The 1,153,433-nt window shown below is 41.2% G+C and overlaps 2 protein-coding genes and 1 long non-coding RNA gene across 6 annotated transcripts; all 3 read right to left on the bottom strand.

Moving 5' to 3' along the window:
- Positions 1-48,649: 48,649 nt before the first annotated feature.
- Positions 48,650-709,169, bottom strand: NRG3 (neuregulin 3). 2 transcript variants are annotated; one of them, XM_072130473.1, is made up of 9 exons: positions 707,687-709,169; positions 463,359-463,488; positions 235,222-235,295; positions 175,105-175,128; positions 105,447-105,549; positions 91,748-91,874; positions 88,851-88,978; positions 80,433-80,603; positions 48,650-52,935 (listed from the first exon to the last, which is right to left on the bottom strand). In XM_072130473.1, the coding sequence occupies exons 1-9, from the start codon at positions 708,390-708,392 to the stop codon at positions 52,425-52,427; spliced, it is 1,974 nt and encodes a 657-aa protein (XP_071986574.1). In that variant the 5' UTR covers positions 708,393-709,169; the 3' UTR covers positions 48,650-52,424. The 2 variants fall into 2 exon arrangements, with proteins under 2 accessions (XP_071986574.1, XP_071986573.1); XM_072130472.1 differs by having other exon boundaries at positions 175,105-175,131.
- A 162,762-nt stretch (positions 709,170-871,931) lies between these two features.
- LOC140106193 (uncharacterized) lies at positions 871,932-1,128,015 on the bottom strand. Of its 2 annotated transcripts, XR_011850719.1 has the most exons (5): positions 1,127,878-1,128,015; positions 1,037,102-1,037,251; positions 947,515-947,621; positions 937,519-937,599; positions 937,153-937,205 (listed from the first exon to the last, which is right to left on the bottom strand). It is a non-coding gene; the product is annotated as an uncharacterized lncRNA (long non-coding RNA). The 2 variants fall into 2 exon arrangements; XR_011850718.1 differs by lacking the exons at positions 937,153-937,205; positions 937,519-937,599 and adding an exon at positions 871,932-874,173.
- Positions 1,044,083-1,047,320, bottom strand: LOC140105512 (uncharacterized). 2 transcript variants are annotated; one of them, XM_072129457.1, is made up of 3 exons: positions 1,045,207-1,047,320; positions 1,044,825-1,044,920; positions 1,044,544-1,044,746 (listed from the first exon to the last, which is right to left on the bottom strand). In XM_072129457.1, exons 1-3 carry the CDS (start codon positions 1,047,318-1,047,320, stop codon positions 1,044,695-1,044,697), a joined length of 2,262 nt encoding a protein of 753 aa, XP_071985558.1. In that variant the 3' UTR covers positions 1,044,544-1,044,694. The 2 variants fall into 2 exon arrangements, with proteins under 2 accessions (XP_071985557.1, XP_071985558.1); XM_072129456.1 differs by having other exon boundaries at positions 1,044,083-1,044,746; positions 1,044,825-1,047,320.
- Positions 1,128,016-1,153,433: the final 25,418 nt, after the last annotated feature.

Consider the following 1,153,433-nt stretch of genomic DNA (forward strand, 5'->3'; position numbering starts at 1 on the left):
TAATGTAATTAGGCAAATTACCTCACATCAGCTGTTGTATATGCATTTCAAAGGCAATGAAAACGCAACCAAAACGCAACGTGTGAACGCGCCCTCAGACAGCTTGATAAGTCTGCCCCATTGTGTTTTGGTTGTTTTTTCATTGCGTTTTTAAAAGCAATACAACAGCTGAGGAGAGGTGCGTTTTTTATAGCATAGTTTAAAAACGTGTGCGTTTTTTTCAAAACGCATCGATTGTGGCTCATTGTAATTAATGACCTGCAGTATTGCAGTATATGGTAGGAATGATCTGACCATCCAGGGTTAATGCACCCTAGATGGTCTAAGAAACAGTGAAAAAAAAAGTTTAAAAAATGTAAAAAATTTATAAAATATTAAAAGTTCAAATCACCCCCTTTCCCTAGAACTGATATAAAATCACAGACACATTAGGTATCGCCGCGTCCCAAAATGCCCGACCTATCAAAATATAAAAACGGTTATAACCGGCGGTGACCTCTGAGACGGGAAATGGCGCCCAAATGTCCGAAATGCGACTTTTACACCTTTTTACTTGACATAAAAAATTAAAAGTGGTCAAAATATGGCACAGTCCTCAAAATGGTAACAATGAAAATGTTGATTCATTTTGCAAAAAATGGCACATCATACAGCTCTGTGCACCAAAGTATGAAAAAGTTATTAGTGTCAGAAGATGGCAACATTTCTTTTTCCTTTTTCCGTACACATTTGTTTAAATTTTGAAAATGTATTAAAACGCAATATGAATTTGGTATCACCGCAATCGTACCGAAACAAAGAATAAAGTAGAGGTGTTATTGGGAGCGCAGAGTGAAAATCGTAAAAACTGAGCCCACAAGAACATGCATTTTTTAATATTTTTTTTCCAGATTTGGAATTTTTTTGTTGCTTCCCAATACGGTATGAAATAATAAATAACATCACGAGAAAGTAAAATTTGTTAGGAACAAAATAAGCCCTCGCACAGCAGACGAACACATAGTAAACAGATTTTTTTAAAACATCAGTTTTTTACCATTTACCATGCTTTTGGCACCTATGGATTGAAAACACATGCTTTAAGATGTGCCAAAAACGTGACCTGTAGCATCACCCTAAAATGTAACATGTAACCTTATGTTAACAATGTGTTAACAGATGCCTTTTGTTTGCATGTTTGTTAACACAATGTTAACAAACGTAAACACTAATGTAATTATGCAAATCACCTCAGCTGAGAAGAGCCAATTTGACTAATTACATTGCTGTCAACATTGCATTAACAAACACACGCATTAACACAATGTTAACACATGCATTTTGTAAACGCAATGCTGACAACAATGTAAATCTCTTTTTCAACTGCCAAAAGTTGTGGATGATAAAATAAATCTGCCTGGAAATGCAATGATTAAAAATTTCGAAAATTTTCTCAAGTTTTTAAAAAAATTCATTATTTTTCCTTTTTTTTTTTGGAAAGAAACACCAAACTTATCAGCCAAAATACCACTAAAATGAAGTGCAACATGTGAGGGAAAAACAAATCTCATAATCGCTTTGATAAGTAACAGTTTTAAAAAGTTATAACCATATAAAGCTACGCATGTCAGAATCTAAAAAATAGTGATGGCCTAGGGCGATGCCGTTTTTGGTCCGTTTTTAAGCAATCCATTAAAATTTTGTTTGTTTACTATGCCTTTGGCTGGTTTTAACTTGTTTATCTTCATTTCTAGAAGTGTAGGCAGCCTTAATATGGATTAAAAACAGCCAAACGCATGGTAAACATACAAAAACGCATGCCTTTTCAGTCCAAGCCTTCCATTAACCCCTTCCCGACGCGCGGGCCGAGCCCTCTCCATAGCCGGTAAGTCTTTGCTGCATATTGCAGCAAAGGCTTACCGGTAACACCCGCGATCAGTGCTAGCACCGTTCGCGGGTGTTTTCACCTCGATCGCCGCCAGCAATGCTGCCGGCGGCTTCAAAGAGATAGCGCCGCAAGGGCGCCGCCATCTTGTCGTGGATCGCTGCTCCCCGATGACGTCACGGGGAGCGGCGATCCGTCGCCATGGTAACCTCGGGTGTTCCGAATACCCGAGGCTACTTCGTTTTAACCCATGCATTACAATGTGCTAATTGCACATTGTAATGCATGGGGAGTAAAATCCACATATACTGCCATACTGTAGTATGGCAGTATAAGATAGGATCGATCAGACTACTTAGGGTTAGAGTACCCTAGGGAGTCTGAAAAATAGTAAAAGTAAAAATAAAAAAAAGTTAAAAAAAAAAAATTATAATAAAAAAACCTAAAAATTCAAATCACCCCACTTTCCCTAGAACTGATATAAAAATAGATAAACAGTTAAAATCATAAACACATTAGGTATTGCCGCGTCCGAAAATGCCCGACCTATCAAAATATGATAATGTTTTTTCACTACGTTTAACCCCCTAACGGAAAATAGCATCCAAATTCGAAAATGGCATTTTTTTGCCATTTTGAAAAATATAAAAAAATGTATAAAAAGTGATCAAAAGGTCGCACAGTCCCAAAAATTATAGTAATGAAAACGCCATCAAAATTCGCAAAAAATGACACTATCTACAGCTCCGTATACCAAAGTATGAAAAAGTTATTGGCCCCAGAAGATGGCAAAATAAAAAAAAAACATTATAAAACCTATACAAATTTGGTATCCACATGATCGTACCGACCCAAAGAATAAAGTAGACATGTCATTTGGGACGCAGATTGAAAGCTGTAAAATCCAAGCCCACAAGAAAACGTCACAAATGTGGTTTTTCACCATTTTCACTGCATTTGGAATTTTTTTCCTGCTTCCCAGTACACGCCATAGAATATTAAATACCGTCACTATGAAGTGCAATTTGTTACGCAGAAAATAAGCCATAACACAGCTCTTTATGTGGAAAAATAAAAAAGTTATAGATTTTTGAAGTTGGTGAGTGAAAAATGGAAGTGAAAAAACTAAAAAAGGCCAAGTCGTTAAGGGGTTAAAGGAAATCAACCACATAAATAACTTGAAATACTCACCGCCGATCCTCTTTATCCAGGCACTGTCCATCGCTAGTCTTGAAGGCACGTTCACAAGTTCCACTAGCGTTTCATTCGTAACACGACGCTAGCGCACAGGGGGCGGGGCTCAGGCCGATTGCTTATGTGTTTCCAAGGAAACGCAGGCGATTGATAACCCGGTCGCATGTATTTCTCTGGAAACATATATATGCGATCAGCCGGAGCCCCACCCCCATGCACTAGTTTCCGACGCTAGCGGAACGTGTGAACGCACCGTGACACGCCATAATCACCTAGAAAACAAACTTATAATTAGCAGCCTGGAGTGCGGGGGCAGGATGTCTGGTGCTACGTGCTGCCAAATAGTTAAGTCCCCTGCACCTCTTTCTCTCGTGCTGGTGAATTCTCGCCTCTTGTGTAACGTCGCTCTCCCATCAACCCTGTGCGGGGGTGTGCGTGACCAGCCCGGAGAACCAGACATCTTGTCCCTGTGCTCTGTGCTGCTATTTATAAGTTTGTTTTCTAGATGATCAGAGTGTCAAGACTAGCGACAGACAGTGCTGGGATGAAGATGAGCAGAGGTGAGTCAGTTTGTCACTTTTCTGTCGTACTTTTCATAGCATTGTGGTATTCTAGTTGTAATTCCATATATTGCATTTGTTTTACTTCCAAAAGTCCATTGAACAAAATACATTTACACAACAGGAATTTTAACTCTGCCATAATGAAGTAAAGGTTTTTGCCAACTTACTTCACACATGAAATTGCAATCACTTTTTGGGGGGAAATAATCATATTCTCAAAAGAAATCATAAATAAATCAAAGTCTATTCTCTGATTTTATCAAATTGATGGCTGTATGATTGTGGCAAATGTTACAAGAAATCACTCTGAGAGGCCTAAATAAAAGTAAAACTCCATAAATTACCCCATTATAGAAACTACACCCCTCACTGTATGTAAAACAACTTTTATAAAGTTTGTTAACCCTTTAATTGTTTTACAAGGGGTTTAAACAAAATTGGATACAATTTTGAAAGTACATTTTTTTTGGCTAAATTAATGTTTTTCAAAAAATGTACATATTCTCAGTTGATAAAATACCAAAACGCTCCACAAAATTTGATACCCTATCCCTCTAGCATATAACAATACCCCATATGTCAGTGGTGGCGAACCTATGGCACGGGTGCCAGAGGTGGCACTCAGAGCCCTTTCTATGGGCACTCAGGCCATCGCCCCAGTACAGAGTTCACCAAACACTGAATCCTGCAGTCCCAGGCAAATTAAGAGATGCTGCTCTCACCGGTATTCGACACTTTGTTGGCTGTTTGGAACTGTGGGAAAAGTGAGAAGGTGTTGACAGAACTGCAATATCTTTGGAGGTCCTCCTGCTGGACCCACCATTCTTCCTTTACAGAGAGACCCTGGAGAGAAGCTACAATGATAATCTGAATTTGTCCTCCTTCTTTGAACTGGTGGCCTCAGGGGGCCGATACAATTGAAAGATATGAATGAACAGGTAGCAATAAGTTACTGTTTAAAATTTCATGTTGGCACTTCACGGTAAATAAGTGGATTTCGGTTGTAGTTTGGGCACTCGGTCTCTAAAAGGTTTGCCATCACTGCCATATGTGGTGGTAACCTGCTGTATGGGCACATGCCAGGACATCGAAGGGAAGCTGCGCCATTTAGAGCAGATTATTCATTGCAACTAAATACTAAGGGCCACATTTATCACTTTTGTGCGCCTAAGTGTAGTAGTTGCGCCTAAATTCTGGCGCACTGTTTTGCCAGAATTATCACAAGCTACAACCATCTGTGATAAGTATATTTTCTGCCTCTTATTAATCACTTTACTTTAAAACAGTTTAGGCGCAATTTTGGCGCAGTTTAGGCGCAATGTTAGATTCGGGCACCTACATGTGATCCTGCTACAAGCTCCTCTCTGCTTCTCCCACAGCCCAGAATGAAGAAAACACTCACAGCAGCACCCAGGTGTGTGACACCCTGCACCCAGTGATCTCCTCAGCAGGGGCTTCTCCTGGAGGGGATCCCCCAGTGCTGGTCTCCTGCTGCACCCCTGTAATTCTGCACAGTATCCCCCTCAGAAACACTGGTGATACTGTGCAGAATTACATGGGGGACACTTGTCTGTCGTATCTGCAACATTCTGCAAACTTGTGCAAACTTTTGAGCTCTTTTGCTGTGAGCTCAGGGTTTTGCAGAATGTTTTGTAAATAGAAGGTGATGAACTGTAAATAGAGTCTGCAGCTCCTGTCTGCAGAGTATCTAATGTATCTATTATATGTTCCAGTGTCTGGCTGATCTCGGCTGCTAGAAATGAGCTGTTCTGCAAAGGGGCTCAGTTCTTTCTTCTCAGATAACGCCACCTTCGGGCTGGAGTGTTTTTGCGCCCGTTTTTGCGCCTAAATGAAGACGTTGCAATTGATGAATATCATTAGGCGCAGCAAAACATCTGGATTGGTAAGATAGATGAGGGAAAGCTGGTTATTTTAGCTGTGCGGCTAATTTAACGTTTAATCGCAAAAATGGCGCAAAAACGGTGTGCCTGAATGAAAAGGCGCAAAAACAACAGAAAAAACGAGTGATACATGTGGCCCTAAATTCATTAATACTAAACTACCCCTTTAAATATTTGTCACGGCGAAGGACGCCGCCGCCTCGTCACGTGACGTGGGGTGCAACTGTACGGGTTAATTTAGCCTACTCAAACTTGCGCTCACCTTTCACTCAGGACACAAATTGAGCATAAATCACACCTCATACAGCTCCAGCACCAGAACCAGACCCGCTGCCACCACTTATTGCATTTATACCGGGACCAATAAGTATCCCACTCTACATCAACTTACAACCTTGTCACACTCAGCACTTTAGCAGTAACACAGCTAACCACACTTCACAAGGCTATGAGTTCGCAGAGCATACAGGGACCAAAATTAAAGTGAAAAGCTTTAATCACGAAAAGTTGGTCAGTGCATAAAAAAGATATTAAAAACAAAAGAATTACAGAATAAAATGACACACAACACGGCAAAACAGTTATAAAATAAAAAGGGAGAAAAATAACAGAAACTTACAAACTTAAAGTAAATCCTGATCCCTGGAGGTGGGAGAAATAAGGGACACATTCAGCTTGTCAAGCAGCCCCCAAAATGTGAACACCAATTCCTGGATTCCATATTGTTTTATATCTTTACAGTTTGGTTCAGATTTCAGAACCTCCCATTCATTAGTTAGTCCAGAGGGTCATTCACAATTGGGCAAAGTGTTAATGAGGGGGGAGAGTCCAGGAATATTCAAACAGTTCTTTGTTTCCAAATTCCTAGATGCAGGGTTGGGGGTAGGTGCAGGGGAGAGGTGACCAAATGGCTTTTGAGGTCACCAGAGAACATTCTGCAGGTCAGAGTTTATCAGGTTGTAAGGATCTCCAGGATGTTGTAAATGAGGCCTGGACGCCTCAATGGATGCCATATATTTCTACAAAGTTTGTAATTACCCTGTGGTTAAACCAATCTTATACATTCACAATTAATATCTCCATGACACCTCCCCCTTTCAAGATTGGGCACATTTGAAATGACCCACGCCATTTTAAATTTTCCCAAGCCAATTACCAATAATACATAGCAGAAGTTCAGTACCATAAAAATCATTGCCATAAGATGTGATTACCTGGGCACATCAACCATCTGGTCCTTTGTCCTGTGTATAAGGCCAAGTACTATCTCCCCTGGTCACTTGTACACTGCTGTGCTGGGACCCCCTGCTGACTTTATGGCTTTGTGCTGCAGAAACACTAAGTTCTGTGTCCCCTCTACCAAGTGTGAAATGGTTAACCCTCTCCCTGCTGGATGAAATGCCAATGGAGTTAAGTGTAGGACTACTGTACCCAGTTACATTGTGTTTTGGTTTTCCCACTGTACAGCTATTAGAGTCCCTCTCTTTATCATTTATACTACAGGGCTTAGGTTGATCCACTGACTGAACGCTCTCCTGAGAGTCCCTATGCCCCTGCTCCCCTTTCTGATCGTTCCCCAAAACTGCACTGGCAACACTCATCACTGGGAACCCGACCTCACTGTGGACCCCAGTCTCCTCTCTCAGCACTGGTTCCAGTGTACACGCTGTCTGTGGCTCATAGACACACTGCATCTCCCCAGTCTCCTCTCTCAGCACTGGTTCCAGTGTACACGCTGTCTGTGGCTCATAGACACACTGCATCTCCCCAGTCTCCTCTCTCAGCACTGGTTCCAGTGTACACGCTGTCTTTGGCTCATAGACACACTGCATCTCCCCAGTCTGAGTAGAGGCATCTTTGTGGCTCATGCTCTGAGCCTTACTCATCTTGACACCTCTTGTCTGCTCTAGGACCTCTCCTTGAGTAATGTCCTCCACCAGATCCACACTCAGGACCTTAGAGCTTTGAGGTGCAGATTCAGAGACTCCATCTTGGCAGTCTCTCACACCCTGCACCATATCTGCTGACTGCAGGGTTATCTCTGGGGGTTGGTTTGCAGAAAAAGGGGAATTCCCCACCGGCTTACCTCCATTCCAGCTGTTTGCAACAGCCTTTCGGGGTTCTGACATCCTGTTGGCGGCATAGGAGTCTGCAATCTGCGCAGCTTCATCCGCAGTTTTAGGCTCCCTGTCACAAACAAACTGTCGTACATCCACAGGACAAATGTGCAGAAACTGAACTTTTATCATGAGATCCTCCAGGTCCTCACGGCTGTTGACAGAAAGTCCTCGGGTCCACTGTAGAAAGGTAGTCCTTAAGTTGCCTACTGTATCAGCGTAGCTCTCAGTTGTTTCTCGCTTTACACTCCGGAACATCTTGCGATACACCTCTGGAGTTAAGTTGTACTTTTTAATCAAAGCAGCTTTTATAGCGTCATAGTCCTCATCAAGCTCAAGAGGAAGGTCAGCAAATACTTCCAGGGCTTTGCCTCTTAGCCCTGGGCTTAAATACTGTGCCCACTTCTCACGGGGCAGATGGTATTGTCTGCAGGTCTTCTCAAAAGACCGCAAAAAAATGTCCAAGTCCCCATCCTTGTCCAGTACTGGAAAACGTTCTTGACGAGGTCTTTTGGGGTCTACATCCTGGGATTGGGGTTGCACAGAATTGATACCCCTTTCAATACGCGCCATTTCCAGCCTGAATTCTCTATCAGCCTGGCGCTCTGCGGCTGCTCTCTCCTCTCGCTCTGCGGCCGCTCTCTCCTTCTCTCGCTCTGCGGCCGCTCTCTCCTTCTCTCGCTCTGCGGCCGCCTGATTAAATTGAAGGATAAGCTGCAGTCGCAGGCTAGGATCACATTCACCTAGCTGCTGTAGGGCCATTTGTAGAGACACATCCATGCCTTCCTGAGGGCTCCTGCTGTGGGTAGCCTCAGGGGAAACTCTTCCAGGATTAATGTCCATATCTTGGCTCCCTTGAGCCGTGCCAGATCCTTGCTCTGCATCTTGCTCCATCAGAGCACAAACCAGCAGCTCTTTGGACTTGTCAGCCGGGTCGATACCTCTCTGCTCACAGAGGTGGACTAGAGCCTCCTTGCTCTGTCTCTTGTAGATGGTTGCCATCACTGAGTGCAACCTTTGCCAAATAAAAGATAGAAAAGAAAAACGGGGAAGGGAAACTGTTTGCACGTGTGTCTTAGAACAGCACTGATTTGGTCCGTGTAAAACTAGGGTGCTCCTCGCAAGGATTCCACTAGTCCTTAAGTGCAGGGGTTAGTTACTTAATCCCAACACTTAATGCTCTGACAAAAATGAATTTATCCCACCGCTGCCAACCAATTTGTCACGGCGAAGACGCCGCCGCCTCGTCACGTGACGTGGGGTGCAACTGTACGGGTTAATTTAGCCTACTCAAACTTGCGCTCACCTTTCACTCAGGACACAAATTGAGCATAAATCACACCTCATACAGCTCCAGCACCAGAACCAGACCCGCTGCCACCACTTATTGCATTTATACTGGGACCAATAAGTATCCCACTCTACAACAACTCTTGCTTCTCAGGCAGTCACCTTGTCACACCACTACACATGCACACTCAGCACTCTAGTAGTCACACAGCTAACCACACTTCACAAGGCTATGAGTTCGCAGAGCATACAGGGACCAAAATTAAAGTGAAAAGCTTTAATCACGAAAAGTTGGTCAGTGCATAAAAAAGATATTAAAAACAAAAGAATTACAGAATAAAATGACACACAACACGGCAAAACAGTTATAAAATAAAAAGGGAGAAAAATAACAGAAACTTACAAACTTAAAGTAAATCCTGATCCCTGGAGGTGGGAGAAATAAGGGACACATTCAGCTTGTCAAGCAGCCCCCAAAATGTGAACACCAATTCCTGGATTCCATATTGTTTTATATCTTTACAGTTTGGTTCAGATTTCAGAACCTCCCATTCATTAGTTAGTCCAGAGGGTCATTCACAATTGGGCAAAGTGTTAATGAGGGGGGAGAGTCCAGGAATATTCAAACAGTTCTTTGTTTCCAAATTCCTAGATGCAGGGTTGGGGGTAGGTGCAGGGGAGAGGTGACCAAATGGCTTTTGAGGTCACCAGAGAACATTCTGCAGGTCAGAGTTTATCAGGTTGTAAGGATCTCCAGGATGTTGTAAATGAGGCCTGGACGCCTCAATGGATGCCATATATTTCTACAAAGTTTGTAATTACCCTGTGGTTAAACCAATCTTATACATTCACAATTAATATCTCCATGACAATATTCTTCCCAAATCTGTTAATGTCTCACTTCACCTATATAATAACATTATTTTAGAGAGATTCGGTGTCTTATCTGTGTTATCCTTCAATACCTCAGCCTGCTTTTTTTGCTTATCATATATAACTTCTCTGTAAGGTCATATTCAAAATTCTAATATCACAGACGTACTGTAGGCTTTCTGTGTTCTCTGGGCAGAATATGCAGATATTATGGACATGTATTCTTTGTGATTTTTCTTCCTTTCCGGTAAAAAAAAAGACCTTTTACTAAAAGTCAGTAGTCTACACAATGGACCGAACCAGATATTTTTCCTGTGGCTATGGTCTGTGAAAAATTTCAGGACATGTGAATAGACCACTTAACCTTGTAAATTGGGATAGGGGTAGCAATCCCTTAGCAGGAATTTCTTTTTAAAGAGGTTTTCCCATGAACAAAAGTTAGGCCCTATCCACGAGATAGGGCCTAAATTGTTGATAAGTGGGGGGTCTCAGTGCATACATCTACGACGGACCCCTCGTTGCCCTGTCAGACTAATGGAGCAGATGGCCTCGCATGACTGTTCTGCTCCATTAATCTCTACGCAGCTGACGGAGATCCTGGAGCACGGCGCTCGGCGTCCTCCATCAACTTCATAGAGATTAACGGAGCAGAAGGTCATGCCTTCGTTTTTGTGATCTGTGGGGGTTTCATCACGGATCCCTTTGATCATCACAGATTTTCCCAGAGCTGAGCTAGCAGAGGTGTGAATTCTTATACTTGCTGCAAACCAGATCTGGGGTCATAAAGGAACCTCTTGGGGTGTCAGGTTTGAGCTAGCACATAAAATTGACAACACACAATAAAGAAAAAATGAACAGTTGGTGCTTTACTATCACACCATCCTTCAGAAAATAGCTAGAAATCACCTGTGTACGTGTATGGTAAATCCCCACTGAATAGGGAGAAACCTAAACAGCCGGGGGGTGTCCAAGGCGCCTCTATCAATGAAAATGACAGAGGTTCCAATAGGGCACTTCCCCAAGCCGCTCACGTGCCTAATGCAGAAAATTCAAAGCGCCTCTCGAATCAATATTATACAAGGTCTATAAACAGCATAGTTCCCAGTCTTTTGTGTCTCTGTAAAAAGACTATTCAGTGAGGATTTACCATACACCAGCTCCGTGTTATGCCCTTGGTGGTGGTGAGCTTTTCCTGAGCCCCGTTGCCTCTCGCAATGGTGATATATCAATAATCTTATGTTGGTTTCATCGGCTGCAATATACGGCGATACCTCGCCTGCTGCTGTACTTTATACTTACGTTTTCGAACAGCTTCAGTGAAGAGTCTCTGTTATTGTATATAAGTGATGTCATAGGTTGCCAGGACAACCGGTGGTGATAGGGCCACCGGGACGCATGCGCACATGTTATCATGACGCATGCGTTCCAGCTATGCGTGTCATTTAAGTTGATACACGCGTAGCATTCTATTTTTGTTTTTTTAGCGGCCAACACATAGCGTACGGAGCGGTGAGTTGCCTATGTACCTTTTTCAAATTTGTTTTTATGCTAATCTTGTGCACGAGCGATTCACCCATTGTTGACACAGGACACTTTCATGCACTAGCACTTTATTTATGGATGCACTTTGTAATACATTTATAACTATGCACTACAGTATCATGAAATGTTTGTATAATTATGTATTTACCTACGGATTGTTATTTATGATGAAATGTACTAAAAAGTGAAATAGGGTTGCGGTCATGTGACCTGATTAACCATGATCATGTGATTCAGATATATCTGTATATATATGTGCACCATTTTGCACTTGTAACTTGGCTGGAAAAAGGCTCACACCGAGCCGAAACGTTGCTGTATTGGGGTATGAAATAAAGAGGACTTTCAAGTTTTACTGAAATCTTGGCGTGCTGTCTTTTCTCTACACATATGTATCTATATATCTATCTATCTATCGGTCTATGTAAAACTTCAGCACAGCACATGAGGGCACAGCTTGCAGACTTGGAGAGTCTCTCCTGCCACTTCCTTGTGCGAGGTGATGGGGGGCTGCAGTTTCTGTCTGTTTGGATTATTTGTTTATACACAAGTGTAGGGAAAGCTGAGGGAGACATAAGTGTCGGAGTTTGGTTATTACATTATTTAGGGCTTCTCCCTGCACATGACTGCTGGATCACTGAGACATGAGGTAATCAGCTGACTGCAGGGAGAGAGATAGGGGCGTGTCTCCTCCTCCGTAGTCTCAGCTCCTTTCTGAAGATGAGATGTCCAAAGTAAGAGCCATACGACTGACATCTAGGGGTAGTCTGCAGCAAAAAAAAGAAAGGAGCAAGATTCGGGTAACTAATCCAATTACAAAAGGGCTTAAAATTAACTACAATATATAAAAAGTTTTTTGAAATGACGGTTACACTTTAAGTGAAAATTCAACATTCAACCCATGTGGTTCATAGCATTCAATTTCTTAATCCATTGCAATTCCATCATTAATAATGCTTTCTATCTCCTCCTCTACCTGGAAGTGGTACATGATCAACCAGTGTGAACTTTAGATCTTTCTTCTTGTGTTTTGTATCAAAAAATGTTTTCCTTCTTTTCTTTCCTAATAGTGTATCTATGTTGATTTAGCCTCACTTTAGATTCCAAAACAATTTGCACAGACATTGCAAAACATAGATTTCAAACTCTGAATAACATGTTAGTCGGCGCTTAATGTCAAAATTTTCCCCTGTCTTGGGATGTATGAAATGGGTGCCCTTCTTCATATAGCTACAATTAATGCAGTTTAGGTACGGAAAACTGCTACATCGTTCTGTTGTTAAATAGCTCTGTTTTAATGTCTTTCTAGTGCCAACATCTGCATAGACCAATCTGTCTTTTAAGCTCTTAGATCTCCGATAGGAGAATGTAGGGGGGTTCCTTAAACTCCAACAACTCTTTATGGTTACTATTTAGTATCAACCAATGTTTCCTAATAATATTGGCAACCCCACCACTATTCTCATTGTATGCACTCACTAATGGAATCCTCTTTCTTTTAGTTTCTCTCCTCCTCATACTTTTTTCTTCCAATAGTTCTTCCATGGGTATTTTGTCCACTACCTTCTTTTGTATTTTTAGAAGGCCTCTGTAAATTTGTTACACATATTTACTAAAGTCACCTCCCTTTTAACATCATTGCTCACTATTCTTCAGACCCGCATTAGTTGACTTTTAGGAAAACTTTTAGGAAAACTCTGTATCCTACGTGAATGTGCACTATTAATGTCCAATAGGTTGTTTTTGTTGGTTGGTTTCTGAAAAAGGCGTTTTTCAAATCCCTCATTCTTTATAGTCACCAATGTATCAAGGAACTGCATTTCACTCCTAGAGCTCACCAGTGGGAATTTAACTGTGGGGTCAATTTGATTTAATTCTTCAAAGAACTCATGCAGTGTGTATCCTCCCCCTTTCCATATCAGAAACACATGGCTGAAATGGGGAGATACATAGATCATATGCTCTTCAAGAAATAGATGTTTGCATATGTTGGGGCCACGTGTGACCCCACTGCCGTTCCTTGTACTTGCAAAAAGTATTTGTCACGGAACATAATAGCTATGTTTAATAGGATCGGTTCTAGTAATTCCATCACAATGTGCATTTAGAGATGAGCGAGCACTAAAATGCTCGAGTGCTCGTTACTCGAGTCGAACTTTTACCGATGCTCGAGTGCTCGTTTCAAATAACGAACCCCATTGAAGTCAATGAGAGACTCAAGCATTTTTCAAGGGGACCAAGGCTCTGCACAGGGAAGCTTGGCCAAACACCTGGAAACCTCAGAAAATGATGGAAACACCACGGAAATGGACAGGAGACAGCAGGGGCAGTATGCATGGATGCCTCTGAGGCTGCCTAATCGCACCATTATAGGGTAACAGCATGGTGATGACAGAGTGAGGCGAGATAGCATCTAAAACACCCAATAATTGACCCTGACACTATAGGGGACGGCATTCGTAGTCAGCGGCAGGCTAGAGAGTGGCATGGCGAAATGCCCTAAATGAACTCAGGCTTCAAACCAATTTAAAAAATTCCTTTTGGCGAGGATAGCGTGTAGCACTGTACGTATCAGTATTTGGCCTGGTTATGGAGGTGAGCAAGAAGCGCTAAAATGGTCCCTGACAAGGCCCATTTGCAAAGGATACAACATGTGGAGGCAGGTATAGAGATGGCATCTGGAGGCTGCTATGGAGACGACGTGTGGAGGCAATGGGGACGGTTATGGCACCCGAGGTGGACGAAAGGAAGTGAGAAAAGAGGAGTGAAAAGATAGATTTTAGAGGTAAAAGGTTATAGGTTGTGGGTTGAAGGTTGCTGCAGTTACAAGCCCCTGCCTCTCGGCTCATCCCCACCCAAAATGGGCCTGGGGGCCAGAAGCGTTTACTTTGAAAAAATTATAATTTTAAAAGCAGGCGGGGGCTACAAACAGCACTTCTAAGAACCTTATGTATAAGATCAAGTGTAGTACTGTTCTTATAAGTAATTGGCTTGGTTATTGCGGGTGAGGGGAATGTAAACAGATGTGCAAGTAGCACTGAAATAATATCGGTAAATGATAAAAGTTTGGCAGTATATTTTGTGGATAACACAGCAGGGTGGCGACAAAGTTAACAAGTTTGATGTGGAAGCCATGAAAACAACCCAAAATTCTGCCTGACACAGCTCATTTGCAAAAGGGGACGATGTATGAAGGCAGCTGTATGGACGACTTTTGGAGGCAGGTTTTGAGATGATGTGTGGAGGTAGCAATGGAGACAATGAGTGGAGGCAGCTATAAAGACAATGTGTGGAGGCTGCTATGGAGACAATTACATTTGGATAGTGCCTGTATGTGGCAGTCCAAAAAAGTTTTCAAACCAGAGTAGCAGGTAGGTGGTCCTTCAGAAAAATTAAATAGATTGAGTGCCTGTATGTGGCAGTCCAAAAAAGTTATCAAACCTGAGAACCAGGTAGGTGACCCTCCAGAAAAATTAAATACATAGAGTACTATAGCTAGAGCCAGTTGGCCCTGGCAAAAAATAGCCAGTTTCCTCTGCTTTAGTGTACAAAGAGGAGGAGAAGGAGGAAAATGAGGAGGAGTGCATACATTATTCAGGTTGAGCTTCTTTCACCTGGTGGAGAATGGAAATCCTGAGAAATCCAGGCTTTATTATATGATAAGCGTCAGCCTGTCAGCACTGTCAGTCGACAGGCGCGTACGCTTATCGGTGATGATGCCACCAGCTGCACTGAAAACCCGCTCAGACAACACGCTAGTGGCAGGGCAGGCAAGAACCTCCAAGGCGTACAGCGCCAGTTCGTGCCACATGTCCAGCTTTGAAACCCAGTAGTTCTAGGGAGCTGTGTGATCATTTAGGACGATAGTATTGTCAGCTACGTACTCCCTCACCATCTTTCTGTAAAGATCAGCCCTACTCTGCCGAGACTGGGGACAGGTGACAGTGTCTTGCTGGGTTGACATAAAACTGGCAAAGGCCTTGTAAAGCGTACCCATGCCAGTGCTGGATAAGCTGCCTGCTCGCCTACTCTCCCTCGCTACTTGTCCCGCAAAAGTACGCCCTCTGCCGTTAGCGCTGTCAGAAGGGAAATACTGTTTCAGCTTGTGCACCAGGGCCTGCTGGTATTCATGTATTCTCACACTCCTTTCCTCTCCAGGGATGAGAGTGGAAAGATTTTGCTTGTACTGTGGGTCCAGGAGAGTGAATACCCAGTGAATGCACTGTATTTCCTCTTGCGCTCCAGCGTCTGGGGTATAGACAGCTGAACGCTGCGATGGAGACATTGGTGAATGCTGTGGAGGATTGTGGAGGCGAAGGTGTGGTTTTCGCATGGGAGGTGTTTGGGCTGGGTTCCTGGGCAGGGGCTGACTAGCAGAGGCAGCAGATGACACAGGGGAAGGAACAGTGGTGTGCCCGGCCGGAGATGAACGGCCTTGGTACCATTGAGTGGGGTGTTTAGCATTCATATGCCTGCGCATACTGGTGGTGGTTAGGATGGTAGTGGTGGAACCCTGGTGTGGCACAGGTTGCACACCACAGTCTGGTCATCCGGTGTTTCATTAAAGAACCTCCAGACTTCCGAAAATCTAGCCCTCGCCATGGGAGCTTCACTACGTGAAACATTTGGCGCTGATGCACCAGCTCTGGCCCTGCCTCTCCGTCTGGCCCCACCACTGCCTCGTCCAACCTGTTCGAGGACTCGCCTCCGTCTCAGAAGCACTGTGTTCACCCAGCCTATCAACCCAGCTTGGGTCTGTCACCTCATCATCCTCCGATCCCTCAGTCTGCTCCCCCCTCGGACTTCCTGCCCTGACAACAACTTCACCACTGTCTGACAACCGTGTCTCCTCATCGTCCTACACCTCTTTACACACTTCTTCCACTACGTCAACAATGTCATCATCACCCACAGACTGCGACCGGTGGAAAACCTGGGCATCGGGAAAGAGCTCAGCAGCAAAAGTGGTTTGTGACTCTGGGAAGGGTCCAGAAAACCAAATTTTCCTGGGAGGGGGCAGCCTGGGGGGAAGGAGGCTGAGGTGGAGGAGCTGGAGGAGTGCTGATTTCGGTGACATGGGTGGACTGCGTGGAAGACTGACTGGTGAACAAATGGCTAGAAGCATTGTCCTCAATCCACGGACCTGTTCGCACTGTTCTGGCCTCAACAGTGCTCTACCACGAGTCCCAGTAACTTGAGACATGAACCTAGGGAGTGTAGCTCTGCGGTGTTCCCCTGCTCCCTCATCAGCAGGTGGTGTCTCACCCCGCTCAGGACCACGGCCTCTGACCCCTGCAGTAGTTGGACGCCCACGCCCTCGTCTTCTACCCCTAGCCCTCAGGTTCAACATTTTCAAAATTAAAGTGTAAACTGTACATTTTTTGTGGTTTTTTTTGTGTTTTTTTTATTTTTGGTGTTTTTTTGTGTTATTTTTTGTTTTTTGTGTTTTTTTTTAACAAAACGATCAGAAGAAATCACACAGCAACCACAGAAGATGATGATGATTGCTATGGCTAGTTTCTAACCTACATTGACAGAACACAACAGGATTTTGTGCTGTGCCTGTGATGACTTTTAGTTTAAAAAAAAAAAAAAAAATTGGCAGACTGTGCATAATTCATTCAAACCCCTAATAAATTGTCCCACTTAGGTGTTTGAGATGGATATGTGTGTCACTAAATAGAAAGAGCTAAATAGAATGTTCGCAAGTCTCCCTGCAAATTTGTCACAATATGGTACTAGCTGCACTACTAGTGCCAGCAAGCCCAGCCACAAGCAAATTAAAAAAAAATATATATAACGCTATTTTAGCCCTAACAAGGGCTGTTGGGTTCTTCTAGACTCACTCCTGCCTAACAATAAGCTAATATGACACCCTAACGATATCCCAGCAGCAGCTCTCTCCCTAACGGCATCCATACAGAGAATGATGCGAGCAGCGCGGGCAGGGGCTAGTCTATTCCAGGGTCACCTGATCAGGCCAGCCAACCACTGCTATCGACGTGTAAGTGTACCACGTGATGCTGGGTGGAGTGCAGAGTCTCCTGGCTTGGGATTGGCTCTGTTTCTGGCAGCCAAAAATCAAAACGCCGAGAGATGCCATTTTCTCGAGCTGGCGAAATATTCGTCCGAGCAACGAGCAGTTTCGAGTGTGTTCGCTCATCTCCATGTGCAGTATACGCAGAATCATCCAACATTACTCTCACCGCTTCTAACCCCCTGTCATGTTCTATGGATGTGTACAAGCTGGTCGCATCAAATAGACCGGCCAGATTTCTTCATCCCTCGGTATCTGAACCCTTTTCAATTTATTAAGAAAATCTGATATATCTCTAACGTATGAGGAGGCACCTATGGCATACCTTCTCAACATTTTATCCAAGAATATAGCTATCTTACCAAATGTGGAGTCTACCCCAGATATTATTGGGCATCCAGGGGGATCATTTAAAGATTTGCGAATCTTAGTAATCACATATATGATAGGTGTTCTAGGAAATTGTACACCTAATATTTCTGTAAATCCTCATCAATAATTCTGGTGATCTCAAATTCAGGATCGCTATCCAATTTTCTGTACACTTTTACATCTGCCATCTGTCTCTGCTCTATATTTGTTTGTGTCCATAATCACAACCACCCCACCTTGGTGTCCTCCCATGAAGAGTATGAAAACCGGTGTAACCAGCTTAATCAAGATTATTTAACCTGTCTCCTTATATCCTATGGTTTGGTTTAAATTCCCCCTATAGCGATTGCCACTAAAATATCTAGAGAGGACAAGAATCCCCTATATAAAGCTCTAAAGTTGGGGCAGTTTTGCCCATACGCAATATGGCAGACGGAGTTTGCAAATAGTCCTCTTAATATAGGAGATTACGGCAGAAGATAGTCATAGTAGGGGTATGATGCTGTTAGGGAGATCTGATTGGCTTGTTGCACTAGGAGTTGTTTCTGGATTAGCAGATGCACAGTGGGATTACTAGGATGCCGGGGAGTAGGATCTAATAACCGTGTATTGTGTCAGGTACAATCCTTCACTTTCACAATGTAATAGATGCCATGTGAACTTGGTGATATCACTAATGATGAGTAAAATTGCATCTTTGAATGTACACATTATGATCACATGAACTTTGTATTTTAGTGTTAATATACGGATTTGATCACGATATAGTCACATGATTGTATAAATTTTGTGTATAAGAATGAACTTGTATCCTTGGCACTTGGCTTGAGAAAGGATTCTGAAGAGGATCCCATACGTAGCACTTGGGTGACTAAAGTACCCACTCTTCTTTTATATGTTGGTGTGCAGCCTATTTTTTAACATTTTTTGTACTAAGAAGTGTAGAGTCTAACACTCACGAGGGTGAGCATCCGAACTAAGTTTACTAAAGTGGTGCAGCTGTGAACTTGTTCTAATACACGGATAAATAAACTAGGCACTTAAAATCTGGACAGTTCAAATAATGCCTCTTATATAATTTAATACATTTTAATACACTTACCAACTTGACCTCCACGTTTCCAAAGGTAGTGGTGCGGGGGTTGTGCTGCTCTTTTCGGACTTGTTCTGAATTTCTGCTGTCCCAGTTCTGTGGGAAATGTTTGGATTATTTTGGCACCCTTAGTTGAGGTTTGAAGTCTTTGTAATACTTTACTACTTTGCCCCATCTGTAGAGGAGGAAATACCAAGGACCATGCAGTGTAAACAAACTGGTCTCATATCTTAACAGGATATCCACCATTGATGTGTCTCAGAATTTGTACACAGGGAGCTGACGAGGATGATGATCAATGTAGTTTCATTTATTGCTATTATTTTGCAATTATTTGATTATTTATTATTGTCAGGATCGGAGGTAGTGGATCCTCTGAACCACCGCGGATGATGAGATAAGCCAACACCTGAGTTTAAGTGGCACCCGGTCTTCACCAGAGCCTGCACACAAAGCAGGATGGTATTGCTGCGACGTGGTACCACCAGGTCGTTCCACAAGCGTGACTTGTCTGCGGTGGCAGCCAAGGACGAGGAACAGTGTTCTTGTGTTCTTGGACTTTGCAAAGGCATTTGACACTGTCCATTTATGTTAAGTATGGATAACTCAACATGCCACACATCCCTGGCAGTTATACATATTCAAAAAAGACAGATGGGATGTGCAAAGAAACCGGCTATATTCAGTAGTATGTAGCAAAAAAGATAAATTTTATTTGAATAATACACTAAACACTAACATTTAAAAACATCTAAAAATGAGCACTTTAAGAGGTAAAGTGCTATCTACAGTGCATGACAATAACATGTGCTGTTCTCCCCCTACCTAAGATAATGTAACATCTTAACTTGGTGTTTATAAACAAAATGATACAATCAATAATGGACTGTGCATTGACTACCTATGCGATCATAGTATAAGCAGTGTCCTAAAGTCAATATTTGAATGATACTCCAATCGGAACAAGCAATGCAACTTAGTCTAGTGAAAAGTATGCATAAAAAATAATATCACCAAGTGGTTGGGTGGAGGAAATATTGCGCCCCACGCGTTCCGCCTACGATGTGGCTTCCTCAGGGGTCTAGAGCCTAGTGCCTTGGGGTCTTGTATATATGCGTTAATAGAGGTGGGAGAGTAAACTCACCTGTGAAGGGAGATAATGGCTGGCTGGCCGCATGTGTGTATGTTGCGGGCCGTGCCGCGGCGGCTCCGCGCATGCGCGATCCCGGGTCTCGCGAGACCGACACAATCCTCCACCTCCAGCTTGTGTCAGCCACGCGAGACCAGGAGGGCACACCCCCGGAGCCCCGCTGGCAACGCCCTCTGTGTATAATCGTAAGCTTCTAAAATGAAGAGTTATGATCGAGGTTATTGGGGGCGGGGCGAACCAACAATTAACAAGGAGAAAAATAGGTATAAACAATGATATTACAGACAATGGTAGAGTATATACTACACGAAGCATCTATATCCATGCATAATGTATGCAGAGTGTTAAAATATATGATGGTAAAGGGAGACTGGTGATGTATACAAAGGAATCTATATGGTGATGGCTATGTTTTTGACAAGTACATAGCCCTGTTATAGGATCTAGACATATAACAATGCTGTAAAAGATATAAAAGATTTATAATAGTAGACATATTGATTTGTGGCTATTATGGATACATCATTCTAGTAGTAATATAGTGCTCTAAGTAACCTTGGTGCCTTGGTACCAATGTGATCTAGTGACGACGGCTAGTGTCCTTGTGATTTAGTTCTTTTTCTTTTACTTTGTCAGAAGAGAAGGCCGAATGTAGTTCTTTCCAAGTTGTGAAGATGAGTGAATTTGTCTTTTTTTCTTCTGGTGTCTTTTTGGGGACCACTCCCCTTGTGTTGAGTCAATTGTGACAGAGGCATGGCCTTAAATTTAGTTTCTTGTGCTATGTTGAAATGCTGGTTGAAGTGTTCTATCTGAAAACAAAAAAGAGTGAAAAGAGAACAGAGAAAAGAAAAATTATAGAAAAAATGAGAAAAAGAAAAAATTAGTTAGTGGATTCATTTCAAGTGCATATAACATACATAGATTGTGTGATATCACCCCAACTAAAAATATGTAACCATATTCCTGGTGTCACCTTAAAGATCATCCCTAGTTCCTATGAAGACGATTTACTTAAATTGTTTAAATTAATATAGATCCCTTATATAAATACTCATTGCCTCCCATATTAATTTAAAAAGACTATAAGTTTTTTTAAAAATTATTTATAAAATGTAAAAAATGTATTGACTAGATGGATGTAGTGTAAGAAGTTATACCTTTTTATAAAATCCTGTAAATTGTAGTTCTTCATTTAGCCCTTTTGGTGTCATGGAGTTTAGATTGTATATCCATCTGGATTCTTTTTGAAGTAGGATTGAAGTGACATCGCCTCCTCTGATATTGGTCATGATCTTCTCTAGGCCATAGATTTTCACCCCTGTGCATTGGCTATTGTGATGATGCATGAAGTGACTTGCCACTGAGGTAAGGTTTTTATCCTGTTTAACCCCTTAAGGACGCAGGGTTTTTCGGCCGATTTCTCGCTCTCCAACTTCAAAAATCCATAACTTTTTCATTTTTCCGTGTAGAGACCTGTGTGAGGGCTTATTTTGTGCGTAACAAATTTTACTTTCCCGTGATGTTATTTATTTTAACATGCCGTGTACTGCGTAGCTGAAAAAAAATTCCAAATGTGGAAAAATTGAAAAAAAACGTCACGTGCGTCACGTTCTTGTGGGCTCAGTTTTTACGACTTTCACTCTTCGCTCCAAATAACACGCCTACTTTATTCTCTGGTTTGGTGCGATCGCGGTGATACCAAATTTATATAGGTTTTATTGTATTTTAATACATTTTCAAAAATTAAACGAATGTGTACAAAAAAGAAAAACATTTTTTGCCATCTTCTGACGCTAATAACTTTTTCATACTTTGGCGCACAGAGATGTGTGAGGTGTCATTTTTTGCGAAATGAGGCGACGTTTTCATTGCTTCCATTTTGAGGTCTGTGCGATATTTTGATCATTTTTTATTTCATTTTTTATGTTATGTAAAAAGGTGTAAAAGTCGCATTTCGGACATTTGGGCGCCATTTCCCGTCTCGGAGGTCACCGCCGGCCGTAACCGTTTTTATAGTTTGATAGATCGGGCATTTTGGGACGCGGCGATACCTAATATGTTTGTGATTTTTACTGTTTATTATGTTCTATATCCGTTCTAGGGAAAGGGGGGTGATTTGAACTTTTAATATTTTATTAATTTTTTTTCTTTTTTAAACTTTTTTTTTTCTTTTTTTTTTCACTATCTTTTAGACCATCTAGGGTACATTAACCCTAGATGGTCAGATCGCTGCTACCATATACTGCAATACTTCTGTATTGCAATATATGGCATTTTTGCAGCACATTCATTACAATGAGCCACTGGCTCATTGTAACGAATCTGCAGCTGCCAGATAGCCTCGTGTCAAAAGAAGACACGAGGCTACCATGGCAACCGATCGCCGCCCCCCGATGACGTTCGGGGGCGTGGCGATCGAAAAAAAGATGGCGGCGCCCGCGCGCCGCCGTCTTTTAAATGCCGCCGGCGACTTTGCCGGCGGCAACGGGGGGGTTAATAGCCGCGATCGGTGCTAGCACCGACCGCGGTTATTAGCGGTGGGGGTTTTATGCATTTTGCAAAAACCCCCACCTTTGTATGAAGAGGACTCAGCCCGTGAGCCCTCTTCATACATCCCTTATACCTCTGCGCCGTAGAGCTACGGCGCAGAGCGTTAAGGAGTTAAAGTGCTTTTTAGCCATATTGATAGAGGAAAAATGTTGCTGGATTCTCTTTTTTAACGGTTGTGTTGTTTGACCAACATAAATCCTGGAGCAAGTACATTCAAGTAGGTAAATGACATTTCTTGTTTTACAGTTGATGTAATTTTTTAGTTTGTATCGCTTCTTGTCGATTGGGTTCGTAAATGTGTCTGTATTTGCCATGTATTGGCAGATATTACATTCTCCACAGGCATATGTTCCTTTAATTTGATGCCCACCCGTGGTATTGAGAGTGGGTTGTACAAAGTGACTTTTTGTAAGACGGTCTTTAAGATTTCTGGCTCTTCTGGCCGTAAGGGTTGGTCTTGTGTTGATGTGATCTCGTAGTCTGGGTTCGCTTGTTAGTATATTCCAATTTTTTCCAAGAATTTGGTATAGGTCTCGCCATTGATTGTTATATGTCGTAATGAGTCTCACCTCTTTGTCGGTTCCTGATCTTTTTGGTTTTGGTGTTAGAAGTGTTTCTCTATTGATTTTACTGACTCGCATATATGCTTGAGAGATGACCTTCTTTGGATAACCTCTTATTTTTAGCCTCTCTGTCAATTCTTTTGCATGTAGTTTAAATTCCTGTGGGTCACTGCAGTTTCTCTTCAGTCTTAGCATTTGGCCATACGGTATGCCTTTCTTGAGATGCTGTGGGTGGAAACTTTCAAAATGAAGTATATTATTAGTTGCAGTTTTCTTTCGGAATAGTGAAGTGGTTATTTTTTCCTGATGCCTTGATATTTTTAGATCCAGAAATTCCACAGATGTGCTGGACATATATGGTACCAATTTTACGTTGATTGTGTTGGTATTCAGTTCTCCTATGAATTCCAAACATTCTTGTGCAGAACCCTGCCAAAGAAAGATGATGTCGTCTATGAAACAATACCACTTCAGTACTTTGGATTGATAGCTTGGCAATGGGTGCACGCGTGTCTCCTCCCACCACCCCAAAAAGAGGTTTGCGTAGGAGGGGGCACAACACGCACCCATTGCCGTGCCGGATATCTGTCTGTAGTATGTTTTATCAAAAACAAAGTAGTTGTGATTCAATATGAAATGTAGTAAATCCAAAATGAATGAGTCATGCTTACGATCAAGGTTCTCTTTTTTGTTGTTCAGATGGTAGGCCACCGCTTCGATTCCTAGATCATGTGCAATGTTTGTATACAGCGATTCCACGTCCATCGTCACCAACAGGATCTCCGAGTGCACTTCAACTTGTTGTAGCTGTTCTATCAGATGCATTGAGTCCCGTATGTACGAATCCAATTGGAGAACAAGTGGCTGTAAGAAGAAATCAAGGTAGGTGCAGGCTCGTTCACATAACCCTCCTATACCTGCCACTATTGGCCTACCTGGTGGTTTGGTTAAAGATTTGTGAATTTTTGGAACCAGATAGAAGGTTGGAGTAACTGGTGCTTCAACCCTTAAGAATTTAGCTTCTTTTTTGTCGATTATATTTTGATGTAATGCCTCAGTGATCAGGTGGTCGAATTTCTTTTTAAATATGTCCGTGGGATTGGAGGGGAGCCTGAAATAGAAATTTTTGTTATTCAGTTGATTTTTTGCTTCCACCACATAGTCCTCCACTGCCCATAGTACCACGTTACCTCCTTTATCTGCCTCTCTGATTATAAAGGATTTATTAAGGCTCAATGTTTTCAATGCTTCTTGTTCTTGTTTAGATATATTGTTGCCCCTGTTTTGATCAATTTGTAGTTCCTTGATGTCTTGTAGGACTGTGTGAAAAAATATGTTTATAGCCGGGCACAGTCCCAATGAAGGGGTGGATTGGGAGGGCAAACGGGATGGGAAGTTATTACCTTCTTGTTGTGTTGGTGTTTCTTCATTTTCTTTAAGTAGGTCCAGCAGGTCCATGAAGACTTGTCTCTCCGTCTCCGTAAGGCCATCTGCCAAAGTTGGCTGCTGATAGAGGATTTTAAAGGTAAGTTGTCTGCAAAACATATGTAGATCTTTAACAAAGATAAATTTATCTAATTTCTGCATGGGGGAGAATGTTAAACCCCTTTGTAGAACAGTCGTTTCTGTCTCCGTGAGTTGATATGAGGATAAATTGATGACCTGTAACGAATCTTCTGTATGTTTGTTCTTTACCTGTGTTGCTATCGGCGATATTATCGTTTTGTTTGCTTGTGGCCGGGTGACGTATCTCTGTGTTTTGGACCTCTCTTGCGAGTGTTGACTCTGTCTGGGCCTGTATCCACATCGCTGACATCCGTGGATAAAAAATCACTTGATGCTGATTCCATAGGTATTGATGTATCATTCTGTTTATTGACCTGAGGAGACTGCCTGCGAGTGGCATATTGCCTGATCCTGCGTCTATTGCCTTTTTGAACCCATTTGTACTCCCTTTTGGATTGATAATCCTCTCTATCTCTGTTGAACTTCCTTCTCTTTCCTTCCTTAATATCCCTTTCATATTTTTCCAAAATCTCCTTTAATTTATTTTGGAATGGCGTGACCTGATTTGGTGTGTTGAATTGTGTCAATTTAGTTTCCAACATGAGGATTTTATTTTTTACCTGTTCTAGAAGCGTTTTATCATGTGTAAGCAACATTTGAATTAATATGGTGGAGCATTGCTTCAGTCCTTGTTCCCATGTGGATTTAAATGACTCCTCTACTTCCCATGAGGGGAAAATTTGTATGCGTAATCCTCTAGGCATTATTCCTTGTTTTATGTATTCTTCTAGACTTTTTATGTTCCACCATATACGCACATGTGATTTTTGTAATTCTGTTAATTCCTCCGTAATGTGTTTAAAGTCAAGATCTGAGTTGTCCTCTATGGCATTGGAAAAGACTGATGCCACTTGACTATTCCAAATGGTTTCTCTTGCATTAATATCAAAGGCCAATCTCCTTGTTAATTGTTGGTTCGCCCAGCCCCCAATAACCTCGATCATAACTCTTCATTTTAGAAGCTTACGATTATACACAGAGGGCGTTGCCAGCGGGGCTCCGGGGGTGTGCCCTCCTGGTCTCGCGCGGCTGACACAAGCTGGAGGTGGAGGATTGTGTCGGTCTCGCGAGACCCGGGATCGCGCATGCGCGGCACGGCCCGCAACATACACACATGCGGCCAGCCAGCCATTATCTCCCTTCACAGGTGAGTTTACTCTCCCACCTCTATTAACGCATATATACAAGACCCCAAGGCACTAGACTCTAGACCCCTGAGGAAGCCACATCGTAGGCGGAACGCGTGGGGCGCGATATCTCCTCCACCCAACCACTTGGTGATATTATTTTTTATGCATACTTTTCACTAGACTAAGTTGCATTGCTTGTTCCGATTGGAGTATCATTCAAATATTGACTTTAGGACACTGCTTATACTATGATCGCATAGGTAGTCAATGCACAGTCCATTATTGATTGTATCATTTTGTTTATAAACACCAAGTTAAGATGTTACATTATCTTAGGTAGGGGGAGAACAGCACATGTTATTGTCATGCACTGTAGATAGCACTTTACCTCTTAAAGTGCTCATTTTTAGATGTTTTTAAATGTTAGTGTTTAGTGTATTATTCAAATAAAATTTATCTTTTTTGCTACATACTACTGAATATAGCCGGTTTCTTTGCACATCCCATCTGTCTTTTTTGAATATATTTGACACTGTCCCTCATAGACGCCTGATGGGTAAAATTAGGGCTATTGGTTTGGCAGAAATCATTTGCAATTGGATTGAAAACTGGCTGAAGGATCGTATCCAGAGAGTTGTGGTCAATGATTCCTACTCGGAATGGTCACCAGTTATGAGTGGTGTACCTCAGGGTTCTGTGCTTGGCCCACTACTATTTAATATATTTATTAATGATATAGAGGTAGGAATTAATAGCACTGTGTCTATTTTTGCAGATGACACCAAACTGTAATACAGTCTATGGAGGATGTTCGTAGGCTGCAGGGTGACTTGGACAAACTGAATGTTTGGTCATCCACTTGGCAAATGAGGTTTAATGTGGATAAATGTAATGTTATGCACCTGGGGGCCAATAATCCAAAGGCAAAATATGTCCTTGGGGGAATAAATCTGGGAGAGTCCCTTGTTGAGAAGGACCTGGGGGTACTAATAGATCATAAATTGAATAACAGCATGCAATGTCAATCAGCTGCCTCTAAAGCTAGTAGGATCATGTCATGTATCAAAAGTGGAATGGACTCTCGTGATAGGGATGTAATATTACCACTATACAAGGCACTGGTTCGGCCACACCTGGAATATGCTGTCCAGTTCTGGGCACCGGTCCATAAAAAGGATGCCCTGGAGCCTGAGAGGGTTTTAACGTAGAGCCACAAAACTGATAAGGGGTATGGAGGGTCTTAGTTATGAGGAAAGATTAAAACAACTAGATTTATTTAGTCTGGAAAAGAGACGACTACGAGGGGACATGATTAATTTATATAAATATATGAATGGTCCATACAAAAAATATGGTGGTAAGTTGTTCCAGATTAAATCAAATCAAAAGACGAGGGGGCACTGTCTCCGTTTGGAGAAACCAAGGTTTAATCACCGGAGGCGACAGAGCTTTTTTACTATGAGAACTGTCAATCTGTGGAATAGCCTGCCTCAGGCGCTGGTCACAGCAGGGACAGCGGAGAGCTTCAAGAAGGGTCTAGATGCCTTTTTACACCTAAATAACATTGATTGTTATGCTATATAGGATTGTTTCCCCTAAATCCCTTCCTCATCCAATCCCTACCCTTCCTCGGTTGAACTTGATGGACAAGTGTCTTTTTTCAACCGTATAAACTATGAAACTATGAAACAGGAACAACAGGAAATCTCATAGTCGGGGACAGGCAAGAGGTCAGGACAGGCAGCACAGGATCAGAGTCGGGGACCTAGCAATAGATCAAGGAAGGCAGCAAAGGAGCGTAGTAAGGAACAGACCCAGGGTCACAACTGGAAATCACAATAACAGCGCAGGGCACAAAGCTTTCTCTAAGGCACAAGGCACGAAGATCCAGCAGGGTGTGCAGGGGGAGGCAGGTTTAAATAGATTTCTGGGAAATGGCCAGTGCCAATTAATGGTGCACTCGCCCTTTAAATTACCTGAAGCTAATGGGCGCGCACCCTAGGGGTCAGGGGCATGCATGGCCCACGGACGGGAATCAGGAGCGTGGAGAGGTAAGCAGCGCGAGCCCCGCACCTTCGAACATGGAGGGGCCATAACGCGGGAGCACCCGTGACCCCTGTGACAGTACCCTTCCCACTTTGGCCTCCCCCTCTTCTTAGGCTGGAGAAATCTCTGCAGTAGACCATGGTCCAGGATATTGAACATGATGAAAATCATTTTGAAGTGTTTTTCCCTATCTATAGTATCCACCACTTCTTTTCTATGGGGATTTATGACAACTTCACACTACTATCTTAATGAACAAGATGAAGTTCTTAGAACACTAATGAAATGCTTTGTTCTTCAGAAAATTGTTTTTTTTTTTTAAATGAAATAATAATTTTTCCAATTGAATGCCAATTTTATTATTGCTAATATTTGGATACTAGTGGTGCTATCAGCACCTCTATAGTCTCCTTGTTTGTCCCATTTCTGAAGACAGGGATGTATCTTTGGTATATGCTACTATATCCCATACTGGATTGGGCACAGTGGATCAGAGGTGTGCACATTTGATCCTATAGTGTAGTTCCTGAATGTTCAATCCCAGCACTCACATGCACCAGGAAGAAGCAGGTGAGCTCCGGTGGACCTCAGCGAAACAGCAGCAACACATGCAGTAACTCGTACGCACAATGTTAGTGAATCGTGCCGGACCCAAATCCTCGTCGGACAACGCACCGCGGGATTGCGACAGGACCTGGTAAGTAAATCTGCCCCATTGTTTTCCAACTTCGCACACCATTGGTTACGGCAGGTAATTTACCCAACGCAGTGAATTTTAAAATTAAAATTCAATTCAATTAAAAATTAATCATAAGTAGAGATGAGCGAACATGCTCGTCCGAGCTTGATGCTCGGTCGAGCATTAGGGTACTCGAAACTGCTCGTTGCTCGGACGAATACTTTGCCCGCTCGAGAAAATGGCAGCTCCCGCCGTTTTGCTTTTTGGCGGCCAGAAACAGAGCCAATCACAAGCCAGGAGACTCTGCACTCCACCCAGCATGACGTGGTACCCTTACACGTCGATAGCAGTGGTTGGCTGGCCAGATCAGGTGACCCTGGGATAGACTAGCCGCTGGCCGCGCTGCTCGGATCATTCTGTCTCTGGATGCCGCTAGGGAGAGAGCTGCTGCTGGTCAGGGAAAGCGTTAGGGTGTTCTATTAGCTTACTGTTAGGCAGGAGTGATTCTCAAAGAACCCAACAGCCCTTCTTAGGGCTACAATAACGTTCTACTTTTTTTATTTTAATTTGCATCTTTTACCATTTTGTGAGGAATTAGCAGGGGGACTTGCTACCGTTGTGTTTAGCTCTTAGTGGCACACATATCCATAGCAAAGACCGAAGTGGGAAAATTCAGTAGGGGTTGGATTTCTATTAGGCAATAACTCAGTGTCATCTCATCTGGCATAGTAGTGTGCTTCCTTTGATACTTGGCTAGAAAATAGCCATAGGAGAATACAAATAGCTTCTTGAAGCCTACAGTAGCGTTCTATATATTTGATTTCTGGTTGATCTGCTGGTGGCTGTAGTTTCTGCAGTGCATGTACTTGCCAATTCTGAGCAATTTGTAGTGAGACTTGCGACCGCTGTGTTCTGCGCTTAGTGGCGCACATATCCATAGCAAAGGCTGAAGTGGGAAAATTCAGTAGGGGTTGGATTTCTATTAGGCAATAACTCAGTGTCATCTCATCTGGCATAGTAGTGTGCTTCCTTTGATACTTGGCTAGAAAATAGCCATAGGAGAATACAAATAGCTTCTTGAAGCCTACAGTAGCGTTCTATATATTTGATTTCTGGTTGATCTGCTGGTGGCTGTAGTTTCTGCAGTGCATGTACTTGCCAATTCTGAGCAATTTGTAGTGAGACTTGCGACCGCTGTGTTCTGCGCTTAGTGGCGCACATATCCATAGCAAAGGCTGAAGTGGGAAAATTCAGTAGGGGTTGGATTTCTATTAGGCAATAACTCAGTGTCATCTCATCTGGCATAGTAGTGTGCTTCCTTTGATACTTGGCTAGAAAATAGCCATAGGAGAATACAAATAGCTTCTTGAAGCCTACAGTAGCGTTCTATATATTTGATTTCTGGTTGATCTGCTGGTGGCTGTAGTTTCTGCAGTGCATGTACTTGCCAATTCTGAGCAATTTGTAGTGAGACTTGCGACCGCTGTGTTCTGCGCTTAGTGGCGCACATATCCATAGCAAAGGCTGAAGTGGGAAAATTCAGTAGGGGTTGGATTTCTATTAGGCAATAACTCAGTGTCATCTCATCTGGCATAGTAGTGTGCTTCCTTTGATACTTGGCTAGAAAATAGCCATAGGAGAATACAAATAGCTTCTTGAAGCCTACAGTAGCGTTCTATATATTTGATTTCTGGTTGATCTGCTGGTGGCTGTAGTTTCTGCAGTGCATGTACTTGCCAATTCTGAGCAATTTGTAGTGAGACTTGCGACCGCTGTGTTCTGCGCTTAGTGGCGCACATATCCATAGCAAAGGCTGAAGTGGGAAAATTCAGTAGGGGTTGGATTTCTATTAGGCAATAACTCAGTGTCATCTCATCTGGCATAGTAGTGTGCTTCCTTTGATACTTGGCTAGAAAATAGCCATAGGAGAATACAAATAGCTTCTTGAAGCCTACAGTAGCGTTCTATATATTTGATTTCTGGTTGATCTGCTGGTGGCTGTAGTTTCTGCAGTGCATGTACTTGCCAATTCTGAGCAATTTGTAGTGAGACTTGCGACCGCTGTGTTCTGCGCTTAGTGGCGCACATATCCATAGCAAAGGCTGAAGTGGGAAAATTCAGTAGGGGTTGGATTTCTATTAGGCAATAACTCAGTGTCATCTCATCTGGCATAGTAGTGTGCTTCCTTTGATACTTGGCTAGAAAATAGCCATAGGAGAATACAAATAGCTTCTTGAAGCCTACAGTAGCGTTCTATATATTTGATTTCTGGTTGATCTGCTGGTGGCTGTAGTTTCTGCAGTGCATGTACTTGCCAATTCTGAGCAATTTGTAGTGAGACTTGCGACCGCTGTGTTCTGCGCTTAGTGGCGCACATATCCATAGCAAAGGCTGAAGTGGCAAAATTCAGTAGGGGTTGGATTTCTATTAGGCAATAACTCAGTGTCATCTCATCTGGCATAGTAGTGTGCTTCCTTTGATACTTGGCTAGAAAATAGCCATAGCAATAGGATAGGATTGTTTGGTTCTAAAAACTCAAAAAAAAACAAAAAACACAAAAAAAAACAAAAAACACAAAAAAAACACACAAAAAAAAAAAAAAAAGTAAAAAAAAAAAAAAAGTTATAACTCTCATTTTAAAAATGTTTAACCCCAGGGCTAGGGGTAGAGGACGAGGGCGGGGACGTGGGCGTCCAACTACTGCAGGGGTCAGAGGCCGTGGTCCTGGGCGGGGTGAGACACCACCTGCTGATGAGGGAGCAGGGGAACGCCGCAGAGCTACACTCCCTAGGTTCATGTCTGAAGTTACTGGGACTCGTGGTAGAGCACTGTTGAGGCCAGAACAGTGCGAACAGGTGATGTCGTGGATTGCTGACAATGCTTCGAGCAATTTGTCCACCACCAGTCAGTCTTCCACGCAGTCCACCCATGTCACCGAAATCCCCACTCCTCCAGCTCCTGCACCTCAGCCTCCTCCCCCCCAGTCTGCCCCCTCCCAGGAAAATTTGCCATTTGAACCGGCATACTCTGAGGAACTGTTTTCTGGACCCTTCCCACAGTCACAAACCACTTGTCCGGTTGCTGCTGAGCAATTTTCCGATGCCCAGGTTTTCCACCAGTCACAGTCTGTGGGTGATGATGACCTTCTTGACGTAGTGGAAGTGTGTAAAGAGGTGTCCGACGATGAGGAGACACGGTTGTCAGACAGTGGGGAAGTTGTTGTCAGGGCAGGAAGTCCGAGGGGGGAGCAGACTGAGGGATCGGAGGATGATGAGGTGACAGACCCAAGCTGGGTTGAGAGGCCGGGTGAACACAGTGCTTCTGAGACGGAGGAGAGTCCTCGACCTGAACAGGTTGGAAGAGGCAGTGGTGGGGCCAGACGGAGAGGCAGGGCCAGAGCTGGTGCATCAGCGCCACTGTCAACTAGTGAAGCTCCCGTGGTGAGGGCTCTTGCGGCGAGGGCTAGATCTTCAGAAGTGTGGAGGTTCTTTAAGGAAACACCGGATGACCGACGGACTGTGGTGTGCAACATTTGCCAAAGCAGGCTCAGCAGGGGTTCCACCACTACTAGCTTAACTACCACCAGTATGCGCAGGCATATGAATGCTAAGCACCCCACTCAGTGGCAACAAGCCCGTTCACCTCCGGCCGTGCACACCACTGCTCCTTCCCCTGTGTCAGCTGCTAGTCAGCCCCCTGCCCAGGACCCTGGCCCAAAAACCCCATCGTCGCCTCCACGATCCTCCACAGCATCCACCAGCGTTCAGCTCTCCATACCCCAGACGCTGGAGCGGAAACGCAAATATAGTGCAACCCACCCGCACGCCCAAGCCCTTAATGTGCACATCTCCAGATTGCTTAGCCTGGAGATGCTGCCCTATAGGCTAGTAGAGACCGAGGCCTTTCGCAACCTCATGGCGGCGGCCGCCCCTCGGTATTCGGTCCCCAGCCGCCACTACTTTTCCCGATGTGCCGTCCCAGCCCTGCACCAGCACGTGTCAGACAACATCATCCGTGCCCTGACCAACGCCGTTTCTGACAAGGTCCACCTGACCACGGACACGTGGACGAGTGCTGCCGGGCAGGGCCACTATATATCGCTGACGGCACATTGGGTTAACTTGGTGGAGGCTGGGACCGAGACTGACCCTGGGGCTGCTCATATACTGCCGACGCCGAGGATTGCGGGGCCTACCTCGGTCCAGGTGTTTCAGGCCTACTATGCCTCCTCCTCCTCCCACCCCTCCTCCACCTCCTCCTCCGAACTACCATCCGTGGGCACGGCGCCATCAGTCGGTAGCTCTAGGCACAGCAGCAGTGCCGTCGCTAAGCGACAGCAGGCGGTGCTCAAACTGCTGAGCCTAGGCGACAAAAGGCACACCGCCCAAGAGCTATTACAGGGCATCACGGCGCAGACTGATCTGTGGCTGGCACCGCTGAACCTCAAGCCGGGAATGGTTGTGTGTGACAACGGCCGTAACCTGGTGGCGGCTCTGCAACTCGGCAGACTGACACATGTGCCATGCCTGGCCCATGTGTTAAATCTGATAGTGCAGCGTTTCCTCAAGACATACCCCAATCTGTCTGATTTGCTCACGAAGGTGCGCCGCATCTGTGCGCATTTCAGGAAGTCCAGCCCAGATGCTGCCACTCTCAGGGCAGCGCAGCGCCGCCTCCAACTGCCCGCTCACCGACTGTTGTGCGACGTGCCCACGAGGTGGAATTCAACACTGACCATGTTATCCAGAGTTTACCAGCAGCGCAGAGCGATTGTAGACTGCCAGATGTCAACTTCCACCAGAACTGGTAGTCAGGTCAGTCAGCTTCCTCAAGTCTACAATGAGGAGTGGACGTGGATGTCTGATATCTGTCAGGTGCTGAGTAACTTTGAGGAGTCAACACAGATGGTCAGTGGCGATGCCGCCATCATCAGCCTCACCATCCCGCTGCTTGGCCTGTTGAAAAACTCTCTGGTCAGCATGAAGTCGGAAGCTTTGCGCTCGTCACAAGAGACGGGGGAAGAATATTCCCTTGTTGATAGCCAAAGCACCCTGAGGTCTGTTTCTCAGCGCATATCGGAGGAGGTGGAGGTGGAGGAGGATGAGGAGGAAGAGGAGGAGAATGTTGGCGAGACACAAGAGGGGACCATTGTTGAGTCCTTCACTGTTCAGCGTGTATGGGCAGAAGAAGAGGAGTTGGAGGAGTTGGAGGAGGAGGAAATGGACAGTCAGGCCAGTGAGGGGAGTGAATTCTTACGCGTTGGTACTCTGGCGCATATGGCAGATTTCATGCTAGGCTGCCTATCCCGTGACCCTCGCGTTCAAAGAATTTATTCCAGCACCGATTACTGGGTGTTCACTCTCCTGGACCCACGGTACAAGCAAAATCTTGCCACTCTCATCCCTGCAGAGGAAAGGAGTGTGAGAATGCATGAATACCAGCAGGCCCTGGTGCACAAGCTGAAACAGTATTTCCCTTCTGACAGCGCTAGCGGCAGAGTGCGTAGTTCTGCGGGACAAGTAGCGAGGGAGAGTAGGCGAGCAGGCAGCTTGTCCAGCACTGGCAAGGGTACGCTTTACAAGGCTTTTGCCAGCTTTATGTCACCCCAGCAAGACACTGTCACCTGTCCCCAGTCTCGGCAGAGTAGGGCTGATCTTTACAGAAAGATGGTGAGGGAGTACGTAGCTGACCATACCATCGTCCTAAATGATCACACAGCTCCCTACAACTACTGGGTTTCAAAGCTGGACATGTGGCACGAACTGGCGCTGTACGCCTTGGAGGTTCTTGCCTGCCCTGCCGCTAGCGTCTTGTCCGAGCGGGTTTTCAGTGCAGCTGGTGGCATCATCACCGATAAGCGTACACGCCTGTCGACTGACAGCGCTGACAGGCTGACGCTTATTAAAATGAATAAAGGCTGGATTTCTCAGAATTTCCAATCTCCACCAGGTGAAGGAAGCTCAACCTGAATAATTGATCCACTCCTCCTCCTCCTCCTCATTTTCCTCCTTCTCCTCCTCTTTGTACAGTAAAGCAGAGGAAAATGGCTATTTTTTGACAGGGCCCACTGGCTCTTGCTATACTTCATGCATTTAATTTTTCTGGAGGGCCACCTACCCGGTCCTCTGTTTGAAACAATTTTTGTGAGTGCCACATACAGGCACTCAATCTATTCCATTTTTCTGGAGGGCCACCTACCCGGTCCTCTGGTTTGAACAATTTTTGGGACTGCCACATACAGGCACTCAATCTATTCCATTTTACTGGAGGGCCACCTACCTGCTCCTCTGGTTTGAAACATTTTTGGGACTGCCACATACAGGCACTCAATCTATCCCATTTTACTGGAGGGCCACCTACCTGCTCCTCTGGTTTGAAGAATTTTTGGGACTGCCACATACAGGCACTCAATCTATTCCATTTTACTGGAGGGCCACCTACCTGCTCCTCTGGTTTGAAACATTTTTGGGACTGCCACATACAGGCACTCAATCTATCCCATTTTACTGGAGGGCCACCTACCTGCTCCTCTGGTTTGAAACATTTTTGGGACTGCCACATACAGGCACTCAATCTATCCCATTTTACTGGAGGGCCACCTACCTGCTCCTCTGGTTTGAAACATTTTTGGGACTGCCACATACAGGCACTCAATCTATTCCATTTTACTGCAGGGCCACCTACCTGCTCCTCTGGTTTGAACAATTTTTGGGACTGCCACATACAGGCACTCAATCTATTCCATTTTACTGGAGGGCCACCTACCTGCTCCTCTGGTTTGAACAATTTTTGGGACTGCCACATACAGGCACTCAATCTATCCCATTTTACTGGAGGGCCACCTACCTGCTCCTCTGGTTTGAAAAATGTTTGGGACTGCCACATACAGGCACTATCCAAATTAAATTGTCTCCATAGCAGCCTCCACACGTTGTCTCCATTCCTACCTCCAAAAGTCGTCCATATAGCTGCCTCCATACATCGTCCCTTTATCAAACGAGGTGTGTCAGGCAGAAATTTGGGTTGTTTTCATGGATTCCACATCAAAGTTGTTAACTTTGTCGCCACCCTGCTGTGTAATCCACAAAATATACTTGCAAACTTTTACCATTTAGGGATATTATTTCAGCGCTTCTTGCGCATCTGTTTACATTCCCCTCACCCGCCATATCCTAAACTTATAAGAACGCTACTACACTTGATCTTATACAAAAGTGCTGTTTGGGGAGTAGCCTAGAGACAGGGGCTTGGATTTGCGAAAGCTCGCCTGGCAGCGGAGCGCCAGCTCCATGCGCATCATGCGCTTCTTGCGCATCTGTTTACATTCCCCTCACCCGGCATATCCTAAACTTATAAGAACGCTACTACACTTGATCTTATACAAAAGGTTCTTAGAAGTGCTGTTTGGGGAGTAGCCTAGAGACAGGGGCTTGGATTGGCGAAAGCTCGCCTGGCAGCGGAGCGCCAGTTCCATGCCAAGATCCAACTAACATAGTTTTAACTGCAGCACCTTTAATCTACTACTAGTTCACTGCCTCCATACATGGTCCCCTTATCAAACGAGCTGTGTCAGGCAGAATTTTGGGTTGTTTTCATGGCTTCCATGTTAACTTTGTCGCCACCCTGCTGTGTAATCCACAAAATATACTGGCAAACTTTTATCATGTACCGATATTATTTGAGCACTTCTTGCTCACCTCCTTTGGTTCCTCTCTGCCACCCATTGGTTTGAAGCCTGAGTCCATTTAGGGTATGTCGCCATGACACTCTCTAGCCTGCTGCCGCTGCCTCTGCATGCCGTCCCCTATAGTGTCAGGGTCAATTATTGCATGTTTTAGATGCTATCTAGCTTCATTCTGTCACTCTGTCATGGCCATGCTGTTGCCCATAATTTTGGCATAATGGTGCGTTTAAGCAGCCTCAGAGGCATCCATGCATGCTGCCCCTGCTGTTTCCTGTCCATTTCCGTGGTGTTTCCATCCTTTTCTGAGGTTCCCAGGTGTTTGGCCAAGCTTCCCTGTGCAGAGCCTTGGTCCCCTTGAAAAATGCTCGAGTCTCCCATTGACTTCAATGGGGTTCGTTATTCGAGACGAGCACTCGAGCATCGGGAAAAGTTCGTCTCGAATAACGAGTACCCGAGCATTTTAGTGTTCGCTCATCTCTAATCATAAGCGAATTGGTGATCCTGACCACTGTTATTAAATACAATGTTCCACTTTATGCTATGTTGTATGCAACTCCATTCCTTTGTTATATACATGTATGCAAGCATTGAGATCTTCTCCCTAATTATATTTAGCATCTACAGAGTCAAGTTTATACCATACACAAATGAATATGGTATCAAAACCGAACTCTGGGCCTAAATACAACTTAAGAATAAAGTTTTGAATGTGAACCAGAACCAACCTAACATAATTACAACACTAGCACCATTCTCCATACATAAATACAGCACTCATACCCAGTGTCCCCCCAATTTTTTTTACAGTGGCATCTATTAATTATACTGTACATATATAATGTGCTCCTTAACCCCTTAACGCTGAAGCCACTTTTCAACTTCCTAACAGGACCCATTTTTTAAAATCTGACATGTGCCTATTTAAGTGGTTATAACTTTGGAACGCTTTAACATATCCAGTTGATTTTGAGATTGTTTTTTCGTGACACATTGGGGCACATTTACTTACCCGGTCCATTCGCGATCCAGCGGCGCGTTCTGTGTGGAGGATTTGGGTTTTCCGGCGATTCACTAAGGTAGTTCCTCCGACGTCCACAAGGTGTTGCTGTTGCGCTGAAGTTCATCGGAATGCACTGGAATTCACCAAGCCGGGCATTTTTTTAAATGCGGCGGTTTCCCCGAATCCATTGGGTTTTCATACGGCCACACCCCCAGATTTCCGTCGCGTGCATGCCGACGCCGATGCTCCACAATCTGATCACGTGCACCAAAAACCCAGAGCAATTCAGGGAAATTTGTCGCAAAACTAAAAAATCCGGGTAAATCACCATAAAAACGCGATTCGGGCCCTTAGTAAATGATCCCCATTGTACTTCATGTTGGTTGAGAAATATAAGCAATATGTTTAGTATTTATTTATGAAATAAATAGAAATTTGGCGAAAATTTGGAAAAAAACATTGTTTTCCAAATTCAAAATTTTCTACTTTTTGGAAAGTTGGTATATCACTAAAATAACTTGATAAATAACATTTTCCATATGTCTGCTTTAACTTGTCATCATTTTCAAACATCTTTTCCTATTTAGGGTGTTAGGAGGCTTATAACTTTAGGTGCAATATTTCAGATTTTCACGAAAATCATCAAAACCTACTTTTGGAGGGTCAATTTAGTTAGAAGTGACTTTATAAGGCCCACATGACAGAAACCCCCACAAATGACACCATTTTAGAAACTACACCCTCAAAATATTTAAAATACCCTTTGGGTATTTTATTGAAGGAAAACTAGAATATAGTATTTTTTGGTTGATGGAGCTTTCTGCTAATTTTTTGCGTGACAAGTTGTTGTTTTCAGAGGTATCATTTTGGTGCTTGTAACTTTTTAGGATCACTTCTTAGAACATTTTTTGCAAAGCAATTTGATTTAAAAAATGTACATTTTTGGCAAGTTTTTTTTTTTTTTTTTTTCACGTTCACCGAGCTGGTCCAATTAAGATTATGATTTATTCTACAGATTGTTACGGACGCAGCAATTTGGGTTTTTTTTGTGATTTTGTGTTTTTTGTACTGTGGTGTTTGGGGGGACTTTCACTTTATTTTATAATTTATTTTTATTTAAAAAAAAACTTTATTTATTGTTTTAACTTTTTTTACTTTTACTGACATCTTAGCTTGAATAAGTGATCTTCTGATCACTTGTTTAAGCTCTTTTACAGGTTACACAATGCAATACCGATGCGCATGCTCAGTGTCTTACAGCTGGGTCCTGGCAGAAGGCAGGTACCCCGGCTCCCGGAAGAAGATCGTGCAGCGCCGGAACACTGGCAGTCCCGGGCTGCGATTAGAGCCGCCAACCCCCCCGGTAAGCGCCGCGGGGGAAGGGGGGTTCCGAATCGCGTTCAGTGCCCCTATATATATTTATATATATACACACACAGTACCACTTTTGAAAAGTTATAAAACCACTTACCATTCCATGCTCCATCTCAATCATTCTGTTGCTGCCTCCTGCTGGGGATGCAAGCAATGCAATGCAAGTAATTCCATTTACAGACTCCAGGATCAATGTCAGGAACAAAGAAGGAGGTCAGGACAGGTAACACGCCATCAAGGTAAGGAACGGAACCGGGGTCACACAGGGAAATCAGTAGACAGGCACTAGCCAACAACACAAGCTTTATCAGAGGCATATAGCACAAGGATCCGGCAGGGTGTGCAGGGAGAGGTTGCTTTATATAGCATTCTGGGAAAATCCCCAATTAACAGCTGGCCCTTTAAATCTTCCGAAGCCAGAGCGGGTGCACCCTAATAGCCGGGAATGCCTACAAAGGGCCGATGGAGCAGAGTCAGGAGCAGGACAGGTAAGAGGCCCGTGCGCCATGCTAGCAGGGAGAAAGGGGCACAGGAGAACCTGCAACCCGAGATATGGGTCACGGGAGCAAAGTGACAATACTCCCCCTTAGGCCTCCCCCTCTTCTTGTGCTGTATAAGTCTCTGAAGGAGATCATGGTCCAGGATATTGGCCTCAGGCTCCCAAGATCTCTACTCCGGCCCAAACCCCTTCCAGTCAACCAAGAAGAACTGCTTACATCTCACCATCCTCATGTCCAGGATCTCCTTTACCTAAAAGACGTTTGTGGAGTCAGCCTCATGAGCAAGAAGTGGCACTTGATGGGCGAAGCAGTTAAGGATGACTGGCTTGAGTAGCAATACATGGAAGGAGTTCAGGATTTGTATGGTGGGAGGAAGGCACAGCTAGTAGACTACTGGATTGATGCGCCTCAGCACCTCGAAGGGACCCAGGAAATGAGGACCAAACTTATAGCCAGGGATCTTTAGCTGGAGATACCTGGAGGACAACCAGACTTTGTCACCTGGAGAGAAGATAGCAGGAGGCCTGTGTCTTTTGTCAGTTTGGAGCTTGGTTTGGGCATAAGCCTGTAACAAGTTAAGACGAATACAATCCCAAAAGGACTTCAGGTCCCGTACCAACTCCTGAACAGCAAGGACATCTAAGAACACTGCCAGAGGAAGGGGAGTGTATAGATTCAGTCTATAATTGATAAAAAATGGAGCAGAGCCTGCAGATGCTGAATCCAGGGAGTTATATGAAAACTCCAGGGCATCAGATTGGACTAGTAGTCCTGATGGGCAGAATCAAATGGCAGAGATAGCTTTCCACCTGCCCATTAAACTGTGGGTGATAGGCAGAAGAAAAGTCCAATTTTACTTGAAGTTGGTTACAGAGGGATCGCCAGAATTTAGAGACAAACTGAACACCCTGGTCAGAGACGATGTGTTGGGGAAGTCCATGGAGTCGGAAGATGTGATGAAAGAACTGGCTGGCAAGGGGTTGAGCAGATGGCAGACCTGGCAGAGGAACAAAGGAGGACATTTTGGAAAACTGGTCAGTTACAACCCAGATGATGATGGCGGAAGGTCCATGATAAAGTCCATAGCCACGTGAGTCCACGGGCAGCTGAGTATTGGCAATGACTAAAGTAGACTGGCAGGTTTCAGACGAGAAAGCTTATTTCAGGCACAGGAAGCGCAGGAGCCTACAAAGTCCCATACATCCTTGACCAACAATAGAAAAGGATAATGAGGGCAACAGGGCATTGCACTCCAGGGTGCCCAGCCACATGTGAGCAATGTCCCCAAGTCAGAATCCTCTTCCAAAGAGCAGGTCCCACATAGGTCTTGCAAGGAAGTAGCTGCCAGAGGTCCACAGATGCAACCACAACCAGCGCTCAGGAGTGATGACATGCAGAGGAGAAGGTTTGTCCCCAATGACATCCGAAGCATGGGAGAGCTCTTGATGCCCTTCTCTGCTGGATGGTAGTGGATAAGGAAGTTGAACCGGGAAAAGAAGAGTGACCAGCAGGCTTGTTGTGGATTGACTGCAGTCTGGAAAAAGAGGAGGTTCTTGTGATCTGTGAATATGCAGACCGGAAAATGAGCTCCCTCCAGATGATAGCGCCACTCTTCTAAGGCAAGTTTTATCACCAATACTTCTCGGCCTCCTATGGAGTAATTCTTCTCTGCAGAGGAGGTGATCTCAAAAAAAAAAGTGAGAGTTTGGCCTTTGGGCACGTTCTGGGTAAGCACCGTTCCCGTTCCCAATGAAGACGCATCAACTTCTAGGTGGAAAAGCTTTTCGGTATCTGGCTGTGTAAGAACTGGAGCCGAGACAAAGGCAGACTTATTCAGCAGACAGACACTAGGCAAAGACACAAGCTTTCTCAGAGGCATATAGTACAAAGATCCGGCAGGGTGTGCAGGGAAAGGCTGCTTTATATAGCAATCTGGGGAAATGGTCAGCGCCAAAGGAGCCAGGAATGCGCATGCACGGCAGAGGGAGTGGAGACAGGAGCGGGACAGGTAAAGGGCGCAAGATATGGGTCACTGAAACACCTTTAGCACTCATGCATGCATCACAGCAACAGCACTATGCACAATCTATTAGTAGGAGCGTGGCTGCAGTGTTTTCATATTTAATGGTATTTAGGTCTTATAGACACAGATACTATTAATTCTAGTATAATACTCCAATCCCGTTACGTTTGTTAAAATCAACCTTGCCAACGGTCGTTGTCATAATTTTAGGTTGAAAAAAAAAGAGCATTTTCAATAGCTGAAAAACAATTAAACATAAGGATGTAATAGAACTCAATTAGGAAAACATGTTAGCAGTCATTGCACCAAATAAAGGGCATGTAAATGTAGCAGTTGGTTTTATTTGAGATATGACATATTACGCCTGTTTTTGAATCTAGTGGATTTGTTGCAGTATTTTGGTTTGTGTTTTGCATTTGTACTGTGTGTGAGAAATTACTCCTCCTTCATTGCCATCTTATCACTAGAAGAAATACACGTATGGATAGTTTAGTATATTCTTTGTAGTTTAAAATTTTATTTCAATTTAATTTCAACGCCCCGAAAGAAGCGATGTGGGCGAAACCCAGGGTCGGGTGGACATGTGTGACTGGCGTCCTGCTGTTGTGTAGATATGCACATTTTTACAAATATTTTGTGAGTATATTTTTAAATAAAATTTTAAACTACAAAGAATATACTACAGTATCAGTACGCGTATTTCTTCTAGTGAAATTGTCTTAAAGAGAGATGGCAATGAAAGAGGATTAGGAAACGCGATGGAGTTGGTCTGAATGGTGACCTATTTTTGAATTTATGAAGGATTGTCGGAGCTCCAGTAAGAGTTATTTCTCTCTTTCTTTTGTTTTAATTGTGGGACTGTTTGTGGACCGGTCCTGAGCCGTTGTTAGCTCCTAGGAGCCAAGTATGCAACACATTAAGATTGTTATATTGTACTGTGTGTGTAATGCAAAACGAGTAGTGGGTCTAAAACAAAAAAGAGATACATACTTTTTCATTAAACATTTTTACTTCTGGATTTGCTTGGATGGAGAATACTGAACACTGTATTATCAAAATATCCTAATTCTGAAATGCTATGCAGATATGCAGTTATCTGATTTTCTGTAACCCAACAGATGGTCTTCATTAGACCCTTATTGTGGAAGATGATTATTAAAGAGACAGCTCTTCTGATTTTCTTTTATTATGGTGGATTTATTATTTTTTCTAGTGTTTGCAGTCCTCTACTCTATTAGAAAGCAATGTGTTGTTTATTTAAAATGTAGCACAGATGGTCTGTCCTGGCTGCAGCATGAACTTCAGAATTCCTGCGAATGTTGTCATCAGATTTGCAAATCATCTAAAAAATAACTGGCATTCAAAAATTTGGACAACTTGGAAGAAAGTATTCATCTCACTTTTTAAAATAATGTTAACAAAAAAATAGAGATTAAATTGGTAAAAAAGATATACTGTGTCAACAGAAAGTATTCAGAACCTTTTACATTTTTCACTCTTTGTTTCATTGCAGCCAACTAATAAGATAAAAAAAAATCTGCTCATTAATGTACACTCTTCCCCCATCTTGAAAAAGCTGAGTAGAAGCGGCTTTGGAGCTAGCACAGTCATGGGTTTTCTTGCAAATGATGCAACAAGTTTTTTTCACACCAGGATTTGGGGATCCTCTGCCATTCTTCTTTGCAGATTATTTCCAGTTCCCTCAGTTTGCATGGTAAACATTAGTGGTAGTCATTTTCAAGTCTCTCCCTGGAGTTGCTAAATTGGTTTTAGGTCAGGTATGGTTAGGTCAGGAATGGTCACAGAGTTGTTATGAAGCCACTGCTTTGTTATTTTAGCTGTGTGCTTAGGGCCATTGCCTTGTTGGAAGGTGAACCTTCAACCCAGTCTGAGGTCCTGAGCACTCTCGAAGAGGTTTTCATCCACATTATCTCTGTACTTGGCCACATTTATCTTTTTCTTTAATTGCAACAAGTCTTACTGTCCCTGCAGCTGAAAAACAACCCCATAGCATGATGCTGCCACCACCATGTTTCACTGTTGGGATCGTATTTGGCAGGTGATGAGCAGTGCCTGGTTTTCTCCACACAGACCATTAGAATTAACATAAAAAAGTTCAATCTTTGTCTCATCAGACCTGAGAATCCTATTTAACATAGTCTGGAGGTCCTTCATGTGTTTTTGAGGAGAGGCTTTAGTTGGCACAATGTGCCACCTCTCCCTACTGCATCTCTTGAGCTAAGTCACAGTGATGTTGAGGTTCTTTTTTACCTCTCTCACCAAGGCTCTTCTCCGATTGCTTAGTTTGGCTGGACAGCCAGGTTGAGGAAGAGCTGTGGTCGTCCCAAACCTCTTCCAGTTAATTAGAAACAATATCTATATTGTTTTGGTTATAAATATGCATACTGCTTTTTTCTGTCAAGATGGCTGCAAAGTATACATTAATGAGCAAAAATCAATTTTTTGATCTTACCAATTGGCAGGAATGATACAAAGAGTGAAAACTTTAAAGGGGTCTGTATACTTTCCGTTCCCACTGTACTCAACCAGCTCCAATCCAATGTTCCATCGGCATGGTCATATACTTAAGGGTAAGAATCCAGGATCTCATGACTGTTGCTGACAGTTAGTGCGCTCTATTCTTGGATATACAGATTGATGCATCTCCTCTAATGACTTCATCATAAACATAACTTTTTTTGGTTCCTGTGACCACTGAGATAACTGATTAGCTGCAGAGTTAATACCTGACACTTCTGATTATGGAAGGAGGATGCAGGATGTCAGACAGGACAACACAGAAACCAGTGTCAGGTGTCGAGTCACAACGAGATAGCGGGTACAGTACAGAATCAAAGTCTGAGAGGGATAGTACTTAAAACAAAGCCGGGATCTGAAAACCAGAGTAATCAATAGAATACAATAGAAGACACAAGCTTAGTAGGAGCTGAGATATGATAATTTAACCAGTGATGTCTGATGGGACTGAGCAGGCATATATAGCAGATCCTGTACACACAGCAGACTGGAGCCGCTGTCCATCAGGCTAGTAACCCTTGCTGGACAGGGCCGAACTGCAAAGAGCAGGGTGTCGCTCAGTATATTAAAAGACAACAAAAGCTAAGTCGCAGTTCACACAAACAGGAACACCACCTATTCTGCTAACTGCAGATAGAGGGAGGTTTTGCCACAGAGATTACAGCTGGAAGACAGCATGGATTAAACTCTAAGTGTTTAAGATATTCCAACTACAACCCATAATCCTCCCCACACATGAACCTTATTTCATAATTCAGGTAGTAAAACCTCAAGGAGTGTTGTATCTAAAATAAAGATTTTCAAATATAGGTAAAATATTTCTGGCTATGGGATGTGTATGGCTTTTCTTATCCTATGATTATTGATAGCAAATGTAAAAAATAATAATTTTTATAAATGTATTGTATGCAGTATTTGTAAGGACTAGGAGGGTAATTGAGTTTTATATTTTCATCTTTTTTTTTGTAGGAAATTACATTTCAGACATTTTGCTCATTGGCTGTGTATCCTTGAAAAGTTCAGATTTTGATATACAATATGAATTAGATTCTGAATTTCAGCTAAATGGGGTTTTCCAGCAATTAGCCTTCTGTCAAGAACTTAATTAAAAGGGCATTTGGTTCATCCCCTTCACTTGTGCACAGCTCGGCAAAGCAGAAAAGAAATCTGTGTTGTAAATGGCTGCAACATTTATCCACACAGGAATAAAATACCTGGTAATACAATCAATGCTGAGCTTTTTATCAAGTTAACAGTTGTACTGCCAATGCCTTTTCACTTGATGGTTTGAGAAAACAAGATATCGTATAGTCAACAGGAAAGATAATGAAGGAAACAAATGTTGATATAGGCATTAAAGAACTCATATCAACTGATTGCTTACCTTGGCTATCCCAGGCACTCTCATATTGAATGTGAGTACTGGGGATAGCTGAATACTGGTGATAAGGAAAGGGAGCATTGCTGGACCTGGACGCTTCTTTTCCTTCGCGAGAATGGGGCACTTGTTCTTGTGATCTCCGAGGTTCCATTGTTGTGATTGGCGGGTGTCCCTGTAGTTGGATCGCCATTGATTTGATAACCCATATTCTGTGGTTACAATCAAACTTTGGAAAACCGCTTTACAAATCAAAGAGCTTGATTGGTAAACAGATAAATCTACAGGAAAGTAATTTCTCAGGTAAACTTTAAAAGACTGATTTGGCAAGCTCTGTGTAGCGCTGTGTAATTTGTGAGCGTTATTAAAAAAAAGGAATTATTATTATTATTTTAAGGGAATCTGTCAGTAGTTTTGACCATGCAAAGTTGCATAAAGAGATAGGATGCAGCCCTGGACATTGGTGTGTTATTAGCAGCTGCCTTGGGAAAAATGCATTAATATTAGTCTGTACCTGGACTCGGTGCTCTCCTGTGTGATATTTCCAATGCTGCACATTCCCCCTCAAGTAACTACTGTAGTGTTCAAACAGAAACCTGCTACAGCATATGGAGAAGGCTTAGCGAAAATATACACAGCACATAAGAGTGCCCCGAATCCAGCTAGTATCCTGAAATACAGGATTGCTAGTCCTGCTGCTACTAACAATACTCAAAAAGGTATGGTTACACAGCTTTCCAAGACTGCTACCTAAAATACCTAAATCTTTGTCAAAACTTGGTCAAAACTGCTGACAGTTTCCCTTTAAGGGATGGTTTAGTACTAAAGCATGTTATTTTTAGGTTTAGGAATACAGAGTACATGGATGGTTAAAAGGTTAATCCATTTTTCCTCTACATGCATAATTGTTTTGATGATGCTCTGACCACTTTATTTTTAGTATGCATTACAGTTTTATAATAGAAGTCCAAGAAACATTCACTGTCAGTTAAATAGTTTGATGCACACATTTTACTTTCTCACTGTGTACTGTATTTAGCACTGCAACGGCACCGAGGTGATTTCCTCCAACACTCAGGTTTTCATTTATTTTTGCTGAGTGGGAAGCTGGCTATATACAGATTTATAAACTAACAGACATGCTTTTTAATTGTCACAATTTCATTCAACAAAGGAAAGAAAATTCAAATTGGATTAACGCCTCCAGACTTCTGTGGTACAATTGTCAATCATAACTTTGGAGAATCTCTAAGGCAACATTTTCTCCAGTAAGACAGAATTCAAAGGGGAAGATTCACCAACATGTTGTCTGATTTCAAAGACAAAAAACTTTCAAAAAGTAGCACAAGAAACCAGACAACGTGATCATAAATCTGCCCCAAAAAGTCCAATGATGATAAATATCTTCAAATATGCAAATAGTTTACATAAAATAATTTTAAATGTTTCAAAAAAATATAATTTTAGTTGGAAAGATTAGCATATAATGTTAAAGGGAACCTGTCACCAGGGACCTCATTTTCACTAAAGACTGGTTGCAAAAGCCCATTACAGCTACATTGCAAATATGTCTTTCTGCCTTTTCTGTGCATTTGCATTACAGTATAATTGTGTGTTATAACTTACATTGTACCCTGACAGAATCCTCAGTTTAGTCACAGGGGTTGGCTTTGGATGCATTTCACAAAGCAACACAGGACTTGTCTGCGCTGCTCCCTCCTAAGCTCTCAGACCCCAACTTTGTGCTCCTCCCTCCCCCACTGATGTCAGCTCACCACACTGTGAGTTCTGTGAACATGAGGGAGATGCTGCACAAGGGCACAAAGGTGGTGGCCAAGAGCTGAGGCATGAGCAGCACACACAAGTCGTATGTTATTTTTTGAAATGCATCCTTTATTTTCCTCAACTATTTTTCCATAATTAAGCAGTTTCAGTAAAGAAGACCTGTCACCAGAATTTTACCCCTTGCACCAGTAATACTTTATTGTAAAGGTTTAAAAGTCCTCCCCATAATAATATTTAATAAATATTCTACTTCTCCTAAGGTCATTCTGCCTACGTTGTGGAAGTTGCTTCTGCTGAAACAAAGAAAGTTTGCTTCTACAGGTATTTTAAATTAATTTCTTTGTGGTCTAAACAAGCAATGCTTAGATAGTTCAGCTTCTAAGAATGCACAATTATCAATGCGCTTCTAGGATATAGTATAAACAAGTCATGTATTGAGTAAGATTGAGTACTTAATTTACAAGCTACCATTCTTAGCTATATTACAAATATAATATCACATCTGTTAGTGACCTCATTCCATGGTCACAGTGAAAGTATACAATAATCCAATAGAATAGATAGAAAAGTCATTGAGTCGTATTAATGTGAAAAGTAACATATTCTGCGGTATACTACGATCTGTTTTTCAAAACTAGAGCAGAATACACAATTTCATGTACAGGAAGTCCCCTGGTTACATACATGATAGGTTATGTAGGTTTAAGTCAGGACTGGTATATTTTTAAATGTAACTACCGAATATTTTTTTTTTTGACCCTGTGACAAATGGAATTTCTAAATTTTGGGATGTCCTGGGAACAAGGATTAACAATAAAAGCTTCATTGCAAATACCTTTGATAACTTATGCATTTTATCACTGCAACCTGGGACTGAATTAAAGTAAATTAACGGCACCCAGATGTCTGTTTGTACCTAGGAATAGTCTGTTAATTGTGTATTTTTAAAGGGGTTTTCCCACGAACAAAAGTCCTCAGGGGCCTAACTTGCTGAGACCCCCACAGATCACGAAAATGAGGGGTCCTATGAGGTCCCACATGTTGCTTGGTCAGACTAATGGAGCAGACAGCAGCTCATGACCGTTCTGCTCCATTAATCTCTAAGGAGCTGATGGAAATTGCAGAGCGCTGCGTTTTCGTGATCTTTGGGGGTCACAGCACTGAGACACCCACTGATCAGCAAGCTAGGCCCTAACTTTTGTTCGTGAGAAAACCCATTTAAGTTGGGGACTGCTTGTATGCCTAAAGTAACTCCATTTTGGCTTAGTTTTTTTTTTGTATTTATTGAACAAGTGCCTACTTGTTGGTAGAAGTTTTTAAAACTTTACTATTCAGAAAGCTGTGATTTGCTAATATTTACTCCTGGATCCTTGGGCAAAATGTTTTGCTAATGGACTAGTGACAGTGACTTAGGAGTCTGTAGTTTTATACAATGGTTCATACAAACATGTGTGTACTGGCTCTTCTTTAGAACTGACTCCTCTTGGGTTTAATGCTGGGGTTCAGGTGCATCAAGCTATTCCACTGTTTGTAGAGAAATATTATTTCCATTAAATCAAGCAGATCATATATTATTAGATCAAGCTGTACTGTAGGTTCACAACATAGGAAAGCTGAAAAATAATATAAAATCTCATAGGAAATTTAAGCCTTTGCTGGAATCCACAGCAGCTTCACATATCTACTGCCGGTTTTCTTCTATGGTTTATACAGAATGACAGATTCATGTTTATGACAGATAAGGATGTAAATCTGACATTCTTCTTATCATTTTGTGTTTTATGTTGATACTGAAAAATAGTTTAAATTTAAAGAATACTCCTCGACAACTTGCTAGTATGATCGTCCATTTACAATTTAATCAAGCCATGAATTGAATAAGATCCTAAAGTGATTAACAATTTACAAGCTGCCATTCTTAGCTATTAAAAATATATCACATCTCTTGGTCACCTCATTCCATGGACAACGTAAAAGTATGCAATAATCCAATAGAATAGATAGAAAAGTCATTGAGTCAAATTCATGTGAACAGAAACATATTACAGTTGCTTTCAAAAGGTGTAAAGGTGTTACCCTGTAGGGTTGGGTTAAAACTAAAAGGAAAAGAGGCTGGAAAAGGATATGTAAAATTAAGTTGATCTTCATTTTCTTTAAATAACTCCTGTTTTTTTTTAAATTTAAAGGAAATCTACCACCAGGATTAAGGATTGTAAACCAAACACAATTACACCAAAGGGGGGTAAGCCCCTCTGGCAGGATTTGCACTTCTTTTAGCTTCTTTTACCCTGGTTTTTAATAAAGAAATGCTTTTAAAATTATTCAAATAAGCAAGGACTTCAAGGCTCCATGCATGCTATTGAAACCTGGAGCCCATCAGGCTAATTTTCATAATGTTTAATGCATTTTTTTCTTAAAAACAAGGGCATAAGAAGCTAAAATAAGAGCAGATCCTGCTAGAGGGGACACACAGCAGCATGTAAGTGTGCTTGGTTTACAATCCTTTATCTTGGTGGTTGATATCCTTTAAAAAACACTTCAGTCAAAACCAACTTTTCCCATTTTCTCCATCATGGTATTTCATATATAAGCCCCAATCTGTTATTTTCCTTGCTGTATATACATCAATAAATCCCTTTGGGTTAGTTGATCAGCAGGCGTGCGTCTTCTCTTTCTAATCTTAAATCTGTAGGTAATCTATACGCCATCCATGAAAGACTCCAGTAGTTCCTGATTTTGAAAACTGCATGAACTGTATGATACAGGCAGTCCATGGGAGAAATAAAATTCTTTAAGAGTTGCTAGTAATGATCAGACAGGTTATTGTCACACTGTTATGTATAGAGTTCAAGTTTGAAGCTCACAGCTTAGCCTTCCTGACTCTATACTGTCTCAATTTATTAAGACGAATAAATATGAAATGATAATCACCATGCACCAACAGTTAGCAGAGATGGTCTGGTAACTAGATGTTTACATGGTGTGGTGCTGAGGCATTATGGGTTGTATAGTAAACCAGAGGAGTGTTTCTATAACGGACTGATCACATGGTGCAGTGCTTATAGGCATTATAATTGATAATAAATGATTAAAAACACAAGATCAGCAAAATATAAATGATGTGTATATAAAAGATGTTGCAGAGATGTAAAGTTTTGTTTAGATTGGAGGTATTCATTAAATGGATTGTCTGAGAATCAAAACTTTCACAAACTTTGCAGCATGGGGGCCTAGATCACCCCATATGAATGGAGAATTGATTTGGATTGAAAAAGATATTCACTTCCTATATAACAATCTCCATCAGATTTATATTATTTAGTAGGTAATGACTTTGGATACTTTGGGAACTATTGGTCTATGTTGTAACTCATTCATAAACTTAGTCTCTGATGCTTATCAATTGCTTATTACTAATTTTGTATGCACAGAACAGAAAAGGCTTTTGGTAACTGAATGTAACCACCCAATGGACTCCAAAATGCAGAGGCGTAACTAGGAGAGGGACTCAGACTTCTGAATGAGTCCCCTTTCACCTTAAAAATATACATTGACACATGTTTACAGAATCACACACATTTATGCACTCATACACAAATTTATATACTTATATGCATATCAATACAGAGACATAATATATTCATCATAATAGTACACTTACAGTCTATATGAACCATATATACACATGTATACACTGTTTTGATACACCATATAGCACATATAGTGGGCACGGAAAGTATTCATATCCCTTAATTTTTTTTTACTCTTTGTTTCATTGCAGCCAATGTACACTCTGCACCCCATCTTGACATATATATTTGCTGCAGGCACAGGAAAACTGGTTGCAACTGAAGAACAGATGATTGCGACTAAGCACAGATATATCTTGCATGAAAACCTGTTCCAGAGAGCTCTGTACCTCAGACTCAGACCAGATCAGCCAAAGCCCTGACCTAAACCAATCGAGCAGCTCTGGAAAAACTTGAAAATGGCTTCCACCAACATTCACCATCCAACCTGAGGGAACTGGAGAGGATCTGCAAGAAAAAGGCAGAAGATCCCCCATTCCGGGTATGAAAAAACTTGTTGCATCATTCCCAAGAAGACTCATGGCTGTGCTAGCTTAAAAAAGCTACTTTTTTGATCTTACCAATTGGCTACAATGAAACAAAGAGTGAAAAATGTAAAGAGGTCTGAATACTTTCTGTACCCACTATAAACACATACATGCAGTGCTAAACACATGCAATATACACACACCTTATACAATGCACACCATACATAGCATATACCCACACATACAGCTTATACACACATACATACAGTACCATATACAGACATACATGTTTTATCTGAACTGTTATATACATATCATTCTGTACAATCTGCAGCATAATATGTATATAACAGTACACCTCCTCTGTTCTTCAGTGTGTCATGTTGGGTGGCCGGGCTCCCAGACCTATAGGAACTCCTATAGCTGTAGTTACGCCCGTGTCTAAATGGTTAGGACCTATTGAAAAAATATTATATTTTAGTCTTTTTAACTTATTTAGCCAAATAACATTCTGTCCCCAGAATTGACTAAATTTTTAATGTGGCAGGGTTCTGTACTGTGGCAAGAGAAAGTGAATGTTCTCCTACTCATAGGATTTAACAGCTCGTAAGTGTCTTTTTATTCCTTCCCTTTTGATAATTAGCACATTTGATATTTAAACACAATGAAAATGTTTCCATCATTATCAGAAGCCCTTTATATCACCCCACACACAGTCCAATTCATATTATTAAATCTCCACACCGACGCATCTGTTATTTAAGACCTTATAATTGCTTTAAATGTTTAACAAAAAATTTAAGCAAATAACAAAAGTAACTTCCACTGGTCAAAATAAAAAAGCTTAAGCCTGTATTGCTGATGTGCTATGTTCATAAGTGATACGTAATATACTTTTATTCGATTGACAGATCCAGGACGATTGTGTTGCACAACAGTTTCGTCAACTCTTTCCCAAATTCTAGTCATGGTCAGGCATCTCTTGTGTAAATAGGCAAGCATGTATTTTGGCACATGTGAATGTTAAGTGTCCAGAAATCAAAAGCATTAAAAATAACACAACAGGAAAAATGAACACACATTATATCTGTAATTCTTTTTTTCATTGGGATCGTTGTGGCATTTTACTGTCATTGTCAATAAAATTGTGTAACAAAATACAATTGTGGCTTCCGAATGGTGATGCTTTTGGCCCTTTTGGTGGTAAGATCATAATGACCCCCAATGTTAGTTTAAAACACTTTGTACCTGGAATAGTTTTAAAGCGCTTTGAATAAAATACCCACCAGCATTCAAAGGGGTTAAAAATCAACACAGAATATAGTTTGACACGTCAATGTACCCATTGTATGCTTTGCCTCCTTGCAAACTTTTTCTTTTCCTCTAAAAAAATATTTTGTTTAGAAAACACTATGATATGAGGGCGATAGACTATTTGGTTTCTTCTATGTAGATGCTCTTAAATTAATGCATATAAATAATTTATTTCCTTTCATCTTATTTTCGCACATATTCTGTTACGCTAAGCATCTGACAGAGTGGTCCACAGCCAAAATCACACATGGAGCATTGAGTCCCTATGTATTTCATTTCTTAAGACAAATTGTGCCTCTTGGTCAATTTTTGCTTTTGGGCTCAAGGGCAGGAAAGCTGTATTTTCACTTGCACTTTCCTCCATCTCTAGATTGGTGATTTCCGTGTCCTCTGACCTTCTTCTTGCATCGGTCAGAATTTGTATCTGCTCTTGTACAGTGTCAAGCAAAATTTTGACTTCTTTTTGCTCTGCTATAAGACAGTTGCTTGGTGTAATGTTCACCTTCACAAGTTCACTGGAATAGGAGTTTTTGCACAGTTTGATGCCTGGCACTTCAGAAACATTCTGCATTTGCAGACAGGCATCGTCTAGCCCCACTGAGGGTATAATAGGAATAGAGCTGGCCCTAGATGTTGAAAAGCTGACACGGTCCTTTTGATCCATGTTATTAAAATAGGATTGTGTTTCTTTTGAACGCGGTTGCATATTTATTGAACTATTCTGTGGTTGCGTCATATCAGTGGAGGAGCACCTGCCGAGAGAAAAAGAAAAGGAAAAAGGTTTGGTTTAAACATTGCAAACTCAAATTTTTGTCAAATAAATCTACCTGTTGTCCTGTCCAAGGTTTAAGCATAGGATCAAAGCAGTTGATTTAAAGAAAATACCAAGAACTGACAATGTAAAGGAAAAACAGTGATGCAGACAATATGGCAATATATAAATAAAGATTATTATTATTATTATAATAATAGGGAAAGCATGTTGCTTGCAGGACACTCTCGGCAGACTAAATCAGTCAATTCATATTAAAAAAGTGACTTGTCTTTTTATTTTGGATCAAAATCAAGCATGATAAACCAGGGACACTTACTTATAGATTCAGACACCAAGACTTCTCTTCTGAAACCAACTTTTAAAGTTATGCTAATTAGTCAGATGGGCTTTAGAGGCCAGAGCATTTTCTTGCTGTAGCTTCACAGGCTGTAACACTGTGCCAGAGCACTTTTATTTTCTACTATTTTGTGAAACTTCCTCTCCTGTAGTAAAAAATAAGCCAAAATCTTGCTGCTCAAGGTTCACAACATGCTTGTGCTGTGTTATATGCTTTTATGCTCTTCTGCTAGACCTAAGGCAGAGGGAGAGGGATGTGCTTAGTTAGCAAGGGGGACAGTGTAACAGCCTGTGAAGCTGTGTTACTTAGGAGCTCTGGAAAACCCCACAGAGCTCTTCTGACTCATTAGCATAATTTTATAAGTTAATTTTTAGAAGAAAGGAGGTCATGACAAATATAAGAAGATCACCACAGATCACAGTGTCTGGATCTACGAGTATATGGCTCTGGTTTATCAGGATGGATTTTGTTAGCAGATTTCCTTTAATAATAAAGAAACCTATAAAAGAAGTAAAACAAATGTTCAGGCCTTATTTTATGATAAATCCTCATGGAAGCAGCACTATGAGGAATTATCAATGCCACTGACTTGTATTTGCAAGCCCTACATTGAGTTATGTAAGCATTGATATCAGCAGAGGCAGTAGTGGATTATAGTAAAAATGGTTTGGCAGGGCCCAAGCCTTCCAGGAGGCCCATGGCCACCCAAACCACCGAAACAATACACAAGAGCCATTTTAGGACCTTTCACGGCCCTCCCAGAATCCTAAAACTGCAGATTGAAAGCAGGAAGAAAGGACACATTCCCCCCAAAAATTGGTTCTAGTACCATATATACGAAATGAATTCCAGACTTTTAGTGGTATCATATTCATACAGCCCAGGGCCCATTAATCCACCCCTGAGCAGAGATTATCAAAGATGGTAAGTATGGCTGCCAAGATCCAGTTGTCTTCCCATTAATGGTATATCCCAGCTATATGGAAGTTTATCATCCCCCAAATACTCTGTGATGTTAGGGATAGTGGGCATGGTGAAATGCCATCCTACATTCTGAATAAAAGCTACAAAGTGGTGGGCAAATAGAAAACTGCAGCAATCCTGCAGATGTGGTTGTTCAGTGCTCTCCTCCAAAATTATAACCACACTTATAATACTTTTATAGCAGTTTATTTAGGAGCAGACAGCCTTGTGTCCTCACCATGACAACCTTGAACAGCCTATGATGATTTTGGTCTTCAAGATTAAGAATATGCACATATGTTACAGTATAGGAATGATGCACTCAGTGATATCACAATACATACATACTGCACTTGGTGATGTCTTATTGCATCAAAAATGTACTAAATAATATGTTACAAAGAAGCTACAGAGTGGTAAACAGAAAAATATAGCATAACTGCAGATGTGGTCCCAATATCCCGCTATATCCACTGAAAACAAATGTAATTAAACTGCTTTTAATGTACATCGGTCCTGAAACCTCACAAGAATTTGTATAAAATTCTGTGGGTGGTTTGGGTGGTCATGGGCCCCCTAGAAGGATTGGGCCCTGGGCTACCATCCAAACTGCCTATAGTATAATCCACTACTGACTCTAGTAACTGCCCCAGGTGACACCACAAAGTTGTAACATCCTATTTGGTGTGAAAACTGGAACATTTACATAAGGAATATAATGTTTTTATGTATAATCAGATACAAAGCAGACCTGCAAACTAATTGAAGTCTGATGTGACTTTATTTTCTACTGCTTCAAACCCTCTAATTTAGGTGTAAAGCTAAAATAAAAGAGGCTGAAAATTGAAAAAATGTATACAAGTGGAAAATTGTTGTTTTGTAGCGCTGCCATATTAAATGTCCTTTTGAAACATTACATGCTCTTGACAATGTCATCTTCTATACCATATATAGAATCAACCAGTTCAATATATTGCAACTACAACAGCTGCTATCCAAATAACACTCAATCAAAATACCTCCCCCTCAATCAAATGTAAACTCTGACATCCCCGTAATGCAGTCACTTTCTAATCCCGCAACGTGACTGGCATAGAAACGCAGCATTTGTTTAAAGCTCTCATTAGGCACTGGACTTTCCACTGCTTAATTAGCAGTGTGCGAAGTGTTAAACTGTTATTAAATCTACTCTTTAACCTCAAAGCTGTCAGATCCCATAACAAATAATGAAGCTTGGCAGTTCTGCAATAAAAGCCTGGCTTGTCAGGTGTGATAAGAACACAGACAGATGGAACAAAATTGTAGAAGTTGAAATATCTAAGCAATTAAAAATGCCAATCTAGACATGTGGCTCTTTGTTGAGAATACTGCAGATTTTTTTTTTTTAGGAATTTAAACAGATTTCAATCAGATGCCTACACGACAAGCTAAACAGTATGAAGGAATAGACATACATATGGTTCGATAGAGGGCAACTTTAGAAAGAAGCAGACGGTAAAATGTAGCTTCTACATGAAATACCTTTCTGGTATAAGTATCCATATTAAAACTTAAAATTCTGAATAATTTCAAATAAAACATTAAACCCTTAACGACTTGTGAAGCAATAGTACATCACAAGTCTGTTAAGGGAGTATGGAGAGGGCTCAAGAGCTGAGCCCTTTCCATAGACGCCGGATGTTTGCTGCATGTTGAAAACAGCCACCATTAGCACCTTTGATCGGTTCCATCACTCATCACTTTGACTGACGCTGTTGGTGTGTAAGAGCTGGCACATTGGCTTTGATTGTTGCTTCCCATTGCATAATTGGGAGCGACAATCAGTTGTCATGTCACCCTGTAGTCTGTATAAAACTCCAGAACCTGTCATTGCTGCAGATCTGTGACAGTTTGCCAGTGCCACACTTTCACAGATCTATAGCAAATTCTCCAAATACTGCAATACAGTAGTGTCATAGCAATCAGACGCACTAAGATTAAAGTACCCTTGGAGGTCTAAAAAAATTGTAAAAAAAATTATAAAAATGCTGAAAAGATTTAAAAACCATTGAAATCAGATAAACAATTAAAATCATAAACATGTCCCAAAAGTCCCAATCTATTAAAATATAACAGTTAAATATAAACAGTTATTCCCAGCGTTGAATTCCGTAACAGAAAATAGCACCCAAATATCCAAGAAGCCATTTTTTTTATACCTTGCGCCACACACCAAAGTATGAAAAATTTGAAAAATGGCATAACCAATAAGTTTTTTTTTCATACAACAGGCTTTAATTTTTTAAAATGTATTAAAACACAATAAAACCTGTATTCATCTAGTATTGCCGTTATAGAAGTGACCCAAAGAATAAAGGAGTCATGTTATTTGGAGTGAAAGCCGAGCCCACAAGTATATGGCGCAAATGTGTTACAATTTGTTAAGCAGAAAGTAATCTATAACGAAAAATAAAAAAAACAAAAATGGAAATACAAAAACCAGAAAACAGCAAGTCGTTAAGTGCTTAAACGGGATTCCAGGCTACAAATATTGATCTTTACAATAGATCATCAACATTGACTGCTGACACCTGGTACCTCCACTAATCAACTCTTCTCAGCAGTCAATGTACAGAGAAAAATAGACAATTACATTCTCTATGTAGTGGTCGGACCAGGATACTAAAGATTACCTACCATAAACGTTTAAAGGAACTAACCTGCAATTATTGTATTAGCCACTAAACTCAAAATGGAGCTGTCTGTTTCCTTTCCCAATATCTGCGGTGTCATGATATTGACAACAGGCAAAATAACTATTTCTTTATACTGTTATTGCTCTGGATAGTTATCAGTCTTCTATAAAAGGAAACCGATCAAAACACTTGTTGTATTTATATTGGTTTTAACCTGATGAAGTCCAATGCCGAAATGCGTTGCTTTTATCCACCTTTTATATACCTTTTGTAATAAAAAGATAAAGAACGTTTTGACTTCGGGAAGATGCGCTTCTAGAGTGGACTGTCGTCGCTTGCTTCACATTGGATTCTACTATTAAATGGGTCTCACCTTTGGGCGTGGTTACCCCGTGACTACACAGCCACCGCAAGCTGCTCTTCCTCGTGAAGAAGACACCATCTATTATATGCTTATATAATCTACATCAGAAGGTGAGCATGTTACTTTCTCATTTCCACTAATTATTTATCACCTGCACTTGAGTCTCCTGCGCTTTGTGTTCCCTTTTAGTCTATTTTTCTACTACAGTCTTCTATTGGACACTTCTAAATTGGCTTTTGAGGTTAAGAAAACATGAGGTCTTTCCTCGAATTATAAAACCACACTTGTGTCTCAACCACAACAACCTTGAACAACCGCTTATAATTATTTTTGTCTTTTGGATAAAAATAAAAAATATATGAACAGTCATAGTATACAAATGATGCACACAGTGATATCAAAGTGCAAACATACTGCACTCTGTGATGTCACATGAGTACTTAGTGATGTCAAAGTGTCCAGATGTCAAAGGGTACACAATGATGTCATAACATTGCCGTAAGGCACACAGTGAAATGTCATGAGGTACAATGGATGCAATGATGTCCTAGTAATGTGGTTATCTATCTAATAATTTTAGAGACTGATGTTACAGTACAGGAATACTGCAATATAACTGCATAGAAGTAATGCAGTAAAAATAAAACATGATCATGTCACAATAGGTTACATCTTACACAATCAAATAAACAAAGACACTTTACCATGTAAATTTGATAATTTACATGACAAAGTTTCTTGGTGTTTTTCTATTATTCATTTATGCAACATTGATTAAAAGTAGTTATGCTCTGCGTATATGCACAATAGGGAATTTACAGGTTGTTTATTTAGCTATTGCAGAATAAAAGACTTTTCACATTATATTCCATCTGTTTTATTGTTTTTATTTTTTTTTAGATTCTTTATGATTCTCTCAGTTTCTAGGATGGGCTGTAGCTATGGGCTCTCATGGGGCTGCTTTTATTTCCATCCAGAGGATCCCCTGTCCTCAGTACCATCTGACAATCAGTCATAAAAAAGGACTTTTCCCTCCCTTGCTCTGTGCAGGGACACGCTTCACTGAATTTTGTCTGAAAGTGTTGTATGTGATCTAGAAAGGATGTGAATGATAACAACAGCGTAAGTAATAAATAAATGAAATGTAAGATGTAACAAAAATAGCAAAATAATAATATTCAATTAATAAAAACAGTTTCCCTGAATATTGTATAACTATATAGTTGAAATTTTTACTAGTAAAAACAGATTGAAGGCTCATTATAAGGCACAGATGTGTACAAGCTGTGGAAAAGGATCTGTTTGTTGGTCCGATCCCATGGACTGAACACATTTCACATGATGAATGATGAGTCCTTGCAAAATGCTGATGTTCAAACTGTTACAATGCCAGCACTGTAGCACAGCCAGAAGACAGGGAGTCCTTGTTTTATTTCCTGGAGTTAAGAGACTATAGTCTGAAATTCTTGCTGGAGTGGACCAAGTAGGACTGATCCCTGAACTGGGCTCTGTAACTCAGAGATCCACCATTCAAGAGAGCGTAACCCAGCTTTTCAAGCTCATTCTACACTTGAATTCCCTCTTAATTGGCTGCATTGTGTAGCATATTGTAACCACAGCACCACCTGGTTCTAGAAGTAGGGCTGCTGTTTCCAATATTTACCTATGTGTTCTGTTCTGCTCTTATATGGATACTTATGGCAGATTTATCAAGTGTCTTAAAGTAAGATTATTTCCAGTTTCCCATGGCAACCAATGACAGCTCCCCTTTAAAATATTCATGAGCACTGGTAAAATGAAAGCTGAGCTGTGAACTGGAAATATTCTGACTTTCAGACACTTGATAAATCTGCCCCTTTGTTTTCTTTACCTTTAAATCTGTATCACATGTGCTGGGCCACCATCAGGGAGGGTTTAGTGTGACTGTGTTCAGGGGCCCTGAGGAGCAGAAGGGGCCCCAAGTCACAGAAAACCCTCCTCCTTTCCCATGTGCAGGGAACTCACTGTGCACACAGGGTCAGAATATCGTTCTGTGGGAAGTGGGGTATTTACAAAATTTGCCCGTTGGGGGGCCTCAAACTTCCTAGTGGCTGCACTGCTCCTGTGTTGCTACAGGCTGTTCATTGGCTGGCTCCCTAGGACGCTATCTGTCTTAAGATTTCTGTGTAGAGACAATACCAAATTGTGTTGCATATTCAGCAGCACTGACACCGCTCCCAGGAAATTGATCAAGCCTAGTGGACCACTGGTCCATGGCTGAGGTACTACTTCCTAATCCTGCAAATCTGAGTGGAACGTTGTACCGACTTACTGCCACAGACCTGTCTGCAGAAACTCTAATACAGGTATTGGCCCACATATTTCAAAACTAGTGCAGTTTGTACTATTTGCAGTTTGACAGTGTGCAGATTCATCAAACTGGTGTTGCTTCAAGAATCTAGCACTCCCTGCAATGCTCCAGCAGAATGTGCCAAATTTTTTGGTGCACTTTGTTCATGGTGCAGAATTGTGTATAATGCAAGGACTCCAATCATGGTATTGGACCAAAATACAGTACAGGTTCGTTTCCATGTGTTATACATGTTTGTGTGTGACCAGACCAAATCTCAATGGTATAGGAAGTAAATTAGTGTATTCAATATAGCTGCATGAAGGGTAGGTTATCAGTAAAATAATTTATATCTGCAAACAATGGTAAACACAGGGATTCTAACAAGCCCACAGCTAAAATTTAAAATCAGTCCCCAACAAATGTAGATGTGCGCTGTTTTCATGGGGATTTAGTTCAAATAGTTCCAAAAAGTAGGAAATGGAAGACTTTGTTAAAAGGTAGCAAAAACGTCATGATCTGTCATTTTATTCTAGTTTCCCAATTCCCCTAATAATCTTGGTTGCTCTCCTCTGCAACCATTCTACTATGTCCTTTTTATACACTGTTGCCCAAAACTGTACACAATCTTAAATGTGTGGTCTGACCAGGGATTTGTATAAGGGCAAAACTATGTCTTTATCATGAGAATCTATTCCTCTCTTGATACATCCTATAATTTTATTTGCTTTAGCAGCAGCCACCTGGCTCTGGTCAATAGTTTTAGAACTCTTTAGAACATAATTATACTTTTTGTTTCCATGGCCCAAGTGCATAACTTTACATTTATCTACATTAAACCTCATCAACCATTTCTCTGCCCACTTCTCAAGCTTCCACAAATCCCTCTGTAATGCTAAACTATCGACCTCAGTATTTGTTACTTTACACAGCTTAGTATCATCTCAAATATTGAAACTTGACTTTGTAAACCCACTACAAAGTAATTAATAAAAATATTAAAAAGAAGTGGCCTCAATACTAACCCCATGTTGCACTACACTGGTAACGTCAACCCAGTTTGAGAATGCGCCATTAATGACGACCTTCTGTTTTCTATCACTAAGCCAATTACTTATACAAATACACAGATTTTCCCCCAGTCCCAACAGTCTCATTTTAGTCCCATGCTGATACTGGGTTATAAGGTTCTGTAAAGTGAGATACTCCAGGAAACCATCTCTAACAAACCCCTCAAATATTTTCTCCACAACAGAAGTTAGACTCACAGGTCTATAGTTTCCAGGATTACTTTTTCCTTCTTTTTTTGTATATTGTTACCACATTTGCTATGCCCCAGTGGAACATCACCAATTCTCAAGGAATCTTCAAATATTAAAAATAACGGTCTGTCTATCAGGGTACATAGTTCATGTAGAACCCGGGGGTGTATGTCATCTGGGCTTGGTGATTTGTCTATCTTAGAGGTTGTGAGGTGGTGCCGTACCACTTCCTGGGTTAAACTGTTGACATTCCGAAACTTGCTGAAAGAAAAGCAAATTAAACCACATATTTCGCATTCACATAAAAACTTCATAAGTAGATATGAGTGAATAAATACACCTCCAACTTCAGTGATTTTTGTGATATTCTGCTTTTCGGTTGCAAAAAGCACAGGAGGACAACTGTTTAACCCATTGGGGTTCATTTACTAAGGGTCATGCGCTGCACTTTTGTCAAACTTTACACCTTTTTCACGGCTAAAACAGCGTACACAGGTATTTAAAAAGTGTGTGTGTGCTGCGATTGTGTTGCACGTGACCCTTTTATGGCGCTGCTGCGCTGGCCTCCATGCAACACAAGTTATGGGGTGCACCGTCGGACGGTCTGACGGATTCAGACTGAGCGTCGTATTTTACTTTAAATTGTGTTGCAGGGCCTATGTTTGAGATGCACCACAAAAAAGATGGTGAACTCTGTCGGACCTGAGCAGGGAGGCGACACTCATGATTTCAGGCGCACAATCTCACTAAATCGCTGCATGCAGCATTATAGACGGACAATGCACTTTCAGTGAACACCAGTGACTGGGTAAGTAAATGTGCCACATTATGTTCACATAACATGTTTGGCAATGTGTTGTAAGTCCGTGTAGACTGCTTTTTGTACGTTTATAATGCATTCCCTCTATATTGTATACTCTATGTAAAGTACAAGGTCAGATGATGTGTTACATAACTACATTCTGAAAAGATGAACTGAAAAAATATTACTCACAAATATGATGTCCCTCCCATATAAACATAAACAAAGGGGGGATATTTATCAGAAGTGTCTAAGAGCAACTGGCTCATGGCAATCAGTCAGAGCTCAGCTTTCATTTCCCCACAATAATTTATCAAATGAAAGCTGAGCTCTGATTGGCAATTAGAACTGGAATAATTTTGTTCCCAGATGGATAAATCTCTCCAATGATTTCTAAAAAATTCTAAAGTTATTCAGTATGTATGACTTGTGCCCATTTTAGTTCATCCATATCAAAGAGTTTGCAAATTTAACCTGACATATTGAAAAAATAACTGTAGGCTATATGCCATAGAAAAGGAGGGGCTGCGCAGATTACAAATAGAGTCCTATCTGCACCAGCCGAGCAGGAGCAACTGAGCAGATCGTACATAGTGTCATAGTGTCCTATCTGCAGGCAGCATGTTATAGGGAAGGAGGAGCTGAGCTGATTACAAATACTGTCCTATTTGCAAGTGGAATGTTATAAAGCTGGAGGAGCTAAGCAGTTGTACAAAGTGTTCTATCTGCAGGCAGCGTGATATAGGGCAGGAGGAGCTATGCAGACTGTATATAGTGTCCAATCTGCAGGCAGTGAGTTATAGAACATGTGGATCAGAGCAGATTACAAATAGTGTCCTATCTGCAGGCAGTGAGTTATAGAACAGTAGGAACAGAGCAGATTGCAAATAGTGTCCTATCTGCAGGCAGTGAGTTGTAGAACAGTAGGAACAGAGCAAATTACAAATAGTGTCCTATCTGCAGGCAGTGAGTTATAGAACAGCAGGAGCTGAGCAGATTGTACAGAGTGTTCTATCTGCAGACATCATGTTATAGGGCAGGATGAGCAGATTGTACATAGTGTCCTATCTGCAAGCTGTATGTTATAGAGCAGGAGCTGCTGAGGAAATTGTATAGAAATAAATTACTGTTACTATAAATAGTCGTTCTATTTATTGTCTGTCTCAATTGACTTCCATGTATGGATTCTCCAGCATAATACCATTGCGAATTACAGAAAAACTACCTTGTCAACCTGTTTTTCTATAATAAACAATGTAAACATAGGTCAAGGTAGCCATCCATTCATGAAAGTTATTGAAGACTGACACTAAATGGTAAAAGTTTCCAACAGAACAGAAACTGAAACTGAATGAATATTCCATTGCAGGAGAACCCATTTAATTTTACCATAAGTTACCGGAATTATTTCTGAAGTTTATTGGGTAGACATTTATGGAGGTTCTATTGAGAAGAAAGAGAAAACCAACACAACCACAAATTTCCCCAAATCTTTCAGAAATCACATCACAATACATGATTGTACTGTTATAACAAAATTTCTATGACTGTGAAATTCTTTCATGACACAAATTTGACATAAGCCCAGGCTAAGAGCGGAAATGTGTTTCACAAAGCACCGCAAATCTATTTGTCTCATCCAAGTAAGAGGGAACATTTTGTACTTTTGCCGGATAAAAAATACTTGGCATCAATATAATAATGAAGGTCACACTTTTGTTCTGCTCCAATTCTGTTTGAAGTAGAGATTTTTACATTGTGTTTAAATGTCATCATAGCAGCTACAATTCAGTTTAACTAACAGCGTGCGCATGTCTGCCGTGTATCTATATCACTGCACAGGATCTCAAGGAACATTTCAAATCAATTTCCCAAGCAAAATGTTAACTTTTAACATTGTGACTGCTTCAAGATCACATACACTTCAGCAATATTCAGCCAGCAAATAGTTATTCATGTTCATAATTAACATATTACATATCCATGAAAATGGATATAACATTGACTTTTAAATTTAAAATCTGAATTGATAAATGTGTTTTTAGCAATCCTGGAGCAATTCAGAAATATCATATTTTTGAATTATATAAAATAACAAACAGAGTGACGCTTATAAAAGCCTCTCCCTGGTAAAGTCATTAACACATATACAAACCCCACCAATTCATTTTAAAATTAAACAGTGCCCCCTAATTGGTTATATTATATACTGTGCTTTCTATTGAATGCCTCAATGCAGCTATGTCAATGCATCATCAACCCCTTATAGGGAACCTGTCATCAGCTCTGAATGCCCCTTCTCCTCTGTGATTGACATTTGCATAGGACTCATGTCTCTGGATGCAGGACCATCAATTACAGTGAAGGGGGCATTCTAAGGAAGAGAGGGCATGATTTCAGTGTTAAAATCTTCGCCTCCTTGACTTTATACAACCAGTGTACATCTCACTACAAAGTTCATTTTCTGGATGATGCCCCCACACAGGGTCATGAAAGATACATGACCTGGAAAGTATTCAGCTGCTTGGCAAACTACTGGTAATGGTTTATTAGGTCAATTTCTGCTGATAGGTTCCCCTTAAGTTAGTATAAACTGAGCTTGAAATAATTTTAGTATGTACAGTAACAAACACTTTCTGTAAGTAACAAACAATGCCCCCCCAAATTATGACATCAGTGCTGTATTGCCTTTTCCAAAGTGGAATTACTGATGGAGCCCTGGCAGATGGCTATATGCTATTGAGAGCCACTGTATTGAGTCTCATCACGATGCAAATCTGTTACAATACTCTGCTCACTTTCGGATATCAAACATCATAACGATCCATGACTTATCAGTACTTATGCTGTTAAGTATGTGTGAAGCAGGCTCATGGGCTGAGCCGTCTTCATCCAGACTGGGTGTTAATTGCATAATGTGGCGGTACACCCAGTGGTAAACCATAGAAACACCACTGGGAAAGCGCTCCCTGTGAAATAATCAGGTAGCATTGGTCCATCGCCATGACAGCACAAGACTCCAGGTGTTGTCATTTCTGAAGATCTATTACATTGTGCCGACGGCAGCGCAGAACATCGTAAAATGTAGACCCGCTTATTCTAGGGGTTCTGCAAATACTGTTAAAAATAATTTTAAAAATAGTGAAAAATGCCGATACGAAAATAAATTAGATTTTCTCTGTATCACCGTAATCGTAGTGATAAATAGAACAAAGATAATATGTTATTTTTATGGTATAATGTATGACCCCCAAAAAATACAAGAAGAAAGGAAAACAAAATTTACAATTTTCTTTTCCTACAAACATTTAAGAGTTAATACAATCTCATCAATAATCTAATGACCCACTATAATGAAGTATTTGTAAAGTGCATCTAATGTCGCAGAAAATAAGCCCTTATTTGTCTGTATTGACAAAAAAAATAAGATTGTGTAGTCAATAAAAAGTGACAATGCAAATCTGCTCCGCAGCTTCCCTTCGATGCCCTGGCGTATGCTCATACATCAGTTTAACACCACATATGGCGTATTGTTATACTCAATAGGGATTTGGTATCAAAATTAGTGGAGCGTTTTTGTATTTAATTCACTGAGAATTTGTAAATTTTTTGAAAAACCATTCATTTAGCCAAAAGAATTAAAATTTCAAAATTGCATCCGATTTTGTTTTTAAAGGGTTATCAAACTTCATGGAAGTTGTTTTACATACATTAATGGGTGTAGTTTCTATATTGGGGTAATTTTAGGATGTTTTACTTTTATTCAGGCCTCTTAAAGTGTCTTAAAATCTGGGCAGGTCCCCCAAAAGTGTGATTTTGTGTTTTTTATGAAAATGTGAGAAATAAAGTTCCCATAACATCTTACAAAAATGTGAGAATTCATAAAAATTCATGTCCACATAAAGTAGACATTCGATTAATGTTATTTATCAAGTATTTTTGCTGTTATAGCTATGTATGGAAAAAGTAGAACAAAATTTTCACCAAATATCCTTTTTTTTTTTATAAATAAACGTAACACATACCAACAAAATTTTTCAACTAACACTTTGATACGTTAAAGCGCTCTGAAGTTATAAGCACTTATAGTGACACAGGTCAGATTTGAAAAAATGAGCTGTTTCAGGAAGGGGAAAAGAGGCTTCTGTGTTAACAGAAACACAACTAAACACACAGAAATGGGCATAAAGGTGCTTGATGGAAGACTAGAGCTTGAGGGTAGGAGAGGAGTGGAGCTGTTAGAAGTGAATCCCGGGTTCTCTCTCTGTTTCTTCCATCACTTGCTTCTTTTTCTCTCCTGCCTTGTCTTCCTCATGGGATAGTGACAATTTTATTTCTCCTAAGCAAAGTACCGGATCAGGGGCATAACTAGGAAGACTTCTGATTGGGGCTTCCTACCCCCTATTTGTGCATAATTGTACAGATGTGTGAGTAGACACACATTCATGCACTGCTATATACATGTGTATACTTTCACACATCTGTCCCAGTAGCTGTATTCTGTGGAAGATGTGCACTGTTATATACACATTATATGCAGCATAATATATAAATAACGGTGCTCATCCTCCATTCTTTAGATTGTCAGGTCGGATGCCGGCCCCCTAACACTATTGCTGCTACCATTGTAGTTTCGCCCCTGTACCTGACCTGTGAACTACCTTCCTCCAATAAATGGAGCAGAAGGACAGCACTGCAATGCATATGCATGAAGCCTTATATTACCTCTGTCCTAGAAGGCAGAATTTGGTTGTCCAAGAGGTGAAATACTATCCTGCTCTTAATAGCCGATTACTGTGGAACTTGCCCAGTGCGCAAAGCGCTTCTGTCTGCAGTAGTCTGTTTATTCCAAGTGACAGAAGCTTCTATGTGCCAGGCAGTTTACCTTCTTCCTGGTGCATGTAAGTCTCTGATTGTGCAACACAATTTAAAATGTTAAATCCTGCGCTCAGTCCAAATCAGTCGGGTTGTCCAACGGCCCGCCCCCTGATTTCTTTCACATGAAAGCGGCATGAAAATCCGATCGCATGCAACACAATACCCTTCTTTATTTTCTGTGTGTTTTTCCTCTTTTTATGTGGTTTTAGATTTGTTATCTAATAAACCTATGTTTTTACTGACTATGTATTTGTGTGCTGTCTTGCATTTCTTGGTTGGGTACATGGGGGGGGGGGGGTGTTTCTTAGTAGCTGTGTGAATTGAAATGTATACTAAACTATATACTACTATACTATAGTATAATACTATACTATATACCAGTGATGAACATTCTAGAAACTACAACCAAAATCCACTGAATTCTCCCAAAGTGCCAACATAACAAATTAAATTTATTAATTTATTGTTCTCTGCTCTGTTATAACATTCAATCGTATCAGTTTCCTGAGGACACCAGTAGAAAGAAGGCAAAGAATGTTAATTTGTCATTGTAGTTTCTCTCCAAGATCCCCTGAACAGGAATTGTAGTGCCTGAGGCAGGAGCTCCAAGTATGTCCATATCTTCTTACCCCTCCTGTAGTCTAAGGAAGCCCAGCATGTCCTGGGTCGCCTGGGACTGCAGGGTGATGCCTTGAATTGTGTCTGGCAAGGCCCAATCAGATTTACCCATCTAAAACAGCCACCATGACTGCATACTTATGGTATAGGAAATGAAGATGGAGAGTATAATCACAGTTCACTCCCAATATAGCATTGATAATGCTGTCATGCGATAATGTTTACAGATATTGTAAAAGAAAAATAAACCAAGACAGTGTCTTTTTTAAGCACTGCAAAAAAGTTCTGTATAAGAGAAGAACATGATACATAGGTGGAACTTACAGGAATCAACAGCTATGTTTCGTTTGTGGAGCTTCTTTAAAATAACTGGTAAATGCAAGAATAATATTTATTTTCAAGGAGGTGAGGAAGGATGGTTTGAGGGGGGAGTAGGATAGGGGAAAAGCTGCAGCTCTGACCATTTGTTAAGGATGTATTACAGAACATATAAATGAATATAGAAGAGCAGCTTTCAGCCCTGTACTTTTCACGAGAATACATATTCCATCCCTGTGAGGTCTCTTTCTCTACCTTTAATTTTCTGCTCTTCCCTGGCTATTAGTTCTAATTATTTATGATGTTTCTCTTTTCCAGGACCCATTTCATCTCAGTACTCAACTTGCAGCAAGCAGCAGCTTTAATTTTGCATTCATGCCTTCCCGGGCCTGTTTCCATAGAGATGACTGTGATTCTAGCTGATACTTGCTAGTCCTTTGCTGTATGATATGTTTAAGGATTTACTTTATTTGAAAGAATACATTCTTTAAAGGGAACCTGTTATCAAGGATGTAATTTTTCCAGAAGACAGATTCCAATAGCATTCATTAAAATCTTCATTTTAAAAATGCCTTTGTCAGCAATTAAATCCAGTGCTTTTTCATCAAATATTTTCCATTACCTGGCCATTACCATGGTGAATTGGTGAGAGGTGGGGGAGCTTGGAGGTCATCTTCAACTCAATCCCTCCTTCCCTCCTTCTCACTCATGGCATTCCCTTCCCCTCCCTCAGCCTCCCAGAGTAAGGAAGATAAATCAGTTAAACTGCCCTACCCCATGCAATTCAACAAATTCTGCTGCCTATAATTTCTGAGAGACAGCATTCATTGTGATTATACACAACAATTTTACAATGCGGAATTCATTTGTGTGATCCTCATGTCAGAACCTACAGGAAGTTGGCCTGAGCTGACAGTAAGCCCTCTCCCTGTCTAAGCCCTCTCCCAGAATGCTGCCTCTCTCACCTCACGATGTATTTAGCAGGGCACTGTGTGGAAACAGAAAATCTTCTCACCATTTCAAACACACCATGATGGGTGGAGTCAAGCTGTGGTGAGCAAAGCCAACATAGACAAAGGCATAAAAAGTTTGGGGAATGATTTTGCGCTGCACAACTGACCAAGAACCGTTGCTTATGGCCCGGCTGACATATGCAGGTTGAATGCAGGTTGAACCCCACCCATTTCAATTGAAAAAGAACAGTTAATGCAGCTAGCTTCTAACCTCTACACATGGTTTTGCGCATAAGGCCTATGGAAAATAAATACCAGATAATTATCCAGCTTGAGTTAATTGCTTATATACCACAGATATATGTGTACTCTAGGCTGTAGTGGTTTATGGTGGAGCTGTCAGATCTTAGACCTGGGATTAACAAGGTATGCCCTTTTGTTGTGCAATATACTTATGACTATAGTTGTTATATTTTTTCTTGTTATATGTTATATTTGTTGTTATATTTTTAGACCAACTTTTAATAAAATAAAATCATGGTGATTTGCACTCCTATTTCTTTTTTTGGGAAAACATAATAATGAGGCAAGTGTTGCTTATATGATATTCCGTGTATTAAAGAAATCCTGTCACCACAAACCTACTCCAATTCTTCTCAGATCCAGTCAAGAAGGCAGGAGCATTCTTGGATCCAGTCAAGTTCTTTGCATTATAAATCCGCCCTTCCAGATGCCTATTGTCACAGCTCGCAGATATACATTACTATAACTTAATCAAAAAATTCTGCACATGAGCAGGGTGCATAACATTTCAACACTGGGCAGCTTGTCCCCCACTGGCTCCAGCAGCACCCCCTCCTGCGTATTCAGTGGACCACTGAAGCAGAGTGGGGATGGGCGTCTAGGGCCGAAATGTCCTATGCACTGCACATGCATAGAAGTTTCAAATCAAGTTGTAGTGACAAGGAGCTGGGGGCTGTGACATAGGGCGTGCAGAAGGTGCAAATTTACAATGTTGAACAGCTGTTGTGAGGGGAAGAGGAGCTTGGCTGGATGCAGGAGCTCTCCCTTCTCCTTGACAGGATCCAGAAGCTATCCACCTCCTTGAATGGATCCAGGAGCTCTCCCTTCTCCTTGACAAGATCCAGAAGCTATCCACCTACTTGAATGGATCCAGGAGCTCTCCCTTCTCCTTGACTGGACCCAGAAGCTATCTCGCCTTCTTAAATGGATCCAGGAGCTCTCCCTTTCTTTCTTCCTTAGTTGAATACAAAAAGTAAATGATGCAGAATAAAAGTCTTTTTTTGAGCTGAATAAGTAAGGCAGAGGAGCCCGACTGGCGCCATTACACCACAATTACAGTTATCTGCAAGATACAGTTAAGGGTTTATTATGGTATTGTGATGACAGGTTCCCTTTAAATGCTTTAGAATGTTGTAGTTACTGGCATATACTGCATATTATTTTTAAGATCTGACTAAAAGGTTTCATCAACACACAATCAAATACTGTTATATAGATTAAGACATGAAAATGCATTTACAGGGATGATAGTATTATAACTGTTAGGTTACCCTGTCCTATAAATGTTGACCTTTCATCAACCTTATTATACTAAATAATTTATGTATAATTTTCAGTAACTTTGCTTTAATTTTCATGCACTGATAAAAGGACTCTGTCATACTGATCATGTCTTATGCAAAAATGAATTCAGAATTCTGCTAGCTTGCTGACATCTATGACCTCAAATCTGCCTATGGTATTTGATGGCTTGCGTTACGGTAAATTTAGTTCACATCTGGTATCATACAGTATCCTGAAGTTAAGAAGGATTTAGATAAGGAAAAAAACAGGCTGGGACCGCGCTGCTCGATGTTCAATTTTTATTTCGGGATTATAGTGGACAACGCGTTTCGGAGGCGGAATGCCTCCTTCATCAGGTCCGAACACAAAAATATCTATAACAAAGACACAATAAATATACTAGAAAATCTATGACCAAAATAAATAGGTACGATATTCTACTAGATGTTGTACACAGATACAATTGCAGAAGATCATAATTACATAACTATTATGTTATAAAAAACCAAAAGCATATAAAATTAATAAAATATTTATAAAATATGAGAGCTTCTAGGAATATGCATCTCAATTAGCATATGTAGAGGTACATGTGTTGAGTTGTAAATATGTAAAACCGTTTCATAAATGAATAAAATCAAAAAGATTGATAAAACCATTTCATAGGTATCTCAGTAATAAATAATAATTGATAATAAAAGGGAGGAAACAAGAAGGACAATAGTAGAGAATGTCGGTTCTTACAGTAGATCAGTATATAAATAAATAAATAGATGAAAGAATATTTATTTCATAAAATGACTGATAGTTGAATATATAATATAAATGAATGAATCCCTACCCTATTGGCCTCCCTTGAGTGATTGGTCCCAGGTATAACGAGAAAGGTTACCCAATGAGGTATCTATGGGTTAGATGAGAGGAATGATGGCGGTGATAATAACATCTTACTACAAGAGAGGAGTGTAGTGAGTAAGTGTGAGTATCTTACCACAGTAGGGGCCGGGCCAAATGGCAAATAGTGGAGGATCTGTGGAAGAGTAAATTGTTATGAGGTGGGATGGGGATACTGGTTTAGTGGTGGGTATAAAGGACATAAATATTTACTTACAGAAGATGCAATGCGGGCCGGCGTGGGTGCTGTGTTGTGCGCCCCTGCCGGCTCCGCTGTTGGTTTAAATGGACCTGGAAAGTGGGTCGTGCGCATGCGCGAGTGGAGCTGCGCATGCGCAGTGGTGCGTACTTTATGTAATCTCTGCTTGGTAAATGGCGCATGCGCGTACAGATATACGCGCGTGCGCTGTAGGACCGGAATGTCAGAGAGAGAATGGGAGCTTCGGGGACAGCGCTGGATAGTAGGAAAGGTTAGTAGAATGAGCGGGATAGTGGTTATTAGGTTGTGGAGGTCTAGAGTGAGCGGAGTAGTGGTTATTCGCCTTCCAAAAAGAGCTTTTCCAACAGAAACGAGGTACGGCAATGGGCACACGTTTCGCCCCGAGTTACGCTAACATCTACATGGGCGAGTTCGAGAATACTCTGATTAGAAAAAACGCCACCTTCTCAGACAAAATTGTACTCTTCAAGAGGTACATTGATGATATTCTAATCATATGGGATGGTTGTGAACAGGAAATCCGAGAATTTGTCAATGTGATCAATTCAAACACATGGGGTATCAAACTCACCCTAAACTTTTCTACTACTCAGATCGAATTCCTCGACCTCCTCATATCAGTCAATAAAGAACAAAATGGTCTATCTACATCCACATATTTCAAACAAGTGGATGTCAATAGTTTCTTAGAATTTGACAGCGCGCACTACAAGAGCTGGCTTACGAATGTCCCGTATAGCCAATTCAAGCGGATCAGAAGAAACTGTACAGAAGACTCTATGTTCCACAAACAATCCCAGATCTTACGAAAAAGATTCAAAGAAAAAGGCTACCCGCAGAATATCATAAGAGATGCCTACTCTAAAACTAAAAAACTCTCACAAAAAGAATGTCTGCTACCCAAGAATAACAGCGGAAAAAACAACACAGATCAAATCGGTGACAGAGGACCAAATTTCATCACCACATTCACTTCTGATCATAAGACCATCAAAACGGTACTGTCAAAATACTGGCCCATCCTCCTCAAGGATCCGTATCTGAAGGAATTCATTCCACCCAATCCACAACTCACATATAGAAGAGCTCCCACGCTGAAAACCATCTTAGCCCCCACAAAGATACGACCACCCAAGAAAGTAGACCACCTCGGGAAAAGGAAACCATCTCTATTCCCAGATTTAAAAGGGAGCTTCAAATGCAACAGTACCAGGTGCCTTACGTGCGATATTATTGCACATCGCACACACTCTTTTTGCTCTACGGTCACAGGAGAGACTTTCGAAATTGAAAAATTCCTTAATTGTGGATCTGAATATGTCATATATCTGTTTCAATGTCCCTGCCACCTCCAGTATGTCGGCAGAACCACACAGTCGCTAAGAGAAAGAATCAATACTCACAGAAGCAAAATCAAAAGTGGCTTCCAACTCCACAGTGTCTCACGACACTGCCACCAACACCACAATAATGACATTAACCAACTTTCTCTTTTGCCCATTGAACAAATCCCCAAAGATCACCCAGACCGTCTGACACAGCTCATTAAACGAGAGAACTATTGGATTTTTAAGCTTAACACCATGTGCCCTTATGGTTTAAATGAAACTCTGGAACGCATTTAATTCATCCTTTTATCATCCACTATCCAACTCCGATTCAGAATACAATAATCCACCATCCAATTCATACATCATTCCCCCCTTAAATGTTTAACATTCTCTAAGTTCCCATAGGCTCTATACTTCATACCACTGAATCTCCATAACCACAGTTTACTATATACTTGCCCAATATTCCCCAGACTGGACGTTATAGGTCTCACCATTTCACTTATTCTACCTGCCTCCCAGACTTCCACAGCCTAATAACCACTACTCCGCTCACTCTAGACCTCCACAACCTAATAACCACTATCCCGCTCATTCTACTAACCTTTCCTACTATCCAGCGCTGTCCCCGAAGCTCCCATTCTCTCTCTGACATTCCGGTCCTACAGCGCACGCGCGTATATCTGTACGCGCATGCGCCATTTACCAAGCAGAGATTACATAAAGTACGCACCACTGCGCATGCGCAGCTCCACTCGCGCATGCGCACGACCCACTTTCCAGGTCCATTTAAACCAACAGCGGAGCCGGCAGGGGCGCACAACACAGCACCCACGCCGGCCCGCATTGCATCTTCTGTAAGTAAATATTTATGTCCTTTATACCCACCACTAAACCAGTATCCCCATCCCACCTCATAACAATTTACTCTTCCACAGATCCTCCACTATTTGCCATTTGGCCCGGCCCCTACTGTGGTAAGATACTCACACTTACTCACTACACTCCTCTCTTGTAGTAAGATGTTATTATCACCGCCATCATTCCTCTCATCTAACCCATAGATACCTCATTGGGTAACCTTTCTCGTTATACCTGGGACCAATCACTCAAGGGAGGCCAATAGGGTAGGGATTCATTCATTTATATTATATATTCAACTATCAGTCATTTTATGAAATAAATATTCTTTCATCTATTTATTTATTTATATACTGATCTACTGTAAGAACCGACATTCTCTACTATTGTCCTTCTTGTTTCCTCCCTTTTATTATCAATTATTATTTATTACTGAGATACCTATGAAATGGTTTTATCAATCTTTTTGATTTTATTCATTTATGAAACGGTTTTACATATTTACAACTCAACACATGTACCTCTACATATGCTAATTGAGATGCATATTCCTAGAAGCTCTCATATTTTATAAATATTTTATTAATTTTATATGCTTTTGGTTTTTTATAACATAATAGTTATGTAATTATGATCTTCTGCAATTGTATCTGTGTACAACATCTAGTAGAATATCGTACCTATTTATTTTGGTCATAGATTTTCTAGTATATTTATTGTGTCTTTGTTATAGATATTTTTGTGTTCGGACCTGATGAAGGAGGCATTCCGCCTCCGAAACGCGTTGTCCACTATAATCCCGAAATAAAAATTGAACATCGAGCAGCGCGGTCCCAGCCTGTTTTTTTCCTTATCTAAATCCTTCGACTACATCCACTATCACCAGCAATATTGGATTGTCAGGTCACCGCAGCAGCTCCTTCCCTCAGATGCAAGCCACCTATATATATTTATACTAAACAGTTTTGCCAATTTTCAACGTGTAATTGAATGCTATACACCTTGCGCTGTGTTTCAACCCTTTTTTCCGTCATATCCATCACTGAAGTTAAGAAAGCATATCTCCCAGAATGTAATGGAACAGTCCGTTGCATTATAAGCTCTTAAATAAGCTTTTAGGATGGCGCATGTCAATAAAACTATTAGGGGCTCTAAGAAGGTATAATCATTTGATGTGTGGGATTCATACAGTGATGTTTTTCTAGGTAATGATACAGTAAGTAAAGCAAACTGCTGATGTTCACAGTGTAACATACAGGAACACATCATTACAGTCATGAAAAAAAATTGTAATCTGTGGCCATAAAAAAAACTTTCAACTAGTAATGTCAATGAAGGACTCAACAAACAACCTTTAAATAAATTTAGACAAAAAAAAAGTTCTGCACTTATGTGCCATTTTTTTCTGCTCCCTCCATCCCAACTATTTTCCTTTTCAACTGTTTTCAGTTTTCTACTGTGAGGTAACATCTCCACAGATTTCCTAATAGAGGCGGAAGGTACAGTAACATTGCAAACCTCCAGCTAGTTGTCTAACATAGATTTTGCCATGTTTATCCATTATAGCAGCCTAAGCTATATAATGCACTTCTATTGACTTGGATAGAGTGTCTGTGGTCTGAGGTGTGAATACCTAATTTAATCCCTACCCTTTTCACAGTTGAAGAAAGTAAAATTTATTATATAAATCGTAATTATAGATCATAGAAAATAGATTTAGAAATGCTTGGCCATTATAACTTTATCCTCAGCCTAAACATGGGTATATGCCTATATATTGGCTCTAAATGTGGAAGTTTTTGCAATGCTTCTGCTACTATAGACTTCTATTGCTGCAACCCCTATTGGTGTTCTTGTCTCTATTATAATAATTGTAGAATATACCTGTTTCTTTGTTGCTTGACTATGCCCATATGTAAATAATCATTTAGATCAGAAAGCTCTAGCATGTTGTACACATACAACAAAAAAATCATCTACTTCCCAAACTTTTGTAAATTTTTACTTCCTACTTCTTTTCTGAGGTGGAGTCATTCCACCTCCTTCATACATTTGGTTAGGCTGTTGAATCTGACATGGGTCCAATAGCCTGCTTTCTGTGCTTCCTTCCTTCCTTTGTTGATTGCTATAGAAAGCATTAGTGAAGAGAAGAAGGGTATACATGAGATCAGATTGTGATAAAAGCATCCAATTCTTCCTAGGTTGAATTAAAATGTACTATCAGAGTTCTGGGTGTTTCACCAAATAGCTAATAGAGCTGTGTCCAGTCAAAGCTTATAGTCTTCCTTGATAAATACACAGGTGCTTGTTAGAAAAGTCTTCTGGCCATTAGTAATCTGTATAATTCTATTTTGCTTTTGCTGGGATTCTGAATGTTTACTTTTACCTTTAGACTGCTCTGATTTTGTACCTTGCAGTCATTATGGTTTTGACTTAGATAGCCTGACCTTGCTATCTGTATTTTTTTCTTGTTTGTCTATTTTACTGTTCTGTGCACAAAGCCAGAGTAGGGACTGCCACCCAGTTGTCACTTGTAGTTAAGTGCAGGGCTAGTAAGTTGGCAGGGAGGAAGGATTTGGGAAGTGCAGGGCTCGCACTTCTTCCCTGTATTAACAACTAGACATAAGTCTCTGTAGTCCTGCATATCAGAAAAGTTATAAACTATATGTCAGCAAACTTAGGGTTATTATTATTAAACATTTTATAAAAGATATGCCATAAATCTCTAATAGACGTGCAACAGATAAAAGGTCCTTCAATTTCACCTCATAATGAATGTCAATATGCTTTTAATCATTATTCAGCTTTTAGAATTAACATTTTTCATAATGAAAGAAAGAGCAATAGCAAGATGAGCGAGAGAGAGAGTGGTTCCCCTCCCTTCTCTCTTTTACAAGAAAATGTAAGCTGTATGGTTCACTTGATTAATTTTTTTCTTGTAGGCTTTGGAACTTCCATTCTGTTTCTGTCACTGGGAGGACCAGAGGATCAGATAAATAATTTTATGCACTGTTGGAACAATCCCTTTGAGCTTACAGTTTAACATTTGCATTAGAAAAAACCATTAAGATACTGAGAATTGCAGGGTCTGTAATATAGAAGTTAAGATATTATTTAGTTTAAGGTTCTAATTTCAAGTAACTTATGAGTTACAGAGATACTTTCTTCCACATCTTTTATTACAAAATTGGGAAGGGATCCTAGAACAAAACAAAAGGGGCTCTACATTGACTCCCACTCCCCACTACCTGACAACCCTTGGTTTCCATTATCATTATGTGCAGCTGTACTTCAATTATGTTTGAGTGCTGTAGGATAAGGCTACCAGTAGCTAGAGTTGAGGCAGGTATGCATACTTCTATTGAGACATGCAGCTGTCCACTCCTTGTGCATACCTACCTCTACTCCAGCTACTATACACAGCCTGTGTTTGACAAAGACCTATGCTGGGCCAAAACACCACAGTTTTTCATGGAATATTGCTGCTTTCCTATAATAAAAAATATTCTTGGCAACTGTATAGGAGTGGTTGAATTAATATATTTTTAACCCACTCGATCATGTTGTGAAGACTTCTTGGGAAAGAGTCCATGCCATCTGTATGACCATCTAGATTTTACAGTCAACAATTACCAAACAAACAAAACATCTTTATATTGGCAAATTTCAAAATTAAATAAAAATTTTGCTACTTTCCTCTCCAGATGACTGGACTACTTCCATGCCAAATGAACAGGTTGTACCTCAGAGTGGGCCGCTGCATTAGCAGGGCGGATGGAACATCAAATGCAACCTACAAATATCAGTTTTAAAGCTAAATTCCTTTTCTAAAAAGTTCAACCATTATGATAATGTAAAAAATAAAGATGACTGGCTTAGCAAATCTAGCGAAAACTTATTCTGATTGACGATGAGGGAATAAAACAAGTGCCAATTTTGATACACAGCAGTTGTTCATACATTACAAATGTCTTTAATTAAATGTTTCCTCAAATGTGTCAAAAGTGTAGGTATATATGTTATTCAGTGGGATTCAAAAAGATAAATAAAAATAAGTCTTCAATTGAAATTTAAAAAAAAAAAATCAATTCATGTGGTGTTCCCTGTCTCTCGAGAAGCAATTGCTTGAAAGTCACTGGAAGATCTCTGCTTATAGATAACATGTAATTAGATTGGCTAACTGTATGATTGTATTCATTAAAAAGAAGAATTGTTATAAGTTTTTGGCTTAATCTTTCAAAACTCTATTTGCTTTGAAGTAGTGTTCCTTTTTATGAGTGGTCGCATCGGAAGCTTTATAGCAACTGATAAGTCATAGATTACAGCTGCAATAGTGAGAAATGTGTTCAGTCCAATCACTAATGTAAAGCGAATTTAGGTTTTCTATTTTTCAAGTGCAGACATCATTATATGTAGAACAATGACCTGCTTTGGCTCCCTGTAGAAAAAGATTGGAAGATCAAGTCAAGAAAACTGCAGTACTTTCTTGTACCTGTCACAGAAATCACTAGCCAAAAGGGTGTTAATAAGGTGACTTGTTTTATGTAGCATGTACTATATACTAAAGACATATTTTGACAAAATTACATCCAATATAATAATACTACTACTACTAATAATAATAATAATAATGAAATATGGCAGGGGTCAGTATACCATTTCCTACTTTACATGGATGTAACTGACACAAATTTGGCAATATATCACATTGCAGGAGATAATCCTCAGAGAGTGACTACTTAAAGGAGTAATTCCTACAAAGACAAGTTTCTCAAATGTACTCAGGATAACAAAATAATGCATTCTCTAATTCAATGTTATTAACAAAAATACAGCATTTCCCAGATAAAACTCCAAACTCTCTCTATCAGCCTTAGTGTACACAAGTTTGGTTGCCCCTAGACTGACGCTTCACTGAGCTTCTCTCTATCACACATGGAGCTATCACACACTGACACAGACACTGATTTCCTGCCGACATGTACAAAGCCTGAGGAGAGTAAATCTACAACATGGGTGTCAAACACAAGGCACGGGCCAAATTTGGACCGCAGATGTTCTTCTTTTTACTATTTTCTTTTTTCATGTACACATGTATTTTTAAACATATGGATTAAAGTTCTTGGATTTTAAGCCTACTTTTTTCCTGGAGTCCTGCACTGGAATCAATTGCTATCAGCTACCTGTCTCACCTGGAATGGCCCAAATGTTATTCCGTGCTTGCAAGGACTATATCTACAGCGAAATCTGCCATCACCCAGCGAGCTGGAAACAAAAAGTATTTCTTCTATGTTTGTTATATCTCTCATCTCTGATCTGGAATCCAACAACAGGGAAGCAGCACTCCAAATTGAATAGTGGTATTTATTTCACCAGTGGAAAAGATACAATGTTTCAGCTAACTTTATGTAGCCATTTTCAAGTATACATTTCGTTTGCTCCAGCAAAGCTTCCTTTAAATCCCGGCTGCATGTCCCGAGTGAAGAAATCAGGGGCAGTGATCGGTTACTATGACTGCCTCGAGTCTTACAAAGACCCGAGGCTGTCTCGTTTTAACTCATTCATTACAATGTGTGATTTGCACATTGTAATAAATGATGTGGTAAACTGCCATATACTGTAGTATGTCAGTATATAGAAGGATCAATCAGAAAATCTAGGGTTAAAGTACACATGGAAAACTTAAAAAGTTTTAGATTTTTGAAGGTGTGGACCGAAAAAAAGAAATGCAAAAACAAAAAAAGGGTCAGGTCGTTAAGGGGTTAAATGAAATATACATCTGTATTTCAACTATTTATCATTATTTATTTCTTAAGATAGTCATACCTATTTGATATTTAAATCAAATTTGGTCATGGTTGACCACCATCTGATGTCCAATGAGATTTTGGAGAGGGAACGGTTGGGAGAGTGCATTTTCATATTCACAATAGTCCTCTTTTCCAAAGAAATAAGCCTCAGTTGAGGAATCAGTTGAGTCACATACTATATTTTTCTTGTGCATGATTGACTTAGCTAAAGTTTTTGTAAGGAATAAGCGGTGGGAACAATAGCTGTTGGCTTAACTGGTCAAATCAGATGATTATGGAAATTACTCTATTTCTCTTTCTCAGCAAGAATGAAGAAAAATGAAGACAAACTACTTTATGTGTTATATGTTGAGAATCATAATAGCAAAATTTTTGAGAAACAGTAAAGTTGTACAGTCACAATAATGTAGAAACAGTAAAGAACTTCCTTTAAGCAAGCTTGAAACCCCTGTAATTGGATATGTAAAACAAATATACTATAGAATGAAAGAAATGTTATAAAGATGTTTAAGAGCATTCACAATAGGATGTAACCACCGCTTAAACACAAGACTCTTCAATTTTAAATTTTAATTTAATTTAGGATATTTCAATCATCATAAGCAGTTTCATCCCCCTAGGGGAAGCAATTTTCATTTTACAATGGAAGTAAAAAGTGCAAAGGGAAATTGCTTACCCCAGGGAATAGGGAAACACAAATTGAATTTCAAACATGTTGTAAAAATGCAACGCAAACATTTTATCATCCTTCCAATTTCCATAGTTACTTTAAGAAAAAAAAAGTATTTCCCTGGAAACAAATAATACGCATTTGTAATGCACTGTCTGATGAAGTTCACACATTCATATGATATCATTTATTAGGAAAATTGTGCAGCTTACTGAAGATTGTTTATAGGAAAAAGATGCATATGTTGCCTGGATATGACTACTGTATCTAAAGTTTTGATTTCCCTTTGGAAAATATGTTCTACCTTATGATGCACAAACTATCAACATTTAAGAATTATGCTCCCAAACAGACATGACTGAAAAATGAAGAACAAATTAAGAACTCTGATATTATTTCATGGTGGATTCAATACAATATTAAGGGAGTTATCTCCTCCAGCCATCTATGTTTAAAATATTTCTTTGATTGTAATGTTTCATGCTCTCAGAACATGAGAAATTAGCGGCTCGCCAGATTAAAGCAGATAGGCTTCATCTTTTTTTTTTTTAATCTTGAGATTGATATTGTATTTTCATGCTGTAGTGGTTTTCATCACCTACCCTTGGCAAGGTATTGTGTCCTGATCTATAAGTCCGGGCTCCTCCAGCTGCTGATATGCTGGTCCTGTAATCCCATTGAGGCGACCCCTGGGCATTGGTGGAGTTCTCCGAAAGGCATTTCTCTGCAGCATCCTACTCCTTTGGTTAGGGCTGCAGCATGTAGAAAGGCTCCTGAAACAATTCAAATACAAAGCGTTACTTTATCTCTAATTATTGTAACCCGTATAGATTGTGAGCCCTCAAGGTCAGGGTCCTCCTCCCACTTGTTCCAGATCTCTGTAATTTTTGTATTTGCATTTGTACTTGTCTTAATGTAACATATGTGAATTAGATTGATTCTACAGCACCATGGAATTAATGGTCCTCTATAAATGAAATAATAACAATAATAATAATAATAATAATAACAACATCACTTTATAAATAGATTTTAAATAGACTATTCTATGATTTACCACACAGAAAGAATATAAGTTTTTTAAAAAAAAACCCTTAGGATTGTGTATGTTACTTTTCATCAAATGCTGTAGAACAATTTATAGAGGAGTATAGAAATTTATCTACATAATAAAAATCTCTACAGACAGGACACGATTCTGGTTTTTCCGCTGTTTTAAAATGGGGTTTTCAGGAATTCTTGAAAACCCCTAAAGTTTGTGCATGATTTACGCATTGAGCAGGTACTTCCAAACTTAGGTTTATGTGGCTGGAAGTGTCAGGGCGGTTTTTCACTAAACCTATAAATTAGTAAATGAAGTAAATAAACTTCACAATTTTCTTTGCAGTGTTTTCTATGATTTGATAAAAGCAATTTTTCAGAAATTCTCTAATAAAGTAAAAAATCTGTAATAATTTGCAAGAGCGTATTGGTGACAGTTTTTTGTTTGCATTTCTTATCTCATTAAGTCTCAAATCAAAATAACTGGAGCCGTACTGTCTCTGCAATGAATCTATGATTACTTGTAGTTAAATATTAGTTCTTAATTTTCAGCACCTGTCAGAACTCGCAAATTGCATTGATGGGATCAGGTTTCAGGCTTCTTGCTGGAAAACCACACCCAGAGCTGCATGTGATTGACAGGTCTATTTCTGATCCTGGGAAAGCTGGGTGTGTCTCTGTAATCATTTTGTCTGCAGCTGCGGTTTTGAGTGATGGACAGCTGAGCCAGTCAGTGCTGGAGGTAGTGTCCATTACTGCCTTATATTCTGCCCAGCCCTTCATTTGGTGCTGGTAATTGCAGTCTATCTGTGTATCTAGTGCTCTTGACATTGCATTTCTTGCTATTCTGTGTATTGACTTCTGCTTTGCCTACTGACCATTCTACTTGCTATACGAATCTGTACCTCTCTTGGTTTTGACCCGGTTTGTTTGACTACGTTTGTCTGTCTGTATCTGTTGTTTGTCCCTCAGTATCATTTATTTCCTAGTGTGACCCCACCTTCCTGTCTGTCTTGTGTCGGTTTCTGTTACCAGTGTGAACACTGACCTATATCTGAATTCCGGTTACTTGTCCACTCCACCATCTAGCAGCTGCCAGACGAAGTAGGTTTGTCCTGTCATCTTGTAGGGTCACTTAGGGACCTTCAGATAGGTTCCTGATAGTGGGTTCACCCTTGTCTGGGCGGTTTATCTGCTTTAGGTACGGCCTTAGCGCGCAGGGACATGTATCGTTTGAAATGTGTAAGACGAAGTACCAATATGTGGTGTCACCATGTTTTTTTAACTTAACTTAATATATTAGGATGTTTTTTTTCCACTTGGATGTTGGATCACCATTTTTGTTTCAAGTTATCTGTAGTTTTGGCCCCTAATGACAGATGCGTGTATCAGCACTTCATACTGGAGTGAACAGGAAGTGAGCTGAACGAAAAAAAACAATATACTCTAATGTCTATCATGCTTCTTTCCCGATATTATCACAATTATATTTTTTTGGAATTTATTTTAAACAGTTTACAAAACAATGTATAACTTTTTAACAATTAAAATAGGAAAGATGTAAAAAGGATGTAGAAAATAGCATGAAAATTGGAAGAATAGCTTTAGAAGAGTTCAGAAAAATACCAGAAACTTAAACGGCTAAATGACAGAGCCATAGAGTCAGATATACCATAAGACGGTGTCTTTGCACAGCATCCTATGTCAGAGGTATATTGGAATAAAATACCCTCTTTGTATCAATACAGAGAAAAATTCTGAACATAGTGAAGCAATCTAGTAAAACATCATCTGAAAGGTCCCCATTATGATCCTCTGACAACAATTATTCCATCTAAGAGTTATATTGAGGATCTTTACTGTGTGATGAAAAGAGAGGTTACAAGATGAAAGTCTTAAGCATGACGTGCCTCACTGAAAATATGCCTCTCTGTACAATAACTATAATTTGTTTCTTTGTAAACTGTGTTGTATGACATCAAAGAACATACAATACAGTATATAGGAAAATATAACTCAACTTAATGCATGCCCTTCCTTTTGTATTGCTCTCAACATTTGACTCTAATAACATATTTTCTTCCCTACTAGATATTTTGAATAGCAAGCACTTTGTAGGTTCATTGTTTAAATATTTTTTTCATTATGAATTGGAAATACTATCTGTTATTATTTACTGAATTGTGAGTCTTCATTTACTGATGACAACTTTCCAAAAATATTGATGTAAATTAAGAGTGGAAGCAATACCCAATACAATCGCCATAGGCTATATCAGCTCTTATTTGGAACTATAAAGCTTATAACTAGAGATGAGCGAACATACTCGTCCGAGCTTGATGCTCGTTCGAGCATTAGCGTACTCGAAACTGCTCGTTGCTCAGACAAATATTTCACCAGCTCAAAAAAAATGGCATCTCCAACCGTTTTGATTTTTGGCTGCCAGAAACAGAGCCAATCAGAAGCCAGGAGACTCTGCAGTACACCCAGCATCACGTGGTACACTTACATGTCGATAGCAGGGGTTGGCTGGTCTGATCAGGTGAACCTGGAATAGACGAGTCCCTGCCCGCGCTGCTCGGATCATTCTCTGTCTGGATGCCGCTAGGGATAGAGCTGCTGCTGGTCAGGGATAGTGTTAGGGTGTTCTATTAGATTAGTGTTAGGCAGGAGTGATTCTACAAGAACCCAACAGCCCTTGTTAGGGCTACAAAAGCGCTATTTTTAAAAAAAATTTGCTTCTGGCTGGGCTTGCTGGCACTAGTAGTGCAGCTACTACCATATTGATGGTATGATTGAATTAGGCACAGTCTGACGATTTTTTTTTTTCAAAAGTGAAAGTGAAAGTCACAGCACAAAATCCTTTTGTGTGCTGTCAGTGGAGCAAATGCAATTTCATCTAGCTTAGTCTGCCTGCTACTGTTTAGCAAGCTAGTTTCCAGAAATCCCAATCCACATTCTCTCTGCCAGTGAAGCGTACTGTACGTCATGTGTGGCGTAATCTAATACAGTTTTTTGTTCACATTAGTACCGGGACATTCAGCAATCCGCATTTCAGTTTGCTTTCTGATTTCCTCTGCGTGTTTCGTTCATAAAGAAATAAAATAGAACAAAAATAACCTGCCGCTGCCTCTGCATGCCGTCACCTATAGCGTCAGGGTCAATTATTGGCTGTTGCCCATAGTTTTGGCATAATGGTGCGATTAGGCAGCCTCAGATTCGCCTCAGGTTCGTTATTCGAAACGAGCACTCGAGCATCGGAAAAAGTACGACTCGAATAACGAGCACTTGAGCATTTTAATGCTCGCTCATCTCTACTTATAACCAATTGTTTTGTCAAACCATCAACAGTTTATAGCCATGTATTTTATATATATTTAAAATGTAAGTTAATTCATTATTTATTGGAAAAATTACATGATCATAATTAAACAGTGTTCAAAGATTTAAATGTGGACCACCTATCTATAGGACTCCCAAGATCAGCAGAATGAAAATGACAGTGGCATGCTGTCCTTTAGTCACATGACTTGTTTGCAGCTCAGTCTCATTCATGTTAATGGGGCTAAGCTGCAAAACAAAGTACAGCAGGTCTATCAATTAGGAATTATACAGAGGCACTTTTTCTCCCTGTGTTAGATGTATTTAAATATTTTAACCCTAGGCTTTCTGATTGACCCTACCGTATACAGCCATACTACAGTATGGCAGTATATTGGGATTTACCACATTATTTATTACAATGTGCAAATTATGGTACAATTAATGGTACAATTAATCCGCCAATAGATGAGCATGCATGTGCAAGAGTTCCCGAAACCTAGGTGATGTCACCAGCTCTCGGGAACTGTGGTATGAAAGGGAGTGAGAAGCTTATGCAGCATGCAGTAGGCGTGCATAATTAGTAGCAGCTGGAGCGCCGTTTTTAACATGCGCTAATTTGCAAAATTTGATTAATTGATATTCAAGAAGAAATCGTGCATCAGCATGTAGTCAGCTAGAACGAGGTATGATTCGTTTGAATAGTCATTTTCTAAGTGGTAAATTTCCTTTAACATGTGTTAAAGAGTCTTTTTATCACCTCCTTTCTCCAAATTTTTGCATCATTTTTTAGGTGTCACTTCACTGATTGAAGCACAGTTTTATCTGTTGTATCTGCTGTATGGTACAGCCTAAATCTCTTAGCAAAATATATACTTACCATGTGTAGTCATCAAAAGGCTAAAAAGGGGTTCCCTCATCACAGACAAATATAAATATTTTACCAAAATGTGATCAATAGGTTGGAGAAATTTGACTCTTTCCCTCAAAAGAAGGACGTTCTACCACAACTAGAAAAGTAAAGTAGCAGTTGCCTTTGGTTAGGTAATTTGTCTGATACAGTATAGTAATCTAAACATATTCAGAGACCAGAAGCTAACAAGAGTCTAAATTATATAGCAAGAACTACTTTACTCATTTTGACAATTTTCATGGTTCCTAATCCCCTAAGAATAGGCATACAATAGTCTCATAATATAATAATAATAATAATAATAATAATAATATTTCTAATGTCATCCTTTTTGCCATATAATGGTCAATTGTCATGCAATGTGGCTAAACTTCATACTTGCCTAGGTGGTAGGGTTAAATTCCTTTCATAGAGGGAGTACAATATGTCCTTCTAAGAAGGCCCCTTACCCTTGTTTAAATTAGCATTTTTGCAAGTAACCAATAAATTGCATAGAGCTATATATTTATTGCACACCAAATTGAGAACTAAGAATTTACAGGTATGATGAATCTAAATCCCAGAGAAGCTATAAATAACTAAGATAGATCAAAAGGCACTTCTGAGATATAGCGACCTGCTTGGCAATGTCACGAAGTCTGCTGACTCAGATGAAACAAATCCAATCTTCACTATAAAAAAATGCATGTAGACTTAAAAGCATGCTTCTATAGAGAAACAGAGAATGAACTATGTCTTCTCAGAAATGAAGGAATGAAAAATAAGTACATGCGATTGAGAGGAACCTGAAAATAAGGGGTGTTCATATACATCAGTTACAAATTTTATCTTTAAAGGAAATCTACCATTTAGAAAAGAACACAGTAAACCAAGCATCCTCACAATTAGCAGTGTGCACGCTGATTCAGGGACTTATTTTCTTTATCCTTAACATTTATTCAAATTAGCACGGGACGCTCCTGTGCACTTTGCACAGGGCACCTGGTGCTCTTATTCTAATAATTTATTCATGCATTCTGCTAATTTTATAACCCACACTCTCAGATTCAGCAGTTACCGGCTCTCTTCACCCGGATCTCGGTAACACTTGGCTCCCTCAATGCCCTCCCTCCCACAACAGCCATTTACGTTAGCAGCCATGCTGAGGAGCAGGCAGTTGTGCATTGAGGGAGCCGTCAGCACATATGCGAGCATTTCTGAGAGCCAGGTGATGTCACTCAGTCACGCAGTCAGCTACCTTAATGCCTTTCCTTCCACTAGCACTGTGAGAGGGCAATGAGGGAGCCAACTGTGGATGTGCGAGCGAACTCGAGAGCCAGGCTCTTGGAAACTGATGAATCCAGGATAGGGGGCACGCTATAAAATTAGAAAGAGGCATGAATAAATTATTATAAGAAGAGCGCTGGGTTGCCTTGCATGATGTGCACAGGAGTGCCCGGTGCTAATTTGCATAAATTAAAAAGACAATTTTTTTCTGAATTTACATAGTTTTATGGATGAGGAAGATAAGTCTCAGAATTAACATGCACAAAGCTAAATGTGAGTGTGCTTACTATGTGCTTTTCTAAATTGTAGATTTCCTCTAAATCTACATTTTTGAATCTGTTTCCCCCAATTGTTAAGGATTAAAAAGAAAAATATTTTAAGAAAAGGTTTTTCAGTTAAGACTATGGAACTTTAGACCAACACCACATTTTACTGTTGAAACCTGAAGTTTACATACACTATATAAAAAGACACATATGATGTTTTCATTATCTGTCATGGAATAAGAATAAACCTTTCCCATTTTAAGTCGGTCAGTATTACCAAAAATATGTGCATTGGTTTAAAGCCATCTTTATGACTTTCTGCAAACTCAAAAGTTTACATACATTTTGTTAGTAGTGGGTAACATTGCCCTTAACCTGTATGGCTTGGGTCAAACGTTTTGGATAACCTTCCACAAGCCTCTCAAGTTTCATCACAGAACTGCCATGGAAGTGGTCGGCACCTCCCTGCCCAGCACAGAGGCTGCCGATTGGCCAGGTAAGTACCCAGTACAGACCTATAGATGCCACAGTCACCAGAGTTAAATGGCTGCGATCATGAATATCGCAATCCCAGCTGTTAGAGTAGGGACCTAGCTTTTACATATTGTTGGGTTCTTGCAGAAATCACATAAGCTTTGCCCATTTCATACCCTTCCATGCTCCCTTGCTATTAAGATGGTGTTAACCCCTTACTGACATGTGATATACAATTACGTCACATGCCCGCTGTTAATGTATGGAAAGGGCTCAGGGGCTTTTACCAGAGGCATTTAAATCCTGGTGGCGCGTGAGCCCTAGGGGGTATGAAAAAAATAGTAAAAAAAGTTAAAAAAAAGTTATTTTTTTTTTAAAGCAAAAAGTTCAAATCACTCCCTTTCCCTAGAACTGATATAAATGTACATAAACAGTAAAAATCATAAACATGTTGGGTATTGCCGCTTCCCAAAATGCCCTATATATCAAAATATAATAATGGTTCTTCCCAGTGTTTAACCTCTTAATAGAAAATAGAGACCAAAAGTCAAAAATACCACTTTTTGCCATTTTGAAAAATATAAAAAATGATCGAAAGGATGTACACTCTTAAAAATGGTAGCATTGAAAACATCATCAAAACTTGAAAAAAAAATGATACCACCCACAGCCCATATATCGAAGTATGATAAAGTTATTAGCGCCCAAAATGGCAAAATAAAGACATTTTTTTTGGAACAGGAGGTTTAAATAAATGTACATTTATGATAACATATTAAAATCTGTACTAATTTGGTATCCCCATGATTGCATGGACCCAAAAATGAAGTAGACATGTCATTAGGGACACAAAATGAAAGCCATGAAATCCAAGCCCACAAGAATAGGGCGCAAATGTGATTTTTTTTTCTTTTTCACTGCATTTGGAATTTTTTTCCTGCTTCCCAGTACATGGCAAGGAATATTAAATACTGTCACTATGAAGTGTAATTTGTAATACAAAAAACAAGCCCTCATACAGTTCTTTTCAAGGAAAAATAAAGTTATAGATTTTTGAATGGTGGGGAGTAAAAAATCGAAAAAAAAGAAAAAGGGCCTTCAAGGGAAGGGGTCAAAGGGGTAATAATCGCAAGTGCTAGTTTTCTGGCATAGATGCCCTGATAAATGTCCCCCATAATATGTATTTATATACACATATTACATAAACTGATTCCCATTACATGAACATATACTTATAATACCAGTGTGTGGTGAGTCCCGGGGAGGATGGGGTAGTTCAAATAAGAATTGCTTGTGGCAGTGAGCTGACATAAGCAGGGGGAAGGGGCAGGGCAGAGGGTGAGGGAGGGAAGGACAAAGAGAAAGGAGAGGAGAGGAAAAGGCAACCTGTGGTATCAATCAATATGGCATATCAATATGCCAAGGGCTATTGGAACCTGTCATCAAGATAAACCAGGAACACTCACTCATAGATGCAGGCACCGTGCTGTGGGAGGAGAGCAGGTGGTAGGGTGAAACTTTTTTTTAATATTTTGAATCTGCAGCACTGGTAACACCCAAAGTAGTCCTTCAGGCTTTGGTATTTAGAAGGAGAAAGGGTTTACATGTTTTATACGAAAAGCACTTGGTACCAAAAGCACAGGGAAATATTATTGATATTGATATTAGTCAATCATTATCATGAGTCAGATATAACATATCTAAGTAGCAAAGTAAGTATTGATGAATATGGTCCTTACCTATGATGCTTCATTGACTGACTCCCTCTGTCTGATACTGTGCTTTCTGAAAAGGGCTGCGTTTCTGAAAAACTGGATTCCATGACATTCTCTCGTATAGGTTCTGGATTCCGCTCAGACTTTGTATACTGTAAGTGAATATATGCTACAAATATGATTGATGTTAACCATTTCAAATCATAAAGCTTTAAATATGAAGACAGCACAACAAAATGTTAGATGAAACACAATGTTAATTAATTTATTAACTTATTAGTTCAGAATATTGTCACTCACAGGATTGCAGTTGTGTCAAATATTTTTCAGTCTTGTGAACTTATTACTTACACATTGGTATGGCAAAGCAATCCACAGTAAAGTTGTCTTTAAACGTAATATGGGAAAAGGCATATAAAGAATGTTGAGTAACTATTGCAGTGTCAACTCATTAGTTGCACAGTGAATCTTTTTAATACACACCTTTTTAAAGAATTGCCTATACCCCATTTAATTCACAGTAATCTCTTAGAAAATACTTCAAATCACAGAAGAAATGGTGCCCCTATACTCTTTAGACATGTCTATACAACCATATGTCCCTTTTGACATAAATCACAATGAGACCACTATAACCATGGAGACAAAAATAAAACCTCACTTCTGGTATTCCAGGTCAAGCCTAATAATAGGATTTTTGTGGTCAGAACAGAAAAGATCCTATGTATTTTGCCAAACAATTATCGACTGCTCAAGGGTCCTATTGGACAGATTGCACAGATAAAGTTTCAGTAGGTCTCAACACATATACAGATACATACAAACATAGGTATATCTCAGGGTTGCAACTATTTCAATGTCAACATACAAAAAAAAATCCATCTTGGACCCATATGTTTTTTTAGTGAACATACCATGTTATTGTCCACCCAGATAAGTTCGTTTTGGTGGAAAATTACATATGGTATATCCATAAAAGCAATTTTAATAAAAAGTCAAGGGTGAAACACTGCACGTTTCGGCTCCGGGCTGGAGCCTTTGTCAGGTCTCCTCGTGGATCTTCGCCCCATTATGTCTTAAAAATAGTAGAAAATATTTTTTTTTTTTAAAGTAAAAATAGTAATAAAAAATAATAAAATTGCAAATAATCAATAATTTTCAAAAATTCAAAGCACCCACCTTTTTCTAGAGCTGATCTAAAACTAAATAAACAGTAAAAATCACAAACATGTCAGGCTTTGTCATGTCCAAAAATGCCCAATCTATCAATATATAAAAACAATTATTCCCAGCGGTGAACCCCTTAAAGGGGTTAACCGGGTTTAAAAAAATTTTTATGTCCGGGCTGGGGAGGGCTATTTAAACATAATAAACATAGACTTACCTCCTCCGGTGCTGCCGATGTCCCGCGCCGCGGCCGGTCTTCTCCATGCGCTGGTTTCATTACTCCGGCGCACAGGGAGCTTCCGGCCGTCCGGAAGCTCCCATGCGCACCATCTCCCAGCGCTTACAACGCTGAGAGATAGGGACGCATGGGAGGAGCCGTCCACATCGCGGACCGGAAGCTCCCTGTGCGCGGCTTCCGTGCCCCTGTTTGTTTACAGGGGCACGGATCGAAGTGACCGCGGTGCGGGACATCGGCGGCGCCGGAGGGGGTAAGTCCATGTTTATTATGTTTAACTAGCCCTCCCCAGCCCGGACATAAAAAAAATTTAAACCCGGATAACCCCTTTAACGAAAAATAGTGCCGAAATGTCTGAAATGCTACTTTTACACCATTTTACATCACATAAAAAATGTAATGAATAGTAATTAAAAAGTGCACACAGTCCTCAAAATAGAAGCAATAAAAATGTCAACTCATCTCACAAAAAATTACATCTTACACTAAAGTATAAGAATGTTATTAGCATCAGAAGATGGCAAAACACATTTTTTTCGTACACATTGTTTACATTTTTGGAAATCTATTATAACACAATAAAACCTTTATAAATTTGGTATCACTGTGATCATACAGAACCAAAGAATAAAGTAGGTATCATTTGGAGCTCACAATGAAAGTCGTAAAAACCGAGCCCAATGAGATTTGGAATTTTTTCCATTTTCCTCATACACTGAATGGAATAATAAATAAAGTCACTGAGAAGTAAATTTGTAATGCAGAAAATAAGCCCTCACATAGCTCTGTACACGGAAAAATGAAAAAGTAATAGATTTTTGAAGATGAAAAAAATGCTGCAACAAAATGGGGCAGATTTACTTACCCGGTCCATTCGCAAACCAGCGGCGCGTTCTCTGCGCTGGATTCGGGTCCGGCCGGGATTTAATAAGGTAGTTCCTCCGCCGTCCACCAGGTGGCGCTGCTGCGCTGAAAAGCATCTGAATGCACTCCCAAGCGACACATTTTCCGTTCTTAAATGCAGCGGTTTTTCAGAATACGTCGGGTTTTCGTTCGGCCACGCCCCCCGATTTCCGTCACGCGCATGCCGGCGCCGATGCGCCACAGTCCGATCGCGTGCGTCAAAATCCCGGGGCAATTCAGGTACAATCGGCGCAAATCGGAAATATTCGGGTAACACGTCGGGAAAACGCGAATCGGGCCCTTAGTAAATGACCCCCTATGGGGTTAAAAGGTATTCTCTTTTAAGACAAAACATGTCAATTTATGAGGTTTGTTTTCCAAACTAAAATATCAGTATAACTGCATTGGCACTTTGCGATAAATAAGTTGGGTTTGGGCTACAGTTTGGGCACTCTGTCCCTAAAAGGTTCACCCTCATTGCTATGTATTTACAAATGGATCATGATTCTAAGGAAACAACATTAAAATGTTTAGCATGTGGATGTACTTATTCATTTTTATTTTTTGGTTCAGATGTATAATACATGACTATTACATTAAAAAAAAAAACACTTACGTTGTATAGTTGAACTCTGCTTTCTCCAAAGTTCTTTGCTTTAGATAACAAACTTGATGCATGGAGGGTATAGTTTTTGCCATTTTGTATGTCTTTCAATTGCTCCTGAATTATTTTCGTTTGTCTTCTAAAAGTAAAAAATAAGATTTTAATATTTTTTTTCATTAACTTATAATAATTTGGAGATGTATAGAAAGTTTAAAGGGCTGTCCAGGACCAACAAATTTTATATAATGTTTCCAAGAGGGTATAAATGTAATATACACACTATACACACTCTTCTTCCGCACTCTGGTTCTAAACCGTAACACCAGTCACCACCAAATTTTTGTAGATTTTAAATACAGGACCGAGGGGGTATAGAAATAACAAATGCGCTACACTTACCCCTCTCTGAAGTTCTGTTTCAGCAATGCTCCTTCCTACATACAGAGGCACGGCAATAACAAAGTGCTGAGAGCCAAGCAACCACTACAGCAGCAATGCAGGCTGTGGCAGGTATGTGCCGGTGTAAGGGGCATCAGTGCTGAGCTTCTGTACAAACAAAATCCAGAGGTGGGGATGGCACAATGCTTAACCAGACTGAAGGAGGAGGGGGGTAGCACATCACATTTGTTTCTAACCTCCTAGGACTTGTCTTTAAAAATCCCTGATCCCAGACTACCCCTGCTACAGTGGGACATCAAACAAAAAAATCCATTAAAAATCTTAAAAAGAAAAGTTGAAAAAGTCACAAGTCAAATTACACTTTGCTGAATACAATTGGGTATAGTATATTTATATAGTAAAGTCATCACAATAAGATTAGAACAATTTGTCCAGACATATTTCAAATGCTTTGATCTAATAATATATGTGAGAAAAAAACAAATTGGATTTCGGAAGCCAAGAAGAAATCAGAAAACTGAAAGCTTGGCAAATCGATCCCTCCAGGAAAATAGTTAACAACTTTATTAATTTTCATACTTCTTATAATCAATCTAGAAATAAGGGGAAATGGGTAAAGTTTCACAGATATAAGAAATTCTGCTTAGTTTCTCTATAAATTGTGCTACAGTTCATAAAGGGTTAATATTAAATATTTGCCTTTTTTAATGCCTCTCTTAATTGTTTGCACTATTGCTTAGTAATGGGTTTCTTTACTAAAATCTGAAGACTAATTGGTGCTGCTTTAAAGAGTTGCTTTAATTTATTTTTAAATGAATAGTGAAAATGATAATAAACTTTGTGATATACTTTATTAACCCCTTCAAGACGCAGCCATTTTGTTGCATAAGACTCAGTCCCATTTTTTTGTATTCTATTTTCCTCACATGTTGTACTTTATTGGTAAATTTTGGCTGATAAGTTTTGGGTTTATTTATAAAAAAAAGATAAAAAGTGATGAATTTTTTGAAAAATTTGCCAAATTCAAAATTCGATATCATTGGGTTTTAAGGCAGATAGTTTTACCATCTAAATAAGTTGATGAATAACATTTTTATTATGTCTGCTTTACAGTTGCATACGTTTTGAAATGTCTAGATCATTAATTTTTATGTCACACGGCTTACAAATTGAATAATTTCTGATTTTGATGAAATTTTAAATATTTCACATTAACACCCCCCCCCGCCTATAAATAAACCAATTTTAAAATCTGCACCCCTCAAACTATCAGAAACAGTTTTAGGAAGATTGTTTATCCCTTGAGATCTTTGTAGTAATTAAATTAAATCGGAGGTGAAATTTTTATACGTTCAATTTTAGCCCTAAAATTTACACATTTGCAAAAGATAAATAGGAAACCCGTCTTAAAATTTGTACAGAGTACATGTGTTCGTTACTTATGTTATATTGAGACATATGTAGTACCAGACAAAAGCCCTTTACAAAGGGTTAAAGAAAAGCTACATACCGTATGTACTCGTGTATAAGCCGAGTTTTTCAGCACAAAAAATGTGCTGAAAAACATCCCCTCGGCTTATACACGAGTCAATACTTGTAAAAAAAATAATTAAAAATGGACTAAAAAAAATAAACTTATTTACTTACCCTCCGGTGGCCCTGATGCGCAGCGCTGCTCCCCCGATGTCATCGCGGCTCCTCTTCTGGCTTCCCGGCTCCTCTTCTTGCTTCCGCGCCGTCTTCTTTCTTCTATAACATCGTGCTGGGTGCCGCCATTGTTCTTCTCCCGTGTGGCGCCTAGTATGACGTCAGCAGCAGCGTGTCATACTAGGCGCCGCACGGGAGAGAACAGTGGTGGCGCCCAACACGATGTTAAAGAAGACAGAAGATGGAGCGGAAGCAAGAAGAGGAGCCGGGAAGTCAGAAGAGGAGCCGTGATGACATCGGGGGAGCAGCGCTGTGCATCGGGGCCATCGGAGGGTGAGTAAATAAGTTGTTTTTTTTAAATTCTGTGCTGACTGTATACTACTGGGGGCACGCTGTATACTACTGGGGGCACGCTGTAGACTACTGGGAGCACGCTGTAGACTACTGGGAGCACGCTGTAGACTACTGGGGGCACGCTGTATACTACTAGGGGCATGTTGTATACTACTGGGGGCATGCTGTATACTACTGGGGGCAGGCTGGGGTGGCTGTATACTACTGGGGGCAGGCTGGGGTGGCTGTATACTACTGGGTGCAGGATGGGGTGGCTGTATACTACTGGGGGCAGTCTGGGCTGGTTGTATACTACTGGGGGCAGTCTGGGCTGGCTGTATACTACTGGGGGCAGGCTGTATACTACTGGAGGCACACTGTATACTACTGGGGGCAAGCTGTATATTATAGGGGACTGGCTGGTTATATACTTGGCTGGGTCTGTGACCAATGCATTTCCCACCCTCAGCTTATACTCAAGTCAATAGGTTTTCCCAGTTTTTGGTGGTAAAATTAGGGGTCTCGGCTTATACTCGAGTATATACGGTACTCATCTATTGCACATTGTAATGAATGAGGAGGAAAATCCCCATACTGGCAGTATATGATAGGATCCTTCAGACAACCAAGGGATGAAGCACCCTAGGGAGTCTGAAAAATAGTAAAAGTAAAAATAAAAAAAAGTTTAAAAAGAGAATAATAATAATAAAATACTGAAAATTCAAATCACCCCCTTTCCCTCAAACTGATATAAATATATATAAACAGTAAAAATCCTAAACACATCAGGTACCACCACGTCCGAAAATGCCTGATCTATTAAAATATAATAATGGTTTTTCACTGTTACACTGCAACCCTGTAACGGAAAATAGAGCCTGAATGGCACTTTTTTGCCATTTTGAAAAATATAAAAAATTCAGTAAAAAGTGATCTGTAGGTCGTACAGCCCTAAAAATGATAGCATTGAAAACTTTGTCAGAAGTCGAAAAAAATGACACCACCCACAGCTCCTACACCAAAGTATAAAAAAGTTATTAGCGCCAAAAGACAGCAAAATCTCCCCAAAAATTTTTGTACAGGAGGTTTTAATTTTTGTAAATGTATGAAAACATTATAAAATCTATACACATTTGGTTTTCCCGCTTTCCCATATTTCTTTCCCGCTTCCCAGTACATGGCATGGAATATTAAATACCACCATTTTGTAATTTGTAATGCAGAAAATAAACCATAACACAGCTCTGTACACGGAAAAATAAAAAAGATATAGATTTTTGAAGGTGGGGAGTGAAAAATTAAAATGCAAAAACGAAAAAGGGCTGCGGCATTATAGGTTAAAGGGTTAATGACCTGAAGAAACTAAATGTCTTTCTATAAAAATAAGCTTTAAATTATGCTAACACTTGTACATAATATTTGTATGTCTTCAGTTGAACTAGCTATTAAAATAATGATAACCTGCATTGCTGCAATGTTTTTAACGATGTGGTGGAGGGTTTGTTTATGGATTCTATAGTTACCTGGCTGGAACACTTAACTGAGTTCCAGCCCACTGTATGATGTCACAGACTTGAGAAAGCTCTTCTTGTTCAAAAATTATTCACAAAAAGTTGCACTTAAGCAACAAATAGGAGGTCCCCTTGACCTATAAAAACTAACTTTTATCACTTCTTATTATAAAAAAACGATCCACAGTAGGATCTACCAAGATAGTGTAAAAATACATATATAGAAAACCCTTTAAAAAATTGTGATGGGAGTAGAAAATAGTTATTTATTATTTGTAGGGGATAGGGTTAATTAGGGCGGTGTGGGGAATTGCTCTGGTAGTTGACTGGTAGCAGTGCAGGAAGCAGTGACACACGCAGGTTTAAAAGTCCAACTTAAGTGTTTTATTCACACTTGCAAAACAGAACACAAATTCAGCCTTGGCTTAGGCACATGCAAAAACATTATAAAAGTAATTCCTGCCCGGCTAGGCGCTGTCTAATACATTTGGAGGACCCTAGCTATCCGGGTACCAGGCTGCCTGGCACACGCTCTTGGCCAGCAGCAAGACAGGAGACCCTCAGTTACCTTTGCTGTCAGAATGCAATCTCGCTTTCAGCTCTCCAGGTAGGGCCTCCCCCACTGCTTCTGGCCTGCAGACTAAATCAGACCCTAACGAGGCCTGTGACCTGCACCTGTGGGCTATACAAAAGCCCAGGACCGAAGCCCGGGTGGAGTAAGAGTCCCACTACCAGCCTACCCCTACTCCATAATAAGCAGGCCCAGTACGGACATTACAAATGTGTCTGTGTTAGCTAGGCCAACACAGACAACACAGACTATTCCTGCTTATCATGTCTGCATTAACCCTTGGGTTACTGCAGACAAACCCAGGGCTTTTACCACCAGCATTTCATCTGCCTGTAAGACAGATAGCGGTTTTCCCACACGACACCTCTCACTTTCTCACAGCGGACACACATAGAAAGAGCAACCTGCAGAAGTGTGATAGGTGTGGTAATTCAAGCAGGGCACAAACACGCACCAGAATATTACTTTGCAAGGGTGTTACATGTATGTGAACCCGTGCATGACCCCTACTCTAAGGGAAAAAGACATTGGCTTTATTCTGGGCTGACTGTATACTACTGGGGGCACGCTGTAGACTACTGGGAGCATGCTGTATACTACTGTATACTTAGCACAGTATCGATATGTACTGATACCTTTTAAGTATAAAGAAAATATAAAATCACACTAATATATTGACCTGCCTGACTAATTATCCCTATCCCCTAAAAATAATAAATTACTTATTTACTGCTGCCATCACAATTTTTTTAATGGGTTTTCTATATATGTACTTACACTAGCTTGATAGATCCTACTGTGGATTGTTTTTTATAATAAGAAGTAATAAAAGTTAGTTTTTATAGGTCAAAGGGACCTCCTATTTGTTGCTTAAGTGTAACTTTTTGTGAATAAATCATTGAGAGCATAGGTCCGCTAAGTGGTTCTAGGACTATCTACCCTTTACAGCCTGTTCATGCGCAAAATGGTTCGTTGTTATGGTATGTCCGGCACCTCTCTGTTATTTCCTACTGTCCTGAATAAAGAACTCCTCTTTGGGGCATGAGACATGGCAGCATGAAGAAGCACTTTCCTGAGCTTCTTCGTACCACCAGCACATATTAGCATTTCTGGGCCTGATGACTTTGGGGAAAGGGCCAAGAAAGACGCCACTGAAACCCCAAACACCAGTGGTCCCTGCCAGGTAATCCATCAGCCCCTTATGCGGAAAACCGCTTCAACGAAGTCCCTTATGCCGAACGTTACCATGCGGTTCCAAGATGGCTGCGTCCGCTACAGCCCGTCAACACCTATCAGCGGGGTGTTCCCATTCTCTGACACCTCTCAGCTCTGCTCATCACCCACTAAAGCCCCTGTGGGCAATCCACAGCCACCTAGATATAACAGCAGCGACACCGCTTCACAGACCTCCCTACATCCACCAACAGGGAGCAGCATGCAGGAGAAGCATAATTCACCATGCTGCATAAATCCTGCTACCCTCTCCTGCCACACAGAAACTCACACAATCCAGGGAACCCCCCTAATCACAGCTCTGGTCCATGTCCCGCTTGCAGGAATCCCTCTACCAGCCCCCCCAGGGGGACAGACTTCCCATGGTGCAGTACATTTAATCTCTACTCTCTTTACTACCCAGCAAAGAAGACATGTCACAATTTGCTTCTCAAAGCCTAACTGAATGCCGGAAAGAATTTGCTAGTTTGCGTTCTGACGTTACTTCACTGGCTGCTCGAGTAAATAACCTGACTTAGGCACAATCCTCTACTAACCGGGGTCTAGAGGCCATGCAAGATACCCTTCAACAACACCAAATGCAGCTACAGGCGCTGCAGCAACACATGGACAACATTGAGAATAGGAGTAGGCGCAACAACCTGCCAGGCCTGCCAGAATCCGTTCAACTTGCATCACTATTCTCCTCTGTTATAGAAATCCTCAATGGAATCCTCGGACGACCTGCCACTACAAATATTGAAATAGACAGAGCCCAATAGGCCCTCAGGCCTCCTGACCCCAACACACAGAACCCAGATGTATTGTGCTGAATCCACTTATACTCTCTTAAGGAACAAGTCTTAGCAACACTAAGGGATCAAAGGCAAATCCAATACCAGGGAGCCCCAATCAAGATACTGCCAGACCTATCTTGTTTTACCCTGGCACAAAAGAGCTGCTGTCTAACCGCTGCTGCCAAAAGTACAACCTCCCATACAGATAGGGTTTCCCATTTTCACTCCATGTATGCTCCGGGTGGAAAGGACGTTACCCTCCGAGGCCCAGGTGATCTGAAACTATTTCTACAGGCTCTGTGTCTAACTCCGGTGTCCCTAGGCCACTGACCCTCATATCTCCCCCATCAGCTACCCTCCCAATGGCCTCCTCTGCTAATCTCACCCCACTAGGCTTCCCCAAAAGGGGTCTCCAGAAGTGCCAGATGTCAACTGGTAAAGGAGGCACGAGAATCTTCCCTACCCACAGCCTTCTGCAACACCCTGAACAGCTTTCACCATATTGCCTTGATCTGGCTCACCACGACCCACTGCTCCCTGGCATAACAGAACCTGGTTTACAATGCTCCTGTTTAAATCTTGTGCCCTCTTGTATTTACAGTCTCTGTGCAACCCTTTACCTCTTTAGCAGGCAGCATCTGCAACCCTTTACACACCCCCGATTAGTATACGGGAACCTAGACAACATCAGTTGTCAGTCTGACACCCATTTAGCTCCGGCTATTAGTTTCCACTGCGGTGAATTCTTCTCTAAGGACCGTGGATGTATTTTAATTTACTAATCTTTTCCCCAGTTCCTGTGTATCCTCCTCCTCTCCCTACCAGTAACTTCCCCTTCCTGCCTACTCCCGCATCTCCCAATGTTACATCAGCCTCTTCCAGATGGCAGAACTAAAGATCGCCTCTCTCAATGCTCAGGGACTGAACTCCCCATCAGAATGCTCACATGTACTCCACCACTTCCACAGACACAAGGCCCAGATTGTGTACTTACAGGAGACCCACTTCAAGACCAACCATGCCCCCACAATCAAACACTACACCTCATGGTTTTATGCCAACACCCCCCGGGTCACACTCTACTGTCGTTCAATGTATATTTCCCCCTGATCAAAACCAGGTCCCCTTCTTCATTCAACTCATAGACAACAATACCACCCTTATGAAAGGTATACTTGTGCTAGGGTGCGACCATAAACTGAATCTAGAACTCCCTTCTAGACAATTCCACAGGCAGATAGAGTATACCTTACTCTGCTTTGAGGAAGATTAAACACTCTCTACTCCACCTCCAACTGTGTGACGCTTGGAGACTGCAAAATCTGATGGATAGGGACTACAGCTTTTTCTCTGCTCCTCACAGGGTCTACAGTAGGTTGGATTATATCCTTGTCCAGCATAAAGTGCTCCATTGGCTAATGTCCTCCTTCATTGGGAATACTGTCCTCTCCGATCATGCCCAGGTCTACTGTGCAGTCTTGCATGTGTCGCTTTCATGTCCCTCTGGAGTTCACCATTTTCCTCCCGGTGTATGTAAGTGCATTGGATGCAACACAAATTTAAATGTTAAATCCCATGCATAGTTCGAATCCACTGGATCGTCCATTGGCCTGCCCAGTGCCACACAATCCTTGGCGCAATCCCTGAAAAGTCGGGAAACCTGATGAAAATGCAACCGCGGAACCCTGAGTAAATAAGCCCCAGTATGTACCACAGATGTCACCTGTACCATTGTCCAACTCACTTTAGATAGATTCTACGTGACCTCCAGGTAGCTAGGCTAGAGGTTAAGCGCCTATTAGAAAAAGCCTTTGGGGCAATTTGCAGGTGTGTCATAGCAAATTTTACGAGTACGGCAACAAATGCGGCCATATGCTTGCAAAGGCCTCCAGAGTCTCATAGCACAGTCCTTCATTCCGAGCATTAAATCTACCCAAAATAAAGTGGTCATACTACCACAGAGATAGTGGACACTCTCCTTTTACACAGCGCTCTACAACCTACCCACCGAGTCCCAAGACCTGACCCCTTGTCATTCTTTCCCACCTCCACCTCCTCCACCTCAATACAGTCTCCTCTGACTGCCCCTTCAAAGCGCATTCCACATCTGCTCATTTTGTCGTCATCCCCAAGCCCGGTAAAGACCCAAAATTGTGTTCCAACTACCGTCTTATCTCTCTACTTAATGTAGACCTTAAGATTTTTGCAAAACTCCTAGATAACAGACTCAACCTACTCTTCCCAATCCTCATCAACAGGGACCAGGTGGGATTCATGCCAGGCAGATAGGGCCGAGATAACACCCTAAAAATCCTGAACATAATTGCATTATGCCCAGTCACACAAAAATCCTGCAATGATTCTTTCCCTAGATGCCGAAAAAGGCTCTCGATAGAATATCTTGGCCCTCCTTTAAACAGACCCTCCCCAACATAGGTTTAGTCCTGTAATTCAAAGCCAAAATCCTCTACCACATTCCCTCGGCCAGACCTAAAATTAATGGCAGCCTCTCTAATTTATTCCGCATCCACAATGGCACCCACCAAGGTTGCTCCCTATTCCCATATATGGCGGCGATTCAGAACAACCAAGACATTAAAGGAGTTCAGATTGCCGTGAAGGAGTATAAATGTTCAGCCTTTGCTGATGACCTAAAGGTCTATCTAACAGAACCCTTCCCTTCTTGCTCTAATGACTGAGCTGGACAAGTTTGGCCAGTGGTCGAATTTCAAGGTCAACATGACCAAATCTGAAGCTCTTAATGTCTGGCTTCCTTCCGCCAACCTGCCTCCTTTGATTTCGGGATTTCCTTTCATTTTACCGCCGGGAGGCATTAAATACCTGGGGATCAAAATCTGAAAAGACTTATCCAAGCTAGGTGCCGACAACTTTGCTCCTCTACTGACCAGATTTGAAACAGACCTAGCCTCCTGGAAAAAGGAAGAATTTTCCTGGTTTGGGCGACTTAATATCCTCAAGATGACCCTGTTACCATGACTGCTCTATCTTGTACAGACAATACCGACCTTCATACCCCTCTCCTTTTGGAAGAAGGACTGGAAATGCTTTGGATCCTTCATCTGGTCCACTGGCCACCCTAGAGATACCCTGACTTGCCCCAAAGACATCGGTGGAATTGGGCTACCCAACTGTCACCTTTACTATTTGTCAGCAGCCTATTCATGGAGCCTTGACTTTTTCCATGGTAAGACCTCTAAGACGTGGGTTGGACTGGCACATGAGATCTCGCCGAGAGACCTTACAACTCTCCCTTGGACCAACCCCTCAGCCTCTCGTCATCCTATCTCCCTCTCTTTCACCAAGACTTACACTCTCTGAGCCTTAAGAGGAGAGGAAAAAAAATCTCTCTCTAATAGAGCCAAAAGGACTTCTGCTCCCAATCATTGACAGCCTGCATTCCCACCAGGAATATCCGAAGGACCATTTTTAGCCCGCCCCACAATAACCCACTCAATAATTCCCTCAAGTGCTTGCAGGATCTACACTCCAACCGATACAATTCATTCTACCCCACGAGACACCCACTCCTACACACAACCTCCAATACAACCAATTTAAACATTTCTAGGACACCATTAAGAATCACAACAGCCTGTCATGAATCCTCTCGGACTTTGAGCGGGCATGCCTGGACTCAAACCCCACACCATATCCTTCATTTACAAACTGCTAATACCCACACACTCCTCCTTGTCCCCCCCCTACTGCACTTCCTTAAAGGCCGAACTAAGCAAAGATTTCTCCCAATCACTATGGTCAGAATGTTTCTGTCTCTCTTGGAGATCTGCAATTGCCACCAGACACCAGGAGAGCAGCTACAAAATCCTCTCCAGGTGGTACAGAGTGCCCTCACAACTGCCTCTGTGGTATCCAGAGGTCCCTGATGTTGACATTTCAGCACCAGTGGAGGCACTATGACTGACATCTGATGGTCCTGCTCACATCTTAACAACTACTTTTCCACAGTTATCACCTGCATCAAAAACATCATGGGCACCTAACTCCCGATGCCCCTGAAGCAACTCTCCTGTTCATGTTTGACATGCTGACTCAACACATATAAGAAGCAACCTCCACACACAGGATGGAAGAACTTATAGTTCAATCCCCCACAGACTGTACCCGATTCTCCAATACGTGGCTGCACTGGCAATCATTTCTATCCTCCCCTGAGTACCAAGTGCCCCAAGTCTCATGAGTAGATAGAAAGGCTGCATTCTCTCTTGCCCCCCTTCCAGATGCCACCCCATCTCCAACCAATCCCTTCTCATTCTCCCCTCCTATCCATCTGTCACTCACCTTCTTTTTCTCTTCTCTTTCTTCCCCCTGTTCCACCTTTTTTTCAGTTACCTTGAGTTGTAGATATGACTGAACATGTTAATGACATACTTTGCAGTGTAACTGTACCATTCTGATATCACACTCCTTGTTTGGTTTTGGATTTACAGTGCCCTAAAAGGTGCTATATTGCTACCACACGCATGTCATGCCAATGTTGATGTACCAAGGTCTTTAATAAAGTTTTTTCTTGAATGGAAAAAAGAACTGCATTTTTTTGGTGAGTGACCCCCTTCTTTTTATCTTTTTCTTGCTGGAGTTAAGCTTTATCTAGGAGCACATCTTTAGCCTTCTTTCCTTATCTCTATGCTGAGTCTGAGGGGCTTCAGATACACTGCTCATTGCAAGAGAGAAAAAGGAGCAAAAAGAGACACAGAGAAGCTTTATTAAATGAAGTACTGTATATAATTGTTTATAAGCCAAAGGTTTCAGCACAAAAAATGTGCTGAAAAAACCACTTGGCTTATACAAGAGTGTATAAAAAAAACTTGGCTCCCCATGGCTCCTCTTTCCCCTAGTCTTCATGTAACAGTGCAGGTGGAGATGAATCTATGTGCTCTGCTTGCACACATACTCTGACATCATCATCAGCAACACCGCCACTGCATAGTGTGTTCAAGCAGAGTGCATAGACGCTTCTTTGCCCGCACTGTTAAAAATCAGTGGGAAGAGGAGCACTGGAAGGTAAGAATATATGTTTATTTTTTTATATACCATGAGGGGCTGCTTTAGTTTATTTGCTGTAGGGCTGTAGGGCACCTCATTATTTATGGGAGCCCATGAAGCATTTCATGGGGGTATTTCATTACTGGAGGAGACTATGTGGAGCATTTAAATACTGGGGGAGGCTGCATGGGGCATTTAACTACTGGATGAAGCTGTATGACCCATTTCATTACTGGTGGAGGCTGCAGGGCATAATATTACTGGTGGAGGCTGCTGAGGGGAGGCTGTGACCAATGCATTTCCCACCATAGTCTTTTACTCAAGTCATTTGCCCACATAAACTAATAGTAAGGCAAATTGCACTACATGCAGTTTGCCTTCCTATCATGTACCCCTCGATGTGCAGGAACTGTCTGCACCAGATTTTTTGGAGGAAATCAACGGACTGATTAAAGGGCCAGTAGCATTTTAATTCTTCATTACAGTGTATGTCAACAGCATTTTTCTGCTAAGGAAAGCAAAATTTTAAATAACAAGCAATTACATATCAGCTTATAGTTTAAGGACTGTGAGAAAGTAAGAGGTGTTGTGTGGGAAAACCGCTATCTGTCGTACAGGCAGATGAAGGGTATGTGGTAAAAGCCCTGGATTTGTCTTCAGTAACCCAAGGGTTAATGCAGACATATAGTAAGCAGGAACAGTCTGTTTGGTCCATGTTGGCCTAGCTAACATGGACACATTGGTAATGTCCATATTGGGCCTGCTTATTATGGAGTAGGGGTAGGCTTGTAGTGGGACTCCTACTACACAGGTGCGGGTCACAGACCTCGTTAGAGCCTGCTTTAATCTGCAGGCCAGAAGCAGTAGGAGTGGCACTACCTGGAGAGCTGAAGGCTAAGACTGAGTTCACACAGCAAAGGTAACTGAGGGCCTCCTGTACTACTGCTGGCCAAGAGCGGGTGCCAGGCAGCCTGGTACCCATATAGCTAGGATCTGATATTGTATTAGGCAGTGCTTAACGGACAGGGTTTATTTTGTTGCTTTATATGTGCCAAAACGAAGGCTGAAGTGTGAATAAAACACTTTATTTAGACTTTAACTCTGCACGTGTCCCTGCTTCCTGCACTACTACCAGGCATCTACCTGAGCAATTCCCCACAGGACCCATTTGTATATGAATTATGCTGATTCCTGGAATACCGCTTTAAACAATACACACTAGAATATTTTTTGTATTTGATATTGTGAAGTCGGTGACAGAATAAACTATATCTGTTACGATGAAAGGAACATGAAGTGGAAAGTGTTTTGCTGTTAGAGGACATGCTGATAGAGGTTTATTAAAGGGGGTTTCCCATGAAAGAAAATTCACACATTTCAATCCCCTAGTGATGTAAACACAATAAAGATCATTTTAACCCTTCACTTTACAATTTTACTTAGTTTTATTGCTGTTTTAGCTCCTATCACCCTTTAGGCTGCTCAGTGCAAGATCCTGGGGTGTGGGGAGGAACACTCTAAGCAGACACATTACTGTATTATCCATCTAATTCTGTGAGATGAAGGAGAGATGAGACAGATGCATGAGATTGCACATAGGCCCGAAAGACTTACACCGTTGGCTCTGCCACATCGCACAGATATGTTCCTGCCACCCCCTTCCCCCGCATCACTTATCTCCTTGTTGCTTGTAGTTTGCAGCCTTTCTCTTTTTGCTCACAATCTCCTGGCAGGAAGTGAATCAGTGTCGCTGAGCTCCGTGTAGGGGGCGTGGCTACAGGCTCAGCAGATAGAGACAGAAATCTCATCTCCAAGATCTCATCCAAGATGGCGACCACCCGACCTTAAGTCAGAAGCTACTGGGTCATGTCTAGGGGCAACTGAAATTGTGTACACGAGGACTAATAGAGACAAGTTGGACTTATATCTGTGAAATGATGCATTTTTGTTAATAACAGTGAATTAGAGAATGCGTTATTTTGTTATCATAAGTACATATAAGAAACTTGTCTTCGTGTAAATACCCTTTTAAGTCAATTTCTGTTGACAGTTTTGCTATAAAGCCAGCATTGTATAATTGGATATTATTGTTCAAGTACCTCCCTATTTATTTAAGGTATAGCCGTAAGTTACAGCTACAGTTCATTGGACAGAGGCATATAATGGATCAGTAGCTCTCAATGCTCTGTAGATAACAGAAAAATAATATATCTTACTTAGTCCGGCAGTAGAATGCAGCACAAATCAAACCCACAGATACAATGCCGAAGATGATGCAAGAGATTGACAGGATCTGCTGTTGGTATACCTCTTCACTCTCTGCAAGAAAAAGCACATTCATTTTAAAAAAAGGTGAATTGTTTTACAATAGGCACATCAAAGCATTTCTACATCCTGGAATACAATGAACGTGTTACAATCTGAAGAAAAAAATGCAATAATAGTGACTCATTTCCATATCTATGACTTACGAAAGCTGCAGTCCTGACTTTTTAAAAGCCTTTGTTTGCCTTTTGAATATATGCGCATTTGCATTCTTTGTATTCAAGTCATTTTGATATTGCACGATATTACCACAAGAATGAACAATAACTGTGAGTCATTCTGTAATGGGCAAGTATAAATGCAGATTTGCTCTACTGTATATACAAATGTTACACATTACAAAGATATACAACAGACAAAAGCAATACAACAGAGTATCAATCATTGTGGAATCTAACATAGATGTAAAATGACAGCTTGGGCTTGATGGGCTGGTGTCTCTTTTCAATTTCACTACTAACTATGTAACATCTGATATGATTTTGTATGATCAATGTACACAATCTTATTATGAACCAAAAATTATGAGTTTAGTAAATGATTCATCTAATTAATAGTGAAAGTGCAATGACGTACAGTAAAACACTGTACAGTAATGCAGAGACTGTGCTGGAAAAATATCTTTATCCACAGGCGGGGGAAGTCGTGCCTGTTAAGGTGCAAATACCATGATACCATGTTAGGCAGTGAGCAGATAATTTTTGAAACTTGAAATTAACAAGTAAAACAATCTCAGATTACATTCAGTATATGGATTGCTTGAAATGTATCCCCAACTTATTTCAGTGGTAGGCAGGGTCATTAAAATAATCTCCTTGAGCGATGGAACCACCACTGAAACTAAGGACCACACTTGGGCTTGGTTCACATCACATTTTATGTACAGCTCCCGATTGATACGGTGAGAGTATACATTGACATATAGTGGCAGGTGGAGGCATAGTTTTTGCCTCCGTCTGATCACTGTACGTGGGATCCACCAAAAAAGGTAGGATGGAAATGGCTATGGGAACGGATTCAGCATATTGCAACCCATCCCACAGCCTTGCCAAGTGGATATGCTACTCAGCAGGAAAGGGGGACCCAGTGATATTGTCCATTTTGGACAGTGACATCACTGGAGAAACACCTTGTACATTGGCATCAGCCAATCGCCAGCTGCTGCCAATGTACACTCCACACATTCAGGGGGTAGCAGAGGTCCCCGGGTGACGTATTGCACTGCATAAGAATACATTGGGATAACTCTGTTCCATATATTGCAAGGACATGTCAGAATCCCTCCCCCCCAAATTTCAAATTTCAATCCACTAGTGATGTTTACACAATAAAGATCATTTGTAACCCCTTACTTTACAAATTTTCAATTTTTACTTAGTTTTATTGCTGCTTTAGCTCCTATAACTCCCTTATAGTCAAAGTAAAATTCTAGAATGTGGACGGGACTCTCTAAGCAGACACATTATGATCCATATAGTTCTGTTGTTGGGGTATACAGTTATATACACTTTCATTTACCTTCTGAAAAGGTGTACTAGTATCTGACAGATAAAAAGAGAGATGAGACAAATCAGAGATGAAATGATGAGATCCATGAGATGAATATTACACACAATGGAACAGACAGCTCTGCTACATCTCTGGTCTGCCACAACACACTATTAGATCTGATGTGCCTCCCTACTTCTCCCCGGACAAAGACCTTATGTGCCTGTAGCTTATAGCTCTCCTCATAATGTAGCTCTCCGCATGGCAGGAAGTCAGTGAGTGAGCTTGTCCTGGAAAGCAGAGAGGGCTAGAAGCAGAGAGCAGAGAACAACTCAACTCCACAGCTTCCGACAGAAAACAAGATGGCTGCTCACCTTTAAGTTAGAAGATCCAGGGTCAAAAACCAGGGGCAACTTAAATTGTGTACACCAGGACTGATAGAGACAGGTTGGAATTATATCTGGGAAATGCTGTATTTTTCTTAATAACAGTGAATTAAAGAATGTGTTGTCTTGTTATCCCGAGTATATTTGTCTTTGTGGGAATATACAAGTTTGTGGTTCTGTGGCAAAAACCACCCAATCAACCTTGGCTTTCTGCAGCAGAAAGAAAAATGTGTTTTTTATTGGCTCTTTAAAGCACATTACCATTTTAAAGTCCCACCCAATATCTTCAATGTGAACCATGGCTAACTCTGACAAGTGCTGATGGCTACACGACTCCTTTAAAGATCCTTTCAATAAGAAAATTACTTTACCTAGGGCTCAGTTTACATAAACATTAGTACATTAAAAAATTACAAATTGATAAAAAAAAACAGACATGCCCTTTAATGTATGATGGGAGGGTTTTTGGTTTTGGTATAAAGATATCCCTCTTGATTGAAACATTGCCACAGCTTTGTGTTGAACTGGCTTGGAAGAGAGAACAGTTTTGATCAGAGTAGGTTCATGTATGGAATATCTTAATTTTGTGGTTAATACAGAAGAGAGGCGTAAGACAGAAGGAATATTTCCATTTCCAATTTTTGTTTATACTTTTGGCAATTCAAGGACTGTTTCTGCTTCTTCCGTTAATCTAGAAATATCTGTTGACCTGTTGAGTTATTGGTTATTGATTTTTCATAGTAAACACTGCATTGTTTGTATGAGAGGGTGCCTTCTGTACATATAACCCTATAAGGAAAGGGAAGCAAATGGTCAAGTTTTTGCCCACCTTTGGCATGTAATTGAAGTAAAGCTTAACAAAAAAAAATGTGTAGTGGAATGAACTTAAATGAGCCTAAATGTGATCTTTAATTATCATTAAAAACCAACTTTATATTTTGGGCAAAAATTAGGAGAGAAAAAAAATTATGATCAATCATTTTGTGTGCTTTTATTTCCACTACAATGTACATACAGTACATTGTGCTACAACATTCATTTATTAGTGCAGTGCTGAAATTATTCACACTGGTTATTTGCGAGGACCAACACACGCTGTTTTCAGCAGGCTAGATGCGTAACTTAGCTTTTTTATATACAAAAAGCCGAAACACTTAGGTCTATCCTTTATAATCTTTATGGAAAAATGACTTAAGACATTTAGAGGCTAAATAGCATAACGTACTGTTAGCTAAACAAGAACATTGCTGGAAAAAATCCAAGCCCATGTATGTTATTCTGTAGAGTGGAGCAGTATGTTTTACCTAATCCACTTTAATACATTAATAATTAGCTTGTTAAGTCATAAAAATAATGAAAGCACCGCAGCTATGACCAGGTTACAGTGGAAAATAGAGAACACATTTCTGCTCATGTAGGATGTGTAATAGTATTTAACTATGTTAAATATTACCAACATAATTGTTTTTCAATTTTTAGTCATTTGGCAAATGTTCTGCTCAATTACTCCTACAGTAATTGTCCTACAGATCCATTTATAAAACTCTGAAGAAGTTCAAAGAGGGAGTTTCAATTATGGACACTGTTCATTCCGAACCTCTCCATTGGCCAGATAGATCCAGAATTGTACAGTTTACAATTAAAGATCGCCTCTCTCACCAGAGAGAGAAAGATATAGAGAGAAGGGGCTCTGGTCTTAGGATATATTTGGCAGCCAGGCTAGGCAGAACCTGGTGTAGACTTGTGCTATAACCTGCTACAGGAATTTGTGCTGGCTATAGCCTTTGTGTATTCTGCAGCAAGGGATGGACTGCTCCACGCTTGATGAACAACCAAGAATGGCGACTATTTCAAGGCTTGTACACAAGAAATTGAAAATGGGTGTTTAAGCTTTGATAAGTCACTTTGATGTTTTAAATGTTTCTCATAGTGATTTGCTACACATGTTATTTGCAGCAATACTCCTGATATTTGACTGGTTGAAGAGAAAGTTGGCTTGTATTCAATGTTACTCGCACAGGAAGAGGGTGTGGGTGGGGACCTGGCTAACCAAAGTCAGTCAAGCTGATGTTAATATGCTATTGGCAAACTCAGTGCCATTGACAAAAGCCTTTGAAATTGACATTTTGGGCAATACTGTGTTACAGTAAATAGTGTATTCTTCCATGTTGGCATGGGTGTTACCTATTTAACTGCCACTGGAAGCCAAAAGATATAAAGCGTTAACACATGGGTGTTAAACTGGGGGAAAGTTGAAGTTGAATGTCTAATGAAATCCAGGATCAGGTCTGGGGGACCCTGACCCATAAAGTTCAGTATGAAGCCAAACTTTGTATTTCTCAACACTAATAACAACTAGTAGGTATTTTTTTGGTTTAGTTTTTTTCTTGCTTGTTTTGTGCACACTATTCATATATAAGTTTAGTATGGTAGGTACAGCTGGATGGGTATGCCTAAATTGATATTGTTTGTATGATGAAAAAGTTATACAATTTTCCAATATACTTTCTGCATCAATTCTTTCATGCTTTCATGCAACAGGAAGCTTCGTTGTTTACTTCGTGTAGATAAACACTGGTCCATTATCATGTGATCTCACACAGGTTTGTAATATTGGTCTAAAATGCTTCTTTAGTAGCAATTGGGGAGACATCACATGTTTTCCCCTTTTTATGACTTGTTTGGCACATTGTAGGTTTTTTTAGTCTAAGACACTCTCCCTGCAGTTTGATATCCCCGCTTTTCCTGTGTTGCATTGCATTGATTTATCACTGGGATAAAAATGTCAACATTTTTAAATTGTTTCCCCCTTCTGAAAAAAAGTAGATTTTTTTTTAGCAAAAACTTTGCACTTCCCTTATGGTGCAGTAGACTAGGATTCAATGGATTGTGCAAAAAAAAAAAAAATTCAAAAAGTTGCAAAAAAATCAAACTCAAATGGCAGATTTAACGCCATCTTAGATAAATTAAACAAGAGAAAAAAGCCCACCACTGAAAAAGGGACATATTTCCATAATAAAGATTAATGTCCCCAGTTTGTTTGAGTTATTAATAGTTTGCATGCAATCCATGTCCCACAAAAGTAAGTACTAATGAAAGTGAGGGAGACACCAAACAATGAAATATCTTTGCCAAATAGACAAAAACACATTTAAAACACAACCATATAGGTGTGTGACATCCTATTATAAGACCTACTACCAGTAATTAATAATACAATAAGTACATTAAGGGGGATGACAAAGCAACAATACACAATAAAAGAACTTAACCCCTGGTCTTTTTTTGTTTTTTCATTTCTATTTTTCACTCCCCACATTCAAATCTCTATATATTTTTTATTTTTACCCGTAAAGAGCTTATTGTGTGATGGCTTATTTTCTGCATAATGAATTGCACTTCAAGTGACCTATTTAATTTTCCATGCTGTGTACTGAAAAACGGGAAAAAAACTCCAAATGCAGTAAAAATGGTGAAAAATCACATGTGCACCGTTTTCTTGTGGGCTTTGATTTCACAGCTTTCACTGTGCACCCCAAATTACATGTCTAGTTTATTCTTTGGGTTGATATGATTATGGTCATGCAAAATTTGTATAGGTTTTAGAATACTTTCATACATTTACAATAATGAAAACCTCCTGTACAAAATATTTTTTTTTATTTCGCCATCTTCTGGCGCCAATAAATTTTTCATACTTTGGTTTACGGACCTGTGGGTTATGTCATTTTTTGCAACTTTTGATCAAGTTTTCATTGCTATTATATTTAGGACTGTATGACCTTTTGATAACTTTTTATTGTTTTTTTTATAATTTCAAAATGGCAAAAAAGTTCCATTATCGAATTTGGGCGCCTTTTTCCATTATGGGGTTAAACACAGTGAAAAACTGTTATTCTATTTTGATAGAACCTGCATTTTCAGACGTGGCAATACCTAATGTGTTTATGATTTTTACTGTTTATTAATAGTTATATCAGTTCTAGGGAAAGGAGGGTGATTTGATTTTTTTAACTTTTTTTTATTTTTACAGATTTTTCAGAATCCCTAAGGTACTTTAACCTTAGGTTGTCTGATTGATCCTACCATATACTGCCATACTACAGTATGGCAGTATATGGGGATATTCCTCCTCACTCATTACAATGTGCCGATAGCACTTTATAATGAAAGGATTAACAAGAGTCAGTCTTCGGAAGACCCGAGGGTGTCATGGTGACAGATCGCCGTTCCCTGATGACGTTATGGGGAGCGACTATACTCGGCAAGATGCCGCCATGTTTATGAAGATGCCGCCAGCATTGCAGGCATCGATCGGTGGGAAAACACCGGCGATCAGTGCTAGCAAACACTTACCAACTATGGAAAGGGCTCAGCCCGTGAGCCCTCTCCATGCACCGGGACCTGACGCACGGCGTAATAGTATTGGGTAAGGGGTTAATTGTTCAAGCAAGGTAAAAATTTAGTAGGTTCATATGGTGCCTTTATTAATGTAATTTGGTATTACAATTTAATAACATACAATGCCATCACCATCTAAAAAATAGTCTGGAACACAAAAAAGGAACGGTAAAACGCAAAGAAGTAAGTTTGTCTTGGACAAACTAGAAAGAATCACAAAGAAAAATGTATACCGTATATACCGGCGTATAAGACGACTTTTGAAGACAGAAAAATATTCTGTCTTCTCTGGGGTCGTCTTATACGCCGGTAATCGTCTTATACGGCGGCATGGAGAGGGCTCACGGGCTGAGCCCTCTCCATAGCCGGTAAGTCTTTGCTGCATATTGCAGCAAAGGCTTACCGGTAACACCCGCGATCGGTGCTAGCACCGATCGCGGGTATTTGCACAGCGATGGCTGCCGGCAGCCTCAAAAAGACATCGGGGGGAAAATACTCACCCTCCGTTGGCCCCGATGTCCGCGCTGTGCTGTCTTCAGTCTTCCGCGCTGTCTTCTTTCTTCTGCTGGGCGCCGCCATGTCTTTCCCCGGGTCGGCGCCTAGTATGACGTCAGCAGCGGCGGGTCATACTAGGCGCCTGCCGGGGAAGATCAATGGCGGCGCCCGGCAGAAGAAAGAAGACGGCGCGGACATCGGGGGAGCATCGGGGTGAGTATATGTTTATTATTTTTTAATGCTGGGCTGTATACTACTGGGGGCAGGCTGTATACTACTGGGGGCAGTGCTGTATACTACTGGGGGCAGTGCTGTATACTACTGGGGGCAGTGCTGTATACTACTGGGGGCAGTGCTGTATACTACTGGGGGCAGTGCTGTATACTACTGGGGGCAGTGCTGTATACTACTGGGGGCTGTGCTGTATACTACTGGGGGCAGTGCTGTATACTACTGGGGGCAGTGCTGTATACTACTGGGGGCTTTGCTGTATACTACTGGGGGCTTTGCTGTATACTACTGGGGGCTGTGTTGTATACTACTGGGGGCAGTGCTGTATACTACTGGGGGCAGTGCTGTATACTACTGGGGGCTGTGCTGTATACTACTGGGGGCTGTGCTGTATACTACTGGGGGCTGTGCTGTATACTACTGGGGGCAGTGCTGTATACTACTGGGGGCTGTGCTGTATACTACTGGGGGCAGTGCTGTATACTACTGGGGGCTTTGCTGTATACTACTGGGGGCTGTGCTGTATACTACTGGGGGCTGTGCTGTATACTACTGGGGGCTGTGCTGTATACTACTGGGGCTGTGCTGTATACTACTGGGGGCAGTGCTGTATACTACTGGGGGCTGTGCTGTATACTACTGGGGGCAGTGCTGTATACTACTGGGGGCTTTGCTGTATACTACTGGGGGCTGTGTTGTATACTACTGGGGCAGTGCTGTATACTACTGGGGGCAGTGCTGTATACTACGGGGGGCTGTGCTGTATACTACTGGGGCTGTGCTGTATACTACTGGGGGCTGTGCTGTATACTACTGGGGGCAGTGCTGTATACTACTGGGGGCTTTGCTGTATACTACTGGGGGCTGTGCTGTATACTACTGGGGGCAGTGCTGTATACTACTGGGGGCTGTGCTGTATACTACTGGGGGCTGTGCTGTATACTACTGGGGGCAGTGCTGTATACTACTGGGGGCAGTGCTGTATACTACTGGGGGCAGTGCTGTATACTACTGGGGGCAGGCTGTATACTACTGGGGGCAGTGCTGTATACTACTGGGGGCAGTGCTGTATACTACTGGGGGCAGTGCTGTATACTACTGGGGGCAGTGCTGTATACTACTGGGGGCTGTTCTGTATACTACTGTGGGCTGTGCTGTATACTACTGGGGCCGGTGCTGTAATGGTAATGTTGTTGTTGTATGCCTTATGTTTATGAGCGACAGTTTTCCTGCTATATACCTGCATGTCATAAGAATTTACATTTAATAAAGGACCATGTTAAATTCAAATCTGTTTTTTTTTTTTTAATTTTTACCGGTGTTTTGTATGCGTTGGAAAAGGGGTAGTCTTATACGGCGAATATATCTTAATCTCTATATTTTAAACAGGAAAGTGGGGGGGTCGTCTTATACACCAGGTCGTCTTATACGCCGGAATATACGGTATATGTTTCTATTAGAGATGTTAATGACTGCTACTGCAGGCACAGCCTTTAAAGGGTTTTTAATATTTGGAAAATCTTTACATATAAAAACAACTTTGTTTTTTTATGACATGTGAGCCTTTAACTTGATCGGATAGTTTAATTAATTGCATATTTTATCCTTTTTAAAATTAGCGGATAAATCACTAGACATGTGAAATAATAAGCTTTTTTGTCATTTTTCCTATTAAAGTTTTTTAATAAGTTGTAAAACTAAATAAACTTACCAAAATCCTGTATGCTGTAAATATGTACAGCATCATTTCATCACCCTTTCCCCAAGTTTAGCTACAAATGCAAAGGGTGCATGTACTTCTGCAATCTAATTCTTTCCCGTAGCTACTCCTCCATTTTGCATTCAGCTGACTGGTTGGAGGGAGACATAATTAAAAAGCCTATATCTCCTGAACCCAGGCACCTAGAAAAACAATTCTGGTATCATAATAAACTGAAGATTCTCCCCTTTTTGATATCTGGATTATGCATGGATGCTTCGCATTACTGGGACATCTCGAGAATTGAAAGCTTTATATAAAAATCTAGATTTTTTAGTTACAATAACTTCAAGAGTGGATATCTCCTGGTTCTGTGAAGCATCCATATAAAATATTTAAGTGGAAATTCTCCTGAAATTTAGATTGTACTTCTAGGTGCAATGGTTTAGAAGATTTGACATTTGAATTTGGCCACGGTCATGATGTCTATAAACATGCTTTCTGCATGGGGTATGTGCAAATAGGACATATAGTGGAATGGCAGTCGTGAAGGGGTTAATACAAAAATGGGGTTTAAAAGGTTATTTGATGTTGAGATATTAAATTCACATTTATTTTGAAAGAAAATTAACTGTACTTTAAAGTTAGAGGTCGTGTTGGGGAGGGAACTTTTCAGATATTTTCACTGTACTCACCAATAGGTTTAAAAGACCCTGGCTCTGATATAAACAGATATATTGCTGTGTAAAAACCAAAAACCTCATCAAAACTGAATGCTGATCTTTTTAACACAATTTAAACCACAATGTGTGAACATGCCCATAAGTTGCAGGTCCAAAAAACCCAGCCATTTTGTGTCATTGTTAGAGAGGCAAATGAGTCGTCTGGCTAAAGCTTATGCTATACTGCTGAGCTCAGTTGCATTTGCTGGAAAATTTGAGCCATAATAGAAAAGAAGAACAGTTCATTGACTGAGATGGGGATAGCAACAGAAGCCAGCTCAATGGAGTTACTGCCAACCTATATATTGGGGAAAATGTTGCACCACTGCAAGGAGAATGAAACTCCATAGCACCATCCATGATATTAAAAAACAAGTATAATGTGGCGGAAGCACATGTACTAGTCAATACCAATTGATTCATACATCCTATAGAGAATGTGTGGCCCAAAAAGGGACCTACAGTCAAGGGTGCTCCATACCTGAGGCGAGTTGGGCCTCTCACCTTAGGCAGCACCAATTGAAGGAACATGAGGGCAGCATCAGGGGAATAGTCACATGCTACAAAACAAGACCTGACAATTAAAAATAGGGTTTCTTCACACTTGATATCAGCATTGGTGTAAACTTTCATTGAGAACACACATACTAAAAATATAACATGATATATTACTATTGGATTGGAAGGAGGGGGGCACCGTTTTAAAGTTCACCTCAGGCAGCAGAGGTTAGGTTCCCCCCTGCCTACAGTATGCCAATAATGATACTTTGCCGTATAGGTATTCTACCATATACATACAGGAGGAAAAAGATGTACACAGGAGAAGGCAGGAGAAAAAAAAATTCATGTCATTCACTATTTAAATCTATTTAAATTAATATCATATACTTTGGTCACAACATATTTTGTCTAGAACAACTGGGTATTTTAACTCCTTAATGACACAGCCTGTTTTTAAGTTAATGCTCAGACCTTTTTCTTAAAATTTGACCAGTTTCTCTTCCTGTGGTAATAACTTTTCAACACTTTACTTGTGATTTTGAGACTCTTTTCTTGTGAGATATTGTAGTTTATTTTAGTATTATCATTTCAGTGATCAGTTTCTTTTTTGGGGGGTAAAAATTCAATAATTTCGGAAAAAATTGAAAAAAAATGACAATTTTCATATTTCAAATGTTATACTTTTTAGACAAAAAGTCATACCACAAATTTTCTTTTGTAGAAACCTTTTGCCATTGGTCTTATTTTTATTTCCATAATTTGTTTTACATTTCCATTTTTTTTACGGATCTGAGAAGGTTTCAAGTTTTAGTAGCAACTTCTCAGATTTTCAAGAGATTTGAAAAATGCTAAATTTTTAGTGACCAATTCAGTTTGGAAGTGCTCTATAAAGGCTTATGTACTATATACCCCCACAAGTAACACCATTTTATGAACCTAACATCTCAAACTATTTAAACCAACCTTTTTATAAGTCTGTTAACCCTTTAAATCTTTCTTTGGAAGCAAACAAAAATGGATTTAAAATTTTGAAATTTCAATTTTTGAATAAGATTATTTTCATTTAGCCCTAAAATGGACAATGGTCAGAAGGAATTTGAGGTAAATATACATCCCCAAATTTTTGCCCTGCTTCTTCCGAGTACAGCAATACCAGAAATGTGGATGTCAACTGCTCTTTAGTCGTACAGTGATGTCCAGAACAGAGTTTGTACCATTGGGTTTTTGGAAGGCCAATTTGACTGCAAATGTTTTGTGGTGGCACAGTGTACTTGAAGAGCCTCTGAAGTAACAGTATAATAGAAAACTCCCAAAGGTGTCACCATTTAGGAAACTAGACCCCTCAAAGAATTTATCTGGGGTTGGAGCGAGCATTTTAACCCCCAAAATGCTGGCCAAAATCTAATGCAGAGTAAAAGATGCATTTTTATCTCAGAAATGTAATTTTACTGCTTAATATATTGTATCCCACTCATGCCACTTTAGACAAAGACCCCAAAAATCATTCTGCGGGTCATCCCGAGTACGGCAATACCACACATGTTCCAAAAAATTGACAGGCTGGGTACACAGCAGAGATGAGAAGGGAAGGAGCAACATTTTGCTTTTGGAACTCCATTTTCACCTGTCTCGATTTGGAGTGCCATGTCATGTTCGCAGGGCCCATGAGGTACCAGTGCAATAGAAACCTCTGAGAAATTATACCATTTTGGAAACTAGATCCCTCAAAGAATTTATCTGGGGTTGTGTCAAGCATTTTAACCCCCAACATGATGGTCAAAATTTTATGCAAAGTAAATGGTACATATTAAAAATTGAGTTTTTATCTCAAAATTGTCATTTTAGCACCTAATATACTGTGCCCAACCCACGTCACTTCAGACACCACAAAAATAATTCTTTGGGTTGTTCCGAGTACGGCAATACCACACATGTGCCAAAACTTGACAGGCTGGGCACACGGCAGGGCAGAGAAGGGAAGGAGCGAAATTTTGCTTTTGGAACACCCTTGTCACTAGACTGGTGTTGGGGTGTACCAGTACAATAGAAACCCCCAAGTAGTGACCCCATTTTAGGAAAGGGCACCCTTCAAAGAATTTATCTAGGGTTGTATGAACATTTCAACTCCTGAGATGCTGGGTCAAATGTAAAACAAAATGATGGGGGCAGTGTAAAAATTGCATTGTTTTCTCAACTGTACCAAAGTAGGAAGAACTGTATTCAGCCCAACTCATCCCACTGTGGATAAACACCCCAAAAATCATTCAGTGGGTTACTTCGGGTATGGCAATGCCCCATGTGTAGCAATAGTCTACAGGCTGGGGACACAGCAGGCCGGAGAAGGGACAAGCAAAATCTAGCTTTTGGAGCACCCGTTTCACTAGACTGGTGTTGGGGTGCCCCTGAGGTACCAGTACAATAGAAACCGCCATGTAGTGACCCCATTTTAGGAAAGAGCAACCCTAAAAGAATTTATTTAGGGTTGTATGAGCATTTTAACCCATAAGATCCTGGCTCAAATGTAACACAAATTGTTACGGTGTCAAGTAAAATTTGGTTTGCTCCCAGGTACATGCCAATAATCTAAAAGATGGAGACAGGGCAGGGCTCGGAAGAGAATGGCATTTGTAGTTTTTTTTGGCACCATAAAACATTTGTAGATGCCCTCGGGGATCAGTACAGTAGGAACCCCTGAGAACTGACACTATTTGAAAACTACATCCCTCCATGAAATAATCTAGGAGTGTAGTGAGTATTTTAGCCCCACAGGTGGACCCCAAGGATGATGCATAATGGATGGTGCATAATACAAAATATCTATTATGTCATCTTGTGCCCAGCTCCTGCCACGGGAGACAAACACCCCAAGAATCATGATGCAACCTCTCTTTTGTCCTTGTACCTAGACACTGCAGCACTACTACGAAAGCGCCTTCTCGGGGGTTGCTCAGAGTCGCCTTATGAGGAAGAGGTACACAAACAAAACGTCCCCACACTTGTCCCCACTAGCAGACTCCATATCAGAGGCCATATAATTATATACCTCCAAGTCAGTGACTTCTGGGACGTGGTGGGGGTTGTACACAACCTATGCAGAACAACGCAGAACAACACAGAACAACGCGTGCCCCTCCACACAATGCCCTCACGCTATTACTACTCCTCCACAGAACACCTACTCCTCCACGTTACGCCTGCTCCACCACAGAACGCCTACTACTCCTCCACGCTACGCCTGCTCCACCAAAGAACGCCTACTCCTCCATAGAACGCCTACTCCTCCACAGAACGCCTACTCCTTCACACTACGCCTGTTCCACCACAGAACGCCTACTCCTCCACACTACGCCTGTTCCACCACAGAATGCCTACTCCTCCACGCTATGCCTGCTCCCCCACAGAACGCCTACTCCTCCACGCTACGCCTGCTCCACCACAGAACGCCTACTCCTCCACAGAACTCCAACTTCTCCTCAGAACGCTTATTCCTCCACAGAATGCCTGCTCCTCCACAGAACACCTGCTCCTCCACAGAACGCCTACTCCTCCACAGAACACCTACTCCTCCACGCTACGCCTGTTCCACCACAGAATGCCTACTCGTCCACGCTCCGCCTGCTCCGCCACAGAACGCCTACTCCTCCATAGAATGCCTACTCCTCCACAGAACGCCTGCTCCTCCACGCTATTACTACTCCTCCACAGAACGCCTACACCTCTACAGAACACCTACTCCTCCACGCTAAGCCTGTTCCACCACAGAATGCCTACTCCTCCACGCTATGCCTGCTCTGCCACAGAACGCCTACTCCTCCATTCAACGCCTGCTCCTCCACAGAACGCCTGCTCCTCCACGCTACGCCTGCTCCACCACGCTATTTTAATCCTCCACAGAACACCTACTCCCCCACACAACGCCTGCTTCTCCACGCTATGCCTGCTCCTCCATGCTACGCCTGCTCCACCACGCTATTACTATTCCTCCACAGAACACTTATTCCCCCACACAACGCCTAATCCTCCATGCTTCGCCTGCTACACCACAGAACGCCTGCTCCTCCACAGAACGCTTACTCCTCCACGCTACGCCTGCTCCTCCACGCTATGCCTGCTCCTCCATGTTACGGCTGCTCCACCATGCTACCTGCTGATATTGCCATGCAAGTAGCGCTCGCATCCGATATACTGGATGCTGAGCGTTATGTCACTGCGCTCAGCGTGCGATTTATCGGATGCAGAGCATGAAGGGGTTAATTATTTTTGTGTGTGAGTGCGTTTTTACTTTATGTCCCCCATGAGGTCATAAAAGACCTCACTTTTTTTTTTTTACATTTTACTTTTTTTTTTCCCTATTACAAGTTTTCCCCTGTAACTGAGGCATCTATAAGAGCCTCAGTTACAGGGTAAATGCCCACCTGTAACTGGACCCAGCAGCTCTGATTAACCCCTTTAGACCCACGCCGCTCAGCTCCTCTATGCATCGCGCTCTTTCAGCACGATGCAGGGAGGATCTGAGAAGGGAGCAGCGGTAACGAGACACATCTCCCTTCTCCCTAGGGTCTCCGGGGGCCTCTGACACCCGGAGACCGGGTCCTGCTCCCGCGATTAGCTGCAGACTCCGGATCTGCACCCGCTGATGTCTAAAGTCATCGGGTGAGCAGAAAGGAGTTAGTTATTGTAAATGACAAACATATGGGGAGAATTTATCATGGCTTGCATGGCTATGAATCCTAACTTTTTCTCCCTTGCTTCTTGGCAAGGAGGAGTGTGGAGTGGGCTGTTCCAGGAAAGTCTCCACCCTAGTGCATTTGTTAAAGGGTTTGTCCACGTTCAGCTAATATTTGATAGGGTGTAAGGAAAACTTTCCAAACTACAATTTTCCAATATACTTTCTGTACCAATTACTCACGGTTTTCTAGATCTCTGCTTGCTGTCCTTCTATAAAAAAGCTTCTATTTTTACTTCCAGTAGATAGAAATCTGGCCATGTGATGTGATGGAGGTGCAGCGGCAGAAGCCGTTATTATCACACATCTCCTATTACTCTCTGTGATAATAATGGCTCTGCACTGCATGTCCACCACATTACATGGCCAGATTTCTATCCACTGGAAGTAAGCAAAGATGCTTTCTATAGCAGGGCAGCAAGCATAGATCCAGAAACCCTGAGGAATTGATACAGAAAGTATATTGGAAAATTGTATAACTTTTTCTTACACAAACCATATAAAATATTTGCTGAAAGTGGACAACCCCTTTAAAGCTAAAGCCAGAATCAGGCGTATGCTATGGCAGAATTCTATGCCAGGCAGGATCTGGCATAGAATTCATTTAGGCACCAGAGCCTCTTAATATATTGGATGAATTGTGGGCTCATGATTCACCCAATCATGATAAATTCCCCTCCATTATCTTATCATCTTATCTTATCTATAAAGGGCATATCCTGCATTGGGGAGCAGTTTGATGAATGATAAAGGAGTGATTGCTGGAGTTCCACTATATATGTTTTTTCAATAGAATTCTCTGTCTTCCTTTGAAATAATAATTGCTGCAAACTGCTTCAACCACAACACAGCAATACAGATTAGAAGGATTACGAAGCGTATGCTGTGGCAGACATGACATTGATAGAACTCTTGTTTACCCGGTTCACTAATCTGCTCTAGAGTCTGTTTACTTATTTAATGTACTTTAAATTATATTTGTATTGTAGAATTTACCTAATGTACTGGACTACAGGAGAGCTCTCTAAGTACCCTGTGATACAGGGAGCAGCTGTCTATGTTAGATCTAAAGTCAATACACCATATGTTTTTTTAATGCACAATCAAATTTTCGTAGTTTTTGACTGTGTAGTTTGTCACCTTGACTAGTGATCAGGTGCAAATATCTAATTACTCCCCATAAAATAAATTAAAAAGAGAACATCCCAGGCAGCAAGCCTCCACCTATACTTCATGTTCTGGTTACCCTTCTAAACTTGCACAAAATAAGTTTTAAATCATGTTTAACACATTCAAGGGCATCAAAACCACAAATCTGCTATGCGGTCGTTTAAAGAAAGGTCCCTTAACCTTTGAGTTGTTATTCTACCACTGCTTTCTGCCATGAATCTTCTATCTCTTGCCCACAAGGACATTGACTATGTATTTCTAGTGATTCTAGTCTCTATGCTACCCTGAAACACCAAGCAAAACCCTTTTACATAATTTTGTTTTTATTTTGGAGATGATAGACTCCCTCTTAGGAAAACCTTTAAAGAGACTGTCATCTCCATTTCTTTGCACTTTAATGAATGGCATTCAATCCATTAAAGGGGTGTTCCCATTTCAGCAAATAGGTTTTATTGTGTGAATTAAGGATCAGTTATACAATTTTACAATATACTCTCTGTGAAAATTCTGCATGGTTTTCTAGATCTCTGCTTGCTGCCATTCTATAAAAAGCTTCTATAAAAAAGTAAATGGTTACTTCCAGTGGACAGAAATCTGACCATAGTCACACAGGTGCACGGCTCATTATAACGCACAGGTCTGATTACTCTCCGTGACTGTAATGAGCTGTGTGCACCTGTGTGACCATGGGAATGGGAATATCCCTTTAATTCCGTCACTGGAGAGGACAACCTGGTACCCCCCCCCATCTGACAGTAAAGCCTAAACAACACATTCCATGCCAAAACTAAAGGCATTGATTTCTCAAGGAAAATGGAGGTAAGAAAAAGTGTTTCACCTGAACAAGCAGCAGTGGAGTAAAAAATATGAACCCATTCCCAATGTAATAGAACTGCTTGGGTGGCAGTAACTTGCCGACATGTGCAATAATATTACCTCTTGCTTCTGGCAACGGCTCACAAGCAGAGCCAGTACCAGAAGCGGTGGGTGTATATTACAGCATAAAAATGCACTTAATTTTGTCCAATGTTTTGTTCATTTTTTTTGAAAAATATAAATGACACGCTGTTGTAACACTAACAATCAGAGATAACTCATATCGCAGGTGTTATCCTGGTTCGTAATACATTAATATTACAGTGCAGTGATCTGGACTTCATCAAGCAATCAGAGCATCACTTGTTCAAGGCAAAGTTTTAAAAGATATTGATAAGTAAAATAACTGTGAAAACCACATGAAATCCCACATCCATGGTATTGTCCTGTCTGCAACAGTCTGTATAATAAATACAATCCATAATTGGACCCCAAGTAGTAAAAAAAAAATTAAAAATGGAAAAAATGTTGATTTTTCATAAAATCCATTCACAAAAAAAAGTTCTAAAAAGTGGTAAAAAAAAGTTATTCTTCTCGTAACCAACACTGTCAACTGTAAAATACAGAATCTATACCTAAAAAAAAAATGGAAATGTTAAAACAAATGAGATTTTCTCACTTTTATTTTTTAGTAAACTTGGGCAAATAATTTTTTTAAATTTAGTTATCAGGGCTTTTGTGCCACACCAGTGACATAGAAGCCCTGAAATAACCACAAATGTGATTATTTTCCCCCTTTCTGCCATCTCCATGTTCCCCAGGGCAAAGGGGGACGCAGCCGATGGGGAGGGGTCTGGTGTGGGGCATTTCTGTCCCTATGCCTGCGCACTCGCTGCAGTCATCGGGAATTTTCATATATGAAAATTTGCCAGCAACATTTATTTGTAAACACTGCGCAGGCACTTGCCGGATACATCAAGAGGCTTGAGCCCCTTGAAGTAACCAGCTGCGCCGGAGGAGTGACGGAGCTATCAAACGAGTGCTGACATATGATAAATAGCCACCACTGTCTCTATATATTATGGATAGATGGTGTCACCATGAGTTCAAAAAGAGCACAGGTGTTGCACAGACGATAAGCATTTATGGGTAGGAGTCACTCTTTTACTAGTTCTAAGAAATATGGAGGTAATGACCACTCTTTATTGTGCTTTTAATAAAAAAAAGGTAAATCACTAATATTATATCTGATAAACAGTAACACAACTGCACAGTGTACTGATATTTTTGTGACAATTTAAAAATCTAATAAGGAAGAAAACACATTATTGAAATGAAGACGTTAAACGTCAGAAAGACAGGAAACATCTACAAGTAATTATAGCAGAAAACTATTTTTAAACTTCTTCAGTAGTGATTAATAACTCTCTGTGATCCCCAGACTACTTTAGATTTTTTGCCATCTTTAATCAGAGCTTTCAATCTAATTATCATTATAATCCTTAATTAGATGGTATCAGTATATTAAATTCGAAAAGCCTCGATTGAAAACAGCGTAGTGTCGAAGCAACGGGATCAGCAGGGTGAATAGCATTTTTTTGTAGGCCTCATTTATTGACAATTCATCAGTATGATAATGTGATTTAATTATCAGCGTTCTAGCTCCATGTGATAATGTCATTCACATATCAGATTATCTCCATCCCATTATACTTTTTATTCACAAAAGGATTTAATCCCCTTATTTATCTTCCCGATGTCTCGCTTGGCTTGTAGAAACCTGATCAATTACATAGTCAAGAAAAATGGACATAGAAACAAGCGGTTTGTATAATTAAACTACAGGTATTAATTAAATTTCCCAAATACTTTGATCAAGGATTTACTGTTTTTATATTCTGAAATCACTGCAGGCTATTCCATTGTCGGTGACCATATCTTATTTACCAAAACACTGTTAAAAAATATCCTAAGTACACCCTTAGGGCTCATATTAAAACCAGGTGAAGGCTCATATTAGCTTTTACATAGTGAGAATTTCAAGGTAATGGTTACCTAGTTACCGGTTTGTTTTTTAGGTGGTAACTAAATATAGTTTTTTACAATCCTGCTTTAAACATAAAAATATAATCACTATATAATTATCGTGTTAAGTAATAATAAAGCAGAGAGGCACTTATTGTATAAAAATGTGTAGTTTTACATCAACATGAGATCCCCCTTGGATACCTGATTACCGTAATTCAGCAATTTGAGTTTTTCTGGTGGACTACAACAACCAGGTGTATGCTATAGAGAGGGCTAATTGATAATAGTCAGTAGCCTTATGGCTACATTGGCGTAGCTCGGTGCCTAAACAGTTTGGAGATGCAATAGACCAACATCCTCACCTTGACTGACAGCATGACTGACTTGCCAAATTAGTTTGATATAGTTTGGCATAGTACTTGTAGGTTCCTTTAGTAGTGTTACTTAACAAATGATGTGATATAACAAAATTTGCTTCATAAAATATTAATATACCGTATATACTCCAGTATAAGCCAACCCGAGTATAAGCCGAGACCCCTAATTTTACCACAGAAAACTGGGAAAACCTATTGACTCGAGTTTAAGCCAAGGGTGTAGTATCCAGCCAGCCCCCATGTAGTATACAGCCAGCCAGCACCCATGTGGCATACAGCCTGCCCCCATGTAGCATACAGCCTGCCCCCATGTAGCATACAGCCTGCCCCCATGTAGCATACAGCCTGCCCCCATGTAGTATACAGCCTGCCCCCATGTAGTTCTACAGCCTGCCCCCATTTAGCATACAGCCTGCCCCCATGATGTATACAGCCTGCCCCCATGTAGCATACAGCCTGCCCCCTTGCAGTATACAGCCTGCCCCTGTGTAGCATGCAGATTAAAAAAATAAACTTAATACTCACCTTTCCGTGTCCCTGATGTTCGCCGCGGCTCCCGGCGGCTTTTGATCCCCATCGCGGCTCCCGGCAGCTTCTTCACTCTTCTATCTTCTCTGGCCGGGAGATCGCGCCGGCCGTCGCACACTGTGATGCGACGCGGTTGCCGCTGATGATGTCATCAGCGGCGACAGTGCTGCATCACAGTGTGCGACGGCCGGCAGATCGCATGGATGCGACTCTGCCGGCAGATCGCATGGACACGACTCTGCCGGCTAGAGAAGATAGAAGACAGAAGAGGAGACACGTGGAGCCACCGGGAGCCGCGACAGGGACCGGGAGCCGTGACGAACATCGGGGACGCCGGAGGGTGGGTATTATTTTTTTAATCATTGACTCGTGTATAAGCCGAGGTTATTCAGCACATTTTTTGTGCTTAATAACATAGATTATACACGAGTATATACGGTAATGGTTTTCTTTTAAGATCAAATGACTAACACATTTTAACCCTAGAATGTATACCTGGGGCCTCGCAGGCCCGCTCTGTTAGTTGTTTTCTTTTTACTGCAAGATTACTTTAGTTAGAATTCTGAAACTCTAGGTATTCCTCAGTTATATAGTTGTTAGTCATTTCCAGTTGTTCATATATTTTTATGTTACCGGCATTTCGGTATAATAACTCTTTTTTCTGAATACCCCATATTTACATACCTGGGGCCTTTTAGGCCCGTACTAGGTTTACATGTGATCCTAAGTCTTTTTGTCTTTTCTGTTGCTGGGGAAAACTTTGACTTAGGCTGCAATCACACTGCCATTGCCCGCCATACCGTACCGTAGCGGGCAACGGCAGTGAATGGGGAGAGGAGGAGGAGTTGAGCGCAACTCACCCCCGCCCCTCTCATAGGAATACATGGCGCACGGTGCCGTATTACGGGAAAATATAGGACATGTCCCATCTTTTTCCCGTACGGAGCGGTATGGTGCCACACATTGCCATCTATGGGGGACGTATATCGGCCGTATACGTCCCCCATACGGTCGTGTGAATGTACCCTTAGTCTTTATGACTCTGCTGTTACTGCGCAGAGTGTGGATTGTGCCTGACTACATGGTCATGTGATCTTGGGAAGGAGGCTACCTCATGATGTCATGCGTCTCTGGCATCATCATAGTTCCTGAACAGGAAGGAGGGAGGAGTCAGCTTTCTTGTTTCTTGAAAAAGAAACTCTGAGCTCCAAAAATCCAAAGATTTCCACTTCACCTAAAAGAAAGTGGTGGCCTGCTGAAGGTGAGAGGAGGGGGCTGTACAGACACTAACAAAGAGTCTACAACCCTTATTGTAATCATTTACAATGGTTACAATGTCACAATCTACATCCAGGGAGTTGACTGACCAAGAAATCAAAGCAATAATTTTTGATAATGATGAAGATAGTGAACTTTCTTTGTCTGATGAAGAGTACATGCCACCAGCTAATGTCCCTACTTCATCATTGAGTGATTCTTCAGATGATGAAGAAGAAATGGATCCAGCAGAACGTACAACCAGAACATCCAAAAACAAATGTTTTTTGGGACAGTACTCCTAGGGTTCTTGGATGCACCCCACCACATAATATTGTAAGAGTTACTCAAGGAACTGTAGGAATTCCACATTTCTTGTCCAAAAGAGAGATTTTCTGTAAGCTATGATCAGATGTGGTATACGTTTTCAAGAACATCCAGAGCCAAGCATTTGTCCAGCAAGGAAGGACAGGAAATCGGAGCATGTCTGTACCACTTGTGGACAAAATGCCTGCAAGGATCATTCTTCTAAACAGATAACATGTGAAAGATTTTGCAGTCATTAGTAAATTCGAAAAGGAAACTTTGAAAAGGGAAATTCCTGCAGCATGTTTACTGCAACTTTTATATAAAAAAAAAACTTTTAGACAAAAAACCATTATTATAAAGAGTTATATCGAATGAGTATATTGGGCGTTTTAAGCCCGTTCAGTTACTTTGGGTTTTTTTTTGCACAAAATGTTTTGAATTATTCACATCTTAGGATGTGCTGGTGTCTGCCAGGATCCATAATGGATATGATCTCTTGGTAACTCCAGTAAAGGCTGCCGGAATGCCCGGATTCTACCAGCCTTAGCTGGGGACACCAGGAGGTCAGATCCATTACAGGTCCCCTCCTGGCAGACACCAGCGCTAGTAGGAATGCATCCTTACTTTGCATTTTTCAAATAAACTTTGAAAAGTATTTTTATTTGAGTTATTCCATGTTATTTGTACACGGGCCTAAAAGGCCCCAGGTATGTAAAAGTGTAGATTTCTATGGTCATGCATTCTAGGGTTAAAGGGGTTGTCCGAGTTTAAAAAAAAAATATACATGTGGCCGGCAGCAGGCTGCCTAAAACAATAAAGCTGTACTTACCTTCCGGTGCCCTCCGGGATCCAGCGCTGCTGTCGCTCCGGTCCGGGCGCCATGTAAACCAACATGGCCGCCGGAGCAGCGCTGCATTCAGCTTCTGGCCGGCTATCCGGGTACGCCTATCCGTCCCTATACACAGCATTGTGTATGGGGGCCGGAAGGTTGTCGGGTCCGGCCGTTAGCTGAATGCAGCGCTGCTCCGGCGGCCATGTTTGTTTACATGGCGCCCGGAGCGACAGCAGCGCTGGATACCGGAGGGCACCGGAAGGTAAGTACAGCTTTATTGTTTTAGGCAGCCTGCTCCCGGCCACATATATATTTTTTTTCAAAACTCGGACAACCCCTTTAATTCTAATTCAAAACTGTCAAGTTTTCCTTTATTTCCGTAACAGGGTACGTATATGATTTGTTTATTAATCACATTTGCATAATACCACATACAATATATTCAGACACGGACCCAGTTTATTTACATTTACATAGCGTAAGTAAAGCACAACTACTTCACTCTTCAATGATATTTTATGTGCGTTTCTAAATCCATTTTGCCAGTATAGCTATTTGTAATAGAATACACTACGCTGCACAAGTTCAGCATCAGAAAATGATTTGCAGTTGACCACTTTCCCCATATTTATGATATACTCTCCCTTTTTTCTTATCTCTTTGAATTTTTTATGTATTGGATGCTACTATAATTTCTCCTGTGGGTAGATAGTGCCATAGATATTTTTAAATAAGATATTCAATCTGAGTTTAATAATGTAAACCTGGGGCTCAGGTTAAACCAATTGATGTTTTACATCATAAAATCAAAGTTACAGCTTTTTGATCACTAAAATTAACACTCATCCGACAACATTAAAATTTCCTTCTCATAATAACAGATTGTCATCAATTCCAAACAGTACCAAATTAATATAAATCCTTTGTCTCCTTTCCATAGAAGAGTATTTTTCCTAGTATTATTTTTAAAAAAATAAAAAAATACTTAGTGCAGGACGCATTTACAATGAATTAAAATAAAATAATATTAATAAATCCCTAATTTATGTCAAGAAAAGCTTTATACATGCATATGCAGATTCTGCTAAGAAGTGAAGGCAAAGTAGTCCTGTATGGAGGTCATATAATAAGATAAACATTTACACAACCCGTTTCATTATTAAGAAATATCGTTCTAATTTAGACTTCAGAGCTTTGTTATTACAATGCCGAGGGCCCAATCCCTCTAGTAGGCCCATGGCAAGCCACAACCGGCCACCAAATTTTTCGATTTCACCCAAAAAATCCTCATACATCAGTTCCTGCTCTCAATACACATGTACATAAGAGCCATTACAGGACCTTTAAAGGTTCTCCAAAGGTCCTGAAACTGCAGATTGAAAGCAGGCAGAAGGTACGCATTGATTCACCTTTCTGACAACGACGCCACATCAGTGACAGGTCTGTGTATAGCTGACATCATAGTCTGTGTGCCGCCAGCAGGCAAGAATCAAGAAAATGACCTGAGGGGGGCATCAGAAAGGTGAGTACAGAGTTGATTTTGTTATATACCTGAGTACAAGCCGAGTGGTGCTTTTCCAGCAAAAATATTGTGCTGAAAAACTTGGCTTACACACAAATATATATGGTAACTGCAATTCCTCATGAACAGCATTACAGTGAATAGTGGGGGATTGGGCGAATGTGGGGCCCGAGCCTGTGTAGCAGTTCTGAATGGCCCAGCTTCAGAGTGCTGAGTTTATTATTTTTATGTGCTGGCATACCATGGGCAGGATGCTAACTAGCTATATCCTGCGGCCATTACAAATCTCCCCCCAATAATTACAAAACAATAAAAACCTATTAGTGTAAACAGAAATTAAACCCAATGGCTTATGAAACCACACCAGGATCCACCGGCTATTGATGTCATTCTGATGCTGTGATTACATTATCATGCATTTCTCTTAATAAATTGCGTTCAGAAATCTAGACAAAACCCGATTACAACATTACTTGATTGATTAAGGACTTTTAAAGAGATAATAAGACGTAGGAACCCAGAGGCACAAGTTATTGATCAAGATTATTATCTGGCCATTTTAAGATTTTTCTACCATGCAGATGGGAAGGTTATTCACTAACCTTGCTCTTGGGTGCAAAATTTTATTACATCACTCCACAGCAACAAAATTCTAATAGCCAAGTTATCAACTGAAGACAAGAAGGAGTGAAAAACAAAACATACTTGACAATTTTCTATCACATATAGATTGTTTTTTAATTAATTAGATAAAACCTTGAAAAAAACAGCTAATAAGATTGTGAAGCTCCTTATTCAACTGGGCAAACCTACCTAAAACTAATTTTCTAATCAGTAATTTTTCTACAAAGCAACACATTAACTATGGTGGATGATTTGGGCATGCAGGCCCCAGTGGGTCCCATTGCCCACAAGAAGTAGGGAACTGCATTGTGGTTGACTTGGAAAAAAACATTGAAATAATCACATTTTTATCTTAATAAATCAAACAAGTCCAGACCCAGAAAACAGAAAAAAAGATGCATACAACTGTCCAGAACAAAGATAGATGACTAGAGATGGGCGATTTCGTAAAAATTCCGTTCATTCCGATTCGCTGAATTTTTTGAAAATAATTTGATGCGAATTCAATCATGACGAATCCTGGCTGCAGAAAGCCTGTAGGGTGTTGTAGAATGTGTTGGAACTCTGGAAAATTTGTTAATTTTTGGCAATCCGTCTTCCTATTTCTGAAAAAAATTATGCTGTTCCCTCCCCCATGGAGTCCCATTGGTAGCTCTCCTTTTCATGGATTTGGAGGACCTCAACAAAGAGGACAGAATTCTTATGTTTCACATCTTGACTGTTACCAAAGTACACATAGCCAAAAAGTGTAAATCCAGCTGTTACTCCTCCTGTCACTTGTCGAGATTGTGTACAGTTTAACACAGTTACATTTTTTTTTTACAATGCACCATGCCCACATAATAATAACTACACTGCTCTATGTTACAGTACAGGGCTATACTACTTGTAGCCAATCTTGATTCAAAATACATAGGCCAGTCTTAATCCCCCCCTCGCCTGAATGCAAACTGGATTTACTAAGATGCTCCAACCCAAAGCCCACACCTTGGTCCACCCCTCTCTTCTCCATAATGCCCACTCTCAGAAAAAGTGGCGTGATGGTGGGAAAACTGGCAAAAGTTCACAGAATTGAATAGAGACTTTTTCATATAAGACATAATATATGTCCACTGTAAATTAAAATCATGGTCAATTTTCCATGTACCTAGAGAATAAATGTACACATGATAGCATTTTGGGTTATTTTATAAAAAGAAAAATGGTCCAAAATTTAGTAGAGTCATATAATTTTTTATGTAAATTGGCACCAATTTCAACAACCCACAAGATTTCTATAAAAATGACTAAAACCCTTGAAAAATGTGTCACAGGGCATTTTTGACAGTTTTCAACAGATTGATAAACATTGCCTTAACGATTTTCAATTATAATGATAAATTGTGTAATTATGGATGACACCAATGTAATGGTATAAATAGTAATAATAAATGTCCGCTCTCTTAGTGGGAATGGGCCTCATTCTTAATTTAGATATGGCAGCCCATGGCTTTTTGCTCTGATAGAATCCATAACATCTTGCCCTTTAAGGATGTGATCAGGATACATTGTTTCCTACTATTTTACTTCCAAGGTTCCCATGTGTATTGCCTTTTATTATCTTTTCATCTCCACATTGATGAACTCTTTCTTCATGAGATAAGATCCCACTTAAGCTGGAGAAGGTCATTTCTCACAGCAGGTAAATCATACTGTGTTGGTGTTAGTGTATTCAATAACCGTGATGAATAGATATTTCTCATCTAGTAGAAATAATATTACTATTATCTTTACACGGGTTGCATATTGTTAGGTGACAAACTTTAACAGCAATTGATTTGTTAGTTCATATTTTTCACTTGCAATGAAGTGTGGTCTGACAATTTATCTTCTGTGCTAAAGAATGTAATAAGCACTGCATCCCTTCAACACTAATATTTATTGATTTCACGTCTACAATCACTGTCTCTTCCACCTTAACAATTTTGGATTGTCAAGTACTTGTCTAATTTTAAATCCCCTTTATTGTGACTTAACTTTCAGACCTTCCTACAACCTCAGTCATAAGCAGCCAGTATTACAATGCCTGAACCATTTTGTATTTTCAAAGGCAATTTTATATTTGTATGGTATACATTTTTACATTTTAATTTGTGCATTTTGAAGTCATCAAAGCAACATTCCGACAAAGTTAAATTTAAGGTCAACCCTTTATCTCTCCTATTATTTCAAATTAAATGACAAAATAAAAGTTGAAAAGAATTGTCACAAACAAATATTTTCCTGACGATGTGCGGATGAGCAGGGACTAGAGATGAGCGAATCAGAGAAAAGGAAATATCCAGCTATAGCTCACCACCTCCCGGGAGAACCAAACAAGCTAAGGATATCCCGTGTCATAAATCAGGGCACAGGATCACTACAAGACAGATGAGAATTGCAACTCATCCAACGCTTCAGCAAATCTTTAAAAAAAATTAAGTTTGGGTCCAAATGAAATATGTCTGAGCCGATATTGCTTTAAATATGTTGGTATATGTACAGTGGTGTAACTAGGAGAGGCAGGGTCACATAGCATAGGACTTCTGTACAGGACCCCTAACCCCTGAGAAAATATACATATTTGTATAGCCACATATTTATACACTCTTAGACCTATAAAGACATTTATACACTTATGTGAACATATATTATGCACTGATATGAAACACTTATACAGATCTGCCCCTGTAGCAGATGGGGGAAGACATGGCAATTAGACATGAGAGATCCCTAGTCCTGTCATTTTGCTCTCTCTCCCCCAACATTTCATGCTGTGTACTGTGAAAAATATGCACTGTTATATTTGTTTATAATAATTATATATATTGGTGCAGATCTCCCAGGTCTGATGCCGGGGCCCCCTAACACTGTTGGCCCCATAGCATCTGCTATGGCTCTTACCGCTTTAGCTACGCCCCTGTAAACGTAATTGGTATACAACTCCTCTAGTCCTCTAAAACATGATTTTACGTACAATGCTCCTATTTTATTTAAAACATTTTTCATGAATTTTAAGCTGTAGTGGGTTCGCCACAGCAGAATCCCCTGCACTGATTAACAGTTAACTGAATCCATGCAAATCTCATCCATTCTGTTATGAAAAAAATCAATAGATAAAGCTAAAGGAGGCACTAAAAACGCCCAACAAAATTATCAAATCTTTATTATACATCGAAATGAAGATTAAACATTTAAAACATTAAAAACACTTAAAATTGTCCATAATGCACACTACAATGATATCAATGGAATGGGCACAATTTAGCCTATAAAGCACCTCCTACCAACAAAACAAATGATATGCAGAAATAACCACTCTCCGACAATGAAAAGAATGAAGCTCAGACAGATGTATACAAGATAATCTATTCAATAGGCAATAACCAAAGTGAGATGCACCCGATATATAATAGCAGATATTAAAGTGGATGAAAATGCAGGCAAGGTGTATGTGCCCCACATGTATTGTCATTGCTATGTAGAACAACCTTTGTGTGCACTATAGTGAAATACCGTACCGCTAAGGCCCCTTTCACAAAAAAATATGATATCTCCAATCCTGTATTTCTGTGCTGTATGAAGCTGCGTATACGTGACGTTTTCATCTGTATGTGGGCATTTTTGCATTTATATGGCACGTGATGGTTGGCTGATGGATTGTTGACTATTAACTGGATGACAGGATGCACCTCCCACTGGTTCTGGTCTCTCTGGATACTACACGTATATACAACAGAATACAGTGCAGCACGTATGCAGCACATATTTTAAATGTTCCCATAGACTTCTATAAAGAATACAGAATGGAAATCCTGGAGAAAATAGGACATGCTCTGTATTTTATTACATCTCACTCATTGTATGGTGGACAATATGCCCATGTAAATAAATGCTGTATTGACCATTAAAATGAATTTGGCCGCATGCTACTTGTATGAAAATGGTACAGGATGGGTAGCATACGGCCGTTTTCCTATGTTGGTGTTAAAGAAGGATAAATAACCTACAGATCCCTTCTTAACTACACACTATAGTTGCTACATACCCCTGATGAAGTCACAGTTATGATGGTAAGAGGTCTAATTCATCATTTGAATATCTAATAAAGACTTGCTCATTATTTTCGGCCATTTTAGCACATTCCCTTAATTTGATTTGTGGTTTATGGTTAGGATTTGGCTGTATCTACACCTTTTTGTCTGTATAGAAAAAAAAACTTTTGCAAAGTGCAAACCTGTTGTTCCGCATTGGAATTTACAGGGTATTCATTCCACAGGGAGTGGAATTGCGGGAGAAAAACTCCTTTAAAAGAAATCCACCATCAACCCATTCGGTTCGTGGGAAAATTTCCCTCTTATATTCTATTTTTAATGGCCCACCCGCAGACATCAAGTCACGATTCATGGATCAGTGGAAATCAGATTTAGGTTGTGAACTCTCTCTGGCGAGATGGGGAAGTTGTTGCTCTACTCTGGCAAAGGGTAGCCAGCAGGTGTCATTGACAGAAACCTCCCTAAGGTTATTACATAGAGTTTATTACGTCCGTACCCATCTGGCTAATATGTTCCCCCACCTACCCAACAGTTGCTTCAGAGGCTGTCCAACAGCTGCTTCAGAGGCTGTAATACCCTGGGCGATATGGCCAACATATGGTGGCACTCCCACCTGGTCGCCTCTCTCTAGAACAGCGTTAAGACCCTTATGCCCTCTTTATTAGGTAATGTGATCCCGTTAGCCCCAGCTGTACTCCTTCTAGGGGATAAACCAGGTAAAAAATAAAGCTAATTGCTTGATTCAGTTTATAGCGTTGGGAACTATAATCCTTATAGGGCCAAAATAAAAAACACCAGATTTATCAATTGCCGCAGTAAAGAACAGAGTAAACCTACTGATGATGTTTGAGAGGATAGAATAAGCCAGGACAGACACTCTACCCATATTTGAGGGTATTTGGAATCCATGGATTACTGCAAAGGCCTCACCTATCCTTGAGAGGGCTCTGGCTCTGTCCCCCTAGTGACATTGGTAGGTCACACATGCCTCATCGATACACATGGCTGTTACCTCTCTCACCTGTAGCGATCACCTATACTGATCTTCTACTAACTCCATATTCAGGATACCTACCCCACCCCTGTGTACCCCATTCTTCCGCCTATATTAGTTCTGTTTGTTTGATACAGTAGCTGGCTAATTTCCATGAGTTCCCCCTGCAAGGGGTATATGACCTATTGTAATGCACTAGTCTGTTTTTCTATTTAATAAAACTTTGTTGCAACTAAAATAAATCTACCATCAAAATCCATTATAATAAACCAGGGACACTTACCCATAGATCCAAGTACTGTGACTGTGTTAATCTTGTTATATTATCTTTTTATAAATGGGCTCCTTTTTTCCAAAATCACATTACCAAAGCTTCCTTCATGCTCTCGTTTCACATGCTGTAACACTGGCTCCCCATCCCCCTGATCTCTTAGCTCTTCCTCCTCCCTCTTCCTGATGTAACCTCACTACAGCACAGGACCGTGGTTGTTCCCATGAAAAGGGGCCATGCGCTGGCTGGATGCCATTGGCTGACCACAGTGCAGGTGACAGGACTCTGGGAATCATAGTGATATATTATGCAAGGAGTCCCTTCTTCCCTGCAAAAAAGAGGGGAAGAAGGGACTATTATAATAAATACACAAAAACATGATCATCTAAGTATACAATACTGTATATAAGGTTATATTGAACATAGGGATGTTGAAATTGATCCTAGGTGTTTCAACAGACTGTGAAAAATGTTGTGGAATAAGTACCGTATATACTCGAGTATGAGCTGACCCGAGTATAAGCCGAGACCCCTAATTTTACCACCAAAACTAGGAAAAACTACTGACTCGTGTATTGGTAGCTCATATATAAAGCAATGGTGTTTGGTGGGTTGATGACCCGGTAACCAGGTGACCTAGCAGTATTAACAATAGATTGCCGAATAATCAATGAGGGACTCCTCTAAAACAATCTAAAAACCACTAAAATTAACATTTTTTCTGAATGTCATGGACATAAAATGCTGAACTATAGATGAAAGAACCTTTATAGTGTATTGCTGTACTTAAATTGTATTGATAGAGTGGATACCTTGCTACATGATTACTCACTATCCGCTATGCGGTCTGGATCCTTAAAAAAACTACTAAAATGGCTTCCCTCTGATGTGAGAACTACAAGTGTGGAAGCTCATAGGGACCAAAATTTCTCCGGTTTTCACTTCAGAGTTTACTGGATAAGGTAAGTGGACTACTTGATATTGAATACGCTGCAAAGAGCCTATATACTTGTGTATGTCAGTTCTTATGTTATAAACTCCAGGATAAAGCAGTTTAATAGAATGGGACAAAAAGTGTGTGTTCGGATTTCAAACTAAAAACTACAGATTAAAAACCTTAAAACCCGATGGACTAAAGGAGGTCACAGAAACGATTTTAGTTTGAAATGTCCACTTACCTTATCCAGTAAACTCTGAAGTGAAAACCACGGAACTAGTTTGGTCTCCCAAAGCCTCTGTAGGAGAAATTTTGGTCCCTATGAGCTTCCGTACTTGTAGTTCTCACATCAGAGGGAAGCCATTTTAGTAGTTTTTTTAAGGATCCAGACCGTATAGTGGAGTAGTAATCATGTAGCAAGGTATTCACTCTATCAATACAATTTAAGTACAGCAATACACTTTAAAGGTTCTTTCACCTATAGTTCAGCATTTTATGTCCATGACATTCAGAAAAAATGTTAATTTTAGTGGTTTTTAGATTGTTTTAGAGGAGTCCCTCATTGATTGTTCGGCAATCTATTGTTAATACAGCTAGGTCACCTGGTTACCGGGTCATCAACCCACCAAACACCATTGCTTTATATATGAGCTACCAATACACACCATGTTATTCAACTGACGAAGATCCCAGTACGGGTTCGAAACGCGTTTTGCTTTTCATTTTTATGTTTTTATTATATTCTGGTTTTTATATATAATAAAAAATACTAACGGAACGGACCGCGCCAAACTTTCTTTGATCGAATTGGGGATATCCAATAGAAACCCATATCGGAGAAACTCACTTCTCTATTTATATAGTATATTAAATTGTATGACCACTAATTAATATAAACTATGCAAATTCACTGAGCAAATCATATATTGTAGAAAAATGGGATGTGTGAGTGTGATTCTAATGGCATATCGCTCCTTCTGGCCTTATCTTGGCATGTCCTATGATTTAACCACTGCGATCTATAATTACTAATATTTCTAGTCTGTGTTTAACTGCATAATATGAATTGTTTTCAACTAAAATAAATGAGATGTGAATGTGATTTTAAACTAGCTCACTCATTGCCCATTAAGACTAATTACTTCTCATTAGCTGAATAAAATAGCAATCAATGTGTTAAAATGAAGAGACATCCCCCGTGTGTAGTTCATCTCTTAGCAATATAGCAAGACTGCAGAATTTAGACACATCCCAAATCTCTGCTTTTGTTATCCTAGGTCAGTACTGTGTAGAAAACTGAATTTAGAACAAGGCAATGATAGCAGATCAGTACTACCACTGGAGGAAGCGACATGAATTACAAATTGTAATGTACTTTCTGAAGTTGCAGTGGCTGTATGGAAAATGTGTCCTAAGTTCAGTTGTTTTACCCTATCCAAAAGGAAGAGAATAAAATCTGATCAGTGGGATCTGACCAATGGAACTCCCATTGATCGGAGAACGAGGGCCTCCTAACTCCAACATATCTCCTGCACCCCTATATCCATTGAATGGATAGGCGGCATCGTGGCTGACTGAGTAGCCTTGCAGCGCTGAGGTCCTGGGTTTGAATCCCACCCAGGTCAACATCTGCAAAGAGTTTGTATGTTCTCTCCGTGTTTGCGTGGGTTTCCTCCGGGTACTCCGGCTTCCTCCCACACTCCAAAACATACCGTTAAGGTTGATTAGATTGTGAGCCCCATGGGGACAGGGACCAATTTGACATGCTTTGTGCAACGCTGCGTAATCTGTGTGCGCTATATAAATAAAAGAATTATTATTAATTATAGGCAAGATATATGCTCAACCACTGTTCCATCAATTAGGAGGAGCTCGTCCCCCATCCTAGACACCATCAATATGTCTGTTATTCCCTTAACCGCATAATTTTGCAAATTATATAGATTTTTTACCCATGAGTTTAGGGTGAAAATAAAAAAATCTGGGGTTTTGTATGTATTGATATTGGTATTGATTGTTTGCAGTCTGCACAGACTGCATCCACTGTCTGCACTTTTTGGATAATTTATTGTTGTTATAATATTGGGCCAGCACATAACTTTTCAACAAATGTAAACTGTTACATTTGCCATTAGTTCCCCCAGAATGAAACTTAAATATTTGCATCAGTCTTGATCAAAAGAGAATGCTGAAGTGTAAGTCCTGTCATGTCCTAACGGGGTGGACTATTCCAATGCCACGTTGGTTGGGCATGGCAATAGTATCGAAGGCTTAGGACTACAGTGTGTTTTTAGTGTACAGTAGTTTAGATCTAAACATTACATCTTTAGTTATTTGATTTGTTGCAAAAAAGTGTGTATATTATGTGTTTTTTTATTGTTGAACAAAATGTCACAACCTCTGTTGCTGCTGCAATCAGTGCCACTATGACTTATTTTCAGGGGAGGCCTTATATTTCTAAGCTTGAACAAAAATGTACCAGGTCTTATTTTTGGGGAACTCCTATTTTAGGGGAAACAGGGTACTAGTAAAGAGGCATGGCCCCCTTTCCTAAGGTAATACCACTGTCTAACAACTGTCAGAAACTCTTGAAAATGTGTCGTACATACAGCATAAAAGTTCATATTTACTTTGGGTAGTTTGTCTATATATGGCTTTTTAGTGTACTGTAGTAATTGTAGGCTGATGTGTGTGAATGAGGCTGGTTCAGTCAGTGTCGGATTGGGTTTCCTTAGGCCCACCAGAGAAAATCAATCTGGAGACCCACTCTTTATTATCCTCCAAAAAAATAAACTCTAGCAGCCTTCAAATTATGTTGTTTTCTGATGCACCTCTGGGGTTCAGTATTGCATGAGCCAGGGCCCACCGGAGGGTCCTCTGGTACTCTGGTGGGCCAGTCCGACACTGGGTTCAGTTGATGTCTCTGTGGACTAATTTTGTAGATTTTTGTATATAATGCAAGGAGTTAAATTTTGTTATCATTCTTCTTTTAACCACTATTGTGTTATCACATATCTGTTTATTCCACCTCCAGCAATGTATCAGCTCTTACCCAGCCTCTTTAACGTGAAACTTTGCTGGAGGTGGAATAAAATATCACCACACTTTTTTTCACTACCTTTTCTCATGACCTTGAATATATCTTTGGGCTCTTTGTAAGTGAGAGGATCAGGGTAGCACTCTTGCTTCTTTTACTGTAAGGACGGGGCTTCTGTTTGTATTTTGTGCACATTTTTTATATTTCTCATTCTTTACCTCCTCTAATTCTCTCTCTCATATATCTAGCACCTAATATCTATCTCAATTTAAGTGTATCCATCTCTTTCTATCCATCTAACATAGAAAAGTTCCAGCAGCACAACCAGAGAAGAGACAATGCTGCAGTAGTAAAATGGAAAATGAATGAATAGGGAATCTTATTCATCAAAGTCTGACATTTTGGTCCAATACGGAATCACAGAAGGAGATTTATCAGAAGTGTCAGTGCAGAACTGCTCTAGTTGCCAATGGAAACCAATCAGATCTTGGCTCTTATTTTCCCACAGCTGTTTATACAAATTTAACGGATCTCTGATTGGTTTCCAGGGACAACTAGAACAGTTTTATCTCAGACACTTCTGGAAATTTTCTGCATGCGGTCTATGTGGGAGATTGATCATACATTTAGGCCCCTGGGCGGCCACTCAGGTGGATACTTACTTGTAAGAACTTGCTGCAGCACAGCCGGATACTTACTTGTGAAAGTCCTCTGGCTGCAGAGAGTGCCCATATTAATTTAATATCTATCTAAAGAAAAAATAGGCAGCACTTAAAACTTTAAAATGAGATCCATCTATTTATGTATCTATCTATACATTAATCAAGTTCACAGCAGCACCACTTTAGGAAGCTTAGTTTGGGTGCTCGCCCTTCTCAGTGGTTTGACTCTCCACCTCCTCATGCATAAAAGTAAAAAATAGGCTGCACACCACAATATAAAAAAGAGTGAGTACTTTATTCACCCAAGTGCTATGTTTCGGATCCTCTTCAGAATCCTTTCTCAAGCCAAGTGCCAAGGATACAAGTTCATTCTTACATACAAATCTCTTACAATCATGTGACATTATCATGTGATCAAATCACACTGCAATACATCTTCCATGTGATCATAATGTGTACAATCAAAAATACATTTTTGCTTTCCAGCAGTGACATTTATCACATTCATAAAACATCATTTATATAGTGCAAGTGAAGGATTGTACCTGACAAACTACACGGCTCTTAGATCCTACTCCCCGGCGTCCTAATAATCCCACTACGCATGTGTAGCACTCTTTTTTATATTGTGGTATGCAGCCTATTTTTTACTTTTATGTATCTATCTATCTAGAAAGAGAATGGAAGGGCATTAGTCTGCGATTGTGATCTCTTCGAAATTAGCTGCAAAGAATTTTAGTTTATAGATGTGCTCCATCTAGTGGATGAATTTGAGAACGGACGCCTCCAATGAATGTTATTGCAGATTCCTGATTCCTTATCCAGATGTGTTTTCTGAATAGTGCTGTTACTTTATTTCACGTTAGCTTTGTATAGAAATTTTTTCATGTACACTTATACTGCATACTTCAACATTCACAAGAACTGTACTACAAAATTGGGATAACTTGTAAATTGTGATGCACAACGTAAAGTAATACAATAAATAATATACCATATACAAGAAGGCAGTGATAAAACATCCCTCTGTTTTCATGTTTGAAAGAAAAGATATGCAACCAAATAGTGGAATTGATGTGAATGTAATTTAAAAAATGGGAGCTAAATAGCTCAGATGTAAAGAAACTGCGCACGTTACTTACCGCAATAAAAGCAAATAGTCCCCAAGTTACGTACAAGAAGGTTCTGTGGGGATGATGTATCATTGGATTTTTTTGTCTTCTGTTTTGAGTAGTTATAGTGAAAATGCTGTTTTGTGATTTTCCATTGCTCCAAATGAATATAGAATATAGACCCTGCCTGTGCTAAATTTATTATTTGCATAGAATAGTTTTCACAATACTAATGAATTCATGTATTGGGACCTTCTATTTAGCTACAAGTTTTGGCCCAAATTGACGCCAGTCCCACCCTGGTCTATGTGCTGTGACTTTTGCTTTTGTTTTTTGCAAACATCCCCCATAATATTAAACACTGCCAGCAGATTTATAAAGAGCCAAAGTCATCTTAATGAATCTGACTGTAGCAGAGCCCCAAAGACAGATATTGCACTAATGTATGGGGCCGGTTTAATGATAAATTGCCCCCCTTAAGTTTGTTCTTAAGTTGAATTTGTCAGAACATGTATATTTTGTATGTAAAACTCCAGTCAAAAAGAGTTGTCCCTGTGACAATTTGATTTCTGATGGCTGGTTCAAGCAGCAAATTTTTTTTTAATTAAATTATTTTATATTGCTCCTTTATAAAGAATGGCTGGACCATTTTACAGCCTCTTGTGTCACCACACTCATCCTCAGTCTGTAAGCTCTTGTGAGCAGGGCCCTCACTCCTATTGTTCCATATGACTGTTTGTTCTTTGTAATGTAATATAGTTGTATATGTTCCCTATGATTTGTAAAGCGCTACGGAATTTGATGGCAATATATAAATAAAGATTATTATTAATATTATTGCCTGTACATGTAAATAACATCTAGACCCCATGCCAGGCTTTTTGTGCAAACAGTTTTTCACTTAATTGCCACTCACTTATGGGCCTTTAAAAACCTAACATGGTTATTTATAAGTGTAGCAAATATACCAAACATTGGGCCAGATTTATCACTCATTTTTTCTGTTGTTTTTGCGCCGACCCAAGTATAACCCGAGGCCCCTAATTTTACCACAAAAACCTGGGAAAGCCTTTTGACTCGAGTATAATTCGTGGGTGGGAAATGCATTGGTCACAACCTCCCCATTATATAGCCTGCCAGACCCTGCCCCATGGTATATAGCAAGCACCTTTCCCCCAGTAAATAGCCTGCCAGCCCATAGTATATAGCCAGCCCCCTACCCCAGTATATAGCCAGCCCCTGCCCCAGTACATAGCCAGCAGAGGGGAAGCCGAAAAGGTGAGTTTTGATATATTTTTTTTACTGGAGTGTAAGCCGAGTTTGGGTTTTCAGCACATTTTTTGTGCTGAAAAACTAGGCTTATACTCGAGTATATTTGTATGTTTCCCTAATTTATCCTTGCAATCCAGATGTTGCTGCACCTTATGATATTCATCACTTACATCTTTTTATTGAGGTGCAAAAACTGGCACAAAAACACTCTAGTCCGAAGGTGGCGTTAACTGAGAAGTAAGCACTGAGCCTCTGTGCAGAGCAGGTCAACCCCAGCAGCAAAGCTCAGCCAGACAATAGTACAGATTATACAGACACTACACACACTACAGACACGACCTGCAGACTCTATTTACAGTTCATATGCTTCTATTTACAAAACATTCTGCAAAATCCTCAGCTCAGAGCAGGACAGGAGAGAAGTTTCCAGAATTTTGCAGATAGTACAGACAAGTGTCCCCTGTGTAGCAGGATGACCACACTGGTGTCTGAGGAGGATACTGGGCAGGATTTCAGGGGTGCAGCAGGAGATCAGCACTGCTGAGAAAAAAGCCAGAAAAGTCAGAAAATCCCTGGGTGCAGGATTTCACACACCTGGGTGCTGCTGTGAGTGTTATCTTCATTCTGGGATGTGGGAGAAGCGGAGCGAAGCTTTTACGACAATCACATGTAACTGCCCGAATCTAACATTGCACCTAAAGTGCGCCAAAATGCGCCTAAGCTATGTTAAAGTAAAGTGATTTACAAGAGGCAGGAATTCCACTTATAACAGATGGTTGTAGCTTGTGATAATTCTGGCGCAACAGTGCACCAGAATTTAGGCGCATCTATGACACTTATCATAGTATCATAGTTTATACAGTCAAAAGAAAAGACACTTGTCCTTCAAGTTCAACCAAGGAAGGGGAGTGATAGAAAAGTGATACATCTGGCCCATTGTGTAGTATTTGATAAATTTGGGGTAAATTACAATTCTGACCTACAAGACTGGCTTAAAAAACTCCTTTCATAATAAATTTGCCCCAAGGCTCTTACACTGCCATCTGACAACAGTATACACATGGGGCTACTTTCCTAGAAAGTGGTCATTGCAGATAATAATGAGCAGACCAGTTGGGTTTGCCTGAGTTCAGCCAAACTTCGAATAAATGTTTGGTTAGGGTACCCAAACTCAACCTGAACACCCGCCGGTAATGTCCACAATAGGTGCTGGCATTTAAAAATTTGGGTCCGCTCATCACTATGTATCACATACGGCATTCAATGGGTGTTAAGCCTTCAAATGCCAGCAGCAAAGCTGCCACATCATGTCCTAGGGGATGGGCAATCCGAAGGAAAATACAGGCACGCACACACGCCGCTGGCAGCATTGAGAGGGTATTACAGGTGTGTTACAGGCAGGGGTGAACCTGAACACCAAATTGGAACCAAAACTTCTGGCTTAAGTTCAGGGACTTGAACCTGCAATATTCAGCATGGACCAAAACATTGTGGTTCTGCTCAGCCCCAATTGTGGACTAATGTGTGTTTTCTTACAAAGAAGCAGCTGATCGTCTGGTCAGCTTCTTTTTATAAGAGGTATGAGACAACCCCTTTAAATGTAGGCTTATTACAATTCAGAATCCATTTAAAGTGACTCTCTGATTTGATATTAAAATGATAGAAATTATGGGGAACAGCATTGAATTAAAAGTCATGGACAACCCCTTTCAGGATGTTATTTTTTGATCCTGTTATAGAGCAGTAATGAGTGCAACCTAGTAAACTCAATATTCAGTGGATCTGGCTAAACTGTGAATGAAAGCCATGACGCTAGTGTGAGCAGGACACAATTCTTTATATGGCCAGTCAGGTTATTGAGTCCTTGGTGCAACATGATATTACATTAACTTTGCACAGTGGCAGTATATTTGGAAATTGGATATCTTTTTTATGTTTCTGTATTTAAGCTCTAAACCAAAACTGTAGGCAGTGTGTGCTATTACAATAGCTGAATAGTTGTACATTCATTCAGAGACCACACAAACGATTGCATCGCTAGGAAATGATGCTTGTGTTCTGTACATTACAACATCCTCCATAGGGTGTACAATGTATGTGATTTTATGGTGCAATTTCCATGATTTATCTTCTGTAACTTACACAGAATATAGGACATTGGTTCATAGAAAATTACATTAAATCTACAAATTTGTTATATTTCACTTTTGATGTCAGGTAAAGTCTGAACTACTTTAGAATGGGCCGATTTCAGATGCTGAAGAATGTATGTGGGCTGCCATCTTGCCTAGATTCTCCATTACACAAAATATCAGACAAGAACATGATAAGTAGCAAACTTTGACAAAAGAAAAGTTAACCCCTTAAGGACAAGGCCCTATATGTGAAAGCTTGTTTTCTATACTTCATAGTATTACATGCCATGTACTGAGAAGGGGGAAAAAATTGCAGTGAAATTGGTAAAAAAAAAAACGCTATTTTCTTGTGGGCTTGGATTTTAGGACTTTCACTGTGCACCACAAATGACATGTCTACTTTATTCTAGGATGCGGCAATACCTATCATGTATATGATTTTTACTGTCTGTCTATTTTTAGATCAGTTTTAGGGAAAGGGGGGGGGTGATTACAAATTTTTTAAATTTATTTATTTCTATCTTTTTTTTTATTATTATTATTTTTTTACTATTTTTCAAACTACCTAGGGTACTTTAACCCTAGGTTGTCTTACTGATCCTACCCTATACTTCCATACTATAGTATGGCAGGTTATGGGGATTTTCCTCATCATTCATTACAATGTGCAAAACGCACATTTTAATGAAATAGTTAAATCCAGACAGCCTTGGGTCTTTGTATGACCTGAGGCTCTCAGGATTGCCGCTCCCCGATGACATCACGAGGAGTGGCGATCTTCGCCAAGATGGTGGCGCCAATGCGTCCATCTTTTTTACACCGCTGGTAGCTTTGTGAGCAATGTAAACACCCACGGTCGATCCCGTGAGCCCTCTCCAAACGTTTCCGGACCATGTGTGACATACTTACACGTCACATGTCATTAAAGGGTGCCAACACTAGACAAAATAAGTTGAGTGAATACAACATGTAGATTTGCCTTTCCTTACATTGTCTCTAGAAGTGTCTGTTACAACAATGTTGTGGATCCACTGTGTTATCCAACTGGTTTGGGACACTGATAAGGGCATTTACACACAGTTTGCACACTTTGACCCCTATACAGGGCTCTTGACTTCACTGCAGAATGTTTTCTAGACCCTTATCTCTTGTGGTGGTCTTGGTGTGGATAGCAGCAGGCCATGGTAATATGAAGCTGATATGAAGCATCAGGGTTCAGGCTAGATATAACTAAAGATGTTTTCATGGCAGGTGGAAATCCAGCAGAATCCAAACACCAAAACCATAGGTCTTAAACAGACAACAGAGTCAAAATAGGCTGGGTTGTCAATGTAGTGGGATATAGAAAAAAAGAGCAGAATTGGAGTCAGAAACATTCAAAAGGGTCAGACCATTAAAAACAGGAGTTCAGGCAAAAACAGTAGAATGCATGTTATGCCATGTATAGGAAGAGGCACTGGCATCTCAGTATATTCAGTCCATTGATTAATTCTATGCTAGGCCTGGCCTGCCATAGAACATCCCTATAACCTAAACCAGAAACCTACTAGGGGCTATAGTTAATGTGCCAGGGTTCCCCGCCCCATGTGTCCACCAGGCATGATGGGGTAATGGGAAAAAAGGTCACTATTCCAGTCACAAGTTTGGGTTCATGATCAGCTCAATCTTGTTGGTGCTGGAACCAATCACAGGAGTTACATCTTTAAATATAAAAATTTGCTGACAATGCATGCACACTGCCATTTTGAGGAGGATCATCACTCCCTGATGACTTCACGTAATATAAGAAAAAAAATACAGGAAGACAAACTAGAGGACTGCGCCTCATGTAATACTGCCATAGAAATGGAAATGTTGTGGGAGCACATTTCCTGTAGTGCAGATGCAAGATGACCTAGGTTTATATAATCAATGTCTAATATATGCAAACAAGTGACTTTTCCAAGTGTACATGTAGAAAGGCTTAACAGCCTACTATTTGTTTACTTGTTGGATAATAAAGTTTCCTACTTCATCAATGAAGTGATATACAGCAGCGCCGTACCGGCCATCTTTTTTTTTTTCCACTTATGAATTCACAGGAAGCAATGATCCTCCCCAAAATGGCGGCACCCATGCCGCCGTCAGCATTTGAAAGATACCTGTCATCAGGTCTCTGTAACTTATCTTGTCACCACTACCTGTTGGAGCAGCTCACAAGGATTCCATCCCAGGCTTTATCTAGTCAATTCATACATTAATCATTCTAAAATCACATTTTCTTTATTATGTAAATAAAGCTGGGCACATGGAGAGAGAAAGTGATGTCACCAATTCCCCCTCCCGTCTCCCTGCTCATGTTTGTGAGTAATGTATACTAAAGCATTGCTTGTGTCTGTGCTTTATCTACTGAAATGTTCTCTTCTCCTATACACATGTGAGAGACACAGACATCAGCTACGCAAGTGCCTGACATGTTCTGATATACACATGGCTGCATCCTAGAGCAGTTGTAGCTCTCCTACACACACCCACACAGACTGCAGGGGCATGTCTGCCAGCACCAGGAAGCGCATAGAGGAGCCAGCAACAGGAGTGTCTCATCATTATACAGGCTGTCAGTCAAGCACTGGGGGGTGGGGCAGTGCCTTCCTCTCATGAATAAGCTGGACTGCTAATATCATAATGACTCATTGGACCTATCTGAGGTCATTTGCCTACAACTTTAGTACCCAATAGCTTCAAAGGGGCAATGTTTTCTAATGGCAGTTTATGAAAATATATTTAGTTTTGGGGGTTAAATTTCCTGACAGGTTCTCTTTAACAGGGTGGGGGTATGGATCTGGGTATGAACATGGACCCAAACAGAATTTTCAACACAAACTTTCTTGGGTCTGCTCACCAATAGCTATGAACTCTCATACAGATGTGATCACAAACTGATCTCTAAGTAACTTCAGGAATGCAATTTCTCTTGAAATCAATTGAATACAATATCATGATATCCTAACAAAAGCCGCCTGATCATTCTCTCTCTGCTATCAAAGTTTTTAAGTGCAACCATCCACGATCTTACGTGCATGGCTAGCTATATCACTACATTTCAGTGTCGTATTGTGATGTGGAATTGCTGGACATACATCCATCCTAAAAGAAAAGAAGTTGAGTGGCTCAGACAAAAAAAAAAAAAACTATGGTAGAAGCGTATAGTCATCACCACACTGCGTCCCATTTTTTCATTATCTCTTTTCATAACATCACAAAGTTCTCCATTGACTACTGAATGATTTGTTCTCAAACATAAAGTTGTACCGTGCCTGAGCCGCGGTAATTTTCTGCCAAATGTTTATTCCGCACCTTCAAAGAGAAAGCACATCAGGAGTTACAGTCTTGTGTGCCTTCCTCCAGAAGCGGCTTATTACTGTTTATAAAGAAACGGCAAGGTGCTTATTTCAATCCCTCCAGAGTGTGCATACCAATACATTTGTTAGAATAGGCTGTGACTATTCTGATGGCTGCTCACAGCTTGATGCGTCACAGAATGGCTTTGGAAAGCAATGTTATACATTTGTTGTCTGATGATGGCAGAAGTCTCCAAGCGTGCATGAGATGCTGTCACTTCCAAACAAGCGACCAAAGACAAGGAATGTTTATTGGATTTTTTTTTCCTTCGGACCACCTTATCTGTACGAATGTCCCTTCCACCTGAATGTCATGAACATTTAGATTTGCTGCTGAAGCTGCTTAGGAGACATATTGGATGGAGGCGTGTTGCTAGGCAATACACAGCGTTATGTTAAACCTATAACCAAGTCAGATGCGCTGCTAAATTTAGCCGTGTTTTTCTAAACTATGATAAACAATGATATTTAAACCTTATCTGCATGAAATTCACGACTGTATTGTTCTGCCTGGATTATGCTAGAAAGATATTGTTACATTTCCCATGCAGACACAGATTTCTGGAAGAAAACTTAAGGTGCAAGAAAAACTTCTCTTTTTGTTGTTTTTAAGAATGTGATAATTAAAATAGCTGTTTCTTGGCAAATCTTGTGTTTCAGTTAAGAAGTGATATAAATATGTAGGTGGAATAAATATTAACCCCTAAACCAAATAACAAATGCTAATAGCAAGAGATTTAGCTTCCTTGGCTGTTTTGTCAGTTTGCAGCATTTTCATGATTCTGACACCAGAGAACAAGGGTTGTCCAAGCTCAGAAAGTCATAGCTGCTTTATTGAAGAAACAGTTCCACACCTGTCCAGGACCACATTAACACCGTGGCCAGTAAAATAATTTTTTATTTGAAAAATAATAATTTGCACTGGATGCGACAAACCAGTGGTCTGTGTAAAATTAGATGTGACACATATGCCTCTGTTGGGTCAAAGGCCCATGGCTGGAACTGGCTCACTGCAAGCAGACGTCTGACCTCAGAAGACGGCACCAAGAGGAACAAGGTAATTATGTTTTGTTTTTTTTTTACTCTTGACTAATGGAGACAGCACTGAGACTAATTAGGGGAGCACTGTGGTTATTTGGAAACAAGAATTGGCTATTGGGGGCAGCACTGTGGCTACCGGGAACAGCACTGTGGCTACTGGAATAGCACTATAACTACTGGAGGCAGCAATTAGGGGCACTGTGACTACTGACTTCTGGTGGCAGCATTGTGACTCGTGGGGGCAGCACTGGCTACTTGAGGCAGCCCTGTGACTACTGGGGAGAACTGTATGGCTACTGGGGGAAGGTACTGTGACTATTGGCTACTGTAAGGCCTAACTGTGACTAATGGCACTGTAGGGGCGTAACTGTAATCACTCCCAAATCAAGCCATAGCAAACCAGTCTGCTAAAAACATTTGCCTTTTTTGAATTTTTTATTTATCTTGGGTTAAACAATGTAATCTATATTAGCTTTATATTTGCATAGAAGAATTGTAAACATATATGGTTGTTTGTAATTTTCACATCATGGCATCTGCAGTCCACCCCCACCCACCAATCTGGTTTTCGAAGGTAATGCCGTGTATTGCCTTGTTCCTTTCCTCAACTGGTTTCACCGATGGAATTGTACTTTCATACATTTGTCCTGTATTTTTAATGTCAATTTATGTTGTCTGTATGGCATTAGATGTAATTGCTGTGGGCTTAACAAAGTTATTTTTAAAATTAAAAAAAAAAAACAATTGTCATAATAATCTGGAGCAGATGATGATAAAATGATGAATCTAACTTTTTTCTAAATCTTTAGAGCCCAGTTTTGGCTGGAAGAAGCTGTTAGAAGATCCTGTTAAAAGAAGATGAATGAGAATTCCTTAGACCAACCTCAATACACAACACTGAACTTGGTTTTGGTGCTGTTTGATTTAAATGGTTGTCTTGTCTGGAATATTGTTTTTTTACCAGTGGAGTGGTAAGGCTCTAAAAGAAAGAAGTTGTACTTTGTACTAACCCTCCTCTGCTGCTCTGGTCCAGTGTTGTGTTCCCATCAATCCTGTTCTGTATATGTGTACAGAGAGGCAGCAGTGACATCTTGACCACAGCCAGGACTTGCAGCCACCCCCTGCTCTGGTTGTGATGATGGGAGGCACATTGCAGGACTGGAGCACCAGATGGGGGCAAGTACAACCACTTTCTTTTTTTATGTGCCCGACCCCCTGCATGGACAGCCTCTAATTGTGGCGGGGACAGTATAAGTTACTGGTCAGTAGCTTATTGTTCATGTGGCTAGGTTTAGTTAGGGTAGGGTCTATTTGCACATCTAATTTCCCAGTGGTTGTGCATGAATTACATTTAGGAACACAATTCATGCAGTCGGATCAGTGTCTCCCGATCTCGGAACATGTGTTGAACTTTCCTGATTACAAGCGTTTCAGTGTAAACGTAGATGTGATTGAGAGACACTCTTCCCCACTGTGTTTCATTTGCGTTCAAGTGTAGAGTGTGAACACAGCAGGAGGACGCATTCTGGCGATACATTTGCAATTTAAATACATTGGGCAAAATGCATCAACAAACACATGAGTTTTATAAGTAGCAACAAGAGTTTTCCCTTTTGCTATTAATAGTGGTGATTAAAAATTTCACAGACCACATGCATGCTGCCATTATGAAAAAATATTTACATATAATGAAGGATTTTGCCTAATACATTTAAAAACACAATGAAAATGCATCAGCCTGAAGCAGTTTTTGAATCTAATTCTAGCAGTGTATAATTGGAGAGACTCCTCCTGCATCCAGAGCTGCTTTTTAGTAGCATGCTGGGGGAAATGGGCAGGGATGTTGGCTTGATGACTCCGCTGTTGCATCTGTGTTGCATCTGGTATAGCAGTTCATCTCCAATAAATGGGGTTTTAAGGTGGAACATGCTGATTACATATCCATTGAACTGGTTCTCAATATCAGGCAAGTAGGGGTTCAATTCCTAGCACCCCCAGTGAGGGTGAATTTGTTTCTTAATTTAATATGTTGTGATTTTCTGAGAATATTGTCACGGGTGCTACCGCGATCCGAGACCAGGATCGTGGAAGCACCCGTGACAATATTATTCTCAGAATAACCGCATCAGGGTCTGGTCCCCGGCTCCTCTCACCTTCCCTGGCTCTAGCGGTGGCCGTCGCAGCTTCCGCGACTTCCTCATCTCCTTGGGCGCGCGCGTCCTCGTCTCCTTGGGCGCGCGCGTCCCCTTCTCCTTGGGCGAGCGTGCCAGCTCGCTAAGATTTAAAGGGCCAGCGCGCCAATAATAGTTCTTGCCGGATCTTCAAACTTCCCTGAAGAGAAAGCTCCTGTGATTCCTGCGTTCCTGTGATTCCTGTGATTCCTGCGTTCCTGTGTTCCTGTGTGCCAGTCCGTTCCTGTGGTCCTGCGTTCCTGTGTGCCAGTCCGTTCCTGTGGTCCTGCGTTCTTGTGTGCCAGTCCGTTCCAGTGGTCCAGTGTTCCTGTGTGCCAGTCCGTTTCTGTGTCCTGCGTTCCTGAGTGCCAGTACGTTCCTGTGGTCCTTCATACCTCCGTGCCAGCTCCTGCGATTCCTGACGTGAGTCCTGTGTGCCTTCCTGTGCTATTCTCCTGCCGTCACTCCGGGTACAGACTGTCTCCTGTGTTACTACCTTGGTAGCCACCACGGGCTAGTTGCACCTGTGGAACGACCTGGTGGTTACTCGCCGCAGCAAGTCCATCCTGCTTTGCGACAGGCTCTGGTGAACACCGGGTTCCACTTAGGCTCCAGTCCCAGGTCGGCTAGTACCACTTCCCGCGGTGGTCCAGAGGGTCCACAGACTCCCAGTCGTGACAGTAAGATCCGGCCATGGACCGCGCCAAGGAGCCACGTCAGATACTGGCAGGAACAATCCAGTTATGGCCACCCTTACCAACTTCCTGGCAGAGGTCCGGTCCATGTTTGAGGAGCCAGCATGAGCCTCATCTGTAGAAACAGCATTACTGAACCTACGCCAAGGAGACTCCACCGTGGGTGAATACGCTGTCCAGTTCTGCACCTTGACGTCTGAACTCAGTTGGAATGATGCGGCTTTATGTGCAACCTTTAGGAAAGGTTTATCCTCATGGGTTAAGGATGCTTTGGCTGCTCGGGATCTTCCGACTACTCTGAGTGGTCTTATCACATTGGCCACCGGGATTGATGTGCGGTTCCTGGAAAAAGCTGAAGAATTGCGGCACGAGCGACCTCTAGTCCGGCTCCAGCGACCTCTAGTCCGGCTCCCATGTCTGCCACGTTTGGCTTGGATAGAGCTAGACTTACACCTGGGGAACAATCCAAACGTTCCCAAGAACGCCTATGTCTATACTGTGCCAGTCCCAAGCACCTCATCAGGACTTGTCCAAAGCGTCCCCAACGTCCGGGAAATGGCAGCACTTTTGGGAGAGGCATCCCTAAATGTGAATTCAGCTTCTCCACGTCTGATTATTCCTGTTCTTATCAGTATTGGCACCGGTGCTACCCTGCAGGTTGCAGCATTCCTGGATTCCGGATCAGCAGGGAACTTTGTGGATGCTGCTCTCATTTCCCGGCATCACATTCCAGTGGTTCCTCTTAAGTCTCCTCTCGTAATTTCTTCTGTAAGTGGACATCTTCTTTCCGGTTCGGTACCGCACGGAACCTATCCGACTTCAGGTTGGAGCCTTACATCAAGAAGATTTGGTCTTCTATGTCTTGCCTCGCTCCACATCAGCTCTTCTTCTGTGTCTTCCCTGGCTTCAGCTACATGCCTCGATTCTCAATTGGAAGACTGGTGAGATCCTGCGTTGGAGTCCTGAATGCCATTGCCGATATATGGTGGCTCCAATCCCGGTCTTATCCTCTTCTGTGTCTTCCAACTCTCTGGAGGGTCTGCCAGCTTGTTACTGGGACTTTTCTGATGTTTTTTTAATCATCGTCCCTATGATTGCCCAGTGAATCTCCTGCCTGGCACTACCCCTCCCAGGGGTCGAGTCTATCCAATTTCGGTTCCGGAGACCGCAGCCATGTCTGAATACATCAAGGAGACTATTGAGGGCTGAACAAGATCACAGTTAAAAATCGCTACCCTCTACCTTTGATTACAGAACTTTTTGAATGCCTACACGGTTCCAGGGTGTTCTCCAAGCTGGATCTTCGGGGTGCATACAATCTCATCCGGATCCGCAAAGGTGATGAGTGGAAGACAGCGTTTAATACCCGTGACGGGCATTTTGAATACTTAGTAATGCCCTTTGGACTGTGTAACGCCCATGCCGTTTTTCAAGAATTTGTGAACAACATGTTCCGAGATCTTCTCTATACGTGTGTCGTGGTCTACCTGGATGACATTTTGGTATACTCTCCAGACCTTGAATCCCATCAGAGACAAGTTCTTGGTCGACTTCGTGCCAACCTTCTGACCATTCCAGTGGTCCTGTGTTCCTGTGTACCAGTCCGTTCCTGTGTCCTGCGTTCCTGACTGCCAGTACATTCCTGTGGTCCTCCATACCTCCGTGCCAGCTCCTGCGATTCCTGACGTGAGTCCTGTGTGCCTTCCTGTGCAATTCTCCTGCCGTCACTCCGGGTACAGACTGTCTCCTGTGTTACTACCTTGGCAGCCACCGCGGGCTAGTCGCACCTGTGGAATTGACCTGGTGGTTACTCGCCGCAGCAAGTCCATCCTGCTGTGCCGCGGGCTCTGGTGAACACCGGGTTCCACTTAGGCTCTAGTCCCAGGTCAGCTAGTACCACCTCCCGCGGTGGTCCAGAGGGTCCACAGACTCCCAGTTGTGACATTTTTTTTAAATAAATAAATACATCTTCTACCATTACAAAACCCCCTACAGGATTTGGTGCAAGATATTATCCCTTTTTGACAGATCTATGTATATATTTGTAGATCAACATCTTTTATGAATTAGCTGAATTATTGGGTTGTAAGAATAAAAAGTCACAAATGAGTTATGGAAGGCATATGTGGTGAAAGCCAATTTACAACCGTAAAACCAGTTGTACATTCATAAATGGAAAATGATAAGCTCAAGATTATAATTATTATTGTTAGGCTACGTTTTTGAGACTGTTTACTTTGTGAAACATTGTGCCAAATTTTAGGGGTTTTTTTTTGTAAATCAACCCAAACTTGTATATTACCATGTATTAACAAGTACATGTTGGTATTAAAAGTTGAGTTGATTTATATAAAACTGAATGTTGGCGAAAAAAATGCTTGCATTTTGTCACAATTTGTTGGTTTTTGTTTGTCCACCCGTCTCTTGATGATTGACCACTCACACATGCCATTCCTGAGAAAGCTCTGCACTGCTGGTAGCCTGATCGCGAAGCTGAAACACTTTTAAAAGACAGTCCTGGTGCTTGCTGGTCCTTTTTGGGCACCCTGGAGCCTTTTTGGCAACAATGGAACCTCTCTCCTTGAATTCCTTGATGATATGATAGATTGTTGACTGAGGTGCAATCTTTCTACCTGGGATACTCTACCTTATTAGGCCTGCTTTGTGCAGTGTAATGATGACTGCACATGTTTCTTTAGAGATAACCATGGTTAACAGAAGAGAAACAATGATGCCAAGCACCAGCCTCATTTTAAAGTGTCCAGTGGTGTGATTCTTACCTAATCATGACAAATTGATCTCCAGCCCTGTCCTCATCAACACCCACACTTGTGTTACTGGAGCAATCACTGAAACAAAGTTAGCTGCTCCTTTTAAGGCAGGCCTGCAATTAAGTTGAATTGTGCTTTGGGGAAAAAGTTAATTTTCTAGGCAAATATTGACTTTGCAATTAATTGCTGTTAAGCTGATCACTCTTTATAACATTCTCGAGTTTATGCAAGTAGCCATTATAAAACCTCATGCAGTAGACTTTGTAAAAATTAACATTTGTATCATTCTCAAAACTTTTGCCCATGACTGTACAGTCCAACAAAATAATAAATGGAAATAATAAAAACATAAGATCACCTTGAACAACTTTTATACCCAACACAGGTCTGTGCACCAAATTATGAAAATGCTTTGGGGGTGTGAGAATATGGCAAAACAAAGATTTTTTTTTTTTGTTTTAAAACTTATTTTATTAAATATATTAAAACATTAAATTTCTGCTGCTGCTAGATTATACAAGCACAGGGACGAGGGATAGTCATGTTCTGCTTTTTGCAACAACCTGTGAAAAGACATAACTGAGCTGCTCTGGAAACACCCATCAGAGCCCCTCAGACTCATTTGCATAATTTGAAAAAAACTTTTGAAGGAAAGAGGCCATGAATATCAAATCTATGGATCTATGAGTAAGGGGCCCCTGGATTATGCTTGATTTTGATGGTAGTTTTACTTTAAGTAGAGTTATCATTTAGAGTCTGCAATGAAAACTGGACCCACTAGTATATGATGCAAATGTGTTTATTCATCAATTTCCCTGCATTTGTACTTTTTTTTTCTAGCTTCCCTGTACATGGTATGGAATATTAAATACAGGCAGTCCCCGGGTTACGTACAAGATTGGTTCCATAGATTTGTTCTTAAGTTGAATTTATATGTAAGTCGAAACTGTATATTTTATAATAGTAGATCTTGACAAAAAATTTTTTTACCCCAGTGACAATTGCAGTTTCAAAATTTTTTTGCTGTAATTGGACCAAGGATTATCAATAAAGCTTCATTACAGCTGGTCATTGCAGTTTGGGACTATAGTAAAGCATCCATAGAGCTTCATCAGAGGTCACAGTGAGCAGAGGGATCCATCTTTAACGAGTGGTCGTCTGTAAGGCGGGGGGACACCTTTACTCACATTAGGAATCGCAATTTACAATGTAAAAAACAAGCCCTCATATAACTGTTGCAAACCTGTTGCAAAACTTTAGTCATAGACAACAGCTCACCTGAAAAACAGATAAGCATCCAGATGAGAGAATTTAATCTGGTTTATAAAGAACTTAGATATTTAACTTGTGTCCCAATTATATTACCTAGATGATTCAAGCACTCAGATGAGATGTGTTTTGCAGATAAGTCTTCCCAAATAAACCACCAAGATAATTAGAAATATATTGACAGGGAAGATGTCCAAGTTATCTTGTACACCGTAACCATGACAACTTTACAGTCTACCTATTCCTTCCCAACATGTGTAGGATGTCAAGATGTGATAACAGTCATAATAGAATAGACAATTATCAGGTCACGTCTACACAATTAAAATAGAGCTGGAAGATATAAAGATTTCTTAACATTTATATACATACTAAAATGACTTTATATGGAAGGGACATTTTGGAGAGATACATAATAAATTATAAATAGTAAACATATAATTCAATCATCTCCATCTCTCTCTCAAGTGTATCCTGTGTATTGTATTCAAATATGGTACATCTCACTAATGAGATTTAAAAAATTGTCTCTGGGAGACAACACCATGGCAAATGGTAGAATTTACAAAATGTAGTAGTACAATTAGGCTGGTTATGCAATTTTGAATAAAACTCAAACTATATTTGTAGCAGGCAACATTTGTGGGCCCACTGTGCTATCCTACTGGTTTGACGTTGGGCCAGACACTAAAGGCATTATCCCAGGACGTACCCAGTATTCACCATTTCACCCCTTAACAGGAATCTGGACTTTGATGCATAGAGATTGCAAGGATGCTCCTGTGGTCCCAGTGAGGATAAAAGCTGGCCCAGTGACTACGGTGTGTAGCACTGAGGGATCAGACAACCAAATTATTAAGGTCAGTCCGAAGTTAAAGGTAATCCACCACCAGAATGAAGGACTGTATGAAAATGAGCCTGAGGGACTCCAGTCTCCATTAATACATATGGAGCCTGGAAACTCTCTGGCTCATTTCCATACAATCCTTCATCCTGGTAGTAGATGCCCTTTAAGAAAAGCAGCTGTGTCAGGTAACATACAGAAGGTCATAACAGACAGCACAGGATCAGAAACAAGATGGCGTTGTATATGGAAAAACACAAATTATGAACCTAATCACAGAACAAGCCAAGTATAAACACATATATCAATAGAAGTGGATACACAAGACAGAAACACTAGACAAGCTAGGAACATTTGCTAAAGGGCTGGTGAGCAGGGCATGTTGTTTCCTTACAGTGTTGAGAGAGGAGGAGAAGCCAGGATGCCTGACAGAGGAGGGACTACAAAGCAGCAGTTTTCTGGGATGAGCATGGCTGCTATAAGTAACTTTTTGATGGGTGGTGGCGGATTAAGACTGCCATGGGCCTTATGAATATTATAGCCCCTACAAGTCCAGCATTCACTTCCAACATATAGTACTAGAATCAAGCTTCTTGGGGAATGTACAGTAAGTTGCATTTCTTCTGCCTGATATTACAGGCATGTAATATGTACATGTGTATTGAGAGCAGGAACGGATGTAAGAGGATTTCATGAGTGAAGGTCCTTCTCAGTATAAAATTCTATGGATGGCTTTGTTAGCCATGGGCACCCATGGCTACTCCTGGTGACAGGAAATGCGTCCACATCACTTCAGAGTCTTCCTGTTGCCTGTTTTCTGCTTTTCTGTTCTGTTTATCATCTGTACTTAATGCAGTTCATATATAAGTAAGTCATCAAAAACTTTGAAATTAGAATTTTCATTTCGTCACACATGTAATATAAACACTTTTCAGAGTGCAGAAATTATGCTTCATTAGTTATGGGGAATACTGCTCCTACCCAAGAATCTAGAATTAAATCAGGAGTGATGTTTTTACCTACAGTAAGAGACATAAAATAATTTATTTGAATGTCTGTTTGGCCAGGAAGAAATTAGGTTATTCAAAATCCTCCTGGACATTACCTAGCAGTTATAACTTTCCTATCAATAATAAACTTGCATTTTTCTTAATACGTTTATAAAAATAAAGAATTGTCTGCTTCTACATATTAAAAAGCTCATGGAATATTATATAGATGAGAGCATCTCATTGTTCACTACACCCACATAATTTCAGGAAGCCCTTGATTTGTCACAAATCCGAAGTTTACGGTGATTCATGGGAAAAAGTTGTTTTTTCCTCCTTTATTACCAAAATGGGTGCAAGTACAATGTGTTAAATGGGGCTGAGAACTCTGGGAAGAAGAAAGGAACACCCTCGATCACATGTGCAGACATGTCACACAGCCCGATAAAAACAGGCAGCCATTTTTAAATCTTGGCACTTCACACTGCATGTGCTGCCTGTAGCGTCCAGCTGCTTCTACTGTACTGTGCTGTACTGATTTTTGCTCCAAGGGTGTCCGTTTTGGGGATCTGTATAAACCAAATAGCAGTTCTTTTTTGTTACTGAAGTGAAGAGAAAGAAATCAGTGTGAAATCCACATACTTTCTTAAGTGATTTATAATAATAATAATAATAATAATAATAATAATAGAATAATAATAATGATCTTTATTTATATATTCTGTACAAATCATAGGGGACATATACAACTATATTACATTAACAAGAACAAACAGTCATATGGAACAATAGGAGTGAGGGCCCTGCTCACAAGAGCTTACAGACTATGCGGTTGAGGGTATTGACACAAGAGGTTGTATAATGCTCCAGCCATTCTTTGTAAGGGAGCAATCTAAAATAATTTAATAAATAACTTAATAAATAAAAATTTTGCTGCTTGAACCAGCCATCAGCCGCCATCTTATTTACAGGATCCTAGGTGAAGAAGACTGCAGAGAAGCCTGGAGCTTGGTAAATATCTGCTGTTTGCCAAATAACAGATGGGAGATAGGACATTGGATGGATTAGTAAAGGGAGAGTTGACATTTCATGCAGTTAGCGAGTGTGATAGGCTTGCCTAAAGAGATGGTTTTTAAGAGTACGTTTGAAGCTTTGGGGGATGGGTATCAGTCAGAGTCCAGGGAAGGGCATTCCAGAGAATTGGAGCAACTCTGTAGAAGTCCTGGAGACGTGCATGAGAGGTTCGAATTAAGGTAGAGATTAATCTAATGTCACTGGCAGATCGAAGAGCACGGGAAGAATGATAGACTGAGATGAGAGAAGAGAGATAGGTGCAGCATTATTCAGAGCTTTGTCGATTAGGGTTATTATTTAAAGTGAATACAGAAGGAGACAGACAGCCAGTGCAGTGATTGGCACAAACTGGGGGCATCCGTGTAGCGTTTGGTCTGAAAGACGAGGCTGGCTGCTGCATTAAGAATAGATTGAAGAGGAGCATTTTAGACGTTTCAAACGTCAGAAACCGTCGGATTCTGGAGATATTTCTGAGATGCTTTCAGCAAGAGCGAGCAAGAGATTGAATATATGGTGAAAAGGAGAGGTCAGAGTAAAGCACAACCCGAAGACAGTGGGCCTGCTGCCTCGGTGCTATACTGACCCCACAGACCGAGATGGAGAGGTCAGGTTTGGATTGGTTAGAAGATGGTGGAAAGACAAGAAGTTCAGTCTTAGAAAGATTACATTTCAAGAAGAGAGAGGACATGATGTTAGAGACAGCAGAGAGACATTCACTAGTGTTCTGGATTAAGGCAGGGGTGATGTGGAGAGTGGCACGGGAAGTTATTTGCATACTAATACCATTTAGGAGGATAGCAGTGAAAGGGAAACACAAATCGATGATGATGTAGCCGATTGCAATTAGGAGCCGGGTGAAGCCAGGGATTCATCATTATCGTCAGGAGAAGAGAATGTCAGCCCTACTGTGGCAGCGAGTGAGCAGGGTGGCAGAATTTTGGAGTGGCTTTTGGAGGACAGCTGTGGGTTTCCCCGGGGTTGGGATTTCTATCCCATACTCGTAAAAAAGGGGGGTTGTTTGTGCTCTGTGTAGCACACTTTTTAATTGCTTTTATTGGTTTGTGTCTCTTTGCATGTACATATTTTGTCATTTTTCAATAAAGATTGCCATTTTTTGCCATATAGTTGCATCCCTTTTTCTCTGTTTTTCATTTATTGACGGGAGCGAAATGGCCATGGGGTACAAACCGCACTTCGGAGGTCCAAGTTAGCAGTGGTACAGGGACTCAGCGAGGCAGCTGCGCTAGTAGTCACTCAGTGCAGAGTGTTGGCAGTAAAATTATCACCTCGGGGGTGTGGCAGTTTTTTGTTAAGACACCAGAGGAGCCGAGCGTGTGTAAATGTAGAATCTGCGGGCAGAAAGTGAAGCGTGGCCAGGGAGCTAACGTTGGCACCACGGCCCTGCATCAACACATCCAGGGACACCATACAATGGCCTGGGAGAAACGTGGAACAGATTTGGAGGTCCATCCTGCCGCCGCAGCAACAGCAGCAGCACTTAGTGGCACATATGCCATTTGAGACAGTCAAGGCTCCAGCACCTCTGCCGAAGGGACCTTTTTTTCTTTGACATCATCTCCAAATGCTCCTGCTCTTCGCTACACATGGTTTAAAGAGGCGATTACAAAGAGACAACTCTAGGCGTCCAGCCATCCTAAGGTGCAGATACTGACCGTTCTCTTATCCAAGTTGTTGGTACTGCAGTCCCTCCCTTTCCAAGTTGTGGAATCTGCACCCTTCAGAGAACTAATAACTTGTGCTGAACCGAGGTGGAGAGTTCCAAGCTGCATTTTTTTTCCAAAAAAGCACTGCCAGCCCTTCACAAATATGTAGAACAGAAGGTGGGCCAGTCCCTGAGCTTATCGGTTTCTTCCAAGGTGCAGGGCAGCGCGGACGTGTGGAGCTGTAACTACGGTCAGGGCCAGTACATGTACTGCGGCTTTCTCCGTGACAACAGAAAATCGCAACCATGTTGACATACAATGGGAGGAATATGGCATCAGCGCTACACCGAGGAGGGATGGACAATGTGCCCTGCGTGGCGCACATGTTCAATCTGGTTGTCATCAGGTTCCTCAAGTCTTCCACCCATCTGCAAGACATTCTAAAAATGTTCAGAAAACTGTGCATGTACTTCAGCCATTCTTACAAGGACAAGCACACCCTCCTCGAGTTGCAGCATCAGAACAGCCTCCCCCAACATAGTCTGATATGCAATGTTTCCACCCATTGGTTTTCCAGCTTCCATATTTTAGACCGCCTGTATGAACAGAGAAAAGCCATTAATGATTTTTTGATGACTCAAGCAGAGCGGAGTACTCCCCTGTATATCTTTGATGTCAGCCACTGGCAGCTCATGCATGACACCTGCCGTTTGCTCAGGCCCTTTGAAGAGTCCACGTTATTTTTCAGTCGCCAGGACTGCGGGATGAATAAAGTCATTCCAATGCTTCATGTCCTGGAACTCCAGCTGCAAAATCTATCTGGTCAGGGCACTGGAGAAGTGGAGACTAAAACTCTTGGCCACATGAGTCCGGTGGGGGCTGAACTGGAGGAGGAGGAGGACATCGGAGTACAAGTAGAGTCTGGAGAAATCAGTGGTTTTTCCTTCAAGAGAGAAGGAGCAGGAGCATCCAGGGGAGGTAGAAATTGAGGCAATTAACCCAGAAACACCGTAGCACGAGTGTCCCTCAGAGTCAGTTGCGCAGATGACCCGTAGCATGCTGCTTTGCCTAACTAGTAACAGCCAAATTGTCAACATCCAGCATAGGGATGAGTTTTGGCTCTCAACCCTCTTGGACCCATGCTACTGGTCAAAAATGGGTAACTTTTTTCCAGCTGCTTAGAGGGAGGAACAACTGGCATACTATTGAGAAATACTGTGCACACAGTTGGCCACTGCCTGTGTGTGCCATTGTTTATGCTCTGTCAGGTCTGAATGGGGGATTCCTGACAGTCATCCCTCACATACTTTTGCCACGGCTTCTGTGTGGAGATGGGGTGGTAGGAGCAGTAGCAGTTCCATCCGCAGCAGCTAAAGTCTGGAGTCCTTAATGAGCATCTTCCTTCACCCGCCTAGTGTGGAGGGTAGCCGCCACCAGCAGCATCAGCAGGACATGGAGCAGACCCTGCACCAGGTGGTGGCCTACTTGGACAGCACATTACCACCCCAGGTAGAGGACCCCTGTACTACTGGGCAGCCAAACTTGATATGTGGCCTCAACTTGCAGAGCGGATGTTCAGTGTGGAGGGGTCCATCATTACTCCAAGGAGGACCCACTTGTCCACCTGTAATGTGCAGAAACTGACCTTTGTCAAGATGAATCAGGCTTGGATTGGCCCGGATTTCAACTCAACAATGCCTTATGCATCAGATTAGATCAGCAATGATGCCTCCCCCAAACGTTGAGAAATGAGTATGGATTCTAACTACCTGCCTCAGCCACTATTCTATGCTGCTACCCGCCTGATGCCACACATCCGCTGCCAGTTGCTCCATCTGCCTCCTACCTTCTTTACCAGCGACTGGAATTGTCCGCCACCTCCACACTATATCATTGTGCCACTATGTGGGCTCCTGCTGTTGCGGCTGACGCCCCCTCCACACTCTATCATTGAGCCACTCTGTGGCCTATCAAGTTGCTGCCACCTACAGAATTTGTAATTGTGCCACTCTGTGACCTCATACTGCTGCTGCTGCTGCTGTCACCTTTGATGTTATTTTTTGGCAAAGACAAAGTTTTCAGGAAAACTGTAATGTATGATGCATGTGGCATCTCTAATCTTCAAATTTAAATTGAAAATTTCAAATTCATTTCAAACTTTGTCATTGTGCCACAACGTGGCTTACCATGTTGCTGCCAGCTCCAGAATTTGTCATTGTGCCACTCTCTGACTTCATGCTGCTGGTGCCACCTCCACACTTGGTCATTGCGCCATTCTGTGGCCTACCAGGTTGCTGCCGCCTCCACACTATGTCATTGTGCCACTCTGTGGCCTACCAGGTTTCTGCCACCTCCACACTGTCATTGTGCCACTCTGTGGCCTACCATGTTTCCGTCACCTCCATAATTTGTCATTGTGCCACTCTGCGGCCTACTCATGCCGCTGCCAACTGACAGCTATCTCCCAGGAACACCCTGTAATTTCCATAATGCTGTTTTCACCCTCCACCGCTCTATGACTTTGCCACTATGTTTAGTTTTTTCCTTAATTTCATCTGTCAGAAGTAATGAAAAGCCTCAGGATTGATAGCCAAAAGCAGGAGTGGACACAGAACACAGAGGACATGCAAGTATCCCATTTACTGGTCATCTCTGTTTTGGATCCTCTCCTGTTTGTTTTTGGCAATACTGATGATGGATTATTGACCGATTGAAAGCGGACACTGACAAATGAAAAGAAGGGTAAAATGATCAGTAACGTCAATGCAGAATTCCTGCCGACATCCTCTCCACTCTTTTGGGGGGTTTCTACATGTATCCACGTTTAACAGAACAGGTTCTGTAATAATCTATGGAATCATCTGATTTTAGTGTAAAAAGAGTGCACTCTTTTATGTTTTAGTGGGATCTTGGCCCTCAAGGTTTAGTTGGCCTCTGTAAGTGCTCATGGAATTGAAGAGTGAAGTGTTTTTAAGAGCGACGCCTGTCATGTGTGTGTCATAATAAAACACAGCATTGTTTGAAGACTAAACCACGTTCCCCATGCATATTGAAGCATGGCACAATGTTCTACAACATCCTACAGGCACTCTGCAGTCAAAAATACCTGTTTTTTATCGTGATACGTCATGATTCGATTCGGGTTGAATCAAAAATTTTTCGAAAAATTCAGTGAATTGGGTTGAACCGAATTTCAACAAATCGGCCAATCTCTACTTATAAGCACTGAAACAGCAGACAAATAATCACGTTTATCACTGTCTATATGGAATATTTTCCTAATAAGTATATCAATGTAGTCAGTTCATCTTGCTTTATAACATGCTGCCAGAAACAAGGATACTGCTTAATTCATCCTGCTCTATATCAAGCTGAAGGACGCTATGTACAATCAACTTAGCTCCTCCTGCTCAATAACATGTTTCCTGCAGATAGGAAAGGGCTCTTTATACAATGTGCTCAGCATTCCCTCCTCTTTAACATGTTTCCTTAAGAGCAATTTCAAAAACATTAAAATAAATAGATTTTAAATATAAAGAAAAATAAATCCTGAATAACTGAAGGTCACCTTTATAGTTGTGGTTCTTATCACCGCAACAAAGTTTCAGTACAACATGGTTGTTTGATCAGAAATTGCTTTAATTTTAAGTCAGTTCTGTGGTCTTTCAAGATATCATTCAATCATTTAAGCTTCAATCCAACAGAGAAGAGGACAATTTCAGGGGTAGGATTATGGAAACAACTCCTTCATAGATAAGATAAAGATGAAAGTTTAATTTAAATATTGCTGTTCTGTGAGTTGCTGAACTTACATTTCAGTTCCGAACTGAAAAACACAAAGAGAAAAATATCTGTAAAGAATTCCTTCATTTCATGTCCAAGGGAGGTCCTCCTATTTAAGGCTTCCATATGTTGTTTTTTAAATTGTTTATCACTAAAAGGAAATCTACCATCAAAATAACACATTATAAACCAGGGACACTTACTCATATTTCCAGGGACTGTTACTGTTGTAATCTATTTGTATCTATGGACTAATTTTCTCTAAAATCAGATTTTAAAGTTATGCTAATAAGCCTGAGGGGCTACCCTTACCCCTCTGTGATCTGGATTAAAATGTCTCAACCCCCTGCTCTAGAAGTGCTCACTGCTCAAGTGCTGACGAAGAAGGGGGTGGACAGTGTAATAGTCTGTAAATCAGATCAATGAGGGGCTACGGTAGCCCCTCAGACTCAATAACATAATTTTAAAAGTTGATTTTAGAAGAAAGGAGGAAATGGATAACAAATATAAAAAGATTACCACAGTAATCTATGAGTAAGTAAATTAGCATAATAGATTTTGATGGTAGATTTCATTTAAAGGGAACCTGTCAACAGAGAGTGGTTTTACGCTGGTGACAGGTTCCAATAGAGACTCAACAGTACATAACAAATATGCTTTTATCTTTTCTGTACAGTAAGTTTTAGAATTATGCACTTATAAACTAAGCTTGCTTGCGCTCACAAGTCCCAGGGATTACACTTTTAAAATGGTAACTGGTGCCTGCTTGTTTGAATCCAGTAGATGCTCTTCCCCCTGCTCATTATTCTTCAGCCCAAACCCCCTTTCCCTCCCACTTCTTCTATTGCCCTTCCAACTAAAAACATAGGATTTGTAATCCTGACATGTGCAGTGAGCTACAAGGCGGCTCACTGCACCTTGCTGCTCACTGCGCATGCATCCCTGTGTTATGCGGTCTTACTCAGCACTGAGGAGGTATGCAAATTACATATTGAGTTAGTGTACCTCCGCACTGCCTAGTGTAGTGAAGGGACAGTTGCGCATTGAGCAGCGAGGCCTAATCATTATTATAAGGTTACATACATCATCCACTTCTAACCGAATATCACATTGAATAAAGCAAATCCATGAAAGGCATTTTTAGCAAGTCCATCATTTTTGATTACTGGTGACCACAGATGAGCGGACTCATTGGTCAGGCTACCTGACATGGACATATTGCCGGCCAAACAGCTAGTCTGGCAATTTGATCCCCCTAGCAACTAGCCATGGCCATGATTGGCCAGAGGAAGTGTCCCTGGCCAGTCATAGCCATGGCTAATTTCTAAGGGCATCAGTTTGCTGGATTAACTGTTCTGCTGCCAATTTGGCAATATGTCTGGGTCAGGTGTACAAACCTGACCATCAGGTCTGCTCATCTCTGATCACCAGTAATCAAAAAGGATAAAACTAAAAATGACTTTAATGGATTTGCTTTATTCAGTGTTATATTGTATTAGAAGTGGATGATTTATTTAATATTATAATAAAGATTGTATTTTAGTCTACTGATATCACAATAACCTATTCCTTAAAAAATAATGTAAATCTCAACTAACATTTTGTATTAAACAATCAAATGTTTTATCAATGAAATCATTGCCATAGAACCAATAAACACTTATTCATTACAATCACCTCCATAAAAGCTATACTTTATAATACCAATGTTATAATATAAAAGCATAATCTTGCATTGTAGTTAGTCTGATACAATAAGAAAATACAGGTTTGTGTTACGATTCTGCCAAGCTAAAGCTGAATGCTGTGCATCTTACATATAAACCAATCAATCCATTCTCATTGTCGACTAATGAAAAGACTACACCAAATGGAATTTGGTATGAAGATACCAGCAGTGTCTAAATTAGCAATCTCAACAATATATTATTTTTTTGACAAATTCAAGGAGATATTAGTAAAAATAAATAAATAAAAAACATTTTGGAGCACAACAAAGTGCAAGTTTTTTATGTGCCATAGAAAGACTGCCCCACTGCCTTTATCTCCTCAACACTAAAGCCCTTATTCCGTTTTTGTGTGTCCATTTTTCCAGGGGCTTAAGTAGGAGAGGATGGGCCCAATAGCACACTTAAAAAAATATACATACCGTATATACTCGAGTATGACCGAGTATAAGCTAAAGCTCCTAATTTTAATACAAAAAACTGGAAAAACCAATTGATTTGAGTATAAGTCGAGGGTGGGAAATGCATTGGTCACAGCCTCCCCCCAGTATATAGCCAGCAGACCCCCAGTACAAAACCAGTAGCCCCCTTGTATATAGCCAGCAGACCCCTGCCCCTTGTATATAGCCAGCCAGTGCCCTCCAGTATATAGCCAGCCTCTGCAGGTCCAGGGTCTGTGTCGCTGCCGAGTAGGCCATGATCCTCCTGTATGAATGGGCTGCACGCATGCACCAGCTCTATAGGATTTAAAGTGCCAGAGTCCTCCTAATTGGCGCTGGCTAATCCGGCGCGCCCTTATAATGCAGCACCTCCCTTGACTCTCTGCTGGATCTTCAAGTCATTTCCCTGAAGTGAAAGCCCTCCTGTGTTTCCTAGTGTTCCAGCGTTCCCAGGTTCCTCCATGTGTCTGTACTCCCGTATTCCTGTGGCATTCCCGTGGTCCTGTGTTCCTGTGGCGGTCCTGCCATCCCAAAGTCCTGCCTTCCCGAGGTCCTGCTTTCCTACCTTGGCTGCCACCGTGGGCTTAGTCACACCCGTGGAACGACCTGGTGATACCCCGTCGCAGCAAGACCAATCCACTTTATGGCGGGCGAAGCCCGGGGCCACTTAGACTCTGGTCATGGGTTGTGGCTAGTACCATCATCCCCCGTGGTGGTCCAGGGTGTCCCCAGACTCTAGTCCTAAGAGACTCTCCCACATCCCCGTGTGTGACACAAACGGACCTCTGGATGTTGATAATTTACGGTACTTTAGCCCATGGCTACAATCAACAGCTGAAACAGTTATCAAAGGTGTCTGCAATTAATCTTTAGTGTTAATCCTGGTTAATCCCAACATTTTTTAAATCCAATTGTCACAGAGACCAAAAAAATTCTAGCTGGGGTTACAATTGTAAAATATGCAGTTACGACTTACGACATACAAATTCAACTTAATAACTGCCTGTACAGTAAACACACACAAACAGCATATACAAATGATACTGTAAACACAATATACACACATACAGATATACAAGATATACAAAATGTACACCATATACGCACACATACAGCATATACACACATTTAGAGCATATACTGTATATAGATCACATATCCATACACATATATGTTTATATTCATGGTCAGGCAGTCTTCTTATCTCAAGGGGGTGTCAGAGGCCATAGATCTGACTTCATTCAACTGTGACCACATGGGGTGAGTAGACGACAGGAAGAGATGAGAAATTCCTAGTAATGCTGCTGTATCCGTTTGCCCAAAATTTGTTAACTGTTACATACACATCATGCTTTAAAATGTGCAGAAGTATATGATGGTGCACATCCTACATCCTTTATTGCAGCAGGTAAGGTGGCTGCAATAAAGTTACACCTCCTTTTCATATCCATTAAAACCTTTTGTACAAAACAAATTTCTTTTCTTCACTATAACTTTTTCATACTATTTTGTATGGACCAGTAGATCATGTAAATTTTGGGGAATGTTCAAATTTTTAATCACTTTTTTTGTAATGTTTTATGTGTTTCAAAAAGGCAAAAACATTTGCTCTCTCAGAGATTTGGACACTATTATCTCTGTTACAGAGTTCACCACTAGGAACAAATTATTTTAATATTTTGCTAGATCGGGACTTTAAGGATGCAGGGATACCCAACATGTTTCTGATTCGGTTTGTATATTTGTTTTATGTTTGACATCCTCGGTTGGCTCCTAGCTCCACGTTCAGGAGCAGGAGGTATGATCACAGTGGGAGGACATTTCGTAGCAAACATGCCCTTTCATTACGAACTAAAAACTGTTCCAATTAGTGCATGTGGAAACATGCTGTAATGCTGAACATCTAACATCAATCCTTCAAAGTGTAAAATAAAAATGTGGGTCAAATAGATCATGCCCCTGTGGATAGCCAAAAGTCATTTGACTACTGCTAGAACCTTGTGCTCATTTTCTGTACATTTTGTGAAGATAAAAATTGGCACAAATCCTTCAGATAAATACCTGTATATACTCGAGTATAAGCTGACCCAATTATAAGCCGAGGCCCCTAATTTTACCACAAAACCTGGGAAAAACCTGTTGACTGGAGTATAAGCAGAGGTTGGGAAATGCATTGGTCACAGCCTCCCCAGTATATAGCCTGCTGGACCCTACCCCATAGTATATAGCCAGCACCTGCCCCCCAGTATATAGCCTGCCACCCCATATCCCCCAGTATTTAGCCAGCCCCCTGCCCCAGTATATAGCCTGCCCCCTGCCCCAGTATATAGCCTGCAGCGGGGGAGCCGGAAAGGTAAGTTTTGATATTTTACTTGGATTCTTTTACTCGAGTATAAGCAGAGTTTGGGTTTTCAGTACATTTTTTTGTGCTGAAAAACTAGGCATATACTTGAGTATATATGGTTATTACAAAAATTGATAACTAGTACATAAATATTATTCAAATAGCCCCATATAGTTCTTTGGCAAATGAGCATGTTGGAAATTATAGTTCCATAAATTAAGTTGCCGACACACTGCTAGAAGAAAAGATAATATGCACAAGAACAAACAAAAGGAGTGCACAAGGTGAGAAATGGAATTGAACTATGTTACCATACAGATTATCTGGAAGAATATGTCCGTTTTTGTACTTTATGCCTCCTCCAATATTTTTTGCTGTAAACTAATCTTTTGTGGTATTTCTGATATACCCAACAGAGTTGTTTCCGTGTTCTTGTGACTATTATTTCCTGTGAAATGGTTATAGAAACCTTGTTTCAAATTTCAATAACAGTATTAAGATGCACATATCCATGTGCAGTTCAGAAAGCAATAAAAAAGAGGTGAATTACTCTTCAAAGAAATTGTATTTTTAACACAAAACTATGTCTCCACAGAACAGGAATTAATATAGCAATAAAGGTAACAGACGCCTTCTGCCATAGAAAGGATAAAAATAATGTATTTCCATACCTTGTTATCTCTTCAGAAGGCAGAACACAACACATTTACCAGGGTTTACACATTGTTCCACAGGGCTCTGATTACACAACCTAATTAAGAAAAAAGATGTGGAAATCCAAGCTAGAGGCATTAGAGGGAGGATGTGCACACCTCTAACACTCAATCCATGTCTGGTGTGGATTTTATGTTCTCTTGGTTTCATAGTGATAGAAATTCTGGTCTGTGTTAAAACACGAACCTAAGTTTATACTGTACCCTAAACTGTATGAAATGAAAGAACTCTAAAACCTATGTAACACATTTAAAACACTAATTTAAAAGGTTAGAGAAAAACTGTGCCACGCACTTTGGAGGTGAATTAATCAAAAATTGTAACCTCTAGCATCGCTATTTGATTTGGCAAAATGTATTGTAATAAAAGACAGTCGTAAGTGATATTGCAGATTGATGATATATTATGATTATCACACTGTTTGAAAATAAGGGAATGGCCTGGATGGACTAGAGGGCAGGTCATTTTTTTCTGATAATACTTTAAAGGGGTGGGCGACTTTACCTCATATTTTTTGTAAGGTATGCTATAATTAGTTAAGTATGGAAAAAGCTTTTGTTTCCTTTTCAAGCTATTTTCGGATTTGCCCCTCCCCTCCAAAAAAAAGGTTGTACGTTAACACAAATAGTTTTTTCTAACAAGTACAATGCAAGTATATAAAATTTCTTATAAATGGGCTTCTCTTACTAAATGAGAATAATTTACTGCAAACCATATAGGTAATAAAAAACTGTTTTACAATGATACTCCCACTCTTACTTTTCTCAGGTAAAATAAGAAGAAAAGAACTCACATGGATACATATACTACTAAAATGTTGGTATGTAGATAAATACGTGTATTGATAACTAGCATTGTTTTGTCAGAAGAAAATACAGTCCATTATAAACATTTTGAACATTTTTACACCTTTTCTTACCCATTTGTTTTTGAAAAATCTTATAATGCATGTGTCATGCAAATACTGTACATACCTCATGGCATCCATTTTTAACTAGTTGACTCCATGTGTAATAGGTGATATTCTTAATATCATTTTAGGCCAAAACATCACTCTACTAAAAACAGTCAACACAACGAAAGTCTATGCTGGAATTTATCAAGTACTGTCATATTGTGTATCTTTGAACATGCTGGAAACCTAGGGCCGAATATAGTTAGAGGAGAAAGCACGTCCAGGGTTACTTCCCACCCCTTCATGCCCCCTTGGCTCTTCTTTAAGCATAAACATATTTCAGGGTGGTTAAGAAGGAACACTCTATGTAGCCTTTAACACGTTACACCTGTCTTAAAAACCCCCCATCAATGCTTCACCACCAATATTTACTAAAGGGCTTGGGCCTCTTAGTAGAATCTGGCAGAGTATATAGGAAATGCAGCAGGCTGCGCCATTCACATCCCTGACCAACCACTGCTGGCCCCACTCCCCGAAACGTTCAAAGTGGTGTGAGGGTCATATCATTAACCATAACCTCATGCGTTTACCAATGTGAGGTGTATGGCCAACATTAAATAGTAGACGTCCAACAATTTGATTTTCAACTGTAAGATTCATGTTTATTTGGAGGACCCCAACCACAGTGTTGCCATGAAACCCAGCCATTTTTAGTTATGTATATAGATAATTTTCAACATATGTGCTGAGAACTTCTTTCTCCAACAATACATTTAACAGCCAGAAAAGGCCATGTGAAAATTACAAAAAAATACATTTTTGACTGACTTATCCTTTAAGGAGGGAGGCATGGACATACCCTTTGCAGGGGCACTCACTATGTCTTACATTAGAAAAATTCATATATATTCCTTCTTATACATGTTTAATTATTTTTGTTACATGAATGTATATATGATGAATTCATTGTATTGTTTTCCCTTTTTCTGGGGGGAGATTTTTGACCCAGCAGTTTTTGGTGGATGCATTTGTATTTTATTATATGGCATGTGAGGATGGATGGTCATGGGCCCATGAAAGTATGTGTGAGTGGATGCATGGTACACATTTGTATATTTATTTAGTGTACACCTAATTTTATGCTTTCACATTTCTTGTTTTATGTATTCATTTATTAGTGAGTTCCACCATGTATTTAATTTTACTGATTGACTATATATATGGTATCATGAGGTCCACTTTTTAGTCACTTGCATGACATGTTGCATGGCTGGCAACTCAAGGGGTTAACTATTATCATTAGTCACCCGTAACCAGCAAATGTTGGGTACACTTCATATGCACGCGGCACTTTATTTATCACACAAATACCACATATATTTGGTCACAAGATTCCTTCTTTCACACACCTCCTTTTCGGTTATTTTTCCGCTTTTTTTTTTTTTCGTATTTTCATTTTTGCCCATTGGCTGTCCGTTCCATTACTTACATGCCGGCGCGCTCAATATTATGGGCAATAGCACGACTCAATCGTGCGGTGTGGCGCAGGCGCACATACCTACCTCCACTTGGACATGATATTTGCGATAAAGGTTTTTTTTTTTTTTTTTTTCTCGCTGCGCGCGTCACTTCCGCCAGAAGTCACGTGATCTGGGTCCAGCTGACATCATAGAATCACTCCCCCTTAAAATGGAGACTGCACAGCTAGTTCAGCACCCCTGAGGAAGCTAGGCGACTAGCGATACGCGTGGGGTCTTCTCCCCAGCTCTTCTCCTTCCCCCCACCGCATTCTACGACAGGACTTTGCCATCTTTACAGGTAAAACCGAGCGTGGACCCTGGGCTAGCGCCCATCACACTTTTTTTCAGTATCTTGGGTTTTTTTCCCCCCAGACTTTGTACATTTGTACACTTAGTCAAACCGGACCTTGGTTTTGGGACATAGCAAGGTTTTTTCCAACTGATTCATCATCGTACATTGCCTTACACTTGTGCAGAGGAAGGGGTTCTCTGCAGGTAGGGGGAGCTGGTGGTGTGCAGAGCAACCAGCACTATCATATGCTGGGTTGCTCTGCCTGTTGAATTTGTGTGCTTTGCACACTTTTTAATGGTTTTTATTGTTGTTTGTTCTTGCTGTGCTCTTTTTGCATTATTAATAAAATTGTATATCTTTGGTCATATAGCGTACATCTGTGTTCATTTATAATTACATTAGAAAAATTAACTTGATAATCTGTGGCAGTGTTTTAGCCTTATATTTTCCAGATTTCTGTTTTTAAGCTGCTAACATCTTTTTAAGGCTATATTTTCTCAACATATATAAAACGCTAGGTGCAGACAGACAATGGAGATCAATATTAATTATAGTGGAAATCTAATGTATTGCCAAACTGGTTGTAATATTTTAAGATTTGACTTGTTTCCAATATCTCACTATTAAACAAGGCTACTTTAAAAGTAAAATAAAAAATACAACCTCAGACTTACATGATAGCAAACACATTCTATTAAATCAAGGTCGCTAGTAAGAATTTACCGGTGGTTGCCATTTCCCTTCTGCTCTGTTGTATGGCATTTAATTATATGTTTTACAGCCTGGAGTCAACTCTAAAATCTTAAGCATGATTTTGGAAGGAGCAAAAGAAATAATCTGTGACATCAATTATTGTCAGTAGTGATATAATGATGGGTACTGTTATCTATATAGAGGTCATTGTACAGGGAGGCGGAGGGGATAAGCAGTGACATCAATTTTTGTCAGTAGTGAAATAATGATGGGTAAGTGTTATCTATAAAAAGGTCATTGTACAGGGAGGAGGAGGTAAGCTGTGGCATCATCCATTGTCAGAAGTGATGTAATGATGGGCCAGTGTTATCATTTTAGAGATCATTCTACAGGGAGGAGGGGATGATCTGTGACATCATCTATTGTCAGTAGTGATGTAATGATGGGACAGTGTTATCTATATAGAGGTCATTGTGCAGGGAGGGGAGGAGATAAGCTGTGACATCATCTATTGTCAGTAATGATGTAATGATGGGTCAGTGTTATCTATATAGAGGTCATTGTACAGAGAGGATGGGGAGCTAAGCTGTGACATCATCTATTGTCAGTAGTGATGTAATGATGGGTCAGTGTTATCTATATAGAGATGATTGTATAGGGAGGGGGAAGAGATAAGCTGTAACATCATCTATTGTTAATAGTGATGTAATGATGGGTCAATGATTGCTGCAAAGAAAATCCCTATAGAATTAGCCAGTGTATATCTATTGCCAGGATAAGTTGCAAAGACATTAGTTTAGAAAAATATTTTAAAAATCCAGAAAAGCATTGTAATACACTGTTGCAGGATATAAAAACTTCATTTGCTACCCAGAGTTTGAGTGGTTTTATGCAGCCTCCGAGGTCTTATTTGATCTAGTCCTTTTATTGTTACTAAGTTTAGGGTAGGCCTTTCTGTGCCTCACCATTGTCTCATGCCTGTGATATAGTTAATGACAGGAACAGGTTAATAGTTTAGGAAATACACGAATAGTAAAAAGATGAAGCATATCTAAATATTCTGTAACATCATTTCTGTTATCACAGTTCACAGGAGAAGCATATAAATGACACATTTAGAGCCTTGGAAAGATATGGATCTAACTGGACCTGAGCTTGCAGGATGAATAGACAATTAGGAGCTGTCCAAGGTGCTAGCGCTGAAATCCATTCTCGACATCTCCTGACCACTATAAAGCCACAGAGCTCATAGCTGTAAACCTCCCAGGTTATTAGAAGACTCATAACACATGTTTCATCTACCATAAGATAATAAAAGCAGAGAAATATGTCTACATTTTATTTGAATACAATGCATTAATCTTTCTTTTACAAATTCACCTACTGAACAAACATCTGTTAAATATGCAGGTTTGTATAAAAGCACTCAAAACAAGTAATATTACACATAAATCTCTGTTCTGAATACCCACAATATGGGTTTAGTATTAGATTTAGCTTTAGTACATTAGCCACACACCACATTGCTCTGTATAGTCTCCACAAATGTCATGTAAAGTTCCTCTTACCCTGTTGGAAAACATTTTCCCACAATTTGTTTGATTTAAATCATAAAATCTCAAGGACATTCTTTTCATCTTATTGTGCATTAAAATGGTTTACCTTTATATAACTACAGAAAAGCCAGATCTCTGCTTGAAAATATGGGCTTTTACTTATTCATGTCTCAAAATAAAATAGACGTATTTACAAATAAAATTTGCAAGGTAAAGCAGGATTTCTTAACACGTAAGCATTTTTAATACATAACACACTAACACACACATATCTACAGATACATACACTATAAATCCCATATGATTGCTTCTTTAATTCTATAAATAACTGTAATTAGCTGTAATTCAATGTACCATATATACTCGAGTATAAGCCGATGCCCCTAATTTTACCACCAGAAACTGGTAAAACCTAATTTTTTTTTACTCAAGTATAAGCCGAGTTTGGGTTTTCAGCATATTTTTTCTTTTGCTGAAAAACTAGGCTTATGCTCGAGTATATATATAAAATATTATGTATGAGAATTTTGAACAGGCAAAAACATCTTAAAGGGGTTATCTGGCATGTTTTGTGGATTTCAAGCATAAAAATGCACCTTTTCAATTGGCTGTCATATAAATTTGTATAAGTTCTTCTACTATAACAATCTATATTTAAAAACACACTTCTGGTCACATGATACATTGCTTAATTTTACTGTATACATTTGAATGAGAACACTGCACATAAAATTGTCCTTTACCCTATTGTCATTTTTTATGCAGTAATAGTTCTGAGAGATCCAGAAACCACAATGTGTTAAAAAATATCTAATAAAAGGTGAGAACATCTTAGGGTTCATTTGCTGAATAAACATGAACCATCCAAAGGTTGCCCTTTTAACAATACTGATTAGTGCCTACCTTTGATAGCATCATCAGTTTACTGATTGTACTCTGTATCATCATGTTCTTCATTAAGTGTTCTTATGTAACTTTGGATGTGCACACTTTGGATCAGTAGAGATTTTACTGATGGTTTGTTAATACTTTTTTTCCCCACACATTAAAAAAAAATTAAGAAAAAGGAAAACATAACTTACCCATAAATTCTATTCCTAAATGGTCTGCTGTACCAGGAAGAGCATGCAAAAACAGAGATAAGACATTGTCAGTATCACAGGTTTGTAAATCCAAAACATAAAAAGAATAATTTACCAACACTGACTATTCAGAATACGGATTTAATAAATAATTTATTTTCCATATAACAGTAGAAAAAGTATCCCCAAAAATGAGACATTGCTATTTATATACGGTCCATCATCTGACATGAGTACCCTCCAGTACTCTGTACCCTGTTGGCTGCTGGTTATATATTAAAGGATGGGCTGTTTAAATGCAGGGATAAAGGGACAGAGCAGATAAAGGAAACTGCAAGTCCTGCCACCATCATGAAATATAAATATTGTTTTCACAATCCTGCTTCTACTAACAATACACAGACATATGTTTACACAGATCTCCAGGGCTGTGTCAATGGCTATTTTATACGAATGCTGAAATTAGACATACTTGACATTCAATTTCCCCATCACATAAGCTGAACAAACATTGTCTATGCATTGCGTACAGATTAATAGACCTCATGCACGCGACAGTATGGTCTTTTCTGTTCTGTATATAAGGCTGTATTTTGGCTATGAACACGGGACATACTGCAACTTTATGGCAATATATTGCACCGTATCTGTATGAAATACGGTGGGCTGGCAGATTATGGATGGCTGACTATTGGCCAGCTGACAGACTGACAGCACCACCCACTGGTTATGGTACTGCATGTATATATGCCAGTATACAGTGCACAGCCGTATGCAGCACATATTTAGGCTGCATTAACATTGTCGTTGCCCACCGTACCATAGCATGGCGGGCACACGGTGGCACGCGGGGAGCACTGCTCACCCCTGCCCGTCTCCATAGGGATATATGGCGCACGTCGCCGTATGCTGAGAAAAGATAGGACATGTCCTATCTTTTCATGGGGTACGGAGCAGTACGGTGCCGCACATGTACGTGCGCCCACTGCCATCTATGGGGGACGTATATCGGCCATACATACGTTGGCCATATATATGTCCCCCATATGGCAATGTGAATGTAGCTTTAGCCCGTATTTTATACATTACCATTGACTTCTATAGGCTGCATGGAATGGAAATACAGTGGAAAATAGGACATGCTCTATATTTTTATACAACTCACTTACAGTACGATATGGTACGGTGGACATTAAGGCCATGTACATGGATGGCTGTATTGCCCATTGGAATGCATGGGGCCGTATTCCAGCCATATATGCAGCTGTATATACAGCCGTTTTTATACGGTCGTGTGAATGGGGCCTTAGGTTGACTACTTGCCCAATATTGTTGAGTTCAGATAAACATGTAAAACTAACATCTACATTCACATCTATAATTTCCATAAATCTCTTCTGTTACAAAACAGAATAACAGAACCAATGGTAAATGGAAGCCAGGGGGTTCACATATATGTAGTTAAGCCTAGTTCCCTTTAGTCTCTATAGTGCAAGTTCCTGAAAAAAATGTTTTAAAATATATTAAATATGACATCAGTATTTGATTTAGTCATTTTGTTCCCTAAGAGAGGACACCTGGAAAACAGTTGTGAGTCTAACTCTAACATGTATGGTTATCTTTAAACTTTATTGAGTCTCTTCAAATGATAGATGGAACCCTCCTTGTCCTTTTACTGAAATTAAAATCAAAAAAGGTATTTTATGGAATGCCTAAATTTGTCCTAAAAAGTCAACATTTCTTCTAGGCAGATCTGGCCTGGCGTAAGGTGGTCAGTTTTCCTCGATATTACTTATGTGTGTGATGAAAATAGCAATACTAAAGCGAGATATGATTGGTTAGGAGATGAAGGTTGTTGTTTTACATTTTACGAACCTACATTCTGGAATGACCAAAGATGCTTATCATTGACAATATTTTCCTCAATGATGCACTAGCCATATTCAGGAATAGAATGTGCATCTGTTCACACATCTACCTATCATATCTTACAGTAAAGTAGATGCGCTGCTCATGCTAGTTATGCAAGAGCTGCTTTCCAAGTGCCTTCAGACGTGTCATTGTGCAACTAAAGATTTATCTATACACAGATCATAAATAACGCAATGTGACATGTGACTTGGCAGATGTCACTTTATGACACCTAAGTTTAAATGGATGCTTTTGGTAGTTGCAATGTGTTGCATCCATTAAACGTAATAGACAGAGACAACTGTGATTCAATTTGAGGATGAAATCATGACACTTCATAGCAGTGAATGATCTCTTTCTAATAATTTACTAATGATGCTTGTTCTACTGTCATTGATTTAATGGCAACTCATTTCTAAGTTTTTATGTTTTCGTTAATGGGACTTAGTCAGTTGTTATGACACACAACAATAACTTCTAATGTAAAGGTAATGGATCATGATTAGAAAGAAAACCTAATGAGGATAGTGTTCTAGTATTAATAAGAATTTTTAGGGATTGAAGATTCTGTGATCACATTTCTAATAGAACAGTAATTTTGATTCACATTTCATGTCAATCCGTGAGTGGAAAGTCAGTCATACAAATGCTTGTCTTCTCTAAGGGTAACCACAAAAAAAAATATCTAATATATAAAGCCGAGTTTATGTGTGTGATTGGTTCCTATTTTGCCACAGGTCATTAATATGAGCTCTAAGCTTTAATTGGTTACTATATGCATTGAGTAGAAGACAACTTACGTGTAAGGTAATATATAGTATATGGATATAGATACATCATGGGGGAGATTTACCAGAAATACTGATAAAGGAAAGGAAAACTGATCTGAGGAAAAACTGTTCCTGTTGCCCATGAGAAATCAGCTGTAATTTTATAATCAGCTGTGGGAAAATTAAACTTGAGCTCTGATTGGTTGCCATGGGAAACTAGAACAGTTCTGCTCTCAGACACTTATGATAAATTTCCCCGTAGACAAAGTTGCAGTTAGAGACAAAGACAGTCAGAGATGGTCATACATAGTCAGAGATGGACAGAGATTTGGAGACAGACAGAAAAATTGAGTCAGAGAAAGAGACTGTCATAGACAGTCATAGACAGAGACAGTAGCAGAGACAGTCAGACAGAGAGAGTCAGACAGAGAGAGTCCGATAAAACAGGGACAGTCAGAGACAGAGAAAGTCAAAGTCAGACACAGTTGGATAGATGAACACTTTGATAGACAGTCAGAGACAGAGAAACACAGAGACAGTCAGTGAGAGAGATATACATATAAAAGAATTTTGTTGTCCCATTCTATTTTATTATAGCTAAGAGCAGTTATTTACTATTATAGGCAATGCCTGGATCTACAGCCTGTATCTAACATACTTTCCCTGTTATACAATTTACAGCTTTCATTATTGGACTTTCCATTTTTTCACACTTTGGACATTGCCATCTTGGGTTCTGGTTTCACAGAAATAATTATGGTGAGTTTTTTATAGTGTGAAAGTCATAATAATCACAATAGGAAACCCTACAAACCCCATCATATTTGTGAACTTTGTTTAAATCGAGCCAGATCGATTAAGCATTAAAATTCATGGAACAAAGGAAAAAGAAGAGCATTGGATTTAAATGCGCAGTGTATACAATCTCATTTGGTGGTGGCTCACCTTGTAGAAAGCTTGGGTTTTAGCATATAATAAATTGAAGAGCAGTAGGCTGTTGGATCAGGAGCCAGTCCAGCATCCAATGTACCGATTCACTTGAGGAACATCAAAGTATATGCAAGTGGTTGTGGCAAGAATTGTGGCAAAAACTTTACTGACTCCATTATAAATGGAAGCCATACTTTTCATATTGCCAAAAATATTTCATGCATTTGACTTTTTGGGATTTCCCAGACTGAACTGAGAATCACGGAATCAAATGGACAAGCTGAGTTGAGTACAGTGATTCTAGGTTTGGTATGGTAAATTTTTGGAACAATTTCGCTTGTGGGCAGCTAACTTTACATTATTTATGTTTAAAAAGTACATATTATATAGAAAATGCAATCCACAGTTCAGCCAGCATCTTTGAGTGCAAAAGGAGATAAATACAGACAGTCCCTGATTATAGAACACAAAACTTACAGAAAGACTGTGGGACTGCTTGTAGATTGATTATAGTTTTAGGTAAAGCTTCAGCAGAACTTATGATTTAACCTGTTTTAATACATTGTTTAGTGGGCTGGCTTAATCCCTGACAATGTTATATCTCAATCCCCTGAACTATCTGCTTTATGAAGTGATGTTTTCAAATTGGGTTGCATAAAGTATTTAACAGCTTCCTAAAATAAAACCATGTTGCATTAGTAGTATAAATCTATCTGACGATGTTATATATCTCTTTTTCTTTACTCATGTAACCCATCTTTTACATGCCGAACATTCTACTTAGGCAATAAGATATGGAAAGGACCCATTAAATGAGGACAGACTTTAATGGATGCTAAAAGGCTACAACATTCAAAATCAATCACATAATGAACGTTCAAATATTTATAATACAACAGGTGTTCGTTCACATTCCTTAGATGTTTTAATGTATAAATATTAATAACATTTTTATATTCCGCTATCACCATAGCATCCCATTTAAAATGCAAATGATTGAATCTGGGGAGCATATGAATGGAGAATTTTGAAAGTAAATTTATTTGGAATAACGGATGGACCGGAAATCTCTTTTCTTCATCATCTATTATAATACAGACAAAACTGCTTTATTGAGTTAATGAGTCTATAAACATTCATGATGAGCTGTATTTCAGCTTATTGAACATTTTCTTTTGTGTATATACTGCTTTTTACTTTTAGCTCCATATTGCTGTTTGACTGTCATGCTCAACCGTAATTACAGGCTGCAACAATATTATTCTGTGCTCTGCAGCTGTAATAGCAAATTTCCTACTATTGTGTTACTTGTTGGAGTTGTTTAGGTGGTATTATATTGTAAAGTTTTGCGTTTTTTGAGTTTTAAAACAGCTATTTGTGTTACTGAAAAAAAACATAAATAACAGAGCACTAATGGAAACACTAAAGCATCATAGAATTTCCCTCTTCTATGGGCAATCAGTTCAGTACTTTGTGATGCTAGACTAGCTTCTGTTATAGGCATGGTGCTAGGCTATCTATACAATGTATCCTTAAGAACTTAATCTGCACTGCAGAACAAGAGCAATTGTCCTTAAATGGAAAAGTATGGAGCATACATGTTTACAAACTGTTTGATTGACCATCTGTGCCACCTAACCATCTTGACTACAACATCTCCCTTTGAAGTAGCTCAAAGTGTGCCACTGGTTTTACCCAATAACCATAATAAAGGGATCTAGACATCTACAATACATTGTGATTACAAGTTCTTTTTTATTCAAAGTAGTCCTGTTATCACAAGCAGCTGATCCAGTTGTGAGGGTCTATAGAGGAAAGCAAAGTAGGTGCAGGTGACTTAAGAGACTACAGGAATGAAAATTTTAGAGAGAGACAAAGTATGACCTTTATGCTTTGGCAGCTTTCTAGAAATAGCAAGGAGCTGTCAGTGGTTAGCCCAGAGCATTTTAGTTATGGGTGCACTGGCCCTTTAAATTTCAGAGATGTTGAGCTAAACAACTAAGACCCAACAGATATTATCAAAATACAAGAATCCATCATTGGCAAAGACAGCATGAAGCAGAAGAACTCACGTATGTTGTTTAAGGTAACAATCTGAACGGATTGGTGTCCAGAGACTGATATCAAAAATGACCAATACATGTTTTATGTTATAACAATGGAAAATACTATGGGGCTCATTTACTAAGAGTCGCATTGCTCACGTTAGTCGGTCTGTACATCTGTTTCAGGGATTACACAGGATTTTACTTTTTGAACTTATGTCACAATCCCAAGCCCTAACATGCACCACTAAAAAGATGGTGATATTACAGCACATTCTAGCCATATGCTAGTAGGGGTATCACATGGTCATTTGCATTTATGACCATTTCTATCCTCTACTCTTAAACAAAAAGAGATGAATATATAGGTGGGGCATATTTACTAAGGTCCTTTAGCCAGTATTTTGTTGGGATTTGCACATATTTTTATGTGGAAACTGCTTACACATGTATTTAAGAATTTTCCACACCACATGTGTCACATGCGAACCTTTTGTGTCGCTGCTGCACTATACTTCACATGACACAAATTTCATCATTATAATGGGCATTCTGGTCGGCTGTAACACATGTTCGAACTGTAAGCCCACTAATAAAATTAATTAACATATGAAAAAATATGTCAGCATAAGGCAGATATATGGTTAATGTTAGTATGCAACTAATTTAGGTGGTTAGACTAACTGTAAAATAAAAAAATTGGAAAACTTAAAATTTTCACCAATTTTAAATTTTTTACAAATAAGTGCAATATATTTCAACTAAAATAAAGCATTAATGGAAAGTACAACATGTCATGAAAAACCATTCGGAAAATAAACTGTGTCAGATAAAGCGTTTCAAAGTTATAACTGCATATCTTGAAACAGGCAGATTTGAAATATCGGTCTGTGTCCTAAGGCTGCTTGCTGTTTTGTTGTCATGGATGCTTTGATGCACAACTTTAGAGACCTAGCTTAGAAGTAGCATTAATTCCATTAACACATCAAGCTGTCATATATGCAGTTAAAGCAGTGAGGGGAGGATACCTGGTCTGATCTTGACCTCATGGAAGCTTGTATGAAGAATGTATTTGAGTGAGTAAAGGAACAATAATATAGTGTGGAAGAATAGGACAGTAAAGACATGTTGACCTGTATGTGGGGGCTTGTGAATGACTGGCAGCAATTCTATTTTTATATATTTTATTCTAATACATGTGAGGGTTGTTTCTATGTCATTTTTCCCTCTGTGATGCTTTTGTGTACTGCAGAGACTGATAGATGTCACTAACAGGCAGCCTGTAATGAAGACATGACATACAAAATCTTTAAGATTTAAAAGATTTACACAGCAGGCAAAGCATATACCACAGTGAGCCCATATACTGCAGAGCAAGTAGAACAGGTAATCATTATGTAGAAGTAGTTAATAATACTCTATAATATGCTTTGTAAAGGAGGCCCTCTAAAAAAGGTTAAGTGGCGTCAAGGCCACCGGATATACTTGTTTGGGGAATGAACACAATGTGGCACATTTACTAAGGTTCGCCCTGTGCACTCTTGTCCAATCGTGCACGTCCTTGTAGGCCAGTGATGGCGAATCTTTCAGAGACCGAGTGCCCAAACGACAACGAGTAACCACTTATTTATTGCAAAGTGTAAACTTTGCAATTTACACAGTAACTTATAGCCTCCTGCTCGGTCAGAGCTTTCAGTCATATCAGTGTCTTGATGACACCGATACAGTAGAAAGAATTTGGCACATCATTGTAGCCTTCCTCCAGGGTCCCCTGAACAATAACAGACACAGGGCCTGGATCTGTAGCTCTAATGGTCACCCAGCTGTGTCCACACCTTCTCTCACCTCCAGTTGTCTCAGCTCCAGGATATGTTGGAAAATAGAACGGAGCACAGAATGTCCTGGGTTCCGTTCGACTGCAGGAGGAGGCCTTGAGCCCTGTCAAGCAAACTCTGTTCCAGGGTGACAGCCTGGGTGCCCACATAGATTACTCTAAGTGCCACCACTGTTCTAGACTAAAACAGCTTTCAGGTATTTAAGAAGTTTCTGCGCTGCTATTGTGTAGCTCACGACTCTTATGGTACAGCTGTGCTGGCTTCCATGTGACACAAATTAGGGGGCATGCATTCAGTCGGTCCAAATGCCGTATTTTAAAGGTGTACCACAAAAATGTTGGTGAACTCTGTCGGACCACGCAGTGTTACACAAGATATAGCACTTTTACTTTCTAAGTAACTGTGCCCCAATATTCTGAAAGAAATGAGAATGCAAAATGCTAAAAGACCTTTGAACTAAGTCAGTAAAATCAAATAGACAGGCACAGATATTAGACGAAGGCTCAGATAGAGCTGAAACGCGCGTCGGGGCAGTGGTCTTCCCGGACAGGGGAGCAACATTACGCTTATTAGGTAAGAACGGGCAGCCTTTACAGAGAGGTCTTGGCATACTTTAAGCACAATTTTGTGACCTTCTCTATGCTGAGCATACAATGCATACATAAGACAACATCTATAGAGTTCATGCTTTTGATTGTCTGTTCTATCATATATTGCATATACATATATACTATCTCCACTTTGTCCGGTTTTAGACCGCCCTTTCTGTCTCTATGTGGTACCATCTATCACTGCACTGTATCTTGTGGACATTCTGAACATTGAGGCCACTATTTGTTTTCATGGATTGCTAATTTTATCATGCATCTTGGAATTAATAAAGATTATGGTATTCTATGATTAATATAGATTTACTGTCCAACAGTTTTATAATACTGCACCATTATATATTTATATTCTGATAACTGTGTTCTTACACCATTGATATTGTAACTGTGGACCCTTTTTTAAGAGACCATTGTCACTTTAATGGGAGTCTACCCCCACCGCCAAGCATTATAATGTTCTGGTCACATTGTAGAAAAATGCACTATGATTTCAATAACAATTATTATTTTTGGAAATTATGCCGTTTTTAAAGCTTTCTGATTCTATTCTGTAAAATAATGAGGCACTTGGTGCACCAGTATCTTTCCCATAGTACCTAGGGCCTTTCTTTTCTTTCCTCAGCAACAACCCTCTTTTTTTAGATATGCAGGAGATTTATCTTGTAAGAAATATGGAGTGGCAGTGGAAAGAGAGGGACGTGATTCAGGGGGAAATAGCAGTACTCTGGATACCGAGCACACTGCATGTATAAATATATATACTCATGAAGTTTAAAAAAAAATCAAAGGAAGAAATGCATGTACCCAGACTAGGGGAGAGAGTCAATGAATGCAGATTGTGGCTGTCGGAAAACTAGACAATTTCAGATAATTAGGAATACAATGAGCACAAGCTCATATAATTAAGAAGGCAATTATTCCAATTAAGGATACAAAGTATATAGCAAAGTCTTCTAGAGGGTTTTCTTTGTTCCCTACCACCAAATAAATATCAATTTTTCTGGCAGCATACAACTATATCATGGTTATAAAAAAAAACTAAATAGAATATATTCCCAAATACAGTAAATAAATGCAATAAAAATAAAAGGTGGAGTAAATATATACTTCTTAGTCCATCTATTTTGTATTTATTTATTATGAAAATACTCTATGTATTATCCCTTCTTCATATTTGTCTTAGGACAATCCAGCAATGTAGTAAGTCAAGGTATATTTTATTATAATTTGTTTAAAAAAAAATGTATCCTGAAAGTCAAATAACATAGCAATTCAGGTCGATATGGATATGGTGATACCAATTAAAGAGGTATTTTAGTCACAGAAATCTTCCAGTATCTCAGAAGTAAAGGACAACCTCCACTTTTGTAGAAAAAATTGATTGAAAAAGTGTAGATAAAAGTGTAGATTTATTTTTAGTCTGAATATTAATCTCTAAGTGAAAAACAAAATCTATGCACTTATGTGTCATAGGTGAAGGATTCCCTTTAAGCCATGGTGCATCTACATTCTGGATTTAATGCATTTTATAATTTCAAGGCAATTGCTTAAAAAATACATTATCAAGAAGCCACATTTCCATCACTTACTTATAAGGCAAGTATTCTTTGTACAAGTTTGTTTTTATATTCAGACTTTTACCTGTATGGATGACTTTGGTTAAAACAATATATACAAAGGCTGATGAATGGTGCAATCTACAGTGAAAATGGTCAAGTACAAAACATTAATCTTCATTAGACAACAGAAAAGAAAAGGTATGGAAACAAAATTTCGATCACTTATATCCATGCATGGGTCTGCTGTCCAATGCCTTATTTTTTATTTCCCATAACAATACATCTATCTTGCAGGCTGTTCTATAGGGAAATAGCTCTACTCTTGTATGTAATGTATATCAGACCCTAAAATTCACAACAGACAACATTGGTATTTATTAGAGATGAGCGAACATGCTCGTCCGAGCTTGATGCTCGGTCGAGCATTAGGGTACTCGAAACTGCTCGTTACTCGGACGAATACTTCGCCCGCTCGAGAAAATGGCAGCTCCCGCCGTTTTGCTTTTTGGCGGCCAGAAACAGAGCCAATCACAAGCCAGGAGACTCTGCACTCCACCCAGCATGACGTGGTACCCTTACACGTCGATAGCAGTGGTTGGCTGGCCAGATCAGGTGACCCTGGGATAGACTAGCCGCTGGCCGCGCTGCTCGGATCATTCTGTCTCTGGATGCCGCTAGGGAGAGAGCTGCTGCTGCTCAGGGAAAGCGTTAGGGTGTTCTATTAGCTTACTGTTAGGCAGGAGTGATTCTCAAAGAACCCAACAGCCCTTCTTAGGGCTACAATAACGTTCTACTTTTTTTATTTTAATTTGCATATTTTACCATTTTGTGAGGAATTAGCAGGGGGACTTGCTACCGTTGTGTTTAGCTCTTAGTGGCACACATATCCATAGCAAAGACCGAAGTGGGAAAATTCAGTAGGGGTTGGATTTCTATTAGGCAATAACTCAGTGTCATCTCATCTGGCATAGTACTGTGCTTCCTTTGATACTTGGCTAGAAAATAGCCATAGGAGAATACAAACAGCTTCTTGAAGCCTACAGTAGCGTTCTATATATTTGATTTCTGGTTGATCTGCTGGTGGCTGTAGTTTCTGCAGTGCATGTACTTGCCAATTCTGAGCAATTTGTAGTGAGACTTGCGACCGCTGTGTTCTGCGCTTAGTGGCGCACATATCCATAGCAAAGGCTGAAGTGGCAAAATTCAGTAGGGGTTGGATTTCTATTAGGCAATAACTCAGTGTCATCTCATCTGGCATAGTACTGTGCTTCCTTTGATACTTGGCTAGAAAATAGCCATAGGAGAATACAAACAGCTTCTTGAAGCCTACAGTAGCGTTCTATATATTTGATTTCTGGTTGATCTGCTGGTGGCTGTAGTTTCTGCAGTGCATGTACTTGCCAATTCTGAGCAATTTGTAGTGAGACTTGCGACCGCTGTGTTCTGCGCTTAGTGGCGCACATATCCATAGCAAAGGCTGAAGTGGCAAAATTCAGTAGGGGTTGGATTTCTATTAGGCAATAACTCAGTGTCATCTCATCTGGCATAGTACTGTGCTTCCTTTGATACTTGGCTAGAAAATAGCCATAGGAGAATACAAACAGCTTCTTGAAGCCTACAGTAGCGTTCTATATATTTGATTTCTGGTTGATCTGCTGGTGGCTGTAGTTTCTGCAGTGCATGTACTTGCCAATTCTGAGCAATTTGTAGTGAGACTTGCGACCGCTGTGTTCTGCGCTTAGTGGCGCACATATCCATAGCAAAGGCTGAAGTGGCAAAATTAAGTAGGGGTTGGATTTCTATTAGGCAATAACTCAGTGTCATCTCATCTGGCATAGTACTGTGCTTCCTTTGATACTTGGCTAGAAAATAGCCATAGGAGAATACAAACAGCTTCTTGAAGCCTACAGTAGCGTTCTATATATTTGATTTCTGGTTGATCTGCTGGTGGCTGTAGTTTCTGCAGTGCATGTACTTGCCAATTCTGAGCAATTTGTAGTGAGACTTGCGACCGCTGTGTTCTGCGCTTAGTGGCGCACATATCCATAGCAAAGGCCGAAGTGGCAAAATTCAGTAGGGGTTGGATTTCTATTAGGCAATAACTCAGTGTCATCTCATCTGGCATAGTACTGTGCTTCCTTTGATACTTGGCTAGAAAATAGCCATAGGAGAATACAAACAGCTTCTTGAAGCCTACAGTAGCGTTCTATATATTTGATTTCTGGTTGATCTGCTGGTGGCTGTAGTTTCTGCAGTGCATGTACTTGCCAATTCTGAGCAATTTGTAGTGGGACTTGCGACCGCTGTGTTCTGCGCTTAGTGGCGCACATATCCATAGCAAAGGCTGAAGTGGCAAAATTCAGTAGGGGTTGGATTTCTATTAGGCAATAACTCAGTGTCATCTCATCTGGCATAGTACTGTGCTTCCTTTGATACTTGGCTAGAAAATAGCCATAGGAGAATACAAACAGCTTCTTGAAGCCTACAGTAGCGTTCTATATATTTGATTTCTGGTTGATCTGCTGGTGGCTGTAGTTTCTGCAGTGCATGTACTTGCCAATTCTGAGCAATTTGTAGTGAGACTTGCGACCGCTGTGTTCTGCGCTTAGTGGCGCACATATCCATAGCAAAGGCTGAAGTGGCAAAATTCAGTAGGGGTTGGATTTCTATTAGGCAATAACTCAGTGTCATCTCATCTGGCATAGTACTGTGCTTCCTTTGATACTTGGCTAGAAAATAGCCATAGGAGAATACAAACAGCTTCTTGAAGCCTACAGTAGCGTTCTATATATTTGATTTCTGGTTGATCTGCTGGTGGCTGTAGTTTCTGCAGTGCATGTACTTGCCAATTCTGAGCAATTTGTAGTGAGACTTGCGACCGCTGTGTTCTGCGCTTAGTGGCGCACATATCCATAGCAAAGGCTGAAGTGGCAAAATTCAGTAGGGGTTGGATTTCTATTAGGCAATAACTCAGTGTCATCTCATCTGGCATAGTACTGTGCTTCCTTTGATACTTGGCTAGAAAATAGCCATAGGAGAATACAAACAGCTTCTTGAAGCCTACAGTAGCGTTCTATATATTTGATTTCTGGTTGATCTGCTGGTGGCTGTAGTTTCTGCAGTGCATGTACTTGCCAATTCTGAGCAATTTGTAGTGAGACTTGCGACCGCTGTGTTCTGCGCTTAGTGGCGCACATATCCATAGCAAAGGCCGAAGTGGCAAAATTCAGTAGGGGTTGGATTTCTATTAGGCAATAACTCAGTGTCATCTCATCTGGCATAGTACTGTGCTTCCTTTGATACTTGGCTAGAAAATAGCCATAGGAGAATACAAACAGCTTCTTGAAGCCTACAGTAGCGTTCTATATATTTGATTTCTGGTTGATCTGCTGGTGGCTGTAGTTTCTGCAGTGCATGTACTTGCCAATTCTGAGCAATTTGTAGTGGGACTTGCGACCGCTGTGTTCTGCGCTTAGTGGCGCACATATCCATAGCAAAGGCCGAAGTGGCAAAATTCAGTAGGGGTTGGATTTCTATTAGGCAATAACTCAGTGTCATCTCATCCGGCATAGTACTGTGCTTCCTTTGATACTTGGCTAGAAAATAGCCATAGGAGAATACAAACAGCTTCTTGATCTTGAAGCCTACAGTAGCGTTCTATATATTTGATTTCTGGTTGATCTGCTGGTGGCTGTAGTTTCTGCAGTGCATGTACTTGCCAATTCTGAGCAATTTGTAGTGGGACTTGCGACCGCTGTGTTCTGCGCTTAGTGGCGCACATATCCATAGCAAAGGCCGAAGTGGCAAAATTCAGTAGGGGTTGGATTTCTATTAGGCAATAACTCAGTGTCATCTCATCTGGCATAGTACTGTGCTTCCTTTGATACTTGGCTAGAAAATAGCCATAGCAATAGGATAGCATTGTTTGGTTTTAAAAACTCAAAAAAAAAAAAAAACACAAAAAAAAACAAAAAAAAGTAAAAAAAAAAATAAAGTTATAACTCTCATTTTAAAAATGTTTAACCCGAGGGCTAGGGGTAGAGGACGAGGGCGGGGACGTGGGCGTCCAACTACTGCAGGGGTCAGAGGCCGTGGTCCTGGGCGGGGTGAGACACCACCTGCTGATGAGGGAGCAGGGGAACGCCGCAGAGCTACACTCCCTAGGTTCATGTCTGAAGTTACTGGGACTCGTGGTAGAGCACTGTTGAGGCCAGAACAGTGCGAACAGGTGATGTCGTGGATTGCTGACAATGCTTCGAGCAATTTGTCCACCACCAGTCAGTCTTCCACGCAGTCCACCCATGTCACCGAAATCGCCACTCCTCCAGCTCCTGCACCTCAGCCTCCTCCCCCCCAGTCTGCCCCCTCGCAGGAAAATTTGGCATTTGAACCGGCATACTCTGAGGAACTGTTTTCTGGACCCTTCCCACAGTCACAAACCACTTGTCCGGTTGCTGCTGAGCAATTTTCCGATGCCCAGGTTTTCCACCAGTCACAGTCTGTGGGTGATGATGACCTTCTTGACGTAGTGGAAGTGTGTAAAGAGGTGTCCGACGATGAGGAGACACGGTTGTCAGACAGTGGGGAAGTTGTTGTCAGGGCAGGAAGTCCGAGGGGGGAGCAGACTGAGGGATCGGAGGATGATGAGGTGACAGACCCAAGCTGGGTTGAGAGGCCGGGTGAACACAGTGCTTCTGAGACGGAGGAGAGTCCTCGACCTGAACAGGTTGGAAGAGGCAGTGGTGGGGCCAGACGGAGAGGCAGGGCCAGAGCTGGTGCATCAGCGCCACTGTCAACTAGTGAAGCTCCCGTGGTGAGGGCTCTTGCGGCGAGGGCTAGATCTTCAGAAGTGTGGAGGTTCTTTAAGGAAACACCGGATGACCGACGGACTGTGGTGTGCAACATTTGCCAAACCAGGCTCAGCAGGGGTTCCACCACTACTAGCTTAACTACCACCAGTATGCGCAGGCATATGAATGCTAAGCACCCCACTCAGTGGCAACAAGCCCGTTCACCTCCGGCCGTGCACACCACTGCTCCTTCCCCTGTGTCAGCTGCTAGTCAGCCCCCTGCCCAGGACCCTGCCACAAAAACCCCATCGTCGCCTCCACGATCCTCCACAGCATCCACCAGCGTTCAGCTCTCCATACCCCAGACGCTGGAGCGGAAACGCAAATATAGTGCAACCCACCCGCACGCCCAAGCCCTTAATGTGCACATCTCCAGATTGCTTAGCCTGGAGATGCTGCCCTATAGGCTAGTAGAGACCGAGGCCTTTCGCAACCTCATGGCGGCGGCCGCCCCTCGGTATTCGGTCCCCAGCCGCCACTACTTTTCCCGATGTGCCGTCCCAGCCCTGCACCAGCACGTGTCAGACAACATCATCCGTGCCCTGACCAACGCCATTTCTGACAAGGTCCACCTGACCACGGACACGTGGACGAGTGCTGCCGGGCAGGGCCACTATATATCGCTGACGGCACATTGGGTTAACTTGGTGGAGGCTGGGACCGAGTCTGACCCTGGGGCTGCTCATATACTGCCGACGCCGAGGATTGCGGGGCCTACCTCGGTCCAGGTGTTTCAGGCCTACTATGCCTCCTCCTCCTCCCACCCCTCCTCCACCTCCTCCTCCGAACTACCATCCGTGGGCACGGCGCCATCAGTCGGTAGCTCTAGGCACAGCAGCAGTGCCGTCGCTAAGCGACAGCAGGCGGTGCTCAAACTGCTGAGCCTAGGCGACAAAAGGCACACCGCCCAAGAGCTATTACAGGGCATCACGGCGCAGACTGATCTGTGGCTGGCACCGCTGAACCTCAAGCCGGGAATGGTTGTGTGTGACAACGGCCGTAACCTGGTGGCGGCTCTGCAACTCGGCAGACTGACACATGTGCCATGCCTGGCCCATGTGTTAAATCTGATAGTGCAGCGTTTCCTCAAGACATACCCCAATCTGTCTGATTTGCTCACGAAGGTGCGCCGCATCTGTGCGCATTTCAGGAAGTCCAGCCCAGATGCTGCCACTCTCAGGGCAGCGCAGCGCCGCCTCCAACTGCCCGCTCACCGACTGTTGTGCGACGTGCCCACGAGGTGGAATTCAACACTGACCATGTTATCCAGAGTTTACCAGCAGCGCAGAGCGATTGTAGACTGCCAGATGTCAACTTCCACCAGAACTGGTAGTCAGGTCAGTCAGCTTCCTCAAGTCTACAATGAGGAGTGGACGTGGATGTCTGATATCTGTCAGGTGCTGAGTAACTTTGAGGAGTCAACACAGATGGTCAGTGGCGATGCCGCCATCATCAGCCTCACCATCCCGCTGCTTGGCCTGTTGAAAAACTCTCTGGTCAGCATGAAGTCGGAAGCTTTGCGCTCGTCACAAGAGACGGGGGAAGAATATTCCCTTGTTGATAGCCAAAGCACCCTGAGGTCTGTTTCTCAGCGCATATCGGAGGAGGTGGAGGTGGAGGAGGATGAGGAGGAAGAGGAGGAGAATGTTGGCGAGACACAAGAGGGGACCATTGTTGAGTCCTTCACTGTTCAGCGTGTATGGGCAGAAGAAGAGGAGTTGGAGGAGTTGGAGGAGGAGGAAATGGACAGTCAGGCCAGTGAGGGGAGTGAATTCTTACGCGTTGGTACTCTGGCGCATATGGCAGATTTCATGCTAGGCTGCCTATCCCGTGACCCTCGCGTTCAAAGAATTTATTCCAGCACCGATTACTGGGTGTTCACTCTCCTGGACCCACGGTACAAGCAAAATCTTCCCACTCTCATCCCTGGAGAGGAAAGGAGTGTGAGAATGCATGAATACCAGCAGGCCCTGGTGCACAAGCTGAAACAGTATTTCCCTTCTGACAGCGCTAGCGGCAGAGTGCGTAGTTCTGCGGGACAAGTAGCGAGGGAGAGTAGGCGAGCAGGCAGCTTGTCCAGCACTGGCAAGGGTACGCTTTACAAGGCTTTTGCCAGCTTTATGTCACCCCAGCAAGACACTGTCACCTGTCCCCAGTCTCGGCAGAGTAGGGCTGATCTTTACAGAAAGATGGTGAGGGAGTACGTAGCTGACCATACCATCGTCCTAAATGATCACACAGCTCCCTACGACTACTGGGTTTCAAAGCTGGACATGTGGCACGAACTGGCGCTCTACGCCTTGGAGGTTCTTGCCTGCCCTGCCGCTAGCGTCTTGTCCGAGCGGGTTTTCAGTGCAGCTGGTGGCATCATCACCGATAAGCGTACACGCCTGTCGACTGACAGCGCTGACAGGCTGACGCTTATCAAGATGAATAAAGCATGGATTTCTCCTAATTTCCAATCTCCAGCAGGTGAAGGAAGCTCAACCTGAATAATTTATCCACTCCTCCTCCTCCTCCTCATTTTCCTCCTTCTCCTGCTCTTTGTACAGTAAAGCAGAGGAAACTGGCTATTTTTTGACAGGGCCCACTGGCTCTACCTATAGTACTTTATGCATTTAATTTTTCTGGAGGGCCACCTACCCGGTCCTCTGTTTGAAACAATTTTTGTGAGTGCCACATACAGGCACTCAATCTATTCCATTTTTCTGGAGGGCCACCTACCCGGTCCTCTGTTTTAAAAAATTTTTGGGACTGCCACATACAGGCACTCAATCTATTCCATTTTACTGCAGGGCCACCTACCTGCTCCTCTGGTTTGAACAATTTTTGGGACTGCCACATACAGGCACTCAATCTATTCCATTTTACTGCAGGGCCACCTACCTGCTCCTCTGGTTTGAACAATTTTTGGGACTGCCACATACAGGCACTCAATCTATTCCATTTTACTGGAGGGCCACCTACCTGCTCCTCTGGTTTGAAACATTTTTGGGACTGCCACATACAGGCACTCAATCTATTCCATTTTACTGCAGGGCCACCTACCTGCTCCTCTGGTTTGAACAATTTTTGGGACTGCCACATACAGGCACTCAATCTATTCCATTTTACTGGAGGGCCACCTACCTGCTCCTCTGGTTTGAAACATTTTTGGGACTGCCACATACAGGCACTCAATCTATTCCATTTTACTGCAGGGCCACCTACCTGCTCCTCTGGTTTGAACAATTTTTGGGACTGCCACATACAGGCACTCAATCTATTCCATTTTACTGCAGGGCCACCTACCTGCTCCTCTGGTTTGAACAATTTTTGGGACTGCCACATACAGGCACTCAATCTATTCCATTTTACTGCAGGGCCACCTACCTGCTCCTCTGGTTTGAACAATTTTTGGGACTGCCACATACAGGCACTCAATCTATTCCATTTTACTGCAGGGCCACCTACCTGCTCCTCTGGTTTGAACAATTTTTGGGACTGCCACATACAGGCACTCAATCTATTCCATTTTACTGGAGGGCCACCTACCTGCTCCTCTGGTTTGAAACATTTTTGGGACTGCCACATACAGGCACTCAATCTATCCCATTTTACTGGAGGGCCACCTACCTGCTCCTCTGGTTTGAAAAATGTTTGGGACTGCCACATACAGGCACTATCCAAATTAAATTGTCTCCATAGCAGCCTCCACACGTTGTCTCCATTGCTACCTCCAAAAGTCGTCCATATAGCTGCCTCCATACATCGTCCCTTTATCAAACGAGGTGTGTCAGGCAGAAATTTGGGTTGTTTTCATGGATTCCACATCAAAGTTGTTAACTTTGTCGCCACCCTGCTGTGTAATCCCCAAAATATACTGGCAAACTTTTACCATTTAGGGATATTATTTCAGCGCTTCTTGCGCATCTGTTTACATTCCCCTCACCCGGCATATCCTAAACTTATAAGAACGCTACTACACTTGATCTTATACAAAAGGTTCTTAGAAGTGCTGTTTGGGGAGTAGCCTAGAGACAGGGGCTTGGATTGGCGAAAGCTCGCCTGGCAGCGGAACGCCAGCTCCATGCGCATCATGCGCTTCTTGCGCATCTGTTTACATTCCCCTCACCCGCCATATCCCAAACTTATAAGAACGCTACTACACTTAACTTGGTGCAGGCTGGGACCGAGTCTGACCCTGGGGCTGGTCATATACTGCCGACGCAGAGAATTGCGAGGCCTACCTCGGTCCAGGTCTCAAAGGCCTACTATACCTCCTCCCACCCCTCCTCCACCTCCTCCTCCTCCGAATTACCATCCGTGGGCATGGCGCCATCAGTCGGTAGCTCTAGGCACAGCAGCAGTGCCGTCGCTAAGCGACAGCAGGCGGTGCTGAAACTGCTGAGCCTAGGCGATAAAAGGCACACCGCCCAAGAGCTATTACAGGGCATTCCACATCAAAGTTGTTAACTTTGTCGCCACCCTGCTGTGTAATCCCCAAAATATACTTGCAAACTTTTACCATTTAGGGATATTATTTCAGCGCTTCTTGCGCATCTGTTTACATTCCCCTCACCCGGCATATCCTAAACTTATAAGAACGCTACTACACTTGATCTTATACAAAAGGTTCTTAGAAGTGCTGTTTGGGGAGTAGCCTAGAGACAGGGGCTTGGATTGGCGAAAGCTCGCCTGGCAGCGGAGCGCCAGCTCCATGCCAAGATCCAACTAACATAGTTTTAACTGCAGCACCTTTAATCTACTACTAGTTCACTGCCTCCATACATGGTCCCCTTATCAAACGAGCTGTGTCAGGCAGAATTTTGGGTTGTTTTCATGGCTTCCATGTTAACTTTGTCGCCACCCTGCTGTGTAATCCACAAAATATACTGGCAAACTTTTATCATGTACCGATATTATTTGAGCGCTTCTTGCTCACCTCCTTTGGTTCCTCTCTGCCACCCATTGGTTTGAAGCCTGAGTCCATTTAGGGTATGTCGCCATGACACTCTCTAGCCTGCTGCCGCTGCCTCTGCATGCCGTCCCCTATAGTGTCAGGGTCAATTATTGGATGTTTTAGATGCTATCTAGCTTCATTCTGTCACTCTGTCATGGCCATGCTGTTGCCCATAATTTTGGCATAATGGTGCGATTATGCAGCCTCAGAGGCATCCATGCATGCTGCCCCTGCTGTTTCCTGTCCATTTCCGTGGTGTTTCCATCCTTTTCTGAGGTTCCCAGGTGTTTGGCCAAGCTTCCCTGTGCAGAGCCTTGGTCCCCTTGAAAAATGCTCGAGTCTCCCATTGACTTCAATGGGGTTCGTTATTCGAGACGAGCACTCGAGCATCGGGAAAAGTTCGTCTCGAATAACGAGTACCCGAGCATTTTAGTGTTCGCTCATCTCTAGTATTTATATAATTAAGATAATAAAAATTACACAATCTAATGTAATTTTTTTTATATATTACCCTCTATTACAGCATTAATGCAGCATTACTTCCATTACTACAGTTAATACTAATGCCATTTATGCTCTTACTATATGATAAACAATTCACGACATATGCGTTATGTCATGGTGTCAGGATAGTTGTATAGAAAGGGATTAGGAACTGTGACATTTACATAAACATTGTGTACAATATCTGCTGTATTATGGTTATGGTTAAACTTGAGATACGAGTTGTTACAGCCTTAATCGGTGCTTAAACCAGTAATGGATAGTATTTCCATCAGCAGAATGTAAAAAGAATGCACTATTTACTGTAATATATAAAAGAATATTGCAGTATTAAGTGAACAGACCCCAAATAAAGTGGTTAAATACTAAACAATCTACACTTTTCTTCCACATATACAGATGGTTATTTACAGTCTACTGATAAGGGGAAATATGTGGCATGGAAACCTCCATATGATGTATTTTTGCCCAGTAGCTTGATACCAATTAGTGAGCAGATGTAGATTTGCCTTTCACAGCCTATTATGTTCTTTCTTTTCTGTGTTCTATTAACTCCTTAAGAACAAGGTTTATTTTGGCCTTCAGGACAGAACACTTTTTTCATGCCTGAATTTCATAACATAACTTTTGAATTGTTGACATGGTGACATGATAAAATAGCATAATGCTAGAAGGTTTTTTTTTTTACTACCATTTATACTTAAGGGGGCAGGCTGGGCTGGCTGTATACTTAAAGGGCAGGTTGGGCTGGCTGTATACTACTGGGGGAAGGCTGGGCTGGCTGTATATTACTATTTGGGACAGGCAGGGCTGGCTGTATACTACAAGGGGCAAGCTGGGCTGGCTGTATACTGCTAGGGGCAGGCTAGGCTGGCTATATACTGCTGGGGGCAGGCTGGGCTGGCTGTATACTACTGGGGGCAGGCTGGGCTGGCTGTATATTACTATTTGGGTCAGGCAGGGCTGGCTGTATACTACTGGGGGCAGGCTGGGCTGGCTGTATATTACTATTTGGGGAAGGCAGGGCTGGCTGTATACTACAGGGGGCAGGCTGGGCTGGCTGTATACTACAGGGGGCAGGCTGGGCTGGCTGTATACTACAGGGGGCAGGCTGCACTGGCTGTATACTGCTGGGGGCAGGCTGCACTGGCTGTATACTGCTGGGGGCAGGCTGCACTGGCTGTATACTGCTGGGGGAAGGCTGGGCTGGCTGTATACAGCTGGGGGCAGGCTGGGCTGGCTGTATACTACTGGGGGCAGGCTGGATATATACTACTGGGGACTTGCTGGCAATATACTGGGGGGGGCTGTGATCAATGCATTTCCCACTCTCGGCTTATACTCAAGTCAATAGGTTTTCCCCATTTTTGGTGGTAAAATTGGGGGCTTGGCTTATACTCGGGTAGGCTTATACTCGAGTGTATACGGTACTTTAGCAAAAAATAAACTTTTGAGGAAAACTCATTTACTCATGTGTAGCCATGCTGTGTCACCATTCCCTAATCAAATAAATTAGGACCTATTGAGTTATAAGATAATAGATTCATTGCTAGTATTTTGGGGTACATCTCACTTGTTAATTGCTTTTTCTAACTTTTTTAGGTGTTAGGAAGCACCAAAAATTAATGATGAGCAAACGCGGGAGACTTTAGGTTTAACTGTATTTGGTTGAGCCCCCTAAAAAGTTGGGTTCTATATATTTATTTATCTTTTCTTTATTTATAACATTTAGCTAAAGTAAAACCACAAAACCCCCCATTCAGAATGATTTGAGGAGATGTTGGAGGGAGATAACTAAGACCCCACATCAACCCTTAATAACTTCTGATTCACACATGAGGGCAAAAGGTCACTACTATGTTAATGCTTGAGAATGAAGCTAGTAACTGTTGCCATGGAAGTCATGAGCAATGGTGTCTATCTTGAGAATTGCAAATAAAGAAGGACAGTGCTCCTAGTGACTTCCATAACATTTTTGTTGATGTGGCATGTTCTAACGATCATTTATTTAGACAGCTAGGCAACTTTTGTGAATTCATATTTCACAATGCTAAAAGAAATCATATACTGCTACATAAAAGTTGATTGTTGCTAACAAAAATTACATAGTTGTATTTTCCTCACTTTCTTTTTGCATTTACAAAGAGTTAGATCATAAAATTTACAAAACTGAACTCTGAAATACTGGAAGCAATACCATGCTATGGTATAATCAGCAGGTATAAATGATATTTTTTCAGTAAATATACTTTTAGACATAGTACATGATTATTCACTTTGTACTTGTTCAGCAAAACCTCAGATAAAAATGCAAATTACTTTCTTAAATTCCTACCTCCAGGGGGGATGTGTAAAAAAAGTAAATACAAAGAAAAGAAAAGTACTTTATGTTTGCTGTCCAGTGAGAACATGCTCCTGTTGGTTCTGAATTTAATAGTTAAAAATGTAATAGTTTGTTTATACTAATTGCCCTGAGAAGAAGACTCGGGCAAGTCAAAACATAAGATATGCAGATGCCAGAGCAAGAATATATAACAAAAGTGAAGGACAGACTGGCTTCTCATTAAATGTCAAAGGGAAGTAGCTGGCAGGCGAGCAAACAGGTCACATAAAAATGAAGCTTGAATCATGACATTAGCTGGACAGTGCTTGACCCCCGGCTAATATTTAAAATGGAAGCTTGATCCAAAATGGCCACTGTTTGGTTCTCTTGGTCCAAGATGGCCGCTGTAGAGGAATATAACATTAACACACTCAAAATAAATACTTTAGAAAAACTATGATTATTTAAAGCATATAGCCTGTTCCTAAATGTTTCCTCACCATGGCTGCAGTGTTAAATAAATAGAAATCAACCTTGCTTTTTATCCGCACTCTCAGGAGTTCTCTTAGCAGTACCATTGAAGAGGAAGGGTAGCTTGACTGTATAATGCAGCTCCCCACCTCCATGACTGGAACAGAGGATAACAATAAAAGTCTTTTTTAGAAGAATGCTGGCTCCAATCCCATAGATAGAGGCATCAGTGGAACATGTATAAAGACAAATAAAAGGTATTTTTTGAGGTTTGTAAGGGTTGGGGGGTCGCCGGCCACAGGTTCTCTTAAACACTTGCCTATGACATCTAAACTCCAACACAGCTGTTCATAATAATAAGTTTTTCTTTGTTGGATGGCTGGAAACACAGGGATAACTAATATAATAAATAAAAAATGGTCCACTCTAGCAAAACATCTCCAAGATTACAATATTACCCAAAGTTCTCATATTACTACATTAATGAAACAATTTTTTTACAGAAATAAAATGTGGTTTACCAGAAAGTTTGGTAATTTAATATTTTTTGGTCTTTATCCATATTGATCTTTATTGATATTTATCTTTATTGAACTCTTTTGGGTAAAAAAGTAATTAGAAAAATTCACTATAGAGTGTGTTTAGGCCCTAGTTTTCGAAAGACAAAAGACAAATTTATTCTTTACAGCCTGCCAGATAGTTCCTCCCTTGATACACATAAAAGTGTTATACAAACTTATTCTACTTTAGGGCATGCACATTATTGGCTTGGATAGCCATGGCATTTGCATCCCTGGCTTGCATAGTGCAGCCGCCGGCTCACAGGGCAGCTACGCGTACTAAGTCTTGTGCTATCACGAGACCTCGGTGGTAGTTCGTGCAGCCACTGTGCAAGCTGGCTGTCAGACTTCAGCGGTCTCTTTGAGACTTTGGTGATAGTGATGGTGCATGCCCTAGTGCTCCTGAGGGCTCGGTGACATCACCGGCTCTCAGGAGCAAGGAAGGGAGGGTGGGGGAAGTGGATACAGCATGCTACGTGCCTGTTATAATCAATTTTATAATGAAACAGCTGGATTATGTGCTTAGCCAAGATATGTTCCTGCATCATCTCAGCTACACCTATGTTTAGGTATGTGTGGGTCAGAACAATAATTTCCAAATGGTAGGTGTCCTTTAATATCTTGCCCCAACACATTAAAAAAGCATGAAGTAACTTGGCCAGCCCCTTTAAACATTACGTTGTTTTTGTATGCAGACTGTCATTAATTGGCAGAAATGGCACGTTCCACTTGGCACTTTTAAAGGTAATTGCAGCATTTATATTGTAATGAGATAATCAGAGGATGCCTCAAAGAAAATAGTCAAAATGAAAGTAAAACTATTGAAAATGTCAGTTAAATGTGAAAATCAAGATGATGAGAAGGAACAGCAATAATTGTAGCATGATGCCAATACAAAACAGCACTGGCTACGATTCCCAGTTCAAATATAAGATATGTTGCAGGGTGATTAAGATACAATCACCTATCACAGGTTATCAATTTTCTGTCTGAAAAAGGATGGGAAATTGTAAGCAATGAGGCTGGCAACATGTGACTACATTTTCAGAGATATGTACAGAGGTTCTACTCTGCAAGATAAGTGATAATAGAATGTAAATATTGCATTTCCGGATGGAGGAGGATTTTCCTCACTGGAGGAGGATATCCTGACAGTGAGTGTGGCTTAAGGGCACTGGTAGTCTGGGTCACCAAAATGGCAAAATTTAATGTTTCTTCTTTTTCCTTTTTGGGTCCCCAGTACCCTTAGATTTTTTCTATATCGTACTTCCATGAGCTAAATAGAATGGATATTGACAAAAACATTGTTGATCCACTTGAAAATTGCATTTTCCACCCTTCAGTTATTACACAGTAAGAGGTTATTGAGGTGTCATTCACAAACCTCATGGACAGCACACGTTAAATCTGGTAGAAAAATGCATTACAGCCACAGTTCTAATATAGCAGCATATAATATAATTGCATTTTCTAAGTTCTTACTTGGTTACTTTCTAGAAGAAGAAGCTTAAAAAAACAATATGTATTCAATCCTTCTGGATATGTCAGCAAATTTGTTAGACACCAGTGTTTGCAATATCCCTATAATATTGTATTCTTGGGCAAGTTAGTAAAGTTGTTTAAATTGGTTGCGATAAATAAGAAATGTTATAATTTCCTTTCTGCAATTGGTTTCCTTATAATTGCTTAAGGGGAGATTCACAGATATTGCATTATGCTATGGCTCCTTATTTTGTGATATATTATGGTATGATAGCATGCAGGCTTCTATCTACTGAAAAATGGTTAAAGACAAGGATGTCAATGTACAGTGTATTCAACTGAGCTTAGAGAAGTTTATTATCTACACACAATATAAGTAAAAACTTTGGTGAACATCTGTTGGTTGGCAGTTGGAACCAATAATAGAAATGAGAGCTTGTTTTACCTAAATCTAAATAGAACAGCAGTCACATAAAATAGGTTTACTATGGTTCTATTCATTCTATGGGACTTCTATGTTTCATCCAAACTTCATCTACAATCTATTCGCTATACTGTGGTTATGGATTAAGCTGTATTCAGGGGAAAGGGTTTTCCTGGCAGAATTTGCATCATAGTCCACAGGATATCAGTAAAGGGTCATGAGAACCTGGGTCCACGAGTTCCATTTAAAGTTCCCTTTCAATAGAGATAAGCAGCTTAAGTGGCAAAAGCCTTATTCTAGATAGTATAATAATAAAATTAAAGTTTCAGCGTAATGTCAGAATTATTTTTTAGGACTTAAGTGTTCAGATCTTGGTTTCCTCTGTATGTAAATAGTGAATATAATTGCGTAGATTAATTCTATGATATAGCTACTGGGGGAGATTTATCGAGGTTTGCATGCTCGTTTTCTGGCTTGCAAGCCTAGAAATAAACTCAACTTCCTGCAAAGGGTCAGGAATTGCACCAATTAACCCTTTTACACCACCTCCATGCCAAGCTGGCATTGAGGGTTGGTATGGGGATCATGCCTGGACCTAGAGTGGGTGCATTCCTGCCCTGCACCTGTTGGCTGGCTATAACCTACACCCATCGGATACAACACAGCAGAGAGTTGGAGTTTACATCATACACAGACACACAATGCACCAGCATATAATAAATGCCCCCACGGATCTAATCTAAACGCCACTCTTTTCTATAAGCAGATACTACTATTAGAATATTACATCTTAGCCACTCAACACCTTTTCTAGTGTTCAATTTTACAGTTTATAACAATTTTCCTGTGATAAAAATGTAATTTCTCTGGAACATCCCTTACCGCTCAGGTCCTATAGATTTTATGTGGCATGCCTTTTTGCTTGAGAAACTGTTATTAAAAAGTTCCTTTTTGTTTTAATTTTACAGTATTAAATTACATGTTTAATTAAGAAAAACTGATTTTGCAATGTATATACTTATATTAAAAATCGACAAATATATATATTCATAGGAAATGAGTCAATTTTATACATAAGGTTAAATATTACCAGAAAACAGATATGAGTGGATGCTTGGAAACATACCACCTTACACCTGTTCTTCACTAACTAATAGTGAAATGAGGCATCTGGGCACAAATCTGCAGCATATGTGAAGCAGATGTCTGCACACACAGTAGAATTAATTTTTAAGAAAATTAATTCATGCTGAAAATACACACATGATGTATTGATATTATTCATTTATGGCATACAACCAGTGGAGAGTATAAGTTACAGAAATTGCATGCGTATGAAACAAGAAAATGAACATATGGACAGAAAATGTAATTGTTATAGTAGATGTAAAAGGATAAAAAAGTTATTTTGATTTGTCAATAAAAAGTTACAAGACAGGCTGCTTTGCATCTTCTTTGGAATATTTAGTGGTTATTACTCTACTATATTGTATGTATGAGTGACTTAAAGGGGTTCTCCAGTGATATAAAAGTTAGTTCCTATCCTGTGGATAGAGGGTAACTTGTTGATCTTTAGGGATCACAGTGATGGGACACCCATGTATCACGAGAACAGGGTTTAAATTGTTACTAAAACTTGAAGTCCTGCACCTTATCAGAATATAATTGAGAAAAGTAGTTTGTGTAATTTATTTGGCTTGACAGGGCATAGAATTTCCCATGATTTGGTTTTCAAATAAATTTTTTTTAATTTAAGAATTCTTATCACCCTCTACTTTATTTCTTTCACCAAAAAATAGCCTTTTAGTAAGGCTATATATCAATTACGTATCCATTGGGTCACCCCGTTTGCCATTCTTCCTTGGGATCAAACGAATAGAACACCTTAATTTGATTTTAATTCTTAAACTATATTTTGAGATCTAAATGTCAAATGCCATATTAGAGATTTTGCATCAGTTGGATGCTCGGAGATAAGACCACTATTTCATTTATATTTCTTAAGAAGTGTATTTCCTCTGTAAAAGTTATGCAATGAACATGAATTTTAAGCTCCTAATGCTTGATAGATACTGAGAATCAGTGACCAGCCTTTTAAAATATATATAGATGCTCTTTGATGACAAGATGAAGTTCCACTGTCCATATCAGTTCTTATCAAATGTGCTGGGTATGCTGAGACACACTAGATTCAGTCTTATGTAGGCTAAATTAACAAGCTGATTAGAATTTATGCAGACTCACCTGAGAGCGAGGCACCCAAGTGTCAAGCGGTGAAAAGAGTTTTGGTTTCATTGTTCAGATTGTAATAAGTATTATTTCCTTGTTGTCTGGTTTGCATGTGCTACTAGCAATTAGATTTCAGGGGTATGAAATTAATTATTTAGACTATACCTTGGTTCCTTATAATGGGTTAGAAAAGGAAACAATGACCTCTATATAGATAACACTGACCCATCATTTCATCACTACTGACAATATATGATGTCACAGCTTATTTCCTCCCCCTCCCTGTACAATGACCTCTATATAGATAACACTGACCCATCATTACATCACTGCTGACAATAGATGATGTCACAGCTTATCTCCTCCCCCTCCCTGTACAATGACCTCTATATAGATAACACCGACCCAGCATTACATCACTACTGACAATAGATGATGTCACAGCTCATCTCCTCTCCCTCCCTATACAATGACGTTTATATAGATAACACTGACCCATATTTACATCGCTACTAAGAACATATGATTATCCCCTCCCTGTAAGTTACCTCTATATAGATAAAACTGACCTATAATTAAATATGTTTTAGATGCAAATTGAAGTACAACTGCCCCATACTTACATCCATACATGCGCCTAAAAAGTTACAGAGAGAAATAAAAAAAATAAAGACATGCATTACAGTGGCAAATAAAAAAAATAAAAAAATTAACTATGCTTAAAGCAAAAGTGCTGCAAAATTATTATGAGCAGAAAAGAGAGTAAACAAAATTATATATCCCTTTATAATAAGGGGTACCTTCTCTTGTTTTAAGACATCTAAATTTAAGACAAAAGCATCCTCTAATATAAACATGAAGCTATAGTTGCCAGGCCATTGGAGGTTTTAAACAGCACTTACTAACAACTAACTTGACCCCGTTGCTGCTAAGTTTACTTGGTAACAAGTAAAACAAAATAATGGTAGGTTTAATTTATTTATGATCACTGAACCATATCTGGATTTTTTATTAGCAGGATTGAACATTAAGGTGACTTACACAGTGTTTCAACTTCTAGTGCATGAGATCAATAAAGCTTGTGAAATCCCCTTCATATTTAATTTATATGCACAGCTGGAGGCTGGTGTCAGTTTTAAAAGGACTTCTATAAAACTCCTTGAGATATAAAACTTAGAACAGAATATTTATCAGTCACACTCCAGTACTGCATTTTTACAAAAATAAATAGAAGAAAAATAAAATGTATACCTATTTATTTTTTTTAGGAAGGGTTTCAATTAAAAATAATATGCAAATCAGCAATCATATTGGATCATGTTTTGATTCTCGCTCTTCATGCCATGGATCCCTTGATAAAACATTATTAGCAAACACAAAGAATTTCTAAGAAACAAGTTAATTTATTTGCATGATATTATTTGGAATCTATGTTTCGTAGAGCTGTATATACTTGTGGGTTTTGGCTTGAAATACATTTATTTTGGTAGCTTCTGTGTGATAAGAATACGACCATCACTATTGATAAACAGTGTATATATAAATAATATTACTTCCGAGACAGAGCATCAAAGTCTTATGCAACAAATTGAGGGCAGCAGTAAAAATAAAAGTGCATTACATACATACAAAAGCAAATAAATTGAATCCGGAGGGGTTTTATTGCTGGTTATAGCTAATAAGAATTCTACATGTCTATAGTACAAGTTTGTTAATTGCATATACGGTACGTTGGGGAACGCTCAGCGTATACATTAACATATAATGGCAGATGGAGGCATCGTTTTTGCTTCCTTCTGACCACTATACGTTGTATCCAGCAAAAAAGGCAGGATGAAAAGGAGTAGCATCCTGGGGTCTTTTAAATCCTGCTTCCTCCTGCTAAATGACGTTTGCTCTCAATGGAGGCAATAGAAGTTTATGATGAGCAGTTGCAGTGTATTGCATTCTTCCTCAAGGCATGCTGGGTGTAAATGTAGCTTTCAGGGGGTGAGAAGAGGTATTCCAGCGTATAACCATACTTTGTAATGAATGACACATTGGAATCCCCTTGACGGGTTATTACAATGTATTGCAAATAACATGATGTGAACCCAGCCTAACAGAGATGATACACAGAAAATGCTAATTTTTACATCAAACATTGCTTTATACTCTACATGACATCTCAGCCACTTTGAGCTTGTCAGAGGAGAGAATGGGGGGTGGGTGATAGGTGGGCATGGGCGTGCACAACATTAAAAAAAACTGCGGTGGTCTCTGTCAGATCAGGCAGGGTTAAAACACGTCCGACCTGGCTGAGACTGCACCCAGATTTGCTAAGAGGCCGGAGTCAATTCATAATGACAGAAACAGCTCATTTCTCTCTTTGTAGTTACCAGACCAGGTGATCCAGTTCATTTTAATAAAGTTACAGTGAACTGCAGTTGGTTAGCCATTGAACTCTGAAAGGAGTTTTCTTTCTGTTCCATCAATGGCATATGGAAGACCTATCCCTAAGTTTATCAAGAAATTATCCTAGAAAACCCTATTAAAATGATACAAAAGATAAAAGAGGTGGGGTTGTGCTAAATTGAATAATTTCCATGACGTTATCTTCAGGTTTATCCCAATGGTGGAACTTGTGCTTTTATATTTACTAACTTTTATCCATTTGATAATAAAGGAAAGTCTTTGGACTTTCCTTTATTATCAGATGGATAGCATAGCACAGCATAGCAAAAAAAATATTTATGGTGGTTGCTCAGCCACAAAGTCTCTGGTCATAAACCTCTCACATGTAGAGCCACAGAAAAGCCAGCATTCCACTATGAAGGGTGAAGTTTCAGTATCATTTGAGTAAGGTAGAGATATTGTAACAATCCACTTTTACGTGGTATACAGTACATACTTGAGCGCTGCCTTTTCCAGGGATCGAATGATCTATTTTTTCTTTTCATTTATTTTTCAACCCATGATATGCTGGGTTGCAGAGAATATTGAAGTATGTATGACTTATTAATTTGACAGAAAACAAAACATTCATTATATTAAATCAAATTGTTATTATGATAATAATAATAAAAATATCATATTAGAACATTTACCATTCCCCTTATAAATGGAATATATTTCTGAACAGTTGAACACCGTCAGCAGTGGCTGTAAATTTTTTTACAAGTTATTAAATTTTTTGGCACATTGTAAAGAAGAAAAGTGAAGGGATGAGGAAATGTAAGGCTCTTTCTTCTGCAATTATTATTATAATAGTCATGATAATAAAGGTGATACATACTTTAAGAAGCAAATGACTTGCATAATTGCATAAATGATGAACATGTTTTGCTCTCCATCGAGCATGAACTCATATCTGCACTAGTTTGGAGCCATCTGCTTTCACAATGTCACAATGATGGCATAATGCTGTGAAAGGTCAACAATGTGCACATTTTTTTTTAATCAATTTATTCCTGCACCATCATGTTCTCAGAAGTTAAAAGGATAAATGATATATCACCTATTAACTGGAGATTTTAAAGTTACAACATTCAACCACCAAAGCACATCATCACAAAGTATATTTAAATGTAAGGCTTAACCCCTTAACGACCAGGCCCTTTTTGATTTTTTCATTTCCATTTTTCACTCCCCACCTTCAAAAATCTATAACTTTTTATTTTTACACATAAAGATATAGGGGCACATTTACTCACCTGTCCTGTCGCTATCCCCGACGTGCGTTGTCCGACGAGGATTCGGTTCTGCCGCAATTCACTAAGATTGTGCGTCCAATTTCCTGCATGTGGTCAGCAGGAGATCACCTTCTTTTTCCCAGAGCATTAGAGTGCTGATCTTGCGACACAATTTCGTTTTTAAATTCTGCGGTGTGTCTGAATCAGACAGGTTGTTCGACGTCCACATCCCCCGATTTGTGTCGGATGCAAGTCGTCCCCCACCCTTAGTAAATGTGCCCCATAATGTTTTCATACATTCACAAAAATTTTTCATTTCTGATGAAGTTTTCAATGCTACCATTTTTAGGACTGTTCTATCTTTTAATCACTTTTTATAGAATTTTTTATATTTTTCTAAATGTTAAAAAAGTGCCATTTTTGACTTTGGGTGCTATTTTCCATTACAAGGTTAAACGCAGTGAATTTTCATAGATCAGCCATTTTCTGATGTGGCAATATCTAATATGTTATTCTAGGGAAAGAGGGGTGATTTGAATTTTAGGTTTTTTATTATGATTTTTTTAAACTTTTTTTATTTTTACTGTTTTTCAAACCCCCTAGGGTACTTTAACCCTAGGTTGTCTGATTGATCTTACCATATACTGCCATATACAGTATGGCAGTATATGGGGATTTTCCTCCTCAATCTTTACAATGTGCAAATCGCTAAAATAAGACCCGAAGCTTTCATAGCAACCAATTGCCAATCGCTGATGATGTCACTGGGACGACAATCTTTACCAAGATGGCTAGAACTGTGTTACCGGTACATGTTTGCTGCAATATGTACCTGCACCCAACACGCGCCGTACTATTACAGTGCACATCGGGAAGGGATCAAAGTGCTTTTTTGTGGTTTCAATTTCATATCTAAAGTTAAGAACTGTAAAAATTAACAAAATTATAAAGTTGTAATTACTTTACCACAATGTGACAGTTCATTAAAATATACAAGAAGAGAACATATTACAGTTTACGGACTTTACTGAGCAGATATATGGAAATAATTATTTATCTGCAACTTACTGAATTGTTATTTACATGTCCAACTTTTGGTTAAAGCAACACCAATTCAGTATTCTTTTATGTACAGTGTTGATGCTCGAATATAGAGATCTAAAACACATATTCTACAAAATTGTAGATTCCCTGCCACATGGCTAACATCATTGGCCAGTGATTTTGGTTGCCAAAGATCATAGACTCATAACATTTAGTAGGTAAATAAGAAGATGAAATGAAAGAGCATGCATAGAGTTTTGTACTTCTAAGAACCCCCAATAAAAAGAGCGCATGGAACAGTGATTGAGGTAGATGTTGATGCATGTACTCATGAGCCATAGTATCTAGAATTCAAGAGGACAGAGTAAGTTAAAAACCCTGAAACAAAAAATAATAAAACTTAGAGCATAATAAAAGAAATATGTTTTACTAAGAGGTATATGAAATTTTCCAATTGGTGGATATTTTATAATCAAGTCCATCCTCTCAGCTGAAACAAGTAGACAGAGCTATTTTCCATTAACAAGTTACACCAAATTTATTTAAGGCTGAATTGATAGCCTTAATGCATATACTCCATTAAATACTCCTCACTGTTGCATATACAGTAAAAAGTACAAACAATAGGTGAAATGTCAGTAAATGTTAACAAACTGAACTTAAGGGACCGCCAAGCAGCTAAATAAAATTGTGGGATGCATCAAGCGAGAGTCATGTTTAAGGCATAGTTTCGTCCTTGTCAAGATCCCACATGTAATAATGTTTACAAATGTGTACTAAACATAAAAGTTTCATGATGTTATGAAATATGATTGGTTGTTGAATTAAACACTATGTGCATTGATCAAAAAGCAATGAGTGGTCACTTCTACCACTCTTGCTAATTGAGATCATGTTTTTTTCCACCTGAAACCTGGCACCAAAAAAATGTTAAGGTACTTGCTCTAAATGGCAGCACAATAAGCATCTTATAGATTGCATAGACATTGTATTATTTGGTACAGGGATAAAAAAAAGTCATAGGTTTTAGATCAAAATGATGTATTGACTTGTGTTGTTGTTGTAAGGAAATTATTTATATAATGCTCAAGCTTAGAGCATTCGATGAGTTAACATATAAGTATTCACTATGTTAATCTGTTATCATCATGTGGAGTGAATCTCAAAAAGTATCTAACGGTTATTTAATCTACTTTTCATCAAAGCAGTGTTGCATGGGGTCTCATCTTTTAAGTGTTCCTACTGCCTACAGCTGCACAGAAGTTCAAGTCAGGGCCCAAGAGACTGCATGCCAATTACTACACTTCAAATCGTGTTTTCAATGAAAATCAAAGGCTATAAAATTATTAAAAGAGTCAAATTTTAGCAACGTTTCTTCCCTATAGGAAGTTGGCAGAGCCACCATTGTCCATATGAAAGTTTTTATTGCTTTCATCTTTTCCTCAAGAAATGGATTTAAGAGATTTCCAATGCCTTTGGTAGCACACATCTCTGCATGAAGCTTATAGGTAGTCAACATTCCTTGGCTAATGACTGATTTAATGAAATATCTTCAAGATAGCGTGAATGTATTTACAGCAGCAAATCCCTATGATTGCACCAGCTTATTATGAATTACAGTACCTACTGTACATTAAAAAAGTAAAATTGTATTTTCCGCAACCATTAACATTTAACTATTATATATGCCCATGCATTATGATGATCCCTAAAACTCCCAGTTGTACTCTTAGCACTTTTCTCCAAAATAATGTCAAAGGATATTACACCACAGAGTCTATGAATTTACCATTAATATTACCATTTACTGTTTCCTCAAGATATTCTTTCTCCCAGTGGCAAACAACTTCTTACAGTATTTTGGTGATGACTATGGGGCACGTTTATCATATGATGGTGCCTCCATGTCCCAACTCTAGCCTCCTGATCAATCTGCACTGGCAGGAAAGTTCTATGCCAGAATAGTCGAATTGCGCCATATCTTGTGTTTAAAGGAGAACAGCCTACAGGAAGTGCACAGGTGCAGGGTTTCCCACTAATCTGGCATGGAGGTGGCGTAAGGACAAAATAGGTGCAATTTCTTGCCATGCACTAGGAATAGCACCTATTTCAGGACTTGTACGCCAGGTTTCAGGAGTACAAGCCCTGATAAATGTGTCCTATTGTGTGTAATGTAAATGCAAAGGGTCAAATATTGATGGTTACCAGTAGTGCTCCATTTTAAGTCTTATATTTGTCAACACTAGAAAGTAAAAATAGTAGTTTTGTGGTCCTGAGAGCTGCTTTAGGTTTTCAATAAATAAATAATAAAATAGAAGGTATTTTTAAGGAGATGATTGCTGATTATCTACTTGTATAATCCACAAAAACAATAATCTTAAACCTGGACTATCCCAAGTTGTTATGTAAAATAACAAAACATACAAAAGCATGTAGACTAGTTGGATTTTAGCATGCTTGATCCTTTATTTTTTGGGATAAGAGTCACCACCAGAGGATTCTTATAGAAACCTATTCTACATTTTGCATTATTAGCAAACATCCTGGCAATTATTACATACCATATTTTTTGGACTATAAGACACACTTTTTTGCAAGAAAAAAATCTTGCGTTTTATAGACCAGAGGACAGGAGGATCCAGCACTGCCAGACCCTCCTGAGCGCTGTAATAGAGATTGGATGATGCCTTGACATAGCGCTTCATCTGATCTCACAGAGAGGAGAGCCTCCGCACTGCTCTCTCCCTTTGCCTACAGAACCTGCAGTGATGTCAGAATCATGTGACTGATCACATGCTTCTTACATCACCATATACTGCAGAGAATGAGGACATGCTGCGCTGGGACGGACAGGGTAAGAAGAAGAGGGGAAGAGGGAAAGAGGGGAAGGGGGGGTTCTTTGTGTGTAGAAAAGTTCCCAATGTGTTCCTTATATATTTATAGCTGATCTAGGTGTGTAAATGTATGATTGTAGCAAAGTTGTGTGTGTAACTGTATGGATGTAGCAGAGCTGTTTGTGTAAATGTATGGATGAAGCAGATCTGTGTGTGTAAATGTATGGATGAAGCAGTGCTGTGTGTGTAACTGAATGGAAGTGTGCTGTGCTGACCAACAGGGATATTTTAATTGGTGTCAAATATATTTTTCCTTTTTTGGAAGCCTAAATCTGGGGTGTGTACTATAGTAAGAAGTGTCTTGTAGTCCGAAAAAAAACAGTAACTTCTAGAAGTCATTGATACCTTAACCACACAACTGCATGTCGTTTTAACTTTCACCAACTGATCAAATAATCATTGAATCTAAAGATGAGCAATTTTTAGATCAATTATGAATCTGCTCATTCTCCAGCAGAGAGTCTGTATATTCTGTAAATTGGTATATGACCCTATCTAGTCATCTAAAACACAATTTTTGTATATATTATTTAATTTTATTCACTTTTTACAAGTCTTTTCGTTAGAGATGAGGCTAACACTTACACTATCGCTAAGGGTACATTTACACGCCTGGACATAAGGAATTTTTAAATTTATAATTTATATACAAAACAATCTGCAAAACATACTATGACATATTTCCGATTACATTATTTATTATTTGGATGCTAATCCAAAACCCAGGTTTACATTTCTAGATTAGAATTTCAACCTAAATGATAATGAAATATTTTCTTGATTCAAAAATGACCAAGGTGATTCAAAAAGGAATCACAAAGAGTGAGCAAATTCACTCAACAAAGGAATATTCTTGTCAATGCTAAGAAACATTTTAACCAGGTCATTTAGTTTGTGAATGCTTCCATGCCAGGAAATCCTGCAAATGGTTCTCTACACTCAATTACCAGTCTATATATCTAAAGTGAGAGGGTTGGGATGGCAGCTTTTAATGGGCTGCAAAGCACTGTTCTGCTCGATGCACAGATGAATATATCACAAACGATGAGCTTTCCATCATTGAGAAAGCCATGCTGTTCTCTCTATTGTGGCAGCACATAAAGTCATAAAAGCCTGGAAAATATGAAGTTTAATACAGCTTTTTCAAGCATCAAGGATGATCTATTTGCCTCCGCTGATAAATAATAACATGGAAGAAACAGTCAGATTATGCAGTATTCTGTAGTATTCTGTACAAGTACATTAACTTATCATTATGGTAAACATCCTATAAAGTTTCATACTTGGCTCTAACAGTAGTTTTATGGAAATTGCAAAGCAGCATTGGCAATCGAAAAGGCAAGTTAATGTAGTGTAGGAGCAATGGGCACCTCAAGCTTAAGGGTCTTACAATCCATCACGTAAAAGGACTGAATCCATCCAAGGAATGTGTATTTTATCTTGTCGCAACAGAAAAGAACATTGTACTTCCATCTTTCCAGAGTCCAGCACAGACATAGTAATGGCTGTCTGTCACATAACTGTAGGACTGTATGACTAACCTTGTGTACAAGATGACTGGAGATCTTTCACTGATCAAAGGATTTGCTGTTATTATTTTACTAGGAAGGAATATTTTTTTAACTGGCTGAGGGAATTTTAACTCTTTAAAGTAGTTTTGCCTTCTTCTAGAACAACATTTAAAGATATTGGGGGGGGGGGACATTTGCTCCAACCTCTTAGTAGATGTAGGCAAAATCTCTGCTTGCTCAGATCTGTTTAGACTAAGTCTGACCTGGTAGCAATTAAAGTTTTTGACTACAGTAAGTACGGAACTAGTGCATTGATGCCCCTGCTTGTTCCCCAACCCAATGTCATATGTAGGGTGGGAAATGCTGTTTGATGGGGACATTAAGTGTGGGGAACACTAAATAAATCTCCCACATTAATCTTAAAAATTAAAAGGAAAAAAAAGAAAAAAAATGTTTAAATATATTATAGTAAAGATGTGTTAATCATTTAAATATAAAGTCAGCCAGCCCCTGTAGTATACAGCCTGCCCAGCCACTGTAGTATACAGCTTGCCTAGCCCCTGTAGTACACAGCCTGCCAGCCCCTGTAGTAGGGAAAAAAAATAACACTGTACTCACCTTTCTGACATCCCCCGTAGGTGCTCTTTTGTCTCCAATGCTCCGGTGCTGCCTTGGGTCCTTTGGTCCTCTTCATATTCTTCCACTCCTCTTCGGAACGTTCCGCTTCTCTTCGGGTCTTCGTGCTCGGCCGGCACACAGAATGACGTCAGCCACTTGCGAAATTATTGTTTATGAGCCGCTGAAATCATGAGTGGACCTGAAGAGGAGCAGAAGAACCCGAAGAGGATCCGAAGGATCCGAGGTGGCACCGGAGCATCGGAGACAGAAAAGGACCTACAGGTGATGTTTTAGTTGACTCGAGTATAAGCCAAGTTAGGGTTTTTTGAGCACAAATTTAGTACTGAAAAACTTGCCTTATATTCAAGTATATAGGGTATGTGTTAATATTTACAATCTTTTAGTTTTTAACCTTGTAAACAAAAAAGAAATTAAAGAATAACTGGATGTATCCATCATGAATCATTAGAACTGCAATACATCACTTTGCGAGTAGATAAGCAGCATAAAGAGCTCAAGAACCTACTTTTTTCCAACTATCTTTTTATTTTATATAAAAGTGCAAATATAATAGAAAAATTATTTGACACATTTTTGTAATGTTGTTATGTTAATACATATTTAAATATTTCAAATATAAATGAGTAAGCTAAATTTCTTGTTTGCTGTGAAGAGGATATTGTATTTTCTCCTCTGAGCACTGTTCTACAATTTATACACTGATACATTTGAGGGATTTATCAAAGCATGTATGGCAGTTTATGAAGTACAAGCCTTGAAATAATTGCTATCCCTGGTGCAGGCCAGGAATTGTGATTATTTAACCCCTTATGCCACCTCCACGATATGTTGGAGAGTAGAGGTATGAAGGGGGCCTTACTGGGGTTAGATGCACCTGCAAGCTAGTTATAGCCTACACCAGGAACTAGCACAGGCTACAGCACGAGGAGGACCTGGTATATAATTTCTCACTGTACCCTTCCGTGCATCTATTGACATTTATGGGGGCTGTATGTATGGGAACGTGCTTTTAACTGTAAATACGTCCCGCTCACGTTTGTGTCAGTTCTGCCTAACTAATTGTTGTACAGTGATTTCATCAGTCCAGCCAACTATCTACATTGAGTGGGGTTGTTAAAATATAGTGTGTAAAGAAACTATTCTGATCCCTAAAACTGAAATATTACATGGTCATAAGTATTCAGACCCTTTGCTAAGTAATGAGTAGAAACACCTTTTGAGCTAGTAAAGCTATGAGACTTCTTGGGAACAATGCAATAAGTTTTTCACACCTGGATTTGGGGATCCTCTGTCATTCTTCCTTGAAGATCCTCCCCAGCTCCCCCAGGTTGGATGGCAAACATTCATGTAACCCATTTTCAAGTCTCTGGAGAGATGCTGAATTGGGTTTAGGTCTGGGCTATGGCTGGGCCGTCAAGAATGGTCAAAGAGTTGTTATCAAGCCACTACTTTGTCATTTTAGCTGTGTGCTTAGATTCAATGTCTTGTTGGAAGGTGAACCTTTGGCTCAGTCTGAGGTCCAGAGCACGCTGAAAGAGGTTTTCATCCAGGATATCTCTGTCCTAGCAGCTAAAAAACACTCCATAGCATGTTGCTGCAACCACCATGTTTCATTGTTCTGTCTGCACATTCTCCATATAGAGATCACTGTGATCTTAGGAAAACTAAGCACTGCAGAAATTCCTTTGTAAGCTTAGTAAGAGCGTTGCCTTGCCGCAATTCTGTCTCCGAGCTCCTTGGGCAGTTACTTAGAACTTATGATTCTCATGTGCTGTGAGGTCTTATATAGACAGGTGTGTGCCTTTCCTGATTATGTCCAATTATGTGTTTAATTAAACACAGCTGGACTTCATTGAAGGAGTAGAACCATCAGAAGGAAAGGAGGATCAGAAGGAAATGGACAGCATGTGCGTTAAATATGAATACTAAAAAAAACTACTGAACTGCTAAAATTTACATGCACAATTTTATTTTATCAACTCTTCTTTATGTTTAAAATCCAATACACTATTCCATCCCTTGACATTACAATTAGAAACGTATCTGCATTTCAGTGTTATTTGTATACATTGAAAAATAGAATTCAAGCGAATGCATTCAAGGTCAAATTTATAATCAAATATCTAGATTTTCATTTTTTTATATGGGACACTCACAAGGTGGCAGAATTCCTAGTATTTATTTTAAGGTTTCCACTGTTTGCTGTTTGTAATTCAAAATGAGGTTCTTAACTTCCCCGCAGAGGCCATCAAATACCTTGGCTGCAGGTCAATAACTCCCAGGAATTTTTTTTGTTATATCCAGGTCACTAAATGAATTATAAAACTCATAAACAAACAGTGACTAGAAAAATAAAACAATGTAAAAGGACACCAGTTCAGTACCCATAAGTACAACAATTCTTCAGTGAATCTGAAACCTTTTGGCTTGGAGCTTGATAGATAATTCAAATCTATTACTAAATAAATAAGCTTGCACAAGCTTTATGATGTTAAAATAAGAAAATGACTTTCATCCAATTCATTTTACTTTGTGTAGTTCTCTATAAGTAGGAAGGGAAAGGCAAGTGACCAAATTCCTGATGGAGCTAAACAATTTTTTTAAACACTTTTTAAATGTACGTTACAACGAAAGTGTTAAAGCAAACCAAAAAGGTAGTGATGTTTATCGAAAAATCAAAGCGTTCCTGACTTTGCATGGCGTCAATGCCATGTCAAGCATCTGTTAATGCTAATAGAAGCACAATTATGGATCATTATTTACACTTCAATCTCACATTGGCTTCTAATAATGACCAATACACAAGAGATTAGATTGTAGTGAGAAGGCAGAGCAGGGAAGGTAAAGTGACAGTGTTTTGTATGTACCACCATTTACTTTGTTGAATTATTATATTTTACACCACATACTGCTCTGTTTTACAAAAAAGACAAAAATACATCAGGTTTCTATTGATATGTTATCAACATGAAGGCTTCTAAATAGTCACTACCTGTTAATGGAGTTAATGGCTATCTTTTTCTTTGGTTGATTGACTAAGCTAATGCTTTAGAGGGGGAATTAAAAAGAAAAGATGTTTATAAAATTCAATAAAATCTCCCTGCTGGTATTTGCTTACTGCCTTGCAGTAATGAAGTGTACATGTATGTGAATACTGCAGCCATTCACCGGTGATAACTTTAGCATACAGGGAATGTGATCAGTTACAATAGTAATTGGCTGCAGTGGTCATGAGGTTTTTATATAAAAAAAGCTAAAAGGTTGGGAGACTGAACTATCAAGTTGAGCTCCTTGCTCTTTGATTTTGTTCATTTTGCTATTTTTTTGTTAATTGAGGAAAACCCCATTCATTAACCTAACTTCATAAAGAAGCCATGCCAATAATAGACCTTGTACCGATAAACATAAAAAAGGAGTGCTCCATGCGTAAAAACTTCATGAACAAATGAAAACTTTGCAATGATAAAGGCCATTATATGTTGTGCTGACCTGCACAACTCCTAACAGGATTTTATGATAGTTTGCACTGATTGCTGCTTCCTGGGGATCTCTGACACCAAAGTTGGGTGGGTACAAAGATGAGTATATGATTTTTACAAAAAAAATATTATACTTATATATACTTGAGTATAATCCAAGTTTTTCAGCACCAAAAATGTGCTGAAATACCCTAACTCGGCTTATACTCACCTTCCGACGCCCCCCTCTCCCTTCCCCGGGAGGTCCTCTTCTGTCCAACAATGCTCTGGATCTGGCTCCCTCTCTCCTTAGTTCTGTCGCTCAGGCTGTGACGTCAGTGGCTAGCTGACATTACATTGTGTGCCGAAGGCGGCGCACATACTAGAAAATCTGTGAGTCGCTGACATCACAGCTTGAGCAACGGTATTGCATGGAGAGAGGGAGTCGGAACATTGTTGGACAGAAGAGGACCTCCCCAAGGGGGCTACGGAAGGTGAGTACACTTTTTTTCTTATAGGCTGGGCAGGTGCTGTATACTGGGGGCTGCAGGCTGTATACTAGGGACAGGGGCTGCAGGCTGTATACTAGGGACAGAGGGCTGCAGGCTGTATACTAGGGTCAGGGGGCTGGTGGCTGTATAGTGGGGGAAGGGACTGCAGGTTGTATACACTGGGGAAGGGGCTGCAGATTATATATTTGGGGGGCAGGGGCTGCAGGCTTTATACTGGGGGACATTCAATGGCTGGCTGTATACTGGGGGAAGGCTGGGACCAATGCATTTCCTACCCTCGGCTTACACTCGAGTCAATAGTTTTCAGTTTTTTTGTGTTAAAATTAGGTACCTAAGCTTATACTTGAGTATATACGTATTTAATTATACTTGCAGTTAAACTGATAAACAGGATGAGTTATAAAAACATTTTTTAATTTAATGCATTTTTATCAATAAAGATACTTGAGAAATACAAATAGATGGGTTTATTAATTACTCAGGATTAAGATAAATTTCCTGCACAGTTCCAGAAATTTAGATTATTGCCCCCTTTACACTATCTCTGTGTCAAGGGGCCATGGAGCGGTGTGGAGGGGGCATGGCCAGTGGCGTAGTAGGCTGGTGTGGGGTGTTCTTGACACATACTTGTGCGCTTGCTATACCTTGACCAGTTCAAGCTGAATGGAGAGTTGCTCCTCATCCTTCGAACAGACAATGCTTAGTATAGAATTGCCGATGGGCACAGGTGCACAAGCAGCTGTCTGCCAGATGCATCCTCATGATATATACAATAGTGCGCTCCCATCTCTTTCATCTTGATCAACATCATCAAAGGAATTTTTTGGTAAAATTGTACACTTAAAATAACCTTGTTATACTAATAGACTATATGTGAGGGATAAAAGCAAACAAATGCCACAAAGCCATCTGCTGTTAAAGGGCCAGGCCCCTCGGGGACCAGTAGCCCTTTTTGGTCATGAAAATACCAACAAACAATAAATGATAAACAGTCAATTTTGTCATAAAACAGCAAACACTGATAGGCAGAAGATATTGCTATGAAGTGTCTTAACTAGAGATGAGCGAACATGCTCGTCCGAGCTTGATGCTCGGTCGAGCATTAGGGTACTCGAAACTGCTCGTTGCTCGGACGAATACTTCGCCCGCTCGAGAAAATGGCAGCTCCCGCCGTTTTGCTTTTTGGCGGCCAGAAACAGAGCCAATCACAAGCCAGGAGACTCTGCACTCCACCCAGCATGACGTGGTACCCTTACACGTCGATAGCAGTGGTTGGCTGGCCAGATCAGGTGACCCTGGGATAGACTAGCCGCTGCCCGCGCTGCTCGGATCATTCTGTGTCTGGATGCCGCTAGGGAGAGAGCTGCTGCTGGTCAGGGAAAGCGTTAGGGTGTTCTATTAGCTTACTGTTAGGCAGGAGTGATTCTCAAAGAACCCAACAGCCCTTCTTAGGGCTACAATAACGTTCTACTTTTTTTATTTTAATTTGCATCTAGTACCATTTTGTGAGGAATTAGCAGGGGGACTTGCTACCGTTGTGTTTAGCTCTTAGTGGCACACATATCCATAGCAAAGACCGAAGTGGGAAAATTTAGTAGGGGTTGGATTTCAATTAGGCACTAACTCAGTGTCATCTCATCTGGCATAGTAGTGTGCTTTGATACTTGGCTAGAAAATAGCCATAGGAGAATACAAAGAGCTTACTTACGCATACAGTAGCGTTCTATATATTTGATTTCTGGTTGATCTGCTGGTGGCTGTACTTTCTGCAGTGCATGTACTAGCCAATTCTGAGCAATTTGTAGTGAGACTTGCGACCGCTGTGTTCTGCGCTTAGTGACGCACATATCCATAGCAAAGACCGAAGTGGGAAAATTTAGTAGGGGTTGGATTTCAATTAGGCACTAACTCAGTGTCATCTCATCTGGCATAGTAGTGTGCTTTGATACTTGGCTAGAAAATAGCCATAGGAGAATACAAAGAGCTTACTTACGCATACAGTAGCGTTCTATATATTTGATTTCTGGTTGATCTGCTGGTGGCTGTACTTTCTGCAGTGCATGTACTAGCCAATTCTGAGCAATTTGTAGTGAGACTTGCGACCGCTGTGTTCTGCGCTTAGTGACGCACATATCCATAGCAAAGACCGAAGTGGGAAAATTTAGTAGGGGTTGGATTTCAATTAGGCACTAACTCAGTGTCATCTCATCTGGCATAGTAGTGTGCTTTGATACTTGGCTAGAAAATAGCCATAGGAGAATACAAAGAGCTTACTTACGCATACAGTAGCGTTCTATATATTTGATTTCTGGTTGATCTGCTGGTGGCTGTACTTTCTGCAGTGCATGTACTAGCCAATTCTGAGCAATTTCTAGTGAGACTTGCGACCGCTGTGTTCTGCGCTTAGTGACGCACATATCCATAGCAAAGACCGAAGTGGGAAAATTTAGTAGGGGTTGGATTTCAATTAGGCACTAACTCAGTGTCATCTCATCTGGCATAGTAGTGTGCTTTGATACTTGGCTAGAAAATAGCCATAGGAGAATACAAAGAGCTTACTTACGCATACAGTAGCGTTCTATATATTTGATTTCTGGTTGATCTGCTGGTGGCTGTACTTTCTGCAGTGCATGTACTAGCCAATTCTGAGCAATTTGTAGTGAGACTTGCGACCGCTGTGTTCTGCGCTTAGTGACGCACATATCCATAGCAAAGACCGAAGTGGGAAAATTTAGTAGGGGTTGGATTTCAATTAGGCACTAACTCAGTGTCATCTCATCTGGCATAGTAGTGTGCTTTGATACTTGGCTAGAAAATAGCCATAGGAGAATACAAAGAGCTTACTTACGCATACAGTAGCGTTCTATATATTTGATTTCTGGTTGATCTGCTGGTGGCTGTACTTTCTGCAGTGCATGTACTAGCCAATTCTGAGCAATTTGTAGTGAGACTTGCGACCGCTGTGTTCTGCGCTTAGTGACGCACATATCCATAGCAAAGACCGAAGTGGGAAAATTTAGTAGGGGTTGGATTTCAATTAGGCACTAACTCAGTGTCATCTCATCTGGCATAGTAGTGTGCTTTGATACTTGGCTAGAAAATAGCCATAGGAGAATACAAAGAGCTTACTTACGCATACAGTAGCGTTCTATATATTTGATTTCTGGTTGATCTGCTGGTGGCTGTACTTTCTGCAGTGCATGTACTAGCCAATTCTGAGCAATTTGTAGTGAGACTTGCGACCGCTGTGTTCTGCGCTTAGTGACGCACATATCCATAGCAAAGACCGAAGTGGGAAAATTTAGTAGGGGTTGGATTTCAATTAGGCACTAACTCAGTGTCATCTCATCTGGCATAGTAGTGTGCTTTGATACTTGGCTAGAAAATAGCCATAGGAGAATACAAAGAGCTTACTTACGCATACAGTAGCGTTCTATATATTTGATTTCTGGTTGATCTGCTGGTGGCTGTACTTTCTGCAGTGCATGTACTAGCCAATTCTGAGCAATTTGTAGTGAGACTTGCGACCGCTGTGTTCTGCGCTTAGTGACGCACATATCCATAGCAAAGACCGAAGTGGGAAAATTTAGTAGGGGTTGGATTTCAATTAGGCACTAACTCAGTGTCATCTCATCTGGCATAGTAGTGTGCTTTGATACTTGGCTAGAAAATAGCCATAGCAATAGGATAGCATTGTTTGGTTTTAAAAACTCAAAAAAAAACAAAAAACACAAAAAAAAAAAAAAAAACACAAAAAAAAACACAAAAAAGTAAAAAAAAAAATAAAGTTATAACTCTCATTTTAAAAATGTTTAACCCGAGGGCTAGGGGTAGAGGACGAGGGCGGGGACGTGGGCGTCCAACTACTGCAGGGGTCAGAGGCCGTGGTCCTGGGCGGGGTGAGACACCACCTGCTGATGAGGGAGCAGGGGAACGCCGCAGAGCTACACTCCCTAGGTTCATGTCTGAAGTTACTGGGACTCGTGGTAGAGCACTGTTGAGGCCAGAACAGTGCGAACAGGTGATGTCGTGGATTGCTGACAATGCTTCGAGCAATTTGTCCACCACCAGTCAGTCTTCCACGCAGTCCACCCATGTCACCGAAATCGTCACTCCTCCAGCTCCTGCACCTCAGCCTCCTCCCCCCCAGTCTGCCCCCTCCCAGGAAAATTTGGCATTTGAACCGGCATACTCTGAGGAACTGTTTTCTGGACCCTTCCCACAGTCACAAACCACTTGTCCGGTTGCTGCTGAGCAATTTTCCGATGCCCAGGTTTTCCAACAGTCACAGTCTGTGGGTGATGATGACCTTCTTGACGTAGTGGAAGTGTGTAAAGAGGTGTCCGACGATGAGGAGACACGGTTGTCAGACAGTGGGGAAGTTGTTGTCAGGGCAGGAAGTCCGAGGGGGGAGCAGACTGAGGGATCGGAGGATGATGAGGTGACAGACCCAAGCTGGGTTGAGAGGCCGGGTGAACACAGTGCTTCTGAGACGGAGGAGAGTCCTCGACCAGAACAGGTTGGAAGAGGCAGTGGTGGGGCCAGACGGAGAGGCAGGGCCAGAGCTGGTGCATCAGCGCCAAATGTGTCAACTAGTGAAGCTCCCGTGGCGAGGGCTCCTGCGGCGAGGGCTAGATCTTCAGAAGTCTGGAGGTTCTTTAAGGAAACACCGGATGACCGACGGACTGTGGTGTGCAACATTTGCCAAACCAGGCTCAGCAGGGGTTCCACCACTACTAGCTTAACTACCACCAGTATGCGCAGGCATATGAATGCTAAACACCCCACTCAGTGGCAACAAGCCCGTTCACCTCCGGCCGTGCACACCACTGCTCCTTCCCCTGTGTCAGCTGCTAGTCAGCCCCCTGCCCAGGACCCTGCCACAAAAACCCCATCGTCGCCTCCACGATCCTCCACAGCATCCACCAGCGTTCAGCTCTCCATACCCCAGACGCTGGAGCGGAAACGCAAATATAGTGCAACCCACCCGCACGCCCAAGCCCTTAATGTGCACATCTCCAGATTGCTTAGCCTGGAGATGCTGCCCTATAGGCTAGTAGAGACCGAGGCCTTTCGCAACCTCATGGCGGCGGCCGCCCCTCGGTATTCGGTCCCCAGCCGCCACTACTTTTCCCGATGTGCCGTCCCAGCCCTGCACCAGCACGTGTCAGACAACATCATCCGTGCCCTGACCAACGCCGTTTCTGACAAGGTCCACCTGACCACGGACACGTGGACGAGTGCTGCCGGGCAGGGCCACTATATATCGCTGACGGCACATTGGGTTAACTTGGTGGAGGCTGGGACCGAGTCTGACACTGGGGCTGCTCATATACTGCCGACGCCGAGGATTGCGGGGCCTACCTCGGTCCAGGTGTTTCAGGCCTACTATGCCTCCTCCTCCTCCCACCCCTCCTCCACCTCCTCCTCCGAACTACCATCCGTGGGCACGGCGCCATCAGTCGGTAGCTCTAGGCACAGCAGCAGTGCCGTCGCTAAGCGACAGCAGGCGGTGCTCAAACTGCTGAGCCTAGGCGACAAAAGGCACACCGCCCAAGAGCTATTACAGGGCATCACGGCGCAGACTGATCTGTGGCTGGCACCGCTGAACCTCAAGCCGGGAATGGTTGTGTGTGACAACGGCCGTAACCTGGTGGCGGCTCTGCAACTCGGCAGACTGACACATGTGCCATGCCTGGCCCATGTGTTAAATCTGATAGTTCAGCGTTTCCTCAAGACATACCCCAATCTGTCTGATTTGCTCACGAAGGTGCGCCGCATCTGTGCGCATTTCAGGAAGTCCAGCCCAGATGCTGCCACTCTCAGGGCAGCGCAGCGCCGCCTCCAACTGCCCGCTCACCGACTGTTGTGCGACGTGCCCACGAGGTGGAATTCAACACTGACCATGTTATCCAGAGTTTACCAGCAGCGCAGAGCGATTGTAGACTGCCAGATGTCAACTTCCACCAGAACTGGTAGTCAGGTCAGTCAGCTTCCTCAAGTCTACAATGAGGAGTGGACGTGGATGTCTGATATCTGTCAGGTGCTGAGTAACTTTGAGGAGTCAACACAGATGGTCAGTGGCGATGCCGCCATCATCAGCCTCACCATCCCGCTGCTTGGCCTGTTGAAAAACTCTCTGGTCAGCATGAAGTCGGAAGCTTTGCGCTCGTCACAAGAGACAGGGGAAGAATATTCCCTTGTTGATAGCCAAAGCACCCTCAGGTCTGTTTCTCAGCGCATATCGGAGGAGGTGGAGGTGGAGGAGGATGAGGAGGAAGAGGAGGAGAATGTTGGTGAGACACAAGAGGGGACCATTGTTGAGTCCTTTACTGTTCAGCGTGTATGGGCAGAAGAAGAGGAGTTGGAGGAGGAGGAAATGGACAGTCAGGCCAGTGAGGGGAGTGAATTCTTACGCGTTGGTACTCTGGCGCATATGGCAGATTTCATGCTAGGCTGCCTATCCCGTGACCCTCGCGTTCAAAGAATTTATTCCAGCACCGATTACTGGGTGTTCACTCTCCTGGACCCACGGTACAAGCAAAATCTTTCCACTCTCATCCCTGCAGAGGAAAGGAGTGTGAGAATGCATGAATACCAGCAGGCCCTGGTGCACAAGCTGAAACAGTATTTCCCTTCTGACAGCGCTAGCGGCAGAGTGCGTAGTTCTGCGGGACAAGTAGCGAGGGAGAGTAGGCGAGCAGGCAGCTTGTCCAGCACTGGCAAGGGTACGCTTTACAAGGCTTTTGCCAGCTTTATGTCACCCCAGCAAGACACTGTCACCTGTCCCCAGTCTCGGCAGAGTAGGGCTGATCTTTACAGAAAGATGGTGAGGGAGTACGTAGCTGACCATACCATCGTCCTAAATGATCACACAGCTCCCTACAACTACTGGGTTTCAAAGCTGGACATGTGGCACGAACTGGCGCTGTACGCCTTGGAGGTTCTTGCCTGCCCTGCCGCTAGCGTCTTGTCCGAGCGGGTTTTCAGTGCAGCTGGTGGCATCATCACCGATAAGCGTACACGCCTGTCGACTGACAGCGCTGACAGGCTGACGCTTATTAAAATGAATAAAGGCTGGATTTCTCAGAATTTCCAATCTCCACCAGGTGAAGGAAGCTCAACCTGAATAATTGATCCACTCCTCCTCCTCCTCATTTTCCTCCTTCTCCTCCTCTTTGTACAGTAAAGCAGAGGAAAATGGCTATTTTTTGACAGGGCCCACTGGCTCTTGCTATAGTACTTCATGCATTTAATTTTTCTGGAGGGCCACCTACCCGGTCCTCTGTTTGAAACAATTTTTGTGAGTGCCACATACAGGCACTCAATCTATTCCATTTTACTGGAGGGCCACCTACCTGCTCCTCTGGTTTGAAACATTTTTGGGACTGCCACATACAGGCACTCAATCTATTCCATTTTACTGGAGGGCCACCTACCTGCTCCTCTGGTTTGAAAAATTTTTGGGACTGCCACATACAGGCACTCAATCTATTCCATTTTACTGCAGGGCCACCTACCTGCTCCTCTGGTTTGAAACATTTTTGGGACTGCCACATACAGGCACTCAATCTATTCCATTTTACTGGAGGGCCACCTACCTGCTCCTCTGGTTTGAAAAATGTTTGGGACTGCCACATACAGGCACTATCCAAATTAAATTGTCTCCATAGCAGCCTCCACACGTTGTCTCCATTGCTACCTCCAAAAGTCGTCCATATAGCTGCCTCCATACATCGTCCCTTTATCAAACGAGGTGTGTCAGGCAGAAATTTGGGTTGTTTTCATGGATTCCACATCAAAGTTGTTAACTTTGTCGCCACCCTGCTGTGTTATCCACAAAATATACTGGCAAACTTTTACCATTTAGGGATATTATTTCAGCGCTTCTTGCGCATCTGTTTACATTCCCCTCACCCGGCATATCCTAAACTTATAAGAACGCTACTACACTTGATCTTATACAAAAGGTTCTTAGAAGTGCTGTTTGGGGAGTAGCCTAGAGACAGGGGCTTGAATTGGCGAAAGCTCGCCTGGCAGCGGAGCGCCAGCTCCATGCGCATCATGCGCTTCTTGCGCATCTGTTTACATTCCCCTCACCCGGCATATCCTAAACTTATAAGAACGCTACTACACTTGATCTTATACAAAAGGTTCTTAGAAGTGCTGTTTGGGGAGTAGCCTAGAGACAGGGGCTTGAATTGGCGAAAGCTCGCCTGGCAGCGGAGCGCCAGCTCCATGCGCATCATGCGCTTCTTGCGCATCTGTTTACATTCCCCTCACCCGCCATATCCCAAACTTATAAGAACGCTACTACACTTAACTTGGTGCAGGCTGGGACCGAGTCTGACCCTGGGGCTGGTCATATACTGCCGACGCAGAGAATTGCGGGGCCTACCTCGGTCCAGGTCTCAAAGGCCTACTATACCTCCTCCCACCCCTCCTCCACCTCCTCCGAATTACCATCCGTGGGCATGGCGCCATCAGTCGGTAGCTCTAGGCACAGCAGCAGTGCCGTCGCTAAGCGACAGCAGGCGGTGCTGAAACTGCTGAGCCTAGGCGATAAAAGGCACACCGCCCAAGAGCTATTACAGGGCATTCCACATCAAAGTTGTTAACTTTGTCGCCACCCTGCTGTGTAATCCACAAAATATACTTGCAAACTTTTACCATTTAGGGATATTATTTCAGCGCTTCTTGCGCATCTGTTTACATTCCCCTCACCCGCCATATCCTAAACTTATAAGAACGCTACTACACTTGATCTTATACAAAAGGTTCTTAGAAGTGCTGTTTGGGGAGTAGCCTAGAGACAGGGGCTTGGATTGGCAAAAGCTCGCCTGGCTGCAGAGCGCCAGCTCCATCCCAAGATCCAACTAACATAGTTGCAGCACCTTTAATCTACTACTAGTTCACTGCCTCCATAATAATAATAATAATAATCTTTATTTATATAGCGTCATCATATTCTGTAGCGCTTTACAAATCATAGGAAACAAATACAAATGTAATGTAACAGAGCACAACATTTGTATGGAACAACAGGAGTGAGGTCCCTGCTCGCCAGAGCTTACGGTTTATGAAGATGATGGGGTAACACGAGGTAAAAGAATATTTAATGGTCAAGCCATTCTTCTTAGGGAATAGAAAAAAATATAATAAATGGAATTGCTGTCGCTTGAACCACTCAGCCGTCATCTTATATACCAGGTCCAGGGTGAATGGGACTGCAGAGAAGTCTGGTGCCTCTTGGTTGCTGGATAACAGATGGGAGGACGACACAGGACGGGTTAGTAGAAGAGTTAAAACTTCATGCAGTTAATGAGTGTTATAGGCTTGCCTAAAGAAATGGGTTTTAAGAGCACGTTTGAAACTTTGGAGGTTAGGTATTAGTCTGATAGTCCAGGGCAGAGCATTCCATAGAATTGGTGCAGCTCTAGAGAAGTCTTGGAGACGCGAGTGGGAGGTCCGCACTAGGGTAGAGGTTAATCTAAGATCACTGGCGGATCTAAGAGCACGGGTTGGGCGATAGACTGAGATAAGAGAGGAGAGGTAGGGGGGTGCAGCATTATACAGAGCTTTATGGATGAGGGTTATTATTATTTTAAACTGTATTCGAAAGGAGACTGGCAGCCAGTGCAGCGACTGGCATGAACTGTAAGCATACATGGTCCCCTTATCAAACGAGCTGTGTCAGGCAGAATTTTGGGTTGTTTTCATGGCTTCCATGTTAACTTTGTCGCCACCCTGCTGTGTAATCCACAAAATATACTGGCAAACTTTTATCATGTACCGATATTATTTGAGCGCTTCTTGCTCACCTCCTTTGGTTCCTCTCTGACACCCATTGGTTTGAAGCCTGAGTCCAATTAGGGTATGTCGCCATGCCACTCTCTAGCCTGCTGCCGCTGCCTCTGCCTCTGCATGCCGTCCCCTATAGTGTCAGGGTCAATTATTGGATGTTTTACATGCTATCTAGCTTCATTCTGTCACTCTGTCATGGCCATGCTGTTGCCCATAATTTCGGCATAATGGTGCGATTAAGCAGCCTCAGAGGCATCCATGCATGCTGCCCCTGCTGTTTCCTGTCCATTTCCGTGGTGTTTCCATCCTTTTCTGAGGTTCCCAGGTGTTTGGCCAAGCTTCCCTGTGCAGAGCCTTGGTCCCCTTGAAAAATGCTCGAGTCTCCCATTGACTTCAATGGGGTTCGTTATTCGAGACGAGCACTCGAGCATCGGGAAAAGTTCGTCTCGAATAACGAGTACCCGAGCATTTTAGTGTTCGCTCATCTCTAGTCTTAACAACTATGCTGGAATGCAACATATTTTCTCTTCACTCTCCATGAAATATGAAGTTCTTGTGGATATTTTCAGAGCCAATAGAGACACATAAATCTGTTCAAATACAATTGCTTCACTACAAGATATGAACAGTCATTGGGGGTTAAAGAATCAGCAGTATGTAAATGTCTCAAATAAAAAGGAAGACTTGTTGAATTGCTCTTTATAGACTTCGGTATAGTCTATATACATATCTTAATCGTTTCTATCAACCAGTATGACATTAAAAGTTCCTATACACACCCAACAAATTTAGTTGAAGCAGCCGGCTACTATGTGTGAATAGGAGTCTTAACACTCTTCAAACAGTTGGTGCCTAGGGGAGGAAGCTCCCGGTAGAGTAAAATTTAAGATGACCTGCACATAAGAATTTTGTGCCCTGTTCACCAATTTTGCTCTAACTGGGGAATACCTTGGAAATCCTTGGCCTGATGGATTTATTTTGTAGATATAGAAGGACAGTGGGGGATATTTATCAGGACCTCTACGCACCGCCAGTGGCGCAGAGGCCCTGAAATAATCGCAAATGCTAGCTTATTGGTAGCTTTTGTGATTATTTTCCCCAATCCACCACCTTCACGCCAGTGGAGGTCTGCACAGAGTGACTACTAACGCCGCTGTCTCGCTAAGCCCCTGTGCCACTGCTTACTTGGACCTGTGAAGCCACAGTAGCAACTTTCTGCCTGCTTCGCTGCCTGACACGTAAGCAGACACCCTCCTCTCCTGACGATGATGATGTATCCCTGGCTTCACTCAGCTCCCAAGTGGGATCAGCTACATCATAATTAATTTGTGTTCCCTTGTCATCGCTATTATCCTCTCAGTTTGCACAGCTCTACTACTTTCAAGTGCAACATAACCTCCCATGCCACTCTACACATCACAACTTTCCTGCATACTGCACAAAGCAGCGAATGTCTGCCCCACCTCTTCACTGCCAAGCAGCTGCTTACTGTCCTCAAAGATTTCAATATTCACTGTATAGTGGTACTGAGCCATGCCAACTAAAGGTTGAATCTGACGAACCCACGGTCTACTGGCTATGGTTGTCAGATGTCATTTGGGATGAAGTGGATGACTTAATCAACCAATTGACAACCTTTGCGGCAGAGCCACCCCTGCCGCAAACTCCCCTTACTGTGCTGCAACCTATGCCTGCTCCCACTGCCACCTCTCTGTCTGACATATTGTTTAATCAACTATGTTTATATGGCTTGGACCTACCAAAAAAAACTTGAAATTTTGGGAATACAAAAGAACAAGAACTGACACGCTGGAATAGGACCAAAAATCAGTGCTGCAACTATGTGGATTTTACTCTGATGTCTTGCTATTATCTAAAGCAACAAAAAAGACCAGCAATTTGGGTTGTATAGATCCCCAATAAGGACACCCTGGACTAGGATCAAAAATCACTTCAGAAACTATGTGGATTTTACCCAGATTTCTTCCTATTCACTTCATTAACAAAAAAAATGCAATTTGGGGTATACAGAGAGAAAGGAGAAAAAAAAAACCTTTGTTCCCACGAATCACCGTAAACTTCGGATTTGTGACGAATCGAGTTTTCACGATTTGCCCATCTCTATATATTTAGCATTCTAAACAGCATATACACAATTCGCAACATGTTGGGGTACCATATCATAAAAAACCCTGTAAAAAACTATGAAGTTAAATTGAGTGGCCTAAGCCTGCCAACTGAATATGGGTCTATGGGCGGGGGGGGGGGGGGATATCAGTTATTTTAATAATGTCAGAATATTTTACATTTAAAGGCCGGTGGTGTTTTTTTATGATTTGCCTGCTGATTTTAGTGGCCAAGATACAGAAGCAGCATTAGGGGGCAGGGGACTCGAGTTGAGTTTTCATACCAGCGCGCATCAGTCTTTATGTGAAGTCCTACCGCCTATAAGACAGGAACTTAGAAAAGATTAAATACTTGTATTTGAAATTTTAATTTTTTTTGTTTAGTCATAAGGTATAAAAACAAAATAAAGGCCTGAAAGTGAACATTGGTAATTTAATATTTAAATCCCAAAAAATATCTCCAATGTGTGTACTGCCTGTGCTCAAGAAAATAAGTAGGTTGTGAATAGCTTGCCTCCTTAGCTTAAATGACAACATTCAATAGAAAGTTATGGGCCACAATTTGTTTTTGTGATTATAGATAGAGCAAAGTAAAGGTCATCTATTCATAATCTACCTGAAAGACAGCAGGAAACACCATGTCTTGGCTTTTAACAAGTGATTTTAAGCAGATGTCCTATTTCAAGCATCAGAAGTTATGCAGTTAATCTCTACCCAGCATAATTAATTAGGTAAAATCATCTTTGATTGCTAGCACTTTTGTGACACTTAAGGTCCTCGACACAGCATGAAATGTTAGTTGTTATGAGAGAAATTTTACTATAAGCCACTGGTCTGGCCACAGAGCATTGCAAGATCTTTAATTGTAATTTGAAATATTAAAAAAGCTATTTCCAAACTTTTATACAAATATTAGGTTTAGGCTGTGTGCAGCCTGTGAAAACCCGCCCTTACTGTAGGACCGACAATGTAGTGACAGTCAGGCTAGCAGATTGGAAGTCGTTGCATCATATTTTGGGGTAATGCAAGGGCTCCCCTTCTGTACAAGTTGTGCAGTCCATGGGTCAGACCAACATAGTTGCCTATTTTCACTTGCTGATTGCGTGCATTCAGACTTAGAGTACATTCATACGAAAGGAGCTCATCATATGCCCGCTCAGCCATTCATGAAACATCCTGAATAGGAAGAGGGGTGACCCTTCTCCATAGGAGATAATTCCGCTAAGTCAAAGATAGAGCATACTCTATGGGTGAGGAATGGTGACTTGTGATCATCTTACTGAGCCCGGGTGCCATGGCGGTCTATGGGACATGTACACTCACTTTATTAGGTACACCATGCTAGTAACGGGTTGGACCCCCTTTTGCCTTCAGAACTGCCTCAATTCTTCGTGGCATAGATTCAACAAGGTCCTGGAAGCATTCCTCAGAGATTTTGGTCCATATTGACATGATGGCATCACACAGTTGCCGCAGATTTGTCGGCTGCACATCCATGATGCGAATCTCCCGTTCCACCACATCCCAAAGATGCTCTATTGGATTGAGATCTGGTGACTGTGGAGGCCATTTGAGTACAGTGAACTCATTGTCATGTTCAAGAAACCAGTCTGAGATGATTCCAGCTTTATGACATGGCGCATTATCCTGCTGAAAGTAGCCATCAGATGTTGGGTACATTGTGGTCATAAAGGGATGGACATGGTCAGCAACAATACTCAGGCTGTGGCGTTGCAACGATGCTCAATTGGTACCAAGGGGCCCAAAGAGTGGCAAGAAAATATTCCCCACACCATGACACCACCACCACCAGCCAAAACCGTTGATACAAGGCAGGATGGATCCATGCTTTCATGTTGTTGACGGCAAATTCTGACCCTACCATCCGCATGTCGCAGCAGAAATCGAGACTCATCAGACCAGGCAACGTTTTTCCAATCTTCTACTGTCCAATTTCGATGAGCTTGTGCAAATTGTAGCCTCAGTTTCCTGTTCTTAGCTGAAAGTAGTGGCACCCGGTGTGGTCTTCTGCTGCTGTAGCCCATCTGCCTCAAAGTTCGACGTACTGTGCGTTCAGAGATGCTCTTCTGCCTACCTTGGTTGTAATGGGTGGCGATTTGAGTCACTGTTGCCTTTCTATCAGCTCGAACCAGTCTGCCCATTCACCTCTGACCTCTGGCATCAACAAGGCATTTCCGCCCACAGAACTGCCGCTCACTGGATGTTTTTTCTTTTTCGGACCATTCTCTGTAAACCTTAAAGATGGTTGTGCCTGAAAATCCCAGTAGATCAACAGTTTCTGAAATACTCAGACCAGCCCTTCTGACACCAACAACCATGCCACGTTCAAAGGCACTCAAATCACCTTTCTTCCCCATACTGATTCTCGGTTTGAAATGCAGGAGATTGTCTTGACCATGTCTACATGCCTAAATGCACTAAATTGCCGCCATGTGATTGGCTGATTAGAAATTAAATGTTAACGAGCAGTTGGACAGGTGTACCTAATAAAGTGGCCGGTAAGTGTATATCCGAACACAAATTTCCGTCCATATATACTTGTCCCTGGCGGTCGTGTGAATGCAGCCTTACTGTGAATGGTGTGCCATTCTTTCTATGAATATTATGTCTAAGATTTCAGAAATGTATGATAAATATACACTTTACTGTATGTTATCTATAGTATCATCTTAAACTTTCTTGTTACTGATTACATACAGTGGTCATGGCAATGGTGCTCTCATTCATTGGACCCAGGTGCCACCAGTTTATAATGGACAGAATCATCTGATTTCAAATCCATCTATTGGAGGAGATTCGGTCATTAGGCCAGTACAGAGTAGAACTGAACAGCTCTCTCTGCTGCAAAAATTAATCACGTGGGGGGGGGTTCAATTGGGGATCTGGGGCGGTGTCGGTGGGACTGATATATCAATTTACTAAAAGCAGCTTCAATTTGAACATGAGTACTGGCCCTCTACCGGTTCCAATTGGTAAAACGTGGCCATCTCTGGTGAGTCACGTTTTGAGCTCCAAGGAACAGTCAAAAGTTGGTGTGTTAGGTATGAAACCTCACAGTTTCAAGGCCAGCAACAGTAGATGTAGATAAGCTGGTGGTGGAACAAAATGATTGTGGAGAATGTTTTCTCAGAATCGCCCTATTTGACATTTGGGAGGCACTTTAAACAATTTGGGTATTTATCTTTGCAGATCATGTGTACCCATTTATACTGAGTTTTCTGGGACAATGGTATCTTGCAACATAGCAATTTGACATATCATACAACCTTTATTGTTCACAAATAACCCATCACCCCTCAGCAGTGGATTGATCCAGATACATCTTCCATCTATCTGCTCAATAACCATGTGGATCATACACCAAGTTCAACCAGATTCTGCATTAAAAGCTGTCACATGAATTGGCAATAAAAATGTACTATGTCTACAACATAAATCATATAGTCTTTGGCCAGCACAACATGTCCATTGCTTGTTTCTTATACTTCTCCTATTACAGTATATCCCTTGTGAATTCTACTATTGAAAGCTGATAGGCAGCATACCTTGATATTTGCTTTGCATGACAGATGCAGCAGGTTATTCTTGGTTTTATTTATTTATCCCAAAGGATCAGAGAAGTGTTATCATCAGGTGTTTGGTTTCTAATGACAGTCTCATCCTTTGCTCTTTTGCCAATATCGCTGTTTATCTGCTGTGACCCTGGATACCCCTCTCTTAATCCCTCCTGTGAATGCATTTATCACCTTGGAATTGGAAGCAGACTCTATTTCCTATCAAATTCTTAACAGCTCAGATTTTAACTTTCAAGTTATAATATGAGTTTTAGCATTAGGAGTAGCAGTATTGATGTTAGTGGTATTGTAATCATAGTTATCCAGTCTATTTTGCTCTTTGTTTCATATACTGGCCATGTAAAAGCACTACTGGAGCTATGATTGGCCATTCTAAACCTTTCACAGAGGCAGGGAAATTATCACAAATAGCTCCATGCTGTAGCTTCAAACAATTTTATTTCATGTTTAAATTATCAATAGCAGCCTTATTTTGAAAAATGGCAGTTTAAAGGGATGTTCCATTTTCGGAAAATGAATGTCATTGTCTGTATCATGAGATGTTACAATTTTCCAATATACTTTCTGTAGCTCAAGGATTTCTAAATCTCTGCTTACTGTTATTCTTTAGAAATCTTTTATGTTTAGTTCCAGCGTACAGAAATCTGTCCACGGTCATGTGATGTCACACAGGTGCACAACTCATATCACAGAGAGTAATCAGAGCAGTGCACCTGTGGGTCATCACATTTATCCTCTGAATATAAACGTAGAAGTTTTCTATAGAATTACAGCAAGCAGAGATCTAAAAACCTGTAAGGCATTCATAAAGTATACACTGTATATTTGAAAATTGTATGACTTTTCTATTAAAAACAATACTATTTATTGGCTGAAATGGGAACATCCTTTTAAAAATGTATCACTCCCTGTTGTTCAGGATTCTGAGCCAACTTCTTAATGACATAACAAATTAAATCTGGTGTAGTAACTGAAGCTTTCTAAGCTGAACCTGAACTTCTTGGGGAGTAAAACATAACGTAAATTGGGTTGTCTTAGTTTATACCACTGCCTCCCAAGTGAGGAGGTTTACCTAATTTCCTGCAAAGGGACGATGTGACACCACCATCACAAAGCCTGTCTAAACTATGCCTGGAAAGGGTTTAACATTCTATTCCCCAAACAATGGAGAGAAAGCGGAAGTGTTTGGACGGTAGCTGTCCCACAATACATCATGCCCAGCTGCCACTACTTTTCTGTGCAGGCCTTCCACGCCCAGCACCAACAGGTTGTGGAGGAAATAAGAAGTGCCTTATGCAATGCCATTAGTCGCAATTTGCACATCACAACTGATATGTGGACAAGTAAGCATGGGCAGGGACATTTCATTTCTTTATCTGCCCACTGGGTTAATGTAGTGGCAGCTGGGCCCAAGTCATAAATCTCTGGAGTGCACATTACTTCCAACATTGAGGATTTCAGGACATCACTCTTGCCGCCTCCTCCTCTTCACTCAGCTTCCTCTACTCCTGCCGCCTCCTCCTCCTACTCAGCTTCCTCTACTCCTGCCTCACCAGTTTCAGCACAGCCATGGCTAAACGCAACAGTTTTGGCATCAACCATGTGGAAACGCTTCTGTCTAGGCAAATGCTTACAAAGCACCTCAAGTATTGAAAAATTCCCTCCCAACCTCCAAAATAACTTCATGGATCAACTGAAACTTTTTTAAAATTTTTTTAAAGAAATCTACAAATTTTTGGGAAAACACCAAGCTTTTTTTCACAAAACCGAAACAATTTACAAAAACATTAACAAAACCCATTTCTTTCAGATCAATTTCCCTGTTTGAGCAAGCCTAAAATGGGTCTGAATACCCACTGCGACTTTTATGACAGAGAGAGGAAGGACCTAGTTTTTTCCATTGTATTTTTTATGGCAGTGAGAGAAAGGAGAACTAGTGGCAATTATTGGGTAGCCATCATGCTGGATCCATGCTATAAATATAAAATAATCTCCTTAATTCCATTACTGCAGCTCATGATAAATATTAAATCATGTTCTAGTGTTGGTGTTCTCATTTGACATGGCTCAGATGCAGTTACAGAGCACAAGCATCATTTATTACAGCCTCCCTGAAAATGTTGATTTATTAAGTCTTCACCAGCTATCTTTTATTATATTTCGTGTAGATTTGATAAAATCTCAATGGAGACAGACCACTATTCAAGGGCCAAATCTGTTTTACTAATGATGGAGAAACATGCAAGTTGTGCCATTGATGTACTGAATAGCTGTAGCTCTAAACTCTTTTTAGCTCAGAGGTTATCGGCCACTGATGAATTTTTATTTCCCACCCAGAAAATGGCATGCAAACATTTGATCTAGTTATCACTGCATGACAGACGCACCTTTACAATCAAGGTATTACTGGACGCCATTGACTAAAAACATTAATCATGCAAATATTAGCGTGCACTATTCATGAACAACAAAACATTTTTGATCCCCATATTAAAGCACAATAAACACTTTGATGAACACTTCTATAATCCATTGATGATTTATGATAGTTTTGTAGTTTACTACTAAAGAGAGACAGGACCTTCAAGATCTTACTGGATGATGCAGTAAATGTTAATATACCTGTCTGGTCTTTGCAAGTGTTGCTGCATAATCCTTTATAATCAGTAACAATATCCATGCACTGTAGCAGCCTAATTCAGTTAATCAATGTGCATTAATAAGGGCAATTATTTCAGATTTCTACCTGTCCCTAAAAACAAGAGCCTCTTCTATACACCAAAGTGCCCTGAAAAGAAAAAGTGCTGGTTTTTCAGAACTTTCTTCCTAGCTGACTGACCCTATGATGAGCAGCAAGATCTTCCTAGCTGTATCTACTATGTGTAATGGCATCTGTACATGTGAAAAGTCACATGTCCTGCCCTTCCAATAAGAGCCATGCCTACAAAGGACATGCCTGTGGTTGCTAAGGGTCTGTAAGCTGCTTGATTATCTACTTTGATTTCCTACTTCAACAGCTGGGCGCTTTTACCTGAACACAAACCCGGATCCTGAACAACAGCGGTCTTTGGGTTTGTGGGCACCAAACCTGCCAAATTTAATACAGACCAGAATAGTGTGCTTTGGGTTCATTCATCAGTACTGAAAATTCATTAAAAAAATATTATTTGGGGACTATCATGTTCAAGTACACCTCTCTGTAAGGGGCACAGTACAGTAAGTTATATGGTAGATATATCTTGATCTTGAATTCCCCTGCATAGAGGGCATAATTGTAATCATGCCACAGTCTTGGATAACAGATTTTTATATACCAAAATAAATGCTGTCAACTAAATCTGCCCTCCTGAAAACAAAATACTGATACAATATTAATAGTTTAGTTGTGTGGAAAAACTAAATAGAAAATGTGAACTTACTTGGATCAGAAAGCACAGAATCAGTTTTCGGCAAGAACTGGTCACACCGTACACCATGGTAGCCCTCTTTGCATCTGAACGAAAATGACAAAAACACTGTTTTATAATAAACCACATAATCTGTGACATTTTTATCATTATCATTCTCATACTGATTCGCATGGTACTTGAGTGCATTAAGTAAACCCCCACCCACTGCATGCACCAGATATACCTAGACTCTGCCCACTCATACTCACTTGGCATGGATATAGTGTAAGTGGATATAAGTAAGTGGATATAGTCACAATTCCTAGTTTTTGCCAGGATTTATGACCATTTCAAGCTTGAAAACTGGCATACAAGCTAAGATAAGTCTCCCCTATTGTTGTAATTTGACATATTTTGAACATATTTATGTGTAAAAAAAACCTTTGATTGTATTGTTTTATAGCAATAGTGCCAATGTGAATAGTAAGCTTAATTTAGTAAAGCAACTTTTCTGTGTTGTATGTGTTTTTCTACTTCTTCTTTCGCTTGTAGTAAGTAGTGTTTCTAAAGTTCCATACACATCATAGAATTAAGGAAAGATTGACTTTATCAGGCTCACTGAGGTGTCCACGAAGTCGGAGACATAAAACTGATTTACACACACTGCTTAAATAAGGAATAAGGCAGGGAATAATAATGCCATAGAAATGCATTTCTTAAATAAATTATAGTACACTACTCCAATATTGATGTGCGATTTAAGGACAATGTTGAAGAAAAAAACCTTAAGTGATTTTACATATTTTACTTTCATTTCATTCTGTCATCTAAGGTGCAAAATTGTGTGTTGATTCATTACTTTATATATTTTGCAATGAACAGTTTTTATGATACATATCAACTACACACATAAAATATAACATCAAGACTGCATGCAATTGCCACTTAGAAAAGCCTAGGACAGTGGTGGCGAACCTATGGCACGGGTGCCAGAGGTGGCACTCGGAGCCCTTTCTGTGGGCACTCAGGCCATTGTCCCAATTTCACCAAACAGGACCAAATCTTCCTGCAGTCCCAAGCAACTTAAGGGATGCTGCTCTCAGCGCTATTTTAAAGCAACACTCTACTGGCTGTTTGAAACTGCAGGAGAAGTAAGGTGTTGTCTTTGGAGGTCCTCCTGCTGGACCCACCATTCTTCCTGGAGAGAAGCTACAATGATGGTCTGAATTTGCCCACCTTCTTTCAACTATATTGGTGGCCTTAGGAGAGCCAATACAATTGAATGATGTTGAAGAACTGATATCAATAAGTTACTGCTTGAAATGCCATGTTGGCACTTCCTGGTAAATAAGTGGATTTTGGTTGTAGTTTGGGCACTCGGTCTCTAAAAGGTTCGCCATCACTGGCCTAGGAAATTAGGCTGATTTATTACTAGACATACTTTGGGTGTAATTTTTTCATTTGTGCAACATTATGGTCTCAGCATGGCCTCTGAACTAAATTAATTAAAGTGAAGCATAACCCTTGAGAAATGGTCACAGAAGTCACAGATGTGCAAATATGTAAAAACTTGGCCAAGAAACACATCATTCCGGTGCACAGCTACTTCAACACAGAGTGACACTACCAGATGAATTTGTAGCAATACAGATTAACGGTTGGCAATTTAGTATCAAAAAGTTGTATCAGAATTTTAAATTTTTTGTGAAACATAAGAATTCATTGAAATAGATGCGTCATGAGAGGTGTCACCTCGTCTTCTCAAAGGTGGAATGTTACTTTTCGATTACTGAATTTAAGGTGCAAAAACAAAAAAACACACAGCATGTTTTATCAAACATAACATCTAATTACTCAAAAATAAAAAAGCAGAGAAAAAAACTGTGCTTCCTAGTGCGGGATTACCCTTAATTAAGTTTTGTATTTTTTTTAGGGGGTGCACCTTTCCAAACATCCCCTTTTTTCTGGGGTCTATCATGGACATCACAGTTGCATGGATCACCCTCTATGCTGACTATGCATAACATCTAAGCAGTTGAGTCTGTGAGTGCTTTTCACCACAGAAATCAGTCCATCTGTTATAAAATGTAACTCAACAACTTGTGAGTGAATGAACTAAAAAAAGCAATGCCTGTAGTTCACAATAAATTAACATCCTGCTTGACCGTTTGAAATGTTCCTGCCAGATATTGTCAAGCATGTGTACGTACATGCTACAGAGTTGCATAAATTTCCCAATAATCAGATCCGCACTGAACCGGTCCCAACACCTGCCACTAATTGTACATTGTAAATGTACTCCATGTGGCTGGAACTGGCTGCTTGAGTACTATTTCTGAAGCAGATACACATGATAGCAATTGCTAGGAGAGTGTAATGTTTTTTTATTTTTTTAAGTAGCAATAGTACATTACTCATATGTGTATTAGTAAAATAGGGTCCTTTGACTATGGGCTACTGAAGGGCCCTTGGACTGTTGGATACTGTAAGGCATTGTGAGTATTGGCTACTGAAGGCACCTATGAGTATGGGCACTATGATTATTTGCTTTATTTACTTGGGGCACTAGGACTACTGGCTACTGTGGGGGCACTGTTACTATATTGACCACTGTTGAGCACTGATACTAAATTGGCTACCGCGGGGGCACTGTTACTACGTTTGCTACTCTGTGGTTGCTCTTACTATATTGGATAAAGCGGGGACATAAAATGACCTCTACATAAGCAAGAGAACAGTATTAAGTTTGTGATAAGAAGGTGTAAGAGATTATGATGGAGTGAGGAAATTACATTTATTTTTTTCCTAAAAGAAACCCAAAGTGGTAGACAATTATATTTTTTATTTTTACGATTTCTCAGATGCACTTTTGAACTTTAGACACATGCCCTAACATGTCTTTAGGCAATGCAGGATAGAATAGAATTATATGAAACATATAGAGTAAGCTGATTAAAAAACCCCAGTGCACAGAAATATTTATTATATTGAGACCCTACTGTATGGCACCCACTGTATCAATTGTGTGATGTACTCAATATTTATTGGGGGGGATTTATTATTTCCAATGCAATATACCAAGTTTGTGCACCAGGATGAAATTCAGCCTGGGGTAAAATTGAGTTCTATACTGCTGCAAATTAAAGAAAATTTGTAATTCCATGGATACCCTAGGGCATGCCTTAGCTACACCTTCATATCCACTTTTCAAAAAATTGGTGTGCAGGTGATGAAAGAGGTAAAAATAATTTACTGGATGTGAGAGAAATTCATTTAAAAAAAAATGCAAAATGAAAAAGTGTATCAAAAGGAAGAAAACAGAAAATACAGGTGCTATTTATAAAATACAAGTACAAGGTCATACCATGCATGACCAAAATATTAACAGCATTTCAAAGTTTCAAATTCAAAAAGTTGAACAGAGAGACCTAATTATGTTAACATTGCACCAGTTTTATTTCATTTCCCCAAGGAGCGAAGGAGACAAAACACAAACTCCATAATTGGGAGGTTTATTGGATTTTGCGGTTAGACACCAGACATATCATAGGTCTCAATAAGTGCACTGACACTATGTATGAGTATTAGGGCTTTTTTAGTATATACAAAGAAATTATTTTACTATTACAATACACGCATCCGTGAGTCATATTGTGGTCAGATACATGATGTCCAAAACACGTAGGTTTTTTCCTGCCTTTAAATCAATTACAAGCTTGTATCTTGTGCTTTGTATGTTTTTTGCCTTGGATGGATTTTTAGAACCATGAAATAAAGGACTTTACGTTTTGTGACGAGTGCTGGATCTATCACCTCCGTTGCACCAGTTTTATACCTTCACCACACTTACCTCTTACGTAATTGATTGTAAATAGAGATGAGCGAGCACTAAAATGCTTGAGTGCTTGTTACTCAAGTCAACTTTTTCTGATGCTTGAGTGCTCGTTTTGAATAACAAACCCCATTGAAGTCAATGGGAGATTCGAGCATTTTTCAAGGGGACAAAAGGGACCAATAAAATGTGTCATTTGCAATGTGTTCCTCACACATATTGTTCTTCACATACTATTGTGAAGAACACCTTTCTGTACTCATGTCTTCTGATAAGTTAGCAGAAAAATACCACCTAAATAAAAAGAAAACCCCCTGATCCAAACCAGATTACCTACACCATGAGAGATTTTCAGTCAAACTATAGATTATTCAGCTTTAAGAGAATACCACCCATCTAGAAGACTACTTTAGAATGCAATTATTAAATGGATTCAAGTGTACAAAAATGTATGGCCAAGATATAAAACTTCAAAATGAAGTACACTACCGATTCTCTGCTTCTTCTGTTCCAGAATTGTACAGAAATGAGAAAAAAAGGAGAGACCCAGACGGGTGCTTTTGTAACCAAAAATAAATTCCTCATAGATAAGAAATTCACAGTATTTATTGGTGACTGTTAAAATCCAATGGTGACGCGTTTCGGGGAGACTCCTTCATCAGACCAAATTCTTAATCAGAAGCTGACCGCCCGAGCAGCTCAGCGCTTCCATTTTTGGTCTGATGAAGGAACCCTACCCCTATTGGATATTTAATACCGCTTATCCACAAGTGGTTACCCGGGGAGCACCCCCTTTACTCACCACATTCGGTACCGACTTTTCCTTAAGTCATCACGCGAGGCGCTGTCCTCTTCTGTTGTTGTTTTTGCTTTCTTCTCTTCTCTTCCGATGCCTGGTTCTGCAGCTAGTCTCCTAGGCACATATTACCTCAGGTAACTGCCTGGTTCCACTGCTGGTCTCCTAGGAACACAGTATCTGATTGTCTGACCAGTTATTTCCTGTGTGTCATCTATGACCAGTAGGCAAAGACTTAGATAGAACCCAGATGGCACTGGAACAGCTGAAGTTTGGGTGTGGAATGGCGAGTTTTTTTTTTTTTTATTACTTTCTCATAGCATTCTGGGTCAATTATAAAAGGCTAAACAACTCATTTATAGCTTTTCACATTTTAAGACAGATCTCCAGAAACAACTGGTAATTGCAGTCGTGATCTGGTGTTTTCCAAGCATCCAAAGGTCCCTTGTCATAAAAAGATACCAACATCAGAAATGTTAAAAATCAGAAAATGTACATCCAACATTTTGTATTGAAGCCCATGATCTTTTTGTTATGCCTTAATTATCTGTACTGTATATAGCATAAAAGTGGATTAATCAAATTAGGGATACTAGGTGTATATTTTTGTTATCTCATTGCAATTCTAAGAGTGTAAGACACCTATGTGAGATGCAGAACATGGATATAAATGGTGATGAAACAGCAAGGCGCTCATATTTCCCCTTGAGATCACGACTGACCTGAAATTTACAACTCTGTGATTGTACTTTGTGTTGTGCAGTCAGGCCTAGTGGCCTTTGACTTCTTCCCAACAGCCTTTTACAATGCTTTAATAGTCTGACAAGCCTATGACAGCTTATAGAGCCATCATCACTTCAATACACTCTATAATCCAGCATATAAAGCACAGTGTTATGGATTTAAAAGAATTAAAAAGAAAAAAAGCCCACCTTAAGGCAGCACGCTGATCTAAATGAAAATGCTTAAACCTCCCTCTGACTTGGTAATGATGCTTTTCACAATGACAAAATAACATTTTTTATCGGTTGCCCCAGCTGTTCTCCAGAAGCACACACGTGCCCATGCTTTGTCTTTATGGTTTGCTGACTTCATCCATATTCATTATCAAATAGAAAAATAAAACATTTCAAAGTCTCTCTCAATTAACTGCCCGTTCCTTCCTCCCCATAAACTAATCACAGAAATTAAAATCCTTCCTTTACTTCTTCATCTTTCCAACATTGTGATGTTGGAGTAGAATAAACCTCAACATTAATGGAGAAGTTGGAGATAATTTGATAGCTTATCCTTCTTCCCTAGAGAACTTGTGCACATCTACACTTTTTATTAATATACAATACAACCAAATCACTAACAAGAGGGAAGTTTGAAATTCTAATCCTATAGACACTATATGGACATAGGTAGGTAATTGGTTCTAGCACTTGGCTCCAACTAGGGTTTTCTTCTTCTGATGGACCATTAGTAAGTTAGAGTATTGGGTTAACTGAAAGATTTTTGCCAGTCTGGCACTGGATCTATATATGCTTACAGTATTTTGAATGAAGAAACAGTCAGAGTTCCATTTAATCACTTTACACTTACCTTCTTGTTTTTGAACCACTTACCATTCAAGCAGTTACGAGATTAAAGCTTTTGTTCATGAAAATTATATTCTAGCTAAGATAATGAAAATGTATCTATTAAACTTAAATCAATTATTATTTGGATTGGACTGTGATATAGGGGTTTATTTTAACAGCGATGTTTAGAATTTTGGCTAATTGACATCACCCTTTTGGGGTATTTGCCTTTGTCTAGATCACCACTATAGGATCATTGGTTATAGGTGAGCTCAAATCTGTGTTTTTTTTTCACATTAGTGATTTTTCACTGAACCCATTTTTGCTAATGGACACATGCTGATTGATTCTCGCTTCCTGGCTTCAGTGATTTGTTACTGATGCCTTATTGAACCATTCTTTGTCAGTTTTCACACTGAACTAATGTTGTCAGTGAACACAAAAAGAAAAAGGTTCTAGACTGACCTCTAATTAGTGAAAAAAGTATGAAAAAGCCCTTGGAAAAGAATGGTTCAGTAATGCAGTGAAAAATAAATCCAGAAAAAGAAAATCCTATCTGGAGGTGTTCATAGGCCAAAATGGGCTCAGTGAAAAATCACTGCTGTGATAAAAAAAAGCCAATCTGAGTCTACCCTAAGAGCAAGAAAAGGAGAAGTACATGGCACATTGTACGGAATATAGTCAGGAGGGTTGGATTAACGCTGCTCACCTTGTCCAATGGGATAAGCACAATAACCATGTAGGGCTTGATCACGAATCAGACAGCCTTGCTTGGGCCCCAATATAGAACTAGGCTGGGTGCAGTAACAGTTAAATGTTTAAAAAAGCCAGGTTAAGAAGGTTTATTGACAGTGGACAACATATTTCCCACAAAAATACATTGCCCACTATTTTATCAATTAATCCCCTTATGTAAAAAAAAAAAACCCTTTGCTTCAGTTCATGGACAGCGCGATGATATAGACTTCATAGACCACTATACTGATTCAAACTAATCTATCAATGCTCATGAACATGCTGTGCTGGCTGGGCCTGAGAGCAAAAAGGATTGCGAGTCACACTTGTTACTGATCCATCTTTTCCTTTTCTTACATTATCTGTCAAAACCAGAGGGGGAGCAGGGATTCCCAAACACATGGGGCATGATCTGGTGCTGCCAAAAATTGGATTGTGACTATGTGCTAATGTATCCAATGATTGTTATTTCCAAAAGCTATTGTAGTTTTTGCAGTAAGTCCAAGTATTCCTAAGAAATTACAATGCAGTTATTTCTAATTACTTATTAGTACTTTCTATCAAGTAGCTGTTTGTTTTTGATGAATAATTAGACCAATCCTAGGTTAAGTGCAATTTTTCTGTAAACCTCATGAGGTAAACTCTGTTCTGTAGTAAGTACATCTCCCGATCCCCCAATACCATTTCCATAGTAGCCTGCAGATGCAATTTTTGACGTACTGCAAAGAAAGGTCTCATTTTAAGCCTTGAGTTCATTAAGGCTTCCCAAGTAGGATGTTAAAGATCAAATAAAATCTAATACATTTTTAAAGCCAATTTGAAGTCTGAAGAGGCAACACCAAACTTCTTAAAATGGTTAGCATGTTACTAAGTATGGTTCTTACGTGGAGGGCATAAAATTAGTATCCTAATAAAGAAGAAATATTTTTAAGAAAGAAGAAACCCCAACCTTTCATCGTAATTACATTGTTTTTATTTATTTCCAGTGATTATTCTGATTATGGTAATTTTATTCACAGCTCTTGTATGGCTATGAAGCTCTGTTAAACAGAAATCTAACCTTGTCAAGTAGACTTTATTGAAAGATATCACTACGAAGGACGTTATTATAATATGGCACCTCATTCAAAAATCAAATATTCATGCTACTGTAATTGCTTGGGAAAGATCAGAAAAGCAGTTCCTCACCTAATTGATCTCACAATACTTGCTTTAGATAGGGAATTTAAATTGGATTTTGCATTTTCCAATTACCATGTTCTTTATTTCAGATGAACACCTCAAAACCATAACAGTTTTATCAAGACTGTTATACAAGATACAGTTATGAGTTTGCCCAAAGCCAAATTTTATCACAAATTTTATTGCATTGCTTGTTACTTTTCATGTTAAAACTATTTTTTATTTGAGTTAGGTCAGCACTTATTTTATAATTTATTCCTGAAAGGAAACCTGCCATCAGGAACACAGTCCTGATCATGTTTCTTTAATGGCATTGAGTGGCATCATCCACAAAAATCTACTTTGAAGTGAAATGTAAATTGGTTATATAAAGTCAAGGAAGTGGAGATCTTACAACTGATGTCAAGCTTTCCCTGCCTCAGAAAACCCCCATGACTGTAATTGACGGTCTAGAGACAACACTAACCAGATCTCCTGAAGTCAGATGCACAATGTCAATCACAGAGGAGGCATTCCGAGCTCCCCACCTCAACATTAGTGTTAACTCTCCACCTCCTTTACTTTATACAACCAATTTACATCTCATTTCAAAGCTGATTTTCTGGATGATCCCACCACACTGGAACATGAAAAAAACAAAAACTAGAAGGTGTTACATAGCTTATTGTGGTTTATTCAGCCTCTATGCATTTCATAGGCAAAAATATCACTGGAACATCTTTTTATCAAAGGTTTTAGAGCACAAGTGATAGCAATTTCCTGAATTGTGTTTTTTTAACAGTAAATCGTGATGTAATTGGAAAGTTTTGTTACAGATACTTGCAAAATCCACAACAAATCTGAAGGTAAATTTTTGCTATATGTGTTGCACATTTTGTAGCATCTTTGAAGTAGATTTCACTCAATGCATTAAAAATGTGAAATTGGAATGCCAGTTATAACTAATTATCTAAAACATATACTATAGAGTCCCTAAATTTCCAAATAAAACTATTATATATTGAGGGCACTCTGCAAATGCAAAGAGATTCAAAAATTACCAAATAATGAGTCAAATTCCATGCACAGAGAGATCAGGGTTGTTCTCAGTATGTTCTCATGTATAAACTCAAATACTAAACCATCTGGTTGTGATCTACCTTTCTTAGGTCTTCAGTATTTTTCCCCCTTTCTACATAAATAGTATTAAATATTAGGAGAGCACAGAGAAAGCGAGAAGCAATTGGGGGTGAATTATTAAGCCTTCTCCACCAACTTTGTGGCAGTGAAGATATATAAATTTGTCCATCATTGCCATTCCAGAAAATTTTGGTTGGCTCAGTGGCCCTGGCGCAGACTATGGTTGACATCTCTGCCAGGTCAAACATGGTCTAAACAGGTCCCCGCCAACCAAAGGCCAGGGGAATTTTAAAATAAATTGTTTTATAGATAGTTTTTTATTGTAGCTGCACTTTACAAATAGATGTGAATGCTTGTCAGGCTCCAGGGGTAGTGGACCAAAGTGGACAATTATGTAAGCCAACACCTGGGACTGGAATTTAAGTGCTATCCGGTTTTCACCAGAAACCTGCAAAGCGGGTTGGACCTGCAGCGGCGTGGTACCAGCAGGTCGTTCCAAAGGTGCGACTTTGACCACGGTGGGAGTCAAGGCAAGGTACAAAGCAACAGGATCAAAGTAAAATACCCAATCGGGTCACAGCAGGAAATCACACAAAGAACGTAAGGCATCAGGGAACAAGCTTTTTCAATGGCAGTAGGCACAAAGATCTGGCAGTGTGTGCAAGGAGAAGCTGGGTTAAATAGGATTCTGGGTAAGGCTCTTCTGAAGCCAGTGTGCGCGCGCAAAGGAGACAAGGCGCACGTGCATGCCCATGGTCCCAGAAGTAGGAATGAGGACTGGTGAGTAGCTGTAGTGGGGAGCGGAGAGGCATGGGTGAGCCCGTGTCCAGAGACATGGGTCGTGGGAGCACCCATGACAATGGCTAAGTGTTCATGTAAATAGAAAGTTCTGAGATTATGATATTTTATCAAACTTAAGTATTATAAATTCCATCTGCTTGCAAGTGGCTATTCTTGATTAGCATATTTTTATTGAGATGTTTTCAGGCTTCTTAACCCCTTGTGACTTTTTTCATTTTGCATTTCCACTTTTCACTGCTCATCTTCAAAAATCCTTAACTTTAAAATTTTTTCTTCTAGACAGATATATGATGCTTGTTTTCTGTTCACATTGCATGTATTGGAACTGGAAAAAAGATCCAAATGTGGTGAAATTGACGGAAAACTGCGTTTGCACCACATATTTTAGGGCTTTGTTTATATGGTATTACCTCTTTCATCACCACTGGTAAAGCTGTGGGCAACTCATCACTCACCCGAAGCAGCGTCCATCATCGTTTTTACTGCTGTGAACGAATGTTGTAAACACTGGCTTGAAAATAGCGCCCAAGTATCTGAGACACCACTTTTTTGCCATTTTGCAACATATAACACATTTTATAAAAAGTGATCAAAAGGCCATATAGTCCTTAAAATGGTACTAATAAAAATGCCATCTCATCACAAATAAATGACACCTTACAAAGCTCTGTACCCCGAAGTATGAAAAAGTTATGGGGAAATTACCTTTATTTTCTACAGAAAGTTTAAATTAATTAAAATTACCATATTGAAGTCAGATCATATATTTTTTTTTTTTTAACCATATGTGCATTGGAAATGGGGTAGTCTTATATGGAGAGTATATCCCAAACTGTAAATTTTAACTGGAAAAGTTAGGGGTCGTCTTACATCCTGGAAAATATGGTACTGGTGTTTATATCTTGGATTAATAAACAGGAGATGTAACGAGGGGCGCACAGTGAAAGGCTTAAAAACAAAGTGCTCAAGAAAATGGTGCAATTGTGGTTTTACATTGGTTTTATTACCTTTGGAGTTCTGTCTTTCCAGTTTTCCAAAGCATAGCATTGTCAGTTCATAGAGCCTTTGCGTAGATATGTTATTGGGCCTAAAACTTTGTGCTGTCTCTGCTTGCCTCAAACCCATTGGCCCATGTTTATTATAGTGTTTGCGTAAGTGTTCTGTCTGACTTTGCAATAGAAAAAATGTGCAAACTGCTTGCACATGTATTTATAAAGTATCTGTGCTGCACTATTCCTGATGAAACACAAATTTCTACACATAAAGGGGCTTTCTACACATAAAAGACTGTGCTCCCCATTTACTACCGCACCAAAATTTTGTTGCACGCTCTAAGATAAAGGTGCAGCAAAAAACGTTGATCCTGAATCAAATTTATGAAGAGCGGGCACCACAATTCATGAATCTATGGCCCTCTGCACACGGCAAAGGCAAACTGCACCTAGAATAGTTTGCGCTGTGTTTGATAATTGTGGCCAGTATGTGTAACCTACTTTGTATTTCTTTCTTTGATATCTTGAAATACAAATAGTATATTTGAGGTTTGCTTTGATTTAAGTTTTAATAAAACTGTTCTACAAAATATCAATTTTAATAACCAGAGATTTCTCTAAATCACATTTGATATGGTAATATTTCTTTGCATTTCTTGACATTTTTCTGAGTTTTGATTATGACTATTAAATCACAGGGTCTAAACAGGAATTAACCTTGTCTTCTTCTGATTCTCTTGTACAAATTAGAGTTTTATTAGTTTTGACATACATGATAAAAGGACAGAATACAAAATAACAGCTATGCTTTCTGTCAATGATGAAGTAAAATATGGCTTGCATATTAAAAACATTAACCACTTCTCTGAATTATATGACTCCCTATGAAACAGTTGCTGGTTATTATGGTTCAATTTATTATTTATGCTTTAAATTAGCTATAACTTTTTACAATATGTAAATATTTATTTAGCAAATGTTACTTTTGTGCCAAATGTGCCATATGTAGAGAACAGTTACTTTACATGCCATGGAGTTAATAACAGATAATCATTATTAAATAAACTAATAAATAAACTAATAATACATTTATAAAATAAACCAAATAATAAGGCGTGCCATTGCTAATATTGTCCTCTGACATTCCCAATAGGATGGTCCTGGAGCAGAAGCCATTTAAATAGTAACATAAAGTACTCAAATTGTATTTATATTCTGGATCCGCCTAGGAGGTTGGACAGTTATTGTTAATAAGGAGTATGCAATAAGTACATCACAGTCAGGTTCATGCACTGGTTATTGGAAATATATAATTTATTGCACAGAGAAATATGCAATGATTTAATTGATTGAAAGTGGAACTCTGTATAGTACTGTATATTTATATTGTTAAAATGATGTCATCACATTGCACCTATATAAACCCTGTATTTCAGTATGTTATGTATTTCAGTATGTTATATCCTTGGAGTGTTGACTGAATGCATGCTGTTCTCTGGCCTCCAACAGGACCAGCTTGCAGTTCTACAGCCTCCATGTGAAACTATAAGATATGCATTCATGTGATTTGGTGTATGTGTCAGTCTGACATTGGTGAAAAACAACAGATAGCGTACAGACAAAAACAAAAAGGGGAGAGAAGGCCACAGCATCCAATATGATGAATAAAGGTTAAACCTTTTTTCATCATATTGGATGCTGTGGCCTTATCTTCCCTTTTTGTCTTGGACTATGGATCCTGCACACTAGGACCCTGGGCTGCGTGCATCAAACAAACAGCTTTTGCTAAATAGATTGGTTGCTTTCTTTTTTTCTTTTTTTGTATAGACAAAAGCAACATTTATCATAGTATATAAGGCTAGAAAAAGAAGCAAGTCCGTCAAGTCCAACCTTTAAGAATTAAATAAATGTTTTATCCCCAAAACCTGTGATATTTTTTTCTCTCCAGAAAGTCATCCAGGCCTCTCTTGAACCTGTACATAGAGTCCGCCATAATAACCTCCTGCGGCAGAGAGTTCCATAGTCTCACTGCTCTTACAGTAAAGAACCTTTGTCTATGGCAATGGTAAAATCGCCTCTCCTCTATAGGTGTAAAAAGATCTTTGGAGAGATCCTTGTACTGTCCGTTCAGATATTTGTACATTGTAATAAGGTCTCCCCTCAGTAGTCTTTTTTCTAAAGTGAATGATCCCAAATTTTTAAATCTGTCATTGTACAGTATTCTAGTCCATGTGTGGCCTGACCAGTGATTTGTATAAGGGCAAATCTATGTCTTTATCATGAGAATCTATTCCTCTCTTGATACATACCATAATTTTATTGGCTCTGATCACTAAAATTAAGTTTGCCATCCACCAATACCCTCAAGTCTTTTTCAGCTCCAGTTTTACCAAGTAATTGACTGTTTAGAACATAAGTACTGGTAGTTTTGATTTGTACCGTGTTATCCAAGGAGAGCAGAAGAAGAGTAAAGAACTCAGGCGTACTGAGGCTAACTGAGTATATTTGATGGTGAGCTTTCGAACCCTCACCATCAAATATACTCATTTGACCTCAAAAAGGTATTGCTTGATTTCTTCTAGAACGTAATTATACTTTTTGTTTCCATGGCGAAAGTGCATAACTTTAAATTTATCTACGTTAAACCTCATCAACCATTTCTCTGCCCACTCCCATGCTTATACAAATCCCTCGGTAATGCTAAACTATCGACCTCAGTATTAATTACTTTACAAGCTTAGTATCATCTGCAAATATTGAGACTTGACTGTGTAAACCCACTACAAGGTCATTGATAAAAATATTAAAAAGAAGTGGCCCCAATACTGACTGCTGTGGCACTCCACTGGTAACGTCAACCCAATCTGAGAATGTGCCATTAATGATGACCCTCTGTTTACTATTACTAAGCCAATTACTTACCCAAATACACAGATTTTCCCCTAGTCCCACCAGTCTCATTTTATGCACCAAATTTTTAAGCGGCATGGTGTCAAATGCCTTTGAAAAATCTAGATATACAACATCCACAGCTTCCCCCAGATCCAAAATTTAAACAAACAGAAAAAGAGGATACGACATGCCAAATATGATAGTAAAAAGTGACTTTTATTAAATGCAAAATTCATTAAAATATCGTGTAAAATAGCATCTCAGAAGAGACGTAAAATATGAGGCACAACCAAGTATACTGTCCATACACAATAATATATTAACAGAACGTGTAAACAACCAGTGTAAACAATGATAAACTGCAATGCAACATGTATACCCTTGACAACATATTGCCTATATAGGCCTGTAATTAAACTCCATAATGCAGCATCGTACCTTGGTAAATGGTTACAAAGTTAAACATTGCATGACATTGGACATACTACCTGGCGTGCCTCTAGCCCCCCAGATCCAGTCTGGAACTTACTTCCTCAAAAAAGCCAATCAGATTAGTCTGACAGGACTGACAGGACCGTTCTCTCATAAACCCATGCTGAAGCTGGGTTATAAGGTTATGTACAGTGTGATACAAATCACCAGCCCCAATGATTTGTCTATCTTAGTGGTTGTGATGTGGTGCCGTACCTCTTCCTGGGTTTAACTGTTGATATTCCAAAGAGAACTTACATCATTCCTCATCGTGTCATCCACCAGGGTATTTTCCTGGGTAAAGACAGTAGAGAAGGAGACTTTCAGTAGATTGGCCCTTTCCTCATCTTCTTCCACCCTGTCCCCCATGTTATTCCTCAGAGGGCCCACACTCTCCGTTTTTAGTTTCTTATCATTTATATACTTGAAAAATAATTTGGGATTATTTTTCCTCTTCCTGCCAATATTTCTCTCAGTCTCTATTTTTGCGGTCTTTATCTGCTTTTTAGAAGATTTATTTTTCTCTCTAGAATCCTGTAATGCCTCATCACTACCTTCTCGTTTTAGCACCTCAAAGGCCTTCTCTTTCTCGTTCTTTGCTCTCCTTACAAGACTAGATTGCCATATTGACTTTTTTCTAGTTCCTCTTATGCTCTTTCCCAAATGGTATGTGTTTCTCTCAGGCTTTTTTTAGAATATTTGTGAAAAAGTCCCAATTTGGGTCTTTGAGTACATTGTCCCAGTTTATGCCCATAAGGTCTTCCCTTAGTTGCTGAAATTTTGCCCTCCTGAAGTCTAGTTTTTTAGTGTTTGTGGCCCCTCTACTAACACTCTTATTAAAGCCTAATACAAAATTAAAGATATTATGATCACTATTACCCCTCAATTTGTAATTTTGATATCATAACCAACAGACCTGACAGGGTAAGGTCCAGCAGTGCCCCCCCCCCCCATCTTCAGGACTAATTGCAACAGGTAATTCTCTTTTGTTGTCGACAAAACCTGCTACCTTTGTGGGATCTGCAGGTTTCTTCCCTCTAATCAATTTCTGGGTAATTGAAGTCCCCAATGACAAGTACTTCACCATGCTTTGATGCCGCATCCATTTGACTTATCAGCATTTCCTTTGCACCCTCCACTTATCTCCACCCATAGGGACTCCACATTTTCATTTGCTTGAGGCAAGATTTCACATATAAACAAACCTCTCCCCCTATTTATACAATCATTTCTAAAAAGACTATAACCATGTATAGTAACAGCCTGGTCATAGCTATTGTCCAGCCATGTCTAGCAAATATCATATTTGCGCTCCAGCATTAAGAGTTCCAGTTCCTTCAGTTTGTTTGTGAGGCTTCTGGCATCTATGTACATGCACTTTATGTGGTTTTCCCTATCCCTATTTCTTTTGTTCTTATTCCCCAACCTTATTCTTGCTCTCCTTTTCGCCCCATGGACTATGACTCTTCCCAGTTTACATTGTCTTTTTCGCCTGCACAGACGTAGTTGCCCTCCCCCCAAGTCTCTAGTTTAAACACTCCTTCAACCTTCTAACCATTTATATGCAAGTAGACGTCTGTATACCTTTGCACAGTCTATGTTGAAAACAGTATTTGTAAATCTGTGACAATATTTCTTGATACAAAGTTGTAATACTAAGAAATTTCATATAAAGCTATATTAAATGAAATCTACCTTTAAAATCAATCATTATGAACCAGGGGCACTTACTCATAGAATATTTGTTATCCATGGTTTCCATCTAAAATCAATTTTAAAATTACTGAAGCTTCACAGGGTGTTATAGTGTGTAAGGAGCACATCTCCCCCTCCCTTTGTCTGATGTAATTTTATAGCAGCAGGAAGTGGTCCTGCACAGTGTCCATTTCCTTTAATTATCATATTAAACCATGTGATTAATGTGTCAAAATATATGTCATTTTGACCTTAAGCATATAATTTATAGTATTGTTCTTCTTATTCTGAAATGGAGACTATTTAAGGCAGCTGGGCCCAAGTGTGAACGCTTGAAGTTATACCTCTGGCCACCTACAAAAAGAATGTTATAATGTTATGTCCTACAAATATGCTATAACATCATACAATGATAATATTCCTTTAAGTATATGACAATAAAATAAATTCAGCTTTTCAGTTACTTTTTCAGTATATCTTGCTGTCCTATAGTCCGCTACTAGTTCTTTTCCTAACATGAAAAATAGAAGCATCAGCAACATAATCATAAAGTGCTTCCACAACAGCTAGAAATTGTCAGCATTGACATGCAAATGAGCATTCTGCACATAATCCCTTCCTACCCAATAATCTACATAAATCAAGCATTTTATAATTTCATAGTATTGGCTTGCATCCCTCTTCGTTGACAGATTTCAAGTTTCCACAGCTGACTTTTGCTGTTATTGGCTTAATGAATGTTTTAATCAGCTTGAAATCTGTATACAATGGTGCACCTTGGGGCATTTGCATCTCTCTGCCCCTTTATGGTCATTTAATACCCATTCTCCTGTATTAAAAAGATCATTATGTCTAAATATAGCTTTATTATTAGCCTGTAGAAAAATAACTGACTTGTATTGCACTTTGAAGCCTTAAAATTTCTACTTGCTTTATTGCTCTAACAATATTTTTGGACAGTATTATTTTAGGTCTCTCCATATTATACAGTATCTATATTGAAGCTAAATCTACAGTGAGTGGTCTGACTAGAGTCTAAAGAGTCTTTGCAGAACATGTGGCCATTCACACCTCTCAGACCAAATGTCCTGTGCAAAGGATCGAAAGGGAAGGGCTTGGTTTAGCTTCAGTTATGTTCACACAGGTACAATTTTTTAATACCAACGAATTGAAGAAATGTATCTATATGACAATTTGATTTAATTGTACTGTCAATGCACAGATGAGAAACCCCCTTTAATACTTTTAACATGCTTCAAATAAACTTCAAATACTTTATAAATAGCACCACCAATCTTCTCAGTCAGGGGAGTAACAATAACTGCTTCTTAGCATTAGGATAACACAAAACGTAATTGATCTAGACCAGCACCATTCCAAAGTGTTCCACTTCATGAGCCACAAACCATATGTAGTAGCTAAATAATTGAAAATTGAAGACCATCTCAGTACGGTATAGAATAAAAATATATTATAAAAATAAATTAAAATGGAAAGTTTTACAACAAATATATTGACCAAGTGGGTATTATTGGTTTGGAATCAAAAACTTTGCACAAGGTCATGAAATGTATGCCCAGTCCCCTTTGCATTGCTATTTACAGATTTTTTTAACATCAGGTAATAACTGTACTTATTCACCTTGGGAAGAAAATAAACCATGTAATTTCCCAGATTGTTCTTCCAGTATTCGCATTTACTTTCTTTGATTGCGGAGGTTATAGCATGTCTAATCATTAAGAAAAGAGTGCATGTTGCAATAAAAAAGGGATGGAAAAAAAAATCAATAAATATGCAAATCCTTCCTTCTTCATAGATTAGACACGTTTCACAAATGGCAAATTTATCAGTCTTATGCATATGCATTGATATACACATATTTCTTAACTAGATCACAATGTTCTGCTGTACCCATAGTTGTATAAGAAAACAAAGAATTTACACTAACTCCTGCTGAGCAAAAGATTTTCCATAATTTTAACTTTATGTACTAGATCCAAGGAGGTTTTCCATGATACTTGGAAAACTCCTTTAACAATGTTTGCAGGCGTTAACTCTTTAACTGCTGCTGGCAAATTCTTCTGTTACATTTTAAGCGCAGTGGCTGCAAGAGCCATCACTAACCTGCTGGTGGTGACGACCCTTCCCTAAATGGTTGTAAGCAGCACCAGGGAATGCATGGCTGCAATAATTTGAATGCCACTGGGGACTTTAGCAGCAGCATTTAAACAGTTAACACCTGCAATCAGTACCAACACTGGTCATAGGTGTTGCTGGTTAGGGTCTGTGTTCAGGAACGTTTTTGTAAAATTCTATTTATTAAAATCTATTACACATTTTAATGGGTCTGCTCATCATTAGTTACCAGCTACGGATGAGAATGCTTGTCCTAATTAGTGGCGACTTGCTGCATTGGTTCAAGCATTAGTTTTCTCATAATCTAGTAAAAAGTTGCAGTTAAGGAGCCAGACAGAGGGATGACCCCCACAGGGGTTGCCATGGCTACCAGATGCCTGATCATGTACGAATCGGCCAATAGGCCCAACACAAGACTGAACTCTAACAATAGATGTCTTATGCTTCCCTAATTAGGACAATCCCAATCACCTGGGTTTCCCCAGGAGTGTCCACAAGGTGTGTACTAGAGGGGTTGTGAATGCTGATTTTCATCTCACACATTTAAGCAATGTACATCCCTTCCAGTATCTGATCAGCCATCAGCTTGTATATATTGCATATAAAATGAAGTATAAAAAAACACAAAATGAGTATTGCGCGATCCAGACAAACCTTGTCTTAAAGATTATTACGATATTATAACCATACCCACAATATGTATAATTTATAAGTATTCTGTACACAGTTATTCTGTTGTCCTCATTGGGGTCACAATTCAAAATACAGATTAACCTTCCAGAATATTCTGGAATGTGGAAGTAAATGGCAGTTCCAAAAGGAATAAAAATGGAGTAAACTCCATAATAATAATAATTCTAAGTAGAAGAATCTCTTGGTTGGATTCAAATCCATCACAAGCAGTCACAAGGATATGAAATCAACTCCTGTTAATTCTATGTCCATGTTTATTCAACAGTGACAAACAGGTGGTGGGGGCAGGTGTAAGTTCCCAGCTGGAAAACTATTGATGATGGAGAACTTAAATAAAGCCAACCCCATTTTTGGTATGTATAAATATTTGGTCTATGAAATATAATTTTTATTTTAAAAAATGTTGTAGAATATTAAAGAATAATTGTCATAGACTGTAAGGTTAAACATTGTATAGGAGAGACCATATGGCCAATGATTGTATTTACTGTTTTTTTTTCCCCATTCACAGATTCTTTGGTGGGGATCTGACCATTAGTCTTATAGTCTCAAATGACTTCTGATACATGGTCATTTACTAGATATATAGTTATCTAATGACTAGGATAACTATATATATAAGATGTTATTTGCATAGATGACTATGTACTGTAGTTAATAACACTAAGACATTCACTGTATACATGGCTGCAGATACTTATAAAAGGTTTCCCGTGTGTTATAGAAGTGACAAATGGCATAGATGCTGAGCTTAGTTGTGTACACCTGGGAAACAAGAGTAGATTCTAATCCAAGCAAGAAAAATCTTTTTTTTTTAATTCTTCAAGTGTGATTTGGAAGAAGCCCAGCACCATATGTTGCAAACCTACAACTGTCACTTTCTTTACGAATATGCCTCCATAGGGCTGTGTTTGTCAGTGGCAATGTTTTCTGCTTACAGTAGCCCTGCTTCTACTCAACAACTGGGAATCAAACTGCTCTAAAGAAAAATGAACAAGAACTAGAAATAGCTTTTTACTAATCCCGAGTTGGTAGAAACCTCTATAAAATAGCAGTAAAAAAACAACTATATCAGTTCTAATGGACATCTTTTAATATATTTAGTATTTTTTTCTAACAATGTAAAAATGTACCCCCGTTGGTTATGTCCTATGCACAAACAGTGGTAACAGAGGAGAAAAACCCATGTATCCTTTTGTGTATGGAAGACTTCTAACAGAAATTATCCAAATAGAATCAGGAATCCTGTGTTTTATTCCCCGATGTTTATGTTTTATGGTGTATACATATTTTTTTTACACAGAATTTAACCAGTTTTTAGACAATGGTAAATTTGGCAGCTTAGATAATGGGTTCATAGGTCCCATGAAATTTCGGATTTTGAAGAGTTCGGGCACCCAAATTTGAAAAATCTGTTTTAGTACCTTAACCGTCAACAGTAACACATGTGATCAAGGCTGGAACTGACCATGGAGATTAAGTATTTAAATTCCAATCTTAGACTACATTCAAAAACCATATTTCTTGTTGCGTCTCAATGAGTAAATTTCAAAACCTTACCCTAGTCTTTAACAAGTTCAGGATTTATGATCAATATCAAAATGGTGGGGGGTAGCACATTTAGAAGTTGTATATGACTGGTTTGTAGTTCTGTTTCATTCAAGTAAATGAGGAGGAGCTGCAATACAAACCACAGACACTAAATAATTTACAGTGCCTGTAGATTGAAAATCTTTATCATATTCTATTTTGATAAGTCAAGCTCTACTGCTTTTGCACATGACACTGATGAGTGTTCCTTAGAATTTTCCATTATGTTGCCAAAAATAATAATACCTGATTGATTCTTATGTTTACTATGAAAGTACATACTATGAAGACAAATTTAAGTCACAGAACATCAGAAATGTAATACTCCTTTTGTTAATATCATTTTGTTTACAAACAACAACAGTTGACATTGTGTAATAAAACAAAGGTAAAAATGCAAAGAGAATGTTTAAGTATTTAAGATGTGTCATTGAGAAATGCCAACATCTGTTACCAAGCATAATGAAGTTGTCTTTCTATGACACTGACATTTTGAGTGATATATCTGGGAGGCTGCATGATTGGTTGGTAAAATAAGGTAACTCTAGGCTCCAAAGCTGACAATCGAGCCCAGAGCCCTTTAGGCTCATTTGCATAATTTGCTATGGTTTTTTTTTTGGGGGGGGGGGAGGGCATAAGAAGCTAAAAGAAAAGTGCATCCTGCTAGAGGGACCATACACCTTTATCCTGGTGGTAGATGTCCTCTAAAGTGGTTGTTCAGAACCAAATTCCAAAGAGTCAAAATGGTACAGTTGCACCCATCCGTAACTTTGATTTGGATTATATGTGATACCATATAATTAACAGGATTGTTTGATCTTTTTCACATATCTACATCCACTACATTGAGCTCAAAGTTTTAGTACATTATAACAAACAATAGTTTTTGTACTCCATTTCCACCCTCCTCTCTTCAGATGGTAGAAGGAAAACTTTGTGCTATGCCAGACACTGTTTCACTGGGCATGTAACCCCTTAGATGTCATGTCAAAGCAACTGCAAAATCTAATCTGTTTTGGAGGGAAGGTTGTTTTTCACAAACACTATTGAAAGATACCAGTATTTTCCCATGAAAGTTGCCTGCACTGTGAAGTTAGAAATACTAATATTAAACAAATGAAAAAAACACAACACCAAACAAAACATTTTTCAAATGAAAGATAAAAAAAAATGTGTATGACTGTATTGCAATAACCTAAGTTACCTAAGAGACATCATCAAATGTATTCCATTGGTTACCTGCTGGTAAACACCTTAAAAAATAGCATAAAAAGATATATTAAAAAGTGTCAAAAAATTACTAAATTTCCCTGAAATGGCACTATTCAAAAAAGTAGATCTTCCAGCAAATGAAAAGAATGGTAATCATTACTAACAAACAAAATATATCAGTCCAGGTAATCAGTGAAGCACACAAATAAAAAGAAAAGGTTTTTAACATTGGTAAACAAGCGCAAATGAAGCGGCTTGATACAAGTATTGGATTAGGGGATAAATCTTTCAGGTTGTTGTTGATCACACAAAATTTTTGAATTGGTGTTTTTTTTCTATATCCTACAAAAGGACATAGTGATAATAAGATATCCATACGGGTCTGTTTTACTTTGCATGTGATGTAACACATTTTTTTATATGAATCGATTGCAATAAAAAAAGGGGAAAAATATTGAGACTGCACGACCACTGCTAAAATACCTAACCAACTTTATACTAAAAAGAGTTGTTACAACATGGTATGCAAATCTGCATAAACGTCATGAACGAACATGAATACATCATTGTCAGTAGTGATGTAATGATGGGTCAGTGTTATCTAGATAGAGGTCATTGTACAGGGAGGGGGAGGAGATAAGCTGTGACATCATCTATTGTCAGTAGTGATGTAATGATGGGTCAGTGTTATCGAAATAGAGGTCATTGTACAGCGAGGGGTAGGAGATAAGCTGAGAAATTTATTGTCTGTAGTGATGTAATGATGGGTCAGTGTTATCAATACATAGGCCATTGTATAGGGAAGGGGAGAAGATAAGTTGTTACATCATCTATTGTCTATTGTCAGTAGTGATGTAATGATGGGTCTTTATATTTTTTTAGAAGTAAATTCACTGGTGATCACTGGTGTTTTATCTTCTATCCATAACCAAGATTTGGTTTCAACAAATCAATTTTCGACCCAAATATCAGAATCCAATTCATCCATGATAACTAAGAAAGCATTTATTGCCATAAACATTTCCCATTTTTTTGCATTTTATTTTCCATTTCTCTGCATTAAACTTACCTATTCCAGTTTTCACAACAATCAATAGTGGGTAAACACTTCTAGTTGTCTAGAGATCACTTTAAAGCCACTGTATGTTCATTGGAAACAATTTTAATTACTCAAAAGTAGTGACTGCATTAAAAAAAACTAACTTGTACACTGGAGAGAAAAAAAATAGTCTGTTTTTTTGCTTCTATTCATAATGGCAATCAAGTGACTGACTGTGTGACCTCTGATATACTGTTAGTGAGAGGCTGATTCTGGATCTGTCACAATAGAACACATGATCTCAACTATAACCAAGGATGCACAGTAACTCCAATTAATGTAGAAAAGTTCATTGACAAAAAACTGAATATATCTTTAAAAATGAAATAAACAATATACCATAAAAATGTATCTGCCCCCTCTAATCACTAACATCACCCAATCCGATACCCAGTTATCCCAGACATTTTTGACAAAACTTGCCTAATATACTGCCAAATACTATAGAGGTTAAACAAATTCTATTGAGTTACACCAATAACAATAGGCAATGGTGATATAACAGTATCTATATCTTTCACTACCACTCTTAGGTACTACATATAAAACAAAGAAGGCTCAAAATTGTCTCTTAAATAAGTCGGTGAGATTTCTTGTTTTTTATTTTGTTATTAATGTAATCAGATTTTGGTTCTTATACAGACTTTGCTAACTCTGCTTTCTTTTCCTTAAGTAAACTAATTAACAACTTATATATAGTTTTTAACTAAATATTGCAGAAAAGAGCATCATATTGCGCAATGTAATTAGTAACTTAAATTATATCAAGATCTGTAATATGTAAGTAAAATAAACCAGCTTGTTATATTATAACAAGGTTAAGATACTGTATTTCTGGATAAAATCCAACTGCTGCGCTCATTGGTGCTGGAATGCCTTTGGTATAATAATTACAATTAATATTTTGCTATATCATGAATTTGTCTTCCTAATCACTTGTTAGAGCTTTCTTGACAAGGATTATATTGGTTATTAAGATCTCTTGAGGTCCACTGATTCCAGCAAAACCATAAGAGGCAATTATAGCCTTCTTACCTCCAGGATTCTGTACATTACTTATGTGCTGAGGCTAATGCACGATTGTGACTTTGTTCTTAATAGCATCTTACAGAGAAGAACAAAACCTTCCAGATTGCATTGTAATCTGTAAACCTCACATCGTTTATTTTCCCTGCTTCAGGCCTACAGGGCTTTTTAATATATTGAAAATCCATCTGGCAAGACAAAAACTTTCTAATGTAAATACTGTGGACTATGATTAAAGTAATGGTTCTTCTGGCATGCCGCTTTTTTCACATGTATGTTGTATGTGCTATCCAAACACAATCTCTTGGGCATTCGGTGCCATAGTAAGACACTTGAGTAATTAATCATGGCAATTTAATTATATGCAGCAACATTTATGTTTTCTATAAATAAAAACTCACCTAAAGACGTCAGCAAATATTAATTTGCTGCAGTGTAAATGGTCATTTTATGCTATCAGAACTTCACGAAATATCCATTCCTAGTTCTATTTCATAACACCATAACGACTTCCGTCCTATGACCTATACCTTAACAACCAATGCTCAAAAGAAGATTGCAAGAGATCTGGTTGATACCGGAACTGGGCTTTGTATCCAAGGTGTTAAACCCCAAACATGGACCGCAGTATCGATGTTGGTGCAGAGGCCTGCTTGATAGGCTGCCTGATGCTGATGTGCAATGCTGTTTTTAATCCTAAATGAGCTGCCTGAAGTCAGGAGGTGAGGGAACTTCTTGATAGTCAAGCTCTCCATGACATTGCTGGTCTTCTCCTCTGCTTTGCTTTTCACTTTGTTTGATACATCAGAACAACAGATTTTTCTAAAATTTCCATTGACATATTTTAACCCAGTGTAAACAAGTATCTCTAGAGGATGTGGATGTCTCAATTTTTAGGTAAATTTTGAGTAAAATGTGTGTATGTTTGGGGAAACTAAATAAAGCATGTTTCAGTGTAATTTATCAATATATCTCTGCCCTATTAGTATTTCTTTTTATGTTTCATTTATGTTTCACCTCGTACTTACTAGGAATTATTTTTCCTACAATATGTCATGAAACTATGTTCTTTCACTGTATGATCTACAGTATATGTTAAATATTTTTCCATTTTTCTCACACATGAATTTCTTTCTTGAGAGCGAGCACCAACAATCAATATCTGAGATGAGACTGTGTTCTACTAAAAGAAAGGTGAGAAGTCTCTCATGATGTGTAACTTCTCTGCGGGAGCTCTGGAGAATGAGAAATCTGGATCTTATATTGAGATTGCAGATAAAGTCTGATCTTTAGCATCCTTGAAAAGACGCACAATAGAAAAAAAACACTGGATGAATAGTATTGTCTGGCTTTTGTTATTGATATAAATGAACACATTGTAAAATATGAGTGAAAATTTTGCTTTTGCATATTAAACAGTAAATGCAGGTAGGTACATTTGAAAAAGCAAACAAGAAAAGGTCAAAGATAAATGTCCTAACAACTAAAGGCTTCTTCTGTAGGGGAACAGAAGACAAGGCTATTAGTGAGAGGCTGATCTGGATCTGTCAGAATAGAACACATGATCTCAACTATAACCAAGGATGCACAGTAACTCCAATTAATGTAGAAAAGTTCAATGAAAAAAAATGAATATATTTTTTCAAAATGAAATTAAACAATATACCATAAAAATGTATCTGCACCCTCTAATCACTAACATCACCCAATCCAATACCCAGTTATCCCAGACAGTTTGTGTCTGACAGTGTGTGACCAGATGTTCCAGAATCTCTTATATCTCATTCTCCACTATGGAAAAATAGAACTGGCTATGAAGTTTATAAACAGCAAATAATTCATTTATATTTTTATGTTTATTGCTACTTTAGCATTGTCTTTATCTTCGCTAAGCAGGTTTCCAATGAGAACAGAAGTCCACTAAGTTAAAAATGTTACTAAGGCATCACTTTGATTAGCAGAGTCTAAAATAACTGCTAGGTTTCACCTGTATTTATCATAGGGCAGGATGCACTTGGCTGCTCTGGACAGAGGTTTCCACTGCAGATTAAGATAAAAACAGTAGAATTCATATATTGTCAAATAAACTGCAAATACCAGAATACAAAGTCCAGGTTGACATCAGCAGAGTTGAAATGTTTTAAAATAAGAAAGCAAGAAGTTCAGCAAAGGACAAGCGTCAATCAAAATATCAGGAAAAGCTCATTTGTACTAAAAAGGGAATATGTGTCTAGACAAGGAAAAGGTACAAATCTTGCACTTTCCCACAACCTCTGTCCCTGCCTACTTACCCACAGTGCGCTAACACAACTGGAAGACAAGGTATGTGTACAGAACATATAGCACACAAAGAGACAATAAACATGATGGCAACATGGTACAGGATCGTTAGGCAAATAGAATAGTTAAAAAGGTCATAGAAAGGATGAGGAAACACAGGAAAAAGCACAGTAAAGAATGTGGGGCAACAAATGCAAAGATCAGACCTTCATCTGCTATGACACAGGGTGAGGCAGCAAATAATGAGCCCTGAATGGGGCAGCAAAACAGTGGTGGGTGATTTGGGCAGATGCCCAAATCACCCCCGGCAGTGTGGTCCTGCTGTTGACAAGACCGCACTGTCTGACTTATTTCCCTTGCCTTCAGGTCTGTTAGACACAGAGGCAATTGGTAGAGTGGCAAAGAGCAGCACAGATCTATTTATCTGCGCTGCTCTGTTGCTCTGGAGGACACAATCAGTGTATGATGATGTCCCGCTGCCTTCGTCCACCTAAATTGTGTGGCACTAACAGAATACTGTCAGTAATGTTGTCAGAATACTTTAAATAGGTTTTAGATGTTTTTTTTTAATGTCTCTCTTTTTAAGGATGTCAGCTGGCGAAATATAGGAGTAAATCAGGTCTAGGATATACTGTATATATTTTTTTTTGGTGTGGGGCATTTCAGTTCCTGATCTAGGCAGCAAAAGACTAGAACAGGCCCTGGCAAGGATACTAGAATAATCAGCACTAAATTTAATGAGGAGTGAGTAAAAATGGAGTTCCTGGATAACATCCAAGTACAAGGTTCCTTTTAGGTTCTTGGAGACAAGAAGCAATGGTTTCATATTTGCTCTGGTGAATATGTTGAAAATAATAAATGCTAGAAAATTTAAACTTTTAGAAACCTATGATTTCCATATGTGCCAAATATGGTAAAAATTGGTCTAATAATTTGGCCATACATAAAGAACAAAGAAGGAACAGTAGTCATATTTATGTATTGTTCCATAATAGATCCCAAGTTGTTTACAGTGACATTATCACTCTAGTGTTTGTTTTGTGAGAAATATATTGTTATTATTATTATTCTTTCAATGAGTGCTTAGCAATGCTGTTTTATAATTGTGTGTGGTTGTGCTAATTAGGTAAGTAATAATTATCTTACGAAATGCTGTTCCACAAGCTGGGCATATACTGTAACTTTACATTATGCTGATTACAGTATATTAAAATTGATGTCGATTGATCTATTCTCAGTAATGGGTCAAATATGCAATCACATCATTACTTCCTCATTGTTTAGGAGTTTTGCTCACTTCTCAGTAGGGGGGGGGGGTCCTTTTACTTACATCACTGCCTGCATTGAAATGCATGTTCTTGCTTGCTTGATTGCATTTCAATTACATTTGCTCCAACATGCTTGACATGGATGGCATGAGAGAATCATGAAAGATTCTCTGCTGGACACAATGGCAGCAGTGACAGCTCTTTTGTAATATAAAGTGTAAATTATAGGCAATTATAGTTGATCCTAATGATTTAAGGATTTGTTCACATTTGCATTTTACCAGCCTCAATGTAAGCCAATAATATGAGCTCAGCAAAATTAGTTAAAGCTGTACTTTTTCTATAACTTTTGGAGTGAAAATGGAAGCTATGTCTTCCCTACTCTATCATCCATACATAGTTTATCCTATACAGTAGTTATACATAATTTTGGTACATGCCCTTTTTACTGTGAAGCCACGTACACTTTTCTGAGGCCATGCGCCTTTTGTTATTCTAGCCAGAAGAGTATCTAAAAACTGTTCTGATACATGTGGCACATGGCATTTAACATTGCACAAATTATGACAGAATTCTCTAACAAATTGATTGACAAAAGCTGTCCCATAGTTGTCCCTTGTCCTTCTTTTGACATGATCTTAAGGTTTGACCCTTGTCTAGGTCCTATTCTCTTTATATCCTTACTTTTTTACTATGGCATTGCTAAAGCACACTCACTGCTTATCAATTACTTTTCCAGAGACATTTATGGAAAAGGTACAGTACCGGAAAAATTCTTAGAATCAAACCCATGTCTAGCTAGTGCTAAGCTCATTGTGGATCAGAGGATTTGCTTTTACATTGAGAAACATAGAATGTAACCAAGGAAATACACACACAGCACAAAATTCAGTTATTCTTGTCTTTCACTCTACTAAAGAATATTTTTTTATAATTTTAATGAGAACGACCAGAAGCTATCACTCTTACTGACCTTAGCAGAATACGATGTGATGTGATTAAATTATATCTCACATCGGCAAGAAGTTATTACAGAAGATTTTCAAATGTGGGAAGGGATTTTTCTTATTGCAAAATGTACTAAATTACAATCTCTTCAGATATTAGGTTCCTGCAGTGCTCTTACGGATCATTTCATCAATTCCCAGGATAAAGCAGGCAAGAATGTGTCTTCTGTTACACAGTGTTAGCTTGTTAAAATGCAGATGGGCTTTAATCTTGGGCGTGTATCATCGAAGCAGTGACAAACCACATCTCAACTCCCTCTGATTGCCAAGAAAACTAAATAATAATAATGATAATAATACATTTCCTTTTCTTTGAACACAACTAAAATTGCTCATCAGTTGATGGTTCATCAGTGTAATTCTAGTCCTTTGATGAAACACTCATAGCTTTAGGATACTTTAACCTATATAGGCCACAAATCAATACAACTGCATTGATTTCCCAAGCCAAATGATCAGTGTGCTGGCGCTGGTAGGCTCAGTATAAATTGCTTAAGAGAAACTGCAGAATAATCACAGGTTTTAGTGAATTTAGAGGAGAAATTACATCAGGGTCGTCATCAGATTTTGTATTCCTTTCTATAAAAATCACTGAAGAACATACAGCAGTATCAAAGAGGAAAAGGGGGTCTTTTCAGGAGTAAGCATCATATTACAATGCAGAAATCTACATTTTTACAGTTCAATTAAAGCTCAATCAATCTCACTGACATGGGTAATTTATGTACGTGCATATATGCTTAATGATGTAGTGCATATATTTACCCTCTGAGACCCTCTTAATATTAGAGATAATTTATTTGGACATTAATTCACTAAAGTTTTGCATTACAGAAGTTTTAGAATTTGTTTTAGTCAAATTACTAAAAATGGCCATCACATGACCACAGGTGGACCCTCATAATACCTTAAAAACAGTGAACTGCAGTGAAAGAGAAGGTTCTGCCAAAATATTGACCAAGGCAATATATCCCATTTATGGGAATGCAAAGGAAGTAGAGCTCATGGCACTGCACCACACTAACAATCAGTCATTAAACTTCACTACAGCTCCATAGTGGGATATAGTTTACTTTATATTTTTAAACAAAGTATCTATAAAGTAGACACCAGACACTGCTTCTTATGTACAGTAGAAGGAAACAGTGACTTGTAAAAGTGATTTGTGCCAAGCTTTGCTTATAGGTAAATAACAATTAATTCTTAATCACATGTCAGTAATTTGGTCAGTAATAAAAAGCCTAAGGGTACATTCACACAGCGGTATGCCCGCCGTGGGGGCATACCGCCGTGTGCTGGAGAGGAGGAGGCGGCCCCTCCTCCCTCCATAGAGAATAGCGGCGCACGGCCGCACACACGCCAAAAGATAGAGCATGCTATTGCCGTCTAAGGGGATGTACATGCGGCCGCATGTATGTCCCCGCAGACAGCCATGTGAATGTGCCCTAAAGCAGTTGTGGAGACCACATATAGATAAGGCATAATGGAATAATTGGAAAAATGTCCTGTGCACTGGCAGGATTTCCAGGACCGAATTTTGTATCACTAGAATGAACTCATCTTGTCAATTCAGTTAAATGGTTTGAGGTTCAGTCAGTGAAAATATGCCTGCCACCTTACTGAGGCACTTCATCCTATTAGTGGAAATATCTTAGTTTAGTTTTATCTCTAGACAACTAAACATAGGTAGTAATAAATCACACAAAAAGTTGCAAAACCCTTTTTTTGGTTGCAATTAAGACTAAGCAATTCAAACAACTTAAGATAACATAGACACAAGATAGGGGAATTGTTTAAGGTTGGATGAATAATCTAAGAGATGTCATAGTTTACCAAACAAATCTAGTTACTCAATGTTTATCACTTATTAAATCCTGCCACAAAGAGATAACTTATGTTATTATACACCACTGTAAAGCTATTGATATCTCCTTACAAGACAAAGTGAGGCCTTTAAGCTGTCAATTCTATTGCTAACCAGTTAAACATTATAGACAGTCATTTCATTAGTCAAGAATTTGGTAAATACTTGGTACTAAAGCTTTTAAGTTGGCCACCTTTTGATCATTCCATCCACATCTTAGGGCTCATCGGGGAGGAGGATAAGTCACTGCCACCTCGATTTATGTTTTATTTCCTTTGAGGAAAAGCTATGTTCAACTCTTCATTCCAATTAAACTTGCCTAAAAGGGACAGTGATTGGCTACTCCTTCAATCCATTAAGATTTTCTGACTATCTTTTTGTGTATGGCCACCTATATCTATATTCTAAGTTGACACAAGCAAGTATTAAAATCATATTTCTACTGGCTACTGTATACTTTACTAGTTAAATACACCCACCTATAAAAATCCACTTTATAATAGCTTAAAGCATAAATCATAATACTGCCACATTTTAACACATGGCACTCTTTGATGCATAAATTGTCTCTCTAACTTCCAGTTAGTTCAATAAGTTTACAAGCATGGCCTCTAGTGTGCAGCATGCCGCTGTACATCATCAGATGCTGAACCTACTGAAGGCTTTATTGCTCATCTGAACCAGGCCATAGTCATCCCCAGATAGAAACAAAACATAATTTCTCATTCTGCTTTGGTTCGATCGGAAAACAAAGATTGCACATTTTGGGTTTGTTTTTTTTTACAACCAGAAAACTAAATGTAAAAAGGTAGGACAGCGATTTATTTTCTCCAAAATAATATAAATTCCTAGTTTTCAAACAACAAAAGCACAGGGAATTAAAACAGCGACCATCAGAGACATTTTTATTATTTCAAATGAAATTTATATCACAAAAATATATCTATGTTGCTTCCACATCACATAAAACAAATACAAAACACATATAGTGCAACTAAAACATTTTGAGGGACTAAAATTCAGTTTAAACCAAAAGGATATCCTATTATTCAATGTTTATGAATTTTTTTTATTAAAGCTGCTTTATTTTTTATACATGAATGTTTTCTTATTTCAAAATAAAAATGAAGCATTTTGGAAGTGTGCTAGCTGTTTAAGCTTGACCCTAACTTTCTATGGACAAGTCCTATTCCTGCCCATGTATATGGCTTAGGCACTCTTTTGGAGCTTAAGTGGAGCTTACTCGCCGATTATACCTAGGCTGCAAACAACGGTCAATAATTAAGGTGTAAGTATATATCCCCTTCACAAGTGCCTTTTAGTATAAACATGGATTACCTGTTTCTGGTAGATTGCCCAGCCAAAATTATGTTTCCTTTATTATGAATAGACATTTTAAATTGGTCTGTTTTAACATATTTTTGTCTGGTATGCAAATAGTTATATCAAATCATCAAAAATCATTTTATCCAACACTGTTTCCCTGTACTTTTCAGAAACAAAACAAATAGAGAGAGATTATCCAAATGGGAACATTATATAGAATCTATTCCATACAAATTATGAACACATGCCTGAAAGGAATCGATAATTAGTTTTTTAGGCAATGGCACTTGAAAAAAAAATATTTATATAAATAAATATTTGTAGATGTGCTCATTCGAGTTGGTATACTGGAAGCTCAAAGGCAGCAAATGGTTTCTCCAAGAACTAAGCATTTTACATGGTTAAACGCATAGGTCTGCCTACCTTGTCCGTGTCTTTCTATACAATATTTTAATGGAAGATGAAGAATTTTTTAATACAATTTCCTCAGTGCTAAAGAAACACATTTTGCCTTTGAACTATAATGGAAAGACTTGCAGCTGTTTCTGTGTTTGAAGACTCCTGGTTTTGACTAATAGTAACTAAAGGAAATAACTGAAGACCTAAATGGGTATTCTGAGAATAGTACAAAGAGGATCTTAAAACCATTAAGAAATGATATTCCTTGTCTACTATAAGCTTGACATGATGGGATAATTAAAAAAAAAAACGTATAAAAAGCAGCCCGAAGCTCTGGAAAGCGATGGCTGGCACTAGGAGGGGGAGGTATCCTTCAAGCAAGACGCATGAATTCAAAAAACCTTATATTGACGCTTCTCGTGTGATGCCAAGTGATAGGAATCAATATAAGGCTTTATATAATTTTTTTTTTTTTTACAGCAAACCCAACATGTCAAGTTTGAAGAAGACCAGGTTTATGGGGAAGATGCGATAGCTGAGTATCTGCAGATACATTTTGATTTAGTTTAGTGGATACATTTCCTATTATAAAATTAGGGATTTATAGGGAATGTGTAATATATAAATATATTATTTAAGTGTTCATAATTTGGCCAAAATAGGTTTCCACCATCTTAAAGGGAAATTTTAAGCAATGACTGAGGCTTCTTGATTTTAAATTATTTAATTCCCTTGTCAGCTAGTGTCTAATCAGAGATTTTTTGCAAGAAAGGGTTAAACCACTCTACAGACGCATCTTCCAAGAGTATAAAGGATTTTTATTCTTGTTCATAATACAGGTCTGCAAACAACACGTTTCGGCATTGAGCCAATGCCTTCATCAGGTAAAACCAATGTATGTACCCTGTTTCCCCGAAAATAAGACAGTGTCTTATATTAATTTTTGCTCCTAAAGAGGCACTAGGTCTTATTTTCAGGGGACGTCTTATTTTTCCATGAACAAGAATTTTAATTTATCATTTAACAAAAAATCTACTTCTCTAACATCCTTATGACTCTCCAAACTCTGAATTTCATGCTGTATTTTTTGTGACTCCATTTTATTAGATTCTTTGGCCCCAATCTTTAATGTTTAGTAAAAGCACTTTCCATTAATGACCCCTTCTTATCCTGGGAGCTGCTGGTATCACATTTGCAGCACAACAGTCAGTGATTTAATTCCATGAATTTCTCCCCATGTCACAACCTTCTGCAGCATCTAAAAGATTTCCTAATACTAATGTATGGCGTGGGGGGAGCTGCTAGAATGTCTGCTGCTAGGTCTTATTTTCAGCAGAGGCCTTATATTTCTAAGCTTGAACAAAATTGTACTAGGTCTTATTTTCGGGGGATGTCTTATTTTAGGGGAAACAGGGTATAACACATAGTGGAAACAGGGGCACATTTATAGTGACAGACTGGCCTCATTATGATAATGGAAAGTACATTAGAGCCTCCCTTTCATGAGGTCAGGCTCTCATAGGGTGAATTATCTGTCCATCTCCCTGTTTGAAAAGATCCCCAGTATCATGAGATCAGGCTGTCATAGGGTGAATTATCTGTCCATCTCCCTGTTTGAAAAGATCCCCAGTGAGTGGATCCACATGTCATTCATCAGATACATAAAAAACAATGCTATATAATCTATAATTATTATAGATTATATAGCATTGTTTTATGTATTTTATGTTATATCTGATGAATGACATGTGGATTCACTCCCTGGGGATCTTTTCAAATAATTATTATAGATTATATAGCATTGTTTTTATGTATTTTATGGTATGTCTGATGAATGACATGTGGATCCACTCACTGATGTGACATGTAAATTGGTTTTATGAAGTTAAAGATGTGCAGAGTTTAACACTTAAGTCACGCTTTCCCTGCCTAAGAATGCCCCTTTTACTGTAATTGACAGTCCAGTATCCAGGGTCATCATTGATCAGATCTAGTGAAGTCTGATGAATCATGTAAATCACATGTTTGGAGGTGTACAGAGGCAGAGAGACTTTGACTTCAGTGTAAAACTCTCCTCCTCCCTGACTTTATACATCTAACTTGCATCTCACTTCAAAGTTGATTTTCTGGATGATGTCACCAGACTGGGCCATGAAAATAACAAGATCCAAAAGCTGTTACACTGCTTGACAACAAATTGGTAGTGGTTTATTAGGTCAATTTATGACTACAGGTTCCCTTTAAGTACATTTTTAGGCACCAAATTGAATTTGAATTTTTTTCTAATTTGCTGCAGATGAATCTTTCAAAAATTTGCAGCCAACAGATATGGTTATTCATCCCAGAAATTAGGGTAGGTGATAGGCAGGGAAGCTGCCAGCACCCGGCATACCTGGACAAGTGCTGAGCCCAGAGAAGCTGCCCAATCTCAGTCCATGACAACCTATGTGGGGGTTAACATAAAAGAAAAAATAAGGGAGTCTTTGGGATGATAAACTATTAAATATTTTAGGGAAAAGGGGATGATTTTAGTTTCAGAATTTTTAATTCTGCCACCCGAGTACATTGCAAAGTGGCCCACTAAGGCGCTGTCGTCCAAGGGCCTATTGAAACTCAGAGTCTGCCCTGGAGAGAGGTGAGAGAAAATGTAAAAAATTCACAAAAATTTAAGACAGAAACCAATTTCCAGGAGAAGTGGTGCAACATCGATTAAGATGCAAACTTAATTCTTCGGTCACATTGTTATCTATGCTATATCGTATAAAAGACTTTCCCTTGCCAATCTCTATTGCAAATGGAAAGGACACTTTAGATTGTAACATGCAAAAAGGATTTGATCATAATATAGTATTATATAGGGTCCCTTTATACTGTAGATACACTTAAATACTGTTAGCAAATATAGTCTAGCAATTTGGTAACACTAGATTTTCTATAATAACTTCTTAACATTCGTGAAATAAAGCAATTGCAGGGTTTCACTTTGATTCAAAATCATGTCCTGGTTGTTATGGAGACACACTCTTTGTATCCTCATCTTGCTTACCTGTTCTTCAGAAGAATGAGATATACATTGGCTTGTCCAAGAATACTATTTTTAAGGAAACAAATACAAGAACAAACAATATTCTACCAAAATGAAGTTTCAAAAACAGACACCAAATGTTTTTTGTCTGAAGATCTTCATGACACAAATAGATGAATTCTAAAAGTTGTGCCCTGGTGCAATTTACACAACATAATCGATTCCTATTTAGTCAAGTACAATTTGCTTAATGTGTTTAAAGCTTATATGTTAGATAACCCTAAGCTTTCTCTATGGCATCTTTGTCTATGAGATGGATGAAAGACAAAAAATAGATGAAAAAAACATATGGCAAAATATTGGGCAGTGGCTATCAAGATACTACCTAAAGGTAGTAAAACAACAATGGGATTAATAAAGCCAATATAAAATCTAGTCTGAAATGTTTTGGGTTTTTCTCCAAATACAGGACTGGCATAATATATAAACATATAATATAATTTTGAGAAAGGGTTATGTAAACTGAAACCTGTCAATTGGACTAGATTTTATATTGACTTAATTGATCTTTTACTACTTTAAAATAAATTGTTATAACTTTGAGTATAGTCAGTCATTTTGTGCCAGTGATGCATTTATTTTGGTAGCCAGCTCTCCCATCGTTTGCCATATGTTTTATTTTGGATATTTTACCAATCCCCATATTGTGGGAATTTGGACCCTTCTTTTTACTTGGCTAAGGAGCAGCAGGCCACACACATTCACAGGAGGATTCCGGACATGCATGTTGGAGGCATACATGGCTGAGGAACTGTGAAGCCTGTTACCCCAGTTTGTTGTTGAATGCACAAGAGTCAAGTAGGATTCAGGTAAACACCCCAATATGGGCCTGATTCTTTTTCATTTGACTCAATATTACAAGGTGCCACCATCTGTTGTTTTTTTTTTTTTGCTACATAATGCTTCAGGGAGTACTAAAATAGATAAATATATGGGAAACACAGAGGCCCAGGCTGCAGTAAGATTATTGAATACTGGCGCACGATGTTCAATCATCTAGCATACCCTGCACTGCTCGGGATGTGTTCACTTTTTCTTTGGTGAACCTTTAATATACATCATGCTATACAAATTAAGTTGCTGTAATATATGTGTCACAAACTCCAACTAAGCACTAACATGCCCCTTTAAGTGCATATTTTTTTCTTTCTTGTCGAACACAGTGCAGCCACGACACAAAAATGGCGCAAACATGTTATAAATACATTCTTTCAACATTCAACATTCTTTTTTGACACAATTATACATAGCCCTTCACAGAAAGCAATAACCATGGCTCATAGGGGAATGCTATGTAATGCTACTATGAAGGGTATGTTATGATTTCCAGTAGCCTATCTGCAAATAAACATGTCTTTCTTAAGCCACAAACAACAGATCTTCATTTCATTGTTTGTAGCCTGTGTATCTTTGGCATGAGACGTCCTCTCACACACCCATAACAGCAAAAAAAAGACTTTCTGAGCCTCAAAAATGGGAAGAGATAAGATGACAGTGACACCAATAAGTGTTGTTCACACGCTAGCAACATTTGTATCGTGCTGAGTATATTAATATGGATAACAAAATAAATACCCTAAAATTGATCTAACATGGAAAGTAATTAATAACTAAGAAAAGGTGCTGCTATGGTGTTCAAAATGAGCTGCATAGCAAGGCAGTTTAATTTTATTTCTTAAAGTAACAAAAACTACACAAACAATTTAACCTCACACAAATTCTATTAGTTTAATATTTAGTTATTTTAGTATCAAATACTTAATGTTGAGCACCTGGGGAAAGTAGTTTTCAGTAGAGAGAAGCAGACCTGAACTTTAAGTTCGGCTCTGGGGTTTGAATGCCTCCCCCATGACCCAAACATATTGCCTGATTGACAACCTGGCAAATTGATGCCCCTGGCTACTAGCTATAGATGTGATTGGTCAGGGGAATACCCCTGGCCAATTGCAACCAAACCCCAGATCCCAACTTAAAGTTTGGGTCTACTTTTCTCTTTTCTTCAGACTACTCAATTTGGAATGGGCTTGCAACCAGGCTTTTTTCCCGCAATTCACATTTTTTCCCACAATCTACACACTATCTAGCAACAAATAAAATAAAAAAAACATGTACCAACTTATATCATAAGACATATCTGCTGGTCTAATGTATAGGAGAGCCAAGATTGAATTCAAAGAAAGCTGTGTCCCCACTATCTAATATTTCAGTTTAAATATCTGGACACAACATTTTGTTATCTTAGGACATAACCACCACATTTGAATCATGTCAGCAGGCAGTTATTTAAAAAAATATATTTTTTTATTACAAAATTTTCACCTTAATAAAGTAAAGAGGAGGATCCTGGGGACCCTATTTCATTGTTGCTATGTGGTTCCATAACGTCTTTACATCTCTATGAAAATAGTTAAATAAATAAATAAATTTACTGTTAAATAAAATCACTAAGACATGTTTATTGCAACAGTCTCAGGATGTCCTGTTGTCCTAAGCAACCAGTCACAGACCATTTATTTTACCTGTACAACTTCATTCCATCTCAACAAGGTCAACATGAGTCATATTGAGTCCTTATTTTTTTCCAAATCATGAAAGGTCATCATAGTCCAGTTATATGTCTGTTGGGAGGCAATTATTCCCTCGTGAATGAGTCCTTCTGGCACTTATCCGCAAGGTGTGCAGTCTACAGTCATGCTCTGTTTTGTGATCATAATAATCATAGGTACATTCCATCCATTTTGTAAATTTAATAAAGGGTCGATTTCACACACGAATAATCTGAATTTGCAAATAAGACAATCTTTTAAGTGTTTCATCTACTTAACTTTAAAGAGAAGGTCACATTAGAAAAGTATATGTTTTAACCAGTTTTAATGTTGTACAATTGTTTTAGAATATATTGATGATTTTCTATAATTATTTAATATCACTATTTATGATAAAGTGCTGTAGCCTATCATCACCACACTGCCCATTAAAGCTAATAACATACTGACACATTTTAATTCACTAGGGCTCTTCTCTGCATAAGTCAAACAGATGGAATATCACAGCTCTTCTACTCCCCCTCCCTGGACAATGACTACTAAATGCATAACATCCCGGCCCCTTCATTACATCACTACTAACAATAGATTATGTCATAGCTTATCTTATACCCTTCCTGTACAATGACCTGTATATAAACTGACCCATCATTACATCACTACCGACAATAGATTATGTCACAGCTTATCTCCTTCTCTTCTCCATTACCACTAATTGGATAACATCCCTGACACATCATTACAGAGTTTATATGGTTGAAAAAATACACATGTCCATCAAGTTCAACCAAGGAAGGAAAGGGATTAGATGAGGAAGGGATTTAGGGGAATCACTGCTAACAATAGATGATGTCACAGTTTATCCCCTCCCCCTCCCTGTGCAATTACATCTATATAAATGGTACCATTGATCCATCATTATATCACTACCGGCTATAGATGATGTCACAGCTTATCTCTTCCCCCTTTCTGTACAATAACCTCTATAAAGATAACACTGACCCATCATTACATCACTACTGACAATAAATGATGTCACAGCTTATCTCCTCCCCCTCCCTGTACAATGAAATCTATATAGATAACACTGACCCATCATTACATCACTACTGACAATAAATGATGTCACAGCTTATCTCCTCACCCTCCCTGTACAATGACCTCTATATAGATAACACTGACCCATCATTACATCACTACTGACAATAAATGATGTCACAGCTTATCTCCTCCCCTCCCTGTACAATGACCTCTATATAGATAACACTGACTCTTCATTACATCACTACTGATAATAGATGATGTCGCAACTCATCTCCTCCCCATCCCTGAAAAATGACCTCTATGTAGAGAACACTGACCCATCAAAAGAAACTTTACACTTTATTTATTTTAAATGATTGTCTCACAAAACAAGTCCTTGAATGAGTTATGTTAGTTTGATAACTTATCATGAGTATTTCTTAGCGGATGTAACAGCACTATTTATATGGAAAATATGTGCAGAAACAATGGTAAACCAGAAGTAAAACAATTCCACATTCCATTGCCATACTGAAAATCAGATTCTTGCCATTAAATGTAATAAGGGATGGAGGCAACAGAGACTGGTGTGATCTGCTTCTATAGCATGAACAACATTAAGGTCAGCGCAGAGATGAATGTTTCAGTGGAAAATGACTTACTGTTTTTGTCAAATAATTTCTTAAAAATGTAAGTTTGTATCTTTGGGTCACTATATTTCATTAACAAAATCCCTTACTCAAGAGGACTAATTTATCTTTGTTTTTTCCCCACAAATTTGCTATTTTTTTGGGGGGGGGCATTGGCATTTTTGCACAAAAAGGTTTCCGCAACTGAATTTTTTAGTGTTCCACCAATACAATGGTGGGAAAAAAAAATCACAAATGTTTGTTAAAAAAAAGAAAAAAAAAAGAATTCACCTCCCTTGCTCGTGGAAGGGGTGGTAGGAAAACAATTAGAAAGGGTTGGTCAAAAATTCTATTTAAAAACAAAAAGCTGCAGACTCAGATACCAGGTGTATTATCTACGATAAATCAAACAAGCCCAATACTTAAAAAGGAGAACAGGCACAAACTTTCGGAATAAAGATAATTGACCCCTTGGAGTTTTGTTTTTGTTTCTTTTCCCAATGTCAAAAATCTCACAACCAACATAAAAACTAAAAGACTCAACAGCAGTGTGTGGCTTTAATTAACACTAAAAGTAGATTGTTGATATGTGCAGATTTCACTGTTTTGGATGCATCAAGATCTATTGTTTATTCTGGTATATTCATATAAACCTTATTGAGAAGGTGTATGAAGTTCTCTCCTGAAATTCATGTCTTGTTAAATTTTACTCCTCTAACAGTATTTTGCAGGAATATTAACAGCTGGAATGAGTTTCAAGGCTTATTGCTAAGACAAAAGGGTCATTTTAATTCTGTCATTATTCATTCATTCCAGGCTGATTTTTCAAGTGGATGAATTCATTAATCAGAACCTTCAAATAAATGTGCAGGAGGTTTTCTTCTATACTTATCACAAATCTAGGTCAGTATTCTCTTCTGAAGAACATTCTCCCCTTTCATTTCTAAGTATAGAGAGAATGGGAAGATAATATAGAATAATATTTTCAGTTCACTGAGGATTTAACTTGGTTGCTGGGTCAGAAGTTGCAGCCAGACAAGAAAAACCCTTTGGCAAAAGAAGTCTGTTAAAAATAATTTTGTGACCAACTGAAATATCTGACATTTCTTTTAACACTGAGCATAAGAGTAACTTTGTCTTTAAATAACATTTTCATTATAATTTGCTTTCTACATATGACAACTCAAAATTAAAAGGTATTTCCAAATATTGATAAAGAATGTATTTAACAGCTCAGTATAAGATTCCTGGGGGTTTAACACCCAATAACTTGATAAATTAGCTATAGTTGTTCAAGCAAGTTGCTGTTGAATATGTTCCAATGATTTGAAATGGAACTAAGCTGCAATGACTTGGTTCGGACACTATCAACAACATTTACAAAATGTGCTTTAAAGTAACAAAAAATATGCAAAGTGATATCTAACCTTAATTTGAAATTGGTTTTCAACTTCTACCTTGTCATACCCAATCGATACAATATTGCCACGAAAACCTTAAAGGCTGTAGTTTACAACAAAATCACCAGGTGGCAAAATAATAAAAAGATGTTGAGCAATATTTTTTTTTTTTAACTTAAAGCTTAAAGATTTCATTTCCAATATTAAAATACATGTGGGAGTAGATGTCATTTCACTGCTTAGCTTACCACACAGAACTGACTGAAACATGTTTATATTTAAATTATACCCATTTTAGTTTTAAATAACATACAATACACGTTCTATAACCTACATGTATTTTTAACATTTAGGTATGTCATGAAGTTATTAACATGGTTAATTATGTGGTGCTGGATATGCATCAGTTTTTAAGGAAGGTTCTATCCAACACAATATGAAATGTTCCCTCCCCTTTCCTTTTTTATTATTGTGTATTTAAAAATGTTATGATTTTAAAATTAAAAATCAAACAAAGAAATGCAGTACTTGTATAGTACAGTGTATAGTTCAAAGTACATGGAAGTTGTAACTCCGTTAACAAAATATATTGCAAAAATGGAAAGTTGAATACTATTAAATCAGATGGAACAAAGAAACCATTCTAAGTTTCATTTTAAAAATGGTGAAAACAGTACAAAAACACAAGAAAAAACTACAAAAGTAAAAGAAAAGTGATCTGCAGCATCTTTACTTGTCTGATCTGTAAGCTGGGTGGGACAGTGGAGCTAATGAGTGGTAATGTTCGACAGGTAGAACGAGGGAATTAAGCAAACTGCATACCTACCACCAGTTGCGCTGAACCCTAGGAGATGATCAGAATAAATGTTTTAGGGTTCTACCCATGGAGCCACAAAACCAGCATGAATCCAATTTGTTTGAGAACAGTCATGAAGTTGGGACGGGGTGTGGTATCAATGGAACAATAATATAACAGTTTTTTTTCAGCAATCACACTGCTCTGCATATGGCTGTCAGTATTGCAGGTAATTTTTATATTGTGTCTCAGAGTTTTTCATTTTTAAAAAGAAGCTTTCTGTCAACAAAGAAAAGGTTGTGAAACTCAGGTAATATATATAATTTTCTGTTGAATGGGGAAAGTGTTTTTCTCTGTGCTATCATTTGCAAATACATTTTTTTAAACAACAACCTCTTAAAGGGACAATGTCACCAATGCTTTGCTAAATTACTTTAATAGGAGAGATAGAAAATGCAGAGGACGGTGCTAAGCTATCTTTGGCACTCCAATAGAAACTGAATGGAGTGACAGGGTGCATGCTTAAACTGCCTTACTATTTTTTGTGAGAATATACACTGTGGGGATCCATTTTAATAATCAATTGCAGATGTTTGACCTCCATTGATCAGAGTGTTATCTTCTGTCCATAACATAACAAAACTTATTCAGATAAGTGAAACTTGACTCAACTCCTTTAACTGTAGAGGTTCCAGCTATTGGACTAATACCTATTCTGCCATTTATGTCTCAAATATAGAAATAAAAATAATTTTAGCTGTTCTTTTTTCTGAGCTCTTAATACTTCTAAAGAAAATATAGTTATGGTACAAGTGGATACTCAATGTAAGAAAAATAGGGTGTAGCATTTTTAGGGTGTAGCACGATCTGTCAAAATGCGTCGGTCTAAGACGCTTAGCTGTGTGTTCCTCATGTTTGTAATTTAATATGGAGAATAAAAACAAGAATTTTACTGCTTATTGGTGTTGTGTTGGACTTATGGATATATTCCTTGCAAGTGTTCAATTTGGGTCGAGCTCCGGACCAGTCCGTGTGCACCACTAGAGGCTGTGGAGGATCTTCTTTGGGTGAGAGCCAGGCGTGGAAACACATGTTGCCTTTATGAACGTTTTCTTTTACTAAATGTCAAAATAATGTCCATATTTTGTTGATATTTGTATTCATCCAGATTTCCACAACTTACTGTTACTTTTGTAATCATATTTTATTCTCATTACTTGTCTTTTTTGAAAAACATGATAATCAATGAAAAAAACTAAATTTGCTACATAATGTAAAGCAAAATTCAAATATCTCCAGATGCCTTTAATTTAAGAAATATTCATAAACATCAATGTAAAAAGATATGCACAAATTTATTAGCTTTGATAAGCCAATTATAGGAAAATGTGAATAAAGTGCTCAGTTACCAGGCAACATTCAGGCATTAGATTCAGAAAACAATTTAAAGCAGGAGACTAGAAATAGTAATTGTCAAATAATAGATTGGTTTTCAATGCATCTACAAATCTGAAAAAAATTGAAATAAAATGTTACATTTTTGAATGTAAAAAAAAATACCTTTGTCTTGAAAAAGAGGAATTAATTTTTTCTCAAAAAATAGTGCTTTAGAAGTTTTCATATTAATGCTTTGCTTTCTAATTCTAACTGAATATCACCATGGGGAATTTCATACCATAAATGGCATACATGTACTTGTTTTTTCCAGGTTGGGTTGTGGGTTTGTGGAACTGACAGAAAAGGCACCTCGGATAATATTATTGTTTCAAACCCTACAGAGAACCATCCCCCAGGAAGGGCGTTCACTAGAGATGGGCGAATCCATTCTAATAATTCTAAATTCGGTTAGTATTTCAGGAAAAATTCGATTCGTTATGAATCAGTTTCCGATTTTATTTAAAACGTTTTTTTTCCTCCTTTATTACCAAAATGGGTTTGAGTACAAAGTGTTACATGGGGCAGAGAACTCTGGGAAGGAGAAAGGAACACCCTCGATCACATGTGCAGACCTGTAAGCCTATCAGCGACCGGCAGACATATGTGATGTCACACAGAGTATAAAAAGAGGCAGCCATTTTCAAATCTCTGCACTTCACACTGCATGTGCTGCCTGTAGCGTCCAGCTGCTTCTACTGTACTGTGCTGTAGTGATTTTTACTCCAAGGGTGTCCGCTTTGGAGGATCTGTATACCCCAAATAGCTTTGTTTCTGAAGTGAAGAGGAAGAAATCAGTGTAAAATCCACATACTTTCTGTAGTGATTTCTGCTCCAATCCCAAGGTGTTCGTTTTGAGGGATCCGTATACTGAGGTGGGATAGCCCATGCGCACCTGCATGGCGCACATGTTTATTTTGATTGTTAACAGATTCCTCAAGTCTTCCACCCATCTGCACGACATTCTAAAAATGGCCATGAAACTGTGCATGCACTTCAGCCATTCTAACAAAGCCAAGTAAACCCTCCCCGAGTTGCAGCTTCAGAACAGCCTACCCCAACACTGTTTGATAAGGGGAGGGAAAAAGAATAATAAAATATTACTAGGGGTTTGTTATAAGGCTCCAAATATAATGGAGGCAGCAGAGGAAATGCTGATAAGTGAAATGGATGCGGCTTCAAAGCATGGTGAAGTACTTATCATGGGGACTTCAATTACCCAGATATTGACTGGGGGGCAGAAACCTGCAGGTCCTTCAAAGGTAGCAGGTTCTTGTCAACAACAAAAGACAATTACCTGTCGCAACTAGTCCTGGAGCCAACAAGAGGGGGGGGGGGGGCACTGCTGGACCTTATCCTTACCAACAGACTTGATAGGGTATCAAAACTACAGGTCGGGGGGAACCTGGGGAATAGTGATCATAATATCAATGATTTTGTATTACGCTTTGCTAAGAGCGTTAGTGAAGGAGCAACCAACACTCTAAACTTCAGGAGGGCAAATTTTCAGCAACTAACGGAAGACCTTAAAGGCATAGACTGGGATAATGTTCTCAAAGACAACCCCCCCCCCCAAATGGGACTTTTTCTCATATATTCTGAAAAAGTCCTGTGAGAAACACATACCTTATGGGAAAAAGCATAAAAGAAACAAGAAAAAGCCTATGTGGCTAACTAGTCTTGTAAGGAAAGCAATACGCGAGAAAGATAAGGCGTTTAAGGTGCTAAAACGTGAGGCATTACAGGATTATAGAGATAAAAATAAATCCTGTAAAAAGCAGACAAAGGCTGCAAAAATAAAAACTGAGAGAAATATTGCCAGGCAGAGCAAAAATAATCCCAAATTATTTTTCAAGTATATAAATGATAAGAAACTAAAAACAGAGAGTGTGGGTCCCCTTAGAAATAACATGGGGGTCATGGTGGAAGGAGATGAGGAAAGGGCCAATCTACTGAATGTCGCCTTCTCAACTGTCTTTACCCAGGAAAATCCCCTGGTGGAAGACACAATGAGGAATAATGTAAATTCTTTTTGAAATTTCAACAGTTTAACCCAGGAAGAGGTACGGCGCCGCCTCGCAACCACTAAGATAGATAAATCACCGGGGCCAGATGGCATACATTCTGCATGAATTATGTACGGTGATAGACAGACCGTTATTTTTAATATTTGAAGATTCACTGAGGACTGGTTATGTTCCACAGGACTGGCGCATAGCAAATGTGGTACCAATATACAAAAAAGGATCAACTAGCGATCCTGGAAACTACAGACCAGTGAGTCTAACTGCTGTGGTGGGGAAAATATTTGAGGGGTTTGTTAGAGATGCTATCCTGGAGTATCTCACTGTGCACAACCTTATAACCCAGCGTCAGCATGGGTTTATGAGAGATCGGTCCTGTCAGACTAATCTGATTGGTTTCTACGAGGAGGTAAGTTCAAGACTGGATCTGGGGGACGCTGTGGATGTTGAATATCTGGACTTTTCAAAGGCATTTGACACCGTGCCACATAAAAGGTTGGTATATAAAATGAGACTGCTGGGAATAGGAGAAAATCTGTGTATTTGGGTAAGTAATTGGCTTAGTGATAGAAAACAGAGGGTGGTCATTAATGGCACATTCTCAGATTGGGTTGATGTTACCAGTGGAGTGCCACAGTATTTATAGGACTGTACGACGTTTTGGTCACTTTTTATAGATTTTTTTAGATTTTTCAAAATGGCAAAAAAGTGCCATTTTCGACTTTGGGCGCTATTTTCCGTTACGGGGTTAAACGCATTGAAAAACCGTTATCATATTTTGATATATCGGGCATTTTCGGACGCGTCGATACCTGATGTGTTTATGATTTTTACTGTTTATTTATATTTATGTCAGTTCTAGGGAAAGAGGGGTGATTTGAAATTTTAGGTTTTTTTATTATAATTTTTTTTTTTTTTTAACTTTTTTTTATTTTTATTTATACTATTTTTCAGACTCCCTAGGGTACTTTAACCCTAGGTTGTCTGATCGATCCTATAATATACTGCCATACTACAGTATGGCAGTATATGGGGATTTTCTTCCTCATTCATTACAATGTGCTATCAGCACATTGTAATGAAGGGGTTAAAACGAAATAGCCTCGGGTCTTCGGAAGACACGAGGCTACCATGGAGACGGATCGCCACCCCCCGATGACGTCACGGGGAGCGGCGATCACAGGTAAGATGGCGGCGCCCATGCGTCATACTAAAACACAGCATTGTTTGAAGACCAAACCATGCTCCCTATTCATATTTAAGCATGGAATAACGTTCTATAACACCCTACAGGCTCTCTTCAGCCAGGAAATACCTGTTTTTTAACGTGATTCATCATGATTCGATTCGGGGCGAACCAAATTTTTACAAATTTGCCCATCTCTAGTGTTCACCTGTAGGCCACTTGATTGTTGCTTATAGACCAATATAGGTCATCTTGGAATAATGCTGAATCAACAACTCCTTAAGAGAAATAAAATTTATTAAAAAAAAAATAAAACAGACATGAATTGTTTCCGGCTTAGAAACCCTTCGACAAATAAAATACACAATGTTCTTTATTTTTTCAAATTTTTATTAAGAAGTTGGCAAGTTATTTTGGCTCTAAGTGACCACACTTGTAAGTGACCACCCTTTTCTTCTTTGTTTTCACTTCTTTTATTTCACTCTTTCATTCTTGTAATTGTGTATTTTCGAATGTACAAGTTTTTTCTTTAAAACAGGAAGGTCATTTTTACATAATAACAAATTCCAATGATGTTTGCTATGATGATTTTAAAAATGATTTTGTCTGCATTCTGAATACAGACACAGTTTTATAAAACTTTATAAAGCAGAGTCCACCGAGTCAGGGGAGAAAGGGGTTCTGGCAGCTGCAACGGCTCTTGTCTCAGTCTGCTCAATGTATTGTTCCTCTCGTCTTTACTCATACTTACCATACTTGCACCCCATACATCTCCTTATGTCCTTCCTTATATATCTTATGTCCCCCCTCCTGTTTGTGAGGTGGGCTCCCTCTACCTGTCATGCTCTTGTAGCAGACAGTGATATCCTACATGTTCATCAAATTTATCATACCATGACATGGAATATCAAAAAATGTCATGAAAAAAAGTAACCAAATCTTTAAACAATGTTAATTTTGTATTTTATTTTTCATATCATGGTATGTGTCATGGCATGTAATAATGTAATTTATTCATTTGAAAGATTTCCCTTATAAAAGAATTATGATGCACAAATAATACATATCTAAATTGCTTATATCACTACAAATTCTTTACTTTTTCTAAAGCTAATATGTTAAATATTTATCTTTCTAAATGTGTTTTCCACTATAAATATATGCTTGTGTAAGCATAATTGCAGCCATGGCTGTGTATTAAATGTTTAAATAATTGGATCAGAAAATAAAAAGTCCTCAGATGCACGCGCACAGAAATGTTGGACATCTGTTGAGAATGAATGCACATAAGGTCAGAACACATGTTGATATGCTCTAAATGAATAAAATCATGGAGAGGAAAATAATCAGGTGATTCCAGTCTGAAATAAGTTACTAGTCAATCAATTAAATTGCTCAATGTAACAAGGAATTCCTTCTAAAATTCTGTTAAGGGGGATTTGTCAATCAGAATAATCCAGATGAACAGTTTCTCACGGAAAAATGTATTTCACAGTTTGGCAGCTTGTCTTTTTCTTCTCCTTGCTGCACTGTGTTTCAACTAGTGGCTGTATACATATACATTATATGTCAGCTCATTTTTGTAATTGTTTTGACAATGTAAATAGAGTAGGACATCATCATGCATTCTTTGACAGAATTTTTATTTCTTGTACAGCATTTTCCAGATGTTGAATTCATTACCAACATGCAGCTTTTCTATTGCTTTATGTGGCTCTTGTCCTCAACAACCTTATCTACACCTTGACATTTCACTTAGGACTCAGTAGTATTTTAGTTCTACTTTTTATATATGCCACAATGCACATTTATATTCCTGATCATTCATTTTTTAATTTTTTTTTGCAGTGTTTATAGGTTCTGTGCGGTACATACCACGTGTGTACAAAGCGGGTTTGCCACAACAAACTTGCTTACCGGCAACAGCCTTAAGTAGAGTTCACCAGCTACCTTTTCAATTTCCCAAGGGGTAATGACAAATGGTGTTTGTTGATTGGTAGGGCTATGCTTTTCAAAGCCAGAATTGCATCTTCATTAGGCCAAAATATTTACCGCAGTTGGGTATCTGAGACTTAAGAGTGTATCTCAAGGGGTCTATTCCTCCACTTTTCGAATTTTCCCCCCTTTACTGTTACAAAAATCAGTCAACGACCCCAAAAAATTTACAGTTATGTAAATTAGCTTTGTGGTTCACATTAGGCATAACTTTGCCTGCTGGCAGAAAAATAGTGGAATAGCAGGCAGGGTTGTGCACAAAGGCAGAGCCTAAAATGGCAGATCACTTGGTAAAAGGAAAGGTCCGTTTAAAAATCTCATAAAGTGCCCACAAAATGCTGATTTTAGGGAGATTTGGACCTATGCACTGTTTTGAGTGGTGAACAAGGTAAGCAAGGAAGGTCAGACAGCTATCCCTCCAGAAGGCCAATACACCTGCAAGCTCAACCCAGACAAGTTTCTATGTTTTCTAAATTATGAACAGTCCTAACAAAACTTATGGTGGTGTCTTCTCTTAGAAAAAAATGAGTAAATTCAACAATAAGCTGATCCAACCAAGATTAGCTTTCTCGACATTTAAATATGTTGCCAATCAGGGGCATGGCCTGAGCATACACCACGACGGACGTATAGGGGAAAGCTCTGTCTAAAGACCTGCCAGCAACAGTTATTAGCGACAGCAACCTGGCAAAGTTTTGCTCTTAAGTTAACTCACAGGTAGCTAGTGCCATGATGACCTGAAAGAGGACGGTAAAAGGAGGCCCATTTCTCATCATCAACAGAAAGTACCCACAGACTGGGACACAGTGTGATAAAAGTCATATTCAACAACTTCCCCAACAAATGCAGGTTGAATGGCCATCAAGTAAACTGATACCTCCCCGTATGTGTCTGCTTGTTGTTTTTAATCCCTGCAATTTTCTTTCTTTTCTGCTTTAAAAGGTTGCCTATCTTAACATCTTTCTCTGTTAGTTGATGGCAGCATTCATGTATCTATCGCCAAGTTCATTTATATTATTGTTTTTCCAGGCATGATATGTGTAACCTAACCTCATCTCACTGTAGACCAACAAACAGAACACCCATTGAGAGCAGAGAAAGAAAGTTTATACTAACAAGAGATCCTCACCATTATGTTGATTAAAATATTAAGGTATAGATGGTAAGATGGCTCAATATTCCCTACAAAATATCTACAGTATGGAGGGATACACTAGCAGCTAAAGCAGACATACTCTGCATCCAAGAACCAAACTTTGCTAAGGGTAAATGCCTGAGATTCTCCCATAAAAAATTCATCGTAATATAAGCAAATTCAGATTCCAATGTAGCAGGAGTATTCATAGCAATAAAGGACTCTCATGATTTTAAATTGATGGAATCTATTGAGGATGAGAAAGATTCTGTAATATTCACAATACATAATATCTACTTTCCAAAGACATCCAGAATACTTTTCCTCAACAAAGTCATAAGGAAAGTTTAGAAAATTCAATGGGGGAATCTAATTTTGGACTCCAAGATGAACTCCATGACCCAGGGAAGACTGGCCATCCTACATTATCCCAATGGCTGACTAATGAGGGGTTATTCAATTGTTTTATGAAACAGAAAAAATCCTCCTGTGACTTTTCATATAAGAGGCTTATAATGATTTAATGTATGCCTGCCAGTCATTAAGAGCTGCTTTGATAGACCAATATGAAAAGCCTCAAGGAAAGATACCTTTTACACCTTTAAAAAAGCCAAGCAAATTGATGGCCGCTAGGGTGAAGGAAAGGCACAGAAAAACTAAAATCCCCTTCCTTTATGACCCACAAAGAGACTAATCCACTTAAAATTGCAAATATGTAAACCTTATATGAGGATCTTTAAAACCTTCATGGGGACCAAAGCATTACACAGCCCACACAAATAGACAAAAAATTTTTGGTGGGAGATGAACCTTCCCTCCTTATCTACAGAACAAGTAGAGGAAGAGGGTAGACCCTTCTCCCTCCCTGAATAAGTACACCACTCCAAAAAAGGGAAGGCACCACTCTTTGACGGCCTCATTTGAGTTTTATCAACAATTTTACCACATCTTAGGGCCTTTTATGTTAGAAGCCTTTAACCAAGCTAAAACTACTGGATCATTGTCAGAAGTGACCGTAGTGATCCTCCTTAAACTGGGGAAAGACCCGACGGTCCCACAAAATTGTAAACCTGTCTCCTTTCTTAACTGCGTTACAAAACTGTATGCGAAAGCTCTATCCAACCGCTTGTTAAAGATCCTTCCTTGTTTGTTCCATAGCGACCAAGTGAGGTTTACAAAGGGTAATCAGGCCCCTGATGGTACCAGAAGAATTATCAATATAGTGTCAGCAATGGAGTCCTTTTGGATGCCTCCTCTGCTCCTTACATGGGACGCGGAGAGGGCATTCGATAGGATACACTGGGGTTATGCCTTTTTTTACACTAGCCAGAGTAGTATTATTTTTTCAGGGTAGTATTATGACTGCTATTAAAGCACTATATTCCTCCCCAACCCTCACGTATTCTAGCCAATTGACACCTTTCAGACACATTTCATATCACTAATGTTATTTGCCACTTATTACTTGGGGTGTCTCACCTTTAAAGGTGTCCCACCTTTAATATTTCTCTAGTGAAGAAGTGAAAGGAATTCAGACCGGGCATTGCCAGCATAAGATTGGCCTCCTTGCAGATGATTTGGTTCTAACCCTGTCAAGTACCATCATTACATTAAGAAGCACATCTACATTATTGAAAGAATTTGGTTCAATCTCATACTATAAAATCATAGAAAATAAGTCTCTACGTTTAGGGGTTAACATAGGCCCATGCATGAAAAGGGACATCTCACAGGAGTTTCCCTATTAATTGGAAGGAAAGGCAATCACATATCTAGGGATAAAAATATGTAGCCCCCTTGCTAGATTGGTAAAGGTCAATTTTCCTCCCCTCATAAGTAAATTACAAGAGGAAATAATATTGGAAAGGGAGGAATTTCATGGATGGGAAGAATTATACAATATAAAATGCAAATTCTCCCTAAGATCTGAGATCTCCGTAAAAGTGATACCGATCCCTAATATTTTTTTCCCAACTACAGAAACAGATGCTCCAATTTATTTGACATGGAAGGAAAGCCAGAGTGGATGCAAAAATACTTCATGCTCCCAAAGGATGGGGGGTAAGGGGGTCCCTAATATCAAATTGTGTCAAAGAGCAATAATAATACAACAACTAAGACATTGGCATCACCCTAATCTCCAAGCTGGTTGGCGATCGATCCAGCCCCAATTTGTTGAAGGTAATTAGCTACAACACTTACTCATGGCTCTCACATTTGCAATAGACATGCAAGGTCTACAATTGGACACCCAACACTCAAAGACTCGAAAGTGCTTGGAAAGCTCTGACAGTCTCTTTAGTTGACTCACTAATTTGGGCATCTATTCCTTTATCATTACACACTTTGGGTCATTTGAATCCCAAGATAAACATTTAACACTTTTATGACAAAGGTATTAGAGCCCTCAAGGACGTATATGAGGGCTCATGCCTAAGCCGGTTCCAAACAATGGTTTCTAAATTTAATATAGATGAACAGGATTTTCTTACTTACTCACAAGATAGATTAATACTTTCTCAGTTAACACTATTTGGTTAGCTTCCTAACCACAAAGCCAACTAAACATCTCATATGAGCAATATATGGGCTTCTAAATCGTCACATAGTGGTAACTCAATTGAAGTCCATTACAAATTAATCACAAGTTGGTAGCTGACTCCAAATACAATTGCTAAAATATTCCCGGGTTTCTCAGGGAAATGCTGGAGAAGGTGCAGTAGATATGGGTCCCTGCTACACATCTTTTGGGGGTGTCCAAAATGGACTACTTTTTGTAAGGAAGTATTTGATATGTGTTCTAAAGCTGCACGCAGAAATATTAGGCCCAAACCATTGTTGGCGCTCTTAGGATTAGGAATAGTAGAAGCACCCAAACGTCACCAAAAAATTATTAGCCACATATTTCTCTCAGCTAAGTTGCTTATAGCAAAGCACTGGAAGAAGGATAACCCACATATTATCGGGCAATTAAAAAAAAATGCTGGCTGAACATTGCTTCCTTGAAAGAATAAAAGCATTCAGAATCAATTAACCAGAAAGTTAACAAAAAAAATGTAGGGTCCATGGTTAACTCAATTTCCCAATCCCACCCCAGAGAGACGGAATCACATCATTGGGGATGGGGCATATGAAAAAACAACACTCTCTGACTCCTAGACCAAGATAATCTGTAGGCAGATGACAATATCAAAGTAAACAACAAAAAGTTCCTGGTTTATAGGTTGGTTATTATATGTTATAGGTCATTGTTGTCTGATACTCTGATTTGCACTATTGCACTATGCTGTATTGCATTACAATAAAGCATGGGTTTCTCTTCAATTCCTCGCTGGTTTGACTAGTGGAATAGAAAGTCTCTTCTAGTTACCAAATGTTTACAAGCTATGATTGATAAAGTGTTTTGACACTCTTGATTACAAATGTATATAGACATTGGATTGTACACCTTGTACCTGGTTGTGTGTGTTTTATATAAAAATTAAAAAGATTTTTTTTTTTTTAAATGTTGCCCATCAAACCAAAAAGAAAAACTGCAACATGCATCAATAGTTAAACTGTATATATACAGCAGTATGGACTGTTATGATTACCTGACGTACCCGCTGATTTTGTCTGCATGGATTTTATCTAATAAAGAAGTTTTTTGTCCATTTCCCAGTGTGGATTAGAGTGCCAGATTCTTCACCATTTCTTTCTGCTGTGGACTGTTATGGTACTTCCAAGTTAAACTTAAGCCACAATTCAAAAAACAGGGGAAATACACTAATACGCAAAAGAAGTGGATAAAATGTCAATGCCTTTATTAATTCATATTGAAGAATAAAAATAGTACCACAATTCATTAAGGGAAAAAAAACCCCACATGGGTCACAGCCATTAGTATAAGCATAGCTGGTTAGGAACCCCCACAGTACTTTATGAAACCTCATATGTACTACAACATCAAAATGGATGATTGTTGAGCTAGAATGGATAAATGCACGGTAATAAGTTGAAACAAAGAAAACATGTAGTTAACACTCACATCATACACCGATAAAAATAATGGGGAGCGAACAGAGCTCCTAAGATCAGCCTGCCACCACCAGGAAACTCCTTCAACAGAGAAATCAGGGAATTGTTAATGAATTGTGAATATTTTTACCTTTCAATTTAAATATGTTGCCCAGTTTTATAGTTATCATCCTATTAATTAAGTTTAATCAGTTGTCATATGCAAGTTTCTTAAAATACTCCAGGAAGAGTCCAAAGAAGTGATAGTTTTTTTAAAAAAAAAAAAGCCTTGGAACATAACTGTACTCCCTCAATATTTATTTTTCAATCCAGCGAGCAATAAACCTTAGCTCGAGAATTCTTAATGTAAGCTCCACAGGGAGAATAACAAATATCCCTACAGTAACCATAAGCAGTCCTAATACCTTTATATCAGATGCAAACCACTACCCATTAGGATACATGGGAACATCCGTCACTACAAAATCTTGATTGTCATAAACGAATGAGGTTCATTTGAATGGAAATGGCTCATAACTCAGTCTGGGGCCCTGGCTTTGTTACAGACAATTCACATGATATATTAACATGAGTAAAACTAATGATCCACATTGAATATACATGAATATTCACAATATAATAGTCACAGCTGAAGGACAAAACAGAAATATTATGCTACTTGTATTTTGTTTGTTATTTTATCCGAATAACAGATGGAATGTATCATTTGAAACTGATACATTTATTATTATAAATTCATTTTGCTTTATGTTACATATCCAGTTGTTTTAAATTATAAGCATAAATTAAGATATTACAAGTGATATTGAAATGCATTATGAAAACAAAAATAATCAGATTTTTCACTTAGGTATATGGCTTTTCTTATATGGCTAACAGCTCCCTCATGGTTATTTTATATAGAGCCCCCCTCATGGTTACTTTATATGAAGCCCCCCCTCAATCCCTATGGATTCATTAGATACAGCTCCCCTCACTCGCATGGATTTCTTGTGTACAGCCTTATGTGGGCCCTGTATGCACAGTGCTGGCATCTGCCCTGTTCAAAACACATGTTGATTCTTTCCAAATGCATACGTTTTGGTTAAAACACATGTGGAGATAAACTAGGCCAGTGATGGCTAACCTATGGCACTGGTGCCAGAGGTGGCACTCGGAGCCCTTTCTGTGGGCACCCGGGCCATCACCAGAGATGACTCCAGGTATCTTCCTGCAGTCCCAGACATCCCAGGACTTGCTGTGCACAGAGCTATTTTAAAGTGACAGCTGTACCTGGGACTATTTTCTGCTTTATTGGCGTCCTATGGGTGCTGTTATCAGTGAAAACTGTGACTGAAAAGGGAGTATAAATCACAAATTAAATATGTGTGGGCACTTTGCGATAAATAAGCGGGTCTTTGTTGTAGTTTGGGCACTCGGTTTCTAAAAGGTTCGCCATCACTGAACTAGGCCAATGTTTTGGCAAATAGTTGCCATACTGAAGATCAGCATTAGGGTTTACATTATTACATGTTACATGAAAAGAAGGCCAGACACATAGAATGTTTTCAAAGGTAATAATATTAAAATATCAATATCAGATCAGACCCCCCTTGATCTACTGAGAAGGACAGATCCCTTGGGGGAAAGTTATAATCCAACATAATTTATATTTCAGTAAATGTACTGGTCACAAATGAAAATAGTCAAATATACATTATCTTGTAGTAAATCTTTATTTCATCTCGAGGACCCCAGAAAGATTTTTAGTCACAAGTGCCATTTGTCAGTTGCGCATCTTAAAAATTGTAGTTTCAGATGGCATTATTGTTTGATAAATCTTAAACAAAATCAAAATGACAATATGACAACTATACCCTGGAGAGTCATGAGTGCTTCCAAACAGTTTTCTTATTGTCTGCCATTACCATGTGTCATGTCAAGGTTTCAGTTCAATAGTAGAACCTTTAACCTAAGAGCTAACACTTTATAAAATCCAAAAATCAAGTCACCTGCTCTCTTGCTAGTTTTGAGCTCACTAGAGATGAGCGAACATGCTCGTCCGAGCTTGATGCTCGGTCGAGCATTAGGGTACTCGAAACTGCTCGTTGCTCGGACGAATACTTCGCCCGCTCGAGAAAATGGCAGCTCCCGCCGTTTTGCTTTTTGGCGGCCAGAAACAGAGCCAATCACAAGCCAGGAGACTCTGCACTCCACCCAGCATGACGTGGTACCCTTACACGTCGATAGCAGTGGTTGGCTGGCCAGATCAGGTGACCCTGGGATAGACTAGCCGCTGCCCGCGCTGCTCGGATCATTCTGTGTCTGGATGCCGCTAGGGAGAGAGCTGCTGCTGGTCAGGGAAAGCGTTAGGGTGTTCTATTAGCTTACTGTTAGGCAGGAGTGATTCTCAAAGAACCCAACAGCCCTTCTTAGGGCTACAATAACGTTCTACTTTTTTTATTTTAATTTGCATCTAGTACCATTTTGTGAGGAATTAGCAGGGGGACTTGCTACCGTTGTGTTTAGCTCTTAGTGGCACACATATCCATAGCAAAGACCGAAGTGGGAAAATTTAGTAGGGGTTGGATTTCAATTAGGCACTAACTCAGTGTCATCTCATCTGGCATAGTAGTGTGCTTTGATACTTGGCTAGAAAATAGCCATAGGAGAATACAAAGAGCTTACTTACGCATACAGTAGCGTTCTATATATTTGATTTCTGGTTGATCTGCTGGTGGCTGTACTTTCTGCAGTGCATGTACTAGCCAATTCTGAGCAATTTGTAGTGAGACTTGCGACCGCTGTGTTCTGCGCTTAGTGACGCACATATCCATAGCAAAGACCGAAGTGGGAAAATTTAGTAGGGGTTGGATTTCAATTAGGCACTAACTCAGTGTCATCTCATCTGGCATAGTAGTGTGCTTTGATACTTGGCTAGAAAATAGCCATAGGAGAATACAAAGAGCTTACTTACGCATACAGTAGCGTTCTATATATTTGATTTCTGGTTGATCTGCTGGTGGCTGTACTTTCTGCAGTGCATGTACTAGCCAATTCTGAGCAATTTGTAGTGAGACTTGCGACCGCTGTGTTCTGCGCTTAGTGACGCACATATCCATAGCAAAGACCGAAGTGGGAAAATTTAGTAGGGGTTGGATTTCAATTAGGCACTAACTCAGTGTCATCTCATCTGGCATAGTAGTGTGCTTTGATACTTGGCTAGAAAATAGCCATAGGAGAATACAAAGAGCTTACTTACGCATACAGTAGCGTTCTATATATTTGATTTCTGGTTGATCTGCTGGTGGCTGTACTTTCTGCAGTGCATGTACTAGCCAATTCTGAGCAATTTGTAGTGAGACTTGCGACCGCTGTGTTCTGCGCTTAGTGACGCACATATCCATAGCAAAGACCGAAGTGGGAAAATTTAGTAGGGGTTGGATTTCAATTAGGCACTAACTCAGTGTCATCTCATCTGGCATAGTAGTGTGCTTTGATACTTGGCTAGAAAATAGCCATAGGAGAATACAAAGAGCTTACTTACGCATACAGTAGCGTTCTATATATTTGATTTCTGGTTGATCTGCTGGTGGCTGTACTTTCTGCAGTGCATGTACTAGCCAATTCTGAGCAATTTGTAGTGAGACTTGCGACCGCTGTGTTCTGCGCTTAGTGACGCACATATCCATAGCAAAGACCGAAGTGGGAAAATTTAGTAGGGGTTGGATTTCAATTAGGCACTAACTCAGTGTCATCTCATCTGGCATAGTAGTGTGCTTTGATACTTGGCTAGAAAATAGCCATAGCAATAGGATAGCATTGTTTGGTTTTAAAAACTCAAAAAAAAACAAAAAACACAAAAAAAAAACACAAAAAAAAAACAAAAAAAAGTAAAAAAAAAAATAAAGTTATAACTCTCATTTTAAAAATGTTTAACCCGAGGGCTAGGGGTAGAGGACGAGGGCGGGGACGTGGGCGTCCAACTACTGCAGGGGTCAGAGGCCGTGGTCCTGGGCGGGGTGAGACACCACCTGCTGATGAGGGAGCAGGGGAACGCCGCAGAGCTACACTCCCTAGGTTCATGTCTGAAGTTACTGGGACTCGTGGTAGAGCACTGTTGAGGCCAGAACAGTGCGAACAGGTGATGTCGTGGATTGCTGACAATGCTTCGAGCAATTTGTCCACCACCAGTCAGTCTTCCACGCAGTCCACCCATGTCACCGAAATCGCCACTCCTCCAGCTCCTGCACCTCAGCCTCCTCCCCCCCAGTCTGCCCCCTCCCAGGAAAATTTGGCATTTGAACCGGCATACTCTGAGGAACTGTTTTCTGGACCCTTCCCACAGTCACAAACCACTTGTCCGGTTGCTGCTGAGCAATTTTCCGATGCCCAGGTTTTCCAACAGTCACAGTCTGTGGGTGATGATGACCTTCTTGACGTAGTGGAAGTGTGTAAAGAGGTGTCCGACGATGAGGAGACACGGTTGTCAGACAGTGGGGAAGTTGTTGTCAGGGCAGGAAGTCCGAGGGGGGAGCAGACTGAGGGATCGGAGGATGATGAGGTGACAGACCCAAGCTGGGTTGAGAGGCCGGGTGAACACAGTGCTTCTGAGACGGAGGAGAGTCCTCGACCAGAACAGGTTGGAAGAGGCAGTGGTGGGGCCAGACGGAGAGGCAGGGCCAGAGCTGGTGCATCAGCGCCAAATGTGTCAACTAGTGAAGCTCCCGTGGCGAGGGCTCCTGCGGCGAGGGCTAGATCTTCAGAAGTCTGGAGGTTCTTTAAGGAAACACCGGATGACCGACGGACTGTGGTGTGCAACATTTGCCAAACCAGGCTCAGCAGGGGTTCCACCACTACTAGCTTAACTACCACCAGTATGCGCAGGCATATGAATGCTAAACACCCCACTCAGTGGCAACAAGCCCGTTCACCTCCGGCCGTGCACACCACTGCTCCTTCCCCTGTGTCAGCTGCTAGTCAGCCCCCTGCCCAGAACCCTGCCACAAAAACCCCATCGTCGCCTCCACGATCCTCCACAGCATCCACCAGCGTTCAGCTCTCCATACCCCAGACGCTGGAGCGGAAATGCAAATATAGTGCAACCCACCCGCACGCCCAAGCCCTTAATGTGCACATCTCCAGATTGCTTAGCCTGGAGATGCTGCCCTATAGGCTAGTAGAGACCGAGGCCTTTCGCAACCTCATGGCGGCGGCCGCCCCTCGGTATTCGGTCCCCAGCCGCCACTACTTTTCCCGATGTGCCGTCCCAGCCCTGCACCAGCACGTGTCAGACAACATCATCCGTGCCCTGACCAACGCCGTTTCTGACAAGGTCCACCTGACCACGGACACGTGGACGAGTGCTGCCGGGCAGGGCCACTATATATCGCTGACGGCACATTGGGTTAACTTGGTGGAGGCTGGGACCGAGTCTGACACTGGGGCTGCTCATATACTGCCGACGCCGAGGATTGCGGGGCCTACCTCGGTCCAGGTGTTTCAGGCCTACTATGCCTCCTCCTCCTCCCACCCCTCCTCCACCTCCTCCTCCGAACTACCATCCGTGGGCACGGCGCCATCAGTCGGTAGCTCTAGGCACAGCAGCAGTGCCGTCGCTAAGCGACAGCAGGCGGTGCTCAAACTGCTGAGCCTAGGCGACAAAAGGCACACCGCCCAAGAGCTATTACAGGGCATCACGGCGCAGACTGATCTGTGGCTGGCACCGCTGAACCTCAAGCCGGGAATGGTTGTGTGTGACAACGGCCGTAACCTGGTGGCGGCTCTGCAACTCGGCAGACTGACACATGTGCCATGCCTGGCCCATGTGTTAAATCTGATAGTTCAGCGTTTCCTCAAGACATACCCCAATCTGTCTGATTTGCTCACGAAGGTGCGTCGCATCTGTGCGCATTTCAGGAAGTCCAGCCCAGATGCTGCCACTCTCAGGGCAGCGCAGCGCCGCCTCCAACTGCCCGCTCACCGACTGTTGTGCGACGTGCCCACGAGGTGGAATTCAACACTGACCATGTTATCCAGAGTTTACCAGCAGCGCAGAGCGATTGTAGACTGCCAGATGTCAACTTCCACCAGAACTGGTAGTCAGGTCAGTCAGCTTCCTCAAGTCTACAATGAGGAGTGGACGTGGATGTCTGATATCTGTCAGGTGCTGAGTAACTTTGAGGAGTCAACACAGATGGTCAGTGGCGATGCCGCCATCATCAGCCTCACCATCCCGCTGCTTGGCCTGTTGAAAAACTCTCTGGTCAGCATGAAGTCGGAAGCTTTGCGCTCGTCACAAGAGACAGGGGAAGAATATTCCCTTGTTGATAGCCAAAGCACCCTCAGGTCTGTTTCTCAGCGCATATCGGAGGAGGTGGAGGTGGAGGAGGATGAGGAGGAAGAGGAGGAGAATGTTGGTGAGACACAAGAGGGGACCATTGTTGAGTCCTTTACTGTTCAGCGTGTATGGGCAGAAGAAGAGGAGTTGGAGGAGTTGGAGGAGGAGGAAATGGACAGTCAGGCCAGTGAGGGGAGTGAATTCTTACGCGTTGGTACTCTGGCGCATATGGCAGATTTCATGCTAGGCTGCCTATCCCGTGACCCTCGCGTTCAAAGAATTTATTCCAGCACCGATTACTGGGTGTTCACTCTCCTGGACCCACGGTACAAGCAAAATCTTTCCACTCTCATCCCTGCAGAGGAAAGGAGTGTGAGAATGCATGAATACCAGCAGGCCCTGGTGCACAAGCTGAAACAGTATTTCCCTTCTGACAGCGCTAGCGGCAGAGTGCGTAGTTCTGCGGGACAAGTAGCGAGGGAGAGTAGGCGAGCAGGCAGCTTGTCCAGCACTGGCAAGGGTACGCTTTACAAGGCTTTTGCCAGCTTTATGTCACCCCAGCAAGACACTGTCACCTGTCCCCAGTCTCGGCAGAGTAGGGCTGATCTTTACAGAAAGATGGTGAGGGAGTACGTAGCTGACCATACCATCGTCCTAAATGATCACACAGCTCCCTACAACTACTGGGTTTCAAAGCTGGACATGTGGCACGAACTGGCGCTGTACGCCTTGGAGGTTCTTGCCTGCCCTGCCGCTAGCGTCTTGTCCGAGCGGGTTTTCAGTGCAGCTGGTGGCATCATCACCGATAAGCGTACACGCCTGTCGACTGACAGCGCTGACAGGCTGACGCTTATTAAAATGAATAAAGGCTGGATTTCTCAGAATTTCCAATCTCCACCAGGTGAAGGAAGCTCAACCTGAATAATTGATCCACTCCTCCTCCTCCTCATTTTCCTCCTTCTCCTCCTCTTTGTACAGTAAAGCAGAGGAAAATGGCTATTTTTTGACAGGGCCCACTGGCTCTTGCTATAGTACTTCATGCATTTAATTTTTCTGGAGGGCCACCTACCCGGTCCTCTGTTTGAAACAATTTTTGTGAGTGCCACATACAGGCACTCAATCTATTCCATTTTACTGGAGGGCCACCTACCTGCTCCTCTGGTTTGAAAAATTTTTGGGACTGCCACATACAGGCACTCAATCTATTCCATTTTACTGCAGGGCCACCTACCTGCTCCTCTGGTTTGAAACATTTTTGGGACTGCCACATACAGGCACTCAATCTATTCCATTTTACTGGAGGGCCACCTACCTGCTCCTCTGGTTTGAAAAATTTTTGGGACTGCCACATACAGGCACTCAATCTATTCCATTTTACTGCAGGGCCACCTACCTGCTCCTCTGGTTTGAAACATTTTTGGGACTGCCACATACAGGCACTCAATCTATTCCATTTTACTGGAGGGCCACCTACCTGCTCCTCTGGTTTGAAAAATTTTTGGGACTGCCACATACAGGCACTCAATCTATTCCATTTTACTGCAGGGCCACCTACCTGCTCCTCTGGTTTGAAACATTTTTGGGACTGCCACATACAGGCACTCAATCTATTCCATTTTACTGGAGGGCCACCTACCTGCTCCTCTGGTTTGAAAAATGTTTGGGACTGCCACATACAGGCACTATCCAAATTAAATTGTCTCCATAGCAGCCTCCACACGTTGTCTCCATTGCTACCTCCAAAAGTCGTCCATATAGCTGCCTCCATACATCGTCCCTTTATCAAACGAGGTGTGTCAGGCAGAAATTTGGGTTGTTTTCATGGATTCCACATCAAAGTTGTTAACTTTGTCGCCACCCTGCTGTGTTATCCACAAAATATACTGGCAAACTTTTACCATTTAGGGATATTATTTCAGCGCTTCTTGCGCATCTGTTTACATTCCCCTCACCCGGCATATCCTAAACTTATAAGAACGCTACTACACTTGATCTTATACAAAAGGTTCTTAGAAGTGCTGTTTGGGGAGTAGCCTAGAGACAGGGGCTTGAATTGGCGAAAGCTCGCCTGGCAGCGGAGCGCCAGCTCCATGCGCATCATGCGCTTCTTGCGCATCTGTTTACATTCCCCTCACCCGCCATATCCCAAACTTATAAGAACGCTACTACACTTAACTTGGTGCAGGCTGGGACCGAGTCTGACCCTGGGGCTGGTCATATACTGCCGACGCAGAGAATTGCGGGGCCTACCTCGGTCCAGGTCTCAAAGGCCTACTATACCTCCTCCCACCCCTCCTCCACCTCCTCCTCCTCCGAATTACCATCCGTGGGCATGGCGCCATCAGTCGGTAGCTCTAGGCACAGCAGCAGTGCCGTCGCTAAGCGACAGCAGGCGGTGCTGAGACTGCTGAGCCTAGGCGATAAAAGGCACACCGCCCAAGAGCTATTACAGGGCATTCCACATCAAAGTTGTTAACTTTGTCGCCACCCTGCTGTGTAATCCACAAAATATACTTGCAAACTTTTACCATTTAGGGATATTATTTCAGCGCTTCTTGCGCATCTGTTTACATTCCCCTCACCCGCCATATCCTAAACTTATAAGAACGCTACTACACTTGATCTTATACAAAAGGTTCTTAGAAGTGCTGTTTGGGGAGTAGCCTAGAGACAGGGGCTTGGATTGGCAAAAGCTCGCCTGGCTGCAGAGCGCCAGCTCCATCCCAAGATCCAACTAACATAGTTGCAGCACCTTTAATCTACTACTAGTTCACTGCCTCCATAATAATAATAATAATAATCTTTATTTATATAGCGCCATCATATTCCGTAGCGCTTTACAAATCATAGGAAACAAATACAAATGTATTGTAACAGAGCACAACATTTGTATGGAACAACAGGAGTGAGGTCCCTGCTCGCCAGAGCTTACGGTTTATGAAGATGATGGGGTAACACGAGGTAAAAGAATATTTAACGGTCAAGCCATTCTTCTTAGGGAATAGAACAAAATATAATAAATGGAATTGCTGTCGCTTGAACCACTCAGCCGTCATCTTATATACCAGGTCCAGGGTGAATGGGACTGCAGAGAAGTCTGGTGCCTCTTGGTTGCTGGATAACAGATGGGAGGACGACACAGGACGGGTTAGTAGAAGAGTTAAAACTTCATGCAGTTAATGAGTGTTATAGGCTTGCCTAAAGAAATGGGTTTTAAGAGCACGTTTGAAACTTTGGAGGTTAGGTATTAGTCTGATAGTCCAGGGCAGAGCATTCCATAGAATTGGTGCAGCTCTAGAGAAGTCTTGGAGACGCGAGTGGGAGGTCCGCACTAGGGTAGAGGTTAATCTAAGATCACTGGCGGATCTAAGAGCACGGGTTGGGCGATAGACTGAGATAAGAGAGGAGAGGTAGGGGGGTGCAGCATTATACAGAGCTTTATGGATGAGGGTTATTATTATTTTAAACTGTATTCGAAAGGAGACTGGCAGCCAGTGCAGCGACTGGCATGAACTGTAAGCATACATGGTCCCCTTATCAAACGAGCTGTGTCAGGCAGAATTTTGGGTTGTTTTCATGGCTTCCATGTTAACTTTGTCGCCACCCTGCTGTGTAATCCACAAAATATACTGGCAAACTTTTATCATGTACCGATATTATTTGAGCGCTTCTTGCTCACCTCCTTTGGTTCCTCTCTGACACCCATTGGTTTGAAGCCTGAGTCCAATTAGGGTATGTCGCCATGCCACTCTCTAGCCTGCTGCCGCTGCCTCTGCCTCTGCATGCCGTCCCCTATAGTGTCAGGGTCAATTATTGGATGTTTTAGATGCTATCTAGCTTCATTCTGTCACTCTGTCATGGCCATGCTGTTGCCCATAATTTCGGCATAATGGTGCGATTAAGCAGCCTCAGAGGCATCCATGCATGCTGCCCCTGCTGTTTCCTGTCCATTTCCGTGGTGTTTCCATCCTTTTCTGAGGTTCCCAGGTGTTTGGCCAAGCTTCCCTGTGCAGAGCCTTGGTCCCCTTGAAAAATGCTCGAGTCTCCCATTGACTTCAATGGGGTTCGTTATTCGAGACGAGCACTCGAGCATCGGGAAAAGTTCGTCTCGAATAACGAGTACCCGAGCATTTTAGTGTTCGCTCATCTCTAGAGCTCACCTTCTAGATCCAAGCATGAATGGACCATTTTATCATATGAATAAGTTAAAACACAAAAAGACATTGGGTGAGATTTGAAGTTGTAGTATCCAGCTTCTTGGAGTGTAATTTTTGCAAATTTCTGCAAAAACACCCAACTCTAAAGTCACAAAATTTCTGTAAAAATACACCATCTCTGCATTTAACAACTTACAAGGGTGTGCAAGACAACACAATGTGGGATACATCAACACAGAATTTTCAAAATAACACAAATTAAATAGCAAAACTACACCACTATTGTATGTGTGTCCATCTCTTCTACATCTGGTGCATGGTGGTGATGCATGTTGATATTAGGCCATTAAATATTGTTTTTGACGTCAGACTGGCACATTAATGTCTGGAATTGAACTACCGGATTGATTGGGCTGCTAAGTGGTTGGTGGTTGTTGCTAAAAGACATCTACCATAGACACATTGGGGCACATTTACTTACCCGGTCCCTGCACGATCCCCGATCCGGGCTGTCCGAAGAGGATGAACTCTGCTGCGATTCATGAAGATCGTGCAACTGATATCCTGCATGTGTCACTTCCCCGATCAGGTCTGCCGAAGTTCACCTTCTTCTTTGTTGAGTATGTAAGTGCATGGTTTGCGACACAATTTTTAAGTTCATCCGAATTCGCCGGATCATCCGACGGCCCATCCCGTGATTGCACCAAAATCCGATCGTGTCCGCCAAAAACCCCTTTTAAATCCCTGTCCCAGCAGCGCAAAATGGAAATCGTCGGGATGTCTGACGAAAGTGCGGTCCGCGGGGTCCTTAGTCGTTGCTGTTATTTGTACTGTGGTTTTGTGGAATAATTGTGGGAGACATGTCTGTAGCTTGTACTGTTTGGGCTGACAGTGTTGGTGCAGGTTGGGTTCAAGGCATCACAGCTGCAGATTTTAGGGCTGTTGAAGGCATGCAGAGGGATTGTAGGGTTTGTGGTTGCACAGCTGTACCCTGAATATTTGGGACTGACTGTCTCTCCTGCATAATTTCATGTATTAATGCTGCCAAAGCACTCTGACAGCTGCCTGCATGTTGCTCGTTTCCAAATGCAATCTGGTCTGTGTGGGATTTATACCTCAGGGTTTTAAATTTTTTTTCAATTGCCTTTTAACAATTTTTAGCAATTTTAACATTTTTGTGCTATTTCAGACGTTTTTTTGGGTAAAAATATTGCTCAAATTGTGCAGATGTTAATCATACACGACTGGTTGCTATTTGCACAGAGCACACACAGCTGATATCCACGTCAGAAGACACTCCACATACACTGAAATATAAATCAGACTGTTGGAAACCTGCCAGTCTAACACATAGACATCTGCACAAACCGCTGCCTAAAGATAAATCTCCTGCATTGTCTTCCAAAAGCCACCAATTTATGTGAGATTGGTATTACTGTATATAGGTCTATGGAGTCTTTCCAACTCTCCGTGACCAATAAAAGGGTTTCTAAATGACAATTGACAATTAGAGAGATAAATATACAAATATCAGACTAAATGATGTATGAAATTATAATATTATAGTAGGCACTAGAAGTATATTGGCCATGCGCAGAGAGATCAAAGTGCAATAATAGTCTCACTAGTGGCCTGTAGATCACAATTGTTGTCCGTATAGATCATATCATTGATCGATCAGCTTCATGATGTGCTACGCCATAAAATCCATGTAAACCTCATTCATGTTAGTGACTAATGATCAACTATGTTCAATAGAGTTTTAAGCAATCCTGAATGAATACATTGTCTCGATAGATGTGGCACTTACATTGACTACTAAATTAACTTTAGAATGATGTAATCCTCATCTAGCAACACTGTTGTCTACAGATTGTATTATAAACATTTTAATAATTCTCAATTAGTATAATGGGAGGGCACGAACAAGGAAGGTTCTAATAGTGAAACCCAAGTGTCACACCAAGTGTGAACACGTTACAAGACATGACAAATAAATAACATAAAGGGGAGCTCAACAATCTCATTCACAACAAATTCACTACAGAATAGATGGTAGAATAGTCAAGGACGTAGCAAATGTAAAGAAACCAGGATGGGCAAGAATAACATAATACATATAGCAGACTATAACAGAGCTGGGTGGCCTAACTGTTTGACCAGAAGGAAAAATGGCCCACACATAGCTCAAATCAGAGTTAACTCGGAAAAAAGAGGCAGAACTCTGAAGGTGTGCAAGTCCTAACCCTTACTGTTCCAGAGCAGAGGTAGCAGCTGAAGACCACAACACAGATGTAACAATTAGATTGAATTCAATGGGTCAGAGGATATTTTGCAATCTATACTATGTGCTTAGAAATCCCACTGTAGTGGTGGTGTGTGTATTTGTGTGGTGTATAAAAGATAAATGTGCATCTCTATGCATTTAATAGTTTTTAAACGGGTCTACAAAAACATATCTTTTATCATGTCAAATAATAGACAGGATAATGATAATCCAGCAATAAAGCTTTTATTTTTCAGATTGACATCAATGTTCAAACCAGTAATACTAATTACATTTTATTGCAAATCCATTTATTTTTTCCTAAGTCTCAACAATGCTTTAGAATAGACTTTTAATTAAACTGTCCAATTAAACCAAGAATTTATTAAACCATTGCACCGCGTACTGCTAGCAGCTATAACCCATATATTAAAAAATTTTCATAAAACATTTTACATCAACCTATGCGTAATTAATAGTTCTTTTTAATTCTTTAGCAAGTTACAATTGATTTAGTTCATTTTCTAGCCCTGTAAGTTAAGAAAAAGGTAAAAGAGAAGGAATAACTGTAGAATGGGTCATTGACAGGGTTGGTCTCCCCCCTCCGGGGGAGGGGGGGCGGTGAATCCCACGGTGGGCCTGACTACTGGCACTATGGCATGGGCCTTCGATCGTAACAATGGGAGGCCCCTGCCAGTGACTGCAATAATACTCAATTCAGCCGTAAACCACCACTTGAGTACTGTATTAGCTGTAGCCGACATAGTGAGTGCAATGCCGGGTGCTTTCTGGTGCACTGCGTACTCAGACCCTAGATGTGCGGCCGCATCGTTACGTCATCGCGCGCCCGTGCATCTCTCCCAACGGCACCAGCTACAGGAGCCTGACACAGGGGCTGGGGCCTTAATAAAATATGTAGGGGAGGGGGGCCTTAAAATATGCAGGGGTGGGGATGGGAGGGGGAGTCCCTTAATAAAATACGGAGGAGGGCCTTAATAAAATATGGGTGGGAAGGGGGATGGCAATGAGTATTAGACGAGGGCTTTAATAAAATATGGAGGTGGGGGGTGGCAATGTGTATGGGATGAAGACCTTTATAAAATATGGAGGGGGGGAGGGCAGTGTGCATGGGGGGCCTTAATAAAATATTGGGGGGTGGCAGCGTGCATGGGGGCCTTAATAAAATATGGAGGGGGGGAGGGCAGTGTGCATGGGGGGCCTTAATAAAATATTGGGGGGGTGGCAGCGTGCATGGGGGGCCTTAATAAAATATTAGGGGGGGGTGGCAGTGTGCATGGGTGGCATTAATAAAATATTAGGGGGTGGGGTGGCAGTGTGCATGAGGGACCTTAATGAAATATTAGGGGGGTGGCAGTGTGCATGGGGGGCCTTAATAAAATATTATGGGGGGGATGGCAGTGTACATGGCGGGCCTTAATAAAATATTAGGGGGTTGGCAGTGTGCATGGGGGGCCCTTAATAAAATATGAAGGGGGATGGCAGTGTGCATTGGGGGCTCAATAAAATATGGAGGAGGTGGAATTGTGCATGGGGGACCTTATTAAAATCAGAATCTGATATTGTTTTATCCAGTTACTTAAACTGTAAGTAACTATGGTATTTTTGAGGGTACAATGAGGGGGATCTGCTTCCCAGAGCTGAACACATCTGCCAGAAAATTCTGGACATGTCACCTGTGAGGTACTAGATGCTACTTCTTCCTGTGTCAGATCAGCATTGTAGTCACTGACTTACCTTTTAGTGTAAGAGACAGCTCTCAGCTTATGTACTGTTATATCTATAGGGTCAGAGAGACAAGGATGACTTGTCTGTGTGGCGCGGGGATGCCATAGTAGGGTTACTGTCATCGGTTCTTATAAAGGTTTTCAGCATTTTCTTTTTGGAAGATTGTTGTGCGTTGCAACCAATTACATCCCTAACCACAGCCCAGCCACCAGCAGAAAGCCCGGGAAACGATGGGTAAGGGTTATACTATCCCTAACATTAATGCCCTGATATAAAGTCACCACTGCAGCCCCTGTAGACAAACCAAGAGCCGAGCACTAGCAGAGATGGAGGGAGAAAGGGATTAGCTTATCCTTGGTTTCACTGCCCCCGCTAGTGCTTAGAAATTCCCTCATCCCAGAATATTTCTCTGTAGTAGTATGTGGGCCCCCAAAATCAATTTCACTGGTGGGCCCCAGGAACCCCAGTCTGACCCTGGTCATTGATACATGATCAGTGAAGTTCTAAGCCTAGGGTCCTCCACCAACACATTCTCTAAAAAAAATATTGGCAGGATCAAACTGTGAATATGAAAAAGCCTATTTTTTCTCAAAGAACTAGTTTATACCATGAATGGAAATAGAGCTTAAGGACTCAAACATCACTTTTTAGATTAGGTAAAAAGTTATAATTATCTTTCTTCCTCTAGGAATATTGAATTTTTCATGACTTATAGGCTAATGATAAATGCCCCTCCCATCTTTTCAAAGATGTAATATGATAAAAAGTACACTATCCCTTTGGTGCATTGGCATTAACATAAAAAAGCAGTTTCTAGGCTTTGGTTAATGGTGCTACACCCTAGCCCTTTTTCAGGAAATCTACCATCAAAATCAAGCATGATAAAACAAGGAAACTTACTCATATATACAGGAACTGTGACTGTGGTCATGTTCTTATATTTATTTTAGAATAAGGAGGCCATGGATAATAAACTTTAAAATATATGCTAATGAACCAGAAGGTCTCTGAGGGTATTACCAGAAGCCCTTCGATCCCCCTGTGCTACTTTAGTACTTCCTTCATCCTTCTGTTTGCTGTAATCTCATGGAAGCAAAAGGAAGGTATACACTATGGGAGGGGAACAGCCTGTAAAAACAGAGCAAGAAGGGGCTCTAATAATGCCCCCCATAGCACTTCTGGCTCATATTGAATCATTTTAAAATTTGATTTTAGAAGGAGGCCAAGGATAACAAATATCAGAAGACTACCACTGTCACGGTGCCTGGATCTATGAGTAAGTGCCCCTGGTTCATCATGCTGGATTTTGATGGTAGATTTCCTTGAAGGAAGAGGACAAATTCCAATCCATGGAAAAAAAAAATAATTTCATACTGCCACTTTATAGATATAATAGAATATTCAGCACAATAGCAACCATTTATGTTTTAGAAAAATAGTTTTCTTTATCTTTATGGCCAGAATTAATGATGATATGATTAGAAGAAGATTTGTTGAATTTCTTAAAGAGTTGTTAAATTTGTACAAGATTTGTAGAAATTTTCAAAAGATTTATTTTGGATATAAAACAAACTGGTCCAAAGCAATGTTTTTCCAAATTATCCTCTAAATTGGTACTTTACCCCCTATAGCATTTGAAAGCACAGATTTTCATGAAAAGCTGTCAAATCTGCTATTTTTGTTAATCTTATAAATGCTTTGAATCTCCTTCGGCCATCCCTTCTCCCTAAGATCTGGAATGAATAATAACGACAATAACGAGCCGCTAATGTGAAGTGAATCAGAGAAGATTCTGATTCATATTCGGCTTTGTCTAGTTCTACAGCTCAGCCAGTGATCCAATATAAGGAAGAGCACATAAACAAAAAAAAGGTAAGATTGACAGATAAAAATTGACAGATAAATCCCAAGTACTCTTATTTCTTTCAAAGCTAGCCATACTCAAACAATTACTCTCAACTATGCTATGGTTGACAGTTTACCAAACTCTTCGGTCTTAATCCTCTAATTGATGTCTATCTCTTAAACTGGTGGTCATTGAAACCATTCATTTTGCTTATAAGCAATCCCCCTCCAGTTGAAAAACAAATGGTGTACCCTAAGATAATACATACAGACAAGTCCTCAGGTTTCATACAAAATAGGTTCTATAGGTTTGTACTTAGGGGATTAGCCAATTCACTTCATGTTTTTGTAATGTGTGAGAAAGTATGGGTGGAAGGATATTAGTTAAGTGGACAACCCCTTTAAGGTGAATTTAAACGTAAGGTAGAACTGGTATATTTGTTTTGTAATTTTAAATCTCGGTGACAATAGAAATTTCTAAATTTTGTCCTGTCATGGGAAGAAGAATTATGAATAATGCTTCATTACAGACACCTTACAGCTGATCATTGCAACCTGGGACTAAAGTAAAGCATCCAGAAAGCATCAACAGAAGTCACAGAAGATATGACTGTAACTAGGGGTGGTTTGTGAGTCGGGTGTTCATAATTTGAGGGCCACCTATATTTGATTAAAAAAAAATGGGGTCCATTATTATTGAATTTATTGGCAGGATCAATGAAAAATTAGAAAAACATGCAATGCTGCTCTTCAGCTTTACACTATCACACAATAATATTAGAGCGATATTCTATTATTTTGAAAGTAATGCTCTTTGTGCACCTCTTGTACAGTACTTTTGATAAAAGAAAGGTAAAGTGCTATAATTGACTGTGAAAAATATGACGGAAGTTTTATTTTCTTATATTGTGCCTAAAAGGCCATAACCTGCAAAGTAGGCTATTAAATCATTTATTGTGTCAAACATGTTTTGATTAATATACAATCCCTTGGGCATTAAGAAAAAAGGAAAATAGATTAGTTATGATTGCTGATCATAGATTAAAGACAATTGTTCCTGCATGCTCTTATAAAAAATACCACCTGCTGGTAAATTTTACATTAATTTGCATTAAAAGCATTTGTCACAGTGAAATTATCGGCATGAATGATGAAGGCTGTCAGGGCTTTTTTTTTCAATAAGTTGTATTATTACTCTGGATCTCTGGATAAACTTTCCATGATAAATACAAAAGCAACAAGAGATCGCTTTAACGTTGTGCCAATACCATTGGAGGCAAAGAAGACATACAGTAGTCATCTCTCTAATGATAAGGCCAACATAAAAGAACACCAGTGATCAAATGTCTTTGTTGGAGAATCTTAAGGTGCTTATGGATTGGAAGAATGACTTTAAAAACTTCTAAAATAAAACCATATGTATTCTAAAGAGAAATAAATGTTTTCAGTTTCATATCCAATTTTCCTCATGGTGTTCACTCAAATCGGGCTTACATGTTTAGGGCCTCCGTATCTTTATCTTATCAGAGCAAATCAATAATTGCTACGCCTACGCCAGATACTGGTTCTGATGTCTTCATGTCTTCATAGGAGACTGAAGGATATTCATTCCTGCCTGCTCTCTGCTATGGACCTGAGAAAATGACTTTTTAAGTTTTTAAAATGCAATATCCTAATAAAACATTTGTTTTTGACATGATATTTATCTTTTTGATTGGTCTTAAAGATTGGTCTTATTCTCGCCTTGACAGGATTCAGAGTTTACCTTTATTATATAGGCTTCGCATGGCAGAAGCTAATCATTCCCCATTTTGTTGCTATATTATTCATTCCAACATAATATTTACATTGTAAAAAATATTACCATTTTCCAACAGTGAAGCCAGAATGTGAGTTGTTATTTATAACTCAAGTATATGGAAAAAAGCCCATTACTTTGCCCATTTGATCTCTTCCATTTGTTACAAAGTTGGGTGCGTGTTTTTATGGGGAATACTCTAGTTTTTACCTTTTAGCAAATATGGGTGTTTACAACTCTGATTTTATGACGATGTGAGGGAAATTATTTTTAGCTTAAAGAAGAGTGTCAGTTAGTAAATAGTATAAACCAAAAAATGCCCAAAGGGCTATACTACCCCTTTACTCATTAAAAATGCACTTTTACTTTACATACGGTAATTAAAATTTAGATACTCTTGTACCAACAAACATTTAAAAACTATTGGTTGAATGATCAAAGTAAAATGTTGATTGTTAGTGCAGTGGTATGAGGTGATACAGTCAAGTGTGTGAGGTTCTTTTTGTATTTGAATTAGTGCATTTACAAAGATAGGTAAGTATGTTATCCTAATGTCAACTCTCCAATTCCCTAAGAACTAAATTTAGCTCAATACAAGCGCTTCCTTTCTCTAATAATGCCTTTAGTTCAGGGAGGGGGATTCATAGGAAAAAACCCTTTTGGGGTGTACACACACACTTCTTATCCTTCCCTATATCCTACTACTCTTTCTCTGTATAAATGACACCTTTCAACTACCTAAAAATTACACAACCTCCCAGACATGTTTGGCTGCTAAACTCGGCATCCTCAGGGGTAACGGGGTTATAACTTTCATTCAGGTAAGGGGGATACTTATGAGAAAGCCCTTGCGGGGTAAACAGACACACGCTTCTTATCCTTGCCTATATCCTACTACTCTTTCTCTGTATAAACGACACCTTACAACTACCTAAATATATATACTTGTATTTTCCTGAAAATCTATACAATGACTTATATTTCATTGTTTATTTAACATAAATATTATGAATGATATATTTTATTCCATCATTATCTTTAAATTAATCGTTCCAGCCAGGAGCTCATAGAAAGCAGCTCCATTCCCAGTTCTCCATTTTTGCTTTATCTATTTTTCAGCTTTCTGAACGTGGTTCTGCCATATTCATGAGGATTTATATGAAGTCATTTGAAGTGCAAAAAGTATCTATTATTAGATCTCCATAAAATCTTCCATGAAATATACCTTTTAGCGACACATTCAGCAAATAGACATTAGTAATTGAACCGTTGGAAACAGACTTTGCAACTTCTGCATCACAACTCACAAAAAACAATGATTTGGGTCCGTATGATAATCAACACCCTGTTATTGTACTCTATTTTAGGCATTGTACCATTTTGTTATAATTTTTTAACATATTATGTCAGCTCCCCTGGTACTATGTCTAAGGCCAGAAAATCAACTGAAAAAGTCATTTTCTCACTTTTTCACAGTGAGTAAGTAGCAGTCTTCCAAGTGACTGAAGTACAATGTTTGTTTGAAAGCCATATACAAGAAAAGCATTAACATGGACCATTAATTTCATGAGACGATCAGGAAAACAAGCCCATATGACAATGGATTTGTGCCATCAACCTCCATCTGCCTTGTAGCTTCCTTCTTGCAAGAGTCTTTCTTTACAACTGTCAATGTGTCAAGAGAAAACCAACACATCTTTACTGGCTAACTGATGTTTTCTACAGCACTAAAAAGACCTCTAGAGCATGTGTATAAAAGTGGCGCTGAAAGCTCCCACTTAACACATAAATAACGGGTACACTTCATAGATGTTTCTTATTCTATTTATGATAGCACACGTACATTGTTTCTAGCTGCTTAAGAGGCTGAATCTAGCTATGTTATGTCAACACTATTTCCTTTAAGGGATTTTTCAGCTACTAATATTTAGGAAAGGTCATCAACCTCAGATTTGTGGGTAACACACACCATGAACCCTCATAGATCAGCTGTTCTCAGCAGATGATGACAAAGTATGAATGCTTAGAATATTTTTTAATAATCTGTAGATACTGATTTATTTATAGATATGTTATAAATATTTTTCCCAATTAAACCCTTTTATCATTTAGCAAAAACTGTATACCATACATTTCCTAGAAAAAGACCACATCCATTTTGTTAACATACCAGTCTCATTTTTGTAAATAGTTTCAATAGTTTAAGTGCCAATTGGCATCAATCTTGCAGGGTTTATTTTCCCTTCCTCTGTATCAACACTGTATAATGTAGGTTTAATAAGTTGGACTTGAAGGTCTTTCACTTAGTAAAAAATTATTTTAACTGAGAAAACTAAAAAATCTGTTGTAATCCTCTTCCAACCTAAAGATCTACATCCTAAATCTACAGTTCTATGTACTACATAGGTATGTGGTATCCAACGAGTTAAGATGGAAAATTATTGGCCCAAGTTTCCTTTGTGTCTCTTTCTCTCCAACCGTCTATGTGTGTGACTCTCTCCAACCGTTTATGTGTGTGTCTCTCTCCAACTGTCTGTGTGTGTCTCTCTATTTCACCTGTCTGTGTGTGTCTCTCTCTTTCTTTGCACTGTCTGTGTGTCTCTCTCTCTCTCCGACAGTCTCCGTGTCGCTCTCTCCGACAGTCTCTGTGTTGCTCTCTCCGACAGTCTCTGTGTTGCTCTCTCCGACAGTCTCCGTGTCGCTCTCTCTCTCCGACAGTCTCCGTGTCGCTCTCTCTCTCCGACAGTCTCTGTGTTGCTCTCTCCGACAGTCTCTGTGTTGCTCTCTCCGACAGTCTCTGTGTCGCTCTCTCTCTCCGACAGTCTCTGTGTCTCTCTCTCTCTCCGACAGTCTCTGTGTCTCTCTCTCTCCGACAGTCTCCGTGTCTCTCTCTCTCCGACAGTCTCCGTGTTTCTCTCTCTCCGACAGTCTCCGTGTCTCTCTCTCTCTCCGACAGTCTCCGTGTCTCTCTCTCTCCGACAGTCTCCGTGTCTCTCTCTCTCCGACAGTCTCCGTGTCTCTCTCCGACAGTCTCCGTGTCTCTCTCCGACAGTCTCCGTGTCTCTCTCCGACAGTCTCCGTGTCTCTCTCCGACAGTCTCCGTGTCTCTCTCCGACAGTCTCCGTGTCTCTCTCCGACAGTCTCCGTGTCTCTCTCCGGCAACCTTACAAAGTGGCCTTAACATTCATGCCAGATAGGAGCAGATAGCAGATAGGAGCCAAAGCTCTCTTGTCTCACCTCACAGATTTTTAGTGTGTTTATTGCTGTCCTATCATAATTAAGAGGTCCCTGTATTTGTGTCAGTATGCTTGGTTTACAATACTTTATCCTGGTAGTAGATGTCCTTAAATAGCAACATGCCATTGTATCTTCTTCTTGTCTCAGACATATAAATAATTTATGACAATATCTCACAGTGTTCAGCCCAGAAAATACACACTATGTGGCAGGCACATATCCCAAATTGGATATTGCAGGCAGGTGGGTGATATAAGTCATTGACACTCTGCTGGACAATAGCACGAAGTGGAAAACAGATCAAAGAGGTGCTTCCATCATGATAGGGGACTCTGATTTAAGTGGCTATTCAGTATTGTGGTCGAAATATGGCCAGTAGTAGTTTCATTTCTTGGCCGTCTTTACATGGCTATATATAAACGGACATGATATTGGGCAACATTGTACAACTTTATAAAAACCAGATGAGCGTACTCAACTTTTTTTATCATTTCAGTTTTTTTCACCATTATTATTTGACCTTCAGACACACAACCATAACTGCAGTCTTAATCCATTAATATTTTTTTTTGAAGGAAAAAAAACAATAGTTCTATTGCTTCTCTCGAGGACATGTTATACTATTTTATGCTATTAATAAATATCCCTCTATTAAACTCCAGTAATAATTTCAACAACATAGATAAAAGGTTCAAGTCAAAGGCACTATATAAGGTGGTTAGGCTTCTAAAACGGACTACGCCTTGGAGCTTTAAATGCAGCTTTAGCTCCTAACGTCCCTTTTCAGCAAATCAGATCTTTTCTTTTGTATCAAAAATGACCATAGAAAAAATGACACAATTTTAGAAAATGCATCATATTTGTCAATCTCTTTTTATGAGGACAGTGATGTGATCAATCCATCTACAGTCACATTTGCATGCATTTCAAAGACTTTATGAGCTTTTCTTACAGAAATGTGTGTTGAAAGCATCTAAACACAATTTTGTAGATTCAAGCTGTTTTCTACTTCCAGAGTAGATAATACTGACATACCACAGTTTTTAATATATTTTTCTATACAAAAAAAGATTGTACCCATTGGAGATTTGCAAACCCTTAAGACCATTATAATCCTGCTTCCTAATGGAATATATTAGCTATTCTAACACTGGGCCTCATACAGATTTTTATTTACTTAGTTTAAGCTTCTTTGGTTTCAATAACAGTAGACATTTCAGATTTAACCTTCTATAAGAAAGCGTATTGTCATTTTGTGATCCTAAAATGCGTTAAATCGCTGTGTATTTCATACTAGTTGATTATATACAAATTCTATCATGCATCTCAAATGTGCACAATACATTTCTCTCTAAATTTAAAAAATAATGTCTTTAAATACAAAATAAGATTTGAGTCAATTATCAGTTTGTAGGAAATGGTTGACATTCTCACAAATTACTTTTTTTTTTGCAGTATATAGTATACACATAGCGGTTAATAGGGGAAGGTTAATAGGCTGGCACAGGCCACTTCCAGATACATCCGCTTGTGCCGGAGCTATCATACGCTGACGCACAAGTGTCATCATTTGATAAATAACCCCTAAGGTATGTGCATTCTTAATTCTGAATTCTAAAAGTCTGTTTGTAATCATTTAAGGTGTTGCCATGAATCAGCAATAATCAAAGACTGTGGAACCAAGATAATCACTTAATTTTAGCACTTCCTGTCAAACACAGCACCATACAGTGTAAAGTGGTTGTGCTTGGAATTGCAGTTTATCTTAGTTCATTTGAAAAGAGAGGAACTGCACAACCTGCCATTTCAGGGTAATTGGTGGGGTTGCTGGGTGTCAGTGCCGCACAATCTGATAGGTGATCGATTCATATAGTTGAGAAATCCCTTTTTTAGTAAACAGTTTTTGAAACATTTCAACAAATCCCTTTGAACCTTTTATAAATGAATGAATTAAAAGACCTTCTGGCTATAGTAAAGAGGATAATAGAACAATTTGGGAGAGAACACAAGTTTTCCGGCAGAGAAGGTATGTTAAAAGCACTATCATCGCCTGCTTTTTAGCAGTTTAAATACTGCTGGTGGAGATTTCAGCTATAGTCTCTGATGACTTCCCAGACCCCCAGACTGCTCTATTAGACCCAAAGTGGTGTGCAGGGCGGGCAGGTGCTGGAAAACCAGCAGAGGTTATTGCTAAAATCTCCACCGGGTCAAACCTTGTTTAAATTAATCTGATTTGGCAGAGATGACATTAGGATCTTGGATCTTTGGAGGTTCTTATTATATCCAGAATAACATGCGCTGGTGGGAAGGTGAGAGGGGGTGAGGAGTGGAATATTAAGACTGACAGTCTTAATAGATTCCCAGTTACGTACGGCTGTTGTATTTGTTGAAGTCATTGTCAGAGTTACATTTTGTTTGCTGCCTTGTCCTGCATGTTAATTCTTTAGTTAAGGCATAGAGCTAGCAACCCCTGGCACACATGCTCTGTGCCATGTGCTCAACTAAACTACCATTGGTTTAATAACAAAGGTCAAGCATATATGTATGAATTAGCCTCTTAATGATTAACTGTAAAAGTTTTTTTCCCCACAAATCAATAGCTCTTGGGATGTAAAACAACTTTGCCTATTATATTTGTTACCTAAATCCAGCAGAATCTTTGCTATACCCCTCAGATTACCACATTGCTGCAGTAGCTGCTTCCTCTTCCTGTGCTGATAAGCCCTGTGAGTCCATAGTGTGTTTATTAGACAGTTTCATGGGAGGGGAGGGGCTGCTGTTCCCTGCTCACAGGGAAGGAGGTCATGTAAAAGAGCTCTCTCTCTGTGTATGTAGCAGAGCTGAATGTGTTCAGAACAGTGGATCAGCTCTGTACAGTATCAGCTCTGTGCAAAAATACTATTAACCCTTATTGCGCATACAGCAAAGGCTAAAGACGTCATGTAATGGGTTTACTTGAATTTCTTCCACTTATTACATGTCCCCTGCTCCTCCATGGGATGGAAGCTGCCATGCTAGTCACCATATACATTCTGCATGTGCAGTGTGCAAGGTTCAGTGGATTTACTTGTAGAAAACTAAATGGACTTAATGTTAACTACTTTGAAAGAAAACACAAGGCATCATGGGATATGTGGGCAAGCTAACTGGCCTTAGTTCGAGGGCATACACAGACACTAGTCTCCACCCACTTCACCTCTGGTGAGAAATATTTTTGTTAAACACTTTCAGAAAAGAAAATGACATAACTTTAGGAAAGGAAAGGAGCAGCATAAATAAGGCATCATTCTGTTTGATTTTAAAGGGAGAATTATTGGCATCCTGTTTTCACCAATATAATGGAAATATGAGGGAGAACTTTGGAGAATTCCCTCCAGGGTCCCCTGAAAAGGAAGAATCCAGGTTCCCAGAGCAGAAGCTCCAAAAATAAACTCTCTATCCACACCTTCCTGTTCCTCCTGTAACCCTGACAGCCAAGGATGTCGCTTTAAACTGGTGCTGAGCATGGAGGCATGGAGTGTCCTGGGCTATATTGGACCGCAGGAGGAAGCCTTGAGTTCTGTCTGGCAAACTCTGTGAAGGCCTGGGTGCCCACAGAAAGGGCTCTGAGTGCCACCTCTGGCACCCGTGCCATAGGTACATCACTACTGTTATATAAATATACAGAATGAACAGATTTGAAAGATATGGAATTTTTGATACTCTCTAAGGCTGCATGCACACAAACGTATGCCTGCCGGGCCGTAACCAGGCGGGCATACGTTCAGCGCCATGGAGAGGAGGATTGGTGACACTCACCTTTCCATAGCAATGCATGGTATACAGGCTGTAAAATGGGGAAAGATAGGACATGTCCAATCTCTTTCCTGTGTATGGAGCAGTGCGGTATCGCATGTGTGCAGCACTGTTTCACCCTCAGCTGTTTTCTATGCAGGGGGGAGGGATCACTTCCTCTCCAGCGCATGGCACGCCTTGTGAATGTACCCTAAATATGTGTAATGTGTGACCAACCAGTATTATGATTTGCAGATTGCTTGTATGTTACTATTGGGTTATGATGATGTATTATAGTTATTTGTGGACAAACTTAAATCATTCACAGAATTTATGGGAATGAAGTGGTAGACACATGGATAATTTTAAATAATCAAAAATAATTAACCAGCAAAAATTCTGTACAGTCCCATAATTATACATAAGAGGAGTGTACTGTGAGACCAATATTACAGATAATATTACGGTTAAGTGTTTCGGGGTAGTTTACAGCAGCCGTGTTTGATGTACACAGTTCTCTTGTATTTTATTTAGTTAAACAGCTGTAAGAGATGTGACCTTTTGGCAGGAGATAAAAGCAGAAAATCCCTCCCTGTGTGTTTCCCTATTCTACATTCCTCTGAGCGATTAATTAAAATTACAGTAATTAATTCTTGGTATTTTAAAATGCCATTGCAGCACAATTCTCTAACTGCTCATAGTCATAAAAATGTCACAGGGAAGGGAATGACATGAATAACTTAGGTAATAGCAAGAAAGTAGAGAAGGTGCACATCCAAGAAAAAAAAACCTTATACTTAATGACTCTGTTTAGGTTGTCATGTGTTGGAAAGCTCTGAATCAAATAGAAATGCAACATGTTATTTTTTAAACCAAGCGTTCAAGCATGTTTTTCTTTCTGGAGATAAATAGCTATTCACATATCAATCAAGGTATGATTAGCATGATGAAATCATTATCAGGGATTCTGCATATTAATGTACTAATTAAACTTAACTTTATTGCATCTTAATGAAGTTCATGAAACAAAATCAAATTCAAAGAATATTAGAAAATAATATTTGTTCAATTAATAGTTAATTTACTATAGCTTTGCCCATTATATGCATTTTATACTGCATTAATATTACTTCATTGTCCTGTGGTTTTTAATGCTAACTAATATTGCCTTAAGAATTTATAACAGTTCTTCTCTACATATATATCTGTAGCACAAAGTGTGGATCTAGCATCAAGCAACAAATGAAAATGGGATGTATGGGTTAAGTCCTAGTGAAAAATGTATATATGATGTCATTCAAGGTGTGAAGGGGGCAGAGTGCTGGGTATGTGGATATTGACGTACCTTAAGGCAGTACTTGATATTTCATGAGAAATTGCAGTCCAGAAATAAAATGTTCATTTTTGTTTATAATAAAAAAATAAGAAAAGCTAACATTTTTAATGTATCCAATGCAATGAATTTAGTTTTGCTTAGTATCTTCTCATTTTGTTCATTTAGCAACTATGTAGACTAAATTGTATTTGGGCTATAAATGTGAATCCATGTCATTGTATTTTAGCCATGACTAAGGACAGGGTGTCTGTCCGAAACGCGTAGGCATTATATCCGTCTTAACTATGGAACTATGTATTAGACCTGTATTCATAGTTGGAAAGGTTGAAAAAAACACATGCCCATTAAGTAAACCTGTTTATCTACAGTGTTTATCCAGGAAAAAAAACATAGGAGGGTTGATAGGACAGAGATTAGCTGCTCTATAGTAGGGGGAATAGAGCAGCTAATCTCTGTCCTATCAACCAGAGGCTACCAGAAGGCTAACACCCATCATTTGTAGAAATAACTCTTGACTGGTTACCATCAACTTTCATTGTTGGATTAAAGATGTAACTACATCTAACTTGACACTTTACCAGTTAAGTATCCATCCTAAATTTGACCAAGGTTTAACTAGAGATTTAAACAGTTATCTATCCATCCATAATTTGACTTTTTCCATTATATTTTGTGTGATATCATGGGACAGAAACCCAGTTCAACCTTAGGATGGATAAAACTGTAAGGGCATAAAACTCTGAGCCATAAAGCCTTTTATCATTAAAAAAAAAAATTGAAATGCTGTTTCTGAAATTGACTTTTTGGATTGAGTTGAACAACAATAGCTGCATGCTTGCCATTGTTTCCACATATAGCAGACACTTCTATTTACTTTTTTAAAATATTTTCTACCATTAGCAATATTCCTTAATTTTCTATTTCAGAGGCATTCATTACTGGCTTAAGGATCCAGGAAGTTGAAACATAGGAAAATCTATTGTTGTCACTCATAATGGTATTTTAGTCTGATGAAGTCAATGGTAACCATCTTTGCACAGAGCATCAGATGTGTCTATTTTATAAATTATATTTACAAATGATATAGTAAGAAAATTTCCAAAACTGAAAAAAGTAAAAAAAAGGTACAGACTTTATGAAATGAAAAGTACCGTGCTCACCGGTTCACTTTAACAAGCATGCATTAGGGGAATTTTCACATTTGGCATTAGAAGTGTATTATATGAGATTTAGCTCTGAAAACTTTACTCTCAAGAGAGTGGAAGTTGGTATAGATTAAGAAACAGATCAGAGCAAATCATTGTTAGAAAATGCCTTCTGGCAATGATCTAAAGCACAAAAAGGAACAGTAGAACAGGACTGCTCAAATGGATTAGAATTTGAATCAAAGCAGATTTTACCAGGATGACAAACCTACCCTGGGTGATTTCTATGATGTCATTTCTGTTCTAAGTACTGGAAGTAAATGAGCCATTGCATACAAACAAATATGTAGACATAGACTGTCTGCAAACAGAGGCCAAAGCCAAAATCTGAGATGTAAATACGTATACCGGAGACCTTTAACCCCATTTTTTATATTCTGACTTGCTTCTATTTGTATGGTTATAACTTTTGAACTCTGTTACTTATCGAAACGATTCTGAGATAGTTTTTTCCCGATATGTTGTACTTCATTTTAGTGGTATAATTTGGCTAATAATTTTTTGCGTTTAATTTACAAAAAAAGAAAATATTATGAATTTTTTGAAAAATTTGACATTTTCCAAATTCAAAATCATTGCATTTTCAGACAGATATATTTACCACCTAACTAAGTTGCTGAATAACATTTCCCATTTGTCTACTTTACATTTTCATAATTTTTGAAATGTCTGGATAATTTATTTTGATGTCACATGGCTTACAAATAGATTTTCGATTTTCCTTATTTTCAGAATTTACTATTTTGGGGATAAATACTGTTTTAAATGAAATTTTACATATTTAGCATTAAAACTCCCTATATAATCAACCCATTTTCAAATCTGCCACCCTCAAACTATCAGAAACAGCTTTTAGGAAGATTGTTAACCCCTTGAGATCTTCATAATAAGTGAATCAAAATGGAGGTGAAGTTTTGAATGGTCAAATTTTGTCGGTTATATGTTCATATAGCCCTAAAATGTACACATATCCAAAAGATAAAAAGATAAAACCCACCATACGATTTGTTATGAAATTTCTCCCAATTACAGAGACCTCCCCCCCCCCCCCAACGTAGCCGTGACTGGTTTTAAGGGCGCACGGCGAGGCGCAGAAGGAAGGAGGGACCTTCAAGGGGCATAAAATTTTTACTTTTTTGGCTACAGCTGGTTGAAGGCTTGTTTTTTGTGGGATATGTTGTACTTTGCAACAATATCATTCAGGAGTACATATGTTTTGTTGATCACTTTTTATTGCCTTTTTTGTGGAATTCAATAGGTAAAATTCATAATTTTTGGTGGGTTTTTAAAGTTTTATTTTATGGCGTTCATCGTACGGGTTCAATAATTTTATTCTGCGTATTGTTTCAGATGCGGTGATACTATACATGTAGGGTTTGTGTTATGATTTAGACTTTTTTGAGCGTTATATCTCTTTATATGTTTTGGAGCTTATGGGCATTTTTATTGATTTATATTTTTTATTGAAAAACATTTTTTTTTACTTTTTTACTTGTTCCACCATGGGACATGAACAAATAACCATCTGATTGCTTGTTCATGATAATACTCTGCAATACCAGACATGCCATAGCAATGATTGGTGCCCCTGAAAACAGCGCGGGGCGAACATAGGGGTTCGGCCGATCACGGCCGGATGGGTTAAACACCAGCGATCAAAGAGCTGAACCTGCATCGTCTCTGCGCCGTAGCTGTAAGGCACTGAGCGGTATTTGCGCGACTCAGCGCAGTACAGCTACGACGCGGAGCGCTTGGGGGTTAACAGCAAAGTCTCCGTGATGAGTACTCTTACTTCCATGACCTAGTCTTGGGCTTCTCACCTAGATAAATCTATCCTATCAGTCCATACATGAGTCTCCTACTTGTGGAATAGATTTTCTCGTTAGGTTATTGTCCCATATGATGTCATTAGGCTTTGGCCAAACCTCAGAATTATTTTTGGGTCAGCAATTACTCTATAAATGCTGCCAACAATGGAATTGCACCTATTTCAAGGCTTGTAGACCAGAAAACTGTCACACAAGCCCTGATAAATCACTCCGCTCATATATACAGGCATTTCCCGACTTAAAACACCCTATTTACAGACAAACCGTAGTTACAGATGGACCTCTCTGCCCACTGTGACCTCTGGTGAAGCTCTCAGGATGCTTTACTTTAGCACCAGGCTGAAATGATCAGCTATAAGGTGTTTGTAATGAAGTTTTATTGATAATCCAATTATCACAGGGACCATTTTTTTTAAGTGGCGTTACATTGATACAATATGCCAGTTACGACTTACATACAAATTCAACTTCAGTACAAACCTAAACAACCTATCTTGTACAGAACCTAGGAACTTCCCGTGCTAAGTTTACACTTTGGAATATCAAATAGCTCTGTTTTTATTTATTTGATCTTTAATTACAATAAAAACTTAAATACAACATAAAAAATAGAGTCAGGAAATGAAAAATGCAAGGGTCTGATTTAACAATGTTTTATAGTTCATTCTGTTTTATTATTCCCCGATAAGGGCATCAACCTGAAGTCTATGACCTTTGCTCAAATCCATAGCCCTTAATTTGAATACATTAACAGCACAGCGACGGTAGCATCAATGTCCTGGGAACAAACATGCAGTTGCTTCATCAGCAAGAAAAAACACAGTCAGAGAGTGGATGGAAATGAGGAACTGTGATAGAGACAACGATATGCTACACAGCAAAAGCTGTTAGAAACTCATTAGGACAGATGGTGTCTATAAAAAGAAGAAAATGCCATGGAGACTTAAAGAAAAGTAATTGGATGAAATTATCAAAAACCTCATGCTAGTAGAATCTGGCAGATAGAAGGTGTCTGATGAATTTAGGATGAAGACAGAGGCACATTACAAATGAATTAGAAAATATTTTTAGTCGTATTCAATGGTGGAAGTGAAAATAACATTTAGATTGTTTGTAAAGTTTAAGATGCATTATGCATGTAATATGCAGGTGTGTGAGCATATTTATTACTATTTTATGAACTGCAGCAGATGGTACCACTTCATATTCAGGGGCCAAGCATTTCTCTAGTTTTCCCAATCTTAGCTGTAGGTCATAGCTACTGCTTGCTACTGGTTATCAGATCTAGGGTGATGTACCTTTACACAAGTCATGGGAACCAGAAGGGGTTTTTAATATGGGTAGTTTGGGCAGCATCCTGAGGCCCAAGACTTCTTGGTTGGTACTTATACCACCCACAACTACATACAGGAGCATTTCTACAATCTGCTTGTTTTATATTTTTTCACATGTAAAAAGTTGCTTAATAATTTCACACTTACGGACAATTAACTTTTTAGGAGCAAAAACAAGCACAATGAACCCTATGGAGTTGTGATAAATCCCCCTTTACATGTCAAAACATTTGAAAGAAATAAGTCTTGTGGGGGACCAAAGATTTTCACACATTTCAGTGCCTGTGGCAGGCTTTAATAGTATAAATTGACTAAAAGTCAATTGCTGCTAATTGGCTTGGAAGGGGAAAAGGGCTGAAACAAACATGTATCCCCATTTCCCAAAATGAGTGATCTATCAAAATATAAAAACAATTATTCTTGGAAGTGAACCTTTTAACAGAAAATAACATCCAAAAATCCAAATAGCCACTTTTTTGGCCATTTCGCAACACTGATCAAAAGGTCTTAAAACTCCCATAATGGTATCAATGAAAACATCCGCTTGTCCCACAAAAGACATTAATTTTGTATTAGAAACAAAACATAATAAAACTTATATAAATTTGGTAACTTTGGTAACCCATTAGAGAAAGAGGAGCTAATAATTGGACCGCACAGGGAAATATAAAGTGGTGCCACATTAAAGTATGATTTGTGGAAAGAGGGGATTACAAAATGAAAACGCAAAAATGGAAAAGGGCCAGTAGAGAAAGAATATTACCAAAATCTGTCCAAGACTTTTGGTATTCCATAACTGTTTGTGTGGGTTTCCTCCGGGTCCACCGGTTTCTTCCCACACTCCAAAACATACTGGCAGAGTCCAATTCGACAAGCTCTGTGCAGAGCTGCTTAATCTATGTTAACTATATGAATAAAGGAATTATTAGGTTTAGAGTGTTAGATCTTTATGGAGAATTCCCTACACAATCGGAGACAGTTGGCGTTGATTGGTCACTGTTTACGGACAGTTATTTACCCAGTCTATAAATATTGATAACTTATCCCATTAATTCAACACTTACCACCTGCAAAGTCCAGCTATTTTAAAATAGTGGATGGAATTGGAAAAAACTCCAGTCCAGTAGTCTGAATCAAGTCCCTGCTACTTGGGTCCAATTCAAATGAATAAAAGTGGACCTGTAGTAACCTGGCTTGACCACTACAGAACACTGAGATCAGAGCTGACTGCTTCCCTTTTCATTCTCTGTTTATCAGCTGCTAGTTACACTGGTGACGGGTTCCGCCCTTGTCCTTCGTTGCAGACTTACATTCAGCCACCATGTCCTGACTCTGTTTTGATCTGCTATCCCTAGCATATGACCCTGGCTTGCTTCTTGAACCTGTGCTGCCTGCCACGACCTTCCTCCTGTCCCTGGATTCTGATTGAACGCTGCTTGCCTTGACTATGGACTGATACTGACTACCAGCCTTGCCTGACCTCTTGATAACACGTACCAGTGTCTCTGTGCCCGCCGGGCTAGCTGCTATCTATACTGGGACCACCACAAGAGGTAGTGGCCTTGTGATCTCTCCACAGTGAAGTCTAGATCCCTGTATAAGGGTAAATGGTTGAATACCAGGGAGGTCCAGGGATAACGCCCTTAGTGTGTGGCCCAAAGTCAAACCAGTTAGATAGCACACTGAATTCACAACCCACTGTTTGTCACACTGCTGAGAAAAGCTGAATTGAGATATTGAACTTACCACCAGTCTGGTATTTATGAGCTATTCTATGGATATCTACCTGTATCATGATCAGTGTACATTTTCCATAATGCTATTATTGTGATTTCTATATATTTTCTGTAATTATTTCATAGAAGGATTTTATTCCCTTTGTATAAACCTCAACCAACCAACCAATGTGCAATCTGTGTTTTACTTGTTTGTGTGATCATGATAATGGTGATATCCATAATTAAATAATTTGATACATTTATTCAATATTCAATAATAGATTGTATACACATCATATAAAAAATAAACACATCCATCCATTACATCTATAACAATGCAGTACCCAAGGAGCTATACAGTAGCTGAGTATGTTTTTTTCCAACATCTCTGTAATGAAGAACTCATTTCCAAACAACTGTGTGAAAAAATATCCTTAGTTAATACAAAGCGTTAGAATTCTGAGTGACTTTTAATGAAGGACTGCAGATGCTGACCTTTCTCTCGCTCCTTCAAGGACTGGCTGATTTACTGTAGCAGACTAAAGAGAAAACCTTGTCTTTTGTGTGCATCAATATCCACATCTTAATCCCCTTTCAACAGCTAGTGCTTAGGAATACGTGCAATCACCATGTTCTACTGTATACGCCATTTAGCTTGGCTTTTAACTCTTTATGGTAAAAATGTAACACAAATCTATCACTTGCCGATTTAATGAAGAAAATAGCAGCTTTTCGCCTGTTTTGGGATTTTGGTCTATAAATTGCTTTTCTGATTGTTTTCTTTTGATTCCTTTTCACCTCTGTATGGCTCATCGGGGGTGCTTTTCTCCTTGTGGAGATGCCAGCTGGCATAGGTAATTTAAAAGGCAAAGCAACCTGGAAAAATGTATGTAAATTATTTATCCTCAGAATAATAGTCTATGTTTTGTACACAAATATAAATACATGGCTGCTTTCTTCCAAAATAAGCATCACACCAGTCCATGGGTTGTGTCTGGTACTGTAGTTTATCTCCATACATCATTATGGATACACGCTGTAATACCAGTCAACAACCCATAGGGAGGTGTGGTGCTAAGCTTGAGTTTAGCTACAGAGACCTGTTTCAAAAAAGCATTCAAGTTTCAGTCTACGTCTTACCAATACAGGTTGCTTTTCTGTATGAGCCTTTCTGAGTAGATGGCCATCTTATACATTTTTTATGTCTGCCTTGTTTAAAGCTGGCTATGAAAGATGAGAATATAATATTTTTTATTTATTATATGTTATGTCACTAGTATGGAAGTATTTTTCTCTTAACTTGGAACAGAGTAGGACATGCTGTGTTTTTCTCGCATCATATTGCAGAAACAGTCAGAAAAAAATCAAATGTCTAAAAATCAGAATAGAATATGGGAGGATTTACCATACACTGGCGCATGGAGTGCCAAAATATGATTAAACCCCACCCCTCTGGTTGCATCCAATCTATTAGCAGGCTTTGCTAGCAAACAATTTGATGCCACAACTTGCCTGCTATATAATTACTAGAGATGAGCGAACATGCTCGTCCGAGCTTGATGCTCGGTCGAGCATTAGGGTACTCGAAACTGCTCGTTACTCGGACGAATACTTCGCCCGCTCGAGAAAATGGCAGCTCCCGCCGTTTTGCTTTTTGGCGGCCAGAAACAGAGCCAATCACAAGCCAGGAGACTCTGCACTCCACCCAGCATGACGTGGTACCCTTACACGTCGATAGCAGTGGTTGGCTGGCCAGATCAGGTGACCCTGGGATAGACTAGCCGCTGGCCGCGCTGCTCGGATCATTCTGTCTCTGGATGCCGCTAGGGAGAGAGCTGCTGCTGGTCAGGGAAAGCGTTAGGGTGTTCTATTAGCTTACTGTTAGGCAGGAGTGATTCTCAAAGAACCCAACAGCCCTTCTTAGGGCTACAATAACGTTCTACTTTTTTTATTTTAATTTGCATCTTTTACCATTTTGTGAGGAATTAGCAGGGGGACTTGCTACCGTTGTGTTTAGCTCTTAGTGGCACACATATCCATAGCAAAGACCGAAGTGGGAAAATTCAGTAGGGGTTGGATTTCTATTAGGCAATAACTCAGTGTCATCTCATCTGGCATAGTAGTGTGCTTCCTTTGATACTTGGCTAGAAAATAGCCATAGGAGAATACAAACAGCTTCTTGAAGCCTACAGTAGCGTTCTATATATTTGATTTCTGGTTGATCTGCTGGTGGCTGTAGTTTCTGCAGTGCATGTACTTGCCAATTCTGAGCAATTTGTAGTGAGACTTGCGACCGCTGTGTTCTGCGCTTAGTGGCGCACATATCCATAGCAAAGGCCGAAGTGGCAAAATTCAGTAGGGGTTGGATTTCTATTAGGCAATAACTCAGTGTCATCTCATCTGGCATAGTAGTGTGCTTCCTTTGATACTTGGCTAGAAAATAGCCATAGGAGAATACAAACAGCTTCTTGAAGCCTACAGTAGCGTTCTATATATTTGATTTCTGGTTGATCTGCTGGTGGCTGTAGTTTCTGCAGTGCATGTACTTGCCAATTCTGAGCAATTTGTAGTGAGACTTGCGACCGCTGTGTTCTGCGCTTAGTGGCGCACATATCCATAGCAAAGGCCGAAGTGGCAAAATTCAGTAGGGGTTGGATTTCTATTAGGCAATAACTCAGTGTCATCTCATCTGGCATAGTAGTGTGCTTCCTTTGATACTTGGCTAGAAAATAGCCAGAGGAGAATACAAACAGCTTCTTGAAGCCTACAGTAGCGTTCTATATATTTGATTTCTGGTTGATCTGCTGGTGGCTGTAGTTTCTGCAGTGCATGTACTTGCCAATTCTGAGCAATTTGTAGTGAGACTTGCGACCGCTGTGTTCTGCGCTTAGTGGCGCACATATCCATAGCAAAGGCCGAAGTGGCAAAATTCAGTAGGGGTTGGATTTCTATTAGGCAATAACTCAGTGTCATCTCATCTGGCATAGTAGTGTGCTTCCTTTGATACTTGGCTAGAAAATAGCCATAGCAATAGGATAGGATTGTTTGGTTTTAAAAACTCAAAAAAAAACAAAAAACACAAAAAAAAAAAAAAACACAAAAAAACACCAAAAAAAACAAAAAGAAGTAAAAAAAAAAAAAAGTTATAACTCTCATTTTAAAAATGTTTAACCCGAGGGCTAGGGGTAGAGGACGAGGGCGGGGACGTGGGCGTCCAACTACTGCAGGGGTCAGAGGCCGTGGTCCTGGGCGGGGTGAGACACCACCTGCTGATGAGGGAGCAGGGGAACGCCGCAGAGCTACACTCCCTAGGTTCATGTCTGAAGTTACTGGGACTCGTGGTAGAGCACTGTTGAGGCCAGAACAGTGCGAACAGGTGATGTCGTGGATTGCTGACAATGCTTCGAGCAATTTGTCCACCACCAGTCAGTCTTCCACGCAGTCCACCCATGTCACCGAAATCCCCACTCCTCCAGCTCCTGCACCTCAGCCTCCTCCCCCCCAGTCTGCCCCCTCCCAGGAAAATTTGGCATTTGAACCGGCATACTCTGAGGAACTGTTTTCTGGACCCTTCCCACAGTCACAAACCACTTGTCCGGTTGCTGCTGAGCAATTTTCCGATGCCCAGGTTTTCCACCAGTCACAGTCTGTGGGTGATGATGACCTTCTTGACGTAGTGGAAGTGTGTAAAGAGGTGTCCGACGATGAGGAGACACGGTTGTCAGACAGTGGGGAAGTTGTTGTCAGGGCAGGAAGTCCGAGGGGGGAGCAGACTGAGGGATCGGAGGATGATGAGGTGACAGACCCAAGCTGGGTTGAGAGGCCGGGTGAACACAGTGCTTCTGAGACGGAGGAGAGTCCTCGACCTGAACAGGTTGGAAGAGGCAGTGGTGGGGCCAGACGGAGAGGCAGGGCCAGAGCTGGTGCATCAGCGCCACTGTCAACTAGTGAAGCTCCCGTGGTGAGGGCTCTTGCGGCGAGGGCTAGATCTTCAGAAGTGTGGAGGTTCTTTAAGGAAACACCGGATGACCGACGGACTGTGGTGTGCAACATTTGCCAAACCAGGCTCAGCAGGGGTTCCACCACTACTAGCTTAACTACCACCAGTATGCGCAGGCATATGAATGCTAAGCACCCCACTCAGTGGCAACAAGCCCGTTCACCTCCGGCCGTGCACACCACTGCTCCTTCCCCTGTGTCAGCTGCTAGTCAGCCCCCTGCCCAGGACCCTGGCACAAAAACCCCATCGTCGCCTCCACGATCCTCCACAGCATCCACCAGCGTTCAGCTCTCCATACCCCAGACGCTGGAGCGGAAACGCAAATATAGTGCAACCCACCCGCACGCCCAAGCCCTTAATGTGCACATCTCCAGATTGCTTAGCCTGGAGATGCTGCCCTATAGGCTAGTAGAGACCGAGGCCTTTCGCAACCTCATGGCGGCGGCCGCCCCTCGGTATTCGGTCCCCAGCCGCCACTACTTTTCCCGATGTGCCGTCCCAGCCCTGCACCAGCACGTGTCAGACAACATCATCCGTGCCCTGACCAACGCCGTTTCTGACAAGGTCCACCTGACCACGGACACGTGGACGAGTGCTGCCGGGCAGGGCCACTATATATCGCTGACGGCACATTGGGTTAACTTGGTGGAGGCTGGGACCGAGTCTGACCCTGGGGCTGCTCATATACTGCCGACGCCGAGGATTGCGGGGCCTACCTCGGTCCAGGTGTTTCAGGCCTACTATGCCTCCTCCTCCTCCCACCCCTCCTCCACCTCCTCCTCCGAACTACCATCCGTGGGCACGGCGCCATCAGTCGGTAGCTCTAGGCACAGCAGCAGTGCCGTCGCTAAGCGACAGCAGGCGGTGCTCAAACTGCTGAGCCTAGGCGACAAAAGGCACACCGCCCAAGAGCTATTACAGGGCATCACGGCGCAGACTGATCTGTGGCTGGCACCGCTGAACCTCAAGCCGGGAATGGTTGTGTGTGACAACGGCCGTAACCTGGTGGCGGCTCTGCAACTCGGCAGACTGACACATGTGCCATGCCTGGCCCATGTGTTAAATCTGATAGTGCAACGTTTCCTCAAGACATACCCCAATCTGTCTGATTTGCTCACGAAGGTGCGCCGCATCTGTGCGCATTTCAGGAAGTCCAGCCCAGATGCTGCCACTCTCAGGGCAGCGCAGCGCCGCCTCCAACTGCCCGCTCACCGACTGTTGTGCGACGTGCCCACGAGGTGGAATTCAACACTGACCATGTTATCCAGAGTTTACCAGCAGCGCAGAGCGATTGTAGACTGCCAGATGTCAACTTCCACCAGAACTGGTAGTCAGGTCAGTCAGCTTCCTCAAGTCTACAATGAGGAGTGGACGTGGATGTCTGATATCTGTCAGGTGCTGAGTAACTTTGAGGAGTCAACACAGATGGTCAGTGGCGATGCCGCCATCATCAGCCTCACCATCCCGCTGCTTGGCCTGTTGAAAAACTCTCTGGTCAGCATGAAGTCGGAAGCTTTGCGCTCGTCACAAGAGACGGGGGAAGAATATTCCCTTGTTGATAGCCAAAGCACCCTGAGGTCTGTTTCTCAGCGCATATCGGAGGAGGTGGAGGTGGAGGAGGATGAGGAGGAAGAGGAGGAGAATGTTGGCGAGACACAAGAGGGGACCATTGTTGAGTCCTTCACTGTTCAGCGTGTATGGGCAGAAGAAGAGGAGTTGGAGGAGTTGGAGGAGTTGGAGGAGGAGGAAATGGACAGTCAGGCCAGTGAGGGGAGTGAATTCTTACGCGTTGGTACTCTGGCGCATATGGCAGATTTCATGCTAGGCTGCCTATCCCGTGACCCTCGCGTTCAAAGAATTTATTCCAGCACCGATTACTGGGTGTTCACTCTCCTGGACCCACGGTACAAGCAAAATCTTCCCACTCTCATCCCTGGAGAGGAAAGGAGTGTGAGAATGCATGAATACCAGCAGGCCCTGGTGCACAAGCTGAAACAGTATTTCCCTTCTGACAGCGCTAGCGGCAGAGTGCGTAGTTCTGCGGGACAAGTAGCGAGGGAGAGTAGGCGAGCAGGCAGCTTGTCCAGCACTGGCAAGGGTACGCTTTACAAGGCTTTTGCCAGCTTTATGTCACCCCAGCAAGACACTGTCACCTGTCCCCAGTCTCGGCAGAGTAGGGCTGATCTTTACAGAAAGATGGTGAGGGAGTACGTAGCTGACCATACCATCGTCCTAAATGATCACACAGCTCCCTACAACTACTGGGTTTCAAAGCTGGACATGTGGCACGAACTGGCGCTGTACGCCTTGGAGGTTCTTGCCTGCCCTGCCGCTAGCGTCTTGTCCGAGCGGGTTTTCAGTGCAGCTGGTGGCATCATCACCGATAAGCGTACACGCCTGTCGACTGACAGCGCTGACAGGCTGACGCTTATTAAAATGAATAAAGGCTGGATTTCTCAGAATTTCCAATCTCCACCAGGTGAAGGAAGCTCAACCTGAATAATTGATCCACTCCTCCTCCTCCTCCTCATTTTCCTCCTTCTCCTCCTCTTTGTACAGTAAAGCAGAGGAAAATGGCTATTTTTTGACAGGGCCCACTGGCTCTTGCTATAGTACTTCATGCATTTAATTTTTCTGGAGGGCCACCTACCCGGTCCTCTGTTTGAAACAATTTTTGTGAGTGCCACATACAGGCACTCAATCTATTCCATTTTTCTGGAGGGCCACCTACCCGGTCCTCTGTTTTAAAAAATTTTTGGGACTGCCACATACAGGCACTCAATCTATTCCATTTTACTGCAGGGCCACCTACCTGCTCCTCTGGTTTGAACAATTTTTGGGACTGCCACATACAGGCACTCAATCTATTCCATTTTACTGGAGGGCCACCTACCTGCTCCTCTGGTTTGAAACATTTTTGGAACTGCCACATACAGGCACTCAATCTATCCCATTTTACTGGAGGGCCACCTACCTGCTCCTCTGGTTTGAAAAATGTTTGGGACTGCCACATACAGGCACTATCCAAATTAAATTGTCTCCATAGCAGCCTCCACACGTTGTCTCCATTGCTACCTCCAAAAGTCGTCCATATAGCTGCCTCCATACATCGTCCCTTTATCAAACGAGGTGTGTCAGGCAGAAATTTGGGTTGTTTTCATGGATTCCACATCAAAGTTGTTAACTTTGTCGCCACCCTGCTGTGTTATCCACAAAATATACTGGCAAACTTTTACCATTTAGGGATATTATTTCAGCGCTTCTTGCGCATCTGTTTACATTCCCCTCACCCGGCATATCCTAAACTTATAAGAACGCTACTACACTTGATCTTATACAAAAGGTTCTTAGAAGTGCTGTTTGGGGAGTAGCCTAGAGACAGGGGCTTGGATTGGCGAAAGCTCGCCTGGCAGCGGAACGCCAGCTCCATGCGCATCATGCGCTTCTTGCGCATCTGTTTACATTCCCCTCACCCGCCATATCCCAAACTTATAAGAACGCTACTACACTTAACTTGGTGCAGGCTGGGACCGAGTCTGACCCTGGGGCTGGTCATATACTGCCGACGCAGAGAATTGCGGGGCCTACCTCGGTCCAGGTCTCAAAGGCCTACTATACCTCCTCCCACCCCTCCTCCACCTCCTCCTCCTCCGAATTACCATCCGTGGGCATGGCGCCATCAGTCGGTAGCTCTAGGCACAGCAGCAGTGCCATCGCTAAGCGACAGCAGGCGGTGCTGAAACTGCTGAGCCTAGGCGATAAAAGGCACACCGCCCAAGAGCTATTACAGGGCATTCCACATCAAAGTTGTTAACTTTGTCGCCACCCTGCTGTGTAATCCCCAAAATATACTTGCAAACTTTTACCATTTAGGGATATTATTTCAGCGCTTCTTGCGCATCTGTTTACATTCCCCTCACCCGCCATATCCTAAACTTATAAGAACGCTACTACACTTGATCTTATACAAAAGGTTCTTAGAAGTGCTGTTTGGGGAGTAGCCTATAGACAGGGGCTTGGATTGGCGAAAGCTCGCCTGGCAGCGGAGCGCCAGCTCCATGCCAAGATCCAACTAACATAGTTTTAACTGCAGCACCTTTAATCTACTACTAGTTCACTGCCTCCATACATGGTCCCCTTATCAAACGAGCTGTGTCAGGCAGAATTTTGGGTTGTTTTCATGGCTTCCATGTTAACTTTGTCGCCACCCTGCTGTGTAATCCACAAAATATACTGGCAAACTTTTATCATGTACCGATATTATTTGAGCGCTTCTTGCTCACCTCCTTTGGTTCCTCTCTGCCACCCATTGGTTTGAAGCCTGAGTCCATTTAGGGTATGTCGCCATGACACTCTCTAGCCTGCTGCCGCTGCCTCTGCATGCCGTCCCCTATAGTGTCAGGGTCAATTATTGGATGTTTTAGATGCTATCTAGCTTCATTCTGTCACTCTGTCATGGCCATGCTGTTGCCCATAATTTTGGCATAATGGTGCGATTATGCAGCCTCAGAGGCATCCATGCATGCTGCCCCTGCTGTTTCCTGTCCATTTCCGTGGTGTTTCCATCCTTTTCTGAGGTTCCCAGGTGTTTGGCCAAGCTTCCCTGTGCAGAGCCTTGGTCCCCTTGAAAAATGCTCGAGTCTCCCATTGACTTCAATGGGGTTCGTTATTCGAGACGAGCACTCGAGCATCGGGAAAAGTTCGTCTCGAATAACGAGTACCCGAGCATTTTAGTGTTCGCTCATCTCTAATAATTACGCTATGACCTGGGCCAGTTCTTGGTTTGCACAGCCCTTTCACGCCAACTTGATGTGGAGGTTTGATAAATGCAATTCTTGGCTATCTGATGACAATTTGGACTCTACTTGCACACATAAAAAAAAACTTCCCATCAAGGAACCAAAGGCAACAAGCAATTGAGAAGGGTTGTCCTGTTTTATGAAATTGCCCTTACACTGCAGTCTGTTTAGCAGTGTGCTCACCTCAGTGTTGAGGTCATTTCATTCACTAATCCAAGGCAACCTCATTAAATTTCAAAAATATTATTTTTGTTAAGTTTACAACATATTTCATTACAGTTATAGGCAAGACACTGCCATTTATAAAGCAATATACAATCTTATACATCTTTCCAAACCTCAAAATGTTTGTTGGTTTTTCTATTATATATCATCTCCAAGAATAATTTTTGATTGACAACACCAAGAATTGAGTTCATTTGTTACAGGTGGATGGCTTGTTTGCTAAATAGACACAAATGTAAAATGCTAAGCATTGAGCTAAAAGTAATAACTGGCCGTCACAGGTAAATATTGCTGTTGCTTTTAACCTACAGATTAGTTGGTAGGTCAAGTTTCCGCAAGAGAGATTTGCCCATAGGATGTTTGTACTATTGTCTTAGATTTATTTGAAGCAGCAAGTCTATGGCCAGTTAGACTATTAATGTACTGTGCAAGCAATTTTATTTTCATATTGTATATATTTTGAGGGTAGAGCCTTGTTACAGAATAAAACTTAAGATTTCATGGTCTGCATCATCCACAGACCACCTTGATGTAAAAAAACAGTTTCACACCCTGTAAGATCCAAGTGCATATTTTAGATTATCCATGCTTTCTTTGAACTACAGACAGTATCTCGTTCTTCCAATCTACTCTTTCAAGAGGAATACCTTTGTGGATGTATATATACTTTACCATTTTTGTTGTTCCCCTGCATAAGAATGTTATGGCTTCATGTACCTGGTTGAGAGTGTTGAGGGTGTTTTATGTATGTGCATTCCCTCTTTTTCTGACAGATGTTGGGAAAACATAGTGGTAAACTGAATGAAAGAATGCGGTCACAACAGAGAAAGGGGTGTAGACCCTAATTTCACCAACAACTTATGTACCTACCTAATTGTCCTCACTGTGCTAGAAAAAAAAAAGAGGACAAATAGAAGAAAATTCCTACACTGAGTAAGTCCTCAGAAAAGAAAACAAACACACACAGAGGGCAGAAAACAGACAACAAAGGAATTATCAGGATAGCCAGGTCAAACCAATATGTCAGCAAAATACAAATATATTAGGCAAAGAGAGGACAACAAATAAGGCAAAAGTCAGATACACATAGAAAAGCAGAAAGGACAACATGTGGTAGGAGACCAGTAAAACCAGCATCATCTAAGAAAACTTGTCAGATATATAAGGGAGTTCCTGGAAACCACCCCCAGCAACTGATTTTTTTCCCCATCTATCACTCTAGACACAGCTTGGACACAACCTTAGCTTTAAATAAAACACCCAACTTTCTCTAATGAGAAAGCTCCAAAATAGCAGCCCTAGGAGTGATTCACAAGTCCAGAAGCCTGTAACGTGATCCTATGTGTTGTGTTCTGACAGAAGCCTGCTGACATTTTCCCCTCTGATTATACATGCACATTGCTGGATTAAGATCACCTATGCATAAAATATGTTCTCAATTTCAAATTTTATGGAGTTATACTTTACACCCTAACACATCATCAAATCTGCAATAACCTTATCTGACCAATACATAAAGAATGGAGCTGTCTGTTTCCTGTTACATTCGCTATATGAGCTTTTATGAAATGCTGATGTGTGGGGATTCTGGGTGTTGTTAACTCTACCAATTTGATATTATGAACCTATTATGAAACGACTATTAATATTTTAATGTCTAAAATATTGCACAAAGTGTGAAAAATAGACTTATAGATGCAAAATATACAATAGGGAATGCCAGTTAAGAACGTTTCTATAATCTTAAATGAGACAGTATCTCAAGCACGCCACTGTATTAGTAAGAAAATGTAAAAGAAAATAATATGTGAAGTGATTTTGGCTTATGTTTATTTTATTATCTATAGGCTGCAGCTGTTGGGTGATAAGCAGGTAAATTATCAATTCATCCAGTCATTTTAGCTAATTCCTTGTATGCATATATACATTTCTAAAGTGACTGGTAAATGCAATTATGTAAAATTTCTAGTTCTATTTCTGTATGTACACAACAGTTTATTTTCCAGCAGCTGCCTCCTTTGCTAATTTACTTTTCAAACAGATTTGTGTCCTGAACAGTAGGGTTATTATCTAGTTATTTCACATAAAAATACTAACCTTACCTACCCACAATGAGCTCATACTTCTCCATCAGTTTGGTCTCTATGTAGATTTACTTTCATTTGTGTCTCTGCAGTCTTGTAGAAATATAATGATAGGAGCCTCATATCATTAACACAGCATTTGTATTCGATTCAACTGATACATTTCTGGATATAACACATAATTCAAAGGGACAAAGGTACTTTCCTGCAGATAGAAAATCAATTCCTAAAGTAGACCATCGGTTTTTCCTCTGGGCTGCCTAAGGTCAACAATGTATATTTAGAGATATGGTAGGTAGCTGAACAAAAACAATTGAAACCAGATTTATTTTAGTTACTGGTACATTCAAATCCCTGGTTAGGTATAAGATAGGCTCTTAAGCTTTGTACTTAAGTTGAATTTGTATGCAAGACAGAGCTGGTATATTTTAGAATTGGATTTAAAACATTTTTTGTTGTATTGGATTATCAAGGATTATCAATAAAGCTTTATTACAAACACCTTACAGCTGATCATTGCAGTCTGGGAACAAAGTAAAGCATCCAGAGAGTTTCACCGGAGATCTCAGTGGGCAGAGGAGGTTGTCTAGAAGTCAGATGTGCTTAAATTGGGAGCCGCCTGTGTTATAATTAATTTGTATTGTAGAGGATTATATTATAAACATATTTTGTGCAATAAAATTGCATTGGTCACATCTGATTTTAATAGGCAGCAAGAATATACTACTTCTATGCAATACTACTGCTATGTATTGCTTGGGCAGTAGAGATGGGTGAATCGATTCTAACGAAGTGGAGCTAGTTTAAAATTTTAGGAGAACTTTGGTTCGGCACGAGACCAAAGTTTACAGTGATTCGTGGGAACAAAGTCCAGGGTGTCCGTTTTGGGGGATCTGTATTTCCCAAATTTCAATTCTTTTTTTGTTGTGTTAGTAGATATCAAGAAATCAGTGTCAAATCCACATAGTTGATGGAGTGATTTTTCCTCAAAGTCCAGGGTGTCAGTTTTTGGGGTTCTGTATTCCCCAAATTGTCACTGTGCCACTGTCTGGCCTCATGCTGCTGCTACTACTGCCGCCCACCTACACACACCGTGATTGTGCCACTCTCTGAACTCCTGCTGCTGCCACCTCCACACTTTAGAAAGAGAAACAAAAACGACAACGAAGGAGGACGGCGCCTCGCGTAATAACGTAGAGACAAATGTACCGACTGTGGTGAGAAAATTGGTTGCTCACCTGATAACTACTTGGGTACAAGCGGTAATAAATAAATATCCAGTATGGGGAAGGATCCTTGATGTTACGGAGGTTTTGATCTTGGGTTACTGCAGCAACTTTTGGGCACTCCGAAAGACCGGTAGCCAAAGATACCGTGAAGTAAATAATACAAAAAAAGAAAAAATGGAGGGGGCCTGGAAAGTGCGCTTGTAACCGGACAAAAGATCTCTCCAAGTAAATGGTTGACACAAATTTTATTGGTAGCAGTAATATCAGTAATATTACTGGATATTACTGCTACCAATAAAATTTGTGTCAACCATTTACTTGGAGAGATCTTTTGTCCGGTTACAAGCGCACTTTCCAGGCCCCCTCCATTTTTTCTTTTTTTGTATTATTTACCTCCACACTTTGTCACTGTGCCACACTGTGGCCTACGATGTTGCTGCCACCTCCATAATTTGTCATGGTGCCACTCAGCGGCCTACTCATGCTGCTACCTACTGATTGCTGTCTCTCTGGAAAACCCTGTAATTTCCATAATGCTGTTTTCATCCTCCAACTTTCTATGACATTGCCACTATGTTTTGATTTCCCCTTCATTTCATCTTTTAGAAGTAATGAAAAGCATCAGGATTTATAGCCAAAAGCAGGAGTAGATACAGAACACAGAGGACATGCAAATATCCCATTTACTAGTCATCTCTGTTTTGGATAAACTCCTGTTTGCTTTTCGCTTTAGCAATACTGAAGGATTATTGACCGATTGAAAGCGGACACTGACGGATGAAATGAAGGGCAAAATGATCAGTGACGTCAATGCAAAATTACTGCTGACACCCTCTACACTCTTTTGGGGGGTTTTCTACATGTATCAGCGTTTAACAGAACAGGTTCTGTCGTAATCTATGGAATCACCTGATGTTAGTGTAAAAAGAGGGCATCTTGGTCCTTGTTATAATGGGATCTTGGTCCTCAGCTCAGTCCTTTCAAGCTGGCAAAGGCGTTACCTTGTCAGGCTGCGTTCCGGCTTTACTTATTTGGTGAAGTTGGCCTCTGTAAGTGCCCATGGAATTGAAGAGTGAAGTGATTCTAAGAGCAGCGGCTGTCATGTGCGTGTCATACTAAAACACAGCATATTTTGAAGACCAAACCACGCTCCCTATGAATATTTGAACATGGAACAATGTTCCACAACACCCTACAGGCTCTCTGCAGCCAGGAAATACCTGTTTTTTAATGTAATTCATCATGATTGATTCCGGTTGAATCAAATTTTTTTGAAAAATTATTCGAACTTGGCGAATCGAATTTTTACAAATTTGCCCATCTCTACTGGACAGGATCAATCTAATTTTTTTAGCATGTACAGGAGCATTTCGGTCCTTAAAGGGGTTTTCCCATGAACAAAAGTTAGGCCCTATCCATGGGATAAGGTCTAACTTGCTTATCAATGGTGGTCTTAGTGCTTAAACCTCCTCAGATCATGGAAACAAAATGATATGCTGTGATTTCATGAGATATGTGCTTGGTGTTCAGTTTGGTATAGGACCTGCAATATCACCGTGGTCACCTGACATTACTGCTGCATGCAGAGAAAGCATGTGGAGGAGCCGCTGGATTTAGCCAGAGGAGGCCGCACCCATTTCGACTTGCTATAGACATACTCAGATACCAGGTAAAATTATAAAGTTAAATAAATTGGAATCCATTGGACATCTCATCGCTGCCTCGGACTTATGGAGCAGTGGCCACGCATCTCTAATAGACACTAATAGAGTAGAACGGTACACAAAATCACAGCATATTAATTTACATGAAATACCAGCAGCCTGCATGGAGATGAATAGAAGTCCATGCGGGCATGCTGTGATTTATTATGAGGTAAAATATGTGCATGGGGTACAGTTTGCTAATGTTTAGAGGCTAAAGGACCTGTGATGATGTCACCCTGGTTACATGACATTCGGCCTCGCCCCTCGGCGTGCTCTATAGATCCTTAGAAACCAGATAAGTTTATAACGCTGATTTTATGGGGATCTGAGGGAAACAATTTTATGCTAAATCAAGGTTATCAGATAGTTACAAGGGCTCCAAAGGAACTTGCCAGTAGCTGTATTTGTGGAAAATGTTCTTTTGCAGCTTTAAACCTTTAGCCATCGTTTTAAAACTACAATAACTTATTTTTTATTTCCTTTAAGATGAATTGTTAGTTTGAAATTTAGTTTTGTTTAACTGTGATTTAGCCATTACTTGATATGTTATTTGTTTAGACAGCCTATTCTATTCTAATTCATGTCAAATAAAAAAGACTCCTTAAATAATAGAGACTTAGATATGTTAGTCAGAAAGGTTTATGCCACCTTGCGGCAATTGCTGTAATATTTAGGTCTACAATAAAAATCTAAAACAGTAACTGCTTAATGGCTTTTGGATATGAAGATAGGTATTTAAAGTATGACATGTACATTGTTGATTGCCTGATAAAGGCTCCAACAAGGAGCTGAAACGTTGCAGTATACCTAGAGAGAAGATGAATAAACTTAACATTATTGAAGATATTCTTCTGCAGATATTAAAGAAAAAGTAAAAAATTATTCTTGCTTTGTTTGATTGCGGCATATAAAGGTTAACAACTGTGGGGTGCTAGAGGGGGTGAGCATTTAGGTTCTGTACCCACAGCCAAATAGAACCTACAGGTTCTGGTTTACCCGAATCTTGACGTATCCACTTATCCCTAGTGGAAACTCATGAAATTAAATATATCAGGAATTATTGAGCAATTCTACCATTTAGTGAAAACAATATCATCTGGTTCAACTGCTGGCCTACAAAAAAGTAGTCTCATTACCTAGGTGTCACATTGTTCAAATCAATTAGGTGTCTCAAGACTTTTGCAACCTTATTGTTGAAAAAAACATTGGCGTTGTTTAAGAGCCAATGGCCACCTGCAGAAAGCTACAGAAAGACCTGAGATCAGCAGGTATAATTGTTTCAAAGAAAACAATAAGTAATTCACCCAACCTCCATAGGCCGAATTCATGCTCATCACAAAAAACTCCATTGTTCAAACATGTTTAAAGTTTGCTCCTATGTACTTCTACATAGCCAGTAGAAATAAAATGAATAATGGAAATGGAAATCAGTTAACCTGAATTCAATAGAAAATCTATAGAAAGAGCTCTTTCAGAGCCCATGGACGTATTTCCCAGTCAGAGTCATTTTTTATGTCATTGTCCAATGCCAGACGGATACAAATCGGCCCTATTTTGGCTTTGTTCAGGTAAAGCTCAAAGTTTTCCTTAGAACCTTTAAGATTTGAAAAGTGTTTGTGTGAAAGAATGGGCCAAAATCACATCTGAGTAAAGTATTCAACTAGTCTCTCCATAGAGGAGGAGCCATCACAAAGCAAGGTTTTTGTACAAAGTATTTGTAAATTTCATGACAATAACATCTATGGAAATATATTTGCTTCGAACATTGTTGGAGCATTAAATACTTTTTTCCTTTATTGTATATTTAGTGTAAAAGTATCCTTTTTTAATTCCTATGACATTTTTTGTTGATTTGAAGAACATATTGTAAAAATGGAGTTTAGTGATAATTATACATTTAGAGGACTTGTCGATGTAGGACTAGTGAGAATAGTGAAAATAATAAATAAGACAAAAAAAATGTTTCACATAATGGCTGGGTTTTACCATGATATGGATATTATGATAAACAAATTGCTCATTATTATTTATCATTATCTAGTCATGAAAGAATCTAAACACTGATCATCATAAAGTGTAGAACTAAAACCTCTCAAAATGTAAAATCTTATTTCTAATAGAGGATTACATATCCCAACAACCGTTTTTCAATGTTCTGATGAAGACAAGTATCATGTTACACAGTAGACCAAGTTAAATAGAGTAGCAGGTCCATTCAGTCCAACTTAAAGGCCTAATATTATTGATTGAGACAAAGGCAAAAAAAAAAGGCATAGGACTGCTGGCAATCGGCCCATACTGGGGAAAAAGTTCTTTCCCAACTCCAATATGGCTGTATTTAAAAAAAGGAGGATAAAGCACCAATATCACTAAAGGGCCATCACTCTATTTGCACCTTTGCATTCCTCCCTAATCCTATAGGGATTGCACCAATATGTTGAAATAAATATGGAATAAAAAATATCAGTGGTTAGTGGGTGCCATTCTTCTCTCGCTCTTGTATGTTCAATATGGCTGCATTAATTATCATTCCAAGAGCCTGGTGCCCATAAAAAGTATTTTTTTTGTTTTGAAGAAAGTCCTCCAGATCCCTTAAAAATGTGTTCAATGAAGTTTAACGTTCACAGAGAAAGTATCAAGCTGGAGGCCCCCTTTATTAGCAAACAAAAAATGCATCTTTTCTCTCAAAAGTTACAAAATTGACACACGGACCTGTCACTGACTTGGAGCCAGCGCCAACACACATGAATAAAAAAGAGGAGCTACCCATTCCATTAGAATGATGAGTATGCAGTTAATTTTTTTATGTGCTGGCCATACTGGGGGCTGGTAGGCTATATTCTCCAGGGGACTGGCTGGCTATATACTACTGGGGGCTCGCTGGCTACATAATACTGGCGGCTGGCTGGTTTTATACCATTGGTTTTGTACCTTAATACTTAGGGGGCTTGCTGGCTGTATACTGGGAGGACTGTGAAATGTAATACATTTCCCTCCCTAGGCTTATATCTGAGTCAATAGGTTTTCCCAGTTTTTGTTGGTAAAATTAGGTGCCTCAGCTTATACTTGGGTTGGCTTATACTCAAGTATATACAGTATTCTATGTGTAGCATAGCCCACAAAGTTTTCCTAGATGATGATATCACCGTAAGGAAGTATAGACTTAATAGAACATAGTTTTAAAAATTTGCCCAGCAAAACCAAGTCTGCAGGTGTATGAGGGGACATAAAAAGGAGAAGCTGTCGGCAAGTTGGCATTTGGCTTACAGCTTGTCACAATATATGAGCTTACATGTACTAGTTAACACATAGATAATGTATGTACGTACGTATGTATGTATGTATGTATGTATGTAGATAATTCAGGAAATTATTTATGCTTGATAAATAATGAGTTAAACCACTTTCATGTAGGGCTCTGCAATAAATAATCTTTGAGCCCCCACAAACTTTAGATTTTAAAATGTTATTACAACCTTTGCATGCACTATAGTTTTGATCTGGAATACTAAACTTCGCCTACCAAAGTGGTGCATGAAAATTAAGACGTGAGCATTCACTTTCCCTAGAAAAATTGGCTATGGCACAAAAACCATATTGAGGTTGTTGCCTATAACAAAATGTTTCCTTTAATTAGAGAATTAGTAACCATATGGTTACATAAAAGGACAAAGGAAAATTATAACATCATTACGAGATATGAAAGAAATAGTAAAAAATTATCCATTAAAATATGATCCACACCAACAAATAGAAATAGGAAAGTATTGTTTCGTTCAGAATGTGAAGCTATTAAATGTGTCATTTCTCTTGTACTGTTACATATGCAAATTATGTTTGTGGATGTTTTGCTTGATCTGCATTCTAAGTCATGTTTATTTGGTTCATTTGAAGAAAAAAATTACAACTTGTCCTCGGAGATCTTAAGGGAAGTATAACAATCCACATTTAAATGACAAATAATACAAATTACACACATTTTTTTTTATCCACCAGATAGGAACCATTATCTTGCTAAGTTTAAGCATGAATTACCAACAATAAAAGTGAAAAAGTTGTGCAATTGAAACTAAAACTCTGTGTCTGAGAAATCTACTCATGTCTTTAAGTATTACAAATTGATAATAAATGGAAAATGTATAATAAGAAGGGGCACACATTCATGCATTACCAGCAATGAATGAAAAGACACACATGTATAAAGCTGGTTACTTGTACTATGCCTAATTAACTTAATAGCAATGTCTCCGTAGGGGCTGTTTTTTTCACATGGAAAAAATGGCAATCACAAATATTAATAGCCAAGGTAAGCTTCCATCAATAAAAATATTTTTTTGCATAAATTAGAGAAAAGAAGACATAGTTGACGGATTTTTTTACCTTTATAGGTTTACAGTTAGGATAGGATATAAATATCAAATCGGTAGGGTTCACACTTAACACGCTGCTGATTCAAGCTGTTGCAGCAATTGATTCAGTACTGAAATCATTTTATTGTGTACACTAGGTGTTCTAATTTTATGTCATCTGCTCTAAAGTTGGAAAACAATCTGGGTATCCTTCTCCTTACCAATATAGGACAGAGAGGCAGACAAGAGAGACCGAAAGCACTAGTGTGTTGTGATAAAGGAAATACAGGTGATTAATTAGAAGCAATTGGAATGAGGATCACCAGATTTGGTTGTGCTAAATTAGGTACAATCTTATTTATAGCTTGTTTGGTGAGGGTATCCTCAGGTGCAGTGGTCATCAAGACAGTGGTCATCAAGACTGCAACAAGGAATATAGGAGTATATTCTGCCAGCTTCCAATATACTCCTTACCAATATAGGAAACCAATTTAGGCTAAATTAAACGGGCATCACCTGAAGGATAAAACTCCTAAAGAAGATTTATCTCTGATGTCAAAATGTGGTATCTCTCAACAAAAGGAACGATAATCCAGCAGCCAGGCTTGAGTATAAAGTGCTATAAAACTTCTATTTATTTCATTATTTTAAAAAAAGGCATAAAAAAGGTACCATCATACAGACATCTGACGCGTTTCGAACTACAGACAGTTCTTAGTCATAGATTAAATTCTGACAATAGGTAGCACAAAACGCAGCCTTAAAACAAGAATCACAGAACACATATCATCAGCCCGTGTCAATCCATCTCTTTCTAATGATCATACACGCCACATATCTACTGTTTCAAGACATTGCAGAGATATACACAATGGAGAAACATCACAATTGACAGTTGTACCTATCGAAAGGGTTACACGCCCAAAAAGAGGTGGAGATTGGGCTAAAGCCCTACGTAACAGAGAAGCATACTGGATACTCACTATGAAAACCAAATCTCCTGATGGCTTAAATTTAAGAAATGACTTAATGTATATATATTAACTTATCAGTATTATGTTTTTTACATCTGTTTATTCACGTGTCAATGTACCGATTGTTTTTTTCCCCACCTCCTTCTCCCCCTCTCTTTGGTTTGATGACGTGACTAATTACCTGCTCGCTACTCACTTCCGTTAAACATGTCTTTATAATGAATGCCTACACTTGTCAGAATTTGTTCTATGACTAAGAACTCTCTGTACAAACATCAGATGTCTGTATAATGGTACATTTTTTCTGCCTTTTTTAAAATAATGAAATAAAGAGAAGTTGGATTATCTGGATTATCGTTCCTTTTGTTCCGAGATGCACTGACCCGGCTCAGTATGTCCGCACACCGGTACCGGATGCATGACCACAGAAGGGTGAGCTGAACTTCTACTTCTCTCTCAACAAAACCTGAGACAATCAAGTCCTAAGTAATTATTTACGATGAGGTAGTATTACTTTGAACACCAAGGTTTTCAAGATTTTCTACAATTGATCCATCCAACTCAAAATGGGACTATAGAACTTGGAGCAATAGCATATTCGGAATATCTGTATACATCACAAATTCACAAGCATCTATGGGAGTGACACAACTCTATATGATTTTTTTTGACCCTTTTAAAAAAGCCTTCAAATTCTATATCTTTTTTTTCTGAGTAGTTACTCCAGTGGACGGCTTTGCATCTAATTGCAATTCCCCTGAATCATTATTATGTACACAGCATGCAGATAGTGGGACCAGTACATTCAAAAAGCTGATAAGTGTGGGTGATTGGAGTAAGATACCCATTGATTTGGTGTTGATGGCCTTTCCTAATAATAGACCACCAATTCCCTGCTCTTGGAAGACTCTGACCCTAATTAGTTGGCTTTAAATGAAGTCTTTTGAGCAAGAAATCCAAGTAATTCTGATGAATAACAAGGGGGTGAAACTTAGTGAAAGAGTAGGAAAAAATGTTTCGTTTTTGCCTTGTGAAAAATCTAGTAATACAAGCTTGCCTATTCACATTAAATGGGCTGCGTTGCCCAAGAGTGGCAATGTTCTGGGAAAAGAATAATGATATTCAAAATAATTGCCTGAGAGAAGAGTAAAAAAAAAAAAGACTACAATTTGCATTGACTTGTTTACTAATATGGGATATTAAAGCTTAGATTTTAGAAGTTCTAGGGTTAATTTGACACACTTTTTATAACACTGCATGGTTTTACAATGATGTGTCAGCACCACAGTTTTCACAGAAAGTGACCTAAAATTATTTTTAAGATTGATAGCTGGAAAAAATTAAGCACTCAAAAACCAGCGCTGACATGATTGACAGCTTAGTCCTTGAACTGAACATGAGAAAATGTCAAGGTGTTTCCACAATGTACATTTAGAGAGAATATTCACATTTTATTTGGATATAGAAACTCTAAGACAGGCTTGCTATGTAAAGATAAGAATGCATACATTATTGGACACTGGGTGTCAAAAATCTGAAATAATTTAATATTTTTATAATTGTTTAAAGGTATTTAAACCTTCCATATGATTATCTAGTGCTAATTTTTAGAATGATTTGCCAAGTTACTTCATCAAACTGATTTGTAATAATCTATTAAATTAATACTCAAGGTCCACAGCATTAAATTACAATTTCAATCACATGATAATATGGTTAAGTATATTGAACTTAGTTAGCATAAGATATTATCATAAGTTAGATTTTTATTAAATACAAAGATAGCTAACTTTCATTATAATGCTGCATGAAAACTATTTATCAATTTAACTAATGAATAGAGATGAGCGAGTATACTCGTCCGAGTATACTGCTCGGTCGAGTATTAGCATACTCGGACCGGCTCGTTACTCGGACGAATATCTTGCCGGCTCGAGATCGAGCATTAAATTAAGTGAAGAACAGTATTTTTATTACATAATAAAATAACCCAGATATTTACTGATGTTTTGCTTGTAAGAACACATTGAAATAACACTATTCTTCACTTTCCAGGTGTTCGCGCGTGTCTCCCGCTAAGTTAGGAGATGTTCGGAACATCTGGAATGTGAAGAATAGTGTTCTTTCAATGTGTCCTGCACTTAAATGTTTGTGTTTTCACTGTTTTTAATGTTTTAATTCTATTCTTCACTTTACAGCTGTGCGCACACCTGCAATGTGAAGAATAGAATTAAAACATTAAAAACAGTGAAAACACGAACATTTAAGTGCAGAACACATTTAAATAACACTATTCTTCACATTGCTGATGTGCGTGCACATCTCCGACATTATCGGAAGACACGCGCTAACATCTGCAAAGTGAAGAATAGAATTAAAACATTAAAAACTGTGAATACAGGACCATTTAAGTGCAGAACACATTGAAAGAACACTATTCTTCACATTCCAGATGTTCTGAACATCTCCTAACTTAGCGGGAGACACGCGCCAACACCTGGAAAGTGAAGAATAGTGTTATTTCAATTTTTTCTTACAAGTAAAACATCAGTAAACATCTGGGATATTTTATTATGCACTGTTCTTTTAATGTTCTCTTTTACTAAAAAAATGCTAGGGTCTCCCATTGACTTTAATGGGGTTCGTTATTCGATACGAGCACCCGAGCATCGGGAAAAGCATTTTAGTGCTCACTCATCTCTACTAATGAACTATAATCCAGTAAACCCTGCCAATATCTTTAACCTATCTACTGTATATGCCCCCCTTGGCTGCCAAACCAGCTCAAGAAATGGGCAACCCAAGACTTCTGGCACTAGTAGATCTGATTGAGATTTGATAAATACAGCCCTTTTTTTTCATGCCCAAACTACTTTTCCTAAAATATTTGTCATTTTTTTTACAGCGGGTTTAACCATGGACTGAAGAGTGTTCTTGGTTTGTAAAAAGCTCACCCGTGCCCCTCACTCCCCGCATGGGCAGTGCCAGCCCCTCTCACCTGTCCCCGCTTTCGAGTCCTGGCCTCGCTCTGTGCACGCGCGTCCCGGTGTCCTAGGTCGTGCGTGCGCTGGCCTCGGGAAATTTAAAAGGCCAGTGCACCATTAATTGCCGCAGGCCATTTTCCCATAAGGATATTTAAACCTGCCTCTCCCATCATACCCTGCTGGATCTTCGTGCCTCGAGCCTTAGAGAAAGCTGAGTTTGATGCCTTGCGCTATTTCTGTAATTTCCAGTTGTGACCCCAGTTTCGTTTCTGACTTTGCTCCTTTGCTGCCTGCCCTGACCTGGTGCTATATCTCCAACTTTGAACCTGTGCTGACAGTCCTGACCTACTGCCTGTCCCAGACTACAAGATTGCCTGCCGTTTCTGTACCTCGACCTTGGCTGCCACTGCGGACAAGTCACGCCTGTGGAATGACCTGGTGGTACCACACCGCAGCAAGTCCAACCTGCTTTGGGGTGGGCTCTGGTGAAAACTGGTTGCCAATTTGAATCCGGTCACAGGTCGTGGCTTGTGTCATCTTCCGCAGTGGTTCAGGGGATCCACAACCTCTGAGCCTGACACATCCATATTAATGCCATGTCCCAAGGTTTTACCATTACTCTGAGCATCTCATGGCTACTGCCAGCTATACTTTTATTTGGGTGCTTCCACTCAACGTAAATGAAAAGTTGCATGCTAAAAGGGAACCTGTCACCAGATTTCCACTATTACACCCAAGGGCAGGTTCCATAGCACTACTCCACATTGTTTTTATCATTAAAATGCATAGTTCCTATACCCAGAAAATGAACTTTCTAAGCTTGGCACCCTGTCAGAAGGAGCAGCAAGAGTTTTTGTCTACTGGCATGTCTATCAGGCTCTCTCCTTTGGGATGGAGCAGAGGATGACTAATAAGGGATGGGGATGAGGGTCATGCCTAGAGACAACTATTGAAGTTGGATTAGCACTTAAATATATTTTGCATTTTATAAATAAACAATGTTATCTTTTTCAGGTGTAATTTTAACAATAGATGATACATCCTCACATGCCAATACTGCAATCAGTAGCATGATTAATAACATAATCGTGAAAATCATTATAATAATGTAGAAAAATGTTAGTCTGAAACAGTAACATTGTAACAAATAGTCGAAACACAATAATTCTTTTGTCGTAATTATATTGCCGCACTGTAATTATAAACCATTCATGCACAAAATCATATATTTAAATGAAGTATATTGTTTCCAAAACAGTAATCGCATTTTACAACCCACTATAAAGATAATCCACATTTGTTCTCAGGTGAAACATTAAAGTTTTAATCCTTCACAGGAGAAATTGCATCATTTCAAGCATAGAGATTTACAATGGTCCAATAAGACCATACCACATATCCCAACACTAGGATCTATTCTGTAATAACTCTCATAAAGTACATATTATCTTCACAGAGATTCAGCCAACAGTGTGTCTACAGGTCAGTACAAAGAAATTTTGAATGCATTTCACTTATGGAATACAATATTGAGACAAAAAAAAATATCCAATGAATGTGCAATACAGGAAACACTTTCTGTATTTGTTCCAAATGTTCATTTAAGCATTTAAAGATAACTAAAATATAGTCAGTCACATGACAGATCTAGGTTTTCATATTCTCTAGCAATAACTTGAGGTCACCATGGAAATATTATTATACATACATCACCCTCACTTGACTGTATATGACGCTCTTAACTTATTTTATACCTAAAACATTTCATTTTTGCTAAGTAGCTCATCCTCTGATTTAAAAAAAAAAAAAGACCCAATCTGTATTTTTTTATTCCCCTACATTTTCTTCTCCTTTGGTTTGCTATTAATCCTAGGATGCCTCAGCACATTATCGCATCCAACAGGCTGCTGCTGTGCTGACAACTTCTCGGAGCCAGAATGGACCATTCCAGCTCTACGTCCAAACTTATCCCTCCATCTACACTTTGAACATACAATATTTTTGCCAGCCAGTATTTCCCTCCAGCTATGCTCCCATAAATTCCATTAATACAATGCCTCTTACACCCACTTTGCTTTATTTCTGCTACACCAATGCATATACCCTGGTGTTATGTACCACTGCCGCTTATTACTATTATTTATTCATATAAATCTACATAGATGTGTCTTGATGTTTTCTTGGAAGTAGTACCAGTAGAGACCAGTACTGTACACTGCACTAGAATCACTACAACCACTACAATCCATCATAGTGAGCATATATGGGTTTAATTCACCAAGAACCAAACCTTAAATATTATTGCTCAACAGTGTGCTGCAAGTACAGAAACTTGGTACCAGAGCCGCGAACTGTGATGGCTGCTTGATACCTCAGCTCCTCACAGCTACCGAAAGCAAGCCCGAACCATGGATAAATATGAAGGTAGCAGTCCCAGGCAGCACCAGGCACAGACTGGGACAGTTTAAAAACAGTCGTACCTCGAACAATATCTGCTTAAGAAGCTCCATACCCTGCCGGGGAACCAAAGCTAAGATGGCGGCGAGCCGCATGGAGCTAGGAAGAGCGGAGAAGGACTCAGAAACTGGAGCACTACAGGAGGAGATAAGGTGAGCGCAGAAGAGGAGATTGCTCCGGTCTCAATTTTTTAAAGCAGACACTATATCAGGCACTTACCCCAGTAGAGAAAGAACTGTCGGATAATAAAAATGATATACGCCATATTGGTGGGCGAATTGAGCAAATAGACCAGGCAAAGGGAGAACTTCTTGAATTCAGCAGAGGAGTCAAAAATGCGCTTAGACGGCATACCGACCAGATTAACACTAAGCATCTGTGGTTAGAAGACCAAGAAAACAGAAGCCGCCATAAGAATATACGGCTTAGAGGAGTCCCTGAGTCAGTAGCACATGGGGCACTACCTAAGATGGCAGACAAGACATCTCACACTCCACCCCAGCTAAGAGGAATATTTTAAAGCCCTTCACAGATGAGCTCCAGTCCAAGAACAAATGCTTTCACTGGCTTTACCCGTTCAGCATTCTGATCACTGGGGAAGAAGGCTCAATAACAGTAAAAACCCCAGAAGATATGGGAGCAGCATGTGACATGCTACAGATCCCAAGAATGAAAATACCGACCTGGCATCCATTACCATCATCCCCTAATCTTCCAATGCTTTTAACAGTCGAACCAAGTGGCAAAGCGGGATCCACTAAAGATGCAAAGCAGAAATAGAAGCGATGAGGAAGTAGGGAATCTGATGGGGCCACATGATAGACCCGGAGTTCACAGTTTAATCCCACTGTGTGGCCTATAGGACGAGTGAGTAGCTCCTGCAATTGGGAGCTGGAAATGTTGTTCAGTATTTGTGACACACAAACCATGGACATTATATATAATGGTTTTGTACCATTGTTTTCACAAGATAGGGTCGCTAAAGATAGTATGGTTTACATGTTTATTACTATTACCCTTATCTATGCTTCCCACTTTTATTATGAGATTAAAAATGAAAGCTATACCCCCCCCCCATTACTAATGAAGCAAGTGGGAGAGGAGAATAATCAGTTCATATCATCTGCTTCTTTCTAACGCAGATATACACTATCCTCCCCTCCCTTCGCCCCTCAAGCATACACATACACACAAGATTCTCTCATACACTTTTATACCTTTTCTTTTTTTCAGAATATACTACAAACTATAAACTGCTGTTTTGTATCAGGGCAGGAGGTCAGATGTTAAAATGGCCTTCCATATATTTACCAGGTTACTTTCCCTATCTCCCCCCCCCCCCTCCGCCCCCCGCAGAATTTCATTTGGTATTACCCCAAGGCAGGGGAATTAGCGGTTGTCAGTAATAATGTTCATTTTGAATTTGAGGATTTATCCTCCATTTCACAGTTAACGTTGTTTACAAAGATTACTAAAATCTCCTGGGCAGGAGGCTAAGGGCACTTACCTACCCCTTATCTCCCCCCCTTCCCTTCTTGTTCTGTTCCAACCTCACCTCAAGGTCCACGAGGAACCAAATCTGATATTACTATTATTAGGGGCTTCCATGAATTGTGTAAGAGGAGACAAATTCTGAGATACCTCAAAGGATAAATTAGGCAAATTGCATACTCCTACAGGAGACACATTTAAAGGAGGGTAAAGTACTGCTCCTCCCCCGTTCTGCCTACAATAGATGGTATCACTACACCTATATGGTCAGTATAGCTGTTTGCAAGAACACACCATTTAACATCATTGCTGAAATGCGTGACCCCTTTGGGAGTTTCCTTTTCCTTAATGATATCTATAGCCAATCTCTTTGCCCCAAATGTGGAACAGACCCAATGGCTAGTTGAGGCCCTTGACCTGTTTAGAGAAGGGATTTTGTGGTCGGTGGAGACCTAAATGTGAGCATAAACCCCATTATTGACACAACGGGTACACATCATATAGCTCACAAGAGGTTAAAAGTGTTGAAAGATGTGCTATTTAGAATGCAACTGATAGATGTGTGGAGATTACTCCATCTAGAGCAAAGGGAATATACATATTTTTCCAGTACCCACCAAACCTACAGCTGACTAGACTATATATTTATATTGAAATGACACATCTCGCTGGTCCAGAAGTCGTTGGTGGGCAGCATATTATTATCGGACCATACCCCAATGCTATGCACTATAGATTTACTAGGGTTAAACAGGGGAGAGTGGAGATGGTCCTTTAATCATATTATATTTGAAGACTCACAGTACTTTAAACAAATTAAAAGTATGCTAGAAGCATACTTTCATAGACATAAAACAGAAAACATGGCCCCAACTTTGGGAGGCCCACAAGACCGGGCTAAGTGAAGAGCTTATTTCAATAGGGGCTTACGTTAAGAGTAGAGATGAGCGAACATACTCATCAGTTGCTCGGACGAATATTTTGCCAGCTCGAGAAAATGGCATCTTCTGCCGTTCAGATTTTTGGCGGCCAGAAACAGAGCCAATCACAAGCCAGGAGACTCTGCAGTACACCCAGCATCACGTGGTACACTTACACGTCGATAGCAGTGGTTGGCTGGCCAGATCAGGTGACCCTGAAATATACTAGCCCCTGCCCGCAGTGGTCGGATAATTCTCTGCCTTGATGCCATTAGGCATAGAGCTGCTGCTTGTCAGGGATAGCGTTAGGGTGTTCTATTAGATTAGTGTTAGGCAGGAGTGATTCTACAAGAACCCAACAGCCTTTGTTCGGGCTACAATAGCATCATTTTATTTTTTTTTGTTTGCTTGATGCTGGGCTTGCTGGCACTAGTAGTGCAGCTACTACCATATTGTGATGAATTTGCAGGGGGACTTGCAAACATTATTTTTGGCTCTTAGTGACACACATATCCATTTCAAACAGCTAAGTGGGACAATTTATTGGGGGTTTGATTGAATTAGGTACAGTCTGACGATTGTTTTTTTCAAAAGTGAAAGTGATAGCACAAAATCCTTTTGTGTGCTGTCAGTGGTGCAAATGCAATTTCATCTAGCTTAGTCTCCCTGGTACTGTTTAGCAAGCTAGTCTCCAGAAATGCCAATCCACATTCTCTCTGCCACGTGTGGCGTAATCCACTAAGTTTTTTTGTTCACATTAATACAGGGACATTTTTAAAAAATTGTGTTATCGACTAAATATACCGTCAACCTTTTGTTCTTGCTCACCTCCTTTGGTTCCTCTCTGCCGCAATAACCAGGCCAAATACTGATACGTACAGTGCTAAATGCTATACTCTCCAAAAGGAATTTTTTTAATTGGTTCGAAGCCTGAGTCCATTTAGGGTATGTCGTCCTGTAACTCTCTAGCCTGCCGCTGCCTCTGCATGCCGTCCCCTATAGTGTCAGGGTCAATTATTGGGTGTTTTAGATGCTATCTCGCCTCATTCTGTCAATCTGTCATCGCCATGCTGTTACCCATAATTTTGGCATAATGATGTGATTAGGCAGCCTCAGAGGCATCCATGCATGCTGCCCCTACTGTTTCCTGTCCATTTCCATGGTGTTTCCATCATTTTCTAAGGTTTCCAGGTTTTTGGCCAAGCTTCCCTGTGCAGAGCCTTGGTCACCTTGAAAAATGCTTGAGTCTCCCATTGACTTCAATTGGGTTTGTTTTAGGAAACGAACATCGGAAAAAGTTTGACTCGAATAATGAGCACTCGAGCATTTTAGTGCTTGCTCTTCTCTAGTTAAGAGGAAAAGAGTTGATATATTAAATGACATGCTCACCAAAATTTTACATCTAGAAAGGGTGCACAAAAAGACAAAAGCCCAAGAGATATTATTAGAACTAACAGAGCTGCGACAAGAGGTAAAAACATAATTAACTTTAAAACAACTTAACTTATGCTGGCGGCAAAAAGTTGATTTAATGCCTATGGGGATAAGAAGGGCATGTTAATGTCCAAGTGGGTCAAGAAGCAGAAAGAAAAGATGTATGTAACAGAGATTAAGACTACCTCTGGAGGTAAGACACAAGACACCAGACAGAGAGCCAGTGCCTTTAGAGATATCTTTGAGGGCCTTTATAACCTCTCCTCATCCTTAGAAACGCCAGATATAGGAGACATTGAAACGTTTCTGGAGAAGTTTAATATTCCGACCTTAACGACTGAAGACCAAAAACTTTTACAAGTGCCATTTACTACGGAGGAACTGGGGAAAGTGCTGTGATCTATCCCAGTAGGTAAAGCTCCAGGACTCGATGGGATCCCCATTCTATACTACAAAAGACTTCAGACCATGCTACCCCCCCACACTTTGCGTCCATCTGAAATAGGTTGATGCAGGGAGAGGTTCTACCAAGACAATCCTTGGAAGGGCACATCTCAGTAATACACAAAGATGGGAAAGACCCTACAAAGTGCAGTAGTTACAGGCCCATCTCGCTGCTCAACACGGACATAAAGTGGTGGGCTATGGCAGCCAGATTGAGTAGACTGCTCCCCAAGCTGACATCACTAGAACAGATGGGCTTTGTACAAGGTAGACAGGGGCACGAGAACACATGTAGAGCCATATGCCTGGTGGAATACGCAAATCACCACAATATACCATTAGTGCTGATAGGGACCGGCGCTGAGAAAGCGTTCAACAGGGTCAGCTGGGTATTCATGAGGAAAGTATTGGAGGCATTTCACTTCCCATCAGAATTCATCCAAGGAGTTTTCTTCTTATACACTGGCCCCAGCGCTTCTGAGTTAATGGCACACTGTCCAGGACTTTTGAGATAATGAAGAGGACACGCCAGGGCTGTCCCCTGTCCCCGGATCTGTTCATACTTGTGATGGAGACCTTACTCAGAAGTATACAACTCAAACAGGAGATAGAGGGAGTTGAAGTAGGTGGCTACCACCACAAGACTGCCACATTTGTGGGTGATTTATTGATTTTCACCACCAATCCAGAAGTCTCTTTACCAGTGCTAACAGATATGTTTGAGGAGTTTGGAAGGCTCTCGTTTTTAAAGATAAACCTGGAAAAATCTGAAATTCTTAATATAACTGTTCCCCTCCGATCAAACTTAAGGCAGCCTATTTCACTACACTACAAAGGCTTTTCACTAGATTCCTTTGTGATAAAGGTAAACCATGCATAAATTATAATGTCCTCTCGCAGAAGAAATCTGAGGGAGGGATCAATCTTTCCCATGTTTGTAAGAATCTGTATCTTGACCTAGAAAGGTCACAACTTACGGTTAATAACCAGTTGCTCCTTTGGGGTATAGACAACCTGAAAGTTATAGAAGGCAAGCAAGGCATATTGGTTCAGGGCCCCATTGAGGTAATGTAAAAAATGTTACATGTAAGACCAGTATTTAATAACCTTTCTACTTTCACCCCAGAGAATCTTATCACATTTCTAATAGACAAAAAATGTTGTCCAACAATCTCATATTGGGACAAATTGTTACGTGTATAAGTAAAGAATGTAGAATCTCAGACTTCATCCAGAAGCATTTTATAAAGTAGGTAGTGACAGCTCTTAGTGATATCTACCAGCCCCTCCAACCGTTGACACGAATGGAGGCCTAAGCTTTGGAGAGTAGTTTTGATATACCACACAATGACCTCTCTGGCCCACATGAAGAAACCACCATACCTTATGTACAGTGGGAGAGGGAGCTGGGGGAGGAGTTCACGGAGGCAGAAACTTATATAGGGTTTTACAGGTGCATCAGAATTCAAAAGAATTTGTTCAAATTATTATCTGATGGTAAAGATGCCAAACCTCTTATATAAGCTTAACCCCGAAATCCCACCGACTTGTTGGAGGTGCAGAGGAGAAGAGGGCTCTTATTTACACATTTGGTAGGAGTGCCAAGTCATAGAGCCGTTTTTGGATAAAATATTGCAGGAAATAGAAGACATCTGTATCATTTGCATTCCTAGAGATGCAGGTCTAATCCTTCTCTGGCATCCGGAGTTGTAAGATAATTTCTCTTTGGTTGAAACACCATAGCTCTTAATGGCGGCTAGATTATTAATCCCCTTGTATTGGAGACAAGAAAAAGCTCCCTCGCTAAAGGCTTGGAAGAATAAGGTGACAGAAATGTTCCACTTAGAGGAACTTGTATCCTGGGCAAAGGGAGATAGAGAAGGGTTTTTGAAGATTTTGGATAAATGGAGAAAATACCAGAAGATGTCAAAAAGAGGATGAGAGGGTAATGTTGAAAATGAGGTGAAGGACTGTTATCCCCTCCTCCCTTTCCAAAACCACTCCCCCCACTTTTCTGTCTCTTTAAACCCTATTACTTAGGGTACCATCTGCCAGAAAATAGTTTATCAAATTTTTAACATCGTGCTTTGTGTTACATTCCTATTATATGGCCATTGTGATGTCATCTAAGATCTTTTACCCTTTACATCTGCAAAATGTACCTCATGTATCTGATTAAATATAATTACTGCATGCCTCCATGGAAAATAGGAAGGAGTAGAAGTCCATGGAGCCATGCTGTGATCATCTATATGCAAATATAGATGGTAAAAGACCTTAGATGACATCACCTTGGTCACATGACAAAGTGCTGAATAGTGAGGAGACATAAAGTATGGAGAGGAGTCGATCAAGCTGGATACATCCCCTCTGATGCCAGGCCATATAACATAAAGTTGATTTTATGGGGATGTGAAGGATAAACTTTTTAGCTAAAATAAGTCTATCATTTAGTTAATCAGACTTTATGGGAACCTGTCACTAGCTGTATTTGTGAACATTTGGTGACAGGTTCCCTTTAAGATCTGCTCCAAAGTTTTTTTCACAAAATGTTTAATTAAAAAAGATCAAAGAGACAAAATTGTCAAATATGTGTTAAACTTCATTAACCAGCATATGGTTGTGACCTAGCATCTATATTTAAGAAAGTAGTGGCCAATCTGCCACCCTTATGTAAAATGGAGACAATGACAGTAATAATCTCATTTGACTAAAACTAATCATTGGAAATGAATATATCCACAATTATTTAACATAACCAGATTTAACTTAATCCTAACTAGTAAAATAAACTTTTGTCAATACAAATTTGTTTCATACATTTTTTTTCTGCTCATGTCTTACATTTCTATGAACTGAAAACAATGCTTGTTAATAAAAGAGATATGAAACTAATAGCCTGTAGGCACACAGTCACAGCTAATCAATTCCTACCACTCTAGCATGAGCTAATGTTGGCTGAAACTAAATCAAAGGACCATCAGACTTGCAGGGTTCAGGGGATGAATGTGCTCTTCTCTTAATGGACTAGTCAGTTACCTTTGGGACATGTTCAATTTCATCCCAAGCCAATATCTAGAAGCCGGATTTCTTATATATCAGGAAAAGCGAGCTTGAAAAGACACACAAAATGCTTACCAGACAAGAAATGACTCTTCTAAGAAAAGCCAGGAATAGCAAATTGTCTTTGGTTACAATGAAAGAAAATAAGCATTTTGTCATTGGTTAATGTCATTTCAGCATATATTACAAATCTAACATGTAGACCTAGGTTCAAATCTACATAACATTTAATCAAAATAAATATTGGGTTCCCACAAATTTGCATCCATGAAAAAATGGGTTTGGTGATTCCTATTTCATGCAGCACATCATTATCATTTTTATTCCTAATATGTCCCCAAAGTAATGCTATATTTTTCCTACACCAGAAATATCCAATTACGTATATACTAGAGTATATGCTGAGGCACCTAATTTTAACACAAAAAACAGGGAAAACCTATTGACTTCAATATAAGCTGAAGGTGGGAAATGCATTGGTCACAGCATCTACCCAGTATAAGCCATCCAGCACAAGTCGCCAAGCAGCCACCTAGTATATAGCCAGCACCTGCCCCCTAGTATACAGCAAGTAGCTTTCTGCCTTCAGTATAAAGCAGCAGCCCCTGCCCCCTAGTATGTAGCCAACCCCCTGCCCCCTAGTATATTGACAGTGCTTGCCTACTAGTATATAGCAAGTGCCTGCTCCTTGTTTATGGCCAGTTCCTGCCCCCTTGTAGATAAATGGTGCCTGCCACTCATTATAGAGCCAGTGCCTGCCCTCTTGTTTATAGCCAGCAGCGCCTTTGTATATAGCCAGTGCCTGTCCCAGTGTATATAGCCAGCAGTCCATGTCACCAGTATATAGCCAATATCCCCCTAGTACAGCCAGCCAGCCCCCTGACCCCTTGTATATAGCCAGCAGTCCCCTAGTATATAGCTAGCAGCCCATTTTATATAGCCAGTGCCTGCCACCTTGTATATATAGAGCAGCCCCCTGCCATCCAGAATATAGCCGTTGCCTGCCCCACTTCTGTCTTCTGGAACTCCAGGTCAGTCTCCGGGTGCCGGTGCACTGCTGATTGTGGCGCACACACTGTGATGTTGGCAAGCGACTGACGTCATGCTGTGTGTGATGCACCGCGTATGGACCCGTAGACAGAGCTTCAGAAGACAGAAGAGGACCTGCGTGGGCATTTGAAAGGCGAGTAAAGAGGGGTTTTTTTCATAGAGTCCATCACTGCAGTCATTTTCTTGCTTCTTCTTGCTACAAATATCATTGCCACCCTGGATTCTTTCTCACTGGAGCCCTCACTAATCGACCTTTGCCTTTTCCCAAAAACTCTATGGCTTTTCCACTGGGGTTCTGTCTTATAGCCCTAAGCAAGCTGTCATCTACACCAAGAGCACTTCAACATTTAGATTCATTGTGTTTTTAGTCAAATGGAAGAGTAAGAAGGTCTAAATCTGTATGGTACACTATGTTTTTATAAGTAAGTACAAGTAAAACACCAAAAGTGACCACTTACAACAGATTAAGGCAAAAAGCTATTCCTCCACTCTCCCTAGATACACATACTATTTTGTTTTACTTTTGAGTAAATAAAACTCCAACAAGCATTTAAACCTGTAGATGAAGTGCCCTGAATCATTTCATATCATAAATTGCTAAAAAGATTTTGACATACTCATTCAGTAACATTAGTTCTAATTGTCTTAATCTCTTACTCAGAATTTAGATGTTTGTGGGACATGTTACCAAGAAGGATATTTTATTTCATAGTTAATTTTTAAGCTGCTGGTTGACATATAGATCAATGTATTGATGAGAGCTTGCAAAGGGGTTGCAGATGTCACAGAGGTTAGAACAAATGAAACATTGAGAGGCTGTTTATCACATCCTCAGGGATAGGGGGGGTCATATGTTAAATTATGGCAATGCCCTCTACAGACTTTGAATTTGATGTTCCTATGGGTTATCTAAAATCATTTAATCAATTTTATTTATAACCTTAATCTTTAATCCAAACAATAAGTGTTCATATGTTTGTGACAGATACAATGATATTTACATGCACTGCATTGCTACAGCAATACTGTTATATTTTTATTTGCTCGGCAAGTTTATACTTTTTATGTGTAGTGAAGCCAATGTGGATGACAATAACTGAAATGTTCCATACAGAAAAGACCATAGCCTTGGCTCATTCCATGCTCTATGTTCTGTACAAAATCTGGCCTCCCTGAAGCCATAAGGCTCCAATCACACACGGTGCAATAAGTATCTGAATTTCTTATTTTTCACCAGATAACACGTCCATGACTTTTTATATTCTAACTCAATGGTGGACATTTATCATATGCTGATTCAAACTGCCACAGGCAATAGCCAGTGTGCAAATGCTAGGCAAGCACATCTTGCACTAACCCACTCTGGCTGGCTTGTCTTTGAGGCGGTGTGAAGGGATTGTGCTTAATCTCCTCCCAACATGTATTGATGTAGTAGATGTAACCAACTTGTTCCTGTTAAATCTGTTGTCTCTAAAAGATATTTTTAAGCTGTTTATTTGATGAGCATAGCAAAATTACAGTGTAAATGATATTCTTTGTTATCATATGTTTTAATTGTAATGCAAAAAAACATAACACCCTTCCTTCCAGTAAATGAGTTTCACTCTATAATCTCTGTTGAGATCCAACTTGCTAAGCAGACAGAAGCTCACCGAGGTTACATAGGAGCTCCATGCAGAGGAAAAGTGAAGGCAGTGAGGCAAGTAAGATGAGCTTACCACTAACATGCATTTGTCAGTAAAATGGCTTTTATTTTAAAAAAGGGTCCGGCCAGGTTTTGCACCCCTGCCATATAGACAGAAGGAAATACAGTTGGTCACTCAAAATCACAATTGTGAAGTGATTGTCAAACACGCCGTACAGTGGTCATAGTGGTCATCCTTCTATGTATGATGTATTTGTAGGCGTAGCTATGTGAACCAAGCATCTCTTGGTTATAGTCAACAAGCTGTTTTAACTAATGTAGCTTTATTCAAATATTTGATGAAACATGCCCAACCCCTTTAATTACGGAATCCTTCTATGTATGATGTTTTTAATTTATATATAGTTCGCAGATATTTATGGTATCCTATGTATTATAATTGTTGGGGGTGGAGCTTTTTGCTCTGCTAGCTTTAAATGTTTTACTGGTTCAATACTCACTAGGGGTCCGATGGAACCAGAAAATGTGTCAGAAAGTCAGCTTATTATGAAATTTTCCCTCTATGTTGCCATGTTTTTACAATTGATGAAATATAGGAATGATTTTATGGGAACTTTCTGAACTTTCCTGCTTTTAAAATCTTTTTTGTTGTATTTTTGTCCTGCGTGGCTTCATAGTTGTCTATGAATGTATATAGTAAAATAAGAACTTTTTATTTAGTATAAAAAGTGCTATAGCAGCAGCTTTTATATTAAGTCTAGCCTGAATGGTCTAAGCATACATTGTATAGCATAGTTAAATGAAAAAACATTAAGCGATAAGACTGAAGATCGATAATGTCCATATCAGCATATTCTCTTGAACTCCGCTAAGGCTTCAATGAAAGTTTTATCTGAGATTTGCTGACCATTGCTTATTCGATCTGTGAGATCAATTGTTATTTTTAGCAAATTTATAGCATAACTGATCATGAAAACTGCATGCATTTGCAGAATGCTCATGTTGCTTTATGTAAGATCATGTTTCTTAACTCATATAGATCTTAAACAGACCCTTAATGCAATGCAAAGAGCATAAACTATATATGGAAGTAATAAAGAATGGGTTAATCTACACGTAACATGAAAAAGTGATACATTTGACATCAAATGTCAAGACCACAGTCTATTCATCAAGCAGTAAATATGCGCATTTTACCTTCAAACAACCCTTGCTATGAATACTAATGGAAACTAATGTGGATTTCTACCACATAGATTTTAAGGAATAGCAAAAAAGGATATAGACAGCACCACTCATACAGAGAAATACCTATGTCTGGGTGCAAGCAGCCTGATGATCCTGGTTCAACTTATCCAATTGTACAAATCCAAGAGAAGAAGGCAACAGCATGGCCAAAACTTGATGCAAAAAAACGGGGTTGTTTTATTCACCCAGCAATTACAGCAACATTTAGACTCCTCTGAGTCTTTTTCAAGCTTGGCTGTCACCTTCTTCTCTTGGATTTGTAGAATTAATGGTAGGTAGAATTATAAGCCAACCTAGTTTCTCCTGCATAAAAAAATGTAAAAAATTACAGAAGTGTCCACAACGTTAAAGGGTGTATATTGTAATGTTCTTCAAGATCTATATGAAATAAAAACTAAGCAGCATTGAGTAGCATCTAAAGGATTTGTCCAGTTTTCATCTTCAGCACTTAATGCTGTGCTCATGCTATATATATTGATGTATATGTACCCCAATATTAGCAGTGGCACCTGCAGTACAATTCTTGTTCATTGCACTGAGATCTGAAGGTGGAGTTAGGTCTCCCAGTCACTACACAGAGCATGAAACTAACCGTTTTTGGCTCAATGTTGTGTTATTTTATTGGGCTGAATAGCTGACCAGTGCAAGACTTCTCCGATATTAAGGATAAGCTTTAATGGTAGCTCATGACTGACCTGTTCAAGTCTAATTCTAGAGATTGATTTAACTTTAGAAATCATTCAAATGAGAATTAAAATAATTAGGAAAACTAAATTTTATTGTAATTTCTTACATAGCCTAATAATAATAATAATAATAATACATTTGTTTTTCTATAGTGGCAAAATATTCCACAGTGCTTTACAGAAAATGGGGTATGTATACAGACAAAATAAGACATTATACAGCAATCACATGGTCAGATGGAACTATAGGAATGAGGGTACAATACAAGTCCTTTTTAAACCATTTTCTTTTCTGCTCTTTGCTTATTCCTTCCATATTAGTTGTATTAGTTGTTCTAGTATGCAGGGGAAGAGACTAGGACTATCCTCTCAGTTTCCTTGAGCGATTGTTTCAGCGTTTAGCTGGACACATTCTCTGTTTGACTTACTCTTTCTTTTCTTATTGTTAAAATTAATTTTCTTAATTCCATGAGCTGGTGTTTAAAGCTAAGTATTTTAGGGGAAACTGCACAGTTCTCATTATCATTCTGTGTTTGGGTCATGATTCCAAGCCATGTTGTAGTTGTTGTGCCTGGGTCTGAATATATTGCATTGGCATGTGTGGATGGATCAAAAATTCACTACGTACCAGTGAGAAACTTTATTTTGCATGTCTTTAAACCCTTCACGCTCTGTGACAGATATATCCGCCACAGAGCTCGTAAGGGTGTATGAAGAGGGCTTATGGGCTGAGCCCTCTTCATACAGAGATGGGCTTTGCTGCATATCACAGCAAAGACCCATCGCTAACACCAGTGGTCAGTGCTTGCACCGATCGCGGGTGTTAACCTCTTCTTTGCTGCTGGCATGTCATCGGGGGGTGGCGGTCGTTTCCCATAACAGCCTCAGGTCTTTGTCTGACCCAAGGCTGAATGGCCTCTGCAGATTCATTACAATGAGCCAGTGGCTCATTGTAACGTATACTGTGCAGAAATGCCATATACTGCGATACAGTTGTATTTCAGTATATGGTAGAAACTATCTGACCATCTAGGGTTAATGTACCCTAGATAGTCTAAGAAATAATGAAAAAAAGTTTAAAAAATGTAAAAAAATTAATAAAATATTAAAAGTTCAAATCACCCCCCTTTCCCTAGAACTGATATAAAATATAATAAACAGTAAAAATCCCAAACACATTAGTTATCACCGCATCCCAAAATGCCCTGATCTATCAAAACATAAAAACGATTATTGACGTCGGTGACCTCAGAGACGGGAAATGGTGCCCAAATGTCCAAATGGAAATTTTACACCTTTTTACATGACATAAAAAATGTAATGAAAAGTGATCAAAATGTTGCACAGTCCTTAAAATGTTAGCAATGAAAATGTCGGCTAATTTCGCAAAAAAATGACACCTCACACAGCTCCGTGCACCAAAGTCCTTTTCATCTTTTCTTCACTGCGATATATCTATGACCATTACAAAATGCACAACATGTGGCAATATAGAATGGCACAAACCTCCATTGCACTGCTTCAGTTAGAGCCGTCTACTACTGTTGATAATGGTAAGTCTGGTATTTCATTTACAGTCTATATCTGCCTCAGATAATTAAAATATTTGGACTTGAAGGTGGACAAAGAAATCTTTTAACAGAATCTTCTAACTTCTATTCCATTAGGCTAAGAATTCATTAAATTAATATCCCCCTCTACATTTTAAGGCAAAGTTGGTTTAGCATCATTATCCAACTAAATGTAAGGACCTACCAACCTTTTAGAAACTGATGTTGTTCAGTAAAAAATGATCAGGCAGGTTTCATTTCAATGTCTAACACCTTTTGTAATTCTGGCAATACCTTCCTCTTACTTCCCTTCATAAAATAGGAAAAATATACACTGAATATGGATTGAGGGCAAAGGATGAGTAGCTGTAATGCAAATTCTTTTGCTGTCAACTATTAAACATGTATAAGTTTCTAGTTTGGCTCCAAATGAGAATTTTAATATCATAGTATATAAGGTTGTGAAAAGAAGCAGGTCCATCAAGTCAAACCTTTAAAAATTAAACAAATGTTTTTTCCCCAATGTCTCACTGCTCGTACAGTAAAGAACCTTTGTCTATGTTGATGGTAGAAACGCCTCTCCTCTAGGCGTAGAGGATGCCCCCTTGTCCTGGTCACAGACCTAAGTAGGAAAAGATCTTTGGAGAGACCGTTGTACTGCTCTTCATGTATTTTTACATTGTCATGAAGTCTGGGCTGTCTTTTTTCCAGAATTTGTTGGAGATACACAAAGGTTTATCGGCGGGGGTGGCAATTTTTTACCCCAGCTCTTGTGTCCTATTTTTGCATCCTCCTCTCCAAATTATGGAGATAATACATTTTATACTTAATTTTGAGTTGGTATTTTTAAGGATTGTAAACAATATTTTTGTGTTAGTTTATAGTTTGTTCTATGGATGCTTTGCCGATTTGGGACTTCATTCCCAAAGGGATTCTAAGGTTGAATAAACGTTATTAATATTCTTCATCATTTTATTTAATACGTTTCTCTTTTTTATCTGCCCTGTTTTTAAAAGTTACAATTAGTTTTTATCTTAATAGAAGTTAGTTTATCTTTCTATTCTTAGTATACCTAATGGATATCAGGGATTCATGATCTTCCAAAATGATTTGCTGAATTTTATTTAAAGCCTGTATTAGATGAGAAGTTTTAAGATACATTATATGTCTATGTTGAAATTAACAATGCATCAAATTAAACAAAAAGTTTTCAGAAGGCCTAGGTAATTATAATCAATATCTATTTTTTACCTGTTATTTTTCTAAACCAAATTTAAATTGAAACAAAATTATTCTATGTGCTAGACTGTTCTGAAGTGTTTATAGACACAAAGAACTAGCCAAATTAAATAGCCAAATGGCATGCTACAGAGCTTACAAAGTGCAGCTACTCTTTTGGATTCTAATTTGGAATTGACATTTTAGAATATTAACCGTATCAATCTATAAAATGTTATAAATACTTTTATACCACTGTGACTGTCGGAATATTTGTATATTTGGTATTAATTGGAGTTAAATATGTTAAAGGTAACCTGTCACCAGGGACCTCATTTTCACTAAAAACAGGTTGAAGAAGCTTATTACACCTGCAGTGCAAATCTGCTTTTCTGCCTTTTCTAAGCATTTAAATTACGATATAATTGTGTGCTAAAACTTACTCTTGCTCCCTGACAAAATCCTGGGGTAGTCCCAGGGGCTGGACTTTGGTTTGGATTAATTTCAAAAAACAACATGTGCCTTGTCTGTGTTACTCACTCCTCAGAGCTTGGCCCACAACTTTGAGCTCCTGTACAGCTTCACCTCCTGCTCCTTCTCAGAGGTCACAGCCAGATCAGTCTGACATCAGTGGGGGAGGGACAAGCTGTAAAGGAGCACAAAGATGGAGACAGCCTGCAGCACAGACAAGTCACATGTTGTTTTTGAAATGCATCCAAACCAAAGCCAAGCCTCTGTGACTACCTAAGGATTTTGGCAGGATGCAGGAGTAAGTTATAACACAATTATATTGTAATGCAAATGCTTAGAAAAGGCAGAGAGGCATTTTTGCACTGCAGGTGTCATGGGCTTTTACAGTCTGTCTTAAGTGAAAATGGTGACAGGTTCCCTTTAACAAGACTGAGGGACTTCTGGTGGTGTTACCAGAGCCTCTCCATGCTTGAGATTCACAGGCCGTTACAGTGTGCAAAAAGCACTTCTGTTCTCCCCCTGTGTACTCAAACTTCCTGCGATGCAGGGAGATTACATCAGGCAGGGAGAGGAAAAAAGGCTGAGGGAGCAGTGGGGGGGGGCATGTCTCTGCACAGTGTAACAGCCTGTAAAGCTGCAGTTCAGAGGGGCTCTGGTAATACACCAGGAGCCCTTCAGGTTCATTAACATAATTTTATATGTTGATTTTAGAAGAAAGGAGGCTACAGATTTGTAAATAACAAATATAAGAAGATTACCACAGTCAGAGTGCCTGGATATAGATATACAGTATATATATATATATATATATATATATATATATATATATATATATATATGTGTGTGTCACTAGTTTTTTTATTATGGATTTTGATGGTAAATCTCCTTTAACCCCTTCGCGCTCCGCGGCGGATATATCCGCCACGGAGCGCAGTGACTTAGCGCTCAGTGGCGGATATATCCGCCACGGCTCCTATGCCGGCTCGGCTCTGGATCAGAGCCGAACCGGCATCGGGAAACACGGGGTGCCGGCTGTAACTAATAGCCGGCACCCCAGTGTAACACCCGCGATCGGAGTTGTCTCCGATCGCGGGTGCTTAACCCGTTAGATGCCGCGGTCAGCGCGACCGCGGCATCTAACAAGTATCTGGGGGGTCTTTCCCCCACGATCGGCCCCCCCGAACCGTTTTCGGGGGGCGCCGATCGTTGCTATAGTAACTCTGGGGTCCGATCTGGACCCCAGAGTTACTAGCAAGAATTGCCAGTAAGATGGCGTCTGTGACGTCATCTTACTGGCAAAGTGCCAGCCTATGCAAGTGCATAGGCTGACACTGATAATACTCTGCAATACATGAGTATTGCAGAATATTATCATGAAGAAGCAATCAGAAGATTGCTTCTTCATGTCCCATGGTATAAAAGTGAAAAAGTAAAAAAAAAACTTATTCAATAAAAAAATAAAGTCATAAATCACTAAAAATGCCCCAAACCCCCAAAACATATAAAGAGACATATAACTCAAAAAAAAAGTCTAAATCATAACACAAACCCCACATATATAGTATCACCGCGTCCGTAACAACCCGTAGAATAAAAGTAAATCATTATTGAACCCCCACGATAAACGCCGTAAAAAAAAACTGTTATAAACCCTCCAAAAATTATGATTTTTACCTTTTCAATCCCACAAAAAATGATATAAAATGCGACCAAAAAACCATATGTACTCAGACATGATACTGGTGCAAAGTACAACATGTCCCGCAAAAAATAAGCCATCAACCAGCTCCGTAGCCAAAAACGTAACAAAGTTATGCCACTTGGAAGATGGCAATACAAAAATTATAGATTTTTCCCCACATTAGGGTTTTGTTTGACAAATTTAGTAAAACGTAAGAAAATATATTCATGTCTGGTATCCCCGTAATCGTATCAACCCATAGAATAAAGATAACAGGATTATTAGTCTATACAGTGAACACCAAAAAAAAAAGAAGTAAAAAATCCAGTACAGAATTGATGCTTTTCTACTCCTGCCCTCAAAAAAAGTTCCTAAATTTTCAACAATAGGTGATACCAACCCCAAAATGGTAACAATGGAAAAAGCATCTCATCCCGCAAAAAAAATGCCGTCACATGGCCCCAATAACGAAAAAGCGAAAATTTTATAGCCTTCAAAAGGGGCCAATGAGGAAACTAAATTCCTGGCAGCTGCAGCGCCCTCCTTCCCTTCTGCGCCTCGCTGTGCCCCCATAAAACAAGTAACGGCCACATGTGGGGGGTCTTTGTACTCAGGAGAAATTGCAGAACAAATTGTATGGTGGGTTTTCTCTTTTTATATTTTGGAAATGTGTAAATTTTGGTGCTAAATGAACGTATAAGGGAACAATATGACCATTCTAAATTTCACCTCCATTTTGATTCAATTACTATGAAGATCTCAAGGGGTTAACAATCTTCGTAAAAGCTGTTTCTGATAGCTTGAGGGGTGCAGATTTGAAAATGGGTTGGTTATATAGGGGGTTTTGATGCTAAATATGTAAAATTTCATTCAAAACTGTATTTATCCCCAAAATAGTCAATTCTGAAAATCCGGAAAAGCGATATTCTATTTGCAAGCCGCGTGACGTCAAAATAAATTATCCAGATATTTCAGAAATTATGAAAATGTAAAGTAGACAAATGGGAAATGTTATTCAGCAACTTATTTAGGTGGTAAATCTATCTGCCTGAAAACGTGATGATTTAGAATTTCGAAAATGGCAAATTTTTCAAAAAATTCATCACATTTTCTTTTTTTTGTAAATAAACGCAAAACTTATCTGCCAAAATTTACCACTAAAATGAAGTACAACATGTGGGGAAAAAACAATCTCAGAATCGTTTTGATAAGTAACAGTGTTCAAAAGTTATAACCATATAAAGCGAAGCAAGTCAGAATCCAAAAAATCGGGCTGAGCCTTAAGCTGTAAAATGGCTGCGTCCTTAAGGGGTTAAAGGTCTTATGATGCTTAAAGTTGTTACTTACCTCCACTGTCCCTCCCTGTGTCCCACACCACCATCTCTCCAGTAGGTGCCTATTTTTGTTTATAGGGGCATGAAGCTGGCCACACCTATCCGTCACTATTCCCAGCGTTGCATCAGGCTTCTGCGCCCCTGTGAAAAAAACAAGGGCACGAACTGGGGAGACAGTGGCATGGGACACTGGAAGGGGCCACGGAGGTAAGTACAACTTTATTTTTTTAATCAGCCCCCTACACCCCCATCAGCCATCAGTCTCAGAAAAAAACTTTAAACTTTATAAAAAACATATAAATGAGGTAAGAAGTAAGCAATAATAATGGCACATATTAGAAAACATTTAATTGGTAAATAAAGTAGAGAAATATTTTTCAGGAAATTAAAAATGGACAATGAGAATAGGGCAAAAAATTGAAATTTAAAAATCTACCTATCCTTAGCCTGAATGATCTGTATCAGATGGGTGTACGGAGATTTAAGACTAAGTAAGAGGACTGTTACAAAGCATAGCATAAAAATTTTAAGAGAGATATGGAATTTCTCAGTCCAGAGACTGATACTTCAGGTAACTGTAGGTTGTGTGGTATGTTTGTTAGACCAATAAATTACCCATGGTTCCCATTGGATACAGGTAGGTATAAATCTACCAGTTCGCTTAGCATAGATTTTAAACTTGTCGGCCCCTCTGGCGACATGTTTCTATTCCTCCAAGATAGTGTATCTCAAAAGAGTGGTGTTGTCATATGTGCAGGTTAGGTATATGTTCTAATTCATTGCACTGAAATATGTATCTGGCTTTGGATTTCCATATACAAGAAGGAGATTTGGTCACGTTAAACTTTACAGCATACAGTGGCAGATGTGATGTAAGCAGTGGCTTTATGTCACCTAACCAGTTTGACTTCGGCTAGAAGATCGGCTAGAACTTCTAAAAGGCTTTGTAACTTTGCAGATGTTGAACATTACACCCTATTCAGTAAAACATTACTCTTTTTATTAAACAAAGTATTTCAGCTAGCATTGGATGTTTGAGTCATTTTTCACTTTGGGATATTAATATCAGTGTACAGAGGAGAACTACATTTTCGCTGATTGAGTACATGAGAATCTAAGTTAATATGTGACAGTTACATGTATAGAAGTAAAAATGAGTGCCCCAAGCACCAGGATACTGACAGCTAGATAGAACACAGTTAAAAATAGATATACCTCTGCATTTAAAATGTAAGTAGATCAATTCCAAAACAGCAGATAAATGTAATGAAGACCTACTGTGAATGGGGGTGGATGTGCCAGTTCTAAAACTCAATTTCACAGCATAGCAAGTTTTAAACTGCATAACCTTGTCTTTCATACCACAAACAGATGTAAAAGAACAAAACTTAATCAGTGAACTATTTTTTCAGTTTTTGTGGATTGAAATGCGGTCTAAAGGAAATCCACAGGTTGGCAAATAAAAACTGGCCCCTGGTATCTACATATTTGTCCAGCAGCTCACTAGAGCAAAATGTGTAACTAAACCAGCTGGATGTCTGAACAAAGATACATTCAAAGCACAGTATGTCTGCAGGCAGGGTAATTCCAGAAGGTGTACTCCTTTGGTTCAGCATAAGGCTATCCTCACATGTCCATACATAGGTCTTGGGCGGCAAACAACAATCCTGTGGTCTGGACAGGAATAGGACTTGCTCTGAGATTTTAGGCATGGGCAGTTGGCTCTTACATGGGACCATGGAAACAATGGTCCTGTGCATGTGCTAGCCACAGAAACAATGAATAGTACATGGAAAGAGTTTTTATATCATGCACCACTTACTTTTTCTCCCCCAACATTTATATACTCAAACTTCTGGCTATTTTATAACATGAAATTGTACATTATATCACATAATATCACAATAAAATAAGACCATATTTCTATATAGCAAATTGTTGTAACCACCGCACGCTTGTTGGTGCATAGGTCTGGATTCCTCTGGGTCCTAGAATTGGAGTCTTGGTGTGCTGACCTATGCTCTAGGCCCCAGAGGAATCCAGACCTATGCTGCAACAAGCGCGGTGTACTTTGACGCGAGAGAACAAGCGGGATCACAAATGGATAGCGTCCCAGGTCCACATTGGAGACAGAGTCACTACAGTATAGCAAAGGTATTGGGGTACTCAGGAATCGATACAGGTAACACTTTATCTATAAGGATATTATCGATCTGGTACCATTGCGAGTGACCCAAGAAACAAATTGTATACCAGAATGCTCAATAACAGGTTCAATGAGATAATCTATTTTTGGATAAACAAACATATTATTGTTCAACATTGTTGCTACAGCTTTCAACGGACTGATGTGCAGTAAGTGTAAGTCGCATATCCTGGTCTGGAATTATGTGATGCAGTGACTAATCATATTTGACATCTTTTTATATATTTTTACTTTTTTTTTTGCATATACTTTTTGCATGCATAATTTTAAAAGGTTTTTTTAAGACGTCACATAGTGTTCACATGTTACGTTACGTTATTTGAGGGGGAACTTTGAGTTTACACGCTGCAGTAGCCAAGACTAGCATCAGTATAGGTTGCAACCTAACACAATAATATAGAAGTGTAAACAATACTGTAAACAATGTGGCCAACGATGGTGTTACAACAATTTGGTATATATAAATATGGTCTTATCTCATTATGATATTATGTCATATAATGTACAATTTGATGTAATAAAATAATTGTTGAGCTAAAATAACCAATAGTTTATTGAGTATATACATGTTGGGGAAAAACAAGTAAGTGGTGCATGGTATAAAAACTTTATCCATTTATTTCTTCTTATATACAGAAGGGCACACGGTATTACCAGAGCACACTTTCAAAGGAGTTATCCAACAGGCCAAGTGCGGTCTAGAGATTCTCATTACAAATGACTAGTACATGTCCATAAAAAATGGTCATGTGAGGTTAGCCTAACTTATCACTCATTAATCTTTGGCTGTGAATACACATATATTTTTTAAATAATACTTTTTGCACATTTTTCTATTTCAACAGTGCATATTACTGTCTTAACAGTGTACCCTGTGTCTTGACGTTCACTGCCAAGTGTTGGCATACCATAAAAGTTAGGACTTTTTAGGCCGTTATTTTTTTATGGACTTTGTAACTATGCAATTAAAAAGTAGATCCTCTCCTAGTAAGAACTGAAGTGTTTTGTATATGCTTAGCATATATGCTAGGAAAGCTCCCAGCATACATCATATGATGAAGGTTTTTATATAGATGTATACTGACAGATGGAGGCATCCTTTTTTCCTCTGTTTGCATACTATTGGAAACTCAGGATGGAGTAATGTAGCAAGCTGTACCTTTCTATCCTACACCTTCCTGCTGAGCAAGGTATATGCTCAGCAAAAGCCAAGGGGCAATGGGGGATGGACGTAATATATTGCATCCCTGCTGGGCCTCCACTGAGCAAAAACTCAGTCAGGTTGTCAGTGATGTAACTGTCAATAAAAGAACAGCATCATCACTGGGGAAACACCCTGAACGGCTGCAGCAAATAACTGGAAGCAGGAGGAGAGATGAGCAACAGAGTGCCCTAGCTCTATGTTATAAGGATACCTTTGCAGTAGCAATTTTTCTATTTATTCAACAATTTTCAACAATGTCAGAGCTATTCCCTCTTTATGAATAGAAACCTCCAAGCCCTTTTTTTGGAAAACAGCACATTAGAGAAATATCACAAGTTAAGCTTTCCATCAGAGATACACATTTTAAAGTTCCAATTTATAATATACATAAATTTTGATTTTTTAATGAAGGGGTCTATCATTTTAAACTTTTGGTAATAAGGCCTTGGAAAAGTAAATTTTACTAATCACACAATTTTAACACACTTTTTTCAAGTAGTTGTATTAGTGTTGATTTGTGTCCACAAGCTATTTAATTCAATTCCGTAATCAAACCCTACTCCCTACTTAAAAAAAAAACATTCCCCAGATATTTATTGGAACCAAAAAATGATACATTCATAAGAAAGTGGCCCATGAGCTTCTACAACATAATGTAGACAATCCCTTATTATTTATACACGTAAGCATAACCATCATAACCATTAAGTGTTCAGACTTTTTCATGCTTTAAAAGGAGTTATCTCACACTTGAAATAAATTCTCTTTCATAGCCTGCATCTGAAATGAATCTTCATTGTTCAGTCTAATTTTCCACATGTAAATGTTTCAGCATGATGTCATTGTCTAATGTGTGTAACCCTCTCCCCTCATTCCACAATGGAAATATGTAAGGTTTTAAGATGAACAAAATGAAATCATTTACAACCTTAAACCTTTTTAACAAAACACATCTTTATTCTTATATCAACTGCACAGTTAGAGATTATCATAATCCCCTTAACTTTAGAAATGGAAAATTAATTAGAAACAACAAAAGAAAAATCCAAAGTTTCAACAAAACAAAGATTTTCCGAGGCCAAATATCTAGCATAAACCTTTCCAATTGATCCAATAAAGTGTTTCTAGTCTGAATTCCCATCCTAATTATTGAAATGTAGACATTTAGCAGAAAAGATATTAAAAACCCATGACTTTAGTTTGGTTTATCAATGAATTTCAGATTTCTTCTGAAGGTAAACCAAGATTCTTCTTCGCTAAAGATAGATAGTCATGAAATCAGTTTTGTAAAATAAGCACAAGGGTTTGGCATGATTTTGACAATATTGTAACATTTATGCCCATTAAGACTTAGTCTGATTTGGCTTCTTTCTCTCTTTACTAGTCTGAACACTGAACACTCCTTTCAGAATGGTGTTAATTGATTTCCCCCACACCCATCTGTCTCATGTATAGTTTGCACATAGATAATCCTCTGTGATGGACAGAAACTCCATCCACCCATATGTGTGCCTTGTCTGGATGTCAGGCAACTGATCCAATCATTTTATGGAATGAGAATCTGACACCTCATATAAGGTTTTGCTGGCTAATTGCGGTTGTAATAATATGATGGATGATTAAGTTGAATTGTAGCCAGTGGACTTTTTACCCCTCAACCAGGTAATAATCCAGGACAGAAACCTTGGTTCTTTTTGCGGAGATAAAGCATCCTTTATTAGATTTCAGGCCCAGAGACTGCAAGACAATGACAATGGTGATATCAGTAATGGTGATAGCTCAGGCTTGCAGCTATAGATGAATGTACTATAAAGCACTGATATTATACCTTAATTCACCTATTTATTGTCTATTCTGCCCCACATAGCAAGTAGCCCTCCATGGCTTCAGTCATGCATCCCTTTCATTTATCTAAATCTTACTACCTAACTACATCATCCAAAACAGGTGGCAACTAAAACCTTTTTCCAGGATTTGCGATGAGCGAGCTTTATACTAATTTTTCAAAAGATCCAGTTTGGGTCTAAATGTATTCAATATGAGCTTATAAGGCTCTAAATGTCCTGGATATTTGTACATAATTGGCAGGAAGCCACCATTTGAAAAAATGCATCCAAAGTGAATCAGTAAAGAATCAGATTCTGAAAAGAGGCATATTTCTATCAAATCTGCAAAACAAATAGACTTGATCAGGACTGCCCTTTATAAACTACAGAGCAGCTAAAAAGAAGCAGGTTTTGGCATTGGATGACTCAAATAATCCATGTTTTCTATCCATACATCCCCATTCATCTAGAGGCCTGCCTAATATCCTGTAAAAATGTGCACGGAAGTCAGGCAGTTTGAATCCAACCAAGGACAATACCTTCTTGGAACATATATATTTACTAAGGCTTTGTATGGGTGGTTTCTGCAATCTACAGTAAAATTTCTGGTTTTAGGTGTAAAATCTTGAAAAAGAAGCAGAATGTTGTTCACCTTCCAGCTGCATGTTTCTTTAAACACTCACGCTAAAATATGTTAACCTACTACTGACAAGGAGGGTTACATCTCTGGCACCCTTTCTAAAATGGATCTCTGCACTGTTATGTATTTACAATGGATACGCTGCCAGATATAAAAAGAAATTAAAATTTTGTGAATAGTGATTGTTGTCCCTTTCTCCTGGCTTATAGGTCCAGTGGAAACTGTGACTGCAGTTATCACTATAGCTCCATCACTGATGAGGCAGAAAATTATAAAAATATAATCGTATCATCTTGTAAAACTGTCCAAACCTGTGCAGATTTTGGAAATGTATAATTTCAAAAGTTATTATTTTTCTTGATTAATTAATGCCTCATATATGAGTGAGTTAGAAGTAACATTTAAAAGGCTTTTGGTTGTTCAGCAGTAGAATTCTCAACTGCCATGTTTGCCAGGTTTGATTCTCAGACACTTTTCTTTTGTTAAGTCACCAAAACCTGATAACATTTCAAAAGAACCTGATCTACCCTAATAAACATAATGACAAGTTTCCATAGCACAAAATGCTTACTTCTTATTCCCAGAAAATGAACTTTGTAGCAGGTTCCCTTTAAGCTCATATAATTTAATATAAGATTGCATGGATGTAGTAATTTCTGTTTGTGAAAAGACAAAATCGTATTATCTCTTCTGTGAAGATATTGTCGTAACTACAAATTCATAATATATATAGTCAAATCTGGCTTATCTTTAGAGTTTCTATAATGTGTTTACAGAATTCAATTTACAGGCCATTCTACATTAGAGATAGCAGATCTCTTTAATATAAAATCTAATGACATCCAGAAATCCTGTCTAATCAGATTTTTTCACGTTTTATAGGTTTGAGTAATATTGCAGCATGCATCAAATGAAAGACATATAGAGGGATGCTATCATTTATGATTTGCACATGGACTACAATCATTGTACTGACATTATTGTAAATATACGGCAGCATTTGCTTCCATCACCTTCTACCATATTGTCTTCTTCAATCCTAGTACATGCTTCAAGGTATAAATATCACGGTCAATCTGTAATATTAGTTTCTGATACAAAATATTTTTAGGGACCTCTTCTCCAGCCAAATTTAGCAAAATTGCTATATGTATTGTAAGTAAAGAGTAGTAAGGTAGAAATTCAAATCCTGCACAATCAAAGGAAGACTGCGGACAAAAATACCTCTTTTTTGTAAGAGGTAACAAATGTGAACTTGTAAATTACGTCACGAGGGGAAATTATGTCACTTTACATTTCTGTATATATATGTTGGCAGGTGCCATGTTTTTATGCTTCATAAAGATTCAGTCTGAATCAAAACGTCACTTTTTAATACCTGGATGATATGTGAATAAAGACTTTTGGAATATAAAACTGTGGCTTCCTCCATCGATTGTGTATGTTTTGTAAAGCATATAGGTTATTCCCTTCCCGACTCACGCTGTAATAGTACGGCATGCGCTGGCTGCATGGAGAGGGCTCACGGACTGAGCCCTCTCCATAGTAGGTAAGTCCTTGCTGCCGGGGGCTTCAAAAAGATGTCGGTGTGTGGGTGCCTGTCACATCATCGGGGAGCGGTGATCAGTCCCCATGACAGCCTCCGGTCTTCTGAAGACCCAAGGGTGTCTCGTTTTGACCCATTCATTACAATGTGCGATTTGCACACCACCATGAGGTGGAAAATCCCTGTAGTATGGCAGTATATTGTGGGATAGATCAGATAATCTAGGGTTAGAGTACCCTAGGGGGTCTAAAAAATAGTAATAAGAAAAATTGAAAAAGTAAAAAAAAAATTATAATAAAAAACCCTAAAAATTCAAATCACTGCCTTTCCCGAGAACTGATATAAATAAACAGTAAAAATCATAAACACATTAGGTATCACCACGTCCACGTCTGTCAAAATATAATAACAGTTTTTCACTGCATTTAACCCCGTAATAGAAAATACACCCAAAGTCGAAAATGGTTCTTTTTTGCCATTCTGAAGAATATCTAAAAAATTCAATAAAAAGTGATCAAAGGGTCGTACAGTCCTAAAAACGAGGAAAAAAAAATGTAGGAGGTAGAATTAGCAGTAATAACTGAGACCTATTTCTTAGGGTTGATCTGTGTATTGAATACAGGTGTGTTATGTGTCTTCAAAGAATGCCAGTCTAGATATTAGAAAGTTTGTAATTTACTATAATCTAGGATAGTTTATCATTAAAAGATTCAAAGCCTATGTAGAATAGTATATAGAATACTACTATGCATGAGATTTACACCTATGATGATGCTGTACCATTGTTTTTCTTTTATGACTAGGTTATTCTCCATTTTTCTAGAACTACAAATTATTGGTACAAGAATAATGACATCAAGGTGGAGGTTTTTTCAGCAGCTTACTAATTGCATCCCAGGAGTCGGCTGTTGTCTATTTCAAATGTGCTATAAAAGCAATAAGATACATGTTTTGGACAGATGTAACCTTAGGAGAAATCTTTCAGTTAAAAACAGAATTGCTGGCTTATCAGTACAAAATAACTGAATTTGTACATATTTCCCACATGTGAGAAAGGTTAGGAATAGAGATGAGCGAACATGCTCGTCCGAGCTTGATGCTCGGTCGAGCATTAGGGTACTCGAAACTGCTCGTTACTCGGACGAATACTTCGCCCGCTCGAGAAAATGGCAGCTCCCGCCGTTTTGCTTTTTGGCGGCCAGAAACAGAGCCAATCACAAGCCAGGAGACTCTGCACTCCACCCAGCATGACGTGGTACCCTTACACGTCGATAGCAGTGGTTGGCTGGCCAGATCAGGTGACCCTGGGATAGACTAGCCGCTGGCCGCGCTGCTCGGATCATTCTGTCTCTGGATGCCGCTAGGGAGAGAGCTGCTGCTGCTCAGGGAAAGCGTTAGGGTGTTCTATTAGCTTACTGTTAGGCAGGAGTGATTCTCAAAGAACCCAACAGCCCTTCTTAGGGCTACAATAACGTTCTACTTTTTTTATTTTAATTTGCATATTTTACCATTTTGTGAGGAATTAGCAGGGGGACTTGCTACCGTTGTGTTTAGCTCTTAGTGGCACACATATCCATAGCAAAGACCGAAGTGGGAAAATTCAGTAGGGGTTGGATTTCTATTAGGCAATAACTCAGTGTCATCTCATCTGGCATAGTACTGTGCTTCCTTTGATACTTGGCTAGAAAATAGCCATAGGAGAATACAAACAGCTTCTTGAAGCCTACAGTAGCGTTCTATATATTTGATTTCTGGTTGATCTGCTGGTGGCTGTAGTTTCTGCAGTGCATGTACTTGCCAATTCTGAGCAATTTGTAGTGAGACTTGCGACCGCTGTGTTCTGCGCTTAGTGGCGCACATATCCATAGCAAAGGCTGAAGTGGCAAAATTCAGTAGGGGTTGGATTTCTATTAGGCAATAACTCAGTGTCATCTCATCTGGCATAGTACTGTGCTTCCTTTGATACTTGGCTAGAAAATAGCCATAGGAGAATACAAACAGCTTCTTGAAGCCTACAGTAGCGTTCTATATATTTGATTTCTGGTTGATCTGCTGGTGGCTGTAGTTTCTGCAGTGCATGTACTTGCCAATTCTGAGCAATTTGTAGTGAGACTTGCGACCGCTGTGTTCTGCGCTTAGTGGCGCACATATCCATAGCAAAGGCTGAAGTGGCAAAATTCAGTAGGGGTTGGATTTCTATTAGGCAATAACTCAGTGTCATCTCATCTGGCATAGTACTGTGCTTCCTTTGATACTTGGCTAGAAAATAGCCATAGGAGAATACAAACAGCTTCTTGAAGCCTACAGTAGCGTTCTATATATTTGATTTCTGGTTGATCTGCTGGTGGCTGTAGTTTCTGCAGTGCATGTACTTGCCAATTCTGAGCAATTTGTAGTGAGACTTGCGACCGCTGTGTTCTGCGCTTAGTGGCGCACATATCCATAGCAAAGGCTGAAGTGGCAAAATTCAGTAGGGGTTGGATTTCTATTAGGCAATAACTCAGTGTCATCTCATCTGGCATAGTACTGTGCTTCCTTTGATACTTGGCTAGAAAATAGCCATAGGAGAATACAAACAGCTTCTTGAAGCCTACAGTAGCGTTCTATATATTTGATTTCTGGTTGATCTGCTGGTGGCTGTAGTTTCTGCAGTGCATGTACTTGCCAATTCTGAGCAATTTGTAGTGAGACTTGCGACCGCTGTGTTCTGCGCTTAGTGGCGCACATATCCATAGCAAAGGCTGAAGTGGCAAAATTCAGTAGGGGTTGGATTTCTATTAGGCAATAACTCAGTGTCATCTCATCTGGCATAGTACTGTGCTTCCTTTGATACTTGGCTAGAAAATAGCCATAGGAGAATACAAACAGCTTCTTGAAGCCTACAGTAGCGTTCTATATATTTGATTTCTGGTTGATCTGCTGGTGGCTGTAGTTTCTGCAGTGCATGTACTTGCCAATTCTGAGCAATTTGTAGTGAGACTTGCGACCGCTGTGTTCTGCGCTTAGTGGCGCACATATCCATAGCAAAGGCTGAAGTGGCAAAATTCAGTAGGGGTTGGATTTCTATTAGGCAATAACTCAGTGTCATCTCATCCGGCATAGTACTGTGCTTCCTTTGATACTTGGCTAGAAAATAGCCATAGGAGAATACAAACAGCTTCTTGATCTTGAAGCCTACAGTAGCGTTCTATATATTTGATTTCTGGTTGATCTGCTGGTGGCTGTAGTTTCTGCAGTGCATGTACTTGCCAATTCTGAGCAATTTGTAGTGGGACTTGCGACCGCTGTGTTCTGCGCTTAGTGGCGCACATATCCATAGCAAAGGCCGAAGTGGCAAAATTCAGTAGGGGTTGGATTTCTATTAGGCAATAACTCAGTGTCATCTCATCCGGCATAGTACTGTGCTTCCTTTGATACTTGGCTAGAAAATAGCCATAGGAGAATACAAACAGCTTCTTGAAGCCTACAGTGCGTTCTATATATTTGATTTCTGGTTGATCTGCTGGTGGCTGTAGTTTCTGCAGTGCATGTACTTGCCAATTCTGAGCAATTTGTAGTGGGACTTGCGACCGCTGTGTTCTGCGCTTAGTGGCGCACATATCCATAGCAAAGGCCGAAGTGGCAAAATTCAGTAGGGGTTGGATTTCTATTAGGCAATAACTCAGTGTCATCTCATCCGGCATAGTACTGTGCTTCCTTTGATACTTGGCTAGAAAATAGCCATAGGAGAATACAAACAGCTTCTTGATCTTGAAGCCTACAGTAGCGTTCTATATATTTGATTTCTGGTTGATCTGCTGGTGGCTGTAGTTTCTGCAGTGCATGTACTTGCCAATTCTGAGCAATTTGTAGTGGGACTTGCGACCGCTGTGTTCTGCGCTTAGTGGCGCACATATCCATAGCAAAGGCCGAAGTGGCAAAATTCTGTAGGGGTTGGATTTCTATTAGGCAATAACTCAGTGTCATCTCATCTGGCATAGTACTGTGCTTCCTTTGATACTTGGCTAGAAAATAGCCATAGCAATAGGATAGCATTGTTTGGTTTTAAAAACTCAAAAAAAAACAAAAAACACAAAAAAAAAAAAAAAAACACAAAAAAAAACAAAAAAAAGTAAAAAAAAAAATAAAGTTATAACTCTCATTTTAAAAATGTTTAACCCGAGGGCTAGGGGTAGAGGACGAGGGCGGGGACGTGGGCGTCCAACTACTGCAGGGGTCAGAGGCCGTGGTCCTGGGCGGGGTGAGACACCACCTGCTGATGAGGGAGCAGGGGAACGCCGCAGAGCTACACTCCCTAGGTTCATGTCTGAAGTTACTGGGACTCGTGGTAGAGCACTGTTGAGGCCAGAACAGTGCGAACAGGTGATGTCGTGGATTGCTGACAATGCTTCGAGCAATTTGTCCACCACCAGTCAGTCTTCCACGCAGTCCACCCATGTCACCGAAATCGCCACTCCTCCAGCTCCTGCACCTCAGCCTCCTCCCCCCCAGTCTGCCCCCTCCCAGGAAAATTTGGCATTTGAACCGGCATACTCTGAGGAACTGTTTTCTGGACCCTTCCCACAGTCACAAACCACTTGTCCGGTTGCTGCTGAGCAATTTTCCGATGCCCAGGTTTTCCAACAGTCACAGTCTGTGGGTGATGATGACCTTCTTGACGTAGTGGAAGTGTGTAAAGAGGTGTCCGACGATGAGGAGACACGGTTGTCAGACAGTGGGGAAGTTGTTGTCAGGGCAGGAAGTCCGAGGGGGGAGCAGACTGAGGGATCGGAGGATGATGAGGTGACAGACCCAAGCTGGGTTGAGAGGCCGGGTGAACACAGTGCTTCTGAGACGGAGGAGAGTCCTCGACCTGAACAGGTTGGAAGAGGCAGTGGTGGGGCCAGACGGAGAGGCAGGGCCAGAGCTGGTGCATCAGCGCCACTGTCAACTAGTGAAGCTCCCGTGGTGAGGGCTCTTGCGGCGAGGGCTAGATCTTCAGAAGTGTGGAGGTTCTTTAAGGAAACACCGGATGACCGACGGACTGTGGTGTGCAACATTTGCCAAAGCAGGCTCAGCAGGGGTTCCACCACTACTAGCTTAACTACCACCAGTATGCGCAGGCATATGAATGCTAAGCACCCCACTCAGTGGCAACAAGCCCGTTCACCTCCGGCCGTGCACACCACTGCTCCTTCCCCTGTGTCAGCTGCTAGTCAGCCCCCTGCCCAGGACCCTGGCACAAAAACCCCATCGTCGCCTCCACGATCCTCCACAGCATCCACCAGCGTTCAGCTCTCCATACCCCAGACGCTGGAGCGGAAACGCAAATATAGTGCAACCCACCCGCACGCCCAAGCCCTTAATGTGCACATCTCCAGATTGCTTAGCCTGGAGATGCTGCCCTATAGGCTAGTAGAGACCGAGGCCTTTCGCAACCTCATGGCGGCGGCCGCCCCTCGGTATTCGGTCCCCAGCCGCCACTACTTTTCCCGATGTGCCGTCCCAGCCCTGCACCAGCACGTGTCAGACAACATCATCCGTGCCCTGACCAACGCCGTTTCTGACAAGGTCCACCTGACCACGGACACGTGGACGAGTGCTGCCGGGCAGGGCCACTATATATCGCTGACGGCACATTGGGTTAACTTGGTGGAGGCTGGGACCGAGTCTGACCCTGGGGCTGCTCATATACTGCCGACGCCGAGGATTGCGGGGCCTACCTCGGTCCAGGTGTTTCAGGCCTACTATGCCTCCTCCTCCTCCCACCCCTCCTCCACCTCCTCCTCCGAACTACCATCCGTGGGCACGGCGCCATCAGTCGGTAGCTCTAGGCACAGCAGCAGTGCCGTCGCTAAGCGACAGCAGGCGGTGCTCAAACTGCTGAGCCTAGGCGACAAAAGGCACACCGCCCAAGAGCTATTACAGGGCATCACGGCGCAGACTGATCTGTGGCTGGCACCGCTGAACCTCAAGCCGGGAATGGTTGTGTGTGACAACGGCCGTAACCTGGTGGCGGCTCTGCAACTCGGCAGACTGACACATGTGCCATGCCTGGCCCATGTGTTAAATCTGATAGTGCAGCGTTTCCTCAAGACATACCCCAATCTGTCTGATTTGCTCACGAAGGTGCGCCGCATCTGTGCGCATTTCAGGAAGTCCAGCCCAGATGCTGCCACTCTCAGGGCAGCGCAGCGCCGCCTCCAACTGCCCGCTCACCGACTGTTGTGCGACGTGCCCACGAGGTGGAATTCAACACTGACCATGTTATCCAGAGTTTACCAGCAGCGCAGAGCGATTGTAGACTGCCAGATGTCAACTTCCACCAGAACTGGTAGTCAGGTCAGTCAGCTTCCTCAAGTCTACAATGAGGAGTGGACGTGGATGTCTGATATCTGTCAGGTGCTGAGTAACTTTGAGGAGTCAACACAGATGGTCAGTGGCGATGCCGCCATCATCAGCCTCACCATCCCGCTGCTTGGCCTGTTGAAAAACTCTCTGGTCAGCATGAAGTCGGAAGCTTTGCGCTCGTCACAAGAGACGGGGGAAGAATATTCCCTTGTTGATAGCCAAAGCACCCTGAGGTCTGTTTCTCAGCGCATATCGGAGGAGGTGGAGGTGGAGGAGGATGAGGAGGAAGAGGAGGAGAATGTTGGCGAGACACAAGAGGGGACCATTGTTGAGTCCTTCACTGTTCAGCGTGTATGGGCAGAAGAAGAGGAGTTGGAGGAGGAGGAAATGGACAGTCAGGCCAGTGAGGGGAGTGAATTCTTACGCGTTGGTACTCTGGCGCATATGGCAGATTTCATGCTAGGCTGCCTATCCCGTGACCCTCGCGTTCAAAGAATTTATTCCAGCACCGATTACTGGGTGTTCACTCTCCTGGACCCACGGTACAAGCAAAATCTTCCCACTCTCATCCCTGGAGAGGAAAGGAGTGTGAGAATGCATGAATACCAGCAGGCCCTGGTGCACAAGCTGAAACAGTATTTCCCTTCTGACAGCGCTAGCGGCAGAGTGCGTAGTTCTGCGGGACAAGTAGCGAGGGAGAGTAGGCGAGCAGGCAGCTTGTCCAGCACTGGCAAGGGTACGCTTTACAAGGCTTTTGCCAGCTTTATGTCACCCCAGCAAGACACTGTCACCTGTCCCCAGTCTCGGCAGAGTAGGGCTGATCTTTACAGAAAGATGGTGAGGGAGTACGTAGCTGACCATACCATCGTCCTAAATGATCACACAGCTCCCTACAACTACTGGGTTTCAAAGCTGGACATGTGGCACGAACTGGCGCTGTACGCCTTGGAGGTTCTTGCCTGCCCTGCCGCTAGCGTCTTGTCCGAGCGGGTTTTCAGTGCAGCTGGTGGCATCATCACCGATAAGCGTACACGCCTGTCGACTGACAGCGCTGACAGGCTGACGCTTATTAAAATGAATAAAGGCTGGATTTCTCAGAATTTCCAATCTCCACCAGGTGAAGGAAGCTCAACCTGAATAATTGATCCACTCCTCCTCCTCCTCCTCATTTTCCTCCTTCTCCTCCTCTTTGTACAGTAAAGCAGAGGAAAATGGCTATTTTTTGACAGGGCCCACTGGCTCTTGCTATAGTACTTCATGCATTTAATTTTTCTGGAGGGCCACCTACCCGGTCCTCTGTTTGAAACAATTTTTGTGAGTGCCACATACAGGCACTCAATCTATTCCATTTTTCTGGAGGGCCACCTACCCGGTCCTCTGTTTTAAACAATTTTTGGGACTGCCACATACAGGCACTCAATCTATTCCATTTTACTGCAGGGCCACCTACCTGCTCCTCTGGTTTGAACAATTTTTGGGACTGCCACATACAGGCACTCAATCTATTCCATTTTACTGGAGGGCCACCTACCTGCTCCTCTGGTTTGAAACATTTTTGGGACTGCCACATACAGGCACTCAATCTATTCCATTTTACTGCAGGGCCACCTACCTGCTCCTCTGGTTTGAACAATTTTTGGGACTGCCACATACAGGCACTCAATCTATTCCATTTTACTGGAGGGCCACCTACCTGCTCCTCTGGTTTGAAACATTTTTGGGACTGCCACATACAGGCACTCAATCTATCCCATTTTACTGGAGGGCCACCTACCTGCTCCTCTGGTTTGAAAAATGTTTGGGACTGCCACATACAGGCACTATCCAAATTAAATTGTCTCCATAGCAGCCTCCACACGTTGTCTCCATTGCTACCTCCAAAAGTCGTCCATATAGCTGCCTCCATACATCGTCCCTTTATCAAACGAGGTGTGTCAGGCAGAAATTTGGGTTGTTTTCATGGATTCCACATCAAAGTTGTTAACTTTGTCGCCACCCTGCTGTGTAATCCCCAAAATATACTGGCAAACTTTTACCATTTAGGGATATTATTTCAGCGCTTCTTGCGCATCTGTTTACATTCCCCTCACCCGGCATATCCTAAACTTATAAGAACGCTACTACACTTGATCTTATACAAAAGGTTCTTAGAAGTGCTGTTTGGGGAGTAGCCTAGAGACAGGGGCTTGGATTGGCGAAAGCTCGCCTGGCAGCGGAACGCCAGCTCCATGCGCATCATGCGCTTCTTGCGCATCTGTTTACATTCCCCTCACCCGCCATATCCCAAACTTATAAGAACGCTACTACACTTAACTTGGTGCAGGCTGGGACCGAGTCTGACCCTGGGGCTGGTCATATACTGCCGACGCAGAGAATTGCGGGGCCTACCTCGGTCCAGGTCTCAAAGGCCTACTATACCTCCTCCCACCCCTCCTCCACCTCCTCCTCCTCCGAATTACCATCCGTGGGCATGGCGCCATCAGTCGGTAGCTCTAGGCACAGCAGCAGTGCCGTCGCTAAGCGACAGCAGGCGGTGCTGAAACTGCTGAGCCTAGGCGATAAAAGGCACACCGCCCAAGAGCTATTACAGGGCATTCCACATCAAAGTTGTTAACTTTGTCGCCACCCTGCTGTGTAATCCCCAAAATATACTTGCAAACTTTTACCATTTAGGGATATTATTTCAGCGCTTCTTGCGCATCTGTTTACATTCCCCTCACCCGGCATATCCTAAACTTATAAGAACGCTACTACACTTGATCTTATACAAAAGGTTCTTAGAAGTGCTGTTTGGGGAGTAGCCTAGAGACAGGGGCTTGGATTGGCGAAAGCTCGCCTGGCAGCGGAGCGCCAGCTCCATGCCAAGATCCAACTAACATAGTTTTAACTGCAGCACCTTTAATCTACTACTAGTTCACTGCCTCCATACATGGTCCCCTTATCAAACGAGCTGTGTCAGGCAGAATTTTGGGTTGTTTTCATGGCTTCCATGTTAACTTTGTCGCCACCCTGCTGTGTAATCCACAAAATATACTGGCAAACTTTTATCATGTACCGATATTATTTGAGCGCTTCTTGCTCACCTCCTTTGGTTCCTCTCTGCCACCCATTGGTTTGAAGCCTGAGTCCATTTAGGGTATGTCGCCATGCCACTCTCTAGCCTGCTGCCGCTGCCTCTGCATGCCGTCCCCTATAGTGTCAGGGTCAATTATTGGATGTTTTAGATGCTATCTAGCTTCATTCTGTCACTCTGTCATGGCCATGCTGTTGCCCATAATTTTGGCATAATGGTGCGATTATGCAGCCTCAGAGGCATCCATGCATGCTGCCCCTGCTGTTTCCTGTCCATTTCCGTGGTGTTTCCATCCTTTTCTGAGGTTCCCAGGTGTTTGGCCAAGCTTCCCTGTGCAGAGCCTTGGTCCCCTTGAAAAATGCTCGAGTCTCCCATTGACTTCAATGGGGTTCGTTATTCGAGACGAGCACTCGAGCATCGGGAAAAGTTCGTCTCGAATAACGAGTACCCGAGCATTTTAGTGTTCGCTCATCTCTAATTAAAACCTTTTATTTTTCTTTTTTGGCCTGGCAAAACATAACCATAACATGAGATTATTTTATTCTTCTGAAAACACAAATAAAAGGTATATCAACATGGTGCACACTCTTTAGGTTTGCAGAAACTGCAAAATGTGTTTATTTATAACCCCATAAATTGGAACTGGAAGATGTTGCTTTGGTGTTTTGTGTGTATAAGAGTGAGGTATCCTGTTCGTGCTTTAGATCACCAAAATGTTTTCCCACCCTTCTTTTTAGTTCCTGGATCATTTTGGCAACAAGGGATTTATTAGGGACAGTTTAAGTTCCCAATCAGGAGACCATCATCCCCTCTTCTTTAATGGTGAATAGATTTACAATTACAATTTACAAATTTGGTGAATAGATGCAGCAAACACTGAGTTATAGAATATTATAAGGATACTGGTTGAGGTGACATGACCTAATACAGATTTCTGGTTTAAGAGGAGTGGATTGAGAGTTTGAATATTTTCTTCCTTACATTTGTTGACATAATCAGAGTGAAATATATATTTTTTATTGGCATTATTATTATTATTATTATTATTATTATTATTATTAAAAGTTAAGTTTTCAAGGAGCTTTTATCATTTGTATTGCATATTTTTGGTGTTTCAGAAGAAAGAGCAACTTCCTTTTGAGTTATTGACCTTAGTAAATGTCATTCATAAATGAATGTTTACAAACATTTAAGGAATCAATTTAGATGATGTCTTTCATATGACAACTGAGATTAGTCTCTAATAGTTGTTTGTCAACCCCTTCATGGTTCCCATTAGATTATTATAGTTTAAGTTCTCCTTCAAGTTTAAGAGTTAATTTTGGTTACAGACAACTGTAGTCTGCAAAATGAATAAATGTTGCTAATAAAACAATTGTTGTATTTCTATTGACCATGCATTTTTATTGACTGGATGTGGTCCATTAAAAGAAGCTGAATTTCCACTGGGTTAGGGCTGCACAGACTGCTTATTTTTATAGTTTAAGCAATGAGGATGCACTGTAGCTGTTTAGTCAAACATACGTAACATTTATTGGCTGTCTGATGAGAAAGTGCTTACTGAAACAACAATGAATTATAAATGAATTCAAGTACAGAATATGCAACATAAATGGGTTTTTCAGAGCTGATTGTAATACAACATCTGATGAATATAATTATGTATTAATTATAGATAAATTTATAGCTTTGCTATGTACACAAAATAAACAGGTTAAAGGGGTTTCCGCATGAACACAAGAACTTTCTGATCGGTTGGGGTCCTTGTGATGAGACCCCCACAGATCACGAAAAAGAGGGGTCCGATGGTGTCCCACGTACCTCCTTCAGACCCCTTGTCACTCCTTCAGAGAAATGGATCAGGCAGCTGTGCATGACTCTTCTGCTCCATTAATCTCTATGGAGCTGATGGAGATTGCCGAGCGTGGTCAGCAAGCTACGCCCTATCCTTGTGTTAATTGGAAAACCCCTTTAATGGCCTCCTTTATGACTATAACAATTTATTGCCATTGAAAACCATAAGTTCTTATCAGTATCTTTAGATCTCATTAAGTTAGAATGTAGCCCTGTTTACCCAGTGGTATTTTACCGCAAGTTCCAGTTTAAAACCAAGTAAATGTAATCATCTTTGAGGAACTCCCCAATCTTGAGTGACAAAAAGGGGTGCACCTACACTGGAGAGCCTCAAATTTAGCACATCAAGCCTAGCCACCTATGCAAGATGTTGCTTTTACTCTAGACTTTACGCTCTTTCCCTCACTCCCTTTCCTCACTGCCACCACCTACATATCTATCAATAACTAATATCAATAAGGCAAAAAAATGACACAAACCTCTATACAATTACTAAAAATGAATCCTAGTAGCACTATCTCTTCAGAAACTTAATATATAAATATAATATATAAAAGTACAGTGCATACATAAACATACAATTGTTAGGTAAAAAGGTTATAAAACTATATACATATGATGCATAATCAAACATTTGCAAGATTGAAAAGGAATGAAATGAAAAGCCTTACTAATAAAATAGTAGCAAAATCTGCTGCTGTGAAACCGAGCTAAGAATTCCTGTTCCTGTTATACCTTCTATTCAAGTCCCATTTTTGCCTGAAGGTGATTCCTTGCATCATATTGATCTATACTACTCTTCTGCTTTCCCCTTTAAACAACAGTTTCAGTACTGTGATTGATCACCGTGCTTCTATTCAGAAGGGGAAGCAGGGATTCCTTGTATCATAGATTGATTGAAATTCAGAGATTCCCATTCCTGCATGGTGGTCAGCCAGTAACACAGGATTCTGCATGGTCTTTGCTTACAGACTGATCATGCTCTGTTTTAAACAACCCTAATTCATACCTTTTAATTGACATTCCACAACCCCTTTCTGCTATACCACACTCCTCGCTGGATGAGGTTCAAAAAGTTTTGAAAACAATTTAGAACAATTCATGTGAATGCAAGGAAGTTTTTGGTGCCCAATGTGTAATTTTTCATTTTCTCCATAAATCATCTTCTTTCTGTAGCTGATTAAGAGAATAATTATCCAGGATGTTTACAGCCTTCGGCATTAATTGTATGATGTACGCAATCATCTTCATGCAGGTGGCCAGGTTCTTCTCTTTCTAAAATGTAATATCTAGGGATGCCATATTTAATGTTCATAATGTAACTACCATTCTGCAGGCACTCTTGATCTGCAGGTGCTGGTAATAGTTGCCTAGATGAAGTATTTCATGTGACAGCATGTACTGTAGCTAATGGGCATGTTCCCAGAAAGCTTGCAGAAACTGTTACATAGATAAAGAGATCTATTCATCATAAGCTCCTGCACTAGAATACAATTTTTTTTGTTCCTCAAAGAGCCTAAAATTGCTCACTGTCTCAGGACTATGCTTTAGCAAATTGTATAGGATGATGATTTATTTGGGCCAAGAAAAATTTTAGCATTCAAAAAGTCTTTTTCCAAACTATTGTCTCAAAGAGTTCATCTCCCTATATTGAATATATTTTTGCAAACAAAAACAAAATATATTGTATAATTTCACAGAGCCCTGTGTGAAATCCAGGCTGCATTGGATGCTGCATTGAAATGGATCATTCATTGGGAATGGATGCTGCATTGGAAATGGAAGATTCACTGTCTGTTAGCATAAAGGAAAAGGTTATCTAATACAGTAAAAAAGTCTACATTTGTCTACAATAAAATGTGCAGATGCACAAGTACAATAGTTGAGACCTATGGCATTTGTGACAAATTTGGATAATGGATAACATTCTTTTTTTGCTTACTTATTTTTGTCAGTCACAAATGAGCCCAAGCTCCAACACGTAAAAGGGGGGCACCACCAAGCAAATAGATGGCTGTGATGTGAATACTTCCATCCATCAAGTTGAAAATGCTGAATGAAGATTACCTATGTTTCCAGAATTCATATAGAATTGAAGAGGAGTTAGGGATGCCTGAGAGAAGTGAAGATTTGTTTTTTCCCTGTCTTTATTCTGAAAGATAAGATGTGAAGAAACTTCAAGGGAAATTATTTTAAACAGTCCTAAAGACTTTGAATGGAGCTGCATCATACATGCATAACCATTAAAACATTGATATTTGGCACATGAGATTCCTCTTCTTGAAATTAGTTGGGGGTCTCACAAGTATGAGCTGGGCAATCAATTAGTTTGGAAACTAAAAACAAAGTTAAATTCTTGCTCATGGTTTGTACAAATATTGTAGAACAGCTTAATTATCTGCACAAGTTTAGCCACAATACCATGGCACTGTTCCTGAAAGGAAACCCTTTAGCTTTAGTGGTCCCTGGTCCCACTAGAAGGAACATGATTTTAAAGCGTTCCTTTCCTCATTTTTCTTATCCTCGGACTTCACTCTGCTTGGACATACTGGCCCAGATATATATTAAAAACTTGTGCAATCTGCTTAAGTGCAGTTTGCCTCGCTAATGGGCACTGTGTACCAGATAATCCAATAGTGCTGTACGCTCTTCTAAAATGTGGTCTGCTTTTAGGATATGATACAGTTGCACCTTTTTATTTTTTTGGTTTACTTTGCTTCATGCTGTTGCAACACAATTGTGGCTCAGCGGTAATTAATGTGGGGCAAACTCCGACTAAGCACTACCACACCCCTTTAGGTGCAATTTTTTTAAAGTGTCGGACAAAGTGCAATGCGTGACACAAAAGTGACAAATAAATGGTGCAGATACAATAATATATTTGGGCCACCGTGTGAAGATAACTAGACATAAAATGCGTTATTTACCTTTTATCAATAAACCAACTATCTGTGATAAGTCCTTTGTGGTAGTGCACCAACTCAACCTGTTTTATTTCTGCAAAATATCTATATTACCGACTTGAGGGAATAATTGTTTAGGACTGCCCTCCTCTGCTCAAGTTGTTAAAAAGTAAAGTACTGTATATACTCAAGTATACTACTCAGAGTATAACCCGAGGCCCCTAATTTTGCCACAAATAACTGGGAAACGTATTGAATCGAGTATAAGCCTACGGTGGGAAACGCATTGGTCACAGTAGTGTAGTGGAATTCCCAGCAGCTTCTCCGGTAATGAAATGCAGCAGAGCCCCCAGTAATAAAATGCCCTGCAGCAGAGCCCCTAGTAATTAAATGCCCTGCCACCAGCCCCCACCTATAAAATGCCCTGCAGCCAGCCAGTCGCTTACGAAATGTACTGCAGTGAGGCAGGAAACATTGGGAAGCGTCGAAAGAGTATGACATTTTATTTTTTTATACACTCATGTGTAAGCTGAGGTTGTGTTTCTCAGAACATTTTTTGCGCTGAAAAACTCAGCTTATACACGAGTATATATAGTATTTCAATATTAATTATTTTATGGACGCTTAAGACTCAGTATTGTGACAAAACATAGGGCAACTAAAGAATTTTCAAGCTGGAATTATTTTTATGTCTATTTTTTCTATGTTTTACATTTTCTTGGTATTTTCTGTGATACTTCAATTAAGCTATTGACATTACTTCACAAAATGAAGACTACACATTGCTTAAACAAATACCATTCATGCCATCAAAGGACATGGCATATTTTGTCCTTGTCCTGAAAAAGTAAATTTTTATAGGCCAATATTTTACATTTATATTATCTGACCCTTCAGTCTGTATTTTGAGGAAAACTAGTCCATTAAGTTCTTTCAGCTTTTTTCTGCAAACCTTTTTAAAGGTGAGACTTTTTTTATGTTTAACTGAAAATGTCACGGCAAATTTTGTTGCCAACATGAAAACATACAATAGTTTTGAAGATAATGTGAACGGGCAAACATTTAACTCTTACAGATAAACATTTATAGAGGAAAACTGAACTGTAAAATATGCAAAAAAAATGGTAAAATATTAAACTCCATAGGTGTTAATAGAGCCTTGAGCCCCTCGGGTTATTTTGTATACAGTCTTTCATCCTGGTGGTAGATGTCCTTCAGAATGTTTTAAACAAATATTTTTATTTTTAATTATCTATCAAAACCAACCCATATCACTTTGATTGTACAAACTCTTAGCATAAATGTTGTGTGTAATTTGAACCACACAGTAAACGTTGTAAAAAGAGTGCCCACACGAAACTGGCGCAACACTTTTTTTCATGAATTTCACTGCATTTTAATTTTTTTCCAGCTTTGCAGTACACAACATGGGATATTAAATATTGTCTCTAGTAAGTATATGTTACACAGAATACAAGCATAAGGTTCTGTGCATAGAAAATTAAAAATATATCTATTTTTGAAGTTGGGGAGCAAAAAAAATTGAAACAAAAAATGGAAAAAGGGTGTCAGTGGCAAGGAATTAACATCTCTGCTCTTTTTAAACTGTGAAGTAAGGGGAGAGGTAGTCATATCACTTTATGAACACTTCTACATAGAGAGCTGTCACTATGTAGAAATATCCCTGTGTCTTTAAACCACAGAGGTTTCAGTGTGGGAAAGTTGTACAAAATAGAGACACTCAAAACACTATTAATGCTCAGCTCCTCCTGCTCTATAACATTCTGCCCTGACCAACGTTTCACCAACATAGATTATACCGAGTGATGCATAGTGATGTATTACCTTGAAAGGAAAATGACAACTTTCATTGAAATAAAAAAAAATTCTGCACGACAATCAACATGACAATAGATTAGAAGGGGCTATATCTGACTAAATATGTACTGCCACCGGTAGCTATCCATTTTTCATTCATCATCTACTAAATAAAATTAACCAAAACGGATGACAATTAAAAATGACAAAATTTCCAACAAAACAATGTAGTTAAATTTGTAATATTTTACACTTTTTAATCATCTTACGATGCCCTTTAATCCACTGAGAAAATATTTTCATTGTAATTTGATTTTGCAATGCGCATTTAGATTTTTTTCCATTACAGACTGGTTACCTGTGGTCTGGCTCTAGGGGAATTTCTGTTCTGGTAAAAATAAAAAATCTGAAACAGATGGCAGGTGATTATACTTTAACCTTGTCAATGGCATACTGGCTATCTAAAGTTGATATCTCAGATGAAATAAGATGCTTTTCAAATACAGCAGAACACAAATGATAGTGTCCTTCAGCGGTGAAGGGGAGAATTGAGTAATAGACCTTTGTTCAGAGTTAAAATAATTATGTTGTATTCCTCAAGTTTTTATTTTTCTAACATGAAAGAAGGGTAAAGTGAAATTATTTCCGTTTGTCATTGAAGTATGTCAAAATGTTCATAGCAGCAGATGCATAATAAAAGAACAGTCCTTTTATATTGCATGGAAAAATTTCATTACATTAGAAATAATCAGGAAGTAAGAAGATGCAGACTAAAGCATTAAAGCAGAACTTTCATTTTACTTTCATTCATGAAGTTCTGGATGAAATAAGTAATTCTATATTATACTGTATTTTATCACAGAAAATTTCCCCTTCCCATTTGATTTCTCTACACATAATTTCATGTCTATGGAGAGGGGAGTGGGAGGAGGATGAAAAAGGAAGATGAGAGATTATGAACCTAAAGAGAAAACTAAGAGAACCCAAACTCAAGAGATGAGACTGATTTATGATGTGCTTCTATTTAAAATGTAGCATATTCAGGCCACTCTTGGCATAGAAAATAGTTTGAAATGGTTTCACAACAATTGTAGACTTTTGTGTGGCTACAAGTAAACTACAAATCTTAACATCACATTATGCCATTTCACTTTTCATATTTTTCTTATGAGGGTAGCACAAGCAGGACGCAAGGACGATATTTGATTTCCATTGGTATTACACTTTTAACCATGACCAAGGGTACATGTAGTGTCTGCAATGTGTTGGTTTTTGCAATTGCATGCTGTCAAAGATGTGATCTGTGTTATAACTTAGGGGAATCCAATAAAAATCGATTTATGTTTTCTGCTGAGCTCTAGTGCTGGATTTGTTTTCCTTTTGAAGTTTAACACAACATATGGCAGATTTTCTCAAGCCAGTAAACCTCCTATGATAAATCGGAAGTGCAGAAGTAATCCAAAGATATGCATAAAAATGGCATATATTTCCAGCCCAAAATTAATTGTCCCCCATTGTTTCTTAATCCATTATATAACAATGTTTCCTATTATAACATGAACTACCAATTCCTGAAAATTGGTTCTTATTGACCAAAAAAGAAATAAATACTTAAAAGGAGCTAAATAGAGATGAGCGAACACTAAAATGCTCGGGTACTCGTTATTCGAGACGAACTTTTCCCGATGCTCGAGTGCTCGTCTCGAATAACGAACCCCATTGAAGTCAATGGGAGACTCGAGCATTTTTCAAGGGGACCAAGGCTCTGCACAGGGAAGCTTGGCCAAACACCTGGGAACCTCAGAAAAGGATGGAAACACCACGGAAATGGACAGGAAACAGCAGGGGCAGCATGCATGGATGCCTCTGAGGCTGCTTAATCGCACCATTATGCCGAAATTATGGGCAACAGCATGGCCATGACAGAGTGACAGAATGAAGCTAGATAGCATGTAAAACATCCAATAATTGACCCTGACACTATAGGGGACGGCATGCAGAGGCAGAGGCAGCGGCAGCAGGCTAGAGAGTGGCATGGCGACATACCCTAATTGGACTCAGGCTTCAAACCAATGGGTGTCAGAGAGGAACCAAAGGAGGTGAGCAAGAAGCGCTCAAATAATATCGGTACATGATAAAAGTTTGCCAGTATATTTTGTGGATTACACAGCAGGGTGGCGACAAAGTTAACATGGAAGCCATGAAAACAACCCAAAATTCTGCCTGACACAGCTCGTTTGATAAGGGGACCATGTATGCTTACAGTTCATGCCAGTCGCTGCACTGGCTGCCAGTCTCCTTTCGAATACAGTTTAAAATAATAATAACCCTCATCCATAAAGCTCTGTATAATGCTGCACCCCCCTACCTCTCCTCTCTTATCTCAGTCTATCGCCCAACCCGTGCTCTTAGATCCGCCAGTGATCTTAGATTAACCTCTACCCTAGTGCGGACCTCCCACTCGCGTCTCCAAGACTTCTCTAGAGCTGCACCAATTCTATGGAATGCTCTGCCCTGGACTATCAGACTAATACCTAACCTCCAAAGTTTCAAACGTGCTCTTAAAACCCATTTCTTTAGGCAAGCCTATAACACTCATTAACTGCATGAAGTTTTAACTCTTCTACTAACCCGTCCTGTGTCGTCCTCCCATCTGTTATCCAGCAACCAACAGGCACCAGACTTCTCTGCAGTCCCATTCACCCTGGACCTGGTATATAAGATGACGGCTGAGTGGTTCAAGCGACAGCAATTCCATTTATTATATTTTGTTCTATTCCCTAAGAAGAATGGCTTGACCGTTAAATATTCTTTTACCTCGTGTTACCCCATCATCTTCATAAACCGTAAGCTCTGGCGAGCAGGGACCTCACTCCTGTTGTTCCATACAAATGTTGTGCTCTGTTACAATACATTTGTATTTGTTTCCTATGATTTGTAAAGCGCTACGGAATATGATGGCGCTATATAAATAAAGATTATTATTATTATTATTATGGAGGCAGTGAACTAGTAGTAGATTAAAGGTGCTGCAACTATGTTAGTTGGATCTTGGGATGGAGCTGGCGCTCTGCAGCCAGGCGAGCTTTTGCCAATCCAAGCCCCTGTCTCTAGGCTACTCCCCAAACAGCACTTCTAAGAACCTTTTGTATAAGATCAAGTGTAGTAGCGTTCTTATAAGTTTAGGATATGGCGGGTGAGGGGAATGTAAACAGATGCGCAAGAAGCGCTGAAATAATATCCCTAAATGGTAAAAGTTTGCAAGTATATTTTGTGGATTACACAGCAGGGTGGCGACAAAGTTAACAACTTTGATGTGGAATGCCCTGTAATAGCTCTTGGGCGGTGTGCCTTTTATCGCCTAGGCTCAGCAGTTTCAGCACCGCCTGCTGTCGCTTAGCGACGGCACTGCTGCTGTGCCTAGAGCTACCGACTGATGGCGCCATGCCCACGGATGGTAATTCGGAGGAGGAGGAGGTGGAGGAGGGGTGGGAGGAGGTATAGTAGGCCTTTGAGACCTGGACCGAGGTAGGCCCCGCAATTCTCTGCGTCGGCAGTATATGACCAGCCCCAGGGTCAGACTCGGTCCCAGCCTGCACCAAGTTAAGTGTAGTAGCGTTCTTATAAGTTTGGGATATGGCGGGTGAGGGGAATGTAAACAGATGCGCAAGAAGCGCATGATGCGCATGGAGCTGGCGCTCCGCTGCCAGGCGAGCTTTCGCCAATTCAAGCCCCTGTCTCTAGGCTACTCCCCAAACAGCACTTCTAAGAACCTTTTGTATAAGATCAAGTGTAGTAGCGTTCTTATAAGTTTAGGATATGGCGGGTGAGGGGAATGTAAACAGATGCGCAAGAAGCGCTGAAATAATATCCCTAAATGGTAAAAGTTTGCCAGTATATTTTGTGGATAACACAGCAGGGTGGCGACAAAGTTAACAACTTTGATGTGTAATCCATGAAAACAACCCAAATTTCTGCCTGACACACCTCGTTTGATAAAGGGACGATGTATGGAGGCAGCTATATGGACGACTTTTGGAGGTAGCAATGGAGACAACGTGTGGAGGCTGCTATGGAGACAATTTAATTTGGATAGTGCCTGTATGTGGCAGTCCCAAACATTTTTCAAACCAGAGGAGCAGGTAGGTGGCCCTCCAGTAAAATGGAATAGATTGAGTGCCTGTATGTGGCAGTCCCAAAAATGTTTCAAACCAGAGGAGCAGGTAGGTGGCCCTGCATTAAAATGGAATAGATTGAGTGCCTGTATGTGGCAGTCCTAAAAATTTTTCAAACCAGAGGAGCAGGTAGGTGGCCTTCCAGTAAAATGGAATAGATTGAGTGCCTGTATGTGGCAGTCCCAAAAATGTTTCAAACCAGAGGAGCAGGTAGGTGGCCCTGCAGTAAAATGGAATAGATTGAGTGCCTGTATGTGGCAGTCCCAAAAATGTTTCAAACCAGAGGAGCAGGTAGGTGGCCCTGCAGTAAAATGGAATAGATTGAGTGCCTGTATGTGGCAGTCCCAAAAATGTTTCAAACCAGAGGAGCAGGTAGGTGGCCCTGCAGTAAAATGGAATAGATTGAGTGCCTGTATGTGGCAGTCCCAAAAATTTTTCAAACCAGAGGAGCAGGTAGGTGGCCCTCCAGTAAAATGGAATAGATTGAGTGCCTGTATGTGGCAGTCCCAAAAATGTTTCAAACCAGAGGAGCAGGTAGGTGGCCCTGCAGTAAAATGGAATAGATTGAGTGCCTGTATGTGGCAGTCCCAAAAATTTTTCAAACCAGAGGAGCAGGTAGGTGGCCCTCCAGTAAAATGGAATAGATTGAGTGCCTGTATGTGGCAGTCCCAAAAATGTTTCAAACCAGAGGAGCAGGTAGGTGGCCCTGCAGTAAAATGGAATAGATTGAGTGCCTGTATGTGGCAGTCCCAAAAATTTTTCAAACCAGAGGAGCAGGTAGGTGGCCCTGCAGTAAAATGGAATAGATTGAGTGCCTGTATGTGGCACTCACAAAAATTGTTTCAAACAGAGGACCGGGTAGGTGGCCCTCCAGAAAAATTAAATGCATGAAGTACTATAGCAAGAGCCAGTGGGCCCTGTCAAAAAATAGCCATTTTCCTCTGCTTTACTGTACAAAGAGGAGGAGAAGGAGGAAAATGAGGAGGAGGAGGAGTGGATCAATTATTCAGGTTGAGCTTCCTTCACCTGGTGGAGATTGGAAATTCTGAGAAATCCAGCCTTTATTCATTTTAATAAGCGTCAGCCTGTCAGCGCTGTCAGTCGACAGGCGTGTACGCTTATCGGTGATGATGCCACCAGCTGCACTGAAAACCCGCTCGGACAAGACGCTAGCGGCAGGGCAGGCAAGAACCTCCAAGGCGTACAGCGCCAGTTCGTGCCACATGTCCAGCTTTGAAACCCAGTAGTTGTAGGGAGCTGTGTGATCATTTAGGACGATGGTATGGTCAGCTACGTACTCCCTCACCATCTTTCTGTAAAGATCAGCCCTACTCTGCCGAGACTGGGGACAGGTGACAGTGTCTTGCTGGGGTGACATAAAGCTGGCAAAAGCCTTGTAAAGCGTACCCTTGCCAGTGCTGGACAAGCTGCCTGCTCGCCTACTCTCCCTCGCTACTTGTCCCGCAGAACTACGCACTCTGCCGCTAGCGCTGTCAGAAGGGAAATACTGTTTCAGCTTGTGCACCAGGGCCTGCTGGTATTCATGCATTCTCACACTCCTTTCCTCTGCAGGGATGAGAGTGGAAAGATTTTGCTTGTACCGTGGGTCCAGGAGAGTGAACACCCAGTAATCGGTGCTGGAATAAATTCTTTGAACGCGAGGGTCACGGGATAGGCAGCCTAGCATGAAATCTGCCATATGCGCTAGAGTACCAACGCGTAAGAATTCACTCCCCTCACTGGCCTGACTGTCCATTTCCTCCTCCTCCAACTCCTCCAACTCCTCTTCTTCTGCCCATACACGCTGAACAGTAAAGGACTCAACAATGGTCCCCTCTTGTGTCTCACCAACATTCTCCTCCTCTTCCTCCTCATCCTCCTCCACCTCCACCTCCTCCGATATGCGCTGAGAAACAGACCTCAGGGTGCTTTGGCTATCAACAAGGGAATATTCTTCCCCTGTCTCTTGTGACGAGCGCAAAGCTTCCGACTTCATGCTGACCAGAGAGTTTTTCAACAGGCCAAGCAGCGGGATGGTGAGGCTGATGATGGCGGCATCGCCACTGACCATCTGTGTTGACTCCTCAAAGTTACTCAGCACCTGACAGATATCAGACATCCACGTCCACTCCTCATTGTAGACTTGAGGAAGCTGACTGACCTGACTACCAGTTCTGGTGGAAGTTGACATCTGGCAGTCTACAATCGCTCTGCGCTGCTGGTAAACTCTGGATAACATGGTCAGTGTTGAATTCCACCTCGTGGGCACGTCGCACAACAGTCGGTGAGCGGGCAGTTGGAGGCGGCGCTGCGCTGCCCTGAGAGTGGCAGCATCTGGGCTGGACTTCCTGAAATGCGCACAGATGCGGCGCACCTTCGTGAGCAAATCAGACAGATTGGGGTATGTCTTGAGGAAACGCTGAACTATCAGATTTAACACATGGGCCAGGCATGGCACATGTGTCAGTCTGCCGAGTTGCAGAGCCGCCACCAGGTTACGGCCGTTGTCACACACAACCATTCCCGGCTTGAGGTTCAGCGGTGCCAGCCACAGATCAGTCTGCGCCGTGATGCCCTGTAATAGCTCTTGGGCGGTGTGCCTTTTGTCGCCTAGGCTCAGCAGTTTGAGCACCGCCTGCTGTCGCTTAGCGACGGCACTGCTGCTGTGCCTAGAGCTACCGACTGATGGCGCCGTGCCCACGGATGGTAGTTCGGAGGAGGAGGTGGAGGAGGGGTGGGAGGAGGAGGAGGCATAGTAGGCCTGAAACACCTGGACCGAGGTAGGCCCCGCAATCCTCGGCGTCGGCAGTATATGAGCAGCCCCAGTGTCAGGCTCGGTCCCAGCCTCCACCAAGTTAACCCAATGTGCCGTCAGCGATATATAGTGGCCCTGCCCGGCAGCACTCGTCCACGTGTCCGTGGTCAGGTGGACCTTGTCAGAAACGGCGTTGGTCAGGGCACGGATGATGTTGTCTGACACGTGCTGGTGCAGGGCTGGGACGGCACATCGGGAAAAGTAGTGGCGGCTGGGGACCGAATACCGAGGGGCGGCCGCCGCCATGAGGTTGCGAAAGGCCTCGGTCTCTACTAGCCTATAGGGCAGCATCTCCAGGCTAAGCAATCTGGAGATGTGCACATTAAGGGCTTGGGCGTGCGGGTGGGTTGCACTATATTTGCGTTTCCGCTCCAGCGTCTGGGGTATGGAGAGCTGAACGCTGGTGGATGCTGTGGAGGATCGTGGAGGCGACGATGGGGTTTTTGTGGCAGGGTCCTGGGCAGGGGGCTGACTAGCAGCTGACACAGGGGAAGGAGCAGTGGTGTGCACGGCCGGAGGTGAACGGGCTTGTTGCCACTGAGTGGGGTGTTTAGCATTCATATGCCTGCGCATACTGGTGGTAGTTAAGCTAGTAGTGGTGGAACCCCTGCTGAGCCTGGTTTGGCAAATGTTGCACACCACAGTCCGTCGGTCATCCGGTGTTTCCTTAAAGAACCTCCAGACTTCTGAAGATCTAGCCCTCGCCGCAGGAGCCCTCGCCACGGGAGCTTCACTAGTTGACACATTTGGCGCTGATGCACCAGCTCTGGCCCTGCCTCTCCGTCTGGCCCCACCACTGCCTCTTCCAACCTGTTCTGGTCGAGGACTCTCCTCCGTCTCAGAAGCACTGTGTTCACCCGGCCTCTCAACCCAGCTTGGGTCTGTCACCTCATCATCCTCCGATCCCTCAGTCTGCTCCCCCCTCGGACTTCCTGCCCTGACAACAACTTCCCCACTGTCTGACAACCGTGTCTCCTCATCGTCGGACACCTCTTTACACACTTCCACTACGTCAAGAAGGTCATCATCACCCACAGACTGTGACTGGTGGAAAACCTGGGCATCGGAAAATTGCTCAGCAGCAACCGGACAAGTGGTTTGTGACTGTGGGAAGGGTCCAGAAAACAGTTCCTCAGAGTATGCCGGTTCAAATGCCAAATTTTCCTGGGAGGGGGCAGACTGGGGGGGAGGAGGCTGAGGTGCAGGAGCTGGAGGAGTGGCGATTTCGGTGACATGGGTGGACTGCGTGGAAGACTGACTGGTGGTGGACAAATTGCTCGAAGCATTGTCAGCAATCCACGACATCACCTGTTCGCACTGTTCTGGCCTCAACAGTGCTCTACCACGAGTCCCAGTAACTTCAGACATGAACCTAGGGAGTGTAGCTCTGCGGCGTTCCCCTGCTCCCTCATCAGCAGGTGGTGTCTCACCCCGCCCAGGACCACGGCCTCTGACCCCTGCAGTAGTTGGACGCCCACGTCCCCGCCCTCGTCCTCTACCCCTAGCCCTCGGGTTAAACATTTTTAAAATGAGAGTTATAACTTTATTTTTTTTTTTACTTTTTTTGTTTTTTTTTGTGTGTTTTTTTTTTTTTGGTGTTTTTTGTTTTTTTTTGAGTTTTTAAAACCAAACAATGCTATCCTATTGCTATGGCTATTTTCTAGCCAAGTATCAAAGCACACTACTATGCCAGATGAGATGACACTGAGTTAGTGCCTAATTGAAATCCAACCCCTACTAAATTTTCCCACTTCGGTCTTTGCTATGGATATGTGCGTCACTAAGCGCAGAACACAGCGGTCGCAAGTCTCACTACAAATTGCTCAGAATTGGCTAGTACATGCACTGCAGAAAGTACAGCCACCAGCAGATCAACCAGAAATCAAATATATAGAACGCTACTGTATGCGTAAGTAAGCTCTTTGTATTCTCCTATGGCTATTTTCTAGCCAAGTATCAAAGCACACTACTGTCAGATGAGATGACACTGAGTTAGTGCCTAATTGAAATCCAACCCCTACTAAATTTTCCCACTTCGGTCTTTGCTATGGATATGTGCGTCACTAAGCGCAGAACACAGCGGTCGCAAGTCTCACTACAAATTGCTCAGAATTGGCTAGTACATGCACTGCAGAAAGTACAGCCACCAGCAGATCAACCAGAAATCAAATATATAGAACGCTACTGTATGCGTAAGTAAGCTCTTTGTATTCTCCTATGGCTATTTTCTAGCCAAGTATCAAAGCACACTACTGTCAGATGAGATGACACTGAGTTAGTGCCTAATTGAAATCCAACCCCTACTAAATTTTCCCACTTCGGTCTTTGCTATGGATATGTGCGTCACTAAGCGCAGAACACAGCGGTCGCAAGTCTCACTACAAATTGCTCAGAATTGGCTAGTACATGCACTGCAGAAAGTACAGCCACCAGCAGATCAACCAGAAATCAAATATATAGAACGCTACTGTATGCGTAAGTAAGCTCTTTGTATTCTCCTATGGCTATTTTCTAGCCAAGTATCAAAGCACACTACTGTCAGATGAGATGACACTGAGTTAGTGCCTAATTGAAATCCAACCCCTACTAAATTTTCCCACTTCGGTCTTTGCTATGGATATGTGCGTCACTAAGCGCAGAACACAGCGGTCGCAAGTCTCACTACAAATTGCTCAGAATTGGCTAGTACATGCACTGCAGAAAGTACAGCCACCAGCAGATCAACCAGAAATCAAATATATAGAACGCTACTGTATGCGTAAGTAAGCTCTTTGTATTCTCCTATGGCTATTTTCTAGCCAAGTATCAAAGCACACTACTGTCAGATGAGATGACACTGAGTTAGTGCCTAATTGAAATCCAACCCCTACTAAATTTTCCCACTTCGGTCTTTGCTATGGATATGTGCGTCACTAAGCGCAGAACACAGCGGTCGCAAGTCTCACTACAAATTGCTCAGAATTGGCTAGTACATGCACTGCAGAAAGTACAGCCACCAGCAGATCAACCAGAAATCAAATATATAGAACGCTACTGTATGCGTAAGTAAGCTGTTTGTATTCTCCTATGGCTATTTTCTAGCCAAGTATCAAAGCACACTACTGTCAGATGAGATGACACTGAGTTAGTGCCTAATTGAAATCCAACCCCTACTAAATTTTCCCACTTCGGTCTTTGCTATGGATATGTGCGTCACTAAGCGCAGAACACAGCGGTCGCAAGTCTCACTACAAATTGCTCAGAATTGGCTAGTACATGCACTGCAGAAAGTACAGCCACCAGCAGATCAACCAGAAATCAAATATATAGAACGCTACTGTATGCGTAAGTAAGCTCTTTGTATTCTCCTATGGCTATTTTCTAGCCAAGTATCAAAGCACACTACTGTCAGATGAGATGACACTGAGTTAGTGCCTAATTGAAATCCAACCCCTACTAAATTTTCCCACTTCGGTCTTTGCTATGGATATGTGTGCCACTAAGAGCTAAACACAACGGTAGCAAGTCCCCCTGCTAATTCCTCACAAAATGGTACTAGATGCAAATTAAAATAAAAAAAGTAGAACGTTATTGTAGCCCTAAGAAGGGCTGTTGGTAGAGATGAGCGAACACTAAAATGCTCGGGTACTCGTTATTCGAGACGAACTTTTCCCGATGCTCGAGTGCTCGTCTCGAATAACGAACCCCATTGAAGTCAATGGGAGACTCGAGCATTTTTCAAGGGGACCAAGGCTCTGCACAGGGAAGCTTGGCCAAACACCTGGGAACCTCAGAAAAGGATGGAAACACCACGGAAATGGACAGGAAACAGCAGGGGCAGCATGCATGGATGCCTCTGAGGCTGCTTAAACGCACCATTATGCCAAAATTATGGGCAACAGCATGGCCATGACAGAGTGACAGAATGAAGCTAGATAGCATCTAAAACATGCAATAATTGACCCTGACACTATAGGGGACGGCATGCAGAGGCAGCGGCAGCAGGCTAGAGAGTGTCATGGCGACATACCCTAAATGGACTCAGGCTTCAAACCAATGGGTGGCAGAGAGGAACCAAAGGAGGTGAGCAAGAAGTGCTCAAATAATATCGGTACATGATAAAAGTTTGCCAGTATATTTTGTGGATTACACAGCAGGGTGGCGACAAAGTTAACATGGAAGCCATGAAAACAACCCAAAATTCTGCCTGACACAGCTCGTTTGATAAGGGGACCATGTATGGAGGCAGTGAACTAGTAGTAGATTAAAGGTGCTGCAGTTAAAACTATGTTAGTTGGATCTTGGCATGGAGCTGGCGCTCCGCTGCCAGGCGAGCTTTCGCCAATCCAAGCCCCTGTCTCTAGGCTACTCCCCAAACAGCACTTCTAAGAACCTTTTGTATAAGATCAAGTGTAGTAGCGTTCTTATAAGTTTAGGATATGCCGGGTGAGGGGAATGTAAACAGATGCGCAAGAAGCGCATGATGCGCATGGAGCTGGCGCTCCGCTGCCAGGCGAGCTTTCGCAAATCCAAGCCCCTGTCTCTAGGCTACTCCCCAAACAGCACTTTTGTATAAGATCAAGTGTAGTAGCGTTCTTATAAGTTTAGGATATGGCGGGTGAGGGGAATGTAAACAGATGCGCAAGAAGCGCTGAAATAATATCCCTAAATGGTAAAAGTTTGCAAGTATATTTTGTGGATTACACAGCAGGGTGGCGACAAAGTTAACAACTTTGATGTGGAATCCATGAAAACAACCCAAATTTCTGCCTGACACACCTCGTTTGATAAAGGGACGATGTATGGAGGCAGCTATATGGACGACTTTTGGAGGTAGGAATGGAGACAACGTGTGGAGGCTGCTATGGAGACAATTTAATTTGGATAGTGCCTGTATGTGGCAGTCCCAAACATTTTTCAAACCAGAGGAGCAGGTAGGTGGCCCTCCAGTAAAATGGGATAGATTGAGTGCCTGTATGTGGCAGTCCCAAAAATTGTTCAAACCAGAGGAGCAGGTAGGTGGCCCTCCAGTAAAATGGAATAGATTGAGTGCCTGTATGTGGCAGTCCCAAAAATTGTTCAAACCAGAGGAGCAGGTAGGTGGCCCTGCAGTAAAATGGAATAGATTGAGTGCCTGTATGTGGCAGTCCCAAAAATGTTTCAAACCAGAGGAGCAGGTAGGTGGCCCTCCAGTAAAATGGGATAGATTGAGTGCCTGTATGTGGCAGTCCCAAAAATGTTTCAAACCAGAGGAGCAGGTAGGTGGCCCTCCAGTAAAATGGGATAGATTGAGTGCCTGTATGTGGCAGTCCCAAAAATGTTTCAAACCAGAGGAGCAGGTAGGTGGCCCTCCAGTAAAATGGAATAGATTGAGTGCCTGTATGTGGCAGTCCCAAAAATTCTTCAAACCAGAGGAGCAGGTAGGTGGCCCTCCAGTAAAATGGGATAGATTGAGTGCCTGTATGTGGCAGTCCCAAAAATGTTTCAAACCAGAGGAGCAGGTAGGTGGCCCTCCAGTAAAATGGAATAGATTGAGTGCCTGTATGTGGCAGTCCCAAAAATTCTTCAAACCAGAGGAGCAGGTAGGTGGCCCTCCAGTAAAATGGAATAGATTGAGTGCCTGTATGTGGCAGTCCCAAAAATTGTTCAAACCAGAGGACCGGGTAGGTGGCCCTCCAGAAAAATGGAATAGATTGAGTGCCTGTATGTGGCACTCACAAAAATTGTTTCAAACAGAGGACCGGGTAGGTGGCCCTCCAGAAAAATTAAATGCATGAAGTATAGCAAGAGCCAGTGGGCCCTGTCAAAAAATAGCCATTTTCCTCTGCTTTACTGTACAAAGAGGAGGAGAAGGAGGAAAATGAGGAGGAGGAGGAGGAGTGGATCAATTATTCAGGTTGAGCTTCCTTCACCTGGTGGAGATTGGAAATTCTGAGAAATCCAGCCTTTATTCATTTTAATAAGCGTCAGCCTGTCAGCGCTGTCAGTCGACAGGCGTGTACGCTTATCGGTGATGATGCCACCAGCTGCACTGAAAACCCGCTCGGACAAGACGCTAGCGGCAGGGCAGGCAAGAACCTCCAAGGCGTACAGCGCCAGTTCGTGCCACATGTCCAGCTTTGAAACCCAGTAGTTGTAGGGAGCTGTGTGATCATTTAGGACGATGGTATGGTCAGCTACGTACTCCCTCACCATCTTTCTGTAAAGATCAGCCCTACTCTGCCGAGACTGGGGACAGGTGACAGTGTCTTGCTGGGGTGACATAAAGCTGGCAAAAGCCTTGTAAAGCGTACCCTTGCCAGTGCTGGACAAGCTGCCTGCTCGCCTACTCTCCCTCGCTACTTGTCCCGCAGAACTACGCACTCTGCCGCTAGCGCTGTCAGAAGGGAAATACTGTTTCAGCTTGTGCACCAGGGCCTGCTGGTATTCATGCATTCTCACACTCCTTTCCTCTGCAGGGATGAGAGTGGCAAGATTTTGCTTGTACCGTGGGTCCAGGAGAGTGAACACCCAGTAATCGGTGCTGGAATAAATTCTTTGAACGCGAGGGTCACGGGATAGGCAGCCTAGCATGAAATCTGCCATATGCGCCAGAGTACCAACGCGTAAGAATTCACTCCCCTCACTGGCCTGACTGTCCATTTCCTCCTCCTCCAACTCCTCCAACTCCTCTTCTTCTGCCCATACACGCTGAACAGTGAAGGACTCAACAATGGTCCCCTCTTGTGTCTCGCCAACATTCTCCTCCTCTTCCTCCTCATCCTCCTCCACCTCCACCTCCTCCGATATGCGCTGAGAAACAGACCTCAGGGTGCTTTGGCTATCAACAAGGGAATATTCTTCCCCCGTCTCTTGTGACGAGCGCAAAGCTTCCGACTTCATGCTGACCAGAGAGTTTTTCAACAGGCCAAGCAGCGGGATGGTGAGGCTGATGATGGCGGCATCGCCACTGACCATCTGTGTTGACTCCTCAAAGTTACTCAGCACCTGACAGATATCAGACATCCACGTCCACTCCTCATTGTAGACTTGAGGAAGCTGACTGACCTGACTACCAGTTCTGGTGGAAGTTGACATCTGGCAGTCTACAATCGCTCTGCGCTGCTGGTAAACTCTGGATAACATGGTCAGTGTTGAATTCCACCTCGTGGGCACGTCGCACAACAGTCGGTGAGCGGGCAGTTGGAGGCGGCGCTGCGCTGCCCTGAGAGTGGCAGCATCTGGGCTGGACTTCCTGAAATGCGCACAGATGCGGCGCACCTTCGTGAGCAAATCAGACAGATTGGGGTATGTCTTGAGGAAACGCTGCACTATCAGATTTAACACATGGGCCAGGCATGGCACATGTGTCAGTCTGCCGAGTTGCAGAGCCGCCACCAGGTTACGGCCGTTGTCACACACAACCATTCCCGGCTTGAGGTTCAGCGGTGCCAGCCACAGATCAGTCTGCGCCGTGATGCCCTGTAATAGCTCTTGGGCGGTGTGCCTTTTGTCGCCTAGGCTCAGCAGTTTGAGCACCGCCTGCTGTCGCTTAGCGACGGCACTGCTGCTGTGCCTAGAGCTACCGACTGATGGCGCCGTGCCCACGGATGGTAGTTCGGAGGAGGAGGTGGAGGAGGGGTGGGAGGAGGAGGAGGCATAGTAGGCCTGAAACACCTGGACCGAGGTAGGCCCCGCAATCCTCGGCGTCGGCAGTATATGAGCAGCCCCAGGGTCAGTCTCGGTCCCAGCCTCCACCAAGTTAACCCAATGTGCCGTCAGCGATATATAGTGGCCCTGCCCGGCAGCACTCGTCCACGTGTCCGTGGTCAGGTGGACCTTGTCAGAAACGGCGTTGGTCAGGGCACGGATGATGTTGTCTGACACGTGCTGGTGCAGGGCTGGGACGGCACATCGGGAAAAGTAGTGGCGGCTGGGGACCGAATACCGAGGGGCGGCCGCCGCCATGAGGTTGCGAAAGGCCTCGGTCTCTACTAGCCTATAGGGCAGCATCTCCAGGCTAAGCAATCTGGAGATGTGCACATTAAGGGCTTGGGCGTGCGGGTGGGTTGCACTATATTTGCGTTTCCGCTCCAGCGTCTGGGGTATGGAGAGCTGAACGCTGGTGGATGCTGTGGAGGATCGTGGAGGCGACGATGGGGTTTTTGTGCCAGGGTCCTGGGCAGGGGGCTGACTAGCAGCTGACACAGGGGAAGGAGCAGTGGTGTGCACGGCCGGAGGTGAACGGGCTTGTTGCCACTGAGTGGGGTGCTTAGCATTCATATGCCTGCGCATACTGGTGGTAGTTAAGCTAGTAGTGGTGGAACCCCTGCTGAGCCTGGTTTGGCAAATGTTGCACACCACAGTCCGTCGGTCATCCGGTGTTTCCTTAAAGAACCTCCACACTTCTGAAGATCTAGCCCTCGCCGCAAGAGCCCTCACCACGGGAGCTTCACTAGTTGACAGTGGCGCTGATGCACCAGCTCTGGCCCTGCCTCTCCGTCTGGCCCCACCACTGCCTCTTCCAACCTGTTCAGGTCGAGGACTCTCCTCCGTCTCAGAAGCACTGTGTTCACCCGGCCTCTCAACCCAGCTTGGGTCTGTCACCTCATCATCCTCCGATCCCTCAGTCTGCTCCCCCCTCGGACTTCCTGCCCTGACAACAACTTCCCCACTGTCTGACAACCGTGTCTCCTCATCGTCGGACACCTCTTTACACACTTCCACTACGTCAAGAAGGTCATCATCACCCACAGACTGTGACTGGTGGAAAACCTGGGCATCGGAAAATTGCTCAGCAGCAACCGGACAAGTGGTTTGTGACTGTGGGAAGGGTCCAGAAAACAGTTCCTCAGAGTATGCCGGTTCAAATGCCAAATTTTCCTGGGAGGGGGCAGACTGGGGGGGAGGAGGCTGAGGTGCAGGAGCTGGAGGAGTGGGGATTTCGGTGACATGGGTGGACTGCGTGGAAGACTGACTGGTGGTGGACAAATTGCTCGAAGCATTGTCAGCAATCCACGACATCACCTGTTCGCACTGTTCTGGCCTCAACAGTGCTCTACCACGAGTCCCAGTAACTTCAGACATGAACCTAGGGAGTGTAGCTCTGCGGCGTTCCCCTGCTCCCTCATCAGCAGGTGGTGTCTCACCCCGCCCAGGACCACGGCCTCTGACCCCTGCAGTAGTTGGACGCCCACGTCCCCGCCCTCGTCCTCTACCCCTAGCCCTGGGGTTAAACATTTTTAAAATGAGAGTTATAACTTTTTTTTTTTTTTTACTTTTTTTTTTTTTTTTTGTGTGTTTTTTTTGTGTTTTTTGTTTTTTTTTGTGTTTTTTGTTTTTTTTTGAGTTTTTAGAACCAAACAATCCTATCCTATTGCTATGGCTATTTTCTAGCCAAGTATCAAAGGAAGCACACTACTATGCCAGATGAGATGACACTGAGTTATTGCCTAATAGAAATCCAACCCCTACTGAATTTTGCCACTTCAGCCTTTGCTATGGATATGTGCGCCACTAAGCGCAGAACACAGCGGTCGCAAGTCTCACTACAAATTGCTCAGAATTGGCAAGTACATGCACTGCAGAAACTACAGCCACCAGCAGATCAACCAGAAATCAAATATATAGAACGCTACTGTAGGCTTCAAGAAGCTATTTGTATTCTCCTATGGCTATTTTCTAGCCAAGTATCAAAGGAAGCACACTACTATGCCAGATGAGATGACACTGAGTTATTGCCTAATAGAAATCCAACCCCTACTGAATTTTGCCACTTCAGCCTTTGCTATGGATATGTGCGCCACTAAGCGCAGAACACAGCGGTCGCAAGTCTCACTACAAATTGCTCAGAATTGGCAAGTACATGCACTGCAGAAACTACAGCCACCAGCAGATCAACCAGAAATCAAATATATAGAACGCTACTGTAGGCTTCAAGAAGCTATTTGTATTCTCCTATGGCTATTTTCTAGCCAAGTATCAAAGGAAGCACACTACTATGCCAGATGAGATGACACTGAGTTATTGCCTAATAGAAATCCAACCCCTACTGAATTTTGCCACTTCAGCCTTTGCTATGGATATGTGCGCCACTAAGCGCAGAACACAGCGGTCGCAAGTCTCACTACAAATTGCTCAGAATTGGCAAGTACATGCACTGCAGAAACTACAGCCACCAGCAGATCAACCAGAAATCAAATATATAGAACGCTACTGTAGGCTTCAAGAAGCTATTTGTATTCTCCTATGGCTATTTTCTAGCCAAGTATCAAAGGAAGCACACTACTATGCCAGATGAGATGACACTGAGTTATTGCCTAATAGAAATCCAACCCCTACTGAATTTTCCCACTTCAGCCTTTGCTATGGATATGTGCGCCACTAAGCGCAGAACACAGCGGTCGCAAGTCTCACTACAAATTGCTCAGAATTGGCAAGTACATGCACTGCAGAAACTACAGCCACCAGCAGATCAACCAGAAATCAAATATATAGAACGCTACTGTAGGCTTCAAGAAGCTATTTGTATTCTCCTATGGCTATTTTCTAGCCAAGTATCAAAGGAAGCACACTACTATGCCAGATGAGATGACACTGAGTTATTGCCTAATAGAAATCCAACCCCTACTGAATTTTCCCACTTCAGCCTTTGCTATGGATATGTGCGCCACTAAGCGCAGAACACAGCGGTCGCAAGTCTCACTACAAATTGCTCAGAATTGGCAAGTACATGCACTGCAGAAACTACAGCCACCAGCAGATCAACCAGAAATCAAATATATAGAACGCTACTGTAGGCTTCAAGAAGCTATTTGTATTCTCCTATGGCTATTTTCTAGCCAAGTATCAAAGGAAGCACACTACTATGCCAGATGAGATGACACTGAGTTATTGCCTAATAGAAATCCAACCCCTACTGAATTTTCCCACTTCAGCCTTTGCTATGGATATGTGCGCCACTAAGCGCAGAACACAGCGGTCGCAAGTCTCACTACAAATTGCTCAGAATTGGCAAGTACATGCACTGCAGAAACTACAGCCACCAGCAGATCAACCAGAAATCAAATATATAGAACGCTACTGTAGGCTTCAAGAAGCTATTTGTATTCTCCTATGGCTATTTTCTAGCCAAGTATCAAAGGAAGCACACTACTATGCCAGATGAGATGACACTGAGTTATTGCCTAATAGAAATCCAACCCCTACTGAATTTTGCCACTTCAGCCTTTGCTATGGATATGTGCGCCACTAAGCGCAGAACACAGCGGTCGCAAGTCTCACTACAAATTGCTCAGAATTGGCAAGTACATGCACTGCAGAAACTACAGCCACCAGCAGATCAACCAGAAATCAAATATATAGAACGCTACTGTAGGCTTCAAGAAGCTATTTGTATTCTCCTATGGCTATTTTCTAGCCAAGTATCAAAGGAAGCACACTACTATGCCAGATGAGATGACACTGAGTTATTGCCTAATAGAAATCCAACCCCTACTGAATTTTCCCACTTCAGCCTTTGCTATGGATATGTGCGCCACTAAGCGCAGAACACAGCGGTCGCAAGTCTCACTACAAATTGCTCAGAATTGGCAAGTACATGCACTGCAGAAACTACAGCCACCAGCAGATCAACCAGAAATCAAATATATAGAACGCTACTGTAGGCTTCAAGAAGCTATTTGTATTCTCCTATGGCTATTTTCTAGCCAAGTATCAAAGGAAGCACACTACTATGCCAGATGAGATGACACTGAGTTATTGCCTAATAGAAATCCAACCCCTACTGAATTTTCCCACTTCGGTCTTTGCTATGGATATGTGTGCCACTAAGAGCTAAACACAACGGTAGCAAGTCCCCCTGCTAATTCCTCACAAAATGGTAAAAGATGCAAATTAAAATAAAAAAAGTAGAACGTTATTGTAGCCCTAAGAAGGGCTGTTGGGTTCTTTGAGAATCACTCCTGCCTAACAGTAAGCTAATAGAACACCCTAACGCTTTCCCTGACCAGCAGCAGCTCTCTCCCTAGCGGCATCCAGAGACAGAATGATCCGAGCAGCGCGGCCAGCGGCTAGTCTATCCCAGGGTCACCTGATCTGGCCAGCCAACCACTGCTATCGACGTGTAAGGGTACCACGTCATGCTGGGTGGAGTGCAGAGTCTCCTGGCTTGTGATTGGCTCTGTTTCTGGCCGCCAAAAAGCAAAACGGCGGGAGCTGCCATTTTCTCGAGCGGGCAAAGTATTCGTCCGAGCAACGAGCAGTTTCGAGTACCCTAATGCTCGACCGAGCATCAAGCTCGGACGAGCATGTTCGCTCATCTCTAGCTGTTGGGTTCTTTGAGAATCACTCCTGCCTAACAGTAAGCTAATAGAACACCCTAACGCTTTCCCTGACCAGCAGCAGCTCTCTCCCTAGCGGCATCCAGACACAGAATGATCCGAGCAGCGCGGGCAGCGGCTAGTCTATCCCAGGGTCACCTGATCTGGCCAGCCAACCACTGCTATCGACGTGTAAGGGTACCACGTCATGCTGGGTGGAGTGCAGAGTCTCCTGGCTTGTGATTGGCTCTGTTTCTGGCCGCCAAAAAGCAAAACGGCGGGAGCTGCCATTTTCTCGAGCGGGCGAAGTATTCGTCCGAGCAACGAGCAGTTTCGAGTACCCTAATGCTCGACCGAGCATCAAGCTCGGACGAGCATGTTCGCTCATCTCTAGAGCTAAACATTAGAAAAAGAAAACCTCAATTAATCCTCTAGTACTCTAGTTTAAGACATGGGAGCAAACACAGGTGTGCGATAAGTGTAGGTAATTCTTCTATTTTTGAATCTCATATTTAACTCTTTTAGGTATTATTAAAGTTTTTGAAAATCCATTTTATAAGGAAAACAATAAATAATGACTGCTACTAAAAGAAAAAAAGGTGGGGACAAGCGCTCATAGGGCAACCTCTAAATCTACTGTATGTATATGTCAGTGGTTGATGAGGAGTTACTTTCATCTTCCTCTGTTATGCTGAGCTAATAACAGCTCGTAGTGCCTCAAAGTGATATTCCCTAGGACTGCTGTTTGTTCTGATCCTCCAGTGGGACACCATTATATTTAGCAAAAAGATGCAGAAAAATGAACTTTGGTGTCAAGCTTCTAAGTGGGGAAAAAGAAATCCAGCTAGGTTGTAAGTAACCCGTGGAAGGTGTAAGTCCTACTCCAAAATGTACTGTTTCTCATTGTTTTAATAATAAATGTTGACTTTTAACTAATGCAAATGACCTGAATTTATGTTCCCCCTTTTGGAAACGCAGCAGCACCAAAGTCCATTTTTCTTCATCTCCTTCAATAAATTAAAGCAAGAACCTCAACTTCCAAGCTTCAAAACTGAAAAAAACTGAAGTTCTTAAATATTATCAATGCACACACGATATATATATATATATATATATATATATATATATATATATATATATATATATATATATATATATATATGTGTGTGCATATTATATATTATTATATATAGAGGTGAGCGATGAGCTTTGTTGAAGCTTCACCAGACCAATGGGAAAAAAAGCAATGTACATGTAAAAAATAAAATAGTTATTGATGTTTGAAAGTAGGGAGTGATAAACAGAAAGTTAAATGGAAAAAGCCAATCAGTGGCAAGGGGTTAAAATGCCCCCTATACCACATGATAAATAGTTTACAAATTCTCTTAGCTAAATGGTGAATTCCAACTAAAACTTCCATTTTGAAGTTTTGTAGAATGGTGATAAGGTTACAAAGTTGACAGTTTTAACGTAGCCAGGAAATTCACAATCCAAAAGTCCAATTGAGCATTTGTGGAATGCTCCCCTAAATAAAAAAAATTTAATGTACTTGCCATTATACAACTAATAGGACTTGATTCCCTAGTTATTTTGGTGCAAGAACCCATAGAATATTTAAGGTCCTTTTATTGGCAATTCAGAGTGTGTTGTAAGCAAACATTGTGTTTTTATTTTATTGTTATACAGTTCATGTAATGTTCACATAGAAAGATATTTCATAACATGACATGGCTGTTGGTAAGTGGTTTTGTAAAAACATGTGCTAGGTAAAAATTCTAATGGATATTCTTTTAAAATACTCATACAGAAGGTAAGCGTATCCAGTGACTCCTATTTTCAGGATAAAAAAAAATCTGCATTTACTTTTAAAAAGCTTTAAAATTCTGTTCTCCGAGACAGAAGACACACACATAATGGAATGTTTACGGGTCCATGCTGTAGCATCCATTACTTTAAGTGACTGAGGGCAGGGAGTCTCTGGGAGATGGCTGGTCACCAGCACTGTAACAGCTGCACTGAATACATGTTATATTTAGGACAGTTATTCAAACCTATAATGTTTCCTGTGCGGGAAGCAGAGAAATGGGAAAGATATGGCACTAAGAATCAGGCTGAGTGGATATTAAATTAAAGTTGCAATGAAGCAGGAGACAGACATTCAACACAATATCCAGCTCATCCATTAGAAAATTAATTTAAAAGCATGTGAAAAACCAAATTGTGTTTTTTATATTAGTAAGAGAAAATATGCTTTAGTCAACATTTGGGCAATAACACTGATGTTTGTGCACAAGTCTTTAAATTCAGCCCAGACCAACACACATCGTGCCATCTCGAACTGGTCAGAGCTGTTTAGATCAGGCTTGACCTGGCAGAGATTTTAGTTATAGTCTCTGCTGTCTTCGCATTGGGGACTATAGTAAAAATTACCTCCTGCCCCCCCCCACTTCCACCCCCCCTCTCTGTTCCATCATGCCCAAACAGGCGTGTTGGGTGGAAAAAAACTAAAAACTGGTGGAGGTGGGGCTTATTACATGCCTTCTCTGCTAGTAAATTGGCCAAGAATGCATATTAAATGTTCACTACTGTGTTTTATTGACAGTAAGGCTTTAAATATTTTATCTGTATCATCCTCTAAAGGGCATTATATGGATGATAACTTGGTTGCATTATTAAGGTCACAGCTCTGCCCCTTAATGTATGGTTATGCATATATTATTCTCTTATACATTGTTGTGAGACAACAATGGTATCGATTTTTAACTACCCACACAATAAAGAAAAGAATTAGTTTCTTAACAATTCTCCTCTTAACTTGAAGACAATTAAATTTAAATCAAATTAAATGAGCACTGTCATGATAGAATAATATTTTACGAGGCAGAAGCACAAGATGTTTATAATTGACGAACATCCCGATCACTGACAACTGGATTGTCTTCAAAATACATAATGGCGATATACACCATGTACTAGATATTACTTCTAGGGTTGTTTTTAAATGTAGCTCTTGTGATGCAACTGTTAAAAGTCAAAGCAAGGCGCTATAAAATTATGGAATATTTGCTATGAACATATGAACTTAATATTAAAGGAATGGCTGCTGTGTTTCTACATATGCTACATATTTGTGCAGGGTGCCTATTTATACTCAGTATCACAGCAGTAGCACTATGCAAATAGCCTGCAAACATTTGCCATGTTCTGCTATTTATGCTGAAAATTATACTTCTAATCTGACAGCATACAGCGTATGTTTTGTGCTGATTTTCCAGTAGGATTCTAGTGTGAAAAAATCTGCAGCGTTACACAACATAAGCATAGTGGATGGGATTTACCATTCCACAGCTATAATGCTGCTCGTGCAGTTACCCTAATACTCCCACTTTCCACGATCTCTGTAATCTATTTCCTTAATAGATATAAAAGCACATATTAGAACAACAGCAATGATAATATCCATCTTAAAGTGTAATTAAACTTGAACACTTGAAAAATTTAGAAATCAATAATGTGGATAATAATTGCAAACTTTAATCTATTTTACTATAGAAATCTGTTTTATGTGCTTCTTTTTCCTATGCCTTGCTTCTTTATTCACATAGTTTCTTTTAATCAGCTCCCTCTTCCTACTGTAACTGATCATGTTCTTAATGACTTAAAGGGGTGTTTTCATCTGGGCACTTGCATTCAGTTTCATTAATCTGACATATATAAACATTTCTTCAATTGGATGTTATTAAAAAAAATGTTCCTGTGTGAAGATAATTTCTCATAAATGTAACCATGTTGCCCCTTAGAAACGAGATAGCTTCCTCGGATACGGCCACCTCTGATAGATTGAGTGCAGAAAGAAACAAAAGGTTTTTTGTATATGAAATGTCCGGGAGTTACTGCATGTCCCACAGCCGTCCTGTGGTAATGATTGCTGAATCCTGGTGGTTTGGCAGGACTCTATAGCGCATGACTGGCCACCACTGCCAGAGTGTGATGTGGTCGTATCCGAGGAAGCTATCTCGTTTCTAAGGGACAGAATAACTACATTTATGAGAAATTATCTTCACACAGGAACATATTTTTTAATAACATCCAATTGAAGAAATGTTTACATATGGCAAATGAATTAAATTAAATGTAAATGCCCAGATGGGAATACCCCTTTAACTATTTACAGAGAGTTTCTGTATAGTCGAATCTCCTTAAAAAGCTGAATCATCAAGGCAATATTCTATAGGTACATGGTAGAATAATGATACCATATGGATTTCAGATACACTACTCACTACAGGAGACAGAGCAGAAACAAGGAAACTTATTTACTTTAATCATTTAGTCTATAACTTTTTATGAAATAAAAAAATTTGCTTCAAACATTTCTCATTAAATATGCAATCTTTAAATATGCAAGCAAATATATGGTATCTGTATCTTTATATTGGTTTGTAGATTTCCTTTAAGGGGAACAATCAAAATCAAACAAGATAAACCAGGGACTTATTGTTCTCCTTCCTTCAAATATCAACTTTTAAAGTTATACTGATGAGCCTGATGGGGTGCCTTAGAACCTCTTTCATCTGTCTATGTAGGCTTTTAAACTTTCTCACCCACCCTGCTCCCTCAGGACATGTACAGTGAGCAGGAAGGCTGGGGGGGGGGGTGATGGTGAGACGGTATAGAAACCTGTGAAACCAGATTACAGAGGGGCTAGAAATACCCCAATGGCTCATTAGCATAAGTAGTTAAAAGCTGGATTTTAGAATGAAGGAGGCCATGGATCACAAATATAAATAGATTACCAGAGATACAGTACCTAAAATTGTCTAAAAAATGTCCATGGCCTCATGCATACAATGTATATGTGTGCTGTGTGCTAGTTACACAAACTGCAGCTAACTCTTGGCCCAATAGACTTCTTTCTGGCATATTTATGGTGTGCTGCATGCAATATGAACTTGCCGACCAGCTGGGCTGCAAATTGCAAAGCAAGTCCTAGTCCTGCCCGTGTATGTCAGGTGGCAAACAACAGAAATTGCACCGTTCATATGCATGAGGCATAAAGACAGCACTAGAACCAAGCTCACATAGATAAATCCTGTTGACAAAAAGAATCAAAATGCCTGGTTGACAATTAATCATGGGCTACAGGAAGACATTTTGGAGCACTACTGATGTAATCTATTGAGAGAGTAGCAAGCCAAAAGATTGCATAAAACTCAATATATACCCAATTGAGGTATATTTAAATTAATCACAAATTAATTTTAATTAATTTTAATTAAAATTTGTAGTCCTTCATGAGAAAAAAACTGAATGGTAAAACATGTACTTACAGTTGGCCAATATAGCAACAATATCCTAACAGTAGCAAATATTGTAGCCAACATAGTAGCCAACAACTGCAAGATGGCCAGTAACATATTCATGTAAAGATAAAAAAAATTAAAACAATCTACAATTAGAAAATAAAAACTCATAAAAAATTGTGTTAATCGGTACCTTATTTTATGAATAAGTAAGAAACTCTCAAAACCTGTAAATTCTTGTGTGTGTTCTATTAAGTCATCTTTTTAAATTGGTTTAATGCTAGGTATTAATAATTTCACAGTGTAATTATTTAGTACTAAACTATAATACACTTTAATTGTATTTGCCTACAGGAGGAGCAATCCAGTGTGGGAAAATGAAATGTACTGTATATTGTATTTACTCCATGGGAAAATTGCATACACATATAATCTTCTCTGTAAGACCGCCCGCGGCTGCACTGCTGATTCCAAATGACCTAATGACAAAATGTCATACATGAGCTAAATTATTTTATGTGCTTTCTTGATAACAATTTCTTTTCTTAGTGCAGTCATGTGATTTGCTTAGAGTATGAGAGTAGCTTTAAATCTTTAACCTTTTTTTTTTTTTAATATATCTTTACTTAGCCTGTTGTTCACATATCTTGGTCAGTCATGCGTGTCTCACACATATTACCAACAGCTTTGCAGTCCTGTCTAAGGTGATTAAATCATAGAGAGCAGAGATTTGAAAAAATAGAGATTCTAAAAATGATATTACAATGTAAACTTGTCATATTTAATTTCACTTGCAGAAAACGTTAAAAAGTTATTTTTAGTTTGTTTACCACTAGGGTACCAGAGTCTTTGTTATATTTGTGCAAGGATAATGGAGAAAGAAAAGACATAATTTAAAGGACAAAAAAATATACAGTAGACTAGTTTTCTAGTTGTGTATATATAATCTAATGTTCTTATTGCTGTTCGTTTTGGCCTGGTGTCCATAATGAACACCATATGCAGTCAGACAAATATAAATGGTGGCTTTTAGAAGGTTCTGTAGCTGCATTTTTTTTATTTAGGACTATTGTAATGAAGGAATTAGATTCAGGAAAGACCAACAGGACAGTAAGCCCTAAACTCAAGCCCCCAAAAGGCCCTACATGCTTACTCATTCCACCCTAAATGGTGTCCAGTAACTGGCTAACATCCCTCTTTACACCAAAGTGCAAACATTTAACAAGGGAAACAACACAAACAGAATAGAAAGTCGGCAAGCTGGGTCACAACAGAGGTAACAAAGAAGTACCAAAACACTAATGTAGAAGAGTTTTCTGAACAGCGACAAAATCAATAAAGCATAAACTCAATTAGCTGAGTCTTGGTATGATATTGTGCTAGCCAAGAATATAACCAGCACTGAAATAAATGTGAGCAGGATATGTATGTAAAGCCAAAAAGCCTCTGCCCCAAATGATTGGAGCAGAGCTCTGTCAGTAACAGCAGGTTAACTATTGCCAATCTGGCAAACTGGCACCCCTAACTACTAGCAATAGCTGTTATTGGTCAAGGGGACACCTGATGTAATAAAAATATGGTTGAAAACAAAGAGGACCACTCAAAGCAGGAAGTGCAATGATTAAAAACCAAAATAAAGCAATACAGAATAGGCTAGCAAGATCTGTAGGACTATGAAAGGAAGAGCACATGATCAGAATAGTTTAGATTTTAGATGTGGAAAAAGTTCTGCAGGAGAAGATAGAACAACAGATTGAACTTGAAGTGAAAGGTACGTGAAAACATTTTATATTTATAATTAGTACTTAATTTTATTTTTCCTTTATAGCATTGGAAAAAGTTCTGCAGGAGAAGATATATTTTAGATGTAAGAAGGACATGATTCAGAAATAGTCACAGTGCCTGGCTCTATGATGAAATATTTCCTTTAAGGGCAACATTAGCAACGTGCACATCCAACATTCCAATTGGAAAGTGGAAAGTATTTGGACCCTTTAATACCTTTCCCAGGAACACAACCAACCAATATTACAATGGGAAACCCCTTTTAATAAGGATCTCTGAAAACAATGAGTGCAGCAAAATATCCATGTGCTCTGCTACCAAATAGGATGAAGGATTCCTAACTAGAGATGAGCGAACACTAAAATGCTCGGGTACTCGTTATTCGAGACGAACTTTTCCCGATGCTCGAGTGCTCGTCTCGAATAACGAACCCCATTGAAGTCAATGGGAGACTCGAGCATTTTTCAAGGGGACCAAGGCTCTGCACAGGGAAGCTTGGCCAAACACCTGGGAACCTCAGAAAAGGATGGAAACACCACGGAAATGGACAGGAAACAGCAGGGGCAGCATGCATGGATGCCTCTGAGGCTGCATAATCGCACCATTATGCCAAAATTATGGGCAACAGCATGGCCATGACAGAGTGACAGAATGAAGCTAGATAGCATCTAAAACATCCAATAATTGACCCTGACACTATAGGGGACGGCATGCAGAGGCAGCGGCAGCAGGCTAGAGAGTGTCATGGCGACATACCCTAAATGGACTCAGGCTTCAAACCAATGGGTGGCAGAGAGGAACCAAAGGAGGTGAGCAAGAAGCGCTCAAATAATATCGGTACATGATAAAAGTTTGCCAGTATATTTTGTGGATTACACAGCAGGGTGGCGACAAAGTTAACATGGAAGCCATGAAAACAACCCAAAATTCTGCCTGACACAGCTCGTTTGATAAGGGGACGATGTATGGAGGCAGTGAACTAGTAGTAGATTAAAGGTGCTGCAGTTAAAACTATGTTAGTTGGATCTTGGCATGGAGCTGGCGCTCCGCTGCCAGGCGAGCTTTCGCCAATCCAAGCCCCTGTCTATAGGCTACTCCCCAAACAGCACTTCTAAGAACCTTTTGTATAAGATCAAGTGTAGTAGCGTTCTTATAAGTTTAGGATATGGCGGGTGAGGGGAATGTAAACAGATGCGCAAGAAGCGCTGAAATAATATCCCTAAATGGTAAAAGTTTGCAAGTATATTTTGGGGATTACACAGCAGGGTGGCGACAAAGTTAACAACTTTGATGTGGAATGCCCTGTAATAGCTCTTGGGCGGTGTGCCTTTTATCGCCTAGGCTCAGCAGTTTCAGCACCGCCTGCTGTCGCTTAGCGACGGCACTGCTGCTGTGCCTAGAGCTACCGACTGATGGCGCCATGCCCACGGATGGTAATTCGGAGGAGGAGGAGGTGGAGGAGGGGTGGGAGGAGGTATAGTAGGCCTTTGAGACCTGGACCGAGGTAGGCCCCGCAATTCTCTGCGTCGGCAGTATATGACCAGCCCCAGGGTCAGACTCGGTCCCAGCCTGCACCAAGTTAAGTGTAGTAGCGTTCTCATAAGTTTGGGATATGGCGGGTGAGGGGAATGTAAACAGATGCGCAAGAAGCGCATGATGCGCATGGAGCTGGCGTTCCGCTGCCAGGCGAGCTTTCGCCAATCCAAGCCCCTGTCTCTAGGCTACTCCCCAAACAGCACTTCTAAGAACCTTTTGTATAAGATCAAGTGTAGTAGCGTTCTTATAAGTTTAGGATATGCCGGGTGAGGGGAATGTAAACAGATGCGCAAGAAGCGCTGAAATAATATCCCTAAATGGTAAAAGTTTGCCAGTATATTTTGTGGATAACACAGCAGGGTGGCGACAAAGTTAACAACTTTGATGTGGAATCCATGAAAACAACCCAAATTTCTGCCTGACACACCTCGTTTGATAAAGGGACGATGTATGGAGGCAGCTATATGGACGACTTTTGGAGGTAGCAATGGAGACAACGTGTGGAGGCTGCTATGGAGACAATTTAATTTGGATAGTGCCTGTATGTGGCAGTCCCAAACATTTTTCAAACCAGAGGAGCAGGTAGGTGGCCCTCCAGTAAAATGGGATAGATTGAGTGCCTGTATGTGGCAGTCCCAAAAATGTTTCAAACCAGAGGAGCAGGTAGGTGGCCCTCAAGTAAAATGGAATAGATTGAGTGCCTGTATGTGGCAGTACCAAAAATTGTTCAAACCAGAGGAGCAGGTAGGTGGCCCTGCAGTAAAATGGAATAGATTGAGTGCCTGTATGTGGCAGTCCCAAAAATTGTTCAAACCAGAGGAGCAGGTAGGTGGCCCTGCAGTAAAATGGAATAGATTGAGTGCCTGTATGTGGCAGTCCCAAAAATGTTTCAAACCAGAGGAGCAGGTAGGTGGCCCTCCAGTAAAATGGGATAGATTGAGTGCCTGTATGTGGCAGTCCCAAAAATGTTTCAAACCAGAGGAGCAGGTAGGTGGCCCTCCAGTAAAATGGAATAGATTGAGTGCCTGTATGTGGCAGTCCCAAAAATTGTTCAAACCAGAGGAGCAGGTAGGTGGCCCTGCAGTAAAATGGAATAGATTGAGTGCCTGTATGTGGCAGTCCCAAAAATTGTTCAAACCAGAGGAGCAGGTAGGTGGCCCTGCAGTAAAATGGAATAGATTGAGTGCCTGTATGTGGCAGTCCCAAAAATGTTTCAAACCAGAGGAGCAGGTAGGTGGCCCTGCAGTAAAATGGAATAGATTGAGTGCCTGTATGTGGCAGTCCCAAAAATTGTTCAAACCAGAGGAGCAGGTAGGTGGCCCTGCAGTAAAATGGAATAGATTGAGTGCCTGTATGTGGCAGTCCCAAAAATGTTTCAAACCAGAGGAGCAGGTAGGTGGCCCTCCAGTAAAATGGAATAGATTGAGTGCCTGTATGTGGCAGTCCCAAAAATTGTTCAAACCAGAGGAGCAGGTAGGTGGCCCTGCAGTAAAATGGAATAGATTGAGTGCCTGTATGTGGCAGTCCCAAAAATTGTTCAAACCAGAGGAGCTGTAGGTGGCCCTGCAGTAAAATGGAATAGATTGAGTGCCTGTATGTGGCAGTCCCAAAAATTGTTCAAACCAGAGGAGCAGGTAGGTGGCCCTGCAGTAAAATGGAATAGATTGAGTGCCTGTATGTGGCAGTCCCAAAAATTGTTCAAACCAGAGGAGCAGGTAGGTGGCCCTGCAGTAAAATGGAATAGATTGAGTGCCTGTATGTGGCAGTCCCAAAAATTGTTCAAACCAGAGGAGCAGGTAGGTGGCCCTGCAGTAAAATGGAATAGATTGAGTGCCTGTATGTGGCAGTCCCAAAAATGTTTCAAACCAGAGGAGCAGGTAGGTGGCCCTGCAGTAAAATGGAATAGATTGAGTGCCTGTATGTGGCACTCACAAAAATTGTTTCAAACAGAGGACCGGGTAGGTGGCCCTCCAGAAAAATTAAATGCATGAAGTACTATAGCAAGAGCCAGTGGGCCCTGTCAAAAAATAGCCAGTTTCCTCTGCTTTACTGTACAAAGAGGAGGAGAAGGAGGAAAATGAGGAGGAGGAGGAGGAGTGGATCAATTATTCAGGTTGAGCTTCCTTCACCTGGTGGAGATTGGAAATTCTGAGAAATCCAGCCTTTATTCATTTTAATAAGCGTCAGCCTGTCAGCGCTGTCAGTCGACAGGCGTGTACGCTTATCGGTGATGATGCCACCAGCTGCACTGAAAACCCGCTCGGACAAGACGCTAGCGGCAGGGCAGGCAAGAACCTCCAAGGCGTAGAGCGCCAGTTCGTGCCACATGTCCAGCTTTGAAACCCAGTAGTTGTAGGGAGCTGTGTGATCATTTAGGACGATGGTATGGTCAGCTACGTACTCCCTCACCATCTTTCTGTAAAGATCAGCCCTACTCTGCCGAGACTGGGGACAGGTGACAGTGTCTTGCTGGGGTGACATAAAGCTGGCAAAAGCCTTGTAAAGCGTACCCTTGCCAGTGCTGGACAAGCTGCCTGCTCGCCTACTCTCCCTCGCTACTTGTCCCGCAGAACTACGCACTCTGCCGCTAGCGCTGTCAGAAGGGAAATACTGTTTCAGCTTGTGCACCAGGGCCTGCTGGTATTCATGCATTCTCACACTCCTTTCCTCTCCAGGGATGAGAGTGGGAAGATTTTGCTTGTACCGTGGGTCCAGGAGAGTGAACACCCAGTAATCGGTGCTGGAATAAATTCTTTGAACGCGAGGGTCACGGGATAGGCAGCCTAGCATGAAATCTGCCATATGCGCCAGAGTACCAACGCGTAAGAATTCACTCCCCTCACTGGCCTGACTGTCCATTTCCTCCTCCTCCAACTCCTCCAACCCCTCTTCTTCTGCCCATACACGCTGAACAGTGAAGGACTCAACAATGGTCCCCTCTTGTGTCTCGCCAACATTCTCCTCCTCTTCCTCCTCATCCTCCTCCACCTCCACCTCCTCCGATATGCGCTGAGAAACAGACCTCAGGGTGCTTTGGCTATCAACAAGGGAATATTCTTCCCCCGTCTCTTGTGACGAGCGCAAAGCTTCCGACTTCATGCTGACCAGAGAGTTTTTCAACAGGCCAAGCAGCGGGATGGTGAGGCTGATGATGGCGGCATCGCCACTGACAATCTGTGTTGACTCCTCAAAGTTACTCAGCACCTGACAGATATCAGACATCCACGTCCACTCCTCATTGTAGACTTGAGGAAGCTGACTGACCTGACTACCAGTTCTGGTGGAAGTTGACATCTGGCAGTCTACAATCGCTCTGCGCTGCTGGTAAACTCTGGATAACATGGTCAGTGTTGAATTCCACCTCGTGGGCACGTCGCACAACAGTCGGTGAGCGGGCAGTTGGAGGCGGCGCTGCGCTGCCCTGAGAGTGGCAGCATCTGGGCTGGACTTCCTGAAATGCGCACAGATGCGGCGCACCTTCGTGAGCAAATCAGACAGATTGGGGTATGTCTTGAGGAAACGCTGCACTATCAGATTTAACACATGGGCCAGGCATGGCACATGTGTCAGTCTGCCGAGTTGCAGAGCCGCCACCAGGTTACGGCCGTTGTCACACACAACCATTCCCGGCTTGAGGTTCAGCGGTGCCAGCCACAGATCAGTCTGCGCCGTGATGCCCTGTAATAGCTCTTGGGCGGTATGCCTTTTGTCGCCTAGGCTCAGCAGTTTGAGCACCGCCTGCTGTCGCTTAGCGACGGCACTGCTGCTGTGCCTAGAGCTACCGACTGATGGCGCCGTGCCCACGGATGGTAGTTCGGAGGAGGAGGTGGAGGAGGGGTGGGAGGAGGAGGAGGCATAGTAGGCCTGAAACACCTGGACCGAGGTAGGCCCCGCAATCCTCGGCGTCGGCAGTATATGAGCAGCCCCAGGGTCAGACTCGGTCCCAGCCTCCACCAAGTTAACCCAATGTGCCGTCAGCGATATATAGTGGCCCTGCCCGGCAGCACTCGTCCACGTGTCCGTGGTCAGGTGGACCTTGTCAGAAACGGCGTTGGTCAGGGCACGGATGATGTTGTCTGACACGTGCTGGTGCAGGGCTGGGACGGCACATCGGGAAAAGTAGTGGCGGCTGGGGACCGAATACCGAGGGGCGGCCGCCGCCATGAGGTTGCGAAAGGCCTCGGTCTCTACTAGCCTATAGGGCAGCATCTCCAGGCTAAGCAATCTGGAGATGTGCACATTAAGGGCTTGGGCGTGCGGGTGGGTTGCACTATATTTGCGTTTCCGCTCCAGCGTCTGGGGTATGGAGAGCTGAACGCTGGTGGATGCTGTGGAGGATCGTGGAGGCGACGATGGGGTTTTTGTGCCAGGGTCCTGGGCAGGGGGCTGACTAGCAGCTGACACAGGGGAAGGAGCAGTGGTGTGCACGGCCGGAGGTGAACGGGCTTGTTGCCACTGAGTGGGGTGCTTAGCATTCATATGCCTGCGCATACTGGTGGTAGTTAAGCTAGTAGTGGTGGAACCCCTGCTGAGCCTGGTTTGGCAAATGTTGCACACCACAGTCCGTCGGTCATCCGGTGTTTCCTTAAAGAACCTCCACACTTCTGAAGATCTAGCCCTCGCCGCAAGAGCCCTCACCACGGGAGCTTCACTAGTTGACAGTGGCGCTGATGCACCAGCTCTGGCCCTGCCTCTCCGTCTGGCCCCACCACTGCCTCTTCCAACCTGTTCAGGTCGAGGACTCTCCTCCGTCTCAGAAGCACTGTGTTCACCCGGCCTCTCAACCCAGCTTGGGTCTGTCACCTCATCATCCTCCGATCCCTCAGTCTGCTCCCCCCTCGGACTTCCTGCCCTGACAACAACTTCCCCACTGTCTGACAACCGTGTCTCCTCATCGTCGGACACCTCTTTACACACTTCCACTACGTCAAGAAGGTCATCATCACCCACAGACTGTGACTGGTGGAAAACCTGGGCATCGGAAAATTGCTCAGCAGCAACCGGACAAGTGGTTTGTGACTGTGGGAAGGGTCCAGAAAACAGTTCCTCAGAGTATGCCGGTTCAAATGCCAAATTTTCCTGGGAGGGGGCAGACTGGGGGGGAGGAGGCTGAGGTGCAGGAGCTGGAGGAGTGGCGATTTCGGTGACATGGGTGGACTGCGTGGAAGACTGACTGGTGGTGGACAAATTGCTCGAAGCATTGTCAGCAATCCACGACATCACCTGTTCGCACTGTTCTGGCCTCAACAGTGCTCTACCACGAGTCCCAGTAACTTCAGACATGAACCTAGGGAGTGTAGCTCTGCGGCGTTCCCCTGCTCCCTCATCAGCAGGTGGTGTCTCACCCCGCCCAGGACCACGGCCTCTGACCCCTGCAGTAGTTGGACGCCCACGTCCCCGCCCTCGTCCTCTACCCCTAGCCCTCGGGTTAAACATTTTTAAAATGAGAGTTATAACTTTATTTTTTTTTTTACTTTTTTTTGTTTTTTTTTGTGTTTTTTTTTTTTTTGTGTTTTTTGTTTTTTTTTGAGTCTTTAAAACCAAACAATGCTATCCTATTGCTATGGCTATTTTCTAGCCAAGTATCAAAGCACACTACTATGCCAGATGAGATGACACTGAGTTATTGGCTAATAGAAATCCAACCCCTACTGAATTTTGCCACTTCGGCCTTTGCTATGGATATGTGCGCCACTAAGCGCAGAACACAGCGGTCGCAAGTATCACTACAAATTGCTCAGAATTGGCAAGTACATGCACTGCAGAAACTACAGCCACCAGCAGATCAACCAGAAATCAAATATATAGAACGCTACTGTAGGCTTCAAGAAGCTGTTTGTATTCTCCTATGGCTATTTTCTAGCCAAGTATCAAAGGAAGCACAGTACTATGCCAGATGAGATGACACTGAGTTATTGCCTAATAGAAATCCAACCCCTACTGAATTTTGCCACTTTGGCCTTTGCTATGGATATGTGCGCCACTAAGCGCAGAACACAGCGGTCGCAAGTCTCACTACAAATTGCTCAGAATTGGCAAGTACATGCACTGCAGAAACTACAGCCACCAGCAGATCAACCAGAAATCAAATATATAGAACGCTACTGTAGGCTTCAAGAAGCTGTTTGTATTCTCCTATGGCTATTTTCTAGCCAAGTATCAAAGGAAGCACAGTACTATGCCAGATGAGATGACACTGAGTTATTGCCTAATAGAAATCCAACCCCTACTGAATTTTGCCACTTCGGCCTTTGCTATGGATATGTGCGCCACTAAGCGCAGAACACAGCGGTCGCAAGTCTCACTACAAATTGCTCAGAATTGGCAAGTACATGCACTGCAGAAACTACAGCCACCAGCAGATCAACCAGAAATCAAATATATAGAACGCTACTGTAGGCTTCAAGAAGCTGTTTGTATTCTCCTATGGCTATTTTCTAGCCAAGTATCAAAGGAAGCACAGTACTATGCCAGATGAGATGACACTGAGTTATTGCCTAATAGAAATCCAACCCCTACTGAATTTTGCCACTTCGGCCTTTGCTATGGATATGTGCGCCACTAAGCGCAGAACACAGCGGTCGCAAGTCTCACTACAAATTGCTCAGAATTGGCAAGTACATGCACTGCAGAAACTACAGCCACCAGCAGATCAACCAGAAATCAAATATATAGAACGCTACTGTAGGCTTCAAGAAGCTGTTTGTATTCTCCTATGGCTATTTTCTAGCCAAGTATCAAAGGAAGCACACTACTATGCCAGATGAGATGACACTGAGTTATTGCCTAATAGAAATCCAACCCCTACTGAATTTTCCCACTTCGGTCTTTGCTATGGATATGTGTGCCACTAAGAGCTAAACACAACGGTAGCAAGTCCCCCTGCTAATTCCTCACAAAATGGTAAAAGATGCAAATTAAAATAAAAAAAGTAGAACGTTATTGTAGCCCTAAGAAGGGCTGTTGGGTTCTTTGAGAATCACTCCTGCCTAACAGTAAGCTAATAGAACACCCTAACGCTTTCCCTGACCAGCAGCAGCTCTCTCCCTAGCGGCATCCAGAGACAGAATGATCCGAGCAGCGCGGCCAGCGGCTAGTCTATCCCAGGGTCACCTGATCTGGCCAGCCAACCACTGCTATCGACGTGTAAGGGTACCACGTCATGCTGGGTGGAGTGCAGAGTCTCCTGGCTTGTGATTGGCTCTGTTTCTGGCCGCCAAAAAGCAAAACGGCGGGAGCTGCCATTTTCTCGAGCGGGCGAAGTATTCGTCCGAGTAACGAGCAGTTTCGAGTACCCTAATGCTCGACCGAGCATCAAGCTCGGACGAGCATGTTCGCTCATCTCTAGTTTTAATGTCTACAGTAACAACTTTAGTGCTAAAAAAGCACACTTGGTTAATTTAACATCCATTTAAATTAACCATATGTGTTTTTAGCACTAACATTGTTACTGTAGACATTAAAACCTCTTATTTTTCTTTCTTTTCATTCTCTTGTGTTGTTTCATCATGCTCCATTTGGCCAGACCATATGACGGGAAACATTGCTTTCAACCAGGTAAGGTACGCGGTTGATTGGGAGCAATGGCACAGTGTTTGCATCTTCCAATCAAAAGTTATGGGATTTTAATAAAACCCCAGACCCAGTAAGTACCTCTCTGATGGGAGGGTGATAGAAGAACTCCCCCTCACAGTGACATCACAGCCAGGGGTGGTGGTCAAAAATCCCCTGGGTTTAAAATAGTGAAGCAGCCACATGGCTTTGGTTCAGTTCTGAGGACTCTATTAATTAGAAGACTGGATCGCTCTCTATGCTCTGTCCTCGGGCCAAGGAACTTCTACCTATTTCCATACTTTTTTTTCCATTTTTACTAACTGTTTGTAAGTATTATATGTGTTTTGCTTACAATTTGATATCTAGAATGAAGGGGTAAACCAACGGAGGAGCTACTACACGTAGCACGCTCCCGAATATAGCCAAACAAAATATACAAAAAAGAAGAAGTGTTAGTGCTCAACTCTTTCAAGTCACTTTGAAAGGCCTAAATAATAGAATTATACAAACTAAACACCTCAAAATATGTAAAGCAACTTTTATGAAGTTTGTTAACCCTTTAATTGTTTTACAGGGGTTAAAACTAAATTCTGTGCAAAAAAATATACATTTTTTTGGCTAAATGAATGTGTTTTTCAAAAAATGTGCCCGTTCTCAGTGGATAAAATACCAAAATGCTCCACAAAGTTTGATACCCCATTTCTCCCGAGCATAACCCCACATGTGGTGGCAAACTGCTGTATGGGCACACAACATGGAATCGAAGGGAAGCTGCACCATTCAGAGCAGATTTGCATTGTCAACCTTTTAATGAAATAAGGGCCTCTTTTCTGTGACAGGAGATGCACTTTACATTTTAGTGGGTCATTAGTTTATACATGAGATTTGCTTAACTCTTGAAAGTTTGGAGGAAAAGAAAATTAACAATTGTGGTTTCTTTTCTTTATGTATTTTTTTGTTACCATAAAAATAACATTTTATCTTTACTCTATAGATCACTATGATTACAGTGATACCTAATTTATATAGTTTATATATTTTTAAAATTTACTGAAATAAAACTAAGATCCAGAAAATCTCATTTATTTTTGTTTTGCCATCTTTTCAGAGATATAACTTTTATAGTTTTTGGTTGACCAACCTAGTTTTGGGCTTATTTTTTATTTGTTGAGTTGTGCACAATTTTGCTGCACATAACTTTTTGTCAAGTTTTTTGGGTTTTGTTTTTATGGCTTTTACCGAGCGGGTCCAATAATGTTACTGATTTATTGAATAGATTGTTAATACCTCAGCAATACCAAATATGTGTGCTGCTTTCATGATTTTGTGTTTTTGTACTTTATTAGTTATGTAAAGGGAATGTTGGTGTTTACAGGACTTTCACTTGATTTCATTAATTCTTTTTATTTAAAAGTGTTTTACATTTTTTTGTAACTTTTACAGGTTGTCTTGACAAACAAGACTCCAATCTCAAGCTCTTAGTCCTATAACACAGTCTAATAGAGTCAGGATCCAGCTCCCGGAGAGGATCGTGCAGCAACGGGGCACTGGCAGACCGAGGGTTGCCATCGGAGCAGCAGACCCCCATTTTAGTGCTATGGGTGGTTCAAATAAGTACACATGGCCCTTACATGCCACGGCTATGAGTGACTGAGACATGTAAGAGGTTAACACCTGCAATCGGACTTAGCAGTGGGCTATTACATACAGCCACCCGCAGCTTCTGGCGGCTGCACAGTTCGGCAGCCGGTGCCAGATGCGGGATGTAGTACTGCGCCACGATACAGCAAGTCCCCACTGCCCATGGCGTAGCACTACATCCCATGTCGGAAATGGTTTAAGGAAGTAGAAACTGACTTCAATAAATACACAGCAAATCACTACGCATAGTCAGATATGAACAGTAGGGTCCAACTGCTCAGAATCCACAAATGGACTAAATTTGTCACAAAAGGAGAGCAAACCACAAGTCAATGAAAGCTGTGGAGTCAGCTGACTTCCTCAACTCTCCATAGTTTGATTACTCAAATGGCAAAGACTTTAGATAAAAGATTTGCTCATCCCCCTGGAAAACACTCAATGCACATGAGTAATCCATCTAAGCCATTTTCTTGGTGCAAAACAGGAATCCATTAATTTTTAGTAGGAAAATATTTTTTTTAAAGTTATCTAACAATAGCATGACTTGTTAAATACCTGCTTTAAGAATACACACATTTTTGCACAGCCAAATTGCTATGTAATCTGCTCATGTAAGTACAATTTAAAATGCAATAAGCGCCTTTGGTGTCTCATTACATTTCAACTTAAAATCACTCATTTTTATTGAGTATTTTGAGGGAATTGCAGCTGCTCCTGCTTCTTATTTTACTCTATGGTATTGTACTGTTTCAGGGAAGGGCAATAGTGCTAGCAACTGACCATTTTTGGAAAATGACAGCAAAATCTGAAACATGACCAATGATTGCAAACTGTGAATAAACCGTTATGGTATGACATGAGATCAAGACCCACTTGTGAAATCAAAAGCTTCCTCTTCTGACAATTGAACCCTAAAGTTAAGTGTTCCTTATTCACTGCAGGTCATAAGAGCACTATTGTGGTGACTAAGAAACAGTTATATTTAAGATTATTGATCCATAATGACACACAGCCCTTTGACACAACATTTGACATTTTAATGTCTTTCAATTGACAATGTCTTGACCTTTCTGTTGACCTATAAAACCATGTCATAAAATAAAACAATCCCAAACAAAAACAGTAAAAAGAAAATGAAAATAATATAAACATGTGGTTAAAGGGGTTGCACATAGTTTGATTATACCCTGTCCACAGGACTTCACTTAGTGCAGTGATGGCCAACCTATGACACGCGTGTCAGTGCTGACACGCATAGCCATTTTCAGTGACACGCGGCCGCCGGAGAGTTAAGTTTCATCCTCAGCTCCTACACGGCCAGGTGCAGTAGCCGGGAGGCTGAGAGATTGTCCAGCACATTGCTATAAATAGATGTAGTATGACAGTACATGGTAGGATCAATCACACAACCTAGGATTAAAGTACCCTAGAAGGGAAATAATTATACATACCGGTACTTGTTATTTAAACTATAAATATCACAAAATTATGTTTTTTTTTGTCAAGGTGACACACCACCCGAGTTATGCTCGGTTTTTTGGCGAATTTTGACACACCAAGCTCATAAGGTTGCCCATCAGTGACTTAGTGAAACTGACCTCAAGTATTGTGGTCAGAGTTCCATTCTCAATGTCAGTAGTGGTCCTTGCACTGATTAGATTGTGGATAGGGGATAACAATCAGAGCTGGTACAATACCTAACCTAAGATATTAATTTATTACCTAAGTGAAATTCAAAATTCTTCTTATGTGAACATCCATAAATAACCTCAACAAGTTATTAAACACGTTTTCTTCGGCAGTGCTCCCGGAGTGCCAAACGTCTGTGGAGAAAATTGCGCACATCTGCAGACTTTCTGCTCTTCAGATTCATGCTTAGAACTTATAACACCACCCTCCATTTTGCCAAACAGGTCTATTTCACTAATCTAATATCCTCTCTCTCTAACAATCCTAAAAGGCTCTTCGATACTCTTCATTCATTACTAATGCAGGTACAGACTCCTGTTACAAAGCTTGGGGCTGAAGATTTAGCCACCTACTTTAAATATAAAACTGACTGCATTCGACAATCCATCAACTCCACTAATCCTTTTCCCTCTGCTACTTCATCCTGTTTTCTCTCTTCTTTTGAACCAGTCACAGAGGAATAAGTGTCCAGGCTCCTCACCTTGGTTTGCCCCACTACCTTCACTAGTGACCGCACGAATTCCACTGAAACTGCTCTTTCTAAATTCTCCAATGATCTCCTCACCACTAAAACCAAAGGGCACTATAATCTGCTCATTCTTCTGGATCTCTCAGCAGCATTTGACTGTGGACCACCAGCTCCTCTTCAGGATTGTTCACTCCATTGGCCTTAAGAATACTAAACTCCCTTGGTTTTCCTCCTATCTCTCTGACCGCACCTTCAGAGTCTCCTTCTCTGGATCTCTCTCTACTACTCTTCCTCTCATTGTTGGGGTTCCTAAAATCATGTCCTCTCTCTTCTTGAAACTTAATCCTTCCAAAATGGAACTCCTTGTCTTTTCCCTGTCTACTAAATGACCTAACCCTGATCTTTCCATTTCTGTCTGTGATGTCATCATAACCCTGAGGCAGCAGGTCCACTGTCTTGGAATTGTGCTGGACTCCAACCTTTCCTTTGCACCGTATATTCAATCTCTTGCCTGCTCTTGCCAGATGCACCTTAAAAACATCTCCAGAATTCGCCCATTTCTCATAACTGAAAACTCTAAAACACTAATTGTTGCTCTGATTCTTGTATAGACGACTGTAACTCCCTACTAATCGGTATTCCATTCACTAAACTCTTTCCTCTACAATCCATTCTCAATGCAGCAGCCAGGCTTGTCTTTCAGGCCAAACATTACACAGATGCCTCCAGTTTGTGTCAGTCACTGCACTGGCTGCCTGTCTCCTTCCGAATGCAGATTAAATTAATAACCCTCAGGACTTCTGAGCCGTTCTATTTCTCAGGAATGTCCTACCCCGCTCTATCAGACTAATACCCAACCCCTAAAGCTTCAAACTTGCTTTAAAAACCCATTAATTAAGACAGGCCTATAAAACCCGCTAACTGCATGCAACTTTAACTAATTTATTATCCAATTCCGGGTACTCCCCCTGTCTGTTATCTGGAAAATGTTTCTCTGCAGTCCCATACATTTTGTATATAAGATGACAGCTGATGGCTGGTTCAAGCAGCAGCATTTGTTTATTTTTATGTAATTATATTTATTCCATTCCCTTATTTAAAAAAATTGGCTGGACCATTATACAAGCTCTTATACCTCTTGTGTCACTCCCCTCATCCTCAGACTGTAAGCTCTTGCAAGCAGGGCCATAAATCCTATTGGTTCATATGACTTGTTACTCTGTAATGTCTTATTTTACTTGTATATGTTCCCCCCAATTTGTAGAGCACTACAGAACCTGATGGTGCTATATAAATAAATATTATTATTAGCGTCATAAGATGGCGAAATGAAAAAAAAATTGTATACAAGGTTTTCATTTTTTGGAATGTATTTAAACACAATGGGGCTTAAATACGAAGGGTCCGTGGCCACACTTTCATTGGATATTCCAACATTTTCGGGTTTTGCACGCCTGTGACAGGTATTTAGCAGAGGATTGTGTCGCAGGCAATTGGATTTTGGTGCAGCTGGGCAGGCTTTCATGCCACAGAAATCATAACAATCACAGTGGTTATGGACAGAAATCAGCTGTATAATGCTGCTGACATGCACCTCGGGGGACATTTACTTAAAGTGTCGGTGTCTGCATTGGCTTTGTTACCGACCTGCTCTGGGAAAGAAGATACACATTTAATATTGTGGAGCTGTGCAGAGACATTTCTGGCGCCGAGACCATTTTCTGTCCCGGTACCAAAATCTGTCCCGAGCACCAGAAATGTGTCCAACAGTCCCTGCTAGACCAGTTTTCTTTTGGTCTACTTTCCGCCAGTTTACAGCGCCCAAAAAGGGCTGCGACACATATTAATTGTGTCTGAGTTTCCACTCCGCCAAAGCCACGGCCCTTTTCGGAGAAGAGTCGGAGCAGACGGAAAAAGTCTTTTTTTCTGGCGCCGCCAGCTAATAAATAGGTCTGAGAGCAGAACATGTGGTGAGAGCGCCACAAAACTGGCGGAAACGCCATAGTAAATGTCCCCCCATGTATGAGAAGGGCTCAGCTGTGAGCTCTCTCCATACAGCCAGTACTTCTGTATTACATACTGTATAAAATAGTAAAGAACTGGTTAAAGAGATCAACTGTGGTTAAAATCTTTTACAATTGTCTTCCCACATAGTCCTGTTTAAATGTGTGAACAAATGTAAAGAGAATGTTTGTGAGCATCTTAGTCTTAAATCTAACCAACTCTGTAACAATCATTTACATTCGGAACATGATTTTTATGTCATCGTGGAGAATCTAGTGTGGTCATCCATGGCTGATCTTAGCATAGAAGGTTCCGTGATCATCATTGACACCGATTGCATAAAACCATAGCATTGATAAAAGATATGCTTTCTTTTTTTCCTAAATAAATATCATTATCCCAGATGTAGCAATATCCAACTTTTATAGGATTTGGTTAATAGTAATTTTATGGTTTACTTGCCCTTACAGCTTCATAAAAGGAACAGACAAAGCCAAATAAACAACCAATGATGGTAGAAGGATTAATGAAAATTAGAATGAACACAACAGAGTTTTGGGAGTCTCTGCCAAACAAAGAGGTGGCATTAAGAGACCAACTGGCATAGTTCTACCATGGTGATAGATTACGGTTGCAATGCTGAAAAAAATTACTAGCAGAGAATCATCTTTAAAACATAAAACAGCTTCCCAAAGGGACCTAGACACAGCTGCAGATCTCAACTGCACTCACAGTAATTCTCCATTCAGTCTATCAGCTGTTACTGCTCAATTACAAACACATTGCTGCAGAGACTTGGTTCAATTCCACTATTTTACTGATACCAGATGGTTGTGAATTACCATTACCATTGAAAAAAACAGTAATTAAAAAAAAAATGTTACTGGGAATGGTGAAAGGAGGCAGATGATATCATGGCTTTATTGATTGATCCATTCCTTAGTATACAAATTGAATTCAAAGGAGCTCTCAGGTCACATTGAAACTAAACATATTGAACAGTAGGGGAACTGCCCTGCGTAGAAGTTTACTTAAAAAAAAAAATTGGCCTTAACTAAAAAAAAGGGCATTACGTATTGGTAATTTTCTTTCCAGGAACCACAACAGCACCACCAAGAGAGGGGTCCGTCCCCAGGGACAGGAAACCCACTCACCACCTCCTCCATAGCCTCACTGTGTTCCAGATGAGACTTAGATACTTTGTTAAACACCCACTCCCAAAGAAACACCCGGTCATTACAAACTTCACAACGTGAGAAAAAAAAACAAATATAATATCCCTCCACCTAAAAGAACGGGAGGGAACTAAGCAGTGCTGTTGTGGTTCCGGGAAAGAACATTACCGGTATGTAATTACCTCCTCACTATGACAGCACCATTGAGAGAATAAAATAGGAACCACTGAGGATAATACTCTATGACCAAAAGAAAGATCCCATGCTCCCGCAACATCCAAACAATAGTGTCGGAAAAGGGTATGGGGAGAAGACCAAGTAGCACCTTTACAGATCAGGTCTATTAACACTTCTCCAAATTCCACCCAGGAGGTAGAAACTGCTCTAGTAGAGTGGGCCTTAATATTTGAGGCACTGGCATATTAGCTGTAGAATAAGATAGGGACATGGCCAATTTAATCCACTTAGCAATAGTCCCTGATGAGGCTTTTTTGCCTTTATTCTTTCCCCACTGGCGGCACGGCTCACACTATCCACCCCATGCTTCCAGGCTGCGCCACTATATCCTGGCAGTGGTCCATGCCGGACCCACTGTCAGAGGGATTCCCAGACCTCCGACCAAGGTACACACACTGCCAATCTGAAAAACACAGGCGACTCCCGATACCCCCTTGCTCCGATGAGCACTACTGGGAGTTTTACTCCGGGAACCTCACTGAGCTTCTTGCTGAGTCTCCTGCAGGGACAGGAAACCACTGAGGCTATGGAGGACCTGGGGAGTGTTAAAGTCTGGGATTCCTGTCCCTGGGGCAGTCCCCACTCTTGGTGGTGCTGTCGTGGTGAGGGGGTAAAACTCTAAATTTTATATTTATATGAAAAGGAGCATTTCTGGGTTCTGGGCACCCTTTTTATCATCCGTAATTGAAAATGTCCTGCTCTCTTTATAAAACTGGGCAAAAGTGGGTACACTGAACCTCATGGCCACACCCACAGTGCACTAAAATTCTTATTTCAATGAACATTTCTTTGCATTTCGGCAAGAAATATATACTTATAATGTAGAGAACTTTACCTTTAAGGTTATGTCTTTGATGGGACCTGGTTTATTCTGTTGAAATTTATTTTCAATGTACGGTAGTAAGACTCCCTTTGGGGCTTATGGAAATGTTGATATTGTGAGGAAAGGACATAGGTAATTCTAATAACGATCCATAAGGAAGAGCCCGTTCTACTCAACTGCAACATGGTGCTGTAATAAGGCCCTTAGAAATTGATATTTTTGTTGGCAAATATTTGCATGGCACTATAATCAGAAGAGAAGTTTGACCATTTCTCCTTTACATGCTCCTGCACATGTAGGATGTATGTGCGGCAGAGTGTAGACTTGTGTTTTATAATAGACATCTTCATTAATAGTTGTACGATGTTACATGCCACACATGAAATAGGAATAAAACTCAATATGTTCCTATATTCTTCTAGTGGTGGTATATCACAGATTCATAGACAGATCTAGAATTCTCTTATGCGTAGAACAGTAATTCATAATCAGATGTATAAGGCTTCTCTGATCATGAGTTATTTTCGGTCAAGGCTTTTTGAAAACAATATCATGGTGCAAACCAGCAGCAAGCAATATTTTGTTAGAATGCCTGGTAATCACAGAACCTTATATTGTCGAATGGATCATTGTTTATTATTATTATTGATCAATATTTACAGTAGGTCCCCACTATTAACTCATCGTGAAAAGTGGAAGATCTGGATTCTAGTAAACCTCTTCTTCAGGGGAGTGTGCTTACTGTTTTATAGATACCTAAATTTCCAGAATTCACCATTGTGTTATTTACAAGCAAGCAAAGCTGGCTATTTATAGAAGCAGAAAACAGAATGTATAGATCTAGGACAAGCTAAGCATATTCCAAGAGGAAGTAAAAGAAAATATACTATAGGTTGCACAGTTTGCATCAAATGAGGCCACCTTGTCCCATGTCTACCTCATAGTGTATTATCCAAATCAAGAGGCAAGCATAAATTTTATTAAACCACACTACTTTATAGTTTATGATAGTACAGTAAAACTGTGAAAGCAAGGAAAACATAGTTTGCATAATTAAACAACAGACCAACAGGAACTCTGCTACCAGGAAAATTATGTATAATGGGCTACCATCTTCTGCAAGAACAAGAGACCAAAATTAAACCAAAATGTGCACTAAAAAGGGGAAAAAAACTGCTTCAAAATATCTGAAGGGTTTTATAGATTTACAGTATACAACACTAGAGGTTTTCTAATTCCACAGAATGCACGCCCTGCACAGGTTGGAAGTTCTTTGCTCTAAACAAAAATATCATGTATTCACTATTACAGTTCACTGCTAGTCTATTAAGCTGTGAATTTTCTGCAGGGAAATGCTGCAATTGTAATGCACAGTTAATATGCTATGTGTGTCACTTCTTATAAACTGTAATTCTAATTGGGGTTGAGCAGATTTAGTGAAGTCCAGAGAACCTCAGAATTATTTTGGGGTATTGAACCAGAAACCCTCCATTTAACACTTGCGATTGGTGGTTGCATATTTGCCCATTCAGGACTGAAAGCCATCCTATGTCCATAATATACAGCTGAGGATGCGTTGAAGAGTGTGATTTTGTTCCTAGGTTTCATTCTGCCCGTACCAATCTGAAAAATGCTTTATTCTATTGAATTCCACCACACCCTTCAGTTGCCTCTTGATTTTGCTGAAGATTAGGGAAGTTGGACGAGTCTTCCTACACTAACACTTCTCTCTTGCTGGTCTGCTTTTTTCTGTATATCAGGGAAATGAGCACCAACACATATATAGGAACAAATCGCTATATAGGGAGATGTATAGAACATAAACTAATAGTAGCTGCCAAAAAAGCCAAAAACCTCTAAATGTGACATAGAACCGAAAGGAGAGGCAGAGAGGATAAGGAACAGGAATATGAAAGTAATCTTTATTAAACATATGAGTATGAAAACATATCATAAAATTAAGTGCATCTCAAGAGGAGAAAATACATGCACGCCAGTTAATAGGTCCAAAAATGAATATACAGTACTGTGATATAATAATAAAGTACTGTTGGCCAAAAACACACAAAGAATAACAAAGAAGTACAAGAATAAACAATTACATGAAGTGTGAATGAAAAAAGGAATAATACAGCCCACAAAACACTAGAATGCAAAATGAGTAAAAATATAAGAATCAGCACAGAGACAGTGAAAAATATATACATAAATGAAACGAATGGGGCTGGGAGGACAAACCCAACGCGCGTTCCAGCAACAGCAGGTCTTTGTCAAGGGATGAAGCCAGATAATGGAAGACCGATATATAAGCAAAGCTAGAGCCAATGGCTGGCGTGACTCAGCTGATGAGAGCTGCAAACACCGGTGTGTTCGGCGCATGTCCAAATGCTTTTATCCCACGGAGGAGTGGGGAGAGGGAACTGTGATGTCACGGGGGCGGAGTAACCTCTGCCCCATGATGGCAGGGACACAACCACCCGATCCAGAGAACCAACGGCACCATGGGCATGTGCGCTGAAGATGTGCAGACTTAGGAAGTGCTGTATGGTAAGTATTGGACTTGAATTATATGTGACGTCTAATCAAAAACCTTGAATGCGGACATATAGAACAAAAAATCCTATTTCTTTATATGTATGCTCATATATGGTACAGGATAAAAAACAGTAAAAAGAAACACTCGTATCTAAAATAACTTGTGTTTAAAATAATATGTGTTTTGTTAATCATCTGGTGATCATCTCATGCTCTCACCTGAGATAATTATTCTGCATGAATATCTACAAAGTAGACTTATAACAGAGGTCCTTCTTTGTCATCCTGCCTCCCCCCCTTTTTTGGGTCACTTTATCCTGGGCCTGTAGTATACATCCAAACATAAAGAGAAAACAATTTTCTGGTCTGGATCACCATTCTAGTGCATAGGCAATGGGCTTTTGAGTTGATAAAAGATAGATAAGATGAACAGCCTGATGAAGCATTGAGTGCAATTGTGAAATGTATTGTTCTTATCTAAACAAACAGACATTTTATCAACTCTGAAGACCACCGCCTTTGCACTATTGAGACTATTCAAAACCCACATATTGTTTTCTTTCTGGATTTGTACATATATCTTATGAATCATAACTGGATTTGTTCAGCCAAGGTGTTATTCAAGTAAGGACACATCTATATGTTTACATATGTTTGCACAAATCCTCTGTTGATAATGGATAGTGATTAGTGATGAACAGACCCAATCTTTCCATTCAAGTTCGGAGTTCGGATGTGCCCCAGGCATATTGATGGAATAATATGGCAAATTGACACCCCTGGCCAATTAGCCATGGCTATGATTGTTCAGCCAACAATCCTGCAGTAAAGGTATATCTGAGTTGCATGGGATGCACCCAAATGGAAATTTCGGGTCTACTCATCTCTAATAGTGATACGTGGATCCATTACAATTCGAATATAAAAATGGAGTTCAACCGAAACCCGAACACTAACAAGTAACACCCACAATCTTCCTCAAAACGGCGGCACATTTAGACAGTGAATGCCTGCATTGGGTGCTTGAAGTTCAGGGTCAAGTTCAGGGGGACTGGAAGATGGGAAATTTGGTATTAACTCAAACTTTGTGTTCGGGTTCACTCAACACTAATTAATGAGCCATTGCAGTTGTAAAATTCATTGACTGAATGAGTTATAGATTAATCTATTCTTAGCTTTCAGATATTTATAAAACACTGAATTGTTATAAAAGGTTAGGAAAATCACATTTTTGAAAGCAGGAATAATACCATAGAATAACCATGAATAAAGGTAAGACTAGTGAAACCCTTAAAGGAACCCCGTAACAGAAGTAATATGAGTGTTTTAAATTATAGCTATTCTTTCTCTTTTATGAAAGAATATCAAGATCATCACTGGACATTAACCAATATTATTCAGACAGTTCATAGAAAATAGGAAACAATTGGCAGAAGCATAATATAATAGTCATCATCCTCACCGAATATTCATAGTTCCTTATTATCCATAGTTTATTCAAATTTTACTTATTTTACTTACTTAAACAAGGATGTTATTTAGTAGATATCTTTATCTACATATTTCCAGTGGAACCTTGGATTATACAAGTAAATTGGTCTGCAAGAATTTTGCAAGACATGTTTGCATTTTACAAAAATTCTTACTTGGTTTAGAAGCAAAATTACATAATATAAAAATTTTACCCTCTACTGTACTGTATCTCCCGCTTTCAAATTAGAGAAGTAGAAGTAATAAAGGGGCTCGATGTTGTACTACACATGACTAAATATTTTTAGCGTGTGAAACTAATCATCTACATTTCAATGATTTCCTATTGTAAAACTTGCTTTGATATACAAGTGATTCAGTCGTTGTGGAACCAGTCGTCTGGATTTCAACAATTTCCTATGGGAAACTTGCTTTGATATAGAAGGGATATGGATTACAAACATGTTCCCATAACAAATTATGCTTGTAATTCAGGGTTGTACTGTACATTTTTTTTTTGAAACAATGGCTGTTCCTACTACTATTTGGTTTGATGCATATGACTACTTCGGAGGTCCATTGAACCACCAAAATCTATAAAAAATCTTTATAATGTGTCCATGCTCCTCCAAATATTGGCAAACTTTTATAGATGCTATATTGATGAGTTACCAAAGCACAATTTTTAGTGGGGCCTATTTCAGTGATCCAAACGGTTCCTCCAATATCTGTTTTATCCTTTATCAATAGCAAGATTCCAAATTCTGCTATAGTAGAGTATATTACTCACTTGTATATTTCTTGCTGAAACTCAGAATTCATACCTTCGATCCATCACATTTGTTATAAAAAAAGAGCAACATAAAGCACTTTTATACATTTATGACAACAGAAGCAACCTAAAAGTAATTTACATCTCAACTGCAGTATTCTAAATTTTTCTGAATTTATAATAAATATCACCAAAGAAAGAGAAAAGAAAATCAGAAAGGAAAAAAAACTAACAAGAAGATAATAATCAACAAATGAAGAAACAAGAATAAACAAAGGTTATCAGTGGTCCGGCTTTGCAAATGAAAAGTCGTCTTCCAGCCAGAAAAAGAAGCAGAAACTGTCAGAGAAGTCATGTATAGACTATAAAAAAAGACAGACTGCTGTTTTTGCCGTGGCTGTGTACTACTTGAACAAATACTGCACCATAGAGATAACACTCTTTCTAGTTTTGAGTGCATTCAGCAGGCCTTCTCTTTATCCCGGTAAGATCAATATCTCATTGATGCATGTTCTTCTATTAGACCGATGCCACATTCTTCCACTATTCAGTAATAAAGCCTGATTTAGTGTTTCATGCTTTCAAGCATTTCCTACAAATACTATTATTTCCAAAATGTACAGTTCACACAAATGTCCTTGGAAAACAAGTAAGGTCTTTAATTAAAATTAGAGGTAAGACAAAAGTTTTGTCACTGAAATGGGCATTCCGGTGCACAGTCTGTCGGAGCAGTGCAAAGGGCACAAGATTCATGAAAAATGTGTGCCACAATTCATGAATCTGGCTCCTTCTGGAAGTAAGAGTTCTCCTTACGGAGACTGCAAATTAAGGCTACCGTGTAGGCGCGTGGAGTCTTGTAGCCATGAATGCTCCACTGGTGGGATTCTGGGAAAATATGCTAAGTTTTCCTGTATGCAAAAAGGAAAACCATGCCTCTTTTAGCTACCTTGTAAGGCATCTCCCTTGACATCAAGCGTGACCTACAATAGGCCTTATGACATGATGCATGGTTTAAACCAAACCAGTATATCTATTCCAGAAGGAACAGACTCCCAACTGTAGACAGAACTGTTTCCACCTGATTGGGTCTCCTCAGTACAGCATTGGCAACTGGTTTGGCTGAGTGAGAGGCTTGTGACTAGAGTTGGGGAGTAAGAGTTCTCTTTACATTTATCATGCAGAGTCCGACAGAAATGTTGCATGCCTTATATTACAGGTGCAACAAAATAAATGGTGAATCTCTCACAAATCATGAATCTCTGCATACCACACAGGCAAAGTGCGCATAGTTCTATGACCTAATTCACTGACATATCCATATCACACCACGTGAAAGGGCTACAACAAACTGTCACATGGTTTATTCCTATCTAACCTGACCTTTTATCCATGGTCCTAATTAAATCAGATTTGCAAGACATCTAATAGGTGTAATAATAAACTCTTGTATTTTGAGTGAATACACACAAAAATAACCCTGACTTTTTGATTTATTTTGACAAGTATTGTTTTCCTTGTATAATAAAGTTTGGCTTACTTTACATGCAGTTCTTTTTAGTAATATATATATATATATATATATATATATATATATATATATATATATATATAATTGTTAATAATAATATATTGTTTACCCTTACTTACCAGGCTCATTTTTGTTTTTACATTTTTCACTCCCGGTATTTAATATTCCATGCCATGTGCTGGGAAGTGGGAAAAAATTCCAAATGCAGTGACATTTTCTTATCGGCTTGGTTATCACAGCTCTCACTCATGGCTCATGAATAAGGGTAGCGGTTTTACCCGAAACGCGTAGGCAATTCTTCTCGACCTGCTGTGTTGACTCCGAATGTGTATGCTTTTATGCTGAGATGACAATAAACTTCTGGAAATTTTAAAGAGAACAACAGTGGAATTTTTGTCTTGAAGCCGGATCACGTTTGTTGCTGACTAAGAATGCTGGGGTTCGTAAGGAATTCACACTTTTCACCCATGTCCAACATGTGATAAAAATATTGCAGCAACTACATTTTATATGGGATTAGTGAAAAAAAAATCCTGATGTTGGTAAAACATTATCACTTGGCAAATTTACTCTTTAGGAGCCCAAATAAGCTGGGTAAAACATCACTACAAGCTGTTTGGGGTTGGTATTCAACTTCCCTATGCAGAAAAAAATAATCCTATTTTTAATCTTTTTTCCTTAACAGCCTGAGGATATACAAGAACCCAAGGATTTAATAGCATTTTTTTAGTTTAGAGTTTTTAATTAAAATTCCTGTTACTGGTGCCATGCCCTATGGCATAAAACACATCATTAAATGCTACTTCAGTAACAAAATTCATTAGCTGTGGCTGTCCATCACCAACTGACAAACAACTACATGTCCAAAGAGAAGGATTCACTGACATTGGTAGCCTGGAGTAATGTTTTTTAATTCATTTTTATTTTTTGTTGTTTTATTGTACTATAAAATTTATACCCGTTGTCTCAGTACTGTATCCAACATAATTTTTCCTAAGAAAGGATGTTCTGGTCTAACCACAGAGATCTCAGACAACTAAAGCCACAACACAACCAGAGACTTTGAACTTCTTATCCAGGGTCAAAAACCAGGTCATATTCATGTTACTCGGACAACTCAATGTTTACCAATATCAGTCTGAACCTTGGACACTTGGCAATTATTAACCAGTGGTGCAGGGCATTTGATGACACCTAGAGTTAACAGTTTGATTGGACTATTAAGATATTTAATCATCTTTTTATTTTTCCATGGTCTATTCTAAACAGTGTAAATAATAAAATAGGATGTTCCAATATTATAACAAAAATACAATTTACCGTACTCAAGTTCCCTTGAATATGCCTTTTCATTTTCTCTTGGAATCAAGTTTTGTTGACAGCCAATACTGCCATTTTCTCCTTCAGAGAAGTTGAATTGAAAGTATCTATTATTATTACTACTATTTTGGCAACATTTTCAAAAGGTGGAGAAAATAATAGAATGTGCAGAAATACTGTATTTAAAGGGACATGAAGAAGCTGAATGTTTAATGTTACTTTTGACGGCATCAAAACAAATGAGAAAATTTTTCTACAGTAAGCTACCATTTTTCAGAGTATAACACATTGGGACACATTTACTAAGGGCTTTGCACCAGTTTCAACCTCCAAGGTTTCAAACATTCTCCTAAAACCCATTTCTTCAGGCAAGCATATCACACTCACTAGCTGCATGAAACTCCAACTCTCTCTTTACTAACCCATCCTGTGTTCTCCTCCCATCTGTTATATAGCAAACACCAGAAAGATACCATGCTACAGACTTCTCTGCAGTCACATCAGCTTTTTTATTTAGTAAATATTTTATTCAGTTTTCTTATATAGAATGGCTCTTATATCTCTTGTGTCCCCCCACCTTCATCCTCATAGCAGTGTCATAATTTAATATTGCGTTATTCTAATGTTCCATTTACTGTGAAGCTGGAAAAAAAATTCTCAATACAACACAGTTGCCCCATATTATGATGGGCTTTTCCAGCTTTCAATGTGTGCTCCTTTATTCTTTTGGTCAGTGACAGTGTAGTTGTAGAGATAACAAATTTATATAGTTCAGTTATGTCTTGTGTCACCATATTCTGATATCTGTAACTTTGGACATTTTGTAATGTGGCAATTCCTAAAATGTTAAAATTGTACTTTTTTATTTTTATAAGTATCCCATGTATTCTGTAATTTTCATTTTTTTGTGAATTTTATTTGATTTTTTCTATTATTAATGCCCCCTAGAGTACTACGGATTATATTGACTTATACAATAAACTGCAACAGAACTGTATTGCAGTATACTCTGAATATGCTTTTCCTCCAGGCTATGATGGCAACCAACCATCACCCCAGGATGACATCATGGGGGTGCCGAATGGTCAACCAAGATGGTAGTACCCATGTGGAGCACTATTGGTCAAGTTCCTGCTGGCCCCAATAGTGGCAGTTGGCAGCTGTAATTCAACTGACACCCACCACGTATGACCATGGTTTGGTTCATGAGCACTCTACATACACTACTTCTTGACCAACCAACATATTTTTACATTTGCCAGTCATGATAGGGTTAATAACCGTTCTACATTCCACTACCAGAATCTCCATCATTATTACTGCATCACAGAAGCCTCTCATCGTCAGTAGCAATGATAAGTTGTGTGGTCCCCTCTAAACAGTGTCTTTGTGTTCAGTGTGAGAGAGACATCTGGTCAGATCTGCAAATCTGTGTAATATTTGCCAGATCAGATGGAGAATACTTTATCCAAGTGACCCTAGAAGGAATTTTCGGACAGGAAGCAATAAATAAAAAGTGGAAAACTCAATGATTTTTACATACAAAGGGACTTGGGATATAATGAAAGGGAGAGATGGGGTACTTGTTTGCACCACAAAGCAGCAGTCCATTGTATTCAATATGAATTGCAGTCATACTTAGGGTATAAAAGGCCCATAAGAGTCTACTGGTGATGTTATGTATAAAATGTATAGGTAGTAAATAAATAATCCCTTATATCTATTTTTATCTCTTCAGGTGTTCTTTTTATTTTTTGAGAAAAAAGAAAAAAAAAAAATCAAAAACTATTTGTGTGAACAAAGCCTAAGGCTGAATCTAACACAAGGAAAACCCTATGGTGATCTAAGTTTGGTTAAGTGGAACCCCTGTGTATTATATACAATAAAATGAGACATCATTAAGAGCACTGGGAAACAGTTATCTAAATCGAGTGATGTGTTAGAAACAGGAACTAAACTGTCTTGGGGACATAACAAAGAACAATGTTATCAGTTGTTTTAGATATCAGTTGAAGCTTTGTTTTTTTTCTTCTTTACAGTGTACTTTATTGCAATATAAGTGGAGAGAAATAAACAAGGATCATGAAACCAAATACATCTGTGAGTAAATATGCAAAGTACATATCAATATGTTTGTGAACTATGCGTACTGGATGTACTACAAGACTTGTTTTAAAGACAAGATTTTTTTTAATCTACCACCTTCCACTTATTCTCAAGAGTCAGTCAACAATCCCTATTAGATGTTGCACTCATAAAATGAATTTTTGCACATGGATTGAGAACATGGATTTTTCTTTCTTTTTTTTTTTTCCTTTTTGACGTTACATATTTGTCATAAATTTAGGTATGCAGCTGCTATTATTTTCCTTTTTAGTGTCATCCAAGCAGAAAAACAACTAAAATAAGCAAATCAAGATAACTAGCTTAAAAGGTATTCCTTTGTCAGGCTTTGAGAGTCATGTAGAGGCCATACCAAATTGCAATGGTAAATAGACTTCTTGAGGGTGTACATCTCAAAGAACATGGCTAGTTTATATGGTAAAACTAAAAATCTGCTGCAAGATATATGGTCTGGCTTGAGAAAGGCTCCAGATATGGGAGCTGAAACATAGCACTTTTGGAATAAAATAATTCCTTTTTCACAAGAACTTGGAGTGCCACCATTTTTTGATTTTTATATGGTCTGGATTAAAGATTGGAAGATTGCTAACCCCTTTGAGATCTGCATAGCAATGAAATAAAAATGGAGGTGAAATTTAGAATGGTCAAATTGTGACGGTTATACGTTCATTAAGCCCTAAAATTTACACATTTCCAAAAGATAAAATCCACCATACAATTTGTTCAGCAATTTCTCTGAGTGCACAGACCCCCCAACATGTGGCCGTTATTTGTTTTATGGGAGCACAGCGAGACACAGGAGGGAAAGAGCGCCCTGCAGCTGCCAGGATTTTAGTTTCCTCATTGGCTCCTTTTGTAGGCTATAAAATTTTTGCTTTTTCGAAATTGGGGCCATGTGACAGCATTTTTTTGTGGGATGAGATGCTTTTTCCAGTGTTACCATTTGGGGTTGGTATCCCCTACTGTTTAAAATTTAGAACTTTTTTTTGAGGGCAGGAGTAAAATATTATGTACTGGATTTTTTCCTTTATTTTTTTGTGTTCACTGTTTAGCCTATTAATCATGTTATCTTTATTCTATGGGTCAATACGATTATGGCGATACCATATATGAATATTTTTTCTTACGCTTTACTAGATTTGCCAAATAAAACCCTAATGTGGGAAAAAGCTATCATTTTTGCATTGCCGTCTTCCAAGAGGCTTAACATTTTTATTTTTTTGGCTACGGAGCCAGTTGATGGCTTATTTTTTGCGGGACATGTTGTATCATTCTGGAGTACATATGTTTTTGAACACTTTTTATAGCATTTTTGGGGGGTTCAATAGGTAAAAATCACAATTTTTGTGGGTTTTTAACGGTTTTTTAACGGCGTTCATCGTGCAGGTTCAATAATTTAGTTTTATTCTACGGATTGTTAAAGATGCGGAGATACTGTATATGTGGGGTTTGTGTTATGTTTTAGACTTTTTTAGCGTTATATGTCTCTTTATATGTTATGGGGCTTATGGACATTTTTAGTGATTTATTACTTTATTTTTTTATTGAAAAACATTTTTTTTTTTTACTTCTTGACTATTTCCACCATGGGACATGAACAAGCAATCATCTGATTGCTTGTTCATGATAATATCCTGCGATACTCATGTATTGCAGGATATTAGCAGTGTCAGCCTATGCACATGCATAGGCTGGCACTGTGCCTGAAAGATGACGTCACTGGGGTGCCGGCTGTAACATATGTTACAGCCGGCACCCCGTGTTTCCCGATACCAGTTCGGCTCAGATCTTGAGCTGAACCGGCATCAGCTCTTGTTGACGCTGAGCGTTAACAGGGTTAATAGTAATTGGATTGTAAATATGAGGGTGGTTCAATAGGTACCCATTGTTTTTCAATTTTTTTTTTCAACATAGTCCCCTTTTAGAAAGATACTCTTCTTCCAATGTTCCAGTCATTTTTTTAACCCCTCCAAAAATAGGATTTGTCGAAATCTCCAAAATATGCCTCTGTCTCGCTGATGACTTCCTCTTTTGAGCTAAATTTTTTCCCACCAACCATTTCTTCATGTTAGGGAACAAGAAAAAGTTGCAGGGAGCCAGATCAGATGAATACAGGGGGTACAGCAGCAATTCATAATGTAATTCATGTAGTTTGGCGGCGACAACTCCGGATGAATGTGCTGGTGCGTTATCGTGTTGAAACAGTGCTCAATCTTCCTTTTTCTAAAGAATCCATGAGGATGATGCCGTTCGCATCCCAAAAAATTGTCACAATGACCTTTCCAGCCAATGGGACCATCTTCGCCTTCTTTGTAGTAGATGCACTGGAAGAAATCCATTGTTTTGATTGTTGCTTAGTTTCTGGTGTGTTATGATGAATCCAGGTTTCATCAATGGTGAGAACTGGACGCAAAATCTCCTTCAGATCTCTTTTAAATTGCTCCAAACACACACTTTTTTCTTAAGAATATAATCCCACATGTGTTAATTCATTTTTTTGACGCCTTCAGTGTGAATCTACAATTTATTTAGTCATGAAAATACCGTATTTTTCTGAAAATCCTTTGATTTTCTCAGAAATCTAAAGTGCGCCTTATAGACCAGTGCGCCTTATACAGGCGGTCCCCTACTTAAGAACACTCGACTTACATACGACCCCTAGTTACAAACGGACCACTGGATATTGGTAATTTATTGTACTTTAGTCCTAGGCTACAATAAACAGCTGTAACAGTTATCACAGGTGTCTGTAATGAAGCTTTAGTGTTAATCTTGATTATTATGACAACCCAACATTTTTAAAATCCAATTGTCACAGAGACCAAAAAAGTTCTGGCTGGGATTACAAAGATAAAATATACAGTTCCGAATTACATACAAATTCAATTTAAGAACAAACCTACAGACCCTATCTTGCATGTAACCCGGGGACTGCCTGTATATGAACCGTACTGACAGACAACAGCTGCCTTGAACTGTGCACATGTCTGCCACTTGCTGGTCATTCATCCTTATAATCTGGTGAGCCTTAAAGCCATTTATTGATGGTGCGCCTTAAAGTCTGAAAAATACTCGACAGAAAACTCTTTGAATGAGAAGTGTGTCCAAACTTTCGGTCTGTACTGTACACTCCATGAATAAATCAAACAATCTCCAAAACTTTAGTTAGCCGTTAGAACACTGCATATACACTTCGAATTAGACTTACATTATTACTCATTATTGTGAACTTTTCAATGCCATATGGGGCGACAGCATTAAGATAAGATTTTTCATCTTGGAAGAAAAAGTGAATTAACATAATGTATTTACTTTGTGGAAAATAAACTGCTGAGAGCTGAATTGACAGAAGTTTAGGAAATAGTTACAGAGGAATGACAAGAAGGTTTAAGAGGAAATTAGAGTCTGATTTTCACACTTTGTATCTCAATACAAGGAAGCTCTCAGCTTTCTTAGATATCTCAAATTGAATTTACAGTTCAAGTGGACTTCTGTTCAGTGATGGTTTGCAAGAGGTCATTCTGATTTTTATTCATGGGCTCCTTAACACAGAAATTTGTTCTAGAATTTCTTTTAACCTAGGTTATAGAGCTATAGTTGTTGCTAATGTTATGTTGACCTTAATAGATTAACAAATGGATACCCTTTTTACTTAAAAACCATCAAAAGAGTTGCCAGCTATGCCTACAGATTTTAGTTTAGTTTTCACCAGCCACAGTTTTTCAGGTGTTTCACAAAGCTGACTTAGAAAAAGTTTAGTCATTTTTAGTTTTGTCCAAAAGTATATAACTTAGGATTCTAATTATGTAAACTTTGATTTGTAACCAATTCCATATTTGACTGTATCATGGTTAAGCACCCTGGTCTAACCATGGGTCAACTTAAACCGAGAGTGTTATAAGAATTTTTGGGGTCAGTCTGAGAGAGGCTGAGGCCCTTAGTTGCAATATGGCCACAAATTAACCCATAATATGCTCAAGTTAAACTACTATGGGTTAGATGTAAATATCAAAAACTATAAAAAAAATAATCCAACTATAGGCTCCTTGTTATGTACACAATTGGTTCTTTAGGTTTGTACTTAAGTTAAACTTGTATGTACGTCAAAATTGGTATAATTTATCATTATAACTCCAGACAAAATATCTTTTTTTGGCCCAGTGACACTTGGATTTTCAAAATTTCATGCTGTCATGGGAACAAGGATTGTCAATAAAACTTCATTACATACACTTTATAGATGACCATTACAGCCTGGGACTAAAGTAACATCCAGAGAGCTTCACTAGAGGTCAATGAGGGCAGAGAGGTCTGTCTGTCTGGTTTTCATTACACTGGCAACTTTACAAAGCAGTAAATGTTGCAGAGATGAAAAACACACAACTAAATTCTAGCTTAAAGGGGTATTTCCTTGAAGACAAGTTTCTTACATGTACTCAGGATGACAAAATAACACATTCTCTAATTCACTGTTATTAACAAAAATACTGCAATTCACAGATATAATTCCAACCTGTCTCAGTTCTGATTTTGGTTGCATCTGGACCCTACCCTGGATCTTCTCAGCTTATGGTCAGCACACATATTGTTCTTCTGTCCGTCTAAGCTGTTCTCTGCACTCTCCCTCTGGCCAACACCATTGCATTCCATGATGTACTCACACTCTCACACATTGATTTCCTGCCAGCCAACAACAGTGTGAGCAATGTAAAGCTACAAGCTACAGGCAGATAAGATCTTTATCTGGGGGAGGGGAAACCACAACAGATCTGACAGTATGTTTTATAGGTGGTATATAGCAGTGCTGTGTATGTTTACCTGTAATAGAGCTGATAATGTTATGTGTTATATGCATCTCATGGAAGTCATCATCTCTCATTTCTGAACTTTATCATCTCTCTTTCTATGTAACAGATACTAGTGAATGTCCAGAAGCTAAATGAAAGTGTATATAACATTTTAAAATTATGGGTTAAAAGTTATCTTTATTGTATAAATAGCACTAGGGGGTTGGAATTTGAGAATTTTTAATCATGGACAAACCCTTTTAACTCATAAAATCTACATACTGTTTAGAGTACAACCAGGTAAGGATAAAAAAAGGTCAAAATAAATTTAAAAACTTTCAAAAATTATTATTATTAATAAGATTCACAGTTTCCCAACATTTAAGAAAAACGAATCATTGGCATATATTGTTGGTCTAGTGCGAACAAGAAGGAGGTTTCCAGACAGTCGACTTTCCACATTACAAGCATCCAAGTCAAGTGATAAATGAAACATCTGTATATTTCAATTAAAATACATGCTCAGTTTTCTGTTTCTGGATCCTCCCAGGTATTAAAGTTAATATGCACTCTGATTAGTTTCCTATGTAATAGAGCAACCTTGTCTTCTACTTTCCACATTCTGTGGAGAAAATGTCTTTAACGATTTCCCTCTGGATAACTTTGTTTACCAAACACTTTAATTTTCTGAATCCCTTCCTGTTTCATCAGCAGTGAAGCCTGCAGAGTCCCTGTCCTGAATGAACAATGAGAACTTCAGTCACATCCAGCGGGGCATCTAACATTACACAAGAAAATAAATTGAGTCACATAGTCAGGATTATATATTGAGGAACCAAAACTTATAATATATGTTTATTGTTCAGTGTTGCATTAACCCACTTACTGCTAAAGAATATTATAGCTCATCCTTTACTGAGCAAAAATTTAGAAAATCAACAACTATTATATCATAGATTATAAGCTCTTGTGAGCAGGGCAATCACCCCTACTGTTTCATAAGACCATGTTATTACTCTGTAATATCTTATTTTGTTTGTATACAGGGGCTTAACTACAGTGGTAGCAGCGATAGCAGCTGCTATGGGGCCCACAGTGTCTGATTTACTTGTTCCTTTATCATGGCATGAAAGTGAAGTATTTTAAAAGTGTTAAAGTAATAATGCAAATGTTGTTTTTCTGAAACCATAAAAGGGGTTTTCCTACAAAGAAAAAAATTCTTAAATATACTCAGGATAGCAAAATGATAGCTCTGTCAGTTTAGGTTTCTCTCACATAAACAAGTATCTCCTGTACTGCAGGAGCAGGTAAGGGGAAATAGCAAAGCTGAGTTAGTCATTGTGTCTTACAATCATCTCATGGCTCTGATCTGTCTCTTCTCTCTTGTCTATGTGTCAGATATAAGTAGAATATTCAGAAGGTAAATGAAAGTGAAGATAAACCCTGTACCCTAAGCACACAACATTCTATGCGCATAGTACAGAGAAATCAGGACATGTCTGCTCAGCTAGTGCCCACCAATCTTATAATGAACAGCTAATGCAGTTATAGGAGCAATGGCAGCAATAAGACTGAGTAAAATTGCAAGGGGTTAAAAGTTATCTTTACCATCTTAACAACACTGGTATCATAGTACATAGGGTTAGAAAAATACATCAGTCCATCAAGTCCAACTTATTAAATTATACCGTGTTGATCTCAAAGAAGGTAATAACCCTGCAGGGCTGATGCCAGTAGGCTCAAAGCAGGAAAAAATGTTTTCCGGACCTCCAATATGGTGGGCAGAATAACTCCCTGGATCAACAGAAACTACCTACAAAAAGTTGTATTCCCATTTATTTCCTACTAGGGAATAAAAATTTGAGAACTTTATTTCATATCCAAACCCTTTCAATACTCTTCCAGTTTACTGTAGTGCACAGGCCTGCACTGAAGTGGACTACACAAAGCAGTGGAATTAGGACTACTTTAAAAGTCACTTAATTTATTTTGTTATCACTGAAACAAAAGTAAAAATAAATGCACCTTGCAAAGTGAAATTATTCCAATAAAAGCATACTTTTTTGTGGTTGCCTTTAAAGAATCTAAATTTCTCCTTTAGAAAATGCGGATTTTAGATTGCTGTAAAGCATTCAAGAGGATTGACAACACAAAGCACAGCTGTGTGGTTTATATGGGTGGCAAGCTGTGATATAATACAGGATACTTCTATGTCAAGGGCAATCAGTGTGCCTCCTGGAAGGAAAATCATTGGTTTATAAGCAAATTACCAAAATTACCTAAGATAAGAGGCAAATATTATCAGCTTGATGTGGTTTTTTTTATTTATTTACCATGAAGAAGATTAGCATAGAATTGATTATATTTCAGCTGAGACTTCTACATAGTCTCACATATAAAATTGTTTCACTGTTGTAGCAATTCTAAAACTCAAATTTCTAGATATTGATATATATCAAAAGATAAATTAATGATGGATGTCCTGGGGTCCATCCTATATAACACACAGAGGGAAATTCATCAACCTGTCTACGCCAGAATACTCGGTGATTTCCACATGAAATGCATTGCACCACATTCATTGAGGGCGTGTAAAGGGCTATTTTCTGACTTAACCAAAAGAGGGGGTGTGGCCACAGGAAAAGTAGGCGTGGCTTAATTCAGGTGGCAAAAAAAAAACTCAGAGTGTCAGAGAATTCTGACGTAAAGTAGAAAAACTAATACCTGATCTAAAGTACAATTTCACAGTTCTATACTACCAAAAATACATCATCGAGCATGATTTACCTGCCACATAATAAGACTCTGGAATCAGACACTGTCGTGGTCTATTTGCTGATAGTTTTTATATATCTCCATCACATTCATTTCATCCTGCATTTATAGTCCTTATTTATGGGGCTGTAGCTATCTGTTATATTGTAGTCAATATAGTATCCATTACATATTGCCAGTTAATGGTAATAATAATAATAATAATAATAATAACAACAATTCCTTTATTTATATAGCACACACAGATTTCTCAGCGCTGCACAAAGCTTGCCAAATTGGTCCCTGTCAGAACAAGCAGAACAACCTAAACAATCTACCAGTATGTTTTGGAGTGTGGGAGGAAACCAGAGGACCCCCACGCAAACACAGAGAGAACATACAAACTCTTTGCAGATGTTGAGCTGGATGTATTTGAACCCAGGACTCCAGCGCGGCAAAGCAGAAGTGCTACCCACTCAGCCACCGTGCTGCCCTATGGCAAAGTTTTTGGTAGGAAGTGAAAAGACCAAAGCCCATATGTCCAATCCCAGACAATCCTTTTAATGCTCAGTTTGAGTGTTTAGAACCTAAAAAATGTTTGGAGACCTCTTCCCCTGTAACCATGTTTACTGTATTATATAAAATGGATAGGCAAATATCTTATGCTATACATATTTAGGTGGATGTATGACATGTTACTTCTTTCAGTTTAGTTGACAAAGACTTCCACACTTCCAAAACAGTGTGCTGTATGTATATTTCAGTAACACTATGGCGCACTGCACCAGTCAAGCTTTTGCTTGCTTCATCAAGGTTTCCATTCCAACCAGTGTTATACAGTATGTTTACATTTCTATAGGTAGGTACTTTCATTTTAGAATGACCATTGATATTAAATAAATCCACCAATTTTTGTCAGGAGTGGCCAATAATCTTATGTGTATGAGTGCTCTTGAGGCTCTTTGGCATGTGTTGTGGGGTAATAAAATAAGTTGTTACACACACTTAAACATTTGTAGAGATGGGTGGACTAGAACTTTAGCTTGGGCTTCCTATGTTCAGTAGCACCGTCTAACCTGGACATGTTGCTTGATTGGTTGCGGAGCAGCCAACCAGGCAATTGTATTCCACTACCAACTAGACAATTGGATACACTTAGACAATCACAGCCATGCCTAGTCACAAGGGGCATAAAGCTGCCTGATAGCAACAAGTCAGGGTTAGGTGAAGCTGCCAAACAGAGGATGGTGAGCCCAAAGTTGGTATCCGCTCATTTCTAATAATTTGTTCTCTTACAGCAACCCCCACCGCCTTGCCCAATAGAACACATATACACTTGACCTAGGCAAGCCTGCATAACCTTTCAGGTGGGAGAGTTCTCAGTTGCCCACAATCGCTATTTAAAGTGCAGCACCTGTTAAGAACTTTCATTTGAGACTAACTTTTCATTTTAAATAGTTCCGGAGGACTATAATTTTAAGGATTTTAAGAGTAATTGTTTTTTTTGTTTTCCTACACTTCTTAGATAGGTGGACTTTTTGTCAAATCCTCAATCCAGATGTAGCAATACCTACAGATTGAATGAACAATAGACACCTGTTACAGTCACTTGGGAATATGTTAGAAAATAAAGTTAAGTATTAAGGCTGATCTAGGCTTTGAAACTGTCACGGGTGCCCCTGCGACCCGTATCCCGGGTCGCAGGCGCACACGTGTAACTCTGTGTGCCCCCGGAGCCTCTCCGCCAGTGAACTCACCTCTCCTGACTCCAGCGAAGGTCTCTGCAGCTCCCACGGTAATTGGTGCTGGCCTGCCGCCTTCCCATTTAAATTCCCAGCCCCATTCTGTGTCCCCTGATGGATCTTTGTGCCTCACAGCCTTAGAAAAAGCTCCCCAACGATATTCCTGTGTTGCTAGAGCCCTCCGTATTCCTGTGTTACCAGAGTTCCTCCGTGTTGCTGTGTTCTTGTGTCCAGTGTGCCTGTGTTCCAGTTCCCATCTGCCTGGACCTCCCGTTGCTGACCCTGGACTGGACTTGACCCTGCATCTCTGCCGCCTGCCCTGACCCTGTGCCTGGACCCGACCACAAATCTGTCTTCCTTTGAGGTACCTCGACCTCGGCTGCCACCGATGGCTAGTTGCTCCTGTTAAACAATCTGGTGGTATCTTGCCACAGCAAGACCATCCCACTTTGCGGTGGGCTCTGGTGAAGACCAGGTGCCACTTAGACTCCGGTCCCAGGTGTCGGCTAGTACCACCTCCCACAGTGGTCCAGTGGATCCACACATCCCGAATCCTGACAGAAACCCATTACTGAACACGTGTTGTTCATGCCTCCCCTAGTAGCTGGAGCAGTTAATGAATTAATATGGAGCTTTAGTCACCAGTTGTCAATGTAAGACAAAATAAACAAGCTAAATAGCATTACTGGTCTGCCAAAAGGGACATATTGTAAATCATTTTTTCATAAAGCCATATAAAATGCAATTCAGTTTTGCTGTTGGATCTTCTGCTTAATAGCATTGTATCAGTCTATTGCACAGTAATTCAGACAATACTGTTCAACACTGAAACGTGAGACTGGATGCAATGAACCATTGCCTCTGATAAACTTGCACGGCCGGCCGAAAGAGCACAACTTAAGTTACCATTGATGGTCTCATATTACTCATCACTGCAACTTTAAAGTACTCAGTCAGGAGATGCTTCACAGAATACAAAATGAGGTGCCCTGTCTTTCTGAGATTACTGTCTGATCATAGACATTGCTATGGGGAAGGTCATCAATGCAGACAGAGAAGAGTAAAGACAGTAGCAGTGCAGCCATAATAAGCAGCTTGGAAGGAAAGTATAAAGAGATTCCTCAAGCTGCTACGAACCTTCCCAGGTTACCTTTATGTGGACAACACAATATAAAAAATATATATTTTAACTGATTTTAACTGTATGAATTCCACATGGATAACCACAGCTACAAAAAGTAATTGTAAAGGACAAAAATATGATAAAAATAGATATCTTATCAGTATATCATTGTCGGTATCATCCTCAGTTAAAGGAAATCTACCACATGGTTTAACCTCTACAAAGAAATACCAGTGCTTTGTGGAGATTAAAAAGCTTAACACCATCATATCTTTATTGCTGTGGGGGACATGATGCAGGATCCTGGAGGGGCTCCTGTGATGCCACTTCAGCTTAATTTTTTCAAAAGGAACCAGATGACAATTATTGATGATGAAGGTTTACACCTCTACAAAGCACTGCTGCTTCACTAGGGCATATTGGGAAATATGCAAATAAGTTTTTCAAGATGGGAGAAGGAAAACAGTGGGGAATCTGTTCTTTCTGGAATAGAAATACTGGTGTGGCTTAAATCCCACATCAAGGCATTGGGCTTCCTAAAAGTCATACTGGATGGTAAAGGGAACTGCCTTACAAGACAGCAAAAGAGGCCTGGTTTTCTTTGTCCCATCCTGTAAAACTAATTGGCATGTTTCCCAGATTCCCCTAGGGCAGCATCAACGGCTATAAGTAGAGATGGGCAAATTTTTCAAAAATTCGATTCCCCGAGTTCAACGAATTTTACGATAGATTTGTGCCGAACCGAAGTTTTCCTGAAATTCTAAATGATTTCCACTTCGCTAGAATCGATTCGCCCATCTCTAGCTATAAGGCTACATTCACACTGACGTATGGAGGACATATATATACGTCCGACGTATATACGGCCAATATACGTCCTCCATAGACGTCAATGGGCGCACGGCGCGTGCGGCACCGTACTGCTCCGTATCCGGAAAAAGATAGGACATGTCCTATCTTTCTCTGTAGTACGGCGCTGTGCGCCACTAATTCCTATGGAGAGGGGCGGGGGTGAGCTGCGCTCACCTCCTCCTCCTCTCCCCGTACACTGCCGTTGCCCGCTACGGTACGGTACGGGTGGGCAACGGCAGTGTGAATATAGCCTAAGTCTGCTTTAATTTGAAAGGTCTCAGTAAGGAGAACTCTCCTACCCTAACAGTTCTCTTTCCTGCAGACTCTTTGTGCTATTGTATTATACAGCAGACACCTGCCATTAACAGCCACATTAAATGGTGTACTCAAACCCGACCACGTCAAAGACAACTTTTTTCTGCCAAGTTTAACTTTTAAAGGACTTTTTTTTCCCATTTCCGTTTTTTACTTCTCACATTCAAAAAGCCATTACTATTTTATTTTGCCATTATCTGCTGTTATCTGCTGGACATATTGTACTGTTTAGTGGCATGCAATGTTAAATAACCACATAGTTTATATGGTTGAAAAAGTCATATTTCCATCAAATTTAACCAATGTGCTGAAAAGGTGGATAAAAACGCCATTTACAGCATATTCTTGCGGGTTGTGCTTTTACGGCTTTCACTTTATTCTATGATCAGTACAATCACAGAAATAGAAAATTCATATGGTTTTGTTATGTTAATACCTTTAAAAATATAAAACTTAGCAAAATAAAATTCCCAGTATTATCATTTTCTGACTCCCATAACTTTTTCATATTGCGATGTATGGACCTGTGTAAAGTTTAATTTTTTTGAATGACAAGCTGATATTCTCAGTTTAACATTTTCAACAGTCTTTTGATCAGATATTTATAAATAAATTACATGGTTATGGCATGAGATGATGATTTTTATATTTTGAAAGATCGTACATTAATGGAAATGGTGATTACTAATACTACAGTACTGAGACTGAACAGTGCCAATATGGCAGCACTAATGGCTTCAAAGATTAACAGGTTAACTGCCGCAATCAGTGTCACCACTGATCAGGAGAGTTAATGGCAGAACACAGCTGATACCTTCCCTGGGCCAGTGAGCTCTCTCCATACAACCCCTAACACACCACAATTTACTAGAATGTTACTACATACTATACCATAATGTTACAGGTTAATACATAGCAATACTGACCCCCAAAAATGAAACTAACATGTAATTTGGACCACAAAGTAAACAATGTAAACAAATGTGTTTGTTCCACTAATTTTAATTTTTTTCAGTCTTTCCGGTACATTGCACAGAAGTGGTGCTAGTATCTAATACAATACATGCCACAGAAAACAAGCCCTTGTGCATCTCTGTAAATTAATTTATTACTTTTGTAATAAGGGGATTAAAAAAAAATAAATAAAAGGGCCTGGTTCTAAAGGAATTAAATAAAAGTATGTGCCATTTTTTTCCTACATGATAAACCAGGGACACGTACTGATAGATCCAGGCACTGTGATTGTGGTAATTTTCTTATATTTATTATTCATGGTCTCCTTCCACCTAAAATCAACTTTTAAAATAATGCTAATGATCCTGACGGGCTACCCTAGCTCCTCTGTGATCTGGGTTTACAGACTCTTATATTGTCTCACCCTCCCCTTGCTCCCTAAGCACTCTACAAGTGCTCATTGCACAAGTGCTAAGGAAGATATACTGATGTACAAGTCATGATAAAGTCTCCCTAACACCACCTCTACACCAAATAGGAAAGAAAGCAAAGTGGGCCACAATGGTGACACTCCGCACTGCTACATTTGCCAGACTACTGAGCCCCTTTGTGCTGCAGATTCACGGGCTGTTACAATGCGCAAGGAGCACTATCCCCCTCTCTGACTATGTTCTGAAACTTCATGTTCGGCAGTGACATTACATCAGGCAGAGGAGGGGAGTGGCAAGCAGGAGAAGAGGGGAAATTTGAATATTTTAGAAGAAAGGAAAGAAAACATGGATAACAAATATAAGAAGATTATCACAGTTACAGTGCCTGGATCTATGAGTTAGTTCCCCAGGTTTATCAAGCTGGATTTTGATGGTAGATTTCCTTTCATATATCTGCTGCAATGTGTCAGCACTTGATAAGTCCTCCACATAGTTTAAAGCAGTGATACATAATAAGTAGAGATGAGCGAACATGCTCGTCCGAGCTTGATGCTCGGTCGAGCATTAGGGTACTCGAAACTGCTCGTTGCTCGGACGAATACTTTGCCCGCTCGAGAAAATGGCAGCTCCCGCCGTTTTGCTTTTTGGCGGCCAGAAACAGAGCCAATCACAAGCCAGGAGACTCTGCACTCCACCCAGCATGACGTGGTACCCTTACACGTCGATAGCAGTGGTTGGCTGGCCAGATCAGGTGACCCTGGGATAGACTAGCCGCTGGCCGCGCTGCTCGGATCATTCTGTCTCTGGATGCCGCTAGGGAGAGAGCTGCTGCTGGTCAGGGAAAGCGTTAGGGTGTTCTATTAGCTTACTGTTAGGCAGGAGTGATTCTCAAAGAACCCAACAGCCCTTCTTAGGGCTACAATAACGTTCTACTTTTTTTATTTTAATTTGCATCTTTTACCATTTTGTGAGGAATTAGCAGGGGGACTTGCTACCGTTGTGTTTAGCTCTTAGTGGCACACATATCCATAGCAAAGACCGAAGTGGGAAAATTCAGTAGGGGTTGGATTTCTATTAGGCAATAACTCAGTGTCATCTCATCTGGCATAGTAGTGTGCTTCCTTTGATACTTGGCTAGAAAATAGCCATAGGAGAATACAAATAGCTTCTTGAAGCCTACAGTAGCGTTCTATATATTTGATTTCTGGTTGATCTGCTGGTGGCTGTAGTTTCTGCAGTGCATGTACTTGCCAATTCTGAGCAATTTGTAGTGAGACTTGCGACCGCTGTGTTCTGCGCTTAGTGGCGCACATATCCATAGCAAAGGCTGAAGTGGGAAAATTCAGTAGGGGTTGGATTTCTATTAGGCAATAACTCAGTGTCATCTCATCTGGCATAGTAGTGTGCTTCCTTTGATACTTGGCTAGAAAATAGCCATAGGAGAATACAAATAGCTTCTTGAAGCCTACAGTAGCGTTCTATATATTTGATTTCTGGTTGATCTGCTGGTGGCTGTAGTTTCTGCAGTGCATGTACTTGCCAATTCTGAGCAATTTGTAGTGAGACTTGCGACCGCTGTGTTCTGCGCTTAGTGGCGCACATATCCATAGCAAAGGCTGAAGTGGGAAAATTCAGTAGGGGTTGGATTTCTATTAGGCAATAACTCAGTGTCATCTCATCTGGCATAGTAGTGTGCTTCCTTTGATACTTGGCTAGAAAATAGCCATAGGAGAATACAAATAGCTTCTTGAAGCCTACAGTAGCGTTCTATATATTTGATTTCTGGTTGATCTGCTGGTGGCTGTAGTTTCTGCAGTGCATGTACTTGCCAATTCTGAGCAATTTGTAGTGAGACTTGCGACCGCTGTGTTCTGCGCTTAGTGGCGCACATATCCATAGCAAAGGCTGAAGTGGGAAAATTCAGTAGGGGTTGGATTTCTATTAGGCAATAACTCAGTGTCATCTCATCTGGCATAGTAGTGTGCTTCCTTTGATACTTGGCTAGAAAATAGCCATAGGAGAATACAAATAGCTTCTTGAAGCCTACAGTAGCGTTCTATATATTTGATTTCTGGTTGATCTGCTGGTGGCTGTAGTTTCTGCAGTGCATGTACTTGCCAATTCTGAGCAATTTGTAGTGAGACTTGCGACCGCTGTGTTCTGCGCTTAGTGGCGCACATATCCATAGCAAAGGCTGAAGTGGCAAAATTCAGTAGGGGTTGGATTTCTATTAGGCAATAACTCAGTGTCATCTCATCTGGCATAGTAGTGTGCTTCCTTTGATACTTGGCTAGAAAATAGCCATAGGAGAATACAAATAGCTTCTTGAAGCCTACAGTAGCGTTCTATATATTTGATTTCTGGTTGATCTGCTGGTGGCTGTAGTTTCTGCAGTGCATGTACTTGCCAATTCTGAGCAATTTGTAGTGAGACTTGCGACCGCTGTGTTCTGCGCTTAGTGGCGCACATATCCATAGCAAAGGCTGAAGTGGCAAAATTCAGTAGGGGTTGGATTTCTATTAGGCAATAACTCAGTGTCATCTCATCTGGCATAGTAGTGTGCTTCCTTTGATACTTGGCTAGAAAATAGCCATAGCAATAGGATAGGATTGTTTGGTTCTAAAAACTCAAAAAAAAACAAAAAACACAAAAAAAAACAAAAAACACAAAAAAAACACACAAAAAAAAAAAAAAAAGTAAAAAAAAAAAAAAAGTTATAACTCTCATTTTAAAAATGTTTAACCCCAGGGCTAGGGGTAGAGGACGAGGGCGGGGACGTGGGCGTCCAACTACTGCAGGGGTCAGAGGCCGTGGTCCTGGGCGGGGTGAGACACCACCTGCTGATGAGGGAGCAGGGGAACGCCGCAGAGCTACACTCCCTAGGTTCATGTCTGAAGTTACTGGGACTCGTGGTAGAGCACTGTTGAGGCCAGAACAGTGCGAACAGGTGATGTCGTGGATTGCTGACAATGCTTCGAGCAATTTGTCCACCACCAGTCAGTCTTCCACGCAGTCCACCCATGTCACCGAAATCCCCACTCCTCCAGCTCCTGCACCTCAGCCTCCTCCCCCCCAGTCTGCCCCCTCCCAGGAAAATTTGCCATTTGAACCGGCATACTCTGAGGAACTGTTTTCTGGACCCTTCCCACAGTCACAAACCACTTGTCCGGTTGCTGCTGAGCAATTTTCCGATGCCCAGGTTTTCCACCAGTCACAGTCTGTGGGTGATGATGACCTTCTTGACGTAGTGGAAGTGTGTAAAGAGGTGTCCGACGATGAGGAGACACGGTTGTCAGACAGTGGGGAAGTTGTTGTCAGGGCAGGAAGTCCGAGGGGGGAGCAGACTGAGGGATCGGAGGATGATGAGGTGACAGACCCAAGCTGGGTTGAGAGGCCGGGTGAACACAGTGCTTCTGAGACGGAGGAGAGTCCTCGACCTGAACAGGTTGGAAGAGGCAGTGGTGGGGCCAGACGGAGAGGCAGGGCCAGAGCTGGTGCATCAGCGCCACTGTCAACTAGTGAAGCTCCCGTGGTGAGGGCTCTTGCGGCGAGGGCTAGATCTTCAGAAGTGTGGAGGTTCTTTAAGGAAACACCGGATGACCGACGGACTGTGGTGTGCAACATTTGCCAAACCAGGCTCAGCAGGGGTTCCACCACTACTAGCTTAACTACCACCAGTATGCGCAGGCATATGAATGCTAAGCACCCCACTCAGTGGCAACAAGCCCGTTCACCTCCGGCCGTGCACACCACTGCTCCTTCCCCTGTGTCAGCTGCTAGTCAGCCCCCTGCCCAGGACCCTGGCACAAAAACCCCATCGTCGCCTCCACGATCCTCCACAGCATCCACCAGCGTTCAGCTCTCCATACCCCAGACGCTGGAGCGGAAACGCAAATATAGTGCAACCCACCCGCACGCCCAAGCCCTTAATGTGCACATCTCCAGATTGCTTAGCCTGGAGATGCTGCCCTATAGGCTAGTAGAGACCGAGGCCTTTCGCAACCTCATGGCGGCGGCCGCCCCTCGGTATTCGGTCCCCAGCCGCCACTACTTTTCCCGATGTGCCGTCCCAGCCCTGCACCAGCACGTGTCAGACAACATCATCCGTGCCCTGACCAACGCCGTTTCTGACAAGGTCCACCTGACCACGGACACGTGGACGAGTGCTGCCGGGCAGGGCCACTATATATCGCTGACGGCACATTGGGTTAACTTGGTGGAGGCTGGGACCGAGACTGACCCTGGGGCTGCTCATATACTGCCGACGCCGAGGATTGCGGGGCCTACCTCGGTCCAGGTGTTTCAGGCCTACTATGCCTCCTCCTCCTCCCACCCCTCCTCCACCTCCTCCTCCGAACTACCATCCGTGGGCACGGCGCCATCAGTCGGTAGCTCTAGGCACAGCAGCAGTGCCGTCGCTAAGCGACAGCAGGCGGTGCTCAAACTGCTGAGCCTAGGCGACAAAAGGCACACCGCCCAAGAGCTATTACAGGGCATCACGGCGCAGACTGATCTGTGGCTGGCACCGCTGAACCTCAAGCCGGGAATGGTTGTGTGTGACAACGGCCGTAACCTGGTGGCGGCTCTGCAACTCGGCAGACTGACACATGTGCCATGCCTGGCCCATGTGTTAAATCTGATAGTGCAGCGTTTCCTCAAGACATACCCCAATCTGTCTGATTTGCTCACGAAGGTGCGCCGCATCTGTGCGCATTTCAGGAAGTCCAGCCCAGATGCTGCCACTCTCAGGGCAGCGCAGCGCCGCCTCCAACTGCCCGCTCACCGACTGTTGTGCGACGTGCCCACGAGGTGGAATTCAACACTGACCATGTTATCCAGAGTTTACCAGCAGCGCAGAGCGATTGTAGACTGCCAGATGTCAACTTCCACCAGAACTGGTAGTCAGGTCAGTTAGCTTCCTCAAGTCTACAATGAGGAGTGGACGTGGATGTATGATATCTGTCAGGTGCTTAGTAACTTTGAGGAGTCAACACAGATGGTCAGTGGCGATGCCGCCATCATCAGCCTCACCATCCCGCTGCTTGGCCTGTTGAAAAACTCTCTGGTCAGCATGAAGTCGGAAGCTTTGCGCTCGTCACAAGAGACGGGGGAAGAATATTCCCTTGTTGATAGCCAAAGCACCCTGAGGTCTGTTTCTCAGCGCATATCGGAGGAGGTGGAGGTGGAGGAGGATGAGGAGGAAGAGGAGGAGAATGTTGGCGAGACACAAGAGGGGACCATTGTTGAGTCCTTCACTGTTCAGCGTGTATGGGCAGAAGAAGAGGAGTTGGAGGAGTTGGAGGAGGAGGAAATGGACAGTCAGGCCAGTGAGGGGAGTGAATTCTAACGCGTTGGTACTCTGGCGCATATGGCAGATTTCATGCTAGGCTGCCTATCCCGTGACCCTCGCGTTCAAAGAATTTATTCCAGCACCGATTACTGGGTGTTCACTCTCCTGGACCCACGGTACAAGCAAAATCTTGCCACTCTCATCCCTGCAGAGGAAAGGAGTGTGAGAATGCATGAATACCAGCAGGCCCTGGTGCACAAGCTGAAACAGTATTTCCCTTCTGACAGCGCTAGCGGCAGAGTGCGTAGTTCTGCGGGACAAGTAGCGAGGGAGAGTAGGCGAGCAGGCAGCTTGTCCAGCACTGGCAAGGGTACGCTTTACAAGGCTTTTGCCAGCTTTATGTCACCCCAGCAAGACACTGTCACCTGTCCCCAGTCTCGGCAGAGTAGGGCTGATCTTTACAGAAAGATGGTGAGGGAGTACGTAGCTGACCATACCATCGTCCTAAATGATCACACAGCTCCCTACAACTACTGGGTTTCAAAGCTGGACATGTGGCACGAACTGGCGCTGTACGCCTTGGAGGTTCTTGCCTGCCCTGCCGCTAGCGTCTTGTCCGAGCGGGTTTTCAGTGCAGCTGGTGGCATCATCACCGATAAGCGTACACGCCTGTCGACTGACAGCGCTGACAGGCTGACGCTTATTAAAATGAATAAAGGCTGGATTTCTCAGAATTTCCAATCTCCACCAGGTGAAGGAAGCTCAACCTGAATAATTGATCCACTCCTCCTCCTCCTCCTCATTTTCCTCCTTCTCCTCCTCTTTGTACAGTAAAGCAGAGGAAAATGGCTATTTTTTGACAGGGCCCACTGGCTCTTGCTATACTTCATGCATTTAATTTTTCTGGAGGGCCACCTACCCGGTCCTCTGTTTGAAACAATTTTTGTGAGTGCCACATACAGGCACTCAATCTATTCCATTTTTCTGGAGGGCCACCTACCCGGTCCTCTGGTTTGAACAATTTTTGGGACTGCCACATACAGGCACTCAATCTATTCCATTTTACTGGAGGGCCACCTACCTGCTCCTCTGGTTTGAAGAATTTTTGGGACTGCCACATACAGGCACTCAATCTATTCCATTTTACTGGAGGGCCACCTACCTGCTCCTCTGGTTTGAAACATTTTTGGGACTGCCACATACAGGCACTCAATCTATCCCATTTTACTGGAGGGCCACCTACCTGCTCCTCTGGTTTGAAGAATTTTTGGGACTGCCACATACAGGCACTCAATCTATTCCATTTTACTGGAGGGCCACCTACCTGCTCCTCTGGTTTGAAACATTTTTGGGACTGCCACATACAGGCACTCAATCTATCCCATTTTACTGGAGGGCCACCTACCTGCTCCTCTGGTTTGAAACATTTTTGGGACTGCCACATACAGGCACTCAATCTATCCCATTTTACTGGAGGGCCACCTACCTGCTCCTCTGGTTTGAAACATTTTTGGGACTGCCACATACAGGCACTCAATCTATTCCATTTTACTGCAGGGCCACCTACCTGCTCCTCTGGTTTGAACAATTTTTGGGACTGCCACATACAGGCACTCAATCTATTCCATTTTACTGGAGGGCCACCTACCTGCTCCTCTGGTTTGAACAATTTTTGGGACTGCCACATACAGGCACTCAATCTATCCCATTTTACTGGAGGGCCACCTACCTGCTCCTCTGGTTTGAAAAATGTTTGGGACTGCCACATACAGGCACTATCCAAATTAAATTGTCTCCATAGCAGCCTCCACACGTTGTCTCCATTCCTACCTCCAAAAGTCGTCCATATAGCTGCCTCCATACATCGTCCCTTTATCAAACGAGGTGTGTCAGGCAGAAATTTGGGTTGTTTTCATGGATTCCACATCAAAGTTGTTAACTTTGTCGCCACCCTGCTGTGTAATCCACAAAATATACTTGCAAACTTTTACCATTTAGGGATATTATTTCAGCGCTTCTTGCGCATCTGTTTACATTCCCCTCACCCGCCATATCCTAAACTTATAAGAACGCTACTACACTTGATCTTATACAAAAGTGCTGTTTGGGGAGTAGCCTAGAGACAGGGGCTTGGATTTGCGAAAGCTCGCCTGGCAGCGGAGCGCCAGCTCCATGCGCATCATGCGCTTCTTGCGCATCTGTTTACATTCCCCTCACCCGGCATATCCTAAACTTATAAGAACGCTACTACACTTGATCTTATACAAAAGGTTCTTAGAAGTGCTGTTTGGGGAGTAGCCTAGAGACAGGGGCTTGGATTGGCGAAAGCTCGCCTGGCAGCGGAGCGCCAGCTCCATGCCAAGATCCAACTAACATAGTTTTAACTGCAGCACCTTTAATCTACTACTAGTTCACTGCCTCCATACATGGTCCCCTTATCAAACGAGCTGTGTCAGGCAGAATTTTGGGTTGTTTTCATGGCTTCCATGTTAACTTTGTCGCCACCCTGCTGTGTAATCCACAAAATATACTGGCAAACTTTTATCATGTACCGATATTATTTGAGCACTTCTTGCTCACCTCCTTTGGTTCCTCTCTGCCACCCATTGGTTTGAAGCCTGAGTCCATTTAGGGTATGTCGCCATGACACTCTCTAGCCTGCTGCCGCTGCCTCTGCATGCCGTCCCCTATAGTGTCAGGGTCAATTATTGCATGTTTTAGATGCTATCTAGCTTCATTCTGTCACTCTGTCATGGCCATGCTGTTGCCCATAATTTTGGCATAATGGTGCGTTTAAGCAGCCTCAGAGGCATCCATGCATGCTGCCCCTGCTGTTTCCTGTCCATTTCCGTGGTGTTTCCATCCTTTTCTGAGGTTCCCAGGTGTTTGGCCAAGCTTCCCTGTGCAGAGCCTTGGTCCCCTTGAAAAATGCTCGAGTCTCCCATTGACTTCAATGGGGTTCGTTATTCGAGACGAGCACTCGAGCATCGGGAAAAGTTCGTCTCGAATAACGAGTACCCGAGCATTTTAGTGTTCGCTCATCTCTAATAATAAGTTGTTTCTATACTAATTGAAATTATTAGTAATGTGGATCATAGAATTTTTCTGCCCATTGCTATGAAGTTATTGATAACTAGGATAAGAAAACTTGTTGCTGGACTAAAATTTTCATAACATTGCACAAGATTATTTTTTCTGCAGATGCAGAAGAACATGGGTCATCCAGATTAAGTGATGCTTTTTGTAACTTTTTGCTTTAGCTAAGGGTTGAGCACTCCTGTTTAATAACTCCGAGTCCCTTATAGAGTATATGAAAGCTGTTTTTTTTTCTAAAGTGGACAACCCCTTTCATTTGTCATATTCTATATTGCTGGTAGCTGTCCTCTATTCTAAGGATGCATTGACATTGATATTTCTGAATCACAATTCCATTTCCTTTATTGAAATGTAGTTTCTATTGTTGGAAGGTTTCAGGTTGTTAAACACATCAGAAACAACTAAGCATATATCACAAAGGGACAACCTTTCCAACATAGACAAATACATTCTGACTGGATAAAAAGCCTTGAGTGCCCCAGGCTCAGAATAATGATGAGCTTTGAAAGTTTCAGGACTGCAAGGAAATGATGAGAAAGTGACCACCAGGGAAGGAGTGAGTGCTAAGAAATTATATATATATTTTTCACTTGTTACCTTTTAACTACACATTCATATCAGTCAAAGCTAGTTCTGTATCCAACATAAGATTGACTTTTACAGCTGAAGGTGTATAGCCAAAAGCATCTTGATCTGTAGCCTGAAGGACAATTTAAACCCCTGCCAACCAAGCCCTAAGTGAAAAGTGTGAACATGAGGAAGACATTGTATACTGCATATTGATTTATACCATAGCTAATAGATCATACAAGCAGCACATGGCTTACAACATCTTGGGTTTAAGCAAATATTCAGCTTTTTGTTGTTATTTTCTTTAATGTTATCCATGGGATAATGGTGTTGCGTGCTCTGGCAATTCATTGGCAGATCATTACTGGTAACAAAGCAATATAGTCTGTTACATCATCACTGGGAACAGATCATAAGGGGGAGGGGGGTTACTATAACTAAAGGATCATGAGACTTGTAGTTTTCAGTGGCGGCCATTTTGATGATAACTACTTTAGAAAGTCCATAACAATTTATGAATCATAAAATCGAACCATTTAAGCTCCATTTTGTGACTAATGATATTGAGTTTTGTTATATTCATTTATTTATAGAATTATGGGTTTTTGTATCAGACGTTCATATTCCCATACCCTTTTAACTCCAACATTTGAAAAGGAAACTCTTTTGGATGGACATTATACTGGTCTTCTTTAATCATCTGTATTACCAATGAATTTTCCAATAAAAAGTATAAAATAATTGGGTTAATGACCCGGACTTACCGACAATGTTTATGAGATGCTGTCAATGTCTCTATAACAAAGCATTCCCCATCATTCAAGCAGTAAGCTAGATCTTTATCTTTGCAGGGTTTAAAATGCTCGGACCTCTCTGTGAAGTAGGTGGTAGTATCTGCAAAAAAAAGAAAAACGGCAAATTTAGGTACTAGAAATTTATAACATATTTACTGTATGTACAACCAAAACTAGATGCATTCATATGCAAGGAAACAAAGAAATCAAAAATAATTACTAGCAAGATAAATAGAGAATAATATGCAAAATAACAGTCGGTAAATGAACATTATAGCTGAGGTAAAATAAGGATACTAGATTATGTTAAAAGCATTTTCCCATAATTGGGAGTTATCCCTAATCCACATGATAGAGCCGACCTGGCCATTGTAAGTCCTACAGGCCACATCCAACCCTCTTTCTCTGACCGGCCCTCCTGAGCTCATTGAAAAATTTGAGCTCCCCTCCCCATAATTGATATACAGTATATAGGTATAGAACTACTGTTAAGTATGTAGGGCAGCGATGGCGAACCTATTAGCGATGGAGTGCCCAAACTGCAACCCCAAACCCTCATTTATCGCGAGGTGCCAACCAAAAATTAAAGCAGTAACTTATTGCTGCATGTTCTTCAACAATGTTCAATCATACTGGCCTCCTGAGGACATCATCACAGTACAGTGTCCCTCTGTACAAAGAGAATCATGGGGCCAGCTGGAGGTCCTCCAAAGATAATTAGGCCCTGTCTACACATTCTCTCTCTTCCTACATTCCCAAGTAGCCAAGTAAGTCACTTTAAAATATCAACGAAAGCCGCATCTTTGCCTCCAAGTTGCTTGGAACTGCAGGAAAATTCTGTTCTGTCTGGTGTCCTGGGGCATTGGCCCGGGTGCCCACAGAAAGGGCTCGGTGTGCTGCCTCTGGCCATGTAGGGGATAACTTTTTAATCAGTGAGGATTTGTTCATAAGCTATTAAGTGATTACATTTTTTCAGTATTTCGTTTAACGGTCAAAATTTCTCTTCAGCAGCAGAGAAATGGCAGGGTTTTTGCCTATTTTTGCCTTAAACCTGACTCACTTTATACACTTCACATGATGGGCTCAGCTGCCAATCCAAGAAGGATTCAAAAAGTTAAAAGAAAATCTTCACTAATTAGGAGACTGTGAATATCAGCAGTGAAATAGTTATAGTTGTGTATAGCAAATGACGTGTACAGTCTTTGCTGAGTAGGTTAATAGCTTCACTGTTGTCTAATGAGCAGGGTCTGGGGCATGGGAGCTACAGAAAGTATAAGTGTATGTGGTGCAGCCTGAGAAGCAGAGAGAGAGAGAGACTGAAGTTTAGGATCATAGACTGGGATGGAAGGACTGCTAAGAAGCAGGGGAACCCTTCTGGCTCCAATGCTCTTTCACAAGATTCCTTTGTACCCAAAGAACTGTAGAGATATAAGGTTATCCATCTAGTTACAAAGCTCTATCACAGCTTCAGATAAAGCAGCATCACGTGGTCTTCCCCTCTCTCAGGAAATAGTTGAGAGCAGCAGACTCTCCCTTTTCATAAACATGGTATGACATATCAATAAGCATAGGATGAGGAGATAAGACATTGCAGATCACTGCTCTGACCAGCTACACTGAGCAGAATTGCAAATAAAGGGCTAAAGTCACTGCAATTGGTAAAGACAACGATAAGTAACGTTTCTTTATTAGTGTAAGAAAACATTTCTATTGGACAGTTTAAAGAGCATGTAATGTTATACAAAGATCTATGGGGTTTAAGGAGGCCAGACCTTAACCAATCATAAAGTAATGACATAACATAGACATTTAATATCTACTTTGCTTTTGGTCAATACATGAATTAGCCTCAAAAGCAAAGCAAAATGATTCATTTCCATTTAAAATAAAACTAATGTAATTGCAATTCCTCAATAACATGTCAGAAAATTAATATGAGGATTCTTTCAGTTCTTGGCAAATAGTTTCAGAAAATGGCATTGAAAGTGAGAAACAGCTCAGTTAATTAGGAGCATCCTCTGCTCCCACCACCTTCCAAAAAGATGCAGCCATAAATCACAGATAAAAAGGTAAACACAGCATTTTTCAATTTTAGCATCCACTGCAGAACAATTATTGCAATGCGCTTCTTCCAATTAACACTCTGACGATTCTGTAATGCCAGTTCCAGGACGCAGACCTATAATAATAATAGTAGTCACAGTAGCTCCTTTCTGGAACTCAATTTCAGTTGCTGATCTTGGTAGATTTTTTGAAAAAGGTCATGAAACTGAAAAAAAAATTCTATAACTCATGGATGACAAAGTGGAGGCGATAACATGGTGTATACCATGGCTTTAAATTAATCACAAAATCATATGTATTAAAGGGATACATCAGCTCCTTGGTTACATATAAATCAAACCTAGCAACCCACTGCAAATATGGCTAAATATGACCTGCTCTGAGTATTTTTCTCAGTAGTACTAGGCTGAGACACAGTAATGATGAGACAGTCACAAAAAACCTCCACAGTATCACCTGAAGAAACATCAATCATGTGAATGAGCCCCCCTCATTCACCTCCAAAGGTATGCAAAAATGAGCAGAAAATAATTTTTTACCGGAGATGAATCAAGTTTAGAGGCTGAAATGGGATTGTCACTTCAGACACTATATATTGTCACTCTAGGTACTGTTTTATGGTACCTATGAACATGCTTGTAGTGTTATTTTACATATAAGCATCTTAACTTTTAGATCACATCAGACTTCTGGTTCTGTAAACTATAGAACTAGAGACACAGACAGTTGAATACATTGGGGGTCATTTATCAGACCTTCTATGTCAAAAAACTAATGATCTGGCAGCAATTGTGATTATTTCTCCCTTCACACCATGTCCATGCGAAGAGGGCTTCGAGGGGCGTGAAGGTGGGCACGGCACCTACAAATGAAAGTCTGCATATTTCATTATTTTTAGGTCAAGTAGGACCTGTTGTAAAAATACAAGCAGCGAGGCCTAGCAAGCATATATCAAGAGCAGAGAGGGGCAAATTTATCAAAATTCGACTTGACCCGGTTCGCCAAATTTTCAGAGAAAATTTGTTTCGAATCACGGCATGTGACGCATTGGTATATCACATGACGGGCGCGGGTGCAGGGTGCATGGGAGGGCTCACGGGCTGAGCCCTCTCCATAGCTGGTATGTCTTTGCTGCATATTGCAGCAAAGGCTTACCGGTAACACCCGTGATCGGTGCTAGCACCTATTGCGGGTGTCTTTCCTCCAGCAGCCACCGGCTTCTTGCTGAGGATCGGCGCAGCAGCAGAAACATGACCAGTTTCATCGTTGACTTGAAATTAATTTTTTTCTGCACCCCTCATCCTATAAAGTAATAGTATATATAATTTAAAAATCCAGGCCAGATTGTGTCATAATATGTATGTTAGAGATGAAACACGCAAAAATTGATGTCAAAATATAGCATGACAGCAAATCATTTTGTGAATTGCTCTAAATTATCCGGGGGTGTTATTATACATGTCAATCATTGCTTCATACTTCGAAGAATGTTTCTATCTGACTACATAAGAAAAAAAATCAACCTCTAGCTACAATATAATTTTAAGTCAAGAAAGAAATATTAATATATGATAAAAGATCCAAGAATATGAAGGATCTTGACACAAAGTTCCAATCCTTATTCTTAGTTCTCTCCAATATTTTTAATTGGAAGAATATCTCTATATATCTGTAATATCTGTATATGACTAATAACTGCTGAGTATAAAATGATGGATGGAGGCATCAATATTATCATGAAGTGTATAAATTTAATAAAATATGTCAAAAACGCCAAATGTTGAATATTTACTATTAAAGTGGTTTTCTGAGCTATAAATTTTGAAGCTAAGGATACATTATCAATATCAGCTTAAGTGAGCACCCCAAAAGATGACCTGATAAATAGTAAATAGGAAGCACTCTAACTGAGTAGACATAGAGTAGAGCCGGCAATATAATATAGCCAGCAAAGAGTATAGTATATGCAGGGTATTTATCAGAGATGGGTGTCCGCTCCAGGTGACAGGGAAAGAGCTCAGACAATGTAAAATTGTGCAAACCAGGGCAGAACTGCCAGAGTACCAGTTGTGGTAGATTCAAATCTGCAATTTCCCATCTGAGCATTTACATTTAATTTAATTCATTTAAAGTATGTAGACATTTCTTCAATTGTATGTTATTAATAAAAATGTTCCTGTGTGAAGATAATTTCTCATAAATGTCACCATGTTGTCCCTTAGAAACAAGATAGCTTCCTCGGATACGACCACCTCACATTTAGGCAGCAGTGGCCAGACATGCACTATTGAGTCCTGTCTGACCTCCTGGCTTCAGCGATCATTACCACAGAACAGCTGTGGAACATGCAGTAACTCCTGGACATTTCAGATACAAAAACCTTTTGTTTCTTTGTGCAATCACACCAGCAGAGGTGGCAGTATCCAAGGAAGCTATCTCGTTTCTAAGGGAAAACATGGCAACATTTATGAGAAATTATCTTCACACAGGAACATTTTTTTTAATAACATCCAATTGAAGAAATGTTTACATATGGAAAATGAATTCAATTAAATGTAAATGCCAAGATGGGAATACCCTTTTAACAATTGGCCCATGATTAATCAGAATTATTAAGAGACTCCCAACTCTTGATAACCCTGGTACTTGCACACTGGATTTGAAATCTTGGCTCACAATAACTGATAAAACAAAATAATAACAAATGTATGGACCTCAAATATCAAACAATGATAACTACAGTTTTTGTGTGCAGGAGAAAGGCTTAACTATAGGCCACAAATAATAAAATGAAACAAACATGTTGCTACAAGTTACGTGATGCTTGTAGTTACCTAAAAAGGTAATTAAAGGGGAAGGTTTTCATTGGAGGTATGTTTCAATATAGTGGTTAGTGTCACAAACAGTGGTTAATACAGGCTTCCATTAGTGACATCCCTCTTAATTAGCTTTTTGCTGGTGGATCTAACCAATCACTTTCGAAATAAATAATAAATAGCTTAAATTAATGTAAATTACTTTTTTTTTTACAGCAAGTACATTTGTCTGATATATTGCAGCATTTGTTCCCCTTTATTATGTTGTTTTCTGCAGAGAAAATTAAGTCACAGGATAAATGCCTTGAGGCTACTATCAGACAGGGGCGAGTTGGTGCTGCATTTTTAATGTGGCATTTAATTACTCTTTTAATGACACACAGTAATGAATACAGTTTCAGAAATAGCATTTTCACAATTGGAATCTGTCTGTTCTCAAATACACTTCATTATATTGTATCCAAGCAGAACTGCAGAAATAGCAAATCCAAAATACTATATTTACTTGAAAGGAAGAAACCTCAAAACTTTCACTGGCTAAAAAAAAAATTAAGTAGCAAAAAAGTGTATAGAAACTGTATAAAACATGTGTATTGTTAAGGTTTAAAGCCCAAAGTCTTATATTGACAATACAAGTAAAATGATGTTGAAGACCTGCAGAAGCAAAACAACACAAGTAAAAAAAAATGGGCCCTCAACTTCCAGTCTCATTGGGGCAGATTTATCAAGCTGTCCAAGAGTCGAAATTTCTTTGTTGCCTGTGTCAACCAATCACAGCTCCCCTTTAAAATATTCATAAACACTGGTAAAATGACAGCTGAGCTATAATGGGTTGCCATGAGCAACTAAGAATATTCTGACTTTTAGACAGCTTGATAAATCTGCCCCAGTATCTTAAAGGAATACTCCAGTCACAGCTGATTCATTGGGGGTAATTTATCATTAGGCCTTTGGTAATCTAGTGGCAGTGTATTAAGTTATGGGGATGTTTGTGTCAGTCGTAGACATAGAACAAGGTGGGACTGGAGTCGATTTGCGTCAAAACTTTGCAAAATCAGGAATTCAGTCCTATTGTGAAAACTAGTCTATGCAAATAATGAACTTGGTGTAATCCTATGTTAATTTGGCGCAATTTAAAGTTCTAAAACACCATTGTACCACAACTGCGCCAAAACAATGCCAAACAAGGAATGTCCAATAGTCCCTGAGAAAAGTAATTCTAAGGGCTCACAAACATGGGCATTGTTTACACTGCCAGTGTGTGAGAAAACTGCCACAGCAGGTCCTATTTCTGCCTGAGTTTGCACCTGGGACAGGTCTTTTCTACTGTCATCGGTATGTGAGGTGCCCTCAGACACTAACAACATATAAGGCACAAACAACAGACCACAGGTGCATTGTGGGCAGCCCATGAATTGCACACATTCTTGTGCAGAAGACCTAGGACAAAGGCATGTTACATTTATTCAGTAGAATTTATATGAAGAAGGTCTTAAAGTATGAAAAAGTTTAATTGACAAATTACAAAGAAAGTCTCGTGTAAATTTAAAACATTTTGTGGTTGTGTCTATATCAACAATTCTTGGCTGACATGTCTGGTACATTTTCAGATAAATCGATTCTTATTTCACCTTCTGAATCACACATAGTTGTGTCACTAAATAACTAATATTTGTAGATAATATTGTATTGTGATGTTCCCAAACACGTGTAAATTTTTTTTATATTTGTTATCCATGGCCTCCTCTATCTAGAATCACGCTTTAAAATTATGCAAGTGAGCCTTAGGGCTACCTTATCCTCGCTGTGATCTGGTACTGAGGGAATAGGGGTGAGGGTTAGACAGTGGGACAGTCAGTTCAAAGAGGGACTAACATAGCCCTTCAGGCTAATTAGCATACTTGTGTTATAACTTGATTTTAGAAGGAAAGTGGCTATGGATAACAAATATAACAAGATTGCCAGTGTCACAGCATGCTGATCAGTGAGGGGCCTTGCTGTCAGACCCCTACCGATTTCCAATTAAAGACATATAACCGATTTGCAGTCCAAATTTATTAAACTTGCTGTGCCAGCTTTCTGTTGTACTTTGCACCAAAAAGAACGTGTAAACTGCTTGCACATGTATTTATGAAGTGTCTGTGCCAGTTTTGTGTCCGGGGAGCCAAAAGATTTTGCACATAAAGGGGTGTTCTGGTGCAGAGGTGGACTGTGCACCACATTTATGACATCGAGTCAATAGAAGTAGCACATGCTCCTTAAACTGAGTGCACCAATAATAAAACTGGTGCATTCAGTTTAAAGAAGACCTGTCACCAGACTTTTATCACCCTGACTAAAAAGGCCTGCTGTTAAAGGGTTACAAGTCCTCTCCCAGGTTGCCAGGGAACCACTTCCTATTATTTTGACTAACAGTCCTGGGTCTCTTCAAATGGCTGCCACTGGTACTTAGGTACTGTCTGCTTATATTAAACTACAGACATGAATAAGGGTAGCATGTTTACCTGAAACGCGTAGGCAATTCTTCTCAACTTACTGTGTTGACTCAGTTTGTATCTTCTTTTATGCCATGACGACAATAATTTTTTTTAAAGAGAACAACAGTGGAGTTTATGTCCTGGAGCCGGATCACCTTGTTAATGGTTAATTGACTCCATCCTAGCTGCGGGAACCATGCACGACCAACCCACTTGGGATTGATATCACTCCAGGTGAGCGGTCTTATAATTCCTATTGACAGACAAATTATGCTCGATTTACTTATAGGAAATATTGTGTCATTTTTTTCACAGTGTCTTTTGTTACAGTCATGTGACCAGAGTGACACCATCTAAGGGCTCCTAACATTAGCAAACTCTATCCCATTTGTCTATTTCATCACATGAAATCAGTCTCCTCCAAGGAGGATGGGGAGGAGAAGAAGTCTATGGGACGTGCTGTGTGTGGCTGTGTGGCTTTTGTGTTATTTTTGGAATTTGCATAATATGGATTGAATAAAGAAAATGCAATTTTAAAATTATTTTTCACGAGTGCTGGATCCATCTACCACTTCATTATACGATACACCTGAGGCAGCACAGATTCCTCCTACAAAATAGGACCCGAGCACCGTTCACACTGGAGCTGTGGATATCGCATGAAAAGAGGTGACCCATATGCATAAAATAGGTGAGCTGGATATTTATATACAAACTACTATTATCTATTTAGGTATAATGGCTCAATAATCTCATGTATTCTGCACATTAGTGAAGGAAACTGCATGCAGTGTAGTGCCTTACTGGATCATTTTTTTTTTTATAAATATGGCCCCTCATCTTTATTTTAGTAAAAAAAAAAAATTATACAACAATGCTGAATTACTAGGTTAAAATGCAAGTGTTGCCATGGGGACCGCAACATCACATCCATCTGCATTTGTTTCTTCTTAGCATTTTCAGTCTTGTAATCTGAAACCCTTACAAGTCCAATTTAACCAGATGCTAATCATGTCAGACTCCATTTTGAACTCTATATTCTTTGCTCAGCAATGTTCTCAACACATTGCAAAAAAAAAGCACAAGTGTAGCATTTTTGGAGCATAGACAATATCTGGGCCAGTCATTTCATATCCTTCAATAATGCTTCAGGAGAAATGAAGCTTTAAACAAATAACTTATTAATGACCCTGAGTTTATGCTTTTTATTGTCGAGACTCCAAAAACTGTCCAACTGGAAAAGTAATCAGGAGTCGCTGTTTACTTCAATGAAAGCTGCATGTCTGAATATAATGACCTCTGATAGACAGCACACACTCATTTTATCCAGTCAATGGCTTTTACTCTCTGTAATGACGAATGCTATGGAAATTCACACTGAGATTAGACACAGCATGCTAGAAATTGCTCTCCCAAAGTTCCCCACTAAGATTTTTTAATTTAGATTTTGTTTTGCCAGGAAATATACCAGAAAGTTTAGATTCCTAAAATATGACAGAAAAGTGCACTTACAAATGTCATCATTATAGATACTAGGATTTATAGGAAAATGCAGAAGAAAAACAAGGAGTGGAATAGAAGAGCATTACATGGCACATGAAGTAGCATCATTCATATGGTGTATATCATTAGGACTCATGCACATACTGCAGTATTGTTCTTTCAAACCTGATTTGTATATTGCCTTAAGATTGTACCAATAGTCTTCTAAGTTTATAAGTTTCTGGGTCCCAACTTAAAAGCTGTAAAAAAGTTCCCCAACCTACAGCATTACAAGCTATTTATCCTAATAAACATTTCAATCCCTTTAGGAACCACTGTCTTGGTACACCAGTCACCATTACACACAAATGCATGTCACTTCAACAGTTTAAATTTAGGCCTACATTTATTGCAGTATAAACTCCATTCATTGTTAGAAAATGGTAGCAGAACCCTTGAAAGTTGCAAAATGTATAACTAGAGCAATATAGCACCCACATATGAAAATATAGAAAGTACAGATTCCATGAGGATATTGCAAATTTTTAAAGGGAACCTGTCTTCAGCAATTAGCCTAATAAACCACTACTAGTATATTGTCAAGCAATGTGACACCTTCTATTGTTGTTTCTTTCATGACCCAGTGTGTTGACATTATCCAAAAATAATAAACTTTGAAGTGAGGTGTAAATTGGTTCTATAAAGTCAGGGAGATAGAATTTAACATTGAAGTCCAGGTGAAAAGCTCTGATCGCCTCCTCCTCTGTGATTGACATTGTGCATCGGACTTCAGGAGATCTGGTTAGCGATGTCTCTGGGTGCAGGGCCATCAATTACAATTAGGGGGCTTTCGGAAGCAGGGAAAGCTTGACTTTAGTGTTAAAATCTGCACCTCCTTGACTTTATACAACCAATTTACATCTCACTTCAAAATTGATTTTCTGGATGATGCCACCACACTGGATCATGAAAGAAACATGATCTGAAAGGTATTCAGCTGCTTGACAACATACTCTTAGTGGTTTATTAGGTCAATTTCTGATGACAGGTTCCCTTTAAGGGTTTTAAGGATTCAAAATATAGGTAACTTTGATATTGAATAGGTCTTTTCTATCAGAATAAGTGGGGTGTGCATCACCTAGAACCTTCAGCTGATAAACAGAGAATGAACTGATATCAAACAGCTGTGTTCTCTGTGTGGTGTTCAAATGTGCTTAAATCAGACCTGCTCCAAATTGGCTTCCATTTATTTAAATCTTACCACTCCAAATCTGTCAGAGAACAGCTGATCTGTGGAGGTGCTGGGTGTTGGACCCAAATTAATAACCAATCCTTAACATCAGGTCATCAATATTTTTAGCCTAGAAAAATTTGAACCCAGGATTCCAACACTGTAAAGAAATAGAGATTGTAACTAGTGATGAGCAGATCGATATTAGTTCAGGTTTGGAACTTGAAATTCTGTTTGGTTCTGGCTTCAGGTAACAATGCTGGACCCAAACCACAATCCGACTAATACCCGCAAACTGTGCTGGCATCAACTACTGGTGTTAATTGTTTAAATGTTCCTGGCAAAATCACTGGTGGCATTTAAATGTGCCTGCATTTGGGGGAGAACCAGCGCTCCCCATAAAATCATTGTGAAATGCCAATCTTCCCCAAAATGGTGGCATGCAAAGTCTCTGGTATATAAGTGCCGACGTGCACATACCAGATCATTAGTGCTGGCGGCAATAGAATAGTTAATGCACATAATTGGTGTTAGCACTGTTCATTGGCATTAGCTGCGGTTGGAATTAATGGAATTCGGGGTCAGGTCCAAGGGACCTGGACCCCAGAATTCAGCATCGGCTCAACACTAGTTGTCAATAATCCAACTTTATACATTTGCTGTTTATCATAGAACTGAGCTTTTTTACCTCTTTCTATTTCACTATTGAATAATAGAGAGAATAACGGCACTACAGTGAGAACCACATGGTGTTACATAGAGTCTAAGATTCTGCAGCATGAAGCTCTGGGTTGTCTCACTACAGCCTCCTGCATACGGCTCAGCCACTTCTATATAATATTACAAATACTTAGAATTCGAAGTACTTTCTTTTTACTCATTATAGTAAATATGGATATTATAAACAGCCAGGATTTATGAGCACAGGAAAATAAATCCTGACAAACGCGTATTGCAGTAATTCCTGAGTTTTCTAAGCAAGCAGATGCCATGAACATCACCAGTTTAATTATCACCTCTGTATTATCCTTTGGAGTCCTGTCGAGTTGTGTTGGGTTATTAAATAACTTTAGTGTATGTACAGTTTGTTTGCTGTATACTGTTAACTAACATAACCTGAATTATAACATTTATTGAATTAATGTAACCACACTTAAAATATTCTGCCTGCAAAATATCCCCTGCTGAGCTATGTGACTGACTTTACAATGACTGTATGGTAATGAGGAGGATTATTGTAAGCCTCATGGGTTACCAATCAATTAACACGATAACAAGCTGCAGCAAGCAGTCGTTTCAACCTATTTTTAGAACTCTCTGCAAGAGCTATTACTCTGTCACATTCTGGTTGTGATCCATCTGCAATATCTGCAGAGATTTGTTATACACACTGCCATGGAATGCAAAATTAAATACTGAGGAGTCAAGGACACATCCCGCCAGAATATAGTTGGTTACATCTAACTTATTACATTGCTGAATTTACAAACTTCAAGTGTAACCATCATTCTATGCAAAAAAAAAAATCTGCCCCATGTGTCCGTGGGAATCCTTCGTCAAAGTATTTTGCCTCATTTCCCATTTAGTATTTTTTTCCTATAGAAACCATGTTTTCCAACTTTGAAAAGAACTACAAAAAGCAACACAGAAGGGCGGGATAGAAGTTCTGCTGACCAATAAGACCATCATTTGTGCATCTTAGATACACCCACATAGGAAAGTGTGGAGCTTGTAGCTAAGAGGCTGAATCATGTACAAAAAAAAAAAATAAGTGAATAGATGAAGGTTTGTTCAATGACAAGCAAAGGTTAGGTATTATAACTTTTGCATCTGGAGCAAAGTGTAATAACGAGAACCATCCCACCCCTCCATCCATCACACTACCTATCTTCCCAGCTTCAGCATCTGTCTGTCAATCTATTTTCCCGTTTTCAGCATCTATCTTCGGTATCTATCTATCCTATCCATCTATTCTGTCAATTTATTTTATCCATCTATTCTATCCATCCATATTATTCATCAATTGTATCCCTCATGTTTTCTACCTTTTTTTTCTATGTAACTATCTATCCTAAACTGCAAAACAGCACATGGGGAAAATTGGACACATGGAGATACACAGAGCACATTATCACTGCTCTCTCTTCTCCCCTGTCTGCTATTTCCTGCGGCCAAGTGTGAGGCGAATGGAGTGGGGGGGGGGGGACTCCAACGATCGCGAGCTGCAGCTTCTGGTGGATTATTTTTTTAAATAAATGTGTAGGTAAAGCGGAAGGAGACAAAAGAGTGTAAGTATTTTGTTATTACATTAGTTACGGCTCCTGGCAAATGAGCAGACCAATGCGGGGAGAGAGGGGGCGTGTCTAACATGTACCTTCTTACTCCGTATTCAGCACAGTGAGTTTTCTGGATGAGAGAAAACATGAATACCGTTGGCACTTGCTTGTAGATCAAAGGTGCATAATAGCATTGAATTGTAATGGCAGCAGTCTGAGAACCTAAAAAACATCTACCACTAGGATGAAGGACTGTATGCAGATGAGCCTGAATGGACTCAGGGCTCTATAGGTGTTTATGGATCTTGTAGCCCCTCTGGCTCTTTTTCATACAGTCTTTCATGCTGATGGTAGATGTCCTTAAAAGGTTTTTCTGGTTCCCATCTCATTTTCATTCATTTGAAGGGAGAGTGGCTTTTTTCACTCTAAAGGTTCTATTACATACAGTATGATGTAACAGTTAATAGGTGTGGGGTCTGGTCACCCCCCACCCATCACAATTCTGTCTGCATGCTATCCACATGCTAGACTGAATTTCAATGGACTGGTGCTTATATATATATATATATATATATATATATATATATATATATATATATATATGTATTTCACTGATCCATTGGAGGCATGTCCATTTTTTGGTTTGTGCCTTCCAATAAAAGTATGAAATACTGATGTCACACAGGAGTTATTTGGTCAGTATTTGTTGATCATTTGCTATTGAAAACTATCATGTTGGGACATTTTTCTGCCTGCAGGTTTTTCTGCTGAAGGTCAAAAATGGATGATGTACTGACTGTTTTTCCTAAATGAATATACACTTAAGATGTACTATCCACAAAAACTAACCATGGGTCAGTTGTTTGTAGTCCAAGAACCGTTAATGGGCAGAAAGCATTAAGCAGATATTTAATGGAGAAACTTGACATCAAACACAATAATTGAATAATAAAACCTACAAAGTCAAACCCTAATAAGAAGCTTGAGATAAAGGCTTAAATTGCTTATAAAGATAATTGTCATTTTAGCTCGTTTTCTAATCCAAAAAGAAACTACCTCCTTATTTAGCTTGATGGTATTCAATTTACTAAATGTCAGTGGAGATAAGGGACTGCCATATAAATTCTCTATATGACTTGTATATATGTATGTAGCTTCTATCCTTGCATATCAAATATGTCTCATTATTAGTGAATTCAGACCAATGAGGTAACTTTTTATGTCCTTTCTAGCCATAAAAAGTAAATCAGCTGAATTCGGTACAATTCTTTGTTTGTTCCATTGTTTCGATACTTATTTGTTGTAATGGATGAGAATGTTTCACAAACGTCAAGTAAAAAAAATAGAATAAAATTGCATTACATTGCTGTAGTACTATTACCTTTATTTGTTTTGGCCACATAAACACAAGGCACCCGGTACATATTGGCTAGAATATATTCTGCAATACAACTGCATGGCTCCGAGCCCAAAACCTTTAAATCGGACCCATATAATCTTTGTTTTCAAAAGTGCAGCATGAGAATTCAGAAACTGAAGTGTAATGTGAGTTGACGCATGACAACTTGGATGCTGGACAAAAAAGAAAGAAAGTAAAAATAGAACACTATAGCCACTGTTCTTATGGCAGATTCAAACAAACGCAAGTCTAAGGATATCACAAATCAATAGCTAATGTATAGTCAAATAAATAGAAAACTATCTCTGTATATCGTCAAGAATATGGCTGCATTATACATTTTGATTATAATGTGAAAAATCCACATATTTTTCCATTTCGTTTTGGTACTAGAATAAAAATAGCACATAAAATTTCAGATATTACAGCTTTGTCGGGGTAGTCAGTTGCCAAGGATTTCAGTGAGTGGTGACATCTCTATTTTATAGCCTAATACAGATCTCATGAGATGGACCAACATACAGTATGTGATATCATGAAGCACCTTTCCACTTTCATCAGCATTGCCCCTAGGAGACTCAAAGTATGACTAGATAGTCTTATACTACCCATCAAAGTGATAATTACATTTTAAGACTGTCAAGTAGACCTCTGCCCTTAATTTGCAACACTTGTGATAATTCTACCCCTGTATGTTGTGTGGTGCAAGGGATTAGTCATCTCCCGGAGTAGTCGGGCACAATTCTCCTGCACACACGTAACTTCACTGTGCTATCTTTTAATTTAGCAGGAATAAAAATACACAAACAAGCATAAATAAATCCTAGCCCTCTCCAGCACATACTAGACTGAAGTTTCTTACCACACCAGCTGCAGACCTAGTGCCAGCAAAATATCAAATGCTCTGCAGTCCAAGACCTGTCTCTTCTCCAGGGTGGAGTCAATATGGGAAGTTCCAGCTAGCAACTAAGGAAACCAAATTAAACAAACCAAACTTTCCCAGGTCAGCTCTCTATCCAGCTTTTCTTCAGGCAACATTTAGTGGCAGCTACACTGCTACATTGGTTACAGCAGTTTATCAACTCATCAAAATTTTAGGTTTACAGATGTAATAAAGTATGCTCACGAAGATGAACTTGGAAAAAATGACATAAAATGGTATGAATGGTAGAGTTTCGTCCACTATTGGTTCTTTACATATTTAATTTCTCCTTACTACAACACACAAAGGGACACATTTACTTGGAAAGTCGGAAAATACACTAAAAGTGCAATTTTTGTGTATAATACTGCGTGCGGCTGTTGCCCAAGATCGTGCGCCATAATTGTGTCGCTTCCCTGCACAACAGAGTTTACCATCTTTTTTGTGGTGCAACTTTAACATAGGGCGCGCAACACAATTTGCAAGTTAAATACGGCACTCGGTCCGAATCATTCGGACCGACCAACAGGATGCCCTCTAATTTGTGTCACATGGAAGCCAGCGGAGCTACACCACAAGAAGCCCAGAAGAACATGCACAGTCCGACAAAAGTGCGGTGCAAAGCCCTTATTAAATAAACCCCATAATGTATTTTAGTTAGCCTTAGCTATAAACATGATTAGGGAGATTTATCAAGCTGTCAGAGTAAGCTTAGCTTCCATTTTACCAGTGCTCATCAATATTTTAAAGGGGAGCTGTAATTGGTTGCCATTGGCCACTAAGCACATTCTTCTCTTAGGTAGCTTGATAACTCTCCCCCTATGTACTGAAAGATCACATATGTGCAGCCAAAAACACCTAGTACAATTAGGCTGTAAGAATTTTGCAAGTCAGGGTAAATACCACTAGGTTCGGACATAAATAAAATACAATATGAATATAGAGGAATTTACTGTAGGTGAGCTAATAAAGCTAAGGTATTTTCAATACAAATACCAATATGGAATAAAAAGATCCTTCATTCTACTTAACCTAAATGGAGGTGCAAAATGTAATCTCAAACCTTGGCTCTGACAATCTGAGTAAAAATCCATATGCCACAATAGGCGATCCTAGTATTAAAAATGGCATTATATTATATGTGAGGGGCACTCATGCTTAATGACCCTAGATGAAAGAGAGACTGTAATGGTGTGTAGACTACAATACCAATATAGGGGGGTATTTATCATGGGTTCTATGCAAAACAGTTGGCCGAGATGGGGATGTTAACCATAGCCTGCATCTGTTATTTATAGCACCAGCCCAGTATATCCAATGTGATAAGGGGAGGCACAATGTACCGGCTTATGTTAATTCTCCCAATAGTATCTATCCTTGAGACCGCACCTGGGGAATCCTGGGAAATTAGGAATTTCTGTGAAATGACTTAGTGCAAGATAGCATATAACAGATCTGAAGAGTCTTGGGAAGTACAAGCCTTCACGGCTCACAGATAGTGGTTAGATGGAGGTGGCTACACAATGGGGCAGATTTACTTACCCGGTCCATTCGCAATCCAGCGGTGCGTTCTCTGCGCTGGATTCGGGTCAGGCCGGAATTTATTAAGGTAGTTCCTCCGCCGTACACAAGGTGGTGCTGCTGCGCTGAAAAGCATCGGAACGCACTGGAGTTCACCGAGCCGGGCTGAGTGAAGGTAAGTGCAAGCTCCGCAACAGATTTTTTTTTTTTTTTTTTTTTTTTTTAACTGCGGCGGTTTTTCCGAATCCGTAGGGTTTTCGTTCGGCCATGCCCCCCGATTTCCGTCGCGTGCATGCCAGCACTGATGCGCCACAATTCGATCGCGTGCGCCAAAATCCCGGGGCAATTCAGGGGAAATCGGCGCAAATCGGAAATATTCGGGTAACATGTCGGTAAAACGCGAATCGGGCCCTTAGTAAATGACCCCCAATGCCTTTAATTAAAAACCTTTCAAAGTAAAAGAGAATGTCAGCTTTATAATAGCTGCAACAGGTATTTGAACTACAAAAATAATAGTATTTGAAGGGAAGCTGCAGAAATAGTGCACATTATCATGTATTAATATTGAAGCGAAATTTCCATCTTTAGAACATTGCACTTTAATGGACATTGAGAGAGAGGAGGTGAAGACACATTTTCAAGGCTCCTAGTACTGGTACAACATAGGTGTGAACGTCATTAACATGTTTAGAAGTCTGTATCTTGTCAGAAAGAATGCTGGATACCATGGGAACATCCACTGAAAGCCTGAGTCAATTCTAGAGCACAAAACATAAACTAGAAGAGATGAAAAGCTATAGTCAAGCATGATGATGTAAAGTATAGGAGAAAAAGCTGTGCTTTCCATTCATCATCTAATACGATTTCATAAGAGCTTGTTCCATACAAGACATGACTGCAGCACAATACTGTATAATAATAATAAAGAGCCGCAACAGTGGGCAAATGGCAGTAATAAATGACAATAAACAACAAAAACACTAAATAATGGGCATGAGTATTTTTAAAAAAAACACGGATATCAACAAAACGTTTCCATGTATTAATGCAATCAAATGAAAGGAAAGCTCGTTTTTTTTGGAAATGCAAAACACTAAAAACCGGGCTATGATTTTACTGATGGAGCATGTGCTTTATGTTGTATACAATATTGAATACACATACTGCACAATCCAGTCCTGTGTGTGTACAAATGGTTATTATATGAGTGCAAAACTTCATTTTCTTGCAGCTCATATATCTCCAGTCTGTAACTCTAGTTTGCGATCTTCTTTCAGCTGGTGAGTTAAAAGGGTTGGCCACTTTTGAATAAATCTGTTATATTAGTTAATCTGCTTCAGACTTTCCCTGTTCTTACTTGCTGCCCTCTGCATATAAACACAACTTCCTTCTTTCTGTCCTTTTAGTCAATCCTCACTGACAGAGAGGGGAAGAGAGTAGGATGACTCATAATCTTCTGCTTCAGCTCCTCCTATTCAACAGAGCTCAGACATGTATATAACGAATCACAGAGATTTTGCAGAAAGCAATAAAGTAGCAGGACTGCTCAATCACTTGATGAACATTCAGGGATTATTATTAAGGCAGTAAAGGCAAATGGTAAATTTACTTAAAAGGAGTGACCAGCCCCTTTAAGACATATTTGCTTTGACTCACTGCTTCATTTACAGTCAGCATTGTTTTATTGTCATTCCATGTAATCTGACACCTTAGGGAGCTTCTGTCTATCTTGCTATCAAGGAAGAAATATGATAAGAACCAGTAACTGAAAAAGCAAATTTATAATGAAAATAGAAGAGACACATTAAAATATATCAAAAATATATATTTTTTATGGTTCATATTTTGCAGTGTCTTTGCAGCTTTTGGTTTTAGAAACACTGTATCTAGATGTTGTATATTAGTAGATTTGTGGAAATCCCTTCAACCACCCAATTTTATGTAGAAAATAAAATATGAAGGTGTCACAGTACTTAATATTTATCCTTGTATGGTATATTTATCCAGGCTGGCATACAAGTCATGATACAGTCACAATTCCTAGCTGTACACCAGGAAATGTGACTATATCATGGATTATACGTCAGCTTTGGTAAGTGTCTCAGTCAAACCAACCGAATGCCAAGTGGGCATGGAAGGGCATAGAGTGAGAAGGCACAGGTTGGGGGGCACTTCATGGCAGCACATTAACTATAATTGTTCCAGGCATAGGTTATAACGCAATTCTATGCCAGGCAAGACCTGAATACTAAAAGGGTCTCTTGTTGTACATGCAGTGACCACAGGGACAGGCAGATCATCAAGCATAGGCTCACAATGTGAATCCCATGCATGGATCGCCACAAGTCCCACCTGAGTAGCCAGTTTAAAAAACAGGTCCCAAATATAGAACATATACAAAAACTAAAGCAAGAATTATGTAGAAACAGAAAAAAAGAAATTACTGCAAAACTTAAACTATTTAAAGAAAATTTTTCAACATTTTAAAAAACACTGACAGTGTCATTTTCTACCACCAAGCAGCCAAAGCACAAGGCATTTATGAGGGAAAACATGACAGTGGTGTGACCCTCAACTGATGTACGAGTCTGAGCTTTTGAAACTTTGAAACCATCCCATCTATAATCTGTTCTCATCATCTTCTTCTGCTGACAAATGGTATATATCATTTCTGACAGAACAGCCACTACATACATATTGCCGCTTGAGAGCATGAAGTCTAGGAGGAACAGTTTGTTTCATGATTTATACACAGGTTCTTCTAATTCATATCTCTGTGTGGTATAAAAATGTTAACAATTCAAAACTAAAATAATAGTTCCTAGCTACATTTTCTTCTTTTTTTTAAGTTAGTTAGGTAATTTGTTAATTTACCAATATCTATTTCCATATATACTAGAGTATAATCCGACTCAATTATAAGCTGAGGTACATAATTTTATCACAAAAAAAGAGGAAAAACTTATTACTTGAGTATAAGCCTATGGTTGGAAATGCATTGGTCCCAGACCATGCCCCCATTTATATAGCTAGCCAGCCTCATGGCCCCAAGTGTGTAAGGCAGCTCCCAGTATATAGCTAGCCAAGCTCCTGCCTCCCATTATATAGCTGGTCAGCCCATGCCCACTAGTATACAGCCAATCAGTGCTCCCTAGCATATAGTCAGCCAGTGTCCCCTAGTATATAGTCAGCCTGTGCCCCCCCTGTCCCCTGCCCCCTGTCCCCAGTACATAGCAAACAGCCCCTGCTCCCCAGGTATGTAGGCAGACAATTCCCTGTCCCAGCCTCCCAGAACCTGCCCCCATACATAGCCAGCAACTGTCCCAAATATAGCCAGCACCTTCCCCCGTATATAGCCCGCTCCTGCCCCTGTATATAGCCGGCACCTGCCCCCATCAGCAGTGGCTGACATCATAGTCTGTGCGAGCCGGCACAGACGGAGGAAGAGAAGACCTGTGGGGGGCACCATAAAGGAGAGTTTTAACTTTATTTTTTTTTCTTGACTCATGTATAAGCCGAGTTTGAGTTTTTCACCACCAGTTTTTTTTTGTGCTGAAAAACTTGATTTATACTCTAGTATACACTCACAGGCCACTTTATTAGGTACACCATGCTAGTAACGGGTTGGACCCCCTTTTGCCTTCAGAACTGCCTCAATTCTTCGTGGCATAGATTCGACAAGGTACTGGAAGCATTCCTCAGATTTTGGTCCATATTGACATGATGGCATCACACAGTTGCTGCAGATTTGCCGGCTGCACATCCATGATGCGAATCTCCCGTTCCACCACATCCCAAAGATGCTTTATTGGATTGAGATCTGGTGACCATGGAGGCCATTTGAGTGCAGTGAACTCATTGTCATGTTCAAGAAACCAGTCTGAGATGATTCCAGCTTTATGACATGGCGCATTATCCTGCTGAAAGTAGCCATCAGATGTTGGGTACATTGTGGTCATAAAGGGATGGGCATGGTCAGCAACAATACTCAGGTAGGCTGTGGCGTTGCAATGATGCTCAATTGGTACCAAGAGGCCCAAAGAGTGCCAAGAAAATATTCCCCACACAATGACACCACCACCACCAGCCTGAACCGTTGATACAAGGCAGGATGGATCCATGCTTTCATGTTGTTGACGCCAAATTCTAACCCTACCATCCAAATGTCGCAGCAGAAATCGAGACTCAGCAGACCAGGCAACGTTTTTCCAATCTTCTACTGTCCAATTTCGATGAGCTTGTGCAAATTGTAGCCTCAGTTTTCCTGTTCTTAGCTGAAAGGAGTGGCACCCGGTGTGGTCTTCTGCTGCTGTAGCCCATCTGCCTCAAAGTTCGACGTACTGTGCATTCAGAGATGCTCTTCTGCCTACCTTGGTTGTAACAGGTGGCGATTTGAGTCACTGTTGCCTTTCTATCAGCTCGAACCAGTCTGCCCATTCTCCTCTGACCTCTGGCATCAACAAGGCATTTCCGCCCACAGAACTGCCGCTCACTGGATGTTTTTTCTTTTTCGGACCATTCTCTGTAAACCCCGAGAGATGGTTGTGCGTGAAAATCCCTGTAGATCAGCAGTTTCTGAAATACTCAGACCAGCACCAACAACCATGCTACGTTCAAAGGCACTCAAATCACCTTTCTTCCCCATGCTGATGCTCGGTTTGAACTGCAGGAGATTGTCTTGACCATGTCTACATGCCTAACTGCACTGAGTTGCCACCATGTGATTGGCTGATTAGAAATTAAGTGTTAACGAGCAGTTGGACAGGTGTACCTAAAGTGGCCGGTGAGTGTATATGGTAATAGTAAGGGAGACCAGACTGTGTGGTTTTCGGATGTTTTAACACTGTGACAGGGTGTCATAATGATCTCAATAAAGTTTGACAGACAGAGGGGCCTGAAAGAGACCAAGTCTGACATGAACCATTAAAATATACAGTAAATAAATCCATTTCTCCTCCATAAACATTTTTAAAAAGATAAACACTGTTCAGTATCTTCATCTATCATATAATATAAAGTTAAATCTAATAGATAAATGTTAAAGTGGGAATTTTTATTAAACAAGCCTTTTTTTTTACTATTCTGAATAAAGATATAAGACTTACATGCTGTTTTTTACTAGCGAACTGAATGCCAAAAATATGCACATAGAAAACCTGTAGGCATCTGTAAAACCACCATGCAGGTCTAGGAACATCTTCTTTTGCCCCATCCTCAAATACTACATAAAATATATAGTGATGATGGTTGAATTGCAATATTTTATTAATTATCGTTATTCAATGTGTTAAATGTACTGCAAAATTCTGCCGTTTCACATTAACATCTTACATTCAAAAAAATCCCAAACCCTTATATAAGTCATATTAACTGTGGGTATGGACTTTGTAATTAAAATCAAAAACAGACCGGTCATCAAGTGGTTAAAAATTATATTAAATGATAAACAACATCTTATATGTGAATGTTGATTTTTCCATGTGAACTGTAAACATTCTCAACCATTGGAAAGACACTAAGGGTACTTATCTCCAACCGTCAGTCAACATATTATTATGCTTAATACCTGATCATACATTTAGAATGTAAGTTGACTCTTCCTGCAGTGATTCACAGCACACATTTTAGACTTGAGAAAGTGGATCATCATCCAAGAAGATGAAAGACTTATAAATAACAGCCCACACTAATCACTTAACATTATGACACCCCTACTGCATCCTGCGGGGAGGGGGACGTGGATCTGAGCACTATGCATAGATTAATAAATACAACATACAGTAACTAAATGGTTCTCCTATTATAAAAGCCTGGTATGAATGCAAACTTTATCTGTGGGCATTCAACCAAACAAGGATCAATTACGAGTAAAGCCATTTTCCACTTGTCTTCACTGCCATTAAATGCGAGTTTCTCCAATGGCAGCCTATCAATATAGTGATTACACTGGAAGATAGCACAGATTTGTGAAGCTATTAAATTCTTAACAAACACTGGATACTGTATGGTAAATCAACTTTACCCAGCTGAAGTAAGAGACATAAAAAGGAAATGCAGGAATGCAATGTTAAGCCAGATAAGCAAAGAAATATTTATAGTTTAATACTCCTTAGTATAATGCAAGTCCTGTATGCAATGGTGGGTCGGAGGTTACTAATGGTGTAATCAATGTACAACAGGGGCTAATTTTTAACCATGCCCAGCCGGTCATGCTGGTTATACTGAGAGGTTCCAATCAGGAATTGGTGCAGGCTATAGCTAATGCGCATGGTGTTGGTGTCTGACATGACCCATTCCATGCCAATAAGATGTAGCGGTAGAGTAATGGGGGAAAGACCTTTATCAAAGCTGGTACATAAGAACTCCAAGTCTTTTATTTATGACAGAAGAAGCAGCTGATCAGTACGGAGTTCAGTTTTAATGGTATACCATTCATATGGTGCCATATTTTAATTGGGTCGGACTAACTAGTGTATGAAGGGGCCTCATGGGCTGAGCCATTGTTATATACACCGGGCGTTTGCTGCATAATCTGCCAGGGGCATTTGAACACTGGTGGCTTGTGGGCTCCAGCCAGATTGTCATCCCTGTGACTTCATGGGGAGTAGGGTGAAAAATAACAAACAGAGTGCGGTGCCTCCAGTTATAAAATAAAGAAAAACGAGAGTGGAGCCCACCAGGGTGCTCACCTTTCGGACACGTTTTTGTTATGCATGTAGCCCATGTATCTGTTAGTCCATCGTTTAGTCCACGGTGCATGGTCTTCAATCTTGGATTGCATTTTTTGGATTGGTAAAATAAAGCTGCAAGTCGCTACCAGTATCTTTGAGGATCTGATTCCCAGATTTTGGTTTGGAAAAAACTATTATAAATTATTTTGGCTAATGAAAAATGTATGAAGCGCTGGCCACCAGAGGGAGCTCAACGACAGTATAGAACACTGACTCAGTTCCAAGATTCTTTACTAAGATTTTATTTAAAGAATTACAAAAAATATAAAATTCTATAAAACCAATTCCAAACTAATTCCAAGCCCTCACATAGTTATACATATGTATGGGAGTAGAAGGCTGGACGGTTCAACTTTTGATATCTAAGAAGAAATCTGAGGGGCTTGTAATAGCCTGTAAAAAGGGGCATTTGTGGAGCATTTATGGTTAATTTACATAATTTTATTTTTTGATACTTTATTTTTTGAAAAAGGAGGCCATAAGGATGGATTTTAATCACAGTACCTGCACCAGGGTACTCAGATGATAATTCCACTCCTTATTTAGCAGCTGGAGTTGGTGGAAATTCCAATCCTGCCCAATTGTATAAGGCACTGCATGGACAAATTGTGAGAGCAGGAAATGCAGCCATATTGGTTGTAGCTTTTGAATTATTCTAAGTTAAGTTAACTCACAGTTAATTTACACTGTCAAGTTTCAATATTTGCAGATGATACTAAGCTGTGATAAGTAATAAATATGGAGGTCGATAGTTTAGCATTACAGAGGGATTTGTGAAAGCTTGAGGAATGGGAAGAGAAATGGTTGATGAGGTTTAATGTAGATAAAGTTATGCACTTAGCCCATGGAAACAAAAAGTAGAATTATGTTTTAAACTGGTAAAACTGGAGCTGGAGGACTTGGTATTGGTGGATGGTAAACTTAATTTTAGTGACCAGGGCCGGGTGGCTGCTGCTAAAGCAAATAAAATAATGGGATGTATCAAGAGAGGAATACATTCTCATGATAAAGACATAGTTTTGCCATTATATAAATCCCTGGTCAGACCACACATGGAATATTGTGTACAGTTTTGGGCACCAGTGTATAAAAAGGACATAGTAGAACTGGAATGGGTGCAGAGGAGAGCAACCAAGATTATTAGGGGAATGTAGGGATTAGAATACACTGACAGATTACAAAATTTGGGATTATTCAGTTTAGAAAAAAGACAACCTCATTACAATTTACAAATACCTGAACGGACAGTACAAGGATCTCTCCAACAATCTTTTTATACCTAAGCCTGAGACCAAGGGGGTATCATCTACACCTAGAGGAGAGGCCAGTGAGACTGGGGAACTCTCTGCCGCAGGAGGTTGTTATGGCGGACTCTATGTACATGTTCAAGAAAGACCAGGATGACTTTCTGGAGAGAAAAAATATCACAGGTTATGGGGATAAAACATTTATTTAATTCTTAAAGGTTGGATTTGATGGACTTGCATCTTTTTCTGGCCTTATATACTATGATACTATATACACCTATCAACACACTCATTTCAGATTTACATTTTATGTTTCAGATGGAAAGTCTCTGTTCATTTGTCATTTGCTGGTGGAACAAGGCTTTATCTAAACCGAATGGTTATTGTGCATTGAAATTGCTGCTTGATTTTACATTTTTCTTCAGTAATATGTACCCGGAGCCTGTACTTGAAAAACTCATGAAATTAAAATGCTTTCTGTCATTGTCTTTAATATTAAATCAAGCATGGCTATTTGTGATATATGCTCACATTATGAACAAGCACAGTCATTGAGCTTATTCAGTCTTGAGGACTTTCATTTGAGCAGAAAAAGATCAGATGTCCTTTCATATAGAATTTTTCCAGTTGATATTATAATTGTGTGTGAGGTGAAATTTACATAAATTTTGTGCATTAATTAAATGCAAATTACAACCAATACAAAAGCCTTTGGGAGATGTATCCATGTAAAAAAGGAATAGTTTGAAATAACACTTTTGTAAAGCTGAAGACCGAGCTGGAAACTCTATTTTCACACCCCTGTATGGCACAGAAATACAGTCATTCCAACAGCTACTGAATATGAAACCTGCAAATTGACCTTAATTCATTTTCTTTTTACGAATTTTATACTTTTCATTGGAGCAGCTTGAGAGGATATTTTAGACCTAGAATTAGAAATTGCAGTCAGCTTAGAGATTTCAATTTTCGCACTGCCAACAAAATACTGTAAATGTGTTGTTAATAGGGGCTGTTGTTGATGCCTTGTTGAAATGCATGCCAGCCAGCCAATTAGAAAATATTCCACATGTTTAGTTAGATTTTATCACAGAAAAGACACAAATAATTCTCCTTAGTATCAGAGATTAATAGTCAAATCTGCCAATGAGTGAGTACTGTTGAGTATGACAACTAGCAATCATTTTAGACATGTCTTAAAGGGGTAGCTTCATAAAGACATTGGGGTAGATTTAACAAGTGTCTGAAAGTCAGAATATTTCTAGTTGTCCACGGCAACCAATCACAGCTCAGCTTTAATTTTATAAGTGCTCATGAATATTTTAAAGTCGAGCTGTGATTGGTTGCCATGGGCAACTAGAAATATTCTGACTTTCAGACACTTGATAAATCTACCCCATTGTCTGTTCAGATGGTTATATCACATGGATGACATGACTGTTCAAAACCCTTCATTGTGGTTAAAGAGAATCTGTCATGCTGTATCAGCTGTATCAGCTATGTTGGCCTCTTTGTGCGATGCTGTAGGAAGCCAGGATAAGACCCTAGCTTTATTGAGCATGCACCAAACTACTTGCCCAAATAGAAAACTTATATGTAGTGATTTGGGATGCAAAACCATCGGTCCATAAGAATCTGTAGGTGGTTTAGTGCCCTGAAAGGTTCACTTTAAATAGAAAGACAGCTTAGCAGCCTCCAATTTGTCTATGAATTACATGGACAGTCAATCCTGTGAAGGAATGAAATCACATTTTACATTTCCTTTTAAGTAGTTAATAAAGGGGAATAAATGGGCAGATATGGCTTCCCATGAGAAGAACATTGTCAAATAAGGGATTTCCTTGTTCAGAGAACCTTTGAAAGTAGAATGTGTCATTGACATCACTGTTATACTAACTACAACATATTTTCAATGGAAAATCCTTAAAACATGACTTTTTCTGTACTTAAAATCAAATTAAAATGTAATAGAACAAGTTAACTTTCTGTTTTTCACAATCATCAATGTGGCAAGCTAGCTTTATGTTAAGACTAGTCACTTAAAACAGTATGGTTGCTTGGTAAAGATGGTCTTTGGGCAGAAACCAATGGCAATCTCTTTCTGAATACACACATGTATCATTATAGTGAAAATAAAGTACAAACAGGTGCTCATACAGTAGTATAAAAATAAAAAGCCATTAGAACCAAATTAGTATTGATCTATGTGCTTTATTTAGGCAGAAGAATTTTGGCTAGAATTTACTTTTCCATTAGGAATAACCTATGTTCGACTGGCCTATTATATTTCCTCTATGTTCTCAAATATTAATCGACTCAGAACGAGAAACTTCTACTCACGGGTGGATATTGGCCGGTGAGCGTTCCTGGAAATGAATGGCCATGTTGCAAATCATGGCAGTACTATGACCAGCTCTTTCATTTGTGGCGCGGCACTGAGCTTGCTCATAGTGTGGTGAGAAATGGTGCATACAAAAGACCTAAATGGGTGATATTAATGGGAATTAGCTGTTGTTTCTACATGAGACCGAAGGCTGTTGAATATTTTCTTATTTTACATAGATATGGTATCAGAAGCAGGCTTACTACATTGACAAAGTACTAAAAGCAAAATAACTATATAGATACATCACCAGTACAAAGCTTACTACATAGATACAGTACCGGAAACAAGAATACTATTTTGATAAAATATCAAACTTAATAGACAGTTTGGACAACCCTGGAAGAATCAACTATTAAATGGATGGGAGACTTCCATATAAATGTATAAGTTTAGCTATAGTTAGAATTTCAAATTAACAAACTATTTTATTATTCATGCAATATGGGATTCAACTCAAATTTAGAATTTGTTTCTTATTTTAGTTTATAATTTGTGTATTTAGTTTAGCTGAGATTTCTGAATGTCCACTGTGTATTTTGTCCAATAGAATGTCAGTGCATAGGCTCCGAGGCCGATATCCTCTCGTAAAATGGAAATTGAGGAGATGACAGAACTACAGATTCTGACATTCTAAACCTGACAAATCTGACTGCATCAACATTAAGTGTTTACTGCATGGCAATGTTAAAGCTTTTGACCTGGAGGCTTTTTTCCTAGACAACAAGCATATGTTAACTGGACTGGAGAAATACATATTTTCCCTTCTTTAATCCTTAAACAGAAAAAATGAAGAAAAAAGGTGTTTTAGTGCTTCACTGAATTTCGAATACACTTATTTATGTAAAACTAGGTAACATAAAACATAAACAGGGATCTTTTTGAATATTGCTTTATTAAAATGTTGTGAAAAACAGTTAATTTCATCTGAAAATCAAGATTGGTTTAGACAAAGAAAGTTCACATGAGCCATATGATATTTAACCCTGTCATTGAAGATCTTGCATTTCCATTTTTCTCTGGCAATCTGAAATAGGAAATAACCAATTACTTTTATAGGTGTCTCTCTGAGGCTCGATGATGACACAGGGTGGTGATTGGTTGCAATATAGCAACACTGCAGTTTAGGTCCTGTGTAGGCTATGGTAGACTTTAGGACCTATGTAGGCTATGGTAGGCTTCAACTGCACCTGACAAGTTAACTGCTACTATTTTACAGCTAGAGCTGTGAGCAAATGTTCCAGAGGATACCATAGAATGCCTGTTGGCCTCCATGCTGAACTGTATCTCATCTTGTATTCCGGCTATATATAGCCTAACAGGATGCTAGATCCCCTTTTTAATTGTACAGGTAGCCACAATTAATGCATACTTTCACACTGTATATCATCATCATGCTTATAAAGATTCACTCCAACAACTCCTTCTGGGTATATTATCTTTTAAATTACTGATTAATTTTCATATTTTCATTTTGTGGGTAGGTGAATACACCATCAATTTAAATTGTTACCGATATATGCAAATGTCTGGTGTAGGATTTCACCATCACAAGTCATTTTACTCTCTATAGAAAAGCATCTCAAAAGATATAATCATTGCCATAGTATCACCTCTGCTCGTGGGGCAAATGGGTTATTTGTGGGCCTTTAATTCTATATGATATAATATATGTTGAATGTGCTCAATGATCCTTCACAAAACCTTTTTCTTTTTTTACACCAGATAAACTATTTTACTTTCCTATGCTCCACTTGCGGACAAGGCTACAAAGACATAATGGCCCAGAACTATCAATCGTCTTGCACCAGTATACTGGTGTAGTTTGCACATAAATACATGTTGAAACTGCTTGCACATGTATTTATGTAGCGTTTCTGGCAGACAACTGCACTATGTGCACCCCCACACAATATTGTGAACCTAATGGGATGTTCCTCTGCACATTTATGACAGCAAGTCTGTTAAACGGAGTGCACCAGAAAATAAGCTGTTTATGTGCGTTCAGCACTTGCAGGGTGACAAGATTATTGAAGACTTTGCACTGGTCTTCACAGAGAGAGAGAGAGATGATAGAAGATAAATAGATTGATATGAAAGATAGAGTAGGAGAGATTGAAGATTGATAGTGGATAGATAGATATGTAGATAGATATACGAAAAGTTAGATAGATTAGTAGTTTGTTAGACAGTTATATAGATAGGAAAAATACAATTTATAGGATATAGATGACTAGACAGATAGATGATAGATATATAGACATGATGACAAGCATCCTCACCCAGGCACTTTACCAAAGGGTATTAATGGTGCAATACATCTTCATCCCACAAAAGTCCACAAACAGGGGGGCCCTAAGCAAAGTTTATCGCCCACTAATGCCAGCAACCCCCTAATGCCGGCAACCAGCGCACTCTTCACATTAATGATACAAACAGAACATAGTGCAGTTTGTCTCACTAATAGTAAATCTGGGCCAACAACTGCAACCTTTTGTCTACAAATTTCTCACCAGAGTGTATCGCTATAAAAGAAAGATGCATGCTGTGCCTGACAATATCATGTTGTGCAATATAGGCGTCTCATAAAAATAGAAACTTCAGTATCAAAATCAGGTCAGTGTCACTGCATGCAGCCTCTGATTGTCATTCCATGCATCCAGCAATAAACAAGCTATTTCAGACAAAGCCATCCATCACTTCAAAATGTTTTATAAAAGCACACCTCCCGAATTCTGTGATATGCTTTCAGCAACCTCCTAATCTCCATAAATTGTTGGTAAGAGCTGCATTAGACCAGAGTGTCATCGATCCTGCCTTCACTGTTTCAATTCACAGAAGATGCACCATCACTATTCCTTGCTGACATCCTAGCTCTTGGAGGCTAAGAGTATTGAATATAGGTGGTCATGTGATGCCTGCCCTCATCTCTCTATTTAATAGCCTCATGATATGATACAGCCTGAAAATAAGTGTTATTACTGCACACAAGAAAAAGCCAGTCATGATGAGGTTACATGAGACATCTACCTAGAAACTGCATTGCGTAAAAAATGCTTTGATTTTATTCTCAAGTTACGTGCGACCATCATACATCTGCTCTAGACTAGTGAAGGCAAAATACATTGCCAAAAGAGGATGTTGTCAATACGCTTCATCGACGGATACAAAGATTTTCAAAAACAAAAGGGTAAATGTTCAATAACAAAAAGCCACAATGAAAAAACAGTATGATATATTTTCACAAAATAATGCAAGCAAAAAGATTTAGCCTTTCTCAAAATAGGTTGGAAGACCTGGAACTACAAAGCAGTCTTTGCCAACCAATAACATTTATTATCAATAGTAAACTATGCTGGACAATCCCACAGACAGAACACATTGCACAAATTGAGAGAACTTGTATAAAGCAGACTCCTTGTCTGCCAACTGAACTGCAGCGGTACCAGCACTGAAGTTCACCTGGCAGACCTGATGCGAAGACTCCAGTCCTGTGCAATGTGGTCAGCCCATGGACTGTTTCTACAGGATGTTTATATCAGTGTGAAACCAGCCTTTATTTATGTTTCTATTGTATTGTTATTAATGCTTAAAAAGATTGTCCTAAGTTTTAGAAGTTATCAACAGGCGTTAACAAGCTGAGCGGTCTTGGTGTGACTGCAGGGACCCCAATCTCTTACAAGATCGGGACCACATAATCTGAAGAATTTGAATCATCTTCTCACTAACTGATAGTGAGTTTTGAGAATGACACAAATATTATATTTTCACATGATCTGTTGCCCTCTGGTTTTTATGTGTGTTTTTATCATATACAGAAATTCAAGTGCAATCATATTATGAGTAACAAAAGCTTTTATTGACAGTTAGAATGAGTTAATGCAGCAAGTCAATATTTGCAGTGTTGACCCTTCTTCTTCAGGACCACTGCAATTCTCCCTGGCAGCTCTCAATCAACTTCTGGACCAAATCCTGACTGATAGCAGTCCTTTCTTGCACAATCAATGCTTGAATTTTGTCACAATTTGTTGGTTTTTGTTTGTCCACTCTTCTCTTGATGATTAATGGGTTTAAGATCTGGGGAGTTTCCAGCCCATGAACCCAAAATCTTTATTTTTCACCTTTGCTTTATGGCAAAATGCTCCATCTTGCTGGAAAAGGCATTGTTCAATACCAAACTGCTCTTGGACGGTTGGGAGAAGTTGCTCTTGGAGGACATTCTGGTACCATTCTTTATTCATGGATGCGTTTTTAGGCAAAACTGTGAGAGAGCTGATTCCCTTGGCTGAGAAGCAACCCCACAAATGAATGGTTGCAGGATGCTTTACAGTTGGCATCATACAAGACTGGTGGTATTGCTCACCTTGTCTTCTCCGAACAAGCTGTTTTCCAGATGTTCCAAACAATCGGAGAGGGGATTTATCAGAGAAAATTACTTTACCCCAGTCCTCAGCAGTCCAGTCCATGTACCTTTTGCAGAATATCAGTCTGTCCCTGATGTCTTTTCTGGAGAGAAGTGGCTTCTTTGTTGCCCTTCTTGACACCAGGCCTTGCCTCAAGAGTCTCCGCCTCATAGTGCGTGATGATGCGATAGATTGTTGACTAAGGTGCAATTTTTCTAGCTGCGATACTCTTCTCTGTTAGGCCAGTTTTGTGCAGTGCAATGATGACTGCACATGTTTCTTTAGAGATAACCATGGTTAACAGAAGAGAAACCATGATGCCAAGCACCAGCCTCCCTTTAAACTGTCATCATGATCTCCAGCCCTGTCCTCATCAACCTGTGTTAATGGAGCAATCACTGAAACAATGTTAGCTGCTCTTTTTAAGGCAGGTCTGCAATGAAGTTGAAATGTGTTTTGGGGGAAAAAAATTATTTTCTAGGCAAATATTGATTTTGCAATTAATTGCTGTTAATCTGATCACTCTTTATAACATTCTGGAGTATATGCAAATTGCCATTATAAAACATGATGCAGTAGACTTTGTAAAAATTAAAATTTGTATCATTCTCAAAACTTTTGGCCATGACTTTATGCGAGTGCCACGTGTCTATGTGAGTGGATGAGGCCCCAGCAGTTGGACTCTTACCTTGTCATCCCCAAAGATTCCTTAAAATAGATGAATATTGTTTATGTGTCACAGTGTAATCTATGACTCCATTGCCTAATTATGTTTGATTTGCCAGAAAAACTAGCTTTTTATGATTAAGATAGAATATTATATTTTGTTGAAGGAGATGGCAAAAAAACTAGGATAACTAGCTTGTCTATAGTCATGTTCTTATGCCGAGACAACATATGGAAGATATTGGTATATAACATTGATTTGTGCAGTATGGTGGATCATTCATCAGGAAAAAAAGCTAAATAATAGTAATGATTTATGAATGATATGTCGTCTGTTGCAAAGTTATTACTTAAACTGACAAACTGCATGTTCTGAAAATCCTACAGCAACTTTCCCTTCCTACTATAACTCTTCTGAGTGTTCAGTAAGTTTTAAATTATACTTTTCTTTCTGCAGGCTGCAATCTTTTAGCCAAGCACCTTATCCAACTGTGAGCCAGTAAATAGAGAAACATCTGTGTGAATACAAGGCAAACATGATTTATTCAGATCAATACCATCAATCAAGCAGGTATCTTATCTGAAATGTAAGCACATTTGGAGAAAATTAGATGTGGAGCAAAACATGATTATTTTTAGCAGCTGCATAAGAAATCATGTTTGTGTTATAATCAGTCATATGTTAAAACCTTACGATTCTTCGTCTTCGGGCAGCCTCTAGACTTATCTCAAACAACTTGGGAACATAATAGTTGAAAGAGGTGAAAGAGGTTTGTTATTTATTGAAAGAGGTTTGTTATTTATTTGCTTCTTTATAGTAAAATTAAAAACAATATATTTCAGTACAGAATAACTGGTGTCAATTGGTGACGAGTTCACAATATGCCTACTATGACGATAACCCTGCCTGCTGATAACTTGCAGCCAAAAACTGTTATAGCGTTTATAAGCAACTGGATATCCTAAGTTATAAGTTTTCTTATTTATCCATATTTAGGTTGGTCTCTTACCCACAACACATCTGGGAAAAACAGGGTGGTTGCAATTGAGGTTGCAGTGCATAGTAAAGTTATATAAAAAAAAATATAACTAATGGAACAGATTTCTAGAACAGTGGCCAACCCCTTTAATTCGAGTTAACTTGAAATCATCTAAACTGTGAAAAGAATAAACTTCAGCACTCCAATATTAAAAACAATGCAAATGAATATTTTTTCTTTTCTATATCATGATTATTCTGTTATCCCATCATGCCCTGTGTAATAGAGATTTAGCTACTGTGGCTTTATTTGTGCTACCTTTCGCCGTTCTGCACCTGCGCAAATAACTTATGGCACCAACATGCCTTCACCAGTCTCCTGCAAACAGCTCCTGTAAGTTTTTCATGTAATTTAATATTATGTGATATACTTATGTTTATTTCACTTCTATGGCCTGCACCTAAAGGGGTTAACATACTGCCTTCTTGTGGTTGGTCCTGTGTGCAACCTGTCTCTCATTGGTTTTATTGTCTTATATAGTCCACCCCCTTTTTGTATATATATGAATTCTTTATGCATGTTTTCTCCACTTCTGTCCTACACGTTGAAAAAGGTCTCTGCCTGAAACGCGTCAGTAAGGACTTTTATTCTATTTACCTTTGTATTAACATTAATGATTAAACTATAATTATTACATTGGAGATCCACGTTCACTTCTCATTCGACGGTTGGTATCCTTGTTAAATAGTGACACAATTTTTGCCAATATATTTTTCAATACCTTTATACCTTTATGTACAAGTCTGAAAATGTTGGCCTATTCCCTTATTAAAATGTGCTGTGAATTTTTCTATTTGTGCCTTAGGAAATGGTGACCTTTCACTTGTGCCACCTGCTAAAACAGAGGGTATTCATCTATAGACTTCATGTATACATGCTCAGCAATGGACTACTAAATATTTGCTGTGAAAAGTGAGGGTTTTAGCATTGTAACCCCACCAATAAGATACTTTTTAGCTATCCTGTCAATAGCTGATACTCGTGACCCAGAAGGTAAAATTGTCAGGGTTGAATAAGGACAAATAGATTGAATAATTATATTAAATGATAAATCAGAAATATTTTTTTTCTGCTGGTAAAGTGTAAAGGCTATATAAATGTTTTACACATTTACACCTTTAACTGTATCAAGATAAGACATTAAATGACAAACACGTAAAGATAGAGACAAATTTTGAATCAATGCAAAGCTGACATCCCCCTATACACAAGCCAATGGCCAAAGCAAAGTAGTAAAATCCTGTAAAGCAAATCAAGATAAAGCATATAGGAGGATATTTGTTATACACCAGCGCTCCATGCGCTGGCATATGATGAAGTCCCACCCATCCACTGGATTCTCTGGCCTCCTGATGTATCTGGCTGATGGCAACCAGGTCTCGGGGTAGTATTGTGCTATGACTTGCAAACTTTCAGGCCTCCATGTTCTCATGCTATAGTTAGTGTGCATGTGTGGGGCAAGAATTCCCTGCCTGTCGTGAACCCTTCACACCCACTGAAAAAAAGCATAGAGGGAGGGATTTATCAAAAGTCAGCACTCTGTGTGATTATTTTGGGTGTGTACAAGTCCTTCTAAATGTCCTCCAAAGTGTGTATACTTGTTTTACTTTCCCATATTGTTTTATACCCCATACTCTATCAATATATTGCTTGCACACTACAATCTCAAGAGTATATAAAAGATTTTCTCAGCCTTATGTCAGTTAAAAAAATGATAAGGTCAACAAAAATTATTTATATTTACCTTGTGGACATGCCAACATACCAGTCATGTCTACACTTGTGTAACATACAAAATAACCTTTGTATTTCTCCAATTTAGCTGTGATGTATGAAAGCTACATTTACTTCAAATGTCAAAAAAGATCCATATCATCATATAAGGCAAAATTAAATGAAAGTCACAATTAAAATGTCACCACTGCTATGTTATCAGTTGGCTATGCACCATGGGAGTTCTCTTATGGATCCTGTAAAATATCTGATTGGTTAAGATCCGTCAGTTGTAAGGGAACAAATTGATGATGCCATCAGATTATATCTAGTCTAATGCATAACTTAATCTAAAAACACTTCTGCGCTGAGAGAGGCACATTCTAAAATGCCATTACTTATCCAAGCCTTGACGTTTGTCAGCCGAGAAAAGATTACCACTTATCTATCCACAAACTTTCATTACATTCAGATTCAGACCCTTAGGTAACTCAATGCCTTCTCAGCATCTGAATACTTAGAAATGTGTTTAGTGCCATTTTATGAGCATGCATGGGCTTTAATTAATTTAAGTCCCTTTGGCTTATTCAGTTATAAATTATTTTTTCATAACTCCAGCCTACAAATGTTCTACATATGACTTTATCTTCTTCTATATTGTACTTGTAACTTGGCAGCTCTAAATTGTTTACAGTCAGAGGAAAATTAATAGTGCAATATAAGCTTTCAGCGGCCTCCACGAGAAATTGTTCTTTTGCATGATGAAGATATGCAACAAAATTTGCAAATGGCTGCCTGTGCCGATAGATCATTGTAGGTTCCCATCTGCCAGCTTTTCTAGACTTAATAACTTTTGTATTTAGGAACAACAAGATAAATAGAACTGGGAAACACAACTTCTTATAATTCTCTTTCTCTCTGCATCCTATGTGGTCATGTAGTGTACTACACATTATACTATACACACACTGAGAGGTTTGTTATGTAGAACAATACAGTACATTGGCCCATTGTGTTATAACCATATGAATGACAGCAGTGAGTCAGCCATGAATTAATTACCATGAAAAAAATGTTCTGGTCCCAATTAACCAGGAACTCAGATATGTGTAGGCAAATTAGTGTACCACCTTACATGTGTTTTATCCACCAGAACTATTTGCTATGTTATGTAGGACTATAACCACATATGCCACACACAACTTTGTTTTTTTTGTCCAGCAGCTCCTTACATGTCTAGTTCCAAAGCTCACTGGACCCAGGAGTGACATACCAAAAGTAAGAAGGATGAGAAAAGGCATCGGGTGGAGGATGTGTAGCTGGAGCTTTATTATTTCTGTGGAGCTGGAGCCCTGAGGAGCTCTGCTAATGCCTTCCAAAGAACTTTGGTATAAATTGCATATTTTAAAAAATAACCTTTGTCATGGATGGAGCAACTTGATAACGACCGCATTGCATTGGTAGCATGTGTGGATATAGTCCTAGTTAACATAGCAGTTATTTCTGGTAGTTAAATCATGGTGATGGATTCCTTTTAAGACCCATTTCACACAGTGAAGCTCACCATGTCAATTTTGGTCTATTTGTCTGGTGCATTTACTGAACCAAAACTCGTCTCAGTTAAACTGAACTAACATGTTGCATACAGTGCAGCTGCCATACCCAATACCTTTGAGCTAGCATTAGTCGAAAATTTATTTTAATTTAATTAGATCAGATGAGGGTTTCAGGAAATTTAGAAGTCAGATTTTTTTTTTTTTTTTATATCAAAAGTACTTCAAAGGCAGATGAGAATGATGCATATATATACTTCAAAACATTGCCAAATGCATGCTGGTAATAACATAAAATCTTAAAACTTCAAGTTTGGTTAACTTTTGGCATTTAGACACTTAAACTACCAATTGTGATTAATATTAACACTTCTGTAAATGCTTGTTTTCACAGTCACTTCAGGCTACTTTTTTTTTGTGCAGAGAAACCGCCAGAGAAGCAGTCTGAAGGCTCAACGTTGACAGCTTTATTTAAAAATACTCATTTAAGCTAATTCATAATTAGTTTATTGACAATTCAACTTAAATTATCCTTTGTAGCCACCTAAGACAAGACAAATAAAAGAAGTCCAATTTGAGGCAATGGGCTGCTTCTCTGATAGGTTTCTCTGCAAGAAGAATAAAACAGTCTCCAATAGCATTTACAGAAGAGAAAAATACTGTAGGATCTTTCCTATTACACAGTTTCTTTACTTAACCCACATTATAAGACTGTGAAGAGTTACTTTTCATAACTGAGCCTATTTAAGGAAAACATAATTAGTAGTGATTTCAGTAAATAATTCATAAAGCTTATAAATGTATTAGCTCTGTATGAAAGCAGCTTCTATCTCATATCAGATATGGAGCAGGGTAAAATAGAAGATTATCAAGAAGGAATGCAGTAAGCCCAATAACTTGTCTAATGAATGCAAACTTTGTTCTCAAGTACAAATGAAACCCATATTTATTATAATTCAAATCATGTCAAGAATTCATTTGGCCTAATTTAATTTAGCTTGGTACAAAAGATAAACTTGGAGTGCTAGATAAACTTATTTATAATAAAATTGTGTTGACTAATTAAAAATATTGCAAAGCATTGGCAAGGATAAATTAGATACGAGAAAAGACAAAAGTGAGATCCAAGGTGATACTACAACACTTTTCAAAAGTTAATAGGGTTGCAACCAATTTTACTTCTCTTTTTGTTGTATTGACAAATTATACTTTACTTTCGATCTTCCAAATTAACTTTCCTTTTCTTTTTTTGAACTTTGGCCTATTAGATTGTAAAATATATATTTGTTTATATGTGTTTGCGGGGGTCGTTAACAGTGGTTACATTATGTCAACAACTAATTTTTTTTTTAAACCTTAAGACAACATTTAAATACAAATGGTAAGCTTTTTCCACCAGTTTTTAAGTTGATTTTAAGCCATTTACACCCACAGTCCACTTGCCTTGACAGAGAATGTAGCCAAATGGGTGTGGAAGGGCAGGGGCAAAATCACCAAAATTTCTTAAGTCTCCAGCAGAATACGGCCATCAATAGATCAAAATAATAGTGCAGTGTTGTAATTATTAGTTTGAGTCTGTGCCACAAATAATAATAAGGCACAATTCAAAAATATCTACATAATTTGGGGGGGGGGGTAATTTCACACTTAAGAATTCGCTTTTCCTGTGTGTTTTTAAAAAAACAACAAAACATTGGATTTATAAAGTAGTGATAGGGCTTTGTTAGAGCGCCGATCAAAAAGGTTCTCAAAAACTTGTTTAATGGTGTGTTCCATTATGTAACTTAACTTTTGTGTTGTTTATTGGCAGCATGGTGTGCTTCCACCCCCATGTTAATACTGGTGTACCCTACTATGTGGCTCTAAGATTCTGCAGGTGCTGATACCCATAATAGATCTAAACTTACAGCACAAAAGTAGTATTTTGCCTGTCATGGCTCAACCATAAAAGTTGAGCACAAAATCTAACACCTTTAATTTCCTATTGAATCATGGCACCCTTTGGGGTGCAAAATTTGTTTTTCCTTAGTTCCTCAAAATGGGTACTTATTTACAGAAGCTTTTTCCCAAATCTCTTTTAGTTCCTTATGTGACTACCAAAATGAAATCCTCACTTGTTTTATCTTAAATTTTATTTGCAGCTCTGGGCAAATTATATTTCTGCTCTCAACTTCTATAGAACCGTGGCCATAAAACCAAGCGATCATATGGCATTTCTAAGTGCAATTGTACAAGTCAAGCCGGAATTACAGCGTGTTTGGCATGTGCTCTCCAGGGCTCAAAACACATCATTACAGAACATTTAAATTCAAAGGATGCATTAGTAGATTCAAGGCAGCTGCATTTTACAGATTATTTTTGAGGTATAAACAGCACTGATGAAGCCACCACTGCAATTTGCTAGAGAACAAAAAATGACACAAATACTAACAAAAAAAATACACAAAAATGCATCTTCCTGAATGTGCTGTTCTCAATCTCACATTAAAAGATCTAATTATTTTTTTTACTTCCTGCCAAAACATTTTTGGCAACGCAAGTAAAGCAATTGAAGTCAAATTATATGCCTAGAAAAGGCCTATTCATAAATCATGAGTATTCAGCTATCATGATGCTATCTTTTTTAACAATCTGAAATTGAAACAAAAGAGAAAATGTGGGCAGAATACTGGCACAAATGTTTCCTGTAAATAAGCAATGGGTTAACCAAAACATGCTTGACATTATTAACAGATTTACAAATCAAAAGAACTTAGATCCATTTGCTATTTTATGCTTGGACAGGAAATTTTCAAACCAGACAATGTCAAAAGGTTTGTATTAATTTTTCAACAGTAAATGAATCTACAAAAAACTCACCTATTTAAAGGGAACCTGCCATTGAAATTAATCCACCTTAAATAAATACTTAATTTAAAGCTTGATTAAAACGCATTGCCTTTCTCCCTAAATTATTCCTTCCCATAGCTGCAATGTTGAAAAATAAGTTTGCAAATTTATATGCAACTCGCCTGAGCTAAGTCCAATGATACTAATGGGATGCAGTATATGCAATGTTCACTTCACTGCACTTCATTTCCTCCTTGTTCCTGTTTGACTGGTCTCACCTCTAGGACATGCTGCTGTGTGGAACATTGAGAGAGAGCTCTGTTAAATCAATGGTCACTTCATGTCATGTTACAAGGGTGATGTCATCTAAGGTCCTGTTACAATTCAAACTTCTACCCCATATATGAATGGGGAGGAGAGGATGGAGAGCAGAAGTCTATAGAGGTATGCTGTGCTTTCATGTGATCAGATACATACATGGGGTAAATGTTGCAAACGTAACTTGGTAAAAGTAAATGACCTTAGATGACATCATGGTTACACGGCAAGCTGAGAAGAGGCATGGGACATGGAGAGGAGCTTCCAGATCAGGACATACCCTATCTGTTACCAGGTTATACAAGATAAAGTTGATTTTATGGGGATGTATTTTAGCTATATGAAGCATGTTAGTTAGTTAATAGGGCTTAATGGGAACCTTTTACTAGCTATATCTGTGAAGATGTGGTTATAGGTTCCTTTTAATATCCATCTACAACACTGTCACATTAGTGGTAATCACAGCTCTGTGCTTACTTTGCTGCAGAAAGGAAATGCTATACATTCACATGACAACTGAAACAGATCACTGCAGCAAATTTCAATAGCAGTCACATGGATATATAATTTAAATCATTGCAGCAGCAAAGTATGCAATGGATGCTACCGAATAACTATTAGGTTGACTGCTCAAATGCCTAAAGCTTTTTCTTTCCCATACACATGTGTGGAAAGAAAATATTTTAGTGCAGGAAAAGAACTTAAAATGTTTCCACCATTAACCCCTTAAGGACGGAGGGTTTTCCGGCTCATTTCTCGCTCTCCAACTTCAAAAATCCATAACTTTTCCATTTTTCCGTGTACAGACCTGTGTGAGGGCTTATTTTGTGCGTAACAAATTTTACTTTCCCGTAATGTTATTTATTTTAACATGCCGTGTACTGCGAAGCTGAAAAAAAATTCCAAATGTGGAAAAATTGAAAAAAAAACGCACGTGTGTCACGTTCTTGTGGGCTCAGGTTTTACTACTTTCACTCTTCGCTCCAAATAATATGCCTACTTTATTCTTTGGTTCGGTGCGATCGCGGTGATACCAAATTTATATAGGTTTTATTGTGTTTTAATACATTTTCAAAAATTAAACGAATGTGTACAAAAAAGAAAAAATTTTTTTTGCCATCTTCCGACGCTAATAACTTTTTCATACTTTGGCGCACAGAGATGTGTGAGGGGTCATTTTTTGCGAAATGAGGCGACGTTTTCATTGCTACCATTTTGAGGTCTGTGCGACATTTTGATCATTTTTTATTTCATTTTTTATGTTATGTAAAAAGGTGTAAAAGTCGCATTTCGGACATTTGGGCGCCATTTCCCGCCTCGGAGGTCACCGCCGTCTGTAACCGTTTTTATATTTTGATAGATCGGGCATTTTGGGACGCGGTGATACCTAATATGTTTGTGATTTTTACTGTTTATTATGTTTTATATCCGTTCTAGGGAAAGGGGGGTGATTTGAACTTTTAATATTTTATTAATTTTTTTTATTTTTTAAACTTTTTTTTTTATTTTTTTTTTCACTATCTTTTAGACCATCTAGGGTACATTAACCCTAGATGGTCAGATCGCTGCTACCATATACTGCAATACTTCTGTATTGCAATATATGGCATTTTTGCAGCACATTCATTACAATGAGCCACTGGCTCATTGTAACGAATCTGCAGCTGCCAGATAGCCTCGTGTCAAAAGAAGACACGAGGCTACCATGGCAACCGATCGCCGCCCCCCGATGACGTTCGGGGGCGTGGCGATCGGAAAAAAGATGGCGGCGCCCACGCGCCGCCGTCTTTTAAACGCCGCCGGCGACTTTGCCGGCGGCGTTGAAGGGGTTAATAGCCGCGATCGGTGCAAGCACCGACCGCGGTTATTAGCGGTGGGGGTTTTGTGCAATATGCAAAAACCCCCACCTCTGTATGAAGAGGACTCAGCCCGTGAGCCCTCTTCATACATCCCTTATACCTCTGCGCCGTAGAGCTACGGCGCAGAGCGTTAAGGGGTTAAGTTATGTTTTGTCTTTCATAACATAGATCTCCAACATTATGGGAAAGGGGGCTCTATCCGGGTTTTGCAACATTTTCCACTTTTTGAATCGTCAAAAGCCATAAATCATTCAAAGATCTGGATTATAGGAAGACTGTGAGGTAGATGAATAGTAAAGTGGCAAGGATAGACCATGACCAACAGTGATTTAACCGTCATATCCCATATAGTGACAGTAACAAGAAACGCAATTGCTTCTAAATGGAAGAGCAAATCCCTTCCTACCATAACAGAAATAAAAGAGAAAGTCAGATTCAATTGTGCTATGGAAAAACTCAATTTCCTACAACCTAAAGGAAAATAAAAGATGGGAAATAAATTGGTCTAAATGTGAAAAATGTTTCCCGCTAATTAGAAAATAGCTTAAAATAAAAACCTAAGACGTTCAAATCATTGCAGGGAAAAACTATTTCAACAGCAATGACATTAATTTACTTGTGTAACTAAATGTATGGTGTAGGCTCCGTTAGGTTGCACAGGTTATGTACATAGTTATTTGTTCTCCATTTCTCTTCTTTTGTCATTTTATTAATTTAAGTCAATATGACCCCTATCCTACGACAAAAATGTATATAGGTCTGGTACACAAGCAAAACAAATGTATCTACTTCAAATGAGCATGTCTAAATGCCCTGCGTGACAAGATGTCATTGTACTGAACCTTTCATATGAATCATATTACTGTAAAATTTGTAATTGATATGCTAATTATGTTAGATTCCACCTTCCTGCCTATGCCCTAATCTGTAATTTAATAATCTGGAAACCTAGCCTAATAAGTTAAAAACTTTATTTTAGTATTATGTAAATTAACTGAAGAGGCTACTGGGACGTGTATATTAGCCTTAGCTCCCAGTGCTCGGCCAGGCTAGTACACGCTCAGGTAGCCTCTTCAGTTAATTTATATATTACTAAAATAAAAAGTTTTTAACAATTTAGGTTAGGTTCCAGAAATATTAAATTACAGATTAGGGCAGAGACAGGCAGGAGGAATCTACCAGTAGATTCCCCATGGTAGGTTTCCTTTAATAAAAAATCAAAGTTATGAAAAAGAAAAGTGGCAAAGATTTGGAATAGTTGCAATAAAATTGCTCAAATTTGGAACAATTTAGAGAAGGGAAAACATCTAAAAAGAGAAGAAAATATTAAATCCCCCATATATGCAATTTCTGCAGCTGGAGACTGGATGCAAGCTAGTAAACAAATACCAGGGTAGACAATAGGAGCAATAGGTCAGCATTGTATAACATGTATAGAGCATCTACTTTATTACATTTCCTGTAGTCAACCATTTCCAAACCATGAATAATCCTACAAGTTCTACACTAAACAAAATAGACCTGTAAAGCTAATACACTCACCGGCCTCTTTATTAGGTACACCTGTCCATCTGCTCGTTAACACTTAATTTCTACTCAGCCAATCACATGGCGGCAACTCAGTGCATTTAGGCGGCATGTAGACATGGTCAAGACAATCTCCTTCAGTTCAAACCGAGCATCAGTATGGGAAAGAAAGGTGATTTGAGTGCCTTTGAACGTAGCATGGTTGTTGGTGCCAGAAGGGCTGGTCTGAGTATTTCAGAAAACTGCTGATCTACTGGGATTTTCATGCACAACCATCTCTAGGGTTTACAGAGAATGGTCCGAAAAAGAAAAAACATCCAGTGAGCGGCAGTTCTGTGGGCGGGAATGCCTTGTTGATGCCAGAGGTCAGAGGAGAAAGGGCAGACTGGATCGAGCTGATAGAAAGGCAACAGTGACTCAAATCGCCACCCGTTACAACCAAGGTAGGCAGAAGAGCATCTCTGAATGCACAGTACATCGAACTTTGAGGCAGATGGGCTACAGCAGCAGAAGACCACACCGGGTGCCACTCCTTTCAGCTAAGAACAGGAAACTGAGGCTACAATTTGCACAAGCTCATCGAAATTGGACAGTAGAAGATTGGAAAAACGTTGCCTGGTCTGATGAGTCTCGATTTCTGCTGCGACATTCGGATGGTAGGGTCAGAATTTGGCGTCAACAACATGAAAGCATGGATCAATCCTGCCTTGTATCAACGGTTCAGGCTGGTGGTGGTGGTGTCATGGTGTGGGGAATATTTTCTTGGCACTCTTTGGGCCCCTTGGTACCAATTGAGTATCGTTGCAACACCACAGCCTACCTGAGTATTGTTGCTGACCATGTCCATCCCTTCATGACCACAATGTACCCAACATCTGATGGCTACTTTCAGCAGGATAATGCGCCATGTCATAAAGCTGGAATCATCTCAGGCTGGTTTCTTGAACATGACAATGAGTTCACTGTACTCAAATGGCCTCCATAGTCACCAGATCTCAATCCAATAGAGCATCTTTGGGATGTGGTGGAACGGGAGATTCGCATCATGGATGTGCAGCCGACAAATCTGCGGCAACTGTGTGATGCCATCATGTCAATATGGACCATAATCTCTGAGGAATGCTTCCAGCACCTTGTTGAATCTATGCCACGAAGAATTGAGGCAGTTCTGAAGGCAAAAGGGGGTCCAACCCGTTACTTGCATACCTAATAAAGTGGCCGGTGAGTGTATATTAATGAAAAACAAAATAGAAAACTGCTATAGCTCACCCTTCATGTTGTTTTGTTCACATCTGATAAACAAATGGCAGTGGAAAGAAATCTACTTGGATTGCAGCACAGTGGTTAAATTTTGAATATTTTGATGCTACATACAATATTCTAACACAGCACATAGGGGGGGATGTATTAACGCACTTGCGCCACAATTCTGGGGGTTTTGTGCCCAAAAAACAGTGTAAAAAGCCTTACACCACAGTTAGCAAGGGTTTTGAGATCTGTTTTTAGCCATTTTCCGACTTGTCCGATTGAGGGAGCGTGACCTTCGGATAGGGGGCGTGGCTTGGGCTAAAAGGAGAGTGGTCTGTTTTAATGTTCCGTGCACCAAAAATTGTGTCCCAGAGTTTAGACCACTTTAAAGTATGTCTAAACTGTACCAGATTCATTAACACAGTAATAAATCTGGCACAGAAAATGACTAGGGTTTTCCTCCATGAAACTTGGGACACATTGTTAAATTCCCCGTAGTCTAACACACACACATATATATATATTACACACTTGTCTGTAAAAAAAAATTTTGCCCATAGAAACCAATGATAGCAAGGCTTTTTAATTTTGTATTCTGATTTTCCCAAAAAAGTGTTTGGATTTGTTGCTGTGGGCAACAAGGGAAGTTTTTGTGTCTTCTTTTTAAGGCTTAGTCTCTTAACGAATCAATACTTGAGTTTATATTCAAGTGATTATCTGGTAATATTTCCTCATGATTTATTTTATGACTATTCAGTATAAGCCAAATTTATTTAAGTCCAGTCTATGTGGGTTAAGTAATAAAAATCCTTCATTTATTTCTTCCTCCTGAGATTCCAGAATATGCTGGATTTTCAAAGAAAAGCGAAAGAAACAGGTCACGGTAATTTTAGACCACAAATCATTTTACATATAAGACTGTGTGGCACTTACTTCACTTCCGATGGTTCAGGTTTTACCACTTGTGAGCAATAAAGTTAGATTATTTCATCTTTATCACAGTTTATGAGAGAGTAAAAGACAGGATTGCCTTTGGGGGACCTGGGATGAGTTTGTTTAGGGTCACAAGTCAAAAATCTAAACTTTTTTTTTTAATAATAATAGTTTCTTTTTTAAAAGTTACAAATTTTACTCATGGATGGATCACTATTAGGATGAATTCATCTATGTTGTTTGTAACATTTATGAGGTCTTATTCTGGATTTACCGATTGACTGAGCTAATCTTTGATAAAATATGGACCTTTACCTGATAATCTACAGATATGCCATGTAAGGGAGTTTATAATGTAGTTTTCTTTTATTCTGTTCTACTAAACTTTAACAAACCCTCACCATCTGTATGCTCTGTATGTTTGTTAACAGTCAATGAAAAACTTTAGAAATTTACACCTTTACACCTACTTTGAAGTGGGAATGTTCGTGTTTGCTGTACATGCAAAGTGCTAATTTTATCCAGTCAACCAGCTTTTAATATAAAGCAAGGCAGATTTATCTAAACATCTAAAATAAATCTTTGTTTCACATAGCAACCAGTCACAACATAGCTTTATTTATTAACCTGACACTATAAGAAAAAAAGGCTGGGACATGATCTTTTGGTAAGATTAATGCAAAAACCTTTTACTTTGACTTGTATGAGACCAGATTAAAGTACAAATTATTTAATATTGTAAAATTATATATTTTTTTTCTAAATGTGCAATGACTAAATGGTAACGGTTGTTTGGACTTTTGTTCAGTGCATGTAAAGTACATTAGACCTTAGTATTCAACAATAAGGGGCAATGGGGGATGAAACAGTAAGATTCTTGGGCTTAACCATCAAGCCTCTTAAAGGTGTTTCCAACGAGAAAATATTTCTCAGGATAACAAAATAACACATTCTCTAATTCACTGCTATTAACAAAAATACAGCATTTCACAGATACAATTACAACCGTTCAGACCTGATGTATACCATTTCAGGTGCCCCTAGACACAACCCTGTAACTTCTGACTTTAGGGTCGGGCCGTCATCTTGGATCTCTGTGTGACAGCTGCAAGCTTGTATCTCTGTATCTTTCTGCTCTGAACCTGTAGCCACACCTCTTTCAGTACAGGACGGAGCTCACACAGATTCACTTCTTGCCAGGACATTGTGAGCATAGAGAAGCTGCGAACTACAAACTACAAGGAGATAAATCATCCAGGAGGAAGGGGAGGCAGGCACATATCTGTAAAATGTGACAGTGTAAAAGTCTGTCAGCCTCTGTCTGTCAGCCTCTGTGTAATCTCATGGATCTCTGATCTGTCTCATCTATCTCCTTCTATGTAGTAGGCGTTTGGACTAGAGGGTATAAGGAGGAAAAGACCAGAGCGAAGAGACTCAAGTGCAGAAGTAGGTACAACCAATTTAGTAAAGGAGTAGTAGAATGCTCACCTTTATGATTGAGATAATAGGCATATAGGTAGTATCTTTTTTGCGGTAGGAACTGCAGCTCACAGTGGATTTGGAGTTACGGGAAAGGAGTAGTCCACAGCTTTAGCCCGTTTGGAGATCAGAGATTTTTTGCAAGAAAGGGTTAAACCACTCTACAGGCGCATCTTCCAAGAGTATAAAGGATTTTGATTCTTGTTCATAATACAGGTCTGCAAACAACGCATTTCGGCATTGAGCCAATGCCTTCATCAGGTTAAACCAATGTATATATAACACATAGTGGAAATAGGGGCACATTTATAGTCACAGACTGGCCTCATTATGATAATGGGAGGTACGTCAGAGCCTCCCTTTCATGAGGTCAGGCTCTCATAGGGTGAATTATCTGTCCATTTTATCTCCCTGTTTGAAAAGATCCCCAGTGAGTGGATCCACATGTCATTCATCAGATATAACATAAAATACATAAAAAACAATGCTATATAATCTATAATACAAATAAAACTCTATTGACAGGATAAAACATGAAATGAAAATAAAATTGAGAAGTAGTATTTTGGCCGTCTCATGGTGTTAGTATAAATTACCGTATTTAATGTGTTTCTTTCCGTTTTTGTGAAAGAAACAATGAACTTACGTCTGTCATTCCGGCTCCGTTGGCTGGTGTCCAAAAAAAGTACGGAAGCCAGAGAGGGACAAACTTCAGCCCACTATGTGTCTGCGGACTGGCATCGCATAGTCAGCGCGCACGGACAAAGTATAATGAAAGTTATCATGGAGTGCAGGAGGTCTCGTGTGGAGGCGCAGGGTAGGTATGTAGCTCAAGGTTTTTTGTTTTTTTTTAAATTATATTAGAAAAGAGATCTTAGTCTTCTGCCATCTCTATAGCTTCATTGAGACCTTCAGGGGTCAATGTGTGGAGTTTGTAGGTCCAATAGGATTCCTTTCTATTAAGTATCCCTACTCGGTCTTTTACTTCTGCTTGGATCTGCTCAATAGGAGTGATTGAAATGCTGTTAAAATCTCTATAATGCGCTAAAAGTAAATGTTTTGATACTCTTTGGTTTAAAAAGCCAATTTTTGCCTTATGCCTGTGACCATTGAGTCTTGATCCTAAAGATTGTGTGCAATTGATTAAGTAGATAACAAAAGAGGAATGGCAAGTCATACATTGTTTTATATGAAAAGTTTCCTTTGTAATGTTTGATTAAAACTGAGTGCATTGATTGGTAATGGTGTCACAGCATAGGCATTTGCTGTGCTTGCATCCTTTTGGGGGTTGCTTTTCTTTATTATGTTCTCCTTGTATTTTTAATTTGCTTGGTGCTATAACATTTTTTAAAGTCCGTGATTTTCTATAGGTGATGCTTGGATTCGCCGGTAGGATTTCAGAAAGAGAAGGGTCATTGCTTAGAATTTTCCAATTCTTTTTAGAGCTCTTCCGATGGCATGATTACCTCTATCATAGGTGGTAATGAAATTTTGAGTGCATTTTTTCGAATTGTCCTTTATAGAAGGTTTTGTTGGTGCTAGGCATTCGTCCTGTGTTGCCCTTTGGTTTTTTTCGAGTGCCGATTTTACTAGACTTTTTGGGTAGTTCTTCGCAATGAATCTTTCCTGGATGATTTTGGCTTGTTTTTCGTAGTCTATTAAGGATGTACAGTTTCTTTTGATATGACGGAATTGGCCGTTGGGAATATTTTTGACCCATTTTTTGTAGTGGGCACTCTTATAGCTCAAATAACTATTCCCATCAACTTTCTTGAAGTGTGTCCTTGTGTTTATATGGTCATTTTCCCCTCTGAAAATTTCCAGGTCCAAGAAGATAATTTAGTTGGAGTCAAAATGGGACGTGGAGTCCCCAGGTGTTTTGGTTGAGGTGCTGTACAAAGCTATTGGCGTCATCCTCATCTCCTCGCCAGATGATAAAAAGATCATCAATGAATCTGCGGTAGAATATGTTGGACGAAAAAGCTGAATCATAGATGTACAGGGACTCGAACCACCCCATGAACAGGTTGGCGTAGGTGGGTGCGGCTCGAGTCCCCATAGCAGTACCGCATAATTGATGGTACAGTTGTCCCTGAAAGTCAGATGTTATGCTCCAAAATGAATTGCATACTTTCTACAATAAATTTGATTTGCTCACTTCCCATAATTGTTTGACTTTCAAGATACCATTTTATGGCATTTACTCCTAAAGATTGTGTAATATTGGAATACAATGCGGATACATCAAGGGTCAAAAAGTGGTATTCCAGATCCCCCGAGAAATTTTGCAGGTCCCGGATCAGTGCACTCGAGTCTCGAAGATAGGATGGGAGTTTTTTAGGAGTCTTGTAGATATAGGTCTACAAAGTGGGATAGCGTGCTGGTAAGGGACCCAATGCCCAAAATTATTGGGCGACCTGGGGGATTTGTTGCATCTTTATGCACCTTGGGTAGGTGACAAAAAGTGGCTGTAGTCGGGTGTCTAGTAGATAGGAAGTTTTTTCCTGTTTATTTAGAATGCCTTTGTCCGTGCGCGCTGACTATGCGATGCCAGTCCGCAGACACATAGTGGGCTGAAGTTTGTCCCTCTCCGGCTTCCGTACTTTTTGGACACCAGCCAACGGAGCCGGAATGACAGATGTAAGTTCATTGTTTCTTTCACAAAAACGGCAAGAAACACATTAAATACGGTAATTTACACTAACACCATGAGACCGCCAAAATACTACCTCACCTTAAGATTATATCATTTACACTTCTGCCGATACATTCCCACACAGATAAAATCTTCTCAATTTTGTTTTCATTTCATGTTTTATCCTGTCAATAGAGTTTTATGCGTATTATAGATTATATAGCATTGGTTTTTATGTATTTTATGTTATATCTGATGAATGACATGTTGATCCACTCACTGGGGATCTTTTCAAACAGGGAGATAAAATGGACAGATAATTTACCCTATGAGAGCCTGATCTCATGATAGTGGGGAACTTGTCAAACAGGGAGATGGACAGATAATTCACCCTATGAGAGCCTGACCTCATGAAAGGGAGGCTCTGACGTACCTCCCATTATCATAATGAGGCCAGTCTGTGACTATAAATGTGCCCCTATTTCCACTATGTGTTATATATACATTGGTTTTACCTGATGAAGGCATTGGCTCAATGCCGAAACGCGTTGTTTGCAGACCTGTATTATGAACAAGAATAAAAATCCTTTATACTCTTGGAAGATGTGCCTGTAGAGTGGTTTAACCTCTTAATCTCTTCTATGTGTCAGTGTGTTACTACAATGTCAGAAGCTAGATTAAAGTGTATATACACCTGTACCCTGGTAATCTAACCACATTGTCACCCACAGAACTAGATGAATCATAATGTGTCTGCTCAGAGAGTCCCCGCCCACACCCTGGGATTTTTGAGTAGCCTAAAGAGTTATAGGAGCTAAAACAGCAGTAACACTGAGTAAGGCTATATTCACACTGCCGTTGCCCGCCCGTACCGTACCGTAGCGGGCAACGGCAGTGTACGGGGAGAGGAGGAGGAGGTGAGTGCAGCTCACCCCCGCCCCTCTCCATAGCAAACTATGGCGCACGGCGCCGTATCACGGGAAAAGATAGGACAGGTCCTATCTTTTTCCCGGGTACGGAACTGTACGGTGCCGCACGTGTGCGGCACCGTACCGCTCCCGTAGGGTGCCGTGCGCCCATTGCTGCCTATGGGGGACATATATCGGCCGTATATACGTCGACCGTATATACATCCCCCATACGTTAGTGTGAATGTAGCCTAAAATTGTAAAGTAGATTAAAATGATCTTTAATGTGTAAACATCACTAGGGGATTGAGAATTTTTTTTTATGGGAAAACCCCTTTACTTATTCTGGCACATTGTTTTATTCTATAATTTTATTCCGCAATTAGGATTTTATCAATAACTTTTGCTAGTTTTCTGTGGCAGGCAAAAGTAAATTTGCCCTAAATATGGACAGTTACATCACCCAGGAGAAAATGGGGACACCTGCAAAACACTGCCAATGTTTACTCCTCCCACTTTTAGGAGGAGCATATTCAGGAATTTTTATTAATTTAGGAATAACACCGTTCTAAGTTTACATCAAGAATCTTCCTGATATATCCTTACAACAGGGTAAAAAAATGATCTAAATGCAGCCCTGTGTCGTCTTATCCTCTCCTCCTAATTTGTTTTTTACTCTAAAATTTATGATGAATTCAAGAGAGCAAGAAACTTTGTTGTCAGATTACATAAAAACCTTATGAAGAAAGTAGGGGGAATGAAGAGTCACAGGTGAATGCTCTCGCCCCACCAGTTTATAAAGGATTGCAAATTACAGACATAGGCTACTTTCACTGGACATAGCAAACATTTGGCTGGAGAGGAACGGTGCCTGCACGTAAACACGGGAAAAGATAGAGCATATAATAAGGATTTCAAATCAAATTGTTATTCATTGTATATAATTCCTGTACTATTTACTACTGTATACTGTATATTTATTTAAATGCTGAATGCGCACAAAACAAACTTGGAAGGAAGGATACTCAAGGACTGAACAATTTATTTATTAAAGGAAATCTTTTAATGTCCTGTATGTAATTGATTGTATCTATGAATGCAGCACAGGGCATCACATGTATGTTACCATTCTCTTTTGTGGCTATATACCATGGCTGACATGAGAAATAGTCATTATGCAAACATTGCATAGAAAAAAAGCACATCTTCTATACAAACACAAAAACAGAATCTAAGCTCCCTCTTGTCTAGAAGATGATTAAAAGCAAAACAATTGTCAAAATGTCCTTGTCATCCCTGCTTTCGGGATTCAGAAACACTGAGTTGCAGACCTTTCCAGCTTTGAAGTAAATTGATTGTTCCACTAATGAGAAGCATTTTTAGAACAAGTTTACCCGGTACACTAATTATCGGTGTCAGTAATAGAATTAAGACAGATAATTGTAATAAAAGCTTCATTAAACAATGCAATGAAATGTATTCGATTTGCATTTTATTAACATAATGCCATCCCTTGCTTTATGATGCAGAATAGGCAATGTTGCTTATGCATTTGGTGTCCATTAAAATATATGGACATTCTGTGTACCATGTATACTACCATGCTGAAGGCATTTTATGGTAGTTAAATCCACATTATCCATATTATTTTCTCAAACTCAAAGAAATGAGTGTTATAACATTAAATATTAGATACTAGACCACTGATGTGGAATGCCCGGCTTTAATTCATTAATGCCCAGCAAAGCATATACTGTATTCAGAACTCTGGTGGAACTGTTTACTCTATGAAAGCTCCACTACAGTACATAGTAAAGGCATGGGTAAGGTTGCTTCTGGGCACCATCACATTTATGACCAGCCATAATAAGACAAGCAGGTGCCACCAAGATTCATTTTCATATGTAATGCACATTATATTTCTATTTTTATTTTCTTGATCACTAATATTTTAACATCTGATGAGATTATCTTGCTGCAACATTTTAAAGCACCCCCAAAATGAGCATTAAACCAACTACAGTTGAACTCCTTCTGTACAGAAGCTGAACATTCAACCCGGAACAACCATATATTTATGCATAGACCATTTACATTTTATATAAACTTATCATGTCCTCTCTTCTCTTTTCAAGACTAAATAAATGTAATCTTTCCTCATAACTGAGACCCTCCATGCCTCTTATCATTTTTGTGGCTCTTCATTGTACCCTCTTCAGCTTTAGGACATCTTTTTTATGGACTGGTTCCCAGAACTGGACAGCATATTCCAGGTGAAGCTGAACCAATGCCTTGTATAGTGGTAATATTACATCCCTATACCAAAGGCCATTCCACTTTTGATGCATGACAAGATCCTGCTGGCTTTAAAGGCATACAGTATGTTGCATGTAGATTATTAGTTCCCAGGTGCATAATATGACATCTATCCACATTGAACTTCATTTTTCAGGTGCATGTTGAGTTATATGGACTAAAACATCTACCACCTTATTTATTTAGTTTTTTGCCTGGTACCAGCACAGGTGACTTCCCTTTTATCATAAGAAGGGAACTCATAGCCCATAGTTTATGACAGTCCCTGCTGGTGTAGTGTTGCAGCCACAATGGATGCCATGTGATGGAGCACACAATAGCATAAGGACCCACTACAGCAAAGTCACCGTGAAGTGGTTAGTGGCTCATGCAATTTGATCAAAATGTAACTAAGAACCTCAAGCTTGTTTTGTAAATGTAGCCTAGTGCCAAAAGATCATTGTATAATGTGTGGATGTGCCTCTCTCAATGTTGTCTTTCTGCTCCCAATGTTGACATGGACCAAAATATAGTTTCATTAACACCTTAAGGATGTGGCCCTTTTTGTTTTTTGCATTTTCATTTTTCACTCCCCACCTTCAAAAATCTGTAACTTTTTTATTTTTCCATGTATAGAGCTCTGTTTGGGCTTGTTTTTGGCGTAACAAATTGAACTTCATTGTGATGATATTTATCATTCCATGCCGTGTACTGGGAAGTGGGAAAAAATTCAGAATGCAGTGAAAATGATGAAAAAACACATTTGTGCCGTTTTCTTGTGGGCTTGGATTTTTGCAGCTTTCACTGAGCGTCCCAAATCACATGTCTATTTTATTCTTTGGTTCGGTACGATCACGAGGATACCAAATTTGTGCAGGTTTTATAATGCTTTCATACATTTAAAAAAAATTAAAACCTTCTGTAAAGAAAAAAAAAATCTTCATTTTGCCATTTTCTAGCACTAATAACTTTTTCATACATCAGTGCACGGAGCTGTGGGTGGCGTAATTTTTTGCGACTTTTGATGACGTTTTTAATGCTATCATTTTGAGGACTGTATGAGCTTTTGATCACTTTTTATAGAATTTTTTATATTTTTCAAAATGGCAAAAAAGTGGCATTTTCGACTTTGGCCGCCAATTTCCGTTACAGGGTTAAACACCGGGAAAATTTGCTAATATATTTTCGGACATTTTGCGACGTGATGATTTCTAAAGTGTTTATGATTTTTACTGTTTATTTATATTTATATCACTTCTAAGGAAAGAGGGGTGATTTCAACTTATAATTTTTTTACTATTTTTTCATTTTTTTTAAAAAAATGTAATTTTTTTTTAACATTATTTTAGACCCTCCAGGGTAATTTAACCCTGCAGGGTCTGATTGCTAATACTATATACTGCAATACTTCTGTATTGCAATTTAGCTATTTTACTATAATTTCTAATAGCCTGCCCTCTGCTGGCTATTAGAAATCATTACACATAGCAAGCCTACGAGTCTCAATGAGACTCTAGGGCAGTGGTGGCGAACCTATGGCACGGGTGCCAGAGGCGGCACTCGAAGCCCTTTCTGTGGGCACCCGGGCCATCACCCCAGCGCACCAGACAGGACTCAAAGAATCTTCCTGCAGTTCCAAGCAACTTAAAAGATGCTGCTTTTAGTGATATTTTGATACTTGCTTCGCTACTTGGGACTTTAGGAAGAGGGAGAATGAATAGACATGACCAAATTATCTTTGGAGGACCTCCTGCTGGCCCCTACAGGTCTACAGAGGGACACTGGAAAGAAGCTAAAATGATGCAAATTTTCCATCTTTCTACTGAGTTGCTGTCCTCAGGAGACAATCTGATTGAAAGTTGTTGAAGAACAGTGAGCAACAAGTTAATGCTTTAACTTTTGGATGGCACCTCGCGATAAATAAGGGGGGTTTGGGGTTACAGTTTGGGCACTCGGACGCTAAAAGGTTCGCCATCACTGCTCTAGGGTGCCATAGCAACCAATCGCGGCAGTGACAGGCAGTTGTTGGCTGTTTTATACAGCCATTACCCAGTGTGTATAGAGAGCTCAGCTCGTGAGCTCTATCCATACACCCCTTTGCCGCACGAGGACGACATAGTTCATCCTCGGTCGGCAAAGTGTTAAATAAGGATGAAAAAAGGATCTTCCTTATATGGTAGATCTTAGTAACTTTTGAATCACTATAGTAGCCTGCTTTGTCATAGAAACAATTGTAGGATTTAAATTGGAAGTACAGTGGGTACGGAAAGTATTCAGACCCCTTTAATATTTTCTGTTTAATTGTAGCCATTTGGTAAGATTTTTTTGCTCATTAATGTACACTCTGCAGCCCAACTTGACAGAAAGAAAAATCAGAAATGTAGATATTTTGCTAATTTATTAAACAAGAAATGTCCCTAAGCTAAAATAATAAGGCAGTGGCTTCAGGACCACTCTGTGACAATTCTTGACTTGATCAGCCAGAGCCCTAACCTAAACACAATTGAGCCTCTCTGGAGAAACTTGAAAATGGCTTCCACGAACATTCACCATCCAACCTCAGGGAACTGGAGAGGATATGCATGAAAGAGGCAGAGGGTCCCCAAATCCAGGTGAAAAAAACTTGTTGCATCCTCCCTAAGAAGATTCATGGCTGTACTAGCTCAAAAGCTGCTTCTACTCAATACTGAGCAAAGGGGCTGAATATTTATGACCATGTGATATTTCAGTTTTCCTTGTTTAATAAATGAGCCAAAATATCTACATTTTATGTTTTTTTTGGCTACTGTACTACTAATATCTATTTGTAGCCAAGAGGACACCTACCTTGGGTATGCAACTATCACCAAGTCTTTCTTTATCGGATAATCCACAATCAAAAATTGGCTTAGAACACAGGTTTATTTTAAAAACGTGGACACAGAAAATGTATTTGCTGTAACCATACCCACCAAGTAAAAATATTTGGTCTGCACATACACAACAAGTTTATAATATTTCTAGCTTCATTAATTGTAACACATTGGGGCAAATTTATCAAGCTGTCTGAAAGCCAGAATATTTGTGATTGTTTGCCATGGGCAACTAGAAATATTCTGACTTTCCAACAGATAATAAATCTGCCCCATTTTATGTAATATATAAGCTTATCTGTCAGGTCTGCAATCTACAGCATATAGGCTGCACTACCTGTCCTTTAAAAGTTAGAATTCGCCATACATAAGCAACACATATTAGATGCTGGCAAAAAAGAGGTGGTTAATACGTTTATGGTATCGCATCATTTTCTTAATGTCCATGACAGTGACTCTTTCAATCTGTCAGTTGTGGCAGTAGAAAAGGTAAAACTTCCCACCGGGGATGGAGATCATAGGAGGAAACTCTAAAACTGAGAAACTTTCTGGTTCTTCACGTTAAAGACCAGAGTTACAGGGGGTCTTAATTAAAGACAGTGATAGTAGTGTTTACATAGGAAATAACATCATAATTTGGTTGAGATAGTAGTGTTTACATAGGAAATAACATCATAATTTGGTTGATCACATGATCTGTAGTGGGTCAGGTTAAATGCCTCCCACGGACACTCATGAAAAAGGAAAGTGATTTCCAAAACGCGTAGGTCTCCTCACTAACCTATGTATACCTCCATACTTATATATGTTGTATTAAAGTTTCGAATAAATGCTATAATTTTTAACTTCACATGGTTTCCGGGGATCTTTTGCTCATTTGTCCAAGTGTACTCGGAGCCGAGGTTTTCCATTGCTCATTGTATTCACAGAAGGAATATATGTTTTCAACGTCGAGGTGAGCAGACTATTTTTTTCTTTGTTTTTGGATTTTCAGGGTTTTTTTCAAGATGGGATGCAGAGGGTACAATAATTAAAGGTTTATGGGTCCATGCAAACATGTCTCCGGCAGTAATATTTACCAGGTTTTATCTGTGTTTGCTCAATATAATGACTTTAGCAGAGAGCAGAAAAAACAGGACCAGGCAGTAATGTGATACTCTGAGCATCACACTAAGCATTAGGTTACCTGCACAACATCATGTACAGTCTTCTGGTGCAGACATGGAAAGAAATAGGACCTGCTCTGTAATTTGCTGCCCGGGCACACTTATGGGGCCATGGTAGCCGTGGTTATGTGAAGCCATAGAAAATTATTTGTCTGTGTGCCATTTGTGTGCATGTAGCCTTGTTGTACAATTAGTAAGGAAATCTATTACTCATTTTAGAAGGAAGGAGGCAACAGAAAACAAATATAAGAAGAGTACCGGTCATGGTGACTGGATCTGTGAGTAAGTCTCTCTGCTTTATCCTGATGGATTTTTATAGTAGATTTACTTTAAGATTTATTGTGTATCAAATTGTGTATATATACACATACAAAATCTCTTTTTCAAATTTCAAAAATAAAGCAATTTGCAGGAAAGTACATGCGCTTACGTTGCTCAATTCTCAACTGTGAAGCAAAAAAAAAGTTAGGACACGTAAAAGCCTATATACTTTTTCTGTAGTTCAAACCTAGAATTTCTTGAATGAAACCATGTACATATTTCAGTAATGTATACCGAATCCATCACATATAAGAGGTTAGTTGATGAATAATCAGAAACTGAGTTGGTTGGTAATTGTCAATTGATTACCCACTGGGAAAATCAAAAAGCATAACCAGTTGCGAGTGCTGGTCGGTCTAGGATATACTTGAGAAATTCTCGAGAAGAAGCGGCAAATTACATTAGGTAACCAAATAATGTTTCTGGGAGAAATGAAAGTGGTTGTGAACAAAAATGCGACTGTCACTCAAGTGATGGGGAATTAATTTTCATTTTGATCGGCTCATTTTTTTTTTTGCAAGAATAAAATTGAGGTTCACTAATTTAGTGGCAATTATCAGAAGCAACATTAAAAAGGAAAATATCTATCTCTTAGCACTAATTAAGAGAAGATTTGCTTCATCAGGTAATAACAATCTTGTAGAATCAGATCTCTCATCCTGCATTCATCAGCATTACAATGAGAAGATAAATAATTCATTTTATTCCAAGAAATCTTGTAGGCTATTTTGCTGCCGTGAATCAGATCACTAAAAGCAAATCTATTAATGCAGAGGTTTTCAGCCCACAAACGCAATATACTGCATTCAATGTAGACAGGTAGTGTGGAGGATAAATGGACAGAATTGAAAGAGCCCCTTTAATTATGATGATTATTTTTCACCACATTTGGCATTCATCCTTAAAGGGGTATTCCCATTTCAGCAAATTAATGTTATTGTTTGCATGATGAAAAAAACAAATAATTTTCCATATACTTTCTGTATCAATTCCTCGTGGTTTTCAGGATTTCTGCTTGCTGTCCTTCTTTAGAAAGCCTTGTTGTTTATTTCCAAAGGACTTGAACCTGACATGGTCACACAGGTGTGCGGCTCATTTTAAGCCACAGCTCTGATTACTCTCTATGATACTAACGAGCCATGTACCTGTGTGGCCATGGTCAGAAATCTTCCACTGGAATTAAAAAATGAAGCTTTCTATAGAATGACAGCATGCAGAGATCTAAAAAAACATGAGGAATTGATAGAGAAAGTTTATAGGAAAATTGTATGATTTTTCATCATTCATACATTAACTTTAATTTGCTAAAATGGGAATACCCCTTTAAATCATTTAGTGGTAGTGTCTGCTCTGAATTGTTTTTTTTATTTTTTTTTAAGAAGGGTCAAACTAAATAAGTTTTCATTTCAGTTGAAACCACTGCAGATCAGGTGCAAGCCAACAGTTATCCCGTCAGTGAAGGTTTCATTTTCCTGCAGTGCCACTAAAGGGGAAATAGGGAATTACGAAGTGCAAATCTAAATAAATATGATTTCTTGTTAATAACAAATAAAAACAAAGAGCCTCCATTGCTCTCTCTAACCACTCATGATTATACAAAATAGACAATTATCTAAAGGAGTATAAAAAAATGGATTCCTAAACTTAAAAACAGCATTTCTTGAAGGGGTTGTTAGAGTAATGCTCAATAGGTTAAGTAAATGATGTACTGATAAAGACACAGACATTACTTGCTGTATCTAAGAAGATCTTTAAAAAAAATCCTCCTCCACTCTTGGCCTACTATGTGCTTCATAAAAACAGATGACCTTAAGCATGCATCCTAACTAAGGCCAAGATGTTGTGTGTTCTTGAGAAACAGTGGAATAGATCATAACACTTTTCTTTAGAAGAACAACCCCTTAATGACCAGGCCCTTTTTGGATTTTGCATTTTCATTTTTCACTTCTAACCTTCAAAACTCTCTCTATAACTTTTTTTATTTTTCCATTTAAGGAGCTGTATGAGGACTTTTTTTCTGTGTAACAAATTGTACTTGATAGTGACAATATTAATTATTGAATGTCGTGTTTAAGGAAGCAGTAAAAAAAATGTAAAATGTAATGAAATTGCATTTGTGCCGTATTCTTATGGGCTTGAATTTTTACGGCTTTCACTGTGCACCCCAAATGACATGTCTACTTTATTCTTTGAATGGGCATGATCATGTGAATATCAAATTTATATATGTTTTACTATATTTTTTTACATTTACAAAAATTAAAACCAAAAATCAATGCATGTCTATGTGGGCAGTGAATTAGCTGTCATTTTTGCGGTTAGCTCATGGTCACCATTTGCAAACATGTGAATGGAGTCTTAATGATAAGTATTGATAAATGCCCTGTGAAAATTGTCTGAATCAGTTTATAAAAAAGTTGCTGCATTAAATAGCACACACTAAATGTAAGTTGCCAGAAAACTTACTGCAACCAGTCCATGCACACTGCACAGATAAAATGAAGGCCTAAACATTGAAAAAAAAAGAACACCACCACAGAAAATATTTTCTGCTTTTCTTGATTTATTTAAGGTGCATAGGGTGCAAAACTGCAAATGGTGTAGCTGAACCTGGGTCTGTAAGGAGCTACCACAAAAAGCTAAAAAATGCTATTCCTAGGGCAATTTTTTTTTCATTGTCTAGCTACTGTAGCATGTGTAGTAGCACCAGCACCAGACTCAGAAAGCCAGGGAATAGTTTGAGATCTCAACAGAAGACCAAAATAGACAATAGCTGGAACTATTGCCTTAAATAGAGTGATTGGACACAGACCACAGGGTTTAGGGTTACTCCAAGGGTCAGCACACCCTTGGAGTACTGAAGGGGACAGGGTTGAGATGGGTGTCTGCAGCCTAGTTGTGCGAAAGCAGAGTGGTGGGCAGACAGAGGACATCTGCAACCAAGTGCTGCAACATTATGCATTTAAATTCTTATAAATATAAACTAATTGGCTTCCAGTCAAGCATTCACAAATAATGTATCCCACAATCCCAGAGGATAATTTCCCATTTCTCCTCTCAAATTCTCTACACAATCCACTAGAAAATGTACATCTTCTGATACCTTGAAATTATGAGTTTAATAAAATCTTAATATTTATTCATATTAATTTATAGTATTATTTATTGTTTCTATTATACAAAGCTTTACATCCCCTATTTGGTAAAAGTTTAACAATAAAATTCTGTCTGCTGAAAATTGCAACCCCGTCGTTCAGTAATTAATGATATACCCCACTGATGATGTCATCATCAGAAAACCCTTTTAAATATGCATTTGTAAAATGACTTTATAGCTTGTTTTCTTATCTTAAAAGCATAGCTAAAACATATATACAATCATATCAGTAAATTATTAAGTACTAGATTTATAACCTAAAATCAACAATTTTAAAAATTGAACATTCACTCAAAGATTCTAACTACACAGTACAATCAGCTGCACAATGGTGCATAACCCTCTCTAAATCCATTCATATTGAAAGAATGCATTGACTTACAATGTTAATGACCTCAATATGAGCTCCAGTGTTTGAACAGGGATCTAGATACACGCATAGAAGAGCTATGAACAAAAAAAAAGCATAAAATAAAGTTCTACAGCTGAATGGAGACTTGGCCATTTCTCTAATGGAGCCTAATGCTGTTCTGTTCACTAATGCAAATTCCAATGCTGATTGTACAGAAATTGCCTTCTAATGTTTTAAAGCGTCCTTACATGACTTATGCAGCTAAAAGCAGAACTCACATCTCCACTAAAGTGCAAATATGGAAAGTCTAAGGTCATCACAAAGTTAACGTTTTATGAAGAAACATTACTGCAAAACTTAGCCCCCAATCTGCTCCCTGACTTGCATATATCATTGTTCAAATTGGTTTAGAGCTTGTTTACTTATAGTCAATTGATGTAGAAATAAAGAACACAGCAGTTTTTCTTTCTCCTTTCTCCTCATGAAATAGTAAATCAAATAGGTTAAAATATTTAACGTAATAATAATAATCTTTATTTATATATTGCCATCAAATTCCTTAGGGCTTTACAAATCATAGGGGAGTACAAACAGTACAAACAGTCATATGCCACAATAGGAGTGAGGGCCTTCCCACAAGAGCTTACAAACTGAGGATGAAGGGGGTGACACAAGAGGAATAAGTTAACAAATTTCAATAAAACATCCCAGTATGTACATCCTAAAATGCAGTTTACGTAATTACTATTATGTTGTGCAAGTTTTACTTTGTGTACAGTGAACCAAAACATTGCTGAGTGCATGCATCATCCAAGTCAAAAAAGCCAACCCACCCTTTTATTATGCTTTCTCGTCCACTGTCCCTACTGACCTATGTTTTTCATAAAATAAAAATAGGAAACACCACAAATCAATGTGGATCCAAGTACTCTATACATTCCTCTCCTTTAACCAGTTCCTTGCTGGCACCAATCGCAGGTGTTAACAAGGGGGAGGGAGTGAACCATAAACTTGTTACTGAAGTCCAAAGACAAAAACATTGCAAGTTCATTTACGCTCATAGGTAAGTGTAGTTTAACCCCTTAACGCCGAAGCCAATTTTCACCTTCCTGACACAGCCCATATTTAAAAATCTGACACGTGTCCATTTAAGTGGTTGTAACTTTGGAACGCTTTAACATATCCAGTCGATTTTGAGATTGTTATTTAGTGACATATTGTAATTCATATTGGTTGAGAAATTTAAGCAATATGTTTAGTATTTATTTATGAAATAAATGGAAGTTTGGCGAAAAGTTCAAAAGTTTCTAAATGTTGGTCAGATCACTAAAATAACTTGATAACTAACATTTTCCATATGCCTGCTTTAACTTGGCATCATTTTTCAAACATATTTTCCTTTATTTAGGATGTTAGGAGGCTTATAACCTTAGGTGCCATTTTTCAGATTTTCACGAAAATCATCAAAACCTACTTTTGGAGGGTCAATTTAGTTAGAAGTGACTTTATAAGGCCCACATGACAGAAACCCACACAACATTGTAGAAACTACACCCCTCAAAATATTTAAAGTAAAATTACAGAAATGTAATTTTATCTTACAATAGATTCATTGAACACCTTCACAATGGGTTAAAAAGGAAAATGCATTTTACAATGTTTAATGCAATTCCTTCTGAGTATGCCAATACCCATTTTGTCACTGTACCCTGCTGTACGGGCACAGGGGGCAATTGGAAAGGAAAGAGCATTGTTTCGTTTTTGGAGGGCAAATATGGCTGAAAAAGTTTTCATGCCATTTGGAGAGCCCTAATAGTACCAAAACAGAGGAAAGTTCCAACAAGAGACACCATTTTGGAAAGTACACCCCTTGTAGAGTTTAGCAAGGTGTAATTTGTGTATTTGCCCCTACAGGTGTTTGATTCAATTAGGTCCATAAAAGGAAAGGCTAATTTTTGTATCCCATAAGGCATTAAAGATGAAACAACCCCCGAAAATGTGTACTAGCATTTATCAAAAGTATAAAATTGAACCACACATGCAAATAAAATGTGAAGTGAAGCGCAGAAGGGAAAGAGGGACGTTAGAAGCCAAATTTGACAGGCATCCTTTACATGTGTCAGGATGCATTTATAGAGCTGTAGAGGTACCAAAACAGAGAAGAACCCCACCAAGTGTCACCATTTTGGAAAGCACACCCCTTAGAGAATTTAGAAAGATGTAATATGTGTATATGTACACAACGATGTTGGATTTAATAAGGACTTAAAAAGGAAAAAGGTTAACATTTTCCTATAAATGTCAGTTTTTTAATTGTTGTAAGCCACAAGGGATAATATATGAAATAACCCCAAAAAGGTGTAAAACTATTTCTCCCGAGTGTATAAGTATCCCACATGTGCATTTAAAATGCTTTATGGGCGCACAGTAAAGGAAATGAGAGATGTTTGTCTATTAGAAGCCAAATTTGACAAATCCTTCACATGTGTCAGGATACATTTGGAGAGCCCTAGTGGTACCAAAACAGAGGAAAACCCAAAATGTGACCCTAATTGTTGAATGTACACCCCTTGGGGAATATAGCAAGGTGTAATATGTGGTGTGGTGTAATACACATGGTGAAATTAGCATTTTGAACATATAGGTGGTTTCCAAATATGATGTGCAATGGAGTCCAAGATGGAAATTGCAATTATTTCTGGAAAGTTCAGTGCCCATTATGTGGCACCTGTTTTGTGGTGCCCATTATGTGATGACCAGTTTCTGCCAGAGACTTAGAGTGGAAATAGAAAACCTAAATAAAACACATAAAACCCACAAGTGCTCCTAGTTTGCAAACTACATCCTTCAATGAAATAATAGAGGGGTATAGGGAGCAACGTGACCTAACAGTTGTTACAATTATTAATTTTACCGAAATAAATTTACAACAGGTTGGGCATGAATTGTGAATGTGTTGAGTATAAGGAGGTGGGATATAACATAGGACCAACTAAAGTTTTGTCACTCTGGAGTTGTCACAGGTCTCTTTGTACTATATAGTGTCCATCCTAACTCCTCTTTTGGAACAGACAGAGGTACTAGGGCTATGTCCGTCTTGTCCAAATATTAGTTTCCTAATATCTTCCTCTTGAAAATGGAGAAATGATACGGCAGGACCTGCACATTGGAAAAGCACGTAAGGGTTGTACAGCATCATCTGTACAATGTACACGGCCAGAGCTTTTGTATCATATCTTCGTTTTCCGTAGGGAAATTATTGCCAAGTGTTGTTCTTATTCACCCTAGTGATGCCCATTGTGACGTTAAGGGGTTAAACTTTTTTTTTTTTTACTGTTACTGACATGTAAGCTTGAACAAGTGATCTTCTGATTACTTGTTCAAGCTCTTATACAGCGTACACAGTGCAATACAGCTGTGCATGCTCAGTGTCTTACAACCAGGTCCTGATATAAGGCAGTACCCAGCTCCGGAAGAAGATCGCGCAGCCCCGTGGCATTGGCAGTCCAGCGGATCTGCAATATGAAGTGCCACGTGGGGGGGGATTCTTGTTAAATGTCCCTTGCATGCCGTGGTCGCGCTGTTAGGGCTTAAAACCCACAATCTTAAAAATCTCCGATCGCGGGTGTTAGAGGCGGGTGTCGACTATAATATATATATATCGACAACACCCGCAGCTTCTGGCGCCGGCTTGACGTAATAGTACTGCAAATTGCGGGAACACACCTTCCGCGATTCAGGACTATTACATCAAATGTCGGGAAGGGGTTAAAGCTCCTTCCAGTGAGCCACTGTCTATTCTATGGAAGTCCCATTCTATGTGTGGCAGATACTATGGTGGGGATTTATCAATATGTCTACGCCAGAAATCTGGTGTAATTTGCGCCTGAAATGGCTTACATTTATTAAGGGTTTTACACCATTTTTGAGCATTCTTCTGACTTGTCTGAAAAGGGGCAGGGTCTTGGAAAAAGGGGGAATGACTTAGTAGGTGAACCATATTATGCAGTCCATGCGCCAGAAAATGAAGTCGGAAACCAGACCAAATAATAGTTGGTCAAAAGTAGACTCCACAGTTTTAAACTACTCCAGACCCAGCATGATTTATCTGATGCAGACTTGTCTTACTCTGCACTGGTGTATTCACCAACACTTTCACAAATCTAACCCTTCATGTCTAATAAATGAACAGATGTCAATTTATGTTCACAGTTTTTGTTGTGCCATGTATATGTTTTATCATTGTTGCTATCACATTTCACAGGACAGTGATAAACATTATATATATATTTGCACGTTCAAGTACAACAAAAAGTGATCCAAGAGCATCCAAACACACAGCGTGATAGGACACCACAGCAACACCAACATTCAAGAGATGGCTTTGAATACATTTTAATTGCAAAATATCTACTTAGGCAGCTTGATGCATAGATCAGACCAGCATCTCCGCTTGTTCTATATGCATAAACACGCATCCTAAATGTGAAGGGCTCTAATTACAAATATGGAAATTAGCAGGTCTGCTTTTTTTTGGGTCCCTTGGTTTCTGTATTTTTACATTATTTAGAATTTCACATACTCCACAAACATGGAAATGACAACTCCAGTCTAATCTTGCAATTAACTATTATTGAGAAAGTGGTATAAAACTAGATGAACAATACCCAATCTGAGGACTCCTGCAACCTCTACATTTATCTTGTACCTACTGTGAAAGTGACAGATTTATTTATTTTTTAAATTTTCTTTCAGGGAACTGAACTGCAGAGATCAAGTTATTATTTGGTTTCACAGAACACTAATTAAGAAATTAACCGACCTGGTTAATAAGACGTGGGGATATCTCTATGATGTGTAGATTTTTCTTGAATACATTTTTCCATTGCATCAAATCATATTACACCAAAATGTAAGTAAGCTTGTTGAAATGTTAACAAATTACTTATTATACGATACCCTGACTCATTGTAAAATTAATTTGAAATTTGTGCATATTTACTAAACATCCAGCAAATAATAAAATACTGTAATATATCACACTAAACATTATAGAGCTGAATGTGCCTAACTTTTTGGTCACAGAAATATTACAGTACAGGCAGTTTCTGGGTTACGTACAAGATAGGTTCTGTAGGTTTGTTTTTAAGTTGAATTTGTATGTAAGTCAGAACTGTACATTGTATTATTGTAACCCCAACCAAATTTTTTTGTGTCTCTGTGACAATTGGATTTTAAAAATGTTGAATACCAACGAAGATACCCTCTACAATCAAATATAATCCCTATACCTATCAAGAGATGAATACCAAAAAACAGTATATAGGATCAGTTTGGTGTATCACTAACAATGGACAAATACCATATTATTATAAATTCAGGTTTTATTAAACGACAAATAGACACTCCAAAAATATATTAAAAGCATGATAAAACCACAACAACAACAACACAAAAGGTGGTGGTCAAAAGTCAATGACAATATATTCCACAGTGGGATATCATACATAGGCACATGAGGATAATAAGCACATGAGGATAATCACATAATAAATGGTAACAGGTATTAACAATGCCCAAAACGGGGCATAATATGACCGGGGTGCGTCGGGGTGCTGTGGTGGTGGCCTGGTGATTTATAATCTTATTGGTAGGCACTTGTTGGTCTTATTATGCCCCGTTTTGGGCATTGTTAATACCTGTTACCATTTATTATGTGATTATCCTCATGTGCCTATGTGTGATATCCCACTGTGGAATATATTGTCGTTGACTTTTGACCACCACCTTTTGTGTTGTTGTTGTTGTGGTTTTATCATGCTTTTAATATATTTTTGGAGTGTCTATTTGTCGTTTAATAAAACCTGAATTTATAATAATATGGTATTTGTCCATTGTTAGTGATACACCAAACTGATCCTATATACTGTTTTTTGGTATTCATCTTTTAAAAATGTTGGGTTGTGATAAGAACCAGTATTAACAATAAAGCTTAATTGCAGACACATCTGATAACTGTTATAGCTGTGTATTGTAGCCTGGAGCTAAAGTACAGTAAATTACCAATTACTAGAGGTCCGTTTGTAACTAGGTGTTGTCTGTAAGTCGGGTGTTCTTAAGGGACCGCCTGTACTTATTTATTGATATGTATATGAATATGTGATCAATTTTAGATTACCATTGACAAAATAACATGGACATATAACAATCAGCTGTAGGAAGTGGTGATAGCCCTCCAGCTTCTGCTGAACTGTTATGTCGGTCACCAGGCCTCCTTGATGCTCATGTGAATATGGCTGAGCTGCAATGCCAAGTATATCCACTAAACACTGCTGTACTTGTTAAGAGGTTATCAAATGCTCATCCAAACTCTTTAGACTTCTCAAAAAGCGTATAACGAGGTAACTCCCTTCTGCCCCCTCCAATCTTATATTGCTGATCCCTTCAGAGTTAAATTATAAAAGATAAAATAAATGAATCCCTCTTAAATTAATAAAAAAATTATTTGAATGTCTAGCAAAAAGGAGTGCGGTTTGGTGAAAATAAAGCCCCAACTTTTTCCCACTAACATAAACATAAATGTGAGAAAAGTAAGAAAAAGAATTGGTTGAATTTGGTAAAGTTTTAGGCTATTTTATAAATTTTTGTAAAACATTTCTTAAAGGGAACCTGTCATCAGAAACTGTACTAATAAACCACTACCAGTGTGTTGTCAGGCAGTTGAACAGCTTCTAGATAATGTTTCTTTCTTGGACCAGTGTGGTGGGATCATCCAGAAAATCAATTTTAAAGTTAGAAGTAAGTTAGATGTATAAAGTCAGGGAGGAGGGGTGTTTGACATTAAAGTCAAGCTCTCACTGCTACTGAATGCCCCTCCCTTTTGATTGACATCATGCACCGGATTTCAGGAAATCTGGTTAATGATGTCCCTGGACGCAGGGCTATCAATTACAGTGAAGGAGGCATTTTAAGATTGGGAAAGCTTGACTTTAGTGTTAAACTCTCCGTTCCCTTGACTTCCTAAAACCAATTTTCATCTCACGTCAAGGTTGATTTTCTGGATGATGCCACCACACTAGGCCATGAAAGAAACATCATCTGGAAGCTGCTCATCTGCTTGCCAATATTACTGGTAGTGTGTTGACAGGTTCTATTTAAATTAAGGCACAACAATCAACCTGTCTATGCCATTATCTTGTATCTACTGACACTGGGAGAGGGAGCTAACCACTACATGTTACCAAAAGTTTATTACTATGGGAGGAGTGCAGCAGGAATAACCTGCAGTTTACTGAGCTGTCTGCTGTGAGATTGGAGGGGAGGGGCATGGGTGAGGGAGGCATATCATGGTAGTGGGCTTCATTACATTGAGCTATTTACTGATCGATGGGAGCAGGGATGAGCTTCCTGGCTTTTGGTGCTAAAACAATGGCGAGAAAGTGTGTTTACTGCCCTAAACTTAGATTTTAGTGGGGACACAACTATATATAGCAGTGGTGGCAAACCGGTGGCACTCGGAGTCCTCTCTGTGGGCACCCGGGCCATCACCTAGCACAAATGTCACCATTCAGGACTCAAGACCACCTTCTGCAGTCAAGAGCAGCCCAGGACGTGCCACGTTCAACGTTATTAAAAAGTGACTTTAAATGCAGGAGGAGCAAGGAGGTTTGGACAGATCTGGTTATCATTGAAGTCCATTTTCCAGACCTGTTATTCATCCTGTTAAGGGAACCCTAGAGGGAAACTACAATTATAATCCAAATTACTCCTTCTTTCTACTGTATTTGTGTCCTCAGGATGCTAATACATTTGAAACCTGTAAGTTACTTTAATTTGGCACTTTGTGAAAAATATGTGACTTCTGCTTGTAGTTTCGGCACTCGGTCCCTAAAAGGTTCGCCATCGCTGATATATAGCAATCCATGCAAACTACCTGGCACTACCTTACAAGAGTAAGAATTTATTTTTAGGCTATTTATAAATACTTAAGCAGTATGGAAAAACACAGTTGGCGAAGGCCATTTAGCTTACTGTATTGTGTCCAATGTGGGATATGTGGTGTAAACTATTCAGATATCCATAGCAGCACAGAGTTAAACTCTGTTAATTGCAATTTTGCATCCAGTGTAAAACAGAACTTGTGCAATAATATGTATTTACAAAATGTATTTACATCATTATCTGTGAAACACTACTTGACCTTAATGGAGACCTTTAACGTTTCAGTTTAATCACTTGCAGCAGGGCCCCCATGCTGACAATGTTTTGGCACTTAAATTATGAAGAGACACAATATTGAAAAATTATGTATAAATCATTTAACTTCAGTACATAACTTTTTGTTAAATAAAGTGTATATGCTTGCATCATTAGAAGTTCAGGGCAAAGATACAGTAAGATCCTTTCCTACGAATGCAGCTATAGCACAGTTATACAATGCTGCATGGCCAGGGTCAATCTATTTGCAAAATGTTCACCACAAACATGATTAAATTATCAGATTATATCTATAGTAGCTTTTACTCGCTCTTTATGCTTTTGCCCTCTAATTTGATGGTATCAACTACTGTGTGAAGGGAAGACCTTCTATACAGGAATTCCCCTTCTTAAAAACACCCGACTTACACTTAAAACCCAATTGTCACAGTGACCAAAATATTTTTGGCTGGAGCTACAATAATAAAATATACAGTTCCAACTTACATACAAATTCAACTTAAGAACAAACCTACAGCACCTGTCTTTTATGTAACTCGGGGAATGGCTGTATAGGATTTCTATGCCTTATATTGGAAAGTAGAAAGTAGTAACTTCAACCAATTTTTTTTCTTAATTTTCTGCAGTATTTATGTATACATTTTCACAAAACCCGCACTCATTTTTGCTAGAGATATACATAATTTTAAAAAAATAAATTTAAGTGGCATTCATTTATTACTTTATAAGTAAATAGAAGATGTTTAGATAATTCAGATTGACTATCAAGATCCCCCACTTATAATGAGAATAGAGGCTTTGTGCCCACTTATACCAGTTGATGGTCATTTTCCTGCCACTCTGTTCAAAGACAAGTAGTAAGTGTAATATCCCAAGTGATTATCCAAGTTCTAGTCTACAACAGGAAGGGTCAGAAACAGACAGATGGTCAGAGAAATTTCTGTTAAAAATATTACATCACAATGGGAATGATTTTATGGTGGTCACTAAAAATACTCCTGGATTGTTGTTTTGCAATGACCTCGGATTATTATGTGTAAAAACTATAAAGTGTACACTAAGAGATAGTAGTAGGAGCAAACATTTACAGATCACATGAAAATATTATAGAAGGAGTTGCAATTTTTCAGGTAGTAGGTATATATGTACCATCCACAAGATAAATATCAGTTGGCCTTATGGGCCATGTTGTGTTCTTCAAATAAATTGGAAGCTTTTGGAGGCAGCAGCGATACCTGCATGGAAGTTGTGTTTTTGTGGTTTATTGGTAGGTTGACTGTATGCTGCTTACAGTACATACTCAAGTATAAGCCGACCCGAGTATAAGCCGAGACCCCCAATTTTAATACAAAATCTGGAAAAACCTATTGACTCGAGTATAAGCTAAGGATGGGAAATGCATTGGTCACTACCCACTCCAGAATATAGCCAGCCAGTCCCTGTAGTATATAGCTAGCCCTGTAGTATTTAACCATCCAGTCCCTGTAGTATATAGCCAGCAAGCCCCCAGTAGTATATAGCCTACCAGCCCCCAGTAGTATATAGTCTGCCAGCCCCCTATAGTATATAGCCTGCCAGCCCCCTGTATTATATAGCCTGCCAGCCCCCCGTATTATATAGCCTGCCAGCCCCCTGTATTATATAGCCTGCCAGCCCCCTGTATTATATAGCCTTCCAGCCCCTTGTAGTATATAGTCTGCCAGCCCCTGCCCCCCAGTATATATCCTGCAGCCCCTACCCCAATAAAATGCCTGTAAGAAAAAAAACAAACAGTGTACTTACCATCCAACTTCCCCTGGTAGGTCCTCTTCTATCCATCGCGGCTCTGGCATCGGCTCTGTGTTCCTGCGGTCCATCGCAGGCATTGTGACGTCACCCGCGCCATTACGTTCTAACGTGTGCGCCAGCATCGGCACACACTATGATGTCAGCAAGCCGCTGACTTCATGATGCCTGCATGATCGCGGTGCCAATAACAGAGCCGCAAGGCATAGAGGAGAGATGCCGAGTGGGGGGGGGGTCGGAAGGAGTTAGGGTTTTTCAGTTTTTTGTGTTGAAAAACTTGGCTTATACTTGAGTATAAGACAAAAAGATACTCCAGAAGAAAATCACTCGAAGAAGAAAAAAAAACAAATTAAATAGTAAGGTTAGTCATAAGAGTCTTGTTTAAAGAAACAGAAAACTATAGAAGGAGAAACAAAGAGCCAAATTTCCTCATGAACCTCTCCCATAGTGCAGGTATAGTATTTAAATAATTGTATGTTTAGCATACAACACCTGGCCAATCATAGCCATGGCTAGTTGCTAGGTGCATCAATTTGCCAGATTTGCTATTTAGCCGACAGTCCTTTAGAACAAAGGGCAGTTGCCCACAAGTGACTTCTGTCCATACCATGTTTTGTGTGCTGAAGGGATTTCCCAGACTGCACCTCATCCCACTGACATACTTAGTTCAGTCTGGTGATATAGGGTTCAGTCTGGGAAATCCTTTCAGTCCACAGAAAGTTTCTCAGACTGAAATTGGGTGTGGGAAACACGCATATTCACAACCAGGAGAAGCTGGACCCAAATTTTGCAAATGGTGTTGTCCTCGGGGTATGAATTATATACTCTCATGTGGATAAATAACGAGTTCCAATTATGGTACCGACACTATTAGTCTTACATCATTGGTTAGTTGGAGCTTGGATGACATATGATGCTTGCCTGACAACATGTGATGTCCAATTCAGTATGCACATGGATGCATGATATATAACAATGGGTTTGTCATCTATAGCTATGTAATATTATGCATTTACTGCAGTAGTACAGTAAGAAAAAGTTATGTTAACAGTATAAAATTTCATACAGAGCAGATATGCACATCACATGTAACATTTTTTCAGTTTCTATTTCCTGTGGATTATGACAATGAACATTATCATACACATTATAGGAACAGCACATATAACTTACACTTCCGAGGCACATCCATCACAAACATCATACACAGTGCAAATACACAATAGACCGGCACACAGAATATGCTACATGCATCAGCACACACATCATTATATACAGGGGCGTATCTAGGAGAAGTAAAGCCCCATAGCAGACTTCCAAATGGGGCCCCCTGACACGCTCATAAAATACACATATTTGTATTTGCACATATTTATACACATATACACACACATTTATACACACACATTTATACACATTTATGCTGCTGACCACATGGGAGAAGTAGACAGCAGGATTTAGAGATGAGATATCCCTAGTCCTAGTTCTGCTGTCCCCTGCCTCTCCCCCAACATTTCTTATCTAAGCAGCCGATTCATGCTGTGTACTTTGGAAGATGTGAACTGTTATATAATAAACAGCATAATATGCATATAATGGTGCACATCCTCCAGACACTGCCTCATAGCAGCTGCTATGATTATGGTAGTGGCCCCTCCCCTCTAAACTAAAGTGGCCCCTCCCCTCTAAACTAAACAGGTTGCACAAAGCATATCTCCGCTCCTGGAGGTGCCCTATTTATATACAAAGTAACTGAATTGTTTCTGCCATTGCTCATAGTGTGTTTATGCAGTGATATACTTTGACATAAAAAATATAAAATGACATTTATCAACCTAGTGATTTTGCTGAAAGGGACACCAGTGACATATGTGCATCCAGTACATTTATGAGATTCTATGAGAACTACTGTTTAGAGATTGTTGCAGAGATTGTGATGCATTCGGACCACATGTTTAGATAATCAATGCACAAGACTATATGTGCGCTGGGGGAATTTGCTAGACATTACTCATATTCTGGTGTGACAGCTCCTTTTTCTTTCTTATTTCACTTTTGACACTGACATAGTGTGTAGCAATCTCCAGTTATAGGGTCTTCATCTTTTCTATTCTGCCTCCCCAAAGCTACTAATCCTCAAGTGGCACCAATGATATATCTAGTATGCAACTTTTTGCCAACTTATCATGATAATCCAGATGTGGAAGACAGATTTACAAGGTACAAATCTAAGCCCAAAATCTGATCTGAAAACTAAAAACGGCCAAAAAACACCATTTGTGAATTATGGGATGGTCATGGGAAAATATGTACAACAATAAAAAAAAGCAAAAATATAATTTACAATATCTCAACAAAAATGTTTAACTTACATGTAATATCATCAGGACAAACCACAGGCAGTCACTAGGCTGAGGGTTGTATGCAAGTCGAAACTTTTATATTTCATAATAGTAACTCCAGCCAAAAATTGATTTTTGTCTCTGTGACAATCGGATTTTCTAATTTTTTTGCTTTCATAGGAACAAGGATTATCAATAAAACTTCATTACAGACACCTTACAGCTGACCATTGCAGCCTGGGACTATAGTAACATCCAGAGAGAATCACCAGAGGTCACAGTGGGCAGAGCGGTCCGTCTGTAACAAGGTATTGTCTGTAAGTCAGGTCTCCTAAGTCGTGGACTGCATGTATAACAATACAGTGTTTATATTAACAGGATGCTGCTGTTATAATAAATAATTTAATAGACCAAAAACTTTAGCTTTTTTTTAAGAGTTTATATAGAAACAGTCTTGTCAAACTGATTTGAATACTGTCTTAAAACTGAAAACTGAAAACAAAGTAGAAATAATGTATCCAGAGCACATTGAGATTCTCACCAACACAGCGGGTTATACTAGATATGTATCAGCTTGCACGGCCTTCTTTCAATCTGCCCCCTTGTAGATACTGACAGCTGTAGCTGTACTCTGCAATACTATTCCCAATTAACCACTTGCAGCTGTCTGTATCTACAAAGCATGTACTACATGTTACCAAGGGATTCATTTCCTTCACACTGACACTATTCAATAACAGACGGCTTCAATACTGTGGATGTGCAAGTGAAAGGAAAAACAATATAGCTATAAAATGGAGAAAGGACAATTCCTTATTTGGAACCCTATCTGTACGTTTGCTTACATTGTTTTCCAAAAACAATCATTACTTTCATTTTGGCTGTATTGTATTCCCATGAGCTGGTCATTGTTATTATGTGATACTTAGGCCACATTCACACCCTGTGTTTCAATTGCATTTTAAACACAATTGAAATGCTCCACCTCGTTATCATATGTTGGGGCCCATTTGTCAAACTTTCTTTTGTTCCTTTCATTTTTTGTGCCTTTTTAGTGTTTTTGCACATGTTGCTTGCATTTTACAATGTTCGCCATGTTCTTTTTTTTTCAGTGCTGGGCCTGATTTGTCATTAATTTCAAGATGTTTGACCTATGAAAATGTCACAAATTTGACACAAATCCTTTAAAAAGTTGCAGAAACAAAAAGTAAAAAAAGGGTATCTAATATCAAAATAATATATATATAACTTTGATAAATGTGGCTGGGAAAAAAAAACCAAAAAAGATATTAGCACCAGAAAAAAATTCCTTAAGCATCAGACAAAAGAAAACCATGATAAATGTCCCTCATTGAGTTAATAATGTGTTTCCTGAGGCCGCATTTACATGTGGTGTTTGATTGCGTTTCAAATACTGCACCTCCTGATCATACATTGAGTTGATATTGCATTTCTGGTGTAATGCAAGCGTTTTTTGTAAACCCATATGAATTTTGGCCAAACCTCCTCCCATCCATGACCAAAAACACCATGTGAGAACAAGTCCTGAGGCCGCATTCATGTGTGGTGTTTGCATTGCAAAACACGTAACATTTTTTAATGCGACTCTTTGTGCGACTAATTATTGGAGTAAAATTGACTTAATGCATGTCTAAATATACATTAAGTCAATTTTACTTTGATAGGTGATCGCAGGAGGAGTCTCTGTATTGTGCTTAGAAAAGCACTGCATTCCTTTTTCATAATGCAGTATTCTGGTTAGTATGCCAATATCAAAATAGATTTTAAAAAGTGTTGAGTGTACCCAAACTGCATTAGAAGGTTGGGGTTGGGTTAGGGTGATGCCACACATCACGTATCCGTTTTTGACAGGTTTTAAATTAAAACTGGGCAAAAATGGACGCGTTTTCAAAAAACGCATGCGTTTTTCAAAAACTGATGCCTTTTTTTAAAACATGTGTTTTTGTACAGACTGCTTAAAAACTGACCAAAAACGGGTTCAAAACAACATGCATGGCATCACCCTTAGGTTGATAGCAGACATGCCGTCTTGGCTGAGTTTGTAAACACAAACGCAGACCAAGCCGCACCCAATGGAGCGGGCTGCGGCCCGATCGCATCAGAGTTTCTATGGAAATGCCTGCAATCGGGAATGAGTGCCAGTGTATTGCATTAAATTAACGTAAAACACTGATGGCTCGTTCCTGATCAGGCGCGTTTCCATAGAAACGCCGATGTGATCGGGCCGCAGCCCCCCAGTGGGTGCGGTTTTTCTGCGCTTGTGTTTACAAACGCAGCCAATGTGACACATCTGCCATCACCCTTTGGCTTAACAACCCCCTCCACTATGGCACTGATCTCCAGTGTTAAACCTTTAAGTGCCTCTAGTAAAGTTGCCAATGGCATTTAAATTGCAGGGGCATGTAAGCACTAATCTGCCAGAGACACAGGACAAAGCTATTTTGGGTGCTCATAGATGATGTGAACCCAAAGGGGTGTGCTTTAACACAATCCTGTACCATTCTTTGTCTTTTTTTTAGCGTTTTTAAACTGGTTGGTTTGAAGCCTGTATTACCATTTTCACAGCTGCTTAAACTTTCACAAATTAAGAAAAACAGATTCAAACTAGTCAAACACATGGTTAACATGTAAAAACGCATGCATTTTCAGTGCATTTTAAGAATGAACCGAGAATGGTCCAAGAACGCAACATGTGGCAGCACCCAAACAGGTTTTTAAAATTCATCCGATCCCCAATTTTAATGGGTCCACTCTCATACTCAGAAGGTGTACATTTCTTTCCTTTATACTTAACCAGGATCCACTCCTGGTTTAGGCTTACAATACTGAAGTAAAATACTGACCAGAATACTGCCATGTGAAAGGGAATTATCTCTGAAATTAGCAATCTCTGGGATTCTTTTATTGTATCCTGGGTAATACTAGTTTTATTTGTGAGGTTTTGTGGGAGCTTGTAAATATCAATGGCATAGTAAAAATGTCCAAAATACTTAACCTTGGTGAACCAGAGATTAAAGTGATCCTATGAATATGTTTGAGGTTTTCTGCTTCTTCACCTATTACAGTAATAACAATCTGTTTTATAGAAAATCATTTTGTGTTAGAACTTGTTACTTTTACAGAAATATGCTTGCAAAAAGCTGCATTTAGTCCCTCGGGTGTCTTTATCTTTTTCCTAACATTTTCTGATGCATATATAGTATAGTCGGCTTTAAAGTTTCATCATATATTTTCCATTTCTAGAGTAACCAAAGGCAGTTTTGAATAAATCTTATTTGACCTTAAGATGTTCTAACTTCCAAGGAGAGTTCAATGGTTTTTCTAATCTTTAGGGAGCTTCGTAAGAAGAACAGTTTTCCCTTGACACTTTTTCCAAAATAAATTGAATGGGTTGAATTACAGAAGCTATGGCAATATAGTAAATTCCCCAATGTATAGGGGTCTGGTACTTATTGATAGGTCAATATTAGTCAATACATGGCCGTACTGATGTATATCATGCATAGGGCCCTTGTATTCTCTGTTCCATTGTATTCAATGGATTTGTTCCTATTTGTTTTTTTTAACATGCATGAAAATCTTAGCATGCTCTACTTTTGCATGAAAACTCACCCCACACAAGTCTATGAGGGCATCAAAAACACATTGGAGGAGATTTGTCATAAGTGTCTACGGTAAAACTGTTCTAGTTGCCCATAGAAAAAAAACAGAAATCCGCTTCAGTGTTTTGTCTGATATATCTTTAACCCCTTAAGGACGCAGCCATTTCGTAGCTTAAGGATCAGCCCGATTGTTTTGGATTCTGACATCTGTAGCTTTATATGGTTATAACTTTGAACACTGTCACTTATCAAAGTGATTCTGAGACTGATTTTTCCCCCACACGATGTACTTAATTTTAGTGGTAAATTTTGGCTTATAAGTTTTGCGTTTATTTACAAAAAAAGGAAAAAAAATGATGAATTTTTGAAATTCCAAATTATTGCGTTTTCAGGCAGATAGATTTGCCACCTAAATAAATTGCTGAAAAACATTTCCCAAATGTCTACTTTAAATTTATAATTTTTGAAATGTCTGGATAATTTATTTTGACGTCACGCGGCTTAAAAATCGAATAGCGCTTTTCCAGATTTTCAGAATTTACTATTTTAGGGATAAATACAGTTTTGAATGAAATTGTACATATTTAGCATCAAAACCCCCTATATAATCAACCCAATCAGAAACAGCTTTTAGAAAGATTGTTAACCCCTTGAGATCTTCATAGTAATTGAATCAAAATGGAGGTGAAATTTAGAATGTTCAAATTGTGCCGGTAATACGTTCATTTAGCCCTAAAATTTAGACATTTCCCAAAGATAAAAAGAGCTAACCCACCATACGATTTGTTCTACAATTTCTCCCGATTACAGAGACCCCCCTCATGTGGTTGTTTCTTGTTTTATGGGCGCACAGCGAGGGGCAGAAGGGAGGGAGCACCCTGACGCTGCCAGGATTTTAGTTTCCTCATTGGCCCCTTTTGCAGGCTATAAAATTATAGCTTTTTCATTATTGTGGCCATGTGATGGCAGTTTTTTCGTGGGAAGAACTGCTTTTTCCAGCATTACCATTTTGGGGTTGGTATCCCCTATTGTTGAAAATTTAGGAACTTTTTGAGTGCAGGAGTGCATCAATTCTGTACTGGATTTTTTACTTTTTTTTTCGTGTTCACCGTTTAGCCTAATAATCATGTTATCTTTATTTTACGGGTCGATGCACTTATGGGGATACATATGTTTTTTTTATCACTTTTCATAGCATTTTTTGTGGGAATGAATAGGTAAAAATCATAATTCTTGTAGGGTTCATAACAGTTTTTTTTAACAGCGTTTATGGTGTGGGTTCAATAATTATTTATTGTTATTCTACGGGTTGTTATGGACGCGGTGATACTATATATGTGGGGTTTGTGTTATAATTTTGCCTTTTTTTTAGTTATATGTCTCTTTATATATTATGGGGCTTTTGGGTATTTTTATTGATTTCTTTCTTTTTTTTGCACCATAAAGAGAAACAGGGCAGCACTCACCAATGTGAAGAACTCCTTTATTTTGACAAGGTACGGTACAAGGGAAGAGTGGGTCCAGGCGACAGGCTGTTTCGCGCTATATCGCACTTTCTCAAGCTGGTCAACGGCTTGATGTGGACTTATATTCAAGTCACAATATCGGTGCAAATTGTGGTTAAAAAGTCACAAATAAACTCCAGTCCTGACCCAACGTAGGAAAAAATTAATTAGTTACAAGAGAGTTTGAGACTTTTGTTTAACATTTTAATAAAAAGTTGCAAAGACCTTAGGCTGCCTGATATATCAACCTTTAAGACCAAACAACTCCAAAACCCAGACAAAAGCAAGACACAAACGTCCGGACTAAAGATAAATGATCCCCAAAGACATATACAAATGCAATGTATTTTTCACTGATCAATTGCCATAGAAAAGATAGACCACAGTCATGAGTCTTTTTCACACACCTTTGTTGTGTTTCTGTTGAAATTTAGAACGCACTGAAAATGGATGCATTTTTCAAATGTTTGTTTGCGTTTTTGAAAACGCAATGGTTGATGTCTGTTAATTGCAGGAAACTGTGTCTTTTGGAATGATCTTCTTTGGCAGTGATCTCCACAAACACATGCGTTTTGAAAAACGCAACTACTTTGAAAAGTGCAATGAAAACACACCTTAAAAAAGGTAGACAAAAAAATGCAGGGGACAAAAATGCCAAGTTAAGATACTTTAATCTAAAACCCATTGAAAAAGACAGTATGCAAATACGATGCGTTTTTCAAGAATGCAAAAAAAAAAAAAAACACTCACTGTGAAAATGCATTGAAACCCATTTGCAAAACGCTAATGAATCGCAAAACAAAAACTGGTGAAAATTGCAGGCAAAAATGTAAGTGTTTAATGCATAGCACTCATAAATTTTCTAGCAAGTGTGAAAGGGGGCCAACTTAAACCGGCTTTACGCGATTGCGTATTCAGTCAAACTTGCTATGTGTGCTTACAAGAACGACCAAACTGAATACTGAGCAGTCAGGACTAAACCGACATCCATTGCTCAGCATTTGGACTGAACCTTTCCCTCCAGCCGGTTTACCACATGTTGTTTTCGGCGCGTTTTTAAACACATCCAAAAATCCCCTCCGACCTGCATTTTGGATGCGTTTAAAAAAAACTGCGATGAAAACAGCACATGGGAAAACGGCCTCCAGCTCAAAGACCTGAAAACTGGTTATTTATCACTTGTCTGGAACTTGCACTTGTCTTTTTTTTTGGGGGGGGGGGAGGGGGTGGTTTTGCACAAAAAAAAAAAAAAAGTCTAAAATGCTTTCCGACACATTTATGAGGCTTCTAGACCATTTTTTCCCAAATCTCCTGCAAAAGGCGGTGTAGTTTCTGAGAATGGGGGCATGGTTATATGGAAATTATTCTGCCAGCCAAAAAAACATGGAGGTTTTGCTAAAATGTGCTGCCCAGTTTAGACCAGCTAAAAGCAGTCTAAACAGTCCAGATTCATTATCACAATAATGAATCTGGCACAGCACAAAACTGGTGGCGTTCAACACTGTTGTAGCCTGAGACACCTGAGACATGTATCATAGTTTTGTCTCTCTGAGGTGAATTTTAGAGACATTTGGCAGCTAGTTTTTATGTATGAGCAGGTCTTTTTACTTGTGATACATGTTCAGTTTTTCCTATCCCGGTAGGCGCAAATTTTGGCTTCTTTTTAAGACTTTTTGTTGCAAAATTCTCAAATCCACATGGACATAAGCCACATGAGGAGGTTAGAAACAGGAGTGGACACTACTGTTAATTTGGGATTTAACTTGTTTCATTTTTAATGCATTTTGAACTAATTAAAACATCTGAGGAGAGGTGATTTGCCTTATTTCATTACTTTTAACATTTGAATTTACAAAATGCATAGTAAACATAATGTTAACATGTGCGTTAACTTGGTGTTTATATTCAGTTTTGTAAACACAAATGTTAACAATAAGGAAGTAAGGCAAATCCCCAATCCTCAGCTGTTGTTATTAGTTTCAAAATGCATTAAAAACGCAATTAAACCTCTACACGTGACCTCACCCTTAGAAGTAGCCAATAAAAAAATGCAAAATTTTGACAAAAGAGGTTACTGTGCAAAATGTCAATTGGCATTATTTCACATGCTTTAAATGTTTAGCATGTTAAAATCGGGTCCATGAAAAAAAAATAACTTCCTTTGTACCTGCCCTGGACCAGGTGCAGATTTGTGCCTAAAAAGTCGCAAAAATAAGCAAAAAAAGTGATGCATAAGTGAAAAGTAGCATGGATCATCTGGAAAACTAAGATACACAAGACACACTGCACAAGGTGCAGACCAAAAAAATAAGACAAATATGACAAAAGTAGTAAAAATGAGACAATTTGACTAGCAGAAATAATGATACATGTCCCTCAATGTGTCCCCCATTATTTGGTATTTTGTCATGGTCTTAAACAGCTTTTTTTTCTTATGCTAATTAAAAGCTTACTCAAATGAACACTAAAACACAGTCATGTCAACTGTGTTAATTAAAGTTAATAATTAAAATTCCAATGTAATCGCTCTTAAATCTTCTTATAGTTTTATAATCCTTATACTTCATAATGCTTGGAGTTTTTCAAATATTATAAAAGTATGCATTTGTAGATGAGGCTATATCAACATTCCTTTGCTTTCCCTTAAATTTTAAGGTTTTTTTTTAGATTAAATTATTTGGTTGAATTAAATTCTGAATAAATATTTCATGTTCTAAAATGTCAGTAGGTTCAGGGTCCCTGAACCACATGCACGGGATTTAGTGTTCCAAACCTGTTAGTTACTGTCACCTGTGTCATCCCAGCACTTCTATATGATTTTGGGAGTCATCAGTCTCTCTAGGGGGGAGTTAAAGGGAATCTACCCTCCAGGATGAAGACTTGTAAACCAAGCACACTCACATTATGATGTGTGCCCATCTGGCAGGATCCACTCTTCTTTTAGCTTCTTTTGTCCTTGTTATTACAGAACAAAGCTCTACAAATTATGCAAATGATTCTGAGGGGCTCCATAGAGCCCCTCTAAATCAATTGCCTATTTTTGTAAAACTAATGGCATAAGAAACTAGAAGACCGAATCCTGCCAGTTAGGGCATACACCAGCATGTAAGTGTACTTGGGTTACAATCCAAAAAATTCTAGGATTAGCTAATAACTTATGGGAAGAACTCCATAAATTGTAAACCAATGGAATATCCCAGTCATAAAAGATGAGAAAATTCCACCACATGGGTTGTTGCATCATAAGTAATCAGGTCAGGTTTGTCGTGTTTCATTGAACAGTGTAGTCCACTCATCACACCTGCCGTTGATGCCGGCCCCTTAAATCCCCTGCCAAGGCCACCACCTGTGATGTCATTGTGTAGCAACAATCCTTTGCCAGCAGCCTTTAAAGAGTGATTACTTAGTTGGTACCTGTGGGAGTGAGCCTGAATTTCTAGCTGAAGCCTAGGTTTGGGAACCCGAACTTGCAATGAATGGCACAGACCCAAACATCCGCTCATCCCTAATCATAAACAAACTTTTGTGCGTTACATTTAACATGACAAGTTTGACAAAAATGTGTTGCATACCGCATGTTAAAGGTGCGCCAAAAAAAGTGGTGCACTCTGTCGGAGCAGTGCAGGGAGCACCGGATTCATGAAGAAATCCTGAAATCCTGAATCTGGTGCCGTTTGCACACTATACAGGCACATTGTACACAATGCAGTTTGTCAGAATGTCTTAAAAATTAAATGAAGTTATAGAAATTCCAGTCATTATCATTTGTTATGATATATGGTAAAAAATAGACAGTAAGACAAATAATAAATATTTATCAAACATTATCATTAAAATATTGTCTTCCATTTCCATTGTTCTCTTTGCCATAGCACAATCCTATTGGATGTATTCAATGCTTTCTTGTCTCTGGCTGAGAAGCAGCTCACTGCACCAAAAAGCTGTGAAAAATCTGTTATCTTAATTCATCTGCTTTAAAAGCCTTTCTTCTACATTTATAACAAATACTGTGATGAAATGCTTCTGTTTTAGCTTTTTGATATTTATATACAAAGTTTTTTCAAAGACGGAAGGAAAGTTTCAAAATAGTTTTGATTCTCATAAGAAATAGTATTATTTTGTTGATCAATATTGTAGAGCAAGGATACTGTCAGGGTCAATACGCCACCGCCAACTAACTTCAAATCTGGGATCGTTTCCAGACATCCAAATTATGTTATAAAAGAAAAGAAAGTTTGTTAGGAATTGAAAACCTTAACAAAATCAAGAATATGCTGGTAAATCTTGGTGAGTCTTATTTCCATTATTAGTAGCGATCAAACATTGTCCCTCCACCCGCTTCTGATTTTAATTCTTTATCATAAACGTTTTCATTTATATTGGTATTACTAATTTGTAATAATGATTGGCAATATTTGCTAAGTATTCAATGCAAGTTTTATATGTATTCATATAAAAGTACAAGAGGTCTTTAAGAGGTAAATAAATTTCTAGTATCTTAACTCCTTATCACCGACACTCGTTTTCAGCTCAATGACCAGACTCGATTTTTCAAATCTGCCCTGTGTCACAATATTTGGTTATAACTACGGAACACTTTAATATATCCAGGTTATTTTGAGACTGTTTTCCTGTGACACATTGTACTACATGTTAGTTGTAAAATTTAATTGTTCTGCTTTCCAGACAGGAAGTAAAACTACCCAAAAAGCTTGATAATTAACATTTATGGAATGTCTGCTTTATGTTGAGATGATATTTTAGGTGCGATTTCTCTCATTTTCATGAAAATCCCCATTTTGAGGGACAACTCAGCTTCCAAGTGACTTTGAAAGGCCTAAATAATAGTTAAACTCCATAAATTACCCCATTATAGAAACTTCACCCTCAACGTATGTAAAACAACTTCTATTGAGTATATTAACCCTTTAAGTGTTTCATATGGGTTAAAACAATATGAACCTGTGATTTAGAAACTTTTGAATTTTTTAGAAAATAAATTCAATTAGGCCAAAACTGACCGTTTCCTAATAAATTAAATGATGAAATGCTCTGCAAAATTTGATGCCCAATTTCTCTTGAGTGTACTGATACCCCATATGTGGTGGTAAACTGCTTTATGGGCACACGGCCAGGCATAGAATCAAGGAAGCGCCATTCACAGCAGATTTGTATTGTCACATTGTACAAGATATAAAATGTCATTTTTTTGGTAATGCAAACATATAAGGGCTTATTATTTGTGGGATGAGATACAATGTATAGATAATTTTTTGGGGGGGTCTTAAGCTTATTTGTGAGATTTTATAATATTTTATCTTTATTCTCTGATTCACTACGATTACGGTGATACCTCATTTATACAGTTCTTATCTTTGCTCAAATTTTACTGAGCAAATCCAATATTGGAGGGAATCACATTTTTTTATGATCAACAAATTTCAGGGCCATAACTTCTGTATTTTTCTGTTGTCAGATCTGGTTGAGGGCTTATTTTTTGCGTAAAGAGTTGTTCTTTTCAGTCGTATTATATTAGTGAATGTAACTTTTTTTTATCACTTTTTAGAACATTTTTTGTGATGGTGTTTGATGAAAAATTGTACATTATGGGAAGTTTTTCGTGTTTTTTTTTTTTACGTCGTTCACTGAGCGGGTTCAATATTGATTTAGATTTATTGTACTGATTAATATGGACACAGTGATACCAAATGTGTTCTTTTTTGTGTTTTTTATACTTTATTTGCATTTTATGTGTAACTGGGGAGATTATGGGACTTTTATTTCAATTATTTATTTCATTATAATTATAAAATGACTTTTTTTTTTTAATTTTCTAAATTTTCAACCTTTTGGATTGAACAAGCGTTTGTCCGATCGCTTGTTCAAGCCTTTACACTGCAATACACTTTTATTGAAGTGTATAGTGTAAGTAACTGAGCATGCCTGACCTCTAGATATATCCAGCAGTTGGACAATTCTTGCTCTAGAATTGCAATGTAATATGCACCAGTAACCTCTCCACAAGATGACACCCCATGTCCACTTTGAGGCCTGACTTACGGTAATTCTTAGCCATAGCCTTGCACTATCGTAGACAATTATTTGACACCTCCTTCCCCATTATGTCGGATTGTTAGTTCTCACATGGAATTTATTTACTGAAAAAAAAAAGCTTTTAGATGAGTAAAATTGGTTAAGGTTAAGAATACACACTGGAATCGTTGTCTGTATTGTGAAGATTGGATTCTGCACCAGGCATCTGCATTAGTAACATACTGTAGATTCTATACCCACAACAGTATACAGATGACGTTATATTGATTGTTAGGGATCCTGAGAAGACTATCGAAAACATAATAGAACTGATTGAGTATGGTTGTTTTTTGGGCTTAAAAATTAACTGGGAGAAAACTTTACTGTTTCCCCTCGATTCCTACATCTAAATTTACTTCCTTTATTAGAGAAAATAGGATCAAAAATACAGAACTGGTTGAAGATGCCTTTCTCCAGGGCAGACAGAATTGCTTTACTGAAAATGGTCAATCTCCCCCCAATTTTTTTTTGTCCTGTCTAGTTCTGTGGATACCTAAGAAATGGTTTGGAAGGATTGAAGGTATGATGAGAAATTTGATTTTGGGAAAAAAAAAATGCCAGAGTGAAATTGACCCGTTGTAATGCCCACTGGATAAAGGTGGACTAAATATCCCTTGGATGTTTGGATACTTCATCTCTTCCGGGGAAGCCTTGTTAGTATCCCGGGGGAACTGTAGTGCTTTCAGTAGATTATTGATACTTAGTGTTGGTGAGAGGGACATAATGGGTGAACTGGGGAGTGGGGAATTAAACAAAGGGATATACAATAAGTTACCAATAGCTATACTTTTGAATAATTGCTGGAAATCACTGAGACAGATTGAGAATAAATGGAATTCTTTCCTGTAAACCAATTTGGAATAATTTTAATTTTGAAGTTTTCAGGAGCATTCCTGATTAAAAATATTGGGTGAATAAGGGTGTTAAGTTTATTAATCAGATATGTAGTAACTGTCAATTATATGATTTTGAGGATATGAGGAGAATCTATAGGATTCTGGGGTCGGGGGGATTTAGATTTTTTCAGATTTATCACGCGTTCTGCGCTATTGACAAAAATAGGTTAAAAGAGGAAACACACATGTGTATATAATTTTTTAGGTTTTCAGACATGGTTAATAAAAATACTTCAAGAATTTATAAATTTATGATGGAAGCATGGAGGCAAAGGGAGTTCTCTGGAGTCCCCCCAAATGGGGGGAAGTAGTGGAGGATTGGAATCCAGAGAAGTGGAAAAAATGCTGTAAGGGAATTTATCATCAGATTCATGGAACCATAGAATGGTACAATTCAATATTGTTAACCAGCTATATTACTCTCCGGTGTCACTCCATAGACTGAAGATCAGAGGAGATTCAAGGTGTAAAAGATGTTTAATGAAAGAGGCAGACTTTTTAAATTTAATTTGGGAAAGTAATAGAATTAAACAATATTGGGAGGCTATTTTTGCATTCACTGAAGATTCTCTGGAAGTGGTCCTAGATAGGAACATTGAAGAGACCATATTAGGTTTGATCAGGTTACATGCTGAGGAGCCTTACAAGAAGATGGTGCTGGAAAAAATATTTTTGGCAAGATTAAGAATTGCCAGGAAATGGGGAAGTACGCTACCTAAATAACTTTGGCTTAACTACCCAGGATTCTGCTATGGCTTGCCCACAAAGTTTTTGCAGTGTGCATCCTTGGCCTAAATAGTGTCCCCAAAAATACAGGATAATATGCAAGAAACTTTAATATGTTGTATTGACATGTCTCTGAAGTACTGCACTAACTCTCCATTCAGCTTCTTCTTTGCAGTTCCTTATAGATTTTATTGTACATTTCAAGTAGCAAATGTTACCCTTTAAGATAGATATGCATTTTTAATATCAATGGATGCTGGATAGAAACACTATTTTAAAATTTCCAAAATGCAAACATAACATTTCTCAAGGAAAACATTTCCTAATTCCCTGTGTTCTAGATCCCCAGCTGTTTTCATCAGACCACAATTTTTACAGAAATTCTGGTTGTTATCTGCCTAATACGTATTCACCTTAAGTAGAAATGAAAGCATGTCTCACCATCTTATCCCCTTATCATTCAACAATGAGAACTCAACAGGGTGCAGCAAGCACTTCTTAATGGAGACACAATAGCATCAGTCAACAATTCTTGTTGAAGGATTCACAATTTCTCCCAGTTTTCCCATTTCACTCAAACATTATTACTGCTAGGAGGAGAGAAACAACTAGTGAAAATTTTGCCAAAAGTCTATTATATCTCAATCCATAAAAAAAAGAAAAATAAATAAACTCTAAATATATAAACATATATATTATATATAACTTTTAAACTATTAGTAATGTATGGTGCTTTAAATTATATAAAGTATACTAGATTCAATAGAGAAACACACTTTTACTTCAAACATAAGACTTGGGGACATTAAGTGCTCATGTTATGAAACTGGTTCAGAAAAGGGTTTGCAACAAATTAAGGGCCAGTTTATATTTCCGTGAGGTTTTCAGTAACGTTTAATAGACCAGAATCGCAAAGGTTGGGTTCATACCAAACTTTGCTGCTTAGGGTCCTCAGACCAGTCCCCGAACTTCATCAGAAGTTAGGCTCCCAGTTCAGCTCAAACCCCTTCCCCCACTGTTAATTCCAGGTGCTGGCACTGTTTGTGCATATTAACTGTGTAAAATCTGCCGGCAGTGCCCCGCTGGCATTTAAATCAGTGGAGAGCATAACAAAATGTGAAATGGGCCTAAGCCACCAGAAAAAAAGGTTGAAATATAACGTTTTATAATGCTGGTATAAAATGTAATAAATGGAGCAAAAACAACAAATAAAAACAGGATGCCATCTATGATGAAAAGGGATCCATGTAGACCTGAAGAAATAGACTGTCCAGAGATTAATACATTGAGTTTTTACTCTCCTTCTATTGAGTAATATTGTAGAAAGAGATCAAGCTGATCAGTAGGTGTCCAGCTGATCATGAGGGGTCTTCTTCCCCTTCAGTGAATTAAGCTGCAGGGTTGAGCATAAGCTCTTCATCTCCAGTAGTCTCACAGAGAATGAATCGTGCAGGTTAAGTGCTGTGCTATGTCTGTTAATCCTGGTGACAGTGGGACGGTGGAAGAAGCCTTTTGACTATTCCAATGATAATGGTAGTTTTATTGATTTAAAAAGTGAATATTCACCGAATTAATGGTCATATAATTAAGCAAACGTTTTAGCTCAAACCTCTGATATTCTAATAAGTAGAAAAAAATTAGAAAATTAATTGGAACAAAAATTGCTCAAGATGTCAATTACATGTTGTATCCACTATTTGAAGTATAACAGCATTTAAAAAGACATTAGGAAAGGAATTGTATTCCTTTTCCCTGAAGTTAAAATGGATAAAATGAAGTACAAATTGTTTTTGAATAATAATGGGAATTAATTTTGAACTTCAGAAGGAGCCACTTCCATTTGTATTGCTTGTATTAAAAGACATGAATTTTCTGGCTATACAAGTATATACCTCATCCATAGTTGCATTTAAACAGCAAGTCTGAAAAAAGTAACCGATGCTGCTTAAATTGAGATTCTGATGGTGTAGATGTCACCCCCCCCCCCCCCCTAGACTGTTCCCAAGCTTCACTACCTTGTCATTGATCTTGTCTGGATACTGTGGGGTATTGCTCAGGTATAAGCTAGGTAGCGGTCGCAGACAGAGGGAAAGAGACAGTTCTCAGTTCAGTTCAGTGTTTATTCACACCACAAAACAAATGGAACAAAAAATCCAGCATTGTCTTCATGCTTGTTTAAAACATAAACATACAGACCAGGCTTGGCCTTCTCACCCAGTAGCAGGGTCTTCACAAATAGTCCAAATTGTTGGTGTATGTTCACACCTTGCAGAAGCTGCTGCATAGCACTTAGTCCATTTAAAGTCCAAAACAGCCAACCTGTCCTCCTAGACAGGACACGTGTTTGCTCTTGGAACAAGCTTCTCCCTCTGAGACTAGAGCTCACTCCACTCTCTTGTGCACACTTCCAGCTCAGCTTTGTTAGCTGGAACACCCTGAAAACCCGGTTTGGACCGGTGCTTGAAGTTTGGTCCGGTGCTTGATTTCAGCTTGCTGCATTACTCTGAGCAACACAAGCTGAGAGGATAATACCTCCCATCCAGCAACAAACCCCTGACTGTGTCACATACCCCCTCCCTTTGTTCAACCTTGAGGGGATGAACACTCGCCAGACAGTGCACCCGGGACAGGGCATCTGCATTCCCCTGTAGCCGGCCTGCTCTGTGTTCCACTGTGAATTTGAAGTTCTGTAGAGACAAGAACCATCTGGTGACCCGAGCATTCCTCTCCTTGGCCTGGCTCATCCACTTGAGAGGTGAATGGTCAGTCACCAGTCGGAACTTCCTCCCCAACAGATAATAGCGGAGAGACTCGAGTGCCCACTTGATGGCTAGGCACTCCCTCTCCACTATACTGTACCTGGTTTCGGCTGGGGTGAGCTTGCGACTCAGGAACCCAACAGGATGCTCTTCCCCATTAATTTCCTGAGATAGTACAGCACCGAGGCCCACTTCAGAGGCATCGGTCTGTACTACAAACTCCCTCTTGAAGTCGGGTGTCACCAGGACTGGTGACCCGCACAAGGCCGACTTCAAAGCGGAAAAAGCCTTCTCCGCTTGGTCATTCCAGCGAACCATCACTGTCTTACGTCCCTTCAGGAGCCCTGTCAATGGAGCCGCTACAGTAGCAAAATGGGGAATAAATCTCATATAATACCCCACCATCCCCAGGAATGACTTTATTTGCCTGGTGGTGACAGGCCGTGGCCAACTCCGTATTGCCTCTACCTTATTCATCTGGGGTTTGATGACTCCACGCCCAATGATATAGCCTAAGTACCGTGCCTCCTCTAGCCCTATGGCACATTTCTTTGGGTTAGCAGTTAGCCCGGCCCTACGGAGGGAGTCTACTACAGCCTGCACTTTTGCCAGATGACTCTCCCAGTCAGCACTGAAAATGACAATATCATCGAGGTACGCTGACGCGTAACGCCGATGTGGACGAAGCACAATGTCCATTAAACGCTGGAACGTGGCCGGGGCGCCATGCAGGCCAAAGGGTAACACTTTATACTGAAATAGTCCCTCAGGTGTGATAAAGGCAGTTTTCTCCTTGGCAGCCTCCGTCAAGGGCACTTGCCAGTACCCTTTAGTGAGGTCCAAGGTAGAAAAATACCTGGCCTGTCCTAAGCGCTCAATTAGCTCGTCCACCCGGGGCATGGGATAAGCATCAAATTTGGACACTTCGTTCAGTTTACGAAAATCGTTACAGAAACGTAGCGTCCCATCTGGTTTGGGTATCAAAACTATTGGGCTTGCCCACTCACTTCTTGACTCTTCAATTACGTCCAGCCGCAGCATCAACTGTACTTCCTCCGTGATGGCTTGTCGCCGAGCTTCGGGCACCCGGTACGGCTTTAGCCGGACTTTTGCCTGGGGCTCCGTGACAATGTCATGTTGGATTACGGAAGTACGTCCAGGGAGGTCAGAGAACACGTCCGTGTTCCGACTAATGAACTCCTTGGCCTCTTGAGCCTGTTTAGGGGAAAGGCTGTCAGCAATGCGCACTGTGGCAGCCGCTTCCCCGGGAACAGTTGGAGGTACTGGTTTCCCTTCCCCTAAACATACCGGCTGCGGGGTGCTCCCAACGCAGGTCTCCCTATCTCTCCAAGGCTTTAGCAAATTGACATGGTAGACCTGCTCTGGCTTCCGCCGCCCTGGCTGATGTACCTTGTAATTTACATTGCTTACCTTTTCCAGAATTTCGTAAGGGCCTTGCCACCTTGCGAGGAACTTACTGTCTACCGTTGGTACTAAAACCAAGACTCTGTCTCCTGGGTTAAAGCTCCGCACCTTAGCTACTCTATTGTAGACCTGACTCTGGGCTCGCTGAGCCGCCTCCATATGTTCCCTGACAAGGGGCAACACTGTCTCCATCCGCTCCTGCATCTTAGTGACATATTCAATGACACTCTTATGCGGAGTGGGCTGTTGCTCCCATGCCTCTTTGGCCACGTCCAGCAAACCTCGGGGATGTCTGCCATATAGTAATTCAAAGGGCGAGAACCCAGTAGAGGCCTGGGGCACCTCTCGCACTGCGAACATAAGATAGGGCAGAAGCAGATCCCAGTCCCTTCCATCCTTGGACACTGCTCTTTTCAGCATATTTTTCAAAGTTTGATTAAATCTCTCCACCAGGCCGTCTGTTTGGGGGTGGTAAACTGAAGTCCTTAACTGTTTAATCCCCAGCAACTTGCAGAGTTCCTTCATGACCTTCGACATGAAGGGAGTCCCCTGGTCTGTCAGAATCTCCTTAGGTATCCCAACCCTTGAAAACATCTCCATTAACTCCTTAGCTATAAGTTTGGCAGAGGTATGACGCAGTGGCACTGCTTCTGGATACCGGGTTGCGTAGTCAAGGACAACTAAAATATGTTGGTGACCCCTAGCAGATTTAGGTACTGGACCCACAAGGTCCATGGCAATTCTCTCAAACGGTACCTCGATAATTGGGAGGGGTACTAGGGGACTGCGGAAGTGCTGCTGGGGGCTAGTTATTTGACAGGTCGGACAGGACTTACAGAACTCTTCCACCTCTTTGAACACACTGGGCCAGTAAAATCGCTGCAGTATACGGTCCTGGGTTTTCTGCGGCCCAAGGTGTCCACCTAAAACATGTTGGTGAGCAAGATCCAGTACCATCCTACGATATGCCTGAGGCACTATTAATTGTTCAACATTCTCACCCCGTAGTTGGGTGACCCGATACAGTAAATTATGGTGAACCACAAAACGAGGAAAAACTGCCTCAGCTCCTGGTTGTTGTGGCTCACCTTCAACCATTAACACATTCCCCCAGGCTCGGGACAGAGTCTGGTCCCGGAGTTGCGCCGTACCAAAATTGTCACCAGAGACGTTTAAGTCTGACAATTCAGGGCCTGGCGGCAAGTCCTCTACTTCCCCAACCATTACATTCATTGGTAGTGTCTCCCCATCATCCACCGAAGTGGCGGTCACCCCTACCGCTGGCCCTTCCGCCTCGGGTTCCCAAGGTTCTGGTTCTAGGTCTGGAACATGACCTTCAGCTATTGCTCTCCCTGACCCCTGGGGACTGACATGCAGTAACGATGGCCATAGTGCAGAGAATAATGGAAAGTCTCTTCCTATAATTAGGTCATAAGGCAGATTTGATGCTACTGCCACCTCGTGGACTTTCCTCCCAGCAGGTGTTTTTATGACCACCAGTGCGGTTGGATAATCTTTTAAGTCTCCATGAATACACAATACTCGAACCTTGCGACTAGTGAACTGAGAGGGTAGCGCCAGGGTATCCCGTACTATGGTCACTAGGCTCCCTGAGTCAAGTAGTGCATTAGCCCTGCACCCATCAACGGACACTGGGCACATGGGAGGTGCCCTATCTGCATCCAGGACGTCAGCGGTACATACAGGCCGTGCATAGAAGGAAGTACGGCGAGCGTACCCACAGTCCATAGGTTCGGAGGCCAAGGGGCAATTTGCAGCCACATGTCCCAGGACATGACAGCGCCAACAGCGGAGTGTGGGGACCTCACGAATCTTTGTGGAACGTTGTTTGGACATCGTTGGGGAGCTACTCCCAGCAGAAGGTCGGGGCTTTTCCTCAGTCACTGCAAGTGGGGGTGAGGGACGGGGTGGCTTACGTGTAGGGGTACAGTCCCGCACAAAGTCCTGGGTGGCTATGTAACGTTCCACCAGACCAACCAGCTGGTCTAAATTACCTGGGTCACCTTGACCTACCCAGCGCTGAATGGCAACCGGCAGAGTGCGCACAAAACGGTCTACCACCACCATCTCCACTATTTGGGCTGGGGTTAAAGTCTCAGGCTGAAGCCACTTTTTTACCAGGTGCAGTAGGTCATAAGCTTGAGACCTGGCAGCTCGGGATTCCACAAACCCCCACTGATATACACGTTGGGCCCGCACATAAACATTGACCCCCATGCGTGCCAGGATCTCACCTTTCAACTTCTTGTAGTCCAGGGCATCCTCCTGAGTGAGGTCAAAATATGCCTTTAACGCATCGCCAGTCAGGAACGGGGCCACCACTTCAGCCCACTGGTCAGGCTGCAGCCCCTCACGCTCTGCCGTTCTCTCGAACACCGCCAGGAAGGCCTCTACGTCATCCTCCGCTGTCAGCTTTCTCAGCGCAGTTCGGACTCTCTCTCTGGCCGCAGGCTGTAGCTGGGTCACCACTGTTGGAGTCTCACGCAGCGCCTTTATTTGTTGTAGCAGTAAGTCGTTAGTCTGTTGCTGGGCCTGCATAGCCTCAGAGTGTGCCATCTGCTGTTGAACATTAGCTTGCACAAGTTGTTTAATCAGCTCCTCCATCTTGTCCGGTGATGCTAGCTGAAACTTTGCAGGTTTAATCCACGACATGCAATGGTGCCCAGAAAAAAAAAAAAAAAAAAAAAGAACTCCGGTTTTGCACCACCCTCACTGCGTTTTGCCCGCTCCAAGCCACCAATTGTGGGGTATTGCTCAGGTATAAGCTAGGTAGCGGTCGCAGACAGAGGGAAAGAGACAGTTCTCAGTTCAGTTCAGTGTTTATTCACACCACAAAACAAATGGAACAAAAAATCCAGCATTGTCTTCATGCTTGTTTAAAACATAAACATACAGACCAGGCTTGGCCTTCTCACCCAGTAGCAGGGTCTTCACAAATAGTCCAAATTGTTGGTGTATGTTCACACCTTGCAGAAGCTGCTGCATAGCACTTAGTCCATTTAAAGTCCAAAACAGCCAACCTGTCCTCCTAGACAGGACACGTGTTTGCTCTTGGAACAAGCTTCTCCCTCTGAGACTAGAGCTCACTCCACTCTCTTGTGCACACTTCCAGCTCAGCTTTGTTAGCTGGAACACCCTGAAAACCCGGTTTGGACCGGTGCTTGAAGTTTGGTCCGGTGCTTGATTTCAGCTTGCTGCATTACTCTGAGCAACACAAGCTGAGAGGATAATACCTCCCATCCAGCAACAAACCCCTGACTGTGTCACAATACCTTTAAAACAGATAATGCAGAAGGAAGTAAAACAACTATAGCAAGTGCAGAGTGGTAGAAAGATGATTAGAATAATTAGAAAGATGATTTGGTAATACTTAAGCATCAAAGTAAATTTATTGCCTTTCCAGGTGGAGGCGATTTTGGATTAAAAGATGCCTTATAATTGTTCAGTGGGGGAAGGGAAAGTTCGTTAGGTGTATTGATAACAGGGCTAATTGGGGGTTCCAACCTCTCCACATCTCCAGCAGTTTATATAATAAAGAAAACTAGCTGTGGAATTAAATGTCTTTCTCATAAAAATATAATAAAAGCAGCAAAAAGCACATTAATAGTCTTATCTAAAGCAAAGACACATTTTGAAGCCTCAAGCGGGCTCGCCCTTAGTTAAAACATGTTTGTATCTATTTAAATATGCATTATAGTCAACCACCTATACATAGATAGATCACTGTTGCAGTCTGCTGATTTATCCGGGGCTGAAAAAGCCCTGAAATAATAGAAAATGCTAGCTTATTGCTATCATTTGTAATTATTTAGGCCAATCCGCTACCTTTACACCAGGCCGGGAGGGGGTTGGCGCAGGGCGTTACTGCCCCCACTCCTGCGCATTCGCTTCAGCCGGCGACTTTTCACATGTGAAAATTTGCCAGCTGTGTTTATTTCTACACCATTTCAATTCTGCGCAATACCCCGCTGGATACATCAAGAGGCTTCAGTCTCTTGATGTGTCGCGCTGCACAAGAGCAGCAGTGGGGCAATCATAAGCTGACGCACAATGAATATGCCCCATTGTGTACATTTTAGATGTACTCCGTCCTGACACTCACAACAATGAGGACACTCATTGCAAACTGAAAACTTTTAAAGAATTAAGAGAGGAACAGTGAGACACAGTCAGTTACTTTAATTTCTGTCATTTCATTGTGACAAGACTAATTTCCTCTGAAATGTAATAAAAACAAGCCAGTACAATTAGTCAGATTATAAAAGCACCAGCAGCATCCGAGTCTTCCTAGCTGTCATGGCAGCTGTGAATGAACGTTTCTGTTGGGGGTCTAGTCTGTCAGCTGATTAGCACACAGCAGATCCTGTCATTTTCCAAAATCATTCTCTTGAAATCGCTTGACCGTTTTACTACAGTGTTGTAAATTACATACTACTGCTCCCATATTGAGTTCTACTTGCTTGTCTATTTTTAAGGGGAAAAAAAGACAGAGAAAGAGAAGGAAGATTTACAGAAAAAATAGAATTACAGTTGTGACTGAAGTGAATGGTGTGTCCATTGAACAAATAACGAACAGGATGTTTAACAATGTCCATTTGCTTTTATTCAGTTTCCACCAAGGTTTTGCAAAGGGGGTGGCCACTTTTGGAAAAAGCCCTTTGATCAAAAATAATTTGATTATAGCCTCTACACGAATTCTACAGGAATTCCTCTTCAGCATCAACACAGGGGAAAGCAAAGCATCCCTTCCCCCATAACCAATGAAATGTGTGTGCTCTCTGCAAATGTAATATATTTGTTATATTATTTGGTATATGCACATGGGTGGTTACATGTGGATAGATATTCTTCAGGTTACAGAACAGCATTTCTGTTGGGTTCTGCCACTCCTTAATTCTTGTAGATTATCTGCTGGGCCTGGAATCCAGGTCCTGTTGACTGTCCAAGTTACTGCTCGCTGACCGGATCTAAATCAAGTTCCGGAAGGGAGCCTGCCGGGTCTCACTGGACTGTGCTCTGACAGCTCTCCTTCCTCTAATACATTAAGAACCTGAGCAATTATAGCTGCCACCACTCATCATATATAGGCTGATGATACCTAGGATATATTATGCACCAGTATAAATATTACAGAAGGCGCTTATTAAATGTAAGTTTAAAGGAAATTTACCATCATGATAAATGACTGTAAACCAAGCACACTTAGATGCAGGTGTGTGCCCCCTTTGGAGGTATCAACTCTTATTCTAACTTCTTGTGCTCTTGTTGTTACACGAGCGTATAAATTGAAAGCCAGGTGCCCAAGGTGCAAAACCAGGGTCGGGCAGTGATTTGGCGTCCTCGTGGATTGTATTTTGCGCAATTTTATGTGAGTAGATTCGATAATAACCTACTCAATTTTTGGAACTGTCTACACTATGTCCGTTTCTCTTCTCTCTGTATAGTGGGATATGCCCCCAGGAGAATTTTAAGGACTAGAAAAACTTTTGAACAGTTCCATGTCTGGATGGTGCCTTCTTTTTGCCTGAGGCATTAATGGTCTAATAGGTCAAGCGATTTCATTGAAGGATGGACATCTAATATGTATGAATTTAAATTAAAACTAAGGGACTAGAAGATTATATAGAGCTCCGGTCACACTACTTTATACTATCTTCAAACCTTTGGATGTTTTGGATCCATCCGGGACTGTCACTTGAGCTCTCCCCACAGATAAGGTGCTGCATTACTTTCAACTTTTATTGATTTTCATCTAAATAGATTCTAAGAATCACCGAGCAGCTCCCCTGGAGGTCTGGCATATGATAATTGCCTTTGATTACTAGGAGGTATAAACAAACCTTCCATCTTTTCCCTTATAATGTCCCGCACAGATATTTTCCAGGCATGATGATTTAATAGTTTAGGAATTAGGTAATTGCTTCCTGTTGTAGTGTAGCCACCTCTTTGCAATTACACAGGAACTACAGAAGTCTGCCTGTAATTATTAGGGACATTTATGAAACTGAACTATGGATTATGACACATTTGCCTTTGATCTATAACTCAAGATGGGAATTTGAACCTTTAGTAAGTAGGCCATAAGCTATAGTTGAACTGCGGAAAGGATGTAGAGAGGCTCTCCTCCCCACCCCATACATTTCATGAGCTGTCTAAGTGAGCACTGCGGGGGGGGGAGGGGGAGGGGTTTGATTGTCTTGGTCTTTGGTCTGTGTTTATAATAGCAGAAGAGGATGAGGAAGAGTCTATCTCTTTTTAATGTATTTTGCTGTATCTGAACAATTTTTAATGGCTTCTATGCCATGAACTGAATATATTTTGATCTGTAAGTTGTTTTGGTAGCACGTTCCGTGGCTTTGTCATAATCAGTCCACAAAAATTGATGTCCTGTATTCACAAAGCAATTTTTTTTAAATCTCACAACATATTTGCACAAAAGCTCTTCCTTCCCAGATTCACATAGAAGAAGCCAATAAACATATTAAAGGAGTTGGCCACTTTACCTCATGTTTATTTTAATGTGTGTGTAAGTGAGGGGGTATTAGGTAATGACCTAATATACATCTATATTGATCTATTAATATGTCTGTTCTGTTTTCTTGATATGTAAAGTAAAGCCTCCTGCCTTTTACCTCATCAGTTGGAAATTTCCGACCATAAATGGCTGCAGTTGGATGTGATCTCTATCTGTACAATCTGACCAATCACCCTGCCATTCATATTCATGAATACTATAATAAATTCATCAGATTTGCATAAATTGATCATTAAACTTGTGCAATTTTGATAAATGACACCAGCAATTATTGAAGGCTGAAAATCAGTGAAACTCAAAAATAAAAGAAATATGTGGGAATTGCCCTCTAAATATTCTTAAAATGGTTGGTGTTTAAATCACTTGAGGTAAAAGCTCAGAACAGAAATAGTAACTTATGGCATAATATTATAAAGCCAAATGGACATTAATGAATTGCAAGAGAGAAAGTCTAGAATCAGGAGATGGCTGTGCAAGACTAGTATCTGACTCTATGTCAAGTAGGGAGCGGGTGAGGAGTGAGAGAATAGTAGTGTTCCGGGGCATGACAACGTGACTTGGATGATTCAGTGTAATGCCCAACTGACTTGGCAAGGTGCCAGGTTTATTTTTAAGCTTTGTTTTTATTTAAACAGCAGTTTGGTACATTTACTTATAAGCTATCACAACCTTTTATTAGGTTCATATGACTCCATCTACTCTCCCATATATACTGTATATTGTGAACCCTTATGAACAGGGCTTGTTTCCTCCCTCCACTTGATTCACATCACTTGCTCCAACTCCCTTCCTTACTCTTAAGTGAGGACCACCATATACATAGACCTCAAACACTTACAACAAAGAAGCTGTTCCCTCATATATAAAACCAAGCACAACACAATAGCTCATTCCTGGCCACAGTCTTTGACTATTGACTCCTCTGTTGGTTACCCTAGCAAATACTTCTTGTAATTGTCCATTAATATTTCATACAATGTATGAATACTGTAACATTTGATAGGGCATACGGATGGATGGATAACACACACCTATTGCTCCATTTATAGTCCGAGACCACAAAGCTATTGGCATGCAAAAAATTTGCATTGTAGTATTTAAATTGTGAATAGGTTTGGAGCACTTGGAAGGCTTCGAGACCTTTATCTGGCACACAGAAGAGTAACATATTCTGTAATGACTTACATTTGAATAGTGAGAGGTGCCCTCATGTTGTTCATTATGCGCATATATTTGCCAAATCAGAAGCACATTGTGTTTCATGCTGATGCCTCTCTGTGGCTGTAGCAGCTTGTTTACACTGAGGTTAACGGGGCTATATTTTCAGGCTGCTTGCTTCTCTGATGTGTCTGTTCTGCTATTAAATGCTGTGATTGCTGTACTTTATATTGCACAGTCATTGAACACAAGGACATTTTACCAAAAGAAAGGAATATGCAGATAATTTTCACCACAACAGTAGACTGCTGAAGGTCTCAATACCATGATGTGCATCTTCTGGACTCCTGTTAATCAAGGTCAGATATTGTGTTAAAGGGATGTGTCTTCCAATCTGCAAGCAGAATGTTTTAGAGCAGAAAGGTCTGAACAAATTGCTGCAATTGTTTCGTAGGGAAATATTAAGAACAAATGTACATTAACTTATTTATATTGTTGCTTTTTTTCTTGGAGGGGGTGTCCAGTGGGTGGTTCTATTCAGTGATTGATACTTGGGCATACATAATTATCTGTGAATCTCTATAACCCTGCCCATCTAACTATTTGCAAACCATTAAACAACACTAGATGTTTCAATGGAATGTGTCTGTAAGGGTGAGCATCATAAAAGTTCATGTTATATGTTCTATACTGAGAAAATTTATGATGTTCCATGTGGCATTTTCAGGCATTCAATAGAGGATTTAAATAGCATTTTTAGACGCAAGGTAGTGTGTTTCAGCACGTCACCCTTGTAGCACTTTATACGATAAGTGGGCATGTTAGGGCATGATGGGAAACATGGGTATCATCAGCTTGACAAATTTACTCTAAATTTCTATAGATTATACTAGAAAACGGCAAGGACTGAAGCTCAAGGCTGGTGCAGAAGATGCAGCATGAGTCATCTCATTACTCAGCATGCATCTCTTAATGAACAGCACTCCATTGCAGGGTAGATTCAGTCAATAGGCAACTCTATTGGTTAAAGGGGAGGAGTAGTTACGATTTCCACAATTAGAATCACAGTCTGGGTTATTGGGCACACTAGAATGTGACAAACAGTTTATGGACAAGTAGTCAATAGTCAAGATCAATCTTTTTATTCTAGGAAGTCTAGTGTCACAAGACTAGGCTTAATGGGCCATGTAGCAAGGCTAAGAAAGTATAAAGGATGTTAACCGGTTTCTTGAATTGTTTTTAGGTTAGGAGAAATCAGTCTAGGCCTAGAGCAAGATATTTGGCAAGGCATGATTAAGACGAGCCAAGAGAAATGGAGGCCAAATGTATTTTCAAACGGGAAAAAGGTTAGATTAAAGGTGTCAAGTTGGAGGGTTTATTGTTAGTTTTCTTGTAAATGGACCCATGTTTTCTAAGAACAATAGCAGCTCACTGGTCACAGATGTGCGTGTCCTTATGATTAATGAACCAGGTAGAAACTGGACTGTGGGCTGATCCATGTTGGGTACAGACCCTTCCAGTTTTTTTATGCCCCGGATTTAAGAACCAATCTGACCAACCTTAGTTTTGGGGGAATGCCAACTCCAGAGGAATGGTCTTAATGTCACCTGAAGCCTGTGTAAAACACTAAGTTTGCTGTATCATTTATATGAAGATACATTAAGAATTACAAAATGTGCAGTCATGGCCATAGGTTTTGAGAATGATACAAATGGAAATTTTTTGCTAAGTCTACTGTATCAGGTTTTATTCAATTTGCATCAGGCAATTTGCATATACTTCAGAATGTTATAAAGAGTGATAAGCTTAACAGCAATTAATTGCAAAGTCAATATTTGCCTAGAAAATTTACTTTTTCCCCCAAAACATCTCAACTTCATTGCAGGCCTGCCTTAAAAGGAGCAGATAACATAGTTTCAGTGATTGCTTCATTAACGCAGGTGTGGGTGTTGATGAGGACAGGGCTGGAGATCAATCTGTTATGATTAAGTAAGAATCACACCACTGGACACTTTAAAAGGAGGCTGGTGCTTGGCATCATTGTTTCTCTTCTGTTAACCATGGTTATGTCTAAAGAAACATGTGCAGTCATCATTGGAGACTCTTGGAGCAAGGTCTGGTGTCAAGGAGGGCAGCAAATAAGCCACTTATCTCCAGAAAAAAAACATCAGGGACAGACTGATATTCTGCAAAAGGTACAGGGAGCCGACTGCTAAGGACTGGGGTAAAGTCATTTTCTCTGATGAATCCCTTTTCTGATTGTTTGGAACATCTGGAAAACAGCTTGTTCGGAGAAGACAAGGTGAGCGATACCACCAGTCTTGTCTCGTGCCAACTGTAAAGCATCCTGCAACCATTCATATGTGGGGTTGCTTCTGAGCCATGGGAATCAGCTCTCTCACAGTCTTGCCCAAAATACATCCATGAATAAAAAATGGTACCAGAATGTCCTCCAAGAGCAACTTCTGGTGATAAACAATGCCTTTTCCAGCATGATGGAGCACTTGGCCATAAAGCAAAGGTGATAACTAAATGGCTCAGGGAACAACACATAGAGATTTTGTTTCCATGGCCTGGAAACTTCCCAGATCTTTATCCCATTGAGAACTTGTGACCAATCATCACGAGACGGGTGGACAAACAAAAACCAACAAATTGTGACAAAATACAAGCATTGATTGTGCAAGAATGGACTGCTATCAGTCAGGATTTGGTCCAGAAGTTGATTGAGAGCTGTCAGGGAGAATTGCAGAGGTCCTGAAGAAGAAGGGTTAACACTGCAAATATTAACTTGCTGAATTTACACATTCTGTCAATAAAAGCTTTTGTTACTCATAATATAATTGCACTTGTATTTCTGTATGTGATAAAAACACCTGACAAACACACATAAAAACCAGAGGGCCCCAGATCATGTGAAAATATAATATTTATGTCAGTCTTAAAACTTAGGTCATGAAAATCATTGCCCCAATATCTTAATGCACCTTATGGCTATGACTGTATTGTAACACATTTCTTAGGGCTGTGTGCCAGCTTTCTGTCATACTTTGCACATTCTTTCCAGAGTAAACTGGTATTTAACAAGTGTCTGCAACACATTTGTGTTGCACGTGAACCTTTTGTGGCACAGCTGCACTAGGCACCATGCAACACAAATTAGGGGGCGTTTCGGTGCTCAGTCAGACCATGCACCAGATTTAACATGCAAAGTCTGTTGCACACCCTATGTTAAAGGTGCTCCACAAAAAAGTTGGTGAACTCTGTCGGGCCAGTGCAAGGAAGTGCCAGATTCATGATTTTTGGTGCATGTTCTTAATGAATCTGTTGCACCCAGCATTATACACAGGCAGAGCATTTTTAGTGCAGTTTCCTACATTCTTAGTAAATGTGCCTTATTATCTTTAGCAATTAAAGGTGGTTGTCCCCTGCATAAAATAATACTTTAGACTGTGTTATCATGTCTGGTTAATAAGTTAAGTCAGTCATGCTAGTAACATAAGCCAGTCTCGTAATAAAAACAAATGCAACAAACATTTGACAGCAGTTATCTTTATGATTACTTCCATTTTTTAATGGGAGAGAATGTATCATAAAAGCCATAAATAATTTGCAATTCAGCCATTTCTCCCCCTACACTATCCTCACTCACAGTGTGAGTGTTATGGGAATATAATTGGCCAAGCCAGGTTGGGGATACAATGCTCAGGTGGATTTTTAGAATTCTGCAATAGTGTGTGCCAGGATCTTAGTTCAAGCTATAGCAGAATTCTACGCTAGATAGGAGCATCTCAGTATATATACTGCATCATGTGCTGATGGATGGGGATTATCATGTCTAGAGATAAGGGGACCTTAACTTTAAGCTTGGTTTCAGGGTTTTCGTGCGACCTACACATATTGCCGTATTAGCAGCTGAGCAGCTAATCCAACAAGTTGATGCCTCTCCCTGCTGGTAATGGCTGGTGGCCCTGGCCAATCACAACCATTGTTAATAGGTAGGGACTAGAGATGAGCGAACATGCTCGTCCGAGCTTGATGCTCGGTCGAGCATTAGGGTACTCGAAACTGCTCGTTGCTCGGACGAATACTTTGCCCGCTCGAGAAAATGGCAGCTCCCGCCGTTTTGCTTTTTGGCGGCCAGAAACAGAGCCAATCACAAGCCAGGAGACTCTGCACTCCACCCAGCATGACGTGGTACCCTTACACGTCGATAGCAGTGGTTGGCTGGCCAGATCAGGTGACCCTGGGATAGACTAGCCGCTGGCCGCGCTGCTCGGATCATTCTGTCTCTGGATGCCGCTAGGGAGAGAGCTGCTGCTGGTCAGGGAAAGCGTTAGGGTGTTCTATTAGCTTACTGTTAGGCAGGAGTGATTCTCAAAGAACCCAACAGCCCTTCTTAGGGCTACAATAACGTTCTACTTTTTTTATTTTAATTTGCATCTTTTACCATTTTGTGAGGAATTAGCAGGGGGACTTGCTACCGTTGTGTTTAGCTCTTAGTGGCACACATATCCATAGCAAAGACCGAAGTGGGAAAATTCAGTAGGGGTTGGATTTCTATTAGGCAATAACTCAGTGTCATCTCATCTGGCATAGTAGTGTGCTTCCTTTGATACTTGGCTAGAAAATAGCCATAGGAGAATACAAATAGCTTCTTGAAGCCTACAGTAGCGTTCTATATATTTGATTTCTGGTTGATCTGCTGGTGGCTGTAGTTTCTGCAGTGCATGTACTTGCCAATTCTGAGCAATTTGTAGTGAGACTTGCGACCGCTGTGTTCTGCGCTTAGTGGCGCACATATCCATAGCAAAGGCTGAAGTGGGAAAATTCAGTAGGGGTTGGATTTCTATTAGGCAATAACTCAGTGTCATCTCATCTGGCATAGTAGTGTGCTTCCTTTGATACTTGGCTAGAAAATAGCCATAGGAGAATACAAATAGCTTCTTGAAGCCTACAGTAGCGTTCTATATATTTGATTTCTGGTTGATCTGCTGGTGGCTGTAGTTTCTGCAGTGCATGTACTTGCCAATTCTGAGCAATTTGTAGTGAGACTTGCGACCGCTGTGTTCTGCGCTTAGTGGCGCACATATCCATAGCAAAGGCTGAAGTGGGAAAATTCAGTAGGGGTTGGATTTCTATTAGGCAATAACTCAGTGTCATCTCATCTGGCATAGTAGTGTGCTTCCTTTGATACTTGGCTAGAAAATAGCCATAGGAGAATACAAATAGCTTCTTGAAGCCTACAGTAGCGTTCTATATATTTGATTTCTGGTTGATCTGCTGGTGGCTGTAGTTTCTGCAGTGCATGTACTTGCCAATTCTGAGCAATTTGTAGTGAGACTTGCGACCGCTGTGTTCTGCGCTTAGTGGCGCACATATCCATAGCAAAGGCTGAAGTGGGAAAATTCAGTAGGGGTTGGATTTCTATTAGGCAATAACTCAGTGTCATCTCATCTGGCATAGTAGTGTGCTTCCTTTGATACTTGGCTAGAAAATAGCCATAGGAGAATACAAATAGCTTCTTGAAGCCTACAGTAGCGTTCTATATATTTGATTTCTGGTTGATCTGCTGGTGGCTGTAGTTTCTGCAGTGCATGTACTTGCCAATTCTGAGCAATTTGTAGTGAGACTTGCGACCGCTGTGTTCTGCGCTTAGTGGCGCACATATCCATAGCAAAGGCTGAAGTGGCAAAATTCAGTAGGGGTTGGATTTCTATTAGGCAATAACTCAGTGTCATCTCATCTGGCATAGTAGTGTGCTTCCTTTGATACTTGGCTAGAAAATAGCCATAGGAGAATACAAATAGCTTCTTGAAGCCTACAGTAGCGTTCTATATATTTGATTTCTGGTTGATCTGCTGGTGGCTGTAGTTTCTGCAGTGCATGTACTTGCCAATTCTGAGCAATTTGTAGTGAGACTTGCGACCGCTGTGTTCTGCGCTTAGTGGCGCACATATCCATAGCAAAGGCTGAAGTGGGAAAATTCAGTAGGGGTTGGATTTCTATTAGGCAATAACTCAGTGTCATCTCATCTGGCATAGTAGTGTGCTTCCTTTGATACTTGGCTAGAAAATAGCCATAGGAGAATACAAATAGCTTCTTGAAGCCTACAGTAGCGTTCTATATATTTGATTTCTGGTTGATCTGCTGGTGGCTGTAGTTTCTGCAGTGCATGTACTTGCCAATTCTGAGCAATTTGTAGTGAGACTTGCGACCGCTGTGTTCTGCGCTTAGTGGCGCACATATCCATAGCAAAGGCTGAAGTGGGAAAATTCAGTAGGGGTTGGATTTCTATTAGGCAATAACTCAGTGTCATCTCATCTGGCATAGTAGTGTGCTTCCTTTGATACTTGGCTAGAAAATAGCCATAGGAGAATACAAATAGCTTCTTGAAGCCTACAGTAGCGTTCTATATATTTGATTTCTGGTTGATCTGCTGGTGGCTGTAGTTTCTGCAGTGCATGTACTTGCCAATTCTGAGCAATTTGTAGTGAGACTTGCGACCGCTGTGTTCTGCGCTTAGTGGCGCACATATCCATAGCAAAGGCTGAAGTGGGAAAATTCAGTAGGGGTTGGATTTCTATTAGGCAATAACTCAGTGTCATCTCATCTGGCATAGTAGTGTGCTTCCTTTGATACTTGGCTAGAAAATAGCCATAGGAGAATACAAATAGCTTCTTGAAGCCTACAGTAGCGTTCTATATATTTGATTTCTGGTTGATCTGCTGGTGGCTGTAGTTTCTGCAGTGCATGTACTTGCCAATTCTGAGCAATTTGTAGTGAGACTTGCGACCGCTGTGTTCTGCGCTTAGTGGCGCACATATCCATAGCAAAGGCTGAAGTGGCAAAATTCAGTAGGGGTTGGATTTCTATTAGGCAATAACTCAGTGTCATCTCATCTGGCATAGTAGTGTGCTTCCTTTGATACTTGGCTAGAAAATAGCCATAGGAGAATACAAATAGCTTCTTGAAGCCTACAGTAGCGTTCTATATATTTGATTTCTGGTTGATCTGCTGGTGGCTGTAGTTTCTGCAGTGCATGTACTTGCCAATTCTGAGCAATTTGTAGTGAGACTTGCGACCGCTGTGTTCTGCGCTTAGTGGCGCACATATCCATAGCAAAGGCTGAAGTGGCAAAATTCAGTAGGGGTTGGATTTCTATTAGGCAATAACTCAGTGTCATCTCATCTGGCATAGTAGTGTGCTTCCTTTGATACTTGGCTAGAAAATAGCCATAGCAATAGGATAGGATTGTTTGGTTCTAAAAACTCAAAAAAAAACAAAAAACACAAAAAAAAACAAAAAACACAAAAAAAACACACAAAAAAAAAAAAAAAAGTAAAAAAAAAAAAAAAGTTATAACTCTCATTTTAAAAATGTTTAACCCCAGGGCTAGGGGTAGAGGACGAGGGCGGGGACGTGGGCGTCCAACTACTGCAGGGGTCAGAGGCCGTGGTCCTGGGCGGGGTGAGACACCACCTGCTGATGAGGGAGCAGGGGAACGCCGCAGAGCTACACTCCCTAGGTTCATGTCTGAAGTTACTGGGACTCGTGGTAGAGCACTGTTGAGGCCAGAACAGTGCGAACAGGTGATGTCGTGGATTGCTGACAATGCTTCGAGCAATTTGTCCACCACCAGTCAGTCTTCCACGCAGTCCACCCATGTCACCGAAATCCCCACTCCTCCAGCTCCTGCACCTCAGCCTCCTCCCCCCCAGTCTGCCCCCTCCCAGGAAAATTTGCCATTTGAACCGGCATACTCTGAGGAACTGTTTTCTGGACCCTTCCCACAGTCACAAACCACTTGTCCGGTTGCTGCTGAGCAATTTTCCGATGCCCAGGTTTTCCACCAGTCACAGTCTGTGGGTGATGATGACCTTCTTGACGTAGTGGAAGTGTGTAAAGAGGTGTCCGACGATGAGGAGACACGGTTGTCAGACAGTGGGGAAGTTGTTGTCAGGGCAGGAAGTCCGAGGGGGGAGCAGACTGAGGGATCGGAGGATGATGAGGTGACAGACCCAAGCTGGGTTGAGAGGCCGGGTGAACACAGTGCTTCTGAGACGGAGGAGAGTCCTCGACCTGAACAGGTTGGAAGAGGCAGTGGTGGGGCCAGACGGAGAGGCAGGGCCAGAGCTGGTGCATCAGCGCCACTGTCAACTAGTGAAGCTCCCGTGGTGAGGGCTCTTGCGGCGAGGGCTAGATCTTCAGAAGTGTGGAGGTTCTTTAAGGAAACACCGGATGACCGACGGACTGTGGTGTGCAACATTTGCCAAACCAGGCTCAGCAGGGGTTCCACCACTACTAGCTTAACTACCACCAGTATGCGCAGGCATATGAATGCTAAGCACCCCACTCAGTGGCAACAAGCCCGTTCACCTCCGGCCGTGCACACCACTGCTCCTTCCCCTGTGTCAGCTGCTAGTCAGCCCCCTGCCCAGGACCCTGGCCCAAAAACCCCATCGTCGCCTCCACGATCCTCCACAGCATCCACCAGCGTTCAGCTCTCCATACCCCAGACGCTGGAGCGGAAACGCAAATATAGTGCAACCCACCCGCACGCCCAAGCCCTTAATGTGCACATCTCCAGATTGCTTAGCCTGGAGATGCTGCCCTATAGGCTAGTAGAGACCGAGGCCTTTCGCAACCTCATGGCGGCGGCCGCCCCTCGGTATTCGGTCCCCAGCCGCCACTACTTTTCCCGATGTGCCGTCCCAGCCCTGCACCAGCACGTGTCAGACAACATCATCCGTGCCCTGACCAACGCCGTTTCTGACAAGGTCCACCTGACCACGGACACGTGGACGAGTGCTGCCGGGCAGGGCCACTATATATCGCTGACGGCACATTGGGTTAACTTGGTGGAGGCTGGGACCGAGACTGACCCTGGGGCTGCTCATATACTGCCGACGCCGAGGATTGCGGGGCCTACCTCGGTCCAGGTGTTTCAGGCCTACTATGCCTCCTCCTCCTCCCACCCCTCCTCCACCTCCTCCTCCGAACTACCATCCGTGGGCACGGCGCCATCAGTCGGTAGCTCTAGGCACAGCAGCAGTGCCGTCGCTAAGCGACAGCAGGCGGTGCTCAAACTGCTGAGCCTAGGCGACAAAAGGCACACCGCCCAAGAGCTATTACAGGGCATCACGGCGCAGACTGATCTGTGGCTGGCACCGCTGAACCTCAAGCCGGGAATGGTTGTGTGTGACAACGGCCGTAACCTGGTGGCGGCTCTGCAACTCGGCAGACTGACACATGTGCCATGCCTGGCCCATGTGTTAAATCTGATAGTGCAGCGTTTCCTCAAGACATACCCCAATCTGTCTGATTTGCTCACGAAGGTGCGCCGCATCTGTGCGCATTTCAGGAAGTCCAGCCCAGATGCTGCCACTCTCAGGGCAGCGCAGCGCCGCCTCCAACTGCCCGCTCACCGACTGTTGTGCGACGTGCCCACGAGGTGGAATTCAACACTGACCATGTTATCCAGAGTTTACCAGCAGCGCAGAGCGATTGTAGACTGCCAGATGTCAACTTCCACCAGAACTGGTAGTCAGGTCAGTCAGCTTCCTCAAGTCTACAATGAGGAGTGGACGTGGATGTCTGATATCTGTCAGGTGCTGAGTAACTTTGAGGAGTCAACACAGATGGTCAGTGGCGATGCCGCCATCATCAGCCTCACCATCCCGCTGCTTGGCCTGTTGAAAAACTCTCTGGTCAGCATGAAGTCGGAAGCTTTGCGCTCGTCACAAGAGACGGGGGAAGAATATTCCCTTGTTGATAGCCAAAGCACCCTGAGGTCTGTTTCTCAGCGCATATCGGAGGAGGTGGAGGTGGAGGAGGATGAGGAGGAAGAGGAGGAGAATGTTGGCGAGACACAAGAGGGGACCATTGTTGAGTCCTTCACTGTTCAGCGTGTATGGGCAGAAGAAGAGGAGTTGGAGGAGTTGGAGGAGGAGGAAATGGACAGTCAGGCCAGTGAGGGGAGTGAATTCTTACGCGTTGGTACTCTGGCGCATATGGCAGATTTCATGCTAGGCTGCCTATCCCGTGACCCTCGCGTTCAAAGAATTTATTCCAGCACCGATTACTGGGTGTTCACTCTCCTGGACCCACGGTACAAGCAAAATCTTGCCACTCTCATCCCTGCAGAGGAAAGGAGTGTGAGAATGCATGAATACCAGCAGGCCCTGGTGCACAAGCTGAAACAGTATTTCCCTTCTGACAGCGCTAGCGGCAGAGTGCGTAGTTCTGCGGGACAAGTAGCGAGGGAGAGTAGGCGAGCAGGCAGCTTGTCCAGCACTGGCAAGGGTACGCTTTACAAGGCTTTTGCCAGCTTTATGTCACCCCAGCAAGACACTGTCACCTGTCCCCAGTCTCGGCAGAGTAGGGCTGATCTTTACAGAAAGATGGTGAGGGAGTACGTAGCTGACCATACCATCGTCCTAAATGATCACACAGCTCCCTACAACTACTGGGTTTCAAAGCTGGACATGTGGCACGAACTGGCGCTGTACGCCTTGGAGGTTCTTGCCTGCCCTGCCGCTAGCGTCTTGTCCGAGCGGGTTTTCAGTGCAGCTGGTGGCATCATCACCGATAAGCGTACACGCCTGTCGACTGACAGCGCTGACAGGCTGACGCTTATTAAAATGAATAAAGGCTGGATTTCTCAGAATTTCCAATCTCCACCAGGTGAAGGAAGCTCAACCTGAATAATTGATCCACTCCTCCTCCTCCTCCTCATTTTCCTCCTTCTCCTCCTCTTTGTACAGTAAAGCAGAGGAAAATGGCTATTTTTTGACAGGGCCCACTGGCTCTTGCTATACTTCATGCATTTAATTTTTCTGGAGGGCCACCTACCCGGTCCTCTGTTTGAAACAATTTTTGTGAGTGCCACATACAGGCACTCAATCTATTCCATTTTTCTGGAGGGCCACCTACCCGGTCCTCTGGTTTGAACAATTTTTGGGACTGCCACATACAGGCACTCAATCTATTCCATTTTACTGGAGGGCCACCTACCTGCTCCTCTGGTTTGAAGAATTTTTGGGACTGCCACATACAGGCACTCAATCTATTCCATTTTACTGGAGGGCCACCTACCTGCTCCTCTGGTTTGAAACATTTTTGGGACTGCCACATACAGGCACTCAATCTATCCCATTTTACTGGAGGGCCACCTACCTGCTCCTCTGGTTTGAAGAATTTTTGGGACTGCCACATACAGGCACTCAATCTATTCCATTTTACTGGAGGGCCACCTACCTGCTCATCTGGTTTGAAACATTTTTGGGACTGCCACATACAGGCACTCAATCTATCCCATTTTACTGGAGGGCCACCTACCTGCTCCTCTGGTTTGAAACATTTTTGGGACTGCCACATACAGGCACTCAATCTATCCCATTTTACTGGAGGGCCACCTACCTGCTCCTCTGGTTTGAAACATTTTTGGGACTGCCACATACAGGCACTCAATCTATTCCATTTTACTGCAGGGCCACCTACCTGCTCCTCTGGTTTGAACAATTTTTGGGACTGCCACATACAGGCACTCAATCTATTCCATTTTACTGGAGGGCCACCTACCTGCTCCTCTGGTTTGAACAATTTTTGGGACTGCCACATACAGGCACTCAATCTATCCCATTTTACTGGAGGGCCACCTACCTGCTCCTCTGGTTTGAAAAATGTTTGGGACTGCCACATACAGGCACTATCCAAATTAAATTGTCTCCATAGCAGCCTCCACACGTTGTCTCCATTCCTACCTCCAAAAGTCGTCCATATAGCTGCCTCCATACATCGTCCCTTTATCAAACGAGGTGTGTCAGGCAGAAATTTGGGTTGTTTTCATGGATTCCACATCAAAGTTGTTAACTTTGTCGCCACCCTGCTGTGTAATCCACAAAATATACTTGCAAACTTTTACCATTTAGGGATATTATTTCAGCGCTTCTTGCGCATCTGTTTACATTCCCCTCACCCGCCATATCCTAAACTTATAAGAACGCTACTACACTTGATCTTATACAAAAGTGCTGTTTGGGGAGTAGCCTAGAGACAGGGGCTTGGATTTGCGAAAGCTCGCCTGGCAGCGGAGCGCCAGCTCCATGCGCATCATGCGCTTCTTGCGCATCTGTTTACATTCCCCTCACCCGGCATATCCTAAACTTATAAGAACGCTACTACACTTGATCTTATACAAAAGGTTCTTAGAAGTGCTGTTTGGGGAGTAGCCTAGAGACAGGGGCTTGGATTGGCGAAAGCTCGCCTGGCAGCGGAGCGCCAGCTCCATGCCAAGATCCAACTAACATAGTTTTAACTGCAGCACCTTTAATCTACTACTAGTTCACTGCCTCCATACATGGTCCCCTTATCAAACGAGCTGTGTCAGGCAGAATTTTGGGTTGTTTTCATGGCTTCCATGTTAACTTTGTCGCCACCCTGCTGTGTAATCCACAAAATATACTGGCAAACTTTTATCATGTACCGATATTATTTGAGCACTTCTTGCTCACCTCCTTTGGTTCCTCTCTGCCACCCATTGGTTTGAAGCCTGAGTCCATTTAGGGTATGTCGCCATGACACTCTCTAGCCTGCTGCCGCTGCCTCTGCATGCCGTCCCCTATAGTGTCAGGGTCAATTATTGCATGTTTTAGATGCTATCTAGCTTCATTCTGTCACTCTGTCATGGCCATGCTGTTGCCCATAATTTTGGCATAATGGTGCGTTTAAGCAGCCTCAGAGGCATCCATGCATGCTGCCCCTGCTGTTTCCTGTCCATTTCCGTGGTGTTTCCATCCTTTTCTGAGGTTCCCAGGTGTTTGGCCAAGCTTCCCTGTGCAGAGCCTTGGTCCCCTTGAAAAATGCTCGAGTCTCCCATTGACTTCAATGGGGTTCGTTATTCGAGACGAGCACTCGAGCATCGGGAAAAGTTCGTCTCGAATAACGAGTACCCGAGCATTTTAGTGTTCGCTCATCTCTAGTAGGGACGTCAATTACCAGTATTGGATACTCGGCTGCCAATACGGCAATATGAATAAGGTCCGCTCATTTCTAATCATGACTGATGTATGATGCTTTCAGTCTTGATAAATAACTATTGTACTGTTTATGTAGAGACTGAAATGCTTAGTGTTGTATTGAAATATATAATCAAATCTGCAACTCACTATGTGTTTTTTTGCTTTAGTTTTGAACATGCTGAATCTGTATATTATTTTGCTCTCATGTTGCTAGACTGTAGAGAATAAATACTATGTGAATTCTAACACCATGTCAGTTCATATAGCTTTTAAGGACTACATTGCATCATTTCTTATAACACATAAGCATTAATAATTAATGAAGTCACCACTAAGCACCTATAATAATTGCCTAAGTAACTACTGGTACTAAGCATACATTTAGCAGATTACTGGTGCCACTAGTGTATTAAAGTGGGATTATGAAATGCTATTTGTACTAGGGATTCAATGAAACATTTTAAAATGTGATGAAGAATTTTAAAAATTCATGTCCTTATGTAAAGGGAACATCATACAAAGGATAACTCGGATTTGCAGAAATAGAGTTGTTCTAAGGTTCATTAAATTCAATACAATGTCTTGACCTAGACTACATATAAGAGAAACATTTAAGTAAATACATCACTTTTTCCTATAGGTGAGATTTGTTTCTTTTATTTTAGACATACAAGTGTAAGTATCCTTCGGTTGATATCACAAAACAAAAGCTAATGAAATAAATAAAATATATGAACCCAAATAAACCCCTCTCAATTTTCCTCATGAAACAAATAAACTCATTACATATCTTGTGCTTTCATGGCCCAGTCCAGTGTCACAAATCTGAAAATTAACTTTGAAGTGATCAAGTCAAGTAGACGAAGACTTCAATGCTTGAGTCAAGCTTTCCCCATCTCAGTACATCTGCAACATCCCCCACTGGGGCCTAGCCTTTCTTGGGGCCTGGAGGCAGCCGGGGCCCAGAATACCGGAGTGGCTGGCGGTTGGGGCCGAGGCACGCTAGTGTCACGGTGCTTGGTATGGGGACTGGAGGGCTGTCCTACTTCCTGGCAGGTCTCCAGCAGGTGGTGTATGCAAGAAATGATGTGGAGGGAGAGGCTGTGGTACTAGTTCAGCCCTTGATGTCTGTAGTCTGTGTCCCTTGTAGATGGATGGGGCGCCCTTGGTGTTACAGCCGTAGCAGGGACCAGCCAGAGGCAACGTTGTGCAAAAATAACTTACAGTTCTTTATTTGAACCAACAGCAGGCAACGTGCCCAACGATTCGTTACAGAGGTAGGATACTGGGAGTGCTCTTGGAGAGAGAACCACAAGAGTCTGTTCACCAGCCTGGATGCAGGGGCAGGCTGGGATGGAGCTGTGTCCAATGTAGAAAGCTCCAGCTTTTATCCTGCAATGGTTCAGTGTTAGCCCTGCAGGTGGACTGACACTCTATAGAGCTGCTGAAGCTTGGAGACCTGTGGTCAGAGCAAGAGCTCTGAGGTGGTGCTTCTCAGTCAGAAGCTGGGTCTCAAGACTCTGACTCCTCCCATGACTAAGGGTTTAGTTAATCTCTGGTCAGGTGGTCTCTTCCTCCAATTACACTCCAGTTCACAATTAAGTGCATTGAGGCATATCATTGGATGACAACAACAAATAACATTTAACCCTTACCTATGCAGGTAGAATTTGCCGCTGCACAATGACCTAAGTATATGTGTAGTGTCCTGCAGAGTAGCTGATCAGACTCTCTATGAGGGGAACACACATATTAGGTGCTTATTCGCAAAAAACTCCTCTGCCTTGAATTGGCAGGGATGTTGCACATTCCATACCCAGAGATTGTCCCTCTCTGATTCTGAGGTCATGAATGCCTACAAGGATAATCTGTTCCAGTTAGAACTTGACTTCAGCACTGAGCTTTCTGTCAACTTGACCTTCATTTCTGGATCTAGACATCATTTTGTGGATGCCCAATCAGGGCCATAAAAGACACATGATCGGTAAGGTATGAATCTGCTTGATAACATATTAGTAGTGGTTTATTAGGCAAATTTATGGTGATGGGAAAAATAACTGCCAAAACTATGGGTAACCATGTATTTTTTGTACCATTATTGTGGTTACTGGAACAGGAATAAATATATTCTTCAGGAGAATTTACTCTTTAGAACATGATCAAGAAAGGTGGGTTACTGGTTTACTTCCAAAATGAAACAGAATTAGGGATATGTTTCCGTTTATGAGTGGTACATTTTAAATAGGTTTAGGAGAAGCCACTAATGTTTGTTTAGTTTGGGTCCAGCTTCCTTACATTAAATGTACAGGCAATCCCTGGGTTACATACAAGATAGGTGTTAAGGAGGTCGCACTGGTTTCGGACGCCATCTTGACTACTGTCCGCCATCTTAGATACAGCGGCCATGTTCCCTGACCATTGTCAAGTTAATGTCATGATTCAAACTTCATGTTATGTAACATGTTTGCTGCCTGTCAGCTAATACCCTGTGACATTTAATGAGAAGCCAGTCTGTCCTCGAAGCTGCATTATATTGTGATTCTGGAGCCACTTATCATCTCCTTCTCAGCATTAGTATAAACAATATCTGTGTACAAGGTCTCGGAGAACTGAGCACAATTAATTAACTTTCTTTTCCCAGAATTTGCTGATGTCCAATAGCTTTGCAGTATACTATTCACACCCCTTTGATGACTCTTCTGTCTGATATATATTATGCATTTTGATTATTAAAGGGGAGAAGATCTTGACTAAGAGATTGACATGTCTTGGTCTCTATGTTCAATCAAGGGTTAATTAGGACTCACCTTACAAAAGTCAAGAGGGCTGTTGGGGCCCTGCATAAAAATCCCTAACAATATTTGGCGTCCATCTGGGTGGGTTTAGGAGTAAGCAACAACAACACCGAGACAGCCTCCGTGAAGTGTCCCCGCCGGCTTGGTGAACAGAACTGACCAGAGAGCTCTCAGGGTAAGCTGTTTTTTCTTGTCTACCTTGATATGTCACTTCTGGTTCACTGGTTGGACGGACCGGGTAAGACTGTCTCTGTGTTATGTATTTGCCACTGTTGTTCACTGTAACCTAAGCTCAGAGTTTTTGGCAAAGAACCACTTTGTAAGGTGATGGACAGAGACTGAACAGAGACTGGACAGTGACGGATGGACAGACAGTCTGTGGTGTTATCTGGTTGGAGCTGTGGGACAGGGAAGAGTAACCCTTAGATGTCTGCAATGCTAGAGTGGGAGATATTCTGTTGTGATAGTCGGATTATCATAGTGTCTGGGATACTGTTTGTTTGGGACTGGTTTTTCCCATAGATTGTGACAGAGTTCAGATTGCGGAGACCCGCCCTGATCAGGTGAGTGCTAGACTTTCTTCGGGAGTCTGAGCGGTCTCGTGTGGCTGTGAGAACTAGTGGAGGACAGCGGCATGTTTTAGTCAGTCTGGAAGAAAGTGACTTGGTATAGAGTCAGTCTAGTCAGGCAGTGGCTTGGTGTAGCGTCCTTTGTGAGATATTCTCTGGTAGCTAGTTTCTTTGTTTGTCAATAAATCGAGATGTTGGCATCCGCTGAATCTTTGGGGATGTGTCCCTGTAACGGTATCGTAGTTGTAGATACAGAGAGCACAGCAGAGTGAATTGGAATTGAGCCAAGTGCGTTGCATTGCAGACATAGGCAAGAAGGAAGATTGTGTCCCACATGAAGGGGAAAGATGCACAGAGACAGAAGGTTGTTGAGTTAAGTAGGACTGATGGAAAAGTCCAAGTTGACATGATCGGACATAAGGCTGGTAGTTTTGTGTTTGAAGTGAGAATTAGTATTGAAGGATTTGGGATGTGTCAGATGATCTGATGATTGTACAAGTGAGAAAACTTGATCAGACTTGGAACTGACACTTATAGCCTCTGACTGACGGACGGACTAGGACAGAGTGACAGGAATCCTTCAAAGTGCCCAATGAAGAAAGAGACGGGCGATAAGGGACATTTCAAAGTTTTTGATGTGGAAAGAATTTGAGAAAAAGAGATTTTATTATATTTTCCTGGCCCCTGTAATCCAGACTCCACCCCTGTATCTGGTGGTTAGAGAAGATGGCACGCCCTACCATTCTTCAGTGGCGGCCATCTTAAGACAGTTTATTTTTCAGTGGTGGCCATTTTAAGTTATATTCCCTTCAAGTTGATGAAAGTTGATTGCTGTTGGCAGCCATAAAAGCTGTTGTGGGGCTTTGTAGGATAACAGCTGACCATGCTTGGGGCGTCTGCTAGGGGTCTTGGAGTGTGGGAGGTTGTTTGAGTATTATTAAAATTTATTGATCCCGACAATTAGAGAAAAATTACTATAAAAAGTGTTAAAATGTCTCCGGTACCTGCTTTCTGGCATTTGAGGGGTTAACAAAAGGGTGGGGGCTGTTGAAGCTGTGTTTTGTTTTGTGAAGAACTGACATGTCTAAGGCCCTGAATGCTGTGTCTGTCTTATCTACGAGAGAGACGATAGTGACCTTGATGTTCACGGAAAACTGAATTTCTCCATATTGAGTTGCTTGGAATCTGTGTTCTGTTATCTCGTGGTTTACAGGCTAGTGAGAACATTTACATTTGGGAGGGGTAGATCGCTGCATTTAGACTTCTCCCTGACAATCTAAAAAAGACTTGAAGGAATTTATTTGATTGTGGAACAAGAATACAGTATGATGTGATGTCCTCCTGTGTACCCCATGAACAGACTAAGCAAGAACAAGCCCCCCAACTGTATTACAGAGCCTATGACTGACTTTTGTTCCTTTTTGATTAACAATCAACACAAGTGTACCTGGATTTTATTGAGACGTTGGAGTCTGGCCAGAACTTTATAGGTAGCACAGAACACTGGACTGGAGATGTGGTGGAGGGACTCTGACATTGACGTTCAGAGGGAATAGAGGATGTTTCACAGACCACGCCAAAGTGAGATTGACAACATCTCCGGAAGTCTCAACCAACCAACCCAAGTGGGCGTTGCGGGGAGGAGACATTACTGTAGTGAGTGGCGGAGACGGCCCCGACAGGGCAAGACAAGGGGGGTGGTTATGGACAAGGATGTTAGCGAGAACAGTCCCCCTTCTGAACGGCCCCCCCAGACAGAGTTAGTGCCTTTCATTGTAGAACTCTCCCCTGCTAGTCCGATGATGATTTTAGCCCATTTCCGGTCAAGAAAAGACTCAGAAAGAACAGCCGGATACATGTAGCATGGTCCATGACCTCCAAGCTGCCAATGAGTGTACTGAAGCCCAGTGGTCCCTAGCCCAAACTGGTAGCAGTCCCCAGGAGTGACATATTATTCACTGTTATTGATTTGGCAAATGTTTTCCTCTCTGTGCCCCTACATGAGGATTGCCAGTACCTATTTGCCTTTACCAGTTCAGTATTCCAGTATACCTGATGTAGATTCCCACAAGGGGGGGTAAAACTCACCCAGCCAATACCCCACGGCCCTACAGGGAGTAGACTGGCAGACTAGCCCCTTACTGGATGTTCTCCTTTTCAGTATGCGGAGGACCTACTGTTGTTTGCCAGGATGCATTTATTGACCTTATGTGTTTTCTGTTCCAGAAGGGTTGCAAAGTTCCCAGAGACAAACTCCGGTACTGCCAGGAGAAAGTGGTCTTCCTAGGCCACTGCTTCTCAGCCACGGACAGATACCTGACAGAGGAAAGAAAGCTGGCAGTCCAGAATGTGCCCCTGCCCTGAGGCCCTAAGCCTCTTCACATGATTCTAGGACTGGCCAGCTCCTGCAGGCCTGGGATAAGGTCTGCTGCCCCTTTCTGACTGAATTGCCTCTTCCCCATTTGCCCTTAGTCAGGTGGCAATTGATGCATTCCATAGCCTTAAGCTGGCAAATCCTGTCTGCCCCGGCCTTAGGCACATGCCACTGAACCAAACCTTTTGTTTTATTTTGCACGGAGTATCTAGGAGACAGGTGTCTTAGCCCAGGAACGTGGTGGCCTCCCCAGTGGCCCACTATTAGGCCCAGTTAGACTCAGTCGTGTGGGGAGCCCCTCATGTGTTAGTAGCTGCAGCCAGCAATGTGCTCAGCAAGGCCAGTGAGCTGATCCTAGACCCTAGATCACTCAGTTACAGTGCAAACCCCACATACCTTGCACAGTGTCCTCACCCAAGTACAGCCCAAGCATCTGAGCAAAGGCCAGACAGCTCAGACTCCAGTGTGCACTCCTGATGCCCCAGGATACACTGATAAGGTGCACAGCTCTGAATCCTTCATTCTGTCGCCAGTCTTCCAGGATTCAGAGAGGGGGGGGGGGGGAGAAGGGTGATTAATGCAGATGTTGAGTTTTTTTCTCATAGATGGCTCCAGGTCTGCAGGAGAAGACAGACGGTTATACACTGGATATACAGTGGTCAGTGGCGCACATGAGGTAGTACAAGCAGAACCACTCCCTCCACACAGGTCAGCGCAGGAGGTGAAGTGATGGCACTCAGGGAAGTGCTACAGCTGGTTAAAGGTAAAAGGGCAAACATCTATACTCAAGGTATAGTTCTGGGGTCTAAACACGACTATGAACCCTTATGGAAGGCTGGAGATTTCCTCACCTCTGCAGGGACCCCCTTTAAGCATGGCACGCTGGTTAAAGAGCTCATGGATGCTCTCTTACTTCCACAAGAGGTGGGGATAGTAAAACTAAAAGCACACACAATTTGGTAACTCCACAAGCCAAGGGCAAGTATGTGGCTGACGGGATGGCGAAGGCAGCTGCACAGATGGAGCCCGGAGACTGTCCTGAAGTCTCAGCTGTGATTTCTGAGCTAAAAGTTTGATCCACAGGTGTTCCAGTCCCTGGTGGCCCGAGTGTCATCAGAAGTGAAGGAAGAGTGGAGGAAAGCTGGAGCCCAGATGCCGATGAGACCTGGATGCTGGGAGAGACAGTAAGTTAAGTAGCCCACGGACACACACACATATTCCAAATGGCCATGCTAGTGCACATAAACCACCAGTAGTTTGCCCTGGGCATTACTACCCCTGTCACTAGAGTAGTGAAAGCCTGTATAGTCTGTGCCCGCCACAGCCGGGTAAGGTGGTAAAGACCCCACAGAAGGTGACACCCAAGCTGCTGTATCCCTTCCAGAGACTGCAGATGGATTTTATCCAGCTACCAAAAAGTGGTACGTAGGAGTACGTGCTTGTGTGCATTGATCTCTTTCCAGGGTGGCCAGAAGCTTCTCCCATGACCAAGGCTACTGCCAGAGCTGCAGCCAAGAAGTTGGTGAGTGAGATTGTTTCTGCAGGTTTGGACTTCCAGAGACCATAGAGTCCGGTCGCAGAACCCACTTCACTGGGCAGGTAAAGACCTGAAACCTTGTCCCTCCTGGGTGTAGAACAGGCCCTGAACACCCCTCAGCATCCCCAAGTTGGTGGTGCGTTTGAGATACTTTAAACTGCACTCTTAAGTTAGAGATCCAGGAGGCCATGGAAGTAAAAGGGAAACCATGGCGTGAGTGCTTTCCTGCTGCCCACCATACAGTTAGGACCACACCCAACAGAAAGATGGGATTGTCTCCCTTTGAAGTACTTTTTGGCTGTGCACCCAGACTAGGCCCCTACTTCCCACAGATCCTATAGCTGATGGCAGGAAACCAGGTGGAACATGCCACAGTTGAGCCAGGCCTTGGAAAAGGTCCGCAAAAGTGTTTCTGATTCCTTTTTCAGATCCAGACAGAGACCTCAGGATGCATAACCTGAAGCCTGGAGACAACGGGTGGTAAAGAGACCAGAGAGGGAGTCTGGAGCCTCGCTACGACGGTCCTTTCCAAGTCCTGCTGACCAGTGCCACGTCTATGAAGCTAGAGGGAAGTCAGCATGCTTCCACGCTTTCTATTCCATGCTTACTTATTCTTCTTGCTAGCTGGTCTCTTCTGACTGACTGTATGCTCAGGGACACCCCAACCATGACTATCACTGTATCTATAGGGGTGACCAGGATGCCCCCAGGGTAGGAGACTTTACCTACGGTTGGTGCAACAAGACAATGACCTTCTTTAACATTGACAGCACAGGTAACCCTGTATTAGCAGTGTCTGATGTGTACTGGATTTGTGGGGATAAGAGAGTCAGGTCAGGCCTAGAGGCTGGGAAGGTCAGTGTACAGTGATAACACTTGTGCATTCCTTCCTTGTGATCCCCAGGGATAAGGTTGATCAGACACATAAGAAAAGGTAGAGAATCCTAAAGGATTCTGGAGGTCTGAGAGAGAAGCACCTAGATGACAACGTTTATATGGATACAGTGGGAGCACCAGGGGGGGGTCCCAGATGAGTACAAGGCCCACAATCAGATATGGGCAGGTCTAGAGTCCATTATTCCCCAGAGAGCTATGAGCAAAGATGTTGATTGGATTGGGTTAACTATTTTTATTGTAATCAACAGAGATTTGTGAATTATATCGGAGATGCTTCCCAGAACCGCATGGCTTTGGACATGATCCTTGCTGAGAAGGGAGGAGTCTGTAAGATGGTGGGAGTGGCTTGTCACATATACATCCCAGATGACATCGCCCCCTATGGATCCATTACCCATGCTCGTGAAAAGATTGAAGGACTGTCCAGGGACCTCAAGAGAAACTCTGGGGTGGACACTATGTCCTTCATTTTGTGGTTGGGGGATTGGAAGGGTTTCCTTTAAGTGGGGGTAATATTGGGGATTGTGATTTTGCTCTTGTCACTTATTGCGTGTTGTGTGGTCCCCCTCATCAAGTCCACCATGTCCCAGATGGCCGTCCAAGCGGTAAGAACCACGACAGGAGAAGTTCCCGGAGCGGAGGATGATGCTGCCTGTTTACAAACCTATGGACTATGGGAACTCAGTGATGTGATTTGAGTGTGCGGGCCTGTAACCCCTGAGTGACCAGCCTCCAGGGGATCTGGTGAAGAGGTAACAAGTCCAGCAGGTAAGGGCTTAGCCTATCTGTGGGTACCTGGAGCTTGAGGAGGTCACTCAGGATGGAGTTGCAGGACATTTGGGCGCCATTTCCCGCCTCGGAGGTCACCGCCAGCCATAACCGTTTTTATATTTTGATAGATCGGGCATTTTGGGACGCGGCGATACCTAATATGTCTGTGATTTTTACTGTTTGTTATGTTTTATATCCGTTCTAGGGAAAGGGGGGTGATTTGAACTTTTAATATTTTATTAATTTTTTTTATTTTTTAAACTTTTTTTTTTCTTTTTTTTTTCACTATTTTTTAGACCATCTAGGGTACATTAACCCTAGATGATCAGATCGCTCCTACCATATACTGCAATACTACAGTATTGCAATATATGGCGTTTTTGCAGGTCTTACATTACAATGAGCCACTGGCTCATTGTAACGAACCTGCATAAACCATGTAGCCTCGTGTCAAGAGAAGACCCGAGGCTACCATGGTAACCGATCGCCGCCCCCCCGATGACGTTCGGGGGCGTGGCGATCGAAAAAAAGATGGCGGCGCCCGCGCGCCGCCGTCTTTTGAACGCCGCCCGCGAATTTGCGGGCGGCGTTTAGAGGGTTAATAGCCGCGATCGGTGCAAGCACCGACCGCGGTTATTAGCGGTGGGGGTTTTGTGCAAAATGCAAAAACCCCCACCTCTGTATGAAGAGGACTCAGCCCGTGAGCCCTCTTCATACATCCCTTATACCTCTGCGCCGTAGAGCTACGGCGCAGAGCGTTAAGGGGTTAAAGGGGAGAAGATCTTGACTAAGAGATTGACATGTCTTGGTCTCTATGTTCAATCAAGGGTTAATTAGGACTCACCTTACAAAAGTCAAGAGGGCTGTTGGGGCCCTGCATAAAAATCCCTAACAATAGGGTTCATAGGTCTGTTCTTAAATTGAATTTGTCAAAACTGTATATTTTATAATTGTAGTTTTATACAATTTCTTTTTTTGCCCCAGTGACAATTGGAGTTTCAAACTTTTTTGCTCTAATGAGACCAAGGATTATATAAAGCTTCATTACAGACACCTTACAGCTGATCATTGCAGTCTGGGACTATATTAAAGCATCCAAAGAGGTCACAGGGGGCAGAAGGGTCCATCTTTAACTAGGGGTTGTCTATAAGTCGGGTGTCCTTAAGTAGATGACCACCTGTACTGAAGTGACATAAAATGTGATTATAGCACTTGTTTGCTTAATAAGAACCTATCATTAAGTATACGGACAGTAGACCTAACTCACCACCTTGAGCAAAACCTGGTTATGAACCCAAACTTCTGATTGAAGGTCGGGTCTGAGTTTAGGGGCCTGAACCCAAAAAAAGTTTGACACAGACTAACTTTTTGGTTTGAGTCCACTCAACACTAGTTGAAATGTATTGGGCTAAAACTCCCTATCTTAAGGGCTGTTTCACATTAGAGTTGTTTTTCACATCAGTGGTTCATTGATTTCCACAGATGCCTCTCAAAGGCATTGTTTTAAATGGGTTTTTTCTCCTTAGCTTGCATTTTCACGAATCCGTGGAAACAATTATGAAAAACCTATTTTTTTCACTGTTGCAGATCACGGAAGGCAATAGAAGTCAATGGGTTACCAAAGCCATATTTAAACCTTCAGTTTTTTTTGAGGACACAGAGAAAAAAACGGATGCATTATAGCGATAAAAGGGAAGAAAAACACACACAACAGAGACAAAACGCAACGGATGCACACCTGAAGCTGAACATCAATGCCAATGTGAAAGAGCCCTTAGGGAACCTGGGTGTTTTACCCTAACCGATGTTACAATGATGTCCATTGACCATTCACAAGTATTGGCCATCAATATATTGATTCCAGAAAATTCTTTTTAGCCAATATTATGTACATACAGGGAGCTATTTTAGAGGACTTGTTACCAAGTAGTAAAATCTATTTTCATTAGTGGTATGTCATTGAGCACTGTATACTAGTAGAAGGATCAATATCCCTTTTATGAAAGAACACAATTAACACATGAGTTTCTAGGGCCCATAACTTTGGAGAGGGTAGACAGATCAAGCAGCAGATTGATCAGGGACCTGCAGGTCATATTGCATTTTATACTAAGTGGAAGGTCCTATTTACATCCTAGCAATTAAAAAAAATGTCATTTAAAAACATTAGATTTTTTCTGTGTGGGGGGTATGTTGCTTAATAATATAAAAAAGGGACTTATTTGATGTGTAGTTTAGTACCCTGCCCAGTGGTATTTCATCAAATACAATAGTGAAGTGATAAGCTTTGCCTATAGAAATACAGACAGCACAATAATTGTCCCTTTTGAGACAAAGCTAGACTCTGGATCAACAAAGTTCTACTGCAGGGAATGCAATGGGGCAGATTTATCAAGCTGTCTGAAAGTCTGAATATTTCTAGTTGCCCATGGCAACCAATCACAACTTCCCTTTAAAATATTTATCAGCACTGGTAAAATGAAAAATGAGCTGTGATTGGTTGCCATGGACAACTAGAAATATTCTGGCTTTCACACATCTTAATACATCTGCCCCAATGTATTAAAAAACAGAAAACAAACACAGAATACAGAAAAAATACATGCTTTTGAAATGGTTAGATGCCTCTTGCTAGAAACATCCATTTTTTATGCTCAGGATCTTGGTATTGTTTTGAAATATTCATCAGGCTATGCTAGCAAGGGATTGATGGATTTTTACATGCAACAATAGAGATAGGACTTGTGCTCTCATTGCAATTTCAAGCCATTGTGTTAGTAGACATATTAATTGTATGCATTTTGTAGAACACATCACAGAGTGACCATGTGTTCCCTTCGAAACGCAAATGAGCTTCTCTATAAAGCTAATGAGCATATTCATTAAACCTTACACTACATGCATTTATTTTAATTAATGAAATTAAACTACTGCATTGCAACACTAGCAAATTGAGTAATTGCTATTAAAACGTATAATCGTTGGAAAACTGTCATTCTATAACTCCCCCACATGGCTTTCTGCAAAATCATTAATATTAAAGGGTAAATTACTATCAATATATTTGAGTAACATTAAATTTAGCTGAACTTTCAATTTAATACATTAATTAAAAATGCTTGAGATGTATTTTTTAATATCAAAATAAGTTATGATACATGTCCTATTTTTGCGGATCACAGAAAGCAATAGATGTCTATGGGTCCACAAGAAAAAAAACGGATGAAACATCCATTTTTTTTTTAATGATGAGGCTGCAAAACCAGGTGTGATGTTATCAAAGGGGACGAAGAGAGAAACTGATCTGTTTTCAACACACACGGGGCAGCAACACCAATGTGAAATGGAAACACCTAATGGAAACACATTTGCTATTTAATAGACAAACACACTTTATTGAAACCTAATCATTGACCATTTTTATGATAGGAAGTCACAATTCTATATATTGTTGGGGATTTTTTCTGATCCTGAATTTCCAACATACCCCCCATGACCAGTCTCATGCCTTCTGTCAGTTCCTGTATTTGTGCCGAGTCTTAAAAACTGAATTACAACTGCTCATCTTTTTTGGTTGTGCTATGAGGCACAACACTTAATGGGGGACATTTATCATACGCTGGTACTCTTGCATATTTGCAGTGGCATACATCAAGAGGTGGAAGCTGCGCAGCATTTATTCTATGCCAGGCATGGCCTGACTCTCAAGTCCCCCGCGGCAGCGAGTTCGCTGGGGCTTGGACAATAATGTCCCGCACTGGCCCACTCCCAGCCGGCCACGCCCTCCGTTTGGCCTGCTGTGCCCCCTCCCTTCTTGCCCCACTTCCGTGAATGTGAGAGAGAGGGCTAAATAGTCGCAAGTGCTTACAATAAGCTAGCATTTGCGATTATTTCAGGGCCTGATAAATATGCCCCAATGCATTTATCAATGCTGTGTTAGTACTTCAATTGCCTCATCAAGAATCGATCAGCATAGACAGATCTTCATAAACACTTTGGGGGACATTTATCATAAGCCGGTACTCGTGAGTAAGCCTCTTGATGTATCGAGACAGGATGTCTCGCCACGTTTAAACTACTTAAAAGTCGCAGGCGGTAGCAAGTGAGCCGGTGCGGGGACAGTGACGCCCTGCGCTGGCCCACTCCCGGCCGGCTGCGCCCTCTCTTCTGCCGGATGCCCCCCCCCCCTTATACCCCTTAACGCCCCACTGGCACAAGTGCTAGCAATAGACTATCATTTGCAATTATTTTAGGGCCTGTAAAATATGCCCTTTGTCCACACCATACACAAAACATGTTGTTCTGTTTTATATTACCGTAAAATAACACTGTACTCATCTTTCCGACGTCCCCCATAGGTCCTCTTCTGTCTCAGACTGTCTCAGACAGAAGAGGACCTACGGGTGACGTCAGAAAGGTGAGTTTTGTCTTTATTTTTTAGTTGACTCGAGTATAAGCCGAGTTAGGGTTTTTGAGCACAAATTTTGTGTTGAAAAACTAGGCTTAAACTCGAGTATATAAGGTATATTTATTTATGTTTTAATCAATTCTTTTTAACCAAATAAATGAGTAATCCACAGATATCTATTCACATAGATCCTGTTAATATTGAAATACGAAAACCAGAGACGTCATACTGTCGGCAAATTGTAGGCAAAATAGGATACTTAGCTAAACCTCACAAGTATGTTAAACTCAACTGCAGAGCATTTGTGTTCTCAGGGGAAATAAATTCCTGTCAAATACGTGTGGCAACAGCAAACTCTCTTTATTCCATTGATGGCATATGCTTGTTATTAAAGGTATACAGGTATATTAAGAATAAAAGGCTTAAGCTTCTTAGTGAATCTTCTGCTTTATAAAGTGTTTAAAATTGTATTCTTCTAGTTATCATTCTCCCAGCTGTCTACTGCGCTGACCTCTTATACTACTGATAAATTGAGGTTACAAAATGACACCAATATCATTTGTTAAGAAATGGAGCTGACTATAAAATGACCTTGAGCTTCTATCTGGGATTATATGAACATAGACTGACAGCCTGGTAATTACTAATAAGGAAGTGGCATCAAGTCTTGATATTGTCGAAACAGGGCAACAACCTTAAACAGCTGGGCAATGAGCTCATGCTAGAAAAACAGCTTAAGGGGCAAAATAGAGACCATTATGAGGATTAAACGTTAAGGTGACCATTGCTGCAGAATTGTTAAAGTGTCCATCCTTTTGGTTTTCTTAAGATCTGTAACTGTGAAGAGTGAATAGGGTTAGAAGGGAAATTTTGACTGCAAAAATAATTAACAGCAACTTATCCACAGAAATAACAACATATATGGCAGGTTAAACTCAAAAGGTTTGATTATTCTTTCTGCTGGCAACTCAATGCCCACCAGTGCACCAGCCAAATCAAAATGAGTGCATTCTTACAAATTTTTTTGTGTTTGAGCATCGTCGGAGAGAAGCCCCAGAATTGGAACTTCATGGTTATTATAAGAATGTTGGAGATTTTCTCATGACAGATGATAGTTGAGCAATATCTACTTCAAGTTGTATAGGTTTATATTATTTGAAATGTCCCATGTACTATAATGCCCCCTGGTTCCAGTGGCTACATCCAAAGTAGAGAATGTTTTTTTAAGAAAGTAATGGGTATACAAGATAGAAAAGGAAATTAGAACCCGAGCAACCATCTAAAGTATAATTAAATTCCTAGTTCTCTTTTACATAATGTTGTGGGTTTTTTACTAATATTTACAGTTTGTCCATTCTTTCACTATAAAACTTGTATTATGACTTTGTGTTTCTACATGCTTGAATTGATGCTATACTTTAACAATTTCCCAATAAATTGATATCAAACTACAACTCACAAGGCAGCACTTTGTTTCACACATTACTAGATAAAAGCCAAATAAAGAAAGAGAAAATAGACAAAATATCAAGAATGCTACATAAGGCAGACTAAGTGGACAGCTCAAAGCTTCAAAAGTGCTATTATTGCCCATGGAGCCTTTAAATTAATTGTCCCACAGGCGCTAACCGGGTCAATCATCACATGTCATTTAACAATGCTGTTCCTTATTAAGATATAGATCTGTAAAACAACCTGAAGTCAGGAGTTGTTCATGTTAGCAGCAGATAAGCATCACAGAGCGGTCATGGTCACACAAGTTCATCTGGAGTCCATATGATTTATCAATTTTATCACCTTCTGGAAAACTATATTGTAGGTCATTTAATATTAGAATATGTGATAGTAAACGCGCGTTGGGTGCAGGTGAATGGAAAGGGCTCACGGGCCCTTACTCTCATTCTTATGATCCATGGAGGGGTCCATTATTGTGCAGCTAATACAATGCTAAAAGTGGCTTATGATCTCATTAGCTTGGTTTATGGGTATATGGTTATTTATTTGGGTTACCTTCATCTAAGGGAGAATACAATAATCTTTCTGTGTGAAGCTCAGTGCAATTTAATGCAAAAAATGTTTGGTGCCCCCTGTGGATTTAAAGTTCCCTTTGCTGCATATTTTGGTGAATATTTACATGTGTGATATGTATGAATTCCTCAAATCTTACTGTTTTATAGAAGTATTCTGAATTTGTATATATTTTAGAGGAAATTGCATGAAGGTGGTAGTGTGTATGAAGAAAAAAAGTTAACTGTCAATTGTCAATCAAGGCAAATGCAATTGTCTGCTTTCAAAAAATATATGTAGTTTACTTTTCAATCTTTTTTATTGCTATATTTTGTAGGTTGTGACTGTCCTTAACTAAAAATCTGATTTTCAGTTTTAGTGATATTATGATGAAAGAGGCACCATCAAATGTGTCAACGGGTTGCTATAGAGATTGTGTTGCAGTATCCGGAAAAAGGGAGGCAAATACTGGAGGAGCTACTAACTTGGCAAACTCCCAAATTAGCCAGAAAAACACACAGAAAAAAACAATGTTAGTGCTCTAACTCCACAATAAAATGTTAAAATTGAGAGTCGGTCTCACCCAGTTCCTTATAGATCGGAGATTGAAGAAATTTCCTCAGTAATTCCTTCTGTCACGATGTTCACTTCTCCATACTGGATCCTGTGGGAGACCACGCTACACTCTCGTGTACACGGTCACAGCACTGGTCCTGTATCAGGAAGAATGTGGACAGATGGTGCAGATCACCAAGGATAAGGGTAAAATGAATTTTATTCCAGCATACTCACAAACAGAATATTAAAAGCGCGCATGTCCGACCTAGGTTTTGCCCTTTCAGCTTCATCTGGCCCCGATCTATAAGGAACTGGGTGAGACCGTTCTGTGGAACTCTCAATTTTAACATTTTATTGTGGAGTTAGAGCACTAACACTATCAGAGTTGTCTCTTTACATTATATGTGGTTCACTGAACTATGTGAACAATGCAGCTATCTCAGCAAAAGCCAGGTCAGTGGTATGAGGGGTTTAACATCCCTATTAACTACTGATGGCTGCATTGAGAAAGCAATAAGGGAAACCACTGAATTACCTTCAGACCTCAGGGAACTTGGAAAACAAGATTATATGTTGGTTTTTAAAGGTAGTTCTAGGATGTACTTAATCTTTGAATCCAGAACAACATTGACCTCTAAGTTCACACCCTGGAAGACAGTAGTAAAATAAACCATAAGAAAAGACTACAATAGCACCAACTTCATGAACTACTCCATAATGATTTTTAGGATTCACCAGGGACATTGCCCAATAGCTAGGTAATATGTCTAAAATAATTACAAACTATCTTAGTTTTAGTTTGACAACATTTATTTATTTTAGTTTTTATTTCTATTGTCTATACAGACTTTTTCCTTTTGTTTTCATTGTATATTGTCATTTTTTCATAGTCTCATATCTCTGCATACCTTATGGGCCACTTGGCCTGAATCCTGGGTACAGGATCCAGACATTGTTATGATGGATAAGCAATGCCAATGAAACCCTACTGTGACACTTGAGCCCTCTATTCTGTTCTCGCCAGGCACTTGTCAACAACTCGGCAGGAAAGTACTTACTTGACATTTGTCACCTTAGGAGGGATTCTCAAAAGAGAGGTCACTAATTGAATTATCAGTAGACAGCACTGATGCTCATGAAGCGAAAAAGCCAGTGGAGGTATTAGGAAATACATTGAGTCAAACGAAGACTCAAACTAAAGATTTATGGAAAAAAATTATAATGTACATTACATGTTTGTATGTATTTATATTTTTAAGTATATATATTTCACACACATTTAATACTTTTACTCTCCATATGAAATGCATGCTTTAGTCTGACTAATAAATTACTGTATATCCAAAATCATCCAATGGGAAAAAAAAATAAAACATGAGACACTCCAGAAACTGGTTTAAAATTAAAATAAAAACTTAAAACAGAAACAAGGTTGTGTCTTTACTCAAAATCTTATAAACTATCCTTAACATGCCTTTTATTACACATTGCTTCCAAAATACCTTGGACCCATGAGGATTTGAACCCAGAAAGTTGTTAAACATTTTCCAAACATTATCCAGAAAACCTTGGCAATGAAGAAGCATTCTTTATATGTTCTAATGTTTAGGTACATGTCAAAGAAATATCATGCTTCTGCTACCTTCCTTCCTACTCGTAGTGCATCCTAGTGTTGTCTTGTCCACAATTAAGTGACATACAATCATCTGGCCATCCTAATGACCTTCTTGGATTTCTCCATGGACTTCTTTAATAATTACTAATAATTTTCCCCCACTGTAAGTGAACCTGATGCTGGTTATATGGTTGTTCTTACTAACCCCCTGAACATAAGGAAGGCCCCTCAATGTGTGTGTGTGGGGGGGGAGGGGGGATTTTGAAAATACCTTAGCCCCTTTTAGTCTTCACAATTACTTAGATCCTTACATTTGTCCAATTTTTTTGCTTCTAACAGGTCAACGTCATGAAAAGTCTGCTCACTTGTGGTCTGACAGGTGCCTTTATTACAGGACAATCATTGTTCTTCACTTCATCTGTCAGTAGTCCTATAGTATGAATGTGTTTTAAAGTAAGTACAGTATACAGAGCTATTTTATATATTTGCTCTTTATGAATGACTAGAAGAATTGTACAGAGCATGAACTGTCTATAGAACCTCCAGGTAGTCACATGTTTTGCATAATTTAAGATGTTACAAAATAAATCAATAGGTATTAAAATCCTAACGACAGTAAAATGGATGCATCCCTTGACCAGTTTGATAACAATGCCTATGCATATAATCAAGTGACCCGTAAACGGCAGGGGCATTTGATTTTTATCTGTTCCAGTGACATCTGCCAGCTTAGATCAAGTGTCAAACTCTTCTTAATACTTTGTAAAGTCTCAATCTACAGGAGTTTCCATCATCCCACAATCTGTTTTATTATACACCCATAGGACAAAAATGCTTTCATGTAGCCTTATTATGACAGCATTTAAAGGCCACCGGTCATTTTAGTAATTATCTAAATAAATGTTTAATTATTCTGAAGCAATAGATGTATATATGCATATATTTATATACAGGTAGCACTCTGAAAGTCAATATGGTTTAAAATCAGTACAACCCCTTCATAATAACCATCTGTAGGGTTCCCAGGTCTACCATTAGATCTCCATTATTTTATCTTTGCATGGATTATACTTATATTATGATTTTACTCATCATATTAATGTAGATGCTCGTTGACAGTAGGCAAGAGGTGTTGATGGTCATGAGACTGCTGCTCACTGAGTGGCTACACAATTTCTCCAATATTCAAAATGTTATTTTTCCCACTTTTCTGCTGGTCAAGGATTTTCCAATACAACATAAAAAACCCTTTTAAGTATTGTTAGCATAACTAAAAACTGTAGCCTGCAATGGTGTTACATGATTTGTAGAGGAAGACATTATGCTATTGTAATAAAGCCAAATAAATGTCAATGCACTCTTGAAATCAATAGGCCTTAAATGCTAAATACCTCATAGCCTGTGAATCCCTGATTCCATCCATGGGGATATTTAAGGGTTTATTGCCATCATGGCAGTCACATGTAATTTAATTCATCTGCCATATACATATATTTATTCAATTGGATGTTATTAAAAAAAAATACTTGTGTGAAAATAAATTCCCATAAATGTAGCCATGTTGTCCCTTAGAAATTAAATAGCTGTCCTTGGATATGGCCACCCCAACAATCTGGCAGCGGTGACCACACATGCACTATTGTGATGCCTGACTACCTGGATTCAGTGTGCCTGTGAGACACAAAACAAGCCTCCCGCTCATTTCATATGCAAAAATAATTTGTTTCATTGCTCATTTACAGGTGGTCATATCCAAAGACAACAATCTCGTTTCTAAAGCACAACATGTTAAAATTTATGGGAAATTATGTTCAGAGTGAAACATTTTTTAAATAACATCCAATTAAAGAAATATATGTGTATGGCTGATTAATTAAATTCAATGTGAATGTCCAGATGAGAACACCCCTTTCATGTCATTGCTCTAGACAAAAGACCATGGAAAGTTGTGGTGCTGAAAAAAGTCCTTCAAGTCCTAACCACTCATTTGGAGGCAATGTGGACTATACATGCAATAGATTATAACAGAAAAGATGTTCAGATGAATACTGTCACAAAGAAACGGTTTTTCCTCGCTAAGCTTCTTGTACTATCGATATAAAATATTATTTTGTGCATTGTTACATAGCCTTTAGAGTTTGCTGTAGCTATATTTTCCTTTTAATGTAGTTGAATAACAATAACCCTTTTAAATATACTTTTTAAATTAAAAGCATTTAGAAAAAGAGACGATATTCAGTTTTCTGTACACTATGATTCACAAAGTATTAATCCAAAATAAGAACTCTTAATATTTTAAAATTATGTAAATTTTCAAATCTCTACTTTATTGGCAATAATAAAGAAATACATCTATTTCTTATAATTCAAGACTGTAATGTCAGGTTAATGGAAAAAGATGCACATGTTGTTAGTTAAAACAATAAGGTTGTAGAAGGAGTATTCCACACCAGTTTTGCATGGACATATAAAGAAATATATTACAGTGTAAAAACATATTTTTGTTGTGTACACATAAAAATAACCATTGGAACCTATTGAACCCTACAATAACCCTACATAATGCAGGCCCCTTATGGTGTGTAAAAGTCTCATTTTTAGTAGCATTTAAGGTGTTGCCCTTATGCAGTCGCATGTTGTATAACATGGGCACTGTTTCTTTGTGACAGTTTGCAGCTCCTTGTTATTTATTGTTCCTTGAAGTCCTTTATTTCACTGAATTTCGAGAACCTGACCATTCTTTTTGAAAATGAGTTTATTACAGTATTCATTACTGTAAAGCTTTCAGCGCAGCAATACACAACTATTAAGGGTAAATGTTGGGCAGCTTTGATAATTTTCATTAGAGCGTTTCATTTTATGGCAATAAAGGAGATCACCTTCACTTTCAAGGACATTAGGTTGTTCTAGTCTTTTTTTTCCATTGTTGGAAAGCAGAAGTCTTAGCATTCGAACCATGTTGGAAATCATTTTTTGACGGAAATATTCATTTAAAAATGCCTATGTGACCTTCTCTATTAGATGAATTTATGAGTGAAGTCACTGGTAAGTGTATAGAGGATGATAAAGACAGAAGCTATTTCACAGTAAGATGCTGAATGAACATTGTAATATGCTTTTAACTAAGACAAGGATGTTAGACAGTATCCACCCTGCTCCAATTATAGGCAGGATCACTGCTGCACAAAGAACTTGAATACTCAGCAAAGATTTTACTTAATATCGTTGTAAGACGTTTTATGTCCGGGTCTTATTAATTTAAATCTATATTTGTCCCTTTTCAAATTCAGTAGCGTAGGTGCTTTCTCCAAACTATGGCTCAATATATAGTTTTTGAAAAAATATCAGATATCTTTATTTAAATTCATACTACAGACAAGCTAAAAACATTTAAAATCATCAACATGTGCAAGTTCATGTCCTATGTAATCAATCAAATCTGTGCAAAATGATGCAAGGATTACAATAGCAGCCACGTAGATATGTGCAAAAATAAGCAGTGGTTGCTGAAAACCCCTCACCCCTGTAATACCCGCACGATGTAATCAACTTCCTGGTATAATATCAAGCAATAGTAAATACAATCAAAGCTCTATATTCAGTACAATGGCTAAATAAATGAAAAGATATCACCAGGATAACAGGAGGGGGGCTGGCTCCCCACGCGTTCCGCCACCTAGCCCTGTGGCTTCTTCAGGGGTGTATTTATTTTAAATAAAGATATCTGATATTTTTTCAACTATATATTGAGTCGGTACCTTTAGCATGTCACTCTGTTTGTCTGTACTGAAATGCTTGTTTTTGACATGTGGTACCAACATTGGCCATTAAAGGAAACCTACCAGATAGAATGGCAGGGGTGAGCTGGTGCCGGTACTTACTTTCGTTAGTGTTATAAACCGCGGTTTTATCACTTTTTAAACTCTAGACCAGAACAGGCTTTGGCGCTGCATAGGAAATAGTGGAGATGTTGCGAAGCCTCTCCTGCTCTAAAGTTTAAAAAGTGTTAAAACCGTGATACCAAGGTTTAGAACACTAACGAAAGTAAGCACGGGCACCAGCTCACCCTGAGCTGGTGCTCGGTACTTACAGCTTACCCCTGCCATTCTAAATGGTAGGTTTCCTTTAATTGGTTTCATGTCGATTCTAACTATTCTAATTTCTGTTAGAAATATCAGGAAAACTCGGTTCGCCACAAATCTGAATTTTACAGTGATTCGTGGGAACAAAGTTTTTTTCCTCCTTTATTACCAAAATGGGCACAACGTGTTACATGGAGCAGAGAACTCTGGGAAGGAGAAAGGAACAACCTCGATCGCATGGGCAGACCTGTAAGCCTATCATAGACCGGCAGGATTATGTGATTTCACAGCCCTATAAAAACATGCAGCCTTTTTCAAATCTCGGCACTTCACGCTGCATGTGTTGCCTGTAGCGTCCAGCTGCTTCTACTGTACTGTGCTGCAGTTATTTTTGCTACAATGGTATCATATTTTCTGTAGTCATTTCTGCTCTTTTTCCTGGGTGTCAGATATTGTGCTTCTGTATACCACAAATTTAAATTTGTTTTGTTAAATAAAGTAGATCCGTGTCAAATCAACATAACTGATTAATCAATATGTCAGACAGAGTGGTGGCAGGTGGAGCAGGCGCAGGGCACAGCACAGTAAGGGGACGTCGCGGTAGAGGTTGCTCTGTGAGGCCAGATCTGCCCATGTTATCTAGCGGCAGTGTGTTGATAAACAACCCAAAGGCTGTCGATTGTTTGACTAAGTCATCCACTTCCTCCCAGATGACATCTGACAACCCCAGCCAAGGTCAGTGGGTTCATCAGATACAACCCTTAGTTGGCATGGCCCAGGAGCAGGTCACCGGCGCCCACTTGTCCTCAACCAGCCTCTGTCCTGTTCATTTCCCTCAGACAGATATATACTAGGTGGTCTGGGCTTAGCGCTACTATGTAGCGAGGATGAATTCTTTGAGGACAGTCCGGAGCTGCTTGGCAGTGAAGAGGTGGGGCAGACATCCGCTGCTTCGTGCAGTAGGCGGGAAAGTAGAGATGTGGATAGTGGCACGGGAAGTTATGTGCATACTAAGACTGCTGAGGAGGATAGCAGTGACGGGGAAACACAAATCGATGATGATGTAGCTTATCGCACTTGGGAGCTGGGTGAAGCCAGGGATTCGTCATCATCGTAAGGAGAAGAGGGTAACAGCTTGCGCATCAGGAAGTGAAGCAGGCACTCAGTTCAGAGAGTTGGCAGAAAAATCACCACCTCGGCGGTGTGGCAGTTTTTTGTTAAGACAACAGAGGAGCTGAGCATGTGTATATGTAAAATCTGCAGGCAGAAAGTGAAGCATGGAGAGGGAGCTAACCTTGGCACCACGGCCTTGCATCAACACATCCAATGGCCTGGGAGAAATGTGGAACAGATTTGGAGGTCCATCCTGCCGCAGCAACAGCAGCAGCACCTAGTGGCACACATGCCATGTCAGCCTGTCAAGGCTCCAGCACCTCTGCCGAATGGAGCCGTTTGTCTTTGACATCATCTCCCGGTCCAGATGCTCCTGCTCTTTGCTACACATGGCGCCAGCAGTCGCTGAAAGAGGCGATTACAAAGAGACAACTGCATGCGTCCACCCATCCTAAGGTGCAGAAGCTGATCGTGCTCTTGTACAAGTTGTTGGTACTGCAGTCCCTCCCTTTCCAAGTCGTGGACGCTGCACCCTTCAGAGAACTAATGGCTTGTGCCAAACTGAGGTGGAGAGTTCAAAGCCACAATTTTTTTTTTAAAAAGGTACTGCCAGCCCTTCACAAATATTTTGAACATAAGGTGGGCCAGTCCTTGAGCTTTTCGGTTTCTTCCACGGTGCATGGGAGCGCGGACTTGTGGAGCTTTAACTACGGTCAGGGCCAGTATATGTCCTTTATGGCCCACTGGGTGAATGTGCTTCCCGCCCAGCCACACCCACAACTTGAACAAGAGACGCCACTTTCTCCTCCATGTTGTCAAACTGCTGCTACTGTGCCAGTGTGGCCTCCTCCTTCTCCACTACCACCTCAGCCTGCACAAGTTAAGTGCTGCTCCATCATACCAAATGTGCAGGACACAGAAATCACAAGAAATCAATCTGTGGCTTTCTCCGAAACAACTGAAAATCAGAACCATTGTGACAGACAATAGGAGGAATATGTTGTCCGCGTTGCACCGAGGAGGGATGGCCCTTGTGCCCTGCATGGCGCACGTGTTCAATCTGGTAGTCAACAAGTTCCTGAAGTCTTCCACCCATCTGCAAGATATTCTTAAAATGGCCAGGAAGCTGTGCATGCACTTCAGCCATTGTTACAAAACCAAGCACATCCTCCTCGAGTTGCAGCGTCAGAACTGCCTACCCTAACATAGTCTGATATGTGATGTTTCCACCAGTTGGAATTCCAGCCTCCATATGGTAGACCGCCTTTATGAGCAGAGAAGCCATTAATGATTTTTTTAGATGCAAGCTGACTGGAGTACTCCCCCATGTAAATTTGATGTCAGTCACTGGACGCTCATGTGACACCTGCCGTTTTCTCAAGCCCTTTGCAGAGGCCAAGTTATTTGTCAGTCGCCAGGACTGCGGGATGAATAACGTCATTCCACTGCTTCATGTCCTGGAACTCATGTTGCAAAATTTGTCTGGTCAGGGCATTGGAGAATCAGAGACTACATTTCATGGCCACAAGAGTCAGGTGGGGACTGAACTGGAGGAGGAGGAGGACATTGTAGCACAGGCAGAGTCTGGTGAAATCAGAGGGTTTTCCACTCAGGTGAAAACAGAGGAGGAGCAGTAGCATCTGTAGGAGGTAGAAGACGAGACAGATGACCCAGAAGCACCGTGGCAGTATACAGTGGAGATGGAGGCCTGGAGTCCCTTAGAGTCACTTGCGGAGATGGCCCGCAGCATGCTGCTTTGCCTAAATAGTGACAGCCAAATAGTCAACATATGGCATAGGCATGACTTTTGCCTCTCCACCCTCTTGGACCCTCGCTATCAGTCAAATATGGGTGACTTTTTTCCAGCTGCCAAGAGGGAGGAACAACTGGTGTGCGATAGAGAAATACTGAAAAGAAATTTGGTCGCTGCCTTTGTGCGCCTTTCTGACTGAGGGATTCCTGGCAGTAATTGTTTACGCACTACTGGCATGGCTGGATGCCAGTAGTGCGTAAACAGCTCCATCAGCTGCAGCTTAAGTCTGGAGTCCTTAATGAGCAACTTCCTTCACCTGCCTAGTGAGGAGTGTAACCGCCACCAACAGCAGCAGCAGGACATGGAGCAGACCCTACACCAGCAAGTGGTGGCCTACTTGGACAACACTTTAACACCCCAGGTAGAGGATCCCCTGGACTACTGGGTAGCTAAACTTGATGCCTGGCTGCAACTTGCGAAGTTTGCAGTAGAGAAGTTGCCCTGCCTGGCCAGTAGTGTGGCATTGGAGTTGGTCTTAAGTGTGGCGGGGCCATCGTTGCCACATGGAGAACCCGATTGTCCACCCATAATGTGGAGAGACTGACCTTTGTCAAGATGAATCAGGCTTGAATAGGCCAAGATTTCAACTTACCAATGCCTTGTGCATCAAATTAGATCAGCCATGACACCTCCCCCAAATGTTGAGAAATGAGTCTGGGTTCAAACTACCTGCCTCGGCCACTATTCTGATGCTGCCACCCACCTGATGCCACACATCTGCTGCCAGTTGCTCCATCTGCCTCCTACCATCTTTACCACTGTAATGCTCCGTCACCTCCACACTATCATTGTGCCACTCTGCGGCCTAATTATGCTGTTGCCAACTGACCGCTGTCTCCCTGAAACACACTGTGATTTCCATAATGTTTTCTTCACCATCCACCGCTCTGTGATGTTGCCACTATGTTTAGTTTTCCCCATTTCATCTGTCAGAAGGAATGAAAAGCCTCAGTATTGATAGCCAAAAGCTGGAGTGGATACAGAACACAGAGGACATACAAATATCCCATTTACTGGTCATCCCATTTACTGGTCATCCACTCCGGTTCGTTTTTGCTTCAGCAATAATGATGATGGATTAATGACCACTAATAACTTTTTCATCCTTTTGCGTACATACCTGTGTAAGGTGACAATTCTTTGTGGGATAATTTGATGTTTTTGTTGCTATCATTTTGGGACTGTACGTCCTATTGATCACTTTAAAAAAAAAAAAAATTATTATGTTGCAACATGGTGGAAAAGTGTTGATTCAGACATCTGGGCGCTGTTTTCTGTTATGGGGTTCAATTAAGGGAATACTCATTTTTAGGTTTTGATAGACTGGGATTTTTGGGATGCGGCGATACATAACCTGCTTAAGATTATTTTTTTTATTTTAATATCTGTTCTACAGAAAGGTGGGCGATTTGAATTTTGTTTTTTTTCTCTATTTGTAGACCACCCCAGAGTACTTTTAATCCAGGGGGTCTGATGGCTCCCTTAATATACTGCAATACTATTGTAATGCAGTAAATGGAATAATTGGATGTTGTCTGACATGGCATGCAATCTGCCTCCTACCATCTTTACCACTGTCACATCCATCCTATTGACTGCAGACTCTCATTGTAACATATCAACGTAATAACTTCATGAAGTCTTGTGACATTTTGGGATAAAAGTCATACCATTAAAGGTAACCAGCCACCACATATATAAAAAAAAATACAGCTAGTGGCAGTCACAACTTTAGAATTTGACCTGGTATCAAAGGATGTCTATAGCAAGTCAAGGTGGGCATGGCCTCCTCGGGGTGAATCTAGCAGCTCCTCCACAAGCTTTCTCTGCATGCAGAGGTTATGTCATGTGACCAGGGTGACATCCTCACAGGACCTTTAGCCTACCAAAATTACCAAGCTGTACACTAAGCACATATAACATATCATATAACATCAAGTCACAGCAGCCTACATGGAGTCCATGCAGGCCTGCTGAGAATTTTTCTGTGGTCAGATATGTGCCTGGGGTACAGTTTGCTAATATTAAGCGGCTAAAGGACTTGTTACCAGGGTGACATCATCACATGACAATAGGCCACAGCCCTCGACTCGCTCTATAGAACCCTAGATACAAGGCAAGTTAAAAACTGTGACTTTCAAGTCTCTATCAAAAGGATTAGGCACTCAAATGTAAACAGCACAGTCATCTTCATTAGTAATCCTAGGTGAGAGAGCATAGAGGTGGGTCAGGAAATAAGGAAAAAATACGTTTTTCAGGGTGGGAAATAGAAAAACTACGCTTTAGACTTGCTCCCTTAAACGTGATAGCTTTCAATGCATCAATGCCAACTTCCATATAGTACCGTAAAGCTATATCCTTGGATACACGTCATATGCCTCGAGAGACATGCTTAATAAAGAATCATTATCAGAGAAAGGAAATGCTTATAGATTTTACTAATGCACAGTAGATATAGGATGGATACTTTGATCAATAGACACAAAGAAACATCCCTAGTATAATCAAATATGTGTATATTTTGGCCAATCTTCACAGAATGATGTTCAGTCCCTTTTTCAATGCAATGCTGTGGTTGTGTTGCTACCAAATGATCTCTCTTTTACTTATTTATTTTTTTGCTTTTTTTCCTGCTTTATCCAATTTTTTTTCATTTATCAGCAATCCTCTTGCATTGGAGACAAATAAAACACCATATTTCATCTGGACACCAGTGGCAATGTGGCCAGGTGACCAATGTGGGTAGACATTATTTTTTCCTTTTTAATAAAATTTTAAATTTTTCATTTACGATCAATTGAAAAGCTTTTGACATCCAGTTTGGCATATGTATGAAGGAGAATTTATGTTTTTAGTACTAGTAGAAAGACTAGACTCTCTGCAGAATTTTGTATCTGTGCTTCTTCATTTCTAAATATCCAGAGACAATCTCTGCCAGGTCAAGTTTAGACCAGGTCTGATGCAGCAGATATTTCAGCTATAATCTCCATTATAGTAACACGGCGTGCAGACATGGTATGGTGTAAAGTACGGTTTAGTTCCCCTAAAACAGTTACAATTCGCTTTGGGTTTAAAGATGACCTTTCACCACCTCATACATGTGGAGATGAAAATACCTAGGGGCTGCTACACAGATTCAGGAGCACTTTAAAATTTTCTTTCTACCCCCCATAGTTAATGAGATATAAGTCTTGGTATATGACCATTATAATCTGTGTTTGGTCAAAGAGGAGTGTGTTATGCTAATCTTCTCACACTGTCAGTACTGAGCTATGATTTTGTTCACACACATTCCTCTAGTATTTTGCTGACATTGCGTTTACACAAAATATAATGTTGCAAATTGCAATACGACCAAGATGCAAACATGATGGAAATGTGAGTGCAATGTATAGGCACATGCATTGTAATGCACTGCAATGTAAACCTGCAGCGTCCCTTCGCTCCCGTGTCTCCAGCGTCCCTTCGCTCCCGTGTCTCCAGCGTCCCTTCGCTCCCGTGTCTCCAGCGTCCCTTCGCTCCCGTGTCTCCAGCGTCCCTTCGCTCCCGTGTCTCCAGCGTCCCTTCGCTCCCGTGTCTCCAGCGTCCCTTCGCTCCCGTGTCTCCAGCGTCCCTTCGCTCCCGTGTCTCCAGCGTCCCTTCGCTCCCGTGTCTCCAGCGTCCCTTCGCTCCCGTGTCTCCAGCGTCCCTTCGGTCCCGTGTCTCCAGCGTCCCTTCGCTCCCGTGTCTCCAGCGTCCCTTCGCTCCCGTGTCTCCAGCGCCCCTTCGCTCCCGTGTCTCCAGCGCCCCTTCGCTCCCGTGTCTCCAGCGCCCCTTCGCTCCCGTGTCTCCAGCGTCCCTTCGCTCCCGTGTCTCCAGCGTCCCTTCGCTCCCGTGTCTCCAGCGTCCCTTCGCTCCCGTGTCTCCAGCGTCCTGCTGTGAAGTTCCAGGGTTCCTTCCAGTGCTGTACTCCCGCTGGCATCCCCGGCATTGACTGTTTCCTGCACTCCCACCTTGGCTGTCATTGTGGGATAGTCGCCTGTGGAGCGACCTGGTGGCACCCCGCCACAGCAAGACCATCCCTCTTTGCGGCTGGCTCTGGTGAAGACCGGGCCCAGGTTGCGGCTACTGCCAACTCCCGCAGTGATCCAGATGGTCCACAAACTCCTTCCAGACTCTTCTCAAAGAGACCCTGAACCCTTCCGTTCATCCCGCTCCTGTGACACTTCTGCTAGAGGACACTAAATTAAAAACACTATAAAATGACCCAATTAGTAGATGGATTTTTTTTATATATATTTATTTGATAAGCCAATGCTGCCCCCCTGCACTGAAATGATTATCATGAGCATCACATCTCATTTATGAAAAAGATGTATAAAAATAGAGAGAAAGCTACCACACACTCTCAATGGTACAGATATAATAATTATATTTGGCAGATGTACAATGAGTTCTTGCACATCACAATTCAGGTTGTAATCTACGGTACGAAAGGGCTTGAAATTGCATTCTAGTTAGAAGCAGTGTTTAGGCAAGGTACAGTACGTTTAGAAAAGACTGTCAAATTGATTTCCTGGCTTTTAAGTCCCTGTGTCATTTTTTCGGCTTGCCGTGGTCCGATTTTGATGCTATTTGCTGTGCAGGCAAATTGCTACAACTCCACCAGACTCTAGGAGTCCTTAATTGATCTTTTTCACCTTTCAAACTCTTAGAATGGCATCAGATTTTATCACCGGATTCTATCGAAAACACTCATTGTCAAGATGCGTGGGGGGATATAACTCACTAAAAGTTGAAAAGCCAGCTAAAGACCATGTATCAGCTAGCATTTTCCTATAGCCAGGCAGGCTTTAAATATGGCACTTCAAAAGCCAATTCATCACAGCAGTCACTTGATTTTTGGAAATAATAGCACTCATTTTAACTCGGACAATGCTAAACACATGAACTGTATTTCGAGTCAGGACCCCCTAGAACATAAAGGATTACTGTTTTGGGGAAAAAAAAACAAAGCTTTTAATCATAAGAAGAATACTTGCAGACAACTAAGCATACACATCAGTCAGATACGGCACTGTGCCTGAGAATACAAGTGCTTTGGAAACTAAGCAAACACTTTCCTAGAGATTAAAAAGCAAAGCCAATGTGATTTGCATAAGACCCAGTTTAATTAACGGAAAAGGGCTGTCTACGTGTCCATATCCTAAAGGATTGAAGAATTTGGATGTCACTATGATCCTGCTTAGGCAGTAGCACAGAGTGTCACAGAAATGAATTGGTTTGGATCCAATGATTTTTCTCTTGTCCTAAGGGAGGATCTCTGCTGTATTTACTCTACAGTGTCAAGCACATTAAATATGACAGGATTATTTGTACATTTCTTGCTTGTGGGAATGAAATGTTTGCTTAAAAGAAACCCAAATTATCAGTGTAAAAGGAGTATATGAAATGTGGATTAAGTGTTCTGATTAAACCACATTAGAAACCAAGATTTACCTGTACATCACAATCTTACTTAAAGGTGTGTACCAAAAGCAGAAACTGGGCAATCGCAGAGTGAGCATCTCAATGTCCACGCTTCCTTTACAATGGCCGTGGTTACTGTTTAAGATGGCACTATCAGTATGGACTAAGGCGTCCCTACAAGTTTCCAAGCAATCAACGGCATTAGTTTTGGCACCTCATTTTCCTAGTACAACCCATAGTTACAGACAGACACCTCTGACCGCTGGTGAAGCTTTCTGAATGCTGTACTATAGTCCCAGATTGCAATAATCAGCTGTAAGGTGTCTGTAATGAAGCTTTATGGATTTTTCTTGTCTGGATCTACAATTATAAAATATACAGTTTGGACTTAAATACAAATTCAACTTAAGAACAAATCTCCGGACCCTATCTTGTACATAACCCGGGGACTGCCTGTACTAGTGATGAAAAGACCCAAACTTGGCTGAACCCAAAATTGAAACTGTCGTCTGCGCCCATGTTCATATGCCAAGCCCAAGCCCGAACCCCACCCATGGCAGGTATTATTATTTCTTTAAATTCCTACAGGAGTATACAAATCAATGTGTTGCATGCACCCCATGATGTTATAGGCGAGTGACGATCCTCCCCATAATGGTGTAGCACCACAATGATTTAAATGGGTATTATTGGCGGGGAGTTTGAGCTGAACCAGAACACTAGAGAAAAAATGGCAACTGCCCCAGAATCAATTAGTAACACCTGTAAAACTATTTAGTAACTTATTTGTAATAATAATTATATATAAATTAGGCATCACTACTGGCCCACAGAGTAATGCTAACATAGTAGTTATGTCTTATAATGAATGTTGCAAAGTTCTAAATTAAAATGCCATAAATGGCATTTTTTTCACCCCTCCTTTTTTATAAATAAGTGGTGCCATATATGGTGTCATACAAAATAAAGCTTCCCTTGCAAAAAACAAGCTCAGGAACAGCTACATTGATAAAAAATAAAGTTACAACTTTTTGAATTTAACAAATAAAAAAAATAAAAAATGAATCTTTGTGCAGACTAATTTAAGGCAGTGAGAAAAAAAAAACTCTTTCTCTGAAGGACGCGGCATATCTGTAAATTGCATGGACAGCCAATTGACTTCAATAGGCAAATTACAATGCTTCATTTTAGGGGAATTCACTCATTCAGATATTCATATAGATTGCAGTTGGTCACCTTATTTTAAAGGCCTTTTCTATAAAAAAAAGAAAAGTGGATGGTGAAAAGGGGACATTTCTTTACTAAAAATAAAACCTAATTTATTTTTAATTGTAACTGATGCCAAATAGACGGAGGTTCCATTCAGCATCAGTATTTGCTAATTGTTGTTTTCCCTCATAACGGCAGATACAATGAAGGCATTAATGCTTTACTTTGATCAATACTTTTCACTATCCATCTATAATATACTCAAACAACTTCTAAACCATTGAAAGAATCTGGGATAAGAGTCTACAGTTTCGTTATAATCACCTTCATTATGTACACCTTGAGCTGCCGGATAGTAGGGCAGAAAGGTAACAAAAAGTCAGAGATAAAATAGTGTTCCCACAAGTACATGGACAATCATCAAGCAAAACAAATCACTAGTCTTAGTCAGGGAAAGCTACATCACACCAGGATAGACAAGACACAGGAACAAACAACACATAAGCAAAGTCAGAAAGAACTGGGTCGAATCTCAGATTGTGGTGAGGCACGGAATAATATATTGAGAGAATTGACAATAAAAAAATAGCTAAGGTCAGATACACAGAATACCAAAAGCAAAGACAAAGAGTAGAACTGCAATAACCAGTAACCTCTGATGGAACTGGGCAGAAATTACAGGGCTTAATGGACGCCGCCTCCAGCAACTGATTGATTTAGCTGTCTATCACTCAAGTCACAGCTGCAGACAAAACAAAATTCTAATTCACACACACTAAGCAAAGATTTTCAAAAGGAGCTGTCACTTAAAGGCAGTCTGGACACAGTATAAAATAAAAAAAAACTAAACAGTTAATTAGAAAATAGAAAATTCTCTCTTTAACAAAAACTGAAATTGTTCCAAGAAAAATTATTAATTTTGTGAGGATGAGCAGGCAGTGGTTTAAAATCAGACGCCATTTTGGCTTTATGTTTACCGCTCTGTCTTGTCTGAAAAAGTGAGGCTTAATTTGTTCCATTTTTATGACTCTCTGATCTTGTGAGGTGCAGCACAAGGAAAGAACCTTTGTGAATTATTAATGTGCTTATCTGCCTTGCTGCAGAAACATTAGCGCGGTTCACCCAGGAAGCAGCACAGAAACATTCAGCACTGGCTCCACCGTATTGAAATAATTAATAATTAGACATGTTTATTGTGTCTTTGCAAGGAAACAGCTTTATTAAAAAAGATAAAATTATGAAATTAATTGAACTGTGATGGTATATTTTTGACTAAGTAATATAAGTAAAATATTGTCTAAATGACCTTGGTATAGGCTTGTTTACTGCATAAAAAACTGAACGTAGAGTTCCACCTACAATTACCATAAATGCGCACTAATGGAAGTACATCACTGGTCTTGCTTGCCTATACTTACTTAGCTGGATATTGTTGGACAGTAACATCAATGTATAGGAATACAAAAACAAGACTATGTTTCAAACAGGGACACCCCTCTCCATCAAGCATGTGTGTTACTGCTCCTCTAAAGTAAATAAAGAAAAGCTGCAATACCATCATACACAATCTTTAAGATTCTTGACCTTTTCTATCATTAACCAGTATATCACAGTAAAAATTAACATAAATGAATTAACCCCTTGCAACCACAGCTGTCTGACAAGCTGTGAAATCAAATAACGGACACCTCTTGAAGTAATAATTGCATTATGCTTCCTAACTGTAAAGTAGGTTATCCCTGCTACAAACACTTTGAGAGGGATTTATTAAAAGCTTGATGTTTCCTCTACCCTGCACATTGAGCATACCAAGAGGCTCTGGCATATTGAACAATTGTACACCAGATCTCATCTGGCGCAGGATTGTGCTTTAACCTACATCAGGAACTAACATCTTGCCCTCTACATGCCCCTCCCCTCCCCTCCTACTTGACATGGAGGCTTCTTAAGGGTCTTGCACCTGGAATTGCAATTTCCTACAAACCATCATAAATAAATCCCCTTTAAGTGAATGCCTCTGTTGATACAATCTGGGCACAACATATTGGATGTATTCCCAGAAAACGTAAGGTTTTTATATTTCACACATCAGCTGTGCATCGACTACTGAAAAATAAACTAATGCTACCATAAGGGAATTAAAAATATTCAGTACATTGCTTGAAAAATTCCTTGTGCAATTTAAAATGTCCCACTTCCGTAGTTTTATAAACTGTTGGCTGCATGTTGATTAAAAAATACATTTATAATAATAATACTTTTATTTTTTCTATTCCCTTCACTGTTTCTGAAAATTCCTATTTTAATCATTATGCTAATAACGCAGTAAGTGCACCAAGGTTGTGTCCTTGGTACCTGCAGTGAAAGTTTCTTTACCCAAAGTATGTACATTTTTGGCAGCAGATACAATTCAATGATAACACCAACTCTTAAGGATTTGACTCTTTTTCAGATCATCATGTGATTATACTAGTATTATTATCACTCACTCTTTGAAATATTTAAAGTCTATTTCAGTTTATATGAAATTATTGTATTTATGTACAATCCATTTACTTTGTTTACATGTTTAAATTTTATTTGAATTTTTATCAATCAAAAGAGTTTACTGAACAGTAGTATACACAGTAAGTGTGGTGTTAAACTAAAGAGATTATAAAGACAAATACCTTTTGGCGAGTCAAAGCCATAGAAGTACTTTTAAAGGAATCATACATGACAAAAACAGGATCAGGTTGTAGCAACATGGTGATGCAAAATAAAATACAAGAAGGCATCACATTTAAATCCACATAGCCTTAAAGGGGTATTCTCGTCTTGGCATTCACATTCAGTTTGATTAATCTGCCATTATTAAACATATCTTCAATTAGATGTTATTAAAAAAAATGTTCCTGTGTGAAGATAATTTTCCATAGATGTAGTGGTATGGTCCCTTGGAAACGAGATGGCTTCCTCGGATACGGCCACCTCTGCTGAAGGGATTGCACAAATAAACAAAAAGTTTTTGTGTATGAAATATCTGAGAATTACTACATGTCCCACAGCCGTCCTGTAGTAATGGTCGCTGAAGCCAGATGGTCAGGAAGGGCTCAATAGTGCATGTCTGGCCACCGCTGCCTAAATGTGACGTGGTCGTAACCGAGGAAGCCATCTCGTTTCTAAAGGACAACATGGCTATGTTTATGAGAAATTATCTTCACACAGAAACATTTTTTTTAATAACATCCAATTGAAGAAATGTTTATATATGGAAGATTAGTGAAACTAAATGTGAATGCCGAGACGAGAATACCCCTTTAAGGATGGAACATAAAGGTAAATAAAAAGGCAGAAAAAGGAGGACAGGGAAGAAGAAATAGTAGGAAAGAGTAGAGGAAGGGGCTTAGGAGGGCAGCTGGGGTGGAGGGGTCACCTCGGTGAGAATCTCATATTAGGAAGCCCACCATTCCAATAGATAGCTCAGTCCTGCAAGGCACGGTATGCTGGTAATGCCTAAATAAAAGAAGATTGGGCTACAAGTTCCTCCATCCTCTGTGTCATGGTCTCCTCCACTAACCACTATCCTATTGTAGGTTAGGTGTCAAAATTCCACTTCCTAGGGAAGACTGTGTTTGCAGCTTGTTGGAGGTGACAAGTAAAGGATTTCTTAAATGTGATTTCTGAAGAGTTTTGTTATTGATGGCCTTGGATAGGCCTTTGGCTGTTGAACAATTCAGTGGCCTCAAAGTCCTAAAATCCCTTTAAATAACTGCTGGTGGGCAGACTGTTACTTGATATTACTTGTTGTTAGATGTTAATGGTTTACTCAAGCAACTGGTCATTAATATCAAAGTTTTGTAAAATAATATCAATTACCTTTATCATAATGATAAATTCAGAAAGTACTTAGTAATTTATTAGTAACTTACTTAGTAACTTTCTTAGTAATACTGACTTAGTAATTACTTAGTAACTTAGTAAAGACTGAACAAAGAAATGTAGCTCTTTTGTATTATTCAATGCTTAAAGCTACTAGTAAATGCATTTTATTGTAGCATCTATGCCTCGTCATAGCTTGAAAGAATAACTATTGCTATAAATAAAATATTTTTGGCACTAGCCAATGTTTTAGGTAGAAAAAAAATAAAGAAAAGTTAAAAGAAAGAGACAAATTGTGCCCCGTATCCTGTCAAACCAGGAATCATCTGGTGACTCTACCTACAGAATTGATTCACGGGCATCCTGCTGCTTGGCAGAACACATCTATGCTTCAAGGAACATTCAGGAGTTATACACTGGAGACTCCAATTGCTGTCAGCGGAAAGATGCTGAAAGGCAGAAAGAGGTTCAGTCTTACTAGAAACTCACCTGGAGCTCTCCACTTATTTTGACAGATTCACTTTTGGCATGTTTAACATAGGTACGTTGAGGTTGTTTAGAAGTTAAAATAGGATTTTTAGCAAAATATCAATTTCCTAAAATAAAATAATTAACAAAAGCTGAAAAAAAATCTATAAATGTACTCAAATGAATGAATTGCTTATGCGAGTAAATGAATACCATAGAAATTTCTAAAATGCTTTAAAAATAAAATTACATATAATAAAAGTATATTACACTTAAAAATCATATAATTGCTAATACATAGGTATGTATGTATACTTTACTTTGTAATCTCTACTACGTGGTTTATTTTTCACAGAAAACAGGCAATGCTTTAAAGGGAACCTGTCACCAAGGACCTCATTTTCACTAAAGACAGGTTACAGAAGCCCATTACAGCGAGATTGCAAAGATGTCTTTTTGCCTTTTCTGTGCATTTGTATTGCAATATAATTGTTTGTTTTTTTTTATCTTACCTTGCACTCTGACGGAGAATTTGTACAATAGAGAAAAAACAGAGGACGGCGGCATGGGTGATACCTTCCAGCAAGAGTGAGAAGTAAATCCGCCCTTATATGGGGTGCTCACCTGTTGATGTCTTGTCTTAAGCCAAATTACCCCAATTTAGGGGTCCTGAAGGTCAGAGATGGTCCTTTCAACTGCATCGAGTTGGATCCTGGTATAGTACAGCAGCCACTTGCCAAAGTAGGTTTTCCAGAAAGTCCCCAAAAATATGGAACTTAAGATCAAGTGTACAGAAAATCAGAGAAAAAAATATTGGCAAAAGTTGTGGCGCTATTTACCAAGGATATTTACCAAATAACAAAAAAAGTACTGTTTGTAAACCTTCAAATAAACCTTAATTATCACATCGAAGGTTTACGACCGGTACTTTTTGATAGTTGGTAAATAGCGCCACAACTTTGGCCAATATTTTTTCTTCTGCTTTTCTGGAGGATTAGTACAGGAGAAGAAAGGCGGGGGCTGAGAGCTGAGGAGCATGAGAGTATTTTGTCAAGGTAAGTGCAAGGTAAGTTAAAACACACAATTATTTTGTAATGCAAATAAACATAAAAGGAAGAAAAGCATCTTTACAATCCAGCTATAATGCACCTGCCTTCAGCGAAAATAAGGTCCATGTTGACAGGTTCCCTTTAACACTCACCGGCCACTTTATTAGGTACACCTGTCCAACTGCTCGTTAACACTTAATTTCTAATCAACCAATCACATGGCGGCAACTCAGTGCATTTAGGCATGTAGACATGGTCAAAACAATCTCTTGCAGTTCAAACCGAGCATCAGTATGAGGAAGAAAGGTGACTTGAGTGCCTTTGAACGTGGCATGGTTGTTGGTGCCAGAAGGGCTAGTCTGAGTATTTCAGAAACTGCTGATCTACTGCGATTTTCACGGACAACCATCTCTAGGGTTTACAGAGAATGGTCCGAAAAAGAAAAAACATCCAGTGAGCGGCAGTTCTGTGGGCGGAAATGCCTTGTGGAAATGCCAGAGGTCAGAGGAGAATGGGCAGACTGGTTCGAGCTGATAGAAAGGCAACAGTGACTCAAATCGCCACCCGTTACAACCAAGGTAGGCAGAAGAGGATCTCTGAATGCACAGTACGTCGAACTTTGAGGCAGATGGACTACAGCAGCAGAAGACCACACCGGGTGCCACTCCTTTCAGCTAAGAACAGGAAACTGAAGCTACAATTTGCACAAGCTCATCGAAATTGGACAGTAGAAGATTGGAAAAACGTTGCCTGGTCTGATGAGTCTCGATTTCTGCTGCGACATTTGGATGGTAGGGTCAGAATTTGGTGTCAACAACATGAAAGCATGGATCCATCCTGCCTTGTATCAACGGTTCAGGCTGGTGGTGTCATGGTGTGGGGAATATTTTCTTGGCACTCTTTGGGCCCCTTGGTACCAATTGAGCATCATTGCAACGCCACAGCCTACCTGAATATTGTTGCTGACCATGTCCCTTTATGACCACAATGTATCCAACATCTGATGGCTACTTTCAGCAGGATAATGCGCTATGTCATAAAGCTGGAATCATCTCAGACTGGGTTCTTGAACATGACAATGAGTTCACTGTACTCAAATGGCCTCCACAGTCACCAGATCTCAATCCAATAGAGCATCTTTGGGATGTGGTGGAACGGGAGATTCGCATCATGGATGTGCAGCCGACAAATCTGCGGCAACTGTGTGATGCCATCATGTCAATATGGACCAAAATCTCTGAGGAATGCTTCCAGCACCTTGTTGAATCTATGCCACGAAGAATTGAGGTAGTTCTGAAGGCAAAAGGGGGTCCAACCCGTTACTAGCATGGTGTACCTAATAAAGTGGCCGGTGAGTGTACATATATTTTAGTTTATTAGTCAATGGATAAACAAATGATCAACTGATTTAATTGCTTGAAAAATCCATTCTTTGAGTCATGGGAATCTTGACCTGTGTTTCAGACAGATTTTACAACTTAAAGCTAAGCATGTCAGTTCAGTTTAGTTGATTTGGATATAGGTTGTAAAATCCAGTTGACATGTGATTTGAGATTTATACAGTAAACTTGACTTTGTGAAGAAGCTCTTACCCTGTAACTTTTTCATTATAGCAGAATCTCTAGAAGCCTCATGTTTTCTTGTAGTAGATATTTCACAGAGGTGGGAAGGTATGGCAGCAGAAAACTTGCTACATATTCCTCATAGATATTATGCTCTAATTTAAGTGATCCCTCATTTACTCTTAAGCTAACTAATAGGACTACTCATTTGGAAGCTAAAAAAGGAGAAAAAACAGAGCAGGCTTCTGACAGTGGGGGGGGAGGGGGAGGAATGTCTCATGCTGGCCCACTGCAACGCCCCCTACCAGCTCAACTGGCGTAAAAGTTGGAGAGGTAGCAATTTTCGCTCTGTGCAGGGATTTACAAATAAATGGCAGCTGGTATGCCTGTTTTCATGTGTACAAAGTGTGATAAATCTGTCCCACTGACAGTGAATGGTCCTGGTTATTGTGGAGCTCTGAAACTATGGGTAATGGCCTGTGGGTGACCAATGCATAGGTAATCAATGTGCTTACATTATAAACCTGTAAATAGTAAATTAAATGTTTATGTACTAAAATTTTTTTTTAAGTTTTGATGCTCACTTTCAATTAATTATACATTTTAGTGTTTCTGTAGTTTTGAAAAGTACCTGAAATTCAGCTATTTTGCATCACTGAATGGTTTCTTATTTCAATCACGATATGTGGTATTATCCTTTAGAACATATTTGTCAGTTTTTATGAACCTGTTTTGTGCCAGACAGTTTACAAGGTAATGTGCAGAGATGCTGAAATCAGTTTTAACACATATCCTTTATTGCCTTCTTCTCCAGTGAGTTGGATGTGATCTTTCTTTGACCCTTTAAAAGAACATCCATACTCAAAATCATGCTTTCAGCACCAGAAACATTAAAAACATTTTCGTGTTACGGGTGCCCTAGAGATCTTATGAAGGTTTGAAGACTTCAACCAGTTTATAAGGTTTGGCCAAAGCACAAAAAAAAATCACTTTTGTCCAAACAACCGAAAACAAATATAACCATTACTTTCTCTAAATTGCACATCACTGCATACAGTTTATTATAAAGTGTTAACAAACCAAAGAGGCATAAAGCTCTGTGAATATACTAGAGGGTTATGTGCTTGGCCCACTACTATTTAATATATTTATTAATGATATAGAGATAGGAATTAATAGCACTGTGACTATTTTTGCAGATGGCACCAAGCTGTGTAGTGTAATACGGTCTCTGGAAGATGTTCATAGGCTGCAGAGTGACTTGGACAAACTGTGTGTTTGGTCATCCACTTGGTAAATGAGGTTTAATGTGGATAAATGTAAGGTTATGCACCTGGGGGCTAATAATCCAAAGGCAAAATATGTCCTTTGGGGAGTAAATCTGGGAGAGTCCCTGTTGAGAAGTACTAGTAGATCATAAGTTAAATAACAGCAAGCAATGTCAATCATCTGCCTCTAAAGCCAGCAAGATTTTGTCATGTATCAAAAGTGATAGGGATGTAATATTACCACTGTACAATGCATTGGTTTGGCCTCACTTGGAATTTGCTGCCCAGTTCTGGGCACCGGTCCATAAGAAGGATACCCTGGTGCTGCAGAGGGTCCAATGTAGAGCCACAAAAATGATGAGGGGTATGGAGGGTCTTAGTTATGAGGAAAGATTAAAACAACTAGATTTATTTAGTCTGGAAAACAGACGACTACGAGGGGACATGATTCATTTATATCAATATATGAATGGTCCATACAAAAAATATGGTGGTAAGTTGTTTCAGATTAAATCAAATCAAAAGATGAGGGGGCACCCTCTATGTCTGGAGAAATCAAGGTTTAATCACCAGAGGCGACAGGGCTTTTTTACTATGAGAACTGCCAATCTGTGGAATAGCCTGCCTCAGGCGTTGGTCACAGCAGGGACAGCAGAGAACTTCAAGAAGGGTCTAGATGTTTTTTTACACCTGAATAACATTGATGGTTGTGTTATATAGAATTGTTTCCCCTAAATCCCTTCCTCATCCAATCCCTACCCTTCCTTGGTTGAGCTAGATGGACATTTGTCTATTTCCAACCATATAAACTATGGTACTATGACTAAAGTTTCTGGAAGAAAATGATTGATAACCTTTCCCTTGGAACAATATTTAACCAGTTAATGTCCCAGGATATTTTAAATTTTATTAGGTGACAGATTTTGCCACAGGGTGAACATTTACATCCTGGTGATCACAAGGGCACTGTCAGTGTACCAAGTGATCATCAGTAGGATATCAGTAGCTATACAAAGCCAGGGTCCTGCTGCAAATCCTGTGAATGGATTTATCTCCATGCAGGCCAATGTATGAATGAAAAACTTCCTGAAACACTATGGTGAGTGATGACTACAGCATCATGTCCCCTGTCAACCACACATGATCATGGGGTGCTAGGAATTAGCCTGGCAGTCAGAGGCCTGATCAGCTACAAAAGCCTATTAGACCAGCTGAAGGTTTATCTCAGTTTTAATACACTATATTAAAGAAGTATGCAGTGTTTGAAATGAGCAGTCAAGGTATAATTCCAAATGAAACATTCATTGAATTATACACAGTAAAATAACAAAATATTAAAAAATCATTAAAAAAATTTAATTATTTGCTAATTTCATTTTCCATTTCTTCCATATAAAATAGGGTAATGCTTTGTAACTACGCAGGCTAAAATCAAATGCCATTGTTTTGCCAATATAGTAAATACTAGACCAGCATAACAATTAATGAGAGCTCATAAATCAAATAATATCTGAAGTCCACAACATTTATTGGATACGCATTAAAATTGAGTACGAAAGTCCGGGGCATGTATACTCCACATATAAACAACACATTTGTTTACAAATACTCACGGGATATCCGCATAGGTTCAGTTGCAGCAACACAGTAAATAGCAGCATATGGTTACCAGTCCCTGACATCCCCAATAGACTCCCGCTCTTACAAGGACAGTACCAAGTACAAGCACCTAGATACCCGGCATCCCCTCTACCCTGATGCGTTTCCACCTCTAGTCGGATTCTTCAGAGGGTTGCCAGACAAAAGGATGCAATATAAAAAAAAAAGTAAGATGAAGTCATTCAAACCGTCTGACTTATCATGGGTTATGTAAACATGTATAGGGTAAGTGGTAGTGACCCCTCACCCCCGAGGTGAACCTAGTGCTGGTCACCTAGACTTGCTGACTGATAGTATGGTGGCTACCATACTATCCACCCACCCTATACACACCCCATGATGAGTCAGACGGTTTGAATGACTTCATCCTACTTTTTTTTTACTTTTTGTTTTGCAACCCTCTGAAAAATCCGACTAGAGGAGGAAACACGTCAGGGTAGGGGGGATGCGGGATATATCTAGGTGCTAGTACTTGGTACTGCCCTTGTAAGGCTGACCCTGTGCGGATATCTCGTGAGTATTACCCGCCCTTTGAACCACTGAGATCGTCAGGAGTGGTAAGACAAAATTGTCTATTTCATTTTATCTTATTTACATCAGGACTGTTCAGCTTGTGTTGTTTACATTGTGTTGTAAACAAATGTGTTTTTTACATGTGGAGTATACATGCCCAGCACTTTGGTAATCAATTTTATTGCATATACAATAAATGTTGTGGATTTTAAATATTATTTGATTTATGAGCTCTCATTAATTGTTATGCTGGTCTTGTCTTTGGAATATAAGAGAGAGGGGGTCCAACCTAGACCCTGGTATCTAGCTACAGTGTATAAGGACTGTTTATTTTGCTTTCTACAATATAGTAAATAGTTTAACCCCTTCCCGCCGCAGCCCTTTTTCGTTTTTGTGCTTTCATTTTTCACTCCCCACTTTAAAAAATCTGTAACTTTTTTATTTTTCCATGTACAGAGCTGTGTAATGGCTTATTTTCTGCGTAACAAATTACACTTTAAAATGGTAGTATTAAAAATTCCATGCCATGTACTGGGAAGCGGTTAAAAAATTCCAAATGCAGTGAAATTGTAAAAAAAAACGCATTTATGAGTATTCTTGTGGGCTTGGATTTTACGGATTTCACTGTGCGCCCCAAATTACAAGCCTACTTTATTTTTTGGGTCAGTACAATTACATGGATACCAAATTTGTATAGTTTTTATAATGTTTTCATACATTTAAAAAAATTAAAACCTCCTGTACAAATTTTTTGGGGGGATTTTGCCATCTTCTGGCGCTAATAACTTTTTCATACTTTGGTAGATAAAGCTGTGGGTGGTGCCGTTTTTTGTGGATTTTGATGATGTTTACAATGTTATCATTTATAGGACTGTATGACCTTTTGATCACTTTTTATAGAATTTTTAATTTTTTTTAAATGGCAAAAAAGTGCCATTTTCCACTTTGAGCGTGATTTTCCGTTACGGGGTTAAACGCAGTGAAAAAGCGTTATCATATTTTGATAGATCGGGCATTTTCGGACACGGCAATACCTAATGTGTTTATGATTTTTACTGTTTATTTATGTTTATATCAGTTCTAGGGAAAGGGGGTGATTTGAATTTTTAGGGTTTTTTTATTATAATTTTTTTTAACTTTATTTTTATTTTTACTATTTTTCAGACTCCTTAGGGTGTCTCTATGATCCTATCATATACTCTCATACTACAGTATGGCAGTATATGTGTATTTTACTACTCATTCATTACAATGTGCTGATAGCACATTGTAATGAATGGGTTAACCCGAAGTAGCTTCGGGTTTTTGTGAGACCCGAAGCTACCATGGCGACGGATCGCCACTCCGCGATGACATCACGGGGAGCGATGATCCTCAGAAAGATGGCGGTGATCTGCAGGAAAACAGTTGGTTTCACCAAATAAAACCAAATAGGTAAAACTGTGCATGCACAAAATCTAAACCAAAAAAGTCATTGAATAACTTAAATCCAGACCAGGATATGGGGCATGTTAATACAGTACATCCAATCATTGGTAGACAATATATTTGCCATCTCCGATAGATTGTTTCACCCAGCTTAGCATTTGTCTCTTAGGTCACTTTTAGTTATTCCAGTTGGGTAATATCCTTATAGGTTATTAATTACCTGCAACGGTTCTTCGCTGCCATGATGCCTCCACTGGACCCGGGACACTGTGTACTCATGCTCTCGTTCCCAGTCCCGCATTCTGATGAACTGCATGTGTGGTGGAATGTGCTGGAGCATGCAACTAAATTCCTCTGGGTCCTAGTGCTAGTGTCTGGTGTGATGGAATCCGGCTTCCTTTTGCGATAATTGTCTCTCATTTGATTTACCGCATCCACTGGTACTCGGAGATATAACAACGATAGGTAAGAGGTGTATATATTAGTTTCTAGATGCGTTTCGGGGTGTCTAACCCCTTTTTCAATAGCTATGTCCATCTTGAGTTTGTCCTGGTGTAACTGGTCAAATCCATCCCATATTTCGCTGCTTTGCTAAAATGTTTTTTGTTTTGCAGTCCATAATGGTGTACTGATCCCATCTTTGCAATTTTAACTTTATTACAACAAAGATAAATAAAACTTTCATTTTCCCTTGTGACTTCCAATCTTTAAAGTGGTTTCAGTGGCGAAGAGTTGGCGCACACAGTTTCACAGTTGTGATTGTTGATATGTGTTGTTAGCCACTCGGACAGTGGTACGTGCTACCATATAAATGGATTTTAACAGAGTGAAATACTTTACATAAAGTATTTCACTCTGTTAAAATGATGAATTGATGTTATGATGATGTTATGATGAACTGATGTTGATGAATATGTTGATATGATGATGATGATGAAATTGATGTTATGATGAACATCAATGTGTGATGTTTAGGTGCATGTCAATATATGCTATTAAAGTGATGTTTAGGTATTTAAACAATTTGGATAATTTGACATTCGGATGACCTTTACACTATTACACACTACTGTTACACTACCGTTGTACTTCTGTTGTACACTATTCAGAGCGATTTTAGAAAATGTTTAAAAGATATTCACAAAAATGTTTACACCACGTTTACATGTTATTTACAAAATGTTTACACAATGTTTACTTAATGTTTACAGGATGCGGGATCATGAGTGGAATCCAGTGGTTCTCGTGCTCGGTATGCAGCCTGACAGGAATCCAGTGGATGTCAAATTCAAAAATAAATTTAGATTCCATCCTAGACATTTTGCCAATAAAATCCCCCCCCCCATTCCCTTTTGACCAACTGAAGAGCTCAAAACCGTTACTTGTTTGGATCTTTATTATGAAATTTTGGGAAATGATCTGAGAGGGTGTGATTTTGGAAATCGTTAGTTATGATCCTAATATGTTCTCCTATTCTTGTTTTGAGTGCTCTACATGTTCTATCTATATACTGTTTGCCACAGGGGGATTGTATTAAATACACTACCACGACTGAATTGCATGTTAGTAGTTCATTAATGTTCACTGTAAATCCATTCACCGTTGAAGAGATTTTATCTGCTTTTCATGCAAAATTAGTGCTTTGACATCCCCCACGTTGTCCGCATCTGTAAAACCCTTTTAAATCCAACCACTATAGGTGGTTTTGATGGTAATAGCAGACCTATTGTTTTGTCCTCTACGAGGAAATGCCAGTTTTATTTGTTTGTATTTTAAATAGTATGGAAGTATTATTTTTGTTTGGTAAGTGGTGGATTGTGCACTGTTGATGGGTTTTCCTGCTTTCTGCTTCTTGCCCTTTCCCATGATTCAATCAATCTCTTCTCTGGATGAATTTTGTCCCTAAATTGTTGGGTAAAGAAACTTGCTTCTTTCTCAAACTCCTGTATATTTGTGCAGTTCCTACGCAATCTCCTGTTTCACCCGTAGGGCACATTGAGTCCGAGTCAGTCAGAGTGGCTGACAAGACATATCAACAATCACGATGTTATAAACTGTGTGCGCCAACTCTTCGACTTCTAAAATGCTAATTGTTGCACTTATTCATTCTCGACAAGACTACTGTAACTCCCTACTAATTAGTCTTCTGCTCACTAAACTCTTTCCTCTACAATTTATTCTTAATGCAGCAGCCAGGATTGTCTTTCAGACCAAACGCTCCACGGATGCCTCCAGTTTGTGCCAATCGCTGCACTGGCTGCCTGTCTCCTTCTGTATTCACTTTAAAATAATAACCCTCATCCACAAAGCTCTTAATAATGCTGCACCTCCGTATTTCAGTCTATCCCCCTTCTCGTGCTCTTCGATCTGCCAGTGATATTAGATTAATCTCTTCCTTAATTCGAACCTGTCATGCATGTCTCCAGGACTTCTCCCGAAGTCTGGAATGCCCTCCCCCGGATACTCAGACTAATACCCACCCTCCAAAGCTTCAAATGTGCTCTTAATACCCATCTCTTTAAGCAAGCCTATCACAGTTGCTACCTGCATGAAACATCAACTCTCCCTTTACTAATTCATCCTATGCCCCATCTCCCTTCTATTTTTTTGGCAAACAGCAGATATATATCAAGTTCCAGGTTTCTCTGCAGTCTTTTTCACCTTGGACCCTGTAAATAAGTTGATGGCTGGTTCAAGCAGCAGAATTATTTATTAAATTATTTATAAAATTTTATTATATTGTTCCCTTATAAAGAATGGCTGGACCATTATACAACCTCTTGTGTTACCACCCTCATTCTCATAGTAAGCTCTTGTGAGCAGGGCCTTCACTCCTATTGTTCCATATGACGGTTCGTTCTTTGTAATGTAATATTATTTGTATATGTCTCCTATGATTTGTAAAGCGCTACGGAATTTGATGGTTCTATATAAATAAAGATTATTATTATTATTACTGAAACCTCTTAAAGTTTTATTTATTTTTGGTGTAATAAGTTAAAATTGGAAAGATGGGATCAGTACCCCATTATGGACTGCAAAGCAGCAAAATATGGGATGGATTTCACCAGTTAGACCAATTAGTATGATTATTGAAAAAAGGGGTTAGAAACCCCGAAATGCGTCTAGCAACTAATACATACAGGTCTTACCTATCGTTGTTGTATCTCCGAGTACCAGTGGATGCGGTAAATCAAACGAGAGACAATTATCGCAGAAAGAAGCCAGCTTCCATCACACCAGATACCAGGACTAGGACCTAGAGGAATTCAGTTGCACGCTCCAGCACATTCCAACACACATGCAGTTCATCAGAATGCGGGACTGGGAACGAGAGCATGAGTACACAGTGTCCCGGGTCCACAGTAGTGCCGAAGCACAATGGAGGCATCGTGGCAGCAAAGAACCGATGCAGGTAATACATAACCTATAAGGATATTACCCAACTGGAATAACTACAAGTGACCTGAGAGACAAACGCTAAGCTGGGTGAAACAATCTATCGGAGATGGCAAATATATTGTCTTATACCATTTACCTAATGTGATCTATGGTGATGTCCCAAATTTATTACATATAATAATGTGATTCTATGTTCAATTTTATGATATGAAGAACAATTGTTAGTGATGTGCAATTTTATGCAATAAACACATGTTGAGTAAAAACAGTAAATAGTGAATGATACACATGTTAATTTTATCCAATTTTTTATCTATACTGAGTGGTACTCAGTATTACCAGTGCATACTTCCCACTAGGGTTTTGTTCAATAGGTGGAAAGTCCGGTCTAGAGATTCAATACAAAAACAAACAAGCTTTTCCCCAAGAAGGTGTTTTTGTGAATAAGTACTACTTGTCTTTGTGTTTTATTATCTGCCCAAAAAAGGATATATATATATATATATATATATATATATATATACACATACATATATAAAGCTTGCCACTGGTGTGGCGCACGGTCTTCAATAACCTGGCACATCCTGCATGCGCCGATTGTGAGTGGAACATTCTGTTTAATTGGGCAACTTTTCCTTCGAGTTGTAGTAATAAATGTGGCACACAGTCCTTCTAAGTACCAGGACATCCCTTTTTGTGCAACATTTTGTGCCACAGCAGACATAGTGCAGCCGCACCACAAAACTGCTGCAAACACTTTATACATGTCCAAGCAGTTTTCTCTTTCTTTCTAATTCAAAGTCATAAAGGAAAATGGCACAGCCAGTTTAATAAATCTGGTCCAATATATTCAAATTTAATATTAAATAATTATGGTACAGTGTCATTGAAAAATAGTACTTTTTCTAAAAAAACCTTAAAAAAACAAATACACTTGTTTATAAAGTTCTTACTGCTATAACTAACCTTACATGTTGTCAACTCTGACTGTTAATAATAAAACTACAAATAAAATTCAGCCCTCTATGAAAATTGTGATTTCTTGAATAGGATCCTATAAATTTTGAGATGCATATACATTTTAATGTTGCTAAACTCATGCAAATGGTAAGAGTTTTGCTCTACTCTGTTTAATTCCATGGCAGCTTTTCTACAGGGATCCATGAACTCTCTATTGTACCTTTGATGTTGTGCACAAAGAAAAACGGCGGCATGCTTAATCATGAGCTACATGTACTGAAGAGTTATTCTCTTGAATCATGATATGCAGTCTTTACCTTATATTCTTACATCTTATTTGTAACATAAAATAACATGGGGAAACAGTAGATTTGGAAATGGCAAAAAGTAAAATGTAGTAACATGGAGGCATAAAAAATGTAGTCCCCAAGAGCAGATGTTAGAGATGTCTCAATTATGAGCACTAAATCTTGTCATAGGCATGGCTAAATGAAGTGCAGAGTTGACAGTTGCACCGAATAAGGTTTTCCACATTAAGGATATTGATGACTTATGCATGTGATAGGTCATCAATATCAGATCAGTGGACCCATCCATCTCCCATGTATGTGAATATGCTGCAGTAAAATAACACAGTTAAACCAATTAGATGACAATTAAGCTGTGGAATCGCATGGATAGTGGGGGTGGTGAGTGTCCTATGGCAGCTGCACAGGCTGCTACACATAGGATGGAGCCTTATGGGATAATAAAGTTATTATTGTAACAAAAGAATAGACTTCCAGCTCCACTCTTCATTTTTTTACCAGTGGCAAAGCTGAAGTGGTCTGACCCATACAACAATATTGATGACCATGGGCAGACCGGCAGGTTAAAGTGGCCCTGGAAAAAATTCTTAAAATTGCCCCATCCTGTGGGCAGACCCTATTTGTCAAAAGGGAAGTCCAATACAAGTATCAGCAAAGAGTTAGCTAAAGCCACATTGGTAGTGGGTGGCCCAGTTAACAAATACAGTACTGGGAAATTTATTTTAGAAATGATAGGAATATAATGATAGTCTGCAGAATCTGAGGTCCATATAATTATGTTCTGTAGCTGTTGTGGTATAAACAGTTGGGTTCTGTCGGACTCCAGGGGTAGTGGACCCACTGTAGCACTGCGGACGATGACGTAAGCCGACACCTGGGACTGGAGTCTAAGTGGTACCTGGTTTTCAACAGAGCCCACCGCAAAGCGGGTTGGACTTGCTGGGGCGTGGTACCACCAGGTCGTTCCACAGGTGTGACTTTGTCCGTGGTGGCAGCTAAAGCAAGGTACAGATTCGTCAGGGAAACTTATGGTTGGGGACAGACAGGAGGTCGAGACAGGAACAAAGCAAGAGGAACAGAATCCGAGTCAAATGCAGAGCCAGGGGTCACAACAGAAATTCAGAAACACAGCAAACGCATAGGACAGCTTTATCAAAGACTCCAAGCACTAAGATCCGACAGGGAATGCTTGGAGAGGCTGGCTTTTATGTACTTTCAGGTGACGACCAGCACTAATCAGTGGTGCGCTGGCCCTTTACATTTTCAAGTGCCAGCGAGCACACCCTAAAAGGCGGGGACACGCTCATCAGGATTCTGGAGCCAGAACCGAAGCAAGGACGGTAAGTAGAACTATGATGTTCTGCAGCAGCTGTGGTGAAAACTATAATGTTCTGTAGCTGCTAAAGTGTACATCTAGGCACCGAAGACCTTATATAATAGTTTTCCTGAAATATATTATAGAAATAATTTATTCTTTATAATTCTTTATAAATCACATTTAAAACAACAAGAAGGTGCCATTCATTATTGTTCCTATTGATAAGGACACTTATATCCTCCTATCATAAACATCAAAATGTACACATGCCAAGATAAGTAACTTAACACACTGTGCCATCTTCACCGGGTCTCTGTTTGCATACAGAGGCTAGTGGTACAGCAGAAGCACTGCTGTACCTGCTTCTGCTTGAAGCTAATTTTGTAGGAGGACATACCAGTGATAGGCAGTGATTATATGTTCTTTATTATTTTTAACCCACCTCCCCCCACCCAGCCATATGTACAATTTTATGTTTTTATCACCAGCATACTGCTGGCTCTGCTCTCTGCCTACTGCAACTTCTGCTTTGTCCCCCTCCCAACCTGTAATCTCTGACTGCCACAGAAGGAGGAATCTGTGGTTTCTCTCACACTACTTCAGACAAATTATGCAAGAAAGTGATGCATGGGAGTGGCTGTGAGCCTCCACCATGACACTGCAGGCTGCCGGATGACTGGGGTTGTGACCCAGTTACATCATTAATAAAGGCCAGGACACAACATCTACAGAGGTAAGCTGGGCATAAACCCTTGGGTATGGAGGCCATGGGCACAGGTGTCATGTTATCTGTGTAAGTACAGTCTACACTACAAACTGTACAAATCTGTTTGCTTAGTGAAGGGGAGTAAAATTACACAGATTCCTCCACAAGTCTTTCAATGCAGGAGGCTGTAGGCAGTAGAGCAGAATCACACACCTTTGCTGACTGCTGCTCTGCCAATCAGCAATGTCCCTTCACTCCACCTGCATTATCTCAGAGCAACGGTCCAGTGACGGACCGGCCCACCTGGAATATTCCAGGTAAATGACATTGCCAGTCCACCCCTGTTGATGACATATCCTACAATGCTCCTAACCTGAAAAAAATCCTTTAGGCCTTAATTATATGAGGTACACCCAATGTTTTCCTGCTCCATAGAAGGGAATACAGTACCGTGGATGTGCTTATAGAACATACATTATGGACCAGGGGGTTCCAGTTACACCTATACATCTTGTCCCAGGATTAAAAGGCAAGTACATAAATTACTTTGCCCCTCATCCATAGATATATCTAAGAAATCTAACCCCTGCAGACTTCACTCCTGAGATCAATACGAGCAAAATATATTGAAACTGATTGAGACACTACACTAGAAAATAACAGCAAGTCTATAAGTAGGTTAGCTAAAGTTTATTTATAATGTCTTGAAGAAAACCTCCAAGCCATGGAAAATTGGATTAGTATAGTGCAAAGATGGAGTATGTGGCCTGAAAAATGGCTGATGTTGCTTTAAATTGAGTATTATGAGAAAATTTACATGTAAGTGCATATTTTACTTAAATTATATATCATTTCTCACCTGTTTATTCATTTAAGTAGAGAATAGAAGTATTAAACTATGAGAGGTTACAGTATCCATAGCATCACAACCATTTTTTTTTGTTTAGCTGAAAGCTATGTGCACCTGATAATTACTCTGTCATTGGGGCGGAAATGATTTTCTTCCTATACAGCTCACAGTCTAGTTGCAGACTTGAATGATTGATTAAAAAGGTGCAAAGAAGCAGCATGAAGACTAGCTGAAGATTAACTTTGTTTCATTTTCTTTAGAGTAATTTGTGCTCACACCCTACATGAGAAACAATCCCAGAAACACCCAAGGCTAACATAAGACAGACTTATTTCTTTCTCTAAATGGAGAACTTAAGTTTCCAAACTAACTACTGTAGTTAAACTGGGACATAAACTACAATACAAACTGGAACACATTGAAGAAACCTAAATAAGAAAACATTGAGGAAAACCTGCTTTTTACACTGAGAAATAACTACAAGATAATGGGCTTAAATGGGTTGCCAAGTGCTTTCAAGAACTCTCGGCTGAAGGGCTATCTGACTCATAAACACACTTAATTTTACAAGCATGCATGTGTTATTCAGGAGAGGAAAGTGAGCCAGGAAAAGGTATGATATGTGTTTGTGTTTTTTTACCATTGGTATTATATGCTTTATGGGAAAGCGTTATCATGCGACCATAGACGGAAGATTGAATGCTGGTTGCCTTTCATAAGTTCTTTATTAAACTGATGTTTTCTTATCTAGGCCATGTACATCTGCTACTACAAACACCTGGTATTATACTCTAGAAATATAACATATCTTCTGTCTTATGTGTCCCATTGGTTTGGTTTTGTTAATTGAGTGATTCATTGGGAAATGAAAACATGATGCATTTGGTGCAGAATTACAATGAGTGAAGAATACGGATAGCGCATTCTCGATGAACACGTGCATGCTAGATGGTAATTATTTGCAGCTGCACTTGTTTGGTATTGCTGTAACATTTGTTAGTATAAATATTGTTCAGAGAGAACACTGGGGTAAAGAACAAAATTTTAATTATACGTAAAAAATTTTTGCGGAATTTGTTGTGTTTGGAGTTGTAATTGTTGTGAGAAAATGTATGTGATTGACCTTCCCCTTAGTCCTTCCAGTCAACCTTTGATTGCTGTACTTATCCCTTGTCCAAGGTTTTCAATGGTAGGAGTTATGTGTTGTTAGCAACAGGCAATTCAATATATACACAACCCATAATGGAGGATATGTAAAATTATAAGCATAGCTGATCACCATGACTATATGAGACACTATTTTTCAAAAAAACAATTGATACCATATTACTAGACAAATAAACCATAGGGCAAGTAATTGCATCTTTGCTGGGCGGACAAAGTCAAATAAGAAGTTAGTTCACCAGATTGCTTACATGTATGGTGTTATCCTTGCTGCAGATACCTCCTGGATTAGAAGAACACAACTTCAAAGAAAAACTTGATCCAGCTACAGGACAAATTCACCAAGTCTATAAAGTCAATGCTTTTGCTTTATTTTGGACCGTAATCACATAACACTGTACCCGACTGTAAGAGCTTAAAAATATGGATCCCAAGTGGAATATCCAGAAAGCTTCTCTGTCCTTTAGGATCTTTTCCCTATCTCTTCCCCTTATGGAGGTACCTATTTGCTCTATTGCAAACACCTCTATATCCTCAAATTTGCCTTTATGATATTCAAAGAAGTGTTTTGCAACATTGCAAATAGATTTTTACCACTACTGTTAGTCCCTTGTTCCATTCTGGACCTTTTTAAGATATTAATGTTGCCCAGTTGCTCTAAAAATCTTTTTTTTCGATTGTCTAATTGTGCTTTTCTAAGTCTGTGATTTTCACGGGTCATGCATGGATGTACACCACATTTACAAAAAACCTTTATGATAATAATAATTCTTTATTTATATAGCACACTTAGATTACACAGTGCTGCACAAAGCATGTCAAATGGGTCCCTGTCCCCATGGAGCTCACAATCTAATCAACCTACCAGTATGTTTTGGAGTGTGGGAGGAAACCGGAGTACCCGGAGGAAACCCGCAAACACAGAGAGAACATACAAACTCTATGCAGATGTTGACCTGGGTGGGATTCAAACCCAGGACCCTAGTGCTGCAAGGCAGAAGTGCTACCCACACAGCCACCGTGCCGCTCTTTATATGTGGGCAAGATATTGTTTTTCTTTCCAAAATTAAAAAAACTAGGTGAAACCTTATTCCCAATTTTAATTGTACAACTATTTCTCAGTATTTCTCCTAATTTCTAATCTTTAAAGATGCATTTGTATCACTTTTTAATGTCTGAGGACTGGTTGCTATAGTTCTGCACTAAAAACGGCATTTTGTTCGTATTTCATTTATGATGATCTTTTTTCATTAATATATTATTTCTTCTTTTACTATGAACTATTCTTCTAGCTCTATTTATCATCCACCTGGTATAGCCTCTTTATAAGAATCTATGTCTAATTTGTATAGCTTCAAATCCAAAATCCCTTTGTGTTGAGAATATTCTCTTAGCGCTTTGCTGGGCACCAGTGCAACACAGAGTATTTATGAACATAGCCTTGATGGTTATGGACTAACTTCTCTGTTTTAAACACATTTTTAGTAACCATTTAACTTTCTTCCATGTGTGATTCAGGTAAAGATAAGGACCAGACAGGTTCCAATTTATCTTCCTTATCCCTTTGTTCTTTGGATATTAACCACTGCCACCAGTGTCTGGCAGTTTCAATTCATCTTACATAGGACTAAACTTTCAGATAAGCTGATGTGCATGTGATGTTGCATGAGAGAGTTGGAGGAGATAGCAGTCAGCTGAGCAATTAGCGGGCCAAAACTCTTGTGCATGGGAGGCTTTAGGCAGTGACATTTTAACATTGTGATTGTTTGTCTTCTGTTTTCTTATTACTCATTTCTGGTTCTAAATTAAATTTTATTGGATACACAGAGATGCCTGACCACCAGTCCTCCATTTGGCTGTATCGCTTAAAAACAGGGAACCTGTCAGCAGAAAATCACCTATCTACCCCTACCTGTACTTTTTCATGATTCTTTACTGGCCCTGCATGAAAAAAATTATCTTTGAAGTAAGATGTGAATTAGTAGTATAAAGTCATAGAGGCAGAGGGTTTAGTATTATCAATATCAAGACATTTTTTTGGCTCAAATAGAATTTATCAGCAACAAAGAGAACTGCTATTTTTTACTCTCCTAATGACAACAATAGCTATTATATTTATTAATTTCATAAACCCATGCAGTTTTTTTCATCTATTGTTGTTAATTCTTTCTGTTGTTAAAATCGATTTCGATAACATGACCATGTTAAAATGCCACAGTGTGTGATTGGCATGCCTACCGGCTACTGAATGCATTATTTTTCACTTTTACTACAAACTGTTAGATCCTGGTCCCTGGAAGACTCCAGAGTTCTCATTTACAAAACTAGATTTTTTTTGAGTTATCAAATTGAGAGTTACAAGCCCATGGCTACTTTTCATTTCATGGCCTTGAGGCGACTTTCATGGAAACTGTAATTAATACATATGGAGCGAATTGATCTAGGTCATCATTTTCCATTGGAACATGCATCCCAGGGGTAACCTAGAAAGGCTAGAATTTTTAAAACTAGTCAATTTAGCTCACGTTTAAGTGTAATAGTAAAACAAAATGTCACTTGGTTGGATGAAGTTAGTTGCATGACATTCTCCTCTTCTCCCATGCAAGTGGCCCCTGTCACCAAACAGTGTTTACCTGCACTTCTGTAGTAATGACAAATGGTGGTGAATGAGCAAATTGTAATCTGCAAAATTTAATGTTTACTTGTAATCTGCAAAATTGAATGTTTACATGCGTTTTTTCATTTCTGCTTTGCTGACATGCATGCGTGCATAGCCCTCCAGCAGGTGTGCACATGCTTCCTGCATTTAAATGCAAAACTTGCATTCAAAAAGTTCACACATGGGATCAGTACCAGCATCGATCATGGCTGTTGACGATAGGAGGTGAGCCAACCACCAAACCCAAACTTACGTCTGGATTTGGGGACACAATCTGCAATGATCGTCACTGATGCGAATATTGTGGCTAGGGCTCTGGTCACTAGCCATGAGGTCTATAAAGAGTTTTATAGATATCTCATCCTACTTTCTGTATAAAGCATAAGTAGTGATATATATAGATATAGTGAAGACAATGATGTAGTGAAGTAGTGAGTAGTGAAGACAATGATGCTTCTATAGAGGCGTTATATTTACTTATTATGCTGTCATTGATGTAAATGAGGTGACTGCTACATAGAAAACCCATATATAATAAGTATCAGTAACTTACAGTTACCGATAATAGACTGAGAAAAAAAATGTTTAAGCAGAGCTGAAGAGAGCCTTTGATAACTATTCCAACAATACCTGTATCATACTGCTGGTTTCTTCATAGCTTTAGATACAGCCAGGTATATGTATCATCCCTTCTTATAAAATGATATTCAGCTATTCCTGAGGTGGACGGGCACTTACTGGTTGGGACATCAGCAAGGGCATTGAGGCCAGAGCACTGAGGCATGCACATGAATCATGTGAACATATTTGTAATTGTCCAACCCAAAGCATGTGATGAGACATCAAATATATCTGTATACAGCATGCAGATAGCTAATTAGAGTAAGTTTAAAATTTTCTTAATTTTATTTAGTGGAGAGTTAGGCAATTTTTTTTATACTTTACAGTTATACTTTAAGCTTAATGACCCAAGGGAAACATTGCAGGATATAATATTTCTTTTTAACCCCTTACACCACTGTCCTTTTACATTTTTCTGTTTCCATATTTTGTTCCCCACCCTCAATAATCCATAGCTTTTTTATGTTTCCTTTTACAGAGCTGTTTGAGAGCTGGTTTTCTAGGCAACAAATTTGCGTCATATACTTGTGGGCTCTGTTTTTACAACTTTCACTGTGTTCTGTAAATTACACCTCAGATTTATTATTTGGTTCGCTACATTCATAGCAATACTAAATGTACATAGGTTTTATTATGTTTTAAGATTTTAAAAAAGTAAAACCTTTTGTACAAAACTATAATCTTTATTTTGCCAAGTTCTGGCACTAATAACATTTTTATACTTGACCAACCTTTTCATCACTCATATTTCCAAATTTGATGTGATCCAAAACTGTGAAAAAAAGCTAATACTGACATTTGAGAGTTATTATTCATTATGCGAACGAAGTCCAAAAACTCAAAGTAAAGAAATTGCTTAATTCATCCGTGATAGTTCCATCAATGTTACACAGTCTCAATTAAGACATTTTTAAGCTTCATATTGCATTCATTGAAAGGGTGAAACATGGATCAAACTTTTGCTATTGTGGGTTCAAGGTTTCTGTCTCCAAGGTCCTGAAAGCAGTTGCTTTGTCTAGCATCACGGCATGTATGCCTTTGTCATGTTGAACACATTTGTAAAGATTCCCGTGATGATATGATACTGCAACTGTTAGTACTTTTGTTAAAATAATAACTAAATGTTAAGATATTAAATTTTTGGGTACAACCCGCAGCAAAATACAGCAAACAATTTTGATTCTTAGAAATTAAGTAGAAATGAATGTGCAAATCAGTTTTTAATATAAATATTTTTAAATGGGTTAAATTCAAAATATCTAAAACAGTCAAAAAACAAATACTTGACCGGTTAGCAAGAAACCATGCAAAAGAAATAGATATCTAAAAATAGGATACTACGCTGGGTGCAATATACTGTATTCCATGCTGAAAAGAGAGATGCCGACTACGTTTTAACATAATGCATTCAGAAAAATGAACTATACATCAATCAGGCAGCATGAAGTCGTTGACACAATGACTTTAACCTTATAACAGAAAATGGTGCACAGACAGGATTCAGCTAGCTGGTTTCTGAATTTTTAGCTACACATGAATATTTATTCATAAAATCTGTATGAAAAGAACAAAAAAGCAATGGGATTTCGCTTTCAGAAGCGGTAAGAACAGACTTTGAAATAATTTGGTATTATACGAAAAGAAGGATAAATCTACCCACTCCTTTACACTGCTTCTATGGATATCAATGCAAGAAATAAGGGCATACAGGGGCTAACTCTCCTGCTCTTTTGGATTGCTGGATGGAAGAATAGATGATCTATTTTGTGGCAATTGGTGAAAGTGAAGGTTAAAGGAGAATTTAACCTATAAATGAAGAATGCATGTCAACCGGCCAACTCATTTCAGCTTGAGGGTAGTAAATCCAACATATAGACCCAATGGGAGGATTCATTATGGCAGAAAACTGGCGGAGAAGGCACATGAATCTCCCCCCTTGGAGGGAGAGCAGGCCAGCCCATGAATGCCCAGCCCACATTTACCGATGGAGATTATAACAACTCTGTCAGTTCAGATCTGATCTACAGGTCCAAACTGGAGCAGAAAGATGGAAATTATAAATACAAGTCTTAATGTATTCGCCCGAGTAAGTCAGAACAAATTCAGTCATGTGCAATGGCCATTACAAAAGAACTGTACTATATTAATTCAATACATTTTCTTCATTTATTATTGTTGAGATGGGTAGGACTGATCATTTTAGTATTTGCTGTTGCAGGAAAATTGACATAGGGATTCAGCAGCTGAGAAGGGAAGGAGAGAAATTGCTGAAACCTTAGGACTCAATTTGAATGATTTTTATATTTACCCCATAAGATTGAATTGCCTATGTGAACTTGTTGAGTTAAACATTTTCCAAAAGAGTGCCAATTTTTAATATAATTGCTCAGACAGTATATATTCCATTTCTATTTGGTAACCTAACTGGCTTAACCCATTACCAAATGTCATAACACAGTCTATATCATAGAAAATGCAGGGATCCTCCCCTTTTCTGTGTTAACTAATAACAAACACATTTTCAGTCGTGTTAATCACTGCTATACCTGTATGTCTAGAGTCTATGATCAGAGATTTCAAACTCCCCCGCATAATCTATTTGCTAAAGGGACCAAACTTAAAAACATACAAAGCCCAACCATAGTAGGGGTATTCCCAACTGGGCATTCACATTTATTAACCCCTACGGGACTCTATTTTGGCCTTAGGGACGCGGTCCCATTTTTCAAATCTGCCATGTGTCACTAAAAGTGCTTATAGCTTTGGGACACTATAATATATCCAGGGGATTTTGAGATTGTTTTCTCGTGACACATTGTACTTCAAATTAGTTTAAAATTTGGATGATATCTTTTGTGTTTAGTTCTAAATTCTCTACTTTTGATGTAGATAGTAATAGAGGCCTAAATATTAGCGAGACTCGAAAATACACCCCCTCAACGTACGAAAAAACACTTTTAAGAAGTTTGTTAACCCTTTAGGTGTTTTATAGGGATTAAAACAAAATGGATGTGTGGTGTACAAATTGAATTATTTTTTGACAATACATTCTTTTTGGGTGGAAAATTAAACATTTGCAATGGATTAAATGAAAAAAGGCTCCACAAAGTACCCTATACCCTATATGTGGTGTTAACCTGATATATGGGCACTTGGGCAAGCATAGAATGGAAGGAGGATTTGCATTGTTACATTGTACAGGCTATAATTTTGTTATTTTTTAACGTGGACCTATAGGATGCACGTTTCTGGTATGTAATTTTGGGGCATCTATAGCTAATTGGTGATATTTTATTAACTCTTTGTTGGTGGAGGAAATGAAAATCATCAATTTTTAGGAAGATTTTTTTTGTATTTTTTTTTGGCCATTAACCATACCATAAGAATAGTATGTTATTTTTATTCTAAGAGTCTCCACGATTATGAAAATTCCTCATTTATATAGATTTTTAAAATGTTTTTCCCATTTTTACTGAATACTGAATGACTGCTGCGAGCATCGGGCAGTCCTCGGGGCAGCCCAGAAGAGGATCGCATTCCCCGGTAAGCGCATGGGGGATCCGATCCATATGGTGAAGACCCTTACACGCCGATGTCAGCAGTACTAGACAGCTGACAGCCGCTGCTTCTGGTGCCAGCTCCGTTTGTGGGCCGGTGCCAGAATCGGGACGTTATAGTGCGTCCTGGTGCGCTAATAAAGCACTCACCAGGACGTACTATAACGTCTAGGTGCATCTAGGGGTTGAATTAATCTGCCATAAAGATACATTTCTTCTATTGGTGTTATTAAAAAATATTCCTGAAGATAATTTCCTATAAATGTAGTCATTTAGTCTCTTTGAAATGAATGACAGCTATCCTTGGATATAAACATGGCTACTGAAGTGACGGCCCAATGAAACAAATAGTTTTTGAATCAAATAGTGGTCCCAGAATTTGATAACCCTCCATTAATGTCGTATAGGAATTTTCAGAAGCTAATGTGGGTTCGTTTAAAACTGTCAGGCAAACAGGAATACTCGGCCAATTGCTAAAAGGATGCTTTCCCTGTTGTAGATGTATTGACTGCAAGTATATGGAAAAAGGGTCTTTCTTTGTTCATAACAACAGACAATATGATATAACATACCATTTCACATGCGACAGCACATAAGTTATCTATTTACTGAGTTGGCCTTGTGGGCTATTATATGTGGGGGTAACCACATTAGAGTTTAAAACTCGGTTTAATCAACATAGGTATACCATACGCACTAACTGCAAGAACCTTCCAGCCCCTAAACACTTTTCTGAAGCAGGACACCTGGAGAAACACCTCAAATTTCATCTACTTTGAAAAGAGTAGAGTAATTAGAAAAATCTGAATCTTTCCCTGGTTTAATGTCTTATAGGTTATTACTTATTGAGTAACTATTTGTGAAGACATATCAATAATAACAAATTTTGTCTTTTAGATTTTTCCTAGAAAACACAAGCCTATCCCAGATGTTTCCACGTGGAAATCTTCCTTAAATTGTCGTATATTCTATTCACAAATTGATACATAAATTTTTCGTGCCTTGTTGTCAGGATTATATATTGGTGATGCCACGATGACCTATATCTTTCTACAATAATTTTTTTTGCTATCCATAGGTAAATCTAGTCGGGGACTTATTTAAGTTATTAAATGTATTATTATATGTGTGACCATATAGGGAGAGAGCAAACGCAAATGTTTACCCCGTTTATTACTAGGGGTCTATATGGATGCGATAACTCTCACAAGGTGATGGTTTCCCCGAGAGGGGTTAATCATTATACACCTGTCCCCGGTCACTGCTGTTTATTACAGCTGTTGTCCCGTTTGATGACTGAGGTGCCGTACATTAATGGTTAATATAAATAGGTTGCTCTTTTTACGTTGTGGATATCATCCTTTATATGGTTTAAGAGTATATGTGCCACCTTATTTATACACCACTTTTACTGCCTGTGGCACACGTTACATTGTATCTTGGTTGCTATGACGCCAGACATGGCATTCGGCGGAAGCCACGCATGCGCAGTACGCACAAACAGTATGCGTGTCAACACTGCGTTCCAAAAAGCCGCACTGCTATTTCTTGGTTTGCGACTTTCCTCCAGACGATCGGGGCATGGATTCCACACGGGGACACATCCTGGGACCATACACCACAATTTGGGCATGGCACAAGAAGCACTTTATCACTTCTTAGCACAAGGTTAGTAGCGAAGATCCACATGTAAATGAATGTGTTTTATAGTAATGCGTCAAGTATCTTTACCTGATGTATCCATACTTGTATTTATTATGCACTTTAACTGTCGATGTATATATGCATTTTTTTAATTCAAAAGATATTTTATCACAAATATGTAAATTTGGTGGGCTATTCCTATCAGGTCATGTGACCACACTTTTATCTATATATATCCACCATTTTTCACTATTGGCTTGAAAAAGGCTCTCTTGAGCTGAAATGTTGCTACTGTTGTTACCAATGATGGAATAAAGAAGAAAAACACTTTTTTTCACCTTACATGGAGTGCTGCTCGTTTTCTTGGATTCATGTATGGTGTAAGAGATGTACTACCTGTCTTAATAAGGTTATCTGTAAACTTCAACACTCAGAGGTAAATGCATTTTTAAAATTATGATAGTAAGCCTGAGGGACATGATTAATTTATCTAAATATATGAATGGTCCATACAAAAAATATGGCTGTAAGTTGTTTCAGATTAAATCAAATCAAAAGATGAGGGGGGCACTGTCTCCATCTGGAAAAAACAAGGTTTAATCACCAGAGGCGACAGGGCTTTTTTACAATGAGAACTGTCAATCTGTGGAATAGCCTCTCTCAGGCGCTGGTCACAGCAGGGACAGCAGAGAGCTTCAAGAAGGGTCTAGATGCCTTTTTACAGCTAAATAACATTGATGGTTATGTTATATAGAATTGTTTCCCCTAAACCCCTTCCTCATCCAATCCCTTCCCTTCCTTGGTTGAACTTGATAGACATGTGTCTTTTTTCAACTGTATAAACTATGATACTATGATACATGTTTAATGTACTGCTTTTGTGGACCTATTTAATTTAATTTATAGACATTGGTCATGTTAGTATGTTTTTGCATTCCCCTACCAAATATGTATATTTTTTTTGTCTTTGTCTTTTCTCCCATCATTGCTTCCCATTATACTGTATAATAAAGATTTATTGATTGCTATTTTTCCATTTTTTTGTTGATTTATACTGCTTTGCACATGTTTTGGGTTTCTTCTTTGTTGTTGACAGACCATTTGGTATCTTTTGAGATGTATTTGTAGTTATTTTCAATACATTACTGTCTGCAGTTGGGTGTCTTCTCCATCTAGAAAAGACTATTTGGTTTGAATATTCTCCCAATTATTGTCTCAAGGTTTCTTGAAATGCTGGCATTGACCTTAAGGGAGCTGTGCCATATTTATCACTGAGTCTGATGCTTTATTAAAAATCTGGCACAGCATAGGTCTCTTGAGTTATACTAGTTTAATGTTCGTCCTTTTTTTCCTGAGGCCATGGCTTTTTTCTGTACCAGTGAGAAAAGTGGCTAAAATGGTATAATAATCTTAATAAATGTGGTGCAAGGCATTTCAGTTATTTACTCCAGAATTTTGTTGCCAACAGCAGTACATCTCCCCCTTTGTGTCCATTGCTAAACATGTCTACTAATTCTACAGATTGGATTACATAAACTTATCTCCAAGGTATCTTTTGAATGGTGACACCCAGTTTTGTGTAATTAATTATAAAAGATGGGTTGAGTCTAGTCCAAAACATTAATATTACAACCGAATTATAACAGTGAAGTGTATATTTTATTTATTGGTTAAGGGACCATTACGGAAAATAAATAGTTCCTGCTGCAAACAATCACTTTTACAACCCTCTCCCTATTTTTGATTAATATTTAATTAACTTAAACTAACTAATTCAATATGAATTGATTCAATTATTCTAATTTGCATGTAGGAAATTTGATGGCAAAAGGAGTTCTATAAGTGGTCAAACACTGACATTTTTTTTTCTACCTAGCTCATAAATCCTACCCAATACCCATCTTAAGGCGTCAGTAGTATATTCCAGCTTATCCATCTGAAAAATATGTATTTAGTGCGGTATGGCTCAAAGGATGTCAGTCACTGAATATGACAGATATTTTGTGACAAATGCTTTCTTGACAGACAACCAGCTTTAAATCTTTCCTCTAGCTTTTATAGTCTTATTCTTCTCTCAGAAAACAAAGATTAATGTGTAACAAAGAGATTCTATGTAAATCTAATAACACTTTACTTGTACAGATGATATCTGTATAAAGTGCATGTTCGATAAATAAGTTGCAGTCACTTCTGGTGATTTTCTAATTTATTTAAAGGAACTCTACCATAAAATCCAATATTATAAACCAGGGACACTTATCATTAATCCAGACACTGTGACTGTGGTAATCTTCTTTTGTTTGTTATCCACTGTATTCTTCCTTCTAAAATCAACCTTTTAAAGTATGCTAATTAGCCTGAAGGACTTTGGGGGTGTTCGCAGAGCTGCTTAGAGCTGCAGATTCCCAGGCTGCTACAATGAACAGGAAAAGGACTCCCTTTCCCCCAGCTTTCTCCCTCCTGTCTTTGTCTGTTTAATAATGTAGCAACAGAAGGAAGTGCAGAAGGAGGGGAGACCTGCTCTGTTTATTGTAACAACCTGTGAAGTTACAGCACTGAGGGGGCTCTGGATGATTACCACAGTCACAATGCCTGCATCTATGAGTAAGTGTCCATGGTTTATCATGATGGATTTTTATTAAATATATAATGTATATATATATAAATATGCATACATATATATATATATATATATATATATATATATATATATATATAGTTTTCGGACTATAAGGCGCACCGGATTATAAGGCGCACCATCAGAAAATGCCTGCTAAATCATCTAGGTTCATATATGAGGTGCACCGGATTATAAGGTGTACCTGATTAGAAGGATGAATGACCAGCAGGTGGCAGACCTGTGCACAGTTCAAGGCAGCTGTTGTCTATAAGTACGGTTCATATATAAGGTGCACTGGACAATAAGGCGCATCTGAGGAAATCAAAGGATTTTTTTGTGCACCTTATAGTCCGAAAAATACTGTACAGGAGAAATTATTAATGATGAAAGAAGAGAAGAAAAATGGGCCAATTTTTTTTTTATGGTTGATATTAAGCTTTACTTAAAAACTATGTGAGACTAAAAATGAAAATGGCCATTAAAGGTGGATTTTACTTTATCTTGTCCTCATACATGGAGTACACCATCCATAAGGATCTAGGGACATAATGGTGGGAAACAATATTGTCTCAGTTTGAGATGCATTATTATGGTACTTCCCTCAAAAACACATTTATTTATTAATAGCGCTCAAAGAGTTAAGAAGAGGAAAGGATGATGGACTTGATTTAGGTCTGGGTCTACAACTTTAAACTAGCTTTGATCCAAAAAGTTAAGCTTTAAGATTGTGGGAGATATGCAAACACATTTTTACTGTTTATTTTATTGTTTTATGTATTCTATGAGTATCTTCTCTTTGCTCGGACATGTCAGAATATGAAGTTTATGCAGTGCAGCTTTCAGATTGTAGCAGATTGGATTGTGAATACAATTATTGATTCTTTCCTGACAATCAATTCATCATCTGATTATATTAAACAATTAATTAGACATTCCCAAGAAAAGCTGCAGAGGTACATAGAGTCCGGTCAGTTCTAGCTCTCTCCAAGAAGTTCTGCTGCTTCAGGGAATCAAGGGATGATATTATTTAGGAGGACAGGCTTTAACATTCCCTAGGGTGATTCAGTGCACCAATTTAATGTTACTGTGATGCAGGAGATCACAATCATGATGTTACAGCAGCACCGGAGAGTTTATTACATTCTGCAGTGAACACCTTCCAGTCTGGAGTTCATAATCAGGATGTGAACGAATTAGATCCTGATAAAGGCACCAAGACCGGAGACTGTTAGTTACAGCCATACCTCCAAACTTTCCCAAGCAATGGCCCAAAGATCACAGGAATAGGGGAGACCATAAATATACAGCAGCTCTGAAAACTGTCAGACTAAACACTGCCATACATTTATGTGGACCAGTCTTGAAGGGGTTGTGGAGATTTTGCCATAATCCACATGATGCCTTTTTTACGCATCATTTTTTGATGAGTTTTGACTCCAAATACATATGAGTGTACACTGAAACCCATGTGTTCTGCAGTGACCACCAGTTGTTTTGCATGTGAGGAATGCAAAATACCTGGTGCTCATTCCAGAACACATGGGTGTCAGTGAAAACACATATGTCCTCTAGAAAAGCTAAACCCTTTGCAGTTTCTGATGAGGTCAAAACGCACCAAATGCCATGTGTGAATGCAGCTAGAGGTTGCCTTTAATGGCTCCTTAAGGAGTCCTTTAACTTCCATGGCCTGGTCTCCAGCCTCTCACTTAGCTAAAACCTGATGCAAACACATCAAAACAGCACTGTCAGTTGGAAATCCCTTCCTTATGGCTATTATCCTATATCATCTCATTAGGATTGTTTAATAAAGCATGCTTGATGTCAAAAGGGGCTGCCTTACAAGGTCTTTGATGGTAAAGTCTCCTTAAGGAGACTTCTACTTCTTTTTCCTTGGCATTTGAGATTGTAGATATGGTTTTTGCTAAAAGATATTCCTCCTGATCATACCATTAACATGGTAAGATAGTAACCTTCTGCCAAATCCTTCTTTCCACAAATAATTGATATTAAGGTATTTTGGCTCTGTAATATCAGACAGTTTGAGTACTGTAGGAAACATCCGGCTCACTTGCTTCAATAGAATCCGTCCTTATTGAATAATCATCATGGATGTTACAATTATAGGATTGGGCAACACGTTTCTGGCACACACATGCACCTTCCTCATGGCCTAATCCTTATCAAACATTATACAACTATATGCACAATAATTAACATAAAAAGGTGTGCATGTCACATGTTCTAACTAACCGCCTGTGTTCTAATTTGACACATGATTTTGAAATCAACCACGTTCTCAATGCCACAGCCCTACTTCCAGGCTAAACATGGTGGTCAGTGAACTTGGATAAATACGCCTAAACATCAGGTGACCTTTGATGGGTGTAACTAGCTCCATTTCAGCTGGCTTACAGCTGATGGAGACATAATCGGGTCAGCTGATCTGGAGAGGCGGTGACATCATAATACATGGCTTAAACACCGCAACCAATAGCAATAATGTATAAAATAATTTTAAATATCGTCTAGGGCAGAATACAATAGTGGAAATTAAAAATCAACATACAAAAAACAATAAGTTGAACATTTATTAAAATGGAGCTGGAAACCAAAGAATACCCCAGTATGTGAGAGGGAGATTGGTGTTCCCAAATATATAATTTCTACATTATTTCAATGGAGGGAGCATATAAAGATGGGTAAAATAACCCTAATGTTAATTAGAATAGTAGGTGTACAAAATTTTTACACAAATGCCAATGTTACATAACTTCATTTCTTTTATACCTTGTGGATTACATGTGTCCAACATAAAAATCCAATATGCCTCTCTCTTTAACAAAATATGTTGTTTGTTTGTCTATCTGTTCTATCGCACAAGCTGAGAATGTATCTTTGCATAATGGACCCATGAGAGCTTTGAGATGCATATCAAATATTCGTCTCAGTTGGTGTCTTGATGTCGTCAATACAGTATGTTCCAACATCCTATTCTTGAATTTGCGAATTATGCAAGCAATGTACATAGAATTTTAGTGCAAGTGGTCTCATATATTACAGATGAAGAGTTACATGTCATATGTGGTTTTATTTTGTATTTCCGGTTACCCATATAATTTTTGCTGGTATGTACAAAATTACATGTCGATCCTCATCTGTAAGATCCCTTACATTTTAGCCACATATGTGATGATTTTGGGTGGGGATAAGATGGAGATGATTGATTACCCAAGGACCCCTTTTAGGAACAACTTTACATTCATTTTTAAGGATAATTCCAAGAGTAGGGTCCCATTTAATAAAGGTAGAGGTTTCTTAATAATAACTCTTATGATTTCAAATTGTGGACTGAACCTCAAAGTGAGAATGGGTATATCACCAAAGGAGCTTCTATGGGTTTTTTTTTTTTCCATTAGTAATCAGATCCTGGCTTCATCTCTAATATTCTATATTTTTAGCTCTTTCAAGCATCCAATTTGGATAGCCCCTATTGTATAACATCCTACATACCCTTTGTGCCTCTTTTTTATATCCCTTTTCCAGACTACAGTTTCCTTTGGTTTTTTAAAGTTTGCCTACTGGGAATGATTTCATAGTATGCAAAGGATCCTGGCTTTTGGCATGCAAAATTGTGTATCCCAAAATGGGTTTGCAATATGTTGTTGTAATTACTAATTCATCAGGCAATCCCTTAAAGCTCAAATCTAAAAATGTAATCTCACTTTCATCTGAAAACAAGGTGTATTTCAAATTAAAGCTGTTTGCATTGAGGTAATCCAGGAAGTGTGGTATGGCAGACACATTGCTATACCAAATAAAGAGCAGATTGTTGATTTACCTGCCATACCACACAACCAAAGCCCGATATGAAGTCTCAGCCCCCAAAAATGTAAGTCCCTCCCAATAAGACATAGTAAAGTTTGCAAAGGAAGGTACATATATATGTGCCCATGCCAACACCTGTAACATAAAGAAAATAACTGTCAAAAAGGAGGAAATTATGTGTCATTAAGTAAAATGTCACTTCTTCAGGTCATCAGTATAAATGCTGTATTTTTTCAGGTGGTAGTGGAATGCTTTTAACACCACCTGATGAGGAATACAGGTTGTGGATATAAGATCTGAATCATGATAGAGAGACTCTAAAATTCTTCTTCTATTCTGATTCTAAACAAATACTGGAGGCCAGGACAATAAACATGCTAGCAGTTTTCAACCAGACCCCCTCATAAAATTAATGGAGGGGGGAGAAGAGTCCTTCTACATCCTTTCAATCGTTCAACCATAGGTTATGACCTACTCACTAAAGGTCACAAGTATAAGTCCCAATCTGGATGTACACATCAAAGGAAAATGTGACATAATCCATATTTCAGTTTCACCAATGTCCCCATATAACTACAGGTAGACTTCTACAGAAACTATGTCAACGCAAAGAGGTGGCTTCAATACAACAGGGAGCAATTACATACAGTAACCCCTAAACTATTACCACTAAAGTTATTATGCATAGTATGTATATGTGCGGGGCATTGTGAGGAAAAAGCTGGAATTACAACCAATCATATAGAATTCCCACAGGGCAAGATATCAGCCAGAGAAGATTCTGAAATATACAAGGTTGGTATACACCTCCTAGTGATAAAAGGCAATTATCATATGCCTCCTGGTGTCATCACAAGCAGGGGGCTGGTCAGTGAATCTTGGAATCTTTTTATATGAAAATCTCCATCTAAAAATCGTCATTCTTTGGGAGTCCCAGGTGGACTTCAAACATCCCATAATGTATTAAGTTCTGTTTCCTTTATCCCTTTTTATTTACCAAACCATTATTTTTTCCATTGTATATCTATGTCTGTTTAATGTGTCACCCTTTTTGTATAATAACCCTGTATAACTGTAAGCACTGTCTTTTTTATATTAAACGTCCACGCGCCCCCCCCCCCCCCCCCCCACGATGCGCCACAATCCGATCGCATGCTCCAAAAACCCGGGACAATTCAGGGCAAAATGGTAAAAAGTCAGGAAACCCAACGAAAATGAGCTGTTTGGACCCTTAGTAAATGTGCCCCTAAATGTCATATTGATCACCCTTGTAATTTAAATTTCAGTTGCAAAATGGCAAAGGAGTGCAATTAATTTGGGTGCTATTTTCCATTACAGGTTTTAACACTGGGAATAATTGTTTCTATATCGGGTATAATAGGAGGGGGGCCCCCATTCCAAATGCTGTCCCGGGGCCCAGTGGACTCTAGTTACACCACTGATGGCCTGTATTATATCTTAAGTATCATTTCAGAACCCCCGTACACTATTCACCTAGGGATGACGTTTTCCAGCCAACCACACAATCTTTCATTTACGGAACCGATACTATTGTATGCATTGCGGTGGGTATACCCCTTTATGTGTTTTGGGCAATTCATGTAAAACAGGGGTTTGAGTACCTTCTCTGAGCACTTTTAGAGGTTGAATTTATTATTTTTTTAAATTATTAACAGGTTTTGAAAAATCACAACAGTCTTTCAGTATTTATTATGTTTCTCATATGTAACCTAACCTAAATATAGTCGAAGGGATGGAAAATGAATTTAACTTTCATAAAAAAACTAACTTCCATTACACTATGGATTTCTGCAGATGTTCTTACAATAATGCTAAAAAGAAGGTGCAGTAACACCTAATAAACAGGTTTAGTAAGACGTGTAAATAGCATCTAAAAATAACTATATGCACTTTACTTGTTTAACCCATTGAGTAGAACAGAGGTTTTGCTTTCTATCCACATAGCGCTGGATTGATAAGCAACTGTGGGAGGAAGAAATCAACATTTCTTAAAGAAGAAGTGCAGAAGTGGAAAATAAGGATGGCACTCACCAAGTTGTCGATGTGGCTAAAATTCTTCTTTTATTGCATCAAGTATTGATACTCACAAACATAAGGTGCAAGGGAGGGAGTGGGAGCTGAATACCCAGATGAACCCCCATATGAACCCATATACTCCTAAGCACGTGGACTGTACCCTTTTCTCTTGTGATTAATAAGTAGTGCCATCATCGCTTTTGTACAGTATCGTTTGTTCTTGGATTTCTTAAGGAAGGACATAGAGCGCTGCTACTCTTTCATATGTACTGTATGTTTTTCTTTATTTGGTATTTTAATGATTATAAAAAATGACTATTTTAATACCAAATTAGAAAAATGCATATTTAACAGAATTAACAACTATTAAACAGGGCCAAAGTCGTTTTTCATAATCACCCGTCTCTTTCTCTTGTGTCTGTGAAATGGAAGGTGAGGCAGCACTACAAATTCAGGATATATTTATTTGGGAATTTTATTTGTTTTATTGAACTCTCTCCTTCCCACATGAGCATTGTCTGCTACTTAGAGGTCAGTTTAGCTGACTCTTCTAGCTACATAGGCATAAGGCACAAATTTCACATGCGGTGATCAAATGACCTTAATATGTATTAAGGTCATTTGATCACCGCATGTGAAATTTGTTTGTGTATATACCACTGTATCATCATTTTACAAAAATACAATCACAGTTTTGACACCACCAAGTCGAGATGAGTGGACCCAAAGTATAGGCCTGGGTGTCCCCCTGGCCAATCAGAGCCATGGCTAGTTGGAAGGGGCATTAATATGTTTGATTGCTTGCTTAGCAGTATTATGTCGAGGTTGGGAGGAATATGCCCAAACCCTAACCTACTCCTTGGGTCCTTTCATCTCTAGCCATAACATTTCGTATGGGTCCAGCGGGAATGCTAAAATTCAAATCATATTTGTGGGTAAAAATTATATTTATGGAACTATTTGCATCCATTGATTGCTCATGAAATAACTTTTGAAGGAATTCAGGAGCCAAGGGACCTGGGCAGGCTTAAAAAAAAGTGCATGTACCCTGCTTCCACTGCCAGTGTCTGCATTGTTGCCTATCCACCAACAATCTTAGCTTTTAGGTAACAAGTCCAAAAATATAGTCCCTATTGTTGTACATTTGTAAAGTCTTTTGTCAGTGAGAAGCAGGGAGTCTATTTGTGACTTTGCTATGGACCCTGATAGTTTCTTGTTAAGCTTTGACGCTTCATTCAAGATTTTTTTTTCACCCAGATAACCACTGTAAATTTTACTACAAAAAAGTTTTGTGAACCAAGTGGCAAAGTAAGAATATGATTACCTTTGTATTTGCATTTTAGAGATGGATTAATATTTCACACTGAGAACATTGTACAATGTTGTCTATAGAATACAATGAATATTTTGTAGCAGAAAAATACAGTGACTGCTATTTTACTTTTACCACCACCTCTAAAATCTCAGCCTTTATACTGCTTCAAAAAAGTGACATTATAAAAGACTGCGGTGACAGAATGTTACAAACTAACAAAACTGCTCTAGATAGATATTTTATTTAAGAATCAAGGATTTAAGTGAGAATCGTTTTTTTAAAAGTTTGCTTTCTAAGTTTATTTCATAAAAATTGGACAAAATGCAATTTAAATAAAAAGAAAATGGAACTCCAGGCCTTTTTATAGCGATCTCATAACAAATGATCCACAAGAAAGCACAGGGATATGCTGACTCTCCGCAATTAAGGTTACAGTTTTAAAGCCCTTGGGCCTTTTATAAACTCATGACTTGCACATTTTGTGCATGAGACTACACAAAAAAATAGCCTTTTCTTATCCACAGGAGTCAATGCAGCTGATCAATGTTTAGTGCTACACAATGCAATGCCTGATACCCGCTCTGTTCTAAATTCCCGGGTGCAATGCACTGTAAAAATAACATTTCTATATCAGAAAAAGATATTAAAACCATTGGTTAGTGAAGAAGAAATTCCAATGCGACTTTATCAAATACTTGTAATGTGATATATAGCCTGATCAACATGCCTGGGAGTACAAATCAAAAAATACATTTGTCATTTGTATATTGTATGGAGAAAATACTGAAAAAGTCAAGAGTTTTTTGAAAAGTCAAACATTATGTGAGTGATCAACAGTGATACAAATACTGAGGTAAACCATCCTCATCTACCTATCCATCCTATCACTATAAAAGTCTAGCCACATTAATTGGCCTTTGCAGCCAACATATTAGGCTGCATTCACACGCTGCTTATGAGTTGCATTTAGAAACCAAACAAAATTGCAGGGAGGATGAGTTTCTCCCAATAGTATTTAGACCAAAAAACTTGTGATCGGGAATGAGCACCATGTGCTCCTGGCAAAACATGTGGCGCTTAAAAGCCCTCAGAAATATTCATTGTTTTCATGCATTGTGAACCAAAAATACCTTGAGAATGCTGTAGCTATTCTGGTTTTGCTTAAATAAACTATTATAAAATGAAGGGCTTTAGGAAACCTGGGTGCCCTGGCTGCCATACATAAACATATTACTTCCACATACACAGGAGCTGCCTGAATGTTCAGACAGGACTAATCAACCTTAGCTGGATGACTTATACATAGCAGCTGGGGGGCAGTGCAGTGATTTATTACTTCTGCCTGTCAGGCATAGGACAGTAAATACAGTGTTCTCTGAAGCAGTGCATAATTAGGATAAGAAGAGAAACCCGGAGCAGCCACAGGAGTGACAGAGCTTCATTTTCATAATTTTATAATAGTTTTTTTCAGCAAAAGGACTCAGTTCAAGGATTAAACAAGATATGCATCAGTGTAGCTACAGCATTCTCATGGTATGTTTTCTTCATAATGCATAAAAGCAAATGGTAGATTTCCTTTAAGGTCTAAATGCATATAGGAAACTCCTCAATTCTGTGTTTGAATTCCATGTCTAAAGTCAATTTTATATAAGATACTATATAGTTAAGTGGTCCTATAAAGTTTTTTAATTGGTTCCACCCTCATGACCCAAGAAGGAACCTTTGTACCAGTCCCCTTTATGCTTTAGATACACCTTTGGTTTAAAGATTAGACACATTTAGGATTAGAGGTGAGGTATCGTTTTCTGCATGAAGACTTTTCTCATAAGACCCTGCACACAAGGCAGTAACCTTGTACTGCTCACATACATGTAAAGTGAAATGGATACTTCTGAAGATGCAAAAGGACAAATGGCCCATTAAATATTTCAGTGACCCACATCAAGAAGAATTACATTGCACTAACTAGGCATCTATTGTATTTATTGTTGCATTAAAACAGCATTTGCACTGAACAAGCAGTGCAGGCTACTAAATTATCCCAATTAATGGTAGTGTATCGTGTCCAGACCGACATATTCTCTCAAGGCTCCATTGAAAGTGTGCATTTATGGGACTAATCAAATGGCCGCTGCCTGGGTAATTTATTATCTTTCCTTACATGCTCATTGATGGAAATGTAATTCAACAATTAAATTGACTTATGTGCTTATTCTTCTCCATACTTGGATAGTTGAAGAACAGAATTAAATTAATGTCACTCATTACCTTTCCTTGGTATGTTTAATTTTTTTGTTTTATAATGTGTGTCATTGGCTTTTATTAAATTATGCTTTTCCTTGGATTTTTATGTTTCATTTTTCGATTTTATTTAAAGGGGTTATCCAGGTTTAAACAAATATATACGTCCCCTGTTATGCCAGCCACGCTCCTCCCTTTTTACACAAAGCCTTCAGGTAAACATGGTTCTGGTATATGGAATAGACTTGAATCTATTCCGATATCAGAAATTCTCAGCAGATTAGAACAACCTGACAGTCTGTCCAAATATTTGGATACTCTTCTACCTAGCATTCATTTCCTACACAAACTTGAGGTGCACAATTTCACACAACAATTAGTTGCCAAAAACACAAGAACTAATGCCCTTACATGGTATGAAGAAATAATGAGCAAGACGCAAAAGCCCAAAGGCTTCATATTTAATATATACAATAAACTGGTAGAAGACTCGCTGGGAGGAAGCAAATTGGATTATATAGGCCAGTGGGGCTCCGGATGAAGCCACCTGGCGAGACTCGGAGTCGGGCTGCTAATGTCGAATGTGCAATTATTCTATTTTTATAAGGCCTTTTTATCAGAAGTTTTTGTGAGTATATGAAATAAAAAGAAAAAGTTTTTTGCAAAACCCTATTGCACCATTGTGTGTTTTCTCTCTCCTTATCGGTGAATGGATTTGAAGTGTTCCCTTTCCGGACCGTAGCAGAACCAACGTTGGAGGAGCTGAGTTTCCGAGTCGGGAAAACCGGACACTCGCACCGCATCTCCAGTGGGAGCCGCAGGATCCACAAACGCATCGAGCTCAAAAGAACGCTACACCAAGGGGGGATAACGCACAAATAAGGTTTCTTTTGCCTCTACTCGGGTACATGTGTTTGAAAACGGAGAGGTACTGTGTTTTTTCTTATTGATTATTTTGAATTTTTAAATATCTAATACCTACGGAGGACGTTGATGCAGAGGGACTTTTGTATTCTTGTATCTCTACGTTTGGATATTTGGACTCTTATCCATTTTTTGTCTCTCTTGCACTGTTGCGCCTTTTTTCTTACAGCGGATTTGGTTTTCTTTTCCAGTTTTCTATACATTTGTACATTGAAACTGCTTATCCCCCTACATTGGCTAAGTAAGCCCCCCCCCCCCCCAAACACAGTCATTGCTCAACAAGGTTGATCAAATATGTCACAAGCTGGTCAGATAGGAAACATGATACATTTATCAAAATGTGGGCCTCATGGCATAACTTTAGAGGCCAGATCGCACACTATACCTAGAACTTTCTTTCTGTTAAACATAAAGGGATCTTTGTATGATAAGCTTCTACCAATGATGTACCACTATGCCTAAAACTTAAAACTGACTTGGTTGAATATATGTTACAACAATATTCTGAGCAATTGCCTACCGGAAGTCTGTAGTTTCCTTTCCCATCCCCCCATCTTTTGAAACCCTACCCTCCCCCCCCCCTGCCCTCCCCTGTTCAGAGATATATTGAGTATGCAAGTACAAGATTTAACAAAATATATGCCGTGTGCTGCAATAAAAATTTGGAAAACTAAAAAAGAAAAAAAAAATATATATATATATATATATATGTGTGTGTGTAGTGTATAATGTAAGGTGTCTGTAATGAAGCTTTATTGATAAACCTTAGTCCCAAAAATTTTGAATCTCCAATTGTTACTGGAGCAAAAATAAATTTGTTTCGACTTACATACAAATTCAATTTAAGAACAAACCTATAAAACCTGTCTTGTATGTAATTGTATGTATGTAATTGGCACATTTTGCTGCCTTTTTATTTGTTTAATTTACCTAGTGGTGCATATCTAGGCAAGTATCAGGGGGTACAACTTTGTTTTAGACAAAATACAATTCTGTGTGTCTTGCATTAATTTTCATAAATAATTGTTCGAAAAAAATGTGTAGCTTTAATTAATTGGCCATTCATACCCACTTTTCTATTTTCTATGTGGTTCATTGCTTGACCACACCTTTGATCTATCACTGTGATGTTTTCTTTGTTTTCTGTTATATAAGGTAAAACAGATAATCCCAACCTTTCCATATGGTCAATGATAACTTATTGACACCAGGCTTGAGTTCTGGAAAGTTCCGATTTCATAAAATAACATGTTTTACCATGTATCAGCAGTGAATTAGTAACTATGTAGGGCCTCATGTTAATTTTAACTCCACATTTGTAGTGCCCTTTAAGTTCTAAAAATATCCTTTAAATAACCTTTAAATTAAGAGTTTAGTTTGATGAGAAGGCTGAACAGGACATCATTATAATTGGGAATTAGATACTGCTCCTTTAAAGAAATTCAATTTAAATAGAAACAAAGTCATTTATATAGATGAAGAATTTTGGACACCATTATAATTGTAAAGCTCACATTGCAAACTCATGCATGAATTCATTAAATTAGCCTTATCTTACAAGAGAATTGGCAAATACATTAGAATAATACAAACTATCCAAACTGGCAAAGAATGTGCATTTCCCTAATGCTACAAACATTTAATCCATTAAACCCATTATCAATCCCCACTTGGAGAAAATGTGAGAATCATAGGCAAGGAGTCAAGACAAGAAAGTCTTCTGCAGAAATTAAGAAATCCCAATCTTACTTCTAGCAGAGTGGAGAGAAAGTGTCTGTGTGAAACTAGATAATCTCAGAACTGCATTAAATCGATAATTTTCCTGGATGTTTTTTTCCTTTGAAGGATTTCTCGTCAGGTTAATGGCTATGGGTGGTAACAAAACCACTAGATCATATGACATGAAAATCCAAATGTGGGAATGAACAATGAATTCAGGCTGTTAAACAGTGGAAAATAATTTACATTCAGATGTTGAGTGGTGATGAGCAGACCAGTGGAAATTGCGGTTCGAATCTGCTCAACACCAATCTTGAGTCAAATACTGTAGAATGGCTATTTATCTAAGTTAATAAGTTATTTCCATAGTCAATTAACTAGGTCTCTGCTAGTGCTGGATGTTGGGTTCCAAGTTGCAAATCATAATATTTTTAGCCTATAAAAACACGTTTTAAAATCAAATTACTTGGAATATTATTTGCAGAATTAGTGGACCAATACATTTTTGCTAAATAAATCCATTATAAAACTGCATTTCCATATGCCTACACATTCATTAACCTATGTTTCCTTGTCTACAACAGCTTGACCTAGAATTGTCCGATGATCTGCCAGTTTTGTGTCCACCAATTTTGTGTCTGCCAGTTTTGATGTGCACCAAAAGGGACGTCTAAATGCTTAGTCGGACCATGCGCTACAAATCTGTCCGACATGCGGCACAATTCTGCAGCATGATCAAAGTGCATGTAAAAAATGGTGCACACTTCCAGAGCAGTGCAGTGTGCGCCAGATTTATGAAGCATGTGCACCACAAATCATGGATCTGGCTCTCACTTCACAAGCAAACTGCACATTCTTGAAAAATGATGTTTTCTAGATCTCTGCTCTGCTTACTGTCATTCAATAGAAAATGTCTAGAAAATGCTTTCCTCCAGTGAATAAAATTGTGTTCATGCCATGTGATCTCACACGGTTCATTAGTGATGAGTCACAGACTTAGGCTGGTCACAGACTTTCAGGGGTGGGTTGAGATGTCAAGGGCCCTGAATTGAAAGAAAACCATGCCCATCCCTTCAAAATCCATTTTTAAAGAAACCTATATATGGTACCAGAAGCAAGTTTTTTAGTCAAGAAATGGGTCACTTCTGTCAGCGTTCAGTTCAGCATCCAAGTACCTTTGGATAGATGTATCCACACATGTAAGAATTTTAGGGATGGGAGTCCTCCTCTCCTTTATTTCTGCAAGGCAGCAACTAACCTGGCAAGTGGTTTGGTTGATCAAAGACCCCCAAGAAGAATATTTGGACCCCGGCGGCCCCCTAAACTGCCAGTATAATTTTTTACTACTGTAAAAAATGTGTTGTGAATGTGGATGTGTTGAACCCAAAGCGTCTGATTTTTAGAGGTTCAGACAACCATTTAATGTTAATTTCATAAGGTATCGTAAATGTTAAACTACAGCGCTATGGGCACAGTTTTGAAATTTACACTTTATGCACATACAAATATGATGTAGGACAGCAATGTGACAAAAACATTGTATACCTCATTTGAGGCTTCAAATTGATCTCATGAATTGTACTAAAACAATGGGCCCAAGTCTTATCAACAATATGTCATATGTTACAACTTCCTGTAATAATATTAACATTCCAAGAAATAAGCTCCTGCCAGTTCTAGCTCATTAACAATTTAGCATGTTTTACAGTGTAAATCTAATCCACCCTTTGTGAATATTATAAGTGAGGAAAATCCATTAGTGCATTGCACTCAGGTATAATGTATTTTAGAAATCCATTCAGCTCTAGTTCGCATGATTTCCCCAATGCCGGTAAATCAACTGTTATTACAAAATAAACATTTTGTTCATATTTACTACAAATGAGTAATGATTCCTATTAAATACCAGCCCTATCCAGTAATTGAGTTCCTATCCTTCTGCAGCATTGAAGTGAATCACTAAGTTTGTTGTGGCTGCAATGACACTGTTCTTCACCGATTGCATCTATGAAGATAATAAAAACTCTCATACTATAAAAATACATTGCACTTATCTTACTTTTTTTATTTAACATATAATTATTAGGTCTGGATACAAGGAGAAAATGGAGATTTGTTATCATTTTTAGAAATATTAAAGTTGTCTTTCTTAATATTACTTATTTATATGTGTTACATAATAGACAACTAAAAATTCTATTAACAGTAATACTAAACATTAACACGGTAAGGGCTCTTTTACAATGGCTTGTATTTTCACAGATTCCATTGTTTGTGGAGAAAATTATGAAACAAGTCCTATTTTTTTATGGATGCGGATTACGGAAGGCAAAAGAAGTCTATGGGTCCGCAAAAAAAAAATGGAACATTGTTTTTTTTTTCACTGATGAGGCTGAAAACCAGGTGTGATGTTTTTAAAACAATTTTGCGCCTTCAGTTTTTTTTTTTGCAGACACAGATACCAAACAGAAGAAACGCAGGGGCACAATGAAGACAAAAAGCAATGTATGCACAGCAGAAGCTGAGTATCAACACCAATGTGAGCCCTAAGGCACAGTTTAGGGATCCAATAAGACATTATTTCGATGCAGGACCAGTGGAGTAAATAACTGGCAAATAAAAGGCATGGTTTACCATGTAACAGAATTGGTTTGTTTTTGACACTTTCAAATTTACCTATTCAGTCGATTGAAGAAGATCTAGGAAAGCTAAGTGACGTCCACTTTCAGCAAATAATTGATAGAGTTTGTGTAATGAAAAGCTATACAATTTTCCATTATACGTTCTGTATCCATTTCTCATAGTTTTCTAGCTCTTTGCTTGCCGATATTCAACAGCTCTGACTACTGTGCTGTGTCGGTCAGGAGCAATACACCTGTGTGACATCACATGTTTTTACTCACAGAAAGTAAACAATGAAGCTTCCAGTTAAATGTTGGTAAGCAGATATCTGGAAAACAGTGAGGAATTGATAAATTGTTGCATTTTTCATTACACAAACAGTATAAATTATTTGCTTTCAGTGCACAACCCATTTAATAGAGTTGTCTACAGTATCTGCTCCCCAATTTTCAATTTTGTACATAACAGACTAAGCAATGTATAGCAATCACTTCCTGTACTCCATTGACCTCTTCAGGCCTAATCAATGCCAGAATTGATCTATACAGGACTGCTAAGGGGGACTTCTGATGATCGCAGAGTGTTTTGAAAGTGAGAACCGCTATGATCAAACGTTTAAATGACCTCTGTGTTGCAGCCTTTTTTGTTAATTTTTGCTCCATACTTTCAAATAGTTAATAGTTATAAAATGTGATAAATTTCATAACTTTCATTTTTTTATGGACAGAGCTGTGTGAGGGCTTATTTTCTGCATAACCAATGTAATTGTTCTTATCAGTGAGTATTCCATGCCATGTACTGAGAAGCTAGAAAAAGATTTGTGAAAAAGCCCATTTGCATCACTTTGTCTGCTAAGTTTTTATGACTTTCAATATGCGCTCCAAATGATACATCAACTTTTTTTTTTTAATTCAATACGATTACGGTGATACCAATTATCTATAGGTTTTATTGTTTTTCAATGCATTTTAAATAATTAAAACAATGTGTATGAAAATAAATTGAAACACTAAAAACTTTTTCACACTTCGGTGTATAAAACTGTCTAAGATAAACTGACATTTTCTTTGCCTTCATTTTGAGGACCCTGCATCCTTCTGAGACTTTTTATAAAATTTTTATTTGATGTAAAATGGCATAAAAGTGGCGTTTGACATTTAGGTGCTATTTTCTGTGTTGAGGTTCACCGCTGGTAAAAACCACTTTTTTATTGTGATAGATTGGGCATATTTTTATATCATTTTGGGGGGCGATTTGATTTTTTTTGTGTTTTTTTTTTTTTTTTTTACTTTTTATTTTTTTCTCCTTTTTTAGACACATTCTGATTGTTCCTACCATATACTGTTATATTGCAGTATATGGCATTTGTACACATTGTAAAGAATCTGCAGAAACCATACAACCTTAGGTCTTACAAAGACCTGAGGTTGTCAAAGCAACCGATCACCATTCCCTGATGAGATTCCAGGCTTTGACCATCATAAACAAGAAAGGGGTAGCCACGTACCACTGGGTGTTAGCTGCAATATGCAAACCCCATGTCTTACACCCAGGGCTTATAGGTAAATCAAACATCGTTCACAGCTGCGTGAAAGGGGAAAACTTCTGTGATTTTTCTATTTTGTTGCTGTAGTTTCACGCTATTGGGGCAGAGCATTTACCTACTACAATTAACTTAATTAAAGTTAATTAAACAGAACAAAAGATTGAGAAGTGTTAATGGAATTTGGGTTAGGTCTCACGTTTAAACACTTTAACCAAACCCTTTCTCTGATTGCTTGGATATATTATCATATTAATGTAGGTTATTTTAGGTAACCCTGTACTCAACTAATGGTATCTTTAGTTACATTTTCTTTTATGTCAAGAATGTAAAATACCACTAATCTTTGATGCTAAATACATTTAATCAAATCCTCAACTAAGAATTTAAGTCATATCTGCATTACCATTCTGTCCTTATGGGTTAAAAAAACTAGACAGATGGTCAGAAAAGTATACTTCCCTCTATGTCTAGGGACTCATAACTCATTATTTCAGCCAGTTGCTTTGTGTAATAGAAAGAAGATGTTTCATTTCTTTGCATAACCTTTTGGATTTAAAGATTGCTTGACCTGTCAAGAAATATAAAATTAATCAATAGTCAGGTATGTGTACATAAGGAAATGCACTTTTTATTTAAGGGGTTTGTGTATATATAGCAATGGGAAAAACACAGACAGCACTCCAGTAGTCCAGATCTTCAAATCAAATGGTGATTTATTGAGATAGTGGCAATGTTTTGATGTTAGCCACCTTTTTCAAGCATGTATGTATATATATAGCCATGGGGTTTTTCAAAGTAATAAAGCACTTACGCTTATCTTTAGCTGCACTGTCGATGATCTGCAGTGCCGCCAGTCACTACTAGCTTCTGTTTTTATACAAAATCTAGCAGTGACAAACTAAGGCTGCATTCACACAACTGTTGGGGGATCTATATTTGGCCACAAGTTTGCGGCCATATATATATGTCCCCCATAGGCCGGTAATGGGTGAACGGAGTGGTATGGAGCTTTACGGTGCCACACATGGGGCACCGTACAGCTCCGTACGCGGGGAAAAGATAGGACATGACCTATCTTTCCCCATGTTACGGTGCCATGTATCTTTATGGAGTGGGGAGGGGTCAACCATCCTCCTTTCTATGCCACCCGGCTAAGGCCCAGCGGACATACGTTTGTGTAAATTATTTACAATGACCCTAACACTTTCAGTGGATATTGTGTAGCCTGTTACCGTGGAAACACACAGGACAGAAATGCATAAATTTGAAAGTGATTCTTAATACGGTTTGCAAAGTTGTTTTATTTTTCGAATGTATTTTAACAGTAAAAACATGTAATACACCATATATGTGACTGTATACTTTTCTGTTTGTAATAGAGCGGATGTTTCAGATTTTAAATTATGGCTGTAGGCTTAAACAAAATCTGTTTTTCTACAACAGATAGGATGTTTTCTACTTCTACTCTTATCATTCTACCAGTCTGATAGATAACTTTTTAAATGCCTTGCCTATCCCTTGTACTTCTAGCAGTCTTGAAACAGGTTGCCCCAAAGTAGATTGTAATTCCAATCATTAGGTCATAAAACATAATCAGTATTTTATTGCAGACATTAAATGTCTTCATATTTTTAATCATTAGTGTAGTACTAAAAATACATTTTAGTGAGTACTGTGAGTCTTAAACTTTAACTATAAAAACTTGAACTATATCTTTTCTTTTGTGGACAAATAAATAATTTCAGTAGTCTTTACAAAGTAAGCTATCCAAGTAAATAGTGTATTTCTTAGAATATTTAACAATTCAATTGGCCATGACAAGGGTGAGTGTTATAAGGATTGATAACAATGCTTAAGGATAGCTTTACTTCTGTGAAAACGACCAATTGTGATTTATTCATACTATCTCCCCAACTTTTAGGTTTACAGACATGTCAGTTGCTGTAAAAATTGATCCAGCATTAAAATGCAGTCATATTACAAATCTTAATAGTCAGCAGAAATTGACAGTGATGGAATATTTAATAAAAAAACATTTTTAGAACATTTCAGTGCTCCGAAGAAGGGGAGCACTATAATTTGGGTGTATCTATATACATCTCTAAGTTTCACTGTATAGTCAAGGCTAAAGAGCCTTTACAGTTTCTATAGGAAGTATATTAGTTTCCTATTCTTAGACATGGCCATCAATATCATAATGGTGGAGGGTTAACTCCAGCACTCCCATACATATCCACTGTTAATAGCTGCCTCCTACAGCCTCAGTACGGTGGCTGAGCCAGGTTACTGCCGCTCAGCTTTTTTACTCGGAGGTCTATGACAAGAGGTCTATAATACACGGTGAAAGTGCTTGGAGCTCCATGTTGGATGGAATTATGTTATATGGCATACAACTGTAAACATTTGCAGATTGTAAAAAGATACATCTTGGTGATAATGCAAACCTCAAGCTGACTGCTTGCTGAGGCATGTTAAAGATTTAGAGTACTGTAGATGAACCCTTACCTCCATCAATATATTACTTCTTTGCAGATTATGTGCAAGAGTAATAGAAAGCAAATTCTTTTAAGGTCAATGTAACGGACCTGTCCAGCAACAGCGCAACCACAACCAGGCTTGGCGATATCAGTCAGTGTGGCAAACACACCCTGCAACGTCCCTGTGGGCTATGGCCCTGCGTACAGCAGATAAACCGCCCTGACAAGGTCGAACCTACTACACTCAAAGGTGACGGGGCCCTACTAGTTGACGGGGAAGACTTACTTCATCTGGCAGCTGCTGGATTGTGGAGCAGACAGTTAACAGGAATTCACACTGGTGCACAGATAACCAATACAAGTCTGAGGCATGGGAAAGCAGGGTCACACTGGGAGATACACAAAACTAATGGACAAGCAACAGATACAGACAGATAAGCAGAGTCAGAGTCACTTTTCACTTAAATGATTGGCAAAATTATACATTTATTGGCAAAGATCACCAGAATATCAAACCAATGAGCCAGTGAGTACAGTTTTCTTTTAATCATATTGTCTTTTCATGGCCACATTTTTAAAAAATAGCAGACAAAACCTTTAAACATATCTAATGATTTGTCCCTAAACAACTTGAAGCACAACATGTGCCATGATGCATCAACCATTGTGCATCCATTTAACTTAATGTCAGCTTTAAGCAGATAGTTAACTGAAAGACATTTCATCAAAGTCAGATTTTGTGCCCAGCTTTTATGTTATCGCTGCAGTGATTTTTCATAATTGGCATGTTTATTCTCTCCATTCTAGAGGTTAATTAACTTTCTTGTTTTTCAAAAAGTGCTACAAGTGATTACCTGATTACATGATCAGGTTACTTGATTTAGCAATAAGACATACAGTGCCTATCATCTTCAAGATGCCTAATGAAGTGAGATTGATGAATATTAACTGTTTTCTCATCTATAACTTTTACACCAATTTAATCATAGTCGTCTCAGGTTTACATTCTAACTTAATAAAGTAAAACAACACAACAATGCAAACAATGAATATTAACAATATAGACTTCACCTATATTACCAATCTAGGCTGCACAATGTAACCTATAACACTTGTGAATCAGATCAATACTAACAATTAAAACACACAAGTTTTTCTTTTAATTGGTTTGATCTACAATGAAGGTCATGCCAAAATGGGAAAGAGTCAAAAAGGTGTGAAGAATTTTATCTCCCTCTTATGCTAGAATTTGGCACTGTACTGTAAAATAATATAAAACTGCTTTTAACTGATTTTTTTCAAATTATAGCTTTGGATGTTACAAATTTACACATAAATGATGGCTGCATTCATGTATGAAATGTGTATTAGGTAGACATATTCTTTACGCTTGACTAGAAGCTAGATCATTCTTTCTTTATCTCAGTCTTTATGTTTCTGCACAGTGTTTCTCAGTGTTATACCTTCATTCATCTCATCCCTCATCTCAATCAACCATGCAGGCGGTGCTGGTTTTTTTTTGCCAACTAAAATCCTGCATGATATAAACTTACATTTTCTGTCTCCAAGACTTATATTAAGTTTCATCAGAGTTCTAGAAAACGCTATCCTAGACTATTAGACTAAAGCCCATTGCCCACTAGTGAGTTTCGGCTGATCAACTACCTCCATGCACTTGCAGGATTTAGTACAATAGACCTAGAACCACTGAACTGAAGGTTAAGTTAATTTCAGTGATTTCTAGGTTTGATTAAATGGGAGTTTGTGAGAGTGAGTTGGTCTGGCCAATAATCTTAATCTTAAACATTCACAGTTTGAAGTGTGTCTTGAAAGGACAACACTATAGGCAGGTCTAGCACATTTCCAGAACTCTTCTCACATTAAGTGCAGATCCACCCAACATTTTAAAATAGCTGCCACACTCCTGCACTAAATACAATGGATTCTTTCCCACAGCCTATATTTTTCCAGAATGTGTGTAAATCAGTTCACACTGAGCAGAGCAAGGTTTCTACGGCTGACATTTTACAGCACCTATTATTTTTCAAGTATATAACTGATAAGAAACTAAAAACAGAGAGTGTGGGTCCCCTTAGAAATAACATGGAGGTCATGGTGGAAGGAGATGAGGAAAGGGCCAATCTACTGAATGTCACCTTCTCAACTGTCTTTACCCAGGAAAATCCCCTGGTGGAAGACACAATGAGGAATAATGTAAATTTTCTTTGGAATGTCAACAGTTTAAGCCAGGAAGAGGTACGGCGCCGCCTCAAAACCACTAAGATAGATAAATCACCGGGGCCAGATGGAATACACCGGGCTCTGCATGAACTATGTACCGAGATAGACATACCATTATTTTTAATATTTGAAGATTCACTGTGGACTGGTTATGTTCCACAGGACTGGCACATAGCAAATGTGGTACCAATATACAAAAGAGGATCAAAAAGTGATCCTGGAAACAACAGACCCGTGAGTCTAACTTCTCTTTGTTAGAGATGCTATCCTGGAGTATATCACTGTGCATAACCTTATAACCCAGCATCAGAATGGATTTATGAGAGATCGGTCCTGTCAGATTGGTTTCTACGATGAGTTAAGTTCCAGACTGAATCTGGGGGAAGCTGCAGATGTTATATATCTGGACTTTTCAAAGGCATTTGACACTGTGCTTCATAAAAGGTTGGTATATAAAATCAGACTGCTGGGACTAGGGGAAAATCTGTGTATTTGGGTAAGTAATTGGCTTAGAGATAGAAAAGAAAGGGTCGTTATTAATGGCAGATTATCAGATTGGGTTGACGTTACCAGTGGAGTGCCACAGGGGTCAGTATTGGGGCCACTTCTTTTTAATATTTTTATTAATGAACTTGTAGTGGGTTTACACAGTCAAGTTTCAATATTTGCAGATAATACTAAGCTGTGTAAAGTAATAAATACTGAGGTCGATAGTTTAGCATTACATGGAAGCTTGAGGAGTGGGCAGAGAAATGGTTGATGAGGTTTAATTTAGATCAATGTAAGGTTATGCACCTGGGCCATGGAAACAAAACGTATAAATATGTTCTAAACAGTCAATTACTTGGTAAAACTGGAGCTGAAAAGGACTTGGGGGTATTGGTAGGTGGTAAACTTAATTTTAGTGGCCAGAGCCAGGCGTCTGCTGCTAAAGTAAATAAAATTATGGGATGTATCAAGAGAGGAATAGATTCTCATGATAAAGACATAGTTTTACCCTTATACAAATCTCTGGTCAGACCACACATGGAATATTGTGTACAGTTTTGGGCACCAGTATATAAAAGGGATATAGTAGAGCAGGAACACTTGCAGAGGAGAGCAACCAAGATTATTGGGGGAATGGGGGACTAGAATACAATGACAGACTACAAAAATTGGGATTATTCACTTTAGAAAAAAGACAACTGAGGGGAGACCTCATTACAATGTACAAATACCTGAACGGACAGTACAAGGATCTCTCCAAAGATCTTTTTATACCTAGGCCTGTGAGGGGGCATCCTCTACGCCTAGAGGAGAGGCGATTCTACCATCAACATAGACTTCTTTGGTCTTTACTGTACGAGCAGTGAGACTATGTAACTCTTCCGCAGGAGGTTGTTATGGCGGACTCTATGTATGTGTTCAAGAGAGGCCTGGATGACTTTCTAGAGAGAAAAAATATTACGGGTTATGGGGATAAAACATTTATTTAATTCTTTAAGGTTGGACTTGATAAACTTGTGTCTTTTTCCGGCCTTATATATACTATGATACATTTGTCTGCAGATAGCACTACTCTCTGCAAAAGGAACCTGTCACCAGAAATTGAATTTTTAGCTGGTTACAGGTTCCAAAGGCCTCTACAATGATGGGTTTCACAATACAGTTATTGGCATTCCGAAATTGTTTCAGTACATTATAAAAGTATATTAGAGATAACCTGACTCTCTGTCAGCAACATCAATTGAGTCATGAGGCGGGAAGTCCCCATCTACTTCATTCATTCTCCCTTCCTCCATCCCTCCCTGGTTCATTCCCTCCTTCGCATGTCAGACGGAGACAGCAGGACAGTGCTGTCAGCATACCAGGTAATGTCTTATATACTTATCATTCTGACATTATTCAGAACGCTGACCAAGGAATTTTTAAAGTCATTGCTGCAGAGGCTATTGGGACCAAAAAAATGACATTCTCTGGGACAGGTTCTGTTTACTTCCCCCCTATATGATATCATCATGGTTATCTTGCATGCCCAACCACTTTATGGTGGCTAGTGACTGACTCATGCATCTCTGTTTAATTCTGATACCTTATAATAAATGGCTAGACTTTTGTCCAAGCATCTCTATTGTCCTTTTTTCCTCAAAGATCATGTGAGCAGGACCCTTATTCATATGGTTTGATCTGATGACTAATTAACGACTACTATATGAGTAAATATTATTATCAATACTATTATTTTTTATGTTTTTTATTATTATTATTAGGGAATGACTGTTTTTTTTCTTGTGTGTTGCAATAATTCATTTTATTTCAACAGTATTTTAGTTAGTAACAAATTACCAAGGACTCTCTTCCAAGTCTGTATAAAATGCACTAGAATATGAATCTTTTATCTCTTCTTCAATAATGCATGCAAGTCAAAATGGCTGCAATCACACTTGTACAGCTACATTTACCTTGATAAATGACCGCCCATTTATCTTGACAAGCAGGAAGGAGAAGGAAAGAAGAGCTCTCTGCCTACCACACGAAAGGGGAACAAAATGAAACTTGAAGAAAAAAAAATATGTGGGTGGCAAATGGGAAATAAGTTTCTAATGGGGTTATGTGTGCGCCATTAATTATGTGTTCCACCCACTTCCTCACTACTTATTCACATCCTCATAATGGCAACCTAGTTATTTAATGCACATATAGTTCAGTTGTTGTGGGAAGTGGGATGATGGCCTGCTAATGTCTTCATAATGTTAATGTTACCATCATTGATCACAATTTCGGTTTTGTTACAGCATGTATTTGCTCTTTGTCAGACACTAAAAGACTTGTTCATAAATGTTGAAATGCTGAGATTCTTTATTCTATCTAGCCAATGAAAACCATGTCCAATTTCTAAATTTAAGCAAACAAAATTTGTGACACCATACCACTTGTTACTTAGACTGAAAAAACAATATGATACCGGTCTAACTGTTGCAAATCCTCAATGTTTAATTTGTATGTACCTCACTATTTAGTTGTATTGATAGCTGCTAGGACTAGTATCGTATCAGCCACTATGCAGGTACTGCAGCACAAAAATAGCAGTGTCAGGCTCCCAGAACACAAACCTTGCTTTCCTAGTTAATTGGGTTTTATGATAATATAAGTAGACTCTTGGGCTAACTTAATCACTCACTATCTTCTGGTCTTTAACGTGTAAACAAAGTCTTTGATGAGAGGGATCTACCAGGAAATCTCCACTTGCTGAGTAACTCCATAGGATGTCAAAGGCTAAAATAGTAAAAAAACTAAATGTTGAAAGAAAAGATGTCACATGCAAACAGGCATCTTTACACACATTTTTTTTTTGTAGAATTTTATCACAATTTCTTAAGATTACTAAATAGAATAAATAATATTGTATCACATTCACTGTTTTACAGAATTTCACACAAATCAGAGAACCTATTAAGTGAACTAGTGAAAACAACTGGTGCCCCTTTAACTTTTTTTTTTTTACTCATTCTTTTTGTTTAAAGAACCTCTTTTAGGTTTGAGATGTAATGCATTTTTGAGTTAGCTGTTTTTTCTATTATGTCACTAACAAATATTAACTGAGGTAAGTTTATCATGCTATAGCTAGATACACACAACAGTCAAAAACAGCTGTGCGCCATCATTATTTTTTAATGAATGGTACGCGGCTGCAATAAACACAATACATTTTATTGATCAGGGCAATGGTCCTTATTTCAATGGACCAAGCAACTTGTCTGTTCAACAGTAGAAGATGTACTAGTTACAGCCAATTTTTCCCATATCACTTACCGACTACATTTTTTGAGGCTCTTTCAAAAACAAATGCCAAAGTGTGGCATATTGACCATGGAAAACTTCAGTTTTCACGGCTGAGAGTCAGCAATTAATATAATACAGAAGTCTAACGGTATTTTAAAGGCAAAACCAGATATGGAAATCACACAGAGAAATGGTATAATGTAAAGATGTGCATTGGTTATATGTTTTGGACTATTCCTGGTTTCAGCCTAAAAATACTGATGCAAAATACCGACCATGTGCAGATCCTCTTAGGTCCCTTTCTCATGAGCATCAGTGTTATCAGTCTGTTCATTGAGAACCTGACATTTTCCATCAGAGTTAAGTTGATCACTTTTCAAAAATCTTTCAAAAATACCGATGACTGTGCCTATAGGTTTTTATGCCAATGGATCATTGGTAAATGCATTGCTCTATAGGTCAGTTGCAAATTAACATATTTATTTTCTGACCATTTAACTCCATGTGTCTAACAGATTTCCCAGCCAGAATATATATTAGCTGAACTAAATTCAACATGTATGTTCAATACAGCTGCTCTAGTCAATTGTACAACAATCTCTGTTCCACTGGACTTATACTTCAAATGTGCTCATGTACTTCCATCCAAACATCCAAGACATGAATATGTTTTATTTGGTAGAAAAAATGTATTCAATACTGACTTTCATTGTAATCCAGATTTGTCAAGATGTGCTCTTTCAGATTCAATATTCGATGTCCCTCTGGGTTCTGTTGACTAAAGCTTGCATGCAAACTTCAAGAAAACTTACCATCGCGGATCTAAAACTTAATAGGTTTTATTAAGTTCTGGGGCACAAAAAGTTAATTACAAAAAGCACAAAGCTACACTACATTACATTAACCTGAGACTGGACCTACTATAGAAGATAGATCCATGATTCATGATTCAATGACGTTCTCTTGAAATCTACCACCTTGCAAGATATGGCATAAATACAGTCCATGGAGGTGACTATAATGACACATTTTCACACAAACATTTTATCTTTTATAAAGAGTGTTAGCATCTATAGGCAAAATTTTACAGATTATATATACCATAATCGTTATATCGGCAATTAGCTATGGATGAGTATTGATCTGAGCTGCTTAATGCAGAGCTGAAATAAACCAGCATTTTTCTCAAAATTTGCACTGGGAATTTATCTTATGGGAAATCTGGTTTGATCCTTTACATTCTGTAACAGATTAATACAGAAGACCAATTTTTGCTTCAAACACTGCACATTACTCACAGATATAAACAATGTTGCACTTTAATCATATAGTAATAGATTTTTTTGTAACTCATCATTCCAATAAATTAACTTCAGTATCACACAGTAGATATCTGTCATTAAGCTTCATTTACCAAACCTTAATTAACTCCCACATACGTACAATTAAGATTATATCAGTACATCACACTGTATATTAGATTTAAGAAATAAAAGACAACTAGATCATCCTAAATTCCTTGCAATCAACCATTCTTTCATCATGGAGAGGTGTCAAATGGGTTGTAATTAGAGATGAGCGAGTATACTTGTCCGAGTATACTGCTCGGTCGAGTATTAGCATACTCGGACCGGCTCGTTACTCGGATGAGTATTTCCCTGCTTGCGATCGAGCATTAAATTAAGTGAAGAACAGTGAAGAACAGTGTTTTTATTGTTTAATAAAATATTATTACAGATGTTTTGCTTGTAAGAACACTTTGAAATAACACTTTTCTTCACTTTCCAGGTCTGTGCGCGTGTCTCCCGCTATGTTCGGAAATGTTCGGAACATCTGGAATGTGAGGAATATTGTTCTTTCAATGTGTTCTGCACTTAAACGGTCCTGTATTCACTGTTTTTAATGTTTTAAATCTATTCCAAAACGCTCCACAAACTTTAATACACAATTTCTCCTGAGTATAACAATATCCTATATGTGTTGGAAACCTGTTGCATGGGCACACGCCAGGGCATTGAAGGGAAGCTGCGCCATTCAGAGCAGATTATGCATTGACCCTTAATAACAGCTATACAATCTTTACTTTTATTGGCAATTTGGACAAATAAGGGCTTATTTTCAGCGACATGAGATGCACTTTACAAATACTTCATTTTAGTGGATCATTTAGTGGAGCTTATTGATGAGATTTTATTAACTCTTAAACATATGTAGGGACAGAAAATCGTAAATTCTGGTTTCCTTTCTTCTTGTATTTTTTTGGGGGCCGTACACCGTACCATAAAAATAACATTATCTTTATTCTGTGGGTCACTATGATTACGGTGATAGCTCATTAATATAGATTTTTTATATATTTTTATGAGAAAATCTCATTTATTTTCGTATAGCCCTGTTTTCGGAGACATAACTTGACAGAGCTAGTTTAGGGCTTATTTTTTAGGTATTGAGTTGACCTTTTCAGTGGTACCATTTTGGCGTACATAACTTTTTTTGATTACTTTTTGAACCATTTTTGTGAATGGATTTTTGTCAAGTTTTTTTTTTTTTTTTTACAGCGTTCAGCTAGCGCAGTGGTGGCGAACCTATGGCACGCGTGCCAGAGAGGGCACGCAGAGCCCTCTCTGCAGGCACGCGTACCATCTCCCCATTCTTATCAAAGTCGGAGCTCCGGCAGCCACTGCATCCTGAAGCTGATCGGCTCTGCTCTCACTAGTGATGCCTTAGTGAGACAGTAGCAGTCGATCAATGCCCGCCCCTCCTCCTCTTCAGCCCGGGAAGACAAGTACAGCAGTACGAGGAGTGAGAGTCCACAGAAGGAAGCCTGTAGCATCAGAAGATGATAAGAGGTCAGGAGCTGCTGGGGCTGCTGTGTGTGGTTTGCACATCAGCAGTTCAGTGTTAGAGCTGCAAATGCCTTCAGAGGTTCTGTCAGGTGGCTTTGGGACACTAAACCAACTATAGGTAACTGTGATTTAGTGTCCCAAATCCCCCTGTATGACTGCTGTCTGTTGCCACATATATACTGGTCTGTGTCTGAAGCGCTCATCACTTGCATCAGGCGGGCAATGAAGCCAGCATAGCTCCACTGCATGCAGCGCATGCACAATGTGGCCGGGTGCTATGCTGCATCACTGGCTGCACGGTGCATGTGATGAGGCAAGTATATATGTGGCCACAGACAGCTGTCATACGTGTGATCCCAAATCCACATGTGCCCACACCTTTCACCACCTCCCTGCCAAATTGGATCAAAATGCCACTTTTTAGCCATTTTGCAGCATGTAATAAAAACTGATCAAAAGTCTGTACGGTCCTCAAAATGGTAGCATTAAAAACATCAGGTCATCTCGGAAATAATTACACTACACACAGCTCCGTACACTGAAGTATGAAAAAGTTAGCGCCAAAAATGGCAAAATAAATACATTTTTTTTTTGTACAGGTGGTTTCATTTTTGTAAATGTATGAAAATATTATAAAACCTTTATAAATTTAGTTTCCCCGTGATCGCACCCACCTAAAGAATATATGAGACCTGTCATTTGTGGTGAACAGTGAAAGCAGTAAAATCCAAGCCCACAAGAAAATGGCACAAAAAATGGCACCAATTTCACTGCATTATGCAGAAAACAAACCCTCACAAAGCTCTTTACATGGAAAAAAATAAAGTTAAATTTTTGAAAGTGAGGAGTGAAAAATGAAAATGCAAAAACAAAAAAGGGGTTAAGATGGCAATATTTGGTCCATAAGCAGACTAACTTATAGTCCCCCAGTCCCTGCCTCTATTCAGGACTGCTGTCACTGTATGGGGGTAATGATAATCAGGATATGGCGGTAATATTCCACACTGATGGCAGTAATACAATATTCATCACTATATTAGCTTCTAGTATAGTGTTATTATTGGTAATGTTGGCCTTTCTATAGTGCTCTTTATAACCAGAATTCTGCTATTTATGTGGTTGTAATGGTGGCGTCATGATGTCACAGTGTTATTTGTCTCTTGTATAGTGGTATTGTGGCGCTATTGGGCTAAATTGCTGTGTTGGCACCTTGCAATAGAAACGTTGGCTTTGGTTTGCAGTTTGGGCACTCGGTCTCTTAAAGGTTCGCCATCACTGAGCTAGCGGGTCCAATAATGTTACTTATTTATTCTATATGTGGGTTTTATTTCATGATTTTGTGTTTTTTGTACTTTATTAGGTATGTAAAGAAAATGTAGGGTTCTTTCACTTTATTTAATTAATTATTTTTACAAAAAATGTTTATATAAAGTGTTTCTTTTTTTTAGTTTTACAGGTTGGCTAGAACAAGTGATGCTGTGATTACTTGTTCAAGCACTTATTCCTATTACACATTGTGCTCCAGGAAGCGTGAAAGGGGTTAACACTGGCGATCGGAGAAAACTCCAATCGCGGATGTTAGCAGCGGATGTCGGCTATAATATATACACGACACTTGCAGCTGGTGCCAGAAGCTAGACGAAGTACTACGTCAAGATACGGCAAGTCCTTGCAGCCCGTGACGTAGTACTACGTTCAATGTCGAGAAGGGGTTAAGCTTTGTTTCTGGCAGAGTGTACTAAGTGATAATGCTATTGCTAATAATAGACCTAAGGTAGCTTTATTGGCCCTAGTCTCTCCTTAAATCATGTAATTGTAATATGGGGGTGTTGGAAGAGGTAAGAAGTAAAGCATTTACCTTTGACTTTGAACATTCTCGGATCCAGCGCTACCTATGAAAATATTTAGCCACGAATACTGACTGAGCTACCATTTAAGTTTTTTTTTCTTTGCAGCATAAATTCAAAAAGGAAAGTGTAAATATGTCTATTCCAATGGAATAAATAATAAATTGTATGGGGCAGAGGTATCTTAGACCAGGAATTTGTGCCTGCGTTTTTTTAGCAGTTGTTTCCTATGCAAAATATGGGAAACAGTAGAAAAAACCTCTAAAAAAATCACAAATCAGTGACAAATTAGGTGCCAACTTCGCAAGCAGGCACAATTCAGAGAATTTGGCACACGACAAAAAAAATTAGCAAAAAAAGCTTGAATACAAAAAAATCACAAATATATAATATATATATCTGCCCCCATGAGTAATTAAATTTGTATTGTTAATTGTACTCAAAGCCTAGTAAAAGACAGTGGAAGGCTTGTGTTATGACAGTAGAATGATGTTCAAATTGATGGTTGCCATAAAAAGTGAACAGGATCAAGACTAGAAGGTATTGTGGACACACGATTTACTATACTCCAGTAGATGTGTATAGGATGGAAATAGTGGAAGACTCCAAAAATACCCAGAGGCTATTTCTTACTTTTGAAAATATATTTTCAGACATATTTCAGCAGTATTAGACATATTTTGGTCCTGTCGAATTATGTAGCTATTGTTGGTCTAATAGATGACGATATATAAACACTTCGGTAAGCTACCGAATTATTAATATTGCAACTATGTAGCCCTGAAATTAGGATTGAAAGACCTTCCTACTAAGGAATCCTAGAATAAGCTTTTGCTGCAAGATCTGATTTATGAATAAGAGAAAGGGGGAAAATAGGAGAAAATTTGGACATCTTGGTATTACAAAAAACTGAAATCTGCCAGCAGAGAAGGATAGGTAAGTGGATTGGGGGGTAGTAATTTAATAAGCAGATTTATAAATATACATAGATGGTTATATACTAAATTGTTAAATATTGAGGAATATATTTTGTAATATGTTATTGTATATTTGATAAAAATGCAATTGCATTTATAAAGAAAAAAAAAACTTATTCTTCCGGATCAACTTTAGAGCTAATTCTTTTAAGCCATGATTTTCTGCCAGAAGCATAACTTTCATCACTACATCACTTTCATTGTATTCCTAAAACCTTGCTAAAACCTGGAGTCATGCTCCTCCCTTTTAGGCCTACACAAGGTATAATTAAATAAATCAGTTTTAGCTAAAGTGCTCCTTTAAGGTGGCAATAATAAACCCCCAAATTGTATATGCCAGGGCGTAACAATGTTGTGCATAAATTACAATTGAGCAGAAAATACCCATGATATCAAAATAAAGCTACATTGACATGAATGTATGCCCGCCTTACAGGGCAGGCATAAATTTGCCTTAATGTTGTAGATAAGGAGTGGTGACCCCTCCCCTCTCCGTAGCGATGCATGGCGCACGGTGCCGTAAAACAGGGAAAGATTGGACATATCCTATTTTCTCACCATGTACGACGTGGTACGGTGCCACACATGTGTAACAATGTATTGCTCCATGCGCCCATTGCCGGCCTATGGGGGACGAATGTAAGGCCGCAAGCTTCTATGGCCCCCTACGGTCCTGTGAATGTAGCCTAATGTTGTATAATGTCTGGTACTTGTATGCATTTTAGTATTATGCACTGCACATTGCGTAGCTGGGTTGTAGCCATAATTCTATGTATAAACATTCTTCACTGTTAAAACTGTTATAATTGAACTTCACTCCCAGATAATTAAAAAAAAAAACACATTCCATCTCTGCAGCAGCTCATATCTAACTTGTACACTTTGAAGTTGAGTCACAAATTATGTTCTCATCTAATCAACAGGAGAACTTTATTTATATTCTCCATCCCGGTGTTCAGCGGCTCATTAAAACCGCCACACTTTATAAATGCATAGACTCAGCCTACTTATCAGAAGTCAAGTTTTAATTCTACTTACATAAATGCAAAAAAATGTTTCTATATAGATTTGCATGCAACAATTTTTTTTTTTTTTTAAATAAAAGCTTCTCCTGAAGTTTGCAAGCAGGAAAATGTAGCAGCACTCACTGTCCTATCTACAAGAAAGGTTTAGAGCTTTAAAGAATAGTAAGCTCCTTTTACAATGGGACCTTCAAGGTTCAGTGGAAGGTAACCCTACTTGGAGTTCATATTTTAACTAGAGATGAGCGAACATACTCGTCCGAGCTTGATGCTCGATCGAGCATTAGCGTACTCGTAACTGCTCGTTGCTCGGACGAGTATTTCGCCCGCTCGAGAAAATGGCAGCTCCCGCCGTTTTGCTTTTTGGCGGCCAGAAACAGAGCCAATCACAAGCCAGGAGACTCTGCACTCCACCCAGCATGACGTGGTACCCTTACACGTAGATAGCAGTGGTTGGCTGGCCAGATCAGGTGACCCTGGGATATACTAGCCGCTGCCCGCGCTGCTCGGATCATTCTCTGTCTGGATGCCGCTAGGGAGAGAGCTGCTGCTGCTCAGGGAAAGCGTTAGGGTGTTCTATTAGCTTACTGTTAGGCAGGAGTGATTCTAAAAGAACCCAACAGCCCTTCTTAGGGCTACAATAACGTTATATATATTTTTTTTTTTTATTTGCAGCTAGTACCATATTGTGAGGAATTAGCAGGGGGACTTGCTACCGTTGTGTTTAGCTCTTAGTGACACACATATCCACCTCAAACACCAAAGTGGGAAAATTTATTAGGGGTTTGAGTAGAATTAGGCACAGTCTGCCAGTTTCTTTTTATTTTACGTTTATTTTTTTCATAACTCAGCGTCATCTCATCTGGCATAGTAGTGTGCTGTAATACTTGGCTAGAAAATAGCCATAGGAGAATACAAACGTCTTAATTACGCCTACAGTAGCGTTATATATATTTGATTTCTGGTTGATCTGCTGGTGGCTGTACTTGCTGCAGTGCATCTACTATCAAATTGGGAGCAATTTGGAGTCAGACTTGCGACCACTGTGTTTTAGTGACGCACATATCCATCGCAAAGACCGAAGTGGGAAAATTTATTAGGGCCCGGGGTTGTATTTCAATTAGGCACAGTCTGCCAGTTTCTTTTTATTTTACGTTTATTTTTTTCATAACTCAGCGTCATCTCATCTGGCATAGTAGTGTGCTGTAATACTTGGCTAGAAAATAGCCATAGGAGAATACAAACGGCTTACTTACGCCTACAGTAGCGTTATATATATTTGATTTCTGGTTGATCTGCTGGTGGCTGTACTTGCTGCAGTGCATCTACTATCAAATTGGGAGCAATTTGGAGTCAGACTTGCGACCACTGTGTTTTAGTGACGCACATATCCATCGCAAAGACCGAAGTGGGAAAATTTATTAGGGCCCGGGGTTGTATTTCAATTAGGCACAGTCTGCCAGTTTCTTTTTATTTTACGTTTATTTTTTTCATAACTCAGCGTCATCTCATCTGGCATAGTAGTGTGCTGTAATACTTGGCTAGAAAATAGCCATAGGAGAATACAAACGTCTTAATTACGCCTACAGTAGCGTTATATATATTTGATTTCTGGTTGATCTGCTGGTGGCTGTACTTGCTGCAGTGCATCTACTATCAAATTGGGAGCAATTTGGAGTCAGACTTGCGACCACTGTGTTTTAGTGACGCACATATCCATCGCAAAGACCGAAGTGGGAAAATTTATTAGGGCCCGGGGTTGTATTTCAATTAGGCACAGTCTGCCAGTTTCTTTTTATTTTACGTTTATTTTTTTCATAACTCAGCGTCATCTCATCTGGCATAGTAGTGTGCTGTAATACTTGGCTAGAAAATAGCCATAGCAATAGGATAGCATCATTTGGTTTTAAAAACTAAAAAACACAAAAAAAAACAAAAAAAAAAAAAAAAGTTAAAAAAAAAATACAAGTTATAACTCTCATTTTCAAAATGTTTAACCCGAGGGCTAGGGGTAGAGGACGAGGGCGGGGACGTGGGCGTCCAACTACTGCAGGGGTCAGAGGCCGTGGTCCTGGGCGGGGTGAGACACCACCTGCTTATGAGGGAGCAGGGGAACGCCGCAGAGCTACACTCCCTAGGTTCATGTCTGAAGTTACTGGGAATCGTGGTAGAGCACTGTTGAGGCCAGAACAGTGCGAACAGGTGATGTCGTGGATTGCCGACAATGCTTCGAGCAATTTGTCCACCAGTCAGTCTTCCACGCAGTCCACCCATGTCACCGAAATCGGCACTCCTCCAGCTCCTGCACCTCAGCCTCCTCCCCCCCAGTCTGCCCCCTCCCAGCAAAATTTGCCATTTGAACCGGCATACTCTGAGGAACTGTTTTCTGGACCCTTCCCACAGTCACAAACCACTTGTCCGGTTGCTGATGAGCAATTTTCCGATGCCCAGGTTTTCCACCAGTCGCAGTCTGTGGGTGATGATGACCTTGTTGACGTAGTGGAAGAAGTGTGTAAAGAGGTGTCCGACGATGAGGAGACACGGTTGTCAGACAGTGGGGAAGTTGTTGTCAGGGCAGGAAGTCCGAGGGGGGAGCAGACTGAGGGATCGGAGGATGATGAGGTGACAGACCCAAGCTGGGTTGAGAGGCCGGGTGAACACAGTGCTTCTGAGACGGAGGAGAGTCCTCGACCAGAACAGGTTGGAAGAGGCAGTGGTGGGGCCAGAGGGAGAGGCAGGGCCAGAGCTGGTGCATCAGCGCCAAATGTGTCAACTAGTGAAGCTCCCGTGGCGAGGGCTCCTGCGGCGAGGGCTAGATTTTCAGAAGTCTGGAGGTTCTTTAAGGAAACACTGGATGACCGACGGACTGTGGTGTGCCACATTTGCCAAACCAGGATCAGCAGGGGTTCCACCACTACTAGCTTAACTACCACCAGTATGCGCAGGCATATGAATGCTAAACACCCCACTCAGTGGCAACAAGCGCGTTCACCTCCGGCCGTGCACACCACTGCTCCTTCCCCTGTGTCAGCTGATAGTCAGCCCCCTGCCCAGGACCCTGCCACAAAAACCCCATCGTCACCTCCACGATCCTCCACAGCATCCACCAGCGTTCAGCTCTCCATAACCCAGACGCTGGAGCGGAAACGCAAATATAGTGCAACCCACCCGCACGCCCAAGCCCTTAATGTGCACATTTCCAGATTGCTAAGCCTGGAGATGCTGCCCTATAGGCTAGTAGAGACCGAGGCCTTTCGCAGCCTCATGGCGGCGGCCGCCCCTCGGTATTCGGTCCCCAGCCGCCACTACTTTTCCCGATGTGCCGTCCCAGCCCTGCACCAGCACGTGTCAGACAACATAATCCGTGCCCTGACCAACGCCGTTTCTGACAAGGTCCACCTGACCACGGACACGTGGACGAGTGCTGCCGGGCAGGGCCACTATATATCTCTGACGGCACATTGGGTTAACTCGGTGGAGGCTGGGACCGAGTGTGACCCTGCGGCTGGTCATATACTGCCGACGCCGAGGATTGCGGGGCCTACCTCGGTCCAGGTGTTTGAGGCCTACTATGCCTCCTCCTCCTCCCACCCCTCCTCCACCTCCTCCTCCGAACGACCATCCGTGGGCATGGCGCCATCAGTCGGTAGCTCTAGGCACAGCAGCAGTGCCGTCGCTAAGCGACAGCAGGCGGTGCTCAAACTGCTGAGCCTAGGCGATAAAAGGCACACCGCCCAAGAACTATTACAGGGCATCACGGCGCAGACTGATCTGTGGCTGGCACCGCTGAACCTGAAGCCAGGCATGGTTGTGTGTGACAACGGCCGTAACCTGGTGGCGGCTCTGCAACTCGGCAGACTGACACATGTGCCATGCCTGGCCCATGTGTTAAATCTGATAGTTCAGCGTTTCCTCAAGACATACCCCAATCTGTCTGATTTGCTCACGAAGGTGCGCCGCATCTGTGCGCATTTCAGGAAGTCCAGCACAGATGCTGCCACTCTCAGGGCAGCGCAGTGCCGCCTCCAACTGCCCGCTCACCGACTGTTGTGCGACGTGCCCACGAGGTGGAATTGGAATTCAACACTGACCATGTTATCCAGAGTTTACCAGCAGCGCCGAGCGATTGTAGACTGCCAGATGTCAACTTCCACCAGAACTGGTAGTCAGGTCAGTCAGCTTCCTCAAGTCTACAATGAGGAGTGGACGTGGATGTCTGATATCTGTCAGGTGCTGAGTAACTTTGAGGAGTCAACACAGATGGTCAGTGGCGATGCCGCCATCATCAGCCTCACCATCCCGCTGCTTGGCCTGTTGAAAAACTCTCTGGTCAGCATGAAGTCGGAAGCTTTGCGCTCCTCACAAGAGACAGGGGAAGAAGATTCCCTTGTTGATAGCCAAAGCACCCTTAGGTCTGTTTCTCAGCGCATATCGGAGGAGGTGGAGGAGGATGAGGAGGAAGAGGAGGAGAATGTTGGCGAGACACAAGAGGGGACCATTGTTGAGTCCTACACTGTTGAGCGTGTATGGGCAGAAGAAGAGGAGTTGGAGGAGTTGGAGGAGGAGGAAATGGACAGTCAGGCCAGTGAGGGGAGTGAATTCTTACGCGTTGGTACTCTGGCGCATATGGCAGATTTCATGCTAGGCTGCCTATCCCGTGACCCTCGCGTTCAAAGAATTTATTCCAGCACCGATTACTGGGTGTTCACTCTCCTGGACCCACGGTACAAGCAAAATCTTTCCACTCTCATCCCTGGAGAGGAAAGGATTGTGAGAATGCATGAATACCAGCAGGCCCTGGTGCACAAGCTGAAACAGTATTTCCCTTCTGACAGCGCTAGCGGCAGAGTGCGTAGTTCTGCGGGACAAGTAGCGAGGGAGAGTAGGCGAGCAGGCAGCTTGTCCAGCACTGGCAAGGGTACGCTTTACAAGGCTTTTGCCAGCTTTATGTCACCCCAGCAAGACACTGTCACCTGTCCCCAGTCTCGGCAGAGTAGGGCTGATCTTTACAGAAAGATGGTGAGGGAGTACGTAGCTGACCATACCATTGTCCTAAATGATCACACAGCTCCCTACAACTACTGGGTTTCAAAGCTGGACATGTGGCACGAACTGGCGCTCTACGCCTTGGAGGTTCTTGCCTGCCCTGCCGCTAGCGTCTTGTCAGAGCGGGTTTTCAGTGCAGCTGGTGGCATCATCACCGATAAGCGTACACGCCTGTCGACTGACAGCGCTGACAGGCTGACGCTTATCAAGATGAATAAAGCATGGATTTCTCCTAATTTCAAATCTCCAGCAGGTGAAGGAAGCTCAACCTGAATAATTTATCCACTCCTCCTCCTCCTCATTTTCCTCCTTCTCCTCCTCTTTCTACAGTAAAGCAGAGGAAACTGGCTGTTTTTTGACAGGGCCCACTGGCTCTAGGTATAGTACTTTATGCATTTAATTTTTCTGGAGGGCCACCGACACGGTCCTCTGTTTTAAACAATTTTTGGGAGTGCCACATACAGGCACTCAATCTATTCAATTTTTCTGGAGGGCCACCTTTCCGGTCCTCTGTTTTAAACAATTTTTTGGGACTGCCACATACAGGCACTCAATCTATTCCATTTTTCTGGAGGGCCACCTACCTGCTCCTCTGGTTTGAAAAATTTTTTGGACTGCCACATACAGGCACTCAATCTATTCCATTTTTCTGGAGGGCCACCTACCTTCTCCTCTGGTTTAAAAACTTTTTTGGACTGCCACATACAGGCACTCAATCTATTCCATTTTTCTGGAGGGCCACCTACCTGCTCCTCTGGTTTGAAAAATTTTTTGGACTGCCACATACAGGCACTCAATCTATTCCATTTTTCTGGAGGGCCACCTACCTGCTCCTCTGGTTTGAAAAATTGTTTGGACTGCCACATACAGGCACTATCCAAATTGAATTGTCTCCATAGCAGCCTCCACACGTTGTCTCCATTGCTACCTCCAAAAGTCGTCCATATAGCTGCCTCCATACATCGTCCCTTTATCAAACGAGGTTTGTCAGGCCGAAATTTGGGTTGTTTTCATGGATTCCACATCAAAGTTGTTAACTTTGTCGCCACCCTGCTGTGTTATCCACAAAATACACTGGCAAACTTTTACCATTTACGGATATTATTTCAGCGCTTCTTGCGCATCTGTTTACATTCCCCTCACCCGCCATATCCTAAACTTATAAGAACGCTACTACACTTGATCTTATACAAAAGGTTCTTAGAAGTGCTGTTTGGGGAGTAGCCTAGAGACAGGGGCTTGGATTGGCGAAAGCTCGCCTAGCAGCGGAGCGCCAGCTCCATGCGCATCATGCGCTTCTTGCGCATCTGTTTACATTCCCCTCACCCGCCATATCCCAAACTTATAAGAACGCTACTACACTTAACTTGGTGCAGGCTGGGACCGAGTCTGACCCTGGGGCTGGTCATATACTGCCGACGCAGAGGATTGCGGGGCCTACCTCGGTCCAGGTCTCAAAGGCCTACTATACCTCCAAATCCTCCCACCCCTCCTCCACCTCCTCCTCCTCCGAATTACCATCCGTGGGCATGGCGCCATCAGTCGGTAGCTCTAGGCACAGCAGCAGTGCCGTTGCTAAGCGACAGCAGGCGGTGCTCAAACTGCTGAGCCTAGGTGATAAAAGGCACACCGCCCAAGAGCTATTGCAGGGCATTCCACATCAAACTTGTTAACTTTGTCGCCACCCTGCTGTGTAAGCCACAAAATATACTGGAAAACTTTTTTCATTTACGGATATTATTTCAGCTATTCTTGCGCAGATGTTTACATTCCCCTCACCCGCCATATCCCAAACTTATAAGAACGCTACTACACTTGATCTTATCCGAAAGATTTTTAGAAGTGCTGTTTGGGGAGTAGCCTAGAGACAGGGGCTTGGATTGGCGAAAGCTCGCCTGGCAGCGGAGCGCCAGCTCCATGCCAAGAACCAACTAACATAGTTTTAACTGCAGTACCTTTAATCTACTACTAGTTCACTGCCTCCATACATCGTCCCCTTATCAAACGAGCTGTGTCAGGCAGAATTTTGGATTGTTTTCATGGCTTCCATGTTAACTTTGTCGCCACCCTGCTGTGTAATCCACAAAATATACTGGCAAACTTTTATCATGTACCAATATTATTTGAGCGCTTCTTGCTCACCTTCTTTGGTTCCTCTCTGCTACCCATTGGTTTGAAGCCTGAGTCCATTTAGGGTATGTCGCCATGCCACTCTCTAGCCTGCCGCTGCCTCTGCATGCCGTCCCCTATAGTGTCAGGGTCAATTATTGGATGTTTTAGATGCTATCTAGCTTCATTCTGTCACTCTGTCATGGCCATGCTGTTGCCCATAATTTTGGCATAATGGTGCGATTAAGCAGCCTCAGAGGCATCCATGCATGCTGCCCCTGCTGTTTCCTGTCCATTTCCGTGGTGTTTCCATCCTTTTCTGAGGTTCCCAGGTGTTTGGCCAAGCTTCCCTGTGCAGAGCCTTGGTCCCCTTGAAAAATGCTCGAGTCTCCCATTGACTTCAATGGGGCTCGTTACTCGAAACGAGCACTCGAGCATCGGGAAAAGTTCGTCTCGAATAACGAGTACCCGAGCATTTTAGTGCTCGCTCATCTCTAATTTTAACTAAAACTTGCATACAGGCTTTCTTTATTTTTTAAGGCTTCATTCCAATTCAGACTATTTAACTGAAATTGCTATTATGTATGTCCTGCATAGAAGGTAGTTTTTTTTTAGTTTAATACAAGATTACTTTATGCTAACCAAATGAGACAAAGGAGATGTTTCCCAAACGGGTTAATTAACAACTGTATAAAATATATAAAAACTTTAAATAAGCAAGTCTCTAATTTACACTTATTAGCTATCTACAGGTGTTTGCCTGCTAGCAAGGGTTTCCCTGGCTGCTCTCTCTGCCTTTGTTTGGATTGGTTGCCACGGGAATCTGTTGCTGAAGAGGAGAGTGGATCTTGTTGGGAGTGACACTAGCATAGGTGTGGCCTCACAAGCTGTAGCCTGCTGGGTGCAGGGGAATATCAGTCCTGAAAATTGCTGGCAACATGCTCACAAGCCATCTCTCTACTCAATGTAGATCTTAAGATATTTGCCAAATTACTTGCCAATAGGATCAAAATACTTCTCCCTTCTCTCATTGACCCGCAACAAGTAGGTTTTGTGCCTGGAAAAGAGGGAAGGGACAATACCTTACATGTTCTTAACATGATCCAGTATGCCTGTTCAAGGAATATTCCTCTAGCATTCTTATCTACAGACGCTGAAAAGGCCTTTGATGCAAGTCCTCCCCATCAGATTTCACATCCATTTCTTTGACTCTTTGAGGAGAGCTGCCCTCTCATACATATGGGACAAAAAAGGGCACAGATTGGCTTACTCAGTCATGACATGACAGAAAGGTAGACAAGGTTTAACTGATCTTAAGCAATTCTACAAAGCCATCTAATTAACTAGGCTTAGGGACTGGTATAAAAATTACAACTCCAAATCATATATCCACAATGAGTAGGAAATCTTAGGCATATCTAACTCATTTTTAAAAAGTAATGATCACCCACCAAAGTACGGAAACCCCCTCACACAAGCAGTAGCTCACACTTGGATGGCACCCTTAAAGGTCCCTGAGATAGGGAAGGTACCATCCCCCATCACGAAGATCTGAGACCTTTAGGCACCGATGATGCCCTTTCCACACAGTGGCTCCTCCCCAGTTATCTATGGGTGACAGGACAGTCTGTGATATTTTACTAGATGGTTCCTTCCCAATCTTTGTGGATTTTCATAAACAATTCTGCAGGTCCAACTTTATCTGGTACTCGCAAATCAAAGCTAACTTTAAAAAATTTCTAAAAGCAGACCCTTTCGGCAGATATCCAACATGGATAGAAGAATCCTTGGCCACTACATCACCACCCCTAAACTCACATCCACAATCTATAAAAAATTAATAGACCTGAACAGCTCCACCAACCCACAATACATTGCTGTATTGGAAAAAGAGCTACAGCTCGAACCAGAAGAAATCACACATATCCTCAAAACCAGTTGTGGTCCCTCCAAATACATCACCATGCAGGAAACAAACTTTAAACTTACTTCACGATGGTACAAAACACCCTGTACCTTCCAGAAATTAAACCGCGACATCCCAGACACTTGCTGGAGATACAACATCATATATGGTGGGAGTGCAAAAATATAAAACTCTTCTGGTCTGCCGTGGAGTCTATAATCTGTAGGGCACCACACATCACGCCTAAGCTCCTCTTCCTCAATAATAAACCGAACATACAACCCAAAAACCACCCTGGGATACTTTCCTCTACTAATGGCCAAATTCCTTATCCCACTCCTATGGAAGCAAACAAGACCCCCATCAATGCAGATTACACCTGAGAGATTTCAGGAGAAGATGTTCAGACCCCCCTCGGCCCCTAAATCAACCCTGATTCCCCATTCCACTCCCTAGATGTAGGTATCAGTTATAAGGTTGGATGATTAAAGTGCCTAGCATACAGTGGAGTTCCCCTCGCTTTTCATTTCTCCCTGTACTTGGTCCACCCCCACCCCCCTCCTTTTTGGAGTCGTGGTCATTTATATTGTGACCAATAAGTATCCAACTCTACATTCGCTCTTGCTTCTTAAGCAAAATAATTACAAAATAAAATGACACAAAAGACAGCAAAACAGAAAATAAAAAGGGAGAAAAATAACAGAAACTTACAAATTAAAGAAATTCCTGATTCCCTGGAGTTGGAAGAAACATGGAACACCACAGCTTGTCCAGCATCCTCCACAAAGTAAACCCTGTATATCTGCATCTCACAATGTTTCATACATTTTCTATGTGGTACAGATTTCATAAGCTCCCATTGATTAATTAGTCCACAGGGTCATTCAGGATTGGAAGAAGTGTTAATGAGGGGAAGAGTCCAGGAATATTTAAACAGTTCTTTGTTTCGAAGTCCTGATGCAGGGAAGGGGGTAGATGTGGAGAAGAGATGACCAAATGTCTTTTGAAGTCATCACAGAACATTCTTCAGGTCAGAGTTTATCAAGCTGTAAAGATCTCCAGGATGTTGTAAAAGATGCCTGGACAATTCAATAGATACTAATTATCATGTAGATCAATAATTCTACAATCTGAATATAAGGCTGTCCCTGACAATAAAACCGGTCATTTAGGGAGGGGGTCCTCTCAGAGAGGTAGTCTTCTGAAAAGGTTTCACTATGTGTATGTATACATTTTCATTTTCTTTGTGGTGTAGCAGATTACTGTATGATCATTTCTTACTGTGAAAAGTAAAAGCTGTCAGCTGTGAGTCTTTCCTGCCTTCCTTTACACTAGATTTCTGTACAAGCAGTAAGACTGATTCTGTAGCCTGGCTGGGCTGTTTCTGTACATTCATGTGTATGCCCTCAGTGCTCTTAGCTGATGTCACAACCTGCAAGTCCAACCCACTTCAGGAGAAGCCAAGATGATTTTACAAATAGAGCTGATAGATATACCAGGATGCATCTCAAGATAGGAAGAAGCAACAGGAAATTAAATTGAATTATTAAAGATAATCAACCACTAGCATATGAAATGCTGTTGGCTTCATTCTGAAACCGGCTGTTGATAAAAATATTTAAATTAGGCTCTGGCGCTCCAGACTAGCTGTTTTCAGATGTTGGGCACTCTTTTCCCACATATGCACAGCTCTTATACGCATAATTTCATCCTCCCTCCTGTTCCCCTTGTCGAGAGATGGTTATCCACTTTACATGTGCTGCTGTGCAAGTGGAACCCGAAAACGACTTTACTCACTGAAGACTTCAGCAAGTGGAAGGGAAGGGAGGGAATTATGCACACAAGAGGCATGCATAACTATGACCAGATGGAGCGCCAAACGTCCAAACACACCTCTTTTTCTGAGCAATGACGATGTCTGCTGATAAAAGATGATAACAGCCAATTTCAGAATGAAGACGACAGCATGTAAGTGAGCTCAGCTCCAAACCGTACTATACTATTGGTTGATTTCCTTTACCACTCGTAGATGAATGAATTTTATCCGTGGTTCTGGGGTTCTTCCTAAACTTCAACACCATTGTAAAATGTAGGTTCCATTAACACAAATGTTATTTCCTTCTATCCATTTATTTTTAATTGACAGATTTGTTTTAAATGGACCCATGCACATGAATCTCTGTGTGCATGAATATCTGTATGAAACAGATGACATAGAGATGACACATGGACCATTTTTTGCGAATATGGAGCTCGGCAACGGATTACACACTGATGGCATACAGCTTGCGAAGTGGAAAACTTGTAAGAAAATAAATATTTTTTTTAAAAAACTGCAAATTTCTCCCACGGATCTTTTAAGACTTCATGAGGGAAAAAGTATATATATATATATTATACTTGAAAACAGCCGTCACATACAGGAAGTCCCCAATTTAAGGATACCCCACTTACAGGCGTCCCCTAGTTACAAACTGACATATCTGTCCACATCTCTTTTAAAGCTCTCTGGATGTTTACTTTAGTCCCAGGCAACAATGATCAGTTATAAGGTGGCTATAGGGATGTTTTATTGATAATCCTCGTTCCCATGACAGCAAAAAATGTTGAAAATCCACTTGTCACTGGGGGAAAAAAAAATGTTTGTCTGGAGTTACAATTATAAGATATACCTGTTCTGACTTACATACAAAATCAAATTAAAAACAAACCCAAAGAGTTAATTTGAAAATGAAAAAAATATATACAACATATATTACAAAAAAATCCTTCAAATTCCCCACCGTCCTCAACCCCCCCCCCTCCCAACAACAACAAAAAAGCTTATAAGCTGAAGCTAAATAAAGTTTTGGACCTCATTATGCACTAAATAATTACTAAATATGTCTGGTCAATAAAGCCTTTTCAGGCCTTTTCACGTTAAAGAAGAAGGTATAGTGATAATAACACCGCACTAATTTGTTGCAGTTAAGAACTCTACATGAAATGTTTGTTTGTAATATGCACGTTATCATTGTTTCTAGATCGATGTATCAGAGCTGGCACACTGTGTTTTCATGACATACTTAACTCATGACAAATTATTGTTTACAGTTACATGTTTTTTACAGCTTAAATTATTTAGAATAATAGGTGCAGAAAATTGCCAACCTCCCTACTAACCACGCTTACCCTTTAATTTCTCTTTTCTACTTGGCTGCTGGCCAAGGCTGGTACATAAGAAGCTAGAAAAGGATGGCGTCAGCAAACAGTGGGTATAACAATGTTGTGAATGCAAAAGAACCAGTGCTTGCTCCGACACTGAAGAAATACAAGGGATAGGGCTTTGTGTTTTGTGAACTGACAGATTATATTACATTCCAAAATAACTTAGCCTGAAAGTAAAGCCTACACAGTTTTGCCAGCAACATTTCTTCATCTCTCTGCCCGTCTGTCTGTCTATCTATCTAGCAATATTTATTATTAATTTAAAGTGGTTGTCCACATTATAAATAATCCAGGAAATAATTAAAATTGTTTGTGAAAAGTTATACAATTTCCCAATATACTTTCTGTATCAATTCCTCACCCTTTTCTAAATCTGTGCTTGCTGTCCTTCTATAGGAAGCTTCTATATTTACTTCCTAAACAGGAAAAAAATAGAAAAAGGAAAATAATATAGACATAACACTTTTGCCGGAGTTTCCTTTTGGATTTTTTCTAAAGTTTGTCCTGCTGCTCTGGTCTGGTGAGCAGAACCACGTTTTTCTTTTCCTATGCTGTCCACCTGCCTTGGTCAACCTGGCTACATTAATGACCTGTCCCCATACTCATGTTACCTCTGTAAACAATAAAGGTAAGCTATTATAGCAATCAACTTAACAATCACTGTCAGGGAGTACAAGAGTAGTGGGTCATTTTGTTATTTTATACTATTTTTATACTGCGACCCAAACCACAAACCAAATTTCATAATAGAAACGGGCTAGAATACTGATACAGCCCATGGCCGATGGCAGTCTGCCAGAGACCATCAGAAGACTAAAACGCAAATCCCCTCAATCATCTGCTCCTGATTGCAGTGACCTTTTATACAGAATTCTCAGCAGCTTTCCTCATATAAGAGCAGAGCAGACACATCCTGCCTTAGCTACTGTACAATAGTGCACGGACAGTACAACAAAACACGTCTAACTATAGCACAGGTACAACAAATCTTACATATACATTGCTTTGCATTGTAGCAGCACACATTGCCTGGTTTTGGTACATGGCTCTCCTGAGGTAATACTAGAAAGAAAATAATTAGAGCATTAGGTGGTCAACATAATCAGAATAGTAAAGAATAAGAAGCATGTAATTTGGGGACAATCATTGCTTTAATATCTAGAACACAACCCCATGTATGTCAATCGGCTTATACAAACGTATGTGTTTTTCACATCCAAGTGTATGAGCCAAGTGCCTGGGCTGCAAATTGTCAAGAAGGTACTATTCCTGCCAGAGTTTTTCACCCAGGTAGTGGTATGGGCCTACCAGTGGACCTTTCACATATACCATTCCTTGTATTGTCACATATCATAAGTAGTATTTGAATAAATGACACTTGCCTCTAATAAAATACATTACAAACTAGCATCTCCTTCACCCACCAGAGACAGACAACAGCTTAGACTAGGAAATGCTCTACTACTTTATGAAGCAGCTATTTAGGCCTGTATTTAGTGTCGCTATGTGCCCTCAGGTCAAATAATGGGCAGCATGGTTGTTTTTCATGTGTGGCTACCCTTTCTCTTTGCCTTGATGATCGAAGGTCTAACTCAGACCACAGAAAATTTTTACACCAGACCAAATGAAGCATAGAGAGTCAAAATGTATATTTTCAGTGAGGAGATTGTACGGGTTGACACTATTATTGCTCAATATATATTTACTGTACATTTGGTATATAAATACTAAAACAGGAACATTTTAATATTACTGAAATACAGAGATTGCAGCAGAGCTCCAATTTTTCCTTTATACAACAAAAATCAAAAGCTTTTTATGCTGGAAAATCTTATGTAATATCGACAGATTGTGAGCACCAGACAGACTTGATTACTCTGTGCATACAGCCTGCTTGAAATAATGATATGTATGACCATCTGACACACCCATTGTGAAAAATCATCATGTACATATTATACACACCTACATTTACATTACATATTCGGTCAGAGCGTCAGCCAAATTTACTAGCCTGAATTCAAGTGAGTCGAACATGCCAAAATGGATTACCTATGGATTATCATAGAATATGACTGGCATTTCCAACTAGCTGTCATCTTCTACATTGTAATAGATTGGCGCAAAGATGTTATTTATTTGGTGCACTGTAGCACTTTATGTGTATCAAAAATGAAAAATTATTATTTTTGGCGCACAGTGCTAATAAATGAGACGCAATTGTTGGTGCCAACGCCAGAATTGGTTTGTTAAAGGAAACCTACCACTGACCTCCTACGTAAGGTAATCAGACTTACAGAGATGGTATGATCCTGATTGTATGGTATGATCCTGATCTGGATTTTTATTTTCAGTAACACTAAAAATACTCAAAACAAGAAGAAATCAATTTATAAAAGTATATACATTGAGATTGAGCGTCATCAATGCTGTTTAGCGCTTCCTTGCCTTATAATTATTAACGCATCTGCTGGCGCTTGAATAAGCATGAATAATTAAAAGCTTACAAGTTCCTCTTAGGCCCCTCTCACACTTGCAGATTGCAGATTTTTAGCATTACTGAAGATAAGATCCTGTTTCAGGATCATACCATCAGCATGTTAGCATGGCATGGGGCCAATGATATATTTCCTTGCTGTGTTTAGTTCAGCAGTACTAGGCTCAGGTTGGAAAATGCAACCTATTCATCATCCTAATCATCTCCGAATAAGACTGAAATCTTCACAACAAAAAACTTTGACAGCAACTCAATACTGCTTAAAGGACACCACTGCTAATCCTTGCTAATATCTGTTTGCTGCCCGATTTCTAGGAAGGCATGGAGGATTTCTTTGGATTAATTACTGTTGTGTAAATCTCTTGTAATACAGAAAGCCAGAGTCATTAATTGATTTACATGTGAAATATGATCATTCAAAAAGTCTACACTGTGAAATGATCACAAACTAGGATGTAATGCAAAAAATGCTGCAAATGAATATTTAAGGGTCTCTGGTGACTTTATTTAAAGTGCATAGAGCTCCAATAACCAGCAATTTCCAAAATACAACACCCAATGTATGTATTATTGTGTATATTATATAGTTCATTTTAATTTGTTAATATGATTCTTAAAAAATTTCAAGAACTTAGTCTCAGGGGGTTTCCTGGCCATTATGTTTCATGGATAATCCCTCAGACACTTCTAGTTTCGAGAGTATCCAGTATACTGATACCTGAATGCTCATTGTCTTTAATGATTTTGACCTTGGCTTGTTTCTTTTGAACTCCAATGTTTATATAATGTCCCCCAACTAGTCCAGATTATGGAGCCATACAGCTCTAGCTGACTTATGAGTTATCTCCTTGACCGTGAGTAAATACTGCCAACCCCAAACTTGGCTTACTGGTATTTTTTGACTTATATGTAGTATAAGTATTTTCATTATAGCTTATCGCTGTGTAGTTTCCAGAAAGACTTGTACCTGTTCCGTGTGTGTTCAACCACTCCTGGTTTTGCTAAGGCTCTCACATTTACTGTAGTCTCTGCCAGAAAACCAGCCGAGACTGTAGCAGCAAACTCCGCCAGTTACGATTTGGTCTCAAGGGCAAATTTTAAGACTAACGTTCTAAACACCAGTCTTAATGAATGCCCCCAATGTACTTCAACTCATTTTTATCTGGTATTAAAAAAATTGTATACAAATAAAAAAGAAAATTTATAAAAGTAATACAACAAAAAGTAACAATACATAATAATACACGAATCAGACTTAGCACACGTTAAATATTCAAATTAATAACATTCTAACTTCCAATTATTATAAATATAATACCGTAGCAGCAGTATGTGCGCTTTGAAGCAAGACTGCAAAATTTATTGCCACACAGAAAAAATATTCTCATATAGCATAACACAGTTATATATTTCTATCTTACAAGACTTCCGGGTTTAATATCCCAAAGTAATGATCCTTCATGGTCATCAGGCATCATAACTTATTTTATAACATTTTCAGTAAATTGGTGTTGAAAAAGTGGAGCAGAAGTAAAAATTAAGAAGAAGAATTAACAATGCAAAAAGGATGACAATGAAGGTTTTTGAGAAAAAAAATGTTAAATCAGCAGGTGAATGAAGCATGTACAAGAGGAATTAACACAAAGTGAAAATTAACCATTTATGTCATGCTGTGTGTAGACACACATATAGCAAATCATGCACTTAAATAGAGACAGGATGTCTCCTTCTAATATAAAGAGTTTGGTGAATACTAAATAACTATGATCCTCAACAGAACACATTGCAGGCTCTTGATTGTGTCAAACTAACCTTACATTATCAAAAGAGAGACCTTTATCAAAAGTAGTATAAACTTGTACTAAGTGTAGTTTGCCTCACAAATGTGCAGGGTAAACGGTCTTCAATTATCTGGTGCCCCCTGCGCGGCTCGTAAAGTGTGCACCAACTATTCTTAGGTGCACCTTTAACAAAGACTGTGGAACACAATTCTGAGTCGATGTATTAAATGTGGTGTAAACTAAATGCTACCACATCCCTTTAGGTGCGCATTTTTCTGTGCATCTGGTGCAAGACTTTTAAATACCTGCGCAAGTAGTTCACACTTTCTTTTATGTGCAAAGTCAAACAGAAGATTGAAGCAGCCATAATAATAGCCCAATATCCGGCCCATTGACTACAGTGAATTTTGTGGGGCTTTAATTAGCTGAAGCCCGTTAATAACAATAGTGCCCATGGGGCTTCTGTTAGCTGGAGATTGTTAACTCCAATGAAAGCCATTGGACTACTATAAGCTGGAATGTAGGGGAGCCTTTGAATACAGATATAAACCTAGCCTTTTAAATAATTGGAATAAGAAAATTACATGATACACAATAGGCATCTTAATTTTATTATGATCATGGTTGCAATGTTTTAAATAAATTATGAGTGGTGGGCAGCAGAGAGCTTCCTCTCTAAAAACTTAACTAATGTTAAAAACTTTTTCTTAATAGAAACCCACTGAATTTATTTTTTCGTTCTCTAGCACCTGACATCTTTGGTCACATCTTATACCAAAGGTAAGTAAGGGCAAATGTGTCAGGAGTCCATTCTATAGAAAAAAAACACATTATAAATCGATAAGATTGTAAAAAAGTTGTGAAAGGGTAACCAAATCTGAGCCTTTAGATTATAACAGAACTGGGTACACAATTTGATTTTTGCCAAGTGCTTCCTCTCTTCAGTGTGCACCGCTTTCTTCTATCCTACACAGAATACAAGCATATTTTAGACAAGAATCAATATTTTATCAGACCAGATAGTCTCCTTGTGAAGAGAATTATGTTTCCCTATCACCATTACTGCTTTTATTTCTTCCAGAACATTTCCTAACTATGATTGGATTTGGACTTTTGGATAATTAGGCAATATTATCTTATTTCTATTTATGTAATCTTTATGCTCTAGCTATAATATCTGTCTGAGCTTACAGCTACTACTAACTTTATTATGGTCATCATGAAAAGATTGACTTTTTTAAATTCGGTAAGATGGATTTTCAATATTGCTTTAAGATTATGGGAAAAGCTAAGCACATTTTGAAGTCTAATAGTCAAGCTAAGTGGCAATCCGTGCTAGTGTAGTAATGTACAAAAACATCAGGGGGTAAGTCAGGCATTCTAGCACTTTGACATTTTTAAAGTGAACACACAAAATTGCCACCAGTAGATATCTGTTAAGGTTAACATTTACATTAAAAGCTAAGGCTCTGTTCACATCATCACTCATAAAATAAGTCCAAATGCAATAGGTAATTAGTTGTATGAAGGGCACTAACATGACCCAATGGAGCCTATTGACCTATAATGAGTCTTTCCAGTTTTATCACGGTGATGAAATAAGCTGTGACAGACAGAGTCTCTTATGCGAACATTGCTTACATCCATTGCAAAACAAACTACAAATGCCAGGCCTAAAGACTTAGAATTCACCCATTAACTATGCCACACTTCATGGCTTTACGGTCTGCTCAGAATTTTTATGTCATTTTAAAGCCAAAATTTGGTTGATTAATGACAGATTATTCACCTTTTTTTGCAAGGAGACAGATGTGATATTTCACAGAGCTGACGGCAGGGCCGGTTTTAGACAAAGTGGGGCACGGGCAAAACTTAAAGTAGGGCCCCAAAATAAAACTATTTTATGACCAGTCACATTAGATGCTCCCTTTAGTATGGTAAAACAATCTGTAATATGGGAGAATTTTATAGGAGATAGATAGATGATAGGGAGATTGATGGGCAGCAAGGTAGCCAAGCACTACCGCTTTACAGCGCTGGGGACCTGGGTTCAAGTTCCAGGTCAATATCTGCAAAGAGTTTGTATGTTCTCTCCGTGTTTCCGTGGGTTCCCTCTGGGTCCTCTGCTTTCCTCCTACACTCTAAAACATACTGGTAGGTTGATTAGATTCTGAGCCCGATGGGCACAGGGACTGATCTGGCAAACTCTGTGCAGCCCTCCGGAATCTGAATAGACATAGGTGCCCTCATCCAATTTTGATTCAAACTGAAACATTTTATAAAAAATATTTAAAATATGACTTTGATGGCAAAATATGTGTTTCAAACAGAAAATATTTAACTTCCCATATCCTAAATCAAATAGATGTGTAGAGTTGACAAATGTGTAGAGTTCACAAATGCCTCATATTGATATGTTAGCATCAATAAATCATTACAATATCACTAAAACTAAAATAAATATCTGCTTTCCAGCTACAATTTTTAAGACAATCACAAGCACCAAAATATAGCAATAAAACAGATTAAAAAGTAAAGGTGGTCCTAAAATCTATATATTTTTGAAACAGCAGACAACCACGGGATGCATTTGCCTTAATTAACAGTTGACAACCCAGACCACCCTCATTTAACACTATGACAAACACTAATTATGAAACAAAAAGTTCATTGAAAATGTCTTGATAACATACATCTTTACATAAAACTCACATCGAAGTTGCTATCCACGAATGTGTTTAAAAATATGTAACACAAAAAAAACCCCACAAATTTTCCCACAAATCACTATGTAAACAAGAATACCTTTTAAATTAATACACACTACCACCTTCATGCAACTTTGCAGCAATAAAATGCAAAAATTGCATGAAAATTCAAAATATACTATAAAATATTTACAAATCCAGAATACTTATGTAAATAAAATATAGATTTCTAAAACAGCAAGATGTGAGGAGATCATACATACCCCACATGTGAAGATTCACCAAAATATGCTGCAAAGGGAACATTAAATCCACAGGGGACACCAAACAATTTTTGTAGAAAATTGCACTGAGCTTCATACAGATCTATCATTGTATGCTCCCTTACACAATGGTGACCCAAATAACTTTATATCCATATACTAAGCGAATGAGATAACAAAAGTCACTTTTAGATGTGCATCATTGTATTAGCTACAGAACCCTCCGTGATTCATAAGAATTTCAGTGAGAAGGTCATAACATAGGTGTAAATAATGGAGGATGGTGTGCAATTAAAACTTAATTCCAGAACATGTGTGTGTTTTTGGTGTTACATATAACTTTATGGACATGTTTTAGGTCGCGGTGTTAATATGTGGCCACATAAGGCAAAGAGTATCGAATGTTCATTGGGCTACATCTTTGGCTTTGTGACACTGAGAGTTTCCTCTTTTATATGAATCTAAATTCGTGTTTCTAAGTGTCAGGAAAATGGCGATATTAACTGTTAAAGTGCTGTTGGCAGTGATTTTTATATATAAAAATTGCACCCGAAATCCTTACTTTAAACCTGAATATCTCCAGTTCCTTGATGCCTAGAAACACAATTTTAGATTCATTGGAAAGAAGAGATTCTCCTCTTTGCCTACTTTTAGATGCCCACTTTGTTTACCCATAACGCTGGCCATGGTTGACAGGATACATAAAGCAGATAGCATCCGAGCCTGCAGACTCTTTCGGCAGAGTTGGAGGAGTTTTCCAACCACAGTGTAAGGCTGGGTTCACATCAAGTCTTATGTATACGCTCGTCATATACGTCAGGAAAGCTTCTGATGGATATGCTGAGCATATACTTTGAGCAGCTGCTATGGCTGCTACCGCGGTAGTCACACAGATATAATGCGTTATATGCAAGTAAAGCTCCCTCCATCACAATAGGACAAAGAGAAATTAGTTTTCTTCTGGTTTATAGATTAAGTATATGCTGTTACAAAGATATATCCTTAGTGTATTACAGACACAGATTGAGAAATGCTATTAGATATTAATGTTTCACGATAAAACTTGACAGAGAAGTAAACAGAAGACTTGACAGCTATGAGGAAAGCATCATCCTGTTAGAATGTAGTGATTAATCCAGCAGTCATAGGTGTCCTCAAACCTGTTATTCAATGCTAATCATTTATTCTCTCCAAATAAACACAAGTGTGCACATTATGTGCTCCACCATGCAACTCATTTATTTCTCTTCTGCTTCAAGAACAGTGCAAGTCAGCTTAATAGAAAGACCAATTTTCAGGGCAAACCAACTGTAGTAAAAGCAATTGCACTGGATATTTCTTTATGGCGTGTTCATTTATTTTGGATTGTAAACAGGTGAAAAACAATGATATATGTGAAAGACAAATAGATAAGGATAGATCAATACATAGGCAGATAGGTAGACACAGGATAGCTAGATAGATACAAGAGATAATCCTTTTAGTTGCATTCGATTCTCACAGAGCTTAGAACTTTCTTTCTCTGTAGGATGCACAGCAGTTTGGTGGGATGGACAGATGGATGGTTGGCTGGTTGGGAGGGAGAGAGAGATGGATGGGGTGGAGCAAGGGATGAATTGGTTAAGAAAATATTTTAAAACATGTTTAGTGTATTTTTTGCTATACATTCTTTGTTTAATATATTCCCAGTCACTGTACTCACCACCAGCATCCTCCAAAATGTATGCTATTTCCTTGTTCTCCTCGGGTGAAGGTCACCTTGGTGTAATATAAGGCCAGGTATAGGAGAACACACTGCTCTGTGCATATTACGAAAGTACAAATGATAAATGGACAAGGTTTGGAGGAGTCAATGGCAGTTGTAAACATAACAATCATGACTAGGGGTGTTTTTTACCAGACAGCAGGATGACTCTTCCTTACAGAATGGCCTTGACCCCTCACAGGTCATAAGCATATAGTTCATTACATTTTAATAATTGATTGTACTTATTTTGTGGTATCTGGAAAAACCATAATGGGCATGCGCGGGAAGATTGTCAGGCTAATTAATTTAGTGCTGCAGTTATTTAGGGTACTCAACTAACCTAAAGTGAAAAATTGTCTTTATTGTTGTGGAAGAACAAATGCAAACTAAAGGTTTGTGAAGAGACAAAATCCTAACCCAGGTTATGTAGGGCAATATATCTTATACTGTGTGTATGCACATGTATTTATCTACCATTCTAAAACATGAAATCATAAAACACACTGGTGGGTGCTCAGCTATAATTTCTCTCTGACACTTACAGCTGAAGTGATCTATCATAGATTGTCCCGCACACCATCAGAGGAAAGTGGCATAAATTTTGCTGACATACAAAATAGACTGCAATCTCTAAATGTGTGTATATGTCCAGCCAACAGTAATAAACTATGATTAGACCTTCAACCATGACCATGTACACCCACAGAGAGCCAGAGGTTCAAAGAAACTGTAGTGCCAGAAATGAATTAAAAGGCTTTTTCCTTCATGGTTTTAACTTTTTTTATCCTTATTTATTTTTCAAACTTTGTCAAGTTTACTATTTTATATGTTTAAAGCTAGATAGACAGGTTAGATTTCTCAATAAAATCTCAAAATTAGGTCAAAACACAAAGAATGATTTTGTATGAGGTTTTGTTTGACACTGGTGTGGTGGACAAACATACACACATAGCTATTACATGACAGGCTCTCCCTACAATCTGAAGCAATGCAGTGCTCCTATAAATTTGATTTGCTACAGTAAATCTGATATAGTCCATGAAATGTCACTGCAAAAAATGGTTATTACATCTCATGGTCTGTACTGTACTTCATAGCTTTTCTAAATGATTATCTTGGTAAAATATATAAGACAGAGTATCTGAAATCTACTATTCACTTTAAATCATTTGCATGTACATGTTAATTACACAAGGTCACTATTTCATTAATTGCCTCTAGCAGGATTCATTTCTTGAATAAAACGTGTTTAAAAGTGAAAATGATTTTTTTTTTATCATTAATCAGTGATCGGATGTGATGAAAGATACAATATCTAGCAATTCCAGCTGTATGATGCAATCAGAGCATCCGATGAAGCGCCCTTTTAGCTCTACATGTCAGTGAAGTCATGTCCATTTGCCTCACGATTGGTTAACAATACCATTGTTATAAAATGAAACTGAGCACAGATCTTTTTCAGCATATGAAAAAAAAACAGAGGATCTGGACATATAGGTGCTTATTTACTAAGGGTCACGGATCGCACTTTTGTCGGCCTGTTCGCCGTTTTCGGGATTTGCACGGGTTTGACAAGTATTTAACAGTTGTCTGCACTGGGATTATGTCGCATGCGATTGTTTTTTGGTGTGGCACAAATTGGGGGGCGTGCCATCGGACGATCTGACAGATTTGGACTGAGAGCTGGATTTAGCTTTCAAATTTATGGCAAGACACTTACATGCATCACGAAGAAGAAGGTGAACTCCGTCGGACCTGAGCGGGGAAGCAACACATGTGTAATATCGGGCGTACGATCTTAGTGAATCGCCGCACAGTGCATTATACATGAACAATGCACTTTAGGTGAACTCCGCGGACTGGGTAAGTAATTGTACCCCATAATGTCCATATAGAAATTGTCCTGTGGCTCACCACTACGCCAAATATTATATGTCAAAACAAAGGTAGTTCTGCATGAAAGAATATATCTGCTCCAGAAGCTATGTGAAACTTACATCAGGAAGGCCATTTTTAAATGCTGACAAGTTCAAAAATGCCTTTCTTGAATAATTCCACAGATTTTTATTTGATTCTTTGATTTCTCTGTTGGGCAGGGGGGGGTAGTTCAAACTGCACAAGTCATCTTTTTCTTATTGCCTCCTTTCCTAACCCTCATTAATCGGCCCCCCTCAGGCTCTCCTTTGCCTACTCCCCGCCCTATTACATCAGCTCATCGCTGCTAGTGACCTTAAACAGGACTATGGATAGACTGCAGCTAGTGATATAATTCTGGAATCACATATCTATGGCAGGATTAAACTACATGCACAATATTTAGGTTTTTTGGACAGTCTTCCATTTTTTATCTGGGCCATAAATCTGTTGAATATTCCGACAAACAGGAGAAAAATCGGACACATATGGAGGACAAATATGGGAAACTGATTTGTTGTTTAAAGCCCAAACTACATACTGTGTGCATGTAGCCTTGACCACTTGACCCCCCTTGACCACTATATACTTAATTTGTACTATGGTACAAATTAAGTATATAGTGGTCAAGGGGGGTCCAGGAAGAATTAGAATGAGAGTGGCATATGTTCAGTAAAGTATTATTTTAGCATTTTATAACTTAGCATACCATTTTGTTAATATTTTACATGGTTGAAAATATCCTTTAAAGGAAATCTTCCACCTCCCAACTCACACAAGTGGAAACAGTATTGTATTAGACAATTTTTCAGATGAAACTTTCCTATTTCCCAACAATCAGTTACTTTAGAGAAAATTCAGTTCTTATCTTTATGCAAATTACCTTCTCAGTGCATCAGGTTAGAGCTATGTCTCCTCGTGCAATGGTTTTCATCTTTCTAGAAGGGATGTCAATCAATGTGCGAATTAGTAGTACTGCTGGGTGCTGGGCAGCATACAAAAAACAGGAGCACCAGCAGCCATGACCACCGCAGAACATATTTGCTTAAATGTTAAAACTGAATTTGATGTAAAATAACAGATCACTTGGAAACAGTTAACAGTGCTGGTACCATCAGCATGAGATGATTGGGTGGCTTCTATTAGCTTTCAGAGAGGAAATACAGTATACAAGATTTATTGTGTGTTTTAGTGTGGATACATTACTAGTGTGAACAATTATTATTTAGTATTATTTTATGTATGCTGCTGTCTACCAATACACAAGTAATTATAACATCCTCCTTACTACAGGTTACTACAGGTCCCACAGCCATCCTGTGGTAATGATCGCAGAATCCAGTTGGCCAGGCAGGACTCAATACAGCACATCTGGCCACTGCTGCCAGAGTGCGGGTGGTCGTGTCCGAGGAAGCTAACTGGTTTCTAAGGGACAACATGGCTACATTTATGAGAAATTATCTTAACACAGGAACATTTTTTTAAATAACATCCAATTGAAGAAATGTTTACACATGGCAAATTAAATTAAATGTAAATGGCCAGATGGGAATACCCCTTTAAGCCTTTACAGTTTCCTATATCTCTGCTTGTAGTTGCTCAACTGGAAGCTTCAATGTTTACTAGTGGATATAAATGTTTCCATGGTCAAGTGATAGTCACATAGTGTTTGCTGCCACTGGACAACCCCTTTAACATGTGCACGGTATAAACTGCCATTTTTAGTTAATATGATAAAGGCAATAAATTGGCACAGAGAGTTTGAGATCCTATTTGTATATTTTGCTTGTTTACAGTGTGATTTACTGTATATACTCAGGTATAAGCGAGTTCTTCAGCACAAAAAATGGCTTGTACTCGTCAAAGGAAAAAAAAACTGTGTACTCACCTTTCCAACGCGCCCCACAGGTCCTCTTCGACCTTCAGCTTCAACTACATCTTTGGGTCCCCGCGGCTGCTTTACACGCACCATGACGTCAGCCGCTTACCGACATTAGAGCGTGTAAGCTTCCATCGGGTATGGTGTATGCAATTGCCAAAGATGGAGCTGGAGAATAAGATAGAAGAGGACCTGTGGGGGGGGGGTGTCAGAAATTCAGTACAGGCTGGGAAGGAGGCTGCTGGCCATATACAGGCTGGCAAGCACTGGCTATATACTGGGGGGCAGGCACTGGCTACATACTGGGGGAAAGGCAATGGCTACATACTGCGTGACAGGGGGTTGCTGTCTATATACAAGGTGGCAGCCAATGGCTATATACAAGGGGGCTGCTGGCTATATACTAGGGGGCTTCTGGCTATATACTGGGGGGGCATAGGCTGTTGGCTATATACTGAAAGCAGGGAGCTACTAGCTATATACAGGGGGGCATTTGACCAATGCATATCTCGCCCTCGGCTTATACTCTGGTCAATAGGTTTTCACAGTTTTTAGTGTTAAAAGTAGGTGCGTCGACTTATACTCAAGTATATATACTTGAGTATATATAAATTTATAGTATACAAATTTATGCAAACTAGGTAAAGATTACACTGGAATATTACAAAGACATGGCCTGACAGCACCTATTAAAAGGAAATGGATATTTGTGTTGTCAAAATATATTCCAAGTTCTATCCATTTTTTACACGTAGAGGATGAAGATATGAAGCTAAGCCATGAACTTCCACTATGGAATACCTCTGATAGTGTAAACATTATAGTGGCATATAATTAACTTCACAAATTACATATTGAAGTTGAAGAACATTTGATGAAGGAAAGGTCTAAAACTGTTTGCTTGGTCTCATCTACGCAGAATTATCTAGTGTGGAGACATGACATTTACATAACAAATACAGGAGCTATCAACATCATTAATAAAAGGTAAGGAGATGACATAAAATTATCTCTAATTACTGTATCCAGACTTTTCCTGTAATTAAAAAAAATAAATAAAAAAATTGTAGAAATGCAAATTTTTGCATTTTTTTAACATAAATAAATAACAAAACCATAGGTAAGATATAAAAAACTGGTCTAATTCTAAAATGCTATCTAAAATTTAGATTTAGTCTTATTTAGCTCAGGATGAATCACAAAGAATTATAATGAGAATATATTTCTTGCAAATTTAGGCCCACAAGCAAGTCTGATGACATTGTGAGCATGCTAGAGCTAGATGCTGCCCGATGCTTAAAAACCAGAACTATACTCAGCAGCATGTCTGTTCAGTTATGGTTTCAGAGCAATGGACCGGACTTTCCAGAAAGCTCACTGTGCACCTCCTTTTAGTTGACCGAGTTTATGTTATAAAATTGTGTTTGAAATTTAGAATATGGCATCTGTATAAAGGGTCAAGCTGTGCCCCTTTAAGTTGGGGCAAACCATGCAAATTAGGCCACAATTTTTGTGCATTTTTAAAGCGTATCTTCTTGAGCCTGTGTAATCGGTAAAGGATGTGAACCTGAGCCCACTCCTCAACTATGCAGGACTGAAAAATGTTCTATAATATGTGTGAATCGATCAATAAGGAATAGCTCCTAATCTTTTAGGAAAAGTTATCGGCATCTTTGGGGCTCTACCAATCTTCAGATATACTTACATAGCAGTAATTTGGGAGTGTGTGTCAAGCATTACTACTGAAATTTCTTTATATTTTTTTTTTTTTTAATTTCCCAAACAAGTTGGACCTGTTGGCACTTTTGAGTTTGTTTTATTATTTTTGAAAAATTCTGTTATTTCGACAAATTTTTCCACAATATTAATGACATTTATGTTCATATAAAAGGTGTTGAAACTTTGTTATCTACAAAACCTTCACAACATTCCCATTAAGTTAAAATCATTTGCTACATGACTATAAATAGTGGGTATGGAATGCATTTAGACCCCTTTAAATTTTTCTCTCTTTGTTTCATTGCAACCAATTGGTAAGATCAAAAAAGTTATTTTTTAATGTACACTCTGCACCCCATATTGACAAAAAGAAATAGAAACAGAAATGTAGATATTTTTGTGAATTTATTAAAAAAGAAAAACTGGAATATCACATGGTTATAAGTATTCAGACTCTTTGCTGTGACACTCATATTTAACTCACATGCTGTCCATTTCTTTCTGATGCTACTTTAGATGGTTCTTCATTGGAGTCCAACTGTGTTTAATTAAGTTGATTGGACTTGATTATGAAAGAGACACACCTATCTATATAAGACCTCACAGCTCACAGTGCATGTCAGAGCACATGATAATCATGATGTCTAAGGAACTGCCCACAGAGCTCAGAGACAGAATTGTGGCAAGGCACATATCTGGCCAAGGCTACAAAAGAATGTCTACAACACTCAAGGTTCCGAAGAGCAGAGTGGCCTCCATAATACTTAAATGGAAGAAGTTGGGACAAGCACAACTCTTCTTTGAACTGGCTGACCTGCCAAACTAAAAGATGGCAAGAGAAGAGCGTTGGTTAGCATTAGAAGCATTGGCTAGCTTTTTTTTGGCTTAGCACCCTCTATAAAGTACAAAAGTACAGCCAGGAGATACCCACGCTCCAGATGCAGATTTCTATATCAATGAACCTGCATATGACCTCGTGTAGAGAAAACTACAGTTTTCCTGAAACATATCTGCCAATTCATATAGATTTTTAATATCTATACTCATCGATCAATAACCATAAAATAGTCAACAAAGATGAATGTTCTCCAGTCTGTGGTCATCTGCAGCAACGGATACAATTACACACTTTATAAGAATGTGATGTCCTTCTTCAGCACTTTTGCACATTAGAAATTAAGATTTATTTATGATCTATTGCATTTCCTTTCCAGAGAATCTGTCATAAATGATTACACATCATATAGAATAAAGCTGCTATGTGGCACAATAGAAATCACTTTTCCTCCTAGCACATTGTTTGTTCACGTACCCACCTGAAGCACATCAGCATGTAGCATTTTCTGTATTATTTTCTATATAACAGCATGAGGAGTTACATTTATGAATACATTCTTGCCTCCAGCAATGTAAATTTCAAAATCACTGATATAGAATGCATTAGTTACATAGTTTTATATGACTGTGATAACCTATTATTGGAAACAGTTAGCTCATGGTTGCTGTATGTGGTTATTATATCCATTTTTAAACTCATGCTGATGACTGACCTTGTGACCCAACCCATTAAATTACTTAAAAGGACACTAGAACTGGAGTGTCCCTCTTTGCATAATGTCACCTTTGAATTAAACTCCCTCTGTGATGGTGGTAGATGGCATGACAAAAGCCTGCCATAACTTCACAATTTGAAACTCTGGAAGGAATTAATACTTGGTAAAGAGATCATCTTTGCAACCCACCTTAACAGGCATATTGTGTCTTAAATGCCAGAATTTTGGGGGGATTTGAAGGAATATGAAGATATGTTTTCCAGGGTGTTGCTTCAGTTCAACTATAATAATATAGTGCTTTCTATATAACTTCCTGGCTTTAAAAAATTCCTTCCTGACCTACACCCATGGCCTCTCAACTAACCAAACCATTTCCCTATACAGTACTATTGATATGCACTTATGGTGTGCGTTTTTGGAGTGACGGTTGAGCCTTAAAGACCCGACATGGACCCAAATTTTGCAGTTCAAGTTGGCTCTACACTAGTTTAGAGTTTTATAAATTACTTACTGGTTTGGATATTATCCCAAATCATGTCACTAGGCCCATTGAACATCATTTTTGTCTTTTTAGGATCACCCTATATGATCGGTGCTCTCACTAAGCACTTACAAGTTAACTCACAAAAGGAACTGTCCCCTTTATCAACTTAACATTTGTTTCCTCAGCTAATTTAATCTGAAACAAATGTATTAGAAAATCACAATGTCCTTGATATTTTTTTACAAGGCTGCAAGGTTAATCTTGCCTTTACATTCTATTGACATCCAAAAGCTATGTGGCTACTGTGAAAAATTAGGAGCAGCTTTGGCCCTTCTTACCCATGATAGACACACAATTTTCAAAAAAGAATTATAAAACCACACAACCATTAGGTGCCATGGTTGTTCCATAGGCAAGCTGTGGCTCTGTGTAGTTTCTGCACTGTCTAGACTTAGCCTTACTGTGTACGTATCAAAGGTCTTATGCAGAATATTTCTACCTGTAAATTATAGTTCTTAAATGATGTCTTTTTATGTGAAGGTAAAGATTCATACATATGTAGGAAGGTTGGTGCATGGATTGGTTGTCTGGTGTGGATGCCCTGGTTTAATCTACAATTATTCCCCAAGGAATACCTGGAAAAGCACCATCCAATATTAAACACTGCATTATTGTGTTTAAAATACTGATTAAAAACCAATAGAACATAAAAAAAAATAAAATGTCAAAACACGTTTCAAGTCCAGGAACGGATTCTTCCTCAGCTGCTATACATATTCAGTGAAGACTGACTTGTATTTAAAAGCAAAAAGGTGCATAAGCAATGTCTACCGAGATTATCAAATAATTGATGCACCAAATGCCTGGAACAAAAATAGTAATCAATAAAAGGTCGAATGATCTTACCTGGACTATTGGTCTATGTAGATATATATCTAGATATATAAACACCAATAGCACTTTTCTTTTATTATAATGTTCATTAAAAAGAAATACAAGTATAGGGACCAGGATTGGACAAAATGATCTGGCTCTACAGTTCGGACTACAAATATGGCATATGATGTATTTTATTGCAATGATGGACAGCAGGACTACAAGTATGGAAGCCTGCATGGATCAAATTAAGAGGTCCTAGCTTACACAGGTGAAGAGGCTTCTATAGAGGGGCATCCAAGGGATATTGCTCTGCATTATTAAGATGGTGAAAATTAGTACGTTGGAGACTTGGATTATTAGGGTGATAAGTATGAACCATACTTTAATTGGGTCTAAACTAGAATAGTTTCTGAGACTTCATTGAGACCTTCTCATTTCAGTGCATTTAGTTTAAAGATCCAGTAGATCTCACGTTTCTTGAGAACTTCAAATCTGTTGGGTGTTTTTTCTGAAACCTGATCTATAGGGATGATACAGAAATAACATTTTACCTTATGTTTTATTTCTGCATGTCTAGGCAGCCCATGTTTTTAATTTTTTATTGCCATGATTTACATTAAAACAATGTTGATGTCGTCTACAGTCAAGGGGCTATGTGGTTCCTCTTAAATACTGCATTTTGCATTATTTAAAGCTTATAAATGACAAATGTGGACGGTCAGTTGATATTTGTTTTAATCTTTAGATTGAAAGGTGTTACGATCGTGTTGGATTATTTCACAACACTGGTATCATTTTAATAGCATTTTGAAATTTTAGTATTTAAATTTTTGGCACACTAGGTGTTAGTTTTTATTTTAGATGTTTGGCTCTTTTATAGGTGAATTCTGCCTATATCGGTTTGTTCTTTTCAAGGTAGGGGTCACTTTTAAGTATACACCAGTGCATTTTAAAACTGCTTTAATTTTCTTATGGTTATTTATGAAAGTGGTTATAAATCCAATACCATTGTTTTTTTCTTTGTGAAAAATGCTACTATAAAGGCAGAACAAGACACACAACAAGACTGCCTACTAGCAAAGCAGCAAAATAACAATCTGCTCTGGATACCCATTTGTCAAAAATGGTCTTCATTTTTTTTGCTTGTTCTTTATATGTTTTGATGTTTGTACAATTCTCTCGAAATCTTTAAAATTGGCTGTATGGAATATTTCTCAGCCAATTTTTATGATGGTTACTTTTCTGGTATATAGCCAATTTTTTAAGAATTAGAGAGAATTGTACGGACATCGAAACATATGAAGAAAAAGCCAAAATAACTGAAGAACATTTTTTGACAAAAGGGTATGAGAAAAGAAGTTTGAGAAAAATGTTAATATAAAGGCAGAACACCACACACAACAGAATTGCCTACTACCATAGAAGCAAAATAACAAAGAAAAAAAACAATATTAGATTAATAATTTTTTTCCGCAAATAACAATAAGAAGATAGAAACAGTTCTAATAAAGCACTGGCATATACTGAAAAGTGGCCCCTACCTTGAAAATAACACATGGCCGCAATTCACCTATAGAAAAGCCAAAACACTAAGACAAAAACTAGCACCTAGTTTGCCTTAATATTTAAGTTAGATATATTTCAAAAAACAAAAATTTGAGTACTAAAATTTCAAAATGCCAGTGTTGTGAAATAATCCAACACAATAAGAGTACCTTTCAATCTGACTCCAGTGGAGAAAAGTTTGAGATTAAAACAAATATGAATGCCAGTCCAGATTTGTCATTTATTCATTGACAATGCAAAATACATTGTTTAGGAAAGACCACATAGCCCCTTTACTGCAGACTAAATCAACATTGCTTTAATGTAAATCATGGCAATAAGAAACACGGGCTGAATACCGAAATAAAACAAACTAAATAAACAAACTAAATATCAATTCAGTATCATCCCTATAGTTCAGGTTTCAGAAAACACACCTAACAGATTTGAGGTAACCAATAGATCTACTGGATCTTTATACTAAAGATACTGAAACCAGAAAATCTCAATGAGGTCTCAGACACTATTCTAGTTTAAGCCCAATTAATGTATGGTTAATACTTTCTATCCTAATAGTCCAAATCCCCAATCTCCAGCATCTTAATATTGCAGAGAGATATCACCCGGATACACCTCTTCTAATGCTTCTTCTCCTGTGTAAGCAAGGGTTTCTTAATTTGATCCATGCAGGCTTCAGTACTTGTAGTCTTGCTGTTATTCATTGTAATAAAAAACATTACACGCCATATTTGTAGTCTAGATCATTTTGTACAATTCTTTTTAACGAACGTTATAATATAAGAAAAATGCAATTGATGTTTGTATGTCTAAATATACAGGTAAAATCAATCTACTTTATATTTATTTCTATTTTTGTTCCAGACATTTGGCAAATCAATAATTTGATAATCTCTGTAGACATTGCTTTTTGCCTTTTAAATACGGATCTGTCTTCACTAAATATGAACATTTCCAGATTCAAAACGTGTTTTGATATTTAAATGTTTTATTAATGTTTTACTGGTTTTTAAATCAGGTTTTTAAACACAATAAAACTGTGTTTAATAGTGCATGGTTCTGAGCCATGTATTCTTTGGGGAATAACAGAAGATTAAACCAGGACCATGTCCATGTCCATTATACGTCAGTATTCCACTGTGCTACTCCCATCAGGCAGCAGATCAAGCATTCTTTGAGATTTTATAACGGGTTTTGCTGGTTTACACAACACAACAAGGTGAGCAGCCACACCTTTTTCTGATATATTTGTATCTCTGAAATAATCTGCACATAGAGCTCCCATGTGTTTCTTTCCTTTTCTCTTTTATTTTCTTATGCATTTTTTCACAGGAAGGAAACAACATCCATTTGTAGCTGACTGCTTAGGATAGGTAGGGCAATTAGGCAAGGACAGCCAGAAGGTGGAGTTTAGTATGAGGGTCCAATGTCTTTTTCTGTTTCACCAGTCGGTTCCCTGACCCTGCATAACAGATAAACTGTTGTGAAGGCAATGGAAGTTCAGGATATGTGACACATTTTACAATTTGGCAAAGACAAGTCATTGTTAAAAATGTCAAATTATCCAAGATTCTGCATATAGTATACTGTAACATAACCCAAATGAAAAAAATTCTACCTCTTACTATGAGTATGCCGACACAGTGTTAATACTCCAGTTCCTCTTATTTCATATACAGGATTCGCTATGGTGACCCACTGCTTAACAGCTTCCCTGCATCACAGCTTTCTAACCTTTAATCTCCTCAAACACTGCTGTGAGGATAACAACCTTGCGCCCACAATCAGTGTTTGCTTCCATCTAAAATGTAGTCTCTCTGCTGGTCTCCACATTAAACTTCACATTCTTAGCAATTTTTATTCTACAAGTTTTTTTTTTTAAATCTGGCACAAGGGTGGATAAGACATGAATCTTCCTTAAGATGTCTTACACAGATTTGTATTATTTTCAGACACTGTAGATAGACAGGGACCTAGTGGTTAAAAGCCAGAGAAATATCTATATAAGTAGAAGTTCATGAATTGTTTGTATTACTTTATGTATAATTTTGTGTTTTTAATTCCTAAATCCCAAATATTCCACACCAGGCAACCCTATACATTGCTGTATCTTCCAATAGCCTATGCTATGCTGATTTTAAAAATGCCTTTGTCAACATTTTGAATTATTTCAATAGTTAATCACAGTTATTTCATATTACCTGGCTTACTTCCAGCAGTCTGTGGTGAATCCTGGGGGAGGGAGCAACTGCAGCCTGTGTATGCCTCTGTCAGTAAGTACTCATTCAGCTCCCTCACCCCTCCCAACTTCCCCTCATGTTCATTGAGCAGGCAAGGGAGGGAAGGGGGATGGCTTGGAGGAGATAAAAATCCACGAGGAGACACAGGCACAGGCTGCAGCTGTCACTTTGCCAGGACTCATCATATGCTTAAGGCAGGGAGCAAGGTAATGTGAATAAAACTTATATAAACTACTGAAATTATTCAGAATGCTGACAAAGGCATTTTTAAAATCAGCATAGAATAGGTTATCAGTATCTTATACCAGCCCAAAATGACATTCCCAGTGACAGGTTTGTTTTAACATGCATTGACCCAAAAGCCACTTCAGATCACCTGTAGGTAATCTGCACAATACAGTAGCAACATTGAGGACATGCAGTCATACTGCAAAGAGAGACATACAACATGTCAATTATTGCTGCAAGTTTTATCTGCTAATTTCAATCTTTGCAATGTAAAGGATGAAAGCTGTGTGGTGAAGAGGAGGCTTCATAGAAACCCAATGATAAAACAGAGAGGCAAATCAGAGAGACACATGGCGGTCAGCATTCTCCACCAGCAGGAAGGAAGATTGAAATCCTCAGGGGGCGAGTCAGAAAGAAGCTTTCCAGCTGGAGTGCAGAAGCAACAGGACAGAGTAGCGCGCAGCAACCAAAATCTTACATTAAAGCGATAAGGGTTTCCCACTCGTCACATCTTTCCATAGAAGCTTCCAGGAAGCAGGAACATGAAGCAACCACCACCGATCCCACTCTAAAAGGATTGCACCTTTCCCAAAAACAAACTAGAGGTGCAGAAAATGACAAAAACAGGCAGTAGGGGAAGGGGGATACAAATCACCAGCTCTCCAGAGTACACGGCATACAGCATCAGCAGGCCAGAGACCCGGGAGATCACCCACCCTTTCATTTATTAATATAGGCAGAAGTCTTGGCTCCATGCTTATTCTGAGAGAGACTTTGCTATGACAACATTATTCTGTTACATTTTGAAAAAAAACAAAAAAATAGAAGAAAAAGTGTCTCTTGTAGAAACACCATAATAATGGTGAAAAAACCCATTTGTTTCATTCTTAAATACATTTTGCGCCAGTGACTATTGTGATTTTCGTGAGTTTTGATCATAGAATAGTCTTCATGTTTACATGCATATCTGGTCTGCCGGTGAAATGTAAAGACATAAGATGATCAGAATCAGTGACATAAATCTTACAACTGAAGATTTCATCAAGACAAGCCTTCTTGTTGCTGGATAAGACGTTGCGGATGCCACAGTTTTATCTGCATACATCATATCATGCTTGTATTTATGTCATATTTATTCACACAGCGTTTCCAGTCGGCACTGCACTTGAGGCGTGTCCTTTGGAGATATGCAGAGATCTGTACTCAGCAAAGCAGGGAAGAGAGAGCAGGCGAGAGATAACACTTCTCATTCATCTCACAGCACATCTTACATTGCACATTACACCTTTCCAGCACACATTCAGCTTACAAGACATTTCTGCTCAGTGTTCTAAGTATAATCATCACTATCTCCAGTTTTATCACATTTCCATATTGCTAGAATGATCTGACTTTATTTAACTCTCCTGATTAAAATACAAAGCTCTGTAGATGAATTTCTTCACGGCTGCTAATCTACATGTGCCGGATGCAATGTACATGGCGGATGTGTGAGTTGTATATCATCGTGTACATTAGATAATAGTGTCTTAGAAGAAAAACTGTTGCAAAATGATTATATATAATTCAACTGAGCGGAGATAAAAAGATTCACAAGCTAGATTACTGACTGGCCAACTTCTTACGGTACCTCATTTATTGGCAAAATCTTTTAATTGCTATAAGATTTTCAGGATATTGAGGATGCCAACCAATTACATGCCTTTTGCACAGGGGTGTAACTACATGTGTAACAGCCATAGCAGCTGCTATTGGGCCCACAATGTCAGGGCATTCCGTCATCTGACTTGACACTACAGAATGGAGGATCTGCTCCATTATATACATAATATGCTGCATATTATATAGCATAATACGTTAAAACATATTTGTGATGTATATATGCTGTATATGTCAGTGTATCTGTTATGTGTATACAGTGTATGTGTATATATCTATCTGGATCTCTCTTTCTCTATTATATATATATAATAAAAAAGACTCCACTCCACAAACCTGATGGTTGCAAGTAATTGATGGTTGATGCAGTGGCTCACAAGTGTTTGCGCCAGTCCAACAATTCACGAATTTGGCACACTCAGCACACTTCACAGGCAAACTGCACAGACTGGACTGTTTTTGCTTTATGTGGGCCACGGTTTGATGATCTAGGAATCTGTGGTCCCTTCTGAACGGCATTACCATGGTTCGCTTGAATCTCACTGTTCCCATTCTATTCTGGTGCTGTATAAGTTTTAGTCTGTGCATGGAGTGGTTGGAGGCCCTTCTTCCCTTCAAAACCATAGCGCTGAACTGTAATCATAATTGCAGTTTGGTGGAGCTGTTTGAAGTGGAAGAAGAGACTTTGTGCATGAATTATGCACAAAGTCCTGTCCTCTGCACTTGTCGGTCTATGGAATCCAGCTGGCATATGGTCCATTTTTCAATGACCAACCTGAACGTTGTAATTGAACAAGCAACATGCCTTATTACACTGACCATTTGAGAGCATCAGGAAGACCATATTCACATGTAATGAAATCAGTAGCTGCTTCCAACTTTTTTCTAATGGGTATGGAAGGATAGTATAGGAAGCAAACTGCTTCTTCTCTATTATTCTCTATTGTAAAAACCACAATGGATGACAGCATATGAACTTAGAAGACATGGGCTTAGCATGTCCTGCCATTTCAATGTTTCCTACCACAGAAAAATCTAGGGCAGGACCATAAGGTAAAATCACGACTTTGTAAAAATAAAGTAACACTTATATTGTCCCTATGTTGTAACAGAGGACTAGTATTATTAGCCATTACTGCCATGGTGCTATGGCTAATTATAATATTACCACAATGTTTTATTACTCATGTCTTGTGTCTCAGGGGACCAAAAAGTTGCTGATAAAGAATTTCTATCCAGAGTCCAGAGTACAACTAGATAATAATTTCATATTCTATGAATATATATATATATATAAATAATAGTACTCACATCCACAAAATATTTCTGCACCAGATGTGCTACTCTAAAAAAAAAAAAAAACTCACATATTCAACCTCCTACATCTTTGACTTACTTGCCCTTAAGGTCTTTTAGATATGATGTTTTCCAGTTTCCCCTTAGGCTTTGTCTTCAACCTCTCTTCCTTTGACAAACATGGCAGGTGAGCTTTTTTGCCTACCACAGACAATGTAAACCATCTCTCCGTCTTAAATGAAGTCAAATGTAACCTTCCCTCCTAGAAAAGTGCAAACCTTTGTGGGATATGGTTCATCAAACTTAATTTGGTTCTGCTTTGATACCCTCAAGGCACATTCACAGAATCACACAAAGTGTAGGGCACGTTCTGTAAAGGAAGAACCAACAGGATTATCCATGGAAGCCCAATAATGTTTGTGATATCTTTGTACTCTAATGAGTATTTCTATAGAAGCTACTGATTACTCATTATACTGCAATATTCTTCCATACAGATCTCTATAATTATAACTGTTTATGATCCTTATTCATATATAAGGCTGTACTCAGTGTTCCTCACATAAAGTAACCATTAATTCATTGCTTCCCTTTAAATACAGCTAATGGCCCAGTAGCCAGCACAATATTATGGCAACATGGCAATTGAAAAGAGTGATGACTACCCCTGGTGGTTTGTGTACTGCATATTTTCTTATTATTAATACATACATGCTTCATAACTGTGTGATACCTACATTTACATCTGGGGATAGATATCATAGTAATAGTTACTAATTGGTATCCATGTATAGTTATAGTTTTTATTTAATATATGCTGTTTTAAGTTAATGAAGTCAATTCTTTAAAATACAAATATATTGTCTTCAAAATGTCTTCTAATAAGATTTTGCAATTGCAGATTAGTCTATTTGACTCAGCAATCTCCATGATTTTGTAACATATATTCATCTATGTAATATATTTATTCACATTCATCCCATTTCACATGACCAAAAACAATTTGTGTAGGGTTAGATATTTCTAACAACAGAAAATACACAAACATTATATAAGACCTAGCCTGGCCTGCCTATCTCATACTCAGGAGTATGGACAATGTTAACGTGAAGGAAAGCAAACTGGTCATTTGTATCCGTATGCACACAACAGACCATAATCCACAATGACTATTATTTTAACAGCAGCTGCAATAATAAGTTTGAAAAGCTACAAACTTGATGGAATACAATAGGCTTTTCACCTAATACATTGTGCATCCCTAGAGCAAAGGACAGATGCAGATGTTCTCTTGGAAGATAGACATTTCCATATGCTACAACTTGACAATTAGGCACAACAAAAGCAACAAATCTTGTGTCCCGGTGTCGAGAAGCTTCCTCTAACAAAGATAACATGAATCAGAGCACCCCATCTGTGTTCAATAGAGCACTGTGCCCGTACTGAAGCTACCTCGCTTGCTATCTAATCTATGGCTTGCAGAATTACCAGTGTTCTGCCCAGAGTCAATGTCTGCCCTTCTCTGCACTTCTTAAAATTCATCTTGTGTTAACAACTCTCTGCTGCCTCCTGAAAAGCTCACAGTGACCAGAATGAGATTACTAATCTCTTGCAGTTGTTCTGGGTTGCCATTTGCATCTTATTTTCTGACAACAGAGGGTGTAGCCATCCATCCATTAAATATTTATTAACCAAGGTTCTGTCTCCTTTCTACAAACAGCCATTCGGGGGGGTACAGAGATCATACATAGGGGTCTTCCAATAACATTGCACATGTGATTTCAACCTGCTTGTATTTGCAAATATTTCACCTTTAATTGTTCTCATTTTGCTAAAAAGAAAAAAAATCTGAGAGACAGCTGCACTTTATATGGCTCATTAACCTAAAATCATGCATTATGTTCTTCAGGAGAAAAAAGAAAAATTATGTGTATTACCTGCCAAGTCAATGTTAGCAAAGAGCAAGGCTTGGGGGCTGGATTGTTATAGCTTGCAATGACTGATATATAGATATTTTGACCCATATACAGGATTAGTAGCATGGCCTGTATACAGCTCACATTCTCTATATATCCTCAGGGCACAAATCAAGTGAGATGAAATGACACCCAGCAACGTGCCACAGAATGAAATTCAGATGCAACTTACAACATGGACAGATATACTGCAGTTTATCTGTCATTAACTGATTACCTCGAAGGATGATTCCCCCTCCCCACCTTATCCCGTGGCCTTTGCTGAATTGAAGCAAATGCATTTGCTGGCCGGTGGTGTGGACTTATTGCCTTGTTTGCTGGGGTGATTTACCAGCAGATTTTCCCAATTTCCCATTTCTCGATCAGTTGAGAATAATTTTCTCTGCAGATGGTTTTATGTATCCTGGGGCTTATGAACAAATGGATTTAATCAAGGAAAAATAAACAACAAAAAAAAGCATTGGAATGAATAGATGTTATTACTGAATCCTCTAGAAAAATAATCACAGATTATCATCCAAGAGACACAGCTGGGATTATCATTTCTAAAATGATACTCAATAGCTTTTACTGTCATAAACATCTAGAAGGCATATCAGGGATCGCTCAAATCCCTCTAATAACAATCCAGAAACATATCCTATTTATGGACTTATTCCAAAAGGTTCAGGACTTCCTTCATTGTCCTTGTCCCAAATAACCTTCATAGGTTGCAGGGATCTCATCTTAAAGGTTAGTAGCATTTCTAAGCAGAGCCATCAACGACTCATACAATGCTGAGATTTCTACTGAAAGCCACAATATTCTGCCTTATAAGCATATCAACGACAGCTAGAAATATACACCCGGAGGAACATCTGCAAATTAATGGGAAGATGGAAGCATCACATATGTTAATAGCCATTCCTCAGCTTCTCCTATTTTGGAGGACGGCGAGCATTAGATGAGCATCAGAGTATGTAGTCTATGAATGAATTGAATTATAGACGACCCTATAAGTAGATCTCATCGATTTGGTCAGCTGAATGATAGGGAGAAGAGGATAATATCTATGTGCCAGGTAGATTTTCCCATCAGTATTATTCAATCACTTCTATTTTCTCTCATTGCAGAGATTTTACACCTCTCTGGATGGTGGGATTTTTAGATCAGTGCTGCAGGATTGAACATGCATCACTTGAATTGCAAAATGTCTTGTAATTTCATCTTGAAACTTCACCAAAACATTAAGCATATCTGCAGTGACAGTGCAGTCATTTCACTGTAGCTAAAGGAGGCACATTAACCCATTGACTGCTTATGACAAGTGCAAGGGGCTGCTAAATAGTACCTGGGGTCAGACTTCAGCATAGGATGTGTTAAGACATTGTATATTTCACCATTATCAACCTTCTTTGTATATATTTTTTTATTAATAATTGCATTTTTTGCTTGTCACTTAGCCCTTTCACACTGAATCCAGTGTGAGAGGGCAGCTCAATGTGATATCAGATATGTATTTTTTTTTAGCTACTTACGATGTTTGGGCAAAGTGGTAGTTTCCGGGGTGGTGGTAGTGGTAGACTCCTGAAAATGAGACTGTGTCCAGGACTGGGTGGAAACATGAAGATTAATTTTGTAAGAGGTAGAATATTCCGCAGTGGGCCAGATGGGCATTGGCTGGGTGGTTGGGGTCCCTGGAAGTGGGCGTGAAACAAAAGTGGTCGTGCTAGGGGGGACAGTAGTGGAGATAATTGTAGGTGGGGCGACGGTATGGCGCACTGTTGTGGTTCTAGTATTTACCCGACCAGTTACTCTGCTTCCTGGGACACGAGTGGGCGCCCGTGTTGTAGTAGTTAAACGGGTGCTAATTTGATTGGGAGTCCTGGTCGTGGTTGTAGTAGTTGTAGTCTCCATACTTTTTGGAAAAGAGCTTGGTTTTGAAAGGAAAATGGGGTCCTGGCCAATACCCTTTGAATCTATTAAATCAGTAGGGACATAATCCTTTACAGATCCCACTACGATCCACTTTAAAAGCATCAGACTCAAACCCAAGCCAATGAATCCAATTAAGAGAGGCACTACACATAGCCAGGTTTGCTGCCTGTTCCATACAATGCAGTCACTACACTGCACCTCCCGAGGGTTTGGTGCCCCATCCTCTTCTTCCGTAGTGTTTCCACCTGCAGCCTCTTCAGCAGCCGGACGTACAGGTGGTGAGGTGGAGGCAGCCACTTCACTCATCCTATATTCCTTTCACCCCCAAAATACATGAGCCTTAAGAAGCTGGATCATCAGCACGGCTCCCTACAAGAAAGGGGAGGGAGGGGGAGAATTATCAGCATTCAAATGTCACCGATCAGAAAACATTCCTCCATTAGATTCTTGTATGAAGCAAAATACCAGCAGTAGCAGCTGAATCAGCTAAAAAAATTCCATCCATCCAAGGTTTAGCACAATATGCATCCTCACATCCCTTTTACTTTCCTTCGCCGTTCCTCCAGTTTTCCATAGAAATAAGCCAGCCGCCTTTTTTTCCCCCTTTTCTTTCCAAGCATCCGTGTGTGTCCCCACCTTGTCTATCCGATTAGCCACATTCCTGCACACGGGAGCTGTCTTTCTTTTCCTTTTGCTTTCCTCTATCCACAGAGCAGATGCACCAGCGTTCCTCGCCTGCTTCTTTCAAAGGCGAGAGAGCAGCAAAATGCACCTGTTATTCAGCAGTCCCTGCAACCAACCCTTGGCCAGCACTTTAAGAGAGAGACCAATCCGCAGCTAGAGCTAAGGAGAGTCTGAGCTGTGTAAGCCAGCAGCAGTAGCAGTATAGACACCAGCATAAGCTTTCAACAGAGCACAAAATAAGCCATAGAAAGAAATTCAGCATCTAAAACACAGTATGCTGTTTTATGCATACATGTATATGGAGAGAGATCCATTCATGCTGTGCCTGCAAATAAAATAACCTATTGGAATAGGAAGTAGCATCTCCAGCTTTGTCAGCATCAATCCAGCATGCCTCTAGCACAGCGAAAAGCAGACTGGGCTTTGGGAATGCAAAAAAAAAATAAAAAAATCAAGACACCTCCCCTTCATGCTTAATGGTAGTTTCTTAATGCGTACAAGATAAATAAATGATCCAGGAAAATCCCACAGGAATTGTCTGGCATAACCTTTTTTTTAGCAGGTTTTAAAACCATCTACTAATATAATAAATGACTGCACCCTGAGAAGGGACGCTATAAAGAGACCTGCAGGGTATCTAGGAGGATGTCTGGAGCTACACAGGACATGGGATGTTGGAATAAATAAACTAGGAAGCCAGGCTACAGGATAGAGGAAAATCCTAAAGCCCATGAAGCAGCACATGACCCTTTCACGGCTGAACTGTTAAGATCCCAGACCCAATATAACAATACTTTATCCACAATGAGCATTTTGTATATTTATAAACAAATTTTCTTCCAAATGCTACATACATGTATAGATTTACTCCAACATCACTCAGGCTTTAATGTGAATTCCCTCCCCTGTCTTCTACTACTGCATTTTTAATGCCACATGGAAATATCAATACATCTTAATTTGATTCTTTCCCAGATCTAGTAACAGTCACATGCTCTGGAGCACATACCCTCAAAATGAAAAAAAAAAATCTATGCAGCATCACATATGTCTTCATGGAAACAGATTACTGCAATTGTATAAATCACCTAATTGCTGAAGGTGGTACACAGCTTTCCAAGGCTCCTGAATGGCAAACATGCTGACTGTGCTCAGACTGTGAAAAACAGATTGTGACGTGGCTGGATTTGATGGACCGACCAGAGTGCAGATGATATATCATCATGAGGATGCTTGAGGTTTAGTCCCCAGTGCTCTGGTCATTCCAAGAAATCCAGTTGCTGCAATATCTGTGATTCTCATCTTTTTACTGAGATTAAAGAAACATAGCTTCATCTACAAAACGTCTATACTCTGCATTCAGACTACCACACATGGTGCTATTTTTATGAGTGTAGTATTCTAGAGGTTTCCTAATATTTGTTGTATTTGAGACCTATTTGAGGGATCTAACAGAAAGCGTTGAGTAAACAAACAAAGTTGTAAAGAAATATAAATGCTTTATTTCAAAATGATATCAGACTGATTTAAAATGGTCTTGTCCCAGGTGGGAAACAAAAAAGTGTTGCATGGCAAGCAGCGGATCAAAATATGCAATTGTTGATACAAACATATATTGGCGTCAGTGGACATATGAGGTATAATGGTATTTATACTATCCTTCTGTACCATGCAATCAGGAGAAAATTGTACAGACTCAAACCTCCGGTGACAGTCTGGACAAAAATCTTTGACAGCATCATATTCCCTATCCTTCTGTATGGCAGTAAGGTCTGGGGCCACACACATACCCAGACTGGTGAAGATGGGACTCCAGTCCAACCAAAATATTTCACCTTCTCCAAGTCCATCGGAGCTGCTGTAGAGAAGAAATAGGCAGATTCCCTTTACATATTACAGTCCAGAAGAGGGCGCTGTCATTCCTGGCTCACCTACGGAACAGAAGTCCGGATTCCTTCTACCGTAAAGCCTGGCAGCAGCAGCTGGGGGTCCCTGGCAACCCAAACTCAACCAATCACAGCTGACCAACGCTAAAATGATAGTGACAATAAACAAGGCCCAGGAGGAACATGTCAGTAACTGGAGGACCATCATAGAGATGTCCCAGAAGTCTTCAGAGAGACTACAGACTGGCCCCATAGCTGGAGAAGTCACTAAACCCCAGAGACTGCCAGATGCTGAGCTTCTAAAGACTGGGAGCCCACAACCTGGCCATGGAGTCCGTGCGACACAGACAGACGTACATGCCCAGGTAGAGCAGACTATACCAACAGTGCCAGGACCAGGAGGCCACCGAGGATGAGGTCCACTTCCTGCTACACTTCTTCCGATACTCAGTAGGGACACTCACTTCATGAGAACCTCAGATCCCCTCCCAGGCCTCTGCTCCATGGAGAAGGGAGAGAAGATCTCCATCCTGCTGAGAGAAGACCACAATAGTCATAGCGACACAATGGGGGACATGTATTATCATACTATTATCATATCATAATGAGTTTGCGCCAGAAAGAACAGATGTACAGACTATCCCGACTTGTCAGGTTTTTTTGGGGGTGCAAGTGGGCATGGCCTAACTTTTCCACATTATCTGTCATATTTATGTGTAAAAGAACAGAAAGCAAAATTAAGGTACAGTCCATTGATGTCGGCATTTTTTATGGCACACGACTGATTAGTTACATCTACCCATTAATTACTTACAGCCATGCACCAGTTTAATACATCGGGCTGTGCTTTCCGATCTCCAATAGTCGTGCTTGCGCCAGAATTAGTGAATCCCCCCCCAATATGTCACTGCCTGTCCAAATACCATAGACTAAGACATATGGACTATAATAACCCCCCACACCCCATGCCCCCCTTATCCTGTTCCCCACCTTATTATCCACAATCCCATATTTATAAGTGCTTTGGCAATGTTAATTTGTATTTGGCCCTGCCAACAAAGCAAGGAGAGATAGGAGAGAGAGGAGAGAGAGAGCAGAAAGAGAGGAGAGAGAGAGCAGAGAGAGAGGAGAGAGAGAGAGGAGAGAGGGGGGAGAGAGGGGGGAGAGAGAGGGGAGAGAGAGGGGAGAGAGAGAGGAGGGAGGAGAGAAAGAGGAGAGAGAGAGGTCAGAGAGGAGAGAGAGGAAAGAGAGGAAAGAGAGGAGAGAGAGGAGAGAGAGGAGAGAAGAGAGAGAAGAGAGAGAAGAGAGAGAAGAGAGAGAAGAGAGAGAAGAGAGAGGAGAGAGAGGAGAGAGAGGAGAGAGAGGAGAGAGAGAGGAGAGAGAGAGAGAGAGAGAGAGAGAGAGAGAGAGAGAGAGAGAATATTGCTCAAGGTGGGACTCCAGTCCAACTGAAATATGTCACCTAGAGTTCTGCAAACACCTTCTTCAAATCTATACAGCTCCTTAAACAAAAGCTGTAGAGGAGAACTGGGCAGATTCCTGCTATACTTTACAGCCCAGAAGAGAGCACCATCATTCCTAGCTCACCTACAGAGCATAAACCCAGATTCCTTCATCCATAAAGCATTTGAATATGTCAGTGGCTGAATGACCATCATAGAGTCATCACAAAAGCTGACCATCAACCATCCAGACTAAGCTCCCACAACCTGACCATGGAGTTGGTGACACAGACAGAAATACGTTGCTATAGTGGCACAACATGTCACTGCCTGCCATAAGATGAGAGAAGTGACATTTATTGGATTCCCATAACCCCCACACACACACACCCTTGCACCGCACGCCACCCATCACTACACACCAAACCTCCCCCCATATCTCACAATTCCCTATTCTTTAAATGCTTTGGCAATGCTAATCTTTATTCGGTCCTGCCAATAAAACTTCTTTGAATTCAATTGACAATAGATGGATAGATACACACATATCAATCTCTATTAGTAAAATCTATTGTAATGGGCCCTAGTATCATTTACATGTCAATGCAGGCAGCTCTTTACCAGCACAAATTTTTGTCAGAGATCCCAGGCTGCCCCTATTAACAATCTGTTAACACAACCTTCTACAGATAGACAGCAATTGTAAAACTGGTCAAGATGAGTTAAGGCAGGAGGTCACTACACTGAGCATTTTTAAAATAAGTGAACATAAGCATATTGTACGGTTGGCTTGCACATGATATTAACTGAATTGGGAAGGTTTATCAAGGCTTCCATGTCAGCATTGAAATAATCACAATTTTATGTCCACCACCAGGAATAACAAAATTTTTACTTTTTATGCCATCTCCATGCCAAATAGGCATGGAAAGGTGTGAAGGGGGCATGTAAGGTGGCGGAGTGGACCATCATGGGACGTTCCTGCCCTGCACCTATGCACTACCTGTAGTCTGCGCCTGTGCAGTAGAATAGCATGGCAGTGCCAGCTAACGCATTTATTGGGAGGGATGGATTTAAACATATGCCGCTGCACAATGCGCCAGCGTATAAAAAATACAGCCCCCCCCCCCCAAAAAAAATGTGTATATCCATTCAGTCACTAAATTATCCTTAGTAACAGACTTATGGGATGCCTTTTAGCACTTTTTACCTAACATACACAGACAGCCCCCTGGTTAAATACTGTCATGGGTGCTTCCGCAACCCATCTCCTGGGTCGTGGGCGCACCAGTGCTGCTCCCAGCAGCTCCGGCCCCGGTTCCCCAGCGAGTCTCTTACCTCGCTGCATTCCAACGACGAGTCCGGTAGCGCGCCGTGTGTTTCCCAGCACGCCGCCTTCAGTAAATTTGCCTTAAGTAGGGGACCACCTGTATTTGTATATTTTGTAAGTTTAACTCCAGACAAAGTTTTTTTTATCCCTGTGACCAGGGACAGATTAGGGGTGACAGCAGCATGGAGCAGTTAATTTATGATGGCAGCCAAAGTGGGGTCCCCTACCACAACAATATATTTTTAAATAAATAAAAGCTACAATTATAAGCAGTTTTTTTAACAGGAGACACCAGTCAATATCGACCCATATAACCACTGCTATTCCTAGATCTATATGTCATCAGTGACAGAGCACTATGATGGAGGTAGTTATGTGACAGAAGACTATATTGCCCCCATCATAGGATTACACTAGTAATCCAGTAGGATTACAGTAGTATATGACCAGCCATCCCCCTGTAGTATATAGCCAACCCCCTTTAGTATATAACCAGCCCCCTGTAGTATTTAACCACCCCCCCTATAGTATTTAGACAGCCCCCTTTTGGTATACAGCCTACCAGCCCCATTTTGTATCCAGCCTGCCAGCCACCAGTTTGCCTAGCTCATAAACAAAATAAACTTACATAAACTCACATTCCGGCACCCCGATGCTCACGTCCCTGCGGCTCCTCTTTTGTACTCCCTCTACTGTTCTTATAAGGAAGGGATACATAGGGCTTCTAAGAGAAAAACATTCTCTCTTGTGGTATCTTTGGTCAAGTTCACTGGTTGCTGCTTCCCCCTGGGTCTTAATATGCACTTGAGAAATGGATAATTGTTAGGATTATACAAAAGCAGGGTTCTATGGTGAGCTACCAAGAAGCAGGCTAGTGGAATGTAAAGAAGCAGATCTTTATTTTCAGAAGGTGGACAACGCGTTTCAACAGAGTACCGCTCTCATCCTCAGGTTAATTGAAACTACAAAAACACATAAAGTACATAAAAATTCAATAGTATAAACATGTAGATAGTATAAATAATTAGGTAGGTGATCATAGGTAAATTCTTAAGTATAAACATATAGGTAATATAAATATTGTCAGGGTTGTGAGTATGTGTACTAGCCAAGTGGGATGGTCTTGCTGCAGCAGGGTACCACCACATCGTTCCACGGGTGCGACTATCCCGCGGTGGTAGCCAAGGTAGAGATGCAGGAGACAGTAGACTCACGTCAGGAACCTGGAGCTGGCACATGGGACAGGAACACAGCACTGCTGGAGACATAGGACCGCTGGAGACACGGGACCGCTGGAGACACAAGACCGCTGGAGACACAGGACCGCTAGAGACACAGGACCGCTAGAGACACAGGACCGCTAGAGACACAGGACCGCTAGAGACACAGGACCGCTAGAGACACAGGACCGCTAGAGACACAGGACCGCTAGAGACACAGGACCGCTAGAGACACAGGACTGCTAGAGACAAAGGTACGCGCAGGACCGGAAGTTGTGCCACCACGCATCGAGATTGCCATTCAGGGCCCCAACACAAGATCTAACCAGTCTTCCAATTGAGGACTGGCGCATGGAGTTGAAGCCAATGAAGGCCCAGAGAAGAGCTGATGAGGAGCGAGGCAGGACATAGAAGACCGGTCTTTCCTGGTGTAGGACTCCAACTTGAAGATGGATAGGTTCCGTGCAGTACCAGACCAGATGGGAAAGAAGCTTTCTGCTTACTGAAGAAATGACCGGGGGTGACTTGAGGGGAACCACTGGAATGTGGTGATCGGAGACCAGAGTGTCATCCACAAAGTTCCCTCTGGAACCAGAGTCCAGAAATGCTAATACTTGCACGGGAGGGCCGGTACCAATACTGAGGAGCACTGAAACAGTCAGACGTGGAGAAGATGAATTCACACCTAAGGACGCTTCTCCCGGACGTTGGGGACAGACTGGGCAAGTCCTGATGAGGTGCTTGGGACTGGCACAGTACAAGCAGAGGTTTTCTTGGAATCGTCTGGAACGTTCCCCAGGTGTAAGTTGGGCTCTGTCAACCTGCGTAGGTTCACCTGCAGACTGTGCGACCAGAGGCTGGAGCGGCTTCTGGAAGACTGGAGCCAACTGAGGCAGACGTGGAAGCCGGACTAGAGGTCGCTCGTGTCATAACCAGATTCAATGCCATGGGGGCATTGGGCATGTCTATCTGAGTGGCCAAGGTGATAAGACCACTGAGAGTAGCCGGCAGATCATGGGCAGCCAATGCGTCTTTAACCAGAGAAGACAGTCCCTTCTTAAAAGTCGCACAAAAGGCCGTGACATTCCAAGAAAGTTCAAGGTGTGGAACTGAACAGCGTATTCCCTCACAAATGAGTCTCCTTGGCATAGGTTCAGTAGCGCTGTTTCTGCTGAGGAGGCTCATGCGGGTTCCTAAAACACGGCCCGGAACTCTGCCAGGGAAGTAGTATGGGTGGCTCCTAGGTGTTTTTGTAGTTTTTATTAATTAGACCTGAGGAAGAGAGCAGTACGCTTTTGAAACATCATCCACCTTCTGAAAAACAAAACTTCTATTTCTATACATTCCACTAGCCTGCTTCTTGGTGGCGCGGCCTTACAGTCCTACTTTTGTATAAACCTAACAATTCTCTCTGCTGTAACAGCCAGCAGAGATGGGTCCATGCGCTCGGCCAGCCGGGTCACAATAGTGTGTGCCGGCTGGCTGAAAAACTCGGCTTATACACAAATATTAGGAGTGATATTCAGGACAATACTAAGAGACACGCACCTAATAATAATAGCACAAGTGAAAGAGTCGTTTTCTCATTTGAGTTTAGTCCCTGTGAAAGAATTGTCCGGGATGCTATCCTTAAGAACTGGAGCATCCTGAAGCAGGACCCTCAACTTCAAAACATTACCGCTAACCGCCCCTGTATCGCCTTTAGACGTTCCCCTACTATTAGAAATACTCTGGTCAAAAGTAGATTTCATACCCCCAAGTCCACATGGTTAGAGAAAGGAACTCCGGTAGGCAATTTTAAATGTAGTGGTTGTAGCAGTTGTAGCTTTAATAGTCAACTCAAATGGATTCAATTTAGAGGACAAACGCAGAAAGTTACATCTTTCATTTCTTGTAAGTCCACCTACGTTGTACATATAATTTTATGCCCCTGTAACTTTTTTTATATTGGTAAAACGATACGCAAGCTAAATGTACGATTAAAAGAACATCAGAGGTAAAATAGAAATGGGAATGGTTGTCCACATCTGATCGAACACGTGAGGACCTATCACGGTGGCAACCCCAATGTTTTGACGTTTGCAGGCACTGAAATAGTGGCCGTGGATCCATTAGGAGGTAATAGAAATAAGATTCTAATGCAACGTGAAAGTAAATATATTATCAGATTCAATGCCATGGGGGCATTGGGCATTAATGACAGGAATGACTTTAGTGTCTTCCTGTAACACATGTGCCTGCGTTATTTTATATATATGCTTACCTCCGCTGCCATATTACGTGTACTAATAAGAGTCTGCTCAATCTCTGCAATGATTTGCAGAGTCATCTCTGCAATGATTTGCAGAGTTATCTATTTATAGCTGTATTTTGATACATTTCGTATTTGTTTTTAAATTTGATATATTTCACTTGATTTTACATATTGTAAATACACTTGGTTCCTATCGCATTTTGTGTTTGCTGCTCCCTTGGCAACATCCGCTGGCTGTGATGCATAAATTTAGTGCGTCGCCAGTAGATGACGTCAACGGCTTGAAGATGAGCTAGTGAGCGCGAAACGGCCCGTCGACGTCTGGCTCCAATGTTTCCCCTGTATTGCACCGTTTCATGCATAAAAGAAGTAGTTCCACATGCATGGTGAGTGCCGCCTTATCTTCTTATATACGTTCACTTTGGACTGTTCCTTTCGGGCTGAGCACCATTTTTGGAACCACACGGACACAGAATTTTTGCCTCTACGATCTAATTCCCATAAAAGACACCTGTGTGGGGCTGTATAGAGTTGAACAGTGCGGGGACTCTACACTATCTTTTGGATTCGTACACACTTTTATACATTTACCTTTCCAGCAGACAGTTAAGGTAGCTAGCAAGGGAACAATAATTTCTTCCCTCCCCAAATAAGAGTGTAGGCTGCAGCAGTAGGAGGGAGCACAGAAAAGACACTTTGCGCACTACCTGTTCTTCAGTCGTTCCTGTCCCTTCGATCCCTCCTCATGTCACACCAGTTCTGTCTTCTGGAGGAGGCTGTTACTGAGAGGCCTGGAACTGGTGGGTGGAGTGAAAGTTCCTTCCTCTATTCAGGTAGTTGTAAATAAAGATAATTTACAGTGTTGGAATCTCTACAATATGACAATTTAGATTACGGGGCCTGGCGCTGGTGCTCCAACAGCATCAATTATAATCTGGCCCTGCCTGAGAAAATAGGATTTTCATAATTCTGGGCATTGATGGGAACAAGAATTAACAGTAAAGCTTCATGGAAAACATCTTTGATGACTCTTATGTTGACTTTTGCAGCCTAGGGCCACAGTTCAGTAAATTACCATCATTCAAAGAGCTTCACAAGAGGTCAAAGTGGGTAGAGAGGCCCATTTGTAAGTAGGGGGTGTCCGTAAGTTGGGTGTTCTTAAGTCAGGGACCGTCTGTACTGTGGAACAAGAAATAGACAACTGTGGAAGTGTTGGGCTTGTGAGATACATCCAGGGAACTGATGCTTCACAGATACAACATGGTTGAGTCTTTTGCCCTGGATAGATTGTGCATATGAAAAATAGCTGCTCTGTATGGATGGGGATAAAGGGACCTCTGTTCCTGTGATCAAAGTGGTATAAGCAGTAGTAAGCCAAGCCTGTCTGCTGCCTTAAGCGAGCCATAGAAAGACCCCCCATATATGTAATATATCAGGGAGTATCAGGACCAGATCCATCATATTGGTTTGGTGTGAAAATAAAACAATGCAAAATGCATACAGCGTGCCGCCACGTAGTATAAAATGCATACAGTGTGCCGCCATGTAGCATAAAATGCTTACAGAATGCCACCATGTAGTATAAAACGCATAGAGCATATTGCCATGTAGTATAAAATACATACAGTATACTGCCATGTAGAATAAAATGCATACAGCATACCGCCATTTAGTATTAAATACATACAGAGTACCGCTATTTAGTATTAAATGCATACAGAGTACCGCCAGTTTGATGTCAGCCGCTGGGGGCGGGAGCTCGAGACCAGAGTCGGAAGCGGAGGAAAGGGGAGAAGCGTAGGTATGCGGAGGGAAGGCTCGGAGCTGGCCAGAGGGTGGGAGATCGGTGCCGGAGCCAGGAGCGGAGGGGGTTGAAGTGGAGGTGAGAGGACGTATGCAGGGGACTGACTCGGAGCCGGCCGGAGGGGGGCAGGAGCTTGACACGCGGTGCAGCCCCCTCTTCCAGCAGGACGCTCGCCACCCGAGGTGAGTTTCTCAAGTTGCCTCATGGCAGGTGTGCCCATGGGTATAAGCAGTTTAATTACCAAAGTTGGAATTGTACCTCATCCATGTCTTGGTATTATTTTGGGTTCGGACAACAAATACAGATCCAAAATGCAATACTGCCCTGTGGAAGTGGCCTTGATGTTTTTGTAAACAAAAAAAGTATAATGTGTGTACTGATGCGTTGACTACAGTTGCCGTGTCTATAGGAGACAAAGCTTTTACATTTTAATTTAAGTCAAGCTCCATGTCAAGTTCAAAGAACCAAGCCTTCCATTTTCCTGACATTTATCAAATCAAATGGAAAAAGTCCTAAAATATTGAAGTTGGCTAACAAAACCTAATACATGATGGATAGAAATGTTTTTTTTTATTTTCTACAATATAGATGGTATGTCAGTCATTAGATCACTGGGAAGAACAACTGCCTAGGTAGTCCACTAAATGAAAAAGCCACCTACAGTAATAGCTCATCTCAACCAGCACACACATCAGTCAATTTCCAGTTCTCCCAACACACTTAACATGTTTACTGACCCACACTGGCACTGCAAGGATTAACAACATATCAGGCCCTTTTAGTAGCTGCAGCTGCTTCCGTACTGTAGCTTTGAATGCTCTTCCTATACAGTGTACATAATATACAGTATACATAATCTAATACACCATAATCTACTGCACAAGTCATTTTATCCATCCCAGATTAGTATAAAGACAATTGAGACAAATAATACTCAATACAAACACCAGTTAATAGTAGAAAATAGGGATAGTTAAATCAGTTGTCCAGCATCCCACAGCTTGTCTCAGCAGTTAGCGAACTAGTTTTTTTTTTTTTTTTTTTTAAATGCTTTATTAATGAAATAAGTTACAGAGTTTCCATACCTTCACTATAATATTCACAAGATATGTCATTTATAAATACTAGTTAAGTTACATATACATAAAAAACATCAGATATATCATCAGGATTTTCATCTAACCTGTAGCACCCTCCCACCCCTTGCTGGAATTGAATCAGGGCGTAAGAAAAAAAAAAAAAAAAGGAAAAAGAAAAAAAACCAGACCATTAAGGATTCCATTGGCACCACAATTCATTAAGTTTTCTGCCCCCTCTATATTGTTTTTCGTATGAACATTCATATAACCTAATGCGTTCTACTAAATTTTGCCATTCCCTTACCGATGGAGCCTCATCCTTTTTCCAATGTTTTATCAACACCAGCCTTGCTAAGAACAGGACCTTTAGAATCAGATCTCGTTTAATTCTAGATCCTATATTACATGGGATATAACACAAAAGGCAAAGAGCCACTGTTCGAGGAATAGAGCATCCAGACCGGGATTCAGTAATTTCAAAAACCTCCTGCCAATAATTCCCCATCTCCGGACAATCCCATAGAACATGAAGGATGTTGGCATCAACTCTATTACATTGCATACAATAAGAATCTTCCTTTAGCCCAATCCTAAACATTACACTTGGTATTGAACCTGGGCGGCCAAAAAATAATGAAAGAAAGAGGGCAGAGAAAGACCTCCCTTGCTCTTATCCCTCATTAAAGTCTCTTGTTTGATACGCACCTTTTTCCTTCCCCATAACAATTTATTAATAATAGCCCGAATAAAGCCAAACCATTTCTTGTCCAGCCAACATGGGCAATTACACAATATATAAAGGATTTGGGGCATTAGTATACTTTTAATTAGCACAACCCTCTCTGCTCAACTCAGCGGGAGAGAGTTCCAGGTATTCACTTTATGTTTCACTTTTGTCAGGAGAGGAATCACGTTCAGTATCATATAATCACCAACATTAGCACTGACTTTTAAACCCAGATACTCCAAGGATTGGGACACCTTTAAGTCAAGGTGTTCCAAGTTACTCATCGTATCCTTATCGAGGGGCATCAGTATCGACTTCTGAACATTGATCTCAAAGCCGGAATATCTGCCGAACTCGTTGATCACACTTAAAACCTTTGGTAATGACGTCCCTGAATCTTTCAGGCAAAGCAAAATATCATCGGCTTAGAGCATAATCTTATCAGTTGGGCCCCCCATACCTGCTCCTGCGATTTCCTCGCAGGCCCTAACTTTTATTGCCAGAGGTTCAATAAACATAGCGAATAACACGGGGGACAGGGGGCAGCCCTGTCTAGTACCGCTTGTTAAGGAAAAAAAAGAGGAAAAATCGCCATTTACTTTGATGCATGCTTTGGGAGCAACATAGAACAATCTGACCCACTCAACAAAGATATTACCCAGTCCGAATATATATACGGACTTCCCAGAGAAACTCCCACTCCACCCTGTCAAAGGCCTTGCACTTACATATTTTGCACTTGTCTTAATGTAATGTATGTGAACCCCTTACTGATTGTACAGCAATATGGAATTGAAGGTGCTCTATGTAATAATTAGAGATGAGCGAACATACTCGTCCGAGCTTGATGCTCGTTCAAGCATTAGCATACTCGAAACTGCTCGTTGCTCGGACGAGTATTTCACCAGCTCGAGAAAATGGCATCTCCCGCCGTTGTGTATTTTGGCAGCTAGAAACAGAGCCAATCACAAGCCAGGAGACTCTGCACTCCACCCAGCATGACGTGGTACCCTTACACGACGATAGCAGTGGCAGGCGTGATTCTACAAGAACCCAATAGCCCTTCTTAGGGCTACAATAACGTTTTATTTTACTTTTTTTTGGTTTGCTTGTGGCTGGGCTTGCTGCCATTAGTAGTGCAGCTAGTACCATATTGTGAGGAATTTGCAGGGAGACTTGCGACCGTTGTGTTTAGCTCTTAGTGACACACATATCCACCTCAAACACCGAAGTGGGACAATTTATTAGAGGTTTGATTTGAATTAGGCACAGTCTGCTGATTTTTTTTTTTTTACATTTATTTATTTTTATAACTCAAAGTAATCTGGCAAAGCAGTGTGCTTTCAGTGTAGGCTAGAAAATAGCCATAGGAGAACCCCAATGGCTTATTTAGGCCTACAATAGTGTTATATTTTACTTTTTTTTGGCTTGCTTGTGGCTGGGCTTGCTGCCACTAGTAGTGCAGCTAGAACCATATTGTGAGGAATTTGCTGGGAGACTTGCGACCGTTGTGTTTAGCTCTTAGTGACACACATATCTATCTCAAACACCGAAGTGGGATAATTTATTAGGGGTTTGATTTGAATTAGGCACAGTATTCTGATTTATTGTTTTTTACGTTTATTTCTTTTTATAAGTCAAAGTCATCAGGCACAGCACAAAATCCAGTTGTGTGCTGTCAGTGTAGGTTAGAAACTAGCCATAGCAATAGGATAGCATCGTTTTGTTTAAAAAAAGTTTACACTTTAATTTTGAAAATGTTTAACCCGAGGGCTTGGGGTAGAGGACGAGGGCGTGGACGTGGGCGTCCAACTACTGAAGGGGTCAGAGGCCGTGGTCCTGGGTGGGGTGAGAAACCACCTGCTGATGAGGGAGCAGGGGAACGCCGTAGAGCTACACTCCCTAGGTTCATCATGTCTCAAGTTACTGGGACTCGTGATAGAGCACTGTTGAGGCCAGAACAGTGCGAAGAGGTGATGTCGTGGATTGCGGACAATGCTTCTAGCCATTTGTCCACCAGTCAGTCTTCCACGCAGTCCACCCATGTCACCGAAATCAGCACTCCTCCAGCTCCTCCGCCTCAGCCTCCTTCCCCCCAGTCTACCCCCTCCCAGCAAAATTTTGCATTTGAACTCTGAGGAACTGTTTTCTGGACCCTTCCCACAGTCACAAACCACTTGTCCGGTTGCTGCTGAGCTATTTTCCGATGCCTAGGTTTTCCACCGGTCACAGTCGGTGGGTGATGATGACATTATTGACGTAGTGGAAGAAGTGTGTAAAGAGGTGTCGGACGATGAGGAGACACGGTTGTCAGACAGTGGGGAAGTTGTTGTCAGGGCAGGAAGTCCGAGGGGGGAGCAGACTGAGGGATCGGAGGATGATGAGGTGACAGACCCAAGCTGGGTTGATAGGCCGGGTGAACACAGTGCTTCTGAGACAGAGGCAAGTCCTATACCAGAACAGGTTGGAAGAGGCAGTGGTGGGGCCAGACAGAGAGGCAGGGCCAGAGCTGGGGCATCAGCGCCAAATGTTTCACGTAGTAAAGCTCCCGTGGCGAGGGCTAGATTTTCAGAAGTCTGGAGGTTCTTTAAAGAAACACCGGATGACCGACGGACTGTGGTGTGCAACCTTTGCCAAATCAGGATCAGCAGGGGGTTCCACCACTACTAGCTTAACCTACCACCAGTATGCGCAGGCATATGAATGCTAAACACCCCACTCAATGGCACCAAGCCCGGTCACCTCCGGCCAGGCACACCACTGCTCCTTCCCTTGTGTCATCTGTTAGTCAGCCCCCTGCCCAGGACCCCGGCCAAAACACCTCCCATGCGAAAACACCATCTTTGCCTCCACGACCCTCCACAGCATCCGCCAGCGTTCAGCTCTCCATACCCCAGACGCTGGAGCGCAAAAGGAAGTATAGTGCAACCCACTCACACGCCCAAGCCCTCAACGTCCACATCTCCAAACTGCTTAGCCTGGAGATGCTGCCCTATAGGCTGGTAGAGACCGAGGCCTTTTGAAACCTCGGTATTTGGTCCCCAGCCGCCACTACTTTTCCCGATGTGCCGTCCCAGCCCTGCACAAGCACGTGTCAGACAACATCATCCGTGCCCTGACCAACGCCGTTTCTGACAAGGTCCACCTGACCACGGACACGTGGACGAGTGCTGCCGGGCAGGGCCACTATATATCGCTGACGGCACATTGGGTTAACTTGGTGGAGGCTGGGACCGAGTCTGACCCTGGGGCTGGTCATATACTGCCGTCGCCAAGGATTGCGGGCACTACCTCGGTCCAGGTCTCAAAGGCCTACTATGCCTCCTCCTCCTCCCACCCCTCCTCCACCTCCTCCTCCAAATTACCATCCGTGGGCATGGCGCCATCAGTCGGTAGCTCTAGGCACGACAGCAGTGCCATCGCTAAGCGACAGCAGGCGGTGCTCAAACTGCTGAGCCTGAGCGATAAAAGGAACACCGCCCAAGAGCTATTGCAGGGCATAATGGTGCAGACTGGTCTGTGTCTGGCACCACTGAACCTGAAGCCAGGCATGGTTGTGTGTGACAACGGCCGTAACCTGGTGGAGGCTCTGCAACTCGGCAGACTGACACATGTGCCATGCCTGGCCCATGTATTAAATCTCATAGTTGAGCGTTTCCTCAAGACATACCCCAATCTGTCTGATTTTCTCACTAAGGTGCGCTGCATCTGTGCGCATTTCAGGAAGTCCAGCATAGATGCTGCCACTCTCAGGGCAGCGCTGCGCCGCCTCCAACTGCTCACTCACTGTCTGTTGTGCGATGTGCCCACGAGGTGGAATTCAACATTAACCATGTTACCCAGAGTTTACAAGCACCGCAGAGCATTTGTAGCCTGCCAGATGTCAACTTCCACCAGAACTGGTAGTCAGGTTAGTCAGCTTCCTCAAGTCTACAATGAGGAGTGGACGTGGATGTCTGATATCTGTCAGGTGCTGAGTAACTTTGAGGAGTCAACACAGATGGTCAGTGGCGATGCCGCCATCATCAGCCTCACCATCCCGCTGCTTGGCCTGTTGAAAAACTCTCTGGTCAGCATGAAGTCGGAAGCCTTGCGCTCGTCACAAGAGACGGGGGAAGAAGATTCCCTTGTTGATAGCCAAAGCACCCTCAGGTCTGTTTCTCAGCGCATATCGGAGGAGGTGAAGGAGGATGAGGAGGAAGAGGAGGAGAATGTTGTTGAGACAGAAGAGGGGACCATTGTTCAGTCCTTCACTGTTCAGCATGTATGGGCAGAAGAAGAGGAGTTGGAGGAGTTGGAGGAGGAGGAAATGGGCAGTCAGGCCAGTGAGGGGAGTGAATTCTTGCGCGTTGGGACTCTGGCGCATATGGCAGATTTCATGCTAGGCTGTATGTCCTGTAACCCTCGCGTTCAAAGAATTTATTCCAGCACCGATTACTGGGTATTCACTCTCCTGGACCCACGGTACAAGCAAAATCTTTCCACTATCATCTCTGGAGAGGAAAGGAGTGTGAGAATGCATGAATACCAGCAGGCCCTGGTGCACAAGCTGAAACAGTATTTCCCTTCTGACAGCGCTAGCCGCAGAGGGCGTACTTGTGCGGGACAAGTAGTGAGGGAGAGTAGGCAGCTTGTCCAGCACTGGCAGGTGTACGCTTTACAAGGCCTTTGCCAGTTTTATGTCACCCCAGCAAGATACTGTCACCTGTCCCCAGTCTCGGCAGAGTAGGGCTGATCTTTACAGAAAGATGGTGAGGGAGTACGTAGCTGACCACACAGCTCCCTACAACTACTGGGTTTCAAAGCTGGACATGTGGCACGAACTGGCGCTGTACGCCTTGGAGGTTCTTGCCTGCCCTGCCGTTGTCCGAGCGGGTTTTCAGTGCAGCTGGTGGCATCATCACCGATAAGCGTACATGCCTGTTGACTGACAGCGCTGACAGGCTGAAGCTTATCAAGATGAATAAAGCCTGGATTTCTCAGGATTTCCATTCTCCACCAGGTGAAAGAAGCTCAACCTGAATAATGTAGGCACTCCTCCTCCTCATTGTCCTCCTTCTCCTCCTCTTTGTACACTAAATCAGAGGAAACTGGCTATTTTTTGCCAGGGCCAACTGGCTCTAGCTATAGTACTCTATGTATTTAATTTTTCTGGAGGACCACCTACCTGCTCCTCTGGTTTGAAAACTTTTTTGGACTGCCACATACAGGCACTCGATCTATTTAATTTTTCTGGAGGACCACCTACCTGCTACTCTGGTTTGAAAACTTTTTTGGACTGCCACATACAGGCACTATCCAAATTAAATTGTCTCCATAGCTGCCTCCACACGTCTTTTTAGCTGCCTCTACACGTTGTCTCCATTGCTACCTCCACACGTCATTGCCATAGCTGCCTCCAAAAGTCGTCCATATAGCTGCCTCCATACATCGTCCCCTTATCAAACGAGCTGTGTCAGGCAGAATTTTGGGTTGTTTTCATGGCTTCCACATCAAACTTGTTAACTTTGTTGCCACCCTGTTGTGTAATCCACAAAATATACTGGCAAACTTTTGTCATTTACCGATATTATTTCAGCGCTTCTTGCACATCTGTTTACATTCCCCTCACCCGCCATAACCCAAACTTATAAGAACACTACTACACTTGATCTTATACCAAAGGTTCTTAGAAGTGCTGTTTGGGGAGTAGCCGAGAGACAGGGGCTTGGATTGGCGAAAGCTCGCCTGGCAGCGGAGCGCCAGCTCCTTCCCAAGATCCAACTAACATAGTTTTAACTGCAGCACCTTTAATCTACTACTAGTTCACTGCCTCCATACATGGTCCCCTTATCAAACGAGCTGTGTCAGGCAGAATTTTCAGGTGTTTCACCAGATACATAGTGGAACTCGGCCCATCTGTCGCCGCCATGCTGGAGAACTGAAGTTGCAATCATAGCAGCGCAATATGGATGCCCCATACTGTCGCTCTTAATCATGGAAGTCGTCTCCATGGCTGCCTCCACATGTCGTCCCCTTATCAAAAGAGCTGTGTCAGGCTAATTTTTCGGGTGTTTCACCAGATACGTTATGGAACTTGGTCACTATGTCGCCACCATGCTGTGTTATCGACTAAATATACCGTCAACCTTTTGTTCACATAGGAAATCATTTCAGCGCTTCTTGCTCACCTCCTTTGGTGAAACCTGAGTCCATTTAGGGTATGTCGCCATGACACTCTCTAGCCTGCCACTGCTGCAGCTGCCTCTGCATGCCGTCCCCTATAGTGTCAGGGTCAATTATTGCATGTTTTAGATGCTATCTAGCTTCATTCTGTCACTCTGTCATGGCCATGCTGTTGCCCATAATTTTGGCATAATGGTGCGATTAAGCAGCCTCAGAGGCATCCATGCATGCTGCCCCTGCTGTTTACTGTCCATTTCCGTGGTGTTTCCATCCTTTTCTGAGGTTCCCAGGTGTTTGGCCAAGCTTCCCTGTGCAGAGCCTTGGTCCCCTTGAAAAATGCTCGAGTCTCCCATTGACTTAAATGGGGCTCGTTATTCGAGACGAGCACTCGAGCATCGGGAAAATGAGTACCCGAGCATTTTAGTGCTCGCTCATCTCTAGTAATAATGTAATGAACCTGTGCAGCAACCACAACCAGGGTTGGCGCTAGATGTCAGACTGGTTAAGTGTTGGCAAGTGTTGACGAACTCATTTGTCCCTGAATCTTTCAGGCAAAGCAAAATATCATCGGCATAGAGCATAATCTTATCAGTTGGGCCCCCATACCTGCTCCTGCGATTTCCTCGCAGGCCCTTACTTTTATTGCCAGAGGTTCAATAACCATAGCGAATAACACGGGGGACAGGGGGCAGCCCTGTCTAGTACCCCTTGTTAAGGAAAAAAAAGAGGAAAAATTGCCATTTACTTTGATACATGCTTTGGGAGCAACATAGAACAATCTGACCCACTCAACAAAGATATTACCCAGTCTGAATCTATATAGGACTTCCCAGAGAAACTCCCACTCCACCCTGTCAAAGGCCTTGCACTTGCATATTTTGCACTTGTCTTAATGTAATGTATGTGAACCCCTTACTGATTGTACAGCAATATGGAATTGAAGGTGCTCTATGTAATAATGTAATGAACCTGTGCAGCAACCACAACCAGGGTTGGCGCTAGATGTCAGACTGGGCAAGTGTTGACGAATTCACCCTGCGGCATCCCTGCAGCTATGAACCTTCCTGCAGTTTATAAAAATGCCCTGACAAGGATGAACCTGCTACCTAACAGTCCCTGAGAAACCCTACAAAGTGACAGGGAAGACTTACTTCATCTGGCAGCTGCTGGATGGTGGAGCGGACAGGTAACAGGAATTCGGATATAGACCAGTGTTCACTCTGGTGCACAGACAACCAACACAAGTCTAAGGTAAATTGGGATATCACTGGGAGATGCACAACACTGAGTGACAAACAGAACTGGTACAGAACTGTAGAGCAAATAAAATGATTGGTAAGGGAAGCAGAAGTCAAATACTCAGAATATCAAACAACACAATAGCAAGAGCACTAGGGAACTAGGAGGCTTAATAACTAGCAAGGTCTGATGGGAATAGGCAGGTGTATAAGGCAGTTCCTGGAGCAGCTGTCCATATGGCTAGTAACCCTTGCTGGACAGGGCTGAACTGAAAAACAGCAGGGTGTGGTTCAATCAATCCAAACCCAGAACCCTAAGCCATAGTTCACACACACGAAAAAAAAAAAAATTAAAGCCACGTATTTTACCAACTGGCATGGACATTACAAAATAATAATAATATGGGATTAGTTGGAAATCATTGAAAGAAGGAGGCAAACTACTCAGCTCTTCCTGTACATAGGACATTATGTTCAGCTCCTTGTGCTCTATAGCATGCGGTATGCAGATAGAATACTATGTACAATCTGCTCATCTCTGCTATTTAACTCACTGCATGTAGATAAGACACTATGTACAATCTGCTCAGCACCTCCTGCTCTATAACTCCCTGCCTGTAGATAAGAAGCTAGGCACAATTGTCTCACTTTCCATGATGTACATTGATGCCGACAGTAGGCCTGAGCAGATCTATCCTCATCGCAATGTGACAACTAAGAGGAACTATTAATAGATAAAAACATGGTTTCCCTGTGTTTATCCTCCATGCTACTTACCACAAACTCCAATGAAATGATGACATCTAAACACACTGCCATTTGCCCTGGTGTTTATCATTCTAAGATATGACAGAAAGTTTCCTAGACCCTTGGATATCAGAAGCCCATGGATGCATCAGTACATCATCCTTTGTCATTTGCCTCCTTCTGTCCTTTCTAGATAATGTATGGCTTCCGCTAGATTTTTAATCTTTTTTTTTTCCCTGAAAGTCATTGATTTTCAGTGACAGGTCTGGAGCATATAAACAATAGGGTGGTCGTGTAGTACTTTATTTTACAGCAGCCTTGAATTGACTCTGCTGCAAAGAACATATACAGTAAAATGATTTACTGTGATTACAGCCAAAGAGAGGAAAACACTTCCAAAAAGAAAGGAAGTTAATGGATTGGATTATTTATCCACATCTGCAATAGTTGGTTCTAATCTGTTTTCACTTTGTTGGCTTTAGATGACACCCCTCTTTATAGATGTCTGCTAAAATAACAGATTTATGAAAAGCACATTTTGATGTTAGAAAGGATAACTTAGCCCAACTTTGTAGAGCAGTTGCACTAGTAACATGGTGCCCTTATTCATACAATCCAAGTCATGTTTCATTTAATGCACCAACTGTTGACATCGCTACTTCATGTTTTCTTTTGCATTGTTGTAACAGTGGATAAGTAGTTGAATTAAAGTGTAACAGTCATTCTGAGAAAAAAAAAACATAATTCAACTCCAAAATAGTACCTTTCGGTCCATATTTAGGTGTGTGATATAAAGAGCCACACACCTGTGTAATTAATAAATAAACCACCAATTTCCAATGTTATGCTGATAATATTACACACATAAAGACATATGTCATTATGACCCTAGGCTTATAGCTTCCACACAGAAGTAAATTCTTTACTGTAAGGTCTCATTCACATGGCCGTGTGCTCGCCCAGACCGGATCCCAGGCAAGTTACCAGCCTCAATGCCCATGTTTTCACCATGCCATGATCAAGAACCATTGTAATTTAGAGGGGTCGAGATCTGGTTGCAAAACACAGTACAGGCAGTCCCCGGGTTACATACAAGATAGGATCAACAGGTTTGTTCTTAAGTTGAATTTGTATGCAAGTCAAAATTGTATCTTTTATAATTGCAGTTCTGGACAAAAATTTTTTTGACCCAGTGACTATTGGAGTTTCAAATTTTTTTGCTGTACTAAAACCAAGGATTATCAATAAAGCTTCAGTACAGACACTTTACAGCTTATCATTGCAGCTTGGAACTAAAGTAAAGCATCTAGAGAGCTTCACCAGAGGTCACAGTGGGTAGAATGGTCCGTCTGTAACTAGGGGTCGTCTGTAAGTCATGTGTCCTTAAGTAGGGGACCGCCTATATATTTGTATAACAGTATGGATTATTAATGGTGATTGTGTTACTATGAGATTATCAGCTAAAGCATCAGCTATTCTAACAATATTCCGATTCCTACAATAGACTGTTCCCTGTTATGTAATTTACTTGCTGTGTTAATGGTGACAAGACAATAATTTTTTAATCAACAGAAGCAGAGGATGTATCTACAGGTCTATTAAGGTAACCACACATTTTCAATAGCTATTGGCTCAATGCTTATTTGACTGACATCCCGTAATTCTAACCACCTCCTCCATATAGTATGTAAGTGTTCTTAGTCTAAATTGTGCTGCTAGACTATTAGACCCCACCTCTAAATAATATGTAAGTGTTCTCAGTGGAAAGAGTACCGCTAAACTACTAGACACCTCCTCCATATAATATGCATGTGTTCTCAGTGCAAATTGCACTGCTAGACACCTCCTTCATATAGTATGCATGTCTTCTCAGTGTAAAGAATACCGCTAGACTAATAGATACCTCCTCCTATAGTTATTTTGTGCTACATTGATGACATTTTCGTCCTTATAAAATCACTTACCACAATCATATAGGGTTATACCTTACGTCTAAAATTCATGTGTGTAATCTCTCTTTTTTGGGTCTGCTTTTCACTAAATCACCTAAAGGCATTATACTTACATTAATATATCGCAAACCGACAACGACAAATTCTGTTCTCAGATGGGATAGCCACCACCCATTTTCATTACGCAGAGGCATCCCTAAGGGTCAATACCTTCGGACATGCAGGAATTGTAGCTAAGATAAAGAATTTAATTTACAGGCAGATGAGCTGAGGAAAAGATTTCTGGAAAGAGTGTGCCCCAATAAGATACTTAGAACAGCATTTCAAAGTACTCTACAGGTAAAACGGACTGATCTCCTCCATGAGAACCCTAGAAATTGTCAACCAGAACAGTGTTTTAGGGTAATTGCTACTAATGAAAAGGGCTAGCCAAGAGGGTTTTTTTTTTTACTTTTCCTAAGACCAGCTCCATTAAACATAGGTTATTGGGTGCTATAACATGTCACGGATCAGTGGGTACACTGTTCTTCTCTCCGTGGCTCTTTGTTCCTGTTCCCGTTTTCCAGTTTATTCTTGCACTCCTGTTCCGTGTGCCTGCTCCTGTGTTCCTGCAGTGAGTTCCAGTGTTCCTTCCAGAGCTGTTATCCCGCTGTCAGCCCTGGGCTGTCAATACCTTGGCTGCCACCCCAGGCTAGTCATACCTGGGGAACGACCATTTGGCACCCTGCCGCACCAAGACCATCTCGCTTTGCGGCGGGCTCTGGTGAAGACCAGGTGCCACTTAGACTCCGGTCCCAGATGTCGGCTAGTACCATCTCCCACGGTGGTCCAGAGGGTCCACAGAACCCTGAAAGAAAATTATTTCCTGTCTTGTTCCCAGGTGTCCGTTAGTTTTAAGAGCACTGAGCCTATCTATCTTCAAATTGGAGCCCTACACAAAGAAAGACTGGTCTTTTATGTCCTGCCACACTCCATCTCTTCTCCTGGGTCTTCCATGGCTGCAACTCCATTCTCCGATCCTCAATTGGAAAAAAGATCCTACATTGGGGCCCTGAATGCCACTCTCGTTGCATGGTGGCACCATTTCCGGACCTAACTTCTGCTGTGTGCTGACTGTGTCCTGACATCTCCCAAGGCCCTGGAGGGTCTGCCAGCTTGTTACTGGGACATTGCAGAGACTTTGCCACCGCATCATTCCAATGAATACCCTGTAGATCTCCTACCAGGTGCCTCTCCTCCTAGAGGTCGTGTCGATCCTCTTTCTGTTCCTAAGATGGCTGTCATGTCCGAGTACATTAAGGAGAACCTGCAAAGGGGTTTCAAGTCCTCCTCCTGGCACAGGGTTCTATATTGTCACCAAGAAGGATGGCTCCTTATGTCCCTGCAAGGACTATAGCAGACTGAACAAAGTCACGGTTAAAAGCCACTACCCCCTGGCATTAAAGCTGTGCTCACCCAGAAAGGACCTTAGGGTCGAACTCTCACATGCGGCTTCTTTTCAAAGATTTTTTCTTCCGCTGAGAGAAATTATTTGATTGGTGACAGAGAATTGTTGGCCATCAAACTTGCTTTGGAAGAATGGCGGTATCTACTGGAAGGAGCTCTCCATCCCCTTTGTGTGTACACTGACCACTAGAACTTATTGTACCTCTAGAAAGCCCAGCACCTGAATCCCAGGCAAGCCCATTGGTCATTGTATCTCTCTCGCTATAACCTGCCGATTCATTTACGTCCTGCAAACAAAAATGTCAAGGCTGATGCACTGTCCCGTGCTTCGGATGTTATTCGAGAAGAACCAGATCCCTGGCACATCATTTCTCCTGACCAGCTTGTTATTGCAGCTCTGGTGGATCTTCGGCAGCTACCTGCAGGCAAGACATATGTTAAGACCAGCACTCCACAAGAGGATTCTGTCTTGGGGATATTCTCCATGTATAGCTGGGCACCCAGGGGTGCAACATTCCGTGGCCCTACATGTCCCACTACTACTGGTGACCAATTTGTTTTTCAGGCATACCTTCTGGCTGCATGGTCTTCTGCTACACATCGTGTCCGACCGAGGTGTCCAGTTTGTGTCCAAGTGTGGTGTTCCTTGTGTAACCAGCTGCAGGTCAACCTTAACTTTTCTTCTGCCTACCACCTTTGAGGTAATCAAGCGCATCAATCAAGAGGCCTACAAGCTCCGCCTTCCTCCATCTATGCACATCCCTAACTCATTCCATGTCTCCCTCCTCAAGCCAGTCGTCTTGAACTGCTTAACTCAGCAACCTCCTCCTCCTGCTCCTGAGGCCAACTCCTGATTTCTATGAAGTTAAGGAGGTCCTGGACATGAATACCCATGCCCCTCTATGTGGTGTTGCCCCAGTTCCGAACTTAACTCTCCACGCTCCTGTCCGGCCTAGGTGCAAGCCAATTCCAGGTCTGCTACATAATCAGGCAGCTCCCATCATTCCCTGCCGGATCTTCAAGCCATTCTATGTGAAATGAAAGCCTTCCTGCGTTCCAGAGTTCCTGTGCTCCTGAGTGTTCCCCTCGTCCATTCCTGTATTCCTGCATCCCAGTTCCTGCGTTCCTGCTCCTGTGTTACCGTGATCCTGCTCCTGTGTTCCTGTTTCTTATTCCAGTCTGTTCTCCCGCTGTCACCCCTATGTCCTGCCTTAGTACCTTGGCTGCCACGGCGGACTAGTCGCACCTGTGGAAAGACCTGGTGGCATCCCGCCAGAGCAAAACCATCGCCGCAGCAAAAAGTGCATAAAATATAAAACAAAGAAAAAAGGTTATTTCTTTGTTGTATTTTTTATGAACTTTTTGTTGTATTTGATGCATTTTTATTTTTTAATTTAGCATTGTGTTTTATATTGTAGTTATATAATAAATACTATACTGCCTACTACAACCCTGGTAATCAGTTCATGCAACAGTAATAGTGTTTGAATATTGGTGATCTGGCCACTTCCTATTATCCTCATTTTAAGCTTTTGATACTCTAAACTATCCATGAGCACAATATATATATTCACAATTGGTTGAGAAGGTACAGTCATGGCCATAAGTTTTGAGAATGACACAAATGTTAATCTTTACAAAGTCTATGGCATAAGGTTTTATAATGGCAATTAGCATATAATCCAGAATGTTATAAAGATTGATCAGCTTAACAGCAATTAATTGTAAAGTCAATATTTGCCTAGAAAACTTTTCCCCCAAAAAACATTTCAAATTCATTATAGGCTTGCCTTAAAAGGGGCAGCTAACATAGTTTCAGTGACTGGCTGTTGATGAGGACAGGGCTGGAGATCAATCTGTCATGATTAAGTAAGAATCACACCACTGGACACTTTAAAAGGAGGCTGGTGCTTGGCATCATTGTTTCTATACTGTTAACCATGGTTATCTCTAAAGAAAATGTGCAGTCATTATTGCACTGCACAAAACTGGCCTAACGCAGCTAGAGTATCGCAGCTAGAAAGATTGCACCTCAGTCAGCAATCTATCTCATCATCAAGGAGAGAGGTTCCATTGCTGCCAAAAAGGCTCCAGGGTGCCCAACAAGGACCAGCAAGCGCCAGGACTGTGTTTTAAAAGTGTTTCAGCTTTGGGATCGGGCTACCAGCAGTGCAGAGCTTGCTCATGAATGGCAGCAGGCAGGTGTGAGTGCATCCGCATGCACTGTGAGGCGGAGACTCTTGAAGCAAGGCCTGGTGTCAAGTAGGGCAGCAAAGAAGCCACTTCTCTCCAGAAAAAACATCAAGGACAGACTGATATTCTGCAAAAGGTACAGGGAGTGGACTGCTGAGGATTGGGTTAAAGTAATTTTCTCTGAAGAATCCCCTTTCCGATTGTTTGGAACATCTGGAAAACAGCTTGTTCGGAGAAGACGAGGTGAGCGATACCACCAGTCTCATGTCAACTGTAAAGCATCCTGCAACCATTCATGTGTGGGGGTGCTTCTCAGCCAAGGGAATCGGCTCTCTCACAGTCTTGCCTAAAACATATCCATCAATAAAAATGGTACCAGAATGTCCTCCAAGTGCAACTTCTCCCAACCGTCCAAGAGCAACTTCAGGTGATCAACAATGCCTTTTCCAGCATGATGGATCACCTTGCCATAAAGCAAACGTGATAACTAAATGGCTCAGGGGACAAAACAGAGATTTTGGGTCCATGGCCTGGAAACTCCCCAGATGTTAATCCCATTGAGAACTTGTGGTCAATTATCAAGAGATGGCGGGACAAACAAAAACCAACAAATTGTGACAAAATGCACGCATTGATTGTGCAATAATGGACGGCTATCAGTCAGGATTTGGTCCAGAAGTTGATTGAGAGCATGCCAGGGAGAATTGCAGAGGTCCTTAAGAAGAAGGGTCAACACTGCAATTATTGACTTGGTGCATTAACTCATTCTAACTGTCAATAAAAGCTTTTGTTACTCATAATATGATTGCACTTGTAATTCTGTATGTGATAAAAACATCTGACAAACCCACATTAAAATCAGAGGGCAACAGATCATGTGAAAATATAATATTTGTGTCATTCTCAAAACTAATGGCCATGACTTTTTATTTTTCTTCTTATTGGAGATGTGTCTACTTCTTTGTCGGCCATGCACGGACGATTTGCTTGCTGATGTGTGGAGAGGAGATGGCGCTCATACTCAATTATCATAGGGACAGTTATGGGACTGCCCTTGTAAGAGCAGGAGTCTTTTACTTGGGTCATGATGGAGAATGTAGCAATTTGTCCCCAGTTCACCATCTCCTGCCATTTCGCTTACTTGCCATAAGATTGCCCGACTGAATAACAGTGGAAATATCTTTTTCAAATTTCTATGCCGAATGGTAGGATTGATCATGGATATCATTTAGGACTATGCTCATTGGCTCCCACTATGTGGCAGATACATTTCTTACCCAGGTGACACAGGCACAAATTCCCTGGGTAGTTTTTATACTTTGTTTACTAAAGGTTAAGTTTTATACCCAACTACCACTCCATACCTGATTGTTGCTTTTGTTACTATTGTGAGTGAGGCTCAAGGTTTATTCAGGAGTTTCTTTTTTTCTGCTTCAGCAATTGTGTGGGATTAAAATACAAATTATACTAAATATATGCATTCTTTTCAGTAGAACAACAGGTCTGCATTAGTTATATTTGTATCTGCCCTTTAAACATTTTCCCTTGAACTGCCCTAATGACAGTGATCAAGTGTACAACCCTGCACATCTGCAATAGTAGTTTGTGGCTCCTTATTTCTCAAAAGAACCATATCAAGTTGGGAAATCTTTCATATTCAACTGTAAAGGATTTTGAAAACCATAACATTTTTTTTGTTCCCAGTTGATTTGATGTAAGTGGAGTAAGTGGCCCTAGTTTGTCATGCTAGATTTTGATGCTCAGACTGTGTGTAATCTTCTTCTATTTGTTATCCGTGGCCCACTTCCTCTAAAATCACAGTGTTATGCTAATGAGATTGAAGGGCTCTTGGGGGTGTTACCAGAGTCCCTCCATGCTGCAGATTCATAGGCTGCTAAACTGTGCAAGGAGCACTTCCCATCTTCCCTCTTGTATGCTAAAACAGTTGCAGAGCTTGGAACTAAAAGTAAGTGTTTCTGGTGTGTCATACTTGATTTGGATGGTAGATTTTCGCTATCTATTGGGTGACATTCATCTATGAATGAAAATTAACTGAGTTTCATCCTAAATGTGTGGCCAGCATAAGTATTCTGTAACATATTCTGTAAACAATAGGTCCACATTTTTTGTTACCAATACTTGTAGTCCAGGTTTAATAGTGTAATATTTAAACTAGATATTAAAAAGGTTAACTCCTTCTCCTTCCACCCACTAATGAAAGACATCAGCGGGCGTGGGTCCCAATTCTGCAGCAAAGTCCTTCTATGTCACTGTTGTTTCTTTTGTTTACACACTAATGGCAGAAACAGGACCAAGGTATCGTAATCAACAAGCCTGCAGGGGTTAGTCAGAGCCAGACCCAGTACAGATCAGAACAGATATCAACCACAATAGCGGGTAATTTCCTTTTATACATGAAAAAGTATGACAAACTAATTTACATGAAAATATTTTTTGTACTAAATATTTTAATTTAAAAAACCTAATAAAACCTAAATAAATCACACCGACCCAAAGAATAAAGAGGAGGTGTCATATGGAGCACATTACATAACAGTAATGAAATACGGCCACTAGGAAACACTATTTATTAGAAAGAGAAACAGTGAAAATCTCTGTACACAGAAAAATAAAAAAGTTTTGGATTTTTTAAAGAAGGGAAGCTAAAGACAGAAGTGCAAAAACAAAATGAGAATGCACTAGAAGGGGTTAATATTTCCCAATAAGATTTAAAAAATGGGAATACATTTTTAATGGTAATTTGAGTTGAATTGAAAAACTGAAAAAAATAGTATACATTACAAAAATAATCTTTCTCCAAGTTTTGTAACTTTAATCACCCAAAAAACTAAAAATCAAAAAAGTCAATTTATATCTTTTTTTCAAGATATTGCACAAAAATAGAAGTTATGGCACTTAGACCAATTCACAAAAATTGACCTGTTATTAAAGCCTTTTAAGACCAGGTCAGAAGGAAGTTGACATTAAAAAAGTTTAAGGCCTACAACATTTTGCTGATCTGTAACATTGTTGTGTGTTCACTATATTTGGCTTATACTTTTTTGTTTTAATTCGTGAACATTTTACAATGAGTTGCATTTTGAGTTTTTAGAAATGAAGCAAAACACAGTAAAAGAAAGCACAGGCATTTTAAGGGGAAAATGTCCCTGAGAAGGTTTGTGAAAAATTACAACTATTAGTTACAGACATCTCCAAAATACCTCATGAAAAGACTGTCAAAGTGCCATAAATCATCAGCAAAGGATACAGCAATGTTATCTTTAAAATTCCATTGCATGGAAATGCATGATGATCCAAATCCCAAAAGTCAATGTAATGATAAAAAATGACCCACGATTCATATGACGGCAGTGACTCTCTTGTAACAGGGAAATAAACTCAACAATCAGTAATATTGTTTTTACATTAATCTATGCCAAAATGTCAAATGAATAACCTAATATTTTGCACAATTACATTGTACGATGGATGGCGGGAAATCCTCTCATGTCTCCAACTCTGGAAGAAGGAAGTTGAGATTTTTTCAAGAGGGATCTATTAAATCTATGTCCAATACAGCTTAGACCTCATCCTTACTGATACATAACACCTCTGTATTCTATCAATAATTCATTATTCATTTCATCAGATAAAGAATCGTAATGTCAATTATTGGTCTCGACATTCTTTAGCCTAAAGTTGGCCACTCACATTAGATTAATAACAGCTGATTGCATTGATTTATCATGGTTCATGGTTGGTCAACCATCTGATTAGTAAGGGGCCTCCAAACACTCCCCTATTAACAGATGTCAGGGTAGAAAGGAATTAGACAAAATCTGACAGCAGCCTAACCCTTTTTTCAGAACACATTTAAGCCAGGTGGATCCCAGCATGCATGTGTGTTTGAAGTTTAGGAGAAATAGCTCTGAAATGGGCAAGGTGCAATGTTGAATTCACGGTAAAGTCTATTATAGGTGAGGAGCTAGAGCGTTGTTTTGTGTCTCAGTTTTGTGCCATATTTATCTCTGGCAAAGTAAGATATATGGTAAATGTGATGGTTCATTCTCTGCCCTATGAAAAAGTCTCATGTTTGAGACTGTAAGAATTGGGTCAACTCTGACAAAAAGAACAAATATAACATAAAAAAGTAAAAAAGATTTTGTATACCTTCTGAATACCACCTCCACAACCATAGGTAAACATCACTCAAAGTTATTGCTACACATTCTTACAGCGGCAAAATTCCAACAAGGTGGAAGCAGGCAACCCCCCCCCCCCTCACAGGCAGACTTGGGTGCTAGTGTGCAAGATGTCCATTGTATGGAACATTTGACGGCTCTACTGCACAACAAGCAATAAGAGTTTGACCTAATTTGGGCCCCGTGGGACGACTTTTGGAGCCGTAAGAATGACAGATGACACATGGTGTCTTATTCATACACGCGCCCCTCTCTTCCTTTTTGTGTCTTATCCATGTCCTGTGTTGAAATATGTTTTAGTTTGGAATTATATCACCACCATATGATGCTAAGGAAAAGTTAAAAAGATGTAAATGGAATAACAATATTAAGCTCTTTGACTATATTCAGGAAGAAGTGTGTTACTTTCCTTGCATGGCTATGTCAAATGTTATAATGGTTTGTGTGTTGATTAATTAAAAAAAACAATAAATCTACAGTATGTAATATGACATTGTTTTTTTATTTAAATAAAATTTGGGGGAGTATAGTTGTGTTTGCAAAGGTTTTAAACTAGCTTGTACTGCCCTTAGCAGTGAAGGAAGTAGTGATGATACGCATATTGCTTAAGCTGTGACAATTTGTGCAAAAAATCCCCCAATACCACAAGAGAAGCTAGTGAGAAAAAAGATAAATCCCCTGCAATGGTGTGAGAAGAGAAGGTGTGTGTGTTTGTGACTTGGCCTGCTTCCAAAAAGCCATGGATGGGGCCCATATTAATGTAAAAAAACCAAGATGACCAGCCATGGTTATAGGAAGGAAAGCTTTCCATCTGGGCATTTACATTTTATTTAACTAATCTGCCATACACACATATGCAGCATATGCAGCAAAGACTAAGCAAAGACTTACCAGCTTCCATTGGATTTTATAAAAAAAAAACATAAAATACTCCCAGACATTTCATATGCAAAATCTATTTATTTTTTTGTGCAATCTCACCAGCAGTGGTGGTCGTATCCAAGGACTTAAAATATAATTGAAGAAATATATGTATATGGAAGGTGAATTAAATATCAATGTCTAGAATAACCCATTGAAAAATAAATACTTATCTGTTGACATCTTACTTTAAATATATTTTTAGGAATTTTTGATTATTATTATATTTTCATTGGCAACTAGGCTTGAATTGGTTTTCCCATAATCAACATTTGCTATAATTGAGGAGTATCACAGCTCATTTACTGTACACTTCCTTTCTGCCCAGAGCAGGTGTAAAAAAAACTCTCAATAGACCTTGATATATTGGCTCCATACTACAGATGCCTGTTGGCTGTTTACCAAAGCATATACCTAAATGGTTTTGTTAAAGCTCAGCCTAGATTCTGACCCATTATCATGGACAGAATTTCACATATCAAAAAATAAAACCGGTATTATAAGAAAGTGCCAGATCTGGATTTGGAAACTAAATGTTATAATTTAGTTTCCAAAACCAGATCTGGCACTTTCTTATATTGTTATAGATCGGGCATTTTCAGATGTGGCAATACCTAATGTGTTTATGATTTTTCTGTTTATTTATATTTATCTCAGTTCTAGGAAAAGGGGGGTGATTTGAGTTTTTAGGTTTTTTTATTATAATATTTTTTACACTTTTATTTTTACTATTTTTTAGACTCCCTAGGGTACTTTAACCCTAGGTTGTCTGTACGATCCTAACATATACTGCCATACTACAGTATGGCAGTATGTGGGGATTTTACTCCTCATATATTACAATGTGCTGATTGTAGCACATTGTAATGCATGGGTCAACCCGAATTAGCCACTGGTCTTTGGAAGACCCAAGGCTACCATGGTGATGGATCGCCGCTGCCCGATGATGTCACCGGGCAGCATATTGCCTATGCTGCAATATGCAGCAAAGACTTACCAGCTATGGAGAGGGCGCAGCGCGTAAGCCCTCTCCATGCACCCGCGGCCGACCCGTGACGTGCTATTACGTCACGGGTCGTGAACGGGTTAAGAGTACTTTTACCTGCATCCACAACATCATATACAGTAATTTAGTTTTCAGGCTCTCGCTTAGCCTCAGTTCATTGAGAAACTTGAAGGGTCCAAAGCTGGTGCTTTTTTCAGCTTTAATTAACAGTTCCCAAATACAAACAGAATATAGATAGGTTCATGCCGAAAACCAAAACAGAAACTAAAAACTTGCTTGAACGAGCACTAGCTAATATTTTAGCTTTCCTCTAAGGTTGCAACCACACTTCAGTTTTTCAGATGCAGTTTTTGATGTTTAAACTAAAAGTGGAGTTAAAAAGGAGTTGAATTACACTTTTCAATGATTAGTTTGTACCCATTATCATCCACAACTGCTTTTGGCTTAAATATTGTAAAAAGTGAAAGTATAAACACACTTTTATTGTGCGTTCCAACATTCAGTTTTTTAGGTGCACTTTTTGAAACCAAAATCAGATGTGGGTCATATCGGGTGAGAACATATTATTGAAAGGTTCTACTCCTCTTTTTTCACTCCGTTCCTGGGATGAACATTAAAAACTGCATCTGCAAAACCAAACATTTGAGCACACCGTTAAGTCCCAAAACCTGAATTTCTAAGGTTGTGTTCATATGTTGAGTTTTTTAAATGTAGTTTTCTTTGTACAAACCAGGAGTGAAGTAAAAAAAATAGAGGAGTAGAACCTCTCAATGATATTTCCCCACCCATTATGATCCACACCTGCTTTTGGCTTCAAATAATTGCATCTGAAATACTGATCATGGGAACTCACCCTTAAAATGGAAAGTTTCACCATGTATAGATGAAAAAGCATTTACCATTAGGTTTAGGAATGGAAAAATGTAAGCAACAGAACTTGACAAAAAATAAATAAAGATCACAACCTTTTAGGTACCAACCACATTTCCCCTTTATACTAATCGGACTAGAACTGTAGAGTGGCTGCACATGGGATTATATGCTGGTTTGATCCAACAGACCAAGCCCAGCACAGTGGATGGGAGTCCCTGCATCATAGTGAATTATAATGTGAGGAGTCCCTACCTGCCGGCTGAACTGCAGAGCGTATACTGGGGCTCATTTACTAATGGTCACAGATTGCACTTTCGTCGGCCTTTCCATCTTTTTCGGAGATCGCAAGGCTTGGGCAGGTATTTAACATGTTTCTGCGTTGGGATTATGTCGCAAGCGATGGTTTTTTAGCGCAGTTGCGCTTGCTTCCATGTGACAAAAGTTGGGGGACGATCTGACTGATCCGGAGTGAGCATGGGATTTAACTTTCAAATTGTGTCACAATCCAATGTACTTACTTGCACCACTTTAAAAGAAGGTGAACTCCTTCGGACCAGAGCAGGGAAGTGACACATGCACGATATCAGGCGCACGATCTTAGTGAATTATGGCAAAGTGCATTATCGTCGGTGAACTCCATAGGACTGTCTCATCAATATTTCACTACGATGCAAAGATCCTGTCCACTGCACTCACTCCGTGGGATCAGACCGAGCACATAAGTGTAAAGCCTGCTTTGAGAAATTTCATTCTCAGTTTGAGAGATGGGAAAATAATTGTACATTCATATTTGTGGTGTATAGCAAAGCTGTATCCTGATAAAAATATTATTGTAAAGTACCTGTATCTTTACCTGTATGAGATGAGAGAGATGAGAACTAGAGATGAGCGAGCACTAAAATGCTCGGGTACTCGTTATTCGAGACGAACTTTTCCCGATGCTCGAGTGCTCGTCTCGAATAACGAGCCCCATTGAAGTCAATGGGAGACTCGAGCATTTTTCAAGGGGACCAAGGCTCTGCACAGGAAAGCTTGGCCAAACACCTGGGAACCTCAGAGAAGGATGGAAACACCACGGAAATGGACAGGAAACAGCAGGGGCAGCATGCATGGATGCCTCTGAGGCTGCTTAATCGCACCATTATACCAAAATTATGGGCAACAGCATGGCCATGACAGAGTGACAGAATGAAGCTAGATAGCATCTAAAACATCCAATAGTTGACCCTGACACTATAGGGGACGGCATGCAGAGGCAGCGGCAGGCTAGAGAGTGGCATGGCGACATACCCTAAATGGACTCAGGCTTCAAACCAATGGGTGGCAGAGAGGAACCAAAGGAGGTGAGCAAGAAGCGCTCAAATAATATTGGTACATGATAAAAGTTTGCCAGTATATTTTGTGGATAACACAGCAGGGTGGCAACAAAGTTAACAAGTTTGTTGTGGAAGCCATGAAAACAACCCAAAATTCTGCCTGACAAAGCTTGTTTGATAAGGGGACCATGTATGGAGGCAGTGAACTAGTAGTAGATTAAAGGTGCTGCAGTTAAAACTATGTTAGTTGGATCTTGGCATGGAGCTGGCGCTCCGCTGCCAGGCGAGCTTTCGCCAATCCAAGCCCGTGTCTCTAGGCTACTCCCCAAACAGCAATTCTAAGAACCTTTTGTATAAGATCAAGTGTAGTAGCGTTCTTATAAGTTTAGGATATGGCGGGTGAGGGGAATGTAAACAGAAGCGCAAGAAGCGCCGAAATAATATTGGTAAATGATAAAAGTTTGCCAGTATATTTTGTGGATAACACAGCTGGGTGGCGACAAAGTTAACAACTTTGATGTGGAATCCATTTAAACAACCCAAATTTCTGCCTGACACACCTCGTTTGATAAAGGGACGATGTATGGAGGCAGCTATATGGACGACTTTTGGAGGTAGCAATGGAGACAACGTGTGGAGGCTGCTATGGAGACAATTTAATTTGGATAGTGCCTGTATGTGGCAGTCCAAAAAAGTTTTCAAACCAGAGGAGCAGGTAGGTGGCCCTCCAGAAAAATGGAATAGATTGAGTGCCTGTATGTGGCAGTCCAAAAAAGTTTTCAAACCAGAGGAGCAGGTAGGTGGCCCTCCAGAAAAATGGAATAGATTGAGTGCCTGTATGTGGCACTCCCAAAAATTGTTTAAAACAGAGGACCGGGTCGGTGGCCCTCCAGAAAAATTAAATGCATAAAGTACTATAGCTAGAGCCAGTGGGCCCTGTCAAAAAATAGCCAGTTTCCTCTGCTTTACTGTACAAAGAGGAGGAGAAGGAAGAAAATGAGGAGGAGGAGGAGTGGAGAAATTATTCAGGTTGAGCTTCCTTCACCTGGTGGAGATTGGAAATTATGAGAAATCCAGGCTTTATTCATCTTAATAAACGTCAGCCTGTCAGCGCTGTCAGTCAACAGGCGTGTACGCTTATCGGTGATGATGCCACCAGCTGCACTGAAAACCCGCTCGGACAAGACGCTAGCGGCAGGGCAGGCAAGAACCTCCAAGGCGTACAGCGCCAGTTCGTGCCACATGTCCAGCTTTGAAACCCAGTAGTTGTAGGGAGCTGTGTGATCATTTAGGACGATGGTATGGTCAGCTACGCACTCCCTCACCATCTTTCTGTAAAGATCAGCCCTACTCTGCCGAGACTGGGGACAGGTGACAGTGTCTTGCTGGGGTGACATAAAGCTGGCAAAAGCCTTGTAAAGCGAACCCTTGCCAGTGCTGGACAAGCTGCCTGCTCGCCTACTCTCCCTCGCTACTTGTCCTGCAGAACTACGCACTCTGCCGCTAGCGCTGTCAGAAGGGAAATACTGCTTCAGCTTGTGCACCAGGGCCTGCTGGTATTCATGCATTCTCACACTCCTTTCCTCTCCAGGGATGAGAGTGGAAAGATTTTGCTTGTACCGTGGGTCCAGGAGAGTGAACACCCAGTAATCGGTGCTGGAATAAATTCTTTGAACGCGAGGGTCACGGGATAGGCAGCCTAGCATGAAATCTGCCATATGCGCCAGAGTACCAACGCGTAAGAATTCACTCCCCTCACTGGCCTGACTGTCCATTTCCTCCTCCTCCAACTCCTCCAACTCCTCTTCTTCTGCCCATACACGCTGAACAGTGAAGGACTCAACAATGGTCCCCTCTTGTGTCTCGCCAACATTCTCCTCCTCTTCCTCCTCATCCTCCTCCACCTCCACCTCCTCCGATATGCGCTGAGAAACAGACCTAAGGGTGCTTTGGCTATCAACAAGGGAATCTTCTTCCCCCGTCTCTTGTGACGAGCGCAAAGCTTCCGACTTCATGCTGATCAGAGATTTTTTCAACAGGCCAAGCAGCGGGATGGTGAGGCTGATGATGGCGGCATCGCCACTGACCATCTGTGTTGACTCCTCAAAGTTACTCAGCACCTGACAGATATCAGACATCCACGTCCACTCCTCATTGTAGACTTGAGGAAGCTGACTGACCTGACTACCAGTTCTGGTGGAAGTTGACATCTGGCAGTCTACAATCGCTCTGCGCTGCTGGTAAACTCTGGATAACATGGTCAGTGTTGAATTCCACCTCATGGGCACGTCGCACAACAGTCGGTGAGCGGGCAGTTGGAGGCGGCGCTGCGCTGCCCTGAGAGTGGCAGCATCTGTGCTGGACTTCCTGAAATGCGCACAGATGCGGCGCACCTTCGTGAGCAAATCAGACAGATTGGGGTATGTCTTGAGGAAACGCTGAACTATCAGATTTAACACATGGGCCAGGCATGGCACATGTGTCAGTCTGCCGAGTTGCAGAGCCGCCACCAGGTTACGGCCGTTGTCACACACAACCATGCCTGGCTTCAGGTTCAGCGGTGCCAGCCACAGATCAGTCTGCGCCGTGATGCCCTGTAATAGTTCTTGAGCGGTGTGCCTTTTATCGCCTAGGCTCAGCAGTTTGAGCACCGCCTGCTGTCGCTTAGCGACGGCACTGCTGCTGTGCCTAGAGCTACCGACTGATGGCGTCATGCCCACGGATGGTAGTTCGGAGGAGGAGGTGGAGGAGGGGTGGGAGGAGGAGGAGGCATAGTAGGCCCGAAACACCTGGACCGAGGTAGGCCCCGCAATCCTTGGCGTCGGCAGTATATGACCAGCCGCAGGGTCAGACTCGGTCCCAGCCTCCACCAAGTTAACCCAATGTGCCGTCAGCGATATATAGTGGCCCTGTCCGGCAGCACTCGTCCACGTGTCCGTGGTCAGGTGGACCTTGTCAGAAACGGCGTTGGTCAGGGCACGGATGATGTTGTCTGACACGTGCTGGTGCAGGGCTGGGACGGCACATCGGGAAAAGTAGTGGCGGCTGGGGACCGAATACCGAGGGGCGGCCGCCGCCATGAGGTTGCGAAAGGCCTCGGTCTCTACTAGCCTATAGGGCAGCATCTCCAGGCTGAGCAATCTGGAGATGTGGACATTAAGGGCTTGGGCGTGCGGGTGGGTTGCACTATATTTGCGTTTCCGCTCCAGTGTCTGGGGTATGGAGAGCTGAACGCTGGTGGATGCTGTGGAGGATCGTGGAGGCGACGATGGGGTTTTTGTGGCAGGGTCCTGGGCAGGGGGCTGACTATCAGCTGACACAGGGGAAGGAGCAGTGGTGTGCACGGCCGGAGGTGAACGCGCTTGTTGCCACTGAGTGGGGTGTTTAGCATTCATATGCCTGCGCATACTGGTGGTAGTTAAGCTATTAGTGCTGGAACCCCTGCTGATCCTGGTTTGGCAAATGTTGCACACCACAGTCCGTCGGTCATCCGGTGTTTCCTTAAAGAACCTCCAGACTTCTGAAAATCTAGCCCTCGCCGCAGGAGCCCTCGCCACGGGAGCTTCACTAGTTGACACATTTGGCGCTGATGCACCAGGTCTGGCCCTGCCTCTCCGTCTGGCCCCACCACTGCCTCTTCCAACCTGTTCTGCTATAGGACTCGCCTCCGTCTCAGAAGCACTGTGTTCACCCGGCCTCTCAACCCAGCTTGGGTCTGTCACCTCATCATCCTCCGATCCCTCAGTCTGCTCCCCCCTCGGACTTCCTGCCCTGACAACAACTTCCCCACTGTCTGACAACCGTGTCTCCTCATCGTCGGACACCTCTTTACACACTTCTTCCACTACGTCAAGAAGGTCATCATCACCCACAGACTGCGACTGGTGGAAAACCTGGGCATCGGAAAATTGCTCAGCAGCAACAAGTGGTTTGTGACTGTGGGAAGGGTCCAGAAAACAGTTCCTCAGAGTATGCCGGTTCAAATGCCAAATTTTCCTGGGAGGGGGCAGACTGGGGGGGAGGAGTCTGAGGTGCAGGAGCTGGAGGAGTGCCGATTTCGGTGACATGGGTGGACTGCGTGGAAGACTGACTGGTGGACAAATTGCTCGAAGCATTGTCGGCAATCCACGACATCACCTGTTCGCACTGTTCTGGCCTCAACAGTGCTCTACCACGAGTCCCAGTAACTTCAGACATGAACCTAGGGAGTGTAGCTCTGCGGCGTTCCCCTGCTCCCTCATAAGCAGGTGGTGTCTCACCCCGCCCAGGACCACGGCCTCTGACCCCTGCAGTAGTTGGACGCCCACGTCCCCGCCCTCGTCCTCTACCCCTAGCCCTCGGGTTAAACATTTTGAAAATGAAAGTTATAACTTTAATTTTTTTTTAACTTTTTTTTGTGTTTTTTTGTGTTTTTTAGTTTTTTTTTGTGTTTTTTAGTTTTTAAAACCAAACAATGCTATCCTATTGCTATGGCTATTTTCTAGCCAAGTATGAAAGCACACTGCTATGCCAGATGAGATGACGCTGAGTTATGAAAAAATAAACGTAAAATAAAAAGGAAATGGCAGACTGTGCCTAATTGAAATCCAACCCCTAATAAATTTTTCCACTTCGGTCTTTGCGATGGATATGTGCGTCACTAAGCGCAAAACACAGCGGTCGCAACTCTCACTACAAATTGCTCACAATTTGCTAGTAGATGCACTGCAGCAAGGACAGCCACCAGCAGATCAACCAGAAATCAAATATATATAACGCTACTGTAGGCGTAAGTAAGCCGTTTGGATTCTCCTATGGCTATTTTCTAGCCAAGTATGAAAGCATACTGCTATGCCAGATGAGATGACACTGAGTTATTAAAAAAATAAACGTAAAATAAAAAGTAAATGGCAGACTGTGCCTAATTGAAATCAAACCCCTAATAAATTTTCCCACTTTGGTGTTTGAGGTGGATATGTGTGTCACTAAGAGCTAAACACAACGGTAGCAAGTCCCCCTGCAAATTCCTCACAATATGGTACTAGCTGCACTACTAGTGCCAGCAAGCCCAGCCACAAGCAAATAAAAAAAAAAAATGTATAACGTTATTGTAGCCCTAAGAAGGGCTATTGGGTTCTTGTTGAATCACTCCTGCCTAACACTATTCTAATAGAACACCCTAACGCTTTCCCTGACCAGCAGCAGCTCTCTCCCTAGCGGCATCCAGACACAGAATGATCCGAGCAGCGCGGGCAGCGGCTAGTCTATCCCAGGGTCACCTGATCTGGCCAGCCAACCACTGCTATCGACGTGTAAGGGTACCACGTCATGCTGGGTGGAGTGCAGAGTCTCCTGGCTTGTGATTGGCTCTGTTTCTGGCCACCAAAAAGCAAAACGGCGGGAGCTGCCATTTTCTCGAGCGGGCGAAGTATTCGTCCGAGCAACGAGCAGTTTCGAGTACGCTAATGCTCGAACGAGCATCAAGCTCGGTCGAGTATGTTCGCTCATCTCTAATGAGAACCTATAGTTAAAACAAATCTGTCACAAGAAAAGTAATATTTAGCTGGTGACAGGTTCCAACAGCCTACAGTATGTTATGCTGATTTTAAAAAAGACATCATTTCAGTACTTCATACAAGTTTAATTCACATAACCTGGCTTTCTGCCATGAGCATATGATGAGTGCCGAGTGAAGGGCAGTTGCAGCCTGTTTATGCCTGTGTATCCTCATGCATTCTTCCTCCACTCTCCACACCATCCCCTCGTTCACCTGCCTGCTCAATGCACATGGCAGGAAGTGGGGAGGGTTAGAGGGGACTGTATGAGTGTGAAAGAGAAGAGACTGACACAGGCACCCACAAAGCTGCAGTAGGCACATCTTCTAGAGTAGACAGCATGAATCAGCAGATGAGATGAAGAATTCGCAGGGAAGAGGGAAGGGACAGCAGTACAAGAAGGCTAGGGATCCCTAATTTCTGCCGTGTACTTCCCCCATGTGGTCATTAGCTATTAAGTGTATAAATGTATATATCACTGCTGAGTGAGAAGCACTTCTGCCTTGCAGCACTGGAGTCATGGGTTTGAATCCCACCCAGGTCAACATCTGCAAAAAGTTGTATGTTCTCTCCGTGTTTGCGTGGGTTTCCTCCGGGTACTCCGGTTTCCTCACACACCTCAAAACATACTGTTAGGTTGTTTAGATTGTGAGCCCCATGGGGACAGGGACCAATTTGACATGCTTTGTGCAGCGCTGCGTAATCTGTGTGCGCTATATAAATAAATAATAATTATTATTATTATTAAAATGTATTTTATGAGGGAGTAGGGGGACCCCATTCATATGTCTGCTATGGGGCCCTACTTCTCCTAGTTACACCTCTAATAATGGGTAAAGGTCTGAGTTATCTCTAACCAGTAGGAAGGAACAATTCGCATGTTTCTGTCTCCTATTCCTGAATGTTGATTCATTCCCCGTGTAGATTTGTGCTGGAAATGAGCATGTATCTTCTATTTTAAGAAGGACTTACTATGATTCTAATGATATTATATTGGATATCCGCAGCTGACCTCAGCAAAGAGCATACTGTATAGTTTCTTGCTAGTGACAAATTCTGATGTATGTCTTAATCATCCAGATGAGTTTCCTTTTGTGTAGTCAGTTACCAGAATATTTATCACAAGTGTATACGTTTCATTATTTTTCCACATAGCATTTTGTTTTTATGAGGTCAAGGTAATGTACATATTGTAAGCACAATCTTTTGTATACTAATACACATCACAGTATTATCAGAAGTTTCATTAAGTCCCATTGCCCCCAGGGTAAATCCAGCTTCTAACCCTATAGCCTGCTTTTACAGACAACCATGAAACAGCGGCTCGTTCTAAAGAGCTAACTGACCTCAAATGTGGTACTTTAATAAGATGGCAGTAATATAACAAGTCAACTCATGAAATACCCTCTCTAGATAGTACAGTATTAACTGTGAGGGTTATTACTGAAAACTGGAAGCATTTGTGTATTACATCAACTCAGCCATGAAGATGCAAACTGTTTAAAGGACAGCTATCACCAGGATCAAGGATTGACATACTGGTGTGTATCCCCTCTGGTAGGATCTGATCTTATTTTAGCTTCTTATGCTCTTGATTTTAAGAAAACACAGCTATATAAAATTATGCAAATGAGCCTGAGAGGCTCCAGGCTCCATAGGTGTTAATGAAGCCTGAAGCCTTTTAAAAAAATAAATAAATAAACAGGAAATAAGAAGAAGAGCAGATCTTGCTAGAGGGGCACACAGCAGTATGTCAGTCTGCTTGGTTTACAATCCTTCATTCTGGTGGTAGATGTCCTTTAAAGGTACAGACCAGGGACAACGAACTGGATGTTGACACTATAACTGTATAATTGCAAATCTCTTTTGACGTTAAGAATTACAAACTGAGTACTTTGAGCCTCAATTCTGTGGCTGAGCAGCTGCATGCTACTTTTAATCTCCTGTATTTCTAAGGCATCATCTGGGTTATTTCCTGTGGGTGCTAGGTTTGCTTTTGCCATGAACTACAATTCCCCCCTGGAGGAATTTTCATATAATTTATTCATATAACCGAACCACATCATGTGTTTCAGGTTTTGGGATCAGTGGACCCTCTGGACTACTGCGGGAGATGGTACTAGCCGACACCTGGGACCAGAATCAAAGTGGCACCTGGTCTTCAACAGAGCCCGCTCGACAATGGGATGGTCTTGCTGCGGCAGGGTGCCACCAGGTCTTTCCACAGGTGCAATTAGCCCATGGTGGCAGCCAAGTTTGGGGTACCTTTGCATGTGACAGTCGAATGGTCAGGCTCAAGCAGGCAGTCAGGTCAGGCAGCAGAGGGGCAAGGTCAAAGTCCAATATGGGGTCAAGGCAGGTGGAGATGGGAACACAGGAACACGGAGACACTGGAGCGGGAACATGGAGACACTAGAACAGGAACACGGAGACATTGGAGCAGGAACATGGGAACTCGGTAACACTGGGACAATTGTAGGAGGGCTTTTGCAATGACATGAACCTCAAAGATCTGGCAGGGAACCCTGGGAACAGCCCACCATAAAAGGAACCCGGAAGTGGCCAGCACCAATCAGCGGTGCGCTGACCCTTTAAATCTGTGAATTGTGATAAAGCAGTGTAGTAATGGAGAATTCACTATACAGTGAATGGCTAGTAACAAACTGAGACACTGTAGGGACTTGGGTAGCCATCATAACTGTGTAAAATACATCAACCCGTAGAGGGCTAATATAGTATTGAACCTTATGAGTGGGATGTGTTGAGCCCTGGCCGAAGTGAATTACTCCTAAATAAATCACACTCTGATAAACAGAGCAGTCAGAGAAATAAAACTGTGTAATTATTCACAATAATAATAATAAAAATATATATACATAGCACCTACAGATTACACAGCTCTGCACAAAGCATGGCAAATCGGTCATACAAGCTCTAACTATTGCGCTTGAATCCTATTATGTTTAAGAAACCTCTGATGAACTGTTGCCTGCAACTGGGAAAAGTGTTAGCTCTAGATCATATCTTAGCCAACGTAATGTAGATTTAAATGAAGTAATAAAAAGACCATCTGGATTTGTTGTTTGAAGCAGAACCTTGTTATATGGAATTTGGTTCTCTATTTTGCACTTTAGTTGACTTAGGCTTGGCTGGAGTGGTGTAAAGCACAATACCATTTTTGGCTGGGGTGCTGCAAAGCACAATGCCAGTGTTGGGTGAAGTGGTGTAGAGCACAATGCCAGTGTTGGGTGAAGTGGTGTAAAGCACAATGCCAGTGTTGGGTGAAGTGGTGTAAAGCACAATGCCAGTGTTGGGTGAAGTGGTGTAAAGCACAATGCCAGTGTTGGGTGAAGTGGTGTAAAGCACAATGTCAGTGTTGGGTGAAGTGGTGTAAAGCACAATGCCAGTGTTGAGTGAAGTTTACACAAGCGTTGATTGAACACCATCAGAGTTTGATCACAGTTGGGTCAAAGTTGGACCAGTGAAGAACTGACATTTTCCTTCAGAATTCATTCAGTTTTCAGAGTTTGTTCAGTGTGCCTGTTTTTTTATTTTTTATGCTTTTTAACTTGAATTGGGCACTTTTCATGCATGTTTCTTACAAAAGTAGAGTATGCTGAGAGTAAATAAAATGTATGTGTGTATTTGAAAAATGGCAAAACTGATTGAATACAATGGGGGGGATTTATCAATGTTAGTGGAGGAAAACCCTAGTCATTTTCTGCGCCAGATTTATCAATGTGTTCTCCGGTTTAGACCTACTTTAAAGTAGTCTAAACTCTGCGCCACAATTTTTGGCGCATGGAACATTCAAATAGACCACGCAGCTTCTATAACAAGCCACACCCCTTTTCAGAAGGCCACGACCCTCAGTCGGAAAAAGGCTAAAAACAGGTGCATAACCTCCAGAATTGTGGTGCACGTGCGTTAATACAGCTCCCTCTATGGGTTAGTGTTCAATGCAAGTCCCAGTGCAGAACTCTGTCTTGGTGAAGGTTACCTGTCTGACTGTATTGTGCCAATTGTAAAGATTTGCTGAAGGAGATGTAGTGATTGTAGGGTGATGGTTCTTTCTGTTCCTTCAGGACTTGAACACTTGCGGGCCAGTGACAGGCTGCAGCAGTCTTGATCAGTCACTGAACATCCAACTCTGTATACAAACAGTACACTGGAACTAGAAAGGAGGGAATGAGGGAGGAAAGTTTTACTTCATTCTGTTTGCAGGTTACAGGTCCTCAAAATGCCGGATAGGTAAAAAATGTATTAATCTTTACTCTATCTGCAGGCATGAGGTAACATTACACCACGTGTATGAGTAAAGATCACTCACATCCATCCTATAATGGTTGCTGCACACAATTCCCTTTATGTCTGTATTGGCACAGATACTAAATGGATGAAGAAATCAATATCTATATTTTCTCATTAACCTGATTTTGTCCATTCACAATGCAAAGAATCTATAGGATGCTCATAAACATAAGACCAATCACACAGATTAAATCATTCTTATGATCCTACTGTCAGGTCCCTCATGTGAATTAGATTGTAAGCTTTTATAACTGGGACTTCAGACATTTAATTTATCATTGTGTTCAATGTGTTTTCTTTGTTTTTATACACAGTTATTTGTGGTTTTGTTGTTTCTTTCCAATCTTGCTTTTCATTTTTTTTTTTTTTGCTCCACATTTCCAAAGAGCCAGAACTCTTTTTGATACTCTTATTTCTAACTGAAAAAAACAATAATTGGGTTTTTAGTGGGAAAAATAATTCCTCTTGATGGCACTTCATTTCATATTCTATGCCATATACCGCACTGGGAAGCTGGAAATATTTAAAAATGTAAAATTGCTAAATAAACACATTTGCATCATTTTCCTACCGACTTTGCTTTTATAGCTTTCACGTGATAAGTCCACTTTATTCAATTTTTGAGTAATTATGATCATGAGGATTCCAAATTCATAGCTTTCAATTTGATTTAATGTATATTATAATATCATTTTGCTTGATAAATAATTAAAAACTATATCAATTGGGCATCTATTTAAAAGTCAATTTCTTCAAAAGGTTTTTTTGTTGTATCAGATAAATGCTAATATAGCTTTAACCCCTTAACGTCGAAGCCACTTTTCACCTTCCTGACACGGCCCATTTTTTCAAATCTGCCCTGTGTCACTATAAGTGGTTATAACTTTAGAACGCTTTAACATATCCAAGTGATTTTGAAATTGTTTTTTCATGACACATTGTACTTCATGATAATGACAAAATTTTGGTGGTATGTTTTGTATTTATTTATGAAAAAATCAGATATTTGGTGAAAATTTGGAAAAATTCTCAATTTTTGAAATTCAAAATGTTCTACTTTTTCCACACATAGTAATAACCCCAGAAAACATAATAACTAACATTCTCCAAGTGTCTACTTTATACCTCCATGGTTTTTTATACATACTATCATTTTTGTAGAATGTTATGGGGATTTGAACGTTAGGTGCGATTTTTCACATTTTCATAAAAAAAGCAAAATCCTGCTATTGAGGGAACCTCTCAGGTTTGAAGTCACTTTGAGAGGCCTAAATAAAAGTAAAACCCCATAAATTACCCCATTATAGAAACTACACCCCTCAACGTACGTAAAACAACTTTTATGAAGTTTGTTAACCCTTTAATTGGTTTACAAGGGAGTAAAACAAAATCGGATGCAATTTTGAAATTATTTTTTTTTTACTAAATTAATGTGTTTTTCATAAAATGTACAAATTCTCAGTGGATAAAATACCAAAACGCTCCACAAAATTTGATACCCAATCTCTCCCGTGTATAATAATACCCCATATGTGGTGGTAACCTGCTGTATGGGCACACACCAGGGCATCGAAGGGGAGCTGCGCCATTCAGAGCAGATTATGCATTGTCACTTTATAATGGCTATACAATCTTTATTTTTTTGGCAATTTGGACGTATAAGGGCTTATTTTTTGCGACATGAGATGCACTTTACAAATACTTCATTTTAGTGGGTCTGTAGCTTTTTGTTGAGATTATATTAACTCTTTAATGTATGGAGGAAAAGAAAATTGTCAATTTTGGGTTCTTTTTTTTGTATATTTTGGGGGTCGTAAACCATACACTAAAAATACTATAATATTTTCATTCGATAGATCACTATGATTATGGGGGTACCTCAATTATATAGATTTTTATATATTTTACAATTTTACAGTAAGAAAACAAATATAAAGAAAATCTCTTTTTTTTTTGCATCGCCATTAGAGATGAGCGAACACTAAAATGCTCGGGTACTCGTTATTCGAGACGAACTTTTCCCGATGCTCGAGTGCTCGTCTCGAATAACGAACCCCATTGAAGTCAATGGGAGACTCGAGCATTTTTCAAGGGGACCAAGGCTCTGCACAGGGAAGCTTGGCCAAACACCTGGGAACCTCAGAAAAGGATGGAAACACCACGGAAATGGACAGGAAACAGCAGGGGCAGCATGCATGGATGCCTCTGAGGCTGCTTAAACGCACCATTATGCCAAAATTATGGGCAACAGCATGGCCATGACAGAGTGACAGAATGAAGCTAGATAGCATCTAAAACATGCAATAATTGACCCTGACACTATAGGGGACGGCATGCAGAGGCAGCGGCAGCAGGCTAGAGAGTGTCATGGCGACATACCCTAAATGGACTCAGGCTTCAAACCAATGGGTGGCAGAGAGGAACCAAAGGAGGTGAGCAAGAAGTGCTCAAATAATATCGGTACATGATAAAAGTTTGCCAGTATATTTTGTGGATTACACAGCAGGGTGGCGACAAAGTTAACATGGAAGCCATGAAAACAACCCAAAATTCTGCCTGACACAGCTCGTTTGATAAGGGGACCATGTATGGAGGCAGTGAACTAGTAGTAGATTAAAGGTGCTGCAGTTAAAACTATGTTAGTTGGATCTTGGCATGGAGCTGGCGCTCCGCTGCCAGGCGAGCTTTCGCCAATCCAAGCCCCTGTCTCTAGGCTACTCCCCAAACAGCACTTCTAAGAACCTTTTGTATAAGATCAAGTGTAGTAGCGTTCTTATAAGTTTAGGATATGCCGGGTGAGGGGAATGTAAACAGATGCGCAAGAAGCGCATGATGCGCATGGAGCTGGCGCTCCGCTGCCAGGCGAGCTTTCGCAAATCCAAGCCCCTGTCTCTAGGCTACTCCCCAAACAGCACTTTTGTATAAGATCAAGTGTAGTAGCGTTCTTATAAGTTTAGGATATGGCGGGTGAGGGGAATGTAAACAGATGCGCAAGAAGCGCTGAAATAATATCCCTAAATGGTAAAAGTTTGCAAGTATATTTTGTGGATTACACAGCAGGGTGGCGACAAAGTTAACAACTTTGATGTGGAATCCATGAAAACAACCCAAATTTCTGCCTGACACACCTCGTTTGATAAAGGGACGATGTATGGAGGCAGCTATATGGACGACTTTTGGAGGTAGGAATGGAGACAACGTGTGGAGGCTGCTATGGAGACAATTTAATTTGGATAGTGCCTGTATGTGGCAGTCCCAAACATTTTTCAAACCAGAGGAGCAGGTAGGTGGCCCTCCAGTAAAATGGGATAGATTGAGTGCCTGTATGTGGCAGTCCCAAAAATTGTTCAAACCAGAGGAGCAGGTAGGTGGCCCTCCAGTAAAATGGAATAGATTGAGTGCCTGTATGTGGCAGTCCCAAAAATTGTTCAAACCAGAGGAGCAGGTAGGTGGCCCTGCAGTAAAATGGAATAGATTGAGTGCCTGTATGTGGCAGTCCCAAAAATGTTTCAAACCAGAGGAGCAGGTAGGTGGCCCTCCAGTAAAATGGGATAGATTGAGTGCCTGTATGTGGCAGTCCCAAAAATGTTTCAAACCAGAGGAGCAGGTAGGTGGCCCTCCAGTAAAATGGGATAGATTGAGTGCCTGTATGTGGCAGTCCCAAAAATGTTTCAAACCAGAGGAGCAGGTAGGTGGCCCTCCAGTAAAATGGAATAGATTGAGTGCCTGTATGTGGCAGTCCCAAAAATTCTTCAAACCAGAGGAGCAGGTAGGTGGCCCTCCAGTAAAATGGGATAGATTGAGTGCCTGTATGTGGCAGTCCCAAAAATGTTTCAAACCAGAGGAGCAGGTAGGTGGCCCTCCAGTAAAATGGAATAGATTGAGTGCCTGTATGTGGCAGTCCCAAAAATTCTTCAAACCAGAGGAGCAGGTAGGTGGCCCTCCAGTAAAATGGAATAGATTGAGTGCCTGTATGTGGCAGTCCCAAAAATTGTTCAAACCAGAGGACCGGGTAGGTGGCCCTCCAGAAAAATGGAATAGATTGAGTGCCTGTATGTGGCACTCACAAAAATTGTTTCAAACAGAGGACCGGGTAGGTGGCCCTCCAGAAAAATTAAATGCATGAAGTATAGCAAGAGCCAGTGGGCCCTGTCAAAAAATAGCCATTTTCCTCTGCTTTACTGTACAAAGAGGAGGAGAAGGAGGAAAATGAGGAGGAGGAGGAGGAGTGGATCAATTATTCAGGTTGAGCTTCCTTCACCTGGTGGAGATTGGAAATTCTGAGAAATCCAGCCTTTATTCATTTTAATAAGCGTCAGCCTGTCAGCGCTGTCAGTCGACAGGCGTGTACGCTTATCGGTGATGATGCCACCAGCTGCACTGAAAACCCGCTCGGACAAGACGCTAGCGGCAGGGCAGGCAAGAACCTCCAAGGCGTACAGCGCCAGTTCGTGCCACATGTCCAGCTTTGAAACCCAGTAGTTGTAGGGAGCTGTGTGATCATTTAGGACGATGGTATGGTCAGCTACGTACTCCCTCACCATCTTTCTGTAAAGATCAGCCCTACTCTGCCGAGACTGGGGACAGGTGACAGTGTCTTGCTGGGGTGACATAAAGCTGGCAAAAGCCTTGTAAAGCGTACCCTTGCCAGTGCTGGACAAGCTGCCTGCTCGCCTACTCTCCCTCGCTACTTGTCCCGCAGAACTACGCACTCTGCCGCTAGCGCTGTCAGAAGGGAAATACTGTTTCAGCTTGTGCACCAGGGCCTGCTGGTATTCATGCATTCTCACACTCCTTTCCTCTGCAGGGATGAGAGTGGCAAGATTTTGCTTGTACCGTGGGTCCAGGAGAGTGAACACCCAGTAATCGGTGCTGGAATAAATTCTTTGAACGCGAGGGTCACGGGATAGGCAGCCTAGCATGAAATCTGCCATATGCGCCAGAGTACCAACGCGTAAGAATTCACTCCCCTCACTGGCCTGACTGTCCATTTCCTCCTCCTCCAACTCCTCCAACTCCTCTTCTTCTGCCCATACACGCTGAACAGTGAAGGACTCAACAATGGTCCCCTCTTGTGTCTCGCCAACATTCTCCTCCTCTTCCTCCTCATCCTCCTCCACCTCCACCTCCTCCGATATGCGCTGAGAAACAGACCTCAGGGTGCTTTGGCTATCAACAAGGGAATATTCTTCCCCCGTCTCTTGTGACGAGCGCAAAGCTTCCGACTTCATGCTGACCAGAGAGTTTTTCAACAGGCCAAGCAGCGGGATGGTGAGGCTGATGATGGCGGCATCGCCACTGACCATCTGTGTTGACTCCTCAAAGTTACTCAGCACCTGACAGATATCAGACATCCACGTCCACTCCTCATTGTAGACTTGAGGAAGCTGACTGACCTGACTACCAGTTCTGGTGGAAGTTGACATCTGGCAGTCTACAATCGCTCTGCGCTGCTGGTAAACTCTGGATAACATGGTCAGTGTTGAATTCCACCTCGTGGGCACGTCGCACAACAGTCGGTGAGCGGGCAGTTGGAGGCGGCGCTGCGCTGCCCTGAGAGTGGCAGCATCTGGGCTGGACTTCCTGAAATGCGCACAGATGCGGCGCACCTTCGTGAGCAAATCAGACAGATTGGGGTATGTCTTGAGGAAACGCTGCACTATCAGATTTAACACATGGGCCAGGCATGGCACATGTGTCAGTCTGCCGAGTTGCAGAGCCGCCACCAGGTTACGGCCGTTGTCACACACAACCATTCCCGGCTTGAGGTTCAGCGGTGCCAGCCACAGATCAGTCTGCGCCGTGATGCCCTGTAATAGCTCTTGGGCGGTGTGCCTTTTGTCGCCTAGGCTCAGCAGTTTGAGCACCGCCTGCTGTCGCTTAGCGACGGCACTGCTGCTGTGCCTAGAGCTACCGACTGATGGCGCCGTGCCCACGGATGGTAGTTCGGAGGAGGAGGTGGAGGAGGGGTGGGAGGAGGAGGAGGCATAGTAGGCCTGAAACACCTGGACCGAGGTAGGCCCCGCAATCCTCGGCGTCGGCAGTATATGAGCAGCCCCAGGGTCAGTCTCGGTCCCAGCCTCCACCAAGTTAACCCAATGTGCCGTCAGCGATATATAGTGGCCCTGCCCGGCAGCACTCGTCCACGTGTCCGTGGTCAGGTGGACCTTGTCAGAAACGGCGTTGGTCAGGGCACGGATGATGTTGTCTGACACGTGCTGGTGCAGGGCTGGGACGGCACATCGGGAAAAGTAGTGGCGGCTGGGGACCGAATACCGAGGGGCGGCCGCCGCCATGAGGTTGCGAAAGGCCTCGGTCTCTACTAGCCTATAGGGCAGCATCTCCAGGCTAAGCAATCTGGAGATGTGCACATTAAGGGCTTGGGCGTGCGGGTGGGTTGCACTATATTTGCGTTTCCGCTCCAGCGTCTGGGGTATGGAGAGCTGAACGCTGGTGGATGCTGTGGAGGATCGTGGAGGCGACGATGGGGTTTTTGGGCCAGGGTCCTGGGCAGGGGGCTGACTAGCAGCTGACACAGGGGAAGGAGCAGTGGTGTGCACGGCCGGAGGTGAACGGGCTTGTTGCCACTGAGTGGGGTGCTTAGCATTCATATGCCTGCGCATACTGGTGGTAGTTAAGCTAGTAGTGGTGGAACCCCTGCTGAGCCTGGTTTGGCAAATGTTGCACACCACAGTCCGTCGGTCATCCGGTGTTTCCTTAAAGAACCTCCACACTTCTGAAGATCTAGCCCTCGCCGCAAGAGCCCTCACCACGGGAGCTTCACTAGTTGACAGTGGCGCTGATGCACCAGCTCTGGCCCTGCCTCTCCGTCTGGCCCCACCACTGCCTCTTCCAACCTGTTCAGGTCGAGGACTCTCCTCCGTCTCAGAAGCACTGTGTTCACCCGGCCTCTCAACCCAGCTTGGGTCTGTCACCTCATCATCCTCCGATCCCTCAGTCTGCTCCCCCCTCGGACTTCCTGCCCTGACAACAACTTCCCCACTGTCTGACAACCGTGTCTCCTCATCGTCGGACACCTCTTTACACACTTCCACTACGTCAAGAAGGTCATCATCACCCACAGACTGTGACTGGTGGAAAACCTGGGCATCGGAAAATTGCTCAGCAGCAACCGGACAAGTGGTTTGTGACTGTGGGAAGGGTCCAGAAAACAGTTCCTCAGAGTATGCCGGTTCAAATGGCAAATTTTCCTGGGAGGGGGCAGACTGGGGGGGAGGAGGCTGAGGTGCAGGAGCTGGAGGAGTGGGGATTTCGGTGACATGGGTGGACTGCGTGGAAGACTGACTGGTGGTGGACAAATTGCTCGAAGCATTGTCAGCAATCCACGACATCACCTGTTCGCACTGTTCTGGCCTCAACAGTGCTCTACCACGAGTCCCAGTAACTTCAGACATGAACCTAGGGAGTGTAGCTCTGCGGCGTTCCCCTGCTCCCTCATCAGCAGGTGGTGTCTCACCCCGCCCAGGACCACGGCCTCTGACCCCTGCAGTAGTTGGACGCCCACGTCCCCGCCCTCGTCCTCTACCCCTAGCCCTGGGGTTAAACATTTTTAAAATGAGAGTTATAACTTTTTTTTTTTTTTTACTTTTTTTTTTTTTTTTTGTGTGTTTTTTTTGTGTTTTTTGTTTTTTTTTGTGTTTTTTGTTTTTTTTTGAGTTTTTAGAACCAAACAATCCTATCCTATTGCTATGGCTATTTTCTAGCCAAGTATCAAAGGAAGCACACTACTATGCCAGATGAGATGACACTGAGTTATTGCCTAATAGAAATCCAACCCCTACTGAATTTTGCCACTTCAGCCTTTGCTATGGATATGTGCGCCACTAAGCGCAGAACACAGCGGTCGCAAGTCTCACTACAAATTGCTCAGAATTGGCAAGTACATGCACTGCAGAAACTACAGCCACCAGCAGATCAACCAGAAATCAAATATATAGAACGCTACTGTAGGCTTCAAGAAGCTATTTGTATTCTCCTATGGCTATTTTCTAGCCAAGTATCAAAGGAAGCACACTACTATGCCAGATGAGATGACACTGAGTTATTGCCTAATAGAAATCCAACCCCTACTGAATTTTGCCACTTCAGCCTTTGCTATGGATATGTGCGCCACTAAGCGCAGAACACAGCGGTCGCAAGTCTCACTACAAATTGCTCAGAATTGGCAAGTACATGCACTGCAGAAACTACAGCCACCAGCAGATCAACCAGAAATCAAATATATAGAACGCTACTGTAGGCTTCAAGAAGCTATTTGTATTCTCCTATGGCTATTTTCTAGCCAAGTATCAAAGGAAGCACACTACTATGCCAGATGAGATGACACTGAGTTATTGCCTAATAGAAATCCAACCCCTACTGAATTTTCCCACTTCAGCCTTTGCTATGGATATGTGCGCCACTAAGCGCAGAACACAGCGGTCGCAAGTCTCACTACAAATTGCTCAGAATTGGCAAGTACATGCACTGCAGAAACTACAGCCACCAGCAGATCAACCAGAAATCAAATATATAGAACGCTACTGTAGGCTTCAAGAAGCTATTTGTATTCTCCTATGGCTATTTTCTAGCCAAGTATCAAAGGAAGCACACTACTATGCCAGATGAGATGACACTGAGTTATTGCCTAATAGAAATCCAACCCCTACTGAATTTTCCCACTTCAGCCTTTGCTATGGATATGTGCGCCACTAAGCGCAGAACACAGCGGTCGCAAGTCTCACTACAAATTGCTCAGAATTGGCAAGTACATGCACTGCAGAAACTACAGCCACCAGCAGATCAACCAGAAATCAAATATATAGAACGCTACTGTAGGCTTCAAGAAGCTATTTGTATTCTCCTATGGCTATTTTCTAGCCAAGTATCAAAGGAAGCACACTACTATGCCAGATGAGATGACACTGAGTTATTGCCTAATAGAAATCCAACCCCTACTGAATTTTCCCACTTCAGCCTTTGCTATGGATATGTGCGCCACTAAGCGCAGAACACAGCGGTCGCAAGTCTCACTACAAATTGCTCAGAATTGGCAAGTACATGCACTGCAGAAACTACAGCCACCAGCAGATCAACCAGAAATCAAATATATAGAACGCTACTGTAGGCTTCAAGAAGCTATTTGTATTCTCCTATGGCTATTTTCTAGCCAAGTATCAAAGGAAGCACACTACTATGCCAGATGAGATGACACTGAGTTATTGCCTAATAGAAATCCAACCCCTACTGAATTTTCCCACTTCAGCCTTTGCTATGGATATGTGCGCCACTAAGCGCAGAACACAGCGGTCGCAAGTCTCACTACAAATTGCTCAGAATTGGCAAGTACATGCACTGCAGAAACTACAGCCACCAGCAGATCAACCAGAAATCAAATATATAGAACGCTACTGTAGGCTTCAAGAAGCTATTTGTATTCTCCTATGGCTATTTTCTAGCCAAGTATCAAAGGAAGCACACTACTATGCCAGATGAGATGACACTGAGTTATTGCCTAATAGAAATCCAACCCCTACTGAATTTTCCCACTTCGGTCTTTGCTATGGATATGTGTGCCACTAAGAGCTAAACACAACGGTAGCAAGTCCCCCTGCTAATTCCTCACAAAATGGTAAAAGATGCAAATTAAAATAAAAAAAGTAGAACGTTATTGTAGCCCTAAGAAGGGCTGTTGGGTTCTTTGAGAATCACTCCTGCCTAACAGTAAGCTAATAGAACACCCTAACGCTTTCCCTGACCAGCAGCAGCTCTCTCCCTAGCGGCATCCAGAGACAGAATGATCCGAGCAGCGCGGCCAGCGGCTAGTCTATCCCAGGGTCACCTGATCTGGCCAGCCAACCACTGCTATCGACGTGTAAGGGTACCACGTCATGCTGGGTGGAGTGCAGAGTCTCCTGGCTTGTGATTGGCTCTGTTTCTGGCCGCCAAAAAGCAAAACGGCGGGAGCTGCCATTTTCTCGAGCGGGCAAAGTATTCGTCCGAGCAACAAGCAGTTTCGAGTACCCTAATGCTCGACCGAGCATCAAGCTCGGACGAGCATGTTCGCTCATCTCTAATCGCCATCTTTTCGGAGATATAACTTTAATATTCTTTGGTTGACTGTGCTAGTTTAGGGCTTATTTTTTACATGTTGAGTTGTCCTTTTCAGTGGTACCATTTTGGTGCACATAACTTTTTTTATCACTTTTTGGAACATTTTTGTGAAGGGATTTTATGAAAATTTACATTTTTGGTGAGTTTTTCGTGTTTTGTTTTTACAGCATTCACCGTACGGGTCCAATAATGTTTCTGACTTATTGTACAGATTGTTTTACGGACACGGCGATACCAAATATGTGGGGTATTTTGGTGATTTTCAGGTTTTTCACTTTATTAGTGTATAGGGAATGTTTGTGCTTAGGGGACTTTAACTTTATTTAATTAATTCTTTTTATTCAAAAGTGTGTTGAATTAGTGTTTTTCACTTTTTTTCTTTACTTTTACAGGTTAGCTTGAACAAGTGCGATCGGAGCAACGGACCTTCCCCCCGGTAAGCTCTGCGCGCGCGCGGGGGGGGGGGGGGGCTGTTCCGATTCCAGCTAAATGCCCGTGTTAGGGGTTAACACCCGCGATCGGAGAAATCTCCGATCGCGGGTGTTAGAGGCAGGTGTCGGCTATAATATATAGCCGACACCCGCAGCTTCTGGCGCCGGCTCCGTTTAAGAGCCGGCGCCAGAAGCTTGACGTACTATTACTGCATTTTGCGGGAACGCACCTCCCGCCATGCAGTAATAGTACGTCAAATGTCGGAAAGGGGTTAAAGCCTTGGTTGGAATAGGGGTGTTGAAGTATAAAATGTGTGCGATTTTCCTTTTTTTAAGGAACAAACGATGTGTGTCAATGTCTTTTAACTTTTTTTTTTTTAGACAATATTTTGACATAAACAATTTTAATTTTTTACATTTTTTGAAGGCACTGGCAGGATATCACTTAATCTATTTTATAGTACACTGCACCATATAGGTCCTGTCAGGCATTAGACTTCTGAATGGCATTACCTAATAGTAAGGTACCATAATCTCCCCAGTGAAACCTTAGCGGACTCCTGGGCTCCCTGTGACATCATCCGCACACTTCAATCGCAGTTGTGGGGTGCCTTACGGATGACAGTTGGAGCCCACTTCCACTGCACCCACTTAGATACCACAGTCAAGCATGGCCACATCGTCTAAGGGGTTTAACACCCAGGATCAGAGCTTTTGTGATCCTGGCCGTTAGTGACGGGGCTGGGCTATGCTAACACAATTTCATCATACGTTGCAGCAGAAGAAGTGTCCTTTATGACGATTTAAAAAGTAAGTATGGCTGTCATTAATGGGTTAAACATATTAGAGAAAATATTCCACCAGGAAAAGTGAAACAATAAGTTCTATCGGGATGTTGCATTTGTTTGATAGGTTTCTAGGTAATGAAGACTTCAATAGATCTATGCAGAAATATATATTAAAATAACGCTTGAGGGAAATATGCTAAATAAAATTAAATGCAAAAATGTGCTGACATTTGGATCGGACTGTAACATAAGGTGTTTGGAGCCGCACAGCCCAGAAAGACAAATGAACAGAGCTGGATTTCAGCCTTGATACAGCAACGTGAACTGCTCTGAAGGACAGAGCTGAAGTGGTTTGTGCTGAATGTCTTCAATACTGTAAACAGAGGAAGCTTTTGTACTTCCCATTAGTGATCAATTTGCTGCATGTCCTATTACCATGGAAATGATAGCGTAGCATTCGCTGTAAGCAACATCTCCCACATAAATTCTGTGCATGTGGTGTCATATCTATTTAATTATGACTGGAATGAGAAGAAAAAAATCTTATATTCCTGGTACTCATCATTGTAATTACTATATACACAGTATATTGGCCATTGACAACCACATACTCCAGCAAATTTTTTTCTTGAATTTTTATTGTTGCTAAATGGGAATGATTGACATCTTTTGGAAATCATATGCTGTCATCTCGCTGGTAATAAAAGGAAGGAATTTTACTTCATGTTTCATGAAATTTCTTTGGCCCTTAAAGAAATGTCTGCCTAACCTATTATTATGTGGAAAGGACCAAACACTCTACCACTTTTTTCCCCAAATAATCGTTATTTCTTTTTTTTTTTATATATATATAGCTATGGCAATTGTGTCCCTCTATTCCCTTAGGTAAGTGTCCAGCTATCTCAGCTCTGTCTTCTCTAACCACAGAATGTCTGGATGGTAAAGGTGTCCTTTTGTTTCATCCCGCAACAGGAGACGATCAGACACTAAGCACACATCTTCTACTGGACCTATACAGTATTGTGTGGGTAAAACATCTGTTGACCACCAGCTTGTGGGTGACATAACGGAAAGGTTTAAAAAGATGAATATGTTTGAGGGTGGTAGAGAAGAAAGATCTCACTACCAAGACTGCTGACCAAAATCTAAAAGACACCATACCACGTTCCCCTGAGCTGGCTGTGTAGTATGTATGTGTAGGTGTTTGAATACATAGTTGATTTATTTTTTAGGCGTCTTGCACACAAACATTTTTTTGTTTTTGGTCCCCTTTCTAGCCCCTGTATTTGCAGAAACTCAGGTTTCTATTTCATTTAATGGACTCATACGCATTGAGGTTTTCTTTCTAGTGCTTTGTTTGCATTCATTGTTAATGGATTTAATCTCAGGTCCTATTCTTTTTACAGCCTATTTTTACATACTGTTGCTTGGCTACAGGTCCAAATGCAGCCAAGAATTCTGTTCTGAGGAAACATCCCATCAAGATTTTTGTTCCGCCTTGAGAGTTTTAGGAGTGGGATATCTTGCAGTGACATCATCAAGCCTGCTTCCTGTTTTTGCGGATTGTTTACAAAGATTATAAATACACAAGTGGTACTAGATAAGGGAAGTCTAAACCACTCTGAACTATATAAGGAAAATACAAATCATGATTTAAAAATAGCTTTTACTGAAATGGTTAAAGATAAACAAACAGTAATGTGGCTTCAAGGTAAATTGTGTGAATGCATGTTACCCATCTGAAAGAGAAAGACAATACAGGTGTGAACCTGGTGGCCCCCTTTGTGAGGTTCAAAAATGTATATAAATCTGGAAAGAAAAGGGAAAGCTCACCTTTGTGGGCTACACATCTTGTAATGTCAATGATCCAAATCTACACTCTGGTCTCCGAATGCTCATCCGTTATGATGCCAAGAAAGTATCAGTAAGATGGTTACGGGCACCTTATGTCCAAACAGAGTGCAGAGAAAAGAAAGATTGAGGGTGATGTGACTGTTGGCGTTAGAGGCAAGGGTCAGAATGGCTTCCACTCTCCCTGTTAATGCCCTATATCCAAGGTCTAAAACACACTGGTGACCTAACCTCGGGGTTGTGGCCCTAGATGGCCACAGCCCCGACCGGAACCTTACCCTAGATAGCTGGCCCTGTTATCGGACCTAGTCTATAGGTATAGTCCCAGTCAAGATGCAAGTAAATGCAAAAATTGTAATAGATAGTCTTATAGGTAAAGTGAAGAATATGTCAAAGGGTTTTTGTGCAACCAAATCCCGACAGGGCCTGTTTCACCCTTTTGGGCTCACCAGGGGATAGTTAGGTTCGCCTTTAGGAAACCCTAATGAAAGACAAAAGTATAACCGACATATATTAAAATGTGCATGGCTATAAAAAGTGTAGGAGGTACAATGTAATCCAGTAAATACATGTTCTTACCTTGCACTAATGAATGGTGCAGGGATTATGAAGATTTCCGTAATAAGGAAAGAGGTGAAAATAAGCGCTGAGGATTCCCTATATAATAATGGGAATCCTGGAGTATCGGACAAATAAATTGTAGAATTACAAATATGCACTTGTCCCAATGATTAGTGAGTGGGGATTTAGAAATCGGGGCCAAGATACCAAGTGAAAAAAAGAGGCTAGTGGAGGATAAATAGTAGGTATTGTGGTACTAAAGTGCTTGATAAAGTTGTATCCACAAAAAAGTTTTTTATATCGAAAGTCAGTAAAATAAATCAAGTCATAAAAAGCAGGCAAAACTCAATTGTTCATTAAGTCCTTGTGGGGACTCTGTCTTGAGTTTAAAGATCCATTGAGATTCTTTTTGTCGCAAAGTCCGGTCCCAGTCTCCTCCTCGTTCTGGGGGTTTAAATAGATCGATACCCACAAAAGTGAGTCCCTTAATACTACCCCTATGTTTCTCTTGTATGTGCCTGGCAAGGGGTTTATCCCTGTTATGTTTAATGTCACCTAGATGGTCCCCTACTCTGCGACGGAATTCGCAGTAAGTTTTGCCCACATACTGTAGTCCACATTCACAAGTGGCTAGATAGATCACGCCTTTAGATTTGCAGTTGATGTAGTGTTGGATGGTGTAATTCCTGTTGGTGACTGAACTGTAGACCGCCCTCCCCCCCACCCTCCTCTGCATCTTCTTCCTCTTCATCAGCTTTTTTAGCAGCAGGCCCACTTTACCCGCTAAGGAACCAGAATCCCAGGGGAAGAAGTTAGACACTTTGATCATAAATTTATCCAATCATGTCCTCACAAATGCAGAAATGTCGATCCTCAGCAAGGGACTATCCTTCAGTAGATTTGACGACTTTAACTGGCATAAGGATATCCACCTATTCCTACGCAAACTCAGATGGCATAAATTCTTCAAGATGAAAGAAAGGAAAGATTGCCACGATTTAGGTGTCCCACAGGACCTTCTCGCAGATATACGACTACTAGAGAGTTTAGCCAATCCACCAGCAGCCACTTCAGGTAAAGGCCCATTTACTGACCTTTAGCCTAAGAGCACGAGTATTCCACCTGTAGGGGACATCTCCAGTATTGACATCTTCTGTAAATTAGTGCTCAATGAACTAGAACAAATAAATAGGGGGATCAAGCACCCGAATTGCACCAAGGAGGAAATACAAGCCCTCACCTCCCTAGAGAAAGACCGCACGATAACTATTAAATCCTCCGATAAGGGGGGTAATATAGTGGTTATGCAAAATTAATTACACATTTATTATATGTGTGGTCAGGAAATCCATGTGTCTATGTTAATAATGTGATCCAGCAAATAATTCACTATACAAACTGTATTAAATGTGTTGGAAGCTGGACATAATGCAGACTCAATTGAACACAAACAAACGTCAAGTAGAGTTGTGTGACAATACGGAGTGACTTCTGAACTGAAATAAGAGTCCACCTTTTTTCTTGAATCTGATAATATAAATCCTTTAACAGTGAAAGCCTCACTTTACACTAACAGACAAGCCTCTCATTGTTATCTGTCAACTTATCACCCTAGTGCATGCATCAAGTTTAGTCTGGGACATCACAGTACAGCAATTATCTCTTGACAAGCACTTTCTTCTGGGATAGCTCAAGAAGCCTCAAATGGAACACAAACTGGTGGGGTCAAATATGAAAAATAGATACAAAGAACAATTCAGTGCTTCCCTGAGAACTATCAAAATCCAACTGCAACAAAGCAAGTAAAAATAATTCTTTGTTTTCTGACACCATTATCTTCAATTGTACTCTACAATACATAGCAAATTAGATGTAGGATAAAAAACTGGTAGAAAATGCATCACAAAAAAATGATGATGTAAAAAAGATATGCAATGCTACTGTTAGGGAATAGACAACAAGATGGAAAAGAAAGGACAGACATTAAAGCGAGCACTAAATATAAACCCACAAAGCTGTCCCTACCTGCTTGACAATCCTACTCTAAAAAGTAGACTGTTGATGTTTCTCTCCTGTAAAAATGTGGAGATAAAAAACAGGACAGGTGAATGGTCATACAAATAAATAAGTCAAAGCCAAGAGGACAATGCAGCACAGAATCAAGAAACAAATGGTTGGTCAGAAGACTAGTGGAGAAATGTGAATAGAGTAATCATCTGTGCATCACAGCTATCTTAACTGTCTGCAAAGAGTGAAATAAGGCTACTGTTCAGACTAGTGCAGGACATCAGCAAAGCAAGCACAAAATCACAGCCAGCAGTGCATCTTTTCTTCTATTTTACATTAGGTGGATGGCGCCGATGTCTGAACAAGCACAGATGATCTTTCAGATGATCTTTCACCACTTTCTTTCATCAGCCTATATTTAATCCAGAGCCATTGAAATTGTTCCTCTAGCAGCCACCACTCATGAGTGCCATTAGTTTGAGCTCCCAAATTCAGAATTGGACCACAACAAATGTCCAACCAAAATCTTCCCTCTAGAACCCAGTGTATAGTGTACTATAGTGAGTTGAAACTGGTTAAAAACACTTTGAGTTGTTGGAAGTGGTGGAACACTCAAAGTTTTTATCCAAATATGACACAATATAATTCACCACTATGTGGCACTCACACTAAGAAATGGTATTGCCCCATTATGACCCCACCACTTTTTAACACACTCTTCACTGAGAAGGAGATGAGCAGATGTATAGATGTATCATTTTGAGGAGAAAGAATCATATTACAGTAACTTTTTCTATCCTTTGTTATAGTGGGCAGTTATATATGTTAATATATATATATACATACACACACATATACACTCACCGGCCACTTTATTAGTTACACCTGTCCAAATGCTCGTTAACACTTAATTTCTAATCAGCCAATCACATGGCGGCAAGTCAGTGCATTAAGGCATGTAGACATGGTCAAGACAATCTCCTGCAGTTCAAACCGAACATCAGTATGGGGAAGAAAGGTGATTTGAGTGCCTTTGAACGTGGCATGGTTGTTGGTGCCAGAATGGTCTGAGTATTTCAGAAACTGCTGATCTACTGGGATTTTCACGCACAACCATCTCTAGGGTTTACAGAGAATGGCCAGAAAAAGAAAAAACATCCAGTGAGCGGCAGTTCTGTGGGTGGAAATGCCTTGTTGATGCCAGAGATCAGAGGTGAATGGGCAGACTGATTCGAGCTGATAGAAAGGCAACAGTGACTCAAATCACTCTTCTGCCTACCTTGGTTGTAACGGGTGGCATCTCTGAACGCACAGTGCGTCGAACTTTGAGGCAGATGGGCTACAGCAGCAGAAGACCACACCGGGTTCCACTCCTTTCAGCTAAGAACAGGAAACTGAGGCTACAATTTGTACAAGCTCATCGAAATTGGACATTAGAAGATTGGAAAAACGTTGCCTGGTCTGATGAGTCTCGATTTCTGCTGCGACATTCAGATGGTAGGGTCAGAATTTGGCGTCAACAACATGAAAGCATGGATCCATCCTGCCTTGTATCAACGGTTCAGGCTGGTGGTGGTGGTGTCATGGTGTGGGGAATATTTTCTTTGCACTTTTTGGGCCCCTTGGTACCAATTGAGCATCGTTGCAACGCCACAGCCTGAGTATTGTTGCTGACCGTGTCCATCCCTTTATGACCACAATGTACCCAACATCTGATGGCTACTTTCAGCAGGATAATGCGCCATGTCATAAAGCTGGACTCATCTCAGACTGGTTTCTTGAACATGACAATGAGTTCACTGTACTCAAATGGCCTCCACAGTCACCAGATCTCAATCCAATAGAGCATCTTTGGGATGTGGTGGAACGGGAGATTCGCATCATGGATGTGCAGCCGACAAATCTGCGGCAACTGTGTGATGCCATCATGTCAATATGGGCCAAAGTCTCTGAGGAATGCTTCCAGCACCTTGTTGAATCTATGCCACGAAGAATTGAGGTAGTTCTGAAGGCAAAAGGGGGTCCAACCTGTTACTAGCATGGTGTACCTAATAAAATGAGTGTGTATATGTGTATATATATATATATATATTATATATATTAGTTTCTCCTGCTCTATAACATACTGCTAGTAGATGCAACACATCTGCTCATCTCATCCTGCTCTGTAACATACTGGCCACAGACAACACACTTGGGGGCACTTAGTATTTGCTTTTTGTTTCTGTTAATACTGTGTCTTGTGCTCCATATTTATGATGCCGTGCCACAATTTAGTTTGTTTTCCTACACTTACAAAAAAAAATTTTGTCACTCAATTTGGGCACAGCTTTTAAATTCCCACACTTTTTCTACATTTCTAGTTTCCAAAGACTTTTTTTATGTACGGATGCAGCGTCCTTTCAGACACTTCAGTTGTGCGGCAATTTATTAAGACATTACGACAAATCTAACATCCCAGTTGTATAAACCACACCATTTGTGTGCCAATAAAACAGACTCTGCAACCAATATAATAAATAACCAACAATCTGTTCAATATCACTGGCCCCTCATAACTGACTGTGCCGTATCATGTACATGGAAGTAAACCTCCTGTTACAAAACAAAACTGAAAGTAACTTATCCTATGTAAAATTATAAGAGTGCCAAATGTACTGTCTTTTTACACCCACACTTATTAATATTCTGTGTATTTATTCCTTGAATATGTCTATAATATGCAAACTCTTTGATAGGGAAAATCTTTTGATTTCTTCTTTGTCTCTAGAGCTAACCCACTAATCATTTCCAGTATATTCTTTCTGAGTTGTGAATGTGGTAATAAGAGAATGAGGACCACTATCTTCTGAATATCGAATGCTCTGAGTGTCTCAATAGATGGAAGACGTTTCCTGCTCTGATTAATCTCATAGATCTTGGAAAGCAGTCAGCGCTTAGTCATTTCTACAGTAAATAATTTCCTCCACAAGACTGGCCATTATCCAACTGCCACTACATAGCGAGTTAACCTTCATCGGGTATACGCCTGATTCCTGTAGGCTGTAGAACTATTCATTAATGGAATTAATGAGGACAATAGAGAACATGAGCATAATGTAAATGTACTTAATATATACTTCCCAAATACCGTATACTACCCAGACATACAATGCCTATAGAGATCCTTTTAGGAACAGTATCCTGCTACATTGCCTTTCCTTCCTGCCCTGAAAAAGCTGTGTACGTAACAATGATGTAATGTACCATCCAAGCAGGGCGGCAGAATGCAGAGCCCTTTGGAGAGCGGCAAAAATTGCTGCTCCAATGTGAACCACCCGATAAATAAATCGCACCTGTCTCTTTAAGACACAGATGCGATTTATAAGCGGAGCGCCTTTGAGGCTGCTCCGTAATATGCAGGGACATAAGTGGCGACGTCAAGTCGTCCGTGTCTCTGAGCGTAGCCATGGCTGACAGAAGAGTGCGAGAAGAAGGCAGCCGTGCAGCACGGGAGCACACTACCTGGAGGAGAGTATAATTTTTATTATTTTTATTAATTTTGGCTCCATATATATTTCTAAGGGGCCATATTCATTTTAAACTGGGGGGAGGGGCTGTATATATTCTAAGGGGTCAGATTCATTTTATACTGGGGTGGCTGTGTATTTTTATATGCAGCTAGATTAGTTTTATACTGGGTTGTGGCTGTGAATATTTATAATATTTATATGGGGCCAGATTCTTTTTTCCCTGGTTGTGGCTGAATATATTTATATGGGTTTTGATTCTTTTTATTCTGGGGGGGCTGTGTATATTTACATGGGGCCGAATTCTTTTTTTCCTGGGGGGGGGACTGTCTATAAATGTATGGGGCCGGATATTGGTTATACTGGTGGTTATATATACATTTATGTGTGGCCAGATACTGTTTATACTGGGGGATCTATATACATTTATGTGGGGCTGGATACAGTTTATACTGGGGGGGGGGGTCTGTATATATTCATATGGTGCTGGATACAGTTTATATTGGGTTAGGGGCGTCTATATATATATATATATATATATATATATATATATATATATATATATATATATATATATGGGGCTGGTTGTTGATATACTAGGGGGTCTGTATATATTCATATTGGCTCGATTACTGATATATTAGGGGTGTCTGTATATATTCATGTCGGGCCAGATACTTTTTATACTGTGAGGGAGGAAGATGTGTATGTAACTAAGCTAAACATATATGGCTATATATAATATAAAATAAACTGGGGTTGGCTATATGTGAGGATGTATATAAATGAACAGGGCTTTATAAAAATAAATAAATTATATATATAAATATATATATATATATATATGTATGCTTATATTCATTAGTTGGTGCTATATATTAGTGATAGGAGAGTGCGGTCAGTTGTGTTGTGAGGGGTATATATCATTTAGGAGCACAGTGTTGTTATCCAGGAAACTTTATACTGTAAGTGACTGTGGTATTTTTAGGGATGCCGGGTGGAGATGTGCTGCACGGAGCTGTAGACATCTGGCCATGAATTCAGCAGTGATTTGTCATGGATTGGAGAACCTGGAATAAAGTCCTCCTGATGGAAGAGATTGTCATCTATAAGGTACTAAATGCCTCTAATGATTCTCAGAACCTGTAGTCTGTCACACAGTGTCAGTCAGCCTGCTTGTGGGGATGTTTAGTGTAAGTAAATTTTTCAGCATTTACTGAAAAGGGAGCGGGCAACAAAACAGGATTAGGCTACTGGGGGGGGGGGGGGGGGCAGCGTTTAAATATAATCGCCTTAGGCAGCAAATATGGTAGAATCGTCCCTGCATCCAAGAATGGGCAGCAGCAACTAAAAGATGCATGGGATGCGACTATTTACCAGCACTAATTTGGTCCATTGATTTACTTTATTCTGGTTTTAGATATCATGTTTGACAGCTTAAAGGGAAATGAGTAACAGTGCCTGGTATAGTAAGTAACATAAAAAGTGTGTTTCATTAACCCTTTAGTGACGTGGCATGAAAAGGTTTTAATGACTAGGGCATTTTAAGCAAATATTCCTACGTGGTGGTGTACGGGCCATAACTTCTTATATTTGAATGCTACCTAAAAAAATTTTAGCTTCTTTTTTTAGACAGGGCTAATTAAAACATAAAAAAGTTTCAAGATTTTTTTCATTTTAAGTTTTGTTTGGGGTTAAAAATGAACATTATTAATGAATTCCCTATTTTGTTTCAGTCATTTTGAAATATAATATGTATAGTATCGGGCAAACTGGTCGACTAAGGCAACGCTTTTTGTTGTGTAGTGGTTTTTTTTTTCATATTAGGAAATGGAAATGTGCTTTGAATATTTGTAGAGATGGGCAAATTTTTCAAAAATTCGATTTGCTGAGTTCGAATCATGATGATTAAAAAAACTGGTATTTTCTGGCTTCAGAGAGCCTGTAGGGTGTTGTAGAACGTTGTGCCGTGCTCAAGTATGCATAGGGAGCGTGGTTTGGTCTTAAAACAATACTGGGGGTCATTTACTAAAGGCCCGAATCGCGTTTTTCCGTTGGGTTTCCCGAATATTTCCGATTTGCGACGATTTTCCCCGAATTGCCCCGGGATTTTGGGGCACGCTATCGGATTGTGGCGAATCGGTGTCTGTACGCACGCGGCGGAAATCGGGGGGCGTGGCCATAAAAACCCTGACGGATTCAGAAAAACCGCCGCATTTAAAAAAAAGGTGTTGCTTGACACGTGCTTACCTGCACCAAGTGGAGGACGGTGAACTTCAGTGCATCCTGACGGACTTCAGCACAGCAGCGACACCTAGTGGACATCGGAGGAACTACCTTAGTGAATCCCGGCCGGACCCGAATCCTCCGCAGAGAAAGCGCCGTAGGATCGCGAATGGACCAGGTAAGTAAATCTGCCCCACTGTGTTTTACTATGACATGCACATGACAGCCGCTGCTCTTAGAATTGCTTCACTCTTCAATTCCAAGGGGACTTACAGGGGCCAACTTCACCAAATAAGTGAAGCGGGAATGCAGCCTGACAAGGTAATGTCTGTGCCAGCTCAAAAGTACAGAGCGGAGGGTCAAGATCCCACTATAACATCTTTTTACACTTACATCAGATGATTCCCTTAAGACAGAACCTGTCCTGTTAAACACTGATACATGTAGAAACCCCCCAAAAATGTGTAGAGGGTGTCGGCAGTAAATCTGCATTGACTTCACTGATCATTTTGCCCTTCTTTTCATTCGTCAGTGTCCGCTTTTAATCGGTCAATAATCCATCAGTATTGCTAAAGCCAAAAACAAACAGGAGTTGATCCAAAACAGAGATGACCAGTAAATGGGATATTTGCATGTCCTTTGCAGTGTTCCTCACTGTATGGCGGTAGTGTTCCTCAATGTATGGTGGTAGTGTTCCTCACTGTATGCCGGTAGAGTTCCTCAATGTATGGGGGAAGTGTTCCTCACTGTGTTGGGGTAGTGTTCCTCACTGCCTCACTGTATTTATTCCTGCTTAGTGATACAATTGCTGATGTTGGTCTATCTATGGTGGTCTGTTAATAATCAGTATGGTGGTATTTATCTTGTTGTACTGGTAATGTTGGCACTTTGCAATGATTACATGGACTTGGGTTTGCAGTTTGGAGACTTGGTGTCTAAAAGGTTTGCATCACTATGTTGTATCTGACAAACCCACCGCCTCTTGGCTGTTAGGATAGTAAGATGTAATTTGGGAGGAAGTGGATGACCGAGTCAACCAATCGAGAACCTTTGGGTTTTTCATCAACACACTGCCGCTAGATGACACAGGCAGTTCTGGCCGCCCTGCTGTGACGTCCCCTCACTGTGCTGCGACCTGTGCCTGCTCCACATGCCACCTCTCTGTCTGACATATTGGTTAATCAACTATGTTGATTTGGCACAGATTTCTTGATATCTACTTTAGCAACAAAAAAGAATTGAAATTTCTGTAATACAGAACCCCCAAAAACTGGCACCCTGGACTTTGAGAAAAAATCACTCCACCAACTTTGTGGATTTGACACAGATTTATTGATATCGACTTTAGCAACAAAGAGGAATTGAAATTTGGGGAACACAGAACTCCAAAAACTGACACCCTGGACTTTGAGCAAAAACCACTCAAGCAACTATGTTGATTTTACATGGATTTCTTGATATCAATTTTAGCAAAAGAAATTAATTGAAATTTGGGGTATACAGATTTTAACAGGTTTTCCCTGTGTATCTAGGGCATCTATAAGAGCCCTAGTTACAGGGGAAAATGACCCACTGTCTGTTCATCAGAGCTGAGTCTCATTTTAGAACCCCAAGAGGGGTTATATTGCAATTTCCAGCATGACTGGAGTAACATTGTTTCGGAACAAATAGTTTGGACCCAAGCTGAGAGGGAGATTTATGAGAAGTGTCTAAAGGCAGAACTGTTTATAAAATTACATCTAATTGGTTTCCATGGGCAACTAGAACAGTTTTACCTTTTCTGATTAATCTCCTCCTGAATATTTTGAAAAGTTTGGCAAAGTTTCTATGAATCTTGCATAATTTGCATCTCTTTTTCATATTAATGCAGAAATATATAAATTTAGGGTTTTGGCATCGGAATAGGACTTTTGGCAAGGTGTGGGTGCTTGAAGTTGCACTTCCTAAATAATTTTCTAAATTATAATAATGTCAAATGTACAATCCTCTTGGTATACTTACACATTATTTTATTGGTGATATATACTTATTTTTCAGTCAGTGTTTGTATATAGGGCATGATATTTTTTGAAAGCATTTATTTTGCTATACTTAACTGATTAAATGCTTGTCATCTCATTAACCTCTCTTTCATCACCTCGCGAAAGACGGAAACAAAGAGCATTATGGCCAGACATGTTTGGGAACCCCTAAACACAAAAGAGCTTGATAAAATATTCAGAGGCCAAGATTCCGAATGAAAGACACTCAGCAAAAATAACAATCTAATGAATTGCATGGCAGTAAATCTGGCTCGCTTCTGGAGAGAGAGCTCCATTACTGCTCACATTAATAACTGGGAGGAAGGAAGAAAGAGGGACGCTTCTTAAATGGCTTTATTGCTGCGGTTTCAATATCAGCAGCTTTTCGACTGGTCAACAAAGGCTTTGAGGGAGACCTGGTCACAGATGAGCTAGAAGGTCACTTCCTCAGCAAATTTGTTTTAAAGGGGCAGTTGCCTGTAATTAGTGTGCCATTCATTTATATCATGTGAGATGTATAGATAGATCCAAACAAGTTAATGTACATATCTACAATGAAATATTGACTTGCCAAGAACTAAATACAAAAGCAGCAATTATATTCAACCATTTGCATATGTTGTTGTTTGTATATCTCCATTGACTAAATCCAACATCCAAAGAATGCAATAGACATCTACAGGCTGAAAGAGATATTACACAACAGTTTCTCAAAAAACAGTTTATTCATTTATGAGTTTTGCAATTATAAAAAGTTGTAGACTAACATGCTTGGACCTAAATTATAAAAAGGGTCTTCATTACATAGAAAATAGTAGCATCGGTGCTATATAGTGTTAGTATATATGTAGTAATCATATTACATACTTATTAAACAATGCAGGGGCTTATAAAAGATATATACCCATAAGTCTCTATCATGGCACTATGTGTTATTATCTTATCCGATCTGTTTTTTTCTCCATCTACCAGAACTTCGGGTGATCTATTTGTCAATCTTAACATCTATCAAATGTTCCAGCATTTTTTTTAATTGTATGGACTGTACTACACAAACTATCCACATAATTACAGTTACTAATAATACTAATAATGAGACATTTCAATTCCCACAGTTGCAAAGACAATCCTTACTATTCCCTGACTGTAATCTTATGGTGTGCATTGCACACCAAGCTAGGCAAGCTGTGCTTATAGGATTAACAGAAATTTGGTGACTCTTCTGGCAGATATGAACCATGAACAGATTTACGCTCTACAGTGGGTACAGAAAGTATTCTGCCCTCTTCAAATTTTTCACTCTTTGTTTCATTGCAACCAATAAGGTCTCTTTTTTGCTTATTTACACTCTGCACCCCATCTTGACAGAAGAAAACAGAAATGTAGATATTTTTGCTAATTTATTAAACAAGAAAAACTGAAATATCTCATGTATTCAGACCCTTTGCTATGACACTCATATTTAACATACATGCTGTCCATTTCCTTTTGATCCTCCCTGAGATGGTTTACTCCTTCATTGGAAATCATAAGAATTGTGAGGTCTAAGGAACTACCCAAGGAGCATACTTCTAAACAGGGATGTCATTTTTAGTCAGGCTCCGATAGTCTATACTATGTCGATTTTAAAAATGCCTTTGTCAGCATCATTTCAGAAGTTTATATAAGTTGAATTCACATTTCCTGGCTACCTGCCAGCAACATGTAGTGAGTCCCAGGGGAGGGGCAGCTGCAGCCCATGTGTCCCTGTGTCTCCTTGTGCATTCTTCCTTTACTCCACACCACCCCCTCCCCTGCCTTCTCAATGTACATGACAGGAAATGGGGAGTGAGCTGCATGAGTGACGAAAAGAGGAGACTGCCACAGTCTGTAGCTGCCCTCTTCCCCGGAACTCACAACACACTGCTGGTAAATAGTTGGGTAATGTAAAATAAACTATAATAAGCTACTGAAACAATCCAGAATGCTGACAAACTCATTTTTAAAATCGGCATAAAATAGGCTGTCACAAGATAAAATGAAGCCATGCGAACTTCACTTTAACGCTTAATGCTGAAGCCACTTTTCACCTTCCTGACACAGCCCATTTTTTTAAATCTGCCCTGGGTCACTATAAGTGGTTATAACTTCGGAACGCTTTAACATATCCAAGTGATTTTGAAAATGTTTTCTTGTGACACTTTGTACTTCATGTTAGTTGAACAAGTGGCATGTGTTGCATTTATTTATGAAAAAACAGATATTTGGTGAAAATTTGGAAAAAGGCTCGATTTTTTGAAATTGAAAATGTTCTACTATTTCCATACGTAGTCATAACATCAAAAGTGCATCAAAACATCGGTAAGTGCCGCGGGGGGGGGGGGGGGTCTGATTTAGCGCACAAGACCCTTGCACGTCGTGGTCATGTGTAAGGGGTCAATGCCGGCAATCAGAGGAAACTCCGATCTCGGATACTAGAGACAGCTGCCAGCTGTAACATACAGCTGGCACGCACTCCGTTTAGGAGCCGGTGCCAGAAGCATGACGTAATAATACTGCAAAATGCGGTAACACACCTTTGCCATGCAGTATTATAACATCAAATGTCAGGAAGGGGTTAAATACCTTGTCAAACCACAAACCGGTAAACCACAAGTTTACAATAGAGGTATTTGGTATAAAAAGGTCAGAGATATACAACAACAACCTACACAGGTTTTACAGGTGTCTATCACAAATCATTATCAATGTATCTGTGCCTAATTGTTAAGATTCGCGCACTACTGACACCTTAAAGGGGTTGTAGGGCCATAGGAAGTATAAATACAGCTTCTCTTCGTTATCATACATGTTCTAACTTTAAAATACCCATAATTTTGCTGGAATTTTGCAGTTTTTTCCCTTTTATATTTCTGCTTGCCTTGGCCAGAGTAAACAAGATGAACACTCGTTCCATAGAAGGACTTCAAGTACCAGGATACTATGCTCCCACAGACAGCGCAGCTATTAAAGAGCGCAGCTATTGGCTGAGTGAGTGACTGTGTGGGAGTGCACACATCAGTCTGGAAAGTAGGAACGGCCGCTCAACATGCAGTTCTGTACAAGCATGCGCGTCTGAAACTAAAGCAAGTCTCCTAGTCGTTTCCAGGGAGATGTGTAAGTAAAAGGAAGTTTATTCCCAGTAACTACTAATTTCATTTCCTACTGAACGGACAGAAAACTCTAATAACATTAAATTAGCTTATATTCACATTTTAGCTTACATACAGCATTAATGACAATGTCTATGGTAGTACAACCCCTTTAACGGTTTTGTGACTTTTGTGCTTTTAACAGTTTACACCACTTAGGCAAAGACCCTTCCAAGGTCAAATTTACTAATGTATTGTTTAGTGTAAAGCTATGTAACACTTAATTTTTGAACTGCAACTTCTTAAAGTCACAATTTTTTGTCGCAAAATCACTACAGGCATAGTGTTGAACCTGTTGGCTTTTCATGTATGAAAAACCACTTAACATAATATATCAGATGTATCAAGAAGTCTAACCCACTATATTATATCAAAGACAGCAAAGCTCCAAAGTCAGACCAGAAATTGTCTAAAGGAACCTGCCTTACGATCAGCCCATGGGTCCTAAACCCCATTTATTAACTCAAACTTCCACAAAAGGCAACTGTAAAGGAAAGTAATATTTTCCTACTTGTCAACATCTAGAAAATATATAGTTACAATATCAATCCAACATGGACTCCAAAGTGCTCAGTTGGCAAGTAGAATTATGTTTACTTGTCAATATAATGTTACAACATTGACATTTCCGGTGTCACCAGTAACAAGATTCTAGAAGGTGAAAAGGCATGGATAATATCTAACTCATTGCTTCTGTGGTGTAGATGAACATAAGCAGCTATTATACATGTTTGTGTAGTGTTAATAAGAAAGATACATATTACAGAGGACTGTACCTGCACACAGAGATATCCCAAATCTATAACCATTGATTTCATGTTACGGCTGTTAAACCTTTCACCACTGGATAGAATTGAAATCCAAAGAGAGAAGGTTAAATGGTTTTTCATCATGGTTGTTTTCAAAAGAAAATTAGAAGTTTAATCCCAGTTTAAGTTATAATAGATGGTATAAGGAATTCTGTATTTGACAGAACAGAGTATGATTGTGGAAGAAATCATCGTACAGTAAAATTCATTAATATTGAACCATACTTTTTAAGGCAAATGGATCAGAACACAAAGCAAATAAACAGCTGTATTTTCCAGATCAGTTTACTTTTTGTGGAAACCCAACAATAAAGATGAAAAACTGGAAAAGATTAACACTTTTGTGGTTAAACGTTTTCAAAAGTCTGTAAAAAAGGGTTGTTCAAGATTGTGCGAGTTGTGAACTGGTGCCCAGACTGCATAATGCATCAATTCACTTTTCCATTAATAAAAATGGGGCTACTCAGAGCATACCTTCTCAACCAATTGGGAATGTATATATTGTGCTCATGGATAGTTTAGAGTATAACAAACTGAAAATGGGGATAATGGGAAGTGTCCAGAGCACCAATATTCAAACACTATTACTGTTGCATGAAATGATTACCAGAATTTTAGTAAACAATATAGTATTTATTATCTCCCCTTTATTTATGTAGGCACAATATAAAACAGAATACCAAATTAAAAATATTAAATTAAAAAATACATCAAATAATACATTAAAAAATACATCAAGTATACAAACACATTTTTAAAATCAGAAAAGCCTGTAAACCAACATGTGTCTTCCATGAACTTCAGTAAATATATCTGCCATAGAGTGTCTCTGTAGCAAAATGTCTCTATAGAGGAGTGTTCACACTGATCGTGCCTGGATGGCAGCGTTAGTTGGAATTTGTATATCAGAGTATCTCTAAGTATGTAACCAGATATTTATCAAGATAGAAACAGTTTGTTGGTCAAGATAGCGACAATTGTTGAAAAAAAGCTGTGATTGTAGCAATAGCAGTGATTGTGATAAAGTGTCTTTGCAAGTGAGATCTTAACTAGCAAATGTCTCACATACATTGCCTCACATAAATAACACACACCTTGGGAACTATACATTTTTATCTAAAAACAGTGGCCCGCATTCATATAAGCGTTTGTGCCAGTTTTCTGTCTGACTTTGCACTGGAAAGAACATGCAAACTGTCCCAGCTGCACTGCGTCTGACAAGACAGAAAAAAATGTGCACTTAAAGGGGCTTGTTAGTGCATGGTCGAGTTTGCGCCACATTTATTACTTATGTGAGCCAGAATACTTTCTGCGCCACAATTCTGCAACATGAACAAAGTGCAAAGTTAAAAATGGTGTACACTTCCTGAGCAGTGCAGGGGGCACGAGATTAATGAAGACCGTGCAACAGTTTTGATGAATCTGGAGCACCCTGCACACTCCACAGGAAAACTGCACATAATACAGACTGCACTAGTACTGATAAATGTGGGCCAGTGTGGACACAAGTTAGTATAGTGCTAGGTTGTAACAGGGGCAGTGCTGACACCAATATCCTGACCTATATGGACTTTTATACACCGTTCTTTGCTGTTGACAGTTAGTTTGCTTTTACTGTAATTCAATTAGTATTCAGGTTCCCTTTAATACAGCCCACAAATAGCATGTATCCAAATAAGCAGTCTCTAGAGCAGTGATGGCGAACCTATGGCATGGGTGCCAGAGGTGGCACTCAGAGCCCTCTCTATGGGCACCCGTGCTATCACCCCACAGCAGACTCCGCCAGGCAGGAGTCAAGACCTCTTGCAGGCCCAGGCAGCCCAGGACCCTAGAAGGAAGCTACGATGATAACCAAAGCTTTTTCTCCTTATTTCTACTGTATTGGTGTCCTCAGGTGCCTATACAATTTAAACATGTGACAGAGCAGGGAGTAATAAGTTACTATTAAAATTGTTGAATCGGCACTTTGCAAAAAAAATATGTGGGTTTTGGATGTAGTTTGGGCACTCTGTGTCTAAAAGGTATAATAGATGCTCACCCTCCAATATTTGCATTCATCAAGATTACAATGTTGGCTGGTGGACCTTACCACATAAAAAATGGACATGCCCAGAAGAAGTTGATATGGGCATTGTGCCTGCTGGACAATGTTACATTTTAAAATATGCATTTATATGAGTTTTAATGGTTTCCTTTTATTTAATATAACACTCTCATTCATGTACTGTATCGGGGCCATCTACGCAATGTACACCTTTTCTTTCCCATAGCTTCCAATTTACTCATTGAATAGCTGCCTTCTCTTTAATATGCAGGAGGAGTTTAATGTTAACAGTGTCTTAGAATTCCATGTGTTGTGTACATGTGCCACATTTTTTATGTGGTGAGAACCATTCACTGACATTGCAATCTTTGTTTCAAAAGATGTTCTACTGAGACAGATTTAACAATTTTTTACTAGCATTCATGAAAGTTCTCAAGGCACATCTCCTTGAATCGTCCTGTATGCCTTAATTTGGTGCCCATTTATTATTCTGCTAGAAGACATTTTATGCTTAACTGTTAACCTGTTTTATGTCATAGTTTGCCCAATGTGGTCTCTATAAGAAGACTACCACAGTCACGGTGCCTGGATCTATGAGCAAGTGCCCCTAGTTTATCATGATGGATTTTGTTGGTTGGTTTCTTTTAACTAGTTAATAAGGTTTTTGATTTCCACAAGAAGGACTTGTTTGTATGACCTGATGGTACCAAGGAAGGTGCTTATAGTAAGTAGGAGAGAGACTTGACAGCCAACAACACAACAATGTATAACCTGACAAAATGGGTGGATACCTAAAAATAGCTAAATAGACTTGGGTAGTTGGCTCAACCCTAGTCCATAATAAATTGAACAATGGGTTTCTAAAAAATATACTCTTTTTAGAAGATATTAAGTATTTTTTTTATTATTTACTACTGTTTAATTCCTTTTTTAATTTGATGTGACAATTCAGCAATTGTTTTTATGGACATAATCATCAGAGCAGGTTATTGTTTTACTTTTCAGTCTTTTAGTACTATAGGCAAAACCCAATAGGTAGAAAGACATGACTGAAGCACAAGTCCTCACTAGGCTAATAGCTGCTCCCAAACCCCATAAACAATCTGTAATCACTTCGATGCATTGGCACTGAAAGATTGATGGCTGCAATTGGAGTTCTCTCTGATCCTGGCTGTGACATACATGACTTCTCACCTTTGTGGGGTAGTCCACATAGATATTGCTTTAATTTAACCCAATGTGAGTTTCTTTAATTAGATAAAAAGCTTATAATTTCAAAGCGTGTTAGAAACAAATTTTTGCCTCATCTTTTTCTTAACACATTGGTTGCAGAGAAAGTACTCAAATTAATGAATAAAATGGATTAAAAGAACAATATGTAGGATGTCATCCAAAGCTCCCCAAAGACCTGGTATGAAACATTGATGGTACCATCATTCCAAAACACTATACACCGTAATAACTATTCATTTTTCATTATCGCCTTCAATTTATTGTTATATTTCACCACTATTAAATTTTCATAATACATTCAAATATTTATTAATAGTGATTTCTTTTTAATGCCTCGCGCCAGGGAATAAATATACATCTTAGCATATAGAACAGGATTATGGCCTCTAAATGTTCAACTATTATTTTTTTGTAATAAATATAAGGAGCATAATATTGCCTTTCATTTAACATATTATATAACAATTTAAAAGGCTAATTGCTGAAATAAAGCAAGGCAGATGCATTGTTTCTTTGTTGAATGCTGCATTAATCATCCTGACGCTGTGTTTGTGCACCCTGTGGCTTACAGAGTTATTATTAAAATAATTACTGAATTGTTACAGTTTTAAATAATTTGAGCGCACGAACAACAGCAGAAGCAAACAGTGACCTTGAAGGTGCAGCCGCTCCAAGCACAGGAAAATGAATCGTATACATTGCATGCAAATCCCTCGACTCCTTCTTGACTTGCTGATATCCAGGAGTCACCTTATTGCTGACATTGTGTATGAGGTTTTATTTATTGACTGACGCCTCTTGCAAAGATCTCTATTTTCTAAATTGAGTGTATGCTGTCATAATCATCCCGGCACTTGGCGGTTTGTACGGACAGATCTATTTTGACGTGGCTCAATTTACCATAATTATTCCATGTAGCTTCTTTTCATTTGATGCCTTGTGGAGATTTTGTAAAATTTAACCCAATAACCCTCCTTTGCCATTTTTCCAGGATTTGCATATCATCCATTTTTTCACTGTAGAAAGGTTTGTAAAAAGAAAACTCTTTTCCTCTTAGAGCAGTATTATCATAACAGATTTGGTAGGATAAGGATGCAGTTCTTTTAAATCCAACATAAATTCCCATAATGTTAATCCAGAGGAAGCCAAAAAAAAGTTACAAGGCTGATGCCTATTGGGCCACAGAATTTAAGAAAAGACCTTTGCGAAGGCTATTGTCAGAACAAATCTCTAGATCAATGTCCCATGAAGTAATAGTCTTATTAAATGATACTTTCCCCTTCAATAAAAGCTTGGCCTCTATTGAACTTATAAGGTTCACAACATACTGTGGCAGCGAGTTCCATAATCTCACTGCCATTAAAATAAAGAATCCCTATCTGTGGCCCACCTTTTCTTCATTATAATAGTTTTTTTTTGGTCCGTGGGATCTCAACAGCACATGACTCTATTTAAACAGACTGAGCACAGACTGTGATAGGAATAGTGATGAGTGGACCCATCAGTGCGTTTGGGCAGTGTGTTTGTGGATCCGGGATTGATTTTCGGGTTATCTCATCACTAGCCCTGTATCTAACCATAAAGGGGGGAGTCTTCATTGCTTGTATGCCTGAAAACAGCCTTAAATTTGCGACTAATCCACCCTCTATGCCTGTTGGGCGGGGATGGGGTGGTGCAAAGTCAGACCTGGTGTTAAAGTGTCCAACTGGTGCAGTGCATTGCAGCTGCCTGACTTAATTTATCAGGCAGCTGCTGGAGGGGCAGGGGCACAATCATACGCTGGCACACTTAACAGTAGCATATGATAATTGTGCATCAAAGGGTCATATTTTACTTATTGGTCATAACAACTTTGGGATATCTATGGATGTTGTGATTCCTCTGTCAATCCAACTGAAAACAATTGAATAAATCACCAACCATGAATTCAATTATTACCCAAGTATAACCTTTCCCCCTTAGTAAAGAGCAATGATCCTATTTGAGAAATCTGAGTTGCAAACTGTATTTGTTAGACAAAAAAATTGTGTCTCTTTACATACACACAATACAAGACTTCTGATTAGTAAAGGTTACTATCAGGGCATTAGTTTTTAATCTAGCACTGAGGGTTTTATGTCTTAAGTGCTGCTTTTTTTCTTAAGACATTTTGGGAAGATTGGCTTCACTATGACCATCTGTAGCTTGTTTATGCACTTTGTTGCTAGGACAACATGGTATAAATAATTTAGTGTGGTCAGTTGTGTTGTGGGGGTAATTTGATAAACTGTATGAGGGGGGAACAATGCGGTTAGTTGACCTACAGTCTGGTCCTTTAAATTTTACAGAGCCAGCGTGCCGACACACGGACATCGTGGGGACCGCTGCTGAAGCCGGGACAGGTAAGTTAGCCTGCCTGCCCGCAGTGTATGGCACACGCGTCTACCCGCGACCCCCCCCCCTTCGGCATCCCCCTCTTCTTGGACTGGAGGAACCTGTGTAGAAGAGCACGATCCAGGATGTTCTCCGGAGGTTCCCATGACCTCTCCTCTGGGCTGAACCCCTTCCAGACGAATATATAGAATTGTTTCCCTCTTACCGTCTTCATATCAAGGACCTCTTTTACTTCGAAAACATCAGAAGCATCTGCTTCAGGAGCAGAAGGGGTACTTGCCTGGAGAATCGTTGCAGGATGGCCGGTTTAAGCAGGGAGACATGGAAAGAATTTGGGATGCGCATGGTGGGAGGAAGGCAGAGCTTATATGCCATTGGATTTATGCGCTGTAACACCTCGAACAGTCCCAGGAAACGTGGACCCAGTTACTAACTGGGGATCTTTAACCGAACATACTTGGCGGACAGCCACACTTTATCCCCAGGAGAGAAGATGGGAGGAGACCTGCGTTTCTTATCCGCCTAGGTTTTGGTGCAGGCAGATGCCCGAAGCAGAGACTGACGAGTGTGTTCCAAAATAGATTTAAGGTCATCTACCAACTCTTCCACAGCAGGAACATCAGCAGACATGGAGAGTGGTAGGGGTGGGCGTGGATGTCTCCCATACACAACAAAGTAAGGGCCGGCACTGGCAGACTCAGAGTCCAGGGAGTTGTAGGAGAACTCTGCCCATGGGAGCAAAGTGGACCAGTTGTCCTGTCGGCCGGAGACAAAATAGCAGAGATAGCAGCCTAGGGTCTGATTAGCCCTCTCAACTTGCCCATTGGACCGAGGATGGTAAGCAGATGAGAAGTCCGGCTTCACTTGTAGTTGACAGCACAGGGACCGCCAGAAGCGGGAAACAAACTGGACCCCCCCGGTCCGAGACAATGTGTGGAGGAAGTCCATGAAGCCGGAAGCTGTGCTGGAAAAACAGGCTGGCAAGACATGGAGCAGATAGTAAACCTAGCAGAGGAACAAAATGGGACATTTTTGAAAAACGGTCAGTCACCACCCAGATGACGGTATTGCCTGATGAAGACGGCAGGTCAGCGATGAAGTCCATGGCCACATGAGTCCAGGGACAGCTGGGTATCGGTAATGGCGGAAGAATATCAGCAGGCTTGAGACGAGAAGGCTTATTACGGGCACAGGAGGTGCAGGATCCCACAAAGTCCCGAACATCCTTGACCAAGTCAGGCCACCAGCTGTAGCGGGAAATGAGGGCCACGGAGCATTGCACCCCAGGGTGCCCAGCCAGGCATGAAGAATGTCCCCACAACAAAATTCTCTTCCACAGAGCAGGTCAGACATATGTCTTGCCAGGGGGAAGCTACCAAAGATCCACCGGAGTGGAACTGTCTGGAGGTACGATAGGTTCTTATGATCTGTGTAAACAGCCTGGATGGCGAGCTCCCTCCAAAAGAGATTGCCATTCTTCCAGGGCAAATTTGATGGCCAAAAGTTCTTTATCCCCAATGGAGTTGTTGTTCTCTGCAGGAGAAAAAGTTTTGGAAAAGAAGCCACACACGAGCATTCGGCACTTAGGTCCCTTCTGGGTGGGCACCGACCCTGCACCTACAGAAGATGCATCCACCTCCAGGATAAAAGGCTTCTCTGTATCGGGTCTAGAGAGAACTGGAGCCATGGAAAAGGCAGACTTTAACTTTGTTAAGGCTTCTTCAGCCGCCAAAGGCCAGAGGAGTGGATTAGCACCCTTCTTGGTGAGTGCCACAATAGTAGAGACCAGAGTAGAGAAATGTTGGATAAACTGCCGATAGTAGTTTGCGAAGCCCAGGAACCTCTGAATGGCTCAAAGACCATCTGGACGTGGCCTCTGCAGAACTGCTGATAGTTTAGCTGGAGACCTTTGTTGGAGATTATGTAGCCGAGATTATGTAGCCGAGAAAAGAACTCCATTGGTGACACTTCTCGAGCTTGGCGTAGAGACAATTAGCCCGCAGGTGGCCAAGAACTTGCCGTATGTGAGACTGGTGGGTCTCAAAGTCTGGAGAGAACACCAAGATGTCATCTAGGTATACCACGACACAGGTATACAGCAGATCTCTGAAGATATCATTGATGAACTCCTAGAAGACAGCTGGAGCATTACACAGTCCAAATGGAATCACAAGGTACTCAAAATGTCCATCTCGGGTGTGCCTTTCATTCGTCACCCTTGCAGATCAGGATGAGATTGTAGACCCCACGAAGATCCAGCTTAGAGAAAATCTTGGAGCCGCGCAGGTGGTCAAACAGCTCAGTAATCAATGGCAGAAGGTAGCCGTTTTTAACCATAATCTTATTAAGTCCACAATAATCAATGCAAGGACGAAATAGGCCGTCCTTCTTGGTAACAAATAAGAATCCTGCGCCCGCAGGAGGACTTCCATATGAAACCTCATTGCAGGTTCTCCTTGATATACTCCAACATGGCTGTGGTCTCAAGAAAGGAAAGCGGGTACACCCGACCTTGGGGGAGGAGAGGTACCTGGCAACAACTCAATAGGGCAATCGAAGGGACGATGGGGTGGAAAAGTCTCTGTCTGCTTCTTGGAGAACACGTCAAAGAAGTCCCAGTAGCACGTTGGTAGACCTTCCAAGGGCTTGGGAGACATGGAGGAGACCAATACGGGTACTGGTAGAGGCCCCACCATACAGCGGGACCGGCATTCTTGACCCCAATAAAGAATCTCCCCTGTCATCCAGTTGAGTACTGGTGCATGGAGCTGCAGCCATGGAAGGCCCAACAGGATGGAGGATGTGGACCGAGGTAGCACATAAAAGGACAGTCTCTCCTTGTGCAGCACACCAAACTGCAAGAACAGAGGCTCGGTGCGGTACTGGACCGGGTCAGAGAGTATTTGGCCACTTACAGAGGAGATGACCAATGGCTTCTCGAAGTGAACCACGCGGATGTGATGCCAGGAGACCAGAGCAGCATCCACAAAGTTCCCTGCGGAACCGGAGTGCAAGAAAGAAGAGACCTGGATCTGGGTGCTGGTGCCAATGCTGAGAAGCACTGGAATCATCAGGCATGGAGAAGCTTTGCTTACACCTAGGGATGCTTCTTCCAAGAACCCTAGGTGCTGGCGTTTACTGGATGCTGGGGGTGGACTGGACAAGTCCCGATAAAGTGCTCTGGACTAGCACAATAAAGGCAGAGGTTTCCCTGACTTCTTCTGATGCATTCCTGGGAAGAGAGTCTGGCTCTGTCCACCTCCATAGGCTCTTCTGCAGATGGTACGACTGGAGGCTGGAGTGGACTTTGGAAGGCAGGAGCTTGAGGCATGACTTTTTGGCAAGATACCTAGACCGCACGTCAATCTGGGTGGCCAGGGTGATTAGACCACTCAGAGTAGATGGCAGATCACAAGTGGCCAGAGCGTCCTTAACATGAGAGGAGAGACCTTTTTTGAAAGCCTTTGACAGGGCCGCATTGTTCGAGGAAAGTTCTCAGGCAAGGGTATGGCACTGGACAGCATATTCTCCCATGGAAGAGGTCCCTTGGCACAGATTCAACAGCGTGGTCTCAGCCAAGGAGGCCCGTGTAGGTTCTTCAAACATGGACTGGAACTCCACCAAAAATGCTGTGAGAGTTGCCGTGACAGGGTCGTTTCTGTCCCAAAGAGCGGTAGCCCAGGCCAGGGCTTTCCTGGATAGGATGCTGATGATGAATGTCACCTTGGATTGCTCTGTGACAAATTGAGAGAGCATGAGTTCTATGTGCAGGGAGCACTGGGTTATAAAGCCCTTGCACATCATGGGATCACCGTCATACTTGCCGGGCATAGAGAGCCGTAGCCTAGGTTCTGCGGCATGAAGACAAGCCGGGGTAGCAGAAGCTGAAGGAGCAAACTCAGGAACCTGTTGCTGTTGCTGGGTGGCTAGCAGCTGTTGCAGCATGGCAGTAACTTGTTCCAGCTGTTCGCGTTGTGTGGCAATCTCCTGGGATTGCTGGACCACAATGTTGGCAAAGTTGGGCCAACTGGGAAGTGGAATCTCGGCGGGATGCATGGTCAGATCTTACTGTTATGGTTTGGGATGTGTGGATCCACTGGGCCACCTCGAGAGGTGGTACTAGCCAACACCTGGGACCGGAGTCTAAGTGGCACCTGGTCTTCACTAGAGCCCACCGCAAAGAGGAAGACAGTTTCATGGTTGGGTCCAGGCACAAAGACAGGGCAGGTGGCAGAGATGCAGGTTCAAGTCCACTCCAGGGTCAGCAACGGGAGGTACAGGCAGATGGGAACGGGAACAAGGGACACCGCAACACTGAGTAACACTGGTAACACAGGAACACGGAGGGGGTACACACTGGAACGTAGGGATACACAGGAACGCTGGAGGAACAGGGATACAGGAAGCAGGAACGCAGGAAGCTTTCTCTAAGGCTGTGAGGAACAAAGATCCGGCAAGGGACACAGGAAGGAGCTGGGATTTAACAGAGAAGGCAGCTGATTATAGGCGCGCTGGCCCTTTAAATTTTGCAGAGCCGGTGCACACGCCGACACACGGACAATGCGGGTACCGCTGCTGAAGCTGGGACAGGTGAGTTTACCCATGGAGCCTGCCTGCTGCAGTGTACGGCACTCGGGTGCACCTGCGACCCGACATATGGGTCGCATAAGCATCCGTGGCCGTGACATTGACACAGTTAAATTGTAATTTACTTAATTTTTTGTCTGGTATAAAAGAAGAATGTCAATTATGCACACTCCAAAAGCTCTTCCTCACAGGGTCACTCCCAAACCTCCAATAAAGTTTACTTCATTACAGGATATAACTTTCCAGACCTTCATGTTGCTGGATACCATACAATGCAAACTAGTACCAATAATACTGTATCAGCAGTAACCCAATATCCTATCTAGAATATTAATAAATCCCCCTCCAACTTTAAATCTTGTTGAGTTTTATCAAAGCTGATACATGTTATCTCCACAGACAGAGCTGACAACTTGGTGGTCATCTCTTATCTTTTGCCCTCCAAGAGAATGCTAGGTAACCCATTGTACAGAATTTACACAGGTTCCTCACAATGTTATTGTAAGGGGTATTTCAGTATTTGAGTGTGTAAGTAAGATTAATGTGGGTTAACAAAAGAGAAGATTAGTAAATTACTACTAAAACTTACGTTACTAGAAGAGAGCAGTGCTGGGAACCAGGAGGAGTCGAGTTTAGTATTTATTATTTTTAATTAACTTTTCTTTGTATTTCATATTCATGTATGTGGTGGACTGAAGTAGACTCCATTGATGAGTTTTTAAATAATGAATAATGGCTAACTAGGATGTATTGAGATGTTTACTGGTTAACCATTTTATTTTTAAAAAAAATCACAGTCATCGATGGAGTTCAAGATTGGGAGAACCCACTGTCCTCTATATAATCTCTCTGGTTAACTGTTGGACTTAGTCTATAAGCATAAAAACTGACATTATGCCTATAGAAGGTAGGAAGCAGAGCACAATTCCACTGAATTCAACTGTGACATTGTCACCCGTGCCCCTTTCCGTGGCGCTGCCCCCCGGCCCTCAGCAGCAAACTTACCCCTCTACACTTCCGCTCCCCCCCGGCCTAGACCCCGCGTGTGTCCCCATTCCCTAGTGCGCGCCGGCACTCAGAGATTTAAAGGGCCAGCGCACAGGTGACTGGCCACTTCTGGGTCTGCTATATAATCCGATGGCTCCCATCATTCCCGCCAGATCTTCAAGCCATTCCTGTGTTTTCCAGTGTTCCTGCTCCTGTGTTCCAGTTCCTGATCCTGTTCCCGTGTTCCAGTCTGTTCCTGCATTCCTGTTCAGTGTTCCTGCTCCCATGTTCCAGTGTTCCTTCCAGTGCTGTTCTCCCGCTGTCATCCCAGGCTCAGACTGTGTTCTGCATTTCTACCTTGGCTGCCACTGCTGGCTAGTCGCACCTGTGGAACGACCTGGTGGCACCCCGACGCAGCAAGACCATCCCGACCAGGTGCCACTTAGACTACGGTCCAAGGTGTCAGCTGGTACCATCTCCCGCGGTGGTCCAGAGGGTCCACAGACCCAGAACCCTGACAGACATTGATGTTGTGATATGTGTGTGGTGCGGCCCAAGCCAGGGTGAGCTCTCGGACCAGCGATGAGCTGTGTGAATGGGGTTGATTAAGCAAAACCTTGACAGGAGAGCTAGAAGGAGTTCTCCAGTCCAGGGAGAGAGTGGTGTCGATTCTATACAGCTGAAATGTGATCTAATTATACGAGGTGCAGAATGTGGAGAAGTAACAATGACGTGTGAATTGAAGTAAACAGCTTACATAGATTATTCTGGAGTAGAGGAAGAATGCAAAATGTGTCTAACCCAAGAGATATTTTATACAGTCTACATTATTACCAACAGAAAGAATTGATTCTGCGTAAGGCTTGGGACGTAGGAGATCTAACACATTCAGATGTCTCAAGAACAATGCAATCTGTAAAAAAAAAATGCATGCAATCTGTAACTAGCAAGACACTGGGTTTAGTTGTAAGACACTGGGTGCTGGTTACCGATTACATGAATTTCCATTGAAATTCATATGCGATCGTGCCAAGCCCTGCCTCTGGGTGCTATTTGTAAACGCAATAAAAACACCACTTGTGGTCACATCTTTACAGACCAATAAGAAACCAGGTAGAGATGGCCAAAGGAGGCTTTTGAATTCATTTAGCAGCATTGCCATATGTATTTTACAGATTGACAACAGGGTGTTACCCACAACCCATGTGGTAGGAAAAAGGATGCGCCAATGGTTTGCAGCAAGTGGTTAATTCTTCTGGGTAGTGTAAAGGCATATTAAATGCATGTTGTAACAAATGTTCATGAGCACAAGTATTGCAATGTCAATGATAGGCCATTAACCTTTCCTGCTTGGCAACTGTAAATACCATCTTGTGCTTGGACTCCACTTGACAATGTTCCCCATTAGCAGTTTAACCTGAAACTAATAATATGGAAGCAGTATACAGTTCTGTGAACTGTTATCTTTGCCTGTTATGTAGACACTAAGATTTCCACTATAAATAAAGCAACATAGGGGTGGAGGGTTGTTGGTAGTATTTTCTATGTCTCTCAGTATTGTAGTATATGGATACTACAATGGTAGACAAATGGTAAAATTCCTTTGCTAGGACAGTAGCTTCATGGAGGATGAATACAACTATAAGTTATTCAGGAGCTAAGCCCCTGTAGTTTTATTAAAATGTACTTTAATCTTTATGTAAATTAAGTGGAAGGTCTTGTGGATGTGTCATCAGAGCCCCTTTGTAGAAATACTGTACAAACAAGATTGAAGTGCAAGGCAGATAAAATACAGGTACTTGCTGCCCTAACTACATCCAAATCCAGTCCACGCCTCCTGGACAGGGACTGATATGGCAAGCTCTGTGTGGCGCTGCGTAATCTGTGTGCGCTATATAAAAAGAGAATTATTATTACTGGACACTGGTGATATGCAATTTATTTTTTCTATCCTGCTACTTTGTAGTTCACTAAAGGTGATTCATGTGATGTATTGTCGCACTTACTGAATGTCTAACATTTATGTTGGTACATATAAATATATATATATTTATCATTAGAGTACAGAACAGTATTACAAGATGAAAAGCATGTATTTGAATGCAGGAAGGGAGTCAGGACAACATGTATTTTATCTGCCATGGATTATAGTATGCTCCATTAAGGGAGTACATGCATGCCCGTTGAGATTGGTGTTTTGAAAGATATGTTATTGTGTTTGGTCTATGTACATCAATCTAAAGTATATCGTTATTGATATGAGTCTGAATTCTCAGGTATTGAGTCACAGTTACTTCTTTTTAAATTACCAGAGCACTTTCAGTCTCCCTAGGGTTCTGACTTTTACATTCCCTCTCCCCCCAGAGCACTTATCCCCCTCCCCCCTATGCACTCTCATCCTCCCTCTGTCTGCTGTAATCTCCTGGCAATGAAGGCAGCACATACTCTGCAATGCTACTGGGAGTTTACAGCAGGTAGACAGGGAGGGTGAATGCAGAGGGAGCAGGGGGGAGAGGGACCAGAGAGTCTCTGGGAAAGCCACCTAGAGCACTTCTTCATTTACTCAAAGATCAAAGTTCATTTTAAACTAAAGAACAGGAGCAGAGCTCCTAATAAAGTTATAGCTCTATAGCTACCCAGCAGCATTAACTCCTTGTCGCAAACCACCATACTGTTATGTTGGCAGGCACCAAGGTGAGTAAAGAGAGGGCTCACAGGTTGAGCAATTAGGAATAAGGCACCAATTGCTGATGTTAACTTAAGTGTCACTAGCAAAGCCACCGCCTGCATTTAATTCCCTTGCAGTGGGTGAGATCCACCATCTTGGCAGAATCATTGCTCCCTGTCACGTCATTACAAATGAGATTTATACAGTGTGCCAGTAGCACATTGCAATAGATCTTCACTAAATCCAATAGTATTTCTATGTATGGTAGGAACGATCAGACCCCCTAGGGTTAAAGTACCCTATGGTTTGGAAAATTAAGTGAAGTAAAGTTTTAGTGATAAACAAATAAACAAAACAATATCCTAAACATGTTAGATCAGGACTTTTGGAACCAGGCACTACCAATCAAAATATTAAAATTTTATTCCTGGCGGTAAACTCTGTAATGAAAAATAGCACCTAAATGTCCGATCATCAGTTTTTTGCTATTTTTCAACTATTGCTATTTTTCAACTAAAAATTCAATCAAATATGATCAAAAGGTTGTATGGTTAAAAAAAATGGTAAAAATGGAAACATCATCATCGTCCTGAAAAAAATGACAGTGAAAAAACTATTGTGATCAGAATATGGCACAACAAATACGTTTTTTTTTGTACAAAAGTTTTACATTTGTTAAAGTCTATGAAACCCGCTACCTCCCCGATCATAGTGACCAAGAGAATAGAGCGCACAACGAAAGCAACATATTGGCACTTTCACCGCATTTAAAACTTTTTTTCTAGCTTTCCTATACATGATATGGAATAATAAATACCACCACTAGGAAGGACAATGGGTCACACAGAAAACAAGCTTTCATAAAACTTTGCATATGGAAAAATAATAAAAAAATCATGGATTCTTAAAGGAAGGGAACAAAATAAAGGAAATGCACAAAGAAAAAAGGGCATGGGTGGGAAGGGGTTATGGGTGAATACAACTATAAACAATTGATAGAACATGCACCCTTAAGTTACAAAAAGCAATAACTTTTACATGAAATCTATGTTCTCTTTTCACACCAGTGGTGAATCTTTAAGCTCTACACCAGAAAACATGGGGTGAAGGTAGAGAACATCTGCAATTGCAGCCACTAAAGGGTTGCTAGAATCCACTGAGGATAGGACATCCATATTAAAATCCTAAATAACCCTTGTTGCTTTATTATAGCAGAGTGCTCTCACAGAAGCCATTATTCACACTGAATGAGATTCTAGATTTTAAAAGTAATAGGTCTGTGCACAATGATCTGCAGTAGATGTATTCCAGCCAGGCACACAAATATTCCAGATAATAAATTACATAGAATTATAAGACTGTTACCATATCACCAGAACTAAGAAACAGATCTACAGTTAATTGTCTAATTAGCTGTAAAAAATCATTTTAAAAATGGAGAGACTGTTAATCAGTTTTCTCTCTGGGCTGAGTAGTGGTATGATGTGAGAATTGCATTTCAGATGCAAGGTATAGCAATTTTTCATATCGCTGACAGCAACCTTTACACAGTTAATCATGTCACATAGAAGAAGTTAAAAAATAAGAAGCAGGAAAAACCTCGCAGAGATACACAGGGTTTTCAGTATTAAAGTGCTTTCTCCACTACTGACCCTATGAAAGGAAAATCAGCTAAATATGACGGAAGATTCTACATCACCTCACAAATTTATTTTTTAGATCTATATACATATTGATATATTTATGTATCTAGATTTATCTATGGTTCAAGTCAATCTATCCGTCTAGGAATTTAATAAGCATCCATCTAATCCAGCTTTATTCTCTAATCTCTTTGGCAAAATGATACAAAACTGGAAGAAAAAGATAGCATTTTTCTATTGGAATGCAATCATAGTTATCCTTACACTTACAACTCCTAGTTCTAGTAAAATTTTCATTTACTGATTGCCTGTTCTTAGGACTTTTAGGAACCTTTCCGCATCAAAAGGTGTAATAAAGGTACTTGTTACTTGGTTTTCTAACAATTGGCTAAGTATACACAAACATGTTCTGCTTGCCCTAACCTCTCCCTAAATATTGAGTGCCCTTAATGTTGCTAGTTTACCAACTTCACATATTCCTATACTTTATCCCTGGTGTGACACATTGAAGGCTTTTGACCCTTTAGTGATCACTTAGGGTATGGAGGTGCTTTGCTGGTGACACCGTTTTATTCAAAACTGAAAGTATACTGAACCAGCATGGTTACCACAGTATCTTGCAGTGGTATGCTATTCCATCCGGTTTGAGTTTAGTTGGTCCATCTTTTTTTTTCAACAGGATAATGACCCAAAACACACCTCCAGGCTGTGTAAGGGCTATTTGACTAAGAAACAGTGTGATGGGGGTCCTATGCCAGACGATCTGGCCTCCACAGTCACCAAACCTGAACACACTAGGGATGGTTTGGGGTGAGCTTGACAGCAGAGTGAAGGCAAAAGGCCAAATAAGTGCTCAGTAACTCTGCAAACTCCTTGTTGGAAGACCATTTCAGGTGACTACCTCTTGAAGCTCACTAAGAGAATGCAAAGAGTGCAAAGCAGTAATGAAAGCAAAAGGTGGCTACTTTGAAGAACCTAGAATATTAGACATATTTTCAGTTGTTTCACACAAGTATATCATAGTTTTGATGCCTTCAGTGTGAATTTACAATTTTTATAGTCATGAAAATACAGAAAGCTCTTTGAATGAAAAGGTGTGTCTAAACTTCAATGGCTAACCTGCAGTCTGCACAGAACTCACTCTCTGCTGCACACAGACACAGAATCTGAGTACAGGCAGTTTTGTTTGTTCTTAAGTTGAATTTGTATGTAAGTTGGATCTGTATATTTTACAATTGTAGCCAAAGCCAAAATATTTTTGGGTCTTTGTGACAATTGGATTTTAAAAATGTTGGATTGTCATAAGAACCAGGGATAACACTAAAGCTTCATTACAGACACCCGTGATAACTGTTATATCTGTTTATTGTAGCCTTATGCTAAAGTACAGGAAATTACCAACATACAGAGGTCCGTTTTTAACTAGGGGTCGTATGTAAGTCGGGTGTTCTTAAGTAGGGGACCGCCTGTACCTGAGACAGCAGCAGTATGGGGAGAACTGCAAGCTACAGATAAATTGGTTATTTGGGGAAGTACAGCTGTCTGTGTCATTATGTGCAATAGGCATCTAATGGATCTCATCATCTCTGATCTGTCTCATCTCTCTCTATTTGTCAGATACTCGAACAATGTTCATAAGCTAAATGAAAGTCTATATAAACCAGATTGTCAGCTCACATAACTAGATGGATCATAATATGTCTGCTTAGACAGTCCCCGCCCACACCCTGGGATTTTGCAATGACCAGCCTAGGGAGTGATAGAAGCTAAAACAGCAATTTGAGAATTTTCTTTCATGGGAAAACCTCTTTAACCCCTTTGGGACGTGGCCCTTTTTCATTTTTGCATTTTTTATTTTTCACTCCCCACTCCCAAAAATTTAATTTTTTTTTGTCATTATTTTTGATCCTCCAGGGTAATTTAACCCTGCAGGGTCCGATTGCTAATACTATATACTGCAATATTACTGTATTGCAGTATATAGCTATTTTACAATGATTTTTAATAGCTTGCCCTCTGGTGGCTATTAGAAATTATTGCACCTGGCAAGCCAACGAGTCTCAATGAGACTCTAGGCTGCCCTAGCAACCGATCGCCGCCCTCCGATGACGTTCCAGGGGGCGCCTATCGGGCATCCAAGATGGCGGCACCCATGTAAAGGTAAGTTAGGTGCCGCACGGACCGTGGCAGTGACAAGCGGGTGTTGGCTCTTTTATACAGCTGTCACCTGCTGTGGATGGAGAGAGCTCAGCTTGTGAGCTCTCTCCATACACCCCTTGCGGCAGGAAGACGATATAGTTCGTCCTCGGTCGGCAAGGTGTTAATGAGAACCTATAATCAGGAACAAACTTTACTCAACCCCTCACTGTGCCTTTGTTGAAAACTGCAGCACAGCCCAACCCGCATCCTTCTATATGCCCATCTCCAGGAGTTTTCCCAAGCTACACCAATTCTCTTGAATGCCCTCTCTCAGACTAATACCCAAACTCCAAAGTTTAAACATGCTCCTAAAACTCATCTCTATAGGCAACTCTAGCACACTAGCTGTGTGAAACTCTCTTCACTAACCCATCCTGTGTCCTCCTCATGTCTGTTATCCGGCAAACACCAGATAGAAACCAAGCTCCAGGCTTCTTTGCAGTCCCATTGACCTTGGACTTTGTATATAAGATAACGACTAATAGCAGGTTCAAGCAGCTGAATTTTTATTTATTAAATTATCTCATACAAGGTCTTATGCCTCTTGTGTAAAATTAGGCTGTAAACTCCATCGAACTGCTTGAAAAAGGCACAAAAAATTGTGCAAATACCCCTATGAGCTCAAAAAGTCACTTAAATACAACCAAATAAAGATGCATCAGACTAAGATAAATCTGCAGAATGTCATTTTGTAGTCCTCTGCTAATATATACTAACATGAGTAAAACAGTACTTTAAGCTTATTTCATAAATTGTAATTCACTGAAAAAATGTATATCTTTGAAATTGTAAAGAACACTGATCAAAATTAGATACACTTTCAGATACCTGCAAGTTATTGGTGGTAATCTGGAACCTGGTGTCAATTTCTTTAATTACCTGACAAACCTTATTTAACTGCGAGCCTAACTTTCCAGTTTTTACTGACTTTGCAAAAATGATGTGCTGCTTTTCTAAAGTGACTGAAGTCCTCTGGCAGCATATTATACAGATGAAGACTAAAGGGGTGACCCAAACAGTCACAGCAGAAGAAGTTGGTCAATCCAGGTTAAGTATTTCTAGAATATTGCATTTTAAAACTTATTCAAGTCCCACAAGAAGGCTGGTCGCACAAAAGACAAGTGTGCATGGACAGGATAATGCAGAGAATCTCCATGGGTAATTGTTTCCACACTGCAGCTGGAATTGGTTGCCAGTTCAGTACTGAACAGGGTAAGGATCTGTCTCATCATACAGTATCATGACATTTAAGAGCATTTGGACTACATATCCATCGCAGAGCGTGAAGGGGTTAAAGCCCCTGCGCCAGGTTTCTGTCTGGCTTTGCACATTCTTTTCAGTGTGAAATGCTTGAACATGTATATAAGATGTGTCTGAGTCACATTTGTGGTGCAGCTGCACTATACGGCACTGAAATGGGTGTTCCCGCACTCAGTCTGACCGTGCATCACATTTATAATGCAGTGTCCAACAGAAGTGTGTGTCGCAAGCCACAAGTTAAAGGTGCACCAAAAAATAAAAAATAGTGGTCCAGATTCATGAAGAATAGGTTCCATAAATCCTGAATCACGGGACCTCTGCACACGACACAGGCATGGTTGTGTTCTTAAAGGAAACCTACCACTTGAAGTGGCAGGTTTCCGATGGCAATACCGAGCACCAGCTCAGGGTGAGCTGGTGCCGGAGCTTATTTTAGTTAGTGTTTTAAACCGCGGTATCGCGGTTTAAAACACTTTTTAAACTTTATAGCCGGCGCACGGAGGTACGCGCTCGGCGCTTACCATGCGCGCGGCTCTCATTCACTTCCTATGTAGCCGCGCGCATGGTAAGCGCCGAGCGCGTACCTCCATGCGCCGGCTATAAAGTTTAAAAAGTGTTTTAAACCGCGATACCGCGGTTTAAAACACTAACTAAAATAAGCTCCGGCACCAGCTCACCCTGAGCTGGTGCTCGGTAATGCCATCGGAAACCTGCCACTTCAAGCGGTAGGTTTCCTTTAACTAATCAGCAGTCAATTTCCATGCAGGACAATGCCCCTTCACACAGCAAAACAGGTAAATTAGTTGAAACTATGAAATGACAAGCCAGGAGTCCTGATATAAATCCAATAGAAAACCTCTGGAAAATCCTTGGTGGCAAAGTTAACTGTGGAAGAGATTGGAAGAAGAGTAGATCCAAATCCCAGCACAATGTGAGACTAGTGATGTCCTGTGGTCACAGATGTGCTGATGCCATTCACAGCAAACTCTTTTATACTTTCTACTGTTTGGCGACTGTTGTAAGTTTCAGAAACTGTAATTATAATCAAGTTAACCCCTTCCCGACGCGCGCCGTAATAGTACGGGCTGAGCACTCTCCATAGCCGTTAAGTCTTAAAAAAAATGGGACAGGGAACCAGAAACAGTGGAAGTGGGGAAACACTGGGAGATACACAATTCTTTTGAACAAACAACAGATACAGACAAAAAAACAGAGTAGGACAGAACCGGGTCAAAATCAAAATGGCGGCAAAGGTACAGAATTGTAAAGCAATAAAATGGTTGGTAGGCAAAGCAAAAGTCAAATACACAGAAAACAAAACAACAGAATAGCAAAATCACAAGAGAAAACAGGAGACTGAATAACCAGCACCTTTTGAAGAACCTGGCTAAAATATAAAGAGAGCAATGGACACCGTTTTCAGCACTGACTGGTTCAGCCGCCCATCACTCAAACCATAGCTGCAGACAGAATAAGCTTAAACTCACAACCAGCTTTCCAAAGGAAAGATCCTAAAAAGGAGCTGTCAATCACAGGCACTTCTGGGTGTGGCTACAAGCCAAGAATCCAGAACCAGATCCCATTAAGAGCAATTTGTCAGTTCTGACAATATGAACTTTTAACTTTGTGCATTATGTAGATATTTAACACATTTGTGGATTATAACAAATATTGTATATCTTTTTGTTTTAACATTTGTGGGAGTAAAAATTCTTATTGATGTTGCGTTTTGATGTAAATTTCATGCAGAGATACAAGTTTACATGCTTTGTAATCAATTTGTATTCATCAAAAAGCTGACTGAGGGTAATATTGGCTATGAACTGTTAATTAAGAAACATGCAAAGACCAGGTTGTTTGCTTGCAAAAAATGTATAGGTTTTAGGGTGTATTTACTTTATGTTCTATCTCTATATTTTGCAGGTCTTAAAATTATCACAATTTATATTTATGTGAACATATGATTACAAGACATCTATGTTCATATATTACATTTAGGAGGTGTCAAGCAAATTATTTTGCCATCAAAAGAAATTTTATGCATTTTTTATAAAATTATACACTTTGAATAAACATTTTGTAAAGGTGCCCAAGTCTATAAGATCCTTAACCCAACTTGCAAGTGTATGGTTTCAGAAAAGATATGGTTTGTTTAATTCTTTATGCTGTCATTTTGGTTTTAATTTATACATGTCAAAATTGTAAAAATTGCTTTGGCCAATAACATGACACAATTTCCAGAAATGCCCAACAGCGGAAGGTTTAAAGTGCTGACGTTTTGTAAACACTGCTAGTACATCTTGGTCTAGTGTTGGTTAGATACATAATGACATGGTGGATTCAGTCATGTGTTGCTGTTTATCGGAGATAGTATTTAACGGATTCTAAGACTTTGTAAAGACCAAATGTTTTATAAAACCATAAAGGGGGTGAACACTTTTTTTCAAATTTACATTTCAAATTACTCGCCTGTCCCTAGAACACACATAAAAATAAAAAATAAAAAAGTAAGATATTAAAAATGTAAGATATTGTCGGGTCCCAAAATTTCCAATCTTTCAAAATATTAAAACATTTATTCCCAGTGGTGAACCCTTAAAGTAAAATAGCACCAACATGTCTAAATCACCATTTTTTAGTCATTTTGCCTCCAATAAAAATTTTAATACAAAGTGTTCAAACGGTCATATATTTTTCAAAATGGTAGTAATGGAATCATCATCTCATCCTGCAAACAATGACACCTTAAATAGCTCCATACACTAAAGTATCAACAACATTATGGATGTCTGAATATAGCAATGCAAGTCTTTTAAGTTTATATAGGTTTATCTATGGGATCTTACTGATCCAAAGAATAAAGTAGTGATGTCATCTTGACAACAGATTCAAAGCCGTAAAAATAAAGCCCATCAGAATATGGTGCAACTGTGTTATTTTTGCCAATTCTACCACATTTGGAATTTTTCCAAAGTACCCAGTAAATGGCTTATTAAATGGTACCACATGAAAATGGTACCACAAGAAAATATATTTTTGTCTAGCAGATAACAAGCCCTTACATAGTTTTGTGGAAAAAGTGTGAAAAATCAAAACTTGTTCTTAAACAAGTTAAATAAGGATCAGTAATAAAGGTAATAAAGATGTAAGGTAAAACAGACACCAATATACACAAATTGAACAAATGGCTTGCCAGTGCTTATTAGGCATTTTTTTATTAGCATTTTTATGAATTTAGTATTTTTCTACAGTGTTTGATGCATATTTTAGAGTCCTTTTAAGGTTATTTTTTATGTAGGGCTAGGACACTAATAAAATTCTCATAAATACAGGTTTTTAGCCATGTAAATTGTTAGGAGGTTTGTAGACAGTCTATATGGACTAAACCTGTAGTGAAAAACTGGGGAAAAAACTCAAAAGAATACTATATACTCTTTTTGCAACTCTTCTTTTTGGTATTCCAAAAAAAAAATCAAAAGCAATGTTTTTAATTGTTTGTTTCTATTGAAAAAATAATTCAAAATACAGGGTACAATATTAGATGGAGGAGATTCAAGGTGCTTTGTGCGAGTTCTAGACAAATCTTTTTCTTGTCCCAGTGACAATTTGAGTTTCAAAATTTTTTGCTGTAATTGGACCAAGGAATAAAGCTTCATTACAGACATCTTACAGCTGATCATTGCAGTCTTTGACTATAGTAAAGCATCCAGAGAGCTTCAACAAAGTGGGCAGAGTGGGCAGAGGGGTCCGTCTGTAACTAGGGGTCATCTGTAAGTCAGGTGTCCTTAAGTAGGGAACTGTCTGTACACTGTAATCATCACTCATTACTGAGCACCTCAATCCTCATCTATCTGTAATAATGAGTATCTACTCCCTTTGGAGACCTAGGAGTACTTAGGTCCCTGGGTGGATTTTGACTAAAGCAAGAATTATTTTTTGAAAGCACACTTATTCATGCACCAGTTGAGTGCATCTATCATATTGTCTGTCACCATATCCAAAATAGGGGCGTATTACACTAGGGTTTTGATCCTTGACTTTCTCCTTTGTCTTTGGTTGCAATGTCTGGCGCTGTGGGATGTTCATTATTCACGCTTCTCATGTCACATAATTTTCTCATCCATGCTGGATAGGGGGCGGGGTAACATCACGTGAAAGGAGTGAATTCTCCCCTCCTGCACTATATATACCTCCTTCTTCCAGCATGAGAGAGGGAGGTGATGTCAGGCGAGAGGCGTGAATAAGTAACAGCCCAGAGCACCGAACCTTTCGCCCCCGCGCTCCGGGCTGCTTTTTATAACTTTTTTTAGGTGATACCTCTATGTCAACACATTAAAGAAGACCAGCACCAGGATTGAGGTTAAGAGGATTATAGGAGAGTTTCTGTAGTTTAATTTAGCTTAACTTTTGTGGCAGATTTTCTTTAAGGGTCAAATCAGGGGGAATTATTAGGTCCTATTGGGTCCTATCTCTAACATAACAGGGCATTTTTGGCATAATAAACTTCCATTTAGGCTAAGATATACCATTTTTGGGAAGACAAGTGGATCTTGGCAGCCATAATTGCCATCTTTGATAATATCTGCTCAGGGTGGATTAATGGGCCGTGGGCTATATGAATATCATAGCCCCTACAAGTCTGGAATTCACTCCCTACATATGGTACTAGAATCAAGCTTTTTTGGGAAAGAAGGATGCATCCCTTCTGCCTGCTTTCAAATCTGCAGTTTCAGGACCTTTAAAGGACTTTATATACATGTGTATTGAGAGCAGGAACAGATGTACAATGATTTCTTGGGTGAGGTCCTTCTCAATATAAAATTTGGTGGTGATTTGGATGGCCATGGGCCCTGCGTTACTGCCCAAACCGCTTATATTATAAAAAAAAAAAAATTATCACAAGAATAAAAGAGGTTCTGTTAATTTGCCTACAAGAAAATTTGCTAAAATGGGTCCTACATCTAAGAGCATTGGGGTTACGCCTCCTATAAAACAGTTGTCCTTTGAAATGAGTCATGTTTTTCTATATTGTGAAAGGTATTTTATGGTTTACTGCATTTTACAAGGAAGTAGTCAAAACCTTAGAATTCTGTGGCCTGAATGAATACAAATAGCTTCTGACCTTGAGTCTTGCTTTACACACTGAAAGAACATTATCCAATTCAAAGTTTATTACATACAGCACACAATAACGTTATTCACATGTGTCGTGATCATTAAGAATCCCATATAATAGCAGATGCAAAGGTTATTTTGGTGACCTTGATATAAACGTAACTTTCATTATTTTCCTGGTGAGTCTGAATTGTGTTCAAAAGCCATGACAAGGTGATTTAGTATCACTGAATGTTAATGCCAGAGCTCTGGCAGACACTGAAATATTAAGTTCATGAGATGAGCACCATACTGGTATTATGTATGGCCTATTGATACAAATGTGTCAGCGATTAGTTTTCCAGGAATATAACTTTAGATTAATATTATACATGCTCTTATTTCCTTATTTCCATTACATTAAGGTTATACATCTATGTGCAACCTAGCATCTCTGCTGCCTGAGGCAAATTATAGAAAGACACCCCCCGCCGGATAAAGAGCTATATACTGTGCTTAGTGGAAATAACCAATTAGGGTTCCTACAGATCATAAAATTGATAGAGTAGCCGGTCACACATGCTCCCTGCCAAGTAATGTTCCATTACAAAATGCCCCCTTTCCTTCAGTTTTCCCCTTTTCTGTAGCCCCAACTGATACTAAATAAGGGGGGGGTACATAAAAGGGGACACGATAATACACCTTTTTCTATAGCCTCCACCAACACACAAACCTATAATGTCTTTGGCAAGTATAAGTGTAAGCAAAGGCATCTAACTTTCTCAAGTTGCCTTACACGCCTGTTTCAGTGATCAAAGACGCCGCAGAATCGCTTGCACCATGTATGCAACACATAATTTTTTTTTTCTCATTCAAGGCTTTATTGAGTGAGTTAAGATACATACAAAGTAACGTGGGTTTATGCATTATTGCCTTTAGGGCATGCATAGTTAACAAGCCAACATACAGTTTAAACATGTAAAGCGAAAGCATTTGTAACAAGAACAAATGGTAAGAACTGACCTCTACCTATACATTGTCTTATTCTCAAAAGATATATAATAGTTGCGGCAGAGTTAAAACAAGCAAAACTGCCGCTATGCAATGCAAGTATAGATAGAGAAGATGAAAGATAGAGGGGGGGGATAGAAGAGGAAAACAAGGGGTTGGATGACTGGGGATGGGGAATGGATGGGAGGGATGGGGGGTAGCAGGGGCATTGGGTGGTACTAGAAGTGTAGTCGAGGTGTTTCGTTTTCCCGGTTGCACCAGCTCCACAGAAACCTCAATCCTGAAGTGTGCGGTAGGACTGGGAGCTCAGGAACTGCTTCCAATGAAACCACGTTTTTGAGAATCGTGTGCAATTCCTCCATTCTGTGCGTCAGGGCAACTTCCCCGAACCATTCACTCAAAGTGGGAGGGGAGTCGGATTTCCATTTCCGTGGAATTATTGTCTTAGCTGCCTGCAAGAGGTGTTTGACAAGAGATTTCTTATATGTTGAAACGGGAATGTCGAACATAAATAATAAGACTGCCTCAGGGGTGTTGGGGATTTTAAGGCCTGTGGTTTCTTCAATGACTTGGAGTACATTAGACCAAAAGCTTTGTAGGCGAGGAGACTGCCACCAGATGTGGGACATTGTACCACTCGCAGACCCACAGCGCCAGCATCTTTCCGGGACTGTTGGATACATTTTGTGTAGAAGCGAAGGTACTCTGTACCATCTCGTCAAAATTTTGTAGCTGGTTTCTTGATGTTTAGAGGCTATAACTGCTCTCTGAGCTAAAGAGAAGCATTGTGACCATTGTCCCTCTGAGAATGTCTTCCCCAGTTCTATTTCCCAGGCTTTGCAGAATGGCGGTGTAGACGTGCGGTCGGGAGTAGTTAATAATTTGTACATTTCTGAAAGGGCGTAGGGCGTGTTAGAGCGTGCCAAGCACATTTGTTCAAAATGTGTCAATGTGCGTGAGAGTTGGAAGTGTGATTTGATGGAGGTATGAAAGTGTTGGAGTTGGGTATATTGAAAATGGTGAGTGGCTGTTGGCGTGCTGCCTGATCACTGAGAGTGGTTGTAGACTGGTGCCAGGACATGTGTGAAACGAAGAGGTTTATGTTGTGTGCCCGTTAGAAATTCGCCTTTGTGGAGGCCAGGTGGGAAAAGGGGGTTGTCTGTGATGGGTGTGAGGGGTCCCTGCTTGTCCACCAGAGAGTACCTAGAGCCCAAACCTTTCAAAATTCGGAGTGTGTGTTCAGTAGAGAACGAGAAAGGGGTGGTATCTCTGGAAGCAGGGGACCAAGTCCATTGAAGGGTGGATATTTCCCTGGGGCATATACCCTGTGCCAGTGAAACCCATGTTTTGGAGTGTTTGTGATGGAAAAGGTCAAGCACTCTAGCGTGTGTTGCTGCTAAGTAGTAAAGGCGGCAGTCTGGCAGACCCCCCCCCCCCCCTCTGTCTTTTGGTAGTATCAGAATGTCTCTCTTCACTCTGGGGCGGCCAGGGGACCAGACAAATTTGGAGAAGCACTTTCTGGTTCTATCCCAAAAGGTGGCAGGAATAGCAATGGGGATGGTTTGTAGGATGTATAGCAATCGAGGTAGGAGGGTCATTTTGAGAATATTTAGCCTGCCAAACCAGGAGAAGTCTTCTTTTCCGCCATGTGTCTAGGTCTCAGATGAAGCTGGCTAGGAGGGGAGAGAAGTTGTTGTTAAACAGTTTGGATAGGTCACTGGAGATCTTAACACCCAGGTAGGTAATGCCCCCAGGGGGCCATGCAAAAATGCAACACATAATTTAAACTTTCTCATATACTTCTATGGGGCGTACAGAACAGACATACTCTACATTTTATTTATGTCTTGCTATCGGTACAACATGGAGGATAATGTGGCCATGTAAACAGATGGCCGTATAGCCCATTGAAACCAACGTGGCCATATTCTACCCGTATGAAAACAGTACAGTAAGCATACAGCCGTTGTTGTGAAAGAGGCCTTAGTGTAACAAATCAGCATATGACATAATTAATCTTTCTTTAGCTGATGTCATATCCAAACTGCATATGTATTTTTGGCATGAATTTTCAAAAATTCTAAATCTTTAAAAAAACTAATCAAAATCAAGCATGATAAACCAGGGACACTTACTCATATATCCAAGCAACATGACTGTGGCAATTTTGTTATATTTTTTCATCCACGGCGTGCTTCCAAAATTAACTATAAATTAATCTAAGGAGCCCAAAGGGTTCTGAGAGATGTTACCAGAGCTTCTCAATGCAGTAGCTTCACAGGCTGTTGCACCGTTTGCTTCCTCAGCAATTCCCTCCTACCTTTTCTTGATATAATCTCCTAGGAAGGAGGAAGTTTCAGCACACAGAGGGAGGGGGGAGTGTTCCTTTACAGTGTAACAGCTTGTGAAGCTGCAGCACAGAGGGGTAATGCCACCCAGAGCCTATAAAGCTCATTGAAATGATTAAAAAAGATGATTTTTATAAGAAAAGTTGGCAAAAAAGATTAATGACCTTTAACCCCTTAAGGACCAGGCCCTTTTTCGTTTTTGCGTTTTTATTTTTCACTCCCCACCTTCAAAAATCTATAACTTTTTTATTTTTCCATGTACAGAGCTGTGTGATGTCTTATTTTCTGCGTAACAAATTGCACTTCGTAGTGATGGTATTAAATATTCCATGCCATGTACTGGGAAGCGGAAAAAAAATTCTAAATGCAGTGAAAATGATGAAAAAACACATTTGCGCCATTTCTTGTAGGCTTGGTTTGTACAGCTTTCACTGTGCGCCCCAAATGACATGTCTACTTCATTCATTGGGTCAATACGACCGCGGTGATACCAAATTTGTATAGGTTTTATAATGTTTTCATACATTTACAAAAATTAAAACCTCCTGTACAGAAAAAAAATTCTTCATTTTACAGTGTTCTTGCGCTAATAACTTTTTCATACTTTAGTGTACAGAGCTGTAGGTGGTGTCATTTTTTGCGACTTCTGATGACGTTTTCAACGATTTTATTTTTAGGACTGTGCGACCTTTTGATCACTTTTTATAGAATTTTTTCTATTTTTCAAAATGGCAAAAAAATGCAATTTGCGACTTCGGGCGCTATTTTCCGCTACGGGGTAAAACGCAGTGAAAAACGGTTATTATATTTTGATAGATCGGGCATTTTCGGACGCGGCGATACCTAATGTGTTTAGGATTTTTACTGTTTATTTATATTTATATCAGTTCTAGGGAAAGGGGGGGTGATTTGAATTTTTATGTTTTTTTAATATAATTTTTTTTTTTTACTTTTTTTTATTTTTTTTTTTACTATTTTTCAGACTCCCTAGGGTACTTTAACCCTAGGTTGTCTGATTGATCCTATCATATACTGCCATACTACAGTATGGCAGTATATGGGGATTTTGCACACCATCTATTTCAATGTGCAGATCTCACATTGTAATAGATGGCCTAAAACATGATAGCCTCGGATCATTGTGTGATCTGAGGCTGTCATGGCAACGGATCGCCGCTCCCCGATGACGTCACGGGGAGCGGCGATCGGAGCCAAGATGGCGGCGCCCATGCGCCGCCGGCTCGTTAATGCCGCCGGCAGCTTTGCCAGCGGCAATCAAAGGGTTAACACCCGCGATCGGTGCTTGCACCGATCGCGGGTGTTAGCGACGGGCATTTGCTTCATCATGAAGCAAATGCCCGGTGAGTATGAAGAGGGCTCAGCCCGTGAGCCCTCTTCATACTCCCCCATGCGCAGCAAGACGTAAGGGTACGTCTTATTGCGCTATGGGGTTAATGACCTGGCCCTTTTTTGTTTTTTGCGTTTCCATTTTTCACTCCCCACCTTCAAAAATCTATACCTATTTTATTTTTCCTTGTTGAGATCTGTATAGGGGCTTTATTTCTCCTTACCAAATTGCACTTCATATTGACGGCATCTAATATTTCATGCCATGTACTGGGAAGTCAGAATAAAATTCCTAATGTAGTGGAAATGGTGAAAAAATACAGTTGCACCCTTTTCTTGTGGGCTTGGTTTTTGCGGATTTCACTATGTGCCCCAAATGACTGGTCTCCTTTTTTTTGCGGATAACAAAGTTTTATAATGTTTTCATACATTTACATTGTGACTTGATTAAATTTTCAATGCTACCACTTAAAGGACCGTATGTCAGTTTGATTACTTTTTAATGAATTCTTTATATTTTTCAAAATGGCAAAAAATTGGTATTTTCGACTTTGGGCGCTATTTTCCGTTGCTGGGTTAAACGCTGGGAAAAAACAATATTATATTTTTTGATAGATCGGACATATTATGTAGCAGCGATACCTAACATCTTCATGATTTTTTACTTTTTATATTCATATCGGTTCTAGGGAAAGGGGGTGATTTGAATTTGTAGTTAATTTTAATTTTCTTTTTTTTTTTTTTTAGTACTTTTCAGACCCCCTATGGAACTTTAACCCTATGTTTTCTGGTTGATCCTACCATATACCAAGTATGGCAGTATATGGGGTTTTTCCACATCATCTGTTACAATGTACAAATCGCACATTGTAATAGATGAGGAATAACGAGACAGCTTTGAGTCTTTGTGTGTTTCCAGTTTTTCCAGCTTTGCTGGATCCGTTGGAGGTGTTAACACCTGCAAACAGTGCTAGGTGTTACCGGTGGCTATTTGCTGCAATATGCAGCAAACACTCGCTGGCTGTGGAGAGGGCTCAGTCCGTGAGACATCTTCAAGCACCCAAAGATGACCTGTGACGTAAATATACATATAAATATTTCTATTTACATGGAAACATTTTGATGGTAGATTTCCTTCAATAGGCTTTGTTAATTCAAAAGCAATATTGTACTTTCTCCTGAAGCCAGCAGAAGTAGTTACTTTATTTTTTCTTGTTGTCCTGTAGTGCTGTTTTCTACTAGCAACAGTTCACAGTGACTTATAACTTCCTCACGCCTCCCTCAACTGTCTAACATCTGAAGTACTGAAGGAAAGGGTGCAAAAGAAAAAGCCCAAGTTTAGACCCCTGGATGAGATGGCAGCTGAACTCTGAAATGTAATTAGATACTTTTTCTGAGAATGAGAGCATATATGAGATTGAAGCTGATTGCACACTAATACATAGTTTTGGCGAGCCATCAGTAATGTTTTATACAGCTAGTATTGACTTTAACAGGATATATTTATAATCCATTCAAATGGCTGAATTTCCCACCACATCTTGTGGAGTCGGCCAGCCACACCACAGAAGATATAGCATGCCCTATCTCTGGACCGATTTGCAACATGGCCACTCAGCTTGCTATGGAATTGCAGTTGCAGAGGAGTGCAGCGTGCACCACAAAGTGTCTTGGACACTTTATAAATACCTGTGCAAGTAATTTAAAAAAAAAAAAATGTGCAAAGTTAGAAAACCGGCACAGGGGCTTTAGTAGGTTTGGGCCATTGTGTGCAAGGGGCCTAAATTATTGAGTTAAAATTTGAACTTTCTAGAAAGTTATTGTTTCTCATAGGTGTACTGAAAACATCAGCCCATTGAAATAAATAGGGTAGTGAAATAACATGGTCAGAATGCTATAACAGATACCAGTGCATCGGTGTGGATGCCCTTCACAATACCAGCTTAAACTGACCTTTGATGAAAAATGCTATAGCAACAATATTGGAAACAAAAGAATGCACTTGCAGCATCTGACAGACTGCTGAGGGGTTACTACTCTTGCTTATAAGATGTCTACAGCAGTTGTGGAAAGACAGCTGCTATTAGTTTCCTGAATGTGGCAAATTGCTGTAGACGATTGCACAAATACGCTAATGATTATTTTACGATTAAAAGGAATGTCCAGTTTCAAAAACCTTACTAACGTATGTTTTGTTACTTTTTGTGGGTTTTTGATGAATACCGTATGCTTCTTATTTCCCCCCCCTCAGGCTACCCATGTGATATTCTCATGCTGCAAACAACAGATCTGTGGTTAGTTCTTGTGGTCTTTGTGTTATCAGTACAGAGTATTCTGTTTATGAGTAATATGTCCACAACAATGGACCGTGTGTAATCTACACGTTATAATGGAGAGCTGACTCATAGGGGCACATTTACTTACCCAGTCCAGTCGCGATCCCGTGGCGCGTTGTCTGACAAGGATTCGGGTCTGCCGGGATTAACTAAGGTTGTTCATCCGATATCCAGCAGGTGTCGCTGCTGCGCCGAGGTCCGCCAGAGTTCACCTTCTTCTTCCTGGTGCATGTAAGTGCGTGATCTTGCGACACAAATCGTTTTTTAAATTCCGCTGTTTTTCTGAATCCGTGGGTTGTGCGACGGTCACGCTCCCCGATTTCTGTCACATGAAAACCGGCACTGACAATCCGATCGCGTGTGGCAAAATCCTGGGACAATTCAGCGCAAAACAGAAATATTCGGGAAAACCGATGAAATTGCATCATTCGGACCCTTAGTAAATGAGCCCCATTTATGTCTTTATCTTATCTTAACCCCTTGAAAGGTCACATGATTGGGTTAAATAACAACTTATTTGCAAATACACATCTGTGGGTCATCCGTATGGCAAAAGTATTTTTCACATCCCTATAAATTTCTATGGGAAGGTACGGACCGCAAATATGTATAAGGGTGAAGTCACACGTTGCAGTTAAAACTGCATTGCAATCAGTTTTGAGATGAGTTTAGGTGCAGTTTTGAACTGACTGGGTGAATTTGATTTGGAAGGAGAAAGCTGTTCAACAAATGTCATTTACCTGTTGAATTGATATCTTTCACTTAACCCCTTAACGCTCTGCGTCGTAGCTCTACAAGGTATAGGGAATGTATGAAGAGGGCTCACGGGTTGAGTCCTCTTCATACAGAGGTGGCGGTTGTTGCATTTTGCAGCAAACCCCCACCGCTAATAACCGAGGTCGGTGCTTGCACCATAATAAACAGTAAAACTAACAGACACATTAGGTATCGCCGCATACCAAAATGCCCGATCTATCAAAATATAAAAACAGTTACGGCCAGCGGTGACCTCCGAGACAGGAAATGCCGCCCAAATGTCCGAAATGCGCCTTTACACCTTTTTAGATCACATAAAAAATGCAATAAAAAATGATTAAAAAGTTGCACAGACTTCAAAATGGTAGCAATGAAAACGTTGGCTCATTTCGCAAAAAATGACACCTCACAAAACTCTGTGCGCCAAAGTATGAAAAAGTTATTAGCTTCAATTATGTAATAATTTTTCAGCTTTGCAGTACACGGCTTGTTAAAATAATTAACATTACGGGAAAGTAAAATTTGTTACGAACAAAAAAACCCTTACACAGGTCTGTACACGTAAAAATGAAAAAGTTGTGGATTTTTGAAGGTGGAGAGCGAGAAATGAGCGAAAAAACCCTGCCTCCTTAAGGGGTTAATAATATAAGTAATACCATCTAAAACCACCTCGAAACTAATTGCAATGCAGTTTTAACTGCAACATATGACTGCACCCTCAGAGTAGTTAATTATTCTGGCTACTGTGATCATTTACTTTGGTGACAGGGCTACTGGGTTCTGTAAACTTCTCTGTTTGACAAGAACTAGTGTTTTGTGATCAATTTGCAACTTATGCTTTAACACTACAGGCGGTCCCCTACTTAAGGACACCCGACTTACAGACAACCCATAGTTACAGACGGACCCCTCTGCCCACTGTGACCTCTGGTGAAGCTCTCTGGATGCTTTAAAATAGTCCCAGATTGCAATAATCAGCTTAAAATTGTCTGCAATGAAGCTTTATTGATAATTCTTGGTCCTATTACAGCAAAAAAATTTGAAACTTCAATTGTCACTGGGGCAAAAAAAAAAATTGTCGGGAACTACAATGATAAAATATACAGTTTCGACTTACATACAAATTCAACTTAAGAACAAACCTACAGTCTCTATCTTGTATGTAACCCGGGGACTGCCTGTATAGACATTGTTGCTTAATCATTTGTATGCAAGATTGTAAACCCAAAGGGAATATAACATTCTTATTAACTGCATAAGTTATGATAGCGAACAAAATGGATTAATTGCATACATCTGCATGCTGTTCCCAAAGATGTTCTCAGAGCTAATCAAGTATCACCATAAAGTTGCCTGTAAGAACTGCCTGTAAGATAGCATCAGTGATGTTATCTTACAGGCAGAGTGTCAGCCTATGTATGTACATCAGTATTGCAGGGTATTATCATTATCATCTGATTGCTTGTTCATGTCCCATAGCATAAACTGTAAAAAAGTTAAAAAAAAGGTTATTCAATAAAAAATAAATACGGTGAACACCAAAAAAAAAAAACCTAACCTAACAACCCCAAAATGGTAGTTCTAGAAAAGCATCTCATCCAGCAAAAAAAATGCCATCACATGGCCCCAATAAGCAAAAACTGAAAATTTTATAGCCTACAAAAAGGGCCAATGAGGAAACTAAAATCCTGGCAGCTGCATGGTGCTCCTTCCCTTCTGCGCCTCGCTGTGCACCCATAAAACAAGCAACGAACACATGTGGAGGAGAAATTGTAGAACAAATTAAATGGTGGGTTTTCTCTTTTTATCTTTTAGTGTATGTTTGGGCTAAATGAACGTATAATCGTCAAGCCACGCTGCTAGATGGATGCTTGATTCCGGAGCTCCCTGCACTTATCACCAGATACTAGCTAAAACAGCTCTTTTACTTGGACCAGATGGTCAAATATGGGGACCACATCACCCAAGACCCAAAAAGATTCACCAAAAAGGGAAAGCAGCAGCAGGAATTTGATAAGTTCCTGAAGAAAAAGATGTTATCAAGATGGCGCCCGCACTGCCCGAGCGAGACGATGTAGAGGACTCGGAGCAGGACAGCATTGGGGAATGCTCTGAAGCATATGGGGAGACCTCCTCAGATCCAGTCTCCATGGAATTTATTAAAAAAGCCCTGTACCAAGCCCTAAACCCCAAAGCCAAGGACCTAGCCGACATAAAAGCTGACATAAGGCAAATAGGGGCCAGGGTGGAGGAATTGGAAGGAGCTCAGTCAACGTTGTTACAATATGGAGAGGCGGTGCGTGGCTCCATGGCCAAACAGAAAGCTCAATTAAATACAGCCCTGCTATGGGTAGAGGACAAGAAAACCGCAGTAGGTGCAGAAATGTGTGGTTTAGGGGATTGCCAGAAGACATAACGCACGGTGATCTCCCTAAAGTAGCAGGCAACATATTTACAAGTATATTGGGACACGACAGAGCTGGACTTATACATATTGAAAGAATCCATAGAGTCCTGAGGCCTAAACCACGTGCAGCTGAACCACCTAAGGACATCATATGCGGCCTGCTGAAGAATACAGATGCCATAGACATCTTGAAAGGGGCCAGAGACCGTAAAGAGCTTCAATACCAGTCCCACAAAATATCAATATTCGAAGACATTGCACCTCCCATGCTCGCTAAAAGGCGAATGCTTAAGCTGCTGCTAGATGACCTGCGGGGTAAGAAAATGTCTTTTCACTGGCTATTTCCATTCGGTTTAGCAATCCACTTCAACGGCAAGCACATTATCATCCGAACACTGGAGGACTTGAAAGCAGCATGGAGTGCATTGGAGTTGCCACCCCGAGATATCCCATCATGGATGCCAATTGGTGAAGACTATGATCTACCTGTCTTACCGGACAATGCACTATGGCACACTGTGCGGAGAACATTGGGTAACAAGAAGAAGTCAGCCCATACCTCATTGAGACTGTTGGTGTTGGGTAATATGTGAAGGCTCCTCCAACATGGGGGGGAAGATATGCTCTTTTGGGTTTACAGTTATATAAGAGTTGGGTGGACACGCATGTTCCCTGGTTGCTTGGGTGCTTTACTCCCCTGCTCACAGCCACGCTGGTTTTAGGTTTCCTATATAGGATGGATATTGGGGTTATTATGCCTTGGCTGTGTTAAGCATACATTGTATTGATTCCCATTTATTATACTGATTTGTGTACCATTATATGTATTTTTTTGAATTTACTATATTGTGCAGATTAGGGATGTTCCATCTTGGTCTCTAATGCTGTGTTTACTTGTGAGCAGACACCCTTAAGATTAGTGCAATCAGGGATCGATGTTGGTGAGCATATCCTACTCACCACACTGAGTTTCTAGTATAGCTTTTATAACTTTTTAAATGTTTTTATATTTCATGTCTGGTCTTTGTTGGTTTTTTGTATGAATAAAGTAATTTTGATACTCATTTCTGGGTTATTATGGCACATCTTTTCTTGTGAATTTATCTGTTCGGTCAGTGCCCATATACCCACTGTTGTTATATAGCTGTGTGGTACCCACAATTTTCGCGTAGTTATATAAGAGTTAATATTTTTGATAACAGAGTTCAAAGGCAGAATACTTTTGTATGTACTAGTTGGGGTAACTAGACCCCTGGTAAGAGTTTCGAGCCTGTCCTCCTGATTAATATGCACACTCTGAACAACATATCCAGTGGCAGGCTGAGGCACGATATAATAGAATTTTCCTGTTTTGAATAATGATAAAATTTGGGTGATAGTGTTATAAGGTTACTATATAGCTATGTTATTTCCCCATGTATGTTGGTCAATGCCTATTTGTCTGTTAGTAGACTCCAGCACTAAACTGGGCGGCGCCCGAAGAGTGGATGCAGTGTAGATTTGGCTACAGCAGAGGCATCAAGAAAAATTTGCACCTGTTTATATGTTGGTACTTTCATTTTCTGTATGTTTATTTTTCTCTTACCTTCCCCCTCTTACCCTCCCCCTCTTTACTAAAACCTAACCTCCTCGGTAGGGGGCCCAGAGGCTACAGAAACCTAATTGCTTAGCTATGTTTCACACTAAAACTTTAGCAAATGGGAGACATTAAGGTTATTTCTTAAAATGCCAAAGGTATGAACGAGCCATGTAAGAGACAACAGATAATGAGGCAAATGAAAAAAGAGAGGGCAGATGTTATCCTGCTACAAGAAACGCACTTTAAATCAGGCAAAATTGCTGCTTAGAAGGGATTATTCCCAATGGTATTATAACACATACATATCAGCAGCAAGAGGAATAACAATTGCACTGAGCAAACACAATCCTTTAAAATTACTAGCTGAGTTAAGTGACCCAGAGGGCCGGTACCTATTTTTGAAGGGAACCATAAATGGCCAGTTTATAACACTAGGGAATATATATGCTCCAAACTCCTATGGCTCGTTGATACCTTAAAATTGTTTGCAGATTTCTGTGAGGGAATAGTTGTGTTAGGAAGAGATTTTAACCTTGCGTTTGATCCCCTGTTAGACATGACTAGCTCCAGACACCACTCATATAGATAACTAGCAGTCTTGAAGTAAGCACTGGAGGAAAATAGTCTCATAGATTCAAAGAGACTTATGCACCCCAGTACAAAGGACTACACATTTTTCTCACAGCACCACCAAAGCTACCACAGGTTAGATTATGTACTAATTTCGCAAGCACATACAACACTGTTGAAGGAGATCGGTAGCGTGCTATTGTCAGACCATGCACCAGTGTCTTTAACCATTAAGATAACTGCTCTGCCTAGTAGGGAATGGAATTGGACACTTAACACAACACTGACGGAGGAGGAGGACCACCGCTTAGGGATTCTGGAAAAACATAAAGAAGTATTTCTTCACTAACACCTCAGCCGATCAAGCTTTTCCTGTAACATGGGACGCACACAAAATGGCGATTAGAGAAGAATTTATCTCCCTGGGCATGTTAAAAAAGGCGCACTCTCCTACTAAACTCTATGCTAGCTCACATTACCAAATTAGTGCGCAAACATAAAACAAAACAGAGCACAGTTAGTTCTGGACAAGCTTAGAAACAAAGTACGGAACCTTCTTAATATTCGGTCAGCTAAGCTCCTGCAACTCTGCAGGCTCAAACAGTACATGCATGGAGATAGAGGCAACAAACTAATGTCCCTCTTACTTAAGAAACAGAAGAATACATTCATTCATTTTATTAAAACCTCAGACGCTATCACAACTTTGGACATACACGAGATAGCTAACGCATTTATGACTTTTTATTCAGGACTCTAGAACATTAAACCACATCAAACACAGACAAAGTGTAATATTAGCAACTTCCTGGACACCCTTAACCTACGAATGCTCACGGACACAGAAAAACTTTTACAGAAGATAAGCTTAGGAGAGTACTAAATTCCACACCATTAGGAAATTCCCAGGCCTCGATGGGCTCCCAGTGGCGTATTACAAGAAATTCGAGGAGTGTCTTTTGCCGCACTTCACTGCTGCTTGCAACACCCTACTTGCCGGAGGATCATAACATCCACAAGCACTGTCAGCAAATATAACCATCATTCACAAAGAGGGGAAGGACCCCATCCAGTGTGGGAGCTGCTGTCCTATATCTCTCTTGAACACAGACAAGAAAGGGTGGCCAAAAGCACTGGTAAATCAAATATGCGGTTTAATGCCGAAATTGATCTCTCCTGAGCAATCAGAATTTGTCACTCATAGGCAAGGAAAGGACAATACGTGTAGAGTACTCAGACTAATTGAACACGCTAGAGCCACCAAAACACCTTTAGTCCTTCTTGGCACTGATGCCGAAAAGGTGTGTGCTGGCTATATATGCATAGCACCCTCAAGAAATTTGGATTTCCTGCAAACTTTATAACAGCTATCATCTCCCTATATTCAACACCAAGTGCTAGAGTCTGTGTGAACGGCATTCCCCACCCCCCTCTCCCATTCTCAATAGCTAATAGCACGTGCCAGGGATGCCCCCTCTCCCCATACCTCTACGTATTATTTATGGAAACCCTCTTACAGGCAATTTGACAGAACCCGTCAGGGCTCCAGGGCATGAGAATAAAAGATTTCACGCACACCACTGCAGCCTTTGCGGATGACCTTTTAGTTATGACTACAAACCCAACAAAAATCTATCCCTTAATCACACAACTTTTCTTAGACTTTGAAAAATTGGAGTTCCTAAATATCACATTATCCCCACATTTAGTATCCAAGTTAAAAATCGACTCAAAAATCCAATGGCCACAAAAATCACTCACATATCTTGGCATACAATTACTGAAAGACCCATCAGACCTCTTTCAGCCTAACTATATCCCACTTCTGAACTCTGTCAACATGCAACTTTGACAACTAGCCATACCCTTTGTGTCTTGGATAGGTAGAACCAACCTACTCAGGACATATATTATACCTAAGTTCACCTACCTTCTCCATACGATTCCCATTGCACTCCCCATATCATACCTTCTTCGTGCACGGAGACTGTTCTCCTACTTTGCATTGGCTTTTAAAAAATCTAGGTTATACTACATGCAACAGATCCAAACTAAGAAAAAAGGAGGGAGGTCTAAGGCTCCCAGATCTTACTAATATATATTGGATAACACATGTACAACGCTGGCTAACCCTAGTCAGGAAACCCTCATTAGAACAATCCTTGCTCACACACTCTGAATGTCTACAGCTTATGGGTATAATTATATACATACGGTGGAGCCTATTGTCTTATGTGAGGGATCATCCCTTTGAGTTGTAAATACCAAATGGTATACAAAATTTGTGAGTTGTATGAACCCCTATAGTGTATGTACACCAATATTCAGCTCAGAGTGCAAATACATATAACCTATTGTGTCTCCAAGCGGAGATCAAGCCAAATTATGCACGACTAAATTTACTTAATTAACAATAAACTTTATTAGACTTGGTTAAAATCCATTACAAAAGTTCAAAACTGATTACAACAGAGGATGGGATACACAGAAAAAGAGCTCTGCCCATACAGTCACAACATAATGTTCCACATATGTCCAGATATCAAAAAAATGCCTTTGGCCTATGTAATATATAATTATGATGTAATGCAAATGTGTCCTTACCCATGTGGATCGTCCCAATCGGCGTGACCCGGGTAGCTCCTGCCCCGACGCACGTTTCGGCTTGATTAAGCCTTCATCTGGGGGTGGCACCATGAAGATCATAGGTGACTATTTATCTACCTCTTCCACCTATCAGCAGCGCTATTGCATAATAGCAGTGTGAGGAGGGTCGGATGCGCATGCGTGGTGATGAGAGACGAGCAAACCGCAAAGGAAAAGGAGTGCGCGTGCGCCAAGTGTTGTCATGGTGAAGCGTCGCTACCCCGCTGCGCATTGGACAGGATTATCGACAGAGAAGATACCTATCAATTGATTAACATAACCATGGTATGTTGATGCGGAAACCAAGCTGAACATATCTAGGTAGTCTTAATGAGCTGACCAGTATGGTTAAATATATAATTAAAGGAGTAGTTAAAATGCCCGTGATCATATACAATTTCATATACAATATGGTTTAGACAGTGATTAATTTATACTTCCTTATTGATACCTAGTATGGCTATAAAAACAAATTAGTGCAATTGTTGTCATAGACAGATAATACATAATTACTAGAGATGAGCGAGCGCTAAAATGCTCGAGTGCTCGTTTCGAGTAACGAGCCCCATTGAAATCAATGGGAGACCCGAGCATTTTTCAGTAAAATTACAAACTGAACGTGCACTGTTCAGTGCAGATGTTTTCACTGAAAGAACACAGTGAAAGAACACTGCAGAACAGATTGCAGATGTTCGCGGACATCTGCGATCTGTTCCGGAGACACGCATGCAGAACGGTGTTCTCCGTAATAGTATTTGAAGAACAATATGTGTGAAGAACAACTTGCAGATGTTTGGCAACATCTGCAAGTTGTTCTTCACACATATTGTTCTTCAAATACTATTGCGGAGAACACCGTTCTGCATGCGTGTCTCCGGAACATCTGTGATCTGCTCTGCACTGTGTTCTTTCACAGTATTACCTTATAATACCTTATATACTCGAGTATAAGCCTAGTTTTTCAGAACAAAAAATGTGCTGAAAAACCCAAACTCGGCTTATACTCGAGTCAAAAAAATAAATATATCTAAACTCACCTTTCCGGTGACCCCTGTATATCTTCTGTGCGATCTGTCCGGCAGCGGCGGCAGGCTATATACACTGGGGCAGGGTCTGGCATGCTATATACACTGGGGCAGGGTCTGGCAGGCTATATACACTGGGGCAGAGTCTGGCAGGCTATATACACTGGGGCTGAGCCTGGCAGGCTATATACACTGGGGCTGAGCCTGGCAGGCTATATACACTGGGGCAGAGCCTGGCTGGCTATATACACTGGGGCAGAGCCTGGCTGGCTATATACACTGGGGCAGAGCCTGGCTGGCTATATACACTGGGGCAGAGCCTGGCTGGCTATATACACTGGGGCAGAGCCTGGCTGGCTATATACACTGGGGCAGAGCCTGGCTGGCTATATACACTGGGGCAGAGCCTGGCTGGCTATATACACTGGGGCAGAGCCTGGCTGGCTATATACACTGGGGCAGAGCCTGGCTGGCTATATACACTGGGGCAGAGCCTGGCTGGCTATATACACTGAGGCAGAGCCTGGCTGGCTATATACACTGAGGCAGAGCCTGGCAGGCTATATACTGGGGAGGCTGTGACCAATGCATTTTCCACCCTCGGCTTATACTCGAGTCAATAGGTTTTCCCAGTATTTTGTGGCTTATACTCGGGTCGGCTTATACTCGAGTATATACGATAATTAAAAATTGTCTTTTTTCGGGAACGTTTTTTGCGCCCCCCCCCCCCCGTGTTTACCTTGCGGGTCCAGTACCAATTCTTTTTTATTATACAGATTGTTACGGACGTGGCAATACCAAATATGTGGCGGTTTTTTGTGTGTTTGTGTTTTTAATAGTTTATTAAGTGTTTTATGGAAAAATGTCATTTTAGGGGCTTATATTTTTATGTATTATTTTTTTATTTATTCTAATGTGTTAACTTTTGTGTTTTAACATGTTTTTACTTATACTTACTTGAACTTGAATCAGCAATGCTCTGATTGCTGATTCAAGTTCAATACACTGCTCTACAATACTATTTCATTGTAGAGCAGTGTAAACTGTCTGAGCAGGCAGGCGCATGCTCAGACAGTTTACAGTCAGACCCGTAGTATAACGTTGTGGTGCGCCTAGGGGTTAAGGTACTAAAATATTTACAACATATTGTTTACATTTACGGAACACATACAAGCAGTACACCTACATTTTAATTGGATACAAAGATGTTGGTATACCTTAATGATGAATATTGATAATATAACGGGTGTGTATGCATTTATTGTTTGGGGAGGATGTGAAGATGAGGCATGGAGCAGTGAATTGACTCATGTCTCCTTCCTAAATACGTTGGTTTGTAGAAATCCATCCAGGTCTTTGTATAGAAGCACGTCTAGAAAGGAAACCATCTCTTTATTCGCCACATATGTGAGCTTCACGTTCACCTGGTTCTGGTTAAGTTTCCCAAAAAACTGTAATTCCAAATGATTGCCTCTCCAGATGATCAGGATGTCATTGATGTACCGGGCCCAAAAAAGGACCCGGTCCATCGCGGCATCATGATCATCCCCCAATAGGTCCCTCTCCCATACCCCATAAACACATAACACGTAGTAACAGAGAGAGCTTGCTCTCCTCCACTATCAGGGTTTGGCAGACCATACAAAAGGAATTTAGCCTCCTGCCCCAGATTCCAGATGAGCTGCCTTCTTGCCTGTTGCCGCAGGTAATAGACCCTAACTTTCCAGTAGACTCTACAATTTGGAAGGATAGGGAATAACCTCCTGGAACAGCGATCTGAGACCCCACCCTCATCTTTAGCTACGAAGCTGACAAAGGCTCAGGTGGGCCCGAAAAATGTGTTTTCGCGTAGCACCCATCGTGTTATATATAATGCTTTGTAAATAAAAAGAGAAATCATTTACTTGACCTACCTCGAGAAGAGTTGTTCTTTTTATTGGTCTTATTTGTGTGTAACATTTTTATCACTTTTTAGAGCATTTTTTAAAGGGTATTAATTAAAAATTATCTTTTTTTCCAGAGTGGTTTTTGGAGTTGTTTATTACAGGGTTCACTGTGCAGGATTTTATTATGCAGATTGTCATGGATGCAGTGTTTCCAAATAAGTGGCGTTTTTGTGTATTTTATTTAATTTTACTTTTCTTATTTTAGAGTGCATAACCTTTTTTTATCACTTTTTTAAAAACCCTTTTTTAAAAATGTTTTAGCTAAAATGATGTTTTTTCTGAAAGTTTTTTTGCCTTTTTTTATCCGGCGTTTACTGTGCAGGTCCAGTAATTATTCCATTTGAATACACAGATTGTTACAGATGCTGCAACACCAAATAAGTTTTGTGTGTTTGTGTTTTTTTATACTTTATTAAGTGTTTTTATGGGAAAGTGACATTTTAGGGGCTCATATTTTTATAAATTTTTTATTTATTCTGATGTTTAGTGTTTTAAACATGTCTTACTTGTGTCTATGCTCTGATCGCTGGTTCAAATCCAATACACTGTTATACAAAACTAATTCATTGTAGAGCAGTGTAAACTGTCTGAGCAGCGGAAGGGGTCTGACTGTCAAGAACATCGGGCAGCGCCGGGGCACTTGGCAGACCTCGGGGAAGAGGATCATATCCCCCGGTAAGCGGCACGGGGGATCTGATCCATAAGGGAAGACCCTTACATGCCGCGGTCATGCTTAACCGTAGCGTTTACGTGGTTAACACACGCGATCGGAGTCAGCTCCGATCCCAGGTGGTAGCGCGTGGTGTTGGCTGTAATATACAGCTGACAGCCGCTGCTTCTGGTGCCGGCTCCATTCGTGAGCAGGTGCCAGAAGCGTCACGTTGTAGAACGTCTCCGTGCTGGAAGTATCTTCCCACGTGGACGTACTATAACGCATATAACGCTGGTGCCCATAGGGGTTAATTTAAATTAATTTTGATGAATATTTCAGACAATCAAGACAAAAAATTGTAGTTTTCTTCATTCTGTCCTTATGTTGACTATGTAATGATAAAACAGTCTTTTTAAATGTAATGTTCATGTTAAACATATTTTAAAGACCATTTTATGATGGATGCATTTCAAGATCCTTCACAAATGCTTTTTGCACACATGTGAAACCTAAATAGTCTAATATACACAAATGGCTGCATTTCCTTGCTGATGTCAATGACACTGAGACCTAACCCACAGCACCACTACTGATTTATGTGCACCAGATACTTTGCATCAAGCCAAGAGAACATTAGGAAAAACAGCATTTCACTTTAGGAAAATCCACAAAGGAATTGCTAGAGAGCACAATAGAATATTAAAACACACACTAAAAAAAAAAAGTGTACCAGAAAATCATAAGTTGTACAAACACAAATCAGCATTCTGTAACCGCTTACAGCATAGAGATAGTAACAGCAATCCCCCAAATTATAAAATGTTGTGGGAGTTGAACAAGCATTTTAGATTAGATCTTCCTATTGAGTAGACACTGTGTCATCACTGATAAGCTAAGAAACAAGAAATTATTGTCCCCGATAAGCAGCCATTGTGAATTGGATTAGAATCTGTCATGTGTTGTATCCCAACCAATATTGTGTGCTTTGACCCATGATCAATGAATTGAAGTAAAATAGAATTATTGAACAGGATTTCATGTAGTAGGGCCATAGGTTACACTTTAGCTATATGAAGGTGGGATGTATATTGGTGCTCTAACCAAAATAAATACATAGTAATTAGAGATGGGGGTGTGCTGTATCTATGGAGGTGAGCAGACACACCGCTCACTAGCTCGTGCTCCGTTTCTGGCCCCATGGTACCGTAAGCGCCACCCAGCACTCGGCTACGGGAGATCGTGGGTCCAAAGAAGAGGGGAAAACCCCTGCACCGACCCTGCCTTGGGCCGCTACCAGGGGAATATCCAAGTTTCTCACCTCAGCAGTGAAGGCTCACACGAGGCCGAAGATGGCGACATCCAGGGCGGTCGGACACGAGCCTCCGCTCCCGGCAAACCAGAGCTCCGGCAGGTCCCCCTTGTCCGCAGGCAGTGACACCATTCCCCTCACTGATCCAGAATTGGAGAGATACGGACAGTTGAGCAATTTTAAAATCAACTACGGTAAATCGGAAGCACTGAACATTTCTCTGCCATCCTCCGAAGTCCAGCCTTTTAAGGATGCCTTCCCCTTCCGCTGGCACACAGATGTAATTATCTACTTAGGTATAAGGGTTCCCAGTGATCCAGCAAAACTATACTCTTTGAACTACCTTCCACTCCTGGAACGTACACTGAAAGATATTTCCTCTTATGATAAAAAAACACCTGTCTTGGTTTGGCCAGATCAACACGATTAAAATGGATAATTTACCCCGGTTCCTCTACCTGTTCCAGGGAGTCCCGATCCAGCCACCCGCTTCCTTCTTTAAATCCATTTAACAGCAGGGGGGTTGGGCCTGCCCGATCTCAGACTCTACCACCAGGCGTCCAACTGGCGTACCAACTGGCACTATCACCATACCTGTAAACAGTGGGTCCGGATTGCGCAATATAGTTCTACGATCCCATTACGCTTGCTCCCTTGGGTGCCTTTCCGACAAATAGACTTGGAACCACAGACCCTCTTCCTATCTCAGACCTTGAAGCTATGGGGCTCCCTCAACAGGCAAAGAATCTTAACTAGACCGCACAGCCCACTGACACCCCTATTTCGGAACCCAGAATTCCCGCCCACCTTCTCTAGATCCATCTTCCTGGGCCGATCGGCTCATGAAGACCTTCGTATGAGAGACCTTTTGGGGGAAGCCCCGATTCCTTCACTCAAAGATCTGACCTCGAGACCGGAGACGTCCCATCTTTCATGGCTAGAAATATCTCAGCTATACTCCTTCCTTAGTCGCCTGGGTACAGACTCTGCTCTCAATGCCCCCTTGACTCCTTTTGAAGAACTCTTCCGCCTAGCATCCCCCCCGAAACACTATTTCACAAATATATAGGCTCCTACTGAAAGAGTCGGACCCCTCTAGTTTGCCATATGTCGCATCAACAAAGGGAGTTGGGAGTCACATTGTCGGCAGAAGACTAGGAAAAGGCTTTCCTGCTATCACACAAGCTCTCGGTTACAAGCTCTATGCAAGAACGCAGCTATAAAATACTCTCAAGATGGTATAGGGTTCCGGCCCTCCTGCATTCTATCTACCCCTCGCTATTGGACACATGCTGGAGGTGCGATGTAGAGAAAGAAGACATGCTCCAGATATGGTGGTCGTGCAGTAAACTCCTCCCATTCTGGGACCAGGTCTTTGAGATCTCTAAGTCCCATCTAAACGCTCAGATCACCGGTGAACCGGAAAGTGTCTTGCTCTCCATCTTACCAGGGGAGATCCAGAAATTAAAGCGCAGTCTACTTCCATTTGTTTTATTAGCAGCACGTTCAGTAATCCCTGGAAAGTGGCAATCCCCCAGCCCTCCCTCAATCTCAGATGGGTACAGGAAATGATCCAGATCTTCCGCATGGAAGAGAGAATGGCAGATATCAAATTTCTCAAACTCTGGCATCCTTGGGTGATGTTTCGGTACACCTCGACATTCAAAGAGCTTCTGGAGTCTGGATGAGGTGGGAATGGGGGTGGGGGCATGTTGGCCCTGGCTCCTTGGCCCTCACTCCCTGATCCATGTTCATTACTTCTTTCCTAACTTTTTTCCCTTACCTCCCCTCCTTGTTGTCCCAAGCCCCTTGTCTGTCTTCCCTATTAAGTAATCCTTGTTAACACGCTATTTCTGATCCCCCACTCTGGGCGTGGTTTTGAATGCTACACAGAGATGACGATGAGCCGATGCATACAAGTCAATACCTCATCATCCTCTACACCCTTTATGATAGAGAATCTCTGTCATTACCCCCAGTTGGATGATACCATAGGTCGCCATTAAGTGACTATAGAGTACACCTCATGTGACGATCACCCCAAATGGGAAAGATATAACTCAGTTACCATAGAACGCAACCAAACTCTGGTGCCATGTTACCATAGACACCGAAACAACAGACTTCGGACAAACCATACGGCAGAAGGAACCTAAATATTTCCTCAACTTGCATATTGTACTCATAATGTATGGCTATTAGAACATAAAATATAGGATCCCTCGAACCTACTGTGCAGACTACAACAGACATAGCTTCTTGTTATTTGTTTATTTTGTGTCTCTTATTATTCAAATGTAACTCATGTTTCTTTGGAACATGTAAACCTTCAATAATAATTGATTAAACATAATGGGGGTCATTTACTAAGGGCCCGATTCGCGTTTTCCCGACGTGTTACCCGAATATTTCCGATTTGCAGCAATTGTAGCTGAATTGCCCCGGGATTTTGCCGCACGCAATCGGATTGTGGCGCATCGGCGCCGGCATGCACGCAACGGAAATCGGGGGGCGTGGCCGAACGAAAACCCGACGGATTCGGAAAAACCGCCGCATTTAAAAATAAAATTGTGTCGCGAAAATTTCACTCACCTTCATCCAGGATAGGCCGGTGTATTTCGAGGCATTCCATCGGACTTCAGCGCAGCAGCGCCATCTGGTGGACGGCGGAGGAACTACCATCATGAATCCCGGCCGGACCCGAATCCAGCGCAGAGAACGCGCCGCTGGATCGCGAATGGGCCGGGTAAGTAAATCTGCCCCAATATTTAGAGATGGGCGAATAGATTCTAACAATTTTAAGTTCGGTTAGAATTTCAGAAAAACTTAGATTTTTCACGAATCCGAAGTTTACGGTGACTCGTGGGAACAAATTTTTTTCCCCCTCCTTTATTACTAAAATGTGCGTCAGTACAATGTGTTACATGGGAACACCCTCGATCCCATGTGCAGACCCGTAAGCCTATCAGCGACCGGCAGGCTTATGTGGTGTCAAACAGCCCTATAAAAACAGCCAGCCATTTTCAAATCTCGGCACTTCACACTGCATGTGTTGCCTGTAGTTTCCAGCTGCTTCTACTGTACTGTGCTGTAGTGATTTTTTCTCCAAGGGTATCAGTTTTGGAGGATCTGTATACCCCAAATAGCGGTTCTTTTTAGTTTCTGAAGTGAATAGGAAGAAATCAGTGTGAAATCCACATACTTTCTGTAGTGATTTCTGCTCCAATCCCTGGGTGTCTGCTTTGGGGGATCTGTATACCCCAAACAGCAGTTTTTTTGTTTCTGAAGTGAAGAGGAAAAAATCAGTGTGAAATCCACATATTTTCTGTAGTAATTTCTCTTGATTATGCTGGTTCCCAGGGTAGTAATCGGCGCCAATAACTCGGCTTCAAAATACTGGTCTTTCAATTCCTGGGGTAGTTATGCTCAGTGCATAACTACTCAGAGTGTGTCAAGAGATCATGTAGCGCTGCAGTGCTCCCACCAGTTCCTCCTAAAGTGAGGCTGATATGTTGGTGCGGAGTACACGGCTTGCCATGCTCCACTGCAGCAGCAAACCCTCTTGGAGAGCTAGGTGAAGCCAGGGATTTATCATCATTGTCAGGAGAAGAGGATGTCAGCTTGCGCATCAGGCAGCCAAGTGGGCAGCAAGTAGCTACTGTGGCCGCAGTCAGCAGGGTGGCAGCAGTGTGTGGACGAGAGCCAAATGGCCGCTTCAGAGCTCCAAGTAAGCAGAGGTACAGGGGCTTAGCGAGGCAGTGGCAATAGTAATCACTCAGTGCAGAGTGTTGGCAGAAAAAATCACCACCTCGGCAAAGTGGCAGTTTTTTGTTAAGACACCAGAGGAGCCGAGCGTGTGTTTATGTATAATGTGCGGGTAGAAAGTGAAGTGTGGCCATGGAGCCAACGTTGGCACCACAGCCCTGCGTCAACACATGCAGTGTCACCATCCGATGGCCTGGGAGAAACGTGGCACAGATGTGGAATTCCATCCTGTCCCACCACAGCAACAGCAGAAGCACCCAGTGGAACACATGCCATTTCAGCCAGTCAAGGCTCCAGCACCTCTGCTGAAGGGATCTGTTTGTCTTTGACATCATGTCCCGGTCCAGGTGCTCTTGTTCCTCGCTATGCATAGAGCCAGCAGTGGTTGAAAGAGGCGATTACAAAGACAACTGTATGTGTCCAGCCATCTTAGGTGCAGAAGCTGACCGTGCTCTTGTCCAAGTTGTTGGTAATGCAGTCCCTCACTTTCCAAGTTGTGGACTCTGCACCCTTCAGAGAACTAATGGCTTATGCCGAACCAAGGTGGAGAGTTCCAAGCCGCAATTTTTTTTCCAAAAGGGCACTGCCAGTCGTTTACAAATATGTAGAACAGAAGGTGAATCAGTCCTTGAGTTTATCGGTTTCTTCCAAGGTGCACAGCAGAGCGAACGTATGGAGCTGTAACTACGGTCCTTCACCAGTGTCTGCCTCCTCCTTCTCCACAAGTCTAAGTGCTGCTCCATTAAACCACATGTGCAGGGCACAGCGGTGTCACGCAGTTCTACACCTGGTTTTCCTGGGAGAACAAAGTCACACAGGGGAAGAATTGCTCCACGTCATGCAACAAGAAATCAGTGTGTGGCTTTCTCCGTGAGAACTGAAAATCGGAACCATGGTGAAAGACATGGTGTCTGCGCTGCACTGAGGAAGGATGGCCCATGTGCCTTGCATGGCGCATGTGTTCAATTTGGTTGTCAACAGGTTCTTCCTATCTTCCACCCTTCTGCAAGACATTCTAAAAATGGCCAGGAAACTGTGCATGCACTTCAGCCATTCTTACAAAGCCAAGCACACCCTCCTGGAGTTGCAGCGTCAGAATGGCCTACCCCAACATAGTCTGATATGCGATGTTTCCACCAGTTGGAATTCCAGCCTCCATATGTTAGACCGCCTATATGATCAGAGAAAAGCCATTAATGATTTTTTGATGATGCAAGCGGACTGGAGTTTTTCCCCAGTGTAACTTTGATGTCAGCCACTTGCTCAGGCCCTTTGAAGAGGCCACGTTGTTTGTCAGTTGCCAGGACTGCGGGATGAATAACCTCATACCACTGCTTCATGTCCCTGAACTCATTCTGCAAAATCTGTCTGGTCAGGGCACTGGAGAAGTGGACATAACACCTCATGGCCACATGAGTCCGGTGCAGGCTGAATTGGAAGAGGAGCACAAGCAGAATCTGGTGAAATCAGTGGTTTTTCTACTCAGCAGACAAGAGAGGAGAAGCAGGAGCATCGGCACAGGTTGAAGATGAGGCAGATGACCCAGAAGCACCGTGGCAGTATACAGTGGAGATGGAGGCCGGGAGTCCCTCAGAGTCACTTGCGGAGATGGACCACAGCATGCTGCTTTAGCTAACTAGTGACAGCCGAATAGTCAACATCCGGCAGAGGGATGAGTTTTGCATTTCCACCCTCTTGGAATTTCCCTACATGTCAAAAATGGGTGACTTTGTTCCAGCTGCCGAGAGGAAGGAACAATTGGTGTACTAAAGAGAAATACTACACCAAACAGAAAAAAAGAGGGTAGGAATTAGGGCCATATACCGCCCCCAAATTGAATGAGAGCACCAAATTAATAAAGTATAAAACAATGTAAACTTTATTAGATAAAAATAATGACATCAATTGTAAAAAATAGGCAAACAAGATGAAAGGATAACAAACAGACAAGAAGTGTAACTACAAGGGCCCGGGTGTAACCGTATAAAAGACGTATGTAAACATATCCTGTATATCACTTAAAGTGCTAAGTAGGACCAAATCCGGGCCCAAGAAAGGAAACACAGCCCCGACACGTGTTTCGCCACGGAATGGCTTCTTCTGGGGGAGTGCTGGAAAGTGGAGCAGCTGGGTATTTAAATAGCCGAGGACCAATCAGGTCGCCTAAAAATGTAGGGCGTGGATATCCTGGGATCGTAGCCGTGTAATTGAAACACGGTGCCGGCATCGCGTCACAGTGTAGTGACTCTCGCTATTGCGAGATGTAGTCAGATGACCGCAGCACAGAGGCCGGGCCCAGAGGCAAGGTGAGGGCGGTGACAATGGTAGAACTGCCCAATAGAACGGCTCGCCGAGCCGCGTATCTAAGGAAACCCCCAGTAAACTGAATAAAGGTAAGAGAAAAGAGTATATATATATGTAAATAAACGTATACAGTGGTAGGAGCGTGGCCCGAATAGTAACATATCATATGGAACTACACTACAAGTGGAAAAGTTAATACAGCCTGGGTGAGGATTAAGTAATTACCTATACCTATGGTGTAAGAAGAGGTAATAGCCTCTATAGCTATAAAATGCATCAATGTATGCAAGTAATCAATGCCATAGGTGAAACACCAGAACTAAAGAGTGAGATACTGTACAAGTATATATATATAAATAACAATGGCAAATATGGCACATAAAGTGGACAAATGTAAAAACAGGGCAACAACATATGAATAGTAAAAAAGTAAAAAACCTATAGTGTATACCTATGAATGTAGTGCATAATTATGTGGTACCAATAGAATCAACGGTATATAGAATGGAATGATAACATGGATGTATCTACAAAAACATGGGATAAAAATATTGTACACAAATAGTAAAAAATACAAAAAAATCAAAAATATGTGATAAAGCAAAAAACAAATAGTGAGGTGACATGCAGTGCTCCCCAAGTGCATAAAGTGACAAGTGCAAATGAAAATAGGGTTAAGATGACTAAATAGTCCTGAGACAAATGGACAATGGGAGTAGGTAAGAGAATCCTGGGTGTAGACATCAAACAGGGGGTTCCTCTGAGGCATCATGGTATCCATTCAGGTAGAGAAGGTCCATAAATGGGGTCATATAAATTGCGGAGAACACACCAGCTAGCTAAGAAAAAAATGCAAAGAAGAAGAAGAAGGAAATTAAAAAGTTAAAACCACCATATTAAAAAAGACAGTATATACATCAGCTCCAATTTGAAAGCACCTGGATCCGATACCAAAGCAATTCAAAGGAAAGATACAAAACTTAAATTTTCATTTAACCCATTGGGAACAACAGTATTCAGTCTGAAAATCCATCTGGCCTATTTCTGTGCCAGAATGCGTCTTCAATTACCACCCCTATTATCAATCAAAACCCTGTCGATGCCCCTTACCTTAAGAAGTGAGCCGTCACAGTTATGATGCAATTTGAAGTGTCTTAGAAGGGTTTTTAGATTCTTGTCAGCCTCCTCGTTCTTGGCGGCTTCTATCCCCAGGACGTGCTCTCTAATTCTTCTCCGTAGCTCCCTGGAGGTAAGACCCACATAGGACAAGCCACTGGGGCACGTCGCCAGATAGATGACACCTACAGTGGTACAGTTGATGGAATGAGTAATGGTAAACTCCCGATGGTGGGGGGCATCCCAGAATATATTGGTTGTCTCCATATTGGGGCATGCAACGCATGATCCGCATGATTTCGAGCCCCATTTAGGACCCCTTGAATCAAAAAGTCTGTTGACCGGTTGACCTTTATGGTAACTTCTAACTAAACAATCTTTAAGGTTTTTTGATCTTCGATAGGTAATGGATGGGTATGTTGGAAGGTATTGTTCCAATGTATGGTCAATACGTAACACCAATGTTTGGCCAAGATTGATCGAACAGCTTCACTTTGGGAATCATATGTGGTGATAAATCTCACTAGGTCTCCCTTCCTTGTCGTTTTCCTTTTCTGAGTTAGGAGGTCCGTTCTCTTCGTTCGTTTGGCACGTTGGTACCCTTGCTCAATAGTTCTTATGGGATACCCCCTTTCTCAAAAACGTACCTTCATATCTGTTGCTTGTCTTTCAAAGTTTGAGTCTGTGGAGCAGATTCTCCGAATCCTTAAGAACTGTCCAGTCGGTATACTTCTGATTAACTTTGGAGGGTGTGACGATGATGCGTGTAACAGCGAATTAGTGGAGGTTTCCTTCCTGTATGCATCACTCACAATTAACCCATTCTCGTAGATGTTAAATAATACATCTAGGAACTCGATGTTCTTCGTTCCCATCCTGTAAGTGAGTTTGATGTTGAGAGGGTTAGTGTTTAAATCAGCCATAAACTCATGCAACTCATCTTCAGTGCCCTGCCATATCATGATCACATCATCTATATAGCGAGACCACATTTGAACTTTCTCTATGTGGTGTTTGGGGTTCGCAAGGAATATATCCCTCTCCCACAGCCCCAGGAACAGATTAGCGTATGAGGGCACACATGCAGCCCCCATCGCTGTTCCCATGAAAAAATTGGGAGTTAACGCAAAATCAAGGAGGGACACCACAAATGACACCAAATCAGAGTCCATACCAGACATGTTAAGAAAAAATCTGGTTGCTTCTATTCCATCCGTATGACGGATGGACGTGTATAGGGACTCTACGTCACAGATAACAAGATACATATCTTTTTCTAGATGGATTCCATCCATTTTCCTCAGGATATCAGTAGTGTCCTTTAAATAGGACGGTAGTTCTTCAACCAATGGGTGAAGATGATGGTCCACGTACCTGCAGATGGGTTCACACAGACTTTCCATTCCCGCAACAATCGGACATCCTGGGGGGTTATTCGGTTCTTTATGTATCTTTGGGAGTAGGTAAAAACTCGATATTTTGGGATATTTTGGTAGTAGGGCCATAAGTTGGTTCTTGGTAATGATGTTATTATCCAGTGCCTCCTCCAACAGTGATGACAGTTCTGTCGTGTACTTGTTAAGGGGATTGAATGTGAGTTTCCTATAACAAGAAGAATCTCTTAGTAAGCGCAAGGCCTCCCTCTCATAGGCCTTGACTGGCCATACCACCACATTACCCCCTTTATCCGAGGGTTTAATAACCACATCCCTCATTTTGGCAAGTTGATCTATTGCTCTTCTCTGAGCAAGGGTACAGTTCTGTGCTCTCTCACCATTCCTGGATAGCTTCTGTAAATCTCTCGAGACTAGTTTTACAAAAAATTCAATATTAGGATGTCCCGAGAAGGGGGGAAAAACCCTAGATTTAGGCAGTAAATTGGTTGGAAACTTATGTTTGGTTGAATTGTCCTCTTGTTCCTCCAATAATTCTTCCAATGATCTGAGTGCTTCTTGTTCGTGAGATGATGTAAATAATTCCAACTCAATATTCTGATGAAAGTGCTTTTTAAAAACAAGTTTGCAGGCGAACAGGTGGAGATCTTTCACTGCTAGAAAACAATCAAAAGGTGATATAGGTAAAAAAGCCATACCTAAACTCAATACCTCAAGTTGTGCAGGAGATAATTCAATGCTTTATCACATATTTTAGATTTTTTGTATTTTTTACTATACGTGTACAATATTTTTATCCCATGTTTTTGTAGATACATCCATGTTATCATTCCATTCTATATACCGTTGATTCTATTGGTACCACATAATTATGCACTACATTCATAGGTATACACTATAGGTTTTTTACTTTTTTACTATTCATATGTTGTTGCCCTGTTTTTACATTTGTCCCCTTTATGTGCCATATTTGCCATTGTTATTTATATATATATACTTGTACAGTATCTCACTCTTTAGTTCTGGTGTTTCACCTATGGCATTGATTACTTGCATACATTGATGCATTTTATAGCTATAGAGACTATTACCTCTTCTTACACCATAGGTATAGGTAATTACTTAATCCTCACCCAGGCTGTATTAACTTTTCCACTGGTAGTGTAGTTCCATATGATATGTTACTATTCGGGCCACGCTCCTACCACTGTATACGTTTATTTACATATATATATATATACTCTTTTCTCTTACCTTTATTCAGTTTACTGGGGGTTTCTTTGGATACGCGGCTCGGCGAGCCGTTCTATTGGGCAGTTCTACCATTGTCACCGCCCTCACCTTGCCTCTGGGCCCAGGCCTCCTTGCTGCGGTCATGTGACTACATCTCGCAATAGCGAGAGTCACTACACTGTGACGCGATGCCGGCACCGTGTTTCAATTACACGGCTACAATCCCAGGATATCCACGCCCTACATTTTTAGGCGACCTGATTGGTCCTCGGCTATTTAAATACCCAGCTGCCCCACTTTCCAGCACTCCCCCAGAAGAAGCCATTCCGTGGCGAAACACGTGTCGGGGCTGTGTTTCCTTTCTTGGTTTGTATACTCATACTTACTTGTCCTGCTCACTTGTTTACAGATTTTGACCAGATTTGGTCCTACTAAGCACTTTAAGTGATATACAGGATATGTTTACATACGTCTTTTATACGGTTACAACCGGGCCCTTGTAGTTACACTTCTTGTCTGTTTGTTATCCTTTCATCTTGTTTGCCTATTTTTTTACAATTGATGTCATTATTTTTATCTAATAAAGTTTACATTGTTTTATACTTTATTAATTTGGTACTCTCATTCTTCTTTGATGGGTTTTCTATAGAGAAATACTGAAAAGACAGTTGGCCGCTGTCTTTGTGCACCATTTTCCATCCTCTGTCAGGTCTGACCGAGGGATTCCTGGCAGTGATCGCTCATGTACTTCTGCCAAGTCTGCTGTGGGGAGATGGACAGCACTTTACCACCCTAGGTAGAGGATCCCCTGGACTACTGGGCAGCCAATTTTGCGGAGTTTGCAGTAGAGAAGCTGTCCTGCTCGGCCAGTAGTGTGGCATCAGAGCGAGTGTTCAGTGCGGCAGGGGCCATCGTTACCCCAAGGAGAACCCACTTGTCCACCCGTAATGTGAAGAGGCTGACCTTTGTCAAGATGAATCAGGCTTGGATCGGCCCGGATTTCAACTCACCAATGCCTTATGCATCAGATTAGATCAGCCATGATGCCTCCCCCAAAAGTTGAGAAAGGAGTCTGGATTCTAACTACCTGCCTCAGCCACTATTCTGATGCTGCTACCTGCCTGAATCCACACATCTGCTGCTAGTTGCACCATCTGCCTCCTAACTTCTTTACCAGGGACTGGAATTGTCTGCCAACTACACAATCTGTCATTGTGCCACCCTGTGGCTTACCAGGTTTCTGCCACCTCCACACTATCATTGTGCCACTCTGTGGGCTCCTGCTGCTGCTTCTGTGATTTCCATAATGCTGTTTTCACCCTCCACCGCTCTATGACATTGCCACTTTGTTTAGTTTTCCCCTCCATTTCATCTGTCAGAAGGAATGAAAAGTCTCAGGATTGATATCCAGAAGCAGGAGTGGATACAGAGGACATGCAAATATCCATTTACTGATCATCTCTGTTTTGGATGCACTCCTGTGTGTTTTTGGCTTTAGCAATACTTATAATAGATGATTGACCGATTGAAAGCAGACACTGATGGACGAAAGCAAGAGCAAAATGATCAGTGACGTCAATGCAGAATTACTGTGGAAACCCTCTGCACTCTTTTGGGTTTTTTTTTACATGTAACCACGTTTAACAGAACAGGTTCTGTCGTAATCTATAAAATCATCTGATGTCAGTGTAAAAAGAGTGCACTCTTTGATGTTATAGTGGGATCTTGGCCCTCAGCTGTCCTTTCGAGCTGGCATAGACGTTACCTTGCCAGGCTGCGTTCCCGCTTCACTTATTTGGTGAAGTTGGCCTCTGTAAGTGCATATGGAATTGAAGAGTGAAGCGATTCTAAGAGCGGCTGTCATGTGCTTGTCACATGACATACTAAAAAACAGCATTGTTTGAAGACCAAACCATGCTCCCTATGCATATTTAGGCATGACACAACATTCTACAACACCATACAGCTTTTTGGATGATTTTTAACTCTTTGAGATCTTCATCGTAATTTTAAAAAATTGGAAGTGAAATGTAGAATGGTCCGATTTTGTCAGTAATACATTCTTTTAGCCCTAAAGTTAAAACCTTTTACAAAAATAAAAAGAGAATAAAAATCATCTTAAAATTTACTATGCAATTTCTCAGACACCCCACATGTGGACATTACTTGTTGTATGGGCGCACAGCGAGTCAGAGAAGGGCCATACATTAGCCAGTTTTGCCCAACAGAATTTAGTTCATTGGGGAATTTGGTTCTTATATTCGTTTTTCAGTTTTTTCTCTTTTTTTTTTTGGTGTTCACCGTATAGCCTAATTTTGTGGAGTCAAACCTATTGTGGTGAAAAAATTATACATTTCACATTACATTGTATTTGACCAAACTTTTTGGTCTGTAGAACTGGTTGAGGTCTTGTTTATAGCACAGACAGGACCTTACAGACCTTGGATACTGGATTTTTATCTTTGCAATATAAATAAAAATGAGTTGGTTTATGAATTGCATCAGTCTATGATGTGGCCACCTCACAACATCAGTTTACAAGTGCACCCATATAGCTCCACTTTCTCTTTTTTTGTACATTGCTTGGCAAGTAGGGAGCATAAAGATTTCATGAAGCAGGGTTTTTTTTAATGCTATACTGGCCTTAGTGTTGAATTTTCTGGCTGCACAGTGTGTGAGCCTCTTAGTATATCTGGGGAAAAAGAAATGTCTTCTTCTGCTGACTAAAAAAATATGTGAATCACTTCAGTGGGGAGAGAGTGGTACACACTATTATCAATACATCTGAGCCATTGAGAAACAAAATAAAAAGTAACTTGTATTTTGTTTGACTCAGGCCACCAAGGTCAAAGGATAAAAAGACAATATTAGAGAGACTACGCAGCCCAGCCAATGAACAATAAAAATATGCTATTTACAGAGGGTAAGCACATCTCATATTTCTCCATTACATGACTTGAATGTAATATCATACAACCAATAAAAAGTTCAGCACAATAGCAGTGTCAAGGATACAAATGGTTTTTAAGTCTCACCATCTCTTTGGTATGTAGGTCCAGTTCAGTAGCTCTGGTCAGCAGAGACCTATTGAATTCAGACTACAACCATACCTGTATGCCCAGCAAATACTCCTGCCCTGACAAGAAGCATAATAGAAGCATGCTGTGGTATTGAGGTCCTTGATACCATTCTGTCAATGGCTTATTAGGTTGGTTTGTGCTGACAGGTTCCCTTTGAAGTATCTTCTGCAGTTGTCTTGAAGCCCCATGCTACAGTAAATCTTAAGATATCGCATAAAATTCATTACTCGGATGGTCAAAGCTACGATGGCTTCTTGAGGGAAACATATACAAAATGCATTTTTTTCAACTAAATCCGAATCCAAACTGCAAAGTACAACTGTAGCAATGCTTGGTAGATGAGATAATTCAATTCATAGTTGAAGATCTAAACTTTGGAAAAGAAATTCTGTAATTAATAAGGAAAACAGCATTATATTTCCACATTTTTTTAAAGCAGACTTCTACTTCTCACCTGTGCAGTGTCCTTTGGAGTCTTTATTACGTTTCAGTCTCCAGATTCTCTTCCAGTTACATTGACCTGTTCAGATATTGTGTTGGAATTGACTATCCACTAGATACATTTATATTTTCTTTTTCCAGAATAATAGCTAATGTATTGTTATTTCATTATACACGTCTATATTTCCTAATGACACTCTTTATAACCACTGTAAAAGTAAGTCATTACCGCTAATACTAGGAAAGGTGAGACGTGTACAAATTAATACTTATTGCTTTCAGGAACCATTATACCATTGATATAAACTGTTTAAGGAGCTTGGATCTTATAGCTTAATTATGGAGTTAAGGTTTTTAGGACAATCCAATTTAGAATGGAAAAAAATTACATAATCAAATCTGGATATTGACAAACTGACCTTTGTTTCGACTGGCAGGATTTCCAATATGCTGCTAATATAAATCGGCTGCACGTTTGTTGCAGACAATTCTGCTGTGAACATATTTGGCCGCATTAATGTCGGGTTACCCGATGTTTTCGGGGAGCGTGCCAGGCATTGCGTTGAAACGCGTTGCTTTCACGCAACACAAATCGGGGGGCGGGATTTTACAAATCAATTTGTGTTGCATCCAATAAACATACATACACCCGGAAGAAGAAGGTGAACTCCGACGGACCTCAGCGGGGAAGCAATACATGCAGGATATCGGGTGCAGGATCTTGGTGAATCGCGATGGACTTCATCCTCGTCGGACAGTCCGGATCGGGGATCGTGACAGGACCGGGAATATAAATGTGCCCCATTCTGTTTGTCCCCAGTCTAAAGGAATCTTCCAGTTAGAATTGATTGGAGATCAGGATGACTTTTACTAGGCCCCAATGACATACCTCCCAACGTTTAAGCTAGTGAAAAAGGGCCAAAAAGTCACTACCCCTATTTGTAAACCATGACGACTGCCCACCATTGTCCCATCTGCAAGCATGTTATAAGATCAACCTTAATGGCCCCACATAGTATAATGCTCCTTCCTGTGGACAACCCCACTATGGACCCATATAATACCACAATGCATCTCAGCAAAATATAATACCACCGCTTTCATTGTAACTTTCCTTTACATTTGGTCATCCACTTTTATTTATCTCCCGAAACTTATAATGCCCAAGCCGTGGTTGCTCCAGGGAGAACAAGATCATCAGCCTCTCCCTCCTTATTACACACCAGCTGCTGGAGACCTGCCAGGCTTTGGGACAGCCCACTGATGTTGTGTAAATGGAATAGACAACAAGTGGAAATTATTGGCATGGAGTAAGACATAGTCAATAAAAAGAGTGGCTATGCAGGTGGGGACCACAGACCACTATGCTTTCTGGCTGATTATTTCATAATTTTTTTTTGGTCCTTTCACACTCATGGCAACATGAAACGGACCATAGCCGAAACCAAAATTAGATCATCAGACCCTTTGTGAAACCATATACTGTTGCAGTTGACCCTGGGTTCCTCCTATTGTACTACAATGCTAGACCTCATGTGGCCAGAGTATGTTAGCAGTTCCTGCAAGATGAAGGCATTGAAGCTCTGGACTTGTCCGCTTGTTACCCAGACCTGAATCCAATCTGTGACATCATGACTCGCAGCATCCACTAATGTCACGTTGCACCTCATCAGTAGCATGATGAATAGTTGTATGGAGGTCATACAGGCACGTGGAGGCCACACACAATACTTATCTTTATTTTGTATTACGGACATTACATGAAAGTAGGATCAGCCTGTAGTTTGTTTTTCCACTTTAATTTTGTGGGTGCCCCTATTGGTTAATAAATTTGATTTCCATTGATAATGTCTTTCTGATTTTGTTGTCAGCACATTCTACTTTGTACATAAAGTATTGTGACAAAGTCACTATTGAATTGGCGAGAAATTTAAGGTTTTTTTGTATTACAGCGACCACAGTGTGAATTGGGTCAAACTGGAAGCTGTTCTCCATGTGTTGGTCTCTGGGAAGACCTGGAGTGGAGACAAGTGTGATCACTGCTCCAGACCAAAGCTTCCACATTGCAATGGGTCTAACAATGCACCAGGTGTGCAACCCCTTAAAGAAGGGTGTGGAGCAGTCAGAAGTTGCTCTCTACCTGGAGACACAGAAGCTGGACTGTGTGAGAGCCACACGTGAGTGACACTGGGTTACTGAATGTATGTTTCATGCTGGCAGGGAGAAGCCCTCCAGTGGCTAGTGAGGGCCGCCAAGTGTTTAGTTAGAGCCGGACAGGCAAGGATTTTTATTTGATGTTTTGTTTGTTACTGCTGTTTTTGCTGGAATAAATGCACAGTTTCAACTTTAATCCTGCTGTCCAAGAGAGCTTTGTCATTGCCGACCCCCATGTTTGAGCTGAACCCCTACAGTATTCAATGAGAATGTTGCATTCATTCAGATCTAGGACATGTTATTTGAGTGTTCCCTCTTTTTTATCAGTACATATAATGGGCCCTCTAACCTGAAAGAGGTGAAGCTAGGACTACTATGCCAGATGAGATGACGCTGAGTTATAAAAACGTAAAATAAAAAAGGAAATGGCAGACTGTGCCTAATTGAAATACAACCCCGGGCCCTAATAAATTTTCCCACTTCGGTCTTTGCGATGGATATGTGCGTCACTAAGCGCAAAACAGAGTGGTCGCAAGTCTCACTCCAAATTGCTCCCAATTTGCTAGTAGATGCACTGCAGCAACTACAGCCACCAGCAGATCAACCAGAAATCAAATATATATAACGCTACTGTAGGCGTAAGTAAGCCGTTTGGATTCTCCTATGGCTATTTTCTAGCCAAGTATTAAAGCACACTACTATGCCAGATGAGATGACGCTGAGTTATGAAAAAAATAAACGTAAAATAAAAAAGGAAATGGCAGACTGTGCCTAATTGAAATACAACCCCGGGCCCTAATAAATTTTCCCACTTCGGTCTTTGCGATGGATATGTGCGTCACTAAGCACAAAACACAGCGGTCGCAAGTCTCACTCCAAATTGCTCACAATTTGCTAGTAGATGCACTGCAGCAACTACAGCCACCAGCAGATCAACCAGAAATCAAATATATATAACGCTACTGTAGGCGTAAGTAAGCCATTTGGATTCTCCTATGGTTATTTTCTAGCCAAGTATGAAAGCACACTGCTATGCCAGATGAGATGACGCTGAGTTATGAAAAAAATAAACGTAAAATAAAAAAGGAAATGGCAGACTGTGCCTAATTGAGATCAAACCCCTAATAAATTTTCCCACTTTGGTGTTTGAGGTGGATATGTGTGTCACTAAGAGCTAAACACAACGGTAGCAAGTCCCCCTGCTAATTCCGCACAATATGGTACTAGCTGCACTACTAGTGCCAGCAAGCCCAGCCACAAGCAAATAAAAAAAAAAAAGTATAACGTTATTGTAGCCCTAAGAAGGGCTGTTGGGTTGTTGTAGAATCACTCCTGCCTAACAGTAAGCTAATAGAACACCCTAACGCTTTCCCTGACCAGCAGCAGCTCTCTCCCTAGCGGCATCCAGACAGAGAATGATCCGAGCAGCGCGGGCAGCGGCTAGTCTATTCCAGGGTCACCTGATCTGGCCAGCCAACCACTGCTATCTACGTGTAAGGGTACCACGTCATGCTGGGTGGAGTGCAGAGTCTCCAGAGTCTCCTGGCTTGTGATTGGCTCTGTTTCTGGCCGCCAAAAAGCAAAACGGCGGGAGCTGCCATTTTCTCGAGCGGGCGAAATAACGAGTATGTTCGCTCATCTCTAGTGATGACGTTACAGTAGATGGACACAACTGTGGCTGGCTTTCTTTATAGTTCAGGTGTGTTTAATCTTTAGTTCATATGAAGAAGGGGCTTTGATCAGACCGCTTGAAGACGGAGGGTAGCTGATTCTCCTTCTATTATTCCCATTAGGTTTGGAGTTGCTTGTTCTCTTGGTACTCTGGACCTCATTGCATTTTTTAGTGATGTTCTGTCATTTTAACCTTTCACCAGTAGAGTGGATAATTTTCTTTTTTCTTTTTTTACTCTTGACCTCAGCCTAGATGAGTCTTGTGGTAGGTTAGTTGGGTGGAGGCTTAGGTAGGGGAAAGGTAGGCAGAGGTATAATGTGAGTTATCTTATAGTTTAACTGCATACTCTTATGTAAACTTTGGTTCTATCAATAGTTAAAAAATATCCATTTGACTGTTAACTTAGAAACTTACGCCTTTGGAGTCCATCCATGAGTCTTTCATCGATCGGCTGCTTTGTTTGGCACCTACTTGTATAGTTAGCAATATTTATTATGTTGTCAAGGTAAGATCTATTCCGCTACTTGATTTCTATGTGGCCTTTATATAGCGAAAGTATCTGTGGAGACATTGCGTATGGAGGGGGGGGGGGGTGAGTTAATAACAGCCTAACTAATATGGCTTACATTCTTTTCTAGCTTTCTTTCTGTTTAAATTTCATCTGTGGTTCCCTTATTATTATTATTATTATTATGATGGTGGGACCTGTTTTCTCTTTCAGTAAAATTTTTTACTGCATTTAGACCTTTTAAATAAAAAATAATAAAATATAACTTGTCAGATCAGTTTCAACAACAAACCACCAAGATGTTTTACTATAGTACCTGTCAATATTATCATATACTACCATTGGGCACCTGAGTGAAGTTGCCTCCCCCACACCTTGTTCACATCAAACAAAATCGGTGTCAATTGTTTGTGCAGCAGAAAATTTTTTGTGCCACTATCATTATTAAGATATTAATAAAAGTTTCCAGAGGTCATCAGATGTCAACCAGTACTCCCCCACATTGCCCAAATGAAACAAAACCGGTTCCAATCAATTGCACTACATCTGTGCTTGTCTGTTCCACTCAAATATTTGCTTGTGCTGCTTTTGTTTGTGCAGCAAAAGCCAGCACAAATGTAACACAGTTTATTGGCACCAGTTTTGTTGGATTTGGGTCATGTGGGCTGATTGACCTCTGATGACCTCTGGAAACTTTTATTAATATCTTAAAAACGATAGCGGAACAAACGAAAATGTCTGCTGCACAAACATAGCACAAAAGTTTGACACCAATTTTGTTTGATTTGAACAAGATGGGGGTCCAACTTCACTCAGGTCCATTGGGCATGTATAGCAGCCATGGGGATGTCAATTAAGTTTCGTAGGGCAAAGTTAAAACCTGACCTCTTGAAGCCTGGGACAGGCAGTGTGAGATTGCCAATACCAATTAATGGCGTGCTGGAAATCTGCTGAAGCCGGTGCACACGCACCCCTAGGAGACAGGGACATGGCCGCACATGGCTGTCATACAGGAAGCAGGAACGGGGACATGTGAGACGCGCTGGTGCTGTTCAGGCTGACACGATGGGGCATGGGTGAGCCTGCAACTCACGATATGGGTTGCAGGAGCACTCGTGACAATGTGTTACTTTCCTTACTTTTCATGATATCATTAATACCTACTATTTTAAGATATTTAAGATTTTTATGTTTTTTGCTTCCTCTTAAAATAGTATAAAGGGGCTTGTGTGTAAACCTGGTCAAGTATGGCATTGATGGAGGGTTGTCTAAAGTCTTGACACCTTCTTCAATGTTGATGTTAATCTAGCTGAATTGACTAATGCAAATTTCCTACCCCTAAAATCATATGTATTCTCATGCACATATTCAGACAAACCAATTCATACAAACTCATGCAAGTATGCATATTAACTTTATACACTTTTCCACATCCCTGCTCACACTATAATAAATAATAATATTTGGTATTGTTTTATGTTTAATGAAAATGTTTTTATTTTACATATGCTTGCTGAATGCTGAGAATACCATAAAGACATTTGACAATGGCTAAAGCTGATCAAAGTCCACTCCTCTCCACCAAAGGAATGCAAGACTACCTTAGCCAATGTTTACATCCATCTTTGTGTCTCCAATGCCCATGTAATAATTTACCAACCAAAGGACTGTGGACATTACTTCTTTATCCCTAAGTAACCAAGCCCAGGTCCTTCTTGTATAATACTTTGTGACACAAATAAAGCATTTACATATATACCTAGCCTTGTATAGCATCACTGATCCACAAAGATTGAGATATTATACCATACTTTGAACAAGGGCATAACTTGAGAATAAACTCTAAAAAAGGAATCTACCACCACGATTCTACCTATAAAGGTAGAATGGGTGGTAGGTGGTTAAACGGGACGTGAGGATAGTCCTTTTTGGGCTAATCCTCATGTCCCAGCTATCCTTTAGTAAACTTTAATGCATGAGGCTACTAGTCGCGGCTACTCCACACCCCAGTAGCCTCGTTCCTCTGCCTTCCATGTAATATTCGGCGCGCAGCTCTTCGTAGCTGCTCGCCCTCGTCCAAATACCCATGCGCAGGACGCAGGCCTACGGGTGCGCGACCGTAGCTACGAGACCGGCGCTACTGCACATGCGCAGTACGCCGGGTACTCGGGCGAGGGCGCGCAGCTACGAGGAGCTGCGCACTGAAGATTACATGTTAGGCAGAGGAACAAGGCTACTGGGGCGTGGAGTAGCCGCGACTAGTAGCTTCATGTCCGGCTACACCACGCCCCAGTAGCCACTTAAAAAATTTGCATATACCTGCATTAAAGTTTACTAAAGGATAGCCCAAAAAGGGCTATCTTCATGTCCCGTTTAACCACCTACTACCCGTTCTACCTTTATAGGTAGAATAGTGGTGGTAGGTGCCCTTTAAATTTATATAAACACATCTATGCATGTGTACACTGTTATTTGAACGTGCTCAGCAGTTTCATTATGCCAGATGCAAAATTCTATCATAAATAATAAATACCAATAAGTGTGCCCACTTCTCTGGTAACCGATCCCTATGTAATTCAAGCAATAAATACCAACAAAAAACATATGAGATCACACGTGATACACACACCCCCTTGAGGAAGCGACGGCGAAACGCGTGTCGGGGTGCTATGGTGGTGGTCTGGGGCTAATCTGGTCTGTGGCACAGGTATACTACTTTGACATTGTGACTGATTTGATATTGAGTATATATTTTCTGTGCCCGGTATAGCCCTTATCTTCATACTTATGGATTGATGTTGTAAACTATTATGACGTGGTATTTATTGTTTACTATGGTTAATAGACTGACCACCACCATGCTGTTTGTTTTTGTGGTTTTAATGTGTATGTTTTTAATGTCCAATTTTTGATTGTCTATATGAATTAATAAAGGTGTATATTTTGAATTTATTTTTGGTACTTGGAGTATCACGTGTGATCTCATATGTTTTTTGTTGGTATTTATTAAAATTCTATCATAATTCTTAATATTAGGGCAGGATGGCAGTGAAGGGACTTTACTGAAAACATCTGATAACAAGCTTTATAGAAGTAGAAGGAGGGGGCACAGAAGACATAGCAGCTAGTATACTTGATACTGTTGCTTGTGCCATGAGAAGGCTGTGCTGAGAGCTCTCCCCCACCTCTCCTCACTGACCCAACCCCTTCACTTAGTTGAAGTAACCATGCTGCTTTTACATCTGCAGCTGCAGTCAGTACCACATTGATCTGACGCTACAGGCTCCGTATCAGCTGCTGTGGCTTCTACTGCAGTAGTTAAGTTCCTACCAGCCAACATTGATGGCTAACATGTATTAGACCACCAATAGTAGATTGAAGGAAGGGCCTCTTCTTCTGATCTTAGAATAGCCACTGACAGCCTTCTTTGTCTCTCTCCATGGACAACATATAGTATGCACACTGGGCTAGATTGAGTGTAGGATACCTCTGAAAGCATGGGTTCAGCTAACATCAGTGAAGATAATTTCTTGTTGTCACACTCGAGGAGGGAAAGTGTGTAAAAGTCTCTTGGAAGGGTCTGTGGACCCTCTGGACCACCGCGGGAGGTGGTATGAGGCCTGCAGTGGCAGCCAAGGTAGTACGGCAGGAAACAGTCCAGAGGAACACTGGTTATGCTGGCACGGACTGTAGATTCCGCTGGACAAAAACCCTGGAAGGCCCAGCAGGACAGGAACCCTGGAAGGCCCAGCAGGACAGGAACCCTGGAAGGCCCAGCAGGACAGGAACCCTGGAAGGCCCAGCAGGACAGGAACCCTGGAAGGCACAGCAGGTCACAGCAATGGCAGAGACACAGAGGAACACTGGTAACACTGGAACACAGAGGAACTCTGGAAACACAGAGAACTCACAAGGGCTTTCTCTTAACTGGAATGATGCTGAAGATTCGGCGGGGACTGAAGGGAGATGCCGGATTATGAGGGTGAGGCTGATTAGCAAGAGCCAATCAGGAGGACGCTGGCCCTTTAAGTCTTAAAGAGCCATTGCGCGTGCCCACCCTAGCAGTGGGAGCGCACGACCTAGCAGGAGTACAGTCAGGAGCGTGGAGAGGTGAGTCCAGGCCCGGGAGTGGTACCGCGGACCGTAGTGGGGCACGAGTGTTCCCGTGATAAGAGTCGCGGGTGCATCTGTGACAATTGTTTATTGACATGATGCTGTGGATTATAGGTTGTGCTACCTACTGCAAACTAGAAGAACAAAAATATTTTATAATTAGAAGTATCCCTTATATATCAATTATATAATGTGCTGAAGCTGAAGTCCATGCAATCATTGTACATTCAGAACTAATGGATTTACAAACTTTCTAGCCTGCATAAAATAAAATATTTCTAGCCTGCATAAAACTACCCTTTAGCATAAAATATTGGTAAACATGTCAAACATTGAGGCTGACTTTAATAAGATTAATAGCCCTGTATCTTGAAAACGCTCAGCAAGTCCTTGTACCGTACGTGTTTAGCTCACCGAGACAAAGAAGGGATCACTAACACTCTGACTAGAGGCTTTTTCAATGTCAGGCTTAAACAAAGTATCTAAATGTGTCGTTGACATCATTACATTTTTGGATGTTACAGAATAATCAGCAATGAAATACAGTATGTGAAAGCCACCAACTAGTACAATTATTATTAATTCTGTGTTATCTCTTGGAATATGGCAAAACATTACCGTCCTATTATCCTGAATAATGGGTTATGGGTAGAGATGGGCGAATTTGTTAAAATTCATTTCGTCCCGATTCGCCAAATTTTTCAAAAGAATTCGACTCGACCCAAATCGAATCAAAACAAATCACATTAAAAAACAGGCATTGCCTGGCTGCAGAGAGCCTGCAGGATGTTGTAGAACGTTGTGCCATGCTTAAATATGCATAGGGATCGTGGTTTGGTCTTCAAATAATGCTGTGTTTTAGTATGACACGCTCATGACATCCGCGGCTCTTAGAATCGCTTCACTCTTCACTTCCATGTGCACTTACATAGGCCAACTTACCCAAATAAGCGAAGCGGGAATGCAGCCTGACAAGGTAATGTCTGTGACAGTTCGAAAAGACTGAGCTGAGGGCCAAGATCCCATTATAACATCAAAGAGTGCACTCTTTTTACACTGACATCAGATGATTCCATAGATTACGAGAGAACCTGTTTTGTTAAACGCGGATACATGTGGAAAGCCCCACAAAAGTGTGCAGTGACGTCACTGATTATTTTGCCCTTCTTTTCACGTGTCAATGTCCTCTTTCAATCGGTCAATAATCCATCAGTATTGCTAAAGCCAAAAACAAACAGGAGTTGATCCAGAATAGAGATGAGCAGCAAATGGGATACTTGCATGTCCTCTGTGTTCTGTATCCATTCCTGCTTTTGGCTATCAATCCCGAAGCTTTTCATCCTTCTGACAGATTAAATTAAGGGGAAAACCAAACATAGTGGCAACGTCATAGAGTGATGGAGGGTGAATACAGCATTATGAAATCACAGGGTGTTCCAGGGAGACAGCGGTCAGTTGGCAGCAGCATGAGTAGGCTGCAGAGTGGTACAATGACAATTATGGAGGTGGCGGAAACATGGTAGGCCACAATGATAAGAGTTTGGAGGTGGCGGCAGCAGAAGCAGCAGCAGGAGCCCACTGGTGGCAGCAACATGGTGGCAGCAACAGGGAAAGCCTGAAACAGAGTGGCACAATTATGTAGTGTGGAGGTGGCATCAGAAGCAGCAGGAGCCTGCAGAGTGGCACCATGATATAGTGTGAAGGTGGCATCAGAAGCAGCAGGTGCCTGCAGAGTGGCATAATGATATAGTGTGAAGGTGGCATCAGAAGCAGCAGGTGCCTGCAGAGTGGCATAATGATATAGTGTGATGGTGGCATCAAAAGCAGCAGCAGGAGCCCGCAGAGTGGCACAATGATATAGTGTGAAGGTGGCATCAGTAGCAGCAGGAGCCTGCAGAGTGGCACAAAGATATAGTGCGTTGGTGGCATCAGTAGCAGCAGCAGGAGCCCGCAGAGTGGCACAATGATATAGTGTGAAGGTGGCATCAGAAGCAGCAGCAGGAGCCCGCAGAGTGGCACAATGATATAGTGTGAAGGTAGCAGCAGAAGCAGCAGGAGCCTGCAGAGTGGCACAAAGATATAGTGCGTTGGTGGCATCAAAAGCAGCAGCAGCAGGAGCCCGCAGAGTGGCACAATGATATAGTGTGAAGGTGGCATCAGTAGCAGCAGCAGCAGGAGCCTGCAGAGCGGCACAATGATAAAGTGTGAAGGTGGCATCAGAAGCAGCAGGAGCCTGCAGAGTGTCACAAAGATATAGTGTGAAGGTGGCATCAGAAGCAGCAGGAGCAGGAGCCCGCAGAGTGGCACAATGATATATTGTGAAGGTGGCATCAGAAGCTGCAGGAGCCCGCAGAGTGGCACAATGATATAGTGTGAAGCGGCAGATTTGCACATTGATATAGTGTTGGTGGCATCAAAAGCAGCAGGAGCCCGCAGAGTGGCACAATGATATAGTGTGAAGGTGGCATCAGTTGCAGCAGCAGCAGGATCCTGCAGAGTGGCACAATGTTATAGTGTGAAGGCGGCATCAGAAGCAGCAGCAGCAGGAGCCCGCAGAGTGGCACAATGATATAGTGTGAAGGCAGCATCAGAAGCAGCAGGAGCCCGCAGAGTGGCACAATGATATATTGTGAAGGTGGCATCAAAAGCAGCAGCAGCAGGAGCCCGCAGAGTGGCACCATGATATAGTGTGAAGGTAGCATCAGAAGTAGCAGGAGCCTGCAGAGTGGCACAAAGATATAGTGTGAAGGTGGCATCAGAAGCAGCAGGAGAAGCCCACAGAGTGGCACAATGATATAGTGTGAAGGTGGCATCAGAAGCTGCAGGAGCCCGCAGGGTGGCACAATGATATAGTGTTGGTGGCATCAAAAGCAGCAGCAGCAGGAGCCTGCAGAGTGGCAAAATGATATAGTGTGAAGGTGGCATCAGTAGCAGCAGGAGCCTGCAGAGTGGCACAAAGATATAGTGCGTTGGTGGCATCAGTAGCAGCAGCAGGAGCCCGCAGAGTGGCACAATGATATAGTGTGAAGGCGGCATCAGAAGCAGCAGGAGAAGCCCACAGAGTGGCACAATGATATAGTGTGTTGGTGGCATCAGAAGCTGCAGGAGCCCGCAGAGTGGCACAATGATATAGTGTGAAGCGGCAGATTTGCACATTGATATAGTGTTGGTGGCATCAAAAGCAGCAGGAGCCCGCAGAGTGGCACAATGATATAGTGTGAAGGTGGCATCAGTTGCAGCAGCAGCAGGATCCTGCAGAGTGGCACAATGTTATAGTGTGAAGGCGGCATCAGAAGCAGCAGCAGCAGGAGCCCGCAGAGTGGCACAATGATATAGTGTGAAGGCAGCATCAGAAGCAGCAGCAGGAGCCCGCAGAGTGGCACAATGATATAGTGTGAAGGTGGCATTAGAAGCAGCAGGAGCCTGCAGAGTGGCACCATGATATAGTGTGGAGGTGGCGGACAATTCCAGTCCCTGGTAAAGATGGTAGGAGGCAGATGGTGCAACTAGCAGCAGGTGGGTGGCAGCATCAGAATAGTAGCTGAGGCAGGTAGTTAGAACCCCGACTCATTTCTCAACGTTTGGAGGAGGCGTCATGGCTGATCTAATCTGATGCATTAGGCATTGGCGAGTTGAAATCCTGGCCGATTCATCTTGACAAAGGTCAGTCTCTCCACATTATGGGTGGACAAGCGGGTTCTCCTGGGGGTAACGATGGCCCCCACTGCACTTAACACCCACTCTGATACCACACTACTGTCCAGGCAGGACAGCTTCTCTACTGCAAGCCCCTCAAGTTGCGGTCACGCATCAAGTTTGGCTGCCCAGTAGTCTATGGGATCCTCTACCTCAGGTGGTTAAGTGCTGTCTAAGTAGGCCACCACCTGCTGGTGCAGGGTCTGCTTCATGTCCTGCTGTTGCTGCTGGTGGTGGCGGCTACCCTCCTCACTAGGCTGGTGAAGGAAATTGCTCATTAAGGAATCCATACTTAAGCGACTGTTGATGGAATTGCTACTGCTCCTACCCCCTCAGCTCCCCACGGCAGCCGTGGTAGTAGTACGTGAGCAATGACTGCCAGGAATCCCCCGGCAGACCTGACAGAGGATGGACAATGGCACACATAGGTAGCGGCCAACTGTGTGCTCAGTATTTCTCTATAGTATGCCAGTTGTTCCTTCCTCTCAGCAGCAGGAAAAAAGTCACCCATTCTGGACCGGTAGCGAGGGTCCAAGAGGGTGGAGAGCCAAAAGTCATCCCTTTGCCGGATGTTGACTATTCAGCTGTCACTAGTTAGTCAAAGCAGCATGCTGTGGGCCATCTGCGCAAGTGACTCTGAGGGACTCCCAGCCTCCATATCCACAGTATATTGCCACGGTGCTTCTGGGTCATCTGTCTCGTCTTCTACCTCCTCCGGATGCTCCTGCTCCTTCTCTCCTGTCACCTGAGTAGAAAAACCACAAATTGCACCAGACTCTGCTTGTGCTCCAATGTCTTCCTTCTCCAGTTCAGCCCCCACTGGACTCATGTGGCCATGAGATGTATTCTCCACTTCTCCAGTGCCCTGACCGGACAGATTTTGCAGCATGAGTTCCAGGACATGAAGCAGTGGAATGACGTTATGCATCCCGCAGTCCTGGTGACTGACAAAAAAGTGGCCTCTTCAAAAGGCCTGAGCAAACGGCAGGTGTCACGCGTGAGCTGCCAGTGGCTGACATCAAAGTTACACAGGGGAGTACTACGGTCTGCTTGCATCATCAAAAAATCATTAATGGCTTTTCTCTGTTCATACAGGCGGTCTAACATATGGAAGCAGGAATTCCAACTGGTGTAAACATCGCATATCAGACTATGTTGGGGTAGGCCGTTCTGGCACTGCAACTCGAGGAGGGTGTGCTTGGATTGTAAGAATGGCTGAAGTGTGTGCACAGTGTCCTGGCCATTTTTAGAATGTCTTGCAGATGGGGTGTAAGACTTCAGGAACTCGTTGACTACCAGATTGAACACGTGTGCCATGCAGGGCGCATGGACCATCCCTCCTCGGTGCAGCACGGACACCATGTTCCTCCCATTGTCTGTCACCATGGTTTCGATTTTTAGTTGTCACAGAGAAAGCCACACATTGATTTCTTCTTGCATGACGGAGCAGTTCCTCCCCTGTGTGACTTTGTTCGCCCAGGCAAACCAGGTGTAGAACTGCGTGTCACCGCTGTGTCCTGCACATGTGGTATGATGGAGCAGCCCTTGTGGAGGCTGAGGTGGTGGTGGAGAAGGAGGAGGAGGGGGACACTGGCGCAGGAGCAGCAGTTTGACAACGTGGAGGAGAAAGCACAGTCTCTTGTGGAAGTTGTTGGTGTGGCTGGGCGGGAAGCACATTTACCCAGTGGGCCGTAAAGGACATATACTGACCCTGACCATATTTACAGCTCTACACTTCCGCGCTGCCGTGCACCTTGGAAGAAACTGATAAGCTCAAGGACTGGCCCACCTTCTGTTGTACATATTGGTGGAGGGCTGGCACAGCCTTTTTGGAAAAAAAAAATAATCTTGGAACTCCCCACCTCGGTTCGGCACAAGCCATTAGTTCTCTCAAGGGTGCAGAGTCCACAAAGGAAAGGGAGAGACTGCAGTACCAAGAACTTTGACAAGAGCATGGTCAGCTTCTGCACCTCAGGATGGCATGACGTATAGAGTTGTCTTTTTGTAATCGCCTCGCTCAACGACTGCTGGTGCCATGCGTAGCGAGGAGCAGGAGCATCTGGACCGGGAGATGATGTCAAAGACAAACAGTTCCCTTCGGCAGAGATGCTGGAGCCTTGACTTGCTGAAACAGCATGTGTGCCACTAGGTGCTGCTGCTGTTGCTGTGCCTGCAGGATGGACCACATCTGACACTCTTTTCTCCCAGGCCATTGGATGGTGACGCTGTATGTGTTGGCACAGGGCCTTGGTGCCAAGGTTAGCTACCTGGCCACGCTTTACTTTCTGCCCGCAGATAAGACATATACCCAAGCTCCTCTGGTGTCTTTATAAAAAACTGCCACACCGCTGAGGTGGTAATTGGGCCTGCGAATCGAGATTTGTACCCCGTGGACGTTTGGCTCCCATTCTCGCACTGCTGCCACCCGGCTCCGCAAGCTGACACTCTCTTCGCCTGACGATGATGAATCCCCTGCTAAACCTGGCTCCCAAGTGCGATCGGCTACATCATTGTCAATTTGCGTTTCCCGGTCACTGCTACTCTCCTCACCAGTGTCAGTACGCTCAGCCTGCCTACTGCAGGAAGCAGCGGAAGTCTGCCCCACCTCTTCACTGCAAAGCAACTGCTGACTGTCCACAAACACTTCGTCCTCGCTGAATAGTGGCCCTGAGCCCAGACCACCTAGTAGCTCTCTGGCTGCGGGAAAGGAACAGGACAGAGCCTGGTTGAGGACAGGTGAGGGCCGCTGACCTGCTCTTGGGCCATGCCAACTAATTGTTGTATCAGAGGAACCCACGGACTCTTGGCTGGGTTGTCAGATGTTATAAGGAATTGGATGACCTAGTCAACCATTCAACAACCTTTGGGTTGTTGATCAACACACTGCCACTAGATGACAATGGCAGTTCTGGCCTCACAGAGTCACCCCTGCTACGATATCCCCTTACTGTTCTGCCACCTCTGCCTGCTCCACCTGCCACCTTTCTGTCTGACATAGTGGTTTATAAACTATGTGGATTTGACACGTAAATCTGTCTGTAAACTAGAGCCCCCATAAGGTATTGCAATGTGCATTATACAGATACTCCACAACTGACAGTGTAATTTCAGCGAAAATCACTGTATAAACTATGTGGATTTCAAACGTAAATATGGCTGTAAACTTGATCCACAATAAGGTATGGCAATGTGCGTTATACAGATACCCCACAACTGACAGTCTAATTTCAGCGGAAATCACTGTATAAACTATGTGGATTTAGCACGTAAATATGGTTGTAAACTAGAGCCCCCAAAAGGAATGGAAATGTGCGTTATACAGCTAACCCACAACTGACAGCTCACTACTGCAGATGCATAAATGTCAAACAGATTTCTTCCTATTCGATTTTGTCACTAAATAGAACTGCTATTTGGGGTATATATAACCCCCTTAGAGAACAGCGAGGGATTGCAGCAAGAATCGCTCAGTACAATAACAGCAGCTGGACGCTACAACATGAAGTGTGAAGATAGAAAATGGCTGGGCTTTATAGGGCGGTGTGACATCACTTAAGCCTGCTGGTCGCTGATTGGCTTACAGGTCTGCAGATGTCATCGGGGGTGTTCCTTTCTCCTTCCCAGAGTTCTCTGCCCCATGTAACACTTTGTTCTCGTGCCTATTTAGCAGAAACATGAGGGGAAAAAACCCAACTTCGTTCCCGCAAATCAGCATAAACTTCAGCTTCGTGACGAATCAAATGTTTCCTGAAATACTAACCGAAGTTAGAATCATTAGAATCGATTCGCCCATCTCTAGTTATGGGCAGGATGTATGCCTAAAACCTCATGGCAGGTTCCTTTTAGCAACTGCAGTGTGCCTCTAAAATAGTTAGATAGGATTGCTTCTAAAGTTCTCAGAAGCATGCCTCCAACTCTTACAGTGCCCACTTAAATGAGACATGTCAGTTCGAGTTCTCCCACAGTCCAAGGCAAAGTGCAAAGAACAGTAACAGTGTAAGATATCCCTTTAAATAACTGTGCAAAGCATTGAATAATCTCCAAAAGTTATATGTCCCCTTTGCCAATAGTTACCAAGCTATGATGCAGTTTTTAAATAGCTTTCTCAGAATGCTAAATCTTAAGAGCTTGGATGCATGTGCAACAACCATGACGATGCATATGTTGGGTAGTTATTGCGAATAATGTCCTCTCCATGTTAGGAGCTGTTAGGATGACTAATCACCTCTCTAGGAGGTTTCCAAAAGAGGAATACTTTGTAATTGCAGCTGGGACCACTGCCTGGCCGAGCAACAGTTAACATATATATTGTCTTTAACCATTGATATGCTGTGTTCTTTACTGTAAAGAAAGCTGGAAGCAGATTGGAGGTGCTTCCACCTCACTAGGAGAGTATAAAAAACCCTTGTGAGATGAAGCACAAGGTCCTTAGTCTGTTGGTCCCGCAGAGTCAGTATTTTCCAGAAGCAGAGTGAGAAGCAAGTCCAGTGTGCAGCTCCTGCAGAGCTGCTATTCAGACACACTACCAGGAAGCAGAGGTGTCTCAGGCCAGCTGCCTGACACCTCGGGGCAGTCAGGAGACTAATCCCCAGAGCAGACGTCCACTGTCCAGACTCGCTTAAACCTTAAGTAGCCCAGCCTGAAGTTACTACCCGGCTGTGAGCAACCCTTCCTGCGGACCCGGCATCTCCTACCAGCTTTCCAGCATGCTGAATTTTCTGCTGATGTTAGGCCATTGCCTGCTGCTGAAGTTACAATATAGATCTTATTTGCACAACGTGCCTCCGTCTGATCTCTGGACCAGGCTGCTTCACCAGGATATACACCTCTATGGTTGCCCTAGGGAGAAACCAAATCCATCAGCTTCTCCCTCCACTTTTCCTGCACACACCACCTGCTGGAGACCTGCAAGGCTGTAGACCCATCCACTGCTCCCAATTACAAGCACCGTGACCATAGAATGCCCTGGGCTGCATAAGTCAGCCACTCCGGTATTCTGGGCCCCCGCTGCTTCCAGTCACCTGAAGAAAGGCAAGGCCCTGATGAAGGATGTTGCATATGCTTCCAACAGTAAATAGCTACAGTGCCCCTTACTTGAGCTTTGCTAGTTGGAATGCACCCGTAGTTATAGCAACCATATAGTTACAATAATAAATTCCTTTGTCACTGGACACACTCCTACAATAGCCATTTGCAAGCACAATGGGAGCTAGTTTTTAAGAAAGAAAACATTCAGCAAATTAATCACAGCACAGGTAGGTATGAGCAAGTCTGTGTGTCATAGAAAAGTGCTCATACCCATCTGCACTGTGATCAATTAACCAAAAGTATTTGTAACAGCATCATAGTTCCGAGCAAAGCAGACAAAAGATTGACAGTGCAAGGTGTCCTCTGCAATAACTGCACAAAGCACCGGTCTCTAATATTACATCAATATTAAGCATGCTCCAAAAGTTATATACAAACAGTCAATGTCAGTGCTTAACTCCTCAAAACTAATTATTCAGTCACAATGAGTGGTCTCACCACCTGTCCACAGGTTAAAAATGGAAGATCTCCCAGGTTCGCTGCTCATTTCTCTTTTTCCTTCCACTGGATCTGATTGCAGTCCTCGTATCACCTCTGTGTCTGTGGTGTACTGCAGGTCCCATGTCAGGAAATGTATGGAGAAATAGTGCAGACTTCCAAGGTAAAGGAAGATTTTTTTATTGTATATACTTACAATATATAAGTTTAAATCACACGTTTCAATAAAAGCATACAGCGTCAAACACCTCACCCGACCCAGGTTTCGCCTCTTCAGGCTTCTCCCCGGGCATGGCGCTTGACGCAAACTCAGGTGTTTAAATACAAAAAAATTGTTGTTTACATGCAAACTTTACATAAGATAAAAACATTCTTTAAACAAAAGTTCGTATAACCGAACAAAGTTAATCACCATACAACTCTAGATTACAGCCAAATGCCATCCCATAAGCGTTATATACTTGCAGCATTCGAGTCGTACAGTTGTTAACTACCGTATTTTTCGGCCTATAAGGCGCACCGGACTATAAGGCACATCTCTAATAAATGCCTGCTAAGACATCTAGGTTCCCGGGAAACTTGTCTTCAGCGTGTCAGAGAGCTCCGATCTCAGAGGTATGGCTGCTGGGGGTTAATGCAGGGTGATGCAGCAGGGGTTAAGCGGTCTCCCTCTGCCCCTTCTCTCCTCAGCCAGGGTGTTATTCCTGTGGGGTTCCCTGTGGCTCCTTCTCTTTCCCCTGTTACAGAGCTGTCAGGTATGGGGGATTGTTTACTGATGATGATGATTGCCTCGTGGTCGGCACTATGGCAGCTCCGGTCTCTCCGTGCTAGGGGAGGGCAGGATGGGCACAATGTTAGTTGTGGTGCCAGGGCACTTCAGGAGCTAGGGACCCTGCATACTGTGTGGGAAGGTGCAGGAAATTTCTGGGGGTGGAGCTATTAAACACTGGTAAATGTACAGTCATCTTGTCTGTAGTACATTTTTGTATAAGTTCATATATAAGGTTATTCTGCTCAGATCTAAAAGAGACCAACTTACTTCATGTAGAAACACTGTTAGTTTGCCTCCTAACTCATTTTCCTAACAAGAGAACCTCAATGATAAGACACACATTGGGACAGATTTATCAAGTGTCTGAAAGTCAGAATATTTCCAGTTGCCCGTGGCAACCAATCACAGCTCCCCTTTAAAATATTCATGAGCACTGTTAAAATGAAAGCTGAGCTGTGATTGGTTGCCATGGGCAACTGGAAATATTCTGACTTTCAGACACTTGATAAATCCGCCCCATTGTTTTCCATGCATTTCTTGCTAAAAGAGCTAAGATCGTGATTGTCTCTGTTGCTGAATGAGCTAGGACGCTATTCAACTCTAATCTAAGAGAGACTCACTAACTTCATGTAGGAACACCGTTACTTTGTCTCCTAACTCATTTTCCTAACAAGACAACCGCAATGATAAGACGCACATTGTTTTCCATGCATTTCTTGCTAAAGGAGCTATGTTCGTGATTATCTCTGTTGCTGAACGAGCCCGAAGGTTATTCTGCTCAGATCTAAAAGAGACCAACTTACTTCATGTAGAAACACTGTTAGTTTGCCTCCTAACTAATTTTTCTAACAAGACAACATCAATGATAAGACACACATTGTTTTCCATGCATTTCTTGCTAAAGGAGCTATAAGGTGGCCTATAAGGCGCACCTTTGATTTCTGAGAAAATTAAAGGATTTTTGGTGCGCCTTATAGGCCGAAAAATACGGTAAATGTTAAATAGTCACAAACTTCTCTATTTGTTCCATGTTGAATACTTCTAACCCTTAATTAAAAATCGTAGTTTTATGTATAATATCGTTTTGTAAAATACAATGATCTCCCATATCATAATATTTTAGTGATTGCGGTATTTCTATTCCCCACGTGGTCTCCACCGATCACCAGCCCATGTCTGTTAGCCAAATAGAGCTGAACACATACCCACATCCCACCCCCCTCCTCCATCCACTTACAGCAACCCTATGAAATCCTACAGCATGGTGCTCTCACCACCCAAGTTCTCCCACCCAAAGCTCCTCCCACCCACCGAACAATGTGAACAGGTAACATATCTCTAAATTATCATTATCATTAGATATTTTAAATATTCAGTGCATGTTTTTTGGAATATATCTAATCTCGACAACTTTACTTCTAGGTTGGTATATGGTTGAGAGACCAGAACTCGTAAGAACAAATGAATATGTGTATAAGATATTGCAGACATATTTAAAAAAAAAAAGCAACAGACATGCAATTTTTGACCTGTGGACAGGTGGTGACTGAATAATTAGTTTTGAGGAGTTGAGCACTGACATTGACTGATTGTTTGTTTTGATTGTATTGTAGGAGTTTTCCAGCTTCCGAAAGTAAAAACTCTGTACTGTATATTCCAAAAGTTATATATCCACTTTATGATAGTCAAAAGACCTATTATATTACAAATAGTAACCGAGTTCTAATACAGTTATTGGGGCTCATTTACTTACTCAGTCCTGTTGCGATCCAGCGGCTCGTTCTCCGACGAGGATTCTGGTCTTCATGTAAGTGCTTGATTTTGTGACACACTTCGTTTTTTAAATTCCGCTGTTTTTCTGAATCCTTCGTGTTTTTAGACGGCCATGCTCCCTGATTGCTGTCTCGTGAAAGCCGGCGCAAAACGGAAAAAGTCGGGAAACCCGACGAAAATGCAGCCGCGTTGTGTTAAATGATCCCCATTGTGTTAAAATTCAACTAAAATTGATTTGGGGACAGTCAAGCTGGAAAATTGTAGCTACCAACGATACTCTTGCATTGTTTATTCAAAATTGTTGTTAAAAATGGAAAGTTCAGTTTACACACATTTTTTTTAAAGGGGTAATCACCATGTGAGACAAGGTGCAAAAGCACCCCATAATATAATATTGGTACCATCTGCAACCTGGATGTTGCTGGATAGACTTTGGGATTTCCTCATAAATAGCCTTTTACATAAACCTACGTATAGTAAGCCCCCCCCCCCCTTACACACACACACACACACACATTATTTACCTCTATTTACATAAAGTCCTTGCCGCATTCTTTCTTTCGCCACAGTATCCTAAGCATGGTACTTCTACTACTACTTTTATTAATGATTATTACTAAAAGTAGTAGTAGTAGTTATTTATTTATAGAGCACCATTATTTCTATGGTGATGTCTACTTGTTATTAATAGTTATTGTATCTATAGAAACCATATGTCCTGATGCCCTGAAGGGTATAGTTGTTATTGTTTAGAATGTGATTTTAAAATACAGATATAAATGTAATATATAAAGCGTGTATGTGTGTGTGTGTGTGTGTGTGTCAGTTAAAGGAATCTGCACCATTGTGTTTATAATCACAAAACTACATCGCTCCCTATGACTCAGATAACATCATAGACTGGAATTTGTGCCAAAATTTTCACTCTGCACTTTCTAAATTACACTTAATAATCACCATATACAGGAGCCATTGTCTGCTGGCTGCGGTGGCAGCTAGCAACCAATCATAGCTCTGCTTCTATTTTTCCACAAGTTATTAATATGAGCTTGGAGGTTTGATTGGTTACTATAGGCTATGAGTATAAGGCAGCTTATATGTAAGGTAATATGTATATAGACAGACACAGAGAGAAACACAGACAGAGACAGATTGAGAGACAGAGAGTGACTGATAGAGTGATAGACAAATAAAAAATATAAAGTATTTTTTTAGCGTTCAGAGCAGTTATTTACTATTCTGGGCAACACTGGTGGCTACAGCTAGTATACATATATACTGTAAAAAATGGTAACAACATTTCTTATCTTACATGAAGAAATTATAGACCGTTATAATCTGTTGGAAATCTATCATGAAAATCCATTTATATAAGCCCTGGACACTTACCTATATATCCAGGCACTGTGAAAGTGGTAATATTCTTATATTTGTTATCCATGACCTCCTTCCTTCTAAAATCGACTTTTAAAATTATTCCAATAAGCCAGAAGGACTTCGGGAGCATTTTTCCATTCTGTAGCTTTACAGGCTATTAGACTATATCTCCCTCCCCTCTATCTTGAAACTTTTTCTGCTGCCATTACATCAGGCAGAGAGAGGAGAAAGTACTGAGTGACCAGAGGGGGGGGGGGGCAGTTTAACAGCCTGTAAACATATAGCACGGAGTGGCTCTGGTAATGCCCTTAGAGCAACAAATAACAAATATAAGAATATTACCACAGTCAAAGTGTTTGGATCTATGAGTAAGTGCCCCTGGGTTTATCAAGGATGCCTTTCATGGTAATTATTTTTTAATTGACAGAGTAATAGGCACCAGATATCTAGAAGAATAATTATAACTTCTCTCTCTTATAGAAATTGTAATATGGTATTAAATTTAAGATACCCTATATTTAAAAAAAAAGTCACTCAATGGATTAAAAACAGTAGGACGGATGAATTTATTCAGTTACAATAGGTCTACTACTAGTGTCAGCCTTTTAAGCATGTTGCATGAGCTAAACTTTCTTAAATTCTTAGCCAACTGCATTAATGATTTTTTGAGAGACTAAAAGCTGAGGTAGTGACTGAAAGTTCCTTAAATAGAAATATTGAAGTCTAGTTGACAAATGAGTAAGCTGTAAGATAGTACAAAGCAGTTTAGGTAAATTAAAATCAATGATCCAGAGTTTTATGGGACTCTATAGTTTAATCAGGTCTCAATGTATGACTTGACATTTTTCTAAAAAGAAAGGCTGTCTATCTATATATGTTCAAAAATTAAAAGGAAGAATTACAGGGCAACTGCAATATAAATTTGTATTTAGTATCTATCTATATACCATTTGTCAGGCTCCAGGGGTAGTGGACCAAGTGGACCTCCGCGGATGATGACTTAAGCCAACACCTGGGACTTGAATCTAAGTGTCGGACGGTATTCACCAGAGCCCGCGGGTTGGAGTTGCTGCGGCGTGGTACCACCAGGTCGTTCCGCAGGTCCAAATTTTTCCATGGTGGCAGCCAAGGGGAGGTAGGCATAATTGTAGTCAGGACAGGCAGGAGCTCAAGGCAGGCAGCAGAGGAGCATAATCAGGAATAGGCATAGAAGTACAAAGATCCAGCAGGGGACAAAGGAAGGGGCTGGGAATTTATCAGGGAAGGCGGCCGGCCAGCACCAATTGTCAGTGCACTGCCCCTTTAAATTTTAGCAAGACTGGGAAGAGCGCTGGACCTCGGGAGCCACAGGGACCACTGCTGGGAGGAACTGGAGGCCCACGGGAGGAACGCGGATGCACCTGCATCCCGGGATACGGGTCTCAGGGACATGCGTGCCCATGAGAGAACCTCCTCCCACTTCTTGGACTGGAGGAACCTGTGTAGAAGAGCACGATCCAGGATGTGGTCCTCGTGCTCCCAAGACCACTACTCCAGACCAAACCCCTTCCAGTCAACAAGATAAAAATCGCTTCCCTCTGATCATCTTCATATCAAGGACTTCTTTCACCTCAAAGACGTCAATAGCATCCCCTTCAGGAGCAGGTACTTGCTGGGAAAAGCGATTTAGGATGACAGGGAGACGTGCAAAAAAATTCGGGATGAGCATGGTGGGTTGAAGACGGAGCTTGTGAGCCACAGGATCAATGCAATTCAATACCTCGAATGGGCCCAGGAAGCGTGGACTGAGCTTGTTGTTAGGGATCTTCAGTCAGACATACCTGGTTGACAGCCACACTTTATCCTCTGCAGAGAAGATCGGAGGGGGCCTGTGCTTTTTTTTTTGTATAAAACTTTTTATTGTTTTTACAATTTTTTTTTTTGGCTTTACATATGTGGTTGCATACATACTTATTTTCTCTTTACAAAGTGTTTTTACAATTAGATCGTAACATAGATAATATACATTTACCAGTAATCTGTGCTTTTGACGGCCATGGTCTTGGTTCGGGAAGAAGCCTGAAGAAGAGAGAGACGAGTCTGTTCCCAAATGGACTTAATTCCTCTCATGCAGGAACATCAGAAGTCGCCGATAAAGGTAGAGGTGGACGAGGATGCTGATATAGACAGTGAAGAAGGGGGCAGAGCTGTCAGATTCAGAATCAAAGGAATTATAGGGGAACTCTGCCCACCACAACAGAGAGGACCAGTCGTCTTGACGGGCAGAAACAAAATGACAGAGGTTACATTCCAGAGTCTGGTTAACTCTCCACCTGTCCATTGGACTGAGGGTGGTATGCAGGGGAGAAATCTAACCTTACTTGAAGTTGTCTGCAGATGATGGTATTCCCAGAGGACGATGGAAGATCCGTGATGAAGTCCATTGCCTTGTGAGACCACAGGCGGCTGGGTATTGGCAATGGCTGTAGTAGACCAGCTGGTTTGAGGCGAGATTTCTTATTACGAGCACAGGAAGTGCAGGCCTGAAAAATCCTGTACATCTTTGACCAGATCAGGCCACCAATAGAAACAGGAAATGAGGGCTACAGAGCATTGCACCCCAGGGTGTCCACTCTTTCGAAGTGCAGGTCGGACATAGGTCTTTCCAGGACAAAGCTGACAAAGGAATTCCTCTCTGTGGAGGAGAAAGTCTTAAAGAAAAACCCACCAGTGAGAATTCGGCCTTTGGGCCCTTTCTAGGTAAGAACTGCCCCTGCTCCTAATGAGGAGGCGTTAAGGAAAGGTGTGGAAAGGCTTCTCTGTATCTGGCCGTGTGAGTGCTGGGGCTGAGGCAAAGGCAGCCGAGGCAAAAGTGGTAAGATCAGCCAGTTTAGACAGCCCAATTGGCGCGGTTCATGGCCAGATCTTACTGAAGGGGTGGTAATTTATCAGGGAAGGCAACCAGCCGGCACCAATTATCGGTGCGATGGCCCTTTAAATCTCAGTGAGCCAGCACACACGCACCCTAGGAGACGAGGAAGCACACACCAGATCACAGGAGCCCCGAAGACCACTGCTGGAGTCGGGAAAGGTCAGTTACCTTGCAGGGAGGAACTGGAGGCACCAGAAGGAACACGGGTGCATCTGTAACCCGGGATATGGGTCGCAGAGGCACCCATGACAGCATTCAATATATTTTACTTGCTAAGTATGGGAGTTTTTTATTTTTTTAAATTTTTAAACTTGAAAAACTTTCATGCATTAATCTTATATGGATTGCCGTTCAATTTCTAAAGATTGGATAGAATAGAAAGAAGAAGTAGTGGTAGTGTTCTTCCATACGTCATAGTGGCTTGCTCATGGTTTGTGGACACATGTACAACTCCACTCATTCATTTTGGGGCAGTGTTTTGTTGCTTCATGGATTTGGATGAAGCAACATGTGAATTTGTAGGTACTTTAGTACGATTTTAATTATTTCTTTTCTATTGTCTCTGTAGAGTTTTTGTAGAATTTCAATAAACAATGTATATTTTGTGCTCCAGCCTCCATGACACAGTATTTTCTTTTGTTCTGATTATCAGTATTTGGTGTGTCGGCATTATCTATAGAATAACTTTACATTGGTTGTGCAGGGTTCATTTTTCTCTTTAAAACCATAGACATTTCTATGAATTTTTTATTGTGGCTTTCTATGAGACTATGGAAATTGTAAAAATTTTTTTCTCATTCATCTGCAGTAGAGATGGTCAACCTTTTAGAGACTGAATACCAAAACTATAACAAAAACCTATGACTTTGGGACTTAAAATTACCGCTGTGAAACCCAACCCCCCAAAATCCCTTTATTCATTAACAGGCGTACACAGACGTTGGGTGTAAAGGCCACAGGTTCTGGAGGGCATCAAAATTCCCATCAAAGCAGTTGCCACTAAGTCTCACTTGCCCCCAGCCGTATATGCGCCTGACCAGGGACCCAAAATGGAGACTTCCCCACCTCCTGAGATCCTTGTTCCCAGGAATTCACCATTTTTCTGTTAATCCAACTATTCGGGGCACTGGACACCCCCCGTGGTGCCAGCTCCCCCGTCTCAACACCTCCTTTTTGCCCCCGAGAACCCCTCATAAATCCGCCGCTGCAACATTAGTTTTGGCAACATTAATTTTGGCAAATTTTTCTTTTCTCCCCAGATTCCAGTGACAGACTGACACTACCTCGTGTCAGTATATTTACAAATATTCCCAAACCCTCCCCTGTATGTGACTGCTCACTACTTACTGTAAACATCTCCCCTTCCCATTTCTGACCTTCACCTAACCCCATAGATAGCTTCCATTTAACCCCTTGTCATGCCGCCATTGCGATACATTTCATTCACTTCATTGTGTAAACATCTCCCCCTCCCATTTCTGACCTTCACCTAACCCCATAGATAGCTCCCATTTAACCCCTTGTCATGCCGCCATTGCGATACATTTCATTCACTTCATTGTTCCTTGACTTTGGGACTTAAAATTACCGCTGTGAAACCCAACCCCCCAAAATCCCTTTATTCATTAACTTCCCCACCTCCTGAGATCCTTATTCCCAGGAATTCACCATTTGTCTGTTAATCCAACTATTCGGGGGACTGGACACCCCCCGTGGTGCCAGCTCCACCATCTCAACACCTCCTTTTTGCCCCCGAGAACCCCTCCTAAATCCGCCATGACAACGTGTGGGATGACCTCACACACAGCTGTCCCGCCACATCCTCAACGCCTTCTCTGCTCCTTCCTATATACCCAGTAACCATACATCAAGGGCCCACATCTGTCAGGTGTACCCCATCCTCACGTAGATACACCCCTTGCCCTTCTTCCAAGTCCGGGTGCCGCATCACAATGCCCCCGTTTCATGCTATAAACCGGCCTATTGTTTTGTTAACCTTAATCCTTGCTCTATTTAAACTCCTCACTGACCGAGCCGACAACCAACTTAACCCGGTATAATACTAAAGAAATCTAACTTTGCTCAAAAAAACACGCTAGCGTGTAGCGAAACCACACCTGCCGTATCCACAAGCCGCAACCTCCTGGCAAGTGGCGAGAGCAGAATGTGGCCATACCAAACCAATCCGTAAATATAACTTTGTTTAATAATCACGCTCAGCGTGTAGAGAAACCACACCTGCCATATCCACAAGCCGCAACCTCCTGGCAAGTGGTGATATACAATGCACGCACTGCGTACAAAACCAACACTCTAGCGATCCACCAGCCGCTATCCTCTTAGCTAGTGGCGTAACTAGGTGTGGATAACCGAACCAGAACCATCTTCTCAGGGAACGCCCCTTAGAGAAGTGTATATATGTCTCCACATATAATCCACTAGCCGCCAACCTCCAAGCTAGTGGTGTAACCAGGTGTGGAAAACTTGTCTCCCATAAACCATAATTACGCGCACAGCGCGCGAGAGCAACATCCCAAGCTCCACATACCTGGACCTGGATATATAGGATCCATTTATCTTATAGAATTAGGTGCAGCAGTAACACTGACCATGTGTCTGGCTAATTCTCCAGCCATTTCATGGGGATAAATGTAATATAACATTACAATGCTAATTCACCATTATAGTCTGAGGTGGTATGTAACCCCCTCAGTATTTACATTTCTTTCACTTCATTGCTCCTTTAATCGCAAACTGTCAACCTGTTAAAGCAGTAACTAATTGCTCCCTTTGCCAGTTTTGAACCATAGTCTCGTAGAAAGCCACAATAATTAAAACTATAAAAGTGAGAACTTCATAGTAATGTCTATGGTTTTAAAGAGAAAAATGAACCTTGCACAACCAATGTGAAGTTATTGGCATATTTAGGTCAACCATACCTTCAAAAGATGGATGTGAAATTCATCAATGTAGCTTCCCTCCAGGGTTCTCCTGAATAGGAAGAATTGTGGGGGACAGAGTAGGAGCTCCAATGATGGCCCAGCCCTCTCCTCAACACTTCCTTCCTCCAGCAGTTCCAAGCAGCCCAGGATATGGGGTTTTAAAATAACACTTAATGCACAGGTTCAGTGCTGCCTGGTTTTTTGGTATGATATTTGGGGTTGACGTTAGGACTCCCATAATAGAATTATTCAACACTTGACAGGACTTCAATGCTGGAAGCATTTCCACTTCAACAAGACTTCAAGGGGTTGTCCCACAGCCACAAAGAAGGTTGTTGATATGGTGGATTAGGAGTAAATGTTTTTATGCAGATGTACCTTTTTTCACACATAATTTTCTCCCCGCTTCTTATCCTTAGAGAAATTCTGAGGATCTACACCTGATGGTAGTTTCCCACAAACTTCATAGTGCTTTTTGTTTACAGTACCCTACACTATATATTATAGTTCTTACTATGCACACCTCAGCTGCCTCAGAACCTGATTATACACACATCAGCTGCCGCAGAACATTATTATACACACCTCAGCACAGCTCAGCTACTGCAGAACCTCAATATACACAGCTTAGCTGCCTCAGAACGTCATTATACACCTCAGTTGTGCTAGAACCTCATTATACACACAGAGGACACAGAGTACAGGTCTCAGTTTGAGAAGATTCTGAACAAATGTTCAGAAGACATCATGACCCTCACCATCTCCTTTCTGCATAAGGCTATTTCCAGCACCCAAGAACAAGTCACATCTATGAAACAACAACTCCAATCAAGTTCACCACCAGACGAATTTCTTCTACAGAAGGAACAGATGAATACAACCTTAAACTGAACATCGATCACAAAAATAATCCAATCAACCAAGAGAAAGAGGTTTCGGTGAGATACAGAGGATTACAGAGCATCATGGGTGCACCGATGGCACAAGGGCTTTATTCAATACAGTCATACTTTAAGCAGGTCCACCTCCAAAGGCTCCTAACATACAGATTTGGGCCAAGAGGGCCAAAATGTCCCAGCAATCTTTTTTAGAGCCATGCAGACGTCCACGAGGAAAACCACGCGGCGCGGAGCGGAGGTCCAAGACACATCAGCACCAATGCGATGACAACCAGGTCACAGGTATGACACTTGTTCCTACAACTAATGATTCATTGGTTATCAATATATCCTCATATACATTGAGCCCAGCAGAAACAGCCCTTTTACAAAAGGGTCTATCATTCTGCCCTTCTCACCCATTGGACTTATTCCAACTGGACATGGATGTACACAGATTTTTCAGGACAATTCACCTCAAAGCTCACTTTGACAATAACTCCACCCCTTCCTCTATATCCCAACCATTGACAAATGATATCATCAGTATCAAAAATCTGGGACCAAGAACAAAAAGTTCTTATATGCCCCCAAAAAATTACATCAGGCTAGTCACTACGGATCTTGAGCATTTCGGTCACAATGTACAGTTAGGACACTTTAAGTCACGGAACAACATGAACAACCTGGACTGCCAAGCACTGCAGTCTCTTTTGGATAATAAGACATTAATACTTAAGCCTGCTGATAAGGGAGGTGCCCTTGTCGTGATGGACAAACAGGACTATATACAAGAAGCTTTTCATCAACTTGGAGATCAGGAAGTATATACTCCTCTCCCCTTGAATCCTATTCATCAAATTAGGAAAAAGATCCATGGCACTCTTGCTGTAGACCTAGAATCAGGGACTATAGACAGCGCCGCATTAAAATTCCTCACTGATCCACATCCAATCACTCCTGTGTTTTATATGCTTCCCAAGGTACATAAAACCATGACCAAACCACCCGGTAGACCTATAGTGGCATCAACAGACTCCATATTATCCTCACTGTCAATTTTACTGGAGAAAAACCTCACACCATATATCAAAAAAACAAAGTTGTTTTAACTGGACACTAACTCCTTCCTGCTCCTCACTAAAACCATGACCAACATACCAGCTGAGAGCTATCTAGTCAGCTGGGACGGGACTAATCTCTATATGTCTATACCACATGCTGATGGCATCAGATCAGTGGCTTCATTACTTCGGGAGAACTAGGTCCGTGACACACAAATCCAGTTTGTCATAGACACACTCATGCTTGTCCTCCAAGAGAAATATTTCTTCTTTGAGGACCAATACTACCTACAAATACAAGGTACAGCCATGGGGTCCAACGTACCCCCGCCCCCTTTGCAAATTGCTTCATGAATGACTTTGAAACCTGATTTGTTTACAGCAACAACTTCATCCTACATGCCCTCATATGGAAACATTATATAGATGATATTTATTGCATCCGTTGGATACCCTCTTTCACACTACCTCACAGCACCCAATCAATCAGCTTTCTAGACACTATGATCAACAAATCAACTACAGGCTCACTCACCACAGATCTCTACTGAAAACCGACAGATCATAACAGTTTACTTCATTACAATAATCATCCCCCAGCCACTAAAAATTCCACCCCCATTCTCAGTTTACGAGGGTTAGGAGACAGAGGATACCCTGGTAAGGTCATCAAAACTGTCATCAAAGTCTTCTCTAATCCTGTCTTCTCATCAAATAGCATAACTTATAATCTATTTATGCGTCTATCTTCCCTGATGATGTTCATCTGTTTAGTTTTTCTTATCACATACACTAACCATTTACATTTTCCTTCCAGATCCGCTTATTACACCATTCCAGTGTCCTAGATGGTAAGATTTAAAACTACACATAACTATAGTGTTTTTTTCCTGCTAACACACACGCTTCTCACACACTCAGAGCGTGCTGCTGCACAATACAGATTGGGTCGCTACTACTAAATCATTTGGTGAGTTGGCTGCTTATGTGCTACATGTCTCTTCCTTAAAGGTTCCAATTTTGGGCTATGCATTAAGGACCCATAGATGTTCTATATTATATATGTGCTAAAGTTCCTTACCTGTACTCTTGTATTTTCCACTACATATATTGGTTGGACGGCCTTTACCTCTGTCACCCTCATTGCGATACCAATACCACCCTCTAATACATCCTTTTTGATGTAAACTCGCCATATTATATATTTTGGTATTTTATACTCTGTATCATTATACTTACCATTGTATTCACTGTGAGTACTACATTATTTTGTGATTGACCACCTATCTGCAACAATTTCTCTTGTATAAATATATGTATATATGTTAATATCCTATTTAGGTTCATGCCTTCTTTTTATTTCTTTATACTGGGGGCGAAGAGTCACCACTGTACACTATTGTACAATAAACTTTAATTGCATTTGAAAAAGTTGTGCACAGCCTTTAATTCTTTATTAATTTGCGGGGCAGGAACCCTAGACTGTTGCACACTCGTTACCAAGAAATGCTAACCATTCATCTACGACACTCATTATACACACCTCAGCTGCCACAGAATCTCAATATACACATCTCAGCTGCCACAGAACCTCATGATACACACCTCAGCTGCCGCAGAACACAAAATACACATTGGGGAGGATTTCACCATTATAAATGCTGTAAAATGCTGCAGATTTTAGTGTCTGTTCACAACACGGCTAATAGTTTCAGTTATCTTCTTTTATTAAAGAAGCGAATAATAGAAACGGTATAGAAGAACTCAATCCTCCCTCTATTCCACATAGTGTTATACATATGGAGCTTCCTGCTGTCAATTTACTGTTACTTATAGCAAAAAAAAAATGGTGCTATTTTTTTTTACTGTAAATAATGAGAGTATATGATGGAAGCTAAGTTCACCCCAGCACTAACAGAAACTCTAAGTGGTCTTTCATTCACCTTTCATTCCTCATAGGGATACTTGAACAGGGGCTCCTTCCAAAATGTCTCCGTTAAATATAATAGCAAAAATTATGTATACTGTATCACACATACTTACCCACAGTGAAGTCATCCATCTTGCAGATAGTTATGCTGGGGCAGACACCTTTCTCTACTTCCAGTTGCTATAAACCCTGAATCAGGCATGAGCTCCTGCTGTGCCTAGCCCCCTCCTCTGTTCTTGAGAAGAAGTACAGGCTGTGCAACAGTACTCTCACAGGACTCCAGGGACCTGGGCCCCTCTCTTATCTGGCCACCTGAACAAAGCCCCACTAAAGCCCCTGATGGTGGCCCTGACTGAGAGGGGTGAAATGAGGGAGCTGAGAGAAACAGGGGAAGATAAAATATACTCCTAGAAAATTCCCAGCTACTTTCAATTAAAATTAATTTAATTAAAATTTACCCTTGACATGTGTTAAACCATTGATCCCCGCCCGCAAAGCTGCCGACGGCATTTAAAAGCTGGCGGCGCGTGGGTGCCGCCATGTTGGCTGAGATGGTGACGTCCCTGTGAAGTCATCGGGGAGTGGCGATCTGTTTCTATGGCAGCCTCGGGTCACACAAAGACCCGAGGCTGTCTCTTTTTACACAATGTATTACAATGTGCGATTGGCACATTGTGCCAACAAAATAGATTTAAAAATCTAACAATTCAAATCACCTCCTTCCCCTAGAACTGATATAAATATAAATAATCAGTAAAAATCATAAACATATTAGGTAACACCCGTCTGCAAAGAAAAAAAATGGAAAATATAATAAAGAATTTATTACAGAAAATTAATGATAAATGGAGATCTAATAATCTTTCTGTATCAGTTTGAATCAATTTATTAGTTTTTACCTCTGGAAAATGTGCTCCTGCATACTGAACCCTTGACTGTTGCACGCTCTGTTTACACAAACAGTATCTTTCATTAAGATGAATCTTTGGAAATTCTTTCCGTCTCTCAATTCATTTTTCTTACTGACACACAGCCTTGAGTCGGAATATACTCTGGCAAAATAAATGGCTATTCCCATTGCTTATGTCCTTTGGACGCACAGAGTAACAAGCCAAGAAGTAGTGGGGATAGATTGCAGCAATTTTGTGAATAGTTTCTTTTTAGGTTTCATAAAAAATAAAAATAAAAATGTTGGTTGATATGCTTGTATATCGTATATTAAAAAACATCACAATCATTCCATCAAAGAAGCTGAACACATGGATGCAATGATATGCTTTTATTTTAGAATTATTTTTAATAAAAAGTTATAATATAGTTAAGCATCTTCAGTTGTGTTTGCAATTTCACAATGCTCAATCCCCATCCCTCAGGTTAGAGAATTGTCTCAACTACTATTTGGTCAATGAAATAATAATCCCTGTATTTATATAGCACACACAGATTACTCAGCGCTACACAAAGCTTGCCAAATCGGTCCCTATCCCCAATGGGGCTAACAATCTATCAGTATGCTTTAGAGTGTGGGAGATAACCGGGGGACCGGAGGAAACCCACGCAAACACAGAGAGAACATACAAACTCAGATGTTGCAGATGTTGACCCTTGGACTCGAACCCAGATTCTCAGTGCTGCAGGGCTGCAATGCTAACCGCTAAGCCACCCCAATTAAATTCATGATAACCAACACTGTTACATCTTAAAGGTAGCTTAACATACCACCTTTTTGCTTCTGTAATTAGTGGGGGATCTTAATACTTGCAGTCTAAATTATGAAGACATGATCAGAACTTTCATATCATTGTAACATGTCAAAAGTATTTCAGAAGTACAATTTCTCTTTAAAACCGTTTTCCTGGTTAGTGATATTGATAAAATATCTGTGGGTAGTGGGCAGCCCCAGGAACTGCAGAAATTAATACTGATTTGTTCAGAATAGAGGCTGATGGATTGCCGCAGTGCTGTCAGTCAAACCCTGCATACCCCAAGTATCGGGAAGTAAGAGTTCTCCTTACAGGGATTTTGCAAATTAAGGCGTGTGTTATAAAAGAAAAAACTATATATATATATATATATATATATATATATATATATATATATATATATATATATATATATATACACACACATCCCAAGGATTGGTCTTCAATATCACCAACATCTTTCCTTTTATCACATTAAATACATGAATAATATAACATTTACTTTTTATGTTAAGTCTTTTATTTATCATAATCGTAAACAAAACACATCATACACCCGAATCCATTGCAAAAACTTTAGCTACAATATGCAGAAATGTTTTGGGTCCCTTTAAATCTATTATGCAAGGTATTTCTTTATAAATAAGGTAAGAATTATAACTCAGTAGCATCAATAACCATAATTACCTAAGGAAATAATATTCCAGATAGGTGATAGAAAGATAGCAGCACCATGCGTACAGTACAATTCAGAACAACATCTAATTTTACAGCCTGTTGAATTTTATCATCTCATTAACAGTTTATAATCTGTATGGCTTTTGCAGGTGTTACTGTTATTCGTGTCTATCTACACAACTCCCAATACTCATTTTTGAAACATATGGAATTTTTATATATTATTTACCAGAAGCAGAAACCTCCATCATCTGGACAGTGAATGTATTAATCAGCAACAAGTTCTATTTATGTCACTGAGGTGAATTGTGTATATGTATCTATGACCTTTGCCCTATAGGAAAACACATTATCTCTAATCATCAGTTACATGGTAATTATGAAGCAATTATGTAAAGGGCTGATAAGATCTCACAGACAGGGTGATTACAGGCTGGTAAGGGAATTACAGGCATGTTAAGGACCTTCTTATATGTTGTCAGTATTAAAGGGGGTATACCATTGACGTACTGCCATGCTGGATCCAATTGTTATGTGGTTGCTTGCACCAATACCTTGAAAATCACATATACTGTATAATGGAGTGCATTATAGACCCATTGTCCATATATATGATAGCTAGCAGGAGATATCAATGGAAGAAACTCTAGTCTATTTAAAATGAGAGACTGTAGGGGAAATTTATCTGAATTTTGTAAATAGTGCATAAGTATTAATTTTTCCTCCCCAGCGCACCATGCGCTTTATATACCAGTAGGTTATCTGCCTGGCTTTTTAATTTTATTTCCTCTGTGCTGTTGGTAGCTAGAACTACGATTGAGTTCACTAAAATCTGAAGTGATTCACTTTGACTTGTTTTTCTTTTTGTACTTTTTTTTTTTTTACTACCTTTTTGGGAGTATGTGGACATTATATTTGTGCACCCTAAACCTATGCACCATTTTTTTCTGTGAATATCACCAAATCCATATATAGCTCCCTTACCTTAGTCAGAGACAAAACTAATCAAAGGTCTGCTGGCTCCTTCATGTCAGCCATTGTTCTCCAACTTTTTATAAACAGGAATAAAATATTGTACAACATTGATAGAACAAGATTGACAGGCTTTTCAGTCACCATCTCACACATCTTTTCATTCTGATTTAAGGGTTAAAATGAAAGAATGTTCCAACATTTCTCATCCTCTCCCCCTATTTTCTAGGCAACATATTGGCTCACATTTGATATACTTTGTGAAAAATCATGCAAACTAAGTATATATAAACAGATATAAACTTTATTTGAAATTATTTGTACCATTTCTTAAGCTTCATTGTTCAGACATTAAGTCATGAACCTACACTCAGTTGCTTGGAACCTGGAGTCCAAATTAACATCTTGGGTATTAAGAATTTTGGGTGTCAAGGAAATGACATCTTGCATGTCTTGATATGTAGCCACAGTTTAGTAATTGCCGTGGCCCCTGGACACCCATGCACCCTTTCTCACTGATGTTGATGTTGAGAAGGTGATATAAAGAAATGTAACATTTTACCGAGGTAAGTAATAGCTTTTTCTTGCTTTTTATTTAATAAAATGTAATGATTCAAAAAGTTCTAAGTTCTAAGTTTTGTTCAATGATCAGCAATACTGTATATTCTCACATTTGACATTCACTTATATAGATTTCCACATGGATAGGGTTTCAATTTTTTGTGGTTGGTTGAGCAATTTTTCCACTCAAGTGAACTTCCAAACGAACAGTTGCCCTTACATATAACATATAATTTACTGCCACAAGCTGTGGACTAGCGCAGAAGAACCTCTCAATTTAATTTAGGTAGGGAGGTCATTTATCAAATCCTTACCAATATGGTATTGCAAACTTAACTACATATAACACACTATGGGGGACATTTATAAAGCTTGGAAAGGTTTGCTGATCCTCGTACCACTTTCTCCCTCATATATACTTTAATATTTTCCGCAGGATTGGCAGAGACGGCATCCAATAGGCATGACTAGTTGGAGCTTTAAACCCAGTATCCAAGGGCACTTCCAAATTTACTACAAGGACAGAACCTCTTAAAGAGATATTCCCATGAAGACAAGATTCTTAGATATACTCCGAATAACAAAATAAAACATTCTCTAAGAAAAATTCAGCATTTCACAGATATAATTTCAATCCTTCTCTATCAGTCCTGGTGGACAATTTTGGTTGTCCCTGTATCCGAACGTAAATCTTCTGACTATGGACTGACAAATCCCTCTAGTTTATCTTACATTGCCGGAGAATGGTAAGGGGTAGGAGGCAGGCAGAACTACAGAAAGAGGCCCTTCTTGTTTCAGCAGTGCATTTAGCAGGTTGGAAAGGACACAGCAGCAGCTGCTCTACAAACAAGATGAGCTCTGTATCCCGGGGTTACAAAGCAGTGCTGACTGTGTTTTACTGATTAGGTGAGATACCAGAATTGAATGTGCCATTGTTTCTTATAGCCATCTCATAACTCTAATTCTCATCTCTCTATTTCGATGAGTCAGATACTAGTAAACTGTTGAGAAGCTAAATGAAAGTGTAGACAAACCATGTACCCTGATAATCTAAGTACATTGTCAGCACAAAGCATCTCATAACATAAAGGAATCATAAAGTGTCTGCTCAGAGAATCATCGTGCACACTCTGGATTCTTACACTGACCATCACTGAGTTATAGGAGCTACAAACGCAATAAAACTGAGAAAATTTCAGTGATGGGTCAAAAATTATCTGCATTGTGTAAACATGATTCGTGGGTTAACATTTGAAAGCTTTCTTTCATCGCAAACCCTTTTAAGACTAGTGTTTAATATGCCAGTCTTAATAAATTCCCAACACTGTTATTTACCCCGAAAAAACCTAAATAAGATTAAAAAAAATGTTTTCTGGTATCAGCAGCACCACTCTTGCCCACACTTGCTTTCACATTATCGATGAAGAATAACTATCCAGAATGATTGTGCCTAATCACATGAAAAAGACATTTTGATGTAAAAAAAATTATTGTTGTCTTGTTCAATCAATAAAAATCAAAATTTCCAAGAGTTTCTATAATTGATTGGTCCAACAAAAATTGGAACAAATAAATTTACAAGAATGCGGTAACAATTGACTGCTGTACCTCACATGTGCAGTCTCTTACTTCCTTTCTCTGGGAATAATTGTCCATCTCCATGTGCTGTGATTGTCTAATTGTTCAATCTGCAAGGTAAATAAAATACCATATGGCACAGTTAGGTAACAATTAAAAATGAAATATCACAGGACACATAAAACAATTAAATACACTTTGCTTCAGAATATACATGTCATGACATTGAGGTCTTTTGGAGAATGGAGCTTTTGCCCCAAATTTTTTGCTGAGTATGGCCAACGGCAGCTGATGACTGACCATGGTTGTTAATAGATAACCAAGAGTATCGATTGACGTTAAAACATACAAAAAAATTTATAAAACCATAAAAATACAGTGTTTGTGTCAATTATTTCATTATAGTACAATAAAATAGAAGTTACAATTGCACTTACTGTTAAAAATGTATTTATATCAATGAATAGGTGACTGATATTTTTTTCATTATCTCCCACGGTGTAAATGCAGAGAACTACAAAAATGGCTGCCAGACAGATGCAAGACTCCAACAACGGAGGCCTAAGTTGACCAAAAAGGGGGGGATACTGAATGTTTACTCATTGATATAAAAATATTTTTAACAGTGAGTGTAATTGTAACTTAAATTTTATTGTACTGTAATGAAGAAATTGACACAAATACTGTATTTTTATGGTTTTATATGTTTTTTGTATGTTGTAACGTCAATCGATACTCTTGGTTATCTATTAACTACCCTGTTCGGTCATCGGCTGCCGGTGGCCATACGTGTCCAAAAATGGTATTCTAAATGATATACCCTTAGTGGCATTGTGATACAACTGAAAAAGGATCCGTTCCGGGTCCAAAACGCGTCTTGCTTTATGGTTTTTATGCATAAGACTTAAATAAATGTACTGTTGGAATGTACCACTCTGAGTTTTTTCCTTCAACTCACGGGAGAGTTGAACAGCTTTGTGTAACAGAAAAGCGCATCTTCTTGGTCCCTTGTTCGATGTACACACCAAAAGAACCTTCTGGAGGCAGCTCCACGTTTAAAATACTCAAAACCCACACATGAGTTGTGCCATCAGTAGAGATGGGTGAATTTGTTAAAATTCGGTTCGTCCGGATTCGCCAAATTATTTGAAAAAATTTTATTCGACCTGAATCGAATCATGAGGAATCACGTTATAAAACAGGTATTTCCTGGCTGAAGAGAGCCTATAGGGTGTTGTAGAATGACACACACATAACAGCCGCCACTCTTAGAATCGCTTCAATCTTCAATTCCATGTGCATTGACATAGGCCAACCTCACCAAATAAGCGAAGTGGGAACGCAGACTGACAAGCTAACGTCTGTGCCAGCTCGAAAGGACTGAGCTGAGGGCCAAGATCCCGCTATAACATCAAAGAGTGCACTCTTTTTACACTGACATCAGATGATTTCATAGATTACGACAGAACCTGTTCTGTTAAACGTGGATAAATGTGGAAAGCCCCCCAAAAGAGTGCAGAGGGTGTCAATAGTAATTTTGCATTGACATCACTGATCATTTTGCCCTTCCATCCGTCAATGTCCGCTTTCAATCAGTCAATAATCTATCAGTATTGCTAAAGCCAAAAACAAACAGGAGTTGATCCAAAACAGAAATGACCAGTAAATGGGATATTTGCATGTCTTCTGTGTTCTGTATCCACTCCTGCTTTTGTCTATTTATCCTGAAGCTTTTCATTCCTTCTGACATATGAAATGATGGGGAAAATCAAACATAGTGGCAACGTCATACAGCGACGGAGGGTGAAAACAGCATTATGGAAATCTCAGGGTGTTCCAGGGGGACAGCGGTCAGTTGGCAGCAGCATAAATAGGCCGCAGAGTGGCACAATGACAGAGCTTGGAGGTAGTATCAGCAGAAGCAGCAGCAGGAGCCCACAGGTGGTAGCAGTAAGGTGGCAGCAACATGGAAAGCCGCAGAATGATAGAACGTCGAGGTGGCGGAAGCAGCAGGAGCCCACAGAGCCCACAGCAGAGGAGGCCACATTGTGGCACAATGAGGAAGTATGAAATGAATTTGATGTTGAAAATTTCCATTTAAATTTGAAGATTAGAGAAGCCACATACATCCTTCATTACAGTTTTCCTGAAAATATCATGTCTTTGCCAAAAAAGAACTGCAAAGTTGGCACCACCAGCAGCAGCAGCATGAGGTCAGAGAGTGGCACGATGACAAATTCTTTAGCTGGCAGCAACATGGGAAGCAACATTGTGGCACAATGACGAAGCATGAAATGAATTTGAAGTTGAAAATTTCCATTTAAATTTGAATTTGAAGATTAGAGATGACACATGCATCCTTCATTACAGTTTTCCTATAAATATCATGTCTTTGTCCAAAACGTGGCACCAGCAGCAGCATGAGGTCAGAGAGTGGCACAATGACAGAGTGGAGGTGGCGGCAACATGGTAGGCCACAGAGTAGCACAATGATTGAGTGTGGAGGTGGGTGACAATGCCAGTCCCTGGTAAAGATAGTGGGAGGCATATGGAGCAGATGTGTGGCATCAGGAGGATGACAGCATCAGAATAGTGGCTGAGGCAGGTAGTTAGAACCCAGACTCATTTCTCAACATTTGGGGGAGGCGTCATGGCTGATCTAATCTGATGCATGAGGCATTGGTGTTATACCAGCACGTCAAGCGAGATAACTAAAATTCATAATTTATTGGATTTGATATTATTTAGATGTTAGTTTTTAATGCATATCCAATAAAAAGTTATGAATTTTAGTTATCTCACTTGACGAGCTGGTATAAGATTGAAATTTGCAAGGTGAGAGCAACGTTGGCAACCTTGCTTGGTGTCTACATATTGATTTTTGGCTAGTTATGTATGAGGCATTGGTGTGTTGAAACCCTGGCTGATCCAAGCCACATTTATCTTGAGAAAGGTCAGTCTCTCCACATTGGATAAGCGGGTTCTCCTTGGGGTAACGATGGCCCCCACCGCACTGAACACCCGCACTGATGCCACACTACTGGCCAGGCAGAACAGATTCTCTACTGCAAACTCTGCAGGTTGCGGCCACACATCAAGTTTGGCTGCCCAGTAGTCCAGGGGATCCTCTAACTGGGGTGGTAGACTGATGTCCAAGTAGGCCACCACCTGCTGGTGCAGGATCTGCTTCATGTCCTGCTGTTGCAGGTGGCGGCTACCCTCTTCACTAGGTGGGTGAAGGTAACTGCTCATTAAAGAATACAGATTTAAGCTGATGCTGATGGAGCTGCAACTGCTCCTACTCCTCATCTCCCCACAGAAGCCGTGGCAGTGGTACGTGAGCAATGACTCCGGACTCCCCCGGACCTGACAGAGGATGGACAATGGCGCACATAGGCAGAGGCCAACAGTATGAACAATGCCAGTTGTTCCTCCCTTTTGGCAGCTGGAAAAAAAGTCACCCATTTTTGTTCGGTAACAAGGATCCAAGAAGATGTAAAGCCAAAAGGCATCCCTATGCCGGATGTTTACTATTCAGCTGTCACTAGTAAGGCAAAGCATCATTCTGCGAGCCATCTGCGCAAGTGACTCTGATAGACTCCCGGCCTTCATCTCCATTGTATACTGCCAGGGTGCTTATGGGTCATCTGCCTCGTATTCTACGTCCTCCAGACGCTCCTGCTTATCCTCTCTTGTCACCAGTGGAAAAACCACCGATTTCACCACACTTTGATTGTGCTCCAATGTCGTCCTCCTCCTCCAATTCAGCCCCCACCAGACATATGTGGCGATGAGATGTAGTCTCCACTTCTCCAGTGCCCTGACCAGAAAGATTTTGCACCACGAGTTCCAGTACATGAAGCAGTGGAATTACGTTATTCATCCCACAGTCCAGGTGACTGACAAATAACATGGCCTCTTCAAAGAGCCTGAGCAAACGGCAGTTGTCATGCATGAACTGCCAATGGCTGACATCAAAGTTAAACTGTGGATTACTTTGTATTGCTGTATCATCAAAAAAATCATTAATGGCTTTTCTCTGGTGGTCTCACTTATGGAGGCTGGACTTCCAATGTGTAGAAACATTGCATACGAGACTATGGTGGGGTAGGCCGTTCTGACTCTGCAACTCAATGAGGGACTGCTTGGCTTTGTAAGAATGGCTGAAGTGCATGCACAGTTTCCTGGCCATTTTTAGAATGTCTTGCAGATGGGTGGAAGACTTGAGGAATCTATTGACAACCAGATTGAACAAGTGCGCGATGCAGAGCGCATGGGCCATCCCTCCTTGGTGCAGCATGGACACCATTTTCCTCCCATTGTCTGTCACCATGGTTCCGATTTTCAGTTGTCATGGAGAAAGACACAGATTGATTTCCTGTTGCATGACGCGGAGCAGTTCTTCCCCTCTATGATTTCGTTCGCCCAGGCAAACCAGGTGTAGAACTGCATGAAACCGCTGTTGTGGAGACTGAGGTAGTGGTGGAGAAGGAGGAGGCGGACACTGGCGCAGGTGCAGCAGTTTGACAACGTGCAAGAGAAAGCGGCATCTCCTGTTCTAGCTGTTGGTGTGACTAGGCGGGAAGCACATTCACCCAGTGGGCCGTAAAGGACATGTATCGGCCGTGACCATAGTTACAGTTCCACACTGCCGTTTACCTTGAAAGAAACTGATAAGCTCAAGGTCTCGCCCACCTTCTGTTCTACATATTTGTAAAGGGTTGGCTGTGCCTTTTTGTGGTTTGGTACAAGCCATTAGTTCTCTGAAGGGTGCAGAGTCCACGACTTGGAAAGGGAGGGACTGCAGTACCAGCAACTTGGACAAGAGCACGGTCAGCTTCTGCACCTTGGCTGGACGCATACAGTTGTCTCTTTGTAATCGCCTCTTTTAACGACTGCTGGCACCATGCATATGGAGAAGCAGGAGCATCTGGACCGAGAGATGATGTCAAAGACAAACAGCTCCATTCAGCAGAGGTGCTGGAGCCTTGACTGGCTTAAATGGCATGGGTGCCACTAGGTGCTGCTGCTGTTGCTGCGATGGCAGGATCGGCCTCCACATCTGTTCCATGTTCCTCCCAGGCCATTGGATGGTGACGCTGCATGTGTGGATGGTGACGCCCGCAGATTCTACATATACACAAACGCTCGACTCCTCTGGTGCCTTAACAAAAAACTGCCACACCGCCGAGGTGTTGATTTTACTGATGCTGCCTCGCTGTACCACTGCTTACTTGGACCTCCAAATCGGGATTTGTACCCCACAGCAGTTTGGCTCCTGTCTTCACACTGCTGCCACCTGCTAACTCACGGCCACAGTAGCGACTCGCTGCCCGCTTCGCTGCCTGACTCGCAAGCTGACACCCTCTTCTCCTGACAATGATGATGAATCCCTGGCTTCACCCGGCTCCCAAGTGCGATCGGCTACATCTGTGTTTCCCTGTCACTGCTATCCTCAATGGTCTTAGTGTGCACATAACTTCCATGCCACTCCCCACATCTCTAATTTCCCGCCTAGTGCACAAAGCAGCGGATGTCTGCCCCACCTTTTCACTGCCAAGCAGCTGCTGACTGTCCTCAAAGAATTCATCCTCGCTATATAGTGGCGCTGAGCCCAGACCACCTCGTAGATGTCTGGATGAGGGAAATGAACAGGACAGAGGCTGGATGAAGACAGGTGAACGCCGCTGACCTGCTCCTGGGATATGCCAACTATGGGTTGTATCTGATGAACACACTGACTCTTGGCTGGGGTTGTCAGATGTCCTATGGGAGGAAGTGGATGACTTAGTCAACCAATAAACAACCCTTGAGTTGTTTATCAACACACTGCCGCTAGATAACAACGCCAGTTCATATTCATATTGGTTAATCAACTATGTTGATTTGACACAGATCTACTTTATTTAACAAAACAAATTGAAATGTGTGGTTTATAGAAGCACACAAACTGACACCAGGAAAAGGAGCATAAATCACTACAGAAAGTATGTGGATTTTACACTGATTTCTTCCTATTCACTTCAGCAACATAAAGGAACCGCTATTAGTGATATACAGAAGCACAAGAACTGACACCCAGGGATTGAAGCAGAAATCACTACAGAAAGTAGTGATTTCTTCCTATTCACTTCAGAAACAAAAAAAACTGCTATATGGGGTATACAGATCTCCCAAAACAGACACCCTTGGAGCAAAAATCCCTACAGCACAGTGCAGTAGAAGCAGCTGGTTGCTACAGGCAGCGCATGCAGTGTGAAATGCCAAGATTTGAAAATGTCTGCCTCTCTTTATAGGGCTGTGTGACATCACATAAGCCTGCCGGTCTCTGATAGGCTTACAGGTCTGCACATGTGATTGAGGGTGTTCCCTTCTCCTTTACAGAGTTCTCTGACCCATGTAACACGTTGTACTGATGCCCATTTTAGTAATAAAAAGAGGGAAAGAAAAAACTTTGTTCCCACGTATCACCGTAAACTTTGGATTCGTGACGAATCAAATTTTTCCTGAAATTCTAACCCAAGTTAGAATCATTTCGTCCAACTCTAGCCATCAGAACAACTCCAAAATGTGAGTGTAAATTTGTACACTAACTTAAAGGGGTATTCTCATCAGGGCACTGACATTCAGTTTTATTAATCTGCCATATGTTAACATTTCTTCAATTAGATGTTATTAAAATGTTCCTGTGTGAAGATAATTTCTCATAAATGTAGCCATGTTGTCCCTTAAAAACCAGATAGCTTCCTCAGGTCAGATACGGCCACCTGATTGAGTGCACAAAGAAACAAAAGGTGAGTCTACCGTGAGTTACTACATGTCGCACAGCCACCCTATGGTAATGATTACTGAATCCTGGTGGTCCGGCAGGACTTTATAGCACAAGTCTGGCCACGGCTGCCAGAGTGTGACGTGGTCATATCCGAGGAAGCTATCTGGACAACATGACTACATTTATGAGAAATTATCTTCACACAGGAACATTTTTTTAATTAACATCCAATTGAAGAAATGTTTACATAAGGCAAATTAATTTAATTAAATGTAAATTCCCAGATGGGAATACCCCTTTAACCTAAGTTATCATCAGAAGATAATCGACACATTGAGCGCCCCTGGTTCTCCCCCTTCTTGTTTTCTCTGCTTTTGCCCCAAAGAGTGACTGTACTATCCTTAATTTAGAACTGAAGTCCTAGGACATTTATACTGCTTCCATCTCTCAGTAACATAGACCATCCACTCTAAAAATGGCTGTAAAGACATATAATATGCATGCATAAAAATCATGTAATCTAAAATTACAAAGTGCAGCTACAGTCCATTGTAAATTGTTATTAAAGGGCTTTTAATTAAAAAAATCTGCATTGCAGGATCAAAACAGAATAAGAGATAAAAAAAGGAAAATGACAAATTTATAGTCTAAGCTGTCAAAGCAGCAGTTTAAGAGCATTATTTTCTGTGATTAGAATTCATCATATTTTCTACCTGTAGGTATTGTAAATTACAAGTTCCGTTTCTTAAAAGAATAGTGATTTAATTGGAAAAATAGACTAAAATATGGTTAAATTGCAAGAAGTTTTCGAACATTTTCCCCCAGGCTACAATTTGTAAAGGATATTTTTAGCCTTTTACTAAAATAATAAAACCCCTCATTTTTCCAGTTTTGTGAAGACCACTGTTTGCATTTTCTCACAAAAATTCAAGTGAAAACAATAATTATCTCAGACAATATGTGCCTGTAGTCTGCAATTCTTACATATTTTCTCTGTAATTTTCTGCAAGAATAGACTTGAATTGTGTAAGATTTCCTCCCCTGCAATTTACATTTTGCTGCCGTTTGAGGTATTTCATTATCTGTCAATGATTGTGTTGTGAGGAAAGGGTATGGGGACTAATTAAACTTTATTGTACTCCAAGGCTTACGGCTCTTCTTCAGGGTTATTGACTGAGCTGGACATGTCCCATAATGCTTCTTTAAATACTTTTTTTCCGTTTTTCTTTTTAGCTAAGCTGCTGCTCTTGTACGTGAGAGGAGTTTGCCTTATCATGGATAAGGACTTAATTTCAGTTACATACAATTCTATATGTCAGTCAAAATTAGACAGAAAGTATTGAAAAGAAAACAAATTCCAAGGGGGACAGTTATCATAAATAAGCATCTCATCTTGGGAATATTTTAAGTCTGTTATCATATTTTCGGTCTGATCTGCTGGCTGCCAGATTTATCATTGTTGCTTTGTCACTAATGAATATGGCAACATTGTACTTCTTACATGCAGTGACTTAGCAACTTTTTTTTTTTAAGTTGTGCACGTGAAGGATCGACTTTGCATACACAGAGGGCTGCAGTGGCTATGTGATGCTAACATCTCTGTCAGCATCATCCTCAGGCTGTAATGTGCCACTGAGGAAATGCAGATTTTATCTCTGTGTCTCACTTATATTCGGTAGTGTCAACAAGGGTTTACTTGCTGTGCTTCATTGATTGATTCAATGATTCAGCACCCCACCTATTTCTGTCCTGCACCGTGCTTTAGTGGTGATTGACAATTTCACACTCATCTGTACTATCTGTATATCGGACAAAGCATGGGGGTTTGAGATCACTCAAGATCTGCCCATCAGCTCCTCATCTTGCATACTATTCATATCTTGCTCTTTGTTATCTTAACTTCAATTTGATTTGGGGGGTCCTCCCCCTGTGTTTCTGTACTGCACTGTCATTCCACTGTCTTCTAGTTGTTCCATATGGTTTAGGAAGCAGGTAAAAACCTTTGGGGCTTTCAGTGTTATGGTGCACTGTTTTTGTGTTCCTGTTTTACAATGACTGATTGTTCCTGCATTTCAATGACTTACAAAAAGTTATACAACTTTTTAAAATGTTTTTATTCATAAATCTTGCCTTGCACTAGCCGACAGAATGATTAATTTGTTGGCTTGTGCTCTTATGTTTATTTGGCATGTAATGCTACTTACAAAGTTTTGCCACCAAAACCATTAAGTAACTTTTTTACTAGAAAAGAAAATATAAAATATTCTAGTGACATTTCAACCTAGTTGGCCTTTGTCAAACTGTGAATATACAAATAGAAAAAAATAATGAATACAATCTCATGATGCTAAGTACATGGTAAGTATCAGAGCAATACAATTATTAAGTCCAGTGCATAAGCAGTCTAATATATATATATATCATATATATATATATATAATCATATACGATAACAAAAGGACAAAAAAAAATTGGGGGGGGGGATTTTTCATTATAAGGCTTGAACACTAATACTAATACATGAACACACTGAATACATACTCAATGGCAGTAAAAATTAATATCCCTTTTAGTGAAAATATCTTTAACAGGAACGTATAGAATATTGAAGCTTGGATAAAGTTCCATAGTTTCTTTCAATCAACATGTGCTTTATTTTTGCTCAAAATATTGAAAAGGGTGGGCAACTACTCACGTTGATATGCGTATGTACACATTGGTGGTTGTTTATCATACTCTTGCGCTTGTGCGTAGGTGTATGACAATGTTTCAGTCCCTCCAGTGCAGCCTGATGTATCCAGTGGCTGGCATTGCAGTGAACATTTGTATACTAGGACCTACTTGGCATAGAAATATTTCTCAGCATTCAAACTTCCAAGCAGCTTGTGGCAGGAATGCCGCGTGCCAATCCTCTCCACCACCAGCCTCTTCCATCTTCATGTCCCTCAGAGTGCATGTCCTGGGACACTTTTACAAAAGGTCAATAGTGTTACTTGGTGGCCCCAGTAGGGCCAGGACAAGCACATTTTGGTGCCCTCAGTAAACAAGCTAAATTGCACCAAAAATGCAACAAAATGACAAGGAAAAATGAAAAGCCCCTGCCACACATTTAAAAATCATAAGAATGAAATACAAAAGGGCTACTGCTGTGGGTTCATTCACAATAAGGCTTATCAGTAGTAAAAAGCTATACTAAAGAGAGATTTGTTATCTCCTGTTTCTTGCAGCAATGCTGAAATGAAGCGACTTAAGATATTTTTAAAAGCCATGTTTTGGTACCGAGTACTTTGAGCATATCTCTGAGAATGCTAGCAAGTGGTGTTTATTATAAATTGACACGATAGTGGAAATTACCAAGAAATTTCTATTTTGTATATCTTGCACAAAATGACAAATCCATTTACATGGGAAGTCCCTCACCTTTTGATGGAGGAGAGAGTGGTCAGTAGTATAGAACTGCCCCTTGTTCAAACCTGTCAACAGTTGGGTGGGGGGTGGAAGTGACAAGCTGTCAGGATTGGGGATACATGAATCCACTGGACCACTGGGAGGTGATACTAGCCAACACCTGGGACCGGAGTCTAATTGGCACCTGGTCTTCACCAGAGCCCATTGCGAAGCGGGTTGGACTTGCTGCAGCAGGGTACCACAAGGTCGTTCCACAGGTGTGTCTAGCCCGCGGTGGCAGCCGAGGTCGAGGTACCTAAGCAGGAAACAGTCTCGTAGCTAGGTCCAGGCACAAGGTCAGGGCAGGCGGCAGAGATGCAATGTCAAGTCCAATCCGGAGTCAGCAACAGGAGGTCCAGGCAGATGGGAATGGGAACACAGGCACACGGGACACAGGACAGGGGAACGCAAGAGCAGAAACAGATGGGAGCAGGAATGCAAGGCTACAGGAGACACAGGAATGCAGGAGACACAGGAACGCAGCAGACACAGGAACGCAGCAGACACAGGAACGCAGCAGACACAGGAACGCAGGAGACACAGGAACGCAGGAGACACAGGAACGTAGGAGACACAGGAACGTAGGAGACACAGGAATGTAGCATAAACGCTAGTGAGCTTTCTCTAAGTCTGTGAGGCACAAGGATCTGGCAGGGGACACAGGAAGGAGCTATAATATAAGCAGTATAGCTAGCCGGCTACGCCAATTATCGGCGTGCTGGCACTTTAAATTTCTTGAAGCTGCCGCGCCCCCTGGGAGTAATCGCTGGATCCTGGGGAGCAGAGAGTAGTACGGGTGTGCCTGCAAACCAGAGATGGGTCGCAGAAGCACCCGTGACAGTACCCCCCCTTTGGCCTCCCCCTCTTCATGGACTGGAGGAATTTTAGCAGAGGACCACGGTCCAAGCTGTTATCCTCTGGCTCCCTGGATCTTTCCTCTGGCCTGAACCCCGTCCAGTCAACAAAGAAGAGACGCTTCCCTCTAACTGTCTTCATATCCAGGACCTCCTTTACCTCAAAGACATTGGTGGAATCAGCCTCAGAAGAAGGTGGAGGCACTTGCCGAGGGAAGCGGTTCAGGATGACTGGTTTCAAGAGAGAGACGTGAAAGGAATTCGGGATGCGCATGGAGGGAGGAAGGTGCAGCTTGTACCCCACAGGATTGAGGCGCTTCAGTACCCCAGGTAACAAGGACCAAGCATATATCTGGATATGTTCAGACAGTCGTACCGGGAACACAGCCATATTTTCCTCCCGGAGAGAACATCAGACCTCTCAGCAAGTGGGAGAGGAGGATAAGGATGGCAGTAGTCTACAAAATCCCATACATCCTTTACCAGATCCGGCCAGCAGTAGAAACGGGAAATGAGGGCGACAGAGTGTTGCACGCCAGGGTGCCAAGCCACATGAGAACAAAGTCCAAAGTTAGTATCCTTTTCCAAAGGTTGGACATGGGTCTTAAAAGGAGCTGTCGAAGGTCCACTGGAGCAGCCTCAACCATCCGTTTAGGAGGAAATGTATGTCTAGGAGCATGGCCAAGGAGCACGGATCGGCCAGGATTTCAACGCACCATCAGATTCGATCAGCCATGACGCTTCCCCGAAACATTGAGCAATAAGTCTGGATTCTAACTACCTGCCTCAGCTACTATTCTGATGCTGCCACCCGCCTGATGCCACACATCTGCTGCCAGTTGCTCCATCTGCCTCCCCCCATCTTTAGCAGGGACTGGAATTGTCACCCACCTCCACACTCTGTGATTGTGCCACTTTCTGATCTCCTGCTGCTGCTGCTGCCACCACTGCTGCCTCCACACTCTGTGGCCTACCATGCTGCTGCTACCTCCAAGATTTATTTTGTCCAACTCTCTGACCTGCTGTTGCCACTACTGCTGCCTTTGAGATTCTTTTTTGGCAAAGACATCAAATTTTCAGGGAAACTTATGAATAATGAATGTGGCGTCTCTAATCTTCACATTTAAATTAAAACATTTCGACTTCGAATTCATTGTGCCACTCTGTGGCCTACCATGTTGCTGCCACCTCCAGAATTTCTCATTGTTCTACTTTATGACTTGCTGCTGCTGTCACTGCCCCCCTCACGCTCAATGATTGTACCACACTGTGGTCTACGATGTTGCTGCCACCTACATAATTTGTCAATGTGATACTGCGGCCTACTGTGACACGGACGGATGAAAAGAAGGGCAAAATGATAAGTGAAATGAGCAGGCACAGACGTTACCTTGTCAGGCTGTATTCCTGCTTCACTTATTTGGTGAAGTTGGCCCCTTTAAGTGCACATAGACTTGAAGAGTGAAGTGATTCTAAGAATGGCAACTGTCATGTGCATGTCAAACTAAAACACAGCATTGTTTGAAGAATAAACCACGCTCCCTATACATATTTGAGCATGGTGCAGTGTTCTACAATACCCTATAGGCTCTCTGCAGCCAGAAAATACAGTTTTTTCATCATGATACAATTTGGGTCGAATCAAATTTTTCCAAAAAATTTGGCAAAGCGGCTCTAATCGAATTTCAACAAATTCGCCCATCTCTAGATAGGACTGAAGGAAGTGTTCAGCCGAGCTTAGTCCACTTGTATTGGTACCTCTGAAACTGTCATGGCGGGTGGCTGAAGCGGTCTTTGCAAGACTGGAGCTAGACAGTGCAGACGACGGGTCCTGACTTGCGGTAGTTCCAGATGTTGCTCCTCAGGGCGCTCAGTAAACCGGATTTCTATGTGAGTGGCCAGAGAGTCTAGATCACTCAGTTTAGACGGAAGATCCCGTGCAGACAGGGCGTCACCCGACAGTCCCTTATTTAAAAGTCGCAAACAAGGCCACCTAATTCCAATCTAGCTTGGAGGCTATGGTACGGAACTGGACTGTGTGGTCTCCCATAGAGGAGTCTCCTTGACGCAGGTTAAGGAGTGCGGTCTTCACTGAAGATGCTCGAGCAGGTTCCTCAGATGATACAGCCGTAGAAATAGGAGTTACTGCAGATACTGGAAGCAGGTGCTGGGTAGCCACCAACTGCTGCAAGGTGGTGGTGAGTTGTGCAAGTTGCTGTCCTTGCACTACAATCTGTTGTGACTGCTGTTCCATGAAGATGTTAAGGTCAGCCATCTTAGGTAGCAGAACCGCAGTGGGATCCATGGCCGGATCTTACTGTCAGGATTCGGGGTTTGTGAATCCACTTGAACACCGCGTGAGGTGGTACTAGCCGACACCTGGGACCAGAGTCTAAGTGGCACCTGGTCTTCACCAGAGCCTGCCGCAAAGCGGGCTGGACTTACTGCGGCAGGGTACCACCAGGTCGTTCCACAGGTGCGTCTAGCCCACGGTGGCAGCCAAGGTGGAGGTACCTTAGCAGGAGACAGTCTTGTGGTCAGATCCAGGCACAAGTTAAGGGCAGGCGGAAGAGATGCAATGTCATGTCCAATCCGGGGTCAGCAACAGGAGATCCTGACAGATGGGAACACAGGCACACGGGACACAGGAACTCAGGAGCACGAACACACGGGAGCAGGAATGGAGGAACACAGGAGACACAGGAACGCAGGATAAATGCTAGGGAGATTTCTCTAAGGCTGTGAGGCACAAAGATCCGGCAGGGGACACAGGAAGGGGCTGGAACTTAAGCAGTATGCCTGGCCGGCCAGCGCCAATTATGCTGCCGGAGTAATTGTTGGATCTTGGGGAGGCGAGTGGATCGCCGGGGACCTGAAGTAGCGGAGAGGGGCATTATTGCACCTGCGACCCGGGAGATGGGTCGCGGGAGCACCCGTGGCACAAGCCTTATGTTATTGCTAGAGATGAGCGAGTATACTCGTCGAGTGTACTGCTCGGTCGAGTATTAGCATACTCGGACCGGCTCGTTACTCGGACGAGTATCTCGCCGGCTCGAGATCGAGCATTAAATTAAGTGAACAGTAATTTTATTACATAATAAAATATTCCAGATGTTTACTGATAACATTGTGCGTACTTATCTCGGAACCTATGGGGAGACACCCGCGCACACCTGCAATGTGAAGAATAGAATTAAAACATTAAAAACAGTGAATACAGGACCATTTAAGTGCAGAACACATTAAAAGAACACTATTCTTTACATTCCAGATTTTCGTGCACATCTCCTAACTTAGCGGGAGACACGCGCGAATACCTGGAAAGTGAAGAATAGTGTTATTTCAATGTGTTCTTACAAGCAAAACATCAGTAAACATCTGGAATATTTTATTCTGCACTGTTCTTTTAATGTTCTCTTTTACTAAAAAAATGCCCGGGTCTCCCATTGACTTTAACGGGGTTCGTTATTCGATACGAGCACCCGAGCATCGGGAAAAGCTCGTATCAAATAACGAGCACCCGAGCATTTTAGTGCTCGCTCATCTCTAGTTATTGCTCATACTTGAACTTCATTACAAACTACAAAGTGCTTCTTCATATTAATATGCATCTAATTATTTTAGTTTATACTGAAACTCGCTAATCATGCCTAACCTGAAAGAATGTGTAGCCTCTTCTACTCATTAAGTTTTTTATTGCCCGCTGCCACACTTTAAAGCACATTTACTTACCTGCCTTATTTAGATGCGTGTCATTGGCACTTAACACAGCAGCTACATACACTCACCGGCCACTTTATTAGGTACACCATGCTAGTAACGGGTTGGAGTCCCTTTTGCCTTCAGAACTGCCTCAATTCTTATGCGGCATAGATTCAACAAGGTGCTGGAAGCATTCCTCGGAGATTTTGGTCCATATTGACATGATGGCATCACACAGTTGCCGCAGATTTGTCGGCTGCACATCCATGATGCGAATCTCCCGTTCCACCACATCCCAAAGATGCTCTATTGGATTGAGATCTGGTGACTGTGGAGGCCATTTGAGTACAGTGAACTGATTTTCATTTTCAAGAAACCAGTCTGAGATGATTCCAGCTTTATGACATGGCACATTATCCTGCTGTAAGTAGCCATCAGATGTTGGGTACATTGTGGTCATAAAGGGATGGACATGGTCAGCAACAATACTCAGGTAGACTGTGGCGTTGCAACGATGCTCAATTGGTACCAAGGGGCCCAAAGAGTGCCAAGAAAATATTCCCCACACCATGACACCACCAACACCAGCCTGAACCGTTGATACAAGGCAGGATGGATCCATGCTTTCATGTTGTTGACGCCAAATTCTGACCCTACCATCCGAATGTCGCAGCAGAAATCGAGACTCATCAGACCAGGCAACGTTTTTCTCCAATCTTCTACTGTCCAATTTCGATGAGCTTATGCAAATTGTAGCCTCCGTTTCCTGTTCTTAGCTAAAAGGAGTGGCACCCGGTGTGGTCTTCTGCTGCTGTAGCCCATCTGCCTCAAAGTTTGACGTACTGTGCGTTCAGAGATGCTCTTCTGCCTACCTTGGTTGTAACGGGTGGCGATTTGAGTCACTGTTGCCTATCTATAAGCTCGAACCAGTCTGCCCATTCTCCTCTGACCTCTGGCATCAACAAGGTATTTCCGCCCACAGAACTGCCGCTCACTGGATGTTTTCTCTTTTTCAGACCATTCTTTGTAAACCCTAGAGATGGTTGTGCGTGAAAATCCCAGTAGATCAGCAGTTTCTGAAATACTCAGACCAGCCCTTCTGGCACCAACAACCATGCCACGTTCAAAGGCACTCAAATCACCTTTCTTCCCCATACTGATGCTTGGTTTGAACTGAAGGAGATTGTCTTGACCATGTCTACATGCCTAAATGCACTGAGTTGCCGCCATGTGATTGGCTGATTAGAAATTAAGTGTTAACGAGCAGTTGGACAGGTGTACCTAATAAAGTGGCCGGTGAGTGTATTTCAGAGCCTCTCTCCACATCTTAGACCTTTTAACATTAATGCATGTTACCTTAATCACCGTTATAACATTTAGTTTTCTTGCTCTACATAGCTCCTATTTCTGGAGCTCGAGAGTCTATTATGAGAAATCTTCTGCCTGACAAAACAAACATGCATGATGACCACAAAAACATAGATAACCATAATGAAAACCTTTTAGTATCCTATTTCCTGGAATAAACCAATAATGCGGATTATTGGGGAGAAAAAAGCGTGTACATTAGACTTATCTAACATAAAACAGTATCAGACCCACAATGTTGGTGAAATCACACCCCAAGGGGTACAAGGACTCAGGAAAAAAAATTAATATAAAGTCCACCAGATCCATGGAGAGTTCAAGGTGAATGAACTTGTGTGTGTGAATGACAGCAGAAGAGTCCATATCAAGCGGTAAATCCCATTCTTTAATCAATTGATTACGTTTTGCTGGTGAAGTAACAACCACCTTTCTTTCATCTTTGTTGATGACCATTTTAATAGGGAACCCCACTTACAGTACAAAGTCAGTAGCCATATGAAAGTGCATATACACCTTGTACCCTGATAATCTAACCACATGGTCACCCCACAGAACTAGATGGATAATCCAGTTATGTGTCTGCTTAGAGAGTCCCTGAAAAATTCTATATAAAACATAACCATCAATGTTATTTAGGTGTAAAAAGGCATCTAGACCCTTCTTAAAGCTCTCTGCTGTCCCTGTTGTGACCAGCACCTGAGGCAGGCTATTCCACGGAATGACAATTCTCATAGTATAAAAGCTCTGTGGCCTCTGGTGATTAAACCTTGATTTCTCCAGGCGGAGACAGTGCCCCCTTGTCTTTTGATTTGATTTAATCTGAAACAAATTACCACTATATTTTTTGTATGGACCATTCATATAATTGATATAAATTAATTATGTCCCCTCATAGTTGTCTCTTTTCCAGATTAAATAAATCTAGTTGTTAATCATTCCTCATAACCGAGACCCTCCATACCCCTTTTTTTTGTGGCTCTACGTTGAATCCTCTCCAGATCCAGGGCATCCTTTTATGGAGCGGTGCCCAGAAATGGCCCAGAATTGCCCTTTTATCTGTAGCTGTAAGCCACGCGGGGTGTAAGCAGCCCCCCTTCCATTGCAAGTTATCTGCAGAAAACACCTTGTACACCAAGTGATGTGCCGTTATTAAGGTAAACCTGGCTGATAAAATCCTGTCATTTCTACTTGTCTTATTTTCCTAAAAAGCACTGTAATAGAAACTGGCGCTGGCATCGTAGACCGCAACCCAAAACATCAAGGCTAAAGAATTTCAGAAATGCACTATGATGACGGCAGTGTGCGACACGAGGGAAGTTCTCCAATCAGGAGACTACATGAGCTGGGAACTCAGCTCATGTTATGATTTGTATTCTCCTCCCTCTTCTGCTTCCTTCCTATTTTTCGATATAGACTTGTGAAACCAAATAAAGCTTGCACAGTGCTGATCTGCCCCGGGCAATGTCAAGAGCATGTCTTATATCAGCGGTGGTCTGATTCATTTCCTTGCGACCGTGCACACAGACAATAATAATCATTTAATCATCTGACTCACAGCCAATGCACACTAAAAAGGAGAATTATTCTCAGCGTTAATTCGGTTTCCATTAGCCCACCATGACGGCCCCAACTGGAGGATGACCCTTGACCTCTGTAGGGACAGGAAGCAGAGAGGTTAAATGCCCCTCCCCCGCATCCACACTCCAGTGGCTACCAAATAACTACACCGGCTGTGGATGCAACCCATTTACTGTATGTTATAGTCACACACATTTACAACAAATATTAACAATATTATAAATAATACATATAATAAATAATAACAATACTAAGACTATACTAAGAACAATACTAAGAATAAAACAAAAGGGCGACGGGAAAATATATGGGCCGCCATAGTGGACTAATGGAAACCGAATTAACGGTGAGATTAATTCTCCTTTTCCATAGCGTCCCCCATGACAGCCCCAACTGGAGATGTACCAGATTACTAGTACTTCTAGGGGGGGACAACTGCCTGCAAGACCTTCCTACCGAAGGCCTGGTCACTGGCGCTTTAGACATCTAATCTATAGTGTCTAGCGAATGTTAACTGGCTAGACCAGGTAGCCCATGAGGCTGCCACCCCCCTGGTTGAGTGGGCCCTCACAGTCCCTGGAATGTCCATATTTTCGGCATCATATGCCTCTTTGATGGTAGTTTGGATCCAACGGGCAATAGACGGCTTGGAAGCTCTTTTCCCCTTGTTCTTCCCCGTGTATTGCAGGAGGATGTTGTCGTCCTTTCTCCAAGGTTTAGAGTTGTCCAGGTAGTGGAGAAGACATCTCCTCACATCCAGAGTATGCTGACTCCTTACTGTTCTTTGGGTTCTGGAAAAAAGAAGGTATCACAATTTCTTGATTGCGGCAAAAACTGGAAGACACCTTGGGTGTGAAAGTTTTATCTAGCGTTAGAATTACTCTGTCTTTCAGAACTCTAAGATAGGGTTCTCTGAGGGAGAGAGCTTGAATCTCCCATAGCCGCCTAGCTGAGGTTATGGCTATAAGGAAGGTCAGCTTAAGGGTTAGGTTTCTAAGGTTAGTATTCTCTAAAGGCTCAAATGGAGGCCCCATCAGGTGATTCAACACCAGAGACAGATCCCAGTTTGGGATGTTTTGTCTTAAGCGAGGCCTTAGCCTGGAAGTAGCTTTCACGAATTTGTCTTCAGCCCTTTATCAAATCCTGCTTGCAGGAGTCCTGTATCTGCGAGATGTTAGGGGACAACTGGTTAGGAGGAACTGAGCCGCAAAAAGACACAAATTTGATACATATTCTGGAGTAAATTCTGTGGGTGACCACCTTACGGCTGGCTTTCATCGTGGAGATTACCTTGTCGGATAGCCCCTGGGATATTAGTATCTTCTTATCAGGATCCATGTAGAAAGCTGGAGAGCCTGCGGATTGGGATGAAGGACTGGACCCTGGAACAGGAGATCAAGACGCGGCAGTAGCAGGAATGGATCTGCCAGTGCCATCTTCTTTAGCCAAGGAAACCAGTTCCTCTTTGGCCACCAAGGAACGACAAGGATAACTTCCGCCTGGTCTTCCCGGATTTTTTGTATGGGGGAAAAGCATACTGTAACTGCCCCCCCCCCTCAAGACTGGCTGAATGCGTCCCTTTGGCAGAAGGGAACTGAGGGTTCCAGAGAGAAGAAACGCTTCGCGTTCTTGCTGGAGGCAAACAGGTCTATTGACGGTTGTCCCCACCTCTTTACTAACTGATGGATATGTGCTCGTTCAGATACCACTCGTTCTGATTGATTTTTCTCCGACTGAGGAAGTCTGCCGCCTGATTTTCTTCTCCCTTCAGGTGAATGGAGGAGAGGGATTGAAGATTGTCTTCTGCCCAGGCAAAGATCTTACTTGAGAGTCCCAGGAGATCCGTATTTTTTGTTCCCCCTTGGTGGCTTAAGTATGCCACCGTAGTGACGTTGTCCGAGAATATCCTGACGTGCTTTCCCTTCAGCATTTGTGTGCTGGATCTTAAGGTTTCTAGCACCGCTCTTAATTCCCGACAATTTGAGGAACGGGATTTTATTGAATCTGGCCACAGTCCTTAAACAGGATGATCTGCAACAATCGCTCCCCATCCCGACTGAATTGCGTCCGTCTGAATAACTATAATTGGCCAAGGATGCCAGGGTACTCCTTTCCCTAGATTTGCTGGATCTGTCCACCAGTCCATGGATCGTGAGACTGAAAGGGTAATTTCCGCCTTCTGGTTTAGGTGACGAGGATCTTTGTCCCAGGAAGACAGCACCCAGTTTTGGAGTGTCCTTGTGTGGCTTTGACTCCATTGCACGCACTGGATGCATGCAGTCATGAGTCCAAGGATTCTCATTGATTCTCTTAGGGAGCAGCACTTCCTCTTCTGGAATGTCTTTACCTGGAGAATTAGATTTTCTCTTTTTTCCGGCGGGAGAATACTATCTTGTAGCCATCCTGGAGGATAGATAGGATCCAGGGGTTTGACGTGATCTGGCTCCATAGTTGATGAAATTCCAACAGTCTTCCTCCGATCTTGGTGTCATTGCTTCCTGAAACTCGGGGCAGAGTTACTGGCACTAAGGAGAAACCCCCTGCCTCTTCCACCTTTGGGGTAGCTCCACCTTCCTTGTTTACCCTTACCCCTAAACGACGGTCTCCTGTCTTTGGGGTCACGAAAGGTAGGTTTCCTCAGATTGGTCCCTTGATTCCGGGAAGCCCTTCTTATCCACCGCCTTTTCCAGGATACCAGAGGAGCAGGTAGCTGGTCCTCCAGAAAAATTACATAGATTGAGTGCCTGTATGTGGCAGTCCAAAAAAGTTTTCAAACCAGAGGAGCAGGTAGCTGGTCCTCCAGAAAAATTACATAGATTGAGTGCCTGTATGTGGCACTCCCAAAAATTGTTTAAAACAGAGGACAGGGTAGTTGGCCCTCCAGAAAAATTAAATACATAGAGTACTATAGCCAGAGCCAGTTGGCCCTGGCAAAAAAATAGCCAGTTTCCTCTGCTTTAGTGTACAAAGAGGAGGAGAAGGAGGACAATGAGGAGGAGGAGTGCATACATTATTAAGGTTCAGCTTCTTTCACCTGGTGGAGAATGGAAATGCGGAGAAATCTAGGCTTTATTCATCTTGATAAGCGTCAGCCAGTCAGCGCTGTCAGTCGACAGGCGTGTACGCTTATCGGTGATGATGCCACCAGCTGCACTGAAAACCCGCTCGGACAACACGCTAGCGGCAGGGCAGGCAAGAACCTCCAAGGCGTACAGCGCCAGTTCGTGCCACATGTTCAGCTTTGAAACCCAGTAGTTGTAGGGAGCTGTGTGATCATTTAGGACGATGGTATGGTCAGCTACGTACTCCCTCACCATCTTTCTGTAAAGATCAGCCCTACTCTGCCGAGACTGGGGACAGGTGACAGTGTCTTGCTGGGGTGACATAAAACTGGCAAAGGCCTTGTAAAACGTACCCCTGCCAGTGCTGGACAAGCTGCCTGGTCGCCTACTCTCCCTCGCTACTTGTCCCGCAGAAGTACGCCCTCTGCCGCTAGCGCTGTCAGAAGGGAAATAGTGTTTCAGCTTGTGCACCAGGGCCTGCTGGTATTCATGCATTCTCACACTCCTTTCCTCTCCAGGGATGAGAGTGGAAAGATTTTGCTTGTACCGTGGGTCCAGGAGAGTGAATACCCAGTAATCGGTGCTGGAAAAAATTATTTGAACGCGGGGGTCACGGGATAGGCAGCTTAGCATGAAATCTGCCATATGCGCCAGAGTCCCAACGCGCAAGAATTCACTCCCCTCACTGGCCTGACTGTCCATTTCCTCCTCCTCCAACTCCTCTTCTTCTGCCCATACACGCTGAACAGTGAAGAACTGAACAATGGTCCCCTCTTCTGTCTCGCCAACATTCTCCTCCTCTTCCTCCTCATCCTCCTCCACCTCCACCTCCTCCGATGTGCGCTGAGAAACAGACCTAAGGGTGCTTTGGCTATCAACAAGGGAATCTTCTTCCCCCATCTCTTGTGACGAGCGCAAAGCTTCCGACTTCATGCTGACCAGAGAGTTTTTCAACAGGCCAAGCAGCGGGATGGTGAGGCTGATGATGGCGGCATCACCACTGACCATCTGTGTTGACTCCTCAAAGTTACTCAGCACCTGACAGATATCAGACATCCACGTCCACTCCTCATTGTAGACTTGAGGAAGCTGACTGACCTGACTACCAGTTCTGGTGGAAGTTGACATCTGGCAGTCTACAATCACTCTGCGCTGCTGGTAAACTCTGGATAACATGGTTAGTGTTGAATTCCACCTCGTGGGCACGTCGCACAACAGTCGGTGAGCGGGCAGTTGGAGGTGGCGCTGCGCTGCCCTGAGAGTGGCAGCATCTGTGCTGGACTTCCTGAAATGCGCACAGATGCGGCGCACCTTCGTGAGCAAATCAGACAGATTGGGGTATGTCTTGAGGAAACGCTGAACTATCAGATTTAACACATGGGCCAGGCATGGCACATGTGTCAGTCTGCCGAGTTGCAGAGCTGCCACCAGGTTACGGCCGTTGTCACACACAACCATGCCTGGCTTCAGGTTCAGCGGTGCCAGCCACAGATCAGTCTGCGCCGTGATGCCCTGTAATAACTCTTGGGCGGTGTGCCTTTTATCGCCTAGGCTCAGCAGTTTGAGCAGCGCCTGCTGTCGCTTAGCGATGGCACTGCTGCTGTGCCTAGAGCTACCGACTGATGGCGCCATGCCCACGGATGGTAATTCAGAGGAGGAGGTAGAGGAGGGGTGGGAGGAGGAGGAGGCATAGTAGGCCTTTGAGACCTGGACCAAGGTAGGCCCCGCAATCCTCGGCGTCGGCAGTATATGACCAGCCCCAGGGTCAGACTCGGTCCCAGCCTCCACCAAGTTAACCCAATGTGCCGTCAGCGATATATAGTGGCCCTCGTCCACATGTCCGTGGTCAGGTGGACCTTGTCAGAAACGGCGTTGGTCAGGGCACGGAGGATGTTCTCTGACACGTGCTTGTGCAGGGCTGGGACGGCACACCGGGAAAAGTAGTGGCGGCTGGGGACCAAATACCGAGGGGCGGCCGCCGCCATGAGGTTTCGAAAGGCTCGGTCTCTACCAGCCTATAGGGCAGCATCTCCAGGCTAAGCAACTTGGAGATGTGGACGTTGAGGACTTGGGCGTGTGGGTGGGTTGCGCTATACCTCCTTTTGCGCTCCAGCGTCTGGGGTATGGAGAGCTGAACGCTGGTGGATGCTGTGGAGGATCGTGGAGACGAAGATGGGGTTTTCGCACGGGAGGTGTTTGGGCCGGGGTCCTGGGCAGGGGGCTGACTAGCAGATGACACAGGGGAAGGAGCAGTGGTGTGCCCGGCCGGAGGTGAACGGGCTTGGTGCCATTGAGTGGGGTGTTTAGCATTCAGATGCCTGCGCATACTAGTGGTAGTTAAGCTAGTAGTGGTGGAACCCCTGCTGATCCTGGTTTGGCAAAGGTTGCACACCACAGTCCGTCGGTCATCCGGTGTTTCGTTAAAGAACCTCCAGACTTCAGAAAATCTAGCCCTGTCCACGGGAGCTTGACTACGGACAACATTTGGCACTGATGCACCAGCTCTGGCCCTGCCTCTCCGTCTGGCCCCACCACTGCCTCTTCCAACCTGTTCAGCTATAGGACTCGCCTCCGTCTCAGAAGCACTGTGTTCACCCGGCCTATCAACCCAGCTTGGGTCTGTCACCTTATTATCCTCCTATCCCTCAGTCTGCTCCCCCCTCGGACTTCCTGCCCTGACAACAACTTCACCACTGTCTGACAACCGTGACTACTCATCGTCCGACACCTCTTTACACACTTCTTCCACTACGTGAATAATGTCATCATCACCCACAGACTGCGACTGGTGGAAAACCTGGGCATCGGAAAATAGCTCAGCAGCAGCAGGACAAGTGGTTTGTGACTGTGGGAAAAGTCCAGAAAACAGTTCCTCAGAGTATGCCGGTTCAAATGCCAAATTTTGGTGGGAGGGGGCAGACTGGGGGGAAGGAGGCTGAGGTGGAGGAGCTGGAGGAGTGCCGATTTCGGTGATATGGGTGGACTGCGTGGAAGACTGAATGGTGGACAAATGGCTAGAAGCATTGTCCGCAATCCACGACATCACCTCTTCGCACTGTTCTGGCCTCAACAGTGCTCTACCACGAGTCCTAGTAACTTGAGACATGATGAACCCAGGGAGTGTACCTCTGCGGCGTTCCCCTGCTCCCCCATCAGCAGGTGGTGTCTCACCCCGCCCAGGACCACGGCCTCTGACCCCTGCAGTAGTTGGACGCCCACGTCCACGCCCTCGTCCTCTACCCCTAGCCCTCGGGTTAAACATTTTCCAAATTAAAGTGTAAACTTGAAAAAAAAAAACATTTTGTGTTTATTTTTTTTAGTTTTTTATTTTTTTTAACAAAACGATGCTATCCTATTGCTATGGCTAATTTCTAACCTACACTGACAGCACACAACTGGATTTTGTGCTTTGCAAGATGAGTTTGAGCTATAAAATGAAATAAAAGGTAAAAAAAAAAAAAATCAGCAGACTCTGCCTAATTCTACTCAAACCCCTAATAAATTGTCCCACTTTGGTGTTTGAGGTGGATATGTGTGTCACTAAGAGCTAAACACAACGGTAGCAAGTCCCCCTGCAAATTCCTCACAATATGGTACTAGCTGCACTACTAGTGCCAGCAAGCCCAGCCACAAGCAAACAAAAAAAAGGAAAATATAACGCTATTGTAGGCCTAAGTAAGCCGTTGGGGTTCTCCTATGGCTATTTTGTAGCCTACAATGAGAGCACACTGCTTTGCAAGATGAGTTTGAGCTATAAAATGAAATACAGCTAAAAAAAAAAAAATCAGCAGACTCTGCCTAATTCTACTCAAACCCCTAATAAATTGTCCCACTTTGGTGTTTGAGGTGGATATGTGTGTCACTAAGAGCTAAACACAACGGTAGCAAGTCCCCCTGCAAATTCCTCACAATATGGTACTAGCTGCACTACTAGTGCCAGCAAGCCCAGCCACAAGCAAACAAAAAAAAGGAAAATATAACGCTATTGTAGGCCTAAGTAAGCCGTTGGGGTTCTCCTATGGCTATTTTGTAGCCTACAATGAGAGCACACTGCTTTGCAAGATGAGTTTGAGCTATAAAATGAAATACAGCTAAAAAAAAAAAAAAAATCAGCAGACTCTGCCTAATTCTACTCAAACCCCTAATAAATTGTCCCACTTTGGTGTTTGAGGTGGATATGTGTGTCACTAAGAGCTAAACACAACGGTAGCAAGTCCCACTGCAAATTCCTCACAATATGGTACTAGCTGCACTACTAGTGCCAGCAAGCCCAGCCACAAGGAAATAAAAAAAAAAAAGTATAACGTTATTGTAGCCCTAAGAAGGGCTGTTGGGTTCTTGTAGAATCACTCCTGCCTAACACTATTCTAATAGAACACCCTAACGCTTTCTCTGACCAGCAGCAGCTCTCTCCCTAGCGGCATCCAGACACAGAATGATCCGAGCAGCGCGGGCAGCGGCTAGTCTATTCCAGGGTCACCTGATCTTGCCAGCCAACCACTGCTATCGACGTGTAAGGGTACCACGTCATGCTGGGTGGAGTGCAGAGTCTCTTGGCTTGTGATTGGCTCTGTTTCTGGCCGCCAAAAAGCAAAACGGCGGGAGATGCCATTTTCTCGAGCGGGCAAAGTATTCGTCCGAGCAACGAGCAGTTTCGAGTACGCTAATGCTCGAACGAGCATCAAGCTCGGACGAGTATGTTCGCTCATCTCTAATAATTGAAATTCATCAAACTTTAAAAAAAAAAAATTAAAAGGACAAATATATATTTTTTAAAAAGAATAAAATATTACACTCCCCTCAAGCAGCCTAGGTAGTATGCTTTATTGATAAATGTTATACTGTACTAAAGAGTAAATTCAGATGGTCTTTTAATGAGTGTTTTATAAAACAATCAAATAAAGGTGAGAAGATTTTCTTAGATTTAAATCAGGCACGTTGTCCAGTAAACTCTACATCAGGGGTATAGACAGATTGGCATTGATTAGTTATTTCAGTTCTCTGTGTTCTACATGTCCATGCAGCAACTTCTTGTCCTTTAGAAATCCTGGATGATTGATCCAAGATTTAGGCCTAAAAACTTATTATACAATGTGATTCTTTCTGCTTTGAAACTTTGAAAAGGTTACACAAGTCAATAATAACAGCTACACTCAATTAACATGTATTTATGAAAGTCTCTGAATTTCTTATTATTATTCAAAAATCCTAAATATATTTTATCTGTAACCATACAAGTACATAAGTACAAATAATTAATGCTTTACTGACATATGGACCAATTTTGGTATCCAAAATACAGTAGCAAGATTCAAATCCCTCACAGTTCTATGCTCATTCATAAAGCTATAAATGCAATATAAAATGAATAGAGATGAGCGAGCACTAAAATGCTCGGGTACTCGTTATTCGAGACAAACTTTTCCCGATGCTCGAGTGCTCGTCTCGAATAACGAGCCCCATTGAAGTCAATGGGAGACTCGAGCATTTTTCAAGGGGACCAAGGCTCTGCACAGGGAAGCTTGGCCAAACACCTGGGAACCTCAGAAAAGGATGGAAACACCACGGAAATGGACAGGAAACAGCAGGGGCAGCATGCATGGATGCCTCTGAGGCTGCTTAAATGCACCATTATGCCAAAATTATGGGCAACAGCATGGCCATGACAGAGTGACAGAATGAAGCTAGATAGCATCTAAAACATCCAATAATTGACCCTGATACTATAGGGGACGGCATGCAGCGGCAGCAGCGGCAGGCTAGAGAGTGGCATGGCGACATACCCTAAATGGACTCAGGATTCAAACCAATGGGTGGCAGAGAGGAACCAAAGGAGGTGAGCAAGAAGCGCTCAAATAATATCGGTACATGATAAAAGTTTGCCAATATATTTTGTGGATTACACAGCAGGGTGGCGACAAAGTTAACAAGTTTGATGTGGAATGCCCTGTAATAGCTCTTGGGTGGTGTGCCTTTTATCGCCTAGGCTCAGCAGTTTGAGCACCGCCTGCTGTCGCTTAGCGACGGTACTGCTGCTGTGCCTAGAGCTACTGACTGATGGCGCCATGGCAACGGATGGTAATTCAGAGGAGGAGGAGGTGGAGGAGGGGTAGGAGGAGGAGGAGGTGGAGGAGGGGCGGGAGGAGGACGAGGTATAGTAGGCCTTTGAGACCTGGACCGAGGTAGGCCCCGCAATCCTCTGCGTCGGCAGTATATGACCAGCCCCAGGGTCAGACTCGGTCCCAGTCTGCACCAAGTTAAGTGTAGTAGCGTTCTTATAAGTTTGGGATATGGCGGGTGAGGGGAATGTAAACAGATGCGCAAGAAGCGCATGATGCGCATGGAGCTGGCGCTCCGCTGCCAGGCGAGCTTTCGCCAATCCAAGCCCCTGTCTCTAGGCTACTCCCCAAACAGCACTTCTAAGAACCTTTTGTATAAGATCAAGTGTAGTAGCGTTCTTATAAGTTTAGGATATGGCGGGTGAGGGGAATGTAAACAGATGCGCAAGAAGCGCTGAAATAATATTGGTAAATGATAAAAGTTTACCAGTATATTTTGTGGATAACACAGCAGGGTGGCGACAAAGTTAACAACTTTGATGTGGAATCCATGAAAACAACCCAAATTTCTGCCTGACACACCTCGTTTGATAAGGGGACGATGTATGGAGGCAGCTATATGGACGACTTTTGGAGGTAGCAATGGAGACAACGTGTGGAGGCTGCTATGGAGACAATTTAATTTGGATAGTGCCTGTATGTGGCAGTCCAAAAAAGTTTTCAAACCAGAGGAGCAGGTAGGTGGCCCTCCAGAAAAATGAAATAGATTGAGTGCCTGTATGTGGCAGTCCAAAAAAGTTTTCAAACCAGAGGAGCAGGTAGGTGGCCCTCCAGAAAAATGAAATAGATTGAGTGCCTGTATGTGGCAGTCCAAAAAAGTTTTCAAACCAGAGGAGCAGGTAGGTGGCCCTCCAGAAAAATGAAATAGATTGAGTGCCTGTATGTGGCACTCCCAAAATATGTTTAAAACAGAGGACCGGGTAGGTGGCCCTCCAGAAAAATTAAATGCATAAAGTACTATAGCTAGAACCAGTGGGCCCTGTCAAAAAATAGCCAGTTTCCTCTGCTTTAGTGTACAAAGAGGAGGAGAAGGAGGAAAATGAGGAGGAGGAGGAGTGGATAAATTATTCAGGTTGAGCTTCCTTCACCTGGTGGAGATTGGAAATTATGAGAAATCCAGGCTTTATTCATCTTAATAAGCGTCAGCCTGTCAGCGCTGTCAGTCGACAGGCGTGTACGCTTATCGGTGATGATGCCACCAGCTGCACTGAAAACCCGCTCGGACAAGACGCTAGCGGCAGGGCAGGCAAGAACCTCCAAGGCGTACAGCGCCAGTTCGTGCCACATGTCCAGCTTTGAAACCCAGTAGTTGTAGGGAGCTGTGTGATCATTTAGGACGATGGTATGGTCAGCTACGTACTCCCTCACCATCTTTCTGTAAAGATCAGCCCTACTCTGCCGAGACTGGGGACAGGTGACAATGTCTTGCTGGGGTGACATAAAGCTGGCAAAAGCCTTGTAAAGCGTACCCTTGCCAGTGCTGGACAAGCTGCCTGCTCGCCTACTCTCCCTCGCTACTTGTCCCGCAGAACTACGCACTCTGCCGCTAGCGCTGTCAGAAGGGAAATAGTGTTTCAGCTTGTGCACCAGGGCCTGCTGGTATTCATGCATTCTCACACTCCTTTCCTCTCCAGGGATGAAAGTGGAAAGATTTTGCTTGTACCGTGGGTCCAGGAGAGTGAACACCCAGTAATCGGTGCTGGAATAAATTCTTTGAACGCGAGGGTCACGGGATAGGCAGCCTAGCATGAAATCTGCCATATGCGCCAGAGTACCAACGCGTAAGAATTCACTCCCCTCGCTGGCCTGACTGTCCATTTCCTCCTCCTCCAACTCCTCCAACTCCTCTTCTTCTGCCCATACACGCTGAACAGTGAAGGACTCAACAATGGTCCCCTCTTGTGTCTCGCCAACATTCTCCTCCTCTTCCTCCTCATCCTCCTCCACCTCCACCTCCTCCAATATGCGCTGAGAAACAGACCTAAGGGTGCTTTGGCTATCAACAAGGGAATCTTCTTCCCCAGTCTCTTGTGACGAGCGCAAAGCTTCCGACTTCATGCTGATCAGAGAGTTTTTCAACAGGCCAAGCAGCGGGATGGTGAGGCTGATGATGGCGGCATCGCCACTGACCATCTGTGTTGACTCCTCAAAGTTACTCAGCACCTGACAGATATCAGACATCCACGTCCACTCCTCATTGTAGACTTGAGGAAGCTGACTGACCTGACTACCAGTTCTGGTGGAAGTTGACATCTGGCAGTCTACAATCGCTCTGCGCTGCTGGTAAACTCTGGATAACATGGTTAATGTTGAATTCCACCTCGTGGGCACGACGCACAACAGTCGGTGAGCGGGCAGTTGGAGGCGGCGCTGCGCTGCCCTGAGAGTGGCAGCATCTGTGCTGGACTTCCTGAAATGCGCACAGATGCGGCGCACCTTCGTGAGCAAATCAGACAGATTGGGGTATGTCTTGAGGAAACGCTGAACTATCAGATTTAACACATGGGCCAGGCATGGCACATGTGTCAGTCTGCCGAGTTGCAGAGCCGCCACCAGGTTACGGCCGTTGTCACACACAACCATGCCTGGCTTCAGGTTCAGCGGTGCCAGCCACAGATCAGTCTGCGCCGTGATGCCCTGTAATAGCTCTTGGGCGGTGTGCCTTTTATCGCCTAGGCTCAGCAGTTTGAGCACCGCCTGCTGTCGCTTAGCGACGGCACTGCTGCTGTGCCTAGAGCTAGCGACTGATGGCGCCATGCCCACGGATGGTAGTTCGGAGGAGGAGGTGGAGGAGGGGTGGGAGGAGGAGGAGGTATAGTAGGCCTGAAAGACCTGGACCGAGGTAGGCCCCGCAATCCTCGGCGTCGGCAGTATATGACCAGCCGCATGGTCAGACTCGGTCCCAGCCTCCACCAAGTTAACCCAATGTGCCGTCAGCGATATATAGTGGCCCTGCCCGGCAGCACTCGTCCACATGTCCGTGGTCAGGTGGACCTTGTCAGAAACGGCGTTGGTCAGGGCACGGATGATGTTGTCTGACACGCGCTGGTGCAGGGCTGGGACGGCACATCGGGAAAAGTAGTGGCGGCTGTGGACCGAATACCGAGGGGCGGCCGCCGCCATGAGGTTGCGAAAGGCCTCGGTCTCTACTAGCCTATAGGGCAGCATCTCCAGGCTAAGCAATCTGGAGATGTGGACATTAAGGGCTTGGGCGTGCGGGTGGGTTGCACTATATTTACGTTTCCGCTCCAGCGTCTGGGGTATGGAGAGCTGAACGCTGGTGGATGTTGTGGAGGATCGTGGAGGCGACGATGGGGATTTTGTGCCAGGGTCCTGGGCAGGGGGCTGACTATCAGCTGACACAGGGGAAGGAGCAGTGGTGTGCACGGCCGGAGGTGAACGGGCTTGGTGCCACTGAGTGGGGTGTTTAGCATTCATATGCCTGCGCATACTGGTGGTAGTTAAGCTAGTAGTGGTGGAACCCCTGCTGATCCTGGTTTGGCAAAGGTTGCACACCACAGTCTGTCGGTCATCCGGTGTTTCCTTTAAAGAACCTCCAGACTTCTGAAAATCTAGCCCTCGCCGCGGGAGCCCTCGCTACGGGAGATTCACTACGTGACACATTTGGCGCTGATGCACCTGCTCTGGCCCTGCCTCTCCGTCTGGCCCCACCACTGCCTCTTCCAACCTGTTCTGGTCGAGGACTCTCCTCCGTCTCAGAAGCACTGTGTTCACCCGGCCTCTCAACCCAGCTTGGGTCTGTCACCTCATCATCCTCCGATCCCTCAGTCTGCTCCCCCCTCGGACTTCCTGCCCTGACAACAACTTCACCACTGTCTGACAACCGTGTCTCCTCATCGTCCGACACCTCTTTACACACTTCTTCCACTACGTGAATAATGTCATCATCACCCACAGACTGCGACTGGTGGAAAACCTGGGCATCGGAAAATTGCTCAGCAGCAACCGGACAAGTGGTTTGTGACTGTGGGAAGGGTCCAGAAAAAAGTTCCTCAGAGTATGCCGGTTCAAATGCCAAATTTTCATGGGAGGGGGCAGACTAGGGGGGAGGAGGCTGAGGTGCAGGAGCTGAAGGAGTGCCGATTTCGGTGACATGGGTGGACTGCGTGGAAGACTGACTGGTGGACAAATTGCTCGAAGCATTGTCGGCAATCCACGACATCACCTGTTCGCACTGTTCTGGCCTCAACAGTGCTCTACCACGAGTCCCAGTAACTTCAGACATGAACCTAGGGAGTGTAGCTCTGCGGCGTTCCCCTGCTCCCTCATAAGCAGGTGGTGTCTCACCCCGCCCAGGACCACGGCCTCTGACCCCTGCAGTAGTTGGACGCCCACGTCCCCGCCCTCGTCCTCTACCCCTAGCCCTCGGGTTAAACATTTTGAAAATGAAAGTTATAACTTTAATTTTTTTTTAACTTTTTTTTGTGTTTTTTTGTGTTTTTTAGGTTTTTTTTGTGTTTTTTAGTTTTTAAAACCAAACGATGCTATCCTATTGCTATGGCTATTTTCTAGCCAAGTATGAAAGCACACTGCTATGCCAGATGAGATGACGCTGAGTTATGAAAAAATAAACGTAAAATAAAAAGAAACTGCCAGACTGTGCCTAATTGAAATCCAACCCCTAATAAATTTTCCCACTTCGGTCTTTGCGATGGATATGTGCGTCACTAAGCGCTAAACACAGCGTTCGCAAGTCTCACTCCAAATTCCTCACAATTGGCTAGTAGATGCACTGCAGCAAGGACAGCCACCAGCAGATCAACCAGAAATAAAATATATATAACGCTATTGTAGGCGTAAGTAAGCCGTTTGGATTCTTCTTTGGCTATTTTCTAGCCAAGTATGAAAGCACACTGATGAGATGACGCTGAGTTATGAAAAAATAAACGTAAAATAAAAAGAAACTGCCAGACTGTGCCTAATTGAAATCCAACCCCTAATAAATTTTCCCACTTCGGTCTTGCGATGGATATGTGCGTCACTAAGCGCTAAACACAGCGGTCGCAAGTCTCACTACAAATTCCTCACATTTGGCTAGTAGATGCACTGCAGCAAGGACAGCCACCAGCAGATCAACCAGAAATAAAATATATATAACGCTATTGTAGGCGTAAGTAAGCCGTTTGGATTCTCCTATGGCTATTTTCTAGCCAAGTATGAAAGCACACTGCTATGCCAGATGAGATGACGCTGAGTTACGAAAAAATAAACGTAAAATAAAAAGAAACTGCCAGACTGTGCCTAATTGAAATCAAACCCCTAATAAATTTTCCCACTTTGGTGTTTGAGGTGGATATGTGTGTCACTAAGAGCTAAACACAACGGTAGCAAGTCCCCCTGCAAATTCCTCACAATATGGTACTAGCTGCACTACTAGTGCCAGCAAGCCCAGCCACAAGCAAATAAAAAAAAAAAAAGTATAACGTTATTGTAGCCCTAAGAAGGGCTGTTGGGTTCTTGTTGAATCACTCCTGCCTAACACTATTCTAATAGAACACCCTAACGCTTTCCCTGACCAGCAGCAGCTCTCTCCCTAGCGGCATCCAGACACAGAATGATCCCAGCAGCGCGGGCAGCGGATAGTCTATCCCAGGGTCACCTGATCTGGCCAGCCAACCACTGCTATCGACGTGTAAGGGTACCACGTCATGCTGGGTGGAGTGCAGAGTCTCCTGGCTTGTGATTGGCTCTGTTTCTGGCTGCCAAAAAGCAAAACGGCGGGAGCTGCCATTTTCTCGAGCGGGCGAAGTATTCGTCCGAGCAACGAGCAGTTTCGAGTACGCTAATGCTCGAACGAGCATCAAGCTCGGACGAGTATGTTCGCTCATCTCTAGTTGTTTGGTCTGATTTCTTCTCCTGAGCTCACCTGTGACTGTTATCAGTATTAGAGAATCTGAGGTTGTGTCAACAGAACTTGACACAGTGAACCAGTGAAAAATGGGGGGAAAAAGTGCTAACCCCACCCATAAGAAAAAAATTGATGTTTGTTTCCCCCTTGAAATAATTTATAGAATCTCACGAATAAGCTATTGACCAACAAAAACAAATTATCTATACATTGTATCTAACCCCACAAATAATAAGCCCTCATATGTTCGCATTACCAAAAAACCAAAAATTTTATAGCCTGTACAATTTAACACTACAAATCTGCTCTCAATGGCGCTGCTATTATTATGTGCCTGGCCGTGTGCCCATACAGCAGTTTACCACCACATATGGGGCATCACTACACTGTGATGTAGTCATTTTTGGCCTAAATTCATGTATTTTACAAAAAAATTGCTAAATTGCACTTCCATTTTGTTTTAACCCATGTGAAACACTTGAAGGGCATCTATCACCAGGTTGAAGGATTATATGCAAATGAGACTGAGGGGCTCCAAAGGTGTTAATGGAGCCTGGAGCCCCGCAGGTCCATTTGCATATATTTCTTCATCCTGGTGGTAGATGTCCTTTAAAGGCTTAATAAACTTAATAGAAATTGGTTTCTGTACGTAGAGGGGTGTAGTTTCTATAGTGCAGTAATTTATGGGGTTTTACTATTATTTTGGCCTTTCAAAGTCGCTTTAAAACAGAGTTAGTCCTGAAAATATGAGTTTTGGCGATTTTCTAAGCCTCATAACATCTTAGAAAAATTAGAGTATACATAAAATATCATTCCGTCTTAAAGCAGAAATTCCATATACAGTCATGGCCAAAAGTTTTGAGAAACAAATGTTAATTTTATAATATTTATGTCATTCTCAGAACTTATGGCCATGACTGTAGGTTCGTATCAAGCTTTTTGGCTACAGTCATGGCCAAAAGTTTTGAGAATGATACAAATGTTCATTTTTACAAAGTCTACTGCATCCGGTTTTATAATGGCAATTTTCATATACTCCAGAATGCTATAAAGAGTGATCAGCTTAACAGCAATTAATTGCAATGTCAATATTTGCCAAGAAAATGAACTTTTTCCCCCAAAACACATTTCAACTTCATTGCAGGCCTGCCTTAAAAGGAGCAGCTAACATTGTTCAGTGATTGCTCCATTAACACAGGTGTGGGTGTTGATGAGGACAGGGCTGGAGATTAGAGATGAGCGAACATACTCATCTGAGCTTGATGCTCGTTCGAGCATTAGCGTACTCGCAACTGCTCGTTGCTCGGACCAATATTTTGCCAGCTCGAGAAAATGGCATCTCCCGCCGTTTTGATTTTTGGCAGCCAGAAACGGAGCCAATCACAAGCCAAAAGACTCTGCAGTACACCCAGCATCACTTACATATCTATAGAAGTGGTTGGCTGGCCTGATCAGGTGACCCTGGAATATACTAGCCACTGCCGGCGGTGCTCGGATCATTCTCTGCCTGGATGCCGTTAGGGATAGAGCTGCTGCTGGTCAGGGATAGTGTTAGGGTGTTCTATTAGATTAGTGTTAGGCAGGAGTGATTCTACAAGAACGCTATTGTTAGGGCTACAATAGCGTTATTTTTTTTTTATTTGCTTGTGGCTGGGCTTGCTGGCACTAGTAATGCAGCTACTACCATAGTGTGACGAATTTGCAGGGAGACTTGGGAACGTTATTATTGGCTCTTAGTGACACACATATCCATTTCAAACACTTAAGTGAAACAATTTATTGGGGTTTGATTGAATTAGGCACAGTCTGCCAAAAAAATTTTTTTTGGGGTGGAAAATCTCTGTTATAGCAATCAAATTTGGTCTACTGTAGTTGAACGGTTGTGCCTACTACTGTTTAGCAAGCTAGTCTCCAGAAATCCCAATCCACATTCTCTCTGCCGGTGAAGCGTACTGTACGTCACATGTGGCGTAATCTAATACGTTTTTTTGTTCACATTAGTACTGGGACATTCAGCAATCCACATTTCAGTCTGCTTCCTGAGTTCATTTGGGGTATGTTGCCATGCCACTCTCTAGCCTGCCACTGCTGCTGCTGCCTCCGCATGCTGTCCCCTATAGTGTCAGGGTCAATTATTGGGTGTTTTAGATGCTATCTCGCCTCTATCGGTCACTCTGTCATCAGATAGCATCAGAGGCATCCATACATGCTGCCCCTGCTGTTTCCTGTCCATTTCTGTGGTGTTTCCATCATTTTCTTAGGTTTCCAGGTTTTTGGCCAAGCTTCCCTATGCAGAGCCTTGGTCCCCTTGAAAAATGCTTGTTATTCGAAACAAGCACTCGAGCATCGGAAAAAGTTTGACTCGAATAACGAGCACTCAAGCATTTTAGTGCTCGCTCATCATTACTGGAGATCAATCTGTCATGATTAAGTAAGAATCACACCACTGGCCACATTAAAAGGAGGCTGGTGCTTGGCATCATTGTTTCTCTTCTGTTAACCATGGTTATCTCTAAAGTAACACATGCAGTCATCATTGACTGACTGATATTCTGCAAAAGGTACAGGGAGTGGACTGCTGAGGACTGGGGTAAAGTAATTTTCTCTGATGAATCCCCTTTCCTATTGTTTGGAACATCTGGAAAACAGCTTGTTCGGAGAAGACAAGGTGAGCGACACCACCGGTCTTGTCTTATGCCAACTGCAAAGCATCCTGCAACCATTCATGTGTGGGGTTGCTTCTCAGCCAAGGGAATCGGCTCTCTCACAGTCTTGCCTAAAAAAACTTCCATGAATAAAGAACTGTACCAGAATGTCCTCCAAGAGCAACTTCTCCCAACTGACCAAAAGCAGTTTGGTGATCAACAATGGCTTTTACAGCATGATGGAGCACCTTGCCATAAAGCAAAGGTGATAACTAAATGGTTCAGGGAACAAAACATAGAAATTTTGGGTCCAGTGCCTGGAAACTCCCCAGATCTTAATCCCATTGAGAACTTGTGGTCAATCATCAAGAGACGGGTGGACACACAAAATCCAACAAATAGTGACAAAATACAAGCATTGATTGTGCAAGAATAAACTGTTATCAGTCAGGATTTGGTCCAGAAGTTGATTGAGAGCTGCCAGGGAGAAGGACCCTGAAGAAAGATGGTCAACACTGCAAATATTGACTTGCTTCATTAACTCATTCTAACTGTCAATAAAAGCTTTTGTTACTCAAAATATGATTGCACTTGTATTTCTGAATGTGATAAAACATCTGACAAACACACATAAAAAACAGAGGGCAACAGATCATGTGAAAATATAATATTTGTGTCATTCTTAAAACTTTTGCCTATGACTGTAGTTTAATTATCTGCCTGGAAAGCAGAACATTTTAAACTTTGAAAATGAATAATTTTTCAGAACTTTTGCAAATTTTTCATTTTTTTTAGAATGAAAAGTAAAGCTTATATCTTAAATGTTACAACTAACATAACATACAAAGTGTCTCCAGAAAATCTCAAAATCACCTGGATATGTTAATGTTTTCTGAAGTAAGCAATTATTGTGACACAGGTCAGATTCTTAAAACCGGTCACCTAGCTGAAAACAAGAGTCAGTAATAAGGGATTAAAGCAATGTTTTTGGCATGCCGATGGTCTATAAATGTTTTGTGGTGCCACAGCATACTTGCAGCCAGTACAATAAAATAACCCCAAAAGATGACACCATTTTGAAAACCACACCCCTCAATACGGCAATAGCCCATATGTGCCAATAAAAGAAAGACTGGGCATACAGTAGGGCTGAGAAGAGAAGGAGCAAAATTTTGCTTTTGGAGCTCGGTTTTCAATATTTTGGATTTGGAGATCCATATCATATTAGCTGGTGAGGTACCAGTACAATAGAAACCCCCAAGAAGTGACGCCATTTTGGAAACTTCACCACTCAAAGAATTTATCTGGTTTGTGGTGAGCATTTTAACTCCCAAAATATTGGCCAAATTCTAATATCAAGAAAAGTTTTTTTTTCCCAAATGCGACATTTTAGTGCCAAATGTATTCACCCCATCTCATGCCCAAGAAATCACTCTTGGGTTTGTTCTTGGTAAGTAAATACATGGCAATAATCTGCAAGCTCTATACACGATAGGACTGAGAAGGGAACATGCAAAATTTACTTTTTGGTGCTCCGTAAACACAAGATTGTTGTTGGGGTGCCCCTAAGATACCAGCACAAACTAAACCCCCGAGAAGTGACCCCATTTCTCAAAGAATGTAATTAGGGTTGTATGAGCATTTTAAACCCTGAGATGCTGCCCTAAATGTAATACAAAGTGTAAGGGGCAGCATAAAAATGCATTATTTTCTCAAATGTGCCAGTGTAGTGACAAATGTATTTAGCCCAACTCATGCCTCCCCAAAAATTCATTCTTTGGGCTATCCCATGGAATTACCCAATATCTGGCAATAATCTACAGGTTGGGCACATGGCAAGGCCCAATAGTGAATAACTGTCATTTGGAGCATACTTTACATATTTTTTTCTTTTTGGTATCATGAATTATTTGTAGATGCCTTTAGGGACCAGTAGAAACTCATGAGAACTGACAATATTTTAGAAACTACACCCCTCCATTAATTAATTATGGGTGAAGTTAGCATTTGGTGGACCCCAAATAAAATGCATAGTGCATAGTAAAAAATATCCATTATTTCATATTGTGCCTAGCCCTGGACCCGTAGTGGGTGCACCAAATCCCACCCTATCTATTGCAGTAATATTCAGGAAGGGGAGGCATTCTGGGGGCACTATTGTGGAGTCCTTCCCTTCATATACCCTGAACTTGTACGTATACCCTTATGTACTTCCTCACAGCTCATACATCTTCACACCATACAATTATTGGGCAAGTACTGGCGGAATTAAAGTATCCCCCTAAATTGTAACACGGACTTGTCTATGGACACATGTTTTGTGGGGGTATATGCCTGGGTAAACTTGGCATTAAAATGGTCTAACAAACAAACATTCATAACTGGGTTCATCTATGGGTGGGCTCTGTGTGTTGTTAGCGTAATGCAAAAACTTATGAATAGCTTCAAAGCACATTCTGCTCTTCACCATGCGGAACATCGGTTGTGGTACAGTATTGTCTGTGCTCCACTAGTCCTTGATTGATGGCTTCTTTTCTAGCCCCATAAGAAGTATTATGCCACAATACTTCTCCATCTCTGCTGCAGTGACAGGGGTTCACCTGCGGGGTTGTGCATAAAATGAAATGGAGATTTGTCTGGACTACAATTAAACTGAATATCTCTCATAAAAAAAAATTTGTTCAAATTTTATCCAAGGTTGGCCCATAAAGTCTGATTGGCCACGTGACGTCAGCAGGAAGTTCTTCTGCCTCCATCACCCAAGTGTCATTGTGGTATCTCCATATACACAGTGCGCTTGCACCTTACCACTACGCTACCTGCTGGAGCCTGCGCTGTACTAGTATGATGTGGAATGTGCAGGTGTTAAAAGGACTACAAAAAGCAAATCTAACCCGCCTATAGTTGTTGGTGAGATGCAAGGTGCGAGAGTAGAAAAGATGTGGTTTATGGTTGATATAAAACATGCATAACATATGGCACTGATGGTGTGTAATTTTTTTTTTTTCCTCACTCGGAGAGATTTACTATTTACTGAAGTATACTCTGAAATCTATTCTTACTCATGTGCAGAGCTTCTGGCAGGAATCCGCTCACTCACACACTGTTATAAAGCTTGCTCAACCAACCGATTTGTAATAGTCTTGTTCAGTAAGCATAGCTAATCACTCCTGATCGATACATGGTAGAGGATATGCCTTTTGGAAAGTCTGTGGATTGATTGTGCTTCCAGTATAAATAATACTTTTTATTTGTATTAAAAGTAAAAACAAAATCTGAACAAGGGGCTGTTCCATGTTCAAAGTAGAATTACGTTCCATAGGACCTTTAACCACTAAGAATCCACATGTTAACTGAGAGTTAAAGCAAACCTGTCACCTTTAAACTGCAAAAATGTACAATGTGGGGTCGTGTGGTCCCAAACAAAATGCTAAATCCCGAGGGTGGTTCTGATAGCATAGGCATTTACATGGAAATGCATGCTATCTGTAACCAGCAATGGGTGTCTTACATTTAAACACATATACCAAATGCATATATGATTGGGCCTAGACCCACACCCAGGTGTTTCCATTGCATTTGTAAACACAATAAAAATGTCATGTGTTGCAGCACCCTCATGCTGCATTCACAAGTGGCGTTTTTTGATTAATCTTTGGATGAGTTTTTTTTTTATTGTATGACACTGCCAATATAACCCACAATAAATACTCCATTTAAATTTTTAATTCAATTCAATTTAGCTGAAAAAGTACCACTGCTACTATTACTTTAGAGTAGATATTTAAAAGAGGGTTGAGAATTCAACTCTTATAAATCACCACTTCAGCTTCCAATGACGAGTGTCTCACACAGAAACAGATTCCTGCGGAAACTGGACTCCATTTCCCGAATGTTCCTCCGCCACTGCCTCACAATTTGATTATACTCACAAGAAAATATCTTACATAAAATCCTTAAAAACTTCTCTCATTCGTAAACAGTGTATCGTGGCTAACCAATTGCGGCAATATCTGGGGCATTTCCCATTCCCATTGGACTCTTTATTCAACAGTAATCCCCAAAATGTATGCATCCACTTAACTTCTATTGCTATTTCCATAACATGTTATTCATATTTTCATTATTTTCTATAATGGGATTAGCTCTTAGATCTCTTTGAAGGAACTAGCTTCTATGAAGCAAAATGAAACAATACAGGCGGTCCCCTACTTAAGGACACACGACTTACAGACGACCCCTAGTTAAAAACTGACCATTCTGCCCCCTGTGACCTCTGGTGAAGATCTCTGAATGCTTTATTTTAGTCCCAGACTGCAATAATCAGCTGTAAGATGTCTGTAATAAAGCTTTATTGATAATTTTTGGTCCAATTACAGCAAAAAACTTTGACACTCCAACTTTCAGCAGGAAAAAAAAAGTTTTTTGGCTGGATCTACAATGATAAAATATAGTTTCGAATTACATACAAATTCAATTTAAAAACAAACCTATGGAACCTATCTTGTACGTAACCCGGGGACTGCCTGTATAAAACTAAAATTCAAGGCCATGTGGCCGCTATGTAAACAATACAATTGTTTCCTCACTACAACTTCCCAAACACAAAATGCAGCAATTGACAAATCACAGAAAGTTTTCCCAGGAGCAGTTTTCCCATCAATGTGGTTAATACACACAGTGATGCCACAGTAGTAGCCACATAGTTATATCATAGTACAGAGATATTCATGTGAGCATGGAGCTAGCCGCAGGTAGGCAGAAGGCGGCTATGACAGGACGGGCTGGGAAAGCTGCAAGAGCAAGGGCTGCAAGAGGAAGGGCCTGCCATCTTTTGTTGGCCAAGCAAAATTGTGGCAGGACGTGTCAGGGTCATGTAGTCAGGAGATTTTAATAGGTCAGTGCAGTGTTACCTTGGGATGTCAGAGGCGGAGGAATTCCTGGCCCAGAACGTCTGGAGAGTCAGGCCGTGTTAGGATGTGAAGCAAAGGTGCGTCGACGCTTGAAGAACCAGAGGTGAGGTGAGTGGTGGAGGAGAACGCCAGAAGTCCGAGATGAGCTGGAGCGGAGGGATACAAGATGGCGGTGGGCCATGGAGGTCCTGTGATGGCGGACAGCATGGGAGGGAGGAGGTGGAGTGGAGTGGCTGTTAGTCAGGTGCCGGATGGTGTCCGGAGTGTTGCGGCGGTGTGGCTGGGGGAGCAGCCATTGAGCCCTGGAGTGTGTATGAGCGGAGCTCAGCGTCACCAGACGGGCAGTGAGTCCCAGGGGTGCGGTGCGCAGGAGCAGCAAGGGATCTGCTGGAGCGGTAGCTGTTGCTGCCAGCAGAGCAGATGCTGAGGATGGCCTGGTACTCAGTAGTCCAGACAGCCAAGTAAGCAGCGGGTAGTGGGCTGCAGCTGGGCAATGCACGCGGGCGCATTCTCCGGAAGTGATGCAGTGATGGAGGGGAGGGGTGCTTTCTTCAAGGAAATGGGTTGTCGGCAAGGGCTGGCATCAAGCAGCATGGATGGTGGACCAGGGTCAGCTAGGCAGCCCTATGTCTAGGTCTTTTCCTATGGATGTTGGGGAGATTGATGTTAGAGGAGATTAAGGGCTGCATGGCTGCCTTCAGTAGCCTCTGACAGCAGTGGGGTTGCTGTTGGTATCCCAGGGATGCTGCACGGGGGGGGGATCTAATTTGTGTACGCTGTTTGTCTTCTGTGTTTTTTCCCCTGCAAGTGCAAAGCGGCCCAGAGGCAGCCATGCTGGACACACTGGGGCTCATTTACAAAGGGTCAGCGGAGCGCATTTTCGTCGGGTTTCCCGACAATTTCCGATTAGCGCTGCATTTAACAGGGGTTTTTGGCGCACTGTATCATATTTTGGTGCATCGGCCCCGGTTTTCAAGTGACACAAATCAGGGGGGCGTGCCGTCGGGCGATCTGACAGATTCGGACAGCACGCCGGACTTAACATTGTAAATTGTGTCACAAGATATGCACTTACAAGCACCGGGAAGTAGAAGGTGAACTCCGGCGGACCTCAGCAGGGTAAGTGATAGATGCAGGATCTCGGGCACACGATGTTGGTGAATCACGTTGAACTGCATCTTCGTCATACCGTCTGGATCGGGGATCACGACAGTACCAGGTAAGTAAATGTGCCTTACTGTGTTTGGAGGTTCGTCGGGTGGTGTCAAACATTATATCATATTTTAGAAAAGATGCTGCAGTGAATGCATGCGTGGTGCATATATGTGCGACATTTTAGCTGTGTTTTGTACTGTGATTGTATAATGTGGCACAAGACCTTAATGAATTTGTTTAATTTAAGCACCAGAAATGACATTCCACATCCATGAAGGGGCTCAGCAGTTGGGGGAATTGCTAAGGGTGCTGGGGAGGGTGGGACATTTTAACAGCTTGTGAAGTCAGAGCATGGAGGGGCTCTGGTAAACCCCCCCAACACTCTTCTGGCTCAATAGAATAATTAAAAAAGGCGTAACAAATCTGCTCTAAATCTCAGCAAAAAGTGCAAACGTAAAGTTTTTTTGTATTTTTTATCTGCAACGTGTGCAGTGGGCTACACGGGGTTTTAGCTGTAACTAACAACCAACACCCCAGAGTAAGACACGCAGTCAGAGTGTGCTCCTATCAGGAGCGTTTAACTTGCCTTTGGGGGGTCTTTCCCCCACAATATCCTCCCCCCCCCCCCCGCCATCTTCGGGGGGAACTGATCGTTTCGCTGGCAGTCCCGAGGTCCGAACAGGACCCCAGTACCTGCCGGCAGTACCTGAAAGATGGCGTCTCTGACATCATCTTAAAGGCACAGTGGTCAGCCTATGCATGTACCTCATTTCCCCAAATCCTGCTCTCCTGTACCAGCTTACTGTAACTGTCATGTGTATGTATCTTGCGACCAGTGTGCTAGCTCCTGAAGGGGACACCATGAACCACCAATTGGAGGAACATGGTGTCTGCGCTGCACCAAGGAGGGATGGCCCATGCGCCCTGCATGGCGCACATGTTCAATCTCGTTGTCATTAGGTCTTTCACCCATCTGCAAGACATTCTAAAAACGGCCTGGAAACTGTGCATGCACTTCAGCCATTCTTACAAAGACAAGCACACCCTCCTTGAGTTGCAGCGTCAGAATGGCCTACCCCAACCTAGTCTGATATGCGATGTTTCCACCCGTTGGAGTTCCAGCCTCCATATGTTAGACGCCTGTATGAACAGAGAAAAGCCATTGATGATTTTTTGATGATGCAAGCGGACCAGAGTACTCCCCTGTGTAACTTTGATGTCAGCCACTGGCAGCTCATGCGTGCCACCTGCTGTTTGCTCAGGCCCTTTGAAGAGGCCACGTTATTTGTTAGTCGCTAGGAATTCGGGATGAATAACATAATTCCACTGCTTCATGCCCTGTAACTCATGCTGCAAAATCTGTCTGGTAAGAAGTGGAGACTACATCTCATGGCCACACGAGTCTGGTGGGGGCTGAACTGGAGGAGGAGGATGACGACATTGGTGCACAAGCAGAGTCTGGTGAAATCAGTGCTTTTTCCACTCAGGTGACAAGAGAAGCAGTAGGAGCATCCGGAGGATGACCCAGAAGCACCGTGGCAGTATAGAGTGGAGATGGAGTCCGGGAGCTCCTCAGAGCCACTTGCGCAGATGGCCCGCAGCATGCCACTTTGCCTAACTAGTGACAGACGAATAGTCAATATCCAGCATAGGGATAACTTTTGGCTCTCCACCCTCTTGGACCCTGGCTACTGGTGAAAAATGGGTGACTTATTTCCGGCTGCCGAGAGGGAGGAACAACTGGCGTACTCTAGAGAAATATTGAAAACTCAGTGGCCTCTGCCTTTGTGTGCCATTGTCCATCCTCTGCAAGGTCTCATAGAGGGATTCCTGGCAGTGATTGCTCACGTTCTACTGCCACAGAGCAGTAGCAGCTCCATCAGCAGCAGCTTAAGTCTGGAGTCCTTAATAATCAACTTCCTTCACCCGCCTAATGAGGAGGGTAGCCGCCACCAGCAGCAAGAGGACACGAAGCAGACCCTGCACCAGCAGGTGGTGGCCTACTTGGACAGCACTTTACCACCTCAGGCAGAGGAGCCCCTGGACTACTGGGCAGCCAAACTCTATGCATGGCCGCACTTGAGGAGTTTGCAGTACAGAAGCTGTCCTGTCCGGCCAGTAGTGTGGCATCAGAGCGGTTAGTAATCTAAACAGCAATTAACATATTCCATGGCTCCTTTGTAATATCGCAGGTAGTAGGATGTTATATTTAGGTAAAAGTTTGGAGATAGGAAATTGTCATCCTAGTGGATGGATTGCTTGTGTATGTCTGCTTCTCTAGGGACCAGACTTATAGAATGGGTTCAGAGGGCAGTCCAGGATAACACGATAGTCTCCCTTCCTGATCCTAAGTTCGTGATCTTGACACAGAGGGGAGACAGTAGTCAAATAATAAAAAAATATAAGAAATAATAAAAATTTTAAAAAAACACCAAAAATCATCTGCGTTACTTTTTAATTTCCTTTTTTAGTAAATATACTAGATAAAATAAATATTGCTTTGTCTGTAAATACATTGGGGCAGATTTATCAAGTGTCTGAAAGTCAGAATATTTCTAGTTACCCATGGTAACCAATCACAGCTCAGCTTTCATTTTACCAGTGCTGTGATTAGTTGCCATGGGCAACTGGAAATATTCAGACTTTCAGACACTTGATAAATCTGCCCCATTGGCTAGATTTTATTACAAAATAGTACCAATTAAGATGTTCTAATATTCAACAAAAAGCAAGCCCTAATAATGCTAGTTTAATTTATTAAAAAATGTATATCTCTGGCAACAAAAAAATAAATGTGCATGTGTATTTTATTTTGCTAAAAAGTGGAACTAAATAAAGTTTAATACGTTTGGTGTTTCCTTAACCCTTCCCATACTTTGTCTGATATATCGGACGCTGAGCACAGTGACTTAGCGCTAAGCGCCCCAGTGCTCCGATAGCGGGTGCCTAACCCGTTAAATGCCACGGTCAGCCATCTAACAATCGGCACCCTCAAATTGTTTTCGGGGGGCGCCGATCGATGCTGTGGCATCACTGGGGGCCGGTAAGATGGCAGAGTATTGCAGAGTATTATCATGAACAAGCAATCAGATGATTGCTTGTTCATGTTCCATGCTGGAAAAAGTGAAAAAAAAAAAAAAGTTATTCAATAAAAAATAAAGTAAGAAATCAATAAAAATGCCCAAAAGTCCCAAAACATATAAAGAGACATTTAACGCAAAAAAAAGTCTTAATCATAACACAAACCCCACATATATAGTATCACCGCGTCCTTAACAACACGTAGAATAGTTATTCTATTCTATATTAATTATTGAAATAATTAAATAACAGGTAAATAATTATTGAACCTGTACGATAAACGCCGTAAAAAAGTTATAAACCCTCCTAAAATTATGATTTTTACCTATTCAATCCAACAAAAAATACTATTAAAAGTGATCAAAAAAACATATATACTCCATTATGATACTGTTGCAAAGCACAACATGTCCCACAAAAGACAAGCCATCAACCAGCTCTGTAGCCAAAAAAGTAACAATGTTATGCCACTTGGAAGGCGGCAATACAAAAATGATAAATTTTTCCCCACATTAGTGCTTTATTCATGTATGGTATCCCCGTAATCATATAGACCCGTAAAAAAAAGATAACATGATTATTAGATTAAACGGGGAACATAAAAAAAAATAGTAAAAAATCCAGTACAAAACTGATGCTTTTCTACTCCTGCCCTCAAAAAAAAGTTCCTAAATTTTCAACAATAGGGGATACCAACCCCAAAATGATAACGAAAAAGCTAAAATTGTATAGCCTACAAAATCTGCCAATAAGGAAACTAAAATCCTGGTAGCTGCAGGGGGCTTCTTCCCTTCTGCGCCTCACCACATGTTGGTGGTCTCTGTACTCGGGAAAAATTATAGAACAAATTTTATGGTGGGTTTTCTCTTTTTATCTTTTGGAAATATGTAAATTTTAGGGCTAAATGAACATATAACCGGCACAATTTAACAATTCTAAATTTCACCTCCATTTTGATTCAATTACTATGAAGATCTCAAGGGGTTAACAATCTTCTTAAAATCTGTTTCTGATAACTTGAGGGGTGCAGATTTGAAAATGGGTTGATTAAATAGGGGATTTTGATGCTAAATATGTAAAATTTCATTCAAAACTGTATTAATCCAGAAAAGCGATATTCGATTTGTAAGCCGCGTGACGTCAAAATAAATTATCCAGACATTTTAAAAAGTATGAAAATGTGAAGTAGACAAATGGGAAATGTTATTCAGCAATTCATTTAGGTGGTAAATCTATCTGCCTGAAATCGCAATGATTTTGAATTTCGAAAATGGCAAATTTAAAAAAAAATTCATAATTTTTTCTTTTTTTTTTGTAAATAAACGCAAAACTTATCAGCCAAAATTTACCACTAAAATGAAGTACAACATGTGGGGAAAAAACTATCTCAGAATCGCTTAGATAAGTAACAGTGTTCAAAAGTTCTAACCATATAAAGCGACGAATGTCAGAATCCCCAAAAATCGGTCTTAAGCTTACAAAATGGCTGCAGCCTTAAAGGAAACCTACCACTGCTCGCATGATGAAATCATCCGAGCAGACCACCCGGTAGGCTATTTAATACTTTTCTCTGTTCATACAGCCGGTCTAACATATGGAGGATGGAATTCCAACGGGTGGAAACATTGCATATCAGACTATGTTAGGGTAGGCTGTTCTGGCGCTGTAAATCGAGGAGTGTGTGCTTGGCTTTGTAAGAATGGCTGAAGCGCATGCACAGTTTCCTGGCCGTTTTTAGAATGTCTTGCAGAAGGGTGGAAGACTTGAGGAACCTATTGACAATGAGATTGAACATGTGCGCTATGGAGGGCACATGGGCCATCCCTCCTCGGTGCAGCGTAGACACTATGTTCCTCCCATTGTCTGTCACCATGGTTCCAATTTTCAGTTGTCGAGGAGAAAGCCACAGATTGATTTCTTTTTGCATGACGCGGAGCAGTTCATCCCCTGTGTGGCTTTGTTCACCCAGGCAAATCAGGTGTAGAACTGTGTGACACTGCTGTGCCCTGCACATGTGGTATAATGGAGCAGCACTTAGACTTGTGGTGGTGGAGAAGAAAGAGGCAGTCACTGGCGCAGTAGCAGCAGTTTGACAACGTGGAGGAGAAAGCGGTGTCTCTTGTTCAAGTTGTTGGTGTGGCTGGACGGGAAGACCATTCAACCAGTGGGCCGTGAAGTAAATGTACCGTAGTTGCATGACCGTAGTTACAGCTCCTCACGTCCGCACTGCTGTGCAACTTGGAAGAAACTGATATGCTCATTTATTAACACACTGCCGCTAGATGATACCGGCAGTTCTGGCCTCACAGAATCACCCCTGCCGCGACATCACCTTACTGTGCTGTGACCTGTGCCTTCTCCACCTGCCACCTATCTGTCTGACTTATTGGTTAATCAACTATGTTGATTTGACACGGATCTATTTTATTTAACAAAAAAAAAAATGAAATTTGGGGTATACAGAAGCACATAGGAGCATAGGGCATAGGAGCTAATTCATTCCAGAAACTATTAGGTTTTTACACAGATTTCTTCCTTTTCACTTCAGAAACAAAAAAGAACTGCTATTTGGGTTATACAAATCCCCCAAAACAAACACCCTGGGATACTAGCAGAAATCACTTCAGAAACTATGCAGATTTTACACAGATTTTTCCTACTCATATCGGCAACAACAAAAATATGCAATTTGATGTATACAGATCCTCCAAAATGGACACCCAGGGATATGAGCAGAAATCACACTAGAACCGATGTCGATTTTACATAGATTTGTTCCTATTCACTTCAGCAAAAAAAAAAAAAAAAACTATTTGGGGTACACAGATCCCCCAAAACGGACACCCTTGGAGCAAAAATCACTACAGTACAACATGCAGAGTGAAATGCCGAGATTGAAAATGGCTGACTGTTTTTATAGGGCTGTGTGACATCACATAAGCCTGCCGGTCGCCGATTGGCTTACAGGTCTGCACATGTGATCAAGGGTGTTCCTTTCTCCTTCCCAGAGTTCTCTGCCCCATGTACCATGTTGTGCTTGAGCCCATTTTGATAATAAAGGAGGGGGGAAAAAAAAACTTTTTTCTCACGAATCACCGTAAACTTTGGATTTGTGATAAATCAAATTTTCCCTTAAATTCGGACCAAATTCCACTTCGTTAGAATCGATTTTCCTATCTATAATGAAGAGTTGTTTCCCTTAAATCCCTCCCTTTCCCGTGTTGAAATTGATGGACTTTTTTCAACCCTATAAACTATGTAACTATGTACTTTTGGACTCACACTTAAAGCTGGAAAATCCAAGGCCACAAGAAAAAGCATTTTGTCACCTATTTCGCTGCATTTGGATTTTGTACCCACTTTCCAGTACACGACATGGAATATTAAATACGGTCACTGTGAAATGCAATTTGTTATGCAGAAAACAAGCCTCCACACACCTCTTTACATGGAGGAATAAGAAAACACAGACGGGTCGTGAAAATGGAAGCGCAAAAACTAAAAAGGACCAGGTTGTTGAGGGGTTAAAGAACAGGTTGCATGATCTGTTACCATAATGGCCATGGGCATCAATCCATCTCATAGTATTGCATTAAGTGCAGCCGTGTGTCGATTTTTGTGTGCACATGCATTTGCCCTAAGACTGTGAAAAAGTTTAAGCATATAAAATCCTTAAGTCGCCTAAATGTCCCTTTTAATACTGACATTAAATGTGTTTTCTTAGAATACATTGTGTATTGAATGATTTTATTTGCAGCCAGAGGCAACCATCAGATTGCACTTTGTCCACTTAAACACTCTATTGTATGATCCAAATATAAATAATGTTTCAGATTTGTAATTTGATAATGTAAACCAATTCCTTTTTTTTAAAAAAATAAAAAGACATCTGAAAATCCTCTTCAGCATTGATAAAAATTCTACTCATTCAGCCGTTTCTGAGCTGTATCTATTTCTGTGAAGCGGTCTTTACATTTGCCATGGGGTTTGTTGTCAACAAGTCTTTTCTCAGTTACTTATTCATATTTATACATTGATGGATTTTGTTTCAATTTTGTAAAAAATTTAAATGATAGACACATTTTATTTAAAACACACCTCACCTATTAAAGAGGCACTTCTGTTCGATGAGATATATTACATTGTTTCTTATAGTCTTTTTGTCAGTAACCTGTCCATCAACCGCGCAACCACAACCAGGCTTGGCGTTAGCTGTCAGAATGGGTAAGTGGTGACGAACTCACCCTGCAACGTCCCTGCAGCTAAGGCCCTGCCTACGGCAGATAAAACGCCCTGACAAGGGCAAATTCACTATCAGGAACCTACCTGACAGTCCTTGAGTGACCCTACAAGATGACAGGGAAGACTTACTTTGTGGCAGCTGCTGATGGTGGAGCAGACAGGTAACAGAACTACTAAGATAGACAAGTTTTTGCACAGGTGCACAAAAATCTAACACAAGTCTGGGAAACTGGGTCAAAACCAAGATGGCAACAAAGTTACAGAATGGTATACCAAAAAGAATGTTTGGTAGGCAAAGCAGAAGTCAAAACACAGAATAGCAAACAGCAAGTAAAACACTTTACACAAGAGATGAGACTGAATAACCAGCAAGATCCGATGGGAGTAGACAGGTATATAAGGCAGTTCCCTCACGCGCCTCCAGCAGCACACTGGGGGAACTGTCCATCAGGCAAGTAACCCTTGCTGTTCAGGCTCAATTGCAAGGAGCAGGGTGTGGCTCAGTTAATCCAAATACAGAACACCAAGCCACAGTTCACACACAAATTAATGCCACCTATTCTGCCAACTACGGATAGAGGGACATTTTGGCATGGACGCTACACTTTTGTAGAAGTTTTTCTGAAAATTGGTGACCAAGCCTATGGACAACTTTTTATTTATGTTTTCTGTAAATGTGTTTTTAATTCAACAAGGATTTTATCAAATGTTGTAACATGAAATAATGTAAGAACACAAACGATGAAGCGGGAAAATTAGAATAAATGTGGATGGCACATGAAGAAACACCAACACCAAGAAGAATAACAAATGACACTTATACTTGGATAGAGTAACCTAGAACACAAAGGGAAAACAGTATCACTACCAGCAGGTGTGTGAGGATGAACAATGGAAACAATTGGAGGAACAAAAGGAAGAGGCAGAGAAAAAGAAGAACTAGGATTGTAATCAGGATTGCTAAAGACAATCAGCTCCACTTAAGATAGGATCCTGGTGGGATCATCCCACCACCGCAGTCCCAAACTCCGCAGAGCTCACAAAGTCAACCCAAGGCAACCAAATCCTGGCATATCGTGAGATCTCAAGATCTACCATACGATTTGTGGGCCTTATCTCCTCCATACACATTATATTGTTCAAAGCTTCAACCCATTGGGCTTTAGGGGCAAATATGTGTTTTAAGCATATTTTACCGAGTCGTCATCTTACTGAGGTAATGTGCAGTGATGGCATTTACAAAAAACATTACTATGATAAGAGAGCAGGACAGTGTAATGTTTCATATGGAAGCAGAAAACCGAACCGAGAACAACAAGAACTAGGAAAACATGGAAGGCAAAACTGTCCCTTATAGAGATGAGCGAACATACTCGTCCGAGCTTGATGCTCGTTCGAGCATTAGCGTACTCGAAACTACTCGTTGCTCGGACGAGTATTTCACCAGCTCGAGAAAATGGCATCTTCCGCCGTTGTGATTTTTGGCGGCCAGAAACAGAGCCAATCACAAGACAGGAGACTCTGCACTCCACCCAGCATGACGTGGTACCCTTACACGTCGATAGCAGTGGTTGGCTGGCCTGATCAGGTGACCCTGGAATAGACTAGCCCCTGCCCGCGCTGCTCGGATCATTCTCTGTCTGGATGCCGCTAGGGAGAGAGCTGCTGCTGGTCAGGGAAAGCGTTAGGCTGTTCTATTAGAATAGTGTTAGGCAGGAGTGATTCTACAAGAACCCAACAGCCCTTCTTAGGGCTACAATAACGTTTTATTTTCCTTTTTTTTGGTTTGCTTGTGGCTGGGCTTGCTGCCACCAGTAGTGCAGCTAGTACCATATTGTGAGGAATTTGCTAGGAGACTTGCGACCGTTGTGTTTAGCTCTTAGTGACACACATATGCACCTCAAACACCGAAGTGGGACAATTTATTAGGGGTTTGATTTGAATTAGGCAGAGTCTGCTGATTTATTTTTTTTTACTTTTATTTCTTTTTAGAACTCAAAGTAATCTGGCAAAACAGTGTGCTTTCAGTGTAGGCTAGAAAATAGCCATAGGAGTACCCCAACGGCTTATTTAGGCCTACAATAGCATTATATTTTACTTTTTTTTGGTTTGCTTGTGGCTGGGCTTGCTGCCACTAGTAGTGCAGCTAGTACCATATTGTGAGTAATTTGCAGGGAGACTTGCGACCGTTGTGTTTAGCTCTTAGTGACACACATATCCACCTCAAACACCGAAGTGGGACAATTTATTAGGGGTTTGATTTGAATTAGGCACAGTCTTCTGATTTATTTTTTTTTACGTTTATTTCTTTCTATAACTCAAAGTCATCAGGCACAGCACAAAATCCAGTTGTGTGCTGTCAGTGTAGGTTAGAAACTAGCCATAGCAATAGGATAGCATCGTTTTGTTTAAAAAAAAAACACAAAAAAACAAAACAAAAATTTTTTAAAGTTTACACTTTAATTTGGAAAATGTTTAACCCGAGGGCTAGGGGTAAAGAAACACCGGATGACCGACGGACTGTGGTGTGCAACCTTTGCCAAACCAGGATCAGCAGGGGTTCCACCACTACTAGCTTAACTACCACCAGTATGCGCAGGCATATGAATGCTAAACACCCCACTCAATGGCACCAAGCCCGTTCACCACCGGCCGGGCACACCACTGCTCCTTCCCCTGTGTCATCTGCTAGTCAGCCCCCTGCCCAGGACCCCGGCCCAAACACCTCCCGTGCGAAAATCCCATCTTCGCCTCCACGATCCTCCACAGCATCCACCAGCGTTCAGCTCTCCATACCCCAGACGTGGGAGTGCAAAAGGAAGTATAGTGCAACCCACCCACACGCCCAAGCCCTCAACAACCACATCTCCAAACTGCTTAGCTTGGAGATGCTGCCCTATAGGCTGGTAGAGACCAAGGCCATTCGAAACCTCATGGCGGCGGCCGCCCCCGGTATTCGGTCCCAAGCCGCCACTACTTTTCCCGATGTGCCGTTCCAGCCCTGCACAAGCACGTGTCAGTCAACATCATCCGTGCCCTGACCAACGCCGTTTCTGACAAGGTCCACCTGACCACGGACACGTGGACCAGTTCTGCCGGGCAGGGCCACTGTATATCGCTGACGGCACATTGGGTTAACTTGGTGGAGGCTGGGACCGAGTCTGACCCTGGGGCTGCTCATATATTGCCGACGCCGAGGATTGTGGGGCCTATCTCGGTCCAGGTCTCAAAGGCCTACTATGCCTCCTCCTCCTCCACCTCCTCCTCCGAATTACCATCCGTGGGCATGGCGCCATCAGTCGGTAGCTCTAGGCACAGCAGCAGTGCCGTCGCTAAGCGACAGCAGGCAGTGCTCAAACTGCTGAGCCTAGGCGATAAAAGGCACACTGCCCAAGAGCTAATACAGGGCATCACGGCGCAGACTGATCTGTGGCTGGCACCGCTGAACCTGAAGCCAGGCATGGTTGTGCATGACAACGGCCGTAACCTGGTGGCGGCTCTGCAACTCGGCAGACTGACACATGTGCCATGCCTGGTCCATGTGTTAAATCTCATAGTTCAGCGTTTCCTCAAGATATACCCCAATCTGTCTCATTTGCTCACGAAGGTGCGCCACTTCTGTTGAGCATTTCAGGAAGTCCAGCACAGATGCTGCCACTCTCAGGGCAGCACAGCGCCGCCTCCAACTGCCCGCTCACCGACTGTTGTGCGACGTTCCCACAAGGTGGAATTCAACATTAACCATGTTATCCAGAGTTAAACAGCAGCGCAGAGCGATTGTAGACTGCCAGATGTCAACTTCCACCAGAACTGGTAGTCAGGTCAGTCAGCTTCCTCAAGTCTACAATGAGGAGTGGACGTGGATGTCTGATATCTGTCAGGTGCTGAGTAATTTTGAGGAGTCAACACAGATGGTCAGTGGCGATGCCGCCATCATCAGCCTCACCATCCCGCTGCTTGGCCTGTTGAAAAACTCTCTGGTCAGCATGAAGTCGGAAGCTTTGCGCTCGTCACAAGAGACGGGGGAAGAAGATTCCCTTGTTGATAGCCAAAGCACCCTCAGGTCTGTTTCTCAGCGCATATCGGAGGAGGTGGAGGAGGATGAGGAGGAAGAGGAGGAGAATGTTGGCGAGACAGAAGAGGGGACCATTGTTCAGTCCTTCACTGTTCAGCGTGTATGGGCAGAAGAAGAGGAGTTGGAGGAGGAGGAAATAAACAGTCAGGCCAGTGAGGGGAGTGAATTCTTGGGACTCTGGCGCATATGGCAGATTTCATGCTAGGCTGCCTATCCCGTGACCCTCACGTTCAATGAATTTATTCCAGCACTGATTACTGGGTATTCACTCTCCTGGACCCACGGTACAAGCAAAATCTTTCCACTCTCATCCCTGGAGACGAAAGGAGTGCGAGAATGCATGAATACCAGCAGGCCCTGGTGCACAAGCTGAAACAGTATTTCCCTTCTGACAGCGCTAGCGGCAGAGGGCGTACTTGTGCAGGACAAGTAGCGAGGGAGAGTAGGCGAGCAGGCAGCTTGTCCAGCACTGGCAGGGGTACGCTTTACAAGGCCTTTGCCAGCTTTATGTCACCCCAGCAAGACACTGTCACCTGTCCCCAGTCTCGGCAGAGTAGGGCTGATCTTTACAGAAAGATGGTGAGGGAGTACGTAGCTGACCATACCATCGTCCTAAATGATCACACAGCTCCCTACAACTATTGGCTTTCAAAGCTGGACATGTGGCACGCCTGTAAGCCTTGGAGGTTCTTGCCTGCCCTGCCGCTAGCGTGTTGTCCGAGCGGGTTTTCAGTGCAGCTGGTGGCATCATCACCGATAAGCGTGCACGCCTGTCGACTGACAGTGCTGACGGGCTGACGCTTATCAAGATTTATAAAGCCTGGATTTCTCAGGATTTCCATTTTCCACCAGGTGAAATAAGCTCAACCTGAATAATGTATGCACTCCTCCTCATTGTCCTCCTTCTCCTCCTCTTTGTACACTAAAGCAGAGGAAACTGGCTATTTTTTGCCAGGGCCAACTGGCTCTAGCTATAGTACTCTATGTATTTAATTTTTCTGGAGGACCACCTACCTGCTCCTCTGGTTTGAAAACTTTTTTGGACTGCCACATACAAGCACTATCCAAATTAAATTGTCTCCATAGCAGCCTCCACACGTCGTCTTTTTAGCTGCCTCCACACGTTGTCTCCATTGCTACCTCCACACGCCATCGCCATAGCTGTCTCCAAAAGTCGTCCATATAGCTGTCTACATACACGGTCCCCCTATCAAACGAGCTGTGTCAGGCAGAATTTTGGTTTATTTTCATGGCTTCCACATCAAATTCGTTAACTTTGTCGCCACCCTGCTGTGTAATCCACAAAATATACTGGCAAACTTTTATCATTTACCAATATTATTTCAGCGCTTCTTGCGCATCTGTTTCCCCTCACCCACCATAACCCAAACTTTTAAGAACACTACTACACTTGATCTTATACAAAAGGTTCTTAGAAATGCTGTTTGGGGAGTAGCCGAGAGACAGGGGCTTGGATAGGCGAAAGCTCGCCTGGCAGCGGAGCGCCAGCTCCATCCCAAGATCCAACTAACATAGTATTAACTGCGGCACCTTTAATCTACTACTACTTCACTGCCTCCATACATCGTCCCCTTATCAAACGAGCTGTGTCAGGCAGAATTTTCAGGTGTTTCACCAGATACATAGTGGAACGCGGCCCATCTGTCGCCGCCATGCTGGAGACCTGAAGTTGCAATCAAAGCAATATGGATGCCCCATACTGTCGCTCTTAATCATGGAACCATTTCCGAAAAAAAAATTAAAAATAGAACCACTATGCAATTCCATTATTCCTAGGTTAAATATTCAAACGACCCGGCCTGCTTTGAAAATTATATTTTTTTTTAAAGTAAACGCTTCTGGCCCCCAGGCTCATTTTGGGTGGGGAGGAGCCAAGAGACAGGGGCTTGGACAGGCGAAAGCTCGCCTGGCAGCGGACCGCCAGCTCCATCCCAAGATTAGGCAGCTTCAGAGGCATCCATGCATGCTGCCCCTGCTGTTTCCTGTGCATTTTGCCTCCACGATCCTCCACAGGGTCCACCAATGTCTCATTTCAACTCTCTATACCCCAGACGCTGGAGCACGAGAGGATATGCAGCACATCATCCCCTTATCAAACGAGCTGTGTCAGGCAGAATTTTCAGGTGTTTCACCAGATACATAGTGGAACTCGGCCCATCTGTCGCCGCCATGCTGGAGACCTGAAGTTGCAATCATAGCAGCGCAATATGAATGCCCCATACTGTCGCTCTTAATCATGGAAGTCGTCACAATGGCTGCCTCCACTTGTCATCCCCTTATCAAAAGAGCTGTGTCACCATGCTGTGTTATTGACTAAATATACCGTCAACCTTTTGTTCACATAGGAAATCATTTCTTTGGTGAAGCCTGAGTCCATGTAGGGTATGTCGCCATGACACTCTCTAGCCTGCCACTGCTGCCGCTGCCTCTGCATGCTGTCCCCTATAGTGTCAGGGTCAATTATTGCATGTTTTAGATGCTATCTAGCCTCATTCGGTCACTCTGTCATGGCCATGCTGTTGCCCAAAATTTTGGCATAATGGTGCGATTAAGCAGCCTCAGAGGCATCCATGCATGCTGCCCCTGCTGTTTCCTGTCCATTTCCGTGGTGTTTCCAACCTTTTCTGAGGTTCCCAGGTGTTTGGCCAAGCTTCCCTGTGCAGAGCCTTGGTCCCTTTGAAAAATTCTCAAGTCTCCCATTGACTTCAATGGGGCTCGTTATTCGAGATGAGCACTCGAGCATTGGGAAAAGTTCGTCTCGAATAACGAGTACCCAAGCATTTTAGTGCTCGCTCATCTCTAGTCCCTTACTCTATGAATTAGGCTAGTCCCTGCCAGCGGGTTATAGTCAGCATCCCTGGACTAGTTCCAGACCCATCCCTGTCTGAACACAAAGGCATATGCAGAAAGTAGTGAAAAGGACTGAAAGATACTAGGGTCTGGTGTACTAAATTTGGCCCCCCCTAACAAAACGATTACTGCAAGAAATCTTATTAAACTAGCAAACCCAGAATGCACAAAAACACACAACCATGGCAGAATACAGAGAGGAGGACAAGAATAACAGGTAATAACCAGTGCAGATCCTCAAAACACTCCCTATTAAATACATCAAAGGGGAACAGAAAGGAAAGTGGAGAGAAATGACCATCAAAGAAACAAGCTACTGAAAAGTATAAATGTTCCAACAGAACCAGGTATAATCTGCAGACCCAACAATACCTAGCAAATAATGAATTGCAAAACATTAAACTCCTGATAGGATAATACAAATTATCACAGCTGAGAACTAAAGACAGCAGCAGGTAATGCAGAAACACCAGCAAAAAAAAGACAGGTATAAAACAAACAGGTTACATAGCACAGTGGAAGAGAACCAAATGGTAAGGCAAAGGACGCCTTTTTCGAATAATGACAGATAGTCTGTTGTATGAGCACTGTGAGCTGAACATAAAAGGGAGGAGCTGTTACCTAAAACTGCGGGATCATGGGAAATGTAGTTGTAGATGGCAGTCATCTAGGCGCTAACTAAGCCTACTTTAGAAAGCCCATTAAATTTTGTTGATCTTAAAAAAACAAACTATCTAAGCTTTCGTATTCCTGGAAAAACCCTTTAACCCTACCTCTGGTTTCCACAATTCCACTACAGGTGCTGTACCTCAGATACACAGTTTCAATATTACGTTTTTGGCAAAAAACTGCTCTGAAATACATTAACTCTAGGTTTTCATGGTATCCAACATTAGGTGCCTAAGGTACCCCAGCACTCATGCCCAAGGATCAAATGATAATTCAATCCCACACACCCTTCCTCTATTTCCTCTACCTCTTACCAACATATGTGAAACCGCTGACATTGCTAAAACCTACATAACCTACAACCACCCTGTTCTAGATTAATCAGAATTACTACATTTGTCTTTACCACTATATCCTATTCTCTGTTACCAAGAGCGTTCTGTGTATTTATAAATAATAAAAGAAATGTGAAATTTTATGTGAACTTTTAATATATATATCAATGGTGTTCTGATAACATATTACCTCAACCCCATCATCATCAAGTGCACCAATTTGTTGTTCCAATTTTGGAATACATCTAAACGGTACCTTTGTGCTATATAACTGCATTACCTTCTCATGTACTTGTGCTAAAAGTTTCCGACTGTCTGACTCTCATCCCCATTTCCAGGTTCACAGTCACTAACAATATATATATTTTATTTATAAATCATACAATGTCATGTAATATAAATATTTACCTATGTAGGGATAACATACTGCCCCCATACACATTACAAAACTTGAAATACAGTAGCCAGTCCCTTTAGTTAATCTTAAAATCATTAATCTTCATGCCTTCATTTGTTTTTGAGCACCTAATGTTCAGTATGCTTCTTTCTCCTAAATCCACACTTTTTTATGGAGGCAAGCATCCCTGAAATCTATGCTGTCTATCAAGGATGCTGAAACCTTTACTTGCACCTGTGTATATCTGTATTCCTGTACTGCTTTCCATCATAAAGATTGACGGATTGAACATGTCTGGATGAAAAGAAAGGATTCATATTTGATCTATATATGGACTGCTATGGTGTATCCATCTACATTTTACAATCTCAGAGATCCAGGGAAACCAGGACATTAAACAACTTCAAACACACATGGCTTGTGATGAGAGTCAGCTATTCGGTTTTACCATATTAATGCAGGAGCTAAAAAGACTAATACAAAAAGACTTTAGTCATTTTTCCTTATGTAATTACTACAAAGAACTAAGGAAATGTTTTTTCTGTTAACCAGTTCTAAAAGGTAACAAAACAGGACAACAAATTTTGATTACCGTAAGTTAGTAGTTCCATATATGCCCAAGAGGACTAAGAGCATTTCCGTTCATAATGGGACTTATTTTTTATATTGTGTTTATCTTGTAGTCTTCTCCATACAGAATCTCAGAATTTGTTCTGCCCTATAAGCAGGTTGGTATAGATCTAGCTACTGTGACTTAATATACCTGCAAAAAATTGACCCGTGCAGCCCATGTGTCATCGGTTTGTGAGATCCACTCACACACAGATGACAACAGAAATTACTGTCCAAGTTTTAACCCCATACCGCAAAAAGACGTCACGGTACGTCCGTCCTGATGCGTAGGGGGGGATATGAAGCAAGCTCACGGGCCTCTTCATACTTACCGGGTGTTTGCTTTACAAACAAATTTATATTTTTTAAAAACCTTAACATTCAAATCACCCCCTTTCATTAGAATTCATATATAGATAAACAAGAAAAATCATTAGGTAATGCCGCATCCGAAAATTATCAAAATATAATAACGGTTTTTCAACACATTTAACCCTGTAGAGGAAAATAGCGTCCACAGTCGCAAATGGCACTTTTTGCTATTTTGAAAAATATAAAATATTCAATACAAAGTGATCAAAAGGTTACACAGTCCTATAAATGATAGCATTGAAAACATCATCAAAAGTAGAAAAAATTTACACCATCCAGAGCTCTGTTCACAGCATGAAAAAGTTATTAGGGCCAGAAGACAGCAAAATTAAGAATGTTTTTTGTGGTTTTCCTTTTTGTAAATGTATGAAAACATTATAAAACCTATACAAATTTTTTATCTCCGTGATCGTACTGACCCAAAGAATAAAGTAAACATGTCATTTGGGGAGCACAGTGAAAGATGTAAAATCCAAGCCCATAACAAAATGAAGAATATGCGTTTTTTCATCATTTTCACTGCATTCAGAATTTTTTCCCACTTCCCAGTACACAACATGGAATAATAAATATCGTCACTATGAGTGAAATATTTTACGCAGAAAACAAGCCCATACACAACTCTTTACATGAAAAAATAAAACAGTTATAGATTTTTGAAGGTGGGGAGTGAAAAATTTAAATGCAAAAACAGCTAGTGACAGGTTCCCATAGAGAACAACAACCTGACACCCTTCTTTTAGCTAAAAATAGTTTCCCTCACATCTCCATATAATCATCTTTATAATTATACCTGATATCCAAGGATATCAATATGTAGGCATTAATCGGATCCATGAAATCATAGCATGGATACATAGAGATAGCTAGAAGACCATGGAGGCATTCTGTGATATAATATGCTGTGATTTCATGAGATATATACATAGTGTACAGTTGGAGGCTAAAGAACCGGAGATTATGTCACCCTTGTCATATGACATTACTGCTGCATGCTGAGAAAGCATGGGGATGAGCTGCTGAATTCAGCGCTAGATGGCTATAGATATCCTCAACTCGCCATAGATATCCCTAGATACCAATAGATGTACAATAGGTTTTGTGCTTCGGGCAGTTGTCACCCATTGACCACAGTGTGCGAGAGCCCATATAAGTACATGAGGACATGTGCTAGGCATTGAGACTTGGCTTGCAGAAGTCCACCAACAATGGCCATGTACAGAATAGAGATTCTATATTATCATGAGCCTCAGTAAGTTACTGTCTGTCTATCTTATTAGCAAATTAAATTCAGAAGGTTGTTGAGAACAAAGAGCAGAAAAGAAGGGAGGACCAATCTAAGTGGAGAAAGTAGTACTTTCCTCTATTAATATTAACCCTTACCTTAATATAGCTTGTACTTGCTGGCAATGTACCAAGGCTCGGGTGGCAGCCAAGGTTAATGGAACAGATTCAGGGGGCAGTCTCAAAGTCAGACACAAGCAGGCAGTCAGGGCAGGCGGCAGAGATGGAGAGGTTAGAGGTCAGGTCCGAGGTCACAACAGGAGGTCAACGCAGAGGCAGGGAACCGGAACAAGGAATGTCTCAGGAACAAGATTAGGATAATTTCTCTTCACACCAAAATAGCTCCAAGATCTGGCTGGGAATAATGGTAACAGCTGGCCTTTAAGGAAAACCAGCAAGTGTGAGCACGCGCAGCCTAGGAGGAATGGGAGCAGAAGAGGTGGGTGCGGGCTGGTGGGATCAGCGCCACGGAGAGGGGCACGGGTGTGCCCGCGATCTGTGACATGGATCAAAGCGGACACCGGTGACAGTACCCCCCTCTCCTTCAGCCTCCCCCTCTTCTTGGTCCCAAGAAATCTCTGGAGGAGACTACGGTCCAGAATATTCTCCTCCAGTTCCTAGGATTTAAGCTTACCTCTCACAGTCTTTACGTCCAATACCTCCTTAACCTCTAGACATCTGGGGAGTCAACCTTAGCAACAGGAGGAGAAGATTGCTCAGAGAAGTGGTTCAAGATGACAGGCTTCAGGAGGGAGACATGGAAGGAGTTCGGGATGCGCATAGGTGGAGGAAGGCGGAGTTTGTAGGCCACTGGGTTGATGCGCTTGATAACTTCAAAAGGAGTGAGGACCAAGCTTGAAGCTAGTTATCTTCAGTCTTAAATATCTGAAAGATAATCACACCTTGTCACCTGGTGATAAGACAGGAGGAGTCCTACGCTTATCAGCCTGGGTCTTGGTGCGGTCAGTGGCTCGGAGAAGAGACTGGTGGGTCTGGTCCCAAAATGATTTGAGGTACTGCACCAGATCCACTACCGCTGGGACATTGGAGGGAGTAGACAGTGGAAGAGGGGGGGAACGAGGGATTCGTCCATAGACCAAAAAGAACGGAGCTGCGCCAGCAGACCCAGAGTCCAGTGAGTTATAGGAAAATGCAGCCCATGGAAGCACATCAGGCCAGTTAACTTGATGGGCTGAGACGAAGTGGCAGATTTAACAGCCCAAAGTCTGATTCACTATTTCTACTTGACCATTCGATTGAGGGTGGTAAGCAGAAGAAAAGTCCAGATCTACTTGCAGCAGAGACCACGGGCAACTGGGTATCGGCAAGGATGCAACAGTCCAGCCGGTTTGAGGTGAGAGACTTTGTTTCGGGCACAGGAGGAACAGGATCACATGAAATCCTGAACATCTTTGACCAGGTTAGGCCACCAGTAGTAGCGGGAGATGAGAGTCCCAGAACATTGTACCCCTGGGTGCCTAGCCAGTCGCGAAGAATGTCTTCAAGACAGAATCATCTTCCAGAGTGGTGGTCTAACATATGTCTTGCTGGGAGGTAGCTGCCGAAGATCCACTAGAGCTGCAACAACAAGTTGTTCATGAGAGATGATATGCCGAGAAACTGGTTCTTCTCCAACAACATCCAAAGCACGAGACAGGGCATCAGCCTTGACGTTCTTGGAAATGGATCAGCAGGTGTGTGAGAAGAAAAACGACCTGGAGGTACAGTAGGTTCTTGCTGTCGGTGTTCACACAAACGGGATGGAGAGCAAGTAGATACCGCCACTCCTCCATAGAAAGTTTGGTGGCTAACAATTCTCTTTCTCCAATAGAGTAATTTCTCTATGCGGAAGAAAAAGTCCTGAAAAAGAAACTACATGTGAGAGTTCGGCCTTTAGGTCCTTTCTGGGTGAGCACTGCTTCAGCTCCTACGGAGGACGTGTCCACCTCAAGATCAAAGGGTTTCTCTGTGTCAGGCCTAGTGAGAACAGGAGCAGAGGCAAAGGTGGATTTCAACCTGGAGAAGGCCTCTTTAGCCCAGGAGGGCCAGGCACGGGGATTTCCACCTTTCTTGTTAAGTTCCACAATGGGAGACACCAGAGTGGAAAAATGCTGAATAAACTGCCGATAATAGTTAGCAAAACCCAGGAACCTATGTATGGCTTGTAGACATTCCGGGCGTGGCCACTGTAGAACTGCAGACAGTTTAGCAGGATCCATCTGGAGGCCTCTGTAGGAGATTATGTAGCCAAGGAATGGTAGGCTGCGTTGGTGAAATTGAAATTTCTCCAGCTTAGCGTAGAGACTGTTAGCCCGGAGGCGGCCAAGAACTTGCTGTACGTGGGACTGATGGGTCTCGAGGTCTGGGGAGAACACCAACATGTCGTCAAGGTAGACTACAAGGCACGTATACAGCTGATCTCTGAAGATGTGTTTCACAAATTCCTGTAAGACAGCAGAAGCATTACATAGTCCAATGGGCATCACTAGGTTCTCGAAGTGCCCGTCACAAGTATTAAACGCTGTATTCCACTCATCACCCACGCGGATCCAGATGAGATTGACCTTGTAACCGCACAGCCGATCAAAGAGTTCAGTAATCAACGGCAGGGGGTAGTGATAGTCTATGCAGGGACACACGGAGCTATCCTTCTTGGTTACAAAATAGAACCCAGCGCCAGCCGGAGAGGAGAACTTGCGCATAAAACCTCTTTGCAGGTTCTCTTTGATGTACTCAGACATGGCGCTGTTTTAGGAACAGAGAGAGGGTAGACATGGCGTCTAGGAAGAGAGGCACCAGGCAGGAAATCCACAGGGAAATAATAGGGACAATGCATTGGCAAAGTGGCCTTTTTTTTGGAAGCATGCTGGCAGACCCTCCAGAGACTTGGGATACACGCAAGAAGTCAAGACAGGTAGATGTGTCACCATGCAGCAGGACCTCCCCAGTCTTCCAGTTGAGGACCGGGGCGTGAAGTCGCAGCCATGGAAGACCCAGAAGAAGAGAGGAGGTCGGGCAAAACAAGGAAGAACAGTCTTTTCTTGTGAAGAGCTATAACTTTTAGACTGACGGGCTCAGTGTGGTACCAGACCGGATCGGAGAGATGCTGCAACTTATTTTATGGCTGTGCCTCAATATTTTTTCTTGGCATTTATTGAAGTAAAATGAAACATCCATTACTTTTTCATTCTTTTAATGTTACTTTTTTATTGTTCTACAAAGAATCTGTGGTTTGTCTAGCTTTTTTCTTGGTGCTTCAACCTGTGTAGATTTTTTCAGATATATCCAACCTAACTCAAGCCATCCCTGTAATATCAAGCTTATTTTACAATTAATAATACACAGTATTTAAAATACAAAAGAATTAAGACAAAAGTTGACTTGACTACAAAAAAAAGATTTTCAACATTTAGTGACTATTAGAGATGAGTGGACTCAAACGTTCCATTAGTGTTTACCACATATGTATCAGTTCATTCGGGAGAAATTGTGCATCAAACTTTGCAGAGCATTGCCTCATTTTATTCATTATGAAAGTGTCATTTTTGGTCTAAATAAATGTATTTTCCCCAAAAAATCTAAAGTTTCTAATTCACACTTCCATTTTGTTTTAACCCATGTGAAACACTTAAAGGGTTAATAGACTTAATAGAAGTTGTTTTACATACGTTGAGGGGTGTAGTTTCTATTGAGTTTCACAGTCACTTGTTCCTAAATTTTCTGGAAAATTAAAAAAAAGGTCTCAAAAACATCCTCAAAAAAGAAGAGGACACATAAAATATAATTCCATTAAATAAGGCAGACATTCTGTAAATGTTAGTTGTCTAGATTTTTGGGTAGTTTAACCCCTCCCCGTCAAGTTTCTGGCACTGGCTCCTGAATGGAGTTGGCAACAGAGGCTGCAGATGTTGGCTGTATACTATAGTCGACACGCTCCTCTATCACCCACGATCAGAGATTCCTAGGTCACACTGGATTGCAGCCTGTAAGGGGCATCTCAGGTGAATTGGACACCCTCCCCTGCAGCACTTACCAGGGGGGTCCTCCAGTGCCCCAGGGCTGCTCGATCTTCTTCCTGGAGCAGGACCTGCTAGCAGGACCCGGCTGTAATACACTGTAAATTGCAATAAAAAATACAATAGAAAAGCAGGTGACAAATTTCAAACTATGTGTTAGCATCTTTATTCATACCTGACAGCATGAGGAGATCAGATACCATATATACAAGTAGGCAGAACAGCCGGTGATAAAACCAGTCATGTAATACATATAAACAAATAATTAACACCGCAGTCAAGAATACCCGAAGAAACAAAATAATTGGTGATAAGGAAAGAAACTGGTAAAAGAAGGGGCAGCAGAAGTGAAAGTAACCTAATGCATAAGGTCCTGTTTATAATTAAGACCACTGGGGAACATCGTTCCCAAGGTCAGGATCCAAAAAGCTTTGTGAGCGATTTGAGAATCGCTCTATGTCTATCACCCCCACATACTCCAAAAGAAAAGGTGCTGAGGTCATGCATAAGGTAGCACAAGTTGCATCTGTGCCTCCTGCAGCAATAACTACTATTGTGGTGAAGCCATGTTTTTTTTACTTGCTGATTGTAAAAACTTTTGGGGAGAAAGGATACTACGAAGGGTAGGGGTGACGGTAAGACACTAGACTTAAGAATGGCATTAAAGTAAGTATATAGGTAAGTATTTTCTGGCAATGTTGGCAACCTTTTTATATTGAGAACTGTAGGTACTGATACATTAAAATACACTAAAATGCTCGGGTACTCGTTATTCGAGACGAACTTTTCCCGATGCTCGAGTGCTCGTCTCGAATAACGAGCCCCATTGAAGTCAATGGGAGACTCGAGCATTTTTCAAGGGGACCAAGGCTCTGCACAGGGAAGCTTGGCCAAACACCTGGGAACCTCAGAAAAGGATGGAAACACCACGGAAATGGACAGGAAACAGCAGGGGCAGCATGCATGGATGCCTCTGGGGCTGCTTAATCGCACCATTATGCCAAAATTTTGGGCAACAGCATGGCCATGACAGAGTGACCGAATGAGGCTAGATAGCATCTAAAACATGCAATAATTGACCCTGACACTATAGGGGACGGCATGCAGAGGCAGCGGCAGCAGTGGCAGGCTAGAGAGTCTCATGGCGACATACCCTAAATGGACTCAGGTTTCACCAAAGGAGGTGAAATGATTTCCTATGTGAACAAAAGGTTGAAGGTATATTTAGTCGATAACACAGCATGGTGGCGACATAGTGACCAAGTTCCATAACGTATCTGGTGAAACACCCAAAAAATGAGCCTGACACAGCTCTTTTGATAAGAGGACGACATGTGGAGGCAGCCATGGAGACAACTTCCATGATTAAGAGCGACAGTATGGGGCATTCATATTGCGCTGCTATGATTGCAACTTCAGGTCTCCAGCATGGCGGCGACAGATGGGCCGAGTTCCACTATGTATCTGGTGAAACACCTGAAAATTCTGCCTGACACAGCTCGTTTGATAAGGGGATGATGTGCTGCATATGCTCTCATGCTCCAGCGTCTGGGGTATAGAGAGTTGAAATGAGACATTGGTGGACGCTGTGGAGGATCATGCAGGCAAAATGGACAGGAAACAGCAGGGGCAGCATGCATGGATGCCTCTGAGGCTGCCTAATCTTGGGATGGAGCTGGCGGTCCACCGCCAGGCGAGCTTTCGCCTGTCCAAGCCCCTGTCTCTCGGCTCCTCCCCACCCAAAATGGGCCTGGGGGCCAGAAGCGTTTACTTTGAAAAAATTATAATTTTCAAAGCAGGCCGGGTCGTTTGAATATTTCACCTAGGAATAATGGAATAGCATAGTGGTTCTATTTTTAATTGTTTTTACGGAAATGGTTCCATGATTAAGAGCGACAGTATGGGGCATCCATATTGCGCTGCTATAATTGCAACTTCAGGTCTCCAGCATGGCGGCGACAGATGGGCCGCGTTCCACTATGTATCTGGTGAAACACCTGAAAATTCTGCCTGACACAGCTCGTTTGATAAGGGGACGATGTATGGAGGCAGTGAACTAGTAGTAGATTAAAGGTGCTGCAGTTAAAACTATGTTAGTTGGATCTTGAGATGGAGCTGGCGCTCCGCTGCCAGGCGAGCTTTCGCCAATCCAAGCCCCTGTCTCTAGGCTACTCCCCAAACAGCACTTCTAAGAACCTTTTGTATAAGATCAAGTGTAGTAGCGTTCTTATAAGTTTAGGATATGGCGGGTGAGGGGAATGTAAACAGATGCGCAAGAAGCGCTGAAATAATATTGGTAAATGATAAAAGTTTGCCAGTATATTTTGTGGATTACACAGCAGGGTGGCGACAAAGTTAACAAGTTTGTTGTGGAAGCCATGAAAACAACCCAAAATTCTGCCTGACACAGCTCGTTTGATAAGGGGACCATGTATGCCTACAGTTCATGCCAGTCGCTGCACTGGCTGCCAGTCTCCTTTCGAATACAGTTTAAAATAATAACCCTCATCCATAAAGCTCTGTATAATGCTGCACCCCCCTACCTCTCCTCTCGTATCTCAGTCTATCGCCCAACCCGTGCTCTTAGATCCGCCAGTGATCTTAGATTAACCTCTACCCTAGTGCGGACCTCCCACTCGCGTCTCCAAGACTTCTCTAGAGCTGCACCAATTCTATGGAATACTCTGCCCCGGACTATCAGACTAATACCTAACCTCCAAAGTTTCAAACGTGCTCTTAAAACCCATTTCTTTAGGCAAGCCTATAACACTCATTAACTGCATGAAGTTTTAACTCTTCTACTAACCCGTCCTGTGTCGTCCTCCCATCTGTTATCCAGCAACCAACAGGCACCAGACTTCTCTGCAGTCCCATTCACCCTGGACCTGGTAAATAAGATGACGGCTGAGTGGTTCAAGCGACAGCAATTCCATTTATTATATTTTGTTCTATTCCCTAAGAAGAATGGCTTGACCATTAAATACTCTTTTACCTCGTGTTACCCCATCATCTTCATAAACCGTAAGCTCTGGCGAGCAGGGACCTCACTCCTGTTGTTCCATACAAATGTTGTGCTCTGTTACATTACATTTGTATTTGTTTCCTATGATTTGTAAAGCGCTACGGAATATGATGGCGCTATATAAATAAAGATTATTATTATTATTATTATGGAGGCAGTGAACTAGTAGTAGATTAAAGGTGCTGCAGTTAAAACTATGTTAGTTGGATCTTGGGATGGAGCTGGCGCTCCGCTTCCAGGCGAGCTTTCGCCAATCCAAGCCCCTGTCTCTAGGCTACTCCCCAAACAGCACTTCTAAGAACCTTTTGTATAAGATCAAGTGTAGTAGCGTTCTTATAAGTTTGGGATATGGCGGGTGAGGGGACTGTAAACAGATGCGCAAGAAGCGCTGAAATAATATCGGTAAATGATAAAAGTTTGCCAGTATATTTTGTGGATTACACAGCAGGGTGGCGACAAAGTTAACAAGTTTGATGTGGAATGCCCTGTAATAGCTCTTGGGCGGTGTGCCTTTTATCGCCTAGGCTCAGCAGTTTGAGCACCGCCTGCTGTCGCTTAGCGACGGCACTGCTGCTGTGCCTAGAGCTACCGACTGATGGCGCCATGCCCAAGGATGGTAATTCGGAGGAGGAGGAGGTGGAGGAGGGGTGGGAGGAGGAGGAGGTATAGTAGGCCTTTGAGACCTGGACCGAAGTAGGCCCCGCAATCCTCGGCGTCGGCAGTATATGACCAGCCCCAGGGTCAGACTCGGTCCCAGCCTCCACCAAGTTAAGTGTAGTAGCGTTCTTATAAGTTTGGGATATGGCGGGTGAGGGGAATGTAAACAGATGCGCAAGAAGCGCTGAAATAATATCCGTAAATGGTAAAAGTTTGCCAGTATATTTTGTGGATAACACAGCAGGGTGGCGACAAAGTTAACAACTTTGATGTGGAATCCATGAAAACAACCCAAATTTCTGCCTGACACACCTCGTTTGATAAGGGGACGATGTATGGAGGCAGCTATATGGACGACTTTTGGAGGTAGCAATGGAGACAACGTGTGGAGGCTGCTATGGAGACAATTTAATTTGGATAGTGCCTGTATGTGGCAGTCCAAAAAAGTTTTCAAACCAGAGGAGCAGGTAGGTGGCCCTCCAGAAAAAATAAATAGATTGAGTGCCTGTATGTGGCAGTCCAAAAAAGTTTTCAAACCAGAGGAGCAGGTAGGTGGCCCTCCAGAAAAATGAAATAGATTGAGTGCCTGTATGTGGCAGTCCAAAAAAGTTTTCAAACCAGAGGAGCAGGTAGGTGGCCCTCCAGAAAAATTGAATAGATTGAGTGCCTGTATGTGGCAGTCCCAAAAATTGTTTAAAACAGAGGACCGGGTAGGTGGCCCTCCAGAAAAATTAAATGCATAAAGTACTATAGCTAGAGCCAGTGGGCCCTGTCAAAAAATAGCCAGTTTCCTCTGCTTTAGTGTACAAAAAGGAGGAGAAGGAGGAAAATGAGGAGGAGGAGTGCATGAATTATTCAGGTTGAGCTTCCTTCACCTGGTGGAGATTGGAAATTATGAGAAATCCAGGCTTTATTCATCTTAATAAGCGTCAGTCTGTCAGCGCTATCAGTCGACAGGCGTGTACGCTTATCGGTGATGATGCCACCAGCTGCACTGAAAACCCGCTCGGACAAGACGCTAGCGGCAGGGCAGGCAAGAACCTCCAAGGCGTACAGCGCCAGTTCGTGCCACATGTCCAGCTTTGAAACCCAGTAGTTGTAGGGAGCTGTGTGATCATTTAGAACGATGGTATGGTCAGTTACGTACTCCCTCACCATCTTTCTGTAAAGATCAGCCCTACTCTGCGGAGACTGAGGACAGGTGACAGTGTCTTGCTGGGGTGACATAAAGCTAGCAAAAGCCTTGTAAAGCGTACCCTTGCCAGTGCTGGACAAGCTGCCAGCTTGCCTACTCTCCCTCGCTACTTGTCCCGCAGAACTACGCACTCTGCCGCTAGCGCTGTCAGAAGGGAAATACTGTTTCAGCTTGTGTACCAGGGCCTGCTGGTATTCATGCATTCTCACACTCCTTTCCTCTCCAGGGATGAGAGTGGAAAGATTTTGCTTGTACCGTGGGTCCAGGAGAGTGAATACCCAGTAATCGGTGCTGGAATAAATTCTTTGAACGCGAGGGTCACGGGATAGGCAGCCTAGCAAGAAATCTGCCATGTGCGCCAGAGTCCCAACTCGAAAGAATTCACTCCCCTCACTGGCCTGACTGTCCATCTCCTCCTCCTCCAACTCCTCCAACTCCTCTTCTTCTGCCCATACACGCTGAACAGTGAAGGTCTGAGCAATGCTCCCCTCTTGTGTCGCCAACATTCTCCTCCTCTTCCTCCTCATCCTCCTCCACCTCCTCCGATATGCGCTGAGAAACAGACCTGAGGCTATCAACAAGGGAATCTTCTTCCCCCGTCTCTTGTGACGAGCGCAAAGCTTCCGACTTCATGCTGATCAGAGAGTTTTTCAACAGGCCAAGCAGCGGGATGGTGAGGCTGATGATGGCGGCATCGCCACTGACCATCTGTGTTGACTCCTCAAAGTTACTCAGCACCTGACAGATATCAGACATCCACTCCTCATTGTAGACTTGAGGAAGCTGACTGACCTGACTACCAGTTCTGGTGGAAGTTGACATCTGGCAGTCTACAATCGCTCTGCGCTGCTGGTAAACTCTGGATAACATGGTTAATGTTGAATTCCACCTCGTGGGCACGTCGCACAACAGTCGGTGAGCGGGCAGTTGGAGGCGGCGCTGCGCTGCCCTGAGAGTGGCAGCATCTGTGCTGGACTTCCTGAAATGCGCACAGATGCGGCGCACCTTCGTGAGCAAATCAGACAGATTGGGGTATGTCTTGAGGAAACGCTGAACTATCAGATTTAACACATGGGCCAGGCATGGCACATGTGTCAGTCTGCCGAGTTGCAGAGCCGCCACCAGGTTACGGCCGTTGTCACACACAACCATGCCTGGCTTCAGGTTCAGCGGTGCCAGCCACAGATCAGTCTGCACCGTGATGCCCTGTAATAGTTCTTGGGTGGTGTGCCTTTTATCGCCTAGGCTCAGCAGTTGCCGCCGCCATGATGTTGCGAAAGGCCTCGGTCTCTACTAGCCTATAGGGCAGCATCTCCAGGCTAAGCAATCTGGAGATGTGGACATTAAGGGCTTGGGCGTGCGGGTGGGTTGCACTATATTTCCGTTTCCGCTCCAGCGTCTGGGGTATGGAGAGCTGAACGCTGGTGGATGCTGTGGAGGATCGTGGAGGCGACGATGGGGTTTTTGTGCCAGGGTCCTGGGCAGGGGGCTGACTATCAGCTGACACAGGGGAAGGAGCAGTGGTGTGCACGGCCGGAGGTGAACGGGCTTGGTGCCACTGAGTGGGGTGTTTAGCATTCATATGCCTGCGCATACTGGTGGTAGTTAAGCTAGTAGTGGTGGAACCCCTGCTGATCCTGGTTTGGCAAAGGTTGCACACCACAGTCCGTCGGTCATCCGGTGTTTCCTTAAAGAACCTCCAGACTTCTGAAAATCTAGCCCTCGCCGCGGGAGCCCTCGCCACGGGAGCTTCACTACGTGACACATTTGGCGCTGATGCACCTGCTCTGGCCCTGCCTCTCCATCTGGCCCCACCCCTGCCTCTTCCAACCTGTTCTGGTCGAGGACTCTCCTCCATCTCAGAAGCACTGTGTTCACACGGCCTCTCAACCCAGCTTGGGTCTGTCACCTCATCATCCTCCGATCCCTCAGTCTGCTCCCCCCTCGGACTTCCTGCCCTGACAACAACTTCACCACTGTCTGACAACCGTGTCTCCTCATCGTCGGACACCTCTTTACACACTTCTTCCACTACGTCAAGAAGGTCATCATCACCCACAGACTGCGACTGGTTTTCCACCTGGGCATCGGAAAATTGCTCAGCAGCAACCGGACAAGTGGTTTGTGACTGTGGGAAGGGTCCAGAAAACAGTTCCTCAGAGTATGCCGGTTCACATGCCAAATTTTCCTGGGAGGGGGCAGACTGGGGGGAGGAGGCTGAGGTGCAGGAGCTGGAGGAGTGCCGATTTCGGTGACATGGGTGGACTGCGTGGAAGACTGACTGGTGGAAAAATTGCTCGAAGCATTGTCGGCAATCCACGACATCACCTGTTCGCACTGTTCTGGCCTCAACAGTGCTCTACCACGAGTCCCAGTAACTTCAGACATGAACCTAGGGAGTGTAGCTCTGCGGCGTTCCCCTGCTCCCTCAGCAGCAGGTGGTGTCTCACCCCGCCCAGGACCACGGCCTCTGACCCCTGCAGTAGTTGGACGCCCACGTCCCCGCCCTCGTCCTCTACCCCTAGCCCTCGGGTTAAACATTTTGAAAATGAAAGTTATAACTTTAATTTTTTTTAACTTTTTTTTGTGTCTTTTTGTGTTTTTTAGTTTTTAAAACCAAACGATGCTATCCTATTGCTATGGCTATTTTCTAGCCAAGTATGAAAGCACATTGCTATGCCAGATGAGATGACGCTGAGTTTTGAAAAAATAAACGTAAAATAAAAAGTAAATGGCAGACTGTGCCTAATTGAAATCAAACCCCTAATAAATTTTCCCACTTCGGTCTCTGCGATGGATATGTGCGTCACTAAGCGCTAAACACAACGGTCGCAAGTCTCACTACAAATTCCTCACAATATGGTAGTAGATGCACTGCAGCAAGGACAGCCACCAGCAGATCAACCAGAAATAAAATATATAACGCTATTGTAGGCCTAAGTAAGCCGTTTGGATTCTCCTATGGCTATTTTCTAGCCAAGTATGAAAGCACACTGCTATGCCAGATGAGATGACGCTGAGTTATGAAAAAATAAACGTAAAATAAAAAGTAAATGGCAGACTGTGCCTAATTGAAATCCAACACCTAATAAATTTTCCCACTTCGGTCTTTGCGATGGATATGTGCGTCACTAAGCGCTAAACACAACGGTCGCAAGTCTCACTACAAATTCCTCACAATATGGTAGTAGATGCACTGCAGCAAGGACAGCCACCAGCAGATCAACCAGAAATAAAATATATAACGCTATTGAAGGCCTAAGTAAGCCGTTTGGATTCTCCTATAGCTATTTTCTAGCCAAGTATGAAAGCACACTGCTATGCCAGATGAGATGACGCTGAGTTATGAAAAAATAAACGTAAAATAAAAAGTAAATGGCAGACTGTGCCTAATTGAAATCAAACCCCTAATAAATTTTCCCACTTCGGTCTTTGCGATGGATATGTGCGTCACTAAGCGCTAAACACAACGGTCGCAAGTCTCACTACAAAGTCCTCACAATATGGTAGTAGATGCACTGCAGCAAGACCAGCCACCAGCAGATCAACCAGAAATAAAATATATAACGCTATTGTAGGCCTAAGTAAGCCGTTTGGATTCTCCTATGGCTATTTTCTAGCCAAGTATGAAAGCACACTGCTATGCCAGATGAGATGACGCTGAGTTATGAAAAAATAAACGTAAAATAAAAAGTAAATGGCAGACTGTGCCTAATTGAAATCAAACCCCTAATAAATTTTCCCACTTCGGTCTTTGCGATGGATATGTGCGTCACTAAGCGCTAAACACAACGGTCGCAAGTCTCACTACAAAGTCCTCACAATATGGTAGTAGATGCACTGCAGCAAGACCAGCCACCAGCAGATCAACCAGAAATAAAATATATAACGCTATTGTAGGCCTAAGTAAGCCGTTTGGATTCTCCTATGGCTATTTTCTAGCCAAGTATGAAAGCACACTGCTATGCCAGATGAGATGACGCTGAGTTATGAAAAAATAAACGTAAAATAAAAAGTAAATGGCAGACTTTGCCTAATTGAAATCAAACCCCTAATAAATTTTCCCACTTTGGTGTTTGAGGTGGATATGTGTGTCACTAAGAGCTAAACACAACGGTAGCAAGTCCCCCTGCAAATTCCTCACAATATGGTACTAGCTGCAAATAAAAAAAAAAAAAAGTATAACGTTATTGTAGCCCTAAGAAGGGCTGTTGAGTTCTTGTAGAATCACTCCTGCCTAACACTATTCTAATAGAACACCCTAACACTTTCCCTGACCAGCAGCAGCTCTCTCCCTAGCGGCATTCAGACACAGAATGATCCGAGCAGCGCAGGCAGGGGCTAGTCTATTCCAGGGTCACCTGATCTGGCCAGCCAACCACTGCTATCGACGTGTAAGGGTACCACCTCATGCTGGGTGGAGTGCAGAGTCTCCTGGCTTGTGATTGGCTCTGTTTCTGGCCGCCAAAAAGCAAAACGGCGGGAGCTGCCATTTTCTCGAGCGGGCGAAGTATTCGTCCGAGCAACGAGCAGTTTCGAGTACGCTAATGCTCGAATGAGCATCAAGCTCGGACGAGTATGTTCGCTCATCTCTATTTAGGATCACTAGATCCTATATGTTACTTTTTCTGGAGCTATCATCTCTGCAGGTACTAACCTGCAGAGATAGTAGCTCCAGAAAAAGTAATATATAAGCTACATAATGACCATTAATAATAATATTATTCCTTGTGTACACTTGTCTACTTTAAATTCAAATTTTAGGTGGTCATGCTTAACCTATTAATGCTCTGCATTTGATATATTGAACACTGAGTGCTGTAACTTAGCGCTCAGCGTCCGATATATCAGACACAGAGCTGATGTTGGCTCAGCTTGAGATCAGAGCTGGGCATGCTTCGAAATACATTAGGTGTCAGCTGTAACTAATATCATCCCAGTGTAACACCCACGGTCAGAGTGAGCTCTGATAGCGGGTGTTTAACTGTTAAATGCCAAAGTCTGTGAAGCTGATGTCTGTGTCTATCTCATGTGTATAGCAGAAATATGGACTGGAGGGTATAAGAAGCAACAAAGCGCAGGAGACTCAAGTGCAGGTACAGACAAAAGTGTATTAGTAAAACATGCTGGGGTGCTCACCTTGTGTGATAAGGTTATCATGCATATGAAAGGGGTCTTTTTTTCTCTGGGAAGCGCAGCTCACAGTGGATGTAGAGTCCTGGGAAACCGATGTCCACATGTTTCACCTGTTGGATAATACAATCTGATATTTAGCAAGCAAAGAATTTATCCACTTTATAGGTGCATCTTCCAAAAACTTAAAATGTTTTTATTCGTTATACAGTTAAAATTACCATTTCGGCATTGGACTAATGCCTTCATCAGGTTAAAAAAAACAATTTGTATAGAGCAGATAATGGAATCAGTTTACATTTATACTCGCAAACAGACCCTTGTTTTCACATCGGAAATACGTCAGAACCTCTGTGTAAAAATATCACATTACCATCAAGTCTGATCGTAGTAGGACATGTACCGACAGGCATAACATGTTTAAGATTTCACGCAATAAAATTGGAGAACACACAAAGCTACGTATGTATAAATACATGACCAATATAATAAGAGGATAAAATATAATAAATAGTAAAACTGAATAAATAAAGATCTATTATTTTGCACATGTTCTGAGAAAAGAAATCATTACATGACATCAGTAAAGGTTATGAAATTTGGATAGGTGTATGTATTCTTGATGAATGTATATATAAAGAAGAAGATTTTTGTGTATCCTAAATGGAAAATAGGTTCGATCTATAAGAGGGGGAAGAAAACGTCCCAGTTTTCACTTTAGGGATAGGGATGATTATTCAAGTTAATTAAAAGGATCTATATACATTTTAGAACAGCATACCATGCCCTAATCGTACTGATGGAAAAAAATATATACTATTTGTGAAGAGGTGTTGGCGAAGGACTACGGAAGCCGAAGGGGGACAAAATTCAACCCATTCCGTACTTCAAGATGGTTCCTGAGGTCATATCGATGGCTGGGAGGGTAACAGATGGTGCTCTCTAGTCTCTGAGTCTTCGTCATGGATATTTTCTTCTCCCTGTAATCTCTCTGCAGATGGATCTGGTGAGTATTATAATAAATATAAATCAATTTTCTGCAGTTTCATTGAGACCTTCAGGAGTTAGGGTATGTAGTCTGTAGATCCAGAAGGATTCTTTTTTTATTGAGTGTGTCTGCTCGATCTTTTTCTTCTTTCTGAATTTGTTCAATTGGGGTGATTGAGATACTGTTAAAACCTCTATTGTGAGCTAGGAGTAGATGTTTGGATACACTATGATTTACAAAACCTATGTTGGCTTTGTGTCTACGGGACTGGGTGGTTCGCCCCACGTATTGTAGGCCACATATACAGTTGATCAAATAAATAACAAATGAGGACTCAGAGGTCAAAATTTTCCACTAAAATGAAGTACAACACGTGAGGACAGAAACAGACAATTAAAAGAATCACGTTCAGCGACGTATGTCAGAATACAAAAATGCGACTGAAACTTAAGCTACAAAGTGGCTACGTCCTTAAGGGGTTAAACACCAAGCCATGTCTCATGACAGGGACATGAAAGTGTAAGCCATGAGAGTCACATAACCTCTATTCCCAACTACTTGCTGGTTCTGTGCTAAATCAAAAATAATTTGACGTCTGTCCTTATACTGGATACATAGCGACAGAAAATAATCACAATTAACCCCTTAACGCTCTGTGCCGTAGCTCTACGGTGCAGAGGTGCAGGGAATGTATGAAGAGGGCTCACTGGCTGAGTCCTCTTCATACAAGGGTGGGGGTTTTTGCATATTGCAGCAAACCCCCACCGCTAATAACCGCGGTTAGTGCTTGCACCGATCACTGCTAATAACCTTTCCGTTGCCGACGGCAAAGTCGCCTGCGGCATTTAAAAGACGGCGGCACGTGGGAGCCGCCATCTTTATTCCGATCGTCGCTCCCCCGAACGTCATCGGGAGGCGGCGATCGGCTGCCATGGTAGCCTCAGGTCTTTGTTTGACCCGAGGCTAGCTGGCTTCTGCAGATTCGTTACAATGAGCCAGTGGCTCATTGTAATGAATAACCTGCAAAAATGCCATATATTGCAATACAGAAGTATTGCAGTATATGGTAGGAACGATCTGACTATCTAGGATTAATGTACCCTAGGTGGTCTAAGAAATAGTGAAAAAAAAAAGAAAAAGAGGTTTCAATTAAAAAAAAATTATAAAATATTAAAAATTCATGTTACCCCCTTTCCCTAGAACTGATATAAAACATAATAATCAGCAAAAATACCAAACACATTAGGTATTGCCGCGTCCCAAAATGCCCAATATATGAAAATATAAAAACGGTTACAGCCGCCGGTAACCTCAGAGACGGGAAATGGCGCCCAAATATCCGAAATGCGACTTTTACACCTTTTTACATCACATAAAAAATGGAATAAAAAAGTGATCAAAATGGTAGCAATGAAAATGTCGTCTCATTCTGCAAAAAGATAACACCTCACACAGCTCCATACCCCAAAGTATGAAAAAGTTATTAGCATCAGAAGATGGCAATTTTTTTTTTTGTACACATTTGTTTAATTTTTGAAAATGTATTAAAACCTAAATAAATTTGGTATCCCCGCGATCGTTCCAAACCAAAGAATGAATCTGAGGTGTTATTTGGAGCGCACAGTTAAAGCGTAAAAACTGAGCCCACAAGAATGTGACGCAGGTGCGTTTTTTTTCAATTTCTCCACATTTGGAATTTTTTTCCAACTTTGCAGTACACGGCATGTTAAAAATAAAATTACGGGAAAGTAAAATTTGTTACGCACAAAATAAGCCCTCACACAGGTCTGTACACATAAAAATTAAAAAGTAATGGATTTTTGAAGGTGGAGTGCGAGAAATGAGCAAAAACTGCATCCTTAAGGGGTTAAAGAGAATCAGACAACACACAAACACAGATAGACAACACAAAAAAGTTAAACTAGGTCAGAACCAGAATATTTAGATTAGCAACAGGAGCCAGAGGAATACAACTGGGGTCCCCCTGCGCATGAATATGTTTGATATGTTAAAAATGCTAGTAAGATCCCATGGACTGAGCACAGGGTTAGAAATATTATACTAGGACACCAGGCTTGTCTATCAAAAGTGCTGACATTGAAATAACTGTGTTAGCGCTACTTTGTATCACATTACTCTGTGATTTAAGGATCCCGTTTACTGCACCTGAATCAGAAGTTCCAATATCAGACACTGAATGAACCTACAGGTATGTATATAAATGAATTGCCTGGGCTCAGCCCCTGTAGGAGCTTGATTTGACCAGCTGTAACTGCGATTGTCACCTGTGACATAACCCCAACTCAGAGAGGCATCCATGATGTCAATTGCAACGTCAAGTAGAGCATATCCTTTGGGCTGGATTTACGGAACAGAGAGGTTTTTTGGCCAAATACCTGTACCATCTTTCCAGAGCATAGAATTCTTAACTACTTTTTTTTTAATTTCTTTTAGTAGCTTGAAGGTCTTATACATGACTCTACGGTGTACTTTTTTATCATTATAAAATTTTGTATATTTATAATTATGTCCCTATTTATTCACCTTTTTATGTTCCCATTTGGGATTTGAGGTTTTTTTTATGTAACTTAGTTTCATATTCACTTTACTTGGATAATACACAAATTATGTATAAATATTAATGCATTGCTTCTAATATATACCATTTATGTAATATTTGTTGCTTTTGCCTTCTTGATAAAAATCGTTGCCATGAGAGATTATGATGTGAGTGCATCGATTTATGCATGCATTATTCTCCTGTTTCCCCTTTTGTTGTCGATGAAGAGATGTAATGTGAAGTGAGCACAGATTTGCACATGCACAACAGATCCTGACGGCTCATCTGTGCTCCATTGTGGTGCCGTGCACTGCACATGTCCGGATCTCCGATAGCGCTGTCAGACTCCAGGTATGCGGCGATGCCGTAAGTGGAACACATGGCGAACCAGATGTGAGCGACACACATTCCTGTAACCTTTCCGGTGCCATGTTGAAATACTATTTAAACCCGGCTATCATAAATGTAAATTGTACCCCCTGAGGAAGTGTTGAGCGAAACGTGCGTTGGGGTGCCCGGGTGCCGCACTAGTATCATGGGTAAGACACTGGTCTAACACTATGTGGCGTGAACTTTGGGCTTTCATTGATAGTATTTACATACAGAGAAGTGATGCATATATCTTTTGTATTTTCTGAATAGATTATATTCCATTGCTTAGGGTTATACCTAAGTAGTGATATTGGTTATTGGTGGCCCATGGACCATTTTACTGGCGTCTCTTGAGTTTATATTGGCTGTGAATATTTATACCTTGTATGTTTTAATAAAAATAATCATAATAGAAATAGAAAAAAAATTGAAATATTAATAATAGAAATAAAAATACATGAATTTCATGTTGTTTTTTAAGTAAACAGTAGACTCTGTTTTTTTCTTCGGTAATTTGTTCTGTTCACAGAATGCGGCTGAGGAGGTGTTGACTATGTGTTTTCGTGTGCGTGAACTGTATTTTATTTTCTTGGCTGTGTTTAAACTATTCCACCAACCATAAACCCTCTGGAAGTCTCCTCTGGTACTTACAGAGCTTTCCCCCAGTCATCTGTGCCTCTATACTCTATAAGTACCTATTTGTATCCCACTCACAGCTAGTATCTTGCTAGTTATATTTGTAGTTCGTACCCTTTTTCTATTCACGCACTGTACTTCTGATATTTATGTTTTTCTGATCCAGGCTTTTGGATTTTGACTTTGGATTTGGATTTTGATCCAGGCTTTTGGACACTAATTTTTATCTTTATTTTTACCCAGACCCCTGATCTCACTTTTGTGTTTGTTTGTGAGTCTGTTTTTGTGTCCTGACTTTGGCATATGGAGGGATTGTCTTCAGGCTGTCCCTATCACTTAGGACATGCAGAGGCAAGCAGGCATGTGCCAGTTTGGGAGGCCCAATTTATGGCTCACTGTCTTGTCTGTCCTGTATGAGTAAAGAGTCATCATAACACTGTGATGGGTGGTCCCGCGACCCATGTCTTGGGTCGCGGGCTCACCCATGCCCCCTCTGTGTGTCCCCGCACCACGGCAAACTCACTTATCCGTCCTTGTGTCCTTCACACAATTTAAAGGGCCAGTGCGCCAGCGTTCTGCATCTTTGTGCCTCATAGCCTTAGGGAAAGCTTGTTCCTGATGCCCTGTGTGATTATTCGGATTTCCCATTGTGACCTCAATACTGTTCCTGACCTCGCCTGTCCTTACCTTCTGCTACGTCCCCAACTCTGATCCTGTGCTGCCTGTCTTGACCTCCTGCCTGTCCCCGACCACACTTCTGCCTCATGATTCTGTACTTTGCCACGAACAATGTCGCGCCTGTGGAATGACCTGGTGGTGCCACGCCGTAGCAAGTCCAACTCGCTTTGCGGCGGGCTCTGGTGAAGCCCGGGTGCCGCTTAGACTCAGGTGTTGGCTTACGTCATCGTCTGCGGTGGTCCAGAGGATCCACTACCACCGATCCTGACAAACACATACATTTTTAAAGAGTAAACATTGTTTCAACATAATTATACTGTATGTCTTTAATATTTTGATGTTTTTGTTAAACAATTACTCTGCAAACAGCAATTTCCCCCAGTATCTTTTACATTCTCTCTAGAGGTAGAAAGCCCCTACATGTCCTAGACATTATTATTATTATTTTTTTTTTTAAAGATAATTTTTTATTGGGTTTTTAAACAGAATTAGTAGAGAATAGTACAGGGAGTTAATAATCCCAGTGATCCCCCGGGGTAACAGGATTGAATTGGTGCAAATAACAATGCAGTAATACAAATTTTAAATGGAAGGTGGGGTGGAAACAAAAGAAAAGAGGGATGGGAAGGGTAGGAGAATAGTGTACATATCAGAGGAGGGGGTAAAAGTAGCAATAACCACAATAATAACAGTTAACAATAACCATAACAGCAACATGTTAAAGTCCCCGCAGTTTTTCCTCAATCGGTTTGCAGACTAGGTAATAGGTAATGATTAGAGATGAGCGAACACTAAAATGCTCGGGTACTCGTTATTCGAGACGAACTTTTCCCGATGCTCGAGTGCTCGTCTCGAATAACGAACCCCATTGAAGTCAATGGGAGACTCGAGCATTTTTCAAGGGGACCAAGGCTCTGCACAGGGAAGCTTGGCCAAACACCTGGGAACCTCAGAAAAGGATGGAAACACCACGGAAATGGACAGGAAACAGCAGGGGCAGCATGCATGGATGCCTCTGAGGCTGCTTAAACGCACCATTATGCCAAAATTATGGGCAACAGCATGGCCATGACAGAGTGACAGAATGAAGCTAGATAGCATCTAAAACATGCAATAATTGACCCTGACACTATAGGGGACGGCATGCAGAGGCAGCGGCAGCAGGCTAGAGAGTGTCATGGCGACATACCCTAAATGGACTCAGGCTTCAAACCAATGGGTGGCAGAGAGGAACCAAAGGAGGTGAGCAAGAAGTGCTCAAATAATATCGGTACATGATAAAAGTTTGCCAGTATATTTTGTGGATTACACAGCAGGGTGGCGACAAAGTTAACATGGAAGCCATGAAAACAACCCAAAATTCTGCCTGACACAGCTCGTTTGATAAGGGGACCATGTATGGAGGCAGTGAACTAGTAGTAGATTAAAGGTGCTGCAGTTAAAACTATGTTAGTTGGATCTTGGCATGGAGCTGGCGCTCCGCTGCCAGGCGAGCTTTCGCCAATCCAAGCCCCTGTCTCTAGGCTACTCCCCAAACAGCACTTCTAAGAACCTTTTGTATAAGATCAAGTGTAGTAGCGTTCTTATAAGTTTAGGATATGCCGGGTGAGGGGAATGTAAACAGATGCGCAAGAAGCGCATGATGCGCATGGAGCTGGCGCTCCGCTGCCAGGCGAGCTTTCGCAAATCCAAGCCCCTGTCTCTAGGCTACTCCCCAAACAGCACTTTTGTATAAGATCAAGTGTAGTAGCGTTCTTATAAGTTTAGGATATGGCGGGTGAGGGGAATGTAAACAGATGCGCAAGAAGCGCTGAAATAATATCCCTAAATGGTAAAAGTTTGCAAGTATATTTTGTGGATTACACAGCAGGGTGGCGACAAAGTTAACAACTTTGATGTGGAATCCATGAAAACAACCCAAATTTCTGCCTGACACACCTCGTTTGATAAAGGGACGATGTATGGAGGCAGCTATATGGACGACTTTTGGAGGTAGGAATGGAGACAACGTGTGGAGGCTGCTATGGAGACAATTTAATTTGGATAGTGCCTGTATGTGGCAGTCCCAAACATTTTTCAAACCAGAGGAGCAGGTAGGTGGCCCTCCAGTAAAATGGGATAGATTGAGTGCCTGTATGTGGCAGTCCCAAAAATTGTTCAAACCAGAGGAGCAGGTAGGTGGCCCTCCAGTAAAATGGAATAGATTGAGTGCCTGTATGTGGCAGTCCCAAAAATTGTTCAAACCAGAGGAGCAGGTAGGTGGCCCTGCAGTAAAATGGAATAGATTGAGTGCCTGTATGTGGCAGTCCCAAAAATGTTTCAAACCAGAGGAGCAGGTAGGTGGCCCTCCAGTAAAATGGGATAGATTGAGTGCCTGTATGTGGCAGTCCCAAAAATGTTTCAAACCAGAGGAGCAGGTAGGTGGCCCTCCAGTAAAATGGGATAGATTGAGTGCCTGTATGTGGCAGTCCCAAAAATGTTTCAAACCAGAGGAGCAGGTAGGTGGCCCTCCAGTAAAATGGAATAGATTGAGTGCCTGTATGTGGCAGTCCCAAAAATTCTTCAAACCAGAGGAGCAGGTAGGTGGCCCTCCAGTAAAATGGGATAGATTGAGTGCCTGTATGTGGCAGTCCCAAAAATGTTTCAAACCAGAGGAGCAGGTAGGTGGCCCTCCAGTAAAATGGAATAGATTGAGTGCCTGTATGTGGCAGTCCCAAAAATTCTTCAAACCAGAGGAGCAGGTAGGTGGCCCTCCAGTAAAATGGAATAGATTGAGTGCCTGTATGTGGCAGTCCCAAAAATTGTTCAAACCAGAGGACCGGGTAGGTGGCCCTCCAGAAAAATGGAATAGATTGAGTGCCTGTATGTGGCACTCACAAAAATTGTTTCAAACAGAGGACCGGGTAGGTGGCCCTCCAGAAAAATTAAATGCATGAAGTATAGCAAGAGCCAGTGGGCCCTGTCAAAAAATAGCCATTTTCCTCTGCTTTACTGTACAAAGAGGAGGAGAAGGAGGAAAATGAGGAGGAGGAGGAGGAGTGGATCAATTATTCAGGTTGAGCTTCCTTCACCTGGTGGAGATTGGAAATTCTGAGAAATCCAGCCTTTATTCATTTTAATAAGCGTCAGCCTGTCAGCGCTGTCAGTCGACAGGCGTGTACGCTTATCGGTGATGATGCCACCAGCTGCACTGAAAACCCGCTCGGACAAGACGCTAGCGGCAGGGCAGGCAAGAACCTCCAAGGCGTACAGCGCCAGTTCGTGCCACATGTCCAGCTTTGAAACCCAGTAGTTGTAGGGAGCTGTGTGATCATTTAGGACGATGGTATGGTCAGCTACGTACTCCCTCACCATCTTTCTGTAAAGATCAGCCCTACTCTGCCGAGACTGGGGACAGGTGACAGTGTCTTGCTGGGGTGACATAAAGCTGGCAAAAGCCTTGTAAAGCGTACCCTTGCCAGTGCTGGACAAGCTGCCTGCTCGCCTACTCTCCCTCGCTACTTGTCCCGCAGAACTACGCACTCTGCCGCTAGCGCTGTCAGAAGGGAAATACTGTTTCAGCTTGTGCACCAGGGCCTGCTGGTATTCATGCATTCTCACACTCCTTTCCTCTGCAGGGATGAGAGTGGCAAGATTTTGCTTGTACCGTGGGTCCAGGAGAGTGAACACCCAGTAATCGGTGCTGGAATAAATTCTTTGAACGCGAGGGTCACGGGATAGGCAGCCTAGCATGAAATCTGCCATATGCGCCAGAGTACCAACGCGTAAGAATTCACTCCCCTCACTGGCCTGACTGTCCATTTCCTCCTCCTCCAACTCCTCCAACTCCTCTTCTTCTGCCCATACACGCTGAACAGTGAAGGACTCAACAATTGTCCCCTCTTGTGTCTCGCCAACATTCTCCTCCTCTTCCTCCTCATCCTCCTCCACCTCCACCTCCTCCGATATGCGCTGAGAAACAGACCTCAGGGTGCTTTGGCTATCAACAAGGGAATATTCTTCCCCCGTCTCTTGTGACGAGCGCAAAGCTTCCGACTTCATGCTGACCAGAGAGTTTTTCAACAGGCCAAGCAGCGGGATGGTGAGGCTGATGATGGCGGCATCGCCACTGACCATCTGTGTTGACTCCTCAAAGTTACTCAGCACCTGACAGATATCAGACATCCACGTCCACTCCTCATTGTAGACTTGAGGAAGCTGACTGACCTGACTACCAGTTCTGGTGGAAGTTGACATCTGGCAGTCTACAATCGCTCTGCGCTGCTGGTAAACTCTGGATAACATGGTCAGTGTTGAATTCCACCTCGTGGGCACGTCGCACAACAGTCGGTGAGCGGGCAGTTGGAGGCGGCGCTGCGCTGCCCTGAGAGTGGCAGCATCTGGGCTGGACTTCCTGAAATGCGCACAGATGCGGCGCACCTTCGTGAGCAAATCAGACAGATTGGGGTATGTCTTGAGGAAACGCTGCACTATCAGATTTAACACATGGGCCAGGCATGGCACATGTGTCAGTCTGCCGAGTTGCAGAGCCGCCACCAGGTTACGGCCGTTGTCACACACAACCATTCCCGGCTTGAGGTTCAGCGGTGCCAGCCACAGATCAGTCTGCGCCGTGATGCCCTGTAATAGCTCTTGGGCGGTGTGCCTTTTGTCGCCTAGGCTCAGCAGTTTGAGCACCGCCTGCTGTCGCTTAGCGACGGCACTGCTGCTGTGCCTAGAGCTACCGACTGATGGCGCCGTGCCCACGGATGGTAGTTCGGAGGAGGAGGTGGAGGAGGGGTGGGAGGAGGAGGAGGCATAGTAGGCCTGAAACACCTGGACCGAGGTAGGCCCCGCAATCCTCGGCGTCGGCAGTATATGAGCAGCCCCAGGGTCAGTCTCGGTCCCAGCCTCCACCAAGTTAACCCAATGTGCCGTCAGCGATATATAGTGGCCCTGCCCGGCAGCACTCGTCCACGTGTCCGTGGTCAGGTGGACCTTGTCAGAAACGGCGTTGGTCAGGGCACGGATGATGTTGTCTGACACGTGCTGGTGCAGGGCTGGGACGGCACATCGGGAAAAGTAGTGGCGGCTGGGGACCGAATACCGAGGGGCGGCCGCCGCCATGAGGTTGCGAAAGGCCTCGGTCTCTACTAGCCTATAGGGCAGCATCTCCAGGCTAAGCAATCTGGAGATGTGCACATTAAGGGCTTGGGCGTGCGGGTGGGTTGCACTATATTTGCGTTTCCGCTCCAGCGTCTGGGGTATGGAGAGCTGAACGCTGGTGGATGCTGTGGAGGATCGTGGAGGCGACGATGGGGTTTTTGGGCCAGGGTCCTGGGCAGGGGGCTGACTAGCAGCTGACACAGGGGAAGGAGCAGTGGTGTGCACGGCCGGAGGTGAACGGGCTTGTTGCCACTGAGTGGGGTGCTTAGCATTCATATGCCTGCGCATACTGGTGGTAGTTAAGCTAGTAGTGGTGGAACCCCTGCTGAGCCTGGTTTGGCAAATGTTGCACACCACAGTCCGTCGGTCATCCGGTGTTTCCTTAAAGAACCTCCACACTTCTGAAGATCTAGCCCTCGCCGCAAGAGCCCTCACCACGGGAGCTTCACTAGTTGACAGTGGCGCTGATGCACCAGCTCTGGCCCTGCCTCTCCGTCTGGCCCCACCACTGCCTCTTCCAACCTGTTCAGGTCGAGGACTCTCCTCCGTCTCAGAAGCACTGTGTTCACCCGGCCTCTCAACCCAGCTTGGGTCTGTCACCTCATCATCCTCCGATCCCTCAGTCTGCTCCCCCCTCGGACTTCCTGCCCTGACAACAACTTCCCCACTGTCTGACAACCGTGTCTCCTCATCGTCGGACACCTCTTTACACACTTCCACTACGTCAAGAAGGTCATCATCACCCACAGACTGTGACTGGTGGAAAACCTGGGCATCGGAAAATTGCTCAGCAGCAACCGGACAAGTGGTTTGTGACTGTGGGAAGGGTCCAGAAAACAGTTCCTCAGAGTATGCCGGTTCAAATGGCAAATTTTCCTGGGAGGGGGCAGACTGGGGGGGAGGAGGCTGAGGTGCAGGAGCTGGAGGAGTGGGGATTTCGGTGACATGGGTGGACTGCGTGGAAGACTGACTGGTGGTGGACAAATTGCTCGAAGCATTGTCAGCAATCCACGACATCACCTGTTCGCACTGTTCTGGCCTCAACAGTGCTCTACCACGAGTCCCAGTAACTTCAGACATGAACCTAGGGAGTGTAGCTCTGCGGCGTTCCCCTGCTCCCTCATCAGCAGGTGGTGTCTCACCCCGCCCAGGACCACGGCCTCTGACCCCTGCAGTAGTTGGACGCCCACGTCCCCGCCCTCGTCCTCTACCCCTAGCCCTGGGGTTAAACATTTTTAAAATGAGAGTTATAACTTTTTTTTTTTTTTACTTTTTTTTTTTTTTTTTGTGTGTTTTTTTTGTGTTTTTTGTTTTTTTTTGTGTTTTTTGTTTTTTTTTGAGTTTTTAGAACCAAACAATCCTATCCTATTGCTATGGCTATTTTCTAGCCAAGTATCAAAGGAAGCACACTACTATGCCAGATGAGATGACACTGAGTTATTGCCTAATAGAAATCCAACCCCTACTGAATTTTGCCACTTCAGCCTTTGCTATGGATATGTGCGCCACTAAGCGCAGAACACAGCGGTCGCAAGTCTCACTACAAATTGCTCAGAATTGGCAAGTACATGCACTGCAGAAACTACAGCCACCAGCAGATCAACCAGAAATCAAATATATAGAACGCTACTGTAGGCTTCAAGAAGCTATTTGTATTCTCCTATGGCTATTTTCTAGCCAAGTATCAAAGGAAGCACACTACTATGCCAGATGAGATGACACTGAGTTATTGCCTAATAGAAATCCAACCCCTACTGAATTTTCCCACTTCAGCCTTTGCTATGGATATGTGCGCCACTAAGCGCAGAACACAGCGGTCGCAAGTCTCACTACAAATTGCTCAGAATTGGCAAGTACATGCACTGCAGAAACTACAGCCACCAGCAGATCAACCAGAAATCAAATATATAGAACGCTACTGTAGGCTTCAAGAAGCTATTTGTATTCTCCTATGGCTATTTTCTAGCCAAGTATCAAAGGAAGCACACTACTATGCCAGATGAGATGACACTGAGTTATTGCCTAATAGAAATCCAACCCCTACTGAATTTTCCCACTTCAGCCTTTGCTATGGATATGTGCGCCACTAAGCGCAGAACACAGCGGTCGCAAGTCTCACTACAAATTGCTCAGAATTGGCAAGTACATGCACTGCAGAAACTACAGCCACCAGCAGATCAACCAGAAATCAAATATATAGAACGCTACTGTAGGCTTCAAGAAGCTATTTGTATTCTCCTATGGCTATTTTCTAGCCAAGTATCAAAGGAAGCACACTACTATGCCAGATGAGATGACACTGAGTTATTGCCTAATAGAAATCCAACCCCTACTGAATTTTCCCACTTCAGCCTTTGCTATGGATATGTGCGCCACTAAGCGCAGAACACAGCGGTCGCAAGTCTCACTACAAATTGCTCAGAATTGGCAAGTACATGCACTGCAGAAACTACAGCCACCAGCAGATCAACCAGAAATCAAATATATAGAACGCTACTGTAGGCTTCAAGAAGCTATTTGTATTCTCCTATGGCTATTTTCTAGCCAAGTATCAAAGGAAGCACACTACTATGCCAGATGAGATGACACTGAGTTATTGCCTAATAGAAATCCAACCCCTACTGAATTTTCCCACTTCGGTCTTTGCTATGGATATGTGTGCCACTAAGAGCTAAACACAACGGTAGCAAGTCCCCCTGCTAATTCCTCACAAAATGGTAAAAGATGCAAATTAAAATAAAAAAAGTAGAACGTTATTGTAGCCCTAAGAAGGGCTGTTGGGTTCTTTGAGAATCACTCCTGCCTAACAGTAAGCTAATAGAACACCCTAACGCTTTCCCTGACCAGCAGCAGCTCTCTCCCTAGCGGCATCCAGAGACAGAATGATCCGAGCAGCGCGGCCAGCGGCTAGTCTATCCCAGGGTCACCTGATCTGGCCAGCCAACCACTGCTATCGACGTGTAAGGGTACCACGTCATGCTGGGTGGAGTGCAGAGTCTCCTGGCTTGTGATTGGCTCTGTTTCTGGCCGCCAAAAAGCAAAACGGCGGGAGCTGCCATTTTCTCGAGCGGGCAAAGTATTCGTCCGAGCAACGAGCAGTTTCGAGTACCCTAATGCTCGACCGAGCATCAAGCTCGGACGAGCATGTTCGCTCATCTCTAGTAATGATTCATACACTACTGTACTGTGGTGCCAGAACCATGAGTCCCAGGCAGTAGTTTGATTAGGTACATCCCTTATACAGCACTAGATCCAGTCAAGGGCAACTTATATTTACTTTCCTTTCAATTACTGCATTAGATGAAAGCACAGAGTTATAAACATTGTGATAGTTTCAGCAAACAACAAGGGTATGCTTTTCCATTAATAAATCTTTACATTTATCTGCAGAGGATGATGATAATAACCTGGATTCACTTTCACCTAGCCTGTGCTTTGTTGCCTGATTTATGGTCTCATACGCCACTTGATCCAGTTACGGTACCATATCTATGTGAAACATGGGGATTTAGTGAATCATCGCCTATTTCTTTCCAGAAGCATTCACTTTCAGGGGAAAAGTACTTTACATTTCTGGTGGGAAAAGACTTGTGTACTATCCTTAAGCAAGGCATAAAACTCCTGTTGTCTTTTTAAAATGATTCAGATCCCAAAGAATTTAAAATATACAGAAAGTAGATTGTTTAGGTTCATCTAAAACACTGTATCATCTCCTGCTAACATCATGAATGTTAAGCTGCCACTTGACATCCTGTACATTTCTTCTAGATTTATCATCACCTCTGTGTGATCTTCAACAAGTTGCATTACATCTGGTTTATGTTCAAAAGTGTGAAAAAATATTTTGTTTCTATTTTGTGACTTCAATAGCTCCAGTCAATGGTGGGAAATTTACTGACAGCATGTAGAGCAGGATTTCTAAATATTAAAATATGTAGGACATACAAATTACATGTTGTGAGAAGTGAAAATTGGTGTTTTATTTTTACATTGAAAACTAATGTCTCTGCCCAGGATGTTAAAAAGTGGGTTTCCATGTCATGGCAACCATGTAGAGATGGGCAAATTTTTCAAAATTTCGATTTGCCGAATTTTACATCAAAATTTGTTTTGTTCTGAATCGAATCACGTAAAAAAACTCAGGTATTTCCTGGCTGCAGAGAGCCTGTAGTGTGTTTTAGAACGTTGTGCCATGCTCAAATATGCATAGGGAGTGTGGTTTGGTCTTCAAACAATGCTGTGTTTTAGTATGACACGCACATGACAGCCACTGCTCTTAGAATCGCTTCACTCTTCAATTCCATGGGCACTTACAGGGGCCAACTTCACGAAATAAGTGAAGCGGGAACGCAGCCTGACAAGGTAAAGTTTGTGCCAGCTCGAAAGGACTGAGCTGAGGGCCAAGATCCCAAAGAGTGCACTCTTTTTACACTGGCATCAGACGATTCCATAGATTACGACAGAACCTGTTCTGTTAAACGCGGATACATGTAGAAACCCCACAAAAGAGTGAAGAGGGTGTCAGCAGTAATTTTGCATTGACGCTACGGATCATTTTGCCCTTCTTTTCAACAGTCAGTGTCCGCTTTCAATCAGTCAATAATCCATCAGTATTGCTAAAGCCAAAAACAAACATGTGTACCACTAGCTGCTGCTGCTGTTAATGCGGCGGCAGGATGAACCACCAAGCCTGAGACACGATCTCCCAGGCCATTGGATGGTGACGCTGCACGTGTTGATGTGGGGCCACGGCGTCAACGTTAGCTCCCTGGCCACGCCTCACTTTCTGCTTGCAGATTCTACATATACACACGCTTGGCTCCTCTGGTGTCTTAACAAATAACTGCCACACCGCTGAGTTGGTGATTTTACCGCCAACACTCTGCACTTAGTGAATACTAATGCCGCTGACTCGCTGAGCCCCTATGCCATTGCCAACTGGACCTGCAAATCAGGTTTTGTACCCTGAGCACATTTTGCTCCCGCCTTTGCACTGCTGCCACCCTGCTGACTCACAGCCACAGTGGCGACTTGCTGCCTGCTCCACTGCCTGACGCACAAGCTGGGACCCTCTTCTCCCGACATTGATGATGAAGCTCCAAAGTGTCTGTCACTGCTATTCTCCTCAATGGTCTCAGTATGCACAGTCTGACTACTTGCAAATGCAACAAAACCTTGCATACCACTCTCCACATCTCTACTTTCCCACCAACTGCCCCACCTCATCACTGCCAAGCAGCTGCTGACCGTCTTCAAAAAGCTTGTCCTCGCTGTATAGTGGTGCTGGGCCCAGACCACCTAGTACATCTCTGACTGAGGGAAATGAACAGGACAGAGGCTGGTTGAGGACTGGGCCATGCCAACTAATGGTTGTTTCTGACGAACCCACGGACTCTTGGCTGGGGTTGTCAGATGTTATTTGGGAGGAAGTGGATGACCTAGTCAACCAATCGAGAACCTTTGGGTTGTTCATCAACACACTGCCGCTAGATGACACCGCCAGATCTGGCCTCACAGAGTCACCCCTGCTGCCACATCCCCTTACTGTGCTGGGACCTGTGCCTGCTCCACCTATCACCTCTCTGTCTGACATATTGGTTAATCAACTATGTTGCTTTGACAGAGATTTCTTGTTATCTACTTTAGCAACAAAAAATAATTGAAATTTTGGGAATACAGAACCTCAAAAACTGACACCCTGGATTGAGAAAAAAAAATCACTCCAAAAGAATTGAAATTTGGGGTATACAGATCCCCCAAAACAGTTACCCTGGACTTTGAGCTAAAATCACTCAATCAGCTACTGAGTACAAGCAGCTATATGCTTGAGACAGCACATGCAGCGTGAAATGTTGGGATTGTAAATGGCTGTCTTTTTTATAGGGCTGTAACATTACATAAGCCTGCCAGTCACTGCACATGTGAGTAACGGTGTTCCTTTCTTCTTCACAGAGTTCTCTGCCCTGTGTAACACGTTGTGCATTTTATTAGCCATTTTGCTAATAAAGAGGGGAAAAAAATGGTTCCCGTGAATCCCTGTAAACTTCGGATTTGTGCAGAATTCCACTTAGATTCCCCCCTCTCTACAACCATGCACAAATATAAACATTATATGTGATGGAGTCATGCAGGTAAGGCCTCTTTCACACTTGAATTTTTCATGTGCATGTTCTGCGCATGCTTCTGACATGCAGAACTTGCATTGCACTCTAACCCATTGTAATCAACATGGTTTTTCAGACTTGCATTTTTTTCACTCACACACGCACATTTTTTTAACGCGCATTTAAATCTTAGCATGCTCTACTTTTGCAAGTCAAGTGCGTGAAAAATCACTATGTAAAACTATGAAGATTCATACACATGCAGGTCCAATGAAAGTGCAATGTGTCCACAGTCCTGAGTCTTGTTCACATGTGTTATTTGCACGTGAAAAACGCATTAAAAATGTATTGAAAACACAAAACAAATGTGCGTGAAAAACTAAGACACTGAACAAACTGACTGAAAACTGATTGAACTCTGATGAAAAATGTCAGTTTTTCATTGAATAAACCCTGATCGCACCCTGATCAGACTCTGATGTGATCTGCAACGCAAGTGTGAAAGAGGCCTAAGGCTCCTTCCGCAGTTGCTAATGTGATGCGCTAAACTTGCGATCCAGGCAGCACTTGCTGCTAGTGTGATGCAAGTTCAGTGCATCACACTCGTAAGTGTAGGAGGGGCCTAAGTTTAACTACCAGTAAGGCAGGTAACACATCTGCTGATTGGTTTATGAAGAGCATGAACCTTAAACATATCCTTGTGGATAAAGTGGGACACCCACATATAGCCATACATTAGATGCACATGTCTCAACCATACTAAATGCTTACATAAAGCAGCCATTTTGTGCCATTTTTTTCATTAAAACAAAATGTATTGCTTCTTTTTAAGCTGTTTTTTTCACTTTCTCTCCATCAAGCTGTAGTAAAAGCAGCAATGGTCTGGAGCCGTCTTACTGAGGTCTAAGGAGAGTTTTCTAAGGAGGTTCTATGCAAAAAGAAGGTGTTACTAAGCTATGACATCTATGGTCAGTAAAGGATGTAATGTTTTCCATAGTTGTATCATTTTCTGTTGTAGTCCTATCTTTGATGCAAATCAATTGACTGATGCAAAGAAGACAGCTACACAATACATAAGAGTCCATCTATAAATAAAGCCAGAGGAAAGAGTAAAAACTGCAGAATTATAGATAACATACAAGAAGAAATAAGGCTACACAAATAATATGTTTTATCACATTTTTCCTTAACACGTTATCATCTTTAAAGGACTGTAATGGCAGGACACAGTAACCCCTAATACTGAGCCCCCCAAGCTGTCACCTGTCTGCTTATCGGGCCCATCCTAAGCGTTGGCCAATAACTGGTGTCCAATAACTCCTGCCTAGGTCAGAGCGCACACAAAAACAGGACAAACAAACTGAAAATACAATATTGGTTGGTAAACGGTCTGGAGTCACAGCAGACAGAGCAAACACAAGCCAATTCACCAAGACAAGAGAATAGTCCAAAAAAAACAACACCTAAGTCAAGAGCTGGGCAAACTAATGGTTTAAGTAGAGATGGCCACAGCAAAGGTTACAGATTACCGGAAGTCCAGCAATAGAGAGCAGTTCAGACTGCCAACTGATAAGCACCTAAATAAATTCAGGGAACAGCAGAAGGCGGCAACACAGATGTAACAAGGACACAATGGTTGCTTTTAAAGGGAGATTATTCTCCATTCAGAATAGTGGCTTTTTGTTTTGTATACTGTTAATGTATTACCGTATTGATGTATTGTATACATTATATTTCTTTTTTTATTGGTCTCTTGTAAATAAAAAGGTATTCCATAATTATGAAAAAACTATTAAATGTAAAATTAACTTTTTGGTCAAACAGGTCATTTTCTAGTAACACCAGAGAATTTGTGCATTGCACAAGGAGACAGTTTTTAGGGCTTCTGGCATACAGACCCGGAAATAAGAGAAATACTCAGCATACTGCCAGGAATTGCACCTATTTCCCCCCTTAAAGAGGACCTGTCACCTCTAAAAACTGCACTAAGAGCTACAGCATATGCCACAGTGTTACACTGTTAGCGTTATCGGAAACCTCCGATAACGCTAACTAACACTGCAGCACTGTACAATTGTAAATGGCGCACCGCGATGTAAGCAATCACGCGTATTCATGAGGGGGCGGGATTAGGGGTGGTGACTGTACAAATAAAGTCTTGACCCTTTTTTGCTTCTATTTTTGGACATGCCCACGTAACCTACTGGACAGTGAATATTTTAATGCACTTCATTTACACAGTCCTCTCTTTAATGTCTAAAAGTCAGTGTTCATTTTAAAGTAATTTGCTTACCATTAATACATTTCAACTAACAAGCAAATAATACAGCAATGCTTCTATATCAAAATAACAGTGAAGAAATTATAGTTGTGGTGCACATTTTTAGCAAGAACAACTAAGTCTATGAATTGCTCATAAAACATAAAAACCTAAAAAAACTGACCATCTCTTAGGTTGATAACATCCATTGAAGTTCTAATATTTCTTCCTAAGAACAGGAACAGGGTAATCTTATTGTACCAGAAAACAATATTCCTGCTAATCCCTTTACTAGAATGAAAGTGCATTGATCGTTTTGTGAGCTAGCAAGGGCATTTGTTAAAGTAGTAAATTCCCATAAAAATATCCTGGGGGCTGGACATACTATACATAATGGGATAACCCACTGATGTTTGATTTTAAAATAAATAAAAGGCCTGATACACCTTAGAGCCATGCTCTATATACCATCTCTCTTTCCAGCAGATACAACACACTGCTCTATCACAAGAGGTTTTAGGCTGCTTTTACATCAAATTTTCATAGTAACATTGCAAGTAAAAATTATTTCCAGTAGCGCCTTCTATTTGCTATGAATGTACTGGAAATAATCATGGCACGTACAGAGCTGTTCCCCGCCTGACAATAACAGAATTTACACTCCTAATTTTACACTTGGGATGTCATATTTGTGATCTTCTAATAACATTACAATAGAATTTTACCATGTCCTGTGTTAGATAATAGTGGGCTAAAAATAAGAATGGATTGAATTATAAACTGCTTCTTTTTTGTCTTTTGGTGTCCTCCATGGTCTGAATGGCTGCAGGTTCTAAAACACATTACATGAAACCAGCAAGAAATTCTGACATTGTTAATGCACATCAATGGTCATTTATTAAGAATCAAGAAATGACAAAAAAAAGGTGCTATATTAAAATTCATTCATGAGCAGAAGGAAGGTAAATGTCACAGATCCACCCGCGATCCTAGTGGCCGATCCCGGGGCACCCATGTCCTCGCAGCCACTGTCCCGCTCCCCGGCCTGGACTCACCTCTCCACGCCAAGAGGCTGTACTCCTGCTTGGCCGGGTGCACATGCGCTGGCTCCTTAAGACTTAAAGGCCCAGCGTCTTCCTGATTGGAGCTCGTTATTCCGGCTCACCCTTTTAATCTAGCACCTCCACTCACTCCTCACCGGAACTTCACTAGTATCATTTCCTGAAAACCCTCCTGCGTACCCTGTGTTTCCAGTGTTCCTCTGCATTCCTGCGTTTCCAGAGATGATCCTCTACCATTCCGGTGAGCTGTGCCTTCCAGGGTTCCTGTCCTGCTGTGCCTTCCAGAGTTGCTGTCCTGTGGAATCTTCAGTCCGTGCCAGCATTACCAGCATTCCTCTGTGTGCCAGTGTTACCAGTTTTCCTCCGTGTTTCGTGCTGTCATCTCAGGTTTGGACCGTTTCCTGCATTTCCTTCCGCACTACCCCGCCACAGCAAGACTATCCCGCTTTGCAGCGGGCTCTGATGAAGACCAGGTGCCACTTAGACTCTGGTCCCAGGTTGCGGCTAGCTCCATCACCTCCCGTGGTGGTCCAGAGGGTCCAAAGACTCTCTTAAGAGACTTTTCCACACACTTTCCCTCCTCAAGTGTTACAGTAGATTTGTACAATAAAATTAAAAATTTTATATCCTTTTTGAAAAATCATAGCAGTGAGAATATGTTTGATGGGGGGCAGTAGATCAGGTCATCACATTTGGTATTTTTAGAGATGGGCGAATTGATTCCTACGAATCGGAATTTGTTCCGAATTTGAGGAAAACTTTGATTCGTCACAAATCCGAACTTTACGGTGATTTGTGGGAAACTGTTTTATTAGCAAAGTGGGCACGAGCACAACGTGTTACATGGGGAAGAGAACTCTGGGTAGAAGAAAGGAACACCCTCGATAACTTGTGCAGACATGAAAGCCAATCAGCGACCGGCAGACTTATGTGATAGCAGGCTTGTCACGGTCCTATAAAAACAGGCAGCCATTTCCAATCTCATGATTTCACACTGCATGTGCTGCCTGTAGCGTCTAGCTGCTTGTGCTCAGTAGCTGCTGGAGTGATTTTTTTCTCAAAGTCCAGGGTGTCAGTTCTTGTGCTTCTGTATACCCCACATTTCAAGTGTTTTTTGTTGATACAGTAGATAACAAAAAATCTGTATCAAATCCACATAGTTGATTAACCAATATGTCAGACAGAGGTGGCAGGTAGAACAAGCACAGGTCGCAGCACAGTAAGGGGATGTCGCAGCAGGGGTGACTGCGGCCAGAACTGCCAGTGTCCTCTAGCGGCAGGGTGTTAATGAATAAACTAAAGGTTCTCGATTGGGTGACTAGGTCATCTACTTCCTCCCAAATGACATCTGACAACTCCAGCCTAGAATCCGTGGGGTCGGCAGATACAAAGCTTAGTTGTCATAGCCCACGAGCAGGTCAGGAGCCTTCACCTGTCCTCAACCAGCCTCTATCATGTTCATTTCCCTCAGCCAGAGATGTACTAGGTGCTCAGAGCCACTATACAAAGTGGACGAACTCTTTGAGGACAGTCAGCAGCTGCTTGGCAGTGAAGAGGTGGGGCAGACATCCGCTTCTTCGTGCAGTAGGAAGGGAGGTAGAGATGTGGAGAGTGGCACAGGAGGTTATGTTGCACTTTTCAAGTAGTCAGGCTGTGCATACTGAGACCGTTGAGGAGAATAGCAGTGACAGGGACAAATCGGTGAGGATGTAGGGCTTTATCATCATCGTCGGGAGAAGAGGGTGTCAGCTTGCGCTTCAGACAGTGAAGCAGGCAGCAAGACATGGAAAGTCAGCAGGGTGGCAGCAGTGCAAGTACGGGAGCCAAAGGCCCGCGGGGTGCAAAAACTGCTTCACAGGTCCAATAAGGCAGGAGCACAGGAGCTCAGCGAGGCAGCGGCGTTAGTAGTCACTCAGTGCAGAGTGTTGGTGGTAAAATCACCAACTCGGAGGTGTGGGAGCTTTTTGTTAAGACACCAGAACAGCCGAGCTTGTGTTTATGTAGAATCTGCAAGCAGAAAGTAAAACGTGGCCAGGAAGATAATGTTGCTGCCTCAACACATGCAGTGTCACAATCCAATGGCCTGGGAGAAACTTGACATATTGCAGAAAAGACCCATCGCTATCACCTGCAGTCAGTGGGGTTATAAACGGCGGTGGCCTCCGAAACGGGAAATGGCGCCCAATTGTCCAAAATGCGACTTCTACACCTTTTTACATGACATAAAAAAATGTAATGAAAAGTGATCAAAATGTCACACAGTCCTCAAAATGATAGCAATGAAAACATCAGTGCATTTCTCAAAAAATGACATATCACACAGCTCCGTACCCAAAATTATGAAAAAGTTATTAGCGTCAGAAGATGACAAAAAATGTTTTCCTTTTCCTTATACATTCGTTTAATTTTTGAAAATGTATTAAAACGCAATCAAACTTGTATCAATTTGGTATCACTGTGATCGTACCAAACCAAAGAATAAAGTAAAGGTGTTATTTGGAGCGCAGACAGAAAGTTGTAAAAACTGAGCCCACAAGAACGTGACGCACATGCGTTATTTTTACATTTTTTCACATTTGGAATTTTTTTTTCTGCTTCCCAGGACACGGCATGGAATAATAAATAACATCATAAGAAAATAAAATTTGTTAAGCACAAAATAAGCCCTCACACAGCTCTGTACACGTAAAAATGAAAAAAAGTTATAGATTTTTGAAGGTGGAGAGAGAGAAATGAGCGCAAAAAGCCTGCGTCCTTAAGGGGTTAAATTTATTTATGGAAAAAGGGGGAATTTGGTAAACATTTTAGAAGTGTCTCATAATACGTATATGTAGAACGGGAACACTGGGTGGCACTGCGTATATGTTAGATTACCCAGGATGCTGGTCTCAATATTTAATTATAATCTTTGTAAAGGGTTACCAGTATCTGACATGCAAGTTGTGGATTGAGTTGTGGATTGAAGTTAATAGGAGAACTGTGGTGCTCTAGATTCCCAGCATAGATACATCCAAATGTTGAAAACAAATAATGGAAAGGCATTCACCACGATGACTCCTTCCAATGCAAATTTATTCGTGCATACTCACAAAAATATGATGTGCAAGTTACAATTCATGGGGAGGGGAGGATGCAGGGACTCACAAAACGACAAATAGGACAGCTGTTTCGCGCACAGGGCGCTTCATCTGGCTTGCCGGTTGACACATGTAAAACAATGTGGCCATTTAAACCCACTAGCCACGCCCCCTTTCCTGAAGTTGTGGATTCTATTGGTACTCCACAAATTGATACTATTTCCTGGTAGTGCTAAGAGTCGGTGCCTTGGAATTTATAAATAATATGTGCCAAATATGTCAGATGCACTTACCAGTTGCAAAATTGCGCTGTCGTCCGCTTTCACCCGGCTAACATCGTCAGAGATGAGGCGCGCTGCGCACGGCCAATCCCATCTTGACGCCGGTGTCACTGCATAGCTGCGCCGTCGTCGCCGGGAAACGGCCGACCCAATACACACACCCTCTGTGACGTCAGCAGTGGAGGCGGAGTCCAGCAGCAAACAGCACCGGAGACTGCGCATGACAATGGAGGCATGTGTACAAGGGTAGTTGTGGTTGCTGTAGTTACAGCATAAACAAGTGGCGGCACCTGCAGGAAAAGAGATATAGGGCGACTGGCGCTCCGGCAATTCGTCGGAATGGGGGAATAAGTGGGTAATGGGGTAAAAACGGCCTTTATTTAAAAATTACTATGGGTTGGTCACTCAATACGGGTGACACGAGAAACTGCTAGTTTTAGCCTTTTATGCCTTGAACTTCAAAAGATTGTTCTAATGTCTAGGCATAACTAGCTATCAACTAAAATGCATTGGGCATTGGAGACGTCCGTGATGTGCACTATTATTATTTAGTACATGTTAATCAACGTGCTATATACTGCATCAAATGAAGACACTCATATCTAGCCTATCATTAAGTCCCAGGGGACCTAAGGCTCCTGTGCGTAGGATCCATTTACCCTCTTTCTGTAGTAGGAGGCGTTGTCTTTCGCCCCCTCCTCTTAGGATGGGGACTCGTTCTAAGCCTGTGAATCGCAGGGTCTTAGGATCGGAATTGTGATGCATTCCTGCATGTTCAATTAGTCTTGGTGCCCCGTGGCCGGTTCTTAGGGAATTAATGTGCTCGTTGAATCGTATATTTAATTTTCTGATGATTTTCCCTACGTAAAACCTCCCACACTCACAGAAGATTGCATAGACCACAAAATCCGATTTACATGTAATAAGGTGCTTAGGTCTTACTGTATGAGTCTCAGGTCATGGCACTAAAATCAAAATCTGCCTTACTACAGTTCTATAGTACTCCTTCCATTCTGGGACACTTATCAAATGTTGCCAACACAATGTAATTTTCTGATGGTTTTCCCTACGTAAAACCTCCCACACTCACAGAAGATTGCATAGACCACAAAATCCGATTTACATGTAATAAGGTGCTTAGGTCTTACTGTATGGCCTCCACACTGTATCTCTTTAGCCTTTATGAATTCCCACATGGCATTTTGAAACACAATCCAAAAGGCTCCACCTGCGATCGCACGTTGAGGTAAGCTGACTTTTTCCTTTGCATTCAGTTAACGTGCTGGAAACACAATGGTATCAAAATATGTGAGCACTAGTGGAGCCTTTGGATTGCGTTTCCAAACACAACCAAAATGCCAAGTGTGAACGTGGCCTCAGGTACCACAAACCTTTATCCCAGAGAATTCATAAACTTTTTATCATGTGTCATAGGGGGAATTTTAACCCCTTGCCATTAATAGGCTTTTCCATTCTACTTTCTGTTTATCCCTCCCTACTTTACAAAAATCAAACTTTTTTATTTTTCTGTCTACAAAGCTATATGAGGGCTTGTTTTCTGCATAAGAAATTATACTTCCTGGTGACAGTATTTAATATTCCATGTTGTGTACTGGGAAGTGGAAATACAATTGAAAATGTGGTAAAATTGACAAGAAACCATACGTCTTTCACTGTACATTCCAAATTCTAATATATTCTTTGGTTCAGTGTGATCACAGGGATACCAATTTTATACAGGTTTTATTAGGTGTTTATAGATTTTACCAAAAATTCTAATTTTTTGTACCCCCACCCCAAATTATTACTTTTACCATATTCTGACTCCAATAACTTTTCATACTTAGGAGTATGGAGTTGTCGAAGGTGTAATTTTTTCTGGGACGAGTTCAAGTTTTTATTGCTACTATTTCTGGGGTAGCAAAAACTATACTCATTCTCACCTATGAGTTCTTGATCCTTTGCGGTATCTAGGATCTTTTTTAGTTCCCAATAGAAGGTGGGCAGTGGGTTACTGTAAAGTATAGCATATGAGTCCACAAGAATATTACACAAATGTGTTTTCTTTTCAATTTCACAGCATATGGAATTTTTTCCCACCAACCAGTACATGGCATGGAATATAAAATACTGTCAATAGGAAGTACAATTTGTTGTGCGGAAAATAAGCCCTTAATTAGCTCTATACATGAAAAAATAAAAAAAAGCTATGGATTTTTGCAAGTGGGTACCAAAAAAAGAAACATAACATGAAAAAAGTATATTGGCATCGAGGAGTTAAACAGTCACCTATAGCCATTTAAAAAGGTTACAAAATGGAGTTGTTCTCATAGGGGGATGGGTTTTGGGTACCTCAGAGTCTCAGGTCATGGCACTAAAATCAAAATCTGCCTTACTACAGTTCTATAGTGCTCCTTCCATTCTGGGACACTTATCAAATGTTGCCAACACAGTGTTGATATAGAAACCTGGGATTGGAGTGAGTGATGCACAATATGCAACCTTCCTCCAAAATGAATAGTGCAGAAACAGAGAGAAGACAAGAGAGAGCGCTCTCCTAGTGCATTACTCAATGATAACAAGAAAAAAAGCAAGTTCTTTGTCCAATGGGACTCTCACCTGATCGATGATCAGTATACAGCGATATAGGGTTTGAGTCACGGATATCTGGCTGCTCAGCGTGTGTAATTCTCCCGTCCTTCGTGTTCCAGGGTCACTCAGGGAAGGTTTCTCAATGTACTGATTTACTGAAGCTCTGTTACACGTCAATTCGAGCGCTCAATGATGTTCCAGACTCCCGATATATAATTAATATCGGATTTTATTGATTAAAATGTTACAACGCGTTTCGGTCCGGTACTCGGACCTTCGTCAGGTAATCCATATGTAGTTCATTTGTATGCAACATATATATTCTAATAACACCGGAAATACTCCGTTGCCGGTAATCAGGATTGACTTCCGGTTCGGAGTTTGACCGGTGACGGTAAAAACATATAAAACATATAAAACAAAATGCAGAATCTAAAAAACAATCTACATAATTTCATTGTCCCAAAGAACCTTTCCATGTATATAACATTACTTTCTTTTTTACTGCACCTGCACTTTTTACTTTGTCTCCTTCTCGCTGTTGTGAGGGTGAAGTGACCGGAACCTATTTCCGGTTATACGAGGACGCATACGTATAAAAAATAAAAAATAATAAAAAGATTGCATATATATATTTTCATATATCCTGTTTATACCTTCTTAGTTATTGTATATATGTAATGAGATGGTGATTTATAGATGTTTGTAGTTTGTAGCTATGGTGATCTTGGTTGGTGTCAATCACTTTCATTCTACGGAAGCCTCGAGGGATCAAAAGACCACAGTGGCGATCTCGTAGTATCGTTTCGGCTATCTAGATGTGTGTTTATAAATAAACTGGCGTACAGAGGCTCTATCCTGTATGCTTAGTTAAGGTAAGTATATGGACTTTTTTAGAAATTGGTTATAGAGTGATTTCTGTTTTATTTTTGCCTTTCCTTCGATCTGCTTCCTTATATTAAATGGATTCGATTACTTCGTTTAGACCTGAGGGATGGAGGGTGCCCAATTTAAAGATCCAGTACGACTCTCTCCTATTCAGAGTTTTTACTCTGTTCTTAACATCCTTGGGAATTTGTTCTATTGGGGTCACAGAAATGGCTCCAAAATTTCTTTCATGTTCACACAATAGATGTTTGGATAAGCTATGTTTAAGGTATCCTATTTTTGCTTTGTGCCTATGGCCATTTAGGCGGACTCGAAGCGTTTGGACAGTACGCCCAACGTACTGTAGACCGCAAGTACAATTTATTAAATATATCACATAGTCTGATGCGCATGATAGCTTTTGTTTGATATTAAAAATTTCTCCCGTAGTGTTTGACTTAAATGATGTGGCTCCATCTTGGATGGCATCACAGCATAAGCATTTTTTGTGTCCACATTTTTTTATTATACCTGGTGATATCTGTTTGTCGTGAGTTATTTTTTGGGGGTTTCGTAGTTTGCTGGGGGCAATTATACTCTTTACTGTTGTTGCTTTTCTGAATGTAATTTTGGCTTGTTTGGGTATTATTCCTTTCAAATAGGGATCTTTTAAGAGTATGCCCCAATGTTTGTTAAGGATTTTTCTTATTTGGTTATTTCCCTTATCGAATGTGGTGAGAAAATTGGATGTAAAAGTCTGTGTGATTTCTTTCCTTTTTTGTCTTGTTTGTAGGCAGTCCTTCTGTGAACGGTCCAGGTTGCGGGTATAGGCTTCATTTACCACAGCTTTGGGATAATTTTTTTCCTTAAATTTTTCTTTTAAATTTTTTGCTTGTTTCGTGTAATCCACCGCATATGTACAGTTCTTTCGTATACGGTGAAATTGGCTAAATGGAATGTTTTTTAACCATTTTTGGTAATGGCCACTTCTATAGTCTAAGAAACCGTTACTATCAACGTTTTTAAAGTGTGTTCTCGTAACGATATTCTTTTTATCATGAGTGATTTCAAGATCTAGAAAAACAGCTAAATTTTTGTCGAAGTTTTCTGTGAACGTAATCCCCCATGTATTGGTATTCAGCAAATTGACAAATAACTCAGCTTCGTTTTTCGTACCGTTCCAAACGAAGAATAGGTCATCTATATAGCGCTTATAATAGATGACATTTTTTGTCCATTGGGGTGCGCCATAGATATGTTGGTCCTCGAACCGCCCCATGAATAAATTTGCGTAACTTGGGGCGGCTCGAGTCCCCATTGCCGTCCCACATTTTTGTAAGTACAATTGGTCTTCAAACTGGAAGTAATTGTGTTTTAATACAAACAACAGACCTTCTATTAGGAACTCAATCTGTTCTGGTAACATATTAGTTGTTTCTTTGAGATACCAGCGGGAAGCTTCTACACCCAGATCATGCTTGATATTAGAATATAGGGATGAAATATCCAGTGTCAAGAAACCATATTCCTCTTTCCATAGGAAGGTCCGAGTACCGGACCGAAACGCGTTGTAACATTTTAATCAATAAAATCCGATATTAATTATATATCGGGAGTCTGGAACATCATTGAGCGCTCGAATTGACGTGTAACAGAGCTTCAGTAAATCAGTACATTGAGAAACCTTCCCTGAGTGACCCTGGAACACGAAGGACGGGAGAATTACACACGCTGAGCAGCCAGATATCCGTGACTCAAACCCTATATCGCTGTATACTGATCATCGATCAGGTGAGAGTCCCATTGGACAAAGAACTTGCTTTTTTTCTTGTTAGCATTGAGTAATGCACTAGGAGAGCGCTCTCTCTTGTCTTCTCTCTGTTTCTGCACTATTCATTTTGGAGGAAGGTTGCATATTGTGCATCACTCACTCCAATCCCAGGTTTCTATATAAACTACGTGTTGTCTTGGACACTGACCCTGACCGAACACGGAAAGGAAACATTGAGAAGCGAGCAGCCCCACCAATCAAATAACTATGGAATATTTCAAAAGAAGGCTTTTTAATAGGAGAGAACTTTTGAATAGACTAATAGAGGAACACGAAATGGAAATTGTACCATCCCAAGATGACGCTAGTGAAATGACAGGTCTATTTATGAACCTTGAAGATCTAATGAGGAAAGAACTAAACCATAGCCTGGACATTATGTTTTTAGAATTGTATTTAAAAAAGAAAGTACTCCCAAAGGGCCTAACTATTAAAATCCCCTCCGCATTCCCTGACGACAGGGGATATACTGCCGAATGGAATGAGTACATGCATACGTGTTCCGTCGGACTAGTACATCGGATTATAAACAAAAGAAATAGGGAGTGCGATATTGTAACAGATCAAATTGTCAAAATAGGGGAGAAATTATCCAAGTTCAGTACACATCCCGACTTCCCCAATATAGGAAAAAAATATTTTCTAAAGATTGAAAAAATTAGAACTAGAAATCGCCACTAAAAAAACCAAGAAATTATCGACTATCTGTGCATCAAACAATCCTAATAAAACGGCTCCAGAATATGTTAAAATAGAAAGAGTCCCAATGATTAATAAGACAATCAAGAACAACAATAATAATAACAGAAATAGAACCACATATAGACAGGATCCATTAGAACAAAGAAATAGACCTGAACATCACAATAATACTAACAAAAAAAGGAGAGAAAATAAACAAAATAAATATACTGCTCGCACTGTCTTTAACTCAGCATACAATAAATATGCAAATGAAAATAATAAACAACCAAACAAATTCATTTCCAACAACCATGAAAGAATTAGACAATCAAGTCCCAGACGACAATACAATACATCACAAATTGATATTAATCTCACGGATATAACTATACACGATTCGTTTTCACATAGCCAAGACACTGTGATTCATATAAGACCCACAATAAATCCTCAAGATATTCGTCTAGAAGAAATCCCCTCCATCTCTCCAATGAGCCCTAACTCACATTCCTCTTTTTTAGAGATAGGCCCCACCAGACCACACACTCCCCTGAGACCTCCGATAGATCCCAGCACCCCCCAGGACAAGAACCCAATGAAATCGAGATTTTTAAATTATTTCATACCCCTAAATACACCAAGGTCGGAAAAGAGAAAAAAACGCATAGAGGAGAGAGGGGAGGAAGAAAGAATAGGGCAAAAAGACAAAAAACAAAGACAGGAAGACTAACTGAAAAATGCCCGATGCATATCATTCCCAAAAAAGAGGAAGAAACCGTAAAAATTTTCAACCTCTCCACTCATATGTTAAATACAGAAGAAAAAAACCTTCTAAAAAAGGGCTTGAATTTTTGCCCCGATAAAAAAACGGACGAGTTTGAACTGTTCGTTGATTTAAATCTATACATAAAAAAGCTGACACAGAAAAGATTTTTCAAAATCAAAGAAAGAAAGAACCCCGAACAGACCGAACCAATCCAACAAACAGACGAAGTCCTACACCAAAATGTTAAAGGGAAATCAAATTTTAATCCCATCCAACATCGGGGACACTACATCGATACATTTTATACCCTCGTATCAGAAGACTTCAAAAAAATCCAAAGCCTCCAGGAAAAGAAGGGAAACAAAAATTTAACAACAGGAGAGGAAGCAGCCCTCAAAGGTCTGAAAAATAACACGAATATCGTGATCAGATCAGCAGACAAGGGCGGCGGGATCGTGATCCAGGATCGAAAAGATTATATTAAGGAAGCCCTGAGAATTTTAGAAGATCCAATATACTACTCACGCTTGAGGTCAGACCCTACGAAAAAATATACAGAAGAATACACCTGTCTGATTAACAATGCATATAAAGCTAACCTCATAAATAATAAAGAAAAACAATTTCTACAAGCCAACCATCCAACCATAGCCACGTTTTACCATTTACCAAAAGTGCATAAAGATGCAAAAAATCCCCCAGGTCGTCCCATCACCTCGGGAATCGACTCTTTAACGTGCAATTTATCGCACTATATAGATCTATATCTACAGCCTCTAGTAAAAACCCTCCCATCCTATCTAAGAGATTCCACGAGCTTGATAGTGGACTTAGAGGGGTTCCTATGGAAAGAGGAATATGGTTTCTTGACACTGGATATTTCATCCCTATATTCTAATATCAAGCATGATCTGGGTGTAGAAGCTTCCCGCTGGTATCTCAAAGAAACAACTAATATGTTACCAGAACAGATTGAGTTCCTAATAGAAGGTCTGTTGTTTGTATTAAAACACAATTACTTCCAGTTTGAAGACCAATTGTACTTACAAAAATGTGGGACGGCAATGGGGACTCGAGCCGCCCCAAGTTACGCAAATTTATTCATGGGGCGGTTCGAGGACCAACATATCTATGGCGCACCCCAATGGACAAAAAATGTCATCTATTATAAGCGCTATATAGATGACCTATTCTTCGTTTGGAACGGTACGAAAAACGAAGCTGAGTTATTTGTCAATTTGCTGAATACCAATACATGGGGGATTACGTTCACAGAAAACTTCGACAAAAATTTAGCTGTTTTTCTAGATCTTGAAATCACTCATGATAAAAAGAATATCGTTACGAGAACACACTTTAAAAACGTTGATAGTAACGGTTTCTTAGACTATAGAAGTGGCCATTACCAAAAATGGTTAAAAAACATTCCATTTAGCCAATTTCACCGTATACGAAAGAACTGTACATATGCGGTGGATTACACGAAACAAGCAAAAAATTTAAAAGAAAAATTTAAGGAAAAAAATTATCCCAAAGCTGTGGTAAATGAAGCCTATACCCGCAACCTGGACCGTTCACAGAAGGACTGCCTACAAACAAGACAAAAAAGGAAAGAAATCACACAGACTTTTACATCCAATTTTCTCACCACATTCGATAAGGGAAATAACCAAATAAGAAAAATCCTTAACAAACATTGGGGCATACTCTTAAAAGATCCCTATTTGAAAGGAATAATACCCAAACAAGCCAAAATTACATTCAGAAAAGCAACAACAGTAAAGAGTATAATTGCCCCCAGCAAACTACGAAACCCCCAAAAAATAACTCACGACAAACAGATATCACCAGGTATAATAAAAAAATGTGGACACAAAAAATGCTTATGCTGTGATGCCATCCAAGATGGAGCCACATCATTTAAGTCAAACACTACGGGAGAAATTTTTAATATCAAACAAAAGCTATCATGCGCATCAGACTATGTGATATATTTAATAAATTGTACTTGCGGTCTACAGTACGTTGGGCGTACTGTCCAAACGCTTCGAGTCCGCCTAAATGGCCATAGGCACAAAGCAAAAATAGGATACCTTAAACATAGCTTATCCAAACATCTATTGTGTGAACATGAAAGAAATTTTGGAGCCATTTCTGTGACCCCAATAGAACAAATTCCCAAGGATGTTAAGAACAGAGTAAAAACTCTGAATAGGAGAGAGTCGTACTGGATCTTTAAATTGGGCACCCTCCATCCCTCAGGTCTAAACGAAGTAATCGAATCCATTTAATATAAGGAAGCAGATCGAAGGAAAGGCAAAAATAAAACAGAAATCACTCTATAACCAATTTCTAAAAAAGTCCATATACTTACCTTAACTAAGCATACAGGATAGAGCCTCTGTACGCCAGTTTATTTATAAACACACATCTAGATAGCCGAAACGATACTACGAGATCGCCACTGTGGTCTTTTGATCCCTCGAGGCTTCCGTAGAATGAAAGTGATTGACACCAACCAAGATCACCATAGCTACAAACTACAAACATCTATAAATCACCATCTCATTACATATATACAATAACTAAGAAGGTATAAACAGGATATATGAAAATATATATATGCAATCTTTTTATTATTTTTTATTTTTTATACGTATGCGTCCTCGTATAACCGGAAATAGGTTCCGGTCACTTCACCCTCACAACAGCGAGAAGGAGACAAAGTAAAAAGTGCAGGTGCAGTAAAAAAGAAAGTAATGTTATATACATGGAAAGGTTCTTTGGGACAATGAAATTATGTAGATTGTTTTTTAGATTCTGCATTTTGTTTTATATGTTTTATATGTTTTTACATATTTCCGGTGTTATTAGAATATATATGTTGCATACAAATGAACTACATATGGATTACCTGACGAAGGTCCGAGTACCGGACCGAAACGCGTTGTAACATTTTAATCAATAAAATCCGATATTAATTATATATCGGGAGTCTGGAACATCATTGAGCGCTCGAATTGACGTGTAACAGAGCTTCAGTAAATCAGTACAACACAGTGTTGAGATATGGTTCATGTTAATTTGAGTAGGAAGTTGAAAATATATGGTAAATACACCTCTTTTCCTTAAATAAATTCTAAATGTATCAACCAAAATTTCCCACCAACTTTAAGTAAAAACCAATAAGGTAAGTTAAAGTATGCTAACCATATTACCAGATAAAGTGACATATGAAAAATAGGGCTTGGTCATAACAGCACAAATAAGCCATCACTGCCAGGAAAGCAGCACTTCCAGCAGCTTTGCTTTGCACAGGACAGAGACAAAAGCAGACTACACTATCCATTGTGTAGTGGAGGTTTAGGTCTACTGGGTGCTCAAGTCTTATTCACTTCAAGTCTAACACTTTGTGTTAGCTCTAAACCACCACTATACCATCTACACTACAAAGCTACAAAGTGCTGTCACTTTTATCTTCATCCTATGTGCAGCAAAACAGGATTTTTTTAATACTTGATTTGCAGTCGGCGAACTGTTAAGTCCATAGAGATAAATGGAGCAAAACGGTCATGCCCGGCTACAATTCATCTTGAGACCCCCACTGATCAGCAAGTTAGGCCTTATGCACAGGATACGGCCTAACTTGCTTGGTGGGAAAACCCCTTTAATGGGGGGTCAGTACGCGCTGCGGTCAGCGTTTTCCTGCAAGTCATTAGGAAGCCCCTTTAACTAGTTTGGGGACCCCTGGGTTAAAGGCATAAACTATATACAGAGATTTCAGCATAATCATTATTCTATATCAACCATAAATAAATTACTTCTCGAAAACTTGTCTCTGTACTTCTGTCCTTTAAGCAGACCACCTATGATATAAAGCAAAGAATAGATGACTTACAGCTTCACCTGATTCTAATTATTTCTGTCACATTTTATGACACCCCAGCAGTGTAATCTTATTTAATTGCAGAACACTATCCAAATTAATTCTAGTTCACTGACACATCGTTGGTATTTTTCAGCCACTCTTTGCATCAGTAATCTTGGTATGCAAACACACCAAATAACATAGGGCAGGAGAAAGTACAGGTCTGACAAAACAGTTTCCAGAGTTACTGATTTAATTAGTAATTAATCATAAAAATTAAACCCTTAAAAAAAGGTGATAAAAGTTTATACATTTTTGAGTAGTTTAGTATGAAAGGCAAATGGGAATCCAGTCTGGGGGAGAGAAACTAATGCAAGCTCTACCCCCCTCAAAACCCCTCTTTTACTGTTATTGCTGTCATTGTGTCTTTCCTTAAGGGACATAATTTACACCAAAAGGGCCATCTCTGCCTCCTTGGCTTTATGCAACGAATTTGCATAATACTTAAAAATTGATGATGAAAGCCCTTTTTTTTTTTTTTTTTTTTGTAATTTCCTGAGGAAGGCTTACGTGCTATAGGCAGGGCCAAGCAATGTGTATTCTTCTACTATCACATATTACTAGAAGATCTACCCTGTTCTTCCACCCCATAAGCACAAGGATTTGTTCCTATATTTGTTGTTATACCCAACTAACCCTGTGATATCTCCAATGGGCAACCTGATTAATTCCTGAATTTAGTGTTAAATGTTTCTTTTTGAGATTTGGCTGTTTGTAAGTTCTGTCAATGGATATTTCTTGTCTATTTCATCTGATACTTGTAAGAGCCTGGTGATGGCCATTATATTGTTTACAGACCAGTTGTTATTTTTATGTATACATTTGTATCTGCATGTAATTAGAACTAAAAAGCATACATGAAAATATATTTAAAAGGCATAGTCCACTGCTAGGAGTCAAAGACTGGATTAAAATACTGAAAAGATTTAATCAACTGACAACAATTTAAGTTCATCTGACATTCCTACACTTAGGGTAGACTAGTCAACCAAGAGACAACATAAAAAGCCCAACAACAATAGGAAAGCCCACGGGTGTAACCAGGAGGGTAGAAAACATAGAAGCCACTATGGAGCTCAAAAGCCATAACCTTTCCCCTCCATATCTCTGTACTAGTCAGCCTGTACTGTCCAACATGTAATCTTGTTCCTCACATGACCTTTAGCTTCACTCTATTACCATCTGCTCTTCACCACTTGTTTGCACTATTACATTCTTCATGTGATGAAAGCTAGTCACTATATACATCCTTTACATACATACTTTGCAGTGCTCAGTGCATTCTCAGAGGATTTAATTCTACAATACTTATGGAGAAAACACAAAGCATCATGCGAACTGTGGACATCCTAAATTCAGGGCAGATACTGCTGAATAAGATTTTTACACCAGCCACCGTTGTACTTTGTTAGTCTGAGACATTCCAAATGCCATTGGATGGACAAGGCAAAACATAGGAAATGTCTTAGACTATCAAAAAGGAGAATTATTCTCACTGTTAATTCGGTTTCCATTAGTCTACCATGAAGTCCCAACTGTAGGATGACCCTTGACCTCTGTAGGAACAGGAAGCAGAGTGGTTAAATGCCCCACCCCTTTCATCCATACTTCAGTGGCTACCAAATAATTACACCGGCCGTGAATGCAACCCATTTATTGAATGTTATCACATACAGAGAAAACAGGCAAAAAACATTACAAGACTACACTAGTCTAAAGTGGGAGGCAAAAATATATGGGCTGTCATGGAGGACTAATGGAAACCAAATTAACGGTGAGAATAATTCTTCTTTTCCATGGCGTCCCCCATGACGGCCCCAACTGGAGATGTACCAGATAATATATCTAGGGGGGACAACAGCCTGCAAGACTTTCCTTCCAAAGTCCTGATCTCTAGCACTTTGAATATCTAGCCTATAGTGTTTGGTAAAAGTTAATTGACTAGACCAAGTGGCTGCTTTACAGATTTCCTCTAGTGGGAAATTTGGACCTTGAGAGAACTTGTTTTTAAGCCCTTGTCAAATCCTGCTTGCAGGAAGTCCAGAACCTGTGAAATGTTAGGGGACATTTGGTTAAGAGGAACCGTGCCTACAAGCATACAGCATACAAACTTCTTACATATCCTAGAATAAATTCTATGGGTGACTGATTTATGGCTTGCTTTCATCATAGAAATGACCTTATCTGATAATCCCCTTGATGTTAACAACATCCTTTCAGGATCCATGCAGAGAGCTGGGGTGCCTGTGGATTGGGATGGTATACTGGACCCCGGAACAGGAAATTGGTTAGAGGTGCTAGCAGGATAGGTTCTTCCAAAGCCATCTTCCTTAGCCACGGAAGACAGTTCTTTTTGGGCCACCAAGGTACAGCCAGAATGATTTTCGCTTGATCCTCTCTGATCTTTTGGATGACTCGTGCTATGAGTGGCATGGGAGGAAAGGCATACATCAGAGGCGCACTCCAAGATTGGCTGAAGGCATCTCTTTGACCAAAGGGAACTGCTGGTTCTAGCAAGAAGAAATGAGGTATTTTTGCATTCTTGCTGGAGGCAAAGAAGGTCTACTGATGGTTGTCCCCATTTTTGTGTCAGATGTAGAAAAATGTCTTCATTCAGACACCATTCATTTTGGTTGATGATCTGTCAACTAAGATAATCTGGTACCTGTTTCTCTTCTCCCTTTAGATGGGTGGCAGAGAGAGAGCAGATATTGTTCTCTGCCCATGAAAGATGCAGGATATCTGGGTTTCTTGTTCCCCCTTGGTGGCGAAGATATTGTTCGAGTATATTCTGACATGTCTGTCTTTCAATCTTGGAGTGCTGGCTTTTAAGGTCTCCAGTACTGCTTTTAATTCCCGATAGTTCGAGGATCGGGATCTGATGGACCCTGGCCATAGACCCTGAGAGGGGTGACCTGCAATGTTTGATCCCCATTCTGACTGACTTGCGTCCGTCTGAACACTTACTACTGGCCAGGGGATGCCAAGGTATTCCTTTCCCCAGGTTTATTATGTTCGTCCACCAATCCATGGAACGTTTGACTGATTCTGGAATCTCTATTTTTTGATTCAGATGAAGAGGGTTCTTGTCCCGGGAAGCTTTCATCCAATTTTGAAGAGTCCTTGTGTGGCTCTGACTGCACTGTACACACTGGATGCATGCTGTCATGATTCCCAGGATTCTCATAGCTTCTCTTACAGTACACAGACTTTTCTTCTGAAATGTTATCTGTTGTATCAGATTTCTTTTCTTTTCTAATGGTAGGAAAGACATTTGTTGTACTGAATCTAATAAGGTTCCTAGAAAGATTACTTCTGTACTTGGAGTTAGTTTGGATATTTCCGAATTTACTATCCACCCTAACTGTTCCAGAGCCTCTATTATGATCTCCCTGTGATGAATCATTTCCTGTTTTGAACTGGCCACCACTAGTAGATCGTCCAGATATGGAATAACTGATATCCCCTTCTTCCTTAGAAACGCCACCACTGCAATCATAATTTTTGAAAATGTTCTTGGAGCGGATGATATCCCGAAAAGGCAGGGCCTTGTATTGAAAATGGACTTCCTCCCCTATAGGTGTCAATACTGCGAATCTGAGGAATCTTTGCAAAGTCGGATATATTGACATGTGGTAGTATGCATCTTTTAAATCTATTGCGCACATGAATGCCCCTGGTTGAATCAGGACAGTCGCCGAGTTTACCATTTCCATTTTTAATTTTCTGTAGTGTACATACTTGTTTAGGTTCTTTAAGGTGCAAATCATCCTGAAAGTGCAATTCGTTTTTTTTTAAATTAAAAATAGAGGGGAGTAATGTCCTTTTCTTTGATGTTCTTGAGCTACGGGGATGATCACATCTAAATGTATCAAGGTCAGAGGTAGGAGGTCATGAAGCTGGCATGAATGTTAAGACCATTTTGTAAGGTGTTGAATCTCCTCATTAATTTATACTCACATTCTTTCCTTTCTGTGTCTTAAAATGTCCCATTAAAATAGTAATCTGCAAGTCTACAGAGGAAATGAAGGACAAACTCCAATTATATTACCATAAACTTCAGGATACGATGATCAACAACAAAAAGAAAAAGCTCCAAAGACTAAGACAAAAATTCTCCATCACCACAGGCACAAGTGCTCAGCAAGGTCACCAGAGCTGTGTTGTGTACCTTTCTTCCAATGAGCCTGACAAACATGAGATGTCAGTTCTCTCCAAAGGTCTGTCCTTCTGTCCTTCAAGATCTGTGGACAAAATTAAACTCTGCAATGACATGGAGGAATTCTTCAGAAAAATAAGACTCATTTCCATGACAGAGACTCCCCTCACAGCACAGATTTGGAGACACCACAGTTCAACAGCAACCCAACAAAAAGATCAACCTGGACCCCCAAATCTAGAACCAACTCAACACTGGATACATACATTGACCACTTCAGAAAAAAGTGAAAACTGAAATCCTGGGGAAAAAAAAGAAACAAGTCAATAACCTAACCCAGGAGGAACAAAGGGCTATTATATAATTGAAAGCAAACCCAGATATCATCATAAAACCTGCTGACAAGGGGGGTGCAATAGTCCTAATGAATACTTCTGACTATATCAAGGAAGCAAACAGACAGCTGTCCAACCCCATTCATTATAGTAAACTTGAAAGTGACCCAACAGAGGCCTATAAGAATCAACTAATTGACATGACCAAGAAGTTTTCAACTGAGATGCAACACAAGGTCAACCTTCTCATCCCAGAGGATCCCAGACCAGGCCTATTATTTCTGGCATTGGCACCTTGACGGAAAGTATCTCAGGTTGGGTGGAAAATCTCCTTAAACCCCTGGTCAGAAGTACTCCTAGCTACATCCAGGACACTACTGACCTTTTAAACAAACTCAAGATTGTAGGCCCACTTCCTGATGGTACAATTCTGGCCACCATGGATGTGGAATCTCTATACACTAACATCCCCCATAAAGATGGAATAGCACCATGCCGGGCACACATGGAGAAGCACAACTTGTCAACAGAACTGGTTTCACAATTCATACAATTTGTGCTCACCCACAACTATTTCTCATTTGGAGAGCATCTGTATCTACAGTGTATGGGAACATCAATGGGTTCAAGGTGTGTACCACAGTATGCCAATCTTTTAATGGCTGAACTGGAAGGTGCTTACTTATCCACATGCACCACAAAACCCATGATCTACCTCCATTATATTGATGATATTCTGATCATTTGGATTGCAGGTGAGGAGGCCCTAATTCAATTCCATGATGGCTACAACAACTTTCACCCCACCATTTATCTGAAACTAAGCTATTCAGATAAGGAGATACACTTTCTGGATACCACCATACAGATTAAACACAGCTGCTTAACCACAACAATATTCCATAAACCAGCAGACAGAACGGCCTACCTGAGAAATAACAGCTTCCACCGCAAACATACCAGACAGTCTATCATATACAGCCAGGCCATACTCTACAACCGTATCTGTTCAGACAAGAAAGACCTGGAAAAAAACCTCCTGCAGCTCAGGTCTGAATTTCTCCAGTTGGGCTACAGACCCAAAGTTACTGATAACCAAATAAGTAAAGCAGCAGCCATCAACAGAGATGATTTACTCACATATAATGAGACCCAACAGGTTGCGAGAGTACCCCTAGTAGTCACTTACAGCCCACAACTGGAGATCCTACGTCACATTGCCAAGGAACTCCAACCAATTCTACATAAAGATATAAGACTTAAAGAAATATTCCCAATCTCTCCTCTCGTCATTCCGGCAACCACCAAACCTGAAACAACTGGTTGTGCGGATTGCCCTGAGACCTCCATCAGAAAATGGTACCTCACTCTGCCTTCAAAGCGGGTGTAAACCGTGCCAACACATTCGCACAGGTGACCAAGTACCTGTACCTCAATCACAGCAGGTACATCAGATCAAGGGAACCTTTTCCTGCAGGTCCTCTAATGTGGTCTACCTTATTATGTGTCAACAGTGTCCAGCCACAGGCCTTTATGTTGGGAAAACAGGCCAGAGACTCCATCAGCGTATGAACTCACACAGATCTGATATTAAAAATGAAAGGAAAGATCTTCCAATGGCTAGACATTTCTCCACAAAAGACCACACTATGGAAGACTTGCAGATTACTATTTTAATGGGACATTTTAAGACACAGGGGGAAAGGAAAGAATGGGAGTATAAATTAATGAGGAGATTTAACACCTTACAAAGTGGTCTTAACATTCATGCCAGCTTCATGACCTCCTACCTCTGACCTGGAGGCCACAAGCAGATAAGAGCCAGGGCTCTTGTGTCTCGCCTCACAGGGTTTTAATGTTTTAATTGCCGTCCCATCATAAATAAGATGTCCCTGTATTTATCTGTTGTTTTAGAGTTTTTTTAAAATATCCTTTGATGATGACTGTTTAGTGTGTATAAAATGCTGTGAATTTTCTGTTTCATGCATAACATCATGTCTGACAAAGAGTACTAGTATTCTCAAAAGCTCAGCATCAAATATACTCAGTTAGCCTCAAAAAGGTATCGCCTGATTTCTTCACTCTTGTTCTTTTTCTTCTATCTCCTCTATCTTCAGAGTATCTCGCATAGCTTTTAAGAGTGGCTCAAACTCTTCAGATGCCAATAGGTATCTGGATTCCATTTTGTTTGCTGAAACAGAGGGAGATGGATCCAGATGTACAGATTCTCTGTTTCCAGTCCCTTCTAAGTCTGAGGCTGATTCCGAAAAGGATTCTATTATCCTTTGTTTCTTTTGAGGTGGATACTGCTGTTATAGATGATGAAACTGAAGTCTTTACTTCATCCCTGATAAAAGGCACGCATTTCGTCCACAAAAGGTTGATCTTTCCTGAGCAGGTTGTCTATACAATTTTTGCATATAGTTTTTTTGTAGTCATTTGGCAGCTTTTCTAAACACATATTTCACTAGACGTAGTCTTTTTTGTGCTGGGCTGATCTTTGTCTTTAGATCTCCTTTTATCTTTCTCCTTTTCCCTGGGATACTACCAAGGAGAAGGAGAGCATAATCAATACTTAATTACCCGACATAACGTGACAATTTGTGGGATATATGGGTGACCCCCCCACCCTATCCCTGGGTGACGCTACTTACAGGGTTTAAGGATATGAGGTCCAGGCCAGAAGCCTCCATACCACATGATTCCATATTTCCGATCGTGGAACTACCAGCCAGTATCAGCCAGCCTAAAACATTAATGATAATGCATAATGGCCCCTGATAATAGACAGTATAGTGGATAAGTGGAAAAGTAGTACCTGATAGCTGACCAGTGAGCAAGGTCCACAAGATTCTAAAAAGATACATATACATAGATAGGTTAGGCTGTTGCTACAATGTTAGATCTCGGATGAATGTGAGCACCTCGCTATGTTTTTTAAACTTACTGCTCCACGCTCCTGCTTCTGGGTCGTGCCATCATGACGTCAAATCCAGTTGCGTCGTTTTGGGCAGGAGTCATTACCAGAGTAACCACCATGACGGACACACTCCGGGTGTCCTTAGTTTCCCGGAGCTGTGGGCTGAGCAGGAGATACAGAAGTCCCCTGGCAGCGGAGGAAAGGGCCAGAACCCAATCGAGGCCCTTCTCTATACTCCCTGCCCTGTGTAGGGACAGGAAGGCACTGGAGTATGGATGCAAGGGGTGGGGAATTTAACCTCTCTGCTTCCTGACCCTACCGAGGTCAAGAGTCATCCTCCAGTTGGGGCCGTCATGAGGGACGCCATGGAAACAAAGGGTATGTAGGTTAAGATTAGTAATCAGTTGGCAGATGAACGCATATTGGAAAATCCATACCTAGAAATATCCATTGTGTATTACAACATTTTCATCATAAATGGGGACATTTTCATCATAAAGGGGAACTTTTAGGTGAGTATTTGTGGACATTTGATGCTAGAACAAAGCTTGTTTACTTATTACCACATTTTGTTAGCAATTTGCCAAGACATACAAGAAAATGAATATTGCACATTCCCTGTTCTCTATAAAATGCTTTACAGCAACAGTATTGAAATGTTTTCTATCATTATAAAGGCTGTTTAGTATAAAATGACAAGCCATACCATCTAGACTGACAAATAGGATCTAATCTGTACTCAGTATATGGAAAAAGCTATGAAAGTAATTTCTAACATTAAGAAAAAGCATCAAGATTTTGAAAAGAAAAACTCAGACAAAATGAAATACAGTGGTTATCTTCGAGCAACTCAAAGGTACTTAACCTTGAAAAGTCAGCGAAAAAAGGAATTTAGTCAATAAGAAAAAATGTATCCCTCAGCTTTTAGAATTGCAATAAATAACCTAAATCAATGACTTTTGAAGGAAAGATTTTTGTCTTAATATTTATCCTCTAGGTCAATATTAAGGGTCGAGAATCACAAATAGACTATTCTTAATACAATATCAATGTTATTTTCATAGGGGAAAAACTCAACTATGGCAAGTGTTTTATTTTTCCCATTAAACACTAAAATGCAGAACTTCGGCTCATACAAGTGCAAGATGATAAAGGGAAAAAAAAAAAAAAAAACAGGTCTGCCTCCTTCAGGAACAGTACACCACCTGTCCTCAAGATGCACTGTTTTTTGCTTCTAAGTGATTTTGAAGCAGTTGTGGTTTTCAGAACTTGTGGACATGTGCAATGCGGATTCTGTAAAACCGTGCACTTAAGAAGTGCTGCTGTACTATGCAAATAGATATCTACACTTTGTATGTAATAACCAGCACATATTTACATGTAAGCCTGCATGCTGTATGAAGTTTCAATAATGTGTAGTGTTGAGCACAGCTCCCAACAACGACAGCTTGTTCTTGTCCCTGGGCAGCCTTTCAGCCCTGTTCACAGGCTCTAGTGCCTGCGCAATGACACCCACGTTGCCCGGATAGTCAACAAAGCCGAATACTGGGTGACCACCATGCTGGATTCATGCTGTGCTACACCATCTTTCAATCGACCAGTTGAGCAGGAAAGAAAAAGGAGAGAGTTCAAGCACACTTCGGTGGAGTTCCCATTTAACATTGAGGGCTAAGTTGCAGCACATACTTTATGATGGAGAGAGGACCACAGTGTGGAACACTATGTTCAATTCTCCTTAACCTGCACTAACAACACATATGGCACGAAGTACCAAAAGACTGTGGCTCACAAGGTTGAATATGAATATGTCTCCTAGTATTGAAAGATGGGTCAACTGTTCATTGGACACATGGCCAGAGCTTGCACTCTATGCCTTGGATATGCTGTCATGTTCTGAGGCAAGTGTGCTGTAAGAGCACTCACTGGATTCAAAATTTAAATTGTCACATTCTGCATTCACTAGACTCAAAATTGAAATTGCCAAATACTGCATTAGCTGGATTTCAACTGCAGTGTTCCTTTACCCACAGTGAGAGATAGGGTTTGTGGTTTTACCATTGCTTCTTTTACCGCATAGAGAGAATAACTGCTTCTGAACACCCAGAGCTCAAAGCCATCAACAGCATTTTATTTTATTAATTTTTCTTATTATTTCTTTTCTTAATTTGTATTTAATTTTTTCAGGACAACTTCCCTGTTCTAACAGCCATTATCAGCCCTTTAGCAACCCCATTTTCCAGTCATTTTTGGGTTTTAAAATTTGGGTCCTCATTATCTTCAATGGGGTTTGTGTTCAGAGTCAGTGTGGGTCACAAATTTTACCAATACTAATTTTTTTCCTGAGGTTTCCTGACCTGCAATCCTTGTATTACTGGGCTTCATTCATACTTACATCACCAATGGCCCTCTCACCCAGCAACTACAAGAGATTACTACTACATTCAGAGCCCCAAGAGAAATAAGACAACAAATGTGGTGCTCCCTCATAACTGGTACCACAAGCATCCAGTCACCTAGGAGAAGTTTGAAGTCACAGGCTCTGGAGAAAACAATCCCCCTCTATATGACTACTCCCATCCTCCTACCTCAAAATCCTGTGCTTGCGATTGCTGTAGTTCACATCACTGAGATGCATCTTTACTGGGATTTCCCAGGCCAAAGTATTATTAGCCCTTCCAAAGGATATGTCATTAAAACTAGCTCAGTGGCAGAAACATCTGCTACTCTGGCCATCAAGAGCAATAGTGTAATGCAGTGCTGCTATGCATAAAACTAAGCCAGAAGCAAACAATTCAATGTTAAAGGGGTATGACTTTTGAATTCTTGATCTTCTAGCAATGTTATTTTTGTTCAGTTTATTGCTGCTTCTGCTTCTATAGCTGTAATAGCTGCTTAGAGTAAGATTCAAGTCTGTGGGCGCGCACACTTGCTAAGCAAACACTTCCTGATCCCTCTGTGCTAAGTTTGTGCAAGAGATGCTGTGTGCTATGAATATGCTTAGATTATCAGGGTATAAGGTTTAGCGATACTTTCATATAGCCACTGAAGATCCTACTAATATCTGACACATAGATAAAGAGAGATGCGACAGATCAGAGTCATAACATGGAAAATGATACAGTGACAAACTCAACAATGCTGTTTTACCTACCTAATAAAACACACACTCTGCACTGCTTTGCCTCCCCATCCCCTGGAATCAAGAGTTTACCTTATCTGTGTAGCAGGTCTCATTTGCATGCTGGTTGACAGTAAGATCCTTTAGCTCTCTGTCTCCTGCCCCTGCTTAAGAGGAGATGAATGTTCATGTGAGAGAAATCTTACCTACCTGACCTTAATAGGGAGTTTATGGTTGTACCCAGGGACACCAAAAAACACAGTATTGATAGAGACAAGTTAGAATAATCTATGAAATTCTGTATTTTTGTTGAAAACATTGAATTAAAAAATGTTTTATTTTGCCATCCCAAATATATTTAAGAATTTTGTTGTTATAGGAATACTTCTTTAACTTCTATTCACAGTAAGTGAAAGGTAACTGCTCTTAATCTGTATATGCACTACAGATGCACTACTACGGACAGAGCTGTCTGTTCATGGCTTCGTCTGTGTGAGCTAGTACCATTGGTACTACTGCTCTCAGTTTATCAAGAGGGAAGGTTGTACAGTGTATGGGAGTTCTCTAAGCAGCACAGCTACACTTCTCAGATTTGAGACAGCTAAAAGTTGGAGGCAAAGCTGTATGCGCCAAGATTCTGGGGAGAGATGGGACTTTGCAAATTTTGGAGATTGCAAAGTGGGTGGGAAATAGGGCATGGCTAGATTATAAAACACCAGATTTATCAATTCAACTTTTTTTGAATGACTCAAATATCAGGAGTCATAGGACATTTAATGAATGTGGCATAAATTATAGAAACCGAAACTATGTTAAACTTTTATGTTAAATTGCCCACATTGACTACTAACGGGACACTGCCAAGATGCATAGCATATGTATATTTGATGGCCAGCAATAGGGTTAAATACACATTATATTATTTATATTCAATACGGTTTATTTAGTTGAAAAGTGTTAGCATACAGTTCAGGAAACAATGTAAAACATTTTTGGTAATAATGACAGTATGCATCATAACAGCAGTGGGACACGCAGGTCCCAATAACGATAAATGTGGATCGGGAGCCTCCGCACTCCGCAAACATACTGCAGCGGGGTAGTAACACGCCGAACCTACACAGGAAAAAAAAAAAACCTGACTCCATAGACCAATTATGACAAATAATGAATAAGAATAAAAGTGTAACTATATAGTCAGAAGTAATACATGTTAATATGTTCATGACCTTTAATGCAGGACCGGCTACACAGTCCTCATTGAACTAATAATAAGGGTAGGGGAACTAAGAGTAAAGGAAAAGGAAGCTAAGTGGGGGGGGGGGGAGGAAGGGGGAAACAGGGGGATCCCGAAGGGGGTCAAGGGTAGGGAAGACAACATGATGGAATAGGGACACAGTACAACTGTCACTCGCAGACGGCTCAGGCGAATAGAGCTACGTACTCTGGTGTGCCTTTAAACAGGAACCATGGTTGCCAGATTCTAGTGAATTTCTCCATGGTTTGATTTACCTCTGCCGAAAGCTCCTCCATGCGACATATATTAGAGAACTCATGAATCCACTCGAGGAAGGGAGGGGGGGTGGGGGATCTCCAGTGGCGGGGGATGACTGTGCGAGCAGCTGTGAGGAAGAACCTCAATAGGCCCTTTTTCTGTGACCCTACTGTACCCGGGAGGATGGACAGAAGGCCAATCTGAGCTTGGGTCTCCACTGAGCAGCCTGTGACCTTTTTGTAGGTAGCAAACACTCTGTCCCAGAAAGGTTTGAGAGCAGCACAATCCCACCAGACATGCAACATCGTTCCTCTGGAGTCATGACACCGCCAACACCTGCAACATCGTTCCTCTGGAGTCATGACACCGCCAACACCTGTCAGACACTGTAGGGTAAAATTTGTGTAGGGCTGTTGGAACCCGGTACCATCTTGTCAAAATTTTGTAATTTTTCTCTTGTGCGGAGCATGCAGAAGATAATTTGTGGGTAAAGATAAATATTTTCTCTTTTTCCCGTGGCCCAAACTCAACGCCCAGCTCCTGCTCCCAGCTCTCTACAAATGCCGGGTCTCCCGGATGTAACTCGTCCTTTAAGATAGCGTAAATTTGAGAAATAACGTGCATAGGTGGAGTGGATGATTTGAGCATTTCCTCAAATACAGTCAGATTAGCTCCAAAAGTTGCCTTATCTCCCTGTGTGCGTATGAAGGATTGTAGTTGGGAATATTCAAGCCAAGAAAGCTGGGTGTCAGGGACCTGGGCACTTAGATCGTTAAAGGAGGGTAGGGATCCGTCCCTGAGGACCAAATGCATGCGTGGGTCATCAGATAGACGCCATATCAAAAACGAATCTCTACCCACACCTGGGGGAAACAGTGGATTCTTGAACAACGGAGTTAGGGGCCCTAAAGGGCGGGATAGAAGACCCCGGCGGAGTAACCTTTTCCATAGCACCAATGCGGCCCGAGCATGAGGTGTGTAACCCACTAAGGATTGTGCTATATCCCCCTGGATCCAAGGCACAATTTTCAGGGGTAGGGGTGTAATATTCTGTTCTAAGAGTACCCACTGTTTAGAGGTAGAGTTATACGTCCAGTCCACAAAGCGCATTACTACAGTCGCCCAGTGATAAACCTGTAGGTCAGGTAATCCTGCCCCCCCGGAAGACTTGGGTCGGGTTAAGATTTTCCATCCCACCCTAGGTCTAGAGGACCCCCACACAAAACGTAGCATTGCTGATCGAAGTTTTTTAAAGAAAAGAGGAGGGGGGAGGAGAGGTATTCCCTGAAAAAGGTATAAAAACCGCGGCAGCACGTCCATCTTAAGGACGTTAATGCGTCCAAACCAGGAGAGCCGTTTTTTATCATATGTGGAAAGGTCCACCAGCGTGCGCTCAAGCAATGGGGTGTAATTAAGAGAATAAAGTAAACTCAAATCTGCCGGGATGCGTAGGCCCAAGTATTTAATGGAGTCTGTACGCCACCGAAATGGAAAGTGTGCCATAGTATGTAAAACCTCCGTCTGAGGTAGAGAAATGTTCAAAGCTTCGGATTTCGTATAGTTAATCTTGAAATTACTAACAACACTATACCGCTCAAACTCTTGGAGTAAGGATGGTAGCGTAATCTGGGGCTGAGAAACATACACCAAAAGGTCGTCAGCATATAATGCTATCTTGCAATGCATGTCTCCCACTCTCACTCCATGTATATTTGGGTTTTTTCTTATCGCCACAGCCAGGTGTTCCATGACAATGGCGTACAGCAAGGGAGACAGCGACCCTGCCGCGTCCCATTATGGATATGTAGGGGGGAAGACAAGGCACCATTTATCCTGACCTGCGCCGAAGGTTTAGAATATAAAGCCGCGATCTTACTCACAAACCCCTCACCTATTCCCAGCTGCTTAAGGGCGGTCTGCATGAACCCCCAATGCACCCTGTCGAACGCCTTTTCGGCGTCAATAGATAGCAGAGAGAATGGCGTTTTGGATGTTTTAGCATGGGAAATCAAGTGTACCGTTTTATTAAGATTGTCCCGGGCCTCGCGACCGGGGACAAATCCTACCTGGTCGCTATGTATCACAGAGGGAAGGAGCGGACCCAGTCTGTTCGCTAAGATCTTTGAGTATAACTTTATGTCTACATTAATTAGCGATATTGGCCTATAGCTACCCGGTGTTGCAGGGTCCTTACCAGGCTTCGGTATAACACTAATTGTGGCCGCTAAGGATTGGGGGGCAAAAGGGACCTCATTGGTGACGGCATTAAATACTTTTGTGAGAAAGGGAGTCAATATTTCCCGTGCAAACTTGTAAAAAGCGGGTGTGAACCCATCAGGACCAGGGCTCTTTCCTACTGGGGTCTCTTTAATAGCGTGATGTACCTCACTTTCGCTTAATGGTTGCTCAAGGAGTTCAATTGTGTCCCCTGAAAGTGCCGGTAGCGCAGTGTTACTAATATAAGTATTTATTCTTTCCTTTTGCTGATGTTCCTCCATGTCTGCAAACCGAGTGCGGATGTTATACAAGTCAGCGTAGTATGAACGGAATACATCTAGAATCTCGAGAGGGTTATGTGTAAGGGTCCCCCCCCGTGTTTGAATTTTGGGGATAAAAGTTGCCATACTGCGTGGATGTAAAAGTCGGGCCAGAGAACGGCCACATTTATCAGCATGGTCATAAAGGTATCTGGAGAACTGTGCCCTGTGCTGTAAGTGTGTCTGGTCAAGTAACGACCTTAAGCTCTCACGCTTCTCTGTGAGTGTGGCTAACACTTCATGATCTAACGTGTCCTTATGTCGCAGTTCTAATTCGCTAATGGCGTGCAATAGTGCAGTGATTTTAGCCGCCTTCTCCCTTTTCAACCTGACGCCATGTCGAATAAAAACTCCCCTGAACTCTCCCTTGAGGGTTTCCCACACTAGGGGGAGGGGGGTGGAGCCATCAGAGTGCTCTTGCAAAAAGCGCTCTGCAGAGGTCTGCAACTCTGCTGCACACAAGGGATCTTTTAGAAGATTGTCATTAAGCCTCCATGCCCATTGCCTGCGTAAAGAGTCTGGGGGTGAAAATGTTATAAAAACCGGGGCATGGTCTGAAAGGACCATATTCCCAATCGAGGCGGTGGGATGCCATCCCAACAGTTTGTGGCTCACCCAAAAGGCATCTATTCTGCTATAAGTTTGGTGGGCAGGCGAAAAATACGAGTAGTCCCTACCCGACGGATGGAGAACCCTCCAGATATCTGTTAAACGCAGGGCATGTAAGTCCTGATGCAGGAGACGCATTAAGCGCGCAGAGGTGGCAACGTTACCTGAGGTGCTATCAATCTGAGGATTCATTGTAAAATTGAGATCTCCCCCTATGATGAGCATGCCCTCTGCAAACTCCGTCAGAGCTCTCAGAATAGTTCGGCAAGCAGGAACCGGGCGTGAGTTGGGCAGATACCAATTAGCAATTGTATACACAGTGGTATTAATTCTCAATTTAAGGAACAAGTACCTCCCCAGGGGATCCATTTTAGTGTCTAGAACAGAGTGTTGCAGTTATCTGTGTATTCCTATGGAGACCCCCTTTGAGCGTGAATCGGGATTGGTGCTGTGGAACCATATAGTGTAATGGCGGTCCCGTAAGACCGGCACGTGTCCTGTTTTAAAGTGTGTTTCCTGAAGGAGGAGGATTTGCACTTTCTGTTTATGCATCCCATAAGTAATCTGGGATCTCTTTTGCGGGATGTTAAAGCCCCTTACATTAAAGGATCCCAGTTTAAGGGATGCCATGATACCAAGCCTTCCAAAGTGAGAGGTAGTACCAGAGGACAGGGTAACCTAAGACAGTGGACAGAAACACGAAGGGAAATCACAAGGGGAAAGTTAGGCAAGGGATAACTACACAAGGAAAGGGTAGGAATTAGTGTGCGTAAAATAAAACGGTAAATAAATCTGAGCCTCCGCTCAGAACAGTGGGGTATATACTTTTAAAGCTGCAAACAGACCAGTTGAGCGCAGCACCCCTGAGGAACGTAGAATTGCCAAGGAAGGTGCCCCCGGGTCCCCGGGGAGATCCAACCTAGACACATATAAATCTTTAACCTGATATAAACCTGCTCTTAACCCGAAATCCCACTAAGATGGGGAACAATCACAATATACAATATAATGTTGAACTAACTCACAACGTCCAGTTCCAGAAGATGACAGTCGACCTGCTTATCGAGGAATAGGAGATGCAGGCGGGTGCTTATCCTGGATGCTGCAAATCTGGAGCAATCTGAGCCTGGCGTGGATCAGGAGCTGCTCGTTGTGGGCGCTCAAGTGCTGCCTGCTCTGGGTTGCGATGATCGAAGGAGCGTCTCCGTTGTCTGCGACGGGGATGCCTTTGAGGTCTCGGAGGTGGTCCTCCTGCAGCTTCCGCCAGAAAGGAAGGCCATTCCGGTAGGGTAACCGGAGAGAGGCCAAGTGATTCTGTAAATGCACTCAAATCACCAGGGTGTCGCAGGATGTGCATCCGACCGTTGTGGCGCACTTGAAGTTTAAATGGGAACCCCCAGGAGTACTGGAGGTCTTTTCGTTTGAGAGCTTCTAGTAGAGGACGCAATGCCTTGCGCTTCAGCAGGGTCAGTCTGGAGAGATCCGGAAGGAGTTGTACTTGGTAGCCCTTGAATCTAACGTCTCCTATGTTTCTGGCACTATTCATAATTGCCTCCTTGATCTGGAACCGATGTACTCTACATATTATGTCCCGTGACCTACTCGGGTCTGGAGGTTTGGGACCCAAGGACCTATGAGCACGGTCAAGTTCCAGAGGGGTATCAACAGGGACATCCAAAATTATATTGAAGAGCTCTTGAAGTGTCGAGTGTATGGCAGAAGTTTCTACAGATTCAGGGACGCCCCGAACTCTAATGTTGTTCCTCCTACCCCTATTTTCTAAATCATCCAGGTGGTCAGATAGGGCTTGTAACTGAGAAGATTGCGAGGCCAACTGTGAGGAGTGAACGGCTAACTGTTCATGAACAGAACGTTGAGAGGCCTCCACTGTTGACACCCTTCCCTCCACTTGATGTACTTCGTCCCTGAGAGCAGACATTTCAGACCGATAAGATTGTTCCAATCTAGAGATATAAGACTCCATATCATCCCTGGTAGGGATAGTGCGAATATGTGCCCGCAATGCTCTTAGGTCAGATAACACTTCACCATCTAGAGAAGTTTTAGCATAATACATGTGCGCTGATGATGTCTGATGCAATATATCTCCAACATATTCAGCCTGTTGTTCCGGAACAGGAGTGGGGTTCATCCCCTGTGACGAGGGGCCAGGACGGCCTAGCTGTGGGTGCCCCAGGGCCAGCTGCTGAGTTGTCCATACGGGTGCATGGGGGTTAAGCCCCTGGGGTGTTGAGAGCCACAGTGCTTGAGAAAGCTCATCCACAGGGGGTGATGCGGAGCCCGTAGAGGACCCCCAATGAGGAGATGCAGCCAGTGACCTACTGGGAGAGGCCGGGGGTGCTGTTGCCCCTGCAGGGCCTGGACCTACCATGCCCCATGCTGATGGTGTGTGGGGGGGTGGATGTGGGCGGTAGGGCTTCCCCTGCCTGGGGAGATATAGTGTCCCGGGGTATCTGCTGCTGTGGGCTACCTCCCAGCCCTTCCCGCTGTGTAGGCCCGTCTCTGGACTTACCTTCACTCCGGGCCGCCATCTTAGCCCTCGGAGCATCTGGCAGTTGTGCAGGGGCTGGCAGCGCGGCAGCGCTGCTGATGTTCCCGCTGCGCCGGGGATCGATGTCTTCACCGGCCCCCGTCGCCACCTTCTCAGGCTGCGAGGTGCCTGTCATGCGCACTTGCTGCATCTTCGGGGACGGCAGCGCGCCAGCTCCGCTGCCTGTCCCACACTGCTGTGGGTCTCTGCACCCACCGGATCTCGCCGCCGCCATCTTGAGTCCCGGAGAGGAGGCCGGCGTCATCGGCTGTGGTCCCCGCTCCGTATTCAGGGAGTCCAGAATCGCTCCACCGGGGGAGGCAGCAGACGGAGTGGGAGAGATGTTCGGCCCCGAGGACCTCGGAGGAGGTGTCAGGTCGATGAGGTCCGCCATGACAGGCGCGTCCGGTCCGGTCTTCCCCGCGGCCCGTCCGGTCATATAAGAAGCGATGTGCCTCGTCGAGGAGCGGGTGTGGGTCGTGGCAGTGGCCCCTGCTCCTTTCTTCTTATTTGCACCCATACAGGTGAGGATTTCGGGTACTTTTAATAGATATCTGGGCTAGTTCCCCGGGTCCAGCGCGGGAGCTCACAAGGGAAGCAGCCTCACGCTTCCATGGCCAAACCACGCCCCCACATTATATTATTTATGTAAAGTTTATCGAAAGTTTACAGATAATCTGATGGCAGCAGTTACACTACAGAAAAATAAGGCATGGGCATAGATTTATCAGTATCATACACAGGCATGCACACATATTATAAAAGCCCCACAATGGCTTAGATCACCCAATTTATCTGGCATGGGGCTGCGCCTGTGGCCAAAAATTATGCCCCCTTTGCTTGGAACTGAGGAAGTAAAGATGATAACAATCAAAATACCACCGCGGCCTTAATTGGCAGTCTTCATAAGAAGAACTCTTACTTCCCAACTCTAGTCACAAGCTTCTCACTCAGTCAAACCAGTACCCTATGCTGTATTGAAGAGACGCAACCATGTCGAAACAGCGTTGTGTACAGTTGGGAGTCTGTTCCTTCTGGAATACATACACTGGTTTGGTTTTAATCCTGCATCATGTCATAAGGCCTCTTTTAGGTCATTCTTGATGTAAAGGGAACTGCCTTACAAAGTAGCTAAAAGAGGCATGGTTTTCCTTTTCCTATCCTGAAAAAACTTATCAGCATATTTTGGCAGTCGCAAGGCATTTTATGATTAATTCAGGGCTTATATGCCAGTTTTTGTAGAAGCCCTGTTAAATGCCTCCCATCATGTCCAGATCATGAAAAAGTGTTATGCAGCGCCAGCGCCATAAAATACATCATTTTAGACACCAAAGCATAGATTTTCAGCAGTGAAGTACAACCTAGTGAACATTGGTGCCATGCTAACCACTTCAACCAGATATATATCAAAATCACAAGAAAGATATAATTTTTGACTATATGTATATATATATATATATATACATATATACATACATACATATATACACACACACACACACATATATATATAGATATTTTGAAGAAACGTGCAGCACTCCAATTTCGTAGAAAAGTGGTAAAATCTTTCAAGCTTGAGGGAGGCTCACTATGGAATAAAACATTTTACCACTTTTCTACGAAATTGGAGTGCTGTACATTTCTTCGAAATATATACGGGAGGACCTGAAGCTCAGTCCTAGGAAGCCTGCACCCAGGTGGGTGCAGGCTTCCTAGGACTGAGCTTCAGGTCCTCCCGTATATATTTCGAAGATAGTTATAGAATACTCTATTCAAGATAGTGCCGTTGGAACTTTCTATACGTATAGATAGATAGATAGATAGATAGATAGATAGATAGATAGATAGATTTATTTATATATTTAAAAAATGTTCCCAATCCATCAAAATTTAATCTAAAGAAAACACAATTATATGAAATCTATTAAATTACATTCCACTAAAATATCAGCATGAAGGGAATTGTTACCAGGCCACGATTTTGTGCTTGCGTATGTTGTTAGTAGCAGTAGTATTACTTGGAGCTTTCTGGTGATTTTGTGTGTGAGAAGTCAGCACTAAACCAAGCACATCCCCCCCTCTGCTATGAGTCACTAATGTAAGAAGCTGCTGTTTGAGTACTACAGCAATCACTTAGGTGGTAAGGTTGTACAGCAGTACAGTGAAGCAATATCACACATTAGTGCACCAAAGGGTTCGGCTTGAATTTAGCTAATGGAATAGAAATTAATTTTTTCTAGTCCTGTTGCTATTAACAAACTCACAGAATTGTGTGGATGCAGAGCTCTACAAGACTGCTATCTATCTGCAGCCTTGTATGAACATAACAGACAAAGTATATACATCTTTAGCATGTTGATCACAAAACTCTTGATTGTGTGAAGTTCCAAGAATATATTGCATGTAGCGGTATATAATATTTATTATACTAAATGGTTCTATTTACATACATACATACATCTTTTTGTTTAAACATGTAATTTTTGTCTGTGTAGAACACTGCAAGAATATGAAACTTCAGAGATGTGCAAATTGTGTAGTCAGAGAAAAATGAAGAGCAAACCTTTGTCACTTTACATGCAGGGCATTATTCTTACACTGTACCTGCTGACTATTTTTTTTAGTATCCCAACCATGGACCAAAGTAAATTTACTGTATTTATTTACAGTAAATTCTACCATGTCATTACCCCTATTTAAGCTTTTTGTCAACTCTCTATGGCCCTTATTTCTTGAAACCTACTGCACAGTCATGTCACAGAATACAATCCCCAAACGGAGCCAATTAGAAGAAGTTTTTGACCAGTCCCCTCTGTGGGCTTTTCAATATTTCTTAAGCCTGGCTGTCAATTTTTTTAGATATGGGATTATACATCAAGTCTAGCTCATGTCAGTAAGCTGTTAAGCATCTCATGAGAACAAGCTGTATCATACAGCATTAAGGAATTGAAACCCGGACAACATATTCATAACACGTAAAAATGTATACAATGTAAATACCACATGTAAACACCCCAACTATTTTTTATTGTATATCCTAATAGCTTTGTAAATGTAATAGTAAAAAAGTTATGGCTTTTGGAAGGTGGGAGTCAAAACTGGAAACTCTAAATCGGAAAAGGGCCGCCTCCCATGATTAAAGGCTTGCAAAATATTGATGTATTTGTTTACTGACCTCATGTTATTTCTGATATTCATAAAAGGGATTGCTAATATCCAAGACTGTTTATTATATGGTGCATCTCAATGTATTCATACAGAAGAGAATCAAAGTGGCTTATGGTGTTCAATAACAACACTGGTGAGAAGATGTCTTCTATAGGAGGTAATGTATATTACAAAATCTAAGATCCATACTTACTGTACTCTCTTGATTTATTAAAATGTTCCTCGATGTTGTTTTCCTTAACTTCTCAATGATGTATTTCAATTATATGGCTTTTTAGGGGTGTAAGACTGTGCTCTTCATTCCATCTCAATAATGTGTATAAAGTCATTTACTATACACAGATCCTGTCTTTACCCAGTTAAATAAGGCGACATGAACTGTAGATTCCAAATTAACGCAACATCTTCACATATTATTTTAACAGATTCAAGACAAGATCTGCATAATATATGACTGAATCACATTGAACATTAATTATGTATGAAATGTTTATACCAGATGCATTTGTCTTTCTGTTTTACTATTTAATTTGCAAAGAAATGGGAAAATGTTCTCTCCCTTCAAGAACCTTCATTGCAGACAAAAACAGTAAAGCCACTCTCCTGATGAGGATTAAACAGAAGATTCAATCAATATTATTTTTCACATGAACTCCTTATGCTTGTATAATGAGCCATTGCTGTTTACCATGCTTTTCTGTACATAGAATATGCTAATGTTATTGTGCTCTCAAGGAAAGTATGTGCATTATATACAATTAAAAGCCTGCTTGATACACAGAGTAAATCTGCTCTATCCACACAAACTGTTTTCTTATCAATAATATATAGCAATGAACAGATATATTGTAGCCGTCTCTTTACAGAAAATGAGCCTAACAATATTATATAAACCCAAAGCATCATCCTAGGCATGTACAGCACTCACCAAATTAACTAGCATTACAAGTTATGAGGATATGCTAGTGGGGCTATGCTATTTGGATAGAGCTAATCTTTGAAAAGCAATCATAAAAATTCCATATTAATTATTTTACTTTTGTACATTTGTATATATACTCAGTAGATGAGAACCTTGTAATCTTTCATGCATGTCAAATGGCTTGTAAGGTCATTTAAAGGTATGATCCCAAGGTTGTAACTTATACCGTATATATGGATAAGTTACAGTTCAGTAGTGATCTTGCTGCTGAGACCCCTTGGTTGGCAGAATTATTGTCCGGTAGTACCTCTTAGAATGGGTTTTATCTTACTCTGACTACTGGTTTATTTTGTTGTATATGAGAATATGAAGGAGGGAATCCAATACAAATTTGAGACAAGTATAAGGAATTGAGACAGATAACACATTTTACCTATCCTTCAAAAATGGAGGTTTTGAAATTTCTTCATTGGAATAAAGCCAACTCACTGCTATGGTACTTTCAAGATAAATATGCCCTAAAAACTCCATCATGATGAATGGAGTGCCAATTGATCATTTGCACTTTCACTTCACTTTCAATTCCATGACAGGGACTCTGTTCTCACCACACCCTATTCTCATGAGAATGGTAACTAGAGGTCCCAGCAGTCAGATCCCAGTGATCACATACTTCTTTATATCTTGTGAATAAGGAATATGTGTGGCAAAATAAAACCTTAAAAGTTGATATATCTGTATTTAGACATGCCCAGCTAGTAGAGATCAAGAGGATACATATGTGGATCCACTAAATCACAACAGTTTAAGGAATGGAAATGGATAAGTAAAAGAACAACAACAGGACTCGGTTGAAAATTCCAATGTTAAAAAGTTCTTTTTACTAGCACAGACTTTGATACTGCAGTGAATGTAAAATATAGTATATGAACCCTGAACAATAATCAAAAGTTAGAAGTACATTAGACAGGATGTCGTCATCAATAAAAGAGCTGGAAAACGAGGATGTGAAAACTATTACCTCCTTAGAACATCCACCTTCTTTACAACCGGAGATTCCACTGCTGGTGAGGACTAAGCAAAACTTCCAAGATCGCCTATCCAATAGGTTGAATTTAATACAACAACTGTCGGTGAACAACAAATTGGGAAATTTGGATGAGGACACAGGTTTGATGTTGGGACTTTTTCATAAGCTAGAGGACAGTTTTAAAGATGAGCTTCAGCATTCTACTGATATTATGTTTTTAGAAATGTATATTCAGGAAGGCTTAGCCCCACGGGGTCCAAGACCCTACTATTTATCTACCTTCCCGGATGACCTTTACTTCTCTTGATGCTGGAAAACTATACTCAACAAATTTCTGAACGCATTATTCATTTGATTAAAGATAAGAGGAGCTTACTCTGCCACGACTCACTAAGCAAAATACACACGATCTCTAAAAAACTAGAAGTGTTAAAAAACTAGATGGAGATTACATCAAAATTAATAGAAACATCAGTGATAAACTCCATAAAATGAAGAATGAATTGATTTATAGAAAGGCAAATAAATTAAATTTGAGATCGGAACGATAAGCAAAATTCCAGTTCAAGAACCTGGCATAGAAACTTATGGAACAACTAAGTCCCGAATTTCATAAAGAAACCTTTTACTTAATCCCCAAAACCCGATAATAGCAGACAATCCCAAAAGAATAAAGAAACAATACAAATTCAGAAGAATAAAAAAATACAGAAAACAACTTTTAACACCTTCGAACCACCCAACAAGAAACACACCAAAACACATACTGGGCTCGAAAGCAATACACTTAATACACATTAAATCAAACCCTTACAAAGTCATAGCAACAATATTTTACATAGCAACAGATATGCAGTATTGGAACCTAACAAGCATACTGCTAACAATATGGTTCCAACAGTTATAGACAATTTTCAGCCAATAAAGATACCCAATACTCCCATAATTGTCGATCTGTCTCCTAAAACCAGAAAAGAAAGAGATCAACTCTTCACTGATACAGTTCGTCAGCTTAAACTAGATATTAGAAATCTATCCAACCCAAGATCTTCAGCCAACACTCCAATTAAGATTAGAGATAGTCTCAATATCCTAGGTCAATTAATAGGGAAAAGACCCCTCCCCTCTTTCATTACTCAGCCCATTATTGCACAGGAAGAGAACTAGAATATAAACATAAGCATTTATCCGTGCACACAAAGTTTGTCGGATCACTAATGCAATTCCACAGATGTAGAACAGAGCAACAACTTCCCACCTACTAGTAAGCAAAATACCACTAGGTCCGTACTATCTGTACCAATATAAACAAGGAATATCGATTTTTTTTTTGGCCCCTCCAACAACAAAGAACACCAGGAGAACATAAGAGAGTGATCAACGATCAATAGGCACCGTTGGAAAACTTCTGTAAAAATTTTAATTTAAAGGACCAAAACCTTTTAGAAAATAAAGATATCTCATCAGGAGTAAGGGTAATCTTTTTGCCCTAGTCAGGCACCCAACAACTTTGAGTTATTTTTAGATATAAACGTCTTTATTAGAAAATTAACCATTAAGCAACACTTTGCACTTTCAGAGAGATTATCCAATTGTAATCCTCTCACAGAAGATCTGGGCCCTGAAATTAATAATCCCCACACAATGAACAAATGCGAGATAAGGGTTCTGAATAAATCGAGATTCTATCCGCTGCATAACCAGGGACACTATATAAAAATGTTCCATGACATGATCCAAGAGAAATGTCTATCCCTCATAAAGACCAAAAACAATAACATTTGGAATACAAAAAAAGACAACCATAAAATATGTAGGAGCCTTACAGTAAGGGAAATCCAAGCCCTAAAAAAAACCTCATCAAATAGGGACCTGGTATTCCGCCCCGCGGATTAAGGGGGAGGACTGGTTATTATCTCATATTCCTATTACGAGTACGAGTCACTTCACATCTTTTCAGATGAAGATTACTATCAGATCCGATTCCCCAACTTAAGAAAAATATAAAAACATTACTAGATCAAGCTGAGAAATCAAGAATCATTACTAAAGATGAAGCAAGGTTCCTCTTTATATCATTCCCTCCATGTCACACTTTTATTTTCTCCCCAAAATTCATAAAAATGATAAAGAACCACCCAGATGCCCTATTACATCGGGTATTGGATCTATTACCAGTAACATTTCTCACTTTGTTGATCCGTATCTTCAACCCTATGTAGTCCAATTTCCGAGCTACATAAAGGATTCCGACCAACTCATCAATGATATGAGTAAACGGTACCTACCAATTATCTTTTCATAACATATTCGAATATTCAACACAAGAAAGGGATTTGCTGTGTAGAAAATCTTTTTCAAATAGGATGCATCCCTTTCAGAGAATTTTAATAACCTTCTTCCAATTACTGACTCAAGTGTTAGAGAAGAATTACTTCATGTACAACACAACTTTGTATCAGTAGAAATGCGGGACTGCTATGGGCACCAAATTAGCACCCGCTTACACTAACCTGTTCATGGGTAGCTTGATTGTTATCATGGGGGATCACCATTGTATTATAAGATTTTAGCCACTATATGTAATAATTTTTATTCATTCTATAGTACTTACTTGATTCACTCGCTCCCAAGACAAATTAATTCCACTGCATTATTACAGAGTTACTGTATGGACACTTGACTACACTTGCACTTTATCGAACTATGTTTATCGGAGTGTCCTTTTTTCACATAGTTCACTTAAGCTTTTCACCTGACCATTATTTATTTAAGGATAGTGTAGCAGACTGATTATATCCCATGGTGAAGCCCGACCCACGGGGGATACACGTGGGGTCCTTTCTCCCACATACCTGTACCGCCTACTACTAGGTAATATTTTATTTACTGCATTTTGCTTCCTTTTGGCATTCTACACTGCTTTGGTATTAAGCCTCTACATATTTATAGATCATGATTCTTTTCTGAGATTATCTTATTGGCTTTGGATGGTTTTACCATAGCAGTTTTATCTTTATATATTCCTAATAATTTGATTACTGTGACCGGGGTTTATGTATGGGATGTTTTGTAATTTTCAGTGGTCTGCCACTGTTTTTAACAGTTTTTAATGCTGATTACATTTAATAAAGTTTATACCAATTTTATACACACCCGCTTTGTTCTTTCTGAGTAGCTTCTTCACTATATGTAAGGATGAACTTTATACACACTAACAGCAAATCGTATGAGAATGTGGGTTGCAGCCCATAAACAATGGTTGGCTTTCAGTATGGAATTGTGTTCGTGTAAAAGGATACAGGGAGTATAGTTGGTTTGTTCTCATGTGAAACGTATTTCCATGTTCTATTATTATCATAATTTTGTACATATACTGTTTTGGGTTACTTACGTAAAATGATGAGCCCTCCCATAGCGTATAAAATAAAGATAGAAGAAGGTCTCATCACATCTCCAGGGATACAACTATACTTGTTTGTGTCTACGTTATCTGGCCAGTTTATTATTTAATTAATTACTCTCTGCCTGGTTGATATAGGGCTACTCTGGAAACGCCAAGAAATCTCGATTACATTCCTCGATCTCACACTCTACATTAGAAATATTTACTTCCACATTTTTTAAATAAGTGGACACAAACAGCTACCTCATTATGAGAGTTATTTTAAAAAGTGGAAGAATAACATCCCTTATAGTCAATATAAGAGTCAGAAAGAACTGTATGGATTCTCACGTCTTCACTGAACAAGCTGCTATCCTGAAAAACAATTCATGGAAAAGGGCTATCCATTATGAATTTTGACAAAAACAGATTATATTTCCAACACTAAAAATAATGTCAAATACGACTGCCCATTATAAACTTCATTATCATTATATCTAGTTATTTTAGGGAAATATCCAGTATACTGAGGAAACATTGGCATATCTTACAAAAAGACCAAATCTTTAAGACCTTCATCCCCACCAAGCCCATAATAACATATCGACAAGCTTCTACTCTGAAGAATCTTCTGGATCCGAGCCAGATCAAACAGCACAACAAAACAAAGTGAAAGGGAACAACACACACTGTGGGCATTATGCCAATGATAAATAGATGTGTTTTCACAAATTATGTCTCTGTTGCCCAAATATTAACCACAATACCACTGATTTTATATCCAATATTACACAAGAAAAATTTCAAATCAAAAAATCCATGACATGCTGATCGGAATACCTAATATATCTTGTTGAGTGCCCGTGTGGTTTACACTATAAAGGCAGGACCACACAGGAACTCCATGACCATATTACTGGCTATTGGGGCAGTAGCAAAAAAGGCTTAAACATGGTCTATCTAAACATTTTCCATGCAAACATCAAAAGAACGAAAAATTAATGAAAATTAACCCTATCAATTTTGTCCCAGAAAATATTCACAATGATACCAAACTCTGTAAAAGAGAAGTTTATTGGAGTTATAAAATACATACTTTGAGTCCAGGCGGCCTAAATGAAATAAATTAGACTATAATCTAATCTATCTATTCAGAAGCTAATCAGTATACAGCTTCCGTTCTCTAAGATCCTTTGTCCCACAACAGCCACCATCAGAGAACTCAATGGGTAGGGCGAATACCAATGAACCACGGGTCCTCTACCGTGCGTGTCATTGATTTCAGTTTCTTCCGGCATGTTGCGTTCCACTTATCCTATGTCATTACTTCCAGTCACACGTTTTTCCTCAAATCCTCCTCAAATACTCAATATTTTATAAATATGATATATATATGATATATTTTGTGCTGTTTATGTTTAAATACTCGGGATTCTGTTGTATTGAAATAACGGAAATGTTGAATGATTATATTTGATTGGTTAGGTCTGCAAACTGCTATGACATAATTTCCTTTTGGATGCATAAAAAAAAACAAACAAAAAAAAAAAAAAAAACAATTCCTAGAACCTCAAGACAGATGAAGCGTTGTCTTTGTAATATACATTGTTTTATTATTTTACATTTTACTTAATAAAAATTGCATTTTTAATGCCTTCATTTTAAACTTGGTTGCACCATAGCGAAGTCCATCTTTTTCCTTTTACCATCCAGAGAGAACGAAGTCCATCTTCTTCCCCTCAGAATATCCACATTCTTTACAACCAGAGATTCCACTGCCAGCGAGGACTAGGCAGCACCCTATATGCACTGCTAGAGAGTTGTACCTGCATGCACAACCACTAAAGGAGAGCGCACCACCGTTTATCCGCACCAGGAAGCGCCTGTTTTTATTTCCTTTACTATAGTATATCTAAATTAGCAGCATGCGAAGGTATATACAGGCGGTCCCCTACTTAAGGACACCCGACTTACAGACAACCCATAGTTACAGACGGACCCCTCTGCCCCATGTGACCTCTGGTGAAGCTCTCTGGATGCTTTACTATAGTCCCAGGCTGCAATGATCAGCTGTACGGGATCTGTAATGAAGCTTTATTGATAATTCTTGGTCCAATTACACCAAAAATTTTGAAACTCCAAATGTCACTGGGGCAAAAGAAAAAAAAATGTCTAGAACCTCCATTATAAAATATACAGTTTCGACTTACATACAAATTCAACTTAAGAACAAACCTCCAGACCCTATCTTGTATGTAACCCGGGGACTGCCTGTACATATTCTTGTGAATGGTAGTTTTTAAAGTAGAAACACTGCTGCTTGTGATAAAGATTATATTCATTTCAAAATACTGTATTAAGTGCTAGACAAGTGTCAAAAATTATAGTGTTTCAGTAAGGTCTATTGTGAGAAATAAAATTAGAAGACAAGTGAGAAGTAAATATTAAGCTTAGTATTGTGCCCCCTTAAGATATTTCTAATCTCACAACCCGTTTGCAGTTCAAATCTTCTTATACTCATCAAAAGCTTTCAAATTCTGAAATATAAAGCAAACAATTTTGCTTTACAAAAGGAGATACAAAACTGTGCTCACTCATGAAAAACCAATTTGATCAGAATGGCATTTGACGGAACAATATAGCTTATAGTCATGAAAGAATAGCAAATAACATTTTACTGTCCTGTTTTCCTTACAGAAAAAAATTTAAAAAATTATTTTAGATTGTTAGATTAAATATAATTACTGTTATTCACCTCTAAATATAGTAATAACATTTCATCCAACCAACATAAAAGTGTCCAAAAAGATAAACTCAACCCCCTTCCAAAAGCCATGCCTTTATGATTTTGTTCAGGCCATATCAAAGATTGTTGCTTTGCATTTTGGCTCCATTCAATAATCTATTGCAGTGATGGTGAACCTTTTGGAGACAGAGTACCCAACCTACAACCAAAACCTACTTTTGTGTCGCAAAGTGCCAACATGACAATTAAAGGAGTAACCAAAAGATGTTTTCCTTGTAAGAACACATTGAAATAACACTATTCTTCACCAAGTTAGGAGATGTGCATCTGGAATGTGAAGAACAGTGTTCTTTCAATGTGTTCTGCACTTAAATGGTCCTGTGTTCACTGTTTTTTACTGTTTTTATTCTATTATTCACTTTGCAGATGTGTGCGCACATCTCCAAATTTATCGGAAGGCATGCGTGAACACCTGCAAAGTTAAGAATAGTGTTATTTCAATGTGCTCTTACATCTGTAAACATGTGTAATGTGTTATTCTTCACTGTAAACACTATTCTTCACTGTCTTTTATTAATTTAATGCTCGATCTCGAGCCGGCGAGATACTCGTCAGAGCAATGAGCCGGTCCGAGTATGCTAATGCTCGACCAAGCAGTATACTCGGACGAGTATACTCGCTCATCTCTACTATCGATTCCAGTTGTATCAAAAGTTTCAACCATATTGCGACCTGAGGACACAAATACAATAAAAAAAAGATGGAGAACTTTGGATTATAGCTTCCTTCCAGGGTCCCCTGAAAAGGAAGAACAGGGAACCCAGAGCAGGAGCTCCAACAATAATCTGTCTGTGTCCACACCTTCTCGCTTCTTGTGTAGTCCTGGCAGCCAAGGAGATGTCGGTTTAAAATAGCACTGAGAGTAGCACTCAAGCCTTCCTCCTTCGATCCAAGACAGCCATGGGTCTTGGATTGCAGGAGGAAGGCTTGAGTCACATCTAGCAAATTCTGTGCCAGGGTGAAGGCCTGGGTGCCCACAGAAATGGCTCCTGGTGCCACCTCTTGCACCCGTGCCATAGGTTCGCCACCACTGATCTATCGTAATACAGTGAGGAAATGGCTAGATTGTACTGGACAAAAACAGTGAGCTCAAAGGCTAAATCCTCTTTCCAAACCTAATTGCCTACCTTGGAATCAAAGCACAACAGGTTTTTTTGCGGAGTCTTGAGAAACTGTATAATTAACATAAGTTATAAAACCATGTCTTTATCATCTTTTACTATGCATTTCGATCCTGTACCAGGATCTTCTTCAGGCATTAAAAACATACATAATCTTACACGCTAAAAGCACATTTATATATACATCTAAATGGGAAATGACATCAGATTGATGGACAATTGGAAGCGTATTTACGAAGCTTGATTGACAGGATTCCTCAACTAATCGGGTGTCTTATCTTTTCAGTTTTTTTTTTTTCTGTGTGTATCGTTTCTCTTATTGATGTTAACATGACTATTTGTTTCTTCTAAGTGTGCGAAAATTCTTATAATTATAAAACCAATGTGAATGTTTTATTCACAATGATCATAAAAAATGTGAAAGAACAATTATCAATATTTTGTTTTATTAAGTTTTATTATATTTTGGATGATTACTTTATAACTTCATTTAGACCATATGGATATAAAGTTCTCAACCGATAAATCCAGTAAAATTCTCTTCTATTTAGAGTTTCATTTCTATCATGTGTTTTTTTCCAGAAATCTGCTATATTCCTTTTATCTTGATGTAATTGAATTTTTGTTTTGTTTGTGGTGAGGTGTCTGTATAGGCTTTGCTGTAAAAAGTTTTGATTTTTAAATTTTTTTGTTATGAATCTGTGGCCAATGAATCACATTCTCAACAATTGTATTGTTTTGCCCATATATTGGAGACCACAACTGCATGTAATTAAGTAAATTACATAAGACGAGCTACACCCGTGCTCCGCTGCCTGCCTGTCCCCCCGACCACACTTACCTCTCCTGGCTCCTGTGTGCGCTGCAGTTCCCGTCGTGTAGGCCGCACACCTCCTGACCTTAAAGGGCCAGCATCCTTCCCATTGGCACTGGTAACTTCCGGGTTTCCTATATAACCCGGCATCTCCCTTCACTCCCGGCCGGATCTTCAAGTCTTCCCACTGAAGTGAAAGCCTCCTGTGTGTGTCCCAAGGTCCCGTTCCTGTGTGTTTCCTGTGCATTTCCAGATGCATCCCATAGTCCGTGTCTTGTGGTCCATATCCTGTGGTCGGTGTTCGGTGGTCCGTTTCTTGTGGTCCATATCCTGTGATCCGTGTCTGGTGGTCCTTATCCTGTGGTCCGTGTCCGGTGGTCCGTATCCTGTGGTCTGTCTCTTGTGGTCTGTATCCTGTGGTCTGTTCCCGTACGACTGTGCTCCTGCTGTGCTGTCCAGGGTTCCAGCCCAGTGGTGACCTCCTGCCTTCCTGTGCTTCTACGGTGTCTTCCAGGGTTCCAGCCCAGCGGTGTCTTCACTCCTCTGCGTTCCTGCTGTCATCTGAAGTTGTGACTGTTTCCTGTATTTGTTGTCTTGGCTGCCACCGCGGGTCTCATACCAACCCCCGCAGTGGTCAGAGGGTCCACAGACTCTTCACTCAGAGACTCTTCCCCCACCCCTGTGGGTGACAACATGCCAATATTTGATAAGAATTTTTCTGATCGCTTTATTTCCTTTGTCATATGTTGTCAGGAAGTTTAATTCAAGTTTCCGGTTTTATGTAGAAATATATTTATCATTTTTGTTTTTATTTTCCTTTTTTTTCCCCCCCAACTTAAATTTTATTGAATAAATGGAAATTTTCACAGATGTAGTCAACAGCAATAGCAATACTATAACAATAGAATCATGGAAAAAGTGTACAAAGTGGACTCAAAAGGAAATTCCAAATCCAGCAGTGTAAAAGAAAACTTGAGGTATATTTAGGCATATTATTGAAATCCATACGTGTCGATGGCCGACTCGTTTTCAAACGGAAACACCGTGCTTAGTCATGGCTCACACAAACATTTAAAGCATAAGGTAAGAAAAGGACACTCCCATAGTTCATAACCTAGTCAAGTACATTTCCGGATGGGGGTGGATAAATTGGGAACAGTCCGGTAGCTACAAATTCATATAAGTCAAATACATGAAAACCAAAACATCACATAAGGTCATAGGAATAGTGTGTAATATATATTTTAAATAATACAATTTTACAATATGTGTATATATACACGTGGAGCATGACATTTAGATGGTACAATAATGTATATTTAAACAATTTGTAGTATATAAACGATAACGACATGCAACAAGATTAAAACAATTTGAGCATTTGTAGCAACAATATCGAAATCCTCCTTTTGGGAAATAAGGGACGCAGCAAGTGCCAACGAAGGGGGAGTGTTCTTAATCACGTGATCATCTGGTCATGTGAACGGACTGACCTGCACTCAAGTATGAAGCTTCCCCGATGACCCAAAAGGAAGGTGATAAATCTGAATGTGAATTAAAAACAGAAAGTCAAGGTTAAAAACAGGCTTATAGACTGTGGGAAGCCAACAAAAGTATTTATCTACAAGATAGGAAGAAAATGCCAGAGATGTGACAGTTAGAGACTATACAGATGTTAAAGATAATATAATACATTAAGTAAGGTAGTGGGACATAAGGTTTTTTTTATATTTAACCCCTTACCGACATGTGACGTAATAGTACGTCACATATCGGGTCCCGGTACATGGAGAGGGCTCGCGGGCCGAGCCCTCTCCATAGCCGGTAAGTCTTTGCAGCATATTGCAGCAAAGGCTTACCAGTAACACCCGCGATCGGTGCCGGGCATCGACATCTTTCCGTGGATCGTCGCTCTCCGTGACGTCATTGGGGAGCGGCGATCCGTCGCCATGGTAGCTTTGGGTCTCACGAAGACCCGAAGCTACTTCGGGTTAACCCATTCATTACAATGTGCTGTAAAAATCATAAACACATTAGGTATTGCCGCGTCCAAAAATGCCTGATCTATCAAAATATGATAACGGTTTATGATAACGGAAAATCGCGCCCAAAGTCAAAAATGGCACTTTTTTTGCCATTTAAAAAAAAATTAAAAATTCTATTAAAAAAAGTGATCAAAAGGTCGTACAGTCCTTATAATGAAAGCATTGTAAACGACCTCAAAATCCTCAAAAAACGACACCACCCACAGCTCCGTACACCAAAGTATGAATAAGTTATTAGCGCCAGAAGATGGCAAAATCCCCCAAAAAATTTTGTACAGGAGGTTTTAATTTTTTTTTAAATGTATGAAAACATTATAAAACCTATACAAATTTGGTATCCCCGTAATCGTACCGACCCAAAGAATAAATCCGTAAAATCCAAGCCCACAAGAATACGGCACAAATGCGTTTTTTTACCAATTTCACTGCATTTGGAATTTTTTTCCCAATTCCCGGTACACGGCATGAAATATTAAATACCACCATTTTGAAGTGTAATTTGTTACGCAGAAAATAAGCCATCACACAGCTCTGTACATCGAAAAATAAAAAAGTTACAGATTTTGAATGTGGGGAGTGAAAAATGAAAACGCAAAATCGCAAAGGGCCGTGGCGGGAAGGGGTTAAACCAGAGGAGTGGCGTAAATCCAAACAAAAAATCCAAAAAGCCTTGCGATTGCGTAACAACACACTTATATTTCCACCGCATAACGGTCTGGTGATTTTTTTCAACAGCAAAAACATGGAGGGATTCTGTTTTCATTATTTGAAAATAAAAAATGTTTTCACGCTCCTGATAGATTATGATTTTCCAGATGCTTAATGGCGTTGAGATGTTCCATAAATCAAGTTTTTCATTTACGCGATGTCTGGCCAACATACATTAAATTGTATTCAAAACAGAGTAAGACATATACGATTTTATTAGAATTGCAATTAATGTGACTTTTTATATGGAACTCTTTAGTGCCACTACTATTTAAAAAAAAAGTGCTTTCTGAACATAATTGCATGTGGTACAGCGTGTGGCTCCAGAGAGAAAAGTACGTTTTCTCGGTGTGGATTGGTACAAAGAAGGTAAAATTAGGGTGCCTAGAGTTAAACCGCAGCGTGACACTATTCTGCAACCATCCATTAGAATTTTCTCCAATGTAGGATCACTATTCAGTAGCGGCAAATTATTTTGTATAATTTTGGAAATATCCCTAAAATGAGGGCTATACTGTAAAACTAAAGTGGGTTTTTCCTACTATTATTTTTTCAAATGATGGAATTTGTGGTAGAAGATGGATTAATTAGATCATTTCTATCTTTCCTAGGAACAATATGATTAGCTGGCACTAATGTCCAGTTATGATAACCCCTGTTAGAGATTCTGACATGGATGTTGTTTATTTCATTGGAAAGAGCTTGTTCACTGCTGCAATTCCATCTGGCCCTAGTGAGTTCCCCCGGATTACTTTTAATGGTATGCAGGGGATGTTGAGACTTGGCATGTGGAATTGTGTTGCCACTAGTTGGTTTGCAGAATGTAGACTTATTGACAACATTGCCATCTGCGATGGTAAATTTCAAATCCAGGAAGACTATGTTGGTGGGATGTGTAAAAAAGGTAAATCCTAAGTTGCAGTAATTATCATTTAAGTAGTCTATAAAGAGTGGTATGGCAGGTACTTGACCCCTCCAAACAATGAGTATGTCATCAATTTACCTTCAATACCACTCCAAACAGTCTGTAAAGGGGTTAGCATCAGTGTAGATGTGCATCTTCTGCCACCATGACATTGTTAAATTAGCCAAAGAGGGCGAAAATTTGGCCCCCATGGTAACTCCCCTTATTTGGAGAAAAAATTGTTATCAAACATGAAAAAGTTGTGGGTCATGAGGAACAAACACACGTCCATAATGTATCCCTTAAGCTCCAATGTATACTTGTATACTTATGGAGACGGAATTATAATCGACATATATAGTGATGTCATATTTCGCCAGCTCGAGAAAATGGCATTTCCCACCGTTTTGATTTTTAGAGGCCAGAAACAGAGCCAATCACAAGCCAGGAGACTCTGCACTCCACCCAGCATGACGTGGTACACTTACATGTCGATAGCAGTGGTTGGCTGGCCTGATCAGGTGACCCTGGAATAGACTAGCCCCTGCCCGCCTCGCATCATTCTCTGTCTGGATGCCGCTAGGGAGAGAGCTGCTGCTGCTGCAGGGATAGCGTTAGGGTGTTATATTTGCTTACTGTTAGGCAGGAGTGAGTCTACACAGGCACAACACAAAATCCAGTTGTGTGCTGTCAGTGTAGGTTAGAAACTAGCCATACAAGAACCCAACAGGCCTTCTTAGGGCTACAATAGCGTTATATATTTTATTATTTTTTTATTTACATGCAGTAAATATGCATGTAAGCTAGTACCATATTGTGACGAATTTGCAGGGAGACTTGCGAACGTTCTATTTAGCTCTTAGTGACACACATATCCATCTCAAACACCTAAGTGGGATAATTTATTAGAGGTTTGATTGAATTAGGCACAGTCTGCCGCTTTTTTTTTTTTTTTCAAAACTGAAAGTCATCACAGGCACAGCACAAAATCCAGTTGTGTGCTGTCAGTGTAGGTTAGAAACTAGCCATAGCAATCATCATCATCTTCGGTGGTTGCTGTGTGATTTCTTCTGGAAGTTTTGTAAAAAAAAAAAAATTACAGTTTACACTTTAATTTTGAAAATGTTGAACCTGAGGCCTACGGCTAGGGGTAGAGGACAAGGGCGAGGGCGTTCAACTACTGCAGGGGTCAGAGGCCGTGGTCCTGGGCGGCGTGAGACACCACCTGCTGATGAGGGAGCAGGGGAACTCCGCAGAGCTACACTCCCTAGGTTCATGTCTCAAGTTACTGGGACTCGTGGTAGAGCACTGTTGAGGCCAGAAGAGTGCGAACAGGTGATATTGTGGATTGTGGACAATGCTTCTAGCCATTTGTCCACCAGTCAGTCTTCCACGCAGTCCACCCATGTCACCGAAATCAGCACTCCTCCAGCTCCTCCACCTCAGCTTTCTTCCCCCCAGTCTCCCCCCTCCAAGGAAGATTTGGCATTTGAAAAGGCATACTCTGAGGAACTGTTTTCTGGACCCTTCCTACCTTCACAAACCACTTGTCCGGTTGCTGCTGAGCTCTTCTCCGATGCCCAGGTTTTCCACCGGTCGCAGTCTGTGGGTCATGATGACATTGCCGACGTAGTGGAAGAAGTGTGTAAAGAGGTGTCTGACGATGAGGAGACATGGTTGTCAGACAGTGGTGAAGTTGTTGTCAGGGCGGGAAGTCCGAGGGGGGAGCAGACCGAGGGTATCAGAGGATGATGAGGTGACAGACCCAAGCTGGGTTGATAGGCCAGGTGAAGAGAGTGCTTCTGAGACGGAGGCGAGTCCTCGGCGAGAACAGGTTGGAAGAGGCAGTGGTGGGGCCAGACGGAGAGGCAGGGCCAGAGCTAGTGCATCGGTGCCAAATATTTCATGTAGTGAAGCTCCCGCGGTGAGGGCTAGATTTTCATAAGTCTGGAGGTTCTTTAAAGAAACACCGGATGACCGACGGACTGTGGTGTGCAACCTGTGCCACACCAGGATCAGCAGGGGTTCCACCACTACCAGCTTAACCACCACCACAGTATGCGCAGGCATATGAATGCTAAACACCCACTCAATGGAACCAAGACCATTCACCTCCGGCCGGGCACACCACTGCTCCTTCCACTGTGTCATCTGGTGCCTCTACTAGTCAGCCCCCTGCCCAGGACCCCAGCCCAAACACCTCCCATGCGAAAACCACACCTTCGCCTCCACGATCCAGCTCTCTATACCCCAGACGCTGGAGCGCAAGCGGAAACACAGAACAACCCACCAACACGCCAAATTACTTAGCCTGGAGATGCTGCCCTATAGGCTGGAAGAGACTGATGCCTTTTGCAACCTCATGGCGGCGGCCGCCCCTCGGTATTCGGTCCCCTGCCGCCACTACTTTTCCCGATGTGCCGTCCCTGCCCTGCACAAGCAAGTGTCAGAGAACATCATCCGTGCCCTGACCAACGCCGTTTCTGACGAGGTCCACCTGACCACGGACACGTGGACGGGTGCTGCCGGGCAGGGCCACAATCTATCGCTGACGGCACATTGGGTTAACTTGGTGGAGGCTGGGACCGAGTTTGACCCTACCTCGGTCCAGGTCTCTCAAGCCTACTATGCCTCCTCCTCCTCACACCCCTCCTCCACCTCCTCCTCTGAATTACCATCCGTGGGCATGGCACTATCAGTCAGTAGCTCTAGGCACAGCAGCAGTGCCCTCGCTAAGCGACAGCAGGTGGTGCTCAAACTGCTGAGCCTGGGCGATAAAAGGCACACTGCCCAAGAGCTATTACAGGGCATCACGGCGCAGACTGATCTGTGGCTGGCACCGCTGAACCTGAAGCCTGGCATGGTTGTGTGTGACAACAGCCATAAACTGGTGGCGGCTCTGCAACTCGGCAGACTGTCACATGTGCCTTGCCTGGCCCATGTGTTAAATCTCATAGTTCAGTGGTTCCTCAAGACATACTCCAATCTGTCTGATTTGCTCACGAAGGTGCACCGCATCTGTGCACATTTCAGCGCATTCCACTCTCAGGGCAGCGCAGTGCCGCCTCCAACCGCTCACCGACTGTTGTGCAACGTGCCCGCAAGGTGGAATTCCACATTAACCATGTTATCCTGAGTTTACCAGCAGCGCAGAGCGATTGTAGTCTGCCAGATGTCAACTTCCACCAGAACTGGTAGTAAGGTCAGTCAGCTTCCTCAAGTCTACAATGAGGAGTGGACGTGGATGTCTGATATCTGTCAGGTGCTGAGTAACTTTGAGGAGTCAACACAGATGGTCAGTGGCGATGCCACCATCATCAGCCTCACCATCCCGCTGCTTTGGCTAGTAAAAAACTCTTTGGTCAGCATGAAGTCAGAAGCTTTGCGCTCGTCACAAGAGATGGGGGAAGAAGATTCCCTTGTTGATAGCCAAAGCACCCTCAGGTTTGGTTCTCAGCGCATATCGGAGGAGGATGAGGAGGAGAATGTTGGCAAGACAGAAGAGGGGAGCATTGCTCAGTCCTTCACTGTTCAGCGTGTATGGGGTAGAAGAAGAGGAGTTGGAGGAGGAGGAAATGGACAGTCAGGCCAGTGAGGGGAGTGAATTCTTGCGCATTGGGACTCTGGCACATATGGCAGATTTCATGCTAGGCTGCCTATCCCGTGACCCTCGCGTTCAAAGAATTTATTCCAGCACCGATTACTGGGTATTCACTCTCCTGGACCCACGGTACAAGCAAAATCTTTCCACTCTCATCCTTGGAGAGGAAAGGAGTGTGAGAATGCATGAATACCAGCAGGCCCTGGTGCACAAGCTGAAACAGTATTTCCCTTCTGACAGCGCTAGCGGCAGAGGGCGTACTTCTGCGGGACAAGTAGCGAGGGAGAGTAGGCGAGCAGGCAGCTTGTCCAGCACTGGCAGGGGTACGCTTTACAAGGCCTTTGCCAGTTTTTTGTCACCCCAGCAAGACACTGTCACCTGTCCCCAGTCTCGGCAGAGTAGGGCTGATCTTTACAAAAAGATGGTGAGGGAGTACGTAGCTGACCATACCATCGTCCTAAATGATCACACAGCTCCCTACAACTACTGGATTTCAAAGCTGGACATGTGGCCTGAACTGGCGCTGTACGCCTTGGAGGTTCTTGCCTGCCCTGCCGCTATCGTGTTGTCTGAGTGGGTTTTCAGTGCAACTGGTGGCATCATCACCGATAAGCGTACACGCCTGTCGACTGACAGCGCTGACACGCTGACGCTTATCAAGATGACTAAAGCCTGGATTTCTCAGGATTTCCATTCTCCACCAGGTGAAAGAAGCGCAACCTTAATAATGTATGCACTTCTCCTCCTCATTGTCCTCCTTCTTCTCCTCTTTGTACACTAAAGCAGAGGAAACTGGCTATTTTTTGCCAGGACCAACTGTCTCTAGCTATAGTACTCTATGTATTTAATTTTTCTGGAGGGCCACCCACCCGGTCCTCTGGTTTGAAAACTTTTTTGGACTGCCACATACAGGCACTATCCAAATTTAATTGTCTCCATAGCAGCCTCCACACGTCGTCTTTTTAGCTGCCTCCACACATTGTCTCCATAGCTGCCTCCCAAAGTCGTCCATATAGCTGCCTCCTTACATCGTCCCCTTAGCAAACGAGCTGTGTCTGGCAGAATTTTGGGTTGTTTTCATGGCTTCCACATCAAACTTGTTAACTTTGACGCCACCCTGCTGTGTTATCCACAAAATATACTGGCAAACTTTTATCATTTACAGATATTATTTCAGTGCTTCTTACGCATTTGTTTACATTCCCCTCACCCGCCATAACCAAGCCAATTACTTATAAGAACAGTACTGCACTTGATCTTATACAAAAGGTTCTTAGAAGTGCTGTATGTAGTCCCCGCCTGCTTTGAAAATTATAATTTTTTCAAAGTAAACGCTTCTGGCCCCCAGGCCCATTTTGGGTGGGGAGGAGCAGAGAAGCAGGGGCTTCGACAGGAGAAAGCTTGCATGGCAGCGGACCGCCAGCTCAATCCCAAGATCCAACTAACTAGTTTTAACTGCAGCACCTTTAATCTACTACTACTTTACTGCCTCCATACATCGTCCCCTTATCAAACGAGCTGTGTCGGGCAGAATTTTCAGGTGTTTTACCAGATACATAGTGGAACTCGGCCCATCTGTCGCCGCCATGCTGTAGACCTGAAGTTGCAATCATAGCAGCGCAATATGGATGTCCCATACTGTCGCTCTTAATCATGGAGCCATTCCCGAAAAAACAATTAAAAATAGAACCGCCATGCTATTCCATTATTCCTAGAGTAAATATTCAAACGACCCTGCCTGCTTTGAAAATTATAATTTTTTCAAAGTAAACGCTTGTGGCCCCCAGGCCTATTTTGCCTCATAGTGGCCTCAGAGGCATCCATGCATACTGCCCCTGCTTTTTTCCTGTCCATTTCTTTTTTCGGGTGTTTCACCAGATACGTTATGAAACTTGGTCACTATGTCACCACCATGCTGTGTTATCGACTAAATATACCGTCAACCTTTTGTTCACATAGGAAATCATTTCAGCGCTTCTTGCTCACCTCCTTTGGTTCCTCTCTGCCGCCTTAACCAGGCAAAATACTGATACATACAGTGCTACACGTTATCCTCGCCAAAAGGAATTTTTTTAATTGGTTTGAAGCCGGAGTCTATTTGGGTTATGTCGCCATGCCACTCTCTAGCCTGCCACTGCTGCTGCTGCCTCTGCATGCCGTCTTCTATAGTGTCAGGGTCAATTATTGGATGTTTTAGATGCTTCTGTAGCCTCATTCGGTCACTCTGTCATGGCCATGCTGTTGCCCATAATTTTGGCATAATGGTGCAATTAAGCAGCCTCAGAGGTATCCATGCATGCTACCCTTGCCGTTTCCTGTCCATTTCCGTGGTGTTTCCATCATTTTCTGAGGTTTCCAGGTGTTTGGCCAAGCTTCCCTGTGCAGTCCCTTGGTCCCCTTGAAAAATGCTTGAGTCTCCCATTGACTTCAATGGGGTTCGTTATTCGAGACGAGACGACTCGAGCATCGGGAAAAGTTTGTCTCTAATAACGAGCACCCGAGAATTTTAGTGCTCGCTCATCTCTAAATAACAACCATTCGTCCATCGAGGAGATTTGTATGGCTGACAGAAACTGGACACTGTATATTGTTCCCGCCATAAATTTAAGATGAGTACTGGACAACCAAATCAACCAAAGGAAGACGGGGATAGCACCAAGAGGGTCTAGGTGGTAATTAAAGACACAAGGAGATAAAGTCAAGGGGCCGTCATCAATACTCATCGTCTTGTCAGAGTTCTGCGTTCGAGATCTGGAGCGCTCTGGAATTTCTTAGGAGGACGAAGAGGTTGCCAGGTTGGGGACAAATCCATTGGGATAGGTTGTTTGGGCCAGTCTGGTAGCACAGGATGAGTAAGCTGGAAAACTTCACAAAAAGTTGACAGTAAGTTGGAACTTGGTTCCACCCGAGTCCCCATGGCTGTTCCACAAATTTGATGTCATTGTTTGTCTTGAAAGTCCAAATAATTGTGTTAAAATCAAATTCTAGACTTTTAACCAGAAACTCAGTTTGTGTGCATGGCAAGTCTCTATTAGTGGTTAAGAACCATTCTACGGCACTTAATCCTAACGTGTGAGAATTTACTTGGGGTGTTAGTTTTGTCCTTATGGACCTTTGATAAGTGGTGGTTAATTGTAATTTTTTTTTTCTTTTCTATTGAGAATTTTCTTTTCAGATGCTTTGTTGATCAGTTTGTGATATTCTATAAGATATTCTTTTTCGGGATCCTTCTTTAGTATTTTATAATATTATTTGTCTGACAAGATTTCTTCTGCCTCCTGTAGACATGTGCTACGATCTTGTATTACAATCCCTCCTCCTTGTCTGCTGATCTAATAACTGTTATGATCATTTTTGAGCAATTTAAGGGCTATTTTCTGTTAGATTGTTATCTGATGACTGTTCTGGATTAATTTTTTGGAAGTCTTGTGCCACTAGGATGTTAAATGTATCTAAATGTGAACCCCTAGCATGTGTGAGGTTAAATTTTGATTTTTTTTTTTTTACTTTTTTGTTCTCCAGTTTATTATCCAGATTGACATCCCCTCGTAGTATTGGGACCCTCAAGAACCTTTGTGGGATCCGGTAACTTAAGCAGAGCCCTCTGGAGTTTATTTTATTTGTGGGTACAATAGTGTAGATGGGCCCAGCAGCTGGTGGAGGCCAGTTACCGTCCCATACCTGCATTTTTGTGACAGCTACCCCAAGTCCTAGTCTTCTAATGTACTTTATTTTCCAGCTCCGTGCTTATACCATGGTGCTCCTTTGCAGTAGCTTCCCTATGTTCACGCACATGCAGTTTTGATTCCAAAGAGCCAGTGTAAAAATAAAACTTCACTTTTAATTTAACAACAGGCTAAAAAGCACAATCCATTGTTGTGCTGTGCAGAACCTTTCTGAAGCTAGGCAAAACATATGTTTATACAAATCTGAACACTGTTAATCATTTGATGAGTTTGTCAAAAACGAGTCCTTGTTTCATAACCCTGTGAGTAACTAAACACATTGGGGGGAATTTACCGAGACTAGTGTTTAGACCAGGTCTGTCCTGGCTGAGGTTTCTGCAAAAGCGGGCAACTGGAGGAGATTGCATCATGATTGCCTCTGCCCGAGTGAGGTACAGTTCGGAAAAAAAAAGCAAACTGGTGGTAAATGGGAGATTTATGTGCCATCTCTGCCAGAAAACATATTCTGGTCGAAAGCCCAATATTCTCTTCATTACTGATATCAGGATGCGAGATAAAGAAGAAAGAGCAACTATTGGTAGAGAGAAGAAATACGTTTTTGATATACTCTCCAGTATCGGTCTTTTACCACTATTCTCTTTGGATTGGCTACTATTTAATGGCCCAGTGCATGCAGAAAAGTTTGGAGTCCAAGACACCAGTGTAAATAAAACGGCACCTTTTTTTACTATCAGGTTAAAAAATCCAATCCATCTAAACACTAATTGTTTTGGCTGTGAATGACTTTTCTCCAGATTTTTTTCTGGTTTTAGAAAGGCCCTAACTTGGTAAAACATTAATTGTTTACATGGATTGCGCTTTCTAACCTGTTAAAATAAAAGTGAGAGATTTTATTTTTTACACTGTTGCCTTGAACCAACCTTTCAGCTACCCAAGTCCTAGTGTGGATTGAACATGTATGCCGTCCTATACCCAATTAATTTTCTATATCTTGTGGGTTGATGGGGTAAACCCTTGTAAAAGTTCAGAAATGATCAATGGAGAACCTATAGAGTGAATGACAATAATTGTTAACTTATGGTATTACAGTTGAGGTCATCTCTTTTCTTGCCAGTGTATTATTTCCAAAGAGGAGTGGCATGAGGATATGTTGTAGATAATGGTACATTTAAAAGGAAAACGTTAACTCTAGGAATATACATATCCTGAGATATAAGTCTACCCTTTGTGTGACATGCAATCTAGCAAGGATTAAGTATGCTATAACTTGGTAAGTCAGAGACAAAGAGGTCTCAGGAAGTTGTTACTTTTCTTGGTGTAGGTTCTGTACTGTCCATGTTACATTTTTGGGAACATCCTTGCAAATTGTGTATTGGTTAGAATAAATAATATAGTATAACCTGCACAGAATTCAAGAAGAGATTTGATCGGGAAAATAAGCTTTTGAATTTTAAATGTATAAAGCCTAAAGTGTCATAGTTTCTATGTGAGATTTACTTACAGCTGTTCTTTACTGGTAAACTATTTGACTGATTTTTAGCATAATGTTAGTGACTATAATAAAAGAGTAAGATAAAATGCATCCCAGTCATAACTAAATTGCCTGTCTTTTTTGTGTCTTCAGCACCACTTGCTCAACTAAAAATTATGTGAATGTTTTCATAATGAGGATGCATTCAGATTGCAAATGTCTTCTGCTACTGGAATCTACATTCAGTAATTATGATAGAATAGCTTAAATCCATTTTCATTAGCAAACTCATCACCATTATCCAAAGTGTACACCAAGTGTGTGTGTGTATGCGCAAGTGTGTGTAAAAGTTAAATGTGTGGTGTTATTTATGTGTAATTTGACGATTACCCCCAAAAAATTTACATTTATAATATCATTTCTGCTGTCAACTTTTATAAACCCTCTGCTACAATTCATAAAATATTATCCTTGTGCTGGAGAATAAATGGAAGATTTGTTTACCAATTTAATCCTAGTTTTGACTCTTCTTTTCATTAAAATTAATAAAAGAATGTCAAACTCCCTTTTAACACTCAGCATGAGTTGTGCATCAGTAATCGTCTAGCTAAAGGTCCCTCATACGTATTAGAGAAAAACAAACCAATCCAGATTTTGCCTCATCAGCTGCATTGGTAAAATGGCTAGAGATGGAGGTTAAGTGATCTATGTCCATGACAAATCTATAACTTTATAACTTTTGAACACTTTAACTTACCAAAATTTTCTGACTTTTGTGACACATTGGGACATATTTACTAAGGTGTCTGCACCACAATTGTGTCCCATGTGACCCTTTAGCGAGTGCAGCTGCAGTAGTCTTCATGCAACACCATACGTTAGTTTGAAACCCACTAGAGGGTGCTATATATGTTATTGGGGTACTGAGCATACTATAATTCCAGTATTAATATAATATAATATATATATATAGTTACATACACATTAGAGATGATCGAGCACTAAAATGCTCGAGTGCTCGTTTTGAATAACGAACCCCATTAAAGTCAATGGGAGACCCGAGCATTTTTTAGGGGACCAAGGCCCTGCACAGGGAAGTTTGGCCAAACACCTGGAAACCTCAGAAAATGATGGAAACACCACGGAAATGGACAGGAAACAGCAGGGGCAGCATGCATGGATGCCTCAGGCTGCTTAATCGCACCATTATGCCAAAATTATGGGCAACAGCAAGGCGATGACAGAGTGACCGAATGAGGCTAGATAGCATCTAAAACATGCAATAATTGACCCTGACACTATAGAAGACGGCATGCAGAGTCAGCGGCAGCAGCAGCAGGCTAGAGAGTGGCATGGCGACATACCCTAAATGGACTCATGCTTCAAACCAATGGAGAGGAACCAAAGGAGGTGAGCAAGAAGCGCTGAAATGATTTCCTATGTGAACAAAAGGTTGATGGTATATTTACTCGATAACACAGCATGGTGGCGACATAGTGACCAAGTTCCATAACGTATCTGGTGAAACACCCAAAAAATGAGCCTGACACAGCTCGTTTGCTAAGGGGACGACATTTGAAGGCGACATGTGGAGACAACTTCCATGATTAAGAGCGACAGTATGGGGCATCCATATTGCACTGCTATGATTAAAATTTCAGGTCTCCAGCATGGCGGTGACGGATTGGCCGAGTTCCATTATGTATCTGGTTAAACACCCGAAAATTCTGCCTGACACAGCTCGTTTGATAAGGGGATGATGTATGGAGGCAGTAAGGTAGTAGTAGATTAAAGGTGCTGCAGTTAAAACTATGTTAGTTGGATCTTGGGATGGAGTTGGCGGTCCGCTGCCAGGCGAGCAATCGCCTGTCCAAGCCCTTGTCTCTCGGCTCCCAAAATGGGCCAGGGAGCCAGAAGCTTTTACTTTGAAAAAATTACAATTTTCAAAGCAAGGCGGGGGCTAAAAACAGCACTTCTAAGAACCTTTTGTATAAGATCAAGTGTAGTACTGTCCTTGGCCTGGTTATGGCGGGGGAGGGGAACGTAAACACATGTGCAAGTAGCGCTGAAATTATATCGATAAATGATAAAAGATTGGCGGTATATTTTGTGGATAACACAGCAGGGTGGCGACAAAGTTAACAAGTTTGATGTGGAAGCCGTGAAAACCACCCAAAATTCTGCCTGACACAGCTCGTTTGCTAAGGGGACGATGTATGGAGGCAGCTATGTGGACGACTTTTTGAGGCAGCTATGGAGATGACGTGTGGAGGTAGCAATGCAGACAAAGTGTGGAGGCAGCTATAAAGACGAAGTGTGGAGGCTGCTATGGAGACAATTTAATTTGGATAGTGCCTGTATGTGGCACTCCCAAAAATTGTTTAAAACAGAGGACCGGCCCTCCAGAAAAATTAAATACATAGAGTACTATAGCTAGAGCCAGTTGGCCCTGGCAAAAAAATATCCAGTTTCCTCTGCTTTAGTGTACAAAGAGGAGAAGAAGGAGGAGAATGAGGAGGAAGAGTGCATACATTATTCAGGTTGAGCTGCTTTTACCTGGTGGAGAATGGAAATCCTGAGAAATCCAGGCTTCATTCATCTTGACAAGCATCAGCCTGTCAGCACTGTCAGTCAACAGGCGTGTGCGCTTATCAGTGATGATGCCACCAGTTGCACTGAAAACCCGCTCTGACAACACACTAGCGGCAGGGGAGGCAAGAACCTCCAAGGCGTACAGCACCAGTTCGTGCCACATGTCCAGCTTTGAAATCCAGTAGTTGTAGGGAGCTGTGTGATCATTTAGGACGATGGTATGGTCAGCTACGTACTCCCTCACCATCTTTCTGTAAAGATCAGCCCTACTCTGTAGAGACTGGGGACAGGTGACAGTGTCTTGCTGGGGTGACATAAAACTGGCAAAGGCCTTGTAAAGCGTACCCCTGCCAGTGCTGGACAAGCTGCCTGCTCGCCTACTCTCCCTTGCTACTTGTCCCGCAGAATGGAAATACTGTTTCAGCTTGTGCACCAGGGCCTGCTGGTATTCATGTATTTTCACACTCCTTTCCTCTCCAGGGATGAGAGTAGAAAGATTTTGCCCCTATCGTGGGTCCAGGTGAGTGAATACCCAATAATCAGTGCTGGAATAAATTCTTTGTACGCGAAGGTCACGGGATAGGCAGCCTAGCATGAAATCTGCCATATGAGTCCCAACGCGCAAGGATTCATTCCCCTCACTGGCCATTTCCTCCTCCAACTACTCTTCTTCTGCCCATACATGCTGAACAGTGAAGGACTGAGCAATGCTCCCATCTTCTGTCTCGCCAACATTCTCTTCCTCCTCATCCTCCTCCACCTCTTCCGATACGCGCTGAAAAACAGAACTGAGGGTGCTTTGGCTATCAACAAGGGAATCTTCTTCCCCCGTCTCTTGTGACGAGCACAAAGCTTCCGACTTCATGCTGACCAGAGAGTTTTTCAACAGGCCAAGCAGCGGGGTGGCGAGGCTGATGATGGTGGCATCGCCACTGACCATCTGTGTTGACTCCTCAAAGTTACTCAGCACCTGATAGATATCAGACATCCACGTGCACTCCTCATATTTGAGGACTTGAAGAAGCTGACTGACCTGACTACCAGTTCTGGTGGAAGTTGACATCCGACAGTCTACAATTGATCTGCGCTGCTGGTAAACTCAGGATAACATGGTTAATGTGAAATTCCACCTCGTGGGCACGTCGCACAACAGTCGGTGAGCGGGCAGTTGGAGGCGGCGCTGCGCTGCCCTGAGAGTGGCAGCATCTGTGCTGGACTTCCTAATATGCGCCCAGATGTGGCGCACCTTCGTGAGCAAATCAGACAGATTGGGGTATGTCTTGAGGAACCGCTGCACTATGAGATTTAACACACGGGCCAGGCATGGCACATGTGTAAGTCTGCTGAGTTGCAGAGCTGCTTCCAGGTTATGGCCGTTGTCACACACAACCATGCCTGGCTTCAGGTTCAGCGGTGCCAGCCACAGATCAGTCTGCGCCCTGATGCCTAATAGCTCTTGGGCGGTGTGCCTTTTACCGCCTAGGCTCAGCAGTTTGAGCACCGCCTGCTGTCGCTTAGCAACGGCACTGCTGCTGTGCCTAGACCTACTGACTGATGGCGCCATGCCCCTGGATGGTAATTCAGAGAAGGAGCTGGAGGAGGGGTGGGAGAAGGAGGCATAGTAGGCCTGAGAGACCTGGACCGAGGTAGGCCCCGCAATCCTCGGCGTCGGCAGTATATGAGCGGCTCCAGGGTCAGAATCGGTCCCAGCCTCCTTCAAGTTAACCCAATGTGCCGTCAGCGATATATAGTGGCCCTCGTCCACATGTCCGTGGTCAGGTGGACCTTGTCAGAAACGGCGTTGGTCAGGGCACGGAGGATGTTCTCTGACACGTGCTTGTGCAGGGCTGGGACGGCACACCGGGAAAAGTAGTGGCGGCTGGGGACCAAATACCGAGGGGCGGCTGCCGCCATGAGATTGCAAAAGGCCTCGGTCTCTACCAGCCTATAGGGCAGCATCTCCAGGCTTAGTAATTTGGAGATGTGCATGTTGAGGGATTGGGCGTGTGGGTGGGTTGCACTGTATCTCCAGCGTCTGGGCTATAGAGAGCTGGATGCTGTGCATGGAGACATGGGTGGACGCTTTGGAGGATCGTGGAGGCGAAGGTGTGGTTTTTGCCCGGGAGTTGTTTGTTCCGGGGTCCTGGGCAGGGGGCTGACTAGCAGAGGCAGCAAATGACACAGGGGAAGGAGCAGTGGTGTGCCCGGCCGGAGGTGAATGGCCTTGGTTCCATTGAGTAGGGTGTTTAGCAATCATTTGCCTGCGCATACTGGTGGTGGTTAAGCTAGTAGTGGTGGAACCCCTGCTGATCCACAGGTTGCACACCACAGTCTCTCGGTCACCTCATCATCCTCCGATCCCTCAGTCTGCTCCCCCCTCAGACATCCTGCCCTGACAACAACTTCACCATTGTCTGACAACGTGTCTCCTCATCGTCCACCACCTCTTTACAGACTTCTTTCACTCTGTCAAGGTGGTCATCATGACCCACAGACTTGGACTAGTGGAAAACCTGGGCATCGGGAAAGAGATCAGCAGCAACCAGTGGTTTGTGACTCTGGGAAGGGTCCAGAAAAGAGTTCCTCAGAGTATGCCGGTTCAAATGCCAAATTTTCCTGGGAGGGGGCAGACTGGGGGGAAGGAGGTTGAGGAGCTGGAGGAGTGCTCACTCGGGTAACATGGGTGGACTGCGTGGAAGACTGACTGGTGGACAAATGGCTAGAAGCATTGTCGGCAATCCACAACATCACCTGTTCGCACTGTTCTGGCCTCACCAGTGCTCTACCACAAGTCCCAGTAACTTGAGACATGAAGCTAGGCAGTGTAGCTTTCTCCCTCATCAGCAGGTGGTGTCTCTCCCCGCCCTCGCCCTCGACCTCTACCCCTAGCTCTCGGGTTCAACATTTTCAAAATTAAAGTCTATTATATAGACAAAACAGAAATATAAACAGTAAATGTTTTTTTGTTTTTTTTTTATTTTATTTTTTGTGTTTTTTTGTGCCTAATTCACTCAAACCCCTAATAAATTGTCCCACTTATGTGTTTGAGATGGATATGTGTGTCACTAAGAGCTAAATAGAACGTTTGCATGTCTCCCTGCAAATTCGTCACAATATGGTACTAGCTGCACTACTAGTGCCAGCAAGCCCAGCCATTAGCAAATAAAAAAAAAATTAAATATAACGTTATTGTAGCCCTAAGAAGGGCTGTTGGGTTCTTGTAGACTCACTCCTGCCTAACAGTAAGCTAATATAACACCCTAACGCTATCCCTGCAGCAGCAGCAGCTCTCTCCCTAATGGCATCCAGACAGAGAATGATCCGAGCAGCGCGGGCAGGGGCTAGTATATATAAGTGATGCTTGGTGTAGTGCAGAGTCTCCTGGCATGTGATTGGCTCGGTTTATGGCCGCCAAAAATCTAAACACCGCGAGATGCCATTTTCTCGAGCAAGAGAAATACTCGTCTGAGCACCGAGCAGTTGCGAGTATGTTAGCTCATCTCTAATACACATACATATATTATTTAATGAAGAGATATTTTATATTTGTGGGAATGTGTGGTTAGTTGTGTTGTAAGGGGTATAAAGTATTTAGGAGCACAGTGTTGTTATCCAAGTGACTTCATACTGTAAGTGACTGTGGTGGAGATGTGCTGCATGGAGCTGAAGGTTTCAGGCCATCATTTCAGCAGTGATACTTCATGGATGGAAGAACCCAGAATAAAGTCCTATTCCTGATGGAAAAGATTGTCATCTATAAGCTTCTAAATACTTTCAACATTTAATGATCAGGATGTGGACACCTTTAAAAAGATTTGTCAGATTTATTAGCAGGGGAAAGAGGTAGGCTACTGAAGGATTAAAGGGAGGAGGGCAGCACTTTAATTTGTGCCTCACGGCCTCAGAAAAAGCTTTGTTCCCATGTCCGCTGTGTTTATAGCGATTTCCCGTTGTGACCCCTGTTCTGTTCCTGACCAAGCTCCTTTGCTGCCTGTCTTGACCTGTTGCTATGTCCCCGACTCTGATCCTGTACTGCCAGTCCTGACCTCCTGCCTGTTCCCGACGAAGATTCTGCCCGGCGTCTATGTACCTCACCTTGGCTGCCACTGCGGACAAAGTCACACCTGTGGAACAACCTGATGGTACCGCACCGCAGAGAGTCCAACCCGCTTTGCGGTGGGCTCTGTTGAAAATTGTGTGCCACTTAGACTCCAGTCCCAGGTGTCGGCTTACATCACCATCCACAGTGGTCCAGTGGGTCCACTACCCCTGGAGCCTGACACCCTGCTGTTCGCATTCTGGGTCTGGGTTTACAAAAAGGCACACAGCCTCTGAGTAGCCCTTAGTTATCACAGGCATGTTCACCGTAGGCATGCCTGTGATTGGCCAGCCTGGACATGTGACATGGTCGGAGAAGGATCACTTGTACAGGCAATTCCACACAGGAGACAGAGCTAGGGAGAGGTTGGTGCTATTTATGGGGTCAGTCTGATAGGCAAGGACTTCTCAAAAAACAGCAATTGCCCTTGTGTGGGCACTTTGGTGCTGTTATTTGGGACAGATGTAAAATAAATTACTCTGAAGAATTGCATTAGGCTACTACCGTGCAAGGAAAGTCTTAATGCTTATTGAGGATTATAAAGCAATACTTGGAAATACCATACAGGAATATAAGCATTTACTGCATCATTCAGCAAGATCTCCAATGTCCTGTCTCTATCATTTAAAGCTCCAGAAAATTCATAAAGGTGCTCCAATCAGTGAATAACATGCACTAATACCTTGATAGTAAAGGTTCATCAGTGAATAGCATGCTCTTACACCAAGTTTGTAAAGGTGCGCACTTATTCCAAGATTGTAAATGTATATCTGTGAGTGAATATTGCCCAATAATACCAAGAATGTAAAAGGTGCTCCTGTCAGGGAATAGGGGACAACAATAGTTAGTAAAAAAGCTCCTGTCAATGACTAGCACTCAGTATTACCAAGATTGTAAAGGAGCACCTGTCAGTGAATAGCATGCATTAATACCTATATCGTGAAGGTGCTTCTGTCAGTGAATACCAAGATTGTATAGGTGTTCCTGACAGTTAATACCATTCACTTATACCAAGATCTTAAAGTTGCTCCTGTCAGTGAATAATGTGCACTAAAACCTGGATTATTAAAAGGACTGGACTTTTAAAATGCAGAAAGCAAAGAAATTAAGGGACCGGGACATGGCCGTGGTGATTGAGCTGATGTTGCAGAGGAGATGTGTTCAATTTCTGCCTGCTCCAAGTTGCTCTGCTAAAAGTCGACACCAGGGTGTGCAGCATGTACTGTTAGGCCCCAATAAGCCATACAAACGTTGAGGTATTGGTAAGTTACATGGCAGACAGTACAATCATCCTCAGTTGGATGTGCAGAGCCCTCCACCTTAGCCCCTTCAAAGTAGCAAAGACATTTCAGCCACAGTATGCAGCAGTTAATGCTGTAATTTGACTTTCTAAGCCATGATTCTGTGGACCAATTACCTGTCCCTGTCCCAGTAGCAGACATAGAGTTCCAAGGTTGCTAAGAACTTTCACTGGATGATGAGGAGGGGTGGATGTTGTCCTTTAAAAGAGACTTATAATAACCATGAAACACAACAGCCAATGGCTGTCTACAAAGTGCAAAGTGAGAAGCAGCAAAGGGCTTGGCCCACTCTGTATCACCACCTCCCAAGTCCACCCTCATCCTTTCAGCTCACCATCCCCCAAATAATGGAGAGAAAGCGGAAGTTTGGTCCATCCAATGCTCAAGCTCTGATCCTGATTAGGAGCTTTCCACATAGCTGGCCTGGTTGGTCCCATTCAGGCTGGTTGAGATGAACATCTTAAGAGATCTGTCGATGACGACTGATCCACAGTATAAAGTTACTTGAACTTTAATGTGAAATTTTGACTTTCCGCATTCCCCGAACATAAACATGAAATTTGAATTTATGTATTTACGGAACTTGAACATGAAATTTAGATTTTCCATATTGCTTTCACTTGAATTAGAAATTTTGACAATGCACATTACCAGAAGTAGTGAGAAGAGGAGTTTCTCATTTTTATGATTCCACTTAAATCCTCTACGTAAGTAACTGGGTCTAAACACCCATCCACTGCGTTGAGAGGTAGGGTTTGTAGTTTTCCCTTTGTTTCTTTTAATGCAGAGAGAATGATTGGGCCAGAGTATCTTTAAACGCTGTGACATCTTTTTTTAATTTTTTAATATGATTGGATCTTCATGATTTTATATTATTTTACGAACTTTTCCAAGCCCATTGAAGACAGGCCCTGTTATTCCCACTATTTTCATCCTTCACTACCTCATTTTACACATGTTACAGACCCCAGGGACCCCATTGTCTTAAACTGAAATTCCCATGTTTAGGTCACAGTTTGTTCTGAAGTCCAGGTTCAAAACTAAATTTTGTGAAATGTAGATGAACCTGTCAAATTTCTATTGACCCACTCAAGAGAGTGGTAACATTTTATTTTCTCCAAGTTTGGTTAGCATCAGATAACTAAAACCTTTTAAACCCATAACTTTAAAACAGATGAATTATAAAAAATTGATCAGTGGCAACAAAATGAAATACTGTATGTTATTCAGCATTTGTACTTGCTAACTAGTTATCTTTAAAGAAAAAATGGCATTTATTTTAGTAATAAATCAACTCCACCATTCCAATTCCTATACTAATCATTAAGTCTTAATTTACTTCTCCAATTCACCTTCAGTAACAATGAGTAGGGAGGTCACTAATTGATTTGGTTATATGACCAGAACAGTATTTAGAGAGTAGGAAGAACAGGCGAAGAAGTTGTTTGAGGCAAATTCTGGCTAGAATTAGTTTTACTGTCTCATTTCACTGTTCAATTCACAGTTAAATGACTGCAATGTTTTCTACACCAAATGGAAACAAGTGTGCAAAGGAGTGCATATAGGCCTTAATAGTATAAAAGAGAAGACAAAGGATCTTGCAGTTGAAAATCAACATTGCATTCACCAAATTTTGCCCAAATCACTCTCTATGACTCAAGGATCATCATAGACTAGGTTTTGGTATGAAATTTTCCCCCTTCACTTTTCAAAATGTACTTATTAACCACAATATACAGGAGCCATTGTCTGGCTGCTGGCTAATGTGGCAGTTAGCAACCAATCACAGTTCAGCTTCTATTTTGCTGCATCATTAATATGAGCTCTGAGCTTTCATTGGCTACTAAAGGCAAAGAGTAAAAGACTTATGTGTGAGGTAATATGGATATAGAGTGAGACAGCGAAACAGAGACACAGACAAAGAAACACAGGTAGACTAAATAACACAGATAGACAAAGACAGACAGAAAGACACAGAGAGATAGATATAAAATATTTTTTGTTAACCCATTCTATTTTGCTATAGCTAAGAGCAATTATTTACTATCCCAGGCAATGCCGGGGGCTACAGCTAGTAAAGGATAAATTTGCTATCAAAAGCTCTCATTTTCTTTTGTATCCAACAGGGAACCACATTTATGCTTGAGAAGTACCTTAAGTCTCCACACACCCGAAAGGTGCAGTTCCCATAAGGAGAGCTCTTACTTCTAGACTCTAGTCAATATTCTCTAACTCCAATAAACCAGTTCCCTACACTATACTGACCTCTGCAGACCTCTCATAGCTGTCTAGAGCTGGATAAAGTACAAAAAAAAAAAAAAAATCGCCCTACCAAAGAGTAGTAAGTAGAGTCAAATCAGGTGGACTAGCCCACAGCTGTCCCAGATTGGCTAGATTGTATGCCTATAGTGGTGATGACTGCACACTGTCCAGTAACCTGGATATAAGTGTCCAGTAGGGCTTCATGAAATTCGGAAAACAAAAACTGGACTCCTAGGTGTCACTTCCACATAGGCAGAATAATTGTATTCATTAATGCAAGGATGATTCTTTTCAAGGGAAGACCTCCCTCTTTATCAGATCCTTTATGATCAGATAGTATACATATCTAAAAAGGAAGAAGCTACAGGGCATACACATGTAATAAAAGCAAGATACATGAAATAAAAATGAAAATCAAAAGAGCATTTTTAAAATATATACACACACACATATACACATACATACATATATAAATAAATAAAACAAGAAGTGAGATATATACATGCTTTAAGGTAGAATATGAATCAAAATATTCATTTGATTAGACAAAAAAATCCTAAATAAATTAATAGATAAAATAATCCATATAATTATAAAATGCTGGACAATAAATAGGAAAGCATATGGTGGGGGGTAGGGGAGAGTACATGAGTAATGTAAATAAGGGGGAAAAGGAATAGAATATAGAAGCTATAGATTAGAAATACATAAGAACTGGAAGCTTGATAGAGTTGTTTATACATGGAAATATATATATATATATATATATATATATATATATATATATATATCTGCAGGGTAGGGTGAATTGGTGTAAAGATGGTAGTTGGAACACTGAGTTATCAATAAGAAGAGAGCTATTCCTTTGCAAGGAAAATTTGAAACTCAAATTGACTGGGAGCAGGGGTATACAATGTGCTGCAGGTAAAGTGGTGAAGGTATTTGGCGCTTTTTTATAGCCATTTTTTTTTAAATCTGGTTGGGTGTGAGAAGATTCACAGTCTGATCACTAGAGAGGTTGGGGGTTTTGTTTTTTAAGGGGTCAAGGAGTGGTACAAATGCATTTGGCGGTCTGTGTAGGTGACTATTGAAAAAAGTTCTCTAAGTGTATATATCCCATTTTCCCTTGTTGTGATATATATGCTTTTATTACATGTGTATACCACACTATCTACCGTATATACTCGAGTAAAAGCCAACCCAAGTATAAGCCGAGGCCCCTAATTTTACCACAAAACCTGGGAAAACCTATTGACTCAAGTATAAGCCGAGAGTGGGAAATGCATTGGTCACAGCCTCCCCATTATATAGCCTGCCGGACCCTGTCCCATAGTATATAGCCAGCACCTGCCCCCCAGTATATAGCCTGCCAACCCATACCCCCAGTATATAGCATGCCAGCCAATATCTCCCAGTATATAGCCAGCCCACTGCCCCAGTATATAGCCAGCAGCGGGGGAACCCGGAAAGGTGAGTTTTGATATATATTTCTTACTCGAGTATAAGCCGAGTTTGGGTTTTCAGCACATTTTTTTTGTGCTGAAAAACTAGGCTTATACTCGAGTATATATGGTACTCTTTTTACATAAGTATACATTCTGATTATATAGGATCTGATGAAAAGGGAGAAACACCCTCAAAATGCATCATCCATTTATCTGCCTATGTGGCAGTGGCACCATGGAATTTGTTTTCGGTCTATAGTTGGGAATCTCTTCCTTCTGATATAGATGCTGTATACTGGTCTGGTTTTTATCCTGCATCATGTCATTAGGTTTCCTCAAAGTCATAATTGACTGGGAACCATTTTAGCAGAGAGAGTGGAATATGATTTACTACTCTTTGTGTGCTGTTTATGGAAGACATTGTGCCAGCTAATCCCCACCCACTAAATAAAGGAAAAAATAAAAAATGTTTAGCAAATTGAGAAGGGGAAAACTGGTTTGCAATGCAGAATGCAAGACATGGATATTGGATGCAGAATATATGTAATGGTCAGAATTGTTCTGAAAGGTGAACTACAACAATCCTTAGAATTTAGAAAGGTTGAGTAATTTTCTTGTACAATAATGAGACTAAATTGGTAAAATCGAAAATGGTTTGATGTTTTAGATATTATCTTACCTTTCTATTAATAGTCGAAAGCCATCGTAGATCTAAAACATAAAGCTAATGATTTTTCTTTATTCAGCTCTTCACTTTCACGTTAAATCCTTCACTTCTGCTCTGTCCTTGATCATGTTCTTGTAGCTTTGTGTATTTGAAGTTTCCAAACTGAGAAAAAAAAAAAATCCATCAAAGTAAATCATAGAACTTGACCAAGCATACACAGATTTATTATAACATAAAATGTCATAATAAACAATGTCTCTGGGTTGTAAAACAACTATGTTCAAGTGAAAACTCTACTGCACCTCTGTTGAGATAACATTCATTTTATTAATGTCATCTACTGTACAAGTTCTTAAATTCCGATGATGTTTCCACTAGGATAATAGCTTTTCTTTCTGAAAAACATAGTTAGCGTTATACTGCAAAAACTTTAAAAACTTTGTTGTGATTAAAATATACAAAACTATACCAAAAACATAAACGATAGTTTAATTGTCAATTGTGCGCGATTTATAACTACGGTAACCTCGTAATAACGAGTGCCTTAACACTACTAGAGGGCATGATCATTGCTGTTAACCTCCTAAATGCCATGGTCAATGCAATTAAAATATTTTGATAGACCAGGCATTTTGGCACATGTCAATGCCAAACATGTTTATGATTTTGTTTAATTTTTATATCAGTTCTAAGGAAAGGAAGTGTGTCACGGCGAGGACGCCGCCGCCTCGTCACGTGACGTGGGGTGCAACTGTACGGATTAATTTAGCCTACTCAAACTTGCGCTCACCTTTCACTCAGGACACAAATTGAGCCTAAATCACACCTCATACAGCTCCAGCACCCCAGGACCAGACCCGCTGCCACCACTTATTGCATTTATACTGGGACCAATAAGTATCCCACTCTACATCAATTCTTGCTCTCAAGCAGTCACCTTGTCACACCACTAGACATGCACACTCAGCACTCACACAGCTAAGCACACTTCACAAGGCTATGAGTTCGCAGAGCATACAGGGACCAAAATTAAAGTGAAAAGCTTTAATTACAAAAAGTTGATCAGGGCATAAGAAGATATTAAAAACAAAAGAATTACAAAATAAAATGACACACAACACGGCAAAACAGTTATAAAATAAAAAGGGAGAAAAATAACAGAAACTTACAAACTTAAAGTAAATCCTGATCCCTGGAGGTGGGAGAAATGAGGAACACACTCAGCTTGTCAAGCAGCCCCCAAAATGTGAACACCAATTCTTGGATTTCATATTGTTTTATAACTTCTCAGTTTGGTTCAGATTTCAGAACCTCCCATTCATTAATTAGTCCAGAGGGTCATTCACGATTGGGCAAAGTGTTAATGAGGGGGGAGAGTCCAGGAATATTGAAACAGTCTTTTGTTTCCAAATCCTGATGCAGAAGAGGGGGGGTAGGGAGACCAAATGTCCTTTGGGGTCTGAACAGACCAGTCTTCACTTCAGAGGTTATCAGGCTGTAAAAGCTCCAGGATGTCATAAAAGCTGCCTGGACGCTTCAATAGATGCCAAATATTTAAACAAAGTTTGTAATTACCCTGTAGTTAAACCCATCTTATACATTCACAATTAATATCTCCTTGACAAAGTGATTTTAACATTTCGTTTTTATGAAAAAAATTTAATCTTTTCCTTTTTTTCCTAATTATATTTTTAGATCTGTTGAATTGAATTGATTCTATTTGATTCTAACATATATTCCAATACTACAGTATTGCAGTAGGTGGGGAATTTCCTACTGTTAAAGATTTGCTGTGTAACATATACTGACAATGATATCACAGGCTTTTTGGGTGGCATTTAAATAGGTCGGTGTAACATATTGCGGGTTTGGATGCTGAGTGTTTAACCACTTTCCTTCATGGGGCAGCAAGGTGTAAATTTAACTATTTTCAAAATATTTAGCTGTAATGCTTAGTTAGACACAGTCCTCTCTACCCTGTCCTTTTTCTTTACCATTTGTCTTTATGGTAACCTGTAACCATATCTTGAAATATTAATTTCCAAATTGGACAAAAATACTCCAATTCACAAGGGTAATTAATGAGTGGAAAGTAGACACTAACAGTAGAAGACACAGACATCTGTGACATCATCCCTAATAATCAAAGATTGTACTACAATTAGTAAAAACATTAAATATTACAAAAGAAAGTTAGAAAATGAAGAATGAATGAACAGTTTTACCCTTTGGTATGTCAGAGACCTATGGACTTTAGGTTGCATGTAAAAGACATTCTAATTAGTTTGTGTATTATCAAAAAATAAGTTTTCCTTTTCATACAAGGATTTAAAACCAGGGCAAATCATCAGTTTAGTTAGGTTTTAAAGATAACAATAGGGTTAGAGGGGAACATGATAAGTACAGTTGTGAAGCTGGCACTTAGCCTCCACAAAATATAGAATGATGGATCAAGGGAACGTATTCACCTTTTATCTACACCTTGATTACAAAATTATTGTTTGATCCCATAGTCTGTATGACCAAAGGTTTTTCATCCAACAATTCTACTATTCTACTACACTGTCAGAAAGCAATTGTATAGCAGAAATCTAACCCAAATAGCAAGGCACATGTCGGTTATGGGTGCATGGAGAGGGCTCACGGGCTGAGCCTTCTCTATAGCCGGTAAGCAAGGATGGGGCGTTACTAGGAAGGGGGCAACAATTATGGGAAGTAAAGAATAGGTTCTTTCTTCTATTGTGTTAGGGGTCACAGTGAGAGGGAACTAGTGGGGTATACAGGGATTAAGTGGGTGGAATCATCTTGTCACTTTGGTGTAGCACTTTATAAGCACTATTGCACCTTATTCCTTCACCTTCTTTCTCCTAGATAATATAATCACTTGTCGTAATCATATCCTATCATCATTCTCCTCTTTGAGCCATTATGAACAATTATTTAAGCATATACCATCTTTTTCTTATGAGGTAGAGAGAACCCACACCATGAGGGTCTTTGTAATTTATAGAAAATCATTTATGTCAAGATAACCATTTTCTAATAACTTTAAAATTAATTCTTTGATTGCACTGTATTGGATATGCACTAGGGGTATTAAGATTAATAATTTAGAGCGATTTATATTGTTTTCAAAAGAACTTTTCTAGAGATATATATATATATATCAATGCTGTTGTAACGGGTCACACAGAACTAAAAGTCTCTATGGGAAGAGTCCGGAGGGAGGAGTCTGTGGACCAGTGGACCCTCTGGACCACCACAGGAGATGGTATGCGGCCCGCAGTGGCAGCCAAGGTACAGGGATGTGCAGGAAACAGTCCAAGCCTGGGATGACAGCAGCAACACAGAGGAACACTGGTAACGCTGGCACGGACTGCAGACACCGCTGGACGGGAACCCTGGAAGGCACAGCAGGAAGCGTATGGGAATGCTGGAGACAGGAAACACGGAGGCGTCTGGAAACGCTGGAAGACAGGACACATCAGGAGCGTATGGGAACGCTGTAGACACACAGGAACACAGGAAAGCGTCTGGAAACGCTAATGGGCTTTCTCTTCCACAGGAACGGCTTAGGGAAGCCTGGCATGGAAACCATAGGAGATTCTAGGAGAAGATCCAGCCGGGATAGAAGGGAGGTGCCGGATTAAGAGGACAAGACAGATTAGCAGCAGCCAATCAGGGGGACGCTGGCCCTTTAAGGCTAGAGAAGTCCGCGTGCGCCCTCTAGTGGTGAGAGCATGCGACTGCAGGCAAGGAGACGTGCGGCCTACACGCCGGGAGCCGGAGCACAGACAGGAGCTAGGAGAGGTAAGTGAGGGCAGGGAGACGGGGACCGGCAGGCAGCGGAGCACAGGTGTACCCGCGATCCGAGACATGGATCGTGGGAGCACCCATGACAGCTGTCAGTAATCAGGTGTATCAGTCGCTATAAATAGTTAACAATTAACGCATGTCGGTAAGCTTCGGAAGAAGCCGTAAAGGTGAATCTCTGAGTCGGGCAAGGAGGACCGAACATGCAATCTTTTTTATTGAAGGCCTTTTTAATTTTATGTTTTGTAAGTATATCAATTAAACTCTTTAAATTTAGGAAGTAAAAAACCTGTTGCACTATTGCGTCCTCTTTCTTTCTGCTATGGGAGAGGAGTTGAAGTGCGCTAGAGCTCGATGGAACTAACAGCAGAAAGGTGCAGTTTCCCAGTCGGAAGACCGGACCCTTGCATCCGGAACTAGCAGTGAACCAAGAGCTCCACGAACAACTGTAGCCGGTAAAGCGCTAACCCAGGAAACGGAGAGGGCAATAGGAGTTTGTGGTAAACCACACAGGGACAGCATGTTGCTGAAAGAGGAGACATGGTGATGCCAGGCCTAATGGAGCAGATAGAGAACAGGTACAATGCGAGGACCTGCGTTCAATGAATGGAAAAGAGAGGGATTTCGCCTGTGTTTTCTGTAACTGTATAGGTACAGTTATTGTTAGTGCAAGGACATGTAAGGGGGTACAGGAGTGGACACTTCAGAAAATTTGGTGCATATGCATTAGGGCCCATGCCCCGGCCGCTAAATACCTGCTTCATATTTCAGTACTGTAGTATGGCAGTATATGGTAGGATCGATCAGACAACCTAGGGTTAAAGTACCCTCGGGGGCCTGACAATTTGTAAAAATAAAATTAAAAAGTTAAAAAAATTATAAAATCCTAAAAAAATTCTAATCACGCCCCTTTCCCTAGAAGTGATACAAATATAAACAGTAAAAATCAAACATTTGCATCCAAAAATGCTTGATCAAAATGTAATAACAGTTTATCACTGCGTTTAACCCCGCAACGGAAAATAGCGTCCAAATTCGAAAATGGCACTTTTTTGCCATTTTGAAAAATATTAAAAATTCAATAAAAAGTGATCAAAGGGTCATACGGCGCAGAGGTATAAGGGATGTATGAAGAGGGCTCACGGGCTGAGTCCTCTTCATTCAAAGGTGGGGGTTTTTGCATTTTGCAGAAAACCCCCACCGCTAATAACCGCGATCGGTGCTTGCTATTAACCATGTGATTGCCGCTGGCAAAGTTGCCGGCGGCATTTAAAAAACGGCGCCGCGCGGGCGCCGCCATCTTTAATGCGATCACAGCACCCCCGAACGTCATCGGGGCGCGGCGATTGGTTGCCATGGTAGCCTCGGGTCTTCTTTTGACCCGAGGCTTAATAGCTTCTGCAGATTCGTTACAATGAGCCAGTGGCCAGTGGCTCATTGTAATGTATAGTGTGCAGAAATGAAATATATTGCAATACATAAGTATTGCAGTATATGGTAGGAGCGATCTGACCATCTAGGGTTAATGTACCCTAGATGGTCTAAAAAATAGTGAAAAAAAAAAGATGCGTCCCAAAATGCCCGATCCATCAAACTATAAAAACGGTTACGGCCGGCGGTGACCTCCGAGGCGGGAAATGGTGCCCAAATTTCCGAAATGCGACTTTTACACCTTTTTACATAACATAAAAAAATGAAATAAAAAATTATCAAAATGTTGCACAGACCTCAAAATGGTAGCAATGAAAACGTAGCCTCATTTCGCAAAAAATGACCCTTGCACACATCTCCGTGCGCCAAAGTATGAAAAAGTTATTAGCGTCAGAAAATGGCAATTTTTTTTTCTTTTTTGTACACATTCGTTTAATTTTTGAAAATGTATTAAAACACAATAAAACCTATATAAATTTGGTATCACCGCGATCGCACCGAACCAAAGAATAAAGTAGGCGTGTTATTTGGAGCGAAGAGTGAAAGTCGTAAAAACTGAGCCCACAAGAATGTGACTTTTTTTTTCAATTTTTCCACATTTGTTATTTCTTTTCAGCTTCGCAGTACACGGCATGTTAAAATAAATAACATTTCGGGAAAGTAAAATTTGTTACGCACAAAATAAGCCCTCACACAGGTCTGTACACATAAAAATGAAAAAGTTATGGATTTTTGAAGTTGGAGAGCGAGAAATGAGCAGAAAAACCCTGCGTCCTTAAGGGGTTAAGTGTGAAAAAATTATTAGTGCCAGATGATGGCAAAATAAAAAATAAATTGTTTTTGTACAGCAGGTTTTAATTCTTGTAAATGTATGAAAAAAATGTTTAAAACCTATACAAATTTGGTATCCTCATGATTGTGCCAATGCAAGGAATAAAGTAAACATGTAATTTTGGGCGGACAGTAATATCCGTAAAATCCAACCCCACTATAAAATGGTGCAAATGCATTATTTTCACTTATTTCACTGCATTTGGAATTTTATTCTTGCTTCCCAGTAGTGGAATGGAATATTAAATACCATCACTATGAGGTGTAATTTGTTGTGCCGAAAACAAGCTACCACACTGCTCATTATGTGGAAAAATAAAAAAGCTATAGATTTTTGAGAGGGGGAGAAGTAAAAAATGAAAACGCAAAAAAGAAAAAAGGGTCTTGGCGGGAAGGGGTTAAATCCCATTTTATCCAGACACATCTTGTCCCTTTTACCTTGGATTATATCCTTCTCAGTTATATTGATCACATTTTCAACTGTGCTTGTAATATTATATACCAGTGATGGCAAACCTTTTAGAGGCCGAGTGCCCAAACTACAACAAAGACCCGCTTATTTATCGCAAAGTGCCAACACAGAAATTTAATTTGTGATTTATACTCCCTTCTCTGTCACAGTTTTCATTAATACCAGCCCCCTGAGGACACCAATAAAGCAGAAAATAGTCCTAGGTAGAGCTGTCACTTTAAAATACCTCTGTGCACAGCAAGTCATGGGCTGTCAGGGACTGCAGGAAGATACCTGGACTCATCTCTGGTGATGGCCTGGTTGCCCACAGAAAGGGCTCTGTGTGCCACCTCTGGCACCAGTGCCATAGGTTCACCACCACTGCTATATACTGTAGCATTTCAGAATAAAGCATGGTCTGCTTATAACTATGGCATCCGATGGAAATTGTGAATTAGATTACTCACCGGTAATTCTATTTCCGTTAGTCCACCATGACGGCCCAACCTGGAGGATGCCCCTTGACCTCTGCAGGGACAGGAAGAAGAGAGGTTAAATGCTCCCCCCCTTGCATCCTCCCGCCAGTGATTACAAAATAACCATGCTGAGGAAGATACAACCAGATTTATTTAGTATGTTTGCTCCACATACAAAGGAAAATTATCTGGAAATAATAATACAAAGAAAGGAAGAAATCCAGCTGGGGGGGAAAATATATAGGCCGTCATGGTGGACTAACGGAAATAGAATTACCGGTGAGTAATCTAATTCACAATTTCCGCTTCGTCCCCCATGACGGCCCAACCTGGAGACTTACAAAATTAGTAAGCTTTTTTAGGGAGGGATTACAGCCTGTAACACCTTGCGTCCAAAAGATAGATCTTTTGACAAGTGCAAGTCCAGCCTATAATGCTTGGAGAATGTAGTGGATGAAGACCACGTTGCAGCTCTGCAAATCTGATCTAGTGACGCTCCTCTTCTTTCCGCCCAAGATGTGGACATAGCCCTGGTCGAGTGAGCTCGGATTCCTGCTGGTATCGGGCTTTTCTGTAGGTCGTAACATGAGGCAATTGCCAGTCTCAGCCATCTTGCAATAGTCGCCTTCGACGCCTTCCTCCCCTTATTTTTCCCCTGGAATTGGATGAAAAGGTTAGAGTCAATACGCCAGGCCTCTGTAATTTGTAGGTATTTTAGGACAGAACGTCTTACATCCAAAGAACTCCATTCGCGTTCTCTTGCCGAAGAAGGGTTCTCACAGAAGGAGGGTAGGATAATCTCCTGATTCCTATGAAAGTCGGAAACCACCTTGGGAACAAAATTTGGATCCAACATCAACACAATTCTATCATCTAGAATTTTCATGTAGGGTTCCCTAATCGATATAGCCTGAAGTTCACCTAACCTTCTAGCAGAAGTGATGGCTATCAGGAAAACTGTCTTAAGTGTCAGGTTTTTAACACTGGAGGAATCAATAGGTTCAAATGGTTCCTTCATTAAGGCATTCAAAACTAGAGTTAAGTCCCATGCTGATGATTTTTTAACAGTCTGAGGCTTTAACCTAGAGGCAGCTTTAATAAATCTTTTGACCCACCTGTGCTCGATGAGAGGCTGGTCGAAGAAGGCACTAAGCGCCGACACCTGGACCTTCAGGGTGCTGGTAGACAAACCCAACTCCAAACCCTTTTGAAGAAATTCAAGCACCTGCAAAATATTAAGGTTAGCTTGGGAAGGTGGACTGTCCTTACAGAAGGAACAGAACCTCTTCCATATCTTATGATAGATGGCAAAGGTGACTGGTTTTCTACTTGCCTTCAGGGTCTTGATGACTTCAGATGAGAGTCCCTGAGAGCTTAAGAAGCTGGATTCAGGATCCAGGCAGACAGCTGTAATTTCCCTGGGTTTGGATGATGGATTGGACCCTGATGTAGTAGGTCCTCTGATAGCGGAAGAATGACTGGATTCTCTGGTGACATCTTCTTCAAGAGTGGGTACCAGCTTTTCTTCGGCCAGTTCGGGCAGATGAAGATGGCTCTGGTATTTTCCTGAAATATTTTCCTCAGGACCCTGGCGATCAGGGGAATTGGGGGGAAGGCGTAGACTAGTGGAATGTCCCAGGGGTGAGAGAAGGCGTCCAGCCGTTCCCTGTTCTCCCCTTTTTCCAGAGAAAAATAATGCAGGCATTTGGTATTCTCCCTTGTTGCGAACAAGTCCACTAGAGGATAACCCCACAAAGATGTTAGCCGCTGGAAGATCTCCTCCTTGAGGCTCCACTCGTTTGGTAGGATCTTTCTTCTGCTTAGAAAGTCCGCCCTTGAATTCTCCGTGCCTTTTAGATGAGTGGCAGATATTGACAGAGTGTGTTGTTCTGCCCACAAAAATATTTTCCGAGCTAGGGTACTCAGGAGAGGAGACCTGGTTCCTCCTTGTCTTTTTATGTAGGAGACCGTAGTTGTATTGTCTGATAGAATTAGGAGGTGTTGGTGGGCAAGAAGAGGAGTGTTCGCGCTGAGTGCTTCCCATACTGCTTGCAACTCTCGGAAATTTGAGGACCTTCTTGTAATCTCCTCTGTCCAGGTACCCTGGGAAATTTGCTGAGGCATCACTGCCCCCCAGCCCCTCTGGCTCGCGTCTGTCTGGATTGGGATGTAAGGGCTGTTTGACCAGAAGATCCCTTTCCTCAGATTTCCGTCTTCCAACCACCATAGCAGGTCCTCCTTGACGGCAGGTGGGATTGGGATTTTCCTGTCCAGATCCTCCTGTTTTCTGTTCCAGGATCTTAAGATCCATCCCTGGAGTATTCTGGAATGGGCCTGACACCAGGCTACCGAGGAGATGCAGGCTGTTAGAGAGCCCAGAATCTTCATAGCTTCTCTGATAGAGATCACTGATTTTCTCCTGAACCTTGTTATCAGATCCTTGATGTGGTCTCCCTTGTCCTGTGGAAGGAACGACATTTGGTAAACTGAGTTCAGGTTTACACCCAGGAATTTCCTCACAGTAGCTGGGGAAAGTTCTGACTTCTGGTAGTTTACTATCCATCCCAGTCTTTTTAAGGTTTCTAGGGTGAGATCTCTGGAGAAGAGTAAGCTCCCCCTGTCTTGGCCAACAATGAGTAGGTCGTCTAGGTACGGGACGATCAGTACGTCCTGTAGTCTGAGAGACGCCACCACCTCTGCCATCACCTTTGTAAAGGTCCTTGGTGCAGATGATATTCCGAAGGGGAGTGCACAGAATTGAAAGTGTAGTGTAGCACCCTCTGGAGACAAGACAGAAAACCTTAAAAACCTTTGTGAGAAATGGTGTATAGGGATGTGATAATATGCATCCTTTAAGTCTATAGTGCACATTAATGCATCTTGGTGAATAATGTGTGTGGCTGATCTTACCGACTCCATCCTGAATTTCCGGTAGACGATAAACTCGTTGAGACCTCTCAGGTTGATGATTAGTCGGTTTGTGCCGTTCGGTTTCTTTACCAAAAAAAGAGAAGAGTAAAAACCGGATTTCTCTTGATCCTGTGGAACAGGTATAATCACTCCAGAAGACAAAAGAGAAGTTACTTCTTGCCATATTAAACTGTGGGATGTAAGTGACATGGAAGGTGAAGGTGGCATATATTTCGTAGGGGGAAGTCTGAGGAATTCGATGTTGTAACCATGCAGTAATATATCTAAGACCCAGGGATTTGAAGTGACCTTTGTCCATTCTCCTCTGAATCTTAGCAACCTTCCCCCTACTATGGCATCATTGTTTTTTGTTTCTATTAGGGTCTGTTGGGGTGGAGAACAGAAACCCTCTCCCTTTACCTCCTTTCGGGTAGCTCCAGCGTCCCCTTTTCCCTTTATCCTTGTAGGAATCCCTTTTGAAGTCTCGAAAGGGCTGCTTCTTGGGTATCGATCTCTCAGGAAAGCCCTTTTTCTTATCTGATGCTCTCTCAAGTATAGCATCCAACTCTGGGCCAAACACAAACTCCCCTGAGAAGGGAAGACTGCACAGTTTTGCCTTGGATCTGATGTCCCCGTTCCACTGTTTTAGCCACAGCGCCCGTCGGGTAGAGTTAGTAAGTGCTCCCTCCTTTGAAGCGAAACGAATTCCCTCGGCAGCAGAATCTGCGAGGAAGGCTGTAGCAGATTTCAGCAAAGGAAAGTTCTCCAAGATTGTTGATCTCGGAGTCCCTTCCTTGATGTGGGATTCCAACTCATTCAGCCAGTACAGCAAGTTCCTTGCGACTGAGGTGGAAGCCAAGTTAGTTTTCAGACTGAGCATGGAGGTCTCCCAGGCCTTTCTCAACAGGGAGTCAGACTTCCTGTCCATAGGGTCCTTTAATTGGGCCGCGTCCTCAAAAGGAAGGTCGGTCTTCTTTACTATTTTGGTAACTTGCACATCCATCTTTGGACAAGTGTCCCATACTTTAGACTCCTCGGGCTCAAAAACAAGTCTCTTTTTAAAGTTTTTGGACACGATAACCCTTTTTTCTGGCTCTTGCCACTCCTCAGAAACCAGCTCCTTTAACGTGTCATTCAGGGGAAACACCCTCTGGCGTTTTGCCTTCAATCCCCCAAATAGTTCCTCCTCCTTAGATCTAGGGGGAAGAATCTCCTCGATTTCCAAGGTCTGTCTAATTGCTTTTAAGAGACCATCGAGTTCCTCGAACTGAAACAGATGACGTGAATCTTCTGTTTTTTGTGAGTCCGCAGGATCATCTTCTTCTACGTATGAGCATGAGGGAGCTTCAGAATCATCCCCCCCCTCAGATATAGAAGAATCCGGCTCCACTCTAGGTTTTTTACACGGTGGAGGCCTGGACGTAGCAGCGGCCACTGAAGAGCTTATTTTCTCCTCGATAAACCCCTTTAATTCGTCTAAGAAGGATGTCTTTTCCTCTCTCATAAAATTGTCGATGCAAGACTTGCAAATCGGCTTTTTGTAAGAGTCGGACATAGAGTGGGCACACATGTTGCACTTTCTAAGCCGGCTTTACTCGGGTTTTTCAGACCTGCTCGTCTTATCCCCTTTATCCTCCTTGCCTTTCGTTTTAGACCCTTGGTCTTTCTCCTGAAAGGGCAAGCGGAGGATAATAAATGACCCGCTATTTTACACACAGTAAAAAACCCAAACCTGCACAAAATCCCACTTACAGAAACCGGAGGATGCAGGAAGGTAGGGTCTGCCTCGTCAGCCATCATAAAAGCCGTGGAAGCGCACAGGAAAATTCAGAAATACACAGCACAGGAAACCAGCACCGCAGCGTCACACACAGATCTTAGACCTGAGATCAGCGTGACTACCTGCTCCAGGTGACCTTAAATACCTTAATGGGGAGCCCATCCCCCTGTAGACTTCGCCTGCGCCGTGCTCCCGTTCCCAGGGATGCATTGCGGTCCTGTGAGCCGCCACTTCCGGTCGCGACCGGAAGTCGTCATCGGACCTCGAGGACGCCGGGAATTGTAGTTTTTTCGGCCGCCGCGCGCTCACACACGGATCGCGGAGCGGCGGCCAGGACGAACGGACTGGAAGGGCGGCGAAAGGGAGGACACAAGGCCGACCGAACGCCCCAGCCCGCCGGGATTTAGCCAGCCAGGACTACCCGTAAGTTTTACTTCGTCCCCCCCCCCCCTGGAGGAGAGAGGGCACCTCTCTTGTCCTGCCTCGGCAGGGACAGGAAGAACACTGGCGGGAGGATGCAAGGGGGGGAGCATTTAACCTCTCTTCTTCCTGTCCCTGCAGAGGTCAAGGGGCATCCTCCAGGTTGGGCCGTCATGGGGGACGAAGCGGAAATGCATGTTTCCCCTTGTTCAAACAGCATGAGTCTCTTGATGGATAGCTAAAAAAGGGCACTATTATTGACCATTTTTAGATGTATGCCATATTTGCTATTGTGACCATACTGTGTAATCAAATTGTGATCACAACTGCACTGGTTCTCAAGTCATAAACAAGGTAACAGAAATTACTGCTGTCATCTTGATGCCACAACAATTTTCTTTTAATGTTCATGTTTTCTGCAATACTAGTCTTGTGTTATTAGCCTGTCTCTAGCCATCGCATGGACTCACTTCAATTCCTGCAGCACATTAAATGAAAAGCAGATAAATAATTACAGACAATCAACTCCAAAATTATTGGCACCTTTACGAGACCTGAGCGAAAAATCTATCATTTTAATAAACCACAAATACAGTAAGCAATATTTTTGTAAATATACAAAGGGATATGTTAAAGAGTTTTTTTTATTTTTATTATTGGTGTCGATCTAAAAAAACTATCCAAAAGAAAATGTATTTTATTGTTCAAGAAGGCTAAAAGAAATTGAGGCTGTGATGTGATTTTTGTGGTAGAGCCACAAAACTGATAAGGGGTATGGAGGGTCTTAGTTATGAGGAAAGATTAAAACAACTAGATTTATTTAGTCTGGAAAAGAGACGACTACGAGGGGACATGATTAATTTATATAAATATATGAATGGTCCATACAAAAAATATGGTGGTAAGTTGTTCCAGATTAAATCAAATCAAAAGACGAGGGGGACTGTCTCCGTTTGGAGAAACCAAGGTTTAATCACCGGAGGCGACAGGGCTTCTTTACTATGAGAACTGTCAATCTGTGGAATAGCCTGCCTCAGGCGCTGGTCACAGCAGGGACAGCAGAAAGCTTCAAGAAAGGTCTAGATGCCTTTTTACACCTAAATAACATTGATTGTTATACTATATAGGATTGATTCCCCTAAATCCCTTCCTCATCCAATCCCTTCCCTTCCTTGGTTGAACTTGATGGACAAGTGTCTTTTTTCAACCGTATAAACTATGAAACTATGATTGGTTCCCAAGAGCAGTAAAAAGAATTTAAATATCCTGTATGTGTTTTTAATAATAAAAAAACAAAAAACAAAATTTTGTCATAATGGCTAATATTTAATTGAATTCTTATGTTGTTTGTGATACCCTAGTGGAGTATCAAAGGCTACAAGGTGGCCTTAACAGGCAAATTCTCCGTAATGAGACCTCTTGCTTTTCGACCCTAGCAAAAAGCCTCTTACTGAGACAAACTAGTTCCCTACGCTGTACCAACAAGATTGCAAAGACATCAAATCAGTCTATAGTTAAAAATCTGTTCCTTCTGGAATAGATATACTGGTTTGGCTTTATCCCTGCATCATGTCAAAAGGCTTCCTGAAAGTCACTCTTGATGCTAAAGTACAAGGTAACTAAAGAGACATGTTTTTTCTTAGCACATTATAGAAAACATATTTACTTGTGTTGCTTCTGGCAATTAAACCTGAATGGAAACTCATGGTTCATTAACATGTAACAGAAACTAGTAGAGTCTTGAAATACATTTTGTAATAACTGTTGTTAATCAAAACCCTGTATCATAACAAAACATCAACAGATTAAATGCTAGCATATAGTAATGCAGTAATGCAAGAACCCGCTCACAAGGAAGAAGTAAGGCACTACAGAGGCGTATAGTATAAATTGTATATTGAGATTGTGTGAGCCAATCCCCAACATTTGTTTTACAGCGGAGTGCTTTGTCAGATACGTTCCATGGTCCATATTCCATACAATATATACTATACTCCTCTGCGATATTTCTCCCTTATTATTTGCTTGTTAATTATTGCATTGTTTGGTGTTTAAAGTAACAGGAACTGTCACAAATTTTTGGTGCATCTGCATATGTATGATCTGCTTGCCAATACCATGGTTACGTTTTCCTCTTATCCCACAATTATTGTAGTGTTCTTCAGTTCCTGTTGCATGTGGCAGAGAAAAATCATATTGCTGGCATGGTCTAGGTCAGTGGTGGCCATTGTCAGACAGGTCTCAAAGAATTTTCTTGCAGTTTTTAAGCAACTTGAAAGATGCTTTCAGTGATATTTTAAATTGATACTTACTTGGCTACTTAACCCCTTAACGACTTGTCCTTTTTTAGTTTTTTCACTTCCATTTTTCACTCACCAACTTCAAAAATCTATAACTTTTTTATTTTTCCACATAAAGAGCTGTGTTATGGCTTATTTTCTGCGTAACAAATTGCACTTCATAGTGATGGTATTTAATATTCCATGGCATGTACTGGGAAGTGGGAAAAAAATTCCAAATGCAGTGAAAATGGTGAAAAACCACATTTGCGACGTTTTCTTGTGGGCTTGGATTTTACAGCTTTCACTCTGCGTCCCAAATGACAGGCCTACTTTATTTTTTGGGTCGGTACGATTACGTGGATACCAAATTTGTATAGGTTTTATAATGTTTTCATACATTTAAAAAAATTAAAACCTCCTGTACAAAATATATATTTTTTTATTTTGCCATCTTCTGGCGCTAATAACTTTTTCATACTTTGGTGTACGGCGTTTTCATTGCTATAATTTTGGGACTGTGTGACCTTTTGCTTACTTTTTATTAATTTTTTTATATTTTTCAAAATGGCAAATTTCGACTTTGGACCCTATTTTCCGTTACGGGGTTAAACGCAGTGAAAAACAGTTATTATATTTTGATAGATCGAATATTTTTGGATGTGGCGATACCTAATGTGTTTATGATTTTTACTGTTTATTTATATTTATATCAGTTCTAGGGAAAGGGGGGTGATTTGAATTTTTAGGTTTTTTTATTATAACTTTTTTAATTTTTACTTTTACTATTCTTCAGACTCCCTAGGGTACTCTAACCTTAGGTAGTCTGATTCATCCTATCATATACTGCCATACTACGTTCGAGGTGAAGACACCCGCGATCGGTGCTAGCACCGATCGCGGGTGTTACCGGTAAGCCTTTGCTGCAATAGGCAGCAAAGACTTACCAGCTATGGAGAGGACTCGGCCCGTGAGCCCTCTCCATGCAGTGGGACCGGCGCGCTGGAAGGGGTTAAAAGATGGAAAGATGGAAAATGTGTAGACATGGCCGAATTATCTTTGGATGACCTTCTGCTGGCCCCATGATTCTTTGTGTACAGGGGGGCACTGGAAAGAAGCTACAATGATGCAAATTTGCCTTCCTTTTTTTCTACCGTGTTGGTGTCCTCAGGAGGCCAGTATGATTGAATGTTGTTGAAGAACAGAGAGCAATAAGTTACTGCTTTAATTTTTGGTTGACACCTCGCGATAGAGGGGCTTTTGGGGTTGCAGTTTGGGCACTTAGTCGCTAAAACTTTCGCCATCACTGGTCTAGGTGGAGAAGATAAAAATAAAGCAAACTTGTTAGACAGGATTTAGGGACAGGTGACACAAACAGCCTCACCACTAACTGCTGCCCATGCACCAACAACACAAATCTAATTAGTCAAAGGTCAAGAGGACCAAAACATTGTATAATTTTGTGAAGGTTATATAATTCTCATATTCATGTAAATAATTTTCACTAGTAAAAGTAGAAAAGACTTTCCATCGGTGTGTCACATGCTCTTTGATATTAACTACTTAGAGTGAGAATCCTACATGAGCACCTACAATATCAGTGTGAGTGAGTGTGATATCACTTGTTCCACACAAACAGAGAGTGGGTCCTGACACTAAACAACCGTTTCATCTGTACCTGTCTGATTGCCTGTCCTACATTAAATAATAGGGGACAACTAGTCAACGTTCCATACCAGAACCAGTGCAGATGAGGAGACAAATACAAGACAAAACAAACATAAGTATAGTCCCTAAATCAAGTTAAAACCAAGTAAAAAAACACAATACAAAATCCCTTAGGAAAACAGATGCTCAAGGCATTCAGGCAATCCTCCCAAATAGCAGCATAAGGAATGACAGAATACTGCAAGATACTAAGTATAGACTATCGTAGGCAAAGAGTACAGGTCAGGAAGGGCTTAAATGTAAATCCATAGCCCTGGTCTGGAAGTTGAAGAGGGATCCTGTCAATCACAACATTTACAGAACCTGCACAGGAGACAGATGGGTGTGGTACAGTCAAGGCTGTTATAGGACAAAATTCACCAGTGTTTACACTAACAAAACAGAGATAAGAGATAACAGAGGATGACATAGGCACCCGTGTAACAAAATTTCTATAATTAGAGAAGATATCACCTCATTAATCATTAGTGTTTACATTTCCCTTGAATTTATTAGTTATCATTAAGGTCCCTGATGTGGTTAACATAGTCATGGCAGTTAGAGGAAACAAATTGTCAGAAAGTAAGAAACAGTTAAATATACATACACACACTAAAATATATATGTGGCAAGGTCAACACAGTGCTGAACTTAGCCTGGTTCTTGTGCTAGATCTACATATTATTTAAAACACATAGAAACTAAACTCAGAATACTCGTACCTTCATTCATTCATTCAGACATAACATTTGGCCAATTTACTTCCATTTATACCCAATGAATACTATGTGAAAGATATCCCATAATTCTTTCCTTATTGGCTAGTGGCAGATGTGTAGACATTTTTTACTCAAAAATAAAATGGTTTTAAAAAGTGTAACTGAAATTTATAATGTGACTAATTTAAAATCTTTTATATGAAGCAATATATTAGTACTATGTATATTTAACATATATAAAGTATATAAATGACATAAAAGGGACACAGTGAAAAGCACTAAAATAACTGTAATAGTCAAAGACTGCACAAGTACAATTTCTATAAGAAGCCAGATATCCCTTATTAGGATATCCTGTGAATACGAACATAAATGGCAATATTGCCTTGTAGGAGTAACAGAAACAAAATACTCTCTTACTCATATTTTCTCAAGGGTAATAAAAATCTTCTTGTCACCCGGTGCTCAATTTGTATCACAAAGAATCAATGGAGCTGGCATGCCAGAATGATACAGATGTTTGTTAGGATTTCAATCATTTCAGGCTGCAGGCTCACAAAATGTGTCTCATCTGCTGGGTGTTTGAACATTTGCATGAAGGATTCCTAAAATCCTCCCTAATGGTGTTTACAAAATAATTGTAACCCAGATAAAGTGGAGGAATACACTTATTTTCTATGTCCAGTTGGCCAACCTGGTGAGAATAATTACTTACTTGACTCATGCAATAAAAGATAATGAAGTAAATGAGACCCAAATGCTAGATGCACACTCTGGAAATGTTACTTCTGATAAGTAATGAACCTGTCAGCTTTCTGGTGGATGTCTAGCATGATAGCTTATTGATGGAAAGCTTGGTCTGTTCATTGAAATTACATCCTTTTTATAGTTCTCATTGAAGAAAGAATTTTTGCAGGCAGGGCGACTTTCGTTATAGTATTTCCGAAGCTTGCAGGTATTTGTTCCATAGGCAGGTCTCTACAATATATGCATAGCAGTCCACTTTAACTGATTTGTAAACATAGAGGATATTGCTAATAAAGCTTTGGAAAACAAAATTTCATTATAATATTCATTTTCTACATTAGAAGTTATTTTTATTATTAATAAGTATCAATAATTTGAGCGCCGGACATGGACATCGGTTCATCCAAGGGTTTACGCAGACACTTGTATGTACTCACTTGCGTCCTGGCAGTTAGATGTGGTAGACTTTATGGAAGGACACTAGCTATTTTATACAAAGCGCTTTCACACTTGTTGCACTAGTCACGATACTAGAGGGACGGGAGCAGGAGTCCAGGAGTCAGGTAAGGCAGAGGAGGCTGGAGGCAGTACACGGATAGCCCACAGGTGGCTGCAGTAGCAGTCTGGACACAGGAACGTAGAGACCAGAGTAATAGTCTGTCGTATCTCAGGAGATGAAGGTGCAGTATAGACAACTTGCAGCAAAGGTGAAGTTCCAAGGAACCAGAAGAAGATCTCCAGCAAGGAGATATATTCTGTGTGCACAGGCTGTACTCAGTAAACTGAACACAATACTAACAATGCAGGAACTGGTGGAGACACATATATTATAGGCAGAACAATCGAGGTAAACTCAGAGTCGATCTAATCAGGAGGAACAGGTGGCTTGTCTTTCAAGTAGGTTCAACACAATAGTCCAGCAAACAACCATTCAACTAGCTGAGTGGCTCAGCAAACAAGGAGACACAGAACAAGGCATCAGAACTAGAGATGAGCGAACATACTCGTCCGAGCTTGATGCTCGTTCGAGCATTAGCGTACTCGAAACTGCTCGTTGCTCGGACGAGTATTTCGCCAGCTCGAGAAAATGGCATCTACCGCCTATTTGCTTTTTGGCAGCCAGAAACAGAGCCAATCACAAGCCAGGAGACTCTGCACTCCACCCAGCATGACGTAGTACCCTTACACGTCGATAGCAGTGGTTGGCTGGCCAGATCAGGTGACCCTGGAATAGACTAGCCCCTGCCCGCGCTGCTCGGATCATTCTCTATCTGGATGCCGCTAGGGAGAGAGCTGCTGCTGGTCAGGGAAAGCGTTAAGGTGTTCTATTAGAATAGTGTTAGGCAGGAGTGATTCTACAAGAACCCAACAGCCCTTCTTAGGGCTACAATAACGTTATACTTTTTTTTTTTTTGCTTGTGGCTGGGCTTGCTGGCACTAGTAGTGCAGCTAGTACCATATTATGAGGAATTTGCAGGGGGACTTGCTACCGTTGTGTTTAGCGTTGTGCCACACATATCCACCTCAAACACCAAAGTGGGACAATTTATTAGGGGTTTGATTAGAATTAGGCAGAGTCTGCTGATTAATTTTTTTTTACCTTTATTTCTTTTTATAGCTCAAAGTCATATTGCAAAGCAGTGTGCTTTCACTGTAGGCTAGAAAATAGCCATAGGAGAACCCCAACGGCTTACTTAGGCCTACAGTAGCGTTATATTTTCCTTTGTTTGCTTGTGGCTGGGCTTGCTGGCATTAGTAGTGCAGCTAGTACCATATTGTGAGGAATTTGCTGGGAGACTTGCGACCGTTGTATTTAGCTCTTAGTGACATGCATATCCACCTCAAACACCGAAGTGGGACAATTTATTAGGGGTTTGATTAGAATTAGGCTGCTGATTTTTTTTTTTTTTTACCTTTATTTCTTTTTATAGCTCAAAGTCATCAGGCACAGCACAAAATCCAGTTGTGTGCTGTCAGTGTAGGTTAGAAACTAGCCATAGCAATAGGATAGCATCGTTTTGTTTAAAAAAAAAAACAAACACAAAAAAACCACACAAAAAAAAAATTTGAAGTTTACACTTTAATTTTGAAAATGTTTAACCCGAGGGCTAGGGGTAGAGGACGAGGGCGTGGACGTGGGCGTCCACCTACTGCAGGGGTCAGAGGCCGTGGTCCTGGGCGGGGTGAGACACCACCTGCTGATGAGGGAGCAGGGGAACGCCGCAGAGCTACACTCCCTAGGTTCATCATGTCTCAAGTTACTGGGACTCGTGGTAGAGCACTGTTGAGGCCAGAACAGGTGCGAAGAGGTGATGTCGTGGATTGCGGACAATGCTTCTAGCCATTTGTCCACCAGTCAGTCTTCCACGCAGTCCACCCATGTCACCGAAATCAGCACTCCTCCAGCTCCTCCACGTCAGCCTCCTTCCCCCTAGTCTGCCCCCTCCCAGCAAAATTTGGCATTTGAACCGGCATACTCTGAGGAACTGTTTTCTGGTCCCGTCCCACAGTCACAAACCACTTGTCCGGTTGCTGCTGAGCAATTTTCCGATGCCCAGGTTTTCCACCGGTCGCAGTCTGTGGGTGATGATGACATTATTGACGTAGTGGAAGAAGTGTGTAAAGAGGTGTCGGACGATGAGGAGACACGGTTGTCAGACAGTGGTGAAATTGTTGTCAGGGCAGGAAGTCCGAGGGTGGAGCAGACTGAGGGATCGGAGGATGATGAGGTGACAGACCCAAGCTGGGTTGATAGGCCGGGTGAACACAGTGCTTCTGAGACGGAGGCGAGTCCTATAGCAGAACAGGTTGGAAGAGACAGTGGTGGGGCCAGACGGAGAGGCAGGGCCAGAGCTGGTGCATCAGCGCCAAATGTTGCCCGTAGTCAAGCTCCCGTGGCGAGGGCTAGATTTTCAGAAGTATGGAGGTTCTTTAAAGAAACACCGGATGACCTACATGAGAACATCATCCGTGCCCTGAACAAAGCCGTTTCTGACAAGGTCCACCTGACCACGGACACGTGGACGAGTGCTGCTGGGCAGGGCCACTATATATCGCTGATGGCACATTTGGTTAACTTGGTGGAGGCTGGGACCGAGTCTGACCCTGGGGCTGCTCATATACTGCCGACGCCGAGGATTGCGGGGCCTACCTCCGTCCAGGTCTCAAAAACCTACAATGCCTCCTCCTCCTCCCACCCCTCCTCCCCCTCCTCCTCCCCAGAATTACCATCCGTGGGCATGGCGCCATCAGTCGGTAGCTCTAAGCACAGCAGCAGTGCCGTCGCTAAGCAACAGCAGGCAGTGCTCAAACTGCTGAGCCTAGGCGATAAAAGGCACACTGCCCAAGAGCTATTACAGGGCATCGCGGCACAGACTGATCTGTGGCTGGCACCGCTGAACCTGAAGCCAGGCATGGTTGTGTGTGACAACGGCCGTAACCTGGTGACAGCTCTGCAACTCGGCAGACTGACACATGTGCCATGCCTTGCCCATGTGTTAAATCTCATAGTTCAGCGGTTCCTCAAGACATACCCCAATCTGTCTGATTTGCTCACGAAGGTGCGCCGCATCTGTGCGCATTTCAGGAAGTCCAGCACAGATGCTGCCACTCTCAGGGCAGCGCAGCGCCGCCTCCAACTGCCCGCTCACCGACTGTTGTGCGACGTGCCCACGAGGTGGAATTCAACATTAACCATGTTATCCAGAGTTTACCAGCAGCGCAGAGCGATTGTAGACTGCCAGATGTCAACTTCCACCAGAACTGGTAGTCAGGTCAGTCAGCTTCCTCAAGTCTACAATGAGGAGTGGACGTGGATGTCTGATATCTGTCAGGTGCTGAGTAACTTTGAGGAGTCAACACAGATGGTCAGTGGCGATGCCGCCATCATCAGCCTCACCATTCCGCTTCTTGGCCTGTTGAAAAACTCTCTGGTCAGCATGAAGTCGGAAGCTCTGCGCTCGTCACAAGAGACGGGGGAAGAAGATTCCCTTGTTGATAGCCAAAGCACCCTTAGGTCTGTTTCTCAGCGCATATCGGAGGAGGTGGAGGAGGTGGAGGAGGATGAGGAGGAAGAGAAGGAGAATGTTGGCGAGACAGAAGAGGGGACCATTGTTCAGTCCTTCACTGTTCAGCGTGTATGGGCAGAAGAAGAGGAGTTGGAGGAGGAGGAAATAGGCAGTCAGACCAGTAAGGGGAGTGAATTCTTGCACGAGGGACTCTGGCACATATGGCAGATTTCATGCTAGGCTGCCTATCCCGTGACCCTCGTGTTCAAAGAATTTATTCCCGCACCGATTACTGGGTAATCACTCTCCTGGACCCACGGTACAAGCAAAATCTTTCCACTCTCATCCCTGGAGAGGAAAGGAGTGTGAGAATGCATGAATACCAGCAGGCCCTGGTGCACAAGCTGAAACAGTATTTCCCTTCTGACAGCGCTAGCGGCAGAGGGCGCACTTCTGCGGGACAAGTAGCGATGGAGAGTAGGCGAGCAGGCAGCTTGTCCAGCACTGGCAGGGGTACGCTTTACAAGGCCTTTGCCAGTTTTATGTCACCCCAGCAAGACACTGTCACCTGTCCCCAGTCTCGGCAGAGTGGGGCTGATCTTTAAAGAAAGATGGTGAGGGAGTACGTAGCTGACCATACCATCGTCCTAAATGATCACACAGCTCCCTACAACTACTGGGTTTCAAAGCTGGACATGTGGCACGAACTGGCGCTGTACGCCTTGGAGGTTCTTGCCTGCCCTGCCGCTAGCGTGTTGTCCGAGCGGGTTTTCAGTGCAGCTGGTGGCATCATCACCGATAAGCGTACACGCCTGTCGACTGACAGCGCTGACAGGCTTACGCTTATCAAGATGAATAAAGCCTGGATTTCTCCGCATTTTCATTCTCCACCAGGTGAAAGAAGCTCAACCTGAATAATGTATGCACTCCTCCTCCTCATTGTCCTCCTTCTCCTCCTCTTTGTACACTAAAGCATAGGAAACTGGCTATTTTTTGGCTCTGGCTCTAGCTATAGTACTCTATGTATTTAATTTTTCTGGAGGACCACCTACCTGCTCCTCTGGTTTGAAAACTTTTTTGGACTGCCACATACAGGCACTCAATTTATTTAATTTTTCTGGAGGACCACCTACCTGCTCCTCTGGTTTGAAAACTTTTTTGGACTGCCACATACAGGCACTATCCAAATTAAATTGTCTCCATAGCAGCCTCCAAAAGTCGTCCATATAGCTGCCTCCGTACATGGTCTCCTTATCAAACGAACTGTGTCAGGCAGAATTTTGGGTTATTTTCATGGCTTCCACATCAAACTTGTTAACTTTGTTGCCACCCTGCTGTGTAATCCGCAAAATATACTGGCAAACTTTTATCATTTACCGATATTATTTCAGCGCTTCTTGCGCATCTGTTTACATTCTCCTCACCCGCCATATCCTAAACTTATAAGAACGCTACTACACTTGATCTTATACAAAAGGTTCTTAGAAGTGCTGTTTGGGGAGTAGCCGAGAGACAGGGGCTTGGATTGGCGAAAGCTCGCCTGGCAGCGGAGCACCAGCTCCATCTCAAGATCCAACTAACTAGTTTTAACTGCAGCACCTTTAATCTACTACTAGTTCACTGCCTCCATACATCGTCCCCTTATCAAACGAGCTGTGTCAGGCAGAATTTTCAGGTGTTTCACCAGATACATAGTGGAACTCGGCCCATCTGTCGCCGCCATGCTGGAGACCTGAAGTTGCAATCATAGCAGCACAATATGGATGCCCCATACTGTCGCTCTTAATCATGGAACCATTTCCGTAAAACAATTAAAAATATAACCACTATGCTATTCCATTATTCCTAGGTGAAATATTCAAACGACCCGGCCTGCTTTGAAAATTATAATTTTTTCAAAGTAAACGCTTCTGGCCCCCAGGCCCATTTTGGGTGGGGAGGAGCCGAGATACAGGGGCTTGGACAGGCGAAAGCTCGCCTGGCAGTGGACCGCCAGCTCCATCCCAAGATTAGGCAGCCTCAGAAGCATCCATGCATGCTACCCTGCTGTTTCCTGTCCATTTTGCCTCCACGATCCTCCACAGCGTCCACCAATGTCTCATTTCAACTCTCTATACCCCAGATGCTGGAGCACGAGAGGATATGCAGCACATCATCCCCTTATCAAACGAGCTGTGTCAGGCAGAATTTTCAGGTTTTTCACCAGATACATAGTGGAACTCGGCCCATCTGTCGCCGCCATGCTGGAGATCTGAAGTTGCAATCATAGCAGCGCAATATGAATGCCCCATACTGTCGCTCTTAATCATGGAAGTCGTCTCCATGGCTGCCTCCACATGTCGTCCCCTTATCAAAAGAGCTGTGTCAGGCTCATTTTTCGGGTGTTTCACCAGATACGTTATGGAACTTGGTCACTATGTCGCCACCATGCTGTGTTATCGAGTAAATATACTGTCAACCTTTTGTTCACATAGGAAATCATTTCACCTCCTTTGGTGAAACCTGAGTCCATTTAGGGTATGTCGCCATGACACTCTCTAGCCTGCCACTGCTGCCGCTGCCTCTGCATGCCGTCCCTTATAGTGTCAGGGTCAATTATTGGATGTTTTAGATGCTATCTAGCCTCATTCGGTCACTCTGTCATTACCATGCTGTTGCCCATAATTTTGGCATAATGGTACGATTAAGCAGCCTCAGAGGCACCCATGCATGCTGCCCCTGCTGTTTCCTGTCCATTTCCGTGGTGTTTCCATCCTTTTCTGAGGTTCCCAGGTGTTTGGCCAAGCTTCCCTGTGCAGAGCCTTGGTCCCCTTGAAAAATGCTCGAGTCTCCCATTGACTTCAATGGGGCTCGTTATTCGAGACGAGCACTCGAGCATCGGGAAAAGTTCTTCTCGAATAACGAGTACCCGAGCATTTTAGTGCTCGCTCATCTCTAATCAGAACCCAAGTTTGACACCATGCCCATGTGTCCTCTCCTTCACAGGCTTTTATTTATATTATTCATAACTTGCTAGCTACCTTGATTGATTATCAGCAAAACAGTCTTTCTCCTTTGAAATCTTATCTGGTTCACTAATAGTAAACCCACAATGAGTCCTTCCCCACTCTCAGACTGCATTTATACGAACGTTTGGGGGACGTATGTACATCCCCCATAGACGGCAATGGGTGTAAAGAGTGGTCTCTATTGAGAGGGAAAAGGTCACACCTCTTCCTCTCCAGTGCACTGGATGTATGCCCACCATGCATATGTTTGCGTAAATTAAGCCTTATTGCTACCCTGTCTACACTGAGGCTATGGTATCTAGTATAAATAGGTTCTGTCGACCGTGGCTCTTTGTCTGCTATAGTATTGCACTCTCATTTGCTCTCAACCTTTTTTTGTGCCAACTCTTTCCCCAAGTATTCATTTTTAGGCCACTAAACTTTAAGGGCACATGACAGTGAAAATCATCTGCATGTAACTGTTTTGAAAGGACAGCACTTGGCTGAGTTCAATAGATTAACACCTTGCCGACCGAGGACAAACTATATCGTCCTAGCGCGGCAAGGGGTGTATGGAGAGAGCTGAGCTCTCTCCATACACCGCGGGTAATGGCTGTATAAAACAGCCAACACCCGTCTGTCACTGCCACGGTCGGTGCTGGCACCAATCATGGCAGTTAACCTGTTAAGTGCCACTGTCGAACCCGACCGCGGCACCTAACTTACCTTTACATGGGCGCCGCCATCTTGGATGCCCGATCGCCACCCCCTGGAACATCATCGGAGGGCGGCTATCGGTTGCTATGGCAGCCTAGAGTCTCATTGAGACTCTTAGGCTTGCCAGGTGCAATGATTTCTAAAAACCACCAGAGGGCAGGCTATTAAAAATCATTGTAAAATAGCTATATACTGCAATACAGTAGTATTGCAGTATATAGTATTAGCAATCAGACCCTGCAGGGTTAAATTACCCTGGAGGATCTAAAATAATGGTTAAAATTTTTTTTAAAAAAATAAAAAAAATATGAAAAAATGGTAAAAAAAAGTAAAAGTTTAAATCACCCCCTTTTCCCTAGAACTGATATAAATATAAATAAACAGTAAAAATCATAAACACATTAGGTATCATCGCGTCCCAAAATGTCCTTTCAAAATATATTAGCAACTTTTCCCAGGGTTTAACCCCATAACGGAAATTGGTGCTCAAAGTCGAAAATGGCACTTTTTTGCCATTTTGAAAAATTTTTAAAATTCTATAAAAAGTGATCAAAAAGCCCATACAGTCCTAAAAATGAAAGCATTAAAAACGTCATCAAAAGTCGCAAAAAATGACACCACCCACAGTTCCGTACACTGAAGTAAGAAAAAGTTATTAGTGCCAGAACATGGCAAAATGAAGATTTTTTTTTGTACAGAAGGTTTTAATTTTTTTTAAATGTATGAAAACATTATAAAACCTGTACAAATTTGGTATCCTCGTGATCGTACCAAACCAAAGAATAAAATAAACATGTGATTTGGGGCGCTCAGTGAAAGCTGTAAAATGCAAGCCCACAAAAAAACGGCGCAAATGCTTTTTTTCATCATTTTCACTGCATTCTGATTTTTTTTCCTGCTTCACAGTATATGGCATGGAATATTAAATACCATCACTATTAAGTTCAATTTGTTACGCAGAAAACAAGCCCAAACAGAGCTCTTTACATGGAAAAATTAAAAAGTTACAGATTTTTGAAGGTGGGGAGTGGAAAATGAAAATGCAAAAATGAAAAAGGGCCACGTCCCCAAGGGGTTAAAGGGGTATTCCCATTACAGCAAAGTAATGTTATTTTTTTATGATAATAAGTTGCACAATTTTTTAATATACTTTCTGTATCAATTCCTCACAGTTTTCTAGATCTCTGATTGCCGTCATTCTTTAAAAAGCTTCTATGTTTACTTCAAGTGGATAGAAATCTGTCCATAGTCACATAGGTGCTACTGGAAAATTGTATAACTTTACCATAAAATTTGCTGTTATGGGAATACCCATTTAATGCACATGTCCATAGACTTTGTATATGTCCATAAAAAAAAAAAAAAAGCATGTCCTAGTCAGATATGATTCTACAGAGCAGATTTTCATCAGAATCTTACTTGGACATGTGCTCATTTAGAGATGAGCGAGAATACTCGTTCGAGCATTAGCGTACTCGCTAGCCACTTCTCAGATTGCAGCTGAGTGCTTTCCCGATGCCCAGGTTTTCCACCGGTCGCAGTCTGTGGGTCAGGATGACATTGTAAACTTAGTGGAAGAAGTGTGTAAAGAGGTGTTGGACAATGAGGAGACACAGTTGTCAGATAGTGGTGAATTTGTTGTCAGGGCAGGAAGTCCGAGGGGGGAGCAGACTGAGCGATTGGAGGATGATAAGGTGACAGACCCAAGCTGGGTTGATAGGCCAGGTGAAGAGAGTGCTTCTGAGACGGAGGCGAGTCCTATACCAGAACAGGTTGGAAGAGGCAGTGGTGGGGCCAGATGTAGAGGCAGGGCCAGAGCTGGTGCATCAGCGCCACATGTTTCACGTAGTGAAGCTCCCGCTAGATTTTCTGAAGTCTGGAGGTTATTTAAAGAAACAGCGGATGACCGACAGACGGTGGTCCACCACTACAAGCTTAACCACCACCAGTATGCGCAGGCATATGAGTGCTAAACACCTCACTCAATGGAACCAAGGCTGTTCACCTCCAGCCGGGCCCACCACTGCTCCTTCCCCTGTATCGTTTGCTGCCTCTGCTAGTCAGCCCCCTGCCCAGGACCCAGGCACAAACACCTCCTGCTCGAAAACCACACCTTCGCATTCACGATCCTCCACAGCATCCACCAATGTCTCCATGCGCAGCGTTCAGCTGTCTATTTCCTCTTGTGCTCCAGCGTCTGGGGTATACAGTTCCACCCACCCACACACCCAAACCCTCAACGTCCACATCTCCAAATTACTGAGCCTGGAGATGCTGCCCTATAGGCTGTTAGAGACCGAGGCCTTTCGCAACCTCATGGCGGCAGCCGCCCCTCAGTATTTGGTCCCCAGCCGCCACCACTTTTCCTGATGTGCCGCCCCAGCCCTGCACAAGCACGTGTCAGACAACATCATCGCTGCCCTGACCAAAGCCGTTTCTGAAAAGGTCCACCTAGCCACGGACACGTGGACGAGTTCTGCCAGGCAGGGCCACTATATAACCGCTGACGGCACATTGGGTTAATTTGGTGGAGGCTGGGACCGAGTCTGACCCTGGGTCCATTCATATACTGCCAACGCCGAGGATTGCGGGGCCTATCTCGGTCATGGTCTTTCAGGCCTACTATGCCTCCTCCTCCCACCCCTCCTCCGAATTACCATCCGTGGGCATGGCGCCATCAGTCGGTAGCTCTAAGCACAGCAGCAGTGCCGTCGCTAAGCAACAGCAGGCAGTGCTCAAACTGCTGAGCCTAGGTGATAAAAGGCTCACCGCCCAAGAGCTATTACAGGGCGTCACGGTGCAGACGATCTGTGGCTGGCACCGCTGAACCTGAAGCCAGGCATGGTTGTGTGCGACAACGGCCGTAACCTGGTGGCGGCTCTGCAACTTGGCAGACTGACACATGCCGGTTCCTCAAGACATACCCCAATCTGTCTGATTTGCTCACGAAGGTGTGCCGCATCTGTGCGCATTTCAGAAAGTCGAGCACAGATGCTGCCACTCTCAGGGCAGCGCAGCGCCGCCTCCAACTGCCCACTCACCGTCTGTTGTGCGACGTACCCACGAGATGGAATTCCACATTAACCATATTATCCAGAGTTTACCAGCAGCGCAGAGCGATTGTAGACTGCCAGATGTCAATTTCCACCAGAACTGGTAGTCAGGTCAGTCAGCTTCCTCAAGTCTACAATGAGGAGTGGACGTGGATGTCTGATATCTGTCAGGTGCTGAGTAACTTTGAGGAGTCAACACAGATGGTCAGTGGCGATGCCACCATCATCAGCCTCACTATCCCACTGCTTGGCCTGTTGAATAACTCTCTGGTCAGCATGCAGTCGGAAAGCTTTTCTCTCGTCACAAGTGACGGTGGAAGAAGATTCCCTTGTTGATAGCCAGAGGACCCTCCGGTCTGTTTCTCAGCGCACATCGGAGGAGGTAAAGGAGAATGAGGAGGATGAGGAGGAAGAGGAGGAGAATGTCGGCGAGACAGAAGAGGGGAGCATTGTTCAGTCCTTCACTGTTCAGCGTGTATGGGCAGAAGAAGAGGAGTTGGAAGAGGAGGAGGAAGTGGAAAGTCAGGCCAGTGAGGGGAGTGAATTCTTGCGCGTTGGGACTGTGCATATGGCAGATTTCATGCTAGGCTGCCTATCCCATGGTCCTGTTTTTTAAACTTTTTTGGACTGCCACATACAGGCACTACCCAAATTTAATTGTCTCCATAGCAGCCTCCACACTCACTATTTGGCATAATGGTGCGATTAGGCAGCCTCAGAGGCATCGATGCAGGCTTGTGCTGAAGTCTATAAATCTACAAACATGTTGGGATTGGTCCGTCGGAGTGTGCTCTCATCCCACTCTTTGCTCCTAAACTATGCCTACTCATGTAAGCTTATCCATCCATAAAATAGATGACCTTTTCTCCCCTGGAAGATCTCTTTTTGGGCAAGCCCAGTGATGGCGAACCTTTAGTGCCCAAAATGTGATGCGAAACCCTCTAACATTTCCCAAAGTGTCAACACTGCGGTAACATAACTGCCTGAGTGCCCCAATACCGTTCAAAGATGGTAGGGCCCCCTGAACAGGAAGAATCATGGGGGCCTGGAGTAAGTTCTCTTATAGCTCCAAATTGACCATTATCACACCTTCTCACTATTTCTACAATCCAAGGCAGCCTAAGACTTTAAAGTAACGCAAACACAGGAAGATGCCATGTCTGGCAAACTCTGTATCTGGAAAACAGCCTGCATGCCCACAGGGAAGTCTCTGAGTGCCACTCCTGGCACCCGTACCATAGGTTTGCCACCGCTGGGCTAAGCCATTCACATCAGCTCAATACTAAATAGACCTCAAGATAGAGGTTTCCTAACCCCTTAAGAATGCAGGTTTTTTTTACTCATTTCTTGCTCTCCACCTACAAAAATCCCTAACTTTTTCATTTTTCTGTGTACAGAGCTATGTGAGGGCTTATTTTATGTGGAACAAATTTACTATTCTGTGATGTTATTTATTTTTCCATGTCGTGTACTTGAACACTGGAAAAAATTCCAAATGTGGAAAAATATAAAAAAAAATAAACCGTATGTGCTTCACTTTCTTGTGGGCTCAGTTTTTACGACTTTCACTGTGCGCTTCAAATAACACATCTGCTTTATTTTTTGGTTCGGTATGATCCCAGTGACACCGAGTTTATACAGGTTTAAAGGTACATGCAAACAATGTGTGCCCGCTGTACCTTAGTATGGCGGGCATACATCGGTGCTAGGGAGAGGAGGAGGTGGAGAGAGCTGCTCACCCCACCCCTCTCCATAGGAATACACACTGCACAGCGCCATATTCCATATAAAGATAGTATGCGTATATACATTCCCCATACGTTCGTGTGAATGTAGCCTTCTTATGTTTTAGTACATTTTCAAAAATTAAACGAATGTGTATGATAAACAAAAAATGTTGCCATCTTCTGACTCCAATTACTCTTTCATACTTTGATGTATGGAGATGTGTCATGTGTCATTTTTTTTCCCGAATGCTATCATTGCTACCATTTTGAGGACTGTTGGACATTTTGGTCACTTGTTATTACATTTTTTATGAATGTAAAATGGTGTAAAAATCATGTTTCAGACTTTTGGGCGCCATTTTTCGTTATGCAGGTAAATCACTGGCAATAACCGGTTTTATATTTTGATATATCAGGCATTTTGGGATGTGGCAATACCTAATGTGTTTGTGTTTGTGATGTTTACTTTTTATTATGTTTTATATCAGTTCTAGGGAAGGGGGGGTGATTAGAATTTTTAATATATATAAAATTTTTTACATTTTAAAAAACTTTTTTTTTCACTATTTTTTAGACCCTCTAGGGTACATTAACCCTAGAAGGTCTGATTGTTCCTACCATATACTGCAATGCTACTTCATTTTTGGCATTTTTGTATAGCATAGAATTTGTATAACTAATCTTTAGAAACCATGCAGCCCCAATGATGTTCGAGGAAGTGACTTTGACTTTGCCGATGGCATACAAGAGGTTAACACCCGCGATCGGTGCAAGCAATATTCAGCAAATCATATACACCCTTCATAGCTCTGCGGCAGAAATATCCATCTCAGAGTGTGAAGGGGTTAAAGAGAACCTGTCACCAGAGACCTCATTTTTACTACAGACAGGTTTCAGAAGCCCATTGCACCTACATTGCAGAGGTCTTTCTGCCTTTTTTCAGCATTTGCATTATAATATATTTTAGTGTATTAACTCACTTGGCTTTCCAGCAAAAATATCTGGTGAGTCCCAGGGTTTGCTTTGGATGCCTAAAAAAAAAAAATAAAAAAAAAAAGTGACTTGTCTGTGTTGTTCAATTGCTCCTCAGATCTCAGACACCACCTTTCTGCACCTGTACAATTCCACCCTCAGTGCTCTTTTACTCACACAGAGAAAGAGCTCACAGAGCAGTGTGAGCATTTAACCCCTTAAGACCGCAGCCATTTTGTAGCTTAAGGCTCAGCCCCATTTTTGGATTTTGGACAACTATCATAAAAGTTATAACGTTTGAACACTTACTTATCAAAGCGATTCTAAGAATGTTTTTACCCCACATGTGGTACTTCATTTTAGTGGTAAATGTTGGAAAATAAGTTTTGGTTTATTTACAATAAAAAATAATTTTTTTAAAAATTTGCCATTTTAGAAATTGGAAATCATTGCGTTTTAGGCAGATAGATTTACTACCTAAATAAATTGCTGAATAACTTTTCCCATGTGTCTTATTTACATAATTTTTGTAAAAAATCCTCCGGTCCTCCGGTTTACTCCCACACTCCAAAACATACCAGTTGTTTGATTGGATTGTGTGCCCCATTGGGGACAGGGACCAATTTGGCAAGCTCTGTGCAGCAATGCGAGCGCTATATAAATAAAGAAATTATTATTTATTATAAAAAAAAAAGGAGCCAAAGGTTAGACATTTTCATATATACAGATGTTTCTTTAATTTTAACTTTATATGATGACACTAACATAATTAAGGGACATAAATCCAACCATTTGAAGTGCACTGTGGTCATGGAAGGTTTTGACATCATTCTCTAACCTTTCAGTCAAACATAAAATAAATAAGTTAAGAAAGTGACAAATATCTTAAGGCTGTTTCTGGTTCCAGCATCACTGCTGTGTTTTCTATGTGGCATGAAGTCATGGCTAAGTGTCTGAACAAAAAGACAAATGAATCCCCTACAGCAAGTATTCACAAACAAGCAGAAAATAAATACATGCTGTCACAAAAACAACTATAAAAGGAGCTGGATTTGTATTCCTCTGGAGCATCAACAATTTGCAAGCATATTAATCTATTTTACCTATATCAGTATGTATGTTGCCATTTCTGTCCTACTCAATAGGTTGTAACATATTAATGGTTGAGACACTTTTACGGTGATTGAAAAATCCTTCATGCTATTTCATTGTACAATGAAAAATAGCTGTCTAATGCCTGAAACACAAGTGGAGTCTGGTGCTTTTTTTTCCAGGTTTTGGTGCATTTTTTTTTTTTTTAAACAGAACAAGACATGATTTTCTCATTTTTTAATTAGAGTAGATTTAAAAGACTACAGAAAAACTTCACTAAAAAGCCACAAAAACTCCTGGTTTGTCATGAGGAGAATTTGTAAACACTAATCTACCAAATGGCAGACATAAATATATATAAGAAAACTTTCTGCATTACTCTTACTGAAGTGAACTTGCAACAATTTTCGCTCCTTTTCAAAAAGTGGAGTAGTAAATCAAGTGTTAACCACTCCCATTTCACCACCCACTTTTTAAAAAAATGTAAAATTTGGAGGATTCTTGTGCAGAAAGATTTGTATTGAATTGATTCATGAAATTATTGTGGAACTGATGTCCATGTCTTTCCTGGGCTTAGGTTGCCTCATACTAAGTACTATGAGTTATGCAGTAAGGGAATCACTTGGATGGACAAGAGAACAGAAAAGTACAGTAAGCCCTAAGGCTAAATCCTCTTCCTAGCTATTGTGAAAATGAAAGACTGCGCAACACTTGTATTTCAGATGCAAATAAGATGTTATTGTATTAGTGGCATTTCGGCCCCCTGGGCCTTTGTCAAACACTACAGAAAGATAATAAAGAAATATGAGTAGAGTATGGGGAGCAGACACATATAAACAAAGAGAATGTATATATACACACTAATAAAAAAAAAAATAATTATATATTATATTATATACATACACACATACATATGCAAACATACATACATTTTTTTAAATTTTTATAAAGCCCTACTATCATATATTTGAAGGCCTCATGTTATTCATCCCTCATTAAATAATACACAGCTCCCACATACAGATCCTCTCCAGCTTAACCCCTTATCACCGACACTAGTTTTCAGCTCAATGACCAGACTCGATTTTTCAAATCTGACATGTCTCACGATAATTGGTTATAACTTCGGAACGCTTTAACATATCCTGGTGATTTTGAGAATGTTTTCTCGTGACACATTGTACTTCATGTTAGTTATAAAATTTAAGTGATAAGTTTTGCATTTCGTTCTGAAAAAAAGTGAAAATTTGCCAAAAGTTTGTAAAAATTCTTCATTTTCCAAGTTTGAAATGTTCTGGTTTCCAGACAAGATGTAAAACTACCCAAAAAGTTTGATAATTACATTTACAGAATATCTGCTTTATGTTGGGATGATACTTTATGCTTCCGGTCATTTTTCTAGGATGTTATGAGGTGCAGAACTTTAGGTGCGATTTTTCTTATTTTCATGAAAATTGCCAAAACTCACATTTTGAGGGACAACTCAGCTTCCAAGTGACTTTGAGAGGCCTAAATAATAGTAAAACCCCATAAATTACCCCAGTATAGAAACTTCACCCCTCAACATATGTAAAACAACTTTTATTAAGCCCATTAACCCTTTAAGTGTTTCACATGGGTTAAAAAATATGGACCTGCGATTTAGAAACTATATAATTTTTTTGGAAATACATTCATTTAGGCCAAAACTGACATTTTCAGAATAAATTAAATGATGAAACGCACTGCAATGCTTGATGCCCAATTCCTCCCGAGTGTACTGATACCCCATATGTGGTGGTAAACTGCCGTACGGGCACACAGCCGAGCATAGAATGAATGGAGGCACCATTCACAGCAGATTTGTATTGTCACATTGTACGACCTATACATTTTTTTTTTTTTTGGTAATGCAAACATATGAGGGCTTATTATGTACGGGATGAAATACAATGTATAGATAATTTATTTTGGGAGTCTAAAGCTTATTCATGAGATTTTATTAACCATTTCAAGGGGGACACAAACAAAATCATCAATTTTTATTTTGGATTGTTAGCATTTTTCCCCCCCCGCTCACTGTAACGTAAATATAATATTTTATCTTTATTCTCTGGTTCACTACGATTGCGTTGATACCTCATTTATATAGTTTTTCTTATTTTTGCTAAATTTTCCTGAGCAAAACCAATATTGGGGAAAATCGCATTGTTTTTACTATTGACAACTTTTCAGGGCCATAACTTCTGTATTTTTCTGTTGTCAGATCTGGTTGAGGGCTTATTTTTTGCGAAAACAGTTATACTTTTCAGTCGTATCATATTAGGTAACGTAACTTTTTTTGATCACTTTTTAGAACATTTTTTGTGATGGTGTTTGATGAAAAATTGTATATTATGGGAAGTTTTTCGAGTTTTTTTTTACGCAGTTCACCGAGCGGGTTCAATATTGATTTAGATTTATTGTACAGATTAATAAGGACGCGGTGATACAAAATATGTACGCATTTTTGTGTTTTATTTACTTTATTTGCATTTTATGTGTTACTGGGGAGATTATTGGACTTTTATTTTATTTATTTAATTATATTATAAAAAGATTTAATTTTTTTTTTTTCCTTTTTTACATTTTCTACTTCTTGGCTTGAATAAGCGATCATCCAATTGCTTATTCAAGCCTTTACACTGTGTATAGTGTAAGTAACTGAGCATGCTGCGCATGCTCAGTTACTTACAGCCGGGTCCTGCCAGGAAGGCAGAACCCGACGGGGAGAGAAGCTGGAAGCCCTGGGTCACTCGTCGGGACCCGGGGCAGCGGCAGGAGGGATCGGATCCCCCGGTAAGCACACCCCCATGCTTGACCGCGGCGTGTAAGGGATTAAACACCCGGGATCAGAGTTTTAAACACCCGGGTGTTAGTGCCGGGTCTGGGCGTCAGAAGAAGTACCCTTATAGACCGCCGTAAAAACCCGATAGGGCGGTCATTAAGGGGTTAAATAAAATCTGGCCCCACATAAACAGCCCTAAACAGCCCCACATAAACAGTAATATACTGTATCCCATATACATCTCCACCTAGTTTGATTGAAACCCAGCCCTGTATACAGAACTCACTAGTTTACTTACAGTTTACAGTCTCCTATTACTATTGAATTACTATATGTCCCAAATATTTATCCCACCTCCTCAGTTTTATTATATACAACCTCCAATATAGTTCCTCTCAGTTTAATTAATACAGTGCCCCCGTATTTAGATCCACCTCAGTTTGATTATATACAACCTCCCATATAGCACAACCCTTGGTTTAATTATTAACTAGCCTTACATATATGGTAGATTTCCTCACCCCAGTTTTCAGTGGCGTAACTTGAAGCTGATGGGCCCCAGTGCAAAGTCTGTACAAGGCCCCCGACTATAATGTATGGTTTATGGTACTAGTCTTCTCAAATGGGAAATTGACACCTTATTGGCCCCCTAAACCTCTTGGGCCCTTTTGCAACCCACCCTCTGCACCCCCTCAAGTTAAGCCTCTGTCAGTTTTATTATTTTTAGAAGCCCCCAGTTTATTTATTAACAGCCTTACATGTACCCACCCCAGTTTATTTTATATTATATATAGCCATATATGTTTAGCTTAGTTACATACACATCTTCCTCCCCCACAGTATAAAAAGTATCCGGCCCAACATGAATATATACACTCACCCCTAGTATATTGGTATTCGACCCAATATGTATATATACAGACCCCTAGTATATCAGCATACAGCCCCATATAAATATATACAGACTCCCCCCAGTATATACAGTATCTGGCCCCATATAAATGTATATAGACCCCTCCCCCTGTATAAACAGTATATACAGTATCTGGACTCTAAAGAATATATACAGCATCCCCAGTATAAACAGGATCCAGCCCCATATAACTACAGTATATGCAGAACCCCCAATATTTACAGTATCCAGCTCCATTTAAATGTATATGGACCCGCCCGCAGTGTATATATCTATAATCTCTCTCTACATATCTCCATTTTTCTCTATATATATCTCTATCTACTCCCACCCCAACCGTATACCGTTATATAGGTTTTTTGCCCCTTAGAAATATATATAGGACCACCATAAAAAAGTTGACTTGCCATCAGGCAGTGTGCTCCCACATCGTGTAGCTCAATTCTCCCAGTTTTTCTGTCAGCCGGGGATCCGCGCAGACACCCAGGCGGCGTGACATCACCCACCGCTTGTGTTCCTGCATAGTTCAAAGCAACGCAAGAAGCCAGAAAGGTGCTGTGTCGCTCTGCATGCAAATCATACCTGTGTCTTAAAGAGACACAGGTATGCGATTTATCTGGTAGGCAATTTGGGCGGCAATGGGCGCCAGAATCGTCCACATTAGAGCACTTCCTGAAGGGCTCTTTATTTTGCCGCGTGATGCAAGATTTTCATCTTGCCTTACGGAAATAAATTGAGCATAAATCACAACTCATACAGATTCACACTCCAATTAATCCACTGCCACCATTTATTGAATTTACACTGGGACTATTAAGTATCCCACTCTACATTCACTCTTGCTTCTCAAGCAGTCACCTTGTTACACCAGACATGCACGCTCAGCTCTCTAGCAGTCACACAGCTAACCACCCCTTACAAAGCTAAGAGTTCACAGAGCATGCAGGGACCAAAAATAATGTGAAATCCTTCATTAGAAAAGGCATTCAGTGGGGCGTGGCCTAACTTCCGGCATGAGCGGACGCACTTGAGCAGAGCTCCGCTCCAGAGCCTACCTTGCTATTAGAATCCTGCTGTAAAAGGACCGCCAATATACCCTGGACGAAGCGCCATGAGCTAATCCCGCACCTCCGCGGCAGCAGAGCGGCTGAAGGAATTCGCTAGGCCAAAAACCCAAGATGGCGCTGCGGCAACCACAAACGCACGTGTTGCGCTTGCGGCCTCAAAATCTGATGACTCCTCGGCAGCGGAGGGTGAGCCGGAGCCAACACTCAAAGAGGTTTCCACACAGCTCCTAACAGCGATCCAGCACTCCACAGTCTCACTTACCAACAAGATAGAAGAGATATGAGTGGATGTCAGGCTTCTAGGGCAGGATATACAAAAATTGAGAGAGCGCGTCAAAGACACAGAGGAGAGAATCTCTCACCTAGAAGATGATAACGCTCCAGTGTCAGCTCAGATTGCGGCTCTTGAGAAGGCAGCAGAAATGTGGGCCCAGAAATCCGACGATCTGGAAAATCGCCTACAGCGCAATAATATCAGAGTCCTTGGACTTCCAGAGAGGGCTGAAGGTGCTGACCCCATTCTCTTTATGGAAAAATGGTTTAAAGAAATGCTACCAGACCTCTCAGTTTCTAGCATATAGTCTGTTGAGAGGGCCCATCGTGTTCCTGCCAAGCCACCACCTCCGGGGGCTCCCCTGCGCCACTTGCTGGCCCGTATATTATGCAGCAAAGATCGAGACGCCATTTTGAGCGCGGCAAGACGTATGGGATCCATTACTTACTAGAGCAGCACAGTATCCTTGTTTCCGGACTTCTTGGCGGCTCTCCAGAAGTCAAGGGCTTCCTTCATAAAGTGTCAAAAAGAGGCTGCGGGAGTTACAGATTCCCTATTCCATGGCTTTCCCGGCCAGGTTAAGTGTTATCTATGAAGATCGTGTGCACTTTTTTTCTTCAGCGGCTGATGTAGATGACTGGCTAAACACGAGGAGAAGGCCGCATAGGCCCAGAGGCCCGGAGCAGCACTAACCGTCCCTGGACTGTGTTTGTGCATTCCTATGTGCACCATCGGTTGTTAACCCCTAGGCGCACCAGGACGTTATAGTACGGCCCGGGGCTAGATGCTTAGTGCATGCTCAGACAGTTTACAATGCTCTACAATAAAATAGTATTGTAGAGCAGTGTATTGAACTTGAACCAGTTATCAGAGCATCACTGGTTCAAGTTCAAGTATGTATAAGTAAAAAACACTAAAGTTAATACAGGCGGTCCCCTACTTAAGGACACCCAACTTACAGACAACCCATAGTTACAGACGGACCCCTCTGCCCACTGTGACCTCTGGTGAAGCTCTCTGGATGCTTTACTATAGTCCCAGACTGCAATGATCAGCTTTATGATGTCTGTAATGAAGCTTTATTGATAATTCTTGGTCCAATTACACCAAAAATTTTGAAACTCCAATTGTCACTGGGGCAAAAGAAAAAAAATTGTCTAGAACTTCCATTATAAAATATACAGTTTCGACTTACATACAAATTCAACTTAAGAACAAACCTCCAGACCCTATCTTGTACGTAACCCGGGGACTGCCTGTACATTAGAATAAATAAAAAATAAATGCATTAAAATATAAGCCCCTAAAATGTCATTTTTCTATAAAAACACTTAATAAAGTATAAAAACCACAAAAACCCCCCACATATTTGGTATTGCCACGTCCGTAACAATCTGTATAATAAAACAGAATCATACCCGCATGGCACACCCTGTAGAAAAAAAAAAACGGAAAAAACGTTCCGAAAAAAGATAATGATTTTTAATTAATACCCTAAAAAAATGCTCTAAAAAGGAATTTAAAAACTGTTATGCACTCCAAAATAAGCCCACTAAAAAGAACAACTCTTCTCGCAATAAATAAGCCCCTAACTAGATTTGTCAGCCGAAAATTAAAAAAGTTATGCATATGAAAAGATGGTGATGCTAAAATGAACAAGAAATTGGTTTTTATTCAGTACAATTGAATAAAATACACAAAACCCCCACATATTTGGTATCTCTGTGTCCGTAACAATCTGCATAATAAAACAGAATTGTTATTAGATCCGCAAAGTGAACCCCGTAAAAAAAAACCCCAAAAAAGCACAAGAAAAAAGATCATTTTCAATTAATACCCTATAAAAAATGCTCTAAAAAGTGATTTAAAAAATGTTATGCACTCTAAAATAAGACCACTAAAAAGAACAATCCTTCTCGCAAAAAATAAGCCATTAAACAGATTTGTGAGGCGAAAAAAAAAAAGTTATGCATATGAAAGACGGTGATGCTAAAATTAACAACATGTTTGCCAAATTACTTTTTATTCAGTAAAATGGGAAAAAATAAAAAATCTATATAAATGAGGTATTTTTGTAATCATGGCGAACCATAGAATAAAAATAATATACTATTTTTATGGTATGGTAAACGGCCAAAAAAAAAAAAAAAAAAATCTTCCTGAAAAGTGATGATTTTCATTTCCTCCACCAACAAAGAGTTAATAAAATCTCACCAATTAGCCTATAGATTCCCCCAAATTACGTACCAGAAAAGTGTATCTCATGTGGCAAAAGAAATAAGCCCCTATAGGTCCACATTAAAAAAAAGAAAAAAATTATAGCCTGTACAATGTGACATAGCAAATCTGATCTGGATGGCGCCTCCTTCCCTTCTATGCCCGGCCGTGCACCCATACAGCAGGTTACCAGCACATATGGGGTATCAGTGTACTCGGGAGAAATTGAGTATCAAACTTTGTGGAGCCTTTATTCATTTAATCCATTGTAAATGTTTAATTTTCCACCCAAAATGGGTGTATTGTGAAAAAATATTACAATTTGCAGACTGCACCTCCATTTTGTTTTAACCCCTATAAAACACGTAAAGCGTTAACAAACTTCTTAAAAGTGGTTTTTCATACGTTGAGGTGTGTAGTTTCCACAATGGGGTAATTTACGAGTCTCACTATTATTTAGGCCTCTCAGTGTCAATTACAAGTTGAGCAGGTCCATCTAAATACGGGTTTTGGTGATTTTACAAAAAATGCGAAAAATGATACCTAAATTCTGAGCCTCATAACATTCTAGTAAAATATGTGGAATCTTAAAAAACCATGGCAACATAAAGCAGACATTTGGGAAATGTAATTTATGAATTTATTTGGGTGCTATAACTGTCTGCATCAAAAGTAGAGAATGTTGAAAATAAAGAATTTTACCAAATTTTTGCCAAATTTTGTTTTTTTTCATAACTAAACGCAAAAGATTTCATCCAAATTTTTAAACTAATTTGAAGTACAATGTGTCAAGAGAAAACAATCTCAAAATCTCCTGGATATCTCATAGCGTTCCAAAGCTATAACCACTTATAGTGACACAGGTCAGATTTGAAGAATGGGGCCGCGTCCTTAAGGCCAAAAGAGGATGAGTCCCGTAGGGGTTAAGTATACTCTAACTTTGGTTCATATATAAAAGGCTTTCTGTTGCATTATGTTATCCCCACATGGGAAAATTATTTACAGTATTAATACAGCACAACAGTTGCGAAGTATGTAACGAAGTTCATGCCCTCCTTCTATAAGGAGCGATATTTGTCATTTGGCGGTCTAACGTAGAATTTTTGCCGCAATATGAGGAAAGTGCTCTTCTGTGAAGCGATAGTCTGCGCTGCTGTTGTTCCACCTAGAGCGCAGACTTCCCCGTACAACTTATACTGCAGTGACTTGGTCACCTCAGTTACTGCATTGGTTGCTCTTTAGAGAGCTTGTTATATTAATAGTGTTTGCTGTTAAACTTAGTCTCTTTTATAGGGACTTGTTACGACTTATTTGTTTTCCACCGCGTAGTTAAGGTACTAGCATATGACACCTATGCAGGATTTACTTGTGGGGTAACTTAGGAAAATATGTCACTCACACTGATTTCTTGGAATGTTAGGGGTCTGGGGGATGCCCGTAAACGTAACATGGTGATGGCGGGTCTACTGCAACACTCCCCCTCTATAATATGTCTCCAAGAGACACATCTGACACAGACAAGTACCAGGTTCATACCTAGGCCCTGGGTTCAATGGTCTCAACATTCTACGCATACGTCTCATTCTAGGGGGGTCTCACTCCTCATACATCGCTCAGTGAGATGGGAACCGGGTATAGTCAGGAAGGACCCGGAAGGATGGTTCGTTTTCGCTCAAGCGTGGGTAAATTGTCGCCCATTTGTTATCTTGGGCATCTACAAACCCCCTACCTCCTCACTGACTGTTTTGCATGAGGCTGCATCCTTTGCAGCGCAATTCCCGCAGGCTACTCTCCTTTGTATGGGAGATTTTAACGCCCTACATAAATGTTGTTCTTGATAAATTCAGACATGACTCAGAACTAGAACCCCTGGACATACAGACCCCTTTGGCTCGCCTATTACTAGAATTAGGTTGGTCAGATATATGGAGGCTCCAACACCCTAATATACAAGAATGCACCTGACACACTCCTGGGCGCAACACCCTATCCAGAATAGATGTGTTCGGGAATGCAAGTGCGGTTGCGCTCACCCATAACATTGCCCACCTACCAAGAGGTGTCTCTGACCACACTCCTATTTTAGTAAATCTTAGATTCCCAGAGATTCAAGTCTCGACTAACCCCCGGTAAATTCACCCCTTTTGGTTCTCTCTCCTGCCTGCCACTGACCGCACTCCGGCTCAAATAGCTGACTACCTGGTGCATAATGACATGATGGACCCCCAGGTTCCCATGTAGGATGCTCTTAAAACATATATTTTCGGGGATGTTTACAATCTGCAATATCGTATGTTAAGAAAGAAGCTCATAGGGAAGAAGCCGAACTAGCCGCCACTTGTGCCCAGTCAGAGGCAGCCTACATTGCAGATCCCTCTACCATAAATAAGGACAAATGGTTATCTACAGGCCGGCAATACTTGCATTGCCTTTATGAAAAAGAAAAGAGGCGTTCCTTCTTTGCGCACCAGAAATATTTTGAGCTGGGCAACCAGTCTAATAGTGGATTGTCCTACACTTAGTCAATCTCAACGGGAAATGCTAGACGCCCCATTGACACTCAAGGAGCTCCAAGAGGTGCTAAAATTGATGGCAAGGGGTAAGGCTTCAGGGCCCAACAGCCTCCCCTTAGAAATGTGGCTTAAATATCAGGACTCCCTTCTACCCCTTATGCTGCAAATGTTTAATTCCTCATTTGATAGAGGGTACCTTCCGGACTCGCTCTACATGGCTAATATTGTGGTTATTCTTAAGCCTGACAAAAATCCAAAGGAATGTGGCTCTTACAGGCCCATTTCTTTGTTGAATTATGACTACAAAATACTAACCAAGATACTGGCATGTAGATTGAAAAAAGTCATTACATCTCTGAATCATGAAGACCAAACAGGCTTTATGCCTGCGAGGTCCACCTCTGAAAATCTGAGAAGGTCGCAAATCATCATGCAAATAGGTGTAGAGAAGAAAGAGGACTGGGCTTTGGCTTCACTAGACGCGGCCAAAGCCTTTGACTCTGTGGAGTGGCAGTATCTACAGGCTGTGCTGCGAAGGTTCCGTTTTGGACCTAACTTTTGTAAGTGGGTGTCAATTCTCTACAAGAATCCACGAGCCTCTATATCTGTAAATGGTTTACTATCTGATTCATTCCCACTCGCAAGAGGCACTCGTCAAGGGTGCCCCCTCTCGCCCCTTTTATTTGCCTTAGCAATTGAACCACTAGCGAAAAAAATCCGAAAGGATACAATATTTACGGGGGTGCCCCACGAGACGGGACAGGATCGTCTTGCCCTTTACGCGAATGACGCTTCCCTGCACAGAGCAATTGACTTAATAAATGATTTTAGTCTGTATTCAGGACTATCTGTAAACTGGGGCAAATCTTGTCTTATGTATTTATCCCCTGTCAGGGCCAACAATCCCCCTGAAACAGTGTCAGATCTAGTGGTCATGGATACATTTAAATACCTAGGAGTGACTTTAACAAGACAACCCAAGATGGCTCTTGATCTCAATGTCTTCCCTTTATTGGGATATTTCAGGGATAAATTCAAAACATGGGCCGCTATCCCTTTGTCAGTGGCAGGCAGGATCAATCTAGTCAAAATGGTGGTTCTGCCAAAATGTCTGTATGAGAAAAGGCATTCAGTGCTTCCAATTAGATGTTAAAAACAAAAGAATTTCAAAATAAAATGACACATAACACGGCTAAACAGGGATAAAAATAACAGAAACTTACAAATTGAAGTAAATACTGAAACTTGCTCACATTGGTGGTCAAGGCAAGCTACAGAGTCAGCAGCCATAATCAGAGTCATAGTCAGGCAGAAGGTCAGAATAGGTGGCACAGGATCGGATTCGGGGATGTAGTGGAAGGTCCAGACAGACGGCAGAGAATGGAAGCCAGGAAAGTAGCAGGAGGTTACAACTGGTAATACATAGACAGTCAGGGAATGCTTTATCAATGGCATAAGGGCACAAAGATCTGGCAGGATTCAAATGAAGGGGCTGGCTACTTAACAGACCAGAAGGCCGGCAGCACCAATAAGCGACACGCTGGCCCTTTAAATCTCTGAGCGTGGAGTGACACTGCTGCAGGCGTTAATGGGCACACAGAGGAGCATGACATGGATTGCAGGGGCACCTGTGACAGTTTATCAGCTGGAACCAAAAAGCAAAGACACATAAAAAAGTGCTTGAGCAGTAAAGAGGTGATGACTGTAGGCATATATTTTAAATTATTTTCATTTCTGTATGCATTGATCTGATCTAGAAGTATGTTAACAATGCATGGTTATTTATTCAAACTTCCATGTTCCATGGGATGGTTATAGTAGTACTGTCACGGGTGGTCCCATGACCCATATCACGGGTTGTGGGCTAAACCGTGCACCTCTGCCTCCACTGGCGCATTGCCCGTGCATCTTACCAATCCCGCCTCCTGTCTCGTCTCCCTCTGCCGCGTGCGCGCGTTCCTTACTCCTAGGGTGCGTGCTTGCACAGGTTTCACTAGATTTAAATGGCCAGCGTGCCATTAATTGACGCTGGGCATATTCAGAATTGCATATTAGCGTGTCTCTTCCTGAACACCCTGCCAAATCTTCTGGCCTTGTGCCTTAGAGAAAGCTGTGTCCCATGCTCTATGCTGATATTGTGATTTCCTGTTGTAACCCAGATTCCGTTCCTGACTACGCTCCCCTGCTGCCTGCCTTGACCTATTGCTATGTCCCAAACTCTGAGCCTGTGCTGCCTGTTTCGATCTCCTGCCTGTCCCCGACCACAAGTGTGCCTGATGATTTTGTACTACGCCTTGGAACGACCTGGTGGTACCACACCGCAACAAGTTAAACCTGCTTTGCGGCAGGCTCTGGTGAAAACCAGTTACCACTAAGACTTCGGTCCCAGGTGTCTGCTTAGGTCATTGTCCGCGGTGGTACAGAGGATCCACTACTCCCTTTCCAAGTCGTGGACTCTGCACCCTTCAGAGAACTAATGGCTTGTGCCAAACCAAGGTGGAGAGTTCAAAGCTGAATTTTTTTTCCAAAAAGGCAGTGCCAGCCCTTCACAAATATGTAGAACAGAAGGTAGGCCAGTCCTTGAGATTATAGGTTTCTTCCAAGGTGCACGGATGTTTGGAGCTATAACTATGGTCAGGGCCAGTATATGTCCTTTATGGCCCACTGGGTGAATGTGCTTCCCGCCCACCACACCAACAACTTGAACAAAAGACGCCTCTTTCTCCTCCACGCTGTCAAACTGCTGCTCATGCACCAGTGTCCGGCTCTTACAGAAGTCTAAGTGCTGCTCCATCATACCACAAGTGTAGGGCACAGCGGTGTCACACAGGTCTACACCTGGTTTACTTGCGCAAACAATGTCACACAGGGAAGGAACTGCTCTGCATCATGCCACAGGAAATCAATCTGTGACTTTCTGAAAATAGGAACCATGGTGACAGACAATGGGAGGAACATGGTGTTCGCACTGGAGGAGGAATGGCCAGTGCGCCTTTCATGCCGCAAATGTTCAATCTAGATGTCAACATTTTCCTGAAGTCTTTAACCCATCTGCAAGACATTCTAAAAATGGCCAGGAAACTGTGCATACACCTCAGCCATTCTTACATAGGCCAGCACACTCTCCTCAGGTTGCAGCGGCAGAAAGACCTTCCACAACATAGCCTAATATGCAATGTATCCACCCGGAATTCCAGCCTCTGTATGTTAGACCCCTGTATGAACAGTGTTCAGTGCAGAGGGGGCCATCGTTACCTCAAAGAGAACCCGCTTGTCCACCCATAATATGGAGAGACTGGCCTTTGTCAAGATGAATTAGTTGCCCCTATGTTTAGTTTTCCCCTTCATCTCTCAGAAGGATGAAAAGCCTCAGGATTGATAGCCAAAAGCCAGGAGTGGATACAGAAACAGAGGACATGCAAATATCCCATTTACTGGTCATTTTTGTTTTGGATCCACTGCTGTTTGTTTTTGGCTTTAGAGGACACTTTTGAAAGTGGACACTGATGGATGAAATGAAGGGCAAAATGATTAGTGACGTCAATGCAAAATGACTGCTGACGCCCTCTCCACTCTTTTGGGGGGTTTCTACATGTATCCGTGTTTAACAGAACAGGTTCTGTCGTAATCTATGGAATCATCGGATGTCAGTGTAAAAAGAGTGCACTCTTTGATGTTATAGTGGAATCTTGGCCCTCAGCTTAATCCTTTTGAGCTGTCACAAACGTTACCTTGTCAGGCTGCGTTCCTGCTTCCCTTATTTGGTGAAGTTGGCCCCTGTAATTGCCCATGGAATTAAACGGTGAAGCGATTCTAAGAGCGGCTGCTGTCATGTGCGTGTCATACTAAAACACAGCATTGTTTGAAGACCAAACCACGCTCCCTATGGATATTTGAGCATGGCATAACGTTCTTAACCCCTTAAGGACTCAGCCATTTTGTAGCTTAGGGCTCAGTCCCATTATATGGTTATAACTTTTGAACACTGTTACTTATCAAAGCGATTCTGAGAATGTTTTTTCCCCACATGCTGTACTTCATTTAAGTGGTAAATTATGGCTGATAAGTTTCGTGTTTATTTACAAAAAAAAAGAAAAAATGCTGAATTTTTAGAAAAATTTGCCATTTTCGTAATTCCAAATCACCGCGTTTTCAGGCAGATAGATTTACCACCTAAATAACTTGCCAAATAACATTTCCCATATGTCTACTTTACGTTTTCATAACTTTTGAAATGTCTGGATAATTTATTTTGACGTTACGCGGCTTACAAATCGAATAGCGATTTTCCGTATTTTCAGAATTGACTATTTTGGGGATAAATACTGTTTGAAATTAAATTATACATATTTAGCATTAAAACCACCCTATATAACCAACCCATTTTCAAATCTGCACCCCGCAATCTATCAGAAACAGCATTTACGAAGCTTGTTAACCCCTTGATAGTAATTGAATCAAAATGGCGGTGAAATTTAGAATGGTCAAATTTTGACGGTTATACGTTCATTTAGCCCTAAAATTTACACATTTCCAAAAGATAAAAAGAGAAAACCCACCATAAAATTTGTTCTACAGTTTCTCCTGAGTACAGAGACCCCCACATGTGGCGTGACTTGTTTTATGGGGGCGCAGAAGGGAAGGAGCCCTGCAGCTGTCCGGATTTTAGTTTCCTCGTTGCCCTCTTTTGAAGGCTATAAAATTTTCGCTTTTCCTTTATTTGGGACATGTGACGGCAATTTTTTGCGGGATGAGATGCTTTTTCCAGTGTTACCATTTTGGGGTTAGTATCACCTATTGTTGAAAATTTAGGAACTTTTTTTGAGGTCATGAGTAGAAAAGCATCAATTCTTTACTGTATTTTTTTCTTTTTTTTTTCTTCGTGTTTACCGTATAGCCTAATAATCATGTTATCTTTATTCTATGGGTTACGGGGATACCAGACATGAATATTTTTTCTTATGTCTAATGTGGGTAAAAAATCTATCATTTTTGCATCGCTGTCTTCCAAGTGGCATAACATTGTTACATTTTTGGCTACAGAGCTTTTTGATGGCTTGTTTTTTGCGGGACATGTTGTACTTTGCAACAGTATCATTCTGGAGTACATATGTTTTGTTGATAACTTTTTATTGCATTTTTAGTGGGATATAATAGGTAAAAATCATAATTTTTGGCGGTATTGCAGGGTATTAGCAGATGCATAGGCTGACACTTTTCCTTTAAGATGACGTCACAGACGCCATCTTAAAGGCACCGCCTTCAGGCTTCTCTGGGGTCCCGATCGGACCCCAGAGGTGCCATAGCAGCGATCGGCGCTCCTGAAAACGGCGCTGGGGCGCCAATTGTGGGGTAAAGACCCCCTGAAGGCATGTTAAATGCCGCGGTCGCGTTGACCGCGGCATTTAACGGGTTAAACACCCGCGATCGGAGCCCACTCCGACCGCGGGTGTTTTCCGGGGATGTAAACGGTAGATTACCGATGAAATCCCGCGATTCCCGATTCCGGTTCGGCTGCTGTGCAGCGCTGAACCGGCATCGTCTCTGCGCAGTAGCTGTACTGCGCTGAGCACTATTCGCAGGACTCAGCTCAGTACAGCTACAACGCAGAGCGCTAAGGGGTTAAACACCATACAGGCTCTCTGCACCCAGGAAATACCTGTTTTTTAACGTGATAGGTCATTATTCGATTCAGGTCGAATCTAATTTTTTTGGAAAATTCAGCAAATCGGGACAAATCAAATTTCAATCAATTTGTTTATCTCTAATCATCATACATTTATATAAATCTTATCACAAGAATGACAAAAAGATGCTTTAAACTTTCAACGTATTTCAGCATATTTTTAGTCTCTGTAGAAGCTATTAGATGAAATTCTGTCAGTATGGTATTATCTTTGTCTTTAGGCCTCACAAGAGTAGAAAGTATAGTGGCTCAATTAAACTACAATGTAACATACTAATTAAAGCAATAACCATCACTAACATTTACAACACAAGTGTCAAGGCAAACATATAAAGTATTCAATTAGTATTCATTCTACCCAGAGGTTAAAGACTCAAACTTGATTCCTAATTGTTACATTAGCTCTACAACTGAAAAGAAGAATTGTAAAACCATTGACCTGGGTCATGAACGTAGAATAGTAGGCTTACTTACACATTTTACCCAGCACCTAAAATATTTTACAAATAAAAAAATGTGAATGGGTTCAGCTACAATCTTCACTTTAAACATTTCCTTCCTGTGTTATTAAAGCTTTCAAGCTGAACATTCTCATTATCACTTATTAAGAACCAAGGTGGATTTGCTTTATGCTCTTAATACAAGACCATGAATGCCACATGGGAATAACGTTATATCACTTATGGAATGATTCATTTAGTTTGTAAAATGAGAGGACCAATGTTGGAAGTAAAATGACTTTGAATAATAGCATAAAACCTTTCAAAATATGCTCTATTTATATATCATAGCCCATTAAAAATGTAATGTCACACAACATTGAGAAAGAGGTTGTGTTTTTAAAGATTTCGTATTAGGTGGTAGGCTGGCTTACACATGTTCTTTTATGGTTCATTGTCATCTCCTTGTGTAACTTGGAAAAATATTACACTGTGAAAAACTAGATGTTACATCAATCATGAAATGTCAATATATGATACTGAATTGCCCAGTGAATTGGATAAAAAGGGGTTGTCTCATAACAAACAACCCCCTTACAACATTTAGATGTTCATCGTGAATCAGATGTTCACAAGTTTGCCTTTAGCATACCATTAACATGAAAGCTGAAACGTAACATAACAAGGTAGCTATTAATTTAACGATGTAATATATGAATGACAGGAGTCTGACAATGATAGGAAGAGGTATATAGCTCACCAATTTCAGATAGAAAGGGATCTCCTCATCTATCCCATTTTGTCCCATTACTTAATTTGCAGTTAGCATGGGAAATGTTTGAGGTGCCACTGGTTCTTAAAAATCACACAGCATCCAACAACTAATAGCTTAAACATAAATTGTGTACCATGAGCAGCACCATGATCAGCTAAGATTCATTACTTGGAAGACTGGGAAAGTGACTGAAGCTTCAGACACATTCAGAGGCAAAATAGAAATCTAAAAAGGTGAAGTCTTCTCTAGTTAGAATATTTTTTGTTCTTTTTTTACATGTATTTTAGAGATAAATGAATATTTTTCTAGTTAACAGGGTTTTTCACTTTCATCAAATAATTGATACTGTTTGTGTAATGGTGGATAAACACCAGTCAATGGTCATGTGATGTCACACAGGTGCACGGTCTGTTATCACACACAGCTCTGATTAAAGAGCAATGCACCTGTGTAACATTACATGAGTACAGGAAGTAAACAATGAAGCTTCCTGTTGAATGACAGTGAGCAGAGATCTAGATAACAGTGAGGAATTGATATAGAAAGTATATGGCAAATTTGTATAATGTTTCTTTAAACAAAAAGTATAAATTAGCTGAAAATGGACAACCAACAGACTAATTTGTGTAGTCCTTTCTTTCATACTATCTTATGGTCTTGGTTTTATAAAATGATAGACACTCTGCCAACTGCAAAAAAACCTAAAAACTTGACACTATACACAACTGACCTCTATGCTGTGTCCCTAAACAATAGCCCCCATTAGCCAGTAGTAAGGAATAAGCCATAAGGAGTATGACATTACCCAGCTGCTGCCACATAAGGAAGATTGGACTCTTCTGGTCGGAGTCGACATTACAGAGATGGTGTCATACAATTGGGAAAGTAACTGAGCTTAGATGCAACTAAATAATATAAAAAAAATTGAGAATAAATAAATAATACATTGGGAAATGCACTGGTTAGTCATAAACACCCATTGTGGAGTACATGCTTTGCTGTCAGGCCAATTCTTCCTACTACAGTGCCCAGAGGGTCAGACAATACACAAACAATTTGCCTTAAAAAACCTGAAACACCCTTAGGTGTTATTTTTGGAAAAGCACTGAAGAATATATGTTTCTACTTGTGCGAAATATATATGAATAGATTCTACACTGATAACCATATACTGTAGGCTTTAATTTTAGTGAGATAGAAAAAGACAAGATACAAGAGCTTTCTTCTGTTCTTTCACATCATGGTGAATAATAATAGGCTTAATAGAACCATCAATGTAAACATTGAATTCATCTTCAAGTTCACACCAGAAATACCATCCTTTCAAAATAGCATTCATTATCTAGCTTGACAGATGATTAGCCGCAATGTTCGAGGCAGCAATGCCTAACCATGCTAAAAACTTTGTCTTACAAAATGCAGTTTCATGCAATCATAGGGTCTCTATACCATTTAACAAGGTACATTCACACATTCAAGTAAACATAGGTATACAATACAATCCTGCATATATCAGATAGAATAAGATTTGCAAAATCCTTTTGATAATCCCCTTTTTAAGGACTTTGTTTTTACAGAAGCCCTAAAGAAATACAGTAATGAAGTTATAGATTTAATGTTAAACTATGCTAAAATTAAAGCACGATAAGCAAATTTGAAATGAAAAATCTAAAACTTTATAATCCCAAATGTGTGTACTGCTGTAGAATGATGTAATTAGAACTTAATGTACACTCCATCTGCCTTGCAGGGTCTATGTGCTATTGACTGGAGCTGCTTGATAGCTCTGCAGCTTGCGCCTTTAAGGTTCAATACAAAGGATAGCACTGCAGGGTGGTGCTGAAATTGTCTAGAACCTTAATTCAAAGCAGGCATGGAGACTTTGTATGGTAGAACAGTAGGAAATATTCCTTCGTACATCAATCACACCTATGGTTGCTAATGCCCTTTGATGTTCATTTGTTACACCACATGCATTGGAGAGCACACAGGGCTGGCATAATAAGACTTGGCAGGCAGGTGAAACTATAATGGTAAAACCAAAAAAGTGGCCAAGACACCTGCCACTAGGAAGCTGGCTGACTGAGAATGCTTTGGTATGACAGAAACAATGATAAACTGCTTCTTACGGCACTTATGAATTTATGAAAAAGAAGCACTTATCTTGTTTTATAGCAGGCTTATGGAGGCCAAGGACTTTCAGCATAGGACATACTGGGATAAAAAGTATACTTATAATACAAATCATTTCATTTAGGCTTTTCTCTTGCTTTTCTATGACTTTACATAGTTTTTGGTAAGATTTTATGCCCTTTTTCAACTGGCTGATTCACAAAGCAATAGGTGAATCAAGTCATGTTCATTGTAATAATATGCTATATCTAAAAGTTTTCAATGTTGCACATCATTGAATGCTGTAGAGTGAATAGTAAAAATCAAATGCTAGTACCAAGAGGGGGGGGGGGGCGGGGGGCCCCTTGACCTCTGTGGGGACAGGAAGCAGAGAAGTTAAAAGGCCCCACCCTGGCATCCGTACTCCAGTGTCTACCAAATAACTACACCGGCTTGGATGCAACCAGATCTATTGCTTGTTATTATTCACAAACAATTAAATCAAAGCTAGTAAGATTTTAAATTAATCAGAAAATCAAATAACCTGGAAGGGGGGGGGGAGGAATATATGGGCCATCATGATGGACTAAAGGAAATGGAATTACCTGTAAGACTAATTCACTTTTTCCTTTACGTCCCCCATGACGGCCCCATCTGGAGATATACCAGATGAACTTTTCTTTAGGGAGGGACTTCAGCCTGCAATATCTTTCACCCAAAGGAAAGGTCCATGTTATTCACAATGTCCAGTCTGTAATGTCTATCAAAAGTAAGTGAATAAGACCAGGTAGCCGCTTTACATATTTGTTCAATTGTGGCTCCTCTTCTTTCAGCCCAGGAGTAGAGATGAGCGAGCACTAAAATGCTCGGGTGCTCGTTATTCGAGACAAACTTTTCCCGATGCTCGAGTGCTCGTCTCGAATAACGAGCCCCATTGAAGTCAATGGGAGACTCGAGCATTTTTCAAGGGGACCAAGGCTCTGCACAGGGAAGCTTGGCCAAACACCTGGGAACCTCAGAAAAGGATGGAAACACCATGGAAATGGACAGGAAACATCAGAGGCAGCATGCATGGATGCCTCTGAGGCTGCTTAATTGCACCATTTTGCCAAAATTATGGGCAACAGCATGGCCATGACAGAGTGACCGAATGAGGGTAGATAACATCTAAAACATCCAATAATTGACCCTGACACTATAGGGGACTGCATGCAGAGGCAGCAGCAGGGTAGAGAGTGGCATGGCGACATACCCTAAATGGACTTCAAACCAATGGGTGGCAGAGAGGATCCAAAGGAGGTGAGCAAGAAGCGCTGAAATGATTTCCTATGTGAACAAAAGGTTGACGGTATATTTAGTCGATAACACAGCATGGTGGCGACATAGTGACCAAGTTCCATAACGTATCTGGTGAAATACCCGAAAAATGAGCCTGACACAGCTCTTTTGATAAGGGGAAGACATGTGAAGGCAGCCATGGAGACAACTTCCATGATTAAGAGCGACAGTATGGGGCATCCATATTGTGCTGCTATGATTGCAACTTCAGGTCTCCAGCATGGCGACGACAGATGGGCCGAGTTCCACAATGTATCTGCTGAAACACCTGAAAATTCTGCCTGACACAGCTCGTTTGATAAAGGGATGATGTGCTGCATATCCTCTCGTGCTCCAGCGTCTGGGGTATAGAGAGTTGAAAGTTGCGCATGGAGACATTGGTGGACGCAGTGGAGGATCGTGTAGGCAAAATGGACAGGAAACAGCAGGGGCAGCATGCATGGATGCCTCTGAGGCTGCCTAATCATGGGATGGAACTGGCGCTCTGCTGCCAGGCGAGCTTTCGCCTGTCCAAGCCCCCGTCTCTCGGCTCCTCCCCACCCAAAATGGGCCTGGGGGGCCGGAAGCGTTTACTTTGAAAAAATTATAATTTTCAAAGCAGGCGGGGTCATTTGATTATTTCACCTAGGAATAATGGAATAGCATAGCGGTTCTATTTTTAATTGTTTTTTCGTAAATGGTTCCATGATTAAGAGCGACAGTATGGGGCATCCATATTGCGCTGCTATGATTGCAACTTCAGGTCTTCAGCATGGCGGCGACAGATGGGCCGAGGTCCACGATGTATCTGGTGAAACACCTGAAAATTCTGCCTGACACAGCTCGTTTGATAAGGGGATGATGTATGGAGGCAGTGAACTAGTAGTAGATTAAAGGTGCTGCAGTTAAAACTATGTTAGTTGGATCTTGGGATGGAGCTGGCGCTCCGCTGCCAGGCGAGCTTTCGCCTATCCAAGCCCCTGTCTCTCGGCTACTCCCCAAACAGCACTTCTAAGAACCTTTTGTATAAGTTCCAGTGTAGTAGTGTTCTTTTAAGTTTGGGTTTGGCGATGACGTGTGGAGGTAGCAATGGAGACAATTTAATTTGGATAGTGCCTGTATGTGGCAGTCCAAAAAAGTTTTCGAACCAGAGGAGCAGGTAGGGAGTCCTCCAGAAAAATTAAATACATAGAGTACTATAGCTAGAGCTAGTTGGCCCTGGCAAAAAATAGCCCGTTTCCTCTGCTTTAGTGTACAAAGAGGAGGAGAAGGAGGACAATGAGGAGGAGGAGTGCATACATTATACAGGTTGAGCTTCTTTCACGTGGTGGAGAATGGAAATCCTGAGAAATCCAAGCTTTATTCATCTTGATAAGCGTCAGCCTGCCAGTCAACAGGCGTGTACGCTTATCGGTGATGATGCCACCAGCTGCACTGAAAACCCGCTCGGACAACACGCTAGCGGCAGGGCAGGCAAGAACCTCCAAGGCGTACAGCGCCAGTTCGTGCCACATGTCCAGCTTTGAAACCCAGTAGTTGTAGGAAGCTGTGTGATCATTTAGGACGATGGTATGGTCAGCTACGTACCCCCTCACCATCTTTCTGTAAAGATCAGCCCTACTCTGCCAAGACTGGGGACAGGTGACAGGGTCTTGCTGGGGTGACATAAAACTGGCAAAAGCCTTGTAAAGCGTACCCCTGCCAGTGCTGGACAAACTGCCTGCTCGCATACTCTCCCTCGCTACTTGTCCCGCAGAAGTACGCCCTATGCCGCTAGCGCTGTCAGAAGGGAAATACTGTTTCAGCTTGTGCACCAGGGCCTGCTGGTATTCATGCATTCTCACACTCCTTTCCTCTCCAGGGATGAGAGTGGAAAGATTTTGCTTGTACCGTGGGTCAAGGAGTGAATTCCCAGTAATCGGTGCTGGAATAAATTTTTTGAACGCAAGGGTCACGGGATAGGCAGCCTAGCATGAAATCTGCCATATGCGCCAGAGTACCAACGCGCAAGAATTCACTCCCCTCACTGGCCTGACTGTCCATTTCCTCCTCCTCCAACTCCTCTTCTTCTGCCCATACACGCTGAACAGTGAAGGACTGAACAATGGTCCCCTCTTCTGTCTCGCCAACATTCTCCTCCTCTTCCTCCTCATCCTCCTCCACCTCCTCCGATATGCGCTGAGAAACAGACCTAAGGGTGCTTTGGCTATCAACAAGGGAATCTTCTTCCCCTGTCTCTTGTGACGAGCGCAAAGCTTCCGACTTCATGCTGACCAGAGAGTTTTTCAACAGGCCAAGCAGCGGGATGGTGAGGCTGATGATGGCGGCATCGCCACTGACCATCTGTGTTGACTCCTCAAAGTTACTCAGCACCTGACAGATATCAGACATCCACGTCCACTCCTCATTGTAGACTTGAGGAAGCTGACTGACCTGACTACCAGTTCTGGTGGAAGTTGACATCTGGCAGTCTACAATCGCTCTGCGCTGCTGGTAAACTCTGGATAACATGGTTAATGTTGAATTCCACCTCGTGGGCACGTCGCACAACAGTCGGTGAGCGGGCAATTGGAGGGGACGCTGCGCTACCCTGAGAGTCGCAGCATCTGTGGTCGACTTTCTGAAATGCGCACAGATGCGGCGCACCTTCGTAAGCAAATCAGACGGATTGGGGTATGTCTTGAGGAACCGCTTAACTATGAGATTTAACACATGGGCCAGGCATGGCACATGTGTCAGTCTGCCGAGTTGCAGAGCCGCCACCAGGTTACAGCCGTTGTCACACACAACCATGCCTGGCTTCAGGTTCAGCGGTGCCAGCCACAGATCAGTATGCGCCGTGATGCCCTATAATAGCTCTTGGGCTTTTATCGCCTAGGTTAAATAGTTTAAGCACCGCCTGCTGTCGCTTAGCGACTGCACTGCTGCTGTGCCTAGAGCCACCGACTGATGGCGCCATGCCCAGGGATGGTAGTTTGGAGGAGGTGGTGGAGGAGGCATAGTAGGCCTTTGAGACCTGGACAGAGGTAGGCCCCGCAATCCTCGGCGTCGGCAGTATATGAGCAGCCCCAGGGTCAGACTCGGTCCCAGCCTCCACCAAGTTAACCCAATGTGTCATCAGCGATATATAGTGGCCCTGCCCGGCAGCACTCGTCCACGTGCCCGTGGTCAGGTGGACCTTGTCAGAAATGGCGTTGGTCAGGGCACGGATGATGTTGTTTGAAACGTGCTGGTGCAGGGCTGGGACGGCACATCTGGAAAAGTAGTGGCAGCTGGTGACCGAACAGCGACGGGCAGCCGCCGCCATGATGTTGCGAAAGGCCTCGGTCTCTACCAGCCTATAGGGCAGCATCTCCAGGCTAAGTAATTTGGAGATGTGGACTTTGAGGGATTGGACGTGTGGGTGAGTTGCACTGTATTTCCTCTTGCGCTCCAGCGTCAGGGGTATAGAGAGCTTGACGCTGCGCATGGAGACATTGGTGGATGCTGTGGAGGATCGTGGAGGTGAAGGTGTGGTTTTCGCACGGGAGGTGTTTGGGCCATGACACAGGGGAAGGAGCAGTGGTGTGCCCGGCCGGAGGTGAACGGCCTTGGTTCCATTGAGTGGGGTGTTTAGCATTCATATGCCTGCGCATACTGGTGGTGGTTAACCTGCTAGTGGTGGAACCCCTTCTGATCCTGGTGTGGCACAGTTTGCACACCACAGTCCATCGGTCATCCGGTGTTTCTTTAAAGAACCTCCAGACTTCTGAAAATCTAGCCCTTGCCACGGGAGCTTCACTACGTGAAACATTTGGCGCTGATGCACCAGCTCAGGCCCTGCCTCTCTGTCTGGCCCCACCACTGCCTCTTCCAACCTGTTCTGGTATAGGACTCGCCTCCGTCTCAGAAGCACTGTGTTCACCCGGCCTATCAACCCAGCTTGGGTCTGTCACCTCATCATCCTCCAATCCCTCAGTCTGCTCCCCCCTCGGACTTCCTGCCCTGACAACAACTTCACCACTGTCTGACAACCGTGTCTCCTCATCGTTCAACACCTCTTTACACACTTCTTCCACTAAGTCAACAATGTCATCATCACCCACAGACTGCGACCAGTGGAAAACCTGGGCATTGGAAAAGAGCTCAGCAGCAACCGGACAAGTGGTTTGTGACTCTGGGAAGGGTCCAGAAAACAGTTCCTCAGAGTATGCCGGTTCAAATGCCAAATTTTGCTGGGAGGGGGCAGACTGGGGGGAAGGAGGCTGAGGTGGAGGAGCTGGAGGAGTGCTGATTTCGGTGACATGGGTGGACTGCGTGGAAGACTGACTGGTGGACAAATGGCTAGAAGCATTGTCCGCAATCCACGACATCACCTCTTCGCATTGTTCTGGCCTCAACAGTGCTCTACCACGAGTCCCAGTAACTTGAGACATGATGAACCTGCGGCGTTCCCCTGCTCCCTCATCAGCAGGTGGAGTCTCACCCAGCCCAGGACCACGGCCTCTGACCCCTGCAGTAGTTGGACGCCCATGCCCTCATCTTTTACCCCTAGGGTTTGACATTTTCAAAATTATAGTGTAAATTGTACTTTTTTTTTTTGTGGGGAGGGGGAGGAGGAGGAGGAGGAGGAGGAGGAGGAGGAGGAGGAGGAGGAGGAGGAGGAGGGTTTGACATTTTCAAAATTAAAAAGTGTAAATTGTACATTTTTTTTGTGGTTGTTTTTTTTTTAACAAAAAGGAGGAGGAAGAGAAAAAGCAGACTGTGTCTAATTTAATCAAACCCCTAATAAATTGTCCCACTTAGGTGTTTGAGATGGATATGTGTGTAACTAAGAGCTAAACAGAACGTTCGCAAGACTCCCTGCAAATTTGTCACAATATGGTACTAGCTGCACTACTAGTACCAGCAAGCCCAGCCACAAGCAAAGAAAAGAAAAATATCCCTACAGCAGCAGCAGATCTCTCCCTAACGGCATCCAGACAGAGAATGATGCGAGCAGGGTCACCTCATCAGGCCAGCCAACCACTGCTATCGATGTGTAAGGGTACCACGTCATCCTGGGTGGAGTGCAGAGGCTCCTGGCTTGTGATTGGCTCTGTTTCTGGCCGCCAAAAATCAAAACGGCTCATTTTCTCGAGCTGGCGAAGTATTCATCCGAGCATTGAGCAGTTCCGAGTATGCTAATGCTCAAATGAGCATCAAGCTTGGACGAGTGTGTTGGCTCATCTCTATTAACTACATCTGGGCAACCTCTAAAACATAAATCAGAGATGTGGGTGATCGAGATGGTATTAGGTATGTTCAATGTTGCAATTTTAAAGAAGTTTCAGTTAACAAGACCTGATGCCTACCTCTGGACAGTACATTGCAACCATGATAACATCTCTTTTGAGAAAGGGTACAACCCAGGTCTGTTTAGGAATTATTTTAGAAATACATTTTCAAATAATATCCTTAAGTGCTTTTTATTAATGACCACAAAACTTTTTTTATTTTTCTTAATGAAATGTGAAACTTTGTGGTAATCTAGTAGCAAATAAAACAGAAGGCATGTATTAGTGATGCCACTTTTACCGACCACTTGAAGGATTGCATTACTACATTACCGGCAAATGGATAACACTGTTGCAACATCCGTATTTTACTTGTGCCAAACACTTCTCTAGTAAAAAACCACAGATGCAAACATGGGCTGGAATAGGACCTGTTCTGAGTTTTTACAGCCTCCAAATGAATCTATGAAAAGCACATTCCTGTGCATGAGTCCATTAAATTGAGTTTAATGTGTGTCATCAATTAAAAAAAAAAAAATAGATAGTACATAGATGAGAACACCATTTATTTGCATGTAAAATAAGGGTACTGTCAGTACCTGTCCAGCAACCGCGCAACCACAACCAAGCTTGGCGCTAGCTGTCAGACTAGAAAGGTAGTGGCAAACTCACCCTGAGACGTCCCTGTGGGCTAAGGCCCTGCCTAAAGCAGATAAACCGCCCTGGAAGGGGCGAACCCACTATCAGGAACCTAACTGTCGGTCCCTGAGTGACCCTACAAAGTGACAGGAAAACCTACTTTGTCTAACAGCTGCTGGATGGTGGAGCAGACAGCTAACCTGAATTCAGATATAGGTCAGCGTTCACACTGGTAACATAAACCGATACAAGACAGACAGGAAGGTGGGGTCACAATAGGAGATAAAACGATACTGAGGGACAACAACAGATACAGACAGACAAGCGGAGTCAAACAAACCGGGTCAAAACCAAGATGGCGTCAAAGGAACTGATTTTTTTAGCAATTAGAATGATCAGTAGGCAAAGAAGTAGTCAATACATGGAATAGCAAGAAACACAATGGCAGGAGCACTAAATACACAGATAGACCGCAACAACCATCACCTAATGAAGGGCTGGGCAGAATATAAGGCAGTAATGGACACTACCTCCAGCACTGACTGGCTCAGCTGTCCATCACTCAAACCACAGCTGCAGGCAAAACAATAGAGACACACCCAGCTTTCCCAGGATCAGAAATGGACCTGTCAAATCACAGGCAGCTCTGGGTGTGGTTTTCCAGCAAGAAGCCCGAAACCTGATCCCATCATTACAATTTGACAGTTCTGACAGGTACATTAACCCTTAAGGACGTAGGGGTTATTTTGCTCATTTCTCACTCTCCACCTTCAAAAACCCATAAACTTTTTATTTCTATGTACAGAGCTGTGTGAGGGCTTATTTAGTAAGTAACAAATTTTATTTCTCTGTGGCATTATTATTATTCCATGCTTTGTACTGGGAAGCTGGTAAATAATTCCAAATGTGGGGGGAACGTGTTTGCGTAAGGTTCTTGCAGGTTCAGTGTGCACTCCAAATAACACCTCTGCTTTATTCTTTGGTTTGGTACGATAATGGTGATACCAAATTTATACAGGTTTTATTGCATTTTAATGCATTTTCAAAAAATAAACAAATTTGTACAAAAAAGAAAATTCCGCCATCGAACGCTAAAAACTTTTTCATACTTGTGTACGGAGCTGTGTGAGGTGTAATATTTTCCAAAATGAGCTGACATTTTCATTGCTACCATATGGAGGACTGTACGACATTTCGCTAACTTTATTCAATTTTTTATGTGACGTAAAATGGTGTAAAATTCGCATTGTGGACATTTGGGCGCTATTTTCTGTCGGGCATTTTGAGACGCAGCGATACCTATGGTTTCTGATTTTTACTGTTCAATTTTTTAACCCTCTAGGCTACATTAACCCTAGATTGTCTGATCCTTCCTACCATATACTGCAATACTACTGTATTGCAGCATATGGCATTTTTGCTTAGGATTCATTACAAGGAGCCACTAGTTTATTCAAACAAATCTGCATTAAACAGACAGCCTCTGGTTTGATGAAGACCCAAGGCTGTCATGGCAACACGCTCTGCATTCTTTTAAATGTTGCCTATTGTGTGCAAATGATGCATAGGAGTTAATACCCACGGTCAGTGCAAGCACCGACCGTAGGTTTTAGTAGTGAGGGTTTGCTGCAATATGCAGCAAACCTCACCTCTGTATGAAGAGATAAAAGATGGCTGAGGGGAGACCTCATTATACAATGTACAAATACCTGAATGGGCAGTACAAGGATCTCTCAAAAGATCTGATTATACCTAGGCCTGTGACCAGGATAAGGAGGCTTCCTCTACGCCTAGAGGAGAGGGGTTTCTACAGGAGGATATTATGGAGGACCCTTTGTACATGTTCAAGAGAGGCCTTGATGCCTTTCTGGATAGCAAAAATAACTCCGATTATGGGGAGAAAAATTTGTTTCATTTTTAAAGTTTCGACTTGATGGACTTTTTCCAGCCTTATATACAGTCTTCTCCCTGAGCTAGACAAAACTGATGAAAATTTGGTGTACTGGATGCACTCATGCAGCATCCATGGGGAAAGGAAAATGAAAATGAAGTTGGACATGTCCTATCATCCTGGACCAGAGCTGAGCTGCAGCAAGACTGGATGTGATACAATAATTCCCAACCACAGACCAGAAACATCAAGCACAGGTCACAAAAACTATTACTATTACTATTAGTAATAGGGTGTTATTTTACCCTTACATTTTCCTGCAACAGAGTGCTTCATAGAGTTTTGACTAGAGATGGGCGAATTTGTTAAAATTCGGTGCGTCCAGATTCGCCAAATTTTTCCAAAAAATTCAATTAGACCCAAATTGAATTTTAACAATCACGTTACAAAACAGGTATTTCTTGGCTGTAGAGTCTTAGGGTGTTGTAAAATGTTGTGCCATGCTTAAATATCCATAGGGAGCATGGTTTGGTCTTCAAACAATGCTGGGTTTTAGTAAGACAAGCACATGACAGCCACCACTCTTAGAATTGCTTCACTCTTCACTTCCATGTGCACTTATATAGGCCAACTTCCCCAAATAAGCGAAGCAGGAACGCAGCCTGACAAGGTAACGTCTGTGCCAGCTCGAAAGGACCGAGCTGAGGGCCAAGATCCCACTATAATATCAAAGAGTGCACTATTTTTACACTGACATCAGATGATTCCATAGATTACAACAGAACCTGTTCTGTTTGTGTCACGATACTAGTGGGACGGGGGCAGGAGTCCAGTAAGGCAGAGGAGGCTGGAGGCAATACACAGATAGCCCGCAGGGGGCTGCAGTAGCAGTCTTGAGCAGGAGTGCAGAGACCAGAGTAATAATCCGGTATATCTCAGGAGCTGAAGGTGCAGTATAGATAACTTGCAGTCAGCAAAGGTAATGTTCCGAGGAACTAGAAGAAAATCTCCAGAAAGGAGGTCTCCTGGGTGTACAGGCTGTACTCAGAAAACTGTTCACAATACGAACACAAGCAGGAAGTGTCAGAGGCATGTATATATAGGCAGACCAATCAAGGTAAACTCAGGGCGGTACTAATCAGGAGAAGCAGGTGTCGGGTTTTGCAAGTAGGTTCAGCACCATAGTCCAGCAGACAACTATTCAATTAGCTGAGTGGCTCAGCATACAAGGAGACAGATAACCAGGCACCAGAGCACAGGTTCGAATCCTGACAGTTTGGTAAACCCGGATACATGTGGAAAGCCCTCCAAAAGAGTGCAGAGGATGTCGGCAGTAATTTTGCATTGACGTCACTGATCATTTTGCCCTTTTTTTCACGCATCAGTGTCCTCTTTCAATCGGTCAATAATCCATCTGTATTGCTAGAGCCAAAAACAAACAGCAGTTGATCCAGAATAGAGATGAGCAGCAAATGGGATACTTGCATGTCTTGTGTGTTCTGTAACCACTCCAGCTTTTGGCTATCAATCCTGAAGCTTTTCACCCTTCTGACAGATGAAATTAAGGGTAAAACCAACAGTGGCAATGTCATAGTGTGGTGGAGGGTGAAAACAGCATCATGGAAATCACAGGATGTTCCAGGGAGATATTGGTCAGATGGCAGCAGCATGAGTAGGCTGTAGAGTGGCACAATGACAAGAGTGTGGAGGTGGCGGCAGAAGAAGCAGCAGCAGGAGCCCACAGGTGTCAGCAACATGGTGGCAGCAACAGGGAAAGCCACTGAGTGGCACAATGATATAGTGTGGAGGTGGCTGCAGCAGAAGCCCACAAAACCCAAGGCAGAGGAGGCCACATTGTGGCACAACGATGAAGTTTGAAATGAATTTGAAGTATTCAATGTAAATATTAAATTTGTAGATTCGAGACGCCGCATCCATTATACAGTACAGTTTTCCTGAAAACATCAGGTCTTTGACAAAAAAGAACGCCAAAGGTGGCACCAGCAGCAGCAGCATGAGGTCAGAGGTGTGGAGGTGGCGGCAACATGGTAGGCCACAGAGTGGCACAATGATATTGTGTGTTGGTGGCAACAGTAGCAGCAGCAGGAGCCCGCAGAGTGGCAGAATCATATAGTGTGAAGGTGGCATCAGTAGCAGCAGAAACCCGCAGAGTGCCAAAATGATATAGTGTGAAGGAAGCATTAATAGGAGCCCGCAGAGTGGCACAATGATATAGTGTGAAGGTGGCATCAGTAGCAGCAGGAGCCCGCAGAGTTGCACTATGATATAGTGTGGAGGTGGCGGACAATTCCAGTCCCTGGTAAAGATGGTAGGAGGCAGATGGTGCACCTGGCAGCAGATGTGTGGCATCAGGCGGGTGGCAGCATCAGAATAGTGGCTGAGCCAGGTAGTTAGAACCCAGACTCATTTCTCAATTTCTGGAGGAGGCGTCAGACAGAGTCTGGATCTGGCAGCAACAGGCCACAGAGTGGCACAATGAAAGAGCTTGGAGGTGCTGGCAGCAGAAGCAGCAGGAGGTCAGAGGGTGGCACAATCACAGTGTGTGTAGGTGGGTGCTGCTGCTGGTGACGGCTACCCTCCTCATTAGGTGGGTGAAGGAAGTTGCTCAATAAGGAATCCAGACTTAAGCTGCTGCAGATGGAGATGCTACTGCTCCTACACCCAAGCTCCCCACAGCAGCCGTGGCAGTAATACGTGAGCGACCTGACAGAGGATGGACAATGTCGCATCCCGGAAGCGAGGGTCCAGGAGGATGGAGAGCAAAAAGTCATCCCTTTGGCAGATGTTGACTATTAGGCTGTCACTTGTTAAGCAAAGCAGCATGCTCCGGGCAATCTGCCAAAGTGACTGTTGGGGACTCCCAGCCTCCATCTCCACAGTATACGGCCACGGTGCTTCTGGAACATCTGCCTCGTCTTCTACCTCCTCCGGATGCTCCTGCTCCTCCTCTCCTGTCACCTGAGTAGAAAAACCACAAATTGCACCAGACTCTGCTTGTGCTCCATTGTCCTCCTCCTCATCCTCCTCCAGTTCAGCCACCGGACTCATGTGGCCGTGAGATGTAGTCTCCACTCCTCCAATGCCCTGACCAGACAGATTTTGCAGCATGAGTTCCAGGACATGAAGCAGTGGAATGACCTTATTCATCCCGCAGTTATGGCGACTGACAAATAACGTGGCCTCTTCAAAAGGCCTGAGCAAACGGCAGGTGTCACGCATGAGCTGCCAGTGGCTGACATCAAAGTTACACAGGGGAGTACTATGGTCCGCTTGCATCATCAAAAAATCATTAATGGCTTTTCTCTGTTCATACAGGCGGTCTAACATATGGAGGCTGAAATTCCAACGGGTGGAAACATTGCATATCAGACTATGTTTGGGTAGGCCGTTCTGACGCTGCAACTCGAGGAGGGTGTGCTTGGCTTTGTAAGAATGGATGAAGTGCGTGCACAGTGTTTTGGCCATTTTTAGAATGTCTTGCAGATGGGTGTAAGGCTACAGGAACTTGTTGACTACCAGATTGACCACGTGCACCATGCAAGGCACATGGACCATCCCTCCTCCGTGCAGCACGGACACCATGTTCCTCCAATTCTCTGTCACCCTGGTTCCGATTTTTAGTGGTAGCGGACAAAGCCACACATTGATTTCTTGTTGCATCACACAGAGCAGTTCCTCCCCTGTGTGACTTTGTTCGCCCAGGCAAACCAGGTGTAGAACTGCGTGACACCGCTGTGCCCTGCACATGTGGTATGATGGAGCAGTAGTTTGACAATGTGGAGGAGAAAGTGACGTCTCTTGTGGAAGTTGTTGGTGTGGCTGGGAGGTAAGCACATTCACCCAGTGGGCTGTAAAGGACATGTACTGGCCCTGACCATAGTTACAGCTCCACACGTCCACGCTGCCGTGCCTTGGAAGAAACTGATAAGCTCAAGGGCTGGCCCACCTTCTGTTGTACATAATGGTGAAGGGCTGGCACAGCCTTTTTGGAAAAAAATTGCGGTTTGGAACTCTCCACCTCGTTTCTGCACAAGCCATTAGTTCTCTGAAGGGTGCAGAGTCCACGACTTGGAAAGGGAGAGGCTGCAGTATCAACAACTTCGACATGAGCACGGTCAGCTTCTGTTCGGCAGAGGTGCTAGAGCCTCGACTTGCTGAAACAGCCTGTGTGCCACTAGGGGGCTGCTGCTCTTGCTGCGCCCGCAGGATGGACCGCATCTGACACCCATTTCTCCCAGGCCATAGGATGGTGATGCTGCTTGTGTTGGTGCAGGGCCGTGGTGCCATATACCCATGCTCGGCTCCTCTGGTGTTTTTACAAAGAACTGCCACACCGCCGAGGGGGTAATTTTACCGCCAACACTCTGCACTGAGCGACTTCTCCCACCGCTGCCTCGCTGAGCCCCTGTGCCACCGCTTACTTGGACCTGCAAATCGGGATTTTTACCCTGCGGATGTTTGGCTCCAGTCCTCACACTGCTGACTCACGGCCACAGTAGCGACTTGCTACCTGCTCTGCTGCATGACGCGCAAGCTGACAATCAATTCTTCTGACGATGATGAATCCCTTGCTACACCCACCTCCCAAGTGCAATCAGCTACATCAACGTCAATTTGCAGTTCCTGGTCACTGCTACTCTCCTCACCGGTGTCAGTATTCACAGCCTGCCGACTGCAGGAAGCAGTTGAAGTCTGTCCCATCTCTTCACTGCCAAGCAGCTGGTGACTATCCTCGAACACTTCTTCCTTGCTGAATAGTGGAACAGGACAGAGACTGGTTGAGTACAGGTGAGCTCCTGGGTCATGCCAACTAATTGTTATGGATTGTCTGAGGAACCCACAGACTCTTGGCTGGGGTTGTCAGATGTCAGTTCTGGCCTCACAGAGTCACCCCTTCTGCGACATCCCCTTACTGTGCTGCCACCTTTGCCTGCTCCAGCTGCCACTTTTCTGTCTGCCCTAATGGTTTATAAACTATGTGGATTTGACACGTAAATCTGGCTGTAAACTAAAGCCCAAAAAAGGTATGGTAATGTGCGTTATACAGATACCCCACAACTGCCACCCAGTGAGAGGTCCACAAATCACTAGAGCAGCTGCATAAACAAATCACTACTGCAGATGCATGAATGTCAAACAGATTTCTTCCTATTCGATTTTGTCACTAAATAGAACTGCTATTTGGGGTATAGATCCCCCTTAAAGAACATACAGGGATTGCAGCAAGAATCGCCACTGCATAGCAAAGTAACAGCAGCTAGACGCTACATGAAGTGCCGAGATTGAAAACGTCTTGGTTTTAAAGGGCTGTGTGACATCACATATGCCTGCTGGTCGCTGATTGGATTACAGATCTAGAGATGTCATCGGTGGTGTTCCTTTCTCCTTCCAGAGTTCTCTCCCCATGTAACACGTTGTTCTCGCTCCCATTTAGCTGAAAAAAAAGGAGGGAAAAAAAAAAAACTTGGTTCCCGCGAATCAGCATAAACTTAGGCTTCGTGACAAATAGAATTTTTCCTGAAATTCTAGCCGAAGTTTGAATCTTTAGAATCGATTCGCCCATCTCTAGTTTTGACCTTTCTAATGGTATTTTCCTTTTTTTTTTTTTCTATAGGTAGCTACCACATGTGAAAAGTTTGGCCCTAAGATTTTGTGTAAAACGCAGGGGTAATATCATTAATAAATCAAGTGCATTCTACAATGGCCTGTAGTTATTATTGTGTGAGTACCCGAGCACTAAAATGCTCGGGTACTCATTATTCGAGACAAACTTTTCCCGATGCTCGAGTGCTCGTCTCGAATAACGAGCCCCATTGAAGTCAATGGGAGACTCGAGCATTTTTCAAGGGGACCAAGGCTCTGCACAGGGAAGCTTGGCCAAACACCTGGGAACCTCAGAAAAGGATGGAAACACCACGAAAATGGACAGGAAACAGCAGGGGCAGCATGCATGGATGCCTCTGAGGCTGCTTAAATGCACCATTATGCCAAAATTATGGGCAACAGCATGGCCATGACAGAGTGACAGAATGAAGCTAGATAGCATCTAAAACATCCAATAATTGACCCTGACACTATAGGGGACGGCATGCAGAGGCAGCGGCAGGCTAGAGAGTGAAAATTATAAAAACACAGTGCAGCACACTTCCATACCACAGGAGCTAACACCACAGTCCGAGACCGATCCTACAAGTCCCACTTTAAACAATAAAAAAGGAGTATAAAAAACTCTGACCGAAGCTCCCAATGATTCCAATACGGCTGTTGTTCAAAATTCCTTCAAAGATCTTCAATTATATTCTACCGATGAGGAAAGTTTGGCAACAAGATGTAGGTCACTATTTAGAACGTCCTTAAGGTGCAGTTTTCTCCTTAAACTCACTCAACCGTGTGGTAGCAAAAACTAAAAGAGAAAGTAGGCACCAAATCGCATAGTACGTTCTTAAAACCTTGGATTTTATTCTTAAAAGTTATACTCACAAGAGTATGTTTAAAATGCGCATAAAACAGTATACAAAATGGGACGCCAGCTCCACTCGCTCGCTAGAGAGTGGCATGGCGACATACCCTAAATGGACTCAGGCTTCAAACCAATGGGTGGCAGAGAGGAACCAAAGGAGGTGAGCAAGAAGCGCTCAAATAATATCGGTACATGATAAAAGTTTGCCAGTATATTTTGTGGATTACACAGCAGGGTGGCGACAAAGTTAACATGGAAGCCATGAAAACAACCCAAAATTCTGCCTGACACAGCTCGTTTGATAAGGGGACCATGTATGGAGGCAGTGAACTAGTAGTAGATTAAAGGTGCTGCAGTTAAAACTATGTTAGTTGGATCTTGGCATGGAGCTGGCGCTCCGCTGCCAGGCGAGCTTTCGCCAATCCAAGCCCGTGTCTCTAGGCTACTCCCCAAACAGCACTTCTAAGAACCTTTTGTATAAGATCAAGTGTAGTAGCGTTCTTATAAGTTTAGGATATGGCGGGTGTGGGGAATGTAAACAGAAGCGCAAGAAGCGCTGAAATAATATTGGTAAATGATAAAAGTTTGCCAGTATATTTTGTGGATAACACAGCTGGGTGGCGACAAAGTTAACAACTTTGATGTGGAATCCATGAAAACAACCCAAATTTCTGCCTGACACACCTCGTTTGATAAAGGGACGATGTATGGAGGCAGCTATATGGACGACTTTTGGAGGTAGCAATGGAGACAACGTGTGGAGGCTGCTATGGAGACAATTTAATTTGGATAGTGCCTGTATGTGGCAGTCCAAAAAAGTTTTCAAACCAGAGGAGCAGGTAGGTGGCCCTCCAGAAAAATGGAATAGATTGAGTGCCTGTATGTGGCACTCCCAAAAATTGTTTAAAACAGAGGACCGGGTCGGTGGCCCTCCAGAAAAATTAAATGCATAAAGTACTATAGCTAGAGCCAGTGGGCCCTGTCAAAAAATAGCCAGTTTCCTCTGCTTTAGTGTACAAAGAGGAGGAGAAGGAGGAAAATGAGGAGGAGGAGTGGATAAATTATTCAGGTTGAGCTTCCTTCACCTGGTGGAGATTGGAAATTATGAGAAATCCAGGCTTTATTCATCTTAATAAGCGTCAGCCTGTCAGCACTGTCAGTCGACAGGCGTGTACGCTTATCGGTGATGATGCCACCAGCTGCACTGAAAACCCGCTCGGACAACACGCTAGCGGCAGGGCAGGCAAGAACCTCCAAGGCGTACAGTGCCAGTTCGTGCCACATGTCCAGCTTTGAAACCCAGTAGTTGTAGAGAGCTGTGTGATCATTTAGGACGATGGTATGGTCAGCTACGTACTCCCTCACCATCTTTCTGTAAAGATCAGCCCTACTCTGCCGAGACTGGGGACAGGTGACAGTGTCTTGCTGGGGTGACATAAAGCTGGCAAAAGCCTTGTAAAGCGTACCCTTGCCAGTGCTGGACAAGCTGCCTGCTCGCCTACTCTCCCTTGCTACTTGTCCCGCAGAACTACGCACTCTGCCGCTGGCGCTGTCAGAAGGGAAATACTGTTTGAGCTTGTACACCAGGGCCTGCTGGTATTCATGCATTCTCACACTCCTTTCCTCTCCAGGGATGAGAGTGGAAAGATTTTGCTTGTACCGTGGGTCCAGGAGAGTGAACACCCAGTAATCGGTGCTGGAATAAATTCTTTGAACGCGAGGGTCACGGGATAGGCAGCCTAGCATGAAATCTGCCATATGCGCCAGAGTACCAACGCGTAAGAATTCACTCCCCTCACTGGCCTGACTGTCCATTTCCTCCTCCTCCAACTCCTCTTCTTCTGCCCATACATGCTGAACAGTGAAGGACTCAACAATGGTCCCCTCTTGTGTCTCGCCAACATTCTCCTCCTCTTCCTCCTCATCCTCCTCCACCTCCACCTCCTCCGATATGCGCTGAGAAACAGACCTAAGGGTGCTTTGGCTATCAACAAGGGAATCTTCTTCCCCCGTCTCTTGTGACGAGCGCAAAGCTTCCGACTTCATGCTGATCAGAGAGTTTTTCAACAGGCCAAGCAGCGGGATGGTGAGGCTGATGATGGCGGCATCGCCACTGACCATCTGTGTTGACTCCTCAAAGTTACTCAGCACCTGACAGATATCAGACATCCACGTCCACTCCTCATTGTAGACTTGAGGAAGCTGACTGACCTGACTACCAGTTCTGGTGGAAGTTGACATCTGGCAGTCTACAATCGCTCGGCGCTGCTGGTAAACTCTGGATAACATGGTCAGTGTTGAATCCCACCTCGTGGGCACGTCGCACAACAGTCGGTGAGCGGGCAGTTGGAGGCGGCGCTGCGCTGCCCTGAGAGTGGCAGCATCTGTGCTGGACTTCCTGAAATGCGCACAGATGCGGCGCACCTTCGTGAGCAAATCAGACAGATTGGGGTATGTCTTGAGGAAATGCTGAACTATCAGATTTAACACATGGGCCAGGCATGGCACATGTGTCAGTCTGCCGAGTTGCAGAGCCGCCACCAGGTTACGGCCGTTGTCACACACAACCATGCCTGGCTTCAGGTTCAGCGGTGCCAGCCACAGATCAGTCTGCGCCGTGATGCCCTGTAATAGTTCTTGGGCGGTGTGCCTTTTATCGCCTAGGCTCAGCAGTTTGAGCACCGCCTGCTGTCGCTTAGCGACGGCACTGCTGCTGTGCCTAGAGCTACCGACTGATGGCGCCATGCCCACAGATGGTAGTTCGGAGGAGGAGGTGGAGGAGGGGTGGAAGGAGGAGGAGGCATAGTAGGCCTGAAACACCTGGACCGAGGTAGGCCCCGCAATCCTCGGCGTCGGCAGTATATGACCAGCCGCAGGGTCAGACTCGGTCCCAGCCTCCACCAAGTTAACCCAATGTGCCATCAGCGATATATAGTGGCCCTGCCCGGCAGCACTCGTCCACGTGTCCGTGGTCAGGTGGACCTTGTCAGAAACGGCGTTGGTCAGGGCACGGATGATGTTGTCTGACACGTGCTGGTGCAGGGCTGGGACGGCACATCGGGAAAAGTAGTGGCGGCCGCCGCCATGAGGTTGCGAAAGGCCTCGGTCTCTACTAGCCTATAGGGCAGCATCTCCAGGCTAAGCAATCTGGAGATGTGGACATTAAGGGCTTGGGCGTGCGGGTGGGTTGCACTATATTTGCGTTTCCGCTCCAGCGTCTGGGGTATGGAGAGCTGAACGCTGGTGGATGCTGTGGAGGATCGTGGAGGCGACGATGGGGTTTTTGTGGCAGGGTCCTGGGCAGGGGGCTGACTAACAGCTGACACAGGGGAAGGAGCAGTGGTGTGCACGGCTGGAGGTGAACGGGCTTGTTGCCACTGAGTGGGGTGTTTAGCATTCATATGCCTGCGCATACTGGCGGTAGTTAAGCTATTAGTGGTGGAACCCCTGCTGATCCTGGTTTGGCAAATGTTGCACACCACAGTCCGTCGGTCATCCGGTGTTTCCTTAAAGAACCTCCAGACTTCTGAAAATCTAGCCCTCGCCGCAGGAGCCCTCGCCACGGGAGCTTCACTAGCTGACACATTTGGCGCTGATGCACCAGCTCTGGCCCTGCCTCTCCGTCTGGCCCCACCACTGCCTCTTCCAACCTGTTCTGGTCGAGGACTCTCCTCCGTCTCAGATGCACTGTGTTTACCCGGCCTATCAACCCAGCTTGGGTCTGTCACCTCATCATCCTCCGATCCCTCAGTCTGCTCCCCCCTCGGACTTCCTGCCCTGACAACAACTTCCCCACTGTCTGACAACCGTGTCTCCTCATCGTCGGACACCTCTTTACACACTTCTTCCACTACGTCAAGAAGGTCATCATCACCCACAGACTGCGACTGGTGGAAAACCTGGGCATCGGAAAATTGCTCAGCAGCAACCGGACAAGTGGTTTGTGACTGTGGGAAGGGTCCAGAAAACAGTTCCTCAGAGTATGCCGGTTCAAATGCCAAATTTTCCTGGGAGGGGGCAGACTGGGGGGGAGGAGGCTGAGGTGCAGGAGCTGGAGGAGTGCCGATTTCGGTGACATGGGTGGACTGCGTGGAAGACTGACTGGTGGACAAATTGCTCGAAGCATTGTCGGCAATCACCTGTTCGCACTGTTCTGGCCTCAACAGTGCTCTACCACGAGTCCCAGTAACTTCAGACATGAACCTAGGGAGTGTAGCTCTGCGGCGTTCCCCTGCTCCCTCATAAGCAGGTGGTGTCTCACCCCGCCCAGGACCACGGCCTCTGACCCCTGCAGTAGTTGGACGCCCACGTCCCCGCCCTCGTCCTCTACCCCTAGCCCTCGGGTTAAACATTTTGAAAATGAAAGTTACAACTTTAATTTTTTAACTTTTTTTTGTGGTTTTTTTTGTGTTTTTTAGTTTTTAAAACCAAACAATGCTATCCTATTGCTATGGCTATTTTCTAGCCAAGTATGAAAGCACACTGCTATGCCAGATGAGATGACGCTGAGTTATTAAAAAAATAAACGTAAAATAAAAAAGGAAATGGCAGACTGTGCCTAATTGAAATCCAACCCCTAATAAATTTTCCCACTTCGGTCTTTGCGATGGATATGTGCGTCACTAAGCGCAAAACACAGCGGTCGCAAGTCTCACTACAAATTGCTCACAATTTGCTAGTAGATGCACTGCAGCAAGGACAGCCACCAGCAGATCAACCAGAAATCAAATATATATAACGCTACTGTAGGCGTAAGTAAGCCGTTTGGATTCTCCTATGGCTATTTTCTAGCCAAGTATGAAATCACACTGCTATGCCAGATGAGATGACACTGAGTTATGAAAAAATAAACGTAAAATAAAAAGTAAATGGCAGACTGTGCCTAATTGAAATCAAACCCCTAATAAATTTTCCCACTTTGGTGTTTGAGGTGGATATGTGTGTCACTAAGAGCTAAACACAACGGTAGCAAGTCCCCCTGCAAATTCCTCACAATATGGTACTAGCTGCAAATAAAAAAAAAAAAAAAAAGTATAACGTTATTGTAGCCCTAAGAAGGGCTGTTGGGTTCTTGTAGAATCACTCCTGCCTAACAGTAAGCTAATAGAACACCCTAACGCTTTCCCTGACCAGCAGCAGCTCTCTCCCTAGCGGCATCCAGACACAGAATGATCCGAGCAGTGCGGGCAGCGGCTAGTCTATCCCAGGGTCACCTGATCTGGCCAGCCAACCACTGCTATCGACGTGTAAGGGTACCACGTCATGCTGGGTGGAGTGCAGAGTCTCCTGGCTTGTGATTGGCTCTGTTTCTGGCCGCCAAAAAGCAAAATGGCGGGAGCTGGCATTTTCTCGAGCGGGCGAAGTGTTCGTCCGAGCAACGAGCAGTTTCAAGTACGCTAATGCTCGAACGAGCATCAAGCTCGGACGAGTATGTTCGCTCATCTCTAATGATAATGTTAACCAAAATTCTAGAACATTACAATTGGTAAATCCCCTCCAAAAGGCTTGTTGTCTTTTTGGATTTTAGCTTTTAAATTTTGCATTATGAATATTAAAAGCATGAGCACTAAATGTTTTCTCATTGAGCAGCATTTTCAATTCATTCAAAATCTCTTTCAGACAAAGCAAATCAATGGTGACATTTATTGGATATATTTTTACAATCACAACTTTCAACAATATGCTGACAATTCTCCACTGAAGTCAGTAAAACTGTATTGAAATGTGAACTTGAGATAGGGGGTCAATCTAAGTATTGTTTGATAGTGCATTTGTTTTAATGATCCATAAGTATTTTGCAGGACAAGCAGAGTTAGTGCTTAGAGCACCTGCATAGATTGAAAAAGCATGTTTGAGCAGTTTTATTTTCTTCACTTTGACTATAACTGGGAATTCATCCACAAAACCAAGAATAGAAACTTGAATTGCAAATTTGAGCTCCCTTTCAACTCTGAAAAATGGCTTGAGCCAAGAAACAACATGAGAATTAGCAGCCAGAATGACCAATGAATTTTGACATAAACACCACTGAAACATTTAGAAATATTGCAAACATTTTGCTGGATAAAATATAATATCCAGCAACGCCCCGGAAGAAGCATTGCCGGCGAAACCTTGGGTCGGGCGGATAGAAAGCTAGCGTCCCGTTATGTGAATTTGTGATATGTGCATTTTTAATGGATTTTTGTGAGTATGATGAATTGAAATAAATTTTAACCTTATTAGAACGTACCACACCATCTGCCTGCATATTTTCTTCCAGTTACAATACAATTAAAGGAGGAGAATGAGAGTGCGATGGTGCTAGTCTGAATGGTGACATACTTTCAGCAGGAGAAACTGAAGATTGGTGCTGTTCATCGATGTTTTAAGATAGAATAAGAGGGAGAAGAAGAATTTTTGGAGCTCCGGTCATAGTGAAAATATTTTTCTCTATTTTTGTGGACTTTTTCAAAGACTGTGTAGACCGGTCTTATACCGTGAGTAGCTCCTTAAGGGGCAAACTGTGCACCACGAAAAACTGTGTTTTTGAGCTTATAAATGGACTGCAATTATTAATATTGTATCGGTTTCAAGTTAAATTTGACCTTATATGTTTTAAGGGACCAATAACTAAACATCACATTTGCAATATTAGGCATCCAGCTAGTGTCACTACTGTATTCCAGTTTTGTTCTGTTCTGTTTCCATGGTGACCCAAACTAGTCCTTCACACAAAAACTAAACAAGCTGTTGGATCTTTGGTGTAATCCCTGAATTTGACTTATTACTTACCGTTAATAACTAAAGAGCGACCTCTAAATGTCTAGTTATGAACCAAGAAAAATTGCTCTTATACAAGTCTATTAAGTCATCATGGTAAAACCCCAAATTACTACCAGATGGACAAACTGGTCAACTTGTTTTATGACTAAGGGCACCTAGTTAAGGGTCCACAAATGCACTTTTGTCAAACTTTAAGAACTTTTTGGATTTTGCACGGCTGTGACAGGTATTTAACAGGGGATTGTAGCGCGGCTGCGCTGGCTTTTATGCGACAGAAATCGGATCTGACGGATTTGGAATGAACAAGGTTTTTAACTTTCAAATTGTGTCGCAAGATCAAGCACTTACATGCACCAGGAAGAAGAAGGTGAACTCCGTCGTACCTGATCGGGGAAAGAACACATGCAAGATATCGGGCACACAAACTTCGTGAATCGTGGCAGAGTGCATGATCGTCGAACAATGCACTTTCTGTGAACTCCTCCGGATTGGTAAGTAAATATGCCCCAAGGACTTAATAAAGCATAGTTACACTTCTATTTGGAGCTGGACCCGGATATTTTTCATAATGTAAGCCGTTATACACTCACCGGCCACTTTATTAGGTACACCTGTCCAACTGCTCGTTAACACTTAATTTCTAATCAGCCAATCACATGGCGGCAAGACAATCTCCTGCAGTTCAAACCAAGCATCAGTATGGGGAAGAAAGGTGATTTGAGTGCCTTTGAACGTGGCATGGTTGTTGGTGCCAGAAGGGCTGGTCTGAGTATTTCAGAAACTGCTGATCTACTGGGATTTTCACGCACAACCATTTCTAGGGTTTACGGAGAATGGCCCGAAAGCGAGAATTAGACTCACCGGTAATATGTTTTCCATCTAGTCCACCATGACGGCCCACCTGGAGGATTACCCCTTGACCTCTGCAGGGACAGGAAGGAGAGAGGTTAAATGTCCCTCCCCCTGCATCCCTCACCAGTGTCTTACCAAATAATTACACCAAGGAAGGATGCAAGAGGTTTTATTAGCATGTTACTCCACATACAACAAAAACCATAACATAATATTTGTGAGGGTTGGGAAAAAATTCCAGGCCGTCATGGTGGACTAGATGGAAAATGAATTACCGGTGAGTCTAATTCTCGCTTTCCATGACGTCCCCCATGACAGCCCACCTGGAGATATACCAGATAACTTATGGAATTTTTAGGGAGGGACTACTGTTTGTAGAACTTTTCTACCAAATGATAAGTCCTTGACAGAATTTAAGTCCAATCTGTAGTGTCTTGCAAAGGTTGTGGAACTGGACCAGGTTGCGGCTTTACAGATTTGGTCCAGGGATGCTCCTGCTCGCTCTGCCCAAGAAGTGGCCACTGCCCTGGTAGAGTGGGCTTTAAGATTTGTAGGAACCTCTAAGTTTTGGATAGTATAACAGTCCCGGATAGTCTGTCTAATCCAGCGGGCGATGGTGATCTTCGACGCTTTCCTCCCCCTGTTCTTGCCCTGGAACTGAAGAAACAAGTTTGAATCTTTCCGCCAGCTATTAGTTATTTCAAGATAGTGAAGCACTATTCTTCTCACGTCTAAAGTATGCCATTTAGCTTCTCCTGAAGATTTGGGGTTTTGGCAAAAGGAGGGGAGAATGATTTCCTGGTTACGATGAAAATCTGTTGTTACTTTGGGCAGGAAATTTGGATCAAGCATTAAGGATATTCTATCATCCATAATTTTCAGGTAGGGTTCATTTATGGAGAGTGCTTGAATTTCCCCCAACCTTCTAGCTGTTGTTATAGCAACGAGAAAGGCGATTTTTAAGGTGATATTTTTTATACTTGCGTCCTCTAGAGGCTCGAAAGGACTATTGATAAGTCCCAGGGAGGAGTCCTGATGGGACATTTAGGACTAAGTCTAGTGGATGCTCTAAGAAAACGTCTTACCCACCTATGGTCAGCCAGAGAGACATCAAAGAAGACGCTGAGGGCTGAGACTTAAACCTTTAGCGTGCTGGTCTTAAGGCCTTTAGACAACCCTGCTTGAAGAAACTCCAATATCTGCTGTATGTTAGGAGAAGACAGATTAGGGATTTCAGGATGGCAAAAGGATACAAATCTTTTCCAGATTTTGTGGTAGATCGCTGAAGTAAATGGCTTTCTACTTGCCTGTAATGTTGCAATGACTTCTTCTGAGAGACCTTTAGCTTTCAGCATTTGTTTCTCAGGATCCAGGCTGATAGATGGAATGACTCTGGATTGGGATGATGAACCGACCCTTGATATAGGAGATCCTTCCTTTGGGGGAGAATGACTGGTTCTTCTAACGCCATATTCTTTAGTGCTGGGAACTAGCTTCTTTTTGGCCAGAAGGGAACTATCAAGATAATTTTTCAGTTTTCTTGTCTTATTTTTTGCACCGTCCTTGAAATCAGAGGAAGTGGAGGGAGTGCATAGGCTAGCTTTGCATGCCAACTGTGGCAGAAAGCATCTAGAAGGTAGTCTGGGGTGTTCTTCTGTAAGGAGAAGTAGTGGTCTGCTTTCTTGTTCTCCCTGGTGGCAAATAGGTCTATTTGCGGTATTCCCCATTTCTGAGTTAAGTGGGAGAATACTTCCTTGTTTAGGCACCACTCGTGGGGATCTAGAGTGTACCTGCTCAGGAAATCTGCCTCTTTGTTTTCTGATCCCTTCAGATGGACTGCCGTCAGAGAGAGGACGTTTTCTTCTGCCCACAGAAAGATCTTTTTTGATATTTTTAGTAGAGAAGTGGATTGCGTGCCCCCTTGGCGTTTGAGGTAGGCAACTGTGGTCGTGTTGTCCGATAATATTTTGAGGTTTTTGCCCTGTAATTGTTCCGAGCAGACCTTCAGGGTTTCCCAGACTGCCTTCAGTTCTTTGTAGTTTGAGGACCTGTTTATCTCTGACTGGGACCATTGGCCCTGAACCAGTTTCCCTGGGAGTTTTGCTCCCCAACCTGTCTTGCTTGTGTCTGTCAAAATGGATGTTATTGGCCAATTGCTCCATTTTAAGCCCCTGGTAAGATTTTCTACTGTCTTCCACCAGTTTAGAGAATTTTTTACCCATAGGGGAATGTTGATTTTCTTCTCCAGATGGTTTAAATTCTTGTCTCAAGATGAAAGAATCCAATTCTGGAGGTCTCTTGAATGATTTTGAGCCCAGGGGACACCGGTTATACAGGACGTGAGAAGGCCCAGGAGCTTCATGGCCTCTCTGATTGAACACTTCTGCCTGCTTTGGAAGATTGACACCTGCAAAACAAGATTTTTGACTTTCTCTTCTGGGAGAAGGGAGCATTGGTGCACTGAATCCAGTAGAATTCCTAGAAATTTTAACTTGGTGCTTGGTTGAAGATTTGATTTTTAGGACTGCTATTGTCGTGTCTCTCTGGAATAAAAGGGTTTCCTCTGAGCTGGAGATTAGAAAGAGATTGACTAAATAAGGGATTAGTAGTATGTTCTTTTGTCTTAAGACTGCTAACACTTCTGCCATAATTTTTGTAAACAGTCTGGGAGCCGAGGAGATCCCGAATGGTAGAGCTCTGAACTGAAAGTGCTTTACCTGATTTTCTGGGGACAAGATCGCAAATCTCAGGTATCTTTGAGAGAAGGGATGGATTGGGACGTGGTAGTACGCGTCTTTCAAGTCGATGGTGCATAGAGCTGCTCCTTTTGGGGTTAATGGTGTTGTGGACTTTAGGGACTCCATCTTGAATCTCCTGTATTTGATATAGGTATTTAGATTTTTTAGGTTTATGATCATTCTGTAGGTTCCGTTCGGCTTTTGAACTAAGAAGAGGGGAGAGTAGAATCCTTTCTTCTGTTGATGAGGAGCTACAGGAGATATTACGTCTTTGAGTAACAGAGACTGGACTTCTTCCCACATAAGAAGAAGCATCTGCTGAGATGAAGCTCTTGTTGTCACAAACATTTGAGGAGGTGGAGTGTTCAACTCGATCTTGTAGCCCTTCCGAATAACTTGTAGAATCCAGGTATTCCTTATATTTTGTTCCCACTGAGCGGGGAAAAGAGCTAGTCTTCCCCCCACCCTGGCGTCATTGTTTTCGGGCAGGGTTGGGTACTCTGGAAGGAACTGTAACCTCTACCTCCTTTTGTGTAGCTCCATCTGCCTTGTTTTCCTTTCCCACGATAGGATGGAACTTTGTCGCGGGAATCACGAAAGGAATGCCTCTTCTGTCTGGGTTCTGGAAAGCCTTTTTTCCTATCTGCAGCTTTCTCCAGGATCGTGTCCAATTCTGGACCAAATAGGAACTCGCCAGTAAACGGTATGCCACATAAATTTGATTTTGACCTAAAATCTCCCGACCATTGCTTGAGCCAGAGGGCTCTACGGGCGACATTAGAGAGTGCTCCTTCTTTGGCGGAGAATCTGACGCATTCCCCTGACGCATCTGCAATGAAAGTGGTTGCTAGTTTTAGCAGAGGGAGAGACTCTAGGAGTTTTTCTCACGAGGTTCCGCTAATAATCTGGTTCTCTAACTCGTTTAACCAGCAGGTCATTGTTCTGGCGACAGATGTAGTTGCGATATTTGCCTTTAGATTCAGCATCGCTGATTCCCAGGTTTTCTTTAAGACACTGTCAGATTTGCGATCCATGGGGTCTTTAAGTTGAGTCGCATCCTCGAAGGGGAGGTCAGTCTTCTTAACCACTTCCGTAACCTGGATGTCCACTTTCGGAATTGAATTCCAATTTTTTATTTTTCTTCATTAAACACCAGTCTATTCCTGAAGTCTTTGGCTACTGATAGCTGTTTCTCTGGGTCTTTCCACTCTTCCTGGATAAGGTCTTCCAGCACATTATTGACTGGAAACAACCGAAGAGCTCATCCTGTACAGACTTTGTTTCCACAGGTTCTTCAAGATTCAATGTTTCTCAGACCGCCCTTAGTAAGGTGTCCAGGTTATCCATAGGGAAGAGGAATCTAGTGTCATTTTTTGCTCCTGGCTGTCTAGCTGCTCCTCTTCACCACCTTGGTAGGAACAGGAAGCCCTTTCAGGATCTGAATCCATCTCCTCCGGATTGGGTTCAGAGGGTTTGAACCTTTTTGGAGGAATACCTTCGGAAAGGAGGGATGCAACTGTGCTTTTTACTTCAGATTTAAACGTAGATCTCATCTCATCCATGAAGGACGTTTTTTCCTCCCGCATTATGTTATACACACAATCTTTGCATAAAGGTTTTTTGTAGGATTCTGGAAGTTTGTTGAAGCACATGTTGCATCTACGAGATGGAAGAGTCTTAGTTTTTGACTTATCTTCCTGCCTTTCCTCTTTTTTATCCTCTTTCTTCTCTTTTTCCTTTTTCTCCTAGGTGTGAGAAGAAAAACATGAGGATGTATAGGGGATGTATGTTTATACAGGGCCCCCCCTCCACCATTCCGCCCCTCAGACCCCCTTAACTTACAGATGTCTGAGGAAGGGTCCATGTTGCCTGTGGACAAGGGAGGAGGTAGAGGTATGAGTGGAGCGGTGCAAGCACAAAAAAAAAAACGCCAGCCATGGGACACATCTTACTAACCTGCGCCTTGTGACACACTTAGGTAAGAAAACCTGTGGACGTCCTGGTAGCAAGAGAGGTTTCTAATAGACTCTCCGCTTTTTAAACTCACCGCTCCACGCTCCTGACTCCCGAACGCCAATGACGAGAGGGCCGGCGTCACTTCCGGTGCGCCGCGCGGACCGGAAGTCGTCATCGGCCTTGTGGAACGCATACCGGAAGTTGTCATCGGGTCATGTGGAACGCGGCTGCGTTTCACCGTCGGGAGCCGGAACATACGGTGCTGCCGTAGACCACAGAGGGACCGCAGGGATCACACCTAACACCCCTCCACGATGTCTGCCAGGAAAGAAACCGATCGAGGCCCGGAGAGGAGAGGATCTTAGCACCAGGTGCCGCGCCTCCAAGGTGTCCCCCTCCACTCCCACCCCCCTAAGGAGATCAGAAGGAGAGAGACCCTCTCTTCCCCCTGACCTGTGTAGGGACAGGAAGAACACTGGTGAGGGATGCAGGGGGAGGGACATTTAACCTCTCTCCTTCCTGTCCCTGCAGAGGTCAAGGGGTAATCCTCCAGGTGGGCCGTCATGGGGGACGTCATGGAAAAAGAAAAAACATCCAGTAAGCGGCAGTTCTGTGGGCGGAAATGCCTTTTTGATGCCAGAGGTCAGAGGAGAATGGGCAGACTGGTTCGAGCTGATAGAAAGGCAACAGTGACTCAAATCGCCACCCGTTACAACCAAGGTAGGCAGAAGAGCATCTCTGAACGCACAGTACGTCGAACTTTGAGGCATATAGGCTACAGCAGCAGAAGACCACACCGGGTGCCACTCCTTTCAGCTAAGAACAGGAAACTGAGGTTACAATTTGCACAAGCTCATCGAAATTGGACAGTAGAAGATTGGAAAAACGTTGCCTGGTCTGATGAGTCTCGATTTCTGCTGCGACATTTGGATGGTAGGGTCAGAATTTGGCGTCAACAACATGAAAGCATGGATCCATCCTGCCTTGTATCAACGGTTCAGGCTGGTGGTGGTGGTGTCATGGTGTGTGGAATATTTTCTTGGCACTCTTTGGGCCCCTTGGTACCAATTGAGCATCGTTGCAACGCCACAGCCTACCTGAGTATTGTTGCTGACCATGTCCATCCCTTTATGACCACAATGTACCCAACATCTGATGGCTACTTTCAGCAGGATAATGCGCCATGTCATAAAGCTGGAATCATCTCAGACTGATTTCTTGAACATGACAATGAGTTCACTGTACTCAAATGGCCTCCACAGTCACCAGATCTCAATCCAATAGAGCATCTTTGGGATGTGGTGGAACGGGAGATTCGCATCATGGATGTGCAGCCGACAAATCTGCCGCAACTGTGAGATGCCATCAGGCCCGGTGTCAGCACCCGGCCAACCCGGGCAAGTGCCCCCGGATCAATTGTACCAGTGTCGCTATAAGACACTGGTACAATTGATCACCATCCAGATCGATCACTTTTCTGCCTCTATGCTGCGCTGGTCGGGAGCGCAGCATAAAGGCAGAATCTAAAACTCACCTGTCCCAGTTCCCATGATGCAGCGCTCCGCAGGGTATGCGACTGCTCTGAAGCCGGCGCACATGATGACGTCATCGGATCACGTGAGCCGGCGCGTACGGGAGGCCCAGGACGAAGACAGCTGCAGGCGCTGCTCCGGGGGAACCAGGAAAGGTGAATTTTTTTCTTTTTTCTTTCCCGGAGGGTGGGGGGGGGTTCAGTGTGTCTGCAGGGGGTTCATTTTGTCAGCGGGGGGGGGGGGGAGTCAGTGTGTCCGCAGGGGGGTGAGGGGGTTCAGTGTGTCCGCAGGGGGGTGAGGGGGTTCAGTGTGTCCGCAGGGGGGTGAGGGGGTTCAGTGTGTCCGCAGGGGGGTGAGGGGGTTCAGTGTGTCCGCAGGGGGGTGAGGGGGTTCAGTGTGTCCGCAGGGGGGTGAGGGGGTTCAGTGTGTCCGCAGGGGAGGGGGGGCAGTGTGGCCACTGGAGGGCGGCCCACGGAGGGGCCCACTAAGGCTCTGTCGCCCAGGGGCCCACTAAAACCTGCAGCCGGCCCTGGATGCCATCATGTCAATATGGACCAAAATCTCTGAGGAATGCTTCCAGCACCTTGTTGAATCTATGCCACAAAGAATTGAGGCAGTTCTGAAGGCAAAAGGGGGTCCAACCAGTTACTAGCATGGTGTACCTAATAAAGTGGCCGGTGAGTGTATATACCAAACACCTGTCTGTAACACCTGCGACTGGTGGTTCCTCCAATCATGGGTGTTAACCCCTTACACTCCGCGATCACACGACAGCAGCGTGTAAGGTGCTTTTGACATGGATCAGACCCCTCCGCAAGGAACTGGGCCCCTGGCTGTAATACACTGGCCATGCGCAGCTTACAAAGTGTAATACTCATTTATTGAACTCTGTACTGAATCTGAGCTTGAACAAGCGATCAGGAGATCACTTGTATAAGCCAACATATCATTTAATGTAAAAAAAAAAAAAATTAAAACTTTTTTTTCATTAAATAAAACAAAGTTAAAGTCCCCAAAACACCACAATTCCCTATACACAAGTAATAAAGTACAGAAAACACTAAATCACAAAAAAACATTTGGCATCACCGCATCCATAACAATCTGAGCAATAAATCATGATCGGACCCGCCCGGTGAATGTAAAAAAAAAAAAACTTGCAAAAATGTATATTCTTTTTATCAAATTGCTTTACAAAAAATGTTCTAAAAAGTGATAAAAAAAAGTGTATAAGCCCCAAAATGGTACCCCAACATGTCACAAAAAAGCCCACAACCAGCTCCATCAACCAGAAAATACTTAAGTTCATACATATATTCAATCTATTGCTCGCTCTTGCCGGATGCATCTCAGAAACATCTCCAGAATCCGAACATTTCTGACATTTGAAACTTCTAAAATGCTAATTGTTGCACTTATTCACTCTCGACTAGACTACTGTAACTCCCTACTAATTGGTCTTCCACTCTCTAAACTCTCTCCTCTACAATCTCTCTCCTCTACAATCTATTCTTAATGCAGCAGCCAGGCTCGTCTTTCAGGCCAAACGCTACACGGATGCCTCCAGTTTGTGCCAATCACTGCACTGGCTACCTGTCTCCTTCCGTATTCACTTTAAAATAATAACCTTCATCCACAAAGCTCTAAATAATGCTGCACCTCCCTATCTCTCTTCTCTCATCTCAGTCTATCGCCCTTCCCGTGCTCTTCGATCTGCCAGTGACATTAGATTAATCTCTACCTTAATTCGAACCTCTCATGCACGTCTCCAGGACTTCTCCCGAGTTGCACCAATTCTCTGGAATGCCCTTCCCCAGACTCTGAGACTAATACCCACCCTCCAAAGCTTCAAACGTGCTCTTAAAACCCATCTCTTTAGGCAAGCTTATCACACTCGCTAACCGCATGAAATGTCAACTCTCCCTTTACTAATCCATCCTATGTACTATCCTATCTGTTATCTTGGAAACAGCTGATATATACCAAGCTCCCGGCTTCTCTGCAGTCTTTTTCACCTAGGACCCTGTAAATAAGATGGCGGCTGATGGCTGGTTCAAGCAGCAACATCGTTGTTTAGTAAATTATTTATTAAATTATTTTATATTGTTCCCTTATAAAGAATGGCTGGACCATTATACAACCTCTTGTGTCACCCCCTCATCCTCATAGTCTGTAAGCTCTTGTGAGTAGGGCCATCACTCCTATTGTTCTATATGATTGTTTGTTCTTTGTAATGTAATATAGTTGTATATGTCCCCTATGATTTGTAAAGCGCTACGTAATTTGATGGCGCTATATAAATAAAGATTATTATTATTATTATTATTATTATTATTAAGTTACGCTGCTGAAAAAATGGCAATTTTTTTTTATTCCAGTTTTTCTTCAATAAAATTGAAGAAACATACATAAAACTATATGAGTATTTTTATGCTACACTGAATGCCCCCCTCAAAATGCTAAAAACCCATAACAAGAACTGATGATTTTATTTTCTTCCACACATAAAGAGTTAATGAAATCTATGCATAAGCTAAAGACTGCATCCAGTCCCGCAAAAAATAAGCCTTTATTTGTCCAAATTGCCCCCAAAAAATAAAGATTGTATAGCCTATAAACCCATTCATGACGCACGCTGCAATATATTGGTGCTGCGGGTAGTGACTCGCCAACATGGTTCAGACACAGTGATCAAGGCAAGATGGCAGCTGTTCCTGGTGGCCATCCATCCTGTCCCATGTACTAGAGGGGTTTCGTCGGGGTGAATCACAGGAACACACAGCAACCATCGTTGCTGTCTAGGACAGCACTAATCATCAGTGGTAGGGGCCATGTCTGGTGGCATCATGCCACGTCGCATAATAAGGGTTACCTTACCTGAATAATTGTTAGCACTTGTGTGTGGATAACTTTTATCATAGCGTTTCCCTATTCCACTCCCTCCAGAAGTACTGTAGCATGCGGTGGCACTGTACACAAAAACCATAGAGTTCCTCTGGAACCCTTGTTAGGCTTACAGTAAATACATGGTTGGGTTTAATCTGTCAGATCAGGTGCTGATACCGTACAGCACCCTATGGAGAACAAAGTTATGGTACAAAAGTGCTGGCCATGTACATTGTACAGATGATGCTGTACAACTTTTACGTGCTGTTCCAATGTGCAGGTCATGCCATATCATTTCTCCATTTTCAAGCGTTAGATATTAGGAAACTAATATTTGGACAAGAAGGACAGGCCCCAGTACCTCTGGAATAGATGTCCTCCATGTTTTGCCAGGAGATCATTGAATTCCGCTGCTTCTAAAGGAAGGACTCAGAAAAGAGAAGTTAGGATGGACACTATATACTCCTACGAGACCTGCGAGAACTCCAGAATGACAACATTTTAGTTGGTCACCCTTTTTTTGCCATCTTATACACAACGTATTCGCAATGCACGTCCAACCTTGTTGTGAATTCATTTCGGTATGAGGAATTATTTTAACAACTGTTAGGTCAAATTGATCACCATACCCCTTGATTATTTAATTGCGGGATGTAGTTTAAAGGACACCTGTCATCAGGTCTGTGTCACTTGTCCTGTCACTACAACCTGTTGGAGCAGCTCATAAGTATCCCATCCCAGCCTTTATCTAGTGATTTCATACATTATTCATTGTAAAATCATCTATTTTTTACCATGTAAATGAGGCTGGTCACATGGTCAGAGGCAGTGATATCACCCCTGTTACCCCTCCCCTCTCCTCCCCCTGATCATGTCTGTGTGTAATGTATAGTAAAGCATTGCTAGTGTGTGTGCTGCATCTGCAGACATGCTGCCATGTTCTGGCATGTTCTGCTGCAACAAGGCTGCCTGGAGCTGCTGTATCTCTCCTAAACACACACACAGGCTGCAGGGGGCGTGGCCACCAGCACCAGGAAGCACATCATTATACAGCCTCACATCATTATACAGGATGTCAGTCATGCACTGAGGGTGTGGCTGTACCTCCCACTCATGAATAAGGTGGACAGCTTGAATATGCTAATGCTTCTTTGGACATTTCACAGGTCATTTGCATACAGCTTTAGGACCTCATTGCTTAGGTTTACAGGCATATAGAGAGACAATGAAGGGATAGAGGCAATGCTCTCTAATGGCAGTTTATGAAAATATATTTCGTTTAGGGGTTATTTTGCATGACGGGTTCTCTTTAAAAACCAAGGTCACTTGTGGGTTTTTTGTTTTTTATTTAGGTTTTCTATTTCCCTTAATTCCTCTAATTCCTTTAGAATTCTCCAAGTTCTTTATTCTTTATTAATATTACAAGTGCTTTAACAATACATATTAAAAACCTCAGAATTTTTATTGCACTTTACCTGGTTTGTCACAGATGGCAATGTATTTATGGTTTAACAATGACAGTTAGGAGTCACTTGTCTTCTTTATACTGTAGTTCACTTTCCAAAACAAGCGTAAAATAATACCCAATGCTCAGTTTTTTCTTGTTACATGTTTTGGTGGGACCATCAATGGTTAAAATATGGCTGTTCTGTAGAATAAATGGAATATGCAGTTGAACACATAATAACTTAATATCCTCAAACTTCTGATATGAAAGCCCAGACTAAAAATAAGACCTCATTAACATGTGTCTATGAAATCACGGATCAAATTCAACAAAGACAAACATCAACTTTTAATTGCAAATTTTATTTCACGTGGCATTTATTTTTTCATAGATGCTCATGGACTATAGCTTATGATTCTGACATGGCCTGGTAAAGGAAGGCATGTGTTGATAGAGCTATTATCATGGCTGTGTGGAGTCTGCTAGAAAAACAGCATACAGTTGCTTTACACTTATGTGAATAAGATTAAACCCACTTGTGTTCTCTTGGGCATGTCATCCCCACTTTCTATATATTTTTACCTGTTTAAAGCAGACTTTTACTCCAATGAATAGGTGTCAGAGAATGCATTAACATATCAAAAAAGAATAAAAAGACACTCCAGATTTATCACACAGTTAAAAACACGCCACATTTTTGAGTTAATGCAGTCTCCAGCAAAAAACATTAAAAAAAAGTTGCATTCTACAAATACACTTACAACATTTAGGTTTTCCTTTTGTAATTTATCTTTAGCTTCTGCCTTGTTCATTGTTTCTGTCTGTAACTTAAATGCATTAAAATGGTTTTTCTTCCCACTGTTTTTGGTTTACTGTCACAGAAGGCGAGAACAGAGCTCATTAATGATTGTGTCTTTATTTATTAGTATATTTACTGCTCTTGACTTTGAGCATATGCCATTGTTTTATACAACTGCTTCTACCAGTTAGATTTTATCAGAACAAACGCAAGACACCACGGTAATAAAATGTAATTAAATGATTTTGTTGGAGATATTTTTTCCCTCTTTTGTGATGTTAATATGCATAATATATATGGATTGTCGTGCCATCTTGCTTTAAGTTCAATGGGAAGACAAAGGGATTAGATTAATTTTAAAAAGATTTGTAGAGTCATTTTTTTTGTCTCTAGATCTGCTGCAGTGAATCAGTTATATGCATGGTTAAAACAAATTTATGATCAAGTTCATTTTGAGGTAAAATTTATTTTGTTGAAATCTCCGAAGCAATGCTGTATCAAGAAAAGAATGTAAAGAAAAAAAAAAAAAAATTCACATATTGCAACTCCTCAAAACTTATTTTACATGCTTAGCTCTTCTATTTGTGTTCTATTTTATACATCAGCTTTAGATTAGATTCAAAATAAACTGTTAAGACATGTAAAGAATGGAGGTTGTGCGCCAATATAACTGTAACTGTACTTCTATGTTAATCTTTGTAAAATTTCTATAATATATGACCCATCCCCATAATGACCTAGTTAGTATAGTGACTTATTTTTTTCTAACAGGCAATTGTTTGATGCATTATTAGATGCATGTTATAATTTGCATTGTTTCCAACAAAATACCTTTTTTTATCTTGTATGGAATTAAATATATTCTCCCATATTCCCCAAATCGACATTACATACCACAGAGGCAAGATAATAAATTATCCAAAGTAAGCAATCATCTACATGGGTACTAGACAGGGCTGGATTGGGTCAACAAAGCAGCCCATGACAGTCCACATATGACATTAAACCTCTTACACTGCTTGTGCAAGAGAAGGAGGATATTTGACAGAGCAGCATACTGTACATATGAAATACAAGGCTAAAAGGCTTCTCTATTTACTGCAAGGACTTCAAGCTGTCAGCGTACACAAGTAAATCAAACATTCTGCTTCTATCACTGCAGCTTATCAAGATGTACCTACAATCTGCCCCTCTGCCCTATTAAGGGCTCTTTCCTATTGGAGTTATTTTTCACATCCACTGTTGAGTGATCTATTTTTAATGGATGCCTTATTTAGCCACTGATTTCTATGTGTTTTCTCACATTGGCTTTTTTTTTTCACTGATCCATGGTCAAAATTTTAAAGCCAGTTTTTTGTTTTTACTGATGATGATCACAGAAGACAATAAAAGTCTATAGGTCCACAAATAAAACTTATGATAGATTATGACATATCTCACCTGGTGGTCTTTTGAACTAAAGAAAGAAAAAAGGTTTGTTCAGCGGCTCACCTCCATCCCTGATCGTGCTCTGGAGTACGTCCGGACCCCAATGTTCACACGAATGCTGATGAAAAGTAGTTCACCCCGGCACTGATAAATCTTTGAAAACTTTAATTCTTTATTTTCTCCAAAATCAGAAGTGTACAATAAAAGTAGGTATTCAACATGGCATCACCAAGTATTTTGGTGGCACGACTAAGGGTGTATATTGTATATTTCTTGTGTATCCAACAAGAAAAATACTTGGTGATGCCATGTTTGATGCCTACTTTTATTGTACACTTCTGATTTTGGAGAAAATAAAGAACTGAAGTTTTAAAGATTTATCGGTGCCAGGGTGAACTACTTTTCATGATTCTTTGGAATTACCCTGCCCTAGAGCAGTAGTCTTAACAGGAACCTTTGAACTCGAAAAGCAGGGACTGTGACTTATGCTAGCACAATGTTGAAACAGTGCAGAACACTGAAAGATTATTTGGTGTGAAAATAATTAACATCCAAAATTATTAATCTAAGCACATTTCAATGCAATTGGAGTTTACTTTTATAGCAGCGTAAAATTTCTAGTTAAAGCATGTGACATTTGTACCGTAAATATGTCTAATGTCAATCATATTGGCTGCTGGTTTTGAGACGGAGAAACACATGGAGTAAAAGTCCATCTGTGCTAAGGCCGATTTGCCCCTTTTTTACGATCGAAAAATCATGTGACTACATGAGGATTTACTTTTCAATAAAAAGAAACCCTAAAGGCTTTCTAATTGGTGTGTTTGGATTTGCTTTCAACCCCTTACCGGCAAATGAATTAAATGTTAATGCCCCGATGGGAATACCCCTTCAACCCCTTACCGACATGTGATGTAATACTACGTCACATGCCGGGTGCCGATGCATGGAGAGGGCTCACGGGCTGAGCCCTCTCCATAGCCGATAAGTCTTTGCTGCATATTGCAGCAGAGGCTTACCGACACACGCGATCGGTGCCGCGATGCCTGATCTATCAAAATTTTAAAACATTTTTTCACAGCGTTTAACCACTTAACGGAAAATCATGCCAAAAGTCGAAAATGTCACTTTTTTTGCCTTTAAAAAAACTAATTCTATAAAAAGTGATCAAAAGGTTGTAAAGTCCTAAAAATGATAACATATTTTTTTTTCCCCCGCTTCCCAGTACACAGCATGGAATATAAAATACTACCATTTTGAAGTATAATTATTATGCAGAAAATAACCCATAACACAGCTCTGTACAAGGAAAAATAAAAAAGTTAAAGATTTTTAAAGGTGGGGAGTGAAAAATGAAAACGCAAAAACAAAAAAGGGCTGCAGCGGGAAGGGGTTAAATTATGTGGGGATCAGCTCCCTATGGCATACTACATGCTATGCCTATTTGTTGAGTGGATCTGAAACTGTTTGTCACATCATCATCTCCATTTGGTTGTTTCCTCACATTGGATTGGATACAAATTGAATTATGCAGTGAACAATGAGAGATCTAGATTTTCAATGTCAGTTTCTGGCTTTTTCCTGTAGAACTAATGCAGTATGTATACAATTGGATATGGTAACTCAATGTTAACTTTAAAAAGCTCTAGATGTAGTATACAATTTAGCTGTCTAGACATATGCCATCTTCGATGTGGATGATAACAGGTAATATCAGTCCCCACACACTTGAAAGACTGTTAAAAGCTCACATTAAGCAGCCTTTTCCTGATTAAAATTGACAGTAGGTATTATTTATTTAAAGGTACAGAAACTTAATCCTTGAACTCTTTTACAAACTAAATACTTGTTTGATTGCTGGAAAAATATATTCTATAATATAGATCATATATTATTTTTGCTTATCATTTATGTCATGGATTGGTGAAAAATGGCAATTGAGATGTAAGGCACAGGTCTGTGATGTCATTTTTAACCGGTTTGCGACCGCCCGCCGTGTATTCACGGCGGCGGTCGCGTTCCGATGCATGGAGAGGGCTCGCGGGCCGAGTCCTCTCCATAGCCGGTAAGTCTCTGCTGCATATTGCAGCAAAGGCTTACCGGTAACACCCGAGATCGGTGCCGGCACCGATCGTGGGTGTTTTCTTGCTGATCGCTGCCGGCGGCTTCAAACAGATGGCGGCGCAATCGGGGAGCGGCGATCCGCCGCCATGGTAGCTTCGGGTCTCACGAAGACCCGAAGCTACTTCGGGTTAACCCATTCATTACAATGTGCTATCAGCACATTGTAATGCATGAGGAGTAAAATCCCCATATACTGCCATACTGTAGAATGGCAGTATATGGAAGGATCAATCAGACAAACTACGGTTAAAGTACCCTAGGGAGTCTGAAAAATTGTAAAAATTAAAAAAGTAAAAAAAAAAATTATAATAAAAAAACCTAAAAATTCTAATCACCCCCCTTTCCCTAGAACTGATATAAATAAACAGTAAAAATCATAAACACATTAGGTATCGCCGCGTCTGAAAATGCCTCATCTATCAAAATATAGTAACGGTTTTTCACTGTGTTTAACCCCGTTACGGAAAACCGCGTCCAAAGTCAAAACTGGCACTTTTTTGCCATTTAAAAAAAGATTTAAAATTCTATAAAAAGTGATCAAAAAGTCATACAGTCCTAAAAATAATATCATTGAAAACATCATCAAAATTCGCAAAAGATGACACTACCCTCAACTCCATACAACGAACTATGGAAAAGTTATAAGCACAAGAAGACGGCAAAATAAAAAATAAAAATTTGTTCATGAGGTTTTAATTTTTGTAAATGTATGAAAACATTATAAAACCTATACAAATTTGGTATCCCTGTAATCGTACTGACCCAAAGAATAAATTAGATACGTCATTTGTGGCGTGAAGTTAAAGCCGTAATATCCAAGCCCACAAGAATACGACACAAATGCGTTTTTGCACCATTTTTTTCCCGCTTCCCAGTATAATGGCATGGAATATTCAATGCAATCACTATGAAGTGCAATTTGTTACGCAAAAATCGAGCTGTCACATAGCTTTTTACGTGTAAAAATAAAAAAGTTATAGATTTCTGAAGGTGCGGAGTGGAAAATGGAAATGAAAAAACGGTAAAGGGCCTGGTCCTTAACCGGTTAATGACAGGAAATTACTGATCTGCAAGATTCAGCCAAGATAATGCTATAAAGACATTATAAATATTAGTTTTATTCCAAGTTCATAAACAACAGGTGGTTTCCTCAAACTTGTTTTACTAAAGCATGACATCTTCTACATCATTTACATGGCCTTCATTACAGTATAATCATCTGTCAACTGGCAGTCAGGGATATAGATTACAACTTATGAACCTTGTCTTATCTTTATACTGTGCACAATTTCTTCCAGTCATGGCCACTGGGTTGAAATATAATTGTACAAGTTACAGAGATATTTTAAAATATACAAGAGGATTAAAATACTGTGCTGTTATAATATGTAATAAAAATTCCACAAACATGGTGAATCTGAACACACACACACATATATTAAAAGTTCATACTCACGCATGTTTTAGACAACATGAACTGGTATATTACAAAAAATTGGGGTGCATTTTTATTACATATTATAACAGCACAGTATTTTAATCCTGCTGTATATATATATATATATATATATATATATATATATAATGAGACCCTTCAGACAGACTTGTTGTCTGGCACAAATTCACATCCAGGCAGGTTTGTCCAAATAAAAGTCCAACAAGAACTCAAGAAGCTTTCTTCAGCATAAAACAAAAATATAATGTCCTTAGTTTCAGGGTAGCAGTACTAAAGGAATAGTCCAACAATGGCTCTCACCCAGCTTTTCTGGCTTTTGCTCGCGCTCGGTAGTCCAGGAGCTGCAGTTGGTCTTTTCTTTAGAACAACAGCACCCAGCAACTCTTGCTTCTGTCCATTTGCTCCTCAACAATCTGAACACCCACACCTGCAGCAAAAGGTTCAGGTATATAACACAGGTAATGGAACATGGAGAGGAGACATCAAGGCAGGAACCCTGCAACATCTAAACCCTGGATCTAAAGTCCAGTTACAAAACCATGGCCCCAATAACATGGAGACCAGGAACCTTAAAGGGACATACTGTCCATCCAGCTACTGTTCAGATGCATAGATCACATCCTCCTCCAATACCCTCATCACGATGTTGGCATAAGTTGGCGCCATAATCACACCCATCGCGACTCCCATGCAATGTACAAAAAAAATTATCTACAAAAAGAAAATAATCATTTCTCAGCACAAATTCTAATAAAGTCAGAATGAAATCCTGAGTTTTAGAAGTTACATTTTTTGTGGTGAATTTTTTTTTCTTAACTGCCTACATATTCCTCTATTTTTTTTTGAGGCACATGCAGAGCCGGATCCTCATTGGCGCTCTTGGAGTGCCAGCGCCGGGCCCCCGGATCCAGATTTATTTATTGTCATCAGTTATTGTTATGGTTTTATCTTATTGATAATGTTGGTGCCGTGACTTCACTGTAATACCCCCTGTTCTGTGACATCTGTGTGTGTGTATTAACCCTCTGTCCTGTGACATCACTGTGTGTGTATTAACACTGGTCAGGGGTACAGTGTGGGGGGTATATGTGTGGGTACAGTGTGAACAGTTGTGGTGTGAGGGGTATATATGATATATGTGGGTGAGCAGAATATATGTGGGGAGTATAGTGTGAACAGTTGTGGTGTTAGGAGTATATATGATATATATTGGGGTGCAGTGTGAATAGTTGTGGTGTTAGGAGTATATATATATGGGAGGGACAGTGTGGTCAGTTGTGGTGTGATGGGTATATATGATATATGTGGAATACAGTGTGGTCAGTTGTGGTGTGAGGGGTATATATGACATATGTGGGGGTACAGTGTGGTCAGTTGTGGTGTGAGGGGTATATATGATATATGTGGGCTACAGTGTGGTCAATTGTGGTGTGAGGGGTATATATGATATATGTGGGCTACAGTGTGGTCAGTTGTGGTGTGAGGGGTATATATGATATATGTGGGCTACAGTGTGGTCAGTTGTGGTGTGAGGGGTATACATGTGGGGGCACAGTGTGGTTGTTGTGCATGTGAGGGTCAGGTGTGAGGAGTATATAGGATGATGCCGACCATGTCTGTTTTATAAACCCGCAGAGTCATGGATGAAGAAGTCTCCTGGAAGATCAGACAGAAGGGAGGAGACAGCATCAGGGACCTCACCTGTAAGTCATTGGATGACACTGCAGCCTCTGTGCAGGACTGGTATATGCTACTATATGGTCACTATATGGTGGTACATACTGGTCTGTGTGTGTAGATTATCATTTAGTATTGTAGTCATTTTGTAGTGGTGATAATCATGATGTAATGCTATTATTTGGGCCCTGTACAGCGGTATCATTAGTGATATTGCACTTTGCTCGGTGGTGTTTGTATTATAACAATACAGATCATCAGTAAATGGAATTTATAGTTGGTAAATTATTGGTTATACTGGTCATGTTGTGGTAATCCTGTGGGTCAGTTTCAAGGGATCACTTGCAAATTGTAGCGCTATTGTTTGGAATATTGGAATTATGTTAGTTCTTTTGGTAACAGTATTGTGGTATCATTATTCAGTAATAATATGTTGGTAGTATTTTTTAGTTTGTCATGGACCAAAATTGGAAATCATTTAGTAAAAGTAGGAATTTATCTAAAACTAAAGATATCTTTGTTTCTAATATCTCTAGAGCTTTGAAACTGTGTAACTATGTGATATCTTTTACATATATTGTTATGGGAGGGGGCCCCGCATTGGCTGCTGAGCTGGGGGGGCCCCATCCTAAATGAGGTGCTCCATAACGCTGGGACCCTTAATCTGGCCCTGGGCACATGTTTAGCTATTTAGCAGTGAATAGCCAGAAAAGGTTGCTATGATGCCAGACCGAGCAGCGGGCTCTAGCCGCACATGAGCAATAATCCGTACATGCCCTGCATTCTATATGTGTTCAAAGTGAGCCACACTGCTTTTTATTTGCTACGGTCATAGTACATATGATGGGACACTTTTTACCATGTGGGGACATGCCTGGGGACCGCATACTGTGGATATTTTATCGCCCCATAAGCACTCAGCATTTTATTCCCACAAGGTAATTTCACAATGTGTATGTCTGTATCAAGAGTATTTGGTTTTATGAAATTATACACATATTAATATAATATATGTACACATGCTAATATTTGGATGGATACAGATGTATATATATATATATATATATATATATATATATGTATATAATGTATATATATACATATATATATATATATATATATATAAATATATATATATATGTATGTATATATATATATATATATATATATATATATATATATATATATAAACAAACAAAAGAATGGCAGCACTCCGAGACTTGAAAGTGAAAAACTGTGTACTAGTTTATTCACACACGTGTCCAAACACAAAGTTTCGGCTCCTTAGACCTGGAGCCTTCTTCAAGTGAGGTGTACATAGCAATGTGAAAATTTATAGTAAATACAAGGGAAGTGACATCATATCTTCAGTCATGTGATCAATTAAAGTTTTAAGAGCATAATCCTTCTTATACATTATAATTGCATTACTACAGCAGCGTGATAATATAAAGTGCAATAGTGCATATAGTTCCTTAAGAGATCCATCGCTTACCTAAGGATCAGTATCAAATTGTGATGGTGTCATCGGCGTGACACTGCGCACCAGTGTGCTAAAGGTTACGGCGCCATTTTGGAAAAGGGAAGACAGCAAGGAAATGCCAAATAATCCAATAAAAGTATGATATTATAAAGAAAGGCGCAGAGTTTCTACGGACCAAGGTGTGTAAAGCTCCAACAAAAGCCACTATATCGCAGCTTAGTTAACGGCACCTACCCAACCCATAGCAACCTTTCAGGACTACGTCCCACAGGTGCACATTTAGGGTCTGGGAGTCACTCCTATTTGGGTCACATAACAGAAACTATTTGCACCACATAATATAAGTAAATGCGGTCCCCCAACAAGAGTGTATACAGACAAATGTCACAGATCACTGATTATTAGCGCATATACATTCTGATCCTTATGGTAATCATCTTCAAATGTGAAGTGACAATCGAGTGCTTGTAGTGATGTGATATCTAGAAGAAAAGGAAAACAAAGTAAATATGTGACTTGAATTTAACCAGTAACAATAAATTGGAACTATAGTCCACATGGTACACCAATGTTAGTCTGATTTGAACAGAGGAGATCCAACCTTGACGGGGTAATGCCCATCCCTAAGCAATATCAGTAATCCTAAATTTGACTTTGAGACCTTTTGGTTTTAAAGTGTCTAGTCTATGGATCCATTCCAATTCTTTTCTACGTAACTTCTGAGACCTGTCACCACCCAATCTGTGTTGTTTGACGTGATCTATTATTCTGACACGTAACTGGAATTCTGTATGTTTCGCCTCTACAAAATGTTTTGAGACTGGTAAGTCAGTCCTCTTATCCCTGATAGACTGTCTGTGATTATTAAGTCTAAGTTTGAGTTCGGTGCTAGTTTCCCCCTACATACCACAGCCCACAAGGGCATTCGAGGCGATAAATCACATAAGAAGATCGGCAGGTGAGATAATGTTTTATTGCATATTTCTTGCCAGTCTGTCTGTCGCTGAACATGTTACCCTTGACTATCATTCTGCAATTTACACAGCTTAAACAGGGAAAACAACCCTTTTTGTTAGTAGACAAAAAGGCCTTGGAGGTTTTTCTCAATGGAGCAATATTGGACTTAACTAGCAAATCTTTTAAGTTCTTCACCCGTCTATATGAAAAGAGGGGGGGATTTTCAAAGTGGGTAGATTTATTTATTCCATTTTGTTGGAAATAAGGTGACTTGTTTTAGTGTAGGTTGAGACAAACGTAAGTCTATCTACAGATGGTTTCCTGGGTACCCTATGGAGATTCTCCTGTATATCCGTAGCAAGTACCCTTTTCTTATGTTCATCAAGAATTTTAAGAGGATAGCCCCTTCTGTGGAATTTATCTGCCATGATATCTAGTCTGTGACGTAAGGGAAGATCCCCATCTACTATCCGCTTGACCCGCAACATCTGGCTGTATGGTAATGATTTAACCATCCGTCTGGGATGGCAACTCCGAAAGTACAGTAAATTATTTCTATCTGTCGCCTTGGTCAACAAATCTGTGGAGAATGTATGGTCCTCAAGTGACACTCTAACGTCCAAGAACTGCATTTTTTGTATCGCCACCAACTAAAAACGTGTTTGAAGTGGGGCGATACATAGATGAATTGCTCTTCCAAAAAATGCAAGAAAATATTTGCGTAGGTAGGTGCGACATTTGAACCCATAGCGGTTCCTTGAACCTGTATAAAGAACCGATCCATCAATAGAAAATAGTTGAAGGTGAGTATCAACTCTAGTAAGGACAGTATAAATTCATTGCATGCATCAGAGTAGAAAGAGGATTCAGACAAGAAATGCTTCATGGCATTGTTAGTTAAATATTGTTTTTTATAGCATGATATTTGTGTATCTGAATGTATTGAGATTATCTGTACTAAGAAATAAACTCTATGTCAGAAAACCCCTAAGCCACCAGCATACCTGGTAGATAATCATAATTTTATAACAATCGGTGACAATCTGCACTAAGAAATAAACTGTTACAATAATGTGCTTTTACTCCACATCTTATTTTTCAGTAGGACCTCTGCTGATTGTATTACATATCACCACTAAGAGGGATTTTCTTACTTGTATTTTGTGTGGTGACTAGATTGTGTGGAGCTTTCATTTATGTGGAGTGCTGACGCAAAATCCTAGCAAAAGGATTAGATTAGAAAATGATGTGATGTTAGCCTAGCTGCTGGCTAAGCTAGCACAATAGCAGCAGTCCAAATTTGTAATATAAAGCAGTCTCTGTTGCTCAATTACCGTATATACTCATGTATAAGCTGAGTTTTTCAGCACAAAAAATGTGCTGAAAAACCTAACCTCGGCTTATACACAAGTCAATAAAAAAAATTATGCTTACATGCTCACCCTTCTACGCCCCAATGCTCCATGCGGCTCTTGATCCTCTGTGCGGCTCCCGGCAGCTCCTCTTCTATCTTCTCTATGCTGTAGTAGCTGGCAGAGACATGTCCATGTGATCTGCCGGCGCACACTATGATGTGGCGGTGTCGCCGCTGAGGACGTCATAGTGTGTGCTGTCCGGCAGATCACATTGACACGTCTCTGCCGGCTACTACAGCATAAAGAAGATAGAAGAGGAGACGCACTGAGTATCAGGGTGTCGGAGGGTGAGTATGTAAGTTTATTTTTTTATGTGCTGGGCAGGCTGGCTGTATACTACATGGGGGTTGGCTGCATACTACATGTTGGCTGGCTGTATACTACATGGTAGCTGGCTGGCTGTATACTACTTGGGGCTGGCTGTATACTAAATGGGGGCTGGCTCGCTGTATGCTACATAGGGGCTGGCTGTATACTACTGGGGGGCTGGCTGTATACTACATGGGGGCTGAATGTATACTACATGGGAGCTGGCTGGCTGTATACTACATGGTGGCTGTCTGTATACTATAGGGGGCTAGCTGTATACTACTGGCAACTGACTGGCTGTATACTGCATGGGGGCTGGCTGGCTGTATACTACATAGTGGCTGACTGGTTTTATACTAAATGGTGGCTGGCTGTATAATGCATGGGGCTGGCTGGCTGTATACTGCATGGGCATGACAGGCTGTATACTACTGGGGGCTAGCAGGCTGTATACTACATGGGGGCTGGCTGGCTGTATACTACATGGTGGCTGTCTGTATACTATAGGGGGCTAGCTGTATACTACTGGCAACTGACTGGCTGTATACTGCATGGGGGCTGGCTGGCTGTATACTACATAGTGGCTGACTGGTTTTATACTAAATGTTGGCTGGCTGTATAATGCATGGGGCTGGCTGGCTGTATACTGCATGGGCATGACAGGCTGTATACTACTGGGGGCTAGCAGGCTGTATACTACATGGGGGCTGGCTGGCTGTATACTACATGGGGGCTGGCTGGCTGAATACTACTGGGGGCTGGCTGTATACTACATGCGGGCCGGCTGTATACTACTGGGGGCTGGCTGGCTGTATACTACATGGTGGCTGGCTGGCTATATACTTCTGGGGGCTAACTTGCTATATACTACTGGGGGCTGGCTGTATACTACTGGGGGAAGGCTATATACTACAGGGGGCTGGCTGGCTATATACTACATGGGGCTGGCTATATACTGAAGGCTGTGACCAATGCATTTCCCACCCTCAGCTTATACTTGAGTCAATAGGTTTTCCCAGTTTTTGGTGGTAAAATTATGGGTCTCCACTTATACTAGCGTCGGCTTATACTCGAGTATATACAGTATTTAAATAAGTGTCTAAAATTAATGCAGCTCAGTTGGTAAGTATTCCCACCACTCCACGTATTAAGAGGTTGCAGGGGTAGTGAGGTTTCACTTTGCATGCAGCACAGCTCCCAAAAAGCATGCTGTATGCAGGAGATTGAGTATTTGCTGGCTGTATGGACACTGTCTCAGTGTAGAGGCAAGAACATTGATGGTGTGGGTCCTCCTTAAGAGTTAAGTAGTGTGAGTCCAGGGTCAGGCCTATGGCCCACCAGTGAAATAAATTCTGGGGGCCCACCTATAGCTACACGGAAATATTACCTATATATTCTTAAGCAGTGTTTACAGAATTAATTTGCACAACAAATGCATCAAGCAAAACGCATCCCAAAACACATCAGTATTAAATATTGTAAAAACCTGTATGTATTTTGAGGAGCGATTTTTTAATTTTTAATTTTTTTCCCATGTGTTTGCGACGTGTTTTAAAATGCAATACAAACACATAATGGGAACACAGCCTAAGACCATATGTACAAGATGTGATTAAATTGTGTTTGAAAATACATTTTAGGTGCATTTGGAAACTCTCCTCCCTAAATTTTCACTCTTCCCGAAATGCAGATGTGTTTGGACCTAAATGCTTGTGTTCAGAAAGTAGTAATGTGCTTAGTTGCTACTTACCAAGCGCAAGCTTTTAAGTCTTTACATGCCTCCTTTTCCGGAAGGAGTCTGCATTCAAGGAGGAGATTCTCTAGATGCACCTAAAATGTAATTCAATCTTGTGAACATGGATATAAGGTCCAGCATTAGGTAGAAATAATTAAAAGCAATCAGTGCCTCTTCCATCTCTTATTGTGGTCCCTCACCTCCCGCTCATATTGTGGCCTTTCAACTCCCCCTTATATTGTGGAACCACTCATTTACCCCTCATATTGTGGCCCCTCATCTCCTCATATTGTGGCTTTTCTCCTCTCTCTCATCTCCCGGTCATATTGTGGCCCCTCATCTCCCCATCATATTCTTACCCTTCTTATCTCCTCCATAATGTGCACCTAAAGGGGCTGTTACTGCTTAGTCCGAGTCTGCGACACATTCAATACAACGACTCCACAGAATTATGTTTTGCACGCTCTATGATAAAAGTGTACCTAAATAAAACCAGTGACTCTTCCCGTGCAGTGCAGAGGGCGGCAGATAAATGAAGACTTCACAAATTCAGTAATCTGCTGCACCCTGCACAGGAGGGAGAAAACTGCATTTAGTACAGAGTGCCTCTGGCAGCATTTACACGATGCAATATGTTTCATTTTTTGATGCCTTTTTTACGCATTCCAAAGGCTTCAGCCTTGATCAGATGCTAAGGTTACATTGCATTTCCACTGCATTTGCTAAAACACAATGTAACCTCAGCATGTGATCAAGGCTGAAGCCTTTGGAATGCATCAAAAACGCATAATAAAACCTGAAGCAAAGCATTGTGTGAACGCGCCCTCACTGTTTGTAAATCTGGGCCATTCTGTGATGCACAGACCAACTATTCTATGGTTGTATGGGGCTGGAGACTGACCTGGCTTAGCCCTCTTTCTTTTAGTCATTGCATACCCCATTTTTTCTTTTATCTTTATTTTATTACATTATCTTTTTTTTAGGGGGGGTTACTATACAGTGCAGTGATACTGGTCTGGGAATAGGACCTGTCAGCTTGTATCATGCAACCCAAGCTGAGAGAGATCCCATTCCCTAGACTGGTGTGAATGCACCTTGCTCTTTAGCGTCTGCTCACTGTCTGGCAGCGCTGTATTCTGACGTTGGTGACCTGCTGGCTTCAAAGCAGCCTTCCACCTCTACCACGATTCCTGGCCGTTCAGATTCTTGCTGATCTCCAGCCTCTCACACTCTATAAAGGAGATGTGTTGTCTGAGTCCAGGACAAGACATGTCATGTGCATCTGGATGCAGATGGAAATGCCTGGGGCCGTCTGTCTGTGCATCTTAGCGGCCACATAGATTTCTTTAAATATCACTGGCAGGGGCCTCCGATGCAAACGGAGGCCCCTGCAAGAGCTTCAGGTGTCTGGGACAGGGGCCCACCGGGGCATACTGCGGCCCCCCGCCAGGCCAGTCCGACCTTGTGTGGGTCCCTGCGAGCCCTCCCCATAAGCCCCAAAGTTCCTCATGTGCAAGGGCTTAATAGTGTGAAAAAAACTGGTCTGTGAAAAAGAAGAAACTGCTTTAAATAGCATTACCAGGTTTGTAGCCCTGCAGAATGCTACCACAGGCCTTAATTAATCGGTCAGATGCTTTGCTCTTGTACTTGTTAATATAACTCATGTTACAAATGTTTTACTAGGGGACCTGAAAGACAGCCATGCCATTTCTTTTACACTTAGATTATCTGTCTCAGAAGAACATGAATTAAAGTCTTTCGTGTTACCTTAATTTAAAAACTGTCAAAACCAAACATTACTTTGTCACATTCACCAATCAATTCATACTTCTGCAAAGAATTACAAGTTTGCCTTAATAAAAGAATTTTCAAGAGTTGCTTTTGATAGCTGAATACTTGTACAATTGAACATAAATCTCTCAAACACGAATGATTAACAGTAAAGAACTCTGATCTTCTGCACTCTTATTACTCATTGATTTCAGAAGAATTGCTTTACACGTGTTCAAGACTGAACAGAGAAAGGCCAAATGAAGTCATTCCAATCAGGCACCACATAGAAGCATGTTGCCATTCGTCTTCATGATAACACAAGAGTATCCATACGAAAGAGTAATATTCCTTCAGCCAATGATCGGTTCTGGATTGCTTTTAAGTATCATTGTTTTTTCTATTTTCTTCACTTTTATATTCATAGGGGGGGTATCATCATTGTATGCTATTCCATGTAGAAATGCCAGGAACATGGGGGTCGTGACAGATTGTTTTTAATACTCGTACCATAAAGTGGCATAGATTACAGTTAAAATCTCTTCCATTTCCTCACTGGTTTATAGGTCTGTTTCTGGAGCAGGTGATTCACCCAATTTAAATGAAATAGGCCTATGGAGAATAACATGTAGGTTAAGTACCAGGGTTCTATACATCAGTGATTTTCAACCTGTGTGCCGCGGCACACATGGTTGAGTGTGCCGCGGGGAGCCCCTGTGTATCGCTGCCGCCACGCCCCCGTGTTTCTGCCCCCATACTTACCTTACGTCAGGTCGCGTAAGTCACGTGACATGGGCCGCGCGGTACAGGAGCTACAGAAGATGGGCGGATCGCCATTAGGAGAGAAGAAGACATCAAGGGTAAGTATATAAGGTTATTATTTGTATAAGGAAGGAAGCTAGGGTCTTTTTTTATTAGTAAAGGGAGGCTGGGGCTTTTTATTAGTTAAAGGAGGCCTCTAGGGCCTTTTAATTAGTAAAAGGGGGCCTCTAGGGCCTTTTAATTAGTAAAGGGGGGCCTCTAGGGCCTTTTAATTAGTAAAGGGGGGCCTCTAGGGCCTTTTAATTAGTAAAGGGGGGCCGCTAGGGGCTCTTAATTAGTAAAGGGAGGCCGCTAGGGGTTTTTTATTAGTAAAGGGAGGCCTTTTATGACTGTTTTAGTGTCATTTTGTGCTATTTTGTTGGTGGTGTGCCCCAGGATTTTCTAAGTACAAAAAGTGTGCCGCGGCTCAAAAAAGGTTGAAAATCACTGCTATACGTGGTCAGAAATGAGCCAAAAACTATTTAATGGAAATCACAATGGCCAACCAATTTGTCATGTTGTTATTCACTTGACATTTTCCATGACTACTGGCCTAATCCTGCAGACACTGTTAAGTCCATTTTTACACAATTGCAACCACATGCTTTTTAAGTTGGGTATTTAAATGTGTGCTAAATTGTTCCCAATCTTCTGTCCTTCTGTAATAACGAAAATTAAATATACATATTGTTTAGTTCCCCACTCCTATTCAGCAGGCAGCATCTACATGTAAATCACTGAAGGATTAGTAGCTAAACATCATGTGAACAAGTAGGGTAATGGTTAAGTAGTGTTTTTTCATTTGTGTCACTTTCTTGGCTCTTTGGTCTCTTCCATCATGAAGATGGTTGTGTTTCAACAGCACCGGATCCTGAACCTAGCACATGGGTGGCTAAAGACACCACTCTCCTCTCAATAGGAAGCTGAGCAGCTGCAAAACTGCAAAATATAGGACATGCCTCAGACTTGGTCACACGACAATAAAGAAAAATCCAATTCAGGATTACCTCTCCTCATATAAAAACCTTATAAAAAAGGCCTCCGAGGAAGGAATCCTCAACAAACAAGAAAAGGGTTGCCTCACCATGAATAATCCGGGTATTGCAACCTTTTACCATCTCCCTAAAATACACAAGGACGAGACCAACCCCCCGGGACGCCCCATAATATCGGGGATAGGCTCCCTGACAAGCCACCCCTCACATTATGTGGATCTTTTTCTTCAGGATATAGTGAAAAGTCTACCATCCTATTTGAGAGACTCCAGTACACTTATACAAGAACTACAGAACCTTAAACTGGATTCAGAATTTCATTTTCTCACACTGAATGTCTCCGCCCTATATTCCAACATTTCGGATGAATTAGGAATAAAAGGCATGGAGTGGTATCTACACAACCAAACAACAATGGATGCTAGACAAATGAAATTCATCACGGAGGGCTTCAAATTCGTTTTAGAACACAACATCTTTGAATTCCAGAGTCAAATTTTTAAGCAAATATGTGGCACGGCTATGGGGACCCGGGCCGCCCCGAGCTACGCCAACCTTTTTATGGGGCGGTTCAAAACCCAATATATACATGTATCTCCTTTCTGGTCTAAAATTCTACTATACAGAAGATACATAGACGATTTGTTTATTATTTGGAATGGGAGCAAAACTGAACCCCAAGCCTTCGTAGACCATGTCAACGACAACAACTGGGGCCTTAAATTTACATCTACCTATTCCAACTTAATCATCTTCCTAGATCTGGAAATCAGGAAGAATAGCACCAACCAAATTACCACCAGAACTCACTTTAAGAAAGTTGACGGAAACAGTTACCTCAATTACAATAGCGCTCACTACAATAAATGGCTAAGAAACATCCCCTTCAGCCAATTTCGCAGAATGAGGAGAAACTGTTCAACTCTAACCGACTACAAAACCCAGACCAAGGTGATTTTCAAGAGGTTCCTCACGAAGGGATACCCGAAAGCACTCATAAAAAATGCGTATATAAAAAATTTATACACCAGTCAAAAAGATTGCCTTCTCCCAAAAAAATCAAAACCTCATGAACGTAGGTAACAAAAAGTAACTTTATTACCACCTTTGATAGGGGCAACAAAGCGATTAGAAATTTATTCCAAAAAAACTGGAAGATCCTGAGAGAGGACCCACATCTGGCCAAGGACCTACCAATCACACCTAAAATTACGTTTAGAAAAGCCAAGAGCTTAAAGAGCATTATTGCTTCGAGTAAGCTAAGGAACCCGCAAAAACCAGAAAGTATACAAGGGAGAATACTCCCGAAAGGAGCATATAAATGCCACCACAAAAAATGCCTCTGCTGTTCATCCATTACTGATAAAAGTACTACCTTTCACTCTAATATCACCAAAGAACATTTTAAAATCAAACATAGAATGACATGCGACTCCAATTATATAATATATCTAATAACCTGCAACTGTGGACTACAATATGTGGGAAATACCACACAATCTCTACGGATGCGACTGAACGGACATAGATGCAAAACCAAAGCCGGCTTTTTACTACAAAGTCTATCTAGGCATCTTACCACTATTCATAACAAAGATTTCAGTTGCATTTCAATTACCCCCATTGAACATATTCCGGAAGATATATCAGACAGAATAACTGCACTCAACAAAAAAGAATCCTATTGGATATACAGGTTACATACATTAACCCCTGAAGGGTTAAATGAAGCCATAGAGACCTTCGAAAACTAAGATAAATTCATTATAACCCAATAAGTTATGTCGATAGAACAACAGACTCATCTACCTATAGAACAGTGAGAGTACAAGTTATGCCGACAGAACGGCAGATCTACTCACCTGCAACACAGTGCGTGAAGCCACATCAATGGATAACACAACGAACACCCCGTTTTCCATCTGTGTTCGCCCGGCGCAACGAACAGAATCCTTTTTGTCCTGGTTCGGCCTCCGTAGAAACTCCTCATCAAACATTCGATCTCCAGGAGTCTCCATCAAGCGTCCTGTTACCATGACTACCAGTGGCGCCCCTAGACACACTACTCTTCACAGTGACAAATTGAGACTCCATGCCAGTTGGGGTATCCCCAACCCCCAAACCCACCACACTAGAACACGTATATAAATACAAATAATTCACCTAAGCATAACGAATATCCCACTCTGTGCTCGCTCGGCACAACGAACAGAATCCTTTTTTGTCCTAGGTTGGCTTCCGTAGAAACCGCTTACCAAGAATCTGTTACCCCCAGCTCCTAACCAAACCACAATGGCAATACATATAAGGACAATGAACTCCCTTAGCCGACAGCTACTTTCTGTTTATACAGGATAGCGCAGCCAACATTCATTCCACATAGCGCGCCTCATACAAACATGTCCTAAGGCATATTAATCTGTCACTTTTTACCTTCTTATATTTGTATACCCTTATTTATTATGTAAACTATTTATTATGTATGTTATATATATTTGTTTGTATCAATCTTTTAATCTATGTTAAACACCAGCACTGTCACTGATGGACAGCTGCATCCTCCTATCAATCCATTATCTCATCCATGACGTATTTCCCTTCTTGAGAATGAGGCTCCCAGATCTGTTCTATATAATTCAGCCCTGATTGTTACTCTGTATTTTATCTTGTTATTTGAACCTGATGAAGGCGCTAGTCCAGCGCCGAAACGCGTAGTTCATTCCTAATAAAGACACTTCTAAAGTGTAGTTGCGCCAGTGTGTGGATCTTCTAGTCTTGCTTATCCAAAGCCAACTTATAAGATTTGTCACAGATGTCCCCACGATCCGTGACCAGGACTTACCTATCCTGGCTCCTGGTCGCCGGCGTGCAGGCCGCACGTCTCTTGCCTTCCAGGCCGCGCGCCCCCGCTCCTAGGGCTGACTCCTCAGAAATTAAAGGGCCAGCGTCCTTTCCATTGGCGCTGGTCACTTCCGGGTTTCCTTTATAACCCGGCGGTCCCCTACACTCCCTGCTGGATTTTCAAGTCTTCTTAACTGAAGTGTAAGCCTCCTGTGTGTATCCCGAGGTCCCGTTCCTGTGTGTATCTTGATTTCCCGTTCCTGTGTATCCCGAGGTTCCATTCCTTTCCATGTCCGGTGGTCCGTATCCTGTGGTCTATGTCCGGTGGTCCGTATCCTGTGGTCTGTGTCCAGTGGTCCCTATCCTGTGGTCTATATCCTGTGGTCCATATCCTGTGATCCGTTCCCGTACGACTGTGCTCCTGCTGTGCCATCCATCGTTGTCGACCTCCTGCCTTCCTGTCCTTCTGCCGTGCCAGCGGTGTCTTCACTCCGTACCAAGGTTACCAGTGCTCCTCTGCGTTCCTGCTGTCATTTCAGGTTGTGACTGTTTCCTGCATTTATTACCTTGGCTGCCACCGCGGGTCACATACCATCCCTCACAGTGGTCCAGAGGGTCCACAGACTCTTCCCAAAGAGACTCTCAGACAGTTCGCCCCTCACAAACTGTGTCAGTAAGATCCGGCCATGGATCCCGCCAAGGAGTCCGACCTTGCCAAGGAACCACGTTGCCTTGTGGCTGAGTTCTGCAGTGTTGTTGACCTGCAGTCCCAGCAAATTGCTTATCATGGGGAACTACTAGGCAAAGTTGCCTCCACACTTCAACAGCTGATTGATTCCCAGCAACAAGCTCCTACATCCGCTTCTGATCTCCCTCCATCCACCCCGGCATCTCCTCCGGCAGCAGAGCCAAGAATCAGACTTTCTATGCCTGACAAATTTGCAACCCCAAATTGTGCCGGAGTTTTGTTCAATGTTCACATTGAACTGATGCCATCCCAGTTCTCCACCGAACGTTCCAAGGTGTCGTTTGTCCTCTGTCTACTTTCCGGGGAAGCCCTGGCCTGGGCTGCTTCTCTATGGAACAAGGGTGACCCAGTCACAACCCTTGCTGCATTCATGGTTGAATTTTGGTCTGTATTCGAGGAGCCCACTCGATCCTCCTCAGCTGAGGTGGTGCTGCTGAATTTGTGCCAAGGAGACTTGTCCGTGGGCGAATATGTCTTCAAGTTCCGCACCATAGCTTCTGAGTTCTCCTGGAATGATGCGGCCTTCTCAGCAGCCTTCAAGAAAGGACTATCTTCCCAGGTAAAAGATGCACTGGCTGCCCGTCATCTCCATGCTACTCCAAGTGGCCTCATCACTCTGGCCACTTGCATAGATGTGCGGTTCACGGAGCGTGCTGGAAAATTGCTCCACGAACAACCTCAAGTCCGGCCTCCACGCCTGCCTCGCCTAGTTCTAGGAGAACTCCAAGGTGAGAATATGGGATCTCCACGCTTTATAGTGCCCGTACTCTTCAGTGTTGGTAATAATGCTCCACTGCAAGTCCCGGCATTTCTGGACTCTGGTTCTGTGGGGAATTTTGTGGATGTCACCCTGGTCTCCCGTCATTACATTCCAGTGGTTCCCCTCAAGGCGTTTCTGCCCTCTTTCTGTGTTTTTTTATAAATCTGGCATAGTTTTTCATGCTGGTAAAAGAGACCCATGTCTCTTCATGTATTTGCCAGGATGGGGCAGGTTTGGGGGCATGATAAATTCCATACTATGTAGACTGCTGGAAGTGAAGTAGACATTCTTATCAGTAAATAAGCAGAATTCAAAACAAAACATCTTAAAAACCTATAGTAAAAAATTCATTATTTGTTCTCTCTTTTTTCTTGTACAAAAAAACATGAATAGGATCTCTTAAAAGACGTGAGTCAGGAAACTCTAGAAAAGCTGAACCTGACTTGAATCAAACCTTATGTTCCAAGTTTCCTGGCTTCATGTTGTTCTCTCTGTATCATCAGATTTGCTGTTTTTCTACAGATTTTTTTTATTCTTTCTAATACGTAGGTGAGAATGAAAATAACAGATAAAAACTAAACCAGCAATATGCTATCTTGTAAAATGATGATTTAAAGCCAACTGAGTTGTTTTCACAAAAACACACCTTGTAATTGAAATAGAGCAAATTCACTCTCCTTGCAAAAAGATGTGCCAGCAATGTTTTAGAAAAATGTCTTCTCTCTATGAATTTAGAGGTATGGTATTGCATAATTTATTGCACTTTGAGAGTGCCCTCATGCATTGATTTTCCCTCTGGCACTAGGTAGTGTTGTCATGTTCTGGGCACTGAAAGTGTCTGATGTAAAGTTATTCTGATGTAACCAGTGTTCTGTACTTTCCAGATGCATGACATCTACTGCATTATTGTATAGTATAAACATAACATGTTTTATTCCAATTGTGCCGTGCTTTTTTTCAGTACCATGAAATGCAATATTTTATTAAGGCTACATTCATCCTTTCACAAAAAAAGGATTTTAAAATTATGCAAATGAGTATGAGGCTCCATTGGTGTTAATGAAGCCTGGAGCCCCAAGAGGCTCATTTGCATAATTTGTAAAGGCTTGTATTCTTAAAGCCAAGGGCATAAGTAGCATCAAGAAAATTGGATTGTATCAGAGGGGCACACACAAGTATGTCAGTGTGCTTGGTTTACAATACTTAATCCTGGTGGTAGAACCCCTTTAATTCTTCACCATTAATCTAATTCTCATATTAAGTTATCTCACTCACATCTTCAGGACCTCTCCTGAATTGTGCAGTTTATATGGAATTTACTGCCACAGACAGTCAAACTCAATCCTTATGCTACAAATTCCCTATATTAGAATATTAGGAGTAGGTATGACTATGCCATGGACTTCATATACAATAACCAAGGTTCATGGTCTTTAAACAATGTGGCAGATGTATCAAATGTTTCCCAAAGTAAGAACCTGTCATTTAAAATTGATCCAACACAACCATAACACCTTCAAGATAATTGTTTTCATGGCCCAGTATACTGTATATACTTGAGTATAAGCCAACCCAAGTATAATCCGAGGTACCTAATTTTACCACAAAAAACTGTGAAAACAGATTACCACATGTATAAGCCTAGGGTGGGAAATCCAGCTGCTAGTATTTAATAAAATGTCCAGTAGTCTCCCCTCATGACCAAAATGTCCACAGCAACCCCTCAAATTAATAGCAGTAGAGTGTTCCATTAATAAAATGTCCAGCAGAGTGCCCTATTAATATAATGTGCAGTAGAATGGCCCCATTAATAAAATGTCCAGCAGAGTGCCCCCATTAATGTAATGTCCAGCAGAGGGCCCCCATTAACATAATGTCCAGCAGAGTGCCCTCATCAATATAATGTCCAGCAGAATGCCACCATTAAAAGAGAGTCCTGCACAATGCCCCCTTAAAAAATAAACTTAGTTTACTCACCTTCTGGTGCTCACCCCAGCTTCTTCTTCACCCCCCAGCACCAGGGAGAAGAGGATGACAGGGGGGAGCATTACATTTATTTTATTTTTATATACCACATACTTATAAGTAGAGATGTATAGGGGTAGTGTTCCTCACTGTATTGGGGTAGTGTTTCTCACTGTATGGCGGTAGTGTTCCTCACTGTATGGGGGTAGTGTTTCTCACTGTATGGGGGTAGTGTCCCTCACTGTATGGGGGTAGTGTTCCTCACTGTATGGGGGTAGTATTCCTCACTGTATGGGGGTAGTGTTTCTCACTGTATGGGGGTAGTATTCCTCACTGTATGGGGGTAGTGTTTCTCACTGTATGGGGGTAGTGTCCCTCACTGTATGGCAGTAGTGTCCTTCACAGTATGGCGGTAGTGTTCCTCACTGTATGGGGGTAGTGTCCCTCACTGTATGGCAGTAGTGTCCTTCACAGTATGGCGGTAGTGTCCTTCACTGTATGGCGGTAGTGTCCTTCACTGTATGGCGGTAGTGTCCCTCACTGTATGGCGGTAGTGTTCCTCACTGTATGGTGGTAGGGATACCAAATTTGTATAGGTTTTATAATGTTTTCATGCATTTACAAAAATTAAAACCTCCTGTACAAATTTATTTTATTTTTCCATATTCTGGTGCTAATAACATTTTTATACTTTGGTGTATGGAGCTGTGGGTGGTGTAAATGTTTGTGACTTTGCTATCATTTTAAAGACTGTAAGACCTTTTGATCACTTTCCTTGAATTTTTATGTTTTTCAAAATGGCAAAACAGTGCCATTTTCGGGGTTTTACGGGGTTAAACACAGTAAAAAAAGTTATTGTATTTTTATAGATCAGACATTTTTGGACGCAGTGATTGCTAATGTGTATGATTTTTACTGTTTATTTATTTTTATATCAGTTCTAGGGAAAGGGGGGTGATTTTAATTTTTAGGGGGTTTTATTATAATTTTTTTTAACTTTTTTATTTTTTCTATTTTTCAGACTCCCTAGGGTACTTTAATCCTAGTCTGTATGATCGATCCTATCATATACTGCCATGGCTGAGCGCACGTTGTAATGAAGGGGTTAAATTGAGAAAGTCTCAGGTCTTCGGAAGAACCAAGGCTGTCATGATGACGGATTGTCATTGTGGCAATCCTAGGACCGGTGCAGGTGTTACCGGTAAGCCTTTGCTGCAATATGCAGCAAAGACTTACCGGCTACGGAGAGTGCTCTGCCCGTGAGCCCTTTCTATGCAACTGCACCCGGCATGTGACGTGCCGTTATGTTACATACTGTGATTCGGTTTTTTCGATTCAAATCAAATTTTATCGGAAAATTCAGCGAAACGGAAATTTAGTTTCCTTAAAAAATTATTAATGGAGTTGGGGGGTAGAGGGGTCATCTTTAAGGTTAGTTGGCTGTGGAAGGTGTGGAAGCTGTTAGCAATATCCGTAGGGTGTGTGATGCAGGCTGTGGGGTCTTTTGGGTCTTTAAGGGAGGCAATTCTTGTTTTGGATGCCTTATGTTTAACTTTATTACCCATTAGTCTGGTAGGTTTGTTGTATGATGCATAATAAGTAGCTTTAATGTTTGTTATTGTTTTATCAAATTCCCCTATCATCAGTGACCGAACTTCCTGTCTCAGAAAGAACAGTTTCTCATGTAGTGCATCTGAGGGGGAAGTTATCAACAGCTGTTCTGTGGCCGCCAACTGATTTATCAGAGAAGTTAGTTTTGTTTCTCTGTCCCTACAATAGCTTGCTGATTGTTTTTTTTATAAATGCACATATATTCAATTTATGGAGTGACCACAGAGAGAATATATCAACGTCTGACGTGTCATTATATTTTAAGTATTCCTCTAGTACTTTTTTAATCTGCTCTCTCTGAGTGGGAAGCGACATTAAAAAAGTGTTATTGCGCCATGGTCTAGGGTGTGTGGGTGAAGGGAAGGGTAGTAAATCCACTGTTATCAGAGTGTGGTCGGACCAAGTTGCTGTGTGAATTTCTGACCCTTTAACTAGTGATAGGGCTGATCTATCTGTAAGAAAGAGGTCAATTCGGGAGAAGGACTGGTGTCTTGAGGAATAGAAGGTGAATTCTTTGGAAGCCGCATGTAGACATCTGAACGCGTCATATAGCTCATATAAGTTAAGCCATGGGCCAAGCGTTTGGGTTGTACGGTGTCTAGTGGCAGTGGTGTCAAGTGTATTGTGGGGTATGAGGTTAAAATCCCCCCTATCAATAAGTTGCCCTTCTGCATTCGTCTAACTTTCTTTAGTGTCTTAGGACACTAAAGGAATCTTACCTGTGAGGTGTTTGGAGCATACACGTTGACCAATGTAAAGATAGAGGCATTCATTTCGCACACTAGGATGGCATATCTGCCGTTTGGGTTTGGGCAAATGTCTAGTTCTGTAAAGGCTACTAAATCTTTAACAGCTATTAGGACCCCTGCTGCCTTTTTTGGTCAATTGGCTGTGTATACATGAGGGAAGTTTTATGCATCATTTTGGGAGCTTTTTGGCTTTTGAAATGAGTTTCCTGGGCAAACAGGACATCCGCATGTGCTGACTTAGCGTCTTTCCAGAACACGTGCCTCTTGTATGGTATATTTAGTCCCTTAACATTTATAGATCGTATCTCTAAGTTTGGTGTAATGTTAGCTGAGAATGTGTCCTCTTAACTTAGTATATAACATAATATCTTAAAAACAAAAATATAACATGGAGTGATACTTCATTCAACATAGAACAAATTACCACGTGTCGATTCCTTATTTCGTCAGAACGAGACATGGAAATTTCCCTGCGGAGCAAGTCCTTAGGAAAGTCCAGTTTATCAGGCAGGGTACCAGGAGACAATTCCTGCCTGTTCTTCTAGGAGAAACAAAAAGTGGGCCTGCTATTGTGACTAACCTTCATATCTCCGATTCATTTTCCTCCTGCTGAACCAGACTTGGGCCTTTCTTCGTTGCAGATTCTTTCATTATGGGTAACTTTAATCCCAGGATGTTGAGAATATTCGCCCCTTCTCCTGGATTCCGGATTACCAGCAATCTGCCTTTCTTGTGCACTAAGAACTTCGTGGGAAATCCCCACCGGTATTGCACCCCTGCTTCCCGGAGGATCATTGTGATCATGTGAAACTGCCTCCTCGTCTGAAGAGTTGCTTGTGATAAGTCTGCATAGAGGTGTTTGTCTTTGTGGGGTGCTGGCAATCTTTTTAGCTTAGGAGCTGGATTTGTGCGACCATGGACCAGTGATTGGTGCTTGCAATGATCGCCAAAGTTATCCTTTACATGCCATAGGCAAAGCCATCTGCAGCAGATGAAGGATACTAGTTGTCAGGATGGGGGCAAACTGAACCCAGACTTCTGACTTGGGTCCTGGTTCATGTTTTGCAGACCTGAAGCCGCAATGTTCGGTGCAAACCTCAACATTGCATTTCGGGTCCTCTCATCACGAATTGCAACATCTACCTATTCACTTCTTATTTCCCTTATCATTTATTTTAAGCTGAAAAACATTTTATTTTTTTATAAACATTATACATGTAATATATAAATAGCTGTCACTAAAGAAAAAAAATCAGTCCTTAATAGTTATTGTACACAATTACAATGTTTTGCAATAACTAATTGGGCTTCCAAAATAAGAAGGATTTATTAAAGGTTCATAAAAGGTATTTTTATATTATTCAGAATAATTTTATAAGTCAGAAGTTTTGGTTAACCAAGGTTGCAATCATGGACCAGCAAAGATAAATAGTTATAGAAGTTTTTCAGCGATTAATGCCCTAAGATGCTAACCCAGGTGAGAGACTTCTTATCTTCTAGTTTTTATCTAGCTCTGTCTTCCATAAAAGTATGTGATGACTGTCACATACCCCACTCACCAAACTTCACACACGGGGATACCGACTCTATGGAGTCCCAGAATTTAGCCCTTCAGCTCCACCCACTTCCACAAAATGGCGTCCTAACGCAAAATTTACTCTACGGAATCTCACCAATACACCAATACAGAACATGCTTACTACATGGACTATGCTAACAATGACCTCTGGTAATGTAATTCCCTTCGGAGACTCAGATTCTTTAAGGCTATAAGCAGAGGCTTATTAAAGTTAACACTTTAATTTACATAAAAAAATGCAGTACACTCAAAGAATAAAATTGTCAGATAAAATGAAAAAGATGAAAACAATACACATACGATACTGACAAACAGTTAGGAAAAAGGAAACAAAAAACTCTTGCTAGTGAAATAGGAAGAAATTCTTTGGCCCAAGGACAGGACATAGACATCGATCCAGTCTTCTAGTGTGATAGAGTCCCCCAAACTGAACCAAAGCCATGTGGCTTATTTACTAATTTAAACCCATGGGAATTTTGACTCCCACCCCCGGCTGTGATGTCACTGTGAGGGGGAGTTTTTCTATCCCCCTCCCATTAGTGAGGTACTTTTGGGTCTGGGTCTTATCAAAACCCATATTTTCTCATTGGAAGATGGCACAATCGTGCCATCAAACGGGTACCTTATTCCCATTAATCCCATACCAAATTCGGGATGTCTAAGCCCAATATCAGGGGTGTTCTGCTATTGGCTGACTTCCCTTGCAGCTTGACTTTTGAAACTCAGTACAAGCGTGTTTCTAGACCCCGTAACTGTCCTGTGTAACATAATTATGAATTATGCCCCAGTTATGGACAGCTATGACAGTTCCCATTGTCTTTTGGAGGGAAAAGACCACAGTCTGCTGGTACTTTCATCCCCCATTCTAAACCGCACTCTGGCCAAAGGTGTACATTTCATCGCCTGGGGAAGAGCATGTTTCTCTGATCAAACAGAGACTCCCTGGAGTGTGGAGACACACTGCCCAGGCCTCTTCCTGACTGGTTGTAAAACTGGTCAAATGGAGCCTCAGGACATGATTGAAACAACACAAAGAAAAAAAAATAAAACAAACAAACTGTGGAGTAGTAATATTATCACAATGACATTTATCATTGAAGGGTATCAACCAGAATGCTTCATAAAAAAGATGTGGAATTCCCTTTCTGTGCAAGATAGAATTTATAGGATAGAAAATACCAGATATGGGTCATTCTTTGGAAAACAGACAGATTCTAATAACATATTATATAGGGTAAGTCTTATTCTAACGTAGATAAAATAATCTAAATAATTAAATTAATTGAATCTTTTCTTCAGAGAGGAGAAATTTCCAATAAGTCACTGATACTATCCTAACATTGTCATCCAGCAAAACTATGACAGGCACAATGGCTTTCAGAATCCTAATTGGACTTCTGAGTCATAGAAACATACTACTGTGATGTTATTGAAGCAGGGTAGAGCCATGAACACACAGGGATGATTTTGTGCAATATGGTCACTGTAGACTCTCAATGCACATGCAACCTAAAGTGGTCTGATTTATGTGTTAGGAATCCACTGCAGCCTCCAAGCAAATTGCAAGGGTAAATTGTATCATTAGTTAATCCTATCTACTTTGCTCCAACTGTAAGTCAAACTGTCTAACTTCCAATTTACTTCCACCATGTGACCCAGTCTAAAGCCCCTTCCACACTGGCGTTTTTCATGCACGAGTTCTGCGCGTGCATTTGACGCGCAGAACTTGCATTGCACTCTGTCCCATTGTATTCAATGGGTCTTTCTTCATTAGCGTTGTTTTGCACGTGCGTGCTTGCGTTCGTTTTCACGCGCGTCAAAATCGCAGCATGCTCTACTTTTGCGAGTCACGCGCGTTTTTCACGCCCCATTCAAGTCTATGGAGATGCATCAAGAACGCATTGCACTCGCAATCATTGCGAGTGCAATGCGTTTTAAACGTAAGGGTTGCTAGGTGACCAGAATAACAGTATTTGCCCTGCTCGAGAACGATCATTTAATTAAAAAAACACAATGAAGAACAGTGAAAAATAGAATAAAAACGGTGCGCCCAAAATAGCATGTGAAGAACAATATATATGTGTGAAGAACACATTGCAGATGTATTTAAACATCTGCAATTTGTTCTTCACACACATATATATTGTTCTTCACATGCTATTTTGGGCGCACCGTTCCGTGCATATCTCCCGACAAGTAAGCAGATGTGCCAAACATCTGTAATCTATTCTGCACTGTGTTCTGCACTGTGTTTTTCTCTTAAATGATCCTGTGTTCACTGTGTTCACTGTTTTTATTCTATTCTTCACTGTTCTTCACATCTGCTAACTTGTCGGGAGATAATATACACGGGGAACAGTGAAGAATAGATCGCAGATGTTTGCAACTTATCAGAAGACATTATTTTTCAATTAAATAACACATTTTAATCCAAAACCATGGTCCCTTTGAAAAATGCTCGAGTCTCCCATTGACTCGCGCGTGAAAAATGCGCCGAAAACGCAAAAAAAACGCTAACAACACGCGCGTGAAAAACGCAAAAACGCTAATTACTCCAAGGAAAAATGGAACAAAAACGCAGCCAAAAACATCAGTTTTTCACACATTGCACCCTGACGTGAAACGCAACGCTAGTGTGGAAGGGGCCTAAGACTCTATCCAGCTGCATCTGTAATCCAAGTCACCTCATTGTAGAGAAACAACACCTTCACAACATGTAATGGAATTGTACATTGCAAAGTCATTTAAGGGGTATTCCGGGAATAAGCAGAATTCCCATTCAAATGGATTGAAATATAAGCAATGTAAGCAAATAAGTAATTAGCTGTTAATTTTTCTCCCCTTACCAGAAAATAATTAATTAATTAAAATTCTACTGCCCATTTAATCAGTCCTTTGATTTCGTCCCTGTGGAGGAGACACAGGACCGAAGATGGATGCTGGTCACATGCCCACATCAAATGTTCTGCACCTGCATGCACAAGAAAGAAAAACAACAGAGGACGGTGCCTCGGGTAATACCTCACAACAAAGTCCAAGATTAAAATCAATGTCCCACAGCGAGGCTGCTCACCTTGTTGTTTCTTGGATAGGAGCAAAATATTAAAATTAGGAATTGAATAGGATTTCCAATGGTTCACAATATTCCAATGGTCCACGATATTCGTCGGTCCACAATATTCGATTTTAAAACACTGTGCTTTCAAAACAGTGTGCCTAAATCAGCTGCCAGTAGCCCAAAATTGCATTTTGCGAGCTACACGAAAAAGGTTCAAGAGGTACCCTCTAATAGCCAGATACCGATAAGTAATGATTCCAAAAGAGATGAAGATTTAATAACTAATCTTTTCTTTGAACTTGAGAAAGTATTGAGATCTGAAACTCAGCGCTATCTTGACAGACTATTTTTAGATGCATATATAACTGAGAATCTGATCCGCAGGGGCCTTAGGCTGAGACTTAAGCCCATGTTTAAGAAGGATCCCGAACTTACTATCGAATGGAACTTGATTTTGCATAATTGCTCCATATTGCTTTTGAAATGTTTATCGAAAAAACTTGATAATTTAGTAACTGCTAAAACTAATATGTTATTGTCTGAATTGGCTACATATAAATACACAATTACATACCAGCGCTGCAACAATAATCTGACTATCGCGCTAGAATAACGTGAGAAAGAAATCCTGATGAGGAAAGTGGGGAAATTAGGAAGAGACAGGAATGCTATAAAACTGTGAACATCTGGTACTGGAAAAACAAAAATAAAATAAAAATATATCCTACTTATAGAATATCCTACTAAAACACAGAACACGAAAAATACAACACTAGGCCCATCGCCTCAAAAGGAGAGAAAGAACCAGCTTGTTCCCAATCAGAAGGGTATTCCTACCACTTCTTACCCTTTCTATACGGATAGAAACCTGGGAGCTTGCCCTAAATCATTTAATAAATGTCAGGGACCCTCAAGCGAATACCTATACCAATATGCGTACTTTTGTACATAGGAAATCCAAAACTATCAGTCCTTCATACCTAAAAAAAATACCTAGCTATCAACACACTGAACCTAGTAACCCACCCCAGACTCTTCAGGCACAGTACAGTAATTGTCAATCCAATAAATGGAGTAAAACTACTCATGAGATTTGCAGAGATCTTAATCATCTCACACAATTGAGCACTGATACTGTACCCAAACCAGTACTTCCCTCTGGGAAATTTTCCAATTGTACCCTGGAGTCTATATCTATATGTCTATATTTACAGAGGAGGAAGACTCAGAGGAAGAAAAGACTTCATCCTGGGAAGAATCCTTGATTCAGACCCCAAAGAACAAAAAACACTGTTAGTCAAGGATACAGCATGTTTAATTCCCCCTGATCCATCGAATAATTAGAATAATTAAAATTAGTTTTTTTTTGTTTTTTAGGGAGTATTAACAGACAATAGAATTAT

This window comes from Engystomops pustulosus, chromosome 11 (assembly GCF_040894005.1).
Source record: "Engystomops pustulosus chromosome 11, aEngPut4.maternal, whole genome shotgun sequence".
NCBI classification, from domain to species: domain Eukaryota; kingdom Metazoa; phylum Chordata; class Amphibia; order Anura; family Leptodactylidae; genus Engystomops; species Engystomops pustulosus.

Coding starts and splice junctions, on each gene's coding strand:
- LOC140105512 (XM_072129456.1), bottom strand. CDS start 1,047,320: ATGGACAAAGGTCACTTCAAATCCCTGGGTCTTAGATATATTACTGCA. Junction 1,044,747..1,044,824: donor GCGAATGGAGTTCTTTGGAT/GTAAGACGTTCT, acceptor ATCCAATTCCAG/GGGAAAAATAAGGGGAGGAA.
- NRG3 (XM_072130472.1), bottom strand. CDS start 708,392: ATGAGTGAAGTGGCTGCCTCCACCTCACCACCTGTACGTCCGGCTGCT. Junction 175,132..235,221: donor TTCTGTGCTTTCTGATCCAA/GTAAGTTCACAT, acceptor TTCCTGGTACAG/CAGACCATTTAGGAATAGAA. Junction 52,936..80,432: donor GACACAATACCTTGCCAAGG/GTAGGTGATGAA, acceptor TTCTCTCGGCAG/GTGCTCCTCCACTGATATGA.